Below are 1,153,433 nucleotides of genomic sequence, written 5' to 3'. Positions count from 1 at the left end.
GGATGTTGATGAAATTCCTGCAGCGGCGAGTGTGTAAAATTGCTCCATCTGTGTTGACCGTGTAAACCGGGAGCGCGACCGCTTGGAACCACCCTTACTCATTTACCACCCCCCCCCCCCCCCCCCTCTCGGACCCACCTGTCCTCCGATCTCTTGCCAGGAGGCGTAATCTGATGCGCCGGACATAATTGCAAACTCCCTTCCTACTTCCACGCTTTATTTAGTTTTATTCCTTCCGCCCACCGAGTGTGGGCGCGTGTCTGCTGCCCGCTGGTTCCTCCTGTTACCACGTGACTGAACCAACACGCCCCCTCCTAGAAGCGCAGAACATACGTACAACCACTCATAATTATAGTTCAGTTATTTGAAGAGCTTAAGTGCCTGGACAGTCAATTCGTAGAGACCTGAAAAATTAGCGGATTCATTTCTAGATACGATAGAATCCAAATAAGTTGGCCTTTCTGCTGCTTCAGTGATTGGGCAACAGTTCACCTGAAGTACTCTGGACCAATGAAAAATCTTTAACAAAAGAAGTAGCGAAATACGAGCCTTCTCAGTTAACAGATGTTACGGGTCAATGACCAATGAGCAGATGTAATTTGTACGAGTACATAGAGGATCTTAAAGTCTATCCTATAGGTATATGAAATCGCGAATTTTTCCGGTCTCTAGTGATTGGGCAACAGCTCACCTGAAGTACTCTGGACCAATGAAAAATCTTTAACAAAAGAAGTAGCGAATCACGAGCCTTCTCAGTTAACAGATGTTACGGGTCAGTGACCAATGAGCAGATGTAATTTGTACGAGTGCATAGAAGATCTTAGAGTCTAGGTATCCTTTAGCTTCGACATCCTTTTCCAAGAATGCCTCTCTCCTCAGAGTACACAGATAGTCTGCGTCACATGTAACATATCTGAAATTTGAGAGTTCTCAGTATTGGTACTGCTGGTCTACATATCCATTCTGTCATTGTTGATCTGCTATGTTCGTAAACATTTGATGTGGCAGTTGGTAAATGGGTAGCTGGTATTTCTTTCAAATTTAAGGCAAGTTACACGATACTGATTACAATAACACTGGAGGAATTTTTGGGTAATTTTTCTAAACATGAAATGGAAGTCATTAATCTAAACAGTGGCATGGGAAATTGACTACACTAAAAGTATAAATGTGTTTGATTTTATAGAATTTTGCCAGTACCATGCAAGTCGTCAAGACGTCAAGCAAGTAATTTGTTTGCCCTTGTGTATTACACAAGACGACGAAACCAATACGGATATGGAACCAACCCCTCAAAAGAAAAAGAAAAACAGAAATCATGGAGGAACATAGAAAAAAAAATATATATATATATATATTCCAGGCTGAATATGTTCTTTGGAATAAGTTATTATTTGTAAGAAAAAAATATTATTTAACTTTTTTTAGTGCTAGCCTACCTGTGTATATTTTAAAACTTTAATGCTCTAAGAATCAGGTAACACCATCGTTTTGTTAATGCCTTTTCAAGAAGTCAGAAATGAGATTAAATAATGTTTTTTTTTTTTTTTTTTTTTTTAAATTTCAGACTGTAGGTACTATTAAACTGGGAAGTTTTTCCGTAACTCCTGAAACCAGAGGCGTAATTTCAGCTTTTTACCCGGGAGGCCATGAGTCCCTGGTCTGGAGGGGGGATGCCCCCTCGCGTAAGGGGGACCAGGGGTTCATCCCCCGGAATATTTTACAAAACTACCAATAAATTGTTAGATTTATAAGCCTTTCAGACTATTTTCCCCACAATCACAAAATAATTACTAACATTCTCTATTTACCTTAAAAGATTCATTGTTAATAACTTTAATTAACAGCCAATACATTTATTTTCCTGCGCTTAATAAGGCTTGATCAATAATGAATCAAGAAAAATGTCGTGCTCGTAAAAATTTTATTTTACAATTGTTTGTAAATTATTGGCATCTTTACTTGAAAACTGGGTGGCTAAATACTCGGTTGGACAGTTCTGGTAGGCAAATGGGGTCTTTACCACAACGCCGAAATACAGTATCGCCGAAAATTAAAAACAACTGAATGAATTTGTGTGCTAACCTTACCTAACCTAACCTTTGTGGCAGTCCTGCAATGACATTTTTCGGGGTTAATGTATTTCGGCGTTGTGGTAATTCGGCGTTGTGGTACACAGCAGTTTTCTAGCTGTCGGCGTTGTGGTCAATTTGGCATAGCGGCGTTATGGTTTTCGGCGTTATTGTACGTTCGGCGTTGAGGTATTTCGGCGCTGTGGTATTTCGGAGGTGCGTCCCCAGGCATATGCCCCCGCACCCCCACCCTGGAATCACGCCTGTGCCTGTGACCCCCAGGTACAGTTCGCCCCCCAGCAACTGGAAGCCGTGTCCGCGTGACGAGCGTGGTCTCCAGGAGTGGTTTAACGGACGGCTCTTGAGCCGCGCCGACGTGGCAGGTCTTCACGCGGTAATTCCAGGCGAGAGCCAGGGGTGAGTGGGGAGAGAGAGAGTTCTGAAATGTAAATGCTGCACGCGCGGCGCCTCTTGGCCCAATTAGCGACGCCCATTGTCGCCGGTGTTTTGTTTGTTCATCTGGCGCGCGCCTCGCAGCTGGGGCGTCCCCAGGGGTGGGCAAAGCGGCGCGGCGACCGAGCCAGCAAGCGGTGATCAAAAACACAAACAGTCGCCCCTTTTTTTCTTCTGATTCCGGCCTCAGGGAGTCGCCAGGCCTAACCTCCTGGGCACGTCACATCTGCATACTTGTTAATACAATTACCCGGACACGCGCCATTGCAGGTTTGCGCTGTTTGTCGTGAAAAAAAAAAAAGAACTCAAGAACGCAAATTAAGAAATAAACATTTTTAACACAAACCCACAGAGAACAAACCTAAATCCGCTGATGCCAAACAGGTAAACCAAACGATGAACCTAAACAGGTGTTATTGACAACACAACGACGACAGCACAAGACTTAAATATCAGAAAACACAAGATATCCGTGGAAGGAATATAGTCATGAATATATATATATATATATATATATATATATATATATATATATATATATATCAGCATAGACGAACACAGAGGGCTAGCAACGACAAGACAGTTCCCACAATAATAAAACCCCTCAGTGCATGAATCATTTAAATAAAGTACATTTGCGTAGGTACATAACTAAGTATCTATAGCATCACTGCTAGAATAAGCAGCTTGACGTATGTCCTACGTTGGTTTTTGAAATTGTATTTCCCTCAGAGGATCATAACGAAATCCATTATTACAGAATAAGCTTTAACTAAGATAACCTAACAAATAAATAATCGGGTCAATACTTTACGATGTTATTTTTCTTAATAGAAATACATAACTTTTTTGACTTCTAGTTTCCCCGTCAAAGGAGTCAGAAAGAAGTGGTTATCTGAATGGATTGAATAAAATTATAACCAAATGTATTGTTGGATTTAAAAATCATAATCCGCTGTCAAAAATTATTAATTTGATATTCTCAACAGTTTTGGCGCAAATAAAAATTATTACAGACTTTGCGTCACGCGGTTATGCACTGAGGTTTGAAAATGATATTTAGTCACATCTTGGGTGACAATAATACTATGGTTATGTCTTTCAATCACTTGGAAACTATTGTAGGTAGATAAGGTGAAGAAATAACTATTCGCACAAGAAAATAAGTATTTTAAACTACTTTTACTACAGCGATGATTAATATTTTCTTTTAATTACAAATTCGTCTTACTTTGCAAATGATTTTAATAGACTAGAAAATATCTACCTGAAAACATAAAAAGATCAAGCCATAGTTTTCGTGACCAAATCAAGTAAAAAAAAAATGCATGGTCAAAGTGTTCAATTTTTTAAGGCTTAATTTTTTTTTTTTTTCGTTTTTTCGCCTTTGCGTTTTAAGGGTTGGTTCATGATTTTTAACTCGATACCTTCCTTGCATTTGTTCTATCACAAATATTTTCAACAGATTTTCGCTTACTATAATAACATGGGTGTAAAAAAGCGTGCAAGTGATGATAATTACGAAGCCAAAGCATTATCTAGTATACATTACGCTCAGGCCATAATAACCTTGCTCCCTATAGAATATGATGAAAATAACTGACCTCTATGATTATACAGTTTCCATGGCTACCAAAGAACCAGAGTAAAACTAGTTTGGTTGTTTACCGTCAGCTGTGTATGTGGGAGGAATGCGTGTCGCTTGATGAGTTGCTGTACTGTCAGGGCCGGCGCGTCCATATAGGCGAACTAGGCAACCGCCTAGGGCGCCAAGTAGCTGGGGGCGGCGCAGCACGACACATAACAGCTCATATAATATGTTTAACGATTATTGAAACTAGATGAAAATGGATTTTTTGTAACAGTTTGGAATGTTTATATTGATATCAGTAATTATTTACAGTCCACGGTGACCTGTTTATGATTTGTAATAAGTAAAAAAATAACACAAGCCTGCTTACATTTGATTGTTGACAAAATCTTAGGCTTACGTGATGTATTTTGAGGCAAGGAAATTTTTTTGGGGGCGTCAGGTGCGGGGGGGGGGGGGGGGGCACTAAGGTTTTTCGCCTAGGGCGCCAATTTACCTTGCACCGGCCCTGTGCACTGTGAACTGTAAACGCTAAAAACAAAGAAGCATCTTTATATATTTGTTGTCTTTCCCAGAGGCGCATTTTGAATTTATTATTACTTAGTTTGTCCATAAAATAATTTCCCAATTATAAATTCTAATAATATCAACTGTAAGCTTTCTAGAGTTTTGGTTCAAGGTTACAATTAAAGAGTAACTTTAAACAGTTTTAGATAAGCGCATGCACGAGTACTGCTTTGTTGTTTTCTCGCTTGCAGCGCCACCGACGCAAAATAGCGACTCCTGAGCGTAAAGCGTTTTGTGTTCTGCAATTCGCTAAGAGTGAATCTGTAATTTCAGTCCAGCGTGCGTTTCGTTTAGTCGAAGTCCCTGACCGTTGGATTGGTCGTAACGGTCGAGACGACAGAGCTCTTTTTCGCTGGCCTCCACGTTCACTTCCTGACATAACGTCGTGCGATTTTTTTTCCTTGGGGGCTTTATAAAAAATCGTTTCTACGTTCCGCCGCTACCTAATGCTTGCCAGAGTTGAGACACAAGAATTGTAGAGGCTTCCATTACTCCGGCCGTGTTAACCAAAGTGTGGGAAGAATATTGGAATTTAGGTTGGATGTGTGCCGTTTAACGTAAGGTGCACATATTGAAAATTTGCAAAATAAACTAGGTTAGTTTAACTTAAATTAAATGTATGATTTGTTGTAAATAGTCTAAATTGAACTGTTATAATATATACCATTGAAACTGAGACATTATTTTATAGACATGTATTTGTTTCTCGATTATATGACTTCATTGTTTTAAAAAAAGGGGGTCTGTAAAGTCGGTTTACGGACGATAAGTTTACGTGATAACGTCATAAGAAAACATTGATGAAAAATTGCATACAAACCACATTAACTTTTCATTTCACTTTATAAACAGTTGAGAAAACAGTTCACGTGTAGGTTGTGTGCTGCCGCTGTCTCTCTTCTACTCGGACGCATCGGCCGATGGAGTGGAAGAGAGATTCATGCGTCACAAGCCGATCGTGCCTCTCCATCGCTTGTTCCGCGCTCTCGCTTGCACGCTCGGCTCAGGCGGAACGTGACAATGAGTCATGCTTTTTCGTGCGTGCAGCCGGCGTTCATCAATTTGTAAGACGTAATCACGTCAAAAAAATAATGTTTACGTGAGTTTGTCGTAGCTTATCATGAATTATTTAGTTATTAATCGAATGTCGGCATGTTCTAAAACAATTTCGACAAGCCTGCACCACTCAGTTTCCCAAGCAGAGAGTAAACCCCAGCTCGTGGTTTGTTGTCTCTCTCATTTTAAACATGCTTATCGAAAGTGACAGTAGAGGGAGGGGGAATTTGAAGAAAAAAAATTAAGATTTTATTAATAATTTTCAAAAAAACTTACATTACTGTCGTCACTAACACACTGACATATGGTCCTACAGAGGTGGCCGTAGCAGCGACTTCACACGGAGTTATGGTTGCAGGTGTTTTAACCTAACCTCACCCAAAATAAAACACTCCCTTCACTGATATTTATCAAACATTTTCCCAACTAGGTGGAAGGGGGGTATGTATCCCCATGCTTCCGCTATTGCCTTTCTAAGATGACTAAATAATTGGCAAACACTAACCAGCCTAAATTAGAGTGTACAAGAACTATGTACCTGAACTGTACCCACAGCTTCTGTAGGCTAAAGAAACACAGGAGCCCGGAAACAATACTCTGAAAAGTTATTCTTTTGTCACCATTTAAAAATGAGGTTAACACCTGGAATAAGCAGCTGAAGGTGCGCCATGCAAACACATTACGGTGGTTACCACTGTGAGGTAGGATGCAGTTACAGTTGCATTCGCCATAAAAACGCATAACAGTGTCTCCACTGTGAGGTAGGATGAAGTTACAGTAGCATATCGCCATAAAAACTCATAACAGTCTCCACTGTGAGGTAGGATGCAGTTAAAGTTGCATATCGCCATAAAAACACATAACAGTCTCCACTGTGAGGTAGGATGCAGTTAAAGTTGCATATCGCCATAAAAACTCATAACAGTCTCCACTGTGAGGTAGGATGCAGTTAAAGTTGCATATCGCCATAAAAACACATAACAGTCTCCACTGTGAGGTAGGATGCAGTTAAAGTTGCATATCGCCATAAAAACTCATAACAGTCTCCACTGTGAGGTAGGATGCAGTTAAAGTTGCATATCGCCATAAAAACACATAACAGTGTCTCCACTGTAAGGCAGGATGTAGTTACAGTTGCATATCGTCATGCGAACTCATTACAGCGTGTCCACTGTGAGGTAGGTCCCATGGTATTTGAGTGGTCAATATCACTCGCTTCCTTTTATGGTTCTATTCTCGGCAGTGTTTCGATATAATTTTTTTTACGTGGCGTGACACGTAAACGGAGACGGACCCGTAAGGATTAGCTCGGCAATGCTGAGCTCTTCCGTTTACGTTGCTCAGTGCGACCAATAGAAGCCGAGTATTTGGCTGCGGTGGTAGCCATGATATTTATGTTCTAAATATGTACGTAAACAATTGTTTCAAGTAGAAAAATATCTAGTATTCTGTTTTTTTATATATAAATGTAAAGTCTGTTCGTGCTATGATCTCGAAGCATAATATATATTTTAATTTAAATTAATTTTTCGTAACCTGGAAATGCAATCTCAGTGGTTGTCAGTTGGTGCGTGTCCGTGCATTGCGGAAGCAGCAGACGCGATGGAGTCCGTCTCCGTGTCCGTGCCACTGCAGGACGGGCATCACGGACATCAGCCAGCAAGCGTCCTGTCGCGACCAACGGCCAGGGGCCAGGGGCCTCGGGGCAACAGAGGAGCGGAGGCCCCCTGGCCCCAAATTATCTTCCAAATAAAATGAACAATTTTTTTCAGTCCAGTTTTCCAATAAATAATTTATTGTGAAATCAAGTAGATTCTCTCAAGTATTAAAAAAAACATACATAAATATAATCGGAGACAAGAATTATATGAAATTAAATTTTAGTGTTAATGAATATTTCTGTTAATATTTAACAATAATATAATCATGTATGTACAAAGTACTGTAGGTAAAGGTAAAACAGCGAAAAAATAATATCAAAGGAAAAGATGTTTACTAGTGTTTACTTGTCGGAATTTTCCCCGGTTGCCCTCCCCTAAATACGGCCCTGCCAACGGCTGCCGCTTCTCTGAACTGATGATTCTACCTCCACCAATCCTGGGACGGACACTCAGTTTTATCCAACAGCGGCAAGATATCACGTAAGATCTGATCACGTGCGTGACTTTTCTAGTAACGGAACGCCCGTTTAACACGGTTTTTTTTTTACTGAGTGTGTCTGCTACTAAGAGTGGGGTCGGTTTTGAATGGCTATTAAAACAATACACCCCCTTCCCTTCTGTAAATAATATCCTGGCTGCCAGAGCAGAAGATGTCCTATCCAGAAACTGTCTTGGACCATAACTACGTCAATTGTAACAGTTTTTGTATAGAACTCATTTTTCAACCAGTGTATTAGATACGTACGCAAACTTCTTGAATTAAAACTAATGTTAAGAGTGGTATATACCCCTTTTTAAAACCAGTTATACATGCGTCCACTACTAGCCTATTTTCTCGAGAATTATGATAGCTACAGCTTTCAGATTATTAATCTGACGAGAAAAGTAATGCAGTTTTTCCAATATAGTTTTATATTTTGGAAATCGTGACGCAAAATATATTTAAAAAAATGGTAAAAACAAGAAATTCGTTGACGAATTTCTAGTTATTCGATGAGAAAAATGAAAATTTGAATCTATATTGGAAAAGATTATATTTTTCTGAATAAAATGGTATATTAAAAGTATAAGGTCACAGCATTAAATATCTGTGTATTTGGTTAGGAAAACTGGCTAATTTGGCATTTTTAGTGTCTGCCTTGTGCTGCTCGACGGGAAAGTTGACGCCAAGCTCCGGGAAGACGAGCAGGGTGGGGATGACACTGACACGCCTCAACGTCGCCCGCGGTAGGGGAAGTGCTGATCTGTAACGGTGATAAACCTCCTCCTCCCTTCTTCCTCCTCCCGCTACACAGCAACACCATTTCTCTAAAGGATTCATAGTCCAGGCATTTTATGAGAAAAAGGGGTCGATTTATGGACAAATTGCGAGAAAAGGTTTTACTATATCAAAATTTGCAGACAAATTTGTAGAATAACATATCCAAAATCCACCGAAATCCACTTTATTTTGGTAACGTTTTTCCCGGGATTTGTCCCGGAAAAATGCGGAATAAATTAATAACTGTAAAACGGTGCGTTCTACGAAGAAAGGCATAGACACTAAAATTAAAGAGAGCCAAATTTACCATAACATATCAAAATTTTACAAACATTCATTAATAACTACTGTTTTGTTTTCTGGAATTCGTCACGGAAAAACCTAAAATATTGAAATAAATTGAAAATGGCGCATTTTACAGCATGTTTCAGGACAAAGTTAAAGTAAACAACGATTTTCATAGTATATTGCAAATTCACAAAAATCAACACAAAATAGGTTTTTGGTTTTCCAGAAAATTTCCTGAAAAAAAAAAGGACAAAACGAAAACGTATCGTACGTCAAAGAAATTCGTGACTAAAATTAAAGACTTTTTTGTATTAAATATAATTTCATTTCAACAAAATCTGCTCATATATATAAATATATATTTACATATGTATATAGTTTTTTTTGTGACTCGTCCTGGAAAATCTTTAAAAATTCAATAAAACGAAAACGGAACATCGTATTGAAAAAGTTTCGGTGGGACAAACAGAAGCACACAAGATTTCCTATACCAGATCCTAAATTCACTGAAATCTGGTATATAGATTTTATTTTGTGATCGGCCACGGAAAAAGTATTGAATATGTAGGCAAAATAACAGAAAGCATTGTATCCCATGTAAAATTGTCGGATCCGAACTATATTTAATTTCCATAATATACAAGTATTTTAAAGTCACTTAAATTATATTCCTTTTTCAGTTAGTGATGTGTTAAAACGTTTTTGAAATCTACCAAAAAAAAATCAGACTCATTTCAACTGCTTATTGTTTGAAAGAAAAATTTGACACGTCCATTCTCACAAAACATATCATACAATTAAATTTACACAAGATTTCCAGTGACCTGTATCGAGAAGAAATAGAAAAATATACACACATTGGGATGCACTCTGTAACACACAATACTGAATAAATATGCATTAGGTAACATACATAAGTACTTTAATTTAAAATATAGGTTACCTAAACAAACATCAGCGTGATTTTATATTTCTATTAATGTTAAACTGATCCAAAAATTCGGAAAATAACCTGCATATCAGCTCGAAATGTTATTTAATAGAATCATCCTGTTTAAGAGCGTTATATACCCATTTTTAAAACCAGTTATACATGCGTCCACTACTAGCCTATTTTCTCGAGAATTATGATAGCTACAGCTTCCAGATTATTAATCTGACGAGAAAAGTAATGCAGTTTTTCCAATATAGTTTTATATTTTGGAAATCGTGACGCAAAATATATTTAAAAAAATGGTAAAAACAAGCAATTTGTTGATAATTTTCTAGTTATTCGATGAGAAAAATGAAAATTTGAATCTATATTGGAAAAGATTATATTTTTCTGAACAAAATGGTATATTACAAGTATAAGGTCACAGCATTAAATATCATTGTATTTGGTTAGGAAAACAGGCTAATTTGCATGGATATGTAGGAACACCCTACCTAAAAAGCCGTCACAGTAATTGCAGTCCTCGGGAGGTAATTCGCGCCGGTTTTTACAGGTTGATCCATGACAGTTTCCACAAGCCGAAGAACATGGGATGCCGTGTTTCCTACAACTGCAGTTGGATGCACCGCAACCATCTTCGTTGCAAGTGCACCTGATTACCTTCAAAAGGCATTCCATAACTGTTGGCTTGTCTGTCGAAATTGGCAAATTGTCTCCATCCCCATTCTTCTGGATTCATCTTAATTCCCTTCCATTCTTGTATCTGATAGAAAACCCTTAAGAAATGGAAACGAGCTGAAGCACTAGTTGGAGGTAACTGTTCTGGTTGTACACATTTAGAACTAGTAGCTGCATTCTCACTTAACACTTTACAACGCAAAGTGTCGAAAGTGTCACTTCTTGACCCATTGTACAGGCGTACTACAGCTGTTCTGCCGATTTTACAGTGTCTTCTTTTGACACACTGGGAATGCTATCTGAAAATACTTTCGCAAGTTGCCTGAAGGCACTGTCATTCTGGAGAAGATCCAATATTTTCCCCTTTATACCATAGATGTGTGATGTCGTGTCACATCCCATGAATGCATGACAGAAAAGAATATTACTACAAATTTCATCACCGAGCTTCAGCTTTAGCTCCTTAATGTGATATGTTTTCTTCTGCCTTTGTTCACTTTTTAAACACAAACAGTTATGTGATTGTGAGCCAAAATATTAGAGTAAAAGGACAAGTAAATCTGTGTCTGTTCCTATAACTATTGTCAATTGTTCTTTTGCACATTTAAAGCTTCTTGGACAATGTAAATATCTGCATCACCTGGTGCTTCGACAACAGGACATTTTCTTCGCGTACATGTATTGCTAATAACCTTAAAAATTGTCCTTTATTTCGCTCGTTCAAAAAAAAACATATCTTTACGGAGTGATAGCTGCATTTCTCCTGTGAATTCAACTACAGGTGATGCATTACCTCTTGCTCTTCTAATATGTGCTGTGTCTTTAGTACTGTGAGTTTTCCCATATCCATCAAATACAGTAGTTGCTAATCCATAATTTTTCAAGATGAAACTCACGTACAGCTGAGCGATCTCGTTGTATGTTGCAGTATGGGACCAAGGTAACTGATGAAGTAAATATCCTCCGTCAATGACATATTTAATTTAATTTTATATATTTTATCGTTTGCAGAGTTATAACACATGGATACATAAAATCACTCAGTACAAGGGAATGGGAATTCAATCGTATAAATAGTAACTACATATACCAGGACAATAGTACATAAATTTTAAGCACATTTTGATAAAGGTCAATTATATAATGCAATTTTGTTGCCCTTAATTTAATTCACGATTTATTTTGAAGTACGGTGCACGGTTTCCGTTTTTTTTTCTTTCGATAAATTTTTTCCGGGACATTTCCTGGAAAACAAAAAAAAAACAATTAAATGTTGATCTGTGTTAAATTCTCATATATTATGAAAAACATTGTTTACTTTATCTTTTTCCTAACCCATTATACTGTAAAGTGCACAATTTTCGATTTATTTCATTTTTAATATTTTTTCCGGGACTAATCCCGGAAAACGAAGCAGAATTTATAAGATGATTTTCTTGAACTTTGGATATGTTATGGAAAAGATAATGTTCTTTAATTTTTGTCTCTACAGGTTTTGTCGTCAGATGCACCGTTTTTGAGTTATTATTTTATTTCGCGTTTTTCCGGAACAAAACCCGGAAAAAAGTTACCAAAAGAAAGTGGATTTCGGTGGATTTTGGATATGTTATTCTACGAATTTTTCTGTGAATTTTGATGTAAAAAAAACTTTTCTTGCAATTTGTCCATGTTTTTTTCATATCTTTCCTGGACTATCATGGCGAGTAGCTTGAAAAGAATCTTCACTCGGTAGCAACCTACTTTGTACAAGATTTTTAAGTCTGTTGATTCGTTCAATGGTTCGTTAATGCTGTTTGTGAGCTTTCGCATAATATAAAAAAGACGCAATTATCTGTTAGTCGGTACGCATGAAAAAAAAGCAAGACAAACGAATCGGTAAGTTAGGGCGACTTTATTTAAGTGCGAAACGGAAGAAAAGAAGAGCAACAGCTCTGATGGAGTACCAGAAACAAAGGTAAGATATAGCGATACCGATATTAATTTTTCTTTTATTAATGTAAAAGAACACCGGAGAATTCCAAACCCGGCTAAAAACTATTTTAAGAAACATATGTTACAAATTAGTTTGTACAATGCATTAAATTTTTTAGAAAAATCCGAAGAGTTGAAGAATATGGTGCAGCACAGTAACTGATCCCCAAACGGCTAACTTGACGGCTCATTTTTCTTTACCAAGATAAAGCAACGCAGAGAATGAAAATATGGTTCTGAATCCTGATGAGGAGTAAGTAGCCAGTGCTTTATACTACACAAACTGCGAACTGTATTTAACGATAACATTTAGAATTAGCATTTTATTACGTTCGGAGTCTAATGAAAGGCTTAAATTTTTCATATAAATAATTTTCAGTCCAGTAATTAACTTCTATGGATTTGTTTTAGGAAAATAATATATATACGCCTAGTGTTACGGACAGATTAAAGAAAAGTTAGATACTCGTTATTACTTTTGTATGTAAGTCATTGGAAGTTATTATGGCTTGACGACCATACATACGTCATCGATTATCAATTTCAATTAGTAATTTTAAAAAGTGAACTAATAGGGCATTAATCCAGTCCTAGAAAAGTCCATGTGATGTGAAAAATACTAGTGCTATTATAAAACAAGCCGAAAGATAATTAAATAAATCAGTATGGGCGAAGTTATGAGGGTGGGGGAATAATTGCGAGAATGGAAGGCAAGCTATTGATGACTCACTGTGTTCGGTTCCAAAAGACAGTTTCTTCATCCCCCACCTCATTTCCCTTGTTTGAGCGTGTCTCAGTTTACAAATGCGTTCGACTATCAACAAATTATTGTTACTTGTGGTAGCCGCTTGGCTGGAAAAATGCCAGGAATCCTTACTGCTGTATGTTGTAATATTCAACTGCGTCATTGGGTGATTTTCCATGTTTCCTTATAAAAAATATTGAGTGCGAAAAATTTTCCCCTTGTAGGCTTTCTAGTAAAGGACGATATACAATATGGCTCTCCTGCAAACAAAACATTCAGTAAATATATGATGACATAAATTATTATTGTTCCACGTAGGCATTTCTTGTTTTTGAATGTTACTTGTTTCTATGCAAGTTTGTACGTGCATGCATGTGTATGCCCGTATCTCGTTCTGTACTTACATTCTGGAATTAGACTTGTCATATTAGTGTACAATAAAACTCTCTTACATCATATCCCACACTTACTGATTAGTTTGCGAACAGTGGTAGTGTTTATAGGCAGGATTATAGAATTAACTGAATATGTCACTACCTTTAAAGAGAAATTCATCAACATTTTGAGCGGAACACACAACTATAAAATTGTACTCAAATATTAGAGCCAAAATAGGAAATTTCGTTACTTTTGGAATTTTGATACTCGACATGTCACAAATATATTTTGTTTTAATCTTTGCAGGACAGTCACCAAATCGTACGCCAAACTTCAGCCACCAATCCAACTGCTGGAAACGGAAGCCGGTGTTTTTCATTGGTCCACGGAAGTGTCTGACACCATCATCATAGAAAACAACATCGTTGAAAACTTAATAAAATGACGTATGAAATGAGCAGTATTCAACAGGAAAGAGAGGTATTTAGAACAAACATTTATCGCTGATTTAGAATTTTTGTAATAAAACGTTTGAACCTATTTGAAGCCAACAACAACCTGCTAGAACCTAGTAAGAGCCATAATATACTCTCATGACATACTTAATGTTCCATCAGTACAACATGGCAGGCAGTCCGAAGAAATAGTTATCAAACAGCTAGAAGACCAGGAAAAAATTAATATAAGTAAAGCTGGTCTTTTTATTGACCAAGAACACCCATTTCTTGCCGCAACATCCGATGTCCTTGTTGGCGAAGGCCGTCTCGTAGAAATTAAGTGTCCTGCTTCGGCATATGGAATGGACATAAATGAAGCCATGCGAGAAGGCAAAATAAAGTATTTGAAATATTCTGAAGAAAGTCCTACTGTCATTTCATTTAAAAAAGATCATGAATATTTCTATCAAGTCCAGAATCAGCTTCACATAACCAGAAGGGATATTTGCTAGTTAGGCATCTGTACTTCGAGCCAAAAGAAATTAAAAGTACCTATTGGAAATTTTCAGAGACGACACATTCTGGAAAGAAAAAATGGAGCCAAAACTCGTTTTATTTTACACACTATGCGTTCTTCCGGAATTAGTTGATCCTAGACACACAAGAAATATGGAAATTCGGGATCCACCGCACATAACAGAGGCTATCAGAAGCCATAAGATAAAATGCATGGGAAAACGAAGATAGTCCGAAACAAAACCGAATATTACACCCTGATTACATTAAACGTGAACATTTTTCAAGCTTTTGCAGAACTTTCAAGAAAATGTTGGTCTTGGATAATCATTCAAACTAATTTTTATAGTGACCTGTTTGATTTATCAATCTAAGTCGCCTGCTCACTTAGCTTCATAAACTGTCACCTTTCATACTGGAAATTATTCTTGCTCATTGTTTCCATGAACCTTCATTTTTAGTATGCCAGCACCTACATGTGCATAAGAAAGTATAGGCCGTGTGGTCACGTTCAGTGCCTACCTATAGAATCATTACCGTAATTATTTTGGACATGTAAAAAAATAAAATGTCTTACCTATAATGTAAGTTTTAAAGCTGAGTTAATCTTTCCAGAATGGTTAAATGCTCAAGTGAGCAATGGTGCTTCAAAATTATAGAAGACATTGCTTGTTTAGCTGAATAAATACTGAGGTGGTCGTAACTGTTACTTAGTTTGAAGGAAATAATTCATTTGGCAGCCAATTGAGAAATTTGTAAAATTTGTAAATGAGAAACAAGAGAATTTCCTAAAAAGAGTGTTCGGTATGCATAAACTTCTTGTCTTGTAAGTCCTAACAAAAAGGAGAAACGAAATAAATTTCGTTAAATAATGTATAATAGCGACCATAAAAATATTTTGCTTCAGTGGTAAGCAAAATTAAATTCTGTGTTTTGTTGTTTTAAAAGTGTGTGTGCATTAAATCAAATAGTATAAATGCCTGTCTAGTTAAAAATATAAAGCTTATGTACATTTTTTGTGCGTCACAGGTAAAACCAATTTGTGTGTATTTCTACTAAACTTGTTTAAATAATCTGTTGTCGTTTACTGTATCGGATTTGTAAAATTATTTCTATTTAAGCATTTGTTTCTCTTAAGTACCTCTCTAAAGGCCATCTACATACTTTTAAGATTGTTGGACTTTTCTGCAAACAGTTTTGAAAAAAAATTTGTGATGTAAAAATATTTGTGTTTGAAATGTCTATTATACCGTACAGTTTTTTTTTAATTTGTCTTTCTTGGAAGTAAATCGTGCGCACGTTGGTTTAATTTATAGTGCTCTTTTTAAATTTCTTTGTCTTTTATAACATAATGAACATTGTCTATTGGTGTGAAACAAAATGTATGAATTACATGTGAAATAAATACATGTTTTTTAATGTGTAATTATGTAACGATTTCTTGTATAGTGCCTTTTTCTACCACGTCCAAATAAAATATATGCTACCTGCATGATAACTCATTGCCATGACACAAGTGAAACAATTATAAAGGAGATTTTTCCATCTTATAAAGTCACGAACACTTTTTTTTTTAAATAATACATAAGATGTATGTATTTCGAAACGCTTTTACAACTATCATTGACAGATGCGAGTTATAAAAAATACATAACATCGATTCGGGAAATATATTTAACTTCGGCAAGATTTGTTTGCAGAATAAGGTAAGTTAATGTTTCTTGGAGGATATGTAACGTTTAATATCCACGTGACTTCGAAAATTACGATGTAATGTCACTTTTCCCATTTCATGTAAAAGTTTGTGTTTTTAGCAAAAACAAAGTAATGCATTTTATCTTTTTTTTTACTTATGAACTACTAAACACGCGTAAAAAATATGCTACCATTACGATAAACATACTTTTCGCGTTATTTGACATTTGAGTTGAATGAAACGTGTGTAGCCACTGTTAGCTCGCGCGGCGCTCCGCTCCTACGGGGAAGGCAGGCAGGCAGGTAGCAATGCTGTCGAGACATCCCGACCCGTACCGCGCCGTCATGAGGAGGGAATGACCACGGAGTGAGGGAGGGTAAACCGAGTCTATCCCCTCCACCGACATCATTTCGCCAGGACGCGCTCCTAGTAGGCCACTCCTCCAAGGCTAAACTCCGCCCAGGCTAGAGGTATTTTGTGCTGCTCGCGCCGGATTCTGAGTAGCCGCTTCCCTATATACCACTCTTAAGCTACTACTCCTTGAAATATCTTCTCACAGGTTGGACTGTAACACTGCTGTAAATGCACTTTTGTCCCTATAAGTAGGGACACCAAAAACCTGCCAATAAATCTGACAAAAACCAGTGTTATAATATAATGAAACCAGTGAATTTTTTTTATAAAAGGACATAAAAACAGTGGTACAACTATGTTTGAAATAGTAAAGGTTATTTTTAAAACAGTATCAAATATAATTTTGCTTTAACCTAAACTTGAAAACTTTATATTTTGTAATAACAGCTGTAAATAACATATATACCGAAAAAAAAACTCTTGAAAAAAATTAGGTATACATCTAATTGTGATTCAAACAACATACTAGGATAATCCTGACATAACCAAGTTAGAACATAGAAAGTTTGAAAATTTCTTGAAATTATATTAACAACTCCATCTAACACTATTCTTTCAAACCAGCTACTTTATTTTCTCCAATGTGAAATGTATGATTCATCACTGTTAGTAGTGTTAGAGCATATGTGTCCTGTATCGCTAGATTGTTGTGTAACAATCTCTTTTTTTTGCAATTTTTTTTTTTTTTGAGATTTTCATTCAACTTTGTTCTTACTCAGCTTTAATGAATAGGAAAATCAAGAAATAAAATGATGATAGAAACCCAGTGAGAATCATCCATGTAGAGCTAACTAGTGATACTGTCTGCAAGGATCAACTAAACAAGCAATAAAGTTAAAAGAGGAGTTTTTTTGTGTGCTGCTCCACCAAACAACTATTACACTACAGGTGAAATATTACACAAATCTACATAACTGAAGCATACAAAGGTAACATAAAAAAAAATAATATTCTGGCACATTAATTTTGTGAGTCAACAAAATATTTATTCATCACTTACATACATAAACATTTGACATACAAAATCTTTTAACATGGCAGTAATAAATTACATTATGTAGGCACTAAAAATAGCAATCTCAAACATGAAGTCAATGTTCCTGGTTGTTTATTTATCGAACTGCTATGACAAAAGGCACAAAAATGGAGCCTTCCTTTTATTGTTGTGCTATAGACAGCCTGGACGGTCACATCATTGTGATAAGAAAATTGCACACATTATGAACCATTTAATTAACAGAAATCGAATTATTTCATAAATAGGTAATAATATAAGGTATGTAATTTGGTTTTAAAAAATACAGTATTGTAATTATATGCAGAAACATATTCCAGTCATTAACTCAGAAAATGAACATGAGATGATTAATAATTCAACGTGCTGCTTTAATCACATTATTATCAGACAAAAATATGACAGAGCTTGCAATAAAGGCGAAAAAAAAACACAGACATAACTATTAAGTACAAAAAAAGGGGAAAATAGTAATTGGTGATTTTTCTTCACTAACAATGTATATAATTTTAAGAACCAATCAACAAATGACTGAGCCAGTATAACTGCATATCAGAGAGCACTTAGTCAATTTAATTATTAACCTGATACTATGATCCAACATATATTATGCAATATATAATCTACATTTTCTACATTGCAAAACCATTATGAACGCTTCGCTTGTTATATAGTTTCCAGCTTATGAATTCTGAATATCATGATTTTACTGTTTTATACTGTAAGTATGCTCAGTAAGTTTGAATGATAAATAATATCTACAACGAAAGATACTGAACTAATGCAAATCCAACTACATCTTCCTGGAAAACAATCATTAAAAACAAAATATTTTGAACTTCAGAAAATTTGGCAAGACATCTGAAAAGTACAGGTGCTAGCAGCAAGAATGAAGAATTAAATGTGTTATCACTTAGCTACAAACAGAAATGGAGTGTGATTGCTGGTAGTGTAAACCCAGAAAGTTACCAACTTATTTCATACTACTGGTGAAAATATAACTGCCATAGTATGACTGACTGAACTGTAGCCATACCATTTTTACTCTTGATTTTTAAAACATTAACTAATTTAATGAAAAGCATCTTAATCATGAGAAAAATTGACTCTTTTTTGTGGACTTTGCTTCAATATATAAAAATATATAATACTTTGGTATTTCTTCAAGATTCATTAACTATGAGGCAAAGAATGCCTACAACAGTTGGATGGTGCAAGTATATATAAGAAACTAGTTTAGTTTCAAGCATGTAATTGCCTTGAAACACACTCAGAGTGATTAAAATTAGACAAAATGGTTGAAATTACATGATATTTAATTCCAAACACTTTCGTTCTTTTAAACAACAAATAATTTTTCAAGACATTCCGTAAAGCAATTAATTTTAAGTGAAGCTGTAGAAAATTACACATCCACACATGCCTGCCAAACTGCCTCAGGACAACCCTAAACCTACACTTATGACTAGATATCAGTTTAGCCAACTTTACTTATAAATTGAATAACATTTTTTGAGATTCTATTTATAACACAAATTGTACTTAAACTTCAGTTTAAAAATGAAAGTGAAACTTGAATACTGAAAGTTTAATAAAAATCTTATTCCTATTAATTTTATGGTTTCAGAAGTTTATGTGCAATTTGGACCTAACTCAATTTTAAGCTTGAGCTCTGCTAGAATATTTCCACACCAAAGCATTAGGCAGTTTAATAATGTTAATCATGTATGTCAAATGAATATCTGACATGGATTCAGGACGTTATGAGTTCAGAGGTGTGCCTGCATAAGGGATGGTTTTTCCTTAAATGGTTTTCCACTTTGATTACAGGAAAATGCTCTCGCAGTTAATAGACGAAACCTCTGTTTCTTTCAGATTAACTTGGTAGCCTGCCATTATAAAAATTAATAACAAAAAGTAATTAAAATTCAGTTGAACTGCCTTAACCAGATACATACAGCAAATTAATATTAAATTTTAAAAAAAAAATCCTTTCATTAAAGAAAATAACTACATTACAATGAATGAGTTATTTTCTGTAAAAATTACCTGTTAGTACAAGAAGAAACACCAATTTATTAATTTTTTTTGTTTGTCATGGCAACCTTTACATATATATATTTATATATATATATATTGGTATGTGTTTAAAAATCATAATACATACAAATAAACATACCACAAATTTCACTTATCACACATACCACCACAAACCTAAAACCATTAATAATTATTAAAAATCCACTCTAAAACAAAATAATATATGCACATAAAAATTGACTTATTCACCTGAGCATCAATGTTGTTTGGACAAATTGCCAAATTTAAAAAAAATTTAATGAATGTATTTATTTTTAGATACACTTTCAATCAATCCCAGTTTTCATATTTCAGTTCATGATCTACTAAAACTACAACTCTTTCTTTATTCTTTTTTGAGAACAGATATATTAAAATAATTACATTAGCATTTATAAGCTCTTGGGAACATTGATATGTATGTATGTATGTATGTATGTATGTATACACACACACTTAAGTACAGTACTTTTATTTAAAGAGTTCATGTTTATTTCCCCACAGGAATTCTTTCAACATTATATCTTAAAAGAAACCGGTAAATATATCTTATTTATTACTATTACATTTCTAGACATAAATATTCATACTGTTAAAAAAATGTCAGAAATAAAAAAAATGTGGCATCACAATGTCTTTACTAACAAAAAATCAAAATGAAGTAAATGTTTGATTTTTCTAAACATGTGGCTTTTAAACCCAGGATCGCTGCCCAAAGTAAGGTACAGCCTAGTTATTAGGATATATTTATACGCACACATACACATACACACACTACTGGCGATATTACAAAACAATTGGGAAAATATCTAAGAAATGTAACTTTAATTATAAATCATTATCCTACCCAGAGACTGCAAAAGATTTTATTTAGTGTTGTAATGAAAAAAGTTTGCAATGACACTGTGTCAAATGCTTATAAATAGGGATGACAAAGTATTTTCCCCAAGTTCCTTAATATTTTTGATTATTGAAGATTTTGGAGACTTAGATTCAAAAGATGAATTTTTGTACAAATCCTTGTCCATTATCATTTACATTAAGGCCAATATACTACATTTCTGTAATTATTACCTGGAATTACAGCACCCACATTTGTATGTAAACAGCACCAACCAGCAAAAAAAAAGCATTAATTTAAACTGGCAGGGGTTTTTGCATTGCAATAATCAGTGTACCTTGCACATACGTTATTTGGGGTTTTAATTCAGATTGTTACAAAATTTTATTAGTGGATGAATGTGTTAATACTTTCTCTTAATTTAAATATTTTACAATAATGTGTAACCAAAGTTATGTATTTTTGTTTGCAAAGACAAGTTTCTGAGTTTGTGATAAAAATATGTTTTCATGTTGCCATGTTGATAATAATAGATTATTGTATTCTGCACAATGAACATGATGAAATTTTTATTGAAATCTTGCTATGATTGCTAGAGGAAAATTATGCCATATTATGTTTTTAAAAAAACTTCTTTTAGATTCTGTATACAAAACCCTAATTTTCCGATTCAATAATGAATAAATATTCATAGGATAATAATTAACGAAACAGAGGAAAATTTAAATTTAAAAGAAATATTATTCTTTATAAGGAGCATTCTATAAAGCTATAAAACTTAAATGGAATGAAAATATAAAATTTATTTACAAATCAAAGGAACTTTATACGTATCTAGGAAAATTTGTTTGAAAGTCTCAACTGATAAAAAGACTCATTCCATGTAAACACAAAATTTAAAAAAAATGTTTTTGTTTCCATGCACTTACTAATAACTTACATAAAAAAAACGATTTAAATACATACTTTATGAATAAGTAGGCAAATGGAGAGTAACATACCTTTTCAAAGTATATTGCTTTCCTATGAGCAATGAAATATGCATTGTCATTTTCTGTTATTTTAATGTTCCTAAGAGAACCACGGAAAATGAGTGCCATAACTAGCATTTTGAATGTAAATGGTGATGTTTCACTTATACGTGACTTTAAATGGATGTTACCTGTTGCCCCACCAGTCAACATGTGTATGTATGTGATTTTTGTGGTTTTTTTTTAGTCATGTGGTTTTTTTTTAAATCCAATTTTTCTATCGTGTCTATCAATACCTAACTCATGTCAAACAACAGAATCTGCCCATGGACCTACAGACATTTTCAAGAAATGACCATCTGTAAATAAAAGTTTTCAGTGCTTTGCCGGTAGCAGATGGGCAGAGTTCAGAGCAGGGTGGATGAAAGGGAGGAGGAGGGGATCGGGGGAAATATCCCCCCCCCCCCCCCCTTTTGCATTTATGGAAAAAATTTGTGATATTTTAGTCAAGGTGTATGTTATTTATGGTGATGCAGAGTAAGCTATCACAACAAGCTACACAGGAAGTAACTCATGTTGAGACCAATAATGTTTCAGTCTAAACCTCTTGTTGTTGATGTAAGTTTTTTGAACACACAGATTATAATTTTATCTATTTTTATATATTTTCAAATCCCCCCTCAAAAAAATTCCTCTATCCACCACTGGTCCTGAGGATGGCATTTTCCAATGCGTCTAATGCAGAATCGTGTCTATGTGTGTTTCAGTCAAACAGTGTGTGAAGTGGTGACCCTAAAATTACAAAGGTGAAACATGTGGCTAAAGTCAATGCATTCTCGACACTATTTTTATCCTTTCACAACATAGCCTTGTGTCATTTCATGACTAATACAACATATTTTCACTATAAACTTATGGCCAGCATAAACGTACTGCTACAATGATATGTTTTCTCATAGATATATGAAATATAATTACAATTTTACATATGCCAAACCCACTAACTGGCCTTGAAAATGCAATATAAAGTAAGAACTTATAATTAACAAGAATTTTTTTTCTGCAAATAAAATATTTGTATTAGTACTTTATTTATTATTTTTGTAGGTCTCTCTGATTTTTACACTCAAAAGGTCTATTCCTACCTTCACATATATTTTGAGAACATTATTTTAATATTTGCAAAGTTTATATTATAGTAAAATGAATGTAAGCAAACAGCTATGTAGTTAAAAATTATATCAAACATGTAGTTTGTCCATACCATAACAGAAACTTATATATAAAAAACAGTCCATAAAACTAGCAACATATGTGCTGTTATATATAATGAAATATGGATATAAGCCCTGTGAGTGCTGCTACCGAAGCTCCCTCATTGCTTGTCAACTGGCTAATAAAGCTTGTTTCTGCATGTTGTAGAGAACACTTTAAGCACTGTTTCTTAAAGACCACTGAAACTAATTTGGGTTTACATTTACGTTCCATTAGTTTATTAAACTCACATATACTAACATGCAAAAATGCATAAAGCCAAGGGCTAGCATGTGTGTAATAATTAGGCCTACATGTTTCCTACAGCACACACAGTTTTAAAATAATTTCAGCTTGAATAGGTTTTTTTTTTACTTTTAGTTCAGTATTTACACCAATCTAAGAATAATAATGTAAACTAATAATGTAGCATGTTTTAAATAATCTTCTACAGTTAATCCTCAAAAAACACAGTGATTTGTTCTTCATTATATTTATTAAAATTTAACAGTTTTATTATGACAGAACTACAAACAAATCACTTGCATTCATTATTTAGGCTCAAATACATCCAAAATTACAGGACTTAACAGATTCTAACTGCAAACAACTAGCTAAACCTGTTAGACTTAATGTAAAAACGTGTTATTTAAAAGTTATGGCCAGAAACTATGCGGGAGTCTGTTTTACCCTCGCAAAAATGTATACTTGGAAAAACATACTAATTCAAAGTACAAACAGCATAGCAGTCAATCCTAAAGTTTTATGGCTTTTAATACTAACTTCAACAAAGTATCTACTTTGAGCAATTATTTGATTAGCAAGAAACAGGATTCCAGCAATATTATAACTTGAAGTTGGATTGGTTATCTCAGAACAACCAAATATCAGCTGTTTGTTTGTTTATGTGCGTGACAATTACATCAATATGAAAACCAAAACCACTTTACAAAAATGCATTTACTACTAACTAGAAAAAAAAAGTTTCTAATAATATACTAACAAGATTGTATCTATGCCTCCATTAAGTCCTGAGTTAAGATGATAAATGGAACAAAAAATTCTAAAATCTACTATAAAAACTGTGATGCTACAGATTTCCATCAATACTATGATAACTTATGGCCTTATGGGTTATGGGTGATAGTACTTTATACCAGACCCTTTAAAATGTGAACTCTCTGTCTGCTTTTAGTCAAAACATTACAACACGACATTTCAGATTTATGAACTGTGAAACTTGTATGTAAAATTCTGTTACTTCATTTGCAAAGGTAAAATATTTATTTCAGCAAAAATTAACAGCAGGTATTATATTTATTAAAATCAACACTGAAATAAAGAGCAATTATGAGCACATAAATTATGATTCAATGGCTTAAAACAACAAGCAATGTTTATAAAAAAAAAGTATACTGTGAAGGGCCACCAAGGAAAGTAACATACAAGGATACCCTTCTCGGATGTTTCACTTAATTATGAAAACATCTAGGATATATTATATTCACTATTAATTTCAAATAGTCACCACACATTTTATAATTGTGGACTGCAGAAATAATAATAAACAGTTCTTTGGCTGTTTTTCAATAAAATTTTCATCAGCCAACACTTACATTTGCATGAGCACTCAATTAGGCTGGACCTTAATATTAGCATTTTTTTGTTTAAGTGCAGAAATAATTTTCGAAATGCCAAGGCTGATATACAAAAATGAGCAGATAGAAACTTGTTTCAAAGAAATAAAATAATAAAACTTCACTAATGGTCTTTAAGCATGCTTCTAACTAGACAAAATTTGGTTGCCTAAACAAAGTATACCCTACACCACTTATTTTGAACACTGTACCATTTTTATAATATATATTTGATACACTTGAAGCAAAATTTTGGATTATAGGTATAAAATAATTCTTAGCATAATGTCCAATACATATAAACTTGAAAAATCTCAAACATGCATGCATTTATGGGTCACATTTTTTTTTATATAAAAAACTTCAAAATAAACTTTATCTGTGTGATTACTTCCTAAAAAACCTATCTCAAAAGTAAGATAATATAAATATAATATTCTCACTATGATTAGCTATATGATATGTTTTAATCAAAGTTATTAGAAAATATAGTATTGTCTGCACTTCCTTAAAGTTAAAACTACAATAAAACATAAAAATTCTTATACAATCATTTGCATATAAAACATAACTAAAAACCATTTTAGAAGGGGGGAAGGAGGGTCCTTGACCAAAAAATAAATTTATAAAAATGTATTACAATAAGAATGTGTAAGAATAGAATACATTTTGAATGCTCAGAAAGAAATCTATTTACCTAAATTACATGTAACTTCAGTTAAATAAAAAAAAGTCTATGAACACACAGTTCAATAAAAATTTGAAATAAGAAGTAATTCTTCTATATGTTTCTGTGTATTATTTTCCCAGGCACACTTGCAAATAATTAAAACAACAGAACCCAAATACTGTAACCACGATCCAGCCAGCTAAGACATTACCTTTGGTCACAAGAGTGCAGGTTTGTAGCTTGTGTAAGCCATGGGTGTGAGTGAATGCTAAAGGTCGCTCACATAAATACGAAGCTTCCGTAAGTAAAACTAACATTACATAAAAAAAACACTAAACTGATTACAATAATTAACTAGTGTCTAGGCTTCTGGGTTGAGACTACATCTTTGTTAAGTATTTAAAATATTAATTTTGGTACTTCTTTTCGTAGACCATTGACAAGTGCAAAATTATCAACAAAAGGTGTGACTAACTCTGCTGGTGAGCTGTGATTGGTCCATGTGGATAGCAGTGATTGGTGAAGGTTTCAGCTAAATCAGTGGACAGTTTTGAAATGTGTCAACAAACACATGCAAAGTTTGTGAAATATCTGCAAAACCACCAAACCATGTTTAACAACTTTTTCTTTTTCTTTTACAGAAATCTTTTTGCCTAGCCACATCAGTCAAAATAAAAATTCACCAAAACTGAAATGTTGTTTTGGCTAACCGAATGTAGTTTCTCAGCAGCCTGCCTTACCTTATTTTGTTAAACTTAGTAATAGTACGTTGTTACTGTATATTTTACATTTTGTATGCAAAGTATTACTTCAATTTAAAGCATTACTAAAGTTTAAGAAATCTTATTTCAAAAAAGATTTCATAAAAAAGTATTTATTTGGAACATTTTTTATGTTTTACAGCAAATATTGCACACTTCCATAAAACAGCACTTCTTAATTTAAGAAAAAGTATAACATTAAGAGAGACAAATCCCAATTGATAGGAAAAACTTACCTTAAAATATATTAAACTAACACCACAAACTTATCATTATACATAAATATTTTCTGGTATTAACAAACAATCCAAAAATACAACAATTTCTACATGAAAAGTGGGTTGTCTATTATTAATACAAAATAAAATAAAATTCTATAAATTAAATAATTACTAACTTATAAGAGCAAAAATGTGATGAACTTAAATGTGATAACAAACAGTTTTTATTCTAAACATGTAATCGTAATATATTTTGTAAAATTATCAGCTTATGTAGTATGCTTCTAAAATATGGAAGTATATTTTCTTCATAATTATGCTAACAATAATAACCACAGGAACAATTCCATAGCCACTTCATAAAAACATGTTTTTATGCATAAAAGAATCATGACTTGCAATCAAAAAAAAGTTTTTGAATATAATATTTTTCGAAAAAAAATAAAATAATTTTAGCTTGAAAAAAATCATTTTAGATTTTGAGCTAAGAGAACTTAAAGCAGAAATTTAAAATGTGATGAAAATGTAAAAATTCCAAAATTAAAATTTGAAAAATCTATAAAAACAAAGCAAAATGTTTTTAATTAGGTATCTGGCAGTAGGATGTTACAGGGAAAAACAATATATTGCTGAAAACATCATTCCTAACATTACTTAGCACTGGTCAATAAAAGGATATTCATGCTAATTATCGCTAACTTCCAACTTGTAGGTATACCAACACAGTAAGTACATACTTTCAGTTACAACTGGGAGCAAAATTATTTTCAGGAAAGTCCATTAGAAAACTGTGAATTGATTGATATGTTACTCTCGCAATAAATTGGGCTTTCACCTGGTGGCAAGGTAGTACACACAACTCTTTTAACTCTTTCAAAAACAACTTTACAAGAAATAAACTCCTTCTAAATTTCTTTCTAACATACAAAACTCATTATTAACTAGTCTATCATTTGTACATTTATGTATTGCAGTCACAGTCAGTTGACTACATATCACATCTCGCCATACATAGTCGAGGGACTTACTACGCTAGACCAAAAATAACACATTATTGCAAGTCTCGTGTGCATGTTCAAAAAAAGGCCACTATATAGGCAGATTCTTTTCATCCTGAAGGGCAGAATAATTGCAAAACTATGTTCTACACCAAGATACTAAAATTCTGGTACTTATTTTGTGGGCTGTTGAGCAAAGAGTGCAAATATAGATGTTATATAATGCCATGCATAGTAAATTGGAGTGAAGAATTCCTTTATACAGTTTATTGTAACTGAAAATTATTTTGATATGATTTAAAATACCCATCACTCACTTGAGAGTGTCTACAACAGAAACAAGGTTAATGTTTGCACCTAATAACAGTGCATCTCTTTTCCAAATTAAGCTTTCATTATAAGATTTTATCTCCATGCATTTGATTGCACAGCAACATTAAGGAATAGCTCTGCCTGAATTTTGATGCACTTGTTAACAAAACAGATTTGAACCTACAATCTATTCTGCTCTTGTTAACATTATTAGAATAACTGACACACCACAACATGCATTATATTTCACTTTTTTTTAAATAACTCAAGCATTTTCTGTGATCCTAAAGCAAAATTTACCTTTGTTTTTACATTTTATTCATTATGATGTATTTTCTTAATCTCAAAGGGATTATTAGTAAAACTAATGTAGTGGAGCAGATTTCTGAAAATGCCGGTATTCTCAAGGTAGGACAACTTCAAAATCAACATAAGTTGAAACACCTGAGATTTTTCATAAACTTATTTCATCTCGAAGTCTACCGAATCATTGTGCTTTCATACAGATAAGTTGAAACACCTGAGATTTTTCATAAACTTATTTAATTTCGAAGTCACCCAAATCATTGTGCTTTCATACAATCTATAAACAAAACTGTGCTTTCATACTATCTATAAACAAAAAAAAAGTAATGTTAAATATTACAGTGCATCTGAACTGTTCAAATACACCTGGTTTCTCTTGGGTCTTGTTGACTTATGGTACAGATCAACCGTCCAATACCTGAATGAAGTACTGCTGAGGATGTCAGTTCGCTCTCGGTGCTCAGAGCTCAGTCACGGGACCAGAGATGGTAACATGGGGCGAGCACGAAGATGAGCCACTCACTGTGCTCACCAGACTCTCGCTCGTGTTCTCCAGAGAGCTGGAGCACTGCTCCAGGGACGCTGGCCCCGTCTTCTCCTCCACACTCATGGCGTTTATCTTCTTGCGCAGAACTCCAACCAACCGCTCCGACCTGCCGTACAAGGAGTTGTGCTTGGTTCAGAAACAAACACAAACTCTAAACAAAAGCTGTGTGTTGAGAAAATAACTATGTTATGCTATGCATCCCAAACACCATTATCACAGCTAAAAACAAAGAGTTACAGAGATATGATAATAATTTCCTGATTTCATACATCATGCAGAGATAGTCAGCTGCAGCCATAATCAACAGACACAATCAAATATTATAGATGATAACTACAGGGATCACTGACTAACACTATCACCTACTAACTCATGCAATTAATAAACTCATTCACAAACTAAACAAACACATACACAAACTTAACATTTCACATCCCCCCTTCACAGTCTCACACAAATCCTTCACCTTTCACACCACTATCACTCATTCAGTTGCTCATACTTACATTCAACTACTTGTTCATCCCTTCACTTATTCATACACATACTCAATCACTCATACATTCTGATAAGTGTACTGTTTGGTCATATAAAATTTTAACACATTGCTGAATGTAGGACAATAAACCTGTGGTCCAGGAACTCTGCAAGACATGACCGTTATAATAAAAAATAGGATACAAACATTTATTCATATAGTGGTACATTACATAAAAGAATGAGTTACACATTGAACAGTATTATTCAAAGCTTAGGTATGTACAATAATGTATACATATGTTTGTGAAAGAAACATGAAACAAATATTCTCAAAGACTGATTGCATTGAATGTTACATAACAACTTAAACAACTTTAACACACATGGAAAAGTTGCAAGAAAAGCAATCTCTCTGGATTCAAGGATTCCATCAATGCCCATGGAACTCATCCTATATACCGGATTACTATGGTTTATTTATTTCTGCTTGGTTGCCAGGCTGGGTAAAGCACTGAGGCTGTGACTATAGGTGGCATAGGCTCATCTTCCTACTCAGACAGTTGCTATTAGCATCTGCTACGAGACTAGTGATCTTGGACTGGTTCATAGTTATAAAAGTAAAAACAAGTGAATCAAGAAATAAACCAATTTCATTACTAAAAAAAAAAAACTGAATGATACATTTATTAGCTACATGTACTGTTTATTAAAATATAAATTACTCCCTTAATCACAAAGTCCGTCCAATGTGTCGATATCAGCCTGCCATTATCTGTGCGACTCACAGAGAATTTAGATTAAGAGCCATCATGAAACACATCACTACTCCTAGTTGTGTGAGCTTACTTGTTGGCACGTGCTATAACTTCCTGAAGCTCTCTTCGCAGTTCCAACTTCTCCTTCTCCAGTTCCAAAAACTGCTGTGACATGCTGGAGTCATCACCTAAAGACATAAACAGTTTCAACAAGATATTCTGACTAGTCAATTTGTTACTATTTTAAGTTACAATATACTTATTGTACAAGAGGTACATATATAATCACTTTGGAAAAATATTAGCTATGAACATATAAGATATAATGAAAAAATTCACATGAGTCTACTACACACTTATATTAAGAATATTTTCTTGTAAAGATAACCAAATAAATTAAGTTCACATGTCACTAACGAAAATGGGAAAAGAAACAAATATGTTTTTTCAAACAAAAATATTACCATGCAGAAACTTCTGGAAAAATTAGTCCATACTTATAAACTGAAGAGAAAGTCTTACCTGAATTGTTATTTACTATATCTCTATTTTCCTTTTCTTGCTCACTGCAAAGCAAAGAGAGAGTGAAGAGTACTAAAGACAGGCAATTAAAGACTAACAATGACAAGTTTTGAAACTAAAACAAATGTTAGATGGACAAAACCAAATTAATTTACTAGGTAAGCCTTGACAAGCATAAAATTCTGAGTATATACCTACTAACTAAAATACATATGTTTATTAAGAAAGAAGGCATTAGACAGCACAAAAAGAAAATATTCATACTGCACTGTGTCTCACCATTGTTGATGTAAAAACTATGTAACAGTATGAAATGTAATTTATGGATGCTGGATTAGATGAAGACCGGTGCTTATTTGTGAAAACATTTCTAAAACATTAAGAACATTAGATATATTTTATCATGACAGAAAGCCTGCACTTAGTAAAAAAAATAGATTGAAAGGAATTCATACTGTAAAACACAAACAAGCAACATTAATAAGCCAAAAAACAAAACACAGCCAAACTGCTAACAGGTACACAGTGTTACTATTAATGCATGGAACATATTGGAAGACTCACCCATGAGAGTTATGCAGTTTTGGAGCCTCAGACTGCACTTGTTTGGATACTTTAAAATTGCAATCTGTTGCATCTGTAGCAGACACCTGGAGGCAATTCTGAAAAATCAAAGAGAGTTCATGCAATTTAAATTAAATCTACTACAGAAGGAGAATGCCACAGAATTCGCTTATCTTTTGTTATCAATGAATAAAGAACACTCATAAAACAATACACAAAATCTCACAAAAAACTCCTGAAGTATCATCAAAGTAAAAATTTCCACAGTATTTTATTTGTAGCTAAAAAACTCGAATGAATGCATAGCAGAACGTTATTCAAAAAAAAAATTTCCAGTTTAATAATTAGTTTATATATAGATAAAATATAAAAAAGAGAATATTAACAACTTCTGCTCAAAATGCTTGACACAAAAAAGAAATCATTTGTGCGACATTGATCTAATAGACATCAAGCCCAAAATAACAAACAGCGAGTCCTGCTGTATGGTTGCCTTCGAGAAAGTTGTTTTGCTGTATATTGTATGCACTAAATGACCAAGTTTTGCTCAAAGATGCAGTGTTCAATGATTCTCATTACAAACAACAACTCTTCTAACACATCCAGTATACAAGAAGACCTTTACACTTCATCAACAGAAAAAGTTATTCTGAATAAGAAACCCTGCAAGCAAAGTAGCAGGATAATTATTTCAGAAATTGAACCTATTGCAAAAAAAGAAAACTGTAATACAAATGTGATTATACATAGCTTAGTTAAATATTTTGGTTCTTGAACCTAATCTGGCTGTCAGAGTGGTGAATCAGAATACATCTTCTGATTGGCAGTCCCTTGGCTTTCAGTTAAATCTTGGAACTATGAAGAGACTTGCTGAACTGTTTGCTATGACCACTTACTAATAATCTTACAATCTGAGATGATGGTGCAGTGGTTGGATGCTGAGCTAATCCATCAAAGATTTCAAGTTTCAATATTGATTTGGTAATTCTGAATCTTACTTTCCATAGTTCCCTTCAATGTAATGAGGCAAATGTTGGGGGCAATTCCTCCCCAATGGTTATGGTTCCCATATATGTTTGTCAAAATTATGTTTTTAAAATTCCTTACTAATAGAATTTTAAAAAATCTAAAATAATTGTGATCTTCTTCAGTGACAGATCACTTAGCTGTCCCATGTGTGTTAATTACTAATAGCCCTGCTTCATTACAGACATCTACAGGCAGAACACTATTCCACTGCTCATACATGAAGGGAATGACATATCCTCCCTTAGTGCTGTTATATAACCTATGATGAACGCTATTTAAACCTTTTGTATTTAGAAGTACAGTGAGTTTTGTATTTCATACTTAGCATAATTATTCGACCTGATCTTAATTTATTGTTTTCATGATTTCAAACCGTATTTCTATACCAGATTCCATTTATCAGTTTACCAAAAAAAATTTCAAATAAGATATTACTGTTTTTAGGATTTCATCCAATTTAAAAAAAATTAAAAGCTGAATTTTAAAAAAATAGTACTGTATTATTGTAACTCTAGTACCTAAGATAAATCTATTCACAAACTTTAAGCTCTATTAAGTCTTTTGGATACAGAAATAAGTGTTTTAGCATGTGTTCAGTGAAATAAGAAAAACAAAATATTATCAAAAGAAAACTGCATTTACTTAGAATGCTTTGGCATGGCTCAGTTTTTCATTCAAACGATTACAGAAAAATGTCTAATGGATATTTTCTGACCATTCTTACGAATTCCAGGTGTCACTTTCATGTGTATTCTGTGAACGTTTCAAGGCGTTCTGATTGAAAGATTTTCGGATGCGCTTTTATATAAAATAAAAAACTTCGAGGAGAAAAGGTTAAAAAAAAAAGTTCGGAAATTCACCAAAAATCAGCAATTGAGTTAGTAATACGAAATACACTTTATTTTATTCACACCATCGTGTTTCACACAATGGCGTAGCGACCGTCATTTGAAGTCGATTAGAAGCGGATATAAAAGGGAAACTGTAGTCGAAAATAGCTAAACCATTAAAAAAAATTAATTTAATTTATAAAATGTTTCGAGGCACCTCTATGTACCAAAATTTGATGACTCTAGACCTTCATATTTCCACGCTACACAAACGACTGACAAGACAGACAGACAGACAGACAGACAGACAGACAGACAGCCAGCCACATGTACACACACACACACACACACACACACACACACACATAAACGCTCTCTTTTATTACCAAAAATTACTAATTTCATACGATGCAACGTAGTGAAGTTAAAATGTGTAATACCAATACAGCTACAACATTAAGTACTGAACATCAAACAATATTTGAGCCTAGCCAGCAATATTACGAGTATATCACACTTCCAACCACTCAAAAGTCGATCCGGTACTCGCAGGTGACTTAACACAGGTGGATGTGAGCAAACCACCATCGATGAATATGATACACTTTGCGATTGGGCTTCCACCCGACGCCAAAACGTCCCCCCCCCCCCCCCTTTTCTATATTATTCTCCCAATTCCTGAAGCCACCTCCTTAAGTTCTTCCCTCCTCTCACGGCTGGTATCTTCACTCCAAGCCCATTCCACTCCCGCCCCGTCCTCATCAGGAATACTTGTTTCCCTCTTGCCGTTACTCACCACTCCTTCTGGATCTTCCACTCATGATGCCTCCTCCCTCTATACCCCCCTTTACTCAACCTGACTCTCAGCATTTCCCAGCCCCCCCTCAAAGTTTCCCCAGTATTTCCACTTTCCTCCTCCTTTGCAGTGCGTCCCACCCTAGCTCCTTTATCATCACTTCATCTACGTCAGAGCGGTTCCAAAAAAGTTGTTCCGAGAGTCGGGACGAATGTCACATAAAGCAGGCACAATTATTGACAAATAGCCTTCTTTGAAGGAGTTGGGGTTCCGCCAAAAGATAAGTCAATCATAGCGTTCCCTGGCCGAAAACAAAATTGAGAACCACTGGTCTACGCACCTTCCCTCCCCCATCAAACGTCTCGCTGTGCTTGTAGGCGCACACATGGTGCGTGGGGAAGTACACGCCGGCCGTCCAACATGCGCAGTGGACCACTGGTGAAAACACTGTCCTTCGGCGATTAGCCGGGCAGGAAAATGTAACCATGTAAAAAAGGCTGATGGATTCTCTACTAAGATATTCTCACAGGTGTTGTCTGCCTAAAGCTATCTTTCAGTCCGAGCATCTCTGAATTTCAAGCTTAAATGGCGAGATATTTTCCACGATTTAAATTAAATATTACATGCGCCCCTCGCATACGACAACCATCAAATTTGTAAGTTCTTTTAATATAAATGTTTGAGAGAAACAATCTTAGCGTTCATCCTGAAAAACAAAATCACTGTGTGTGAACACATTTCAGAGATTCTATAAGTAAATTTAGAAAACAAAACCTTTAAAAATATACTAATAATATCAACAATGCACCAGTAAAAGTACAATTTGAAAATAAATTGTGACACATTTTAGAAACGCGATGCGATGGAAATTTTTAATGTTTCTAATCGGGAGACTAGGTCACACCCGCAAATGTTGTCGCGCTGACGTGAAAGATGCGTAGATAGTGATTGGATTTGCTGGACTCAAAATGATACGCACGTCCGTCATAATATTTTTCTACTTGGATGCTGCCAACTTACTATCAAGGCTTAAATTTTTTTATAGAAAGTTTATCTGGCAAAGGATTAACTGTCTGACGATCATGTACGCTAAGCTCATATAAACGATTAAACAAACTCTAAATATTTTATTTAAATATATTTTCGCGTTACCGTGCATTGTCTCAGACAATTTTTGTTTTAAATATCAAACTAAAAAAAACGTGTTCATAGGTTAGTTAAAAACACAATACGGAAGCACTTAAACAAATAAACAAACTAAAAAAAAAACTTTTAAAATGAAGGCAATGCCTTTCATTTTTGAGATTATAATTTCATCCATACGTCTGTGGAAAGTTAAAGCTTGCAAGATTTGGACGGACGGACGGACGGACGGACGGACGGACGGACGGACGGACGGACGGACGGATGGAATGTATCGGGACATCCCATTGGCTGCATGTCACGTGATAGACGTTCGGACACGTGTCTGATACACACGTTGTATTTAACGTAACACCGGTGCGATAAATACCGTCCGAAATGTGTGTTCATGCTCAAAGTTAACGGTATATGCCGTCAGAACGTCATTAATGGTCGGAGTTTAAAGAAAAATGTTGTGTTCGTAATCAGGCAGCTTCTTCCTGGGGAAATCTCCGCAACCTTGGTTGCTTGCTGTGTCTTGTGTCGCACAATGTGTGTTCACAATCAGCCTCTCCTTGAAGTGACCCCCGCTCACAACCCGTGTTCCGCCAGTAGTGTTCTCATGTGTTTAAAAACACGGGTAGGAAACCATCCACTTGTAGGGGAGACCTAAGATGCACATAAAGTTCTGCCATTCCCGATTACACCCGAACAATTCACCTTCGGCCAGCTTCGGGTTTTTTTTATTTTTGCGCAGGAAAAATTAATTCAAATATTAAAAGTGGTCGTTATCTTTAAAAGATTTGTGCAATGGGAGTGCATGACTTGATGTAGGCTTTTGGACATACACCATTGCTAAGCACATGTATGTCTGTAGAAGAAAACTACAAAAAACACAAATGACAAAAAACACTAATTAAGCAAAAAATTGCTGTTGTCAGGATTTAACGCCACACAATACTCCACAACAGGAATATGGTCAACAAACAAAGAAAAACCAAGAAAAATGGACTAACAGAACGAAAAAAAAAAACACAAATGATGACAGCACAAAAATACCGAACCCAAAAAATTCAGCACAACAGTTGAAACGAGACAAAAACACAGCAAAACGAAAAGACGAAACAAACACAATAGTTTTCCAAAAACAAAAAAAAGAGAAACGAAAAAAAAACAAATTATGACAGCACAAAAATATTGAACCCAAAAAAATTCAGCGCAACAGTAAAAACGAGACATAAACACGACCAAACGAAAAGACGAAACAAACACAACAGTTTTCTAAAACAGAAACAAGCGACGTTTCGGAAACTGCTATCTGCTCCCGTCCTCAGGCAGAGACGCACATGGTACGGAAACAGGCAGAGTCGCACCTGTGTTTCCGTACCATGTGCGGAAGCTTGCACCCGTCCATATTGCCTACATTTGGGGGACATCGATAAACGTACCATAAATATCGGTATGTTAAATGAAACTTTGTCAAAGTAAAACTAACCTGCAATATATTTTGTAAACTTAAATAATTTTAATACGAAATGCACAACTTCATACTTATGAGGTAACGTCTCAATGTTTAAAGTCTGAAGCACAATGGTTTAGTGCATGGTGTCAATGAACGAAACGTGTAGGCCTAAGACGTGGTTAATTCTTGAAATGGAATTTCATTCATTAATTTTTATATACTTCATTATTGCATTATATATACTCTATCTTACGCAAAAATGTTATTATTAACTGTATTTATTTTTATAATTGCTGTAAAAACTTTTAATACATATTTCCGCCCGTTTGTTTTGATATTGCATACTAGTTAAGCCCAAGCAACATTAGTTTAGAATCAGTGGCTTTCATTTGTTTTTTATTTATTTTTAATATTTGGTGAAATTGACAGCAACGTGTTTATTTTTTGCCAGATATACAACTGTTATACATCAAATTCACTTAGGAAAAAAATAAATTTATATAACCATTACACAATATGTTTTCTTGCTCCTTGTGAAGCTATATACGTGGTACAAGATCAATGAATGAAAAGTTGCAGTGCAAACTTTAGCAGCGATGTATTCATGTATTAAGAACATTGAACCTTAAAGAAAACATTACGAAATAAAATATTTTGAAATTTTAACTAATTTGATTTCTTAATCCACAATTTCATTATTTCGTACTATACCATCTATGCACAAATTTATTACACAAAAAAAAAGTCTAATAAAATTAAATACGACCATATTTTAAAAACACAATTTAAAGAAGATAATCTGTGTTTAAATAAATTTTGTGACATATCAACCAGCAGAGACACTTTTGGTTGCGATTATGCGCGCCTTACACAATGTTTCTGCCATGTATCTTCTGTTATCCCTGCGGGTATAATAGTGGGCACAACAGTTTGTGTAGCAGTAAAGAAGAATAAATTATTTTCTTCACACACACGATACCTAATGTGCCCACAAGACAACAGCCACTACAGGTGTGACCAAAGCAACAGCATATATGAGTAGAAATAAACATACTGTTGTAATTTCACCAAATACTGAAAAGACACGAATATTTCAGCAGTGAAATCTAAAATTACATAACCTGGGGAATGATGTTTTGTTATTTTATTTTTTGACGTGACAAAGTCTAATAAATCGATGAACGCCGGCTGCACGCACGAAAATGTGTCCCGTTACGCACATTGTTCCGTTACGCTCATTGTACGCTTGCGCCGCATCTATCTCTCTTCCACTCGACTGTGTGAAGTGAAGTGAAAAGTTAATGTTGTTTTCATTGCTTATTACAACAACAATTTCGGCAATAAAGGTTAATAATTCTTGCATTTTAAAAATATGATTACTAGTATAATTTCAAGTATTTATTCTTTTATTATTAAAATAAAAATGATTCAATTTTATTCATAAAGTATGCAATCATTTCATCAATGTTTTGTTATGACGTTGTCACGTTAAACAATCGTCCGTAAACCGACTTTACAGACAACAAATTTTTTTTATACTTTACTTGCAAAATTGCAACAAAGTTGTCTTTATATAAAATATATTAAGTGAAAATTAATTATTTAATGTCAAAAATGAATTTTCCTGTTAGGCTAGTAGATATCTAGTAATTATAAATACAAAGGATATAAGGGAATTGAGGTCTCATTTAATGTAGGTTTTACGTGATGTAGCCAACAAATTAACAAGCAACTTGTCACTTAATCGATGTAACTGACAGCCATAATTAAACTCATTTAAAGTAAAAAGAGTTCAAAACAATGAGGGTTTTTTTAATTTTAATTTTGATTAATTACTTACATACTAAACTAGTTTCATAAATTTTATTTTTTTACCAACTGAGACAAAGGAACAAACATATTTCAACATAATAGTAACGCCATCATCATTAAATTCATAGTGAAATAAAACCAGCTCACTTTTCCATTAAACAGGTGTGCAGTTCTTACACATAATTATTTTATACATGAAACGTATTTACTAACAAACTTAGGTGTGTTCGTTTATAGAGTTGAGTTTTTTTTTTTCAAAGTTATTGTGTTCGTATTATATACTTTTACTATAAGTAACATATAAAAGCTGCGTAGTATGAACTAACTAAACCAGAAGACTAAGCTATGTATTTAAGCAATTACAGCAATTAAATACACAAAAAAAATTAATAAAACATTTCTGCTTTAGGTGCAATTTGTATACTGCAATATTCATTTATATATAAAAAAAAATTCTGGTTAGTCTGTATTTTGGACTACAACCGCTAGGGGTTTTTTTCATTAATTTTCATTGCGCTGATCGGGAATGTTGTGTATGAAATAAATAAAATAATTTAATAAAATTTATGTTGCTTTATTTTTCGACGTGAATTCGATGAATGTCTTACTCGACGGTCCGGGCGAACACTCCAGAAAAATTGCGACATCAAACCGCGACAGACTCGGCCCATCGTTTACAAACACTGGCTCAACTGCAATGTCCACGTGAGATTTCGAAAGAAAAAAAATAATATCCCTTTCCCGCCCCTTAAAGCAAAATTCTGATACTTGTTTGATGAAATTTTTCACACATAGCATTCTAAAAAAGACCAAAATTACTGTCTACAACTAAATTTAAAAAAAAAAACTCCCATACTTCATCCACATGAGTTAAATTTCTGAAATAAAACATATAATTTTTGTATTCTAATTACTCACTCTCTCTCTCTCTCTCTCTCTCTCTCTCTCTCTCTCTCTCTCTCTCTCTCTCTCTCTCTCTCTCTCTCTCTCTCTCTCTCTCTCTCTCTCTCTCTCTCTCTCTCTCTCTCTCTAAAAAAAAGTGTATTTAAACTGCGTAAAGCCCGGGCACTGCCATTGCGCGCCTACTGTGAGGCATGTGCTCAGTTCTGCTTTACATGTTTGATTTCACTTATGTTATGGCGAACTGGAAGCCATATAGCCTTTTGCATTGTAGGTGATTTTCTGGGTGATTTCTTTATATTTTATATAATGTAAGTTACATAATTTGTTTCCATATTAAATGTTTATGCAATGTTTACTACTTCTATTATTTATTTTTTTATCCAAACAGTTCAACAAATTTGGACAATATTGTGACGTGCCTCAAGATTTTCAAAGAACTGTAAATACTTTAAAGAATTAAAATAATAATATTTTAGTGAACGTATATATTATTGTTTCGGAACAGAACCTGTGTTTCGTTATTTTATTGCACCAAGATGCAAGAAATGTTATATCAGTGTGTACATCTTGATACTGTCATCTATAATCATGTTCGTTTTCCGAAAGGTCACTTTAACCTTTCTTCTTCCTTTGTAAGGCATCACGTGAATACATACATTCGGTAGTGCGATCCAATACATCTGATTTTATATAGTAAGAAGAACTTTCTTAGCGCCTATTGGGTAAGTTTTGTGCTTGATTTCCCTGAGAATCATGCAATATAGTTTATTTGGGAAGCCTAAGATGTACATCAAGTTCTGTCCCTGCCCGAACACGCCCAAATATTCACCTTCGGCCAACCTCGGGTTTATTTATATATATTTATATTTCTCTGTTTATTTTCATGTAGCTATACTAACCTAACTAACCGTCCATAGTGTTTTAAAGTGTTTTAATGTAGCTAATCTAACCGACCACTTTTAATATTTGAATTCATTTTTCCTGCGCAAAAATAAAACAAATCCCGAGGTTGGCCGAAGATGAATATTCGGGCGTGTTCGGGCAGGGACAGAACTTGATGTGCATCTTAGGCTTCTCAGTTAATTTTTGGTCGATCTCTTTTTTTTTTCAATTGTTTATGTCAATCAGCGGTTCCACAAGCTGATGTTGCGAGATCACAGAGATGCCGTTCTTGCGACGAACGAACCCCGCAAAGTTCTGGAGTGGGGTGAGGAATCTTCCTCCCTTACAGGCGACAATGGTATTCTTCAAGCACCTTATTCAGGAAACCAACTATCAATGTTATTGTGTGAAGCATGATCACGCACGTGTGCATCTCTTGGAAAACTACTTGGCCAACCACATCAAAAATTACAACGTTAAAATGTATAGTAACAGTAACTTTATACTTAATTTACATTATATAAGTATATTGACTGAGGCCCCATGTTATGAAAGTCATACTTAAATGTTAAATTTTGTTGATACCTATACCTAATACTCATTTATGTTAACACACTAGTTTATTAGATAAAAAAAAATTAACAGATGGCCTGACACCGATTCCAAGTAGTGTTTACTGTTTTCTTTTGAAATTTAAATTTATGTACCTGTTAGTATTTCTTAATTTAAATCATGTGCATCTTAAATTCAACCTACTAGTATTTTATTAATCTTGATTCCTTTTTATAGGCGGTTTGGTGGTGTACAGTCGGCGCATGTTTTTATTCCCTTACATTTTTATTCTACTCTGCAAGATGAGAGACCATTTAGCCTCTTGTCCATCTTCGCTGACACATCTCTTTGTAAGGTTATGCTAACCTAACCACAGGGACGTGGCTGGTAAGTATATATACATATAATTAAATGCATATTCACTGTGCAGTAAAATATGTAGTTCTGTTACAAAAGTTATTTTATTTATTTATTTAATTTTAAAATTATTTAGTGTAAAATATGAAAAGAAATAAGTGTAATTTCTAACGCGCGTCGTTAAGTAGGCCTACACACATTTTTTTAAAATTAATTGTTGTGTTATTTTTAATTAAAGTTTAAACAAATATCTATAGGACTACATCGTTGGCGTTAATATTCATTAAAAGTTTTTACCGAAATTAAAGAAACAAATACAATTATTCCAACATTTTCGCATTAGTTACTGTTTGTGTAATGCAAAAATGAAGTTTACATAAAAAAGTAAAATATTGAATGTCAAGATTTGAAACACGTCTTAGATGCATTATTCGTTTAATTAAAAAAAATCACTTTACCGTTGTATTACAGAGATAAGATGATTGTTCGTTGGAGACATCACATGATAATGTAGGCTAATAAAGTTGCTAGATCACGAATTTTTAAACTTGCGATTATTTCAGCTAACAAAATATACTCCAGGGTAATTATTACACTATAACAAAGTTTCATTTGTCCCGCCAATATTTTTGGTACGTCCCCCGATGTTCACAAACGCGAACATATACGGGTGCATGCTGCCAAACGCGCAAATTAGCCATCTTGACTGCTTCGGCTCTTGTATGAACGCTGTTTCCCAGCATTCAACAGTAGTCGCACTGCGCTCAGAGGCTACGACAAGTATGCGAGAGTCTAGATGCCGCCTATAGTCTTTTTCACGCTTAGATTGCAGTACAGAGCAAAAGGTGACCACTGTTACCAGATCGACACTTCCCAGTTTGTAAAACATTAAAGATTTTATTTTGTATACCACCTTCAATTATGATACTTTATATATATATATATATTACTTTTTACTGTTCGTTGACTTTTAAGACTATAAATTAGTGTATATTGACAATATCACAGTTATTGTCATTTTTAATATATATATATATATTTGCTAAACACTAATTACTTTTTCACAGGAGACAAATAGTAGTAAAAGTTTGTGCTATAATTTTAAATAATTGAATTTTTTTTTTTTTTTAAAGGTTGAACACAAATGACGTCTTTCATTTATTACTCATTAGAAATAAATAAAGAATATTATCAGATGATGCTCTTGAATAAAACAGAAAATTTGTAAATTTTTTTTTTACAAAATACATTTTAAAATATTTACATTACATGACATTTGTATCCAAAACATTTTTGCCTAAAATGGTGTGCATCTGGCAATAGAGCATACCGAAACAAGGACAATGCTAATGGCCTTGGAAAGAGACACTAAATCCCCGTTTGAATGCACACTGCAATCTAAGGATGAGGTGCGCTGTGCTTGTGTTTTTCATATGAGAATACCGATACTGGCGGAAGGTGAATTGTGAGCGAGGCTAAGGCATTTTAGAATCGCGCCCCAGACTGGGTCTCACTCGCCTTGTAATCAATTTTATGTAATTTATTGGATCCAAGGAATACTTCTGCAAATCTAACACGATAACTGTCATGCATTTGTTGTTATGTCACGAAATTTTAGACACATATTCACTAACTTCAATATAATGGATGTAAAAATTCGCACAAGTGTTAGTAATTACTATCACTTGCGCGAATTTTTACATAAACTATATTACATTTAGTGAATATATGTTGAAAGTATTTGTGACCCAAAAAATTCAAGGGAAGTATAGTGTTAGGTTTACAAAAAAAAAAGGGGCGGGGGGGGCTCTTAACTAGTTAACAGTCAATACGAGAAAATTAAAGAAAAAAAAGAAGAAATCAAAATGTCATACGAGATTAACCATTAAGGTACAGGGCAAACACGTTAAAATAATACATAAACAGGATGCTTCATAACATGATGGCAATACTAACACGTTTCTTTTCGAACACATAATGTGTTAAACACGTTTCTAGCTGAAATGTTAAAGAACATTGTGCCCAGCGCGTGCTCGCAGATGCAGATGTGGACTGTCGGCCGGCAGCAAGCAGACACTGCAGGTCGAACATGACAGCTCACGCCAAGCGCCGGGGCAGACTCGCCGGAGAACACGTCTAGCTGCGCCCGAGATGGCGCCCCGGCTAGATAATCTCTCCCGGCAGGGAAGGCCAACCAGAGACCTGGAGAGGAGGAGACAGAGAGAGAGAGCAGGAAGGCAGAAAAAGGCCAAAGTCACGTACAACGAGGCGGCCAAGATAGGAACCTGGAAGACAAACACACCTCGTCAGGGAGGACTGGTTGGGGTTTTGGGGGTCGGCTTTTAAAGCCGAGGGCATCCACTCGCCCGCCCTGCCGTGAAAATAAAAATAAAAACTTCAAGTCCGACGGCGGGCGTGAGTAAAAAAAAAAAAAGAAGAAGGTACGGGTTTGGATGAAGGAGGGCAGGTATTTGTTTATCTTCACCTGGAGGCCACGCCCCCTCCACTCCGCGGCCATGAGCGTGCGTGTGGTCCCGCGGCTCTCGGGACAAATACCGGCGACATCGGCGATGGCGGTGACTGAATTGTGCCGTCCCCTCTCTCTCCCCCACCCCCTGAGACCGGCGCGTCCGGCGCGGGTATCGGGTTGCGAGCGGGCCTCGCGCTGCCCTCCCCGCGAGTCAATATTGGCCCATGTAAGTGGATGGATTCATCAGTAATATGGCGGAGGAGGGGGGGGGGGGGGTCGGTCCCCCGATCGGGTTTCAGCCGATCCATCTCCTGTCCGCTGCTTCGCCCCCTTCCATCCTCGCCCATTAGCCCCATTCTCCAGCCGCGGCGACTCTTCCAGGCGCTGAGAGGCTGCTTCGCGGCGACCTGGGCGAGTGTCCCCCGCCGCTATACAGCTGTCCGCGCTTCAACGGCACATCGCAACACTTCCATTCACGCCTTTTACAACAAACTGAAGGTCCAACATGCGCACACGTAAACTACTTTGGTCAACACGTCCGGAGAAATGGAAGCAAATAGCCTCTTCAAATCTGTGTCTCAACTCATTAGTAGAGACCTGTAAAATTCGAGCTTTCAAATCCCTAAAGGATAGACTCCATGATCCTCTATGCACTCGTGCAAATTTAGCCTACATCTGCTGATTGGTTACCGACTCGCAACACCTGGTGACTGGAATGATCGTGATTCGCTAATTCTTCTGTTAAAGATTTTTCATTGGCCCAGAGTCCTTCAGATAAACTGTGGCCCAATCACTGAAGCAAAATAATGTCAAAAGTATTTGGACTCTATCCTATCGCGAAATGAATCCGCGAATTTCACAGGTCTCTACTCATTAGGTAGCGGTGGAACGTAGACACGATCTTTTATAAAGCCCCAAAGGAAAAAAATCGCATGGTGTTACGTCAACAGAAAAAGAGCTCTGTCGTCTCGACCGTTACGACCAATCTAACGGTCAGGAACTTCCGACAGTTAAAACTTTAAACGAAACGCACGTTCAACTGAAATTACAGATTCAATCTTAGAAAATGGCACAACACAAAACGCTCTACACTTAGATGTCACTGGCGCTGCAAGCTATAAAACAACAAAGCAGTACCCGCTCATGCGCTTATCTTAAACTGCTTGAGTTGCTCTTTAATTATGACCTTGAACCAAAACTCTACAAAGCTTACAGTTTATACTATTAAAATTTATAACTGGAACATTTGGACGTACTGTACTCCGCAGGAACTGTGCAGACTCAGCACAATAGCATACGTACTTCAATTTTATCCTATCGCGAATTTAATCCACGAATTTTTTCCGTCACTAGATATTAATAAAGAGACGAACCCCAGGACTTAACTTTGAAAGCTTGTTGACTTTAAGAAAAAAAACACAAAATTGTATAAACACTTTCAAAGCATTTTGAAAAGTCTGCTCGTACACGCGCCTTACCAAAAACAAAAATTCGTGCCACGTTAAAAATATTTTAACCGTGTATTTACAATAACTATAGGTTACAAATTGTTCGGTGATGTTTTTTTAATTTACCTGAGTTTACCTACCACGAAAATGAACTATACTCACAAGAACAATCCTAGAGTAATAACGAAACATCCACAAATGCGTAACGACAACAGAAAACACACTCTTCTTTTTCACTGTGTTTTCCCCCGGAACACAGAACTCGCGGACGACGGAATCCAGCTTAGTTTCTACGTAAACGACTAAATGGCCTTTCTTTTATTTTGAAAAGGCAGTAGATTTACTGTGATTTCACTGTACCTCAAATGCTGCCTGCAAGACCATCGTAAAGGCTATTTGCAATTGTACGACATATTTGTAATTCTAGCAAGTGGAAATACTGACGTACGATAATTTTCCCCTCCCCCTCAATTTTCTTAAGTGTTACTATTAGCTCAGACACCTCCTTCTCGGATAATACGGGCAAACTTTTATCCCCAATTAATCGAAGGAAAAAAGGCTAAATTGAAAACATATATACGACTTATGGTCTGAAGTGCTTCCCAAGGTCGGTTTTAACTTTGAGTTGGAAAAAATTTAATTCCAAATAATAGAAAATGTATTTAACATTGAACACTAAACGTATGAATAATGTTTAGTTAAACAAGTTCTACAGTCACCTCAAAACTTATCACTGCCTTACAATGATTGATTTTAAATAATTGGTGGTAGCAACACGTTGGAAAAATTTCCAATTTGGGGCGCACTTTAGGCCATAAGTAGTAATAATTTTTTTTTAACTATTTTTTTTTCGTTATGAACTTTCAGTCGAAGTTCGTCCATCGAAATTGACTCGCTCCTGATATTATCCCTAACTACGTGATAAATGACCACAGAAATAGCCCCATTTTTTAACAAGCTTTTATTTAACTTCACATGTTTGTTTGTTTAGTTCAGATCTTGCAATTTAAATTCAAACACTTCCGCTCGAACTAGAGCGCTGAAATTTTACATACTTGGTCATTTCTGATGACAATAAATTTATTTGATACACACATATTCCGCCATTTTGAACATTGGTCGCCATTTAGAATACTGGCCGCCATCTTGAAAATCCGTTACCATCCAAAAAAATCAGTAAAATTTTAAAATTTATAAAAAATTTACTTTATTTAATTTTAATAAAACTTTGATAAAAAAACTGATTCCACATATGTAATTATGTCCGCCATCTTTGAATTCAGTAATTATTACCAAAAAAATGTAAAAAATATTATAATTTATTTAGAATATACTTAATTACAACTTAATAAAATTTTCATTAAAACAACATGGAGTCTTGTGTTCTAACGCAATTTATTACGGACTTAATATGGCTGAAATTTATAAATTTATAAAATAGGTAAAATGTGAACACGGCAGTTGGGGAAGCCTTCATTCCACAGGGATCGGAACCATACCCGAACAGTTCCGAAGTTCTCCGAAGTTTGCCAATCGCTCGTGAAAAAAAAAAATCATTTTGCAAGAATTTATATATTTTACTGTCTTAATGTATTTAAATGACGTTATTTTAATTTTTTTTAGTAAATTTGAATAAAAGCTTTATTTTCAAAAACATTTTTAAAATTACATTTATTTATGAAAAATAATGTATTTTATTTTAATAACTGTAGACAACGCTCCCTCTATCTGTTCAAACGGCTTGTTGCTCGCCAGTGCGTGTGGGTTGAAATCAGTAAGGTTGCGATCCCGCTGCTGTGCCTTTCCTGCGAAAATGTTTTCCGTCAGTCTCAGTACAGAGAGGACCGCGATGGTGGAGCAGACAGCTGCAGACAGCTGCAGACAGCTGCAGACAGCTGCAGACAGCTGCGCACAGTTCGCGAAGACAGCTGCAGACAGCTGCGCACAGTTCGCGGAGACAGCAGCGACACGAGTGGTGGTGACATCGCAATGCCTGGTCGCACACAGAACCGCACTTGTAATTCAAAACTTCCGAGATATGGAAAATATTAATTTTGTTAGGTACTGCAGAAAAACCCAATTTGCACTAAAAATATATTTCATAAGACTTCTGGGGTTCTGGAAAACCGCACTAACAGCTCTAGCCATAAATATTACAGCAATTCTAGAATTTAAAAAGTAAACAAATCTAATATTTACAACTAAGTTAAATTTAATTTTAATAAACTCACAAAAGCCAGTAAATCAATCTTATGCGATTCATTAAATTTTATTGGCGTTGTAAATCGGGAAATAAGACACTACAGCTACTGGTTACAACCAAAACATCATATAGGTATAAATAAAAAAATGTACCATTTTTGTTTGTTAAAAATCTGAAATATCTTAAAGTTGCTTTGAAATTTGACAGAACGAAGCATTCGAATATGCGCGTGTTTTTATATAGCCTACCTATTTCACACCTATGAACGGTAAAAATATAAATAAAAATATAGATAGGTAACATAGATTCTTAATATTTTCATTGCTATAAAGTGACATTATAGAGATATAGAGATAGACAGATATAGGTATAATGAGGAAGAGAAAGCTATATATATATATATATATATATATATATATATATATATATAGAGAGAGAGAGAGAGAGAGAGTGAGAGAGAGAGAGAGATATGTAGATATATATATATATATGTAGAAGAGGCATATATATATATATACATAGACAGATAGATTTGGGATGAGATAGAGATGGAGAGATGCTCGGTATATGTGTGCCTACTTCAAACCAATTCAAAATTAAATTGAAAGAGACATTGCAAATTACGCCGGGCATCAGCAAGTAGTTAATAAAATAAAATATACTTAACCGTATACCAGGCACCGTGCGCGCCACTCTGGCGGCGAACGTGGTAACTAACTGCAGAACAGGCGTCGAGACAGCGCGTCGCCAACCTTCAGGGGAAATTGTCAAAACGACCAGTAGTTTGAATGGTTATACAGAGAGAAAAGGTAACGCAAATTTAAGTGTGACTGGATACAGTAATTCTTACAGAAATAAATAATCAGACATTGTATTTTATTCATTCCTAAAGCGGAAAACTGAAGAGGAACGAAAGGAAATTTTTGGATTAAAGCTGTATGCCTACACAACTTATAAAGTATGATAAAGGTTAAAAAGTGTGTGTGTGTGTGTGTGTGTGTATGTATATATACTATAAGGAAGGACGTTAATTTACGCACAAACTATGTTGAGATCATGTTACTGGCACGGAAATCACATATTTGCCTTAAATTCATAAATAGTTTCTTTAGCTGAGATAGTAAAAGAATGAAATGTGAAAACAAACTTTCAATATTCTGAATAATTAGTAATATGATTCATACATTTCCGTGCTGTAACAAAAATGTCTGTTTAAAAATAAACAAAAAAATATATGAAACAATACAACAATTATTTACTTTTACGGATGTCACATCCCGTTATTTATTTTTTAAATGTGTCATTGAACTTACGAGTAAAGTTTTGCCATCACGATACATTCATTTCAAGAAAACAATTTCTAACAGTGTAATGTGTTTTAATTTTAGTATTAAGTTTGAAAAATACTATTTATAAATGGATTGTTTATGTATTATATTAGATCCTTAAAGGTAATTTTTTTTTTAGTCTAGGCGGTTCACTTAGGTAACCATCACCCGCGTCACAAATATACTAAGAGTGTTCAGTTCATTGGAAACAAGAAGGTCGGAGAATCCAAAAATCCTGAATACGCCCCCAGTATGTTTCCAAATAAATATAAAAAAGAAGGCTGCCTCATCGAACGCTTCCGTGGTTGGTGAAAGAGCCACTAAAAGGTTAAAAAAAAATAAGTTAGATATATTATAGATTATAAAAGCTCATTGAGTGATTTTGTTACGAAAATGTACGTTTCAATACAAACAGGTGTTAATGAAACAATTGGTTGTGAATTTTTTTTTTCTAAATGCTTCGTAGGCAAATCAAGTTACACATCCATTACAAATGATAGTGGATTATTGTTTATTAGAATGTGGCGATGAGATCATGGCTGTCAAAAGGTTTTCCAGAAAATAAAACAAGCCTCTAAAACAAATGTGTCATTATTGTAACAACAAAATGTCTTTGTGGTGGAAAATTAAAAGCTAAAGAAGTTAAAACTACTAATAGTATTGCCAGTGTTCGAATTCATGTGGAAAAGTACATTCAACGAATTAAAATCTTTAACTTTTACACAAACTATCAATGGAACTACTCCCATATGTTGACAATCTTGTTTATGTGTTGTTTGTAGTAAATTTGCATTATATTATTCAAAATGTTGCATAGAAACAGTTTTCAGCGATTCAATCATTCTAATGTAATATATGTATTCAATAAGGATTATATTTGATTAGTGAAGATCAGTTAGATAAAAAGGAAAAAAAAACAAAGCTTGACGAAAACAGAAAAGTTAAGTGACATACAATCTGCGATAAATGGCATTTTTTATAATTACGTTTATTTGATTATTTTCCGTTAACTGGAACAAGTGTAGGTGAATAGTTAGTAAAATAAGATATTTCTATTTTATCAATGCAATTCTCAACATACGTTAAGTCCTTTTCTAATGTTGTGCATACGTGTAGTTTTCTACTCTAAAAAATACAAATGACATGTACCAATTCCTGTTTCATACATTAGTATCTGACACTGGGTACAATACATAGTATTAATCTTTAATTTAACATTTTCCATTTTATCTAGAAATAAATATTACAATTAATACTTACTACCGCTTCTATTATGTACTCATTCCTGCATGAAATGAGAAACTTAACTTTTAATAATATTTCAGCCCATCCTCCACTTACTACAATATCATCTGGGCTTCTATGAAACAATGATCTATCAGATCACAACATACATCTATATTGTATAATATTTTCTTTGATAAATGACTGTGGCTTCAGATTTAAAATATTTTCCATATTTCACATTTCGTACGGCGACACCAACTAGAATTTAATGAGAATCTGCCAAGAAGGGGATTTGCAAACGAGATAAAATTTTCTCTGTTCGCCGAGATGCTAAGTTTTCTTTCATAGAACTTTCCGGACATCTGCCTGGTCGTATGTTACAGAAATCTTAAATGTATTCGCATTGCTAACGCATATATTTTCTGTTTGTATGTTTGAAGGAAAGTAGGTACATGTAATACCAGCAATGGTACATATATATATATATATATATATATATATATATATATATATATATATATATAGTAGAAACGGGTACAGTAATTATAGATGTCTTAGGGAATATGTTACTTATTCACTTTATCTTAAAATAATTATCTTTTACAGTCCTAGTAGAATGTGGTTTTCCCCCATGTAATGGGACGTCAGTTTTCGAAATAATATGATCATTGTTAATTCATTAAAGACTGCAAAGCAACGCGTTTACAGAAATTTCCAAGTCCTGCCGTGATTTATAAACGCAGGGAGATAAATTACTTATTTCAAAAGTCACTTGGTCCAGTGGAAGAGCAAAATACGTTTGCCGAATCACTTCTGCTTTTGATGCAGAAAAATCGCCTCTCTTTACTTCCTTGACATTATTCAAATTACCACTAATACACATATTTTTCCCTTTCAATAAACTATTCTCAGTAATGATAATATATTTTATCAGTAGGAACCCACGTGTAATTTCAAAATCACACATAATTACAGAAATAATTTGTCAGCGTACTCCGTGTCCCGGAGAGCGGTGGGCTGCGACAGTCCTGCAAGTTGTTCGTCAATGCAACACTACGCAGCGCCACCAGTACTGTGTCCAGACCCGTTCACGGTGCCTACACTGTGTTGCCTAGTATCTTTGCAAACTACAATAACTTCCAAAAGATCAAATTCAAAAGTCTGGATGTGACGACAAAAACTTATAAAATTTCTAACTAACAAGGGGAGAACCTGGGAAATTCACTTCGGTATGAGACTTGGGTGGTCAACTCTCAAAAAAAGGAATCGCAATGGCCAACCAATTTTGAGAGGTAAAAAAGCCTTCAAACATTTAAGCTAAGCTTATGTGCTAGTAAGTATCAGTTATTCGGCAGCCGCTGAGCAGGTGTCGACCTCCGTGGCGTAGTCGGCTGCACATTGGTTTACGGTGCGAGGGGTTCTGGGTTCGAGTTCCGGGTAAGGCATGGGTGTAAATTTGTTTAAATTTGTCGTTCATTTGTCAAAGTCAATAAAACTGTCACACTAAACTGTCGAAATATAAGAAATAATAAGTAAATAAAGGGGTGAGATGTTAAAAAATAAAAGAAAAAGCAAATTGGTTGGTAGCGTTCTTGCGTACCGCTAAGTCGTTCAAAGTGCTCGAATCTTGTCCCGATCACTTTGTGTGTTTATTTTATTGTTATGTCTTTTGTCTTTAAAATATTTATAAAAAAGTATGTTTAATAAATATTAAAATTACAATATAATTTCATTAATACAAATTAAAGTTGTTGAATACATATTACATGCCATTTTAATTATAATAATAAATAATTAATAAGTATACTAATAATAATAGTTATAAGATATTGTAATTATATTTATTATTTAAAAAGTTAAAACTGGCATTAAAAGTAGACACAAACTGGTCTATTTAAAACTCCAAAACTGGTTTTGACCTGACAATATTTTATATGGGTACTAGAGAACAGCTGTTATTTTACTGAATACAAATAACGTTCCTTACTCGGAACGGTCTAATGGGACAATTTTTCGTTTATTGTTCTATTGTATCAAATGTTCACGTTGGGATTTCGCAGAGGTCGCACTTTTTCGTGATATATAACTCCATAATATAGTTTCTATATTTTACCGTAAAATGTCTGTGAGTAAAAATACTATCAGTCTACGAGCAGTTGACGATGAAACTGCTGAAGAATCTATAAATAGTGATAGTTAAAAAGTGAAGTTAACAGATGCATTTGAATATTGTAAAAGTTTGCTTGCTGAAGATAATTTAATTGTATCGGAATGTTCTGCTTCAATTTCTCATGAAGCAGTGTTGGTGGGTGAGGAAATAAACATACTGTTCATTGTTGACTAATAAAATGTTAAAATGTTTGTAAGCGATGAAGAGCTTACTCATACAAATAAAGTGTGTGAAGAAGTAATTTTTGAGCAAGTGTAAGCTGATGTATAATCTGACGAGTATGAGCCCAAAAAAAAAGTGAAACAAAAGTATAACATAAATTCCTTTGGATTACAAAATCAAAGTCGGTAACTTTGCGAAAACACATCCTACATGGAATTTGAAAACATTGCAAAAAAAAATATAGGTCGATTAAAAAATAGTATTTATTCAAATGGGAAGACATTAAAAAAGGAGGAAAGAAATTTGATAAATCTGCAATTATTGATTATTGGACGTATGATCGTTTTGTTGAAGCCAGACAGAAGTGGGCTCTATCTTCCTTTGGACAGTTTGGAGATTTTGAATTTAAAGCTTCTGAATGATGGTTGAAGACATTCAAAAGCACTAATAACAAACGTCAACCTAACATAAACATTGTGTGACCGTGTCTGGTCACAAGACGTTAAATTAAATTTTCACCACCAAACATTAATTTAAAGACATGAAGAAGCTTACCTTCTATGTTGACATGTGGGAATAAACTGACCTCTTGTGACGTCACGACTCATAGATAAGCTACGGCTGTGTGCGGCAGAAGACAGTGCACTTTCAACAAAATACCATAGACAAAGTGGAGACTTCATTCCTACACAACATCGAATTCAGTGTTACCAACTCCAAATTTAGCAAGAAGAAGAATAAATCCCGGAAATTGGTTGTTTATCGATTATGTGAACTGGTATGAAGATCTTTCTAGAACATTCGAAAATTATCTCTATTAATCCCGAGAGATAAGAGGGGCAATAGGAGGGAAGGGGGGGTGAGAAATGGGTATTTAAGCCCGGGATTTTGATCAGTTAGGCATGGAGCAGCAGGACCATCACCAACATCATCATGAGGCATTAGAGAGAGAGAGATTGACAGAAGGCAAGGTGTTTTGGAGAGCTAAGTATGGGTGTTGTAATTATTTGTTATGATATGGCCAGTAGAGTTTAAAGTTTTGATAATGATGAAAATAACTTTGAGTAGTAACCATTGGACTTGTGTTTTGTGCGAATATGATGCACCTGTTTAAGCTTAGTGTTGCTTTAGGTGTTCATAATGTGGATTGGCATTTGGTAAATTTTGTTGCACCTCCTGTGCATTTTGCTGTTGTTGGCGGCCATATTGCTTTCAATAATTAATTGATTTTTAGCTCTCCAAAGACCAAAAGGAACAAGCAACTTTCAAACAAGTTATGGATTCTGCAGCAACCTCTAGGAAGCAGGCATTACAATTAATACCTCAATTTCAACTTCGTCATTAATACGGACCAGACGGTATGTTGATACAACATAATTTTAATGTATGCTTATGTTAATGGTAATTGTACACATATCCGTTTCATATAATGCATGCTATTATCTATTTTATGGTGCCAGTACCAATCTAAATTTAATATGACTCTTACAGAAAAAATGTAGTAAAACTGTATTTGTTAGACGTCACGATAAGAATAAAGTGACACATCCATATACGACACAATATAAACTCACCTTATCCGGAAAACTATTACCGTGGGTATTTGTATGTCTTCAAAAACCAGTCGGTAAATTTGGTTCAACAGTACAGAAAACGGTGGAAGAATAAGCACATAAATATACAACTGTTATAATAACATAATACATATAAAAATGTTATAAAATATAATCAAAGTCTGGAAAGCTTACGACAGAATTATTTATACTTCCTTCAAAACTGTTTAAACCCTTACGTGGGAAAGGAACAGTTTCTTCTACTTATCGACTCTTGGTGAGGGCAAAGAAACCTGAATTATATGATGAAATCTTCCAGGATGACAATGAATTACCTACTTGTGCGATTAAAATAATTCCTCCAAAGTGTAAGCTTTTCGTTCAACCTTGTGACGTTTATTTTTATACACAAGGGAAATTTTAAATTTAAAAAAAATTAATTAAATGCTGCTTATTTAATCGAGAAAAAAACCGAGGAATAAATTCTCGAGAAAATTGTATTAAAATACTCTTCGCCATCTAAAGTAATTACTAATTTTTGATAAAATTATTAGATATTATTATTACGCTGCTAAACTTATTTAAGACAGAGAAATATTCATGACTGTGAATGAAGTTTGTTTTCCAATTGATCTTCTGAAAGAACATTGCTCTTGCAGTTCTGCAACATTGCTCTTGCAATTCTGTCTCGTTTTGCTGGAAATTGTGCGTTGTGTTGCTGAAACAGTTTTTCCAGTATCAAAAGTAAATATTTAATGCGTCGTTCTTCAATTTTTTATACCAAAAACAAGGCTGTGTTTGACAACATCATCACCTAGAGTCTATTGCTGAACTTGTGGTTAGTTCAAACGTTATAACTAAAGTTTTATTATAACCACTACCTTAGGACGCCATGTTTGTAAACTTTTGATACGTCTTGTACCTAGGCAGACTCTTCATCATGTACCATTGAACCAGTTGCAAGATACAATGCTATCCTTTATTTGTTAGATATCGCTATACCAAGAAGTAAGTGTGGCATTAAGAGGCCCTGGATTGATCCACATGCTATGAGAAAAGCTCTAGAAGCGGGTTTGGCACTTCCTGAAACGAAACTATCAGTTAGAGAAGCCTGCAAAGTATACTAGTGTATATTGGCTAATTTGTCAAGACAATTTTCGCATTTCAATAATTCTGAGAGTGAAACCGTTCTAACAAACCGAACCTTGACGCAAGAAAAATATTTTTTGATGCTGAAAAAATGCTTCTCCATATTACATTTTAAAAGTATAAAAAATTAAATATGGTTTTTCTTAAAAAGGCGTGCGAGAGTTAGCATACAAGTTTTCCTGTGCTAAATAACTGCAAGCCAATCCAATGATGGGCCTGCTAACCCTAAATTAGATATTTCACTAGGCCTACAGGAAAGCACACAAACTGACGAAAGTAAATTGGATGCTCCAGGTTCATCTGTGCTTGATAATGAACCTACGGAGTCTATACCCAGCACTAGTGAAGTGGTAAACCAAAGCATGACCCTATCGCCAGAGAACGTTGTATCACATTCCAAGGTCGCAAGGAAAGCTTCAAACAAAGGAAGAAAATAAGGAAAGACAATGATAGCGACTGATTCCCCGGTAAGGCTAGATATAGGAATGACTAAAGAAAAAAAGATAATGTGCAAAGAAAACCAGTGGCGTAGCGTGCCATCTCAACGCCTGGGGCGGGAGACCCATTTTGCCGCCCCCATTCTATAGGTGCTTACTTAAAATTAAATTTCACATGCAATGAGGTACCTTTTATCGAAGTTAAAATAGGATGAGCGGTTTTACAAGCGGATTCTACGGGCCTTATGAGCAGCGAAGTCAGAAATAACTTTGTCAAAATCAATATTAGCAGCCAATTCTTGTTCAATCGACAATATAGCCAAGTTTGATAGTCTAGCGGAGCTCATAGTAGATCTGAGGTAATTTTTTATTAGCTTCAACTTCGAAAAACTTCTCTCACAACTTGCAACACTAATCGCCAAAGTCAAATACATACGAATCAAGATGACTATATTTGGAACCGAAATTCCGAGATTCAGTTTATGAATGAACTGGAGGAGCTCCAGTGGTCCATTACCACTTATATGTTCCTCTGATTCAGAACAAGCAACAACAACAAACTGATAAAGACGCTTCCGCTCCATCTGAAACTCGTCCTTGTCGATGTCTTCTAATACATGGGAAAGATCACACTCGAACTTGCTGTCCAAAAGTTTCGCTGGCATCAAAAATCCGAACTTGTCCGATATTTCTTGAATTTGCTGGAATCGAGTCGTCATTTCTTGAATGATCTTGTCGAATGATGCGGTAATCTCTCGACGGATTTCCTGTTCGTGAGACAAAGCTGCATCTTCAGAAGATTCATCGCCATGCATGCGTTTTTTCCTGCGAATTCTTCTCGTTTTCAGTTCGATTCCGAGTTTTTCGCAGAGAGTCTTAGCAAAGTCGATTGCTTCTTACACGAAACGGTCTCTACTTTCCACTAAGAGGGTTTTCAAAGCGCAGAGTTTCTGAGCACACTTATCCACACTTAGTCCTCGTTGCTGCAGGTAAATCTGTGCGTCATCTACTTCAGGTAGCACTGCAGCCCAAAAGCCAAGAAAAGTTAGGAAGTTAAATGACTGCATGGCTGTCAGGAGAAGACTGGCTCCCGATCTTGTTTCGGAAGTTTGAGATGAATCTGTTAATTGTTCCAGTACCTCAAGAACTACCTCAAACTTATTTTTAAGCATCTTGACAGCTACATGTCTAGCGCTCCAGCGCGTTTCAGTGACTCGTTTTAATGCTTGACCTGTGACGGCAACCAAAGCGTTCCATCGAACAGTTGATGCGGAAAAGAAGGCAAACAGCTTCTCCAGAGTTCCAAAAAATGTCACGGAATCCACTGATTCAGAAGCAGCGTGTACCCCAGCCAAGTTTAGTGAGTGGTTTGTGCATGCAACGAATATAGCTTTCGGATTCGGTGCTTTAATCCGGGCTTGAACTCCATTGTGGATCCCTGACATTTTGGCAGCATTGTCATAAGCCTGTCCTCTCAGATTCTGTATGTCCAGTCCGTCTAATGTTATCTTCGCGATTATATCGTTGCTGAGATCTTCTGCATTTTTTTCCTTTTGGTTTGAAGAAGTCAATGAAAGATTCTACCACGGCGACTTTTTCTCCTTCGATATGTGCGTATCGCAGAACTTGGCTCATTTGGTCATTGTGGGAGATGACTGGTGTGCTGTCGAAGATTACGCAATAATATTTAGCTTCTTGAATACGACGGATGATGGTGGATCGAACTTGCTGTCCCAGTAAGTTTATAAATTCATTCTGGGTTTCTGGAGATAGATAAGAAACTGAGACTCTTGCTCCCAGCTTTATCTTTGTCAGGTGTTCCATTAGAAGAGGGTCGTATTTAGCTAGGAGGTGCACTAACTCCAGACAGTTCCCGCGATTGCCACTATCATCTCCTCGAATGTCTTCTTGATGTCCTCTGAAGGCCAGATTCTGTTTGGCTAAGAACTGGATAATATTCAGCAACCTGTACAGTACATCCCTCCACTTCTTCTCCTCACTTTCGAAAACTTCTTGTTGTTTCTGATCGATGGTTGCTTTACAGTTCAGGCGAACTTCCAACTCCTTCCATTTCAAGAAGCTCTGTTCATGGCCCAGGCTATTTTCATGGTCTCCTATTCTTGGATTTAGCTTCCACCATTTGTTGAATCCTTCTTCAGATGCGAAGTTAGAGCCGGAATTGCCAAACAGCTTGCAAGAAAAACAATACAAGGATTGCTTCAAAGGCGAGTACACCATCCATGTTCGGAGAACCTTTTCGCCGTTAGATAATGGTTTGTAGAACCACTCTTTGGTTAGTTTTCGGGTACCGCCTTTCGTTGAAGTCCCTGAGCGAACAACATCGGCAAATTTGGAATCGATGTGCTGTACTGAGTCAGATCCGCGACATACTAGAAGCGTTCTTACTTCGTCGGTCATAGGAGAAGGCCAGCAACCTACATCGTCGAGATTCACATCTTTGATTTCGGCAGGAGCAGAAGGCACGATTTCAATTATGTCTTCTTTGGCAACATTCACTTTTTCTGCAGGCTTATGACTAGATGCTTGAGGTACTTTTAATGAGTCGACTTCGTCTTGACCCTGCTCTGTGGTGGGACCAGAACTACTTCCAACTGCGACGGCAGGTACGTCTTCTTCTTGTACCTGTAAAATAAGTTATGTATTCCCATGAATATTGGCCGGAGGACATGTTCGAATTTCAAATAAGTATTTTATCTATCACAAAACAAAAGTGGTTTTGGTGACGGCGCGGTTTGCCGGGCTTATAGGAAAATTTACAAACAAAATTGATTTTGTATGGCAGCTACCTTTTTTAGAGTTTCCCGGTAAAAACTGACTGAGTAAGCCATGTTATAGATGTTATTAAAAGATAAAATGACGAGAAATTTGAGAAAAATCGTTGGCGCCAATTTTGAGCTAAATGAAAAATTATGTTTTCTTTGTATGACAGGTACCATAAATAATCAAGATATCCAAAAACAAAAAAAAAAATATTCCTAGACTACTACTAGATTTACAAAACATCCCCTATTGAAGTTTTAAATTCAAGTAGCAGGACAAAATTCAGTCGTAAACTTAAAAAGATGTACCTTAACTCAATGTAATTTATGTTAATATACTCCATACTTTTTAAACAATAATCAATGTTCAAATATCTATTAGAGCAATTTTAAGTGTATTATAAAATAAGATTTAATGTACGAGTGTGACTCCGTACTCGCAGACAAACCTAGGTGAATAGGTTTTGCGAGACTAATGTAAGAAATATTGTAACTTTTGTAAACAATAAATAAATAATAATAATAATAATAATAATAATAATAATATAGGAGTTTTACTGTGTCCCGGTTTGCGGAAGTTGTTTGGTTTGCTCTGGGTTAAGGTCAAACTTTACAGTACAATGCGTAGTACTAAATTCAATGAGTGCGAAAGAGAGCCATCGACACGGGCCGACGCGTGAAACAAAAGATTTTGTATGAGTAATTAACATAATAAGGAGTGCCGCTCAACTCGGCTCGCGCGCGCCGGGCGGCGCGGCGTGATGCGATGTTGCCGTTCGTATGTAAACAAACAAACGTTATAAAGAGCTCTGTCAGTGATTTCGCAGTTTTTCTTTTAAATAAATATTAAAAAATAGTTGGTGCGCAAAATTTTAGATAAAAATGGAACATTATAGTGTGTCTGACACATGTAATGGATGAATCATAGATCAGATCTCAACCCGCTTCACCGGCGACCCGCCCCCGCGGGTTGCCGCCCGGGGCGGGCCGCCCCCTCCGCCCCACCCACGCTACGCCACTGAAGAAAACACGATCTTAAGGCTTATTAGGCCCTCGGCTACGAGAATAAATTTCCGATGCTAACACATCTGTTGGTCGTTTTCAGAAACACAGGGCAAGAATGAGAAAAAAGTTCAACTGTTGTCCGTAGGATAGCGCGTCAGTCGAACCTTTCCTCCTCCCCACCTCCCACCCCTCCCGGGTCTAATCTTTATCTTTGACACCAAACACTCGTGTTGATACCCGATTCTCAGAAATGCTGAGCTCGTCCCATCCCTGGTTGTCGTCCTCTACGTTGTTGCCAAACTGCAGACGGAGCGATAGAGTTGGAGTGAAGTCTACGGCATTTTCGGTTCTGTCAAAATGCCAAAGTGGCGCAAATTTATTTATTTAGTTATTTATTTATCGTCTTTATTGGTGGCGAAGTTAAGGCGTGGTACGCCTTTTCTTACACTTAACCACTTTTCTGCAATTACATCAAATAGTGGAATATTAAAAATGAAGCATTATATAAGCAGATGTTGACTAAATATTAAGAGAAAAAATTAAAATTTTAACTTAATGTTCAAATATTAACTATTACCAATGATTCAACCATAACTAATTTAAAGTAATTAAAAATTAAGCATAGACATACATAAAAAGGGAAGTGATTAAACATACAGCAAATAGTATTTAAAAAAAAAAAAAGGTGCTACTACATTAAAACCAGTCACTCGCACATTCACACACAGATTCAAGCAATAGGGTAGCGCCGAAGTGGTCATGGTAACCAGGTGTTACAAAGATGTTTTTCCAGCCTGTACTTAAAGGAAGCTAGAATTTTTGTTTACCTTGTCGCTTGGTCTAGACAACCAACCTTTTTTTTTTTTATCAAGAAACTGAATAACGGTGTTAAAAGTAAGAAATCGTTGGCAAATTTGGTACAGACATCAAGAGTGGAGAAACACGGGTGAGTTAAAGCAACACCTATTATTAAAAGCAGTTAGACAAATGGGTAAAGGTCTCAGGAACATTGTATTTAAATGTTTCTTAATGTGTAACAAAAAAGACACATTTCCGGAGAACAATCGCATATCCAAAAAAAATTGGTTGTCTGTAAAGTCGGTTTACGGACGATAGTTTAACGTGACGTCATAACAAAATATTGATGAAATGATTGCATACTTTTATGAATAAAATTGAATCATTTTTATTGAATTATCACTATTTTGTATGGATACAAAGAAGGGGTGAAATGAAATCTACAATTTAATTGATAAATTTACTTTTATTTGCACTCATTAATTCAAATATGTTTATTACTTTAACGAAGAGATTATTTTAACTATAACTTTTATACATGTTTGCTATTTAACTTCTTCCAATCTGTGTTATTCTGTTAAGGATAGGACGATGATAGGAAAAGTAAAAGTAGGAAACGAATGTGAGTGTTTCAAGTTTAATGTGCCTCGAAAAAGTTAAATAGATGATTGTTCCGATCGAGTGGAATAGAGATAGATGCGGCGCAAGCGTACAATGAGCGTAACGGGACACAGCGAAACGGGACAATGTGCGTTACGGGCCTTTTTTTCGTGCGTGCAGCCGGCGTTCATCGATTTATTAGACGTTGCCACGTCAAAATAATTTATTCACGACTAATAAGTAGGGCCATGAAGTTCGCGAAAAAATTCTAATGCCCATTAGACCGCAAGAAGGTATGCCCACGCCAACGGTTTCCTCCTTGTGACTGGTGGCCGCCTGCAAGAGAAGACAGCCCTATTTCACCGTGCCGTTCAGAACTCTATGTTACTCCGCACCTTCAACTTTGATATCGATTCATATCAAAGTTGAAAAGTCAAAGCCCATAGAAACAAACACCTACTTCTAACATATACTTGGTCGGTTTAATGCAATATTTAAATGTACTCTGAATATTAAAATTTGAGTATAGGGTAATAAATTACTTCCGGATTATAGGGCGCCAATTTACCTTCATAAACTGTATATCATTGTCCTGTCCAGCCAAATCTACCATGAAATATAAATATTAACTTTGTCAGATCTATATTTTTAACAACTATCTGGTCAGGTTTCATTACAACCATATGAATACAAATTCCTGCATCATAGTCGATCAGTATATCTTAATACATAAATACTTATTTACATAACTTTTTAAGATAATACTTATATAAGATTTGATATTCCGATTTCCATCGGTGGATATTAGCCAGTTTCAGTTTGTGATAAATTGAGTAGGTTAATAGATATATATCATATAATTAAGTCAAACAATATTATCCTGACTAAGCTCAGTGTGAGTAAAGCAATTGCAAGAATCTCTTTCTCTCTAGGGTACTCTAATAGGCTTTTAGTTAGTACAGAAATGAACTGAAGATTTACATTAAAATTGTTCAAACAAAGCATTCAACAAGGCAATTTAAGTTAGTTCAAGACAAGTAAATATTAAGTAATATGGGAAGGAATAATATCAATGTGTGGAGATGGAATTGGGAATATCACAAAATTACATAAACACTTTCAAAGTAAACATTTACATACACAATACACTAACTTGAGTACACGCCGTTTTATGATACATAAAATTGGACAATAAATTAATCAAAGGATATATCGACGATTTTGTACGATGCTGTTCAAACGTCACGTACAAAAAGATGCGTCGCTGTACAAGCTGAGTTGAAACAGCTCACAGCACGATGGAAGAAAGTGGAATCGTCGGCAGCAGTCCTCGTTGGGCGTGTTCTTTGCATTGCAGACGTGTTCCAGACGATTGCTGCGACTTCTCTTCAAAGAAAATAGTAGTACCATCCCTTGTAGAACGCAGTTAAATTGGTGTAGTTCAAAGTTTATCAGCTCCTTTTCGAAGTTCTCCGTCGAATTTGAATTAAAAGTCTTTGTAGTTCAACTCCTTAAAACATAGTTAGTTGACTAACTTCAACAAATCTTCAGTTCCAACTAGTTTCATATATCACATCGTAGCAAACTATAATGGTATTTCACAATGTCTTGATGTGCATTCATATTTAATTACGTAGTCAGTACTTTTGAATAATATTTCATTTCATTACCTCAATGTCTTATTAACAGTAATTCATTTTCATTACACTTCTGATATAAAAACGTTCTACCATTAATAAAATTTTCTTACAATAAATAATTCCAATCAACAGATTTTCTTTTTCGTTTACGTCATAAATTCAAAGCACTATTGCATAGAGCAATTAATATAAATGTTATTTTACAAAGAATTATCATTTATGGTTGGGAGAAACAAAATAAAATAGTCAATCATGTGAGATGTAATATCACAACGCGTTTTCTCCCGCACTGGATGGCTGTGTTTCATGTACTAATAGTAAGCATGTGCTTGTACGAAACTGAACCAGTCACGAAACATAGACAATACTAGTGTTTTAACTCTCAGCTAGTCTCGAAATCTTTTCGCAGAAAATGCATGCTCTTATTAATAAGGAAGTGATGAAGATAAACTTAGTATTTCTGCACTATTAAAATATAATTAATGATTGCTATTTTTAGATTAAAAAAAGATACCTGATATCATCATAAGGCTGGTGATATAATAAGTTGCGAACCAGCATTCGAAATTTTACGTTATTAACGTAAGAATAAATCGTCCGTCCAGGTATGGCCATTTTGTTAATGCTTTGTCACTAACGCTAGCCTATACCGACGCCACGTAACATATTAACATTTGCGAGCGATATTTTGAATGCATTGACATTACATTAATAAACGTTAACCCGCTGCTCTTAAATATTATATTGAATAATTTCATTAGCCTCTTTGAAGTGTTAAATGGCACAATCATACGAACATTCAAATACACAACTGACTTACAGGTATTAAGACTATATAGATCTCAAGTTCTACCGGGCAATTGATTTAATTTATGAGCTAGCAAACATTCGAAACGTAAATTTATTTGTACATTTGTAACAGTGTGCGCATCGTATCTCGCCAAGATCGATAGGAAAAACCTGAATGTTATTTCGGTTAAACGTAAATACTGAATTTAGGAATACATGGTATTTATTTATTTGTGTTTAATTAATATATTAGTTTTAAAATAATTTTATTATTTTGTATTCCTATTTATGATTCTACCAAAAGTAAATGTCAGCTATTCATGGGTTGTGTATATTATTACAAATATTTATTTTTTTCACTAATTGATATTTTATCTTTTTGCAACTAATGTGCATAGTGCAGTGCACTAGACACCACAACCAGTGAGTGGTATTGTGTTACAGTGTAACAAAATAAGTAATAAGATAATAAAAAATTTGTAAAGTGTGTGTGGATGTATTATCATATTAAGATAAATGTAGGGCTAATGCATTTTGTGTTTAATGTTCTACAAGTTATGTTTGTATAATACTGTAGTTTTTGTTACTGTATTAAGAAATTATAAAAAAAAAGTTTCGTTCTACGAGTTTAGTATTTTGAAATTTCGTTTGTGCCACTTCAATACATCTATTATTTCTGGTAGTATAGTAATTATGATAAATCGTTTATATGCATTGAAGTGTTAAAATTACAATCATGCTGCTAAATTATTAATGTTTTATCCAAACTAGCGCGTACTAATTTCAAATTAAATTTTGTGAAATTCACTTGTAATAATTAGACTGTGTGTTGCTTGGGTCATACCTCAAATAAATAACTTTTCCGTGGAGAATACGAAATTTTATGTTAGGTTATTTCATTGTTTCGCTATTGCTTTGCTGGATCATTTTTAACCAACATTCAAAACTTGTTTTCATGGCAATACCTACAAATGTGAAAACATACAGTATTTCTCATGCTATTCGTTTATTGCTATGATGGTTTATGTCAACAACTTTGCGTGAAATTGCAAATATTTTCTTAATTCCTAAATGTTACTATCCGATTTCTGCTTTCCTGACAATAGGTAAGGAAGTAATTTCTAAATAGTGTAGCTGTGTGCCCACATGAGGGTTGTTTAATATAATTATGTTAATATAAAATATGTAAATATATGTAACTATAAAGAATATTAGTTCAGTTATAACCAGTTATTTTTGTGTTTTGCACGAGTGTTCCTAGAGAATTCCTTTCGTTGTGGTACTTTTAAATGGTTTCAACCAAAAGTTTGCAGTAAATGTTATTGAGTACAATTTAAAACATGTTTTCAATTTAATGATAGGCCGATTCAGGTATTTATTTATATATATATTAATATCTCTTTCATATTTTTTAAACAAAGGCATTTTTAAAATTTTACATTAATGTTGCCTAAGCTCAACTCGTTAACGGAAACAATTTTTGACTTGTTTTCATTATTGTCATTATTTTCATTATTACTACATACAACTTGTCAAACGTTTTAACACAACTTGCACCAAACCCTATGCCTAAGCGTTTTTGAGTTATATTTTTTGCCGCTCACCCATTTGGTAATATTCCTCAAAAAATTAGCGACGATGTTTCGGTGGCGTGTGACGTAATACGTTAATGGCATAATCAACGAACTTTCTTAATCTTTGTCCTATTAATTCAGTACTACATATTTTAATATTCGTTCAAATGAAAGTCATTAATAATTTTCTGTTTACACAAATACGTTACATTGACTTCCTTTATGTCCCCAATTCCCCCTATCCCATCGCCGGTTAAACGTTTTTCATAAACAAACCTTAAACGCAATGTATTCAATAAAGAACAAAATTATTTCATGCATTGCCAAAGATAAAATTTATTGCAAATATTTTTTGAATTGAGATATTTAAGATTGTATCTCACTTTGAAAGATGGTGCATAGAAAAACTCGAGTCAGTTGAAAATCTACAAAAGAAAAAGGTCATTCCACAGTGCGTCACTATAATTAAACTGCTTAGTACACCTTGTATTGAATGCCTTACACTTGTATAACTAATTCATGTCATTTTGGATGTTATTATATTACCCGAAGTAACTAATAAATCCATTTATTTATCTCCATATCTTGCCTGGACCGCTCATATAACTGGACGCCGCACAGTGGGGCCAAATCCGAATTCCCTGGCCAAAAGTCAAATAGGTTTGACAGTTGGCGCGAATGATCGTACTCGGGGGTTTTCGGGGTCGCTGAGTTCAAATCCATTGTTGTTACATCGAAATTCGAAATATTTACTTCGAAATTACTTCGAAAACGGCGAATATATGCCTTTGACGCAGAAAACTGTGTATTTGCTAGGTTTCTGAGGTCCCTAATTGTACATCTTTAAATGTTACGTCAAAATTTAATAACATTACTTCGAATTTTAATCAAAATTACTTCGAAAATACCACAACATTGATAGTAGCGTTAAAAAATTGTCCCCTGAATGATTTCGAGGTCGCTGAATTCAATTTGTTTTTTTTTTTTTTTACATAAAATTCGAACTAGTTACTTCGAAACTACTTTGAAACAGCCAAAAAGAAGCGTTTGACGCAGAAAACGGGATTTGGTTGGGTTCCCAACAAAACTGATAGCAAATATGTTAATGTTGCTTTCAAAATTCGAGATGACTTCTCCGCAATTTGTTCGGAATAACTTCGGAAGTGTCAAAACATTATTTGCACGTAAAAAGTAGAGCCTCGGGGTTTTTGAGGCTGCTTAGTTCAAATACCATAAAACTTATTTTTAGCTCGCAGTTTTTACCTTTAAATGTGAAGTGGTCATTTGGAAATTGATTTGAAATATTGAAAAGCATAAGACTGACGAACAAAAACCGGATGTGATTAGGCTGAAGGCAGTGATTGCAAATTTCGACAGGAACTTTTCTTCTCCTCTCTGAACGCTGTCCAGCTTATATTTAAATTTAGAGACCTCGCGGGCTACATCCTTTTTAATTTGTGCTCGTACCTTCTCCGATTTATCTTCTATGCCCGTGGCTCGCTCGACGAAGGTAAACGCGTGATAATGCATTAAATTCCTCTTTGTTTGCACTTTAATGACTTTGTACAACTCAATCCTAGTTATAGAAAACATTTTGACTCGTAAAAACGCAGCCTACTAACGTCATGCGTGACCTGCTCATTGCTACTGTCAAAAGACAACTGAATCCAGGCCCTTGCAAAAGGACAAACAAACAACGTTTCTCTGTTCACTCTTAGCTGAGCTTCGAAGTAAACAAACACCGCTGTATCACTGCGCCCGCCGCGTCAGCAAGTGATAGGCTGAATTTATCTTGCGCGCCGAGCACAGGTACAGTCGGTAATAAAAAAATAAGGAAAAAGTAATATCACAGAACGCCCGCGCAATTCACGCCAGTACGCAAAAGCAAACATAGATGTTTTGTTTATTACATTATCTATAATATAGTAACATTACGTAAGATAATATTATGAAAGAGTTGCAATTTGGTGTTAAGAAATAACAAAGGAATTGTTCTAATAGTTCAGTGTTTTGAAATTTCAATGGTTCCACGTTTATACATTTTGTGTTTGTTAATTTAATGATTATGACGGAACAATTACATGCATTTAAGTGAATAGAAATTACAATAATGCTGCCAGTTATCAATATCTTATGCAACAAGCATGTAGGTACTTATTCCGCATTTAATTCTGTAAAATTATATTTGCAATAATAAGTGTGTGTGTGTGTGTGTATGCTCGGTTATACCTTACTGTTTGTAAATAACTTTTACCGTTGAGAATACGAAATATCATGCTATATTGCTGTTTCATAGTTTCGCTAGTGTTTTGCTTATCATATTTTAACCAACATTTGTGACTTTTTTTCATTGAAATACAATTTTGAGAACATTCACTTGTGGCTAGAGTCGTTAACCTATTCCGTTTTGTTAGTTCGAAACTTTTAAATTTCTTCACTAGTCGTCAGCAACTTTGCGTAAGTTTGGAAATATTGTCCTGATTCCAAACGATAGATAAGGAAGTATCAAATAATAGCGTAGCTGTGTGTACAAATGAAATAATGTACATAGGCCCTATCTTAAAATATTTAAATAATGTAAGTTTTGTCTGAACCAATTATATTCGTATTGTGTACGAGTCGTATAAAATTTACTTTCATTGGGTACTATTAAATTATTTCAACAAAAATGTTGTACCAATTGTTCTTGAGTACAAGTTACAACCTGTTACGTACAAATTAATAATAGGCAAATCATGAAATAATTTATATAGGCTATATTTTTTGTATTCCTAAATAATTTATTTTTAAGAAATAAATGCATTTTTAAAAGTTTACAGTAATGTTACCTAATATAAAATAGTTATCGAATTATTTTTTCCACATAATTCCACTATTTCACATTAGCTTATTACTTTATATATCTTGTCAAACTTTTTCAAACAACTCGCACAACATTCTAAATCTGTGCGTTCTAGAGCTATATTTTTCCCACTTTGCCAATTGGTAATATTCCCCTATAAATTAGCAACAATGTTTCGGTGGCGTGTAACATCATGCGCGCATAGTGTAAGCCCGTATCAGGCGATGGAAAGTTTCGTTTGGATTCCGCTAGAAGCTTCCAACAAAACTGATAGCTGGCAGCTAGAAAGGTATGTTTCTCTGAAAGAAACTATCACACACACGGCCGAACACGGCCGATTACAAAAACATCCATGAAAATCATCGAAGCAAGAAAAAAACCGTTGCTTTTCCTTCATAAACTTATTTTTTGTTTGTTTTTGAACTTCAATCGATAACCTAAGTAATGAACGCAATGACTGATACACAAATTTAATTGGTGTTTATTTAGTTAATTGTTTGGTGTAAGCTGTAAGTTTTCGCGATATCACACATATTTGACTTGTTAATTAGTTCATTATGAACTCTTCTCATTACCCGTTGCAAATTACGACCTCACACAAGATTAGTAAAAACTATTTTATATGCACAACGCCCCATGCCCAGTATCGCTCGGAACTGCCCCTTGCCTTTCAGCAGTCTAGCCCTCGGCCGAACAGGCTCGTGACTGAGCTGTCCCGCTACAAGGACATCAGGCAACGCTGTTCTGTGCATTCCCCACCTTCCACCCCTCCCTCCAACCCGTCCACACATTATCGCAAGCGAACAGACCAAGTGATTCACCACCACCGACAGCGCGTCATGTTACAGTCTGGCTCCATTCAAACAACCATGATGAGGGGGCAGAGGGTGAAGGCGTGGCGAGTCCAAGTAGTTCTTCTCTTTGGCGCGAGAGGGCTGCACTGCACGGTATTTGAATGTTAGATCTGTTTGAAGAATGCAAGCCTTTATCTTAGCATCTCCAGCAAGTAATTGAAGGAATTAAACATCAGAATCCATGAGTATATGTATTCGTTAAATGCTGAAGAATACTCTGAGCTAAAGTTTTTCTACTTTTTTGATACATAACTCGTTTTAATTTAGTGTTGAAAGTTGTTGATTCTCAACTTAAAAAAGGAGATTTACAACGGCATTTAAAACTAGATATTTCTACATTTTAAAGCACAATTTAAAGAAAATCATTATCTCATGGCATTTCATATACTTTATTCTTAATAAAAATCAAGTTTCTACAAGAAATTTTTTCACCTGCTTAAAGCTGGAGTTTCCAGCAAAATATGAGTCAAATAACAATTAAAATGCTTAAAAAATATATTAAAAAAATGCTAATAATTTTTTTTGTTAAAAGAACATACACTTTTAATGTAAGAAACACTTGAACGCAAGGCAAGCATTATCTGAGCACATTTAACTTAGGGATCAATACCCCTTAATGCAAATTCAACTAGTGTGAATACTAAAAAAATTCAAACCTGATAAATTAGGCCAACAAAAAAATGCCAGCCAGAAAAATCATCTTCAGACATCATCATCTGAAGAAGATTGTTTGGCCCCTTAGTTGAAGCTGATAGAAGCTGATAGCGGTGAAGAAGATGCTTGCATTTTTGTTTTGGAACTTTTAAACAGGATGCAGCAGGTAAACAATTGATTCGATGCATATCTTGCGAACGATGGGCACATGAACTATGCGATGATATTAGAACATATGGGTGACTTTGTGACTTTTTATAAGAAAAAAAAAATTTTACACTAAAGAAAATGTGATGCAGGCATAATAAAAAACTGAACTATGTAGCTAGTGTATGCTACGTATGTAGCTTAAATAATATTTTTAATGATGTTTCATTGATTAATAATTTAAATTTGTATTTTAAACTGGTATCTAAAACAACTATAAACGGATTTTGATGAAGTTTTTTTTTTATCGAAAGCTCTTTGGCTAAATTAGAAACCAGGCTATGTCTAAATACATAATTCCTCCCTAAGGGGGTGAAAAAGCGGTAGATATAGTTTAAAGATTGTAAACTATATCTCTGAAACTAATCAAGCTTAAGAAAAGATAATGGGTAGATACTAAAAATAGACATTCAAAAAATACCCACCACCATTTTTTATATTTTGCGAAATTCAGCCCGTAAGGGTTGAAAAAGGGGTAAGTATGTTTTACAGATTAACAAATATAGCCCCGTATTTAATTAAGCGTAATACATGGTTTTGGGTACCACTAATGACCATATAAAAACTTCCAACCCAATTTGTTTTTTGTATTTTCGAAAATCAACCCCTAAATGGTGATAAATGGGGTCAGTATAATTTAAAAATTAATAATTATATCTCTGAATTTAATTAAGCGTAAATAATGAATGAATTTGAGTACCAAAAATAAACATACAAACCTTACAACAAAAAATTTTATATTTTGCGAAATTCAAACACTAATGGGTGATGAAAGGGCAAGTGTGTTTTAAAAATTAATAATTATATATTCGAAAATAATTAAGCGTAATGAATGATTTTGGGTACTAAAAATGACCCTACAAAAACTTCCAGCCAAATTTTTTGTATTTTAGAAATTCAACCCCTAAGAGATGACTATGGGTTAAGTATGCTTTAAGTATTAATAATTTTATCTCCGAATTTAATTAAATTTAATAAAGGATATTGGGTACCAATACTAAATACACAAAAATTATCAACCACAATTTGTATATTTTGTGAAATTCAACCCTTTCGGGGTGAAAAAAGGGTATGTTTTTAAGATTAATAATTATATCTCCGAATTTAATAAAGCGTAGTACGTGAATTTGGGTACTAATAATAGAAATACAAATACTAGCCACAATTTTTATATTTTGCAAAATTCAAACCATAGTAAATGAAACATGCTAATTATAAATTGATTAATAATATTATCTCCGAATTAAATACCAACTACAGTTTTGCCATTTTGCGGAATTCCAGCAACAAGGTGTGAGAAAGGGGTGAATATGGTTTTAAGATAAATGATTTAAACTTTAAATTTACTAAGGCACAATAAAAAAATCGGTACTAATAACACACATACGAATACTATCAACCACTGTTGTACCATTTTGCTTTACTCAAAACTCTGAGGTAGGTAAAAGGGGTAGGTGTGTTTTTAAAACAAAAACAAGACTGAACACTTACAATTTAATTAGAACTAGAAATAAGATACTAAAAACAACCCTTCATCTTAAGTTATATATTGCTTATGTTTTGCGTTTATAAAAATTTGTCTTTTATTGGGATGATAACGGGATAGGTTTTCATTTATTTTAAAGTAAGTTTTATGTCAATTACGTGGTAAAAATAATAAACTAAAAATTATTTTACTTAACTACAAGATTCGTCCTCTAAGGGGTGTAAAGGGGTAGTAACGTTAGGAGAAAATAAAAAAATGACTTTTTCCAAATTTTGTATATCTAAGGGTTAGTAATTAAGAATGAACAAGCATATAGAGTTATGAATTGTATTATTTATTTTTAAGTTTTTCCTTTTTTTTTTCTTTTAAGGGTGAGAAAAGAGAGTACGTTATGCTGTATCATAAAAATTTCATAACTCCAGAACAAAAAAAAACTGGATTTAAGAAACTAGCATAAATAACGTAGATAATTGTGTAGAGTTCTTTCACCTTTTTTTTCTCTAAAAATTGTGATTTAATATTAGTTTTAATCTTTACCATTTTTATATAATCGACGTAAAAGGGGTTAAAAGGTAGTTGATTTTTTTTTATTGAAAAAGTCGTACTGCTGAAGCTAATCAAGCGGGATGTAAGTTATGTGGTTTTATTTGCAGACATGCAATATCTACCAACTCTTTCTTACAACATGCTGAAATTCTACTTTTTTTAGAGGTGAAATGTTGAAAAAAAAAAGTGTTATAACATTAAAAGATATGTTATGATAAAATCATACTTAATTTAAGAATAGGAAGGATTAATAATAAATCCTTAACCTACCTTCTCTTATTCAACATTTTCTGAAATATCCCCTCTTAAGTTATTAAAAAAAAAATCTTAAATCATTACAGGCAAAATTAATTTTAACTCAATATAAATATAAGTATTTTATTATTGTTTTGGAATTCACATCTGCTGTTAAAAGAAAGAAAAGGGTTGAGTTTGGTTTTTGGTTGGTTAGTAGAATTTGCCATATTTACTTAGTTCTTAATTTTTACATTGGCATCCCTGTGGGAAAAGAAGTGACGGGTAAAATATTTGGGAAATTTGTTTAAGTAATACCCAGTAAACTAAGAGTCAACTAATACCTATGTTTTAAAATAAATTTGATATCTGTATTTTATATTTTAAATAAATATGTGATCATATCAAATATCTTTAAATAATGCGGGAGGTATTTGTAATAAGGTGGAATTCTTTGATAATTCTAAGAATATCTCTAACCACAGTCAATGAAAGTTTCAGTGTAAACGATGGAATAAACTTTGTTAAAATAATTTACGTGTTGGTTTAAGAATTTTTTTTAAATTGTCTACCTCACGAAACGAAATAAAAAGGAGGTAAGTGTGATTTCATTAAGGTAAAATATAACTTCGAACACTCGAAACAGAAGTTTTAAAATCAGATAGTTAATCTACACGGAAAAAAAAGGACCTACGCATAGCTACCTCAAAAATATCATTCTTAAACAGTTTCGTTATTAAATAAATATTTTATGCATCTGACAATTTATTTTGTCTATTTATTCAGTAAAAATATTTGGAATTAATCACGTAACTTTTTTTGAAAGGTAAGATTTTAGCAATGCTCAGAAATTGTGCGAGTGAAGCCGAGGTAGTATGAAATAAAACTAGATGTGTACCTTCCTTTCATAGATAATCTAATCTTATAAAAAAATGTAAAATCACTACTAAAGTACACAGGAAACCGACATAAGCAGCCCGATATTTACACTTCAGTTCCAATCATCCAACAAGTACCAAAACTGTCATAATTCACACTTTAATTAACCGAGATGAAATAATTTGCCGTGACGAGAAATCAGTTAAATCAGCTAAAGAACAAAATCACTTTAAAGATAAAGTACTAGCAAATGGTTACCCACTTGACATCATAAAACCACACATGACAACCAAGAAATTCTAGATGAATCAATAAAAACGGCTTAAAAACCAAGGGATGCATTGGTTATGCCCCATATTTATGGCCTCCCTGAAAGGACGATTGTGAAACAAGGACCGATTAAAACATTTCAAATCAAATTCCACAATTAAAAGCACGATCAGCGCAGTAAAACCAGCCACAGACAAGTTTCATGTCGAACTGTGTTCATCAGATCCCCTTGAATGTAGATGCATGTACACTGGAGAAACTGGTAGACACGTTTTAACACACGTTTAAATACACAAAACCAACATAAAGAAGGGTAAAACTCAAAAATCTAGACTTGCCAAACATGCCTGGAAAATTGCTACCCTACTCATACAGGAAGAACACCTAGGTAATTAAAAGGAAGCTAAAAGAACCAGCATTTATAGTCAGCAACAACAATGATCTCAGTCAAAAAAAATTTAAATTAAAAGATAAAGTTACGACAACTACCAAAAAACATCAGCTCCTAGGTGCGCGACCAATCAGAGGAGTGCTCGCCTGTCATTGGCCGCGCCACGAGAGGGGGTCGAACACATACAAAACTCTCTTTTCCAGTGCCCGGCCGAGAAGAGAACAAGTTCAGAGACTCAATGCAAAAAAAAAAAAATCCAGTCTTGAGCATATGGATACGACAGTGCCCGCTAAGTCTGTTGGTGCCTGATGATGGGAGCGGATGTCAGTTCTCGAAACGTCGAAACTGTTTTGCTGTAGGAAGCCTACTGTGTTCGTCTGTGCGTCGCTGTGTTGTCCGAATTATCTGTTTAGTATCATCGTTGGTCTTGTCTGTTTGTCGCTCGTTATCCAAGTTTGTTGTCAGTATTGACTTTTTTTTCGGAACAGTCTCGTCGTTGTTAGTGCACGTGTTTGTCCCTACTGGAAATTATTTTCTTTTTTTCTTTTCTGTTTTTCTGACTAAATTACTTCCATGGAAATTCTCTGTACTGCCTAGGCATTTCACATTTCATATAAGCTGATTTTGGTTTGTTCTCCTTGTGTTTATGTATTCACCTCTGTGTCCATTATTGAGGTTTTCCTATGACATGCAGTGTAATCCAGCAATGGCATATTCCATGAAATAGTTTTCAATCAGGATTATTATACCAAATAAACTTCTAATAGTAAACATGACGAGGAACAGAACAAAGAACAGGTAAACAAAGACGGAAGTGCTATTTTCCAGACTGGCACTGATTCAACAGCAAGCCAATCACTCTACGATGCAGATACCGTAAATGTTTGCAGTTACCAGATAGCCAATATGTTTGTCTGCGTGTACACCCTACTCACAATCAGCCGTGTCTGCCATACTGCGAGAGCACTGCAGGGGAAGGATAATAACTGGACAATTTACGAACACTGGGCGCAGACTGTGAACCGGAGTCCACGCATTGCAAATACGCTGTTAAAATGTTCACCTTAGATTTACAGAGATTGCTGGGTACAAACGATCCAGGTATCTTAGAAAATTCACAGTTATCTCCGTAAACTTGCGGTTACTGAGTTTGCTTACTTTAAACAAGAACTTGCAAGAATAATCTTGCAATGTTCAGAAAACCTTGAAGAACTTATTAGTCTACAGAAAACTACCTTCTTCCTTTTACGTGAACGTTTAACTTAACAGCCTCTTTGCTTCTAGGTTGTGGCCACGACAATGAATAATATGTGCGCTATGTTTCGGCATGCCTTGTTGCGACATCCTCAAGAGCGAGTAACAGTCACAAGCCCAGATATAACAAGTTACTGACCACGAAAGCCTACGTTCTGGAGTTAATGTTCAACCCGTTTACTTCGGAACACAGAATTCTGAATACTGCGTATTTCAAACCAATATTCAATAATCTGGGGCTACAAAGAACACTTCATTCATTTGAAGCATAAAGGCCATTCAACACCCTAGCGTGATTTCTGTCAACAGCATTCTTGATTCTGCGCTAATATATTAAATACGCACGACTACTCCAAACAGACGAAGCCCCAACAATCACTAGGTATCTCAATTCAAGTAATTTTAATAGGTCCAATGCATGCACTCAATGGCTTAATAACTAAACGACAGTTAGGGGAAAAAGGTCGGTTGGCACACATTTCGTTTCAATTGCCATTGCAACTTGTATGTTAATAAAAAGTTGCAACATTATTCTTGACTTGTTACTTTCATTCTCAATCTTGATGAAAAATGCCCAACAAGTAAAATATAAAGAGTCAAATTAAGAATAAATTTATGCATGTTTTCAAAAGTAGTGTTTTGCATCATCATTCACTGAACATTGGGGTTAGATGGTACAGGGTGTGGGACAGACAGCACAAACATTAATATTTATCAAAACAGCGGTAAATATTTATATCTAAACACAGCACATACAAAAACTTTTTCTTTGACAGCATCATGAAAAAAAAAGGTGTAAAAATTAATTCACTTCAAAATATATTTATTAGTAGTAATTAAACATTAACTTGTCAGAGAACTAGAGAAAAGTAAATATGTTCCTACTTAAATACTATTATACATTTTTTGTTGCATGATCTAAGCCAATTTTCAGTGTGGCATAGAGCACAGTAACATGTAAATAAACCAACAAAAAATTAGTTTGCAGACTTTTGACCATATTATAATATAAAAGTAGGTACCTACTTTTGGATCTTTATATGTCTCGTGCAACCACTTGTCCTTGCTTTCTTTTAATGTAATAAAATAGTTTTCCCGGCATTCTGCACAATTATTTGTGTCATCCAAAAGCGAATCACCATCTTCACTTGGTTCGTCACTCTATTAAAGTGTATGTTGATGAGCTCGATCTTCTTTCATTGACTAATCTCTCAAAATTGTTCTTCATTGCTACATTTTCAATAAATTAAGAACCAATGTCGATAACTCTAATTGATTTCCTTTTGCTGTTTACAACTTGAGCAATGGACTGCTTTAGTAGGGGTATAATGGTTACTTGGATGTTTTGAAGAGTAGGAGGAGTAAGAGTCGGGAATATTGAAGGATCTGGCTGAACTGGAGAAGGGACTGACTGGTACATCCGGCACTGATAAGGAATCATTTTGGGTTTGTTTGTTTTAGTAGCATCTGAAATGGTAAACACTCAGCCTACACATGGCAATGAAATTGAAAGGATGTAGGCTATCTCTCGAGCTCTGGAACCACTAACAGCTTCGTTCCATGCTGTTTCCAATAACTGACCAACTCTGGATTTTGTGAGTCCGTGTCTACATTTTTTTCTCACTACAACCCATGTTACTTATTTGCAATTTTTTTTAAGGCCAAATATGACATAGCTATACAATATTTCAGTGTGAAGTATGATCATATACAATAAATAGCTCGACACCAGGAGGTTTGTTTGAAGGAAAGAAACTGTTTGAACCATTTAATGAATAGCTCAGCTTTCAGGTACGCTTTTTTTTTTGCAAATCATATGCCTAAATTTAGAAACATTAGTACACACTCTTTTCTTATACACTCATTTGACGATGATTACTAGGATTAAAATCTACCATCAGAATCATTACAGGCTACAAGAGTGATAGTCTCAACTTTCTTTTTTACAGATCTAACAACAATTTCGTACACTGAAAAATCAAAATATGCCTAGTTTGTTAATATTTTGGATTTCAGACATCCATATTGAAGAGATTTACATGGTTATCTTTTAAATTGTACTTGCTCTTGGTTTCCTCCAACAATTCCAAATAACCATCAACTTACTCCAGACAAGAGTTCCAGCATCCTTGCAACATATAAAACTAGTAACTGCCTAAAATGTGGTCGCAACAATACTGATTAAAAAAAATTAGTATTGTTAAAACCTTTCAGCAAAAAACCTGAGTTTATGAATAACATTTAAGACAGAAATTTTTGCATCGTATCTCCCTGAAAAGGGTGCGCTATCTGTACCAAAATTCAGAGTGAAATAGTGCATTAAGTTGTTTGTAGTGCACAAAAACAAAAATTTATAATAATTCATGCAGCGATCCCTTTTAAATAGAAATGAGCCGAGTAAGTTGTATTTATCATCATAAATAGCAGTATGTTCGAGAATTATACGTTTGGACTAATTAAATGAAAGATCAAGGTTTACAACAGGGTACTTACAAGGAATATTCAGTATTTCTCGCAGATAAGAGCGATTTACGACAAAGTAAACACGGCTATGTTCAAGCTGTAACTTAACGAACACTCTCAACACATTTAGACATAACGCAAATAGCAAAAGAACTATAGCAACTGCGCCATCTTACCTGGTAAGTTATCTTACCCACTGAGCCAAATCATCCTGTATTACACAGTATAATAAGGAAGCCGCCCGGCTAGGCGCACGATTACTAAAGGCGCGGAGGCGCTAGGGGCGACAATGGCTCACACATCACACGGCTCTTTGCATCAGGCAATTTACTGGTGTACAGTATTAGCGCCTCTAAGGGACTTCAAGCGGTGACCATAGCAGCTTATGTTTAGTAATGTTTAAGAATGTTTTTTGTCTTAGTTGTGACTTGTCTCGTAATGTCTGACTTGTCCCTTATAAGGTGGTGCCTGCCTAGTGGGTGGTATCTGCATGTAGGTAGTGAAAAACCTGGTGGCTGGTGCCTGAATTGTGGGTGGTGCCTGTCTGGTGGATGGTGCCTGAATGGTGGGTGGTGCCTAAATGGTGGGTGGTGTCTGCGTGTATGTGCTGCCTGTCCGATGAGTGGTGCTTTCATGTAGGTGGCGCTGCCTAGTTGCTGGTGCCTGCATGGAGGTAGTGCCTGCCTAGTGGGTGTTGCCAGCATGTAGATGGTGCATGTATTGTTGGTGGTGCCTCCATGTATGTAGTGCCTGCATGTATGTAATGCCTACCTTCATTGTATATTTTTGTTTTGTGTGTTTGTGTTATTTTTGTGTTAAGTTTACCTCATATATTATGTAACTGTTGGTAGACATGTTACAAATAAAAAAAATGAAATATTAAAGACAAAGGCATTACGCAAGTAAATAAGCTCGCTGGACCAAAAATTAGTCACCCTAGTGCGCACGCACAGATGGTTCGTTAAGCCTGCACAGATGGCGCCGCGAACGAGCCCCGTGCTCTACCGCACGCGAACTACTTCTATGTGAGCATAAGGCAGTAGCCATCAGTGAAACATAGATGTTTCAAGCGGAAACTGTAAATCAACATGGGCAGATGTAAGGATGTGAGAGAGTGGCAAAAAGGGGCAATCGTGTTTGGCCGTGCCCATGGCATTCGGTGCGTGAAGTGTCTGGACTTGCTGGTGTTGCGCAACGAACTGTTCAACGTGTCTACAAGCAGTGGTGTACTACATGTGGCCAAGGAAACATGACGTCAGAATTGTGGTCGGAAAAAGATCCTAACTGAGAGGGACCAGGGACGCACGCGTTTAACGACTTGTTAAATAAAATCGCATCCAAACCTGACAGGAATTGCTACAGTCAGTGAATAAAGAGGTCCATTCCAACATGTCAGCGAGAGCAAATTGCGACGGAAACTGCATGCAATGAACATTTGGAGTCGGTCACCTCACAACAGGCCATTACTCACAAAGGCACATAAATCTGCGCGTCTTCAATGGGCTAGAAATAATCGAATGTGGACGGTAGCTGACTGGCGGTACGTAATGTGGTCTGATGAAACATGTTTTTGCCTGTATTACAATGAGGCACGTCGTCGAGTGCACCGAAGGCCAAATGAAGCAATTCATCCTGGATGTGTACAAGGTCAGCTTCATGCCGGAGGTGGGTCTGTGATGTTTTGGGGGTGTTTTTCGTGTATGGTTTGGGCCCGCTCACTGCGGTGACCAATAACATGAACCAGCATGTTTATACAAACATTATGGATGATCGGGTGTTTCCTTTCAGTCAACATCTGCATGATGAGTTAACCCCAAATTTTCAAGATGACAACAGCAAAGCTCATTTGGCTGGACGCATTTGAGACTGGTTTTAGAAACATTCCCCCACCTTATTACATCTCGATTGGCCTGGAAAATCTTTCGACTTGAACCCCATTGAAAATATGTTGAATATGTTGGAACCGCGGGCATAACACTGACATCAGCATCCCCGCAATTTGGTGGAGTTGCGCGATCAAATCCTCAGCGACTGGCTTAACCTGGATGCGACGTACCTGCACAATCTCGTGGACTCACTTCCTAACTGTGTCCAGGCAGTTATCAAGTCAACAGGCGGAGTTACATGGTTTTAAATTATGCTTGTAATGATTTCTCCAGGGGTGACTAATTTTTTGTCCGGTGAGCTTATTTACTTACAATACTGTGAACGAAAATTTTCCATACCTTAAAACTCCCAGGAAAACACCAATTTTTGCCTTTTTGGCCAATAACACGTGTTAAAAACATCACGATTCTAAACTACCGTAGGAGAGTGCAATGGCTATTGAATGCTTATCGCAGTCAGACACCATTCGAAATATTGGGCGATTTTTAGTGGCGCAGAAACACACTGAGCTATGTACGCCGTGTAGCGGCCCAGCCAGACTGCACAATAAATTTTTTTTTTTTTACTGTAAATACGAGTACAAGACACTGTGCAATTAATGAAGCAGTATTTATGGAAAATGTGCCAACATAATAAATGAATGATAAATTATATAATATGATATTGACTTCTCTTGGCTCAAATGTGACTATTGCAATACAATTAATCGTTAGTTAAGGGAAATCCATGCCAAAGTAACCACAGCAATAAACATGCCTAATCTCTTTAACAATCCTATAAGAGCATAAAATGCAAATTAAAAATTCTAGTCAGGTGTATTAGCAAGTTATTTGAAACCTAGTTTTTTTATAATACTTTTTTTGTAACACTGAAAGTAAAATACTAGTATAATTTATAACATGTAGCTGTGAGACAAAAGTGGATGTGGCCCCATACTTGTTTTTTTCAGCTAAACCAATGGTTCTATGTATTCTACAGAAATGTATTGTACCATACACACATTACACTGTTATACATAATGTCCATAAAATAATGTCCTGGTTTAAATTATCTATTACAACAGTTTAATTTACACTATTTACATCAAACTGAAGGTAGAATAATCTTGCTTTTTTTTTCCTGCAACTGTTCAAAATATGTACCTTTAGTTATGCGGTACACATTCAAAGTTAAATCCAATTATTCCCACACTTTGGTTAACACATCAGGAGTAATGGATCAATAGCCTCTTCAATTCTGTTCAAATCTGGTAGCGGTCGTAGACACGATCTTTCAAAACGTCCCAAAGGCTTTATGTCATGTGAACGTGGAGGCCAGCGAAAATAAAGCTCTGTCGTGTCGATCATTACGACCAGTCCAACGGTCAGGGACTTCGACGTTCAACCACTCTCGTACAAAGAGATTCAAATGGGGAAGGGCTCCGTCCTGTTGCCAAATAAAGGTTCATCCTCTACTAATTGGGGAAAGATCCATTCTCCCAGGCTGAAAGCTAGAAACCAACAAAGCAATACTTGCACATGCGCATATCTGAAACTTTGATTTACTCTTTAATTTTGACCTTGAACCAACACACTACAAGGCTGACCGTTGAATCTATGGAATTTTGTAACTGGGACATTATTTTATGGACATAATCTATTAGTATATTTACAAGAAAATGTTTGAGCAAACTGGTTTCTAAAGCATGTCTTTGTCAAATGACGAAATACAGTGACAGCCCGACAGTGCAGTTGTGCCGCTGGCCTGCGCGCGGCGAGATGTTCCGACATGTTCCGACATGTTCCCGGCGAGGGTTGGCACCCCTGTCACGCCGAATGACAGATGCCCGCGGGGTCCGTGGACGTCCAGGAAATACAATCCCGTCAGCCTCGATCAATCTTCCGGGCAAACAGGGTCCTTCAACATACTGCCTCTCCCCGCGCACAAAAATAAAACACATCAAAATCCTGAATATTAAACGTGTTTGCATTTTAATTAATTATTAGGCGTTCGTAATTTAATTAGAAGCTCCATCCGGTGTATTGGGTTGCTAGGAAAATACGGCTGCTAATTACGGGCGAGATTTGTTAAAAAGTCGGCTTCATTAATTGACGGCTAATTAGTTGAGCAGCAGCCCCGAGACAGAGTAAATTTAAAGTGGGCAGAAGTTCGGAGTTTGTAAATTGTTCGGAGCTGCAGCTCAGTAATTCGAGGGCAGCGAGGAGCGAGCAAAGGTTTGTGAAGCAGTTCGGCTTGCCAGACTGTAAAAAAAATACCACCTTTTGCAGTAGTGAAATGGCAGTAATTTGAACAATTTCAAAATCAACCTTTGTAAAACCATCCTTGCCCATAAATTGGAAAAAAAGCAAATTTCTACCGCCTTTCATTTAATTTAAGTAATAGCTGAGGTAATTACTCTAAAATGCCAAGTGCCAAAAAGCAAAAAGACAAAGTAACTCGAGAAAAATACAATGCTGATTTTAACATTAAAAGTTAATCCAAGGCCATACAAACGGCTGTATGATTTTCAAAAAAAAATAGGGCAAGTGAAATTCTATGTCACGCAATGAGGGATCCGGCGATACATTGACAGTTGTTTAAATATAGAGCCAAATCCGTGTTTGATATAAATTTCGTATTTCTAAATATTAAAGTTTCGTGGTTAAGAGCAACAACAAAAATAAAATCTTAAATTGCAAGCCTAGATGACACTTTCCGCTTTTATAATACGGAAGAAATATCAAATAAATATGCATACCAAAAGAACTCGCAATAATAATAATACCCCACATGAATAATTAAAAACTCTTTGAAAGTCCGTCGTATATGAAGTACTCTTAAAACACAATTCTACAAAATTTAAACACATTATTTATTTTGGGTCAAAGCAAACCATGTCTCTACAAATTTTATTATTCTACTTCCTTTTACTTTTTACTTTCCTTCCATTCCTTTACTAGCGGACAGAAAGTACTGGAAAGAACACCTTGGACTATTCTATAATGATCTTTATAATTATAACAAATAAATAAACGCTTGACATACAACATTGTATACAGTAGCAAGCATCCTACTATAATGCTATGTAGTTTCGCTGTGCAGTTTTTGTCGACAAAGCGCCAATCATGGGCACAGAGGATTAGTACTCCATTTAAAAAAAAAAACACGGGAGCCTGGCCACCCCTATTAGATTGTTTCTTCTTTTTTTTCATTCGAGGCGCGGCAGTTGCGCACCTATGATGAGGGCCATGTGTAATGAGCTAATTTACAATAAAATTGTTTTAGCGAAGCACTTCAGACCGTAATTCGTATAAATGTTTTCAACTTATTTGTCGGGATGAACCTGCGGCCGAGGTTTTTAGTCTAATTCAGTCTCATTCTGTATATACTCTTAAACTATTTTATATAAACTATTATAAACATTTCAAAACAAGAGTGAAACCTGTTTGTTTTGGTAAATATGTGTGACATTTAATTAAATATCATTTTTGCATCAGTAAAGGATTTAACCGAGGGCAGATAGCGATCGAAATAATCATTATTTTAATAAGCGATTGATTTGATGAATTTGGTTATTTTTTTTTTTTTTTTTTCGAATTTCCAGCTTAATAATTACAGAATTTCAAGATTGCAGTCTGTATCATCATTGGCTTACTGAAGGCTGGTAGATGAGGAATTTAAGCCACTTTTAAGATTTTGACCATGTTTTATTAAATAAGTTTATTTTACCTAGAATAAACATTTTTGCATTGTCCAGGGATCTAACTGAGGATAGAAATCAATCATATCAATCATTAATTAATAAATGATTTTTTGACGATATTTTTAAATTATATATTCAATATGGCGGCCAAGATGGCAGACAACATGGCGGATGCCATTGTATACTAGTACACTCTTGTGGGTACAAATTAAATATGGCAACAGCTCCCTCTATCAGACGGCGTGTGTACTCGTAACACTAGCGCTCCCTATGAAAACAAGATGGCGGCAGCGCCCCTTAGCAGGTGATGTGTGTTAAATATCGATCCTGGTACGTAGTATTGAAAATAAATATGGCGGCAACACCCTCTAGAGGATGATAATATTATTTCTTCAAAATTAAAAAAAAAAACTACAATTCCGAATGTGTTATTTTTTATATACTTTAATTATTTCTCGGACTGGTAAATGTCTCGATAGCCGTGCGGTCAAAAGGCGTATGTTTTCCAACGCAGCTGTTATAGTTGGAATTATCGCGGTTCCAATGTATTTTGTACAAAAAATCAATTTAGTATTTCGATACGGACCACAATAACACTGGCCTGAGACAGAGCAATGCTGGCGCTCTCTAGACCCAAACAGTAAGAACAAATATGTCGGTATCCAAGATAAGAGCCTACAACAGAACATAAAAATAAATAATATGGCGATTGAGACGTCATCCAAGGTAGCGGAAATGACTTTAGATTCTATAAAAGTTTATGTGACACTAGATCCAAGACGAAGGATGAGGCATCAGAATTCAATATGGCGACCGTAAGGAATATTGCTATGTTCTAGAATTAAATATGGCGACCATAACGAAAAGCGAAACGGAAGACGTCCAATATGGCGGGCGTAACGTCATACTGAATGATGTAATTTATTCCTTGGTATTTGTGGTGAAAGGTCAGTCTGCCGGTGGCTTCCGTGGAGGAAAGATTCATCGCCTCTCGCCTGTGGCAACAAGTTGCTTAGTTCGTGATGTAAGTGTGTTTAAGCTCACTCAGGCGGAGACTCTGTCTCTCGCCTGTAGCAAAGAATCGTTTAGAGTCTTAGGGCGCGGTTACACGGGAGTCTGAACTACTTCAGGTGAACATGTTCAGCTGTTGAGTGCGGTTACACACAGTCTGAACATGTTTCGTTCGAGGCCATTTCCCATTTAACTTAAACAGGTTGGCAAAGTAGTTCAGATCGACATATCTTCTACATTAGCCTCTGATTGGCTGTTTAGAATATAAACAGTCCTTTGCAGAAATTCAAGATGGAAAGTGTTCCTGGCACAAGTTCGAGTAATATTTTACCTAATGCAACAACAAAAATCAATAGGTAATTATATATATATATATATATATATATATAATTGATCCTGACCTTAATTTTCTTAAAACTGAGATAGGTAGGGTAGGTGACCCAAATATGAGACCCGGCCTTAATATGAGACCCTTGGTTATCTTGAAAAGTAAGAGCTGCTACCTATCAGCCGCTCTTGGAACTACTAGCAGCCTCCATTTCCCGACCACGGATAGAGTGAGACATTTATCTGATGCGCGCGAGATCCAGAATAACAGTTTATACGATTTTCATTTTGAGTTTTCGTGAGTGGCATCTTGCAGCTTTATTATCAACATAGAGGTACGTTTATATTAATCATCCATTCATACTTTATTATGAGCAGTGAAGTAAGCTTCCATGTGTATAAATAAGGAACTATGGCAGTTTAAAATTTCAGCCTTGTTGATGTGTTTTGTAGCGGCCATGACAAGGTGCCTAATATGAGACCACTTACGTGTCCTAATTTGAGATAGGGTCTCATATTAGGAGTAAGGGTCTCCTATTAGGTGATTTAGATTTAAAATAATACTGTCGCTGTAAGAACAGTAACTAATAAGTTTAATTATATATAAAATATCTTAAAATTTTGTGATAGAACATAGTTAGATATGTAGGCCCTGCTGAGAAGGCCAGGGAAAGCCACGTTTCGATCATCTGCTTACCTCCACACTCATCTCATAAGATTCAGCCGTTGGACGTAGGTTTTATGTTCCCTCTCAAGACATCTTATGCTCAAGAAGTAGAAGACTGGCTGTGCCGAAACCCAAATCATGTGGTTACAAACTTTACAGTGGCTAAACTTTTCAGTGCTGCATACCAAAGAGCAGCAACAATGGAAATATCTGTTAATTCTTTTAATAAAACAGGCCTGTTTCCATTTAACCGAAACATATTTCGTGATTATGAATTTGGTGCTTTCTCTAAATCATTAAATGGCCAAGAAACTAGAGAAGAAAATGGAGCTCAAGAGAATTCAGATACAGCCATTTGTAGAGAAGACCAGAGCCACCCAAAATAAACTTCCATGCAGACAGATCAGCCATGTTGCAGCAGTGCAGTTAGGCCCTTTATCATACCTGTGGATATTTCACCACTACCAAATTTTCCTTCAAAAGAAACATCCAGTAGATGTGGCAGTGCTAATGTTATCACATCATCGCCATACAAAACAAGCTTGGATGAAAATGTCGCAAGAAAGAAAAAGGCTGAAGCTCGTAAGAAATTGGTTCTTGGGAAACAGAAAGGAAACGAAGCTAGACCTACACAAACCAGATCTCGCAACACGGACAAATTAAGGATTACTACCAAATCATTCATCGCTGTAGATTCTGAGGACTCCAGTGACGAAAATATTTCGCTGCATGACAGTTCAAATGAAAGTGATGGATCTGAAAGTGATGGATGCAGAGTGTTTGTTATGCGGCTGCCTTTTCTCAGAAGACAAACATGGCGAGAAATGGCGGCAGTGCCTCAAGTGCTATGGGTGCGCTCATGAAGATTGCGGAGCTGATCCATGTTTTGTGTGTCCTATGTGTAACAAACAAAAGTGCAAAAAGTGACTAAATTATATCAAATATGGAATTTGTAACATAATGTAGGGGGTGTCTCATATTAGGAACACAATTTTGTTTTCACAAAATTTCGCATTTTTTTTATTTCTTAGTTTAATTATTTTCTGTATTAATACAAGTGCTCAATCCTGTTTTGAAGTAAAAGTGCATTACATAATATATCATATCTTTATATATATATTTCTTGTGTGCGTGTGTATGTCACTGAACTCCTCCTAGACGGCTGGACCGATTTTGATGAAATTTTGTGTGTGAGTTCAAGGGGATTCGAGGATGGTTTAGATTCACAATTGGATATTTTATCTCGATTCTGAGTTAAGAAAAACTAAAAATACACGCTTTAAAAGCAAAACAACTAAGCATTGTTGATAATTAGCCTCCATGGCAACGGGCTTTTGCATTGTTGTTGCCTTCTGCGTAACCATGGGAAAGGTTTTTGGTAACGGCAGTGGCGTGCCCAAGAGGAGGGGTATGTATAATGAGAAGATACAAAATGTCCAGCGTAGAAATACTTACCGCCATATCCATATCTCACAAAAAATTCATTTGGGCAGGACAATGTCTGTCGGGTCCGCTAGAAAGATATATAGAGAGATAGAGATATAAATAGAAAGATAGAGAGAGTTATAGAGTTATACATAGAGAGATAGAGAATTAGAGAGATAAAGAGAGATGCTTAGTATACGTTTAAAAAATTACAAAAAAAAATTGATTGAGGCATTGCAACGCATGCCGGGCATTATCTAGTAAGATAAATAAATCTACCAATAGTGGTTTTAAGTAGTATAGGAATGACGGTCCGGGGACATGGCGCTGGCGCGTGGTGCCGGTGCCGGTGTCCGCCATCTTGGATTGTGACGTCACGGCGGCCATCTTGGATGGATGTGACCTTGACCTTTGACCTTGACCTTGAATTTGATCCTCAAAACGGGTCAAAATTTGCCAAAATTGGGCAAAATTTGCCCAAAATTCCTCAAAATTTCCATTTCTGTGAAAAAAATTCCGCCAAAAATTTTTAAAAAATTCCACAAATTAAAAATTTCTCTTTTCGAGGGAAAAATTCCCGTTTCGAGGGAAAATTTCTCGTTTTTAGTCCTTAAAAATCCCGGCGGCTAGAAATGTCCATATGTAGGCTTAAGCATCCATGTCGACAGCCTCCGATAAGCCTCACGTCATCATGGAATATGTCATCTTGGATAATGACGTCACCGTTGCAATTTCCGTTACGGTCGCCATCTTTAACTTTTTTATTTATTATCCGATTTTAATGAAATTTTTTTTAAAAATTATAAAAATATTCATTTAATAAAATTTCAATAAAAATTATTTAAAAAACAAACATTTACGACACGGAGTTCGGAGTCCTCGGTTCAAACCCGACGAGTGCAAAAAAAAAATTAAAAATGACGACCGATCCTTCCCTCGTGGTGGGTGCTGGCAGACTGACTCCCACCACTTTTTTTCAAAGCATATATAACATCATCTAGTATGACGTCATGACCGCCATCTTGTCTGCGATGCTGGAGACCACCATCTTGTTTTCGGCCGCTAGAGTATGCCGACGCCATGTTAGTTTAATTATTACCCGCTAGAGTGCAGTAATCATTTATTATTGCTGTGACACCCGCCATCTTGTCATTTGGCCGCCATCTTGAAAATCCGTAATTATTTAGCTAGAAATTCGGGAAAAGTTCCAAAATTCATTAAATAAATTTGTAATCTATATACTGATTGATTAGATCGAATAAGGTCCTTGGTTCGATCCCTGGCCGATACAAAACAACTTTAATTTTAAAAAATACTAAAAAAGTGTTAGGTTTGAGAAAATAAAAACACTGCAAGTTCTTTAAAAAAAACTTTTATTACATACAAACTACACTACTACAAGTACAAAAAAAATACACAGACAAATTACTAAAGCCTTGTGGAATTCTCGACGTCTGCATCTGCCACCCACGAATTGAAGCGAGGTGGAAAGCCCCACCACTTGATGTAGGACAGTCCATTTCTTCGTTTTATAATCTTCTCCACCAAGTACGTATCGGGATACAACGTAGGCTGAATCTCTTCGGCATAGAAGCCGCCATGGATAGGTTTGTGGTCCAAATCTTCGAGGTAGTAGGTCCTAGGCTCTGATTCACGAACATGTGTCACACGGAAAAGTTCGGGACTCCAGTTCGCAGTGAAACCTTTCTCGAAGATACCTTTCTGCTTGGAGATTCGCACAATGTCGCCGACGTTAGCTTTACGCTTTCGTGGATCTTTCTTCTTCGTGTTGGGAAAAACTGTTTGAAGCAGGCGATTATCCTTTACGTCCTTTGGCTTCATTTTCGTGGTAGAATGCACAGTGGAATTATACTCGCTTATTAGTTTCGGCAAGATGTCAAGCCACTTGTAATTTCCGTTAGCCGTGAACTGCCGCCACATCTTGGAACGCAAAGTTCTGTTAAACCTTTCGACAACGGAGGCTTTGACGTTACTAAATGTAGAGTAGTGTTTGATGCCATACTTCTTCATCAAAGCCTTGAAGGTCGCATTGTAGAATTCTTTCCCGAGGTCCGTTTGCAGGTGCGACGGTACACGTCCATCACGCAAAATATTGTTCATGGCCTTGGCTACGTCAGTTGCAGTCTTTGATTTGACAGGTCTAGCCCAAGCGAACTTGCTATAAACATCGATGACTGTCAACATGTACTTGAAACCTTTATTCAATCGGGAATACGGTATCATCTCAACAAGGTCCGCCTGGAATAAATCATCAATTCCACGAACTATGACTTTGCGACGAAGGTATTTCCGTCTAGCAGGAGCATGAAGTTCGCGAGCGATTCCGGTTCGACTCATTGTATGTAGCCGGCTTCCTTCAGTTCTTCAAGTATGGAGACTATTTCGTTGATGTGCGAATAGTTTCCTACACTAAGCGATGCATGTAGAATTCTAAGGCGATCAACTAATTCATTAGGGTCGTCCCAATATACATAGTCAAATATCTGACCACTTTCTAGCTTTTTTAAACCTTCGCCATGTATTGTTAGTTCACTGAAGAGATTAGCGAGAATGTCGATTTTTTCATGATCTACGTCTTTATATACACCACTATCTGGATCGTTATCGCGAAAATGTGCATTGGTTAGCTCTAGCAGTTTTTTGTACTCTTGTAAGTCGTTGTGAGAATATCCTTTAGGCTCCCTGCGAAACAGCAATTCGTACAGACCCGGAGTCCCGCGCGTTTTGAACTCTGCTACGCGCACGATATTTCCTGGTAGAAAGTCTATTTCTTTAGCACCGAGGAACCATTTATTATGTTTTCTGTACACTCCGTAGGTCGTGTCATTATTCCGGCTCGTAAACGATATCAGGTATGGTCGGACCATTGCATTAACTTGATGTCCCTTTTTCGGTATTTTTTTCTTGTGCATGGACTCTGTACTTGTTAAGTCCTCTTCTTCTCGATCTGGTTCATACTTTCTCTTCTTTACAGTCGGCATTTCATCTTCAACTTCTGTCTTCACAATGATGACTGGTTCTTCCTTGTTTTTAAGTTCGTCGAGGCGACTAGTGATTGGTTTAAATATCTCCTCATTTTCCATCTCACGTGCAAGTCTGGTTCGTCTAGCAAGTAAATATTTTTCACGAACAGACTGTATAGCTCGATGAAGGTCACTGGCCATGTCCGACATTGTACTGGCTGAAAACTTATTGCAAGACCTCCTTATATACTTTTTTATTCGATCGCAGAAACTTCTTTCTTGTGTTTGGCCAAATCTGAATTTGTTGACAAGTGAGATAGTGATGCTTTCAGACTACTTTGAAAAGTTCTCAGATCGTCACGTCTTTGTGCATTCGATACTTCGATCATGTCGCGAATGCGAGAATCCGAGGCTTCCACACGCTGGTCGATGGCAACGAGATACTCTAGTAATTCGTTTTTCACACTTTCCACCTTTTGAGCCAGTAGCGAAATGTATTTGCGGATAACGTCGTCATGAGACTTGAGAGCAGTACGTAAGTCTCGACTGCTACGACCGAATTTCGAAATGCTATGACTCATGTTTGGCGATAAACTGATCGAAACCTCGTCTGTACCTGCCCTTATATAGAGGCCAGTCCTTTACGATGACTAGAAATCCGTGTTCTTCTTTCCAACACAAGGAGCACATGTCTTTGAGTTCCTGAAACGACATGTCGGTGTTTACGTGATCGTCATAAGCGTGGCGTAAATTAAGTTCGTCCATGCGAAACAAAACTATGACGTTTGCGTTGTCTCGTAGGAGATGTTTTGGAATACGACTGTACGTCTGACACAGGTAAACGCAGTCTACCTTGGCGTGTCTGCCCATGGAAAAGTACTCTTGTATTATTCCTTGTTTCTCGCACATTACATCGTCGAAAACAAACACGGAATTAGGCTTTGCTTCGGTTGGAGGTACAACATCGGTATTATCGCTAAACGGAAAATACTCCAGACCATCCACCGAGCGTAGAACAGTAGCTAGGCGCCGGTACTTTGGCTGTTGCAACGACTTGGAATACAAGTAGACGTTATCGAACCGAAGACCATTTGGATCCTCCAGTAAACTCAGTAAAACACACGTTTTACCGCAGTTGGACGGACCCGCCATTATGCATCGTACGGCAGAAGGCAACAGTAAGCCATGTCGTGATTCACGCGCACTAAATACATCGTCTTGCGTAATGCGCACGGGCAAACACACGTCTTGCTTGACGACCTGCATTGTACTAAAGTAATTGTATAAAATCAAACACATTTATACTTTCTGGTCAGTTGTGCGTAATGACTCGAAGAGTTAAGAACAAAAAACACATTGGCGCGGGACTCGTGAACTCGCTGATAAACAAACTACCATTCGAGCTACACATTCCCGGCTACAGATTTTGCGGCCCCGGGACTAAACTAGCGAAAAGGTTAGCTCGCGGTGACGTGGGCATTAATTCACTCGACGAAAAGTGCAAGCAGCACGATATCGCATATTCATTAAGCAAGGATCTGGAATCCAGGCACCGGGCCGACGAGATATTGGCACAGGAAGCCGAGGATATAAGTAAATCGTCGAACGCGGGACTCGGAGAGAAAATCGCAGCGTGGGGCGTATCTAAAATCATGAAGGCAAAGACGAAATTAGGACTGGGTGCTCGTCAAGCCAGCTCCATCAAGTCAAAGACTAACTCACGCAAGACCAAGAAGCGCAAGACTGGTGCAGGCGTGCAAAAAGCCAAGCAAAAATTACAGACCTTCGACAAGAAGATTATAGGAGGATTTCTTCCTTTGCTTTTGCCTGCATTGGGTGCTCTCGGCGGCCTCATCGGTGCAACGAGCGGTATAGTGCGGGCAGTCAACACTTCGAAGAATGAGCGCAAGCAGTTAAAAGAAGCACAGCGACACAATGCCAGCATGGAAGCCATTGCCATCGGTAAAAAAAACGGCGCAGGACTCTACTTGCAACCTCACAAGACAGGTCAAGGCATGAGAAAAAAACGAGTAAAGAGAAAATCCTAAGTTCTTTGCCGAAACGTCCGCTCACCAATATAGATTTAATAAAGTACGCACGCAAACTTAAAATACCAAATTTCCGCGGCGTGTTTATGCGAGACACTTTGCCCAGCAAGCCAAACACACGTGAGTGTGCCATAATTAATTTAGACACGTCGGCGGGTCGCGGCACGCACTGGGTGGCCTATGTAAAGACGGGAAAAAAAGCAACGTACTACGATAGTTTTGGAAATTTACGCCCTCCGCCCGAACTGCGACAGTACCTGGGCCGGTCCACTACGTTGTTTTACAATTACGAAACGGAACAGAGGCCTAATCAAACAAACTGCGGACACTTGTGTCTTCGCTTTTTAACAAACAAAAATTAGCTGACAAATAAAAATTGCTACTTAAAGGTTGTGCAGTGACGATAATTTATTAGTCATGTCGATAACACTTACATTGACAGGTCACGCATCTGAGCTGCGGGCGGTTCATTTCCCGCCTCTGGATTTAGACGGAGAATGGTGTATCGGACTCGTAGATTTTCAAACGTATAATGCCATACCGAACATTGACGAGGAAAATTGCAAGATCTGCTTCCTGAAAAGCGATGGGACCGCTCATGAAATACGGTTACCTGTTGGCTCTTACGAAATTGACGACATTGCAAATTACATCAGGGATATGTTACCACAGGATGTAGACTTTCAACTGCATGGAAATCCAAACACTCAAAAAAGCATTCTAACATGCAGTGAAAATGTTGACTTTACGAAACCTGGCACCATAGGTACCATGCTCGGATTCGAATCAAAGGTTTATGATACGGGAAGAACGTACGAATCTACGCGCGCAGTAAACATTTTGCCTGTGAATGTCATAAGAATAAACTGTAATTTGGCAAGTGGAACGTATCTCAACGGAAGACTAAGCAACATGCTGCACGAGTTTTCGCCGATGGTCCCGCCAGGATATAAACTGGTAGAAGTACCGCAAAGTATCATTTACGTTCCAGTCGTCGTGAAGTGCGCACACGAAGTCGTCGTCAGAATCGTTGACCAGCGAGGACGATTGGTGAATTTTCAAGACGAAGAAATTACATTACGTCTGCACTTGAAGCGATGGGCATAAAGTTCGTAACACCGAACAGTTATAAAAGAAATCGTATTGTCGTGAATAAGAACAGTTCTCTACCAGACATCGGTGCATTAACACCTGACAACATAAAGTATCTTCTCAGTATTGGACAAGTGCCGAATAAATATGGAAGACGAAATCCTCAACGTGGAAGATCCGGTCATTTTTGATGACAGCATTACGAAAATGGAATTGCACGAGTACCAGCCTTTCCTGCTCGGACCGTACGCACTACCATCGGAAGTACGCATTGCTGTACAGCACCAAGATATTTGTACTTTACCTTCGCAGTCATTTCTACGTATAAGAGGCACGCTTACAAAAGCGGATGGTACGCACCCGACAACGACGTCAATATCCTGCAATGGTATTCTTCACCTAATCGAGCGCATTACTTATGTACTCAATGGTGTCGAGGTAGACCAGACGAGAGATGTAGGCATAACATCTGCTATGAAAAATTACCTTTCGCTCACGCCAAATGAACTGTCTGCTGCAAAGATGGCCGGTTGGGCTCTCGAGGATGAATATAAGCTTCCGGTTTATGCCGAAGGGAAGTTCGAAGTTTGTGTTCCTCTTTCCATGCTCCTTGGATTCGCTGAGGACTACAAGCATATAATCATTAATTCGAAACAAGAGCTCGTACTGCTTCTAGCCAACACGCACATTAATGCAATTGTCGCCGCTGCAGAAAACCCTCAAGATGTCTCGCTAACACTACAGTCTATCGAGTGGATGCTGCCCCACATCCAAGTGAGCACCGTTGAACGAGTCAAGATGTTGAAGAACATAGAAAATGGCAAGAATTTCGATGTGCCATTCCGATCCTGGAGTCTGGAAACTTATCCTGGCTTGCCTCATAGTCAGCGTATCAATTGGATAGTAAAGTCCAGCTTCGCTACGGAAAAACCAAGATACATCATCGTCGGGCTTCAGACCGGAAGACAGCTCAATGCAGGAGTAAGTCGCTCCGTATTCGATAACTGTCAAATACGTAATGTAAAAATATTTTTAAACAGCGAAAGTTATCCGTACATTGACATGAACATGGACTTTGAAAGTGGAAGATTCCTTCTAGCATATCAAATGTATGCCAAGTTTCAGCAAGCTTACTATGGGCAGAGACAGTCACCGATACTGAGTCCTGACAGTTTCAAGAACAAGGCACCGTTAATGGTGTTTGACGTTTCCAAACAGGATGATCGAATAAATTCAAACATCATCGACTGTAGGATCGAGATAACGACTAGCGGAAATATTCCGCCAAACACCTATGCTTTTTGTCTGATACTTCACGATCGGCTTGCATCGTACAATTGCCGAGACAAACTTGTGAAAATCCTGACATAAATACTGTTTCGTTTTCGATAATAATTTAGTTACGACCGAGCATTGCTAGCGACAACATGTACTGCAACCTGCAAGGTTTCCGGAGTCAAAATGGATTCGTGCTCAAGGAAATTAGCGTCACCTCCGGAGACAAGACCCGAACACGCACTTTCCGACCTCCGTATCCGTGGAAACTACTAGACGAAAAAAGTAAACAATCGAACGAATGGCTATGTAAATACTACCATGGCCTGGAGTGGGACGAAGGAAAAATTCCGTACCACCAAGTGAAAAACACTATTGAAGATTTACTAGTTCAAAACGAAATAATCTACGTTGCCGGACCGGAACAGAAGAAATGGCTGAGCAAGTTGTGTGATTCGTCAGTTGTAATTGTAGACCTACAGACCGACTACGGCTGTCCTTCCCTGCGCAAGCTTAGTGCAATATACGACGTGCAGCCACGTGACAAGTTTGAACGTGTCTGTGCCTGCACAAACTCGCAGTTAATGCAGAAATGGCACACACAATGTTAGTAGCAGCCTGCATATATAAATGGCGTAGATACGTACATGCCTTCAGTTGACGTTCTACCCGCAAGAAGATGTTTACGTTTCATCCTGCTAACGTGTACGTGAGCGCAAGACCTAGCTTCAGCAGTGTCGAGTACAGCTACTGGGATTCCGGATATCTACGTACATATACAGAAACCTGTGATGGAGGTGCTCAGCATTGGCGGTTTGCGCACTTTCCTGTGTCCTACGAACCGACTCAGCAGCTGGTAGCTTGTTGCGAACCTGGAAACTGTGCCGTCTATCACATGAGACCACACACAATCCTTCCTGCTAGCATCGCTGAGGTAGTCGCCTCGTCTGCATGTCCAACACCAAACATGAGCGTGTTGCAACCTGTTGCGACCTGTGATGCTTCTACGCAGACGCCCAAACGGTGTGTGTCTCGTCGTCGCAGTTCAGGCAGTGAATCTGTCCCAACTAGCACTGAGCCAAAGCCCAGGCGTAGACGTGGTCACAGACGTCATCGACCATGTCTTGTCGGAGTTGTCAACGTCACAGAAGATGACCAGCTGGAAACCTGTGTTCCTGATCCTGTGGCCTGCGAACCAGTTGGAACCGGAGTCAACGAACCAGTTGGAACCGGAGTCAATGAACCAGTTGGGACCGGAGTCGACGTGTCAGTTCGTGCGGCATTAAAGACTTTGCTTGTGAAAATGCTTGATTCCTTAACCTAATATGTATTTGTGTGTAATTTTTATAAATAAATGTGTAAAACTTGAACTCGTATGCTTTTTATTTCTACAATTTTTAGGTACCTAATAGGAAAAAAAATAATTTTAAATACAGACATTATTTTGACTCATGAGGTATACCAGTAGACCACGGGTATATAAGCGAGCTTCAGACGACTGGACCCGCAGTTCACCTCTGGTCGCGGTGCAGTACGGACGTGCTCTCTCCATTAAGTATCGTGAGATTTAGTTATGTCGACCGGAATAGAATGTTTACCGACAGCAGCGGGGACCTCGATGACAGCAACGATGATGGAGTCGGAGATCCCGATACCGTTTGCAGAGGAGACCACGGCGGCGGTGGAGATCCCGATACCTGCTGCAGAGGAGACAACGATACGTGCAGTTCCACCATCAGCTGACGTTTCATCATCTGCATTCCAGACATCAAGTAATGAAGAGCATACATCGCATCAATGCAAATATTGTGACGCATCATTTACTTTCACTTCAAATGCGCGCAGACATGAAAGAAGCAGCTGTCAGAATAATGCTCAAAGAATACTGTTTCAGTGCAAAAAGTGCAATAAACTAATTTCACGTCTCGATAGCTTGCATCGTCATTATAAAAAATGCTCCGAGACGTATAATGAACATGGTTATTGATTTGACTCATGTGTTGTACCGGCTAATGAGACTATATAAGTGAGACCCCAGGTGATATGGACTTCAGTCCGTCTCTGGCTGCGGTGATGAACGGCTCGGATAGTTAGACTTGTATAACATAATGGACCAGTATCTATCTATTCTTGAGAACTCGATGGCATCATTACCAGTATCAACACCAACCTGGATCGAAGGTCTACCATCATCAGTGCAGAGCCCGATGACAACGATGTCTACAGATACACCTGCTCTCTCAGCACAGCAGGAGATTTCGACGCGTGCAACATCTTCTGCAGAGCAGACCTCAACGGCTTCAGAAGTTAACATGTCAGCAGTGTTACAATGGTTGTCAACAGTTCCAGTGGCATTGATGAAGGAAGGTGCATCCAACGGTGTTCCATCATCTGGCTGCACGTACTGCGAGAAGATCAAAAACTTGAAATTACGTGATTATGTAATACACAATTGTAGTAATAACTCTGAACGCATTAAATATCAGTGCAACAGATGTTTAAGCAAGTTTGTACAATATGGAAGATTAAAACGGCACCTCAGGAATTGTGATAGGCTGGCTGTACATTCATCGGAATCAAGCTGTATATTTTGTAACAAAACATTGGTAAATATTCAGAGTGCACAACGACACGAAATATATCACTGTCCTTTTAATGAAGTCGATAATTCGGCTTTGTGTGAAAATTGTGGTGTACCAATATGTCGACCTGATAAACTGAATAGACATTTAAAGTCATGTAAAGGACTTAGTCCGTATAGTAAGAAGACTGTTTCAATCGAGAAATCCACAAGGCTTTAGTAATTTGTCTGTGTATTTTTTTTTGTACTTGTAGTAGTGTAGTATGTATGTAATAAAAGTTTTTTTTAAAAGAACTTGCAGTGTTTTTATTTTCTCAAACCTAACACTTTTTTAGTATTTTTTAAAATTAAAGTTGTTTTGTATCGGCCAGGGATCGAACCAAGGACCTTATTCGATCTAATCAATCAATATATAGATTACAAATTTATTTAATGAATTTTTGAACTTTTCCCGAATTTCTAGCTAAATAATTACGGATTTTCAAGATGGCGGCCAAATGACAAGATGGCGGGTGTCACAGCAATAATAAATGATTACTGCACTCTAGCGGGTAAGAATTAAACTAACATGGCGTCGGCGTACTCTAGCGGCCGAAAACAAGATGGTGGTCTCCAGCATCGCAGACAAGATGGCGGTCATGACGTCATACTAGATGATGTTATATATGCTTTGAAAAAAAGTGGTGGGAGTCAGTCTGCCAGCACCCACCACGAGGGAAGGATCGGTCGTCATTTTTAATTTTTTTTTTGCACTCGTCGGGTTCGAACCGAGGACTCCGAACTCCGTGTCGTAAATGTTTGTTTTTTAAATAATTTTTATTGAAATTTTATTAAATGAATATTTTTATAATTTTTAAAAAAAATATCATTAAAATCGGATAATAAATAAAAAAGTTAAAGATGGCGACCGTAACGGAAATTGCAACGGTGACGTCATTATCCAAGATGACATATTCCATGATGACGTGAGGCTTATCGGAGGCTGTCGACATGGATGCTTAAGCCTACATATGGACATTTCTAGCCGCCGGGATTTTTAAGGACTAAAAACGAGAAATTTTCCCTCGAAACGGGAATTTTTCCCTCGAAAAGAGAAATTTTTAATTTGTGGAATTTTTTAAAAATTTTTGGCGGAATTTTTTTCACAGAAATGGAAATTTTGAGGAATTTTGGGCAAATTTTGCCCAATTTTGGCAAATTTTGACCTGTTTTGAGGATCAAATTCAAGGTCAAGGTCAAAGGTCAAGGTCACATCCATCCAAGATGGCCGCCGTGACGTCACAATCCAAGATGGCGGACACCGGCACCGGCACCACGCGCCAGCGCCATGTCCCCGGACCGTCATTCCTATACTACTGTTTTAATAACAAAATATAAATATTTTTAAAAAGGGGTCTCATATTCGGTACACTTGCCCCTCTCGCTCAAAAAATAATAAAAAATAAGTTTATAAAATTTTACTGTGCATGTTGTATAAATTCCCGATTTGTAAAAAAAATATTGAGCAATATGAAAACATTCCATTTCTGCTGATAATACTTTATAAACAAGTGAGAAAATCCCGCGTTTTCTGGATACAAAATAGAGACGATCAACAACACAGTCATTCGTTGACAGTAGACAATCGGTTTTAGAGCTGAACACACTTTTCACCAACTACCGTGTAACCGTACACTTTCGCGTTTGTAAACGTGTTTACTTAAACATGTTCACCTGAAGTAGTTCAGGGTCCCGTGTAACCGCGCCCTTAGTTTGTAAATGTAAAGTTCATTCGTTTCAAGTGAGTAATCAAGAAATGTTCTTCGAAATTGACGTGAGTATTTAAGTATTTCTTTCTTAAGTTTAATAATAAATTATTGTTTTAAATTTTCTTAAGTCAACGTATTAGGAAGGATTAGGGAAGATTTTAGTGAAGTTCTCTCTCTCTCTCTCTTTTTTTTTGTATGGTCGTTGAGTCGTTATTACTTTAATCATAATTGACAGATCGTTATTGTTAATTTTATTTGTTCATAATCTGTAAAGCCTGTTACTTAAGACTGATTTTGGTTAATTGAAGTTTAAAAATAAAATGTAAAGTCATTTTCATTTAGTACCTATTAAGTTATTTTTAAAAATTACCTTTAATTCATCTCTCACCAGACATCCCGTACGGGATGACGAACCTATTCGTTTCGATCCTAGGTACATTAAAGTATTTTGTTAAGTTAAGAGAAATTGTGACTAATGCATTTCGCAAATTATAACTACAAAGCCAGTATGTGAGTTACGGTTCCCAATGAAGATAAAGAAAACGCATTATAGTTTTTGATAGAATTAAATTTGATTGAATATTTATTGAACTATTTCAGTTTTTAAGATTTAAAACCCGCGTGCAATTCACTTCAGACTGAGCCACAACGAATCGTGGCCGGGTTTAGCTAGTATGTACACTATCCCTCACTTAGCACGTCTTCAGATTGCGCGGATTCATTTAGCGCGATGTAAATTTTACTGCCCCAGACTTGAATAGCAAGTCTGTGAATTTCAGTTAGCACGAAATCTCGGCAGGCAAAAAAAAAGGTCATCTCAAAAACGACGCAACGAAATCTGTTTCAACTTCTGTAAACAGATGTGCCGTGGGATATAGTTAGCCAAACAAGGGGGGATATGATGCGCGCACAGGTCTGTCTACGCTATCGGCTGTTGTACAAACATCAGCTATGGCAAGTTAAAATTGCGGCTATGAAGTGTAAAGGACCAAATGTTTTTACTTCCGCGCGTATGCCGCCGTGCCGTACCGTTGTCGCCGTGAACTCAGTCTAGCCAGTGGCAGGGAATTCACTCAAACAAAAGCAACGTCTGCTCATTCAGCTGCCGGTAACTGTATGTGCTTTATCACTAATAATGCATAGTGTTCAAGTATTTGAGACAAAACTAGAAGTATTACGGCACGCAGATTGTCATGAAGACCATGCTTATGTTGGTCGCACTTTAGTTTTAAGCAAGTCAACTGTGCGCACAATCGTACGAAATAAGTGTGATGCTTTTGGTTGTACTAGCGGGAATATATTTGACATTAGATACCGGAACAGAAATGAACAGATGATTCACGTGGAAAAAGGTTATTAAATGAATGTTGCAATGACAAAAATAATCATTGGCCTGACAGGATTCGTGTGAACCAGGTGGTGATACGCGCATAAGCACTTTAATTTAAAAAAAAATTAAAATGTAATTATTCGTACAGTAATATCGGTTTCTCTGTCAGTAAAGGGTGGTTTGGAAAGGTACGCGACGTGAGTTGAAGGTCACGCCCGGGCAGGCAAGTCAGCCAGCCGACTTACGATAAAGTACATAACTACGTATCTCCCGTAGCGCGAAGTCATATTTGTCATACGAAGTTCGATTGGAGGCATATAAAAATTAATGGTGTGACATATTTATAGTTGAGTGTTATTCAACGCATTTATATTACGTAGAGTATAATTTCCCACACAATTTTGGGACACATTAATTAAATTAGCCTTGATATTTATGGAAACTTAATGCTTCAGAATACGCGATTTTGAATAACACGAGCGTTTTTAGGAACTAATTAGTCGTGCTAAGTGAGGGATAGGTGTATTGTAATCATTGCACAGCCAGTTTTCTTAGGTATTTTAAAACTTGGGATAACTTATAACTAGGGGCATGCAGATTTCGCGAAAAGATTTCGAGACTAGCTGAAAGTTAAAACACTGTATCATCGTCTGTGTTTCGTGATTGGGTGAGTTTCTTTCAGGTACACGTATTTCGTAACAACACCAATCACGATAATCCAGTGCGGAAGTAAACGCGTCCTGAGTGGCTCGGTCAAATAAGGCAAAGACTTCTCTCGCAGACGGCCGCCAATCACAAGGAAGACCACAGGTGCGGGTATACCTTGTTGCAGTCTAATAAGTGTTCAGATCTTTTCGCGAAAATGCATGCCCCTACTTATAACTATGACTATTTTAGTTTGACTTGATGTAAGTTTTTGGACATACGCCATTGCTAAGAACTTTTTCTGTTGAAGAAAAACTAATAAATAAAATAAATAAATAAAAATAAAAATAAAAATACTCAAAAAAATATACAAAAAACACACAAAATTAAGCAAACAATTGCTGTTGTCAACAAGGATATGAACACCACAAAATATTCCGAAACAGGAATATGGTCAACAAACAAAGAAAAAACAAAGAAAAATGTACTTAGAGAACGAAAAAATCCCCACAAATGATGACAACACAAAAATATTGAAACCCAAAATAATTCAGCACAACAGTTGAAGCGAGACAAAAAAACATGACAAAACGAAAAAACAAACAAATACAATAGTTTTACCTAAACAGAAACAAGCGACGTTTCGGGAACTGCTATCTGCTCCCGTCCTCAGGCAGAGACGCACATGGCACGGAAACACAGGTGCGACTACCGAATATATTCCAGGGTAACTTCACTATCATAGTGTTTTCATAATGCACACCAATACGTTTGGTATGTACCTTAATGTTCGCAAAAGTGTCTACGTACAGGTTTATGTTGCTACACTACGTGGGACAGCCATCTTTGCGTCACATTTCCGTTCACCGACTTCCGTTCTATTTCCACGAAATTACTCTTACCAAATGCTGTATACCGAGAGATAAGGTGTTTACACATAAAAAACCAGTTCATGCATCTAGAAATATTTGATATTTAGATTGAAATATAAAAACTAGCCGCACAAGTGCTGCTACCGAGCTACAAAAACTGTGTTGTGGTTAGATACTTCGGGCTATTATTTATTTTTTTAATAGTTGTAACTCCTATGGTTTTGCATTTATTGAATTCGTTTTTTGACGTGACAACGTCTATCGATGAACGCCGGCTGCACGCACGAAAAAGTGTCCCGTAACGCACATTGTCCCGTTACGATGTGTTCCGTTATGCTCATTGTACGCATGCGCCGCATCTATCTCTCTTCCACTCGATTGGAACAACCATCGATTTGACTTTTTCGAGGCACATTAAACTTGAAACACTCCCATTCGTTTCCTACTTTCCCTATCATCGTCCTATCCTTAACAGAACAACACAGATTGGAAGAAGTTAAATAGCAAACATGTATAAAAGTTATAATTAAAATAATCTCTTCGTTAAAGTAATAAACATATTTGAATTAATGAGTGCAAATAAAAGTAAATTTATCAATTAAATTGTATATTTCATTTCACTCCTTCTTTGTATCCATACAAAATAGTGATAATTCAATAAAAATGATTCAATTTTATTCATAAAAGTATGCAATAATTTCATCAATGTTTTGTTATGACGTTGTCACGTTAAACTATCGTCCGTAAACCGACTTTACAGACAACCAATTTTTTAATCGCGCAGTTTATCACGTATGAAAGGTGAGCATGTGCATATCATATAAAGGTCTATTCCACCGCACACGCACACGTCAAGAACCTACATGATTATAGTGCCTGGCTTGTTAATGTTGTTTACGACTTGAATTAAAAATATTTTTCAGTCTCCATCGGTATTCGCGTCAATCTAAGAGATTTCCATCGTAAATTGTCATGAATTGCAATATTTTGTATCCTCGCTAAACGCCGCGTTTTATTACTTATCTTGTTAGAAGAACTTATAGTTTTAACAATTTTTTATTATAATGGTACAAAATTCGTACCATTAATGTGTATAAATCGTCTAAGTCAGTGCGCCTACAAAATTATCGAAATATGCTTCTCCCTCACGTTATAGTTGCATGTTAACGAAAAAGACTGCGCACTGATTTTTAAAATGTATCAGACATTTTAATGGAGTAAAGATAAAAATTACAGATATTATCCCTATTATGTACTATGAGTATTTAAAAAAATGTAGGAAAGGTTGGCATTTCTTAGCTTGGTTTTATTCTAGTAGGTCATAAAAATGGCTTTAGAAAAATTAATTAGTCGTGTATTTGAATATGTGTCTGTGTTATATGCAAGAAAAAAATTACTACAAATTTCTCGGCAAAAGTGGGATATATTTGAACGTTGTATTGTCATTCTGAAATACTCATAAAACTTTAATGGTTGACTTGAAAGATCTTGAAAGAGTATTTGGTACTCTCCTTTATCGTCTCTTGCAGCCAACAATACGTTAACATATTCAGTTTTTTTCACTACTCATTAATAAATACTTTGATATCGGACTTTCAAGGAAATACATAGTCTATGGGTTCCATCCTCACTGGAGGACAGAAGCTAAACAGAACACGCCTGCACTGAAACTACTATGTTCTGATGAACAAATCTGAACTATTCTGACGAATTTATTTTCGTCAGAACACGCATACACTGTAACCGTAGCCTTAAATCGTAATTTCTGAGGTACCATACTTAAAAGGGTAATTGTAAAGGAAATTTCGTAACTATTCAGACTGATTTGTAACTGTTGGCATACCTGATATTGTTCAATATTCAGCGTTCAGTGTAAAATATAGGTATGTTTTTTTTTTTCCTTCATACTAGCAAAGGCACCCGACCGAGCTAACTCAATTTCAACCGGATAATATATTCTGAGAAACGCAACCGATTAATACATTCTGAGAAACGCAACCGGATAATATATGCTGAGAAACGTGTGGTTACTTGACTGTTGCTTAAAACAAACTTACATGTTTGGAAGTGATCAGAAAACTTTGCAAGGACGAAGTTTTAATGAGTTTCATAAAAAATTAAAGTTATTTCATCAGAAGTAAATATAGACCATACGGCAAAAATCTGTTTCAGATCAACATAGCATTGCATTATGCGAAGAATAATTTAACTCCGTGTAGAACAAAAATGGTCTACAAAGAATCTTAAAGTATATTTAACTTTATGTCAATCTACATGTCTGTGCTTCGGTGAATGTTTTGAGGTAAATTTCAGAGAAAGACTACCAACTGCAGTCGCTACCATGGAAAATTTCTACATAGTTTTTCGTTTTATGTTCCCTAGACCCCAAAACCATCGTCGTCCACTGAGTATATATGCGTGTGTGTATGTGTGTGTGTATATATATATATATGTATATATATATATACATACATATATATATGTATATATATATACATACATATATATATGTATATATACATACATATATATATATGTATATATATACATACATATATATATATGTATATATACATACATATATATACTAGCTGCCCGACCAAGCTTCGCACGGCTATACTAATGGAAAAAAATTAAGCCACATCTCCCATTTACAGTAATGGTAAATTAAAAAAAAATTCATTGCAAATTTATTACAATGCTGTATAATTTACCGGAGAGAAAATGAATAGCACCGATGGTTTCCCGACTCGTGCACGCAACGTACAACTGATGTACCCGTACTTCGCTACGGTAGTCTACAGGCAGATCACTCTTGCGCCGCTCATTATACATGCCCCTCCTTGTGGGTACGCCACTGCCACGCGATGCACGTTGCCATGGAGTCGCAGAAGGCGTGAACAATGCAAAATCCTGTTCTCATGCAGACAAAGTACCCACTGTTGCCTGGTTTTAACCACCCGTGGGATCTAATTTTCGGAAAATGTCATCCTGCGTAACATAAGGAACATTACTGTGAAGTTTCAAGTCTGTAAAATATATATAATTGAAAAAAAGGGCAATAAAAAAACAAATTAAAAACAGAGAGAGGAAAAAAACAATAGTTTAGGTTTGCGATTTAAAGTAATAAAAAGTATTTAAATACTAATTGAACTCTTATGAGGGTACTGATTGCTTCGTTGTTAATATCACACGGGTGTTTTTTACTTGTATGGGAAAATCAAGATTGATAAGGCATCGAGTGCGTGGCAACAATGTTAATAGGCATTATGAAATAAACTTCTAGCGCCTTCGGCATTGTCAACACACACTTCGTACGTGTACTGCATGTTGTATCTAACCCCCTCCAACGCATTTGATTCTAAATTGGACTTTTAGTAAGGATCCCTAATGTTATTGATAATATAATATAGCCTATAGCCTTCCTCGATAAATGTACTATCCAACACTGAAAGAATTTTTCAAATCGGACCAGTGTTTCCTGAGATTAGCGCGTTCAAACAAACAAACAAACAAACAAACTCTTCAGCTTTATAATATTATAGTATAGATATATATACACACAAGTCATATTTCATACACTGATGTAATTGGTCCCAAATCACTTTGATACTGATACATAAAAGACAGAGATGAGAAATCTCGTTAAAGAAAATATCGGGGCAAGGGACTGTGTTACGTTTCTTGCGTGCTATTCGGAGCAATACACGGTGGCAGAGGTTAAGGCAGTGCAATTACGGAGGGGGGGGGGGGGGAGGAAGGAATCAAGAGAAGTCATATTGCTTCACCAGTTTTTATGCCATTACAATTTCGTAACTTTCAACATTATAAATTTCCCTTGTTTGAGATACAGATGACGCATTAAGAGATTCAAAAGCCCGTAACATAGTGGATATATGTTGGCAGTATCATTACAGTTGGCGTGATTGCCAAAAATTAATTCAGTGCTTGAAAGTCAATGTCTCCGCAGGGGAAACTATTTGCAGAAGGCAGTCACAAGCAACTTCAGGCAATTCCAATTAATTTAATAGCAGGCTTAAGCGGAGCCAAATCTCGGAAAATTGTCGAGGCCTAGGAACTGTTGACACCGCGTGTAGGCGGGTCGCGGTTCGGGGTCGCCGTGCGCGCCGGCGGGAAGCCTACTTTTCACAGACGAGAGAGCCAAAACCCGAAGTTCCCCGAAGTTCATGCTTTTTTCCCCCGTATCTTTTTTGTAGCTATCCTAACCAAATCAACCGTCCACAATGTTTTAAAGTATTTATAATGTAGCTAACCTAACCTAAGTGACCATTAGTATCCTTTTATCAACACCGCCATATTTATTTACAATGAACAAAAAATTGGTTATCAGTAAAGTCGGTTTACGGACGATAGTTTAACGTGACAACGTCATAACAAAACATTGATCAAATGATTGCATACTTTTAGGAATAAAATTGAATCATTTTTATTGAATTATCACTATTTTGTATGGATACAAAGAAGGAGTGAAATGAAATCTACAATTTAATTGATAAATTTACATTTATTGCACTAATTAATTCAAATATGTTTATTACTTTAACGAAGAGATTATTTTAACTATAACTTTTATACATGTTTGCTATTTAACTTCTTCCAATCTGTGTTATTCTGTTAAGGATAGGACGATGATAGGAAAAAAATGAAACGAATGGGAGTGTTTCAAGTTTAATGTACCTCGAAAAAGTCAAATCGAAGGTTGTTCCAATCGAGAGGAAGAGAGATAGATGCGGCGCAAGCGTGCAATGAGCGTAACGGGACACGGCGTAACGGGACAATGTGCGCAACGGGACACTTTTTTCGTGCGTGCAGCCGGCGTTCATCGATTTATTAGACGTTGTCACGTCAAAAAAAAACCCGAAGATGCACGATCGGGCGTTTGGCTCTCTCGTCTGTGGAAAGAAGGATTCCCCGCGCCGAGTACCCGGGTGGCAGTTTGCACAAGCGACCACCGCCGCGTGCGCGCGCCGGCGCCGGCGGGTGACGCGGGATTGAGAGATTAAACCAAGTCGTGATGGCTGGGTAAAGCTGCCCCTTCAGCTTCTTTCCCTCCCCCAACCGTCCCATCGGCCCAGAAGCACCGACTCCGCACCGGAATGTATTTGTGTTTGCCCGTCGAGTTGCGGAAGGCTCTCTCCTCTGTGTGCAGGAGGCAAGTGTATCGTGGACCGACACGGCTTTTGAATCAACAATTCTTTTTTTTTTTTTATGTACCCGGGTTAAGGGTGACGCGGAGAAAGGGAGGGGGGGGGGGGAGTGCGCTTGTGGCTACAGTTTACCCTGTTGACGCGGGGCACATATTGAATCTGTCGCGTGTGGCATGAACACACACTTGTCGCCTTTTTTTTTTTTTTTGTTCTCTCTCCTCGCTACGGCGAATCGCGCCACTAAACTAGTGTATCGGCGCCATCGCACGATGTTTGTACACCTTCCACGTGAAGCGGACAACATTCATGGGAAGCCTTCTTTTCACAGACGAGAGAGCCAAACGCCCGATCGTGCATCTTCGGTTGTTTTTTTTCTGTTCATTGTATATAAATATGGCGGTGTTGATAAAAGGATACTAATGGTCAATTAGGTTAGGTTAGCTACATTATAAATACTTTAAAACATTGTGGACGGTTGATTTGGTTAGGATAGCTACATTAAAGATACGGGAAAAAAAACTATGAACTTCGGGGAACTTCGGGTTTTGGCTCTCTCGTCTGTGAAAAGGCTTCCCAAAATTCATCTCCAAACGGCGCACCCAGGCAGAACAATACTCGGGAGTACCTCTGAATTGAACTGCGTCTATTTAACAAGAATTGCTTTAAGAAACAATGCGACAATTCATCCTGCATGCTACGTTTGGCACAGTGGTACATTTATTTGACCAAACCGATGGAACATTTCAATCCCTGTGCTACAGGCAGCGCGTCGACATTTTTGTTTTGGTCATCGGGACTACGCTTCAAGTGGGCAAAACAGCTGTAAGTCACGGACACATACTCACGGAAGCGCCAGACATTTATGCTGTCCGTATACTGATTCCACACTGCCAGAACCGTAACCAATGAGATTGGTTTGAAACTGCGACCAACACTACCACAACCAAGTTATCTGCGTGTGTGTAAATTAAAGATTATTTGTTTACAACCTAATAGAAATGTGGTTCAAAATGTGCAGACATTCAAAGTTTGAAAGCCAATATTAGTAACGGAAATATGTGTGTGTATATAACTTCCGTAATATATATATATATATATATATATATATATATATATATATATATAGCATGTCACAATTACGTATGTAAAAATATAAACGAAATATTTTGAGACACAAGAACATAACCCCGTCCGAATTAACATATTTTTTATGTGTTTAAAAATTTATACTTGATCCAACTTTTAACGTATCTAAACTGTAAGGAATTTACATGTTATTTCATATTAGTGTCCAATGTTTTCCAGTAAGAAAATATACCAGCATTATGGCTTAATATTTAAAAACTGGTAGCCTATTTTTATTATTAATACAATAAAATATATTTTAAGTTTGATTTGTTTTTAGCGTGAGCTATTGTCTTGTGTCTTTTTTTTAACAGTTCACTAATATCATCCCTAGATAAAATGTTTTTTTTTGTTAATAAAATTGATTATTTTCGTACGGTTAAACTTAAGACATGGCGGTCAGGGGTTTAACTTCACCACGTGTTTGAAATAAGACGTGTACATAAATAACTACATAGAGGAACAGGGAGCTACCACCACGGCCAAACACTCGGCTCCTATTGGTCACACGGATTGTTCTCGCAGTCGCGCCGGGAGCTGCCGAGCTTCGGCTCACGTAATCCGTACGCGTCCGTGTCCGCATGAGTACCCACGCAGACACTCTGTTCCGTTATTTACGTGTCTGCGCGCGTGATCCGCATCCGCTTACGATTCACTGCAGAACGGGGCTTAAGGACGATCGCACTTTCCTGTTCAGTTTTTACAAACACTGATAAATTTGTGGATGTTGTAGGCAATGATAATTTCTTGGAGAAAAAAAATTGTTTCATATTTTCATGATTACTGATCATACTTTTAACTTGATTGAAATAAATTCTAATAAGAAAAAGAATCGTAGTCGTTAAAATGAAACAACAATGTTATAAAGTTCCAACTATTAGATACTATTAACCGATTTAATAATATCACATGGGTATGTGGATTTCAATGTTACGCTATTTTTTGTTAGCTTCCATCAACAAATATTTAAAAAAAAAATAGTCTCGTAACAGCCAATAAAGTATTTTACACTAGAAAGCTGAATTTTTATTAGTAGTTCAGTTTATATAACTTGTTCTTACTACAAAAAAAAGCATTATTGTACCTTTTTAATATTTTGAAGGGGGGAGGGGGAACCTACTCAAGATAGTGTTATGACTTATACTTTCTATAAAAGACCACAATTAAACAAAGATAGCAAGTAATTTCCTGACAGTCTAGTAACACACCATAGCTATTCATAAACACTTTTCACAACACTCTATAACAAGGTAAGTAGCACACTGATGAAATATAACAAAAATCAACCACATGCACATCAGCAAATACCTACTATGAATTAAAGTACTTGGATTTAGTATCATGTATTCTTAGAGGTGACATAGATGGATGTGGGATGAAACAGTAGGATAGAACAAGACAATAACTTTAGTATGAAACATTACAATAATTAAAATTAGTATTTAAAAACAAATATCTGCAAAATAACCAAACTAAACAACATGTGAACATTCTGAATGGTTACAACATGCAGCCAGTAAATATAGGAACACTCCTTCAACCTCTTGCACCTATCTCCTCACACGTGACAGTCTGTCCATCATTCTCCCTAAATTCCAAATCTCGATAATGGTGAATCCAGGCTCATGTTGGCCGAGTCTGCTGGACAAATGATCTCATCAACTATTCCAGACTATGATCATCTCATGAGACGAGGTGGCACAGTCAGGGCCGCAGCCAGGAGTTTGTGAAGGAAGGGGTTTAGTCTTAATTCACGGGTAAGTATTCTTTATAATTAAATATTTTGAAAGAAAATTGTTTGTCACACTAAAATCTTAGTACTCTAACGTTTCCATACAATATTTTTAGGTAGTAATTTTGCTTGAGAAAATAAAACTAGACATATAAAACTTTATTTTTGTTTGATTGTTTTAAAAAATTTGTTCTCAAGTCCATTGTTTGATGATTTTGTTAAGATAAAGCACATAAATACATGTATATTAATGTTAATAAAAACATGAGAAACACACATTTCAGTTTGTATGAAAGACATACTTATACGTAGTAACACATGTGCAAACTGGCATGAAATACAGATGTAACGTACGCTGGGCTGCAGGTAAACACTCAAAAATTAATAATTAAAAATAAGGCCTTGGAAGCGTCAGCCCAGCAAACAAAACAACAACAACAATCACAGAGGTGCCCAGACGTCGTACAAAAGAATTTATTTATAACCTACTAACAACTCTAGTAGGCTATGTGGATCGGGGATGAATAATAATGAAATAACAAGACTGGTGGTTTGATTTATATAACTGCCCTTTTACTAAAATAATTTACTTAGGTTTTTTTTTTGTATCTTTTAAGTACATTGGTATTAAAATAGGGGAGAGTTGGACAAAACAGGGGGGTCTGGTAAAACGGGGTACCGCTGTTATTTCCACTACACCGTGCTGCCATCTATCTATGCTCGTGTCAGTTAATTACTCGTACGAGTACCGCTAGCCAGCAACAGATAGCGCAGCAGACGGCAGCGTCAAGCGTTGTCTATTGAGAAAAGTGTGTTTTCTGACTGATGTGATGTAATTTTTTGCTTTTGTTTGTATGATAACTGCAGATGAATGAAACCGTCAAACTATACAGGTGAGTGGGCATAGAAATGAGTGTAGTATGCACTACAAATACGTGTGTGTACTAACTTGTACGTTTCTCATCTTTCCTTAGAAATGAATTTATTTTGTAGCAAGGCGTAGTCTGACAAAACAGGGTACTGCGTGGTCGGTTAAAACAGGGTAGTACCCTGTTTTATCAGACTCTACCCTGTTTTATCAAACCGTTTCTTAACTATAGCTTTAAGTACAATGATCATTTGATATTGTCACCCATAAGTTCCAAACCATTATTTATTTGGTTTCGGGCACAAATTAATGTACAGTATTTTATTTAGACAGTGAATCATCATGCCTTATGTTCGCCAAACCAACAGACAGTCTTGGTCTCAAGATGCTATGAAAAATGCAGTTGCTGAGGTTTTGGCTGCCAGAATGGGATACCTTAAGGCTTCTAAAATGTTTGGCGTCCCACAATCAACTCTCGAAGCGAGAGTGAAAAAAGCCAGAACTGGTTTATCGCTTGAGGATGCTACTAAGAAAGGCAAGCACTTTAAAATTATTGCATTCTAATAAGTGTAAAAAATAAATATGTATCAGTTTTTAATATATTTATTGGAAAAAAACTAAATAAAATCTCTATTATTTTGCTGAATGTTGACTTTTTAAAATAAGAAGATTCATAATGTGTGAATTATTATGTTTTAGGCTTGGGCCGTCACAAGCGAGTTATCAACCCAGATCAGGAAAAAAGATTTGGTGGAATATGTTCTTCTGATGGAAAGCTGTCTGTTTGGAGTGACATTAGCTGAGCTTAGAAGTCTTGCATATGAATTGGCAAAACGAAATAACCTCCAGCATAATTTCAATACCACAAAGAAAATGGCAGGTAAGTGCTGGCTTTATTCATTTTTGAAAAGAAACCCAGAGTTAAGACTACGTTCGCCGGAGCCAACCTCCCTGGCCAGAGCAATAGGTTTTAATAGAACTGCTGTGAAAACATGTTTTGACCTTCTCACTGGCCTCTATGAAAAATACTCTTTCACTCCTGACAGAGTGTATAACGTCGAAGAGAGTGGAATAAAAACGGTGCCAAATAAGCAACCCAAAGTTTTGGCTTTACGAGGAAAACGGCAGGTAGGAGGTTTGATTTCTGGAGAGAGGGGCGTTCTAGTGACTGCTGAAATATGCATGAGTGCTTCGGGTAATATATGCCTACAATGTTTGTTTTCCCCGCCAAAGAACGAAACCAGAACTTCTTGAATATACACCACCAGGCACAACAGCAGAATATCACCCTAGTGGATGGATGCAAAAAGAATTGTTCTTTAAGTGGCTCAAATGATTCATAGAGTTTTCTAACCCTACCGAGGAAAAGCCTGTGTTACTTTTATTGGATGGGCATGCCACGCATACAAAAAATATTGAGGTGATCGATATGGCACGCAACAACCACATCATTCTTCTATGTTTCCCCCCACATTGCACGCATTGTATGCAACCTCTGGATGTGTCCTTCATGGCTCCACTTAGCAATTACTACTTCGAAGAGGCCAGGAAGTGGTTGCAGTCCCACCCGGGAAGACCAATAACAATCAATCAAGTTGGGAAACTTTTTGGTGCTGCTTTCATGAATTCTGCATCAATTGAGACAGCTGTGAATGCATTCAAGAAGACTGGGATATTTCCACTTGATCCTAATGTATTTCCTGACTGGATGTTCCAACCTGCTGAAACCACTGAAAGGCCTCTAGAGGAAATGTCTCGTCAGCAAAGTTTGGCCATTTCAAGCATCCACCAACCATTGGTACAACCTACCATGGCTGAATCTGAACCTATGGCCAGCACACCTGAACCTGCATCTAGCCAACGTGAATCTCATGGGCCATTTTCACAGAGTCTTTTGGATTCCGAAGCATCCACATCAACAGCCACATCGGCATCTGCTGTGTCACCGAAAGACATTAAACCCATACCTATAGCTCAGAGGAAGGTTGAAACCAAAAATAACAGGAGACGTGGCAAAACTGTGATCCTCACAAGCTCCCCTTATAAAAATGAACTAGGCCTAATTGCTGCACAAAGTAAGACATATGCGCATAGTTCTACTGCTAATCCCAAAACAGTAAAAAGAAAACTGAATTCATCTAGAGACAGGTCACATGTTAATGAGTCTACAACTCGCAAAGACCACAGTAATAAAATATGCAGTAAAATATCCGTAATGACTCAGGTCAACTCTGAAACATCTGATGAAGAGGAAACAAATGCAGCATGTCTCTTCTGCTATGACTTGTATTCAAACTCCAAATCAGAAGAAGGGTGGATTAAATGTGTTATGTGCGATGAATGGGCACACAAACAGTGTGCAGGTATGGACAGTGATGATGTTGGTCCTTACACTTGTGATTATTGCCAACGATAGAATATTGTTTTTGGTATAAATGTGTTGTAAAACTTGCACCGATACTCAGAGAGTCTGTGATTTCAGGCATTTTGAAAAATGAGATCCTCAGAAACTGATAATGATGACATTTGACTTCCTTATTGTGCTATTTGTTAATGTATCATAGTAAACTGTAATATACATGAGTCATAAAAAAATATGTAATAACATTGTCAACACTTTTTACTAAATATGTCTCATTTTGTATCTAAATACCTGCACTAATATGTTCAACATTGATGTTCCCCGTTTTATCCGACCGGTATGATAAAACAGGGTACTTAGCAACATGAAAGAAAAATATTAATGTTTTATTTCACATTGCTTGGATCCGACTCTTCATATGCACAATATCAGTAGGGATATATATAGTGTTTCCTTGCAAATAATGGATACTCAGGTATAATTACTAGCCACTTAATGAGCATATAAACACTAAGTACCCCGTTTTAGCCAACTCTCCCCTATATTAATTACAAAATGGAGGGAGCCCGGGGGCAACAAAATACATATAAAGGTAAAAAAATTATACATCTTGAACTTAACTCTGGTTTTAAGTGAGCTTGCAGGCTCAAAAGAAAGAAACCATTACATTTTGTTTTTAATTTTCTTTTCAAATGAAATTTAATTATATCCTGTGTCCTGGCACCGGAGGTTTCGGCAGATTAAAGTCCAGAAGGAATCATTTTGTGTAAACTTGGATATAAACTTGAAGATAAACTTGCAGTTAAACTTGTAGTTAAACTTGGAGATAAACTTGAAGCTAATTTTGGAGATAAACTGCAGCTAATTTTGGACCCCGCCTGCAACCAAAGTCCCAAATTACTTAGACTGGTTAACAGACGGCTAAGCCTGGGCAAGACTATGCCCAGGGAAAGGCAAAAAAAAAAAGGGGGAAGGGGAGGTATGACGACCACTTACCCAAAACAGCGGGGTGAAGTCATGTAGGCTGGCTGCAGGAGCAGAGAAGGCAGCTCGCGGCACGGAAGTTCGCGGTAGTCATGTTGAGAGATAATGAAATAATTTAGATTAGCAAAAAAACTATTACGGGCAGCAAAATTTAAAAATAAGAAAATTGAGGCCTCTATGCCTTGACGTTGGCGACTACATGACGTAGTGTCGAGTCTTGGACGGACACAGAGATTGACTCTCGCTAATCGCGACGCGTGGTCCGCACAGACCAGATGCTGCACGCAGAATCTCTGAAAAATGGCGTCGGGGCGCCTAATTAAAGGAAGCAACTGCCCCCAGCCAAAGAAGGGGGGGGGGGGGGGGGGTGGTGATTGCCCGAAGGTGTCCGGGAACGCCCGAAGGGGCGAAGCAGACTGCAAAACGCTCGCCGCGCTCTCACGCGAGTCGCAGGCGAACTAAGATCGCAATCGCACTGCGACTGCTGTTAAGGTCGATTATGACAATCTGTCTCTTATGGGAGGGATGAGTAGTGCGCTCCGGCGGCCAAGATGAGAACCTGCCTGGAGGGTCACCGAAAAGTCCACTAGAGAGCTCTGAGCACGCTCGCGACCAGCGCACAGAGCAAGGTTAGGGATTTTTCCCGCCGCTAGGCTTCGCTGAGGGCTCTGTTTGACAAGGGCGAAAGTCCTTGAAGAGACAATGTCCCCGTCTGAGTTCACTGGGGGGTCGATGCTCCGGGTTGAAGTTCCCGTGAAGCCACAGGTGGGTGATGAGGGGAGGGGGGTTTAAATTTGCTAAATCGCCTGGGAAAGGCGTCATGTGGACCGTCCCGAGGTGTCGCCAAGGGGCTGTAACCAAGTCCAGTACGTGCTGGCAAAACCCTTACCTATGCTTGCCTCCGAGAAATGAAAGTTGCTAGCAGTGGGCTTGGGGTAGCGTTCGCTAGCACGAAAAGTCATTCTGTTACAGGGAGAAAACGTGATGCGAACCGCGGCCGAGATGCAGCGATAGCCAATCGTCAGCAAACAGTATCTAATTGAAGCCTGCGAACAAGCACAGGTGCACTGGGTTGCACAAGATTACGTCAGAGTGTACAGTAATGGAAACAAAATTAAATGAAACTTAAAAATGCAAATTTATTACTTGGTTTCCTTCTTTAAAAATTAAAAATTAAATTTAAAATTGTACATTTGTGCCTGAATATAGCAGTGAAACGGCACACAGACTACTTGGAAACCCAATTCCTGCTACTTCTGTGTATGAGGGCTGTAATATGGAATAAATACACTATTGTTGCCCGCAATGGATTACAATAATATTTCCAAAATATCTTTGTAACCTGATGTAGCTAAACTGCTGTTTTGTTTTAATTCTGTTTTCACTTGTATTTTTTTCTTCTTTTTAATTCCGGAAGAGGCTACGTCCTTGGCACAAAGATAAGATACTGGACTTGCATTCAAGAGCACCCGCGTTTCAAACACAGTCCATCCATCCTGATACCCAATCTCCATGGTTATCGAAATCACCCAAAGAAATTGCTGGAAACAGATGACATTGTCCCGAGTGTAAATAGGACTGCGGAGTCTATCATATCGGTCATTATAAATGTGAGTTTTTCTGGTCCCTTTTTAATAGCGACAATGAAATCCTGCTGATACTAATAGTGCTCAAAAAAACCTAACAAGGTTAACTTGATTAAAGTAAAAGTTTAATCTGCCCATTAGAAAACAACAGAATGTGACCCCAAGGGAATTACTTGATGTCAAAAAAATTGTATCTAGTTTACTTGATTCTTTAATCGATAACCTCAGACTTAACCCTGCATGAACTTCGTGTCTTTTGGAGGAGAGGGGAAGTCGCAGGGCAGTGGTGGTCCATTCCACTCTCCCCAAGGGCCAGATATCATTTCTAAAACTTATTTTAGAGCTAGGCATATATGAATTAATATTACATTTCTTACAACTTCTTGACATGAATTTCCAACAGGAATATGAATGTATTGATCTCGGGTTGGGCCTACCTTAGTTTTTATGTCTCCATGTTGTTTTGCGTGGCATGGGTGCCATTTTCACAAGCTAACGTCCAGCATACATTGCAATCATTTTTGTAATTTGTTTGACGTAGGTACACATATAAAACATATCTATCTCTCTAATTCTCTATCTATATATCTCTCTATTTCTGCATATATATATATATATATATATATATATATATACATTTATATATCTCTGTATATAGCTATATCTCCCACTATATCTCTCCCCTATATACCTATGTATCTCTATATTAGTCACACTATAGCAGGATTGAAAAAAAAAAACTTTTTTTTGTTTAAACCAAACAACCTGGTTTTTTTTATTTAAACCAGGTTTTGCAATTAGAGTTAGACTAATTTTTTTTTTCCATTCCAGGCATGCTTGTTGCATTTTACAAAGACTTTTTAGTGATATGTGAGATCATTGGAGAAACTTTGGTTTATTCGGTTGCTGGCTAGCTTGTATGTGAGTAATGACAATAACTTGAGCACGGCTTTAGGGATGTTGTAGTGTACTCACAAGATGATCATTGTTGTTAGATAAAAGATGTATATTACACACTCCTTAAATTGAATCCTTAGATTGGTTTTTTCATCTAAACATGAAGGCAGCTTAGACATAAAAAAAATATGTTTGACTAATGTAAATGTGAAACAAATTTCCTACTGGTTTTCTGTGTTTCTGCGTGGCTATACTGAAATATGTGTTGAAAAATATGAACAATGTAAATAATTCTTAAATTTAAAAATTTAAAATATTTTTTTTTTTTAAATTTAGTTTTGCTAATTTGCTTAAACAGCTGTGTGAATAAAGACATTTATAGCATACCAAATTAAGAGTATCAGTAACTTTTTTATTCCTTTTAAGGATATCTTAATTCTATTTAAGGCTCTGTCTCACAAGCTATGCTGATTTCTTTCAGTTTACTGTCAATATTTAAGGGCTCTTTTTGAAATTATAACACAATATCTTTCTTACATTTGGTGTTCTGTCACAGATATTTTCAATTTAACTAAGTGTAATTAATATAATGAGTATAAAAAGTTGCATAAGTGTTTGTACTTATTATAACTGCACTTACTGCAAGTGTATAATGTATATGTAACAAACATTTCTTGACCCAGGGCTTTAACAAAAATAGTTTTTAATTGAAAAATATCTACAGCACATGACTTTGTATACTTTACAAAACTTAAGTAAATTTTTACATACTTTCTCAAACTTTTGCATGTTTTTGCAATCATTTTTGCAAACTGTTAGCATATTTTGCATACTTGCAGTTATAATTTCCGATAAAACTTCCATGCCAAATTTTTTGGGTAGACATGGCATGGAACTTAGCTTCGACTACTTGTTGAAGTCAACACTTGTGAACTGGTGTGATTATCATGACAGTTGTAGTCGCCTGCGAGAAATAAGAAGTTGTATCCTTGCAGCGCTTGCAGACTACAGTCTGTTAGTAAATAAGTGGTTGCAACAAGGCATAGAGGGTCTGGGAGATATTATTTATGCCTTGACATGCCAAAAAAATTGAGATAAATAGTTTAAAATTAGAAATATAGCAAAAATATGTAAAAAAAAAAAAAAATTCCCCTTTAAGTAATATAATATAATTTTTCCATACTTTTCATCAGAAAACCATAATATCTGTAGTTCAAACTACAAAATATGTCCAAATATAGTCTAAATTTTACAATGATATCCCGGATGGAACGCCTCCATGACAGTTAGTAATACTTTCATGCTGAATGAAACTTTTAAAAATGTAAACATTTCCCTTGCCGTGTTAGCATTAAAATCAGCATTTTGAGTTAAAATAAGATACTTGTCTATAATTATTGAAGTGAGTATTGAAGAACTTTATGTGTCACTAAAATGCAAACAAAAACAACATGTTTCATAATTGAGGCGCTGGGTGCAATAACAGCTTAAACCAACTTAAGTCGTTTTTCCGGCCAATGCATATTTGCAATCCTAGATATGTCCTCTATATGGCACATAAATATTAGTTCGCTCCAGAATATACAGATGGCAGGAGAATGAAGAATGTAGCGCTGCGCGCTAAGTCGTTCTTCCGGCGAACGGCTAACACACCCGAGAAAACAACATGTGTCTCGACCCATTTTGTCGAACGCAGGCTCGTTATTGGTATAGGCCTAATACCTTTATTGTAATACTGCTACGTATGTGTTAAGGGTATATTTGTTTTGAAAATTGGACGTTATTAACATGGAGACAAGTGAGAGAGAGAGTGAAAATATGGAAGTAAGTGTAAAAATAAGAAACAAAGGAAAGAAGAGATTGCTTCAAAGAGACTCTTGGCGACGTGTGCAAAATAAAGTCAAACGAAACAGTGGGGATAGCTACAAGGGTTGTTCTGGTAAGACAGTTCCTAAAAAATTTTTCAAATTTATCAATGAATGCTGTAGGAAAAAGTGTTTTTCGTTATTCCCAGATGAACAGCAAGAATGGTTGTTTAGTTCATTTTGGAAACTAGGAGACAAAATAGTTCAAGATACTTATCTTTATGGTTGCATTGAGAAAAAAGAAATAATGTTAAAGAAGAGTAATCCCATTGGAAAGAACAGAGGGTATTCATGGCGGTATCACCTACAAAATGGCATTGATAGGAAAGATGTCTGCAAAGCTTTTGTTCTTAAAGTGCTACAGGTGTCCGAATCACGAATGAAAACTGTTCTACGTGCTTGTTCTTCAGGTAGGTGGTTGTGTTTTTAATCCTTGTGCATTTTAAATTATTTTTTATATGTTTAGTTATTGTGCGATATGGAAGATTGCCGCAAAGAGTAAATAATTTGCTTAGTGACATAGCTAATATTGTTATTTTTTTGGAAATATTATTCAAAAATTATTAGTATTGTAGGTGAGTGTTTACATCATTTCACATTAAAATTTTTGGACAGTATTGTTCTAGTTTCTTAAAATATAATGAAAACAAAATATTTATATAGCAGTTTCCTTTTGAATGAAGTGTGCATTGGCTGATGTGCAATGTCAACAAAATCTGTGCTTTATTTTCAACAGGGAATCCGGTATTTAAGGAAAATAGAGGAAAGCATACTGAACGTCCAAACAAATTATCTCGTGATGTGTGGACTAAAGTAGAAGAACATTGGGCCAAATTTCCAAGCAAGCAATCACATTATAGCAGGGGCCACACAGAACGCAAGTATTTTGAGAATCCTGATTTAAATGTGAAGAAAATGTTCATTGCCTTCCAGCAATACTATTTTGATAGTACAGGTAAGACACTTACTATGAAATACTCCACATATCACAGATACTTCAGAGAAAATAGTCCATATTGTTTTAGACAGCCAAGGACCGACGTGTGTGACTTTTGTACTGAATCTAAAACTCTGTTGGATATTAATCCGAATGATCCGCGTAAAACCACATATAGGTTACATTTAGCCAAGGTTGAAAAATACAAAACCTTAAAACAAGAGTACTTAGCAAAAGTAAAAGGCAATACAATGCAAGATGACACATTAGTAATAGAGTTTGACTATGGACAAAATCTACCAATCCCTAAACTTAATGTTACATCCCAATTCTACAAAAGGTTATTGTGGTTGAATGTGTTCAACGTTCACTGCCATAATGATTCAGCCAGTACCTTTTATTGTTTTCCAGAGTGTGACGCAAAGAAAAATGCCAACTCAGTTTGTAGCTTTGTCTACCACTTCACCTGTGAAAAAATGAAATCTTACAAAAAATATTAAGAATATAATATTTTATATTTTTATCGGATGCTGCAGGAGGCCAGAATAAAAATATTACTGTTTTGAGATTTAGTTCTTGGTTGTCCCAAATAACCAAAGTGAAAGTAACTCACATGTTTCCTGTACGCGGACACTCGTATTGCCAGTGCGATCGGAATTTTGGACTTTATGGCACACTTTTAAAGAGACTGGAAAGTATTGAAACAGTAGAGGATTATCTAACGATCATAAAGTCTGCTCGAAATAGCCCGTCACCTTTTCAGGTTCTCATGGCTGCTCATCTTGTTGAAGACTGGTCGACAGCGTTAGAGCCTTTGTTTCACAAAGTTCCGAAATCAAAACGTAGCAAATTTTCAATACAGAAGTATGTGATCCTTACCTTTCCTACTACAGGGGCACTGGCAGTATCGGCTTCCTACAATGCTATTTTTGAGCCGTTCATTTTCTCAGTCGGTTTTGGTATGAAGTCAAAAGAAGAGCTTTACCTCAAAAAACCGGCACGCCCTGGTTTGAAGGAGTCCAAGAAAAATGATGTTCTTTCTCTCTTGAAATTCTTGAAACCAGAAAATGCTGAAAGCCTCAAAGGTCTACTAGAGTACACGACTGTGCCGGAAGAAGACAGTGAAAAAAGTGGTGAAAGTGAGAATGATGTTTGACATTCATCACTAATATATAAGAACAGCTAGTTTATATGTTATTTAGCTACGATATATTTAATCAGTGCAAAAACCCAATCTCAAAAAAAATTTTTTGTTTTTCATTCTAAAACCCATATATTATATCATTTGTATGTTATGGATTTATTACATAAAATATTTATGTAGATGTTACAACTATGTTTATGACCATTTAAATATTAAATGTTCTTATTTTAATTAATTATTAGCAAAATGACACACACATAATGCAAGTATTTAGTGTTATATGCAATAAAGACTTAACTTACCTGTCTTTTATTTAATTATATTAAATTATTACTTAAATTAAAAACTGCAATTATGCTGGAGGGAGATAAGATATAATACCTGGAATGCCCACAAGAATTTGGATGGTTGTAATGTTTGTTTGTTTCATTCTACAATGTTTCAAATCTTTGAGCCTATTTTACTCAAAACTATTATTTCTGACTTAAGCTGTTACTGCACCCAGCGCCTCAATTATCTGTTAAAGACATGACATTTGCATACTATGTACTTCCTGAACAATCGTAACAAAATGTTGCCATAGACCTCAAGAATTTCTTTATGCAGTTTCACACTACCAAATAAGTAAACAATGTTGCAGAAATTACCAATTTGAGAATAATACATTTTATATGTTCAGTTAAATCTGTTTAAAAACATGTGAGTTTCTGTTGTTTTTGTAATACACAGGTAAAAAATTTAAAACAAATGGCAAATTGATTTTAAATACGTAAATCATCTGGGTGGTATTTTCACTGCCAAGCATTCTTGTGCATAAACACAATAAAATATTTTTTCATAAACACATTTGCCAGCACTCAGTGAGATTATACGAGTGAGGGACACAAATCTGTTGGTTCACAAAGGAGGGAAGGGGGAATGGGGCCCTAGAGTTTAGCACGTGGGTGTCAACCGACACAAATCATATTGGAATACGGTGCTTTTTTTTGTATACCACAAATATTTTGGCCAATATGCATACAATAAGCAGAAACGTTTATTTAAAATATAAATAAAGTTTTCAAAAAAAAATAGTTTTGATGTTTTTGTTAACCAACCCTGTTTCACAGTCACGATTTTCAATTTTGAAAGTGTAGCCGGGCCCCCTTAGTGAGGGGCTTCTTAATTACAAGGAGGGCCCTGCCCCCCCCCCCCCCCCCCCTTGCCCAGGATCTAAACCCATGCTGCAATCTAAAGAAAAAGAAGCTTTACAATAAACTGAATATCAATAAAATTAATTATTGTGTAATACGTCAGTCGCTCACCAATTTGCTGATGTCGGCCGCCTTTATCATGCTGCAAACTCGAGAAAGAAGAGCTTCCTCTCTCACTTTGGCAGCGTCTCGCACTTCACGCACCAGGTCTTCAGAACAAACACATTAAGGGTACAACTCACAACTGTTCTTTATGATCAATCATGGCAAAATACACTTTTCTGACCACAAACTACTTGATAATTAGGTTTGCTATAACACTATTATTGAACTAACAAATACAGGGACATATGCAGATGAGGTAGATGGTAGAGGATATATCCCCCCTCCTCTTGAAAACATAAAAAATCTTTTATTTTCGCCATAAAAGGGAAGAATTTGAAAGCAAAAGCAGACAAACCAGTTCGATTCCCCTCCTCCCCCTGCTCATCTACTGCCAAAAGTAAGAAAAAAATTTTGAACTGTTGTGCTAAATTTCTTTTAAAATTTTACATATTTAAAAAACTAGTACAACCATGAACTACATAATATATTGATTTTAGTAAGTTTTTTTAGGTGCTTCCTGGATAAATTTAACAATACTTTTGTAAATAATAATAATAATACTCACATAATAGTTATATAAATTAATTTAAAAAAAATTAAACTACATAAGTCTTAAACTACTAAACTAGATTTTTTTTTTGTTAGCCAAAATCTTAACCATGTTGATTTAGCATACCAGAAACTACACCATTCAAAGGTACTAAAGTTTTTTTTTTAAGTTATTACAACCTTTTTTTAATGGGTAGTTTTACACAAAGTAGCATGACTTCCCATATGTTTACATTTTATAATTAAACCCATAAATCATTACCTACCATTTACAGCTATATACAATAATAAATTCTCAGTGGAATCACAAAGTGCCCTCTTTTATCGCATAATCATCGCACTCTCATAATCATCGCATTCGCATAATCATCGCACTCGCATAATTGTCGCACCTATATTTTTGGCCGTCAAAATTGGGATAAAAAACTTCTTGCGTAAACGTTGAATGATGTTTTTGGTCCCGCTATTAGATGCCGAGCGCTGTGTGTAGGTATCTTTTCCGTATAAAACAATGTATTTTAAAGAAGAAATCAAATATTTATTCGGACATTAAAGCTTACTTATTTAATTAACGGAAATACGAAGTTGTCTGACATGTAAATATTCTTTTAAAGACTTTTTAAACGTTATTATCTTTATCTGATCATCTGCGTCCCCGCAGTGTACCGGTGTAGATATCTTTTCCATATAAAATTATGTATTTTAAAGTATAAATCTAATATTTATTCGGAAATTACCCCTTACTTATTTAATTAACGGAAATACGAAGTTGTCTTACGTGTAAATTTTCTTTTAAAGACGTTTTTAAACGTTATTTCCTTTATCTGATTGTCTGCGTCGCTGCGGTAAACCGCTTATGAACATGTAGCCAGCGCTAGTTGGCATCATTCGTGTTTGGTTATGTTGCTTCCCGTATAGTGTGATATTACATCATATCACAGAACACTGAAACTTTATTTAAATTATTTATTTATGTTTTTCAGTATTTTTCTACGTTTTTATTTGTGCCAAATTTATATATCTTTCATGTTAATCAACTTCTAAAATTGTTTTGGATATTGCTATGAGCTTAGAAACCTTTCTCTATGTTAATAATGTTAAATGTTATATCTTTTTAAATGCTTAATTCAAGGCCGATGATTGACCGATAGATCGGCGGATCTTTTAAAGACATTGTTGTTAGAGACGCTAAAATTTTGTAATAGAGAAGAAAAAAAACTTCGGTGTGCCATCTTGGCTTGTGTGTGTGCTGTCGCGTCGGGCCTTGCCGACGCGGCATTTTAAATAGTATATAGCATCGCTACGTCTCCCGAATTGGCGATAAAATATGCCCCGAGCTTCGGCGAAGCTCTGATAATATTGGTTTTATTGGGGCTTCATCTGAAAACCATATATCGGCAAATCATCAGGTATGACTGTATGCTATGTTAAATCCTGAACTGTTGTCAGACCGAGTCATAGCACGAATTGTGTTTGTGACCATCTGCCTGATAACTCTAATTGTTTTAAATTGATCATCCTTGAATAATCCTAAAGCCTCTAGTCTCTTGAAATTATGGCACATTTAATGTTTTATACGACTTCACTCAGAGGTCTTGAAGCATTTTGAATCTCATGCGAACCGAAATTCTGAACTAGCAAAATTTATTTTTATCTCCAAAAAAATGAACTTTTGTATCTGTTGTGCCCAACGTAATTCTTATAGCTAATTAATATGTTGTTTTACTTTTATTCGTAAGTGTGAGCAACCTTGTTTGTCATTTAATTTTTTTTAATGTTAAATAATAAACGTATTATAATTAGTATTAAATTTATTTTTGTATTTAATAAATATTTAGTTTTGGTACCTTCGTATACTGGCGCCGATTCAGAAGCGCATTACAAGGAGAATTTTAACTCTGTAACTGTGAAGGGCCTTACAGAAGTAAAGTGGGTCAAAACAACACAGGGGGCATTACAACAGAGCACGCGCACATGGTTGAATATCGATATCTCGCCGATTGCATGCAATGCGTGCTCTCTGTCAGGTGCCGAGTTAACTACATTTGATAGCCCGCATTCTTTCGTGGCAAGTGTGTACTACGATACATTAGTTCACGTCAGATTCAAGCGGCTTGCGTTCGCATTAGAGTTTGGTTTTTCTATTTAAATTTGAAGAAAAGTTTTTGTTTAATGAATTATTAATATAAATAGTTTGGCTTGCTCTTGTAAATTCCACTTTTTTTTTTTTTAAATAAACGTAGTTTCCATAAAAGGGTTTTGTTTTAATGAATAACTTTACCAAAAGAAAAATTTTTTTCCACATAATATTCGCACCCCTACTTTTCAAACTTTATTTTAGAATAGAATGTGCAACGATTATGCGAGAAAACACGGTACATGACTGAAGGTGTAACTTTTTATAGAGATATTGAGAATCATTTTGAAAGTGATAAATTAGTTCACTAGTGAAAGATATTATGGGTATCTAATGATTAATATACAAGATACGTTATGTCTGATGAGATATCACTAAAAAAAAAACCTTAAATCCTGTTGAAAATTATAATATAAAAATGCACATCTGCAGTATTTGGAGTTGTTTTGATTGTTTTAAGAATTGACTTATATTTACAGCAAATTATCAATTTAAATACAATTACTGACAAATTAATAATTACTATCTATTAATATTTGGATATGTTGAATATTTCATTAGTTAAAACTTTTTCTTAAATGTTTCATTCAAACCCCTATTTATTCATAACTTATGGTGTTAAATGTGTAGTCTTAAACTACCCAGAAAATTTTTATATAAAAGTGCCCATTTATGGATTAAAAAAAGTTGTAATATCATAAAAAATGTAGTGCATAATTATTTCTCTAATTTTGTACATTACTATATAATGGGTTCCTTTAAATAATGTAGTTTATAATATGCTATAACAAGGTTAAGGTTTTTTGCTAACAAAAAGTCTAGTAAAGTAGTTATGACTTACATAATTTAACATTTTTTACTATGGTTTAAATAAATATTCTTTGGGTACTATTATTTATAAATAGTTTTCATAAAATTATCCCGGAAGCACCTAACATTTTCAAATAAATGGTCCACTTAATTTCTTTTAAGAAATGAGCTCATTATTTATTTCAAAAAAAAAAATTAAATTAATAGGTTTCTGTCGATTATTTTAGATCATTTTTATGATTCAAAATTATAAAATTATGTGTTTAATAAATGTTTCAATGTGATTAGGTATTATTATTATTATTTTAGGTAATTCTGGTAATGTAATTCATGTACGAAGTAAAGTCCCCGGGATGTTATTATTGATATAAAATTTAAAAATTGATTAAATAATAAATTTCCCTACAACTGGTTAAGATAATATATTATAAAAAATTGGCAAATAATTCAAATATTTGGTTGATATTTAAAGTTATTTTCATAGAGAGTCAAATATATAAACTTTTTGGTGGATGTAGTAATACGCAATAGTATAAAATTTTGGTACATTGAATGTTTGCAGATATTGTACATCACATACTAAAACTAGTTTTTTAATAAAAACATGATTAAAAATAATTTGATATTAAATTAATTTTAAATTTAATTAATATTAAATTTTATACTCCTGTAGTTAACATATTTTTGTGAAAGTTAACCAAGTATTTAAGAAAATTTATTTTATTTCAAATGAGAATTTAAATCTTTGATAGTTATTTAATGTAATTCTAATGTAAAATAAAATTTAAAAACTTTTTGTAGTGAAAATTAATTTGATGCAAAGAATATTTTGCAAAATACTGAAGAATTTATGATTTTGTCTCTATGTTAAATTTTTTTCCTATTGTGAATACATTTAAAATGACCAATTATAAACTTTCACAAAATAATGTTAACTAGAGGAGTAAAAAATTATGCACATAGTTCAAATTCTTGATAAGCAATAAATTTTATAGTAATTACAAATTAAGTTCAAAAACTTATTTTGTAGAATTTTTTTCTATGCACTGCATATTTTGCAAGTTAAATCAAATTTGTTATTTTGTGCGAGAATTACTGGCAGTGCTTTACAGATTTCATATACACAATCGTAACTGTACTGTATAAGTTTTGTTAGGAATGCATACAATTATGCAATGAGTCATTCTGCAAAGTAAGACAGCATCAACCAGTAAAATACACAAATTAAAAATATGAAGGAAATTTTCTCTGATGACATTGCCCTACATTGAGTTACACAAATTCTCCACACATCCAGGATTTCAAACATTTCTGATTAGTTCTTGCTTCAACTGATCCAACTCAACAAGGGTTCTACAGAACAGTTGACTACGGAGTATATGTAGGAAATGAAGAAAAAAAAAAAAAAAAAATTAAACATCATGGCAGGGTATTCTGCAAGAGCTATCAACAAGAAGTCCTCCATAGCTGTGACTGCTCATGCATTGCACTCATGTGTCAAACTCATGGGTTTGATCCCAACTTACTCAAGTTTTCTAGCATCAAGTGGTTTGGGGCCCACAATCATCTTGAAGGTCCCATCACCAATAACCAGTGCAATGTCGTATGACAAAACCCTACCAAACCAACAATCTATCCATAGAAATGTATCCAATGTAAATGTTTGTTCATTCAAAATCTTAATTCTCTGAAACTTCATTGGTTCATTGGTTGCTTTGAAATTTTTATACAACATTGCATTCAAATACGCACATGGTTTAATATTCCTATGTCACACCTGTGACGGGACTAAAGAAAGATAAAAATATAGATAGGAAAAAAACATTAAGTTTTAATATTTTCATTCTTATAGTTACATATATAGAAAGTTATATAGATATAGGTATATAAAGGGAGAAACATAAACGAGGGAGATATATGGATGCTTAGTATATGTGTACCTACTTCAAACAAACTACAAAAATATTGACTGAGGCATTGAAACAAATGCCGAGCATTAGCTAGTAATGAACAAATTAATGACTGAATTTAAGACCTAACATCTTGATATCATGGTCATCACAACAAATAGGAGTGACGAGATGAAAATGAAGGTGGAATGAAAAGGTGTAGGAATAAAGTATACTGCGTGCTACGCAAAATCGTTAATCAGTCACACAAAAATTCCCGGAGGACCAAGTGCGGTACAATTACTTACTACCTGTCGGCCACGTCACAGAGACTGGTCACACCGAAGTTTGCCACTTCTGGACCGTGTAACTGAATTTCACAACATAACAAAAACGGGTGCGTGTACTTAGGTATGCGCGTGAGAAGTTATACTTCTTTGGCATCATTAAAAAATATTTTTTTAATTGCATGCAAATAGTTCTCCACGGTAGCGTCAAACGTTTGACGCAACCTTGTTGGAGGTCGCATGGGAAGAAGTATAACAGTCCCACCGGGAGACGGGCAAGCAACGCACCGGCGAGCAGGCCCGGCTGGTAGCCCTCGGGCGGGCGGCCCCACGCGGCGGCGCGCGTCTTCAGGGCCTCGAGCTCGGCGCGCGTGCTGCGCAGCTCGCGCTGCAGCTGCCGGCTGCTCTCCTGCAGCGCGCCCACCTGCTCCACCAGGCCGGGCAGCAGGCCGGCCGTCCACGACGAGCCGCTCCCCGACCCCGAGCTGCCCCGCGAGGGCGGGCCCAGCCCCGGGTCGCTGAAGCGCCTCCGCCCGCTCTCCGCGCCCCCCTGCCGCACCACGCAAGCCACACTGCAGTCACAGTGGCCAGCTCTCCGGCCGTGCACGCACAAACTCTAACTACCTATAAGAGTGAACATCCCGGCAACACCTCACATCAAAATACCTAACCCATTTATAACTAAATAATGATTAAATGCTTGAATTGTAACAAAATAAATTCGAAGGAAAATACTGAAATGTGTGGAAATGTTACCTAACTGTACATATTTATGTGAAATAACCGAAATAATCTGGAACGATACAAATGGAAATGAAATACATCCACGTATACCGAATTATGAACTAGGTAAGTTTTGATGTTTCGTCAACATCAACATTATTAGAGACGGATGATGGGTTCAATATTGAGATGAAGCAGAAAAAGACTGCACTTGTAAGAAAATTGGGAGCACCTAGAGGAAACCCAATGGCTGATTGCAATAACCGACACGTTTCCGACATGCCGAAAACCATACCAAAACCCCACTTTATGTTGAGTAACTTTGGAGTCAAACGTTTAGAAATCCTTGTCCTTATACATTTTTGTGCAGCCACATTAGTGATGGCCCGATATTCGATATCGGAGATCGGTAATATCGGCACATTTTTCAATATCGGACATCGGTATATACTTGCGATATTTTGACAACCGATGTTTGCTCTCGCCAATAATACTTCTCACATAACGTTAACTGTAATTCCAAGCTTATTTTCCACGGGCGTAATTTATCTTTCTTCACGTCACCATATTACCTAGTAATTCCAAACATATTTTCCACTGAAACAATTTCAAGCCTATTTCTTCTTTCTGATACTGCAATGCATCCCGACGGTACAATTCTTCCATGTGTACACAAATCCCAGTCATTAGTGCATATTTATTCGTTTCAGATATTCGCAAAATGTTTTCGCTTGATGAATTTTCGAAGTTCACTAAGTAAACATATATTGAAAATATAAATGAAAATAATTATGATATTTAATTTAATAATTGGTGTGACCGTAAGTAAACATGAAGAATTTTTTTTTTTTTAATTGTTTGAATGGTTAACGGCTTTCGCCCACAACCAGAACTAAATCATTCCAATCTTTATCATTTCGTAGCAATCATATCTCTTACTGTAAATTAACACCCATGCCTTACCCGGGACTCGAACCCAGAACCCCTCGCACCGTAAGCCAGTGTGCATCCGACTACGCTACGGAGGTTCCTGCTTGATATAACAGGCATTTTCTTTCTGTGTCGTTTCATGGTCGCCAACTGCTGTTCTATACAAAGACGTTACGTAAGTTTTACAAAAGCTAAAATATGAAACGTGTTTAAGTAGGGCAAGTTGCAGCAAAAGTATTATGTTGGCTATATTGAGTGCATTGCCAACAACATAAATAAAGATGTGTGGTTTTATAAACTCTGCAGTACGCTTCAAAGTTGTATTGAAATTACTTTTCACGTATTTTTAACGTGTTTTCGCACCAATAAATGGAGTGATACACTTGAACAATGGTCACAAAATTTGCTAATTGAAGACCTTCCTTTCTAGCGTGTCGTGTACTGTGATGAAATATTACAAAGGGTACAAAAGTTTGATGTTTTTTGGACGGTATTTTTCGTAGATTACAGTTGAGACACTGGACTAAGTACATGCAGTGACTCGTGAATTTTAATTTAGAGAGCTTATTTGTACGCCATTATGATAATTTCATTATTAGCTTTCATTTAATGTGAATTTACAATATTTTACAATTAATAAAAATAATATACATTCACATAAGTATGTTTTATTAATATTTAACATTTTTTATTATTGTCTCTAACAATACTCCAGAACCACAATTTTATAGAATCAGTGTTAGAAATGAGATAGGTCCATTATCGGAATATCGGGTATCGGATCGGTAAATTTGGAAATATCGGAATCGGTATCGGTATCGGGTTTTTGGATATCGGGCCATCACTAAGCCACATCATGAGAACTGTTATCATGCTTACCAGGAGACACAAGGGACACGTGCTGTTTAAGGAACACAATGGCATTTTCCAAAAACAATAAAATGTAAATGTTTGAAACTTACTTAAAGATCGCATTTGACTTTTGCTGTGAAATTAAGTATGGTGTGTCAAATTTAACTGGGAAAAAAAAATAGAAAAACTGCACACTATAAAAAATTACGAAATAAATATACCACGGATGGCCAACCAATGACACACATGCCAGTGGTAGCACGCGACAAAATAATTCGGGCACGCCAATTGATCTTGCTGATGTATAATAATGTTCTGTAGTTGAGTCGCAGTAACGTGTTTCAAAAATTAGTTGATTGTTTGGAAGAAATCAGGCTGTTTTATACAAACTGAGGTAAAAATTGAACAATACCCTCAATTAATGGAAGTTATGTAGCTTTCAGAATTAATGTTTTGATAGGCTTGTGCCAGTATTTAAATGAATTGAACATAAAGCTTCAAAATCCAAATGAAATGATCATCGTCATGATAGAGCTCATTTAGGGTTTTGAAGCTAAATTGCACGTTTAAAGTAATGATATTGCTACCAAAAATTACAAGTATTTCCCGAAATAGAAAGAAAGAAAAACACCAAATATTTAGATTCAAACGAAATGCCAGAAAAAAGAAAAAGTCACTAAAGAGTTTTCATTCAGTAATTCATTCATAAATCAAAGAATTTTCAGCAAGATTTTGTCAGTTCAAAGAATTATCGGAAACATTCGAATATAGCCTATTATGTATCCTAATGTGTGCGACTTCAGTTGATAAATTAAAGTTGTATAAATTTGATTGCTTGGAGATAGAAGAAATTGAATTGTAGCTGATTTTACTCCCAATCTAGTTCAATATGGAGTCAAAAATGTATTGAATTAAGAAAGAATTGGAATTAAATCAAAAAGAAAGATTATGGGCAATGTGAGTAAAAAGCACAATACCAAAATTATGAAAATGTGGAATTCAATTCCAGACATATTTAGTTGTCTAAAGAACCTGGCTTATGCCATTTTAATATTTTCATCTACCTATGCTTGTGAGTCATTATTTTCAGATATGAATAACATTAAATACTTGCAAGAAACTACTTGTCAGATGACAAGTTGAGCTTGCATTCTGCTAAAAGTAACAAAGTACGAGCCTTATATAAAATATTTAGCATCTAACTTGCAACAGCAGAAATAACAACTAACCTTTTCTTTTATTTAAATAAACATTTTGATTACTGTACAAATTTCAATTTGCAAATTAAGAGTTTTTAAGTTAATAGCATCTAATTTTATTTTTATCCATTATTATTATCACTAAAGATTCTTTGATGGCACATTATAGCCACGTTATTACTTTTTTCATAAAAAATGGCCCCTTCAATAAATGGTCACCATCCCTGACCTATACCTCCTTTTACTAAAAGTTAGGCACTAGGCCACTGCTGCATACTTTGCAAAATACCCACCTGCTAGGCATGAGCTCTTGTTACTCAGGATGATTATGAGGTGCAACTGGGAATAGGTTTCTGATATAACATTATCAGTCATGAAAGTTAAATAAAAACACTTCAGATGCTTACATCAAAATTTAATTTTTGAATGAACTTCTTTGTCGCAAGCACAAGAACTTTTACGTATTAACATTTCATGGCCTACACATATTCCAAATAACCACCTAATAAGACGTCTGAAACAATGACTCGTAGTGAGCAGTGCTAGCTACCTTACCTGGGGCTGAGTGACAGGCGGCAAGCTGGCGAACTCCTGCCCGTTCACCTGGTCCGAGTCTTCCTTGAGCCTGGGCATGGCACCGGGTCTGGACGGGTGGACGCTTCGCGGCGCCCCCACGCACCCCGTCCTGTGCCAGCCGTCGTGGGCCGCCCGGCACGGCTGCCCCCTCCGCACCAGGCGGGGCGACGCCTTCTGCAGGGGCTGGCTCCAGGATGCCACCGGCACCGGCGAGTACAGCGGGTACACGGGGAGGGACACCGGCTCCAAGGAGTAGCCCAGGGGCACGGAGTAGCGGCACACCGCGGGGTCCGACACCGCCGGGGTCAGGGGACCGTGCTGTGGCCAGTACCCCATCACGTCCTCCGACTCCACGTCGGGGGAGAACGCACTGTCCACCTGGCTCTGGAACGCGTCCGACTTATCCAGCCACTCTTGCAAGAACTCGCTTCTGTTTTTCCTGCGGCCCTTCTTTCGCTTCCCCGGGTGCGAGGAGGAGCCCCCGTTGGCCTCTGAGACGTGCTCCCCATCAACTGCTCTGCTCCTGAGACATGCGAGCAAACCACCCAAAATAAACAAGCACATGTGTCAAAGATATTTTTGTTAAACTCTACTTGTACAGAGTTTTACATTTTAAAAATTCCTATAAGAAATATTAATTAAATTTAAAATAATTACTGACAAATACTTGCATTATTGTATTTTTGTTTAACATGACAAGTCAAAATTTCTTTGTGCAAATCCGTTCACACAAAATTATCTAATGGCTGCAATGAATTAAACTAAAAAAGTCTATAATGAATCATTATCGTTTCTTTATTTTACTTCATTTGAAGTAAGGAAAATGTCTCAAATTTTTTTCTTACGGATGATTGACATTAAGCGTGAATGTTGATAGAAGACACTATCAGTGAGGCCAGCATTTTTATTTTTGAAAGGTGTCCCCGACATTTATTTCTCTGGTTTCCAGAACACAGATACCTGCACTCTGTCGCTGCACCATACAAAATGTAACTTAGAGCATTATCCTTCATCACCCTCCGGAGACGATAGATTCCTGCAGACCGCCAGTTCAGAATTAAATCCCTCTGTGGTCAAGGTCTCGCTTCATATTCACATCCATGCACATCGAAGAAATGCTGAATATTCTGTATCAACATGTTAACAGCAGAAGCTCTTGCAAATGTGTGATTACTTCCCCGATGAAGATGTCTGAATTCTTATTATATTAAAGTGATAAATAAAATGTGGGCATCACTATGAATATCAGAGAAGCTGGTGTAAATGTTCAAAATAAGCACTAAAAATACTTAAAACCCTACTTTCACACTGTAAATGAGCCATCCCTTTTAGCATCACATCCAAAAATCAACATTTGACAACTGTACTATTACAATCATATCATCAACCAATTAATCAACAATCCTATTAACTGTACTGTATACCTAATTTTAATGCAAATGACACAAACTAGTAAACGATTATGGTCTTCCACTTGCGACCATACTCCCTGCACGTACAACAGAGGTTTTCCGCACTTTCAAAAGGCTGTTTCATATATGCCGGTCAACTGCTTGATACAGTTGTCCGCGAGTCAAGCGATTTTGTGAAGGATTCTGATAAAACAGCGTATTCCAGTGCAGACAACATTGCAATACTAAGAATTATCAAGTATTGCTAACAACCATAGCCATCTTAACGAGGAGGCAGAGTCAGAGACGGATAGAACTTAGATAGACGTGGCAGTCGAAGGCGTGGCCCAGAAAGGGGCCCTCTCGTGAGCTGGTCACGGGTGTGAAAGGGGCTAACAAAAAGTGTATTGCCACCAGTTACACAGTGCTGTAAAATGGACACACATAGCTTAGTCCAGCACACTTAAACTTTAGATCACAACCTGAGGGAAGAGGAAGAAATATACAGTGGGGTATTATTTTTAATTTTTTACGAAAGAAAACAACACATGAACAAACATCAAAAAGCAACAGATAAATAAGTGACTTTTGGGCGTTTTCATGCTAAATTCAATAATAGAGCTGTGGGCCTCGAAGGCTTGTAATCCTGACCTGGCTGAAGTGTCAAAGTGCTGCAACGCTGTGCCAAAAGCCAGTTTCCCCACGTCTCAAACACAGTGATTAGCCAGGCCTCTTCTGACATGTAATGTCACTAATTCATTATGTTTTATTCACGATTATTCCGAGGACAATATGTATTATTCTATATTATGCCTGTAGTTGCAAAGAAAACTGAGCCTACATTGAAAATGTCTAAAGATAAAAATAAAATTGTTCAGAGATACGAATTAACGTTGCATGTTATGAGCATCAAGTGATTTCATGTGGAATGAGACTTTACAGAAAATTACGACAATCAATGAGGTTAGTTAGACATGCATGTACCGGTAATTTAACATCTTGCTGAAATCTGATTGTGTAGTCCATATTACTAAAATGTTGTGATTTAACTTCATAAAGTCATGCAGTGTCTTATTTTACCAGGAGTAACTTGCAGGATGTTCAGTTCTTGTCAATAGTTTTCTCACATCCTTTGGGAAGATCTTTCGCTTGAGCTAGTGTACCTCATGGCTCTTGGAGTTGCTTTCCGTAACTTGCAACGGTGCTGGAGCACTGGCGAGATTGGAAGACGCCCGGTGGCATCCGTTGTGTTCCTCCCCTCCCCCTGCTGTTGTGCTGTGTTCTCAGTAGTGCCCCTTGAACCCTGAGTGGCTCGAGGCATGTGCGGGGTTGAGCTCCTGAAAGTTGACTTAGATGACTTAAGGCTTTGCAGGCTTTTCTGCCCCATTATAGACGTTCGCTATTATGTGATTACATAGTTGTGTGGATGACAGTCTGCGTAACGCGAACATCAATCAAGCGTATGCTTAAGTTCTTACTCAGAAGTCAACTTAATTTTTGCAGGATCCATTGAATTCCTGTCTGTTAGTGACAACCGAAGCTGCTCCCTTCGCCCGAGTTCCAAGAAGGCTTCACGTCGTGCCAAGTTGTGTAAAGCAGTATCCAGGGCATCCATGAATACAAACAATTCTAGCTCCTTGCATAATGATACAGTAAAGAAGAAAAACTAAATGCTTAACATTTTGATTCGTTGCTTTGTCTTTCAAATTAATATCGCCACTCGGCTGAATTCTCGACTTTTCCTGCTGCACTAACACTTGCTGTTTCATTATATTTAACTGAAGTTTACATAAATCGCTGAGGACAGGAACATATTGGTGTGATTCCTCAACCACAAATGCTCAATGCGCACAACTTTATAAAGGTTGGCCTGTTCCTTCACACTTATCTTTGATCTTTGATACTGTTATTATTATAAGTTATTGTTGACCCTTTCCAGACATTAAGTTGATTTTTTTTTAAGTATGGTGCTTGTAACTACTTTTTTTAAAAGTTATTAATATTATTGTACTTTACTGTAGTGTCTATTCCCAGAATCCTGCAATAATAGTGCACCTTATAACCTCTTGTCATTCACCAACATCTTCACCTTTGCCATCAGGTGCCAGCTTGTTTATCTCATCTCAAAACTGTGAAGTATGCTTCCGTCACTTCCTTGAATCCACTCCTTCCACCAAATCCTCCAACAATGTTGTCATCTTCACTCCAACTAAAGACAACCTCCAAAAACCATGCTGCCACAGGTCCATCCAGTTGATTTCCCCTTTCACATATTCACATACTAACCTCTCCATCAATTTAACACTGGATAGAGGGTTGCCCTCCCCACTATGGACTTTTTCAGAATCGAAATGGAATATGAAAATGCTTTTTTTTTTCTCAGGATATTCAACCACCATTAGTAGTGCTCAAAATCACTTTTATCTGTAATTTTTTTAATGAGTTGCAACTTTCAACGTTTAAGGGCACTGCTATAATAGAACAGTGCCAATGGATGCCCCTCAGATGCTATTGGACCAAAATATTTGCATAGCACAGTAAAAGCCAGTGCTTGGACGATAAGCCAAGTTCCAAGTACTTGTACTAGAGTCAGGGTTATCATATTTATATTAGATGCTTTGTTGCATGCAATAACTATAGAAATTGTTAAAGATTAAGAAAAAAGTGCAGACAAGTGCCACTCAAGAACACTATGCCAAAATTCCTATCATCCAGCGCTAAGTATTCAGTATCATGTGAATGTAACTGAAGTAAACATTCTAGCATGTTCATCAAACACCTGCACATTTTCATTCAACAAAAGGTCCTTTTGTAAAATTGTACTTACGTTAACTAACTGTAGAAATATTTCTTTATTAATTGAATTGTTTCAATAAATTAAGGTGTAATTTCTTGAGTAAAAACTCATTCCAAACAAAAAGAAAATATTTTTAAATATGAAAATTATGTTTTTGTGTACCTAGTACTCCTTGTTCCAAAAAAACAATGTTAGTAATTTTAATATTGCTAACTGAACCAATCATTCAAACCATTTAAAACACTGCTAGTATTATAAATGTTACTAATTAAACCAATCATTCACACCATTTAACAGTATTTAAAATGTTGTCATCACCTAATCAACTGTTCAAAATGGTAAACTATTGGCAAACTACTTGAATATCATAATGCAGTTTTAAAGAATCATCCAATCTAACGTAACTTAAAATACTATTTGAGAATTTTATTTTGATATTTGCAGAAGGCCAGGTAGGTACTCTATCAAATTAACAACAACAACTTAATATTACAAATAGATAGTTAAAAAACAAATAATAAACATTTACAACAGGGTATGTTGATTTTAATCAGCATGATTTAAATCATGTGATTTTTTTTAAAAATCAGTGATTAAAATCAATTTATAATATGATAGTATGAACATTAATATTTCCTGTACTGTATTGTTTAAACCAAGTAATCATGGCTACTTACATAAAAATTGACTGCTGCAAAGATAGAATGAAAATTGAATAGTACTTAATTTCTTCTACAATGTATTTATAGCTATTTTGACACACTTGTTAAATATAGGTGGGTGGAATGTACCTTTAAATGCCACCTCATTTTCTCTCTTCTCTCCTCCACCTCATGTGTTTGTGTTGTGTGTGTGTGTGTCATATCTCCTTGGCAAACAGGTTTGTCTTCCAACAATGTCAAATGCTATTTTTAAAACTGTAGGAAGGAAATTTTCAGTTCTTTGGTATGTCTGGTTTGGTTCAGTCAACATTAAGAAAGCGACTGGTTACAGAAAAAGCTGCAAAACTTATATTTTTGTTTAAAATAATAAGTAATAAGTAATATTTTATGTAGAAGTTTTACTTTGAATACTCTCGTATGTGTGCAATTCTGAGAAGAAGAAAAAAAGGAATTTGTGGTTTTGGTTTAAATTACATACTTTATTTAGAACAATTGGACTATAAGACTATAAGGGATGACAGAAGTGACAAAGTTTCATTTAAATATGATATATTTTCAATGATGTAGTTATTTTCTATGAGACATCTTTTTTTTTTACTAATGTTAACTATGTTACTGTACTAAAAATTTTCATAAAGTGACATCATTAATGTTTCCTTAAAACATTATGCAATGAAAAATGTGGTTATTTCAAAGAAAGAAAATTAGGTTAGTTGTCTTTACAAAATGAATTAATCTGTTATTAATTGTACTGTAGAGCAGGGTATGAAAAAATCAGATTTTTTGGTTTAAAATCAGATTTTTTGGATTAAAATTGGGTGTTTTTGATTAAAATACAATTTTTTTGATTAAAATATACAAAATTGTAATCTGTGTAATATACAGTACATTTTCATGACTGTTTTCATGACTTAACTTTGCTCTGCAGTACAATTAATAACAGATTAATTCATTTTGTAAAGACAACTAGCCTAATTTTCTTTCTTTGAAATAACCACATTTTACATTGCATAATGTTTTAAGGAAACATTAAGGCCTCTTTCACACGGAGAGCCGTGCGGCTCGCACTCGCGAGCGGGAGCGAGGCGGGCGAGACTGAAATGCAGAGAGTGCAACTGGAGCTTTCACACGGGGAGCACGGGCCTTCAGGGCGCGCGAGTGAGGGCCGGCAAGGCTCGTGCATCTCGAGTGGATTCGCCCATCGCGAGCCGTGCGCTGCGGACAGGGGTCGCGCTTCATCCTCGAAATGCAAAGGGAGGAGTGGGGGCATTCACACGAAGGGCGACAATAGCTCTCGCTCCTCAGTCTCTCGCTTTCAAGATGGATGTTGATGTCGAGTTCTTAATTAATTCAGTGCGTATCCGGCCCACCCTTTGGGACAAAAGTACCGAGTTATACAAGGACCGGAATGAAGTGGCTAGAAATTGGAGGGAAGTGTGTGAAGAAATTAACGGTGAATTTGAAACATTGTCCGGGCCTGAGAAAAAGAAATACGGTAAGGTGAAAGGAAAACACGTATTAATTGAAATTGTATTTACGTATTTATGTAAATATATTTTAGTATACACATATTTATAAAATAATTTTGAATCTGAATGCACGGCAGTGCACCAGCCAAGTAAAATAAGTAGTCAAATATGAAGCTACATCAATTTTTGTGTTTCTTTTTATTTAATTTACTGTTTTATTCTGTTCATTTTACATATCTTGTTACTGGGCAGGTACCTACAAATAAAATAAAATAAAAATAAAAAATAATAAAAACACGGCGCTGCTAAGTACCACTGAAATTATTTCTGACATTGTTGCATTACAGTGTTAAATTAAATTAATATGCAGTGTTACAGCAACAACAAGTAACTTAAAACGATTACAGACAACATTTTTGACATTGTTGCATTACATAATTAAATTGCATTCATCTGCAATGGTACAGCACCAACAGGTGACATGAAATAATTGCAGAACGCATTTCTGACATTGTTGACGGACAAAGTTCCTCGCACTCCTTGTTGCTGTTGTACATCCTCCAGTCCTGTAATTGTCATAGTGTCTTCGAATGAAAAACCATCTCTGTCACGAACAAAATTATGGAGTACAATACAACATTTAACAATGTCTACAGCGAAATCTGGCTGCACATTGATTGCCCGATGAAGGATTCGCCATTTGTTTGATAAGATTCCAAATCCGCATTCTGCAAAACGTCTTGCCCTACTTAAACGGTAGTTGAATACTCTCTTTTCAACTGAAAGATGTCGTCCTCCAAAGGGTCTCAACAAGTTTCTGTGCAACCCGAAAGCTTCATCAGCGATGAAAACATGAGGTAGTTGAAGTCCCATTGCACCAGGAAGACATTTCTCGGTCGGAAGTTCAAGAGTTCCATTTTCAATTGAACTCCAAAGTCTCGAACGTTGAAAAACAGAAGAGTCGCAATCCTTCCCGTAGCTGCCAATATCCACGTACACAAAGCGGTACTCAGAATCCACTATGGCCATGAGGACCACAGAAAAATATTCCTTGTAATTGTAGTACATGGATCCACTTTTCAAAGGGCATACCAAACGTATATGTTTCCCATCAACAGCACCAAGACAATGTGGGAAGTTAGCTTTTTTTTTTCAAAACCTGCTGCAATGCTTTCCCACTGTTCTTTTGTCGGGACTGGGAGCACTTGTTGACCAAATGGCTTCGCAAACGCTTCTCACAATCATGGATGCAGTTGATATTCCGATTCTGAACATGTAATGTAGCTCGGTGAATGTGCAACCACTTGCAAGGTACCTGAAAAGATAGTAATAGTGCAAGATCATTTATCAGTTGATTGGTAAAAAAAACTATAGCCTATTAACACAATAAGGACGAAAATTGGCCATACGGTTATGCAAAATACGAATTCCCTTTTTATCAATTGCAGTTACTATCGAGTTAGTTGTTTGACATCATTTTTATTATTTCATTCTGTAAATATAATAAACTAAAACAAGTTAACATGAAAATAAACAACAAAATTGTGAAAATACTAGTGGTAATTCACTATGTTGTCACACGAATCATTTCTTTTTTGTTGCAGAAAAGGACTTAACGACTAAATGGAAAACTATCAGAGATGGATACAGAAAAGCACTCGACAGAGCAAAAAATGTGAGGAAATCAGAAGACCCCGCTTCAAAAATCAAGAAGTATGTTTACCACGACCAAATCGATTTCTTAAGGAAAGTTTTTGAACGGAGGGTGACAAGATTCTCTTGCCAGTGACAACAGTGACCCAGGAAGTTGCCTCGGAAGTGTCAAAGGTGAAGCTGAGGATCAACAACAGTTTACCGTAGGTGCGGTACCCTCGAATCCGGAAAGCCGTACCCAACAAAGGGAGGTTCTTTCAACAAACACGAAGGGACGAAAAGAAACACCCAGGAGCCACCCTGACGAATTTGAGCAGAAAATGCTGCATTTATTCGAAACCCCAAGCAGACACATTTGTTTCATGCAAGGACTAGTGCCAACACTGGAAACCTTCACTGATGATGAGGTACTCGAATTCCAAGCTGGTGCACTGAATTTGATTCAGAAAATAAAATCTGCAAGGAATAATCCACCTCACTCCGCTGTTACATTTGTTATCGATCCAAACCAGACAAATCAGCCTTTTGCATGGGGACAACCAAGCACTCCTCAGCAATCCAATCATAGTTGCTATAACTACTCGCATATAATGCCCACCTCATGTATGCCCTCTCCCAGCCCAAGCAATACCACAACCATGTCTCCAACACAAACTCCATTTCCACAGGATATGGGACGATAGTGTAATTGTCTTGTTTCAATGAGTATATGTGTTTGCCTACTTAATTATTCTTTCATTGTCTATATTCTTTTTTCAATACCTTAAATTTTTCTATTTTTTAATTATTATTTTTAGAAATAACTTTTGCATTACTTCTATACAAACTTTAAGGTTCCAGTGTGCATTATTTAAACTTAATATATATATATTGCTAAATGTATTCACAATAAAGAATGCTGCAAATTAAAGAACATATGAGTATATTATAATTATTCTCTCTCAAGATTTTTTAGTTCAATTAAATTGAATTTTAGTTTGTGTAGGAGTTGGTGGCCATGGTTTACATAAATTTTCTGTTTAGACAGTGCGATTTACTTACCTTAATGTTGCAGCCAGCCTCAGTTCAGGCTAAATGCAGTTCCTCATGTTAGTATTTTTGAGCTGGATACTATTCTTGATCTTCCCAAGGAGCTCATCAAATGAGGCCAATGACATTCGAAAGTAGTTGTAAAACTTGTTGCCATCTCGTCGAAGTTCTTGATAAAGCGTGGCAAAAACACCTGTTTCATCGCGCCTTTGATTAATAGGATGTACCCAACACGTTTTGATACATCGGCGTTTTTGTCGTCGAAGACGTCGCCTACGGTAAAGAAGATACATGGCCACGGCACGTGTACGATCCATGCCAATGCTTACTTGCGACTACGCAATGGCTAGCGCCCTAGCCAAAAAGGCTCCCCGTGTGAAAGAGTGGAAGGTAGGAGCGGAAAAAGCTCCCGCTCGCGAGTGCGAGCCGCACGGCTCTCCGTGTGAAAGAGCCCTAATGATGTCACTTTATGAAAATTTTAGTACAGTAACATAGTTAACATTAGTAAAAAAAGATGTCTTATAGAAAATAACTACATCATTGAAAATATATCATATTTAAATGTAACTTTTGTCACTTCTGTCATCCCTTATAGTCTCATAGTCCAATATTGTTCTAAATAAAGTAATTTAAACCAAAACCACAAATTCCTTTTTTTCTTCTTCTCAGAATTGCACACATACGAGAGTATTCAAAGTAAAACTTCTACATAAAATATTACTTATTATTTTAAACAAAAATACAAGTTTTGCAGATTTTTCTGTAACCAGTCGATTTCTTAATGTTGACTGAACCAAACCAGACATACCAAAGAACTGAAAATTTCCTTCCTACAGTTCTAAAAATAGCATTTGACATTGTTGGAAGACAAACCTGTTTCCAAGGAGATATGACACACACACACACAACACAAACACATGAGGTGGAGGAGAGAAGAGAGAAAATGAGGTGGCATTTAAAGGTACATTCCACCCACCTATATTTAACAAGTGTGTCAAAATAACTAAAAATACATTGTAGAAGAAATTAAGTACTATTCAATTTTCATTCTATCTTTGCAGCAGTCAATTTTTATGTAAGTAGGCATGATTACTTGGTTTAAACAATACAGTATAGGAAATATTAACGTTCATATTATCATATTATAAATTGATTTTAATCACTGATTTAAAAAAAAATCACATGATTTAAATCATGATTAAAATCAAGATTTAAATCATGATTAAAATCACGATTTAAATCATGCTGATTAAAATCAACATACCCTGCTGTAGAGCATAGTCAAGTCATGAAAACAGTCATGACAATGTACTTTATATTACAGATTACATTTTTTTATATTTTAATCAAAAAAATCATATTTTAATTCAAAAAATCTGATTTTTTTTGATTTTTTTAAAAAAATCAGAATTTTTTCATACCCTGATTTACAAGACAGCAACTGCTTGTTTATGTTTACAAATACATTTCTAGCAAAACTAAAGGTGAGCTTGTATTAACAAAATAAGAAACACTGTCTCATTTTTTTTTTCCAATATATGTTCAGTGTACCCAAAATGTAATTTGGCATGTGTCCTTTTTAACGTCACAGAATGAACAATTACGCGTGCCCTGCCGACCTGCCTAACGGCCATCTGAGGGGCCCAAAAGATAAAAGATTTCCATCACTAATGTAGCATCTCAGCACGTAGCATTACAGCAGACAAGAGTTAGGTACATCACATCCCATCAAAGTTCAGAATTGGGAGCAGCACATAGGGTCACGCCTGAGGATCGCCCCATCATGGCTGGGCATTTACCCCTCACAGCTGCAACACTGGTCAATAGCTTACCATTATTTCCTAATGGTGTTTCTAGTCTTACCTGGGCTCAACAATAACACATTGCATCTGTCCAGGTATCAATCACATGACCTGCAAATGATCAGATGTCCCAAAAACTTCCATCCGTCCATATATTACCAAATTTTAACTTGCCTACAACGGACGGATGAAATTATAAGCTTAACAATTTCTGAATGGCATTTATTTACCTTTATTTGAAAAGTTTTAAAGCTTGTTTATGTTTAGCTTCATCCATATTATGTTTTTAAATCGGTTCAAAAAGTTGTAAAGTTTTAAATTTGAAAAAAAATTGACTGAGACACAAAATTTTAATTAATAATGTACAGTAATTACAAAACAACATTTAAGTATATTAACAAAAGAAAGAAAAAAAGATAAGTTCCAGAATTTTTAAATGCTTAACATCATCCATGATCATCAAATTAATTCTTTACAAGATTAATTTTCTAGTCAAGTGGCAGAATTCAAGGTGAAAAATATTATGACGGACATGCGGATCATTTTGAATTGCTCTGCTTCAGATGGACAGCCAAATGGCGGGTGGGCAGATGCTGACTATAGGCAGGGGATGGCGGGCAGATGGGTGACGGGTGGATGTGACAGATCATTGAGAGTCCAGTAACACGAAGGTGGAGTCTCGATGATCTGTCGCTTCCATCCAACAACTAGACTCTTCATGTATGTTATAAAATTTGTCCACTTAAATGTTGCCAACTGTCTAGAAGGCTCATATTTTTGAGAACATTTCACTAATAAAATTATATTGGTTTGATGATCAAGTAAACAATCCAATTATAGGTAAATATTTACTTGGGCGGTATTTCCGAAAAAAAATGTTAAAAATCCGAAAATACCTTTATTTTATGCTCTTCAACTTCCTCTTTTCATTAAAAGTGGCGGAGGTAAGAAGTTCCAAATACTTTAGGAGATATCGAATTTTTAAATTTCATCATATGTAGTTGAGCGGTATTTGCGAAAATAAATGTTAAAAATCCGAAAATACCTTTATCATATGCTCTTCAACTTCCTCTTTTCATTAAAAGCGGCGGAGATAAGAAATTCCAAATACTTTAGGAGATATCGAATTTTTTAATTTTGCAATACAAGACCTGTGGAACCATTCGAGCGGCGCCATTTTTGTTATTTTGCTGTGTGTTCGTGAATACGTGAATCGTGAATGCGTAATTAATAAAATGGTTGATTAGGTCAGGTCAGTTACATTATTAATACTTTCAAACTAAGCCGACATTAAAAATTATTTTGTGAATTAATTTTAATGGCTGTTTAGTTTTAAAATATTTATAATGTAACTGACCTGACCAAACAAACCCGGACAGAGGGTGAACAGTAAACTAAAATGGTCGATTAGGTCAGGTCAGTTACATTATAAATACTTTCAAACTAAGGTGATATTAAAAATAATGTGAATTAATTTTAATTATTCATTAGTTTTAAATTATTTATAATGTAACTGACCTTACATAACAAACCCGTAACAAAGGATGTACAGTAACAACTCACGTAAATTTTTTTGTTACTTATTACATGCGCAACAATATCAAAATAACAAATAAGACTTTAAAATTAAAAACGTTAAAAACTCACCTAAGTTGGAGGCGGTAATTAAACACCGTTTTAAACAATAATTGAACTAAATAATCACGTATTAGTTCATTTGAATTCTGGCCTATCACGAACAATCACGTGACATCATTATTCAATAAAAAATAGATACTCGTACGTAAACAAGAAACAATGGTGCACGCACGCCACAGGAATGTGCTGGTTTTGTGCTGAAATTTAAAAATTCGATATCTCATAAAGTATTTGGAATTTCTAATCTCCGCCGCTTTTAATGAAAAGAGGAATTTGAAGAGCATATAATAAAGGTATTTTCGGATTTTTAACATTTTTTTTCGCAAATACCGCTCAACTACATATGAAGAAATTTAAAAATTCGATATCTCCTAAAGTATTTGGAATTTCTAATCTCCGCCGATTTTAATGAAAAGAGGAAGTTGAAGAGCATAACATAAAGGTATTTTTGGATTTTTAACATTTTTTTTCGGAAATACCGCTCAAGTAAATATTTACCCAATTATAAATTTAAAAAAAAAAAATTACTGTGACATTTTTTAAATGTATTTTAGTTACCATACATTAATTTTTATTCTGTGCCTGTCAATCAATTTTTGTTTTATACATCAAACTTGAAAATATTTAACCGCAAGTTAAAAACATAATATGAAAGCATCTAAACGAATAAACCAACTTTAAAACCTTTTCAAATAAAGGATATGGCTTTCAGACATTTTTGAGGTTAACATTTCATCCGTCCGTTCATCCGTCCAAAGTTAATTCAAGACATGCTTTTTCAGGGACGGACGTACGGGTGGAATTTTCTGGGCCATCTGATTAATTACAGGTCTCGTGATTGACGGAGACAGACAGATACGTCGGATCATTGTGGGTCCAGCTTAGCAGTGAATGGCGATGCCAACTATGTAAGACATGTCAGTAAATAAAATACAACACTACGGTAATTTTATTTTAAAATGGAATAAAAGAGAGTTAATAATTTAAAAGTAATCTTGTCCAAAATAACACCAGTCTGGTAAACATATAGGTTATGGTAATAAAAATTACCTTATACAATTAAATGTAATACTTACATGTCATAGAAAATAAGGATATCACTCTTTTAAATGTAACACACACTGCCGTCTATTCCTAGACTTAATTATACAACAAGAAGGTCCGTCGACTATCAAATACAAAATTCATAAATATTGTTACAGTGATAAACCATAGAATACATACAAAGAGGAAAGCTCATTTAACTCAGTATGTTTATCGGAAAGATAGTTTTATCTCCATGGAGATAGAGTAGAGTATATTTAATAGTAAAAGGTGTAAAACAAAAAAGGAATTATTGAATGTTGACCTGAAGAGGAGAGAGGTATTTTTCGTTCATAGGAATTCAAAACGTGGATCTTACGATGTACATCTTGGAAAGAGAAAATTAACGTTCTTTGGCATCATTTAAACTTTTCAAATATCTCTAGTGTAGGCGAAGAAAAACTCATGAATGTAGAAGTCATAAGGTGTTGAAAAGAAGATTTAGAAATGTATAATCATCAATTTTTTTGGCAAAAAAGAAATATTTTGTGAAGTATAATTTGTTATATATTATTTAATATATTATAAATAAAAACATAATGATGAAAAAAGTGTTTTTTTATTATTATTAATAATGTTGATGAAGTACAACTCTGGCAACATAATACACAGGCCAACATTATGGCACATGTCTGTTTAAAACCCTATTTCTTTAAGCTCAATGAGAGCCCAATTTATTTTTTTTTAGCGAATTTCCCCCCTCCCCCATTTGTAAGTACATTCGTTATAAAACTTCTTGCTTTGTGGCACATTACCAGGTAATTTACATGCTGTACTGGCCAACTAAATAATTTCTTCTTGACATTGAACCTCCTGCGGCAGAAAATCCCTGTCTCACCCCCCAGTACCAGTCCCCAATAGCGGAACACATCACTAGGCCTCACCCCGAATCAAGATGTGCCGACGCCTCAACGTAGCGACATCTGACGTCCCACCATGGCCGTACCGTACCGCACCTGTGACAGGGTCTGAACAATGCTTGTCCTGAGTAGGGGGGGGGGGGGGGTGACAGATATCGTAATTCCTTGACTCTTGGTTGGAGCTCAGAAACCAGCCATGTCTACGGTGCACCACGGTGGTATTTGTAACATCACTTCTGCTCCGTCCGTGTGGGAGTGGCATCCCGGAAAACTGGTCTGAAGTCCCATCTGGGCCACTGCCAAAGCAAGATGTGTTCGCGAGATACCTTGTCATTATCTTTTTACTTATGTTTGACTGTTACCCTTCATTAGTTGTGACATCTTCCCGACCATGGCCTCTAAGCCCGTGCTTCGCACTGCTAGTACTGTAAATATATAAGCAGAATTTGTGGTGTTGTTTTGTTATTGGAGAAAACAGTTGTAGTTTTTACTATTACTATTTTCAATAATAATATTTACTATATTTCATACACTCTCCTACACTCTGTTAAAAGGCTCTTAGTGTAATGAGGTTTAAATAATAAATAGTTCTCTTTGGCTATTTATTGCTCTGTTCAATATATATTATTTGATATTTTTAAACTTGATATCAGGGCGCCACACTTATGTACAACTTGATTTCCTTACTATGTCAAGGCTAATGTAGTGTAGTACATAAGAGAAAGATTAAATATTCTCACACTTTAAATCTTCAAAGGGCATGAGACTAAACAACAGACAAATTGCAATCATAGCAAAAAAACATACATATGCACTGTAAAATAACAACAGGGTAACATATGGTTAACACAAATATTCTTTAATCAAATAAAATATAATTAATTTATGGTTGGTCCAGTGGTATACCATATATATTTTTATAAAATTACTGGAGTTATGTTGCACACATGATGAAATAAAACAAAAGTTCATATAGTTCAAATTAATTATGCCTGTTGAAATCTCAATTTATAATCGGAAATTAGCGTGAGAAAAATAATGTTTATTTGTTGTGTTCGTGATTAAAGTTGATTTTGATATACCGCGGCTAAACTCAATAGATAATTGCGGTAAAGCATCGTGAGAGATCTGTCTCAGTTCACCTCTGGGTGTAAGAACTAAATCAAGTGTAGAACAAAATACGTAATTGTTTTTAATAAAATGTTTGTCTCAATAGGTTCTTTAACGTGCTCAGCAATAAAAAATGCAATGTTTATAAGTCCGTTGGCAATATTACGACGCTTGTACGTAGAAAGACAGTTCAATTAGGATAGCATCATGAGTCGGTATTTTACTCACGGTAAATCACTCCTAAATACACGTCATTTATGACGTGCCCTAATTAAACAACATGTAATATAGGTTCATACGACGTATTTAACATCCTAGTAGTAGGATGATTTACCCAGCTAGTAAATTCTGTTGATTTTTGAGGGGATTTAAACCCGGGCTATGTAGCCATCATCGTCGTTGTTCCAAGACTCTTACGTTAATTCAGTAGTGACGCTTATCTTAAGTAACATGGCCTCTGATTGGCCGAACCACTAAGATTGTTGACTTAATTACCACGTCCTAATCAAACACAGACAAATAACAATACAAATCAATACATTAAAATGCCTTAAATTTAAAATATGATTTTTCAACAATGAAAGTTTTGTTATGCAAATTATGTATAAAAAGTTCAATTTGCCGTTCAAAGTCAATTGCTCCCTAGAGGGGTCTTGCTAATTGAGCTTGGACGTCACTCAGATTACACCATAGAGTATGGTAGTTGCAGATACGTCCAAACACACAACAATAGAACAAAACATAAAAATGTCAACAAATAATAATAATAATAATAATTTAAAAATATTATTTAAAATAAAACAAAACACTTTCTGTGCGTAGGACAGTCATGTTTCAGCACAGTACCAGATCCCATTTTCGGAGTGCACCCCCAGCCCAGCGAGAATAAGCCAGGCGAGCGCCTCGGGCGTGACCCCAATAGACTCAAATAAACTTCAGGGCACGAAACCGGGGGGCACGACCCCATAAAACAATTAAGGAACAAGACATTATGTCACAATTATTAATTCACAGGCATTAAACAAGTGTGTCGTAGCTACTCAGTGCGAGCACCGTACACACAGAGTAGACAACGTATCTCATTACCAGTCACTGCGGCCACTGGCCTTAATTAAAGTGCCCGTGACAATGATCGAGTCAGATTAGGAGAAATCCCACTAATACAGTTCACTGGGAGACAATATGTTAATAAATTTACAGTCACCAAACTTAATGCCACAATTCAAATAATTAAATACTCTAAAACAGTTGTTAAGCCTTAAGCACCCAATTACCGGGTGCTACCTCTTAATTCAGCACCTGGAACGTGTCTTTAGCTTATAATAGAGCAAATTAAGTTGATATAAGTTTTTGGCGCCGACTCACAAAGGAGGTGAAAGTTTCCTTCCCTTGCGAGGCGGCCATGTTCAGCAGTCTCCAACCACTCCGCGCCAGGTCAAGACGTGTGTCCGTGAGCAGCCTTCAATTTTGCTCCACCGATCGTTCATGCTTTACTTGATTTAATATCCAAACCTTTTTAATTCATTGCTGCTCACGTAGACTCGGCGTGTATTTCGCGGACCCAGGCTTATCTCGACCGTTTCCTTGGTGATATAATTTAGGATCACGCTCATTGAGCCCCCCTAAGGCAGTTAACTTTCGGTGCTGGCCGTCTTCAGCGAACTAGTAATTATGTCCCTGCGAGACTGCCATGGCAAATTCATAGTGCTATGTTAGTGTCGTGTTTTGTTTTGTAATCATTGGTGTTAGTGTAATTGTAAATAGGCTCAGATGCCGCATAGCGCATTTGCATAGCTTTTGTAGCGGTTCTGCCACCGCATAGTGTATGTGTAGGGAGTACAGCATACCCATGCGTACCACCGGAGAAGTCCATGGATTAAAAGCCAATTGAATATAAACTGTGTCGTATATGATTATTCCGCACCATTCCGTCCTCCACATGGCCGAGTGGCCTCACAGCCAAGTAGGGAATTTCTAGATAGATTTACAGCCGCGTACCTGGCGGGACACGCGGGGGCAGAGTACCCTCGACCCATCATCAACGGCCAAGTGTCCCGCTAGCCTGCCCCCCAACCACCACGGGACAACAGCAGCACCGCGACACCCATAGCACCCGTCAGGTACTTCCTGGGCCTTCTAAGAAGCCGGGTGATGGCAGTTGTTTGTGTTTTGTATCTGCATTTCTGCCATAGACTGCAAGTAAGTGACTCACAAATAACATATTCGCCAGAGTATTACATGCATATTTTGTAGCGATACTTTATAGTGCCTTGTGTGGATTAAAGGAATAACAGGAGTGCCTCTGAACTGTGTGTAGTCCTTTTGATTCAACCTGCCATAACACATAGACTACCTCAGGGTAGCCTGCACCATATTGGTTTCCAGCACAGGCGATGTTCTTAGGTAAGTTACATGGGCCCGGCAGTCCACGACCTGCCTCCATGCAGGAGGCTGCTCTTCGTGACAGAGGTGGCGTCGGGCAACATCATCAAACAGTAACACTGCCAATAGACATCCACTACGTCTCCACACTCCCTGCGGAGATAGGCTCGCTATATTTTGCTCCCCTGCATATGGCGAAAATCACCAAATTCAAAATTTTTCAGTGATTTCAATCAATATAAAATACAGTGCACACAAAACCGCAATTTTATGACATAGCAAACTGCTTTGCTTTTCCCCTTCTACAATGTGTGAGATTCGAGGAAGATGACACCAGACCTCGAGGCTGATAACGAGCAACATCGCAGTCAAGTCCCAGGCAGATAAATTTGAGCATGTAATGGACTCTCTACTCCTGCTACTACATTTCCCCCTCCAGCATCCTGCAAGCGACAGTGCAATTCGTCGAACTTTGGCAAAGCTCGGGAAATAACACCTCACCCTTGCATGCATCGTACGACAGCAGAGCGGCCACATCTGGCTCCGCCTCTCCTACGCCATTCCGGTGGAAGAGGCTGCTGCAAAAACAACCGCGCACATGTTGTGATGTCAGCACAGCGATCATACCTGACCCCGCCTCCTAATGTGCCAAGCCGGTTCAGGATGCTGCGGCACGAAGCATCCATGACATGACCACATTGTTATTTGCTACATAATACAGGCTAATTAACTGGCACACTTCCATGGCGAGATATGTATAAATGTCCACCAAAATCAAGCAACAACCCCTGCAGAAGTGAACCAAGTGTCCAAAACTGGCAGATTGATTGGGAAAAAATCTGGCAAGGGAAAACAGCTACCGAAATGACGACACTATTAGAGCCGACAAAGATTTTCCCAATGGCAACTGGAACAGTCAACGACAGGACACCGTAAACATGCCTAAACTGTGCATGCTATGCAACTGCAACAACACCACACACATGGGAGGACATGCTAGCTGGTCTGGGCCTAGCTGTCATGTCATGTCATGTGATGCTACCAGAGTTCAGCGAAGCACCACATGAGGACCCATGCGGATACTTGCAGTTGTGTGAGACACATCTGGACCTTTACAGAGTACCACCTGATGAGTGGGCAGAGAGGATCAGCGAATAGCTGCACAGCCCAGCCCGCAACTGGTTGTACCTGTGGGGACAGTTATGAATGAGCTGGCCATAATTTACTGCGACATTCACACACCGTTTCAACACAGGATACTCCATCGTGCAGTGTACATCTCAATTTTACAGGAACATCCAGCGAGACAGAGAGCCTGTTGAACATTTCATGGCCTACAAAATACAATTGTTTCGGCAGATTTCTCCGAGCAGCGAATGCACAAATGCACTACCTATAATCACTTAATTACTTAGAGATGAGTTGCTACCTTTAATGAGGGCCTGTCATGTGCTGTCAGTTGAAGACTATGTCCAACAGGCCATGGTGACAGAATGCAATTTTTAGAGATTGTGGTTGTGTAACCTGCCAGAAGCAGATAGGAGCAACTACCCCCCTCACAACAGCAGAACAAAACAAGCACACCAACAGCTGCACCAAGGCGACTACAGTGGAACTGCAAATGTCCACACTCTCGCAGCCGGGAAACAGACCACAGGAACTGAGTAATTTATTGACGACCCTTCATGGGCTGCAGATTTGCCACGACCTACCATGGGTTAGTTGATGTGGATATCAGAATGCATTTGTGGTACGCACACATTACCAGGGTGGACATCAGTGTGGCATAACGGCCTGTGCTACAGAGGAGCACCAACGATTGAAGTAAATATATTTTTGCATTTGTTAGTCAATCTTGAAGAAGTGAGAGAGAATATCTCTTCTTTTATTACACCTGGTTTTAATGAAGGTCACTGCTTATACACTCAATTTTTTTGTACCCATCTAATAAACTGGATAAAAGTAAAAATTTGCAAGCTGCCTTAGCACAAAAATTAAGAGTTGTAATCAAATCTAGATTTGCCGTCGTCCGGGTTCTCGTGTTCGAGTTCCAGCGTGTTTCCTAGCGGGAAGGCTGGTTTTTTTAATGAAAGTGTATCTGGGAGGGCACCAGGCTACCTCTACATCTAACCAAGAATTGGGTCGTTGGGTGCGAATGCCCCTGCGTGGCCCGCTAGGACCATCGGCGGTGGTCGTGGTTGGAGGAATCCCTGGCTATTGACACGTTACGGGCTCTGCACAGCATATCACGCTGATTTCTGACTGGGTTTGGGAAGTTTACACAATAACGTACACGGGTTCGGTTCTGCACTATCGTATACACATCGCGCATGGAGTGTGCGGAGTGGACGTTTAATTGAATCGAACAGTTACACTTGCAGTTTACAGTTACACGATGCACATTGAATTTCCCTACAAAAATTACACTAGATTGACACTGGGCGCTCTGATGCAACGTTACTAATCTTAAATCCTCATGCCAGTCGAGGTTGAGTGGGAGGTCGATTGGAGGTGGCCAATCCCGAAAATTGCAAAACGGCTATACCCGGGTCCACCTGTGTGGACCGCGGCTCGCTATTAAATTTATTACAAGTCTTTACGACGCTGTTGCCGGTGCCTGTGCACTCGGCGATTATCCAAAAGTCCTTGGTGGCGGGAGTCAGCCCGTGCCGTTTGCTGAATTGCCCCGCGTAATGCTTTGGGCTGGGAGTTTATATTTAAGCGGCTGGGTTAGGCCCTACACAATAAAAAGCACCGGGTGCGCATGGGGAGTTTAAGTACGAAAAGTATTTGAAGAATGACTATAATTACCAGTAGTGAATTTCAGTGGAGACAAAAGATGAGGACTCCCCATAGGCAGCATGTCCGCCCCGGTCTACGAGTCGCTCGGTACTGGCGTCTGGCCTTGGCGGGAGGGGAGGCCTCCGCATTCTCTCGCGCCAAGGTTTCTAAAGTTCCGTTATTCGGTAATTATTAAGTTAACAAGAGATTGAAAGTGGCTCTTAATTCATACTTTAAATAATAAAGATTAACCTAATTTGCAGATACTCTCTAAGAATTACATTTAACAAGTTTACATTAATTAAGTTTGAATAATACGAGTCACACTGGAGACTGTCCGTCACTTGTTGACTCCTCCAGTGGCAAGTGATACCCAAAAATTGGGGAGGTCTTATTTACGTTGCACAATACTCTAATTAATTTAGGCAGAAGGCCGCAAGGGAAACACTCACAAATGTATTGACGTAAATTCACACTTGAGTGACCCGGGCACTCCTACGTCGCACTTTCCTTGAACGGTGTTGTTGATAAAAAGTGACATTACCATTAATTTGTGTTTGATTTATCATGAACTGGGGTTGAGGTGACTAATTAATTAGGGCATGGTCCTTGAGTCTACTTGTTGCACCGGTGCTCGCCTGACTAGGGTGGGTCCTAGCTAGGGGTGCATTCTGTTAGCGGGATCGAATACTGGCGTTTGCAGGTCGGGCTTTTAGGTGGCCTTCGGTCGGACGACGTCAGATTAAAAAGTATTACTGGATTGAAAATCAGATTTGAAATAATAATAATTTTTTTGAAGATTAGAAAGTATAGCAAACGAATATTCTTGTTTTAAATACGCATTTAAAATTTCAAATATGCTTTCTTATTGGAGATTCCTGTTCCTCAACACACTATATTTTAACTGACAATTGCTTAAAAGTTTGAAGTTATTGCTATACTCTTATCCCATACAAAGCTCCCAAAGAAATTAAAAAATTTAAACTGTAACCAAAGCTTAAAACATTGGTTTAAAACTTATTATTGCTTATTTGTATACGAAACTTTCATTTAACATAATTTTAATAAATAAATTAATCCACTTCTTTTAGAGCTATTAGTTCGCAGACCACAGCGAGTTTTTCAAGAAGTGATTGAAGAATGAAGGTTGTCAGACAAAGCTATACTACCTTGATTTGAAGGAAGAAATTTTTAGTTTTTAATAATTTTATATATTTTTTGTCATTTAAATGTTGTTGTTTTACATCTTTAGCTTTTATAGTATTTGTTTTATTATATTTTATTCAGAATATTGGATTTGTTTTTAAATGTTTCATTTGTGACGTTGGTTTGACTGTATATAACAGCCTTCTAATTATTATTTGTATGTTTTTTTGTATAGTTAAATTGTAGATGTTGATGTTTATGAAAGTGCTTTTTATTGTTAAAATTATAGCCTATTTCTCATTGTAGGCTTAGAAGGTGGTTAGGTTTGATTCTTCAATGATTCAATGATATTACCTTTTAACCTTAGCAAATGTCTGATTCATGTGATATGGAGGAGGTAAGATTTTGACGTCATTTTGTAACCTAAATATGAGTATCGTATTAATTACTATCGACTTTCAATTAGAAGGCAAGTAGTTAATTTTTTTGCTTTAAATTCAGTTAATTGTGCTTGAATATTAACTAGGTATAAGATTTTGTCCAGATCTTCTGATTGGACTGTTTATTTTCTTGAAGTACCTACAACAGTTTATCTTTGTGTGCTGTTAGTAGTAAATGTCATGGATTAACGAGTGTGTGGCCTTGTTTCCTGTACACTTATCTTATCTAGCCGAACAGTAAACAAGGTAAAAGTTGTTACAAAGTATTTTGCCAGGTTATCTGTGCCATGTAAAAATCTAACGTCTCGGCTTTTCCGTAAAAAAAAATAATAAAATTACTAATGTTTGTTTTCTGAACACAATATACGTTTGCTCCATTTGTAATACTCGGACAGAGTGGCTTTTTAGAATGGAAAGAAAAACATCGGAAATATGGTTTTCACACACTACACACGTCCCTAAATTTACCCTGAAGGGATAGTTTATTAATTGCTGATAGTTTGTGAAAAATTGTAGTTTATAACTTACCTTACTATACCAGCATCGGACGTCATGGCTTTGTGGAACGAAAGTAAATAAAAACGGAAAATATGTTTTTCAAGTACTAGAGAAGTCCCTAAATTTACCCTGAAAACATGGTTTCTTAATTCCTATATTTGTTTAGCACAATTGTGGCTGACTATGGAGAATAAACAATACACTAATTCTTTCGTTTATATATTAAAGTACATCCCTGGATCCCGAAGGCTTGATCTTGATGGCATGATCCTGTTGGCTTGATCCTGTGGTACATGATGCTGGCAGTTTTAGTATATAGTACATTGAAAGATCCTGATGGCAAGATCTTGTTGGCTTGATCCTGTGGTACATAATGCTTGCAGTTTTAATTCAGTATGTCAGAAGATTGTATATATAAAAAAAATATATTGTGATATAATGAATTATAATCATAAATAAAATAAAAATGAATTTCTTCAACCTACAATCATAATTATTAATTATTTTGCAATTCTAGTAGGAATTATGAAACCGATATTGGTCACTCTGTATTCCTAAGGATCTCTGCAGTACCACAGGATCATGTTGCAACTAGTAACCAGTAGGGCGGTAACAACTGGATTAGTTACATCTCAATGAAAACTCTTTCTGCTATGCTGTTAAAGTACAAAATAAATTTATTTCAGTATAGAAAGCACAGGTGATCAGGCCAATCGTGGAAAACAGTCTTGGCTATGCTAGTAACAAATAAAGCACAACATGGCGTCAGCCACATCAATGCACAGGCTACCACCTAATGGATCTTATGAACTGTAATTTCTCAGAAATGAGTAGAAATTTTAAAATGATATTTTTAGGGTAAATAGAGGAACGTCTAGTGTTCAAAAAACCAACGTTGCTTTATTTATGGAAAAGCTACTAGGTTAGAAATTTACCTTTGGAAAAATTTTCAATTTGGACTGGATTCTTAAAATACTCAATTGTGCAGACTATAGAATTTAGGAAAATTGCTGTGTAAAAGTTGAAAAAAAAAAAATTAAATCTGCTTAAAATTTGTTAGTGATAACATTTCACTTTTCACACAGTAAATAACTTACGTAGTAAAACAAGTGTAATTTTTTAGAGTTATTTAGTATATCGAAATATCCTGTACATAAAAACTTTTGATATAACTATGAATAATGATCTTCAGTTGAATAAAAGGAAATTTTATTTTGTGTGGTCACTGAAGATCATAATTATGATCTTATGAAATACTGAATTAAAACAGCAAGCATCATGTACCACAGGATCAAAATAAATATACAGGATCATGCCATCAGGATCAAGGGATAAAATTGTATACGTGATACGAAACTTCTAACAATTGTCATTTTAATGAGTGGATAGGTTACATATCACAAATACTGTTATGTTGTTAGAACGGTTGGTTAGGTTATTTGTACATTTAAAAAAGTATGATTGTTTAGGTTAGTCTATCTACATAAAGTATTTTTAATGTAGCTAACCTAACAACCTAACCTAACCAACCATTCTCACGAATTTTACTATTTTTAATGTAGGCCTAAAATAAAATTACCACTCTTTGAAAGTGCCAATTACTTATCAGAATGTTCTCGTAGATATTTATTGGAAAACATGTCATGAATGTAACAAATTTTTTGTTTAATTTTGTAAATAATTTTTATGAAAAAGTGGCATTTCTTCAAAATTACTTTCCTTTAATTCTATTTTATGATACTGTCAAGTTGCATTGCATGTGTAATGTAGTTTATAGTTTTAAACAGTTGGCTAGGTTTAGTCAGCTACATTAAAAATATAGTAAAGTTATTCAGGGGTTGGTTACATTAGTTTATCTAAATTTAAAGTACTTAAAATCCTGTAAATAGTTAGCAAGGTTAGGGTTATTGCCAAATAGTGGTATTGTGCTTGAACAAAATTCTAAAAATCTGTTCTATGATTATTCTGTGTAAGGGTGTTGTGATACTTCAAGTAGTTATGAAATATTGCAATGCTTTTTCACAGAATAGTTACCGGTGACTATAGAAAGTAATTCTTTTCCAGATTTTTAGAAATATTTCTAACCATAAACGCCATATCAATCTTAGTATTGCATTTAAAATGCATACTGTCAATTAGTGTAAACAGTTGGTTAGGTTAGGTAAGCGACATTAAAAATATTCAACAGCATTTTTCGAGACGAGTACGTAGTGCTTAAAAATATCATTGTTGGAATATTAATTTTTTTAGATTAGCATTTTCTCTAGGAAATTACCAAACAATCTGCACGTAAGATAAACTAATCACAGTTTTTAATATTCTGTAAGTAGCGGGAATGGTCACTGCTCATGTTTCAAGAAAGAATAAGAAAAATTAAATTTTATTATAACTTCACTACTAATTAATTTTATATTTCAAGAAATATGTACTTGGTTTAAAATAAAATGACACAATTTTCCTTAATTTCATTTCCCCTTATAACTAGTTTTCCACAGTATATTCAGAATTAATAACATTATTTGAGATTTTTAATAATTTTTATGAATAAGGTAGATAGCATAATCTCACAAAGTGTTAAGCTAAATAAAACAAATTCAAATACGTCAAATTTATCAAGTTGCAGTGTCGAATTGGGCATTTCGTGAAATCACTATCAACTTTTGCTATTATGATTTACCAAATTTATTTTACTAAATTTTTTTTTCTTCAGAAAAAGTGTTAACATACGTATATAAACTCCAAAGAATATAATATGGCTACAAACATCAAATTACAATTGATGACCGATAATTACAAAATAATATTATTATAAAAAAAAAATTATAACACATTAAAGCTCCCTATACAAATTTAAACCTTAACTGCCGGCAGTTAAAAAATTACTAAACTTCGAGCTCACATTGATAAAACTTTACAATATAAAATTTACTCTTAAAAATATAATACATTTCAGTTTGTAATTTCAATAAATTTTTTGATAAAAAGTCCTACATAAATTCGGGGAGTGCAGGAACCACCTAGAAAAAATATTTTAAATCTTCAATTTAAACCTTTACTTGCAAAAAGTTCATTTCACAACTGAGTAATTTCATGTCGTGTGCCCAAAAGGAATATACATCCTCTTATAATTTAGGTGTCAAAATTTGGTAACCTTATTTTCCAACATATTAAAGTACTTGTAGTTTGTCAAGTTAATCCAGTGAAGTCCTCATTTACGAACAGTCTATTATGGCAAACCAAAAGAAAGTAACTCTTAAAATTGGCCCATTTTAAATTCTTTCAAAATGTGTGAACAACAAGGTAGGTAGCCTTTGTACTTGCAAAAGGCGTAATTAAAGCAAGACTGCTTTTACGACATAGCAAATGTTAATACCAGAACCACCAAAAATCAGATATAATGTACTTACAGTTCTCCTCTATGTTGTACGAATCACTCGTTAGCTATAGCAAAAAAAGCATTAAATTACTTGCTAATAAAAAGTAGTAATGTCAAGTCTTAAGTTCCCTAAGCCCATAACCGAGCAATCGTGCTCCAGGCGTTCGTAGGAACACCAAGTCCACAGTAAGCCACGACTTGGAAGCAACATCACGCGGCTGCTATAAGTTTTACGGCCTTGCGGCCGGCCACACACACCCAGCTAGCGCGAGGGTCGTCGCTACATTCCCAGCTGCCCGTGACACTGTCGCGCAGCGCGCAGATGTGTGTCTCTTGCACAGAAGCGCTGACCAACTCGGTGATGCCAACTGTCGCAAAACTGTCCAGTGCTTATACACTTGTTTGCCACTACCCATGCGTCTCCCCAGCGTTATAAGTTTATTGAAAGAAAAAATGGAAATTAATAAAAGTAAAAAATGGAAATTAATGAAAGTTAACCTCTTTAAAATTAAATTAAAAACTAAAATATGACATTACAATTTTAAAATACCTTTAAAAGCCATGAAAAAGATTAAAAATAAAAAGAATAAACAGAAATCAAGCAAATACCAAAAAATAAACAATGATTATCAAAATAAATTATTAACAACCAAGTTTTTTAACAACAAAATGTTTAACAGAAAAAGCTTTAAAAGAAAATGGTCTTAAACAACTAACGGAAACATTTGGGCCAGGGGCCTGGCCACAGTACTTTTAACATGTTTAAAATGTAGCTATCCAAACCCATTAAACCTAATCTTTACACAGACAACTGAATGAAAACTCTTGGTCTGTGTTTACCTTGCAAACCTTCGTAACTATGCCACCTCTTCTGGTACTAAGTAATAGCTCTACGTGTGCTTACAGTTTTCAGAATTTTTTTAGTTCTTATTTTGGTGAAGTGCACAATTTTTTTTAAAATTAAAAACACTACTATATTCCTACTGAGAAAGAATTGAAAGCATTCCTAAAATGTTCATTTTTTCCAAACTTCACATCACTGGGAGCTATTAAAGTTAGGGTTTCTTAGTGAATAAAACTGAGAAAATATACTTTAATATGTTTTATTTAAAGTAACAAACTATTGCACAGCAAGAACACACAAAAGTCATAGACATCTATACAAAAATATGTAACACAATGGGCAACGACCCCGTGGCTATTCAACCAAGATCAAAATTTTCTTTTTCTTTTTTAACACTCCGACTAAAATTTTACATCATGAGAGCAAAACATATTTTACACTTAAACATTACACTATTAAAGCTTATCCATTATTTGTTCTCTTAGAAAGACAAAAGGTTGAGTGGGCAATGGCTTTGTTAATATATCAGCAAGCTGATTCTTACTTGGGACATGGATATATTTATTAAACCATTCTCCACTTTCTCTCAGATAAAATTGTATTTGACATCTATATGTTTGGTTCGTTTGTGAAAAACTGGGTTATTAATTAACGTAATGGCACTCTGATTGCCAACATATAGCTTAATACAATCATATTTTTCATCCAAGTCCAACAACAATTGCTGTAACCATAGTATTTCCTTAGCAGACTCGCAGGCTGCAACAAATTCTGCTTCGGTGGTAGAGAGAGCAATGGTCTCTTTTGGCTTAACCATGTTACTGGCCCACCATTCATTAAGAATATATATCCAGTAGTGGACTTTTGAGTATCAACATCGCCTGCAAAATCAGCATCGGAGTACCCGATAAGATCATACAAACTTTTTTTGTATTAACCCAATATCTAATCACACGCTTCACAGCATTAACATGTTGTACACTAGGATTATTAATATACCGACTCAACATGTTCACCGCATATGAAATATCAGGTCTGGACACTGAGCATAGAAACAACAGTGAACCAATAGCTTCCCTATAAGGGAATTTCACAGCAGTTTCCTCAAGATTTTTACATATAACATTCGGATCAGCAGGAGTTGATGCATGATTGCATTCACTCATATCAACAGTTTTAACAATTTGATCTATGAACTCTTGCTGATGTAAACATTTATAGTTATCAGACTTTAACACTTTTATGCCTACAAAATATGACAAATTCAATTCCTTAATTTTAAATGCCTGTTTCAAGAAACTACTCATATCTTTAATTACCTTTTTACTTGATGATATTATGAGAGCATCGTCAACATATATTATCATTATAACCTTGATACTTTCAACATTTCTAACATATACACAGTAATCAGCTTGTGACTGAACAAAACCATATGATTTTAAAAATTCAGTAAACTTTTTGTTCCAACACCTTGCTGCCTGTTTTAAACAATTTTAATACATTACTTTTGTAAACAAGCACACCGTCAGGAATTTCTAAATAAATTTCTTCTTCAATGTCCCCGTTCAAAAAAGCAGTTTTGACATCAAATTGTTGTATTTATAAGTTATACTTAGCTGCAATACTTAAGATAATTCTAATTGAATCATACCTTGTGGTAGGGGAAAATATTTGCTGGTAATCAATACCAGGGACTTGATTGAACTCTCGTGCACATAATCGAGCCTTGTAATGGTTTACTTTTCCATTGTCACCCCTCTTAATGGAAAATACCCACTTGGCTGTGAGCGTTCGGTGTCCAGCTCGCTTCACTGGGGTCCAAGTCTGATTTTCATCATGAGCACTTAGTTCTTCTTTAATGGCTTGCAACCATTCATTCTTCTGCGAACTCTTCATTGCCTCATCAAATGATGATGGTAATACAAATTCCACTAAATTGGCTTCTAAATTCAAATTTCTTCTGGGTCTCAGATTCATTGGTTCACAGGGTCTGTGATGGTTCATAATTAGGATCATAATTGTTACAACTTAGCATACTTTCCTCATTCTCATTCAGTGAGTTTTCATTTAAAGAATTATCACTGAATGCAGGGTCATTTTTGAGTACCTATGACTCCAGAGTTATCCTGTTGGACATTTTCATCACTTTCTTCTATGAATATTTTTGCTATATTCTGTCGTTGTTCAGGATATTTATTCTCATCAAAAACAACATTTCTTGATACTTTAATTCATTTTGTTTTCATGTTGAACATTTTGTAATTGGTATTATCATATCCAACCAATATCATCTTTTCACTTTTTTTTTTCTAATTTGGTCCACAACTGATCAGGAATATGTACATATCCTTCACTACCAAATACTCTTACATGCTCCAAAATTGGTTTGACTCCATTCCACAACTCTGATGGCATTTTGTCTGATGTTTGGCTAGATGAGGTTCCATTAAGCAAATAAACTGCACAATTTATGGCTTCTGCCCATAAATCCAAAGATACGTCACGTGCATACATCATGGATCGAGCGCTTTCTACTATTGTTCTGATTTCTCTTTCTGCACGCACATTTTGTTCTGGGGTATATGGAGCAGTACATTCATGAACTATTCCTTCTTTATCTAAGTAGTCTTTAAATGCAATATTAATGTATTTATGTACATCCATTATCTGTATGCAACGCTTTTAAACTGTGCATGTATTTGTTTTTCACAATAGCATTATACTTCTTGAAATATTCAAGAGTATCGCTCTTATTTCTCATGAAGTACACATGTCTGTAGCTGGTTGCCGCATCCTTGAATAATAAAAAATACCTCATACCTTGAACCAATGTATGACTCATTGGACCACAGATGTCACTATAAACTAGGTCACCAGGTTGTAGTTCTGCCCTACTTGATTTCTGGAATGGAAACCGAGATTGTTTCCCATAAGCACATGCTTCACACACTATGTCAGATTCATTACTTTTTTCAATATTTAAACCTTCAACTATATTGTTCACGCTCATTTTTTTTGTTTCTTTAAAGTTTAAATGTCCTAATCTCTCGTGCCACTTTTTAATATCACTTTTATTTTTCTGCACTAAGTTGCATGTGTCAGGAACAAATGTTTCAATGTCAAGTTCATTTAAATTGTTCAACTTCATTTTTGCACACACAACTTCATCACCATGGTAAATTAGAGCATTACTGTCCTTCTTTACTATGGAATAACCTTTTCTTGTTATCATGTTTTCAGAAAATAAATTTCTTCTTAAGTTAGGCACATGTAGTACTTCATGTAACATGCTTAGCTCCCACTGTCCATTGACACATCTTTTTATTAAAACTTTTCCGATTCCACATACTTCTATGGACTCTTTGTTCCCCAATGTCAATGATTTCTGAGTATATTCTTCAAAAATTTCTTTTCTATATGTCATATGGGCCGAAGCGCCACTATCCAAGATCCAGGTGTCTTCTTCTGGACCACAGCCTATATTTGACTCATCAACTACATTAAAAGCTAGCATGGTATTCTTATCTTGAGCTGGTTTCTTATGCACTTTCTTTGGTACACGACATTCTCTAGCAAAGTGCAGTTGTAACATTCAAAACGATGCTTCGCAGGTTTCTCTTTGCTAATTCTACTTGTACTAGGTTCATTTTTGGTTGATTCTTTCTTCAGTTTAGTATTAGCAACCAAAAAAGCCATTTCTTGTTCTTCTTCACAAGTAATATTAGCTTCCTCATCAAGTAGTCTTGCCGTTAAGTTATTCAAGTTTTGTTTTTTAGAATCCAGCGACATCCATGCTTGCCTAAGTGATATATATTTAGGAGGCAAAGTTCCCAATATTTTCGTGATTATAGCATTGTCGCTGATGCTTTCACCACTTTTCTTGAGCTGTTTTGCAAGATTTTCAACCTTTGCAATATATTGTGCAACACTGTCACTTGGTGATATTTTATACTGGTAAAACCGTTCATGAATTAACATTTTGTTCAATTCACTTTTTTGTTCATATATGGATTCTAATTTCGACATAATTTCCAAGGCTGTTTCACAGTTTTCTGTTAGGGTTATTTGATTTAAATCCATCGACGACGTGATAACGTACATAGCCATGCCGTCCTTTTTTAGCAATGCATCCGCATTTGCTTCTGTTGTTTGTATCGAAATATCAATTCCTTTTGCTTTCAGGGCACATTTTATCTGGAATTTCCATTGCCTGAAGTTTCTTCCGTCAAATTTATCCACACTCAAAGTTCGTTCCATTTTGAGGTTATATGGCGTGATTTATTCGAAAAAGCAAAATATGACTTCTTCTTTACTGTTTTCTTAATTCTTAAGTTTTCAGAGTTTCCTGGGCCCATAACCTATTAAAGTTAGGGTTTCTTAGTGAATAAAACTAAGAAAATATACTTTAATATGTTTTATTTAAAGTAACAAACGATTGCACAGCAAGAACACACAAAAGTCATAGACATCTATACAAAAATATGTTTCACAATGTGCAATGACCCCGTGGCTATTCAACCAAGATCAAAATTTTCTTTTTCTTTTTTAACAGGAGCATTAATCAAAGCTTTTCATTTCTACTGTTTAACTTGCAATAAATTAGTGTGATTTGTTTGTTTTGCAGATGGCTCTATCACATAGTTGACCGGCATTAGCTATGTCCTTGTAAGCATATCAGGAATTGTGCTTAAAATATGCTTTTGATTTTTTGAGGATTGATTTATTACACTTGCAATTGGGCTTTCACCCAGTTGGCAAGTAGTCCTCCCTGTTCTCTCTCTCTTGCTCTCTCTCTCTCTCTCCCTCCCTCTCTCCCTCCCTCCCTCCCTCCCTCCCTCCCTCTCTCCCTCCCTCTCCCCCCCCCCCCAGTGTTCCTTCCTCCAGCCCATTCCACTCCTGACCTCACAGTCCTCACAAGGAGTAACGATGAAAACACTTGGTTAGGGACTTTAAAAGAAAATGCTAAACTTTTGTTACCTAATTTTTCTCACTGAAACTTTCCGGGAATAGTACTTTAATGTTGGTCACACATCTGTTGTATATAAAACATAGCATTTATTACCCTGTTATTACTATCACTGTCGCAGTGGTTTGATTTTTTAAAAAAAGAAAGTTATAGTTCTGACTAGCCATGTTATTCATTTGCACATGAAACATTGTTTCTTTGAAACAGTGTTGGTTAAGATATAAATTTTAAGATGACATGTCTCTGATTCTACATTAACTGTTTAAACATCTCCTTTGTCATAAAGGATTAAATTTCTTATTTAAGATATTTAATAAAAAAAAAGGGCCATGATTTGTTTTGAGTAACTTACTGTGTCTTGTTAATCTGGTATGATTATGTACTTTCCTGGTATTTTTAGATGCATCTATAAATAACACACTCATTGAGAAAAATTATTTTTGTTATAATGATGAAGACCTAAGTAAATATCAGCAGTGTCCTACTAAGTAAATGCTTTTTTTTTTTCAGAGTAAGAAGAAAACAGATGATCAAAATGTGAAACCATCTCCCTTTAGTGACGCAGTGTATCGTGAGCTATCACGCATAAACGGCCGCATCAACCAAATGAGCAATGCAGCTGTGTGCTCAAAAGTACGGGAATTGAAATTGAACTCTGAAGGATCAGCTGAAATTTTGAGGAAACGCCTCAAGAATTACTATAAAAAACAAAAACTTACCAGCGTGAACCTACTCTCTGTAAGCAAGCTCTTTCCGTTCTATGTAATTGTGGACTTTGAAGCGACCTGCGAGGAGGTTAACCCGCCGAATTATCCGTAAGCATTAAGTTACAGTATTATTTTTAATTATTTAAATTAAGTAATAACAGGCTTTTGTGCCTATAATTAATGGTTTCAGGGATTGACTGAGAAATGAAACAGCAAATGCACTCAGTCATATCTCAAATTTAAAACGTTGAGCACATATTTAAAAAATGATGGAGAACTATCAGTAGGTGGTTTTACAGGAGATGCAATTTACGTGTGGTTCGAAACGTAGTAAATTAACCCATTTTAGTATAGCTCAATTAAATAAAAGTGAAATACATTAAAACTATTAGAAATAGAAACTAACTAATCCCTCAAACTAAAAATAAACCTATTACAAATCACACTCACATGACCAGGCAGATATATTGTTTAGACTAATGGCCAAATTCACTGTGCATGTGTTAAACTCTGCCATAGCTATAGGACACTTAGTTCAAGAGGCCCTTAAAATTATTTTAAAGAAAATACTTGTATCCAATCAACATTTGTCAGTTCCATGCATATTCCTCTCGAAAACTGACTTTAACTTTCTCTTAGCACATGAATAAAATGTGGACAAACTGCATGTAACTCAAAAGGGTTTTGTTACAACGATGGCAGTGTTTAAACTTCTAAAGACTCGAGAGTACCGGAGACCAAATTCACGGTAAGGCAGATACAAATAAACACAAAGAGAATGGCACAAGCCATAGTAGGTACGTTACCGTCCCACAAATTAACATTAATATAGATTGGTTTCTTCTACAGCTGTGCAGTGTAGTACTGAAAAACATTTTGCTATGGCTATGCAGGAGATATTGCATTCTGAAATTGTTGAACCAGTGATAATGTGCTTTGTATATCTTTTGATTAGTTATTATTTTTAGTAAACTGGTGTACATAAATAGGCCAGATTTTTCTCTGTGTATATTAAGAATAATATTCTTGAATAGTTAGGAATTCAGATAGGCAAATTTGAGTGGAAATCCTATAATATTTTGTATTGCACAGTTTTAAAAACTTTAAATATTTTTAGACTATAGTAGTCAAATGACTAATTATAGATAGCGACATGATTATATTGTCACGTCTCACTTTCAGAGGGGGGAGAGAATCGTAGCTCTTTACATAGAAACAACTCGCTTGGCATCAACTAGTCTTAACTTCATAAAATACTTTACTGTACCTAGGATCATAGGTTCGTCATCCCGTACAGGATGTCTGGTGAGAGCTGAACTAAGGAGATTTTGCAAAATAACATAATACTAAATTAAAATTATTTTATTCTTAAAGTCAAATAATCAACATCATTCTTGACGAACATTTACACATCGGGATTAAAATTTAAAACAATACTCTTCTTTACTTCCTTAACGATTGAACGACCTTACAAGAGAAAGAATGAGAGAACTTCACTAAACACTTCCCTAGTCCTTCCGAATACCTCAAATCATAACTAATACTTAAAATTAAAACAAAGATAAGTCCATACTCACATTTTCCGAAAAGCCTTTCTTGATCGATTACTTAAAACTAACGTAGGGGCCTCTCCTGCCCTTAAAATCCGAACAAACATTACATTTTAAAAATTATAACTAAACGACTAGTGACGAGGGCCATTGCCTCCGCCCGAAAGCTTGAAGATGACTACATTATGACCTAACTTAAACTACATTACGAATTAAACGACTCGTGGCCTCTGGCGTCGGCCATAGCTTCCGCCAGAGTGAGTCTGAATTCCTACATCACGAACGAACTAACAACTCGTGGCCACAGGTGAGAAGCATAGCCTCCGCCTGAGTGAGCCCCGAGTCACCAATCACTTGCGCTTAAATTCGCGCGCCCTGCCGCGCCTAGCATAACAACCGCTCGTTATTGAAGCCAAATTTACTAAACAACTAACTAGAACATCTGGGAAGACTACCCCCCTCTACCCCGATGTGCAGGCCACACCGCGCGGCTTGTTACGACAGCGCGCCCCAGTAACTGCGGCCCGTGGCTGCGCCAGCGCGCGGCCAAACAAACAAACAAAATTCTGCAAGCCCGCAGCGCGCCGCGCCGGCCCCGTGCCCCAATTACATGGTCACGCCACTTGCGCTGACGAGTGAACAGAGCAGCCAGCCCAGAGTCCCGTCAGTAAAGTCCCTAAATTTGATTTCAACAACCCTGCAAAATTTCAACCCGCGACATAACCCTCCCCTCACAGAGCTCGAGCCCCATCGAGCTACCTCAAAATTACAAATTGTATTTCTCCATCAAACCATAACTATAAATTCCTTATTTCACAAAAATAATAATTTACTTAGTTTCTTACTGTCTGAACATACATCTAGATTCTGCACAAGATTTATTTAAGACATCATGGATTCATAAAAATAAAAATGTAAAACTTTTATCTGGTTTGTTTTCACAGGGACCTTCAGAGGCTCGAGTTCTCAATACTAAAAAAAATTGTTTGTTAGTGAAGCTCTCTTTACAAATTAAAGTAATGTTCTTAGTTTCTCAGTATTCGTTAAACAATGTGCAAATTCTTGACAATTATTATTATTATTTTTTTCAGTTTCCGTTTATCACCCTACTTCTTTCGTTCTTCAAAAAAAATTAAGTGTCCTTACAGTGTTTCAATTAATTAAACTCTTATCTCGTGAAGGTTGGTGCAACTCCTCGAAGTCAGTGTTGTCGAGAAGAGTAGCTCCCTGGGCTGGCCATCAGCAAACACCACTCAACTCCAACAGCTACTGGACTGGCTTCCAGGGCAGCTCCCAACTTCTCCCCACATCTGCTTCGGAGTTGTGCCATCCTCATCACGAACAGATTACAATTCTGAAACATCATCAACAGGCATTACCATCACGCCTGACAAATACAAAACTAACTACTAAACTGCAATCGATGGGCAAGGATGCAAACACACAAAAAAATAAAATAAATTAATTCAACTGCTAACATAAAGTATCCCACCCTTAGCATAATCTAATCAGGCAAATAATTTGATAGGAAAAACTTAAGGAAGGGAAACATGACCTTCAATGATTTTCCCTAACTCTTGAGTCTTGATCTTCTCTATACAGCAAATAGTCCCCACGAAGTAACTGGGTTGAAGGTCACTTCACATGACCCACCCATAACCTCTTCTACTCTTCTTTTCTTCTGGGGGCAACCACAATGCCCACCAATCTCTCTCCATGCTGCCGAACCAGCTATCCCATGAGAGTAAACAACGTAGTCAATAGAAGCGCAGAGGGGAAACACCAATCTCTGGCTTGTCGAGTCATAAAACTGCTTTATCTTCTTCTTCTTCTTCTTCTTCTTCTGAGTAAAACATCTGATTAATCTTGCTACTATTCTTCCCAACAATAAAAAAAAAGTTCATCAGGTATCTTCATGAAAAAACATTCTAACTAATAATAAGTCTTCTTTTTCTTCTTTTTTTTCTGTTAGATGTAATAGAAGGCCATGTTAGGGAGGTTATAGGGAAAAAGAGTGGCCAATTCCCACCCCATCACCCACCTAGATCATGACTAATTAACTTTTAAACTTTCTATTTCAACCAAATTAAAAAAAAAACCATTTTTTTATTCAAACTTTTAAATTATAATTACTTTTACTTCATAACCTCAAAAGCTAATCAATAATTCTAAATGAAATTGTGATTTACTGCATCCTTGTTCCATCCGATCTGTTTGTTTATAACCTTTCTTGTAAAGTATAAAATTTTCAAACATTACTAATTCAAAAAAAAGTAAATTCTGGTGTCCTTCGAGTTACAATTAAATTTACTATTTCTTAGCTTGAAATAATTTAAGTTTTCAGAACTATTTCATTGTCTAATTCACAACACTTAAAAATCAACTCAAAACAACAAATCATCAAAATCAATAAGATCATCTGACCTACCTATCAGTACTGTGAACTTGATCTGTTCGTACACATTTACAATAAGCTATGGTATTTAAATTCCAACCTAAATAAGGTTTTAAAAAAAACTACTAATCCCTCTGTAAATTAAGAAAATTAACTTTAAAAATTAAACTTAAGGTATTAGTTCTTTTTGACAGCTACCACAACTCACTAGTTCCATTACATTACTATAACCTAAAAAGTTCTGTAAACAATGTTTATAACAAAAAAACTCCAGTTACTGTCTTCCATAAAAAAATAAAACTTTACATGACCTTATTAATCTCCACTTGTAAGTCCATGGCTGCCAGCTTTCTCTTCTCTTGAATCTTCAGTCTTGGCTCTTGTTTCAGTGATCTTGTATCTTGTCTCTCGAACTCTTGTCATCTTGTAAACTGGACTGCTGCTCAGCTCATCTTAAGGAATCTGTAACAGTTTCAAAAATACATGTTAATTTAAATTACATAATTCCTGTTCTTTGGTCCTAAAAAAAATTGTATTATTAGTACACATTACCCTGAAACAACATTATTATTCATTGTTTATTACTTAAAAAAAATGCTTTACCATAAAATCCTTTTTTGTTCTTTTCATTAGGCCTATTTATTTTCCTTCTTCTTAATTAAATTCTGCTTCAAATGTTAATCCTAACTTAAGACCTACCATCTATTTATTATTCATTACCTACATTATTTATGTTACCCTAAAATTCCCATAAGTTTCTAATACTTCCTATCAAAGACAATCTCTCTCAAAAAAAATTTACTTATGACTCTTAACTTAACAAAATTAAAAAAAAACTTTTACACTAGACTTAACTTATTATTCATTCTTAGTTACTAAATTTCTATATGTAAACTTTAGTACTTACAAACAAAAACTGCCTATTTCTCTCTACCTCTTAATCTCTTTCAATTATTACAATAATAATGTTACCTTGCATCTTTAAACTTACTTCTTCTTCTTTTCCATTAAATTAGACATCTCATAACAATAAAAATTCTGCCTATACTCTTCTTATGGGTGTACAACCCAACAACAAAATTTCAAATTCTCAAGTTTCCTTATATTTAAATTATGCAATACAAATAACCTCTGTGGTGCCTGTACCCTTTTAGGCCTACCACCTTCTCCTCTCACATCATGACAACTCTTATTCCTCGGGGTCTGTATTCACTGTTACAAATCAAATATCTCAAAAAAAATTAAAAACAAATTTATTATTTTAAGAAAACAAAAATTTACATTGAATTTACTATGGAGCCTGGAAATTTTAATGTCTCACAGCAGCTAACATGACTAAATCCCATGGAACCCCAGGTTTACATAACCTGTGCCCAAAAATTTAAGCATACCAGGCTTTCTCTGCACTGGTTTTACAGCATCACACACAATTTAGGGCCCCTGATCTGCCATCAGTCCCAAGGAGTTTTCCCACAACCCCTCTCTACACAAGTGCCTACCGCATTCCTCTCAATTGGCTATCGGTTTTACGGCATTCTTTTGGGATCCGACCATCAAGTTAGGGCTAATCGAACATTAAACCTCCATACTTTCAAACTAATGTAAATCAATTAAATTTTCTCTGTAAATTCTTAAAATCAAAAAAAAATTATTCCAACATGCCAAAGAAACTTCCAAAAAAAATTCATAATCTTATCTTCAAACCATTAAAATAAAAATAAATAGATTACTCTGTTTTCTCCTTAATAACTGTAAACTGTCAATAAATATCATGTCGTAAATTTTAACTATGCTTACTGACTCTTAATCATAAAATCTCATTTGTCCTAATTAATAAACAACCGATTTCCTTAAAATCTCACTGTATCTCTCACACTCAAACTTCACTGGCTGAATATCTCAATAAATTCAAAAACAATTATCTAAACTCTTAAAGAAACTCCTCCCCAATTATTCAAACTTACTTCACATTATTTTATTTCATTACTTAAAATGCCTTACTCAAAAAAAAATAATTAAATCCCTTCCATTATTATTTGACCAAGAAAACTTTCTCATTAATTAATTTATTAAAATTCAATTTCACATTAGGCAAGTACACTAACTCTCTACAGCAATGTTTCTCATTTCCCTCCTTCCTAACTGAATCCAATCTTACTTAACCTCCAGGGAATTTACCTCACAAAATAACCAAAAATTTCACTGTAGTGCCTATCTGCTATAGGCCCACTACACACCAACAAAATTCATTGAAATGGTACCCTATCCCATACAGGATAGCCACTTCGGTACTACCTTGGGGAACTCCTGCCCCAAACTACTCACAACTCTCAGGGGTTCTCCTGACCCTTAATTCACGTAGCCAGCCCATCTGCTATGGGTCTGCTCTACAATCCCTACTTCCCAGGGACACAACACCTCACCTTAGGGTCCCTTGCTCTAATGAAAACATTAATTTTGTCTCTCTGTTCTTTTGGAGTAAATTCCCTCTACACACAAAATCTATCCTTCCCAGTTTTCTCAATGCTTATCGATTTTATAGTGTACCTCCTTATTACTGTTTACAAATCCCAAAAAAATTTATTTTTAAAACCGAGGTAGAATTTAACTAACAAAAACATAAACAACTTACAACGAAACACTTCTAGCCTATACATCATACCCTTCTTAAAATAAATTACTTACATACTGAAAGTTCCTCTTCTCCTAAAACACACTTAAATTTAAATTTATTTAACCAATAGTCTATTTTCTTATCGCTAAGTTACCGTACAGCTGATCAAAACAAGGTCACGGCCTGTCCACGTCTCCGTACGAGCCCGTGACGTCACCGAATTCCATCAGGTGCGCCAACCCTCGCTTGTCAGTTGTTCCGTTTACCGCTAGGTCTCAGCACCTCCCCGTCACGTGTTCATTCTGCCACGTCCACTGACGTGTCGTTCTGAAACAACTCTCAACATTTTTCTAATTAAAACAAAACATCACTATAAATTCTATAACTCTCTTTTACATAAACTCTCGTTTTCTCTTTAATTCCTTTCTAACGTTTATCCTTCCCTCGACTGATTTAATTCGTACGTCTCGTCTCCTACGCGCACAACAACTAAACAAACTTCTCTTGAAAATAATTCCTAATTACGAAAAAAAACTTTATTTTAAATTATAATTCTCTTAACCTACAATCTTAAAATTAACTTCAATTAAATTAAACCACTTGCATTATCTCTAATAAGCATTTAAATTATAACGTATTCTCCTCACGTAAAAATCCCTGATAAACTCAACGACTTAAAACAACTTATCACTATAAACTTTATCCTTACAAGTATACTCAAATAAACATCTGTTACGTCAAAAAAAAAATCTCAAAGACTTCCTCCACTTAGATTAAATTCCGTAATCCTCTCCTCAAGTAAACTCTTAATAACCTGCTATCAGAAGCTGAAACTAACTTAATAATAAACATAAAAATCTACCTCTCTCTCTCCAGAAATAGAACCTACCCGGCGCCTCCACCATTTCTGTCACGTCTCACTTTCAGAGGGGGGAGAGAATCGTAGCTCTTTACATAGAAACAACTCGCTTGGCATCAACTAGTCTTAACTTCATAAAATACTTTACTGTACCTAGGATCATAGGTTCGTCATCCCGTACAGGATGTCTGGTGAGAGCTGAACTAAGGAGATTTTGCAAAATAACATAATACTAAATTAAAATTATTTTATTCTTAAAGTCAAATAATCAACATCATTCTTGACGAACATTTACACATCGGGATTAAAATTTAAAACAATACTCTTCTTTACTTCCTTAACGATTGAACGACCTTACAAGAGAAAGAATGAGAGAACTTCACTAAACACTTCCCTAGTCCTTCCGAATACCTCAAATCATAACTAATACTTAAAATTAAAACAAAGATAAGTCCATACTCACATTTTCCGAAAAGCCTTTCTTGATCGATTACTTAAAACTAACGTAGGGGCCTCTCCTGCTCTTAAAATCCGAACAAACATTACATTTTAAAAATTATAACTAAACGACTAGTGACGAGGGCCATTGCCTCCGCCCGAAAGCTTGAAGATGACTACATTATGACCTAACTTAAACTACATTACGAATTAAACGACTCGTGGCCTCTGGCGTCGGCCATAGCTTCCGCCAGAGTGAGTCTGAATTCCTACATCACGAACGAACTAACAACTCGTGGCCACAGGTGAGAAGCATAGCCTCCGCCTGAGTGAGCCCCGAGTCACCAATCACTTGCGCTTAAATTCGCGCGCCCTGCCGCGCCTAGCATAACAACCGCTCGTTATTGAAGCCAAATTTACTAAACAACTAACTAGAACATCTGGGAAGACTACCCCCCTCTACCCCGATGTGCAGGCCACACCGCGCGGCTTGTTACGACAGCGCGCCCCAGTAACTGCGGCCCGTGGCTGCGCCAGCGCGCGGCCAAACAAACAAACAAAATTCTGCAAGCCCGCAGCGCGCCGCGCCGGCCCCGTGCCCCAATTACATGGTCACGCCACTTGCGCTGACGAGTGAACAGAGCAGCCAGCCCAGAGTCCCGTCAATAAAGTCCCTAAATTTGATTTCAACAACCCTGCAAAATTTCAACCCGCGACAATATGGTTAATTGCGATAAAACCAAAATAACACAATAAACCATGTCAATACAACATGTAACAGCGAAAGGAAAGTTAATACACCTTTTAGCACCTAAATGTAACTAAAAAACATGAAATCAGTAGGCAGTTTGACAGCATTTAACTCAAATTACAAAAAAAAAATATTTCTGTTATGGTAAATTCATTGAATGTAACTCATTTAGCATGCATTTTTACCAAACAATATGAACTAAATGGATTATAAAAATTAATATTTCATTGTTTGATCTTGCATCACTTTTTAGAAACACATTTTTACATTAATGAAGACTTTTTTTTTAAACATACAAAAATTTATAGATTTAATTTTATTTTTCTGAGTAGTTTTTTTTCCATACCTGCTTATTATTAATAATTTTATTGCATAAGTGCAGCATGTGTTGGTTTAAATGTGACTATTTTGGTGAAATAAGTAATAAGAAATATATTATTGGTTTCATATTTGCTGAATAATACACTTTATTTTGTGGATAACGACAATGTATAAAAATAAAAAAGTAACACCTAAAATAAAAGCATAAAATCTTGTCCCTAATTATAGAGGATATGGTAGTTTGTAAACTGGGATATGTCAGATTGTCTCTTTTTCGAACAGCCACGAAATCATAGAATTCCCCGCGGTGTTGGTGGACACGGAGAAACAGTGTGTCGTCGACAACTTCCAGTCGTTCTGCAAGCCAACTTTGAACCCAGTGCTGACAGATTTTTGCATTGCGCTGACTGGGATAACCCAGGATCAGGTGGATTCAGCGAAGCCCTTTCCTGAAGTTTTGGCTGATTTCGAGAAGTGGTTGTCGAAACACAAGCTCGGGATGAAGCACAAATATGCCATCGTGACGGACGGGCCCTGGGACATGGGCCGCTTTCTCTACGGCCAGTGTGAGGTAAGCAAGCTGAATCGCTGAGGACCAGTGTTCGATGTGTACTTTTTTGAAATGTTTGAGCCACTTTAATTGTAAAAAAATAATGTTACGTTATTAACTTGGTTGGACCTCAAACAATATTACTTACTGTTTTTTTAAATTTAATTAAATTTAATTAATTTAATAAGAGATTCGTTGGAATGTGGCAGTTTTACCAGACTGTTTGCCACAGCTCGTGTGTACATATCTGAACAAGTAAAAGAAACAACACAGTTTAGAAAATAAATGAATTATTTTGGTACCAGGGTTGCTAGCATGAGCGAAAATCTGTAGGATTCCCAGGAATATACAGATATTGTTTATCATCACCATTTCACAGTTACTATTTGCAAGCGCAAGTGAGCCACCTCAGAGAGGGGCTTTTTGATTCCAGGGGGGTGCACCCCCCTTCCCCTCCTCTCCATGATCTACACCCATGGTTGCTAGTGTTAATGCATTTATTTTATCTGTTTAAATTGAACCTGTAGTTTTTTTTTGGGTCAAAAATCTTACGAAGTGTCAGACAGGTACAGTCAGTCATCATGTCATGTGATTTCTACTTCACATTGGCACAGATTGGCTCCAACAGTATTTCAATGTCAACTTAAAGGTAGTGTGCACAGCCAAAAGTTTGGACAAGTCAGTATAAAAGACAATGTCTGGGTTGTTATTAAATATTTTTAATTTAATCAGGTGGTTTGTACAGCTTGAATTTATTTTGTAGATGTTTCTCTAACATGTGAGAGAGATTAAAATGCAGCCTATACCACTGCTTTTCTCAATTCTATTTATTGTAAGTACGTAAAACTTGCTGGAAATGGATTTTGTTTATTTTCTCTTACAGATTTCAAACATACCATACCCGTCGTTGGCAAAGAAGTGGATCAACATCCGCAAAGTTTTCAGCAATTTCTATCGTTGCAAAAAGGTATGTTAACATTGCATTCAATTGTGGCAAAAAATATTTTTCATTATTATTTGTAAAATCTTTTTTCAGGTAATAGGCAACTAACGTTATAACAGCTACCTCACAGAACTGTGTGGCTGTAATGTAATCAGTTTTTATTGCTCTCGTAAATTAATATTCCAACAAAATGGGGATGAACTAGATATTTTGAAGTTTCAAATGAGCTTATGTCTGTTGTGGGAGCTGAATTGCAATATTTATTGTCGTGTTACAGCTCTTGAAAATAATGTCAATAGCAGGTTCGGTTTTAACAAAAACATCATTTTGGTTTTTAGAACTACAAATATTTAGCTCTCAGTTCAGTAATGTATTTCAAAAACTTCTTTAGTTAACTTATTTGTGTAGTTCAATAGTAGACTCTTTTAGGGCGGAATTCATAGTGGTGGTATAAGCAATAAATTCATAGCATACAAAAAGAGCCCTGCTTATTAGGAATACTTCAATTAATACTTCACGAAGCACTGCGTCAAATAAGTACTGCTCAATATGAATTCACAGTCATGAAATAAGTTTGCCTTGTTACGCAAGTATTCATAATCAAATAAGCCATGCTTATTCATTGATATAAGTAATACTTCATGAAGTCGGCTATCTAACTGACTCACGTAGCGGTACGTATTTGTTTGTTGTAAGGAATACGTTATGTAAGGTATTAATTGCCGTTAATTTTTCCATATATTAAATTAAAATTGAGAGAGTAAACCAATTCAATTTGGGGAAAAGAAACGAAACAAATCGTTGCCGCTTAGTTTTGTAAACAATACAGTCTACGTACATAACCTCTTCTGCAGCTAGCGTGATGGATTTTGGTGAATGGGATGATTTTGAACAACTTGTGGATAAAGTTTACGAGGACCATGTCAATGTACGGACACCAAAGTGCTACATACGAGATGCATTAAACCCTTTCGAATGGTATAGTGATTCTGAGTTCAAGCGACGTTTCAGATTCAGCAAGAACACAGTCATCCAAATTATCATGCTGTTAATTGAACCTGCACTGAGGAAAGAAACTACTGCTTTGTATTTTAAGACCAACTGCTTAAAAAAAATTCTTTCCGAATCAGTATAATGTTTTCCTCTCTTTTCTTTTTCATTAGCCATCACGAATCACGAAAATTGTTTCGCTACCATGCGGTTAACTTCACCCGCTTATAGATCGGGATGCCTAAGATGCACATAAAGTTCTGCCATTTCCGATTACACCCGAACAATTCACCTTCGGCCAACCTCGGGTTTATTTATATAATTATATTTCTCTGTTTATTTTAATGTAGCTATACTAACCTAACTAACCGTCCATAGTGTTTTAAAGTGTTTTAATGTAGCTAACCTAACCGACCACTTTTAATATTTGAATTCATTTTTCCTGCACAAAAATAAAACAAATCCCGAAGTTGGCCAAAGGTGAATTGTTCGGGTGTAATCGGGAATGGCAGAACTTTATGTGGATCTTAGGTCTCCCTTATAGATCACAGACACAAGATGGCCAACATAATTTAACAACACAAACATTCAAAACATATTTAAGTACAGTAGTTGTAAATTCGTTTTTAATACATGTTCATATTTATGTTATTCAAGTTCACTATCAAACAAAGTATAAATATCATCTTACGTATTAATTTCATTATTTTAATCACATATATGGTTTGAAACGTGGGCATTTTTATTTTCAAACATGTAAACTATGTATTTACAGCGGTATATTTGCTTGCGTTACGTTGACATAAAATTCGTCCTTTACTTTTTGATATACTTCATCAAGTACAGCGTGGCCAATATAAGTAGTGCTTGTTCAAGTATTACTTTGTCAAGTATAGGTTTGTGAATTCATTGCTGGAATAAGTACTACTTGAAGAATAAGCACTACCTTATAAAGTATTACTTATTCGCCAAACAAGCCTTCGACTATGAATCCTGCCCTTAGACTACAATTTGTTGAAACTAGTGTCGTATGAGATCAAAACCTAAAGTAGTCTATTTTTATGCAGTTCGAGTCATTATTGTTACGAGTGGGTAAAACAGGTTTGTAGGGATACCCCAATTAATTTTATACAGTTTTTTTTTTGTTACTAATATTTACATTACTAATTAAATCACAACACTTAATGTAGTTCACATATCACTAAGTATCTGTCAAGTCCGCAGTTCACACACAGTCTCGCGCCACTCGGTCACACGCACGGCCCTGTCGTTCCATGTCCGCGCTGCTCAGAAAGAGTGATGAGGGGTTTCTCGTTCACTCGATTTAACTCGCCTCTTTGGAACTCTGCTGTGTGAACTCCTACAGAGGCCAGCATCGACGCTTTTATACCCGTCGGCCATCTTTCTGGAACTGACCGGAGTGGTTGTAAGTGTCGCGTCGTCCCGGGCCGACCCGACACTCGAAGCGTCCAGAATACTGGCGCATAATCCACGCCACTCCACGCAGTGGCCTGCAGAATTCCCAGGCCGCTAAACGATAGATGATAGCACCGAGGAAGGAGTGCGCAGGGGCAGGGGGGTGGTGAGGTCCGGCATGCGTGTCTGCCCACGTTCGTAGCATTATGTTACCTCGTAACTCAAGACAATGATCTGAAATGTTTTTTATACAGAAATAAATATATAGTTGCATATTTAATCTTATATAATAGAGAATTAAAAGGCATAGTCTCACATGTGGCTTTGGTTTGTTTATTTTCTTGTCATTAAATGAAAAATAATTTCATTCTAATAGCCATTGTGCATTTGTTTTTCTGGTCACAAATTTTTTCACCAGATGTTTACTAAAGATTAATTTCAAGTTGTTTTTATGTAACACAAGTGATCATAGTATGAACAATAGCATTAATTTTTAACTGCTGTAAAATATTATGTAATGAAATTTGTTGAGAAGATTTGAGACAAAAACTAAAATACAATAAAGCTGCTGTGTTAAATTTCCAGGAAAACTCTCCAATAACAGTAATTACAAAAGTAATTAAATAACAAACTTGACGTGTGAAATATTTGCTAATTAATTTATAGAATCTATTATTGGTATATATTTTGTAACAATAATTTAATGTATTTTGTGTTACTATCCACCTAACTTAACAAAATAAGTAACCAAAGAGTTTATTTATGAGGCTCATTGACAATGGTAATTCTTCTCTTCTTAATATTTTTCATCAGTAATACTTTCCTTTTTTTCTAATCAAAATGTTTCATTCTAAATTAAGCTTTAAAATGTATAATATTCCGACATACATTATATGTGGTTATTTTTATAGTCTGTGAAAATGTTAAATATTCTTGCTACACGACTGACTTAGAAGATTGCTCACGCATCTTCGTTGGCTTTGGTCAACACACAGCATTATTAGCAGTATCTTGGCAGGCATTTTTCCACATCGTGTCTTATTGGAATGAAGCCAATCTTCTGGAACTATTTGACACATTAAATCTGTTTTTCTTAAAAGTTATGGTTTGTTTATTGGCAAAAGTTATGTTTTGTTTATTGACATTAAAAATTTAATGGTGTAGTGTAGAAAGCATTATAAAAAAATTATAATTTTTATGGAGATGAGGACAACTGTGTTAAAAATAATGTTTTTTTAGTAATGTTTATATTAGAAATTATTATATGAAATGTATTTCATTTTAGTTTATATACATAGCATCTGAGAAGTAATGTAGAATATCAAAACTATCAACACTATCAAATCATAGTCAGCTGTTTTTTTTTTCCAGAAATATTTCCATACCACATGGCCCCTTAGAAAATTTTTTGTAGGACCTATTGCTTAGTAGCTCTAACCATTAATATGCCTATGATAGAATTGTACATGGGTAGGATGGTGGTTGTCTAGGCAAATAAATAATGTGTGTTTTGTGTCTGCAGTCATGCCTTAAGCTGATGCTGGAGCATCTGCAGATGGATTTCGAAGGGCGGCAGCACTGTGGACTCGACGACGCTCGCAACATCGCCCGTATTCTGCTGCGGTTGGTAACGGACGGTGCGAGCATCCAGTACAACGAACGCATACATCTTCCATCGAGCAGTAAGCCGAGCGGAAACAAACGCAACGAACCGGTAGGTGCAACTGAAAGATCCACTGAATTGGCATTAACTGTGATAATTCAGTTAGAGAGTTAGCTGGTGTTGTCTAGTGTCACAACACGACGTTAATACTTCAGTCCTAATTTCATACATTGCTCACAATCTTTACCAATAAATTTAATTGGAAAGAAAGGCCTAAATTTTTTACGGATGTGAGAATAGTGGATTTTGGTGGTAGAATGTTTTCGAATTGAATAGTAACATTTTCGAATCAAGTGCGAATAGTTTCGAAGTCAAATGTATGTCATATTTTACTTTGGTGTATTATACAGAATACAAAAGAATAAACAACATTCACATATACCAATCCCTCACTTAGCATGTCTTCAGATTGCACAAACTCATTTAGCGCGATTTTAAATTTACATGGCTTCCAAGTAAGAGCATAATGCTTCATGTTCAAATATCTTAGACAAAACTGTAAGTATTACAGATTGCAGATTGTCATGAAGGCCACACTTATGTTGGTCGCACTTTAGTTTTAAGTAAGTCAACTGTGCGCAAAATAGTACTCTTATCAAACATCTGATGCTGTTGGTTATACTAGCTGGAACATATTTGACATTAGATACCAAACAGAAATTAACATATCATTTGCATGGAAAAGGTTGTTAAATGAATGGTGCAATAAAAAAAAATTACTGGCCTGACAGGATTGATGTGAACCAAGCGGTGATAGACAAATAAGCACTTTAATTTTTGAAAAATTAAAATGTATATATCCAGACAGTAATATCGATTTCACTGCCAGTAAAGGATGGTTTGGAAATTTCGCGGAAAGGTACGTGTCGTGAGCTGAATGTCATGCCCGGGCGGGCAAGTCAATCAGCTGACTGACGATAACTATCTCCAGTTACGCAGTGTCGTATTTGTCATTCAAAGTATTCAATGGTAGGCTTATAAAGATAAATGGTGTGACATATTTATCATTTAGTATTATTCTACGCATTTATATTACGTGAAGAATATTTTCCTAAACTTTTTGGAACATTTTTAATAAATTAGCCTTGCTATTTATGAAGACCAATGCTTCAGAATACACAATTTCGGATAACACAAACATTCTTAGGAACGCATTAGTTGTGCTAAGTGAGAGATTCGAGTACTGACTACCTTTATTATAAAACCCCACTTAGCCACGTTTCTTATACGATTTAATGCAGAGCAATGATTTTTTTTTATAAAAACATAATCAACCACTTTGCATTAGAATTTTGAAAAAATTATAAAAATACACTGCATAATGATTATGCAAATTTTTCATACTCACCCATTTTTGTAGATAAAATTTTTTTTAATAAAATCAAACTTACTCCCATTTCACCTCATTGTGTGAAGAGTTGTGTAGAAATTAAAAAAAATTTAATCATTTATAGCTGCAATAAGAAACTTTCATACCATATTTTACTACCATTATTGATAAAATTCATTCACTTAGCACTTGCACAAAACTCACAAACACTGACCTAAAGAATGTGATTTTAACTATTTAATTTACTACCTGACTATAACATACATATACTCATTTTTGCACTAATAGTTGCAAATAGCAATTAAAATACTATTTGCTTTCAGAGGTCAAACATCAAAAATAAAAATTGTGAATACTTACAAGCACATCGGTTTTGTTTCTAGTGATTTTTTTTCAACAAATTTTAATGTTGTCATTTCTAATCCACCAATATCATATAAACATACGCTGCAATGGATGTTTAAAAAGTTAATTTTTGAGAAATTAAAATTACTCATCTTATTTAAATCAACACAGCGGTAGCTTAACGGTAGTAAATAAACACACACCATTTCCAAATGAAACAGAACATTATAAGGAAAGCCAACACATACCGTATTTTTTTTATGACTGTTTGCTATCATTTGTAATATGTTAAAAATAAATTTTCAAAACATTTTTAAATATAACATTTTCTGTATTTCTTTAGATTATCACAGTTAATCACGGAGTGTTGTCTCTATTAACGCTGTTTAAGGTTACAATGAAATTATTAATTTCCTGTTTTTGCTCTACATTTTTTCGAGTAACTATTTCGTATTTTGGTAACTAAACACAATAACAACAATCTTCCATGTCATCTTTATGATGAAATTTTTTACGTACATAGTTTGCTACGGCCTCAAAAATGCTAACGGAGTCAAGGTTTTTTTTAGTTGTTTTGTTGATTAGAAAAAAAATCTATGAAAACCAACCACAGGTTTTCGACATAATCTACATTTATACATGTAGTCAGCCATTGATTGTCCTTGGGTGTCTAACATCTGTTGTTTTCATTTAAAAAAAAAAAAAAAAAAGATGAGAATTTTTAAAAGATCATTTCTATAAATGGATTCCAGGCAAAGTGGAGGAGGGTCAAGTTATTAGAGCTTTAAACTGGACAAACCAAAAAATCTAAAAAAAAAAAAAATAGAGTAATTTTTTACTTCTTTACCGGCAACAGGCAAAGGACAGAATGTGAAATGTGCCACTTATGTTCTGAAAACTCCAATAGGTAGCATATTTTAAATTACACTTTACAAGTTTACTAATTCATTTTTTTCATTTATTTCAATCCACAATTCACTTGAAGTACAACCAAACACAATTTTATTACTATCAAGTTTGCAGTGATGTATAACTTGATATCAAAAACTGAGAAAAATTGTTTGCAATTATTTTTAAACTTCGTCTATTTGTTTAGCTGATTATTATAGTTCAAATACCATTCAATAATTTATTAAACCACATTCAGACACTGTGGTGTCTAGTTTCTTTCAAATTAATTTTTAGGAGCAGCTTTTCTACCCAAAACTTTATATACCAATCCCTCATTTAGCAATACTAATGCATTCCTAAAAATGTTTGTGTTATCAAATATCACATATTCTGAAGCATCTGCGCGTACTTTATTTGGACATCAGCAGTGGTGATGAATACGAACAGATAAAGATAGATTATAATTTTCGAAAACATTTTTAAAAGAAACTTTACACATCGGACAACTTTGTATTTCTGTTAATTAAATAAGTGGTAATATCTAAACAAATAATTGATTTCAACTTTAAAATACATAATTTTATACGGGAAAAGAAGTTCATGGGCTACATCATACATGGAAAAAAAAATTTTTTTATATTACTAAGAAAATAGCGATGAATTTAATTAAATGTAACAAATTATTTTGGATGCCAATAATGAACATCCAAAAAAAATTATAACTACAATTTTTATACTTTGCCAAATTTAACCCCAAGTTGGTGAAAAAGAGGTAAATAATGTTTTAAAGATTAATACTTATTACCGTAATGAATAATTTTTGGTTCCAATAATAAACATACAAAAACAAATACAATTTAAATTTTTTGTTAAATTATACCCCTAAGGCATAAAAAGGGTGTAAGTATTATGTAAAAATGAATAATTTGATTACAAAATTTAATTAAATGTAATAAACAATATTGGGTACCAATACTAAACACACAAAAACTACCAAACACAATTTTTACATTTTGCAAAATTCAACCCTAAAGATGTGAAAAATATGTAAGTTTGTTGTTAGGATTATTATTTATATCTCGTAACTTAATTGAGAATAATAAATGATTTTGGGTACATGAATAAACATACAAAAACTACTAACCACCATTTTTATATTTTGCGATATTCAACCCTTAACACATTTGCTACTGACTGTTTGTATATGTGACCCACAGTTTCTGCTTAGAAACCACTGTCACATATATGTGATACTATTAATTTTTGTGGAATATAATATAAGAAAACTGCTTGATCTGAGTGAGATGTTATTTGATTAATATAGTGGTAGTGAACGTGTTTAGGTGTGAAAAAGGAGTATGTGTTTAAAATTAATAATATCATCTCCAAATTTAACAAAGAGTAGTATGTTATTTGGTGTACCAATAATAAACATACAACTACTAACCACAATTATTACATTTTGCGACATTAAACCTGTAATAAATGAATAAATGGTGAGTATATTTTGATTAATAATCAAATCTCAAAATTATTAATAAAGTAAAATATATTGTCTACCAATAATAAACGTTTGAAAACTACTAACTACAATCTTACCATTTTGCGAAATTCTAGCAAATAAGTGTGAAAAAGGGGTAAATATGGTTTTTTAAGATAAATAATTTAAACTTCACAAATTTACTCAAGCACAATAAAAAAAATGGGTACTAATAACACACATACGAAAACTATCAACCACTTTTGTACCATTTTGCTTTATTCAAACTCTTAAGGTTAGTAAAAGGGGTAGGTGTGTTAAAAAAAAACTGAATACTTCCAATTCAATTAAAACTAGAAATAAGATAGGATACAAAAAAAACTGTATTCCAAAGTTATCTATTTCTTATTTTTTGCATTTATAAAAATTGTCTTTCAATGGGTGTAATAATGGGGCAAGTTTTCATTTATTTTAAAAAATTGTATCTCCGAAACTAATTAAGTTTTATGTAATTTAATTGGTAAAAATGATAAACTTAAAAATTATTATTTTACTTATGGGTGTAAAGGGGTAACGCGAGGAGTAAAGAAAAAATGCATATTTCTGAATTTACTACATCTAAGGTTTATAAATTAAGAATTAACAACAAGCACATAGAGTTACAAATTGTATTTTTTCAGTTTCTCCGGTTTTAGAAAAGGGCGTAAGTTATGATTTATGATAAAAATTTCATAGCTCTATAACAAATAAAACTGGATGTAACTAACTGAGCATAATTAATGTAAATAATTATTTATGTTGAGTTCTTTCACTTCTTTTCTATATTTGACCCTAAAGGCACGTTAGTTTTTCCAAGGTAAATAACTGAGCAAGAATACGATAAAAATTATGATTTGATATTAGTTTTAACCTTTACAATATTTCTATATTCGATGTAAAAGGGGTGAAAAGGTAATTGATTTACTTTATTGAAATGTTGAATCTCTGAAGCTAATCAAGCGGGATGTAAGTTATGTGGTATTATTTATTTACAGACATGCAACATCTACCATTTCTTTCTTACAACATTCTGAAATACTAATTTTTAAAATGTCAAATTTTGAAAACAGTGTTTTAACATTAAAAAATAATATATTCTAATGAAATCAAATTTAATTTAAGAATAGGAAATGTTTAATAAACAATCCTTAACCTACCTTCTATTATTCAAAATTTTCCTAAATACCCCCTCATAGGTTATAACAGGTTGACATCGTCCGGGCCTGCGGCCCCTTTTAAGTCCGATATGCCACCGCCCAAACACCACCCACCCTCTATTCAAACCTCCCGCCTACCCGTGCGTACGTGTGCGTGCGTGTGTGTTCGCCCGGCAAGAGGGCACTGTCGAGTCAGTGCGCCGCACCCCTAAAACATAAGTAAATATAATTGTGTTATTTGTTTTTATATTCCCTAAGTGCAACGTGACGGCAGATCGGCCGGGAGGGTTTTATGTACTTTTATTTTAAAATAATGTATTAAAATATCATAGCGTTTCCGGACATTCCCGAGGAAACCCGAAGCCAGACAATAATTAAATGTTCATTTAATTAATTATAATATGTATTATTCTTTTCAAGTATTCATAAATTGTCACATAATTTTTAATTCATTCTTGTCATGTTAATTTAGTTTCCCGTGGCACGAATTCGCAAATATCTTTTAACGGCAATTGTTTCGGCGGGAGGACGCCATGTTAGTCGAGCGAGCCATGATCTCAGCCCAGTCCGCCGCCATCAACGACCGAGAGTAGACGCGCCAGCACTCCGGGGACCTCACCGTTTGTTTCACCGCCAAGTAATTCTGTTTCAATTTAATTCCGTATAAATCGTTTTCTTTTTTGTCCTCGGAGCTCCTCTCGGTCGGGGGACTGTATAACTAATTGTCTTACGACCAGCAACGGTCTTTTCTCTTTCGTAATATGTAATGTAAGATGTGACCACGTGGGGGTCTTCATACCTAAACCGATTCGTGCCGCGGGCATTTTAGTTTCAATCGTGTAAGTTGCATTCGCCGAATAAATCAGGTGTGTAAATCAAATGTATTATTTTCTTATTTAAATGTGTTTAACCACGTGGAGTGTGACGGCGTGTGGGACGCCTGAGAGCCCACTGCGTAAATAATAGCGTGCTCGACACTGAGAGCGGGCAGGGATTCGTGCTAGGTGTATTCAGGGGGAAATTAAAATCACGCCTCACATGGGCGACGTCACGACCCTGGGAAAGAGTCTCACATTGGTCCGTGCACGTGGCACGGTGGCGCCCATAAAACCCGAGCACGCAGTAAAATTCAGTCAGTAATTATCAGAGACTACGGCCCCCGTAACAAGTGATGCCGCAACGAGTGGCTCCATAACAAGGTGTTAATATTATTTAAAAAAATAAAAAACTATGGAATATATAAAATCATTATTCACAAAATTAATTTTAAATCAATATAGATATAAGTTTATTATTGTTTTGGGATTCACTTCTGTGGTTAAAAGAAAGAAAAGGGTTGAGTTTGGTTTTTAATTGGTGAATAGATATTGCCATATTTACTGAGTTCTTAATTTTTACATTGGCATCCCTGTGGGAAAAGAGTTTAGGGTTAAAAATTTGGGGGTTTTTGTTTAAGTAATACTAAGTATGTTGTATAATAAATTTGATATCTGTATTTTATATTTCAAATAATTATGTGATTGTATCAAATATCCTTAATAATGGGAGTTATTTACAGTAAGATCAAATTATTTCATAATTTCAAGAATATCTCTAACCATGGTAAATGAATTTTTCAGTGTAAAGGATGGTATAAACTTTGTTTAAATAATTTAGGTGCGAGTTTAAGAATTTTTTTCATTGTTTACCTCTTTAAATGAATATTAAGTAATTTTTGATTTCATCAAGGTAAAATATATCTTCGAACATTCTGAAACAGAGGTTTTAAAATCAAATAGTTAATCTATAAAAAAAAAGGGGGGGGGGGGGGGCTATGTATAACTGCTCCAAAAATATCATTCTTAAGCAGTTATGTTATGAAATAAATATTTTATACATCTGGCAGTTTATTTTGTGTATTCAGTAAAAATGTTTGGAATTAATCACATAACGTTTTTTCAATGGTAAGATTTTAGCAATACTCAGAAATTGCGCTAGGAAGCCGCGAGTTATTAGCTAGTCATTCTATAAGAGGGCAGTCCAGTGTGATACTTCATGTAATTTATCATTTCATCAAATGGTTAAGTTTTATTAAAAATTTAATACAGTAATATTGTGAAATGGGTTGGTAGGTATCGTAATTACCGATTTAAATTGTAGCTAATCTCCTTACCAACCTACAAGTTCTATGAAGAAGCATTTCATGAAAACATCTTTTATTTCTTTTGCATTATTACATTTTTGACCCTTGAGACCTTGATTCAGATTTGAGGGGTGGATTCGAGGCACTCTTCGAGATTCGGATTCGAGAAAATTGGGATTGGACCCATCACTACATACCACCACTTTGAAGATGATGTGTGCTATCTGCTGCTAGGTTCTTGTGACGACAAGCAGTTGAGATGCGTGTGTGGCATGTGTTGGCAGCCCGCGCGCCTCGTGGTGCCGATCATGCCCTCGGAGCCGCTGAAGAACATCACGCACGTGCGTCGCCAGCGCGGCAAGTGGGAGAGCCGGCAGGTGCAAGTGAGCGAGGAGGACACGGACGAGGAGAACTGTGGGAAGTGATGCTCTGATACTTCCATGTATGTTAACCTTATGGTGACAAGTGATACTGGTACAATACAGAGAATAGAGGGCTGTAGTTTAGTTCATGGGGGTTATCAGCAAAGTTACGTAGAAAACCTTTTATTACTTGGCAGTAAAATTTTGTGGTATATGCCTATGTCCAGACACATTTTATTTCACTTTTTCACACTGGTTCTTAAAATCATTTCACTGCCATCTTTGTAATAACATGTTACCAGAAAAACATTTTTGGCATACATACACACGTAATTCAAATCATATAGTTTTTCCTTAAAGATTTTAGGTTTTTGTGTGTATTTTCATTTAAGTCTTGTGCAAACATCAGTGACTTATCTACTACTGAATATGACTATTACATACGTTAAGTAAAGGTGAATTATTGTATTCAAATACATAAATTTAACATTAGTGAAATTAAATTTTGGTAGTTGTATTTTGTTCTTCATTTGTTGAGTTTTAACATCCTTTTTCATTACTTTCATTTAATCTCATAATGTCAAATTCTAGATTCTTTTCCACCTAACCAATTTTGCCAAATGCTGAATTTGTCATAAACATGTTGCAGACAGACATTTAGAACCTTGATAAAGAAAAATAAATGATTGTGAGTAGCCTATATCTAAAATTAATAACCTTTTGTAAGTTTTGTTCATGATTTTTCAGTTCTGTGGCATTTAAAATGTACCGGTAGTAGTTTATTGCTATGAGTTATTGAACATATTTTTATATTTCCTATTAAATGTAATATTTTTGGTTTGAACTCAATTGTTACAATCATTTTTGTGAAGCTATATGCCTTTTATATGTACATTTCAGTTAATATTTTACTATTTATTACTTTTTATTGTTCCTATAAAAAAAAATAAAACAAGGGTCTACATGTTATTGTACTAAAATCATCTATTTTAATGTGTTAGTTTTTCGTTTATATTTTGGAAACACAAACTTAATTGACGGTAAATATAACAGTAATTTTGGAAATAAAATTTGGTAATTTAAATATACCAATTGAGAACAAAAAAAATTAAAATATGAAGAATACATAAATTATTTTGTAACCACATGACTAACATTTGTGCTTCCTCCTCTAGCAGACCATACTGTTATTGGTAAAATTTGTGTTATTTACAGTGTTGATGAGAATTATTGTGTTTCATCCAAGGTAATACAGTTTTTGTCAGTATTCATTTAGTAGTTAATGGGAAAAGAACTGGTGAATATAATAGATTCATTAGTTTATGTCAATATAAATACGCACAAAGAAATATTTTTGTATATTCCTGTATCAGCGTATTTTGAGAAAAGTATGAGCATGAAACAAATAATTTTCAGATTCAATATGGAAAAAAAATTTTTTATTAAACTTTATTTCCCCAAATGTGTACATAAATAACAAATATGATAATTATATGCTTGTGTAATAAATAAATGTCATCTTTGTACAGTGTTGCAGTGTATGATACATTGTTTGAATGGTGTCATTAAATATGCAGTAAAACCTCATTAATTCATTACTTTTGTATATTTATTTAATCATCATGCCATCATAATTTTAAAAGACACAGTTTGGTCTTTTGTAGTCCTGTATTAAAGTATATATAATTTTGTTCTCATCAAATTTTAAATTGAAAATGGTTTATTAAAAATATTCTTGGTTGGATTAAATAATAAATTTTATTTTATCCTTCTAGTTTGGTTAGCTGTTTATCTTTAATAATTTCTGTGTATGAAAATTGTAAGCTTTATTAGGGGTTCCTGCTCTTAATTTTTAAGCATTAGTCATTATGTAGTAATTGGTTTTGTCATCAGAGTTATACAATTGTTTGAATTTAATGTTAAATAGCTTATGTGTAAGGGTAATAAAATTTCATTTATGACGAAATTGGAAAATAGGAAAAGTCACTTGCACATTATGTGTAATACAAATAACATATTGTGCAGTCTTTAGGATGGAACAGAAAGTAAAAAAACAGTTATGGACCAACAAGTAATTGAACATGTGATAAGACTACTAATTGAAAAGGAGATTGTGACTTTGTTGTTTTGTTTTAAGATCTCTTGGCTAGTGATGCCTCGAATTGCTGGAGAAAGTGCTCAATAATGCTAATTCGACAGAATATTTGCGAGCAGTAGTGGAGACATTAATGAAATATTACGTGAAGGACAAAAATGTTTGAGTGTTTATATCAGATTCTGCAAAATATAATATGAAAAAGTTGGCAGAATTGTTGAAAGTATTAGTAGTGTGTACATTAAGTGCTGGACACACACATAAATTTAGTTTGAGAATGTCTGGTCTACAGAACTAACAATGCTTAATGAATGTGTAGTGAAGGCAAAGATGGCATTCTTCATCACCAGGAAGAGGAAGCATCACTATTAGGATTTCCTCAAAAAATCTTCTGTTAAACTAAAGCTGTTCCTATCACCTGTTCTGTTGTGGTTCACTTCAGTATCCTACTTTGATGAGTACTTAGTTCATCTTGTTGAATTTATTGAGACAGTAAGAGTTTGATGGTGTTGATGCTACATAGTACTTCAGAAAATTGAGCAACAATGAGTTTTGCAATGCCAGGTGCGAGGTGAAATTTGTGGCAGAGTATTGCAAAGAAACTTGATTTCAAGCTTGTCAGTGACAGGAAATTTTCTGGACAAACAGCAAAACTGTTGAATTATGCTGCATATCTAAAAGCTTCCACAGGAGTGAAACTTGCTGTGAATGGCCAAAAATATTTTCTAAAACTGTCATCTTTTATGAGAGGGGATCATGGAAAATAATATTTGGAGATACTTGGCTTCTTGTTCAATCCACGAAAATTCACTTCAACAGGTATAAAAATTTATGCTGTTAACTTATAATATGGAGTCCAAGCTGTGTCTTTACTTTGAGATCTGATATTTCAACAGTTTTTGGAGGGCTACGGAGCAACAAAACAAGCAGTTCTAAGTCTGTCTTTGCGGAGTTTGACATGCTACTAGTGCCGTCAAATGTGTCTGGCTTCCAGTGTTTAATGTTGACAGAGAACATGCTTTCTATCATTGATGAGTACCTGCACCTGCCAACAGCTTCAATGGCTCTTGCGCCTACTCAATTGGCTCCGCTGCTTCGTCCCGAACTTTGAAACTGTCACCGCTCCCATGTCATAAAAACACAAGTTCCGGTGGAAGAAGGCCACCAAATGAGCTTTCGTAAGTGCAAGTGGTTCTGCGAATGTAACAAACACCCTTTTCCGCCTCAATCTTGACAAGCACATGTTCCTACAAATGGACTGCAGCCAGGACGGTATGAGCGCCGTCTTGTGCTAGCTGGAGATGGGAAGGGAGCAGTGTGTGATCGAGTATGCCAGCGTAAAGTTAGGGTCAACCAAGGGCAAATACGTGAATGAACAGGAGTGTCTAATGTCTGAAGTGGTTGAACTCAGTGCAGGGGTGCAAGTCCAGACTGACCCGATTGGTCCCTCATGATGCGAAACTTCACGTTCACTGTAGAATATGTACTCGGACATGAAAACAAACTGGAAGTCAAGCTTTCACGGTACCCGGACACCACGACCACCTTCTACGATGATCAGGGTTGGGAAGAACTAATTCCCCCCTGCCCCGACATTGATGCAATAGCTTTTACTGATCTGCCCGCCACCCTGTTTGCTAATCGAGTGGTAGCACCCGACCAACCCCTCGCTGCCCTGACTACACTGGACACCATCCTAGCTGGGGTCCACCAGGCCCAGCGCGACTCCGCTGCGACTTGGGTGGATGTCACTGCCTGCAGCGAGGAAGTACGTCCCAACCAACACTGTCTCAATGGCATAGTGCAGACCCGAGTCCCTGGGGACTTGGATGTTTGAAGCATGCACATGACCTCTACAATGAGGCTGCAGTCTTGGGTTTCAACCATAACGACTTCGCCGGTCACTCCAGGGCTGACCAAATACAGCAGGAGCTACGTAAAACATTTAATTGGCCAGACGTTCACAACTATGTATAGGGCTCTCAAACTTGCCAGAATAATTTGCGTAAGCTGGATGGGGTAGAGTAGCAGTGACAAAGGTATTCTTGTGAACCTTTTCAAACAGTCGTGCTTGACATTGTAGGGCATGCAGCCCATGTGTTGTGTAGTAACGGACTTGTTCACCCGCTTGAGCGAGGCATTCAATATGTTGTTCATAATGAATATTGGTCTACATTGCCTTTGCAGCCATTAGAAAGTCTTGGAAATCCGTATTCGATTGTAACAGCTAACGAAGCTCTTTTCTCAAGTGGTACAGATGCAATGATATATACGTAGACAAGGCATGCGTTAAGTGTGTTAAAAAGATGCTGTAGTGTTGATTATGACCTAACAAGCTAGATGTGTAATTGCTCATAAATGAGCCTATGTGGCAGCTTTGTAATGAGCATATTGAACATGAAGTAGACAACATATAGACATGGAAAAAGAAAAGTATTAATGCGATGAATGGACACAAATTTTGTGTTGGCCTAGCCTCTAAATGGGCTGCTCTGCACGAAGTAACTAACGGAATAGAATCCATAGGCTATGTCATGCGGCTGCCACGTTGGCGAGCAGCCAAAGAACACTGGGATGACCTCTGTCTAGTTCCTACCAGCGAAACACACCTTTAGTCTAAGGGGCCCCAACCCCAACTCTCAGGCTAACAAAATCACCACTGGCACCATACCACTTCAGGGGAACCACTGAAATCAAAGTTCAGAGGCCGACATCGTCCACTTGTGGGCAACACCCCCACAGACCACAGCTGAAACACCTCCCACAAAGCCAGCAACCCCCCCCCCCCCCCCCCTCCAGTGTTGTCTACCAGTAGCATCCACACAGAAGCTACAACAGCTGATGGTTGCAATGCAATGATGAGACTCCGACAAGGGCAGTTCGCCCAACGACCCCATCATACAACACCCAGTCTTGAAGACTCTTGGTCGAGTTCGCCCGATAACTTGGGCCCAAGGTGGTCTATGGAGGCCAGCCTTACTGATGCCATGTTCACAATGAGGGTCGAGGAGCCCAAGGAACCAGATGTGGCAATCACCCTGAATGTTTGGCCCTGCCGACCACAGTATCCCCGGAATTGGCTGTGTTGCTCCGAGAACAACTACACTGTGATTGAAGTTGGGAGAGGATACAGATTGCATCCCACATCATCACTTAATGGCACACCAATGGTCATCAAGGTGGGGGACAAGGCCGTTACCATCCCAAACCCACCACCAAGGATGTGCAGGGGTGTTCGCACCCACATCTCCCTGAGCCAAATACAAGATTGTGTGTGGTGCAGACCCCATCCTGTAGCTGGTGGCCTCGGATGTGACCAGGGTGGGGACAGACACCCATCCACCATGCATCCATATTGTATGTACCCCGAGACAATATGCAAAAACTGCCTCTGCTATGCAAGAGACCCCACACCAACCTATGCCCCACCCCAAAACCACCCATTCTATTCAGTGAATGTGAAGAGAGGCATAATGGCCTCTGAGAGTGAGGTCATTAATCGTTGGTACTCCGTTTGCTCGCACAAGCCGATATGGCCGATCGGCAATGAATCCCTTTTTCATTTAAGTTTTAAATATTTGCCATAATTTTCCTAATTTTTTACATCGGGGCATGTGCGCGGTCGTGCATGTGCAAGGAATACACTCAGTGTCGTGGAAGTGTAATGTAGTGCTGCGAGGTGAAAGATACCATCAGTGGATCGATTGCCACCCGCGCGACAATCGATCATGTTCCATTTGTTAAAATGTATTTAGATAATTCGGTGTTTTATGTAATAGGCAATGTTTTTATACTGACATTTAATACATAATCATTAAGAATTTTTGATGTTTTGCAATTTAGCTCAAAAGATGTGGATTCGCCTACTCCACATTTATGCATGTCTTTGCGCGGGAAGGGACCGCTAGTGGCTAGAGGCCATTTATGGTCACCTCACTTCACCATCAATCGTCAACAGAGTTGATGCGTTTCGCACTGCGGAGCCACTTATCCTCTTTGTTTCAACGATCTTCACATCAAAAGTAAATCTTCTTTAATCTTTAGTAGTCGCTTAACGTAATTTATTTGTGTGCCATACAGGAGTTTTATTTGTCATACTTAATTCATTTGCCCGAATGAGGGATGTGGCCCGTGCCTCACTAATGATCAAAGTGTACCAACTTTTCTCAGCTTCTCTAGCACAGGGTCACTAGTTCTGTGACCAATGTAATGACATATTTAAGTTAAGGCCCATGGTTTTGTAGGGCCCTGTTCTTTGTTCGACCCATGTGGTCGTTTGTACCTAATAGCCTTCCTTATTCAGAGGTTTTATAGTGATATTTGTATGCCAGGGTTTGTGGAGTGCATGGTCATGTTAGTGGTTAGGACATGGATCATAGCATCTTCAGTTGTGTAATGTTTGTTACAGCCATGGTACTGTGTATGATATAACGAACATCTGCTCTAGGAGCAGAATATGTCATGTCCAAGAACAGCATATGTACGAGCACCCTTGACGTCGTCCGACCGTAGGCCACCCTAAAGCCCGACCTGCAACCGCCAGTATTAAACCCCGCTAACGGAACGCGCCCCTAGCCATGGCCCACCCGAGTCAGGCGAGCCACCAGAAACCAAGGTAGAACCCGGCCCCCCTAAAAAACAGACCGACATTACAGCCGACCACAGTGTAAAAACAAACACAGAATATTAAACAATATTATGCATACATTCAAAGTTGATTAACGAACATGCGACGTAGGAGTGCCCGGGCACTCGCGTGTGTAACTACGTCGATACGTGTGTGAGTGTCACCCTGGCGGCCTTCTGCCTGAATTAGTCAATTAACCCATGTGACATAATTATTAAACCCTTGTGTTGCGTTATTACCCCCACCAGAGCAGTCCGGCAAGAGACAAACAGTCGCTGGTGTGACGTAAAATTTAAATGAAATAATTCTTAAACATACGAACTTCAATTTGTAGAAGGGACGAGTGACCTTAATCCAGCCTTAATAATTAATGCAAGAATTTAACACCCTTAAATTCTCTTATTAACACGTCACATCAGAAACTAACGTAATGAGGTCAACCCTGGCGCGAGGGCCACCGAGCCTCGGCCGGGCGCCATGACATGACGCCAGTACAGCGCGACTCATGGACCGGGGCGGACGCACGTCCCACGGAGAGACATCATCCTTTGTCTGCATCGAACTCACTTCTGGTAATTATAGTCACTTCTTAAAACCTCTTTTTTACTAATCTCTCCGTGCGTACCCGGTCCAATTTTCGGTCCAGGACTTAATCCGGCTTCATAACTTTTAAAACCCCCTGCACCACACTTGGTCTGCGGGGTAGTTTCAGCATACGGCACGGGCCGCCTCCAGAAGAACAGAACTTTAGTTAAAATCAGTCGCTCCGGCACAGACACCACCCCGTAAGGGAACTTTGAGCGAATTTAGCTGCGGGCCGCGCTCCACGACCGTGGACGCGAGCACCGACTCGATACGTAGATATAAGGAATTGGCCGCCTCCAATCACCCTCAACCCTCGTTGAGTAACCAGGCTCAGAAACGCCTAGTGCCACGCTAATACGTAATAATTAGTAACTTTGTGCGACGCCTTGAATCTAAAACGTTTTCTTTTGTGAACTTGTGCGACGCGTCTCCGCGTAACATTTTTTATGAACTTGTGCCACGTCTTATTACGTAACTTTCAAACTATCCTTGTGTAATTGTGTATTTTTGTATTGTGTGACGTCACCTGTAGTACGACGTGGCGTGTAACCAACGGTGTTACACCTAAACCACAGTCGCCTGAATAAATGACGCACGTAATTTGTTGCATCACTTCAGCGTATGATTACTTAACCCTACGACTCCCAACCACTGCCGAGTAGGGAATTCCTTAAACCCACGCAACATCGCCGACAGTCCTAGTGGGCCACGCAGGGCAATCGACCCTACGACCCACCTATCGACTAGGATCAGAGCTAGTCTGGCGCCCACCCGGACACATTACATTCACAACAGCCACTCCCGCTAGGAACCGCACCGGGACTCGAGCCCGAGACCCCGGACGACGGCACCCTTTTTCAATAAAACTGCATTCCACGAGGAACACTTCTTTGATTCCATCATCATTAGCATAGCATACTGGAGTGCTTACACCCTGGGGTATTTTTGTCTGTGCCTCTACCTACTGTCTTGTAGCCAGGGGCGCAACAACTAAATTTCTTTTATAAAGAATCATCGATCCCCCCTATTTGTATTTCAAGGTGGAAAATGGTGCTATTTAAGCAGTTTTATTATCTAAAAATTGATTACACAGCAATTTATTTCCCCCGTTTGCCCCCACATCAAGGATTCATTGGGGGGGGGGGGGGCAAAATACCCTTGCCCCCCCTGTTGTTGCGCCCCTGCTTGTAGCTATGTGGTGACCTCACGCCCAAGTATGTTTGGAGATTTTAAGTCATTCACTTGAGCAAGAAGGTAAGCAGTCCTGTTTCAAACACTTTATATATTATATCACTGACGTCGCCTCATGTGCTCCTCCCATTCGCTTAGACCGTTATTGCACATTGCCACCTCTTTGCCCCGATGGCAACACCAGTGCGCGGGTGGGGAAAAGTGGGGAGTGTGGGGAGGGCAGAGATAATCTTGTGGGCTAGACAATCGTGTCGCGGCAGTATCGTGCGAGTCGCAAAAGCCTTCACGTCTGAAGGAGCTCGCAGCCGCCGGAGGAGTGGAGTGGCAGTGTTGCTGTTGGTAGGGAGACGTCAGACGCGCAGAAGGCGCGTGCTAGCAGACGGACGCCTTGGCCGACGCGGGACGCAACCATGGTGAGGAAACTTCTCAGGTTCGTCATCTCGTTTCACGACAAGAACCTGCGGTACTCTCCGGGACAGTTCCTGAGCGGGAGAGTGACACACCTGCGCTATGCTTGATCCTCCCAGGCCACGAGGCTTAAACCCCCTCTATCACCTACCTGAGCAGCCGGTACTTTAACCACGCCAAACGGGATCTGCACATTAAATGATAAAGATTATACCAGGAATAAACATTATAACAATTATATTTTATAGAAACTATTATATTTGAATTTAAATAACAAATCTTAAAAAAAGAATGCAGTAGGCTACATATATTAATGTGGGTCATGTTTTTTCATATATTTTATCCTCCTACACAAGCATACAAAGCGTTGAGAGAATGACCTATTATCATTTTGAAAAGTAATATATATATATTTTTTAACTTAATGTACAGCTTCTCTATGAAGTCGGTGGTCGTCTCTCGGGGCGTGCGCATCTCTCTCGTGGGCTGTTGGCTGGGAGTTCCCTGCGCCCTATTGGGTAACCGAAGGCTGGCAGTGCGCCGGGGATTTGTGTGCGTGCTGGGGGCGGCCTAACAGCGCCAACTGCTACCGACCGCGTCCCGCGGGTGGCGGATACGGGAGCCCAGCTCGAGAGTGGCAATCTCGCTGGGGTGGCTGTGAATAACCAATAGCAGTCCGCGGACCAATGGCCGGCCTGTGGAGTCGTTATTACGGCTATCGGGGTGAAAGGTAGCCTGAATGCAGCTCGGCGCGTGGCAGGAAGCAGCTTCGTCGGCGAAGGCACCGCAGGGGAGCTCGATGTGCCATAGTAGCGAAGTGTAGACGAACTGCGGGCTGGAACTTGCGGAGCTGTGAACTGCTGCGCGTGCAACGGAATTGAAATGCATCGGAACTCTGAAGGAAGACATCAGGAACCTTCAGCTGGGGCTGCTGTAGCTGTGGCAGCAGTAGCCTCGAGCGGCGCGACCTTCAACCGTCTCGGGGATTTTGGGTGGCGAGGTTGGTTCCCTCCCCCCACTCTGGCTTGAAAAGTACTGCTGTTGACCTGAAGAAGGAAGATGAAGATGGCGCAACGTCAGGCTGCCTTTCGCTCCGTGCGCCAGCAGTTCGAGCCGGTTTACTGGCTCGTCTGCCCACTTCTGTTTTAACTGTGGCTGTCTGGGCAGCTGTGGCTGGGCTGACGAGTGAAGTCACCCGCCCCTGGGGGCGCTTGCGCCCCTGGTTAATAATAACCCAGGAGTTCCCAAACTTTAAATGCGGCCCGCAAGGCCCAAGCACCCAACTCCAGCATGGTTGATTTTTCAGCCATTCCAACTCTTATTACCTGGACCCTTCTTCCCTCTTGTCCAGTAGTTACCTGCTTGCTTAATGCATGATAATTGATCCCCGCATGACCCGGCCCAGGGTTTTCCCTGTGTCTATGCAGGTTTTACCTGGGTCACACTTAGCTAGCTTTTAAGCTAGGCGACCAATGGGGCGTCAGTCATGGCGCCAATTGCAGCCATAGCTGGCCAGTAAACCCCAACACGCACACGATTGCACGCGCCCTTGTCCTGCATGGTTCAAAACCCGCGTGGTAGAGTGTATAGGCTTCGGCCTGAGACACACCTAGGTCCTCCCCTAACCTGGACCCTCCCCTACACACTTAGAATTAACTAAGGCTAGGAAAATAAAAAAAAAATAAAAAAAAATTCTCTATGAACTAAGTAATTATGTTAAATAACATGCCAATTTACCCCCCCCCCCTTCACATAATCTAAAACTGCTATATTGTTCCCCACTTTTCACATTGCATGATACAAGTTATTAATTTGCGACATTTATTTCAAAGGGAAGAATACATTTGACATGGATGAGAGCCACACCCGAACAGTTACGAAGTTCTCTGAAGTTTGCCGATCGTCTGTGAAAAAAAAGACAGGATTGATATATTTTACAGTCAAAAAGTATTTTAAATGATGCTAACCCAACCAACCTTTTATTTTATTTACGATAACTTAACGTAACCTATCCTCCCCTCTGGGAAATAAATAACTATTATTTATTACACTGACCGAACCGAACCTAATCTAACTAAAACTTTTACCTCGGTAAACGTCGGAACTGTTCGGGTCGTGGTTGTGGATTTAATCCCTGTGAACTGTAGGGCAATATATGACTCTATGACTATATATATATGACAGTGCTGCAGATTTTATATGTTGATTATGGTCAAAATCATATACCTACGTCTATGAAATATAAATTTAATTTCTAAGTTATATATTAATACATGTCTGGATATCATAATATAATGCTAAATAATAATAATTGACAAATATGGTAAGTATACATTTTATTGTTTGGTTTTATGGTAGCCATGATGTTGGAAATACAGCAAGGTGTTACAATCATCACAAAATTTAAAAATTACTGTTTCGTTACTACAAATATAATTTCATTTGTTTATTGTTAAAAACATTTCTGCGTACTTGGAGACTGTGTGATATTCAGCCATTTCCACAATACCCCTTTAACCAAAAACTACACTGAAAATTTATGGAAGTGACTTAAAGTTATAAAGGCAGGTTTGTATTTATGAGGGTTTTTACAGAGTTTAAATGTTTAAAATCTAAAATCTCAAAACTGAAACAAAAAAAAAAAAAAAAAAATCAGAAACATATACGTACCTTCAAACATTAGGTGTATGTTGTACTTTTTATAGCCAAGATATTCTCTTTTGTATGCACAGTAGGATTTTTATTTCAAGGTGATATTGCGAGAAAAAAAATGTCTTAATTGCACCTAAGCTTCTGGCAATTACTAGAGACCTGCAAAATTCGCGGATTCATTCGGGGATAGGCTAGAATTCAAACACATATACCTCTTAGATAATTTTGCTATTGGCTTACTGTTCATCTGGACGAATCTCAACCAGTTATAAACCCTCAACCAAAGAAGGATCGAATCACAGACAAACCAGCTGAGACGACTTACAAGTCGGCAGCCAATGAACTTGCGTTATTTGCCCAAATGTACAGGGGTATGTGCAGTCTATCCTGAAGGCCATCGAAACCGCGAATTTTGCTGGTCTCTAGCAATCACTCACTGTTAAAAGAAGGCTTGAATAAAGCTTGATGTGTCAAGCTTGCACGACAAACCTATTTTAAGTCATATGACAATTTTGCCGCATGTTTACATGCTATGTTGGCTTTCATCCAAAAGAACCATAAAATGTGAACTCATTTCCTTACAAAGTACATAGACAACATCTTTAGCTAACTATGTTTTCTTTTATGCTTATACAATAAGCGATGGCAATATGTTAAAAATTTGAAAACGAACTAGTAAAAAAGAACATGCATAATTCAATTAGACTGATTTTAACTCATGTGGTTCATATCCCTTCTGCAAAAAAAAACAAACAACATATTTCTTATTTAATTTTGATTTAGTTTTAATGACTGGACAAATATTTCATAAGAGATGTGATCATACATAACTGACACGATGCAGTAAAGAAAATGACCATGGCCTATGGCAAGGAACGACTTCGGAATTTTTCTTGAGCTATGTCAATCATACATTTACTTTTTTTTTGACGTGATAAAGTCTTATAAATCGATGTACGCCGGCTGTACGCACGAAAAAGCATGACTCATTGTCACGTTCCGCCTGAGCCGAGCGTGTAAGAACCGGCCAACCACCGTGCGAGAAAATCTTCTATAATATCTAACAGGTTAAGGCGGGCTTTTTAAAAGCAGCAATTTAAAAAATCTGATTTATTTGTTCAATTTCATTTCAAATTAACAATTTATTGACATTGATTTGATTTCAGTTTATTTCTATAACTAATTGCTCATGATTATATTCAAACTAATTATTTAAATTAAATTTGCAAAAACTGTAAATAATATTTGAAAATTAAACACTATGAAATTTTTCATCAATGTTTTCTTATGACGTTATCACTTAAAATTATCGTCCGTAAACCGACTTTACAGACAACCCCCATTTTTTTGCACACTGCTTGCGTGCGCTGTATTCCTGTATTGTATTGGAAACCACAACTTGTCTCCCACCAATGTAATCTAGGCCCTGCTCCCGATGAGTGACACCCTACCAAATTCACAAAGAAGAATAGGAATTCCTTTCCAAGAGGGAATTTTGAGAGCCGGGAGTGTATTTCATCGAGTTAGGGAAGACTAAGTCCGTGGAGCAATAATTTATTTTCAAACTCTAAAAATGGTAACGTGGCGACACCAAAGCCAGTAAAAATGTTGCCAGTACCAAACACATGAATAACTGCTCGTTACAAATCATTACGTTGCAAACACGTTGAGCAGGTATGTAAGGGTTACAACACCTTAATAATCATAGCCCACGTGTAACAAATAACATACGCCCAATGGGGTTAATACAAATACCGTAAATGTTTATATATGCGGGAACTATGTAAACTGACTATATCAAACACGCAATACAACATATTACAATTATAAACACGAGTCGACGCGTCGACAACAAAGGCGGCCATTCGGAGCAGCAAGAGAGACAGTTAACTTGGCCCTAACAAGCAAGAAAGGAGCAGACAGGAAACGAATGGCAATGCAAACCACAGGCAAACGGCAGGTCGATCGGCGAGGCACCAGAAGTTATGGCCCATTTACAAGCAGAACATATGGCTCATTATTTTTAACAACTCAGGGGCTTTGCAATCAATGTCAAGAATGGCACGGCCACATCGTGCAAGTAATTAAGCTTACTGTGTCCTAACTATCGCCTTCGCCGATACTGACCTGTGCAGACGCCTCCCCGACCGCTACCGAACGGGGAAGCCTACAATTCACATAGTTTCGGTTCCCTGCAAGAATTTCCGAAGATTTCCGAAGTTTTGCGTTTTGGTATTAACGCCACTTCAGCTGCTAAATCAGAAGTTTCCAATGAAAACAAGCATGTTGTGACTGACCTAACCTAACCTAACCCTTCGATTTTTTTAATTTCAATTTCTGAGAGAAATCCGAAGTTGCACGAACGTGGCAGGCTTCCCCTACCGAACGACCCGAGACCAGGCCCGACATGGCCTTAATTATCATCCAAAACACAGATGGCGCAAGTGCAGCGGAGGGAACCACAAAAGGGGAGGAAGGTGAAAGTGGAGGGGGAAGCCAAACAAGAGCGACAGCGGAGGGGAGGAAATCGCTAGGACACGCGGGAGCGTACAAAAGAAGCGCATGCTTCAAACCAAAACAATCAATTACAACATAAAATAATGAATTACTCACAACTGAAACCACCTAAAACAAACAAAACAATATAAAACACTAAAAAAAAAAAAAAAAAAACAACAGACCCTGATATAGTGTCTCACAACAGAAACCAACAGAATACAATTGAAAACACTAGAAAAAACAGACACCATCATAATGATTTACTCCAGAAATTAAAAAAAACAACAACAGATAACTATAAATCCACTGAAAATCAACAGAAAACAATAGAAATCCTTACAACACAAACCAACAAACACCACTGAAATACACTGAGAATTACAACAGAAACAGACACCATTAAAAGACGCTACGTATTACAACAGAAACCAACAGAAAGGGGCCAATTCCCGCATGGAATAAAACAGAAAATCTTGTTGTTTATTATTGTATTTTTGTTGGTTTATATTGTTATATTCTGTTTTATTTTCTGTTGCAAATTTTTGGTAGGGTACGTCTGCAAGTTTACATAGTAACCGGGCGAAGCCATTCCACCCCCCCCCCCCCCCTCCTGCACGCCATCATAGATAAGGGAGACCGGGGTAGGTTGTAACAGATTTTGTATTTAATTTTTTTTTGTGTTCATGTATAAAACCTAAGAAAAATATTTACTGGGCAAATTATGAAAGAGCCCTTCTTCTTCCATCTCAGGTATTTTGGAAACAATCCTTTTGCTATTTTTTGCTGCACAAGGGGAAAACCGCTTAAGAGAAAAGTGTTACAACCAGCCCCGCTCTGGGGCTCAACCAGCCCCGCTCTGGGGCTGGTTGTAACAGACCCTGGGGTTGGTTGTAACAGTATTTAAAAGTGTTTAAAAATTCAAATCCAGGAATTATTTACAATATATTGCGAACCATACAGGAAATATTAAACATGTACTTGTTTTCACATATTTGGCAGAACGAAAAAGTCTTACGAATGCATAGTAGGTACCTAATGCTTACTCGGATAATCCATCTGATTGACAGTTGTGACAAACATACATTTTCGATTTTTTCGCACAAGAAAAGTGTGACCACAATTGGCAGTCCAAACAACGAACCCACTCCTCACCAGGCTTGCTTGAAGAAAATGGTTCTAAACACACTAAACAAAAACATTCACTGTCGTCCTCTGATGAGCTGCTGTCACTTTGTAATGAATTTCGTTGTTTTGGAGGAAGTTATGGCTTAGCTTTAACACGTCTGCACATTTGTGGTAATTTCTTCTTTCCCTTCAGGAAGACCCGATTTCTTCGTTTCTCATATTCTTATTCCAGCGCATTCTTTTCCGGAGTGTCTGTCAAAATGGCACTTTTCCTTGTTTTTCTGCCGCCATTTGTTTTCCTCGGTGCGGATTTTGGAAGTGGCTGGACTGCTTCTGGGGACAACAATTCTGGCTCGAGTTAATTATTAGGACATGCTTGAGTTTGATAATCTGGAGATTCCCTTGCCATATCATGTGAACAACTTGGTGCTACATCTGGATTTGGTCTGTCCGTCACAAACGAAGGAGCAAAATCTGTATCATTAAATATGTCTCTGTTGTAAGGAAAAATTACACATTTCTCAAATCCTTGGTGGATGTTTATCGGAGTAGTAGCTAGCGGGAAAGCTAATTTTAAGATCGATATAATATCATAGATTGTCATCGGTTTAACTGTTGCCTCTGGGGTTTTGTTGTTCCTTAACCATGTCCATTGCTGTGTTTATCTGTCTCTTGAGTGGTGAAAAGACACTTTGATCAAGTGGCTGAAGCCGATGAGTGCAATGAGGTGGGAACGATAACATAACTATGCCATTTAGTTTTGCAAAATCTAGACAGACGGGAGATATTTATGACTGATGATTGTATAAAAGTAGGAGGACTGGTTTCTCTAAGCTAGGACGAACACAAGAGATAAAATGCTTAATTAAAATAAAAAACTCGGCTTCGGTTGTCCATCCAGACTTATTTGCAGCAGTTATACACCCTGTTGGACCATCTCTGATGAAGTGATCGTAATACCTGACTCTAGGAAAGATGAACATGGGAGGAAAGGAATTGCCTGGAGCATTCACTGCCACAGTTAAGGTAACCAACTGTCCTCGTTCGGCTGATGTCATCGCTCCAACTTGTTTAACCCTTTTCCTTGCTATAATTTGGAAGGATTTTGGACAGTAGTGATCCCAGTTTCATCTCCATTCCAAATGTCATTTGCTGTGAAAGAGTGATGATCGTTGTAACAGTCGACGGGGTTGGTTGTAACAGCTTATTTGAGTTGTTACAACCTGCCCCAAATTACACTATTAGAGAATTCATACATTTTGACAAAGTAATGTATATATAATTTAAATGCCAATAACATAGATGCAAAGCCATTGTTTAGAATATGTATGTACTCCAAAGAGAGTTTTTAAACAATGTATACACAAATTACAATAATTATGAATATTAAACGGGAAATATTTACTCATCTTGTCGAAAAACAGTCTTTCTCTTCTTGTTTCTAACGAGCGTGTCTGACCGGCGATATGTTGCCATTCACACTGAGAGCAACTACAGGCTCTCCCGTGACTAAATGGAGAAGACTCTCTGGTGACTGGTTGTGGAACTAACTGTCGTGTTACAACCTGCCCCTGTTACAACCAGCCCCGGTCTCCCCTAATTGGCTGAAGCGTGGTGTTTGATTTGTGAAAAGGTTTTTGAAAGACTGTGTTTCGTGTAAGTGACCATGATTTAATAGCGGAGATTATAATTGTAGTTCATACTTACTGACCATCATCAGACGTGGACAAGCACCACTTCTGCAATGTTTTTAGGGGAACAATATGGCGATGGTGAGGTTAAAAAAAAAAGCATTTTCACCTACATCATAGCAATTCATCTCTGACAATACCTATCATCCACGGGTCATGCCCATGACTTTCGAGAGTGGGATGGTAATGTGGCTGTGAGCCGGTGGGATTCCTTGGTGTGCTCCCTCGTCTACCACATCGACGCAGTAGAACCAAGAAAACTCAGAGATAACAACAAATAATATACTTCACGTTTTTATTACGATGTAAGAAATATGTTAAAATTGCCTTTTAATGAGGCCATTATTTTTTAAAATCTCAGACTTGCCATTAAACCAGAGGGTATATTTATTACATGTCACAAACAACCCCCGCTGCACCAGTAATTCGCCTCTATCGACGTCTCTCAAGCCAGGTCTGCCGTGACTTGGCTCGCCGGTAACACAGCTTTGTTCCGAACCTTTTTGGACGGCATCCTCCGCCAGTGCGCTCTGTAAGGGTAGAACGAATGGGAGTCGGCTTGCAGATCGTTACTATTCATTCCAGAGCAAGTGAAAAAAACAACAAAGATGCAGACGGCGGATCCGCGCCGGATGCCGCCCGTGGACAACATGGCGGGCCGCATGGTGGTGGTGGTGCTGAACTCGGCGCGCCAGCTGAGGGCCGCCAGCGTCTGCCACGAGGTGACTGTCGAGGCCTCGCCCGCCGGGACTGAGGCCCGGCTGCATTCACGACCAGTCAGCTCCGAGCTACTCACGCGCACAACCTCTCTTCCTCTATGCTTCATGAAGAAATTTCATTTTTAAATGTTTACTTTTTGTGTTATGAAATGCCCCTCGTGCCTCAAAATTAAATTATTTTAATTTAATTTAAATAAAAAACCTTGGAAACTGCTGGGCAAAATATTAAGAAAAATAAAGTTATTGACCAGAGGTGGCACGAGGTGGAGAACAAGACAATTTGGAACTCCCTGTACACAAGCAACTTGGGAGCTAGTGGATTGTATTAAAATATATAGGTGAATATGAAACAAATAAATCACAATATAGTTAGATTGGTCTATAGGTTTCCTGGGTTTATTTAGAATGGTAAATTAAATCTGTTTTACCTTTGTTTAGGTTTTACAATAAAATATATTAACACGTAACAAGTAGGAGGGCCGGCCCGATATTATTAATAACACATTATGTTATATTAATTATACATCATCACAGAAATAAAAAAAATAAATATTCCACCCTATTAGATTCTTTCAATGATTACATAAATAACAGTCTCATTGATTTACATATTCTCGTCGATAAAGTTCTTAAGGCATTGTTCGCTGGTATGCATTTAATTAATTTAGTTCATTATATGTAAGGGGAAAATATATTTCTCAAATCACCCAGGTCTTCAAAGTATGACGTCGGGCTGGAAAAAAATTCTCTTCTTAAGGGGACTCGGAGCTCGAGGTCCCGAATGACATGCTGGGAGCAAAACATCCCCCAACACTTGGACCCTGTCTGAAACACAAGTCAAATTCCAAACGAATTAGACCTGCTTCGAGACAGACAAACACAGTCGGCGCGAAAAGGCCAACAAACGGGAATTTGGGGAGGAGACAAAAAGGCGGATTACTCACCAAACAGGGTGTAGCTCCAGGGCTCAGGAGATGTCTCGTGCCGACATCCAAATGGCGCGGACCGAGAATACCATGGATGACGCGAAAGAAACCATGATTTAGGAAGATACAGAAATTAATAAAATGTAAACTAAAACATTATTCGTTGCCTAAATACAACGAATAACCGGCTACTGCTACATTAGATTCTGGGATCACATCCCTAAACACAGCTGACTACATCTTGAACTGAAGGCGATTCCGTCGTAGCCGCGACAAGAGACGGCGAGAAGGTCTGGCCGACCTGCAGCGCGGTTAGTAGCCAATGTCCAAGTACTAAGTGCCACCGTGGCGGACTAAGCTCCTAATTAAAACGGGCGGTCGGCCCTAGGGAAAAGGGGGGGGGAGAGTTCGGCTCTGGACCGAAGATATCCGGAGGTGCCCGAAGTGGTCGTAGCCACGACTTCAGTTGTTTGCGCCAAAGGGCGACTGCTGCGGTCTCTACCGGCAGGTACAGAAAGCAACATACAATCGACTATTACAGGCTGCGAGGAGGAAGCATAGGGCCTTATGGCGTAGCTGGTGGTGCACTCTGGTGGCCTAAAGGGGTCATAAAGGGGGGAGTTAACAAGATCGCCCACAGGTGTCGCGGGCGTCAGCTCCATGAGCTGGCGCCAAGAAAAGACATTACAGTTTCTGCCGCTAGATGTCATAGGTGGTTCTTTAGGGCAAGGGAGAATGTCCTTGGAGTAGGCCATCGTCTTGGCGAGTTCACGCCAGGTCAATGGTCCTGGGTTAATTTCTCAGAACTGTGGGGGGGGGGGGGGGGGGGATAAAAATGCAACGACGCTGAGAACGAGCGCTCACGGGATACTCGTTCGTGCCGAGACTCGCTACTCTCAGCGGGTCTCTGAGAAGTAGCAGCTTGCAGGCCAAAAGCTGCTATATGCGATTTTAGTCATGAAGGGAAGTAATGTTACAAACCCGGGACGTGACTGCAGGCGGGAGAAATTTCAACTGGGCTGCTAACGACTACATTAGACTAGCAAAAGTTCAGATTGATCCTTGAGAAAAGGTGCCTCGGTCCACTGCCGCAAAGTTTAACTACGTGGCGTACACTAGAGGTGGGTCAAAAAGTATCAACCTGATACTTTGGCACTGATACGCGCCTGTATCAGGAACGGCAAACGAGTACACTTGAAAAGTATCAAGTACTTTGGAAACAGTTCAGAATTCGCTTGGAACAACACCACGGCCAATGTGCGCAGAACCCGATCGCAGATGATGGTCACTTGGGCGGAGCTTGTGAAAGGGGAGGGAGCAGGAACGACGAATAAGGGATAAAGAAGGGAAATAATGTAGGAGAGGAAGCGCAGGGAAAGGCGTTGAAGGAGAGGCGCAAAGCGAAATTGTTACGAGTCGTTTGGTTATTGTCCCACATCAAAATACGCTCAGTGCGCAGTGCGTGCACAGTCTCGTTCAATAATAAAACTAATGAAATTTTAATATTAGAAAGTACATTAATACAAGATATAATATTTATATTTGTGCACCTAACAGCTATAAAAATGCAAATAAATTCTCAGTTGACACTAATAACAGATGTAATCAACATATGGACTTTTTTTCCCGAAAACAATTAGTAACTAGTGTTTTCATGCATTAAGGATTACGAGTAGTATAGGTTAGCCGGAACTGGGACTGGGTCCTGGGTGTGGTGCCTGTGGTGCCGACCACCATATTGGATTGTGACGTCACGGCGGCCATCTTGGAGGAGTGTAACGGGACAAGTTTGACCTTGACCTTTGACCCTCAAAATTCGCCAAAATTGGGCAAAAATTACCCAAAATTCCTCAAAAACCGTCAAAATTTACATTTATGTGAAAAAAATTCCGCCAAAAATTCTCAAAAAATTCCACAATCCAAAAATTAGAATTTCGAAAAATCCTCAAAAGTCGTTTTGCCCTAGAAAGAACCCAAATTCCTAAAAGCGGCTTAAAACTCCTAAGAGCTAGCCGCTCTAAGCCGCCGAGGTCATGACCTTGAAAACTAGGATGTCATGACAGCCATATTGGATTATGACGTCACCGTTGCAATTTCCGTTACGGTTGCCATCTTTAACTTTTTTATTTATTATCCGATTTTAATGAAATTTTTTTTTAAAATTAATAAAAAAAATCACTTAATAAAATTTGAACAAAAGATTTATAAAAAACATACATTTACGACACGGAGTTCGGAGTCCTCGGTTCGAACCTAGTGAGGGCAAAAAAAAATGGCGACCGATCCTTCCCCCCATGGCGGATGCAGGCAGACTGACTCCCACCACTTTTTTTCAAAGCATATATAACGTCACCTAGTATGACGACACGTCCAACATCTTGAAACTTGGACGCCATCTTGAAAATCTTTATTTATTATCCGAATTTAATGAAAAAAATTCCAAAATTCATCAAAAAATTAACATATTTGAATTCTGTTTCATTATATCGATGTACGTCCTTGGTTCGATTCCCGGCGAGAGTAAACGGTCGATCCTTCCTCCATGAAAGCTACCTAGACTGATCTAACACCAACAATACCAAGGTATATATCGTCAACTGGTATGACATCATGTCCGCCATCTTGTCTTCATCCGCTGGAGACCACCATCTTGTTTTCGTCTGCTAGAGTGTGCCGATACCATGTAGTATGATTATCTGGTCACCATACTTTTGTCCTCAACTGTTGACATTGAACATTGACCTTGACCTTGAACCTTAACCTTGAACTTTGACCTTGACCTTGAAATTTGACCTTGACCTTGACCTTGAAATTAGACATTGTCCTTGAAATTTGACTTTGTCCTTGTCGACCATCATGGATCCGACATTTTATGTTCAGTACATGCTACCAGGAGCTACCACTTGCTGGAGTACGCCATATTGTGTGTACTTGTATTATAGAGTACATTTCCATCTGGATAATTTTATTCTAACCCGCTACACTGCAGTAATCATTTATTATGGAGGTGCCCTCCGCCATCTTGAAATTCGGCCGCCATCTTGAAATCATGCAATAATGTAGCTAGAAAAGCGGGAAAAAATCCAAAATTCATTAAATAAATCACTCATTAATTTACATATTGATTCGATCGATTCCCGTCCTCGGTTCGATCCCTGGCCGATACAAAACAACTTTAATTTAAAAAAAATACTAAAAAAGTGTTAGGTTTGAGAAAATAAAAACACCACAAGTTCTTTTAAAAAAATTTATTACATAAATTCAATACACTACTACAAGTACAAAAAAAACACTGACAAATTACCAAAGCCTTTTGGATTCCTCGATTCAAAGTCTTCTTATTGTACGGACTAAGCCTTTTACATGACTTTAAATGTCTATCCGATCCGTTCATCACCACAGCCAGAGACGGACTGAAGTTCATAGCACTTATATATAGTCTCATTAGCCGATACAACACATGAGTCAAATCAATAACCATGTTCATTATACGTCTCGGAGCATTTTTTATAATGACGATGTAAGCTATCGAGACGTGAAATTAGTTTATTGCACTTATTGCACTGAAATTGTATTCTTTGAACATTATTAGAACAACCGCTTCTTTCATGTCTGCGAGCATTTGAGGTGATAGTAAATGATGCACCACAGTATTTGCACTGATGCGAAGTACGCTCTTCATTAATTGAAGTATTCAATGCTGATGAAACTTCAGCTGATGGTGGAACAGCACATATAGTAGTATCCTTCTGTGTTGTCAGAGGCGTTGCCAACGGGATCTGTTCCAACATCGTCGGCGCCGACGTCATGGTTCCCGTAGTCGATGGTACATCCTCCATCGAGTACGACGTTAAAGTCGGTAAAGATGCCATCGAAGTCTCAAGAACAGGCAATTACGCGACTTATGCACCAGAAGAAACAAACTAGGTGATCCGTACACCGTCGACGGCAGTAACAAACTGAGCGTCCTGCTGTCTAGGACTCGTTTATATACATTAACCGGTTTGAATAATACGCTAGTCAAATCAAGAACAATTTACTAAAATACTAGAGTCAAAACAACATTAAAAAAATAGAAGCACAATCAACAAAAAAGAAAGCACATTTGGAAGCACCTTCAAAAAAGGAAAAACAATAGGAAGCACCGACAACGAAAAGGCAGCATAATAGGAAGCACCGACTACGAAAAAACAGCACATTTGGAAGCACCGACTACGATAAAACAGCACATTTGGAAGCACCGACAACGAAAAGGCAGCACATTTGGAAGCACCGACTACGAAAAGGCAGCACATTTGACAGCACCGACAACGAAAAGGCAGCACATTTGGAAGCACCGACAACGAAAAGGCAGCACATTTGGAAGCACCGACTACGAAAAGGCAGCACACTGGGAAGCACCGACTACGAAAAGGCAGCACATTTGGAAGCACCGACTAAGAAAAGGCAGCACATTTGGAAGCACCGACTACGAAAAGGCAGCACATTTGACAGCACCGACTACGAAAAGGCAGCACATTTGACAGCACCGACAACGAAAAGGCAGCACATTTGGAAGCACCGACTACGAAAAGGCAGCACATTTGACAGCACCGACAACGAAAAGGCAGCACATTTGGAAGCACCGACTAAGAAAAGGCAGCACATTGGGAAGCACCGACTAAGAAAAGGCAGCACATTTGGCAGCACCGACAACGAAAAGGCAGCACATTTGACAGCACCGACTAAGAAAAGGCAGCACATTTGGCAGCACCGACAACGAAATGCAGCACATTTGAAAGTGCCATCATCGAAAAGGCAGCACATTTGGAAGCTCCATCAACAAAAAAAGGCAAAGAGGAAGCACAAGTTACGAGATCTAAGTCTTAGTTAGAAATCAGAATACAAGAAATAAAAACATTAAATTCTTATAATCTAAATTATTTATTTTATTGCTTTACATTATACAAATGCAAGTAAAACAAGCTATTATTGTATGTAGCCAGCATTCCTCAGTTGCTTGAGTATGAAAGATATTTCTTTGATCCACGAATAGTTTCCTGCACAAAGCGAACCATGTAGAAGTCTTAGCCGGTCAACCAACATGTTTGGATCTTTCCATGATGTGTAATCAATCTCTTCTACCACCATCTTCCTTGCACCTTTATAAATATTATGATCTCTGGTGTCTTCCGTTTTACCGCCAACCTCAGGGTAACTTTCATGTTTGAGACGGTGATCATCACAAGCTTGATCAGATTTATTTAATATATCACGTCGTTTCCACCGTTTCGGTCTCAGGACACCGCCACATTCTTCGATCTTGGCAGCTTTAGGTGCTTCATCATAGTCTATGTCTTTGTCAACAGCCTCAGAGTCACTGTAACAATCACCGTAGAAGGAATCGTCTTCACCCAATTTACCGTAATAATTCGATGTTGATGATGTTGAAGTGTCTTCATCGTCTTCATGCTTCCTTTTTAGGAGTCCATCATTTTTACAAAGTAGGAAAGATCTACTATGATTCGGCTGGAATATATTCTCACTTTTCACGTTAAGGATTCTTCCATTGTCTTCATTCTTCCGTAAATCATCAACCTCCTTCAATTTAAGTTCTTTGTCGAGATCGGAAGAGCCAAGAAAATTATCGTCGTAATGCAGATCACTCTTCCTTAGGATAGTAGATTCATCGTTGTCCTCTAGCTTGTACGCAGGCTTGGCGCTACAAGTTCTGCCATGTCTTTTTAGGCTCTCTCTCCGTGTAAACAACTTGCTACATCGAACACAACTTATCATATTGCGCAGTGGATTTTTAACACAGTCATTCTTCTCGTGTTGTCTTTTATTCTTTCTCAAGATAAACTCTTTACTGCAAAACTTACACCTATGTTCTTTCGATACAGCGTCAGATCCCAAATCAGAATTCATATTAGTTACTGAGACTAATGCCAGATACCAATTGAGTGTTTTAAATTAGATCCAATACTTAAATAGAAATTTTTTCATATTTCATCAGCGAGAATTAATATATCTCATGCAAAAGTACTTTATGTATGTAGTTCTGCTTTTCAACAACAGATGTCGCCACATGTTGCTTGCAGGTAAATAATATTTAGTTCTTTTATGCGGGATGCGGGATGCTCACTAACGATCGCAAAAGAAGGATGGCTTCGCTAGACTCCAAGGAAAAGGAAGTTCATAATATTAATTTGACTGAGTAATGATATGTGTTAATTCCACCTGATAAAAATATTGCAAGTTTTGATTTAGTAGCAGGAATTATCGAATTAAATGTAACTCCAAATAAAATGACATGTCTCATTAGACAAAAAAAAATCCATGCAGAGAGCGGTTTCTCAGAATAGTCAGAAACACTTGAAGAAACCACAGGAATGATTGCAAGAACACGGGAAAAACCATCAAAATATTGACAAGAATAATCAGGAGCACACGGAGAAAACCATCAAAATATTGACAAGAATATTCAGGAGCACACGGAGAAAACCACCATAATATTGACAAGAATAATCGGAAGCACACGGAGAAAACCGCCACAAGTTTTCTTTGTTATCATAAAATTACAGAAAAAAAATTAATAAATAAAAAAACACAACAAATTCAAAAACTGATTGTGCTAGCTTGTGAACTTCTCATTGTTGAGCAAACATAGAGTTCTTGTCCAAGCCAGAATCAGTTTTTGAATTTGTTGTGTTTTTTTATTTATAAATTTTTTTTCTGTAATTTTATGATAACAAAGAAAACTTGTGGCGGTTTTCTCCGTGTGCTTCCGATTATTCTTGTCAATATTATGGTGGTTTTCTCCGTGTGCTCCTGAATATTCTTGTCAATATTTTGATGGTTTTCTCCGTGTGCTCCTGAATATTCTTGTCAATATTTTGATGGTTTTCTCCGTGTGCTCCTGATTATTCTTGTCAATATTTTGATGGTTTTTCCCGTGTTCTTGCAATCATTCCTGTGGTTTCTTCAAGTGTTTCTGAATATTCTGAGAAACCGCTCTCTGCATGGATTTTTTTTTGTCTAATGAGACATGTCATTTTATTTGGAGTTACATTTAATTCGATAATTCCTGCTACTAAATCAAAACTTGCAATATTTTTATCAGGTGGAATTAACACATATCATTACTCAGTCAAATTAATATTATGCCATGAGACATCTGTGGAGCACCAACATGCAAGACGAACTTCCTTTTCCTTGGAGTCTAGCGAAGCCATCCTTCTTTTGCGATCGTTAGTGAGCATCCCGCATCCCGCATAAAAGAACTAAATATTATTTACCTGCAAGCAACATGTGGCGACATCTGTTGTTGAAAAGCAGAACTACATACATAAAGTACTTTTGCATGAGATATATTAATTCTCGCTGATGAAATATGAAAAAATTTCTATTTAAGTATTGGATCTAATTTAAAACACTCAATTGGTATCTGGCATTAGTCTCAGTAACTAATATGAATTCTGATTTGGGATCTGACGCTGTATCGAAAGAACATAGGTGTAAGTTTTGCAGTAAAGAGTTTATCTTGAGAAAGAATAAAAGACAACACGAGAAGAATGACTGTGTTAAAAATCCACTGCGCAATATGATAAGTTGTGTTCGATGTAGCAAGTTGTTTACACGGAGAGAGAGCCTAAAAAGACATGGCAGAACTTGTAGCGCCAAGCCTGCGTACAAGCTAGAGGACAACGATGAATCTACTATCCTAAGGAAGAGTGATCTGCATTACGACGATAATTTTCTTGGCTCTTCCGATCTCGACAAAGAACTTAAATTGAAGGAGGTTGATGATTTACGGAAGAATGAAGACAATGGAAGAATCCTTAACGTGAAAAGTGAGAATATATTCCAGCCGAATCATAATAGATCTTTCCTACTTTGTAAAAATGATGGACTCCTAAAAAGGAAGCATGAAGACGATGAAGACACTTCAACATCATCAACATCGAATTATTACGGTAAATTGGGTGAAGACGATTCCTTCTACGGTGATTGTTACAGTGACTCTGAGGCTGTTGACAAAGACATAGACTATGATGAAGCACCTAAAGCTGCCAAGATCGAAGAATGTGGCGGTGTCCTGAGACCGAAACGGTGGAAACGACGTGATATATTAAATAAATCTGATCAAGCTTGTGATGATCACCGTCTCAAACATGAAAGTTACCCTGAGGTTGGCGGTAAAACGGAAGACACCAGAGATCATAATATTTATAAAGGTGCAAGGAAGATGGTGGTAGAAGAGATTGATTACACATCATGGAAAGATCCAAACATGTTGGTTGACCGGCTAAGACTTCTACATGGTTCGCTTTGTGCAGGAAACTATTCGTGGATCAAAGAAATATCTTTCATACTCAAGCAACTGAGGAATGCTGGCTACATACAATAATAGCTTGTTTTACTTGCATTTGTATAATGTAAAGCAATAAAATAAATAATTTAGATTATAAGAATTTAATGTTTTTATTTCTTGTATTCTGATTTCTAACTAAGACTTAGATCTCGTAACTTGTGCTTCCTCTTTGCCTTTTTTTTGTTGATGGAGCTTCCAAATGTGCTGCCTTTTCGATGATGGCACTTTCAAATGTGCTGCATTTCGTTGTCGGTGCTGCCAAATGTGCTGCCTTTACTTAGTCGGTGCTGTCAAATGTGCTGCCTTTTCGTAGTCGGTGCTTCCAAATGTGCTGCCTTTTCGTTGTCGGTGCTGCCAAATGTGCTGCCTTTTCTTAGTCGGTGCTTCCCAATGTGCTGCCTTTTCGTAGTCGGTGCTTCCAAATGTGCTGCCTTTTCGTTGTCGGTGCTGTCAAATGTGCTGCCTTTTCGTAGTCGGTGCTGTCAAATGTGCTGCCTTTTCGTAGTCGGTGCTTCCAAATGTGCTGCCTTTTCGTAGTCGTGCTTCCAAATGTGCTGCCTTTTCTTAGTCGGTGCTTCCAAATGTGCTGCCTTTTCGTAGTCGGTGCTTCCAAATGTGTTGCCTTTTCGTAGTCGGTGCTTCCCAGTGTGCTGCCTTTTCGTAGTCGGTGCTTCCAAATGTGCTGCCTTTTCGTTGTCGGTGCTTCCAAATGTGCTGCCTTTTTGTTGTCGGTGCTGTCAAATGTGCTGCCTTTTCGTTGTCGGTGCTTCCAAATGTGCTGCCTTTTCGTTGTCGGTGCTTCCAAATGTGCTGTTTTATCGTAGTCGGTGCTTCCAAATGTGCTGTTTTTTCGTAGTCGGTGCTTCCTATTATGCTGCCTTTTCGTTGTCGGTGCTTCCAAATGTGCTGCCTTTTCTTAGTCGGTGCTTCCAAATGTGCTGCCTTTTCGTAGTCGGTGCTTCCAAATGTGCTGCCTTTTCGTAGTCGGTGCTTCCCAGTGTGCTGCCTTTTCGTAGTCGGTGCTTCCAAATGTGCTGCCTTTTCGTTGTCGGTGCTTCCAAATGTGCTGCCTTTTCGTTGTCGGTGCTGTCAAATGTGCTGCCTTTTCGTTGTCGGTGCTTCCAAATGTGCTGCCTTTTCGTTGTCGGTGCTTCCAAATGTGCTGTTTTATCGTAGTCGGTGCTTCCAAATGTGCTGTTTTTTCGTAGTCGGTGCTTCCTATTATGCTGCCTTTTCGTTGTCGGTGCTTCCTATTGTTTTTCCTTTTTTGAAGGTGCTTCCAAATGTGCTTTCTTTTTTGTTGATTGTGCTTCTATTTTTTTAATGTTGTTTTGACTCTAGTATTTTAGTAAATTGTTCTTGATTTGACTAGCGTATTATTCAAACCGGTTAATGTATATAAACGAGTCCTAGACAGCAGGACGCTCAGTTTGTTACTGCCGTCGACGGTGTACGGATCACCTAGTTTGTTTCTTCTGGTGCATAAGTCGCGTAATTGCCTGTTCTTGAGACTTCGATGGCATATTTACCGACTTTAACGTCGTACTCGATGGAGGATGTACCATCGACTACGGGAACCATGACGTCGGCGCCGACGATGTTGGAGAAGATCCCGTTGGCAACGCCTCTGACAACACAGAAGGAGACTACTATATGTGCTGTTCCACCATCAGCTGAAGTTTCATCAGCATTGAATACTTCAATTAATGAAGAGCGTACTTCGCATCAGTGCAAATACTGTGGTGCATCATTTACTATCACCTCAAATGCTCGCAGACATGAAAGAAGCGGTTGTTCTAATAATGTTCAAAGAATACAATTTCAGTGCAATAAGTGCAATAAACTAATTTCACGTCTCGATAGCTTACATCGTCATTATAAAAAATGCTCCGAGACGTATAATGAACATGGTTATTGATTTGACTCATGTTGTTATGACTCGCTCTGAGCACTCTGGCAAGCGGCTTCGAGGCTCGCCCTGAGTCAAACACGAGGTGTCAGCAGTTTCAACACCGCCAGCGAAACAGCGACGCGAGTCGCTGAAGGCCGACCGCCGCTGCGAGAGAAAAGAGGACAACACGGAACATCAACACGGACGCGGACGGAAGAATAAAAACGACAGCCACCGTCGAGAAGGTGCTTCTTCTGGTCACCGGCGACTGGACGGCTGAAGTCGTGACGCCGGAACCACGGAGCGCCGTGTCCTCGGCCGCCGCAGTCCGTCGTCGAATTTTGCCGCGAGCGCGACCCAGCACAGCGTGGGTAAGGAACCTGCCGAGGTGTGGTAGCGAGGCTCCCCGATAATTGTTTAAATTGGTGACCGCTAACTCTATAATAGTACGTGACATTAAATCAAGTCTCTATATTGAACTGTCTTTCATTGTTAGTCTTGAGCCCCCTATCACCCTGTCTTAGAATAGTAAATAATTGAGATCAACTTAAGGTTGAATCATAACAATGGTGGAGGCGCCTTAAGTTTCCCACCTCTTGCTGCGAGCTACGAGTTTATCACCCCACCACCCACCCTTTTCTGTCATATTTTGTTTTTCGGGTGTAGCCAGACCTATCACACCTATTAAATAGACATAGTGCTTATATAAAATTTGCATGCAAACTAACCTCTTTTATGCTGCTTTGCTTATACTAACTCTAGTATTAAGAGTGTAATTTGTTAGTAATGTTAATATATGGCGAATGACGAGGGACCACGACCTATTAAAAGTGCAGCCAAGCGATTGTTTGAAACACTGTCAGCAAGCCCCGGCTCCAAGGCTAGCGCCTCGCAAGTACGGCTGAGTCAGGATACAAACACAAATGCCACACAGGATTTTAACTCGTTAGTCGCACGAGCACAGCAGCTTGTTACCACTAATCCAGAGGTGGTACAACAGTTGGATCACACAGGGAGACGTATTATTCGAGCATTCCTCAGTAAACTTGTTTCACAAGGAGTAGAACCAACACAAAACACTGACATAGAGTATGACGACGTTCTTAACCAGATAGATTCAGGAAAGTCAACTGGGGAAGACAACGGTAGGATCACTGTAGACATAAAGGACAAACACATGGAAACACACACATACGATAATAACATGGCACAGCAACCAATTAAAGTTTTCCTAGAGTCACAAATACCTATAGGTACATTCGAAGGCAAAGCGTTCGAAGATATAGAAGAGTTCCTACACAATTACAATACAATTGGAGAAATCAACGGATGGACAGACCAGGACCGACTACAGCGGTTAGGACTATATCTACGAGGTACAGCCAAGAGGGCGTATGAGAACTTACAGACAGTACAGGACTCAAACAGGACGTGGCAACAGACGGTCGAAAGATTAAAAGACTTGTTTACGCCGCCAGACAAAATTAATAGACGCAGACAAGAATTGCTCTCTCGAAGACAACAGACAGACGAAAGCAGTCTCTTGCATGTAGAAAATATAGTGTACCTAGCAAAACGCTATAAGGCAGATATGAAGGATGAAGAGATTTTGGACATTTTGTGGAAGTCACTTTTACCATCTGTTGTGGACAAGTTGCTTTTGCAAAACATTCATACGTTAGATGACATGAAATCATGCTTGAGAAAAATAGAAATAGGAAATAGTAGGTACAAAGCCAACATTGAAAACACAACACTTAATACAGAATCATTAGAAAAGGAAATAAGTTATTTAAAAGAAGAAATACGTAGTCTAACAGTCAACAACGCTAGCACGAAACACAACATACAGCAACAAGACACCCACGAAAAAACAAGAAAACCACAGTACGGGCCAAGGGAAGTAAGATACAGGGACAGAACATTTATAAACAATAGATCGGGATATAGAAGCAAACCTCCACAGTATGCTCTTAGTAATAGTTGCGCACAGTGTCAGCATGCTCAAAACTTTATGCGACAGACACATTACAGGCAGTCGCCGAGCCAAAATAACAGTCATAGAAGAGAGCAGCGTGCGAATTATGACAAAGCTGAGAATATACGAAGAACTGAAAAGAGACATGAAGGTTTGAATGGGAGAACGTTCAATGAACGAAGACAGTACGAAGACAGACAATGGAGGAATAACAATGAAGATGATAGGAGCAAGAGCAGAGACATAAACAGGGATAACTGGCAATACAGAAATAAGAACAGGTCGTATGAGCAACATTCAAAAAACGAATATTGCAGGGAGTGAAAACAGTGATTCCCGCGCTCCCAAAGCAGAAAAAAATAAACGGAAATCAATCAAGAATAAAAAGTAGTTACGCCGAAGTTAGCAAGCGAAATGCTATGCCTGATAATAAATGCATTTCGCTGTATAGAAACCAATATAGAGCAATTATTAAAAAGATGCCTAAAAGAAAAGAACACGAAGAGCCAAGGTGTGAAATAAAAATTTCAAGAACGTCAATAGCACAAGAGAAACAACACTGTGAACGTGCAACAAGGAGAAAGTCAAAGGATAAGGAAGGTCAAGAAATTAATGGTCAAGCGCAAATAGGATCTTATAACCGAGACACAGAACAAAAAGTCGGAATAAATGTAACAGAGAACGACAGATTTAAGAAAGTAGCACAGGTAAGAGGACCAAACAAATTCCAGGATGCATGCGCAATGTGTTTTTACACAGGACATCATTTAGATAAATGCCCATTATTTACCAATCAAGATTTTGAGTGGCACACAAATGTGTCAGAAAGGTTCAAGGAATTTCAACGTAAGTTTGGTTTGCAAAATAAACAACCCAACTTGCCGTGGAGAGAGAACAATACACACAGGAAGTATCGCAGTAAACTTGATGACGCGGCGACAGCAGGCGCGCGTGCACCGCTACAAATGCAGAGTAAGCAGGGTGGTGGCGTCGCTGACAAACAAGGTCATGACGAGGAAGGAAGAGAATCAGCTGACCACATGCGGGAAAAAAATAACAAGACACGAAGAACGCCCAAGGTCGCTGTCAAGATAGGAGAGGCCACTAGAATTGCATTAATAGACACAGGAAGTACGCGCAGTTGCATTGCGTCTACTATCGTCACCAACCAACCACTAGAACCATTGAAGGAAAAAATCACACTTGTGGGAGCCACAGAATCACTCCCGACTCCGACACACCAGGTGAAATTAAAATTTAGTATACAAGGATATTCATACACACATACATTCCTGGTAATCGAACATTTAAGTTTAGATATAATACTTGGGTGTGACTTTCTACAAAATTACAACGTGGTCCCATTTATGAAAGAGGGTATAATTGTCATGGAAACAGCAAAATCCCAGAAAATGATTCAAATAGAAATGATAAATGAAAACTTCCAAACATATGCAGGTTCGATTCAAGAATGTACTCGTAAAGTAGAGGAAATGCAGGACGAACAAGCGAAGTCACCATATGAAGGAATAAATAAAAAGTTATCTCAGCAGGAACAAGCAAAGTTACGACGACTTATTAAAGAAAACGAAGATCGCTTTGCATTTAAAATACAAGATATCACAGAAACTAAAAATTATCACATAAAAATCGAACTGACAACAGACAAACCGATCCACACAAGACCATACAGAATCGCGCCAAAAGTTAGAGAAGCTTTGATGGCACAGGTGCAGCAAATGGAGGCAGCCGGAATTATCGAGAGGTCGGACAGTGCGTACGCAGCACCATCACTGGTGATACAGAAGAAGAACGGAGGAATACGCTTCTTAACAGACTTTCGTCTCTTAAATAACTACGTCAAGAGAATGTCATATCCTTCACCACGAACGGACGATATATTACAAACGTTACAGAACTCGCGATACATAACATCACTGGACCTATTTTCAGGATTTTACGCTATACCCGTAAGGAAGGAAGACAGACATAAGTTAGCTTTCACTATTGACAAAATAGGGTTATACCACTACAATAGAATGCCAATGGGACTTTCAAACTCACCAGGTTATTTTCAAGAGTTTATTGATATTTTATTAGGACCACTGAGGTGGCACTCTGTGATAGCATACGCGGACGACATTTTTGTTATGGGAGACTCATTCGAGGAACATCTACAAAATTTACAGGATGTATTTAACAGGTTACGGCAGTTTCACGTAAAAGTCAACCCTGCAAAGTGCAAATTTGCACAGGATGAAATAAAAATATTGGGACATTGTATAACACCGAATGGAATAAAACCAGATACAGACAAGGTGGAAGCCATAAACCGTATGACACAACCAAAAAACATTAAGCAGTTACGGTCATTTCTGGGCATGACTTCATACTTAAGGAGATACATAAAAAACTACGCAACAGTGGCAGAACCATTAATAGAGCTTACAAAAAAACAAACGAACCTCCATTGGGGGGTAAAACAGCAAACTGCTTTCCAACAGTTAAAACAGGCAGTCTCGGAAGTACCACTACTAGAAAAATTTGTTGAAAACCGAGAAACAATTTTAGCATGTGACGCATCACAAACGGCAATAGGTGCAACCTTAATGCAAAAGGATGAACGCGGAAACCGTCACATTATAGCTTACGCATCAAGGAAACTGACATCCAATGAAACTCGTTGGTCAACAACAGAATGAGAATTAGGCGCCATAAAATATTTCTGCCATCTGTTTAAGCAATATTTATATGGCAGACATTTTATTATTGAGACAGACCATGCTAGCTTGAGATACTTAAGAAGCATGGCGGAACACAATACGCGAATACAAAAATTTGCCACATCAGTTGCTGAGTTCGACTTCGAAGCAAAAATAGTGAAAGGTGCGAACAATAAAATTCCAGACGCTCTATCACGTGTGCCGACGACAGATGAGCAATACATAAATAAGCGCGTAGGAAACAAGGAATATATAGTAAGAGCATGTCACGCTCGAGGTAATTCAATTTTTCACTCTCTTGCTGACGCAATATTTCCGGAAGAGAATAAGGAAAGTGAGATACAAACAACCATTGCTAAACACATCCACAAAAACTGGGGTGATTACAAAACATTTTACGAAAACCTGGGTAGCCCTATATTGAACAAAGAAAAAATTATACTAATAAACATGAGTAAGGACGAGGTATTAAGTGAGCCTATATTACACGCAGCCGTGGAAATTTATCAGATAAATATTAAGATAATTGATATAGAAACAGGTCAAGAAAAAACATTCGAAACTAAAATGCCTACTCACACAATAGTGCTGCTCAAACATAACAAACATAATAAACAAGTATTCGAAACAGTAGTGTTGAACTCCAGGTACGATATAGGTATTGAACGAGATGAAGATTTACTATTTTCAGTGAACGACATTGTAAACACATCACCCTTCCAAGGAGAATATAGTGAAGACCCTCATATTCAAAAATTAAAAGTAGCCCTTACAGACCCGGAACATGCGGATGGAAAATACATCAAATTAGCTCGGCGTTATGGAATGAAAAATAATGGGGAAATATATTATAAATTAAATACACCGGGAGGAGAAATTCAACTGACATTAGTCCCTAAAAATTTTCAACGGGAAATTATACAAGCCCACCATGATGCACTTTTAGGAGGCAGCCATTTCGGCATATTTAAGACAATTGCAAAAATACGCCATGCATATTATTGGGATACAATGAGTAAGGACGTACAAAATTATGTCAAATCATGTGAAATTTGTCAAAGAGCTAAACAAGGGCGTGAAAAACCATCGGGTCAATTGCAACCAATTGAACCGCTACCAATATTTAAACAGTGGGCACTGGATGCCAAAGGTCCACTTACTTGTACCAGGAATGGGAACAAGTATATTCTTGTTATGACAGAATATGCGTCAAGATTTGTAGTTGCTAAGGCAGTACCAAGAATCGACGCCGAGACTTGTGCAGAATTTATCAAGGACGTTATTCTACGTTTTGGATGTCCAGACAGGCTGCTGACGGACAGAGGAACGTCATTTAATAACGAGTTAGTAACAAAACTTTTACAAAAACTGCAGATCAAGAAGCTCCAGACAACAAGTTTCAATCCCTGTTGTAATGGATTGGTGGAATCTATTAACCGTGTAATTGGAGAACAGCTGACAATATGGGCAGCTGAAGACCCCCGCGGATGGGATGAATATCTCCAATACATAATTTTTAATTATAACACGACAGTAAATTCCAGCAGTAAATACACACCCTTTTTCCTTGTACACGGGGTTGAGGCCATGCAACCATCACACGCTGTGCTTGGGAAATTTCCACGTCGGCCGGTAGATTGGGAAAAACACTTGCGTAGTGATAGAGAGCAGGCAAAAATAAATATCATGCACAGTCAAAAAACACAGGAAACCAATTTTAATAAGAAATTTAAAGTCAATACATACAAGGAAGGTGATTCCGTTTGGCTTCGACGTAAAGCTCAGCATAAGTCGCTATCATTTAAATACATAGGTCCTTTCCAGGTTGTCAAGGTGTTGGGGCCAGCGACAGTAGTGTTGAGAATGAAGAAAGGTAATAAAATGATCAACGACACAGTGTCAACACGTCATTTAAAGCGAGCATACATAAACCGACAATTCGTACTGTTATCAGAGTGATAATGCTCGGCCTAGTAATAAGAATAACGATAACAATGAGACAGTAAGGCAAGACAAATATATAGGATACTGATATAGCATAGTAGAGTATGTATGAACCTTATGGCATGTGTTTTATTACAGGGGGAGGAGCCAATCATGGAGTTCTTTCAGGGAATTTGGCACCTATTCATACTCAGCATGTTTGCAGTCAGTGTCGTCAGTAACAATATGCCTAGCTTTTGTACTTAAGCGTGTGTGTATTCGGAAAAAAATATATATATAAGAGTAGGTAAGTATAATAATACAACAAGACGGCCGCAAACCCGTTCCAACCAGCAGCCAAGGTACAAGTATATATGAAGAAAAAAGCACCTATATAGGTGCAGGTAAAATAGTAAAATAGTTAATAAATCCTTATCCTATAAAATTCCCTCGCCATGGTACCAATTTTCACTCCCGGGAGTTCACGTTATGTAGCGCTACAGTGGACAAGAGTTAAGGGTCGACCCGTTTTTGTAAAATAAAATAATGGTATAAATATTGTAGATAAGTGTCCATGTCAATAACTTACTGAGATTTCGGATATGAGGAGTAGTTTAATAAAATAAATTATGATATTAGTAATAGTTAATACAATAAATTATAACTTACAGCTTATAATATAGGAGGATGACATATGCTATAGATAGTAGGGTAATGTTATTAATTAGATATACGAAAGAAAAGGATATGTATGTATATATATAAAATAAGAACATACTTATATGGAAATTGTTTTTATGTCTCCATACAAAACTTAATTTTATATTCCATTTGTGTCAAAGATATGTTCCTTTTAGATGATATAATTATTATCATTCCTTTATCAATGTGTCTGTATATTTTGTTGTCCAAAGCGGTTTGTATTGTAATTTGTATATTTTGTTATAAGTTTGTCTTAATTTTGTTTTTGTATTTATAATTTATTTCACCTTATTTTATATATTTTGTATGTAGTAGTTGTCTTGTATGTCGTGCACAACGTTTAGACTCACTTTGAGTGTTGCTGTGAATGTAACATTGGATAAATAAATAAATCAATGATAGAGTAAAATTACGAAAAAAAAAAAAAAAAAAAATCTGGTTACCACACATATAGTCAGAGTATGTTAATATGAATTGTATTGATATATTTATAATACAACTCACATGTATCAAGTTGTTAACACGTTGATTATATTAATTTGTGTCTTGTTATGTTATATCGGTTGTATAAAAAAAAAAAAATTCAATGTAATCACAAATCGGTACCCTCAGAATAGGCCTACTAAATAGAAATGTTATAACAACTATAGAAAGTCTCGCTGTCACACCACGTCAGGAAAGCGAATCGATCCGCGTAACCGACCGCGAGAGAAGAAAGGACACGCGGCGCTCCGAGCATGAAGGCACCTACAGGAAGATCGGGTCCGCGGCCGATGCATCAAGACACCTACGTTCCCGCTCCAAGATGCAGTTCCAGTGTCCTCTTTAACTAGGCTGAGGACAGCCTCTTAATCCAACCAGGGGGAGAGTGTTATGACTCGCTCTGAGCACTCTGGCAAGCGGCTTCGAGGCTCGCCCTGAGTCAAACACGAGGTGTCAGCAGTTTCAACACCGCCAGCGAAACAGCGACGCGAGTCGCCGAAGGCCGACCGCCGCTGCGAGAGAAAAGAGGACAACACGGAACATCAACACGGACGCGGACGGAAGAATAAAAACGACAGCCACTGTCGAGAAGGGGCTTCTTCTGGTCACCGGCGACTGGACGGCTGAAGTCGTGACGCCGGAACCACGGAGCGCCGTGTCCTCGGCCGCCGCAGTCCGTCGTCGAATTCCTGCCGCGAGCGCGACCCAGCACAGCGTGGGTAAGGAACCTGCCGAGGTGTGGTAGCGAGGCTCCCCGATAATTGTCTAAATTGGTGACCGCTAACTCTATAATAGTACGTGACATTAAATCAAGTCTCTATATTGAACTGTCTTTCATTGTTAGTCTTGAGCCCCCTATCACCCTGTCTTAGAATAGTAAATAATTGAGATCATCTTAAGGTTGAATCATAACAATGTGTTGTATCGGCTAATGAGACTATATATAAGTGCTATGAACTTCAGTCCGTCTCTGGCTGTGGTGATGAACGGATCGGATAGACATTTAAAGTCATGTAAAAGGCTTAGTCCGTACAATAAGAAGACTTTGAATCGAGGAATCCAAAAGGCTTTGGTAATTTGTCAGTGTTTTTTTTGTACTTGTAGTAGTGTATTGAATTTATGTAATAAATTTTTTTTAAAAGAACTTGTGGTGTTTTTATTTTCTCAAACCTAACACTTTTTTAGTATTTTTTTTAAATTAAAGTTGTTTTGTATCGGCCAGGGATCGAACCGAGGACGGGAATCGATCGAATCAATATGTAAATTAATGAGTGATTTATTTAATGAATTTTGGATTTTTTCCCGCTTTTCTAGCTACATTATTACATGATTTCAAGATGGCGGCCGAATTTCAAGATGGCGGAGGGCACCTCCATAATAAATGATTACTGCAGTGTAGCGGGTTAGAATAAAATTATCCAGATGGAAATGTACTCTATAATACAAGTACACACAATATGGCGTACTCCAGCAAGTGGTGGCTCCTGGTAGCATGTACTGAACATAAAATGTCGGATCCATGATGGTCGACAAGGACAAAGTCAAATTTCAAGGACAATGTCTAATTTCAAGTTCAAGGTCAAATTTCAAGGTCAAGGTCAAATTTCAAGGTCAAGATCAAAGTTCAAGGTCAATGTTCAATGTCAACAGTTGAGGACAAAAGTATGGTGACCAGATAATCATACTACATGGTATCGGCACACTCTAGCAGACGAAAACAAGATGGTGGTCTCCAGCGGATGAAGACAAGATGGCGGACATGATGTCATACCAGTTGACGATATATACCTTGGTATTGTTGGTGTTAGATCAGTCTAGGTAGCTTTCATGGAGGAAGGATCGACCGTTTACTCTCGCCGGGAATCGAACCAAGGACGTACATCGATATAATGGAACAGAATTCAAATATGTTAATTTTTTGATGAATTTTGGAATTTTTTTCATTAAATTCGGATAATAAATAAAGATTTTCAAGATGGCGTCCAAGTTTCAAGATGTTGGACGTGTCGTCATACTAGGTGACGTTATATATGCTTTGAAAAAAAGTGGTGGGAGTCAGTCTGCCTGCATCCGCCATGGGGGGAAGGATCGGTCGCCATTTTTTTTTGCCCTCACTAGGTTCGAACCGAGGACTCCGAACTCCGTGTCGTAAATGTATGTTTTTTATAAATCTTTTGTTCAAATTTTATTAAGTGATTTTTTTTATTAATTTTAAAAAAAATTTCATTAAAATCGGATAATAAATAAAAAAGTTAAAGATGGCAACCGTAACGGAAATTGCAACGGTGACGTCATAATCCAATATGGCTGTCATGACATCCTAGTTTTCAAGGTCATGACCTCGGCGGCTTAGAGCGGCTAGCTCTTAGGAGTTTTAAGCCGCTTTTAGGAATTTGGGTTCTTTCTAGGGCAAAACGACTTTTGAGGATTTTTCGAAATTCTAATTTTTGGATTGTGGAATTTTTTGAGAATTTTTGGCGGAATTTTTTTCACATAAATGTAAATTTTGACGGTTTTTGAGGAATTTTGGGTAATTTTTGCCCAATTTTGGCGAATTTTGAGGGTCAAAGGTCAAGGTCAAACTTGTCCCGTTACGCTATGTCCCGTTACACTCCTCCAAGATGGCCGCCGTGACGTCACAATCCAATATGGTGGTCGGCACCACAGGCACCACACCCAGGACCCAGTCCCAGTTCCGGCTAACCTATACTACTATTACGATTTTATCAAAAATTAAAAATAAAAAAAAAACAGATACGTACATTAGTGAGCATACTATATCAATGTTTACGTTTCAAATGTTTCTTCAGATTAGTCGATGATGATTTATAACTCAGTTTTTGTTTACACAAATTACAATTAGCAAACTCATTATTTTCCGTAAAAAAAATTCCACACAAATGAAGTCTTTTTCCTGCACTTATCCATTCCTTATTTCACTATAAAGATACTAACTACAAAGCACGACAGCCCGCAACAATTTACATGGTCACGGCCAGGACGAACTGCAGTGAATGTTGAACTGATTGATACTGGCTGTATCAGGCGGGCATGAGAGTAACAGAGGTAGAGAATTACCGGGCGAGATAAATAATGTATCAGAGACACCGATACCTTTTCACGCTGGTGATGATGGCACGGAGGATGTGTACCTTGTCGCTTCCTGGGACCGCTACTGCTCTGATACAAAAGTATCAGATACTTGTAACTAGGTACATTACTGTATCAGTATCAGGTTGGAACAGATACCGAAAATTGCTGTAACAACCCACCTCTAGCGTACACCCACCTAACAAAGTGCAAATCACTCCTTTAGTAACCAGATTATAAGAAAAATTAAATATCCAAAAATAATTTAAAATTATAATAACAAATTTAAAAAAAAAGTGTCGAAATTCCTAATTTCCGGCACAGTTATCAAGCCAGTATCGAAGTAAGCCTTCATTTCACAGACGAGAGAGCCTCACCCGAAGTTCCCTGAAGTTCATGCTCGCTTTTTCCCCCCGTTCTATCTCATTGTATAAACCGGCGTGGCATTAAATTTTGCAGTCGATTAGGATAGGTTAGCTACATTATAAATATTTTAAAACATTGTGGATGGTTGGTTATATTAGGTAAGTATAGCTACTTTAAAAATACTGTAAAATCATTTAATGGTTGCTTAGAAAATAACTTTTTAATATGTAGCTATCCAGGGCTAGGAAACAGTTTACATGATTTCACAGTATCTTTAATGTAGCTATCCTAACCAAATCAACTTCCACAATGTTTTAAAGCATTTATAATGTAGCTAACCTAACCTAATTGACCATTAGTTATCATGAGTTACAATGAACAAACAAGCCGGCATCGGGATGGTATCGGACCTGTATCAAGCTGGTATCGGGCCTCTATCAAGATAATAATGGGCTGTTATTGGAACTATACCATTTGATTTCGCCATTTCGACATTGTTTAAACTAGTCTCAATTATTATATTTTAAATGCACATATCAAAACTATCTCTATCTACTCCATGCCGATGATGTAGTGTTTATCTTCGACTTTTTTTATGCTGATTGGTCGCGTACATAAATTCGGTGTACAGCACGGATAAAAGTTAGCAGTTCGACAACTTTCTGTGTGTCGTTTGCACGCTGTTTTTTTTCTTCTGTGCATGTGTTATTTTCCAACGAAGCAGCTGCTATCTGTTCGTGTACGTTCAACTTCCGTGCGTGTGCTGTTGCGAATGTAGCCCGACCTTAATGATGGAATCACAATGGCGCGCCAGTGACGTCGCGTCAGGGGCGTAGCCAGGAGGGGTTTTAGGGGTTCAAACCCCCTCCTTAGCACCAAATCTTTAATTAATTTCTTATTCATCACTCAAACAAATTTCATATTAAAATTAATAAAATTTTTACCATTACAATGTTTAAATTTAAGTACCGAAAACTGCTAAAATAGCACTATTTTACACCTTAAAATACAAATTTTCCTGGGGGAGGACCCCTGGACCGCTTTAATTCGGGGGGGGGGGGGGGGGGGGGGGCGCTTCGCTTCTTAACACCCCCATACACAAATCCTGGCTACGCCACTGCGTCGCGTCGCCAAGATTTCTATCCAATCACGGTCGACACATCTATGTATGACGTCACAGAATTCCCGCTTAGACATATTTTCTATTTCCATCGTTTCGCGGGCACAGAGTTACTAAAGTGTGCGTCCGAATTTTGTTTTCGAATGATGGTTAAACTGGTGCAATGGTAATTATATTATTATTGCATTTTTAAAAATATGTTTATGAAATTTGTCTGTGTAACCTCTGAAATGTATTTTCGTAAAGGGATTTTTATTAGTGAATGTTAAACTTGAACTAAAAAAATTAATCCCAAACGTATCTATTAAAAAAAAAATGTAAGCATTCACGGCTATCGTTATGATTGGTGCGTTTAGTAACATAAGAAAAATTTAGTAATCATCCGTTTATTTTTTGTTGTCTTGTGGGTGAAAACCGCGTGCTCACAATAACACTATACATATTATGGCTGCCACATCGCGCCGCCGCGCCACTGTGGTTCCAGCTTAAAACGAGCCAGGCGATGCAGTGAATAAGCACTACACCCTGGCGCGGCATGAGCCGGGTCATAAGCCCTTTCATATCGTCCTGACGTCGCTTTCACATCGTCTCACACTGCCACTCCGAGCAGAAACAGTGATAGACCGTAGGCATTGCCAATCCCACCCCCCAAATCCACTAAAATTAAGTGTATTGGTTTAGGAGGGGTGGAGGAGTCTGGGTTAGGGAAGACTCTGAGTGTGTATCAGGCCTAAGCCTATACGTCCAATCATACTGGGTTTCAGCCACGCTGAAAGTGTAGCATGCATCATGTGCTATGTTCGGGTATTGGCCAGACATGACAGCAACTGATGCTACGACTAACTCCCCTATCTTAGATCTAGATAATACCTAGTTAAGTTAAGTTAAACCTGCTCAGACACAAGGAAAATCCTGGGCTCACTCATGCGGGGTTAAGTATTGCAAGCATCAAGCAGACAGGTTCTGTACAGGACGAGAAGGATGGTCCAGGAAGAAAAGTTGGTCAGGGGCAGAAGCCTTCCTCGATTACCCTGCCATGTATTTGTAATTTTTGCGTGTGCAATGACGTCACTGTCGAGAAACTCTTTACAGCCCTTTCACACGGGAAACTCGATCGCCCGGCAACTCAGTGGCGGGCGAGTCGCTATCAACTGTTGAATGAGCGTCTTGATAGGGATTTCCAGCGACGCGTTCACACGGGCAAATAACTGTCTCGTCAAGGTCGGGAAACTCCCGAGCGATAGTTTCTCGCAGTTGCTCTCCCCGTGAGTTGCCCACTAACGCCGTCAACCTATATTCCGTTCAGTTAAGGGAGAGCGTGATTTCACGCGGGCAACTGTCTCTCGTCAAATTTACTTCTTTTTTTACTGCAAAATTTGTGTTCTACGTTTGATACCGAGACATTCATTGAGTTGGTCATGAGTGGCCAGCCCTGTGGGACATCTTTAATTATGTTGATTACGCTAACAAACTTGTGGAAAAATATGTCGTAAGAAATTTACGAACCTAGTATAATATCATTAACTTAGTGTTAATTGGTTATTAGTTTATTGAACGTTTATAGAGACATAAAGTAGTTATAAAAATTAATTAAAAAATTCAGCAAAACTTAGAGGAAATATGAAAGAGAAGGCCCCTTCCTTCACTCTGGCAGCATTGATAGGATACGTACGTAAATTCTTTTTTCTTGATTACTTTTTGACGTGACAACGTCTAATAAATCGATGAACGCCGGCTGCACGCACGAAAAAGGATGACTCATTGTCCCGTTACGAATATTTTCCCGTTACACTGTGTCCCATTACGCTCATTGTACGCTTGCGCCGCATCTATCTCTCTTACACTCGATTGGAACAACCATCGATTTGACTTTTTCGAGGCACATTAAACTTGAAACACTCCCATTCGTTTCCTACTTTTCCTATCATCGTCCTATCCTTAACAAAATAACACAGATTGGAAGAAGTTAAATAGGAAAACACGTATAAAAGTTATAGTTAAAATAATCTCTTCGTTAAAGTAATAAACTGTGACGTTAAATTCGCTCGTCACATTTTTGTTTTCTTGTGACCGCGCTGGTTATGTGAATGGTTACGCATTCTGGTGAGGTGGTTTTGAATTAGCCTTGCCTGGTAGTTCTCTGATTTGCCGTTGGAGGTCTCTGTATGCTGCGCGCTGGTAGCGCCACTATGGACATATATTTTTTTTTGCCGTAGCCAGCTGTTGGTAGGGGTAGGGAAGTAAATTTTTGTTAGGTTTGTGTCTGTATGGCGAGTTGTAATTGAAAATGTTGCGTTTTTTGGAGCGTTCTGTCGACGATGTACTTCAACGAGTGGAGTTGAGCCACTGTATACTATGGCAGTATTAAGCAATACGATTTACGAGTGGTGTTTTGCGACGAGTGCATGCTAATAGCTATTGCAGAGAATACTATGGCAATATTAAGCATGACGGTTTACGAGAAGTGTTTGCAACGAGTTCGTGCTGCTAGCTATTGCAGTAAAACGGGTTTGTGCCTGGTTGTACTTCAATTCCGATTACAGCAAATGTGACGAGTTTAATGTAATTCATCGTGGTGGGACGGTTACCGCATTTAACCAGGAATTTCCGCTTGGTCTGGCACTGCTGCGTTTTCGGCCAGGTTGCTTTTTTTTGAAGCATGTTTTGGAGACCTGCCTTATGTAAGCGTTTTCGTTTACTGTCGACGAGGATTTGAGCTGTTTTCCCTTGCTCATGATGAGCGATGTTGGGCAGCAAAGTAAGTTTTTGGCACTTAGTTTTAGCACCTCCCCGAATTTGGAGTACAAGATGTGAGTGAACTTACTAAGACTACCCACAAGTTAAAATGAAAAGTGTCACAGTCAGCCATTTATATTTTCAGTAATTTATTATCATTTTCAAGTTTGCTGTTAGTGAGCTTTGACTATATGGTGTAAGATACAGATACCTATATATTTTAATTTGAGAGCGCTACTAGAGAGAAAGTTAATTTTTTTTATTGAGGAAAAGTAAATAACACAGGCCTGCATTTTTCGAATTTTTGAAAATTGTCTCACATTTGGTGGCTGAACTTTATATTTTTAAGTGTGCTGAATCCAAATATGACCATGGTTTTTTTTCCATCACGTAAGGTTTTCCTACAAAATGCAAATAAAAATTAGGAGAAATAATACAATTTTATAAATGATCAAGAAACTTCACTTTATTTTTATTTATCATAAAATTTATTGTTCATAAATCACTTAGAGCGCTTTTAACACCATTTACTGTATGATATGACCAATTTGTATGTTTATTCGTCTTCATTATGCCTCATTCTCTTCTTTTTGAAGCTCCTTTTATGGCTTTCTCGTTTGTAGACTTTGTCCGGTAAGTCCCTCTTCAGCATCCAACAGTAGTCAGCAATCATAGTAATGTTCCATCGACCTTGATACCTCCTTTCCATTTCTTTCACGTCTTGGTGAAATCTTTCACCCTGTTCCTCACTCACAGCTCCTAGGTTTTGTGGGAAGTAGTCAAGATGGGAATTCAGGAAGTGAAGTTTTAAACTCATCGAACAACCCAGATTTTTCAGTTTAGTCAGCATATTCTCTACAATGAACATGTAGTTAGGGTCCTTATAATTTCCTAGAAACTTGGTTATTACCTCTTTCAAAGAAAGCCAAGCCTCTTTTTCTGTTATATTCATTTTCGTCTCAAACACATCATCTTTCATCAACTTACGAATATCAGGGCCGACAAAAATGCCCTCTTTCAATTTCGCCTCAGACAATCCTGGAAACTTTTCTCCCAAGTATTTGAAACACGGGCCATCTTTTGGCAATGCTTTGACGAATTGCTTCATAATACCCAATTTAATGTGGAGTGGGGGCAGAAGAACTTTCTCTGGTTCGACAAGATTTTCTCTTAACACGTTTTTAACTCCTGGTACTAATGCTTCTCTTCTTGGCCACTCCTTTCTAATCCAATGTGAACTTTTGTCTCTACTGTCCCATTCACATATAAAGCATGGGAATTTTGTGTACCCTCCCTGCTGTCCCAGTAACATCGAGATCACTTTTAAATCTCCACAAATCGTCCACATATGTTCATTATAATTAATCTTTGACAATATCATTTCTAAATTTTCATAACGCTCTTTCAAGTAAACAGAGTGGGCTACTGGTACTGATGCATACTTATTACCATTGTGCAGAAGTACGCCTTTAAAACTTCTCTTTGACGAGTCAAGGAAAAGACGCCATTCATTGCTATTATACTCAATATTAAACATACCCATTAACGCTGTTATATTATGGCAGTAAACCAGTTCCTCATGCTGAGTGAAGAATGGAGTGAAATGTTTTTCACGGTTTCTGTACCAGTAGAAAGAAGTACCTGGAGCTAATAAATTTTTTTCTTTCAGTCGAGAAGATAGCAACTCAGCAGATTCTTTAGATAAACTTAAATCCCTGATCAAATCGTTCAATTCACATTGGGAAAACAGTTGAGGTTCACTTTGAGGTATATAGAATTCTTCATCACCTGAAACAGTGATTTCTTCTTCAGATGTTTCTGGTAGTGATATATCATCTAATGACTTTGGAGCAACGGGTACTGGAATATCTGGACCATGGGGAACAGGACGCATAGCACTCTGAATATTTGGATAAAAAATCTGTTTCTTATTAATCAAATTGTAACCTTGAATATCGCAAGAACAAAAATAGCAATCATCTGAATGATTACGAGGCTCTCTCCAGATCATGGGGATTCCAAATCGAAAAGATTTTTTCTTACCTTGGGTCCACTGACGAAGTTCTTCTACACAAATAGAACACACTTTATGTGGTGCCCACGATTTGTCTTGGTCCCCTAGCTTCATACCAAAATAGGCAAAATACGCTGTTTTCACAAAATCAGTAATATTTCTCTGTTGTTTTTTCACAATAAAACTTCCACAAATATAACAAAACTTATCAGGAGAAACACGACATCCTCTGGAGGTCATTTTATAAATAAATAAATAAGTCAGTGGTCAAAAAAACAAAAAACACACACAAACAAAACCAAGAGCAAATTAGATTTTATACGACTGTAAGACCACGTTAACTGTGTCAACACCAAGGGAACCTTCTTCTTCTACCTTGATAGTTATGGCCTTGGGGGGTACCCGTTCAGCCAGAAATGAGCGTGTCCTTATACGAAGCTTTTTTTTCTTTTATCATATCTTATCAATAAAATCTCTGTACAATTCGTCCATATTCGAATCATTATCATGCCCTAATCAATCAATTTGTAGCTTGTAAATAACACCCATGCCTTACCCGGGACTCGAACCCAGAACCCCTCGCACCGTAAGCCGGTGTGCATCCGACTACGCTACGGAGGTCGGCACACCAAGGGAAGAATGATAGAAGGAAAGTAAGAAGTGCTATGAACGAGAAGGACAGAACATGAAAAATCCTGTTAGAACCTGATTGAACATGTTCTTGGCTGTCTGGCGGCCAAGAACCTCTTCACCCTGGCTGCTCTCATTCCTCTACCGAAAGTCATCTTTATCACCTGCTCTTGAACTTTAATGCTTTTATACCAGAAATCTTTAAAACAATTAAAACTAATTAGACCCCGCAATTATAATTATAAATATACAAAATCAGAAAACATTAGTGTATGCATTTACTCCTGAGGGGAAAATTGTAATATAATTGTACGGTAAGTATATTTTGTAAAAAAACTGTACGTGATGGACTTTTTAAAATATTTTTCCTGAATTGAGCACACTAAAATACTTAAGAATCACCCTTTAAATTCCAAACAATTTTTTCATCGCAGGCCTGTGTAATCAGAGTGACATATTGTTGATGGGTTTTTCGATGGTGCATATGGTAGGCATTTAGATGTGTTCCTACATTTTTCTTGTAGTGAAAAAGAAGTTATATCTTGAGGCAGGTATGCGTGTATTTTAAAGTGTCTTACCCTGTATTATTAACAGTTAACTGTTTTTTATAATATGTACCTGAAGCAATTTTTTTTAAAGTTAATTAATATTGTATTATGTATACACGCTAAAGATTTGCTTATCTGAAGGAAGTAATGTTAAAATTAGTTCTGTTAAGATACATGCTGGTACATGATCTTATTTGTGGTAATAGTGATTTTTATTTGATGTTTTACTAATATTGTGAAGTATTAATCATTGCAAGTATTTTACACAGCCTGTACTGTTTATGTATGCACCTTATTATATTTGTATTCTTGGGGGAAGTACAAAGTTATGCTGGCATTACCTGTGCTGTATTTGGAGTCTGGTTATTAATAACTGTGAGTTGGTATTGACTCAGTCTGAGGCATGTGGTGTGGCCTGCGACTACCATCTCCAGCCCCTCCATACTTTCATTTAATATTTGTGCGTTATTATTTTTGGTAAAAGTAATGGATTTATTAAAGTTAATAATTGATTACTATTATGAATGTTCCTACTAATATTTAGTGATCAGTGTAAATTTGCTGTGGAAGCGGTCAATGTAATTGTTGATGAGTACAGTATTAATTTTGTGGACAAGTACAGGTAATAAATTCACTTTACTTCGACCTAGGATTTTTTCTTTCCATCAGACTGCCCTACTACCTCCCTTTCCGCTTAACGCTGTGGTTAGTGGAGATAACGGTGGTCACAAAACATATTTGAATTAATGAGTGCAAATAAAAGTATATTTATCAATTAAATTGTAGATTTCATTTCACTCCTTCTTTGTATCCATACAAAATAGTGATAATTCAATAAAAATGATTCAATTTTATTCATAAAAGTATGCAATAATTTCGTCAATGTTTTGTTATGACGTTGTCACGTTAAACTATCGTCCGTAAACCGACTTCACAGACAACCAATTTTTTTTAAAGTGTAACATCTTAGCTCTCGGTAGACGACATTTGGTAGGAGCAATTAGTGAATGTAACGGAAGTCGCATGGAACGGGAATGCGTACCCACAGTGCTGCCATCTATGGCGGGCAGATGGCGCAAACCTTAGTTCATTGTGATAAAGGGAAACATTATAGTATTAACTTTTAAGTGATTTTAACAAGATAGGCATAATTTAAAAAAATCTTGTTGAAAATCAGGTCCAAAAACGGGTTTAGTATTTTTCCAGGTCTTTTCGCTTTTATCGGAGCCGTTTAAATATATAGTTTAACATTGCACTCTGCAAATCGATTTATTCGATAATCGATGTAGCTGATTGGGCAACTACGTGTGATTCGCATCCATAAATGTATTTTAAACAATATTTTCGTTTATTTTTCACGCTCAACATTATTTTAAAGAATTCTACATTAATTAATTTTTGTGTACGAGTTCCGTTTTATAAGAGTATTTACAACATGAGAACACATGAAATTGCTTTTTACAGAGGTTATATGTTACACATCCCTGGAAGTAGGTACCGAATGACTCGTTCACAATTTTTTTCTTCCTATTATCAATGCAATTAAAATGTGTTTAACGGCTGTATAGCACAGAGCATGGCGCTCACTTCAGCGAACAGATGAACTCTGGGTAATACTGACTGGGATCTCCTCAGCAGTCGGGCAACTAGCGCTGGAGAGTTCCCGGCGCGGCAACTGCAGTTGCCAGGTCTCGGCAACTCGAGAGCGACTGATCGCTGGCAACTCAGTTGCCCGCGTGGAAGTGCTCTTCGTTGTGACCTTATACCCAACACACTATTTACAGTTGATATTATTAAATTTAATAACTGGGACATACTTTTATGGACACACTGTACTGTTTCTCTTGTATGATATGAGTGCTCGTTACTACGCGGTTACTTACGTCTCTGAAAAAGTCTGTAACTAAATTGTTGCCACGTAGCGCGACCCGGCTGTGGGCGCGGCTGGCTATCTCCCGCCTGCAGTGGCTCAGGGAGCTATGAGCTATGAGCTATGAACTATCAGCTATGAGATCTACCGTCGTATTCGCATCCTCTGTGCTCGTGTTGCAGACACACTGCGCCGTGCTTACATCCAACCGTGATGTACCTGAATTAGGTATTTTGGCACATTTTTAAAATTATAGTTCAAATTATTTTTGGAAATTTTATTTTCTATATAATTTAGTTACAAAAGGGTGATTTGCACTTTGTTAGGTTGGCGTACTCTACTTAGTTAAACTTTGCTACAGTGGACTCGGGCACCTTTTCTCAGGGGCTAATCTGAGCTTTTGAAAGCCTAAATACATCATTAGCAGCCTGGATGACATTTCTCCCGCTTGCAGTCACGCCCCTTGCCAATAACTTTAATTCCCTGAATGATTAAATTTGCACACAACAGCTCTGGACGAGTTGTTACCACTTCTCAGAGACCAGCTTACAACAGATCTTCCCATCACGCATACATCTTAGGTTCACTCATAGAAAGTCACGTTAGGACGCTCTTTCCCAGCCTCTTTGCATTTTTTGTCCACACTCACCCCCAGTCACCCCTTTGGTTCTCAGAATTTAGCCCAGGATCATTACCCTGATGTGAACTCGCCAGGCAGTGGCCTACTTTAAGGATGATCTGCCACAGAAAAAATATGTGAAGATATGGACCACCCACAACATATAGTGGTAAGAAACAGATACTTCTGCACTTGTCGCCAGCGAGTGGAGCTACTGCCCGCGACACATAGTGGTGACTTTGCTAACCTCCTTCTTTCCTTCCCCTTTAGGCCTCCAGAGAGCAGCACCTGCTGCACCATAAGGCCCTATGCTTTCCACTCGCATCCAGTAAAAGTCGATTGTATGTTGCTGTCTGTGCCCGCCGGTAGAGAGCACGGCGGTCGTCTTTCGGTGCATCAACTGATGTACGCCCACATCGATCACCTCCTGAAGTTTTCGGTCCAGAGCCGAACCTTCCCCCTCTTTTCCCTACGACCGAGCCTCCGTTTTAATTAGAAGCTCCATCCGCCATTGCGGCACTTAGACTTCGGCTACTTACCGCGAAGCAGGATGGCCTTTGACATCTCCATCTCCTCTGTTAAGAGACTTTTTCGCGGCAACGACGAACTCTTTCGAATAAGGAATGTAGTCAGCAGTGTTAAGGGATGTGATCCCAGTTTCAAAATGTAGCAGTAGCCTGTCAGTCGTTGTCATTAGGTAACAAGTTATGTCTTGATATAATTGTATTATTTTTTTATTTTGCTAAATCATGGTTTCTTCTGTGTCCTCCTCGCTATTCTCGGTCCGCGCCTTTTGGAGCCCTGCGCGAGACATTTTCGGAGTCCAGGAGCTACACCCTGTTTGGTGAGTACTTCAGTCCATTTTCATCCCCGAATTCCTGTTTGTTGGCCTTTTCGCGCCGACTGTGTTTGACTGTCTGGAAGCAGATCTAATTCGTCTGAATTTGACTTGTGTTTCAGACAGGGTCCAACATTTGGGCGCCGAAATTGCACCCATCATGTTGTTCAGGACTTCAAACTTCGAGTCTCTTTGAGAAGAGGTTTATCCTGGCCAGACCTCCAACTTTGAAGCCCCGGGTGATATTTAAACATATAAATTCTCCCTTACAACCAACGAATGAACTTACCTTAATGAATACCAGCGAGCAGTGGAAAAAGGAACTTAAACAACAAGAATATGTGAAAATGTTTGGATGAAATGATAATCACTGTAATAAGTGGACGAATCTAGCTTGCTATAATATGTCTGTAAGGAAACTTCAAATTTTTTGTTTCTGTGATTGATATGTTGTTAAAAAGATAGTATGACTTGTTTTAATAATATTGGGCTGGCCCACTTTTAATAACTTTAATATATTGTTAATAACCTTCATTGTAAAACTTAAAGAATCCAAAGCAAATGACGGAAAGATTTAATTTAATTCTTTTTAAAAAAACCAGGAACCTATAGACCAATATAATTATGTAGTGATTTATTTATTTCCTATTAACCTATATCTATCTAAACGATCCTCTAGATCCTTAGTTGCTTGTGTGCAGGGAGTATCAACTTATCTTGTTCTCCACCTCGTGCCACCTCTGGTAATACTTGTCTTTTTCTTTTTTTGCTCAGCAGTTTTCTAGGATTTTTTTATTAAATTAAAATAATATAATTTTTGGCATGAGGGGGCGTTACAAATGGTAGCAGAGCGTGGTTTGGCCTATAGGCATACCTAATTGAGTAGGCATACCTAAATAAAAAAATAATTTTTTTTTAGGTTTTAAAATTTGTATTATTAACATTGTGAACTGTTCGTTGGTACATCATGTAGTAATTTGTGCTTTATATATTTAGATTATTTTTGATTTTAAAAGTTGCACTGTTCCTTCACTTTACACACTGTGTTAGACACCGCCCGCCCTTGCCGTGCGACGTCCTTGAGGCAGCGTGTGTTATCGCACGCGCGTGATTTTCTCCCTGTCAACCACTTCACCCCTCTCCTTCTCGCCTCACCGGCTCTTTGAGGCAAGGTCATTCCGTTGCCCACCATGTCCGGCAGCATAAACAATGAGTTGCAATCTAGTTTGTTCCTTACGACCGACAGTGCCCTGTGTTTGTCTGAATTCCTCCTTTTATCTGTGTTTTTTATAACACATCTGCCTGCAAACCAGGCCATCTTTGTGAAAAACCGCACATAGAATTGTCCAACCTATTGTTATTATTCTGTTAGAGGGTTTACTAAATCCCCTTAAAATATAATATACATAGAAGTCCTTTCGGACATTGTAGTATTTTTTGTCTCTCTGCACTTACGTGCGGTGCTATGTTACTCTCATGTTCAGGAACGCCAACCTGACTACTACCTTTTCCTCCCTGTTGTCCACATGCCTGGTGTTTTTAATAAGGCAAACATGTTTTCGTACCTACCACTGATTTCAGTTAGCACATTACATATTGTATTTTGCTTACCATTTTATATTTAAGGAGCTGATAATTAACTTTTTGGGAAATATAAAATATGGTATATATATATATAAATAAATAAATAAATAAATATATATATATATATATATATAAAATTTAAGTGTATCTTCATTTTGTTTTGAGCACATAATATTTAAATGCTGTGTTATATATATCTAAACATAATTATATTTGACATGTTAAGAATAATCTCAAGTTAAGATTAATAACATTTAAAAGGGGTATAGACATTACTTTATAAACCTTCTAATTTTTATACTACATTACTCAGATCATTTAATATGAGAACTAATGTAAGTATAGTTATGCTAATTACTAGTAAGCTTTAGACATTATTCATAACATATAAATATTTAAATTTTGCGAGAAGTTTATTTTGCAAATTTATTTAACGTCAGAGGTAATTAAAATGACGAATAAGAAATAGGAATTTATCGTATTCTATACATACATGTTTACAGTCAATTCAATTCTAAAAGTAATGTATGCCTTCATGTGATAGATTATTGTTTATTACTTTTTCAAGATTTGCATCCATCCATATGCCTAGCTTTTATTTAGATTTATTTCGTGATCACCCAACGAGAGGTGCCAACACTCGTGCCTTTAAGGAAAGGTTCCTGAATTAAATTGTTTATATACACGGGTTGAATCCCCAATACTTCTTACGCTAGCCATGAGGTGAGGAATTTATTGTAAGATAGAGTACTATACCTTTTTTAACGTCGAGTTTTCTATAAGCAATTTTCCAATTAATCTAAGAATGCAAAGTAAAGGATTAATAATGTTTTTGTGATTATAATTTTTTGAGTAAACAATTTATTAACTTTTATATATTTTTTGGATCGGTATTATTTTCTTTTATAAGGTGGTGTACAGCTACGCATCTAAATCTCAGCACAGTAGCTTGTACATCTCGGTACACAAAATTTGGTTGTTTTCTTGCTCTCTACCTAAAATTATTAGTTTGATGTTCATTATTTTGATAAGTTGATTTTACAGTGTTTTACCACTGTGTCTTCCAAGGTGGCATTAAGGTTTAATTTTGTTTATTTCTTAAGACGAACTAGGGCAAGTTCGCCACAGTGCAGCACTATATTCAGGCGTTAAATCGCGAGAGGTCCTCTGAGCCAATGAGCCAACACCTGGTCCTCTAGGTGAAACATCCTATGACCAGCGAGTGTTCCCTGGGTTAGATCCCCAGCACTCTTCTTTGGACGACCTATGTTCAAACCCCCTCTCAGGCAGTGTGAACTTTTGTGCCCGCCATGGAAGATCCGATAGCGAAATTATAATTAATTTAAAATTAGTTTTTTTAGGAATATAATATTAGATGTTACGATTTTACTTATAGTTTTTTTATTAAATATGAGTGCAAGGATAATGATTCACTAAAATTATATAATAACTAAAATATTATATCAGTCAATTTTCTATAATCTAATTTTTTTACATTTTTCATTATTCATCTAAATTCGTTGATCTTTCTGGTTTCGAACCCGATCTAACTCTGGGTGAAATTCCCTCGTAGGTATCATTGCTTCAGCCTGCTAGTCTGATCAACCGTCAGAGCTTGAATATATTGAGCTTATGTAAGTTAATAAATGTAGTTTTCGGGACTGAGGTGTACTCAGCTTTTTGAGCAAGTATAAAATTATATAATGTAGTTTTATCCATCGTCACAGTATGCAGGGCTTGGACCCATGCCTTCGACTTCTTGTGGACAAACAAATATGTACAGGAGTTTTCATTCCCATTTACTTTGTAAGTAATAGGGGTATCCAATCCCCATACATATATCACTGAGTGCTCAAGGACGCATTTCCCTTGTTTTGGCCTCAGCAATTTCGGCTTTCCCTAACAGTGCTCACTTTGTGAAGCTACACGATGTCCAACATCTGAGATCAACGTGATTTAAATTTCTACTTTATTAATATCGTACTAAATAATTATGTGTGATCATTATATACTTATAATTTTAGATTTATCATATGCTAAAGATTAAAATTTATTTTAAGTCTGTTGACCTAAAAGTATTTGATTCTTACTTCATTAATGTTTCACCCACTATAATTATCTATAATTATAAACTATTTAAAACTACAAATGATTCTAATCAAAGAGTTTGAATAGCCCCATTTAGTAATTGAGATTACCTGTAATGTATAACCACCTAGGTTAACCAATAAGTTTGTTCTTTTATCTTTCGCTTGACCCGACTCTCTCCCTAAACTCAACACGTCTTGAGGTGCCGACGCGCCTCAGCCATGCGTAATATGTTAGTAGTAGTATACAGGTGAACCTGATTACTCGCTTAACTAAAGAGTATAAGTGTTGTATTTTTTTCTCTATGCTCTGCATTCAAGCGGGGGCGTATGTGCCGGAAATGAGGTATTTCTGAACGTTTCTTTTATTATAGTTTTAAATTATTTTTGGAAAATTTATTTTCTATATAATTTGGTTACAAACGGGTGATTTACACTTTGTTAGGCTGGTGTACTCTACTTAGTTAAACTTTGCTACAGTGGACTCGGGCACCTTTTCTCAGGGGCTAATCTGAGCTTTTGGAAGCCTAAAGACATCATTAGCAGCCTGGATGACATTTCTCCCGCTTGCAGTCACGCCCGTGGCCTGTAACTTTAATTCCCTGCATGACTAAATTTGCACACAACAGCTCTGGACGAGATGTTACCACTTCTCAGAGACCAGCTTACAACAGCTCTTCCCGTCACGCATACGTCTTAGGTTCACTCATAGAAAGTCACATTAGGACGCTCTTTCCCAGCCTCTTTGCATTTTTTGTCCACACTCACCCCCCCCAGTCCCCCCTTTGGTTCTCAGAATTTAGCCCAGGATCATTGCCCTGATGTGAACTCGCCAGGTAGTGGCCTACTTTAAGAATGATTTGCCACAGAAAAAATATGTGAAGATATGGACCACCCACGACATCTAGTGGCAGAAACAGATATTTCTGCACTTGTCACCAGCGAGTGGAGCTACCGCCCTACACTTAGTGGCGACTTTGCTAACCTCCTTCTTTCCTTCCCCTTTAGGTCTTCAGAGAGCAGCACCTGCTGCACCATAAGGCCCTATGCTTTCCACTCGCATCCAGTAAAAGTCGATTGTATGTTGCTGTCTGTGCCCGCCGGTAGAGAGTGCGGCGGTCGTCTTTCGGCGCATTAACTGATGTACGCCCACCTCGGTCACCTCCGGAAGTTTTCGGGCCAGAGGCGAACCTTCCCCCTCTTTTCCCTAGGGCCGAGCGCCCGTTTTAATTAGGAGCTTCGTCCGCCATTGCGGCACTTAGACTTCGGTTACTTACCGCGAAGCAGGACGGCCTTTGCCATCTCTGCATCTCCTCTGTTAAGAGGCTTTTTCGTGGCAACGACGAACTCTTTTGAATAAGGAATGTAGTCAGCAGTGTTAAGGGATGTGATCCCAGTTTCAAAATGTAGCAGTAGCCTGGCAGTCGTTGTCATTAGGTAACAAGTTATGTCTTGATATAATTGTATTATTTTTTTTATTTTGCTAAATCATGGTTTCTTCTGTGTCCTCCTCGCTATTCTCGGCCCGCGCCTTTTGGAGCCCTGCGCGAGACATTTCCGGAGTCCAGGAGCTACACCCTGTTTGGTGAGTACTTAGGTCCATTTTCCTCCCCGAATGCCTGTTTGTTGGCCTTTTCGCGCCGACTGTGTTTGACTGTCTGGAAGCAGGTCTAATTCGTCTGAATTTGACTTGTGTTTCAGACAGGGTCCAACATTTGGGCACCGAAATTGCACCCATCATGTTGTCCAGGACTTCAAACTTCGAGTCTCTTTGAGAAGAGGTTTATCCCGGCCAGACCTCCAACTTTGAAGCCCCGGGTGATATTTAAACATATAAATTATTCCTTACAACCAACGAATGAACTTACCTTAATGAATACTGGCGAACAGTGGCATAAGGAACTTAAACAACAAGAATATATGAAAATGTTTGGATGAAATGATAATCACCGTAATAAGTGGACGAATATAGCATGCTATAACATGTCAGGAAGGATACATCAAATTTTTTGTTTCTGTGATTGATATGTTGTTAAAAAGATAGTATGACTTGTTTTAATAATATCAGGCTGGCCTACTTTTAATTACTTTAATATATTGTTAATAACCTTCATTGTGAAACTTAAAGAATCCAAAGCAAATGACAGAAAGATTTAATTTAATTCTTTTTAAATAAACCATGAAACCTTTAGACCAATCTACTTATGTAGTGATTTATTTATTTCCTATTAACCTATATCTACCTAAACGATCCTCTAGCTCCCAAGTTGCTTGTATGCAGGGAGTATCAACTTGTCTGGTTATCCACCTCGTGCCACCTCTGGTAATACTTGTCCTTTTATTTTTTTGCTCAGCTGTTTTCTAGGATTTTTTATTAAATTAAAATATTATAAATTTTGGCATGAGGGGACATAACAAATGGTAGCAGAGCATGGTTTCGATCCACGGACCTCTGGGTTATGGGTCCAGCACGCTTCCCGTGATCCGCACCCCCTCTGTCACCCAGCGTGCCACGGCATTCATTACTGCCTTTACAAATGGTTTTCAAACGTGCGATGCGGTTTACTTTCGGTATCATTTAAACAATGAAAAACTAACTGACCAGTTTGCTGGTGGGATAAAATGGTGTTAGGAAGTTAAAAAAAAACATTTTCATACCTATTATATTGTAGCAAGTTGGTAAAATTTTCATAGAATCTGATTTTGGTGGCGTATTTATGCTTGATGATTGGTGAAAACATGCTATATCACAGCTGTACTTACACTGGCTGATATTGTGTGTTGAACTTAAAGCTCATATTAATTTTCCTGTTCTACGCATTCTATATTATACATGAGTTGGATTAGCTAAAGCTGGATTTTAGTAGCAAATAATATTTTTTCAATATTTTCCAGATGCTAAGTTTTTTAGAAGCAGAGTTGACGAAACCCTCAGCGCTTGATGCATGCGTAGACAGTAAATGTATTATTCGATTACATGACAAAAAAATTACTACGTTAAAAGTTGCCTGCAGTATGTTTGATAAAATAATAATGCATAAAATATTTCACACTTAATTCTGGAAATTAATTAGAAAACAAACAATGTTTTTATTCTAAAATACTAAAGACAACATTGCCTTGTGTTATTCTAAGAAATCAGCTTAGTTCTTAGTCATCCATTAAACAAGCATACTTTAGTTTTATATCTGTATGAAGCCAGTATATATCTGATATCGGGCTGGTGTCGGACCTGTATCAAGCCATTATCGGGCTGGTATCGGACCTGTATCAAGCCAGTATCGGGCTGGTATCGGACCTGCATCAAGCTGGTTTCAGGCTGGTATCGGACCTGTTTCAAGCTGGTTTCGGGCTGGTATAGGATCTGTACCAAGCAGGTGTCGGGGTGGTACCGGGCATGTATCAAGCAGGTATCAGGCTGGTACCGGGTGTGTATCAAGCAGGTATCGGGTAGGTATCGGGCATGTAACAAGCAGGTATCCAGCTGGTACTAGGCATATATCAAGCAGGTACCGGGCTAGTACCGGGCGTATATCGAGCAGGTACCGGGCTGGTATAGAATCTGTATCAAGCCGGTATCAGGCTGGTACCAGGCATGTATCAAAAAGGTATCGGGCTGGTACCGGGCGTGTATAAGGCAGGTACCGGGCTGGTACCAAGTAGGTATCAAGCAGGTATCGGGCTGGCACCGGGCGTGTATAAGGCAGGTATCGGGGCGGGCGTGCACCGAGCAGTGCACACGAGGCGGCGGCGGGCGCAGGTGCTGGAGGGCCTGCTGGAGATGCGCGCGCAGCTGCAGGAGTCGACACCCGGCCTGGACCAGCTGCAGGACTGGGAGGAGGACGGCGAGCCCATGGCACTGTTGGTGGCCGCCGACGCCAGGGAGATGGAGCGGGTGGCGGCGCGCTGCAGCGCGAGTGGCGCGTGGTGCTCGCGGCGATCGCGGCGCTCGCTGCTGCTGTTCGGCTCCGAGGAGCAGCTCGGGCGGCTCGTGGGCTCCTTGCCGCACTACCGGCGCCCCTTGACCCCGCCGCCGCCCGCGCGCTGAGCTGCCGGCCCGGCACGTGTGTCAGTTCACTCCCAGCAACATCACTGCACTCACCTACAATAACGTTAACATATTTCCATAACACGTTTCCTGTTTTTGTAAAAATGATTTTTTTTAAAGATTAAAAAAATATTTTTTACACATTTTTCAGTATCAAAATTTTTAAATGAAATTATAAACCAAAATATTTTTTTTTTAAATTTTATTTTTAATATTATTCTTAAAAAGCTTTATATTTATTTTTTAAAAATTTCTAATGTGTTTGATTTAAAAAAGTCCGCAAATTAAGATTATTTATTTATTCATCCGTCACTGGAGGCTCAGTTCCGCGCCGAGCATCGAGCGATGACGTCACCGAGCAGCTCGATTAGAAAGCAAACGTAAAGAAACTCGAATAGTAGTGGTGGTTTCGTGATTGGTCAGTCTCAATACTCGAATCGTGGTGATTGGTCTATGGGCTAATAAGTACAACTCCACTTTGATTATGTTTTATTTTTTGCTTAATAGAACTGGGAATCGGGAAGCAGTAGTGATTGCAACGCTGCGACTATATTTCGTACAAAACTGCAATAAACTGTCAAAACACGAAAAGAAAACGTTTTTTGGTCGTTATATGAAGTCAGATGTATTCATTTAATTATTGTACTTGTAACATGAAGAAGAGCGTTCGATTATCGCTAGATGCGTAGTTTTAAACAACGGTTATAAACATTGAAAAACTGAGAATTAAATTTCCCACCTTTCATTGATGAAACGGATCACATTTACTGCGACGCGGTGTGAAGTTGTGTTTGAGTCAGTAGCTCAGTGGCCTCAGCTCAACGCGTATGTGTTTATGTTCTGTAGATCAGTCATTGTAAGATCGTTAAGTGGAGCGTAGGCCTACACATTTTAGGTAGATTTCGAAGAAATACTGCTTACCTATTGTAGCCGTTACCATGAAGCGATTACCGGAAAATTTTAATATTTTTTTCGTTTCATGGTTCATAGTACTATAGTTTGGTTCTGACTGGCACAGGATTCAGGGTGTGGTTTGTGGCGGTTTCTGCTGTCTTGGAACCTACATCTCCGATGATGTTACGACGTCCATCTTGGATGACCTTGACCTTAATATATATATGGATGTATATAGTTTAGTTGTAAGGCGCATAAGGCGCCCGTTGAAAAATGATGAATACAACAAACAATTTAATAAACGCGAATTATTTATTAAAATTTCAATTAATTTTAATATAGTGCAAATGAAAATTATTTATGATATATATAATTAATGATAAAGTATTTACAAAAATTTTTTTAATGAAGAACATCTTGAAAAACTACATAGCGTGTGAATCGTCTCATACAATAATCTTTAACTACACTTGGCAATCTCTATGTGAATTAATACAAATGTACACTTTAACAATGTAAATTTACACATTCACCCTAATATACTCAAACTTTAGCTTCGTTTCTTTCAATCAATACACTCGTAGCTGGTGTACTGGCTAGTTGCTCTGGCTTCACCTACCGATGTCAGTACACCTGTATAAAACTAATGTTGTGCAGTGGTATATTTAAAAAATAAAAATTGAATGCAGATTTATCTGGTTTTTATAAAAAAAAGTCATTCACAAGTAAGATTTTCTATTACTGAGTATGTTAAATTAAAAATTATTTCTAAGCACATTTGTCAATCCTTTATCTACTTCAATTAATTAGATATCCTTTTAGAATATAGAAATTTTGGAATATATCGAAGTTACACGTCACACCAAAAGTGTTTACAGCTGCACAGAAGGGGTTTTGTAAATGTGCGGAATCCTTGAGGGGCACAGAGAGGCGCCACATTAAGCGGATTGACGGACGCTACATATCTAGGAGGTGGGGCCTCTCTTGGATTTACTCCTGGCCGGCCTGTCCTCGTCTCTAGTATCCTCGTAACATTATTTTCATTTCTTAAAATAACTAAGTCTTAAATAACGATTAAACTTATATATTTGTCATTCATACTACATGTTTTTCTATTACATTGTCCTTTTGGTTACAAACGATAAGCATAAGGCCCACGCATGTAAATTGCGTGCACTATTTTATCATACAATTCTTGCTGGCATGTAGTAAGGGAGTATTTTGGCAGAGGGCAACACAACAGGGGTTTGAGCTTATTGTTGCGCACCGCTCCACGGGCCATATTCGCAAGTACGTACATATTTTAAAATTATTTTTGTAAATCAGTATTGTTGAACAGTGTTGTATAAGTAATGTTTTTAGCTGTGTAACTAAATATCTTTATGAAACGCTTATGAAGCTATAGAGTTATAAAGTGAGCACTTAAAAGCTATTTTTTTTCTTTCATAAAATGCTCTGCCTAGAAGTAGGGGAAAAAAAGGGGGGGGGGGGGGCGTTCCTAGTAATCTCACACAGGCTGAGTTGTGTTGCGAAAGGGAGACAGGGGCTGGTCGACCCGGTGCTGGGGAGGGGGGGGGGGGCTACAAGGGAAACGAACGAGCGAACACAGACGTGCGACCTGAATAGATATTGATGGAAGGTGTTCACGAGAAGCTGCCCGAGAAACAGGGCAGGGGATGGGAGGGGCGTGTTTTGTAGCTGCCGGGAGAGTAACAGCGGCGAAGGGTCGTGCCACCCTCGGTGAATGACATCTGGCTGAGGTCCAAGAATGTCCCGCTGCCAGCCCCTCCGGCCATCTGGAGACTGCGGACCGGCTCGGCCGCATCTCTGCAATGCTGGCGTCACGACTCACGACCAACGACCACGCATCTGAAACACTGGACTCTCCACGTTGTTACAATCACCGACTACACAGCCATCTACGGATCTGCTAATAATGTAACGAAAATGCGTGACGATGGAATGTACTTATTTTAAAAAAAATCTTTTGTAAACAGTTTTTATTCAAAGCTCGAATAGAGACACTTGGTAACTAAACGAGTCTAGCATGGTAGAGTATTAGTAATAATACACGCCCCAAGACTTGTTTATTGCCAGGATGCTCGACGAAATTTCAGAAAAACCTTTCAGGTCTGATCCAGCTGTTGTACCAATTCCCGATGTACACTTTATTTTCTGCCTCCCAGCATGGCCCCCGTATTTCAGTTTGTTTTCGTATGATATTTTCTAGCAAAATGCTTATGGTATTTCTTCACAGCAAAACCTTTTTGCGAGGCGGGTTATTAGCTCATTCTCTCTTCTCTGTTGTTCTAGAACATCTTTCTATAGTGGCCAAACGCTGATTGAAAGAAGCTGGCAAGCCTCCGGTGGTCATTAATGATGATAGTGGCCATAGAAGTCTCTTTCGCTGATAAAACGGCATTCATCGAGGATTCCTCTGTCTGTTTTGCTGGTGGAACCACACCTGTTGAAGTCTATTTTAGTGTTGTTGGTGACGATGGTACAACATTGGGAATTTTCTCGGTCGTCATCGGCGTCGCTGCCATTTGGGTATCCATTGACGATCTTACACCTTCCGTTGAAGTCGACAACGGAAAAATACAAACACCAACTTAATACCTAGCAGAGAGAGAGCTGATCTGCACTCTACCAAAGCAACAGGCGAACCAAGGGTCCAGTCCGGTCCCCACTTATATACACGTGGTCACAGGTATAATGTATTAGTCAAAATCAATATTTTTAATTTATTAGCATGCACTATTTTTACTGTTTCCAATCTATACTAATATTATAAAGCTGAAGAGTTTGTTTGTTTGAACGCGCTAATCTCAGGAACCACTGGTCCGATTTGAAAGTTTATTTCAGTGTTGGATAGTACATTTATCGAGGAAGGCTATAGGCTATATTATATTATCAATAACATTAGGGATCCTTACTAAAAGTCCAATTTAGAATCAAATGCGTTGGAGGGGGTTAGATACAACATGCAGTACACGTACGAAGTGTGTGTTGACAATGCCGCAGGCGCTAGAAGATTATTTCCTATTCCCTATTAACATTGTTGCCACGCACTAGATGCCTTATCATTCTTAATTTTCCCATACAAGTAAAAAAAACCCGTGTGATATTAACAACGAAGCAATCAGTACCCTCATAAGAGTTCAATTAGTATTTAAATACATTTTATCACTTTAAATCGCAAACCTAAACTATTGTTTTTTTCCCTCTCTCTGTGTTTAATTTGTTTTCTTCTTTTACTAGAATTATTATTATTTTTAATTAATTTTCAATTTTCGGACCATCAATAATTTTCCTCTCCCGTTACAATTCTGACAAGGACTTGTGTGTGTGTGTGTGTGTGTATATATATATATATATATATATACATATAAGCGAAATACCACTCACTGACTCACTCATCACGAGATCTCTAAAACTATACACCCGATTGACTTGAAATTTAGCATAGTTACTCATTTTGTGAAGTACACGCTCACTAAGAACGGATTCTGCGGAAATCCGATCCCAAGGGGAGTTTCGGGGGCGTAATATATCAAAATATCCAGTTTTTGATAGGAAATCACCATGACAACGGCTGTTGCTTTGTTTATGCTTCATTAGTCTCTATGGTAACGACTATTTCATTGTTAGTACAGTCCTCATCACCGTTGAAATTTTGCGGGTACTTTAAATATCAAAAATTGCCCTTTTTTTCAAGTATATATATTTTACAGACTTGAAACTTCACAGTAATGTTCCTTATGTTACGTAGGATGACATTTTCCGAAAATTATATCCCATGGGTGGTTAAAACCAGGCAACAGTGGGTACTTTGTCTGCATGAGAACAGGATTTTTCATTGTTCATGCCTTCTGCGTCTCCATGGCAACGGGCAACGCGCGGCAGTGGCGTACCCACAAGGAGGGGCATGTATAATGAGCGGTGCAAGAGTGATCTGCCTGTAGACTGCCGTAGCGAAGTACGGATACATCAGTTGTACGTTGCGTGCACGAGTCGGGAAACCACAGGTGCTATTCATTTTCTCTCCGGTACATTATACAGAATTGTAATAAATTTTCACTGAATTTTTATTTTATTTACTATTACTGTAAATGGGAGATGTGGCTTAATTTTTTTCCATTAGTATAGCCGTGCGAAGCCGGGTCGAGCAGCTAGTATATGTATATTGTCACGTTGCAGAATTTTCCCTGGCAATACATGAATACTGCACTATAGCAGATAAAAATTACTGAAAACAAGATGGCCTAAATGATGTCATATTGGCTGGAATAATATCTGCCTTAGCATTAGTGGTGGGGGACGGTATGTCAGTTGCTTCCATGGAGGGAGGATCCATTGTTATTTTTAATCGAATAACCTAGCTGGTTTCGAACCGTGGACTCCATGGCACACAATTGTTTTTATTAAAAATTAATTAATTTTTATATTTTTAAAATTGTTCCCATCATAATGTAATAAAAAATACGAATTTCCAAGATGTTGGCCAAAACAAATGTTGTAATTTTTCTACAATACAAGATGGCGGAACATTTTAATAAAATTTTTATAATTAATTTTTTATAAATTTTAAAATTTGTCCCATGAAAATAGGATAAAAAAATACAGAGTTTCGAAATTGTGGCCATAACGAAAATAGCAACTTGAGGGAGTGGGGAGTTTGATGGTGGTAAACAAAAATAACGGAAAACAAAACGGTGGAATAACACAAGGCGGATCCAAAATGGCGGCCTGGGTCAAGGTCAATGTCATCCAAGATAGCCGCCGTGACGTCAGGCGGTCAGTCATTGACCGCCTCCATGCTCCACACTCCTACTCCTGTGCCAGAACATACAAAGTTATACTACTAACGAACGATGTGACGACACCTAGGCCTATATTTTCGAAACGATAAACATTTAGTAAGCTTACTGGAGAGACACAACATCGCCCATCGCAGGGTCGGCTGCCAAACAGCGCCACACGTGTGGCGCCCAGCGGGCCACAGGGCGTGCTGGTCGGGGTAGAGTGTGGAGAAGGGGGGAGCGAGAGGTTGTCTGCTGATGACTGCGGCGCACGCGAGGGTGAGAAGCCGCGATACGAGCTCCAAATGGGAGCGCCCATCAAGCCAGCGCGAGGGAGATAACAGCCCCTGATGCCATCTGCGCCGTGCTTCATTCCAAGGTGGAGGCTCGGATAAGCCTCTCTTCGCAGCACTGCTGCAGCGGCTAGGAATAGTGGTTTCAGCGTGGTTCTGCGGCGTTCAAGGCCGAAAACAAGCCGTTGCGCTGTCACAAACTGCAGTACCTTTGTGTATTTGTCATTAAATAACTCGCCTCAAATCAGCTAAGGGTTCTTCGTAGTTACTGATAAATAAATTATGTGAATTAAAATATAAAATGTTCATTCGTTCAAAATATAAAATCACCGATAGTTCTTCACCGATGGCTTTGAAATTTTGAAACAACGTTGCAGTCGAATTCGCGCGTGATTTTATATACCTATGTCAAACTTGTGTAATGTAAAAAAGTTGTGTATAAATATAAATAGGTAAAAACATAGATATTCAATATTTTTATTGCTAAAGAGTGACATGCAAAGACATGTATAGATATAGGTATATATAGCAGAGAGATAGAAATTTATAGAGGGAGATATAGAGAGAAAGATTGAGAGAGGAATATATATATATATATATATATATATATATATATATATATATATATATATGGTTTGTGGATGTGTTCCTACTTCAAACAAATAACAACAACAACAACAAAAAACTTGCTACTAGCGCCAATACTAAGCGACGTGGTTTTATTGAATTATCACTATTTTGTATGGATACAAAGAAGGAGTGAAATGAAATCTACAATTTAATTAATAAATTTTCTTTATTTGCACTCATTAATTCAAATATGTTTATTACTTTAACGAAGAGATTATTTTAACTATAATTTTTATACATGTTTGCTATTTAACTTCTTCCAATCTGTGTTATTCTGTTAAGGATAGGACGATGATAGGAAAAGTAGGAAACGAATGGGAGTGTTTCAAGTTGAATGTGCCTCGAAAAAGTCAAATCGATGGTTGTTCCAATCGAGTGGAAGAGAGATAGATGCGGCGCAAGCGCACGATGAGCGTAATGGGACACAGCGTAACGGGACAATGTGCGTAACGGGACACTTTTTCGTGCGTGCAGCCGGCGTTCATCGATTTAAAATACGTTGTCACGTCAAAAAAAAATTATCGCGGCATAGCTAGAATAGAATAGAAAAAAGATGGAATACTTTTTAGAGTTCTCTGCTCTGTCTTAAACAGTTCAATTATGCACGTGGACCGAACACATATCTAAATGTTTTGTCAATACCCCTGATCTATTCTTGTGATTTTGTGTTAAAATTGATTAAATATAACATCTGAATGTTTTGTAATCAGTTTTCTTCGTACACATAAAGTGAAAGCTTTTAGCAGTGTGCAAGTATCGAGCCTAAAGGTGAACGCAGGGATGCGGGGAAATCCTAAGAAATCTCAATTTCCCACCAACAAAAGGAAATAAATTGAAAGCAAACAGCGGGCAAAGTTATTATTAACCCCTTTCCTTTTTCCCGAAATGATATTCTGCTTACGCTCCTGATAATTGACTGTATTTATTTTTTTGAGTTTAAGGCAACGAAGCTAAAGGGCTCTTAGCAAAAAAAAAAAAAAATCATTTACCAGTCGGATAATTTTAGGACTTCACTAACGAGCCGTGTTGGCATCGGCAACACGTGTCCATGAGGACATCGGTGACCATGACCTTGTAGGGCACAAGATTGGACCTTAAGGTGAAGAGCACATCCCAACAGTACTTTGAAGACTTTTAGAATATGCAAGTAATAGTTGTGTGTGTCAAAATGCCTGGATTAGAAGTTCTAGTAGATTTAGAAAAACCTTCGTCGTTAATATAGCACAATGTCCTAAGAATTTTAATGTAGTATTAAGTTTCTAAGTTCCTTAAGCACACAAGGACCGTTATCCATAAACAAAATTATATAAATAACATTTTATGGACTAAAATGGGGATATTTTGGACAAATTAATTCCGGACTGCCACATTATATTAAAGAGTGGAATAATCTCAGTCGAGCCCATTAATGAGAAAAATGAGAGAGGACTGAAACAGGGAAGTTTTTTTTTCGTAAATTGAAAAACAAATAAATCATCCTTTAATATTAAAATTATGCCATGCGTTGGAAAACATTATACATTATAAGAGAAGTACAGATATATTTTGTTTTAAAGGGGCTTTTTGATAACACCAATTATTAGCTGAAGGGTAGGAAATAAAAGGGTTGGATGACAAAAATATTTATAACTCCTTTAGTACGCACGTTATCAAATCCGTGGAAAGCAATTGTTAATTTAAAAATATCATCTTATACTATTGTTCGAAACAGTTGATGATATAACTAAAATAAGGCCCTAGAAAAAAAGGGCACGTGTATAATGTACGCGCTTTAGAAGTTTAACTTACTGGGCGTAATAACAAACTAACTCTAATTTGGCATACATATGTTGCCTATCACAAAAACAGGGTAAATTTGGAGAAAATTTATAAATATAGAGTAGGTGCGTTTAACTACATACACAAATTTATTCAATAAGAACCATGAAACCCTGAATAAGGAACATAAATCAAAGTAATGCTTTTGCTTGACAATAATTAAATGATGTCCAAGATTAGTTACGATCGAATCATATGATGGGTACTGTAACACATATAATGTTTTTATTATTGTTATCTTAAAAAGATTTGTGCAATGGAAGTGCATGACTTGATGTAAGTTTTTGGACATACGCCATTGCTAATAACTTTTTCTGTTGAAGAAAAACTAATAAATAAAATAAATAAATAAATAAATAAACCAAAAAAGACAAAAAACACACAAAATTAAGCAAACAATTGCTGTTGTCAACAAGGATATGAACACCACAAAATATTCCGAAACAGGAATATGGTCAACAAACAAAGAAAAACAAAGAAAAATGTACTAAGAGAACGAAAAAAAAACCCCACAAATGATGACAACACAAAAATATTGAACCCAAAATAATTCAGCACAACAGTTGAAACGAGACAAAAAAACACGACAAAACGAAAAGACAAACAAATACAATAGTTTTACCAAAACAGAAACAAGCGACGTTTCGGGAACTGCTATCTGCTCCCGTCCTCCGTTTTTATTATTACCTATGCAATAAAAAAATATTTTTACACACAATTAATAAGGCATATAAGAAATTCAAAGTATAGGTTCTCAAAATATTTTTAAACATAGAATTCCAAATAACTGGTGCTTTTTGAAGACTAACAGCTTTTATTAAAATTATTAAAGAAATTAATTACATTTGTTTTGATAATTAAGAGCTTGGATTTTAATTAACAAAAATTTTAATTTATTTCCATTGATCAAATCAGAATTAAATATAAAAATGATTATATAAAACTTTGAATTGTTTGAGTCATTGAGTACACACTCAGAACTATTAGCCGACAATGAAAAAAATCTCTAAAAGTTTATAAACAAAATGTGTTACTCGTAAGATTTTTACTTCAAGGATGTATCTGAGAGTCTCGTTGAAACCACCATTCGGGCTCATGTGGTACATAAAACACGCCGGCATTTGCCTTCTTCACAGTGCCTCGGGCAGCGAGTCCCCACTCGCTGTGTCTCGCAGAAGCAAGTCAAAAGTCAAGTCAAAAGTCAAGTGTGGTGTGCTGTAACTCGTGGCACGCCTGTATTTCCGCGGGCGAGTTCAGTAACGAGTAGATCCGCAGTCTCCACGCCTCCGGACAATTCTTCCCCGTGCTTAACTAGCCCAGCTTCTCCCGTTGTTACGTTGCGAAAGGAAGAGCTCCTACGCAGACGTAAACGTAAGTACATGCATTTAAAACACCAGTGACTTCCGTAACACCTTTGTCACACACACCCACGGTCATGTACAGCGAAGCGTACAAGAAATACATAGAGGATAGCTTCTGTGCATTCGTAGATACTATTACTGGGACGAGTGCCTCGTAAGACCGTCACCAATTGTAAACACAGTATGTGCAACTTGGAAATCCACATAAATGACCTTATTTCCATTAATACCCTCGTGTGCTGAGTAGACTGCAACATAGCGACTTTCATAATACGTAAACGTAACACCTGTCACGTAACATTAGTATCTTTACGTATGGCTACAGTTTCTCCTGAAAATGTCAAAGTCCAACATCCAGGGTGATGGCCGCCCAATGCCTACAACCACCGACAAACTCTACGACATCAGCCACTATCAGAAGTACGCACTTCGTCAAGTCCATACGTAATATCGTACACGTAAAGTCCCAGGTCGTGCATGCTTGACCACCAAAGTTAAATCCGAACTGGACTTTAATAATTTCCAACTCTACGTGCAGCGATTTCTTGTGAATATTTTCGATCACCTGCAGAATTCGGCGAAATATTCTATCACCAAACTTAACTTAGTTCATGGCGGTCATACCAATTCTTAAGTTCCAGCGATGTCGGGCAGCATGAAGTCATATGGCGAGTCGGAGCGTCGGGGCAGCATTGGTACGATCTTCTTACTTTGGGCGACTGCGACTGATCTTCCAACTCAGGCCCTTGTATACTCGTCTTGAGAGACTATCGAGGTGGCCTAGAAATTCCCCTATAAACTTCTGGTTGCTCGCGACAATGGCGGACTTCCGATGACGTCATATCCGCTGTTGATATTGGAGGCTTTTTTTTTCTTTCACCGTGACACTTTTTCCTTGGGTGCTAGCCGGGTTGCCTATACCTCAGGATTCAGGCTTCCGAAGCGCCGAGCGTTACCTACACCACAGGTTTCGGCATCGCTGAAGTTGGCACTAGCGACACAGTAGGCGTCACAACCAAGAATGTGTGGGGAGGGGGAGGGGTTCAGTGAAACCATAACACAAACAATTAATAGAAATAAAATAATAACAGGACTGGAGTGATATTATAGATACGGTTGGAAAAGTATGAATTTAATAAAATAAAAATAAATATCAGTAGTCAACACTAATTTAAAAAGTGTATAAAATTAGTTATTTAATGTAGTAAAATAAACGAGAAATCTTTAATTAATAATGAAAAATTAAAATATTCTGAATGTTTATTCTATTTCAATAATTTTAATTATTATATAATAATGTAGTAATTTATAATTTATAATGAAAGTTAATTATACCTTGGGGAACATAACCTCACTTATATAAAAACATTTGAACAAGTTTATAAACACAATTTATATCACTAATATTCAAATTAATTTAATGTTTTTAATTAAATGGACCAGTATTTTATATAAATAACTAAAGTATAAGAATAAAACCACATATATAATTTTATTGTACGTAGACTTTTTTTATCATGTCAATTTTTGTTGCATGTTGCACGCGCATCGTAAAAATTCATCTCATCACTTTTAAAAACGCGCCTAAATAAGTGTAATATAACCTCACTTATGTAATACTTAATATACTTGGAAATACACTTGAAGATTTTTATAAAAAACTATTTCTATAACTAAAATTTACAGTAATTGAATATAAATCACTAATGTTTAAGTTTTAAAATAAACATATAATTTTTATTTGTATGTAGTCTTTTGTATGTAGTCTTTTTTCATCCTGTGAAAATTTCGTTGCGTGCATCGTAGAAGTTCACCCTCATAATTTTTTCATAACCCGCCTAAAGAAGTATAACTTCAAAACTTTTATTCTTTGTAGACATAATGTCGAGCCCGTTTGAAATTTTCATGAATCTTCGAAACAGGCTACCTTAATAATTTATCTGAAATTTTTTAATAGCATCAGGTTTTAGGGCAAAAGTTGAATTATGTTTTTAAAATTTTAAATTTATTTACTAAATAATTAAGTTTTTAAGTTATTTTCATGACATAAGTCCTACCAGCACAACACAGAATCTACCTGCCAGCGTCAGGTGAATTTTAGATATTTCATAAAATGCTGGTTGCAATAATTATAAAACATCCTAAAAGTTTTGGCATAACTGAATAGGTGAACATATTTAATAGAGCCTTTTTGACTATTTAAAATCTTAAAATCTTAGACAGTATTGTATATAAAGTTTTTAAATTTTTAACATAATTAGTTTCAAGAATGTTCCAGAATTTACAGTATATTCCAATAATAAAAAAAAAATAAACTTCGAAATCTACCTGCACATATAAGCTGATCTTAAAGGGACTTTTATATTCAAAGCTGCATTTGTATTTCTTACGAATAACTCTGATAACGATTCAAAAGTCGAAGTTCTTCAAATCGCAAGATTAACTAAATTTCTCAATAACACACATCACCAACAGTCAGAATTGTCCGACATGAATACATAGTTATAAAAGTAAGAATCAAGTTTCACGCCACATTGTTCAGTTCAATGGTCTAAGACGACAGAGTCTCCAAGATTACGGACTGGATTACCGACTTGATACTCATATATTCAAGTCATGTCGGGTTGTTCGTATCGAACCCAAGAATCACCACATGAGCGCGACCCTTTTTGGATCATAGATTTAAAGATCACACATTTGAGCTCCTGGAAACTACTTAAGTTTACGGCTTCCCCGAAATACGATTCTACCAGAGAAGTGTCTGAAGCATTTTTACACGTTATGAAGGCATGTATAACAATAAAATATATCAGTTCAAACTATGAGAAAATTGGACGGGAAATAACTGTTGTGGTTGCAATTAATGAATAGGATTGATTTTTTTATCAGGGTTTAGAAGTTTAGCTTGGCGCGAGAAAATAATGCAAACATAGGGTGAAATTTGTTCCGTTTCCTTGAGCAGTCACATTTGAGTTATTAGCTATTATCGGGACGGAGTGACTGAAATGCTGCCCCTTGGAAGGGCAGCCCTTCAGGATTTTTCTGGCAATGGTTTGTTTGTATAGCGACTGGAAGGGCAGCCCATCCAATTTCAGAAAACATGTTTCTTTAAGTGTTTAAATAATCCTGAAAACTTGCCCCTTGAAAGGGCAGCCCATCAGAATTTTTCTGACAGTAGTGTTTTAGAAAGGTTGTCGGAATTGTTGCCCCTTGGATGGGCAGCCCTTCAGGATTTTTCTGACAGTGGTTAGTTTGTAAAGCGACTGGAAGGGCAGCCCTTCCAGTATCTTAAAATGTGTCTATTTTCGTAATTTTATAATCCTGAATTGTTGCCCCTTGGAAGGGCAGCCCATCAGGATATGAATCACTTGTTTAGCTTTTTTTACACACACGACTGGTTGCATGGTAGTTTGACATTATGGGTTTCTATACTGCCACGCAGAACAGTCCTACTAAAGTAGATCATAAGTCCTGCGGTGTTTTACTCGAGGATGGTTCAAGAATGAGCTGCACAGACTTGAACACGCGGAGTGGCGGAACGGTCTGAAATGGGCCGTATAACTTTCCCGCTGTTAAAAACGTTCACCCCAAGTTTCCACAGAATACTGGTTACCAATTATCTGGGAATATGCCTAAGTTCCCAGATATATTCGTAAATTTTTGTCTTTAATTTTTCAACAAGTTTTCGCAAGAATCATTTTGTACTTATAAACAATTTTTTTAAAGCACAGAACGTGGATATTTACCCTGGTTACAACACAACACATTAATTTGAATTCGGGATCCGTTGTTGTTTATATGCAAAGATGTGGTTCTCTGGAGCAAAGAAGAGCCCATTGTTAAATTTATGTGCATTATCCTTTGAAAAATCTAAAAAATAATAAAATTACTGTAAGTTATAAAAGCGTGCAGTATGTATTTCCGGTAGGGAGTAAAGAACACAAGATTTCGTTTGGTAAAATGTGTCAACCTTGCTTAGGTACATACGAAGCATCAAATTAGGTCAAACAACTCCCCCCCTTTCTCAAAAAGAGTGAGTAATAAAACTTGTTGTGACAGATTAATTAGGTTGACAGTTATTTCGCGCAGTGGCAGTACATTTGATATACATTCCGGTCAGTTTGATCACAGTGCTCCGGAGCTTACAGAAACCAACCCAGGCGCGTGTGTCCCTCTTGCACGACACCGTTTTAGACGAGACATGAAGGTAAATAAATAAAAGAGCGAATGTCACAGACGAGCGGACTCTGAGAAACGGAGCGATTCAATATTGATGACGTACACATTTCACAACGGCACGTAACAAGAATGCGCTGCAGCTCTGGCGAGTGTTACATGTAAAATAGAGGACTTATCTTTTTTATTTTTTTGCGAAGCTCTAAAGGAAAAGGTGAGCTGGTATTTGACGAGCGCCCCCAGGGACATCTCCCGACACCGGACTGAACAAAAGAAGACTGCGAGACCGGGCGGATGAGAGGAACAATTGTCGACAAACAAAGAGTCACTTGGCTGACGCAACCAGAGGCGGAACTAGGTCGGCTCGGGCAAAGAAGCACTGCTTTTTGTTTCGAGACTGTCTGTTTTCCAAGCTCTGGTGGAGACAGTCAGCGTTTTTATTCTCACACATTATCCCATCCCGTACGTTATGCAAGTACGAAGTGGGGTTCTCCTATTCAAGGAAAAAAAAAATAGCTCTACTTCTCCCACTTCTTGAAACTGTGGGCGCTGCTAGTTTACGTAGCAAAAAGACCCGTTCACACTCCGTCCGTGTTAGGCTGGGTCCATGCACGCAGGCACCCCCCCCCCCCAGGCAGTGAACTGAAAATTGAATTAAATGCTTATGACCAAAAACTATCGCCGATTCAATGATCACTGATTATCAAAATGTATGAAGGCTACTTTATGTTTGATACATGCTGGCGACTAGCATTGCCATTCTCTTGTTTCTTTTCTCGTTATTTTCAGAAAGTCATTTCAATATATATTATTCTTACAATTATTTAATACAAAACACATTTAAACAAGTTCAAAATTGCTTTTCGATAGTTTTTTTTTCCTTGTTGTTCGCGTATTTTAAAAAATTATTTCACTCTACTTAGCAAGAAATGAGAAATGTTTCACTCCCATGCCGCTAGATAGTGCGCACATCTCGATAGCAAGGAAAAATCAAGAAGCATTGTGCAGGCTCACACATGAAACATTATGATATCTTCTTTGTTTTGTGTACGTCAATCCAGTCAATATTACAACATTCAACATTGCAGTGTGAAGTGTGATGTGTTTTACAAGTAAACAAGTGCAAAACATATAATGGTAAGTTAGTTAGACTTTAATTGTGTAGCTAGCTTAATTAGTACCAATTATAGAAATAGAATACTAACTGCTCAAAAATGTTTTGGTATGACAATCAACATTTTTTTAGTACTTCATTTATTCCTTAAGCAAGTAAGAGAAAGGCGGATTCACAACCACATTTAACGAACGTATGAACACACGCACGTATGTTAAGTTTTTGAGATTGGATTCGCAACCTTTTGCCTTTACAAGATGTCGGCAATATATAATTTTACATTACTCTTTTTAGTAGAAGTGATAAAAAAAGATTACAACATAGAGCGAAATGATTTCGCAAAAATAATTAATATTATCTTAAGTGTTAAATCTTACGTTTGTAGTACTTGCTGGATTCACAACCACCATTTAGCGCACGTACGTACGAAGTAGAAAGTTGAGTTGATCAACTCTGTTATGTACATACGCATGCTACGCGACATTGTGAATGCTTGCATGGATTTTAAAATAAGTACTTAATTTTAGCAAACAAATAAATAAGTTAATGATTTATTGCTATTATTATTCTTATATATTATTATTGCCAACCATAAAAGATACAACTATTGTTAAAAAATAATCCATACAGACATAACAACTTCAATTAATACTTTATCTCTCCTTGGTTTATTTTAGGGTGATTCCTTGAAGAATTTGACTGGAGCAAAACGTCGTGCATCTGGTAGAACTATTGACAAGTTTTTCAGTAAGAAGTCAAAATATGAGCCTGAGACAAGAGGTGAATCGTCGTCATTACTACCATCTACATCTGTGGATCAAATTTGCCATTTTGTTCCAGCTCCTGAACCTGTTGCCTTAGTTGTTAATGAGCACATATTGCCAAATAGAAACAAGCCACAGGCACAACCTCAGTTTTGGTCTGATATTGGATATTACACAGGCCAGACCAATTTAAATGATTTCACCAAGGCTATGCTATTAGAGCGACACTGGACACCACCATCAGATTATGTTTTCCCTCACTGTATTGTTACCAAGAAGGGGAAAGAGGCAAAGAAGTATGCCCAGAGATCGCATTTGGAAAAATTTCACTGGCTCGTGCTTTCGCACAAAGATCAGGGACTTTATTTCAAGTACTGTGTCCTTTTTGCTGCAGGCTCAGGGGGTGGCCTTCAAACCAACACCCCTCTTAGAAGGATGGTCAAGGAACCTCTGAAGTCCTTCGATGATCTGCTTGGAGGAAAAGGATCTCTTATGACGCACCAACGGAACCAATATCACCAGTGGGTTGTTGAAGCTGGAAAAAACTTTCTTTTAACATATCACCAACCATCACTCGAAGTTGCAAATCAGGTTTGCTCACAAAGAGAAGCACAAGTTAAAGAAAATCGAGAACGTTTACGACCAATTGTCAGCACCATCATCTTTTGTGGTCGTCAAAATATTTCCTTGCGTGGCCACAGGGATGATGGAGTCTTACATGAATACGGTGATGGTCCCAGTACTAATGTAAAGCTAAATGCGAATAATGAAGAGGCCAGTTCTGTAGTGAAAGATGATGGGAACTTTAGAGCTCTCTTGCGCTTCAGAGTTGACTCTGGTGACTCAAACCTACGCCGCCATTTGGAAACTACTTCAGCTAATGCCACATACATAAGCAAAACGACACAGAATCAACTTATTGATATATGCAAAGAAGAAATACAGGAGTCGATTTTGGCCAGAGTGAAAGAAGCAAAATTCTTTTCTGTTTTATTTGACGAAACAACTGATGAGTCACACATTGAACAGCTAAGTATCTCCTTTCGTTACCTTCACAATGGATCGGTTAGAGAGGACTTCATCACATTCTGTAATGCATATGATATGATTCGCTCCGAAGATGATGATGGGGAGACTCGTCTAACTGGCATCGCCCTAGCACACATAGTTCTTGATCTCTGCAAAAAGTTTAATGTAGATATGACAAACTATGTTGGAATAGGCACCGATAGTTGCTCAGTTATGGTTTCTGGAATGAAGGGTGCAGTTCATGAACTTGCCAAAACAGCCATTCATGCCAAACATTGTCCTTGTAATAACCATTTGTTGAACAATTCACTTGCACGATCGTCTAATGTCGTACATGCCGCAACACATCAGCGACAATGAAGAAAATTGTGTTATTTGCTAATGCCTCGGCAAAGAGACATGAACTCTTTAAGAAAGTTCTAGGTGGGACCTCACTGCAGGGTATTTGCGAGACACGTTGGGTGGAGAGGCACGACGGCCACTTGCAGTTCCAGGGTGACACACTGGTAAAAATTTGTGATGCTCTATACGAGATTTCACAGTGGAAGGACAGCAAAACTGCATCTGATGCAAGTGCCTTCGACATGCTCTAATCAGTCAAGAGTTCATTGTTTCTTCCATATGCCTGAGTGATGTATTAGGTAAGTTTAGAAACACTTAATTCCCCTCTTTCTGTTGCCATATTTTATTCGGGTGTGATTTCAATTTTGCAAGTTTTTTTATTTGTCTTTGTACAGGAACAACTGTGTCACTAAGCCGTTTACTTCAAACACACACCTTGGATTTGAAGAGGGCTATGAATGCTGTAACAGACACCATTAGTGTCCTGGAGAAGAAGAGACAGGAAGCCGATTTAGTTTTTCAGCAAATATTTTCTGAAGCAGCAGATCTTGCACGAGAGTTGGATGTGGAACTGAAAACACCACGTATTGTTTCATGGCAGATATATCGTGAGAATTATTTTTCTCAACAAAATGTAGCTCAATCCCCTGAGGAATACTATCGAAGAGTAGTTTATATTCCCTTGTTGGACAATATCATAAGTGATTTGAAGAAAAGGCTCAGTCCTGATGTCATGGATATCTTCAGTCTGGGAATACTCTTGCCTCGCACAACCTACACTGAGGAAGATCTGGAAGTTGTGCGAAAGGTAACAGAGATGTATAAGCAGCTCATAAATGTGCCCGTCTCCACAGTCCTGGAGGAGTTCAAACTTTGGGTCGCCAAATGGAAGCGCGAATCTGGGGGTGTTATTGAAATTCCAAGTGCTCTGCCTCATATCATTGATTTGTGCGACACAGTAATGTACCCTTCTATCAACAAACTTCTTAAAATCCTAGCTACGCTACCTGTTTCTGTAGCAACCGCAGAGCGTTCATTCTCAACCCTTCGTCGCCTCAAAACATGGCTCAGATCAACAATGGGAGAAGAAAGACTTACTGGTCTCGCATTGCTGCACATCCACAAAGACATTCAGCTAGACATTGAAGCAATAATTACAAAATTTGCAAAGAACAGCAAAAGGCGTCTTGAGTTTATCCTGTAAATATATACATATAAAACCAACATGGCAATCATGGCATAATTATTTATTTACAACCAAATGTTCCAAACTAATTCAGATTGACATCACAACACAACTGTAGTGCTGTGTCCTGTGTAGTTGGTTGCATTATGCATGCTGGACAATTCGTTCTTTGAACATAAGAAACCTTGATAGATATCATTGGTAGTGAATATCAACTTAAAGAATGTTAATATTTCTACCAGCAGTTTATTCAATGTTAAGATACGAAAGCTTCTTAAATTGCACCATTTTGCTCCTTCAAATCCACATTTTTTCGGGGAAAGACCCCCGAACGAGCGCTTCAGTTTTGGGGTTTGGTGATAAATTAGACGGTGGTGACCCCCCCCAAAAAAAAAGTCTAGATCCGCCCCTGCATGCACGGGTGTCTTCTGCTGACGACAAGGAGCATTAAAAGCGCTGAAGTAATGATGACCGTCACAATGGTGCCAAGAAACACTGATTTGTTCTTTCCTGGCCAAATAGCCTACTCTGATGACCGTTGTAGCTTGTCTATCAAAGACAATTTATCACATACCTGCCATTACTACTTTTTGAGATCAACATCGATCATCTAACAGTTGTTTTTCTCATGATCACTTCATAAGAATTTAAAGAAAGCCTAAATAAATTTGAATATGTTTATTATTGTGTTACGTGAGTAGTATAGGTTTACACAGTAAAATACATAATATTTTTTCATGTGACATTAAAGGTGGTTTACCATGCTTTACAGATAAATTTTATATTACCGAAAAGTGTAAACAAATAATTATTAGACTTTCAAAAAAATGGATTCACTTTCTTGCGTATTGGTGTAAATAAATAATGCAAAGGAACCATAATTGATATTCACCAAATAGATTAATATATACATATATATATTCTTTTGTGGATATTCATGAAAATTATTATTTTTCTCAAACGAGTTATCATCAGGCACGTGGTACCATGCTGGGCAACGAGACACGCACAAGGATTATTCTTACTTAATTTGGTATAAAATTTCATATAAATGTGGGTCCTTTACCCAATATTAACGAAGTATATATAAACATTATACAATTGACGAATACAATATAAAACATCCAGAGGTAAATACAGTGATGTATTAGCAGCCATATTGTTTACATTTAAGCATCGTATTTACGTGTAACATTTTTTTCCCCATCTAATTCCACCCTTGGTCGCATGCTTATTTCCGCACATGTTTTCTACGTAGCTGCACAGAGCTGTCTTTCGCTACCGTAACGGCGTGTTTGTGCAGTCACACGCAGTAAGCGGTTTATTTACAGTTTTTTAAAATCACTTTGACAATATTATGAATAGAACCCACATTTACTTTACATATTTTTTCTCAAAATGATGTAAGGAATAAGCCCTGTGAGTGGCGGTAAATCCATGTGAATAATCCTTTATGGTGTGGTGGTTGTTAACCTCAACAACTGGTTGCAATGTTGCAATAAATCGTCGCCTTAAATGTACTTCGATCCTGTTAGGAAACATTTTTATTTTGCTACAATCTGCTTAGGCGAATGCAGCCAGCTATAGCCGTTCGTTGTCACAGCGTTTGTGACATGTCTTCCTTTACGATACTGAGCAGTCTTTTTGCAAGACTTGCATATCGACAGTTGTGGTGTCTCTTAGTGGTTCAGTCTCAACCAGCAGCAAGACTCAATTGATAATAGTAGTATACGATTTCCGCTCCGGCACCAGGATTCAAACTGAGTAGCCTAGGAGCCCACCGCCATATTGAATTTGTGATGTCACGGTGACTAAAATTCCTCAAAGGTCCTCAAAAACATTAAAAATTCCTCAGAATGACACAAAATTTCCCTATATATATACATATATATATCTTATATATAAAATTCTCGTGTCACAGTTTTCGTTGCCATACTCCTCCGAAACGGCTTGACCGATTTTGATGAAATTTTTTGTGCTTATCCGGTATCTATGAGAATCGGCCAACATCTATTTTTCATCCCCCTAAATGTTAGGGGTAGTCCACCCCTAAATTTTTTTTTATTTCCAGTTTTTGGTAGGAAATCACCATGGCAACGGCTGTTGCTTTGTTGATGCTTCATTCGTCTCTATGGCAACGGCTATTTCATTGTTAGTGCAGTCCTCATCACCGTTGAAATTTTGCAAGTACTTTAAATATCAAAAATTGCCCTTTTTTTTTCAAGTATATATATTTTACAGACTTGAAACTTCACAGTAATGTTCCTTATGTTACGCAGGATGACAGTGGGTACTTTGTCTGCATGAGAACAGGATTTTCAATTGTTCATGCCTTCTGCGTCTCCATGGCAACGGGCATCGCGCGGCAGTAGCGTACCCACAAGGAGGGGCATGTATAATAAGCGGCGCAAGAGTGATCTGCCTGTAGACTGCCATAGCGAAGTACGGGTACATCAGTTTTATGTTGCGTGCACGAGTCGGGAAACCATCGGTACATTATACACAACGAGCATTACTCCTACGGAAAGAGTGGTAACTTCCATGTTAAATGCGTGTCACAATAAGCAGACTGCTATGGAGCGACCGCAGCGATACCATGTGTGTCGTGGCAAAACCTGAACTAACGAGCGTGCGGCGCATGCTCATTAGGAGCCCTTTTTTTTAGCTGCCACGTGCCTGCTTTTCCCGCCATACAGAAAATTAACGATTTGTTTGTAAACAAAGATGCAGAGAAGCAAAACATTCTTCACAAAGGATGTTACTTTTTATTATTTTCGAAACTAAATTGGTCAATTACTTTGATATTATCTTATAAAACACTTGTAATTAATTTTCTCGGCAAATAATTATGTACTATATCTAAACAGGCGTAACTCGGACCTATTGCATCTCTGCATGTTTAGTTCTAAAAGTTACACTCGTTAAATACTTAACCTTCTTTAAGCTTTCAGTTGCAAAGAAAGGCTAATATTCTTGTTAAGGTGCCTGATATTATCTGGCTTGTACCATATGAAACCCCGACATGTCATGTTAACCATAATAAATATATTGCCAGAATGGAATCACTTTCGTGAGCATTTTGTTTGGTTTAAGTTACCATGCGCATGCATAAAACGTACCTATATTTTAAAAACATACAGGCCTCTAACCCAGGCGTGAATACATTTAATTACACTTTTGACACATAGGTCAGGAAGGTTCTGTTATGAAATGAATCTAGTTATCATGTTCGTTACTAAAGTTTTTTTTCTCCTGTAGGCCTGACTAAATCCTACTTTGTTACCATTAAAACCAATTTTATCACAACTGGGTTTACAGTTTCAACCCCCCCCCCCCCTTCAGTAGTTTTATACACAGTTAAACATTAATAACATATCACATCAAAATGATGAATTACATGGTACACAAATAGGCCAAAATTGCATTTTGTAATAGATTCTCACTTATAGAATGGGCCTTAAATGTTGGCCAGCGCATACAGCTGGCTTCGCAAGGTGGGAGGGAGAGTTTCACCACAAACTATGTGGCGTTCCTACAGACCATGACGTCCTTCTGCACACTGCAAGCCCGACCAAACCCCTGCTTGGCAGGTCCTCACAAGGCAGCAGTAGCTAGGTAGGTAAACTATCTTTCAGGCGGAGAAGCAGTGTAGCCATACAGACTATACATTAACATATTGAGAAGCGAGAACATGTTTATACTTTACAAACTACTCAGTGAAATTGTGCTGTTGCACTGCATTGCCAGTCGCCACTTCTCAGAATATTTATTTGCAGAATAAGAAGCATGTTGAAGGTTGGGATATAATGTAGGCTAACAGTGACACATAATCAACACTGTTAATATTTGTTGAACTATTCAGGTTTTTAATCAGAATATAGAAAACTAAAGCTGAATAATTAATATAGCAGTTTTTGCCTAAGTCATGAGCATACATTTAGCCAGACGGATCAATAATTCTGTGTACTCTGTTTTGCAAAAATCTGGCTTCTGGGAGCCATAGTAGATCAAGCTGTCAAAACGACTGTCCAAAAGTTGGCAAAAACAGTTAACCATGATCACTCTGATGTTTGATATGAAACCTATTTCAATGAATGAATTAATGAATGTCTCATTTATGTGCCATACTTTCTGAAAAAAGGAAAGGGGAAATTGAATTTGCTGTAAATAAAAAATGTATCTTCAGACATGTTATACCAATATATTTAAATATCATTCAAGATCAAAAATTAAAAGGTTCACTGTTCACAAGACACAAAACCTAAACCCATGTTTACTGGTGCCAATAAAATGTGCAATTATAGTTGTCGTGTTTTCCTATATTTACAAAATTAATGTTAAAATTATATTTCAACAATCAAAAACAAAACTGTTACAACAAACTCATGCTGTATAATAGTGTAAATATGTACCAAGGTAATTTTTCCAGTTGTTAGGGTTCCACTCATTCATTTTTGTGGTGCTGTAGTGCCATAACTGTCACAGGGTATACTGAAAGCTCCAAAGTCAGGGTATGACCTACTTGGGCCAAATTATTTTCAAATGCAGAATATATTTCATGCAAAGGTTACCTGAATAGGCTATTTATATGTATTACTAGTTTACCTGAGTCAAACAACATAATTTACTCTACTAATTAGTTTATTACATCCGCCAGATCATTTCAGAGTACAATTCTTTACAAATATATTAGACAAGTGAATTTCATAAATTAAATATCATGATGAGCAAAATATCAACCAATATATGAAGAAATATTTACACTCTTCAGCGGCAAGAAGAAGTTTTTATTTTATTTATTTATTGTTTTAAAATGTCCAAGTCGACTTCAAACATATACAATTATATTGTACATGTAGTATGTATAGGACTCGTCAAGAATATTAAACATTATGAATACACATTTAAGTACAATCATATAAACATAAACAAAAATAATAGTAAAAAAACATAATGTACATCATAAAATAATAACAATAATAATTCATTTATAGCATAGTTTTGCTTCCATAAAATCATTAATAGAATAAAAACTGAATTCCAAAAGAAATCTTTCAGTTTATTTTAAATACACAAAGTTGGTTTTCTGATTTAAAATGTGGTGGAAGTTTATCATAAAAAAACATATAGCAGAGTATCTCGAACTATTAGCAAAACATTTTGTACCTAAGATGTTGTAATATATGAAAATTATTCTTTGCTCTAGTCAAATAATTATGTAAATTGAAATTCTGCAGTTCATTCAATTGTAAATGAGCAAATATAAGTAATTCATAAATGTATAACGATGGTAATGTTAAGACACCTAAGCTTTTGAAAAGTTGTCTGTATGAGGTACGATAATTTATATGCATTATTATACGCACAAATATTTTCTGTATTTGAACAATTTTAGATGAGTCCGTGGAATTACCCAAAAATATTATTCCATATCGTGAGGTTCAACATAACCAAAGTAAATAATCTTTAAAGCATTTAGATTAGTCCGTTTTGAAAATGTTCTCATAGCAAATAATATTGAGCTCATTTTTTTAGTTAAATGAGCAATATGAGATTTCCAATTAGGGTTCTTCTCAATATATTTACCTAGTATTTTGGTTGAATTTGATTGAGATATATTATAACAACCATTAATCGATACAGTTGGGTCTTGCAAATTGTATAAGTTATTAAGTTTAAAATGCAGCCACGTTGTTTTTGTGTTATTAAGAATTAATTCATTAGCCTTAAACCAATCTATGATGTCCCTAGTTAAAATTTTAATATTTGCAATTAAACTTAAAGGGTTATCTCCATGTATATATATATATTAGTGTCATCAGCATATAATACAATTTTCCCACTCTTAACATTTTTAGGCAAATCGTTAACGTATATAAGAAAAAGCAAAGGTCCTAGTACAGAACCCTGAGGAACACCAACAGATATGTTTTGCCTATCTGAATGAACATTATATTTTATGTTGGTTAAGGGATCTATATGTTGTACTACGACTACTTGTAAATGCTGAGACAAGTGAGATGTTAACCAATTAAGCACTGTATCTCTTACACCATATGTGCTTAACTTCTTAATTAATATTTTATGGTTAACACTATCACAAGCCTTACTTAGGTCACAAAATAGCCCAACAGGATGATTCGTTCTGTGTAGGTACATAGTTATAATGCTGATAAATTCATAAAGTGCAGTTATCGTCGATTTACAACGCCTGAATCCATGTTGACTGCCCACTAAAATTTTATTTTTCTCAAAAAATGACATTAATCTATTAAAAATTAATAATTCTAATATTTTTGAGAATGAGGACAGAAGAGATATTGGCCTATAATTCTGACAGGCGTCACGAGGACCTTTTTTATGCAAGGGAATAACATTTGAACACTTCCATAAGGTAGGAAAATAACCTTGCATAAAAGATTCATTATAAACATATAACAATGGGTCAACTATATAATCAATACAAGTCTTTAATAATAAAATCAGGTACAGCATCTAAACCTGATGAACGTTTACCTTTTGATTTATGAACTACTGACAATAACTCCATTTTAGTTACAGGAGATATGAAAATAGAAGACGATGTATAGGTTGTGCTAGAAATGGAGGCTGTATTGTACACATTTTAATAATCTGATGAACACGGAGTTGGTTATGCACTATTTTATAAAAATATTCACTAAACTCATTAGAAAAAAATCTTTGCTCTTCTGGTTTTGAACGACAGCATCATACTGCACATTTTCGCTCATTGGCATATCGTCCAGACATTTTTATCTTTTCACGTTTTCTTGCTAACCAAATATTTTAAAATAATTTCTAATTTACCAGCTGCAAGTTGTTGTTTACCACTAAACACAACATGGCGCCAGCAAGTCAACCCTTGCGAGTCAAATAAATATCCTACGTTTTTTAGCGGAGTATTTTCAAAGCAAATTATTTTTATTATAATATTGAATAATTTTAAAAATTGATGTAGAAACTTCGTTACAAGTACAAGTAGCTATGCTATACTTGTTGAAGTCTTTAGTGTGATTGTGTGATATAGCATTTAGCGCGGCCACCTGTATCATGGCGAATGACGAACTAACAAAAAAAAGGGTCCATCATAAAAAAAAAGCCTGTGCAACAATTTCCTATTCCAGTTTCCTCCCCATGATTATACAGCATTGTAATAAATTTTCACGGAATTTTTTATTATTTACCATTACTGTAAATGGGAGATGTGGCATAATTCTTTTTCCATTAGTATAGCCGTGCGAAGCCGGGTCGGGCAGCTAGTAGATATATAAAAATTCAGTCTCATTTGGTTGCCATTTGTTTACGTTCCACGTGCATCGTGGAAGCAGCAGACTTGACAGTGGAATGTTCCGGGTAGATCCATCTCCGTTTCTGTGCCATTGTAGAGCGGGCCTTGAATGCGTGATCGCAATGCTCGCTAATGCTTGTCTTATATATAAAATTCTCGTGTCACAGTTTTCGTTGCCATACTCCTCCGAAACGGCTTGACCGATTTTGATGAAATTTTTTGTGCTTATCCGGTATCTATGAGAATCGGCCAACATCTATTTTTCATCCCCCTAAATGTTAGGGGTAGTCCACCCCTAAATTGTTTTTTTATTTTTTAGACAAAATTTTTAATTTCTATTTTTTTTTATGATACAACATACAAAAATGCATACAATCCTCAATTTTCACCCTTCTACGATCAACCCTTATTTTTTAATAGAATTTTATATTTTTCAACCCCGGTCGATAGCTGATCAATTAACACTTGATCAATCTTCCCCGCCTACAGCGAGCTCATTACCTGGATTAACACATAGACCACATATTAATATGAAATTCCATCCCTAAGGGAGTGAAAAGGTGATAATTTAATTTTATAACAGAAAAAATCATGGGTCATAGACATACAAATAGTGAGTGAGTGTCATTTCTTTATGTCTGCCACACGATCATACACATAGTAAGGTCTGGCAAATTCATATTTTTCTCCTTGGTGAGACCAGCCCGCTTAGCGGAGCTCGCAGAGGCAAGCAAAATAAAGGCGCTCATAACAATTTTGTTCTTAACTTCGTTAATAGATAGAGTTAGTTGCCTTAAATTTTAAACGCACCATCGTTTTATGTGTTTGTCGTGTCTTTAATTTTCGTTTGTTTTTGCCGTATGCGTTCCTATACCATTCATCCGATTGCGATGAAATTTTGGTGAGTTGTTATGCGCATGCCCGTGAAGGTTTCTGAGTCGGTATAACTATTTTGAAATAGTTGGAGCACGAATCGTTTAAAAAAATGTGTTTATTTCATATTATATAGTGGCACTTCGTCTGTTTTTGTTGTATAAGTGCGCACGCATGACACAATTTATTTAAATATAAAAGAGAGTCAGAGATAGAGTGATATATATAGAGTGAGATAGAGAGAGAGACAGAGAGATAAAATGAGATAGAGCGAGGTATAGAGAATGAAATGGGTTAGATAAAGAGATATCTATGTATAGAACTATATAGAGATTTATATATAGAAGAGATAGAGATAGTGTGAGATGTATATGCAAATATGTAGATAGAGTTAAATATATGTCTAGAGAGATGGATAGATGATTTGTATATGTGTAACTACTTCAAACATATTACAAAACAAAACTGAATGAGGCATTGCAATGAATGCTGAGCATTAGCTAGATAATGGAATCTTTTCAATATTAGTAATCTCTTATTTTTAAGCTTTTTTCTATAGTGCTTTATAGAGTCTAGACTACATACAGACCACCAATTTTTAGATATATACAGGTAAATAACTATACACTGGCAGAACGTCTGTCGGGATCTGAAAGTGATATAAATTATTTTGCACACTTGACATTCAAATTAAGAAGACAATTACTAACTACATCTGATTTCAAAAAATGTCCCCTTCACCCTGTGTTCAGCCCGGGAAACGCCGGGTACTGCAGCTAGAAATTCCCTAGAAATAACTTATATGGCAAAACAACGTTTGCCGGGTCAGCTAGTATGTATATATATATATATATATATATATATTTTTTAAGAGAAAAATCCCCCTTTCGAAGGTAAATTTTCCAATTTTTTCCTAAAAAAAAAAAAATCCGGATACTTAATTTTTCTCAGAGAGACCTAATTTTCCTCATGTGGCCCGCAGACGGCCGATCATTAACCCCACATTCAATCCTCATCTTGAACTCTGCCGCCGGAGAAAATATTGCATACTACTAGCTTTAAACGTTTAAGTGGTTACATTGTCTTTCATTCCGAAAAAAATATGTTTAATGTCATAAGGCATAGTAACCTATTAAAAAACTGAAGTTACGAAACTGTAGGGAAATTTTGCACCATTTTGAGGACTTTTGAGTCGTTTTTGAGGACGTTTCAGGAAATTTTGACCACCGTGAATTCACGAATCCAAGACGGCAGTTGGGTATTCTGTAGACTTGCGCATAATAGTTCGCTACCGGGAGCGCTCCTTTTAGTTCGCAGCTCCTTGGCGAACTAGGTCGCTCTTTTAGTTCGTCCGCTCCCATCTCGAATTCAAAGATAACAGGTCACAGATAGTTCGTTCGCTTTGCTACCGCTACTGCAGGCGATCTTCTTTGTATGTTATAGTAGTTATTTTTTATAATGATCAGTGTTGTGAACGCCTAGATTATTATCCTTTTTTGGGTTATTATACATCAAATGAGTAAATAAAACAATAATTTACATAATTGGGTAAAATGGCGTATATAACAGTTCTGTTTTTATTCTTCACTTAACATACACTATAATCGAAAGTTTTAATTTATAAAAGGATTTATTTTATAGCTAGTTTAAGAAATATTATTTATGAAATGCGTTCATTTTATTGAATAAAATAGCGTTTTTTGAATATACAAATTATATATTTTTTTAAAGAAATAATCAACAAAAAATGCGTTATTATGTAGAGGCTACAAAATTATGTAAATTATTAAGAAAAAAGACCCATTACTCTTCTAATTTGTTACCTTACAATTAGACATAGAAAAACTAATAAAAACTCTTAGGTAAGATTGTATGCTACTATTGCTTAGTAATGTGTATGTTCATTAGGACCTATATATAATTCACTAAATTTAGCAAGTTCAACAACACTTAACATACACTATAATCGAAAATTTTTAATTTCTAAAAGAATTTATTTATTAGCTAGTTTAAGAAATATTATTTATGAAATGTGTTTATTTCAGTGAATAAAGTACCGTTTTATGTCTATAAAAATACAAACTTAATTTTTTTTAAGTTTTAGAAATAATCAACAAAAAATTGTTTGTCTGTAAAGTCGGTTTACGGACGAAAGTTTAACGTGACGTCATAACAAAACATTGATGAAATGATAGCATACTTCTATTAATAAAATTTAATAATTGTTATTGAATTATCACTATTTTGTATTTATACAAAGAAGGAGTGAAATGAAATCTACAATTTAATTGATAAATTTACTTTTATTTGAACTCATTAATTAAAATATGTTTATTACTTTAACGAAGATATTATTTTAACTATAACTTTTATACATGTTTGCTATTTAACTTATTCCAATCTGTGTCATTCTGTTAAGGATAGGACGATGATAGGAAAAGTAGGAAACGAATGGGAGTGTTTCAAGTTTAATGTGCCTCGAAATAGTCAAATCGATGGTTGTTCTAATCGAGTGGAAGAGAGATAGATGCGGCGCAAGCGTACAATGAGCGTAACGGGACACAGCGTAACGTGACAATGTGCGTAACGGAACACAGCGTAACGTGACAATGTGCGTAACGGGACACTTTTTCGTGCGTGCATCCGGCGTTCATCGATTTATTAGACGTTGTCACGTCAAAAATAAGTTTATTTAACAATGGTTTTATATTAGTCAAAATTTTAATATTAAAGTTGTCATCAGCTGTCAAAATTATTTTATGAATATTGAAATCATTTTGTAAACACTGATATAACTACCTAATGCAATTATGTCTGACTTGTTCTCAGTATACACCACAGTTTCCCCACCGCAAAGTTACCGTGCTCGGACACGAGCATAAAGCTATCATCTGAAAATGTTTCATTGCAGTAAACATTTGCAGCGATCAAGAGTCAACATTTTTGTAAAGTCAGTATCCATAAGACGTCTGAAATTTCAGCTATCCCACCCGAGCAGATAACGATAGCCAGCCAAAAAGACCAGCGACAAAGCCGTAATTAATACCCGAAAGGGAGAACGAGTGACGACTTTTGATAAGAGCCAGATCTTGTGCACAGAACTAAAAGAAGGAGATCGGAAAAAGAACGAACTAATGAACTGAGGAGCGAGGGATCTGGGAACTAGTTCGCGTAGTTCGTCTGTGGGAGCGCTCTTCCGAACTAGTTCGTTCGCGAACTACACAAGTCTAGTATTCTGCCTCAATCCTGGCGCCCGAGTGGTAGTTTTATACTACCCTTAATATTAGTCTATAATTGTTACGCTTTTTCACCTTTGGCAAACCATATACTAGTGAAGATGCTAAATGGTAGGAACACGTGCAAATAAAAAGATGGCAAGATTTAACTATAAAAATGGATGAAAATAATTTGTTCTGGCAAAGTTACATAAGATCAACATTAAATTTCACCAGAGGGATAATGTACAATGCGTATGGCGAGCTAAAGCTACAACATCTGCTTCGGCACCCGAGTCTAACATGCGAAGTCAAACATTTGCGGAACGCCATGTTTGAAACAAAAATGCAGCGAACAGCAGAGGGGCACCAAGTGGTTTCTCCAGCCACCACAATGCCGTCCTTAAGACTTAGTGCTTAACCACCGTGCTTCGAACACTTCCCTAAACTAGCAGTGATTTCCTCTTTCCGATGAGTCTAACCGGGACTTTGTAGGCATCAACTAACACGTTAGATTTAGTATTTTTTTTATTTAAACTACTTACATGACGTTTACGTGTTCATTCTATCCACTTTCATGAATGTATGCCGCCATAATAAACTTTTTAAAGGATTCAGCTCCAACCAGTTGCTTGGTTGTTGGAAGGCAGTGGCCAGGTTGACGGACTGGTGGAACAGAGGTCCTGGGTGGGATCCCTGACTATTTATTGGTTCCCCAAGACTCGAGGTTCGGGTACTGGGTCACACGTTCACCACCACCGCCACATATAAGTTCTTTAAATGGTTCATTCCATGCGGAATTTTGTTTTAATATAGTTTATTGGACATACGTAATTGCAGTTGTGCGCTGTTTGTCATGGGAAAAATGCAAATTAGGAAATAAAAAATGAAAAAAAAAAAAAAATGGTTGTCTGTAAAGTCGGTTTACGGACGATGGTTTAACGTGACGTCATAACAAAACATTGATTAAATGATTGCATACTTTTATGAATAAAATTGAATTATTTTAATTTTAATTATAAAATAATAAATACTTGAAATTATACTAGTAATCAGATTTTTAAAAGGCAAGAATAATTAACCTTTATTGCCAAAATTATTGTTGTAATAAGCAATGAAAACCACATTAACGTTTTGTTTAAATATAATTATGAACAAGTTTTCATATAAATAAATTGTAATCAAATATCTAACATAACCTACTGTTACTGCAGTCACCGACAGATGCTACTTTATTTAATAATAAAAGAATAAATACTTGAAATTATACCAGTAATCAGATTCATTTTCTTACGTATATTTGACGTAGAAATTATTTCATATTACGCATTTATAAACAAAGTTTTAAGTTTTCACTTCTATCGGTGCGGCGCAAGTGTACAATGAGCGTAACGGGACACAACGCAACGGAACAATGAGCGGCACGGAACACAGCATAACGGGACACTTTTTCGTGCGTGCAGCCGGCGTTCATTGATTTATTAGACGTTGTCACGTCAAAAAGTCCCACACATAACAAGCTTAAATCAACTGATGTCAAAAAGATGGACCCAACGTTGAACCAAAGCAGGTATTCGCCTGCGCTGTTATTTTTTTTGCATGACTAAATTCTTTCCACGGAATTATTGAGCTGTTTGATGTTCAAGTTCGATTGTGTTGGTCTGTGCTGTCGCTGTGTTGTCCAAAATGCCTGTTGGGAAACAACCGCAAGAGTGAGGAGTGCGAACTGCGGAACTTGACAGACATTTAGTGACTTGAGAATAAACATTTTTAAGTGCCTTTGATTTGTGATCGGACATTTTTAAGTACAATAATTTATTAGTAATGTAAATTTTAGTAATGAATAAAACTGCAATAAAACTTAATTGGGATGTCCCTACGAACCCTGTTCTCCTAACATTAGATCGAAACAATATCTAGAATAGTAAGTTGAAAATAAAATATTTAATAAGTAATATGTCTTTAAGTCTTTTTAAAAATATATTTTTTTATTTAAATATTTGCAATTCTAGAAAAATATAGATTTATACATTACTAATTTTAATTCACTTAGAACACATTGATAAAATACGTATGTTTATTACGTTATTATATTTTATACTATATTTGCAGACATATTCTTCACATTAAAAAAAATACATTTTTTAATGTGTGAAATGAAAATAATACATTTTGTTACACTTAATTAATAACAGAGTAAACTCAAGTTCTGTAATTATTTTGTCACACTTCACTCTCTCTTGATGACTTGTGTAACTAGTGGATCTTTTAGTTTCAGAAAGAAAAAAAAAAAAAAGATTTCGTCTAGCTATAAGTACCTCTATTTTATTTATTTTTTGATTACTTTCACAATAAGATAATATTAGATAAATTGATTGACAAATATATATTATTAAATTACGTTAACATTGATTAAAAATTATATTATTAAAAGAATGGGCCAGCCCTAATTATAAAATTACCCTTCATAATTAAACATAATTAAAATATAATCAGCAACAATAAACAGGTTAAGTTCCCTTTCACAATCCCAGCGCACCTAGAGCGATTAATGTCCCGAAAGAAATTTTTATGGTGTTCCGATCTTTCCAACGTCGTGATTTAATGTTATTCTGAAGGTAGGTATAAAAAGAACTGAAGGACTGGAGGTTTGACGATTGCTGGACGAAGTTGGGCTGCTAACGAGGCGTCAGGGCGCCTTAGTCGTCCTGATTACTGGATAAAGGACTCGAGGGTGGTGTTATTAGGTCCGCATCCGGCCCTTGGACCCTGTCTGTGAACTGGTCCGAAAGCAGGCGTTCAAACACCCAGGGGGAAATATTCGCAACTTTGCTGCTAGAGGGCATAGGCGGTACTTTCGAAGACTAGTTGTGACCTTGAGACAGGTCGACCCTGGCCGGGGTTAGTGGCCGGTCAGTGTTCTGGGCAGTGTTCCCAGGAATGCTTGAATAAAGGAAGGGAGGGGTGGAAACTGCGGTGACAGTGGGAACAAGGCTCCACTGAGCCCGGAGGCGTGACTGGACGTTGGTGAAAATGACTCGAGATCATGCCATGGAGTGCTGACGTCAGGCGAGGTCTTAGAAACAGCCTGCCCTGAGAGCTTGCAGGACATAGCAGTTCTTGTCATGGTTCGGAGGCGAATTACAGGCGACGTTAGGTGCGCCAAGGCGGGGATAAGGCGATATAACTTGCTGGGTCATTAGATGGTTGGCAAATTAGATTTATGCTGGGAAAGATTAGGGAGGCAGGTCTGATAAAGATTAAACGGGAGTGTACAGGTTGCGAAAAAAAGTTTAAGTTCTTGCAGCAAAAGAATGACTGGACACATAATTTTTCAAAAATTCAAATTTAGAATTGTGCCAAAAATACTAGTTGGCGGCACAATATATATTCAATTTTTTAACACTCTCTTATATGTTCTATTTTTGATGTAAGCAAATGAACAATCTATTTAATTTTATTTATCATAATAGATACCGTACTAAAATTTTAAACTGTTTTATATCCAAAGAACAAAACTAAATTTGATCTAAGTATTTTTTAGTAACAAGAAAAGCCTTAACATTTTAATTTCTAACAATCATAACAGTATTCAAGTAAATTTAATAACAAGGGATTCAGACGTTATTTCGTCAATCCAAGTAATGTCAAGAAATTTAAGGATTTTAAAATATTTAAATTAACAAAAACAGGAAGTTTTATTTATCTGAGATCACTACCATCGACAGCTTTGTAGTAAATACAAAATTTTAAATTAATATAGTTTAATTATTTCCATTTTGATGCACAATTTATTTAAAAGTTCAGCCGGACGAGACCGTAATCTTTATTCCAAGGAAAACAGTCAGGAAATTGTAACTATTCATGCTGGATATTTTTTATGACGATAAAAGTTTGATTGTTTAATATTCAGGCAGTGGATACATTTAAGGTTTTTGCGGTATTATATCTCTAATTTATCCTGGCTTTCTCTGCACAATTGATACATGCCCAGAAACCTGAACACATACCATTGGAATTGACTTAGAGACATGCAAAATTCGCGGATTCATTTCGCGATAAGCTAGCATCAAAACAACTATACCTTCGTACCGCTTCTGCGATTGGCCCACATTTTATCCGGGGAACTGTGAGCCAATGGGAAACACTAAACCAAGAAAGTGCCGAATTACGGACAGCCTAGTTGAGACGTCTCACGCGTCAGTAGCCAATGTACAGGTGTCATTTCCGCGAGTATTTAAAGGACTGTGGAGTCTATCCTAAAGGTCAATGAATACGAGAATTTTGCAGGTCTCTAGGAATTGTATACCGTTAAGCCCCTTGACATCAAAAGGGTTACTAAGTGCAATATAGGCGTACTCTTTATATGTGAAAGATAGCCCTACATTAACCAATGATCAATAACCATGATTACACTGTCAAACGTTCGCTCGCTTCAAATAACTTCCAATAAGGTCAGTCAAAACATTTTGGAGGATTATGATGGCACCGAACTCATTATAATAGCCACGTATGTTTGATAAGTTGGATAACTGGAGTTTCTATTAAAAATTTTCTATGAAGGACGGGTTTGAAAATATGTTGGATGTTTGACGAAATTAGTCAAACGGAATTGTGCCAATCAAAATGTAAATAGTTGAAGTTTCCATCGCAAAAAGGCGAAGGACACGTGAGGGATTAAAAAGGCTATAAAGGTTAAATAAACCTAATATGTATAAATGTCGAATGTAAAGTAATCCAGTTGGAAAAAGTGAATGCTGTGTCTATAAACGTTTTAAGAAATGCAGAAAATTCACTTTATTGTGAGGTGTACTCGTGCATCCGCACCTGTTTAAGTTGTGAACGCCTGAAGAATCTGTGATACCAGCCGCAACGGGGTTTCTTCTTTCTCGCGGCGATAGCTTCGGCTGACGTCGGAGCTCGTCGGCCAGCTTCGGGCCTGCGAGGACGTGGGCCCGAAGTCAGCCATGTTTCCCCACCAGCAGCTGGTGACGTCTGGAGAGTTCTCGGCCTCCTCGGCCGTTGGTCAGAAGGGGTTTATGAACACCCTCATCGAGCGGGACCAAGAGACAGAAGGCAACGTCACATCTGTCCACGCGCCAAGCGGCCGCTAGTTGTCACCGCCACCCTGAAGTCACATCGCGAGGAATGGACTTCAGATTAATGGCGAGCCCAGCAACTCTTAACGCATTAAAACTTTGAAACTAACTCTTCGCCAGGCAGCCATTCGGGACGACTTGTATAAATTGAAGGAAGAAGAGTACGGGTAACGAAGCGAGCGGTAATTTCGACACTCTGTACAGTATTTTGACGTGACAACGTCTAATAAATAGATGAACGCCGGCCGCACGTACGAAAAAGTGTCCCGTTACGCACATTGTCCCGTTACGCGGTGTCCCATTACGTTCATTGTACGCTTGCGCCGCATCTATCTCTCTTCCACTCGATTGGAACAACCATCGAATTGACATTTTCGAGGCACATTAAACTTGAAACACTCCCATTCGTTTCCTACTTTTCCTATCACCGTCATATAGGGGAGGACGGGGCAAGTTGGCGATGTTAAGAGTTCGCCATTTTTTATAATTTTAATTTTGGAAATACGATTTCCTTCTTTCCACACACGATTAGTATAGTCTTTTGTCGTGGTGTAACTACATGGAAAAATCTATATTTCTATATTATCTCCAAAATTCTGCCCTTTTAAAAATATAATGCAAATGTTACCGGGGCAAGATGACTTTCACTACGAGGAAAGATGACATTTCTGCACAAGTTTAAACATATTTATTTTTAGAATGCAAACTAATGTAAATTAACTAATTTAACATTGTTACATGCTTTTTTTTACATATATGGCATATTATTAGAGGCTTAGTTTTTGAAAATTACAATTAATAGTTAACTTACATAACTAATTCAGAGTTGGTGTTTTTATAAACAATAATCGCAAAAAATTTTTCCTCCTTCAAAGTTCGAGCAGTCCTCATGCCACCATATGTGGCATTTGCAACACTCGATCCAATCTTCTGATGGAGGGTCGACATAAATCTCATCACACACAAGACACTGCACTTCGGATATTTGAGCTGAAGTCATGCCTGGCGAAAGTTGGAGCTTCTTGGATTTTTCTCGAGAATCGAACTTCAGTTTCTTAGTAACAGTTCCTTTTTTGGCATCTCGAGACTCATGTATTTATTGCTTGAAATGTTCTTGTTCTATCCTCTGAGCTTTTCTCTGAACCAGCATCGCTTTCATGGGTGAGCTTGTGATGACACTTGCACATTGCTTATGACTTATCCTTTTTCTCACATATGATCTTTCTTTAGGCAATGGTTTGAAATCGAAAACACTTCGGCACAGTTTTGGCTCAACAGGAGTAAGTAGTATATAATAGTTCCTCCGGAAACTGGGTTCTGGGTGTGGTGCCGGTGCCGGTGTCCGCCATCTTGGATTTGTGACGTCACGGCGGCAAAAATTCCTCAAAATTCCTCAAAAATGACTCAAAATGACTCAAAATTTCCCGTTTTAAGAAAAAATTTCCCGTTTTCGAGGGAAAAATTCCCGTTTCGAGGGAAAATTTCCCGATTTAGTCCTTAAAAATCCCAACGGCTAGAAATGTCCTGATAGAGGCTTAAGCATCCTTAACTCAAGCCTCAGTTAAGCCTCTATCAGGATGTGACCTTGACCTTTGACCTTGACCCCGACGGCCATCTTGGATCCACCATCTTGGATGACGTCATTTCGTTTTCTCGAACATTCCGGCATTGTGTTATCCGCCATTTTGAATTATGATGTCACCATTGCAATTTCCGTTACAGCCGCCATCTTTAAATTTATTATCCGATTTTAATGAAAAAAATTTTAAAATTATAAAAAAATTAAATAATAATATTTTTAATAAAAAATATTTAAAAAAACATTTACGACACGGAGCTCGGAGTCCTCGGTTCGAACCCGACGAGTGCAAAAAAATTAAAAATGATGACCGATCCTTCCCTCACAGTGGACGCAGGCATACTGACTCCCACCACTTTTTTTTTCAAAGCATATATATCGTCAGGTAGTATGATGTCATGTCCGCCATCTTGTCTTCGATGCTGGAAGCCATCATCATTGTATCGTCGGCTAGAGTGCGCCGATGACATGTTAGTTTAATTCGTATCCGCTAGAGTGCAGTTATAATTTATTACTGTGACACCCGCCATCTTGTCATTTGGCCGCCATCTTGAAAATCCGTAATTATTTAGCTAGAAATTCGGGAAAACTTTCAAAATTCATTAAATAAATCACTCCTTAATTTACATATTGATTCGATCGATTCCCGTCCTCGGTTAGATCTTGGATGATGCAAAAAAAATTAAATATAACATCAATTTAACATAATAGTAACAGGTTCGAGGAATTAAACACTGCAAGTTCTTTTACAAACATAATATTTATTACATAATTTCTATTCTACTACAGGATCATTTGCGAAAGCCAGCAATCTTATAATCATTTAGTTCCGCAGCGGTGTGAAATGACTAATTCTTAGCTCCAATCGGTTTATACTAGACAGAGTCCAGCCAGAACCTTTACAGACATAGTCCACCTCTTCTTGACAGAGTTTCTGGATACCGTTTTTAACAGTTTGCTTCACATCGTTAGAACTGTAAATTACTGCAGCCGATGTCTTGAATGCACACTTCTTCACTTTGTCATCTAACGGATATGGCTTTCCATATATACAGTCCAACCACAAGTTATATTTCAAAGGTCCGTTTGTTGCTACATCATCAGTAAGCTGATTGATTATGTCCTCTCTGATATCATCAAGAAAATTACAAATGTCTTTCGACTCACCTAACGTATTTAAATAATAATAGTCCTTCAATGTTCCACGAAATGCAGACTGCGCCAAGTTGAAGCCATTATCGTTCACTTGTAATGCTCCGAACACAGTCTTAGGTTTATTTTCCTGTTCAGACGTCATACCAATCGGTTGCTGCACATCGGTTTTCTTGCTTGTACGCTCACGAGCCTTCAACCTAAACCGAGGAGTCGAAATTTCTGCAGGTAGTTCAGCAGTAGGCACACGGACTTCACCTTTACAGTTTTTCGCATGTCGTCGCAAATTATCAATTCGAGTAAACCATTCATGACACTCATCACATCGAAACTTCATGCGAGATGGATTCTTCGTGCATTTGCTCCGCTCATGTCTTCGTGCATCATGGGAAAATGCGAACGACGTATCACAGTAGCTGCAAGGATACCGTGGTGATGAAGACGATCCTTTCAGACCCGATCCAGATACAGGCGTTACAACAGTAGTACCATTTCCAGGCATTCTCTTATGCACATCGATGCATCGTTGTTGCGACGAAACCTTTACTTTCTGCCGAACAGCAGGACCTTTGCATGCCTTCATGTGCGTTTTCATATTATCTTTTCTGGCAAACTGCTTATGACATTTCTCACAAACAAACATTTTACGATATAGGTTCTTGGCACATTCGCTCCTCTCGTGTCGCCGAGCATTGCTGCTGTTTGAGAAAATCTTGTCGCAATAACAGCACCGATGTTCGCTAGTTGTCAAATCAGCATCCATTGAAGTCTCCATCGAGGTCGTATCGTCGATCGTCGTGGTTTCCTGCACATCCAGCTCAGTAGTCATTAAGCTATCTTCTGCTGGTGGTATCACATCTGTTGAAATCTCCTCCAGTGTTGACATCGACGTTGTCAACGGAATCTGCTCCTTCTCCGTCGTAGCTGTCGTCAAGGTTCCCGTAGACGATGGTACAACCTCCATCGAGTTCGTCGTTAAAGTCGGTAAAGATGCCATCGAGTTCGCAAGAACAGGTAATTACGTGATTAATGCACCAGAAGAAACAAACTAGGTGATCCTTACACCGACGACGTCAGTAACAAACTGAGCGTCCTGTTGTCTAGGACTCGCTTATATACATGCACCGTATGGAATAAAACGCTAGTCAAATCAAGAACCATTTACAATAATACTAGAGTCAAAACAACATTAAAATAGAAGGACCATCAACGAAAAGGCAGCACATTTGGAAGCACCGACAACGAAAAGGCAGCACATTTGGAAGCACCGACAACGAAACGGCAGCACATTTGGAAGCACCGACAACGAAAAGGCAGCACATTTGGAAGCACCGACAACGAAAAGGCAGCACATTTGGAAGCACCGACAACGAAAAGGCAGCACATTTGGAAGCACCGACAACGAAACGGCAGCACATTTGGAAGCACCGGCAACGAAAAGGCAGCACATTTGGAAGCACCGACAACGAAAAGGCAGCGCATTTGGAAGCACCGACAACGAAAAGGCTGCACCATCATCAAAAAGGCCGCACATTTGTCATTGGCTCCAATATTCATTGGCTCCAATATTCATTGGCTCCATTATTCATTGATTCCATCAGTCTATTGATTCCATCAGTCTAGTGACTCCATCTGTCATTGGCTCCTACAGTCATTGGCTCCTACAGTCATTGGCTCCAACAACTGTCTTTTGTCTCACCAACTCCAAATATATATATTTGGCTAGAATTCTACGAGTCTAAGAGACTATGAGACCACATGGCTACGAGTCTAAAATGATCTAGCTGGTTACGAGTTATACATGGCTTGCGAGGCTACAGAGCTACGAAGTTTCTAGTACACAGGTTTACATGACTGCGAGGAAACAGGACTACAAGTCTGCAAGAGTACTTGACTACGAAGGTACTCGTCTACATGACTCCAGTTACCGCATCTGTCTTCGACGGAATTTTCTCTTTTGCTCCAACTGCTCCATCAGCATTATGTTATAAGATTACAAGGCCTCTTGCTTACGTAGCTTCAAGTCTACAAGCCTCCAATGCATCATGACTGCGAGACTACGATCAATGAGGTTACGAGTCTACGCGATTGCGAGTCTTCTAGGTTACGTGATCGCGAGGCTATAGGACTACGAAGCTTCTAGAACGCATGGTTACGAGACTGCGAGGCTACAATTCTACGAGGTCCCAAGACATCCAGGCTACGCGACTACGAGCCATGAGGTTACGAGACTACGTGACTACGAATCTTCAAGTTTACGAGACTGCGAGGCTACAGAGCTACGAAGCCTCTAGTACACAGGTTTACGTGACTGCGAGGATACAGGACTACGCGACTTCGAGCCATAAGGTTACGAGATTACGTGACTACGAATCTTCATGTTTACGAGACTGCGAGGCTACAGAGCTACGAAGCCTCTAGAAAACGAGTTTACGTGACTGCGTGGATACAGGAATACAAGTCTGCATGAGTTCTTGACTACGAAGCTACTCGTCTACAAGGCTCCAATTGACACATCTGTCTTCGATGGAATTTTCTCTTTTGCTACATCTACACCATCAGCATTATGTTATAAGATTACAAAGCTACTTGCTTACGTAGCTTCAAGTCTACGAGGCTCCAATACATCATGACTACGAGACTACGAGCCATGAGGTTACGAGGCTATGCGATTGCAAGTCTTCAAGGTTACGTCATCGCGAGGCTATAGGACTACGAAGCTTCCAGAACGCATGGTTACGAGAATGCATGACTAATTGGCCGCATGGCTACGAAACTTTATGTCTCTGACTACAATAGCACTATTCAGTGGTGAGAGTTAATTTATTTCATGCAAAGGTACTTGCTGCAAGCAGTTCCACTTTTCAACATCAGATGACGTCACGTTTTGCTTGCAGGTAAAATAATATTTATTTATTTTATGCGGGATGCGGGTTGTTCACTATCGATCGCATAAGAAGAATGGCATCGATAGTCTTCAAGGAGAAGGAAGTTCGTCCTTCCTGCTAGTGCTTCTCAGATTTCTCACGGTCCGCCATCTTGGATTGCGACGTCACGGCTGCCATCTTAGATGGGTGTGACTTTGACCTTTGACCGAAACCGCAGGAATGATCGCAAGCACACGGATTAACCATCAAAATATATATAAGAATTATCAGGAGCACACGGAGAAAACCATCATAATATTGGCAAGAATAATCAGGAGCACACGGAGAAAAACGACACATGTTTTCTTTGATATCATAAAATTACAGAAAAAAAATATTTAGAAATAAAAAAAATTAATAAAAAAATTTAAAATAAAAACAAAAAATACATAAATAGATTCTGCTAGCTTGTAAACTTATCATTGCTGAGCAAAGATAGAGTTCTAGTACAATGCGCTGCCTTTTCGTTGTCGGTGCTTCCAAATGTGCTGCCTTTACGTTGCCGGTGCTTCCAAATGTGCTGCCGTTTCGTTGTCGGTGCTTCCAAATGTGCTGCCTTTTCGTTGTCGGTGCTTCCAAATGTGCTGCCTTTTCGTTGTCGGTGCTTCCAAATGTGCTGCCTTTTCGTTGTCGGTGCTTCCAAATGTGCTGCCTTTTCGTTGTCGGTGCTTCCAAATGTGCTGCCTTTTCGTTGTCGGTGCTTCCAAATGTGCTGCCGTTTCGTTGTCGGTGCTTCCAAATGTGCTGCCTTTTCGTTGTCGGTGCTTCCAAATGTGCTGCCGTTTCGTTGTCGGTGCTTCCAAATGTGCTGCCGTTTCGTTGTCGGTGCTTCCAAATGTGCTGCCGTTTCGTTGTCGGTGCTTCCAAATGTGCTGCCGTTTCGTTGTCGGTGCTTCCAAATGTGCTGCCTTTTCGTTGTCGGTGCTTCCAAATGTGCTGCCGTTTCGTTGTCGGTGCTTCCAAATGTGCTGCCTTTTCGTTGTCGGTGCTTCCAAATGTGCTGCCATTTCGTTGTCGGTGCTTCCAAATATGCTGCCTTTTCGTTGTCGGTGCTTCCAAATGTGCTGCCTTTTCGTTGTCGGTGCTTCCAAATGTGCTGCCTTTTCGTTGTCGGTGCTTCCAAATGTGCTGCCGTTTCGTTTTCGGTGCTTCCAAATGTGCTGCCTTTTCGTTGTCGGTGCTTCCAAATGTGCTGTCTTTTCGTTGTCGGTGCTTCCAAATGTGCTGCCGTTTCGTTGTTGGTGCTTCCAAATGTGCTGCCTTTTCGTTGATGGTCCTTCTATTTTAATGTTGTTTTGACTCTAGTATTATTGTAAATGGTTCTTGATTTGACTAGCGTTTTATTCCATACGGTGCATGTATATAAGCGAGTCCTAGACAACAGGACGCTCAGTTTGTTACTGACGTCGTCGGTGTAAGGATCACCTAGTTTGTTTCTTCTGGTGCATTAATCACGTAATTACCTGTTCTTGCGAACTCGATGGCATCTTTACCGACTTTAACGACGAACTCGATGGAGGTTGTACCATCGTCTACGGGAACCTTGACGACAGCTACGACGGAGAAGGAGCAGATTCCGTTGACAACGTCGATGTCAACACTGGAGGAGATTTCAACAGATGTGATACCACCAGCAGAAGATAGCTTAATGACTACTGAGCTGGATGTGCAGGAAACCACGACGATCGACGATACGACCTCGATGGAGACTTCAATGGATGCTGATTTGACAACTAGCGAACATCGGTGCTGTTATTGCGACAAGATTTTCTCAAACAGCAGCAATGCTCGGCGACACGAGAGGAGCGAATGTGCCAAGAACCTATATCGTAAAATGTTTGTTTGTGAGAAATGTCATAAGCAGTTTGCCAGAAAAGATAATATGAAAACGCACATGAAGGCATGCAAAGGTCCTGCTGTTCGGCAGAAAGTAAAGGTTTCGTCGCAACAACGATGCATCGATGTGCATAAGAGAATGCCTGGAAATGGTACTACTGTTGTAACGCCTGTATCTGGATCGGGTCTGAAAGGATCGTCTTCATCACCACGGTATCCTTGCAGCTACTGTGATACGTCGTTCGCATTTTCCCATGATGCACGAAGACATGAGCGGAGCAAATGCACGAAGAATCCATCTCGCATGAAGTTTCGATGTGATGAGTGTCATGAATGGTTTACTCGAATTGATAATTTGCGACGACATGCGAAAAACTGTAAAGGTGAAGTCCGTGTGCCTACTGCTGAACTACCTGCAGAAATTTCGACTCCTCGGTTTAGGTTGAAGGCTCGTGAGCGTACAAGCAAGAAAACCGATGTGCAGCAACCGATTGGTATGACGTCTGAACAGGAAAATAAACCTAAGACTGTGTTCGGAGCATTACAAGTGAACGATAATGGCTTCAACTTGGCGCAGTCTGCATTTCGTGGAACATTGAAGGACTATTATTATTTAAATACGTTAGGTGAGTCGAAAGACATTTGTAATTTTCTTGATGATATCAGAGAGGACATAATCAATCAGCTTACTGATGATGTAGCAACAAACGGACCTTTGAAATATAACTTGTGGTTGGACTGTATATATGGAAAGCCATATCCGTTAGATGACAAAGTGAAGAAGTGTGCATTCAAGACATCGGCTGCAGTAATTTACAGTTCTAACGATGTGAAGCAAACTGTTAAAAACGGTATCCAGAAACTCTGTCAAGAAGAGGTGGACTATGTCTGTAAAGGTTCTGGCTGGACTCTGTCTAGTATAAACCGATTGGAGCTAAGAATTAGTCATTTCACACCGCTGCGGAACTAAATGATTATAAGATTGCTGGCTTTCGCAAATGATCCTGTAGTAGAATAGAAATTATGTAATAAATATTATGTTTGTAAAAGAACTTGCAGTGTTTAATTCCTCGAACCTGTTACTATTATGTTAAATTGATGTTATATTTAATTTTTTTTGCATCATCCAAGATCTAACCGAGGACGGGAATCGATCGAATCAATATGTAAATTAAGGAGTGATTTATTTAATGAATTTTGAAAGTTTTCCCGAATTTCTAGCTAAATAATTACGGATTTTCAAGATGGCGGCCAAATGACAAGATGGCGGGTGTCACAGTAATAAATTATAACTGCACTCTAGCGGATACGAATTAAACTAACATGTCATCGGCGCACTCTAGCCGACGATACAATGATGATGGCTTCCAGCATCGAAGACAAGATGGCGGACATGACATCATACTACCTGACGATATATATGCTTTGAAAAAAAAAGTGGTGGGAGTCAGTATGCCTGCGTCCACTGTGAGGGAAGGATCGGTCATCATTTATAATTTTTTTGCACTCGTCGGGTTCGAACCGAGGACTCCGAGCTCCGTGTCGTAAATGTTTTTTTAAATATTTTTTATTAAAAATATTATTATTTAATTTTTTTATAATTTTAAAATTTTTTTCATTAAAATCGGATAATAAATTTAAAGATGGCGGCTGTAACGGAAATTGCAATGGTGACATCATAATTCAAAATGGCGGATAACACAATGCCGGAATGTTCGAGAAAACGAAATGACGTCATCCAAGATGGTGGATCCAAGATGGCCGTCGGGGTCAAGGTCAAAGGTCAAGGTCACATCCTGATAGAGGCTTAACTGAGGCTTGAGTTAAGGATGCTTAAGCCTCTATCAGGACATTTCTAGCCGTTGGGATTTTTAAGGACTAAATCGGGAAATTTTCCCTCGAAACGGGAATTTTTCCCTCGAAAACGGGAAATTTTTTCTTAAAACGGGAAATTTTGAGTCATTTTGAGTCATTTTTGAGGAATTTTGAGGAATTTTTGCCGCCGTGACGTCACAAATCCAAGATGGCGGACACCGGCACCGGCACCACACCCAGAACCCAGTTTCCGGAGGAACTATTATATACTACTGGAGTAGCATTTCTTATAGGCCCTATCTTAATGAGAGTAGCATTTCTTGAAAGTCCTGGCTCAACGGGAGTAGAATTTCTTGAAGGTCCTGGCTCAATGGAAGCTGCGGGAGAAGTATTTATTGAAGGTCCTGGCTCAATCGGAGAAATATTTCTTGAAGATCCTGGTTAAATGGAAATGTCATTTGTTGAAGGTCCTGGCTCAATCGGAGAAATATTTCTTGAAGATCCTGGTTAAATGGAAATTCATTTCTTGAAGGTCCTGGCTCAATGGGAGTAGCATTTCTTAATGGTCCTGGCTCAATGGAAGTAGCATTTCTTGAAGGTCCTGGTTCTTCAGTTTTCTCTGCCTGATGTTCATTAACTGCTTTTTCCATAGCAAGATCATGATCGGTGGGGTTCGCTGCAGCTAAATCATGCTCAGTAAACACAAGGGGATCATAAGGCTCAGTTCCACATTCTCGGAACCCATTGACTGCATTACCGACTGTAGCTGCTTTTAAATAAGCAGTGCTTAGTAGCTCACCAATTTTTTTTGTTTGTTATGGCTTTCCCTGGATTAGTGACCATAAAGTTGTCACAAGCTTGACTGTAATAGGTTTTTAATGGCCCAAAAAAGGAAACATCCAGCATTTGAAGACGATCGGTAGTGTGGGGTGGAAATCCGACCATAACGATGTGATTTTCCCGGCAACAGTTTATAGCCTCCAGTGTTACGTGTGTTTTATGGTTGTCAACAAGCAACAGCACATGAAATTCACTGGTTGGTTTCACATGTAGTTCGAAATGTTTCAAAAACAACACAAATATTTCTCCATTGCTCCAACCATTATCACTGCAATGTCCAACGGTTCCCGGAGGGGCTCTTTCCACAAGTTCAGGTCGCATCCGTTTTCTTGCGAAAACCAAAAAAAGGGGGCAGGTAATATCCGCAAGCATTAATGCAACAAATAATAGTAACATTTCTTCCTCTCTCTGCCGAAACGATCTTGGAAACACTCTTACTTCCTGTGGGTGAAATAACCTTTGGTAGCCTATTAGGTACAGTGGAAAGTGCAGATTCATCTGCATTGTAAATGGCAGAAGCTGAAAATCTATGTTTTTCCCGCACTTCTTTCAAAATTAAGAAAAACTTGTCAACATTTCGCTTGTTAAAGCCCATTGCTCTGGCAATGGATGTTTCCTCTAGTCTCCGAAAACTGAACTTACATTTTTTCATAAAACTAGCCAACCAATTCTCACCTGCCATCCTGGTCTCCACATTGAACGGATGCGAAATTCCACTATATTCTGCAAAGTAAAACACAAGTCTTCTACATTGCTGCTTTGTCATCCCAAAAAACATGTTATCCATTGCTGTCAAGTAGTTCCTTAAATATTCTAGCTGCTCTTCAGTGAAAACTTCTTGAAATCTTCCACCATGAATAGGCATTTCCTAGGAAGAAAATACAATTAGGTAGGCTAAATACTTTTTAATTAGAATTGTTGTTTAATGAAAGCCTGTAGGGCATGAACAATTAAGAAACAACTGTAAAAAAGCACTTGGGGCAAGATGACGAGTCGTCATCTTGCCCCAGTCAACTTGCCCCAATCAGCAATGTTATAAGTATTGGATTTTTTTCTCTAGGAAAAAATATAAAAGGTTAACAATATATATTGTGGTTAAGAAAAGGTTATTGTCTAAGGTAATAATGTGTGGCATTGAATAACCAAATATCTTACCTGTTTGTCCATGAGATATTACTTCGAAGTTCTTGAAAATTACAATACGTCAGACCAAATGTACGAACATCATCTAACAAACAACTAAATGGTGGCAGCGGTTTCACTGTGCGATTCTTTAGTGCTCACCAGTGTGGATCGCTAGTAGTGTCTGTTAGGTGGTGCTATCTAGTAACATGACGTGGAACTAAGTCATTCGTCGTCTTGCCCCGCTCGTCAACTTGCCCCGTCCTCCCCTACTTAAAAGAATAACACAGATTGGAAGAAGTTAAATAGCAAACATGTATAAAAGTTATAGTTAAAATAATCTCTTCGTTAAAGTAATAAACATATTTGAATTAATGAGTGCAAAAAAAAGTAAATTTATTATTTAAATTGTAGATTTCATTTCACTTCTTCTTTGTATCCATAAAAATAGTGATAATTCAATAAAAATGATTTAATTTTATTTATAAAAGTATGCAATAATTTTATCAATGTTTTGTTATGACATTGTCACGTTAAACTATCATCCGTAAACCGATTTTACAGACAACTAATTTTTTTTTGTGAAGCGTTTAAGTTAGAGGGAATAGAAGGGGCGGATCAGTGGTGAAAGCGAGGCTCAGGAGGTGACAGTTGGAGATATTTTTGTCACGTTCCAGAATTTTCTGGAACGAGCGTGTTTCTTGGTGCGGGCTGGGCGTGGGTAGCCAAAGCCGCTCGCTACTCGGCGACGGGGGCATGTGTCAGGCACCCTCGGGGCGCGGGTGAAACACAGCCAGCTTGCGCCCGGAGCGCGGACAGTTCTGGGAACGACAGTCACGGGCAAGGTCTTAAGGCCGGTCCTCGCGCAACGTTTTGTACACAGTTTTGACTGCGCTGGCAAAACTGTGCAAACAAAAGGTTGCAGTTTAGCCGTGTCCACACAACACAGTTTGCAGCCAAGTTTTATCCTATCAGTTACGAGAATTCCTTACTTTGGCCAATTCTTTCCGGTAAACCGACCTCAAAGAATTAATGTTTTTTTGGTTTTTTTTTTTTGGTGATTTTATCTCTGTTAGCCGCGATGTCAACCTCTTTGTATTTTTGCACAAGTGCTTCATACGCTTGACTTTTTTTGTCCCTGTCGCTATATTCTTTTGTTTTGACCCGCCACAAACACGGAAAGGACTTGTACAGACCAATGAACTCTGTTAGAAATTCACGTGAACACTGTCGCAAATCGGTCATCGTTGAACATATTACACTGTTCCGGCACCAATACCGAGGGAGAACTGAGCCCCGTGTACGGAGAAGACGGAGTAAGTGTCCACACACTACGACAAGTCTGTGCAGGTCGACTAAACTGCGCGGACATAAATGCTCTTGGCCTCAGTTTTCCTTCTCCGTGTTCCGTCTCCGCGCAGTTCACAAAACTGTGCAGTTTTGCTGTCTACACGCTACGTCTTGTCAGCAACGATGTGAATTGCGCAGGTAAATCGTTGCTGAAAACGTTGCGTGTGGACCGGCCTTTACAAACGGCTCTGTCTTCGACCAGGGTCCACCCGGCGCGCGCGGCCCGTCCTGGTCACGAGTCGCAAAGAACAGGCGAGATGTCACGGGTCCTACGAATCCAATGAAAAGAGTAAGATGCGTAAAGTCCTTGCAGTGAAGCCATCAAGTGGTTGATGAAACGTGTTGTTATTGATGGAAATATTACCTCTTATTTATGTTAAAAACTTGTGTGCCTTAGCACTTTCGTATTTACTTGTGCAAGTAGCTATATTAAATCCCCTTGAGTCCTAATAATATATACAAAATATTGGTAGCACGGTAACAATGCAACAAATATTAATAAGATTTTGATTTGCATTAGTTTTGAAAGTAATTGAATGCGTAAAAATGATAAGTTAAAAATATTTTATCAGGCACTTTAGTGCAATGATTTAAATTTAAAATGTGGTTATAATTAAATTTTTTGAGCTTATTCCGTCCGATAATAAACATTGATAATGAGGCAGGACTTAAAATATGTTTATGGCTACATTTGGTGGAATAAACTGGAAGCCATATTTAAAGTTATTCCAATATTACCGCTAAAATTTTGTTGTCATATTTGGTTGGAGACGGGAAGTTGACAATTTTAATTTTTATGGTCTTACTTTGCTTTAAGAGTGCTTCTGCAAACCAAGCAAGATACCGCTCTTGCATTTGATGTTCTGTCTAAAATATTTCCAACTTTGTGTAATATCGGTTGGAAAACACTACTTTATAAAACCATAACACTGACAGACAACGCACAGCCTGAAACCGGTGGACCCGGAGAATTAAAATTGAGAAAAAAATATTCCTTGAACACGCTAGGGGTGCACATAGGAGGGATTTTTTTTTAATGCCATCCCTGAAGGGGTGAAAAGTTTGTTTGAAGCGAAAATACTGTTCAATGACACGCTCATCACGGATTCCCAGGAACTATAAGACCTACAGACTTGAAATTGGGCAAGTGTATTTATTTTGTTACTTAGACATACGCCAATAAGGATTTTACCAAAATAAGCTACCAAGGTGGGTTGCGAGGGAGTTAACGATTAAGAAGTTCCGGTATTTCATGTATATGTTTTTCAGACTTTAAACTTGGCAGTGATGTTCCTTACATTACATAGCCATCAATTGAGAAAGAGGTTGTCCGAAAATCATCTATCAAGGGTGATTTGGCCTGGGAAACAAAGGGTAATTCAGCTAGTCTGTGATATAACTACAAACACAAGAGTTTTACTTTGATGTATTTACAGAGAGGGACCTTTATTAATAGTAATTTTCAAAAAATGAAAAAAAAGGAATCAACATTACAATAGTGAAGCGTAGCAAGTAGAAGGCTATAATGCGCCTGTAATCTGGCTTTAGATTGATTATTTATAGTTTATAGTTCATCAAAAGAAAAATTCTAAACAATCGTAATGATATGTCACAAAATTAAAGAAAATTACAGGAAATAAATAATCATATAATTTGTTAGCCAATACATGGTATTTCATTACCAACTAAATTATTAACTACATAAAACAATTAAATATTAAAAATGAAATATAAAAGATACATACAAAATATTTATCATTCTGTATATTTCTACTCGAACATTGGGCTTCATAATTAATTATCAAAACTTTTATATAATTAGAGAATATTTATAAAAACAAAAACATATAAAAACCATAGGAAATTATATAATCCAAATAAATTTTTATAGTGATAAATTATAATAATTTGCCTTTCTTGTTGAGAGATATAATGTTAAGACTTTAAAAATTCAGTGAAATTTTTGCAAATATTAAATATAATACTGAATATGTTAAAATTATTATTTAAAACTATCTCATAAAGAGGTTACTTTTGAAAGTATATATGTGGGCCAACATTAAACAACGCGCCGCACATCAGTATGCAAACATTAACTTCGGCTTCTATTACTATTATAATTATTGAAACAATTACAAACGCTTTCTAGTACGTCATTCGCTTCTATTTAGGGCCTATTTGTTTTCAAACCCTAACATTAATGCAAATACGTGATAAAATATGAAGAACGTAATTAGATTTATCCAAAATCCGTACTTTGTATACGTATAAATAACATAATTTGTAAATGAGAAAGAAAATTACCAAATCGTTCGTTTAAGTTATGAAGTCACCATGAAACACATTAATAAGCAATTTTTCAATACCGTATATTAGAAAATTGTTTTTCAATATTTACTAAAACTTTCACCTCCGTGTTCTGTCAGTTTGTGTGCTTAGTTTTTTATATTTAATCTAGCCAAAAAATTAAAATGGTGAAAATATTTTTTTAATAGATGAAATACTTGGTGCAGATTCTTTTAGGAATTCGCAGGGGTAATTTAACGGAGTGTCTTTCCTTTATTTAATTAATTATAACAAAATTTTTCTTCTTAATGTTCAAACCTTTCTGATAAAAATTGAAATATGTGTTCATGTCCAGATGTTATATTTTCGTGTCGTTATTTAACCTAAAAAGAAATTTTATGAATGTTTTATATGAATATTTTGTTGTGGTAAGAATAAAATAAATTTCAAACTACGTATAAAATTTTTTAAATAGTTTCAAAATGTTTAGATGTTATTAAAAACCATTTTAGTTTAAGTAACGTGTATGATTACAAAATTAATTTGCTGTTGCTATGTAACATTTTTTACCCTAAAAAAATTATTGCAACTAATAGTCCACTGCTTCCACATCATTAATATTTATTACTCTGGCTGCACCACACCTTACCTCCCTTCACAAATTTTTAGCTTATGAACAGAGGCAGGCGGATGCTGAAAGCTCGTGGACCAAGGCTCATGAAGTGTTTTGATGTGCGGAGAGGTTAGTTTGAGTATCAACAGGGCTGACTGGTCATGCACACTTACAATACACTATGAGAGTATTACTCAATGATTAAAAAAAAGGATATTTCAGATAAATAATTTATTTGAATAAATTATTTTAAGTTACACCTTGACTCTATAATCTCAACTGCATTTTAATACTTTTGTTAACATAATACTGGTTTAAATAGTTATATTTTATATTTTATTATATTTAAATTTTATCTTAGCTGGGGTCCCTTTACAAAAAAAAATATTAAAAATTTCACACAATATTTTAAAACAAAATATTAATTACATGATCAATTTCATAAATAACATTTTTTTTTGTTTAAGTTTATCAAAATATCTTTAGTCCATGTTACATTGTTTCGTTGTTTCAAAGTTATATATTAAATAAAACGCTGCGTTGGTTCAAATAAATTTCTTTAAAATAGAAGAGAAGACATGTTTGACGAGAAGTCCGATGAGGTTAAGTCCACGAAATTTTTCACATAGGTAGTGTTGAAGAAAAAAAAAAAGGTTAGTAATTCATGCCAAAAATAATAAAATAGCCGTCGGCTTTCCTGATTTAGGTGCGGTCACTTCATTTTGCTTCCGGGCTGCCGAGGACAGGCCCCAGCACCACAGCACAAGTTGGCTCAAGTTAACCGCATGGCCGGTATCGTGGAACCGCTAATTAACATAAAAATAACAAAGAATATTAACACGCCCGGTGCTACAAACATTTCCCTACGTTCTTAAGAAATAATACAACAAAACTTACCACTTAGTGCGGTTGAAGATGCTTAATGCATCTTAAAATCTCACAAGAAGGAATTTTGGCGTTACGAAAACATGGCGTCAAGGTGCTGGAAAAGACCGTTTGTGGTCGGCAAGTGCAAGACGAAGAAGGACATTGAACATGGCACTCGTAGAGAGTACTTTTTAAAAAAAACAAAAGATCGATAATTACTGGAGCATTAATTCTGTTACAAAAAAAGATTGACTTATAATTCCTTAAAAATATACCGTCACATATCTTTATATATATATTTCTTGTGTGCGTGTGTATGTCACTGAACTCCTCCTAGACGGCTGGACCGATTTTGATGAAATTTTGTGTGTGAGTTCACGGGGATTCGAGGATGGTTTAGATTCACAATTGGATATTTTATCTCGATTATGAGTTAAGAAAAACTAAAAAAACACGCTTTGAAAGCAAAAATTGCAACGCATTATTAGAAGCCATTAAGTTTTGCTATTGTAAGGAACTAAGTAGAGAGTAAGAAAAAAATAAAGATCCTGACAGTTTATAGTGTCGCCATATTTGTTTCAATTTTCAATACCCTTTTTGTATATTACAATTTAAATTGCAGAGAAAAATCATTTTTCATAGCCACACAAATAGTGAGGATGGTTTAGATTCACAATTGGATATTTTATCTCGATTCTGAGTTAAGAAAAACTAAAAAATAACACGCTTTAAAAGCAAAAAAACTAAGCATTGTTGATAATTAGCCTCCATGGCAATGGGCTTTTGCATTGTTTTTGCCTTCTGCGTAACCATGGGAAAGGTTTTTGGTAACGGCAGTGGCGTGCCCAAGAGAAGGGCATAATGAGAAGATACAAAATGTCCAGCGTAGAAATACTTACCGCCATATCCATATCTCACAAAAAGTACATTTGGGCAGGACAATGTCTGTCGGGTCCGCTAGAAAGATATATATAGAGATAGAGATATAAATAGAAAGATAGAGAGAGTTATAGAGATATACATAGAGAGATAGAGAATTAGAGAGATGAAGAGAGATGCTTAGTATACGTTTAAAAAATTACAAAAAAAATTGATTGAGGCATTGCAACGCATGCCGGGCATTATCTAGTTTACTATAATAATTAAATTGTGAACACATTATTCATAATAGATTCTAAAAAAAATACATTGACACAAAAACTTGATGTGTTCAAACATTTAAATTACACATAATTATAATTATTACAACTTCGTTCAGAATTAACTTTTAAATATTTAAATAACACATTACCATTAACAAATACCAATATAGAATACTGAAAACGTGTGGAAACCAGTTCGCCCAAAAAAAAAAGAAAGAAAAATAATTATAAATAAATAAGTTGAGCAAGTGCCACCAACATTACAATGGCACATGGCTAATAATAGAAGCTTTTCTGAAGAAAAAGACTAATTCCCTTGTACAATAACACGAATACAAAGCACTGAAACCGAAAGCGTTCTTCTGAAATGCTCTTAAAGAAAAGAAATTTAAAGACTTCACTTACAATAACATTATTTTTTGACACAGAATAAGGTTAAATTGAAGGAACAAGAACCTGCTCTTTAAAATTTTATTGTCATTTTAAGATGAAATGGCCCCTTGTTTAAATATAGTGATGGTTTGTATTTATGTGTAAATAAATACAAACATAAATGCATAAACACGCCACGTGGCGACACTGTTTACTAAAGAACATGTAACAGAACCACATTTAAGATATGAAGTTTCATCTTCCTTTTATTACTTACTAGAACTTTTAATTTTTAGAGGGACTGGAGTGAAGCGGTTTAAGACGAAAAAAAGAAAAGAATGGGAGTGGAGTGAAGTGGATTAAATAGAAACGCCGGTACTTAATAATACAAGGCAGCAGTTTCTTTTACTAATTTCAGCGTTGTCACGTTCTTAAAACATCCCTCTCTTTCTCTTACTTTCTTCTTTGCGGAAGAGAAGTCCCTGTTCTACCATGTCGTTATGTAGAAGGAAACTTTCTTTCCTCACTGTAAACGGGCAAGGTTTATTTTTTATTTTTTATTTTTATTTTTACGAAATTCACAACTGTGAGCTAATTGCCTGTCGTCAGTAAGACGAGAAGAAGACATACAAGTTAAAGGGAAGGATAAAGTAAGACATACGGAATAAAACAAGGGCCTAAATTACACGTTGCTGTGAGAAAAGTAAAAATACATTACACACACTTTTGTACAGTATTTTTTTATGGCATAAATACGCACAGTAGAATAAATATGGTGGATTGTTGATGGGGTCAATGACTGACCATCATGATGTCACGGTGGCCATATTGGATGACTTTGACCTAGATATTTCACCTCAGTCGCCAACTTGGATTCTATAACGTTGCACTTTTCGTTACGCCTGCCATCTATGATTTTATAACGTCACACATTTAGTTACTCCAAAGACTGTTGGTGGCAATCACTGTTGAAGCCAATTAATGTTGGAGTTAATTACTGCTAGAGCTAATGACTGTTGAAGACAATAACATTTGGAGCCAATGACTATTGAACTCAATTAATTTTGGAGACCAAAGACTGCTGGAGCCAATGACTGTTTGAGCCAAAGACTGTTGGTGCCAATGACTGTTGGACCCATACTGTTTTTGAAGTTATAGACTGTTGGAACCAAAAGACTGTTGGAGCCATGGACATTCGGGCCAAAAAAATCTTGTTTAAATGGATAGTATGAGGCATTATTTCTTATCGTATTTCGACGATCGCTTCCTACTGATTTGAATGTTTGAGCACATGTGCGTCCTTTTTTAAAATGTGCTTCATTTTATGCGAATTTGCGTTAAAATATGTGTTGAATATGCTTCCTATTTGTTGAATTTGCATTAAAAATTTTCTTCCTTTTTGACGACTATTCGTTTAAATGTGTACATTGTGTGTTCGGTGTGTAAATTACGTGTTCATTACGTGTTCGGTATGTACATTGCATGTTAATTACGTGTTCGGTGTGTGGTGTGTTCACTCTGTGTCCATTGACTGTACATTGAGTGTCCATTGCGTGTATTGCGTGTACATTGTGTGTGCATTACGTGTTAATTTTGTGTCCATTGCGTGTCCAGTGTAAGGAATTATGTGCATTGCATGTTTATTGTGTTCATTGTGTGTATTGTGTGTACATTGTGTGTCCAGTGTGTGTGATTGTGTACACTTCGTTTTCTCTGTGTGTATTTGATTTCATTTCCGGTCCAGTGCGTGTATTGGTCTCCTATTCCTTTTGTCGAATTTTGCTCCAAATTTGCTACCTTTATTTAGTGTGTTTCTTTTTTGAAAGTTATTTTGATTCAGTTTTATAGTAATTGTTTCTTGTTTTAACTAGCATATTATTCGACAGATTGTGTGTATATAGGCGAGTTCCCAGACTGTGGGACTTTTAGTTTGTTACTGGCTGCGGTTGTGTATGGATCACCTAGTTTGTCTCATCTGGTGCCTAAGTCGCGTGATTAACTCGATGACATCTTTACCGTCTCTAACGTCGAACTCGATGGAAGTTGTTTACCATCATCTACGGGAACCCTGACGTCAGCGACGACGATAGTGACGCAGATCCCGTTGGCAACGTCGACAACAACACTAGAGGAGACTTCAACTGGTGTGGTTCCACCAGTAGAAGAGACTTAAATGCTTGCAGTGCTGGCTGCAGAGGAATCCACTATGAATGACTTTTCTTCCTCGATGGAAACTTCAATGTCTGGAGATTCGTCAACAACTGTCAAGCATCGATGTCGTTACTGTGACAAGATTTTCTCAAACAGTAATGCTCGACGACACGAGAAGAGAGAATGTGCTAAGAATCCTCCTTGCAAAATGTTTAGCTGTGAGAAATGTCATAAGCAGTTGGCCAGAAAAGATAATGTGAAACGCACACGAATACATGCAAAGGTCGTGCTGTACGAAGAAAAATAAATGTTTCTGTGCAACAGCGATTAATTGATTCGCTTAAGAGTACAGCGGGAGTTGGTACAACTGCAGCAACATCATCATCTGGTTTGGGTCTGAAAGGTTCGTCTTCATCAATTAGGCATCCTTGCAGCTACTGCGATATGTCGTTCGCATTTTCCCATGATGCACGATGGCATGAGTGGAGTAAATGCGTGAAAAATCTATCTCGTATGAAGTTTCGCTGCGATGAGTGCCATATTTGCTTTACACGAATTGACAGTTAGCGACGGCATGCAAAAAACTGTAAAGTTGAAGTTGTGTGCCTACTGATGAACTACCTGCAGATATTTCGACTCCTCGTTTTATATTGGAGACTCGTATGCGTCAAGCATTAAAAAGATTTTCAGCAACCGAATGCGATGAGGCCTGGACATAAATCTAAGTCTCAGGCTGTGATCGGTGCATTACGGATAAATGATAAAGAGATTCCACTTGGCGAAATCTGAATTTCGTTGAACGTTGAAAGACTATCATTATCTCATTATCTGAAAACTTCAAGTGAGTCTTTACTTCACATACCAAGCAGAAAATTATCAATCAGCTTACTATTGAGTAGCTACACACGGGCCTTTAAAATATAACTTTTGAATGAACTGCTTGTATGGTAAACCGTATTCGTTCAAGGACAAAGTGAAGAAGTGCGCATTCAAGACTGTGAATACTCCCTTTTACAATTACGACGATGTGAGGCAATCTGTTAAACACAATATCGAGAAACTCTGTCGGGAAGAAAAGACTATGTAGGAAAAGGATCTGGCTGGTCTCTGTCTCCGGTAAACCGTTTGGAGCTGAGAATTAGTCAGTTCAAGCCGATGCAGAGCTAAATGTTTATTAGATTGCTAACTTAAGCATGTGTTCCTGCAGAAGTTTGGGATTTATGTAATAAATCATTTATATAAAAAAGTGATGCTTTATTTCTTGAACCTGTCACTTTTATTGAATTTTAAATTAAAATTGTATTTTTTTACATTGTCTAGGTATCTAAGCAAGGATAGGAATCTATCGATTCTACCAGTTTATTAATAAGTAATTTTTTTGATGAACTTTGGAATTTTTTCCGAATTTCTATGTCAATAATTACAAATTTTCAAGATGGCAGTCATATCGGCTTATAGGAGGATAATACATGATGAAATTAAGTTGCTTTTAGGATTCAAACATGATTTATCAAATAAGTGTCTTTGTCTAAAAATATTTTTTTTTCATTGATCAAGTATCGAACCGAGGACAGGAACTAATCAAATCAATCAGTATATTATTGCCGAATTTTAAAAATGAATTATGTAATTTTTACAGAATTTATAGCTAAATAACTACGAATTTCCACGATGGCATCTAAATTTCAAGATAGTGGGTGCCACAGTAATAATAAATGATAACTGCACTCTAGTGGGTGAAAATTAAACTAACATGGTGGCAGTGCACTCTAGCAGATGAAAAGAAGATTTTGGCCTCAAGGAGACGAACCAAAATATGGCGAATGTGACATAATACTAGCTGATGATATATATACCTTGTCAGTCTACCGGCAGTCTGAGCTGATTAGAGGGGATGATGTGTGAGGCAATGCGACGGAGCATGACGGACTGCATTCAGTGGCGGATACGGGATCACTTTGAATAAACAAACCCGCTAGCCCACAGCAACGTCAGCCACGCTTCGTCGGGTACAGAACACGTTTCCTTGACGAAAGTAGAGTGATTTAGCTACTGCAGCACCGTGACTCCACGAAAGTATAAAGAGCGGAACGGCTTTTCAAAATTTGTGCTAAACTTGAAGTATTGTTTACACATCTAACAAGACGCATTCGCTACAAACGTTTAGTGATTGGGTGCCAATTGAAATTGGCCCTTGATAATATCACGGCTTGTTCTGTACGAAATACAAAATGTGACACGTGTGCTCTTTCGAACAGACTTGATGCAGTTTGGCATATTTTTGATCAATTGGCGACTAAGAATTTATTTGGTTTTCGCTCACTTTGTCTGACGCGTCAATATCCACCTCGCTCAGTTTCATCTTCATGAACTTGCCGGAAAGCGTGAGAGGAATTACACGATCAGACGGTTGCTGTAGCTGCAGTAACGCCTTTCGTCCTTTTTTTCCTCTCTTAATTCGCAACCACTCTTTTCCTTCCGTCACAACCCTTACCATAGGCCCGAAAAAATTAAACTGTGATATTTTTTATTACAAGTAAAGGACAATGCCAATTAGCTAATTGCGAAACGAGATGTCTTTTGTGCCAAAAGAGTCCATTAAAATTTTCCTCTTTTATGAGGAAAGCACCGTATTCTGTTACATCATCTGGCACTGTTCCAAAAAATAAAGTCTCTTATTTTCTTCGTTTATTTGTACACGAAATCATTATTATTGTTTGATAATTGGAAATGTTTTGTCTTTATTATCTCAATTTGCCCACGCAACCAAAACTGAAGAAGTATAAATAAAATTAAATAATATATTTTATCGATTGATTCGATGGAAGTCGCTTTTCCTACTGTTGATGATAGAATTATAAGTTTAAAAACAATTTGAGAGACAAGTAGGAAACGGTTTGCAGGAACTGCGAAGAAAATGATTAAAACAGCTTATAATAATCTGAATTTGGTATTATTTCATATATAAAATGAAATAAATCATAGTTGTATAACTTCCGATGAGTCCTCCGCATATTTTAAGGAAGTTGTAATAAGATCACGACATACATTTATGTAATAACTAATTCTTTGTAATCATTTACAAAAAAAGAATAAGTTAACAATACAATATTTGTGGAAGTTTATTATGTTTCTCACTGAGTCCTGTACTAAGAATATGAGAATTATAATAAAATTGTATGGAACTTTTTGACACATCAAGAAACAGTAATTGTAAATAACTTTAATACATATATAAATTCTAAAAAAGAAATTAAGTCGTAAAAACAAATAAAAATAAAACTAAAAACAGTTAAACGAACAATAAATGAGACTTCTGTGTGTCTGATGACAAAATCAGATAAGATTTATCGGAAAGTAGTAACTTTTCGTCGTATTTACACTATTTTGTTCAATTGTTTTGTTTTCGTTTGTGAACGTATAAAGTTTTCATTACTGAGTAGTATGTTTTGGGGGCTCCTGGAACATGGCGCTGGCGCTTGGTGCCGAGTGCCGGTCCGTCATCTCGGGTTTTGACGTCACGGCGGCCATCTTGGTTGACCTTGACCGTGAACTATGACCTTGACCGTTGACCTACAAATTTGCCAAAATTTGCCCAAAATTCTTCAAAATTTCTCAAAATTTTCAAAACTTGCCAAAATTTCCATTTTTTTTTTAAAAAAATCCCGCTAAAAAATCTCAAAAAATTCCTCAATTCAAAAATTAGGATTTAGAAAACCTCAAAATACTTTTTGCCTTAAGAAGAACACAAATTCCTAAAAGAGGCTTAAGCATCCATGTCTTAAGCCTCCGATAAGCCTCTGACGTAATCTAGGATTATGACCACCATCTTGGATTATGACGTCATCGTTGCAATTTCAGTTACGGCCGCCATCATAAAAATCCGTAATTTTAATGTTAGAAAATCGGAGAAAATTTTAAAATTTATATAAACAATAAATCAATCGAATTTAATAATAAAAATTTAATAAATATTATTTAAAAACAATTATAAAAAATTATAATAAAATGAACACTTACGTCATTGAGCTCGGAGTCCTCGGTTCGAACCCGGTGAGGGGAAAAACAAATGACGATTCTTCCTCCACGGAAGCCGCTGGCAGACTGACCTCCCACCACTTATTTCAAGGTATATATCGTCAGCAAGTATGATGTTATGTCCGCCATCTTTAAAATCTATATTTATTATCCGATTATAATGAAAAAAGTTTTAAAATTTATAAAAAAATAAATTATTAATAAAAATATTTAAAAAATCCGTTGCATGTTACGTTACGACCACCATCTTGAAAATCCGTGATTTCAACGCTAGACATTCCTAAATAAATCCAAAAATTATTTTAAAAATTGCCTACTTTAGCGCTCAGTCAAGGTTTACTGAGACAGATAAATTTTCTGTAATAGCGAAAAATCATAAATTCTCACCGAGTTGCGAGTTTAAGTTTCAATGTTGTTTTTAACCTTAGTTAAAATAATTATTTTCCAAGCAGCGAACTCCACTCAAGACGGGTTCACAAGCCAGCCGTCTCTGGGAACGAGGCAGCCAGAGATGAGCGCTGCGCCTGATGTCGCCGGGGTAGCTTGCGCGGAGAGCGGCCCGGCGTTGCGGGTTGCCTACCATTCCCTGCAAGTGCGGGCCATCACGAGGTGACGTCATCTTCAGGGAAGTGGACTGGGCTGCCGAACCCGGGGTCGTTAATACAGGCCAGAGTTCGAGTAGGCTGTAGGAGGGTTTTTTCTTGTTGTTTGTACGTGGCTATTAATTGCGGGCAACACGAGACTGGAAAATGCTTCGAGAGTGATCTGAAGAAATATAGTTCTTTTCTTGATGACTTCTTGGGACTCCAGTGCGCGATTTGGCCACTATTAATGTCTCTAGGTTGTTTATTCCAAGTTTTGAGATAGTAAATCACAGTTACAATTGCGACCATCCTTTAGTAGCCACAATGCACTCTTTCTTGCAAGAATATTCCTGCTCGAATAGACGTAAAGTTTCTTCCATGTCACACATTTATGTCACTTCCCACCCAATTCTAGATTTAAGGTATGTTAGGAAAATACCAGGCACAGACACTCGTTCCGGATTAATGAACTCATTATCAGTCATCGGCGAGAGTTTTTATACTATAGAGGTTTTGGAATTTGACAGAACAATCATAAATAAGTACGGGGGAAACATTTCCTCCAAGTAAAATACTAATATTTGAGCATCTACACTTCAACGAAAAAAACACTTAAAGCAATCACAGTTATAGTGCATTCCAGATAATGTAAACACAATATTTAAATTAAACGTAGTATGACTTGTACATGTTCCAAAAGTCAACCTTTCAATGCAAATTGTTTTATATTTTAACACATAATTAATTGAAAGAAAAATGTAGTGAGAACTCATAATTATCTCGTATCGCTAGTTCTTGACTATTTTAAACGTTGAGTGAGGTAGAGAGGGAGTGAAGGAAATGCTATTATAATTAAGAAAGGTGATGTGTGTTCCATTTAATTTCGAAATGGCAAAAAAAAAAAAAAAAACCATGAATAAATAATTTTACGTGCAAAACTTTAATATGATAAACGTTTTTGCAAGGAATCACAAACACTTAGAAAACAACGCCATTCGTTTGTGTTAGTTAATACATAACATGATACTCCACAAATATGTTGTAGAATAATTTTGGTTAAATTAATTATAATAACATACAAATTGTTAGGTAATCTTTATTTTCTAACCGTCAAAAATATATTAATTATCTTAATTGGTTAGGCAAACCAGCGAGCAAATGGGTACAATTCAATTGGCTTCTGTCAAATACTAATGTCTATGGAATATAAATTTTTATTCGCTCCACTTTTGTAAAGGAATAAATTTATCACCAACTTTTACAAATTTTAGATGAATTGGTCTTGAATAAGATATTTAAATTAATGACTTATGATTATTAAATAAGCCAATAACCAGTATCACACATATTTACATATTTTTTAGCTCCTGAGATACAAAATCATATCCATTAGTTTATATTGATCAAACTTGTAATAGGAACATGTATCATGAGAATTACCGCTATGATATACAGAAAAATTATAATTACGCTTATTTGAATCTGATGATGATTTTTTTTTTATCATAAGAGGCAGGAAATGAAAATAAGTACATTGAAATGTTTGTTATGCAATATTTTGCGGTCTTGCTTTTGCTTTTTAAATTTTAACTTTTCAATTAATAAACTATGTTCATTTAATTAAAGAGTTGGAGGGGTAATGTTACAACCCATACTACTACTGCCTTCTCCACTTTCTACAAAGTTTAATTAATGAGTTATTATGAAGTCTCATCGTGTTCAGTTCATTGGTTAGGTTTTCTGATATTATATAAATAACAAATTTTTAATTCCTTTTAAGAATTATTGATAAATTTTTCGTCCATGTTATGGCCAGAGTTTATATCGTTTAATGCTGTTAAAGTTATTCTGACGATTTGTTTGTTTTATAGTGAATAAGACCCTAGATGCTATTTTAACCTGTTTGTTTATTTGTATCGTTAGGTTTTAATGTGCGTGTAGGTCCTAAAGTTTGTCATCACATACTTGTTCCTACTCGGGTTTTGAATCAAGACCTTCATCCTGTATTTCAAGCTGGTAACAAAAGGCAGCACGTCAGAGAGCGTGTAAGGAAGAGGTGGAGGGCGGGACGCGCAGGGGTTATAGACGGCGGAGAAGTGTGTCGGGGAGTCCCTGGAAGGGGAGGGAAGGGCGGGCTGCGCATGCGCGGACTCGCCGGGGTTCCCGCCAAGACGCGCGGCCGGCAGTCGGCGCGCGCGCTCGCGGCCAGGCGCAGGGCAGGTGCGTGCGTCGCGGCTATACGTCACGTGCCCTGCGTGCCCGCGGCCTTCCGGAGACTTCGCCCCCTGGCTGTCCGCGGCGGTGGAACCTGTGACGCGCCACACGCTGTCTTTCCTATCATCGTGGCGGCGGGACGACAAGACACCCTGTCCCGGAGCCTGTACCAGGTATTAACTGCCAGAACTCTTACCACTAAGCCGACCTTAAGGGGCCCGCCTAGTCAGGGACGTATCTGTGCTAGTGAGGCGGGATGATAAGCGCGACGCTCGCTGGTGCTTCTAGCGCGGTGTCTCCTCTGACTGGCGCGCAGTTTTCTCGTCGTGTGTAGGAAAAAAACACTGTGAAATTCGAGCGGTGGCCGTAACATTATATGGCATATGAATGAAGGTAAAGGTGTACTGCAAGTACGTTAAGTGCTTTCAAGTAAGTACCGGTTGTTCTATGCCTAAAATTATCCTGAAAAAAATCCCTTCTAGCTATTTTAACTCTTTTAAAAATACACTATAAAATCTTAATTTAAAATCAAAACTACTTTTCGGCCCTCAACCACTCTTAAATGCTTTTCGTAAACAGACCCCACTCGGATATCTTGAGTAGTTTTGAAATCGCGTTGTTTCTCCTGAAGCTCTGCGCACCGTGTGTGTGCCCGGGTGGGCGGGGCCCTTAACTGTGTAAAACTGACGTGCAGATAAAATATTATTTTTTTAATATAAGGAACCTGCACAAATATAAATACGTTCTATGGCTCGTTTTTTTCTACGTGTCACAGTTTTTAGCACTGAATGGCGTAATAGCAGACGATAAAGGAACTAGTTTGACGAGGCAGGAATGAATAAAATATTTCTTGACGTCTCATCGACACGGAGCTAATTAGAGACGGATAAAAGGGCGGAGCGGAGAGATGGAACAGCGTGGGAGACGGGAGCACCCAGAGATGACCCCGGATCACGGCAACGTCCGCCCTGTTTCCCACCCGGACCCAGATCGCCGTGAGCGCGGCTCCTGGACTTGGCAGGACCTCGGTGCATTAAGGAGGGTCCACGAGCGGCTAAGAGTCTCTAAGTCAGGCAGGCTGATAAGTGCGATCCTTGCTGGTGCTTCTTGCAGGGGACGCACCACAACGCCAAAATACCACAACGCCAAAATGCCAAGTTGACTACAACGCCGACAGCTAGAAAACTGCTGTGTACCACAACGCCGAATTACCACAACGCCGAAATGCACTAACGCCGAAAAATGTCATTGCAGGACTGCCACAAAGGTTAGGTTAGACTAGGTTAGGTTAGACTAGATTAGGTTAGGCTAGGTTAGGTTAGGTAAGGTTAGGTTTGATTGTGGTATTTAGGCATTAAGGTACATTTAAGAAACACACACAAATTCATTCAGTTGTTATATCGGCGTTGTGGTACACAGCAGTTTTCTAGCTGTCGGCGTTGTGGTCAATTTTGACATTCGGCGTTATGGTATTTCGGCGTTGTGGTAACGACCCCTTCTTGCACAGAATCACCTCCAAGCTCAATGCTGTGGACTCGTCGTACTTAGGACAACTATGGGATTCGAGTGGTAACCACAACATTGTAAGAAGCAGAAATTAAAATGAACGTGTAATGCAAGTCAGTAGTATAGGAAAGCCGGTCCTGGGTCCGGCTTCTGGCTGTGGATTGATGATTGTCGGTCCGCCATCTTGGATTGTGACGTCACGGCGGCCATTTTTGACTCAAAATTCCTCAAAATTCCTCAAAATTGACTCAAAATGACTCAAAATTTCCCGTTTTCGAGGGAAAATTTCCCGTTTCGAGGGAAAATTAGGATTTCGAAAAACCACAAAAGTCGTTTTGCATTAAAAACCACGAAATTCCTAAAACTGGCTTAAGCATCCTTAACTCAAACCAGCGTTAAGCCATTTATAGGATTATGACGTCACCGTTGCTATTTTCGTTACGCCCGCCATCTTGAAAATCCGAAATTTTTATGTTAGAAAATCGGGAAAAATTTTAAAAATCCTTAAAAAAATTATTTGATCGAATTAAAAAAAATATTAAAAACCACTGTTGCAGTTATCGTTACGGTCGCCATCTTGGATTATATAAATGTTACATATTTCGTTACACCCGCCATCTTGGTTGAGTAACATGTCATTCTTACACTTTACGTTACGACCACCATATTGGATCCTATTAATGTTGCAATCATCGATATGGTCGCCATCTTGAAATTTAGTCACCATCTTGAAATTTAGACGCCATCTTGGAAATCCCTAATTTTTATGTTAGAAAATCGGGAAAAATTCCAAAATTCATCAAAAAAAATTAACTTTTTGGAATTCTGATTGATTATATCGATTCCCGTCCTTGTTTCGAAACCGATGAGGGCAAAAAAAATATCACATCAGATCCTTCCTCCACAGAAGCCACCTACAGACTGACCTACCACCACCAATAACAGGGTATTTACCATCAGCTGGTATGACGTCATGTCCGCCATCTTGTCTTTGTCCGCTGGAGGCCGCCATCTTGTTTTCGTCTGCTAGAGTGTGCTGACGACATGTAAGTATAATGTTCTGTTCACCATAACTTTGACTTTGACCTTGAACTTTGACCTTGACCTTGAAATTTGGCCTTGACCTTGAACTTTGACCTTGACATTAAACTTTGAACTTGACCTTGAACTTTGACCTTGACCTTGAAATTTGACCTTGACCTTGAACTTTGACCTTGACCTTGAACTTTGACGTTGACCTTGAACTTTGACCTTAACCTTGAAATTTGACCTTGACCTTGAAATTTGACCTTGACCTTGAAATTTGTGTTTGTCCTTGTCGACCATCATGGATCCGTCATTTTATGTTTAGTACATGCTAGCGGTCATTGCCATCATCATGTTTTCGTCTGCTGCTGGACACCATCTTGTGTGTACTTGTATTATAGAGTACATTTCCATCATGATAGTTTTATTCTAACCTGTTACAGTGCAGTAATCATTTATTATTACCGAGGTGCCCGCCATCTTGAAATTTGGCCGCCATCTTGAAATCATGTAATTATTTAGCTAGAAATGCGGGGAAAATACCAAAAGTCTCCGAGGAAATCAATTATTAATTTTCATACTGAATCGATGGATCCCTGTCCACGGTTCGATTCTTGACCAGTGACAGTTGTAACTAATTATGAAATAAATTTTAGATTCTGTTTTCCATTACCTTTCACGGAGTTTATTAATCATTCACTCTACGAAAAACAACTCAAGTCAATATACCTGACCAACGAATTAATACAGTGACGATTAGCCTATTATGAAAGTCTAATTTTTCAATAATCTGAATAACATATAAGCTGTTCATGTACAAAACCATACATATAGATCAATTGTCTTCAGTCCATGAGACCGAGTCACGTCATTATCAGACGTATAGGCTAGTCATTTCAGGTCCGCATGAACTTCGTCGTTAGCTAATTATATTCAATTAATCCCTCGTGACATTTTTTATACTTACTAAAGGACCAAGTGACCTTGAAAAATATTTTAGTAACACCAAGAGGTTTTTAAACTAGTAAATATTCAATCACTACATTTTGTACTACGCACAATCAAAAAAAAAAAGGAAGCACCATCATCGAAAAGGCAGCACCATCAATGAAAAGCCAGCACATTTGGAAGCACCGACAACGAAAAGGAAGCACCATCAACTAAAAGGCAGCACCGCCAACGAAAAGGAAGCACATTTGGAAGAACCGACAACGAAAAGGCAGCACCGGCATCGAAAATGAAGCACATTTGGAAGCACCGACAACGAAAAGGCAGCACCGGCATCGAAAAGGAAGCACATTTGGAAGCACCGACAACGAAAAGGCAGCACCGGCATCGAAAAGGAAGCACATTTGGAAGCACCGACAACGAAAAGGCAGCACCGGCATCGAAAAGGAAGCACATTTGGAAGCACCGACAACGAAAAGGCAGCACCGGCATCGAAAAGGAAGCACATTTGGAAGCACCGACAACGAAAAGGCAGCACCGGCATCGAAAAGGAAGCACATTTGGAAGCACCGACAACGAAAAGGCAGCACCGGAATCGAAAAGGAAGCACATGTGGAAGCACCGACAACGACAAGGCAGCACCGGCATCGAAAAGGAAGCACATTTGGAAGCACCGACAACGAAAAGGTAGCACCGCCTACGAAAAGGCAGCACATTTGGAAGCACCGACAACGAAAAGGCAGCACCGGCATCGAAAAAGGTACCACATTTGGAAGCACCGACAACGAACAGGCAGCACATTTGGAAGCACCGACAACGAAAAGGCAGCACCGTCATCGAAAAGGCAGCGCATTTGAAAGCAGCGTCAACGAAAAGGCAGCACATTTGAAAGCACCGTCAACGAAAAGGCAGCTCATTTGGAAGCACCGTCAACGAAAAGGTAGCACATTTTGGAAGCACCGTCATCGAAAAGGCAGCACCATCAATGAAAAGCCAGCACATTTGGTAGCACCGACAACGAAAAGTCAGCACCGCCAACGAACATGCAGCACATTTGGAAGCACCGTCAACGAAAAGGAAGCACCATCATCGAAAAGGCCGCACCATCAACGAAAAGGAAGCACATTTGGAAGCAAAAGTTACGAGAACTTAATCTTAGTTAGAAATCTGAATACAAGAAAAAAAAAATTAAATTTTTATAATTGCAATTATTTATTTCTTTACATTATACAAATACAAGTAAAACAAGCCATTATTGTATGTAGCCAGCTTTCCTCAGTTCTTTGAGTATGAATGATATTTCTTTGATGCACGAATAATTTCCTGCACAAAGCGAGTCATGTAGAAGTCTTAGCCGGTCAACCAATATGTTTGGATCGTTCCATGAAGTGTAATCAGTCTCTTCTACCACCATCTTACTTGTTTGATTATTATAAATATTATTTTCTCTGCTGTCTTCCGTTTTAACACCATCCTCTGGGTAACTTTCATTATCGAGACAATGATCATTACAAGCTTGATCCGATTTATTTAATATATCACGATGTTTCCATCGTTTCAGTCTCAGGTCACCACCACAGTCTTCGATCTTGCCTGCTTTAGTTGCTTCATCACAGTCTATACCTTTGTCAACAGCCTCAGAGTCGCTGTAGCAATCACCGTAGAAGGCATCATCTTCACCCAGATTACCGTAAGAATTCGATGCCGATGATGTCGAAAGTGTCTTCATCGTCTTCATGCTTCCTTTTTAGGAGTCCATCATTTTTACAGAGTAGGAAAGATCTACTTGAATTCGGCTGGAATGTATTCTCACTTTTCACGTTAAGGATTCTTCCATTGTCTTCATTCTTCCATAAATCATCTTCATCCTTCAATTTAAGTTTTTTGTCGAGATCGGAAGAGCCGCGAACATAATCTCTCCCAAGACAAGGAAAATTATTGTCGTAATGCAAATCACTCTTCCTTAGCCTAGTAGAGCCATCGTTGTCCTCGAGCTTGTACGCAGGCTTGACGTTACAAGTTCTGTCATGTCTTTTTAAGCTCTCTCTCCGCGTAAACGACTTGCTACATCTAACACAACTTATCTTATTGCGTAGTGGATTTTTAACACAGTCATTCTTCTCGTGTTGTCTTCCATTCTTTCTCAAGATAAATTATTTGCTGCAAAACTTACACCTGTGTCCTTTCAATACAGCAACAGTCACCGAATCAGGATTCATATTAGTTACTGAGACTATTGTCAGATGCAAACTGAGTGAATTAAATTAGATACATTACTTAAATAGAATTTTCTAAATATTTCAACAGCAAGAATTAAGTTACCTCATACAAAATAAATTGTTTCATGTGGTTTCGATTATTAGCATGAGATGTTGCCACGTGTTGTGTTGAGTCATAATTTATCTAGTTCTTTTATGTGGTATGCGGGATGCTCACTAACGTTTGCAAAACAAGGATGGCTTCGCTAGACATCAAGGAGAAGGAAGTTTATCTTTCATGTTAATGCTTCTCAGCTGTCTCAAAGCTTATTATTTGTCTGAGTAAAGTTATTTTTTTTAAATCCACCTGATAAAAATATTTTATGTTCTGATTTATTGACAGAATTTCACTGATTAAATGTAACTCTGAATAAAAATGACATGACTCAGTAAGTAAAAAATTCTTCATGCAGAGATAGATCTCTCACAAATAATCAGGAGCACTCGGTGAAAACCATCAGATGTCTAGCCAGGAATAATCAGAAACACTTGGAGAAAGCCATCAATATAATATCAAGATTAATCAGAAGCACTCGGAGAAATCCATCAGATGTCTAGTTAGGTATAATCAGAAGCACACGGAGTAAACCACCATAATATTGTCAAGAATAATCGAAAGCTCACGGAGAATACCATTATAATATTGTCAAGAATAATCAGGAGCACACGGAGAAAACCACAATAATATTAACAATAATAATCAGAAGCACACGGAGAAAACCACCATAATATTGACAAGAATAATCGGAAGCACACGGAGAAAACCACCACAAGTTTTCTTTGATATCATAAAAATACAGAAAAAAATATTTAATAAATAACAAAAAAAATTAATAAAAAAATTTAAATGACAAAATAAAATACAAAAATACATAAAATTCTGGCTTGTACTAGAACTATATCTTTGCTCAACAATGAGAAGTTCACAAGCTAGCAGAATCTGTTTATGTATTTTTGTATTTTATTTTGTCATTTAAATTTTTTTATTAATTTTTTTATGTTATTTATTAAATATTTTTTTCTGTATTTTTATGATATCAAAGAAAACTTGTGGTGGTTTTCTCCGTGTGCTTCCGATTATTCTTGTCAATATTATGGTGGTTTTCTCCGTGTGCTTCTGATTATTATTGTTAATATTATTGTGGTTTTCTCCGTGTGCTCCTGATTATTCTTGACAATATTATAATGGTATTCTCCGTGAGCTTTCGATTATTCTTGACAATATTATGGTGGTTTACTCCGTGTGCTTCTGATTATACCTAACTAGACATCTGATGGATTTCTCCGAGTGCTTCTGATTAATCTTGATATTATATTGATGGCTTTCTCCAAGTGTTTCTGATTATTCCTGGCTAGACATCTGATGGTTTTCACCGAGTGCTCCTGATTATTTGTGAGAGATCTATCTCTGCATGAAGAATTTTTTACTTACTGAGTCATGTCATTTTTATTCAGAGTTACATTTAATCAGTGAAATTCTGTCAATAAATCAGAACATAAAATATTTTTATCAGGTGGATTTAAAAAAAATAACTTTACTCAGACAAATAATAAGCTTTGAGACAGCTGAGAAGCATTAACATGAAAGATAAACTTCCTTCTCCTTGATGTCTAGCGAAGCCATCCTTGTTTTGCAAACGTTAGTGAGCATCCCGCATACCACATAAAAGAACTAGATAAATTATGACTCAACACAACACGTGGCAACATCTCATGCTAATAATCGAAACCACATGAAACAATTTATTTTGTATGAGGTAACTTAATTCTTGCTGTTGAAATATTTAGAAAATTCTATTTAAGTAATGTATCTAATTTAATTCACTCAGTTTGCATCTGACAATAGTCTCAGTAACTAATATGAATCCTGATTCGGTGACTGTTGCTGTATTGAAAGGACACAGGTGTAAGTTTTGCAGCAAATAATTTATCTTGAGAAAGAATGGAAGACAACACGAGAAGAATGACTGTGTTAAAAATCCACTACGCAATAAGATAAGTTGTGTTCGATGTAGCAAGTCGTTTACGCGGAGAGAGAGCTTAAAAAGACTTGACAGAACTTGTAACGTCAAGCCTGCGTACAAGCTCGAGGACAACGATGGCTCTACTAGGCTAAGGAAGAGTGATTTGCATTACGACAATAATTTTCCTTGTCTTGGGAGAGATTATGTTCGCGGCTCTTCCGATCTCGACAAAAAACTTAAATTGAAGGATGAAGATGATTTATGGAAGAATGAAGACAATGGAAGAATCCTTAACGTGAAAAGTGAGAATACATTCCAGCCGAATTCAAGTAGATCTTTCCTACTCTGTAAAAATGATGGACTCCTAAAAAGGAAGCATGAAGACGATGAAGACACTTTCGACATCATCGGCATCGAATTCTAACGGTAATCTGGGTGAAGATGATGCCTTCTACGGTGATTGCTACAGCGACTCTGAGGCTGTTGACAAAGGTATAGACTGTGATGAAGCAACTAAAGCAGGCAAGATCGAAGACTGTGGTGGTGACCTGAGACTGAAACGATGGAAACATCGTGATATATTAAATAAATCGGATCAAGCTTGTAATGATCATTGTCTCGATAATGAAAGTTACCCAGAGGATGGTGTTAAAACGGAAGACAGCAGAGAAAATAATATTTATAATAATCAAACAAGTAAGATGGTGGTAGAAGAGACTGATTACACTTCATGGAACGATCCAAACATATTGGTTGACCGGCTAAGACTTCTACATGACTCGCTTTGTGCAGGAAACTATTCGTGCATCAAAGAAATATCATTCATACTCAAAGAACTGAGGAAAGCTGGCTACATACAATAATGGCTTGTTTTACTTGTATTTGTATAATGTAAAGAAATAAATAATTGCAATTATAAAAATTTAATGTTTTTTTTTTCTTGTATTCAGATTTCTAACTAAGATTAAGTTCTCGTAACTTGTGCTTCCAAATGTGCTTCCTTTTCAATGATGGTGCGGCCTTTTCGATGATGGTGCTTCCTTTTCGTTGACGGTGCTTCCAAATGTGCTGCATGTTCGTTGGCGGTGCTGACTTTTCGTTGTCGGTGCTACCAAATGTGCTGGCTTTTCATTGATGGTGCTGCCTTTTCGATGACGGTGCTTCCAAAATGTGCTACCTTTTCGTTGACGGTGCTTCCAAATGAGCTGCCTTTTCGTTGACGGTGCTTTCAAATGTGCTGCCTTTTCGTTGACGCTGCTTTCAAATGCGCTGCCTTTTCGATGACGGTGCTGCCTTTTCGTTGTCGGTGCTTCCAAATGTGCTGCCTGTTCGTTGTAGGTGCTTCCAAATGTGGTATCTTTTTCGATGCCGGTGCTGCCTTTTCGTTGTCGGTGCTTCCAAATGTGCTGCCTTTTCGTAGGCGGTGCTACCTTTTCGTTGTCGGTGCTTCCAAATGTGCTTCCTTTTCGATGCCGGTGCTGCCTTGTCGTTGTCGGTGCTTCCAAATGTGCTTTCTTTTCGATGCCGGTGCTGCCTTTTCGTTGTCGGTGCTTCCAAATGTGCTTCCTTTTCGATGCCGGTGCTGCCTTTTCGTTGTCGGTTCTTCCAAATGTGCTTCCTTTTCGATGCCGGTGCTGCCTTTTCGTTGTCGGTGCTTCCAAATGTGCTTCCTTTTCGATGCCGGTGCTGCCTTTTCGTTGTCGGTGCTTCCAAATGTGCTTCCTTTTCGATGCCGGTGCTGCCTTTTCGTTGTCGGTGCTTCCAAATGTGCTTCCGTTTCGATGCCGGTGCTGCCTTTTCGTTGTCGGTGCTTCCAAATGTGCTTCATTTTCGATGCCGGTGCTGCCTTTTCGTTGTCGGTGCTTCCAAATGTGCTTCCTTTTCGTTGGCGGTGCTGCCTTTTAGTTGATGGTGCTTCCTTTTCGTTGTCGGTGCTTCCAAATGTGCTGGCTTTTCATTGATGGTGCTGACTTTTCGATGATGGTGCTTCCTTTTTTTTGATTGTGCGTAGTACAAAATGTAGTGATTGAATATTTACTAGTTTAAAAACCTCTTGGTGTTACTAAAATATTTTTCAAGGTCACTTGGTCCTTTAGTAAGTATAAAAAATGTCACGAGGGATTAATTGAATATAATTAGCTAACGACGAAGTTCATGCGGACCTGAAATGACTAGCCTATACGTCTGATAATGACGTGACTCGGTCTCATGGACTGAAGACAATTGATCTATATGTATGGTTTTGTACATGAACAGCTTATATGTTATTCAGATTATTGAAAAATTAGACTTTCATAATAGGCTAATCGTCACTGTATTAATTCGTTGGTCAGGTATATTGACTTGAGTTGTTTTTCGTAGAGTGAATGATTAATAAACTCCGTGAAAGGTAATGGAAAACAGAATCTAAAATTTATTTCATAATTAGTTACAACTGTCACTGGTCAAGAATCGAACCGTGGACAGGGATCCATCGATTCAGTATGAAAATTAATAATTGATTTCCTCGGAGACTTTTGGTATTTTCCCCGCATTTCTAGCTAAATAATTACATGATTTCAAGATGGCAGCCAAATTTCAAGATGGCGGGCACCTCGGTAATAATAAATGATTACTGCACTGTAACAGGTTAGAATAAAACTATCATGATGGAAATGTACTCTATAATACAAGTACACACAAGATGGTGTCCAGCAGCAGACGAAAACATGATGATGGCAATGACCGCTAGCATGTACTAAACATAAAATGACGGATCCATGATGGTCGACATGGACAAACACAAATTTCAAGGTCAAGGTCAAATTTCAAGGTCAAGGTCAAATTTCAAGGTTAAGGTCAAATTTCAATGTCAAGGTCAAAGTTCAAGGTCAAGGTCAAAGTTCAAGGTCAAGGTCAAATTTCAAGGTCAAGGTCAAAGTTCAAGGTCAAGTTCAAAGTTTAATGTCAAGGTCAAAGTTCAAGGTCAAGGCCAAATTTCAAGGTCAAGGTCAAAGTTCAAGGTCAAAGTCAAAGTTATGGTGAACAGAACATTATACTAACATGTCGTCAGCACACTCTAGCAGACGAAAACAAGATGGCGGCCTCCAGCGGACAAAGACAAGATGGCGGACATGACGTCATACCAGCTGATGGTGAATACCCTGTTATTGGTGGTGGTAGGTCAGTCTGTAGGTGGCTTCTATGGAGGAAGGATCTGATGTGATATTTTTTTTGCCCTCATCGGTTTCGAAACAAGGACGGGAATCGATATAATCAATCAGAATTCTAACAAGTTAATTTTTTTTGATGAATTTTGGAATTTTTCCCGATTTTCTAACATAAAAATTAGGGATTACCAAGATGGCGTCTAAATTTCAAGATGGTGACTAAATTTCAAGATGGTGACTAAATTTCAAGATGGCGACCATATCGATAATTGCAACATTAATAGGATCCAATATGGTGGTCGTAACATAAAGTGTAAGAATGACATGTTACTCAACCAAGATGGTGGGTGTAACGAAATATGTAACATTTATATAATCCAAGATGGCGACCGTAACGATAACTGCAACAGTGGTTTTTAATATTTTTTTTAATTCGATCAAATAATTTTTTTAAGGATTTTTAAAATTTTTCCCGATTTTCTAACATAAAAATTTCGGATTTTCAAGATGGCGGGCGTAACGAAAATAGCAACGGTGACGTCATAATCCTATAAATGGCTTAACGCTGGCTTGAGTTAAGGATGCTTAAGCCAGTTTTAGGAATTTCGTGGTTTTTAATGCAAAACGACTTTTGTGGTTTTTCGAAATCCTAATTTTCCCTCGAAACGGGAAATTTTCCCTCGAAAACGGGAAATTTTGAGTCATTTTGAGTCAATTTTGAGGAATTTTGAGGAATTTTGAGTCAAAAATGGCCGCCGTGACGTCACAATCCAAGATGGCGGACCGACAATCATCAATCCACAGCCAGAAGCCGGACGCAGGACCGGCTATCCTATACTACTCAAGTCTCTTGAGTGCTTTTAAGAATCTGTACCGTGTGTTATCTTGCTTAAACATTATTCTGAAAAGACGCGTTTCAACCATTTTCACTCTTCAAACAAAATACGGAAACAGAAATACTCATTCGCGGTATAGTTTTAAATGCTTTTCGTAAACAGACTCCAATCCGATAACTTGAGCATATATATATATATATATATATATATATATATATAAGGTAAAAGCACCTATTATGAGACCTTTCCTAATATGAGACCCTACACTTTCTCAGCCGGGAGCTCCTCAACTCTAGCGGACAATACACTAACTCGGTGTAGGGAACGTTTTATTGCGTGTGTATTGTTTTCATTAGCGAGCGAATGTGCAGACAAGCGTGGTTACCGATTTTGTGTTTTACGAGCTATCGAGTTTTCCACCGAGATAACAGAAACGGCTTACATATAAATCAAGGTAAGGTTACTTGTTATAACATTCATACATGCTGATTGCTATATAGATGAGTGGTTATGTGCATGCTAGTGAGATTGTGTTTCGTGCACTTTTTGTATCTGCAACACAAAGACTTTTGTTGCGTATTGATGGCTCCTATTATGAGACCTACAGAGTACCCTTTTATGGGATACTATCTCATATTAGGAACCGGGTCTCATATTAAGAGCTTCCTGCTAAATAAAGTGTTATGCATTTAAACATGAGAGTATCATTTAACTATCGCCTTGTTACAACAGAATGATGATTTATTATGTTATAATGTAATTAAATTGCTTCATATCTAATGTATAGCAATATAATTCTCTTTATTAACAAACTGTAATGACATATTTCATAAGTAATGCTGGACTTAGGATATTAATTCATAGGCATAGATTAACAGTTTTCTTTGCTTAAAATGACATTGAATTTAACTTTATTATTACCTTTCATATTAATGTTTTGCTTTTAGAGGGATCCTAGCCGAAATCCGAAAAGGAAGAAATGGACAAGGAGCAGATGATCCTAGCTGTCAAAGCTGTACAAACAGGTACTATGGGTTACAAGTCAGCAGCGAAACATTTTGGGGTACCAAAAAGCACAGCGGAAAGGTATATGAAAAATACTGAATTGCGTACTGATGATTTGGTAAATGTGCCATTAGGAAGAAGGCCTACATTAAGTTGTAAACTAGAAAATGAACTCGTACCGTACTGCATTGAGATGGATAAAAGGTTTTATGGGTTGAGGAAATGTGATATTAAAAGGATGGCCTTCCAACTAGCCATTGCTAATGGTATCAAACACCCATTCTCAGAAAAAATAAATCAGCTGGTAAGAAGTGAATGGGGTCTTTCTTAAAGCGTCATCCACAGTTGTCATTAAGAGTTCCCCAAGGCATTTTTCACGCCAGAGTAAAAGGTTTCAGTCCTGAAAATGTGAAAACATTTTTTGAGCTCTATGTAACTGAATTTGACAAAATTAAAGGCCGTCCTCACAGGTTGTACAATGTTGACGAGACTGGGGTAACTGTGGTACAGCACAGAGCTGAGAAGGTAATATCCCTGAAAGGAAAACGAGAAGTAGCTGCACTGACATCAGCTGAGAGAGGGTCACTCATAACAGTCGTTACTTGCATGAATGCAGTTGGTTCTTTTGTCCCTCCATTGATAGTGTGGCCAAGGAATAATATGAAAATAGAACTCATGGATGGGGCACCAGCTGGTTATATTTGGGGATGCCACCCTTCTGGATGGATTCAGGGGGATTTGTTCACAAAGTGGTTTGATCATTTTTTGAATATACAAAGCCACCACTTGAAGACCCTGTTCTTATTCTCGATGGCCACTACTCACACACCAGAAATGTTGATGTGATACGATTGGCTAGAGAGAACCACGTATCAATCTTTTGTATCCCTCCTCACAGTTCACACAAAATTCAGCCACTGGATGTAGGCTTCATGAAACCACTGAAAACCTATTATGCCTCAGAAATACAGGCTTCTTTAAGAAACAACCCTTACCGTATTGTAACACCACTCTTGGTTGCAAAGTTGTTCAGTGCAGCATATCAACGAGCTGCAACAATGGAAATAGCAGTCAATGCATTCCGCTAAACAGGATTTTACCCATTCAACAGTGATGGGTTTCGTGATTGTGACTTTGTAATTCACAGTTGTCACGAAATTCCTGATAGATATGTTCATACCAGTGCAACTATCATCGCCACTTCGAATGACACATAAACTGGTGCAGGACCATCTAATTCTCACCCTGTTCTGCCTATGGATCACCCACATTTTTTTGGCACAGGGCCTTCTGATGCTAGTCCTGCTCAAACAATGGACATCACACCTATCTCTCCTAAAGACATTAAGCCAATTCCTAGTCTTTCAGCAAATTTATAAAGCCGAAGATGTGGCAAAGCATCTGTAATAACCTCATCGCCTTACAAATCCGATCTCCTGAAGAGTTTGGAAAGAGCTACAACAGCAAAAAATAAAAAAAAGAAGCTGCAGGGAAATGTCATAAAACCCTGACAAAAACCTTCTGCCAACACACAAAAGTCAAGATCACGATGTTGTACAAGAAGATTAATGGAACAATCCAGCAGCGACGAGTCGGATGATGATTTCGACATCTTATCAGATAGCTCTGGTGAAGAAGACAACTATGCTGAATGCCTCTTCTGTGGATGCATATTTTCAGATGACAAACATGGCGAACAGTGGATACAGTGTACTGTCTGCTGTCGTTGGGCTCATGAACATTGTGGTGCCACTGACAGTCACTTTGTGTGTCCTCATTGCCAAAAGAGGATAAAGAAATAATGTGTCCCATATTAGGAACCCTTTTTTTTCCTTTGGAAAAGTGCAGTGTCATCCGTTTTTTGCAGAGGACATAAATTTATTATTTTTAAACAATATGTATGTATTGCATTTTATAGTTAAACATATCAAGTAATTTATCATACGTTAAATGTTAATTTATGTTCACTTAATAAAAATATATGAATTTTATTTAAAAGGGGTCCCATAATAGGTGCCTTTACCTTATATATATTTTTTTCTGAAACACTGCAAACCGTATGTGTGCCTAGGTAGGCAATTTATTTAATTTAAATGTGAAAGTTTGAATGTAACTCATTCATGATTTGAATACTTAACGTATTTGGTTACAATTTAAACTGAAGTAGCCATTATACTAAATTAACACATTAACTAAGTAACATATTAAAATGTAATTCCCCTCCCAAGAGAAACAAATTAAAAAATAGGTTTTATAATAAAAGTATAGACGTTAAGTAATTAGGCTTGAGTGCTTGAGTTATAATAAAACAGAAGCGGGCGCTCTTTGAATGTTTACCAAGCTCAAGATTCATTGACCTCCCATTAATCTCGGACATATTTAAAGTTCGCCGCTTGAATAAAACAAACTTCTTTTGCAAGAACTAATTAATTATGTTGATTTTCGAGTAGTTAAAATGTTGTTGCCTTAACCAAAACCACTTTATAACTAAAACAATCCTTCCATGACAATATAAAGAAAGAATATTTTCTAGAATATTATTTATTTAAATGACCTTTTACATTTAAAGCAGCAGAAAGAAAGGGGGTTGTCTGCAAAGTCGGTTTACGGACGATAATTTTACGTGATAACGTCATAAGATAACATTGATGAAAAATTGCATACTTTTTAATTTTCAAATATTATTTACAGTTTTTGCAAATTTCATTTAAATAATTAGTTTAAATATAATCACGAACAATTAGTTAAAAAGCCCGCCTTAACCTGTTTGATATTATAGAAGATTTTCTCGCACGGTGGTTGGCCGGTTCTTGCACGCTTGGCTCAGGCGGAACGTGACAATAAGTCATGCTTTTTCGTGCGTGCAAGCCGGCGTTCATTGATTTATAAGACGTTATCACGTCAAAATCCGCAACGATTAATGACCAATAAAGGCCAGTAAATCTTAGGTTTCCCAAACCCGCGAATCCTTGGAGTTATGCTTGTGTTGCTGCAAAGACAAGCCTTGTGGTGGTTGTAACCACAAGAAATTGAGCTCTATTTATGACTTCAATCTAACATATCGTGACGTTTCACGCTACTGCGTTTGAAATTTCATATCCACGTGATTTCAGCTGCATACTAGAACATTAATAAATGAACCAAGTATACAGCTACCATGTATCAAAAACATGCAAGGAGTACTAAACGGACAACATCTTTACTTAAAATGTGTGTTTGATTCACGTACAGTCCTACCGCAATTATACAATAGGCGATGCCGATATTTTCTTCTAATTGTATTTTTAGTTATGATTGAGTTTCATTACAATTTACATGATTGCCTAAATAAATATCCATCCCTATGAAAATAACTAATGCCTGCAGTATAATCACTTTACAGTATTAATCAAAAGAGAACAGTTTAGATTTTTCGGTTATATTGCGATATTTAAACAATATCATACATATTGAAAACGAAAAAGTTTTTGAAACTGAAACATAGGCAGTGAGCTACATATATTATATTTATTAATTAATAATACTACCACCACACTTGCTTTGTAGCCCATTTCACCCTAAACGATCTTCGTAAAATTTTTAAATGTTAACTGTGCTTGATTAAAGGATTGATAAATCATTATATATTTTAATAAAAAAAATATGGGCTATATCTGTTTTATACACACATTGAAATCATTTCAAAAGTCAAGCTATTATAAGTATCAAACATCAAGATATCTAAACTTCAATATTATAGTAGCATGTGTCAATCCATGTTTACCAATATCTTACATACTACTCGATTTTGCTTCAGAGATAAGATTTTTCGCTACCAAACCAAACCTACCCTCATTTCACAATCTTAGTGGTCGAATTTCTAGGAAAAATGACACTTCGTAACTATTGGAGTATTTAATTCTGATCAGTTTCTTACAGTCCATTTACTAGATTTAGTGAAATTAATTTTAATTATGAAAGAACTTACCTCATTTTCATTACCTGAGAGAAGATTATTCAGTAAATGTTAAAGGCAAATTTGTATTTAAGTGTGTTTATTATTAAACCAAATATTTAAACATCAGCGTGATAAAATTTGTATCCTTTTTATTATTTATATTATATATACTACAGAATGTCTTTATATATTATATTATCTGTCTGTATATGATATATACTACATAATGTCTTTATATACAACGTTCACAGCTTTTTTTGTCATTAGACAATACAAACATAATATAGATCAATTAAATATATATATATATATATATATATATATATATATATACACACACCGCTTGTTAGTAAGACGATCCATACACTACACGTCACACCCGAGTTTAACTAGGTCACTTGACATTTCAGCACACTTACATGCCTCTAAAGCTCACAATAACAACACCACATCACGCCAGTTAGCCGATCTAACTGGTGGGGAGCTCCTCTACCCCGCCGACGACAGGTACACGTGACTTTTCTAGCATTGCACTACAAGTCAGCGCACACACAGACCCGTGTGCCAAACCAATACAACAAGACACGCGCCCCGCTGTTGATCCAAGTGATGCTAACAAAAGTGTAGGGTGCACCTGCTTTACAATGCACCAAGCGAGTTATTGAAACTTCGGTTTCTGGTCTCGCACACACTTAATGCTCCGTACGGCAGTATGATGGATCGGCGGCGGCTATCCAGGAAGCAAGGCTACAACACGACTCGCCAAAGGAGAAGCGCATGAAGCTCCAGTATCAACCCAGAATGTCATCACACCTGTGGGTGGTGGCATGGAGCAGCTAGAACAGCTGCTGCACAACTGCTCGGTGCTCGAAGATGCAGTTGTGGAGCTCCAGCCCGGGGACCCGCGTGCCTTCCAGGTCTGGCGGAGTTGAGGGACAAGAGCGCCTCCACATCTCCAACCAGTCAGTCATAGCCGGCCAGGTTCATCTCATGGAGTCTTTACGAGGCGGCCACTGCACCAGCGACCCAGACACTCCACAACTGCAGCACCCAGACTAAACCAGCGACCAGGTATAAGAAAACTCAGGCTGCCAATCCGCCGGCGGGCAACCAAAAAGCAGATTTTACTGCTCAGAAAGGTACCATGGCTGCTCTGCACGCCGAAACCAAGATCATGCAGCCGCCGACAACTGGGACCTGCGCACAGAAGCACGACGCAGACAGTGAGGCCACAGAAGAGACTTTGAGTCCTCCTTGGTGGCGGGGGGCCGGGGGTATGTGCCAGCCTCTACAGGGAGGCCTTCAAGACCCAGGAAGAGGCCACTCTGCTGCCGGAGGCTGGCCTGGACATAGAGGGGGGCAGTGATGGCAGCCGACTGCACACAGCTGGCAACAACGCAGGTCGGATGGGGCGGTGATGGAGCTGGCAGCATTGCCCCCGCCTGCAGATTCATATAGCCTGTCCAAATAGATTGTTAGCTTGGCAGTTTCTCCGACTGTCTTACAGCGGCTAATGAACGAAAATCTTAGCAATCTCACCGGCAGAGGTATCTCACACATCAAATGTGCAAGTTCATTTGCCCCATTAATTTTTCTAAGGGCCGAAAAAGGTAAAAAACCATATCCGAACTAGAAATAAGTTTAGGTTGAGCTATAGCTTGCGTAAGTGGAAGTTCAGTACCTGGTCAAAGAAAAAGGTGACTGTCTAGCGATCCACTTGTTTTTTTTAAAACGCCTCACACAGATAATGCTCATAACCAGAAAAGCATTTTAAGCAGCAAAGTTCAAATGTTGCCCGCAGTCCAAACAAATGTGCGGTATGCATGACGGTAATTGGGTCGTCAAAATACCTGGTAAATTTTAGATTTAATGGCTTAGCCAAAATATCGAAGTCCTTTCCAAAGAATGGTGTGTTAAGCGAAGTCAAACTGCCTTTTGGCGCACCACACACACATTTAACACCCTGACAGCCGGCTGAAGGGAAACCAGTTCCAGGCGTACGTGAATAGTTGAAGCTCGGGAGAATGCTGATGATCTCTCAGTCCTCCGGGGGTTGAAGTCGGGAAGTCCACGGCCGACGAAGGTCCCAAGGACCAGCACTAGCCACTCCGCGAGCGCCGCCGTAAGGGTGACATTCCTTCGACGCGACTGCGACCGGTGACCGGCGACCAGAGCGCGCGACCAGCGGCAGTGACTGCTCCTGGAGCAGTGTGATCGCGATCCAGCCGACAAGTGGGCGTGTACTTGTGTGTCATTAGATGTGTATTGTCGAAATGGTACCATAAATTTTTGGATGCATCGACAGGGTAATTGTTGAAACACAATTATGTAAATTCTACACTTTACTCGATTAATTTTGATGTATTTTCTATCCTTGCTTTTGAACAATAACGTTACTATAATTTATTGACTGTAATTCTACTCTTGATGCATGAATTACATACCTGAACTTCAAAGCCAGCTTTTTAGTCTAATATTATCGGGTACGGTATACAATTGATTGGTTTTTTTACAAGTTATCTTTCACTTAACCGACGATAGAGTTTAACAGTGACACACCGAAACGGAAGAATTCCCTAAACTTCTTGTCATCTCTCAGAAAATGCCTGTTTATGAGAGCAGAGAAGAAAACTTCGTCAGCGCGTAGCCTGTACGTGACACTAGCATCGGCGTTCATTCTTTCATGGACGGCCAACATTGTCGTGAACATAATATAGTCGTCTTCTTCCACAAAGAGGTATATTAAAAGTAATATTTGTTTTCTTTAACTGTCATTGTTCATGCTATCACAAAACGGGAACGCACTAGGAACGCAGGCGAATTGCGGTCACCAGTCGTTTCAGAGGAAACACTCTGTCTCGGCGACAAGCGAACCGCGACTACAGTCGCTGTCACAGGTCGCCGGTCGCCGGTCACGTCAAAGGAATCCCACTGGCGATGGTGGTGCGGCGCAGTGATTCGGAAAAGAACCAGAACGAACGTCAGATTGTTTCGGTACATACAGACCATAGTTACACCGCCAATATTCGCGCATGAACGCGGGAGAGAATAGGCCCAAATATGTATATATATAAAAAACTGAAATTTAAAAAAAATTGAATTATAATAAAATAATAAAGCAATTTTTAAAGCAAATTACAATTAATACAGTAAAAGGCTCGACTGAGAATACTGAGGCGTACAGCACGCCTCTCATCATTGAGGTTTCTCGTGACATACAGTGTAACCAGCAATGGCTCATGTCCAAAATAACATCTCGATTCAAACTTACCCATCACAAGAACCATTCAAAGAACGAATAACAATCATGATACGATTAAATAAGTTAAGCTCACTCCGTGGTAATCAAAGTCGAACGAGTGCATTCGAAATATTCAGATTGTATTTTATTGCAGGCTATGTCTCAACACATTATTATTATTATTGAAAAAAATATTCTTTCGCTCATAAAGTTCCCCAGTTTTTGACATATGGTCGTTTGGAACTGAGCTAAAGTCTGTTTTTTCTTTCAGGTTGAGTTATAGAGAGTTCTGATTAGAGTGAAAGACATAAAAGAAACGTTCAGACTCTAGTGTGCTGTATTCCCGTTCTTTTAATGCGGCGTTGTCGACGTGACTTGCTTTATTGGAGGCGCGCAGGAAGCATTAGGGGCTTTCAGCCTGCGCTTCCTCTAGTTAACGACCTCTTACCTCGCGAGATAAGCAGGTTACCCCGGGCCTGCCAGCAGCTCGCCGCATCAGGTGGAGATGACTCCGACACAAGAGGGTTGCTGGGGGATGATCAAGGAGCTGTAGGCCTGTGTGTTGGGCCGGAGGTCACCAGGTGGTCGCGGTCTCTTAACTATTAACGCGGGAGACACGTGAGTGCAAGGTGAGGGGGGGGGGGGGGTTGTCCATACACCATCATGAGTACCGGCATGAGTAACACGTGTGAGCTTAAATTGGTGCTAAGTTTCTTGGAGACCACCAAAGTCTTGTAGGTCATTTCTCCTCAGCCTTTGTGCTTGAGCGTTTAACACCCATACTCTTAACATTGAAATTTACACTCTCAACACGAAAATATTTTAAAAAATTAAAAATTATGGGAATTTTACTGGAAACCTGATCGAAATGGAGCAAATTAACAGTTTTGGTCGAATTTCACCGATTCTAAATTGTTTTTTACATTCATATTTTAAGTGATCGATGGGGGCCACATCGCAAGGCGTTGTAAAAGCGTATTGATATTTTTTAAATTGGCGACACATTAAATAAAATCTAAAAGTATCATTAATGTGAAAAAAAATCCTATTTTATTGTTTAGCGTAGGTTAGCTTGTTACCAAAATATAATTTACGTCTCTCTAGAAGTAATTCCCCTAACGGCCTTTTGATGAATGACGATGTTCCTATAATAAAGGGTTCAGAGCTAGAATAAAAAAAACTGCGCTGTACCTTGTTCCGTTTTATCTAACGTTGTGATAACTAACGGCGTTTTACAAAACAGTGATTTCTTAAAATAAAAAAGGTACTTCGTATTTGGCTTACACTGTAAAGAAATGTATGTAATATAAAACAAAATGTGTGTGGCAGCGGAGTCTCCTACGACGTCAGTATAAATATACAGCTAAATGTGTTAATTTTTTTTACTCTTATGTTGAAGAAAAAATACTAACAAAGTGTAGCAGTATACTTGCCATTGTCTGGTAAATATGTCTCTGTGATATATAAATTTACATACCTATATTTTTACTGCAACTGTCAGTTGACTTTACTGTATCATTGAAAATTTTTACATGTAATAATTAATTGATCGACATTTTTTTTTAGTTTATAAATTTAAACAAACAATGTGTAAGTAGTATGTCTATGTCAGTCCGCAAACTGGGTTATGGGTGTGGATCCTGAGCCGATGTCCGCTATCTTGGATTGTGAAGTCATGGCAGCCATCTTCGATGACCTTGACCTTTGATCTTACCCTTGACCCCGGTGACCATATTGGATCCGCCACCGGTTTTTCTAGAATATTCCGCCAATTTGAATTCTAGGATTTTCTGCCATTTAACACCCCACTCCCTAGTGTTGCAATTTTCGTTACGGCCGCCATTTAGAAAATCCGTAACTTTAATGCTAGAAATTAAAAATAACATTAAAAAAATAATAAAAATTTAATATAAAAAACTTCCGCCATCTTGAAATTCCGTGATTATTATACGATTTTAATGGCAAATATTGTTAAAATTATAAAAATTTATTTAATAAATTTTAATAAAAAATAATTTTGGAGTCCTCGATTCGAACCTAGTGAAGATATTCGATTAAAATGTCGACAGATACTTATTTCACGGAAGCCACCGACAGACTAACATCCCACCACTTATTCCAAGGCAGATATTAAGTCAGTCGGTATTATGGTATGGTCACAATTTTTTTTCGTCTGCTGGAGGCTGACAAATTATTTTCGTCTGATAGAGGTGCCACCACCAAATTAGTTTAATTTTTGCTCGCTAGAGTGCAGTGTTCATTTATTGTCAGGGCGCCCACCATCTTGGCCACAATCTTGAAATTCTTTTATTTTATAGCTATAAAATCGGAAAACAATTCCAAAAGTCATCAAATAATCACTTATTAATCTATAGATTGATTCGTTAGTCTTGGTTTGATACTTCACTCGTGAAAAACAGATAAGTTAATTAAAAAATTCCAGAAATGATACGTTCGAGGAATAAAAGACAATTATTAAAAAAATATTATGTAGAATTTATAAAATAATTACTGGCGTTTTTCGATTTCTGCATCTGCTTCCCACGAATTAAAGCGATTTTAAATGCCCCACCACTTGATGTAGGACCGTCATTTTTCTTAGTTTGAGAATGTTCTTCACCAACTACATGTCGGAATACATCGTAGGCAGAATCTCTATGGAATATAAGCCATCACGAATAGGCATGTATTCCAAATCTTCGAGGTAGTAGGTCCTAGGCTCAGATTCATGAACGTGTGTTGAACGGAAAAGTTCGAGATTCCAATTCGCAGTGAAACGTTTTCGAAAACGTCTTTCTGCTGGGAGATCCGTACAATGTCACCGACGTTAGCTTTAGGCTTTCATGGGTCATTCTTCTTTGTGCTGGAAAACACTGTTGGAAGCAGGTGATACTTGTACTTTCCGTTATCTGTGAGCTGACGCCACATATTGGTGCGCAAAGTTCTGTTAAACCTTTCGACAACGGAGGCTTTGACATTACTAAATGTAAAGTAGTATTTGATGCCAAACTTCTTTCTCATAGCCTTGAAGTTCGCGTTATAGAATTATTTGCTGAGATCCGTTTGCAGTTTCGACGGTATACGTCAATCACGCAAAAGTCTGTGAATTCACGTCAATTGTGTTCTTCGATTTTACAGGTCGGGCCTAAGTGAACTTGCTATACAAATCAATGATCATCAACATGTCTTTGAAACCTTTATCACTCGGGAATATGGTACCCTCTTAACCATGTCCGCCTGAAATAAATCTTCAAGTCCACACACTACGACTTTGCTCCAAAGGTATTTTAGTATGACAGGAGCATGAAGTTCGCGAGCGATTATGGTTCAATTAGTTGTATGTAGCTGGCTTCCCTCAGTTCCTTGAGTATGGAGACTATTTCGTTGATGTGAGAACAGTTTTCTGCACTAAACGAAGTCAGCAGCAGTCTCAGATGATCGACCAATTCGTTTGGGTGACCCAATACACATAGTCAAAATTTTGGCCACTTTCTAGCTTTTTTAAACCTTCACTATGTACTGCTAGTTCACTGAAGAGATTGGTGAGAATGTCGATTTTTTCACGATCTTCGTTATTGTATATGACAATTTCCGGATCGTTATCGCAAAAATGTGCATGAGTTAGTTCTAGAAGTTTTCCGTGCTCTTGGAAATCTTTGTGAGAAAAACCTTTAGGTTCCCAGCGAAACAACAATTCGTACAGACCTGATTCACTTATTATGTTTTCTGTACACTCCATAGGTCGTGTCATTATTCCGACACGTGAAAGATCTCAAGTATGGTCGGACTATTGCATTTACTTGGTGTTCATGTTTCCGTAATTTTTTCTTGTGCATAGACTCTGTACTCGTAAATACATTTTATTCTGGATACTCTTCTTTACTGTTGGCATCTCGTCATTAACTTCTGTCTTCACGTGCTTCCTTATTTTTAAATTCGTTGAGATGACTAGTGATTTGAATAAATATCTCTTCACTTTCCATATCACGTGCAAGTCTGACTCTTCTAGCAAGCAGATATTTTCCACGAAAAGACTGTATAGCTCGATGACGGTCACTGGCCAAGTCCTACATTGTACTGGCTGAAAACATATTGTAAGACTACCTCTATACTTTTTTTTTCTTTCACAGAAATCGCTTGCCTGCGGTTAGCAAGATCTGTTTTCGCTGCCAAATGAGTTAGTGATGCATTCAGGCTACTATGAAAAACCCTCAAATCATCACTGTTTTGCACTTTGGATATTTAGATTATGTCGCGAATCGAGAATCCGAGGCTTTCACGCGCTGGTCGATGGTTAGTAATTTTTTTTTACACTTTCTATCTTTTGAGCCAGTAGCGATAAGTATTTCCGGATATTGGTGTAAATAGACTCGAGAAAGTATGTAAGTCACGACTTCTACGACCGAATTTCAAAATGCTTTCACTCATGTTTGACGATAAACTGATCGAAAAATTATATGTACCTTCCTTTATAAAAAGGCCAGACATTAACATTAACTAGGAATTCGTGCTCGTATTTCCAAAACAAGAAGCAAATGTTTTTGAATTCCTGGACAGTCATGTCGGTGTTTACGTGGTCTTCATAAGCATGACGTAAATTAAGTTTATCCACGTGGAAAAGTACTATGATGTTCGCGTTGTCACGTACCAGATGCTTAGTAATACGATTTTACGTCTGACACAGGTAAATGCAGTCTACCTTGGCGTGTCTGTCCATAGAAAAGTACTCTTGTATTGTAACTTGCTTCTCGCATACGAAATCGTCGAAAACCAATAATGAATTGGCTCTTGCTTCACTAGAAGCAGCACATCCGCATTATCGGTAAAAGGAAACTACTTAAGATCATCCATTGATCGTAGAATCGTGGCCAGGTGCTGGTACTTTGGCTGTTTCAACATATTGGAATAGAGGTACACATTTTCGACCCTAAGGCCATTTGGTTCCTTCAGCAAACTCAGTAGAACGCACGTTTTGCCACAGTTGGACGGGCCTGCCATAATACAACATACAGTGGAAGGCACTTGTCGCGACTTGCGCCCACTGACTACGTCGTCTTGCGAGATGCGCACTGGCAAACATACTTTTTGCTTGACGACTTGAATTGTACTGACAAAATTGTATAAAAGCAAACATATTTATATTTTCGGCTCAATATTGCATAATAATTCGAAGAGGTAAGAACAAGAAAAACTTCGGCGCATGACTCGTAAACTCGCTGATAAATAATCTGCTCTTCTAGCTACACATTCCAGGCTACAGTTTTTGTGTTCCAGCAACGAAACTAGCCAAAAGGATAGCTCGAGGCGACGTGGGCATTAATTCTCTCGACGAGAAGTGCAAGCAGAACGATATTGCCTATCCCCTAAGCAAAGATCAGGAAACAAGACACCTAGCTTACGAGATATTGACACATGAACCAGAAGATATAAGTAAATCGCCAGACACAGAACTTGGAGAAAAAATTGCGATGTTGAGCGTATCCAAGGTGATGAAGACCAAGACCAAATTAGGATTGGATAATGGTCAAGCCAAGCCCTTCAAGACCAAGCGTAAGACCGGTGCAGGTGTGCAAAAAGCTAAGCAAAAGGCAGCAGACTCTCGACAAGAAGATTATCGGAGGATTTCTACCGCTACTTTTACCTGCATTGGGCGTCCTCGGTAGCCTCAGCTGTGCTATGAGTGGTATAGTGTGGGCATTTAACACCTCCAAGAACGAGCAAAAGCAGTTGGAGGAAGCACGAAGACAAAATGCTAGCATGGAAACAATTGCCATGGGTATAAAAAAAAACGGCGTGGGACTTTAATTACGGCCACAGAAAGTAGGTCGAAGCACGAGAAAGAAAAGTGTGAAAATTCCTAAGTTCTCTGCCGCTCACCAATATAGATTTTTTTTTTAAATACGCTCACAAACTGAAAATACTTAAATACCGAGGCGTGTTTATGCGAGACAATTTACCTAGCAAGCCAAAGACTCGTGAGCGCGCCGTTATTAACTTAGATGCGTTGGCAGGTCGTAGCACGCACTGGATAGCATACGTAAAGTCTTGAAAAAAGCTGAGTACTACGACAGTTTAGGTAGTTTGAGACCTCCGCCAGAACTACCACAGTATCTGCATGGGACAACACTATACTTCAATTCCGAAATATAACAGTTGTCTGACAAAAAAAACTGCGGGCACTTGTGCCTTCGGTTTTTAATAAAAAGGATTTTTGCATATAAAAGAAAGTTCAATGATGAAAAAAAGTCAGTCATGTCGATAACACAAACGTTGACGGGTTATAGTTCGGAGCTGTGGGCGGTCCATCTCACACCTCTGGAGTTGGAAGGAGAATATGTATCAGAGTTGTGGATTTTCAAATGTATAATGCCATACTGAATAACGACATAGATAACTACAATATCTGCTTGCTGAAAAATAATGGAACCGTTCAAGAAATACAGTTACCTATTGACTCCTATGAAATTGACGACATTGCAAATAACATTAAGAACAGTTACCAAAGGATGTAGTTTTTCAACTGCATGGAAACCCAAACACCCATAAAAGCAATGAATATGCAGTGAAAATGTCAACTTTACCAAACCTGGGACCATAGGCACGATGCTCGGATTCGAACCAAAGATTTATGTTGCAGAAATCACGTGCAGTAAACATATTGTCCGTGAAAGTCATACGAATAAACTGCAATTTGGCAAGTGTAACACATCTCAACGGAAAACTAAAAAAAAAAAAAAAAATACTATACGAGTTTTCACAAATAGTTTTCCGCCAGGATATAAACTTGTTGAAGCGCCGCAAAGTATCATTTACCTTCCAATCGTCGTGAAGAGCTCACGCGAAGTCATAGTCAGAATCTTTGACTAGCGAGGACGCTTGGTGGATTTTAGAAACGTATAAATAAAGTTATATGCGCACTTGAAACGATGGGCATAAAAACTGTGAGACACGACAGTTGTAAAGAAATCGAATTGGCGTACAGAAGACCAGTTATATACTAGACGTCGGTGCATTAAGTTTCTTCTCAGTATTGGACAAGTGACGAATAAATTGGAAGACGAAATTTTCAATGTGAAAGCCCCGGTCATTTACGATGACAGCATTACGAAAATGGAACTGCACGAGTACCAGCCTTTCCTGCTCGGACCATATGCGCTACCTTCCAAAGTACACATTTATGTACAGCACCAAGATATCTGTATATTATTTACCATCGCAGTTATTTCTACGTATAAGAGGTACTCTGATAAAGGCAGATGGCACGCATCCGACAACGACGACAATATCAAGTAATCGCATTCTTCACCTAATCGAGTGCATTACATATGTACTCAATGACATCGACGTAGACTATACAGTTTTCTAGAAATATCGGTGTAAGATTACAACAATTCTACTAGTATTTTTCCAACAAACGTCTAAATATGCAAAATAACTAAAACTTTGTATATGTCAGTATACATTTTTTTACAAAGTGTTTGTTTTTCTCACACCTCTCTCTTGCCTTATTTAACTCTTCCGAACAACAATTTGCCTAACTAAGCTGCGCTCACTAATTTTAATATAATTTTATCCCCAAAAAAATACAATCTAAATAAAAAATTCAAACACATTACTAGCTCATAAGAACTTATTCGAGTAAGATATCTCTACAACAAGTTAATGCCATGGTATTTTCCTTTATTATGATTCTATGTAGAATAACTAAGTCCTAGCAAGACGGTGAAGAGAACAGAAAATGGACTCACATAATGAACGATAATTATTCAAATATCGGTCCGATCATACTGATTTCAAATATTTAATGCAAATTAATTCTATAATTCAATAATGACAAAAAGAAACCAATGATAATTTTCAGACCGTAAGGGAATAATAACCAAAAAAATATTTAACCGATATTAAATATTATTTTTCTTCTAATATAGAATTAAATCTAAGGTGCTAAAGCTAAAAAAAAAAAAAAACTCTCAGATCAAATTAATTTATTAAAAATGTACGTCACATTGATTTATACTTGCAAACATTATAGTTGCAAATGTAGACATACAAGTAAGCAGTGGCACTGGCTCGGTGCTTTTGAGCATCAGGGAGACGTGGCACTGACTCGGTGTTGTTGAGCATCTGGGAGACATGGCACTGGCTCGGTGCCGTTGAGCATCAGGGAGACGTGGCACTGGCTCGGTGCTTTTGAGCATCAAGGAGATGTGGCACTGGCTCGGTGCTTTTGAGCATCAGGGTGACGTGGCACTGGTTCGGTGCTTTTGAGCATCAGGAAGACGTGGCACTAGTTCGGTGCTTTTGAGCATCAGGGAGATGTGGCACTGGTTCGGTGCTTTTGAGCATCAGGGAGACATGGCACTTGCTCGGTGTTGTTGAGCATCTGGGAGACGTGGAAATAGCTCGGTGCTTTTGAGCATCAGGGAGACGTGGCACTGGTTCGGTGCTTTTGAGCATCAGGGAGACGTGGCACTGGCTCGGTGCCTATGAGCATCAGGGAGACGTGGCACTGGCTCGGTGCCGTTGAGCATCAGGGAGATGTGGCACTGGCACGGTGCTGTTGGGCATCAGGGAGACGTGGCACTGGCTCGGTGCTTTTGAGCATCAGGGAGACGTGGCACTGACTCGGTGTTATTGAGCATCTGGGAGACATGGCACTGGCTCGGTGCCGTTGAGCATCAGGGAGACGTGGCACTGGCTCGGTGCTTTTGAGCATCAAGGAGATGTGGCACTGGCTCGGTGCTTTTGAGCATCAGGGTGACGTGGCACTGGTTCGGTGCTTTTGAGCATCAGGAAGACGTGGCACTAGTTCGGTGCTTTTGAGCATCAGGGAGATGTGGCACTGGTTCGGTGCTTTTGAGCATCAGGGAGACATGGCACTTGCTCGGTGTTGTTGAGCATCTGGGAGACGTGGAAATAGCTCGGTGCTTTTGAGCATCAGGGAGACGTGGCACTGGTTCGGTGCTTTTGAGCATCAGGGAGACGTGGCACTGGCTCGGTGCCTATGAGCATCAGGGAGACGTGGCACTGGCTCGGTGCCGTTGAGCATCAGGGAGATGTGGCACTGGCACGGTGCTGTTGGGCATCAGGGAGACGTGGCACTGGCTCGGTGCCGTTGAGCATCAGGGAGATGTGGCACTGGCACGGTGCTGTTGAGCATCAGGGAGACGTGGCACTGGCTCGGTGCTTTTGAGCATCAGGGAGACATGGCACTGGCGCGGTGCTGTTGAGCATTAGGGAGACGTGGCACTGGCTCGGTGCTTTTGAGCATCAAGGAGATGTGGCACTGGCTCGGTGCTTTTGAGCATCAGGGAGACGTGGCACTGGTTCGGTGCTTTTGAGCATCAGGGAGACGTGGCACTTGCTCGGTGTTGTTGAGCATCTGGGAGACGTGGCACTAGCTCGGTGCTTTTGAGCATCAGGGAGACGTGGCACTGGCTCGGTGCCGATGAGCATCAGGGAGATGTGGCACTGGCATGGTGCTGTTGAGCATCAGGGAGACGTGGCACTGGCTCGGTGGTTTTGAGCATCAGGGAGACGTGGCTCTGGCGCGGTGCTGTTGAGTATTAGGGAGACGTGGCACTGGCTCGGTGCTTTTGAGCATCAGGGAGACGTGGCACTGGCTTGGTGCCGTTGAGCATCAGAGAGACGTGGCACTGGCTCGGTGCTTTTGAGCATCAGGGAGACGTGGCACTGGTTGGGTGCTTTTGAGCATCAGGGAGACGTGGCACTGGCTTGGTGTTGTTGAGCATCAGGGAGACGTGGCACTGGCTCAGTGCTTTTGAGCATTAGGGAGACGTGGCACTGGCTTGGTGCTTTTGAGCATCAGGGAGACGTGGCACTGGCTCGGTGCTTTTGAGCATCAGGAAGACGTGGCACTGGCTCGGTGCCGTTGAGCATCAGGGAGACGTGGCACTGGCTCGGTGCTTTTGAGCATCAGGGAGACGTGGCACTGGCTCGGTGCTTTTGAGCATCAGGGAGACGTGGCACTGGCTTGGTGTTGTTGAGCATCAGGGAGACGTGGCACTGGCTCAGTGCTTTTGAGCATTAGGGAGACGTGGCACAGGCTCGGTGCCATTGAGCTTCAGGGAGACGTGGCACTGGCTCGGTGCTGTTGAGCATCAGGGAGATGTGGCACTGGCACGGTGCTGTTGAGCATCAGGGAGACGTGGCACTGGCGCGGTGCTTTTGAGCATCAGGGAGACGTGGCACTGGCTCGGTGCTTTTGAGCATCAGGGAGACGTGGCACTGGCTCGGTGCCGTTGAGCATCTGGGAGACGTGGCACTAGCTTGGTGCTTTTGAGCATCAGGGAGACGTGGCACTGGTTCGGTGCTTTTGAGCATCAGGGAGACGTGGCACTGGCACGGTGCCGTTGAGCGTCAGGGAAACGTGGCACTGGCTCGGTGCTTTAGAGCATCAGGGAGACGTGGCATTGGCTCGGTGCTTTTGAGCATCAGGGAGACGTGGCACTGGCTCGGTGCTTTTGAGCATCAGGGAGACGTGGTACTGGCTCGGTGCTTTTGAGCATCAGGGAGACGTGGCACTGGCTCGGTGCTTTTGAGCATCAGGGAGACGTGGCACTGTCTCGGTGCCGTTGAGCATCAGGACGACGTGGCACTAGCTCGGTGCTTTTGAGCATCAGGGAGACGTGGCACTGGTTCGGTGCTTTTGAGCATCAGGGAGACGTGGCACTGGCACGGTGCCGTTGAGCATCACCGGAGACGTGGCACTGGCTTGGTGCTTTTGAGCATCAGGGAGACGTGGCACTGGCTCGGTGCTTTTGAGCATCAGGGAGACGTGGCACTGGCTCGGTGCTTTTGAGCATCAGGGAGACGTGGCACTGGCTCGGTGCTTTTGAGTATCAGGGAGACGTGGCACTGGCTCGGTGCTTTTGAGCATCAGGGAGACGTGGTACTGGCTCGGTGCTTTTGAGCATCAGGGAGACGTGGCACTGGCTCGGTGCTTTTGAGCATCAGAGAGACGTGACTCTGGCTTGGTGTTGTTGAGCATCAGGGAGACGTGGCACTGGCTCGGTGCTCTTGAGCATCAGGGAGACGTGGCACTGGCTCGATGCTTTTGAGCATCAGGGAGATGTGGCACTGATTCGGTGTTGTTGAGCATTAAGGAGACGTGGCACTGGCTCGGTGTTCTTGAGCATCAGGGAGACGTGGCACTGGCTCGGTGTGGGCCGGGAGAGGGCCGTTACGACCGCTCGAGGCACATGTAGTCGCTGAGCATTCGGAACGAATTTTAAATTTAGTATACTTAAATGTTTTTAGTTGGGGAGATGAGATAAAATATTATATCTGGGAGATTAGTTAATATACAAAATAAGCCATTTCAACATTTACTGACTAGTTCAGAACAAGTTGTAAGTTAATATATGAATTTCTTATTAAATTTTAAAGGATAATATGTTTTTAATAACAGCAGTGTGCAAAACAATAGAAGAGAACATTTAAGTATTGGTACATGAAAATTGCATTAGTTAATAAATAAAACAAAATTAATTAAATTTCACCAATTTTGTGTTATTGCTTTTCGAATCTTTAATTTGTAGAATCAAATTTTGAACTGAAATACTTTTTAATCAAGAGACCTGATTCGGAAAAATATAACTTATGTTAAACGTGTTCAAATATAATGGGTACTACAAACTGCTTGTGCTGAAATTCTTTATGCGTGAACTTCTTTGTACCTGTTTGTGATTTCTTAAATTTTTCTTCTCAACAAAAAATTTACTTGGAGTAAGATAACTAAATTTTGCCTAAATGCGTTATGCATATCATCGTTTTGTCTAATGACTAGGCAAGTCTCCGTTCGAGAAAATGCAACCACACGAATAGGAGTATTATTCAGGAAAATGTTTTCCACGACCGTGCCACGTGAACAGAAAAACCTGAATGCGGAGAAGTGTCGTTATAAAAAGCCGCAATACCGCAGGAATATAATTTTCTTGAGAAAAAAATCTGCCGGAGGCATACAAAAAGAAATATCTTTTGATAAGAGAGTTCAGGTGGAAGTTCTTCGCTTGTGTTGAAAACTGCGATACGATCCAACAGCGCTGTCTTCAATGGAGCGCACGTAAGAGCTGCCGTAAATTTCCAGGGGCTATTCTAGGAAAACTGCGTTCAGCAGTTTACAGGGAATCCACGAGGAAGACAGATACGGGTAAGCTACGCGTTTTCTTACGTTCGTTGTCGATGAAGCATAGGTTATTACCATATTCTTATTCATACTTGTTTGTTTGAAATCGGTAATCACGATTTCTATACCTAGTCCTTTACTTCGTCCATCCTCGGTTGGGGAAGAGACAGTGATTGAACAGTTAAGGGCCGTAAATAGGGGTGAGTTTGGGGGTTTCAATAAAAAATTACTACTTACGAAGATAAGCGAAATGAAAGAAATCCGGTAAGAATATTACAAAACTAAAAACTCCTTTTATCATTTTATGAAATTACACTCGTAAATAATGTGTTAAACAGCGTCGACATGGATTTGTACTAAACAACATATCCGAAGCTAACCAAGAGGAAGTTAGACAATGAATATAAATAATATACGAAAATCAAATACCCATTGACATAGCAAATTTCTAAAATGTTTCCAGACATACATATTATATTTATTGCTTTTCAAGAAATAGTTATAATATTGAGTATGAATAAGAAATATAAAAAAGTTACCATTCTTTGACATTTTATCTCTAATGGATGAAAATGGGATGAATTTAATTTGATACAGAATAATCATGTTTTCAAATTTATTTAGAAGGGAGAAAGAATCTGTTGATACGTAACACAAAACATTAAGGTTGCCTATTTTAAGTTTTTGAATGCTTTGAAATTTCTTATCTTAATGAGGTAAAATTCTGACTGATTTTTTTTATAAAAGCCTAACATTAGTGTATAAATGTTGGCTCGAGCCCACAATTTTGAGTGTGAATTGTAATCATGGTGTACACTATTTTGGATTGTGACGTCACGGCGGCCATCTTGGATTACTTTGTCTTTTGATCCTAGACCTTTAATCCAACCGCCAACTTGAATTTCACCATCTTGGATCCTAGAACTATCCCCAATCTTGGGTTCCCGCCATATTAGATTCAGCCATCTTAGATTCTAGAACTATCTGTCATCTTTGATTATGTCACTACAGCCACCATTTTGAAAGATGATTTTACCTTCACCATTTTGTTTTCAAGAACTTTCCGCCCTATCAAAACCCGTAATTAATATCTTAAAAAATAAAAAAATAAAAAGTATTAAAGTATTATTTTAATAAAATATAAATAAAACAGCACTTACACCATGGACCTTGGAGTACTCAATTTGAAACATTTGAGGGCAAAAAAAAAATGGTGACAGGTCCTTCCTCTACAGAGGCTACAAGCAGACTGCCCCCCTTTTATTAGCAAGGAGTTTATATAACGTCAACTAGTATGATGCCATGATGGCCATATTGGATACACGATGTAGTTTTCGTTTGGTAGAGCTGGCTGCCACCATATTTATTTAATTTTTTCCCACTATAGTACAATAATGTCAATCACCAGATCGTCAGCTATCTAAACATCCACCATTTTGTCAGCCATTTTGGCCACCATATTGAAAATCTGTAATTATTTAACTAAAAATTTGGAAAAATTCTAAAAAAAACCTGATAAATGTAACTAATAATAAAATGAATGAATCGATCTCTTTCTGTCCTTTTAAGATCCTGGGTTGATGCTAGAAGGGTAATTTTAGCCTAAAAATACTTGTTTAATTAAATATGGTAAAAAGTCCTAAAAGCTGCGTAAATTCTTCATCTACCAGCCGCTAATTGTGAGTGCTAAGAGTAATTAAACGTTAAAAACATTAATACAATTTTTCTTATCATCTTATTTCAAAGTTCATTAATTATCCTTACTAAGATAAATATCTGCATAAATTACCACTAGTTGACTAAATAAATATGTTAGGCAATATCACTATGCCTACCATGGAGACCATATTGAGGTACCTCATGATTTCTAGAATGTCAACTACATGCATATAGGACAAGTGTCTACGAACCACGAGGCCTTCTCTATCGATACTTGACATACCTTTCAACCAGGTCATGTACAATGACAGGCATATAGAACTTACGTCTTCGAATCACGAATCCTTTTTCGCTACTTGGCATTCCTTTCAAACAAGTCATGCCCAATGTCAGGCAAATAGGCCAAACGTATCGAAACAACGAGATCTTCTTCTTGTTGAATAGTTTACCTTTGAAAATAGTAATAACGTATTTCTAGTAGAAAATACAAGAATCTCCAGACCTACAATATGAATATACCTATAACAATCATATCGAACAACTTACTAAGTATTATTCATGTTAACAACAATACCAAGAGATACTGAACCATTAAATCTTCAGTCATGACAACAGACTTGTCTTCACACATTTAACAAAAAGGACGCACATTCGGACATACATACCCTTCAGTAGGATACGATTGACGGGATACAAAAGGATACGATTAATAGGATAAGGTAGGATACAGTTGGATACGATTATAATGATTGAAAGGATACTATAAATACGATAGGATACGGTCGAATACGATTAATGAATTAAGATAGGATAAGATTGGTAGGATATTCTGTTTCCTCTGCTTTAGACGACGATCACACAGTCCGATCACCCTGCAAGAACTATCTAAAATATTTTTAATTAATTTGAGAAATATTTGGAAGAAATCTTTAAACCAAAATACACCATTGGGGGTTAGTTCAACAAGCAGAGCAAAAAGCATTAGCCAAAAAATATGCTGTCGAATGTATGTCAGTACAATTGTAAGACATAGCAAAATGAATCTCATTGACATTTTTTTCTGCAACCATAAAAGTACAAAATCTCATGCCCAAAACTTATCGAATGTGATCTGAATATTTTCTTCACTATATTGTCCTTACTGTAGTATTTTCTTGATACAATAATAAAAATATAAAACATTATAAATAAAGTTATTTACAATTTGAGTACATTTTTATAAATAAAAACTACTTTCAAAAATACGTAATTTGTCTGGTGCCAAGATATTAAAAAGACTAAGAAAATCTAACTTTGGATCAAATAATAATATTACCTAAATAAATTATTCTTAAAAAAATATAATGAATACATATCATACTATTTACATAAAATAAGTTATAAAAGGAGAAAAAAATCGAAAGTACATTACTCCAGGCCCCTTAAATCGTATCCTGTCCATAGGAAAGTGTATCCGCTAGCATTTAAATTTGTATCTTTCCGCTGATAATTACGGATTTTCAAGATGGCGGCCGAAATGGCTGTCAAGATGGCGGACGCTACGATAGTTAACTGCCTGGTGATTGATACTTCTCTACTCTAGGGGGTAATTATAAACCAATATGGTGGCAGAGCACTCTAGCAGACGAATACCAGATGCCATCATCAAAGATGGCAGCCATGATTTCATCATGGCAAAAAATAATGTATTCCATGACATTAGTTTTGGGAGTCAGTTTTCTCGTAAATATTGTAAAAGAAGGATATGTTGACAATTGTTTTAAAAGTGCATCCATCCGTTATCGAACTGAGGACCGCATTCAATTAAGTAATTATATATTAGAAATAAGACAATTTTTAAAATTTTTTAGAAATTTTTCAAACTTTTTTTGGTCAAAATTCAAAGATTTACATGTTGATGGTCAAGGTCAAGGACATGACATCAAACGAGAACTCTGAGAAAAATGACCCCACTTTGAGGAGAACTGACATTCTCTAAGAAAAACTTCTCTTCTTTGAGGAAACAAGCCCTTCGGTTTTTTTTGAGAAAAAAAGGTAATTTTTTTCCTCGAAACGGGAATTTTTCCCTCGAAACAGGGACATTTAACATTTTAGGATTTTTGAGTCTTTTTGAGGAATTTTATGGAAATTCTTCCTAAAAATCTCAAATGGTGGCTGGTAATTGACCCGCATCCTAGACCCCAGCCTGAAGACTGTGCCAGACGCTCCATGTATATATTACTCATTTGTGCGTCACGTTTTGGCATATAACACCCAAGTTAGTACAGTGTAATGTCTCTTTGGAGTAAATAAAACACAAATATATATTTAATTATCTCATGCTATTATCACATCATCGATAAACTGAAGCTAACACTTACTCTTTTCTTGAAGAACACGAGTCGTTCAACATACATGTCACACTTCCAAAGTTAATAAACTGGTTTTAGTCAAGGCAGCTCCTCCAGCACTGAAATACATCCGTTTTTTTTTTAATTATATTTAATATTCTACCGTAGGTAACTGCCAGGTAGAACAATAATCAAATATTTATTTTTCGTTTCCACCGAATGTTTGATCAAATTTATTCTACCATCACTTTAGATATTACACGACTGAATAAAACTCGAAGAGTTTACGGGAAGTTCACACGTACTTCAGCAAGGCGTTGCCCTCCTCTCATGTCAGAGAAGTGTCGGTCCGTCGGCTCAAGGTCGAGCGACGCAGTGATGCAACGCGCTGAACTCGACCTTAGAGCGCGCTGTCGGCAGGCCGGCAGGCGGCGTGGCTGCTGCGGCGCCGACGGACGCGCGTCCGTGCTTCGAGTCCTCCGGATGTCACGGAAGGACCCAGACAGGAGGCGAGCTCTAGCTGCGAAGAGGCGAGTGCGGCAGACCCCACGGGCTGCTCATCTCCGAGACATCCACCAGGACTTTCCCGACGGCTGTCGACCACCGACCGGACTCTTGCAGGTTTCAAGGGCGGTGGGTTGAGCACGAACCCTGGTGGGGTAGACCTGCAGGCTGGGATGTCAACCAACGTGCTGCGTTGAGGCTGGACCAGGGAAACTCTATCTTTGGACGGCTGTAAACTACAACCAAATGAAGTCTTGGATGAAGACCCACGCCTCGTAGATGTCACATGCAGCTGACTAGTTCCACGTTCCATCACGTTCGTCTCAAAAATTTCGACGGGTGTCTTGCCATGTCTCTCCGCAGCTACAGTGGACTTTTTTTGAAAGTGCAATATGGAACCCAAAATTGAATCTTCTGTTGCAACCAGTTCACCACCGTCGCCAATTCCTCCGGCGAAATTGAGATCTTCTGAACGGTCGACAATGTCGTGTCTAGAGCCATCTGTGTTTTCGTCGATGGTCGTTTTCTCGATCTCTTCCCACCACGTGATAGTCTGTGTGACACTATCTTTGACGACTGAATCTTCTATTTGGTCAGTTGACCCTACCGTGGCTTTGGTTTCCCTGTCAAATTTCTTGTGAAGTATCTCCCGAGTACTTTCGCAGGTAGACGCGGATGTCCCTTCACTTTCTGGCTCAACACGACCACCGTAACGGAAATCTCTCTCCATGGACGTCTCTGAAATGCTCACCTTTTTGTCTTCAAAGATCTGGACACATTTAAAATGGAAGATAATATACAAAAATAACAAAATAAACTCTCTTCGAAAATTGACTCTTAAGATTTTAATTTGTAGCACATACTGGAGTTGTTTCTGTGGTTGCAAAAACCCATTGTTTGAAAATAAATGTTGACATAGCTAACATAGTTTATTATTTGTCTGATATTCTCCCTGTTTGGGACGTAAAATTGGTTATTTTTTATACAGTATCTTTGGAAACAATTTGCAATTTGTATTCTTTGATACCGATATATTCAAAACCTAGTCGAGGAAAACTTGAAATGAAACTAACATTAATTAATTTTAATCATCTTCAAGCATTGTAAAAACAGAACCGCTATAATTGGGTGGAGAAAATAAACACAAAAATAGCAATTTTAGGTGTCACATACTTTTGATATAAATATATGAAAACCATTTTTAAGATTAGTTTATAAAATTTTCCGAAACTAGGGTTTACGAAGAACTCTGCAAATAAAGTTTCATATATGTCAAGATAAACTATAATTAAAAAATACATATTTAATATATTAGTTAAACTTTTTATTATTTTATAAAATAATGTTTACGTATATTCTTTATTTACCTGCTAAAAGTAATTTAAAATACCCAACAGTTTAATTCTTATTGCTATTTAATTAGATGCAAGTTTTAAAATTAATACTGCACACTATATTTTGACTTAGATAAACATAATTTTATCTGTGGGTATTTGTTCAAAAGTAAAAAGATAAACAGTTGAAACTTTTATAGTATTTTTATGCTAACAGATTTTGAAAGTTTTTATTTTATTTTGATTTTACATAGCTACAAAATGTGATGTTATTGAGGAAATGTGGGAATGTACTGCCTTGACCGAATGTGCGTCGATTCCTTGCCGGATGCCACATGGTCACGTGGTCGGATCACTCGTCTCCCACCAAGGCAATTCGAGTTTGGGCCCTGTTTTTTTTTTCGCACGCGGGAGACATGGTGGACGTTGACTGCGAATCGGTGTTTTTTTTTTTTTGGAGGGACTCAGTATTTCCGTACACATTTATTAGGTCAATACTTCAATCTAATCTCATTAGCCTTCTCCCAAATGTATCTAATTATCTCGATGTCAACGTTATGTAAAGCCCTAAGTCTTTCATACATCCATTCCTATTTATCAATCGATCCATTCATTAATCCATTAATCCCTCTATTTATTCATTTATCTATCTACTCGCTTATTTAGTTGATCTATTCACTTATTCATTCATCTATTCATCCATCTATTCATCCATTTATACAGCCATCCATATATATATTCATCTATTCATTTATCCATCTGTTAATTCATTCATCCATTTATCTATTGGTTCATTCGTTCAGTGATTCAAACAAAACCCTTTCACCGGTTGTGGCATGTTCTACACAGCCGAGCCTGATAACGACTGCGCGATAAGGCGGTGCCACTGCTGCGCCCAGGCAGAGCTGGTCTACTGAGTAGATGCCTGGCTCGGGGCCATGTAGCCCTGGGAGCCGCGGGCGTTCGGCTATTTTACGAGAAATGAACGACTTCCCTTCCCCAGGAAAGTAACTCCAACCTCCAACATTTCTTGCTGAGTATCCCGAGCCGTTTGTTAAAGTAGGCCAAGCGCTCTGGAACAAAGTTGTTTGCGGCTCCTGCAGTCATTTTTACTTCTCAATCCAAAACTGCTGATGATAAAAAATGGTCTATATAATACCATGAATAAAATTCGTCCAAGTGAATGGTGTGGCTGAACACATTTTTAAATTACCAAAATGATGGCTTTCTACGGATTAGATTTTTTTTTAAATTAAATTTTCTAGTTAAGTTTATTTTGTGACCTTTGAAATTTAAAGGTGTATTTTTTTGTCATGAAAAAACAAATTTGATAATTTAATATATATATATGTAAGCGTATAAAAATGTAGTTGCTGATGCGGGGTACGGTAATAAGTGATATAATGAACACAAAAAGAACATTTATTAAATATTACGGAAAGTAATGGAAATAAATATTTCTAGCTAGAATTTTACTGATCAAACAGTATGTAATGAACAGTAGAATGTTTCGTGAAATCATGACATATTATGTGCCAAATTTAATTGATAATAATTAATATTGAGATTTGAAGCACGTTGGTAAGTTTAACACGTTCATATAACTAAGAAAGTTTTATTTGCTTCTTAAAATTACATTTTTTATGCAATCAAAATTATAACTTCGGTAATGTTTAGGGGGATTTAAATAATGTTGGTTATGTGCAGGATATACTGCAGCTATATTATAAGTATAACCATTAATAGTTAGTTTTGCTTCCCAGATTGGCCATTTGTAAATCCTGAAAAAAATAGTTTGCAGTCAATATTCACCTTTGAAACTGTTGTTCATTAAACTGAGCAGAAGTTAAAACACTCTATCTAATAAAAATACAGTTAAGGACGTAACAATATGAAAAAAGAAAATTTTATTAGTATTAAAATAAAATTAATTTTGTTTCATTATAACTCTTGATCACATAATTGACGACATTATTTAAACAAAACCATTTAAATTTTTCTCGTTTACATTTATAATATATATTTGACAAAACTGAGACATCATTGATTTAGGTGCTTTTCTTTCATTTTCGCAATGTGAAGAAGTTCTTGATCCATCTGAATGTCTTCAAAGCTACGGTTTTTACGAAATAGTATATGAATTCCAAAGATTGTACAGACATCTGCTTCCAAATGTCAGCAAAGATATTTTCAAAAATCTTTAAATTGTTTATGTATGTACAAAATACGTAGTGTGTTTAGTGCTAAGAGTATATTATATATATAAGCGTTTGTTATTAATTTTTAATGTTACAGTTTGTGATCTAAACACACGCCCGTCCATTCATGTTTCTCAAAGAATATGTGACAGAATTATAACTTTTGCACAGTGTTAAAATCACTTTTGAAAAGTAATTTACGTAGAGTATCTTGAAAAAGTTATTCATATTTTTAATTCGCAGTTGCGAGTTCCTTTCAAGAATAACAAAACAGTTTCAAAGGAAACCGACATTGTTTGTCATAGAGACCACTATCGGGCTCTTCGTGAGTGTACTCTACTTTAACAGCCTACAAATAAGATGTCCATGTGAGAGTGATTTGCTTGGGAGAGTTTCTCAACTAGCGACAGCAACTAGTGTCGTGTGTTCTCCAACTGGAGTGGAACTTCCAGAAAAGTTACTTTCAGATAGTTGTTGCTACATACACGCGAATAACTCGTTTAAATACTCCAAGAGGATCTGTAGAACTCATGTTCTACATGAGCATGTATTGCTCAGCTTAGAATCTTCTTTCGAACTGTCGGAATAGTGTGTGTTGTCTTGGAATCTAAAATCATGTTCTGGCGGTGGCCGCTTTTGTTGTGAACCTCACAGGGTGAAAAAAATCTTAGCTAACATTTGCTTGTTGGGTGAAAGAGTGGTTTATTACAAAAATAATTATAGCACATGGCAAGATATCTGTGTCCCAGACGCACAGTTGCAAAGCAAATATAATCATAACGACAAAATACTTAAATTTATTAACTTTGACGTTAAGATAGAAAATTCACAACCTATAATCTGACACGAAGATTCATGAAAATAAATAATTTATAACAGTGAAGAATTATTTTGACGTTCCTGGTATTAGGTAAGTTTATTTTTCAATACAAGTCATTGCATAATGTTTATTTTATATTTCAAATAATTATATCACATGCCATGTGATATAATGGTTTATAATATATTTAGTAAATTATACAGGATGATTTTGAATTATACCGACAAACTTCATCTGTAGGTGTATCACACAAAAAAAAATTGAAAAAAAAAATTGCATGACATATGGTTTAAAATGATTCCCAAGACTGACTAGTATACGCTTTTGAAGTTGCAGTTAACTGGTAGATTTTTAAAATAATAAGCTATTTATGATGAAACGCCTAGCGGATGCGTAATTTCTAACTAAAATAAGTTCTATAAACGCTGCAAATTTTGTCGCTGTAGTAAAATTATTTAATGGAAATAATTTAGGGAAGCAACCTTTTTTTCCCCATAAATTTCGTGACGCCGAGGAATAATGTGCATTTTAAAGACTGCGTATTAATTAACATGCAACGTAACAAAAAAGGAAGCCCTTTTGTACTACCCTATATCCCGCAATTTTGGCGAGAATCTAAAATAAATTTTAGAACGAAATACTTTGACGCTTGGCAGGTGTGCAACACTCACAAAAATCGGTTTGAAACAGTTACCTGAAATCAGGGGCACTGATTGTTAATTGAAATATACGGAAATGAAGGTATTTAGAAGAAAACAGTGAACTTATAATTGAACTAAATGAAATACAGTTGTAACTTGAAGCACATAAACGTGAATGCTGAAAAAATCATGCACGTCTTCAAAAACCCCACACTTTTATTGTAAGGAAATATAAATTTCATTGCTTGTATAGTATATTTTGCTTATGTACCACAGTTAAATAAATTAAGCATATAAAGTGTGACGAATGCATTACAATTCTGGAATTCACCACGCTTCAAGACGCAGCCGCTGGAAACACAATGTCCCATTTATCACGAAATACATAACATATCATAGCACTGACGGACACTAAGACATTGTGTTTATGGTGACGTAAGAGCGGGCAGAGGTTATATACTTCCATATTTAAAATTAAATCTTCAGATAAAGAGTGCTAAATTTTGAGAACTGTGGAATCTAATGTAAAACATCCTTTAAATATCAAGTTATTTTTTTAAGACAAAATACTTTCTAACAAATAAATGTGCGCCTACATTTTTCTTTAGTGGTGTTTGATGACACGTAAAGTTTGTTCAGCATTCACGTTTATGTGCTTTAAGTTTCATTTGCAGTTGTTTTAGTTTGGTTGTGAGTTCAATTTTTTCTTCAAAATACGTGGGATATTCGCAAAGTAAGATCCATTTGGTCATTAAAAAAAATAAACTCGCGAGAAAAAGTTTTTAATTGATTATTACGTATTTTCTTCCCATTTTCACAAATTCAACATTCAGTTCCAAGCATTTTTCGTAACGCTGCACCAGTTTCTTTAACCCCTTCCTCTCCATAGACGTTCGCTACATAGGAATAGAACGGACGCCTCAGCCATAGGCAGATTAGCCTTGGAATACGCAATGCGTGTAACCTAAGTACAGGCGCTTAGAAAAATTCTTCAGAAAACGTTTAAGTAATCTCCGTACTCGAGTCGAATAATGATGGTTACCGTTTTTTCGAGACAAAAAGGCGTCATTTTGGTTAATTTAACAAAACGTGGGTCAACAATTACAGAAAAACCTACAAAAATTACAATTGTCAACTGTGAACGTCTATGCAGAGTGATGAAAGAAACTGACGCAGCGTTGAAAAAAGTGTTTGCAACTTAATGGCGATTATGTGAAAATGTAAAGTAGTTCTGAAGTAAACTAAAATGCAAATAAACGATTTTCATCACAACTTTATTATTTTTAATGACCGATTCGAGATAAATCAGTGCCCCTGATTTTAGGCAACTGTTTCACACGGAACGTTGTGAGTTCGCACACCTGCCAGACGTCAAAGTGTTTCGTCCTAGATTTTAGTTTCTAGTGAAAACGGCGGGATAAAGGGTAGTAAAACAATGCGACCTTTATCGTTTCTTATGACATGAAGATTAACAATCAGCCGTTAAAAACCACATGATTCGTCTGTGTCACCAAATTTATGAGAAAAAGTTTGTTAACCTAAATTATTTCCATTAAATAATTTAACTTAGCAACCATATTTTCAGCGTTCGTAGAACTTTGTTCAATTAGACATTACACAGAAGCTAGACGTTTAATTATAAATAGCTTGTTGTTTAAACAAAACTACCGGTTAAGCTGCTACTTCAAAGACGTATACTAGTCATTCTTGGGAATCAGTTCAGACCACATGTCGTGCCTATGTTTTCAACTTATTTTTACGTAATAAACCTGCAGCCGAAGTTTGTCGATGGAATTAATACTCATCCTATATATTGCGGGTATGGTAATAACTTAACTGACTACGTCTTGCTAATATTTGTCAAATGAGAAAAGTTAGTGGTAAAGTATAGTGGTTAAGAACCTACTATAATTTCGTCTGTTCCGTGTTCTTAGGCTGCTGTATAAGAGTATATCCTATGTCATTAAACCTCATCTTTATTATTTATATACATTTTTTATTTAGTGTTCACCAACATACAGTTTAGAATGTATGGTAGTAACAAATATAATTTAAAAAAAACACAAACATAGCAAGAAAACATAATATGTGAAGCGCTGACGTGGATATCCAAGCAGACATCCATAGTCATGCTACAAAACAAATACAGTTAACTTTAAAAAGAAAATAACTTCTATAAGAAATAAATATACAATAATTGAAAATAAAATCACTAGGGACCACAGTATTTATCTGTCGATAAAATTTGTGATATTTTACTAACATATACAATTGCATGAAACAAACACAACAAACTGCAGTACCTATGCCACGACTATAAAGGTATCGAGGGAGAGTCAGTGAAGGAAACTTACACCCCGTGACCTTATAGCTGTATTTGAGTGAACCTGACTTAAGGGTGTATGACCCTTTCCAGGTCATGATTTTAGATTTATATTAATCACTGATCAACGTTTAGACATTTTCAATCGTTTAACTTTCACGAAATGAAAAATATATATAGTTGCATACTTTTTGCATAATTAGCTGCCAAAGTTACATTTTTAACCTTTTTGGGTTGTACAAATAACGAGAATTTAATTTATTTCAGAACTGAAACTTTTTAGGATTAACTGAAATGGCACTGGCTACTTCAAGAAATGGTTTGCATTTCTACCACAAAAACTCATTTCATGTTACTTGGCTGTCAAGATCATACAAATTTTGAGAATTTTGAAATGTCAGGTAAAAATTAATTAATATTTTCTGAAAGAAATGCAAACCATTTCTTGAAGTAGCCAGTGGCATAGCAGTTAATCCTAAAAAGTTTCAGTCAAGGTAACCGGTACACCTCGATATAAAACTCTTAACTTTACCTAAACTACAATTCAGGGCATATTAAAATCTTTTGGTGATTTCAAGAAAACGCTAAGAAGGGATGTAAAGTGCTCGTGTAAGTCGCGGTTATGCATTTTCACTTTTCCTGTTTTATCGGACGTCGAAGACTTCAAGGACGTGTCCTCGGGGTCACCATATAGTTCTCCTTGTATTTCCCCTTCCACCTCTTCCACCATAGTCACTCGTTCCTTCTCTGTTTCTCACCGCCCCTATCGGGGGGTTGTCTTCGTGTCTGCGCAGGCGCGGCCATTGCGCCCGATTTACATATAAGGGGTTGAAGCCCCTAATTTGGTCTTGTTCCTGCCTGTCTCCTGCCCGAGTACAGGTCTCTGCTGCCTGCTGCCGTAGCGAGCGCCACAGGGCGAGTCATGGCAAAGACTTCATTGGCGGGTTCCTCGTTGTTTTCTTTAGTGGTGATAAAACCACGTCACTGTTCACTATCAGTCATAAACACAGTCCCTTCCAGCAATCACTGTCCCAATTGTGGTTCACTTTTAGTTTTCTTTGGTTGCTGTTCTTCAGATTTGGTGCGATATTATGCCTTTTCATGATAAGCCTAGCCATCGTATCTCCCTGCAGCCACAGTTCACTAGGATTGTTTTTGCGAGGAAAGCGAGCAATCTATGCTAGTCATTCCGGCACAATCACGCTAGGGATTCATTGGTCAATTTTGTGGCTATCTCACCAATATTTGTTTGGTGGTGGGTTGAGCTCATAGTAGCTACGTTTGTGTAAACCTTTCCTGTGGATGGCACGCGTGCGCGGTCGTATATACGCCAAATTGCATTATCATATTGTTGTTTGAATTGAATTGCTTTACGTAAATTACAACAATTACAACTCTTGTAGCTATTGATGTAAATAAGCAGTAGCCTAATAATGAATTATCTGTGGTATTGAATTTTATCGCAGTAATGTTTATTAAAGATAAAGAAGTTTGTTAAGCTTACCTTTGTCCATAATTTTCTGAATATTAGTAAAAGTTAACATTAAGGTTCTCCATGAATAAAATTGTCAATGAATGTTATTTTTATTTGCAGTTCATATTTTCGCTATGTTCCTGTTTTTTAACACAGGGTACATCTCTCCTGCTCACTGTATCAGAATAGGGTTTTAATTTCTTGTTGCCACGCTTACCTGTCGCGTTCATGTTAGGATCGCAACTTGTTGGGATCTGAGTGATCCCAATACGTTGCACTGTTTCACCTAACAAGCAAATGCTAGAATTAAGGGTAGTTAACCTTGCGTGAGGATTGCGAGAGTTCTTCACAGGTCTCGCCTCAAAGAAAGCTGTCTTAGAGGCAGGCGTGACTCACTCAGAGCACACAAACACTAACCCGTCAGTGCTTCGTCCAAGCCTCGAGATAAATCCTGAGATTACTTCCGATATTGGAGTACCCATATTTGCGCTTCTAATTTTAGTCCACGTATGTAGACAATTACTTCTAGAGTGAGGTTACTCTGGCTTGTGGGATTAAACAGCGTCTAAGGTTAAGAGCTCACCAAAGTTTCGGCCTACATTTCAGTTGCCATCGTCAGGGTAACAGTCGCGTATTGAGAGTCTTTGCAGTTCCCTTGCCTTAAAATACTTTCGTCTGAGAGGCGAGTGATTCCTGATTGGCTGTATCTGTAGGCCAATCAGAGGCTTCTTCCCTTCTGGTTGGCCGGTTGATTTATCCAATCGCAGATGGGCTTATGTGATTGGTTGGAGTTTCTATTACAGTTATTTTCAAGGGCAGAATAGATCGGAAAAGAGTGAGAAACTTATGAAAAATGATGCAACAACCTTGGGAATGATGATCTAAAAACAGGAGCAAATGATATATTTAATGATTCTGGCCACGAAACCTTGCGGTTGAAGTTGGAATACTCTTATCTTCACAAACAACTTTCAGTTCGAAGAGAAAAAAAAACCATGTATTTTATATTTCAGGCAATATAGGCAGAGCAATCATGGCTCAACAACAAGCAACAGAATGCAAAATTAATCACGGGTGCTATTGCAAAGGTGTGTTGTATTTGCTTAGCTTTAATTTGTGTACGTACAAGATATTTCCTTCAATATCTGAACCTCACCATCAGAAATGTTCGAAAGATACTTAAGAGCTCGGGAAAGATATAATGCTGATGTGTCTTGCATATTTCAGATTTAATTTATTTTTTAATATTTATATATATATATATATATCCATGTCTGTATGGATTTTATAATTAAAGAAAGTTTGACCGGAATACACGCCGCACCAGGAATCTACCTCCAACATTTTACTCTGGCAACCCGTGCGTGCAATATTTAGCTTGGTAGTAACGCCTCCAGGGTTTGAGTGGCTGGATTTAGTCTGACGTCGCGGTGCGTTTACCTCGAGAGTCGCGTAGCTGTGTCGCCAACTGAGCGCATAAACTTGCGTACTCTAGGTTAGAATCAAGAATCACGTTAAACGTCTTTTAAATATTTAATAAAGTGTTAAATAAAAATACTGTCTCTAATAAAATGTTAAAATACAACTGTTGAATCACAACAAATTCCTGGAAAAAACACAATTTTTTTAAAATTGTTTTTTACTTATGAATGTCCGCCATTTGTATCTTCGAAATGTTCCATTCTCATGTTATTATTTGGGTTACATGTATGTTTATTTAAATGTACACAAGTGTTTTTAGATTTGTTTTACTTAATTTAATTGTAGGTTCAAATATGTCTATGAATAAATATTGATTTGCAATGCATTACATGGGAACCAATATTTTATCCCATCACAATAAAAAAATAATACTTCAAAGCATTTTACAGCAAATTTTTTTTTTATAAATGTTGCTTGATTTGTGCGATCATTTACATTTGGGAGTTTTTTGTTTTTGTTACAGGAAGGAACGATATTTGTGTTAACGTTTAATATTTAAAAGCTTTACTAGTAACATAATCATATAAAATACTGCACTCTAAATTTATTTTATGTGACCTCCCTAAACATATTCTATAGGACACTTTTCGTGAATCAGTGATGGAGGTTCTACATTTGGTTAATAAAAAGCCAAATAAAAGGAAATGCATCATACTTATTTTCATACAATACTTTTAAGTTTACAAATTAAAAAAAAATATTGTTTTAAAGTATTCACTAAGTTTTCATAAAGTTTCGTTCAGACTCGAAAGCTCTATTATTGGTACTCGAAGCTCTAAAAACTACAGAAAGTCACAGTATTTAGTATAGGCCTACGTGCGCATTGCAGTTTGTTACTTTCTAAGCAGCAGTGTTTTCTTTTTATTCACCGTGCCTTTACGTTGGTTGGTTTGTTTGGTTTGATGTTATTTTACGTGACACGGGTACGCACAAAAACGGAAATTACTCTAGTTCGTCACCCTTTCGTCGGCGAACGCTACGCATCCAGCCAAGCGATTTACAACTTTACATCGTCCGCCCGTCGGAATTGTTTCTCAAATAACTGCTGCCAACAATACAGTTTCTTTTTCTCTCGGAGAGTTGTGTGGATGTTGTTTGCTATTTATGTTCGTGTTTATGTACGTATTGTAGGTATTAGCATTTACTCGGAAAAATTCAGAGTTGTGATTTAAATTTTTTTAGACATCGAGTTTTAAAAACCTCAATGTTATTATACAAAACCTCAGAACGACCAATACAAACACCACAGGCCTGTATTCCAGTAACAATTGACTGTCGTGGCCAAAACCATAGATATAATCCATTCATGTGTTGATCAAAAGTTAGAGCTTTCCAATATTCTGAGGAATCGATGGATATAATATTTCGGGCCATCCGATTGGATGCAGATAACGGACAGTTGACGGACGGAGGCGAGGGGATATTGTAATTCCGCCTACAGGCTTGAGTTGACGGGACCTCCAGCACTGTAGCTGGCTCCGATACATATGTTCAATGATCTGAGTCCCGACGCCTATCCAGCGTCACGCGTTAGCGATCACTGAGGACTATGAAAGCGCCTAAGTATTGACTAGAGACAGGAAAAATACGCAGATTCATTTCGCGGTAGTCTAAAATTCATACACATATACCTTTAAGCTGCTTTTGCAATTGGCTCACTGTTCGTCTGGGCGACTCTGGGCCAATGAGAAACCCTCAACCAAACAAGTAACGAATCCCGGCCAAACCAGTTGAGACTGCTCACAAGTCAGACCAACGAACTGGCGTTATTTGCCCGAATATACAGAGGACTGTGCAGACTATCCTGGAGGTCATCGAAACCGCGAATTTTTCAGGTCTCTAGTAATGACTTTCAATTTTTTTCCAAATATTTTCTCTAAGTGTTACTGCTTAACAGAATATCTTTCACAGAAATTATGTCTCGCGCTCTTCCCAGTAGCTGCGGAAACATTTGACAGAACACATGGAGGAACACTCATATACATAAATGCGCAGGTGTCAGTGGCTTCTGTCATGTTCTAACCGCGACAAAAGGAAGTGGAAGCATCTTGATGGGAATAACTCGGATAAGCTTTATCCGGAAGTTTAACTTATTTGTTCACATTGTTCTTAAATCTTTTGTGGTTGCCATCAAGGTTACTGACAGTAAATCAAGATTGTTGTAGGCTCAACCACTCACGAATAATAGAAGAGATGAACAAAAACCAAACATTTGCAATATTTAGAAAACTTTTAAGTAGTCATTGTTGTACAGCTAGTACGAAAATTATTTATACGATATTTTTCGTTAGTAGTAGTATAGTTTGGGGGCTCCTGAAACAGGCGGCAGGCTGTGGTGCCTGTGGTGCCGACCGCCATCTTGGATTGTGACGTCACGGCGGCCATCTTGGACTCAAAATTCCTCAAAATTTCCTGTTTTCGAGGGAAAATTTCCCGTTTTCGAGGGAAAAATTCCCGATCCGAGGGAAAAATTCCCATTTTATTCCTCAAAAATCCCAGCGGCTGAAAATTCCTAAAACTGGCTTAAGCATCCTTAACTCAAGCCAGCGTTAAGCCAGTTTTAGGATTATGACGTCACCGTTGCAGTTATCGTTACGACCGCCATCTTGAAAATCCGCAATTTTTATGTTAGAAAATCGGGAAAAATTTTAAAAATCATTTAAAAAATTAAATAAAACGTATTAAATAAAAATCTTAAAAACCACTGTTGCAGTTATCGTTACGGTCTTCATTTTGGATCATATAAATGTTGAATATTTCGTTACACCAGCCATCTTGGTTGAGTACCATGTCATTCTTACACTTTATGTTACGACCACCATATTGGATCCTATTAATGTTGCAATTATCGTTATGGTCGCCATCTTGAAATTTAGACGCCATCTTGCAAATCCGTAATTTTTATGTTAGAAAATCGGGAAAAATTCCAAAATTCATCAAAAAATTAACTTAATAGAATTCTGATTATATCGATTCCCGTCCTTGGTTCAAAACCGGTGAGGGTAAAAAATAAAAAAAAACATCAGATCCTTCCTCCACAGAAGCCACCTACAGACTGACCTACCACCACCAATAACAAGGTATTTACCATCAGCTGGTATGACGTCATGTCAGCCATCTTGTCTTTGTCCGCTGGAGGCCACCATCTTGTTTTCGTCTGCTAGAGTGTGCTGGCGACATGTTAGTATAATGTTCTGTTCTCCATACCTTTATCCTCTACTGTTGGCATTAAACTTTGAACTTGACCTTGAACTTTGACCTTGAACATTGACCTTGACCTTGAACTTTGACCTTGACCTTGAACTTTGACCTTGAACTTTGACCTTGAACTTGAACTTTGACCATGACCTTGATCTTTGACTTTGACCTTGACGTCATCATGGATCCGTCATTGTGTTCAGTACATGCTACCAGGAGCTACCACATGCTAGCGGTCATTGCCACCATCATGTTTTCGTCTGCTGGAGGTCAACATCTTGTGTGTACTTGTCTTTCCATCATGCTAGTTTTATTATAACCTGCTACAGTGCAGTAATCGTTTATTACCAAAGAGCCCCCCGCCATCTTGAAATTCGGCAGCCATCTTGAAATCATGTAATTATTAAGCTAGAAATGCGGGAAAAATTCCAAAAGTCTCCGATGAAATCAATTATTAATTTACAAATTAAATCGATGGATTCCTGTCCACGGTTCGATTCTTGACCAGTGTCAGTTGTAACAAATTATTAAATAAATTTTATATTCTGTTTTCCATTACCTTTCGTGGTGTTTATTGCCCATTCACTCTACGAAAAACAACTCAAGTCAATATACCTGACCAACGAATTAATACAGTGCCGCTTATCCTATTATGAAAGTCTAATTTTTCAATAATCTGAATAACCTAGAAGCCGTTCATGTACAAAGCCATACATATAGATCAATTGTCTTCAGTCCATGAGACCGAGTCACGTCATTATCAGACGTATAGGCTAGTCATTTCAGGTCCGCATGAACTTCGTCGTTAGCTAATTATATTCAATTAATCCATCGTGACATTTTTTATACTTACTAAAGGACCAAGTGACCTTGAAAAATATTTTAGTAACACCAAGAGGTTTAAAACCTGTAAATATTCAATCACTACATTTTGTACTACACGCAATCAACAAAAAGGAAGCACCGTCATCGAAAAGGCAGCACCATCAATGAAAAGCCAGCACATTTGGAAGCACCGACAACGAAAAGACAGCACCGGCATCGAAAAGGAAGCACATTTGGAAGCACCGACAACGAAAAGGCAGCACCGGCATCGAAAAGGAAGCACATTTAGAAGCACCGACAACGAAAAGGCAGCACCGGCATCGAAAAGGAAGCACATTTGGAAGCACCGACAACGAAAAGGAAGCACCGCCAACGAAAAGTCAGCACATTTGGAAGCACCGACAACGAAAAGGCAGCACCGGCATCGAAAAGGAAGCACATTTGGAAGCACCGACAACGAAAAGGCAGCACCTGCATCGAAAAGGAAGCACATTTGGAAGCACCGACAACGAAATGGAAGCACCGCCAACGAAAAGTCAGCACATTTGGAAGCACCGACAGCGAAATGGAAGCACCGCCAACGAAAAGGTAGCACCGCCAACGAAAAAGCAGCTCATTTGGAAGCACCGACAACTATAAGGCAGCACAGTCATCGAAAAGGCAGCGCATTTGAAAGCACCGTCAACTATAAGGCAGCACCGCCAACGAAAAGGCAGCTCATTTGGAAGCACCGACAACGAAAAGGCAGCACCGCCAACGAAAAGGAAGCACATTTGGAAGCACCGTCAACGAAAATGCAGCACCGCCAACGAAAAAGCAGCACATTTGAAAGCACCGACAACTAAAAGGCAGCACCGCCAACGAAAAGGCAGCACCGCCAACGAAAAGGCAGCACATTTGGAAGCACCGCCAACGAAAAGACAGCACATTTGGAAGCACCGACAACGAAAAGTCAGCACCATCGACGAAAAGGAAGCACATTTGGAAGCTCAAGTTACGAGAACTAAGTTTTAGTTATAATTCAGAATACAAGAAATAAAAACATTTAATTTTTATAATTCAAGTTAGGGTAAAGGTGGGGCAGACGGACATGGGGGCAAACGGACAGATCGTAAGAAACTGGAGTAAATTTCAGTGGCTTGAGTTGGTAACACTGATCTGGCTACTCTGAAAGTACCGCGGAAGTGTGTGGTATCGTGTGTTTATACTGAAACTGTCGTATTTTTAAGTGTAATTGAACAACAGCTAATAACATAACTACAGGTAAGGAAACTATACGTCATTATTTACATAGTATAACTAAGAGCAATTATAAAATAACGATATACGCTTTTAATACGAAGGGGAAAAGGTTTAGCGCAGCAAGGTATGTTCCCGCAGTATTTGGCGCGCCTCTTGTCTACCCGAGTGATTGCTCCTGCTATCTTTTGGGATTCGAAGGTACTACGTGTGTTGTTACACACGTTGGGGGCAAACGGACATAATTTTTTGGGGGCAAACGGACACTTTGTTTGATATAGTGTAAAATACGTGATAATGAATTTTACTGAAGGGGTGGAGTATAAAAGTGATTAAGGGAATACTTTATGGTTATATGCCTATATATGTAGGTATATACTCAAACATATTCCCGTGCATTTAAGTAAATAAATGGATAATGTCACGTACAGCATTCGCTTAAAATTCCATAATAGTCAAGATTATGTGAAATTATATTTCCTTAAATTTAAAATGTTGCATTATATGTCAAAGACGTTTTGTTGGCAGCAATACATAGATTAAAAAAGTATAAAAAATATGTTAAAAACTAATTAAAAATTATATTTTCGAGGAGCATCACGAGTTACCCAAAGCGTGTGTCGGATGCATTACTAAACGACACACTCTGAATTAGAATCAGTAAAATCACATGATAAATTATAAAGTCATTTAACTTGTATTATTCACTCTTTTCGGAGAAAGCTTCCCTTTAAATCAGTTATAATCAGCCGCCATAATAACCCGTTAGCATCAATTGATTTACAGAAGATAAATTTATATTAGTTCTAGGATTCTGTTTAACTTTACTTGTTTTTATTAAGATAACACCAGTGCAAATAAAATGTGATTGGAACCAGACAACTATTTACACTAAAGTCTTTCCAATTATTTAATAAGTGAACTTCCAAAATAAATCGGAGGATTACATAAGCTAACCAGAACCTAATTACTTTGTTTCAGATAAGAGTTTATTGCCATGGTACGAAACAGAGACCACACCACTGACCGGTGTAGTTGGACCGAAGAAAATATGGCGAGGGCTGTGATGGCTTTTAAAGAGGACAAACTTCCCCTTTCTAAAGCTGCAAAAACTTTTAATGTGCCTCGAAATACATTACGGCGGCGTGTGATGTCAAATGTGCCGATGCCTAAATTTGGACAACACACAACTTTTAGTGGAGCAGTTGAAAAAGAACTTGTAGTGCACCTTCTTAAACTGGACAGTTTAGGATATGGGCTGACATTTAAAGAGCTCAGATCTTTGGTTTACCGATTTGCTTTTGCAAATGGACTGAAGCACCCTTTCAACAACGAAATACAAATGGCTGGAAAGGAATGGATTAGGGGCTTTTTAGGACGTCACAAAACTCTCAGTGTCCGTGTATCCGAATCGTTATCATTCGCTAGAGCTAGAGAGCTGTCCAAAGAGAAAATTTCTCAATTTTATGTCAACTTTTCAAAGTTACTGGACTCTCTGGATCTGTGGAACAAACCATCTCACATTTTCAATTGTGATGAGAGTGGCCTTCAGCTAATTTACAAACCAAAAAAAGTGATCTCACAGCGTGGAAAAAGGGATGTTGTCAGTCAAACTAATTGTGAAAAAGGTGAGACTGTGAGTGTCATGGCTTGTGTTTCTGCAGCTGGCCATTATGTGCCTCCTTTTGTTGTGATGAAAGGACAACGACACAATGACAACTATGAAATCGGAATGCCACCAGGTACAAAGATTGTTATGTCAGAGAGTGGTTACATGAAATGGGAGCAGTTCTCTCAGTTCATAGATCATTTTATTGTTGCCAAACCAGCAGGACCAGTAATTTTGATCCTTGATGGTCACGGATCTCACTGCTCGGATCCCCCAACGATCGAGAAAGCGATAGCGAACGATATATCTTTATTATGTTTACCCCCACACACTACACACAAGCTTCAGCCACTTGATGTGTCTCTCTTCGGCCCCTTAAAGAAATACTACAATGAAGCATGCCGAATTCATTTAAGAAGAAATCCTAGTAAAGGATTAAACAAAGTGATGTTTGGTGGAATATTTGCTGAAGCGTGGAACAAAGCTGCTACAGTCGGAAATGCTGTTAATGGATTCAAGGCCTGTGGAATTTTTCCTTTCAATCCAAGTAGTCTGCCTGAACATGTTTTCTTGCCAGGAACTGCCCACAGGTCAGACATCGACAATGATGATCTTCAACATTCTGAAGAAGTTGTAGTGGAGGCACAATATGAGGCAGAGGGAATTACACTAAATCAGCTACCAGCATGTATTTCACCTGCATCATCAGCACCCACACCTGAAGTAGGAGTGGCGTCAACATCCACCTCGCGAAGAAACAGCTTCGAAGAGCTGAGCCCAGTTCCTATTAGGCTTACACCTAATGTACAGAGAAGGAAAAGAAAAACTGGCGAATCTCAAATACTTACTGACCCATACTTCATTCAGAAGCTTAAGGACCAAAAGGCTGCAGCTTCTAAGCGCCCCAAGAGAAGTGACTGCAAGAAGACCATGAAGTCCAAACAGCAGAACCATCAAGATAAATGTCAGTCATGCAAAAAAGTGTACCAACAGGATGAGGATTGGGTGCAGTGCCTGCAGTGCAAGTCCTGGTTCCATGTCAAGTGTGTAGATGATGGAAGTGACCCATATTTTGAATGTAATGATTGTAATTCAAACTAAATTTCAAAGGAATCAGATCTGTCCGTATGCCCCACACAGTGTGTCCTTCTGCCCCATAGCTAGGGGCATACGGACACTAATGTAGTGTTAATTATTGTTAATATTTTCTATTATATAGATTCCAGTTACAGACATTAATTTTCGTATACAAGTATACCAATGTCTAATACATATACTGTGCATATATGTTAAAGTTTCAATTACTTTTATGGCAGATTTGCAATATTTTATCCTTATGCTGTCCGTCTGCCCCACCTTTACCCTATATATTTTATTTCTGTACATTATACAAATGCAAGTAAAACAAGCCATTATTGTATGTAGCCAGCTTTCCTCAGTTCTTTGAGTATGAAGGATATTTCTTTGATGCACAAATAGTTTCCTGCACAAAGCGAGCCATGTAGAAGTCTTAGCCGGTCAACCAGTCAACCGGTCAACCAGATTCTGCTAGCTTGTGAACTTCTCATTGTTGAGCAAAGATATAGTTCTAGTACAAGCCAGAATTTTATGTATTTTAGTATTTTATTTTGTCATTTAAAATTTTTTATTAATTTTTTTTTGTTATTTATTAAATATTTTTTTCTGTATTTTTATGATATTAAAGAAAACTTGTGGTGGTTTTCTCCGTGTGCTTCCGGTTATTCTTGTTAATATTATGGCGGTTTTCTCCGTGTGCTCCTGATTATTCTTGACAATATTATGGTGGTTTTCTCCGTGAGCTTGCGATTATTCTTGACAATAATATGGCGGTTTACTCCGTGTGCTTCTGATTATACCTAACTAGACATCTGATGGATTTCTCCGAGTGCTTCTGATTAATCTTGATATTATATTGATGGCTTTCTCCAAGTGTTTCTGATTATTCCTGGCTAGACATCTGATGGTTTTCACCGAGTGCTCCTGATTATTTGTTAGAGATCTATCTCTGCATGAAGAATTTTTTACTTACTGAGTCATGTCATTTTTATTCAGAGTTACATTTAATCAGTGAAATTCTGTCAATAAATCAGAACATACAATATTTTTATCAGGCGGATTTAAAAAATAATAACTATACTCAGACAAATAATATGCTTTGAGACAGCTGAGAAGCATTAACATGAAAGACAAACTTCCTTCTCCTTGATGTCTAGCGAAGCCATCCTTGTTTTGCGAACGTTAGTGAGCATCCCGCATACCACATAAAAGAACTAAATAAATTATGACTAAACACAACACGTGGTGACATTTCATGCTAATAATCGAAACCGCATGGAACAATTTCTTTTGTTTGAGGTAACTTAATTCTTGCTGTTGAAATATTTAGAAAATTCTATTTAAGTAATGTATCTAATTTAATTCACTCAGTTTGCATCTGACAATAGTCTCAGTAACTAATATGAATCCTGATTCGGTGACTGTTGCTGTATTGAAAGGATACAGGTGTAAGTTTTGCAGCAGAGAATTTATCTTGAGAAAGAATGTCAGACAACACGAGAAGAATGACTGTGTTAAAAATCCACTACGTAATATGATAAGTTGTGTTAGATGTAGCAAGTCGTTTACGCGGAGAGAGAGCTTAAAAAGACATGGCAGAACTTGTAACGCCAAGCCTGCGTACAAGCTAGAGGACAACGATGGCTCTACTAGGCTAAGGAAGAGCGATTTGCATTACAACAATAATTTTCCTTGTCTTGGGAGAGATTATGTTCGCGGCTCTTCCGATCTCGACAAAAAACTTAAATTGAAGGATGATGTTGATTTATGTAAGAATGAAGACAATGGAAGAATCCTTAACGTGAAAAGTGAGAATTCATTCCAGCCGAATTCAAGTAGATCTTTCCTACTCTGTAAAAATGATGGACTCCTAAAAAGGAAGCATGAAGACGATGAAGACACTTCGACATCATCGGTAACGAATTCTTACGGTAATCTGTGTGAAGATGATGACTTCTACGGTGATTGCTACAGCGACTCTGAGGCTGTTGACAAAGATATAGACTGTGATGAAGCAGCTAAAGCATGCAAGATCGAAGACTGTGTCGGTGTCCTGAGACCGAAACGATGGAAACGTCGAGATATATTAAATAAATCTGATCAAGCTTGTGATGATCACTATCTCGATAATGAAAGTTACCCTGAGGTTGGTGTTAAAACGGAATACACCAGAGATCATAATATTTATAATAAACAAGTAAGTAAAATGGTGGTAGAAGAGATTGATTTCACATCATGGAAAGATCCAAACGTATTGGTTGACCGGCTAAGACTTCTACATGGCTCGCTTTGTGCAGGAAACTATTCGTGCATCAAAGAAATATCCTTCATACTCAAAGAACTGAGGAAAGCTGGCTACATACAATAATGGCTTGTTTTACTTGCATTTTTATAATGTACAGAAATAAAATATATAACTTGAATTATAAAAATTAAATGTTTTTATTTCTTGTATTCTGATTTATAACTAAAACTTAGTTCTCGTAACTTGAGCTTCCAAATGTGCTTCCTTTTCGTCGATGGTGCTGACTTTTCGTTGTCGGTGCTTCCAAATGTGCTGTCTTTTCGTTGGCGGTGCTTCCAAATGTGCTGCCTTTTCGTTGGCGGTGCTGCCTTTTCGTTGGCGGTGCTGCCTTTTAGTTGTCGGTGCTTTCAAATGTGCTGCTTTTTCGTTGGCGGTGCTGCATTTTCGTTGACGGTGCTTCCAAATGTGCTTCCTTTTCGTTGGCGGTGCTGCCTTTTCGTTGTCGGTGCTTCCAAATGAGCTGCCTTTTCGTTGGCGGTGCTGCCTTATAGTTGACGGTGCTTTCAAATGCGCTGCCTTTTCGATGACTGTGCTGCCTTATAGTTGTCGGTGCTTCCAAATGAGCTGCTTTTTCATTGGCGGTGCTACCTTTTCGTTGGCGGTGCTTCCATTTCGTTGTCGGTGCTTCCAAATGTGCTGACTTTTCGTTGGCGGTGCTTCCATTTCGTTGTCGGTGCTTCCAAATGTGCTTCCTTTTCGATGCCGGTGCTGCCTTTTCGTTGTCGGTGCTTCCAAATGTGCTTCCTTTTCGATGCCGGTGCTGCCTTTTCGTTGTCGGTGCTTCCAAATGTGCTGACTTTTCGTTGGCGGTGCTTCCTTTTCGTTGTCGGTGCTTCCAAATGTGCTTCCTTTTCGATGCCGGTGCTGCCTTTTCGTTGTCGGTGCTTCCAAATGTGCTTCCTTTTCGATGCCGGTGCTGCCTTTTCGTTGTCGGTGCTTCCAAATGTGCTTCCTTTTCGATGCCGGTGCTGTCTTTTCGTTGTCGGTGCTTCCAAATGTGCTGGCTTTTCATTGATGGTGCTGCCTTTTCGATGACGGTGCTTCCTTTTTGTTGATTGCGTGTAGTACAAAATGTAGTGATTGAATATTTACAGGTTTAAAACCTCTTGGTGTTACTAAAATATTTTTCAAGGTCACTTGGTCCTTTAGTAAGTATAAAAAATGTCACGATGGATTAATTGAATATAATTAGCTAACGACGAAGTTCATGCGGACCTGAAATGACTAGCCTATACGTCTGATAATGACGTGACTCGGTCTCATGGACTGAAGACAATTGATCTATATGTATGGCTTTGTACATGAACGGATTCTAGGTTATTCAGATTATTGAAAAATTAGACTTTCATAATAGGATAATCGGCACTGTATTAATTCGTTGGTCAGGTATATTGACTTGAGTTGTTTTTCGTAGAGTGAATGGGCAATAAACACCACGAAAGGTAATGGAAAACAGAATATAAAATTTATTTAATAATTTGTTACAACTGACACTGGTCAAGAATCGAACCGTGGACAGGAATCCATCGATTTAATTTGTAAATTAATAATTGATTTCATCGGAGACTTTTGGAATTTTTCCCGCATTTCTAGCTTAATAATTACATGATTTCAAGATGGCTGCCGAATTTCAAGATGGCGGGGGGCTCTTTGGTAATAAACGATTACTGCACTGTAGCAGGTTATAATAAAACTAGCATGATGGAAAGACAAGTACACACAAGATGTTGACCTCCAGCAGACGAAAACATGATGGTGGCAATGACCGCTAGCATGTGGTAGCTCCTGGTAGCATGTACTGAACACAATGACGTATCCATGATGACGTCAAGGTCAAAGTCAAAGATCAAGGTCATGGTCAAAGTTCAAGTTCAAGGTCAAAGTTCAAGGTCAAAGTTCAAGGTCAAGGTCAAAGTTCAAGGTCAAGGTCAATGTTCAAGGTCAAAGTTCAAGGTCAAGTTCAAAGTTTAATGCCAACAGTAGAGGATAAAGGTATGGAGAACAGAACATTATACTAACATGTCGCCAGCACACTCTAGCAGACGAAAACAAGATGGTGGCCTCCAGCGGACAAAGACAAGATGGCTGACATGACGTCATACCAGCTGATGGTAAATACCTTGTTATTGGTGGTGGTAGGTCAGTCTGTAGGTGGCTTCTGTGGAGGAAGGATCTGATGTTTTTTTTTATTTTTTACCCTCACCGGTTTTGAACCAAGGACGGGAATCGATATAATCAGAATTCTATTAAGTTAATTTTTTGATGAATTTTGGAATTTTTCCCGATTTTCTAACATAAAAATTACGGATTTGCAAGATGGCGTCTAAATTTCAAGATGGCGACCATAACGATAATTGCAACATTAATAGGATCCAATATGGTGGTCGTAACATAAAGTGTAAGAATGACATGGTACTCAACCAAGATGGCTGGTGTAACGAAATATTCAACATTTATATGATCCAAGATGAAGACCGTAACGATAACTGCAACAGTGGTTTTTAAGATTTTTATTTAATACGATTATTTAATTTTTTAAATGATTTTTAAAATTTTTCCCGATTTTCTAACATAAAAATTGCGGATTTTCAAGATGGCGGTCGTAACGATAACTGCAATGGTGACGTCATAATCCTAAAACTGGCTTAACGCTGGCTTGAGTTAAGGATGCTTAAGCCAGTTTTAGGAATTTTCAGCCGCTGGGATTTTTGAGGAATAAAATGGGAATTTTTCCCTCGGATCGGGAAATTTTCCCTCGAAAACGGGAAATTTTGAGGAATTTTGAGTCCAAGATGGCCGCCGTGACGTCACAATCCAAGATGGCGGTCGGCACCACAGGCACCACAGCCTGCCGCCTGTTTCAGGAGCCCCCAAACTATACTACTGTTAGTGCATATTTAGTCTTTTACTTATACTTGTTCAGAATTTTCGGTAAACTACTTTTGCAGTATTTACTAAATTTTGTTTAAAAACGTTTATCCTAATGACTTCACTAGAGTAGGTATCAACACACCTAGATGCGCAAAAGTACAAGCATCATGTGAAAATATTTAAATTCAAAGTATGGCGAGACCTTAAAAGACTTATAGGATTACATTTTCTTCGAAATACAAAAGTAACTAAAAACAAACAAAAAAAAAACAAAAACTTAAAAAAAATTCCCTTTCGGAACAGCCTACCGTAGGTAGATTTCAAAGTACCTATTTATTCTGGAAATATTTTGGAAATTTTTATAAACTTCTGGAACATTTTAAGAATTTAATGTACATAATATATTTATGTTCTCCAATATTACAAAAAAAGATCGATCAAATATTTGCTAATTTTCCATGCAGCAAAAATATTATGAATATTTTTAATTCAATGTATTTAAGCAATTTGAATAGCTTAGAACGCAGCATTGGATAACTTAGAACGAATGTCGTATTATATGCCAAATAAGGTAATTAATTCATTTTTGGCCTTCAAACGATATTTTTCCACCCTTGCAATAATAACGTAGTCGTATAAAAAGTTGCTTTTCACCGAGGTTTAAGATAATATTAAGATGGTTTAAAATTAATTCAAACGAATTTAGTTCTAATAATAAACATAGTTTTTAAATTCGTATCCTAGTTTTTACGGTGATAAAACATTTCATCAAAATTATTTCAGCTAAAGTTTTCTATGAAGTTTAGGATTCATTCAATAAATTATAACGGATATAATATTTTAAAAAAAGTAATTTTTATTTTTTTCTTTCAAAAATGGTTTTTTCCACCCTTGCAGTAATGGTTGGGTAAACAAAACATTATTTTAATAATATTTTTATTCAATATTTAGACAGTTTACCAATAATAAGAATGGTTTCAATAGTTTACCGGGTAGGGACGTTATAATTATTTTCTCATTTCAACCCCAGGTTTTTTTTTAACCCCTTAAAATTATGTTTTGTATTATCAAAAACTGTTCCTTCTAAGAAAGTTGTGAGTTTTTTTTTTTGTAATTCAACCCTTGTGTATTACACCCCTTGCAGTCATGGTAGGTCGTATAAAAATTATTTCAGACAAAAGTTGCATATAATAATTCAAGGATTTACAATAAATTGGAACGAATTTGATAGTGTACATGGTACGGAAATTAGGAGTATTTATAATTGTACCCTTGATTTTATCAACCCTCTGCATCAATGGCTCAACTTATCACAAATTGTTTCAGATAAAAGTTTTAGATCAAAATTATAAGATTTAGAAACAATTTGATTAGATTCGATTGTGTCCTTACTAAAGGAGTTATATTTTTTTTTGATTACATACCGTTGTTTTTTCCACCCCTTGCAGTTATGGTTGGTCGTATTAACAATTATTTTAGAAGACAGTTTTAGATAATATATATATATATGGTTCACTAACAATTAGAAGGAATTTAATAGTGTGCATATTTAGGGACTTATATAATCTCCGATGAAAGTAGTAGATAATATTTTTCGGGTTTACAATAAAAATAAATGGATTTAATAGAGTAAAAAGTACGGACTTTAAGAATTTTTTTCTATTATTTTCTACCCCTATCTTTTCAACTCCTTGCAGCAATGGTTCATTTGATCAAAAATGGTTTCAGGCAAAGTTTGAGATAAAAATTATAAGATTTACTAACACTTTGAACGAATTCGATGATGTGCCTATGAACAGAATTATGATTTTTTTGTCCTCAAACCCATTTTTATTCTGCCCTTGCAGTTATGGTAGGTCGTATAAAAAAACTTATTCAGACAAAAGATTTTGGTATTGCTCCTATGAGTTAGAATATTGTTACAAAAGCGAGAGACCAGACCGCTATGCCAGGTTCGGAGCTGGCTGGCAGCCTTGCACGACCACTGGCGTCACACGCCGTGTCACGTGCAGGCCACTGACGTAAGGCATGCACGTGTGCCTGACCGGATTACAAGGGTCGTCGCTACCCCCCTCCTCCCTCACCCAATACCCGCCACACCTAACCCCCCCCCCCCCCCCCGCTTCATCCTTCCACGGCGTTGTTATCTATCGCTCCAAGTGATAGACTACCTATATCTCCCTTGAAAATTTTGCGACCTTGCGAATTCCGCAGGCTATCCCTTACGAACCCAGTCCCCCTCCCCCATTAAATCGTAAGAATACGTTCAAACGAATGTGATTTTCTCTCCATATAATGAGAGTTACAGCGATTTTCCCCATTTTTACCCATTTTGTCGTATATTGCCCAATAATGAACTCGACCGAGATTTTCTACTACTAGATTTTATGTTTGAGTTTGGAAGTGATTTGTGAAAAATTGCGATATATATATATATATATATATATATATATATATATATATATATATATATATACTAGATAATGCCCGGCATGCGTTGCAATGCCTCAATCAATTGTTTTTTGTAATTTTTTAAATGTATACTAAGCATTTCTCTTTATCTCTCTAATTCTCTATCTCTCTATGTATATCTCTATAACTCTCTCTATCTTTCTATTTATATCTCTATCTCTCTATATATCTTTCTAGCGGACCCGACAGACATTGTCCTGCCCAAATGTACTTTTTGTGAGATATGGATATGGCGGTAAGTATTTCTACGCTGGACATTTTGTATCTTCTCATTATACATACCCCTCCTCTTGGGCACGCCACTGGCGTTACCAAAAACCTTTCCCATGGTTACACAGAATACAACAACAATGCAAAAGCCCGTTGCCATGGAGGCTAATTATCAACAATGCTTAGTTTTTTTGCTTTTAAAGCGTGTATTTTTAGTTTTTCTTAACTCAGAATCGAGATAAAATATCCAATTGTGAATCTAAACCATCCTCGAATCCCCGTGAACTCACACACAAAATTTCATCAAAATCGCGTACAGACAGACAGAAAAAGTACTGTTTTATTATAGTAAGATAGATAGATTATTCTTACATGTTCGCATCCATGCAGTATATGAAAAATCAGCATGCATAGCCCCACACCTATAACTATACGTATCTGTTGCCCACGACTTTATCCGCATGGAATTTTGTATTATCTTGCACCATTTAGAAATTTAAACATTATAACATAACAGTTGATACAGTTGTAGTAGTTTTCTTATGTTCACAAATGATAATTTTTCTCACCTCTATTTCAGTCTTTGCAATAAAAATATGTTACTACCTAAATTTTGAGTAAATATGTTTCTACTTTCAAATGTAATGACGGGAAGACACTTCATAAAATGTCTTTGTAAACCACATTTACTGTTTTTTCCGTCTTGAGCTAGAATGTAAAGATTGTCTGCATTACTGGCCCGCGAGCAAGCTACATACATTTCAGAGAGAGAGAGTGAGAGAAAGACACCTATTGAATGTCTATCTAACTAATTTTTTTATGAGAGCATATTTTCATTAAATAAATCATGAAATCATTCAACGATAAAAGCTGTTTATTTAATTAAGTGGACGGGTTCGCTCCAAGGAGAAAATTGACGCGGCGAGACCTCGTGGACATAGAGAAATGACACACACTCACTATTTGTGTGGCTTGAAACATGATTTTTTTCTGCAATTTAAATTGTAATATACAAAATGGGTATTGAAAATTGAAACAAATATGGCGACACTATAAACTGTCAGGATCTTTATTTTTTTCTTACTCTCTACTTAGTTCCTTACAATAGCAAAACGTAATGGCTTCTAATAATGCGTTGCAATTTTTGCTTTTAAAGCGTATTTTTTTTAGTTTTTCTTAACTCAGAATCGAGATAAAATATTCAATTGTGAATCTAAACCATCCTCACTATTTGTGTGGCTATGAAACATGATTTTCTTTCTGCAATTTAAATTGTAATATACAAAAAGGGTATTGAAAATTGAAACAAATATGGCGACGCTATAAACTGTCAGGATCTTTATTTTTTTGTTACTCTACTTAGTTCCTTACAATAGCAAAACTTAATGGCTTCTAATAATGCGTTGCAATTTTTGCTTTTAAAGCGTGTTTTTTTTTTAGTTTTTCTTAACTCAGAATCGAGATAAAATATCCAATTGTGAATCTAAACCATCCTCTAATCCCCGTGAACTCACACACAAAATTTCATCAAAATCGGTCCAGCCGTCTAGGAGGAGTTCAGTGACATACACACGCACACAAGAAATATATATATAAAGATATATATATATATATAGATATTTGTAAATTTTTTTAAATTGACAATGGTTTTGGTGTCTATGGACAATGAAACGAAAAACTATATAAAATTTTTCCGTAAGTCACACCATTGTAACGCCTACAATAGGTAGTATTTCTTTTAAAATATTCATAAAAAGAAAATGGGTTTGATTACTGTAAAACTGAAAAGTTACTTAAAAGTGCACTTAATATAGGTATCATGCAAATTACAATAAATGTATTTCATAACTAAAGATATTTGAAGATAATAAACCATGGAAGATGCCCATTAATTTTGGTAAGTTTAATGGTTGAATTAAGTAAAAGTTAGTAACATATTTTTAAAAGAATTATTTTTATATACTTTTGGATTAAAATAAACATGATTATCATGATCTTTTGACTGAAAGTAACAACTTTTAAGTACTTCTTCAGGTGTTAAAATTGGGTAATAGATTACAAAAAAATAAATATAGGTACACTTGTTATCGTGTGTATATATAAATATAATTTGATGTTGGTATATATTGACGTTTATAAACTCGGACACCGTTTAACCAATCGCCATGACAGTTGGCACATCGAATTTTTTTAATGGAGAATATACTATAACTCGCCGCTAAACAGCGCTGCTGGGATCGACTTCTCTACAATTCAAACCGATCGCCATGAAAATCGGTGTATGTACATCGATAATTGAACACGGAGAATATTTTCGCGGTATACAATTTACTAAAACTCGCCACAAGGTAAGCACTGCAGTGCCTCTACTTCTATTCCGTTCAACCGATTGCCATGCAATTTTTTTGTATATTGTGATTATTTCAGTCCTTGATACTCAATAACAACAAATAGTGATTGTAATTGTAATTAGTATTTGGTGGGCGAGCTTAAAATGGAATACCGTTTAAAGATTCTACATTACTATAGACCTGCAAAATTCGCGGATTCATTCGGTGATAGGCTAGAATTCAAACACATATACCTCTTAGATAATTTTTCTATTGGCTTACTGTTCATCTGGACGAATCTTAACCAGTTATGAACCCTCAACCAAAGAAGGATCGAATAACAGACAAACCAGTTGAGACGACTTACAAGTTGGCAGCCAATGAACTTGCGTTTTTTGCCCGAGTGTACAGGGGTATGTGCAGTCCATCCTGAAGGCCATCGAAACCGTGAATTTTGTAGGTCTCTATAGATTACATACAGTCCATCAATTATATATATATATATATATATATATATATATATATATATAGAGAGAGAGAGAGCGAGAGAGAGAGAGAGAGAGAGAGAGAGAGAGCACTGGCATGACATGGTTTGCCGGGTTGTGCTAGTGACTTATAAAAATGCCCCGTGGCCACGGGGGTGTTTCAACGCGGATGAAAAGTGCACGCGGCAACGCGACGCGGGTGAAGGAGGGGCGCGCGGCTGTTCACGGACTAGCACTTGGCGACTGCGCCAGGAATAGCCCGCCAGAGTTCCCCGAACCCGCGCCGGACGGACAGGTGCGCCAGGTGAGGAGGACCGACGACTTGTTTGCGCTCCGTCCGCGGGCGAAAGTCTGTTTACCTCCCCTCCCCCCGGTGGTACATCACAGCCGGCGAGCTTCTTCACCCGACTTTTCAAAACACTATCTATATTTCAGCAAAGCCCGACGAAAAATACTGAAAATACCAGTTATAATTGTGGAGCTTTCGTAATAAAAAACAATTTATATCTTAAATATTTACCTAGTTACAGTCTATTATTTGCTAAAAGTTGTACAGTTTGGGACCACCTGGAGAAAACAACATATGTTAACGGAGACACAAAACCATTTAAGAATACTTTGAAGGCGTATGAATAGTTCTTTGTCCGTATTTCGGTTTTAGTCTGTATTTTTATAATGGCTAAAACACGTGTTTTCAGAATAATATTTAGGTATGCAAAACACGGTACAGATTCTTGAGAAGCACTATAGGGACTTGCAGTACACGTGGTACGGTTTCCAAATCTCATAGTTGCCCTCGACATGTCCATCACCAGTAAAAATGTATGTTTCACATGTTTTGATACCCTTTTTTGCACAAAAACCCATACTTCATACTTGCAAATGACTTGGGCATGTTGGGTTTTGTATCGTCGTGAGATGGTAGTGTTCTTCGCCTCAGAAAAAAGGGTCTCAAAACACGTGAAACATACATTTTTACTGGTGATGGAAATGTCGAGTTTTGCACAAAAGCTCCTCGATTCTCTTTGGCATAAAAAAGCACTTTTATTGTATTTTATTTTTCTACTTGCATGTTGTTCAGACAGAGAAAGAGCGATAATTTAAGACAATTCCCTGCTCACCGCATTGCTTTTTTCACGTCATCAACCTCACAGCAGTTGAAATGCTAACTTACAAACCACGTCAGATGGGTGGGGACTGGAAAAATTCACGGACTCAAATGACTTCCACAATCCCCTGCATACTCGATGAAATGCCACCTGCTCATAGGCTACTGACTCGGGACCTGTCCCGTGGGACGCTTGCGACTCGATACTTCTTTGGTTGAAGGTTTCCCCATTGCCTGGAAGTCATTCAGATAAACTGTGAGCCAATCAAAGAAGCAAACATGAAGGTACATGTGCTTGGATTACAGCATATCGCTGAAATTAATCCGCGAATTTTTTCCGGTCTTTACTGATAGTGAAATATTTCGGAGACTCGAGTTTCTAACAGTATTTCTGTTCACGCCCCAGTTGTAAACATTGTGTGACGCTAGATTTCTGTCAATCAGAACCGTGTCAGCTGCAAGCACCACCTAGGTTGTGACCGGATTGGTGAATGGCTCGTGTGACAGAACATAATGGCTTTTCAGACAATTTAGCAAAAAAAAAGTTTTTATACGATACTTTTGCCGAGAAGTAGCTGTGATGCATTGCCATGAAGTATATCGCAACTTTATTATCTCCTTACACGAAGCATTGTTTGTGAGATTTATAGGTGGACTGACAAATCATATTCAACAGTACACAATAAACTTTGATGGATTATGTCCATTTGCTTTTATGTTACGGCTAAACATTTATTTTTCAGCTTATTCTATACTCATAAAAGGATAATTGATTTCACAGCTAAATGAAACATTGATATTGATTACGCAACTTCTTCTGCAGTGCTATTATAACTCTGGTGAAAGGCTCTCGATGACTTTAAAACTAACATTAAAGATGACAGTTGTTAAAATTGTTAATCACTTTTAAAAATATTTCTGTGTAGTTAATTTAAATATGATTTTTCTAGTCTACGTTAAATTTGAACCTATCCTAATTATCATAAATGCATCAATCTAAAAAAAACTTGTAAATATTAATGTGTGTGAATAGTTAGTTGGTTGCATAAGAAAGGGCCAAATCTTTTTTTAATTTAAAATAAAATTGTTCATGTTTGTTTGTCGCGCGTGTCATTCAGCATCGCGCCCGTCGCGTATTTGTGATCCTGGCGTGAGATCTTTAGTGCAGTCAAGTTCACAAACCTGTGATGAACAAGCTGGAAAGCACACGCACGTAAGCCCCTAGAAGCCGAGGCCCACATGGATGCACAGTGTGACCTTGTGACTCCCGTGGGTTTGAAGTCGCGGGGTGAGAGAACAAACTGCACCAGGGGCAAGTACCGCGTAGTGGCGGTCGTCTCTCGGGGCGCGCGCATCTCTCCTGCGGGCTGTTGGCCGGGAGTTCCCTGCGACCTGTTGGGTAACCGAGGGCTGGCAGTGTAACTGCCTGGGGGCGGCCTAGCAGTGCCATCTGCTACCGACCGCGTCCCGCGGGTGGCGGATACACATCCCAGCCCGAGAATTGCAATCTCGCTGGGGTCACTGTGAATAACCAATAGCAGTCCGCGGACAACTGGCCGACCCGGTGGAGTCGTTATCACGGCTATCGGGGTGAAAGGTAGCCTGGATGCAGCTCGGCGCGTGGCAGGAAGCAGTTCCGTCGCTCGATGTGCCCTGGATGCGAAGTGTAGACGAATTGCGGGCTGGAACTTGCGGAGCTGTGGACAGCTGCGCGCGCAACGGAACTCCGAAGGAAGACTTCAGGGACCTTCAGCTGGGGCTACTGTAGCCTAGCAGTAGTAGCCTCGAGCGGCGCGACCTTCAACAGTCTCGGGGATTTTGGGCAGCGAGGTTTGGGACCCTCCCCCACCCTGGCTTGAAAGGTACACTGCTGTCGACTTGAAGAAGGAAGATGAAGATGGCGCAACGCCAGGCTGCCTGGCACCCCGTGCGCCCGCAGTTCGAGCCGGTTTACTGGCTCGTCTGGCCACTGTCGGGAGCACTTGTGCTCTCGGCCATCGCGCCAGGCCTAGCTGCCGGCGAATCAGTGGGTTTACCCGCTTGCGGAGCTTGCTCTGCCGCCTTCTGCTGCTGTGAATATTGCTAGAACCGAGGCTGTCCCGCTGGCCTAGCCGCGGCTCCGGCGCTAGGGGAAGGGAATATTTACAGCAGCCCCATTCATTTTTTACATGTGGGTGCCTGGGCAGCTGGGCTGGGCTGACGAGTGAAGTCACCCGCCCCTGGGGGCGCATGCGCCCCTGGTTAATAATAACCCAGGAGTTCCTAAACTTTAAATGCGGGCCGCAAGGCCCAAGTACCCAACCCCTGCATGGTTGATTTTTCACCCCCTCCAACTCTTCTTACCTGGACCTTTTCCCTTCTTGTTCAATAGTTACCTGCTTGCTTAATTCATGTTATTTGATCCCCGCATGACCCGGCCCAGGGTTTTCCCTGTGTCTATGCAGGTTTTTCCTGGGTTACATTAGTTAGCTTTTAAGCTAGAATTACAGTGGGTCGTCAGCCATGGCGCCAATCGCAGCCATGGCTAGCCAGTAAACCCCAATTAGCACATGATGCACGCGCCCTTGTCCAACATGGTTAAAGACCCGCATGGTAGAGTGTATAGGCTTTCGACCTGAGACACACTTAGGTCCTCCCCTAACCTGGACCCTCCCCTTACACAGTTAGAATAACTTAGGCTAGAAAAAAAAAAGAAAATACCGCGTAGTCACCATTTCGAGAGAACTGCACAAGAGGAAAGTACCGCGCAGTCAGCACCTCGCCGTGACACCGCACCGAGGTTGCAACGTGCCCCACTAGTTTATTTTGCTTTTCTGACGGTGTGGCGTACGAAGTTTCCATCTTTAAACATTTTCGCATTTAATTTTATTTGAAATATCATATTATAATAATACTCATATATTATTATAATAACAAATATTATTAATATTTAATGGATGCACATATTTCATCTAAGAGATATGAAAGTCTACAGTGCATCTTATTCTTCTAAAGAAATTCACCATTTTTTAAACATTTGTGTCCACGAGACAGCTCTGTAAGCTTATAAAGGATCACTTGACTGCAGTCGTGACACAGAACAAGGAAGGAAATAAAGAAGTGCGACTCTTACAGTGGAAACTGAAACCATGTTTCACGCGACATGTGTCGCTATCTGTTGGGCGGGCCCATAACTACCAGCAAATAAAAAGTCGGAATAGAGGTTCTCATACAGAGTTTTTTTAGTTAATACGTTTTTTTGCTTATATTAAGTTAGGTTAATCGATGCGAAAATACTTAATGCTGTTTTGTAATAAACCGTCATGTAATAAATAAAGGAGTTGGAGGTGCAAAAACTCATTGCATTACACACCAGAAACTTAGTGGCTACCTAAATAGAGTGCATTTTCACTGTTTTGTTTTCCTGATAATAGCTTATACATTACTTCTCCTAATAAATTAATGTAGTTATGTCAGAAATAAATTATGAAAACTACTATCTAGCGGACGGGCCCATAACTACTTCAAAAAACTAGGTCTCAGTCTCGGTAATTAGAGTTTCTCCCCATGAGTCGTGAGACAGACCGCACCGGCACCGACCCCGGCACGGACAGTCTGCCGACTGGTGGGGCGGACATGCGTGACTCGGTCCACATCACAGGCTGCTCCTCACTATCCTCCACGACGATCACTCTCAAGTGCGACTACTCGCCAATCTAAAGCAAACCCGTTGTGTCATACTTCATTATTATTATTTTTTTTACAAAAATACCGTAACACATATGCACCTTTATTTTCCAGGATTGAAAATGCTATTAGGTATTCCCCCCCCCCCCCCCCCCTTGAACAATTAGACCGGGAAGGTTTCATCATTCACACATCTGTATACTAATTACTAATCTCGTAGCATATCGATATAAATGAATACATTTATTTTATTTTGCTAAGTGACCTAACGTGTGTAATACGTATCCAGTCCTTATCTCCTTAAACAGCACTGCATTAAATTGTTCTCTGTTTAAAAGGTAATTTGAATTACGTTACCACATTTTTGCCTCTCATTTACACATGGGAATGTTCGGGAATACACTCCCGCAATCCCTATGATGATATTCAGTAAATTATTATAATGATTATATTAAAGTCACGTTAAGTGGTGCCATTATACGTTTACGACCCGGTTTTTGGTATGCTAACTAAAATAATTTTAATTGTTACAACAATGTTACATAAATTATTATTAACTTAATTATATATTACAAAATTAATTTTAATTATGATTGAATAGCCACACTCAGAATTTAATTAACTATAAACATTTAAATATATTTTTTAGTTTATGACATAGATATACGTATTTAACAATGATGTGCATTCCAGTTAATAGAACTTACATTTTAAAACGTTAGATAGGTGGTTGTTTCATTTCATTACATAGGACGCAAAAAAAAAACTGACAAACTCTCTTGATATATCGTTTATTATAACGGCTAAGAGGATATAGGCTAAGTTATATTTTGTGGAACCACGTACAAAGATTATTGCCAGGTGTTGATTCAAACGAACTATTAAACGAAATTATTCTCGCAACAACACCAAAATGTTAGTTTTAGCATGAAATAAGTATAGTTATAGTGAAATATTTGTTGCTGGCATAAAATTTACACAATGTATTATTTTATCCAAATATTTCAATTGTATAAAATTGCCTTTAATTTTTTTGTATGTTGTGTATTTTGACGTGACAACGTCTAATAAATCGATGAACGCCGACTGCACGCACGAAAAAGTGTCCCGTAACACACATTGTCCCGTTACGCTGTGTCCCGTTAAGCTCATTGTACGCTTGCGCCGCATCTATCTCTCTTTCACTCGGTTGGAACAACCATCGATTTCACTTTTTCGAGGCACATTAAACTTGAAACACTCCCGTTCGTTTCCTACTTTTCCTGTCATCGTCCTATCCTTAACAGAATAACACAGATTGGAAGAAGTTAAATAGCAAACATGTATAAAAGTAATAGTTAAAATAATCTCTTCGTTAAAGTAATAAACATATTTGAATTAATGAGTGCAAATAAAAGTAAATTTATTAATTAAATTGTGGATTTCATTTCACTCCTTCTTTGTATCCATACAAAATAGTGATAATTCAATAAAAATGATTCAATTTTATTCATAAAAGTATGCAATCATTTCATCAATGTTTTGTTATGACGTTGTCACGTTAAACTATTGTCCGTAAACCGACTTTACAGACAACCAATTTTTTTAGTTCATTTGTTTGTTTACTTGTTAGGATTAACTAATTTACATATTTGTGCCATGCAGGCTAATTCACAGAAATAAAATAGCTTAAAATATATATTTTTTTGCATTCACGGGCGGAAATAATTTCCAAAGTATATCTGAAAAGTGCTTGGCTTTCATGGGACCCAACGAGCCAGCTGTTGTTCCCGGCAAACTTAATAGTGTTGTTGGTATTCACCGCCACCCTGGTAATGATGTTTGTCTCCCATCCGCTCAGAGCGGTTTCACGGTTTATTAACCTCATTAGCGGGGAAGGGGGAGTCGTGCAGTATATCACCGCAGCACAGTTATGCCTGGGTGTTGGAAGGGCCCCCCCCCCCCCCCACACCCTTACCGCTGGATATGAGCGCATCAGCTACTTTTTAAATGCGAGCCAGCCAGCCAGCATATCACATGGAGATTTATAGCGCAGCAGTGATAGTGCAGGTAACAATGGTGACGAAAAACAGTGTTTACTTGAGCTGGAACCTAAACCTATTTCTTTCCATAATATACTACTACAGTCATGGCAAGCTTACTCAGAATTTGATTAGATCAAGTTTAGACAAGTATGACTGACACTGGTATTTTTTTCTTTAATTTTTTCAAGCAGCTGTTTGTATTATATATTGATACGACCTATTTCGGGTGAACTAGGTTCGTAAAAGATAGCCAAATTAAGCTTTAGTATAGTTTTATTAATGACTAATATTTACATTAATAATAAATAATTGTACTTAAAAAGGTCCGATCAGAAATCACTGGCACTTAAAAGTTATTATTCTCAAGTCACTAAGTATGTGTCCAATCCACAGTTCGCACTCCTCACTGGAGCTGGGCTCAACAGTGGTTCTTCCCTTGCCTCGCGCCTGTCCACACACACAGTCTCGCGTCACTCAGTCGCACTCTCACGGTCCCGTCGCTCCGCGTCGCGCCACTCTCGATGAGGTCTCTCACCCTCTTCGCCGATATCGCGCTTCCCTTCAATCGCGAAACTCTCCGAATTCTCGGAACTCGCTCGGAACTCTCGCGGAGGCCGGCGTCGCTGCTTAAGTACCTGGGTCACCCTTCTCGAACTGACGAGAGAGGGTGTGACGAAACGCGTCATCCTGGGCCGACCCGACGACAGAAAAGTCCAGAAAGGTGGTGTTTATTCACGCCACTCCGCGCGGCGGCCCACGGAATTCCCAAGGCCGCTCAGCGATAGATAACGGCGCCGAGGAAGGACGATGCGGCGGGAGAGGAGGGGGAGGGGGTAGCGAGTACCAATGTAATCCGGCCAGGCGCGCGTGGCATGCCTTACGTCAGTGGTCGGCACGTGACACGGCGCGTGATGCCAGTGGCCGTGCAAAGCCGCGAGTCAGTTCCAAACCGGGAACGCGTTGCGGTCCTGTCTGCGTTCGTAACAATATAAATTTTTATTCACCACCGTTTCCTTACACAGTTATTGTTATATAACTACTTAAACTTATGAAAATATAATTTATATTTAATAAGAATAGCTTACTTAATCATATAAAACAATAGCATAAGTTTTTTGAAGTTATAATTATTCTGGCGCAAAAAAAAGGGAGTTTTATTGATACACAGCACCATGCAACGAAATATTTACAAAATTAAAAAAAAAAGCTACTTTCAAATTAAAATCAGACATGTGCTTTAAAATATTATATTTTAGTGACTGATATTTAATAATTGTTCATATCAATAAAAACATTTATTAATTGTGAATATTAGTGATAGAAATTGTGTTTATAACCTTTTTCAATGTAAGAAGCTTTATGAAAATGATGAGAAAGAAATTTACGAAGCGCGCGAAGTATACAACACAAATTGACAGAATGATAACCAGCTAAAAACAAATAAATATTATATACGTACTTTTAAATCATATACTTTAGTGATTGATAATGAATACTGGCCCATGTATCTAAAAACTGTATTTATTGTGAATGGAAGTGACATAAATTGTGTTCATAAACGTTTTCAAGTGTATATAAGTGAGGTTATGGTTCCATATGTGTAATTTATATGCATAATAAATCATTACATAATTTAAAAAATAGTAATAAATAAAAACAATTATTCGGCGTATTTATTGATATTCATTATTATTTTTTGTCTTTTTTTTACTAAATTAAATAACTTATTTTATACACTTATTTATATTAATATTGACCACTAATATTTAAATTTTTTAATTTGTTTGAATATATACATTACCAAACGTATTAAAAATACCACTCCATTCATTTTATTATTTTATTTATATTATTTATTTGCATGTAAAATTAAAAGTAGTTTTTACTACGCCAAGTAAGTAGGTATAACTTCGAACGTACGGACATAAGTACAAACACCCATTTTTAAAAATTAAATAAAGCCATTTTACTGCTGTACTAAAAAACTTATTATAAATATTATCGTTTGTAAAACATTTTTTGCATTTAGTAATTCAGTTATTGTAGAACTATGTAAATTATTGTATTTCTAGTACTTTAAAAAACTAATTTAAAAATAAGATAAAACACAAAATAAAAGTTGCCCACACGATTGCTTTGTTTGCTTTATGATTAAAGAAATTCTTTTCCAACGACGGATTATATTTCACAATTTACCGTCTATGAAGTCCCGTCTAAGCAATTATGATATATTATTATTTGAGGCGTATTATATGTTATCAGTATGAATATTGTAACACCCCTCGTGCCTCAAAATAGAATTATTTGGAATTAATTAAAAGAGCCTTGGAAACAAGCTGGAAAAAAAAAAATACGTTAAAAGAAATGATTTACCAGAGGCGACACGAGGTGGGAACAAACACAATTTAGGAACTTCCTGTAACAAGCAAAGGGGAAGTTGGGGGATCGTTATAATCAATAAAATAAAAACTACACGATTAACTTGATCTATAGTAGTAGTATAGGAATGTATTTTCTGGCACAGGGTCCAGGGTGAGGATTGAGGAGTGGGATTGTCGGTCCGCCATCTTGGATTGTGACGTCACGGCGGCCATCTAGTATGAGTGTAAAGGGACACAGCGTAACGGGACAAGTTTGACCTTGACCCTGGCGGCCATTTTGGATCCGCCATCTTGGATCCGCCATTTTGGATGACGTAATTGTGTGTTCTCGAAAATTCCGGCGTTGTGTGTTCCGCCATCTTGGATGATGACGTCACTGTTGCAATTTCCGTTACGGCCGCCATCTTTAACTTTTTTATATTTTATCCGATTTTAAAGAAATTTTTTTTAAAAATTATAAAAAAAATTAAATAATAAAATTTTAATAAAATAATTACAAAAAACCAAAAAAACATGTACGACACGGAGTTCGGAGTCCTCGGTTCGAACCCGGTGAGGGCAAAAAAATAAAAATGGCGACCGATCCTTCCTCAATGGTGACTGCAGACAGACTGACTCCCACCACTTTTTTTAAAGCATATATATCGTCACCTAGTATGACGTCATGTACGCCATCTTGAAATTTGGACGCCATCTTGAAAATCTTTATTTATTATCCGATTTTAATGAAAAAATTCCAAAATTCATCAAAAAATTAACGTATTTGAATTCTGTTTGATTATATCGATGTACGTCCTTGGTTCGATTCCCGGCGAGAGTAAACGGTCGATCCTTCCTCCATGAAAGCTACCTAGACTGATCTACCACCAACAATACCAAGGTATATATCGTCAACTGGTATGACATCATGTCCGCCATCTTGTCTTCATCCGCTGGAGACAACCATCTTGTTTTCGTCAGCTAGAGTGTGCCGATACCATGTAGTATAATTATCTGGTCACTAAACTTGTGTCCTCAACTGTTGACATTGAACATTGACCTTGAAATTTGACCTTGAACTTTGACCTTGACCTTGAAATTTGACATTGACCTTGAAATTTGACCTTGACCTTGAAATTTGACCTTGACCTTGAAATTTGACCTTGACCTTGAAATTTGACCTTGACCTTGAAATTTGACCTTGACCTTGAAATTTGACTTTGTCCCTGAAATTTGACTTTGTCCTTGTCGACCATCATGGATCCGACATTTTATGTTCAGTACATGCTACCAGAGGATACCACCTGCTGGAGTACGCCATCTTGTGTGTGTACTTGTATTATAGAGTACATTTCCATCTGGATAATTTTATTCTAACCCGCTACAGTGCAGTAATCATTTATTACCGAGGTGCCCCCCGCCATCATGAAATTCGACCGCCATCTTGAAATCATGTAATAATGTAGCTAGAAAAGCGGGAAAAAATCCAAAATTCATTAAATAAATCACTCATTAATTTACACATCGATTCGATCCGCTCCAGTCCTTGGTTCGATCCTCGATCGTTGCAATAATGTTTAATTTTATGAAAAAAATAACTTCAACAAGCCACGTTCAACATTCTTAAAGAGACTTTAAAACCTCTACTACCATCATCCTATAAGCCATCAAGACCACCATATTGAAAATTCGTAATTGTAATGCTAGAGATTCGGGAAAAAGTTCAAAACTCATTAAATAAATTTGTAATCTATATACTGATTGATTAGATCGACTAAGGTCCTTGACACGATCCTGACGAAGCTAAAATAAATTTAATTAAAATACCAGAAAAGTGTAAGGTTCGAGGAATAAAACACCTAAAAGTCTTTTACAAACATAATATTTATTACACAATTTCTATCCTACTACAGAATCACTTGCAAAAGACAGCAACCTTATAAAAATTTAGCCCTGCATAGACGTACAACGACTACTTCTTAGCTCCAAATGGCTCCAAATGCTCCAAACGGCCTCCAAATGGCTCCAAAAGCTCCAACAGCCTCCAAATGCTTAACACAGTTCGAAATGGCTCCAAATGCTCCAAACGGCCTCCAAATGCTTGACAGCTCCAAATGTTTCCAGCAGCTCCAAATGCTCCAAATGCTTGACAGCTCCAAATGCTTCAAAAGGCTCCAAATGCCCCAAACGGCCTCCAAATGGCTCCAACAGCTTCAACAGCCTCCAAATGCTTGACAGCTCCAAATGTTTCGAGCAGCTCCAAAAGCTCCAAATGGTTCCAACAGCCTCCAAATGCTTAACACAGCTCTAAATGGCTCCAAATGCTCCAAACGGCCTCCAAATGCTTGACAGCTCCAAATGTCTCCAGCAGCTCCAAATGCTCCAACAGCTCCAAAAAAAAGGCTCCAAATGCTCCAACAGCCTCCAAATGCTTAACACAGCTCCAAATGGCTCCAAATGCTTGACAGCTCCAAATGCATAACACAGCTCCAAATGGCTCCAAATGCTCCAAACGGCCTCCAAATGCTTGACAGCTCCAAATGTCTCCAGCAGCTCCAAATGCTCCAACAGCTCCAAAAAAAGGCTCCAAAAGCTCCAACAGCCTCCAAATGCTTAACACAGTTCCAAATGGCTCCAAATGCTCCAAACGGCCTCCAAATGCTTGACAGCTCCAAATGTTTCCAGCAGCTCCAAATGCTCCAAATGCTTGACAGCTCCAAATGCTTCAAAAGGCTCCAAATGCTCCAAATGCTCCAAACGGCCTCCAAATAGCTCCAACAGCTCCAACAGCCTCCAAATGCTTGACAGCTCCAAATGTTTCCAGCAGCTCCAAATGCTCCAAATGGCTCCAACAGCCTCCAAATGCTTAACACAGCTCTAAATGGCTCCAACAGCTCCAAAAGACTCCAAATGCTTCAAAAGGCTCCAATTGCTCCAAGAGCTCCATCTTCAATTGGTTCCAACTGATTCCTATTACTTTTATCGAACTTGGCATGATTACTAACATGTCTTTATCAGTATACATTTTGACTGGCAGTGGTAACGTTTTTTACACCTTTAAGTTATAAGTTTTATTTAGAAATCAGATTTCGATAAATGATAGCTTCCATCTGGAAAGAAAATATATTAATTTATCTTCAAGTTTATACACATACATTTAATTTAATCCATTATTGTATGTAGCCAGCTTCCCTCAGTTCTTTGAGTATGAAGGATATTTCTTTAATGTTCGAATAGTTTCCTGCACAAAGCGATCCATGTAGTAGTCGTAGCCTGTTAACCAATATGTTAGGATCTTCCCATGAGGTATAATCAATCTCTTCTGCTGCCTTCATCATCCTTGCATGTTTATAATAAATATTATCTCTGGTGTCTATCGTTTTAACACCAACCACACGGTCACTTTCGTCATCTTGCCAGTGATTATCACAAGCTTGATCAGGATAATTTATTTTATAACGTCGTTTCCATCGTTTTGGTCTCAAACCACCATCACAGTCTTCGCTCTTGCATGCTTTTGGTGCTTTAGTACAGTACTCAATCATGTCAGCCTCAGATGTGTCACCACAATCTTCAATCATGCCAGCTTCTGATGTGTCACCACAGTCTTCAATCATGTCAGCACCACAAACTTGATCAGGATAATTTATTTTATTACGTCGTTTCCATCGTTTTGGTCTCAGACTGCCATCACAGTCTTCGATCTTGCCTGCTTTAGGTGTTTCAGTACAGTACTCAATCATGTCAGCCTCAGATGTGTCACCACAATCTTCAATCATGCCAGCCTCAGATGATTCATCAAAGTCTTCGACCTTGTAAGCTTCAGGTGGTTCTCCATCTTTCACATTTTCATGGAGACGAATAGATATTGGAGTAAATATATTTTCATTTCTAATGTGGTTACAACTTCCTTCGTTTGTTTTAAATTTTAAATTATTATCTTGATCTAGATCAGTAATTTTAGCATTAGCTTTTTCGCCTTTGTTCCTCTTCCGCGATGTTGTAACCCAGTCTTCGTTATCTTTATTCATCTTAATTGTACAGGTCTTGTAATGTCTATCCAAGTAATATCTTCTACCAAAGGATTTCTGACACTGACTGCAATGAAATGGTTTTTGACAAGGACCCTAATTACACTCGCTTCTCTCATGTCGTTTAGCATTCTTTCTCAAGGTAAACACCTTGCTACAGTATCTACAGTGATGACGTTTCGATACAGCAACAAATCCCGTTTCAGGATTCATATTATTTATTGAGACTAATGCCAGATGCAAACTAAGAGTTTTAAATTAGATATATTACTTAAATAGAATTTTTTAATTATTTCATCAGCGAGAATTAATTTATCTCATTCAAAGGTACTTGTTGCAAGTAGTTCTGCTTTTCAACAACAGATGTCGCCACATGTTACTTGCAGGTAAATAATATTTAGCTCTTTTATGCGGGATGCGGGATGCTCACTAACGATCGCAAAAGAAGGATGGCTTCGCTAGACTCCAAGGAGAAGGAAGTTCGTCCATCCTGTTAGTGCTTCTTAGATTTCTCAGAGATTATTTGACTGAGTAATGATATTTTTTTTTTTAAATTTACACCTGATAAAAATATTACAAGTGCTGATTTATTGGCAGAATTTCAATAATTAAATGCAACCTTGAATAAAAAATGACATGACTCATTAAGTAAAAAATTCTTCATGCAGAGATCAATTCCTCATCAGTTACCAGAAGCACTCGGAGAAATCCATCATATGTCTAGTCAGGAATAATCAGAAGCACCCAGAGAAAACCATCAAAATATTGTCAAGAATAATCAGGAACACACGGAGAAAACTACCATAATATTGGTAAGAATAAACGGGAGCACACGGAGATATCCACCATAATATTGACAAGAATAATCAGGAGCACACGGAGAAAACCACCGCAAGTTTTCTTTGATATCATAAAATTTCAGAAAAAAAATATTTAAAAATAAAAATAAATTAATAAAAAATTTTAAATGACAAAAATAAATAAATAAATAAATAAAATTCTGGCTTGTACTAGAACTATATCTTTGCTCAATAATGAGAAGTTCACAAGCTAGCAGAATCTGTTTATTTATTTATTTATTTATTTTTATCATTTAAAATTTTTTATTAATTTATTTTTATTTTTAAATTTTTTTTTTTCTGAAATTTTATGATATCAAAGAAAACTTGCGGTGGTTTTCTCCGTGTGCTCCTGATTATTCTTGTCAATATTATGGTGAATTTCTCCGTGTGCTCCCGTTTATTCTTGACAATATTATGGTAGTTTTCTCCGTGTGTTCCTGATTATTCTTGACAATATTTTGATGGTTTTCTCTGGGTGCTTCTGATTATTCCTGACTAGACATATGATGGATTTCTCCGAGTGCTTCTGGTTACTGATGAGGAATTGATCTCTGCATGAAGAATTTTTTACTTAATGAGTCATGTCATTTTATTCAAGGTTGCATTTAATTATTGAAATTCTGCCAATAAATCAGCACTTGTAATATTTTTATCAGGTGGAAATTTAAAAAAAAAATATCATTACTCAGTCAAATAATCTCTGAGAAATCTAAGAAGAACTAACAGGATGGACGAACTTCCTTCTCCTTGGAGTCTAGCGAAGCCATCCTTCTTTTGCGATCGTTAGTGAGCATCCCGCATCCCGCATAAAAGAACTAAATATTATTTACCTGCAAGTAACATGTGGCGACATCTGTTGTTGAAAAGCAGAACTACTTGCAACAAGTACCTTTGAATGAGATAAATTAATTCTCGCTGATGAAATAATTAAAAAATTCTATTTAAGTAATATATCTAATTTAAAACTCTTAGTTTGCATCTGGCATTAGTCTCAATAAATAATATGAATCCTGAAACGGGATTTGTTGCTGTATCGAAACGTCATCACTGTAGATACTGTAGCAAGGTGTTTACCTTGAGAAAGAATGCTAAACGACATGAGAGAAGCGAGTGTAATTAGGGTCCTTGTCAAAAACCATTTCATTGCAGTCAGTGTCAGAAATCCTTTGGTAGAAGATATTACTTGGATAGACATTACAAGACCTGTACAATTAAGATGAATAAAGATAACGAAGACTGGGTTACAACATCGCGGAAGAGGAACAAAGGCGAAAAAGCTAATGCTAAAATTACTGATCTAGATCAAGATAATAATTTAAAATTTAAAACAAACGAAGGAAGTTGTAACCACATTAGAAATGAAAATATATTTACTCCAATATCTAGTCGTCTCCATGAAAATGTGAAAGATGGAGAACCACCTGAAGCTTACAAGGTCGAAGACTTTGATGAATCATCTGAGGCTGGCATGATTGAAGATTGTGGTGACACATCTGAGGCTGACATGATTGAGTACTGTACTGAAACACCTAAAGCAGGCAAGATCGAAGACTGTGATGGCAGTCTGAGACCAAAACTATGGAAACGACGTAATAAAATAAATTATCCTGATCAAGTTTGTGGTGCTGACATGATTGAAGACTGTGGTGACACATCAGAAGCTGGCATGATTGAAGATTGTGGTGACACATCTGAGGCTGACATGATTGAGTACTGTACTGAAGCACCAAAAGCATGCAAGAGCGAAGACTGTGATGGTGGTTTGAGACCAAAACGATGGAAACGACGTTATAAAATAAATTATCCTGATCAAGCTTGTGATAATCACTGGCAAGATGACGAAAGTGACCTTGTGGTTGGTGTTAAAACGATAGACACCAGAGATAATATTTATTATAAACATGCAAGGATGATGAAGGCAGCAGAAGAGATTGATTATACCTCATGGGAAGATCCTAACATATTAGTTAACAGGCTACGACTACTACATGGATCGCTTTGTGCAGGAAACTATTCGAACATTAAAGAAATATCCTTCATACTCAAAGAACTGAGGGAAGCTGGCTACATACAATAATGGATTAAATTAAATGTATGTGTATAAACTTGAAGATAAATTAATATATTTTCTTTCCAGATGGAAGCTATCATTTATCGAAATCTGATTTCTAAATAAAACTTATAACTTAAAGGTGTAAAAAACGTTACCACTGCCAGTCAAAATGTATACTGATAAAGACATGTTAGTAATCATGCCAAGTTCGATAAAAGTAATAGGAATCAGTTGGAACCAATTGAAGATGGAGCTCTTGGAGCAATTGGAGCGTTTTGAAGCATTTGGAGTCTTTTGGAGCTGTTGGAGCCATTTAGAGCTGTGTTAAGCATTTGGAGGCTGTTGGAGCCATTTGGAGCATTTGGAGCTGCTGGAAACATTTGGAGCTGTCAAGCATTTGGAGGCTGTTGGAGCTGTTGGAGCCATTTGGAGGCCGTTTGGAGCATTTGAAGCATTTGGAGCCTTTTGAAGCATTTGGAGCTGTCAAGCATTTGGAGCATTTGGAGCTGCTGGAAACATTTGGAGCTGTCAAGCATTTGAAGGCCGTTTGGAGCATTTAGAGCCATTTGGAACTGTGTTAAGCATTTGGAGCTGTCAAGCATTTGGAGCCATTTGGAGCTGTGTTAAGCATTTGGAGGCTGTTGGAGCATTTGGAGCCTTTTTTTTGGAGCTGTTGGAGCATTTGGAGCTGCTGGAGACATTTGGAGCTGTCAAGCATTTGGAGCCATTTGGAGCTGTGTTAAGCATTTGGAGGCTGTTGGAGCATTTGGAGCCTTTTTTTGGAGCTGTTGGAGCATTTGGAGCTGCTGGAGACATTTGGAGCTGTCAAGCATTTGGAGGCCGTTTGGAGCATTTGGAGCCATTTAGAGCTGTGTTAAGCATTTGGAGGCTGTTGGAGCCATTTGGAGCATTTGGAGCTGCTCGAAACATTTGGAGCTGTCAAGCATTTGGAGGCTGTTGGAGCTGTTGGAGCCATTTGGAGGCCGTTTGGAGCATTTGGAGCCTTTTTAAGCATTTGGAGCTGTCAAGCATTTGGAGCATTTGGAGCTGCTGGAAACATTTGGAGCTGTCAAGCATTTGGAGGCCGTTTGGAGCATTTGGAGCCATTTCGAACTGTGTTAAGCATTTGGAGGCTGTTGGAGCTTTTGGAGCCATTTGGAGGCCGTTTGGAGCATTTGGAGCCATTTGGAGCTAAGAAGTAGTCGTTGTACGTCTATGCAGGGCTAAATTTTTATAAGATTGCTGTCTTTCGCAAGTGATTCTGTAGTAGGATAGAAATTGTGTAATAAATATTATGTTTGTAAAAGACTTTTAGGTGTTTTATTCCTCGAACCTTACACTTTTCTGGTATTTTAATTAAATTAATTTTAGCTTCGTCCAGGATCGTGTCAAGGACCTTAGTCGATCTAATCAATCAGTATATAGATTACAAATTTATTTAATGAGTTTTGAACTTTTTCCCGAATCTCTAGCATTACAATTACGAATTTTCAATATGGTGGTCTTGATGGCTTATAGGATGATGGTAGTAGAGGTTTTAAAGTCTCTTTAAGAATGTTGAACGTGGCTTGTTGAAGTTATTTTTTTCATAAAATTAAACATTATTGCAACGATCGAGGATCGAACCAAGGACTGGAGCGGATCGAATCGATGTGTAAATTAATGAGTGATTTATTTAATGAATTTTGGATTTTTTCCCGCTTTTCTAGCTACATTATTACATGATTTCAAGATGGCGGTCGAATTTCATGATGGCGGGGGGCACCTCGGTAATAAATGATTACTGCACTGTAGCGGGTTAGAATAAAATTATCCAGATGGAAATGTACTCTATAATACAAGTACACACACAAGATGGCGTACTCCAGCAGGTGGTATCCTCTGGTAGCATGTACTGAACATAAAATGTCGGATCCATGATGGTCGACAAGGACAAAGTCAAATTTCAGGGACAAAGTCAAATTTCAAGGTCAAGGTCAAATTTCAAGGTCAAGGTCAAATTTCAAGGTCAAGGTCAAATTTCAAGGTCAAGGTCAAATTTCAAGGTCAAGGTCAAAGTTCAAGGTCAAGGTCAAATTTCAAGGTCAATGTTCAATGTCAACAGTTGAGGACACAAGTTTAGTGACCAGATAATTATACTACATGGTATCGGCACACTCTAGCTGACGAAAACAAGATGGTTGTCTCCAGCGGATGAAGACAAGATGGCGGACATGATGTCATACCAGTTGACGATATATACCTTGGTATTGTTGGTGGTAGATCAGTCTAGGTAGCTTTCATGGAGGAAGGATCGACCGTTTACTCTCGCCGGGAATCGAACCAAGGACGTACATCGATATAATCAAACAGAATTCAAATACGTTAATTTTTTGATGAATTTTGGAATTTTTTTCATTAAAATCGGATAATAAATAAAGATTTTCAAGATGGCGTCCAAATTTCAAGATGGCGTACATGACGTCATACTAGGTGACGATATATATGCTTTAAAAAAAGTGGTGGGAGTCAGTCTGTCTGCAGTCACCATTGAGGAAGGATCGGTCGCCATTTTTATTTTTTTGCCCTCACCGGGTTCGAACCGAGGACTCCGAACTCCGTGTCGTACATGTTTGTTTTTTGTTATTATTTTATTAAAATTTTATTATTTAATTTTTTTTATAATTTAAAAAAAAAATTCATTTAAAACGGATAATAAATAAAAAAGTTAAAGATGGCGGCCGTAACGGAAATTGCAACAGTGACGTCATCATCCAAGATGGCGGAACACACAACGCCGGAATTTTCGAGAACACACAATTACGTCATCCAAAATGGCGGATCCAAGATGGCGGATCCAAAATGGCTGCCGGGGTCCAGGTCAAACTTGTCCCGTTACGCTGTGTCCCGTTACACTCATACTAGATGGCCGCCGTGACGTCACAATCCAAGATGGCGGACCGACAATCCCACTCCTCAATCCTCACCCTGGACCCTGTGCCAGAAAATACATTCCTATACTACTTATAGTTTCCCTGTTTTATTTGCCCTGATGAATATCATGTTTCAATTATTTTAACATACATACAAAAGATTTAACAATTTTCCAAGATTAACAAAAGGAACACGAAATTGGGGCCGGCCCGGCTTACTGAGCATAATTAACATTTTTAGTTTGAACTATAAACATTTGCATTATGAGTTTTACACCCAAAGTTGGATGGATCCGAGGATTACATTGATAATTAGTTCGATTAGTTTTACATTTTCTTGAGAAAAACACTGGTCGCTGGTGGGTTGGTCATCCGGTGAAGATAGTTCGTAGCTAGGTAAGGGGGAAATGTTGAATTTACATTACCACCTGGGGTCTTCAAACGATCACTTCGGGTGGTAGAAAAGTTTCTTCTAATGTTTCTTCCCACGGAACAGGGAAGGGGGGGAGGCCACGAGATGAGAGCATCAATCTCTCCTGGTCATCGAACCCTGTCTGCAACAGTCCAAATCAAAACTGATTAGAACTGGTATACAGGCAGTCTATGGGGCAGAAAATGCCCGGAAAAAAAATTTAAAGGGGAAAAGGAGGGTTCGCGAATTATCACTCACCAAAACAGGGGAGTTGCCCAGCACGCTGCAGTCGTGGAGTCAGCCAGGCTCGGGAGCTCGCGAATTGCGCGGCAGGACGCGGATGATTTCTTCATAATAATAAATTTCAAAGAGAAAAATTTCTAAGGCAAATAACTAAACTATGCAGACAGACTAATCTACTAAAATGGATTTGAGGGATAGCATCCCTTATACAAGGCGACTACATATTCGTTAACGGTCGGATGAAATCTACCCGATTCGCCGATACTCGATGGAGGACTGTCTGCAGCCGCGACGCGAGTTGATCTGTCTCGCGGTAAACGGCGTCTCGTAATTAAAAAGTGCCCCCCGGATCTAACAGGTGGAAGGGGGGGGTGTCTGGCCCGCCGAAAAATACCGAACTTGCCCGAACGCGGGCGGAGAAAAAACTCTAGCAGGAGTCTTGAAGTTGGCCACACTGGGCGACCGTAGAGAACTCTGTCGGAGGCGGCTGAGTTGAAAAGAATCGACTCGCGCCGGGCGTCCATATAACTCAAGGCAAGGCAGATGCTGCTCTCTGGCGCCCTAGCGGGTAGGCAAGCGGAGAAGTTCGCGAATTGGCCGCTAGGAAGCGCTTGTGATCAGTTTTGGCGCACTCGTTTTGCGAAGAGACCTTGGAAACGGTCACCGGTGTCCAGGGGGTTACGACCGGTCATTGGTCTTACTTGGAACTGAGAAGGGGGGGAGGTGGGGTAAAATGCAACGCTGATGGGAAACTACGCCCTGTCGTGGCTACAGAGGGACGAATATAACACTACGACGTGATGAAAAAGGCGAATCTCAGCTCGTCTCTGCGAACTGGTCGCCTGCAAGCTACAGGCTTGCTTTGCAGTTAGGGTCACGAAGGGAAATGATATTACAGGCTTGAGGCGTGACTGAAGGCGGGGGAAATATTAGCCAGAATGCTAGCCTAGCATGAGGCTGGGAAAGAAAATCAGCTTGCCTCTGAGAACAGAGGCTGAGGGCCTGGCCGTAAAGAAAATAAGATGAGAGGAAAAAAAATAATAATATTTCCAAAATATTTCAGATTACAAAATTTTTAAATAAAACGTGCCTAAATACTTAATACACGGCACAATATTTGTACTCGCTCTTCTACCATGCGCAACACGGGAGTTCAGCATTTTATAAACTAAATTATATAAAGGTGAAACTAGCTTTTAAATAGTATTTAGTAATGCCATTTAGCACAATTTATTTACGAACGTTAACAACACGTTATAGAATAATTCGCTTACCATATAAAAAAATTGGTTGTCTGTAAAGTCGGTTTACGGAAGATAGTTTAACGTGACAACGCCATAACAAAACATTGATGAAATGATTGCATACTTTTATGAATAAAATTAAATAACTTTTATTGAATTATCACTATTTTGTATGGATGCAAAGGAGTGAAATGAAATCTACAATTAAATTGATAAATTTACTTTTATTTGCACTCATTGAGGCGTTTGCCACGCCTCCATTAACTCCACTTTTATTATTTGTTTGTTTTAACGTCCTTTTGATTTGGTATTAATTATATCATATGTTATGATAGATGGTTTGGCACTTGGTTCATTCTCGCCCTGAAGCTTGATTAAAACAAAAGCATTACGGACATTCGCGGCGCTGCGCGTGTGTGTGTTTCCGCGAGCCAACACCGCGCTGCGCGCTGAGCCTTATGACGTCATGGTGAGGCGTTAACCTGCGACGGTCTGCGGCTGGCGAGCAGATAGACGGTGCTGGCGGCTGGTGGAGTCGACTTCGGCTCACGGGTGCAGGCGTGTTGCGCCGCTGCTAAAATGGAAAGGCTGTTCCATTCACCTACACATCGACCAGTGCCCAGCCCGGGTTATCGTCCACCATGCTGCGAGACTACAAGTAAGCGTCGACGCAACCGTTATTAACAACCAGAGACCGGGTTGTTTTTTCAAGGAAACAATAAGCAGAGAGACTTGAGTGATCTTAAACTCTAATTCATATCTTGCTAGCATCTTGAATCGTAATGTGGCGAATTTTAAGCTCTACTCCTTTTTTCTTTTACGCTACGTGAGAAATTACGTAAACTGCAAGCCAGACTTAACACGTTGCTGTGGTGCGGGATGTTAGACTCGCATAATTACGTCAAAACTAGAGCCCGGTTTGACCAAAATATTGGGAATGTGCCTAAACAACATTTATAGACAATTACGTCATCCAGGATTGTAATCAACGGACCTGTTAGGGAAAACTAATGCTTTCTTAATTATCCGTAATATGGTGGTTGTAATGAGTGATTACATTAGATGTCTTTTTCTTTAATGCGAGATCTAGATCTGCAGATTTGTGTAAATGGTTCTGTATTCAATGTACCAAGCCAATGCCAAGCGGGAAAATTAAATAGTAAACAGGCAGTGATGCTTTAAATTATTATCCAGGTCATTTTTTTTTGCCTAGTGATAGTACTTCTCACTGCATTTAGTTGGTACTCCCTTCTGCGATCTCCGACTTCAAACTCGAGCGCCTTAAGTAAGGCCTCATCATTAATTCAAATATGTTTATTACTTTAACGAAGAGGTTATTTTAACTATAACTTTTATACATGTTTGCTATTTAACTTCTTCCAATCTGTGTTATTCTGTTAAGGATAGGACGATAGGAAAAGTAGGAAACGAATGGGAGTGTTTCAAGTTTAATTTGCCTCGAAAAAGTCAAATCGATGGTTGTTCCAATCGAGTGGAAGAGAGATAAATGCGGCTCAAGCGTACAATGAGCGTAACGGGACACGGCGTAACGGGACACTTTTTCGTGCGTGCAGACGGCGTTCATCGATTTATTAGACGTTGTCACGTCAAAAAAGTATCAATGTTGAACAGTCGTGTCGCAGCACTATTTAAGGTTCGTATCTATACGCGTGAGAACTCGGTATGTGTCCGGATAACCTTGAACGGAGCGCCCTGGAGGCGGAGTTTGTAGCTGGGGGCGTCACCGTTCTGGGCTCGCCGCGTATCTACAGTAGGTAGAGGAGGGGATGACGGCGCGTTACCTCCCCTCTCTCGCAGACAGTCGGCTGCAGGCGCCGTGGTGGAAGGAGGGCTGGTCTCCACCGCCAGTTCTGAGAATGTACCTGTGTTTGGCTTTCGTCCCATCAGTTGTATGCTACTACGTAGGCTATGCACATTAGACCTAGCCCAGGAATATAGGCAAATTATTCTAACCTATGGCAAATTTGTCGACAGCTTAACTTTTGCACAGCTGTACAATTTAATTTGTCTAACAACATATCAAAACTTTACCGTTTAAAACTGAGTGTGTAATGTCAAAAACGTGTTGAAATTTGTACGCAGTGTACTGAAAAATTCTTTCCTGCTCACACAATTTCTGTCGCAGAAAATGAACAATATTAATACAAACTGAAAACTTCATGCTAAGGACGTATACATAAACTGACCGTAATTTTTATCTAACGCTACTCTGTAAAGCGATAAATTCCTGAAATTAAGGTTTTTTTTTTGTTATGGGTACTGGAAATTAAATATTATTTGAAAATATTCGTACGTCCTTGAAAAATACATGCAAAAGACACACTTCTAAATCTTTATTTGCGATTTCCCTCTGCTTTACCTTTGTGTGACATGTAGCTGACCTTGTATTATATTTAAAATATTCATGTTTCTTATTTATAACGACAGAATTCATTTTATCAACGGAAAACGTCAAATACTTCAGTTTTCCTCCTTTCGTGGTTTCTCTTAGATAGATCGTTTTCGTTTGCTGATGCTGGGCACTTTATTTCCACTATTGTATTACTTCCAATGAGGCCATCAGGTGTAGAACCGATGAAGGGGTGATTTTACTCTGCTTCAATTAATTAAAACTATTGTGTGGAAACAACAGAAACAATCGGTGAATGTTCACTAATTCATTTGTGAAATATTGACACTTTTAAACGAAATCTGTTAATATTCACTGTTTTAACATATATTATTTTCACAGATTCAAATTGTTGAAACTGCTTCATCCATCTTTGTGAATTAGTGAACATTCACTAATTCAGATTTAGAGTGTATGCTGTCAAAAACATACTGGCGCAAAATTAGAACTGTCAGAAATTAATTTTTTTTTGTAAAACTGATACAGAGGTAATACATATCTTTTTGGATGTCTGTGTTCTGGCCGTCACATCTATATCCATGCTGATAAATTGAAACTGAGATATACGCAATTGGATATTTAGGTATGTTAACTTATACGAATAGATTACAATACGAAGAATAAAAACGGATATAGAACAAATGTTACACTACTGTTACAGAATGATAGTAGTGAAATGTAGGCCTATATTTACTTAGCTACCTACTAAAAGTGAGGGAGGGTAAAAATGTCACAGTGAAAGTATGGAACGTGCTCAGGAGGAAAGGCAAATAAAAAAGAAAGCAAGTTAATGATATGATTATCTGTGCCCCTGCGAACTGACTTATTACGAGAGGTTAGTTTTGCCTGTGCATACTTAGTCAAGTAAGATATATAAAATTTAATTTGTATATGTAATTTGGTAAATTAGGAAGTTATTTTTTAATTTTATTAAATAGTTTCAGTTATCCTAAATCTGTTACAAATAACCAAGGTAAAAAAGGATTGAGTTTATGATGAATTAATATGTTCGGATTTTTGTAAATTTCTGATTTTTCTGCAATTACATATTTTGCAGAAACTTGATATTTTATGCCTTACCTCACTTTTATGTGTATATATTAATATATATATTTATACAGTAGAATTAAGCTAATCCGGACGCCGCTAGTCCTCCGGACATCCGGTTAATCCAGACGAATCTTTAAAAAAAAAGTGTTGTGACACAGAAAAATGAGAAAATACAATTCTAAGAGAGGGTCGCTTGCCCTCAGTCGCCTGAAGTCTTATATACATATGTACTTTATGATGAATAAACGTTAGTTTCATCAATAATTTATATATTCTTTTTGGCTATAAAGCTTGTTTTTAAAACATTTTAAAGTGGTTTTCGTTTCATCCGGACATTAGGTGATCCAGACAGGGTCCGGTCCCGACAAGTCCGTATTAGCGAGACTCAACTGTAAATACTAATAATTTTTTGTTATGTAAGTTGTATTACCTGCGATTAATCTGAGACTACATAGTTTGAAAACGTGGACACACTTTTTTTTTTAATTTCAGAAGAGAGCAGATTTGTTATCAGAACTATAATTCTATCATAGGTTATGAGCATGTTATAGATAACATCAATATTATGAAATACTTCATTTTGAATTATGTCCTGAAGTTTTTGACGAGTTACAAAAACACGTTTCAATGGATTGCTGGCATACTGCAAACTTTAAGGTTTTGATTACATCAGATTTCGGTAAACGTTTTAGGTGTACTAACGGCCCTGAGTAACAGAGAAGGTATATTACTAGTATTTACCAGTGATTATTCCAGTTGTTTACAAAATAAAATAGCCGAACAAAAACATTGCATTTTTTTTTTAGTGACTGAAATTAATTGCTGTAGGTTATTGCAAAACCACATTCTAACTCAAATTATGTAGGAAGATGGTATGCACAGAAGCTTATATTTTTGCAACTTCAGTTTTTATTTGTTTTGAGAAATACTTTATAATGTGTTTGAAAACAAATAAGAAAAAAAGGTTGGCAATTATATGTAATGTGCCAAGTCCAGCAGACTGTGGTGGAATTCTACCACGCCATCACACGGGGAATAATCATCGAGAGAAATGTTTACAAAAATTAATGGCAATCCTAAACATAACAAACATGAGACGTAATATTTTCATCCTAAAATATCACGAGGAACATTTTAATAAGGCCTTGTTTTAAAAAAATTCATAGGCCTACGTATCTAGTTCTCTTATTGTTGCTGATAATAACTACCCCATCGCCACGAGCACTGTTCCATTTACTGCTCCTGTGCTGACCAAATAATTAGCCAAAACATTGAAATTGTTATTGCAACTACGGTAAAAGGATTATTTTATATGGTAGTTAATTTTTTAGATTCCCCATTTTTGCTTTTGAATATCTATGTTAGGCCGAGAAGATGTTTAACAGACAATTATGTCCCATAACCTCTTTAAATACTCATCCACATGTAAATAGTAGGCCTTACATACTCTACACTGTTGATGGTCGAGGAGTTACACACCAGTTTCCATATTTTTTCCCCCTTATAAATTATCGTCATTTAAAACGCAACAAGTCAGTACAAAGATGTAGGTACGCAAGGTAAAACAACAAAAGGGTAATTTGGTGATAATAAGTCAGCAAGAATTAGGCCTGCAACTGCATAAAACTTCCACTTTATGTTTATACAGTAATTAAATCGTCACTATTTCTGGAACTGTGTGATACAATAATTCCAATAAACAACAATACCTCATCTTGCAATATGAGTTGCAGACAAAGTTTTAGAATACACATTGTACTACTTATCACACAATATTACAATATTTTCACAATAACAACACTAAATGTGTGCATAGTTACAGCAATATCACACATACATTGGCATACTATTGATATATTACAATATTAACTTAGCCTCCTCATGCTAATGCTTTGTAACAGATTATTTTGGGTTCGGCTTCTCTCTTACCACAACACTAATGGTTATTTATTCATTTCGTAGGCCTATTCATATAGCAAATGTAGCTAAATTGAAGAAACATTTCTTTCTGGCCTGAATATTCAAGGAACGTCTTTTCACTCTCGTACACTTCTGGGTTCATGTCTGGTTGCTGGCAGTATGGACCATAATCTTTGCATTCAGCTAACGACCTTCTAAGAAGTGATCGCCGACACGTCTTCTGGTTCCTCCTTTTTTCGGCTTGTAAATATGTTCTTAACTTTCTTCTGAATTCCGATCGTTTGGCCACTTTGTTTGGACTTATTCCTTTATGAAGTTTTTTGTGTAGGAAATTGTGTGGTGTCTTTGTATTATGAACCACAACTGCTGCAGCACATCTTCCTTGGTAGGACCTCTTTGTTGCGTAGTTGATTCTTTTTCCACCAGAGAACTTAGCAACTACGGAGTTATATTGCTCCACAACGTTGCTATCCACATTATACAATAAGCTACGTGAATGCATTGCTAAGAAATGTGCTGCATCCTTTATTTTAGTGTAAAGGCCACATTCTTGAAGTTGTGGTACAAGGTTTTCTTCGTCTTGTTTTTGGCCCTCACAAAAATAACCCAATACAGTGTACTGCTTGTGTTCGCCAAATGCATGGCTAGGCCCATTTTCTACGTCACCTCTTTAATCCTAACATCTTTTCCTCTGTTGTATCTAGTGAATTTCTGAACTTTTTTTTTTTTTTTTTTTTTTTTTTTTTTTTTTTTTTTTTACACCAGACACTAACTTTTCTACTTTTCCAGCAACAGTCTTTCTCAGATTGGGTGTTCCAAGTTTAGTGTTTTCAGAAGCAGAAACAATTTTCTTTCTGAAATTTCTGAAAAGATGGTTCCTACATTCTATTTTCTCTACAGTTATGTTTTGATATGGTCTTGAGTCCAGGATTTTTTTTTGTAGACACTGCTGTCGCCATCTGCAATCATTCTAGCATATTTTACATTGTGTTCTCGCTCGCTTTGTTTGAACCCTTCACATATAATTGTAGATTCCATACTACTAGAGCTGCCATGGTGGTTTTTATAGCATTTGTCGGGTTTTGGATCTTCGTCAACAGGTGTGCGGGCACAAACGTAACAATATTTATTTGCTAATGCCATGTACAGTACTTTTCTGGTATGAAAACCTACGATTGCAGCAACTCCAGACAGTGCATTATACTTTGTTTTGTATGACCTTTTCGACCAACATCCATCTACGACTACAGTCAAATGTGGCACATCGTATTCATCAACATCTCCTTTCTCTCTTGCTAAGACAGCTTCTTCTGCATTTGCTTTTCTCATTTGTTGAGTTGCTGCCAACTCCCAGCCTTCACAAACTTTGTTATGATATTTCGAGTATGTGCTTGCAGACATGCATGGCACACCCATAGATGCACAAAACTCTTCTAGATTATAGAAACCGCCACCTATGCTCATGATACCAGCAACTACCCAAGAGTTGACATTCAAATGCATTGGGTTTGTATTATTTGTTGGAACATTTGAGACTTAATTGCACATGTTACAATGGAAAATAATGGTAGAATTTAAACCTCGCCTCTTCTCTCCAATAACACTCATGTTTGATAATGTACAGCCAAAGTTTGGGTTGTGTGCAGCTTCTTTAGTTAGTTGCTGTATAAAAAATATTTAAAAAAACATGATATCCACTAATCTGCCACCTTCAAGCTTGAAATCGGACCATACGGATTTTCTCTTTCTATTTACACTACGTGGTTTCTCTTTATCATTGGAGGAGAATAAGTTATAATGTACACCATTACAATCGATTTCTGTGGAGATATGTTCGGATTCGTCTTTTGTGATATCTGTGTCAGGAGTAATACAACTTACGTTAGCAGCATTTGATCCCTCTCCCTGAAGACGTAGAAACTGTCACGGGAGTAACTTCTGATCTTAGGTTTTCAGTGTTTGTGAAGGAGCTATCCTGCCCGGACTGGAGCACTTCAATCTGAATAACAAAATTATGCATTCAATCCAAAAGAATGTAATTTACTTTCCACAAAATATCCAGGTAATCTAAGTTATAAAAAAATGTATAATATAAATATTAAACATTAAATTGCAAACTTGTGTGCACTTATTTGTATTGTAAGATATAAACACAATCGGCAATCTGAAAACCGTACTATATTATATTATAAATTCGCATGAAACTACAAATTGTAAGTTAAATACCTTGTGCTATATTTTAGGACTGAAAAAAAAATATTTCTTATGCTATCGAATTTAAACAATGCCTACCATGTGTAATATAAGTTTATATAGCCCTCATTTCTAACTTGGAATTCTTAAAGCAATGTACACTTAAAATTTGAATCATTCTAATTGCAGCCGCTTCAGTAACTTCGCACGGATTTTCTTTGAAATGTCTGTCGTTCTGTAAAATAGTGACTGATGAAACCTTGAAAAAAAAATTCTATTGGAGATTGAATTTGTGAGTACAAATCAATGTTTCAGTACTATTTCCATTATTTCTTCTGTAATTTATAACAAGACGACCTATTGAATCTGTCGAATCTCCATGTTTACACAGATCGAATCTGTAGAAAGAAAAGTAATTAAAAAACTAGATTTTTACATACTGTCTGTTTTTTGTGTGGATTTCTTAGGCATTTAAATAAGTTTAATACTTTCATCAATTTAGCAATATTGTTAAGAAAATTCTTTTAACGCGTAAAAATCATGTACATGCGTTGCAGCGGTGTATTGATCAGGACATAGGCTACCGGCATGAAGGAGCAATAAATCGAAAATGTGTTCTTGCAGAATCATCTGTATTCAACAAGCAAAGAAAAAAAAATTGGTTGACTGTAAAGTCGGTTTACGGATGATAATTTTACGTGATAACGTCATAACAAAACATTGATGAAAAATTGCATACTTTTATGAATAGAATTTAATTATTATCACTGAATTATCATTATTTTGTATAGTACAAAGAAGGAGTTAATTGAAAATTATAATTTTTTTTTAGTCAAAATTGTAACATAACTTGTTATTACTGCACTCGCAGACCGATGCTACTTTTTTTAGTAATCAAAGAACGAACATATGATATTATATCGCTAATCAAATTCTTAAAATGCAATAATTAATTACTTTTTTTGCCGCCATTGTTGCTGTAATAAACAATGGAAACCACATTAACTTTTCACTTCACTTTATAAACAGTTGACAAATCAGTTCACGTGTAGGTTGTGTGCTGCCGCTGTCTCTCTTCCACTCGGACGCATCGGTCGATGGAGTGGAAGAGAGGTAGATGCGTCTCAAGCCGAACGTTCCGCGCCCTCGCTTGCACGCTCGGCTCAGGCGGAACGTGACAATGAGTCATGCTTTTTCGTGCGTGCAGCTGGCGTTCATCGATTTATAAGACGTTATCACGTCAAAAACATGTAAGCCAATTTTTATTTTTTATTTTTAGATTCAAAAAATAAGTTATATCAATATTTATCACAGTTTAGCTAGTTATTCGGAGATAAAACAATATTTTATTTATAAAAATTGGTTTGCGTTATAAAAAAAAGGAACCTATGTCTTGACAATGCCCGTCTGTAGCATCAAGTGTATTCCTAAAGTTACTCTTTTTAGGGGTGGATACACTTATTTTCTTCACAAATACAATACGTGAATTCATACCTTTCAGTGTTTCAATTTGTGCTTATGTTTTACCTTTTTTAAAAAACTAGTTTTCCACAGATTCGCGATAAAGAAGTTTTGACAAATTAAATGGGTGAAAAATCAGTCAATCTCTGAATGTTCAATGGTTCCGATTTGGAGTGTAGCATAAAATAATTTTTAAATAATACTCACATACATGTAACAGTTTAGAAGTAAATGCCATACCTTGCTTTCCTTTAGAAAAAATATTGCTGCTGTTTTATTTACTGTATTTGAGCTGATATCAGTGAAATTTTCTTCTATCAGTAATACGTGCGGACCAGTACAAAGCGCCTTCCTCTGTCTCCAGTAGCTGCAGGGATGACTGAAGTAACGCGAATGATTTATGAGACGTCCTGTACACACATGAATAGTGATCTGAACATGGGAATTTATTTCAGATTAAAAGGTTTGAATAAAAACCAGTTTTAAGTTGATTGAACCAGTTAGAATGCCTAACATATGATATGAAAAGTATTTGAAGAAGATACATGATGAATTGTTTGTTTAAAACAGACAAAATTATTTTTAAAAAATTTAAACAATATCAAACCTTACTTTCCATGGGACAGATTTTGTAAAATTTCGATTACAGCCAAAGTTTCTATTTGTTTCGAAAATAAAAATGCTGTAACTTCATTCAGTTCATAGGTGTCAAAGTTGCACGGTTTTTTTATTGGGAAAATTACTAATGATAAAAAGAAAGCCAAAAATAACAAAGGCGACAAACAGCACCTCTAAACAGTGTTAACTTATAGTTTATCAACTATTTTGAATTTCACTGCATATTTAAGATTTAAAGAAAGTTAAATTAAAAATTAACCTCCGTTTTTGTTTGCTCAACTCACCATTCAAGGCATAGTATATATCATTTAATGTCTGCATGCTATTGCTCCACAATTATAATAGTATTCATAAGTGAAATTAAATGTACTGTACAATTATTATGTACAGTTCAATTTGGTTGTTCATAATACGGGAAAATCTAATTACCTACTTCCAGATTTTGAATCGATTTTTTGTTTCTCGAATGTCTAAATAAACCCGAAGTTAAAACTTTTATTAAAAATTTTATAGTTGAACAAGTATTGGAGAATACATTTTTTAACAGGAAACTTACTTGTTATCCGTTTTTTGTGCCTGTATTTCGTTCTCCGTATGACTTGTTCTTGGTCGTGAACCTAACTGAATTTCTTCGTGCTCCACAGTCAAACATTTTTCTGAATTCTGCCAAGTATCCTCTGTTACTGTCTTATTTTCTGGGTTTTTTTGTGCAGAGAAATATAATTTTTCATGTAACAAACCTATAATTACCATATATTACAAATTATAGTTTTATCCAGACGTAGACGTACACACTAACCTTTGCTTTTGATATGCAATCAAAGCAGTTGCTTTTCGTTTTCTTCGGTGCGCACTCAAATTCAATTGGCCCCATTTCCCCTTCCTTTTATCACATTTCTGTTCCATAGTAGTTCTTCTACTTACATTCAAGAAACACCAATGCGAACTACTTGTATAACAGCAATCATTTCAAAATTACTAATTTTTTCGAGCTAAACCATAAGCATTAGTCGGACACATCACGTCAATGAAATTCATTCGCTCTAGCATAGGCAGACAGAAGCCTTGAGCACTGAAGATAAGCCGGAAAGCCACGCGCTTCCCCCCTTCCCCCCTTCCCCTTGCCAGGCTCGCCAAGCATCACTTCCCCTACAGCGGCGTCAGGCTTCCCCCACCAACCTCGGTATCTCGGGAGCTTCATGCCTTCTCCCGCACAGGCAGCACGAAGCAGGCCCTAGCAGCACGAAAAATGACCATCTGCGATTAAGAATTTCTAAACTATTGTCGTGGTAACCATGTACTTTTAATATATCATTTTATTCGAAATAATGCGAACTTTAGTCGTATAGTTTTACTTTTGTAAAAATACTAATAAGTTACTCGTAAATTGAAGTTATTGTTTCTTACTTTTATGATTTTTTTTATATTTTAAAAAGAACATATACACAATTTTGAAACTGTAGGTGTAATTCTATACGTATCTTCTTGTGGCATAAAATCATTGAACTCTGTATCTTGCATGGTTTACGAAAAAAGCTTTAGAAAAAAAATATATGTTCTTCGAGTTATTATGGGGCGTAGATACAGCCCTTAAGCTTATTCCTTATACGAGCCCGGTGTCGGGTCCTCAGCGTTGCGTCTCTTCCGGGGCAGGCTGTAGCTCGCCATCCCTCCGGCCGTTGTCGCAGAATGCGCTGTTTCTTCAGCCGAGAATAAAAAGCGCGCCTCCGTCCCCCTCGCTGGGGTTCTGTGATCCTCCTTGGAACCGCGGGCCCGAGGCAGCAGCGCGTCTTCCTTTGTGACGCGCGGGTCGCTACCGGCGGCGCGCGTTGGCCTTGTCCCCGCACGCGCCGCCTCTGGCGCTCTGACGAGGCCACGCCCGAGAAGAGTGCTTTTTATAGGAATTCATGTAGACTGACGTCATCAAACCCCAAACTGTCGTAAATAAAACTATTTAGGTTATAAACCTGAAACAATTTTGAAGTTTTTTGACGTGACAACGTCTAATAAATCGATGAACGCCGGCTGCACGCACGAAAAGGTGTCCCGTTACGCACATTCTTCGGTTACGCTGTGTCCCGTTACGCTCATTGTTCCGTTACGCTGTCGGCGAGTGCATGACTAAAATATTATGGTGATTCATATCATTGATGATATATATTTGATTACAGTTTATTTATATGAAAACTTGTTCATAATAATATTTAAACTTTATAGCTAAAAGCCAGTTTTCTAAAATTAATTACAAGTCATCTACACGTGTACTGTTTCGTCGACTGTTTAAAAAGTGAAGTGAAAAGTTAATGTGGTTTTCATTGCTTATTACAACAACAATTTCGGCAGTTAAGGTTCATTATTCTTGAATTTTAAAAATCTGATTACTAGTATTATTTCAAGTATTTATTATTTCTTAATTAAAATAAAAATGATTTATTTTTATTCATAAAGTCTGCAATCATTTCATAAATGTTTTGTTATGACGTTGTCACGTTAAACTATCGTCCGTAAACCGACTTTACAGACAACCAATTTTTTTTAGTGTATCGTATTTATCTTTAAAAAATATTTTAAAACTTCTACCGTGAATTTATACAAGAGGATTCGAGACGAACGGAAATAAACGAGGGAGCTGATGACCGACTCAAGTTGTAGTAAAATACGTTTCATGAACATGGCGTGTATTTGCAATACATGTGAACTAAGACGAGGCACAAAAAACGCACCGATGTGAAGCGCGCGCGCGCGTGGCTTTGACCGGTGGGAGTCGCCGCACAGAACAATAGGACGAACAACGCATCGCGCGCAGTTCACATGCATGCGGCAACACGCATTGCTGACGAAGGTGTTTTTTTTTTTAATCTCTGCTGTAAAGGCTGCTAACAAATGCTAACAACGAATCACATTGTCTGTTATAAATCTCCTGCGTGTTTATTTACAACTGGAGGAGTGAATAAAAATATAAAATGATTATGTATTTTTTTAACACTCTCAATTTCTACAAGACACAGCACACACAAACTAGTTTTTATGGAGTACCTCAATATTTTAGCTATAAGATTGTTAGTCCATTTGTCAGGAATTCTTGATGTGTAAATAAAATAAAATATAGCTTACATGCTTTTCACTGAGGACCACTATAAAATATGTTTATGCAAGTTGTTAAGTGATCAATAAGGGTATCAACTTGTATAATTATAATCAGCTCAATCCATTCCCACAGCGTAATGTAAATGGACTACGTGACAACTCTCCCAGTCTTCATGGTCATCTAGCCAGCACACTGTTGGAAAAGTTCGTAAACATCGCGAAGGCCAAGTCGTGGCTCACAGATGGAGAATGGCACGCCTTTCTTAGCGCAAAAACCACAACTTCTGGAGGAAACCTGTCTTTCATCTTCAAGACAAATAAACAAGTAACTTGAAAGAAACAAATGCAGTCAGATAAAAATTCGTTTTTAAAGAGTTCCAACAGTCACAAAAGAGAAGATTCTAAACATTCAGAAACCAAGTTTTTAGCTATAGCTTTAAAAGCTTCGACTTATTTAAAATGGTCTATAAAAATACCTTCACCTCGCTCGAATCTTCTGCTATGTATTTCATAAAGTTTACTATCTATTATAATTTATTAAACAATTATGATTTAACAGCTGCTGCTAGAAGATAACGTATTATTGTCTGTCATCATGTGTTCTTTTATAAATGATATAAATAATTAAAGTATAATTGAAACGTACCCTAAGGTATATAGGGTTGGAAAAATACAGAAGTGTCAAGGTGGTGTAGGGTGTAGCTCATACTGGCCTACTTCACATGGATGCGACGTATAATTAAAATCTATCGGATGTAACAGAGATGGAATGAAAGAATAAGGAAACAGGAAATCTCCAAGAAAACTATCTGTTAGTGGCAACATCCACTACCTATCCCTCTTACACTTTATAATAGTCCGTGTGTATTAATATATTTAAGTTACTTCATTAATGGAGGCTGGATTGAGATTAAGTTTTAAAAAAATGATAACATTCATAAATAAATATTGAGTTTTTAAAGGTTATGTTTTAAAATAAATCAACCGTATACCAGTGCTTGTTTACAGTGTTTTATAAATTACCACGTGTTACCATGTCGCGTCCATGAGGTGACCCAATTATATCCAGGCAGTGACGAGAACGTTAAAACAGCACGCCAGTGGTGATGCAAATAGTACCAACTGCTCCCTAGAGAGATCAGGACGCGCTTTTAACAGAGTGCCAATCGGTATCTCGTTGGGCAGAACAGCCAAACACGAACCATTTGCGTGCCACATATTTTTTTGGTTCATGCTATGTTCTGACGTTATTGTCGCACAGGTCGTGCAGTCAGTATTTAATAGGGTTTATTCCTTTTATTTGTGGTTTGCTGTCTGTTCGACAACGATGTTTGGAAACGGATGCATACGATATAATTCAGGGAAATTCAGAAATTAATTTTGCAACGTGTGATGAAGAACTGTTCTAGCATTTGCCTGGAGAGGAAGCCTATAGTTCACAGGGAAGAGAGACACGTCAGAAAAATTCTGAAGTTTCTCGAAGTTTGCTAATTGCTCGTGGAATTAAAACACCATATTGCAAGGATTTATATATTTCGCGGTTATAAAGTATTTAATATAAGCCTTATCTAAACAAACTTTCGTTTTATTTACGATTACCTAAACTAACGTAACCTAACTGACCCTCCCGAAAATATAAATAACTGTTACAACGTTTTGTTTCTCCAACTCTTCGGTTATGGTTGTGGCTGTCATCTCTTTGAACTGTACGCTATCCTGCCTGGAGCTATTTTGGGAAACCTTGGAAAACTAAAGACTCAAACCGAAGCTCTCCGGAATACTAATGCGTTCAAGTTTCGCTATTGATCCTCCATTCTTGGAATTATTATTGAATTGAACACAATAAATTACAGAACATAAGTTGCATGGTTATTTGCTAAGTTATTTTTAAGCACTTATACTATAAAACGAGTGTATGAGTGGCTTTTTTAAAGTAAACAGACCTAGGAACGTTTGATAAATTATTATAAATATTTTTATTTTTATTTTGAATGGTAAATATTAAATTACATTTTCTCTACGACAATCGCCATGTTTAAATTTTATTGAAAGCTAATGAAAACTTTATATTGAAGGTTCTGTTTTAGTACTTGTGGATTTTAATTAATTAGTTTTGATTTGGCACTATGAAGTTCGGAGTGTTTGAAAAAAAAATATTTAACCACGTTTTCAATTGTTTTAGTTTATGTTTAAACCTGACTGACGCTGGAATGTTTGCACTCGAGTCGCTGCAACGAACCACAGACCCAGTGCTGAGCACCATCAGCACGCGGGAAGCCTTCTTTTCACAGACGAGAGAGCCAAAACCCGAAGTTCCCCGATGTTCATGTTTTTTTCCGTATGTTTAATGTAGCTATCCTAACCTTATCAACCGTCCACAACGTTTTAAAGTATTTATAATGTAGGTAACCTAATCTAATTGACCATTAGTATCCTTTTATCAACACCGCCATATTTATTTACAATGGACAAAAAAAACAACCGAAGATGCACGATCGGGCGTTTGGCTCTCTCGTCTGTGAAAAAAAGGCTTCCCAACACGCGACGTCGCAGCCAGTGGATCTTCGCGACGGTCCACAAGGTCTCTGGGAGCGGCCACCGTCTAACTAGCACTACTGTAGTTCTAAGCCTTACAGCTCAAGGGACTCTTGAAACATCGTGTTATTTCAGACGGGATACGTCCTTAGCGCCCGTTCTACAATGGCACGGAAACGGAAACGGATCACGTAAACTATCGCCGACTTCTGCTTCCGCAATGCACGGAAACGTACTAATTTGGCAACCAATAGAGTTGCATTTAAAGGTAACAAATTATTAATTTGATTATAAAAAAATATTTACGCTTAGAAACCGTAGCCCGGGGAGAATTTACATAAATAAAAATTAACGATAAAATTAATATAAGAAAAATAGATATTGTTAAAATTGAAACATTTTTTAACATATTTAAAACATATAGTAAACATGGCTACCCCCGCAGCCAAGCACTCGGGTTATATTGGTCGCTCGGAGCAACGTAAACGGAAGAGTTCAGCACTGCCGAGCTAATCCCTACGGGTCAGTCTCCGTCTGCGTGCCATTGCAGAACGGGCCGTACAGACGTTCAGGAATAATCCCACGGCTAGTAGATTGTTCACTCGGTCAAGTGACCGAAAGCATGAACCAGTGACTCGCGTCTGGGGAAGCCCACGATTCACTCGTACTTCTGGACATACCCGAATACTCATGTTGGCAAGCCTTCTTTTCACAGACGAGAGAGCCAAACCCGAAGTTCCCCGAAGTTCATGCTCGCTTTTTTTTCCGTACCACAACAGGTGTATTTATTCGGGGAAACCGTTTACATGATTTCACAGTATCTTTAATGTAGCTATCCTAACCAAATCAACCGTCCACAATGCTTTAAAGTATTTATAATGTATCTTACCTAACCCAATTGACCATTAACTATCATGAGTTGTATATTTATTTACAATGAACAATATAAAAAACCGAAGATGCAAGATCGGGCATTTGGCTCTCTCGTCTGTTGAAAGAAGGCTTGCCAACGTGAGTATTCGGGTATGTCCAGAAGGACGAGTGAATCGTAGGTTTCCCTCGCACCTGCGGTTCCTCTCGTACTGAGCAGCGGCAATGTATGATGTGTGTGTCGAATGTATTCAATATCAATGTTATTATTACCCCTTATTATGCAGTGCTTATGAAGCTTAGCTTGGAGGAGCAAGTCGTTTTTTACGGAGCTCTTTATGTCCTGCATGGCGTCGGTAGCCAATTTTTAAATTTTAAACGTTAATACAATTGAAAAAATATTAGTTAAATCGGACAACATTTGGTCCAAATATATACTGTATTTGTAGAGACCGGAAAAATTCGCGGATTTAGTTCGCGATAGGCTACACTCCAAACTCGTTCACCTTCATTCTGAGTCAGTGATTGGATCACCGTTTACTTGAAGGACTCTAAGCTAGTGAAAAATTTTCAACAAAGGAAGTATCATCAAATCACAAGCATCTCACGTAACACGTGTCACGAGTATCCAATAGGCAGGCGCAATTTGTCCTAGTACATAGAAGTTCGTGGAGTTTATCCTAGAGGTCACTGAACCCGCGAATTTTTCCGGTCTCTATGTATTTGTAATTAAAGTACAATTCACGGTAATAATTAAATCCAGTTAATCACCTTTAAATTGTGCGGGTAGCTATTCAAGCTTTTGTGGGACCTATGACCTATACTTGTTTTTTTATTTAGTAGTTTTACTCCTGCAACCAAATATTCGAATAAAAACCATACAATATCACCAAAATGCAATGGCATATAGGTTAGTTGCAAAACTTTGTACCATTGGAAGTGTAGGATTAAATGACTGACTGCAAGATCTCATCAACTTTCACGGCTTACAGTGTTTTGGATGTCGCCGACTGGCCTAACACAACATTTCATTTTAGTTACGATCACCTAGATGCGCGAAAAACTTCTCTCCCAGACTTAAAATAATAGAGAACGATTTTTTTTTTGTGTGAGAATTTTATTAATGTAAAGTAGCTAGCCCACCTTATAAAAAAGAGCCAAAAAATGCTCGAACGGGTGTCTAATTTGGGGCCAATGAAAACTAAGTATCTGCAACACTTTAAACGACATGTATTGTTTTGGAGGGCAAACAGTTTTTTTTGACGTTGGGAAAATAGCTCCAAGTTTGGCGATGAATCTAAAGTACAGTAAATAAATTTCGTGAAGGCTGCCGTATTTTGAATGTGAGAAGTGGGACTGGTTGGACAGTGACGGATAGTGCGGTGCCGTTGGGCATGAAGGACTCGGGCACCTTGGGCACTGCGCAAGAAGCGCAAGAGTGCAAGAAGCGCAAGAGCGCAAGAAGCGCCAAGACGCAATATGTTCAATAAACACTATCAGTTTATAAACTACGCGAAGTTCAATAGAGCAATGTTAATTGTTGATGAAATTATCAACTTTCTTCTTTTTTCGGCTCGATTTTCAACGGCCATATTTGAGAAATGTTCCGGAAAAAAAAACTTTTAAGGACACAGATGTCATGCGCATAGAATCCCACGATCCCACGATCCCACGATCCCACGATCTTATTTTACTATATACATCACGTTTAAATTTGTTTAACGTTCACAACACGGCGATGGAAAATGCACGTTAAAATCCAATTATTGAATAATTATTTTGTTTTAGTGATCGATATGATTGATCAAAAGAAGCCCGGGGTTTTTACGTATTGAAGTTGCGAGGTGGATGACGTGTTGCGACTGGTAGGCTGTAGGAACGGCTGTGACTCCTTTGCGCTGTTGCCACGTCGTGGCGCGGTGGCGCGCCTCGCCATTGGCCGAGACCGGGGGAGTTGCGGGAAGCCTACGATTCACGCCGAGTATTCGACATGCCCGAAGATTACCGAATACCTGTCTTCGGATGACTTCGGAATTATTTTGTTTAGGTGAAAAAAAGCATTTTTTTATTTTGCCGTGTGTTCGTGAATGCCTAATTAATTAAAATGGTCGATTAGGTCAGGTCAGTTACATTATAAATACTTTCAAACTAAGCAGACATTAAAAATATTATAAATTATTTCTAATGGTTGTTTAGTTTTAAAGTATTTATATTAATGTAACTGACCTGACATAACAAACCGGGACAAAGGATGAACAGTAGGAACTCACGTAATTTTTTTTTTACTTATTACTTGCGCAACAATATCCAAAACAAATAAATCTTAAGTTAATTACATAGCATTTTAATTTGATGACATTGCGAGACGAATGTAAAAGATAAGAATGTTCGTATATTTACTCAAATATTAGTCTTGGATTTAATGGCTTAATTTGTATTATTGTTATGAAACTTCCTACCTGTATTTGTTTGATGTCCGGCATTTAAAACAGACGTTTTTTTTCACCTAAACAAAATAATTCCGAAGACACCGGAAGGCAGGTATTCGGTAATGTTCGGGCATGTCGAATACTCGGCGTGAACCGTCGGCGGACCGCGTGATCGACGGCGGCGAGGCGAGAGACAGTTCCTCCGCGGCGCGAGCGGATCGATCGCACAGCGCGTGGTTGGTCGGCGCGGTAACGTGGTCAGCGGCTGTGGCATGGCCTCGGCTAGAGTAGGGGGGGAGGGGAGACTCTCTCTGGGCTGGCGTGCCGCACGCCACCCGCCAGGTCTGCCAACCGCGCTCGCTTTTATCGAATTCATAACCCCACCTCCCCGCATGCGCCGCTTGAAGGGTGTGGCCGGCTTCTTGGACTTGCTGGTGCTGCGCTGCCGAAGAGATTCTCAGGGCCGCTTGCAGAGGCAGGCGAGTCAAGTCCGAGCAAAAACTTGGCAGGTTAATCAAGTGGAAGAATATTCCACTTCGCCTCAAGTCACGACTGTGCAAGCCGGCCTCAAGTTTGCTGGAGACTTCATTATTGTCCACGCGCGACAGAAGTGAAACTTCTTGCTTATAGGCATAGATATAAAATATTAGTATTTTTAATTGAACAAGAGATAATACTATTATTGAGAATAGGAAGGATGGTGTTATATCTCAAATAATTTTTTTTTATTTTTTATTTTTTATTTTTTATTTTTCACGTCCTTTACACTCGCATCTGTTGACTCGAACGTTTTGTTGCCTCTTTTGGCGGTTTATTACCACGTTGCCTTTGATAATACCTCTTATCTGCTTTTGCGTTTTTTATTATTTTTTATACATCATGTTAAATCAGCTGAATAAAATGAAAGAACAAAAAAGAACATTCCAGTAGAACATAAATTACACTTATAAAGATTATCTCAGAAAACGTTTTGACATTTCAAAACACATTGTTCATATACCAAAAATCAATTACTCTTCTAAAGCTAACCTCTTAAGTCTATATGTATTTTTTACATTTTTTATCAAACTATTCACATAAAAATGATTGATACTTATAAAGTTAATTTCACAGATCAATAACTCTTTCCCACAAAAATAAATAAATTGCAGACACTTCAAATAAAATAAATATGGTAGCGTCAAACTATAGCCGTTATGAAAATTGAGGAGTAGACAAACACAAGCCACTTTTGTATTAAAAGATCAAGGAGCCAGGAACGACATATCCGGGGCCTGAACTTGAGATTCTTTTAATTAAAAAAAAATATGTTAATTCACTCGGGGTTCGTCAGTCAAAGAGGCGTAACGACCGGTGCGAGGCGTAAAGTGACTTTTTTTATTACAATTTATTTGTACGACTTGTGTTAGCACAAGATTCACCGTTCCCCTGTGTCGAGAAGATGGGTAGTATTTTAATAAAATTCCTTTTGGAAATTCAGGTCCAAAGCTGGGGCTTAGTATTTTTTTTCAGATATATTCGCTTTTATCGGAGCCATTTCAATCCCTACTAATATTATAAATGTGAATGTAAGTTTGTTTGTTACGCTTTCACGCCAAAACTACTTAACCGATCATCATGAAACTTTGTACACATTTTCTTGAAGGTATTAGAAGTAAGAGCAAGAGCAATATTGGCGCCAAAAAATTTATTTCGTTAATAAAATCTACACTTATATTTTAAAAGAGGTGCAAGGGGCAATGGAGTATTTGTCAATAGATACAATCATGGATACAGAACATAACACTTCATATCCTTCGGAGTTTTTAAATTCACTTGAACTTTCGGGTGTACCCTCACATAAACTTCAAATGAAACTAAATGTAGGCCTACAAGTTACGCTAATACGAAATCTAGGTGCTCCTCGACTATGTAATGGAACGAGGCTTCGGATCACACAATTGGGGCAGAATATTAGTTAATTATTATTTTTATTCTACGTTAATAATTTGAACTTTTTTAAATGTTAGGATTAAAAATTATTATTTTTTGTAATAGTGAAACATGTTTTCAGTTTTTTAAGCTAAATCGGATGTTAGAATTTTTAAATACTAATGATTCCAGTCACGCAATAAAAAAAAAACAATTACCATATTATTTTATTTCCTTTGCAATGATCTTTGATACTTAAGGACATAATGCGAGCGAAACTGCGAGTAAAAGCTAGTGTATATATATATTTATGTATTTAAATTTCAGTCTTATGGTCGAAAGATTCAGTATTTGACGTCACTGCTCCGGCAGAGAATACTAGCGGCGGGTGTGAAACCTATGGGTGGGAAAAAATTTCCGTATATTTATGACGCTCGGCATTACTTTTAAAAAATGTTATGTTAAATTTCATGTCACAGTTTCGTATTAATGTGTATTTGCAACTTGATAACACAGGAATTTTCTCCGTTACCGAGATGAGATGTTACACATCATTGGCGAGTAATGAAAGACTCGCCCACATTTTTTTCTTGATGGCAACACGAACATTTTAAGGTATATCCTTTTTCAAAATGATGGTGTTTATTTTATTGAGGAGAATGACGTTGCATTATAAAAAGTAAAAAAAAAAAAATGGTTTAAATTTTTGTAAGCTTTTAATCACCCAGAATCCTAAACGTCTTCCATTTAATTAAGTATAAACATGTTTTTACTATAGCAATATTAACTGTCCTGTAGCCTATTACTTTGAAATCACACCTGTAATGAAACAAAAAGAACATTTTCCCTTAATGTTTTGTTTGTAGTAACCGATATCTTTGCTTCAGGGTTGAAAACTCACCCGTGGGGAAATGCAGAGTTTCGGAGTTTTTTTGTTGCAGCCAACGGGATAGGTTAATATAGGGTATTTATGTGTCAGAACACAAAGGTACAAACTAGACATTTATTAACATAGTTTCTTAAAGTACAGAGGTACTTAATACAAATTATGAGATTTCATTTAACATAGGTTAATACTCGTGCGCTGTTGACCTGGCGCACTTACTAACGACTTCACAATGTCGTCCATATGATCTTCATGGTTCATTAGCTGTGAATACAAAGAATAATGGAATTAACAATATTCATATAACTACTGTCCCCACACAAAAGATAGGCTACAGTGTATAAAAAACGTAATTGTAACCAACTTGGGATTTACTCCAAAATATGCATGACTAAAAATTATATCTTTTGATTCTGTTGCCATACACTTGAAAAAATTAAAGGTAAGAACACTCCATTCAAATTTATGATACCGACTATTTACAAGTAAGCTCTAAAACGCAGCTCAGAAACTTTCTCAAAATAATTATTTACCATCGTCTTTACTGTTTAACTTGGATGCTGTTGTAAACACCGCTGAGCGTTGCTTCTCGCCTCGTCCCGTGATCACTCGCCAGCTCTTGTCGCGACGGGTTGCTTCACCAGGTGTCGGAGCACTCGCTATTGCCACTCGCCGCAGATGTCCGTGTCCTGTCAGCACCAGGACTTCCTCGTAGCTGAAGTACCGCAGGTAGTCGCACTGTAACTGTAGCTGTATTAAGGCTACAGCCAGGGCCGGATTTAGAGGTCTGGAGGCCTCGGGGCAACAGAGGAACGGAGGTCCCCTGGCCCCAAATTATTTTCCAAATAAAATGAACAATTTTTTTTTTTCAGTCGAGTTTTCCAATAAATAATTTATTGTGAAATCAAGTAGATTCTCTTAGTATTTAAAAAAAACATACATAAATATAATCAGAGACAAGAATTATATTAAATTAAATTTTAGTGTTAATGAATATTTCTGTTAATATTTAACAATAATATAATCATGTATGTACAAAGTGCTGTAGGTAAAGGTAAAACAGCGAAAAAAGTATATCATAAGATTTGTGGGGGCCCTCCGTTTGTGGAGGCCCCGGGGCTTTCGCCCCGGTTGCCCTCCCCTAAATCCGGCCCTGGCTACAGCAAATATTTTCCTCCACTAATCGATGACATCAGCAGTCTCAGACGATCGATTCGATCAATATGTTAGGATCTTTCCATGATGCATAATGAATCTTTTCTTATGTAATCTTCCTTGCATGTTTATTATAAATTGTTGTAAGATCTCTGATGTTTTAATATTTTAATACCAGCCTCAGGGTCTCTTTCGTCATCAACCATTGATCATCACAAGCTTGATCAGATTTTTTTTTTAACTCATCATTTCCAACATTTTGGTCTCAACGCTTCATCACAGTATTCGATCTTGTGAGCTTCAGGTGCTTCATCGTAGTCTTCGATCTTGTCAGCATTAGTTCTCTATTGTTCACAATTTCATAGATGCGAATAGAATTTTTTTCATTTCCCATGAACATGCTACTTTCATTGTTAGTTTTAAATTTTAAATCATTTTAGAGATCTTGAATGGTATTTTATCATTAGCATTTGTACATTCTTCGTGATCATTATATACGTCAAATATTTTGCCTTCATTCCACTTCTTTGGTGTTGAAGACCCGTCCTCGTTAGTTTTATTCAGCTTAAGTTGTACACATCTTGCAGCGTGTATTCAAAAAATATCTTCGACCAAAGGTTTCTGACACAGACTACAACTAAATGGTTTTTGGCAAGGACCCAAAATACACTCTGTCCTCTCATCATGTTTAATATTTCTTCTCAAGGCAAATTCCTTGCTGCAGTATCTACAGCGGTCTCTTTCGACATTACTGCAGGCATCGTACCGTGATCCACATTAGCTTTCGTGAATACTAATACCAGGTGCTTACTGACAATTTTGAAATGGAACAATTACTTACATACAATTTTTAATATTTTGCTAACGAGAATTAATGTGCCACTTTTAAAGACGCATGGTTAAATAATCCTGCTTTTGAACAACAGATTTCGCCACATGTTGCGTGAAGATAAAATCTATTATTTTTCATGTGGTATGCGGGATACTTACTGATGACCACAAGAGAAGGAGGGCTTCACTAGACTTCAAAGGCAAGATAAATCGTTTTGCATGATAGTGTTTCTCAGCTGTCTCAAGACATAGTAATCGACTAGTAATGAATCTTTTATATGTGTTTGAATTTCCCTGATTAAATATTATAAATGTTATTTAGTTACAGGCATTTACTAATAAAAGAAAACTCTAAATAAAATTACTTGTCTAATTAAATAAAAACATACATGCAGGAATTATTTTTTCGGGAATAATCAGGAGCACACGGAGAAAAACAAATTACATCTTGCTAAATGAAGCTCAGTGAACATTTATATTTAAAATTAAAAAAAAATAATTATGACTTGTGCTAGAACTCTATCCTTTCTGAACAAAGAAGAAGTTCACAAGCTGAGAGAAGTAAAGAAAATAAATAATTAAAATTAACATTTTTATAAGATTATAATCTCCCGATATCCTAAATATATATCATTTAATTAAGTAAGCATATTTTTATGTGGCAGTATGAACTGTCCTGAATTATTATGAAATGTTTTTTCTAAGAAATTAATTTTTTGTTTACGACGTTATTGTTTATGCGTTGAGGACACTTAGATGGAATTTATGGTGTGCCAAACGTTTCAGGGTAATCTGTTGCAGCCATCTACAAGGGTGATAAACAATGACTATTTGATGGTTTAGGGAATCTGCTAGTTTTGTTAATCCGTGTTATTTTTGGGTTTTCCAGTGTATTTTTTACTTAAATTTGTCGTCCTGTTGTAGGGAATTCATAGGGTCAGCATAAATTCTACCAGCAGTGTTGTTGAGTTTATGCTTGTTGAAGTAAGGGAAACTGACAAGCTTCAAGATCGTGGATTTAGTCCCAGTGCGCGAGGCTATGTGTGGCCTGGTCGCTAGGTTGTAGTTCCGATTCACACCTACGAAGGAGAAGGTCTCTTCGCGGAACGGAAATTATTTTCACACGCCAGTTTTTACTCTGGAGATGAATACCCGAATAATTTTTTCCCCTGGCTTTATCTGGCGTGGCTGTGACGGGCCGGTTGCCTCGCGCCGTTTGTCACGGCCCTCATTACGTAATGCAGGTCCCTGGAGCGGGCTGGAGCGCTGGGTCGTCCCAGGTCGCTGGAGGAGAGGTCAGGCGACAGTCACAGCGATCCACCTCAGTGAAGCACGAGCCACCACTGCGGGTGCTAAGAGTGAGTGAAACTTCACACATAGAGACCTAATGTTGATGGGTAACTGCCAAAATAATTTCAAACACACGTGACTATGCTTGTAAATAGAACTTTATTCACAGGTGTTTATGTCTTCAGTGTGTTAATTATGAAATAATGGATTAGTTATAGAAACATGTTTGCAAATTTTCACATTTATAATGAATATAAATTGATTTTTTACGGATAAAACTCTTTGTTGTCGTTCCCGGCGTTTCGAAAATTGCGTGACGTCACAGTTTCAGGGTGCTGCGGTGGCGTGACGGTGTTGCTCTGAGTCGGTCTCTAAGTACTTCTGTCGTGCTGCTCTGGCGGGAGTGGACCATACACTGCGGGGAAGGTGATTGTCCCTTGAGGTGTTGGAGCTGTTGCCGGCTCTAGTATCCGAGACATGATCCAACAGGTTCACACATAGCCTCTCCGCACCAACTGGCAATCCTCTTCCTCCACATGGGCACCGCTGCTGGGGGCGAATCGTGGTGACTATGCTGGGACGGGTAGCCTCAATCTCTGGTCATAGCATCGTCTTAACTGAAGAGGACAATGCAGGGCGTTACCCTGCCGCAGTGCATCCTCAATTGCATGCATGGGACCAGAAATGGTGAATTGTTTGAATCTGCGGGCAACAGCAGATGCGTTTGAAACCTTTCTGGGGGGTTCGACTGCCGAGCCTCGTTGTCTGGGCACAAAAGGGCCCCATAGTGAATGTATCAGGTCCATGGTAATGGACGGACCGAGAAAGGCGCCGCTGTGTTCGGGGTCACCCGGGCTTAAAAAAGAGGTGTAAACTGCTCGACTAGGTGTGATACGTTCCCCATGTCCAGTGGTCGGGGGAGGTACCGAGGTAACCCCGAGGCCCTCCAGCACACGCACCGTGGTTGTCATTTCTAGCCAGGGTTTTCTGCGGTCGCCGCCGGATGAGTTCAGGCACGTCCGGGCCTTAACCGGCTGTAAACCTGTCGGGCCGAGGTACGGCAGGTCGGAGGGTAGTCCGAGGAGACGAGGACATCTAGTGGAGTAACTCTGAAGAGTTGCAGTCGGTTAGCAGCTGGCGAACGGTCTGCCGAATTGACGCCAAGTTGGTAGTAGTACCGGAAGAATCCATGAAAGATTGAATGGTGTCCTGAGGTTTCCTCCAAGGCCCTGGATTCTGATTGGGTAGGACTCGTACTTGGTGGTGGTGGCTTCGATCGCTTGCAGCAGGCTCCAAGGGTTCCCTAGCCCGATGCGGAGTCGACGTGGTGAGCGAATACACAGCTCCGGTACTAGCCTGGATAGCTAACAAAGGTTGGATAGGCCTCCACCGGACCACGGGTTCACTGGGTGTTTTGAGGGGTCCCAGCGTGATGTGGGAGATCGGGGAAGACGCCAGCAGTGCTGATAAAGTCTTAGGGCTCAGGACACAGCCACCTGTCTGGTTAGCTGAGTGTGGTAAAGGGGCCGAGGCGGCGACTATGCTGGGTTGGTGGCCCCAGCCGCTGGTCATTGCCGAAGCTCTAATACCCTCCCAATCAACAAAAGGGAGCGATCCCTAACAGTTCTGTTTTCCTTAAAGCTGTGGATGCTATTAAAAGCGAACTGGAACGCTACTTCCGCCCTACCCTATTAGGGTGCATATGTAGGAGGGGAACGTGAGAATGCCAGCCGTAAGGTTGGAATAATCTGCCGTGCTGCTCTGAGCTGCTGAGGGGTTCATATATCCCCTCTCGTTACAATTCTTCGTGTCTAGATTATTCCAATCTAGCCTGTTCGCAACCGTCTGAGATCCGTATCACAGGTCACGGTTCCCTGGTCACGGGTCTTAGTTCAGCAAGGAGAACCTTCTGAGCTAGTGGAGTTAATATTCTTGCGGGTTGCCTGTCTCACAGGAATGATCAGTGCCACTAGGAGTGTTGATGGTGGTAAACATGTCAGGGGTACAAAATTGTGTTTTAAGGCCGAAGCGTCCCTTGAAACAGGGTAACAGTATTATGTAAAAACCTATGATTGATCTTACCTTCGATAAATAGGTATCATATTTGCCGGTATTTAAAAAAATTGTACCATTAAAAAAATGCATACACCAATTAATATATATAGTTTATTAGCATTCAAAAATTTATTTAGAAATGATCGTTCGACATAATATCAAAAAATTACAAAACAGCCACCGTTCTGCTAAATATCAAAGACCATTACTATTGCTGATGCGAGTTAACTTTTAAACTATCAAATAACTTCTCACCATGTAGCGAGGGCCTTACAAGGCCGATGTTAATAGTTCGGTAAACCTTTGTGAACAATTGGCGAACGTATAACTTCAGTTTTAAATAAGTTGTTTTTGGAACCGATCCAAAACTAATTAGATTCAAGCGCACAATTTCATTTAAGTTTATGTCGTATTTTCCATGTTGACCTTTGAAAACAAAAATTTATTTCAAAGGACAATTATTATCTGCGATAGCCAGCGTTGTTTGCATCCTTTCCTAGAAAAAGAAGAAAATATTATACAATTTTACTTTCATTTTTACTCGTCATATTGATTTCCCAAGTAGAGTTAAATCTTAGACTCAACATAATTCTAAAAAAAAAAAAAAAAAAAAAAAAAAAAGAGCGCTTACAGACACACGTTTTCTTGAATGAGTTGCTGGAATTGAATGCACGCGAATGTCATGACAGTGGATTAGCGGCGCTGTGTGGCTAAGAGGACGTGCGCTGGTAGCTCAGGCCCGCGGCATTGAAAAGCACGGGGCAAGATGGCGGCCGGCAGAGAAGGGGGAGGGACACACAGAGGCACGGCGACTCCCGAGACAGCAGTAACAGAGAGGCGCGGAGAGCGAAGACAGGAGGAGGGTGATCAAGATGTCGCGGGAGTTTCTGTGGAAGGCAGGGGGAAGTGGGGAGTGTAGGGGTGGCCTGCCCCGAGGTCAGTGACCCGCTGTCCCCGCCAGCCACTACACACTGCATGCGTGACCTTCCGTCCCTCGCTGACACCAGTCTTAGTGGACACACCATACCGAGTGCTGTCTGCCTTTATACATTAGAACGGTTCCTCAGTACAGTTTTCATTCTTAATTTGAATGATATTTTTATATTATTGCCTACATGTGAAAAAGTAAAAAAACCCAACAATTAGATGTAATATATTTCATATAATTACTTTCTGTATTATTTTCATTAATAAACTTATAGTTTAAAAAAAACGAAAAAAAAAAACTACGCACTTATCGTTGAATGAACAAAAAATTAATATATAAAATTTAAATTTCAGTTTTTTTGTTCAACAGACAAATAATCCACCACAACCCTGTATGACTAAGAAATAATTTGTCCAAAATTTTCTATTAGTAATAACAATATGATTTGTAATACTTAGATTTTCTATCATAAATTTTACGGTATAGTCAATACAAAAAATTTAGTATATAGTTATTTCGAAAATTTTAGGATGTAGTTATTACGAAAATGAATATATGAACTTACAAAAATAATGAACTTTAAATTAGTAGTGGTGTTTTTCAGGGGTGCAAATCTGTAGGATTCGCAAGTGGAGCACGCGGAAATTTACATGGTAGGGGGGAAGGGGCGACCCAAGAATTTTGCACGTGGGGTTAACCGTCACGTCATATCTGTATGCGGTGCCCGTAAGCGTCCTTGCATGCAGTAAGAAGACAACTAAAATACACAGAAAGTTTTCCATAAGACATAGTTTAACATCAAATGCGTTTCACAGTCACGCTTTTGCAAGCGCAGGTAGGCCCCCCTTTGTGAGGGGCTTCTTAATTAAAGGGGGGCTTGGGCCCCCCTGCTTCCCCGGGATCTACGCCTAGAGGGTGTTTAATATCATGTGTCTTAAATTACCTATCACTTATTTTAATATACTGTCATTACGAAAATGAAAGAATTCTGTTATACAGAGTTGTGTTGCATTATTTGGCTGTTAGACAAAACAATTTAATTTTTTTTAAAATTTTTAGTTCTTTCAAAGATAACCGTTTTTTAAGCTTTGAACTATAAGTTTATTTTATTCTTTTTAGTCTAAAAATAAAATAAAGATTTTGAATATGACTAATTAAAACAAATTAAAAATACTAAATATGAGTGATTCAAGTATTTATTTGTAACAATGAACTTAACATTAGTAATTAATGTTCACCTAATTAAGTCATTCTATCTAATGCGTCAACATTAGAGGGAACTTTACTTGTTATCTTAGAACAATCAAGTTGTTCTACTTGGAGACCATCCAGTGACTTCACGCGACTAAGAGATACATAAGCCTTTCCGGCAGCAAAGAGACGCGATCCCAATTAAACAACTGCATAATCTACAGTGCAGCCTTGTATTTTATGCACGACAGATGCCCAACTCAGTATTAATGGCAACATTTTCCTCTTAGCAGTACCATAGCTGTATTTCGCTGGAAACTGAATGGCTATTGGTTTAATTTTATGTAAACCATCTGTGCCGAAATCAACACGGAATGATGGAATCTCCGTAAGTAGTATATAATAGCCGGAACTAGATCTGGCGCTGGCGCGTGGTGCCGGTGCCGGTGTCCGCCATCTTGGATTTGTGACGTCACGGCGGCAAAAATTCCTCAAAATTCCTCAAAAATGACTCAAAATGACTCAAAAATTCCCGTTTTAAGAAAAAAATTTCCCGTTTTCGAGGGAAAAATTCCCATTTCGAGGGAAAATTTCCCGTTTTATTCCTCAAAAATCCCAACGGCTAGAAATGTCCTGATAGAGGCTTAAGCATCCTTAACTCAAGCCTCAGTTAAGCCTCTATCAGGATGTGACCTTGAAAATTGACCTTGACCCCGACGGCCATCTTGGATCCACCATCTTGGATGACATCATTTCGTTTTCTCGAACATTCCGGCATTGTGTTATCCACCATTTTGAATTATGACGTCACCGTTGCAATTTCCGTTACGGCCGCCATCTTTAACTTTTTTATTCATTATCCGATTTTAACGAAATTTTTTTTTAAAATTATAAAAAAATTTAAATAAAATTTTAATAATTTTTTTTTAAAAATCATACATTAACGACACGGAGTTTGGAGTCCTCGGTTCGAACCCGGTGAGGGCAAAGAAAAATTAAAAATGGCGACCGATCCTTCCCCTACGGTGGACGCAGGCATACTGACTCCCTCCACTTTTTTTTTCAAAGCATAAATTTATCGTCAGGTAGTATGACGTCATGTCCGCCATCTTGTCCTCGTCTGCTGGAAGCCATCATCAGTGTATCGTCGGCGAGAGTGCGCTGACGCCATGTTAGTTTAATTCTTATCCACTAGAGTGCAGTAATCATTTATTATTGCTGTGACACCCGACATCTTGTCATTTGGCTGCCATCTTGAAAATCCATAATTATTTAGCTAGAAATTCGGGAAAAATTCCAAAATGCATTAAATAAATTTGTAATCTATATACTGATCGATTAGGTCGACTAAGGTCCTTGGTACGATCTAGGACGATGCAAAAAAATTAAATATAACATCAATTTAACATAATAGTAACAGGTTCGAGGAATTAAACACCACAAGTTCTTTTACAAACATAATATTTATTACATAATGTCTATTCTACTACAGGATCATTTGCGAAAGCCAGCAATCTTATAATCATTTAGTTCCGCAGCGGTGTGAAATGACTAATTCTTAGCTCCAATCGGTTTGTACTAGACAGAGTCCAGCCAGAACCTTTACAGACATAGTCCACCTCTTCTTGACAGAGTTTCTGGATACCGTTTTTAACAGTTTGCTTCACATCGTTAGAACTGTAAATTACTGCAGCCGATGTCTTGAATGCACACTTCTTCACTTTGTCATCGAACGGATATGGCTTTCCATATATACAGTCCAACCACAAGTTATATTTCAAAGGTCCGTTTGTTGCTACATCATCAGTAAGCTGATTGATTATCTTCTGTCTGATATCGTCAAGAAAATTACAAATGTCTTTCGACTCACCTAACGTATTTAAATAATAGTAGTCCTTCAATGTTCCACTAAATGCAGACTGCGCCAAGTAGAAACCATTATCGTTCACTTGTAATGCGCCGAACACAGTCTTAGGTTTATTTTCCTGTTCAGACGTCATACCAATCGGTTGCTGCACATCGGTTTTCTTGCTTGTACGCTCACGAGCCTTCAACCTAAACCGAGGAGTCGAAATTTCTGCAGGTAGTTCAGCAGTAGGCACACGGACTTCACCTTTACAGTTTTTCGCATGTCGACGCAAATTATCAATTCTAGTAAACCATTCATGACACTCATCACATCGAAACTTCATGCGAGATGGATTCTTCGTGCATTTGCTCCGCTCATGTCTTCGTGCATCATGGGATCACAGTAGCTGCAAGGATACCGTGGTGATGAAGACGATCCTTTCAGACCCGATCCAGATACAGACGTTGCAACAGTAGTACCATTTCCAGGCATCCTCTTATGCACATCGATGCATCGTTGTTGCGACGAAACCTTTACTTTCTGCCGCACAGCAGGACCTTTGCATGCCTTCATGTGCGTTTTCATATTATCTTTTCTGGCAAACTGCTTATGACATTTCTCACAAACAAACATTTTACGATATAGGTTCTTGGCACATTCGCTCCTCTCGTGTCGTCGAGCATTGCTGCTGTTTGAGAAAATCTTGTCACAGTAACAACACCGATGTTCGTTAGTTGTTGTCGATTCGGCATCCATTGAAGCCTCCGTCGAGGGCGAAACGAAGTTCGTCGAGTTTTCCTGCACAGCCAGCACTACCGGCATTAAAGTCTCTTCTGCTGGTGGTATCGCGTCTGATGAAGTCTCCTCCAGTGTTGTCGCCGTGGTTGTCAACGGAATCTGCTCCTTCTCCGTCGTAGATGTCGTCAAGGTTCCCGTAGTCGACGGTACAACCTCCATCGAGTTCGACGTTAAAGACGGTAAAGACGCCATCGAGGTCTCAAGAACAGATAATTGACACGACTTATGCACCAGAAGAAACAAACTAGACGATCCTTACACCGCCGACGTCAGTAACAAACTGAGCGATCTACTGTCTAGGACTCGCTTATATACATGCACCGGATGGAATAATACGCTAGTCAAATCAAGAATCATTTACAATAATACTAGAGTCAAAACAACATTAAAAATAGAAGGACCATCAACGAAAAGGCAGCACATTTGGAAGCACCGACAACGAAAAGGCAGCACCGACAACGAAAAGGCAGCACCGACAACGAAAAGGCAGCACATTTGGAAGCACCGACAAAGAAAAGGCAGCACCGCCAACGAAAAGGCAGCACATTTTGGAAGCACCAACAACGAAAAGGCAGCACCGTCATCGTAAAGGCACGGACCGCAAGACCGGGTCATGTCAATATCAGACATATAGACCATGAACTCAGTACACACAGGAAAAAGGAATGTACACGCAGGAAAACGGAACGTACACGCAGGAAAACGGAATTTACACTCAGGAAAACGGAATGTACATGCAGGAAAACGGAATATATACACAGGAAAACGGAAGGTACACGCAGGAAAACGGAACGTACACGCAGGAAAAACGGAATGTACGCGCAGGAAAAACGGAAGGTACACGCAGTAAAACGGAACGTACACGCAGGAAAAACGGAACGTACACGCAGGAAAAACGAAACGTACACGCAGGAAAACGGAATGTACACGCAGGAAAACGGAACGTACACGCAGGAAAACGGAATTTACACGCAGGAAAACAGATCGTACACGCAGGAAAACGGAACGTATACGCAGGAAAACGGAACGTATACGCAGGAAAACGGAATTTACACGCAGGAAAGCGGAACGTACACGCAGGAAAAACGGAACGTACACACAGTCTCGTAACCTCATGGCACGTAGTCTCGTAGTCATGATGCATTGGAGCCTCGTAGACTTGAAGCTACGTAAGCAAGTAGCCTTGTAATCTTATAACATAATGGTGATGGAGCAGATGTAGTAAAAGAGAAAATTCCGTCGAAGACAAATGTAGTAATTGTAGCCTTGTAGACGAGTAGCTTCGTAGTCAAGAACTCATGCAGACTTGTATTCCTGTATCCATGCAGACACGTAAACTCGTTTTCTAGAGGCTTCGTAGATCTGTAGCCTCGCAGTCTCGTCAACTTGAAGATTCGTAGTCACGTAGTCTCGTAACCTCATGGCTCGTAGTCGCGTAGACATGATGTAATGGAGCCTCGTAGACTTGAAGCTATGTAGGCAAGTATCCATGTAATCTTATAACATAATGGTGGTGGTGCAGTTGGAGCAAGAGAGAAAATTCTGACGAAGACAGATGCTGCAATTGGAGCCTTGTAGACGAGTAGCTTCGTAGTCAAGTACTCATGTAGACTAGTAGTCCTGTATCCTCGCAGTCACGTAAACTTGTGAACTAGAAGCTTCGTAGCTCTAGCCTCGCAAGCCGTGTATAACTCGTAAATATCTAGATCATTTTAGACTCGTAGCCATGTGGCCTCATAGTCTCTTAGACTCGAAGAATTCTGGCCAAATATATTTAGAGCCAAAAGACTTTTGGAACCAAAAGACTGTTGGTGACAATGACTGATGGAGCCAATGAATATTGAAGCCAATGAATATTGGAGTCAATGTATATTGGAGTAAATGAATATTGGAGCCAATGAATATTGGAGTCAATGAATATTGGAGCCAATGAATTTTGGAGCCTGTGATCATTCCGTTTCCTGCGTGTACGTTCCGTTTCCTGCGTGTACGTTCCGTTTCCTGTGTGTACGTTCCGTTTTTCTGCGTGTACGTTCCGTTTTACTGCGTGTACGTTCCGTTTTCCTGCGTGTACTTTCTGTTTTCCTGTGTGTAAATTCCGTTTTCCTGCGTGTACGTTCCGTTTTCCTGCGTGTACGTTTCCGTTTTCCTGTGTGTACGTTCCGTTTTTTCCTGCGTGTACGTTCCGTTTTTTCCTGCGTGTACGTTCCGTTTTTTCCTGCGTGTAAATTCCGTTTTCCTGCGTGTACATTCCGTTTTCCTGCGTGTACATTCCGTTTCCTGCGTGTACGTTCCGTTTTCCTGCGTGTACGTTCCGTTTTCCTGCGTGTACCTTACGTTTTCCTGCGTGTACGTTCCGTTTTTCCTGCGTGTACGTTCCGTTTTTTCCTGCGTGTACGTTCCGTTTTTCCTGCGTGTACGTTCCGCTTTCCTGCGTGTAAATTCCGTTTTCCTGCGTATACGTTCCGTTTTCCTGCGTATACGTTCCGTTTTCCTGCGTGTACGATCTGTTTTCCTGCGTGTAAATTCCGTTTTCCTGCGTGTACGTTCCGTTTTCCTGCGTGTACATTCCGTTTTCCTGCGTGTACGTTCCGTTTTTCCTGCGTGTACGTTCCGTTTTTCCTGCGTGTACGTTCCGTTTTTCCTGCGTGTACGTTCCGTTTTACTGCGTGTACCTTCCGTTTTCCTGCGCGTACATTCCGTTTTTCCTGCGTGTACGTTCCGTTTTCCTGCGTGTACCTTCCGTTTTCCTGTGTATATATTCCGTTTTCCTGCATGTACATTCCGTTTTCCTGAGTGTAAATTCCGTTTTCCTGTGTGTACGTTCCGTTTTCCTACGTGTACATTCCTTTTTCTTGTGTGTACTGAGTTCATGGTCTATATGTCTGATATTGACATGACCCGGTCTTGCGGTCCGTGCCTTTACGATGACGGTGCTGCCTTTTCGTTGTTGGTGCTTCCAAAATGTGCTGCCTTTTCGTTGGCGGTGCTGCCTTTTCTTTGTCGGTGCTTCCAAATGTGCTGCCTTTTCGTTGTCGGTGCTGCCTTTTCGTTGTCGGTGCTTCCAAATGTGCTGCCTTTTCGTTGATGGTCATTCTATTTTTAATGTTGTTTTGACTCTAGTATTATTGTAAATGATTCTTGATTTGACTAGCGTATTATTCCATCCGGTGCATGTATATAAGCGAGTCCTAGACAGCAGGTCGCTCAGTTTGTTACTGTCAACGACGGTGTAAGGATCACCTAGATTATTTCATCTGGTACATAAGTCGCGTAATTACCTGTTCTTGAGAACTCGATGGCATCTTTACCGACTTTAACGCCGAACTCGATGGACGTTGTATCATCGTCTACGGGAACCTTGACGTCAGCGACGACAATGGTGGAGCAGATCTCGTTGGCAACGACGACGACGTCAACATTGGAGGAGATTTCAACAGATGTGATACCACCAGCAGAAGATAGCTTAATGACTACTGAGCTGGATGTGCAGGAAACCACGACGATCGACGATACGACCTCGATGGAGACTTCAATGGATGCTGATATGTCAACTAGCGAACATCGGTGCTGTTACTGCGACAAGATTTTCTCAAACAACAGCAATGCTCGGCGACACGAGAGGAGCGAATGTGTCAAGAACCTATATCGTAAAATGTCTGTTTGTGAGAAATGTCATAAGCAGTTTGCCAGAAAAGATAATATGAAAACGCACATGAAGGCATGCAAAGGTCCTGCTGTGCGGCAGAAAGTAAAGGTTTCGTCGCAACAACGATGCATCGATGTGCATAAGAGAATGCCTGGAAATGGTACTACTGTTGCAACGCCTGTATCTGGATCGGGTCTGAAAGGATCGTCTTCATCACCACGGTATCCTTGCAGCTACTGTGATACGTCGTTCGCATTTTCCCATGATGCACGAAGACATGAGCGGAGCAAATGCACGAAGAATCCTTCTCGCATGAAGTTTCGATGTGATGAGTGCCTTAAATGGTTTACTCGAATTGACAGTTTGCGACATCATGCGAAAAAATGGTAAAGGTGGAGTCTGTGCTCCTACTGCTGAACTACCTGCCGACATTTCGACTCCTCGCTTTAGATTGGAGACACGAAAGCGTATAACCAAAAAAAAAAGATGTCCAGCAACCGATTGTTATGACTTCTGAACATGGAACTAAACCTAAGACTGTGTTCGGAGCATTACAAGTGAACGATAATGTCTTCTACTTGGCGCAGTCTGCATTTCGTGGAACGTTGAAAGACTACTATTATCAAAATACGTTCGGTGAGTCGAAGGACATTTGTAATTTTCTTGACGATATCAGACAGAAGATAATCAATCAGCTTACTGATGATGTAGCAACAAACGGACCTTTGAAATATAACTTGTGGTTGGACTGTATATATGGAAAGCCATATCCGTTCGATGACAAAGTGAAGAAGTGTGCATTCAAGACATCGGCTGCAGTAATTTACAGTTCTAACGATGTGAAGCAAACTGTTAAATACGGTATCCAGAAACTCTGTCAAGAAGAGGTGGACTATGTCTGTAAAGGTTCTGGCTGGACTCTGTCTAGTATAAACCGATTGGAGCTAAGAATTAGTCATTTCACACCGCTGCGGAACTAAATGATTATAATATTGCTGGCTTTCGTAAGTGAACCTGTAGTAGAATATATATTATGTAATAAATATTATGTTTGTGAAAGAACTTGTGTTGTTTTTGTTTTTTTCTCGAACCTGTCACTATTGTGTTAAATTGTTATTTTTTTTTTTCATTGTCCAGAATCGTACCAAGGACCTAAGTCGATCTAATTAATCAGTACATTGATTGGAAATTTATTTTATGATTTCTGAACTTTTTCCCGAATCTCTAGCATTACAATTACGAATTTCCAATATGGTGCTGTTGATGGCTTATAGGATGATGATGACAGTAGAGGTTTTAATGTCTCTTTAAGAATGTTGAACATGGAATAATGAAATTATTATTTTTTTACATCAAATTAAACATTATTGCATCGATCAGGTATCGAACCAAGGACTGAAACTGATCTAATCAATCTGTAAATTAATAAGTGATTTATTTAATGAATTTTGGAATTTTTCCCAAATTTCTAGCTAAATAATTACACGATTCCAAGATGGCGGCCAAATGACAAGATGGCGGGTGACACATCAATAATAAATGATTACTGCACTCTAGCGGATAAGAATTAAACTAACATGGCGTCAGCGCACTCTCGCCGACGATAACAAGATTTTGATGGCTACCAGCAGACGAAGACAAGATGGCGGACATTACATCATACTAGTTGACCTTGTTATTGGTGGTGGTAGGTTAGTCTGTAGGTGACTTCCGTGGTGGAAGGATCGGTCGCCATTTTTATTTTTTTCGCCCTCACCGGGTTAGAACCGAGGACTCCGAGCTCCGTGTCGTTAACGTATGTTTTTTAAATATTTTTTATTAAAATTTTATTAATTGAATTTTTTTATAAATTTTAAAAAAAATTCTATTTCATTAAAATTGGATAGTAAATTTAAAGATGGCGGGCGTAACGGAAACTGCAGCGGTGACGTCATAATCCTATAAATGGCTTAACGTTGGCTTGAGTTAAGGATGCTTAAGCCAGTTTTAGGAATTTTCAGCCGCTGGGATTTTTAAGGAATAAAACGGGAAATTTTCCCTCGAAACGGGAATTTTTCCCTCGAAAACGGGAATTTTTTTTCTTAAAACGGGAAATTTTGAGTCATTTTGAGTCATTTTTGAGGAATTTTGAGGAATTTTTGCCGCCGTGACGTCACAAATCCAAGATGGCGGACCGACAATCTTCAATCCACCGCCTGAGGCCTGATCTAGTAGCCCCTATTATATACTACTAACTTTATTTTCTTTAACGGAAATTCACAACAGCTTGCGGCTATTACCTTCTAGAACATACTTAATTTATTTCCTCTCTCTTCAATTGAAACATCGGCTTGTGGGAACTCTATATTTCTTTGCGGAGCTGCTGTTGCAAGGCTGGTCGGAGACAAACAACCAGCATGAATGGACCGCGACAGTTACACAAACTCACTCGACTTCTAACCTTTCTGTGCGCGTTGTTAGCCATCGAGCTATTAAACTTTCATCAAGTCTTGAAAAGCGCGCCACTTAAAAGCGGCATATTTTATTCACGCAGCATGTCGAACGCACGCTCGCTTTTCTTCGTAAACAGAAAAATCTGGCACACAATCTGAAGTATTTATTTGTCAGTTTTGTAAAATTTTCCAATATCAAGAAATATTTTTTTTTCCATTAATAAAAGGGAAAAATAATTGATTCTAGAAAGTTTTTGACATTTCAATAAAAATATAATTAGTGTAATATTCTTGCCACGTCAACTTCATGACTATCGTTTATTTCAAAAGAGATAAGAAGAAAATTCTTGATAACAGGTATATATTTGAAGTATGTGTGTTACAAAACTAAACAGAAGTGTTCGACGAACTTATCTGTTGAGCTACCCAAACGTGAGAGTTTTAAGTTTTATAGAACATTCGAAATAACTTCACGTACAAACAATATTTTTCTTATTTTATAAGAGAATAGCATTACCGAAACAGTTCACGTAGGACGGATTTTAACCCTTCTAGACCCTATTTCAGTCGCTTGAATCCTTTGACCTACTTACTGAGTGGATATTTTTTTGTAGATAGATCGTTTGGATCGCACTTAAAACAACTATATATTATTTCTCGCTGCAGAGCTAAACATGATCTTCATTTTTTTAAGTGATTGTGTTTTATTATAAGATAGGCTTCATGACCCAGTGTACAAACCTGTTTGGTTCATACAGCGGCTTTCCAGCAGGAGGTTAGTATAGATATAACTTATGTAGTAACTGTTCTGGTGATAATTTACTCGAAAGCAATTTCAGCAGCCATTTCAGCTTTACTTTTTACTTTGTGAAAACACTGATATACTTTAAAACGTAACATTTTCTTTCCAGAGCACTGAATTCCGTATGCTTTCATAACACATGTTTTTGAAGATTTTACATAGCTACTTTATGCACCATTCTTATTTACTGGACGTTTTCAAATCTTACGTAGCAGTAAGCTTAGACTGACATTAACTTAAGACAATTTTGATGGTTCTGTTAACCTTTTGTTAATGTTTAAGCCATGAATGTGATTCCATATTTTCATATGAGCTAATTCATACACATTTAATCTTATTTTTGTATTTTATCTGTACAAAGTCACTCTTGAAAAGTAACAACCACTTCTGAAACATATTTATAAAATAAATTTAGCACAACGCATTAAAAGGGTTTTGGCATATTAAACTACGGTTTACTTAAAATAACCTACGTACTCAGCCAACGAAGTGTGGAATGGCTTAGCAAAAAAGTCGAAACAAAATAGTTTGAGAGTATCACTGCGAAGAGAAATTTAATTCAAATGTATGGTAATACTGGTTATGTTATAACAGTTTGTACAAACATATGTATCTTTTATGATTATTAATATTTTAAAGCTGGTTTATTAAGATTAGTAATATTAATTGTTGGTTTTTGAAATACACGTAATTGTTACAAAATGGTGATTTGCTGTATTTGATTAATTAAAACAACAAACAAAACCCTATCTATTTTTTAATTTATACACAGTAAGGCTGTCTTGATTTTTGTTTCAAAAGTAACGTTTCTTTTAAAATAAGTAATTTTATTGTAGATATCTGCGGATGGAATTAGAAAACCACTTCTGAATCACCCTACTATGTGAACGTCAGATAAGATGTCTGCTACACCATTACCACACTAAGAACTTAGCAACCAGGACATGTCATCATTGCAGATTCGTGCCTAGGGTGTGACTCCAAAATTGTTGATATCTTACCATTTGTTTTTGGAAGCGGTTTATTGTATGCAGCGGATGATAATGAATTGGACGTTCCTTGTCATTTAACCATAATCGTTATTTAAAAAAAAATTAATTAAATTTTGCTAAAAGAGAATGTCTATGGGCTCAGGCATTTCTTTCTGTAATGAATATATGACACATAATGCAAAATATTTTAACAAAAGATTTAATATATAAAATACGTAAGAAAATTATCACTTTAAATTTAGTTCTAAAATAAATGATCTCAGGCTGGATTTCAAACTATATATATATGGTAAACAACTTCGGAGCCAAATGTGCGTGCACTTTCCAAAACCAAAATGGCTTGAATGATGAAAATGTGCAATATTTAAAAGTCATGTAAATTCGTATAAAATCGTTCACTTTGAGACGGAGTGGTGCCAGACATTTTACAAAAACGAAATATGTATAATGTGAAAAACAGAATTTAATTATTATAAACAAAAATAGCAAATTTTTATTCTATAAACAAAGTAAAACGGTCTTTTTAAATGGTTTTAAGTTCTTTTAATGACAAAAATTGTTTTTATTTTTTACATTTGGAGTAAATTAAAGAAAAAACTTGGTCATCACACATTTCAGGTTGTTTCGTGGCTGTTTCGTATCAATTCAAAGCTCTATGACATAAGTTATATTCATTAGCAAGTGATGAAAATTTACAGGCTGTCTGTATGTAGATTTTTACAGTCCCTTAGGCAGTTAACAGTGGAGTGACTTGGTGTGATTGAATTACGTTGATGTTGAAAATTTATCTTCTTTCAAAACTTCCATAGCGGTAGTTCGCTGTGACTTCATACAATTCCTGTAGATAATGATTTCATGTTTTGATGGGTAATGATTTTACAGGAAAACGTCAATGTCTGAAGTATTTAAAGGAAATGCAGTCACTGAAACCCCTGGGGCTACATGTGCTGGTCGGCCGTGCATTTAGTGATCCCTGACACACCAGATTGTTGCACAACTGCAGACAACCCAATGCACACCGAGAGAAAGGTTTGTTTGTCTCAACAAAATATTTGTTTGTATATGGGGAAATAAATATATTCTGTTAACTCAAACAAATATTTTGTAGTAAGAAAGATTCTGTTGACTCAACAAAATGATTTTGTCAACTCAACTGTATATTTGGTTAGGTATAAAAAAATCAATTTTGTTACTTACCAAATTTAGTTAAGCTAACAAAATATTTTGTTACAGCAAGTAAATATTTGTTTCGCCATATATAAACAAATATTTGTTTGATTCAAACAAACCTTTACTTACCAAATTTGGCTAAGCTAACAAAATATTTTGTTACAGCAAGTAAATATTTGTTTCGCCATATATAAACAAATATTTGTTTGATTCAAACAAACCTTTTTCTGTGTGCACTGTGCCAAATAATTTTACTGCTAACATGGGCTACGATGAACACATCCTTGTATCGTTATTGGACGAACTGGGGTTGTCATTACGACCATGTCAGCATCTACTCCGAACCAGAAAATATAGTTACTCATACTGGTAAAATATCACTTGATGAGTTTATCGTGTGCCTACGGTATACTAGTATATAATTCCTCTATTTGCATTACTTGCAGGTAAATACTGTTTTAAAAAAACACAAGTGACCGGTTGTTTACATTAAATTAAAACATAGTTAACACAGTCCAAGTGCATTCTTTAGTCATCTGTCTTCTAAGCTATAGTGAAAAATTAAACTAAGCTGACATGATAGATATGAAAAGGCTAGAGCACGTCAGTGCGGCTGCCATAAAGTATTGGCTCGCCACGTGCACTTAATTCATCAATTAACTTGATAATGTCATTCAATAGTTTCGGATCGAACTGGCACAGTGTCTTTTTTAATGTATAGTCCAAATTTGTCTTTGAAGGGGGTGTGTCCCGTTACACGTAAATATTTTATATTTGTGTTAACACGGTTAAACTTGTAGACTTTTTATGTGGTTGAACGTTCACACTCTAAATATTTAAGTAAATCAATATATAAAGCACATTTTTGAACAATTATATTAAAAATTGGTGTAAGGAGAACCAAACAGAATAAATAACTCAAACACACATTTTTCTGAACGGAATTTAAACTTTATGACGAAGAAGCCACTGTTATTTCCTTTAAACTAAGATGGTTTTTTAATTATTTATTCAATTTGATTTTTTTATTCACACTTTACTCAAAAGTTAAAAATTTATCCTTGAGAGCTAATGAAGTAAAAAATATGAAAAATGATTTTTAAGATATACTATAGAAGCATGAAGAATAATATACTTTATAAAACGTGAATGGAATGAGGAGGTGAACGTCTCAGAGTATTACCGTCACAATTTCTGTCTCATTAATAAAGTTATAGTTGAATGCATAATTTTATACAACTTTAATGTAGATCTAATCAGAGGTTACAATATAACTTTTTTCAACATAACGTTGGCACTGCTGGCAGCCGAATGAAATGCAGTGAGTTCCCAGATCCAGGTTTATGAAAGGGATTACGTTACATGGGCTCCCGTTACAATGAACGTCTCCAGTTTTTCCTGTCATCTAGTGACCCGCAAAATTCACCTTAATTTCTGGCACAAGTGTGGGATTATAAGTGTACCCTCAGGCACAAGCCATTGGTCCAATAACTACTTTAACATTTTATTATCTGTCCTGATTGCATTCGAGTAGTTCATGATGTTTCCTAGTTTTATTGGTGGCTTCCAGTTCTTCAAAGCTCGTCATATAACTCATGATAGAATGACAAAACAATCCAACTGGGCAATGGTATACATTACAGCTTATTGCCCAAGAATGACACATAAAACAACTGCAAGCCTGAGACTCACCTGCACATGCATTTTATGGTTTATTTTTATAACTAACAACAAGTTTTATGCAATTTTTGTTTGTGATAGATCGCAAGGGGATGTTTTCACGGCAGCTGCCTACTTATGTTGGTAATTGAACGGCTCATGAAATCTGCTCATGAATAGTTCTCCCTTGTGTGCTAGCTGTCACCTTTGCGCGTATGCGTTGAAGTAATGCAACATTCAATAAGGCACAGCAACTATTTTAAAGTTTTATTAAGAACGAATAAGTACTCTCTTAAAGTTTACTCCAGTTTATTTGATGCTGCTGGCACGCCCCATGTCTTGGCGCACCAATCAGGGTTGAGCCGCCACTGTTACCCATAGGAACAAACCCGTTCGGCAGTAGTCAAAAATACTTCGGCGATACAATGGCAAATTGGTTTGTTTTTACAGCAAATTGATCTTTCACTCCATAGTGAATGTGTGACAGCCACATTCTTCTGTGACCAGCTATTCCTGAACGACAATAGCGCGACAGGCGGGGCGTGACACACGCGACGCGACAGAAAAATATTGCTTTAATGCGAACATGTGGTTTTAAACGAAGCAAAATCAAAACAAAGATTTTATATAATAATTTGTTTGGCCACCCAATTAGAAATTTTTTAATTAACTTGTTTAATTAAAATTTACAAAAAATAACAAATAAAACATTAAAAAAATATTGGGATGGTAACCAGTTATACGATAAATCGAATATAAAAATTTGACACTAATTTAACGAACGTTAGTCTAATATACGATGGAAAAAAGAAAAAAAAATCTGATCAGAAGTCTTCGCCTCCGCGAATTTCGTCGCGCAGTTGTGTTGAACGTGATTGGCAGGGGAATTGTTTTATTCGCGAAGCGTTATTCGCATCCACCACCGTCGCGCAGTTCTGATTCTTTGTGACTACGCGATTATTTGGCGGGGTCAGTATTGAATAAACAAAATTACATTGCGGTTGCCATAATTCTGTTTGCCCGGTGAACAACCCTTTGTAGTGTTGTGCCGGTGGCTCGGTGCGTGCGCGCGCGGCCAAGGAACATTCTTTTTGATTTGAATTTTTTTTTTTTCGTCCGGGTCACGGGCTGTGCCGGCACAGAACCGGGTCGCGGCGCGGCTGGCTTTGATGTGGCGCCGACCAGACGCCGGCGCCTGTATCGTGGCGTCGCGCGCCGCCGTAATGGAATTATTTCCGAAAGCGCCCGCGCCGCTGCATCGGAAATTTGGATCGCCTGGCCCCTCGGTCCACGGCTCAAAAAGGTCGATGTTTTCCCAGCGTTGTGGATGCTCCCACCCCCTTCTCTTGAACCTCCTTCCCAATACCCCCACCACCCGCGCAGTGAAACAGGGCGAATAAAAAAAAAACATCAGTCGCCACGGCTGGCGGTCGGCTCGTTCGGAACTCAATTACACGGCGTGTTTATTAAATTCTTTTGGGATAACAATTTTTTTCTACATCGGTTCAGATTCCATTACGCGTATACAGAGCGAGTCTGGATTCAACCAACTTCTGCCGCAGGATCATCACGACAAAATAACTGAAAACATGTATACGAATGATGGTCTAAAAGTGTTTCCCAAGGCTGGTAAACGTCTTTCTTATTATTTTGAATTTACATAGGCTTGTGGAATGTGGTTGCAATCTGAGCGCATTGCATTGAAATTCGCCATAAGTGAGCGGGGAAACAATGAAATAATTACAAACTTTATACCAACAATCATACAAAATGGTGTTCTATAAATCTATGGAAGTAATCATTCATTATCTATTTAACAGTAACCATTTGAAACTGCACTGCCAGTGACGTCAATAAACCGTGGAGAAATGAATCAGAATGTTTGAACCAGAATTCTAACCTGGGTTGAATGCACCACCTTGCGTGGTTTCACAAACTTTCATTTAAGTTCATTGCTAAGAAGCAATACTTCATGGTTCACCTTTAAAATATGTGTTTGGGAAGTTGAAATCGAGTTAAACCAGCCTACCAATATAGAAGATGTGGTATGCCAGATAAATTTACATGTTATTGTTACAGATCCTGTCATAGAAAATACGATGGGGTGAGTTCAGAATAATATAGGTTTTACTGGGACATCAAACTCGAATGTTATTGATTTTTCAAGTGAAAATATCTACGAGAGTGGAAGCACGGCGATAGCCCACGAATCAATTGACTCACCGGATATCTATATTTCACGTTATAGGTAATATAAACTGACCTTGATAATTATTTGTAATTTACGTTTTCCAACAAAATATTAAATCTTTATTTGACAAAGGTTACGGCCATAAGCAAAATAAAAGAATTCTCGACCGTTGGAGAGCATGCGATTATTTATTTATTTATTGCCATATTTTAAGCGGCGAAGTTAAGGCGTACCACCTTGTCTTACACTTAACCACATAATTCTTTACTAACTAGGTACACATACCAAAAATTGTCAAAAATACATTTAAATAAAAACTGAGTTAACATATAAATACGAATATGAAATTAATAAAAAATTAGCATATACTATACACATGAGCTACCTGAAGTATAACGTATTATAGGCATACTATAAAAAGGCCTTTTTTCATCTATCTAATGCTTAAGTTATAAAGTTTTAAATATATTTAATAACCTAAATATTTATTTAAGAAACTAACTAAAACAAACAATTTGGATGTATGTTGCTAACATTACAAGACGCACTTAAAATTATAGTTGTTGAACTGTTCGAATAGTCAGTATGAAGATGCAAGTCCGCTAAGCGACGTAAAATAGAGGCGCGTGAAAATAAATATTTAGGTTACGTTTTGTATACTTTATGAAAATAAAGAAAACATTTCGTGAAATTAACTAAAACTTGGAAAATATTATACGTGAAAAACCTAAGATGTTACACGCTAACGTAAGTTTTCCTTCATTATATCGTCCGGTTAAAGTATGCGCATCAAATAAACTTCATGTCATGTACTGTCGAGGATAGAATATTTTGACACTTCACGAAGCATTCACAGAATGATAATTTTTTTTAAACTCTGCCATCTTGTAAAAATAAACTTTACTTGAATAGAGTGAAAGAAACACTAAGGGCGACAGTGACACAGGCATCAGCGGCCCAGTCGCCTTTACGTGCAAGACGTGAGAATCTCATACCTTTGAGTCAATGTGGCGGCCCTTCCATTGGATTATTGAAAAGTATCGAATAAAATTAACTGCATACGCCTTTAGCGCTTTTATAAATTATTTTAAAATTTTTAAGACATATGGCCTTTTTTTTTTACCTTGCCGAATGTTTTAGAATAGGTTTATGGTTCCAAGCGCCAAATGCCTAATCTGAAGATTTTTCTTATATTCGTACGAAAACGTGTTATAATGATATGACATGCGGGGGAAAGCATGCACCGTTTATAATGAAATAAAACCCTTATAGTTTTGTTTTTATCACATGAATTTGACAGTTCTTTCCTCAAAACATAAGCAAAAGATGACTTCGTGCCTGAAAGACAAGTATCTGTCAGTGTATTGTAGCCCGCTGTGCGAGCTGCTCCTGTTTTGGACTATATTTTGAATCAAAACAATTTTATTTAGTTAAATTAATTTTAAATGGCAAACCGAAATAAATTTATTTAAATATTTTTATTGGTACACTATTACTATGGAAAACATATTTAGGAAATATGTGCTGGTAGGTGAGAAACAGGTTTTCATTTGAATGATTTTTGTAAATTTAATTTTTTCTATTTGTGTACGCATTTTTATTTAGTTTTAAGAATGAATTATTTTTAGTTCTGGTTCATATATTTTAATTTTAAATGTAATTACAACTGAAGTGACGAAAGACTTAAAAAAACTTTCACGGAACGGTTTACAAACAACGTTAACTACTGTATGTACTGGGACTGCACACAGCATAAATGCCCTGGTTAGAATCCAAACTCAGTATTACTGCGAAACTACGAACTTTATTCTGTAGTGATACAGTTTTTTGATGCATATATACCAGTTTACAAACATCTGTAATAATACATGATTATTTCGGTTCCATTTATAAAAAAAAATAATGTGTAGTAAGAGTCATGTAATTTGTCTGAAGTTTTACGTTTTAAAATGTAGAACCAATTGGTAACAAAACTTCTGCAAATGTTTTGTTTTGGCAACTTACTTCTGTAACTGCTTTGTTCTGACAACTTCCTTCTATAACTGTTTTCTTCTGACAACTTCCTTCTGTAACTGTTTTCTTCTGACAACTTCCTTCGGTAACTGTTTTCTTCTGACAACTTCCTTCTGTAATTGTTTTATTCTGACAACTTCATTCTGTAACCGTTTTCTTCTGACAACTTCCTTCTGTAACTGTTTTGTTCTGACAACTTCCTTCTGTAAATGTTTTCTTCTGACCACTTACTTCTGTAACTGTTTTCTTCTGACAAATTCCTTCTGTAAAAGTTTTCTTCTGACTACTTACTTCTGCAACTGTTTTCTTCTGAAAACTTCCTTCTGTAACTGTTTTCTTCTGACAACTTTCTTCTGTAACTGTTTTCTTCTGACAACTTACTTCTGTAACTGTTTTCTTCTGACAACTTCCTTTTGTAACTGTTTTCTTCTGACCACTTCCTTCGGTAACTGTTTTCTTCTGACAACTTCCTTCGGTAACTGTTTTCTTCTGACAACTTCCTTCTGTAACTGTTTTGTTCTGACAACTTCCTTCTGTAATTGTTTTCTTCTGACCACTTACTTCTGTAACTGTTTTCTTCTGACAACTTCGTTCTGTAACTGTTTCCTTCTGACAACTTCCTTCAGTAACTGTTTTATTCTAACAACTTCCTTCAGTAACTGTTTTATTCTGACAACTTCCTTCTGTAATTGTTTTGTTCTGACAACTTTTTCCGTAAATGTTTTCTTTTGACCACTTACTTCTGTAACTGTTTTCTTCTGACAACTTCCTTCTGTAACTGTTTTCTTCTGACAACTTCCTTAAGTAACTGTTTTGTTCTGACAACTTTCTTCTGTAAATGTTTTCTTCTGACCACTTACTTCTGTAACCGTTTTCTTCTGACAACTTCCTTCTGTAAAAGTTTTCTTCTGACCACTTACTTCTGTAACTGTTTTCTTCTGACAACTTCCTTCTGTAACTGTTTTCTTCTGACAACTTCCTTCTGTAACTGTTTTCTTCTGACAACTTCCTTCTGTAATTGTTTTCTTCTGACCACTTACTTCTGTAACTGTTTTCTTTTGACAACTTCCTTCTGTAACTGTTTCCTTCTGACAACTTCCTTCAGTAACTGTTTTATTCTGACAACTTCCTTGAGTAACTGTTTTATTCTGACAACTTCCTTCTGTAATTGTTTTGTTCTGACAACTTTTTCCGTAAATGTTTTCTTTTGACCACTTACTTCTGTAACTGTTTTCTTCTGACAACTTCCTTCTGTAACTGTTTTCTTCTGACAACTTCCTTCAGTAACTGTTTTCTTCTGACAACTTCCTTCAGTAACTGTTTTATTCTGACAAATTCCTTCTGCAAATGTTTTCTTCTGACCATTTACTTCTGTAACAGTTTTTTTCTGATAACTTCCTTCTGTAACTGTTTTCTTCTGACAACTTCCTTCAGTAACTGTTTTATTCTGACAGCTTCCTTCAGTAACAGTTTCATTCTGACAACTTCCTTCAGTAACTGTTTTATTCTGACAACTTCATTTTGTAACTGTTTTGTTCTGACAACTTCCTTCTGTAAATGTTTTGTTCTGACAACTTCCTTCTGTAATTGTTTTGTTCTGACAACTTCCTTCTGTAACATTTAGTTCTGACAACTTCCTTCTGTAAATGTTTTGTTCTGACAACTTCCTTCTGTAACAGTTTTCTTCTGACAACTTCCTTCTGTAACTGTTTTCTTCTGACAACTTCCTTCTGTAACTGTTTTATTCTGACAACTTCCTTCTGTAAATGTTTTATTCTGACAAATTCCTTCTGTAAATGTTTTCTTCTGACCACTTACTTCTGTAACTTTTCTTTTGATTACTTCCTTCTGTAACTGTTTTCTTCTGACAACTTCCTTCGGTAACTGTTTTCTTCTGACAACTTCCTTCTGTAACTGTTTTGTTCTGACAACTTCCTTCTGTAACTGTTTTGTTCTGACTACTTCCTTCTGTAAATGTTTTGTTCTGACAACTTCCTACCGTAATTGTTTTGTTCTGACAACTTCCTTCTGTAACATTTTGTTCTGACAACTTCCTTCTGTAAATGTTTTGTTCTGACAACTTCCTTCTGTAAATGTTTTCTTCTGACCACTTACTTCTGTAACTGTTTTCTTCTGAAACTTCCTTCTGTAACTGTTTTATTCTGACAACTTCCTTCTGTAATTGTTTTATTCTGACAAATTCCTTCTGTAAATGTTTTCTTCTGACCACTTACTTCTGTAACTGTTTTCTTTTGATTACTTCCTTCTGTAACTGTTTTCTTCTGACAACTTCCTTCAGTAACTGTTTTATTCTGACAACTTCCTTCTGTAACTGTTTTGTTCTGACAACTTCCTTCTGTAAATGTTTTGTTCTGACAACTTCCTTCTGTAAATGTTTTCTTCTGACCACTTACTTCTGTAACTGTTTTCTTCTGACAATTTCCTTCTGTAACTGTTTTATTTTGACAACTTTCTTCTGTAAATGTTTTGTTCTGACAACTTCCTTCTGTAAATGTTTTGTTCTGACAACTTCCTTCTGTAAATGTTTTCTTCTGACAACTTCCTTCTGTAACTGTTTTGTTCTGACGACTTCATTCTGTAACTGCTTTATTCTGACAACTTCCTTCTGTAAATGTTTTCTTCTGACAACTTCCTTCTGTAACTGTTTTCTTCTGACAACTTCCTTCTGTAATAGTTTTGTTCTGACAACTTCCTTCTGTAAATGTTTTCTTCTGACAACTTCTTTCTGTAACTGTTTTGTTCTGACGACTTCCTTCTGTAACTGTTTTGTTTTGAACACTTCCTTCTGTAAGTGTTTTGCTCCGGACACTTCACGTGTCCGCCAGTGTTCGTCAAGAAGCAGCGCGGACTGCAGTTCCCTCCCAGGAACCGGCATGAAGCAAGCCCCGGTGGCACGAGCGACCCGGCATTGAGCGAGCGGAACCGTGTCGGGCGGCACACGTCCTTTGTGCGACCGCCCAGGCCTTGATTAAAAACCAGGCGGAGAGTGTTTGACCGTGTCTCGCCCCGGCCAGGGCCTGCAGCAGGGCTCAGGGGTGCACAGTCCGCCCGCACATGCGGCCCGAAGGCCCTGTCACACGATGGTAGTTTCCTTAGAAGGTCTCCCATGGCAGCATGGCACTGGCCGTTTTCATAGGCCGTGTTAGAATATCTGTGGCAGGTTTTGTACATGATTACAATTTAATCAAAATGAATGAAGTATGTGGTAGTGTGCTCCTAGTGTTATAAGAATAATTTATTTCGGAGTAAATTACATGTTTCGATTATATCTTTCAAGATCGGTGTGAATGTTTCTATTCACATTGAAGCAGTTATAGCATCATGAGAAAATCTCAGCCAATCAACCGTGATCAGATGATGGTTTTCGTCAAGCCGTTGAAACTATCAAATAATCGCCCATTTTCGATCTTTTTTGATTGAAAATGAGGGCGTTCGAATATTTAACTGGCTGAACTGTTTGCATGTGCATATAGTGAAATAATGAGACTAGACCTACATTTAGATTAAAGTTACGCGTTGTGTTGTAGGCAAGCTTATAGTAGCCTACACAGAAAAAAAAATTGTTTATATTGTTTTATATGCGATGGCTTAAAATCAAATGTAGTTACTGCATTTAAATTAAATTGTATTACGAGTGTCATTCCAACCCACAAAACCGCGTGTTCGTCAGAATTCTAAATTTTTCGTTTGTGTCGTAACTTTACATTGTACTTAAAATGTGCAGAAATTTTCGATATTTAAAATTTTGAAACGTATTCGTAAATTTTATTTTATAATTCTACAGGTACTACTATGTATTGTGTCGTTTATACATTATCCAAATAGTTTTTAATACAAACTATTTCAAAATTTGTTTTAGGTTTTTCATTGCATCAGGACCATGATAGGTTGTATATGCACATTTATTTTTAATAAAATATACCTATTTCAGGACGGAATTCACTTCAAAAGACTCCAGATATACATGAATTTCGGTCCATTGACAATTTTTGAATGTGGAAATAAAGCTTATCATTTTTACATTTTCGTTCGATCCTGTGTTCCTACCATGGGGGTAGACAGTTTTTAAACCTGAAAATAACACACACACACACACAAAAAAACACAGCGGTATTATTTAATAAACAGTAATACAGAAATTATAGTTTCTGTAGTCCCAGAAGCCGCTACTCTAGAAATTTACTCGTTTATTCTATTCCCCAATATTTGATAAGTATTGGTTTCATTAAAATGTATTATTTTTATTTACTATAGTGATATTAAAAATATAATGTCAAATTCATAACAGAATTTTTGAAAGAACAAACAACTACATACAATTTATTTATAACTACGTATATAACACAAAAACTTAAATAGAGATTGAGTTTAAAAAGCAAAAACTGTAAGCTAAATAAAATGTCTTTAAATGATCCGAATATTTTTAAATACCTAAATATGTGAATCTTATATTTCTTCGTAAATATTTATGTTTTCGTATAAACAAAAGCTCCTACTTATTTCTACAATAATTAAGTTCACTTGTTTATTGCAGATGCATATGGGTTGAAAGGGAATAATTGTGTATTAAATTATTCCTCAGAAACGTCCATGGAGGCCTAGCTAGCAGTTTTGTTAGAAGCTTCTAGAGGAGCCAGTACGAAACCTTCCGTCATGTAATACAGGCTTACGGCCTGCTCACTTGCGGTCCCAACTATGATATTATTTATAACTCGTATACATTAACGTAATTATTTTAATGCTTGTAATTTGTTTCATGAATGAAAATATATTTATTCTTAAATGTTTTAACGTTTATTTTACATAGAATACGCTGCAGGAACTTATATTACATCACCTAGTGTTAAAATAACTTTCTTACGGAGTGCTCAAACGGTGTGTGTCACCGATTTTAAATAATGTGCTAAGATAGAAAAGTAATTTTATGAACACTATGACTATTCAAATTTACCTTATTTACAATTTTAGCAGCATACGTGTTTCAAATATATTTCTTAAACGTATAGCCCGTTTGTTTTTATTTTTTACTGATATCAATAGAAGGAAGGCGTGTTTATAAATTCCTTTACAAAACCTTTTAGGAACAGTGTCTAAAAATTTCGTGCAGCGTGGATTAAAAAAAATACTTTTAACTTAAACCACGACACTAGAAAACTTTTGAAATTTTATTTCTTTATTTCATAATCATAATTTACTGGCCTAACAACAGTTCTCGGCTTGACGTTAGTTATAGAACAGCCCGTATAAGGAGGGCTTGGCCGAAAAGAAAGTTGTTGTGTTAGCAAGGTTCGTGCGGCGCGAGAAGCATGGGAGGCGCGTATTGCTGAGGAAGCTAGAGGGGCGTGTTGCTGAGGAAGATAGAGGCGTGTGTTGCTGAGGAAGCTAAAAGCGCGTGTTGCTGGGGAATCTAGAGGGGCGTGTTACTGAGGAAGCTAGAGGGGCGTGTTGCTGAGGAATCTAGAGGGGCGTGTTGCTGAGGAAGCTAGAAGGGCGTGTTGCTAAGGAAGCTAGAGGAGCATACTGCCGAGGAATCTAGAGGGGCGTGTTGCTGAGGAAGCTAGAAGCTCGTGTTGCTGAGGAAGCTAGAAGCGCGTGTTGCTGAGGAAGCTAGAAGCGCGTGTTGCTGAGGAAGCTAGAGGGGCGTGTTGCTGAGGAAGCTAGTGGAGCATACTGCTGAGGAATCTAGAGGGGCGTGTTGCTGAGGAAGCTAGAAGCGCGTGTTTCTGAGGAAGCTAGAAGCGCGTGTTGCTGAGAAAGCTAGAGGGGCGTGTTGCTGAGGAAGCTAGAGGAGCATACTGCTGAGGAATCTAGAGGGGCGTGTTGCTGAGGAAGCTAGAAGCGCGTGTTGCTGAGGAAGCTAGAAGCGCGTGTTGCTGAGGAAGCTAGAAGCGCGTGTTGCTGAGGAAGCTAGAGGGGCGTGTTGCTGAGGAAGCTAGTGGAGCATACTGCTGAGGAATCTAGAGGGGCGTGTTGCTGAGGAAGCTAGAAGCGCGTGTTTCTGAGGAAGCTAGAAGCGCGTGTTGCTGAGGAAGCTAGAAGCGCGTGTTGCTGAGGAAGCTAGAAGCGCGTGTTGCTGAGGAATCTAGAGGGGCGTGTTGCTGAGGAAGCTAGAAGCGCGTGTTGCTGAGGAAGCTAGAAGCGCGTGTTGCTGAGAAAGCTAGAGGGGCGTGTTGCTGAGGAAGCTAGTGGAGCATACTGCTGAGGAATCTAGAGGGGCGTGTTGCTGAGGAAGCTAGTGGAGCATACTGCTGAGGAATCTAGAGGGGCGTGTTGCTGAGGAAGCTAGAAGCGCGTGTTGCTGAGGAAGCTAGAAGCGCGTGTTGCTGAGAAAGCTAGAGGGGCGTGTTCCTGAGGAAGCTAGTGGAGCATACTGCTGAGGAATCTAGAGGGGCGTGTTGCTGAGGAAGCTAGAAGCGCGTGTTTCTGAGGAAGCTAGAAGCGCGTGTTGCTGAGGAAGCTAGAGGGGCGTGTTGCTGAGGAAGCTAGAAGCGCGTGTTGCTGAGGAAGCTAGAGGGGCGTGTTGCTGAGGAAGCTAGTGGAGCATACTGCTGAGGAATCTAGAGGGGCGTGTTGCTGAGGAAGCTAGAAGCGCGTGTTTCTGAGGAAGCTAGAAGCGCGTGTTGCTAAGGAAGCTAGAAGCGCGTGTTGCTGAGGAAGCTAGAGGGGCGTGTTGCTGAGGAAGCTAGAGGAGCATACTGCTGAGGAATCTAGAGGGGCGCGTTGCTGAGGAAGCTAGAGGGGCGTGTTGCTGAGGAAGCTAGAAGCGCGTGTTGCTGAGAAAGCTAGAGGGGCGTGTTGCTGAGGAAGCTAGTGGAGCATACTGCTGAGGAATCTAGTGGGGCGTGTTGCTGAGGAAGCTAGTGGAGCATACTGCTGAGGAATCTAGAGGGGCGTGTTGCTGAGGAAGCTAGAAGCGCGTGTTGCTGAGGAAGCTAGAAGCGCGTGTTGCTGAGGAAGCTAGAGGGGCGTGTTGCTGAGGAAGCTAGTGGAGCATACTGCTGAGGAATCTAGAGGGGCGTGTTGCTGAGGAAGCTAGAAGCGCGTGTTGCTGAGGAAGCTAGAAGCGCGTGTTGCTGAGAAAGCTAGAGGGGCGTGTTGCTGAGGAAGCTAGTGGAGCATACTGCTGAGGAATCTAGAGGGGCGTGTTGCTGAGGAAGCTAGTGGAGCATACTGCTGAGGAATCTAGAGGGGCGTGTTGCTGAGGAAGTTAGAAGCGCGTGTTGCTGAGGAAGCTAGAAGCGCGTGTTGCTGAGGAAGCTAGAGGGGCGTGTTGCTGAGGAAGCTAGTGGAGCATACTGCTGAGGAATCTAGAGGGGCGTGTTGCTGAGGAAGCTAGAAGCGCGTGTTTCTGAGGAAGCTAGAAGCGCGTGTTGCTGAGGAAGCTAGAGGGGCGTGTTGCTGAGGAAGCTAGAAGCGCGTGTTGCTGAGGAAGCTAGAGGGGCGTGTTGCTGAGGAAGCTAGTGGAGCATACTGCTGAGGAATCTAGAGGGGCGTGTTGCTGAGGAAGCTAGAAGCGCGTGTTGCTGAGGAAGCTAGAAGCGCGTGTTGCTGAGGAAGCTAGAGGGGCGTGTTGCTGAGGAAGCTAGAGGAGCATACTGCTGAGGAATCTAGAGGGGCGTGTTGCTGAGGAAGCTAGAAGCGCGTGTTGCTGAGGAAGCTAGAAGCGCGTGTTGCTGAGAAAGCTAGAGGGGCGTGTTGCTGAGGAAGCTAGTGGAGCATACTGCTGAGGAATCTAGAGGGGCGTGTTGCTGAGGAAGCTAGTGGAGCATACTGCTGAGGAATCTAGAGGGGCGTGTTGCTGAGGAAGCTAGAAGCGCGTGTTGCTGAGGAAGCTAGAAGCGCGTGTTGCTGAGGAAGCTAGAGGGGCGTGTTGCTGAGGAAGCTAGTGGAGCATACTGCTGAGGAATCTAGAGGGGCGTGTTGCTGAGGAAGCTAGAAGCGCGTGTTTCTGAGGAAGCTAGAAGCGCGTGTTGCTGAGGAAGCTAGAGGGGCGTGTTGCTGAGGAAGCTAGAAGCGCGTGTTGCTGAGGAAGCTAGAGGGGCGTGTTGCTGAGGAAGCTAGTGGAGCATACTGCTGAGGAATCTAGAGGGGCGTGTTGCTGAGGAAGCTAGAAGCGCGTGTTTCTGAGGAAGCTAGAAGCGCGTGTTGCTGAGGAAGCTAGAAGCGCGTGTTGCTGAGGAAGCTAGAGGGGCGTGTTGCTGAGGAAGCTAGAGGAGCATACTGCTGAGGAATCTAGAGGGGCGCGTTGCTGAGGAAGCTAGAGGGGCGTGTTGCTGAGGAAGCTAGCAGCGCGTGTTGCTGAGGAAGTTGGAGGGGCGTGTTGTTGAGGAAGCTAGAGGAGCATACTGCCGAGGAATCTAGAGGGGCGTGTTGCTGAGGAAGCTAGAGGGGCGTGTTGCTGAGGAAGCTAGAGGGGCGTGTTGCTGAGGATGCTAAAAGCGCGTGTTGCTGAGGAAGCTAGAAGCACGTGTTGCTGAGGAAGCTAGAAGAGTGTGTTGCTGAGGAAGCTAGAGGGGCGTGTTGCTGAGGAAGCTAAAAGCGCGTGTTGCTGAGGAAACTAGAAGCACGTGTTGCTGAGGAAGCTAGAAGAGTGTGTTGCTGAGGAAGCTAGAGGGGCGTGTTGCTGAGGAAGCTAGAGGAGCATACTGCCGAGGAATCTAGAGGGTGTGTTGCTGAGGAAGCTAGAAGCGCGTGTTGCTGAGGAAGCTAGAAGCGCGTGTTGCTGAGGAAGCTAGAGGGGCGTGTTGCTGAGGAAGCTAGTGGAGCATACTGCTGAGGAATCTAGAGGGGCGTGTTGCTGAGGAAGCTAGAAGCGCGTGTTGCTGAGGAAGCTAGAGGAGCATACTGCTGAGGAATCTAGAGAGGCGTGTTGCTGAGGAAGCTAGAGGGGCGTGTTGCTGAGGAAGCTAGAGGAGCATACTGCCGAGGAATCTAGAGGGCCGTGTTGCTGAGGAAGCTAGAAGCGCTTTTTGCTGAGGAAGCTAGAAGCGCGTGTTGCTGAGGAAGTTAGAAGCGCGTGTTGCTGAGGAAGTTAGAAGCGCGTGTTGCTGAGGAAGTTAGAAGCGCGTGTTGCTGAGGAAGCTAGAGGGGCGTGTTGCTGAGGAAGATAGAAGCGTGTGTTGTTAAATGATGATGATGGCATGAGTCTCAAATGAGTAGTGTAACATCCGATTCTTGAAATTTCAATGCATGAAGAAATCGGGAAATTCTAGCCCGACGTTGAAGTCATAATATTTAATGATATTTTTTAAGGCGGGGATTTAAAAACGTCTCGTAAAATATCTGTAATTTGAAAACTAGGACACTTTTTGGATTAAGTGATGGTCTGCTGCGTATATGACGATCTATATACCTGGCAAGCGTAAACTATTACCTAATAACATTGCGTTTATTTTAAGAAGGAAGTGGTTTCTTATCAGTAGACCGATACAGTTTATAAAATGACGAATTTATCAAAAATAAATGATGATAAAACACTATTGGCATTGAAAAAAATTATTTAACTGTGATAGAATTTTCTTGCCAATTTCCTATTCTTGTTCGGTACATAAAATTTAGCACGGAGCACCTATTGGCTGCTATCGGCGTGTCTCTAATATAAATTAATATTTTTAAATAATAATTATTCAAATTTTACTACAGCTTTAATTTAAAATGGATTTTGTAAGTAATCTAGTGCAGAGTATTACCTACGCTAAAGATTTATGAAAATGCTTATAACGTATAATGATAATCGGGACTACTAGAGATGACGGAAGGTTATGCGATGAGAACGGGGCGAGGACGCATTGAGCGGACGGGAAAGGGAGGGAGCACCCAGCAACATCCACCATGTTTCCACACTTGCGAAATATTCGGGTTCCATCCCATGAGAATCGAGCCCGGATCACCTGGTGGGAGACGAGTGATTGACCATTTAACCACCGGCCTTAAAATACTTTTCTGCTTTTCCACTCCGTAGATACCCTGAACTGAGGGAACTTAGAATTTTTCGTCCTTTAGCATATCTTCTTAATACCCCTAACAAAAATTGTTGATCGTACCAAAAAAAAAAACAAAAAAAAACACAATATCTGTCAAGTTTTTAGATAATACTAGATAATGCCCGGATGCGTTGCAATGCCTTAATAATTTTTTTTTGTAATTTTTTAAACGTATACTAAGCATCTCTCTTTATCTCTCTAATTCTCTATCTCTCTATGTATATCTATATAACTCTCTCTATCTTTCTATTTATATCTCTATCTCTCTATATCTTTCTAGCGGACCCGACAGACATTGTCCTGCCCAAATGTACTTTTTGTGAGATATGGATATGGCGGTAAGTATTTCTACGCTGGACATTTTGTATCTTCTCATTATACATACCCCTCCTCTTGGGCACGCCACTGCCGTTACCAAAAACCTTTCCCATGGTTACGCAGAAGGCAACAACAATGCAAAAGCCCGTTGCCATGGAGGCTAATTATCAACAATGCTTAGTTTTTTTGCTTTTAAAGCGTGTATGTTTTTCTTAACTCAGAATCGAGATAAAATATCCAATTGTGAATTTATGTTCACAAATGATAATTTTTCTCACCTCTATTTCAGTCTTTGCAATAAAAATATGTTACTACCTAAATTTTGAGTAAATATGTTTCTACTTTCAAATGTAATGACAGGAAGACTCTTCATAAAATGTCTTTGTAAACCACATTTACTGTTTTTTCCGTCTCGAGCTAGAATGTAAAGATTGTCTGCATTACTGACCCGCGAGCAAGCTACATACATTTCAGAGAGAGAGAGAGAGTGAGAGAATGGCACCTATTGAATGTCTATCTAACTAATTTATTTATGAGAGCATATTTTCATTAAATAAATCATGAAATCATTCAACGATAAAAGCTGTTTATTTAATTAAGCGGACGGGTTCGCTCCAAGGAGAAAATTGACGCGGCGAGACCTTGTGGACATAGAGAAATGACACACACTCACTATTTGTGTGGCTATGAAACATGATTTTTTTCTGCAATTTAAATTGTAATATACAAAAAGGGTATTGAAAATTGAAACAAATATGGCGACACTATAAACTGTCAGGATCTTTATTTTTTTCTTATTCTCTACTTAGTTCCTTACAATAGCAAAACCTAATGGCTTCTAATAATGCGTTGCAATTTTTGCTTTTAAAGCGTGTTTTTTTAGTTTTTCTTATCTCAGAATCGAGATAAAATATCCAATTGTGAATCTAAACCATCCTCACTATTTGTGTGGCTATGAAACATGATTTTTTTCTGCAATTTAAATTGTAATATATACAAAAAGGGTATTGAAAATTGAAACAAATATGGCGACGCTATAAACTGTCAGGATCTTTATTTTTTTCTTACTCTCTACTTAGTTCCTTACAATAGCAAAACTTAAAGGCTTCTAATAATGCGTTGCAATTTTTGCTTTTAAAGCGTGTTTTTTTTTTTATAGTTTTTCTTAACTCAGAATCGAGATAAAATATTCAATTGTGAATCTAAACCATCCTCGAATCCCCGTGAACTCACACACAAAATTTCATCAAAATCGGTCCAGCCGTCTAGGAGGAGTTCAGTGACATACACACGCACACAAGAAATATATATATATATAAAGATTTAGAAGAATTACAATGATCTCGACAGTTTTGGTACTAAGGAATTATGTATTATTCTGTTCTTTTGCCTTTTTTTCCTACCTTTAAAATAATGGATATTTTTATCAGAAATCCTTTAGATAATTTTTAGTAACACCCTTATGAGACACAATTAAATGAAACAGATGCAATATTGTTCTCATATTATGGTTTTTGTAGGTACTTCTCAGTTTTCCAAAATATTTCCTAATTTATTTCCACTTAGTTGGATTTTGCCAATTAACAAACTCGACCGAGATTTTCCATCTCTATAATTTGTTCGTCAATCTGTATGGAAATTGTGTAAATTAACGGCAGTTAGAATTTTCATAATAAAGTTACACATAAGAATAAATACAGAAACTAACTTTAAATTTACAAAGTTTTTGGGGAGGATGGACAATGGAACCTTAAACTAGATAGAAATTTTCTGTAAGTCAAGACATGGTTATGACTGCAATAGGTAGTATTTATTCAAATCTACAAAAAAAAATTACAGTTTAGACCAAACACTGTTTTAGTGCTAAGTGTTTCTTTGTGTTACACTGTCAGATTAAGGTGAAAGTGAACACTAGAGAGCGATGCAACTTAAGGACGAGGGCGTGAAGGGAGGCGCAGCGGTACATTGTACTCGCTCTGAGAAGGTCTAGGGTTCGATTACCGGCCCGAATTTCACGAGATCCGTGGTTTATCCATGTCACAAATTTGACGATGGTTACTTTCAAGAGACAAAGTCCTTATATGTCATAGATATACTTGATTAATGTTGTTTTGTCAATCCGTCTCGCTGACTACGAAACGTAAAACTCAGTTTCAAAACTAAAAGAAAAATGCTTGAAAATATTTGTGAGCGAGTCTTTCTGTACTCGCTAGAGATGTGCAACATTTAACCAGGTAAAGAGTAAATTTAAGTGTATTCATGTTGCAAATACATTTGTGATACGAAAGTAGGACACTAAATTTAACGCAGAATTCTTTAAAATAGTGCCGACCGTCATAAATATACGGAAATTATGTTTTCAACTAAATTTATGGACGCGAATCACACGTAGTTTTCGCACCCGCTGCTTGAACGCACTGCGGAGCAACTACGTCGAATATCGAATCATTAGATTTCAAAACGAAAGGTTATACTTTATAACGAAACGGCTCCGATTAAAACAATAACATCTTGAAAATTCGCGCCACACATGATGATGTATTTTTAACAAAATTTGCAGTATTTTAATAAAATACATTTTTAACAAATCAGGTTGAGTTTCCCCTGGACTTTGTGAACTTTGTCTCGCAACATCTGCCACAGATGGCAGCACCGTGGTTACACATTTCCGTTCCATGTGACTGCCGTTCTATTCACAAAATTACGCCTACCAAATGCTGTGCTGTATAACGAGAGCTGAGACGTTACACATCAAAAGCTTTAAAATTTATGAATCACAAAAATTTATACCTTTCAAAGCAAGCGTATTGTAATTATTGTTACCCAGCTGTCTAAATGCAGAATATTAACTAACATTGCGGATACATGCGTGCCATGAACTGCAACCACCACTCGTTAATCGCGCGAATCGGCAAGAACTCTGTTTATCCGCCGCTGTTGACACGCTGAAGCAGACGAACGAAATTGTTTGCTCTCGACTCTTTGTCATCCGTTTGCATTTGGTTGTTCACGCAAACGAGAGATCGACAGTCGAGATTCGCAGTCGATAGTCGATAGTCAACATTATCACGCAGCCTGATCTTTGGTTGTGAATTTTAGCGATGTATGCACGTAATTTATCAGTATTTACGACAGAAAATTATTTTATTTAAATCATTTAATTTATTTTAAATTATTTAATGATTAATAATTTTGATTTTTCTGGAGTAAACTTCTGATTTCTGCCTTCTTGTTATGATCGCAACATGTTGTGTTCGACACGTATAGGACCCAAGGTCCTTTTAAGGCTATTATTAGCTGACTATTTAGAATGTAAAGCATGTATAGTTTCAAGCGCATTTAGAGTTAATGTGTTTTTTTTCTGTAAGGTTTTTATAAGTGATTAAAAATATAACATTTTTGAGAGTATGTATTTCGTTCAGCACGGGCAGTTCCGTTCTTTAAATGATTCACGCAATAGGAAATTTTGATTTAATACAATTTATTATAATTCATTGCAGTTTTGCACATTTTATCATGGGAAAATTTCAAGAACGTAAATCAGAGATAAAAATGAATAGGTACATAAATCCGCAGAGAACAAGCCTAAATCAGCTGATTATCAACAGATAGACCTAATGATGAACCTAAACAGTTATTACGGACAACACAATGACGACAGCACAAACGAACACATTCAAACATAAATATCAGACAGCAGAAGAATTCCGTGGGAGGAATTTAGCCAAATAATAACAGCACAGACTAACACGAAGGGCTAACAACGGTTATTATTGAAACTGTCTCGTCCTTCAATTTTCCCCATGAAAAACAGTGCAAAACTGCAATAGCGTATGTCCAAGAAATTGCATTGAATAAAGGGTGGCTATTTTGTATTTAGTTCTTGTCGTACATTTAGAAGTAACTCACCACCAACGCCGCAGCTACCTACACTGAAATATTTTAAATGGAACAGAAAAATTCATGTGAAAGTACAGATATTTTTTAATTTTTACTTTCACGTGGAAACAACTGTGTCACTACAAAGTAGCGTTCGCAGTAATACTGGGTTCAGATTATTTCCGGGGCATTTATGCTTTGTGTTGTCCCAGTACCTCCAATAGTTAAAGTTGTTTGTAAACCGTTCCCTGAATATCTTTCCAGTATTAACTGCACACATTAATAAGCACAATAAAACAAAATTAAGTCCAATAATTGAAAATTCGATTATATTTCCACGGTTTAAAAAAAAAATGCTTGGATGAAAATTCAATGAAAATTCAATATTTTGCGCTAATTTTTGTAAGTAATACTGAGTATTATCTCCATAAACCTATTTAATATATACGACAATAACCATAGAAGTGTGTTCTTTCTTGCAGTATCATAAACTATTTTTTTCATCTGGTTTCCATAGGAATCTTTTGTAAAAGTAGAGGGGAATGGAGAGAGCCTGTATGTGCAGTATCTGCGCCAACTGCACAACTACACAGCTTCTACACTAGTCACGCCGATGACAGGGACATTGACCGCGCACATTACTCGAGGTCCAGACCAATCCCACATCCTTGCTGCTTGCCACGTGACTCGACTGTGAATCTGCGCACTGCCTCCTGACAACGTAGATGGGTGGCCTTCCTGATTCGTTTGACACCACCAGCAAGCCATTCTGCCACATATTTGAGGAAATAAGTATCTTGTGAAAAACTTGAAAACCAATTTATTTGCAAGCTTTGTAAACTATTAGATTACCCGCTGCGAACTCAGAGCCTTTACAGATCTCTAAATAATGCACACTTAACGGGTTCAATTCATGCATATTTTGAAACATTTCACTAACTAATAAGTTAATTGTCCGAGAAAGCAAAAACAAAAAAAAAAAAGAATCTTTAATTTATTTGATTTATTTTGGCTGAATGTCTCGTTACATAATGGCACCACAAAGCTAGCAAGAAGCTCTTAATATATATATTATAATACATAGATAAAAGTTTTTATGAAATACAACACGTAAGCCTACCATTATTGAAACTAAAAAAAATAATTTTGTTAAGCTTAAATAAATATATTGTAATAGTTTTGGATTATATTTAAATATAATTTAACGTAAATATATTACTAACATAAGGTTACATAGTTGAACAGGTTGAAAAGTGTAATATTTTGTTTAACTATTTGGCGCTTCCATTTAATTTATTAGTGCAAAAATATCGGATTACCTAAGTTAACTATGAAAATACGCAAGGAAATCGCACATATCATGACTTTAAACAACCTTTCATTTGTGTTATCAAACAACTTTAAAATTAATCATTACCCACAAAAATCTTTAGAGCCACGATAATTTATTAGCATCTATATGATCCCTGCAATTCAGTTTCATAGTATTTAATTAAAATATTTTTGCTTGCTCTTTCTCAAAGTAACAACATTGCAGGAAGAAAAGGAGTCCATGTAGGGGAACCTGGCCTATAATGACATACTAGGATAAAATGACTCAGTGGCTGTTTCATGAAAACAAAATGGCCGAAAGTTTTTCTAAGGGCGTCTAATTTCTACAAAGTTGGTTTCAGTTGTGCTACAAAAATGGTGGTTAGCTGTGCTGCATAGTTTTTCAGTGAGATGCGAATCATTTAAAAGTAAGTCCAGAAATATTTTTGTGTCCTTTTTTTTATTCCAAATGAATGTTAAATAATATTTAGTCAAAAGAAATAACAATGTTCCATGATGCTCTGTGAAATGTGCACTTTCTTTGTGTGGTTTCATACTTAGGTTAAAATGGCTGCTTTGTTCCCGAAAAATTAACTTTGTGGCAGTGTAGCAATGTGGGTAAAATGACATATCGGCACGCAGGGCAAAATTACACAGTATGTCATTTTACGCTAGGTTAAACTTTTAAAAATAATTCACTTGCTTAAAAAAACATTTCCATTAATGGAATAATTAATTTTTCACCAATTAATTATTAAGCCTCTAAAACAAGAAACAAATTTTATTTGTTTATGTCACAGCACAAAAAAATATTATTACAGAAATACATGCCAAAGCGGCAAAGCACACTGACAAGAACATTTATAACTCCAAGCATAATTATAGCAACTAGATACACTAGTTTTTTAATGTAGGGCAGACCAACTTGTGCACCATTATTTTAAATGCTAGCGATGCTGTCACACCTGCTTGCCCGATAAAGTAATTTTTAATGAGGGTGTCCATATATATGTATATATATAAGCTTTTTCTACATTGACCTTATTTATAGGATCATTCTGCAGTGATTGAAACGTTAATATAAAAATGCACTATTTTACTGTAAGTTAGTAGGTTAAGGTAGATGAATATGGTTGTAGAGTAACATTTCTAGGAAATGTTCGGAGATATTGGTGTACACATATTTAATTAGCTCAGGTATTTTAATCTTTATGCAGCCTAAAAACAAAAATTGGATTGGACCAACTAAAGTCCATGTGCTGTGTCGCTCGTGACCTCTCTTCTACCTAGCCACATATTTTGGGGTGTGAGCACTACCGTATTTTTGTTTCAGGGCAGTATGGTTGGCAAATACACACGCAAAACAGATCGACAGTCATGGGATGAAATTCAAATGCAGCATGTCATTGATGCTGTCAACAGAAATGAAATGGGATGGCTTAAAGCAGCCAAAAACTTCGGTGTTCCACAAGCTACCCTGCGACGAAGAGCAGCAGACAAGAATAAACAAGTTTCGGGTACTCATAAGGGATTGGGCCGTTACAATTCAACATTTACATTTGAAATGGAACTATAACTTTTGAAGCATATTAAGTTGCTAGAGACCAGACTTTTTGGGTTAAACTGCAGAGAGAAATGGCATCACACATAGGTTCAGTTCAAAGCATGAAATGGCCGGATGAGACTGGCTAAGAGGCTTCAGGAAGAGGCTTCCAGACATAGCATTAAGACGTCCTGAAGCTACGTCAGCAGCTCGACCTCAGGCCTTCAATAAACCACAGATTGCCAATTTCTTCAAAACTATTGATCATGTTATTACTGAACACAACATTCATCCTACCAGAATATGGAATGTTGATGAGTCTGGACTGCCAACAGTGCAGAAACCTCAAAAATACTTTGCTACTAAAGGAAGAAAACAAGTTGGAGCAGTCACGAGTGCTGAACGAGGACAGCATGTAACATGTGTAGTTTGTATGTGTTCCACTGGCAATTACATTCCTCCAGCTTTGATATTTGCTCGGAAGAATTGTAAAGAAGAATTGCTTGATGGTGAACCCACTGGCACTCTGGGAATAGCTCAGGAATCAGGTTGGATGACTGGTGAAGTATTTCTTAAGTGGATGAAACACTTTAAAGCTTTTACAAATCCCAGCCTTGAAAACAAAGTTCTACTTTTGGTAGACGGACATTCAAGCCATAAGAACATTGAAGTTTTACAATTTGCAAAGTATCATGGAATAGTTATGCTTTGCTTTCCTCCTCATTGCACCCACCGTCATCAACCTCTAGATGTTTCTTTCCATGGTCCTCTGAAAACATATTATGATCAAGCAGTTGCAAAGTGGTTGAAGTGCCATCCAGAAAGGGTGGTTTCCCAATATCAGGTAGCTCGTTTGTTTGCTGAAGCTTATGGAAAAGCTGCAACGAACCACTATGCGCTCTCAGGATTTGCAAACACAGGAATCTGGCCAATTGATTCTGATATATTTCCCGATGTTCTTTTTGGTCCTGCCGCAACTACAGATGAGCCAGAAAGAATAAATGAAACAAAAGTTGTCAGTGAAAAGTATTTTGAAAATCCACTTGATCCTGTTTCACAAAGGCCTATAGAAGAACCAGCAATGGACAATGCTTCAAAAACTCATGGAGAAGAACCCTTGGCTATTCCATCAAATTCGTTCGAATCATGCCAAGGAAAACTGCAGACAGGCCTATCTATAATGCCAAGTGATATTTCCCCAGTGCCCTCTGGACCACGATTCAAGTCGGAGAGAAGACACCATGAAGGGACTCAAGTGTCAACAAGCACCCCTAACATTGACGAAATGAAGAATAAGTTGGCAGAAAATAAAGCAGTTGAAATGCGACACTCTGCAATACGTGCCAAGAAGAATATTTATTTTCAAGTCACTCAAGAAGATTCTGACATTGAAATAGATAACGACGATGAAGATACTCCATGCTTATATTTTAACGATTTGTATAGCCGCTCGAAGCCAGGAGAAACATGGTTAAAGTGTTCAACGTGTAATATGTGGGCTCATAACGAATGTGCTGATCTTTCCAAAACTGCAAAGCAATTCATTTGTGATGTGTGTAAGCCTTAAACTAGTGTGTCATTTTAGTCACACATACTAGGGTAAAATGACATATGGTACTTTTCCTTCATGTGACTTTAATTTTATGATGCGAGTTAAATTAAAATAGTTTAATGAGTACAAGTGATGTGTGATATGTTTGTCTGTCTTAGAACACAGCCAGCATTCATATAAGAAATATATTATTTTAATTATAGGGCATTTAAAAAATAGTATGTCATTTTAGGCCAGGTTCCCCTATTAAGTCCCGGCTCAAATGGTATGCAAATGGACACCCGGAGATTAAACCACCTCTACAAACATACATCATGTCCTTCCACATCACTTATGCTTTCAGGTAGGAGTAAGAACGAAAAAAATAAGAAATAGGTAAGTTGATAATATACTTGGTAATGTGTTTTAGTACGCACTATGGCTATATGATCTAAATAAATACAATTTTTTTGTTTAAAACATACGTTTTAAAGTTAAAGAATTTCCCTTTACTATTCGACAGTTCAACTCTCCGGATCTTACAGTTTTTTGAAGCGAACTGTGTGTGCAGTGGTAATGCACTTGACTCATCATTCGAAAGGACAAGATTTTAAATCCCGCGTGCACCCATCATTAATTCAGTCTTACATTTTTTTCCTGAAATCATGTCAGGCAAGTGTGGGCTGGTTCCTTATTTCAATCCGCTTCTAACATCCTACGTCTGTGAAGTCGTAATTAACCACCGATAATGATCATGCTGTGGACGAGGCGTTAAGAAGAAATTATATAAATGCTTTAGGCCTGTATTGCAAAATAAAAAATAAGGTTTTAAATGTTGAATATACTACCCCTGTATTCTAACCGTATTCCTAGTACACAATACAATACGGCCATTCCCTTATTTTCAGGTAACGTATTTTTGTGTCCTATCCTTTGCTGGGCTGTATTCCAAATTCCGCGCATGCGCAGAGCTCACTTATACGTTGATTTAGTCCAAATGGCGGACCCGCGTCTGGCGCCATGAACTCGTATAAAGTCAATTTGTTGAACATCGGGGGACCTAACAAGCGTATTGGTGTGCCAAATGATGCACTATTGTGTGGCCCACGATGTGAATTAAACATCAGTTTACACTCACAGCGGCTCACGCCTTCATCTTTCTCTCGCGAGTTGCCTTTAAAACACACACGATAACTTTGTGAGCGCGAAATAAGCTTCAAATATCAAATCTACAATTCCCCAGAGCGACGGTAGCAAAATATCAATTACTTAAGGCTCTGAACCACAACTGACTTACAGCATTAAAAAAGGAGAACTGCGTGAATTTAGATTAAAAGAATAAGAAAAAATGTATAATCATTAATAACTCCCAGATTATTATTGTTAATAGAGCCTGTTTATTTCTAATTAATAAAATAATCATTCAACTGCAAACGTGCAAAAGGCTGTTCGACGATTCAATTTATAATCCATATAAATGTTCACCCAAACACGAAATATAAAATATATTTACCATAAACTGGTATAAAATCTAAAATCACAATACTCAGAAATGTAATAAATTGTAGCAAAAATATGGCAGCTCAACAAATAATACCTCCTGAGGTAATCTATAACTGTTATAACATTAGGATTCTTAAATAAACAAATTATTAATTTCTCAACAAAGTTAAGTTACATTAAATAAATAAAATAAAAGATTTTAAATTATGTAAATTGTCTTTGCTCGTGAGCTTAGCCAGAAAACCAGGTGAAAATGTTTGTTGTAAAATGCAGTTATTTTCAGTAGTTACCAGAGACGCTTTCTACGCAAAAGATCTTCGGTGAGCGGAAGAATTAAATAACTAAGTTTCTTCCTAATTGTGCTGTAAAATTGTGACCAAATTAAAATTGTATAAACCCATTGCGAGCGCTATCCATATCAAGTCCAGATTGAGTTGAAAGAGTAGCTGGGACGCGACTAAATTAATTTAAAAAAAAATTGGTTGTCTGTAAAGTCGGTTTACGGACGATAGTTTAACTTGACAATGTCATAACAAAACATTCATGAAATGATTGATCCAGAAGAAAATGAAATATCATATTCGGCCTGTGACTGAGCCGTAATAGGTTTTTGCAACCAAACCATTTAGGCATTAAAAATATTATATTCTTTGAGGAAGAATTTTTTTTTAATTTTTCTATCTTTTGTATGATAAAATCTACCTCTGCATACTTTTATGAATAAAATTGAATCATTTTTATTGAATTATCACTATTTTGTATGGATACATAGTAGTGAAATGAAATCTACAATTTAATTGATAAATATACTTTTATTTGCATTCATTAATTCAAATATATTTATTCATTTTGAAGTGTCGCGTGCAACGTATTTATTTTTACAAGTACAAAAATGAAGGTATCGCCCTGGCCGGGATTCGATCCGTCAACCTTTCAATTTGTAGTCAGGGTTGCTAACCGCACGGGCACGAGGCCATATTAGAATCAATTGTTTCAGATGTTATATATATATATTTTTAAAAATTTTGTTTTGTGTTGTGGAAGTTTTAAAAACGTATGTAGTCCGCAATGTTTATTTCTTATAGTGGTAGGAGGGAAATTAATAACCGTACCGATTGTGCTGAAAATCGGTGGACGATCGATAAATTACATAATATTAATAATTCAAACGACGAAAATATGATTGAAAAGTCAAATCGATGGTTGTTCCAATCGAGTGTAAGAGAGATGCCACGCATGCGTACAATGAGCATAACAGGACACATCCGTAGTGGGACATCCGTATTGGGACAATGTGCGTTACGGGACACTTTTTCTTGCGTGCAGCCGGCGTTCATCGATTTATTAGACCATGTCACGTAAAAAATGTCGTCGAAAAAAAAACTTACTTATTTTAAGCGAAACACGCTGCATAGTTCTGTAACGATATAACCCTGCAGTTCAATCTCACCTTTTTTGTAGAGCTGTCCTCAGGTTACCGTTAGTGCCTGACTCGAGCCAGTAAAATTTGAAAACAATCAAACTTACAGTTCGTCTTCGGTAAACAGCAGAACCGAAAGCTAGTTGCATGCGGAAGACGTCTCGAAGGGACAAAAGCAAGCCGCGCTCTTAAGTAAACTGTCTCGCAAACACACGCAGTTGCGGGAAGCCTTCATTTCACAGACGAGAGAGCCACACCCGAAGTTCCCCGAAGTTCATGCTCGCTTTTTTTGATTTTTGATTTCACAGTATCTTTAATGTAGCTATCCTAACCAAATCAACCGTCCACAGTGTTTTAAAGTATTTATAATGTAACTAACCTAACCTAATTGACCATTAGTTATCATGAGTTACAATGAACAAAAAATAAAAAAACCTGAAGATGCACGATCGGGAGTTTGGCTCTCTCGTCTGTGAAAAGAAGGCTTCCCCGTAGTTGTTCATCGCCGCGACCGTTAAGAAAATTCGCGTGAGATTTTCGCTTGGGCCTCGGGACCCTGACCGACACAGCTGTCTGTTCACCTTCTCGCTCGCCAGGAGCGCCACACATGCATCTCGCACTCGCCATTGTTTCATTGTGATATCTCCTGTAATGCCACCTGTCGGCACACGAGGAGCCTGAGATGTCCATCAAGTTCTGTCCCTGCCCGAACACGCCCGAATATTCACCTTCGGCCAACCTCGGGATTTGTTTTATTTTCGCGCAGGAAAAATGAATTCAAATATTAAAAGTGGTCCGTTGGAATAGCTACATTAAAACACTTTAAAACACTATGGACGATTAGTTAGGTTAGTATAACTACATTAAAATAAACAGATAAATATAAATATATATAAATAAACCCGAGATTGGCCGAAGGTGAATATTCGGGCGTGTTCGGGCAGGGACAGAACTTGATGTACTTCTTAGGCTTCCCGTCGGCACACACACACACACACACACACACTTCAAAAGCGGTGCAGTTACACTAGCGCCACCATGCGATTTCAACACGGAATCTCACCACTAATAATTCCTGTGGCGCTCACCCTACTATCGCACAAGTACACACTTACTGACACCTGCCTAGCCTACAGTATAGTTAAATATACTTTGAGATTGCCATTTTACAATTGTTATTTAACTCTACCTGCCTACTGCGGAGCTGCTATGAAAACTAACAAACTGCATTCATACTGCAAACATAACAAACTGCATTCAAAATAAATTAAGACTAAGGCAAATAGATAAAAAAAATCATCGTTAATTCCTGAAACTTTATTAAACATGCTGTTTGTGGCCTAGACTGGCGCCACAATGGTAGCGAAACTATCCTTTAATATATTTTGTACTCTTTAATATTCATGACAAGGGATATTTGCAACTTAAAATGATCTTGAAACATTAGAAAAGCCTTTCGTTTATAGTGCGAAGGTGCTGCTATTTTTAGTATTTTTGACGTGACAACGTCTAATAAATCGATGAACGCCGGCTGCACGCACAAAAAAGTGCCCCGTTACGCACATTGTCCCGTTACGCTTTGTCCCGTTACCCTCATTGTACGCTTGCGCCACATATATCTCTCTTCCACTCGATTGGAACAACCATCGATTTGACTTTTTCGAGGCACATTAAACTTGAAACACTCCCATTCGTTTCCTAATTTTCCTATCATCGTCCTATCCTTAACAGAATAACACGTATTGGAAGAAGTTAAATAGCAAACATGTATAAAAGTTATAGTTAAAATAATATGTTCGTTAAAGTAATAAACATATTTGAATTAATGAGTACAAATAAAAGTAAATTTATCAATTAAATTGTAGATTTAATTTCACTCCTTCTTTGTTTCCATACAGAATAGTGATAATTCAATAAAAATGATTAAATTTTATTCATTAAAATATGAAATCATTTCATCAATGTTTTATTATGACGTCGTAATAGAATTCGTTGAAACCAGTTTCTATCCTCGCGCAGGGCACTGTTTATTAAAACGATTACCAATTTATTTCCTAGCTGTGATTTGGTTTAGAAACGTTTTGGAATACGGCCCGCGGATTAGTTTACGGTTGTATCCCAACAAGGTAGTGGTTAATTGCTACCTAACTCGAACGTCTTTGTATACCGCCCTTGGGGGGAAAAAACCTATATTTAATGACAAAATTTTTCAGCCTACATTTTTAAAGTCTATCAAGTGATTAATCCAAAATATCATTTAATGAAAAATCTAGACCATGTGCCAGTTCAAATACGGATGTTTGATAATCTAGCTTATTAGTTTATATTAAAGAAAAGTTTAATAATTGATTAGCTGTATGTTTTAGTTTGAACTTAACACGCATCCATTATTTGGAAGCAAGTTTGACTCTCCACCTCCCTAATTACAAATACACGTAAAGCCCCTCTGTAGTAATAGCCCATTGAAAACACCGAGAAAGTTACGTTTTACGTGCAAGAGGAATGTATTCCGGGGCTACTACGATGCTTGGTAAAATAGAGATTTAATGTAAGGTTATTTAATACACCGTATTTAAAATATCACTACAGGAATTTCATTATTTTGTTTCTATTAATAATTTGCCTGCAAAATTAAAGATTTTTACTACGCCAAATTAGTTTAACTTCTAGCACGCGTTAATAAGTAGAGATACACACATCCAGTGTTTTTACAATTATATATTTTTATTGCTTCTTGGATATCTATAATAAAAAATTACAAATATGTGAAAGTATTACTAAACAATTTTAAATATTTTGTTTTTGTTATATTTGTTTTGTTTTAACTATTTTGTAAGCTTCGTTGTTCACACGCGAAATAATATACCGTAAATATAGTTTTAGAGAAAAACAACGGGTTCTGGCCAGAATTGAAAACCTATACACTACATTTAGAAACAGCCTTGTTTTGAGAGGATATTCATTTATATATCTGATAACGCTAGCATGCTTTGTAGCAGTACAAAAAAAAAGATTCAATTCCAACTACAAGGGCTGACTCATATTAAACTATTTTATTCCATAGACTCAAATGCAACATTGATTTCGTAGTTTTGATGGCCCACAACGTTTCAATATGAAACCGTGTGACATAATAACATTTCAGAAACAGTTGTTTATTTTGTTTAACAGTATGCTAACGAATTGCTAAATGTCTTCTAAAACGATAAAAAATCAGATAAAGTATAAAAGAATGTACAGTGGTTTATATTAAAGAACCATCCCACAAAGAAAAAAAATTCCCTTTTTTACAAAATATTTATTTGGAAACCAGTTGCCAATAAACAGTTTGTAATAATACAAAGAATTATATTGTAACTTTGTACACGCTAGGAAATGTTTATTATTGCAAGTATGAAATAAGTTTTTCGAGATAATACTAAAGATTTCTGACAAAATTTGGCACATAATTTTATATTTTAAGTGGTGATTTTACAGCATAATTTTTTAAATATATATAAAAGATAATCGATGATTCAATAATGGGACTTTATTGTGATTTATTATTCTATTAATGTTCACAGTTAATACTGGAAAGCTATTCAGGGAACGGTTGACAAACAACTTTAACTATTGATGGTACTGGGACAACTCAATGCATAAATGCCCGTTTAAGAATGCTAACCAAGTATAACAGTAGTATATAATAGCCGGAGCTGGCACAGGCGTCAGGGTGTGGTGCCTGTGGTGCCGACCGCCATATTGGATTGTGACGTCACGGCGGCCATCTTGGATGGGTGTGACCTTGACCTTTGACCTTGACCTTGAATTTGATCCTCAAAATGTGTCAAAATCCGCCAAAATTGGGCAAAATTTGCCCAAAATTCCTCAAAAATCGCCAAAATTTCAATTTCTGTGAAAAAAAATTCCGCCAAAAAATCTCAAAAAAATCCACAATTCAAAAATTCCCGTTTTCGAGAGAAAAATTCCCGTTTCGAGGGAAAATTTCCCGTTTTTAGTCCTTAAAAATCCCAGCGGCTAGAAATGTCCATATGTAGGCTTAAGCATCCATGACTACAGCCTACGATAAGCCTCTGACGACATCATGGATTATGACGTCACCGTTGCAATTTCCGTTACGGCCGCCATCTTTAACTTTTTTATTTATTATCCGATTTTAATGAAATTTTTTTTAAAAATTAATAAAAAATTTACTTAATAAAATTTTAATAAAATACTTATAAAAAACAAACATTTACGACACGGAGTTCGAAGTCCTCGGTTCGAACCCGACGAGTGCAAAAAAAATTAAAAAAATGGCGACCGATCCTTCCCCCGTGGTGGGTGCTAGCACACTGACTCCCACCACTTTTTTTCAAAGCATATATATCGTCACCTAGTAAGACGTCATGTCCGCCATCTTGTAAATCCGTAAAATTTATGTTAGAAAATCGGGAAAAACTTTAAAAATCATCAAAAAAATAAATCAATCTAATTAAATAATAAAAATCTTAAAAAAACACCGTTGCACTTTTCGTTATACAGCCATCTTGAAAATCCGTAATTTCAATGCTAGAAATTCGGAAAAAATCCCAGAATCCATCAAAAAAATCACTCATTAATTTACATATTGATTCGATCTATTCCTGTCCTCGGTTCGATACCCGATCGATGCAAATAATCTTAATTTTTAAGTAAAAATACCTAAAAAATGACAGGTTCGAAAATAAAAACACTGCAAGTTCTTTTACAAACATAATATTTATTACATAATTTCTATTTTACTACAGGATCACCTGCGAAGGTTAGCAATCTTACAAACATTTAAGTCCGCATAGGCGTGAAATGACTAATTCTTAGCTCCAATCGGTTTATACAAGACAGAGTCCAGCCAGATCCTTTACAGACATAGTCCTCCTCTTCTTGACAGAGTTTCTGGATACCTTGTTTAACAGTTTGCTCGATATCGTTAGAACTGTAAATTACTACAGCCGATGTCTTGAATGCACACTTCTTCACTTTGTCATCGAACGGATAAGGCTTTCCATATATACAGTCCAACCACAAGTTATATTTCAAAGGTCCGTTTGTTGCTACGTCATCAGTAAGCTGATTGATTATGTCCTGTCTGATATCATCAAGAAAATTACAAATGTCCTTTGACTCACTTAACGTACTTGGATAATAGTAGTCTTTCAATGTTCCACGAAATGCAGACTGCGCCAAGTAGAAGCCATTATCGTTCACTTGTAATGCTCCGATCACAGTCTTATGTTCAGATGCCACAGTAATCGGTTGCTGCACATCGGTTTTTTTACTTGTACGCTCACGAGTCACCAATCTAAACTCAGGAGTCGTAATTGCTGCAGGTAGTTCAGCAGTAGGCGCACGGACTTCACCTTTACAGTTTATCGAATGTCGGCGCAAATTATCAATTCGAGTAAACCATTTATGACACTCGTCACAGCGAAACTTCATGCGAGAAGGACTCTTCGTACATTTACTCCTCTCATGTCTCCGTACATCATGTGCAAATGCAAACGTCATGTCGCAGTAGCCACAAGGATGCCTAGTTGAAGACAAACCCGAACCAGATGTCGCTGTTACTGCAACTGAATCATTTCAAGGCATACTCTTATGCACATCAATGCATCGTTGTTGTATAGAAACATTTACTTTCTGCCGCACTGCAGGTCCATTACATGTCTCCAAGTGATGCTTCAAATTAGCATTTCTTGTAAATTGCTTGCGACACTTAATACAACCAAACATTTTACGATAAGGGTTCTTGGCACATTCTCTCTTCTCGTGTCGACGAGCATTGCTGATGTTTGAGAAAATCTTGTCACAGTAACGACATCGATGTTCGTTAGTTGACGATTCGCCATCCATTGAAGTCTCCATCGAGGGCGAAACAGCGTTCGTCGAGGTTTCCTGTACAGTCAGCACTACCGGCATTAAAGTCTCTTCTGCTGGTGGTATCACATCTGTTGAAATCCCCTCCAATGTTGACGTCATCGTTACCAACGGGATCTGCTCCTTCTCCGTCGTAGCTGTCGATAAGGTTCCCGTAGTCGATGGTACAACCTCCGAGTTCAACGTTAAAGACGGTAAAGATACCATCGAGTTCGCAAGAACAGGTAATTACGCGATTTATGCACCAGATTAAACAATCTAGGTGATCCGTACACCGTCGACGGCAGTAAAAAACTGAGCGTCCTGCTGTCTAGGACTCGCTTATATACATGCACCGTATGGAATAATACGCTAGTCAAACCAAGAACATTTTACTAAAATACTAGAGTCAAAACAACATTAAAAAAATAGAAGCACTATAAAAAAAAAAGGAAGCACACTTGGAAGCACCGACAACGAAAAGGCAGCACATTTGGAAGCACCGACAACGAAAAAGGCAGCACCATCATCGAAAAGACCGCACATTTGTCATTGGCTCCAATATTCATTGGCTCCAATATTCATTGGTTCCATCAGTCTATTGATTCTATCAGTCTAGTGACTCCAACAGTCATTGACACCAACGGCCTTTTTCTTCATCAGCTCCAATGATATTTGGCTAGAATGCTACGAGTCTAAGAGACCATGAGGCTACAATTCTACGAGTGTACAAGACTCCTCCAACTACCTTCAAGTGTATAAAGATCCAAATGCTCCAACAGCTCCAACACGCAATGTACGCGCAATACATGCAATTTACACACAATAAATGTAATGATTACACAGTACACACACACAGGAAACGGAACGTACACACAGTACACACAGGAAACGGAACGTACACACAGTACACACAGGCAACGGAACGTACACACAGTACACACAGGAAACGGAACGTACACACAGTACACACAGGAAACGGAACGTACACACAGTACACACAGGAAACGGAACGTACACACAGTACACACACAGGGAACGGAACGTACACACAGTACACACAGGAAACGGAACGTACACACAGTACACACAGGAAACGGAACGTACACACAGTACACACAGGAAACGGAACGTACACACAGTACACACAGGAAACGGAACGAACACGTAATATTCACGCAATTGACACACAGTACACGCAGTGTACACGCAATTTACGCAAAGTACACCCAATGTACGCAATGTACGCAATATATATGTAATGTACACACAATGACTACGCTTCGTTCGCGCAGGACAAGCATTTAATGAAAACGAAGCACGTTTGGACGGAAATTCTATAAAACGAAAGCTCATTTAACGAAAAGGAGGCGCATTCTCTCGTTCATTCAACTTGGTAGGATACGATCTTCAATGATAAGTTAGGATATAATCTCTCCATCAGTCTATGAATCCAACAGTTTATATTTCCATTAGCCATCGACTCCAACAGTCATTGACTCCAACAGTCATTGGCTCCAACAGTCATTGCCTCCAACAGTCATTGTCTCCAACGTCCTTTTGGTTCATCAGCTCCAATGATATTTGGTTAGAATGCTACGACTCTAAGAGACTATGAGACTACAATTCTACGAGTGTACAAGACTCCTCCAACTACCTTCAAGCGTACAAAGCTCCAACTACTTCAGCAGCATTATGTTATAATAGTACAAGGCTACTTGACTACAAAGCTACAAGTCTACATGGCTCCAATTGCGGCATCTGTCTTCGTCTGAATTTTCTCTTTGACTCCAACTCCGCCCGCCAGCATCTCTTCGATCTGCACCTCGATTATGTTATAATAGTACAAGGCTACTTGACTACGAAGCTACAAGTCTACATGGCTCCAATTACGGCATCTGTCTTCGGCTGAATTTTCTCTTTGGCTCCAACTGCTACAGCAGCATTATGTTATAATAGTACAAGGCTACTTGACTACGAAGCTACACATCTACAAGGCTCCAATTATCACATCTGTCTTCGTCAGCATTTTCTCTTTTGCTCCCACTGCTCCAACAGCATTATGTTATATGATTCCATGGATACTTTGTTACGTAGCTACAGGTCTACGAGGTTCCAATGCATCATGTTTACGAAGCTTCCAGAACACAGGGTTACGAGACTGCGAGGCTACAGGACTACGAAGCTTCCAGGACACGAGGCTACATGGCTACGAGACTTCATGACTCTAACTGATTACAATAGCACCACTCAGTGGTGAGAGTTAGGTTATCTCATGCAAAAGTACTTTATGCATGTAGTTCTGCTTTTCAACAACAGATGTCGCCACATGTTGCTTGCAGGTAAATAATATTTAGTTCTTTTATGCGGGATGCGGGATGCTCACTAACGATCGCATCCCGCATCCCGCATAAAAGAACTAAATATTATTTACCTGCAAGCAACATGTGGCGACATCTGTTGTTGAAAAGCAGAACTACATGCATAAAGTACTTTTGCATGAGATAACCTAACTCTCACCACTGAGTGGTGCTATTGTAATCAGTTAGAGTCATGTAGTCTCGTAGCCATGTAGCCTCGTGTCCTGGAAGCTTCGTAGTCCTGTAGCCTCGCAGTCTCGTAACCCTGTGTTCTGGAAGCTTCGTAAACATGATGCATTGGAACCTCGTAGACCTGTAGCTACGTAACAAAGTATCCATGGAATCATATAACATAATGCTGTTGGAGCAGTGGGAGCAAAAGAGAAAATGCTGACGAAGACAGATGTGATAATTGGAGCCTTGTAGATGTGTAGCTTCGTAGTCAAGTAGCCTTGTACTATTATAACATAATGCTGCTGTAGCAGTTTGAGCCAAAGAGAAAATTCAGCCGAAGACAGATGCCGTAATTGGAGCCATGTAGACTTGTAGCTTCGTAGTCAAGTAGCCTTGTACTATTATAACATAATCGAGGTGCAGATCGAAGAGATGCTGGCGGGCGGAGTTGGAGTCAAAGAGAAAATTCAGACGAAGACAGATGCCGCAATTGGAGCCATGTAGACTTGTAGCTTCGTAGTCAAGTAGCCTTGTACTATTATAACATAATGCTGCTGAAGTAGTTGGAGCTTTGTACGCTTGAAGGTAGTTGGAGGAGTCTTGTACACTCGTAGAATTGTAGTCTCATAGTCTCTTAGAGTCGTAGCATTCTAACCAAATATCATTGGAGCTGATGAACCAAAAGGACGTTGGAGACAATGACTGTTGGAGGCAATGACTGTTGGAGCCAATGACTGTTGGAGTCAATGACTGTTGGAGTCGATGGCTAATGGAAATATAAACTGTTGGATTCATAGACTGATGGAGAGATTATATCCTAACTTATCATTGAAGATCGTATCCTACCAAGTTGAATGAACGAGAGAATGCGCCTCCTTTTCGTTAAATGAGCTTTCGTTTTATAGAATTTCCGTCCAAACGTGCTTCGTTTTCATTAAATGCTTGTCCTGCGCGAACGAAGCGTAGTCATTGTGTGTACATTACATATATATTGCGTACATTGCGTACATTGGGTGTACTTTGCGTAAATTGCGTGTACACTGCGTGTACTGTGTGTCAATTGCGTGAATATTACGTGTTCGTTCCGTTTCCTGTGTGTACTGTGTGTACGTTCCGTTTCCTGTGTGTACTGTGTGTACGTTCCGTTTCCTGTGTGTACTGTGTGTACGTTCCGTTTCCTGTGTGTACTGTGTGTACGTTCCGTTCCCTGTGTGTGTACTGTGTGTACGTTCCGTTTCCTGTGTGTACTGTGTGTACGTTCCGTTTCCTGTGTGTACTGTGTGTACGTTCCGTTTCCTGTGTGTACTGTGTGTACGTTCCGTTTCCTGTGTGTACTGTGTGTACGTTCCGTTGCCTGTGTGTACTGTGTGTACGTTCCGTTTCCTGTGTGTACTGTGTGTACGTTCCGTTTCCTGTGTGTACTGTGTGTACGTTCCGTTTCCTGTGTGTGTGTACTGTGTAATCATTACATTTATTGTGTGTAAATTGCATGTATTGCGCGTACATTGCGTGTTGGAGCTGTTGGAGCATTTGGAGCTTTATACACTTGAAGGTAGTTGGAGGAGTCTTGTACACTCGTAGAATTGTAGCCTCATGGTCTCTTAGACTCGTAGCATTCTAGCCAAATATCATTGGAGCTGATGAAGAAAAAGGCCGTTGGTGTCAATGACTGTTGGAGTCACTAGACTGATAGAATCAATAGACTGATGGAACCAATGAATATTGGAGCCAATGAATATTGGAGCCAATGACAAATGTGCGGTCTTTTCGATGATGGTGCTGCCTTTTTCGTTGTCGGTGCTTCCAAATGTGCTGCCTTTTCGTTGTCGGTGCTTCCAAGTGTGCTTCCTTTTTTTTTTTGATGGTGCTTCTATTTTTTTAATGTTGTTTTGACTCTAGTATTTTAGTAAAATGTTCTTGGTTTGACTAGCGTATTATTCCATACGGTGCATGTATATAAGCGAGTCCTAGACAGCAGGACGCTCAGTTTTTTACTGCCGTCGACGGTGTACGGATCACCTAGATTGTTTAATCTGGTGCATAAATCGCGTAATTACCTGTTCTTGCGAACTCGATGGTATCTTTACCGTCTTTAACGTTGAACTCGGAGGTTGTACCATCGACTACGGGAACCTTATCGACAGCTACGACGGAGAAGGAGCATATCCCGTTGGTAACGATGACGTCAACATTGGAGGGGATTTCAACAGATGTGATACCACCAGCAGAAGAGTCTTTAATGCCGGTAGTGCTGACTGTACAGGAAACCTCGACGAACGCTGTTTCGCCCTCGATGGAGACTTCAATGGATGGCGAATCGTCAACTAACGAACATCGATGTCGTTACTGTGACAAGATTTTCTCAAACATCAGCAATGCTCGTCGACACGAGAAGAGAGAATGTGCCAAGAACCCTTATCGTAAAATGTTTGGTTGTATTAAGTGTCGCAAGCAATTTACAAGAAATGCTAATTTGAAGCATCACTTGGAGACATGTAATGGACCTGCAGTGCGGCAGAAAGTAAAGGTTTCTATACAACAACGATGCATTGATGTGCATAAGAGTATGCCTTGAAATGATTCAGTTGCAGTAACAGCGACATCTGGTTCGGGTTTGTCTTCAACTAGGCATCCTTGTGGCTACTGCGACATGACGTTTGCATTTGCACATGATGTACGGAGACATGAGAGGAGTAAATGTACGAAGAGTCCTTCTCGCATGAAGTTTCGCTGTGACGAGTGTCATAAATGGTTTACTCGAATTGATAATTTGCGCCGACATTCGATAAACTGTAAAGGTGAAGTCCGTGCGCCTACTGCTGAACTACCTGCAGCAATTACGACTCCTGAGTTTAGATTGGTGACTCGTGAGCGTACAAGTAAAAAAACTGATGTGCAGCAACCGATTTCTGTGGCATCTGAACATAAGACTGTGATCGGAGCATTACAAGTGAACGATAATGGCTTCTACTTGGCGCAGTCTGCATTTCGTGGAACATTGAAAGACTACTATTATCCAAGTACGTTAAGTGAGTCAAAGGACATTTGTAATTTTCTTGATGATATCAGACAGGACATAATCAATCAGCTTACTGATGACGTAGCAACAAACGGACCTTTGAAATATAACTTGTGGTTGGACTGTATATATGGAAAGCCTTATCCGTTCGATGACAAAGTGAAGAAGTGTGCATTCAAGACATCGGCTGTAGTAATTTACAGTTCTAACGATATCGAGCAAACTGTTAAACAAGGTATCCAGAAACTCTGTCAAGAAGAGGAGGACTATGTCTGTAAAGGATCTGGCTGGACTCTGTCTTGTACAAACCGATTGGAGCTAAGAATTAGTCATTTCACGCCTATGCGGACTTAAATGTTTGTAAGATTGCTAACCTTCGCAGGTGATCCTGTAGTAAAATAGAAATTATGTAATAAATATTATGTTTGTAAAAGAACTTGCAGTGTTTTTATTTTCGAACCTGTCATTTTTTAGGTATTTTTACTTAAAAATTAAGATTATTTGCATCGATCGGGTATCGAACCGAGGACAGGAATCGATCGAATCAATATGTAAATTAATGAGTGATTTATTTAATGAATTTTGGAACTTTTCCCGAATTTCTAGCTAAATAATTACGGATTTTCAAGATGGCGGCCAAATGACAAGATGGCGGGTGTCACAGTAATAAATGATTACTGCACTCTAGCGGATACGAATTAAACTAACATGTCATCGGCGCACTCTAGCCGACGATACATTGATGATGGCTTCCAGCATCGAAGACAAGATGGCGGACATGACGTCATACTAGGTGACGATATATATGCTTTGAAAAAAAGTGGTGGGAGTCAGTGTGCTAGCACCCACCACGGGGGAAGGATCGGTCGCCATTTTTTAATTTTTTTTGCACTCGTCGGGTTCGAACCGAGGACTTCGAACTCCGTGTCGTAAATGTTTGTTTTTTATAAGTATTTTATTAAAATTTTATTAAGTAAATTTTTTATTAATTTTTAAAAAAAATTTCATTAAAATCGGATAATAAATAAAAAAGTTAAAGATGGCGGCCGTAACGGAAATTGCAACGGTGACGTCATAATCCATGATGTCGTCAGAGGCTTATCGTAGGCTGTAGTCATGGATGCTTAAGCCTACATATGGACATTTCTAGCCGCTGGGATTTTTAAGGACTAAAAACGGGAAATTTTCCCTCGAAACGGGAATTTTTCTCTCGAAAACGGGAATTGTTGAATTGTGGAATTTTTTGAGATTTTTTGGCGGAATTTTTTTTCACAGAAATTGAAATTTTGGCGATTTTTGAGGAATTTTGGGCAAATTTTGCCCAATTTTGGCGGATTTTGACACATTTTGAGGATCAAATTCAAGGTCAAGGTCAAAGGTCAAGGTCACACCCATCCAAGATGGCCGCCGTGACGTCACAATCCAATATGGCGGTCGGCACCACAGGCACCACACCCTGACGCCTGTGCCAGCTCCGGCTATTATATACTACTTATAACTATGGACACAATTTTGTATCGATACATTTGTTTTCATGAAAATGTAAAAATTTTCAAACATCTGTAATTTGACATCAATATTTCTGTTCTATTTACAAATAATACAGTATAGGATTTACCCAGAGTTATTAAACGCAAAAAAAAAAAAATACTCTGGACGGACTGAACAGGATTGGAATACAGGTGCTATGCAAAACAAGTACTGTCTCTCACTTATCAAATATATATATTTTTACATTATTTTTGTCTTTAATACAAACGAGTTGACATAGTTATTAAAGAATTAACTGGCAATTTTTTTGTGGCTTGAGATGCATTTTGTGACGTAATTTATATAGGATGTTCGTGAAAGACCGCATGGTTTTTCTTTGGATCAGATAGAGAATAAATTTCTAAGACAGGAAGTCTTTGCCGATTTATGATCTGACCCAAAGGTAATTAGTAATTGATTGAAATAGTTAACCAATGATGAGCGCGCTCTAAGAGAACGAAGAAGAGTGGGGAGGACTGTGCTTACCGGGAGAGAGAGAGAGAGAGAGAGAGAGAGAGAGAGAGAGAGAGAGAGAGAAGCGTGAGGTACTACTGCCTACTGTCTCTCACGGCGCGCCAAGAGTATAAAGGGGCAAGCAGCAGTAAGCGAGCATGTGTGTGTGCGCGTATACAGAAGACTGACAGCAATCAACAAATTGCTTGAACCAATGTTAAAAACAATTGACATTTACTCAGGCACACACACACACACACACACACACACACATGCTCGCTTACTGCTGCTTACCCCCTTATACTCTTGGCGCGCCGTGAGAGACAGTAAGCAGTAGTACCTCACGCTTCTCTCTCTCTCTCTCTCTCTCTCTCTCTCTCTCTCTCTCTCTCTCTCCGGTAAGCACAGTCCTCCCCACTCTTCTTCTTTATCTTAGAGCGCGCTCATCATTGGTTAACTATTTCAATTAACTACTAATTGCCTACGGGCCAAATCAAAAATCGGCAAAGACTTCCTGTCTCAGAAATTTATTCTCTATCTGATCAAAAAAAAACGTGCAGTCTTTCACGGACACCCTGTATATTGAAACTTGATACCCATTCCTTACTCGGGTCTCTAACCCAGGACCTCTCTCACTGGCAGTCTGCGAGCGTCCGACCGCGCGGGCGAGGTCTGCTCTGCGCCGCGCCACCTTGTTCTTGGCGGGGCGGGCAGTTACACTACATTTTTAACCTTTTCAACGAAGAATCTCAAACGAAGACTTATTCGTAATTTCAAATAAATGAATCATCCTAGAAACTATGCCGTATTTCGACATTTAACTTGTATGTTTCGTTCGTAACAACGGTTGACAAAGGAAGAGTGTTCCTGCTGTGGAGATAACCAGTTGTGACATGTTTTGTTAATATACCTGGAATATTATTTTGGATTCATTTTGACGTAACAACGTCTAATAAATCGATGAACGCCGTCTGCACGCACGAAAAAGTGTCCAGTTACGCACATTGTCCCGTTACGCTGTGTTCCGTTACGCTCATTGTACGCTTGCGCTCCATCTATCTCTCTTCCACTCGATTGGAACAACCATCGATTTGACTTTTTCGAGGCACATTAAACTTGAAACATTCACATTCGTTTCCTACTTTTCCTATCATCGTCCTATCCTTAACAGAATAACACAGATTGGAAGAAGTTAAATAGCAAACATGTATAAAAGTTATAGTTAAAATAATCTCTTCGCTAAAGTAATAAACATATTTGAATTGATGAGTGCACATAAAAGTATTTTTTTCAATGAAATTGTAGATTTCATTTCACTCCTTCTTTGTATCCATACAAAATAGTGATTAATCAATAAAACTGATTCAATTTTATGCATAAAAGTATGCAATCCTTTCATCAATGTTTTGTTATGACGTTGTCACGTTAAACTATCGTCCGTAAACCGATTTTACAGACAACCAATTTTTTTTAAGGTAAGTTAACTCAGTGTCTGTATATTTACGAAGATAGCAGTGAGTTTACAAAATTATCCTTGCACAAATTGTAATGAACTTTCTTCGTATATTGGAATTGAAAATTTTTAACAATATACCTATTTAAAATGTTCTTGACACCCAAAATGCACAATTATGTTAATATTTTGATAAGTTATAGTAGTAATTATACTCGCTTAACCGCTTTGTCATGAACGCATTTTGGAGGTTACTCTAGGTGAGCCAAATTTTTTTTGAATTTTACTTTAACATAAGCTCCTTCTCATCTCATCTGCCAAAATTCAAACCGATTTTAAATGGCCGGCAATAAAAAAAATTGAAAAAAAAATTCGTTGATAAATGTTTATTTCCTGTTATCTACCTAAGTCATTTTTCACACTTTGCGTTGGAAAAGGTTTTCACGCACACTTCCTGCGGTGTGAATCAGCGGGCTAACGTTTACCAAACATGCATATCCCGGTGCTCGTGATGCAGATAGATACTCTGACGTGTTTGTCCGGGCCTTCAGCACACCGCCAGAGCACTGACAAATTAATCACTTCAGATGGTGCATGTCTGTTATCCAGTTATTGATCACGAGAGATGGTAGGAGTACACAACTGTATGCCTGAGCAGTTTACTGCAGCCTCTCTGGCAAGCGCGTGAAGTAGACGATTGCCGTATCTATTTTTAAATACCGTAGTTTAACATAAATCACATTTTCCAATCTTTTCCCAGTTTCTATATGGTAAAATAAGACGTTCTTTGCTTCAAAAATATATTTCGAATGCAATTATTGCCCTAATATGGCACTATATTTATAGATTTTATGTCGAATGGGAATGTTTTTGGGAGGGTTTTTTAAAATACTCGTCCTATATTTTCAAAGCTTTATAAGAAATAGAGAAAAATCAGCAAATGTGTAAGTTCTCATGAAAATTATCAGTTCACACACTTTAAATTGTGCTACTTATTTTTACGTATAAATTTAATCAGTGATTTTAAAAACTTTTTATATTATGTAATAAATTTACACATTAAAAAAACACGAGTTTTCAATCGTATCTGGATAATTTTATTGAAAATCTATAACCACGTTCAAAACAACATTCATTCAGTTTTATGTTTAAAATAGTGTTAACTTTGAAAAATGATCAATTGCATTATTTAAAGAATAATTTGAAGCCAAGATCGCTTTCTTAGTTAAGTGTACAGTATTATATATTTTTACAGAAATTTTATTGCAATAGTCATAATTATGCCAGGATGAACATTTTCATATTTCCACGTAATAAAACATCATGTTACATTCTAAGATATATGTTGTTTATGGGTTATTTATGACCCTGCATACGATATATTTACTGTGTGCTGATGCTGTGACGGTGGGTAGCGTGGGGTGATCACTTGAACATCTCAAAGAAATTCTGAAGTTAGATTAAAAGCATGACCCAAATTAAACTTTTGATTTTAATATTCAGATATAAAGTTTTATTAATAAGTAAAATTTTTAAGAAATTAAAATTAATTCATAAGCCAAGCAACTTTTGCCCTGAAAATGAAATTGATATACTTTATTCGTAAAACAATTTACAGTGCAGAATTTTTTTTTTAATAAGGTGTTCCAACCACAACAAACTTAGTGCATGGACCCTGTAATGGTTATTTATTCAAAGATTAAAATAAATATATTCATAAAAATATTTTTTTATAAATATGTACAAAAATAGGTTTTCCTCTGTTATTTGCGCATCTTCTTTAGAAAGAGACTATTTAATTTATAGAAAATTTATTTTCAAAGAACATATCTTTCAATTTGATTTAAGGAATTTAATTTTGCTCATGAAGACTATGATCCTGTTTGTTAACAAAATAAAAAAAAGATTATTATAATTATTGCACTTGTTGCACCATTACGTTTTTACAATTGGGGCTTACATTTTTGGATTCAAGCATCTTAAAAGATCTGTCTGCCATACGAGTGAAGTAGTTTGAGCTGAATTGCCAGTGTGAGCACAACATGACTCTTTACGGGACCCGTGAACTCGAGGTCTCTGGTCTGAACTCCTGTGCACGTCACCTGCAAACCACAACGTACCATAGCCGTAGCATAAGCTGCAAAACATGGCTAAGTCCTTCTAATTAGGCCGGTATGACGCATCAACTGCCTCAGTTGCGTATCTCAACGCTGATGTCACGCGTTGATGCCGCGTGGTTTTAACTATTGTTGACGGGAACATATTGATTTTGATATCTAAGTGAGTTGTTAGCATTTGTACATAGATTGATTTAGGAACTCATCATAACAGGTATAATATGATGGTAAAACATAAAATAAAATCTTTCGAATTTAATTACTGGTACTCAAATATTTAGTAGAATGTCCAGGCTGCATCATATCTATGAAACATGTTGTTCATCATGAATGACTCAATTTAAGTTACGGGACTATTTCCACTGGTTAGCATGGTGGTGCATTGGTGCAAGTTGACGCCCCCGTAAGCCCCAAGGGAGCGTCGCAAACCGCGAACAACTGCCGGGAATTACCTGGTATAGTGTATCGCCATCCGACATATCAGAAAAATAGGTTACGGCACACAGTTCACCAAACCTCTCGGCATTCAACACGGGTATAAAAAAATCAGGGCTTAAATTAAACAGCGAAAGAAAGGAATTTGCATGAGAAAGCACAACTTTTGCGGCAAGTACGACAACACATTATTTATTAATCTGAACCTCTGAAATCAAACTATTACAAGCATTAAAAGAATATAAGCATTCGCCGGTACATATTAACTAAATCGGGCCCGATGCTATAAACTATATATATATATATATATATATTCATACCCAGCACATGATAAGGAAATATAAAAATACCCTACTTAACATCAGTTACAATAGACACCTTATAGTGATTTAAAATCTCTGATAAACCAAGTTCAAGCTAGTTAACACTTTCCTTGTTACGCGACGTGCTTAAGTGTTCGGGGGACGGGTACCCTTAAAACGTTCAACGCGAGTCTCTACCATTTGAATTTCATCATAAGTTTCAATTATTTACTTCACGTGTCCATATCATACAGTTGTTAAATGTAGCTGGGGAAAAACAGACCTCCGACGTAAAATAACACTCTCAGGCTTGACGTAATTATTTCTGCCACCAATCTCTTGCAGCATAACCCCGTTGCACTAGGGGAATCACAAGGGAAGTCACTAACGTATCGGCTCGTCGTCTCCGTTGGATTAGCGAATCCTCGCTAAACCCCACTGGTCCTCAGGCCAGTCGGTGCTGACGGCTATACTAGCCGGAAGGAGCCTCGTTCCGCCGCGATAGTACCGCGACTATCTTCTTGAAGAGCTTTACAGCTACTCTTGCACACAGATACCAACGAGTTATTTTCCTGCCCAAGCCGGCCCCACACTCGCAAAAGTCATTTTTTTGCGAGGCCGCTTGCGCGGACCACCTCACACTGCGGCCCGTCGTCCAGAACAGCTGATCGCCTCCCTCCCCTCCCCTCCTTCAAAGAAGGGAGGGGAAAAAGTCTGTCTCCCTCGCGCGCATGCGCGCTGTGCTCGTGATTTGTTTCATTTTACCCCGATCACCACTTGTCCAACTTTGCTATGTCGCATTAATAATTAAAATAGTTTTATACAAATGCAAATATATAACTACATTATAAATATAACTAATAAACACAATTATTTAATGATATTCTCACTAACTGTTACCAGATGCTTCCGGGCGACACTAGCGCTGAAAAACGTTACCAATAATTCAAAAAAATACCGCCGTACGGATAACACCAATACTCAAATAAACTCTACTAAAGGAAAACTATAATATAAACTTCCTTTTAATTTCCTTGTAAAACGGTACCCCGAGAAAGGGGTACAAAGTGATAAAATACTATATTTTGTGTATTCAAACACACTAAAACCAACACAGAACGATTTCATGATTTTCGTGTGACAAACCTGCCGTTTTCACATTAGTACAATAAAGTGCAGAAATGTTGTGCATTGTTAAAATGTAGATGTTTAATTTTAACAAAACCAGTATTATGTTAGTACACAAATTCATTATACAAATAAAACTATAGTACTTCAAATTTACAATTAGACCTAATTTTTTTATCATGTGGAAAATTAAATTATTTAACTGTTAGAAATAAAATTTAATTGTTAATTAAGACCATGCCGCTAGGTTAATGATTGCACCTTCGCTTGTGTTGATAGCATAGAGCTGTTTGGAATTGGTTTCTAGTGTATTTCTTATTAATTTGTAAGGAATGAATATGTGATTAGCTGGGTGAAGCACAACCTCTCGTCGGCCACTGAAACAACGCGAGGTGAAGTGATGTGGAAGAAGCTGTGGTGGGATTCGTGGGTGGAGTGAGAGAACAGCCATCGGCTCACAGCAACGCCCACCACGTTTCCTGGTATTGGAGAGATGCTGGGTCGACCACGGCGGGAGGCAGTGTCTGACCTCTCAACTCCGTGTGGCCTGCGTACGGGCAGTTGCGCATCACTGCCGCTAGGGTTGCTGTGAGCTGGTCACGCATACTGCCTGCACTATGACACGGAAATTTGCAATCAAATACTATTTTTTTAGAGAGAGGCCAATCAAATCATCAGATCCTAAAATATCATCAAATCTTAAGTATTCGAAGGCTTCGATATCCAAGGAAAATTATTCGAAGAGAATCATTATTTGGCAATAAAGTAAATTTAAAAATTTCGGTACATTGATTACCTCTGAAGTTTACTCGGTTGAATTTTTTTTGTGCATTTCCTGTTACTAAACCCCAAAATATTTTACCTTTAAATGTAGTTATATAAATAAAATAACAATTTGTATTGATTCTGGAAACTTAGTGAAACAACCATTTATGGCATAAGAATTTTTTTAAACCATAGTTAATGTTTTTTTAATTTACTTGAATTATTTTATTTTTGACCCTTGACACCTAGGGTGGTATTTATATTCACGTCTTGAGCAATTCCTTGGTCAAGAAATTCTTATATGCATTCTTATTTAACATTTGTGTGCCATAGAGGTTGCTTGAGATGATCTCAAGTGATCGCAAACAAGACAATCTTGATGAAGACCATCTTATGATAGTCACATATTTCTTATTTCTGAGAGGGCATTCTCCTGTCTCATAGTCGTTGTTTGCGAACACCATCGTAGAAGCATGTTTCATAGTCGCTGAGAGCGTGCTTAAGAACACGAATAAGATCGTCTTTGCCAAGACCACTGCAGGCATGTCTCAAGCAATTGCTTGTTCTGATCGCAATGTAGAAAATGGCGGATTCTCGTGAACCTCGTATTTTTAAAATTAAATAAATCCTGTATGAAGTGCTGAAGCAATTTTATATGTAATTTAAATGAGTTTTGTGTTTTTTTGTGACCAGTGGTTACATTATCAAGTGCTATAAACAGACACGTTTATTTACGTATCGATCACAGAACGAGTACAATGGATGTGGAAAACGATGCGTTTAATGATGGTTGATGGTACATATCACAATCAGAAAATTTAATTCTACATTCGTGACACCCAAAATACATTAAAAATAATTTAAGAGAAAGTGGAATTACACTGTTGATATATCATAATTTTCCACTCTAACTCGTTAGAGGTTTAGTAGTGTAATGGTTAGGGAGATGGGTTTCAAGTACGCAGTCTGAGAAAACAATGCGAAAGTGGTTCAAATCCTGGCACTGACATTATTTTTTTTATAGTTACAGTAAATGAAAAATACAAATATAGCTTTAAGAGAAATTTTATTATATTAATTTTTTAAAATCTAATTGTTATAATATATTTAAATACATAGCTCAATTTAATGATTTGGTTATTTTATACACAGTAGGCTTTGAGACATACTGTAGTCTATATATTTTACTTATAATACGATTAAATTATAGAATCACAAGTAACTTGAACAAGAAAAAATAACCTATTATATGATGAAATTAATGTCTTACATTATTGATGAACAAACACTTTATAAAGGGGTTTACAACATTTTAAGTTCCTTACTATGTACCCTTATCAGATTCGTTCAAACTTATTGTTATAATTCTAAACATACATTTTTCTTACTTAAATTAAAAATTTTCTTTTACTGTGTAGTTAAATCTGATATTTTTATTAAACTAACATTTACTGTACCTTATCCTGAAGCTGAAGCAGAGTGACATTTTCTAAAAAAAATGTTTTTCGCTACCTGAAATATTTTTTGATAATTCTGTAAAGACAGGTAGCTTTTAAACAAGTAGTAATTCAGTATTAACAGTTCTGAAGATGCTAACTTAATTTTATTATTTTTTAAAAGGGTATTATTAAATCGTTAGATACATAATTTCTTAATGTTAAACTTGCACAGGAAAGACAAAAGTCTATAAAGTTCTTAATTTCATTCTTCTCAAGTGACACAAGCTGAGATGTACTAGAAGGTATGCATATTTGTGGTCGCAAAACATCAATTTTTCCATGTGTGATTCAAGAGTATTAAAACAATAAACGAATTCACATCAACTTACAAACACACTTAGAATGTAGTGATATATACTCACTAAATCTTGTTACTATAAATAGCCTCAAATTCTGGGGTTTCAGTGCTTGGTGTGAATAGTACCAGAATATTTAACGAAAACAGTTCAATCACCAAAGTTCGTGTATGCTCGTGTCTTTTCGGCTGTCTCAAGTAAGTGCTTCGTCAAGCCATAAGTACGGCAAACAAGCTCTTGCTTGAGCATGCAGTCTTCATGAAGCTCGTCTTGTTCGCGGACTATGAAACATGGAGATTGAAATCGCTGCCTTGAGAAACAAGACCGTCTTCGTCAAGACGGTCTCAAGACATTGCTCAAGATGCGACTTTAAATACCAGCCCTAGACTCGGTTTATAGAAGTACATTCGAGGTACTCTCTCGGATTCTAATCCGAGATTTGAATTCGATAAAATTGGGATGTCACACATCTCAAATTTTTAAAAATCTTATCTGTCTACGTTTACACCAATTTTTACTTCAACATAGCCTGGTGTACACAACTTTCAAATAATATAAATATAACAATAGGTAGTTTTATATTTTAACATATTTTTGATTGGATTAAAACTAAACATAACTTTTTAGTGTTATCGTGTAGACACAAAATGGCCATAATAATTTACAAAATTTTTGAACACCTTGATACTTGCTCTGTGTAATTCACAGATATTCAAAATAAATATAACCTTCATGTACATTTTATCTTGAAGAATTTACTACTGCGATCGAATATGTACCTTACTGTACGTTACACAATATCATTAAAGATCATCTAATTCGATGTGCTTACAATAATATTCAATTTATACAGCGTACGTATTATCATTAAATTTAGCTAAAGCAGACTGCTTATCAGGTAAAATTCAGGATGGTTTACAAAGCCTTGAAATGCATTCAGTCCTACGTTTGTAATGTTTTCCTTATTTGTGTTGCTAGGAAAAAATCTCATACATGGCATCAAAAGTCTAGTATAGATGTTTGTGAACTAACAAAAAGAACTGTATACCAAATTTCAATGAAAATTCAATCATATTTAATTACATACTCATAACTTCATAAGTGAATACAAATGACCAATTTCAGTGCCTTTAAGATATGCTTTTTAATTACATAATTGAAATTATTTCCTATATTTATATAGAAAACCTAGTAAATATATTATAACTAATGGTTTTCGTAGTTTTGGGATGAATTTAATATGACTTACAGTAAATTTGTAGTTTTATTTGTTGTCTTAATCCTGTATGTTTATATCTATATTTTATACCAATTATATTACTTTGTTTTAGTAGTATTTATTCATACTAGCATCCTATTATCATTTCGTGTTGTTTTATGTAAAATAATTTTTTAATAACATTATTATATATAATTTTAATACAGAACCTTGTAAACAATGTGAAGAGATGATAACATCCAAAAAGTAAAGCTTCGCCAGTCTCGTTATCAACGTATAAAAAGGTGTTTTACGATAACGGTTACAATCATTTAAACTCTATGGTCGAATGCAAATCATACAATGCACATTCCAAACCTTTCTTACATTTCGCGGTGACTTATTTTACTAAACGGCTATGCTATAAAAGTATCCGCTTGGCATCCCCACAAACGCGCTGGGTGAGACGGCTGTGCGACCATGGTGAGGTAGTGCACACCTTCCTCTTCCTTCCACCGTGTGTGGGGCTTCTTTGAGCCTGAAAAGATGGGAATGTACTGTGGTTTATCATTTCGTTAATCCGTCAGAGACTATGTGCGCTGATGAGATGAGAACCGAGTATTGACAGAATGCATGCGTGAAAGGAACATACCTATCCCGAGAACCCCCCAACTTCTCCTGGCAATATCCGTCACTTTTCCCTCGTGTGACACTCTCTGGTTTCACTCCGCCAATGGAACCGGAATGCCGAGTGATCTGACCACTTAACAACCATGGCACTGAGCAAAATCAGGTAGAGTTTAGATAGAACAGATGTGAGTGATGTGGAAGGACTTGCCCTTCATAATAAGTTACCTTAGTCTTCGCGTTAACGAACACCAGGCATGGCGGTAAGTCCTTCTATGTGCTCACCTCTATCTTGGTCACACTTGCCATTCGTCACATCGTCTTTAATCCTTCCTCTGGATCGCCTAAAGGAAGACATATGTTAGAACTTAAAGAGTGATGTAGAATGAGACTAATGCCGCTATCGGTTTTCGCATTTCCATGCAGATTTATTGAAGAAACTTTGCGGAATCGTCAAGTCCAATATTTTTGTTGGATTTGCTCTTAGCTAGGTTGAAGTCATTCCTCTCTGGTCACTTGTTTCAAGTTTCAAGTTATTTCTTCGAGATAGTGTTTATTTAACAAGCCGTATAACGGTTGATATAAAAACACGAGGGTCTTTATAAAAGTATAGAATGATTTGATGTAACAAGCCACGTTGACCCCCCATCCCCCCTCACTTTCAAACAAATCATAGACCTTATCATTCCTTCACGCCAGTCTGACGCTAACAGCGAGCCACAACGGTCGTCTGTTTATAGCGTGACTTTGAAATGTGTGACAAAGTTAATAAAGATAAGATTCCGCCAACTGTGAGGTTCGTAGTGTAATGCGCTTTTTGAATGTGAAAAAATGTCTGCTCTATCGAAACCAATAGACAGATAACCAAGGTTTGTAGTTATGTCATGAATGATGCTTCAGTTCTAAAATAGTGAATCATGTTAAATGGCGGGAGAACGAATATTCATAATGAAGGACGCTCGGGCCGACCTCCAGTTGTGACTGACGAACTCAAATCAAGGATTAAGAAAACATTCGAAAGGTGGCCGGAAACCACTATGGAAGTGACAACGAACTGATAGACGACGTTAATGACTGATTGAACAACTTGGCGGAAATGCCAGAAGGCATAGAATAGCTGATGATACGCTATAAATTTGTGTGGCGACTTCGTACAAAAATAGCTCAGGCATCATATGTGTTATAAAATTAATTCAGTTTCACTATATCAAAGAAAACATCTAGGGAAACTAACGGTCATTACTTTTAGAATGACCGTCGTAATTTTTAAACCACCAATATGTTGATGCCATAGAAAGAGTTAAATACTTTAATTTTATTTTGAAATTTCTGCAGATCTTAATTATTACCACTAAAAATTTTCCAGGTGATTAAATTTTCAAAGTAGAATTCCCGGAAGGCCGGGAAAACAACAGAAAATTTTTAATGGCATAAAAATTGCGGAGTAAATAAGGGGGTAAAACGCGAAAAAAAATGGTAAGAGTTATAAAATCCTGGGAGGTATAGAAAATAAAAAGTGCAAAACGTAAAATCCGCTGGTTTCGGTAGCGTGCTCCACGCGCGGGGAAAATAGCGTCTGGGAAGTAATCTGTTTTCGGGCTTTCCCCCCCCCCTCCCAAAGTTTCCTGTCCACCCCCCCCCCCCCAACTACTGGCGCAGCTGGGTCACGGCTCAGAACTGCTTGCTGTGCAGTATGTGTAGCCTCCCGCCACGGCGAAGCCTTGCCAACTACGTATCTGAAAATAAAACGCGTGTATTTAACTAACATTTATCAATTATAACTTATAATGCAGCATGTTCATACAGGAATGTCCCAGATACAAATTTTAGTAGTTATCAACTGTATGCTTTGTAGAGTATTGATTGAAGATTAAAATTAAGAGTAACTCAAACAGTTTTAGATAAGCACATGCTCGAATAAGGCTATGTTTTTTTTTCTCGCTTGCAGCTCCTGAACGTAAAGCGTTTTGTGTTCTGCAATTTCGCAAGAGTGAATCTGTTGTAACCTCTCGTGTCTAACGCGAGTGCCACAAGGGATGAAGTGGAAAACAGAGGTGTGGAATGTGTTATACATTTATTCATCCAGAAACACATACCCTTAATGACATTAGATTAAATACAGAATATTATAACGAAGTACATTTGAGCCTTGGCTCGTAACAGAAGTCGAAAGTAACTGCGAACAAACAAACAGAACAAATGATTAGCAGAGCCCTTATTTTAGTGAAAGCGCCTCAACAAAACACTGGGCTCGCGGCTCGTCAACCACCACGCGACCCCGGCGGGCAAGCGTCGGCTTACACTGTCAAAACAAATTACGTGACAGCAAAAATAAACCATTCTTTACTGCTCCAGCCAGAACATATACACACACTAATGACATATTCTACAAGGCAGTCTGCTGTTTCTCTATGTAACAAAATAATAGTTAACAATTTTTCTGACTTGGAGACTCGGTTAAGACACATGTACGTAGTGCGAGAGCATACGTAACACTGTAATTTCAGTTCAACGTGCGTTTCGTTTAAAGTTTAATTCTTATTCCTTATGTAGCAAACCACCCGCCGATGGTCGTGATGTCAGAGCTCTTTTTCGCGGGCCTCCAGGTTCACCTGACCTAACGCCATGCGAATTATAAATATATTTTTTTCCTTTTGGGCCTTTTTAAAGGATTGGGTCTACGTTCCGCCGCTACCTAATGATTTGTCAGAGTCGAGACACATAAGTCCATTACTTCGGACTTGTCAACCAAAGTGTGGGAAGAATCGGACTTTAGGTTGGATGTGTGCCGTTATAACTAAAGGTGCACATATTGAACCTTTGTGAGAAAATCTAGGTTGGTTTGCGTTCAATTGGATGCATGAATTGTTGTTAACAGTCTAAATTAAACTGTTATAATATACCATTGAAACTGAGATATTCTTTTACGGACATCCTGTATTATAATAAAAAAATAATAACTCATATTATAGTACTGAAGATAATGTTTAACAAGCATTTTGATTTTTCATTAAATTGCATGTTTTCCAAAGCAGCTAGATTCCAGTGGCTACAATTTATTGCAAGTATTTCAACACGAACACTTCTAAAACGGTTGATTTCAAGATGTTAATGCGAATGGAGCTATATAATTTATGTAGATCAATTGAAGAACGATTTATCAATGCACACTGGTTCGTGCATCGATCCTAATACTCGCAACGACCCCTAAATGAAGGAAAGAAGCGTAGATTTCGAAAGACCCATTCTTGAATGTCGGTACTGAATTTGTGGTTTCAGTTCACCACTTCTTCCCGATATCTCTAGCTTCTCTTATCTTATGACCTGCAGGGAAACCAATGTGTACCACAAATATACCCTTCTTTATTCACTCCAAAGAATATAATTATCTGAAAAGTCCACCAACTGAATTGTTACACAAAGTGCAGACGTTTTAGTGTGAGCCAAGTACTTTTAACAAGCGCTGAGTAAACAGTTATAGAAATATGTGAAGGAACTCGTATAAACTGAAGCAGTTAGGACTGTGACAACGAAACTAGGTAGTTTGTGTGTGTGTGTGTGTAGTTCGATATATAAAATAAAGTATCACACTTTTATTTACACAAATATAGCTTAGAATCAGTTTACTTGGGTTGCGGTTGTTTCATGAAATTCCTCACTATTAACAAATATAAATTAAAATTAATAGTGATATCCTAACGCTCAATAGCATGCTAACTGATGGCTAGTAATTTTAATATGTCAGGACTTAATAATTTGTATAATTTATGAAAACATACATTTAATTAGAATTATTTATTAATTGTGTTATATACTAATTCTCACATTATATTAATATATTTTTTAATTTATTTTTCACGTATTTGTATATTTTTATTACTATGTATATGTTCAACTTATTTTTCAATTGATTTTATAGATTCAACGAATTTTTTAACCCGCAAGGAACGTTTATTTGTTTATTGTGATAAATATTAATACTCTCGGTGGTTTATTTAACAAATTTTTTACATTATTTATGACAATTGAAGTTGAAATAGTCATTTTCATGTAATTTTACTTTTAATCAGACATTTAGCCTACATCATACCAGAATCACATTGTTTATAATAAAATTATAAAAATTTTTTAAACTGAATCCACTAAATATTGAACTGTTGGGCTTGATTATTTCAATTATAGGTTTTGGTTTTCATTAAATTAATATTTATTTGCGCAATCATGTAAAATATCTCACCAAACTACTTTTTGCATGGTTCAGAATTGAGCATAAAGGTTAAATCTCTAGTACAATTTATTGATCGAAATGTCCCATTGACGGGCAACGCAAAATTGATTTTCTATGGCTTATTTTGCCTTCCCAGACTTCAATGTAATCGTATACCCTTGATAACAATGTTATTGTCAACCTCGTTTGGAAAAAAGAGAATTAAAGTTGGTTGTTTCTGACCGAAATTAACGTGGTTTTGTTCTTGTGGCGTCGAAGCGAATTTTGCACAGACGGTTTGCGATACGGTTATTTTTCATGGTAACTCTAGAATGCAAGTTTATTTGTTTAACATACTAGATTAAAATTTGTATTCTAATTATGTAACGTGGTCTCAGTTAACAAATATTTCAACGTTCGAATATAGCATAATCGAAAATACGACAAAATGTGGTAAGAAAAACAAATATTTGAGTTATTGTTATTCAACATTATCATTAATATGATACAAAATTGAATAACAAGGAATTTGTTTTGCAATGGAAAATATTTTATTTAATTGGCATAAAAATTTAAGAAACTTCTTTTTTTTTGGAATGATTTGAGCGAATGCTCTAACCCTAGGGTTCTTAACATTTTAGCAACTGCATACCACTGAGACTACTTAATCTTTTAGTTTTAGTATTAAAATATAATCTATAGTTATTTTTTAAATGTAGGAAAAATAAAATGTATATTGATAAATGGCAGCTTAATTCATAACACATAACTCTGAAAAGAAACCATTATAGACATTAATCAAAATTGATTAACATATTAAACAGAAAATTTAGACAGTTATTTCAAATTGAATCCAAAAATCAAGATTCATGAAAAACAGCTATTTTTAGTGGGAAACTTGTTGCTGTTTGTCCATTACCAAACTTTCAATATCAGGGTCAATTGAACTTAACTTGTCTCTTAAGTTCTTTTCAACACTGATTCTGTTACCAAGTTTATTTTTAATGTACATTAGTTCAGAAAACCCACTCTCAAACAATTAACTGATAACAAATGGCATCAAAAATCATATAGCTTGCCGGATGAACAAGGGGTATTTAGTTTCAGTTACTATTCCAAAGTTAATTAAAGGTTTCTCTCGGAAAGCGTCTTAGTCATTAGTCATATCAATGAAACTTTCTTTTAATGTTGAGTAATTTGGTAAAATTAAAAAAAAAACGGATTTCTTATCCAGTCAAATATAGAAAATTATTCAATATTTATCAAAACATACCTGAAGGGCTTCCAAGTGGACAATCAAAACAGCAACCACATCCGGCTCGGGAGGGATTTCATTTTCTTCAACAAATGATGATATAGTAGGAAAAGCCGACAAAATGTTTTCCCTTGCTTGTGAATAAAACAGAGCCAACTTTCTCTTAAAGAAGGATACTTTGTCATTAGCTATGAACACTGTGGTGTTTGGTCCTTGAAGTGTCCCGTTCAAAGTGTTGAGCCTATAAAAATGTCAGCAAGATATGCCAATATTGATAACAATATTTCATCGCTAAACAAGTTCTTCATGTAATTATTTTTTTTACTTAGAATCATAAAATAACCTTTGACCTCAGTTCAAACAACTGGGTTAAAGTTTGACCCTGAGATAACCATCTGATTTAATTATGTAGGAGCAGAGTGTTTAACTTATCACCTATATTTTCACCATCAAAGAGAATAAACTTCGCAGCATCTGACAAAACGGAGTTTAGATTTTATGGCATGCCTTTAGAAGCTAGTTCCTGTCGATGGATGACACAATGTGAACTGTGACATTCAGTAGCAACTTCCTTTTTTTTAGCTGCTAGCCCTGTCAATTTTCCTGACATAGCATTTGCCCCATATGTACACAAACCAACCCCCTTGGACAAGGGAATGCCCACTTTCAGCACATACAGATTAATGACGTTAAAGATGTGTTCAGCTCTAGTATTTGATTCAAGTGGTTTGCAGAATAAAATTTTTTTTCTTACTTTTTCACGATTATCCAAACCGTATGAACACAAGTAGCTTCACCGTGTTTGTGATATCGGTGCTCTCATATGCTTGGAGTTCAAAATGATTGGAATGTCTCAGTTGTAAAGACAATTTTTCTTCAATACTCGAAGACATCGTTGATTCGCCTTTTTACCGCGTTGTTGGATAATGGTAATTTTTGCCTTTCATTGCTTGTCTTTTCTCCTAATACTGCTTGAACGATATCCCTAGCGGCAGGCAGTAAAACAGTGTCACACCAATTGTGAGATCCTTTCCATCTTTTTCAATTATATAACTGGCCAGTTAATGTCAGTATTAACAAAATTTTGCTATACATTGATTGCTCATGTCGAAAACCTAGACTTGTCATGTACATGCTCACGACGATACGGCAGTATGTCAGCATTTGATCGCGTTCCGCCTGCAGCGTTGCCACGTATCACTAGTGATAAGCATAAAACTGGTTCGGAAACCCTGTTCTAAACTATTGCATGTATCTGAGTCTCCTCATCTTGTATCGATACTCTAACAAAATGCAAGTGGAAAGCCACCACACGATGCTTGTTCACGAACACTGTCACCCACGTGAAGGTTGTTGGCTTGGCAACAGAGGCAGATGGGAGGGAAGCCTTCATTTCACAGACGAGAGAGCCACACCCGAAGTTCCCCGAAGTTCATGCTCGCTTTTTTTCCTTTCTATCTCATTGTATAAACCGGTGTGGCATTTAATTTTGCGGTCGATTAGGATAGGTAAGCTACATTACAAATACTTTAAAACATTGTGGATGGTCGGTTATATTAGGTAAGTATAGCTACATTAAAAAATACTGTAAAATTATTTTATGGTTGCTTAGCAAATAACTTTTTAATATGTAGCTATCCAGGGGTAGGAAACCATTTACATGATTTTACAATATCTTTAATGTAGCTATCCTAACCAAATGAACCGTTCACAATGTTTTACAGTATTTATAATGTAGCTAACCTAACCTTTTACAATGAACCAAAAAAAAAATTGGTTGTCTGTAAAGTCGGTTTACGGACGATAGTTGAACGTGACAACGTCATAACAAAACATTGATGAAATGATTGCATATTTTTATGAATAAAATTGAATCATTTTTATTTTATTAATTAAAGAATAAATACTTGAAATTATACTAGTAATCAGATTTTTAAAATGCAAGATTAATTAACCTTTATTTCCGAAACTGTTGTTGTAATAAGCAATGTAAACCACATTATCTTTTCACTTCACTTTATAAACAGTCGACGATGACTTGTTATTAATTTAAAAAAAAAACTAGCGTTTAGCTATAAAGTTTAAATATAATAATGAACAAGTTTTCATATAAATAAACTATAGTCAAATATCTATAATCAATTATATGAATCACCATAATTTTTTAGTCAATTGTAACATTACCTATTATTAATGCACTCGCCGACAGGGTAACCGAACACAGCGTAACGGAACAATGAGCGCAACGGGACACAGCGTATCGCAACAATATGTGTAACGGGACACTTTTCCGTGCGTGCGGCCGGCGTTCATCGATTTATTAGACGTTTTGCGTAAAAAAAACTCGAAGATGCACGATCGGGCGGTTGGCTCTCTCGTCTGTTGAAAAGAAGGCTTCCCCGGATGGGACGAGGGAGGTGTCCGGTCTGGAAGACGCGCCCCACGTGTGGTCAGGAGGCGGCGGGGGCGCAGGCCACCCACTGCCGGCGGCTATCGATCCCTGGGCGGGCCCCCCGCGGAACACGAGTCTCCCGTCGAGGCCACGTGTCTGGGGACACTGCCCCTCCACGTGGCCGTCGCGTCACCGCCACGTGCCGGGCCGACCACTGCTCAGGGGTCGCGTCTCCGAAACTAACAAAGCCCAAATAAACAAAAAAAAATTTCAATGCAGTCACGAGGGCTGCCGACAGAAGTGAAAATCTTTTCGCAATTTTTACGAAAAAAAAAAATAAAAAATTATTACACAACAAAATTTGTTTTATCACGTTATTAAAATAACTCCTAAATTACTATAAAATACGCATTGAATAGCAATTGTAGGTATTAAAAAAAATAAATAACGATCTTCTTAATGTTTAGGTTATGTTGCTTCAAAGACACGGTTTTCTTCGTTATTCAAACTTTATATCTATGTGAGAATATTAATAAATTTTATACTCACTTTTTACTGCACAGTAATCGTATACTTAAGATTTAAAATAAAAATTGAACAAAAACACAATTTGAACACTGTATACACACATTCGATTCACATATACACAGCACTGATGTACAGGGACTGAAGATGCGTACTGGCTGCGCGCGCACCACTGAGTATATATATTATATATATACATTTACGTCACGTGACCCCGTCGATGACGACTTACATGAATTTACTACCTATCCAAACTTCCTATAGAAGTTTTCACTTAAAAACCATTGGAATGAAATAGCATTGAAATCAAGTTACTGGAACAACAACACACTTTAACCAGTAATCCTAGCATTGGTATTTAATAATTTTCTGTAATTTAATTTCGATAGTATACTATAATAGATTTAGTTTTTAAAATAAGCCATTTTCGTCTTATTGCACAAATTTTTAATTACCAAAACTGTTTCGCTTTTAAAGTAAATTTTTCTTTGCAAGAATTTTAAACTTATGTTTTAAATGTTGGTTTTAATTCGTTTATTTTTAGGTTTATTTTATATTTACTTTAAGAGAAGCTGGGGAAATGAAAAAAATAAAGACATGCCATTTTGACGCGACAACGTCTAATAAATCGATGAACGCCGGCTGCACCCACGAAAAAGTATCCCGTTACGCACAATGTTCCGTTACGCTGTGTCCCGTTTCGCTCATTGTTCTTTTACGCTGTGTCCCGTTACGCTCATTGTTCCGTTACGCTGTGTTCCGTTACGCTGTGTTCCGTTACGCTGTCGGTGAGCGCAGTAATAATAGGTTATGTTACAATTGACTAAAACATTATGGTGATTCATATAATTGATGATAGATATTTGATTACATTTTATTTATATGAAAACTTGTTCATAATTTTATTTAAACTTTATAGCTAAACGCCAGTTTTTGAAATTAATTACAAGTCATCTACACGTGAACTGTTTCGTCGACTGTTTATAAAGTGCAATGAAAAGTTAATGTGGTTTCCATTGCTTATTACAACAACAATTAAGGTTAATAAAGGTTAATTATTCTTGCATTTTAAAAATCTGATAACTAGTATAATTTCAAGTATTTATTCTTTTATTATTAAAATAAGAATGATTCAATTTTATTCATAAAAGTATGCAATCATTTCATCAATGTTTTGTTATGACGTTGTCACGTTAAACTATCGTCCGTAAAACGACTTTACAGACAACCAATTTTTTTGAGTTGGTTTGCACCTCCGCGCCGGCTTGTTGCGAGAGCCCGATACGACGTCGTGCGGCCAGCAGCTGGCGACAGGCGCAAGGCTTCCCGCCGGCCTGGGGAGGAGGGAGAGCGAACCAGCGCGCGGGAAGTGACGTGTGTGCGGTGTGCGGACTGCGGGCTGCTGCCCACCACGGCCCACCACGGCACACCACGGCACACTTCGTCACACCGAGTGTGTCAGAGCGAACTGAGATATTTGCTCGGGCGATGACGTCTGGTGTCCCGCGGGTGCAAGAGAGAAATTAATCGTGGCTCCAGTGCGGAAGTAGTTTGCACGAAATCGGGCACGTAGTTGTTTTGAATGGTGCACGAATCTACGAATAATTTCGCCAAGTTAATGAATTACTGTACACGTGAATTTGCATCGCCATATTTGTGGTTTTGCACGCAGGCGGCATGTGTTTGGAATGAAATGGGCAAGCTCGTTACATCAACTCGTTCTTTACGTCAGTACCAAGGGGAAAAAACAGAGAAAATCTTTTTCTAGTATATGTTCTGAACATGTAATTTTGTCAGATATCATTTAGTTTGGTAACGGAATTTTTGCGGGAAGCACAAATAAATATAAAGTGCACTTTAGGGATAGAACTTTCGAGACTGTAATCTTAAACTTTATGAACACACGTTATAAAGACTTCAAGGCTTAGAGTTTTAAATATTGTCATATATTTTCTATTTAATAAGTTTTGTATATTTTACATGCATTTAAACTTGAATAGTATGTTTTTGATTGCTAATATAATATATTTTTAAGGTTAGTAACGCCTTTGTTGAAGTGTAGAATTTATTTTATACGTAGTATTATCATGGTTATTTTTTATAACAACTTGTTAGCTTTTTAATAATATTATTTTTGCTAAGTCACATTTCAGCTGTGATGGAACTCGAAATTTATAACGAGTTATATATTTTCTTGTTTCTTGTGCTGCCATTATACCAGGTTGGTTAATGAATAAATATTGCAATAGGAATACTTATTTATGTTTCTGAGAGTCCATAATTTTTGCTACTTTTTCCCTTATTTAACTAAGTTGTCTCCTCGATTTGTTATGCTTTTGAGTATTACGCTAAATCTTTGCTCAGCTACTTGTTTTTCATTGTTAAAATCACTATTGGAAGGGTTGTTAATAAGTCAAAGTAATTTATCGGGGTAAACGATTTTTTTTGTAAAATGTTTGTTCTGGAGAATTACCCAAGTGTGTCATCATGTTGGGAGTGTGCCTCAGGGTTGCGATACTAACATCTGGTTGCGGAGCGAGGAAGGGAGAGATAAAGGAAGTTATTTCCAGAAATATTTTACCTAAGGAATATTTATAAAAATACGAAACTTTAAATGAATTGGTAGTAGAGACTTGGATAATTTTACATAAATTCTAGGATCAAAACTCTCTCATTTAGATAGCGCCTTTAGTATTCTATAAACATCTTGATCATGTTACAAGTATGTGGCCAGAAATATTTGCTTTCGTTTATTGTAAACAAACATGTACCAAACACCTAAAAATAAAATAACTGAAAATATCATGACATTGGTTCTGCATACCTAAAATATTATGAGCTAATCTGTGCTTCTAGTATGGGTAAGTGTTTCCAAATGCACAACTATACAGCAGTTGACAAAATGGAAATATATCTCTTCAATAATGATATAACTTTCTCTGGAAAAAATGTGATTAAATCCAAAACTGATACATTATATTCCGTAACGGGGTAATGACATGTCGCCGGAGAAAGATAATATAAGCAACCCGCACAGCAGTCTGGTGTTGCGGGTTGCCGCCTCCACTTTGTTGTCTGCAAGGGGAGCGATCCCCCGCCAAGTGACGTGTCTGGGCCGCTCCTGATTGGTCGGGCGGTGCCAGTGGCGCGGCGGTGCTCGGACACGCGGACTTGCTGTCGCCGCTTGTGGACGGCAGCGCTACGAGGCGGGAGAAATAAAACAGCAAGTGCCTGAGCAAACAATACTATTTTTAAGAAGTGTTTCCGGTGTTACGGTTAGCTTCGTTTATTAATTTTTTTATTTATTTTTGGGAACCACTTAAATATTCCTAAATTTTGAGACCTCTTTAAAATGCAGATGAAATTATTTTTGGATTAAAATTGTATTAGTTATATTAAAATTTTAATTATATTTATACTAATTATAATTATATTAATTTTCCTGACAAATATTACAAACGATATTGTAATATATTTTATTTATATTAATACTATAATGCTACCAAAATATAACATATGTTTTGTAACAAAATTAAAATAATAATAAAATAAATAATTTTTGTATTAAAAATGCAGATAAAATTATGTTTATTGTTTTAAAAAAAGAAGGTGAAAAGTGGATTCCTATAGACTCCATCTTGTTTTCAGGAGTTTTTAGTTCGTAACAAATTTCTATCTTTTGATTTCAATAGTTTGGCTTCGTTCAAGCATTATGTATAATTAAAAGAAAGTCTGCAATTAGTAGTAACTGTCTGCTGAGATATTTTGCGTTATGAAGTAATTGGTGTTTATAACTGAATAAATTTTATGGCTTCACTACAACTGTAATGATAATGCCAAAATATTCTATGTTATGGTCTTTCAAAAATTCCTATTGTGTATTATTTGCCTAGAGAAATACCAAACATTTCAGTACTATTAGTTAAATCTTGGTTAAAACTTTAAAAATTGTCAAGAATACTAAGGCATCTGTCATTTTCTATTTCTCCAACATGAATTTGGCGTTATTAACCAAAAATGTTACCTAACAGGATCACATATAATTCGCACACAAAACGATGAGGATCACTCATACCAGAGTTAGAATGACTAGCTTGCACGTCAAACATTTGCAGTAAACTAAACCTCAGGAAACCCCTTAAACTATCAACTGTCCCGTTTGTATATTATTTTATCTTCCACCTGGGCATAAAAATGGCACGCAGATCTTTGATTTGAAAACATGCTCAAGATATCAGAGCGGTGTCTGTCTACGATATTCATTTAAGAACACGCTGAAGGAAGACGAGTAGATCTGTAGTACGTATTACGTTTTTTAAATGATATTTTTAGACGAGTGTAATTGGCAAAAATGCGTGTTTCCAAAGTAATATTATTAGGCACGAAACAACCGGTACATATTCGTGTAAGCATTCAAGCGTTCTCCGTCACACAATAATGTTCGCAGGCTTTCATGGCCATTGTCTGAAGTAGCTTGGCTTCTGGGTTGTAGCCGTGTCCTTGGGTGAATAATTCACCAACGTTTCTGTCGACATTGCACTCGCCATCATCAGGGATCAGTTACCTACAGTTCAGAAGGTAACTGCTCCCTCATGATGGCGACTGCAATTTAGACCGAAATATCGGTGAATTATTATATGGTCGACATTGCACTCGCCATCATCAGGGAGCAGTTACCTACAGTTCAGTAGGTAACTGCTCCCTGATGATGGCGACTGCAATTTAGACCGAAACGTCGGTGAATTATTATTCGGTCGACATTGCACTCGCCATCATCAGGGAGCAGTTACCTACAGTTCAGAAGGTAACTGCTCCCTGATGATGGCGACTGCAATTTAGACCGAAATATCGGTGAATAATTATTCGGTCGACATTGCACTCGCCATCATCAGGGAGCAGTTACCTACAGTTCAGAAGGTCACTGCTCCCTGATGATGGCGACTGCAATTTAGACCGAAATATCGGTGAATAATTATTCGGTCGACATTGCACTCGCCATCATCAGGGAGCAGTTACCTACAGTTCAGTAGGTAATTGCTCCCTGATGATGGCGACTGCAATTTAAACCGAAACGTCAGTGAATTTTTCGCCCAAGGACGCGGCTTCAACCCAGAAGCCAAGCTGCTCCGTCACGTCTGAGATCTCGTAGTCCCGCTGTGCAAGGCGAGAAGACTGCGCGCCAGTTGAGAGCCGCGCTCTCGGAGGCTATACCGCGCGCACAGACCGTCCGGCCTCGCCGACACAACTGCACCCCTGACCAGGCGTGGTGTGCTCGGAGCTAGCCCGTGTGTGGTCATAGTCTGTGCGGGCAGGTCTGTGCGCGAAGCACATCGCCTTCACCATCACAGCACTCTCCAGCCGAGCTCTTGAGGCACGCGTCCAGGAGTTGGGTGACCGCTGAAACAATAACACCTTCGCCTTGATCCCCTTAACACTTACGAAAACCGTGAAATAGCGACTACGTATTTCAGGTGGACAGATGTGACCAAATAAAAGTCCTCGCCATGAATGTGAGATTGTGATGTATAGAGATTACACGTTAATTTTGGACCCGTTTCAGTTCTCTTTGCAACATAACTTTATAACTTAGTTTAACAAACCATTATACGAGTTATAATGCTAAATTGTTGTTTGTCTGTATTTTCCGTGTTTTTTTTATCAGCTGTCTCGTCGTTGACAGCATACTGTGTCTGTCTGTGCCGTGATGTATTTCTGACTAATTCCTTCCACGGAATTGTCTGTGCTGTCTTTAACATTTGATATCGCGCGATTTTGGCTTATTTTCTCTGCATTTGTGTATTCATCTTTCATTGTCCGTAGTTATTTTTTTTTCATATGGCATACAGTACAAACTAGAAATGGCGTTCGTCAGAAATTAATGATTTAAATCAAACCTGTGTGAGAATTTCAATACGAAACATAATAGTGTACCTGACTCTGTTAAAATTTTACTCTGCAGTTTAATAGTACGAAAATTTATGCATTTATCTGTAAATAAGTATGAATACTACATATTCTAACACAAAAGTAACTTAAGTTACGCGAGATTTTTTTGAGTAAGGAAAATTTCATGCTTTACCCTGTGGTCCAACTTGGGATAGAGCCAGATGCATGAAATACTTTTTTTTTCAGTTAGAAATGACAGAATAAGAACATAAGAAAAAAGTAATTTACTTCCAACACCACTATTTTCTTTCGTTTATTTTTCAAATAAGTTTATTCAAATTTATACAATTACCTTAAAACTTTTATATTGAGTTGTTTTCAACTGTAGTTCAATATTATTTGTTTATCAGGGTTTATTATTTAAAAAACTTAATCTGAACGCGATATTTAAATTTAAAAGCTTTTTTCCTTCATAATACTATTTACTACATAAGCGAATCCTATAATACTTAATTCTCACAGATGCTCCTATATGCAGCTTTGGGATTTGATATAACTTTAGCCTAAAGATAGTGTCAAATTTTAACTAAATAATTAAATAGGCTATTCAATTTTGCAGCAATACACATGAAGGTGAGATTTAATAGCATTGTCTCATTGATTCAAACACTAGTTTAATTCCTAAACATGATTTAATATTTCCATATTTTGAGGTTTGGAGACAAACAGGTTCTGTTTTAGTTGTGTTTTTTCAACCGTGATATTCCACACAGATAATTTTTAACGACTGTCTGTCACAGTCAGGCCTTTGTGGCTCAGCGGAGCGTTATTTAATGCGCGGATCCTCCACTCACTTCGATTAAATGCTTTGAAGTGCCCACCTCTCCTCAGTTATCTGCTAATTGCTGGAATTTTAGTCAACCTTTGAAATGTACACCGTCGGCTCTGGAAGCCGCTTGTGAATGAAAATACAACACTGCAATTGAGTTAGCAAATTTTACAGTCTATAATTAAATAAGTTATTGGCTTTAATAAATAAAATATTTTCTTTGATATTTATGTATACTTGTTTCCGGCTGAATCAATATCCCAATTAAAATCCAGTTTAAAAAAACCTTCTATAGAATTTTCAATCAAATTCAAAATTTATAGCACAGCCAGTCATGCTAAAGCTGTAGGCCACACACTTAAACGTTTACTAACTCTTGTACCTGCACAGTGGTCGTAAGGTACACCATACATTGGCCTCTGGTGGGCGTAATGGTGACATGAATAATAAGCCAAGCAGTTTACCTTGCATGGATCCCTTGTTCACATGAGGAAGATCAGTACGTCGGCGATGTGGTAATATATTGAAATAATAACAATTTTTATATATGTGACTTGTCTTAGCTCTTAACTCAGGGCCTTAAATTTTAAGACATAAGATAAAAATTAGCAAGATAATTTTCAAATAAAATTTTTTTAATAAATCTTTCTACACACAGAAAAGTGAAATTCCCTCCACAAATCTCGCATAGTGGTCTTCCATCGATTCTAAGAGGGCTTGGAGGAAGTGGCTGTGCGAATGAGTTTCCTGTTTTTAGTCTTTAACTTGATTTTCAACCACGTTTTCCCGATTATTCCCATTGCAACAACCATTGCATTGTTGATGCTTCCATCATAAAAATCGAAGTTTAAGACAGAAATGAGCAACATCATTAAAAATATAACAATGGCACATGAAGATTCCTCAAATTATAAGGTTTGAAAGATGTACTTATTTAGAAGACAAGAGTGTCTCGAAGGATGAATATTATATGATGCTGTCTACAGGAAAGAATGAAGTAAGTTTATGACCAGAATCTTAACTAGTTTAAATAAGTGTATAAATAATAAGATGGATCACTTGGGAGAAGAACAATATAGAAGATGAAGACTGCTACAAGACAGGAGCTAACTAAAAACGAGCTTTGAATATTACATTTAAAATGATAATGATTTCCAAAAGATTAAAAGAGAAGACTTGATAAATAATATAAGCTGTAAAAAACCGCTATAAAACGGAATAATATGCGCATGACATAGCTCTAGAGAGCTTTTTGTTGGTTATTCTTTCACAGGTGTAAGCGAACAGTCTAAAATGATAGCCCTCTTCAGTAAACCTACACGAATATGGACCCATACTGAATAAATGGTTTTAGAATAACCAACTTAGGTATTAAAACTATAAGAAAACAAACATGTCTATATAATAGCCAACAATTGTTGTTAGTAGTATAGGATAGCCGGTTCTGAAACAGGCTTCAGGCTGTGGTGCTGTGTGTCCTTTCCGCCATATTGGATTGTGACGTCACAGCGGCCATTTTTGACTCAAAATTCCTCAAAATTCCTCAAAATTGACTCAAAATGACTCAAAATTTCCCGTTTTCGGGGGAAAATTTCCCGTTTTCGAGGGAAAAATTCCCGATCCGAGGGAAAATTAGGATTTCGAAAAACCACAAAAGTCGTTTTGCATTAAAAACCACGAAATTCCTAAAACTGGCTTAAGCATCCTTAACTCAAGCCAGCGTTAAGCCAGTTTTAGGATTATGACGTCACCATTGCAATTTTCGTTACGCCCGCCATCTTGAAAATCCGCAATTTTTATGTTAGAAAATCGGGAAAAATTTTAAAAATCATAAAAAATTATTTGATCGAATTAAATAAAAATCTTAAAAACCACTGTTGCAGTTATCGTTACGGTCGCCATCATGGATTATATAAATGTTGCATATTTCGTTACACCCGCCATCTTGGTTGAGTAACATGTCATTCTTACACTTTACGTTACGACCACCATATTGGATCCTATTAATGTTGCAATTATCGTTATGGTCGCCATCTTGAAATTTAGTCACCATCTTGAAATTTAGATGCCATCTTGGAAATCCGTAATTTTTATGTTAGAAAATCGGGAAAAATTCCAAAATTCATCACAAAATTAACTTAATAGAATTCTGATTGATTATATCGATGTACGTCCTTGGTTCGAAACCGGTGAGGGTAAAAAATAAAAAAAATCAGATCCTTCCTCCACAGAAGCCACCTACAGACTGACCTACCACCACCAATAACTAGGTATTTACCATCAGCTGGTATGACGTCATGTCAGCCATCTTGTCTTTGTCCGCTGGAGGCAACCATCTTGTTTTCGTCTGATAGAGTGTGCTGGAGACATGTTAGTATAATGTTATGTTCACCATAACTTTGACCTTGACCTTGAACTTTGACCTTGACCTTGAACTTTGACCTTGACCTTGAACTTTGACCTTGACCTTGAAATTTGACCTTGACCTTGAAATTTGACCTTGACCTTGAACTTTGACCTTGACCTTGAAAATTTACCTTGGCCTTTGAACTTGACCTTGAACTTTGACCTTGACCTTGAACTTTGACCTTGACCTTGAACTTTTACCTTGACCTTGAAATTTGACCTTGACCTTGAAATTTGACCTTGACCTTGAAATTTGACTTTGTCCTTGTCGACCATCATGGATCCGACATTTTATGTTCAGTACATGCTACCAGGAGCGACCACCTGCCGGAGTACACCATCTTGTGTGTGTACTTGTATTATTGAGTACATTTCCATCTGGTTAATTTTATTCTAACCCGCTACAGTGCAGTAATCATTTATTACTGTGACACACGCCATCTTGAAATTTGGACGTCATCTTGAAAATCCGTAATTTTAATGCTAGAGATTCGGGAAAAAGTTCAAAAGTCTCCGATGAAATCAATTATTAATTTACAAATTAAATCGATGGATTCCTGTCCACGGTTCGATTCTTGACCAGTGACAGTTGTAACAAATTATTAAATAAATTTTATATTCTGTTTTCCATTACCTTTCGTGGTGTTTATTAATCATTCACTCTACGAAAAACAACTCAAGTCAATATACCTGACCAACGAATTAATACAGTGCCGATTATCATATTATGAAAGTCTAATTTTTCAATGATCTGAATAACCTATAAGCCGTTCATGTAAAAAGCCACACATATAGATCAATTGCCTTCAGTCCATGAGACCGATTCATGTCATTATCAGACGTATAGGCTAGTCATTTCAGGACCGCATGACCTTCGACGTTAGCTAATTATATTCAATTAATCCATCGTGACATTTTTATACATTCTAAAGGATCAAGTAAACTTGAAAAATATTTTAGTAACACCAAGAGGTTTTAAACCTGTAAATATTCAATCACTTCATTTTGTACTACGCGCAATCAACAAAAATGAAGCACCATCAACGAAAAGGCAGCACCTTTGGAAGCACCGCCAACGAAAAGGCAGCACCGCCAACGAAAAGGAAGCACATTTGGAAGCACCGACAACGAAAAGGCAGCACCGCCAACGAAAAGGCAGCACATTTGGAAGCACCGACAACGAAAAGGCAGCACCGCCAACGAAAAGGAAGCACATTTGGAAGCACCGACAACGAAAAGGCAGCACCGCCAACGAAAAGGCAGCACATTTGGAAGCACCGACAACGAAAAGGCAGCACCGCCAACGAAAAGGAAGCACATTTGGAAGCACCGACATCGAAAAGGCAGCACCGGCATCTAAAAGGAAGCACATTTGGAAGCACCGACAACGAAAAGGCAGCACCGGCATCGAAAAGGCAGCACATTTAGAAGCACCGACAACGAAAAGGCAGCACCGGCATCGAAAAGGAAGCACATTTGGAACCACCGACAACGAAAAGGCAGCACCGTCAACGAAAATGAAGCACATTTGGAAGCACCGACAACGAAAAGGCAGCACCAGAATCGAAAAAGGTACCACATTTGGAAGCACCGACATCGAAAAGGCAGCACATTTGGAAGCACCGACAAAGAAAAGGCAGCACCGTCAACGAAAAGGCAGCGCATTTGAAAGCAGGGTCAACGAAAAGGCGCACCGTCATCGTAAAGGTACGGACCGCTAGACCGGGTCATGACAATATCAGACATATAGACCATGAACTCAGTACACACAGGAAAAAGGAATGTACACGCAGGAAAACGGAACGTACACGCAGGAAAACGGAATTTACACTCAGGAAAACGGAATTTACACTCAGGAAAACGGAATGTACACGCAGGAAAACGGAATACACACAGGAAACGGAACGTACACACAGTACACACAGGAAACGGAACGTACACACAGTACATACAGGAAACGGAACGTACACACAGTACACACAGGAAACGGAACCTACACACAGTACACACAGGAAACTGAACGTACACACAGTACACACAGGAAACGGAACGTACACACAGTACACACAGGAAACGGAACGTACACACAGTACACACAGGAAACGAAACGTACATACAGTACACACAGAAAACGGAATGTACATACAGTACACACAGGAAACTGAACGTACACACAGTACACACAGGAAACGGAACGTACACACAGTACACACAGAAAACGGAACGTACACACAGTACACACAGGAAACGGAACGTACACACAGTACACACAGGAAACGGAACGTACACACAGTACACACAGAAAACGGAACGTACACACAGTACACACAGGAAACGGAACGTACACACAGTACACACAGGAAACGGAACGTACACACAGTACACACAGGAAACGTAATGATCACACATACAGTAGCGGAAACACACACAGGCTTAGTTGGAAATCAGAATACAAGAAATAAAAACATTAAATTTTTACTTTCAATATTTTATTACTTCTCAACATTACACAAATACAAGTAAAAGAAGCCATTATTTTATGTAGGCAGCTTTCCTCAGTTCTTTGAGTATGAAGGATATTTCTTTGATGCACGGATAGTTTCCTGCACAAAGCGAGCCACGTAGAAGTCTTAGCCGGTCAACCAATAAGTTTGGATCTTTCCATGATGTGTAATCAATCTCTTCTACCACCATCTTACTTGCTTGTTTATTATAAATACTTTTAATATCACAATCGTCCCAGTGATCATAATAAGCATTATCAGATTTATTTATTATAACACGACGTTTCCATCGTTTCGGTCTCAGGACATCGCCACATTCTTCGATCTTGTCAGCTCTAGGTGCTTCATCACAGTCTATGCCTTTGTCAACAGCCTCAGAGTCACGGTAACAATCACTGTAGAAGACATCCTCTTCACCCAGATTACCGTATGAATTCGCTAGCGATGATGTCGAAGTGTCTTCATCGTCTTCGTGCTTCCTTTTTAGGAGTTCATCATTTTTACAAAGAATGGAGGATCTACTGAATATAGGCTTGAATGTATTCTCACTTTTCACGGTGTTGATACTTCCATTAGTTTCAGTCTTCCCGAAGCCATTAGCATCCTTCAATTTATGTTCTTCCTCACGACCGGGTGAGCTAATATCATCACGCTCAGGACAAGGAAAATTATTGTCATAATGCAGATCACTCTTCTTTAGCCTAGTGGATCTATCGGTGTCCTCTATGCTGTAAGTAGTCTTGACTTTACATGTTTTACCATGTATTTTTAAGCTGTCAATTCGTGTTAACAACCTGCTACAACGATTACAGATTAACATGTTGCGTAGTGGGTTTCTAGCACAATCATTCTTCTCATGACGTCTAGCATCCCTTCTCATGACAAAATCCTTACCACAGTATCTACAGCGGCTTCCTTCCGATTCAGCTATAGATATCAAACCACGAGCCATGGTAGCTTCTGTGACTAATGTTAGATACAAACTGTCAGTTTTCTCCAATTGGAACCATTTCTTAAATAGAGTTTTTGAAATATTTCATCAGCGAGAGTTAAGTTATCTAATGCAAAGCAAATTGATGCAAGTAGTTCCGGCTGTCGTCAACAGATGGCGCCACGTGTTGCTTGCAGGTAAATAATATATATTTCATTAATGTGGGATGCGGAACGCTCACTATCGATCGCAAAGGGAGGTTGGCTTCGATAGTATCCAAGGAGAAAAAAGTTCGTCCTTCCTGCTAGTGCTTCTCAGATTTCTCACGGTCCGCCATCTTGGATTACGACGTCACGATGGCCATCTTGGATGGGTGTGACCTTGACCTTTGAACGAAACCTCAGGAATGATCGCAAGCACACGGATTAACTGTCAAAATATTGATAAGAATAATCAGGAGCACACGGAGAAAACCATCATAATATTGGCAAGAATAATCAGGAGCACACGGAGAAAACCGCCACAAGTTTTTTTTGATATCATGAAAATACAAAAAATAAAAAATAAAAAATTAAAAATAAAAACAAAAAAAATATTCAAACATTCTGGCTTGTACTAGAACTCTATCTTCGCTCAACAATGAGAAGTTCACAAGCTAGCAGAATGTTTGAATTTTTTTTTTGTTTTTATTTTTAATTATTTATTTATTTTTTTTGTATATTTATGATATCAAAGAAAACTTGTGGCGGTTTTCTTCGTGTGCTTCTGATTATTCTTGCCAATATTATGATGGTTTTCTCCGTGTGCTCCTGATTATTCTTATCAATATTTTGATGGTTAATCCGTGTGCTTGCGATCATTCCTGAGGTTTCGTTCAAAGGTAAAGATCACACCCATCCAAGATGGCCGTCGTGACGTCGTAATCCAAGATGGCGGACCGTGAGAAATCTGAGAAGCACTAGCAGGAAGGACGAACTTTTTTCTCCTTGGATACTATCGAAGCCAACCTCCCTTTGCGATCGATAGTGAGCGTTCCGCATCCCACATTAATGAAATATATATTATTTACCTGCAAGCAACACGTGGCGCCATCTGTTGACGACAGCCGGAACTACTTGCATCAATTTGCTTTGCATTAGATAACTTAACTCTGGCTGATGAAATATTTCAAAAACTCTATTTAAGAAATGGTTCCAATTGGAGAAAACTGACAGTTTGTATCTAACATTAGTCACAGAAGCTACCATGGATCGTGGTTTGATATCTATAGCTGAATCGGAAGGAAGCCGCTGTAAGTAGTATAGGATAGGGCATCCTGCGCCAGGCTTCAGGCTGTGGATTGAGGATTGTCAGTCCGCCATCTTGGATTGTGACGTCACGGCGGCCATTTCTGACTCAAAATTCCTCAAAATGCCTCAAAATTGACTCAAAATGACTTAAAAATTCCCGTTTTAAGAAAAAATTTCCCGTTTTCGAGGGAAAAATTCCCGTTTCGAGGGAAAATTTCCCGTTTTATTCCGTAAAAATCCCAGCAGCTAGAAATTCCTGATAGAGGTTTAAGCATCCTTAACTCAAGCCTCAGTTAAGCCTCTTTTAGGATTATGACGTCACCGTTGCAATTTTCGTTACGCCCGCCATCTTGAAAATCCGCAATTTTTATGTTAGAAAATCGGGAAAAAATTTAAAAATCATTAAAAAAATCATTTGATCGAACTAAAAAAAAAATATTAAAAACCACTGTTGCAGTTATCGTTACGGTAGCCATCTTGGATTATATAAATGTTTCATATTTCTTTACACCCGCCATCTTGGTTGAGTACCATGCCATTCTTACACTTTACGTTACGACCACCATATTGGATCCTATTAATGTTGCAATTATCGTTATGGTCGCCATCTTGAAATTTAGTCGCCATCTTGTAATTTAGACGTCATCTTGTAATTTAGACGCCATCTTGGAAATCCGTAATTTTTATGTTAGAAAATCGGGAAAAATTCCAAAATTCATCAAAAAAAATTAACGTTATAGAATTCTGATTGATTATATCGATGTTCGTCCTTGGTTCGAAACCGGTGAGGGCAAAAAATAAAAAAAATCAGATCCTTCCTCCACAGAAGCCACCTACAGACTGACCTACCACCACCAATAACTAGGTATTTACCATCAGCTGGTATGACGTCATGTCCGCCATCTTGTCTTTGTCTGCTGGAGGCCGCCATCTTGTTTTCGTCTGCTAGAGTGTGCTGGAGTCATGTTAGTATAATGTTCTGTTCACCATAACTTTGACCTCTTATATTGACATTGTACTTTGTCATTGACCTTGAACTTTGACCTTGACCTTAAACTTTGACCTTGAACTTTGACCTTGACCTTGAAATTTGACCTTGACCTTGAAATTTGACCTTGACCTTTAAATTTGACCTTGACCTTGAAATTCGACTTTGTCCTTGTAATTTGTCTTTGTCCTTGATGTCCATCATGGATCCGTCATTTTATGTTCAGTACATGTTACCAGGAGCTACCACATGCTAGTGGTCATTGCCACCATCATGTTTTCGTCTGCTGGAGGACTCCATATTGTGTGTACTCGTCTTACCATCATGATAATTTTTTAATAACATGCTACAGTGCAGTAATCATTTATTATTACTCAGGTGCCCGACATCTTGAAATTCGGCCGACATCTTGAAATCATGTAATTATTTAGTTAGAAATGCGGGAAAAATTCCAATAGTCTCCGTAAAAATCAATTATTAATTTACAAATTGAATCGATGGATCCCTGTCCACGGTTCGATTCTTGACCAGAGACAGTTGTAACTAATTATTAAATAAATGTTAGGTTCTGTTTTCCATAACCTTTCGCGGAGTTAATTAATCATTCACTCTACCAAAAAAAACTCAAGTCAATATACCGGACCAACGAATTAAATCAGTGCCGATTAGCCTATTATGAAAGTCTAATTTTTCAATAATCTGAATAACATATAAACCGTTCATGTACAAAGCCACACATATAGATCAATTGTCTTCAGTCCATGAGACCGAGTCATGTCATTATCAGACGTATAGGCTAGTCATTTCAGGACCACATGACCTTCGTAATCCATCGTGACATTTTTATACATTCTAAAGGACCAAGTGACCTTGAAATATATTTTAGTAACACCAAGAGGTGATAAACTAGTATATATTCAATCACTACATTTTGTACTACGTGCAATCAACAAAAAAGGAAGCACCAACAACGAAAAGACAGCACCACCAACGAAAAGGAAGCACATTTGGAAGCACCAACAAAGAAAAGGCAGCACCGCCAACGAAAAGGAAGCACATTTGGAAGCACCGTCAACGAAAAGGCAGCACCGACAACGAAAAGGAAGCACATTTGGAAGCACTGACAACGAAAAGGCGGCACCGACAACGAAAAGGAAGCACATTTGGAAGCACTGACAACGAAAAGGCAGCACCGACAACGAAAAGGAAGCACATTTGGAAGCACCGACAAAAAAAAGGCAGCACCGCCAACGAAAAGGAAGCACATTTGGAAGCACCGACAAAGAAAAGACAGCACTGACAACGAAAAGGAAGCACATTTGGAAGCACCGACAACGAAAAGGCATCACCGACAACGAAAAGGAAGCACATTTGGAAGCACTGACAACGAAAAGGCAGCACCGACAACGAAAAGGAAGCACATTTGGAAGCACTGACAACGAAAAGGCAGCACCGACAACGAAAAGGAAGCACATTTGGAAGCACCGACAAAGAAAAGGCAGCACCGCCAACGAAAAGGAAGCACATTTGGAAGCACCGACAAAGAAAAGACAGCACTGACAACGAAAAGGAAGCACATTTGGAAGCACCGTCAACGAAAAGGCAGCACCGACAACGAAAAGGAAGCACATTTGGAAGCACTGACAACGAAAAGACAGCACCGACAACGAAAAGGCAGCACATTTGGAAGCACTGACAACGAAAAGGCAGCACAGGCATCGAAAAGGAAGCACATTTGGAAGCACCGACAACGAAAAGGCAGCACCGTCAACGAAAATGCAGCTCTTTTGGAAGCACCGACATCGAAAAGGAAGCACCATCAACGAAAAGGCAGCACCATCAACGAAAAGGAAGCACATTTGGAAGCACAAGTTACGAGAACTTAGTCTTAGTTAGAAATCTGAATACAAGAAAAAAAAACATTAAATTTTTATAATTGCAATTATTTATTTCTTTACATTATACAAATACAAGTAAAACAAGCCATTATTATATGTAGCCAGCTTTCCTCAGTTCTTTGAGTATGAATGATATTTCTTTGATGCACGAATAATTTCCTGCACAAAGCGAGTCATGTAGAAGTCTTAGCCGGTCAACCAATATGTTTGGATCGTTCCATGAAGTGTAATCAGTCTCTTCTACCACCATCTTACTTGTTTGATTATTATAAATATTATTTTCTCTGGTGTCTTCCGTTTTAACTCCATCCTCAGGGTTACTTTCATTACCGAGACAATGATCATCACAAGCTTGATCCGATTTATTTAATATATCACGTTGTTTCCATCGTTTCGGTCTCAGGACACCACCACAGTCTTCGATCTTGCCTGCTTTAGTTGCTTCATCACAGTCTATACCTTTGTCAACAGCCGCAGAGTCACTGTAGCAATCACCGTAGAAGGCATCATCTTCACCCAGATTACCGTAAGAATTCGATGTCGATGATGTCGAAGCGTCTTCATCGTCTTCATGCTTCCTTTTTAGGAGTCCATCATTTTTACAAAGTAGGAAAGATCTTTTTGAATTCGGCTGGAATGTATTCTCACTTTTTACGTTAAAGATTCTTCCATTGTCTTCATTCTTCCATAAATCATAATCGTCCTTCAATTTAAGTTCTTTGTCGAGATCGGAAGAACCGCGATCATAATCTCTCCCAAGACAAGGAATATTATTGTCGTAATGCAGATCACTCTTTCTTAGTCTAGTAGAGCCATCGTTGTCCTCTAGCTTGTACACAGGCTTGACGTTACAAGTTCTGTCATGTCTTTTTAAGCTCTCTCTCCGCGTAAACGACTTGCTACATCGAACACAACTTATCATATTACGTAGTGGATTTTTATCACAGTCATTCTTCTCGTGTTGTCTTCCATTCTTTCTCAAGATAAATTCTTTGCTGCAAAACTTACACCTGTGTCCTTTCGTTACAGCATCAGTCACCGAATCAGGATTCATATTAGTTACTGAGACTATGGTCAGATGCAAACTGAATTAATTAAATTAGATACATTACTTAAATATAATTGTTAATATTTCATCTGCAAGAATTAAGTTACATCATACAAAAGAAATTGTTACATGTGGTCTCGATTATTAGCATGTGATGTCGCCACGTGTTGTGTTGAGTCATAATTTATTTAGTTGTTTTATGTGGTATGCGGGAAGCTCACTAACGATCGCAAAACAAGGATGGCTTCGCTAGACATCTAGGAGAAGGAAGTTCATCTTACATGTTAGTGCTCCACGGATGTCTCATGACATATTATTTGACTGAGTAATGGTTGCTTAATTTTTATTTCCACCTGGTAAAAAAATTACAAGTGCTGATTTAGTAACAGATATTCTCGAATTAAATGTAACTCTAAATAACACGTCATGTCTCATTAGGTAAAAAATCCGTCATGCAGAGAGCGGTTTCTCATAATAGACAGAAACACTTGAAGAATCCACAGGAATAATCAGGAGTTCATGGAGAAATCCATCATAATATTGAAAAAATAATAGGGAGCACATGGAGAAAACCATCACACGTTTCTTTGTTATCATATAAATACAGAAAAAATATTTAATAATAAAATAAATTAATAAAAAAATTTTAATTGAAAAAAAAATTAAATTGAAAGCAGGAATAATCAGGAGCACACGGAGAAAACCATCATAATATTGACATGGATAATCAGATGCACTCGGAGAAAACCACCACACGTTTTCTTTGATATCATAAAATTACAGGGAAAAAATTTTTTAAAAATAAATAAAAAAAAAATTCAAAAAAGGAAAAAATTACCAAAATACATAAATAGATTCTGCCAGCTTGTGAACTTCTCATTGTGTAACAAAGATAGAGTTCTAGTACAAGCCAGAATTTTATGTATTTTGGTAATTTTTTCCTTTTTTGAATTTTTTTTATTTATTTTTAAAAAATTTTTTCCCTGTAATTTTATGATATCAAAGAAAACGTGTGGTGATTTTCTCCGAGTGCATCTGATTATCCATGTCAATATTATGATGGTTTTCTCCGTGTGCTCCTGATTATTCCTGCTTTCAATTTAATTTTTTTTTCAATTAAAATTTTTTTATTAATTTATTTTATTATTAAATATTTTTTCTGTATTTATATGATAACAAAGAAACGTGTGATGGTTTTCTCCGTGTGCTCCCTATTATTTTTTCAATATTATGATGGATTTCTCCATGAACTCCTGATTATTCCTGTGGATTCTTCAAGTGTTTCTGTCTATTATGAGAAACCGCTCTCTGCATGACGGATTTTTTACCTAATGAGACATGACGTGTTATTTAGAGTTACATTTAATTCGAGAATATCTGTTACTAAATCAGCACTTGTAATTTTTTTACCAGGTGGAAATAAAAATTAAGCAACCATTACTCAGTCAAATAATATGTCATGAGACATCCGTGGAGCACTAACATGTAAGATGAACTTCCTTCTCCTAGATGTCTAGCGAAGCCATCCTTGTTTTGCGATCGTTAGTGAGCTTCCCGCATACCACATAAAACAACTAAATAAATTATGACTCAACACAACACGTGGCGACATCACATGCTAATAATCGAGACCACATGTAACAATTTCTTTTGTATGATGTAACTTAATTCTTGCAGATGAAATATTAAAAATTATATTTAAGTAATGTATCTAATTTAATTAATTCAGTTTGCATCTGACCATAGTCTCAGTAACTAATATGAATCCTGATTCGGTGACTGATGCTGTAACGAAAGGACACAGGTGTAAGTTTTGCAGCAAAGAATTTATCTTGAGAAAGAATGGAAGACAACACGAGAAGAATGACTGTGATAAAAATCCACTACGTAATATGATAAGTTGTGTTCGATGTAGCAAGTCGTTTACGCGGAGAGAGAGCTTAAAAAGACATGACAGAACTTGTAACGTCAAGCCTGTGTACAAGCTAGAGGACAACGATGGCTCTACTAGACTAAGAAAGAGTGATCTGCATTACGACAATAATATTCCTTGTCTTGGGAGAGATTATGATCGCGGTTCTTCCGATCTCGACAAAGAACTTAAATTGAAGGACGATTATGATTTATGGAAGAATGAAGACAATGGAAGAATCTTTAACGTAAAAAGTGAGAATACATTCCAGCCGAATTCAAAAAGATCTTTCCTACTTTGTAAAAATGATGGACTCCTAAAAAAGAAGCATGAAGACGATGAAGACGCTTCGACATCATCGACATCGAATTCTTACGGTAATCTGGGTGAAGATGATGCCTTCTACGGTGATTGCTACAGTGACTCTGCGGCTGTTGACAAAGGTATAGACTGTGATGAAGCAACTAAAGCAGGCAAGATCGAAGACTGTGGTGGTGTCCTGAGACCGAAACGATGGAAACAACGTGATATATTAAATAAATCGGATCAAGCTTGTGATGATCATTGTCTCGATAATGAAAGTAACCCTGAGGATGGAGTTAAAACGGAAGACACCAGAGAAAATAATATTTATAATAATCAAACAAGTAAGATGGTGGTAGAAGAGACTGATTACACTTCATGGAACGATCCAAACATATTGGTTGACCGGCTAAGACTTCTACATGACTCGCTTTGTGCAGGAAATTATTCGTGCATCAAAGAAATATCATTCATACTCAAAGAACTGAGGAAAGCTGGCTACATATAATAATGGCTTGTTTTACTTGTATTTGTATAATGTAAAGAAATAAATAATTGCAATTATAAAAATTTAATGTTTTTTTTTCTTGTATTCAGATTTCTAACTAAGACTAAGTTCTCGTAACTTGTGCTTCCAAATGTGCTTCCTTTTCGTTGATGGTGCTGCCTTTTCGTTGATGGTGCTTCCTTTTCGATGTCGGTGCTTCCAAATGAGCTGCATTTTCGTTGGCGGTGCTGCCTTTTCGTTGTCGGTGCTTCCAAATGTGCTTCCTTTTCGATGCCTGTGCTGCCTTTTCGTTGTCAGTGCTTCCAAATGTGCTGCCTTTTCGTGGTCGGTGCTGTCTTTTCGTTGTCAGTGCTTCCAAATGTGCTTCCTTTTCGTTGTCGGTGCTGCCTTTTCGTTGACGGTGCTTCCAAATGTGCTTCCTTTTCGTTGTCAGTGCTGTCTTTTCTTTGTCGGTGCTTCCAAATGTGCTTCCTTTTCGTTGGCGGTGCTGCCTTTTCTTTGTCGGTGCTTCCAAATGTGCTTCCTTTTCGTTGTCGGTGCTGCCTTTTCGTTGTCAGTGCTTCCAAATGTGCTTCCTTTTCGTTGTCGGTGCTGCCTTTTCGTTGTCAGTGCTTCCAAATGTGCTTCCTTTTCGTTGTCGGTGCTGCCTTTTCGTTGTCGGTGCTTCCAAATGTGCTTCCTCTTCGTTGTCGGTGCTGCCTTTTCGTTGACGGTGCTTCCAAATGTGCTTCCTTTTCGTTGTCAGTGCTGTCTTTTCTTTGTCGGTGCTTCCAAATGTGCTTCCTTTTCGTTGGCGGTGCTGCCTTTTCTTTGTCGGTGCTTCCAAATGTGCTTCCTTTTCGTTGTCGGTGCTGCCTTTTCGTTGTCAGTGCTTCCAAATGTGCTTCCTTTTCGTTGTCGGTGCCGCCTTTTCGTTGTCAGTGCTTCCAAATGTGCTTCCTTTTCGTTGTCGGTGCTGCCTTTTCGTTGACGGTGCTTCCAAATGTGCTTCCTTTTCGTTGGCGGTGCTGCCTTTTCTTTGTTGGTGCTTCCAAATGTGCTTCCTTTTCGTTGGTGGTGCTGTCTTTTCGTTGTTGGTGCTTCCTTTTTTGTTGATTGCACGTAGTACAAAATGTAGTGATTGAATATATACTAGTTTATCACCTCTTGGTGTTACTAAAATATATTTCAAGGTCACTTGGTCCTTTAGAATGTATAAAAATGTCACGATGGATTACGAAGGTCATGTGGTCCTGAAATGACTAGCCTATACGTCTGATAATGACATGACTCGGTCTCATGGACTGAAGACAATTGATCTATATGTGTGGCTTTGTACATGAACGGTTTATATGTTATTCAGATTATTGAAAAATTAGACTTTCATAATAGGCTAATCGGCACTGATTTAATTCGTTGGTCCGGTATATTGACTTGAGTTTTTTTTGGTAGAGTGAATGATTAATTAACTCCGCGAAAGGTTATGGAAAACAGAACCTAACATTTATTTAATAATTAGTTACAACTGTCTCTGGTCAAGAATCGAACCGTGGACAGGGATCCATCGATTCAATTTGTAAATTAATAATTGATTTTTACGGAGACTATTGGAATTTTTCCCGCATTTCTAACTAAATAATTACATGATTTCAAGATGTCGGCCGAATTTCAAGATGTCGGGCACCTGAGTAATAATAAATGATTACTGCACTGTAGCATGTTATTAAAAAATTATCATGATGGTAAGACGAGTACACACAATATGGAGTCCTCCAGCAGACGAAAACATGATGGTGGCAATGACCACTAGCATGTGGTAGCTCCTGGTAACATGTACTGAACATAAAATGACGGATCCATGATGGACATCAAGGACAAAGACAAATTACAAGGACAAAGTCGAATTTCAAGGTCAAGGTCAAATTTAAAGGTCAAGGTCAAATTTCAAGGTCAAGGTCAAATTTCAAGGTCAAGGTCAAATTTCAAGGTCAAGGTCAAAGTTCAAGGTCAAAGTTTAAGGTCAAGGTCAAAGTTCAAGGTCAATGACAAAGTACAATGTCAATATAAGAGGTCAAAGTTATGGTGAACAGAACATTATACTAACATGACTCCAGCACACTCTAGCAGACGAAAACAAGATGGCGGCCTCCAGCAGACAAAGACAAGATGGCGGACATGACGTCATACCAGCTGATGGTAAATACCTAGTTATTGGTGGTGGTAGGTCAGTCTGTAGGTGGCTTCTGTGGAGGAAGGATCTGATTTTTTTTATTTTTTGCCCTCACCGGTTTCGAACCAAGGACGAACATCGATATAATCAATCAGAATTCTATAACGTTAATTTTTTTTGATGAATTTTGGAATTTTTCCCGATTTTCTAACATAAAAATTACGGATTTCCAAGATGGCGTCTAAATTACAAGATGACGTCTAAATTACAAGATGGCGACTAAATTTCAAGATGGCGACCATAACGATAATTGCAACATTAATAGGATCCAATATGGTGGTCGTAACGTAAAGTGTAAGAATGGCATGGTACTCAACCAAGATGGCGGGTGTAAAGAAATATGAAACATTTATATAATCCAAGATGGCTACCGTAACGATAACTGCAACAGTGGTTTTTAATATTTTTTTTTTAGTTCGATCAAATGATTTTTTTAATGATTTTTAAATTTTTTCCCGATTTTCTAACATAAAAATTGCGGATTTTCAAGATGGCGGGCGTAACGAAAATTGCAACGGTGACGTCATAATCCTAAAAGAGGCTTAACTGAGGCTTGAGTTAAGGATGCTTAAGCCTCTATCAGGAATTTCTAGCTGCTGGGATTTTTACGGAATAAAACGGGAAATTTTCCCTCGAAACGGGAATTTTTCCCTCGAAAACGGGAAATTTTTGAGTCATTTTGAGTCAATTTTGAGGAATTTTGAGGAATTTTGAGTCAAAAATGGCCGCCGTGACGTCACAATCCAAGATGGCGGACTGACAATCCTCAATCCACAGCCTGAAGCCTGGCGCAGGATGCCCTATCCTATACTACTGCTGTAGATACTGTGGCAAGGATTTTGTCATGAGAAGGGATGCTAGACGTCATGAGAAGAATGATTGTGCTAGAAACCCACTACGCAACATGTTAATCTGTAATCGTTGTAGCAGGTTGTTAACATGAATTGACAGCTTAAAAAGACATGGTAAAACATGTAAAGTCAAGACTACTTACGGCATAGAGGACACCGATAGATCCACTAGGCTAAAGAAGAGTGATCTGCATTATGACAATAAATTTCCTTGTCCTGAGCGTGATGGTACTAGCTCACCCGGTCGTGAGGAAGAACATAAATTGAAGGATGCTAATGGCTTCGGGAAGACTGAAACTAATGGAAGTATCAACACCGTGAAAAGTGAGAATACATTCAAGCCTATATTCAGTAAATCCTCCATTCTTTGTAAAAATGATGGACTCCTAAAAAGAAGCACGAAGACGATGAAGACACTTCGACATCATCGATAGCGAATTCATACGGTAATCTGGGTGAAGAGGATGTCTTCTACAGTGATTGTTACCGTGACTCTGAGGCTGTTGACAAAGGCATAGACTGTGATGAAGCACCTAGAGCTGACAAGATCGAAGAATGTGGCGATGTCCTGAGACCGAAACGATGGAAACGTCGTGTTATAATAAATAAATCTGATAATGCTTATTATGATCACTGGGACGATTGTGATATTAAAAGTATTTATAATAAACAAGCAAGTAAGATGGTGGTAGAAGAGATTGATTACACATCATGGAAAGATCCAAACTTATTGGTTGACCGGCTAAGACTTCTACGTGGCTCGCTTTGTGCAGGAAACTATCCGTGCATCAAAGAAATATCCTTCATACTCAAAGAACTGAGGAAAGCTGCCTACATAAAATAATGGCTTCTTTTACTTTATTTGTGTAATGTTGAGAAGTAATAAAATATTGAAAGTAAAAATTTAATATTTTTATTTCTTGTATTCTGATTTCCAACTAAGCCTGTGTGTGTTTCCGCTACTGTATGTGTGATCATTACGTTTCCTGTGTGTACTGTGTGTACGTTCCGTTTCCTGTGTGTACTGTGTGTACGTTCCGTTTCCTGTGTGTACTGTGTGTACGTTCCGTTTTCTGTGTGTACTGTGTGTACGTTCCGTTTCCTGTGTGTACTGTGTGTACGTTCCGTTTCCTGTGTGTACTGTGTGTACGTTCCGTTTTCTGTGTGTACTGTGTGTACGTTCCGTTTCCTGTGTGTACTGTGTGTACGTTCAGTTTCCTGTGTGTACTGTATGTACGTTCCGTTTTCTGTGTGTACTGTGTGTACGTTTCGTTTCCTGTGTGTACTGTGTGTACGTTCCGTTTCCTGTGTGTACTGTGTGTACGTTCCGTTTCCTGTGTGTACTGTGTGTACGTTCAGTTTCCTGTGTGTACTGTGTGTACGTTCCGTTTCCTGTGTGTACTGTGTGTACGTTCCGTTTCCTGTATGTACTGTGTGTACGTTCCGTTTCCTGTGTGTACTGTGTGTACGTTGCGTTTCCTGTGTGTATTCCGTTTTCCTGCGTGTACATTCCGTTTTCCTGCGTGTACGTTCCGTTTTCCTGCGTGTACATTCCTTTTTCCTGTGTGAGTAGTTGGAAATAGGGGGTTCAAGCACAGGCGGAGGAGCCAGGAGCCCGCCATCTTGGATGACGTCATCGGCGGCCATCTTGGATGACGTCATCGGCGGCCATCTTGGATGACGTCATCATGACCTTTGACCTTGACCTTTGACCTTTGACCTTGCTAATCTATGCTAATCTATGCTAATCTATGCCAATCTATGCCAATCTATGCCAATCTACGTTAATCTATGCCAATCTATGCCAAACTATTCCAATCTATGCCAATCTACGCTAATCTATGCCAATCTATGCCAATCTATGCTAATCTATGCCAATCTATGCTAATCCGTATGCTAATCTATGCTAATCTGTATGCTAATCCATGCTAATCTGAATGCCAATCCATGCTAATCCATCCGCCATTTTGTATTTCTAGAAATTTCCACCAACTTCGAATCGTGACGTCACCGTTGCACTTTGTGTCACGGACGCCATCTTGGATTCGAATTTTTTTTTCGAACTTTTGAAATTCGATGTAAACATCAACCACCATCTTGTTTCGTCTGCTGGTGGCCGCCATCTTGTTTTCGTCTGCTGGTGGCTGCCATCTTGTTTTCGTCTGCTGGAGGCAGCCATCTTGTGACGTCATATAGTTCTGTTGGTCGCCACCAGATAGCAGCAGGGATTATTTTATTTTTTTTCTTTAACTAAAATAATTTCAGTGCCGAGGCTGGGATTCGATCCATGGGACGTGAAAAACGTCCAGGATGTCGTGGTTACAAGGCGGACACCTTGACCACTAGACCACGAGACCAATTGGGATATGGTGGAATAAATAATCTATATATGCCACGTACTGACGTCAAGTTTTATGATAAAAGGGGGGAGGGTGTCTTTGCCTTCCCAAATGCATGAAATTCAAATTATTATTATACCATCGCCATCTTTAATTCCAGCACAAACTACCAGATGGCGCCAAATTCAAAATATTAGTTAGGGAGTCGGCAGGCAGGTGTCGCATGCCGCCATCTTGGTTCTCAAGTTGGCTGGTAGATGTCGCTAGTATCGCGCGCCAAATTCAAAAATTAGTTGCCAGAGGCGCCGCCATCTTGGTTCTCAAGTTGGCTGGTAGATGTCGCCACCGTCGCCATATTTTAGTTCATACAATCGATACCAGATGACGCCACCATCGCCATCTTTAGTTCCTAGTGTTGCTACCAGAGTGTGCCACCGTCGCCATCGTGTGCCACCGTCGCCATCTTTAATTCTTAAAGTTACCGCCGGAGCGCGCCACCGTCGCCATCTTTAATTCTTAAAGTTACCGCCGGAGCGCACCACCGTCGCCATCTTTAATTCTTAAATTTACTGCCGGATGGCGCCAAGTGTTATGTAGTCAGTCTAGACAAGTCGGGATAAGTTTGGAACCTGTAGCCATATTATTATTAATTAATAATGTATGTTTATTAAATATGATAGAGTATTTATAAAATATTGGTGTTGTGTAGAGACTCTCTCTTCTTCTCGTAGTGGTGGAAGACATCTCGAAGGTAGTGTTAGAATTTATGTATTAAAGCAATCACTCTAGCTGAGGAGACTAATAACTTATAGTTACAATTCAATAATAGCGGCAATTAAATGTTTTTGAAGTTAAAGCAAACAACGTAAATGTTAAACACATATTTATTTAAATCTTATTACAAACAGCAAGGGGTAAGAACAATCGATGATTTAAAAGAAGTAAATAACGAGTAATAAAATCACATAATATTCACACACTACACATCATAGTGACAAAGGCAACATTAACTCGAGACCCAATTATACATAGTAGTATGGGTGGTCGAATAGCCAGAATTTAAGTAGCTGAACATTACAATGGGCGCAATGGAATTTGCCATACAGTTTTATACATTTATCCGGCGGTTTCCATAAGTCTTTAAAAGTTTGTTGAAGCTAGGACAGTTTCTTTCATTATGTAAATCAACAATGTTGGCACTGCACAGTTCACTAAAGATACTTTTCTGTTTGTCTCCTAGGACGTATACTACATCTCCTTCTTCAGGGTTGACGATGTCACATAACACTGATGAGATTTGGTCAAAGCTCACTTCACCTTCGTTCCACGAGAGTCCATGCACTTCATAAGTCAGTTTACGATTCTCGCTTTGCGACAGCCTGTCTAGTTCGGACCAGTCACATGGTGGTTTGAATATGTATTCATAGGTCCTCAATACATCACCATCCTCGATGAACATTGCTGCAAGTTGCTTAACCACATACCCCTTTTGTGATGTGAGGCACTGAATGTTGCAGAGAAATAATGACATTTTTTTGCCAGTACTCACGATAACTGATGTGTGAAGCTGTGCTAGCTCTGCAAGGCTGATGCTAGTTCTACAGGTATGACTGCAAGGCTGCAGTGCTGATGTTGTCTCTAGGATACTGAATGTCAGACTGGTTGTAACAACCTTTGGTGTCGTAGTACACACAAATTTACAATTCGTCTTCATCACTATCCCCCAAGCCACTATCCGTTCCTTCATCCACATCTTCGTTCGCCTCTTGCCCTTTCTTTTTTGGCCTCGATGCAGGTCATAACAGCCTGATATAAATAGGTAATAAATTCCTCTTCCTCAGGGAACTCAGCGAGAATGTTGAGGGTGGAGGATGTAAGGTGGTAATGTATATCATTAAAGTCCATACCTATGTAGTGACGTACTACCTCCATTACAAATTCCCGAACATCGTCCATCGTAACACTGTTTAAATTACAATCGCAAGCACTCTCCACGTAAACACTGGTGGAAGCCATGATGATAGGAGCGTGGTTAGAAGCAGACTACCACGTTAGCATGGAGATGTCGTCAGAGCCCCCCACACCACTGGGTGGCAGTTACGGTGACTCCAGAACTCGCTCGAAATATCCTGCACAACACATTCCAAAAACATGACGTAGCCTATGGTTGACGGCACAAACACCCTGAGTGGCTCTGTGTGTTTCCTCCTGCCCGAACACGCGCTGCTGTGAAAGCCTCTTCCCAAGCACAGACGTCACTCCCGCAGCAGACAAAACAGGCGTATGCTACAGGAGCTAGAACAATTGAATAACCAAATATATTTAGACTACCCAACTACATAAATGACATGAGATAATTCCTGTGCGATAATCGTACTTTAAATGTTGTAATGTATGTATAAACATTAATCGTTCCGAAGTACTTGAAAAAAAAAAAATGTAAGTGAGGTGTTATTCACCTTTAGCGCTTCTCGATTTCTGTATCCGCTACCCACGAATTAAATTGAGACGGGAAACCCCACCATTTCACAAAAGACCAGCCATTTCTTCGTTTGAGAACTTTCTCCACCAAATATGTGTCCGGATACATCGTAGGCTGGATATCTTCAGCATAGAAGCCACCACGAATAGGCTTGTGGTCCAAGTCTTCGAGGTAGTAGGTCCTTGGTTCCGATTCACGAACATGTGTCACACGGAAAAGTTCAGAACTCCAATTCGTCGTGAAACCTTTCTCAAAGACACCTTTCTGCTTGGAGATTCTCACAAAGTCACCAACATTAGCTTTATGCTTGCGTGTATCTTTCTTCTTCGTGTTGGTGAATACAGTCCCAAGCAGACGATCATCCTTTACATCTTTAGGCTTCATTTTCGTGGTAGAATGCACTGTGGAATTATATTCACTTATAAGTTTCGACAAAAGATCCAACCAAAAACACCTCAAAGTCTTTTACAAACATAATATTTATTACTCAATTTCTATCCTACTACAGAATCACTTGCGAAAGCCAGCAATCGTATAAACAATTAGCCCTGCATAGACGTGCAACGACTACTTCTTAGCTCCAAATGGCTCCAAATGCTCCAAAACGGCCTTCAAATGCTCCAACAGCTCCTTAACACAGCTCCAAATGGCTCCAAATGCTCCAAATGGCTCCAAATGCTCCAAAACGGCCTTCAAATGCTCCAACAGCTCCTTAACACAGCTCCAAATGGCTCCAAATGCTCCAAATGGCTCCAACAGCTCCAAAAGGCTCCAAATGCCTGACAGCTCCAAATGCTCCAAATGGCTCCAAATGCTCCAAATGGCTCCAACAGCTCCAAAAGGCTCCAAATGCTTCAAAAGGCTCCAATTGTTCCAAGAGCTCCATCTTCAGTTGGTTCCAACTGATTCCAATTACTTTTCTTATCGAACTTGGCATGATTACTAACATGTCTTTATTAGTATACATTTTGACTGGCAGTGGTAACGTATTTTGCACCTTTAAGTTATAAGTTTTATTTAGAAATCAGATTTCGATAAATGGTAGATACCATTTGGAAAGAAAATATATTAATATATCTTCAAGTTTATACACATACATTTAATTTAAGCCATTATTGTATGTAGCCAGCTTCCCTCAGTTCTTTGAGTATGAAGGATATTTCTTTAAAGTTCGAATAGTTTCCTGCACAAAGCGATCCATGTAGTAGTCGTAGCCTGTCAACCAATATGTTAGGATCTTCCCATGAGGTATAATCAAACTCTTCTGCTGCGTTCATCATCCTTGCATGTTTATAATAAATATTATCTCTGGTGTCTATCGTTTTAACACCAACCTCAAGGTCACTTTCGTCATCGCGCCAGTGATTATCACAAGCTTGATCAGGATAATTTATTTTATTACGACGTTTCCATCGTTTTGGTCTCAAACCACCATCACAGTCTTCACTCTTGCATGCTTTTGGTGCTTCAGCACAATACTCAATCATGTCAGCCTTAGATGTGTCAGCACAGTCTTCGTTCACGTCAGCTTCTGATGTGTCACCACAGTCTTCAATCATGTCAGCACCACAAACTTGATCAGGATAATTTATTTTATTACGTCGTTTCCATCGTTTTGGTCTCAGACCGCCATCACAGTCTTCGATCTTACCTGCTTGAGGTGCTTCAGTACAGTACTCAATCATGTCAGCCTCAGATGTGTCACCACATTCTTCAATCATGCACGCTTCAGATGATTCACCAAAGTCTTCGACCTTGTAAGCTTCAGATGGTTCTCCATCTTTCTCATTTTCATGGAGACGACTAGATATTGGAGTAAATATATTTTCATTTCTAATGTGGTTACAACTACCTTCGTTTGTTTTAAATTTTAAATTATTATCTTCATCTAGATCAGTAATTTTAGCATTAGCTTTTTCACCTTCGTTCCTCTTCCGCGATGTTGTAGCCCAGTCTTCGTTATCTTTATTCATCTTAATTGTACAGGTCTTGTAATGTCTATCCAAGTAATATCTTCTACCAAAGGATTTCTGACACTGACTGCAATGAAACGGTTTTTGACAAGGGCCCAAATTACACTCGCTTCTCTCATGTCGTTTAGCATTCTTTCTCAAGGTAAACACCTTGCTACAGTATCTACAGTGATGACGTTTCGATACAGCGTCAGATCCTAAATCGGAATTCATATTAGTTACCGAGACTAATGCCAGATGCAAACTAAGAGTTTTAAATTAGATATATTACTTAAATAGAATTTTTTAATTATTTCATCAGCGAGATTAATCAGAAGCACTCGGAGAAATCCATCAGATGTCTAGTTAGGTATAATCAGAAGCACACGGAGTAAACCGCCATAATATTATCAAGAATAATCGCAAGCTCACGGAGTAAACCGCCATAATATTGTCACGTGCACCTAGCCGGTGCCACCGCCATTTCTGTCACGATCCACTTTCAGAGGGGGGAGAGAATCGTAGCTCTTTACATAGAAACAACTCGCTTGGCATCAACTAGTCTTAACTTCATAAAATACTTTACTGTACCTAGGATCATAGGTTCGTCATCCCGTACAGGATGTCTGGTGAGAGCTGAACTAAGGAGATTTTGCAAAATAACATAATACTTAATTAAAATTATTTTATTCTTAAAGTCAAATACTCAACATCATTTTAAAGAACATTTAAATAGCGGGATTACAATTTAAAACAATAATCTCTTTACTTCCTTAACGATTGAACGACCTTACAAGAGAGAGAATGAGAGAACTTCACTAAACACTTCCCTAGTCCTTCCGAATACCTCAAATCATAATTAATACTTAAAATTAAAACAAAGATAAGTCCATACTCACATTTTCCGAAAAGCCTTTCTTGATCGATTACTTTAAAAAAATAACGTAGGGGCCTCTCCTGCCCTTGAAATCCCGAACGAACATTACATTTTAAAAACTATGACGCGTGACCCCTGACGAGGGCCATAGCCTCCGCCCGAAAGCTTGACGACTACATTATGACCTAACTTAAATTAAACGACTCGTGGCCTCTGGCGTCGACCATAGCTTCCGCCCGAAAGCTTGAATTCCTACATCACGAACGAACTAACAACTCGTGACCACAGGTGAGACGCATAGCCTCCGCCTGAGTGAGCCTGAATTCCTACATCACGAACGAACTAACAACTCGTGACCACAGGTGAGACGCATAGCCTCCGCCTGAGTGAGCCTGAATTCCTACATCACGAACGAACTAACAACTCGTGACCACAGGTGAGACGCATAGCCTCCGCCTGAGTGAGCCTGAATTCCTACATCACGAACGAACTAACAACTCGTGACCACAGGTGAGACGCATAGCCTCCGCCTGAGTGAGCCTGACGAGTCACCACTCACTTGCGCTTAAATTCGCGCGCCCTGCCGCGCCTACCATAACAAAAGCTCGTTATTGAAGTCAAATTTACTAAACAACTAACTAGAACATCTGGGAAGACTACCCCCCCTCTACCCCAATGTGCAGGCCACACCGCGCGGCTTGTTACGACAGCGCGCCCCAGTAACTGCGGCCCGTGGCTGCGCCAGCGCGCGGCCAAACAAACAAACAAAATTCTGCAAGCCCGCAGCGCGCCGCGCCGGCCCCGTGCCCCAATTACATGGTCACGCCACTTGCGCTGACTAGTGAACAGAGCAGCCAGCCCAGAGTCCCGTCAGTAAAGTCCCTAAATTTGATTTCAACAACCCTGCAAAATTTCAACCCGCGACATAACCCTCCCCTCACAGAGCTCGAGCCCCATCGAGCTACCTCAAAATTACAAATTGTCTTTTTCCATTAAACCATAACTATAAATTCCTCATTTCACAAAAATAATAATTTTCTTAGTTCCTTGCTGTCTGAACATACATCTAGATTCTGCATAAGATTTATTTTAAAACAACAAGTATTCATAAAATTAAATGTAAAACTTTTATCTGGTTTGTTCTCACAGGAACCTTCAGAGGCTCGAGTTCTCAATTCTAAAAAAATTGTTCTGTTAGTGAAGCTCTCTTTACAAATTAAATTACTGTTCTTAGTTTCTCAGTATTCGTTAAACAATGTGCAAATTCTTGATAATTATTATTATTATTTTTTTTTTCGGTTTCCGTTTATTACCATACTTCTTTCGTTCTTCAAAAAAAATTAAGTGTCCTTACAGTGTTTCAATTAATTAAACTCTTATCTCGTGAAGGTTGGTGCAACTCCTCGAAGTCAGTGTTGTCGAGAAGAGTAGCTCCCTGGGCTGGCCATCAGCAAACACCACTCAACTCCAACAGCTACTGGACTGGCTTCCAGGGCAGCTCACAACTTCTCCCCACATCTGCTTCGGAGTTGTGCCATCCTCATCACGAACAGATTACAATTCTGAAACATCATCAACAGGCATTACCATCACGCCTGACAAATACAAAACTAACTACTAAACTGCAATCGATGGGCAAGGATGCAAACACACAAAAAAAATAAAATTAATTAATTCAACTGCTAACATAAAGTATCCCACCCTTAGCATAATCTAATCAGGCAAATAATTTGATAGGAAAAACTTAAGGAAGGGAAACATGACCTCCAATGATTTTCCCTAACTCTTGAGTCTTGATCTTCTCTATACAGCAAATAGTCCCCACGAAGTAACTGGGTTGAAGGTCACTTCACATGACCCACCCATAACCTTTCTACTCTTCTTTTCTTCTGGGGGCAACCACAATGCCCACCAATCTCTCTCCATGGTGCCGAACCAGCTATCCCATGAGAGTAAACAACGTAGTCAATAGAAGCGCAGAGGGGAAACACCAATCTCTGGCTTGTCGAGTCATAAAACTGCTTTATCTTCTTCTTCTTCTTCTTCTGAGTAAAACATCTGATTAATCTTGCTACTATTCTTCCCAACAATAAAAAAAAAGTTCATCAGGTATCTTCATGAAAAAACATTCTAACTAATACTAAGTCTTCTTTTTCTTCTTTTTTTTTCTTCTGTTAGATGTAATAGAAGGCCATGTTAGGGAGGTTATAGGGAAAAAGAGTGGCCAATTCCCACCCCATCACCCACCTAGATCATGACTAATTAACTTTTAAACTTTCTATTTCAAACAAATAAAAAAAAACCATTTTTATTCAAATTTTTAAATTATAGCTACTTTTCCTTCATAACCTCAAAAGCAAATCAATAATTCTAAATGAAATTGTGATTTACTGCATCCTTGTTCCATCCGATCTGTTTGTTTATAACCTTTCTGGTAAAGTATAAAATTTTCAAACATTACTAATTCAAAAAAAAAATTAAATTCTGGTGTCCTTTGAGTTACAATTAAATTTACTATTTCTTAGCTTGAAATAATTTAAGTTTTCAAAACTATTTCATTGTCTAATTCACAACACCTAAAAATCAACTCAAAACAACAAATCATCAAAATCAATAAGATCATCTGACCTACCTATCAGTACGGTGAACTTGAACTGTTCGTACACATTTATAATAAGCTATTGTATTGAAATTCCAACCTAAATAAGGTTTTAAAAAAAACTACTAATCCCTCTGTAAATTAAGAAAATTAACTTTAAAAATTAAACTTAAGGTATTAGTTCTTTTTGACAGCTACCACAACTCACTAGTTCCATTACATTACTATAACCTAAAAAGTTCTGTAAATAATGTTTATAACAAAAAAACTCCAGTTACTGTCTTCCATAAAAAAAAATAAAACTTTACATGACCTTATTAATCTCCACTTGTAAGTCCATGGCTGCCAGCTTTCTCTTCTCTTGAATCTTCAGTCTTGGCTCTTGTTTCAGTGATCTTGTATCTTGTCTCTCGAACTCTTGTCATCTTGTAAACTGGACTGCTGCTCAGCTCATCTTAAGGAATCTGTAACAGTTTCAAAAATACATGTTAATTTAAATTACATAATTCCTGTTCTTTGGTCCTAAAAAAAAAATTGTATTATTAGTACACATTACCCTGAAACAACATTATTATTCATTGTTTATTACTTAAAAAAAATGCTTTACCATAAAATCCTTTTTTTGTTCTTTTCATTAGGCCTATTTATTTTTGTTCTTCTTAATTAAATTCTGCTTCAAATGTTAATCTTAACTTAAGACCTACCATATATTTATTATTCATTACCTACATTATTTATGTTACCCTAAAATTCCCATAAGTTTCTAATACTTCCTATCAAAGACATTCTCTCTAAAAAAAAAATTTTACTTGTGACTCTTAACTTAACAAACTTAAAAAAAACTTTTACACTAGACTTAACTTATTATTCATTCTTAGTTACTAAATTTCTATTTGTAAACTTTAGTACTTACAAACAAAAACTGCCTATTTCTCTCTACCTCTTAATCTCTTTCAATTATTACAATAATAATGTTACCTTGCATCTTTAAACTTTCTTCTTTTCAATTAAATTAGACATCTCATAACAATAAAAATTCTGCCTATACTCTTCTTATGGGTGTCCAACCCAACAACAAAATTTCAAATTCTCAAGTTTCCTTATATTTAAATTATGCAATGCACATAACCTCTGTGGTGCCTGTACCCTTTTAGGCCTACCACCTTCTCCTCTCACAGCATGACAACTCTTATTCCTCGGGGTCTGTATTCACTGTTACAAATCAAATATCTCAAAAAAATTAAAAACAAATTTATTATTTTAAGAAAACAAAAATTTACATTGAATTTACTATGGAGCCTGGAAATCTTAATGTCTCACAGCAGCTAACATGACTAAATCCCATGGAACCCCAGGTTTACATAACCTGTGCCCAAAAATTTAAGCATACCAGGCTTTCTCTGCACTGGTTTTACAGCATCACACACTATTTAGGGCCCCTGATCTGCCATCAGTCCCAAGGAGTTTTCCCACAACCCCTCTCTACACAAGCGCCTACCGCATTCCTCTCAAATGGCTATCGGTTTTACGGCATTCTTTTGGGATCCGACCATCAAGTTAGGGCTAATCGAACATTAAACCTCCATACTTTCAAACAATAAAAATCAATTAAATTTTCTCTGTAAATTCTAAAAATCAAAAAAAATTATTCCAACATGCCAAAGAAACTTCCAAAAAAAATTCATAATCTTATCTTCAAACCATTAAAATAAAAATAAATAGATTACTCTGTTTTCTCCTTAATAACTGTAAACTGTCACCAAATATCATGTCATAAATTTTAACTATGCTTACTGACTCTTAATCAAAAAATCTCATTTGTCCTAATTAATAAACAACCGATTTCCTTAAAATCTCACTGTATCTCTCACACTCAAACTTCACTGGCTGAATATCTCAATAAATTCAAAAACAATTATCTAAACTCTTAAAGAAACTCCTCCCCAATTATTCAAATTACTTCACCTTATTTTATTTCATTACTTAAAACACCTTACTCAAAAAAAATTAATTAATTATCTAGCTATCTTCCATTATTATTTATTTACCGAACAAAACTTTCTCCTAAATTAATTTAGTAAAATTCAATTTCACATTAGGCAAGTACACTAACTCTCTACAGCAATGTTTCTCATTTCCCTCCTTCCTAACTGAATCCAATCTTACTTAACCTCCAGGGAATTTACCTCACAAAATAACCAAAAATTTCACTGTAGTGCCTATCTGCTATAGGCCCACTACACAGGGGGCTCTAACCCCACCAACAAACTTCATTGAAATGGTACCCTATCCCATACAGGATAGCCACTTCGGTACTACCATGGGGAACTCCTGCCCCAAACTACTCACAACTCTCAGGATTCTCCTGACCCTTAATTCCGTAGTCAGCCCATCTCCTATGGTCTGCGCTACAATTCCCTTTCTTCCCAGGGACACAACGCCTCACCTTATGGTCCCTCGCCCTAATGAAAACATTAATTTTGTCTCTCTGTTCCCTTGGAGTAAATTCCCTCTACACACAAAATCTAGCCTTCCCAGTTTTCTCAATGCTTATCGATTTTATAGTGTACCTCCTTAATAATGTTTACAAATCCCAAAAAAATATTTTTAAAACCGAGGTAGAATTTAACTAACAAAAACATAAACAACTTACAACGAAACACTTCTAGCCTATACATCATACACTTCTTAAATTAAATTACTTACATACTGAAAGTTCCTCTTCTTCTAAAACACACTTAAATTTAAATTTATTTAACCAATAGTCTATTTTCTTATCGCTAAGTTACCGTACAGCTGATCAAAACAAGGTCACGGCCTGTCCACGTCTCCGTATGAGCCCGTGACGTCACCGAATTCCATCAGGTGCGCCAACCCTCGCTTGCGGTTCCTCCGTTCTCCGCTAGGTCTCAGCACCTCCCCGTCACGTGTTCATTCTGCCACGTCCACTGACGTGTCGTTCTGAAACAACTCTCAACATTTTTCTTATTAAAACAAAACATCACTATAAATTCTATAACTCTCTTTTACATAAACTCTCGTTTTCTCTTTAATTCCTTTCTAACGTTTATCCTTCCCTCGACTGATTTAATTCGTACGTCTCGTCTCCTACGCGCACGAAAACAAAACAAACTTCACTTGAAAATAATTCCTATTTACGACAAAAATTTTTATTTTAAATTATAATTCTCTTAACCTACAATCTTAAAATGAACTTCAATTAAATTAAACCACTTGCATTATCTCTAATAAGCATTTAACTTATAACGTATTCTCCTCACGTAATAATCCCCGATATAAATCTACAATAAATTCAACGACTTAAAACAACTTATCACTATAAACTTTATCCTTACAAGTATCCTCAAATAAACATCTGTTACGTCAAAAAAAAAATCTCAAAGACTTCCTCCACTATAGACTAAAATTCCGTAATCCTCTCCTCAAGTAAACTCTTAATAACCTGCTATCAGAAGCTGAAACTAACTTAATAATAAACATAAAAATCTACCTCTCTCTCTCTCCAGAAATAGAACCTATCCGGCGAACTCTACCATTTCTGTCACGTGCACCTAGCCGGTGCCACCGCCATTTCTGTCACGATCCACTTTCAGAGGGGGGAGAGAATCGTAGCTCTTTACATAGAAACAACTCGCTTGGCATCAACTAGTCTTAACTTCATAAAATACTTTACTGTACCTAGGATCATAGGTTCGTCATCCCGTACAGGATGTCTGGTGAGAGCTGAACTAAGGAGATTTTGCAAAATAACATAATACTTAATTAAAATTATTTTATTCTTAAAGTCAAATACTCAACATCATTTTAAAGAACATTTAAATAGCGGGATTACAATTTAAAACAATAATCTCTTTACTTCCTTAACGATTGAACGACCTTACAAGAGAGAGAATGAGAGAACTTCACTAAACACTTCCCTAGTCCTTCCGAATACCTCAAATCATAATTAATACTTAAAATTAAAACAAAGATAAGTCCATACTCACATTTTCCGAAAAGCCTTTCTTGATCGATTACTTTAAAAAAATAACGTAGGGGCCTCTCCTGCCCTTGAAATCCCGAACGAACATTACATTTTAAAAACTATGACGCGTGACCCCTGACGAGGGCCATAGCCTCCGCCCGAAAGCTTGACGACTACATTATGACCTAACTTAAATTAAACGACTCGTGGCCTCTGGCGTCGACCATAGCTTCCGCCCGAAAGCTTGAATTCCTACATCACGAACGAACTAACAACTCGTGACCACAGGTGAGACGCATAGCCTCCGCCTGAGTGAGCCTGAATTCCTACATCACGAACGAACTAACAACTCGTGACCACAGGTGAGACGCATAGCCTCCGCCTGAGTGAGCCTGAATTCCTACATCACGAACGAACTAACAACTCGTGACCACAGGTGAGACGCATAGCCTCCGCCTGAGTGAGCCTGAATTCCTACATCACGAACGAACTAACAACTCGTGACCACAGGTGAGACGCATAGCCTCCGCCTGAGTGAGCCTGACGAGTCACCACTCACTTGCGCTTAAATTCGCGCGCCCTGCCGCGCCTACCATAACAAAAGCTCGTTATTGAAGTCAAATTTACTAAACAACTAACTAGAACATCTGGGAAGACTACCCCCCCTCTACCCCAATGTGCAGGCCACACCGCGCGGCTTGTTACGACAGCGCGCCCCAGTAACTGCGGCCCGTGGCTGCGCCAGCGCGCGGCCAAACAAACAAACAAAATTCTGCAAGCCCGCAGCGCGCCGCGCCGGCCCCGTGCCCCAATTACATGGTCACGCCACTTGCGCTGACTAGTGAACAGAGCAGCCAGCCCAGAGTCCCGTCAGTAAAGTCCCTAAATTTGATTTCAACAACCCTGCAAAATTTCAACCCGCGACAATATTGTCAAGAATAATCAGGAGCACACGGAGAAAACCACCATAATATTAACAATAATAATCGGAAGCACACGGAGAAAATCATCATAATATTGACAAGAATAATCAGAAGCACACGGAGAAAACCATCACAAGTTTTCTTTGATATCATAAAAATACAGAAAAAATATTTAATAAATAACAAAAAAAATTAATAAAAAATTTTAAATGACAAAATAAAATACAAAAATACATAAAATTCTGGCTTGTACTAGAACTATATCTTTGCTCAACAATGAGAAGTTCACAAGCTAGCAGAATCTGTTTATGTATTTTTGTATTTTATTTTGTCATTTAAAATTTTTTATTAATTTTTTTTGTTATTTATTAAATATTTTTTCTGTATTTTTATGATATCAAAGAAAACTTGTGATGGTTTTCTCCGTGTGCTTCTGATTATTCTTGTCAATATTATGATGATTTTCTCCGTGTGCTTCCGATTATTATTGTTAATATTATGGTGGTTTTCTCCGTGTGCTCCTGATTATTCTTGACAATATTATGGCGGTTTACTCCGTGAGCTTGCGATTATTCTTGATAATATTATGGCGGTTTACTCCGTGTGCTTCTGATTATACCTAACTAGACATCTGATGGATTTCTCCGAGTGCTTCTGATTAATCTCGCTGATGAAATAATTAAAAAATTCTATTTAAGTAATATATCTAATTTAAAACTCTTAGTTTGCATCTGGCATTAGTCTCGGTAACTAATATGAATTCCGATTTAGGATCTGACGCTGTATCGAAACGTCATCACTGTAGATACTGTAGCAAGGTGTTTACCTTGAGAAAGAATGCTAAACGACATGAGAGAAGCGAGTGTAATTTGGGCCCTTGTCAAAAACCGTTTCATTGCAGTCAGTGTCAGAAATCCTTTGGTAGAAGATATTACTTGGATAGACATTACAAGACCTGTACAATTAAGATGAATAAAGATAACGAAGACTGGGCTACAACATCGCGGAAGAGGAACGAAGGCGAAAAAGCTAATGCTAAAATTACTGATCTAGATGAAGATAATAATTTAAAATTTAAAACAAACGAAGGTAGTTGTAACCACATTAGAAATGAAAATATATTTACTCCAATATCTAGTCGTCTCCATGAAAATGAGAAAGATGGAGAACCATCTGAAGCTTACAAGGTCGAAGACTTTGGTGAATCATCTGAAGCGTGCATGATTGAAGAATGTGGTGACACATCTGAGGCTGACATGATTGAGTACTGTACTGAAGCACCTCAAGCAGGTAAGATCGAAGACTGTGATGGCGGTCTGAGACCAAAACGATGGAAACGACGTAATAAAATAAATTATCCTGATCAAGTTTGTGGTGCTGACATGATTGAAGACTGTGGTGACACATCAGAAGCTGACGTGAACGAAGACTGTGCTGACACATCTAAGGCTGACATGATTGAGTATTGTGCTGAAGCACCAAAAGCATGCAAGAGTGAAGACTGTGATGGTGGTTTGAGACCAAAACGATGGAAATGTCGTAATAAAATAAATTATCCTGATCAAGCTTGTGATAATCACTGGCGCGATGACGAAAGTGACCTTGAGGTTGGTGTTAAAACGATAGACACCAGAGATAATATTTATTATAAACATGCAAGGATGATGAACGCAGCAGAAGAGTTTGATTATACCTCATGGGAAGATCCTAACATATTGGTTGACAGGCTACGACTACTACATGGATCGCTTTGTGCAGGAAACTATTCGAACTTTAAAGAAATATCCTTCATACTCAAAGAACTGAGGGAAGCTGGCTACATACAATAATGGCTTAAATTAAAATATGTGTATAAACTTGAAGATATATTAATATATTTTCTTTCCAAATGGTATCTACCATTTATCGAAATCTGATTTCTAAATAAAACTTATAACTTAAAGGTGCAAAATACGTTACCACTGCCAGTCAAAATGTATACTAATAAAGACATGTTAGTAATCATGCCAAGTTCGATAAGAAAAGTAATTGGAATCAGTTGGAACCAACTGAAGATGGAGCTCTTGGAACAATTGGAGCCTTTTGGAGCATTTGGAGCCTTTTGGAGCTGTTGGAGCCATTTGGAGCATTTGGAGCCATTTGGAGCATTTGGAGCTGTCAGGCATTTGGAGCCTTTTGGAGCTGTTGGAGCCATTTGGAGCATTTGGAGCCATTTGGAGCTGTGTTAAGGAGCTGTTGGAGCATTTGAAGGCCGTTTTGGAGCATTTGGAGCCATTTGGAGCATTTGGAGCCATTTGGAGCTAAGAAGTAGTCGTTGCACGTCTATGCAGGGCTAATTGTTTATACGATTGCTGGCTTTCGCAAGTGATTCTGTAGTAGGATAGAAATTGAGTAATAAATATTATGTTTGTAAAAGACTTTGAGGTGTTTTTGGTTGGATCTTTTGTCGAAACTTATAAGTGAATATAATTCCACAGTGCATTCTACCACGAAAATGAAGCCTAAAGATGTAAAGGATGATCGTCTGCTTGGGACTGTATTCACCAACACGAAGAAGAAAGATACACGCAAGCATAAAGCTAATGTTGGTGACATTGTGAGAATCTCCAAGCAGAAAGGTGTCTTTGAGAAAGGTTTCACGACGAATTGGAGTTCTGAACTTTTCCGTGTGACACATGTTCGTGAATCGGAACCAAGGACCTACTACCTCGAAGACTTGGACCACAAGCCTATTCGTGGTGGCTTCTATGCTGAAGATATCCAGCCTACGATGTATCCGGACACATATTTGGTGGAGAAAGTTCTCAAACGAAGAAATGGCTGGTCTTTTGTGAAATGGTGGGGTTTCCCGTCTCAATTTAATTCGTGGGTAGCGGATACAGAAATCGAGAAGCGCTAAAGGTGAATAACACCTCACTTACATTTTTTTTTTTTCAAGTACTTCGGAATGATTAATGTTTATACATACATTACAACATTTAAAGTACGATTATCGCACAGGAATTATCTCATGTCATTTATGTAGTTGGGTAGTCTAAATATATTTGGTTATTCAATTGTTCTAGCTCCTGTAGCATACGCCTGTTTTGTCTGCTGCGGGAGTGACGTCTGTGCTTGGGAAGAGGCTTTCACAGCAGCGCGTGTTCGGGCAGGAGGAAACACACAGAGCCACTCAGGGTGTTTGTGCCGTCAACCATAGGCTACGTCATGTTTTTGGAATGTGTTGTGCAGGATATTTCGAGCGAGTTCTGGAGTCACCGTAACTGCCACCCAGTGGTGTGGGGGGCTCTGACGACATCTCCATGCTAACGTGGTAGTCTGCTTCTAACCACGCTCCTATCATCATGGCTTCCACCAGTGTTTACGTGGAGAGTGCTTGCGATTGTAATTTAAACAGTGTTACGATGGACGATGTTCGGGAATTTGTAATGGAGGTAGTACGTCACTACATAGGTATGGACTTTAATGATATACATTACCACCTTACATCCTCCACCCTCAACATTCTCGCTGAGTTCCCTGAGGAAGAGGAATTTATTACCTATTTATATCAGGCTGTTATGACCTGCATCGAGGCCACAAAGGAAGCGCAAGAGGCGAACGAAGATGTGGATGAAGGAACGGATAGTGGCTTGGGGGATAGTGATGAAGACGAATTGTAAATTTGTGTGTACTACGACACCAAAGGTTGTTACAACCAGTCTGACATTCAGCATCCTAGAGACAACATCAGCACTGCAGCCTTGCAGTCATACCTGTAGAACTAGCATCAGCCTTGCAGAGCTAGCACAGCTTCACACATCAGTTATCGTGAGTACTGGCAAAAAAATGTCATTATTTCTCTGCAACATTCAGTGCCTCACATCACAAAAGGGGTATGTGGTTAAGCAACTTGCAGCAATGTTCATCGAGGATGGTGATGTATTGAGGACCTATGAATACATATTCAAACCACCATGTGACTGGTCCGAACTAGACAGGCTGTCGCAAAGCGAGAATCGTAAACTGACTTATGAAGTGCATGGACTCTCGTGGAACGAAGGTGAAGTGAGCTTTGACCAAATCTCATCAGTGTTATGTGACATCGTCAACCCTGAAGAAGGAGATGTAGTATACGTCCTAGGAGACAAACAGAAAAGTATCTTTAGTGAACTGTGCAGTGCCAACATTGTTGATTTACATAATGAAAGAAACTGTCCTAGCTTCAACAAACTTTTAAAGACTTATGGAAACCGCCGGATAAATGTATAAAACTGTATGGCAAATTCCATTGCGCCCATTGTAATGTTCAGCTACTTAAATTCTGGCTATTCGACCTTTAATTCGTGGGTAGCGGATACAGAAATCGAGAAGCGCTAAAGGTGAATAACACCTCACTTACATTTTTTTTTTTTCAAGTACTTCGGAATGATTAATGTTTATACATACATTACAACATTTAAAGTACGATTATCGCACAGGAATTATCTCATGTCATTTATGTAGTTGGGTAGTCTAAATATATTTGGTTATTCAATTGTTCTAGCTCCTGTAGCATACGCCTGTTTTGTCTGCTGCGGGAGTGACGTCTGTGCTTGGGAAGAGGCTTTCACAGCAGCGCGTGTTCGGGCAGGAGGAAACACACAGAGCCACTCAGGGTGTTTGTGCCGTCAACCATAGGCTACGTCATGTTTTTGGAATGTGTTGTGCAGGATATTTCGAGCGAGTTCTGGAGTCACCGTAACTGCCACCCAGTGGTGTGGGGGGCTCTGACGACATCTCCATGCTAACGTGGTAGTCTGCTTCTAACCACGCTCCTATCATCATGGCTTCCACCAGTGTTTACGTGGAGAGTGCTTGCGATTGTAATTTAAACAGTGTTACGATGGACGATGTTCGGGAATTTGTAATGGAGGTAGTACGTCACTACATAGGTATGGACTTTAATGATATACATTACCACCTTACATCCTCCACCCTCAACATTCTCGCTGAGTTCCCTGAGGAAGAGGAATTTATTACCTATTTATATCAGGCTGTTATGACCTGCATCGAGGCCACAAAGGAAGCGCAAGAGGCGAACGAAGATGTGGATGAAGGAACGGATAGTGGCTTGGGGGATAGTGATGAAGACGAATTGTAAATTTGTGTGTACTACGACACCAAAGGTTGTTACAACCAGTCTGACATTCAGCATCCTAGAGACAACATCAGCACTGCAGCCTTGCAGTCATACCTGTAGAACTAGCATCAGCCTTGCAGAGCTAGCACAGCTTCACACGTCAGTTATCGTGAGTACTGGCAAAAAAATGTCATTATTTCTCTGCAACATTCAGTGCCTCACATCACAAAAGGGGTATGTGGTTAAGCAACTTGCAGCAATGTTCATCGAGGATGGTGATGTATTGAGGACCTATGAATACATATTCAAACCACCATGTGACTGGTCCGAACTAGACAGGCTGTCGCAAAGCGAGAATCGTAAACTGACTTATGAAGTGCATGGACTCTCGTGGAACGAAGGTGAAGTAAGCTTTGACCAAATCTCATCAGTGTTATGTGACATCGTCAACCCTGAAGAAGGAGATGTAGTATACGTCCTAGGAGACAAACAGAAAAGTATCTTTAGTGAACTGTGCAGTGCCAACATTCTTGATTTACATAATGAAAGAAACTGTCCTAGCTTCAACAAACTTTTAAAGACTTATGGAAACCGCCGGATAAATGTATAAAACTGTATGGCAAATTCCATTGCGCCCATTGTAATGTTCAGCTCCTTAACTTCTGGCTATTCGACCACCCATACTACTATGTATAATTGGGTCTCGAGTTAATGTTGCCTTTGTCACTATGATGTGTAGTGTGTGAATATTATGTGATTTTATTACTCGTTATTTACTTCTTTTAAATCATCGATTGTTCTTACCCCTTGCTGTTTGTAATAAGATTTAAATAAATATGTGTTTAACATTTATGTTGTTTGCTTTAATTTCAAAAACATTTAATTGCCGCTATTATTGAATTGTAACTATAAGTTATTAGTCTCCTCAGCTAGAGTGATTGCTTTAATACATAAATTCTAACACTACCTTCGAGATGTCTTCCACCACTACGAGAAGAAGAGAGAGTCTCTACACAACACCAATATTTTATAAATACTCTATCATATTTAATAAACATACATTATTAATTAATAATAATATGGCTACAGGTTCCAAACTTATCCCGACTTGTCTAGACTGACTACATAACACTTGGCGCCATCCGGCAGTAAATTTAAGAATTAAAGATGGCGACGGTGGCGCGCTCCGGCGGTAACTTTAAGAATTAAAGATGGCGACGGTGGCGTGCTCCGGCGGTAACTTTAAGAATTAAAGATGGCGACGGTGGCACACGATGGCGACGGTGGCACACTCTGGTAGCAACACTAGGAACTAAAGATGGCGATGGTGGCGTCATCTGGTATCGATTGTATGAACTAAAATATGGCGACGGTGGCGACATCTACCAGCCAACTTGAGAACCAAGATGGCGGCGCCTCTGGCAACTAATTTTTGAATTTGGCGCGCGATACTAGCGACATCTACCAGCCAACTTGAGAACCAAGATGGCGGCATGCGACACCTGCCTGCCGACTCCCTAACTAATATTTTGAATTTGGCGCCATCTGGTAGTTTGTGCTGGAATTAAAGATGGCGATGGTATAATAATAATTTGAATTTCATGCATTTGGGAAGGCAAAGACACCCTCCCCCCTTTTATCATAAAACTTGACGTCAGTACGTGGCATATATAGATTATTTATTCCACCATATCCCAATTGGTCTCGTGGTCTAGTGGTCAAGGTGTCCGCCTCGTAACCACGACATCCTGGACGTTTTTCACGTCCCATGGATCGAATCCCAGCCTCGGCACTGAAATTATTTTAGTTAAAGAAAAAAAATAAAATAATCCCTGCTGCTATCTGGTGGCGACCAACAGAACTATATGACGTCACAAGATGGCTGCCTCCAGCAGACGAAAACAAGATGGCGGTCACCAGCAGACGAAACAAGATGGTGGTTGATGTTTACATCGAATTTCAAAAGTTCGAAAAAAAAATTCGAATCCAAGATGGCGTCCGTGACACAAAGTGCAACGGTGACGTCACGATTCGAAGTTGGTGGAAATTTCTAGAAATACAAAATGGCGGATGGATTAGCATGGATTGGCATACAGATTAGCATGGATTAGCATACAGATTAGCATAGATTAGCATACGGATTAGCATAGATTGGCATAGATTAGCATAGATTGGCATAGATTGGCATAGATTAGCGTAGATTGGCATAGATTGGCATAGATTGGCATAGATTAACGTATATTGGCATATATTGGCATAGATTAGCATAGATTAGCATAGATTAGCAAGGTCAAAGGTCAAAGGTCAAGGTCAAAGGTCATGATGACGTCATCCAAGATGGCCGCCGATGACGTCATCCAAGATGGCGGGCTCCTGGCTCCTCCGCCTGTGCTTGAACCCCCTATTTCCAACTACTTGTGTGTACTGAGTTCATGGTCTATATGTCTGATATTGTTTTGACCCGGTCTAGCGGTCCGTACCTTTATAATGACGGTGCTGCCTTTTCGTTGACGCTGCTTTCAAATGCGCTGCCTTTTCGTTGACGGTGCTGCCTTTTCTTTTTCGGTGCTTCCAAAGGTGCTGCCTTTCGTTGTCGGTGCTTCCAAATGTGGTACCTTTTTCGATGCCGGTGCTGCCTTTTTGTTGTCGGTGCTTCCAAATGTGCTTCCTTTTCGTTGACGGTGCTGCCTTTTCGTTGTCGGTGGTTCCAAATGTGCTTCCTTTTCGATGCCGGTGCTGCCTTTTCGTTGTCGGTGCTTCTAAATGTGCTGCCTTTTCGATTACGGTGCTGCCTTTTCGTTGTCGGTGCTTCCAAATGTGCTTCCTTTTCGATGCCGGTGCTGCCTTTTCGATGTCGGTGCTTCCAAATGTGCTTCCTTTTCGTTGGCGGTGCTGCCTTTTCGTTGTCGGTGCTTCCAAATGTGCTGCCTTTTCGTTGGCGGTGCTGCCTTTTCGTTGTCGGTGCTTCCAAATGTGCTTCCTTTTCGTTGGCGGTGCTGCCTTTTCGTTGTCGGTGCTTCCAAATGTGCTGCCTTTTCGTTGGCGGTGCTGCCTTTTCGTTGTCGGTGCTTCCGAATGTGCTTCCTTTTCGTTGGCGGTGCTGCCTTTTCGTTGGCGGTGCTTCCAAAGGTGCTGCCTTTTCGTTGATGGTGCTTCATTTTTGTTGATTGCGCGTAGTACAAAATGAAGTGGTTGAATATTTACAGGTTTAAAACCTCTTGGTGTTACTAAAATATTTTTCAAGTTTACTTGATCCTTTAGAATGTATAAAAATGTCACGATGGATTAATTGAATATAATTAGCTAACGTCGAAGGTCATGCGGTCCTGAAATGACTAGCCTATACGTCTGATAATGACATGAATCGGTCTCATGGACTGAAGGCAATTGATCTATATGTGTGGCTTTTTACATGAACGGCTTATAGGTTATTCAGATCATTGAAAAATTAGACTTTCATAATATGATAATCGGCACTGTATTAATTCGTTGGTCAGGTATATTGACTTGAGTTGTTTTTCGTAGAGTGAATGATTAATAAACACCACGAAAGGTAATGGAAAACAGAATATAAAATTTATTTAATAATTTGTTACAACTGTCACTGGTCAAGAATCGAACCGTGGACAGGAATCCATCGATTTAATTTGTAAATTAATAATTGATTTCATCGGAGACTTTTGAACTTTTTCCCGAATCTCTAGCATTAAAATTACGGATTTTCAAGATGACGTCCAAATTTCAAGATGGCGTGTGTCACAGTAATAAATGATTACTGCACTGTAGCGGGTTAGAATAAAATTAACCAGATGGAAATGTACTCCATAATACAATTACACACACAAGATGGTGTACTCCGGCAGGTGGTCGCTCCTGGTAGCATGTACTGAACATAAAATGTCGGATCCATGATGGTCGACAAGGACAAAGTCAAATTTCAAGGTCAAGGTCAAATTTCAAGGTCAAGGTCAAATTTCAAGGTCAAGGTCAAATTTCAAGGTCAAGGTCAAATTTCAAGGTCAAGGTCAAAGTTCAAGGTCAAGGTCAAAGTTTAAGGTCAAGGTCAAAGTTCAAGGTCAAGTTCAAATTTCAAGGTCAAGGTCAAAGTTCAAGGTCAAGGTCAAAGTTATGGTGAACAGAACATTATACTAACATGTCTCCAGCACACTCTAGCAGACGAAAACAAGATGGTTGCCTCCAGCGGACAAAGACAAGATGGCTGACATGACGTCATACCAGCTGATGGTAAATACCTAGTTATTGGTGGTGGTAGGTCAGTCTGTAGGTGGCTTCTGTGGAGGAAGGATGTGATTTTTTTTTATTTTTTACTCTCACCGGTTTCGAACCAAGGACGTACATCGATATAATCAATCAGAATTCTATTAAGTTAATTTTTTGATGAATTTTGGAATTTTTCCCGATTTTCTAACATAAAAATTACGGATTTCCAAGATGGCGTCTAAATTTCAAGATGGTGACTAAATTTCAAGATGGCGACCATAACGATAATTGCAACATTAATAGGATCCAATATGGTGGTCGTAACGTAAATTGTAAGAATGACATGTTACTCAACCAAGATGGCAGGTGTAACGAAATATGCAACATTCATATAATCCAAGATGGCGACCGTAACGATAACTGCAACAGTGGTTTTTAAGATTTTTATTTAATTCGATCAAATAATTTTTTATGATTTTTAAAATTTTTCCCGATTTTCTAACATAAAAATTGCGGATTTTCAAGATGGCGGGCGTAACGAAAATTGCAACGGTGACGTCATTGGAAACTGGCTTAACGGTGGCTTGAGTTAAGGATGCTTAAGCCAGTTTTAGGAATTTCGTGGTTTTTAATGCAAAACGACTTTTGTGGTTTTTCGAAATCCTAATTTTCCCTCGGATCGGGAATTTTTCCCTCGAAAACGGGAAATTTTACCTCGAAAACGGGAAATTTTGAGTCATTTTGAGTCAATTTTGAGGAATTTTGAGGAATTTTGAGTCAAAAATGGCCGCTGTGACGTCACAATCCAATATGGCGGAAAGGACACACAGCACCACAGCCTGAAGCCTGTTTCAGAACCGGCTATCCTATACTACTGTTGTTGGATGTGTTGTTGATGCTTCTATCGTCTCCATGGAAAAGGCTGTTTCATTGTTGATGCTTTCTTCGTCTTCATGGCAAAGACTGTTGCATTGTTGATGCTTCCTTCGTTTCCATGACAACGGATAATGTATTGTTGACGCATCATAACGAATTTTTGAATTCGTCAAATGAAAACGCGTGCCAGGAGTCGATGCACTGCTTCAAACTGAAGGTTGGCTCACCGATCGTTTGGCTACGTAATCTGAATCCACCGAAGTTTGCAAAGACTCTGTATTAAACATCTGATGCTGCAAATGAAGATATTACTTCTTTACATAACTCAGAGATGAAATGTGGAACATCAGACAGAAGTGCACTGTCTGATTCAGACTTTGTTAGAGCTGTAACAATTGGTTTTAGGAGAGACAAACTTGTTGTAATTTATTTCCAAAATATATCATTATCAATTACTTACTTACTTATTTTAATTTCCAAACAGAAAGTAAACAATCCTGCTGCTGTAGGCCCAACACTTACAACAATGTCTCAACTCTCACAAGTGATTGTCTTATAAAAAAGTATGGCCAACTGCCAACAAACAAAACTCAAAACTACTAAATTTCCTTTAATAAAAACATAATAGCCTACTTAAATATTTATAACAATAAAAGAAGATTCAATAATTAATCGTATTTAATAAGTTAAATTTGAATTTATAACTTTTTTTCCAATGTTTTCAAATTTTTCGGAAAAATTGTTTTTTTTCTTTGTTTTTTATCTGGTTTTTTTCCTGGATTCAATTTTTCCGGAAATTTTAGGACCCTAATCAAGACTACCACGCTGCATGAACGCCCACTGGGAATTCACGAAGAAGATCGCCACTCTGGGTGAGTGCGAATCGGACCTAAGAGATACAATAGGACCAACACAGCTAATTCTGAAAGCATCGCTGCCAACACGGCAGAACTACCGAGAGTCTGATATGGCCAGACTCTTCGCAGTGAAGATCGCGGTAATTGATAGTAGAAGGAAAGTAGTAGTTCTGGACTTCTCCCCTTTTTGAATCAGCTGCCTTGCGCAAGCTTGCGTGTGGAGCTGGCAGGTTGAGGGGCGGCAAAACGCAGCGGGAATGTTAACAATTTGGCCGTAACCCTGGACGTAACTGTGTGGTCCCGACAGAGACTTGTTTTCAATATTCCCTCTTGTGTTCACCGAACTTGGATTCCTGTTACAAAGCCGGGAGCAGATCTTTAGTGCACAGTGACGCCGACTATTCGACAGGCTCGCTCAGCTTCTCCCAGGCAAAATAGCGCCCGGAATTGGAGGACTTACAGTCGCCTGCGACTTCGTTGGCGGATCGTGCCCTGTGGGGGGCACTGTCGGCTGATGTCGGAAGGCGAGAAGAACAGTGACGGGGGTCGTCAAAGCAAGAAGCCGGTGATGAATTTCCTTTAATTTATATTTGACAAAGAGAGTTGGGTCAATTTCCTGTAGGACCATAGTACCTTTGGTAAACATCGAGGCTTTTGTAAAAACATTGGGTAGTCTTTACCTTGAGTCATGAAGGTTCTATGATAATGTGTAAAATTAGCTTTTGTCAATGAAGTTGATTGTTGATTTACGAGATTCCTTAGTTTATATGACAGTTGCATTTGTGAATTCATGCAATTTAGATGTTTGGAAAGGATAAGTAATGTGAAATTTCTGCCAATAGGGATTCGCATGAATGTTTGGTCGGCAAACCTTAGTTACTGGACTTGTTGACATAATAAACTGTATTGTGATTTAGGTTTATATGATAAATGCAAGTCTGGTAAAATTTCCCTTTAGTTATTTGTTAAATATTAACGTTGTATTGTATCTTCATTTATGCCTTTGGTGTTGTTTATATATATATGTTTACAGATGAATGGAGTATAACTCTTCCCAGTGATACCTATGAAGATGTTGTTGGAACACATGAATGATTACTGTGTCTATTTTTGTACACTGTGTGTCTTGAATAAAATAGGTCTCTTGCACAACACGATACATGTGTCGCTCTAGTTCTAACCCTCTTTCCTATTACCCCTCTCCTGGGAGTGAATAAGAGAATCAATTCGAGACTTTTGAAATCATATCAGTGTTTTGTTTTTATATAATTTTAATTTTTAAATATTTAAATATTTATGGGTTCAAACGAAGTAACCCGGTATTGAATATGTAAATGATTTTTACATTAAATATTTTATGAGTTTTAAAAACTTATAAAGTTAAATTGAAAAAAAAAATTGGTGGTGACTTTAAGAAAGCGTTTATAAAGTGCGTTAAACAACGAGGGGAAACAATTATATCCGTAGAAAAGATTTATATTCTTTAAGATATTTGGAGGGAAAATTTACCTCAAAATGGCAAAGTTTTTCTCATAAGCGGAAGTTTGGTTTTATGTTTGGGAATATAAGCTGCGAGCAAAATACAGATTCTAAGTTGAAAGGGTATTTTAATAACATGAATCCAAGACGACGACCGGTCGTTGACCCTGTCCTCAGTCCCTTACCTCGACCCTGCGCTAGGACTCCCTGTCTAACTCTACTCACGGGGAAGTCACAGACACGCTTCACGCGGACACCGTCACCCGCCGCCTGCTGTGTTCCTGAGGCACACAGCATCTCCTGTGGCGAGCTCTGCGAGAAGCATACACGTACACGTGTATTAGGTATACACATTGTGTGTATGTGCACACATACGTGTACATGTGTATACATGTGCATACATATGGTATATGGTATAAATGCATATATGTATATGCATTATAAAGGTGTATACATATATATATATGTGTCTATACATATATGTGTATTTATTTGTAAATGCATTTGTATGAAATATATTTGCATACGGTATATATGTGTATATGTATATAAATGTGTATGTGTATATGGTATATTGACATATAAGTATTAATATACATGTACATATGATATATATGTGTATATGTATGTATATTGTATATATGTGTAAATGCATAATATATGCATATACATAGTATATGTATAACTGATTATCCATATATATGCATGTGTATATGCATATATAAGTGGGATATATGTTGATGTGCATATGTACATGTATACATGCGGATACGTGTCCTGGCTGGGACACCGGGCGAGGAAGCTCGCCCTAACAAGCTGGCTAATTATTGACGTCGCCCTTGCGGGGTGCTGGGTTATTAACGAGTCCAAGTTTCCTGAGCGGGGCGGGGTGGAGGGGGGTGGAGGGGGCCGCATCGCCGCGAGGTCTCCTCGGGCAAACAAGCATCGCCCCTGCGCTCTATCGCGCCTTCCCCAAACGACGCTTCCATGCCGGAAAGAAATCGAATTACCGAACGCACAGCGCAAAGGAGGAAGGATGATGAGGGGAGGGGATGTGGGGAGGGGATGGGGGGGGGGGGAGGAAATTTGACGGGAGAAATTTTGCATGGCCCAAGAGGGAAGAACTTTAGCAGGCTCCTTCTTGTCCGGAGGGCTTAGCGGGGTGGGCCGGCGTCGTCATCTCCCGAACAGCTTAACGGGGAAATGTGATCCAGCCCTGCACTAGAGTTCCGTAGCTTCCTGCAACATTACCCTAGTATCGCCTTCCAATTTTTTTAGCGCCGTATTATTTTGCAAAATAAGCGGCACTTATTTTCTGATTAAACCATGGGAAACGGAAAGCGGATCCAGAAGAAACATTTGCAAAAACTGTTGTATGTTTGTAAATTAAATTAAAGTTTGAACGCAGTTTTCGTGTTCCAGCTTTCTTTGAAATAATTTAATACAAAAAAAAAAGTTGTTGCCTAAACCAGACAACTGGGTGAGTTAGTTGAAAAACTCGCAAATGATGGAGGATGTGTGAGTTTTACTAAAACAAAAATTTATTCACAAAAAATAATCCCAACAAACAAACCAGAAACATGACACTTAATGTTATAATATAACGGTCATGCTCGGATATGCTACAGTTCTAGATGGAAATCGTTAGCAAACTTGGTGGTGGTTCCTGCAACATACAAGAGGCAGAGTATGACAACTGGCGGTATTTCCATAACAACATGCCCATTACATCCCTTTTTTTGAATCGAATTTATCTATTACCAAATGTACATAAATTACGGAAGGTCAAAATATTAAACATATAATTAATTACAGAGTACAGTTTAACAACAATAACCACTCAATTAAAGCTCATTATTTTAAAATACAACTCTAGGCCTAAATGTTAATTATCACGACACGTACACACTCCTTAATAGTGGCAAACTCTTAAAGAACAGGCTTGTTAATTAATCCACGAATACTTAATATTGATAGCTAAAAATTCTAATAAAAAATGTGTTGTCTGTAAAGTCGGTTTACGAACGATAGTTTAACGTGACAACGTCATAACATAACATTAATGAAATGGTTGCATACTTTTATGAATAAAATTGAATCAATTTTATTGAATTATCACTATTTTGTATAGTCTAGATAAAAAAGGAGTGAAATGAAATCTACAATTTAATTGATAAATTTACTTTTATTTGCACTCATGAATTCAAATATGTTTATTACTCTAACGAAGAGATTATTTTAACTATAACTTTTATACATGTTTGCTATTTAACTTCTTCCGGAAAAGTAGGAAACGAATGGGAGTGTTTCAAGTTTAATGTGCCTCGAAAAAGTCAAATCGATGGTTGTTCCAATCGAGTGGAAGAGAGATAGATGCGGCGCAAGCGTACAATGAGCGTAACGGATCACAGCGTAACAGGAAAATGTACGTAACGGGACACTTTTTCGTGCGTGCAGCCGGCGTTCATCGATTTATTAGACGTTGTCACGTCAAAAATTACAATGTTTATAAATTCCAGTAAACGGCATTTAAAGTCAACAGGGTCAAACTGTGCATGGTAAACACCGCCCGGAACACGGGAATACGGTAAATACGTGTTCACTCGCATGAAACCACGTAACGTTTGTCACGGGTTCCAACTCGCTACCGCTGCTACTCGCTCCAGGACTCGCCCGCCAGGAGGCGAGTCATGCAGTCGTCGGGTGCCTTGTTGAACAGGAGCTAACACCTCACCGTGTCCACCGTAACCACCCGCTTCCCACGCAGACCTACACGTGAAGACAAGTGTCCTCGCTGGTTTCTCTGACTCTGCACACATACTTTGAGCAACGTCGACAACACATCCACGGACCTTGCAGTCATTATTCGTTCCGTTGCCACTGAGGCCTGGCAAAAAAAACCATACGTAAGCCACGTATCTCTACGTAACACACGTGAGTAAAATGTGGCCAGTGGGACTTTAAAGACCACTCAAGTGTATGGCCACAACGTCCAGAACCTAATTCAAGGTAGCGTGTGTCCAGTTGACGTAAACTTAAAACTAGTTACGTTTGTTACGTTGCCTTCACGTAAGAACACCCTGGTTGCTATTGGTAAATTAAGCTCAAATACATGCTAACACCTGACGTCACTGCCCTACACCTACAAGCTTGACGATCATAACCATTGCATACGTCACTTAATACCTCAATGTCCACTCGTCAATACGTTACGCTATGCGCTTACATTACGAGCAGACGAGCAAGAAAACGACTTAAGTCCCAGCTCGACTATCTCTAAATATTTCTATCATAAATTTAAACTCTCGCTCGAAAATGTATTTCACCAAAGTTATGTGATAATATCGGTGTCATATCACTCTTTCGGTGTCCTGGCGGCGGTCTAGCGTAACGTTGCGGTGCGCGTCGGAGCGTAGGCGGGGGCAGATCTCAGACGAGCGGCTGCTCGCAGGCACTTTGTCCTGAAGACCGAGCCGGGGCTTAAATACGCTCTGTTGAGGTCGTTACGAGAGCCTAGAACATTCTAACATAGCCTCCTAGCTGCTCGCGACAATGGCCGCCTTCCGACTACGCTCCTCTTTTTTTTTAGACGTGACAACGTCTAATAAATCGATGAACGCCGGCTGCAAGCACGAAAAAGGATGACTCATTGTCCTGTAACGCACATTGTCCCGTTAAGCTGTGTCCCGTTACGCTCATTGTACGCTTGCGCCTCAATTATCTCTCTTCCACTCGATTGGAACAACCATCGATTTGACTTTTTCGAGGCACATTAAACTTGAAACACTCCCATTCGTTTCCTACTTTTCCTATCATCATTCTATCCTTAACAGAATAACACAGATTGGAAGAAGTTAAATAGAAAACATGTTTAAAAGTTATAGTTAAAATAATCTCTTCGTTAAAGTAATAAAAAATATTTGAAATAATTAGTGCAAATAAAAGTAAATTTATCAATTAAATTGTAGATTTCATTTCACTCCTTCTTTGTATCGATACAAAATATTGATAATTTAATAAAAATGATTCAATTTTATTCATAAAAGTATGCAATCATTTCATCAATGTTTTGTTATGACGTTGTCACGTTAAACTATCGTCCGTAAACCGACTTTACAGACAGCCACTTTTTTTTCCGTTCTAGTGTATTTTTTTTTCTACGCTGGGTCACGTTTTTTTCTGTGAAAGTCTTCCCGGTAGGCTAACTTGCAGGTGCACAAAGTGCTAAGCGGGAGGGTGCGCTGGTTCGAACATGTACAAGACACAGAATAACTCATCCATGTTTGGATAGAGGAGGGGGGGGGGGGGGTTGCGCTCAGGACACAACAACGTAGATAAATTTGCGTATGTACATAATATGAATAGTCTATTTCACGTATTTACACCCAGAACTTTATGAGAATCGAATGATAATTTCCCAACTCAGAATTTAAAGTCATTCAACAGAAAATGATCACCAAAAAAATTGCCTCTCACGTTTTGCCTCCCACTTACGTTTTATCACGCATATTGTATTCTAAAATAAAAATAAAATGAAAATCCGCACCCAAGTAACAGTCATAAGTGAATTAGTTACTGTTTCTGACGGCAAACAAAAATACCAAACATGCATAACGTATGCAATGAAGGAAAATATATAAATAAACATGCGGGCGATATTGTTTTTTATTAACTAATCTTTTGCTAATAAAATAAGTAGTTACATGTTTTATCACACGATAGTATTCACCGTTGTTTTTGATGTGGAGGAGTATCATAGGCAAAAATGTAATTTTTTATACAAAAACATTAAAAAAAAACATCAGTACGTATATTTTTTTAAAAATTAGCATAGCAAATAGCTCTATTGTCAAACGCTACATAAAGTGTAGTTTTGATTGAAACGCACTTTGGAATATACAGGAAGAAAATACAAATAGATTTGATAAAAAATACACTTTTTATAATAAACTAGTTAATTATAATTGACTAGTTGTTATAGAAAAATAAATATCAATAGTTTAATTAAACATACACAATATTTAAATTATAATATTATCGTTAAATAAATATCATTTAAAATGCTCTGAAAATGTTTCATTCTTACTTACGAATGTAAAATTAACTTAACTATTATTATTTTAGCTTTGCAAATTAAAAATACAGTTTTTTGCCTTTATTTAGCCTGGTGTATAGTGATGAATACGAAAACTGTAGTTTTGGAAAGATTCATTTTTTTTAACCAGGTTGAGAAATTTCAGATTGAATTTTCTACGATTAAAACATCTCTACGTCGTTTAAAATGTAATACTTCATAAAGATGGAATTCCCATAACATTAAATATTTATAATAAATTATTAGAGCAATTTTAAAAAAAAATATCTGTAAGGTACCTGTGTCATATTTATGCAAAAATTAAACAGATATTTTCCAAAGTTATGTATTCTAAATTTTCGACTATTTTTACTAAATACATACATTCAGCAGATTTTAATTTATTTATACCATCAATAGTTTATCCAACGAACTGTGCTAAATTTATCTTTCTCTCTCTCTGCTGTGATAATTTGGGTGTAAATTACCGAAGTTAACATCGACACACAGAGAATAAATAACACACCTTTGTGATGTCCGTACTGAGGCTTTTCGCAGCGCTATTCGCAGATGGTTATTTGCAACATTCCACCACCCTTCGCCTACAGATTACAGCCCAGAACCCAATTGTTCAGCTATTGTCCCGTCCACAAGTCATTTGACCAGCAACAGCTGTGACGAAAATATACTGCAGGCGAAATTTGCCTTACCTTCCCATCAGTTATTTGCCATCATAAAATAAACTGTTACTTCTTACTTTACATTCTTAGTACAGGGAGTAATAAAACAGCTAAAATAAAATACGAATACAAAGAAGAAATACAAATATCCGGTCTAATGAATCAATAATAACTAGAATTACACTCAAAAACTAACATACGTAATAGTAAAAATTATATTCACCGAGTTTAAGTTTTCAATCTTCTGGTGGTTTTTCTTAGTATTCTTTTAGTTATTACTGAGTCATCAAACGTCATTTATATATTTTATATAAATGGCACTTGAGCTATTTTGAGAGGTTTATGTCGTAAATTCCTGTTACCAAATCAGTACTTTTTAATATTTTAATCAGGTGGCATTCGAGCAAAAATATCCATTGTTCAGTCGATAACTATGCTAAGTAAAGCTAAGAAACACTATCATTCAAGAAATTTTCCCCTCACCTTGAGGTCTAGCGAAGCCCTCCTTCTCTTGCGACCGTGAGAGATTATCCCGCATTCCACATGAAACAGCGACTCATTTTACAACACAACAAATTATTAATGTTTGATACTTGTATTATTATACAAGGTAACTTGTACTAGGTGGCTTCAGATAATTATTTTTAAAGCACGAACACTCTCTAAGTCATTAAATTATGCAACATTTGTTTATGAAAAACAGAACTACTTGGCCATAAATCTTTTAAAATAAAAAATTAACTCTCACTGATTGATTATTGAAATGCCTGTTTCAGTAATTTCTTTAAGTTTAAACTTTCAGTAGATATGCATCTGGTTAACATCACGGTGGCCATCTTGAATGACCTAGGCATTTAAATTTGACTTTAACCTTATATCTTAAAATTTGTCCAAAATTGCAAAAAGAACCTCAAAATTTGATAAAAATTCGAAAAAATCCGCCCAAAGTTTCAGTTTTTTGAAAAACAAATTCCTACAAAAATTTAAAAAAAAAATCAGAAAAATATAATGTTTTAAATTTCTAGGGAAAAATTCTCGTTTTGAGGGAAAAATTTTCCGTTAAAGTCCTCAAAAATGCTAGTGGCTTGAAAAGTCCGAAAATCAACGTGAAGTACGCATGTACAAGTCGCAATTATTAGGTGCTGAGGTCATGCATGACCTCCACGATTAGAAAACCATGGCCGCCATTTAGAATTATAAAGAAAAAGTTGCAATTTATATTACGGTCACCATCTTGAAAATCCGTAAATATTGAACTAGTAATATGCGAAAAACTTAAAATTAATAAAAATTTTTGCTGTTAATGTCACGTCTGCGATCTTGAAATTTCGTAATAATTAAACTAGAAATTCGGAAAATATTTTAAAATTTATAACAAAATTTAATTAAACAAAAAAAAAAAGAATTTCAATAAAAACGAACTTATGTCATAGAGCTTGGAGACCTTGGTTCGAACCTGGTGAAAGTTGACGTATTCTTTCTCCACGGAAGCCAGAGACAGACTGACCTTCTACCACTAATGCCAATGTATATAGTGCGTCAGCCAGTATGACGCCACGTCCACCATCTTGTTTTCGTCTTCTGGAGGCCGCCATTTTGGATCAGACATATTGTTTTCGTATTCTAGAGTGTGCTACCACCATGTTAATTTTATTTTTACCAGACAGAGAGCAGTAATTATTTATTTCCAGGGCGTCCTATATCTTGTGTGTGTCTAGGCCACCATCTTGGAAATCTGTATTTATTATGCTAGAAATTCGGAAAAAATTTCAAAATTGATCACAAAATAACGTGTTAAAATAATAATTGATTCAAACGAATATAGTCTTTGGTTCAATCCATGATCAATACAAAAATAATTAAAATTACCAAAATAAATGACACGTTCGGAAATATAAATTAAGATTGTAAGAAATAAAAATTTATTACATAATTTCTACTCTTCCACAGGAACGCTTGTGAAAGTCAGCAAACTAAAAAAACATTTAATTATGAATTGGCTTGAACTGATTGATTCTCAGCTCTAAATAGTTTACTGAATCAGCCAAATCCTTTACGTACATAGTATTTTTCTTCTCGACAGAGTTTATACATACTGTGTTTAACCGACTGCTTTACATCGTCGGAACTGTAAATTGGAGTATTCACTGACTTGAATGCGCACTTATTTACTTTGTTCTCGAATGGATATGGTTTACCATATACGCAGTCCAAACGAAAGTTATATTTTAAATATCTATATGTAGCTACTTCAGCTGTAAGTTGATTGATTATGTTGTGCTTGATATCATCAAGAAAAGTACAAATGTTTTTGACTCACTAATATATTTACATAACATTAATATTTCAACATTCCACGAAATGGAAATTAGCCAAGTGGAATCCATTACAATTTACATTTAATGCACCAAGCACAGTCTTAGGTTTATATTCATGTCCAGGTGTCAACGTAATCTGTTTCTGAACATCTGTTTTTGTGCTTGCATGCATACGAGTCTCCAACCTAAACCGAGGAGTCTAAATATCTGCAGGTAGTTCCACAGCAGGTGAACAGACTTCACATTTTTTTCGCATGTCGTCTCAAACTTTCAATACGTGTACATCAAACATGGCACTTATAGCAGCGAAACTTCATACGACAAGGATTCTTCATGTATTTGATTCACTCATATCTTCTTGCATCATGGAAAAATTCAAACGACATATCGCAGTAGCTGCAAGGATGCCTAGTTGATGAAGGCGAACCTGTAAGTCTCTAACCATATGCTGAAGTAACTGCCGTAGTACCAATTCCCGAAGTACTCTTAAGCGAATCAATCAAACGCTGTTGTAGCGATACCTTTTATTTTCTGCCGCGCAGCAGGACCTTTACATATCTTCAAATGTCTTTTCAACGTATCATTTCTTGTAAATTTCTTGAGACACTTTTAACAGCTTAACATTTTGCGCGGAAGATTCTTAGCACATTCTCTCTTCTCGTGTCATCGAGCATTACTGTTGTTCTAGAATATCTTGTCACAGTAGCGATATCGATACTCGATAGTTGTTGACGAATCACCAGCCATTGAAGTCTCCATCGAGAATGAAACATCGTTCATCGTGGTTTCCTCTGCAGTCAGTACCGATGGCGTAAAAGTCTCTTCTGCTTGTGGAACAACGCCAATTATTGAAGTCTCCTATATTGTTGTTGGTGACGATGCTACAAATTGTATTGGGATCTGCGTCGTCGCTGAAGATATATCTGCAGTCGATGGTACAGCTTCCATCAAGGTCTTCGTGGTTGTCGTCGACGATGCCAATGGGATCTGCGTCGCCGTCGTCGTCGCCACCATCGGGGTTCCAGTAGACGATGGTACAAATTCCATCGAGTTCAACGTTAAAGTTGGTATAGATGCCATCGAGTTCACAAGAACAGGTAATTGGGTGACTTCTGCACCAAATGAGACAAACTAGGTGATCCTAACACCGCCCGCCGTAGCCAGTAGCAAACTCAGAGTTGCGTCGTCCAGGCTTCGCTTATATATAGCCATGGCCGTTGGAATAATATGCGAGTCAAAATACGAGCCATTTAAATTAATATGCAATTCAAAACAACATGAATTAGTGGCATATTTAACGAAAAGGATAAGCATTTGTACGATATTTGAAATCGGTAGGATACGATCTCATCGCAGGGATACAATCTCATCGAAGGGTTACGAATTCATCGCAGTGCTGACTCGGTCTGCTCCGAACCTGTACCCCGTCTGCTTCACGTCACCAGTTGCTTGTCAATGATCTAGGAAAATGATCTGTGTCCCAAATCAAAAATTATAATGAAAGTAAGATTGTCTAGATTATAAATCTGCAATACCTATGGTTAGCAGTTTGCTATGTAAAATTTTCAAAGTAAAACTATTCTTCGTTAAAAGACATAGAACAAAGAACACTTGCACCTACAAGTTTGTATGGTATATAAATTGTAACATAGTGTTTAAAAATGTAATAAAATAAATAAATAAATAAAATTTATCACTCGAAAACTACAATAAGTTTTCTTTAACTTCATTGGGGTGAAGACTGTAACTCAGAGGACATACTCGCTTAGGCTAACAAGAGGTCTATTATTATAATACCACTTAACTTGATAACATAGTTTTCATTCTAGAATCGAAACGAATAGGTCCGTCATCCTGTACGGGATGTCTAGAGAGAGATGAATAAATGGCGATACTTAAAAATAAATTAACACTAAATTCAAAACCACTTACATGTATAATCAAATTTATTATGTTGAAAACAAGTATCTAGCCAAAGGTAGTCGTTACAGGTTATGATTAAAATTACAATTTAAATTCACTACTATCTCTCAGGTATGACTCACGTAATAACTGCAAAATGACCATACAAGAGAGAGTTTCACCAAACTCTTACCTAATCCTTTCTAATGCATTAACATAAAAACATCAAAAACCAGAATTTATTATTACAGCTATGAAAAGATAGTTCTGCAATCATCTTTTCAAATAAGCTGAACATTTCTTGATCTCTCACTTTAAAACTAACATAGAGGCCTCTACTGCTCTTGAAAACACAAACGAACTTTACATTTTCCATCTATGACTCTGCCGACCAAGTCGGGCAGCATCCCGACCAGTAAGCCTACCCTGATTGCATTACGATCTACACTACTCGTTACCACTGACGAGAGGCTTAGCCTCTGCCGCAGTGAGCCTCGACCTCTCTCTAACTCCCACTTAAATCTCCTCGCACCGCCGCGCCTACCAGCACAATCCCTGGTTATTGAAACCAAATTTACAAACAACCAACCAGGACAGCTGATATTATCTTTGAATGATTTGTGCAATGGGAGTGCATGACTTGATGTAAGCTTTCGGACATACGCCATTGCTAAGCACATGTATGTACTATTGTGTTTGTTTCGTCTTTTCGTTTTGCGGTGTTTTTGTCTCGTTTCAACTGTTGTGCTCTGAATTTTTTTTTGGTTCAATATTTTTGTTCTGTCATCATTTGAGTTTTTTTTTTTTCGTTCTGTAAGTCCATTTTTCTTTGTTTTTCTTTGTTTGTTGACCATATTCCTGTTATGGAATATTATGTGGTGTTTATATCCTGACAACAGAAATTATTTTCTTAATTTGTGTTTTTTGTAGTTTTCTTCTACATACATACATGTGCTTAGCAATGGCGTATGTCCAAAAGCTTACATCAAGTCAGGACAGCTGAGCAGGCTACCCCCTCCACCCAGGCTAAAACCGAGCGGCCTGTGACGTCAGCGCGCCCCAGTGACCGCGGCCAGCGCGCGGCCGAACAAACAAACTACAAATAAAAGTGCAATCTGCAAGCCAGCAGCGCGCCGCGCCGGCCCCGTGCCCCAATTACTGGTCACACCACTTGCGCCGACGAGTGGACAGAGCAGCCGGCCCAGAGTCCCATCAGTAAAGTCCCCAAATCTGATTCCAAAAACCCTGCAAAATTTGGAACCACGACAATATTGTTGCAAATCCAAAAATTTATTATTTTTGTATGCCTTTCCACACCTGCTTTCATTGGTCAAGCTGGTCATTCTGGTATGGGACTCGGCTCGGTTTAAAGTCCTATAATATTACTCACGTTTAAACAGTCTACATCGAGTAAGAGTGAATATCAGTCTTATTGAAACCGTTTGAAATGGCTTGTTCTTTATAGAAAAAGGCGATAAAAATAATGAGGGTAACTATAAAAAACCAAACGTTCTGTAATACGTAGAAAATTAAATAAATTCGTGCCAGTGTTTGCTGGATTGGATAGGTATACAAGAATAAGAACAAATAAAATAGTATAGACATATAAAGTTCTTTCCCTTACTATATATATATATATATATATATATATATATATATACATCATACATATAATATATAAATATAATATATATACATACACATATATATGTGTGTTTGTGTGACAGTAAGGGAAATAACTTTACAATTCTGTATTATTTTATTTTTTTCCAGTTTTTTTTTAAAAATTAATATGTCCTTTTTTACCCATTACAGCAAAATTTAATTTGTTCCAGCCACCCTCATAATTTATTTTGCTTTTTTCTTTTGAGTAACAGCCCGTTTCAAAATATTTAATTAACAGTTTTTAAAAGACCGATGTTCACTAGATCTTGCCGGAGAAGCTTTAAACATTAAAGAGATATAATTACGTTAAACGGAGCAGGGTTTTAAAATGCTTCGTTGCATTTAATCACTGTTACATATTTTAACCAAATATATTTTGCTTATCTACTCTTGATCTTTAACAATTATGATGGCCTCGTGACTTGAAACTATCGTTAAGCATAAATGTTAAACAAAACAAACTATTTTTTTTTTAATAATTTGAAATTCAGCGCAGTATCTGATGGTTTGACATGCTCTTCCACATTCGAGCGCTCGGAGTCGAATCTAAACCATCTTCAACAGCCGGCCGCCGACTGAGAATTTTTACTGAGCATTTTTACTGAAGATTTTAAAATAAATTTCTTAGTTAATGTGCTCAAAGAAAATAACATCGATCTACATTAACTAAAATATGTATAAATATTTTTTAAAATTAATGTAAGGAACTAAATTAGTTTTCCTACTTAAAGTATTTAATCTTTAATTATGCTCACGATATTTTTATATTTACTATTTAATTGGTGTAAATTTATAGAAAACAATTTATTTTATGGAGAAACTTGTGCTTCGATATTGAAATTGAAACAACAACATGAAGGACAAGATCATACAACAGAAGTTCACTCGCCAGCCACTTGTTGATAACAAGCCGCGGGCTGAGCCCCTAACTGCCGTCGCCCTCGGAGGCCAAGTAGCGCTGGAGCGGCACTCACCTCGTGGGAGGAAGTACACCGGGCGCCAGTTGCTCACACGCCACTTGGTTATTCAGCGGGGGGACGGACAGATGGAGAGAGATGTGGTCCGGAGAGCAGCCTCGGCGATCGAACATAATTAATGCGGGCGCTATGCCTCGGCGCAGCCTCCCTGGTCCTTCACACCCACCCCCTCCCTCTGCCGGCCGCTCTTCCGGCCCGACCAGAGCTGCGGTTTCTGCGTCGCCCGCCTCAAGTGTCGGTCTCGCACTTCGTTATGATGGGACTACTCTTGTTTGAGCGTGAAGTGTCCCGTCAGTTGTTTTGCATTCCATGGTCTCTAAAAACATTAGCCACCAGATATTAACAACGTGAAACATATTACCGTAAAAAACCACTAGCACGAAATTTTACAGCTAGAAAATTAAGAGTAGCAAATATCTGCTATAAAAGTTTGAGACCAAACGACGAAAGGAAAAAAAAATAATTGTCGTGATTAGGGAAGGGCCAATCAAAGACTCAAATGTTCAAATGCCGTATAATCCTTAGTATTTGAAGGATGAGAAATTCTAGGAAAAAGATTGGAAGAAAAATTTTAGTAGAAATAAAGTACATAATTTAAAAAAATTCCACACTTTAAACAATGAGTTACATAAATAAAATTAAAATTTTTTTTTTGATTCTGGGAATTTAGTTAATTAAAAAAAACATTGAAATTCTAACCTAATACAATATTTATATGTTTCCTCGGTTGACTGTTTCGCTAATACATGTTTTAAAAACATTTTTGATTTGGGATTTACTGTTGCCTCAAAACCTTGATGCTCAAACTTTTAAATAAAATATTGCCTTTTCTTTTACTTTAAACCTACAAAACCCACGCATCTGTTGGTAAAATTTCGACCGGTTGAATCAAGATCACATTATCGCTATGGTCTTACTTTTTAGCAATGTGATGTGATTTCCACGGGTAACCATCCTTACACATGCTTTGAAACTTCAGGAAAAACAAAAAAAAAAATCTCTTTTTTTTTTACTTGAATACCAATATTTTAAATATTAAACCTTAGGATGCCAGACTTTACTTACAAACAAGTATATGTTCCTCAGATTTCCATAATAAGTCACAACCAAGGATGTCAAAATATGAGTAAAATCAATAACATTTCGTGATTCTATAAACTATCAATCATGAAATCAAATGAATAACAAAATGAAACATATTTGTTTGAAATTAACTATGATATAATATTTTGTTAAGTTTTGAATCGGTACAAGAAATCAAAATAAAATTATAATCTAAATATCTTGGTTAAAACAAAGTAATTATCAACTAGCTCTTAGCATTTAACACTGAGTTAACCAAACGAAAAACTCCTCAAGCTATTCGTTAAAATGGAAATATTGATGAACTCAGGCAGTTGAAATTAAATGTTAGAAGCGATTAACAATAGACACGAACAAACAAACTTAAACATATGAGAATATACAAAGACATAAATACTAAAATCCTACAAATGTACCAAGCATGTCACAGTGAGTACTGAAGTTCACAGAGGCGCGTAATGAGAGTTAACAGTACACTCCTCTCCAGGGAAAAAAATTCACTGATTCATTTCGTGATATACTAAGAACATTAAAATAATTATACCTTTATGCTGCTTCTGCTATGGAAGAATCGAAGCACAGGCTACCCAGTCGAGACGACTCACACTTCAGCAGCCAATGAACACGTGACATTTTCTAACGGAGTATCGTAGATAATCCTCTGTTTCTACTTGATGCTATTACCAGTGAACAGTGATCACTCTTAGTTTCACACTTTATGGGTAGAGACCGGAAAAATTCGCAGATTCAATCGGCGATAGGCTAGAGTTCAAATACATATACCTCTTAGATGATTTTTCTATTGGATGACTGTTCATCTGGACGAATCTCAACCAATTATAAACCCTCAACCAAAGAAGGATCGAATTCCAGACAAACCAGCCGAGACGACTTACAATTTAGCAGCAAATGAACTTGCGTTATTTGCCCGAGTGTACAGGGGAATGTGTAGTCTATCCCGAAGGACATCGAAACCGCGAATTTTTCCCGTCCCTATTTATGGGTAGGAGAGATACCCCGAAGCGTACCTCTGATTCTGGGTGTCTATGTCCTCGTTCAACCGTAGTTACCGAATGGTGTGGTTTCTGCTAGTATCGGATGTAGTTAGTTGATGACCATCTTGAAGTCTGACGATAGTAGCAACAACTAGGCTATTATATCACCATTGTGCTCGATTACAATATTAATTTATATATTTTCATAGTATTATTGTACGTCTTAGTAAGTCCTATTTTTTTTAATCATTTCGTACGAACATTTATTACGTAGTTTGTTTTGCAGCATTATAATATCTGTACTTGAATGTTATTTCAGAAGTATATTAAAATATAGTCAAGTTATTCTTGTTTCAGTGTAATTCTTATGAATCATGATCCAAGTTTTCCACACTTAATGATAATCTTCCGAAAAACGACGTAACAGCTATCATATTGTACGTCCAAAGCTTGAGGCTGCTCGAAACTTCTGGAAGCTTTTTAATCAGTAGTTAGCTTGCCAGTACGCAGTGTCTTGTTTATTTAACAAAAATTGAAATCGTCCGCTGTGAATTTACCATCTAACACTATGTTTTGGCTCTGATGGATCTATTTTCAAATTTTATAACTGAAATGTTTTTATAATTTTTTTTACGCCTTATTACATAAATAAAAACTTTAAGTGGCCTATCACTACGATTTCCAAATTAATTTTAAAGTTCTATTAAATATTAACTTAAAATTAAATGATTTTGTAAATACACATTTATTATTGCTGACATATTATCTCCAACATGCATAATGTAGTTTGTGTCCAACTTTTTCTGAAATCTGGATGTGTTAATTATTTTTTAACATAATGGTTATTTTTTGTTTGTGAGGCTGAAATCTGGCTGTGATGTAGCCTCGGTGATTTAAGATACATCATTTTTTATATAGACTACAAGATTTCTTTACAGTGTGTTAACAGTTTTTCCCGGTATTGAAAAATATCCGTTAGTGCGCTTTGACTAAGGAAGTGGGAGGTAGTAGCTGTCAATTTATACTAATTGTTTTGAGTGTCACTGGCTTTCGATAAGTGAAAAATTATGAAAACCCTAAAAGGCCGAGGAAAAAGTACCTAATTTGATACTGTATGTGGAGTGTTGTTGACTCAGAAAGTAAGAGTACACATAGCTGGTGACACCGGCACGGAGCGGGGCTATGTGAACTCCAGCTAGCCGCTGGAGAGGTCCGGCTGTGATGGATGGCTCAGCGGCGCACCGCGCGCTGCGAGCTGGAGTCTGGCCTCGCGCGACGCCGAAGATGTGATGGAGTGGTTCGGGAAGCGTTCCCTGCCACGGTGAAAAAATATATACTACAACACTCCGGCACTTTCAATCGCGCTGGTGTCCGCCCGCGGCAGGGTGGCCGGCGGCTAGGATGCAGGGGTGCTGTCGCAGCCTAGAAACATATAACTATCAAACACACAAGATTGAATATTCTAAGTAATGCATGTACTTAGTTGCGGGTTTCTAAGTGATGACGATTCTAAGTTAATGTGGTTCGGCGTTGTGTGTTTCTATGTTACGTGATTAAAAGTTATGACAGTTATGAGTTTGGGGTTTCTCAGATATTATATTTGTAAGTTGTGTGTTTCTAAGTTATCACGATTCTACGTTATGTGTTTCTAAGTTATGACGATTCTACGTTATGTGGTTCGGCATTGTGTGTTTCTAAGTTACGTGATTATACGATATGTATTATAAGTTTTGTGTTTCTCAGATATTTTATTTGTAAGTTGTGTGTTTCTTAGATATGTCGATTCTACGTTAAGAGGTTCGGCATTGTGTGTTTCTAAGATACATGATTATTAGTTATGTGTTAAAGGTTTTATGTTTCTCATATATTATCTTTTTAAGTTGTGTGTTTCTAAGTTATGGTAGCTATAATTTGTGTGATTCTAAGTAATAATGATAGTTATAATTGTGTTTCTTAAGTTATAGTGTATAGTCTTACTTAGTTATGTGGTTTCACTTTGAATTTTTCTAAGTTACGTGTTTATATGTTGTAAAAGTTATCAGCTATGTTAGTTCTAAGTTATGAATTTATAAGTTACGAAGATTCTAAGTGGTGTGTTTTGGCATCATGTGTTTCTAAGTTACGTAATTCTCAGTTATGATCGTTCTAATGAATGATGGTTCTAATTTGTGTGTTTCTAAGTTAAGTTTGGATGTCTGTGGTGCAGCAGGTCCTAACCTTCTGATGCTATCCACAAGCTAAGTTCGAAAATTTAAACAATAAATATCACTTCAAATCAACGAAAACTGTTTGATATTCTAATCACCATTCTATAATTAAATCGTTTAATCCTTGCAATTTTTTCCGTGACCTAAGCTCACTAAATTTTAATTCATATAATAGATCAGCAACAGATTATGATAACAAAATTATCAGCTACTTTAATTCTACGTGCTGAAAAATCACTCATTCGTGGAGAGTATTTCAATAAAAATTGAAACACAGTTAGAACTTTGTCATAATTTGGGATACCAAGATATATAAAACTTGTTAACCTCGGAGTAAAACTGATTTTTGCAAATACATTAGGTAAATGTTTGTGTCAGTATTTTCTCTTCCAAAGTAAATGTTAACATAGATACAAAGCAGAAAAAAAAATGCATGTAACAAATCCAGTGATAATACAAATCCCTTTTGAAAATGTTTGTGGAAAGTGTAGCTTTTGATAGATTTAAAAAAGTACCTCCAGCGAACTAAGGCAGGATGAAAAAATAAAGAGCTCGTGTATCTCAGTACAAGTGATAGAAGTGAAGCGTCTTTGGCAATTCAAACCTTGACTCGTAAGTATATCGTTAGGGGTAAATCGGCAGAGAGAGAGAGAGAGAGAGAGAGAGAGAGAGAGAGAGAGAAGGTAAACAATTTTCTAACAATTACTAAGAAAAATTAATATTACTTACTGTTGAAATTCTCACACAATAAAGAAAAACTGCAAGTTTTACTGTTTCTACAAACAATTCTACAATTTGGAACACGCCAAATTTCTCAATGAAATACGCAATTCATAACAGGTAGCGCTATCTTTGCGGGGAATGCAGGGACTGTCAACAGCGCTCTCTACGCTGCTGGTTGAACGAGGAGGAACGCGAGCGAGCTGATAGCAAATATAAAATTTAAGCCATTCACAGCTGACTGTATATGATACCTATATACTGAAACAAGTGCATGCGTACACTTTCTGTCTTATTCTTTCGTTCATTTATCTCTCTCGGTTAAATGCAGGGGGGGGGGGAGGGTGAGGGGGACACAAATCATCGCACAAAGAGGGGAACGAAAACAAGCCCAGCAACGTATATAGCAAAATACTCTCTACCTTTTCTCTGTCCTTTTCGCGTCAGAAACGTTTCAAAACAATGTTTCACTAAAACGTTCGTTAATATTCGGCCTTCGAAATTTTTTTACTCTCATCGCTCCCAAAGAAGTTTCACATCAAAATTAGGAATGTAATTATTTTTTTTTTACTTCTTCAAATGTGGGTACCTGAATGTTTCGTACCTCGACCCTTGAAAGGTTATCAAATAATCTACATCGTAGGCTGTCGCGACCAGAAGCCCTGGCTACTTCTTGGCTTCTCTATTAGGCCACGTCCTTGAAACTGATAGTGTACCGAAACGTCAGTCCTGTCTTCATTTACACGAGCCCATAAGCCAAGAAGCAATAAGTTAACACTGGTGAAATTTAATGTCATGGTTATAATAAATTTTATTTATTGTGATTTTGAAGAAATTTTGTGATATAAAATAAGACTGTTCCATTGTAAGCCTATCACTATTAAAGTTCGTGTTTACACAGATTGAGACCAGAGAAACCTAATCGAAGTGGCTGCAAATTATGTGTTTTTTTAATATTTGGCAATGAAGTATCTCTATCGTCACTTAATATTTCTTATGTTTACAACACTGGGTACAATATACATGGATTAAACTTATTACTAATAATAAAATATTGGGTAGTAAATAAATTAACGCAGTAAAACCCCAACTTACACACGTTTACTAAATTTACGAAAGTGACAGGCTTTTTGTATGTTAGTTTTCATATACATCTCAGTATTGACCTTCAGACGCATGTCCCACAATTAAAATAACAAGCATCCGTATCTAACAGCAGTCGCGGGGCATTATTAGTTAACAAGTGGTCATTATTTCAGTTTTTCTGGTTGGTAGTTCCCTAAAATGTTAACAATTACGCAATAAAATATTTAATTTTTTTGAAATTTACGCCATTTTAAATGTCTAGAAAATGAACAACTCATAACTTAAATTTTAATTAATGACGTAAAAAACTACATATCATGCAGTAATAAATAAACTTCACACACACATCAAATGTTCTTTGTTAATAAAATGTGTGTATCAGAAAACTTGATCGTATGCTCAGCTGCTATCTATTGCCTCACGCTTCTGATGTCATCAAAGAGAATGTTCCTGTCACTGAGCAATATATTGCAGTGACATATGTTTTAAAGGGACCAATTTAGTGTCCTAGTACAGTCAAACTAAATTCGTTTTATAATTTTTTTTGTTTCGAAAATATCATAGATCTCGGTATATGACATTTGTTAGGAGTAATTGCGTGAAAATAGAAAGTAATTCGATGAACGTAAATGTGATACAAAGACGGTGGACCCACGTGTAGCAACATAGCCGCGTATATAGTCACTTTCGTAAACAACATGGTACATACCAACCGTGTTGGTGTGCAAATGAAATTTTATGATAGTGAAGATACCCCGGAATAAATTTGGTTAACTAAAATAGTCATAGTGAAAATTAATCTCAAGGTTTAAAATACCTAAGAAAACTGGCATGACATTGCTTATAATTAGAGACAGGAAATATTCGCGCTTTCGATGACCTCTAGGATAGACTCCACAAGCCCCTACATACTCAGGCAAATGCCACCTGCTCATTGGCTATTAATTCGTGACACCTGTCTACTGGGACGCTTGCGATTCGATACTTTTTTGGTTGAAGGTTTTCCATTGGCTCAAAGTCCTTCAGATAAACTGTAAGCCAATCACAGAAGCAATATAAAGGTACAGTTGTTTGGATTCTAGCATATCGTGAAATTAATCCACGAATTTTTCCGGTCTCTACTTATAATACATATTCTCCTTGCAAAATGTAAACGGTCGCGATAGCAGGGAGTCTGCCTCCGTAGCGCAGTCTGTAATACACTGGGCTACTGTGCGGGGGCTCTGTTTTAGAATTCCGGGTAGGACATATGGGTGTAATTAGTGTTGTCCTAATACACAGACAAATGCAACTACAATTTCACAATGACTCGGGGTGAAATAAAAATACAACATTACGGGTGAGGGGGAGATGATTGGGACACAGGTGACCGTCAAAACTCACCAGTGTGCTACCCATCTTTAAAAAAAAAAAAAAATTAGCACAGCAGTAAAGCGCGCGCTTTTTACCTACAAGGGACATAGAAACTCTTCAATGGAAATATAATAATACAATATTAATATCAAATTAGTTCAATAAGTTTAAGGGTTGTGTCTAGTAATTAATTACAGATTTGTTTCAGCTGTTTAAGCAAAAACAAATATACAAAACTTTATTTGTTTTATAATATATATTTAAAATGATTCAGGTTAATATTTTAGTAAGCCATAGATGTATAACTTCTAACGTGTGTGAAAAATGTAAAGTATTTACTGTTGAGTGAACAGTATTTTAGCATAATTACTTGTCAAAAAGTTTTTTCCCAACATTAAAAACCAGAAAAGAAACGATTTTGCTCATTACCGAAGTTAGGTGTTTACACATAAATAACGAGTACTGAAAAACTCCCATTTTTCATTTTGAATATAACTTTTGTCAAATCCGAAATAGCTTCTAACAATATTCAATGGCTGGTACATTCTTAAATATAATTGGATTAACCTATGATCGTTTCTTTTTCTAATGATAAAAAAAGGACATTTTCATGGGCGTTTCCGTTTTCGACATATAATTGGTTTTATGCTACTACATCTTAGCATGGTAAGTTTATTATATTATATAATTTTTGTTTGTGTAGTCGTAAAAATCTCAAATGTATTGTATTTTTGTCGTAATTTATAATTGTTTCATATATATGTGTTGTCCGTCGATATACCTCTCTCGTAACACTAATAAATAAAGCCTACTATTAATGAAAATATTAATTTTAATAATCGAAAATAGTAGTGACCAGCCGTGACGAAAGGCTAAACTTTGCTTTGTACGCCACGAACAGATACCAAACAAATATATATACTTTTTCTTATAAAACATGCTTTTTAATACGTTTATGTTCTCGAGTGAGACACAGTGCTGTTAAAAGTGAGGTTTGCTGGTACATATAATGTTATAACATCTCTACACGCAATGCCGGAGCGATTTATACAAATTTCAGCATTGGTACTGTTATTGTTCTTGTAGAAAATCCACTATTTCGAGGTATTCACCAAATATTTTTCACTTTATAGTTGCCTGACAATGTTTTCTGGCTACATAAACGTTCTAAAAATTTGTTTAAAATATGATATGTTTTAATGAGGTCCGAATATATTAAAATGTATCTGATAATAATCTCTTTATTTTAAACAGGCCAGGCATATGGTTACAAAGGATTTTGACTGCGGCAGATGTGAGGTCCGAAATAGTTAGGGTCGGAAACGTATTCCAAGTAAGATTATTTTACAAGACTCTTGTCATGAGATCAAGATATAACTCAACATCAAAGATGAGGGCAAATAACAATTTGTCTAAAAGAAGTACTGACAGAGGTGAAATTTCGCGGTATAAACCACGAGCGTGAATGTGTTTTTTCTGTTTTCACAAGCAAAATGTTTGTTTGAATACGTTAGTTTAGTAAAACAGTTTGCCACCAAACATTGCCTATAGTTGACTCTACAAATAAAAAAGTATTATTATTTTACTTGCCTCAACTAATTGATGAAGCATATATATAACTATCAAAAAATCAGTCCACAAAACAAATGGCTTATGTTTCCATATTAAAACCCATTCTTTATTGCGGCTGACGAACTTTACAGTTTATCTATAGTAAGGTATAAATGATTTTTCTGGACATCCAAGGTAACAAAATACCAATCAACCTGAATTTGAATTTTCACTATCTCGTTTGACATTTCATCTGCATTGTCTATGTGATAAAGTACTTCTTGACCCGAGCATACGTATTTAAGTATTCAAACACTAGGCTTTCTTCTTTAGACGCATTCGAGTCGTTAGGAACAACAGCGTTGCAATCAAAAAAAAAAAAAAACAATTCCAGAAAATCTTTAGTGTGATCATAAACCGGCGGGACTACAATGATAAAAGAAACTATTTCACGGTGATTGGGCGCAAAACTGGGGCGAGAAGAGAAGAAACCACAGAGAACCTCATCAGTTTGATTATCTTTTTTTTCTTTCTTCGGGGCGAGGGTAGCCGGTGCTGGAGGGCAGTAAATGGCTCGGAAATGAGACGAGGAAAGAGAACAGAGCTCTGTCTCTCTCGCCCGGCGCCGCTACAGCCCCTGCAGCGCAGCGCTGGTCCCTTCACATCTTCTCCACGATGGAGCGAGGATGTGGAGACATATACTACATAGTAGTATACTACATAGTAGTATATGTATATATATTTTGTGAAGTTATACTTCCTTAGGCGCCTTATGGGAAAATGATGAGAGTGTAGTTTTACGATGCGCGCGCACGATGCAACGAAATTTTCACAGGAAGATGGCGGACCCACGTGTATGAACTTAAACCCATATATATTCACTTTCATAAAATTTAAGGGACATACCAAATGTATCGGTGTGCCAAATGAAAATGCATTATAGTGAAACTACCTTGGAATATATTTGGTTAACTAAAAAAGTGACAGTAAAGAGTAATTTCAAGTTTAAAAAACCTAAATTATACTGGTATTACAAAAATTATAACACGTATTCTCCACAAATCTATCTGCAGGCTTTGAAGAGCTGTGGTTATAGTGCGTGAATAGTAAGCCAAAGGAACCAAAGGAACGTGATTGAAAACTCGGCGGTAAAAAACATTTTACTATTTTAAAATTACAGATTATTGGATGAAACAAATTGTGATTTAAGCATATATATATGAATATATTTTAATCGTTTATAGTATTGCTATAATAATATTAAATAAATAGCTCTGTCCATTGGACTGATTATTTCATACTTACTAGGCCTATAACATGTGTATTTACTTAAATTATTATTAAATTAATTACGTTTGTTGGAAAATGAATGTCCATAAATTCGCATAGGTTAAATATATAAAACTCTTTAATAGTACAACTATTAATACATAATAATTTTCATAAAATGTGTGTGGAAACTATATAGGCTAGTATTAACTTTTTACTGGTTTTTAACAAGGTGGGCAGTATATTAATAAAATTCCTTGTCAAAATCAGGTCCAAGCCGATGTTCAGTATTTTTTCAAGTCTTTTCGTTTTTATCAAAGATGTTTCATTAAATAGTTTAACCTTCTGCAAATCGAATGGTTCAATAGTCGTTGTAGCTGCTCCGGTAACGAATCCTAGCGGCGGGTGTGGAACTACGTGAGAGTCGCGTTGAATTTTATTGGTTGATATTGAATACTGCTCTATATAATTAAAAACACTTATTTATTGTGAATAGTAGTGATACTTTTATGTAATTAGGTTAAGATAGTTTGCATGGCTAGGTTGGCACTATGCATGTTATGAGTTGGACTGCCACCATGTTTTGTGAGTAAGAACTACAATGTCTGAGAGTTGTGTCTTCAATAATTAGAGATATGGAGAACATAATAATGGCGACGAGGCAAACCTGCGCGGACGCGATGCTCGCAGTGTGTATAAACGACAGATATGCGGTTAAGTTGTGACTGAACCTTGGCGCTTTTTCAATCAGTTGGTGAATTCATTCCGAGACGAGACACACGGCGAACATATTCAGAGCTCCTACAGTTTTATTTTGTGGCTAACCACATTACGAACGATGAAGAGAAACGAGCGATTTATTTTACGGTATGTAGCACCGAAGTGTACGATTTAGTGACTTCGTTAATACCGCCGAAATCAACTCTGTAAGTAGCAATCACAGACGTGCTAGTCCTACTAACGAATCATTTTGAGCCGAAACCGAGTGAAATTGTCGAGACATTCAAGTGCCATAGAAGGGATCAAGAGGATGGCGAGTCGATCTCTCAGTATGTGTCAGAGCTGCGACGATTATCTGTACATTGTAATTTCCCAGATCTCGAGAGGATGTTAGGGATCACCTCCTCGTGTGTGGTGTGCGGAATAAGATTCTTGAGAATGCCCTCCTTGCCAAACCTAAGTTAACTTTTAAGGATGCGATGGATATGGCCATTGCAGCTGAAATGAATGAGTGTAATTGGTCGGTCATAAGGAGTAGTGTGGAAGAAGTCTCGGAAGCAACACATAAAGTGACATTGAGTGGAAATAAGATGGTGCACCAGTTAGATTAAGGGCAAGGGGCGAGAAAAAAGACACCAGAATGAAGAAGTTGCTGGAGATGTAACGGTTAACACTCCCCAGAGCAGTGTTGGCACGTCCGCATCATTTGTAGTTTTGGTTCTAAGCAAGGTCATTTGGAATGGGTTGTGTTGCAAAAAGGAAGGGACTGATGAAAACATAGAAAGATATACAAGGATGGCATGATCGTAGTGGCACAAGCAAACCTGGTTGAGATGGCACAAGTAAAACTCATAAAATGTCCGATCGTGTGGAGTCAGAAGATTTGGAAGAGTCACCTATTTATATTCTGTATAGGACCACAGCAAATGCGTAGCCAAAATCTTCAATGCTAATGGAGTACATGTTAAATGGTGAAGTACATATAATGGAAATTGACTCTGGAGCAGGCCACACTATCATCAGTTGGGATGCATTCAAGCAGTTATGGCCTGAAAACCCACAATTGAATGAAATAAAACTGGTGCCACACACATGGTTGAAGAGAAGCAGAGAGTATTCGAGTCGTTAGAAGCAGAGGTCATAACAAGTAATATTGAAGCCAAACTACCGCTGCTGGTTGCTGAGGGACGAGGACCGAGTTTGTAAGGGAGAAACTGGTTTGAGCCACTAGGTGCATATGTCCAACGTATTCATGCAGTTACACAAGATGAGATATGAAAATGTTAAACCAACATCCATGAGTGTTTTGGTAATGCAGAGTTAGGCCACTATATAGGTCCTCCAGTGACTATAGAGTTACACCCAGATGTGAAGCCAGTATTTTAAAGAAAAGTCGTGTGGTGGTCTTCGCGTTGCGAGACAGAGTGGGTGAAAAAATTGACAGGTTTGTGTAAAGAGGGGGCTATGAACCTGTAACACATTTTGCGTGGGTCACTTCCATTGTACCAAACCATAAAGCAGATCGATCAGTACGCATCTGTGCCTGACTACAAATGCACTCTGAATAATGTTTGCGAAACTAGTGTTTATTCGCTTCATACAATAAATGAAGCATTTGATAACCTAACAGGTGGAACAGTATTTACAAAATTCGACCTTGAGGATGCATATTTAAAGCTTTCAGTTTATGAGGCAACCTCTGAGGTGCTGACAGTGAATAAAATGTAGGGGCTGTTTAAGGTGAAACAGCTACTATTCGAGGTTAGTAGTGGCCCAGCAATTTTTCAGTGACAAATGGAGATGATGTTGGCTGGAATAGCTGGAGTGATGGTATTGTTTTATGATATTTTATTTATTGGAAGAAATGCAGAGGAAAACTGACCGCTTTAGAAGGATATATGTGGCAGTCTGAAAAAGTCAAAATGTAGGTTTTCTCTACACAGTGTGGTTTTTTTGGGGCACAGAATTAACGAAGAAGGTGTGCATCCAACAGAGGATACAATAGAAGCGATTCAGAAGGCACCAGAACCGACATCCCATAAAGAGCTTTAGTCATTTCTGGGTCATGTAAATGTTTATGAGAGGTTCCTGAATGATAAAGCTACTGTATAGAACCTTTCACTGCTTATTGGATCATGGGACCCCTTGGAAATGGTCTCATGTACATAGTGAGGCATTCGGCAAAGAAATATAACTGTTAAAGTCGGATGTGGTTCTGACACTCTATGATCCACAAAAACAACTCATCCTCACCTGTGGTGCTTCTAAAAATGGCGTGGGTGCAGTTTTGGCCTATGTAATGGAATATGGGTGTGAAGCACCTATTGCGTTCGGATCACGAACTTAGCATAAGAAAGAAAGAAACTACTCACAACTGGATACAGAAGCGCCAGCTATTATGTTTGGAGTCACGAAATTCTGCCAATATGTGACATCAAGACCATTTACTATTGTGAGGGTCTATAAAACTTTACAGTGCCTATTGAATCTCACTAAGTCAACTCCAGATATACTGTCTCCCCGGCTGTGGCATTGGAGTTTGTGGCTAGGTATGTATGACTACTAGCTAGATGACAAGGCTGGGTCCAAAATTGGCCATGTTGATGCATTGAGGCCTATACAGTCAGAGACGTTTAAAATTCCAGTATTGGGTGATGTGTTGATGTTGGAAGAAATGTCAGACTTGCCAGTGGGAGCAGAAAAAATAGTACAAGATACAGAAAAGGATCCAAAACTGGCTCGAGTTAAACGAAACAGTGGTATGGGTTGGCCAGCGGGAGATATGTCAGAAGATCTTCGTCCGTACGTTCTTCGTAAATATCTATTGTCTGTCTACAAGGGTTGAATATTGTGGGGGAACCGTGTGCTTATTTCATCATATTTAAGGATACAAACGTTAAAGGTATTGCATGCAGCACATGATGGGAGTTTTTGAGGTCCAAGGCATAATCTCGCAGCTTCATGTGGTGGCCTAAGATGGACACTGATATCGTAGCAATGGTTGGACAATGTGTAGAATTTCAGCAGTATCGAGCAAACCCCCAAACGTGAAAGAAGTTATTATCTTTGAAAGATTTGTGCAATGGGAGTGCATGACTTGATGTAAGTTTTTGGACATACGCCATTGCTAGAACTTTTTCTGTTGAAGAAAAACTAAAAGATAAAAAATAAAGAAATAAATAAATAAAACCCAAATAAGACAAAAAAAAACACCACACGCACCATGTGCGTCTCTGCCTGAGGACGGGAGCAGATAGCAGTTCCCGAAACGTCGCTTGTTTCTGTTTTGGTAAAACTATTGTGTACGTTTCGTCTTTTCGTTTTGTCGTGTTTTTGTCTCGTTTCAACTGTTGTGCTGAATTATTTTGGGTTCAATATTTTTGTGCTGTCATCATTTGTGTTTTTTTTTTATCGTTCTATTCTGTTTTGGAAAACTATTGTGTTTGTTTCGTCTTTTCGTTTTGTCGTGTTTTTGTTTCGTTTCAACTGTTGTGCTGAATTTTTTTGGGTTCAATATTTCTGTGTCGTCATCATTTGTGGGTTATTTTTCGTTCTCTTAGTACATTTTTCTTTGTTTTTCTTTGCTTTGTTGACCATATTCCTGTTACGGAATATTTTGTGATGTTTATATCCTTGTTGACAACAGCAATTTTATTTCTTTTTTTTGTTTTATTTATTTATTTCTTTATATTTTTATCTTTTAGTTTTTCTTCAACAGAAAAAGTTCTTAGCAATGGCGTATGACCAAAAACTTACATCAAGTCGTGAAAGAAGTTACTTCGATTTCAGAAACAAAAACTTGGCAAAGAAAAAAAAACATAAATTTATTTGGCCCATTTCAAGGGGAAAGGGTTCGTGATAGTTAGTAATGCATGTTGCAGGTGGCCAGTAGTCAGGAATTTGCAGTCTGTGACCTCTGCATCAGTCAAAAGAGAACTTAGAGAAATATTCAGCCTGCCATATAGTATAGTGAGTGACAATGGAACAAAATTAATGTCTGGGGAAATGAAAACTTTTCTAGCAAAGAATGGGATCCAACTAATACGAACAATACCTTTTCACCTATATACAAACGGACAGGCTGAAAGAATGGTAAAAACCATTAAAGGAAATAAAAAATTAAAACACTGTCGAGTGGGTGTTGGCAAACAAGATTGAGGAACAATATGTCAGTAAAGGATCTAGCTGGTCTCTGTCTTTAATAAATCGACTGGTGGTGAGAATTAGTCAGTTAAAGCCAATGCAGAAGTTAATGTTTATTAGATTGCTAACTTTTACAAGTCTTCCTGTAGTAGCGTAAATATTATGTTATATTGTCTTTTAATTGTAATTTTTTTGGTGTTTTTACTTCTAGAACCTGTAATTTTTTGGTAATTTTAAATTATATTTTATAGGATTGAACTGAAGATGGATATCGATCAAATCGGTTAGTAAATAAGTGAATTTTTTGTGATTTTTACATTTTTCCTGAATTTTTAGCTTAATAGTTAAATATTTTTAATATGTGGCTACGACGGCCCACAATATGGTGGATTCCATGGTATACTACTGCACTCTAGTGGTTAAAAGTTAAACTAATGTGGCGACAGTGCCATCTAGCACAAAAAATATGTCCTATCCTATATCTCGGTATTTAGCAGACGAAAACAAGATTGCCACCATGTTGTTATACTGGCAGATGTAATATCTGCATTGGAATTGGTGGTGGGAGGTCAGTCTTGTGGTGGCTTCTGTGGAGGAAGGGTCCGTCCCCATTTTTAATCGAATGCCTTGCCGGGTTAGAACTGAGGACTCTATGACATCAGTACGATTCATTTTATGAAATTTTTACGAATTTTAGAATTTTTCTCGTTAAAATCGGGTAATAATTATGAATTTTTAAGATGGCGGCCATAACGAAAATTGTAGCATTCCTGAATCTAAATTGACGGTCATAACCTAAATTGCAATGATGACGTCATACACATCCAATATATCGACCGTAACGAAAATGGCAGCGTTATAGAATCTAATATTGCGGGAATAATTAAATGTTTAATGTTCGAGATTCAAAGATTGCGGGCGTAACGAAAAGTAAAATGTTTGAAGTAAACGATTAATTTTATTTTTTGGAACTTTTCGGGCTTTTTTGGTGAATAATGACAGATTTTCAAGTTTACAGTCAAGGTCTAAGTCATGATCTCGGTGGCTTAAGGCGGCTAGACGACTGGGAATTTAAGCCGCTATGGGTATTATTCTTTTTTTCTAAACAAATGTATTTTAAGTCAATCCGGATTTCGAATTTTCGAATTTTTGAGGGAAACTGGGGAAATTTCTCTAAAAACGGTAATTTTTCCCTTGAAATACTGAAATATTACGATTTTTGAGGAATTTTTGAAGAATTCTGAAGGTCAGTGTCATGCATGATGGCCGCCGTGACATCAGACGTTTGTCAGTTATTGACCCCATAACACATCACATTCCTACTCCTGTGCCAGAAGCTCCTTTTATGTGCTACTCGTATTCAAAGGTATGTTGTGATGATTGAAAAATTTCAAATATGAAAATGAAAATCTAGGAGGGAAGTAGTATATAATAGGGGCGCCGGGGACAGGCCTCAGGCGGTGGTGCCGGTGCCGGTGTCCGCCATATTGGATTGTGACGTCACGACGGCCATCTTGGATGGTTGTGACCTTGACCTTTGACCTTGACCTTGAATTTGATCCTCAAAAATCGCCAAAATCCGCCAAAATTGGGCAAAATTTGCCCAAAATTCCTCAAAAATCGCCAAAATTTCCATTTCTGTGGAAAAAAGTTCCGCCAAAAAATCTCAAAAAATTCCACAAATTAAAAATTCCTCATTTCGAGGGAAAAATTTCCCGTTTCGAGGGAAAAATTCCCGTTTTTTAGTCCTTAAAAATCCCAGCGGCTGAAAATTCCTAAAACTGGCTTAAGCATCCTTAACTCAAGCCTCAGTTAAGCCATTTCTAGGAATGATACCATGACCGCCATCTTGGATTATGTCGTCACCGTTGCAATTTTCGTTACGGTCGCCATCTTTAACTTTTTTATTATCCGATTTTAATAAAAAAAATTAAAATTAATTAAAAAGATTCAAATAATAAAAATTTAATAAAAATATTTATAAAGCATACTTTTTCGACACGGAGCTCGGAGTCCTCGGTTCGAACCCGACGAATGCAAAAAAATAAAAATGACGACCGATCCTTCCCTCGTGGTGGGTGCTGGCAGACTGACTCCCACCACTTTTTATCATCATCTAGTATGACGTCATGGCCGCCATCTTGTCTTCGATGCTGGAAGCCATCATCATTGTATCGTCGGCTAGAGTGCGCCGATGACATGTTAGTTTAATTCGTATCCGCTAGAGTGCAGTAATAATTTATTACTGTGACACCCGCCATCTTGTCATTTGGCCGCCATCTTGAAAATCCGTAATTATTTAGCTAGAAATTCGGGAAAAGTTCCAAAATTCATTAAATAAATCACTCATTTATTTACATATTGATTCGATCGATTCCCGTCCTCGGTTCGATACCCGATCGTTGCAATAATGTTTAATCTTATGTAAAAAAATTTAAATAAACCATGTTCAACATTCGTAAAGAGACTCTAAATCCTCTACGACCACCATCCTATCAGACATCAAGACCACCATATTGGAAATGTGTAATTTTAATGCTAGAGATCCGGGAAATAGTTCAGAAATCATTAAATAAATTTGTAATCCATATAATGATTGATAGGATCGACTAAGGTCCTTGGTTCGATCCCTGGCCGATACAAAACAACTTTAATTTAAAAAATACTAAAAAAGTGTCAGGTTTGAGAAAATAAAAACACCACAAGTTCCTTTAAAAAACAATTTTATTACACAAATACTACACTACTACAAGTACAAAAAAATTCACAGACAAATTACTAAAGTTTTTGGTTAAGATTTATTTCCGCATTTAATCCTGTGCTGTTCAAGACACTGTATAGCTGTGAGTCCTGATTTTCGAGGTCGATTAGCGAAATACTTAAAGAACATCTTACACATATAAATCTTCTTTTGATGTTTTGTAACCTGGGGTCTCACAAGTCGGGAGAAGTTTTTGATGTAGCAGTAGTGTGCAGAACCGCTTTCATTTGTCACAAGCAACAAATCGAAATGATTTTTTCTTTCTTGTTTGGTTACCCGAATCGGACACACCTTATTATCCTCATTTAGCGCATACACATTAACTGAGACTTCAGAGTTATTTTTCTCAAAAACTTTTATCTGATTTAATGGTGTCGGATAGCACAGTCCATCGAAGTTGTACTTATTCTCCAAAGCATAATACCTCTTATCAACACGGTTTTGATGACTTCCCTCGACAAATCTTGCCAAAATACTCCATTTAAAACAAAACTGGTCCTTCAAGTTTTGGCAATTCACTACTGCTCTTTTGTTGACTATCGCCTCAGGTAAGACAATAAATGATGATGTCTGATGGTATGGAAGCATACTATCACTTGATTCGTTTCCTATGCACATAATCTTGTGACTATCCAGACTGTTACAATGCGAAAAAACCTTATCGCATTTGTCGCACTTATATGTCTCTCGAGAGATTGTCAGAGACCTACTGCAGGTTATTGATGCACCACAATATTTGCATTGACGCGATGTACGCTCTTCATGAAATAAAGTCTGGAATGCAGATGGTGAAACTTCAGCTGATGGTGGAACAGCACGTATCGTTGTCTTCTCTGCAGCAGGTATCGGGATCTTCACAGCTGTCGTCACCTCAGCCATTGAGCCCTCCGCTGCCATGGTCTCCTCTACTAATGGTATCGGGATCTCCGTCTCCATCATCGTTGCTGCCATCGAGGTCCCCGCTGCTGACGGTAAACTTTCTATTCCGGTCGACATAACTAAATCTCACGAAACTTACTGGAGAGAGCACGTCCGTACTGCACCGTGGTCAGAGGTGAACTGCGGGTCCAGTCGTCCGAACCTCGCTTATATACCCACGGTCTACTGGTATACTACATGAGTCAAAATAATGTCTGTATTTAAAATTATTTTTTTATTAGGTACCTAAAAATTATAGAAATAAAAACACACACAAGTTCAAGTTTTACACATTTATTTATAAAACATACACAAATACACATTAGGTTAAGGAATCAAGCATTTTCACAAGCAAAGTCTTTAATGCCGCACGAACTGACTCGTCGACTCCGGTTCCAACTGGTTTGTCGACTCCGGTTCCAACTGGTTCGTTGACTCCGGTTCCAACTGGTTCGTTGACTCCGGTTCCAACTGGTTCGTCGGTCACGCGATCAGGAACACAGGTTTCCAGCTGGTCATCTTCTGCAACGTCAACAACTCCGACAAGACATGGTCGGTGACGTCTGTGACTACGTCTACGCCTGGGCTTAGGCTCAGTGCTAGTTGGGACAGATTCACTGCCTGAACTTCGACGACGAGACACACACCGTTTGGACGTCTGCGTAGAAGCATCACAGGTCGCAACAGGTTGCAACACGGCCATGTTTGGTGTTGCACGTGAAGACAAGGCGACTACCTCAGCGATGCTAGCAGGAAGGATTGTGTGTGGTCTCATGTGATAGACGGCACAGTTTCCAAGTTCGCAACAATCTACCAGCTGCTGGGTCGGTTCGTAGGACACAGGAAAGTGTGCAAACCGCCAATGCTGAGCGCCTCCATCACAGGTTTCTGTATATGTACGTAGATACCCGGAATTCCAGTAGCTGTACTCGACACTGCTGAAGCTAGGTCTTGCGCACACGTACACGTTAGCAGGATGAAACGTAAACATCTTATTGCAGGTCGAACGTCAACTGAAGACACGTACGTAGGTACGACGTTTATATATGCAGACTCCTACTAACACTGTGTGTGCCATTTCTGCATTAGCTGCGAGTTTGTACAGGCACAGACACGTTCAAACTTGTCACGTAGCTGCACGGCGTATATTGCACTAAGCTTGCGCAGGGAAGGACAGCTGTAGTCGGTCTGTATATCTACGATTTCAGCTGCTCCGACGTCACACAGTTCTCGTAGCCATTTCTTCTGTTCAGGTCCGGCGACGTAGATTATTTCGTTTTGCAGTAGTAAATTTGAAGTGTGTTTTTCACTTGGTGGTACGGAATTTTTCCTTCGTCCCACTCTAGTCCATGATAATATTTACATAGCCATTCATTCGACCGTTTACTTTTTTCGTCTAGTAGTTTCCACGGATACGGAGGTCGGAAAGTGCGTGTTCGAGTCCGGCCGTCGTGAGTGACGCCAATTTCCTTGAGCACGAATCCGTTTTGGCTCTGGAAACCTTGCAGGTTGCAGTACATCTTGTGGCTAGCAATGCTCGGTCGTAACTAAATTATCATAGAAAACGAAACGGTATTTATGTCAGAATTTTCACAAGTTTGTCTCGACAATTGTACGATGCAAGTCGATCGTGAAGTATCAGACAAAAAGCATAGGTGTTTGGCGGAATATTTCCGCTAGTCGTTATCTCGATCCTACAGTCGATGATGTTTGAATTTATACGATCATCCTGTTTGGAAACGTCAAACACCATTAACGGTGCCTTGTTCTTGAAACTGTCGGGGCTCAGTATCGGTGACTGTATCCGCCCGTAGTAAGCTTGCTGAAACTTGGCATACATTTGATATGCTAGAAGAAATCTTCCACTTTCAAAATCCATGTTCATGTCAACGTACGGATAACTTTCGCTGTTTAAAAATATTTTTACATTACGTATTTGACAGTTATCGAATACGGAGCGACTTACTCCTGCATTAAGCTGTCTTCCGGTCTGAAGTCCGACGATGATGTATCTTGGTTTTTCCGTAGCGAAGCTGGACTTTACTATCCAATTGATACGCTGACTATGAGGCAAGCCAGGATAAGTTTCCAGGCTCCAGGATCGGAATGGCACATCAAAGTTCTTGCCATTTTCTATGTTCTTCAACATCTTGACTCGTTCAACGGTGCTCACTTGGATGTGGGGCAGCATCCACTCGATAGACTGTAGTGTTAGCGAGACATCTTGAGGGTTTTCTGCAGCGGCGACAATTGCATTAATGTGCGTGTTGGCTAGAAGCAGTACGAGCTCTTGTTTCGAATTAATGATTATATGCTTGTAGTCCTCAGCGAATCCGAGAAGCATGGACAGAGGAACACAAACTTCGAACTTCCCTTCGGCATAAACCGGAAGCTTATATTCATCCTCGAGAGCCCAACCGGCCATCTTTGCAGCAGACAGTTCATTTGGCGTGAGCGAAAGGTAATTTTTCATAGCAGATGTTATGCCTACATCTCTCGTCTGGTCTACCTCGACGCCATTGAGTACATATGTAATGCGCTCAATTAGGTGAAGAATACCATTGCAGGATATTGATGTCGTTGTCGGGTGCGTACCATCCGCTTTTGTCAGCGTGCCTCTTATACGTAGAAATGACTGCGAAGGTAAAGTACAAATATCTTGGTGCTGTACAGCAATGCGTACTTCTGATGGTAGTGCGTACGGTCCGAGCAGGAAAGGCTGGTACTCGTGCAATTCCATTTTCGTAATGCTGTCATCAAAAATGACCGGATCTTCCACGTTGAGGATTTCGTCTTCCATATTTATTCGGCACTTGTCCAATACTAAGGAGATACTTTATGTTGTCAGGTGTTAACGCACCGATGTCTGGTAGAGAACTGTTCTTATTCACGGCAATACGATTTCTTTTATAATTGTTCGGTGTTACGAACCTTATGCCCATCGCTTCAAGTGCAGACGTAATGTAATTTCCTCGTCTTGAAAATTCACCAATCGTCCCCGCTGGTCAACGATTCGGACGACGACTTCGTGTGCGCACTTCACGACGACTGGAACGTAAATGATACTTTGCGGTACTTCTACCAGTTTATATCCTGGCGGGACCATCGGCGAAAACTCGTGCAGCATGTTGCTTAGTCTTCCGTTGAGATACGTTCCACTTGCCAAATTACAGTTTATTCTTATGACATTCACAGGCAAAATGTTTACTGCGCGCGTAGATTCGTACGTTCTTCCTGTACCATACACCTTTGATTCGAATCCGAGCATCGTACCTATGGTCCCAGGTTTCGTAAAGTCGACATTTTCACTGCATGTTAGAATGCTTTTTTGAGTGTTTGGATTTCCACGCAGTTGAAAGTCTACATCCTGTGGTAACATATCCCTGATGTAATTTGCAATGTCATCTATTTCGTAAGAGCCAACAGGTAACCGTATTTCATGAGCGGTCCCATCGCTTTTCAGGAAGCAGATCTTGCAGTTTTCCTCGTCGATGTTCGGTATGGCATTATACGTTTGAAAATCTACGAGTCCGATACACCATTCTCCGTCTAAATCCAGAGGCGGGAAATGAACCGCCCGCAGCTCAGATGCGTGACCTGTCAAGGTAAGTGTTATCGACATGACTAATAAATTATCGTCACTGCACAACCTTTAAGTAGCAATTTTTATTTGTCAGCTAATTTTTGTTTGTTAAAAAGCGAAGACACAAGTGTCCGCAGTTTGTTTGATTAGGCTTCTGTTCCGTTTCGTAATTGTAAAACAACGTAGTGGACCGGCCCAGGTACAACCTAATTTCTGGCGGAGGGCGTAAATTACCGAAACTGTCGTAGTAAGTAGCTTTTTTTCCCGTCTTTACATAGGCTACCCAGTGCGTGCCGCGACCCGCCGACGTGTCTAAATTAATTATGGCGCACTCACGTGTCTTTGGCTTGCTGGGCAAAGTGTCTCGCATAAACACGCCGCGGAAATTTGCTATTTTAAGTTTGCGTGCGTACTTTATTAAATCTACGTTGGTGAGCGGACGTTTCGGCAAAGAACTTAGGATTTTTTCATTTGTTTCTTTTTCATGCCTCGGCCTGTCTTGTGAGGTCGTAAGTACAGTCCTGCGCCGTTTTTTTTACCGATGGCAATGGCTTCCATGCTGGCATTGTGTCGCTGTGCTTCTTTTAACTGCTTGCGCTCATTCTTCGAAGTGTTGACTGCCCGCACTATACCGCTCGTTGCACCGATGAGGCCACCGAGAACACCCAATGCAGGCAAAAGCAAAGGAAGAAATCCTCCTATAATCTTCTTGTCGAGAGTCTGTAATTTTTGCTTGGCTTTTTGCACGCCTGCACCAGTCTTGCGTTTGGTCTTGCGCGAGTTAGTCTTTGACTTGATGGAGCCGGCTCGACGAGCGCCCAGTCCTAATTTCGTCTTTGCCTTCATGATTTTGGAAACGCCCCACGCTGCGATTTTCTCTCCAAGTCCCGCGTTCGACGATTTACTTATATCTTCGGCTTCCTGTGCCAATATCTCGTCGGCACGGTGCCTAGATTCCAGACCCTTGCTTAATGAATATGCGATATCGTGCTGCTTGCACTTTTCGTCCAGAGAATTAATTCCCACGTCACCGCGAGCTAACCTTTTCGCTAGTTTAGTTCCGGGGCCGCAAAATCTGTAGCCGGGAATGTGTAGCTCGAATGGTAGGTTGTTTATCAGCGAGTTTACGAGTCCCGCGCCGATGTGTTTTTTGTTCTTACCTCTTCGAGACATTACATGCAACTGACCTAAAATCAATAAATACGATTGCTCTTATACAATTACTTTAGTACAATGCAGGTCGTCAAGCAAGACGTGTGTTTGCCCGTGCGCATTACGCAAGACGATGTATTTAGTGCGCGTGAATCACGACATGGCTTACTGTTGCCTTCTGCTGTACGATGCATAATGGCGGGTCCGTCAAACTGTGGCAAGACGTGTGTTTTACTGAGTTTACTGGAGGAACCAAACGGTCTTCGGTTCGAGAACGTTTACTTGTATTCCAAGTCGTTGCAACAGCCAAAGTACCAGCGCTTGGCCGCTGTTCTTCGCTCGGTGGATGGTCTGGAGTATTTTCCGTTTAGCGATAATACCGATGTTGTACCTCCAAACGAAGCAAAGCCTAATTCCGTGTTTGTGTTCGACGATGTAATGTGCGAGAAACAAGGCATAATACAAGAGTACTTTTCCATGGGCAGACACGCCAAGGTAGACTGCGTTTACCTGTGTCAGACGTACGGTCGTATTCCAAAACATCTCCTACGAGACAATGCGAATGTCATAGTTTTGTTTCGCATGGACGAACTTAATTTACGCCACGCTTATGATGATCACGTAAACACCGACATGACATTCCAGGAATTCAAAGACATGTGCTCCTTGTGTTGGAAAGAAGAACACGGATTCCTAGTTATAGTCAAAGACTGGCCTCTATATAAGGGCAGGTACAGACGAGGTTTCGATCAGTTTATCGTCAAACATGAGTCATAGCATTTCTAAATTTGGACGTAGCAGTCGAGACTTAGGTACTGCTCTCAAGTCTCATGACGACGTTATCCGCAAATACATTTCGCTACTGGCTCAAAAAGTAGACGGGGTGAAAAAGGAATTTCTTGAGTACCTCGTAGCCATAGACCAGCGCGTGGAAGCTTCGGATTCTCGCATTCGCGACATGATCGAAGTATCGAATGCACAAAGACGTGACGATCTGAGGACTTTTCAAAGTAGTCTGAAAGCATCACTATCTCAATCGTCAACAAATTCAGATTTGGCCAAACACAAGAAAGAAGTTTCTGCGAACGAATAAAAAAAGTATATAAGGAGGTCTTGCAATAAGTTTTCAGCCAGTACAATGTCGGACCTGGCCAGTGACCTTCATCGAGCTATACAGTCTGTTCGCGAAAAATATTTACTTGCTAGACGAACCAGACTTGCACGTGAGATGGAAAATGAGGAGATATTTAAACCAATCACTAGTCGCCTCGACGAACTTAAAAACAAGGAAGAACCAGCCTTCATTGTGAAGACAGAAGTTGAAGATGAAATGCCGACTGTAAAGAAGAGAAAGTATGAACCAGATCGAGAAGAAGAGGACTTAACAAGTACAGAGTCCATGCACAAGAAAAAAATACCGAAAAAGGGACATCAAGTTAATGCAATGGTCCGACCATACCTGACATCGTTTACGAGCCGGAATAATGACACGACCTACAGAGTGTACAGAAAACATAATAAGTGGTTCCTCGGTGCTAAAGAAATAGACTTTCTACCAGGAAACATCGTGCGCGTAGCAGAGTTCAAAACGCGCGGGACTCCGGGTCTGTACGAATTGCTGTTTCGCAGGGAACCTAAAGGATATTCTCACAACGACTTACAAGAGTACAAAAAACTGCTAGAGCTAACCAATGCACATTTTCGCGATAACGATCCAGATAGTGGTGTATATAAAGATGTAGATCATGAAAAAATGGACATTCTCGCTAATCTCTTCAGTGAACTAACAATACAGGAGAAGGTTTAAAAAGGCTAGAAAGTGGTCAGACATTTGACTATGTATATTGGGACGACCCTAATGAATTAGTTGATCGCCTAAGAATTCTACATGCTTCGCTTAGTGTAGGAAACTATTCGCACATCAACGAAATAGTCTCCATACTTGAAGAACTGAAGGAAGCCGGCTACATACAATGAGTCGAACCGGAATCGCTCGCGAACTTCATGCTCCTGCTAGACGAAAATACCTTCGTCGCAAAGTCATAGTTCGTGGAATTGATGATTTATTCCAGGCGGACCTTGTTGAGATGATACCGTATTCCCGATTGAATAAAGGTTTCAAGTACATGTTGACAGTCATCGATGTTTATAGCAAGTTCGCTTGGGCTAGACCTGTAAAATCAAAGACTGCAACTGACGTAACCAAGGCCATGAAGAATATTTTGCGTGATGGACGTGTACCGTCGCACCTGCAAACGGACCTCGGGAAAGAATTCTAAAATGCAACCTTCAAGGCTTTGATGAAGAAGTATGGCATCAAACACTACTCTACATTTAGTAACGTCAAGGCCTCCGTTATCGAAAGGTTTAACAGAACTTTGCGATCCAAGATGTGGCGACAGTTCACGGCTAACGGAAATTACAAGTGGCTTGACATCTTGTCGAAACTAATAAGCGAGTATAATTCCACGGTGCATTCTACCACGAAAATGAAGCCAAAGGACGTAACGGACAATCGCCTGCTTCAAACAGTGTTTTCCAACACGAAGAAGAAAGATCCACGAAAGCGTAAAGCTAACGTCGGTGACATTGTGCGAATCTCCAAGCAGAAAGGTATCTTCGAGAAAGGTTTCACTGCAAACTGGAGTCCCGAACTTTTCCGTGTGACACATGTTCGTGAATCAGAGCCTAGGACCTACTACCTCGAAGATTTGGACCACAAACCTATCCATGGAGGCTTCTATGCCGAAGAGATTCAGCCTACATTGTATCCCGATACGTACTTGGTGGAGAAGATTATAAAACGAAGAAATGGACGGTCCTACGTCAAGTGGTGGGGCTTTCCACCTCGCTTTAATTCGTGGGTGGCAGATGCAGATGTCGAGAAATCCACAAAACTTTAGTAATTTGTCTGTGTATTTTTTTGTACTTGTAGTAGTGTAGTATGTAATAAATTTTTTTTAAAAGAACTTGTGGTGTTTTTGTTTTCTCAAACCTAACACTTTTTTAATATTTTTTAAATTAAAGTTGTTTTGTATCGGCCAGGGATTGAACCAAGGACCTTAGTCGATCCTATCAATCATTATATGGATTACAAATTTATTTAATGATTTCTGAACTATTTCCCGGATCTCTAGCATTAAAATTACACATTTCCAATATGGTGGTCTTGATGTCTGATAGGATGGTGGTAGTAGAGGATTTAGAGTCTCTTTACGAATGTTGAACATGGTTTATTTAAATTATTTTTTTTACATAAGATTAAACATTATTGCAACGATCGGGTATCGAACCGAGGACGGGAATCGATCGAATCAATATGTAAATTAATGAGTGATTTATTTAATGAATTTTGGCACTTTTCCCGAATTTCTAGCTAAATAATTACGGATTTTCAAGATGGCGGCTAAATGACAAGATGGCGGGTGTCACAGTAATAAATTATTACTGCACTCTAGCGGATACGAATTAAACTAACATGTCATCGGCGCACTCTAGCCGACGATACAATGATGATGGCTTCCAGCATCGAAGACAAGATGGCGGCCATGACGTCATACTAGATGATGATAAAAAGTGGTGGGAGTCAGTCTGCCAGCACCCACCACGAGGGAAGGATCGGTCGTCATTTTTATTTTTTTGCATTCGTCGGGTTCGAACCGAGGACTCCGAGCTCCGTGTCGAAAAAGTATGCTTTTTAAATATTTTTATTAAAATTTTATTATTTGAATTTTTTAATAAATTTTAATTTTTTTTATTAAAATCGGATAATAAAAAAGTTAAAGATGGCGACCGTAACGAAAATTGCAACGGTGACGACATAATCCAAGATGGCGGTCATGGTATCATTCCTAGAAATGGCTTAACTGAGGCTTGAGTTAAGGATGCTTAAGCCAGTTTCAGGAATTTTCAGCCGCTGGGATTTTTAAGGACTAAAAACGGGAATTTTTTCCCTCGAAACGGGAAATTTTTCCCTCGAAATGAGAAATTTTTAATTTGTGGAATTTTTTGAGATTTTTTGGCGGAACTTTTTTCCACAGAAATGGAAATTTTGGCGATTTTTGAGGAATTTTGGGCAATTTTGCCCAATTTTGGCGGATTTTGGCGATTTTTGAGGATCAAATTCAAGGTCAAGGTCACAACCATCCAAGATGGCCGCCGTGACGTCACAATCCAATATGGCGGACACCGGCACCGGCACCACCGCCTGAGGCCTGTCCTCGGCGCCCCTATTATATACTACTGAGGGACCTAAATGTATGTTGGAGATTTCTATCAATTTATTTTTAATGTTTTAAAATGTATGTGTGTAGCTGAACCACACAGCTTCAATACTTATTTTAACCACCCAAAACATATAGTATGAGCGAAGAATAACACTATCCGAGAAATTGCCTGTAAATTGCATGGGACCGCAGCTGTGTGTGATCAAAGCACCCACACATTCTATGTGCTTCTCCATTTCATAATGTTCAGCTTCATTCCGGCGGAATTCTATCCAAGCCAGCAGATTAACTTCCGAAAGTAAAAAATCCCTTGTCCAGCCGGGAAGTACACCCCGTATCTGCGGCTTCCCAACCAGGAGACATGACCCGCAGGTCAATCTACAGGACATCCCACACGAACCAGTCTGTTTCTGTGGGACGTACTGTTGAACACACGTTGAAGGTAGCCGCCTGACTGTAACTACAGAATAAGCTCTAGGAGACCGTGATCGCTAGGGTTTACACGAACTTGCACATTAGATGCATTTCCGCCTCTATTGGAAAGAGTTCTAAACTTGTGCAAAGTGCCTTAAAACGAGATCACCGGGACCCGATAATAGTATCACGGGGTCCCAAAAATTTCGAAGTCCCGAACCTCCCTGCGAGGCCTCCACTCCCCGCCAGATTCACTCAGGGTTGCCTCTTTTTCGTATTTAAGGCTCGAAATTTTTTCAAAGTCCATAGATCCCTAGGCTAGGACTCTATATTTTCGGGACCTGATGCTGGGCTCTCGGGGTCCAAAAATTTTCAAAGCCCGGAACCCCCTAGCGAGGCCTCCACTCCCGCCAGATTCAGAATCCCTTGGTTACCTTCCCACCTTCTCGACGCTTGTAAGGCTTAGTCAGTTCGGTGTGTTAGAACAGGCCACGCGATAACGACGTGTTTGTGATGCAGGCCACTGGGACATGAGCAGATGACGTCACGGTTGCCTCTTCCACGGCGGTTCCTCTTGTGCCCCACGACACACGAGCGAGTGCGCCGCGGTGATTGCGACGTAATTGGCGGGCTCAGCGGCTCACACACTTCAGCCACTCTTCGTGATTGAAAGTGGTCCACGTGAGGTTCCCGAAACGAGAATGCTCTTCCGCTAATCACTAAAGTGGAGCAGTGGGACTGCAGAGAGCCGCTTCAAACCCTCAAATCTGCTGTCTTGCAAACGGACCACTTCAGAGAGTCTGACGTACACTTCATTAGACTTTATATTACTTATATTCCTTTGCAGCAGCGTCAAACAAAAATATTGAAACATAAAAAAGCTTTACGTTTTTTTTTTGGTTTTTATTAAGTTTCCTCCACGGAACAGCAATTTTAACCACAAAAATTTATTTGCGACCTACATATAACTTTTAATTAGTTTCCTTGTAGACAGTAATAATAATTATTCTATTATCGGCCACCATAAAGTTCAAGCTATTTACACTCCGTGTTTGAAAAGTGTGCTGTTAAAAAAAAAACTCTCTACCTTGAAGCTGTTCGTAGTGTTGGGCGTGGTTCAGCGAGGCTTCTAATTGAGTTCCTTTTAAAGAGGATGGAGGGCGTTTCCTTTTGGCTGCCATGGCGTCGTAATGACCAAAGTGTTCAGACGGTCGCATGGCGCTCAAAGTCAAACGGAATGAAATGTGTGTAACGACGCAGGCTGTTCTGATGCGTCTTAAGACAGGTGCGAAATTTCTAGTATGATCTGTAAAATATATTTTAAATAACTGATGATTAAATCATTTTCAAACGAACATTTAATTTTTAAAAAAATCTGAGCGTGTCTTTTAGAACGCCACAATGTTGTGTAAACATCTAACCTCGATAACGAGCAAACTTAAATGTTCTCACGTGGTTCATGCTTCAAAAAAACTTATAATACGAAACTCAGTCACGAAATAGAACGTAAAATTTTTTAAATTATGCCATGCGTGATAAATAAAATAGTCGCCTTGCAAATACCAAAATTTCTGGATGCAAATTACTCATTATTTTTGCGCCTTCCATTATAATTCGCTGCCTGATTCGTAAAGGTTTCTTGCCACCATCAACCGGAGATGACAATTAGCAGCACGAAACAACAGGAAATTTTTAACTAATAGAAACGACGCTGACGAAACCTCGGCTTAGGAAACGATTTTTGACAAGGAATTTAATTAAAATACTGCCCCTGTAAGAAAATTCACTAAACATGTAATACCATAAAGTTTCACCACACGTTATAAGTGAATCATCTAAGGCATTAATAAAATAATAACGTGAAACATTTAAAACACATAACAAAACACTAAGTATATGTTTGAATAGGCTATTTGTTTTTGCTTAAAAATCTGTAATCAGTCTGCAAGTACTTCCTACAAACAACCCGTAAAATTATGGCGCTAATTGAACACTATTATACTAGAATGTTATGACAAAGTAAAATGTTTTCTATTGACGATATTCTAAGCAAGTCCCTTAAAGTTACCAAGCGAACGCTCTACCGGTGTGCTACAAAGTCACTTGGGGATTTATAGAAACTATGTATTCGGGACATTGTTTTCCTAGGCTTTTAAAACCTTGGGAATATTTTTCACTGTCACTATGCACTATGTACTATGCACGGCTGACCGCTGCTTCAGCCCGACAGTACACGGCAGGCGGGAAGGACACAAGGCCGGCAGTAGAGGTTCTGGAGGCGGAGTGACCAGTCCTCCCGCAGTGCGGCCACTCTGGTGAGTGAATCCTGCGAGGCCCGGCGGGAAGGACACAAGGCCGGCAGTAGAGGTTCTGGAGGCGGAGTGACCAGTCCTCCCGCAGTGCGGCCACTCTGGTGAGTGACTCCTGCGAGGCCCGGCGGGAAGGACACAAGGCCGGCAGTAGAGGTTCTGGAGGCGGAGTGACCAGTCCTCCCGCAGTGCGGCCACTCTGGTGAGTGAATCCTGCGAGGCCAGGCGGGAAGGACACAAGGCCGGCAGTAGAGGTTCTGGAGGCGGAGTGACCAGTCCTCCCGCAGTGCGGCCACTCTGGTGAGTGAATCCTGCGAGGCCCGGCGGGAAGGACACAAGGCCGGCAGTAGAGGTTCTGGAGGCGGAGTGACCAGTCCTCCCGCAGTGCGGCCACTCTGGTGAGTGAATCCTGCGAGGCCAGGCGGGAAGGACACAAGGCCGGCAGTAGAGGTTCTGGAGGCGGAGTGACCAGTCCTCCCGCAGTGCGGCCACTCTGGTGAGTGAATCCTGCGAGGCCCGGCGGGAAGGACACAAGGCCGGCAGTAGAGGTTCTGGAGGCGGAGTGACCAGTCCTCCCGCAGTGCGGCCACTCTGGTGAGTGAATCCTGCGAAGCCCGGCGGGAAGGACACAAGGCCGGCAGTAGAGGTTCTGGAGGCGGAGTGACCAGTCCTCCCGCAGTGCGGCCACTCTGGTGAGTGAATCCTGCGAGGCCCGGCGGGAAGGACACAAGGCCGGCAGTAGAGGTTCTGGAGGCGGAGTGACCAGTCCTCCCGCAGTGCGGCCACTCTGGTGAGTGAATCCTGCGAGGCCCGGCGGGAAGGACACAAGGCCGGCAGTAGAGGTTCTGGAGGCGGAGTGACCAGTCCTCCCGCAGTGCGGCCACTCTGGTGAGTGAATCCTGCGAGGCCCGGCGGGAAGGACACAAGGCCGGCAGTAGAGGTTCTGGAGGCGGAGTGACCAGTCCTCCCGCAGTGCGGCCACTCTGGTGAGTGAATCCTGCGAGGCCCGGCGGGAAGGACACAAGGCCGGCAGTAGAGGTTCTGGAGGCGGAGTGACCAGTCCTCCCGCAGTGCGGCCACTCTGGTGAGTGAATCCTGCGAGGCCCGGCGGGAAGGACACAAGGCCGGCAGTAGAGGTTCTGGAGGCGGAGTGACCAGTCCTCCCGCAGTGCGGCCACTCTGGTGAGTGAATCCTGCGAGGCCCGGCGGGAAGGACACAAGGCCGGCAGTAGAGGTTCTGGAGGCGGAGTGACCAGTCCTCCCGCAGTGCGGCCACTCTGGTGAGTGAATCCTGCGAGGCCCGGCGGGAAGGACACAAGGCCGGCAGTAGAGGTTCTGGAGGCGGAGTGACCAGTCCTCCCGCAGTGCGGCCACTCTGGTGAGTGAATCCTGCGAGGCCCGGCGGGAAGGACACAAGGCCGGCAGTAGAGGTTCTGGAGGCGGAGTGACCAGTCCTCCCGCAGTGCGGCCACTCTGGTGAGTGAATCCTGCGAGGCCCGGCGGGAAGGACACAAGGCCGGCAGTAGAGGTTCTGGAGGCGGAGTGACCAGTCCTCCCGCAGTGCGGCCACTCTGGTGAGTGAATCCTGCGAGGCCCGGCGGGAAGGACACAAGGCCGGCAGTAGAGGTTCTGGAGGCGGAGTGACCAGTCCTCCCGCAGTGCGGCCACTCTGGTGAGTGAATCCTGCGAGGCCCGGCGGGAAGGACACAAGGCCGGCAGTAGAGGTTCTGGAGGCGGAGTGACCAGTCCTCCCGCAGTGCGGCCACTCTGGTGAGTGAATCCTGCGAGGCCCGGCGGGAAGGACACAAGGCCGGCAGTAGAGGTTCTGGAGGCGGAGTGACCAGTCCTCCCGCAGTGCGGCCACTCTGGTGAGTGAATCCTGCGAGGCCCGGCGGGAAGGACACAAGGCCGGCAGTAGAGGTTCTGGAGGCGGAGTGACCAGTCCTCCCGCAGTGCGGCCACTCTGGTGAGTGAATCCTGCGAGGCCCGGCGGGAAGGACACAAGGCCGGCAGTAGAGGTTCTGGAGGCGGAGTGACCAGTCCTCCCGCAGTGCGGCCACTCTGGTGAGTGAATCCTGCGAGGCCAGGCGGGAAGGACACAAGGCCGGCAGTAGAGGTTCTGGAGGCGGAGTGACCAGTCCTCCCGCAGTGTGGCCACTCTGGTGAGTGAATCCTGCGAGGCCCGGCGGGAAGGACACAAGGCCGGCAGTAGAGGTTCTGGAGGCGGAGTGACCAGTCCTCCCGCAGTGCGGCCACTCTGGTGAGTGAATCCTGCGAGGCAGTCTGAGAATGATAATATCGATTGCGCCTACATATGTCCGTGCGGCAGGAAAAGTGTAAAAGAATCAAGTTTTAACTTGCAGGACACCAATGAACATTTTATAATTCAGTAGTTTTTTATTTAATTAGATCTTCCCAAACACTTTTCTTGGTGTCTTATTGTAACAGCCCCAAAGTTGAAATGTAAACTTTCATCACGAAAGTTAAATGTATTATTATTTAAACTTTTAACTTTAAATATCTTAAAGTATTTCAATGTATATTTTTTGATGAATAAAATTTTATTACACTTTGAATCTTCACGATTTCTATTATAATTTCTGATTAATTTAACCAAAAAATTGTTGTTGAAGTGGTTTAAATCATGCACTTTTCAATATCAGAGCGATGTTGGACACGAACTGCTATGAGTTCTGTAAAATAAAAACTTACACCCAAATTGTGCATTGTTTTTATTTTCCAAACCTAGAAAAATTATAATTTATATGTTTTGACTTCTTAAATGCAACTTCTAGTTATTTAAAAATTTAAAAATTGCAGCACGTGCAATCTTTGCATCTTCGTATAATACTACTGAATCAACGAATCTGTCACTGTGTGTAAGTTAACTTTAAAACTGTAACACGATTGATTTATTACTTTACGAATATTTTAATTAAAAAAATTATATTCCGCGTTTTTAAAATTAAGTAAAAATTATAATATAATTTCTCTTGGCCCCATACAGATTGTCCTATTTTTTTTTTTTTTTGTGAATTTTAAATACCTTGATAATACTTGTAAGATTAAAAACGAAAAACGTGGGCCGCATGCAATAGATAATTAATGCAATTTCACTTAAGTCACTAACAATGTTATTCCACTGCAAATAATTTGATCTTTGTGTGAGTTTGCTCAACGACAGTTACTCTATACACTGCCAAGTTTTTCGTTTTAAATATTACAAGTATTTTCATGGGTAAAAAAAACCTTATCTAAATTTTTCAGGAAAATCTGTATGGAGTTAGGTATATGTGTGGAGTTAAAAATCTGTATGGGGCTAGGTGAAATTATTTTATACATTTTTATCCATTTATAAAACATCAAATATAATTTTTTTATTTAAGTAATTATTGTCTTCTTTTTATTCTTGTGTTTGTGAAATTTCGGAATATTTAACATCCTGAAGAGATTATGACAGAAATATTTTACAAATTTGGAAAAGCTCCAGGTAATAAACCAAGTTGGAGGACCAAGACAACGAATAAATGCAATAAATTATTTGTGAACTATAATCTATATATTTTTATAAAGTATTAGCTGCAATTTATATATTGTCTGTATGTTTGTCATCCAATTATGAACTAAGTTCTAATTTTAATGTCTCTAGCTCATCGAGAAGTTAGTTTACAATCTATTGCAAAATTTGTACTGAATAGACAGAGAAGAAAGCGAGATACTAAAAACGTGATAAAATAATTCTTAACAACATTAAAAACCGGTTGAAAATCATGCTTGTCGTATTTCTGAAATTTAATTTTTTTTCTAAAAGAAAAGAATTTGATCTCTTGATTATAATTTTGGCTGACGTGATGACAGTGAGCTCAAAGAAACATGTTGCACCTCATAATACATAGAAAATAAGTCCCTGAAGACCGATAAGTAAATAGTTTGTTTTTCGGATTACGTCTTTAAACTGCAAAGTGGCTGATAGGGGTGTTTTCAGAGTAATTTGTAGCCATAAAACCACCGGTACAGATTCTTGAAAGCACTTAAGGGACTTGTATTAAACCTTTATCTTCATTTCGCCGCAATGTAATGTTACGATCACCGCTCATACTTCATAGTTGGTCTATGCACGACGAGAAGACTGCACGCCAGTTCAGAGCCTTGCGCTTAGAGGCGACATTGCGCTTGAAGCAGCGGTGAGAGTCGCCTCACTGACACAGATACACCCTGACTGGGCGGGCTCCTTAAGGGGGTGGCACCCATTTTAGGTCATGATTTTATATTTATATTAATCACTGATCAACTTTTGATTTTTTCAATTGTTTAACTTCCATGAAATGAAAAAAAATATACAGCGCATACGTTTTGCCTAATTAGCTGCTGAAGTTACATTTTAACTTTTTTGGGTTGTACAAGAAGGAGAATTTAATTTATTGCAGAACTGAAACTTATTGTTTAACTGCAATTCCACTGGCTACTTCATGATATGGTTTGCATTTATATCACAAAAACTCACTTCATGATTATTGGCTATCAAAATCGTAACAAATTTGAGAATTTTGAAATGCCAGGTAAAATTAATTAATATTTTCTGAAAGAAATTAAAACCATTTTTTGAAGTAGCCAGTGGCATTGCATTTTAATCTAAAAAGCTTCATATTTTCAATAAATTAAATTATCCTTATTTGTACAACCCAAAAACGTTAAAAATGTAACTTTGGCAGATAATTATGCAAAAAGCATGCCCTGTATATATTATTCATTTTGTGAAAGTTAAACAATTGAAAAGGTCTACGAGTTTATATGTAATTACTGTAAATATAAAATCCTGACCTGAAATGGGAGGCACCCTATTAATTCCTATAGCAGGCACTGCCGCGCCGGGGAGACTCCTGCTATCGGCGCCGGGAAGCCACTACAGCCGCCAGAAGGCAGACCGCGAGCATCCGAGTCTGATAGCTGCTTCCCGCATCGTTATGGCTCTTCGATTCCCGAGCATCACTTACTGATGTGACACACTGTGATATCTGCCTTATTACTCGAATGTGCCGCTGGTTTCATACTGGAATTACTGTCCGTCAGTTACGAAATAATTATGCCATGTAGTAACTACTTTTCTGCCAGTTGTAATTTAAAAATTGAAATCTTTCGCCGTCAATTCGTAACAGTGAAACAAATTTCGATGTTATTTTACAAACGTACACCACTCAGGTGCGAAAGTAGTTAATTTAACTTTCAGACGTTTTGACCAAATACTTCATCAGTAAGTAATTACTGTTCATTAGAAATTATATGACATTAAGCCATTTTATCAGCAGCTGTCGTGTGGCTTATCTTTAAGTACGCTGAATATATATTGAGTGAAAATCTTAAAATCTATAAGAAATTTTTTATCGAACCTTTAAAATTATCTGTACAGGTGAAATAAGTATAGTTAGGTGCGACGTTTCATTACGTAAAACAAGAAATTATTACTTTTCAAAAATTATATTTTAAAATATAGCGGAAATCTAGGAACAACGCATGTTGAAACAGGGACATCGATAACGACAGAAAACAAGTATTAAAAAAAAATTAACGGAATACAGAGAGATACAGTAAACATTGTCTATCCTGCACGCTTCAATCTAGGAATAGGACGCGTCATGCACTTAAATCAGAAAACACTCTGCTATTTTTAATTTTAATCGAAGCCTTTAAAAATATCTTCAATGATATATAAAGATGCATAGTAAGTTTTTATAATCTTTTACTGATACACACTGAGTAATGCTGAATTATGATAAAAAAAGTTTAAGTTAAAATTAAGCGGATAACTTCTCAATTATGCGCAATTATAAGCCTATGTATATAATGAGGTTTTGAGCCAACATTTTACATTTATTGCGATTGCACTGTGTATGTTCTGTAGCCAGCGACGTGCAACCAGGTTAACGAGGGCGGCTGATAATGGCAATGGCTCCGGAACAGGAAAAAAAAGTTTGATAGGGATTGCAGTCACAAAGGGGGAGGGTTTACAGGAGGGGAGGGCGTAACAGGCTTTGTGGGGGGGTATCATACCCGGGGGGGGGGGGGGGTTATCAGGCGTGTAGGGGATAAACAGGCGGGCAGAGGGAAACACGAATCAAGACGGATGGGAGTTTTTGTTACAGAGATTCCTAGAAGCCAGGAACCAAAGAGAGCTATTTATTAGTGTAAAAGTCCAACTGGGCAGAAAATAATTAAAATAATTGCTAATACGTTTGAAGCTTATTTATTAAATAACACTTTTATTTTTCTGATCTGAAGTTTTGCTGTTCCTGACAGAAAGCGAAAATTTGTACAGTTTTCAAACGAGACCTGAATTTTGTTTCCTAAAAATTTTTCCTCTGCCACCGTAAACGAAAATGCTCGGTTCTATCATGTGCAAGAGCGCGATAATCGATAAAAACAGTCATAATCTAATGTTGCCAATAGCTGTTCCTCGCCCGACCTGCCAGCTCAGTGGCCACAGCTCCTCGCAGGTCAGCCAGGGGTCCCGGGTCGTGTTCACCCTTCACCTCCAGACCGCGGAACGCAACGGCGAGCCACTGCAGTCTCGCCTCTCCTGGTTCGCGCCCGCCTCGCCGTAGTGATCCACTTGTGCCGATAGCCGGGACACTACTTAGCCTCTGGGCTGATCACCCCATCAGTAGTTGCTTCTCCTAAGTATAAAACTTTTCCCCCCTTACTTTATTAAGAATAAAAAAATATATAAGTTATATAATGCCCGGTATGCGTTGCAATGCCTCAATTTTTTTTTGTTTGAAATAGGTACACACATAAAAAGCATCTCTATATTTATATCTCTATATCTCTATCTATTTATAGGTATATACCTCTTTCTATCTCTTTTTATCACTCTACCTATATTTGTGTGTGTGTATATATATATATATATCCTCCATAGCGATGCAGATATTAAAAATATATGTTTTTACCAATATATATTTATTAACTTTTTTTCTTTCACAGGTGTGACATAGGTATATAAAAACACGTGCGTATTCGATTGCAACTTTGTGTCAACATTTCAAAGCAATCAGTGAAGAACTTTCGGAAATTCAATATTTTTAACGAACGAAACATTTTTATTTATATGAATATTCGGGGCCTTAGTTGTGAATTCTGATTATCCACAAATGTGTATACCTGGAAATTGTTTTGAACACCTAAGTAAAACTACTTAATTCATGTGAGTGCGCTTATGTGCGGGAACTTACTGTACACCAGAAATAAAATACAGCAGAAGATAATTTTTGTCTTAATATCATATAAATATTTGGAATTTTTTCAAAAACCATAAATGAATATTTTTTTTTAGTAAAGAAAGTTTTTCCGATGCAGAAATAGCTTAGGAGTGTGTTTGTACAACTTCATTTCGTGTCACGTGGTTACAGGTGACATTGAACTGAGTAAAAATGAGATTTCGCATGAGCTGATAACAACATAAATTTTGAACAACGAGGTTTCTTTAAGTCAACCTAAACGCATGCAAGCACTTAATCAAAGTAATATTCGTGCAAGCTGAGAGTTAAGTTTGGCAGCAAACTGCACATGACTATTCTTTAAAAACTTCTGTTGCTTCAATCCATCTTAAGGTTGAATGACACAAGTCTACCAGACATAAGAGTGCTCTAGAAACCATCACCGAAATTATTTGTGTTGTATGAATGTTAATATAGATATTCAAAAATATATAGGAAGAAACCATTAAAACTACTTATTTTTGTAAAAAATTAATTCTTTCTTGTTATATATATATACATACATATATATATATATATATATATAAAATTGAGTGCGTTTAAACAAATTCCTATATCGAAAGCATGAACAGTGTATGTTAGAGTACTGTGTTTTGTGAATTCTTACAAATATTTTCTGAGGAAAGGTATATCAAATTTGAAGGATTTTTTGGACATAAAATTTAATTTATGTATGATTAATTTTCATACGAGATTTTTTTTTTAATTTGGGAACGTGCATGTAAATTGTGATTACTTCTTTACAGATAAACCAGTCCTGAACATCACACCTATTAGAAGCTGTTGACACGCCCAACTGCAAATGAAACGGATCGGAAGTTAGAGTGCCTAACTATCTACAGGAAGATCGCAGGTACGATTTAATAACTTCAACATGACCGAATGTCGAAACGTTTGTCAACTGCACTTGTGTTATGATCTTGCTGATTCGTGAATAAGAATACACCACAAGGCTTACTGTACATATCCCGTACCGTAAGTAGAGCGATAAATGTTATGTATATTAGTTTTTTGCTTGCTACATCTGGGCAAGAATTTCTTTAGTAGGCCAATAAAAAAAATTAAAACACTTGTACAGCTTCGAAATATCAGTTAATTACAGCAATGATAATTACCTATACTGATACAAACCTTTCGCTAATTAGTACGTTTAAAATTAATCCATTAAAAATCTAATAACGTCTTGGCTTCTGGATTGAAACCACGTAAGATAAAATGGTGGTCACAACCCAAAATCCAAGAAAGTCCTTTATCTAACTTACAGCCTCTCACAATAGTGTAACTATTAACTATGAAAACAATTTAAAATTACACGGAACATGTGTTCAAACTACCACATTTATTCTACGTGACCTGAAGCATAAGCTTGCAAGCAGTGGTGCAGCTTGTTGAACAATTATGTAGCTGATTGGTGCTAAAATTGAAGATTGAAGATTTTATTCCCAAGGAATAATTTTGTAATTACAGTGTAAACTCTATTTAACGACACTTACATGACTGAGCATTTTTCGGCGTTATAGAGAGTGGTCGTTAAATGGAGAGAAATAAAAGATATAATTTTACTATTCTATAATAATATATATTTACTAATATAGTACATATTTTACACACAAACATGAATATTCATACAAATAACAACACTTATTGCGTATAGTATGTTATCTTCGTCTGATGTTTTTTGCTGCTCCAACATTTTAATTGTATTTTCTTATGTATTTTACTGATATCTTGAGATAATGCCGGATCATCTTGATTATGTAAAAATTATTTTTCTAATAGTTTCGCTGCATCAAGTGCTTAATAAAACTTTTTTTTTAATAACACAAAGATTTTCGTTTACTCGCCATGTTTAGCCTACAGTTCGAAAGTCTGTAAGCAACTGCGAAAATGATAAAGTGTAACAACTGGACAAAAGTCTAGTGACCGAAGTAATAATGCGCAAGTTCATCATACAAAAACAAAAGACCAAATTTCTTAGAATCTCCGGTACGTCAGTCGAAGTAAACACGCGCTATAGATAATACAACAAAACAGCAAACAAAAGAACGTACACAGCTGCAGTTGTGATCAACTTCGGCAACTTATAAAGTACTGATTAATGATTTATAATGACGTATTGTTGTCGTTAAACAGAGTGAGCGTGCGCTATATAGAGTGTATTATTGTATAGAAAACAAGGTAAGCCAACTAAAGTCAAGCATTTTCGACATTTTAAGGAGTTTGTCGTTAAATCGAGTGACGTTATAAAGAGTATACACTGTATCTCCAGATGTTTAGATAAAAGTTATCCTGATATCATTGAAAGCTTCAGCAACCCTGTTCCTACATGTCTAGAAGTTAAAATCAATCTCACCAGTGTCCACACGACAAGCTTGCTAGGTGAAACATAGTGGAAATTTGCACATGCTTGCCTCTAGCCTACACTATAGCTTTTATTGTAGTTGCCTTGACAAGTTAACAAATACAGACTTAGACAGGCTCATGGCGAGCTTACGAATGCAAGTATGTGTCATTATTTATCGAAATTAAACTTTAAACAAGCTAGTTACATCAAGCTTGCCAGGCAAATACAATTAAATCACCTCGCAAACTTACCGTAAGCCAAAATTCTATCCAAGCAAGACTCTCATGCACTTGCCTTGTGGTAGTTAAATTTACTTACCTGAAATACCAATAAACATAAGAACACACACACTTTAAAGTGATATTCTGAATATAATTACTATGTTAAGGATAGTCGCATGATAATTGTCGAGGGTAGCGTTTGTTTATACTGTAGTTTGTAAATTAGACTGTGCTAATCATAATTATTTGAGTTTTTGACGTGATAAAGTCTTGTAAATCGATGAACGCCGACTGCACGCACGAAAAAAGCATGACTCATTGTCACGTTCCGCCTGAGCCGATCGTGCAAGAACCGGCCAACCACCGTGCGAGAAAATCTTCTATAACATCAAACAGGTTAAGGCGGGCTTTTTAAAAGCAGCAATTAAAAAAAAATTGATTTATTTGTCCATTTTCGTCATTTCAAATTAACTATTTATTGACATTGATTTGATTTCGGTTCATTTCTATGACTAATTGTTCGTGATTATATTTAAACAATTTATTTAAATTTAATCTGCAAAAACTGTAAACAATATTTGAAAATTAAAAAGTATGCAATTTTTCATCAATGTTTTCTTATGACGTTATCACATCAAATTATCGTCCGTAAACCGACTTTACAGACAACCCTCTTTTTTTTTTTGGGGGGGGGGGGAGGGGATGACTATATTTAAAGACTAGGTGTCGCTAGGGACCGGAAAAATTCGCGGCTTCAATGATCTCCACGATGAACTCCATAGTTCTACGTACACTCGGTCAAATTCCACCCACTGATTGGCTGCTGTCTTGTGAGACGTTCCAGCGTAGCAGCCTTCTTATTCGATAAAGCTTTGGTGGGGTGTTTCTCATTGGCCCAGAGTCATCCAGGTGAGTAGTGAGCCAATAGCAGAGGCAGCACTGAGGTACAACGATTTGTATTTTAGCCTATCACGAAATGAATCCGCGAATTTTTGCGGTCTCTAGGTATCGCGAATCGTCGTGACGAGATAACGCTGTTCTCGACTCGGCCTGGAGCTCTGCCGCACTGCCGGGTCTCGCTGCTCGGCCAGAGACGGACCCGCCCAAGTGGCGGCGTGTTTTCCCGCGAGGAAGAACCCCCGAGGGAACATCCCGGTGATGGAAACTTGCCGCCGGCTTTTTTTGCTCTCTCTCCGCCGCTGAACTGGATCCCGGAGTCCTCCCCCGCCTCCCGCCTTGACGACTCATCCCCCGGCGACGGTTGATAAGTTGATAAGACCAGCCGTCCATTAGGACTCCCGGCGACGATGTTAGAGGGATTATTTATCCCCCCTCGCCCCTCACTCTTCCACCAATACCACGTCTGGATGCCGGCAAGATCGATGGCACGTGAGTCCACTTCCCCCGCTGCCTCCGATACCTGCAGCGCGTAGCACGTGCAGCTCACACACCCTTCAGACCCTTCACGCTCTTCAGCTGTTTCCTTTCCCGTTGACCAAGACATTGGAATTGTTGAGTTACTGCAGAGCGTGGAGTATAGCGATTGGTGTGTAGGTTGATATTTAAGCATCGTTAAAAGTTTATACTAAATGATAGGCCAGTCAACAAGAGGCAAAGTAAGCACTTTTTACCAGCAGACCTGAAAACTTGATATAAGGGTAATTCGAGGACGCTGAAACGAATGGTGTTAATTTTTTTTTTAAATCAGACGTGACGTTTTTGGAGAAAAGGGTTAAAAATTGGTATGACTCATTTTTTCTCATAATGTGGATCTAATTTTAACCCTTTTCTCCAGAAAATCACGTTAGATTTCAAAAAAATTAACACCATTCGATTCAGCGTCCTCGAACTACCCTTATATCAAGTTTTCAGGTCTGCTGTTAAAAAGTGCTTACTTTGCCTCTTATTGACTGGCCTATGATGATTGCGAGAGGTAATGCAAAAAACACATCAGTCATGAATTAGATGAGTATGCAACACAAAAGAGGCGGCGCCTTTGACTGCAGTCATCTGTGTATTTAAGTAAACATTTATTAAAAATAAATTAAATGAAATTAAGCAAAGTAAAAACGCGTCTATTTTTGTAGTTTGGGAATTTAAACTGAATTCCTCCATGGTTAAATTTTACAGTATGAACAGAGCATGAACATCGTATTTTAAAAACTTCACTCAATTAGTTCGGCTTCAATGCTTTTATAATTGAAACTACACTTATTTTCATTCTATTAATGTTTAAATCGCAGTACAAATTAAATTCACTCAAATTTCTCCTACAAGTGAAGTTTTCTTAGATGATAATTATCGTTCACGTTTTATTTACAAGTGATCATCATTGTTTTAATGTTACATTTTCACTTGCTAGAACTTTTCTCATTAAAGCAGTGAATGATGGGATGCGCAGAGTGTTGCGTCAAGTTAATTAAAATTCATTGAAATATAAGTATTAGATTTTATCAATTAACATTAAACAAATTTAAATTTAAGTAACTATATAAACTCAATATACGTATATAGATATATTTACTGAATTTGTAGTAAATTTTTATTACTATAGTCGTCAAATATATTTTTTATCCTAAAACATTTTTTATATTTGGTAACTTCACAACATTTTAAGACTGTAATTATAATTAAAAAGTTACTAACGGAATACAAATACATTGTAATATTTTCCAAGATTATTTGAAAAACACAAGGTATATATGATGAAAACAATAAGAACCATTTTATCACGTGATTTTACAGCTGGTTGCAATACATTGTTTACAGTGGCGAATACTATTAATGACGTCAAATACAGATAGCACATTCAGATCTGCTGTTCTCAAAAGTTTAAACTTTTCATTTCACACTGTCTCAAATGAGTTTTCTGTTTCGTCGTAAACAGGGAGGAAATGGCAGTGAAAAAAAGGTGAATGGTTTTGCTGTTAACTTAAAGAGATAATAAGTCTCATTTACCATGGCATAATTATTATGCTTTCACATCTATGTATTAAATAATATATACGTTAACTTAGAAATCTCTGGATATTGCATTGCTTCTAAGAATACTATTTTTTTTTATTCGAATCGAGTTTCAAATCGAATATGAAAATATTCCCACCTATATAATATTTTTAGAATCGAAATTTAACATACATAGAACCATAACAAATAGGTGTAAAATTTATGGGGAAAAAAATCATAAAGTAAAATTTTACGTTTAAAAACAGTTTTGTTTAAATAACTCATTATAAACATAATATAGAGAACCAAATATAATTTCAAATCATAATCAAAGATTTGTTGGATATAAAAACATTGCGCGAACAATGTTAGAGAAAACAAAAACAAATATCTCAATAAATCATCATTTTTCAATATTTTCTTTTACGAATGAGTCTCACATGGTGTAATGATATCAACTGGTAAAAAAAAATTATAAATATATATCTTCTAGTGATGGACCGGATAGCTGTTTGGCCGGATGCCGGATACCAGATATCCGACCAACCTTGAAGCCGGATAGCCGGATATCCGGCCGAACATTGCCGACTGGCGCATCGCAACGAGCGAGCTCGTAGCTGGCGCACGAACGATCGGGTGGACTCGGGTGAGTTCGGGTCTTTTCGGCCATGAGCGACATGGTAGACTCTTTTCTACTCTGTCCAATACTTCATCCAGACCATCCTCTGTCTCCTGTAAATTCCTACACGTAATGCATGCCAATTTGCATCCCGCATGAATGTGTCCAGGGTTTTCCCTGTGTCTATGCAGGTTTTACCTGGGCCCAACCTATATCTAGTTATAGTCTAGATTTAAGAGTGAGGGGAGTTAGTCATGGCGCCAATCGCTGCCATGGCTGGCCAATCCCCTCCTAGCACATGATGCATGCGACCCTCTCCTTGCATGGCTAATCCCAGTATGACTAGGCGTATAGGCTTCGGCCTGAGACGCACCTAGGTCCCTCCCTAACCCGGACCCCTCCAAAATACACTTAGTTTTAGTTAGGTTAGAAAAAAATCGAAGTGTTTCATTGTCTTTTTGAATTTATTGCAAACGCGATCGTTTGAGGTTATAAAAAAAAGTGCTATTGTATTTTTAGATTATTATGAAAGTATTTTTTCATATAATTAATTATAAACAGATTTAGAGACGATAACTGACATCGGTAAAGAAAATATCGCCTTTGCGGGAATATTTTGATGTAAACACTGACGATCAAAAATTTGCTGTTTGTTTGATATGGAATGTTAAAATTCCTCGTGGCGGTGAAGGAAAAATAAACAGGAATGTACGAAAAAAATGAGCTTATCTTTTTTTAAATTACTTCATGGCAGGTACGTAGATAATATGGAAAAAAAAATGATTCTGACTCACCCAGATAATACGATAAGAAAAAAAAATTAAACTGAGTTTTCGATTTTTAATTATTTTTCCTAAGGCACGTTTGTAGCAGAGTTTTATTGACGGTATCCTTTTTTTTCTAGGTACTTATGCCATGAAAAATCATATTAAAACAAAACATCCAGATGAATTCCGTGCACTGAATATAGATACAGCCGCTGTCGTGGCTACTACAATGCCATTACCCATCCCGGGGACAAGTTCGTCTTCAGTATCGGCGAAAAAGTAATTGACTATGGCAGAATCGCTCAAAAGGAAATTGCTTTGGGACGTAAATTAAGCAAAAGCCAAGCAGTAACATTATTTAATAGCAGAAATGATTGCAGTAGACAACGAGCCATTATCCATAGTAGAAAGAACGGGATTCCCCAGATTCCTAGAACAAGCTTACCCCACTATAAATTGCCAAGCACATCAAAATAATTTTTTTTGAAGCTGGCCGTGTCTATAAAGACAAGCGAAACCGTTTGTTGCCTCTTAATGCAAAAAAAATTGGTATTTATTCACCGTAATTTGCTCTTAGTGTAGTACGAGTACTATTTTTGTTGTAGTACAATTACTATATGGTGATCATATATATACTTATATATATTATATGGATATTATATTATATGGATTAAATAAAATATCCAAATTTTATAAGTCGAGTAATTTTTAATCCGGTATCCGGCGGGAAACGCGCTTATTATCCGGTATTCGGCCGGATAGTAAATTTAGGCCGGATACCGGATAGTAACCGGATATGTTGAGGCTCCTGTTTCACGTTCAATAATTTTAGCAGGGGTTTTGCTTAAATTAGGAGGATATGGTTTAATACGTGTTTATTTATCTTTATTAATTATTTTTGGGATTTTGTTTTTACAGTTTTATATGAATTGGAATTAGTTTATTAGGTGGTTTATTTATTAGTCTTGTTTGTCTTCGTCAAAGTGATTTAAAATCATTAATTGCATATTCTTCAGTAATTCATATAGGTTTGGTATTAGGATGCGTTTTATCTTTTAATTATTGAGGGTTTTTTGGTGATTTAATCTTAATGATTGCTCATGGTTTATGTTCTTCTGGTCTAATACATAAACATACATAGAAATACAATATGAATAGTCAAATGGAATATCTAGTTATTAAGGAATATGGAATGTTTTCGGAGTACCCCCAGAGGCGCGGTCGTGACCGTCTAGTGCGCCGGCGGGCCACGCGCACTGCGACGGCGAAGGAGGCCGGCGCGAGGCGACCGGGTCTGCCCTCCTCCGGGTCGACCTATCGATTGCTCCGTGCCACGAACGACCCTCCGCCAATCGATGTGGGTGGCGCGCGGCCATGCAAAACACTCGGACAATGCGGCACCCGAGGAGACCGCTCTTCTTCTTCGACCCCCCGCGCGAGGTCGCAGCAAGGGGTTTGGCAATTTTTGATTAACTTTTCCAAACCTAACTAAATTTAAGTGGGTTTGTTTGGGAGGGATATGGGTTAGGGAAGACTCTAAATAGGCCTACGTCTCAGGCCGAAACCTATACGCCTAATCATGCCTTGTTTCAGCCAAGAATAAATGGTAGAATGCATCATGTTCTTGTGTTTGGGGATTCACCAGCCATGGCAGCGATTGTTACCATGACTCACATAGGTTTAATATAGACTACAACTGGTTAAGTTGGATCCGGGTAGAACCTGCTCAGACACAGGGAAAACCGAGTGGTCGTTCATGAAGGGTTAAATTATTGCAAGCAGGCTCAGTGCAGGACAAGAAGGATGGTCCAGGAAGAAGAGTTGGTCGGGGCAGGAAGTGTCAGCCATGCTGGGGTCGGGAGCTCGGACTTTGAGGCCCGCAGTGGTGTTTACGCGTGTGAGTTGGTACCAGTGGCGCATGCGCCCCTGGTGGCGGGCGACTTCATACGTCATCCAACCGCTGCCATGTAGCACGTGTGCTCAGAACTATGGGAAGGAGGACGGCGTTGAGCGCGTATTAGTAATAATTGTTGTAAGTTGAATTACGTCAGTTAATCGCGAACTGGCACATCGGGTCTCACTCCAGAAGGACTAGAGCGGCAGGTCGTTTTTTGCCAGCAAGATGATCAAACCCGTCATGGCAGGCTGGCTCGGCGACGCTGCCCTGGCAGCTACCACAGGCGTCAGAGTCAAAGTGACCGCTGAGCGCCAGAGTGATCTTCAGTGGCGTAGCGTGCCATCTCGGCGCCTGGGGCGGGAGACCCATTTTGCCGCCCCCATTCTATAGGTGCTTGATTAAAATTAAATTTCACATGCAATGAGGTACCTTTTATTGAAGTTAAAATAGGATGAGCGGTTTTACAAGCGGATTCTACGGGTCTTATGAGCAGCGAAGTCAGAAATAACTTTGTCAAAATAAATATTAGCAGCCAATTCTTGTTCAATCGACAATATAGCCAAGTTTGATAGTCTAGCGGAGCTCATAGTAGATCTGAGGTAATTTTTTATTAGCTTCAACTTCGAAAAACTTCTCTCACAACTTGCAACACTAATCGCCAAAGTCAAATATATACGAATCAAGATGACTATTTTTGGAACCGAAATTCCGAGATTCAGTTTTTGAATGAACTGGAGGAGCTCCAGTGGTCCTTTACCACTTATATCTTCCTCTGATTCAGAACAGGCAACAACAACAAACTGCTGAAGATGCTTCCGCTCCATCTGAAACTCGTCCTTGTCGATGTCTTCTAATACATGGGAAAGATCACACTCGAACTTGCTGTCCAAAAGTTTCGCTGGCATCAAAAATCTGAATTTGTCCGATATTTCTTGAATTTGCTGGAATCGAGCCGTCATTTCTTGAATGATCTTGTCGAATGATGCGATAATCTCTCGACGGATTTCCTGTTCGTGAGACAAAGCTGCATCTTCAGAAGATTCATCGCCATGTACGGTTTTTCCCTGCGAATTCTTCTCGTTTCGAGTTCGATTCCGAGTTTTTCGCAGAGTGTCTTAGCAAAGTCAATTGCTTCTTGCACGAAACGGTCTCTACTTTCCACTAAGAGGGTTTTCAAAGCGCAGAGTTTCTGAGCACCCTTATCCACACTTAGTCCTCGTTGCTGCAGGTAAATCTGTGCGTCATCTACTTCAGGTAGCACTGCAGCCCAAAAGCCAAGAAAAGTTAGGAAGTTAAATGACTGCATGGTTGTCAGGAGAAGACTGGCTCCCGATCTTGTTTCGGAAGTTTGAGATGAATCTGTTAATTGTTCCAGTACCTCAAGAACTACCTCAAACTTATTTTTAAGCATCTTGACAGCTACATGTCTAGCGCTCCAGCGCGTTTCAGTGACTCGTTTTACTGCTTGACCTGTGACGGCAACCAAAGCGTTCCATCGAACAGTTTATGCGGAAAAGAAGGCAAACAGCTTCTCCAGAGTTCCAAAAAACGTCACGGAATCCACTGATTCAGAAGCAGCGTGTACCCCAGCCAAGTTTAGTGAGTGGTTTGTGCATGCAACGAATATAGCTTTCGGATTCAGTGCTTTAATCCGGGCTTGAACTCCATTGTGGATCCCTGACATTGTGGCAGCATTGTCATAAGCCTGTCCTCTCAGACTCTGTATGTCCAGTCCGTCTGATGTTATCTTCGCGATTATATCGTTGCTGAGATCTTCTGCATTTTTTCCTTTTGGTTCGAAGAAGTCAATGAAAGGTTCTACCACGGCGACTTTTTCTCCTTCGATATGTACGTATCGCAGAACTTGGCTCATTTGGTCATTGTGGGAGATGTCTGGTGTACTGTCGAAGATTACGCAATAATATTTAGCTTCTTGAATACGACGGATGATGGTGGATCGAACTTGCTGTCCCAGTAAGTTTATAAATTCATTCTGGGTTTCTGGAGGTAGATACGAAACTGAGACTCTTGCTCCCAGCTATATCTTTGTCAGGTGTTCCATTAGAAGAGGGTCGTATTTAGCTAGGAGGTGCACTAACTCCAGAAAGTTCCCGCGATTGCCACTATCATCTCCTCGAATGTCTTCTCGATGTCCTCTGAAGGCCAGATTCTGTTTGGCTAAGAACTGGATAATATTCAGCAACCTGTACAGTACATCCCTCCACTTCTTTTCCTCAATATAGAAAACTTCTTGTTGTTTCTGATCGATGGTTGCTTTACAGTTCAGGCGAACTTCCAACTCCTTCCATTTCAAGAAGCTCTGTTCATGTTCCAGGCTATTTTCATGGTCTCCTATTCTTGGATTTAGCTTCCACCATTTGTTGAATCCTTCTTCAGATGCGAAGTTAGAGCCGTAATTGCCAAACAGCTTGCACGAAAAACAATACAAGGATTGCTTCAAAGGCGAGTACGCCATCCATGTTCGGAGAACCTTTTCGCCTTTAGATAATGGTTTGTAGAACCACTCTTTGGTTAGTTTTCGGGTACCGCCTTTCGTTGAAGTCCCTGAGCGAACAACATCGGCAAATTTGGAATCTATGTGCTGTACTGAGTCAGATCCGCGACGTACTAGAAGCGTTCTTACTTCGTCGGTCATAGGAGAAGGCCAGCAACCTACATCGTCGAGATTCACATTTTTTATTTCGGCAGGAGCAGAAGACACGATTTCAATTATGTCTTCTTTGGCAACATTCACTTTTTCTGCAGGCTTATGACTAGATGCTTGAGGTACTTTTGATGAGTCGACTTCGTCTTGACCCTGCTCTGTGGTGGGACCAGAACTACTTCCAACTGCGACGGCAGGTACGTCTTCTTCTTGTACCTGTAAAATAAGTTATGTATTCCCATGAATATTGGCCGGAGGACACGTTCGAATTTCAAATAAGTATTTTATCTATCACAAAACAAAAGTGGTTTTGGTGACGGCGCGGTTTGCCGGGCTTATAGGAAAATTTACAAACAAAATTGATTTTGTATGGAAGCTACCTTTTTTAGAGTTTCCCGGTAAAAACTGACTGAGTAAGCCATGTTATAGATGTTATTAAAAGATAAAATGACGAGAAATTTGGAAAAATTGTTGGTGCCATTTTTGAGCTTAATGAAAAATTATGTTTTCTTTGTATGACAGGTACCATAAATAATCAAGTTATCCAAAAACAAAACAAAAATATTCCTAGACTACTACTAGATTTACAAAACATCACCTATTGAAGTTTTAAATTAAAGTAGCAGGACAAAATTCAGTCGTAAACTTAAAAAGATGTACCTTAACTCAATGTAATTTATGTTAATATACTCCATACTTTTTAAACAATAATCAATGTTCAAACAGCTATTAGAGCAATTTTAAGTGTATTATAAAATAAGATTTAATGAACGAGTGTGACTCCGTACTCGCAGACAAACCTAGGTGAATAGGTTTTTCGAGACTAATGTAAGAAATATTGTAACTTTTGTAAACAATAAATATATAAATAATAATAATAAATAACTGGAGTAATTCTAGGCCATGCATGATTCTAGATGGAGGAATCATATACCTACTTACACTGGAATCACTTCCGCTGCTGCAGGATGCCACCGAAGACGTTAACGTGGCTTTCGAACCAGAACTGGAACTAAAATATTTCAGTAATGCACCTTGAGACTTCTTCGCATCTGCTTCTTTCTTAGCCTTTTTTTTTTTGCGGAATTCCGCACCGCTTTCTTTGACTCTTTACATTTTCAAAAACTAGTTAAAAGATTGGGTAAAGTTCTAAATATTTAGTTTTAGAAGATTCAACAGTATTTAAAAGATCGAAACACAATCAAAATGACTTTCGTTCCGTATCCGAAACTCTCGCGAAACAAACATACGAGTAAAGCGTGATTGCGTAACGGTACTTCACGATGCACTAAAACAAACAAAGATCAGTACTGTAGCATGTGTGCTACAGCTGCTACCTTTGATAATGTTTATGTTGGCAGAAATGGTTAACGTATTTTATTAATCTTTCGGATGCCCTGGTAATACGAGTTATTTTGGATTTAAGTTTGTTATATGTTGTTTTAAAAAAGAAATTTGTAATTCTTGTTTAGTCTTAATATGTTTAAGTTATAAGATTTTAAGTTATTAAATTGGTCTGGAAAGTTCGAGGACACTACCGAATATGTTGGTAATCGCTGCGCTAGACGGCGCGCGAGTAGAACAGCTGATTGTGTGACGTCAGGTGAGACGGGCGAGCGGAGTCGCCTGGTAGGCCCAGGCGGGCGCGCACGTGAAGTAAAACGCGGGTTGGCCATGGTGATGGTTCCACATCGAAGTAACTGTATACGAGTGTTCCTTTTTGAATATGAACGGGGTTCATTTATATAATTTAGAACGCTTTGGTACGATGAACGTGAGTGGTTGGTGAGGCGTGTGTGAATATCGCGAGGATTTTCCAAGGATGAATTATGTGCGCCGAAATAAACTCCAAGACGGTATGGCGAAGGATTCGTCATATCCGTACAAATACCTGCAGCTACGGTAACGTATAATGGCAAGGGTTTGCCATTAAAAACACTCGTGAGCAAACGAGTGTATTTGGTGATCGGACATCTCGACGTCAAAAAGCAAGTAAGTGCCAGCCGTGCCACTGCCCCGTTGACCCCTTTGACCCCTGGTGCGAAACTATAATTTGTGGATTTTTGGGATTTAAATTAACGGATTAATAAAACTGAAACTGGGATTTTACGTTCAGCGTGTTTCACCCAATCCCTGCCAGACCTAGAAGAAAAAAGGCGTCGACCGTTAGAAAATGACTTAACTGAGAACGGCTTGTAAACCCATAATTTGTAATTTGCTAAATTTTTGGTATATTTATTTGCATGTTAAGGTGTGTCAACTTTTTGCTAGATTTCGCCTATGTTAATTGGTATTTACAGCGGTGATACGCCCGGTGCGTATCTATATTTGTATTTGTATTAATATGTTCTTATATATTTTTAATGCCTTTTTGGTAATTATATTTAATTTTCGGAGCTCCGAAGTATATGATCAAATTATAATTTTTGGGGGAATTGTTAAAGTATTTTTTTAGTATTATTATATAGCTATTTTTTTATAAGTAGTAATAGGGTATGTATTTTATGATGGATGCGCCGATTTGTGATGAAACGATTTTATGATATATATATTTATTAAATGTTGTCATATAAATTTTGCGTCTTTTTAACTTGCTGCCTCCTCTCACTGTTCGCAACCTTATTAGTATTTTTAAGACTGCTATTAGTTTCGGTTTTAATTTTGTTTGGGTTTACCTGCGCTCGCGGTACGGGGCAATATAGGAGTTTTACTGTGTCCCGGTTTGCGGAAGTTGTTTGGTTTGCCCTGGGTTAAGGTCAAACTTTACAGTACAATGCGTAGTACTAAATTCAATGAGTGCGAAAGAGAGGCATCGACACGGGCCGACGCGTGAAACAAAAGATTTTGTATGAGTAATTAACATAATAAGGAGTGCCGCTCAACTCGGCTCGCGCGCGGCGTGATGCGATGTTGCCGTTCGTATGTAAACAAACAAACGTTATAAAGAGCTCTGTCAGTGATTTCGCAGTTTTTCTTTTAAATAAATATTAAAAAATAGTTGGTGCGCAAAATGTTAGATAGAAATGGAACATTATAGTGTGTCTGACACATGTAATGAATGAATCATAGATCAGATCTCAACCCGCTTCACCGGCGACCCGCCCCCGCAGGCTGCCGCCCGGGGCGGGCCGCCCCCTCCGCCCCACCCACGCTACGCCACTGGTGATCTTCCTTCTACTTTCAGCAGGAAACAGCATGTCTGCAGCGTGATCCCTTCCTTTCAACCTAATGTATTTCTTTTTACGTATACCTTTCTTAACTTTGGTTTGAGTAACCTTCAATTTATAATTCGACCACAACCCTTAAGGCTGAATTTCTCGTGTAATAGAGTATGCTAGGTTGCCTGCACGTGACCTGTTATCACCTAAAATAGATATCAGTATACGTGAAGATGGAACGGGAAAGCGGAACAACGATGCTGCGTCCACGCAGAAGTCTCATATACTTCTAAAAGATGGCGGACGCACTTGTAGCAACATGAACCCGTATATCGTCACTCCGGTAAATATCAGGGTACATACCAAACGTATTGGTGTGCCAAATGAAACTTTAGTATACTGAAACTGCCCTGGAATATATTTGGTCAACTAAAATAGTAATAGTAAAAAGTAATTCCAAGCTTTAAATGACTTAAATATATCTGGCTTTAAATTAAATATAATACACATTCTCCTAAATATTTCACAACGGTCTTAGTAGCCCGGTGGTAAGGTTGTTACCTAGTCGTTGGAAATTAGAATGGCAACAAGAGCTTAAGGAAACACAGAGCAATGTATAACACATATTTAGTACGGCATGTACAGAGATTTATTCACACATTATACAAACACCTATAATCCTCATACATTAATATAAATGTTCTTATTATGTTGGCTGTTACACATTACTGCTACAATTCATGTTCCAGCGATTACCAACAAAACACCTGAAATAAACTTATACAAAATTACGTATCATTCACTACTTTTTAAACATTTTCTCATAACCACACGAATTATTCCTCAATAAATAATTCTAACTGGACCCTTTTCTTTTAGTTATAATTACAAATTCCTTTTTATACAAAATACTTAAACCTGCAATTACAGATCAAAATTAGACATTGTTTTAACAGTACCAGAGACTTAGGAACGAGATATTTCTAACACAATTTAAATTTCAACACTTCTCCCCAAATAAAATTGGCTAAAATCTTCAGTGTCGTTTAAGTGATAGCGGCGAGTGTTTTTTATTTCCGTTGATCCTTGACCTGATCACCCCAGTCGGACCGGAAACATCGACGGAGCGAATGTCTTTATTCTACCTCTGCCGCCGTGCTGATTCCCTGATACTTGCACATTTTCGCCGGCTCTTAATTCACACTATTTGGTAATAAAACGAACACTATACTAGTGCAGAAAATTGGAGACAAATCACCTAACATGCTGTTGCTTGAAATTATTTTAAAACAGTTTTTCATTAAAAATTTACCTCCTTGTTTATGTTCATTGGTAGTCTTAAACGCCACGACTGGTAGTCCCGCTAATGCCACTGCACTACGCCCTTAATGTTTTAATCAAGTAGTAACACCTTTTATTTTCACCGTATTAATAGAACGAGAAAATATATATTTTTTTAAAGTATTGCTGAGCAGAACTCTGTTATGCTCCTAGTCGCAAACCACTTCATGACCCTCGGCGGAATTTTCTATGTTCCCCTTGGTCATTTTACTGCAAAGTCCGACACCTACTTTTTACTTCCGAAGTCCCGTGCCAACTTGCAAATTGTTTCTGGGCTACCACTGAATTATTACCAAGTCCGTAACTGACTTGTATAATTTGCGGCCTCTCTTACCGCCTTTTTCGGCATCCATGCGCAGCTTGAAGACCTCAGCGGGCAGCCTTTCGGCGTCGATGATCGAAGGTGCGGGTCGTGGTCACCGCATTATTCACGCAGCCGGTTGAGAGAAGACTCTGTGGAACTCGTGCTAGCAGCCTGCTTATATACTCGCTGCGCTCCATACTAAAACAGCGAGGAATATTCTGGACATCCTGAATCGGAAACGCGGCTCGGAAACTTCCGACCACGTCCACGTGCTCCGATCAAAGGCGATTCGGCACGAGTGGACCCGAGGATCTGCTATCCAACGCGCATCAATTGAAATTCGCGCGCCGAGTCCGTGCAGTGTATGGCGGGTGGTATCCCACTAGCCCGCAGGGGCGAGTTTCCTCGTTACGCAGTACCAACCTGCGTAACAAGGTGTTTGCTTCGTAAGCATGTGGCCCGTGGTTCAGTTCTCATCGAAAGAAAAACTTTTTTATACCTTTAAATAACATAATATTATACTATATAATAATGTGGAAACAGATAAGTAATAAAAAAAATTGTTTGTATTTTAGGAAGTGTTTACAGCCTAGTTTCAGTCGTTTTTAGCAATGACGAATGCACAAAAATATACTTAGTGTCGTGTGTTTTGAAATGATTCATATTTTTTATTTTAAGGGTGGAAAATTTACAGCATTAACTGTTTGGTAAATTTTAACAAGATGGATAGTATTTAAAAATAATTCCTTGGCGCAAATCAAGCTCGCATACGATATCTTTTAAACTGCAATTTTTGGTTTAAAAAATACTGTAAAGATAGTGCCGCGTTCGTAATGCTTTAGAGAAACGTCAATATGTTAAATATTTTTGATGCCATATTTGTCCGAACACAACTTTCCTGGCTAATACATTATGTGTACATTTAAATTTGCAACTATATTTTGTTAAGAATATTTGAGTTTATACAAAATTTATTCCAGGATAGATTCAATACTCAGCTTACTTTGGTACACCAATAGCACACATCCCCCGTGGGTCCACCAACATGACGACTTCGGCTCGTGGCTACAGCAGTTTCTGCATGCATGGGCATTGGACTTTATGTGGGCTTATTTCATTGCATTTCTGGCGCATACTAAAATTTCACCCTCAACGCTCCTAAAGAAGTATAACCTCAAAAACGATAGGATAGTACCATCTTGTTAGACATAATTATAGTTAGGTTTAAAAAAGGGGTAAATATTTACCGGTTTTCCCTAAAAATAATATACTCATCCTCATTATGGAACGACGCTTGTACATTGCAGTCAAATTACATAATCAAAAACATAAGTGAATTTATACTTTTTTTAATCTGAAAATAAGAAAATATTCAATAAAATTTTATTTAAAACATTTACCTTAATTTTACAAATAATTCTGGTTACACTTACAGTTTAACCTGGAACCTTGGTAAGTTCACAGCTTACCTCATACATTTACCTACCTTCAAGAACCATTTCTGAGCAGTAATAAAAAAATTTCCAACTCTAAAAAAAAACCTTTTTTTTTCTCTTTTACAACAGAAAATAAATCACGGCATTCAGGATCATGCCTAGTTTCTACCAACATTCAGTTACCTGGAACTATGGAACTACAGGAAGACATTTGTTTGTTTAAGTGAATCCTCTATTTAATAGACTACCTATTTAGTGTTTATTTACAATTGCTTTCACACATACATATAGAAGTAATTTAACTACGCTGTAAGGGGTAGAGGTTTAAATAGTTTGGTAAATATGGAAATAAATGCGTATGATAACACTCTCTGCTTTCTAACACACACAAGAGGACAGTATAGGTGTCCTGCAAGCATTTTGTTTTCCTCAGAAAACATTATAAAAGCCATTTACCGATAATGACACATGGCTTTTGGCCTGTTTTACTTACCACTTCCTAATTTTGACCTTAAAAATGCATTCAATCAAAAGCAAATAAATTCACCTTATTGCTCTTGATCCGGCATTCCTAATTGACATCATAACACGAGATAATTAATAACTGTAGGCTGTAATGATGAATTGGTGATATGTGTATAGGAAGGCATTCAAAACGAAGTCTAATTAGCTGGATCACTATCCTAACACAGTGAGTTTAATGAAAATCACATAACCAAGTAATTTTAACCATTTTATAATACGGTACAAACAAACCAGTAGTTTATAGTAATTAATAATGTTTTTTAATTTTAAAATTTGTATATATTTATTTGTGAAGTATAGTCACAACTTGTGTTTTGGGAAACCTTCTTCTTTTTCTTTTCATTATACTTCATAGTAACTTTTAACAACGATATCTTTGGATTTAAAACATATTTATTTGCCTACTTCCTCTATTATTGCTTTTGAATTACAAGTTAGATGGAGAATTTTTATTAGGAAGGATGAATTCGGACGGCGAGCCTGAAAGAAGAAATTGATAAGCAGCAAAATTGACTGAAACTTCGAGAAATGTATGCATCTAAAATTTATATAAAACTTAAAGTTCATCGCTGCTAATATTCGACCAGAACTACATAATCGTCGTCGAAGGTATTAAAGAACTACATAGTCGTCATCGAAGATAGACCAGAATTACATAATCGTCGTCAAAGATAGTCAAGAACTACATAGTCGTCATCGAGGATAGTAAATCACTGCATCAGTATCAAGAATGTGAACAACTGCCCTTCGTCGTCATCGAGAAGTCGCTGTTCCTTTGGAGACCCATCATCAGGACGATCGAGAGCCGCTGTTCCTGTGGACCCATCATCAGGACGATCGAGAAGTCGCTGTTCCTTTGGAGACCCATCATCAGGACGATCGAGAAGTCGCTGTTCCTTTGGAGATCCATCATCAGGACGATCGAGAGCCGCTGTTCCTGTGGAGATATCATCAGGAAGATTGAGAGCTAGGACATCACTACGTCCGTACGAATGTAGTTACTGAGATCCGCCGTTCACGGTATAGCTGAAATACCATATCTTAAGGTGGTATTGTCCTTAACTTGCGGCATATGCTGAGGTAACTATGAATTATGAGAAAATTTTACATCTTTACAACTTCACAAGCTTATAATTAATAGCAGTACATAACTCGACAGCCGTGTACCAATCTTATGTATGATTCATCTACTTACACCCATATAACCCGAGAGACTAATCGAAGAGTCCCGATTGAGCTAAAATAATTTTAAAACTTTACTACATTTGAATATTGCAATATAAATATTAAATTTTATTTGAAGAGGTGTCCTATTACACAAGTTGTGCAATATTAATCTTAAACGATTTCTACTGAATATAGTTATTCTTGTAAAAATTCCAATTAGCATGTTGTAATGTGAAAACAATATCATTTCCAATAATATAACTCTTCATATAACGACAGAGAATCGTTTGCGTTATCATTGAAATTGAATTAAAACCTAAGATTAATAATAAGTACAATTTTGTGTTTAAAATAACCAAGTGGATCACCTTAATTTAACATGTTAATGATTGCTATTGATTCAACCCCAATAATCATAAATCTATACTCAGAGATCAAATATGTTCTTTAGAGTTTCGCAAATTTGGTATTAACCAAATTACTTTCTTTGTTGGTCTGCCAATGACCGGGCTAGTCAGATTGAAATAGGCGATCACAAAGAAATTTAGCGCCCAACGTGGGGCTCGAACAAAGAAATTTGTCTACCCAACGAGGGACTCGAACAAGGAAATTTATCTACCCAACACGGAGCCGATCATATCCGACTACTTAACATAGGATTGAATAAATCACAGTACACAAAGTAGAGTCGAGGAATTACTGTTTAACAACCTAGAATCAGAATAAGACAAAATAAACATGTCAGAAAACGACGAGACTGCTACCTACTACCTAAGACGGAGAAACATTGGAGGGGAAGGTGGGGAACAGAACTCGGAAACTGCTAATACAGCTGGTCCGCAGGAGGAAACCGCAGCAGTTCATATTCAGGTTAGTAGCGACATACAAACCGAACGTTCTATTTCCATAGAGAATACGAATACTGCCAACGCCACAGATAACACGGAGTATTCTGATAATAACACTTTTTTAACCAATGGTTTGGAACAAATGTTACAACGAATGTTCCGAGATCAAAGTGAACAATTTTCTCGCAAAAGCGAACAACTTTCCCGCAAAACCGAACAGCTTTCCCGCAAAACCGAACAGCTTGCACGTGAAAACAGGGAACACGCTGAACAGTTAGCAGAAAGATTATCAGAACGTATTAATCAGTTAAACGACAGGCTTAAAGATGTAATACACCAGTTCAATACTAAGATTCATGAGACAGACACAGAAATACGAAATGTCAGTGAATTGGTTAGAGTAAAATTCACGAGTGTAGATGAACAAATAGCAGATATTCAACAAAAACTTATAGGTACTGAAACTAGTTGTCATGATATTGCTAATAACACTACACAAGAAACAATCACACAACATACACGAGAGATTGAAACGAGAATCACGAAAATGGCTACTGAATCACAACTACACAAAGTAATTACGTCTGACGAATTTAAGACGGTGAACCAGAGGATAGACGGTTTAGAAAATCGAGTGCAGAATATTACGACACAAACAACAGATGTACCGATTACTAATTCTAATACATCAATTCCGGTAGAGTCGTGTATTAATAACACAACGATCCCAATACATACGGAGAATTCGAACAACGATGCACGATGTAGAACACTATATACTACAGAGGGACAACAGATGATTATGATTGATTCTACTACAGCATTTAATCATCCCGCACGACACTGGGCTGAGAAAAAACCTGTATTCGCAGCCAAGATAAGTGAAAATCCACGAAAGTTCTTAAAATCATTCGAAGAGTACGTTTCGCGATTCAATTTAACCGATAACGAAAAATTGAAATGCGTGAGCAGTAGTTTAAAAAACACCGCATACTATTGGTGGGAGATACATCAACACACCATAAATTCATACGAACAGTTTAAACAACTATTCTTGCAGCAGTACTGGAATTCTAAAATTCAAGGAAATTTGCGTGCCACACTGCATGGAGAGAAATTTGACCCTAGAAAGAATAGATCACTGGAGTCGCATTTGAGTGAAATGTTTGAACGATCTAGATATTTGGATGTCGAAATGTGTGACAGTGAATTTATTGCTATGATACTTGGGCAATTACCGATGCGATACCAATTGCATATGTCAGGATATAATTTTGAAAATATCTCTGATTTCCGCGAGCAATTAATCAGATATGATCGATTGGATCGGCAAAGTAGATTGAATACGAATGTTCGTGAGGACCACGATAGGTCGAACAACCCTAAGACTACACCATTATACCAGCCGTGGAATCAACGTAAAAATGACGATAACCACGAAAATTACACGCGGAATACACCCCGTGTCAATGCTTTTATATGGCGAGGTAATAAATCAAAGAAGTACAAAAATCACTGGTATGATAATAACAGCCGAAATTCACAACAAAGAGAATGGCGTTCAAATTACTTAGAAGGAGGAAATGCAGGTTATTCATGGAAACATCGTAACACCGATAACAGATACTATGACGAACATAAGAGGAATCAATTCATGCATTCGAGAAATCATAATGAATATTACCAACACTACCCGTTAGCGGAATCGCAGCAGAACGAAAATATTTCGTCTCCACACAGGGAAATTCAGCAATCATTCGCAAACGAAAAACCATCACAAAGATACTACGAGTTGCGAAATGAAAATCGATCACCAAAACATTCTGACAACAGTCCAGATATGAATGCAATGCATATAAATCAATGTAGTCAAGTACCTAAAATTAATACTCAAGTGTATACATCTGGGGGTAACATGATACCAATAACATGTGCCAGCGCGGGTGATAAACAAATGTTAACAACACCGCAATCCACTACATATTTTCCACGACGAGAACCGATTTCTGCGGACACATATTACTCAAATTCACGGGAAACAGTAGCATCACCCGGGAATAATACTCAACATGGTCTACACCTTGAAGATGTAGTACGCACGAATACTTTAAACTAGCTGAGATCGGTAGTGACCGTTCCTGCTTACCGATCACTAGTAATGAAAAAGGGACGAACATAAATTTCACACTGAAACATGTGTATAACATACAAATATCAGACAATGAACGCGAATTTTTGACCGAAGATAAAGAGACAATTAATGAAAGCCAAGAAGCATATTGTCCCGAGTTTCATTTACGCATATGCGGAATACTAACACCTTTATTATTAGATAGCGGGGCGGAGATTAGCTGTATCAGCGAGAACCTATACAACGACTTGCTGCAGTCCGGATATGAGTTACCTATGATGCCTGTACCAACGATAAAACTACTTGGAGCTACGTCACGATTGAGTTCAGTCGTAAACAAACAAGTATTAATAACTATTGACGGCCTAGGTAAAATTAAATATGCATATGTACTTGTAGTTAAAGGACTTGCAAAACCTATTATACTAGGAACAGAGTTTCTCACTACTTATAGCATAATTTTAGACTTTGGAGGTTGGCTAGTTACGGCTAACGATAGTATTACACCTAATACCGCAGTGAAATGGCAAATATCCGACAAAACTATTAATTTGCTACAACAGAGCTTGCAAAAGAGTCATGTTTTAGTTTTTCAAGTCAAGATTCGCTGATTGCAACTGTAGAAGATCTTGAGTCTACTGTTACAGGAATTAATACTATTTCAGACAAACAACGACATGATTTGCTTCAATTATTGATGAATCATCGAGTAGTATTTTCCGACAAACCAGGCCGTAACACACTATATGAAGCTAAAATTATTATTACACCTGGCGAGCCGTTCCATAGAAAGTCATATCCTATTCCAGCCAAGTATTTAGCTGAAGCGGAAGAATACTTGAAATAAATGTTGGAGTGGCATATAGTTAAACGAGAGTCGAGTCCTTACGCTAATCCAATGGTGTGTGTCAGAAAAAAAGATGGTAGTGTACGTTTGTGTCTGGATGCACGTGAAATCAATAAAATTACTGTTAGAGATCGCGAAAGCCCTATAAATACTAGTGACATTCTAAGGTTATACCAAGGAGTAAAGTATTTAACTACCATGGACTTATCAGCTGGATATTGGCAGATACCTTTAAGAAAAGATTCACAACAGTATACAGCATTTTTATTTAAGAACCAGCAATATGTTTTCCAGATGATGCCTTTTGGACTTTGCAACGCGGTCGCTGAATTTACGCGCTGCCTAGATGCAACATTAGGACCCGAATGTAGCCATTTTGCTCGAGCATATGTCGATGACATCCTTGTTATCTCCAACACTTTTGAGGAACATATACGACATCTAGACATAGTCATTTCAAAATTAGGCCGAGCAGGAATGACAGTGAAACTGAAGAAGTCAAAGTTTTGTAGAGATGAACTACCATTTCTAAGTCACATTCTTACCCCGTCAGGCAAAAGAACAGCTCCAGACAAGTTGAATGCTATAACACATTTTCCTACTCCACGAAATGTTAAACAACTTCGATCTTTTCTGGGAGTAATTGGGTTTTACAGAAATTATTCTGATCAGATAGCTCGCGTGGCATTACCCTTGTTCCAGTTACTAAAAAAAGGAAATTTTTGGTATTGGTCAGAAATTGAACAAAGAGCGTTTGAAGCATTGAAATCAATATTTTTAGAGGAACACGTAATACATCATCCAGTACAAGGACGAACATTTATGTTGTACACTGACGCATCGGCTTACGCATTAGGCGTCAAGTTAGCGCAATGTGATGACGGAGGTACCGAGAAAACAGTAGCCATGGCCAGCAGAACAATGAATGCCGCGGAAAGGAACTACACCGTTACTGAAAAAGAGGCTTTGGCTATTGTCTGGTCTCTACAGAAATTCCGGGATTTATTGTTAGGAGAAAATATAAAACTTATGACCGATCACCAGGCATTAACATGTTTAAAGGCTGGTAAAACTTTTGAAAGTCGCCTCACTAGATGGTGTCTACTGATTCAGGAGTATGACCTCACTATACATCATGTGAAGGGACAGGATAATCTCGCTGCGGATTACTTAAGCCGAGCACCCGATGTGTCTAACGAACCGTTCACAAACAACAAAAATTCCAGAGAGTTCTTAATAGCGAAAACTATCACCATCGCCATAGAGAATAATGTCAGGTTAAGAGAGTTATTCGCAAACCTACAAACGACTCAACTAAACGACGAATTTTGTATCAAAGTTCGCAGGAAATTAACAGAACTGCCACCGGAACACAAAGTACATCAAATGTATTGCATTTCAGATGAAGATATATTATTTATATATCATGTATCAAAATCCCCATTAGATAACCACTGGAAGCCGATTATACCGTTAGAAATACAAGAAAATGTTATTAAGGAAATTCATGAAACTCTTGGCCATATAGGTTCAGTAAAAATTTACGAGGCTTTGCGTCGCCAAGTTTATTGGAACAACATGTCACGATCAATTCAAAAATTTGTCACGAGTTGTGACTTGTGTCAAAAGGCAAAACCTACTCAATAATATAACTCTTCATATAACGACAGATAATCGTTTGCGTTATCATTGAAATTGAATTAAAACCTAAGATTAATAATAAGTACAATTTTGTGTTTATAAATAACCCAGTGGATCACCTTAATTTAACATGTTAATGATTGCTATTGATTCAACCCCAATAATCATAAATCTATACTCAGAGATCAAATATGTTCTTTAGAGTTTCGCAAATTTGGTATTAACCAAATTACTTTCTTTGTTGGTCTGCCAATGACCGGGCTAGTCAGATTGAAATAGGCGATCACAACGGTTTCCTAATGTTCTAGGTGCAGTGATACAGAGTGTTTTTCTAAGTCAGCATTCAAAAGAAAAACAAAACTCTTTTATTGCTTACTTTCTTGACATACATCAGTCGATCTCAATTAGAAGCACCGAATAATTCACGTCAAAATTTGAGTTCCTTTCATTTTTATGCCGGATTATTCGAGATATCATTTCTTGTACAGTTCTACAAGTCATCAGGTATATTATCTGGTGTTTTGGAACCATTGCTGGTGCGATAACCCCACAGGGAAAATACTTTGGTGCTAATTCACGTGAAGGGGAAGGTCAAGATGTCGTACCACGTCGGTATAACTTTCTCTCTGAAAATATGCAGACCACAGAAGGTGAGGTCTAATCTTATTTCAAAGTTATATTCGACTTACAGTTCTTAATCCGTGATGCTGCGTAAATTTGACACATTTCATTGTTTGTTCATGCTGATTGCGTGCTCTTAAAAATAATGCCACCAATTGCACTACAGCGCTTTTCCTTTCGGATATTGTGTGCATGCTCTTTTGCGACTTTAGGTTTTCAGTGCCCTATGTGCGTAAATTAGACAATGTCATTTCTTGATAAATTACAGTTTACGTCATCTATAAAAATGATTTTTTTCCCAAGATAAAGTTCGTAGCGAACCAACATGTTTTCTCCAAGTTGTTGGTGTGGGGTGTAATCACCAGGCTTCAGTTGCTCATCTAACTATATTTTGTCCGAAAAATATCCTCAACATATCATGCAGCACTCTCGAAACACACTCGAGTGTCAAGTCTCACGAAGCTGTGCCCTTTATGCATCGCCTCGTACATTCTTTCAATTCATTTCGCGTTCATGGGTGCTATAAGTTTCAGGAAGTTTCAATGTTTTAATGCGTGTGGTAATATACTTGAGTACTATTAATAATTTTACATATTACTTTGGATGCGAAACATTTGATTATGTGAACTGATCAGTTCAAAAGAACAAATTTTGACACAGTGAATCTTCTTAAATTTTGAGATACCAAGAAATTAAAAAAAAAAATAAAGCTCAAATGACTATCCCTACTTACGAACTCTCAGAATCCTATAATTAGCTAATAATTTCATGAGACTGTCCTATAGCATCGTGAAAAGAATATATGATCATTATTAATTTGCTTCCACGAACTCCATTTGTGTCTAAGCTATGTTAACCAAATGAAAAATAAAACTAATTTAGTGTGGCTGTATAAAAAAAACAGGTAATCATGTTAGATTTTCTACTGTTAGTATAAAAAATAATAATATACAATTTCTTACGTATTATATTACTATATTTATAAAAATACTGTAGTTGAAAAAATATAATGATTTTAATCAAGGTTAAAATTTTTAGAGAATTATTAAGAAAATCTGATAACCAGCTATTCTCTGCTTAGACTTTATTGCAGCAATGTTCGAATTAGTTTTTTAAACGTAAGAGCTACTCTTACAAAATTTCACGAGTATGAGAGTACTACTAATATTTATAAAAAATACACTTGTATTTTGAATAATTAGAATGAATGAAAGAAAATGGATGGAAATTTCTTAATACAAAATCTGATATTTTCCCTGCTAGCTTAGAATGAACTGTATCTTAAAGAAACTTGTAGGAATCTGACCTGGTTAAAAAATTCTAAATAAATGCATAAATGATCTACTTTTTATATTATTACAAAAAATTTGATTTGTTGTTATATGTAGGATATATGACATGAATATTGACATTTTATTTACCGATATGACTCTAAAGAAGCAAATATTGCTTAGATTATAAATTTGTATCTGGGCGACTGAGCTTCACTGGAAAATTGACATAATACTAAGTTAATTTTTTTATTTGAAATAAAACCGTGTTAACCAGAATCAGTTAAAGTGAAAATAATCTTTTAATGTATCTAAATAGGATGTTGTTATTCACTGGTAAGTACAGTTGGTTTGTAGCTGCATTGCTAATATTCATATCTAAGGAGCATACGAACAGCACTTACGATTAAAATAAAGTAATATTGTGAAGATGATTTTACTTAAAAAATTGCTAAAATAATTTCACGCTTCTGTATCAATATTTACAATGCATAAACGATTGCATTACTAACTTTATGATACAGATAAATGATTAAATTGTTATCGGAAATAAATTGGGTTAGTTTTGGGGAAGGGAAATGGAAGGGTAAAATTTCAAACCCTAAAAACATTACAATAATCGCCAATACTTCTTAGTTACCTTTTTTTCAGTTGTTGAGGAAGGAATCCATCACTTGCCTATGATTGTAAAAAAATTTGTTGTCTGTAATATCGGTTTACGGACGATAGTTTAACGTGACAACGTCATAACAAAACATTGATGAAATGATTGCATACTTTATAAATAAAATTGAATATTTTTTATTGAATTATCACTATTTTGTATGGATACAAAGAAGGAGTGAAATGAAATCTACAATTTAATTGATAAATTTACTTTTATTTGCATTCATTAATTCAAATATGTTTATTACTTTAACGAACAGATTATTTTAAATATAATTTTTATACATGTTTGCTATTTAACTTCTTCCAATCTGTGTTATTCTGTTAAGGATAGGACGATGATAGTAAAAGTAGAAAACGAATGGGAGTGAATCAAGTTTAATGTGCCTCGAAAAAGTCAAATCGATGGTTGTTCCAATCGAGTGGAAGAGAGATATATGCGGCGCAAGCGTACAATGAGCGTAACGGGAGAAAGCGTAACGGGACAATGTGCGTAACGGGAAAATGAGTCATCCTTTTTCGTGCGTGCAGCCGGCGTTCATCGATTTATTAGACGTTGTACTTCAAAAAAAAGTTTATCATTACCCAAAACGGACAAATATAAATTTTAATAAAAATTAATGTCCTTGATCTACTTTACAAATTTACGGATATGTTTTCTTTGAGAATAATTTTCTGAGGCTAGAGAGATTGGCAATAAAGAGACGCTTCATTACCTCAGCCATGTTGTTCATACAGTAATTATACACAAACTCAACTAAGGTATACCACATATTACCATATGTGGTGTAAGGAGTTGTCAGGAAAGAGTTAGGAAGGAGAAGAAACGTAAAGTCGAGAACTGCGACTATGCGGATAATTCACGGTCTAAGTCAGTTACAAGGCTCGCCCGGAACTGGGGGAGCGAGGAATCGAGGAAACGCAGAGCTGTGACAAATAAACCGCAGGATTATTCCCTGAGCAAGAGAGAGATGTATAGCGAAAGGGGAGAATGAGTCACCAAAGGAACTTCCCCCTCGCCGCATCGCCTTTTCACCATCTCCTTTGTGCGAGGCTAGCAACACTTATCTCGCTGTCCGAAGACGGAGAGCGATCGTGCTCTTGTACAGCCACGCGCAAGAGAAACGTCGAACATAAGCGACGAAAATTTCCTTAGACTTAGCGAGAGATACGATAGAACACGGAAAACATCGTTCATCGTTACTCGGTATTTTGGCGCAGTCGTCAACCGAATGGTTTTCGAATGCCAATTCAAACTTCAGGCGATTGCCTAACAAACTGTCATATTTATGTTACAAGATAACTGCTACTGTCATTATTTGTAAGATGAATATTTATTATTTTAAGATTGTAAATTCGGTTTTAAAAAATAGCTCAAACGGTACCTATTTTATTGCCTAACTAAAATTATACTTTCTGAATAAGGTTTCTTTTTAGGAATTTTTTTTTTCCTGAGCTACAGCCACGTCATAGAAAAATGAATTCTATAGCGCTTTATCGATATCACAGTTGGCAATACAGTTCTTGTACAGGGTGTGAATGCTACTAAAAAAAATCTTTTTTTTTGGATATTATAAAAATAATATTTTTTAAGTAAAAAATTTTAAAGCAAAAAACTTAATTATGTAAGTGTGTAAATTATACTGAAACGCTATACAGCAAAAACGAAACTGATGTTATTAAACCTATTAACTACGTCGTGGAATAGGTGATATTTAGTTTAAGGTATTGTGTATCTTAATGTGGCTCACATGACTTTCTAAGTCACCCTTGAATCCAAATAGCTTTAAGACATGGCATAAATAAGCACAGAAGTAGTACAGCTTAGCCGGTACTGCGGCAGAGTAAAAGGTGTGGATGGAGATTTACGTCCATCTTGGACTGTGGTGTCACCACCAAAGAATTTCCACAAAATTGTTTAAAAGTGATCCAAAATTTGCCAAATGAATTAAATTTTCCTGTTTTTAGGAAAAATAAATAAAAATCTAAAAAGTGTAAAAATGTAAGAATTTCCATTTTAGAGGGAATATTTTCCATTTAAATTTTTAAAAAATAATGTTACCATGTTGGTAACTGCCTCAACCGTGTGTGATTACTTGCTGGTCACAATATTTAACCGTTTTATATTTATTCAATTTATTGTTATATTTAATTACTTTTATTTACGTTTTGGTATTTAATTGGTAAAATTAATTACTTGAACTTTTATGAATTTGCACTGTCGAGCTAGCGAGTGTTAAGTTGGTACACTACACTGCACGCTTTCGGTAATGTTCGGGCCGAGCCGAAGATGTCCGAGTGGAATACTCCGTGTGAAGACCGCGAGGAAGAGGGACTGCTCGATGTGACGCCGGTGTGGACGGACCGCAAGAGGCGAGTGCCTACGCTGAACGAGTGTGGAGGTTTCGACGGCCGGGCCGCGTTGGAGAGACGCGAGGCGATGGACATCGCTGGTGCCCCGGGGTGGTCAAGTGCCACGGCAGCGGCGGACTCGCTGCGACCTTGAAAGTAAGACTAGAGACCCTTATTTATTTTCTGGTGATGGTTCACCTGGACGGAAGGTGGGAAAAGAAAATTGCAATTTGACTTAATGCTACGTAAAACGATCGTGACTGTGTTTAACGCCTGGTGCTAACGCGATTAATATCATCAATAACTTATAACTACTTCTGAAGCGTGCTCGATATAGCTCGATATTTTGGTGCAAAAACAATGTGGAAAATACCGTTCGGTAAAAATGGCCATACAGACTTTTTTAACTTTCATAATAATAATAATATTTCATAATAATATTCCCTTTTTTTAGCAAATCCATGCGCATGGTGTTGTTGCGATTATATTCCATGTATCACTTATTAATTTTTCATGTCAGTGCTAAATTTATATTATTATTATTATTGTACGGCGTCATCACTCGCAGTAACAGTATTGCATTAAATTCTTACACCGTACGTCTGTTTGCTTTACATGTGAAGCCCCATCGACCCCACTTCAATTTGTTGCTAATAGAATCTTTTTTTGAATCCCATACACACAAGACGGGGGAAGGATACATACAAGATTTTTTTTTATTTTTCTTTGCTTCCCTGTGGCGGTGTGTGTGGAAGGTTTTTTGTAGACCCCGGTAGCGATCAAGGTTTTTGAGATTGCTGGAGGCCGGGGTTACAATAATTTAATTCGAAATTTCTCAATGTTGTTTTCCTTAAAATAAACAAATATCCTCGAAGCGTCTTACGTTCCCCATCTATCAGCCTCCAGAAAGCCGCTGTGGAACTTTGGCCTTGAAACCGGTCGCCATATTGTATGAAGTATGATCCGGCCGTTATCTTTTATTCCGCCATCTTGGATTTAGCCATATTGTATTATGATGTGTCCGACGATATTTTGCTTTCCGCCATCTTGGATTATGACATTACAGCTGCCATTTTATTTTCGAAAACTTTTCGCCATTTTGGACTATGATGTCATGTCTGCTATATTTAAAAGATGTAAGTAGAGAACAAAATAAATTTGAAAATGATAAAAATACAATTTCAATAAATAAAGCACTTGTTCCATGGACCTTGAGAACCTCGGTTCGAACTTGGCGAGGGCCAAAAATTGGCAGTAGGTCATTCCTCCACGGAGACTATCAGCAGCAGATTGACCTTCCACAACTTATGCCAAGGAATATGTACATATTAACGCTAACCAATTATATATCATGGTTACCATCTTAGATCTGCCATTTGGTTTTCACCTGCATGAGTTTACTACTGCCATCTTGGTTTAATTTTACCCGCTAGAGTGCAGTAGAGCCAAACACCAGATCGTAAGCTGTCTAAGCATCCGTCATCTTGTCAGTAATTTTGACTGCCATATTGAAAATCGGTAACTATTCACCTAAATTTTGGAAAAAAATTTAAATTCATTAAAAAAATAACTATGGATATAATCAATGAGTCTATCGATTTCTGTCATACAAAATTCATCAAACTTCCTCGCTGGTCAACGATTCTGACGACAACTTCGTTTGCGCTTTTCACGTAGACTGGAATATAAATGATACTTTTCTGCTCGTTAAACATAAACCATTGGCGATAGCTCGTGTAGTACGTTGTTAAGTCATAAATTTATATACGTTCCACTTGCCAAATTGCAGTTTATGTGTACAACAAATACGGGAAAAAAATTTTACTGCTTGCCTAGATTAGTATTTTTTCATGCAGCGTAATTGTTTGGTTCAAATCCTAGCATCTCACTTATGGTCCCTGGTTTCGTAAAATTGATATCTTTATTGCTTGTTAGAATGCTCTTTTGGATATTTGGATTTCCACGCAGTTGAAGATCTATTCTGTGGTTAACTTTCCTTGATGTATTTTGCAATGTCGTCAATTTCGTAAGCAAACTTGATCGGTTAAATCACGTATCAGGAAGCAGATCCTGCAGTTATCTTCATCAATATTCAGTATAGCATTGTATGTTTGAAAATATTAGAGCCCGATACACCATTTTCCTTCCATTTCTAGAGGCAGGATATGAACAGCTGGCAGCTCCGATCTATGACCTGTACAAGAAAGTAGTATAAACAGGAGTAAACATTTCTTAATATCGCGTACATATTTTATTTATACCTTTGAGTCAAAAAGCAAAGGCAGGTGTGACCCCATTAGTATGTGAATGTATTTCCGGGAAGATGCTGCATGCTGTGGGGCCTGTGGTGCCGACCGCCATATTGGATTGTGATGTCACGGAGGCAATATTGGATGACCTTGACCTCGACCATCACCTGGAATTCTATAACTTTACAACATTTTTTTATATTGACGTCACCGTTGCAATTTTCGTTACGGCCACCATTTTGGTATCGAAAGCTCCAATCTCTAATACACATTTTCTTAATGGCCACCATCTTGAAAATCAGCAAATTTTATACGATTTTAATGGGAAAAAATAAATATACATAAAAAATTAATTATACAATTTTAAATAAAAACTAAGGCCATTTTGAAATTCGTTCACCATCTTTAAAATCCATAATTTTTATCAAATTTTATTTGGAAATATTTCAAGACTTATAAACATTTTAATAATAACATTTTAATATAAAAAACCTCCGCCATTTTTAAATCCATCCACCATCTTGAAATTTCCGCAATTGTTATACAATAATAATGGGAAAGTTTTTAAAATTTATTAAAAAATATTAAATTATGATTTCATAAATTTTACAGTTGACATTTGACCTTGAACTTGTCCTTTTATCTTTAACCTATGAAATTAGCCATTACATTTGACCTTGAATTTGGTATTTCACATTGACATTTGACCTCTGACCTCGACCTTTGACTTAGAACTTAACATTTGACCTTCAACTTGCAATTTGACCTTACTTTGAATTTTTGCCTTGACCATGACCTTGAACTCTGACCTCTTGAATTTAAACATCTTGAAACCAAGCATTCCAACCCCATATGTTGCGATGTTCGTTACGGCTGCTTTCTTGAAAATCCATAGTTATTAACATATTTTAATATATTTTTTTAAATAATTAAAAATTGAAATAATAAAAAATAATAAAAAATATATGAAAAGGTTATCGGTTCGAAACCAGAGAGGTCAATCAATTAAAAATGGTGATGGACCCTTCCTCCACGGAAGCCACCGGCAGACTGACCTTCCACCACTAATTCCAAAGCTGATATTACATCAGCCATCATGACAGCCATCTTTTTTCCGTTTATTGGAGGTCATAACCGACATATTGTTTTCGACTGTTAGAGTGCGCTACCGTAAAATTAGTTTAATTATTATCCACTAGAGTGCATGACTTATTTATTTCCAAGATGTCTCACCATCTTGAAATTTTTAGCCATCTTTAATATCTCTAAATATTAAGCTAGGAATTCGGGAAAAATTCTAATCATCTTCAAAAACCCATAACCTCAATTTGATCCTTGAACAATGCAAAAAAAATAATTTACCAAAAAATGACAGGTAAAAGAAATAAAACAACAAAATTATAAATAAAGTACAATGAACCATCAAATTACTAGTGTTGATCAAATTCTACAATCTTCTTAAAAGGCAAAGCGAGTCCTTTGCATGAGTTTTCAGGACAGTTCTACATGGCAGTCGATTAACCAGGCACATCCAGTTGTTGACTAGACACCTCCAGTCAATGGCCAGACACAACTAGTCTCTGACCGGCCACATCTTGATGTAAGCTAGACACGTCCATTCAGTGGTCAGGAACGCATGTCCAGTAGGAAGCCAGCCACATCCAGTAGGTGGTAAAACACATCCAGTCAGTAGCTTAGAGGTATTATTCATCGATACTCGGCGAGAATTTTAAACAGTTCAAATTCAGTGTCAGGCTTATAGACCAGGCATCTCTGAATCACGAGGAAAATCGTGCTCTGACTAATCTGTTCGATGCACATTAAAAAAAGGAAGCACGCTAAAAAAAGAAAGCATAGTTGGTAGCACATTCAGAAAGTGTGAAGGATTTACTTGATATGGTTTTGAATGTATTCTCACCTTTCATGATGATGATACTTCCATTGGTTTCAGTCTTCCTTAAACCGTCAGTATACAAAAATTTAAGTTCTTTTTCGAGATGAACATTATCACGTTAAAGATAAGAAAAAATATTGTCGTCATGCAGCACATTCTTCTTTTGAATACTAAGTCCATGGTTATCCTGTATCTTGTAAGTGGGCTAGACTTTAAAAGTTCTACCGTGTCTTCTTAAGCTATCTCTTCGCTTAAATGACTTGCTACACCGAACACACTTTTATTTTGCGCAGTATATTTTGACATAGTCATTCTTCTCGTGTTGTCTAACATTATCTCTCAGGACAAACTCCTTGCTGCAATATCTACAGCGGTGTTCCTTTGATATAGCTGCAGGCAACGAACCAGGATCCATGTTAGTTTCTGCGAGAAATGCCAAATGCAAAATGAATTTTTTTAAATTGGAACATTTACTTAATTAGAATTTTTAATATTTTATCAGAGAGAGAGAGTTAATGTACTATTTAGAAAGACTCGTGCTCAAGTAGTTCTGCTTTTCAACAAAAGATGTTACCAGGTGTTGTGTGGAGGTAAATATTATTATTTTTTTCATGTGGGATGCAGGATGCTCACTCACGTTCGCAAGAGAAGGAGGGATTCGCTAGACCTCAAGGAAGAGGAATTTCGTCTTGCATGATAGTGTTTTTCAGCTGTCTCAAAGCATATTATTTGACTGAATATTAATTTTTGTTTGAATTCCATCTGAAAAATATATTTTCAGTATTGATTTATTAACAGAAATTCACTAATTGGATGTCATTCTGAATAAAATTTGTGTCTCATCAAGAAAAAAATTATTTTTCACAGAGATTGATTTCTCAGTAATAACCAAAACCACTCAGAGAACATCAGAAGTCTCGCCAGAAATAACCACAAGTACACGGAGAAAACCAACAACAATATTCTCAGAAATAACCACAAGCACACGGAGAAAACCAACAACAATATTCTCAGAAATAACCACAAGCACACGGAGAAAACCAACAACAATATTCTCAGAAATAACCACAAGCACACGGAGAAAACCAACAACAATATTCTCAGAAATAACCACAAGCACACGGAGAAAACCAACAACAATATTCTCAGAAATAACCACAAGTACACGGAGAAAACCAACAACAATATTCTCAGAAATAACCACAAGCACACGGAGAAAACCAACAACAATATTCTCAGAAATAACCACAAGCACACGGAGAAAACCAACAACAATATTCTCAGAAATAACCACAAGTACACGGAGAAAACCAACAACAATATTCTCAGAAATAACCACAAGCACACGGAGAAAACCAACAACAATATTCTCAGAAATAACCACAAGCACACGGAGAAAACCAACAACAATATTCTCAGAAATAACCTAAAGCACACGGAGAGAAACCAACAACAATATTCTCAGAAATAACCACAAGCACACGGAGAAAACCAACAACAATATTCTCAGAAATAACCACAAGCACACGGAGAGAAACCAACAACAATATTCTCAGAAATAACCACAAGCACACGGAGAAAACCAACAACAATATTCTCAGAAATAACCACAAGCACACGGAGAAAACCAACAACAATATTCTCAGAAATAACCTAAAGCACACGGAGAGAAACCAACAACAATATTCTCAGAAATAACCACAAGCACACGGAGAAAACCAACAACAATATTCTCAGAAATAACCACAAGCACACGGAGAAAACCAACAACAATATTCTCAGAAATAACCACAAGTACACGGAGAAAACCAACAACAATATTCTCAGAAATAACCACAAGCACACGGAGAAAACCAACAACAATATTCTCAGAAATAACCTAAAGCACACGGAGAGAAACCAACACGATATTGACAGGAATGACCAGGAGCACACGGATAAATCAAACAAAATATTTAAATGAATAATTAGGAGCACTCGGAGAAAACTAACAGAAGTATGGAAAATCCAGCTCAGTGAATGCATTTAGATATATGCTTTCATATTTGATATTTTAATATGCCAAACAGAGCTATATATATTTTATGCGTATAAATATTTGTAACATATATATACAATGCATATAAATTATACTACATAAATATTGTTACATGCGTGCTAGGAGGCATGACCACAAGGTGTGCCAGGTAGATGATACTACATTCTTGAATTAACAAGGGCTTAATGTACATGTTGACGTTCATTGAATTGTATAGCAAGATCGGTTGTGCCAGACCTGTCAAATATAAGATGGTGACTGCAGGGCTCCCACATGGCCGGTGCTACCGTTGCTATGGCAACGGGGCTCATGTCTAGGGGGCCTGCGAAGGAAAGAAAAAAAACTAAAAACAAAAAAAGTAGACAATTTTAAATAAATCATAGAAAAAAATTAAAGAATAAGGCCTAAATTTAGTTACCGATGAAATATTACACCAGAGTAACATTATTCGGAATATGCTGTGCGTACAGAACGTGTCTGAATCTACAACTGTGAGTAACAAAACCACCACCAATATACGTGACACCATGTTGACAGTGCAGAACACTTACACTCATTTATTTACCATTATTCAAAATCAATTTACGTTGACAATCGAAACACTGACTTAAAACTAGTTTTAATGTGTTTAAAAAATAATTGTGAAAAGGTTAAAAAAAATATTAAAACAATATACATAAAGGAAAAAAGATATTTTTATCTCTGTTAGAAAAAAAAGTGGGGGGGGGGGGGAATTCATGAATTCTAGCAATGGGGCCCACAGAATGATGTGGGGGGGTCTGGGTGACTGATGTAACCAAGGCCATGGCAGACATTTTGCGCGATGGACACGTACCATCGCACCTGCAAACAGATCTTTGAAAAAATAACTTTATAATACGACTTTCAAGGCTTTGATGTAAACGTCTGGTATCAAAAACTACTCTAAATTTAGTAATGTCAAAGCCTCCATATTAAAGAAGTTTTACAGAACTTTGCACACCAAGATGTGGTGCCAGTTCATGACTAATGGAACCTAACAAGTGGCTGGGTATCTTGCCGAACCTTATAATCGAATACAATTAAACAATGCATTCTACGAAGAAAATGAAGCCCAAATGCATATAGGATGATCACATGCTTCGAACAGGAAGAAGATAGATCTACCAAAGCATGAAGCTAACATGGGGGCGTTATTGGGTTCTCCAAGGAGAAAGGTGTCTTCGAGATAGATATCACTGAGATTTGGAGTACCGAACTTTTCCGTGTGATACACGTTACCAAATCGGTGCTTTGGACCTACAACCTCAAAGATTTGGACCACTTTCATATTCGCGGTGGCTTATATTTCGAAGAGATTCAGCCTACCATGTATCCCGACATGTATTTATTGGAGAAAGTTCTGAACCGAAGAAATGGAACATCCTACAAGTATTGGGACTTCCTACCTCGTGGGTAGCAGATGCGAAAATCGAAAAACGATAAAGTCTTTAATTATTTACTTTTTTTTGTACTTGTAGAATTTGTTTGGTAAATGAAGTTTGTAAAAATATATTATTTTTTCTTTAACCTGGTACTTTGATTTTAATTGAAAAAAATTTATTTAAATGTGTGTTTGATTAAATAAATATTTTAATCCTAACTTTTCTTTGCATCGACTAATTTTCTAACCTATAACCGGAATTAACTCAATCAATCATTAAATTAGTAAGTAATTTTTTTGATGGTTTTTGGAAAATGTTTTGAAATTTTTAAGTAAATAATGACAAATTTTCAATATGGCGTACAAAGTGGCCAGTAGGATGGCGTTTGCTAAAAAAGGTTGAATGATAAATTGCATTACTGCACTATAGCGGGTAATAATTTAAACAAAATGGTAGCAGTGATCTCATGCAGACAAAAATAAAATGGCGGATACAATATGGCAGCCCTGACATCATACTGGTTGGCGTAATATATTCCTTGGCATTAAAAAAAGGGTCCTGGGGGGGGGGGGGGGGCGTTGGTTATCAGTCTGCTTGTAGCCTCTGTGGAGGGTCCGTTGCCAATTTTGCCATCGCCAGGTTCGAACCAAGGGTTCCAATGTCCATAACGTAAATACGATTTTATTAAAGTTTTATTAAAATCGTAATAAAGTACTTTTTATAAATTTTAAGTTTTTACAATTTTTTTTCTGACAATAAACACGGAATTTAAGTATGACGGATTTGACGTCATGAAAAAAGACGGCGGAAAGCATAATAGCGACTGTCACGTCATAATCCAAGATAATGTAATCCAAGATAGCGGCCGGGGTTGAGGTCATCTACGATGGTGGCTGGGGTCAAATTCAATGGTTTTCCAATGTGGTGGCCGGGGTCAAGTTTATCTAATTTGGCGATCGGGGTCAAGTATAAGCGTGAATACTTAAATATGAGCTGACATTTTAATCATTATATTTATTGTGTATCTGTTCGCTTGGTCTAGTGACTAGCGTGTCTGGCTGGTGATCAAGGGCCCTGGTTCGATGCGCGGCTGGGGAGGAGATTTCCCCAACCTTCTCCGTGGATTCAGGACTGGGTGTTTGTAATGTCATTGTCACCTTCGTCCCACCTCGGCAATCACAGGAACGTCAGGGCTGTTATCACCGCACGTTGCATGAGATCACGACACCCAGTAATGTGTAAAACTACTAATCATCAATTGTATTTAATCATTTCTGATCGACATATTAGGCAGGAAAATGGAGAAGTAATCCTTCATAGAGACCACTAAACCTATCTTCAGTTTGGGTTCTCTGTTGTAATATTCGCCTTTAAAGCCACGAGCAGGGTCGATGAATGGTTCATTCGAAATGCTTGTCATGTTCTGTCACGAACTACAAGCCGATGAGCAATAGGAACGCCGAGTTACAAACTCTGATGTCGAGTTTTTTCAAGAGCCTGCCTGTCTTGGTTACCAAACGGTGTGTAGACCTTGAGAAGTAGATTAAGTGATCATAAAACTGATCGTGATACTTCAGTTTACAAAATGATCCTAATAAAATTTTAGTTCAGAATTTTTTTTAGTAAAGAAAAAAAAATTTTTAGTTAGTGAACTTGGCTAAACAAATATTTATCTGAAATTTTAAACTTATTATTCCGTATTTCTATACATAAAATATCATGGTAAACTTTCAAAGTTCCTTATTTTGTGACACCAAGACGGTAACACAGGGCGCCTGGTCAGAGCCTTGCACGTAGAGGCGATACCGCACTAGGTGCACCAGCGAGCGTCGTACTTATCATTACTCCTCGTTGCATAAAAAATTTCTAATGTTAAACTATAACATTCTATTTCTGTACGACGTTCCCAGCAACGAGGTCTTATGTCACAATTTATCTTTTGCGTATTTTTGAATGAAACTTGCAACGGAGAAGATTGTTTTGAAGTAATATTTTGTAGACACGCGCCAATGTTGGTTTACCGTGGTTGTGATGGAGGGAAACCTCAGGGATTGAGGACAGTGATGAAAACATGTATACGCAGGTGATGTTCTTGGCTGAACACAGAGGGAGAAGGAGAGCACAGGCTGGCGATGAGGCAGTGGCGGCAGCTGACGGAGACAAAGAGGCTGGCAGACAGCTTCCCGCCGAGTGCAGACGAGTAGAGCCCTTGCAGCTGTGCGCGCCTCCCACCCCTCCTCACACCTCACCCCTCCTTGGACCAGAGGCGCGCGCCGAGTGCAGTTACGAGTGCCGGGGACGTCTTACTCGCTCAGGAGCTGTTTCCCCAATTACTTGGCTTCCATAACTCCGCACGCTGCACTCCGCACCCAATTAAACCATGGATGACAGTTAATAAGTCAATCAGTTAAATAGGTGTTTTTTATTATTTATTCATGCCAGTGGAATCCTAAAATGTTTGAATGCCATTAAATAATTGGTTCAAGAAAGATTTGATACTTGAAAAAAAAAAAAGACTCGAAGAAAATTATTTTAAGGAAAGGAAATGCAGAAGTTAAAACACAAGCACATGTGGTGACAATGATAACATTATTTGTGTCTACAGAAGCTATAAAATAAATGTTTGTACTTGCCATTATCTACAATGCTATAGGAATGATTGTTTAACACTTCAGATAACATTTTTGACTTAAAATCATATTATTTACCTGTAAAATTTACTTATTTTAATAATAAATTAAATTTATTGATAATTTTACCCCAAATTTAAATTTCTCTGTTTTGCTCATACATTATTTTATTCCTGAATCTTCAGATCTAAATTTGGAGTCAAAGCACTCTATTAAGAATCGAACTCTCATATTTTTATTTGAGAAAAGGAAATCACAAAAAAAAACCTAGAAATAACTGAGAGCAAAAGCAATAAATTAAAATACTGAAGAGCTTTTTTTTTGTGAGACAATTAGACACTGCTGCTCTCATGCGCTACGTTGTGATGAATGTTTGTTTACAGTGATAAGTGAATGTAAAACAATGGAATTTGAGTAGTATACGAATGGCGGAGCTGAAACAGGCGTCAGGCGGTGGTGTGTGTATTGGTGTCCGCCATCTTGGATTGTGACGTCACGGCGACCATTTTTGACTCAAAATTCCTCAAAATTCCTCAAAAATTACCAAAATTTCCCGTTTGGAAGAAAAAATTTCCCGTTTTCGAGGGAAAAATTCCCGTTTCGAGGGAAAATTAGGATTTCGAAAAACCACAAAAGTCGTTTTGCCTTAAAAACCACAAAACTCCTAAAAATGGCTTAAAACTCCTAAGAGCTAGTCGCTTTAAGCCAGTTTTAGGATTATGACGTCACCGTTGCAATTTCCGTTACGCCCGCCATCTTGAAAATCCGCAACTTTTATGTTAGAAAATCGGAAATTTTTTTAAAAATCATTAAAAAAAATAATTAATCGAATTAAATAAAAATCTTAAAAACCACTGTTGCAGTTATCGTTACGGTCGCCATCTTGGATTATATAAATGTTGCATATTTCGTTACACACACAATCTTGGTTGAGTACCATGTCATTCTTACACTTTATGTTACGACTACCATATTGGATCCTATTAATTTTGCAATTATCGTTATGGTCGCCATCTTGAAATTTAGACGCCATCTTGGAAATCAGTATTTTTTATGTTAGAAAATCGGGAAAAATTCCTGAATTCATCAAAAAATTAACTTAATAGAATTCTGATTGATTATATCGATTCCCGTCGTTGGTTCGAAACCGGTGAGGGCAAAAAATAAAAATAAAAACATCAGATCCTTCCTCCACAGAAGCCACCTACAGACTGACCTACCATCACCAATAACAAGGTATTTACCATCAGCTGGTATGACGTCAAGTCAGCCATCTTGTCTTTGTCCGCTGGAGGCCACCATCTTGTTTTCGTCTGCTAGAGTGTGCTGGCGACATGTTAGTATAATGTTCTTTTCTCCATAACTATATCCTCTACTGTTGGCATTAAACTTTGACCTTGAACTTTGACCTTGAACATTGACCTTGACCTTGAAATTTGACCTTGAACTTTGAACTTGACCTTGAAATTTGACATTGACCTTGAAATTTGACCTTGAACTTTGACCATGGCCTTGAAATTTGACCATGACCTTGATATTTGACTTTGACCTTGACGTCATCATGATCCGTCATTGTGTGTTCAGTACATGCTACCAGGAGCTACCACATGCTAGCGGTCATTGCCACAATCATGTTTTCGTCTGCTGGAGGTCAACATCTTGTGTGTGTACTTGTCTTTTCATCATGCTAGTTTTATTATAACCTGCCACAGTGCAATAATCACTTATTATTACTGAGGTGCCCGCCATCTTGAAATTTGGTCGCAATCTTGAAATATTGTAATTATTTAGCTAGAAATGCGAGGAAAATTCCAAAAGTCTCCGAAAAAATCAATTATTAATTTACAAATTGAATCGATGGATTCCTGTCCACGGATCGATTCCTGACCAGTGAAAGATTTAACTAATTATGAAATAAATTTTATATTCTGTTTTCCATTACCTTTCGTGGTGTTTATTAATCATTCACTCTACGAAAAACAACTCAAGTCAATATACCTGACCAACGAATTAATACAGTGCCGAATAGCCTATTATGAAAGTCTAATTTTTCAAAAAATCTGAATAACCTATAAGCCGTTCATGTACAAAGCCACACATATAGATCAATTGCCTTCAGTCCATGAGACCGAGTCATGTCATTATCAGACGTATAGGCTAGTCATTTCAGGACTGCATGTCCTTCGTCGTTAGCTAATTATATTCAATTAAACCATCGTGACATTTTTATACATTCTAAAGGACCAAGTAACCTTGAAAAATATTTTAGTAACACCAAGAGGTTTTAAACTAGTAAATATTTAATCACTACATTTTGTACTACGCGCAATCAACAAAAAGGAAGCACCGACAAAGAAAAGGCAGCACCATCAACGAAAAGGAAGCACCATCAACGAAAAGGCAGCACATTTGGAAGCACCGACAACGAAAAGGCAGCACCGCCAACGAAAAGGAAGCACATTTGGAAGCACCGTCAACGAAAAGGCAGCACATTAGGAAGCACCGACAAAGAAAAGGCAGCACCACCAACGAAAAGGAAGCACATTTGGAAGCACCGACAAAGAAAAGGCAGCACCGCCAACGAAAGGGAAGCACATTTGGAAGCACCGACAACGAAAAGGCAGCACCGGCATCGAAAAGGAAGCACATATGGAAGCACCGTCAACGAAAAGGCAGCACCGACAACGAAAAGGCAGCACGTTTGGAAGCACCGACAACGAAAAGGCAGCACAGGCATCGAAAAGGAAGCACATTTGGAAGCACCGACAACGAAAAGGCAGCACCGCCAACGAAAAGGCAGCACATTTGGAAGCACCGACAACGAAAAGGCAGCACCGTCAACGTAAAGGCAGCGCATTTAAAAGCAGCGTCAACGAAAAGGCAGCACATTTGGTAGCACCGACAACGAAAAGGTAGCACATTTTGGAAGCACAGTCATCGAAAAGGTGGCACCATCAATGAAAAGCCAGCACATTTGGTAGCACCGACAACGAAAAGTCAGCACCGCCAAAGAAAAGGCAGCTCATTTGGAAGCACCGACAACGAAAAGGCAGCACCGCCAACGAAAAGGCAGCACATTTGGAAGCACCGACAACGAAAAGGAAGCACCATCAAAGAAAAGGCCGCACCATCAACGAAAAGGAAGCACATTTGGAAGCACAAGTTACGAGAACTTAGTCTTAGTTAGAAATCTGAATACAAGAAAAATAAAACATTAAATGTTTATAATTGCAATTATTTATTTCTTTACATTATACAAATACAAGTAAAACAAGCCATTATTATATGTAGCCAGCTTTCCTCAGTTCTTTGAGTATGAATGATATTTCTTTGATGCACGAATAGTTTCCTGCACAAAGCGAGTCATGTAGAAGTCTTAGCCGGTCAACCAATATGTTTGGATCGTTCCATGAAGTGTAATCAGTCTCTTCTACCACCATCTTACTTGTTTGATTATTATAAATATTATTTTCTCTGGTGTCTTCCGTTTTAACACCATCCTCAGGGTAACTTTCATTATCGAGACAATGATCATCACAAGCTTGATCCGATTTATTTAATATATCACGATGTTTCCATCGTTTCGGTCTCAGGACACCACCACAGTCTTCGATCTTGCCTGCTTTAGTTGCTTCATCACAGTCTATACCTTTGTCAAAAGCCGCAGAGTCGCTGTAGCAATCACCGTAGAAGGCATCATCTTCACCCAGATTACCGTAAGAATTCGATGTCGATGATGTCGAAGCGTCTTCATCGTCTTCATGCTTCCTTTTTAGGAGTCCATCATTTTTACAAAGTAGGAAAGGTAAATATTTACTTGGGCGGTATTTCCGAAAAAAAAATGATAAAAATCCGAAAATACCTTTATTTTATGCTCTTCAACTTCCTCCTTTCATTAAAAGTGGCGGAGGTAAGAAATTCCAAATACTTTAGGAGATATCGAATTTTTTAATTTCATCATATGTAGTTGAGCGGTATTTGCGAAAATAAATGCTAAAAATCCGAAAATACCTTTATCATATGCTCTTCAACTTCCTCTTTTCATTAAAAGCGGCGGAGATAAGAAATTCAAAATACTTTAGGAGATATCGAATTTTTTAATTTTGCAATACAAGACCTGTGGAACCATTCGAGCGGCGCCATTTTTGTTATTTTGCCGTGTGTTCGTGAATACGTGAATCTTGAATGCGTAATTAATAAAATGGTTGATTAGGTCAGGTCAGTTACATTATTAATACTTTCAAACTAAGCCGACATTAAAAATTATTTTGTGAATTAATTTTAATGGCTGTTTAGTTTTAAAATATTTATAATGTAACTGACCTGACCAAACAAACCCGGACAGAGGGTGAACAGTAAACTAAAATGGTCGATTAGGTCAGGTCAGTTACATTATAAATACTTTCAAACTAAGGTGATATTAAAAATAATGTGAATTAATTTTAATTATTCTTTAGTTTTAAATTATTTATAATGTAACTGACCTTACCTAACAAACCCGTAACAAAGGATGTACAGTAACAACTAACGTAAATTTTTTTGTTACTTATTACTTGCGCAACAATATCAAAATAACAAATAAGACTTTAAAATTAGAAACGTTAAAAACTCACCTAAGTTGGAGGCGGTAATTAAACACCGTTTTAAACCATAATTGAACTAAATAATCACGTATTAGTTCATTTGAATTCTGGCCTATCACGAACAATCACGTGACATCATTATCCAATAAAAAAATAGATACTCGTACGTAAACAAGAAACAATGGTGCACGCACGCCACAGGTTTTGTGCTGAAATTTAAAAATTCGACATCTCCTAAAGTATTTGGAATTTCTAATCTCCGCCGCTTTTAATGAAAAGAGGAATTTGAAGAGCATATAATAAAGGTATTTTCGGATTTTTAACATTTTTTTTTTCGCAAATACCGCTCAACTACATATGAAGAAATTTAAAAATTCGATATCTCCTAAAGTATTTGGAATTTCTAATCTCCGCAGATTTTAATGAAAAGAGGAAGTTGAAGAGCATAAAATAAAGGTATTTTCGTATTTTTAACATTTTTTTTCGGAAATACCGCCCAAGTAAATATTTACCGTAGGAAAGATCTACTTGAATTCGGCTGGAATGTATTCTCACTTTTCACGTTAAAGATTCTTCCATTGTCTTCATTCTTCCATAAATCATAATCGTCCTTCAATTTAAGTTCTTTGTCGAGATCGGAAGAGCCGCGATCATAATCTCTCCCAAGACAAGGAAAATTATTGTCGTAATGCAGATCACTCTTCCTTAGTCTAGTAGAGCCATCGTTGTCCTCTATCTTGTACACAGGCTTGGCGTTACAAGTTCTGTCATCTCTTTTTAAGCTCTCTCTCCGCGAAAACGACTTGCTACATTGAACACAACTTATCATATTACGTAGTGGATTTTTATCACAGTCATTCTTCTCGTGTTGTCTTCCATTCTTTCTCAAGATAAATTCTTTGCTGCAAAACTTACACCTGTGTCCTTTCGATACAGCAATAGTCACCGAATCAGGATTCATATTAGTTACTGAGACTATGGTCAGATGCAAACTGAATTAATTAAATTAGATACATTACTTAAATATAATTTTTAATATTTCATCTGCAAGAATTAAGTTACCTCATACAAAAGAAATTGTTACATATGGTCTCGATTATTAGCATGAGATGTCGCCACGTGTTGTGTTGAGTCATAATTTATTTAGTTGTTTTATGTGGAATGCGGGAAGCTCACTATCGATCGCAAAACAAGGATGGCTTCGCTAGACATCAAGGAGAAGGAAGTTCGTCTTACATGTTAGTGCTCCACGGATGTCTCATGACATATTATTTGACTGAGTAATGGTTGCTTAATTTTTATTTCCACCTGGTAAAAAAAAAATTGCAAGTGCTGATTTAGTAACAGATATTCTCGAATTGAATGTAACTCTAAATAACACGTCATGACTCATTAGGTAAAAAATCCGTCATGCAGAGAGCGGTTTCTCATAATAGACAGAAGCACTTGAAGAAACCACAGGAATAATCAGGAGTACATGGAGAAATCCATCATAATATTGACAAAAATAATAGGGAGCACACAGAGAAAACCATCTCACGTTTCTTTGTTATCATATAAATACAGAAACAATATTTAATAATAAAATAAATTAATAAAAAAATTTAAATTGAAAAAATTTAAATTGAAAGCAGGAATAATCAGGAGCACACGGAGAAAACCATCATAATATTGACATGGATAATCATATGCACTCGGAGAAAACCACTACACGTTTTCTTTGATATCATAAAATTACAGGGAAAAAAATATTTAATAAAAATAAAAAAATAAAAATTTAAAATGAAAAAAATTACAAAAATACATAAATAGATTCTGCTAGCTTGTGAACTTCTCATTGTGTAACAAAGATAGAGTTCTAGTACAAACCAGAATTTTATGTATTTTTGTTATTTTTTTCATTTTAAATTTTTATTTTTTTATTTTTATTAAATATTTTTTTCCCTGTAATTTTATGTTATCAAAGAAAACGTGTGGTGGTTTTCTCCGAGTGCATCTGATTATCCATGTCAATATTATGATGGTTTTCTCCGTGTGCTCCTGATTATTCCTGCTTTCAATTTAAATTTTTTTTTAAATTTATTTTATTATTAAATATTGTTTCTGTATTTATATGATAACAAAGAAACGTGAGATGGTTTTCTCTGTGTGTTCCCTATTATTTTTGTCAATATTATGATGGATTTCTCCATGTACTCCTGATTATTCCTGTGGTTTCTTCAAGTGCTTCTGTCTATTATGAGAAACCGCTCTCTGCATGACGGATTTTTTACCTAATGAGTCATGACGTGTTATTTAGAGTTACATTCAATTCGAGAATATCTGTTACTAAATCAGCACTTGCAATTTTTTTTTTACCAGGTGGAAATAAAAATTAAGCAACCATTACTCAGTCAAATAATATGTCATGAGACATCCGTGGAGCACTAACATGTAAGACGAACTTCCTTCTCCTTGATGTCTAGCGAAGCCATCCTTGTTTTGCGATCGATAGTGAGCTTCCCGCATTCCACATAAAACAACTAAATAAATTATGACTCAACACAACACGTGGCGACATCTCATGCTAATAATCGAGACCATATGTAACAATTTCTTTTGTATGAGGTAACTTAATTCTTGCAGATGAAATATTAAAAATTATATTTAAGTAATGTATCTAATTTAATTAATTCAGTTTGCATCTGACCATAGTCTCAGTAACTAATATGAATCCTGATTCGGTGACTATTGCTGTATCGAAAGGACACAGGTGTAAGTTTTGCAGCAAAGAATTTATCTTGAGAAAGAATGGAAGACAACACGAGAAGAATGACTGTGATAAAAATCCACTACGTAATATGATAAGTTGTGTTCAATGTAGCAAGTCGTTTTCGCGGAGAGAGAGCTTAAAAAGAGATGACAGAACTTGTAACGCCAAGCCTGTGTACAAGATAGAGGACAACGATGGCTCTACTAGACTAAGGAAGAGTGATCTGCATTACGACAATAATTTTCCTTGTCTTGGGAGAGATTATGATCGCGGCTCTTCCGATCTCGACAAAGAACTTAAATTGAAGGACGATTATGATTTATGGAAGAATGAAGACAATGGAAGAATCTTTAACGTGAAAAGTGAGAATACATTCCAGCCGAATTCAAGTAGATCTTTCCTACTTTGTAAAAATGATGGACTCCTAAAAAGGAAGCATGAAGACGATGAAAACGCTTCGACATCATCCACATCGAATTCTTACAGTAATCTGGGTGAAGATGATGCCTTCTACGGTGATTGCTACAGCGACTCTGCGGCTTTTGACGAAGGTATAGACTGTGATGAAGCAACTAAAGCAGACAAGATCGAAGACTGTGGTGGTGTCCTGAGACCGAAACGATGGAAACATCGTGATATATTAAATAAATCGGATCAAGCTTGAGTAGTATGTAAATGTTCCTCCTGCGGCTGGCGCCGGCGCGTGGATTGTGATGTCGGTCCGCCATCTTGGATTGTGACGTCACGGCGGCCATTTTTGACTCAAAATTCCTCAAAATTCCACAAAATTGACTCAAAATGACTCAACATTTCCCGTTTTCGAGGGAAAAATTCCCGATCCGAGGGAAAATTAGGATTTCGAAAAACCACAAAAATCGTTTTGCATTAAAAACCACGAAATTCCTGATAGAGGCTTAAGCATCCTTAACTCAAGCCTCAGTTAAGCCTCTATCAGGATGTGACCTCGACCTTTGACCTTGACCTTGACCCCGACGGCCATTTTGGATCCGCCATATTGAAAATCCGTAATTTTAATGCTAGAGAATCGGGAAAAAAAAATTAAAAGTCAAAAAAATTAACTAATCGAATTAAATAGTAAAAAATCCTTAAAACCACCGTTGCACTTTTTCGTGACGGCCGCCATCTTGTCTTCGTTGCTGGAGACCACCATCTTGTTTTCACCCGCTAGAGTGCGCTGACGACATGTTAGTTTAGTTCTTATCTGCTAGAGTGCAGTAATAGTTTATTACTGTGACACCCGCCATCTTGAAATTTGGACGCCATCTTGAAAATCCGTAATTATTAAGCTAGAAATTCGGGAAAAGTTCCAAAATTAATTAAATAAATCACTCATTAATTTACATATTGATTTGATCCGCTCCTGTCCTCGGTTCGAAACCAGTGAGGGCAAAAAATAAAAAATCATCAGATCCTTCCTCCACAGAAGCCACCTTCAGACTGACCTACCTCCACCAATAACCAGGTATATCATCAGCCGGTATGACGTCATGTCCGCCAGCTTGTCTTCATCCGCTAAAGACCACCAACCGGTTTTCGTCCGCTAGAGTGTGCTGATACCATGTTGGTATAATTATCTGGTCACCATACCTTTGTCCTCAACTGTTGACCTTGAACTTTGACCTTGACCTTGAAATTTGACCTTTACCTTGAAATTTGACCTTGACCTTGAAATTTGACCTTGACCTTGAAATTTGACCTTGACCTTGAAATTTGACTTTGTCCTTGAAATTTGACTTTGTCCTTGTCCATCACGGACCAGACATTTTATGTTCAGTAGATGCTACCAGGAGCTACCACCTGCTAGTGGTCATTGCCACCATCTTGTTTTCGTCTGATGGAGGACGCCATCTTGTGTGTACTCATCTTACCATCATGCTAGTTTTATTCTAACCCGATACAGTGCAGTAATCATTTATTACTGAGGTGCCCACCATCTTGGATATTCGTAATAACTAACACATAAATTCGGAAAAAAATTCCAATAGTCTCCGAAAAAATCAATTATTAATTTACAAATTGAATCGATGGATTCGTGTCCACGGTTCGATTCTTGACCAGTGACAGTTGTAACTAATTATTAAATAAATTTTAGATTCTGTTTTCCATTACCTTTCGCGGAGTTTATTGTCCATTCACTCCTAAATTCACCTAAAAAATCACCCATTCAAGTAATGATTGATTCGATACTTGGTTCGATCTATGGTCGAAGATAAAAATAAATTTAAATACCAGATAAGTGTAAGGTTCGAGAAATAAAACACTGCAAGTTCTTTTACAAACATAATATTTATTACATCATTTCTATTCTACTACAGGATCACTTGCGAAAGCCAGCAATCTTATAAACATTTAACCCTGCATAGGCGTGAAATGACTAATTCTTAACTCCAATCGGTTTATACTAGACAAAGACCAACCAGATCCTTTACTAACATAGTTCTCCTCTTCGTGACAGAGTTTCTGGATACCGTTTTTAACAGTTTGCTTCACATCGGCAGAACTGTAAATTACTGCAGCCGATGTCTTGAATGCACATTTCTTCAATTTGTCATCTAACGGATATGGCTTTCCATATATACAGTCCAGCCACAAGTTATAATTTAATGGTCCGTTTGTTGCTACATCATCAGTAAGCTGATTGATTATGTCCTGTCTGATATCATCGAGAAAAGTACAAATGTCCTTCGACTCACCGAACGTATTTAAATAATAGTAGTCTTTCAACGTTCCACGAAATGCTGACTGCGCCAAGTAGAAGCCATTATCATTCACCTGTAGAGCACCGACCACATTCTTAGGTTTAGTTCCATGTCCAGATACCATAGCAATCGGTTGCTGCGCATCTGTTTTTTTGCCTGTACGCTCACGAGCCTTCAACCTAAACCGAGGAGTTGAAATTTCTGCAGGTAGTTCTGCAGTAGACGCACGGACTTTACCTTTACATTTTTTCACATGTCGTCGCAAATTATCAATTCGAGTAAACCATTCATGACACTCATCACAGCGAAACTTCATGCGAGAAGGATTCTTCATGCATTTGCTCCGCTCATGTCTTCGTGCATCATGGGAAAATGCGAACGACGTATCACAGTAGCTGCAAGGATACCGTGGTGATGAAGACGAACCTTTCAGACCTGATCCAGATGTCGATGTTACTACGATTTTACTATCTCCAGGCATACTCTTATGAACATCAATGCATCGTTGTTGCACCGAAACCTTTACTTTCTGCCGCACAGCAGGACCTTTGCATGACTTCATGTGCGTTTTCATATTATCTTTTCTAGCAAACTGCTTATGACATTTCTTACAACCAATCATTTTACGATAAAGGTTCATAGCACATTCGCTCTTCTCGTGTCGTCGAGCATTGCTGTTTTTTGAGAAAATCTTGTCGCAGTAACAGCACCGATGTTCGTTAGTTGTCAAATCAGCATCCATTGAAGTCACCATCGAGGTCGAATCGCCGTTCGTCGTGGTTTCCTGCACAGCCAGCTCTGTAGTCATTAAGCTCTCTTCTGCTGGTGGTACCACGACTGATGAGGTCTCCTCCAATGTTGTCGTTCTCGTTGCCAACGGGATCTGCACCTTCTTCGTCGTCGTTGACGTCAAGGTTCCCGTAGACGATGGTACAACGTCCATCATGTTCGTCGTTAAAGTCGGTAAAGATGCCATCAAGTTCGCAAGATCAAGTAATTACGCGACTTATGCACCAGATGAATCAAATTAGGTGATCCTTGCAACGTCGTCGTCAGTAACAAACTGAGCGACCAGATGTCTAGGACTCGCTTATATACATGCACCAGATGGAATAATACACTAGTCAAATCAAGATAAATTTACTATAATAGTAGAGTCAAATCATCATTAAAAATAGAAGCACCATCAAAAAGGCAGCACATTTTGGACGCGCCGTCAATAAAAAGGAAGCACATTCTACAAAACGAAAGCTCATTTAACGAAAAGGAGGTACATTCACACTTACATTAAACTCGATAGGATGCGATCGTCAGTGTTAAGCTAGGATATAATGTCTCCATCAGTCTATGAATCCACAAGTTAGTAGTTCGATAAGTAATTGGCATCAACAGTCTTTCGGCTCCAATATTCGTAGGGTCCAATATTCGTTGGCTCCAATATTCGTTGACTACAATTTTCGTAGGCTCCAATATTCATTGTCTCCAATATTCGTTGGCTACAATTTTCGTAGGCTCCAATATTCGTTGGCTCCAATATTCGTTGTCTCCAATATTCGTTGTCTCCAATATTCGTTGTCTCCAATATTCGTTGGCTCCAATATTCGTTGGCTCCAATATTCATTGGCTCCAATTTTCATTGGCTCCAATATTCATTAACTCCAATATTCATTGACTACAATATTCATTGGCTCCAATATTCATTGGCTCCAATAGTCATTGGCTCCAATAGACATTGGCTACAATAGACATTGACTCCAATAGTCATTGGCTTCAATATTCATTGGCTCCGACAGTATTTTGACTCCAAAAGTCATTGGCTTCTAAAGTCATAGGCTCCAACTGCTTTTTGTCTCATCAGCGCCAAATATATTTGGCTAGAATGCTACGAGTCTAAGAGACTATGAGCCGCAAGACTACAAGTCTAAAAGGATCTAGCTGGTTACGAGTTATACATGCCTGCGAGGCTACAGAGCTACGAAGCTTCTAGAACTCAAGTTTAAGTGACCGCGAGGATACAGGACTACAAGTCTACATGAGTACTTGACTACGAAGCTATTCATCTACAAGGCTCCAATTGTCGCATCTGTCTTCGTCGGAATTTTCTCTTTTGATCCATCTGCTCCAACAGCATTATGTTATAAGAATTACAAGGCTACTTGATTACGTAGCATCAAGTCTACAAGGCTCCATTGCATCATTACTACGAGACTACAAGCCATGAGGTTACGAGACTATGCGATTGCAAGTCTTAAAGGTTACGTGATCGCGAGGCTATAGGACTACGAAGCTTCCAGAACGCATAGTCACGAGACTGCATGACTAATTGGCCGCGTGGCTACGAAACGTCACGTCTCTAACTGACTACAATAGCAATATTCAGTGGTGAGAGTTAATTTATCTCATGCAAAGGTACTTGGTGCAAGTAGTTCCGCTTTTCAACATCAGATGACGTCACGTGTTGCTTGCAGGTAAATAATATTTCCTTTATGAGGGATGCGGGATGCTCACTATCGATCGCATAAGAAGGATGGCTTCAATAGTCTCCAAGGAGAAGGAAGTTCATCCTTTCTGCTAGTACTTCTCAGATTTCTCACGGTCCGCCATATTGGAATGCAACGTCACGGCGGACATATTGGATGGGTGTGACCTTGACCTTTGACCGAAACCGCAAGATTGATCGCAAGCACACGGATTAACCATCAAAATATTGATAAGAATAATCAGGAGCACACGGAGAAAACCATCATAAAATTGGCAAGAATAATCAGGAGCACAAGGATAAAACCACCAAAATATTGTCAAGAATAATCAGAAGCACACGGAGAAAAACGACACACGTTTTCTTTGATATCATAAAATTACAGGAAAAAAAATATTTAATAAATAACAAATAAATTAATAAAAAATTTAAAATGACAAAAAAATACCAAAAAGACATAAAATTCTGGCTTGTATTAGAACTATATCTTTGCTCAACAATGAAAAGTTCACAAGCAGATTCTGCTAGCTTATGCAATCGATAGTGAGCATCCCGCATCCCGCATAAAGGAAATATTATTTACCTGCAAGCAACACGTGACGTCATCTGATGTTGAAAAATGGAACTACTTGCACCAAGTACCTTTGTATGAGATAAATTAACTCTCACCACTGAATATTGCTATTTTAGTCAGTTAGAGACGTGACGTTTCGTAGCCACGCGGCCAATTAGTCATGCAGTCTCGTGACTATGCGTTCTGGAAGCTTCGTAGTCCTATAGCCTCGCGATCACGTAACCTTTAAGACTTGCAATCGCATAGTCTCGTAACCTCATGGCTTGTAGTCTCGTAGTAATGATGCAATGGAGCCTTGTAGACTTGATGCTACGTAATCAAGTAGCCTTGTAATTCTTATAACATAATGCTGTTGGAGCAGATGGATCAAAAGAGAAAATTCCGACGAAGACAGATGCGACAGTTGGAGCCTTGTAGATGAGTAGCTTCGTAGTCAAGTACTCATGTAGACTTGTAGTCCTGTATCCTCGCGGTCACTTAAACTTGAGTTCTAGAAGCTTCGTAGCTCTGTAGCCTCGCAGGCATGTATAACTCGTAACCAGCTAGATCCTTTTAGACTTGTAGTCTTGCAGCTCATAGTCTCTTAGACTCGTAGCATTCTAGCCAAATATATTTGGCGCTGATGAGACAAAAAGCAGTTGGAGCCTATGACTTTAGAAGCCAATGACTTTTGGAGTCAAAATACTGTCGGAGCCAATGAATATTGAAGCCAATGACTATTGGAGTCAATGTCTATTGTAGCCAATGTCTATTGGAGCCAATGACTATTGGAGCCAATGAATATTGGAGCCTACGAAAATTGTAGTCAACGAATATTGGAGCCAACGAATATTGGACCCTACGAATATTGGAGCCGAAAGACTGTTGATGCCAATTACTTATCGAACTACTAACTTGTGGATTCATAGACTGATGGAGACATTATATCCTAGCTTAACACTGACGATCGCATCCTATCGAGTTTAATGTAAGTGTGAATGTACCTCCTTTTCGTTAAATGAGCTTTCGTTTTGTAGAATGTGCTTCCTTTTTATTGACGGCGCGTCCAAAATGTGCTGCCTTTTTGATGGTGCTTCTATTTTTAATGATGATTTGACTCTACTATTATAGTAAATTTATCTTGATTTGACTAGTGTATTATTCCATCTGGTGCATGTATATAAGCGAGTCCTAGACATCTGGTCGCTCAGTTTGTTACTGACGACGACGTTGCAAGGATCACCTAATTTGATTCATCTGGTGCATAAGTCGCGTAATTACTTGATCTTGCGAACTTCATGGCATCTTTACCGACTTTAACGACGAACATGATGGACGTTGTACCATCGTCTACGGGAACCTTGACGTCAACGACGACGAAGAAGGTGCAGATCCCGTTGGCAACGAGAACGACAACATTGGAGGAGACCTCATCAGTCGTGGTACCACCAGCAGAAGAGAGCTTAATGACTACAGAGAAGGCTGTGCAGGAAACCACGACGAACGGCGATTCGACCTCGATGGTGACTTCAATGGATGCTGATTTGACAACTAACGAACATCGGTGCTGTTACTGCGACAAGATTTTCTCAAACAACAGCAATGCTCGACGACACGAGAAGAGCGAATGTGCTAAGAACCTTTATCGTAAAATGATTGGTTGTGAGAAATGTCATAAGCAGTTTGCTAGAAAAGATAATATGAAAACGCACATAAAGTCATGCAAAGGTCCTGCTGTGCGGCAGAAAGTAAAGGTTTCGGTGCAACAACGATGCATTGATGTTCATAAGAGTATGCCTGGAGATAGTAAAATCGTAGTAACATCGACATCTGGATCAGGTCTGAAAGGTTCGTCTTCATCACCACGGTATCCTTGCAGCTACTGTGATACGTCGTTCGCATTTTCCCATGATGCACGAAGACATGAGCGGAGCAAATGCATGAAGAATCCTTCTCGCATGAAGTTTCGCTGTGATGAGTGTCATGAATGGTTTACTCGAATTGATAATTTGCGACGACATGTGAAAAAATGTAAAGGTAAAGTCCGTGCGTCTACTGCAGAACTACCTGCAGAAATTTCAACTCCTCGGTTTAGGTTGAAGGCTCGTGAGCGTACAGGCAAAAAAACAGATGCGCAGCAACCGATTGCTATGGTATCTGGACATGGAACTAAACCTAAGACTGTGGTCGGTGCTCTACAGGTGAATGATAATGGCTTCTACTTGGCGCAGTCAGCATTTCGTGGAACGTTGAAAGACTACTATTATTTAAATACGTTCGGTGAGTCGAAGGACATTTGTACTTTTCTCGATGATATCAGACAGGACATAATCAATCAGCTTACTGATGATGTAGCAACAAACGGACCATTAAAATATAACTTGTGGCTGGACTGTATATATGGAAAGCCATATCCGTTAGATGACAAATTGAAGAAATTTGCATTCAAGACATCGGCTGCAGTAATTTACAGTTCTGCCGATGTGAAGCAAACTGTTAAAAACGGTATCCAGAAACTCTGTCACGAAGAGGAGAACTATGTTAGTAAAGGATCTGGTTGGTCTCTGTCTAGTATAAACCGATTGGAGTTAAGAATTAGTCATTTCGCGCCTATGCAGGGTTAAATGTTTATAAGATTGCTGGCTTTCGCAAGTGATCCTGTAGTAGAATAGAAATGATGTAATAAATATTATGTTTGTAAAAGAACTTGCAGTGTTTTATTTCTCGAACCTTACACTTATCTGGTATTTAAATTTATTTTTATCTTCGACCATAGATCGAACCAAGTATCGAATCAATCATTACTTGAATGGGTGATTTTTTAGGTGAATTTAGGAGTGAATGGACAATAAACTCCGCGAAAGGTAATGGAAAACAGAATCTAAAATTTATTTAATAATTAGTTACAACTGTCACTGGTCAAGAATCGAACCGTGGACACGAATCCATCGATTCAATTTGTAAATTAATAATTGATTTTTTCGGAGACTATTGGAATTTTTTTCCGAATTTATGTGTTAGTTATTACGAATATCCAAGATGGTGGGCACCTCAGTAATAAATGATTACTGCACTGTATCGGGTTAGAATAAAACTAGCATGATGGTAAGATGAGTACACACAAGATGGCGTCCTCCATCAGACGAAAACAAGATGGTGGCAATGACCACTAGCAGGTGGTAGCTCCTGGTAGCATCTACTGAACATAAAATGTCTGGTCCGTGATGGACAAGGACAAAGTCAAATTTCAAGGACAAAGTCAAATTTCAAGGTCAAGGTCAAATTTCAAGGTCAAGGTCAAAGGTCAAGGTCAAGGTCAAAGTTCAAGGTCAAATTTCAAGGTCAAGGACAAAGTTCAAGGTCAAAGTTCAAGGTCAAAGTTCAAGGTCAAATTTCAAGGTCAAGGTCAAAGTTCAAGGTCAAATTTCAAGGTCAAGGTCAAAGTTCAAGGTCAACAGTTGAGGACAAAGGTATGGTGACCAGATAATTATACCAACATGGTATCAGCACACTCTAGCGGACGAAAACCGGTTAGTGGTCTCCAGCGGATGAAGACAAGATGGCGGACATGACGTCATACCGGCTGATGATATACCTGGTTATTGGTGGAGGTAGGTCAGTCTGAAGGTGGCTTCTGTGGAGGAAGGATCTGATGATTTTTTATTTTTTGCCCTCACCGGTTTCGAACCGAGGACAGGAGCGGATCAAATCAATATGTAAATTAATGAGTGATTTATTTAATTAATTTTGGAACTTTTCCCGAATTTCTAGCTAAATAATTACGGATTTTCAAGATGGCGTCCAAATTTCAAGATGGCGGGTGTCACAGAAGAAAATTATTACTGCACTCTAGCAGATAAGAACTAAACTAACATGTCGTCAGCGCACTCTAGCGGGTGAAAACAAGATGGTGGTCTCCAGCAACGAAGACAAGATGGCGGCCGTCACGAAAAAGTGCAACGGTGGTTTTAAGGATTTTTTACTATTTAATTCGATTAGTTAATTTTTTTTATTTTTAATTTTTTTTTCCGAATCTCTAGCAATAAAAATTACGGATTTTCAATATGGCTGATCCAAAATGGCCGTCGGGGTCAAGGTCAAGGTCAAAGGTCAAGGTCACATCCTGATAGAGGCTTAACTGAGGCTTGAGTTAAGGATGCTTAAGCCTCTATCAGGAATTTTGTGGTTTTTAATGCAAAATGACTTTTGTGGTTTTTTGAAATCCTAATTTTCCCTCGGATCGGGAATTTTTCCCTCGAAAACGGGAAATTTTGAGTAATTTTGAGTCAATTTTGAGGAATTTTGAGGATTTTTGAGGAATTTTGAGTCAAAAATGGCCGCCGTGACGTCACAATCCAAGATGGCGGACCGACAATCACAATCCACGCGCCGGCGCCAGCCGCAGGAGGAACATTTACATACTACTAGCTTGTGATGATCATTGTCTCGATAATGAAAGTTACCCTGAGGATGGTGTTAAAACGGAAGACACCAGAGAAAATAATATTTATAATAATCAAACAAGTAAGATGGTGGTAGAAGAGATTGATTACACTTCATGGAACGATCCAAACATATTGGTTGACCGGCTAAGACTTCTACATGACTCGCTTTGTGCAGGAAACTATTCGTGCATCAAAGAAATATCATTCATACTCAAAGAACTGAGGAAAGCTGGCTACACACAATAATGGCTTGCTTTACTTGTATTTGTATAATGTAAAGGAATAAATAATTGCAATTATAAAAGTTTAATGTTTTATTTTTCTTGTATTCAGATTTCTAACTAAGACTAAGTTCTCGTAACTTGTGCTTCCAAATGTGCTTCCTTTTCGTTGATGGTGCGGCCTTTTCGTTGATGGTGCTTCCTTTTCGTTGTCGGTGCTTCCAAATGTGCTGCCTTTTCGTTGGCGGTGCTGCCTTTTCGTTGTCGGTGCTTCCAAATGAGCTGCCTTTTCTTTGGCGGTGCTGACTTTTCGTTGTCGGTGCTACCAAATGTGCTGGCTTTTCATTGATGGTGTTACCTTTTCGATGACTGTGCTTCCAAAATGTGCTACCTTTTCGTTGTCGGTGCTTCCAAATGTGCTGCCTTTTTGTTGACGCTGCTTTTAAATGCGCTGCCTTTTCGTTGACGCTGCTGCCTTTTCGTTGACGGTGCTGCCTTTTCGTTGTCGGTGCTTCCAAATGTGCTGCCTTTTCGTTGGCGGTGCTGCCTTTTCGTTGTCGGTGCTTCCAAATGTGCTTCCTTTTCGATGCCTGTGCTGCATTTTCGTTGTCGGTGCTTCCAAATGTGCTGCCTTTTCGTTGTCGGTGCTGCCTTTTCGTTGACGGTGCTTCCAAATGTGCTTCCTTTTCGATGCCGGTGCTGCCTTTTCGTTGTCGGTGCTTCCAAATGTGCTTCCTTTTCGTTGGCGGTGCTGCCTTTTCTTTGTCGGTGCTTCCTAATGTGCTGCCTTTTCGTTGACGGTGCTTCCAAATGTGCTTCCTTTTCGTTGGCGGTGCTTCCTTTTCGTTGATGGTGTTGCCTTTTCTTTGTCGGTGCTTCCTTTTTGTTGATTGCGCGTAGTACAAAATGTAGTGATTGAATATTTACTAGTTTAAAACCTCTTGGTGTTACTAAAATATTTTTCAAGGTTACTTGGTCCTTTAGAATGTACAAAAATGTCACGATGGTTTAATTGAATATAATTAGCTAACGACGAAGGACATGCAGTCCTGAAATGACTAGCCTATACGTCTGATAATGACATGACTCGGTCTCATGGACTGAAGGCAATTGATCTATATGTGTGGCTTTGTACATGAACGGCTTATAGGTTATTCAGATTATTGAAAAATTAGACTTTCATAATAGGCTAATCGGCACTGTATTAATTCGTTGGTCAGGTATATTGACTTGAGTTGTTTTTCGTAGAGTGAATGATTAATAAACACCACGAAAGGTAATGGAAAACAGAATATAAAATTTATTTCATAATTAGTTAAAACTTTCACTGGTCAGGAATCGATCCGTGGACAGGTATCCATCGATTCAATTTGTAAATTAATAATTGATTTTTTCGGAGACTTTTGGAATTTTCCTCGCATTTCTAGCTAAATAATTACAATATTTCAAGATTGCGACCAAATTTCAAGATGGCGGGTACCTCAGTAATAATAAGTGACTATTGCACTGTGGCAGGTTATAATAAAACTAGCATGATGAAAAGACAAGTACACACACAAGATGTTGACCTCCAGCAGACGAAAACATGATTGTGGCAATGACCGCTAGCATGTGGTAGCTCCTGGTAGCATGTACTGAACACACAATGACGGATCATGATGACGTCAAGGTCAAAGTCAATGATCAAGGTCATGGTCAAATTTAAAGGCCATGGTCAAAGTTCAAGTTCAAGGTCAAAGTTCAAGATCAAGGTCTAATTTCAAGGTCAAGGTCAAAGTTTAATGCCAACAGTAGAGGATAAAGTTATGGAGAACAGAACATTATACAAACATGTCGCCAGCACACTCTAGCAGACGAAAACAAGATGGTGGCCTCCAGCGGACAAAGACAAGATGGCTGACTTGACGTAATACCAGCTGATGGTAAATACCTTGTTATTGGTGATTGTAGGTAAGTCTGTAGGTGGCTTCTGTGGAGGAAGGATCTGATATTTTTATTTTTATTTTTTGCCCTCACCGGTTTCGAACCAAGGACGGGAATCGATATAATCAATCAGAATTCTATTAAGTTAATTTTTTGATGAATTTAGGAATTGTTCCCGATTTTCTAACATAAAAAATACTGATTTCCAAGATGGCGTCTAAATTTCAAGATGGCGACCATAACGATAATTGCAAAATTAATAGGATCCAATATGGTAGTCCTAACATAAAGTGTAAGAATGACATGGTACTCAACCAAGATTGTGTGTGTAACGAAATATGCAACATTTATATAATCCAAGATGGCGACCGTAACGATAACGGCAACAGTGGTTTTTAAGATTTTTATTTAATTCGATTAATTATTTTTTTTAATGATTTTTAAAAAATTTCCCGATTTTCTAACATAAAAATTGCGGATTTTTAAGATGGCGGGCGTAACGGAAATTGCAACGGTGACGTCATAATCCTTAAACTGGCTTAAAGCGACTAGCTCTTAGGAGTTTTAAGCCATTTTTAGTAGTTTTGTGGTTTTTAAGGCAAAACGACTTTTGTGGTTTTTCGAAATCCTAATTTTCCCTCGAAACGGGAATTTTTCCCTCGAAAACGGGAAATTTTTTCTTCAAAACGGGAAATTTTGAGTCATTTTGAGTCATTTTTGAGGAATTTTGAGGAATTTTGAGTCAAAAATGGTCGCCGTGACGTCACAATCCAAGATGGCGGACACCGACACACACACCACCGTCTGACGCCTGTTTCAGCTCCGCCATTCGTATACTACTAATTTGGTTTTGAAATGACAAAATATAACCTATTAAGTAATTTCGTTAGGAAATACATGGCATGAGGACTTGGCGCAGTGTATAAATTATTTGGTTCATTCACATTCAAACACTTAAGAATCAATTATTTATTATCGAGAGATGTTTAAGTTACAATCCCATAATATAACTTTTAATGAAACATTCAGACTTTAATCCTTAATAGCATATTTCTTTGTTAACATGTTAACATTGGGTGCGAAACCTTCCATTAATAATTCAAGAAACATGATCCAGAATAAATGAACAACACTAACCGATTACACTATTTAGGCCTATATTTTTGCCTACTTTTCAGTGAAATAAGAGTACGAATTCAAGTGTAAACAATGTATAGTAGTAATTTTTTACTGTTTAGTTAAGAAAAAAAAGCTTATAAGTAAGTTTTTATTATGTTTTAACATTATATTACAGGTAAAAAAAGGGAAGTGTGCCAACCATAAATTTGATATCGAAGCTTACATACGTTATCTGTTTGTCCTAGCCAAAAATAAAAGATTGGAGGAATACAGCAATGATTTTGTCAGTAAAAGACCTGAAAAGGTATAAATGTCGCACTACCTCGATTTCACGTTCAAAACTTTACTTTTCTACAACATATAGTTCATCACATCTCTCTCAGAAATGAATTTTTACACAGCAGAAATATATTAATATTCCTGATTAGATGGTTTAGGTGTGATTATTTTTTTTCCTATTTTCAGTTAACGCTACAATATAAAGTTTACAGTTTAATAGCGTGCATTTCGAAAACCTTTATCTAAAGCCTGGAAAAGAGAATTAGAGTTCTTACTGAAAGATACATTAGCTGCTGGAAGTAAAAATCATAAAAAGCTGGTTCAGATAAATTCCAGGTTTGGAAAGTAATGATGTTTCGCTATTTATTATGTCCCAAATTATATTGAAGAGCAAGACGGTATTAAAAAAAAGATAACATTTTTGGTTTAAAATTGTACTGCTGTTCTACAAAATAGTTAAACTGCCATAAACAATGTGTGTGACATTTATTATGCTCGCCAGTGATGTGTAAGCATATAACCTCGGTAACGAAAATATTTATGTATCATGTTGTTCATATTGCAAATAAATTTATAGTACAAGACGTGGACACGAAATTTAACGTAGAATACATGGAAATAAAATCTGAGTGTGAAAAATAAACTGATGAATAAAATAGTCACTTTTAAAATACCGAAATTTCTGGATGCGAATAACACACACATTTTATACACCCGCCGCTGGAATTCACTGCCTGAATTGTTTCTTTGACAGGTAGAATTTAGCAGCACAAAACACAATAAATTTTTAAATATTAGAAACGTCTGTGATAAAACCCCGGCTTTGGAACTTAGTTTCCGACAAGGAATTTTGTTAAAATCCTACCCATTTTGTTAAAACTCACTAAACAGTTAACTACGAGTATAAAGTTTCCAATACACATTAAAAGATACTCCTATGGCATTACTAAAATATTAAACTGAAACCTTTTAAAACACATATCATAGAACAAATTATATGCTTGTATACGTGGTTTGGCTTAAAAGATTAAAATCAGTCTTTAAATACTTCCTTCAATCAAACCTTAACCTTAGTGTGCTGATTCAAAATTACTATACCATAATGTTATTAAAAAGGTAAATGATATTAATTACTAATTTTAAGTTCATTGTAACAAATAAATACTTTAATCACTCATATTTAGTATTATTATTTTGTTTCAATTACTCATATTCAAGTTTTTATTTATTTTTAGACTGAAAAGAATAAAATAAACTTATGGTTAAAAGAACTAAAAAAATACCGCTTATATTATTGAATGAAATAAAAATTAAAGCAATTAAATCTTAATAAAAAAAATTGTCCAAAAGCCAAATAATGCACCACAATTCTGTAAAACAAATTGACTATATCCTTAAATTAGTGTTAGAAAATCTATTACAGATGATATTATTTTTGATCGAAATTTTAAGACAAATTATATCAAGCACCCTCCGTTTTTATTTATATAGAGTTGTGGTGCATTATTTGGCTGTTGGACAAAAAATTATTTTAAATTTTAATTTTTAATTCATTCAACGATAAAGGCGGGTTTTTTAAGCTATCAATTTTTTTGGCTCAACTACTAATGTACGAATGGTAGCTTATACCAACTTTATACCAACATCTGAGGAAATATAAAAGTAGTGTATAATAGTTCCTCTGAGGACATGCTGCAGGCTATGGAGCTTAAGCCGGAGTTAAAGTTGTGAGTTGTGACGTCACGGCGGCCATCTCGGTTAACCTTGAACTTGACCTTGACATTTTACCTTGACCTTCGTCCTTGATCTTTGGCCTTGAACTTGACAATGGCGGCCATCTTATATCAACCATCTTTGATCCGCCATTTTGTTTTCTAGAACTTTCCGCCATTTTGAAATATGAAATCATCGTTGAAATTTACGTTACGGCCGCCATATTGTTTTTTCGGTTCCGCTGGAGGCCGCCATCTTGGATAACTACATATTTCTTACTGATGTTTGTTCCTAGTGAGTGCCAGCATCGCTCTGTCTCAGGCACGTAAGGTCAATGTTAGATTACCTGCTAACGAAACTGTTGTACTTATTGACATATAACATTTAATTTAAAAAAAAAATACACAGGAACAGCGGTGATTTGAACTATGACAGCTCGGACCTCTATGTTGTGAAACACACGCCTTTGACCGCACGGCCATCGAAAAATTTTGGGTGGAAAAAGTTATTTAATAAATTGTTTAATGAATCGTTAAAAAAAAAAAATACGAAAAAGGCAAACTATAAAAGTAAGTTTAGAACTGTATATTTCGTGATGTCACGCTCCGATTCATTATAACATTGAAATAAAAATAGTTTTATAACGTTTTCGAAACCTTTAAACACCTGTTAAATTGATAAATCTATTTCTAAATAAAAATTTATAATGTATTTTTATCTAATCTTGTGCAAAACACCAAACTGTTAAAGCTTAATAACTAAGAAAACTGGCCGTGTAAGTACCTGTGTTGCGTCTGCCTTGCCCTCGGCAGGGAAGGAGCGGGTGCTCGGGCGAGACAGTATCTGGGCTAGGCCTGCCACGTGCCGTGACGCAGTCTCCTGTGAGGGTCCTCATTGGCCGTGATCAGTGAAGCGTGGCGCTCAAGTGCGTTGGTTCGATCCCAGCTCCTGGTCAGGCAACAGAGGCTCGGTCACCGCTAACGTCCTGTAGCCTCTCTGTCGTAACTAGGCGATGCAACACACCAATTCTAAGGGATCCGTCAGTTTAAACACTGTCAGAAATCGCACTATAAATAAGCACTGTTCAACGAATGATCAACCTAAATTAAACGAATATTTCTTCGTAATTTCAAATAACTGAATGTAAGTAGAAACAACGGAGTTTTTTTACTTCCGAGTTATATGATTCGTTCTAAACAAAAGTTAACAAACATATGGACAAACAAGGAGTGCTAGTGCTGTAGACATAACTTATTTAATGTTTTGTTAACCAAGAATATCCTTTTGGATTAAAAGTAAGTGAACTCATCTCGTAAATTTGCGAAGATCCCTGAATAATTTGTAACCAACGTTCAGTGCATAGTTAGCGAGTCTCGTGTGAACATGTTTGCCAGTGCACGCTTTCAGCATAACGTTCTGATAAGTAATTTTTTCTGAGCTAAATAATCACCCATTTTTGTCGTCTAGCGTTTACGCGTTGAGTAGCATGGAGGTAGATCCGTTAATTTAACCGGTGACAAAATTGTACTGATTGTGTCAGATTTATTTGGGGCCAGTTTTTCACGCGCAAACAGCTTAATTATAATAGAATATGTCTGAATAAGGATAGTGTTTTTTCACCTTAGCATAGAAGGAACCCTGCTGCTTGCCGAGTTAAGCGAATCTCCTCACTGTCAGTTTACTATCATCAATGCCACGTGAAATTTTTTTTCTTAAGGTATATAAATTCAAGGTTGCTCACTATTTATATGTTATCCTTAACAAAACGGGGGGAAAAATAATGCAGCCAGATGAAAGAGTTTATTGTTGTACTTTCCAATTTTTTTATCTAATAATTTTAAGTTCTTACCGTTAGTGTATGCAAGAGATGTCTTAAATTAAGTTGATGCATTGTGATACATATTAACATTTTTTCAAATTAGGTTTGTGTGTTTTTTTACGTTGAGGCGCCCGTTTGTTTCTCCTTCCTCATAAAATAAATTTCTGTTATTCCCTAGCGATATCATGGTACTTTCCCTGGGAGACACTGAGCACTTTCTTTAGTTTATTTTTTTATTTTGAAAATACCTTCGATACATACCATACTATACATTTAATGCTATACTCACACGTTCATGTACTGACATAGAAAATTACAAAAATTGTTTTGTTCTAATTTTTCAAAAAAACGAGTATAATAGTTATACTAAAATTTGAAAATTGCTACACTGTAAACAGCAACAAAAATATTTTGGTGCTACAAAAAGTTTATATTTACTCAAAGAAAGTAAGAAACTTAAAATATCCTATCTTTTGAATACCAAAACTGCGTCTCGCCAAATTAGTATTTTTGAATACCAAAAATGCGTCTCGCCAAAATAGTATTTTTGAATACATTTTAATGCTTTAAAAAGTATTTCACAGCACAAAATTATTTTATATAATATGAACCTATATATATATCAACGGATTTCGTTTCAAACCCATGTTTTTTTTTAATAAAATTGAGATTTTGTCATCAGAGGGATAAGTAACCGAGTCCAATTTCTATGTCTAAGTTATTGATAACTGTATCTCACATAAAAGTTCTTAAAACCTGTTTCAAGAAATGATCATGCGACTTCCTCCAACAATTTCACTCGTTAATAAAACACTTTTTTTTGTTGGACGTGTGACAGAGAATAGACATTGCTAATGTACGTTATAATCACTACACGTGGGAATGTATGGTTAAGTGTGACACTTCTAGACAAGTATTCCGTAGGATGCCCACCCCCTCCGTAAAGGTGAACTTCAGTTAAGGCCCTGCAGCTGAGCAGGGACCACAAGTGGAGGTGGCGGGAGAGCACAACAATCCTCCGGCCCGTGGTAACGTCCGCCATGTCTCCCGCCACGTGAAAAAACTCGGCTTCGTGTCCGCCGGAAATAGAACACAGATCGTCCTACCACCTTGGGCCTTATTACATAAAAAAAAACTATGAAAATGCTTTAAAATTTCAACCTAGTCCTATACTGCTGTTCCAGTGTGAGGTTATGAGCTCTTTTACCAATAGGCATCTGGCACTACAACACTGTTCATGGTCATGGGTACATTGAAAAGGGTTTACAAAAGTGTCGTATGGTCCCCGCCTACCTTGATGAACATAATTGCTCAAACTATCCGAGTGTGGTTTGTTTAAAAAATGCACTTAAGAATACCCGAGGTCCCGCGACGATAAAGCCAAAGGCATCTCCGAGAGTCACGCGCCTGGTCGGCATGGCTGCTCACCGGTAAGCCCAGTTGACAGGAGAGGTAGGTCAAACGTGTGAGTGCTCGCGTTGTGATTCTATATTTGTGTGCAAAAGGATCTTCACCTGCCCATGTGTACTGCCCCTGAGTGCAGGCTTCCCACTTTACTCGCCTGCACTGCGAGTAGCCGCGCTTCCTGGCGGGTTTAATTCCCAGACGGCGGAACTCATATGCAGACGGATTAAATAAACTTACACATTATTACGAAAAGTGCTTAGAACTAAATGGCGATTATGTAGAAAATGATGTATATATGAGTTAACTAAAACTATAAAAAAAAATCACTTTTTTCGCGAGTTTATTTTTTTTGATAACCAAACGGACATTATTTAAAAAACAGCCCCCTAATATGTGGCAGCAGAGTCTCTACTGATGACAGTATAGTTTTAACCTGATATTGCTGCTGTCCTTCTACTCTTCTGTATAACTAAAAATACCATTAAATTTTAAAACTTAATTTAAAATTATTTGCTTTGAATGTCATAGCTGCTGGTGTGAATTTTTTTTGTTCCCCACTAAAAAATTAACATTATCATGCATGTATAAATCTACTATACTGCCAGTACTTCTTACTACCTAGTTTGTAAATTTACACAATAAATGATAATGTAAATATGAAATACTTTTCGAAAGTATTTAAATATACTTTCTGATAGCTATCTTATGACAGTGTGTACAGTAGAGCGATTAATTTTATTACTTTTAATAGACAAGTTAACACTAACATATAAAAAGCCACTGGAGAACTGAACCCATTATATTATATTATATTTATTGATATCTGGCATCTTAAACTGTCAACCTCAGTGCTAATTGATATGTGCAAAAGTAATAGAAATATAATTTTAACAAAGTGATGAACTACTACTAAATAATCAAAAACCTAACATAATTTTTTAAAATACGGATACATACGTATTGCAGTCACTTGGTCGTTAAAAATTTAATCTTAAATAATTATTCTTCTTTTACAATGACACAATATTGTGTATGAAATTATGTTGTGCATATGAAAGTAGGAAATTGATTAATTCAAAATTTTTCGTGAGTCTAAATTTACATAGGCATACAAATCTGTTAAATAACTTGTTAGGTATTGAGTTAATAAAAAATTTATATATTTGTGTATTTACTGAAGCCTGCAGCATAAACTAGTTTCCGCACATAATCGACAAAAGTGCAACACTCTTGAAGCTTTGCATGTGTAAAGTTACTAATGTTTTTGCAGCGTGTCACATCGGGCGCTACAAGGCCCGGGGATCTAGACACGGCTTGGCGCTATAACTCACCGCAAGCCGCAGTCCCCGTCGTGATCCTGCAGCCAGCGAGATCCTGGGAGACTTCAGCCTGCCAGCTCTCAGAGAGTGTGGCTACACCGGGGAGAGAGAGAGAGGGAGAGAGAGAGGGAGAGAGGGAGAGAGAGAGGGAGAGAGAGAGGGAGAGAGAGAGGGAGAGAGAGAGAGGGAGAGAGAGAGAGGGAGAGAGAGAGAGGGAGAGGGAGAGAGGGAGAGAGAGAGGGAGAGAGAGAGGGAGAGAGAGAGAGGGAGAGAGAGAGGGAGAGAGGGAGAGAGAGAGAGGGAGAGAGAGAGAGGGAGAGAGAGAGGGAGAGAGGGAGAGAGAGAGAGGGAGAGAGGGAGAGAGAGAGAGGGAGAGAGGGAGAGGGAGAGAGGGAGAGAGAGAGAGGGAGAGAGAGAGAGGGAGAGAGAGAGAGGGAGAGAGGGAGAGAGAGAGAGGGAGAGGGAGAGAGGGAGAGAGAGAGAGGGAGAGAGAGAGAAGCGACAAAGTTCTCCGGAGTCGTGATTGAGACGAACAAGGATGCCACGAAACATACACCCGAGAACATCTGCCGACCCGCACACAATCGATAAAATAAACACTGCCCTACGCTTTCGTTTCCTAAATTAACTAAATAAGATAAATATCCTCGTATACCTACAGTCAAAATGAAATCACTTGTAAGTGACTTTGTAAATGGGTCACACTTTTTTCTCGACAAGCCCTGATTGACAATAAGCTAAAACCGAAACGAACATTTCACAATAGTCAACGAAGCTTTAGTATTTCATTCACTTTTTTTGCGTCATGAATATTTTTTTGTGTAACAGATTTGTAACATTTTAACAATGAAACATGTTTCAAATTTTAAACTTGTGAGGATTTTTGGTTTTCATATGAACTAACCGTGCAAGTTTTCGGGACGGGTAGTAATTCACGAAATAACACAAAATAATTTAAAAGGTACCGCATTATGCATGCAACGCGTTGAATGAGTTTACATAATTTTAAAGGGAAGTAGAAGTTGTTAATGAAATAAACTTTGAACACACATCTCCGATTCAGGAATTAAGTTGGTGTTGGCGGTTTCCAGTTCTGTTATTTAAAAAGTCGTGCTTAACGTCATCCAAAGGGAATGAGTAATCATGGCAGCCAACTGTTTAAAAGAAATCTGGCTTATAAAAGTGCTCAACTGTACAACATTTTCATATAATGTAGTCCATCTGAAGTAAATACAATTTAATTTTAAATGTTTTATTTTCTATAGCATACCTAATTACGAACCAAAATAACTAAATTAGACGCAATTGTTGTTAGTTATTTCTAAACTTACATATTTTTTTTTAAAATTTATCGCTTACTTTAAATATTTAACACTGCAAAATTATAAACTTATAAACTTATAAAGAACTAAATTCGTTCTTTTAACTAAGAAGTTAAATCTATTAGGTTTCAACTTTTTCCTGAGATAAATCTTAAATTGGGGGCATTATCTTCAGGCTAACTATTTTTTAAACGTGCAAAATAAAAATAATAATATATATTTTGTCCAATTAAGAGACTTCTAAAAAAAATAATAATATTTTCTGTATATATTTTTGTTCCCCAAAAATATATTTCTGTTATAAAAGTGAACAGCTTTGAAGTAATTAACTTACACGAGTTCACAACTATATTATATTTCCGCACTGATATCATGTTTGTAATTTATTTTCCATTGGTAAATGTTAATACTGATGTAAGCCTTGTTTTATTAAGTGAACATCAATGATTATCTTAGTCAGATTCAAATTTGTAAATGAGAGGAAATTACTTAAAAATAAAAAATAAATATAACATGTTTTCATACAGTGATATATGTCTACCGTATTTTTTTTTTGTTCTGCACTCATTTACCACAAGAGTTTCTTACCATATTGCCATGTTTTCCGGAAAAAAAGTAGTTTTTTAATATCTTGTTTATAGGAAAGAGACAATGTCATCACGGTTTAATGTAAAGTTATACTGTGACAAAATTTATGAGTCATTAAATATTATGAACTATATTTATGACAGTTCGTTTTTCAATTGTGTATTAATGCTTTTTTTCTTAAATCATAAAATTGAAAATGGCTTATATTTTCGATGATATCTGGAAACTAAATCACTACTCTTTGACTTTAAAACACGGTATCGCACGAAGTATTGGATGTTTCATTTTCCTGTCACTACTATCACTTGAGGGCTCTTCATGTCAATGTATAGTGACATCTGTCTTGCATTTACTGTTTATTTGCAAATTGTGTTAGCTTATATTTGAGTGCTTAGAAATTTAGACGCACGTGATCATAGTTTATTGTGAACTCTTCGGTGACGTTTTACTACTATAACGAGGGGGGCACCATAAAATAACAGTTAATCGTATTGTCACGCATCATGTACTTGAAGCAACACTTCCACCGCTAGGAGCTGTTGTAGGACCTCTCCTGGTGGTGCCACCGGGAAACGAGTGTGGTTTTTCTGGCAGTTCTGCGTGGAAGTCTGTAGTGAACTCGTGACACGAAAAACATTTTTTTTTTTGTTTTTTAACTCGGCAAGAATGCAACCGGAATCTTAACAGGCCGCAAGTTGTTCTTGTTCTGAAGACACACACACACAAACACACAGAACTGCCAGAGAAAAACCACAATCGTCGTTTTCGGGTGACGACACTTGGCAGACTGAGTCAGGAGAGTTCCTACGGCCAAAACTGTTGCTACAAGTACATGAAGAGTAACATTACGATTCCGGTTATTTTTGGGCAGTTCCTCCCCCCCCCCAACCCTGAGACACTTTCTAGATACGTAGTGACAAAACTTGTGACGAAAAAAAAAACCGTGAGAGAGCTATCGAGGTGAATTGATAAAAATCGCCTTCGCATGCTAGTATTGACGAGACTGCTGCCTCGAATGTAGCCTGTGGCGGAACAGGAAAGGTCGGAAGCCGGGGAGGAAGTGAATAAAACAAACACGCTCGGGTCTCGGAGGGCGGGCGAGCCGGTAAAACGGAAAACTTGTTTCGGCCCCGAACGGGGATCCATCAAGCCCTCCGCGCTGTTCCGCAGGGCAGAGAGGATCTCTACTCGCGCTGATGGCGCCTGGCCCTTCGTCCTCACGGGAGTGGTTGTGATTCCTTCCGCCCACCTCCTGTCCCTCCTTTCCCGCCTTTCCCTCCTTTCCCCACTTTCATGTTCGTGTGTTTCATTGTGGACTCCTCGTCTACCATCTAGTCACACAATGTTTAACAAGTATAGAAAGACAGTCAAACAAAACGTGCATAACTAAAATGAGTAAAACTATCAAGATTAAAAAAAAAAAAAAACATTTCACAGACTACAGTGCGTTCAAATCCTAAAAAAATTGGTTGTCTGTAAAGTAGGTTTACGGACGATAGTTTAACGTGACAACGTCATAACAAAACATTTATGCATACTTTATGAATAAAATTGAATAATTTTTATTTTAATAATAAAAGAATAAATACTTGAAATTATACTAGTAATCATATTTTTAAAATGCAAGAATAATTAACCTTTATTGCCGAAATTGTTGTTGTATTTAGCAATGAAAACCACATTAACTTTTCACTTCACTTTATAAACAGTCGAGTGGAAGAGAGATAGATGCGGCGCAAGCATTCAATGAGCGTAACGGGACACGGTGTAACGGAACAATGTGCGTAACGGGACACAGCGTAACGGAACAATGTGCGTAACGGGACACTTTTTCGTGCGTGTAGCCGGCGTTCATCAATTTATTAGACGTCACGTCAAAAATTATTGATAGAAAAAAGAATAGAAAGTAACTTAAGTAGTTTAGGATAGCCGGCCCGGCGCCCGGGTTCACGGAGAGGAGCCGAGAAGCCGACCGCCATCTTGGATTGTGACATCACGGTGACGATATTGAATGACTTTACCTTTACCTATGACCATGACATTGACCTTCAAAATTGGACAAAACTGCCAAAAATGTTTTAATATTCGTCAAATTTTGCCCACAATTCCCCAAAATTCGCAAAAATGTCCTGTTATTAAAAAAAATTCAATCAAATATTTTTAAAAGAAATCATTAAAATAAAAATATCTCTATATTGAGGTAAAATTTCCCATTTTGAGGTTAAAATTTTAAGTTTTAATCCTCAAAAATGCCAGAGGCTAGAAAAGTCCTCGAAGTGGCTTAAAGTCCTCATCTACAAGTCGCCCTATGCCTCCGAAGTCATGACCTCGAACAAAAGGATTACGGCTATTTTAAATTGTGAAGTAACCGTAAATATATTCGTCACGGCCGCCATCTTGAAAATAAGAATTTTTTTTACTAGGAAAACGGAAAAAAAATTACAATTAATGTAATAGAATTTTTAAAAAGTTAAGAAATTTTGACATAATAACGTTACGTCAGCCATATTAAAAATCCGTGATTATTATCCGGAAAAATCAGAAAATATCTAAAAGTATAAAAAAATATTTAGATAAATTTTAAATATAAAACACACATCATCGACGCATACTCATTATTATCACCACCCTATCTTTCATTGTATAAAAAGGAGTACTTTGAAACTAATTAAATGAAACGTAGGACCGCATAAATTCGGGCCGCGAGCTGTGAGCTGGCAGGCATTCAACCCAACTGCGACGCACAGGACAGCCAACTGACATGTTGAGCTCTTGGACTCATGGTCTCTGGCGCTGTTCCAGACGCGGCTCCACAATCGGAAAACACGACTGAGTAACAAACAATGTACCCGAGGCAAATATGTTTCCAAACCCTTATGGATTTTGTTAGTTTGGGTATTACGTTATGAGACTCAGTGCACAGGCTCAAGGAAATAGGGCCTTCAATATTTCTGGTGATGCTTAATTATTTTCATCTGATAATCGCAGAGAAATTATTTTAACAGCATTTATAATAAAACAAATGATTATTTTTTTTCAAATGAAACCAATTTTTTTTTGTATTTGACACTGAATTTGTATTTAAGGCTAATATAATTTTTGTATCCGAAAGTTCCATTTAATTACCGACAGCATTAAAAATCTTAACTTTAGAAACAGAAATAAATGTTTAGTTATTTAAATTAAAAACCTGACATTTTAGGTAGATTTCAAAGACGTTAAATCTATTGTCGCTGTTACCATGGTGCAACTTCCGGAAAATTTATATATATTTTTATGTTTCATGGTCTATAGACTCCAAAACCATCGTCAATTTAAAAGTTTATGTGTGTGTGTGTGTGTATATATATATATATATATATATATATATATATATATATATAAATTTTATGATTTTGTGGACACGATAAATGTCGCAAATTTTCACAATTAACTTCCAAACTAATACATAAAATCTAGTAGTGGAAAATCTCGTTCGGGCAATATCCGAATTAGGGGTAGAAATGTAAAAGGTTATTTTAAAACCGAAAAATCGCTGTAACTCCAGAAATATGGAAAATATCAAATCCGTTTGAAAGTGTTATGACTCGTAGAAATAATATCAAAATCTTTTTTCCGAATATACCCTTTTTAATACGAACAACAATAACCGCCACCACTTGCACTGAACGTCGCACCATGGTAACGGCTAAAATAGGTAGTATTTATTTTGAAATCTACATAATACTCCGAAGATTGTTGATCAAAATATTACTACTGCTACATAAATTTCATGTAAAATTACACAATATATCTTCACAGTTAGTGGCTTAGCATTCACATGTCCAAGGAGGATTACGAGCGGTCCAGACACAGCTCGCGGTTGCACCAGCAGTTCCCGGTGTTGCCACGGAACAGTCTCGCCCGGGGAAACTCCATCAGACAAACTACTGCGAGGCGGGAGAAACCCTCCCTCTTCTCAGAGCGCTGCAATAAATCTTATTTCCCCCCCCCCCTCACCCATGGGGGCTCGATGCCGTTGATTTACCACAAGTGTTTCTGACCCCTGATCGAGTGTGGTGATTCGACCGAGTGACTGCCAATAGCTGCCTCTTTCATCCCGTATATCCGCAGAACAGTCAGATCGAGTACAGGGTGTTTGAACCGGGGACGCACCACAACGCCGAAATACCACAACGCCGAACGTACAATAACGCCGAATACCATAATGCCAAAATGCCAAATTGACCACAACGCCGAAATACATTAACCGCGAAAAATGTTATTGCAGGACAGCCAAAAAGGTTAGGTTAGGTAAGGTTAGCACACAAATTCATTCAGTTGTTTTTCATTTTGCTCCTGTGACCCCCCCCCCCCCCTCCACGGAGCAACATTATTCGGCGTTACTGTATTTCGACGTTGTGGCACACAGCAGTTTTCTAGCTGTTGGCATTGCGGTCAATTTGGCATTCGGCGTTATGGTATTCGGCGTTGTGGTATTTCGGCGTTGTGGTAACGACCCGTTTGAACCTTGATCATTCTCACGGCAAGGTTTCATGACACGCAGTGATTTCCAAACAGGCGTTTTATCACTTCTTAAAATAGTTTTGCCCCTTTAAGAAAACATTTTCTTGGAAACATCAAGTGTCCAATAAGGAACTTCGCTCCTTTCCGAAAAACCTTTATGTCCTGCACAACATATTTGTGCAATTTTTAATATTTTCTAAGATTATTTATAATAAAAGATCAAAAATATTGAACCCAAGATTTTAGTAAATCTATACACAACAGGTGTGAAAACAGTTAGCATCAATTACCTTGGGCTTGTAAGTATGGAATGTCCCATATATAACTAATTCACTAAAAAATCAGGTTTAAATAAACTATAATCCATGAACGACAACGATTAAACCAGTGAGCGCGTGAATGAAATTAAACTTTAGTTTTGAAATGAGACGTTTTGATATCATACAAGAAAACAGAAAACATTTATTTCAATTATCTAGGTAAGTGATGAATATAATTAAAATAACTTTAATGATGCAGTCTCCAAGTAAGCAGATACTTCAAAAATTTACATACTGACTAAACAACATTTTAGAGCTAACTTAATATTAATTTGTACACACGAGTTGGTTGAAACAACATTACTTGCATATGTTTGAATTCGTATTATCAATCTAGCTAGCGGTTTATTTACTGAGCTAAATTATACATCTGTAACTGCAGAATACCGATCATTACTTCTCAGTAACATGGCGTGGTGCTCGGGTATACGCATAGTCTGAGTCTAGTCACTTGACTCAATTTTGTGAGCTCTCACAAGTAGTAACAGTGATATATATATGCTAGTGTTGTTCTGTCAACATGCTTGTAAACAACTTCGCGTGGTTGTCAGTGTTCGCAAACAAACATAATGTGATGATTTGCAAACTGTTCTTTAAATGGTTCATTCAATCAGAATTTTGATCTAATAAAATTTTTTTGGACATACGCTATTGAAGTATTGCACTATTGTCATAGAAAAAAATCAAAAATTCAAAATAATAAATTAAAGCAGGAAAAAAACCCACACAGAACAAGCCCAAATCAGTTGAAGCCGAACAGATGTTCGTCGGTGCTATCATCGCTGTGTTGTCCATAATGCATGTTTATTTTCATCGTTGGCTTTTGTCTGTTTGACTTCAGCTGTTCGTGTTTTAATTTTTATTTCTTGTGGTACCTACCATCTGCACCTGGTTGATAACACAAACTCAACACCCCGACTGGTTTTATTGAAATAGAATTTAAAACAAACTCCAACATAATACCAAATGTACGAGCATGAACCCAGCCCGAGTGTTAAGAAAAATAATGTAATAAGTACAACCTAAAAATGCAGAGAAAGTACATTACAGTGTCTAAATGGGCATTTTATGGAGTCTAAAACAATTTTATTAATCAAAATAACTCTGTTATATTTCACTTAATATTTTACGAAATGCTTGGTTTTCATACAAACATGAATTAAAATATAAAGTCCAAAATATTTCATTGTAACCCGCAAACATTGGTTACTGAAACAAGTGCAAAAAGTTATAACAATAATATAAAATATTTGAAAAGATGTTCATATAATAATTAATTTTTATCAAAAATAAATTAATTACGTAACAATATTTGTATAAACAGCTTGTAAAATGATTACGTATTCCTAAACTGCCGGCAGTTACTAAAGGATATCAAAATATATGACTATGCCAACATTTATTTTGAAAGATATAATTAACAAAAACTACTATTAAAAATAAAAAAATTAAATTAATTTAAAAAATTGATCTGAAAAGTCCTATACAAAGCGCTGGGGGAGTGCGCGAATATTTTTTGTTTAAATTAATAATTTACTTCTTGAAATATAGTCTTGAAAAAATTATATCTTCCAAACCAAGTTTATTTTCACCCACTGAGGTACACGCAATACTGTAACGGAGATTCTGGCCTACTGCAAAGTCACGTAGCAACAACTTCTAGTACATCCAAACCAACACCATCTACAATCAGATCAGCTGTACTCACAATTTCTCTCGTCGCTGCAGAAGAAACACTCGTATCTAATCTCAAACAAGGCATTTAAATATTTTAGTGCCTTTTTAATAAATATGTCTGGCCTGTCCCCGAAAGCCGAACAAACGTGCTCGAGGCTCATCGTGTGAAATTCAAAGTCTCGTGAAAAGTTCTGCACCGCGCCCGGGCGTGGCCTGTACACTCCAACAGTCGCGGGCCCATTTGACTCCCCGCGCGCACAGACGCTACTATGAGGTCTCGCCTCGATTCGCGGTGGACTCCGTATGTCTCGTCACTTCGCAACACACGCCGGCCAACGTCTTTTTTACAGGGCAGCCAACTGACACTTCCTATTGCCAACTGTCACGTAAACTCTCTACACGAGGAAACTGATTCCGCACTCTCCCGCAACTCCCGAGCGATGGAATAGAATTAAAAAACAATATATTTTTTAATAGGCTACAATAAATAACTTTCAATTAAAAAGGCTAAAGTAACAATTAAATATAACAACATTTAGATATTTAAAAATATATTTAAAAATAATTGAACAAAGATAAACTTTTTTATATATAGGCCTACAAAAAACAGTTATCAAAGGCAAAACCGTATTTTGGCCAGAGGCCTAGCCACATTCTTATATCGAATTCTTGAAATTTTCCCATGACAAACAATGAAAAACTGCAGTGGCGAATGTTAAAAAATAAATTGTGTTAAAGCAGTTAATGAATGACTGCCAATGTTATTAACTTGGAGCAAGTTGCTCGCCACGAACCATGCGCACCCGGCCAGGGCGGCTTTCCTGCGGCGCTGGTGATGCCACCAGGAGTCTGCTGTGATTGGAAGGGGCGTGTTTACTCACGGCACCCGGTCCCTTGGCGAGGGTGGAAGTGGGTATTCGTGATCCAGGACGAGATGCAAGTCAAGTGGAGTGGAAGCGCTGAACTTTAATTTGATTCGTGTCGGCCTCGAAGTGAGTGTTATTGGAAGTCGGCTTAACGAATGTCACAGAAACTCATCTTGAAATTAAAAATACGTTTCTCAAAAGTATTAGGCCTACATATTTATTTTAGCGAAGAAATATTTTAATCAACTGAAGTTATTTTTTTCGGGCTTAACGGATTAGTACCTTATAGTCTGCTCGCTCGTGCTTTGTTACGCCATGGAAATCACAATTTTTCAGCAACTGCACTCATGCAAACTTAATTAATGTGTACCGGAATAGAACAAAGAGTTTGGAAACTGTGGGGGTTTTATGTTTTTCCCCTGTCTTTTGGTTTTGAAAATCCCACTAAAGATAGTTTAGATTTTGAATATTACGTAAAATTCCCATACCTAATTATTATTGAAACGTTTTAATTATTTACATACAAAGACTAAAATTGTAAGTTTCAACATTAAGTTAGAGAAAACAAACGTTGCTTGGACAAATAATAACTATAGTTGACAGACGCATGAATATTAGAGGCATGTAAGATAATTTGATAAACCGTGTATTGAAATAATTTTCTTTTACGAAATCCTTAGCTTAAGCTCGAGCGATTTTATGTTTGAGTACTGAACTCTAGTTAAAGTACAAATTCCAACAACAGTAAAAGTTAAAGTGTGTCATCAAGATGACTTTAATTTCTGTTATAAGTGACTGTACCCATTATTCGTGATTACTCGTCACAGTGAAACAGTCATAGATTAATTTAATGTAGCACATGCAGTTTTTTCCCCCCGCTTACTTTCGTAGGACGTGCAGTACAATTAACCTCGTAACATCTCTCGTAAACGCGCCTAGTTAATGCGATACTCATTTTATCTCTGAGAATTATGGGAGTTGTCAATGCGGGTTCTTTTTTTAAAACCTTGCTTGCTTCTCGCCGCGCTAGCGAGCGAGGCTTACAACTGAGACATTAAGTTCTCTTTTACGAACAGCTTCCTTTTCTCGCCCCGTGCCCTGCCTTCCCCCCCGACATACTTTTCCACGCTTCAATCTCCCCTTCCACTGGCGTTTACGCCCCCTCTGCACCTAATTGCATCTCAAACCCCGCGCTCCCTTTTTATAATCACTTTTCACAGCGTTTTCCCCTGCGATACAGCCTGGTGCTTTCCTCTCATCTCGCCCTTTTACCCTCGACTTGCAAAGTAGCTTGCTTGCAAGCCTTTGGTTAAATTACGGTCCTTCATAACTTATGGATGCCGGTACATTTTTTCACTGACCCAGCCTTGCGAGCACGCTGAATAATATCATCTCCGTGCAAAAGAACATAACAGAAAGGAGCTACTGATAAATTTGTTTTCAAACCTTTATTTCGAATGATATTTTAAATTTTCACATAATTTAACACATCATTTCTAGCACTTGTATTATTATTTTTTGTTTTATAACAAATAAGCAGGAATGTTTTTGTGAATCTGCTTATCTCGTTTGTAGATCCTAAAAAATGTTTGCTTGTCGTTACAGGAACCCTATCTAGAGCAGCATTTACCCGCGATCTTAAAATAATGTATGCAATTTCAAGCGAAACGTCAGAACATTTTACTTCTTCAGCGCGATTAAATCCCTTAAACCAAGGAACCCGTCAGATTATCTTGAGTCCATGATTTTCCGTAATCAATTTCCTTTATAAATTAAAATTAATAAACAAGCAAATTATTACACAATAAGATATTGGCACTGAATTTTTACATAAAAAATCGAAAATTCTCAAACTCTTATAAGCCACACTTGAAACATTAATGTACCTTGTAAACACAAAAAAAAAAACATTATTGATTTAAAGATATATTGAGCTTAACTACCTCGCTAAATCCGAATATAATTTATATTTACTCTCCACAGCTTTATGGAATAATATTATTTAAAGAATTGAACCAATTTTAAACAAGATTCCCAAAGTGACCACTTGTAGAACCTATGACACGAGAACGTTTTCAACTGTATTTTGGTATCTTGGAGAAAACACCCTTTTAAAGATATTAGATAGTTCATAACATGAATAAAGTCTTACGAATAACTAGATTAATTTATGTTCCAACTCGCCTTGAAAATACTCGTAACAAGCATGGCCTGCCTAAACAACGCAACTCTAATGATGGCCGAGATACATGGTTCCTCGTTTCTCTACATAGATCGCCACAACATTCAACAAGTGATTATCATGCGACGACCTCGGGAGTCCGGGACACCTTCAGGTCACATGCCGTGGAGAAAATTGTATGAATACTTTCAATTGCAAATATAATCAGTGATCCATGGACTAATGGTATTTTTTATTTTTAACATGGTTTAATCTTTGAATAAGTGCGTCCTCCTTGCACAAATACCATTTCTTATGTTTGTGACGATAAATTCTTTAGTCTTTATAAGTTTGGCAGATTAAATTCCGAATGACATAAGACTGTTTCTGTAAGGGCAATTTGAAGTTTGTTGTGATAAGAACATTATAGTAAGTTGTTGACTCCCAATGGGAATAGTATGTGTAGAAATCATAGTCTAGAGTGAAGATATTTTATCGCCAGCTATACTTAATTGTAATATCAGAAACTCCACGAAATATATTTTTTTATTTACCAGACCAGATTCTTATTTAAGATTTTGAAAATCGATAAAGGTCTTATGTGTGTAACTTACTATATACATTTTTGTGTATGCGACAGGTGTGCGCCGAGTATTGCCCCTTGGAGGCAGGCTAGCCACTTTGCTCTTCGCCTGGTTGCAGGCTATCCGCCTGCCATTGCCGCCTGGTGGCGGGCCACCCGAAAACTCTTATAAACGCCGCGAGGGCTTGTTGCAACTTTCAAAAGTTGGCTGCCTGCGTCGGTCCTGGCGTCATCGCCACGTGACCAAGTGGCGGCTACTGTATAGGACACTCTATAAATGAAACCATTTTGTCCTCAGGATTTCGGAGTGTAATAGTGACATAGTAAAAGTTCTTTCTTTTATTGAAGTTGTTAAAGATTCAATTAATGGTCAGATAGTGTGTGACTACTGATGCAGCCAAATAACCTGTAAAATTCACTTAATATATGGTAATTACATTCATACTTGCCGAGTTCAAGGCCAGAGGTAGAGAAAAGGAACTAATGAGATTCTACTGTTTTAGTTCGGACACAAAAGTTAATGAAATTCAAATATTAAGTTTTATGTGGACATTTATTATTTTAGTGTCCAGCCAAAGTTTAGATATCTCATTTAAGTTGTTTACTTTAAATAAATTTAAACTATTGGAAAAGGCTCTAATTAAGTCAATTTTCAGTGTTCTATGTGTATGTTTAGGATAGGATTGTAAATTTAAGGGAATATGATAATGTGTAAGAGTAAGGTCTGAGTCAAGGGTTAATTTTGTGTTTTATTGTATGTGTTATAGTGTACGTGGTTTGTTTCTTGTGATAGTAAATAAACACCAATTACATATACTTGTATCCTAGAATTTAACGACTAATTATAATACATCAAACTTTAATTATCAACATAACATTTCTCATTTATAATGATCCCGGTTTAGTAGCTCAAAAGAAAGTGACCATTATAATCTGTTTATATATATTTGATTACTGTAAAAATTACCAAGGAGCATATATGTGATGTCAAAGTTATTATTAACTCAGAAAAGTGACTACCACGTAATAACTTATACATTTATCCACAACACGTCAACAATAGATAATTGTAACACGTCCAGTACCAGCAGTAGTAAATAATAGTTAAACTATAAAATGTTGTATCACATAAAATTCTTAATGTAGATACAATGCTGTTTTCAGTAATCGCTGAACCTGTTTAATACAGAAGTTCTTAGAATGTATTAATTTTTGTTCTGATTTTTTTCTAACTGTTGTAACCAATCAGATTGTTTGCCGTTTTTTTATTATTAGTTATTGTTCTTAACTAATTTTCATCAGATTTTGATCTCTACGTTAGGAGGACAACCAATTTTGACCGTTATACAAGACAACAATACATCAATACCTATTTAATTTCAGGGTATTCTGAATTATTATTCCTTGGAATTTTGTTAATTTGGCCATTGTTTTCACTTTCAACTACTTCGCCACTGAGGAAGGACTGGGAAGTCTTTACAGCTCTTTTGTTGCTGTTAGCAACCAAATTCAACAGCGTTGTTAATTAGAGGGAGGAAGAAGAGAGACGCCGTCGGCCATTGCGGAAGTAAGACGTTACTCGAACTGGGGCTGGCCAATCCCTTGGTTGCTCGCTCGAGGAACAGAAGATGCGCGTCGTCCACGATCTAATTGAATAGATTCATCTTCTGCAACTTTGTGAGTAGTATTTTCTGACTCTGCACATCAGAAAATAATAAGTTTTGACGTCTTAGTGAGACGCTTCATTGTATTTCGTTTTTCGAACATTTTGTGCTTCAAGACGGAGTTTGTAGCATCCTGCAACGATCTTTCACGACGTTTGGCGAGACCAAAATTTAATTACAGACTTTACAGGACCAGAGGGTGCTGTAGTTTGCAGTATCGCCTCCCGTTTCCAGTGTTGCTGCATACCACCTAGAGGTCCAGAGAGAAGAAAATAAGATTTTGCTCCCGACTACAGCAGCTAGTTCCGGCATTATTTTATTGTGTGTCCTCCCTCATTGCTCATATTAACAAAGTTATGAACTACGGTTGTCCTCTAGCATATCAAGGTCTAGAACGAATATACGCATGGTAATGATATTTGCATTAGCCACATTAAGAACCTTCAGTCAATACTAATATTTATATAAAATTAATATATCATACAAAATGTTTGTTCTTGAAGTATAGATGGAACCGTATTGAAATAGAACGTTACTTTTATGCAGAGATACCAGGAACACACAATATACACAATATTATATTCAATAGTAACAATCACACTTTTCCTCTCACACATTCCATGGCGTGCCAGCTGGGATAACAGGTTGGTTGGTGCATCAGCAGCATCCAGTCCCGACGCTAACGAGGTAAAAGAGATAAATAATTAATAATCCACAGTTTGGCCCGATACGCATAAACTAAACTGAGATTCTTCACAGAATTGGCGTCCAACGCCACAGTATAAACTGATCTCTTTACACTGTATATATACTGATATTATATTTATTGTGATATTTACTTACAATGCACTGTTGCCGTAGTAATAACTTTTTAAAGAATTTCTTGAGTTGATTAATAAAGCAGAAACCATAACAGAAAATTTGATAACACACTGTGCCATGTGATCTTAAATTCTACTAATTGATTAGCTTCGGTAGTACGAATGTTTATAACAACCCCAATTTTACTCGCGTTTCATCCCTTTCAGAGGCGGAATTTTGTAAATATATAATCTTGTGTTTCAGTTAGCCAAATACCTTACAAAGAAATAAAGTTTGACTGAGTTTCTTTCCGTAGTTTTTGAGTAACGCCGGAAGAGACTGACAAATAAAACTATTCTTAAAACTGTTCCTCTTAGTTTTAAAAAATAAATTAAACGATCTTTCTATATTTTCCTTTCGTTAAATGGATTATACAGACTTTTAAACCAAATTGTTTTAAAACGTTTGTACTTCCGGGGCATATGATTTACTATGTCACATAAATTGTATTTTTTATTAGAGCTGTTTAAAGAATTTTAAACAGTACCTCTCTTACTTACACAACTATATTCTACCCAAAATGTGTGAATTTTGACATATCGTTGATTTTTATCCTGTGTTCCACTAGAAAGAAGGACAGCCTTCTTTTCACAGACGAGAGCCAGAACCCGAAGTTCCCCGAAGTTCATGATTTTTTTTCCGTATCTTTAATGTAGCTATCCTAACCAAATCAACCGTCCACAATGTTTTAAAGTATTTTTAATGTAGCTAACCTAACCAAATTGACCATTAGTATCCTTTTATCAACACCGTCATATTTATTTACAATGAACAAATAAAAACCCGAAGATGCACGATCGAGAGTTTGGCTCTCTCGGCTGTGAAAAGAAGGCTGCCCTAGAAAGAACGCGTGAACGGTGGTCAAGTGTGTGGATAGAAGTGCATTTCGCACAAAGGTGGACATGGTGTGTTGTGCCTCCGTGGTACAGACGTGTGTTCCAGGCTTGTTGGGCGGAGGGGCGGTGAATGATGCTCCCCTCTCCAGCTACACCCCTCCCGCCACACACGACCATGTCCAACCGGCCACTCCGGTCTCGAGGCGCGACACACGCCGACACGAGTGCATGGTTGGGGGGGGGGGGGTTACTGTTCCAGCTGTGTTGCAACCTGTGCTGCTTCTGCAGTCTTCAGAGCGCTGGTGGACCCAGAGGGGGCCCATAGTGTTTTGTGCATAGGTTCACACGCATGCCAAATGGTGAAACGATTTTGTCCCACAATCGGTCAACGAAATTATTAAAACGTTTACATTAAAATATTTTTTAATTTGCGTGATTCTTGTTATTTGGTAAAATTATATAAATTTTTGACGTGACAATGTCTAATAAATCGATGAACGCCGGCTGCACGCACGAAAAAGTGTCCCGTTACACACATTGTCCCGTTACACTGTGTCCCGTTACGATCATTGTACGCTTGCGCCGCATCTATCTCTCTTCCACTCGATTGGAACAACCATCGATTTGACTTTTTCGAGGCACATTAAACTTGAAACACTCCCATTCGTTTCCTACTTTTCCTATCATCGTCCTATCCTTAACAGAATAACACAGATTGGAAGAAGTTAAATAGCAAACATGTATAAAAATTATATTTAAAATAATCTGTTCGTTAAAGTAATAAACATATTTGAATTAATGAGTGCAAATAAATATTAATTTATCAATTAAATTGTAGATTTCATTTCACTCCTTCTTTGTATCCATACAAAATAGTGATCATTCAATAAAAATGATCAATTTTATTCATAAAATTTATGCAATCATTTCATCAATGTTTTGTTATGACGTTATCACGTTAAACTATCGTCTGTAAAACGACTTTACAGACAGCCAATTATTTTTAAAACTAAATAGGATGATAACATTCCATTAACATTGCATTTATATTTTAGTTAAATCCCCCCTCCCTCCGGAACCCTAAATAATGTTTAGATTTTCTCCTTATTCCTTATCATAGTTCACCAAACTTACTTAAGAATCTTTTACTGCAGTACATCAGATATCTGGTATTTTTGAACCACAAATATAATGTACTTAATATTTCCATTCCAAATGAACTAAAATTGCATTTTGAATTTGAATTTGAATTTTGCCCTCCCCTGGACACATGGCCTCGGTTTCTTCTCACGAATAAAATGTCTAACGTCAAATTGACTGATTTTCCACCGACCAACTTGCCGGTACAAGTCCTGGCCAGACATCAAGCGGAATGAAACCGCGACAGGAGCGGTGGATTCGGCAACCCTGCATGCGCACGGCGGATCGCAGCGCTGTGAATAAGGGTTACCATGCAACACGGTGGTAACTATAAAACGCCCAAACGCTGCGTCAAGTAAATGAGTTCCGGTTTACACAAAGCAGCAGTTGCGAGTACGCTCCATCGCAACCCAAAGTAGTTTGAAAAGGTGGCTTTCGAAGAAACTTCGAACGCGTGAATAAAATACGTCTTAACAAACCCTGGAGCGTAGATCTGATCTGCACCTGAATTAGTGCCACGAGTGGAGCTGTCTACTGCTTGCTCGTCAACAGTCTTCACCGGTCCAGTATCCCAGACTCTGCGGCCGTGACTTGTTCCCGGTGATAACTTCAAAAAAAATATGAGCAGAATTATATTACGTATTGACGCCTTACACGTGTCAGTAAGGAAGAAGCGAGTTTCTGCAGTGATAAGGTGGATAATTGGGGGGGGGGGGGGGGAGTTTCTGGAAATAAGTATTTATTCGCCAGAAAAAAGTTACGTCTCACTTAAGCAGCTATATTTGTGCCACTGAATTCAGCCGGTGGCCACCCGGAAGACAACACTTAACCCTCTAACGACAGCATAAGTCTTGAGAGATACATACTTAATAGTTTCATTACGAGGAAGAGTGGTGCAACTGTCCATTCGCTTAACACTTACCGCTGCGCTTTTTACACTGGGCAAAGACCACAGTTAATGGAGAGAGTGTAAGATAATACAAAAATGTATGAACGTTTAGTTTTCATATTGAAAAAATATCTATTTATATGATAATTTCTCTTTCGTGTTGCTGGTTATCCATTAAGTATTTAGAAGCACCCGAGTAAGTAAAATAAATAAGACTGTTGCTACAAACACCATTTGCTGGGAGCGTATCGGTGTAGATTGAGGGAGGGGTTTAGTTGTTACGGATGTGAAATGAGGTTTTGAACTACCATAGGGCGTCACTCCGGACACTGGTCTTGCAGCAAGAGTCGCCTAAGAACCATCCGTCCGTATAGTGCTGTGCGCGCGTATTCCTGAAGCCTGCAATGCAAACGGTTAAGTCCAGTCTAAGCTGGAATCCTGCGCACAAATACTTTGCCACGAGGGGGGACGAAACCTAAAAACAGACTCTTTTCTAGTTGGAAGAAAAACCATATCTGGCGGGTATGACGAATAACAGAGGTACTGATTTTCGTGAGACCATATTATTTTTTTACTTCGTTCAGACAATAAATAATGCCATAAAACTCAATAAACACGCTAAACGGAGTGATACAATGACGAGCTTGCTAAAGTGGAAACATCATTCAAAATTAGCCCCTAATAGCACCCAAATAAATGTCCGTTACAAATTACATAACTTAAACCATTTACAAAAAAGCCCAAGAAGATCCTAATAACCCTTCGCAACATGAACTAAGTGCAACAAAATACAGAAATGTGCGCAGAAACTGATTTGCTATATCAATTAAGCGTTTCAGGCTGTCTGAACTTAGCACACTAACAAGGTTTCACATTAAGCATCACGAGTTATGCGTAACAAAGACCACAATTACAGGTATGAATAGGGTAATGTGAAACCAAAAACAATACTACAAACTAAGCATAACGCAATCAACCCGGGAATATACAATCGTGCTTTAACCGATCGAAGTAGCAGTAAGCAATGCACCCATTCTAAGAGACGATGGCAATAACCAAGTTAATTCTTCCAAAAAAGTCAAAATACAATAACTTCCTCAAGTGCGACCGAATATTATCATTATGATTCACGAGGGTCAAAGGGGAAAGTACTCCAAAGGCGAGAACTGTGCCTTTAGGCGCCTATCGTAATTTCTTGGCGCACGACAGTATCACGAGTGGAATTTTAACACGCAAGAGAAATTGAATAAACTTTACGACCATTTATAAACCAACGAAATGGAAGGAAATACCAAATTTTTATTAAAAACAAGTCACGAGTCACAAGGTCACAAGGTATTTCCACGTGGTATAACAAACACAATTATGTCACCACGTCACTGCACCCGCACGGCGGAGTGATGGAGTGGTGGAGTGGTGGAGTGGTGTAGGCCCAGAGCGCACTGTCAGTCTGACTGCTAACACAGAGAACAGAACAATAGGGATACCGTGCATGCTCAGAGCTGCCACTGTCTCCATGAGTGGGGTAGGGGGACATCAACAACATCGCCCCAATAGGGGGAGGGAGCAACTAGGAAGGGGGAACACCATGCACCACCGTCAGGCGAACTTGGAACTTGGAACTTCGTAGTCGCGGTGTCCGTAGCCCAATTAATTTTTTTTAAAATTACAGATTAACAAGCACTAAATTTTGGAGAGAATCTTTTAGAAAAACTACCTCTGGGGCATGGATATGTGTGGTCGTTTCAAGTCCGGTTTGATAGTCGTGATGCAATTCAGTTATTTTAAAACCGTGTACCGAAATTATAACAGATCGCATCCCTTCCAATTTAGATATTCTAAGTTCCGGCCCGGCGAAGAAATATGTAAGTTAGTCTCTCCGAGTACAGAGTTCTTGGAGAGAAGTTAAAGAGTCGGCTGTCACCATCTTGGATGATCTTGTCAATTGACTTTGACCGGGGCACGATGTCAGTCTGCCGGTGGATAAGTTATAATTTGGGGTATTTTGTACCCATCGGAAATCTAACCTGAGAACTTTCGAAGACCATTACGTAAGTGATGTTTAGTAAATTAATTTAAAATACTTTTTAAAATGACCACATTGAATATTTTATTTTTAGTTACATTGGCAACAACAAACGATAATTAATGAAATAAATTAAGAATTACATAATTATTGTGGCCTGAGATAATTTTTAGTAATAAATATTACTAAATTTAAAATGACACATTTTGATCTGATCAAAGTTGCCACCTCATGTAATAATTAAAGTCTTTGAATATGGCTGCTATGAAATACTCAAATATGGCAGCCGTGACTTATTTTACTGGCTTCCTGTATGTATTAAATTATTAAAACTTCTAAACACGAACGATGACTATTATATTACTGATTCCCAATAGTTTTTGATTTGTGCATGCATTTATCTAAACATTTGTATTTTTTTAAATATTTTTTATTCGACTAAGAAGTTAAAATCAAAATTACAGTTTCATATGTTTTAGATTATATTTTAACTGGCCAATTTAGATTGATTGATTCTCTTACGTAAACTTTAATTTTGACTTAAGTATGAATTAACTTCGATAATTTTTTGTATGACTTTATGAAATTGTTGTTATTATGGTAAAAGTTCTGTTATTATGGTAAAATGAAAAAAAAATAATAATTCACATTGTGAGTCTATTAAGACAAAACCGATGAATTCACTCATTGCGCTTAGATTCAGGTACCCACTTTCTATGTATTATGTTAGGTAGGTTATCCTCATATGCGCAATAGAGGACTACTATTAGGATTATATTGTAAAAAAAACTTGATTTAATTTAAAATATGTCTGATGACTAAACGTTTTGAAAAGTTGTATTACTATTGCAGAGCTAGCTTAGTTTAGTTATTATTTAATTCTCGGTCTGGTAAATGTCTCGATGGCCGGGAGGTTAAAGGCGTATGATTTCCAACCCAGATGTCCGAGATTTCGTATTTTAAATCACCTCGCTTCCAATGTAATTTTGATAATAAAAAAAATATGTCGACAAGGACTATAACAATATTAGCAAGTAATGGAACATTGTTCTTACGTGCTATAAACAGAGCGATGCTGGCTCTCTCTAGGAACAAACAGTAGAAACAAAGATGGTGGTATCCAAAATGTCAAACTCCAGCATAACCAAAAAAAAAAACAAAGATGGTGGCTGTTTGCTTTCCTCCATTTGTTCCTGATAATTCGTGTCAACGTTTTGTTGATGTTCTCCAAGAGCTTCTGGTCAAGGAGGCCACTCCACAGCTTGAAGTGGAAGCAGCGAGAGAGTGGCCGCGCCGGTCTGAGGCAGCCACGAGCCCCTCCCGGCGAGGCCGCCCCCCGCCATGCATCGCTGATGCCCGCGAGCTGGCGAGTTGCGCCATCAAGGGAGTCAGTCACCCCGCCGCCGGTCGTAACGACTCCTCGCTCCGACTGCATCGTCACGTCTGCCGACACGCCTCGACCTCTGAACTGGCGCGCAGTCTTCTCGTCGCTCATAGGACAACTAAGTAATTTGAGTGTTGACCGTCACATTATATGGCGGAGGAACGAAGATAAAGGTGTAGTGCAAGTCCCTGTACCTAAAAATTACTCTTCTAAAAATTATATATTAAAAAATTCATCCGGAAACCAAACTACTTATCGTAGAGACCGGAAACATTCTCAGATTCATTTCGCTTAAGTCTGAAATTCATACACATATACCTTTAAGCTGCTTTTGCAATTGGCTCACTGTTCGTCTGGGCGACTCTGGGCCAATGAGAAACCCTCAACCAAAGAAGTAACGAATCACGGCCAAACCATTTGAGAATGCTCACAAGTCACACCAACGAACTGGCGTTATTTTCCCGAGTATACAGAGGACTGTGAAGACTATCCTGGAGGTTATCGAAACAGCGAATTTTTCAGGTCTCTACTTATCTGACTTCACCGAACTCTTTCATGCTTTCTGTAAATAGACCCCACTCGGATAACTTGCGCAATTAGAAAATCACGTTGTTTCTCCTGAAGCTCTCTACACACCGTGTGTGTGCCCGGGTAGGCGGGGCCCTTAAGAGCTACGCTACTGTCTCTTGGCTAACTTTGGATTGTTAAATGTTCTCTCCTCTCTTTTGACTGGAGAGCGATCTTAGTTTCGCATTGGAACGTTTAAATACAAAAATTCTAATTTATATATCCAACTGATAAAATAGAAAAAAAAATGTTTGATTTATTTCGGTTTATTCGTTCCATCTCGTATAATAAACAATAGCTTCAATCATTTCGTACATTGGAATATGATAATATGAAACTTTCGAGAATAAACAATATTTTACAAGTAAAGACTCATTTTTATTAAAACTATAAACTAATAATACGCTTCCCTGGTACGACCTGCTAGCGTGACTCGACATTCAGACAACTACTGTGTTTCGTAGTTTATATTACAATGGCGTCATCAGTAAAGATGTGATTGGATTAAAATCACGGTGTTTGTTGTTGGTCAAGTAGTCGTTCTACACAGTTTCGAAGCAAAACTTTATAACCTCAGGTACAGTTCGTAACATTCAACCATACCCCCTTCCCCGAAACAATTGAAAACTGACATTCGCTATGATTTAAACATGTTTTAGCATATACCTACCTCTTCTTCTATAACCTTCTTACCTTATCTTCATGTTTAAGTTTGCCAAATTCTGAATGCTTTAAAATAAGAAAAAAAAACTGTTATTTTCTTTAAAATTAATAAAGATATTTCGATATATTCATTTTATTTTGTTGAAATAGTTATATACTACATTTTGAGAAAAGCCAATATAAAAAGTTTTCAGCTATTAATTAGTGTTATTTTCTCATTGTAAATCCTCCCCTAGTCTGAGATGACAGGAGTGAGGTAAAAGGGGGTAAAATCTGACAGCGATTTTATACAGAGTGTTAAGTGATAATAAAGACTTGTTTATTAAAAATTCCAAACAACCCTTTTACAAACTGGCAAATTCTCTAAATAAGTACACTATGATCTTAATGGTTATGTTACTATAAGAAGTTCTTCCAACATCATAATTCCTTTCAGTTTTTTTCTGCGAACATAACAACCTAGCAATTAATTACCAATCTTAAAATATATGCGGAAATTACCCTTAATGTCTCGACTGTGTAATTTGGAAAGCAATGTGCTGATTTAGCATGCAACTGCAAGACTCAACGTCATTCTGCAGTTCAAATATTTACACTGTCAAAAATTACCAAGTATTAAGAGACACTCTGAAACTCATTATGAAATCTTTTACAATTTTAATGAAAAACCTTACAGCCTCTAATAAACGGAGAACTATACAACAAATGAATCAATGCACACATCTATATATTTAATTGCACCATAGAATCTAGGGGCTAGCAAGCGTATTATGACATATAAAAATATTCCAATATAAACACTAAAAATGCCTGAAACCATCATTATAACATAGTCATCTACAAAATAGGATTTTACAACCAAGACCATCGCGTAAATGAACGTTCATTATTCTTAAATGCAAAATTAAAATACTAAATTTAAATAAACTTATGATACTATTTTCTACAATTTATTATCAGTTGTAAGTACACATTTGAAGCTTACAATAAATCCAAGCAAACTTATACAATTCTCTTATTCCAGGAAGAGCTGTAATTGACCATCGACCTCTACTAATCTGCGGTGTGTGAGATGTATGGAACTCGCCTTAGTTTATATATTGGTGTTCGTCGCCTCCTCTACAAGGAGTGATGTCCAAAGGTCAGTCCTCAAACGCCCCTCGGAAACAGGAGGCATGCGGTGCGTGCACTCGTCAGACTGGGAACGCAACTCCGATTTGGGACCACTGCGGCAATCTTGTCAAAGTCCCAAAACAGGCAGTTGTTCCCGAGTTCAATCACATCTGTACATGTCGCCATGATGTTGCCTCGCCAACTTATTGCTTGCAGCAAGTTTTCAACCCTCCCCAGTGTGGCCTAACGCCGGCACGACGACAGACTTAAGTTCTTTTACTCAACTCCAACACTTCGTGCAAGATAAAGTATACAGTCAGATGCTCATTCGCCCAACACGCTCGCTGGCTCCCAAACTCGCTGTCGCCACATGCCAACCTCTATCAACCCTTAATCGTCACGACCACAAACTACTAAGTCCAAAACGAGTATCAATTACTACTCGTTTCTTCGGATCGCCAATTATTCCAAGACCTCACATCAGCACGAAGAAAAAGTCGCACAGTTTATGGCGGCTGCCAATGACGAACGGGGCTTACCACAGTCCAAAACCTAAGAGGCTGCACTCGGGGTGATGACAGCGGGCGAGATTCTTGACGGTGCAGGAGGACTGGAGTTGGTGTCAGTAGTATATGAATGTATGTTCTGGGACTGGCTTCTGGCTGTGGATTGATGATTGTCAACCGCCATCTTGGATTGTGACGTCACAGCGGCCATCTTGGATGACCTTGACCTTGACCTTTGACCTTGACCTGGAATTTGATCCTCAAAAATCGCCAAAAATGACCAAAATTGGGCAAAAATTGCCCAAAATTCCTCAAAAATCGCCAAAATATCAATTTTTTTGAAAAAAATTTCCGCCAAAAAATCTCAAATAATTCCACAGTTCAAAAATTAGGATTTCTAAAATCCTCAAAAGTCGCTTTGCCCTAGAAAAAACGAAAACTCCTAAAAGCGGCTTAAAACTCCTAAGAGCTAGCCGCTTATAAGCCGCCGACCTTGAAAATAAGGATGTCATGGCAGCCATATTGGATGATGATGTCACCGTTGCAAATTTTGTTATGGCCGCCATCTTTAACTTTTTTATTTATTATCCGATTTTAATGAAAAAAAATTTAAAAATTATAAAAAATCCATTTAATAAAAATTTAATAAATTATTTATAAAAAATGTACTTTACGACACGGAGCTCAGAGTCCTCGGTTCGAACCCGGTGAGGGCAAAAAAAAAAAAACTAAAAATGACATCCGATCCTTCCCTCGTGGAGGGCGCTTGCATACTGACTCCCACCACTTTTTTCAAAGCATATATATTCACCTAGTATGACGTCATGTCCGCCATCTTGTCTTCGATGCTGGAAGCCATCATCATTGTATCGTCGGCTAGAGTGCGCTGACGCCATGTTAGTTTAACTCTTACCCGCTAGAGTGCAGTAATCATTTATTACTAAGGTGCCCGCCATCTTGAAATTTGGCCGCCATCTTGAAAATCCGTAATTATTTAGCTAGAAATTCGGGAAAAGTACCAAAATTTATTAAATAAATATGCAATCAAAATACTGATTGACCCGGTCAGTTCCTATCCTTAGTTCGACCCCTGGCCGATACAAAAAAATTAAATATAACATTAATTTAACATAATAGTAACAGGTTCGAGGAATTAAACACCGCAAGTTCTTTTACAAACAGAATATTTATTACATAATTTCTATTCTACTACAGGATCACTTACGAAAGCTAGCAAATTTATAATCAATCATTTAGTTCCGCATCGGTGTGAAATGACTTATTCTTAGCTCCAATCGGTTTATACTAGACAGAGTCCAACCAGATCCTTTACTGACATAGTTCTCCTCTTCTTGACAGAGTTTCTGGATACCGTGTTTAACAATTTGCTTCACATCGTTAGAACTGTAAATTACTGTAGCCGATGTCTTGAATGCACACTTTTTCACTTTGTCATCTAACGGATATGGCTTTCCATATAGACAGTCCAACCACAAGTTATATTTTAATGGTCCGTTTGTTGCTACGTCATCAGTAAGCTGATTGATTATGTCCTGTCTGATATCATCAAGAAAAGTACAAATATCCTTCGACTCACCGAACGTATTTAGATAATAGTAGTCTTTCAACGTTCCACGAAATGCAGTCTGCGCCAAGTAGAAGCCATTATCGTTCACTTGTAATGCTCCGAACACAGTCTTAGGTTTAGGTCCATGTTCAGTCGTCATAGCAATCGGTTGCTGCGCATCTGTTTTTTTGATTGTACGCTCACGAGCCTTCAATCTAAAGCGAGGAGTCGAAATGTCTGCAGGTAGTTCAGCAGTAGGCACACGGACATCACCTTTACAGTTTTTCGCATGTCGTCGCAAACTATCAATTCGAGTAAACCATTCATGACAATCATCACATCGAAACTTTATACGAGAAGGATTCTTTTTGCATTTGCTCCGCTCATGTCTTCGTGCATCATGGGAAAATGTGAACGACATATCACAGTAGCTGCAAGGATACCGTGCCGATGTAGACGAACCTTTCAGACCCGATCCAGATATGGACGTTGCAACAGTAGTACCATTTCCAGGCATACTCTTATGAACATCGACGCATCGCTGTTGCACCGAAACCTTTACTTTCTGCCGCACAGCAGGACCTTTACATGTCTTCATGTGCGTTTTCATATTATCTTTTCTGGCAAACTGCTTATGACATTTCTCACAAACAAACATTTTACGATATAGGTTCTTGGCACATTCTCTCTTCTCATGCCGTCGAGCATTGCTGCTGTTTGAGAAAATCTTGTCACAGTAACAGCACCGATGTTCGTTAGTTGTTGTCGATTCGGCATCCATTGAAGTCTCCATCGAGGGCGAAACGAAGTTCGTCGAGTTTTCCTGCACAGCCAGCACTGCCGGGATTAAAGTCTCTCCTGCTGGTGGTATCGCGTCTGTTGAAATCTCCTCCAGTGTTGTCGACGTGGTTGTCAACGGAATCTGCTCCTTCTCCGTCGTAGCTGTCGTAAAGGTTCCCGTAGACGATGGTACAACCTCCATCGAGTTCGACGTTAAATTCGGTAAAGATGCCATCGAGTTCGCAAGAACAGGTAATTACGTGATTAATGCACCAGAAGAAATAAACTAGGTGATCCTTACACCGCCGACGTCAGTAACAAACTGAGCGCCCTGCTGTCTAGGACTCGCTTATATACATGCACCGTATGGAATAATACGCTAGTCAAATCAAGAAACATCTACAATAATACTAGAGTCAAAACAACATTAAAAATAGAAGGACCATCAACAAAAAGGAAGCACATTCTGGAAGCACAATAAAAAAAAGGCAGCACATTTGGAAGCACCGACAACGAAAAGGCAGCACATTTGGAAGCACCGACATCTAAAAGACAGCACCGCCATCGAAAAGGCAGCACATTTTGGAAGCACCGACAACGAAAAGGCAGCACCGTCATCGTAAAGGCACGGACCGCAAGTCCGGGTCATGTCAATATCAGACATATAGACCATGAACACAGTACACACAGGAAACGGATCGTACACACAGTACACACAGGAAACGAAACGTACACACAGTACACACAGGAAACGGAACGTACACACAGTACACACAGGTAACGGAACGTACACACAGTACACACAGGAAACGGAACGTACACACAGTACACACAGAAAACGGAACGTACACACAGTACACACAGAAAACGGAACGTACACACAGTACACACAGAAAACGGAACGTACACACAGTACACACAGGAAACGGAACGTACACACAGTACACACAGGAAACGGATCGTACACACAGTACACACAGGAAACGGAACGTACACACAGTACACACAGGAAACATAATGATCACACATACAGTAGCGGAAACACACACAGGCTTAGTTGGAAATCAGAATACAAGAAATAAAAACATTAAATTTTTACTTTTAATATTTTATTACTTCTCAACATTACACAAATACAAGTAAAAGAAGCCATTATTGTATGTAGCCAGCTTTCCTCAGTTCTTTGAGTATGAAGGATATTTCTTTGATGCACGGATAGTTTCCTGCACAAAGCGAGCCATGTAGAAGTCTTAGCCGGTCAACCAATATGTTTGGATCTTTCCATGATGTATAATCAATCTCTTCTACCACCATCTTACTTGTTTGTTTATTATAAATACTTTTAATATCACAATCGTCCCAGTGATCATAATAAGCATTATCAGATTTATTTATTATAACACGACGTTTCCATCGTTTCGGTCTCAGGACATCGCCACATTCTTCGATCTTGTCAGCTCTAGGTGCTTCATCACAGTCTATGCCTTTGTCAACAGCCTCAGAGTCACTGTAACAATCACTGTAGAAGACATCCTCTTCACCCAGATTACCGTATGAATTCGCTATCGATGATGTCGAAGTGTCTTCATCGTCTTCATGCTTCCTTTTTAGGAGTCCATCATTTTTACAAAGAATGGAGGATCTACTGAATATAGGCTTGAATGTATTCTCACTTTTCACGGTGTTGATACTTCCATTAGTTTCAGTCTTCCTGAAGCCATTAGCATCCTTCAATTTATGTTCTTCCTCACGATCGGGTGAGCTAATACCATCACGCTCAGGACAAGGAAAATTATTGTCATAATGCAGATCACTCTTCTTTAGTCTAGTGGATCCATCGGTGTCCTCTATTCCGTAAGTAGTCTTGACTTTACATGTTCTACCATGTCTTTTTAAGCTGTCAATTCGTGTTAACAACCTGCTACAACGATTACAGCTTAACATGTTGCGTAGTGGGTTTCTAGCACAATCATTCTTCTCATGACGTCTAGCATTCCTTCTCATGACAAAATCCTTGCCACAGTATCTACAGCGGCTTCCTTCCGATTCAGCTATAGATAACAAACCATGATCCATGGTAGCTTCTGTGACTAATGTTAGATACAAACTGTCAGTTTTCTCCAATTGGAACCATTTCTTAAATAGAGTTTTTGAAATATTACATCAGCGAGAGTTAAGTTATCTAATGCAAAGCAAATTGATGCAAGTAGTTCTGGCTGTCGTCAACAGATGGCGCCACGTGTTGCTTGCAGGTAAATAACATATATTTCATTAATGTGGGATGCGGAACGCTCACTATCGATCGCAAAGGGAGGTTGGCTTCGATAGTATCCAAGGAGAAAAATGTTCGTCCTTCCTGCTAGTGCTTCTCAGATTTCTCACGGTCCGCCATCTTGGATTACGACGTCACGGCGACCATCTTGGATGGGTGTGACCTTGACCTTTGACCGAAACTGCAGGAATGATCGCAAGCACACGGATTAACCATAAAAATATTGATAGTTATAATCAGGAGCACACGGAGAAAACCATCATAAAATTGGCAAGAATAATCAGGAGCACACGGAGAAAACCGCCACAAGTTTTCTTTGATATCATTTAAATACAAAAAAAACGAAAAAAAAAATTAAAACATTCTGGCTTGTGAACTTCTCATTGTTGAGCAAAGATAGAGTTCTAGTACAAGCCAGAATGTTTTAATTTTTTTTTTCGTTTTTTTTGTATTTAAATGATATCAAAGAAAACTTGTGGCGGTTTTCTCCGTGTGCTCCTGATTATTCTTGCCAATTTTATGATGGTTTTCTCCGTGTGCTCCTGATTATAACTATCAATATTTTTATGGTTAATCCGTGTGCTTGCGATCATTCCTGCAGTTTCGGTCAAAGGTCAAGGTCACACCCATCCAAGATGGTCGCCGTGACGTCGTAATCCAAGATGGCGGACCGTGAGAAATCTGAGAAGCACTAGCAGGAAGGACGAACATTTTTCTCCTTGGATACTATCGAAGCCAACCTCCCTTTGCGATCGATAGTGAGCGTTCCGCATCCCACATTAATGAAATATATGTTATTTACCTGCAAGCAACACGTGGCGCCATCTGTTGACGACAGCCAGAACTACTTGCATCAATTTGCTTTGCATTAGATAACTTAACTCTCGCTGATGTAATATTTCAAAAACTCTATTTAAGAAATGGTTCCAATTGGAGAAAACTGACAGTTTGTATCTAACATTAGTCACAGAAGCTACCATGGATCATGGTTTGTTATCTATAGCTGAATCGGAAGGAAGCCGCTGTAGATACTGTGGCAAGGATTTTGTCATGAGAAGGAATGCTAGACGTCATGAGAAGAATGATTGTGCTAGAAACCCACTACGCAACATGTTAAGCTGTAATCGTTGTAGCAGGTTGTTAACACGAATTGACAGCTTAAAAAGACATGGTAGAACATGTAAAGTCAAGACTACTTACGGAATAGAGGACACCGATGGATCCACTAGACTAAAGAAGAGTGATCTGCATTATGACAATAATTTTCCTTGTCCTGAGCGTGATGGTATTAGCTCACCCGATCGTGAGGAAGAACATAAATTGAAGGATGCTAATGGCTTCAGGAAGACTGAAACTAATGGAAGTATCAACACCGTGAAAAGTGAGAATACATTCAAGCCTATATTCAGTAGATCCTCCATTCTTTGTAAAAATGATGGACTCCTAAAAAGGAAGCATGAAGACGATGAAGACACTTCGACATCATCGATAGCGAATTCATACGGTAATCTGGGTGAAGAGGATGTCTTCTACAGTGATTGTTACAGTGACTCTGAGGCTGTTGACAAAGGCATAGACTGTGATGAAGCACCTAGAGCTGACAAGATCGAAGAATGTGGCGATGTCCTGAGACCGAAACGATGGAAACGTCGTGTTATAATAAATAAATCTGATAATGCTTATTATGATCACTGGGACGATTGTGATATTAAAAGTATTTATAATAAACAAGCAAGTAAGATGGTGGTAGAAGAGATTGATTATACATCATGGAAAGATCCAAACATATTGGTTGACCGGCTAAGACTTCTACATGGCTCGCTTTGTGCAGGAAACTATCCGTGCATCAAAGAAATATCCTTCATACTCAAAGAACTGAGGAAAGCTGGCTACATACAATAATGGCTTCTTTTACTTGTATTTGTGTAATGTTGAGAAGTAATAAAATATTAAAAGTAAAAATTTAATGTTTTTATTTCTTGTATTCTGATTTCCAACTAAGCCTGTGTGTGTTTCCGCTACTGTATGTGTGATCATTACGTTTCCTGTGTGTACTGTGTGTACGTTCCGTTTCCTGTGTGTACTGTGTGTACGTTCCGTTTCCTGTGTGTACTGTGTGTACGTTCCGTTTCCTGTGTGTACTGTGTGTACGTTCCGTTTTCTGTGTGTACTGTGTGTACGTTCCGTTTTCTGTGTGTACTGTGTGTACGTTCAGTTTCCTGTGTGTACTGTGTGTACATTCCGTTTTCTGTGTGTACTGTGTGTACGTTCCGTTTTCTGTGTGTACTGTGTGTACGTTCCGTTTTCTGTGTGTACTGTGTGTACGTTCCGTTTTCTGTGTGTACTGTGTGTACGATCCGTTTCCTGTGTGTACTGTGTTCATGGTCTATATGTCTGATATTGACATGACCAGGACTTGCGGTCCGTGCCTTTACGATGACGGTGCTGCCTTTTCGTTGTCGGTGCTTCCAAAATGTGCTGCCTTTTCGATGGCGGTGCTGTCTTTTAGATGTCGGTGCTTCCAAATGTGCTGCCTTTTCGTTGTCGGTGCTTCCAAATGTGCTGCCTTTTTTTTATTGTGCTTCCAGAATGTGCTTCCTTTTTGTTGATGGTCCTTCTATTTTTAATGTTGTTTTGACTCTAGTATTATTGTAGATGTTTCTTGATTTGACTAGCGTATTATTCCATACGGTGCATGTATATAAGCGAGTCCTAGACAGCAGGGCGCTCAGTTTGTTACTGACGTCGGCGGTGTAAGGATCACCTAGTTTATTTCTTCTGGTGCATTAATCACGTAATTACCTGTTCTTGCGAACTCGATGGCATCTTTACCGACTTTAACGTCGAACTCGATGGAGGTTGTACCATCGTCTACGGGAACCTTTACGACAGCTACGACGGAGAAGGAGCAGATGCCGTTGACAACCACGTCGACAACACTGGAGGAGATTTCAACAGACGCGATACCACCAGCAGGAGAGACTTTAATCCCGGCAGTGCTGGCTGTGCAGGAAAACTCGACGAACTTCGTTTCGCCCTCGATGGAGACTTCAATGGATGCCGAATCGACAACAACTAACGAACATCGGTGCTGTTACTGTGACAAGATTTTCTCAAACAGCAGCAATGCTCGACGGCATGAGAAGAGAGAATGTGCCAAGAACCTATATCGTAAAATGTTTGTTTGTGAGAAATGTCATAAGCAGTTTGCCAGAAAAGATAATATGAAAACGCACATGAAGACATGTAAAGGTCCTGCTGTGCGGCAGAAAGTAAAGGTTTCGGTGCAACAGCGATGCGTCGATGTTCATAAGAGTATGCCTGGAAATGGTACTACTGTTGCAACGTCCATATCTGGATCGGGTCTGAAAGGTTCGTCTACATCGGCACGGTATCCTTGCAGCTACTGTGATATGTCGTTCACATTTTCCCATGATGCACGAAGACATGAGCGGAGCAAATGCAAAAAGAATCCTTCTCGTATAAAGTTTCGATGTGATGATTGTCATGAATGGTTTACTCGAATTGATAGTTTGCGACGACATGCGAAAATATGTAAAGGTGATGTCCGTGTGCCTACTGCTGAACTACCTGCAGACATTTCGACTCCTCGCTTTAGATTGAAGGCTCGTGAGCGTACAATCAAAAAAACAGATGCGCAGCAACCGATTGCTATGACGACTGAACATGGACCTAAACCTAAGACTGTGTTCGGAGCATTACAAGTGAACGATAATGGCTTCTACTTGGCGCAGACTGCATTTCGTGGAACGTTGAAAGACTACTATTATCTAAATACGTTCGGTGAGTCGAAGGATATTTGTACTTTTCTTGATGATATCAGACAGGACATAATCAATCAGCTTACTGATGACGTAGCAACAAACGGACCATTAAAATATAACTTGTGGTTGGACTGTCTATATGGAAAGCCATATCCGTTAGATGACAAAGTGAAAAAGTGTGCATTCAAGACATCGGCTACAGTAATTTACAGTTCTAACGATGTGAAGCAAACTGTTAAACACGGTATCCAGAAACTCTGTCAAGAAGAAACTATGTCTGTAAAGGATCTGGTTGGACTCTGTCTAGTATAAACCGATTGGAGCTAAGAATAAGTCATTTCACACCGATGCGGAACTAAATGATTGATTATAAATTTGCTAGCTTTCGTAAGTGATCCTGTAGTAGAATAGAAATTATGTAATAAATATTCTGTTTGTAAAAGAACTTGCGGTGTTTAATTCCTCGAACCTGTTACTATTATGTTAAATTGATGTTATATTTAATTTTTTTGTATCGGCCAGGGGTCGAACCAAGGATAGGAACTGACCGGGTCAATCAGTATATTGATTGCATATTTATTTAATAAATTTTGGAACTTTTCCCGAATTTCTAGCTAAATAATTACGGATTTTCAAGATGGCGGCCAAATTTCAAGATGGCGGGCACCTTAGTAATAAATGATTTCTGCACTCTAGCGGGTAAGAGTTAAACTAACATGGCGTCAGCGCACTCTAGCCGACGATACAATGATGATGGCTTCCAGCATCGAAGACAAGATGGCGGACATGACGTCATACTAGGTGAATATATATGCTTTGAAAAAAGTGGTGGGAGTCAGTATGCCAGCGCCCTCCACGAGGGAAGGATCGGATGTCATTTTTAGTTTGTTTTTTTTGCCCTCACCGGGTTCGAACCGAGGACTCTGAGCTCCGTGTCGTAAAGTACATTTTTTATAAATAATTTATTAAATTTTTATTAAATGAATTTTTTATAATTTTTAAATTTTTTTTCATTAAAATCGGATAATAAATAAAAAAGTTAAAGATGGCGGCCGTAACAAAATTTGCAACGGTGACATCATCATCCAATATGGCTGCCATGACATCCTTATTTTCAAGGTCGGCGGTTTATAAGCGGCTAGCTCTTAGGAGTTTTAAGCCGCTTTTAGGAGTTTTCGTTTTTTCTAGGGCAAAGCGACTTTTGAGGATTTTCGAAATCCTAATTTTTGAACTGTGGAATTATTTGAGATTTTTTGGCGGAAATTTTTTTCAAAAAAATTGAAATTTTGGCGATTTTTGAGGAATTTTGGGCAATTTTTGCCCAATTTTGGTCATTTTTGGCGATTTTTGAGGATCAAATTCCAGGTCAAGGTCAAAGGTCAAGGTCAAGGTCATCCAAGATGGCCGCTGTGACGTCACAATCCAAGATGGCGGTCGACAATCATCAATCCACAGCCAGAAGCCAGTCCCAGAACATACATTCATATACTACTGGTGTCTCGTGCGTCGTGTTCCGGTATCTCTCTCTTGTCTCGCTGTGTGCTTTCTCTCTCTGCCTTGCCGAATGACGGTGTTTGTACCTTGAATTCTTCCACTGACTAGGAACTAGAAGCAACCAGACTGTTCCCGGAGGAAGGAACAATCGACAGCAATTCCGGCTGAAAGCGCGCCATACAGACGACAGGCGAAGGTGTCCGAGCAGCTCCGAGCTGGTTTGCTCACGCACCGTGACGTCATGCGTGCTGCGTGCACTGCGGGTGGCTCAGGCGCAGTCGTCCAAACAAGAACCCTGATGTACGGAAACTTTTGCTAACGTAAACACCATTTTTGACTTGGTTATCCACGTGAATTCAAGTAGACTTTCGAGCTTCAGGTAACAAGTGTTCATTTTTTTTTACTTGGAAATATCTATACATACACTCTATTGGTCTTTGTGCACTGTCGGTCCCCACTATCAGTTAAATTCACATTTGCTTGCTGCAGAAGAAAGTTTTCTTTAGAATACTTGTCCACTGCATTCTGTGGTCCACAGTTTGTGCCGTATTGCTCACGGGAAGTGCCGAATCATTTAAAATGTATTTCAAGGAAGTCGTGCTGGATGCTTAAATAAAATTCCAGTGGTTTGCTAGAGATTCTTTTCCCTCAATGTTGTAATTGAATTGGTTTAAGATTATCTGTTTAACAAGAATGATAAGAGGTTTCTTGACCTAAACGTTTAACATTTTCATCAATCTTTTTAGTCATTGCATCAACACATTTGTTATCTTTGATTATACACTGTATTCGTATCCATCGAATGATTGTTGTTGATTAAATTTTTTATCTTCTTATATTCTATTGGATTTTCTTTTGTGTGTGTGTGTTGACACAGAGTTTTGTATTAAACAAGGACATCACAATTTGGCCTTTGAGGAAAATTGCTACTCTCTGAAGGATTTGCAATCGTATTTTGAGCAGAAAGATGTAAGTCAGACTCACTGGAAACTTGTTCCTTAACATTTCTGTCACTGCACCTTCTGAAAGCAATAAAATTAGATATCATATATTAAATCGCATTTTAAATATAATCTGGTATTAAGTATATTTTTACTTCAATAACAGTATTAAACTAGTACATTACAATTCGGCACTCGTATTTTCAGCAGAGAGATATGTCAGACTTAAGTTGAAGGTTTTCAAACATAAGTTTTGTGTTTTTCTGTTAGCACAGAATTTATCTCAACATTTTTCTATATTCACTGATTTGCCACGAGGAACAAGTCAAAGAGTATCTACTGTAGTCGTTACCAATACACACAAATCCATATAACTGTTTATGGACATTGCACCAAACAAATGTTACTATTATTTTCTAGACTAGTAATTAAATTTAAAAAAAAGAATATATTGTACGAGTTCGTTAACTGGTAGCATCGGAAAAAAGTGGTGGAAGTGAGTAATGTTATTTGAAATGAAAAATCACTAGAACTCTCTTAGTATGAAAAATATTGCATCCTTTTCCAGGTATAATACCTCCAGATAATTAAAACGAAAACGTTTGTGTGGAAGCTTTTTTTAACACCAACCAAGGGTTGCAAGAAATAAAGGGTAAATACAAAAAAATGATTACTGTTTTAGAAGGCATAGTATGAAATACGTTCAAAGTCAATGCATACATTCTAAACATTACATTGAACGGTCGCCTAAAAAAATATTACGTAAAATAAACTATGGCTCTATTGGTTACAACGAACATAAATATGATTTTAGAAATCTACCGCACCTGTATGCCGAGACAAATAGGATTTTTTTACTTGGCTAGGTGGATGAGAATATTTTATATAAAATCTGTTTGGCTAGGTGGATGTGTGATAACTCACCAACTCTATCTTAAGATCATTTAATTGAAATATTACTCCTACCTTTAACACGGTTGTAATTATATATTTGTTTAGAAATTTTGTCCGTTGTATAAACTTTATTAAAAATAAAATGAAATCTGAAACCGCATAAATTCCTGGTTTACTTAAAAGTGCATTTCCATCAAGGAACAAAAGTTAGAGTTTATAAATACATTACCTGAAATCCATTTAAGCAACGTCTCTGAAATATATCTGACTCTAGAAAAGTTCGCAGTAACATCTATAGTTACAGCGAGTTGAACACGCCTGACAGCCTTTCTTTTCATCCTTCGTTACGTGAATAGCAGCGCTCCACCTACAGCGGTTTTCGTACTTTGCCTGAGGAAAGTTCACAGCTCTTGAAGAGTTTCGGTAATTCACTCTGACGCGGGAAAGTTTTCACGCAAACATTTGTTCATTCCCTGAGAAACAATAGATGGAAACATAACTTGTAGCATGAAATAAGAGAGCATCTAACTTGCTTGGAAAATAAAAAAAAAAGTTTTATCCCACAGTTTATAAGTAAATCATGTAGGCATTTCTGACAAGCACGCTAACTAAAGAAGATTATACGTAACTAAAGGAGATTATCATTTAGGACGTTGAAATTTTTTGGATTCAATAAAAAAAACGCTTTAAGGCAATGCACCTACTGAACTTGTGTGTTTTAAAGTTAAATTGTTTACCTATTCAAGTTAAACTTTATATTTAACTTTATTTATTGTCCGCGAGTTCCAAAATCTAAATCAAATGATCTTATTGGCATGAATCGACATAATATCCTGTGGTTATTAAAAAAAATTAATAGAGCTCCATAATATTTAATTTGAGATATTTTTATTTATTTTATTTGTACACAAACAAAATTAAGCACTAGGGCGATTTTCAATTTTTTTGTGTTTTTTTTACACATTATAAAAAGAAAAATATCAGAACAACACTAAATATTAAACCACGCTATAGAAAACAATATACGAAACTTAATAAGTAACAAAATAAAAATAGTATTGCTAGCCATTCAATAAATTAAATAAATAGTGCACATTAGTAAAAAACATAGTTAAAAAGTTTATTTCTATACATTACGCTGCAACTTATGACTCGTCTTTGGTAATACTGACTGGGTAGGGTCACACTTCCAATACGCTGCATCTGATAATGCGGCAGGGTTCCAACTGACGGTTTCTTGTGAAACAGTGCGTGATAACGTGTTTTGAAAAGAGCGATGGACGTGCTCTGCCGAAGGGAGTCTGGTATGCCATTCCACAAATGGCTTGCCAAGTAATAAATTAATGATCTTTTGAAGAAGGTGCTATGGTGCTTAGGTATCTGAACATTTATCCTATGTCTGGCGTTGTAGCAATGTTTTACCAACTGTTCAGAAAGTTTAGAATACAAGATATTCGTTGACGCTCTAAAAGGTGTATTTTTGAGTTGGATTACAAAGTGAAATTTTCGTCTGTGATCCATATTGAGCTAGTTTTTTTTAGATAGTTTCTAACTTACATGATCGTATTTCTTATAATTATAAACGTCTGTCCAAATAACTGCATTAAATCAAAATTCCTTATTGCATTAATCATTTAAAAAACGTGCGCATTAGGAAGATTCTGAATTCTATAAATCAATGTTTTGTCAATGCAGACAAATAATTCTGCCCAGTAATTAAAAATAGATAACACAAGTGAGTTACAAAGTTTAATTTTAATTTCAGGGGGGGGGAGGTATGTGTGTTTTAATTTGTACAGGTGCCGAAGTCGGTAATATTGTAGGGAAATAAGTATAGGTATGTTTGTTAGATTTTCATCAAATGTTATAACAAGATTTCTGTAATTTGGGCAGGCAGAGATGGGACAGTTATTTATTAATAATTTTATTAAAATATCATTAATTTTATTAATATATTTCTACGTGCCTGTTATCACGTATACACATTCCGAAGCGTTTTGAACGCACCAATTGTGTGACAAACTTAAGTCTTCGTTTATTTTAACCACTGCATGCGATAGTTCATCAGCAGGCACGGATACATATTAACATCTGGGTATAGTTAGCATACTGATGACACTTCATGAGTTTGAAGCATTGTGGCATCCCTAATACGAAAAGAGGAAATATAAGAGGTCCTAATATAGAGCCTTGTGGTACTCCCAGCTTCATGTGCTTTTTACTTGACGCTAGTCATCCTGCATTGGTGCATACATGAATTTGCTTTTGCCGGTCTGATAAATAGTTATTGAACCACAGCCAACTGGCCCTAGAAAACCCAATTTAAGTTAATATCGATAAGATTAATTAATGATTTAGAGTGTCAAAAGTTTAGGAAAGTAAAGGAACAATAAAATGACTGCGTTTGAGTCTTCTAGTGTTCGATATACATCGTCGGTTATATCCAGAAGTTTCATATATGTACTATGACCAGGGAAAAATCCTGACTGTCTATCGTATGCAATATTACAAAAACCGCTTCTGCAAGCTTATAAATTTCTCTTTGTTCAGCATGGATAGAGTTTCTAACGCAAACCAGAGCTGTTTGTATTTTTTTTTTGTAATTATTATTTTATTTTTACTTTTACTTTTTTTGTGGTTCACTGATCTTGATTAAGGAAAACTTCCGTTAGTTTTCTCCGTGAGCTCCTTATTATTCCAGCCAATATTTTAATGGTTTTCTTCGTGTGATCCTGATTATTCATCTCAATATTTGGTTGGTTTTCTCCATGTTCTCCTGATTATTTCTGACAAAATTTTGTTGGTTTCTCCAAGTTCTTCTGGTCACTCAAGGCGACGCTTCTGTTGGGTTTCTCCGTTTGCTCCTGGTTATTCCTGGCGAGACATATGCTGTTGTTTTCCGAGTGATTCTAGTTATTTCTGTGAAATCAATCTCTCCATTAAAAATTTTTACTTAATGAAACAAATAAAATTATATTCAGAGTTACGTTTAATATTTGAATTTCTGTTAGTAAATCAGCACTTACGATACTATATTAGGTGGAATTCAAACAATAAATCATTACTCAGTAAAATAATATGCCTTAGGACGGCTGAGAACCTTTATCATGCAAGACGAACTTCCTTCTCCTTGGTGTATAGCGAAACCCTCCTTCTCTTGATATCGAGAGTGAGCATTTCGCATCCCCATGAAAGAGCAAGTGTTGGTACAACATGTCAAACAAAGAGATTCATTACTTGGACGATTACTATGACTTCAGACAGGCCTTTAGCCCTGTAGTCTCGTAGCCTGTAGCTTCGTATTCTCGTAGCCGGTTACTATGTAGCCTCGTAGTTTCGTAGGGTTAGTAGCCTCGTAGTCTCGTAGCTTCGTAGCCTCATATAATCGTAGCTAGTTGAAGTCTTGTAGACTTGTAGTCTCATAGTCCTGTTTCCTCGCATTCTTGTAGTTCATAGCCTCGTAGTCTCGTGGGCTCGTAGTCTTGAAGTATTGTAGCTTCATAGCCAAGTCACCTTGTAGGCAAATGTTGTTGGAGCAGTTAGACCTAAGACAGCTGAAGCCAATGACTTTTGGAGCCGAGGACTATTGGAGACAATGACTTTTGGAGACAAAAACTGTTGGAGCCAAATACTTTTGGAGCCAATGACGTTTGGAAGTAAAGACTGTTGGAAACAAAGACAGTTGGAGACAACGACAGTTGGGGTCAAAGACAGTTAAAACGATTACATCTACTTAGTTGAATGTTCCTGAAAATGTACATCCTTTTCGTAAAATGAACGTAGTCAAGCCTATATCATCGTATCCTACTGATAAGAACGGATCCTTGTGGCGATGAGATCGTATCCCTGTGCTGTATTCCTGCGACGAGGTCGTATCATACAAAGTAAAAATTTTCGTAAAAATGTGTGTCCTTTTCTTTAAATGTGCTTCCTTTTTCAATGTGCTTCCTGTGTTTGAATGTGCTTCCAAATGTGCATCCTTTCCATTGATTGTGGATCTTCAAGTCTGTACTCCGGACATGATTGGTCGCGTGGTTCAGATATACCTGGTATAAACGTCTGACATTGGACATGGTCTGTTTAAAATGTTCGTCGAGTGTCATTGAAAAATACCTCTTGGTTCAGAGATGCTTGGTCTTAACGCCTAACATTGAACATGACCTGGTTGAACGTAGTCCAAGTGTCGAAAAATTAGACGAAAAATTAGACTTTCGTGGTAGCCAGCGACAACGTTTTTTACCCCGTAGAATAGGTTACCTGTACAGATTCGTTTTTCGTATAGAGAATTATTAATAAACTCCTCTAAAAGTAATGGTAAACAGAATTTATAATTTATTTTAAGCTTTAGTTACTCTTATCACTGGCCAAGTATCAAACCAAGATCGGAAACCTGTCGAGTCAATCTTACATTAACAGATGATTTTTGAGGCTTTTAGAATTTTTTCTGAATTTCAAGGTTAATTATTACAAATTTACAAGATGGCTGCCAATATGTCACCATTAGCTTATTGGAGGCTGGTTGATTATGAACCTAAGCTGCTTTTAGGATTATTCACCATTTTCTATGTAAAATATATATTTTTTTTACCTAAAATTACCTTTTTTTCATCGACTAGATATCAAACCGAGAACAAGAATCTATTCAATCTACTATTATTTTAATAAGTATTTTTTTTAAGAATTATGGAATTCTTTCTGAATTTTTAGCTACATAATTACGGTTCATAATATATGGCAGTCAAGACGGCGGGCGCCCTGGAAATAAATGATCCCGGCACTATAGTGGGCAAAAATGAACTAATATGCTGGCAACGCACTCTGGCAGATGTTGTGTACGCTGGTTCTCCTGGTAGAGATTACTGGAAACAAGATGGTGGCGAAGCCTTCTAGCCGGCGCTATATGTTAACTAGCGCTCCTGATAGCTGGTTTTGAAAAAAAAAATATGGCTGCTTGGTCTGGAAAAGGTTAATATTTTATTATTCCTTCAAATAAAAATAAAATGTCAGAATATGCGTAATTATTTATATACCTTATCTAATTTGCAGCCTGGTAATTGTTTCGATGGCTGTTCAGTTAAAAGCATATGTTTTCTGAGCTGTCATCGTTTGAATCACAGCCCTTCTAATGTATTTTGTATAAAACATTAATTTTGTGTCAACAAGGGGAAAAACAACATTAGCAGGTATTGGAATAACGACCGTATGTGCATGAGGTAGAGCGATGCTGATGCTCTCTGGGAACGCACATCAAAAAATCAAAAACAAAAATGATGGAATCTAAGATGGTGGCCTCCAGTGGAACAGTTAAAACCAAGATGGCGGTCGTGTTGTCATCCATGATGGGTGCCTCCAGCAGACGAAAACAAGATGGCGGCTGTGTCGTCAGAATCTAAAAAAGTTGTTGTAACATCAGATCCAAGATGACGGACATGTTATTAGAAGTGAAAAATCCTTACATCCGGAAGAGTAAATAGAGGTGATGACTCGTCAGGTCATAACGAAAATTGGAAAGTTCGTTTATTGGGGTGCTCAATGACAAGATGGCGACTGAGGTAAAATGTCAAGGTCTATGGTCAAGGTAAAAATTCAAGGTCAAATGTCAATGTAAAAGTTCAAGGCCAAGTTTAAAGATCAAGGTCAAAAGTAAAGATTACGGTCAAAGTTCAAATTAAAGGTCATCCAAAATGGCCACCGTGACGTCATAATTCAATATGGCCGCCATAACGAAAATTTTAACGGTGACATCATAATTATATATGTGTATCGTGACGTCAGGGTGGTCGTTCATGATCCCCTCCTCTGGTTCCTGACCCTGGACCCTGTCCCAGTATGCCCATTTATAAACTACTCTTGAACAATAAAGCCGAACATTCAAAAATTCGTTTGAAACTTTAAAACTAAACCATAAATTGCACTAATGATTTTCACACTACAGGTTCACAGTCGTAACAATAATTATGGTGACCAATAGCCTGCCAGAGTCCCACATTTGGCTCATCTCTTGTTTATTCTTTATTTCTATCCCTCTTCATGTCACCAGTGCCCTAATCGTGATCGTTGCACTTTTCGTTACGCCTCTGTTTACCCTTCCGAAAGTAAGGATTTTAAACTGAAAAAAATTGTTTGTATTTTCAAAATAAGATGTTTTGATAGTGCTGCCGTTAAAAATCGTCGTATAATCATTTACAGCCACTAAGTGGCCCGTAGTTCTGCTCTTAAACTCAGCCCTTGTGTAAAAAGACCAACTTCCATACAAATGCATTTTTTTTTTAATTTCTCACCAATGACGAGTTGATGATTTCAGTTTAATTTCACAAATCACAATGAGAATTACGATACAATTTTAAGGTATAATTTTGTGTCTTAAAATTCTTCATAACTTCAATGTGCACAAACTTTTCTATTGTTTAGTTAAATAGTTTAGGTTTATCATTATCTCTTTATGTGTTTTTGTTCCAGTTGGCAGACATGTACGCGGTCGCAGCGCTATTCCTGGCAACATTTGACTTTGGTAAGTTTCTTCACGTTTTTCGCAGCTGCGCTTATACTTTCACTTCACTAACTTGAAACTGCCATGCAATTAATTGAAATGTGCTAAAAACGTTAGTTTCAGAAAATATAATGTTTGCACACAAGTAGCCAAAGAAACGTGTATTGGTTATTCAAATAAATACTCAGCATTTGAAGAATGTTTCTCGACAGTACAAACAGATTGTTTCTCTCATATATATATATATATATATATATATATATATATATATATATATATATACATACACACAGTATATATATAGATAGATATATAGAGAATCATTCATTGTGTGTGTATTGGGGTGGAGGGGGTGGTGGTGTATTATTTGTTGTTTAAAATAAATGTTTGTGTGTAAATCTTCTTGCTAGCCAACACACAGGCAATTCGATTTTCTGAAAAATATTTACATCAGTATAATATGACGGAATTTCTTATGTGCTAACTATTTATTTGATGTTTGATGATTAAAAGTACGTTTTTATTTATTCAGTAAATAACGTTAACGGTAAATATCGAATTTCAGATTCCAGTATATTTATTATATTCTTTTTTAAGAAGTTAATAAATTTTATTGGGTTCCAATATGCCTTTTAAACTGTCCTTTTATAGAGAAAACTATACTGGCCCTTATTTTATTAACCGACTTCAAAAAAAAGAGGAGGTTATAAATTCGACTGTATGTTTTTTTTTTATGTTTGTTACCTCAGTACGTTCGACTGGGTGAACCGATTTTGATGATTCTTTTTTCATTTGAAAGCTGGTGCTTCCCTTGTGGTCCCATTTAAATTTGGTCCAGTTCTGGCAATGGCATCCATGAGAAAACCATATAAGTCTTAAATTTTCATTAAATGTGTGCGCGACAAAAGGACGAATAACTCAATATCACGCCAACCGATTTCGATAATTTTTTTTTATTGGAAAAGACTTACTTCAAGGGTATTTTAATGAGAGTTTGGTTAGGTTCTGATCATGGGATCCATGACAAAGTAACGGAACTCTTCAATTCTTAGGAGCCTGCCATGGCGCTAATTAGCAATAGCAACATTTTTTTTAAGTTTGTTATTTTAATTTCATTTAATTTGGTTAAACGTGACTTCAAGAGGTAGTTCTTCAAGACACAGATAAGACACGACTAACACGGGCCGATACTGGTACATGAATCTATAATGATCTGTATAATGAAGAAGCACATTAACATATATTATTATTAAAAAAAACACTTCATACCTGTATTTATATTTACGAACTTAAATTAAAAAGTATAAATAAATAATATTTTAACAAAATCTAAAAACTGACTTCAAAATAATATACTTAAATGAAAATGCAATAAAAAGTAAAAAAAAGTACTTTATTAATTTTAGGTTTGGTACCTCAGACCTTTAAACGGCGCTTTCTCATTTGATCAGCACGTTTAGTAGGTCTACCCATATTCAGACAAATTAGTTCGTGTACTTCAGAGTCCCTAAAAATGAAAAAAATAAACAAACATTTTAACAAAAAAAAAAAACGACTTCAAAATAAACAATTCCAACACAAAATAATATGCACTAAAAAGTAAAAAAAAATATTGTGTATTCTTCTACAACTTAATAATCAAATTACTTTTTCTACTCATCAATATGTATGTACGATCTATATGTTTACCACGCAAGAAGGTAGGTAGGTACCAACCCACTTCAAATATAACTCAACACATACCTATGAATAACAAACAATGATCAAAATGTTTTATAGAGTTCTCCTAAGTAAAATGAAATGAAAAATATTAGACTAATTAAAAGTCAATCAAATTATTACGATAATATAATGTAGTTACAATTATTGTTATTTTTGGAGTCGGTGTCAGCCAAGGAAACACTACAATATACCTAACAATAACAATAAGATAATATTTTAAGAAATATTTTTTGATGTGATAACGTCTTATAAATCGATGAACGCCGGCTGCACGCACGAAAATGTGCCACGTTCCGAAATGTCCGAGCGTGCAAGGGAGAGGGCTAAACAAACTATATACAGAGAGGGCTTGTGACGCATCTATCTCTCGTTCATTCCTTGGCTGACACCGACTCCAAAAATAACAATAATTGTAACTACATTATATTATCGTAATAATTTGATTGACTTTTAAGTAGTCTAATATTTTTCATTTCATTTTACTTAGGAGAACTCTATAAAACATTTTGATCATTGTTTGTTATTCATAGGTATGTGTTGAGTTATATTTGAAGTGGGTTGGTACCTACCTACCTTCTTGCGTGGTAAACACATAGATCGTACATACATATTGATGAGTAGAAAAAGTAATTTGATTATTAAGTTGTAGAAGAATACACAATTATTTTTTTACTTTTTAGTGCATATTATTTTGTGTTGGAATTGTTTATTTTGAAGTCGGTTTTTTTTTGTTAAAATGTTTGTTTATGTCATTTGGTAAATGAACTGACCTATTCATTTAGTTGCATATATTATTTTATACAGTGAAGAATTATTTTACCATTATGAGTTGTGTATCCGTTTTTATATTGCTACTTGAACAAACTAAATGCTATGATATTCAACAACCTAAGTTGTACGAAACTACGTTCAATACGACACACATTTTCTAAAGTTATTTTGGTTAGTAAACGTTCAATGATATACAAGAATTAACGATTGGTACACTGCTTGCAAGCACCTTACTCCCGGTACTCTCTATACATTTATTCACACTACCCTGGAGTCGCCAACCAGGAACAGTAAATAGCGAAACGCTTGCAGAGTTTAGTGATTGGACTTAAGGCTCCAGCTGGCTATTTGTGTACACTAGTGGAGATATGCTGTGTTGTCTAAGCGCTGGGGCATTCGATGATTACAACCTACGTGGGGAATGTTTTAGTTATAATCCGTCAGACTGTTAGTCGTGGTGTATACCAGTGGTGTCACTGAATATTAAATATTTTTAGTATTTACTTTCTTGTCCCAAATATTTAAGTTTTGGCTAACTTCTTTTAAAATTATCTCAATTAAAGATACAGTATACAATTTTTGTGTTTCCTTTGTTTATTAACGTGTGCATTACGAAAAAGAAAATTTAAAAAAATATATTAAATACCAAAATAAAATACGACGGTTTGATTTAATTTTTAATCGGTTTGGCTTTTAATACTGAAGTTGAAAATAGCAAGAAAATTTCAGGATTTTTAACCTCCACATTCCTACACTGCTTCGAGTCACTTTGATTGAATGATGACTGGGTATGGAAGAAGTTTCAACTTTTCAGTTCCTTCCAAATTCAAAAAATATATTTTTTTGACCAAATTTGGATTACAATTTTTTATCCGCATTATAAATTTGTTTTCTAGCATTTTAGCAGTTTAACCATATCCATATTTGCTTCCATTTACTTGACATAAGCTTTTTTTGGTAATCTTAGTTTGCTTCAAGTTTCCTCTTATGAATATAACAAAACCACCAATCTAATCGCTGTAAGACCTTAAAATATTCTATTAAAAACCAAAATTCATTACGAATTCCGATATTGCATGTTTTAAGGAAAGAGAAAATGCACGGAACTATAGTTATGTGTATTTTTTTTATGTTACATTCAATAATTTTTTTCAATACCGTAAAACTGTGTTTAAAAACGTATTTCCAATGCTGGGCGGAATAAGAGGCATCAACTATGAAACGCAATCAACACAAGCCGCTGTGTACTGTTGACATGACACATCACGCTTAAAACGCCGCTATCGCGGAAGGTTTTGAGTTGTTTTTTGACGTGACAACGTCTAATAAATCGATGAACGCCGGCTGCACGCACGAACAAGTGTCCCGTTACGCACATTTTTCCGTTACGCTGTGTCCCGTTACGCTCATTGTACGCTTGCGCCGCATCTATCTCTCTTCCACTCGATTGGAACAACCATCGATTTGACTTTTTCGAGGCACATTAAACTTGAAACACTCCCATTCGTTTCCTACTTTTCCTATCATCGTCCTATCCTTAACAGAATAACACAGATTGGAAGAAGTTAAATGGCAAACATGTATAAAAGTTATAGTTAAAATAATCTGTTCGTTAAAGAAATAAACATATTTGAATTAATGAGTGCAAATAAATATAAATTTATCAATGGAATTGTAGATTTCATTTCACTCCTTCTTTGTATCCATACAAAATAGTGACAATTCTATAAAAATGATTCAATTTTTTTCATAAAAGTATGCAATCATTTCATCAATGTTTTGTTATGACGTTAAAATATCGTCCGTAAACCGACTTTACAGACAACCAATTTTTTTTTATTGCGCTCGTCAGTCACGCAGATGAAAATGCACCTATCGGAAGCGTGCAGATGAAACTTATAGTTTCCTCATTGGTTTAAGGTTACGCTGGACTATCATGTTCACGTACACTGTAATTTTATTTTGTAAATGGAACAGAAATAGTAATATAAAATTTCTGATATTTGTAAATTTGTACTTTTACTTCAAATCAACTGTACCACTTCAAAATAGTGTCCGTAGTATTACCCGGGAATTTTTGTTTGTGTTGTTTCAGTACCTCTAAGAGTTAAAGTAAAGTACATCGTTCATTAATAGCTTTCTAGAATTAACTTCGCACATTAAAAAGCACAATAAATCAAATTAAAGTCAAACTATTGAATATTCAACTAATGTTTTCCTGGTTTAAAAATATTTGCTTGAATGAAAGATCAATTAAATTATAAAACGATGATTAATTTTCGTAAGAAATACTCAGTATTATGCCTATCTCGAGAAACGTATTACATATATGGAAAATTAACCATTGCCATGTGATGTACAAAGATTATATATATTTCTTGTAGAATTAAAAATTATTTCTTGGCAACTGGTTTTCAAAGTAATGTTTTGTAAAAGTATAGAAAATATTTTTTCTGTGTAACGTCTTAAAGCGTGTATTTTTGTCTCACATCACTTAGTGAATCATAAATCCCTGATTCTCCCTGTCTAAAAGTTGGCATGTATCGGAATGACTTACTGAATGTTTGCGAGTTCTTCGAAATCTTATGAATTACTTTTATGTGAAACATTATTTTTGCAATGTTTTTTTTAATCTTCCCAATACCAGTTAAACATTTGTCTATGATTTACTCATACAATCGAAACATTATTTGACACGCGCCAGAAATTTATGAGACAATTATGGACACGTAATATTAGAATGGCGAATGAATTGTGGAACAACTAAACACAACCACACACGTCCCATTCCCGACAACAATAAACGCCGATGAGTAATTGGCTGCCGTTCACGTATCAATAAAAACTTTTTTTAACAACTAGTTTGTTTCAGTTTTTTTCCACGAAGAAAATGTTTACCATGAGTCAATGTTTAAGTTAAAAGTTTTTTTTAATGTTAGGGATACTCTTGAAATAATTTTTTTAATACCTGATTAATTTATTATTTCTTGTTGTAAGACAAAGAAAAAAACTTCTGCTTTGTTATAAAACAATATTTGTGTCCATTTTATTTTTGAACTTTTATCACAACAAGCAGCATAGTCATGTAATAAAACAATACCATTCCATGAAAAAGTATTTAATGTAAGTGGCAACCAGATACTACTGTTTACAGAGAAAAAAAATATTTTGCTGCTATTCGTAGTGCACGACTGGAATGTAAAATCGCTGCTCTTTGTTTCGACTGCAGTTAATTTTAGCTAATGCAAGTTCACAAGCATCTCGTTCCCATCTCGTTTCGGGAATGGAAAATTCATCGAAATCGCATTGCCTATAAAGGCAGAATAGCCTGAAGAATACTAGCTAGCAAAGTGAGGCAGAGCTTTGGTTGAAAATTCTTCAATTAAAAACTTCTCAGGAACTCTGAATGTTTAAAAGAATTATATATTTCGTTCTCTTCTCTATAGCAGCAGTTATTTTGTGGCTAAACTACGAATTAATTTGGTTGAAACGACTTGAGAGTCGTTTGACTGTTATCGTTGCATTTACGTATTCAAATTTCAGTTCAGAAGGTTTCGCGTCTTTATGGGCATGCAAAACTTCTATCATTTGCACTCAGTCAAACATGTTATATATTTATTAAGATATATATATATATTTACTAAATATATTAATGTATTTATCGCAATGCATAATGATTTCATTGTTTGCCCAATATTTTCATAATTTATATTATTATTGGATTTGAAATGTTTTCACGTTGTCTGGTAATGACAGTACCTTCAAGGCTAGAGAGGACACAAAAACACTTGGGTACCGTCTCAGTACTCATGACTAAGAGTCATGTCCAGTTGTTGGGATCGAATTCACTGCCCTCGGTAAATTCCGTGATGCCTTTGTGATCACGTCTCGAGTTTGTATTACCATTGGCTACTGACTGTGCTTGTTGACGGAAGCAGATATCAGTTTCCGAAACGTTGCCACTGTTTTCCTTAGGAAGCTTATTGTGTTCGTCTGTGCCTTTGTCGTAGTCTTGTCCAGAATATCTGCTTAGCATAGACGTGGGTTTGTCTGTGCGTCGCTGTTGTATCCAAGGTTCTTGTCTCTCTCTACTTACTATCCGGTTGCAACTGTGTCCCCGCTGTTAGCATGTCATGTTTGTCTGTGCTGTAACATATTCATGACTTATACCTTCTATGGAATTCTTTGTGCTGTCTATGCAGTTAACATTTAACATCGGCTGATTTTGGTTGTTTTCAGTGGGTTTCTTGGGGTTTTTTCCATGACATACAGTGTAACGAGCATTTATCGTACAACCAAAAAAGTTTTTAAACAATGTTCATTGTAATAATATTTTAAATAGAGTTTTAAGATTTATAAAAAAATAATTATTAATACTTTTTGATCACAATGAAATAAATTAAATAACAGTATATTAAACTGAAGGTTGTAATTTGAATATGAATAAGGAAATATTTGTAAAATATTTTTTTAATTATTTAATATCAAACGAATCCAAAATTTAATTATAAAAAAATGTTATATTGAACACATGTAAAAATCATTTTGAACGATATTATTTAAATGGCACAAACACAACTGAAAATGTTGTAAATTATAATTATAAAATATCCAAAAAAAAAGTTATATATTTGATAATAAGTAAACATTTGGTAGGTGTTGTTGAAAACAGTTATCACAATATAATGGTTTTATCGGACGAACTATTCTATTTTAGAATAAGTTAAGTTATGTGCTAAAGCCTAACTGCTATATTAAATCTGGTAGCATTAAGAAGTTTCTCATAAAGGAGTTGGGTGTTTTGGCTCCTCAAATACTAATTGCTCTGCTCATGCACCTGAAATAAGAAAAAGGTGTCATTATTGGGCGCAAAACATGGCTAAGAAAACAAAAGTTATTTTATGTAAGTGTAATAGTACGTGCCAGTCTTGCCAACCAGATAATAAACACAATTATTGAGTCATTAATAACTGGAATGAATTCCCCAGCTGAGGTGACTGATGCGCCCCGCTCTGACCATGAAGTTACTGAATGCTTCCAATCGCAGATCAGCCGTGGATAATTCTTTGTTTGTCACATTAACACGTCAAAATTCTTACCATAGGAATATCTACACAAACATTTCACTATACAAACATTTAAAATTCTTTTCTACTGTTTTGCAAATTTGGTTCCCTGACACGTGTCATGTGTTATTTACTGAAGAATAATTTGTCATGCATGTTTTTTAAATAAAGTAAAAAAAAATCCTAACTAATTATATTGTGTTTTGTATTAATTTAATACATTTGCTTTGCTTCAACCACTAGACGTTTAATTACCTCTAGAGTCTCATTCTTGAAACATTCCTTAGTGAAGACCTGGAACTTAATGCTTAAAAATTATACGATATTTGTACATTACGAGCGCGAGAGACCAGACTGCGATGCCATGTTCGGAGATGGCTGGCGGCCCTGCACAGACACTGACGTCACGCACCGTGTCACATGCCATCCAATGACGTAAGACATGCCATTCGTGCCTGCCGTATTACAAGGTTCGTCTCTTCCCCTCCTCCCCTCCGCATTAAGCGCATCGTCCTTCCTCGGTGCTGTTATTTATCGCTGAGCGGCCTTGGATATTATGTTGGTCGCCGCGCGGAGTGGCGAGAATAAACACCGCCTTTATCGATGTTTCGGGCGTCGGGTCGGCTCGGGATGACACAACTCGTCAGGGCCGCTCTCGCCGGTTCGAGAAGGACTCCCCAGGTACTTAAGCAGCGACGCCAGCCTCCGCGGGAGTTCCGCGGGAGTTTCGAGTGAGTTCCGAGAGTGAAGGGAGGTGAGACGTCGGCGAAGAGGGTGAAAGACCCTTTCGAGAGTGGTGCGACGTGGAGCGATGGGATCGAGAGAGTGCGTCTAACTGGCGCGAGACTGTGTGTGTGGACAGGCGTGAGGTAAGCTCCAGTGAGGAGTGCTAACTGTAAAACATGACAACCATTAAGTGACTTACGAATAAACATTTTTAAGTGCCAGCGATTGGTGATAGGACATTTTTTAGTAAAGTTATTTATTAGTTAAATAAATATTAGTAATTAATAAAACTGGAATAAAATTTAATTGGTAAATTTAATTGGGCTATCCCTCAAAACCCAGTTCTCCCCACATATGTCGTAACAGTACGCTAATGTTGACATGAAATTATTTTAGTGTATTTGAACCACTCGTTTCCCACCCTCACACTTCCTCTCTCCTAGTCTTCATGGCAAGACCAGCAACATAAAAGCATGCTGTTCCTCAGCGTGATACAGTCTTAAAAAAATTTAATATGATGTCCTTGTCAAGGAAGCCACAGTTTATGATTCCCATGACGCCATGCATCATTGAGGTCTGAAAGCGAAAAAAAAAAAAAAATCAGCAAAAATCTTCATTCGATTCAGCATGGAAATCTACCCTGGATTTTTAAGAGACTTTCTGAACGACATATTCGCAGTAAAATAGGTAAAAATAACTGCAACCGAGTAGTGAAAATCGTGCTCAGAGTAGGTAAGACGCGTTATAACGTCTGCCTCGTGAACCGTCCAACTCGCATGTGGTCCTTATTGATCTCAGAGCTCTATAGAACTTATTCGCTGCGTTCTCAAAAGACTGGATGTCTATATATAGACCGAGGGACGTTCTGCAGATCGATACTTCAATAATAGTCTAAGATGGTCGGTCGTGAAGGCGACCAGCGCAGTGGCTTCGTGTTGACTGGCTGGCCACAGCACTTGTGAAGGAAAAGTTCTTTAATAATGCCTAAATATTGTAATCTCTTAATTTATAAATAACAAAAAAAAATCGGGAAAAGACAAGCATTTTTATGCATCATTTTATCCTTCTCGGAAATCTCATATTTGGTAACTATATTTGGTCTCAGCCGAAGTGTATCAACATTTATTTTCAGTATATTACAGTAATATTACTGTTCTAGTGTTGGATCTTAACAAGGGATGCCCGATGCTGTGTGGCCGAAGATCTATGTTTTTTGGTGAGTTATAAAATATATTCCCAAGTTTTTAAAATACTCAAAGTTTCTGCTCTAATATATATATATATATATATATATATATATATATATATATACACACATATATAGGTGTGTGTGATAGCTAACACTTTGTTGCTTCACTCGCTCTTATTTTTGGTTGGAGATGATATTGAGCATAATCAATTTACTTTTTCATATATTTTGCTGCCACTTTTACTAACGGTTTTTGTATCATTAGTTTTCGAAAATGTATCCTTCTATTAATAAATGGTTTTTAAATAGTTTGAGTGGTAAATTATATTTGATATTTTTTATGTATTTCCAAAAGCTTTTTGGCCATAAGTCTTATTGTATTTTACGATAAATTAATATTTCAAATGATTTACCTGAAGTGTCATTAAAGTTAACTTTGGCTTTTTGTTTTTGTTTTGAAGTACAAGAACATGACCTCAGAACTCTGACTGCGCCTGTAGGCCGAGACAAAATGGATGTTTTGTTCTGTGACAAATCTTTGATCATCCACTGCAATAAGGATTGGTTGTTTTATAAATAGTTTAAACCAAAGCAGAGAGAGATAGATGAACAAAAGAATACGACAGAGAGTGTGTGCATGTGCTTGTTTCAGAAAATAGACATAGATATCTTATACAGTAAGCTTTGGATGCCTTAATGTTTGTATTTACTTCCAGCACGTTCGCGTTTCTCCTTGTTCAACCAGCAGCGTAGAGAGCGCTGTTGAGACAGTCCCTGCATTTCCCATATAGATAACGCTACCTGTTAGGAATTTTATATTTCGTTCAGAGATTTGACGTGTTCCAAATAGCACATTTGTTTCAATAAATAGTAATACGTTTTTTTCTTTATGGTATGAATATTTCAAAAGGAGTAATATTTGTTAATAAATCATTATTGATTGATCAATAATTATTGATATTATAAATATTTGTTTAAAGTAAGCAATGATTTTGGTAATTTATGTTTATTGATTTATTTTTATTTTAATCAAATTTTTGATTTATACAAAAAGTTTAGGATTCTCAAAAACTTAAAAACATGAAAGTCAAAAAAAAAAACCGTGGTGTGTCATCTTGTTTAGCCTATAATCATTGTGTAAAATGGTATTTCAATATTTTAGGTAGTTTACTAATAATTAATATTCTAAAGACTTATAAAGATTAGGTTAATGACATTAAAAAACTATAGATTAGTGTAAACACTTGGTTAGGTTAGATAAGTTACGTTTAAATTATTGTAAAGAACGCACGAATGCTTGCTTATGTACGTTTCATATTTAAGTTAGTTACCATAAAGCTATAATATGATAGTTAGTGTAAATATCAAGGAAAAAATTAATATATGTAACTGATATTTTGGCTTAACTGTTTTAGTTTTGATTCTTTAAATATTTTCCTTAAATTCTATGAATTATATTAGTCTTTCTCTCTTTCTCTCTCTCTTTCTATCACTCTGCCGTTTTACCCCTTACGATATACTTACGAGTCGAGGTTTGAATTGCCAAAGAAGTTTCACTTCTATCACGTGTACTGAGTTACACACGCTTTTTCTCAATTAAAATGCGTGAAGTTTTACAACTTACAAAAATAATGGTTCAGCGACTAATTTTGGAATGAAACACAAAATGGAAGGCAGCCATCTTGATAAATTTTCCACGAATAGCCTTCAAATAATGATAGTGACGAGAAAATAAAGTCACCACCGTGACGAGTAGGCCCGAGCCTTGATGCATGTTCGTCTTCAGTTCGAGGGCGAAGGTGTTGCTTGAGAGTTGATTGTGAAGGAAATGCGTGTCGTGGCGCCGGCAGCATGGCAAGAGTGCCAGCAGCGAAGACCTCGCCCATCCAGACCGGCGGAGTTTTTACAGCCCCGCTCGCGAGAGGGTATTCGCGAGGGACCGCCTCCAGGGGCTGGGTGGGGGAAGGCTTTTACTGCACACAGCGCCAAGTCGCTCGCTCGCATACCTCCCCCTCACCCCCTGCCCCCACAGAGGAACACACTCCAGGGAGCCCACACAGCGTCTTCGGGCCCCGGCCAACTGTGACCGCCAGCGCCAAGTGCGTTGTCACGACGCCTAAAGCCTGATTGGTAGAGACCTGCAGTATTCGCGGATTCATTCGGTGATATCATAGAATTCAAACACATATACCTCTTAGATAATTTTTCTATTGGCTACTGTTCATCTGGATGACGCTCAACCAGTTATAAACCCTCAACCAAAGAAGGATCGAATCATAGACAAACCAGCTGAGATGACTTACAAGTCGGCAGCCAATGAACTTGCGTTATTTGCCCGAGTGTACAGGGGTATGTGCAGTCTATCCTGAAGGCCATCGAAATCGCGAATTTTGCAGGTCTCTACTGATTGGTAGGAACTGGAGAAATTTCTCTACTTGGTTGACCTTCAGGATAGACTACACGGTCCTCTGTTCACTCGGGCAATCAACGCCAGTTCATTGGCTGCTGATTTGCGAGTCGTCTCAAATGGTTTGCCTGTGATTTGCGAGTCGTCTCAACTGGTTTGCCTGTGATTAGATATTTTTTTTTGGTCGAGGGTTTATCATATTGGCCCCTGATTTGCCCATAAGAAAAGTGAGCCAATGGCAAAATCAGCTTAGAGGAATGTGCATTTTTATTTTAGCCCATCGCGAAATGAATCTGTGATTTTTTCCGGTCTCTACTGATTGGCCTATGATGATAATGATAGCAGTGGTCAGGCCAGAGGCTGGGTTGAATACCAGCCGTTGTCACGGGGTGGAAATCATTGCGTGGCTGGTGCGAACTAGGCGAGTTGAGACTGCGATGGCTTGAAATTGCCTTCTGCAATATGGAGGTGATGAGGCAACACAACACTCAGTCATGGACCCGGGAAGTATATTGTTATGAAGCTAAAAAAATCTATATTTGGCCATGAATCAATCACGGAACATTTGGTTAGCCAGCCAGAAGCTTTGACCATTTTGGTTTTTTGTAATTGCTTATTGACGAAACAGTTTTTGGCCAACAGCTATAGATTATATATACATATTCACATACAGACAGAGGAAAAATAAAACATTAACAATAACGTTTTTAAAATTTAAATTTTATGTTTTTAAGAATGCATGAACAAGTACATAAGCTTGGTTACAAACCAAAAGAAAAACATCCACTGACCACAAATTTGTTGTAGCTGTAATGTTTCTGCCCTTAGTCTAACGCGCACTGCGAAGTTAGTCTATACAAACTCCCGCACAAATAATGATGTTTGTGCAATTTAAGAAAAGTTAATGAAGTTCACGATCAGCCTGACCATAGCTCTCCGTTTGAGGTGGTGTTACACTGACGGGTTGAGAAATAAGGGAGGAGTAGTATAGAAATGGGCATCCGGGCACTGGGTTCTGGGTGTGGAGCTGTGTGTACAGGGTTTTTAAAGTGGTGCCGACCGCCATATTGGATTGTGACGTCACGGTGGCCATCTTGGATTACCTTGACTTTGAACTTTGACCTTCAAAATTTCAAACATTTTCCACAATTTGCCCAAAATTCCTCAAAATTGGCCAAAATTTCCTTTTTTTTTTTTTGGAAAAAATCCCGCCAAAAATTCTCAAATAATTCCACAATTCAGAAATTAGGATTTCGAAAAACCTCAAAAAAAGTAATATAGCCTTAGAAAGAACACAATGTCCTAAAAACGGCTTTAAGCATCCATGTCTAAAACCTCCGATAAGCTATTTCTAGGAATAAGGATACCATGACTGCCATCTTGGATTATGACGTCACCGTTTCAATTTCCGTTACGGTCGCCATCTTGAAAATTCGTAATTTTTATGTTAGAAATCGGGGAAAAATTTTAAATTTATATAAAAAAATTAATAATAGAATTTAATAATAAAAAATTAATAAAAATATATTTTTAAAAATTAAATGTACACTTACGACATTGAGCTCGGAGTCCTCGGTTCAATCCCAGTGAGGGCAAAAAAATTAAAATGGCGACCGATTCTTCCTCCACGGAAGCCGCTAGAAGACTGACCTCCCACCACTTATTTCAAGGTATATGTATCGTAAACTAGTATGAAGTCATGTCCGCCATCTCAAAAATCTATATATATTATCCTATATTAATGAAGAAAGTTTAAAAATTTATAAAAAAATAAATAATCAAAATTTGATTTAAAATATTTAAAAAATACGGTTGCATGTTTCGTTACGGACGTCATCTTGACAATCCGTAATTTCAATGCTAGAAATTCCGGAAAAAAATCCAAAAAATTTTTTTTAAAAATTGAATACTTCGAATGTTTAGTTACGTAATCGATTTCGGTCGTCGGTTCGATTTCCCACGAGAGTAAACCAGTTATTTATTAATATATTTAAAACATTCTCAATAAAAAGTAATAAAAACATCTTACACTACACCCAAAATTTTGAATTATTTCACCTCTGTATGAATCATCTTTATTTATTATGCGATTTTAATGAAAAAAGGTTCAAAATGCATCAAAACATTAACTTATTAGAATACTGATTGATTGGTTCTATTCCCGTCCTTGGTTCGAAACCAGTAAGAGTAAAAAAAGACAGATCCTTCCTCCACAGAAGCCACCTAGACTGACCTCTCACCACCAACACTAAGGTATATATCGTCAAATGGCATGACGTCATGTCCGCCACCTTGTCTTCGTCCGCTGGAGGCCGCCATCTTGTTTTAGTCTACAAGAGTGTGCTGACGGCATGTTAGTATATTTTTCTGTTCACCATAACTTTGAACTTTGACCTTGACCTTGAACTTTGACCTTGACCTTGAACTTTGGCCTTAACCTTGAACTTTGACCTTGACCTTGAAATTTGACTTTGACCTTGACGACCATCATAAATCCTACATTTTGTGTTCAGTACATGCTACCAGGAGCTATCACCTGCTAGAGGACATTGCCACCATCTTGTTTTCGGCTCCTGGAGGACACCATCTTGTGTGTATTGAGTACACAATTTATTGACCCTTGTACAATTTTCTAAGTTAACATCTTTTCATCGAGTTTTTTAGGTGCGTACACAAATACTATGATACGTTCAGAAAACACGACACAGGCTTACTATTAAAACGATTTCAATGAATTAAAATAGTTAATCCTGGCATTGTAATTTAAAAAACAAATTTTTTCTCCAGATAAAAAATGTGCTCACCATCTATCTGCGTTTGGCATTAACTAGAGATAAAATATGTTTACACATTCAAAATATAATTTAAAAGGTCACCACTATAAGGGAAAACGATATTAAATTATAAAATCAATATTGATTTTATTTCAGCAACAGGAACTAATCGTATGTAATGTACATGCGTATTTCATAAATGACCATGATAACAATGATCGTGTAAATGTCACTAGACCAACGCCTTTATTTTTTAATTATTGGTGTTAAACTCTACTGCAAGCTTTTTAATCAACCACCGCCAACAATGCGGTAGCAGATGACAGAAAAACTGGCCTCTTTTGAATCAGGGTGATCCTCGATGTCAGACTCCTACGAGTTCACCGGCGAGCATCCAATTTGTTGACGTCGCTCGCTCCGCGAGTGGGCTCGATTCCCTAAACAGTCCGCAGTCCAGCCCTCACCGCCATCCGCCGGATTAGCTAAGCCACCGGGCTTCGGATCTCCACTACTCGCTCGTCGTAACCCGCCCGAGCGCTTGCTGGCACAGGAGTACCACCGCAGTTCAACTCCGTCAAGTTACCTGGTTCTCCTAGTGCTGTAAAGACGGCTTCAGCAGTCGTTGTCTGTTAATTGACCCTATGAGTGTGACCATGTCTTAGACGAGTCGCCTCTCGCTTCAACCTTTGCCACGCCATTGTCTTCAGATAACTCCTCAGCTTAAGTAGTAGTCTGACTAAATTGTGCCCTTCCTACTCGCTTAGCGAGTACCTACCCGCTGGCACTCGTGTAGCGCTCGAGACGCCCGTCAGAGGTGACGTCACATCCAAAGACTTTATCGTGCATGTCTGCTGGGCGTAAACCCTCCGACGGAAAAATCCGTAGGGCGTAGCAGCTGACGGACAGAGCTTCTATGTGACAGCGGCGACGGCGGTGTCGGCCTCTCTCTCTCTCTCTCGGTTGATGGTGCTCTGGTTCTCTCTCGCTACATTACAAAAATGGGGTAGGGGTCTATATACCCTTCAAGGGCAACAGTCTTCACAGCCCAGAAAGTTCTAGATAGTGCTCGGCTAAGGTGTGCGGGCAGCCTGTACGCCAGGCGCCACTTACGGTTCCACGCGGTGGTCAAATTAGGGTGTATACCATTTGTCCGAGTGTCCACTTCTCCGAATGACTTCTTGTCCGAGCTCCTTTTGTAAATTAACGAGACTGTTCCGAGGCCATCGCGTGCAAGCTTCGCGGGTCCTCTACACTGCAGGCGAGTAGACGAGCCTCGCGGTGAGCATTGCGGGTGGCGTCTTATCAGGAATATGTGAATATTGGCGTCGATGACGTCTTAACACAGAAACGTGACGGGTCGGGTCTTACCTCCCGTAATAGTGGGAAACACTGAAAAGTCAAGAAAGCAAATATTTGTATTACACATGCCACTGATCGGTAGGGTGTGTGGTCCTGCAAAGCGTCACTCAAACACCAACTCCAAAATAGACCATAACATGCAAGTTGTTTCAGAATTCGTTATGTGGACAATTAGAAGGTGATATAACGCAAGTAGACAAGCACAAATCACCTTTCAAAATATGCTGGGAACGTAAACGACAGTAGTCGCTTTTCAGCAATACAACTATACAAACGCGCAATTCACAGTAAGCATCGTAATATATGCTGTGGATCTACAACGAGATGAATGCGGACGAGAATAAAGAGAAGAAAAATATGCATAACATGTTACGTGCTTGCAGACGTCAATGCATGGGAAGCATGAAGATTGTCCTAAGAATGTTAACCAACAGAACATATGTGAAACATGCATCAATGTTGGCTCCCACCATTTTGAAAATTTGATGAGATGTGGAATTTGTGTTGCTTGAAGTGGTTTGTTGAATAAAACATTTAATTCTACTTCATAATTTGTTTTATTTCGTACCTATTTGTATTGTTTCTCATCATTTTGCAACATGGCACACGCAGTACCTTTTAGTGCCTCATCGATTGATTTACGATCATATATTGCATGTCTGGTTATATGTTACTACCCCTTAACATATTTACCACAAGTTTTGGAACGTCTTTACTTTTTATGTCACGATACAATGCATTCCAATGTCTGAAAACTCTTATGGTAAGAATTATAATTATAGGTCCTGAAAGGTTAGCCCAAATATTAAAATACAATAATTTATTTATTTATATTGGTACGAGTAAGGCAAACGGGTTCGTAAGAACAGCCCAAATAATTTTATACAGCTTTATTTGCTACTATTATTAACATTAATAATTAAATCACTGCACTTAATGTATGTTAATAATTCACTGATTATCTGTGCAGTCCACAGTTCACACTCCTCACTGGAGCTAGGCTCAACAGTGATTCACCCCTTACCATGCACCAGTCAACACACAACGCCTCGCGCCACTCGGTCTCACTCGCATGGCCTCGTAGCTCCTCGTCGTGCCACTCGCATGGTAGAGGGGGAAGGGTTGTTTCTCATCTTCCTCGCCAAACACGCACTTCACTCAACTCGCATTTCCGAAACTCCCTTGGAGGCCGGCGTCATCGCTTTTATACCCGCTGGCCGTCTTTCTCGAACGGACGGGAGTGTCTGTGACATGTCGCATCATCTAGGTCCGACCCGATGCTCGAAGCATCCAGAAAAACGGCGCTTATCAACTCCACTATTCGCAGCGGCCTCTGTAAGTCCATGCCACTCAGGGATATATAACAACGCCGAGGAAGTAGTAAGTAGTGGCAAGGGGAGGGTGGATGATGAGGCTGGGCCGCTATAATCCCCGAGGGTATGCGTGTGACGTGAGTGACCCTGTGGGGCCGCCAGGAACCTGAGGTAACTATTACGCGTCACGGCTTGGTTTCCCATGTTCGTAACAACATTTACACTTTTAATTAAATTACAACTATCTGAATGGCTGTACACAAAAATTATCTCGGTTTAACAGATACTCTATTCATTCTACCAAATGGAGCTTGGCTTGACAGAGGCTTTCTCTGCTGCTCGTCTCTTACCACGCACATCAGTCCCAACACAACTGCTTTGCAATATTTACTCGCCAGACCCCACCGCAACACAGCCCCAAATGCTCCGATCTTCGCACACGAAGTCCGTCGCTCGTCGCCCGCCATCGCTCGCCAATGTGCGCTCGCCAAGGGGAGGGGGAGGACCTTCGCCCTCTCTACTTAACTCTTGTATCGCTCAGACGATTCGCTGGTATCGCTACCGGCCTTTCTCTCATTGCAGGTCGACTCCGCCTTATGTACCTGTCGAAGTTAAATCGTTTATAATTGCGAACACCAACGCTAGGAAATTTTTGACGTGACAACGTCTAATAAATCGATGAACGCCGGCTGCACGCACGAAAAAGTGTCCCACTACGGATGTCCCACTACGGATGTGTTCTGTTTGCTCATTGTACGCATGCGTGGCATCTCTCTTCCACTCGAATGGAACAACCATCGATTTGACTTTTCAATCATATTTTCGTCGTTTGAATTATTAATATTATGTTATTTAACGATCGTCCACCGATTTTCAGCACAATCTGTACGGTTATTCAAAAGTAATGTTGAAAATTCAAATACGTTTTGAACCAACAATGGTGTTTTGTAGTTACACATAATTCAAATTACACCCGGGATCTTTTGCACAATGTTTTAAAAAATATTGTAACACATTATAAATAAGTTTGGTGTATTTGGGATGCGTATTTGTCATAAAATCGTGTTCATATTATACCCCTACCGTGAACAAAGTTTTTATAAATATATATATATATAACATTTTAAAGTACATAACCTTAGTATGGCCTCGTGGGCGTGTGGTTAGCGTACCTACCTGTTAAATTTTAGGTTGGCGGTTCGATTCCCGGCAACTGCGGAATTGTTTTTTGTATTTGAAAAAATAAATATGGCGCACGCAACATTTCAAAAGTAATAAATATATTTTAATTAATGAATGCAAATAAAAGTAAATTTATTAATTCAATTGCACATTTTATTTCACTCCTTTTTATCCATACAGAATAGTGATAATTCAATAAAAATTATTCAATTTTATTCATAAAAGTATGCAGAGGTAGATTTTACCATGCAAAAGATTTAAAAAATAAAAAAAAATTCTTCCTCAAAGAATATAATATTTTTAATGCCTAAATGGTTTGGTTGCAAAAACCTATTACGGCTCAGTCTCAGGCCGAATATGATATTTCCTTTTCTTCTGGATTAATCATTTCATAAATGTTTTGTTATGACGTTGTCACTTTAAACGATTGTCCGTAAACCGACTTTACAGACAACCAATTTTTTTTTTTCGGTAGTTCTACGTTCCACTGAGCCAACAGCTTGGATTATCTGCCAACATAATAGTCCAAGTCGTGTGTCTTGGTGGAAATATATTTCACGTTGTTACTGGTTAAAAAAATCTCGCAAGTATATATTTGTACGTGTTATAATTTCGGTGCACATAATGCTAGATATTTCGGAATAAAGGTAGTAAATTATTTCTGCGTTAAAATTGAGCTTTGAGTAAAACTATTTTAACAAACGCGTGTAACTGATGGATAGTTATTTGAAAACCAATACATATACAATCGTTTACATGTTTTAATATTTTTTTACAGTTATATTAGAAAATGTTATTTTAGTTTAAGAAGTTCATGGCCCCCATGCCGTAATGGCGTAAGGTAAAGATCAGTACATAAACCTCTCCAGTCTGGCCACTTCGCTCTGTCTACTTGTGCTGTTTTGCGGTTGCTAAGAATTTCTCAGTGCAATTGGCGTTGCTTCTGCTTCGGTAGTACATCATCCCCTGTAAGCCATAGAATACATTCAAGTTCCTTCCGATGCTGAATGAAGAAATTAATTAGTTAGGTCTTAACAGTTCATTAACATCAAAGTAAACGATCACAATACCGACGTTAGAAATGGCTTCTTCTCAAAGTACTGTCTAAATGTTAAAGTATATTCAACATATTTGTTGTGATATCTGAACTTTATTTCAAGAAATTTTCTTTGTTTTTACATGAAAGTTAAGAAAAATTACGTCAGTAGTTTCGTTTCCTTGTAAGATTTTTTTGGTGTTTTGTGTTTCGACACTAGAGATATAATTAAAGTTTGTTTGGAAAAAGTTAATACGTGCCGAGAAAATGTTTCTCAACGAATTCAAGTACGTGAGTGTATTTTACGTAACATACTTTTTTGTAATTAAAGTACCGAAAATTTTAATTATATTTCTTCTCGTGCGCTTAGGTTTGTATATTAGTATACAATTATACATTACTTTTCATTTTATAAAATAAATTTATTCTTAGGTTAAATTAAAATATAATGGTGTAGTAAGTTTTATTTTAGAGGCCTTAGACATTTACTTTCACTTCTGGTGTGATTAATTTCAGCTTAGCTGTGCCTAATAAAGCTCTTGTCTTCATGTAGTTCAATAAGTATAAAAAAAAGTAGCATAGTTCTGTAATGTTTTGATATGAAAACACGTTGATAAGTGTTAGTAAATCACAAAAACTGTTTTTAAACACGTATCAAAAATCTATGGTACATTATAGCCAAAGGGTGTATTTGTGTTAATGAGACGGAATGATGAATGCGACGCTCGCTGATGCTTCTAGAGCTGTAACGTCTCTAAGCGCAAGGCTATTAACTAGCGCGCAGTATTTACGTCGTGCATAAGGTAACTATAAGATTCGAGTAGTAACCGTAACATTATAATATGGCGGATATATGAAGATAAATAGTTAATGTACACGCCTTAAGTGCTTACAAGAATTTTTACCGAGTCTTCAATGTCTAGAAATATTTTTAAAACACACGTTTTAGTCGCTTCCGTTTTCTCTCTCCAAAAAATACAGTTAAAAAAACGAAATACGGAAACATAACTACTCAACTGCCCTCAGAGTATTCTCAAATTATTTTCGTAAACAGATCACACTCGGATATCTTCAGCAGTTTTTAATGTCGTGGTTTCTTCTGAAGCTCTGCACAACGTTTGTGTACCCGGAAAAGAGGGGCTTTAACGTCTCTTTAGTTATGCTCATATAACTTTCCTTCATGAGTTGTAAAAACCCTCAAACACGCTCAGAGCATGACTTTCAAGTATTCGCTGCAGAAACAAAGGTTACTTATGCAGTATGTTCCTGCATTCTCAAAAAGAGAAGAAAAGGAAACAATTTGGATCCTATAAAATATATATATATTTATATAAATTGGCTTCAAATCAATTTTAAACAATTTTCAAAAATATATGTTTTTATAAACAATCAAAACATGACACGTGGCAAAATATAAGCGTTAATATTGATATCTAAAACGTTACGAAACATTTTTCAATTTTCCCAATAAACAGGGGGCGCTTAAAACTTCATTGCCACAAATATTTGCCAAAGGTGAGCGGAAGGTTACAGAGGCAAACATTCGCTCAGTGAAAGCATGTTTGTCGACCTTGTAGCCCGCTACCGCGGTATGTCACGCATGACTTTCACAAACACTTGCGAGTTTTATATTGTTCAAGGTCGCATGTTTGAGTGCGAGGCGCGTGGGGAGCGAAACTCACCAGTGGTTCTCTGTTCACTGAGCAACATTTGTTGCTGTAACCATACCAGTTTTTAAAACGGGTTTGTTTAGAAAACTATGACCTAACTTGGTATGATTTTATACAAAAATAGCTATTTCCTTACTAACGACAAATCGTGCCAAACGTTGAATGTTTTCGTGTTTTAAATAAATTTGCGTTATTATCTAAAAATTAAAATTTATGTGTTTTTTACAAATAATCGTATGAAAACCACATTTGTGTGCGTTTTTTTATTGAAACTGATCCGAGAGCCAAACATGCTAATAAAATAATACTATTTATATTACAAAAATATTAATATTTTTTTTAATCTGAAGAAAAAATTACAGTATTTGGTATGTGATAAAGCAAAAGTAATTATTTCCTTTAAAAATAATTTTTTTCACAATTTTTGCAAAAATAAAAACATTTTCCCATACTTCTGAGAATGTTGTGGCTTCTAATAGTGTTTGCCGGGGAATGGAAAACTGTCGAGTTCATTGACCTCCACGACTCCACATACTCAGGCAAACATCTGTTCATTGGTTGCTATGATACTTCTTTGATTGAGGGTCTCGAACAGGCCTATAGTCCTCCAGATTAAAAGTTAATCGACTACAGAAGCAGCTCAAATGTATAGTTATTTGAGTTTTTGTATATGACAAAATGAATTCGCAAATTTTTCTTGCCCATAGTGTTTGCTAACAGCTCATTTTCCTTTATTGAAAAACTGATTATATACGAAAATACACCTGATATGTTATTGTTGAAAGATTCTCTAAGCGGGCCGTGCGAAATGTAAGAGTGGTCGCCAGTGGATCTGCAAGCCGCCCTCTCGCTCAAAAGCTCCTGCATTAGGGTGCCACCTGTGTAGAATACAATTTTCAGCAACATATGTAACATTTATATAAATTTATTTTAATATAAGAATAAAACATATCCTGCAAATCAATACGGTTTAGGTAAATTTACAAGTAACAATGATAATTTGTGCAAGCAGAATAAAACAAAACGTTTTTGTAGGATTTTGCCATGGATTTCGTATAATTTCATATTCTAATATCCTGGATAAAATTGAGTGTGTGTATATACATATATATATAGAAATTTTCTGAAACTACTCATAGGAGATTCTTAAAGCAATATTTTAGAGCTAATATATTTTTTTATAAATGTTTTGCGTAGGTTTGACATATAGGGACAGATCATTTATTCGCATATTAAACATTTTCTGACTATTAGGCTACAGATTTTTACGGCTAGTAATTAAAAAATTGAGCCTTATTATACTATAACACTCTTAAATTGAATGTGAAGATAATAAAGTATTTTTAATGCATGGCAAACATTTATGCTCAGTAGAAAACTTACATAAGTGGAAAGTGCGGAAAACGTAATACCATAGAAATACTTGGGAGGTAAAATAATTACTATTAGTGATCAATTGCTCTCTTAAATGAGACAGACATGTTTCTTATCTTTTGAAGATAACTTGGGAAAAGGCGTATAAATTCTATGAATTAACATCAGAACTATCTGTGAAAAGTATTAAAATTTATTTATTCTATGTGCAATTAAAACACCGTACGTGTCTCTCTACATAAATACCTGTAAAATGATCTGATATAAAGAGATACGTGTACACAATAAACATACTTTAAAACCCTTAACAGTGCACATGCAAGGGAATTAATTAGTTGAAGATACACCTTAACAACGTATGCAGATGAAGAGAACGGACAGATTTCAATCTAAAAAAAAAAAAAAAAAAGTTTGTCTGTGAAGGTGTTTTACGGACGATAATTTTACGTGGTGACGTTATAAGAATAAATATATGAGATCATATCGTTAATCAAATTCTTAAAATGCAAGAATGAATTACCTTTTTTGCCGCAATTGTTGTAATATTCAATGGAAACCACATTAACTTTTCACTTCACTTTATAAACAGTTGACAAAACAGTTTATGTGTAGGTTGTGTGCTGCCGCTGTATCTCTTCTACTCGGACGCATCGGCCGATGGAGTGGAAGAGAGATAGATGCATCACAAGCCGATCGTGATTCTCTATAGCTTGTTCCGCGCTCTCGCTTGCACGCTAGGCTCAGGCGGAACGTGACAATAAGTCATGCTTTTTCGTGCGTGCAGCCGGCGTTCATCGATTTATAAGACGTTATCACGTCAAAAAAAAAAAAACAACACAAACGATCACTTACCAAAGATAGTCTTAATTGTTGCCAATTGGGCCGTTACTGTGGGTAAGCAACAAACGAGGACATAAATACGTTCTGACAACCATCTATATTAATTGAAGATAGAGTTTGTCTGTCTGCAGGTCGCGTAGCGTGGAGGCAATTATGACTAAAGCTGTGAAATTTGGAAACGTGTATCATCGAAGGCGGGTCCGTTTGCACATCAGACATTTTTTTTTTTTTCGAAATTCATATTAGGTTCTTTGATGTGTAACATTTAGCTCTCGGTATACCTACGGCGCTTGTTGGGAGTAATTTCGCGAATGCGACGGAAGTCGAGAAACGGAAATGTGTAACAACCACGGTGCTGCCATCTGCGGAATATGGCGCTAAACTAAGTGTACGAAGACAAAGGGAAACTTTATAGTATCAAATATTTTATGAATTTTAATAATATGGGTACTATTTTAATGAAATTTACTGTTCGAAATCAGGTCCAAACCCGAGGTTTAGTTTTTTTTTAAGTCTTTATCGCTTTTATCGGTATACAGTTGAAAATTTCTGTCTGCTGATAAAATGATCGGCATATTTACTCAGACAGCAAATTATAGTGGGTGGTGCGAAGAGTACGTGTGGTTCACGTGCAGAAATGTAGTTGAAGTAGTATAGGAATGGCGGAGCTGGCACTGGGTTCTGGGTGTGGAGCCGGAGCCGGTGTCCGCCATATTGGATTGTGACGTCACGGCGGCCATCTTGGATGGTTGTGACCTTGACCTTTGACCTTGACCTTGACCCCGGCGGCCATTTTGGATCCGCCATCTTGGATCCGCCATTTTGGATGACGTCATTGTGTTCTAGAAAATTCCGGCGATGTGTTTTCCGCCATTTTGGATTATGACGTCACCGTTACAATTTACGTTACGGCCGCCATCTTTAACTTTTTTATTTATTATCAGATTTTAATGAAATTTTTTTTAAAAAATATAAAAAAATTAATTTAATAAAATTTTTATAAAATATTTATAAAAAACCTACATTAACGACACGGAGTTCGGAGTCCTCGGTTCGAACCCGACTAGTGCAAAAAAAATTAAAAATGGCGACAGGCTCCTTCCTCAATTGTGGGTGCTAGCAGACTGACCCCCACCACTGGTACCAATGCATATACGAACATACACACTCCCCCCTCCACCCCCCCCCTCCACCCCCCACCCCTCCCTTCCTAAAAAAATTTTTTTTTTCGCACATGACGACCAACCCCTCCCCTTTTTTAATTTATTATTATTTTTTATCGTAATAACCACCCACCACTACTACTCTAGTGTTTTCCCCTCCCTCCATCTCTCTCCCTCCCCTACCCTCCTCCTCCCCTATTTTGTGTAGAGTATAAATACACCTGTTGTCGGACCCGGGAAGCCTTCAGTTACCTGCAGTTCCTCCTCCGTCGACGTCGAGTACTTACTTCTTGTCGCGGAGACGTCCGTCAACGCCGAGTACTTACATCGTGTCGAGGAGACGGATTTTTGTTTTTTTCACGTAATAAGTGGGGTCCTATCGGTATAAATTGAGGTCAACACCCTAGACACAGCAGTCAACAAATAGTCGAGTGGGTATAGAGCTACTGCTACAGATTCAAGCAAATGCCGTTCGATCCGTCTGCAAAGTACGCGGAAGTAACGCCAGGATTCCGCCGTGTGAACTACATCACCAAGGATGGATACTTCCAACTAGAGGTCTGCAACTTCGGTCATCACTGGACCAGTGATTGTGACGAGGAGGCTCCGGACATCATCGAGACATCCTGCAACAAGGTAGATTGTGTCGTCCATTATCTAAGACCTGACAGTACATTCCCTACAACATTCGAAGCACTTAAGGCTGCATCAGCGACTGAAACTATAAGCTCGGAACCAGACTACTCCTCAGTAAGGTGCGAGTTGCGGCGCAACACCGATCCGGAGGCAGTAATTAGTTGGAAGGAACAGTGTGACGGGTTTATTCACGACACCACCTACGTTAACCATCATTGGTACACATCCTGCAGCTCTCTACTGTGTAGGCTCTACCGCTTCACTCCACTCAGTTAAATTTGTAAGCTAAGAAGAAATTTGAAGGGCTCGTGCGGTTATTATGTCTTCGCGCCATGTCATTGATTTCAACAGCTTGTGGTGTATTAGGACCATACCCTTAGAGGACATACCAAGTGAAGCAGAGGATGAGGAAACATACCTTCACAACTGGTATGACATCGAGTGCTGCAGACGACAGGGACGTCGCTGGTCGCGAGACGAGCCACGGGGTCGATCCCCCGATCGTGACCTCTCACCAGTGGAGTCTATCCGTCAAGTGTTTGGAGAGGCGGGCTCTCGTCAGTTCGTGAACCATGGACCATCACGTGAGGCGTCATTGTCCCACACAACCATTGCTGGTGCTGCCCGAGAGCCTGATACATCTCGTGACGGATCTCCATCTTTGTCATCTCCCACACCGTCGAGACCATTAACGCCACTATCGTCAATTGCATCACGCCGAATGTCAAGTTCTACAATGTCTACACCGTCGTCATCGCTACCTCATCATCATCCCGTGTCGAAGTGTACGGATAGTCATCGCTCCATACCAGAGTCCACAGAAGAACAGTGATCTGCGTGACGACAAGTATAGCGTGAAATATTTACAGTGTTCAAGTTTTGTCACTCCTGTTGCGTCAGTTATTGTTCCGTAGCTATATCAAAACTTTTTATTTGAATCAAGTGTGAACTAAATAATCATAATCAGCAGTGACTCAAAACTACGTGTTATATTTTTTATCACCCATAAAAATTTATATGTGGTGTGTAAGACTATAAAGAAAATATACAATCAGAACTATATGTAATGAACTACACTTCATCATTGTAATGCGTCCTCTGTAATCGTCTGGTACCGGACGGGGAATTGTTGGAAATAAAATTAATCCAATTTATGTGTGTATGTTATATTAATCCGCAATCACTATACTAAATTAAAGTTTAAAAAAAATATTAAATATTCTTGTTTCACTTTAAATACTATTAGTTATAAAAAAAGTAGCAGGGAAAAAATTTACAATTTAAAAGTTATTTACATTTATAAAAAAAGCTGATACTTGAAATAACACTAATGTGTTACATTTATAAAAAAGTTGATAATTAAAATAATAATGCGTTACATGTATAAAAAGTGATATTTAAAATAAAAATTTTCTACATTTATAAAAAAATTCAATATTTCAAGTTTAATGAAAAATCTTTCATATTAGATACTGAATAATTTTTCAAAAAGCCAGCACAGAGGCGGCGAGAGATCGCTCGACCGTGACGAGGTACCAGCACGAGGTGGGAGTGGAGCAGGGGAGGAGGGAAAAATTTGCAAGCGTGCATGTCCACTCACCGGCGGAAGCGCTAGCCCCGCCTCCACCAGGGCCGCATGGAGGGGGAAATCTACCATCATTCCTCCGTTGGACGCGCCAAGAAACACTGCGCGGAGGACACCGCTCTGACCATGCACACAATTTACAGCAATTAAAAAATTTTACTACGCACATGAAACGAACGACACACATTCAACCATAACAAAAACCACAGGGAAAAAAAACGGAATGTACACACAGCACAAACAGGAAACGGAATGAACACACCGACACACAGGAAAACGAAAAGTACACACAGGAAAACGAAATGTACACACAGGAAATCGGAACGTACACACAGTACACACAGGAAACGGGACGTACACACAGGAAACGGAACGTACACACAGTACACACAGGAAACGGGACGTACACACAGGAAACGGAACGTACAAACAGGAAAACGAAATGTACAAACAGGAAAACGAAATGTACAAACAGGAAAACGAAATGTACAAACAGGAAAACGAAATGTACAAACAGGAAAACGAAATGTACAAACAGGAAAACGAAATGTACAAACAGGAAAACGAAATGTACACACAGGAAAACGAAATGTACACACAGGAAAACGAAATGTACAAACAGGAAAACGAAATGTACAAACAGGAAAACGAAATGTACAAACAGGAAAACGAAATGTACAAACAGGAAAACGAAATGTACAAACAGGAAAACGAAATGTACAAACAGGAAAACGAAATGTACAAACAGGAAAACGAAACGTACAAACAGGAAAACGGAATGTACACACAGGAAATCGGAATGTACACACAGGAAATCGGAACATACACGCAGTACACACAGGAAACGGAATGATCACACATACAGTAGCGGAAACACAGGCTTATTTGGAAATCAGGATACAAGAAATAAATCATACTTTTTTAAAATATAAATAATTCATTTTATTTTTCATTAGTACACACATGACAGTTAATCAAATGATTATTGTATGTAGCCAGCGTTCCGAAGTTCTTTAAGTATGGTCGATACTTCCACGATATGCGAGTAGTTCCCTCTATGAACAGTTGCCACCATCAGTCTTAGCCGGTCAACCAATATGTTTGGATCTTTCCATGATGTGGAATCAATCTCTTCTGCAACCATCTTCATTGCTTGTTTATTATAAATATTATGATCTCTGGTGTCTTCCGTTTTAACACCAACCTCAGGGTTACTTTCATCATCTAGCCAGCGATCATCACAAGCTTGTTCAGATTTATTTATTATAACACGACGTTTCCATCGCTTCGGTCTCAGGACACCACCACAGTCTTCTGTCTTGTCCGCTTTAGGTTCTGCATCTCAGTCTTCGATCACGACGACAGTTTCAGAGTCACTGTAGCAATCACCGTAGAAGACATCGTCTTCACCCAGATTACCATATGAACTCGTTATAGTTGATGGTGAAGTGTCTTCATCGCCTGTATGCTTCCTTTTCAGGAGTCCATCATTTTTACAAAGTATGGTCGATCTGCTAAATATAGGCTTGAATGTATTCCCACTTTTCACGGTGTTGATACCTTCATTAGTTTCAGTCTTCCCGAAACCATCAACATCCTTCAATATTTGTTTCTCGTCACGATCGACGTGCTACGGCTTCCATCTTTTCTATATTATTAATATTATTTGTCTTAAAATCTCCGCGTCCGTGTCACTATCACAGATGTAAATCATCATCATAGCTGTCATCAATATTATCATGAGCTGCATCAATATCACTCATTTTATGATATCGTTTCCACATTTCAGTTGTCAGTGATTAACCACAATCTATGATCTTGTGAGCTCCATTCTCATTTTCTGTAAAAACCTAAGTGTTCAGTTTTATTATTTAATCCTTCAACCCATCATCCCAAACACAATTATATCATCTTAGTATATAGAGGAAAAAATCATCAAAGTTCCTTTCATTTAATCATAGGAACCGCATCATCCTTTCCACATATAGTATATTTTCTTGAGCCCAAGAGTCTTTCATTATATATACCATGCAGTGTTCTTCAAGAGATGTGGTATACTACCAGTTCTACATACAAATCCATCCTATCAATAATTTGTTTACTCAATAGAGAAAAAAATCATCTCGTTATTTTTACGTGTTTTACTAAATTATCACTTCGACTAAAATAACTACCACACCTAGTAATTTCTACAAAGGACACTTTGTCCAAGACATTTTAACCATCATCTGTCTGAAAACAACCATGTCCCATCTATATCACAAAGTCAACGAGGGTTAGTGGAGATAGGTCAAACAAGTGCTAGTCACTCATAGGGTAAGAACCATGTGTTCGATACCTATCTCAGTCAATGTAGCATCTATGTATTTTTCTTACCTCATGTAGAAAAATATGTTCCACTACATACGAATTTAAACTTATTCACGTACGACCAGGCAAATAATTTAAATTCAAACACGTTAACCTCAAAGAAAATTTAAAAAAATTCTCAAGGATAGAGGCAGAGACTTCTCGATCGAGACACGCATACCGCCACCTGCAAATGAACATTGACCCCTCGCGCAGGAGTTGCAAGCTTGCAGAATGCTGCGGCAGTCATATGTTTGCTCGAGTCATACACACATCACGACGCTAGTCTTCCCACTCATTTCACGTAAAACTCCAGTGAAATCGTAATCGAGCATACGTAAAGTACTTGCTGGTACCACTTCAAAGTATGCATCACTGAACCAGAGCAGAAAATCAGCCTACGAATGTATAACTCGATACTATAAAAAAATTTTTTGTAGTGTATATACGAGAGGAGTCGATTCCTACATACCATACTCAATACTCTGATAATTATAAGCAGCAAAATATTTTAAATCATGACCCCGGCTAGTATACATTTTTTTCGTGAACCCTAAATTCATGTTAGTAATCAGTACGAATGTGTGAGTAACTCGGACAAATAATCGCTTACCAAGTATCCAGAGTATTACTGTTACAGCCCGGCCAGTGCACCAGCATACCCCGAAGTGTGGTCAATTGATAAACATTCTTTAATTTTTTAATATCACCTCCGTAGTGTACACCAATATATGACAGGTTACGATTTAAGACCATACATTTCCCACAAGTCTGTTAGTTTTATTTCGGGAAGTAATAAATTATTTCTCAAAAATAATAAATCAAGTTCTTAGTCAGATTTGCTCTAATGCTATGGTATTACCTGTACCCGCACTTTACCAAAACATCTCCCATAAAAATCTTAAGAATGCAGATGGCATACTCAGACTAAAATAATTTTAGCAAAAAAAAAAAACTGTCTTCAGCATTATTGGTAAACAAAATAATACACATAAACAAGACAAAACGAACATTACAAATCCGACCTAAATTACGTGTCACATGAAGTTTATTACATTAAGATAAACGATGGAGGTAAAGAAAAATAAATAAAAAAAAATTCTTTAATTCAATAATTTATTTTAAATTGTACATTCATACACAATAAAATCTGACACTGTATGTATATATATCGTATACATTTTCTCAGTCCTTGCAACATTCATTTTTATTAAAATTATTATATTTCGTTTTAAGAGTGCCAAAATACAGCTAATTCATACAGATCACGATACATCAGATCAGGAGTATAACACCTTAGAGGGCCAGAGATGATGCTCTTTACAAAATTTATAATGTTTTTTCAAGTAAAATTTTCGTGTAACCTGTACACCGCACTTCTCACACAGAAATTTTACACGGTCAAGATTTCTTCTGCAGCCATTATTTTCATGGATGCGTGTACTTCGTAGTCGTTCAAAACGTTTACCACAGTAGCGGCACTGATACAGATATTCATCGCAATTATCATCGCTTCCTCGATGTTCAACTTGCAAATGAACATTACTTTTACAATGCCTAATCAATCACTTTTGTTTGTGAAATGTACACCACATGGGTCACACGGAAATGTCACACGATTAGCGTTTCTTCTACAGACATGATTTTCATGTCTTCTTGCATGTTGACGGTATTTAAAACTCTTATCACAGTACGTACACAGATGTTCGTTAGTCGTTCTTGAATCACCAACCATTGAAGTTTCCTTCGAGGACGAAACGAAGTTCGTAGAGTTTTCCTGTGTAGCCAGCACCACCGCCATTAAAGTCTCTCCTGCTGACGGTATCACGACTGTTGAAGTCTCCTCTTGTGATGTCGTCGTTGTCGACGGGATCTGCACCTTCTCCGTCATAGCTGACGTCAGGGTTCCCGTAGTCGATGGTACAACATCCATCAAGTTCATCGTTTTAGATGGTAAAGATGCCATTGAGTTCACAAGAACAGGTAATTACGCGTCTTATGCACCAGAAGAATCAAACTAGGTGCTCCTTACACCGTCGTCGTCACCAGTAACAAACTGAGCGACCTGCTGTCTAGGACTCGCTTATATACATGCACCGGTTGGAATAATACGATAGTCAAATCAAGAACCAATTACTATAATACTCGAGTCAATACATCATCCATTGCTATTACTAAAAAAAAATTAGGAATTTCAAGGAATAAAAGTTTAAATTATATATTGAAACAACTAATCTCTCATCCTACATACACGGTTCATTTAGACTTACTAGAAGGATTAAGAGTCTCTGAACAATGTAACTTTCAGAAACCAAACATAGTTTTAACTACTCAAATTTAAATTTTATTATGTACAGCTACACATAACCTCCAACTACCAACTAACCTACAACACATTTCTAAAATAATTTATACGATACCGGGCTAGGTCCAAAGTCAATTATTTTTTTACCTCTCATCTGCAGTTCAGAGGTCCTTCAGTGTTGATATAGCTACAGACAAGACATGCTCAGTACCATACATCTTCAAAGCCTTCAGAGTCGATCCTTGTTAAGCCTTATGACAAAAGTCTCCGAAACAAGAGTCCTACTCTATAAGTTTACTATACACTTTTATGGTTTTCATAGCACACATCGATAAATATCTTCGTAAATAACCCAAAATATTATCAGACCACTAGCATTCGATTTATGCACATACAGTAGGACACCAACATATCCATCAACACAAGTCCATTCTGCATTAAGTTCCTCACTTATTTTCATCAGTCTACTCGGCTACACTCATCACACAAAAACTAAAATGAAGTCAATTAACAACCTAGTATTTATATACATCCAGTCATTTAGCAGCGTACCGATGGCTAGTTAAATAAGATTGACAGTGATCATGTTAGCAAAGTTTAAATTTATATAGGACCAGGGACCCATTGAACCTTCAGAACCGAGCTACACATACTCAGTGCTGGATGCAAGTTAATTATACACTCATTTGCCATCACTCATATTACATCATAGACACTTGACTCAACACTCATTTTCCATCAATAACATGCAATCAAATGCAAATTAACGATCATCGTCACTCAATTGGACACTCATTTTACATCATTAACATGCAATCAAATGCAAACTAACGATCACCTACACTCATTTTCCATAATCGACACTCAATTCGACACTCATGTTCCATCATCGACACTCAATTTGACACTCATTTTCCATAATCGACTCTCTATTCGACACTCATTTTCCATAATCGAAACACATTTTCCATCATCGACACACAATTCAACACTCATTTCCCATCATAAAAACTCAATTCGTCACTCATTTTCCGTCATCGACACTCAATTCAACACTCATTTTCCGTCATCGATACCTAATTCTAGATACTCTTTCCTTCTTCGACACTCATTTTCCATCATCTACATACAGTAAAATGGAAACTTTCTATCATCCACACACACACACACACAGATATATATATAAATATATTCATACTCATCTCAATTCTTTAAAGTAGCAAACACATGAACTTTATTAGGACATGAATAACAACACATTTTAATAACAATTTTTAAAATTATATTTATATCCAAAATACAAAAGTATAAAATTTCATCAGTCAATAAACATTACTAACTTATTATATATACCCTGAAATTCTAAGTTCATCAAGAATAGTCCACGTTTCTTTGATAACTGATAAAATTTCGTCATCTTGCGAAACAAGTAAAAGTCGCAACCTGTTCGTTAACGCGTTCGAGTCTTTCCACGATATATAATCAATTTCACTTGATGCCACCATCTTCTTCGAATGTTTGCTAAACATATTCTGAAAATCATTGTAATAATATTTATGATAATCTGTATCATCATCATCGGTGCTGTCCACATCTTTATCAAACACACTGACATCTTCATCTTGCATATCACAGTATTTCTAAATTTTTGACATTGGAGTACCATCATTGGCATCAAGCTTACTTGCTAATTTTCCAAAAAATTATTCCAAAGTCCGTAGAAGTCTACTATAAGACGACTTGTCACTTTTTCTGGAGATGTTACTTTCATTATCTTCTACCCTACTTATATCTTCGACACCAATTAAGCTATTTCCTTCCTCAAGACCTGGAGATATTTTTAACACAATCGCTTTTAAGGCTAGGTGGATCAATTTCATTGTAAGACATACTGTCCCCGAGCATAGAGTCTCCATCTACGTACGTTATCTCCTGCGCGAGCTTGGCTTTACAAGTTTTATCGTGTCTTTTTTAATTATCTCTTCGTGTCAACCGCCTACCACACTTGCAACAAATTAGTATTTGACGGAATGGGCTTTTAACACAACCATTCTTTTCATGTCTACGAGCAATATAGCTTTTATCAAAGAATTTGCTACAGTATGTACAATGGCCTTCAGATCGAGATCGATATCTGAGTATCGTACCTTCACTACACTGTACGTACTCCATAATGGATGAATAGCCACTAAAAGTATCTTTTAGGTACTTCGTATTTTTATGTATGAACATTCATCAATTATTTACGAAAAAAGATTTTTTTCCCCCCTCAATTTGAAAAAAAAAATAATGTTCCACGTAGTTTTACTACCCACCTTCATATTTCCTCATATGTTATGTTGTAAAAGCAACCAAAGTTGGTTGTAGGTAACGGAATGCTCACTCACGATCTGTTGAAAAAGGTGTGCTTCCCTAGATCTCAAGAGGAAGAACATTGACATTATTTAAAAATTAGTGAATAATATCATGGCCTAGCAAGAATCACAAGATAATCTATTCACATATTAGGAACCATCATGTATCAGTTGTCTGTATAAGTAGTCTCTGTTGTCTGTATAAGCAGACAATGTTTTGTGTGGGATGCGGGATGCTCCCTAACGATCGCAACAGAAGGAGGGCTTCGCTAGAACTCAAGGGGAAGGAAAATCTTCGTGTGTGATAGCGTTTCTCATTTGTTTCAAGACGTAGTAATCGTCTGATTAATGAACTTTTGTTTTTGTGTGTTTTCCACCTGTTAAAATTCCTTTTTAAGTGCTGATTTGATAATATGACTTCGGAAATTTATACGAAACTCTGAATAAAATTACCTGTCTTAGACACCAAGGACAATGCAGTTTGTCTTTCATGTTAATGCTTCTCAGCTGTCTCAAAGCATATTATTTGTCTGAGTAAGGTTATTATTTTTTAAATCCACCTGATAAAAATATTGTAAGTGCTGATTTATTGGTAGAATTTCAATAGTTAAATGCAACCTTGAATAAAAAAAAATGACATGACTCATTAAGTAAAAAATTCTTCATGCAGAGATCAATTCCTCATCAGTAACCAGAAGCACACGGAGAAAACCACCATAATATTGACAAGAATAATCAGGAGCACACGGAGAAAACCGCCGCAAGTTTTCTTTGATATCATAAAATTTCAGGAAAAAATAATAATAAAAAATAAAAATAAATTAATAAAAAATTTAAAAAAAAATAATAAAAAAAATAAAATATAAAATAAAATACAAAAAATACATAAACAGATTCTGCTAGCTTGTGAACTTCTCATTGTTGAGCAAAGATATAGTTCTAGTACAAGCCAGAATCTGTTTATGTATTTTTTGTATTTTATTTTATATTTTATTTTTTTTATTATTTTTTTTTTAAATTTTTTATTAATTTATTTTTATTTTTTATTATTATTTTTTCCTGAAATTTTATGATATCAAAGAAAACTTGCGGCGGTTTTCTCCGTGTGCTCCTGATTATTCTTGTCAATATTATGGTGGTTTTCTCCGTGTGCTTCTGGTTACTGATGAGGAATTGATCTCTGCATGAAGAATTTTTTACTTAATGAGTCATGTCATTTTTTTTTATTCAAGGTTGCATTTAACTATTGAAATTCTACCAATAAATCAGCACTTACAATATTTTTATCAGGTGGATTTAAAAAATAATAACCTTACTCAGACAAATAATATGCTTTGAGACAGCTGAGAAGCATTAACATGAAAGACAAACTGCATTGTCCTTGGTGTCTAAGACAGGTAATTTTATTCAGAGTTTCGTATAAATTTCCGAAGTCATATTATCAAATCAGCACTTAAAAAGGAATTTTAACAGGTGGAAAACACACAAAAACAAAAGTTCATTAATCAGACGATTACTACGTCTTGAAACAAATGAGAAACGCTATCACACACGAAGATTTCCCTTCCCCTTGAGTTCTAGCGAAGCCCTCCTTCTGTTGCGATCGTTAGGGAGCATCCCGCATCCCACACAAAACATTGTCTGCTTATACAGACAACAGAGACTACTTATACAGACAACTGAAACATGATGGTTCCTAATATGTGAATAGATTATCTTGTGATTCTTGCTAGGCCATGATATTATTCACTAATTTTTAAATAATGTCAATGTTCTTCCTCTTGAGATCTAGGGAAGCACACCTTTTTCAACAGATCGTGAGTGAGCATTCCGTTACCTACAACCAACTTTGGTTGCTTTTACAACATAACATATGAGGAAATATGAAGGTGGGTAGTAAAACTACGTGGAACATTATTTTTTTTTTCAAATTGAGGGGGGAAAAAAATCTTTTTTCGTAAATAATTGATGAATGTTCATACATAAAAATACGAAGTACCTAAAAGATACTTTTAGTGGCTATTCATCCATTATGGAGTACGTACAGTGTAGTGAAGGTACGATACTCAGATATCGATCTCGATCTGAAGGCCATTGTACATACTGTAGCAAATTCTTTGATAAAAGCTATATTGCTCGTAGACATGAAAAGAATGGTTGTGTTAAAAGCCCATTCCGTCAAATACTAATTTGTTGCAAGTGTGGTAGGCGGTTGACACGAAGAGATAATTAAAAAAGACACGATAAAACTTGTAAAGCCAAGCTCGCGCAGGAGATAACGTACGTAGATGGAGACTCTATGCTCGGGGACAGTATGTCTTACAATGAAATTGATCCACCTAGCCTTAAAAGCGATTGTGTTAAAAATATCTCCAGGTCTTGAGGAAGGAAATAGCTTAATTGGTGTCGAAGATATAAGTAGGGTAGAAGATAATGAAAGTAACATCTCCAGAAAAAGTGACAAGTCGTCTTATAGTAGACTTCTACGGACTTTGGAATAATTTTTTGGAAAATTAGCAAGTAAGCTTGATGCCAATGATGGTACTCCAATGTCAAAAATTTAGAAATACTGTGATATGCAAGATGAAGATGTCAGTGTGTTTGATAAAGATGTGGACAGCACCGATGATGATGATACAGATTATCATAAATATTATTACAATGATTTTCAGAATATGTTTAGCAAACATTCGAAGAAGATGGTGGCATCAAGTGAAATTGATTATATATCGTGGAAAGACTCGAACGCGTTAACGAACAGGTTGCGACTTTTACTTGTTTCGCAAGATGACGAAATTTTATCAGTTATCAAAGAAACGTGGACTATTCTTGATGAACTTAGAATTTCAGGGTATATATAATAAGTTAGTAATGTTTATTGACTGATGAAATTTTATACTTTTGTATTTTGGATATAAATATAATTTTAAAAATTGTTATTAAAATGTGTTGTTATTCATGTCCTAATAAAGTTCATGTGTTTGCTACTTTAAAGAATTGAGATGAGTATGAATATATTTATATATATATCTGTGTGTGTGTGTGTGTGGATGATAGAAAGTTTCCATTTTACTGTATGTAGATGATGGAAAATGAGTGTCGAAGAAGGAAAGAGTATCTAGAATTAGGTATAGATGACGGAAAATGAGTGTTTAATTGAGTGTCGATGACGGAAAATGAGTGACGAATTGAGTTTTTATGATGGGAAATGAGTGTTGAATTGTGCGTCGATGATGGAAAATGTGTTTCGATTATGGAAAATGAGTGTCGAATAGAGAGTCGATTATGGAAAATGAGTGTCAAATTGAGTGTCGATGATGGAACATGAGTGTCGAATTGAGTGTCGATTATGGAAAATGAGTGTAGGTGATCGTTAGTTTGCATTTGATTGCATGTTAATGATGTAAAATGAGTGTCCAATTGAGTGACGATGATCGTTAATTTGCATTTGATTGCATGTTATTGATGGAAAATGAGTGTTGAGTCAAGTGTCTATGATGTAATATGAGTGATGGCAAATGAGTGTATAATTAACTTGCATCCAGCACTGAGTATGTGTAGCTCGGTTCTGAAGGTTCAATGGGTCCCTGGTCCTATATAAATTTAAACTTTGCTAACATGATCACTGTCAATCTTATTTAACTAGCCATCGGTACGCTGCTAAATGACTGGATGTATATAAATACTAGGTTGTTAATTGACTTCATTTTAGTTTTTGTGTGATGAGTGTAGCCGAGTAGACTGATGAAAATAAGTGAGGAACTTAATGCAGAATGGACTTGTGTTGATGGATATGTTGGTGTCCTACTGTATGTGCATAAATCGAATGCTAGTGGTCTGATAATATTTTGGGTTATTTACGAAGATATTTATCGATGTGTGCTATGAAAACCATAAAAGTGTATAGTAAACTTATAGAGTAGGACTCTTGTTTCGGAGACTTTTGTCATAAGGCTTAACAAGGATCGACTCTGAAGGCTTTGAAGATGTATGGTACTGAGCATGTCTTGTCTGTAGCTATATCAACACTGAAGGACCTCTGAACTGCAGATGAGAGGTAAAAAAATAATTGACTTTGGACCTAGCCCGGTATCGTATAAATTATTTTAGAAATGTGTTGTAGGTTAGTTGGTAGTTGGAGGTTATGTGTAGCTGTACATAATGAAATTTAAATTTGAGTAGTTAAAACTATGTTTGGTTTCTGAAAGTTACATTGTTCAGAGACTCTTAATCCTTCTAGTAAGTCTAAATGAACCGTGTATGTAGGATGAGAGATTAGTTGTTTCAATATATAATTTAAACTTTTATTCCTTGAAATTCCTAATTTTTTTTTAGTAATAGCAATGGATGATGTATTGACTCGAGTATTATAGTAATTGGTTCTTGATTTGACTATCGTATTATTCCAACCGGTGCATGTATATAAGCGAGTCCTAGACAGCAGGTCGCTCAGTTTGTTACTGGTGACGACGACGGTGTAAGGAGCACCTAGTTTGATTCTTCTGGTGCATAAGACGCGTAATTACCTGTTCTTGTGAACTCGATGGCATCTTTACCATCTAAAACGATGAACTTGATGGATGTTGTACCATCGACTACGGGAACCCTGACGTCAGCTATGACGGAGAAGGTGCAGATCCCGTCGACAACGACGACGTCATCACAAGAGGAGACTTCAACAGTCGTGATACCGTCAGCAGGAGAGACTTTAATGGCGGTGGTGCTGGCTACACAGGAAAACTCTACGAACTTCGTTTCGTCCTCGAAGGAAACTTCAATGGTTGGTGATTCAAGAACGACTAACGAACATCTGTGTACGTACTGTGATAAGAGTTTTAAATACCGTCAACATGCAAGAAGACATGAAAATCATGTCTGTAGAAGAAACGCTAATCGTGTGACATTTCCGTGTGACCCATGTGGTGTACATTTCACAAACAAAAGTGATTGATTAGGCATTGTAAAAGTAATGTTCATTTGCAAGTTGAACATCGAGGAAGCGATGATAATTGCGATGAATATCTGTATCAGTGCCGCTACTGTGGTAAACGTTTTGAACGACTACGAAGTACACGCATCCATGAAAATAATGGCTGCAGAAGAAATCTTGACCGTGTAAAATTTCTGTGTGAGAAGTGCGGTGTACAGGTTACACGAAAATTTTACTTGAAAAAACATTATAAATTTTGTAAAGAGCATCATCTCTGGCCCTCTAAGGTGTTACACTCCTGATCTGATGTATCGTGATCTGTATGAATTAGCTGTATTTTGGCACTCTTAAAACGAAATATAATAATTTTAATAAAAATGAATGTTGCAAGGACTGAGAAAATGTATACGATATATATACATACAGTGTCAGATTTTATTGTGTATGAATGTACAATTTAAAATAAATTATTGAATTAAAGAATTTTTTTTTATTTATTTTTCTTTACCTCCATCGTTTATCTTAATGTAATAAACTTCATGTGACACGTAATTTAGGTCGGATTTGTAATGTTCGTTTTGTCTTGTTTATGTGTATTATTTTGTTTACCAATAATGCTGAAGACAGTTTTTTTTTTTTTGCTAAAATTATTTTAGTCTGAGTATGCCATCTGCATTCTTAAGATTTTTATGGGAGATGTTTTGGTAAAGTGCGGGTACAGGTAATACCATAGCATTAGAGCAAATCTGACTAAGAACTTGATTTATTATTTTTGAGAAATAATTTATTACTTCCCGAAATAAAACTAACAGACTTGTGGGAAATTTATGGTCTTAAATCGTAACCTGTCATATATTGGTGTACACTACGGAGGTGATATTAAAAAATTAAAGAATGTTTATCAATTGACCACACTTCGGGGTATGCTGGTGCACTGGCCGGGCTGTAACAGTAATACTCTGGATACTTGGTAAGCGATTATTTGTCCGAGTTACTCACACATTCGTACTGATTACTAACATGAATTTAGGGTTCACGAAAAAAATGTATACTAGCCGGGGTCATGATTTAAAATATTTTGCTGCTTATAATTATCAGAGTATTGAGTATGGTATGTAGGAATCGACTCCTCTCGTATATACACTACAAAAAAATTTTTTATAGTATCGAGTTATACATTCGTAGGCTGATTTTCTGCTCTGGTTCAGTGATGCATACTTTGAAGTGGTACCAGCAAGTACTTTACGTATGCTCGATTACGATTTCACTGGAGTTTTACGTGAAATGAGTGGGAAGACTAGCGTCGTGATGTGTGTATGACTCGAGCAAACATATGACTGCCGCAGCATTCTGCAAGCTTGCAACTCCTGCGCGAGGGGTCAATGTTCATTTGCAGGTGGCGGTATGCGTGTCTCGATCGAGAAGTCTCTGCCTCTATCCTTGAGAATTTTTTTAAATTTTCTTTGAGGTTAACGTGTTTGAATTTAAATTATTTGCCTGGTCGTACGTGAATAAGTTTAAATTCGTATGTAGTGGAACATATTTTTCTACATGAGGTAAGAAAAATACATAGATGCTACATTGACTGAGATAGGTATCGAACACATGGTTCTTACCCTATGAGTGACTAGCACTTGTTTGACCTATCTCCACTAACCCTCGTTGACTTTGTGATATAGATGGGACATGGTTGTTTTCAGACAGATGATGGTTAAAATGTCTTGGACAAAGTGTCCTTTGTAGAAATTACTAGGTGTGGTAGTTATTTTAGTCGAAGTGATAATTTAGTAAAACACGTAAAAATAACGAGATGATTTTTTTCTCTATTGAGTAAACAAATTATTGATAGGATGGATTTGTATGTAGAACTGGTAGTATACCACATCTCTTGAAGAACACTGCATGGTATATATAATGAAAGACTCTTGGGCTCAAGAAAATATACTATATGTGGAAAGGATGATGCGGTTCCTATGATTAAATGAAAGGAACTTTGATGATTTTTTCCTCTATATACTAAGATGATATAATTGTGTTTGGGATGATGGGTTGAAGGATTAAATAATAAAACTGAACACTTAGGTTTTTACAGAAAATGAGAATGGAGCTCACAAGATCATAGATTGTGGTTAATCACTGACAACTGAAATGTGGAAACGATATCATAAAATGAGTGATATTGATGCAGCTCATGATAATATTGATGACAGCTATGATGATGATTTACATCTGTGATAGTGACACGGACGCGGAGATTTTAAGACAAATAATATTAATAATATAGAAAAGATGGAAGCCGTAGCACGTCGATCGTGACGAGAAACAAATATTGAAGGATGTTGATGGTTTCGGGAAGACTGAAACTAATGAAGGTATCAACACCGTGAAAAGTGGGAATACATTCAAGCCTATATTTAGCAGATCGACCATACTTTGTAAAAATGATGGACTCCTGAAAAGGAAGCATACAGGCGATGAAGACACTTCACCATCAACTATAACGAGTTCATATGGTAATCTGGGTGAAGACGATGTCTTCTACGGTGATTGCTACAGTGACTCTGAAACTGTCGTCGTGATCGAAGACTGAGATGCAGAACCTAAAGCGGACAAGACAGAAGACTGTGGTGGTGTCCTGAGACCGAAGCGATGGAAACGTCGTGTTATAATAAATAAATCTGAACAAGCTTGTGATGATCGCTGGCTAGATGATGAAAGTAACCCTGAGGTTGGTGTTAAAACGGAAGACACCAGAGATCATAATATTTATAATAAACAAGCAATGAAGATGGTTGCAGAAGAGATTGATTCCACATCATGGAAAGATCCAAACATATTGGTTGACCGGCTAAGACTGATGGTGGCAACTGTTCATAGAGGGAACTACTCGCATATCGTGGAAGTATCGACCATACTTAAAGAACTTCGGAACGCTGGCTACATACAATAATCATTTGATTAACTGTCATGTGTGTACTAATGAAAAATAAAATGAATTATTTATATTTTAAAAAAGTATGATTTATTTCTTGTATCCTGATTTCCAAATAAGCCTGTGTTTCCGCTACTGTATGTGTGATCATTCCGTTTCCTGTGTGTACTGCGTGTATGTTCCGATTTCCTGTGTGTACATTCCGATTTCCTGTGTGTACATTCCGTTTTCCTGTTTGTACGTTTCGTTTTCCTGTTTGTACATTTCGTTTTCCTGTTTGTACATTTCGTTTTCCTGTTTGTACATTTCGTTTTCCTGTTTGTACATTTCGTTTTCCTGTTTGTACATTTCGTTTTCCTGTTTGTACATTTCGTTTTCCTGTTTGTACATTTCGTTTTCCTGTTTGTACATTTCGTTTTCCTGTGTGTACATTTCGTTTTCCTGTTTGTACATTTCGTTTTCCTGTTTGTACATTTCGTTTTCCTGTTTGTACATTTCGTTTTCCTGTTTGTACATTTCGTTTTCCTGTTTGTACATTTCGTTTTCCTGTTTGTACATTTCGTTTTCCTGTTTGTACATTTCGTTTTCCTGTTTGTACGTTCCGTTTCCTGTGTGTACGTCCCGTTTCCTGTGTGTACTGTGTGTACGTTCCGTTTCCTGTGTGTACGTCCCGTTTCCTGTGTGTACTGTGTGTACGTTCCGATTTCCTGTGTGTACATTTCGTTTTCCTGTGTGTACTTTTCGTTTTCCTGTGTGTCGGTGTGTTCATTCCGTTTCTTGTTTGTGCTGTGTGTACATTCCGTTTTTTTTCCCTGTGGTTTTTGTTATGGTTGAATGTGTGTCGTTCGTTTCATGTGCGTAGTAAAATTTTTTAATTGCTGTAAATTGTGTGCATGGTCAGAGCGGTGTCCTCCGCGCAGTGTTTCTTGGCGCGTCCAACGGAGGAATGATGGTAGATTTCCCCCTCCATGCGGCCCTGGTGGAGGCGGGGCTAGCGCTTCCGCCGGTGAGCGGACATGCACGCTTGCAAATTTTTCCCTCCTCCCCTTCTCCACTCCCACCTCGTGCTGGTACCTCGTCACGGTCGAGCGATCTCTCGCCGCCTCTGTGCTGGCTTTTTGAAAAATTATTCAGTATCTAATATGAAAGATTTTTCATTAAACTTGAAATATTGAATTTTTTTATAAATGTAGAAAATTTTTATTTTAAATATCACTTTTTATACATGTAACGCATTATTATTTTAATTATCAACTTTTTTATAAATGTAACACATTAGTGTTATTTCAAGTATCAGCTTTTTTTATAAATGTAAATAACTTTTAAATTGTAAATTTTTTCCCTGCTACTTTTTTTATAACTAATAGTATTTAAAGTGAAACAAGAATATTTAATATTTTTTTTAAACTTTAATTTAGTATAGTGATTGCGGATTAATATAACATACACACATAAATTGGATTAATTTTATTTCCAACAATTCCCTGTCCGGTACCAGACGATTACAGAGGACGCATTACAATGATGAAGTGTAGTTCATTACATATAGTTCTGATTGTATATTTTCTTTATAGTCTTACACACCACATATAAATTTTTATGGGTGATAAAAATATAACACGTAGTTTTGAGTCACTGCTGATTATGATTATTTAGTTCACACTTGATTCAAATAAAAAGTTTTGATATAGCTACGGAACAATAACTGACGCAACAGGAGTGACAAAACTTGAACACTGTAAATATTTCACGCTATACTTGTCGTCACGCAGATCACTGTTCTTCTGTGGACTCTGGTATGGAGCGATGACTATCCGTACACTTCGACACGGGATGATGATGAGGTAGCGATGACGACGGTGTAGACATTGTAGAACTTGACATTCGGCGTGATGCAATTGACGATAGTGGCGTTAATGGTCTCGACGGTGTGGGAGATGACAAAGATGGAGATCCGTCACGAGATGTATCAGGCTCTCGGGCAGCACCAGCAATGGTTGTGTGGGACAATGACGCCTCACGTGATGGTCCATGGTTCACGAACTGACGAGAGCCCGCCTCTCCAAACACTTGACGGATAGACTCCACTGGTGAGAGGTCACGATCGGGGGATCGACCCCGTGGCTCGTCTCGCGACCAGCGACGTCCCTGTCGTCTGCAGCACTCGATGTCATACCAGTTGTGAAGGTATGTTTCCTCATCCTCTGCTTCACTTGGTATGTCCTCTAAGGGTATGGTCCTAATACACCACAAGCTGTTGAAATCAATGACATGGCGCGAAGACATAATAACCGCACGAGCCCTTCAAATTTCTTCTTAGCTTACAAATTTAACTGAGTGGAGTGAAGCGGTAGAGCCTACACAGTAGAGAGCTGCAGGATGTGTACCAATGATGGTTAACGTAGGTGGTGTCGTGAATAAACCCGTCACACTGTTCCTTCCAACTAATTACTGCCTCCGGATCGGTGTTGCGCCGCAACTCGCACCTTACTGAGGAGTAGTCTGGTTCCGAGCTTATAGTTTCAGTCGCTGATGCAGCCTTAAGTGCTTCGAATGTTGTAGAGAATGTACTGTCAGGTCTTAGATAATAGACGACACAATCTACCTTGTTGCAGGATGTCTCGATGATGTCCGGAGCCTCCTCGTCACAATCACTGGTCCAGTGATGACCGAAGTTGCAGACCTCTAGTTGGAGGTATCCATCCTTGGTGATGTAGTTCACACGGCGGAATCCTGGCGTTACTTCCGCGTACTTTGCAGACGGATCGAACGGTATTTGCTTGAATCTGTAGCAGTAGCTCTATACCCACTCGACTATTTGTTGACTGCTGTGTCTAGGGTGTTGACCTCAATTTATACCGATAGGACCCCACTTATTACGTGAAAAAAACAAAAATCCGTCTCCTCGACACGATGTAAGTACTCGGCGTTGACGGACGTCTCCGCGACAAGAAGTAAGTACTCGACGTCGACGGAGGAGGAACTGCAGGTAACTGAAGGCTTCCCGGGTCCGACAACAGGTGTATTTATACTCTACACAAAATAGGGGAGGAGGAGGGTAGGGGAGGGAGAGAGATGGAGGGAGGGGAAAACACTAGAGTAGTAGTGGTGGGTGGTTATTACGATAAAAAATAATAATAAATTAAAAAAGGGGAGGGGTTGGTCGTCATGTGCGAAAAAAATAAAGTTTTTTTTTTAGGAAGGGAGGGGTGGGGGGTGGAGGGGGGGGGGTGGAGGGGGGAGTGTGTAAGTTCGTATATGCATTGGTACCAGTGGTGGGGGTCAGTCTGCTAGCACCCACCATTGAGGAAGGAGCCTGTCGCCATTTTTAATTTTTTTTGCACTAGTCGGGTTCGAACCGAGGACTCCGAACTCCGTGTCGTTAATGTAGGTTTTTTATAAATATTTTATTAAAATTTTAGTAAATTAATTTTTTTATAATTTTTAAAAAAAATTTCATTAAAATCTGATAATAAATAAAAAAGTTAAAGATGGCGGCCGTAACGTAAATTGTAACGGTGACGTCATAATCCAAAATGGCGGAAAACACATCGCCGGAATTTTCTAGAACACAATGACGTCATCCAAAATGGCGGATCCAAGATGGCGGATCCAAAATGGCCGCCGGGGTCAAGGTCAAGGTCAAAGGTCAAGGTCACAACCATCCAAGATGGCCGCCGTGACGTCACAATCCAATATGGCGGACACCGGCTCCGGCTCCACACCCAGAACCCAGTGCCAGCTCCGCCATTCCTATACTACTAGTTGAGAACACTTTTTTTGCGCATATTTAACACACTTGGCATTATTTTAAAGAAATTTAACGTTATTAGTTAAACCTAAGCGTATTTGCAACATGAGAACGCATGAATTTGCTCGTTACCGAAGTTAGACGTAACACATCACTGGCGAGTAGGTACTGAAAGATGTGCTCACATGTTTTTTTTTTTACGTAATAACGTCTTATAAATTCGTTGAACGCCGGATGCACGCACGAAAAAGCATGACTCATTGTCACGTTCCGCCTGAGCCGAGTGTGCAAGCGAAAGCGCGGAACAAGCGATAGAGAGGCACGATCGGCTTGTGACGCATCTATCTCTCTTCCACTCCATCGGCCGATGCGTCCGAGTAGAAGAGAGACAGCGGCAGCACACAACCTACACGTGAACTGTTTTGTCAACTGTTTATAAAGTGAAGTGAAAAGTTAATGTGGTTTCCATTGTTTATTACAACAACAATTGCGGCATAAAAGGTAATTAATTCTTGCATTTTAAGAATTTGATTAACGATATAATCTCATATATTTGTTCTTTGATTATTAAAAAAAGTAGCATCGGTCGGCGAGTGCAGTAAACATATGTTATGTTGCAATTTTGACTAAAAATTATTATCTCATAAAAACGATCGTAAGAAAAGTCAACTGCTTTTATTTAGTATTCATTGAAAAAAAAATTGTAGTTTTCAATTAACTCCTTCTTTGTATTATGCAAAATAATGTTAATTCAGTGATAATAATTCAATTCAATTCATATAAGTATGCAACTTTTCATCAAAGTTTTGTTATGACGTTACCACGTAAAATTATCGTCCGAACCGACTTTACAGAACACCGCCTGTTTTTTTTTTCAAGGCGTCGGCGTCGTGTCAGTGGCGTACCTTCGAGGAGGGGCATGGCATTGATCATCAGTATTTGCTGGAAAGTGGAGCACATCAGACTGGTGGAACGAGCGGCCTCCAGCAGGGCCCACGGCTCAGCGGAGAGGAACAGCGCAGTAGCTGGTTGTTGGTCCCGGGCGCCCGCATGTCGCCCGCCTGGAGAAGAAGTTGGCCGACCCAGATGCGGGCGACGCCACGGCAGATCGCGAGGTGGCTGCCGGGATTAGCCCCGTGTTTCCTCGTGGAGGGGGGGGGGGGTATTTCCATCGGGCCTGGAATTGAATTGTCGAGGGGCGTCAGGGAGGAGGTGCAAAGAGGCCTGGAGGTTGGCGGGGAAGGGGGGAGGGAGAGACAAGCAGTTCCAGCCCCCCTCGCACAGGCAAACAGTTTCCAGACTGGAGGAGCCGCTGATGAATAAGGCAACAAACAGTCTCGTCGACTTGCGCGCGAGCAATCAGCTCCCGATACGGTCCAGCCGCGCGCAGCTCAGATTAAAAATAAAAGAACTGCGAAGATAGGTTTTTACGTTTCTCGGGATTGCGCTGAACCGATTTCTTTTACCTAGGCTAGGATTAACAAGAGAGACGACGCTGACAGGAAGTGCTGCCACACAGAGAAAAAAAGTTTGTTTGAATGAAACAAATATTTATTTATATATGGCGAAACAGATATTTACTTAGTGGAACAAATATTTTTTTTTTTTTTTTTTTTTTTTTTTTTTTTTTTTTTTTTAGTTCAACCAAACTCGGTAAGTTACAAAAATAATTTGTTACACCTAACCAAATATACATTTGAGTTGACAAAATCATTTTTTTTTGGGTCAACAGAATCTTTCCTACTAAAAAATATTTGTTTGAATTAACAAAATATATTTATTTCGCCATATACAAACAAATATTTTGTTGAGGCAAACAAACCTTTCTCTGGGTGCATGAACCAAATATCTTAGTAAAATTATTTTTATTAAAGTATGAGTGTTTTAAATCTGTTTGATCACGCATAAAACTAATTATGGTATTTGTAAGGGTTACAGCACGCAATAAAATATGGTTACTTTAAAATAGGTTTCTTTTATGTATAGGCTACATGTCCAAATACAGAAGTTAAAACTATCAGTTTAAATATCATCTTAACATTAAAACTTGCATGGGTATTTACATTACATTTTTAAATTATCTTAAACAAAATGCGCAAAAACATTACTTATTACTAAGGCATCCTTTTACAAAATTGCATATTTACTTCATATTAAAAGATTATAAACTACCAAAAATCCGTTATAAAAACTGAAAGGAATTCGTAAAAATGCAAAAGACTCTACATATATTTTTGACGTGACAACGTCTAATAAATCAATGAACGCCAGCTGCATGCACGAAAAGATGTCCCGCTACGCACATTGTCCCGTTACGCTGTGTCCCTTTACGCTCATTGTACGCTTGCGCCGCATCTATCTCTCTTCCAATCGATTGGAACAACCAACGATTTGACTTTTTCGAGGCACATTAAACTTGAAACACTCCCATTCGTTTCCTACTTTTCCTATCATCGTCCTTTCCTTAACAGAATAACACAGATTGAAAGATGTTAAATAGCAAACATGTATAAAAATTATAGTTAAAATAATCTCTTCGTTAAAGTAATAAACATATTTGAATTAATGAGTGCAAATAAAAGTAAATTTATCAATTAAATTGCAGATTTAATTTCACTCCTTCTTTGTATCCATAAAAAATAGTGATAATTCAATAAAAATGATTCAATTTTATTCAATTTTATTCATTTAATCAATTTTTTGTTATGACGTTGTCACGTTAAACTATCGTCCGTAACCCGACTTATAACAGACAACCAATTTTTTGTTATAAAATTTTGTAATAATTTTGTTTGGTCTTGTGGCTTTCCATTTTTATGCGAAAAATTTAGCAGGTGCCTATGAGTAAAGAGGATGGGCTCTGGATGTTAATCACGCTCCCCTGCAAGTGAGTATCCCAGTTGCCACGCCCATCCCCACCAGCTCGCTGGTGCACCCAGGCCAGGCAAGGAGTCACGTGATGGTGACGCAGCTGTTGAGGCCCCGGGGACGACCATGCGGCCTGAGTATCGAAACACAATATTATCAAAAATTTTTGCAGAGGTTATATAATATTAGTATCAAACTGGAAGAGGTCATTTGCAGCTTGTAGGAGAATGAAAAATAAACATAGATAATAATTACCGTTATGGAAAATATTCATTCTTAAACTTTAGTGTAGATGATATTTCCCAACAAACTGAAATCTAAATATTTTATAAAAGGAAAAAAAAACATATATTCGAAAATGTTTCCACATGTTTTTACCAGTCCAAAAGTAGTTTTTTAAAATATTTGTTTTCCGGTAAAGGAGAAAGATTTCTATGCTTATTTACTCTTAGGTTATATATATATATATAAACACTGTTGATAATTATGCAATAAATATGCAATAAGTATATATGTGTTAGAATAAATATTTGTGTTATTAAATAATAATTAATCTTTTATATAAAAAATAATGTGTATATGTTCGTCTTCTATGCGTTCGCACATCGTTTATCCGACTGAGTTGAAAATTTGCAGGCTTGACCTCCGAAACACGGGGAAGGTCACTGATAGAACCAAACCTTAGAGCATAATTTAATTTTTCTTGATGAAATTTTGCCAATGCATCCAATATCTACGATATTTTTAACGCTTGTCCTTCGAAACCACGGAGGTATTAATTAGTCCAATGAGTTTTTATCAGTTCTGAAGTTGAACTCAACTGGTTAGCAATTGAGTAGCAAAACAAATCGCAGCTGTATTAAAGTTAATATGCAATAAATTTGTTTAATAGTTTGAAAGTAACTCGCTAGTAGGAATTGTAAATATGCCATAAAGTAATTAATATCGCCGAACAACCATAATACCAAACTTTTGCAAGAAATTAGGGTTAGCATCATAAACAAAAATTGTTTTGCTATACAGAAGGAAATTGTGAGAGGGAAGGGGTAGTTTGGTCGTTCTCATTTTGACTTCAAGTATTATCATGGAAAAGATTGTATACACCAACTACCTCTACGTTTAAAACATGGGGAAGGTCACATTTTAGGTGAGATTTTGATAAAACCAAACCATAAATCCAAAATAAAGGTGGCGCATGAGTGTTATCGAATACTTACCAGTAAGAATTGTATGTCTGTTCCTCTTTTCTTTGGTCCGAATAATAAAAGTGACGTGTGAGTCAAGAAATATATAGAAAGATAAAGAGAAATATAGAGATTGAGAGAGATGGAAAGGTAGAGAAAAAGGATGTCAAGGATTGAGATAGAGAGGGATAGAGATAGATAGAGTGATAAATAAATAGTAATGGAGAGATATATCTTTATATCTTTATATATATATTTCTTGTGTGCGTGTGTATGTCACTGAACTCCTCCTAGACGGCTGGACCGATTTTGATGAAATTTTTTGTGTGAGTTCACGGGGATTCGACGATGGTTTAGATTCACAATTGGATATTTTATCTCGATTCTGAGTTAAGAAAAAAACTAAAAAATGTAATGTGTGTCATAGATATACAAACTGTTAGTGTCATTCCTCTATGTTTGCCGAGCAATAGCTTTTAAGCCATTACGTTACGTTTTGCTATTGTAAAGAACTAAGTAGAGAGTAAGAAAAAAAAAGCTCTTGACAGTTTGTAGTGTCGCCATATTTGTTTCAATTTTCAATACCGTTTTTGTATATTACAATTTAAATTGCAGAATAAAAATCATGTTTCATAGACACATAAATAGTGAGTGTGTGATTTCTCAATGTCCACGAGGTCTCGCCGCGTTATTTTCTCCTTGGGGCGAACCCGTCCGCTTGATTAAATAAACAGGTTTTATCGTTGAATGATTTCATGATTTATTTCATGAAAATCTGCTGTCATAAAAAAGTTAGTTTTATAGACATTCAAGGTCTCTCTCTCTCTCTCTCTCTCTCTCTCTCTCTCTCTCTCTCTCTCTCTCTGAAGATCAATCTATGAATCGTTACAAATTTATTTCCTTTATTTTTTTAGTTTGATTTGATACAATATGATTTCACTAAAAATCAAATTCTACCCCTTCCTATTTTCATTTCCACATTACGAAGTTTCACTTCTTCCACGCGGAGGGACTCCACGCAATATTTTTGCATGCAATTAAAAACTATTTTTTAATGATGCCAAAGAAGTATAACTTCACATGCGCGTACCTAAGTACACGCACACAATTTTTAAATTTAATTTCTTCTATATATATTTTTCCTCCCTACCTAGGGCACTCATAATTCTTTTAAATTTCACGTGTATGTTTTCAATGCCATTCGAGTTGTACAATTTTTTTTTGTCAAATTGGTCATTATTTATACTTTGTTTCATTTTGGAAACACACGTATTTTAGGTATTATGACAAATAAAAAAAATAGTTTAATATTATGTAGGTACATATTCTTAAACTTATAAATTTCTTCGAAATTTATTCATAGGTAGGTAGGGCCTACTAATATTTTCTATTTGTCAATATTGTTATTTTTTTTACATTACCTACTTATTTGCAAGGAGTTTGGTTTAGTGTTTATAATTTATCTGCTGAGCGTCAAGAGTCTTAGGGCTGCTGAGACCGAAGACCAGAAATATTTATCAATTATGTAATATATTGTTGAAAAATTTGAATTTTACTATTTCAGGAAAGTTGATTTTTTTTATTAATTAGAATAGTTACGTGTAATTGCCATCTTCCTTTATTTCATATTAAACATGATGTTTGGTTTAGTGTGAGATAATTTTATTTATGTATGTTTTAATTTCATTAATAATTTATATATATGTATTCTTACCTACCTACTTCTATTAAATTTCAGGCGGATGTTAGCATTGTCATTCCAGTTGTATAATTTTTTTGTCAAATTAGTTGTTATTTATACTTTTTGTTTCATTTTGGACTATGTTTTTTTTATACTTTATTCAAAGATTTGTGGTGTGTACAGGGAGTGATGTCTCTATTAATTTCTATACTCCTTTGGATAAGCGGAATATTGCCACCACAGTTTTACATATAAAAAAATCCTACAAATGTTTTAAACATTATGACAAATAAATATTGTTTCACAAACATCCTTAGTTTTTTTTTTTTGGTTTGTATAGTTTGAAGTTTAATATTATGTATGTACGTAAATTCTTAAACATAGAGTTATTTATTAATTTATTTATATATTATTAATAGGTAGATAATAAGCTTTCTATTTGTCAATATTGTTATTATGGTAGATAGGAGTACAGTAAATGCCTACATTCTTATATTCCTTTATATCTCTTTCGATTTGGAGTGTTTCCGAGCCATTCGGGGTCCTCAACGTCAAAACCCCCCCCCCCCCTCCCCCCCCCCCAGGTGCTTAAAGCGCCAATATTTCGAAAGTTTAAAAAATTTGAAAAATCTATCTCTTTCGATTTTAAGTGTTTTCGAGCCATTCAGGGTCCTCGAACCCCCCGCCCCCCTCTGGGAACAAAGCCCCAAAATTTAGACAATTTCAGGAATTTCAAATATCTATTCTTTCGAGATGGAGTGTTCCAAACCATTCGAGGTCCTGAACATCCACTTTCCGCAAAAGTGAAAGCCCCGAAATTTCGAAATATAAGAATATATATAAATTGGATGTTGGCATGTATGTCGTCGATAAACTCTTACACCGTTTGACCGATCGCCATGAAAGTTGGCACATCGAAGTGTTTTTATCATGGAGAAGGTTATTATGCTAACAATTTTTTTTGTAACTCGCCGCTAGATGGCGCTGTAGCGCATCAACTTCTAAACCTTTCAACCGATCGCCATGGGTAAACAGAAAACCATAGGTCACAGATACACAAACAGTAATTATGTGTAATTTATTAATGTCCACCACACTGGATATATCGCTATCCATTTTGCTGTAACTCGCGGACAATATATCACCCGGTGTTCAGCCCGGACAAAGCCGGGTACTGCAGCTAGTAGATGCATATATATGTACAGAAGAGGTAAAGGGATAGAGAGTTATAAAGAGAGTGGTTTATATATATATAGATTTATATATTAAAATAAATATAAATATATATGTATAGAGGAGACAGATATATAGAGAGATAAAAATAAAGGCTTAGAGATATTGAGAATAATGCAACTATATTTGTATAACATAGGCCGATATATAGAGATATAGAGAAATATGTATATGAAGTGAGATATAGAGGTACATACAGATATAGACATATCTTGAGATATAGAAAGATATTGATATATATTGAGATACAGAGATAGATTGAGAGGGATGGGGTGATGAAAAGAAAGAGATATAGAAATATTTAGAGATATATAGCTATATAGGGTTACAGAAAGTTAAAGAGAAATAGAGATGAACAGAGATGCTTTGTTTCGTGTACAAACTGCAAAAATACTACAAAATAATTAAAGAGAAATTACAACGCATGTCGGGCATTAGCTAGTTTATACATATTTTTCATGATTCTTCATTTTTAAAAGGTAAGTTTGGCGGTAACTTCTTACAATTCTTAAATAAGTTATCATATGCCTCAAATTGCCAGTTTTATAAATGTGAATATACCTATCTTATTTATAAGTAAAATAATTAATCATGAACATAAGAACAATGTTCTTTATGTCGCAGACCTTTGACGTTTGAATATTAACATCGAAGAAAAAGGCCTCCAATTCCACACTTTTTCCACCTAATTGAAATTTCTACTTCCAACGACAATTGCTACCGTCGTTAATTAATTTTAGATTCAAAAAGCACCTCGTTTTTGATTTATTTGGATATATGTCAATAATTGTTTATAACAGCAACACTAGAGTCCAATGTTCCCATAATTCTTCAGGTTAAACATACTGAGTGTTTGGTGTTGAAATATATATTATTATGTAGAGTTAACACCGTAAACTAAGCTGAAATATCACGTCTGTGGACATCACGAAATATAAATCGAAAACTATTCCTTTGCAGATTTTGCCTGGTTTGTAAGTGAAATTTTTTTTACTTACCAACAAAATTACATAAGTATAAAGTTCTCAGATTTGCGGCTTAGCTAATAAATATAATTAAATTCATTTAACTACATTAAATAATACTATATAAATTAAAACCTATTGTAATGAAGTTTAGTTTTTTATTTTTGTTCAGTGATATTAAAGTGGAGACTAAGCACACAATTTTTGACTAGGGATCAAAAAAATTCGCACTTTTATAGCCCGAAAGGCTAAAATTAAAAATAATAAAAATTTCCTTTAGCCTGCCTTTAACGCAGTTCGTGTGCAAGGCTCTAAGCCAATGGGAAACTTCCATACAAAGATATCAGGAGCACGAAAAGACCGTTTCAGCGAGCATCCACTCGACAGGAGACATTTTCGCTGCTATGAAGAGAAGCTTGCAGTCTATAGTAGACGTCAGTGCAGCCGTGAATTATTCCAGTCACGGCAAAGATGCTGAAGATAGGTGCCATTACCGTTACCATGTGGCCAGCACCCAAACACGGATCCGTAAATCCGTAAATTTCGCGGATTCATTTAGTCGCAAGCTAGAATGCAAACCTTCACACTCTTGCACTGTGTTAATGATTGGCACGCAGTTGTTTGGACACACCCGTCTACGACCGTGAGCTAATGATGCCCAGCTAGGAGAGAAGTAAGCGAATCAGGTAGTGCCAAATAACAAGGATAAAAATGTTCTCGCTAAGAAATCAATCAATGGGAAAGTAAACATGGGTCGAGCACACCTATAACTTTGAATTCTATCCTGAGGCCAGAATAATCCGCGAATTTTCCGGGTCTCTACCTATGAAGATGTGCTATTTCTAACATAAAATATAATATAGAAACACATTTTAATATGTATTTTAAGGGGCTATTCATTTCTTTCTAGGATTTAATTATCAAAATATATAATTCAGATAGTGATTGTTTTATTATTAATTGCAAATTAATATGTCTGTCTTTTGAATTAATTTATGTTTTCTTAGCTTTCGTGGCAGAATAAAAATAAACTTACTTTGAGTGAACAACCTAACTGACTTTATCATTTTGGTAGAAATTTCTTAAAATTATTTTTTTCTTCAAATAAATATATTGAATTAGAAAAAAAATTGCGACTCACTGGATTGAAGGTAACTATCAATGAACTGCAGCAAAGTCTCCTGCTCCAGTATTAAGGTTTTATTTACAAATGCGCGAGTTAGTATAAGCTTCCTAACTGAAACTTAAACTAATATTCTTTCATTTATTTAGACAAGAGGTTTTAGAAAAATTATTCCAACTTTCATTTGTAACATTTAAAAATATGTTTGTGGGATAACTTTCTTTAACAAATAATTAGTAATTTATTTTCGCGTACAAGCAATTACGAATTCAAAAATATGTTTCTTAATACATAAAATATTTATCTTCAATGTTCTAAAGTTAAATAATGTAAATCAGATGTTAACAGTGTTTTAACAATAAGTATATGTCAAGTTTTTGTATATTTAATCTTATTTTCAAAGCAATAAACAAAAAAAATTTGAAAAGTAGTAAAAAATTAAGAGGAAAAGTGTTGAATTTTAACATACAATATTGTATGTTAATTTTTAAACATTTTCATTCTTCCCACAACTGCGAAATATATATCAATAAATTCTTTTTCCGCTGTAATTTTTAAAGAGTTTTCACAAATATAGTAAATTACATCATCTAAACAAAAAATATTACTTATACACAATGTTTATAAATTGAAGACAAGATATTATTATTATTATTATTATTATTATTGGTTGTAAAAATTGCTATGTTGGTTATTGAGAATTAAAAAATAAATAAAAATTATTCATTGTAATGTTAAGATGTAAAACAATCATAGCCAAACATATATGAAGACTAATATAATAATACTTAAAACTCGATTATCTGTTACTAATTTGTAAATTTATTTATGCTCCGTAATAAATTGTGCGCCAAAATCTCCCAGAAAAAAATGTTTTATCGTATTAAAAAAATAAAATTGGCTATTAAACTCAAAGTTTCATTTTTGTGGATAGTTAATTTTTTTTTGGGGGGTTTATATAATTTTTTTTAAATTTCTCTTGGCAGGTAAGCTGTAAAAAGCACGGAGTGTATGCATAAAATATTTTTGAAGTGATATAGTATAGTGATAGTGTATAAAATGAAGCGTGTTTGACGTGAACACGTGGGGACGCCCTTGAGCCGGTGTCCACTGCGCTCAGCAGAGGGTCGGCCATGATTACTGTCAGTGATCTCCTGCGAGTCCACTTCCCCGCAAGCTTAGCTTCCGCTCCGAGGCGCCTGATGTAATTACCTGCGGGAGTTAAGTCGGGAATCCACTGAAAGCCCTCCTGTGCACCGGCGCGTGACTGCTTGGACTGTTCTGCACACACAAGCTCGTTGTTTTACAACGAGATACGTATCTTTTAATGATACTTTAACGAAGACACAAAGAATTCTTATTTTATTTTCAGGCGAGTATTTCGTTTTAAATTCCGCGAATGTGTTGTATTTTTTCTCATGATGTTCGGGTAAGGTAGTGAATAAAAACCACTTTTTTTGGGATTAAACCGTAACCTAAAACACGGGCCATATACCAGAACGAGTCCAAAACCGAAACCCAGTAAGGAAACCAATCGGAAAAAAAACTTTTTAATTATCTATGCCCTGCGCGAGGCTAGAAACTGGTTTCAAAGCATTCTAGCGGACGTTTCGCAACCATCGATACGATTTTAACGGAAAAAAATACTATAGATAGCAGCATCATCGCAAAACAATAGAACCACCTTTCCAATTTCATCAAGTTCTTTTTTAAGTGGCGATTATTTCTTGTTATGATCTTTAAACTGTTCAAAATGTTTTCCAGGATAGTTTCCCTATCCTGAAGTTTTATTTGGCACACCAACCCGCTTGGTACGTCTCCCGATGATCACAAAAGTGACTATATACGAGTTCATGGCGCCAGACGCGGATCCGCCAACTGCATGAAATAAACGAAAACGTGAGTTCTGCGCATGCGCGGAATTCGAGCAACAGATCGGCAACGGATAGACCCAAAAATCCGTTCCCTAAAAAATGGGACTAGCTGTGTCTTTTTGTGCACCAGGAAGAAATTTGGGGCACAGGTGTACCATATCAAACACCTAAACTCTTATTTGTGTGTCTTTGAATATCGGCTATCGTGTAGAGTCTCAAGCATCGATAAATGCAGTATGTCCATAAAAGAATGTCCAAGTTATAAATTTTAATAGTATCAATTGTAAGCTTTGTAAAGTTTTCGTTCAATTAAAGAGTAACACAACAGTTTTAGATAATCGCATGCGTGAGTACTGATTAGTTGTCTTCTCGCTTGCAGTGCCACCTACGCAACATGACGACTCCAGAGCGTAAAGCCTTTTTGTGTTCTGCAATTTGCTAGGAGTGAATCTGTAATTTCATCCCTCCCCATTGGAGTATCTTTTTCGAATCTCTTCGTCGTAATGGTAGTGACGTCAAAGCTCTTTTACGCTTGTCTCCATGGAGACCTGACATAACGCCAAGCGATTTTATTTTTCCTTTGTGCCTTTATAAAAGATCGGGTTTACGTTCCGCCGATTCCTAATGAGCATAGAATTGGTAGAGGCTATTGCTTCCATTACCTCGATCGTAAAGTGTGAGAATAATTGGACTTAAAGTTGGTTGGATGTGTGCCGTTTAACTTGGAAATTTGTAAGATAAATATACTTTAATTTATCTTCAATTTAATGTATGATTGTTTTAAGTACAGTAGAACCCCTCATATTCGACCTTCCCACAACCGACTCCTCCGGATATCCGACCTAGTCTCCGTGGTTGGCGAGCCTGTTCAGACTTGAAAAAGTGACGCATCTACATGTTTTCGTGTCGCAAACTGTCAGTTCAGCCGTGATTGTTGGTGTAGAATGTGCTCGTACTATAATCTTGTACTGTTCTATGTTTTTTTTAACTTAACGTAATGTATTGTGGGCAGAAAAAGTGGAGGGACAATTCCGCAAAATCAAGATTGACAAAACTGAAACAAAAATACACAACTGAATACTTAAAATATGGTATGCTTACATTGTATTCATTTTCTCATTTATAATTTAAAAATAGTAAATGATTGAAATGTAAACATCAACATTTTTACAAATAAAGTTGTATTACTGTACATACTTTATAGCTGGGAAATGCGTCTTTTTTTCCTCCTACGGATATCCGACCCTTTAGTCGTTCCGACCATCGCCCTATCCCGTCATGGTTGCATATGAGAGGTTCAACTGTAGTTTTAATAAACATGTTATAATTAGGGGCAGGCATTTTTCGCGAAACAATTTGCATGCCTATTAGACTGCAAAAAGATATATCCGCACCAGCTGTTTCATCTTTGTGATTGGCGGCCGTCTGCGAGAGAATTCGTTGCATTATTTGACCGAGCCACTCAGGAAGCGTTTGCATACGCACTGAATTAATGTGATTGGTGCTTTAATAATCGACATGTTACTGGCCCAGTCACGAAACACAGACGATGCTACAGAGTTTTAACTTCCAGCTAGTCTCGGAATATTTTTGCGAAATGTGCATGCCCCTAATTATAATATACCAATGAAACTTGGACATTGTTTTACGGATACCCTGTACAACACGCAGCGAAAACATACACGCAGAATGTTGCAGCGTAGCACGGAGAGTCATAAAACTAGAACGGGAGTTGTCGGCGGTAGTTTAATCTCGTGAAGGGGTTAGTTAGTTGGCCGTGAGTCGACCGCGCCAGAAGTGAGACGCACAGCCTCCCTCTTGTGGCTGTGGCTGTGCTCGTGTGGTATCTGCGGCATGTGGCGCGGGCTCAAGTTGCGGAATGTTTCTCGTCGGCGTCAGGACCGCTGCGGGTCTGGGGAGGGAAGTATTTCGGTTGAAGGAGGGGGAAGTTCGGCAGAAGCCTGGATGGAGCGAGGAGAACTGAACCTAGTTCACACTTTAACCCTGTACACGTTAAACTTTTGTAAGTGCTGCCAAAATTTCTGTGAAGCGACAGTGGTTGCTCTATACGGACCAAATTAGCAGGTGCCATATTATTTTTTTACGTGTTAACGTCTTATAAATCGATGATCGCCGGCTGTACGCACGAAAAATTGTCACGTTCCGCCTGAGCCGAGCGTGCAAGTACCGGCCAACCACCGTGCGAGAAAATCTTCTGTAATATCAAACAGGTTAAGGAGGGCTTTTTAACTAAATGTTTGTGATTATATTTACACAAATTATTTAAATTAAATTTTGCTAAAACTGTAAATAATATTTGAATATTAAAAAAGTATTCAAATTATCATTAATGTTTTCTTATTACGTTATCACGTAAAATTATCGCCCGCAAACCGACTTTACAGACAAACCCCCTTTTTTTTCTAAATAATATATCTTAAAATAGTATTCTCGGCAGCCGTTTGCGTTATGGCATCTCGTTCATCCTCTGTCATGACTCATAATTTATGAGCCTGAGTCATAACGATACACGTTCTGAGCCCTCTGTACCGTTAAAAGCACATAGAACGAACTTTTTCTCTCCAAAACTATGTAACGTACCTTCAATTTGAATATTGCTTGCGTATGAATGTTTAAAGTCAGTATTCATTTTAAAATTAGCCTTTCCGAAAAATGAAAATTGTTTGTTACTCATACGTGCCATAATTTTCAACCAATACTTCGGAATATTATCCCACGTCCATACGTATATCGAAGCAATTTATACATCCAGTTACGGTGAATTGATAATTTAACATTTTTTGTATAAATTAACTCCATTATTAACGTTTCTACAATTTTAGGTAACGTTCGTAGCGAAACTACAATTGATCACAAGCACTAAGTTTACATATTCAATGATTTCAAACATGAAAAATCATCTTAAATATTTAGCAAACTATTGATACGCGGTTTATAGAAATACCTGTAATGTATTTAGGTAAAATATAGGAAAATAACATTTCCAAAGTAACACCACTGTTATCAGGGTACAAAAATTATTGGAATTTTTTTACATAAAATAAACACGACTAGTCTTAAGTTTTAAAAATAATATAAGTCTATCAACATGCAAGAAAATAATTGTAAAATATTTATCAAGTCAGTTAAAAATTACAATATAAAATTTAATTGTTTATATGTTAAAATAAAAACTGGCGCATGCCACACATAGATTTTGAAAGCAACTAAAGGTTTTCACATATCACTTACTTTATTTAATGTCAAATAAATAAATCGATCAAGAATATTATTGTGTGAATGAAACAAAGCAAACAATCAAAATACACTTTACATCAATTGATAAGATTTATCATGACACTCTCTTTTAGGTATATTTTGAAGAAATACTACATATTTTAGCCATTAACATGGTGCAACTTCCGAAAAATTTTACATGGTTTTTCGTTTCATTTTCCATAGACCCCAAAGCCATCGTCAAAGCAAAATATATATATATATATATATATATATATGTACACACACAAAATATTTATTGACACGATAACTGCCGTAATTTTTCACAGATCACTTCCAAACTGATAGCCTACAGAATATTTATTAAAGGATATTCTCGGTCGTATTTGTTAATGGGCAATATCCGACCAAAGGGGTATAAATTGGGAAAAGGTATTTTGAAAAACAGAAAAATAGCTATAACTCCTATAATATTAAAAATATTACTTTCCATTCGAACGACATTTAACTCATTTGATACGAAGAACCATAATTGCAAGGGGTGGGAAAAACAAAGGTTGAAGGACAAAACACATCACAACTCCCTCCGTTGACACACCATCGAATCAGTTCAAATTGTTTGTAAATCTTATAATTTTTACCAAAACATTGGCTGAAACAATTTTGATAAAATTAACAATTGCTGCAAGGGGTTGAAAAAACACAGGGGTTGAATTTAAAAAAATATAATTTCCGTAACATTTGCACTATTAAATACGTTTTATTTGATTGTAAAACCATAAACAATTATCTACAAATTTGTCTTAAATAATTTTCATACGTCCAACCATTACTGCAAAGGTTTTCCGGAAAAAAAACCAAGAATTGGAGAAGAAAACAAAATTCACAACTCCTTTAGTAGGCACATCATCAAAATCTTTTGGATTGCTTGTGTATCTAATAATTTTAACTATAACATTTGTCTCAAACCATTTTTGATAGTGAAAACCATTATTGCAAGGGGTGTAAAAATCCTGGGGTTTGAATTAGAAAATTAATAAAAATTCTTTAATATGTTCCCTATCGAATTCATTATTATTTTTTTTTTTAAGTTTCTTATTATTGTCTAAAACGTTTTATAAAAGACATATTTATGTAACCAACCATTACTGCAAGGGGTGGAAATATCAATGTTTGAAAGTAAAAAAAATATATGTTTACTTTTTTAATAGATTAAATATTATAACCGTTGTAATTTGTTATATAAATACTCTTACTTATCTAAAATTTGGCTGAAGCCATTTTTAATGAAAATAATTATTACCATATAAAAAGGGGTTGATAATAAAATCAATTAAAAACTTCCTTAGTATCAAATTCTAACAAATTTATTCTAAACTATCTTAATATTATCTTATACCACGGTGCAAAACCAATTTTATACAATTTTAATAGTGCAAGGAATAAGAAATAGTGTCAGAAGGTAAAAAAAAACTTCGCATAATATTAAATTCGTTCTAATTTAATTGGTGAAAGAATTGATAAAAACATTCGCATTATTTTCGCTGCGTGGATAGTAAGAATATATTCAATCGATCATTTTGTAATATTAGAGAACATAGAGATTTTATGTACATTAAGTTCTAAAAAGGTTCTAGAAGTTTATAGGAGTTTCCAAAATATTTCCAGAATAAATAGGTACTTCGAAATCTACCTACTTATGTAGGCTGTGCCTAAAGGGATTTTTTTGATTACTACACCAGCTTGTTTTATATTATTTTTATCCATTTTACACGTATGTACGCCAACACCAAATATAATACGCTATAAAACATAGAGAGCGCATGACGCATTAACTGTAGCTAATCACTGGCAAGTTAAGTAGGCTTTAACGTATATTTGTATAATTATTTTGAAGATAAATTTATTACATTGGTTCCAAATTTTTATTTGGTTAGCTAAATAAAGAAAATATTACTTTTTGCCTTATTTTTGATAACAATTTTTGCATTGTAATTGGTTATATCACTTATTAATTTATTCGGTACGACTAAAACAAAGGTTTGTCTTACTTAATGCAATTTTTTCCTAAATATAAGACATAAAACAAAAGCCTTTAAGAATGTAGAACAAACCTTTCTGTTTGTCACCTGCAAAATGTTGTAGAATAACTATGAATGCCATTGTAGTTTTACGCAGTACCAAGAACAACTGCATAACAGTTCAACATTTTGCATGTATAGGTGGTGGGAGACCTTTTTCACGTAAGAGTCGTCTTTAATCGGTGTTAAATGAGAAATAAATGTCTAAGTTGGCGGAACTCTTAAACCCATTCTCTCATTAAACTCTCAAAGGATACAGTCATTTTTTATAAAATGTTTCCGGGCAACTTGAGATCTAACACAAAGTTGGTTTTGTGCGATACTAATAAATTGTAAAGATTTCAAAGATTTTCATTTACAATTGCATAATAGAATTTTTAAATAAGTTATAATTAGTTAAAAAAGAAATACATCACTTTCTAAGATTTGGTTGTCGTACAGGCTTTTCTTATGTAAATTAACTAATTTTACAGCAATTGTATTCATATATTTGTATTTTTTTGGTTTAAAGCACTTATTTCATGAGAGAAAAAAAGTTTGTCATTTATTTTAATTAAGCCTTCTATTTACTATTTCCGTACATTCAGGTCTTCGTAATGAAAAATATCTAGCCGACAAAACTAAACTATCTTATTCGGTCAAATCTTTAATATTGTACTATCGTTTTTATATTCTATTCATTCATGCACCGTGCGACCTTTCCCATCCTCTGACCTTTGCCTTAGTTTATGAAAAGACACTATTTTTTGATCTTAGAAAAATCAATAACTGTGTGAAATTAAAACCACACAAACACTTATAATGACTATCCATAGAATGAAAAAAATAAGAATTGTAATGTTGACAAGCTGGGTAGTTTCAATCTGACAACAGTGGTCGCCATTGGCTTACGGACTGCAGTCTGGGCGTGAGACAGACTACAGCGGACAGTTTGTATGCGTGAGGATGTCGTGTTCCTGTGATTGGCTGTAATTAACACACGTCGAGTCCTAGAATACAAAACAAATAGACCATAAATTACAGAATAGGCCCAGGGCATCGTTTCAACTAGGTTTCGCCGGTACTAACTGCTAAGTATACAGTGACCCTCAGATGATGAATGACCTCGGTAACTCCATTCCGCTCAACAGCAGGTTTCAGTAATGACATTAAATCAGCCGTGCGGAACGAGCGAGCGTGGATTTCACGGCCAATAGGGCCGGATACGGGAATTACCCTTGCACGCAAATTCGCGCCGAGTACCATGATGTACAGCGAGAGTCTACATTGGACCGGCAAATTTTGAACGCGAGTTCATCACATTAAAAAAATAAGTTGAAAATATTAATATTAAATAATGACTTGAGGTCTCAAGATCTTCCCTAATCGCTTGGGTGGAGTTTTAATTAAAGGAATTCCTACGACCACCGCAAAAAAAAAAAATTGCTGTCGTGAAATAAATACATTGAAATATTTACACGTAACACTTTTATCTTGCAAATATGTTTGGGCCAGTTTTAATGTAAATATTTTACAACAACGAATGTTTATGCAATAGTTAACTTAGTAAAAAAATGTCAAATTGTATATTCTGATATTAATAAATAAATGTTTGGTTGTGAATATTCTAGAACGATTGGTAAATGAACTTGGAATAAAAAACCATGTAGGTTTAATAAGTTACGTATTGATTTCTATAATTTTTTGTACACATATTAATACGTTCTTAATTATTTGCAAAATATCATTAGTTCAGCTCCAAATTCTTAGGCTTATTACCAACGTTGAGAAACACTTAAGAGTATACGTTTTGTCCGTCAAATTCAGACATATGCAGGAATATTTACTGTGTTCTTTAGTTACCAAAATATCGTATAATGACTGCCAAAATCCGAACGACTGAAATGAGAGAATAGTTCGTTATGGTGTTGTATAGTATCTTAAAATATTTAATGCATTATAACATATTACCTAACATACAAAGAGTAATGTATTACTTGTATCTATCAGTGAAAATACTATATATAACTAAGCTAAGAGTTTCGTGTTTTTATTTTCTACTGTAATATTTTATTCCACACACGAAATATTAATAATAATAACTGTATTTTTATTGCAAAATTATTTAAAGTATTAATTTTGGTCCAAAATTATGTTGCTTGTAATTTTACAATAATTAACTCAATCATAGTGTATACATATGCATGAGTTTAAAACCACACACAACACTTCATTCTCGCAGCTGTAAGGCGTAACGCTTCTCAGCTGTCAGTTTCTTTTACATTAATGGTTTATATGAAAAAATTCAATTTTACGTAGTTTTTAACAAAGATTTTTTTCTGAGTTTAATAAGACGTAACAAAATTCAAATGTACGGATCATTTAAATTTGGCATTATTTGTAATCACTTAATTTTTTTGTTGAAAAATAAACACTACGATTTGTATTATTATTCACAAGGAAATTTCAGATGATTTGTAAATGTTATATCTTTAATTTGCTTACATTCTTTTTAATATTATTGTGCGCTAATGATCCGTGGCTTCGCAATTAAGTATGTGATAAATTCCAAACGGCTTTACTACAGAAATAGACACATTAAAATACCATGTTTATAAAAGAGTTCATTGATTAAAAAAGCCTGAATTAAAAATTGGAAATTTAAAATACGTAAGCCTGATTACTTCTTAATATAAATAAATATGCCGAATTTTAAATTCCCCTACAAATTCATTTACAGTTACATATTACTTTGGATGAAATGTCACTTGCTTTTTTTTAATGAGGGAGCATAATGAAAAAAAGTTGTGAACAACGCTCCTTTCTAGTTTAATTCAGATTATAAAAATATTTTACTTTTATACTTCATTAAAATCACACTCCTCACTGTTTGCAGATGCGTTCATTATTTTAACATTTTTCTAACAGTCGCAACTGTATTTCTAATGAATATGAAAAATCTCATATTATGTAGCCTCTTAGTAACTACGCTTAGTTATAATGAGAAAAAAACTTTTATAATGTTCATCTTTTTCCTCTCTTCCCACAGGGATGCTCAAGTAGAAATGGCTTTTTTTTTTAATTAAATACAGCATTATTCGTTTTCACTTTTAATACCTTAGATGTGAAAATAAAATATTTAGTCCAACCTACTTTTATATTCAATTTAAATTTATATTGCCAAATATAAAACCTCGTGATAAGTAGATTCCATATTTAACTTATTTCTAATACAACTAGAGGTGAAATTTCTCAAAACTATGAATAAGAGAATGAAAGCTTGAGTTTGCAAATTTATCATTCCCCATATCCAAAATTCAGTTATATTGAAATAGTATAATTTTTTATCACTTTCCAATGCCTCAGGCCAGGTACACACGGATCGAACTCTTGCCCGTCCATGAAGCGGTATCATCCGTCAGTTGTGGTCCAGACATGGAACTAGACGGATGTAAGAAACTTGCGATGTTCTGTTTGCTTCAATATAAGAGAAAAAAATACTTTAGCAGTGTGTGGGTTCATCACATTTAAGAAAAAAATGCATCTACGTTGAAAATTTTACTCTCGTTTTCTTGAGTTAAAAGAATATGAAGTAAAATTTTTTAATAACTTTGGTATGTCATTTTACATGCCAATGTAACACGAATTCATGGATGAACTATTACCTAAGATGAAAATGCAGCTTCAACGACAGGAAACCAACTTGAGAAACTGCCTTGAACTAGACATATCAGTAGATCAACATCTAGCCTACGTCTTTAGAAGACGTATCCAGTAAGCACCACTCAGAGCTCCTGGCGGTGAACTATGCGTAGCTGAAGACGAGACTGCAGGGGCTGCCTGACTGTTCCCGTCCACACGCCGCAGTGCCCCGCCCCTCCCCCGCAGGGCTCAGAGGGGCTCGGAGAACATCTTTATTACAGTCTATGGCCAGCTACTTTCCCCTCCAATGTGTGCGCCCTTTTAGGGTGGAATGGGAACCAGGGATCACTCCCCCTTTTTAATCAAGAAGGTGTTAGAGCTTCGGCTGTGACCAGAGGCCCAGGAGACCCATCCGAGCATAGTCACCACCTTCACCCCCCCCCCCCCCACCGGGTCAGACATCTGGCTGTGTACTTAGCCCTTATACCTTATCAGCACTGCTGGCACCTATCTCGATCTCCCACATCACACTGGGGCCCCTCAAAACACCCAGTGAACCCGTAGTCCGGTGGAGGCCTATCCAACCTCTGCTAACTGTCCAGGCTAGTACCGGAGCTGTGTCGTCGCTCACCAAGTCGACTCCGCATCAGGCTAGGGAACCCTTGAAGCCTGCTCCAAGCGATCGGAGCCACCACCACCAAGTGCGAGTCCTACCCAATCAGAATCCATGGCCTTGGAAGAAACCTCAGCGGGACACCATTCAATCTTTCATGGATTCTTCCCGTACTACTACAAGCATGGCGTCTATAAGGCGTAAGACCGTTCGCCAACAAGCTAGCCTATTGCCACTCTTCAGAGTTACTCCACTGGATGTCCTCGTCTCCTCGGACTACCCTCCGACCTGCCGTACCTCGGTCCGACAGGTTTACAGCCGGTTAACACACGAATGTGACTAGACTCATCCAGCGGCGACCGCAGAAAGCCCTGGCTAGACATGACAGTCCAGTCGTGCGTGAGCTGGAGGGCCTCGGGTTACCTCGGTACCTCCCCCAACCACTGGACATGGGGAACGTATCACACCTAGTCGAGCAGTTTACAGCTCTTTTTAAAGTCCGGGTGCCCCGAACACAGCGGCGCCTTTCTCGGTCCGTCCATTACCATAGGCCGGATCCATTCACTATGGGGCCCTTTGGGACCAAGACACCAAGGCTCGGCAGTCGTATCACACAGAAATGTTTCAAAGACATCTGTTGTTACCCACAGATTCAGCCAATTCACCATTTCTGGTCCCATACCTGCAATTGAGGATGCACTGCGGCAGGGTTACGCCCTGCATTGTCCTCTTTAGTTAAGGCGATGCTATGACCAGAGGTTAAAACTACCCATCCCAACATAGTCACCACGATTCGCCCCCAGCAACCACGTGGAAGCAAAGTATTGCCACTTGGTGCGGAGAGGCTATGTATTCGCATCCTTACACCCATTCCGTGAACCTGTTGGATCATGTCTCGGATACTAGAGCCGGCAACAGCTCCGACACCTCAGGGGGCAATCACCTTCTCCGCGGAGTCAGACTCACTCCTGACGGTCTCGGAGGACACTAATACTATTCTTTATAGGCGTTTATTTGAACTTTTATCCTCTTGATAAAAACCCCGAAGGGTATGGAAGGAGGAATTTTCTTTTCCAAATTGTTCGTTCTGTTTAACATTATTAACCACTACTTTATCTTTAATTCTTTATTTTGGTTTAAGGGCATAATTCCATTATATATTATTTTATATTATTTACATAAATTACATGAATACGGTATGTATGATTAAATGCGATTATATATATATATATATATATATATATTTCAGCAACATATATTTGATCATATAGATTTCCGTTAATAAAATCCGTTTTAAGGCCAGTCCACATATAATCCATTTTAAACAACACACCTATACTTACTCCGGTGGTTTGATTGCCATGCATAGGAAGAACCACAAAGAAAACAATGCAGAATGTTATGATTATCTTTATATAGGATCTCTTCTTTTTTCTTTCTGCTGTATTAGGTACTTCCTTATATCATAAAAGGATTCGTATTCTTTAATAACAGGAACTTGTGACCAATTCGACTCTTCCTCTCAATAATACATCTACTTCACAAATACAATTACAATTTTTTGTCCCTTCTGCCATCAGATCTGCTTAGTAATCTTCCGATCTTGAGTACTTTGTACTCTTCAGATCTTCTGCAAATATCTCTGGATTATCTTCCGGTCTTGGGCACTGGTCCTCTCCCATTCTTCTTTAGATGTCTTGAAACTTGACTCCGCCGCCTTCTGGTTTTGGGGCAGTAGCTCTTCCGGACTTAGGAAGTTGTCTACATATTGGTTCTTGGTTCTTGGTTCCAGTATCTTGCTGTTATAAGTTCAAATTAAAAATTATCCTTAGAGGGTATCATGAAATATTATGTATTCAATAACATTTTATTATGAAAAACAGATATAGACTAATTTTTCTTCTCGTTTTAACGTCAAGTGTGCAAGATGTTATCAAGTTGTACCACTTACTATACTTTAAGTGGTAGGAAACGTAGACGAAGTTGTATATTTTTGTAAAATTCATAAAGATAATTTAATTGGGGTAAAATTGTAATTTAATGAAGACAGTTAATTTTCTTTTATCTTGAACGCCGAGTTTGCAAAATTTCATCAATAATTTTGAAAAATTTCATCAGTAGGCCTATTGTTTTATGGGTAGTAAGGGGAATAAGTAGTGGTTTTTCGCAATTTCTTATAAAAAGTGGGATGGGAAAATAATTTTTAAATCAGACATTGGCATTTATCTTACCCTTAATTATAACGCCAAGCATGTGAAATATCATAAATACATAGCAATATCCTGTTTTAAGGGATGGGAGAGGAGTACGGGGTGGTTTCTGGAAACTCATTTGTGCAGGAAGAGGGAGTGGCAATTTTGAAATCAAATAAAGCAATAAATTAAGTCTTGTTTTAACATTGTGTCTTATTTCATTTATATGCACCAACATTATGCTTTAAGGGATGAAAAAAGGGTATGGGGTGATTATTAAAAATCTCACGTACACAGTGTCCTTACATTATTTGTTCTAAATTTAATGTTGAACAATGAGTTTCTTTATATTTTGAAGGTCATGTGTGCAAATTTTCTTCAAGAAGTAACAAATTTCTGCCTTAAAGGTTGGGAAAGGGGTAAAGAGGTGAATTTTTTTATATTCCCTTTTCTCCAAAATCAGTTGAAAACAGTAATTTAACCTTTAATTTAAAAGCAAAGTGAGCTGCATTTCATTAAAAAATTTCCAAAATTCGGTGTTAGGTATTTGATAAGGTGGGAAGTGGGGGGGGGGGGGGGGTGTTATAGGTAGATTTCGAAGAAATACTACCTTTTATAGCCGTGAAAGTGGTGTATCTTCCGGAAAATGTTTAATTGGTTTTTCGTTTCATGGTCCCTAGACTCCAAAACCATCGTTAACTCAAAAGTGTGTATGTGTGTGTATCACATTTTTGTGGACACGATATGTGCCTTTATTTTTCTCAAATGACTTCTAAACCTATACATAAAATAAAGAAGAAAATCTCAGTCTACTTCGTTAATGGGAATTATCCGATCAGATGGGTAGAAATGGGAAAGGTTTTTTTTGTAAAACATAAAAATCACTATAACTTCCATTGTTAGAAAATTATCACATCTGTTTGAACGTATTATAACTCGTAAGTTTAATACCAAAATTTTTGTCTAAATACATTTTTATACAACAACCATAACTGTAAGTGGCAGAAAAATGCAAGTGTTAGAGGGCAAAAAACTCAAAAATCCGTTCTTACACACACCGTCGAATCCATACAAATGTTTGTAAATCGTTTAACTTTTATCTCAAACTTTTGACTGAAGAATTTTTGATAAGTCTAACCATTGCTGCAAGGGGTTGAAAAACACAGGAGTATAAAAAGAAATCATAATTGCTATACCATGTACAGTAACAAATCCGTTATTATTTATTAAAAAAGTTAAATTCTAAGTCAAAACAATTCATAAATTACTATGTTAGTGGTCTGATGACGAATGCAAGTCATTTGAAATAACCAGATATTTGGCTAAACAAATCATAACTCCCTTAGTAAGAAAAAGACACACTGGAATCCGTTCAAATTGTTGGTAAATCTTATAATTTTAATCAAAACTTTGGTCTAAAACCGTTTTGATAAACTGAGGCATTGCAGCAAGGGGCTGAATAAAAGAAGGGTAGAATTTAAAAAAAATATTATTTGTACCATAACACTATCAAATTCGTTCTAATTTATTGTAGAACCTTAATTATTATCTACAAGTTTTGTCTTAAATAATTTTTTATACGACCAACCATAATGGCAAGGGATGGAAACGCAGGGGTTCAATGACAAAAAAAAAAATTAATAGTTCCCTTGGTAGGCAAACTATCAAATCCGTTCAGATTGTTTGTGAATTTTAAATTTTATCTTAAATTTTTGTCAGAAATACTTTTTGATACAACCAGACATTGCTGCAAAGGGTGGATTAATTTATAAAAATAAATTCTTAACTCTCTTAGTAAGCACATCATCAAATATTTGCAAATATTATAACTTGTATCCAGAAATTTGTCTGGAATGATAAATGTTTATTAACCCCTTACTGAACGGGTTGAAAAAACCTGGGTTTGGAATAAGAAAAAAAATCATCCCTACCTTGTACGCTGTTGAATCCATTCTTATATTCTTTTAACTTTGTTAATACTATTTAAAACTTTTGTCTAAAGTCAAATTTTATGTAATCTACCATTACTGCAAGGGGTAGAAAAAACAAGGATATCCGTTAAAAACAATCTAAAATCTTTGGCTGAATTTTTTTAATGAAACTATCTATTATCATAAAAACAGGGGTTGAAAAAAAAATATTCGTATTATCAAATTTGTTTGAATTTATTTTAAAACATCTTATAATCATCTTAAACCCTGGTTCAAAGAAAAAAAATTATACTACCTTGTATTAGTGCAAGACATGAAAAATAGTGTTTGAAGGTCAATAAAAATTGCTAACTACCTTCGTATGTGTAATATGAAATTTGTTCTAAGCTATTGAATGCTGGATGCATTGAGTTAAAAAATTCAAAATATTTTCACTGCATGAAATATGTGAAAATGTTTCGTCGGTAATTTTGGAATATTGAACAACTTTAAGAATGTTATGTAAATTTAGTTCTTAAAATGTTCCAGAAGTTTATAGAGGTTTCCAAAGCATTGCCAGAATAAATAGGTACTTCGAAATCTTCCTACGCCTGTAGGCTGTGCCAAAAGGGATTTGTTTTTTATTTCAGTCGACAGTGACTTGCCTGTTTATTAGAAATCAATTATAGACAGTAATATTCCCCTCATTTTAAATGAAAAGTGAAAAACGTTTTAACAAGTAGTGTCAAAGTTCTATTTTAATGGGTGGGAACAGGGGAAAGGCATGGATTTTCGTTTGTACATAGACAGTTACCTTTCTCGTGTTTCGAAGATCAAGTGTGCAAAGTTTGAATTCAATCGGATAAACGATGCCCGAACGCTTAGAAGATGAACACAATATAAAACGAACAAAAAATATTAATTTTTGTGTATTAGCTTTAAAAGTCTAACAAATTGGTAAAAAGCTACAATCTGCTGTCTCTTGTTCTCGTTACCTTCCAAGCCACTCTGCTGTCTCTTGTTCGCGTTACCTTCCAAGCCACTCTGCTGTCTCTTGTTCTCGTTACCTTCCAAGCCACTCTGCTGTCTCTTGTTCTCGTTACCTTCTAAGCCACTCTGCTGTCTCTTGTTCTCGTTACCTTCCAAGCCACTCTGCTGTCTCTTGTTCTCGTTACCTTCCAAGCCACTCTGCTGTCTCTTGTTCTCGTTACCTTCCAAGCCACTCTGCTGTCTCTTGTTCTCGTTACCTTCCAAGCCACTCTGCTGTCTCTTGTTCTCGTTACCTTCCAAGCCACTCTGCTGTCTCTTGTTCTCGTTACCTTCCAAGCCACTCTGCTGTCTCTTGTTCTCGTTACCTTCCAAGCCACTCTGCTGTCTCTTGTTCTCGTTACCTTCTAAGCCACTCTGCTGTCTCTTGTTCTCGTTACCTTCCAAGCCACTCTGCTGTCTCTTGTTCTCGTTACCTTCCAAGCCACTCTGCTGTCTCTTGTTCTCGTTACCTTCCAAGCCACTCTGCTGTCTCTTGTTCTCGTTACATTCTAAGCCACTCTGCTGTCTCTTGTTCTCGTTACCTTCCAAGCCACTCTGCTCTCTCTTGTTCTCGTTACCTTCCAAGCCACTCTGCTGTCTCTTGTTCTCGTTACCTTCTAAGCCACTCTGCTGTCTCTTGTTCTCGTTACCTTCCAAGCCACTCTGCTGTCTCTTGTTCTTGTTACCTTCCAAGCCACTCTGCTGTCTCTTGTTCTCGTTACCTTCTAAGCCACTCAGCGTATGCTGCATCATCGTGGACTCAGTGGGTAGCTGCAACATTAAAAATTCTCTGTAAATATTAGTATTAATGCTGCTACTGAACATAACGCATTTGTTAATTTATTTTCTGAGATTTTATCTTTTCCAAACACATCCTCCACAATTCCTTAGCCTGGATACCACATGCTCCGCGCAACCTAATTTTAAAAGTCTGCCGCACGTTAGCGTTGGTGAGATGCCGACACCGAAACTGCTTGGTTTCCCACGATTTTAAACAACCACTAAATGTTTGCAGGTTATAATTAAATATTTTATAAATTTTTATTTTTGATATTTATAAACGCCATTAAAATTGTATATTATTAAATTTATAAAATTAATTTTATAATTATCTAAAAATTATTGTTGTAATTATTTAACAATTTTTTGAAATTAAAATAATGCTTTAATTCGGAAAAAAATTGTGTTTATTTGTACTTTTTTAGCCATGATTTTTACTTTGTTTTATCAAAAATATCTTTTCTTGAAATATATTTTATATTTGACCTTCACAATGATTATTAAAGGTCACGATATCGTGACCGTGAAAAAATTGCATACTTTTAATTATTGATTTGTATGTTTCAATGTTGAATTGTTGTTGGATTGTTTGCAGTTTTGTGGTCACTATTATAAAACAAAATACTTATTCCGACAACTATCTCTCTCCATCAGTGACGGAGCCACGAGACGCGATAATAAGACTCTGGGATCTTACTCCCGTGGAACCGGGTCTGAACCACACGCAAACGGATTTAGGACCTTTCCGATTTAGGTTTTTTGATAGTTTTCCGTGACCATTTCAGGAAAATTCTGGGATGTTAACTCGCGATAAGATTTGGCCGATTCCTTCTCCGTTATTCCTGTTCTATGTATTCTTTGGCAAAACGATAAACTGATATGTTGCCGCATAAACAACCACACCTATATAAATATTGGGTTAACCAAATGTAAGTAGTTCTATGACAGCGTTTAGAATACAGAGTGTCCATAAAATAATCTCCCTGTTTTTATGGCGTATGGTAAAAGTTTAATTAAGATTACTAAACAAATCATCGTTCATCAAAAGGGAGATAACTAACCTAGGTTTTCTTATAAATGTTCAATATATCTGCACATTTAGTTAAACGGCACACATCCAACCTAAAGTCGAATTTTTCTCTCCCTTTGGTTATCACGTCCGGAGTAATGGACGCAATAACCTCTTCAGTTTTGTTTCTCAAATCTGGCAAATCATTAGGTAGCGGCGGTACGTAGACACGGTATTTTATCAAGTCCCAAAGAAAAAAAAATCGCATTGCGTTATGTCAGGTGAACTTGGAGGCCAGCGAAAAAGAGCTCTGTCGTCTCGACCATTACGACCAATCCAACGGTCAGGGACTTGGACGTTCAACCACTCTCGTGCAAAGAGATTCCAATAGAGGGGCTTCATCCTGTTGCCAAATAAAATTTACGGGTCCACCATCTATTCATTGCGGTATGATCCATTCTTTCAACATACGTGGCGCTGCAAGCCAGAAAACCACAAAGCAGTATTCGCGCATGCGCTTATTTAAAACCGTTTGAGTTAAACTTTAATTGTGACCTTGAACCGACATTCTACAACGCTTAAAGTTGATGCTATTAAATTTTATACCTGGGACAATTTTATGGACATAATGCAGATTGCATAATGACAATATTCAAAGTTTATAGTTTTGTTGAAATAATATGTTTGTAGTTTTAAACAATTATACCGTGGCTTGTGCGCGATGAGGTAATTAATACAACACAATCATGACAACGCGGTGTGTGTGTTGATCATGTGAGAGTGAAGTATTAGCTCGTAGCTGCGTCCATATTGTCAATGCCCTGCAGTTAGCAGGTGCGTGGTCCCGAGGAAGAACGTGCAATTAGTGGTGGTAATTACACAGGGGCAGTGACCAGCACTGCACGCATGGGCCTATCTTCGAGGCATATTGAGCCAGGCCTCGGCGGGCAGCGGGGGTGGAGTGGAGTAGTTTAATGGGGAGAGCTAAACTAATCGTCTGGAAGTTAAAAGAGCTAACACAGGGCGAAGTGTTTTCCTTGTAACGGTCACATTATAATAATTAATGACGTTCCTCATATGTAATTTAGACCTGTCGTCGTTGGAATTGGCTTCTTCGCAAGGGATTTAATGAACTATGTGTTTGTTTGTGAATTATTAACCGACACGAGCAGATTGTATTCAAGTATATATTTTTTTAAATATTTATTTTCCTACTTATTTTACAAATAAAAATAAAATAATTTTCGGTACTTTTTTGGTAATAAATTTTTATCAATTATTTTTATATGATGAAACATTTACTTTTAAATATAATTTATTCATTTTTAAAGTATAATAAATCCTATTCAGATAGATATAAATTTTTATTTATAAAAATTGATAAAATCAACAGAAATATATTTGAAAGAATTAAAAGACGAAATCCTTCATGCTTAAAGTAAAGGTCTACTGCACAGGAAAAGGAGAAAGTTTCCACATACAACCTATTCGTTCAAATCTAGATAGATTAAAATTATAGGTATTTTGTTTGAAGTTGACCCTGCGATCGTCAAATATATTAACATTTATTATTGTAATTAATATTGGACTTAAAGAGGTGCATAAAAAAAATACAAAATTACTATACACTTTTAGTTATATTTGTTGTTACCGGAGGTTTCAAAGTACTTTAAAATCCACACTGAAGTGGAAACGATTTAGAAAAATGTAGTATTGGCACACTTGTAGACGCAAGACGCAAAATGTTAAATGACCAAATTTTAGAATACCCGCTTATAAATTAGGCATGATGCAAAAATGCAATGCAAAAATTACCTTCCTTCAACTCTTTGTGTTTTGACTGGATTTTTGCCTTCTATAAATAAAATTAAGTATTTTGAAACCTTAAAAATATTTTATGTAAACAGAGCTACTATACAATTTTTATTACATGAATAAAATTTGCATTTGTTAAACTTTCGCACATTGAAAATAATAAATACTAAAATATTTTTTATATATATTTTAGACGTTCGTGTGATAAATAATATTTCTTAAAGAACACGCAAATTTGATCTACTGTTTTATTTTTCAAATTTGTATAGTTGATAACTAATTGTTACTTTCGCTTTTTTAAAATGACCGTGATTTCTTCGTTTAATATTTGTTTTTCATCCTTGCGTTCTTGCTTTTATAGCGTAGCTGAGAACCCCGTCTTTGGAGCTGTGATATTTAATGTGACATTTGAAGGAATACTGTGACATTTCTCTTAAAAATGTCAAACTCATTTTATGCAGTAGGCAGCAAATGAGATACACCTAGATGGTTTGTGATGGATATACGATTATGTTAATAATTTTTAATAGAAACCCCCTTCTATTAATGTTATAGTTGGCTATCTTAATAAGCCCATGGAAATAAATAAACCACTAAAGCATTTGACTTAAAGGGTGGGCAGTTGGAAGTAGTCATATATTTCAATACCATCATGTATTGTGTCCCGTGATTATCTGATACAAGGGTGCAAATGATATTTTACTCACTAAAACACATCATTAAATTCATTAACTATTTTAATACAGGATGTCCATAAAAGAAGGTCCCAGTTTCAATGGTATATTATAAGAGTTATATTAGACTATTTAGAATAATTTGCAAACTGAAGGTAAACTAACCTAGATTTGCTCAATGTGTGCGCTTTCAGTTATACGGCACACATCCAACCTAATGTCCAGTTCTTCTTACACTTTGGTTAACACTTCCGGAGAAATGGAAGTAATCGCCTTTTCGATTTTGTGTCTCAAACTCTTACAAATCTTTAGGTAGTAGCGGAACGTAGACACGATCTTTTATAAAGCTCCATAGGAAAAAAAAATCGCAAAGCGTTACGTCATGTGAACGTGGAGGCCAGCGAAAAAGATCTCTGTCGTCTCGACCAACGGTCAGGGACTTGGACGGTCAACGACTCTCGTAAAAAAAGAGATTCAAATGGGGAAGGGGATCCATCCTGATGTCAAACAAAGTTTACAGGTTCACACTCTACTAATTGGGGAGAGGGTGATTATTTCAAGCTGCAAGTGAGAAAACAAAGCCGTATTCGCGCATGCTTTCATATAAATCTGTTTGAGTTAATCTTTAACTGTGACCTTCGAACCAACACTCTATAACAGTTAGAGTTGTCTAACTAATATTCAATTTTATAACTGGGACTACTTTTATGGACATACTGTATTTTATGAAGATCAAGTGAATCAACATGTCTAATGAACATGTGTAGTGTAGTGTAGTGTGAGAACCCTAAGATGTCCATCAAGTTCTGTCCCTGCACGAACACGCCCGAATATTCACCTTCGGCCAACCTCGGGATTTGTTTTATTTTTGAGCAGGAAAAATGAATTCAAATATTAAAAGTGGTCGGTTAGGTTAGCTACATCAAAACACTTTAAAACACTATGGACGGTTAGTTAGGTTAGTAAAGCTACATTAAAATAAACAGAGAAATATAAATATATATAAATAAACCCGAGGTTGGTCGGGCGTGTTCGGGCAGGGACAGGACTTGATGTACATCTTAAGGCTTCCCGTGTAGTGCAGTCTGAGAGCTGGAGCGCATGGCGGTTGCAGCGGCGGCCATCGACTGCTTCAAGTGCGTGTCGCTGAACGGCAACTACCCGGCCTGCGACGACCCCTTCCACAACAACTACACGGCCGGCATCTACGAGGCGCCCTGCATGGGCGGCCGCAAGGGGCGCAACGGACTGTTCCCCGCCACCGCCTGCATCAAGCTCACCGGCGTCTACGGTGAGTGGCGCGCTGATGGAGGGTCGTCACCACCACGCCGAACGTACAATAACGCCGAGTGCCAAATTTACCGCATCGCCGACAGCTAGAAAACTGATGTGTACCACTATACGCCGAAATACAGTAACGCCGAAAAATGTTGCTGCGGGGAGGGGGAGGGGGGAAGCACAGGAGCAAAATGAAAAACAAAACTGAATGAATTTGTGTGAGTTTCTTAAATGTATTTAACGCCGAAATACCGCAACCTAACCTAACCTAGGCTAGCCTAACCTAGCCTAACCTAACCTAACCTTACTTAACCTAACCTTTGTGGCAGTCCTGCAATGACATTTTTCGGCGTTAATGTATTTCGGCGTTGTGGTACACAGCAGTTTTCTAGCTGTCGGCGTTGTAGTCGATATGGCATTCAGCGTTATGATTTTCGGCGTTATTGTACGTTCGGCGTTGTGTTGCGTCCCCGCTGATGGACCGCGGGCTCGAGAGAACTCGTGTGTGGGAGCAGCGTCTCCCTGAACCAATGAGGACGCGCTCCTTGAAAGGACAGAGGTACCACTCACTGTCAGTCCAGCAGATTTCATCCTGGGCCGACTCGGTGAAACTTCGGTTCTCATCGGGAAAGTCCAGATGCATGATGCTAAAGGGCAAGTTTAGCGGAGCCTGGGCTCACTACCCACATGTGAGCCTGGGGGGTGAGCGCCTGAAATTTACCACCACTCATAAGTATCTGGGAGTCTTACTGGATGATCGGCTCTTATTTGCTAAGCATTTGGAGTAAGTTTCCCAAAAGGCTGTGGTGATGTTTCATCGCCTCCGAGGATTGTCCCCGACCAACCGGGGTCTATCGTCGCCTACGCTGGCATGTCTGTACAGGGGGGTGTTCATCCCAATCATGACTTATGGCGCAGTTGCATGGTGGCATCGTTCAGGATTCGTACACATGAGGAGGAAACTGCAGTCGGCGCAGCGTGCTGCCCTTCTTGCGGTTACCAGGGCCTACCGTACTGTATCCAATGACGCTCTGCAGGTTCTCGCTGGGGTGATCCCACTGGATCTGCTCGCGGCTGAAAAAGGGCAGCTTGCTGCCCTGAAAGCTGCGGGCACCCTCAGGCCAGAGGACCACATAAGGCTCAGGGAAGTGACCATGGGGCAGTGGCAGCGCAAATGGGAAGCTAGTGAAAAAGGTAGGCATATCTATGAGATCTTCCCGAATGTACAAGATCGACTTCAGTGCAAGCATATAGAACTGACGCGAGCCACGGTTCAACTTCTAACTGGGCATGGTAACTTCAAGGCCAAACTACACCAATTTGGTCTAGCAGAGAATCCGCTGTGTGGGCACTGCCACACGGTGGATGATGTCAGACATGTACTGCATAGTTGTGAAAAAGTTGAGGATCTTCGTGAACAGCTGAAGTTCCACCTGGGTCTGATTGGGTGTGACTACGACCTTGCAAATGTGGTGGCGCGGAGAGAGAGTTGGGTTCTCTTCCGTGAATTTGCTCGGAGAGTCATAGCGAGACTTCAAGTGGCAGACGAAACCGAGCCACTGGCTCCGTGAGCATTTCTCCCTTGCAGCTGTTAGCGGAGTAGTATTCAACTACTACTGAGATACTTGGCATATGTATTCCTGGATAAGGCACGCACCAGGATCAATTGACTACCTACTGGTTAGTCAGGGCCCTAATGGGGGACCTGGCCCCAGTGGATGGTCCTTAATTATGGCAATACCTGGATGACTGATGGGTAGCAGTGTGCTGAAGCATGTCCGGCAATTTGTATAAGGGTATATAATGGATATATAATCAATATAAAGGAATATAATCAATATATAAAATACATGTAATGGACACATAATCAATATATAATGGCACATAAAGGACATATAGTGGACGTATATATATATATCATGGTGTTGGTTTTGCTGGACTGTGAAAGCACCTGACTTGAACCCTTACCTGCATACAGCCCCATGTGGGGATTTCAGTCTACAGGTTCCTAAGAAGCCACTATGGGTACCGTAGTGGTGGAGGGGACATGTTTTCTGGATCTGGTAGCTTCAGTAGGAAGGGGCTCTGGACTATACAGATCTGTAAGCAGACTCCCAATCTACCCTTAAAGGGCGCACATTTTGGAGGGGTGGAAGGCGGGTGCGTTGGCCTTCGGGCCTCCGAAAACATGTCAGTCCAGCTCCCAGTTTGTACTGCCCAGTCCGAACTGACAGTTTGTACCGAACTGAAGCCTTCCCCACACACCATCATGGTTGTGGTAGCTGTTGGATGTATCGTCTCATAGAATACGGAAGATAATCTTTGTATGTTGCAACTGCAGTTGCAGTTTTAGTTAGAAAAAGCAAAAAAAAAAAAAAAGCAAAGTAACCGAAGAGTATAAACAAAGATGTCTGCCACGACACAAAGCGGATGGACTGTTTGTATTTACTGAACTCGTTTCATTGATGTTTAAAAAACATACCTGTATTTGTGATTTAAAAGTAAACTAGAAAATTGTTCCTTATAAAAATAATGCCCCAACATTTCACTAATCCAAATTATGGTAGGATTAGCATATAAATTGTTCGACAGCTAATTTCACGGATGAACCGACAATCTTAGCCTGCAGGTTCATCAGGTAAATAGGTTTAATTACGAAATATGTTTTAAAGTGCTTCCTAAAGCTTATTTACACGTTTAAATTAAAAGCTGAACAACTCGTTTATTGCAATAGATAGAGAAAATATTTATGATAAAATAATAAGCTTTTTAATAGTGCTTTATTGATTAAAGATATATTAATATCGCAAAATTTTTTGCTGTATTTTAATAATTTTTGTGACCCATAAGTTTAAAGGATTTAAGGCTGATTATTATTTCTTATTTTAAAGATAACTTTTAAGCGTTGTTTTTTTTTCCTTAGTCCCTGGCACTGAGTATTGCCGCTCTCTCACACTCAATGTTGTCCGTGTTCGGCACCTGAGCGAAGATGTTCTTCGTTCTCGTTTCAAATGCGTTTCTCTAAAACAGTAAACAATATCATTTTAATATCCCGTTTCTTAATACCCCTTCTTTTATCACAGTAATATTATAAAAGCGAAAGTTTGTGAGTGAGTGTGTATTACTCAATAACGCCCGAATCGCTGGACGTATTTGGATGAGTTTTTGGCGTACAGTTAGCTCATAACTGGGATTAACAAGTAGTCAACATATTAATATGAAATTCCATTTCCATAACAGAAAATCATCGGTCATAGACATACAAACAGTGAGTGTGTGTCGTTTCTGTATGTCCGCCACACGGTCATATAGTAAGGTTTGGCAACTTCCTATCCTTCTCCTTGGTGAGACCCGTCCGCTTAGTGGAGCTCGTGGCGGCTAGCGAACTAACGGCGTTAATAACAGTTATCTAATTCTCTAACAATTGACTTTGCATGTGTCTTGAACTAACCTGAAAATTTTTATTCACCGATTTTATTGTTGGTAGTAGGCAAATATTATTGGTGACGTGAGTTTATTTTTTTTTATCATGACTCCAATCTTTCGCAGAGCTCACAAGATGCTTGCGCTATGAAGATAGCCAGACAGCAAAGAACGTCGATTCATGCAGAACAGCGGAGAATTCAGCGGGTGGTGAAAAATAAAATTCGTCAATAAGATAGAAATTCATATATATATATATATATATATATATATATATATATATATATATATATATATAGCGATCTTGTGGCTGCTATGAAACCTCGGGGGTATAGTGCGGTATACAGTCTTGTGAAAATCTGTTTGGTAGATTTCGAAGAAAAACTATCTGTTGTAGCAGTCACCACGGTACGACTGCAACTTGGAAGGACGTCGGGGGCAGAGCGCCTCTCCCGGGAAGCGCTCGCAGAGAGGCTGAAGGTGTTTGCTTGCGCGGGGCTCCAAGGGCGAGAGGGGGAGAGGTGTTAACCGCCGCGTAAATCGCGCGCGCTGACGCGGCCCCGGCCAGGGTAAATATTTGGCGAGGAGGGAAGGATAGTTTTACTGCTGCGCGGCCCGCGCTGGCGGCCGCAGACACAGCCCGGGCGCGCAGGACTCGCTAGCAGCCCTCCCTGCCGGCGGCTGGCAACACGTCAGCCAAGTGTTCCATGCACACAGATGATTAGCAAATAGCAACAGCTATACAATTCCGACATGTCTCATTGGCGGCAGTAACACATGGTCATCTTATCTTTGAAAGATTTGTGCAATGTGAGTGCATGACTTGATGTAAGCATTTGTGTTGTTTTTTTTTTTCGTTTTTTTTGTCCATTTTTCTTTGTTTTTTTTTATTGTTGACCATATTATTGTTATGGAAAATTATGTGGTGTTTATATCCTGTTGATAACAGAAATTTTTTGCTTAATTTTTGTTTTTTGTCTTTTGTGTTTTTTGTAGTTTTCTTCTACAGACATACATGTGCTTAGCAATGGAGTATGTCCAAAAGGTTACATCAAGACGTGGTCATCTGTTGGTGGACATTGTTTATGGAAGTGAAACTTCATTGCTGAGGGCCTTACAAATTTTCAAGAGTTCAGATTATTCCGATCTCACGAGGGGCATAGTAAGTAAGTGGTGGGGGAACAAGTAGATCAGGAGAGTGCGTCAGCGGCGACGCCACTCCAGCGCATGCGCTAGAGGTCGAATGGGAAAACGGCAAGGTGCATAGCGGAGCATGCTATATGCTAGTTGTAACGGCCGGAAGAGGAGACGGCAGGGGAGAGGTAGAAATTACGCAGCAGTGATGCTACGGAATATTTGAAACGTCAAAAGGACTTACATATGTACTTATGAGATAGACCATAGTGTAATTTATGTTCCAGTGGAAAGTTTTTTTGGTTCTTCCATTTTATTCAACTGGAGATTGTGGTTTAACATCATGCTTAAAAATAACAAAGAGGCAGAAGCTTATATGAGAGGTATTATCAAAGGCATCTTGGGGATAAACAGCTAAAAGAGGCGCTAAAAAAAAGGCAGTGAACGGATGCAGGAGTACAGTGCACGGAAAAAGGCATTTTTTTGGTGATTATAACCGCAAGCACACTATTCTCAATTATGATATATTTTTCAATAAATAATAATTGTGCTATACCTAATAAGAAAGAAGTTTCACTCTGTCGCGCGTAAACACCACGCACAATATATTTTTTTTTAAATATTTAACGTCTTAGCTCTTAGTACCTATACGTAGAGACCGGAAAAATTCGCGGATTCATTTCACGACAGCCTAAAATTCATATAGTTATACCTCAGTTCTGCCTCTGCTATTGGCTCACAACTCACCTGGATGACTCTGGGCCAGTGATAAACTCTTAACCGAAGCTGTGTCGAATTACAGCCGCTACATCACAAGACAGCAGCCAATGAGAGGGTGACATTTTACCGAGTGTACGTAGAACTGTAAAGTTCATCCTAGAGGTCATTGAACCCGCTAATTTATCCGGTCCCTACCTAATTATACGGCATTTGGTGGGAGTAATTTCGTGAATGCGACGGAAATGTGCAACAGGAAGTAGGGAGAAGATCGCGCCACGGTTGACGCTGTGCTGCAGCGTGTCAGCCAGCGCAAACATTCCCGTGGCGTTTAAAATAGAGAGAGAGAAAAGGAGAATGAGAAAGAAGACACAGCTGTTTACATTTCGTTCAACTAACAGCGCAACGTATTGTTATATAACTTCTTTAAAACTTTATAAAAACGTTGTGAAGTAGTCATGTATAAAGAATAATATCGATTCAAACATTTTATAAGTGTTTTAGTAAAATACGTGTTTCGTTAGTACATAGTTTGTAACAATAATTCACTCCTTGAAGTTTATTTGTTAAAGTGAATATTAAATAAGTTCAGTAATTGATATTAAAATGATTTTTTAATATAATTTTAGGTTAATTCGTCTTATTCCCTGTTACCTAATAATAAATAATAATAAATTATAAAACCAATTATTTCTAATAATAATTCTCTGATTTATAAGTTTTTTTATTTTTTTTTATTTTACAGTGTTGGCAGAGTGCATGCAAGAATGCAGGTAGCGTAAGCATGATGAAATATTGCAAACTGAAGGAGTAGGACAAAAAAAAGGTTGCTCGTAACTCTACTTCACGTAACCGGAATTTTGCTCGTTGCCAAGGTTAGAAATAACATATCACTGGCCAATACTGAAATATTCGCTAACTTTTTTTTTAATACTGTGGCCTTTGAATCGAACATAAAACCTCTGATATCCATTATTTAGTGCGGTCGTATATCATATCAAAAATATTTTTTTCTTATTTATTTACCTCAGATGTTTTCTATAAATTTTGAGTGAAATAATTGTTTGCACACTTCCGAATTGAACAAGTATTTCAATTCGATGGTGTAGGTTAACTGTTTTTTTACCTTAGTATTAATGTTTTAATTGTCATAACTTAAATATTTATCATATGTATTTAAGTGTTTACAATATTTTATGGAGTCCAAAATAAAGGCATGTATACGCTTTTGAAATATAAAATGGTCAATAAAAGATTGTGGCTTCTAGAAGTTTTAGTATATGTTTATTTTTTCAGTTTTTGAACACATAAGCGGGCACTCTCAAAGAATAAAGTCTTTTTTTTTAAGTAGAATGGGCTTTCCCAATTTTTTACATTATTTAGGACTTTTGATAAAAAAAAACTCTCTGAATAAGGAAACTTTGGAAAGAAAAAGGAAACAAATTTGAGGTAAAAACGAAAAAGTTTCAAGTTAATATGTTGAAGTCTTTATTTAAATACAAGAAAATTCAAGAGGTGGTTGACAATCAAATTTACACAATAAAACCTGGCGTTTAACCAGCTTTTGTATTCTACTAACCACAACCAGACTTATAAATGTTCTGAATACATAAAAAAACTTAAAATGGTAATTTTTTGTCAGAATTTCCTCAAAAAACGAGATTATATAGTTATAAGGTTTTTTTTTATATAGAAACTAGCTGCAGTACCCGGCTTTGCCCGGGCTGAACACCGGGTGATATATTGTCCGCGAGTTACAGCAAAATGGATAGCGATATGTCCAGTGTGTTGGACATTAAGAAATGACAGATAATTACTGTTTGTGTATCTGTGACCTATGATTTTCTGTTTACCCAGGGCGATCGGTTGAAAGGTTTAGAAGTTGATGCGCTACAGCGCCATCTAGCGGCGAGTTACAAAAAAAATGGATGATACAAACACTTCGATGTGCCAACTTTCATGGCGATCGGTCAAACGGTGTAAGAGTTTATCGACGTCATACATACCAAAATCCAATTATATATATTCTTATATTTCGAAATTTTGGGGCTTTCACTTTTGCGAAAAGTGGATGTTCAGGACCTCGAATGGTTAGGAACACTCCATCTCGAAACAAATGATATTTGAAAATCCTGAAATTTTCGAGATTTTGGGGCTTTGTCCCCAGAGGGGGAGGGGTTATTTTGAGAAACCTGAATGGCAGGGAAACAATAAAAATCGAAAGAATGATATTTTAAATTTTTTAAATTTTGGGGTTTTGACCCCTGAGGGGGGGGGGGGGTGATGTTGAGGACCCCGAATGGCTCGTAAACACTCCAAATCGAAAAAGAATAGGTTTTTGGAAATTTTGGGAATTTTTTTTATTATTGGGTCTTTGACTCCTTGTGGGGGGAGAGTAGTTTGAGGACCCCGAATGGCTCGGAAACACTCCAAATAGTAAAAAAAGTATACTTAAATTTAAGAATTTTTTGAAATTTGTCGTAATTTTGGAGTTTTGCACTCCCCCCCTCCCACAAAATTGGGTGCGAAGTCGACTTTGGGTAAAAGTTCCACCATGCCCCGGACACTTTAGTTCGTAATGACTTAATTTTAATACAATTCCAATTTTTCGAAATTTTGTGGCTTTCACTTTTGAGAAAAGGTGGAGGTTCAGGACCTCGAATGTTTCGGAACACTCCATCTCGAAAGAATAGATATTTAAAATTCCTAAAATTATTGAAATTTTGGGGCTTTTTCCCAGAGGGGGCGGGGGGGGGGGGTGGGGGGGTTTCTAGGACCCTGAATGGCTCGAAAACGCTTAAAATCGAAAGAAAAAGATTTTTTAAAAATTTTAAACTTTCAAAATTTTGGGGCTTTAACCACCTGGTGATGTTGAGGACCCCGAATGGCTCGGAAACACTCCAAATCGAAAGAGATATAAAGGAAAACTTATTACCTACCTATGAATAATTTTCTAAATAAATTAATAAATAACTCTATGTTTAAGAATTTACGTATCTACATACATAATATTAAACTTCAAACTATACACACCAAAAAAAACTAAGGATGTTTGTGAAACTATTTTTTATTTGTCATAATGATTAAAACATTTGTAGGATTTGTTGATATGTAAAACTGTGGTGGCCATATTCCGCTTATCCAAAGGAGTATAGAAATTAATAGAGATATCACTCCCTGTACACACCACAAATCTTTGAATTAAGTAAAAAAAAAACATAGCCCAAAATGAAACAAAAAGTATAAATAACAACTAAGTTGTCAAAAAAATTTATTCAACTGGAATGACAACGTTAACATCCACCTGAAATTTAATAGAAGTAGGTAGGTAAGAATATATATATATGTATATATATATATGTATATATATATATATATATATATATATATATATATATATATATACTAGATAATGCCCGGCATGCGTTGCAATGCCTCAATCAATTTTGTTTTGTAATTTTTTAAATGTATACTAAGCATCTCTCTTTATCGCTCTAATTCTCTATCTCTCTATGTATATCTCTATAACTCTCTCTATCTTTCTATTTATATCTCTATCTCTCTATATATCTTTCTAGCGGACCCGACAGCCATTGTCCTGCCCAAATGTACTTTTTGTGAGATATGGATATGGCGGTAAGTATTTCTACGCTGGACATTTTGTATCTTCTCATTATACATACCCCTCCTCTTGGGCACGCCACTGCCGTTACCAAAAACCTTTCCCATGGTTACGCAGAAGGCAACAACAAAGCAAAAGCCCGTTGCCATGGAGGCTAATTATCAACAATGCTTAGTTTTTTTTTGCTTTTAAAGCGTGTATTTTTAGTTTTTCTTAACTCAGAATCGAGATAAAATATCCAATTGTGAATCTAAACCATCCTCGAATCCCCGTGAACTCACACACAAAATTTCATCAAAATCGCGTACAAACAGACAGATAGAAAAAGTAGTTTTATTATTGTAAGATAGATAGATTATTCTTACATGTTCGCATCCATGTAGTATATGAAAAATCAGCATGCATAGCCCCACACCTATAACTATACGTATCTGCTGCCCACGACTTTTTCCGCATGGAATTTTGTATTATCTTGCACCATTTAGAAATTTAAACATTATAACATAACAGTTGATACAGTTGTAGTAGTTTTCTTATGTTCACAAATGATAATTTTTCTCACCTCTATTTCAGTCTTTGCAATAAAAATATGTTACTACCTAAATTTTGAGTAAAAGTGTTTCTACTTTCAAATGTAATGACGGGAAGACACTTCATAAAATGTCTTTGTAGACCACATTTACTGTTTTTTCCGTCTCGAGCTAGAATTTAAAGATTGTCTGCATTACTGACCCGCGAGCAAGCTACATACATTTCAGAGTGAGAGAGAGAGTGAGAGAAAGACACCTATTGAATGTCTATCTAACTAATTTTTTTATGAGAGCATATTTTCATTAAATAAATCATGAAATCGTTCAACGATAAAAGCTGTTTATTTAATTAAGCGGACGGGTTCGCTCCAAGGAGAAAATTGACGCGGCGAGACCTCGTGGACATAGAGACACACTCACTATTTGTGTGGCTATGAAACATGATTTTTTTCTGCAATTTATATTGTAATATACAAAAAGGGTATTGAAAATTGAAACAAATATGGCGACACTATAAACTGTCAGGATCTTTATTTTTTTCTTACTCTCTACTTAGTTCCTTACAATAGCAAAACTTAATGGCTTCTAATAATGCGTTGCAATTTTTGCTTTTAAAGCGTGTTTTTTTAGTTTTTATTAACTCAGAATCGAGATAAAATATCCAATTGTGAATCTAAACCATCCTCACTATTTGTGTGGCTATGAAACATGATTTTTTTTCTGCAATTTAAATTGTAATATGCAAAAAGGGTATTGAAAATTGAAACAAATATGGCGACGCTATAAACTGTCAGGATCTTTATTTTTTTCTCACTCTCTACTTAGTTCCTTACAATAGCAAAACTTAATGGCTTCTAATAATGCGTTGCAATTTTTGCTTTTAAAGCGTGTTTTTTTTTAGTTTTTCTTAACTCAGAATAGAGATAAAATATCCAATTGTGAATCTAAACCATCCTCGAATCCCCGTGAACTTACACACAAAGTTTCATCAAAATCGGTCCAGCCGTCTAGGAGGAGTTCAGTGACATACACACGCACACAAGAAATATATATATATAAAGATAAGAAAATAAATTAAATTAAAACATACATAAATAAAATTATCTCACACTCAACCAAACATAATGTTTAATATGAAATAAAGGAAGATGGCAATTACACGTAACTATTATAATTAATAAAAAAAATCGACCTACCTGAAATAGTAAAATTCAAATTTTTCAACAATATATTACATAATTGATAAATATTTCTGGTCTTCGGTCTCAGTAGCCCTAAGACTCTTGACGCTCAGCAGATAAATTATAAACACTAAACCAAACTCCTTGCAAATAAGTTATAAGTAGGTACTGTAAAAAAAATTATTTAAATTGTAATATACAAAAACTGTATTGAAAACTGAAACAAATATGGCGACACTACAAACTGTCAAGATATTTATTTTTTCCTTACTCTCTACTTAGTTCCCTACAATAGCAAAACGTAACGTAATGGCTTGAAAGCTATTGCTCGGCAGACATAGAGGAATGACACTAACAGTTTGTATATCTATGACACACATTACATAAAATTATGATATATTTTTTTAACCCTTTTAAAATTTATTTTTTTAGACAAAAGATAGCCTATGTCTATCCCCAGGATATAATCTATCTCCTTGCCAAATTTCATTACGATATGTTCAGCCGTTCAGCCGGGAAAAGGTAACAAACAGACAGACAGACAGACAGAGTTACTTTCGCATTTATAATATTAAGTAAGGATTTGGTACGTACGAGATGCTGAAATTAAAACTGTATTCAGATCGATCAAAACTTCCATGCGTGGTATTCTAAAATGGCAGGTAGGCACTGAATATTTATATCGAGGTGGAGCGAGTTTTAATAAATAAGAGTTTTCACTCGCGGAGCGCAAGTATCACACCACAGCTGGCTACCAGCCAGGACGTGTAAAGTAATTGGTCATTCACTAACGACCTTATCACTAATCACTGTCTCTGTGACCTGCTTGACGTTAACGAGACCATTCTTCTTCCCGAAATGTGATTTATTTCTCATTTGGAATAGGTCTGGCTCTAATTTATTTGGATATCAATGATCATAGGTGATTAGCGTTCAAAAACAATTCTAATGCAATGCTTTATTTATAAAGTGTTCGAAACTGGTTCTGCTGGTTAGATTAATTCTTACCTATATTTACATTATGATTTCAACAAATCTAGATTACAGTAATTATTACTTAATTTTTTCTATTGTATGTAGGTTCGTTAGTTTTTTTTTCAAGTGGAATGGAGAACATTTTAAATTTATCTTATTCAGTTTAATATGTATGACATTTCAAACTTTCAGTCCAAAGTAAAATAAAAAGTAGACTACAATATGAAATGAGAGATTTTACTTAGTCCCACACGTCAAGTTGTTTGTCTTTTCTTCTTGGCGTTCCGCTGCATTAGGCTACGGTCACACGAGCGTGTTTTCACGCAGAGATTCTGCGTGAAAACACGCCAGAAATATGAACCGCAGCAAGGAGAATGAGACCGGCCAGACGCAGCGTGAATTCCTGCCGGGGAGAGGACAGAAAGGCGCGTCTTCAAGGTCGCCCGCAAGAAAATGCACCGCGGCCAATTCGTTGGCGTGATTTCACGCAGCGTTTCAGTCGATGCCCGGCCACACGTGCGGGATTTCTTGCCGCGTTCTGTTCTGAAATACTACCGACTGTAGTCGATATGTTACGACTTCCGGAAAATGTTCATGTAGTTTTTCTTTTCATACCCCAAGACCTTAAAACCATTTTCAACTCAAAAGCGCGCGTGTGTGTGTGTGTGTGTGTATATATATATATACATATATAAACATATATATATATATACAGTTTAGTTATTTTATGAACATTTTTCGGCACATTCTTCAGCACTAACACATTCTCTCATTTCTGTGTTACTTTTTGATATATTTTCTTTCACCATAGACAAAAGTATTTCAAATGAGTTAACGGACATTCTGAAGTACTCGAAAAACTTGTCTGGATTTTCTTTTAGTTTATTATGAAAGAGCACAAATTTTCCTTTCGTTGATGTGTTTCACTCAATATGGGATGGACCCAGTATTTTCTTGAATGCTTCCGCCGACGACGACGACTACGAAACAACAGCACAGCACTTAAAACCACAGCAGCGTTCTTGCTTAATCTATACTTATATTATAAAACTGAAGAGTTTGTTTTTTTTGTTTGTTTTAACGCGCTAATCTCAGGAATCATTGGTCCGATTTGAAAAATTATTTCAGTGTTGGATAGTACATTTATCGAGGAAGGCTATAGACTATATTATATTATCAATAACATTAGGGATCCTTACTAAAAGTACAATTTAGAATCAAATGCGATGGAGGGGGTTAGATACAACATGCAGTACACGTACGAAGTGTGTGTTGACAATGCCGCAGGCACTAGAAGTTTATTTCCTATTGCCTATTAACATTGTTGCCACACACTAGATGCCTTATCATTCTTAATTTTCCCATACAAGTAAAAAACTCCCGTGTGATATTAACAACGAATCAATCAGTACCCTCATAAGAGTTCAATTAGTATTTAAATACTTTTTATCACTTTTTATCACAATGCCGCAGGCGCTAGAAGTTTATTTCCTATTGCCTATTAACATTGTTGCCACGCACTAGATGCCTTATCATTCTTAATTTTCCCATACAAGTAAAAAACTCCCGTGTGATATTAACAACGAATCAATCAGTACCCTCATAAGAGTTCAATTAGTATTTAAATACTTTTTATCACTTTTTATCACAATGCCGCAGGCGCTAGAAGTTTATTTCCTATTGCCTATTAACATTGTTGCCACGCACTAGATGCCTTATCATTCTTAATTTTCCCATACAAGTAAAAAACACCCGTGTGATATTAACAACGAAGCTATCAGTACCCTCACAAGAGTTCAATTAGTATTTAAATACTTTATATCACTTTAAATCGCAAACCTAAACTATTTTTTTTTACAATTTCATTACGTTACAATTATGACAAGGACTTATATATATATATATATATATATATATATATAAAGCAAAATACCACTCACTGACTCACTCATCACGAGATCTCTAAAACTATACACCCGATTGACTTGAAATTTAGCATAGTTACTCATTTTGTGAAGTACACGCTCACTAAAAACGGATTCTGCGGAAATCCGATCCCAAGGGGAGTTTCGGGGGCGTAATATATCAAAATTTCCAGTTTTTGGTGGGAAATCACCATGGCAAAGGCTGTTGCTTTGTTGATGCTTCATTCGTCTCTATGGCAACGACTATTTCATTGTTAGTGCAGTCCTCATCACCGTTGACATTTTGCGGATACTTTAAATATCAAAAATTGCCCTTTTTTTCAAGTATATATATTTTACAGACTTGAAACTTCACAGTAATGTTCCTTATGTTACGCAGGATGACATTTTCCGAATATTAGATCCCATAGGTGGTTAAAACCAGGCAACAGTGGGTACTTTGTCTGCATGAGAACAGGATTTTGCATTGTTCATGCCTTCTGCGTCTCCATGGCAACGGGCATCGCGCGGCAGTGGCGTACCCACAAGGAGGGGCATGTATAATGAGCGGCGCAAGAGTGATCTGCCTGTAGACTGCCGTAGCGAAGTACGTGTACATCAGTTTTATGTTGCGTGCACGAGTCGGGAAACCATCGGATTTATACAGCATTGTAATACATTTTTACTGAATTTTTTATTATTTACCATTACTGTGAATGGGAGATGTGGCTTAATTTTTTTCCATTAGTATAGCCGTGCGAAGACGGGTCGGGCAGCTAGTGAATTCATAATCAAGCCTGCACAGCATAGATGGGTGCCAGTTCACAATACAACTCTCACATGTGGCCGGGTAGCGGATTCATTCTGCGTGAAATCACGCGCTAGGCTTCAGCGTGAAAACACGCACGTGTGGCCATCGGTCGCTCAGGATCTCACGCTGCGTGAAAACACGCTGTAACAGCAGCGTGAAAACACGCAAGTGTGGCCGTAGCCTTAAGGAATTTCACTGCAAATCTATTCTAACATTCCTTGCATTCGTTGTTGTATCACATAGGTTTTTACTAGATATTTACTACAAAATTTTTGGAAGCTGTAAAAATTAACCCCATTTATAATTTAAAATACCTACATGCTTTATAACCGCTAATAGACAATAATTAGTGATCTGATGAAAATATTTCAGACATAGCACAAAATTAAAGAGCGCTAACGTATTTTTTTGGATAATGTACTCAAGTATTTATAATAACAAGACATAAATATAAATAACTTGGGGCGTGAGACTTGGTCTTAAGAGTGTTTATGCTAGAGCAAAAAAGAAATACATTTATGAGAAACGTATATGAAAAGCCTAGTACGAAAAGTGTTAATATTTGAGCAGGAAATAAAATTATGAAGAAATATGTGGCCACGATGTCAAACAAAGAATAATAGAAAATTATGATCTTAAAGGAAAATCTATTTGTTTGTTTAAAATGAAATATATTCACTACGGGCTAAGTAGAACAACATTACTTCGAAACAAGTTAGAACAATAAAACATGGCAGGAATTTTCTAAAACGTACAAAATATTTTAACTTGATAATTTCATGTAACAAGCTCGGACTTCTATCAAAATATACTAAATGTATATACGAGTGCGAAACCTAATATAAAACAAAATGTAAATAGGAACCAATGATTGCTCACATGAGCTGGGAAATCGTAACGTTTGCACTAAATTCGCAGTATACAAACAGAAATGAGTAACTAGTTGTGCAATAAGAAATAAATGTAATGCGCAAAATGAATTTAAAAGTTAGCAGAAACTTAAATACAAACAAAAAATATTATTTTTAAGAAAGTATATGTTCGCTCAAAAAAAAAAACTTTAAATGTGAACGGAACACGAAAGAATTAAACGCGAAACTCTCTTCAATAAATTAAAACCTAATAGTTGTTTAAATCATTACGAAACGCCGTGACTCGATTAAGTACATTAATTAAAAATACTGAACAGAGAATGATTATTATGAAATTAAGAAATTGTGTAGAAAAATTATGAAAAATAACTAGTATTCCCCAAATAAATATATTATGACAAGAGGTAGGTCACCAAAAGGTTTTTATAATCTACTACAAAAACAACAGAAACCATGTGATAATTGATTAATTAGCTACAAATACAGATGTTTGTTGGAGATACAGAGCATCTTTAAACATTTTCTAATTAATGTTCTTTTTACCCGTTTGATATATTTTATATATATTTTATAACCAGGAGAATAAATAACTAATATAATAATCGGGATTAAAATTTATTTATCGAGAAGAATTTATCACATATTTATGGAAAATTTTAGACATGATAATTATGTATAAATTATTATGTATAAATTTCATTTGGAAAATTACAATTACCAAAATTAATTAAATAAAAATTTTTAAGCTGAAACAGTTAACGAATATCTTGTATAAAGAAATAATTTTGTGCCTGCCTGAGATGTCAATTACTTAATAATTCGAGAATTTTTGCAACTAATCGGACTACATTTTTAATTACTATTTTAAAGTAAACTGTAATGTCTAAGTTCTGGTAGGTCTACATGTTATTACTTTAAGTCAACCGAAAAGTAAGTATTTAAAGTTTCTATTTTTCAGTTGTGTTATTTAAAAAACCTACCTAATCTTATTAAACAATAAAATATGATTTATTAATTATTTTAGATGTCCGCCAACTTGGTATAGTGGCTAGCTTGTCTGGCTGGTTGGCTCCCTGAGTCCAGCACAGGGTGTTTGTTTCACCTTCATCCCGGAAGGCAATGGAAAACCATTGTGGAGTCAACCTTCCTTGGCAAGCATAGGGACGTCACGACTCTCATCAACTGATCTACGGCACCCAATAGTCAGTAAAACTGCCCATAGTCAATAACGTTTTGTAAAAATAAATTACCTGTCATATTTTCCAAAATTATAAATTAGGAAATTAGAAAGCATTTATTTGAGAGAAGATTTTAAGTTGTATTCCCTGTTAGTACTCACGAAATACCTACTAGAAACCGCAGTAGTTGGTTCACCTTTTACTCAACAAATTTAGAAGTTATGATTAAAACGTATCTCATGCATTATACTGAAAAATAATACTTGAAGTATCCCTCAACAATTGGCCAAACTTAGTCTAGCCGTGCAACCAGTGTCTCTTTTATGCAATCGTCCTAAACAAATACTGCCAAACTGTAAGAAACATAAATATGTCACATGAATGATAAATCTTACTTGAACGCTCACAAACTAAATTTAATATACTTCAGGGTGGCCCTCCATTTTAAACGTAGCCTGTTCAGTGATACGTAGAGTCGTGAAGCTAATTTATTTTACCTTTTTCCAACTTGACAGATTGTAACCAGGGCTATGTTTTCGTTGTGATTCACGCAGTTAAGGGCAGTTATATTTCCAATAGGTTGCCTAGCGGTCTGTAAGTGGTTTAGGGTCACCAGGGCCTGTCGAGAGAGCTAGAGGTTCCGACGTCTCTTTGCGCAAGCAGATGCAGGAATTTTTTTCGGTGGGAGGGCGAAGTATGTGGAAATTGAAACAAAAAATATATAGTTGAAAAATACCCAACTGAATTAAAAAGTCAATATTTGAAGCTGTAATGATAAACGTTTATCTTGTACAAAGAAACAATTTTTGCCTACCTGAGACGTCAATTACCTAATAATTCGAGAATTTTGCAACTTATTAGATTATATTTTTTTAAATTACTGATTTAATGAATACTGTAACTGTAAAATTTAAAAACACGTTTATTTTTTAAAAAAAATTACACTACTATTGACACTAACACTGACATATGGGTCTACAGTAGTGGTCGTAGAAGACGTGGTTTCTCAAACACGAGTTTCCAGGCTATCTTCGCCTTGAAAGTAGAACGAGACTGGCTGGCGGCATGTACAGGTGGGGTCCTGGAAACAGTAGTCACAAAACAGTCCAGATCTTATATATATGTATATGGGAAGAGATCGGGTATTCCCGTTCGGGCACGTCCGGACTGTCCCCGACGAAACTATGATGATTGGGAAGCACTGAGCTGCAGCTGACCAGACCTACAACCAGCAACAACCAGAGATCAGAGAAAGTTACAGATGGAGCATAAACACAGTTTGTTGGTATCTCTGCTGAAGCCAGGGGACGTAAGGGGGAAGCAGGTCGCCGCCATATTGTGCAATGAAGAAAATCACATTTTCTCATAATTGATGAATGTATGGTGGTGGAAAAGTGCATGAATATTAAACAAATACCGTTGACTCGAGAAAATTGATTGTGTACAATAGTATGCAGTAAACTACATTTCAATATACTATATAAACAAATGGCCGCCATCTTCTAACATTAACAAACTGGCCATAGTGCTCAGAGCTTATGCTCCATATGTAACTTTCTCTAATCTCCGGCAACAACACACTGTAACGCCCCTCAAGCCTCAAAATTGAATTATTTTGAATTAATTAAAAAGAGCCTTGGAAACTTGCTAGGTAAGAAATCTAAGAAAAATAAGTTTATTGACTAGAGGTGGCACGAGGTGGAGAACAAGACAATTTGGAACTCCCTGACACAAGCAACTGGGGAGCTGGTGGATCGTTTACGGGAAGAAGGTATATCATAAATAAATTAACACTACACAAGTAGCTTGGTCTATAGGTTCCTAGTTTATTATTATGGAATTTTGTGTTCGTATTATTCAAACCTGACAATAAAAATCTTAGTAATTAACAAAGTTAAAGGGGGCGCCCCAGAATAATTTAAAACAATACACATAACACCTTAACAAAATATTATTACATAATCAAAAATTTAAAAATCGCACCAAATTTGATTTGGCCAATTATTACATCGATGATTAGTTTTATTGACTCTACATATTCTTGAGGAAAGCACTGTTCGCTGGTAGGCTATTCATTCGATTAATGTAGTTCGTAGCTAGAAGGTGGGGGGGGGGGGGGGATGTTGAATTCACATTACCACCCGGGTCTTCAAAAAATAACGTCGGGTCGCGGAAACCTCTCTTCTAACGTGACCCGCAGTGGAGGTGCAGGACCACGAGCTGGGAGCAATTTGTCTCTCCAGCACTTCGACCCTGTCTGAAACCCAAATCAAATTCAAAACGAATTAGACTTGCTTCCAGACAGTCCTACACCGTCGGCGCAAAAGGCCAACAAACGGGAATGGGGGGGAAAAGGCCGGATTACTCACCAACCAGGGTGCAGAGTTCGGAGCTCACTAGGTGTCCCGCGCCGACATCAGGATGCCGCAGACCGAGAAGTCAGGATGCGCGGACGAAACCGGAATTTTTTGAGAATAAATATAAATAAAAAATTTAACTAACATGACTTTTCTAAAAACTACCTCTGCCTGGCTACTGTACAAACGGGATCACATCCCTTAAGCAAGCTGACTACATTCTCGTGCACACGAAAATCACCGTTCCCGCAAAAAGCCTCTTAGCGCAGAGGACGTAGAGGAGACGTGGTCAGTAGCCGAGGTCAGAGGGCTGAGTCCTCGCAATCGGACAAAGTACCTAATTAAATCGGGCGGTAAGGCCCCGGGTCAAAGGAGGGGGTAGGTTCGGTTCTAAGCCGAAAATTTCCGAAGGAGTCCGAGGCAGGCGTGACAACAACACGACATGCGCGCTCTCTACCGGACCGAAACGAAAGCAACGAACAATCGACTTCTCCGGGCCGCGAGAGGAAAGCATAGTGCCTTATGGCACCGCGACGCTGCTTTCTAGCGGCGTAAGGGGGAAATACTTGAGGTGGTGAGCAGACTTGCCACCAGGTGTCATGAGGGTAAGCTCTGCACGCTGGCGACCAGGCCCGTGGTTACTTTTTCCTCCGCTAGATGTCAGGGATGTGTCTGTCGGACCCGGGAGAAGGTTTTTGCATCAGGTCATCGTCCCGTCCGGTCACTGCTCTTAGCTTAATTTCTCAGAACTAAAGTGAGGAGGAGAGAGAGGAAGGGGGGGCAGAAATAGCCACTAAGGTGGGAACGCAGCTCCACTGGAGACTGCTTCGTGACGAGACATGCTTTTCTCAGCAGGCCTCTACAAGGTAGCAGCTTGCAGCCCATGAGCTGCTCAAAGCAGTTTTGGTCATGCAGGGAATTAAAATTACAAACTCGGGACGTGACTGCAGGCGAGAGAAATTTCAACCGGGCTGACCATGTCCACATTAGACAGCAAAATATCAGATTGGCCCCCTGGGAAGGGGCTTCGGTCCACTGGTACAAAGTTTAAATCCGTGGCGTACAACGGCCTAACAAAAAGTAAATCACCCCCATTAACAACCAGATAAATTTAAAAAAAAAGGAAACCCCAAAAAAATTTTAAAATTATAGAATAAATTTAAAAAAGTGACGAAATGCCTAATTTCCGGCACATACTCCCCCGCTTGAATGCGGAGCATATAGGAAAAAAAAACAACACTTACACTGCTCAGTTAAACTAGTACCAGGTTCGCCTGTATCCTACTACTTACAAATAAATATGTTGTTCAAATCGAAGGTGTATATAATTAATAAAATTACCCTTAACGGTGAATTATGTAATTAGGAAAGTTGATCTCAGATGTTGGGAATGATGTCACGTGACAAAACTCTAAACATGGGCGCTGTGAGGCGGGCCGAAAACACTGGGCCGGAACCGGAACTTGGTCCGTCGGGTGCCAGTTATGAAAGGTGGGGATTTGTGTACCCCTGAAAATAGTCTTTCCATAAGAAGCCAAAGGCATTGGGACTCAGCCCTGCACAGTCAGGCGATGAAGAAGACAGTCAAATTTGCTGCTTGCCCGAAGGCGAAACAGAGCCTCAGTCCCAGAGTGACACAGGGCCTATGGGTGGTATTCCCTTGGCGGAATTTTAAATGATTGGGGATGAAAACCCCAAAAGATCAACCATCCATAGGAACGAATGAATTTAAAAATATTAAATATTCGATAAATTAAGAAATTTCAGCGAATACCACTCTGATGTTTAATATAATTAACTAATATTTATTATTTAAATGTTCTCTGCAAACAAAATGATAAATTAACGACTATTCGCACTCAAATTAAAATTATTTAAAGAAATGTAAAATGCAATAAACCAACAATTATAACTCAAAAAGGGATAAATTATAATGGAGCGGTTAGATCTTCCATGACTGCTTATAGGCTTCGCACTGCCTGAGAGGGGGTTTGAACATAGGCCGTCCAAAGGTGAGTGGTGGGAATGTAACCCAAAGAACACTCGAAAATGGTCATGAGATATTTCACTCAGAGGACCTTGGTCATGGCTCGTTGGCTCAGAGGACCTTTACTTTTGCGCCGCTCGGTGGCTAGCTTGACCTAGCTCCTATTTTAGAAAAACACATAAAAGAAACCAGTTTGCCATCTGGAAGTCACGTAGCTCTTATTTAAATAAACAATCTCATCGATAACGATGTAAAAGAAATACAACTTTGGGGTAGAATGCAAAAGAAAAAAGAAAAATGGCTAGATGTGACAGCTTCAGTGCTCAGACTTTATGTACATCACTGTACATCACATTTACGTGCAAGGGAAAATAAAGAAATAAAGATGTACAAGTATTAACGCAAAATCAGAACAAAAAACACTACAAACATTATTCTTGCTTACTTTACGAATTATGGTTATTAAAAAAAAGGAACGTAATCAGAAATTAAATATATGAAATCGTGGAACAAGATTCATGAAGATTCAAAAAATATCAGAGAGGCATTTCTGAGTAAAAAACATTAAACTATTTACGTCAAGTAGCTTGTTAAAGACTGAACTTACGTATGTAAAAATTAAAATTTAAATATCTTAAATTACCTCGAAAGTGCTAGCCTAGAAACGGGATGCTCAAACATACCCAAATTAATTAAGTGGACCTCTCGGGGGTTGAAAGTATTTCACCCTTCTCGGTGATTACCTTAAATATTAAAATGAGACTAGTCACCTCGTAGCTGCTTAATTTATGGGGAATACGTCTTTTAATATGATTGATTTTATTATTATTATTGAGCAAAAAGAAAAAGTAAAAAATGCCTGTTGCCCTACTACTTGTAATAAAGCAGAATTAATTCCATGACCTTTGACTATAACACCTTATAAGTCCAAGACAAGATTAATAATTAAATAGAGTCCATTTAAACTTGGTTTGAATTATTTAAAATAAATCCTTAAAATCATTTAATAAATAAAAAATTTAATTTAAAGCTTAACCTTAAGGTACCTGTAAGCTTACAACTATTTATGCCGTTGTTATATTAATGAAATGAAATTCATCCCGTTGATCTCAGATTTTGGATATCGTGTAGGAACACAAAATGGGCGCTGTGAGGGAGGCCGAAAAGCACTGAGGCCGAAACAAGGGAAATTCGTCCTTGAGCACTCAGTGACTAATGGGGATTGTAACCCCTGTAAATGGGTATGGTAACCCGTAACTTACAAACTAAATTTGGGAATATAACCCCTGTACATAATTGTTTCTCTGTCCATAAGAAGTCGAAGGCATTGAGTCATAGCTCTGCACAATCTGACGATGGATCAGACGAATGATATGAATTTAATACTTGCTTAAAAAGCGAAGTACACCTCGGTCCCGGATACCTACATTTATTAACTCACATAGGCTCAATATGTTCGAGCTCTGACGGTTGATCAGACCATCAGGCTGAAGCAGAGATACCTACGAGGAAATTTCACCCCTGAGTTAGTTCGGGTTCGAAACCCGAAAGATCAACGAACTTGGATGAAAAATGGATAATGAAAAAAATTTAGATGTTTTAAATACATAGCTGTACACCACCTTATAAAGGAAATTAACACCGATTCATAAAATATAAAAGTTAATAAATTGTTTACTCAAAATTCATAATTACAAAAATATTATTTATCCTTTACCTTGCATTCTTATATTAATTGGTAAATTGCTCATAGAAAACTCGACGTTAAAAAAGTATAGTACTCTATCTTACAATAAATTCCTCACCTCATGGCTAGCGTAAAAAATATTGGGGATTCAACCCGTGTATATAAACAATTTAATTCAGTACCCTTTCCTTAAAAGCATGAGTGATGCACCTCTCGTTGGGTGATCACGGAATAAATCTAAACAAAAGCTAGGCACATGGGTGTGTATGGTGACGCAATGAAATGTTACGTCGAAGTATATTCACGTTGCTTGTGAACGATGCAATTGGATTAGAGTACTTGTTAAAATTACTTATGAACATATTCTTATTTTATGTTACCTAATGAATGGACCCTTTTTTAGATTTATTTTATGTATTATTTAAATACTTAATCGTTTATTTTAAGATACTTAGAAATAGTAAACAATGCAAGTTTCTTAACATTAACTAAAACAAAAGGTTTATATTATCATATTATTTGTATTGTTAATATTATTTTAAGTTACATAAACCTATTATGTTATAATTTACGTTTCCCTAGATTGAGAAAATACCTTGCTGCTAGAATTAATGCAGTATAGATTATTTATAGTGCTTGTTTTGTGACATAAAAATTATATTATTAGGACATACAAAGCATGGGTAGTTTGTTTACAAAACACGTGGTACGTGGGTGGAGTAGAGAAAAGTTCCGCGCGGTTGGCGGCGCTGTCATGTGGAGAGATAACATGTCAGCGCGCGCAAGACGCCGAGAGACAAAAAATACCACAATGTCCGAAAGGACTTCGATGATCTGCTCTTCACAAAGATGGCCTGGTTTGCAGGCGGGTGTGTTATAAAAAAAACACAGATAAAAGGAGGAATTTAGGCAAACTCAGGGCACTGTCGGCCGTGAGGAACAAACTAGATTGCAACGCATTGTTACGCTGCCGGACACGGGGGCAACGACATGACCTTGCCTCCTCCAGCCGGTGAGGTGTGAGGGGGAGGGGTGAAGAGGATGACAGGGAGAATGACACGCGCGCTGATAAAGCACGCGGCCTGAGGGCCGTCGCACCGATGGGGCCGCGCGTGTCTCACCGCGCGCAAACAGTCACAGCGGGACGTAAAACACAAAATAAATGTTAAAATAGAAAAGCAATATAACTACCGGGTGTACCAGCGATCAGTTTACAATGTTAAAAATACAAAATTGGTTTCACAAAAATTTAATTAATTAATTTTTTATTTTTTTATTTTTTTATTTTTATTTTAGGTATGCCTACTTTATTAAGGTATGCCTATAGACCAAACCATGCTCTGCTACCAATTTAACGGCCCCTCGTGCCTCAAAATTGAATTATTTTGAATTAATTAAAAAGAGCCTTGGAAACTTGCTAGGTAAGAAATCTAAGAAAAATAAGTTTATTGACCAGAGGTGGCACGAGGTGGAGAACAAGACAATTTGGAACTCCCTGACACAAGCAACTGGGGAGCTGGTGGATCGTTTACGGGAAGAAGGTATATCATAAATAAATTAACACTACACAAGTAGCTTGGTCTATAGGTTCCTAGTTTATTATTATTGAATTTTGTTTTCGTATTATTCAAACCTGACAATAAAAATCTTAGTAATTAACAAAGTTAAAGGGGGCGCCCCAGAATAATTTAAAACAATACACATAACACCTTAACAAAATATTATTACATAATCAAAAATTTAAAAATCGCACCAAGTTTGATTTGGCCAATTATTACATCGATGATTAGTTTTATTGACTCTACATATTCTTGAGGAAAGCACTGTTCGCTGGTAGGCTATTCATTCGATTAATGTAGTTCGTAGCTAGAAGGTGGGGGGGGGGGGGGGGATGTTGATTTCACATTACCACCCAGGTCTTCAAAAAATAACGTCGGGTCGCGGAAACCTCTCTTCTAACGTGACCCGCAGTGGAGGTGCAGGACCACGAGCTGGGAGCAATTTGTCTCTCCAGCACTTCGACCCTGTCTGAAACCCAAATCAAATTCAAAACGAATTAGACTTGCTTCCAGACAGTCCTACACCGTCGGCGCAAAAGGCCAACAAACGGGAATGGGGGGGAAAAGGCCGGATTACTCACCAACCAGGGTGCAGAGTTCGGAGCTCACTAGGTGTCCCGCGCCGACATCAGGATGCCGCAGACCGAGAAGTCAGGATGCGCGGACGAAACCGGAATTTTTTGAGAATAAATATAAATAAAAAATTTAACTAACATGACTTTTCTAAAAACTACCTCTGCCTGGCTACTGTACAAACGGGATCACATCCCTTAAGCAAGCTGACTACATTCTCGTGCACACGAAAATCACCGTTCCCGCAAAAAGCCTCTTAGCGCAGAGGACGTAGAGGAGACGTGGTCAGTAGCCGAGGTCAGAGGGCTGAGTCCTCGCAATCGGACAAAGTACCTAATTAAATCGGGCGGTAAGGCCCCGGGTCAAAGGAGGGGGTAGGTTCGGTTCTAAGCCGAAAATTTCCGAAGGAGTCCGAGGCAGGCGTGACAACAACACGACATGCGCGCTCTCTACCGGACCGAAACGAAAGCAACGAACAATCGACTTCTCCGGGCCGCGAGAGGAAAGCATAGTGCCTTATGGCACCACGACGCTGCTTTCTAGCGGCGTAAGGGGGAAATACTTGAGGTGGTGAGCAGACTTGCCACCAGGTGTCATGAGGGTAAGCTCTGCACGCTGGCGACCAGGCCTGCGGTTACTTTTTCCTCCGCTAGATGTCAGGGATGTGTCTGTCGGACCCGGGAGAAGGTTTTTGCATCAGGTCATCGTCCCGTCCGGTCACTGCTCTTAGCTTAATTTCTCAGAACTAAAGTGAGGAGGAGAGAGAGGAAGGGGGGGGGCAGAAATAGCCACTAAGGTGGGAACGCAGCTCCACTGGAGACTGCTTCGTGACGAGACATGCTTTTCTCAGCAGGCCTCTACAAGGTAGCAGCTTGCAGCCCATGAGCTGCTCAAAGCAGTTTTGGTCATGCAGGGAATTAAAATTACATACTCGGGACGTGACTGCAGGCGAGAGAAATTTCAACCGGGCTGACCATGTCCACATTAGACAGCAAAATATCAGATAGGCCCCCTGGGAAGGGGCTTCGGTCCACTGGTACAAAGTTTAAATCCGTGGCGTACACCGGCCTAACAAAAAGTAAATCACCCCCATTAACAACCAGATAAATTTAAAAAAAAAAGGAAACTCCAAAAAAATTTTAAAATTATAGAATAAATTAAAAAAAGTGACGAAATGCCTAATTTCCGGCACAACACCGTACCGGCCCTTGCACTGCGCCGTACTGGGTTCTACCGGTTCTCAAACTGTAAACGTACTGTCATCACTGTCATTTTGCAAAACTTTTTCTTGTACAACCTTCGGTGTGAGATCGGGGAGGGGTCCACCACTGATCGCAGAGAGGTTCCCTGACCTGTGACCGGGACCCGCCGCTACGTGACCAGGGTGTCCACAAGGAAAAAATATTTCCTACCAACTTAGGCGAGAAAAAGTACTAGATTTAAAAAAAAGTAATAAATTATAATTTGTAATGGTTTTAACAATATAGGAAGTTATTATGACATTGCAATGCTCTAACTTAAATATCACACACCACACACACACACACACACACATATACATTCCATAGTTCTTAAAAATAATTACGCTTAATAATATAACATATTGGAGTTACTGTAATAATATTAGATTAAAGAAAAAAGTACTAGATCTGAGCGTAAATGTACTTGACCACTATAAAACTTATAAAATTACTAGATCTAGTACGAAAGGTCTAACTGTGGACACCCTGTACATGACCCATGGGCGTCGCAAGGATATATTTTTTTGGGGGGACTTCAATTGATTTAGTTGTTGAGGAATATCCATCCCCTGGGAAAAAAAAGCGGGGGGGGGGGGGGGGGGGGGTCCGGGGGTCCTCCCCGGGAAAATTTGGGGTTTGAAGGTGCAAAAAGGTGATTTTTAAGCATTTTGCTTTCTTAATATTCTAACTATAGTTGGTTTCAATATATAATTTATTTTTTATAAAAATATTTTCAGAGATCGAATTTGTAAAAACACAGTTAACATATCTGCTGGTGCTATATCCACACAAAATCATTAATTTAAACATCAGGAGAAACCTGAATGTTACACTTAAATGCCGCAGCAGTATTAAGAATATTTCGCAAATGTACACAAACATAAGTAATAAAGTGATTATATTCACTATTATTATAGTATCTCTCCTGATCATTATTTTAACTTAAAAATGTATATATATTTTCGAAGTCTGACAAAGATCTGAGTGAAATATTCACCGAACTGGAACAGATAAAAAATAATCAAACATTGGTTTCATTTTATTAAACACTATCGTTTAAGCCATGCATCTGCAAACCTTTACTAAACCTTTCCCTTGTGATCCTGCACGCTTCATATGTTGTGCCAGTGCCACGATGACAACAGACAAAGCATGCGCACACAGCTCCGCCTCACCACTCAACAACTCACAATGAAATACGGCGACACACTGGCGACTACCCTTTACCCCCTACACAGTTTTTAAGCTAGCCAGCTGTCCGAGACAAAGAAGTGCGAAGCGCTAAAGCAGGACGCGCACTTGCTCGGCTCGTAGCAGACGGCAGTAATATGAACCCATGCTATCAAATGGAACGCCGCGCACTTGATCGGATCGGCTCGACTCGTCTCGGCTTTCTGCTATCGGCGCGCTTCGGAATCGGACCTGATTTTGATTTTACACGAACATCGAATTAAAAAGTGCTCCCATTGCCATGATTGGACTAAATCCACCATGCGCAACATATGGGTTGTATCACAGAAATCATATTTTTAATATAACTACGAAACTAAATATATTATTGGAGGGGACAAAATTGAAGACTTTTATTATTGGGGGGAGGGGGGGGGGACGTGTCCCCCTCGTCCCCCCGGTTGCGACGCCCATGCGTGACCCGACTGTCCATGCCCGGGCGCTCAGAGTGACGACAAGATCGACTGCATGGACGAGCTACCCTCTCGCGTCTCCTGCACGTCGGGTTCAAGGAAGCAATGGGAAGTGATGGCTCGAGAATGGAGCATTCGCGGAACTGATGGGTGGCGGAAACTGGAGTTTCCTGACAATACGCAAAAAAAAAAAAAATACTATTTCAACGTTTGCCATGTTTAGAACTTACACACAATCTGTGTTTAGTCTAGCTGGGAATCATTACCGAATCGCTTTGGTGGTGTAGTTATGATATATAATTTAATAGGTTTTTTTTTTTTTCACTTTGTTACATTGTTGTTACAATACACTTGCAGTTTGGGCCTCGTAGCACTTTGTACTCTTTTGCCAAGTTTTCCTTTATTTTACATATTTATATATTTATTTTTAAAATGTGACGATTGAAGAAATTTTTTTAAAAACTTTAGAAATTTTTCTATACACGTAAAACTGTTACCCTTAAAAAACTATGAATTATGACACTTAGACAGAAACCCAACTATGCTATTGATATAACCTAGGACGCCATTGTTTAACGAAAACCTGTTCTGCGTTTTCAGATTTTTAAATAACGAAAATAAGCTTTCGTGAGTGGATGTGTTTTCTCGGATTGCTCCTGTTTACATCATGAATACATTGCGTCGCTGATTCATTTCATCTCATTACTTTTCATCCAACAACCATAATCTAAAGTCATGCTGCACTAATAGCATAATCAACGAAGGCAAATTTTGATATTTAATCGATAGAGTCAACTACCGCAAAAAAAAAAAAAAACCTAGCAGATTGTCTCTGGTTTAAAAAGCTAAGAAAACACTTTTTTTTGTTTGTAAAGTTTTGCGATATTTCAAACTACTTCTCAAAATCACCGTGTCCTATGTGAATAATTTTGAAACAAATTTACACGCTCATTTTCAAAAAGGCGCTGGTGATATCCGTTACATTTCAAGCTCAGTACTAAGTCTTCAGAGTAACTTTCAATCCGGATTCTTAAAACTTTTGTAACGACATATTGGCTTTCTCTTAAATGAGAACATTTTCGTTAGAGGTCAAGTTATAACAGATGAAGGTGACTGTTGTCACTGTTTCTCAATATTTCGCAGTAGACCTTTTTTAATATGTTTGAATATTGCATAGCGTGTTAACAGGCTTTGAGCATAATTTTTACACTGCCGAGTAATGTAAACATTAAACCGCTGTTTAAGCATTGGTTTTGTGTGGTCTTGCGGTTCATTTTAACATGTTGCATACAGAAATATTCAAATCACAGAGAGATGATTCGCCTGTTTTACTGCACTGCAGGCAATTAAGTAGTTTTATTTTCGAATACACTTTTTTTAACCTCATTATTATGTGCCATGCCGTGTTAACTGTAAACTATACAAACGTTAAATAAAATATGTGCCGCAGTTGAATTTAAGTCAGCTTTCGGCTGGTAAATATTTGTTTGTCTAAATAAGAAACAACTCTTTTTACACAAAGTAATTTTGTCAAAAACTAAATAACTCTTGTAAAACATAAGTAATTAAATGGGAGATGGTCGGTTAAATTATAACAAAGAGACAATAATCAAAAAATTAAAAATTAAAGTACCAAAAAGGTTGGAGTGAGACAAAATGTGCTGGGTTTGATCCCCAGCCAGCCACCTGTGGATAGCTTTCTTCCACACTGTTAAAAAAATTCACCTTCAAATTACGAAAAACACTGGTTAGAAATTATCAAGGGAGCTTCTTAAATTTACAGACACTAACTTCACTTACTTTGAACATTATTCCGGAAGAATATTCTTGGTATATCAGCCAAACATACAAAAAACTACAGCAAAAACACTCTTATTTTGTGCAAACGTGATTCGCCTTTGTTTAGAAGGAAACATACAGTGTGGAAATAAAAATAGTGCGTAGTTTATAAGAAGATTCAGTTATTTGAAAATACGAAGAACTTTCTTTTATTTGAGGTTAAGGCCCCCGCCTACCCGGGCGCACATACGATGCGAAGAGCTTCAGGTAAAAAACGCCATTTCAAAACTTCTCAAGATATCCGGGTGGAGTCTGCTTACGAAAAGTATTTAAGAGTTCGCTGAGGGCTGAAAAGTACTTTTGATTTCGGATTAAGTTTTTAAACTGTATTTTTAGAATAGTTAAAATGGCTAAAACACATGTTTTCAGAGTAAATTTTATGCGTAAAACAACCGGTACAGATTCTTGAAAGCACTTGAAGGGACTTGCATTACAACTTTATCTTCATATCTCGGCCATATAATGTTACGGTCACTGCTCATGTGCACGACGAGAAGACTGCGCGCCAGTCCAGAGGAGACACCGCTCTAGAAGCACCAGCGAGCGTCGCGCTTATCACCCCGCCTCACTAGCACAGATACACCCCTGACGAGGCGGGCCCCTTAAGGCGATTGGTGCACGGTAAAAAACGGTCACAGGCCCGAAAACAATGAATTTTGTATCATATGACCACTAAAGAGTCTAGATGCATATGTGGGTGACCGTTACTATGTAGGGAGGTCAGGAGCTCAGTTCCAGCTCGTCAGTGGCGAGATGGCCTTCATACGGGAAGGGTGTCGCTGGTGGTCGCTCTGCGGCCTGCCATCTAGCGGGAACTAACAAAACCTCGAAGGTTGTATCTCGCTCTCCCTCTAAGCCGATAAGGTTCTATCGTGCCCGGAGGTAGGGAAGGTTTATCAGGTTTCTCTTTCACTCATCCTTCGCCATGGGGAGGCGGAATGGATTATTTTTTGTCCGCAACTGCGCAGACGTCATGTGGCCACTCCCGCACTCTTCTCACTCAACTCGCTCATTCTCTCACACTATTTCAATAAATATTTTCAAATCTTCAACATCAATACTTTAAACCATTGCGCTTCCTACGGATTAATTATATTTCATGCAAGTGCCCGAATTCAGCTGCAAAAAAATAAAACGCGTAGTCAATTTTTTTCTTCAAAAACCTTCCAAACACTGTGTGTTAAAAAACATTCTGAAAGCCCATTTTTCTAGATAAATGGAAATTCTAAATCACCTACGCCACAAGGAAACATTGTGCTTTAATATTATGTAAAGAAAACACCTCTTAGTTTTATAGTTATGTAAAGGTGGTGTGATATGTTTTAGATGTCGCACCATCTTATCATCCATGTAGAAGAGTTACCCGAAAAGCTAACAAGACTATTGCCATGGAAATGGAAATATGGTTAAGGAAATATTTTTCAAATGTTTGTAAACAGTAAACAACATATAAAAAATCTTATAACTGTAAAATTAAAATACAAACAACCCTATAGCAAATTTAATTCAATATGAAAAAGTCTACAAAAATGTTTACAAGAAACTAAATTGCAATAGCAATACAAAAATATCGCAATTTTGTTACATTGTTAATATATATATTATTTTTAATAAAGGCAATAAAAATGACATACTCAAGATTTGGAATACAATAAATACCTTAAGCCCTACATAATTGCTGCGATATTCACAATAAATGCTTTTCTTAAATATAGTAATTAAAAAACATCGTAAATAAATTATGAACATACATATTATGGTGAAGGAAAGTGGACACTATCACACTGAAAAATCTTAGAGGGTAGTTTTCCACATCTTATTTCTTTCTTTGCGTTTTTGGTCTTGTTCGTTAAAATATTTCATGTTCAAATACTTGATACGCATATACGTTCTTGTCCTGACAAAACAGTATATAACTTCTTCTGGATATTTATTTTCAGTAGTTCCGCAAATAATTTTAGTCAGTGATTCAAAAATCCGCTCTTTTTTGCACAAATTGTTGCCATGAATATTATCAAAACACATTTCAGCGATCTTTATTAATTCAAAAAATTCATTAGTGAGACATTTTAAGTTACCCTTTGATTGTAAATGTATCCAGCTATCGTCCTCCGAATTGAAATCCGTAGTGCCAAGGTCAGGATATTTATTTCTGAAACGGTGAGCTATATAGCCAGAAACATATTTCAGCCCTTCAAGAGAAATTTCGTTACTTGAAAGGGGCCTGTACCTCTAAATCTAAGTCTATTTCTTCCATGTCAGCAAGATCTATTTCATTTAAAGGTGATTTCTCTTGAAATGTCTTTGTAAAATACATTTCCTTGCACAAAAGTAGTTCTGTAATTTCATTCTGATAAGCACTGTCCTGTTCCATTTCATTTGACGAAAAATCACTTACCAAACACATTTCGTCTGTCTTCTCATCCGTGTTTTTCCGTTCAGCAAAAACTGCTTTCACAATATGTAGTTTATAATTCTGTATTTAAAGTAAATGGGCGACAGATGCGTATTTTATTACATGCTTTATATTAGCTTCACCCGTATGTTTGTTTGTCTGTCCGTCTGTAACTCTTTCGACTAACAATGAGTGGCTCATCACAATGTCCAACCAATTTCTTCACGTTCGTTAGCCGAGCGGTCTAAGGCGCGCGACTTCTGAGACGTCAGCTTTCGGATTCAGCGATCGTGGGTTCTACTCCCGGCCACGCCGGAAAAAAAAAATGTTTTTTTTTTTTTCTGGCAAATTCTAAGATTATATACATACATCTAACTGTAAATGATTCGGAGTTACTTTACCATTTCTTTGTGACGTTGCAACTCCAAATAGTTATCTCAGATGGTAATAGCATTCAATATATATAATGTATAGAAGTCGCGAGCCTAGGTTAAATTTTCTGTCCGGTTTCTCAGAAGAATTGTTGTAGTTCCAAGCTCCGCCGCTGCGATCGCTTTCATCGCTGGGTATCGGCCGTATACGCCCCTGGCGGTATTTGGCAGAACTAGGTTAACCAGCCCAGTCGTGACATCATCCTTCATCCCCCCCCCCCCCCTCCTTTACGAAAATCCCAGACCAACGATTCAAATTACCCGGCAGGTCTTATCAGCATAGTTAGGCGACCTTGAAGAGGAGCTTCCCTTGCCGTCGCTTTGAGAATGATGAAATCCCAAAAGAAGCTAGCCACGGGAATCACTGAATGATGGGATTCTGTAACCGAGTGAAGTGAAAATTAGCTATTAAAACTTTGACTTCATGTACGTTTTTGGACATACGCCATTGCTAAGAACTTTTTCTGTTGAAGAAAAACTAAAAAAAATAAAATAAATAAATAAAAATATCCTAAAGAGACGAAAAAAACACATAATTAAGCAAAAAATTGCTGTTGTCAACAAGGATATAAACACCACAAAATATTCGGTGACAGGAATATGGTCAAAAAACAAAGAAAAATGTACTAAGAGAACGAAAAAAAAAAAAACCACAAATGATGACGACACAGAAATATTAAACCCAAAAAATTCAGCACAACGGTTGAAACGAAACAAAAACACGACAAAACGAAAAGACGAAACAAACACAATAGTTTTCCAAAACAGAATAGAACGATAAAAAAAACCCACAAATGATGACAGCACAAAAATATTGAACCCAAAATAATTGAGCACAACAGTTGAAACGAGACAAAAACACGACAAAACGAAAAGACGAAACGAACACAATAGTTTTACCAAAACAGAAACAAGCGACGTCTCGGAAACTGCTATCTGCTCCCGTATTATTTATTTCTTTATTTTTTTATTTTTTTTATTTATTTTTTATTTAATATTTTAGTTTTTCTTCAACAGAAAAAGTTCTTAGCAATGGCGTATGTCCAAAAACTTACATCAAGTCATCCACTCCCATTGCACAAATCTTTCAAAGATAATATTAAAACTTTGTATTGGGCCAATAGTCAGTGTTCCGTTCAAAATATGGTTTTATTTTAAAAGTAAAATACTTATTTAAACTATATTTCGCGTTTGTACTTTAAGAATGTTGTGCTGTTACATTTATGACTATTTCACGCACAGAAAGTAAACAAACTATTTATTTACTAACATTTTATTATATTTATCGTTGTTTGTTTATATTTTTCCGTTTGAACGATTTATTTTGTGTAATATAACGTGTGTCGGAATCTTTGATATAATTCAAGCTGACATTTAAGCAGCATTTGACTAGACCCCTCTAGGGCCTTATTGGTTTTAACGGTGATTTAAGCTTTTGACACTGATTTTATTTAAAAGAGTGTTTATTGTTGAAAAATAACATTTTAAATTTGTGACGTTTTGACACTTTAAGACGTTTTGGGTGAAGTCGGATTTTATTATGAAGTGTTAATTTACGTTAACGGTGTTTTTGTTCCGACCAATGGGAGGCCGAGTTGCAATAATGAAGAGTTTGGAACTAAAATTACGAATAAGAGAGTTATAAAATTGTGGCGTCACAGTCAAAATCGCCGGGGCTTGGATCCCTTAATAATCTGATAAGCGACGAAGCTATTTAGGTCATCCAAGAAAAATGATGTTTCTAAACGACGTTTACATTAATTATATGTAATTATCATAGGGCGCACCAGAACTGATGCGATCTTAGGAGTGAAAATACGTAATATCTGACTCGATTTCCTCCATCGCAAATGACCGTGCCTACGAACCAAAAATAGTCATATCTGTTTCCCTACAAATGTAAAACATTTAATTAATACGTGAAATTACGTCAACATACTAAAGACAGACGTGTTTTAATTAATTTTACTCTGAATACACAATCCAATTCCTATACCCAGAGGTTAAACGGGATAGGATCTCACGGTGTTTTGCCGACACATATAATGAACTACACCGCGGTACATTTTAATTGAAATGAACTTTGAAAGTATTTATTCATTTTTCGCCGCACCTAAACTGAAAACGACGAACTTCACAAACGGGATATAACGGACTTTTGTATATGTATTCATGTGTGCAACCTAATTCCTGAGCATGGTAAAACACATATTTAGTTGCCATATGTCAAGTTATTAATTTGGATATTTATTGTTTTATTAAATACGACCTAGAAATCACGTTTTTACTTTGTTGTCTGTTTTATGTATGGTAAAATATCCCAATTCTCCTTGTTTCGACAGTCTAACTATTTGTCCTGAAACTTTTACAAATTTTCTCTTATGTGTATTGTACTATTTATTCTTTAGAAACACCTGATATTATACACATAAGAGTGGCGCCCATAATTATAATAATACAGACGTTTCAGTGGAGCGACCGATCAGCTGATCGATATAGAGCTAGGTGCAGAACTATACTGTGGCATAGAGCTAGATGCAGAGATACCAAAAAAACAACATAACACAATATGTAATATTATTATGTTTATATATATATTTATTCATCTGTTGTTTTTGCACACCTTACACAACTGTGTTAGGTTGAGACACTATATACACTTGCTGTATTACAGAAAGTGACAACCCAAGTGGAGCCTAAGTAAAGTTCCTCCACAATGTCCAACATTCCAAAGGGTAAGAAATGTGCCAACACAGGTTGTCGGAATGCGAGGAACCATTCACGGGGCATATCAATGTTGCGTTTTCCAGTGAAAGACAAAGACCGGTAAGTTTTGAATTATACTTTCGTTTCACTATATCAGTTATATGCCGAGTGAAAAAAGGTGAGTATGCGATATATGTCCTAAATTTTTTAATAAGTTTTAATTTCCCTGAAAAATAATTTAGGGCTTAGTTTTGACTACAACCGACCACACTAAATAATTTTCAGTGTAAATTATAATAAAAAGTAAAGTTTTACCTTATTATTCCCCACATCGTCGGTTTTACAACAGATGCATTTGTTTAGGCAAGTGTCTAAACATTAATTTAGGAATAGACTACTTAAATTGGTTAGTAAATCAAATAAATATTGAATTATTTGTTATTATGTATGATATTTACATGAAATTTTTTTTATTACTTTACAATATTTTAATGTCAGTAGATTAATGGCACTCTCAAAGAAGACTGTGAGGTAAAGTGCTTTTATTTTCCAGAGTACATACTTTGTAAGAGAATTTATCAGCATAAAAATAAAAACAAAAACACTGGGAAAATCTAGTCCACACAAACATACGAGTATATAGAATTTGGTTTTTAAAACGTAGTTAAATCTTTTTAAAATCCATTGAATACTGCCTTTACTACCTAAGTCATAAGCAACTTTTCTTTAAATTAAAACATTTATTATATAACACATTTATTTCAATATTCTATGATGTAGGGTAGCCTACTCATTTAAACTCGAGGTGTTACAACACTATTCTTTGTGTTCAAAAAATTGAATTGATTTTTGTATGGGGCACAAATAGAATGAATTTTAAGAAAAATGTTTTTTTCATTTTAGATGTTTCGAGTAGATTTTGAGGAGTGGAAACAACAAGCTTTTGGAACTCCCAGATAGTTTATTAACACATTATATGTTCTGATCATTTCGATACCAATCAATTCAAAAATGAACTGAAGAACTCTTTAAACTATTTTGCAATTCCGAATATGCACAATCCCAGTACAGAAAAAAACTATAGAGATCAAGAAACAATGAAGATTACTGAACATGACGACGCAACACAAAAACGTAGCCCTTCCAAATGTCATAAATAAGAATTTGTTTTGAATAAATCCCAAATATGTGATATTTTTTCCAACGAAATAGAAATAGCAGCATCACTCAGTACTAGTGATCCTACCACACTGCCAAGCAATAATGATACACCGAGGAACATACGACTTAAGGCCAAGCTTCGTAAGAAAGTATTGATGCTTAAAAGTAAACGGAGCCAACTCCAGTTTGTAAAAAATAAATCGAAAAAATTATCTGTATGTGACTTACTTTTACAGCTCAACGAACATGTTTCCGGCCCCCATTTACTTTATTAAAAATGCAAATAGACCACAAAAAAAGAGTTCCTTGGGAAAAAGACGAAAAAGAATTTGCGATGTCAATTTTTTACAGGTCACCTTCACTCTATCGGTCATGGATAAAACAAGGGTTCAAACTTCCTAGCGAAAAAACTGTAAGAAAGTGGATCAATGTAATGAATCTTGCACCTGGCATCACTCATGAGGTGACAGCAAAGTTGAGAGCTAAAGTAAATTCCATGTCACGGCACGAAAAAGAATGTGTACTGATGTTCGACGAAATGGCTATCAAAAAGCGGCTCACGTATAACACAAAAAACGACGAGGAAGAGGGAAGACAAGATCTTGGTGAATTAGGACGAAGCAAAATACTTGCTTCGCAGTCTCTGGTGTTCATGTTAAGAGGCTTTCTATGTTCATGGAAAATGCCATTTTCTTATTATTTGTCTTCTGGAACCGTCAAATATTTTGATTTCATGATTTTAATGGATTTAGTCTTAGAATCATTAATAAATGTAGGTTTGAAAGTACGTGCCATAGTTTGCGACCAGGGTACTTCAAACCAAAAAGTTATTAAAAATCTTGATGTTTGTGAAGAAAACCCCTTCTTTATGTTCAGAGAACATAAGATATTTGTTGTTTACGATGCTCCTCACCTGTTAAAATGTATGCGAAATAATCTAATGGCGAATGACTTTTTAATCGACGCACAGATAATAACATGGAGAGCCATTACAAATTTGGCTTGCAGTGACTCCCGAAATAAACTTGCCAGGGCAATAGCAAAACTAAATGTGAGCGTCATGTCAGACCCAACTCTTTCGAAAAAATGAGTGTCAAGTTAGCTGCACAAATATTCAGCCATTCAGTTTATGCAGCACTTATGGCATATGCCACTGCAGACAGTAACTGCAAGAACCGTGAAGAAACTGTAGCGACTGCAAAATTTGTAGAAAATATGAACAACCTTTTCGACAATTTAAATAGCAAATCAAGCACCGATCCAAACCCACACCGTCAACCAATATCGTGCACAAATACCCTTGTTATAAATAACATGGAGCAAGACATAGCTTAGTTACGTCGATGGACAATGAGAAGTAAAAAAAAAAATATCTCCCTCTGACATTTAAAAATTTACGCCTTACATTAAGGAGAATTTTGATGCTCTGGGAGGATCTCAGAAAGGAAGGAGTTCATTTTCTTCTTACTTCAAGGCTTCAACAAGATCCCTTGGAAAATTTATTTTCTGTACTGCGACAACGGTGTGGTTATGGACGCAATCCTTCTGCACAGCAGTTCCGATAGAGTTTACAACATAACATGTCGGTAAGGTTATCCATTCCACCCCAGTAGCGTCCAACATTCACACTGAAGTTACGACCTTTCAACTAGAAATTTTTTGTAAATATTACGAAGCCCATTGTTTTAAGAAACATCTCACCTCCCTGATCGAGAATTTTATAAAAGAGTGTACCAGTACTGCCTTCCCAACGTGGTTTGACACGTGCCGTGACCACAAAGATTTTCTATTGCGGACTTTAGTGCGCTGTCAAATATTTAATGAGGTAAAGTTGATCTCCAGACAAGAACGTGACACTAAACGAAAAAGAAGCTACATGAAGAAAAATTCAAAACTTAAAATGATTAAACACCAATGATGCAACAATGTCAACCATTTCACGGAGTGTTCAACTTAAAACTGCAATTCAATGCGATTTGCGTCATCTCTAAGAGTCTAGCACAAACACCATACATCGTTTTTCAAATCATGATCACACCAGTGATGGTAAAGTTTTCATTATACTTCCGTAAAGAACACTTAACAGGTTTAACGTACCACAAAATTAATTTAGAAATATTTTCTCGTAGTGTTATTATTTCTTGTGAAGTATATTTTATTTGTATTCAGTGAATTGTTTTCATTATTCGTTTAAAATTTTAAATACCTAGTTATATGTTTTGTCTACTTGGTCAATTTTTGTTTTTAATTATACGAAGTTTGACTGTATTATAAATTTTACAGTACTGTATATATTTATCAGCTTTGTGTAATTAGAAAAAAATGTGAACATATTCCATTGAAGATGTGGGGCCTAGTTAACTCTCTTAAAGATTTCCATTCATTCACTTAATCAAAGATATTAAATATAATATTTTCTCAAACACCACTACATGGCACGGTGAATGTTTTTATCGTTAAGAATGAATGGAAGTAATAAGTTACCTACTTCTAAAGAAGAATTTTACATTCTAATTTTATGATGTAAATAACCTTTGAAATTTATATTGTACTTAGTTTTCTCTGATAATGTGTATATGCGAGTTACAATTTACTTTTTAGTTGTTTAGTTATATTGAAATTTCTTGTGCATATACATAAAATATAATTTAAAGACAGCTGTGGTATATTGAAAATCTCACAGGAAAATTATGCAACAATGCACTATGATTTATAAACATGAAAAATCCACTATTTTTTTTTTACTACATCCTGAAATTCTTTTTCTTAAGGGACGAAAGATTGATAATGTGGTTTTAATAAATTTAATAAATCTTCGGATTAAAACAAATTTACTTTAAGATATTGGCAAGGAAAATCAACATACCTTAAACAACCTTCTCTTATTCAACGTTATCTATTAAGTAGTAAAAGGGGTAGATATTATTTTTAAAATAAAAAAAATGGAACCCACTAAATCAGTATTGGCAAGATATATATGTATAAATTCAATATTAAAATACGCATATTAAATTTTTTTTGTATTTAACTTTTTTCGGTAATACAAATTTCGGATGATATTGGTTTAATTGGTTTACGTATATTGCTATATTTTCTAAATCATATAGAAAAGGGAAAAGAGTACATCAGTGAAAATTCAAAAATTTAGTTTAAGTAATACTAGCCATAACAAAAAATCAATATGCGAGATAAGAAATTTGGTAACTGCTCTACATTTCAAATAAAAATGCATTGGTTTCATGAATACTGAAATGTATGCGTATGTTATTATCCTAAGCATGACTATAACTAAAAAAAAAATTACAGTAATTTAAAACGATGGCAAAGTCTTAACATACAATAAGTGCGCGAGTCTTAGTTTATTTTTTAATTGGCTTCTTCGTCAGATGGAAAAGAGTTAAGATTTCATCAAGGTAAAATATATTCTCAAAGTCACTAAACCGGGAGATAGAAAATAAGGTAGGTACTTAATTTTAAATGAAAGTTAAAATAGGCTTACGATAAACCAATTAAAAATAAGTCATAAAAATATTTTTATTTATTAAATATTTTCTATACTTGACAGTTGTTTGTGTATATTTCTTCAAAAATATTTGGAATTTAATACATACTTTTCTTAAAATGGTAGAATATCAGCAATACCCGGAAATTACGTGAGCAAAGCCGCGGGTTATTATTAGGGCCATGATAATTTCGCGAAAAGATCCCGAGAGTAGCTGGAAGTTAAAACACTGTAGCATCGTCTGTGTTTCGTGATTGGGTGAGTTACTTTGAGGTGCATGTCGATTGTTACAACAACCAATCACACTAATTCAGTGTGGAAGCAAACTCGTCCTTAGTGGCTCGTGCAAACAAGGCAACGACTTCTCTCACAGACGGCCGCCAATCACAAGGAAGAAACCGCTGGTGTGGGTATACCTTGTTGCAGTCTAGTAGGCGTTCAGATTTTTTCGCGAAAATTTCCTGCCCCTAGTTATTAGATACACTTTTATTATAAAATAAAAACAATAATACATTTGTAGTTCACGAATGTGATATTTTGTTTATTGCTTCACAACATTCATTTGCCAGTCACAAATTCCATCGTACCACTTGTCAGAAATGTCACCAAAAATGAGAGATTGATTTTTTTTGACGAATTTCAATTACGAGGAAACCTTTCGCAAGAATTTTTTCTTCGCAGTAGTCACTGGGACACCATTAATTTAAATTCACTAAGATAATAAAATTGTATGTATAATGATTTGTTTTTGTATATTTATATAAATTCTCAACCACTTTTTAATGATTTTCATGTGAATAAAAACTTGTAAAGCAAGTTAATTAACTGTGAACTGTGTCATATAATACTTATGATTAGATGGAAATACAAACTTTTCATCCGTAATATACGATGATAAAAAATTATTTATTATTGCAAAATAATATTCATTGTTCAAATGAAAATTTAAATAGATTATACATACATGTTTCCTGCCTAATTAATGGTTTTTTACATAATAATTTTTAGTATAAAATCCTTTTTCTCTTGTGTTAAAATGGGTTGCTAAAATGAGGAATTATAAATATATCTCTTACTAAGTCCGTGCACAGATTTACACAAAACAGCAATGTAGATAATATTTTTTTTTGTAGTTTCTAATTTTCTGCCCTGAATAACATGAATTTGTTTGAATTAATACCAAAGAGAATTTTTGGAACAACTTAAATTGATTTCATAAATAAATCTTTATTTTATATTAAAAATCCACAAACTGTTTTTAAAATATAATATTTATCACGCCAGATGGAATAATAAGCAAAAAAATAGCTCTAAATGTTGTCTGTGTTTAAAGAATTGTATTATATTTCATGGAAATAATAATTACCTTTCGGTTATTAAAAGAAAATATATTTGTATTCAAAATACTTGCGCATCGTTTTTACGAGCATAACTTGTGTATCTAACCTCAAAGCAAAGAATATAAAGAGTGGAAACTTAATGCTATAACAAACACTCTTATTTTCTTTGGATATCCGGGAAATGTGCGTTATTTATAAGCAAATTAACATAGTAAATCGTTAACTTTTCAGATCTATGTTGGCAAAATTGATTTTTTATGGTCATTCGTTACTGGGAGTATTCACCATATAACGTTTAAGATTATTTATTTTGAATTACGAAACAACCTAAACATTATGTAAAAATGCTTCATATTATGTTTAAAAAATTATAAACTGCATAGCCACAAAGTATAACATCATAACATTAGTTTCAGTTACTAATAACAACACGTGCACGCGTTTGAACAGTCATCGCAGCCATAGTTGTTTCATAGCTACCAAAATCATTCAACGTTGTCAAAATTTATTTCAAATTATGTTTTGCCATTTTACTTAATTTGCCACTCCGTTAACACAACATTTTATAAATTCTGAACTACGAATGTCAGAATTTTTTTTTACGTTATTACGTTTAAGAAATTTCTGTAGTTTCCTTTTAATTAAAACTTAATTTTTGATGTTGGCATCTTTTAGCCGCACATTTTTTTTCGGTGGCCGTACTCCTCCAATTCAGTTGCGCCCGCCCGTAACTAAGCGCTCGGATTTCAACAAAAGGCACCGCCTCTCTTAATATACAAAAAATATGGCACAAAGCGCCTCAAGCTTTTTTTCTCATTTATACTAGTATTGCTTATATACTATTGTCATAAATTAAATTTTAAAATTATTTTTAACTTTTTAGTTTGATAATCTTTAAAAGCATGTTTCTTTAGTTTTTTAAACTATATTTATTGATGTTCCATACCTCTAATATACGGACAGAGAAAAAACCACTCTAACACATCTTAGTTCAGTTTAACTGTTAACAAATATTTAGGTTAACAGGTCCTATACATATTTCCGAATGTTTTACTGACTGAGTTATACTGGACATTAATTAAATTGATCGCTGATATTTATACTTTTAAACGAAATTTTGAATTTATCATTTTATGTAAACTCTAATGCGTTAAAAAGAGTAACGCAACACTACACACAGGTAGTGATGTCTAGTGCACTGCCCTATGCACATTAGTTAACAAAAAAATAAAATGAAATATTAATTACTGATAAATAATACCTTGATGTCGTGATACAAGTAACACATGCTTATCTGATATTTATCTCAATTAAAATACGAAATAGGAAGATAAAATAATTAACTGATTTTAAGACTGATTTATTACTTACACAGTACAGTGCATTTTGAAGACAAATGGGTCTTAAGAAGCGAAAATCATACTCGATTAAAGGATGGTATGGTGTTCGGTATATTAAGGTTTCCCTCAAAGTAACGGTTTCAGAATGCTTTTAAGATATTAGTTACATCCCAACATAAGTTTAAAAAATTTCTCTTAAGAGTGTGCTTCGTAGCATTAAAAAATTTGCCTTAATTATTTTGCAAATTTATCATTGTTATGGTGACGATGTCAGGGGTTTTCATAATTTTTTTTAGAAATATAGTACAGTATTAGCAACTACGTTATGAACTGTTATTTTATTCACACAGAGAAAAGAAATACAAAATGCTAAAATTTGGCGTTTGTCTTTTTATATACTATATAGGTTTGTTATTATATGTGTGTTGTAACATGTATAAAAATGTTAAATATATTCAACAATATTTGGTAATTATATATAAAAAAAAACTTTTATGTACGCGACTTGAAACTATGTGAAAGGTTTTCAGTCTATAAAGGCCTATTCTATGATTTTTTTTAAATTATTAATTCTTATGCAAACAATTAATAAAATTGGAAGTTTCTTACATTGTCAGTATATGCATAGCATTACAGTTATTCCAAACAATTCTCTACCAGTGTTTACCTAAGGTTTGCATGTTACCTTGGTTCTTCTACTAATACACGTATATTACAAGAGGTTTGTAATAGATTAAATGAGGTAAGTAAAAATTCGTTTTTATAAACGTTGTGTATAAAATTATAAATTTTGAGATGTATAATAACAAAAAGAAGTGCGTTCCGAAGACATATGTCGGTAGTGTTACCCACTGAAACATTATTCCCACTTCAACTCTCTGTAAAAATAAAAGTATGGGGTTGAATGCGTCAAAATGGGTATATAAATAAAATTTGAGGCTTCTTCCTTATTTCATATGCTAGTGTCCCCCACTTACAATTGCAAACAAAAAATTGTCCTCGATGTTGTAATTTACTCTGCGTAATTACAAAAACTTTTGGCAGTAAATAAGTATATCATTTTTAAAAATGAAAGCATTCATGTTTCGAAAAAAATATTAAAGCGATGTGGGGAAAAATGTTTATAGATACTCCAGTAAAATTTTCAGTTTGATTGTTTTGATAGTTTCGGAGCTGTTGCGAGTTTAGTTTGGAGGATTCTTCGGCCGCGCGAGGCGAGTTTGGCTCTTTTTCATTTTCTTCCAGCGTAGGAAGCCGATACCTGGCTTCACCTCGCATCCTCTGCTGGTCTTCCCTTGTCCTCTCCAGATGTATTACTGTATATTAGCTCCATGAGCGCGACCTTGACAGACCCTTCGTTTCTTCGGTCTCCTCTCGTCATCCCTCTACACCCCATTCTTCCCCCTCCCCACCCGCAGGCTGTGGCCCGCCGGCCGGAGCTCCGCCGGACTACCTGGTTGCGACAAGCGCCGCCCTCAGCGCCACGTCGCGGGGACATTCTTCCCGGCGGCTAGAGTTTTACACGCAGCACTAGAACTGTCACTCCAGAGGGCATGTTTTGAGTCGGATCGTATCAAAAACAAAAGGATATGAAAATATATACATAACTCAATAGTGTTCTGCCAATTATGTTTTCATTTTCATTTAAATTTATTCTTTAAATCGCTCCTGAAGTAGTCCAGCAGTGATCAATGGAAATGGCCAATATTAAACTGTAATTTTGACGATGAAAATTTTTTCTTCTTACTTTTATATGTGCAGAAACCTATTCGTACACTCGTTTCTTGAACTATACTTAAGTTTAACATAATTATGTGTTTTCTAAATAATTCTGGTTTGGAATAAAAATAAATGCATTTAAAATGACATAACTCAGTAAAAAAAAGTTTATTAAAAATATCCTAGGTATATTATGTCTTAAAAAGAAGCATCAAAAATAAATATGTACAGTTAAATTAGTTTTGTCGTAATATTTTCCATGCACCAATCGCCTTAAGAGGCCGTGTCAGTAAATGTTTATTTCCAATTTTCTGATCTAGAAGTTCTCTCTTTTAACAGTGAGATTTAGTGGCTTATTCAACCGAAAAAACTGTAGCCGCAGCGCGTGATAAAGCTACTATACCCTTATCACAGGATTAGTGGGAAGGTTGACAGCTCCAGCGACTCGACGATAAAATGTATCTGGTTCCTCGACAATCTGAGAGGATGACAATTTGACCGGCGGCTCACTAGGAAATTGCGGATGCAGGGATTCAGAATCAAGAAACCGCACATTTACAACTGTAGAATGAGTCGTATCTAAAAATTTTAATACTTTAAACGTATCGGAATACAATTAATCTTCAAACGTGGCAATTATTCTTTATCTGGATGTAAAATTCCTCGAAAAATAATGTTAGTTGACATTAAAAAGTATACGAAATTCATCATTTAACGTTTTAAAAGGATAATAACATAAATTCATATGCTTAGATATTGCATATGCATTACACACAATCTAAATACAATCTCACTTAAGTCAGACTACCTAATTTTTTACAATGCACCATCATACAGTTTAACAGAGGTAGGAGAACCTCTTATCGAGTTTGTTTCAAAGAATTTAAATTTACAAATATTTATATTTATCTTATTACGATATGTATTTTTATGAATACGAATTTACAAAAAAATATTGAATTGATTACATTACACTTTAACATTACACAAGACTAAAACACTAACAAAACTTAATTTTATATATTGCTGTAGCATATTAGAAGACGAAATAACTCACAAGACTAACATTAAGAGGGCTGCATTACAAATTTACTTTACAGAGGATAAAATATCCTTTAAATATATTTCATTACCTCATTGATTACATAATACTGCCGTTGATGTGATCGTAGATATAAAGTATTGAAAAATATATATTCCATTATGTTTATGTAAATATTTAGAAAACGTTATTGCCTATAGATGCTCATTATTTAAATAATAAAGAATCTTTTACTTTTATGTACTGAACAAACAAAATACTTATAAGTTAATAAGAATAAGCTTAGTTGAGTAACATCTTCAATTTGTATTGAATTCAATGTACATATCGAAAATCATGTACAATGAATGCAACTGATTGAATTCAATAAATATTTGATCTTGTGAAACGACCATAATGGTGATGTATATAATTATAGATGCTCACATGCATTTTGAGAGTCCGTATAAAGCCTATTACAATTCTATAAGTATACATTAAAATGCTTTTAAAATATACAAGTGTAATATAATTAAAACTTGTTTAAGTAAGATCATCACCAAAAAAAAATGAAAATCCTTTAACAGTAAGTTATGTTTTATAAGATTTTAACAAAACACACATACCATAAGAGAATATTAATCATGCCACATAATTCAACACAAAATACTCATTCCAGTAGGCGCTACGTAAAAATAACTTCTATTTTTATGCTGATAACTTTGCATTGTTTTATATATATCATTATTTCTAACTTTTAATATTCTCTACACTTTAACTGAAATTCATTATTTACAGAGTCTTAGCAAATGTTGGTCTGTACCACATACAGTTCGTACGATATTTCTACGTGAAACACATACAGTTCATTATTAGTAATTTCAATTATATTTCCATGAACATAATGAAATTAGTTTAAGGCCTAGGTTGTTCACTGTTGAGTACTTCTGAAGTGTTTTCATTGTGAGTTAACATACATACCAAATGCTTTTCTTCCAGTAAAGTTACAAAGAAGACAACAAGATAATATATGTATGTAGTACCATATTTTAAACCCGTATTAAATGAATAATAACTCAATCTCTTTTCTGGACTATTAAGTAATAATTTTTTATTACTGTTATTTGTAACTTAAATAAAATGACAACTAACAAATTAGTAAAATATATAATTACGTGCGATATAGTGTGACATTTTTACTTGGATGGCAAACGAATATAATAAAATGTCTATGACAAATGTTAACTTTACTCATTATTATGGAAAGAAACAAAATGGGCAGATAAGCATATTCTACGCTGACATTTACAAATGCTCAATTTAAAATGAACATTTATTCCCGATGACAAACAAAAAAGTTGTATGGTCGTGAATAATACATTCGTATGGCGTCACATCAGCGAAATATTCCCTTGGAATAAATGTGTGAAGTCTGTGGCACTTATGGAGAAGTAAACCTTCGCTCGAACACGAAAACAAATGAACGAACAGCTTTTTTTTTTTGATGGGATATGCAATCGGAGACCCCTGGGGTGGTTGAAGAGTGTCAGGTCGGTCGCTAGACCGGATTGTAAAAGCTCAGGGGCTGAGGATAGAAAAGGCCTATCTCCAAATTATTAAGTATAAATGTTGTCATGTAATAGTTAAAGACTTGATTACACCCAGGTTTTTAAACCCATCATGATCATGAAGACACTGATCGGAAGGTAATGTGCAATACATTTCAATGGCCTTTTTAGTTTTTGCTAAATAATTATAAATATAAGCAAAATTTCACTGTATCTGGACAAATCAAAATATTGATAATATTATTTTCATCACAGAAATAATATATGATATGATAACTAAATTTGAAAAAAGCGGTTATGTTAAATGTATTGTATACTTTCAGTAGGCAAAATTTCCGGCCCCTACCTCTCATAGACTTTGAGAAAAACTGCCTTTTAAAATAATATTGATATAGATAGGAGCGCAAATTTGTGACACGGCCTCTTAATTGTTCGTTGAGAAGTCCAGCCGTGCAGGAGGTCGTGGTGCCGTGGAAACTGCAGCTGCGCCGTGGCTGCCACGTGTGCACCAGGGTGACTGGCGGTGTCGTGTTGCAGACGACACCGGGGACCACATCATGGTACGCGGCTGCGCGCTGGACAGCGGCACCCTCACCACCGACACAGAGATCATCCGCATGTCGCACTGCGGCGGCTTCTACTTCGATGACAGGTCAGCGACAACACCGCGCCGCCTGCAGTCGTGGCGCCAGTGTCCCAGCGTTCCTCGTGCTATCTCTGGGATGCCGCGCTCTCGTGATTCAGTTTAGATTAATTTTTGCCATTTTTAGAGACCTGTAATAATTCGCGGATTCATTTCGCGATAGGATAGAGTCCAAATACTTTTGACATTATTTTGCTTCAGTGATTTATTGGGTCACAGTTTATCTGAAGGACTCTGGGCCAATGAAAAATCTTTAACAGAAGAATTAGCGAATCACGATCATTCCAGTCAACAGGTGTTACGAGTCGGTAACCAATCAGCAGATGTAATTTGCACGAGTGCATAGAGGATCATGGAGTCTATCCTTTAGGGATTTGAAATCGCGAATTTTACAGGTCTCTAGTCATTTGTAATTATGTTATTAAAAGTAACTTTAATAAGTATAACTGTTAAAAAAAATCGCTTTTGGCAAAGCATACAGACATATGTATAATTCAATGCACATATTTATTTTCGAACTTTCTGGAAACTTCTAGAACATAATTTCTTCAAAATTCAAAATTATTGATGAAAACCCTTTTTGCACGGAAAATATTTCGTATGCTTTAAATTAAATGTATCCGGCATTGAATAACACTGGTAAACAAGGTGAATGTAACACAGATCCGAATAGCATTTTTATGTGTTTACCTTCCTGATAACGAAATAGTTAATAAAATATAGCTATCACGTCCCACTTTTATGTTAACAACATTTATGGTACCATAATATCACATTTTTTTCTCTATTTGAAGCTCGACAGTTGGTAACACTGCAGAAGAGAAAGGGGGCAGTTTGATGTTCTTTGTTTTCTTCTGTCACTGTCAGTGAAGTGCTGCATCTGTGAAGGGAGGTTATGTGTGATTTCATTTAAAGTTTTGTGCGAAAATGGCATCAAAGCAGCGAAGACTTTGTATAAATTCACCAGATAAGTTTTGTTATATTCGTGGACGATATGTATTAAAATCTCAAGGTAGGCATATGAATGAAGATGTAAAACAAGCATTTTTTTTTGTATTTTGGATGCAAAATAGGAGACCAAGATAAACAATGGGTGCCACATAGTAGTTGGGTGAGCTGTCACGTAACACTTATTAAGTGGATGAAGGGTAACCGAAGCAGTATGCCATTTGCTTTCCTATAGTTTGGCGTGAACCAACTAACCACTTTAATGACTGCTACTTTTGCCTTACTAATACTGAAGGTTATTCAAAGAAGAAGAACATTGACCATCCGACTGTACCTTCAGCCATTAAACCTGTTCCTCACGGTGAAGGCCTCCCTTTCCAACTCCACCTTTGAACTGGGAAGATTTGGTAATTCCAGAACTAAATGACAATGAACACTTACATTCGGAAACTGAAGAGTTGTTGGAAAATACCATTGATCCTACATATGTTCCTCCGTCTAGTGAGCCTCACCTTATCAAGCAAAATGAACTAAATGATTTGGCCCGTGACTTAGGTTTATCAAAGCAGCAGTCTGAACTACTAGGTTCAAGATTACAAGATTGGAATCTTTTAGCAAAAGGCACAACTATAACGTCCTTTAGAAAGAGAAATGCTAACTTCTCTGTATTTTTAAAAATTGAGGGGCCTATGTGTATATGTTTCGACATTGTGGGGTTAATGAATGAATTTGGACTAACTCATGTTTCTACAGAGTGGCGACTTTTTATTGACTCCTCTAAGTCTTGCCTCAAGGCTGTTTTACTCCACAATGGAAATAAAAAGCCGTCAATTCCAGTTGCTTACTCTGTTTCAATGAAGGAGACTTATGACAACTTGGGTACAGTTCTAAGGACAATCAAGTATGAAGGTTTTTAAGTGGCAAATTTGTGGTGACTTGAAAGTTATAGCTATATTAATGGGACTTCAGGGTGGCTTTACAAAGTATTGTTGTTTTTTGTGCTTATGGGACAGCAGGGACCAAAAACAGCACTTTGTTAAACAATCATGGCCGCCAAGAACATCTTATACTCCAGGGGAACAAAATGTGTTAAACGATCCTTTGGTTGACCCTAAAAACGTGCTACTTCCTCCTCTGCACATTCAGTTGGGTCTTATGAAGAACTTTGTAAAAGGCATGGACAGAGAGGGACCCGGTTTTAAGTACTTATCGGAACTTTTCCCAAAACTTAGTGAAGCGAAAATAAAAGAAGGTGTTTTCACTGGACCGGACATCAGGAAGGTCATACGTGATGCTGAATTTGAAAAAAAGCTAAAGAAAAAAGAATTGGCAGCTTGGAAAGCATTTGTGAAGGTGGTAAAATGATTTCTTGGCAACAACAGAGAAGATAACTACAAGAGTTTAGTTCTTAACCTTTTGAATACATACAGAGCTATGGGTTGCCGAATGTCCCTTAAAATTCACTTCCTTCACTCGCATATCAACTTTTTCCCGGAGAATCTTGGAGCTATAAGCGATGAACAAGGCGAGAGATTCCACCAGGATATAGCAACTATTGAAACGAGATACCAAGGCCGCTGGGATCCTGCAATGCTCGGAGATTACTGTTGGTTTTTGAAGAAGGAAGATGCCACTCCACATAAAAGAAAAAATGAAAAAAAAAACCATGAACAAACTGTATATATATGTATATATTTCAAGATGCTCATAGGTAAAATAATGTGTTTAAGTTGTTTGAAAGAGAAAAAAATTAATGTGTACAATTACATTACTAATTTTTGTTTTTATAATAAGACTGTGGCGTTATTTTTCCTATATTTACCACTCTATTGCCAGTGTCTCTATAACAAAAAAAACCCAGACGTGGTAGATGTTTTTTAGTGTTTTTTTCGGATTCAGCAGGTAAAAGTACATAGGAATAAGTAAAAAGTATTCATGTTACATAAAAAATTTTGTTTTGTAGACTACTGTAATTAGAGCGAACTATAAACTACTATGCCCACTAGAAGAGTTTTGAATTTTTTTTGCCCTTCAAACGCTATATATTTTTTTTCATTTGCACTTATAAGTGGTTGTTTCAACATTTTTTTTGGCCCAAGGTTTTTAAATAATATTATGACGGTTTAACTATAGGTTTGTTCAAATTGTATGATCTACGAAGTAAAACGTATTTTTCTATATCAACTTTTTCTGGTTTTTAAACCATTTGCCGTAATATTTCGTATCATCAAAAAATTAATTTAGCCAAAATTTTTATTAATGCTTAGGATATTTACAACTAATTTAAATTGAATTGAGAGTACACATTCTAAGGGAATAAAATGTTTTGTTTCTCCTTCAAATCTTGTTATTTCGACCCCTTGCAGTAACACTTGGGGGTATTATAATTATTTTTGATAAAAGTTTTTAATAATATTTATAATGTTTAAAATATATACGAACGGATTATATATTTTACATGGTACGGATTTTTAGACTTTTTTCTAATACTTGAATTTATTTTTTTACAATCCCTTGTAGTAATGGTTGGTCCTATTAAAATTTTTCTCTCGTGAGAAAATTATTTTAGATAGTATAAATGAAATTTAAAATAAATTATAATAGATTTTAAATATTAGCTAATAAGAGTTTTGATTTTTTTCCCATTAAACCTTTGTTTTTAACTTTTGCAGCAATGGTGGATGTATCAAAAATTATTTCACCTAGAAATTTTAGATAATGTTAATAAGGTTTATAAACGATTTGAACAGATTTTATGGTGTGTCCTTTAAGGATTATGTTTCACAGTCCCTGTGTTTCCGACCAATTGCAGTAATGGTTGGTCTCATAAAATAATAATTATATAAAAATCAATCAATGTATAATATCTTTATAATGATACGATATTTGCCATATAAAGAGAGTTATTACGATTGTTCAGATAAAAAAATATATTTTCTACTTCTTTTGTTGAGTTTTACTCTTTAAAAAACTTGACCGAGGATTCTAGAGGCGAGGCAACGTGGCAGGCCTGTCCAAGAGAGCCTCCACCTCCCGGAAAGGTAGCGCCCGTCAACAAGCTACATGGTTATACGCTCAGAACAGCGCCTCTCCGTGCCCCTTAAGGGTTCGGAACGTTTCCAAAACCCTGTCTGCGTGTAGAAGCGTAACTGTATAACCACTGTTCTCTGACCTTCGCGTGTAAAGTCGACCCGAATGACGCGACAGTTCGAAGGGCTGTGAGATCTTTCCAGAACAGAGTTGAGGGGTAGTTTGTAAATGGCGAGTTTGACCGGCGGGGAGAGGGCAGTGAACGGAAGAGGGTGAGGGACCACTTGGTGAGCGATAACGGGCGACGAGGAAACGGACTTCGTGTGCGAAGACTGGTGCAGCGGGGACCGAAGCATCCTGGTGTGTGGCGGACGAGTGAGCAGTGCGAGACAGTGCGTGGAGACAGAGGTTCGTGGTAAGAGGCGAGCTGTAGAGAGAGTCACTGTCGAGCCGAGTTTCAATGGTGAGAGTGAATTGCGGACTTAATGTAAGAGTGGTTAATTTGTGGACAGATATTTCAGGTGTTATTTAATTAATAGTGAATTATTCGTAATTAAATAAATTATTATCTGATTAATAGGAATACCTTTTCGGACTTTTTTTCCTATTCGTAAAATTAGTTTGGTATTTTTTTTCTAAAGTACTTCATTTACATCGCGTAGTGCTAATAATATTGCAAAACTAAATATACATTTTTTTCTTAGAAAAAATATTACACAGTTAATATAAGGAAAGATTATTGAAAATTAGTAAAATAATGTGTTTGATCCATTATGATGTAAGTAGTTTGTTTTGGTTACTTCTGCGCATTAACCCAGGATGAGTCCCGGTGTAAGGGGTTCGCCATCTTGGATCGTGAAGTTACTTTCGCTAAATTGGATAACTTCGGTCCCGATACTTGACCCTGAACTTCAAAATAGATATAACTTGATAATGATAATACATTGTGTCAAAATTTACCATTTTCTAAAGAATAGTTTCCATTCTGAGAAAAAATTTCCCACCAAAAAATTTAAAAAATTCATAATAACCCAAAATGTTATTTTTATATTCCACTAAGCATTTTAATGTTCTCCAACGAGTTTTAAGACTTCCCAAAGAGACTTAATATGTATTAAAGTTACTTATTATTCCAAAAAATAAAAAATTCAAACATGACTATCACATATTAATAAAAATTAAAATGTATCCACAATTTAAATAAACTGCGTACGACAGCGAGATTTTCCTAGGTTCAAGCCTAGGCAACACAACGTATTATATTTCAAATACATATTTTAAATATGTAGGTTGCAAAAATTATATATATAATCAAAACTAGTATCTAAAGAAATACGTACCAAACTATTTAGTTCTTGGTTCGTTTTTCGATGTATGCACCTATTGGACCAATTTCAACTCGTCTTTCATCCATGATGTACTCAGGTGTAGGTACTGACCTCCATTACTACTTCCAAGCACATATTACTCCAATCAATGTAATATCAGGTTTTTTATGAAGCTCCTACGACACCTTGTTCCCAGCCACTATTTCTAATTTTGTTGCAAATATTTTATTAAGAGTAATAAATAACTCTGTTCATTTGGCTTCCTATAAAACCTCTGTAAATTTGTTTTAATAACCTATTTTTTATACGACGTTATTTTACTGAGTGTCTTGCTAAAATGAGTTACACCGCAACCTCGAAGATTATGCCTTTATTATTTTCTCTTCTTTTTATCGAACTTATGTAAATAATTCTTAATTTACTTAACTTTTACTGCTCTTTTCAGATGCTTCAGATTCACTGTGCGCAATTTTAGTTTCGATCCCCGTGTAAGACATATTGTGGTCCTATCAAAAGTACCTATATGGTTAAAATAAGTTTTGTTACGAAGCCGTCCTCTGATTTACTCTGTGTTTTAAAAGGGAGGTGTTAAATAGCACATAAATAACTTGTGAATGAGCTCGAAGAGGTGAAGCACAAAAGTGTTGTTTAGTTTTCATGTTTATTTATTCATTCTATTTATTACAAATATACAATTATTTTTCGGGCCCAAGAAGTGTTAGTTCAAGGAAAGATAGAAGTTTACTATCTAAATCTTATCCATGACTTTCGTACTTTTTACTCATTTAAACAGAAAAAAAGGCTTTGATAGCCTACATTCAACCTCTAATTAATCGATGAATTAATGGACGTTAAGTAGTAGTAATGTGGTGGTTCGGACCCTTCCCGAATCTTGTAAGTTTCGTCTTCTCAATTTTTTTAATTTTTTTTTTAAAGTGTAAAAACTTAGTTAGTATTAGAAACTTTTATTCGACCAGAACTAAATTTTTTCTGGGTCTCAAACTCAACACGGCCCCTGTACCCGTGTATGTTGCAGGTACGTGCGGGGCTGCCTGCAGAGCTGTGACGACGCCGACGCGTGCAACGGGACGCCGCGGCGAGTGACGGGCGTGTATTCCGCCGTCCTCGCGGGCACGCTGTACCTGCACGGTGCGCGCCTCACGGCCAGATAATGACAGCGCCGCGGCGCCGGCTGGCTGAGGCCCCGCCCCCACGACCGTCCGCCCGCAGCGCGCGCTGCCATCTGCCGGCGGGAAGTCCACTTACCAGCCGCCCGCGCGTGACGCGTGCTGCCATCTGCCGGCAAGAAGTCCACTTACCAGCCGCCCGCGTGCAACGCGTGCTGCCACCCGACGGCAAAAAGTTCAACCATCAGCCGCCCGAGCGCGACGCGTGCTGCCACCCGACGGCGAAAAGTTCAACCATCAGCCGCCTGCACACGAAGCGTGCTGCCACCCGACGGCGAGAAGTCCAACCACCAGTCACGAGCTCGGGCCGCGTGCTGCTACCTATTTTTATAAAAGTTACTTCACCAGTCATTGTGCGCGGCGAATGCAGGTACTATGCGAGTTAAATATATTACTACGCCGCAACGCCGCGTATGCGTAGTGTAGAGAGTCGAGTCTACACTGTAACCACTCAAAAGCTGCCATATTGAATACACCGACTGCATCAGTTTCTACGCGTGCTGCCATCTCTCGGCGAAAGGTTTCCTGCCTTCTGTAAACAAAAAAAAAAAAGTCGTGTGCTGCTATCTACTGATGAAACTATTAAACACTGCAAAAAAAAAAATTGCGTATAGGCTGCTTATGTAGGTACGAGCGTTAGAATTTATATTTATTTGGCGTAGTAATTAGTGCAAATAATTAATAGAACAATAATAAAAGGAAGAGTGTTATTATAGATACGGTTGGTACAGTTTAAATTCCAAACACATTAAAAAAAAACCTCAGTTTTCAATATTAATGTATAAAATAAATTATTATTATTTTTTTAAATAATAGAGACAAATTTCAATTACTAATGAAAATACTTACAAATGCTGGAAGTTTATTCTAATTTGTTGATTTTGATAATTTATTTGAAACATGACCTCACTTACATAATTACACTTGAAAATAAAACACTTTAAAAAGTTGATAAACCAATTTCTATTATTAATATTTACAATAAACATATGTTTTAAATTAGGAATAAGGAGCAGTTCTCAAAATCAATCACTAAATTAAAAGATTTAAAAACACATAAAATTTTTATTTGTAAGTAATTTTTCATCGTGTAAATTTTTGTTTAATGCTCCGCGCGAATCGTTAAAATTCATGCTCATCTTTTTTGCACGTATAAAAGTATAACCTAACCTCACTTATATTAGTATCCACACTTTAAAAAGTTTATAAACAGAATTTCTATCATTAACATTCAAAATAAATAAATGTTTTAATGATATGAACCAGGAATCAATATCAATCACTAAAATGCAAGATTTGATAGCATATAAAGAATTTTTATTTGTATGTAGCCTTTTTTTCATCCGTGAAAATTTCGTTGCGCAGTGCGCACGCATCGTAAAAATTCAGCTCATTATTTTTTCCATAACGCGTTTAATAATAGGTTATGTTAGAATTGACTAAAAATTTATGGTGATTCATATAATTGATTATATATATTTGATTACAGTTTATTTATATGAAAACTTGTTCATAATTATATTTAAACTTTATAGATAAACGCCAATTTTTAAAATTTATTACAAGTCATCTACACGTGAACTGTTTCGTCGACTGTTTATAAAGTGAAGTGAAAAGTTAATTTGGTTTTCATTGCTTATTACAACAACAATTTCGGCAATAAAGATTAATTATTCTTGCATTTAAAAAATTTGATTACTAGTATAATTTCAAGTATTTATTCTTTTATTATTAAAATAAATATGATTCAATTTTATTCATAAAAGTATGCAATATTTTCATCAATGTTCTGTTATGACGTTGTCACGTTAAACTATCGTCCGTAAACCGACTTTACAGACAACCAATTTTTTTCTTAGACGTATTAATTTACAAAATGAATCAAAAAATAATTTCTTAGTTCTACAATAAAGATAATATTTTAATTGATATTCGTTTTATTCGTCATGTTAACATTTTAATATATATTTGTTCAAGTAATGGTTAACATATTAGAACATAGCATCATTTCAAAAAAATATTTTCAAATTAAATGAAGTATATATTTTCGTTGGAAAATTATACAGAGATAACATTAACTTAATGTTGCTGTTGCAAGCAACATTTTGCCCAATATTTCCTAGCAAACAATAGTCGTTAAAAAGTTATCGTATAAAAATACCAATACGTACTTTAAATATTTTCACATAAACCCCAGTATAATAATTACCGAGTTAATACGTTGTGACATTATAATACAAACCTATAAAATGCAACTTATAATAAAGACCCTAAGTTCTCTACTGAAGGAAACAACAAATATTAAACACCAAATATGTTGAATAAATAATTTGGGAACATTTTTTGTAGATTTTACACAAACAAAAACTAAATTATTATCTTGTGATGCCTATTTATAAATTTAATTAAATATTCTTATATATATATATATATATATATATATATATATAAGCATGGGTGAAAGTAGTGTTTTTTAAAATTAGTCAATATCAATTGTAAAGCTACCAACCATTATTTTTACCATAGGAAGTAATTACTTGGAAAAATGGATATTAGCTGCGTCAACCAATAATTAAAAAAAAATTTGTATGTTTTACATTTCATTAATTTTGGTCAAACACATTATTATAGAATAATTCCTTTATTTTTACTTTCTAACATCTTAATAACATAAATCTACATAGTTAAAGAACTGTTTTTCATGTATCAGTGTTAATAATTTTTTAATATCTTTAATTATCAATAGTTAAAATATTTTTCTAATTATAAGTGTTCGAATTTTAACTGTTGATAAAAAAAACTAACTCGACATTTTCGTGCCCCTATAATTCCAACACAACTTATTTTCAACCTTACCAATAATGTCACATAACACGTGAATAGAAAAGTGAAGCGAAAAAAAAAAATTGCAACTTGGTTCGTGTAGCCGACTGCTGGAGATAGTTGACCTGTGTTTCTGCCCGACGTGTCTTTAAGGGCACAACAGCACGTGTAACAAATACCTCGTCATCTCTACGCGCAAAACTTTGAACGTGCGTGCATTCGGTTCATTGCTTGTCGCGTATAGTTAGGTATTTAAGACCAGGGGCAGTTACCAAGGGAATGAATGGGTGATGGCAAGTGTTCAAAATTTTCGAACTATTCATAAATTTAAGAATTATATAAGAACTTGTACTTTTTTTTAATGGTAGAATGCTCCACCTAGTCTATATTAAAACCATTTTTAGCTCTAAATTGCAGTTTTGATAACGTTTTTCAAGCGTCGAGTAAGAAACTATTATTTCGCGGATTAATTTCAATCTAGGCTTGAATCAATATTGCCTGTATCTAGATCAAGCACGTTTACAGCGCTCATTGGTCGAAAGCAAGGTCACGTTCTTGGGTAGGTTACACGTGATTGGGCAACAACTTCTCTTTGTTTGTAACTGGCTCAGGGTCGTCAGGACGTATATAGAGCTCTGTAGTCCAATCACCGACGTGTTTCAAGTCTGCATAATCGTGGGTCAAACATTAACTATGCGATCCGAATTAATTAATCACTTCTATATTGTTTTAATGAAAATATTTTTTTTAAACTACACTGTCAAAGTGGGATTTCATATATGTTATTAAATTTTAGAACTTCATTTTCTCTAAGAATGTTGAGAATTCATAAATTTTTCAAATATTGATTTTTGTTAATGGTGAGATGATGTAAGAAAAAACTTCATTTTAGAGCAAGCTATTAAATCAGACATCAGTGATTTTACTTGTAACCACGAGAGAGTGAACAAGTTTTAATCCGATTTGAATTTTTCTCCTCAATAAATTTTCGTAAATCAGTTCTATAAAAATGCAAGACATTCAATGATGGATGTTCGCATCCGATGATAACAACCGAAATATATTTATAGAGTGAAGTTTTGAAGGTAAAATGTTGGCAACCATAAGCGATTATGTATCAGAATGTACGTTTTACGCACTGAATAATGGCCCCAGTAGTACTTTTTTCATAAATATAATTTTTTTTCACAATTCAATACACGAATGTTCTTTTAACTTTATTCGTTGAGTTGTTTTCGTAGATTGTCAGGGATATTTATAAAAAAAAAAAGAGAATATGTCGAAGGAACTCGAATGGAGGTTACAGCACACACTGAAAATTACATCTACATGTTGCCATTTAATAGAAATTAAATACCTTTTCCGGTAAATGAAAGAGATGATATCAGCCTACATTTGTGTTTAACAATACATAATTGTTTTAACACTTTAATGACATCATAAGAACATTTACTGAAGTAGTTGGTGTATTTTTTGTAGAACACAGAAACGTTGTTTATGTTTTAAAGCCGTCTACTTTCATACCTACATATCGAAAACTCGCAAAAAAAACAAAACATGAAAAGCCACAAAAGCAAGTGCTCCTTAATTTTATACAAATCGGTGTACAAAACGTGAAAACAATCTTTACTTCTCGAAATTTAATACAATAATTGACTGTCAGCTAGAAATACTTGTGCAACAGCTGTACAAGAGACTTGGCAGTTATTAATTTTCGTAGAGTTAACTCATTATTTTATACGCTTTTATTTATTCCTTGGTGTTAAAATTACACGAATCTTAAAGTGAGAGTTAAAATATGTTAAATATACTAATTTTGAAGAAATTATTTGCATTCATTTTATTGTACTAAGTATTTTTTTTTGTGTATTGATATTATTTTTAAAATGTTAAATATAAACTCAAAAATTATAGATCTCAGATATTAATTATAAGAAATATAAAACTAATTGATAAATTTATTCTGTGTGAGTTTTGTAGTTTAGATAGTTGAGTGCAGCACAAATGTGTCAAAAGACGGACTTTTATGAACAAAAGTGTGTGACTTAGTGACAAATGTTATATAAGGGTTTTATGGCCTTCAAGTGTGGTGTCAACTGTGTCGAGTACAAGCTTGTGCAAATATTATTTGTTCACGGATTGGCTTCACAAAATATTTTCACAGCAATACCAAACATATTTTCGCACTAACGTTCTAGAACACACACTATTTGCGGACCAAACTTTCCGTAGGCTTAGAAAATATTTTCTAATGTGTACTGTTTTGGTACAAATGCTAAAAATATATTTATATGGTAAAAATAATATATTTACCTACACACAAACTGTATATTTAAACGTGTAAATGAACTGCAATCACTAATAAGAATTGATGCTGTAGTTTAGTAAAACAGTTATAAACATGTACATTTTTAGAATTAAAATGGAATATTTCACCCTATTTAAATTAAATATATTAAACCATATTCGGTCTGTGCTAATTTACTTTTTAGCTACTGCATACGAATTGAAGAATTATAAATAACCATTTTTTACTTTATTTGACACTTTATATAATACACATAATTCATAAATATAGATAATAATGTCATAAGCTTGAAAATATAAACATACATATACCAATTTTTATACTTGAATGGATTTTAAAACATTGATTTGTGAAGTCGAAAAATTTCATGGATAAAATCATTTCCATAAGAATATTTCATAGAAAGTATTTTTTTGTTTGAATTTTTTGAAATAAAATATATTGGAATACTAACATAAACGATTATTTTAAAATCTTGACTTCACGAATCACAATGAAACTACAATTAAAACAAATAATTTGTATGTTAGTAGTTGTACTAGCTATAATGTGAACTGTTACAATAAAGGCAAGGCTGTTGTAAATGAATATGCATTGTAACCACGTATATTTTAACTAACACTGCAGTAATATGTGACACATTATTTTGTAAATATACAACAGAATCAATGTAAAATGTTATTGGCTATGCCACAATATATAAACTTATATCTGCTAAATTTATGTATTTCTTTCTTTTTTTCTCGTACAATAAAATATGGCAACATACATAAGATGCGAGTCAAAACATAACACGAATGCAGAAAATAGTGTTTGAGCCAACAGTAACAAAAAGTTATTTAGAAAATTTCAACGAAGCCAATTCTTTTTACAACAAAGTACATACATTTTATTTCTTTATTATTTTACTATGTGATTTTTTTAAACTCTATAATTTTGCATTTTAAGTATGTTTTTGTATTTATACTTTAACATAATTATATTTTGCTGTCCACAAGTACATTTTTTGCACCTATACAAAAACATTATATTTTATTTCATCAACAAATACATGTAAAGAAATTAACAATTTTCAAAATAATTTGGTTATTATCGTTGTAAAAATAAGCATATAATAATTATAATGTGAAACTAAAGAATTATTAAAATTATTCCAAAAATGTTAGAATACTAAAAATTATTGAATAAATTAAAGAAAGATATGCTAAAGGATATATTTTAAAATTACATAAAGGTGGACTTTTTTGTAAAACAATTGTTTATCAACAATATATTAGTTGAGAGAAAGAACCAAAACTAACATACCATATTATATTTTAGCTATACGCTTAAACTCAAGTAATATTAAATACTTTATAGGTAACAATTTGTAATATTGTATATGATATTCCTAAAATTATCAAACACATTTAATATAAATTTGCTACATAATATTTATAAAATAATCAAAAAAATTGTAAAGTATTTTCTTTTTAGCTGGAAAAAACTCGCGAACACAAACATCGTTCTCGCCTCTGCCCAGCCATACCCCCCCCCTCCCCCCCTCTTCATCAAAGCAAAGCTTCTTCTTCACATCACCCTCTCTTATGCACTGCACCCCATCTTCACCACTGCACACGCCCATTACCACTTTACCCTCTCTTCTTCACAGTGGATGATCTGCTCTACTTTAGAGGTTGATTACACAATCCGAACATCTCGCTAGACCTATACAAAATGTTTTCAATAATATCATAAATATTTGCAAAAATCAATCAAACACCACCATCGGCGATTGGTTCAACAAGCCGATAAAAAAGCATTATCCAAAAATTATGCTGTTGAATTGGGCTAGCTGTAAAAACTAAAACATCACAAAATAATTTCCACTCGAATTTTTTTGTTCTACCATGAACTGAAAATTTAACGTTGTTTAAATATTTTACCAATACGATAATAAACATATTAAATATTATAAAACAAATGTTTACAATTTCGTGATACATCTTCAAAATTTAAAACTAATTCAAAAACAACGGAATTTGTCTGGTGCCAGGATATTTAGAAGTTTACCAATGATTACTATACAATTATCCTTAAATAATTTATAAAAAGAACCTGGAATCTAAAAGTTTGTTTGTTGGGGCCCCTTAAAATGCATCATGTTTATCGGCAAATAATCGCTGTAACATTTTAATTTGTATCATATCGCAACCGAAGCATAACATTTCTAGTTCAAAGACTATTTGCACCACCATAGCAAAACTTTCTAAAATGAATCTTGTTAAACATTCGTAGTTTCTCTTGGAGAATAAGACCGCTGACTTCACCACCCTGCATAGATAATTTCTTGCAGACTATCAGCAGCTTTAAATAATTGGAGCAGACAGTACTCACAAAATGCTGCGTCGTATTTGCGAAATCAACTCGCAAACTTGTAGTTTACCACAAAAAAAAACATTCCTTTGCATATTTTTCACAATCCCCTCTCATTCCTTCCCAATAAAACTTCTCAGAAATTATTACCAGCATCTTATCTACTCCTCCATGACAACCAACTAAAGAATCATGAAAAATTATTCAACAACATCTGACGCAAGATTTTCTTCCCAACCTTATACATGTACATACAAAATCCCTTACTTCATACTAATCGTTTCCTGACTTTCCTAAATCATCCTAAATGTTTTGAGCCTCACTTTACTTCTCTTACCATTCTTGCATACTTGAAAAAAAATTTTTCATGATAAGGACTTAAAAGATAACACATCTTTTTCCTTGTTTTCTTTCCTCCGAAATTACAAACCCATCATACATTCTAGATAAACATCGGCCATGACGTTTTCCTTACACTTTACATGATTTATATAAAAATTAAACCTCGTCAACGCATTATCCAGCGCCCCATTTTACCCAACTGGGGAGGATAGGAAAAAAGCCATGTAAGGGCCTGGTTATCTGACCATAATTAAAAAATTACATGCTTTAAAACATCTTGAAAACATTTTGCCGCAAAATACAGTTCAATGCCTCCTTTTCTTAGACACTATATTTTTTGTGCAAAATCAAAGCATTTCCTATATCTTTCTAAAAAAAAAAAATCTTTATTTCCATTTGAGCCCAACAAACATAATCTGGGTACACGGTAAACTCCGCCTGCGCAACTTTTGCAATACCATCACAACTGTTCCATATGTACCTCGAAAGATTTAGAGCATGCACATATATCACCGTGGAAACTCTTGAAAAAGGGGACTCAATATTCTCGACAGACACTAGGCTTTAAAATTAACTCCAAAAGGGACTCATTTCCATTCAAACTGGCCATAAGGTGTTACAAAACCTGTATATTTCCGGCTTTCCGATTCTTACACGCACATTGGTGAAATTCTGCATTTAAGTGAAAACATGTGAATCATTTTGCTTGGTTTAGTACTGAAACACTATCTCGACTTTTGGCATCAGGGCAGACTACCACCGGGTGTAAATAATTGGAGCAGGCAGTACTCACAAAATGCTGCGTCGTATTTGCGAAATAAACTCGCAAACTTGTAGTTTACCATCGTCGCCAGGAATGAGTTTTATGAAATACAAGCTAAATGTTTCAAGTTCGAGCTTACGATCTCCCAAGCCATCGCCAGCTTTCACACACTTACTCGGAACAGTGGTTCCTGCTTGCGTCGCGGTCGAGTGGAGAATCCCAGCTCACGACATGATTCATTTCGAAGCAGGCACACGTCACTACACATGTGCTGACGTTATAATCCAGCCAGTGGAGTCGTTTTAGCACGCAGCCCGATCACCGCCACACACCTGCTTCTGTGTCGCTAAGCTGAGGCCATCGTAGTGCCATGTGGGCGGATTGACATGTGTAGCACAGTCCATAAGAGCTACCTCGACCGTTTGCAAACACACTTTTACAGGAATCGAACCAAGACGAGTTACACTCAATGACAGGTCCACTTCATTACACTTGCCGATAAAAGTTCTATTTCTTAAACGTCTTTAACTTAACTGACAAACATAAAAATATACACTTACAATAAAATACTAAAATATCCAATACAAAGATGATTTCAAAGTTAAATTTATCAGGAAAACTTACATTTCTAACCAAGGCCACACCACTGGCCACAACTGCACCGCCTGTTTATCACTGAACCCCCTCCCTCATACCCACTACATCCCTTCTTCTCCACTGCACACACTCTACTTCATGGAATCCATCTTATCCACTGCACTCCCTATTCACCACTGGTATCTTTAGAATAAAGGCGCACACAATAAATTACACAGCATCATCACGCCCAGGAACCTCATCCGATGAGGTTTCTTCCTCACTGGCAGGAATTTGTTCCATGTAGTTTTTAAAAATCCACCGAGTAGAGTGTTTCTCGTGGAGTCTTCCTTCATTTGTCGACCTGATCCACGGCCAGGATCATAGCCTGATCTACGGCCTGACACATATTTGATATATTGGTCTACCTGACCTCTTTGTGATCGGTTTTTTGGTTTATTTAAAATATTGGCACATAATTCTCCTTTATGTAAAGTCGATGTAATTACTTTCGATTAAAAGACTTTATGGCCTTTGCTAGAAAGTTTTCTTACCTACACAGAAACCCCTGAAACATCAAAATTTTTTTGTCCAACTATGTATAAGGCCATGGTTCAATAGCATGTGTTTCTGTAATTGGAGTTCTCTCGCCATGCAAAGCTGCTTACCAAAGTGTGAAATCTGGTCTTAGAGGAAAATGTTGAATTTTTTCGGATCCATGAGTTTCTTATTCTTCCTGGGATGCAGCGAGAAAGTCTGTATTTGAAAAAAATGCGCGATTCAGTAGACACAGTCCTGTTGCTCTTAAGTTGGGCACTTTAAATATGCTCAGCAGAATAGTTCCATTATATCGTACTGAGTTACTGGCTTTCTTCTTGAATGTACCCACAGCCTTATTTCCTCTGAGTAATGTGCCTTCAATGGACCATTGAAGGTTTTATCTTGTGCGTCATATGTAGTGGCAACGAAATGATTGTTATGTGGTTAGCCTTAGCCAGATCAAGTACACCAAGGTTTTGTGTGTGGCTGTTTTGACCATCGAATAACAGAAAGATTGGATCATTTACTGTCCGTTTAGTTTTCGCGATGAACTGTCCAAATCATTGTGTTAAAACTTTTGTTAGCACCCTGTTGATATTTTTTCTACACCAATGCAATTCCTCTCATAAATAAATTGGTCATGCTTTTGCGATTGAATATAACTGTAGGGGCATAAATTTTCCAATAGCACTCATTCCGTAGGTGACGGTTATTAGAGATTCTCTTTCAGTGGATGTGACCAAGCTGATCTGCTACTTTCCTTTCGTACGACAACTTGAGGTATCTTGCTCTGAACAATGTTCAAACCAGTTTCATTTATGTTAAAAATGCTATCAAAAATAAGGTTTATGCTTTCCATAGGCAGCACCGAACAAATTAAAGAATCCTCGAATTTTGATCTAATTTAACCAATCTTTTCTAGCAAATAGTTCTTGTTAGCGCGGGATGCTTTCTTAAAAACAATTTGTAAAGTAAGTCTTACCAGCCATAATTATGTTGAATTGATGCTTCATTTAGTTTCTCAGTGCCAATTGCAATGCCATTCTCCTCAAATGTGTTCATATTTAAACATGAAATATGGCTTCCATTTTGAGGAAATAATAAACGAGGCCCTGTTCCATTTCATGGCTAAGTATGGTAGGTCTTCCATGTTGAACATTAGCAACCTCTTCAGGTGTACTGTTTTCTCGTTATATACCTGGGCATTAGTGGTGGGAGGTCAGTCTGCTGTCTGGTCCGTGGAGGAAGAATCTTTCGCAATATTTTTTTTTACCTCACCAGGTTTGAACCGAGGACTCAACTACTTGATTTTTTTATTAAAATTGTATTAAATTATTTCTTTAATAATGGTTTTGTATTAAATTTGATTAATTAATTTTTTTATAATTTTGATAATTTTTTTTATTAAAATCGGATAATAAATACGATTTTCAAGATGGCGGCCATGGCGTAAATAATTCAAAATGGCGGAAAGTTCTATTAAACCAAATTACGGCGATGACGTCATCCAAAATGGCGGACACACAATGGCCATTGGGGATAAAGATCAAGGACAAAGGTTCCCTGTCTAGGTAATCCAAGATGGCTGCCGTGACATCACAATCCTAGATACAGGTTGGAGGATAAACATATGTAAACAATCCCAATGTCCAGCCATCAGCAGGTGTCCCAGGACCTACCAAATACACCTACTTGAGCGCCCTCCACCCGCGCCGCTCCGCGAAAATCTTCGTTACCGCCCGGCGAACAGCGGCGGTAATTATTCGCCCGGGGGGCCAATTTGCGTGCGGCGCAGTAATGAGGATGCGCGGGACCTGCGGGCGAGGGGGCAATGTTCGTCCCCAGAGAGGGGCAGAAGGGGGCGCTGATCCATCCACAAAGCCACGCGCAGGGTTGCGCTTGTACCAGTTCCTTCATTAATCACGTCACTTGTATTCTATTAGCAATGAATGCTCTAAGTTGAGTGGTTGACCCAGGACTACACACACACGTATGTGCGCGGGGGGAACGAGGGTATATAAGGCCCGGAGTGACGCAGCGGGTGACCGTACTCACAGTCCACATGGAGTCTTCAGCGGCAGAGGATTGGTACCGCAGCCTGCCTACGGAGGAGAAGCATGGAAGGTACCTTCAACGTTCCCTCGACTTTTACCTTATTCTGCCCATGAGTGCCATTTAAACCTCTACATTTATTGGTCTACGTGGAAAATTGTTCTCTCTGTAAACAGTTTTAATACAGTAACGGTATTTTCATGAAACTTAAATAATACCAATTACACGATAAGCTCTATTAGTTTACGTAAGTCTATTATATTGTTAAGAGCTAATTAATTGAGGCTTCGCTCGCGCAATTACAGGGTATTGCTGATATTTTAATATTGTAAAAAATGTTTGTATTAAATTCAATTTTTTTTACATAAATAGACACAATATATTGCAAGGTGTATGAACAATTTGATTCGTAACAATACATTTAAAAAGTGATATTTTCTTAGGTGGCAAGCCTTTTGAACTTTTAGTATAGATTAGGTATGTGATTAAACTTCCGTTTTACTGTGTTCGAGGATAAATTTCACTTTAATGAAATCAAATCTCATTTTCATTTCATAAGATACACTTTTCTTTTTTTTTTTTTTTTTAAAAAAAGTGAAACACGCACCTATATAATTTTAATAAAGATTATGCGAAGATTTACACTGACACATAAATTTATTTATGTTTTAACTTAGCTTAAAACAATCAATAATTACACCTTATTACAGACACCTACAGTTATGCTTAGTTTTAATTAAATATAAATCCCAAATTTTTTACCCTTCTTCACTTTTCTCACAGGGATAGCCTACTTATGTGAAAATTTAGAACACAGAACTATTTGGGAATATGCATTAAACAAATGAAACAAAACTCTTACTGTTAAATTTTTACCGTATATGTGAAATCCCAAATATTTTTAATAACTTTTATAGATATTTCTTAATGTATCTTGTCAATACAAATTTAGTGTATTCGTAACATTTTTAAATTTTAACTAATTATTTACATATGTATGTGAATACATATATGGGTATAAATATGTACATGCATATGTATGTATACATGTGAAAATATTTGAATATTCATATATATTTATATGTTTACATGTCAAAATTTAGAGGTGATATTTCGGAGAACATTGAATAAGAGAATGTTTTAAGTATGCTTATTAATCATCCAATATAAAAAATTAAGTTTACTATCATTAAAAGGTTTTTTTATGTTGACATATTTATAATCCTTCGTTGCTAAAGAAATAGTATTTGGTATATTATGCATTTCTATAAATCATAACACATAAGTTACATACCACTTGCTTATTTTCGGAGATATGGCTTTTGTAATGCAACAAAACTAACCGCCTTTTCACCCCTTTTGCGGTCGAATAAAGAAAAAAAAAAGGTAAATAATAAAAAAAATATATGGGTACGTTATTATTGCTCAGTCTTAACTCCATCTTAATTTTCTTGTATATATTATTTATTACTTATAAAAACTTACATTCCCTACTCACTGTCTTTAGGGTCGAAAAACTACAAGAAATTTTATTATTATTTAATGTTCAGTTTCTTACATCCTAATGTACGTGCTATGGAGATGTAATTTATTTATGTTAAGACAAACTTGCTCTCTATTAACATCTTTTATGTTATTATTTTAGCAAAAATTAAAAAAAAGTACTATTCCTAAATCTATATGCTTGTTGTTCATTCTTAATTTTTCTAACCCTTATATCTAGTAGATTTTGAAGTATACATTTTTTGACGTGATAACGTCTTATAAATCGATGAACGCCGGCTGCACGCACGAAAAAGCATGACTCATTGTCACGTTCCGCCTGAGCCGAGCGTGCAAGCGAAAGCGCGGAACAAGCGATAGAGAGGCACGATCGGCTTGTGACGCATCTATCTCTCTTGCACTCCATCGGTCGATGCGTCCGAGTAGAAGAGAGACAGTGTGAACTGTTTTGTCAACTGTATAAAGTGAAGTAAAGTTAATGTGGTTTCCATTGTTTATTATAATAACAATTGTGGCAAAAAGGTAGAATTTGATTAGCGATATAATCTCATATATTTGTTCTTTTATTATTAAAAAAAAGTAGCATCGGTTGACGAGTGCATTAATAATAGGTTATGTTATAATTTTGACTAAAAAATTATTATCTCATATCAACTATCGTATAAAACGTCAACTGCTTTTATTTAGTATTCAATGAAAAAAATTGTAATTTTCAATTAAAACCTTTTTATTATACAAAATAATGATAATTCAGTGATAACAATTCAATTCAATCAATAAAAGTATGCAATTTTTCATCAATGTTTTCTTATGACGTTATAACGTAAAATTATCGTCCGTAAACCAACTTAACAGTCACCCTTTTTTTTTTTAAAAAAAAAAAGCAAACCTACCCTCTTACACCTCTTAGGTTAGAATATTGCAAAATTATAAAATAATGTGTGGTTTCTATTTTTATTATTCTTACCAAATAATTAATGTCATAGTTAATAAGCTTCGGAGACACAAATTATAAAACATATATTAATGCCTTTTATCACTTAAAAATTGCATTCCGAAAAATAAATAACAATACAATAATATACTCTACATGCAAGTAGTTCTTTCTTAGTTTCTTATCTCTAGTTCTAACTGAATAGGTGAGTTGATAAAGGTACACGTTCCAGAAACCTTAAATTCAGGCAATTCAGGCAATAAACTTTTTTTCTAAGAATAACAATTTTTTTTTTCAAATTTTTTTTTTATTATTGATTCATACCTTGAAGTTAGTGGAATACACTGTGACTCAAAAATATATACATACAATATTTAATGGTAAATATTTATGTAAATGTGTTGAGAAATATTTTCCTTTTTAACTAAATATTTACAAGTAGACAAAAGTATATAAAAATAGTTTTATAGTATTTTCGTTACATAACATAACATCCCATTACGCCATATCACTTCCAGCCACGCTACGTCACATCATACTGTGTGAAAAAAAAATTGTTCTTACATTATCATCAAAAAGTTATTCAACATCGTCATCTTCGTTGGCGCCATCTGTAGATTTTGTTGACCGAATTAGTATTTTTAAAAGAAAAGACGCTGCTCATCAGGAATGTAGTGGATCACCATCTGAAGAGCTTGCATTTTGTTCTGTTTTATGGGAACTTTTCCCATTGGGTACGCCTTAGTCTCAGAGTGTACATCAGTGTTGGCTTCTTTTTTTTAAAGTTTGAAAGTAGATTTCACAATGCTGTCAATGTAAGGTAATGTTTCAATGTACACAACAGCTGTACTTCTGTAGATGAAGATTTTGCATGTGCTTATTTTGAAATATGATGCATTGTTTTCTAAGCTTCTTGGTATTTTCACAAAAGTTCAGAAGTGAGTCAGACTGTATAATGTTCACTCGTAAAGTAGATTGCGTTTTTTTGATACTTGATATTATTGAATTGTATTGTTCAGGTGAATAAACACGGCCATGTCACCAGACTTCACGCTTTACTGTACAAAATATTCGGTCACATGCCATAAAACTATGCCCTCCAAAGGGTACGTACTGGTGAATAACACAAAATCTGTTGTTCAGAGTAAAGAAGCTGAAAACCTGCAGAAAGCTTGATTGCTGTTTTGGCTCCGCAAGCATCACTAAAGATATGCAATTATTTTACTTCGTTAGGAACATGATTAGTGATAAAGTCCAAAACCATAGAACAAACATCATTGGGCCTTTGTTATACCCACCCTCTGAGTACGTATAGAAGTATGCCTGGTCTTTTTCAAGTCATAAACACTGAAAACGTAAAACCACAATTTTCTTAGAAAAACCATTTATTGAACTGGTAGAAATGGCAATGGAAAGTTTTGCATGAAGTCAAATGCAATTCCCATTACTTCAGTTATAGAATGTGAAAATTCATTAATTTCTTAGATTTTTTGTAAATTTATTTTTCGCTTCTGGTGGATCATGAGCTCCACGGTAGCTACACGTTCTGCGGTGTCATTCAGCGGATTCGACGTAATTTTAGTTTTCAAGTCTTCACAAGTACTACATACATCGACTTGTGGTCTGCCGAAACTATAACCAAAGTTTCTCTTGAAGAAATCCAAGTAAAATTCGAACTTTACTATATTATCCAAATATGGAAATTTCTAAATGAAAAGCGCGTGCATTTTCGCTACGATAAGCTGAGAACAGGTGTACAATAGTGGGATGTATATTTTGAAATCGAATCTATATGCTCAATTATTTTCTGGAGTACAGAAATTGGAATAGGATTAACAAGGTTTTCATGTTTACCTCTCATACAAAGTGAGTCTTACCGGTGGCCAAAAGATTTGCCAGTCTAATGACAACTTTGTGTGTTATTGCTTGAACGCTTAACGTAAGTCTGCCGGCTTACTTCAACTCTACTTGTACCCTTAAATACACAATATTTGAAAGAGGACTCGCGTTGCTTTGGGTGTTCATTCGATGTCCTATGTCTCGCAACATCAACCACTCAATCAGGCTCATAACGAAAGTGTCCTGCTCGTTTTCAGGCCTGCCACTGTATAAGTTTTTAATAATACTTTCCTTTTCCTCATTACAAAAACCATTCATACGATTTTTTCTTGCACTTACAGTTTGTACCTGTAGCTTTATTGGGACAAGCACTCCTGCAGAAGTATCAAACTCCTCACCTCAACGCCTTGCTAATTTTTTCTTCTCCCTGACACTTTGCCCCTTTTTCACGACTTGGTTCACCATCACTGTCACTGTTTTCAAGATCTGATTGTGACATAACTAATTATTAGCTGGATAAAACTTAATTAACTTAATGAATAAAAGTCAGTGATCACAATCAAATATTATTTTAGACACGATCACTGTTAACATCAAACATAAACCAAAAAACCTTCTCTGATAAATAATACATCATGTGAAAGAGTACCAGCGCTGCAGCGGGAGAAACCAGTACTAACCCTGCACCGGTCATCTCCAGCGCTACCGCTGCTTTGAGTTGAAAAAGGAAGATATCACTGGAATATGTCCTTTCTTCAACTCATTTGATTTTTCCTAACATTGGTGCGTCGACAATGTCCCTTTTTCTGCTCAATTAATGTAGAAACCTTTTAAGAATAAAATGGCTATCTCAGTTTAGTCAGTCTTTTTTTGGAATATATACCTTTTTAAAATCAACCATTCAATTGAACTGAAAATGTTATTTTTTTTATTTAAAACCATACTTAACCTTTTCACATCCCTTAGGGTTTTAATTCACAAAATGGTTAATAATTTTTGGTAGTTTTTGTATGTTTATTATTTTTACCCAATATCTTTTATAATGCTTGATTAGATTTGGAGATATAATTATATATCTTAAACCATATTTACCCTTTCTTTACTCCTTATGGATTAAATATCGCATAATGGTAAATTATGTTTCGTAGTTTCCATATGTTTCCAAATTATTGGTGCCCAATGTGTATTATTATGCTTAATACATGTATCGATATATATATTATAAAACAATAAATATTTTTATTTTAAAATCTTGTGGTAGAATTTCGCAAAATTTTCAAATTGTGGTTAGTCGCTTTTACATGTAACTTTAGTTAACCAATATATTTTCTTATGATTGCTTGTAGTTCGAGAAATAAATTAATAATTTAAAAACCACATTTATCATTCCTAGACTAATACCTCCATGGTTTCATAGGTCAAGCGTGCAATTTTTTAATAGAGATCGGATGAACGATGAGTTATCAATGCAATGACAAAATTTTATCAAGACTAATGATATTCTGCTTTAAGGATTAGTTTTATCAGAATCTCACCTAGACAATACGGTAATTACCATTACATCGATTTATCGTCCAATTCGGTCAAATATTTCGTTCCCACCAATAATAATATATATTATTCTTATTTTTAATTATCTTTTTCCCTGTTTAAGATGTTGCCGATAAATATTTTTACAAGTATAAAACGATGTATTTTAAAGTTTGAAAACCATTATTTGTTAGGCTATTACCGGGTACTTTTTTGGGGCGACTGAATTGCGCCCCATTGGAAAGGGTGCCTTTCAGATTTTTTCAAGCACACACACAATTATTAAAATCCTGATGGGCTGCCTTTCCAGAGTTGGCTGTTCGCCTTGTTTTAAGCGAAAGAAAACCCTGAATTGTGCCCCATCGGAAAAGCCGCCTTTCAGGTTTTTTCCTTGTACGCATACAGTTCGTAAAATCCTGATGGGCTGCCTTTTCAGAGTTGGCTGTTAGCCTTGTTTTAAGCAAATGAAAACCCTGAATTGTGCCCCATTGGAAAGGCCGCCTTTCAGGTTTTTTCCTTGTACGCATACAGTCCGTAAAATCCTGATGGGCTGCCTTTCCAGAGTTGGCTGTTCGCCTTGTTTTAAGCGAAAGAAAACCCTGAATTGTGCCCCATGGAAAGGCCACCTTTCAGGTTTTTTCCTTGTACGCATACTGTCCGTAAAATCCTGATGGGCTGCCTTTCCAGAGTTGGCTGTTCGCCTTGTTTTAAGCGAAAGAAAACCCTGAATTGTGCCCCATCGGAAAGGCCGCCTTTCAGGTTTTTTCCTTGTACGCATACAGTCCGTAAAATCCTGATGGGCTGCCTTTCCAGAGTTGGCTGTTCGCCTTGTTTTAAGCGAAAGAAAACCCTGAATTGTGCCCCATTGGAAAGGCCGCCTTTCAGGTTTTTTCCTTGTACGCATACAGTCTGTAAAATCCTGATGGGCTGCCTTTCCAGAGTTGGCTGTTCGCCTTGTTTTAAGCGAAAGAAAACCCTGAATTGTGCCCCATCGGAAAGGCCGCCTTTCAGTTTTTTCTTTTACGCAATGAGTTCGTAAAATCCTAATGGGCAGTTTATACTCTTTATTTTATTCCAAGACAATTTTGAATTGTTCCCTATTGTTGAATGATCGGCGCAGATAAAACCCTTTTACACACAAAATGCAATCAATGTATGTCTGTACAAATTAATATTCATCTTATGGTGTACGACAAAACGAACCATTTTAGTTTCCTTGTAATATTTTATTTAAGCATTATAGTTATCTGCTGACTGATTTCTACCATCAGAAACAAAATCGACGCTTATACAATTGCCCAAGAGATCATAAAGCTATATGTGAAGGCAGGGCCGCTGAGAGAATTTGTGGGCCCCTGGGCAGCTGGGGTAGTAGGCCCCCTTCCTTTTTTTTTTTTTTTGCATACCACTACTACGTACTATGTATACCATAAATATATATGGTATCGTAAAATTGCATCCTTCATTTGAACATACATAACGATTTCCTAGTTACGCAAAAAAAAAAGCATTTGCATGTATTATCTCAGTGCACTTTTACATTGTTAATCCCATCAAAATACAAATAATAATTAATTTTGATGAATATATAGCTAAAAAAAATCTTAAATGGTAATCAGAAATTGCATTATTATATGAGTGTTTAAAATACATAAGTATAATCATTTATTCTGAATATAAATCTTATTAAAATAATTTAAAGTAATAATAAATTTTATTACTTCGAAAACATCAAACACATTGAACCACGTTCATTACATTGAAAAATGTGTAATACATATCAATAATTTATACAAATTAATTTAATACCCTTAGTTCGATGCAAAATCATAAATTACATGCATTTTAAATAAAAATGATACATATTTTACATCCTACTAAAACACAACAATTCAAATGTCATATACTATATATAAATGTCTAAATTCAATAACACTTCAAGATGTTTTACAACAGAACAGTCATTACTTCATATCGAATCACTACATTCAAAATAATCATACACTATAGTATATTATTTAAAATTTTAAATATATAATGCATTTAAAAGGATTATGCTACTCAATAATATTGATTTACAAACAATTAAATAGTTCAGAATTAATCACAACAATTCTGTTTTCCGTGCCTTTTTCAAAGCAAAATCGTTAATTGCATCGTCGTATTTCAATGACCGAGCGAGATCAGGCTCTAAGGCAAGCTAGGTGAGCCCACTAATCCTTTCCGGAGACATGGTTGAGCGATGTACATTTTTTATTTCCTTCATTTAGCTGAAGGACCTTTAGGCTTCGACAACTGTCACGGGAATTGTGCAGAACACTCGAACAGCGATACACACGTTTGGAAATAAACTATCCAATTTTAATCTCCGTAGTGTGTTTAAAAGCTGGATTGGTTTCAACTGGTTTGGACCAATATTTGAAACATGAATTGATTTGAGATGTTTATTTCATCAGATATCTCCATGACACCCCTTCCAGCCAGGGCCGATCTAAGCATTCTTTACTTCAGAAGGGCGATTCTAAATGGCATTGACCCCAAGAAGAGGGGTGTGGACTACGGGACCAAGCAAACCTAATGTGCTCGTACCTGTCGTTCCCATTTCTGCTACTACGCAGTATTTTGGTGTGAACTGAATGTCACAAGTACTGCTCGGTTAGGTTATTGGTTATCGACTGTAGTTTTAGGAACACACAAAACAAACAAACATATATATATATATATAGAGAGAGAGATAGAGAGAGAGAGAGAGATAGAGAGAATACAAGATGTTTTAATAGCAGGGGAAAAATGTTTTTCCAGCCATTTATTTTCCACTTCCCAGCCAGGCGCCCGGGCCCCTAAGGCTACCGGGCCCCTGGGCATTTGCCACTTTTGCCCCCCCCCCCCCCCTCTCGGCGGCCCTGTGTGAAGGAAATGCAAAGTAAATAAAATTATAATGCAACTGTTTGCTAGGTACTATTACAGAATAAGACCACGGGGCGTGAGGACATCCAGTGGGCATTACAGCGACTTGTACAGCCGTAGATGTGCACACAGGCACACGACAGCTTTGTTGTCGACATTCGGTGAGGGATAGTAGAGAGCTTTTATATAGATTGCCGTGACAACTTGTCTATGTTCTTGCGGGTTTGTGGAAGTAGTTTTGCATTTTTCTTGGCTATAGTGGGGTTTAAACTGTGTAACGCAGAAGGCCTACTCACCATAATTGTAACTTACGTTCTTGCACCCAAAAATGTGAAAATGGGCGATGCCATGTAAAGTTAATGAAATAGAACAAAGTTTAAAGAAATCAAGTCTATGTGAAAGCATCTTAATGCAGGATTATGGCCAGTAATTATAACATACAAAATGAATTGTACTCGCCGATAAACTAAGCTCTAAGCTCTCTATTTATGTGTATAAAATATATATACACACACACATACTCCACGGTACCAGGTTTTCGTAAAAGCTGCTGCGTGGATTACTGTAGCTGCTCCCATAACAGCTTATTTCATAGAAATCGTCAGACCAAGAGCAGATTTCGCAGCGGGTATGATGATATAGCATGCTTTATTTTCTCCAGGAGGTAAACAGGGTTGAAAAAATGTTTACACCATTTTATTTTTAACTCCCTAACCTGTGCAGATATGGTACTGCTGTATGGTTAAAAAAATTGCTTTTTGGTTTCAAACATTGTTGATTTAAATACCTAAAAAAAAAGTATTTTCAGGATTTTTCGAAATTAAAAATTTAAGGGGTAGGAAAGTGGTGAAAACTGTTTTCGCCATATACTTAATTTCTCCCTAATCTGAGCAAATATACTAATATATTTATACTATTTGGTTTAAAACCACTGCTCACTTAAATACCTAAAAACTATTTATTTATTTTTTAGAAATTTGGTAATGTAGGGACTGAAATTGGGTTAAACCTGTTTTCGCAATAAACTGGACATATATTTTTATCCTCTTTGGTATATCTCAACTGGACATTATCGTTTTTCCCTTAGTATATTAAACTCAGAGTAAAACATAGACTAAACTATTTTAATGCGGGTAAAGTCGCGTCAGGACAGCGTCAGGACCTTTATAATAATGGCGAAAGTTTTAATTTTTATTATTCAATCACGCCTGAACAGGTTTGTATAATATTTGGCATAGAGAAAGATTATGTTCAGGAATAGAACATAGGCTATTTTTATCCCGAATTATGCTTTAAAAGGGAACGAATCAGACATGATCTTTGTTAAGACTCTACTATGATTTTTGTTAGGTGATATGCAGTGTTGTTAAGTAGGTAACGAATTACAAGTAATCGGATTACTTGTAACGATTACTTTTCAAGTAATTTTTACTTGTAACTAATTACATTTAAAAAATGTAATTCGTACTTGTAATCGAAATACATAACATTAATTGTAATCGATACAGGTAATCGATACTTTATATTTACTTGCCGTTACTTTTATTCTCGGAACGTATAATGAATACAATTGTGAACAAGAAGATCATACACTTTTGTATTAGTAAAGTTTATAATTTTACGCTTGTAGTGCTACGATCGTATGCACAACATCTATGATCAAAAATGAATCACAAAAAACAATCCCTAGCCGGTATAATGTAATTTGCGAAATCTGTAATTTAATCTTGGTATTAGAGAGAAAGGAAATTGGTTAAAATGTTTCTTGAAGTACCTTAACTGAAGTCTGCGCAGGCGAGTGTGAAATGCGAAACCGGTATTGCAATACATTAAATTAAAATAAATAGAAATAATAGTTTAGAGGTATCGTCAAGTACACTAGGCCGACAGGCACTAGGCCGAAAGGCACTAGGCCGAAAAATTGAAAATTTATCTCGCTGGAAATATGTCTTAACTCTGGCAACAGGCACTAGGCCGAAAGGCACTAGGCCGAAATTTCGGCCAAATGACTTTCGGCCTAGTGACTGCTACCCGATTCATAGACTGATGGAGACATAATATCTTAACTTAACGTTGTCGATCGCATCGTAGCGAGTTGCAAGTACTTGAGAATGTACCTCCTTTTCGTTAAATTAGCTTTCGTTTTGTAGAATGTGCTTCCTTTTGATTGACGGTGCGTCCAAAATATGTTTCCTTTTTGTTGATTATGCTTCCGAAATGTGCTGCCGTTTTGATTGTGCTTCCAAAATGTGCTGCCTTTTTGTTGATGTGCTGCCTTTTTGTTGATGGTGCTTCCAAAATGTGCTGCCTTTTTGATGATGGTGCGCCCAAAATGTGCTTCCTTTTTTGATGGTGCGCCCAAAATGTGCTTCCTTTTTTTGATGGTGCGCCCAAAATGTGCTTCCTTCTTTGATGGTGCTTCCGAAATGTGCTACCTTTTTGTTGATGGTGCTTCCAAAATGTTTTTCCTTTTTGTTGATGGTGCTTCCAAATGTTCTTCCTTTTTGTTGATGGTGCTTCCAAATGTGCTGCCCTTTTTGATTGTGCTTCCAACATGTGCTTCCTTTTTCTATGGTGCTTCCAAATGTGCTGCCTTTTTGTTTATGGTGCTTCCAAATGTGCTGACTTTTTGTTGATTGAGCTTCCAAATGTGCTGCCTTTTTGTTGATGGTGCTTCCAAATGTGCTTCCTTTTTGATTGTGCTTCCAAAATGTGCTGTCTTTTCGGTGATGGTGCTTCCAAATGTGCTGCAATTTCGTTGATGATGATTCCAAATGTGCTGCCTTTTTGTAGATGGTGTTCCAAATGAGCTGTTTTTTCGTTGATAGTGCTTCCAAATGTGCTGTCTTTTCGTTGATGGTGCTTCCAAATGTGCTGCCTTTTCGTTGATGGTGCTTCCTTTTTGTTGATAGCGCGTAGTAAAATATGTAGTGACAATATTTATTAGTTCAAAACCTCTTGGTGTTACTAAAATTTTTTTCAATATCACTTAGTCCTTTAGTATGTACAAAACATTTCATGATGGTCTAATTGGCTGTAATTAGCTAACGAAAAAGAAGGTCATGATGTCCGGGAATGACTAGCCTATATGTCTGATATTGTCATGACTCGGTCTCATGGTCCGGAGACACTTGACCTGTATGTGTGGCTTTGTACAGGACCTGTTTATAGGTTATTCAGATTATCGAAAAATTAGACTTTCATTTAAGGCATATCGGCATTGTATTTAATTCGTTGGTCAGGTATATTGTCTTGAGTTGTTTTTCGTAGAGTGAATGATTAATAAATTCCACGAAAGGTAATGGAATCAAAATATTAAATATATTTAATATTTAGTTACACCTGTCACTGGTCAAGAATTGAATCGAGGACAGGAATCCATCGATTCAATATGTAAATTAATATGTGATTTATTTAATGAATTTGGTATTTTTTCCCGAATTTCTAGCTAAATAATTACACGATTCCAAGATGGTGCCCAAATTTCAAGATGACGGGCACCTCAGTAATAAAAGATTACTGCACTCTAGCGGGTTAGAATTAAACTAACATGATGGTAATGATAGTAAGACGAGTACACACACAAGATGGTGTCCTCCAGCAGACGAAAACAAGATGGTGGCAATGACCACTAGCAGGCGGTAGCTCCTGATAGCATGTACTGAACATAAAATGTCAGATCCACGATGGACGTCAAGGTCAAAGTCAAAGATCAAGGTCAAGGTCAAATTTCAAGATCAAGATCAATGTCAAATTTAAAGGTCAAGGTCAATGTTCAAGGTCAAAGTTCAATGCCAACAGTCGAGGTTAAAGGTATGGTGAACAGAAAATTATACAAACATGTCGCCAGCACACTCTGGCAGACTAAATCAAGATGGCAGTCTCCAGCAGATGAAGAGAAGATGGCGGACATGACATACCAGCTGACGATATATACCTTGGTATTGGTGGTGGTTGGTCAGTCTGTAAGTGGCTATGGTCATAGCACCTTCTTAACTAAAGAGAGCAAAGCCGGGCGTAACCCTGCCTCAGTTGCCTCCTCAATGGCATGTATGGGACCAGGAATGGTGAAAGGGCTGAATCTGCGGGCAACAGCAGATGCGATAGAAACCTTCCTGGGGGGTTCGATTGCCGAGCCTCGGTGCATCGGTCCGCAAAGGGCCTCATAGTGAATGGATCCGGCCTTATGGTAATGGAGGACTGGGTATGGTGCTGCAGTGTTTGGGCAACCCGGGCCTAAAAAAAGGGGTGTAAACTGCTCGAAAGGGAGCCCCCTGGCCCAACAGTCGGGGTAGGAACTGAGGTGACCCCCAGGATTCTCCGGCCTTGGCGCTGCAGCTCCCATTTCTAGCTGGGGCTGACGGCGATCGTCGCCCGATGACTCGAGTCACAGCCGGGCCTTAATCGATTGTAAATCCGTCGGGCCGAGGTACGACGGGTCGTGGGGTTGATCCGAGGAGACGAGGACATCCGGTGGCTCGTGTCTGACTGGTGATGGTTTGATCTAGCTACTGGCGAACAGTCTACCGAGTTATGCACATAAGTTGGTAGTAGTACGGGAAGAATCCATCATGTTTGAATGATGTCCCCGCTGAGGTTCCCTCTAAGGCCCAGGATTCTTGCTGGGTAGGACTCGTACTTGGTAGTGGTGGTTCCTATCTCTTGGAGCAGGCTCCAAGGGCCCCTCAAGCCCGATGCGGAGTCGACGTGGTGAGCTACGACACAGCTCTGGTACCAGCCTGGAAAGTTGGGAGAGGTTTGGGTAGACCTCCACCGGACCACGGGTTCACTGGGTGATTGAGGAGTCCCAGTGTGATGTGGGAGAATTGGGTAGGCGCCAGCAATGCTGCACCTTTTGAGCTTAGGGGTGTAGCCACTTGTCTGGTTAGCTGAGGTAGGGGGATTGTGGTGGTGCCTATGCTGCGATGGGTAGCCTCAGTCTCTGGGCATAGCCGCACCTCTGACGCCTTTCCATTTTGCGTATACGGCGTATCCGTATCCGTGCCCATGGGGGCCCCAGCCTGGAAATCCTTATAGGATATGAAGGCTGGGTTATCAATAAGGAGGAGAGATCCTCATAACTTGTAGGTGGCTTCGGTGGAGGAAGGAACTGATGTTTTTTTTTTTTTTTTTGCTCTTAGCAGTTTCGAACCAAGGACGGAAATCAATCAGAATTTTAATAAGTTAATTTATTGATGAATTTTGGAATTTTTCCCGAATTCCTATCATTGAAATTACCGATTTTCAAGATGGTGGCTGTAACGAAACATGCAACATTTATAAAATCCAAGATGGTGATACTAACGATAAGTGCAATGGTGTTTTTTAAATTTTTATAATTTAATTGGATTGATTTTTTTTATGATTTTTAAAATATTTCCCGAATTTCTAACATAAAAATTACGAATTTTCAAGATGGCGGATATGACATCATACTACCTGATGATATATATGCTATGAAACAAGTGGTGGGGGTCAGTCTGCCAGAAGCCACTGTGAGGGAAGGATCGGTCACCATTTTTTATTTTTTTGCCCTCACCGGGTTCGAACCAAGGACTCCGAGCTCCATGACGTAAGTGAACATTTTTAAAATATTTATTATTAAATTTTTATAAATTGAATGTTTCTATAAATTAAAAAAAATCATGAAAATAGGATAATAAATAAAGATTTTCAAAATGGCGTCCGTAACGGAAATTGCAACGGTGACGTCATAACCCTAGATGACGTCAGGAGCTTATCGGAGGCTGTAGACAAGGATGCTTAAGGGGCCCGCCTACCCGGGCACACATACGGTGTGCAGAGCTTCAGGAAAAACAACGCGATTTCAAAACTACTCAAGATATCCGAGTGGGCTCTGCTTACGAAAAGCATTTAAGAGTTCGCTGAGGACCGAAAAGTACTTTTGATTTCGGATTATGTTTTTAAAATGTATTTTTAGAAGAGTCAAAATGGCTTAAACGCATGTTTTCAGAGTAACTTTTAGGCGTAAAACAACCAGTACAGATTCTTGAAAGCACTTAAGGGACTTGCATTACACCTTTATCTTCATTTTTCCGCCATATAATGTTATGGTCACCGCTCAAATTTCACAGTTATCCTGTGACGACGAGAAGACTGCACGCCAGTTCAGAGCCTTGAGCTTAGAGGCGATACCGCGCTAGAAGCACCAGCGAGCGTCGCGCTTATCATCCCGCCTCACTAACACACATACACCCCTGACAAGGCGGGCCCCTTAAGCCTCTTTTAGGATTTTGAGTTCTTTCTAAGGCAAAATGACTTTTGACGTTTTTCGAAATCCTAATTTTTGAATTGTGGAATTTTTTGAGATTTTTTTGCGCAAATTTTTTTCTCAAAAAAATGGAAAGTTTGGCGAATTTTGAGGAATTTTGGGCAAATTTTGGAAAATTTTGAAGGTCGAGTTTCAAGGTCAAAGGTCAGGGTCACACCCATCTAAGATGGCCGCCGTGACGTCACAATCCAAGATGGCGGACCGGCTCCCGGCTCCACAGCAAGAAGCCAGGCGCCGGAAATACTATTACACACTAATTAAATTAGAATCAAGCACCAAAGCGATAGCCACTTTACTACTTGCCTGGACCGTGAGCCACTTTTAACTTTAGAATCACACACACGCGCCCCGCCGTCAGTTATTCGAACAAAGTGACAGGGTCGCAATCTTATATTGATATCCCACATAGCGAGTTATGGTAACATAATAGTTCCTGGTATCGCTGTCACACGCGCCTGGCCGAGCATATGAGGAAACGGCGGCGTGCTATTAGCACACCACAAGCACAGTTTAAGCGGTAAGCATATGAACAACACAAGCACAGAGGGGTGGCTATAATTGGCAATAACACAGCTACCTTCTTATATTTTATTTACGGATTTTCTACCTGATAAATTTGTGTTGCTTTGGCTGGCAGTGGAAAATGTTCGAAAGATTTGTTTATAAACAATACAAAAAAAACGTGAGTAGTTTTCATTTGCTACACTTGCTTCTATTCTATAATCGGCTGTGATTTTGCATATGAAGTCAGCTTCGACTCGTCCACTGCAATTAAAGATACTTCAAATCCTCCATACGTCTACTTTGCGAAATATTGCAATTGCAACAATTCCTAGTCCCACGTGCTAGGTCGTATACAAAACAATCGTTTATCGCAAACTGAAGTCAGTCGAGGCTTTGCATTCTTCATTTGTTCAGTATTTCACTTAATACCATAGCACAACCACCGAAGCTTGTAATTGGGCGATTTTAATGCGGTTTTTACTATCAGTTAATTAATTTTTTTTACAAAAGGCTATACACAACAGTACCCGAAGCAGGGTGAGGGAGGGTCGCTAGTTTAATAATAATAGTGGTGTTGTGTAATGTTAAAAATATATGATTTTGAATCAATTTAACTTTTTTTCTTCTTTTTAGAGCATTTAAATAAAAGTTTTTTTTATTTTTTTATGTACTGTTACATCGTTCAATTTTCCAGCACAGAATTATTATATTCGGTATTTTCAATATTTACACTGTTTTGACCGTGTATTTACTAATACTATTATGTTCTATGCTTAGGGAATGCCGTATCTATCTCACTTAATCTCTAGGCTAAGGCAGGCCTTGCTAGGTCAACAATGCTGCTGGCATGTCCATTGTAAAACCATACTATTAGCGTGAATTTTCAGCTTCTGTAATATATCACATTTATGTTAACTTTTATATTTATAAATAGTTATTATTAATCTAATGAATATTTGCACAAAAATTGTTTTTGTTAACAGTCCTGTTTGTCTATTGTGAAATTAACCGTTGTTGTAAGTTTGAAGTATCAGCCAATCAGAGGCCACTTTCTTTAGGACCCAGACGCTTACGGGCGTAAATGAGAGTAAAAATAGGAACGTTTTTGACGGCGTCACTAGGGAGACGCAAGCTAGACTATCTCTACGAAATTAATTTATTTTAGCTACATTAGACCATCCAAGTCTAAGAGATGGTGTTTTAACGACGTAGCATAAATATATGTACCTAAATAAGGAAGGGCTTATTCTGACGGATAAAGCAATTAGGAGTGCAAAAAGGTATGTGTTACAGTCCTATACGCGTACTAACAAAATTTTAAGCCCTGACTCCAAAATAAATTGAGCTGTGTAATTAGGCCATCACCCCGTAGCAACATAAATAGACTGAAAACGTTATCTATTGGTTGAAATCAAATGACTATTGGGCTTGAATATTAATTCTCCAAGGTAACTATATTACACCCAGAAGTTTACTGGGAAGGGACTTTCGTGCTAAAGACTATCTTTTTTTGACTGAGCGAAGCTGAGGCATAATTAAAAATCAGAAAATAAACTGTAATTTTATATCTAGAATTTTTTTTTTATACATAAAATAATTTTTCTACATTAGGTCATGCGTGTGAATTTACGTGAGAGAACGAACATGAACTGAATGGACCGTTGAGTAAACTTGTGCGCAACCTAATTCCTGTTGTTTCTTAATTTTATTGTCCCTAAAGAGGAGTTCATTACTAAACTATATTGTCTTATGGATGCATAAATATGGGATGCTCACTATTGAAATTGTAATCATTTGTTCCCGCACAACTTATAATTCTTATTTTCTATTATTGAATAAATTTGATACTTTATTAGTTTTATATTATTTGTTTTTTTTTATTTGAAATAAGTAGTGTTGCAAAGTTCTATGTATATATTTAAACTATATCAGTGTCGAAACTCATGGTACACGGATACTTATAAGGGAATTGACAGAAATTGCAACCAACAAGCAGAGACTAACAAAACTGCAAGTACACGAACAGGTATACACACCGGTCAAAAAAACTTAACTTACATTTAGAATTAATTTATTTCATAACTAGCTGCAGTACCCGGCGTTGCCCGGGCTGAAAACAGTGTGAAGGGGACCTTTTACGAAATCAGATGTAGTTAGTAATTGTATTCTTAATTTGAATGTCAAGTGTGCGAAATAATTTATATCACTTTCAGATCCCGACAGAATTTGTTCTGCCAGTGTATAGTTACTTACCTGTATATATCGAAAAATTGGTGGTCTGTATGTTATCTAGACTTTATAAAGCACTATAGAAAAAAACTGAAAAATAAGAGATTACTAATATTGAAATGATTCCATTATCTAGCTAATGCTCAGCATTCATTGCAATGCCTCATTCAGTTATGTTCAGTAATATGTTTAAAGTAGTTACACATATACAAATCATCCATATCTCTAAATATATATTTATCTCTATTTTCATCTATATATATGTGTGTATCTCTCTATCTCTATTTATCTCTTTTCTACATATATACTTCCCACTATCTCTATATCTTCTTTATATAGGTCTCTATATAGCTCTATACTTGTATGGGTATATCTCTTTATCTAACCCATTTCATTCTCTATACCTCGCTCTATCTCAACTTATCTCTCCATCTCTATCTCACTCTATATATATCACTATATATGTATCACTCTATCTCTGTCTCTATTTTATATTTAAATAAATTGTCTCATGCGTGCGCACTTAGACAACAAATACAGACGAAGTGCCGCTATATAATATGAAATAAACACATTTTTTTGAAACGATTCGTGCTCCAACTATTGCAAAAAAAGTTATACTGTCTCAGAAACCTTCACGGGTATCCGCATAACAACTCACCAATCGCAGTCGGATAAATGGTATAGGAACGCATGCGGCACAAACAAACGAAAATTAAAGACATGACAAACGCATCGAACGAAGGTGCGTTTAAAATTCAAGGCAACTCTATCTATTGACGAAGTTAAGAACCAAACTGTTATTAGCATCTTTATTTTGCTAGCCGCTGCGAGCTCCACTAAGCGGGCTGGTCTCACTAAAGATAAAAATATTAATTTGCAAGACCTTACTATGTGTATGATCGTGTGTCAGACATAGAGAAATGACACTCACTCACTAGGCTGTTTGTATGTCTATGATCTATGATTTTTTCTGTTATAAAATGAAATTTTCCCTTTTTCACTCCCTTAAGGATGGAATTTCTATTAATATGTAGCCTATGTGTTATTCTGATGTATAAGCTATATTATTGTAAAGTTTCATTAAAATCCATTCAGTAGTTTTTACGTGAAAAAGTAACAAACATCCATAGTAGTATGTTTTGGGGGCTACTGGATCAGGATGCAGGATGTGGAGCCGGGAGCCGGTGTCCGCCATCTTGGATTCTGACGTCACGGCGGCCATCTTGGATTGTGACGTCACGGCGGCCATTTTGGATCCGCCATCTTGGATCCGCCATCTTGGATCCGCCATTTTGGATGACGTCATTGTGTTCTCGAAAATTCCGGCGATGTGTTTTCCGCCATTTTGAATGATGACGTCACCGTTGCAATTTTCGTTACGGTCGCCATCTTTAACTTTTTTATTTATTATCCGATTTTAATGAAATTTTTTTAAAAAATTATAAAAAAAATTAAATAATAAAATTTTAATAAAATACTTATAAAAATCATACATTAACGACACGGAGTTTGGAGTCATCGGTTCGAACCCGACGGGTGCAAAAAAAAATTAAAAATGGCGACAGGCTCCTTCCTCAATGACGGCTGCTGGCAGACTGACTTACCCCCACCACTTTTTTTTCAAAGCATATATATCTTCACCTAGTATGACGTCATGTCCGCCATCTTTAAATTTGGTCGCCATCTTGAAAATCTTTATTTATTATCCGATTTTAATGAAAAAAATTCCAAAATTCATCAAAAAATTAATGTATTTGAATTCTGTTTGATTATATCGATGTACGTCCTTGGTTCGATTCCCGACGAGAGTAAACGGTCGATCCTTCCTCCATGAAAGCTACCTAGACTGATCTACCACCACCAGTACCAAGGTATATATCATCAACTGGTATGACATCATGTCCGCCATCTTGTCTTCATCCACTGGAGACCACCATATTGTTTTCGTCTGCTAGAGTGTGCCGATACCATGTAGTATAATTATCTGGTCACCATACTTTTGTCCTCAACTGTTGACATTGATCATTGACCTTGGCCTTTGACCTTGACCTTGGCCTTTGACCTTCACCTTGGCCTTTGACCTTTACCTTGGCCTTTGACCTTGACCTTGAAATTTGACCTTGACCTTGAACTTTGACCTTGGCCTTGATTTTTGACCTTGACCTTTGACCTTGACCTTGACCTTTGACCTTGACCTTGAAATTTGACCTTGACCTTGGAATTTGACATTGATCTTGATATTTGACTTTGACCTTGAAATTTGACCTTGACCTTGACCTTTGACCTTTACCTTGAACTTTGACCTTGACCTTGAAATTTGACCTTGACCTTGGAATTTGACCTTGACCTTGAAATTTGACCTTGACCTTGAAATTTGACCTTGACCTTTGACCGAGACCTTGGAATTTGACCTTGACCTTGAAATTTGACCTTGACCTTGAAATTTGACCCTCACCTTGAAATTTGGCCTTGACCTTAAAATTTGACCTTGACCTTCAAATTTGACTTTGTCCTTGAAATTTGACTTTGTCCTTGTCGACCATCATGGATCCGACATTTTATGTTCAGTACATGCTACCAGGAGCTACCACCTGCTGGAGTACGCCATCTTGTGTGTGTACTTGTATTATAGAGTACATTTCCATCTGGATAATTTTATTCTAACCCACTTCAGTGCAGTAATCATTTATTACGGAGGTGCCCCCCGCCATCTTGAAATTCGGACGCCATCTTTAAATCATGTAATAATGTAGCTAGAAAAGCGGGAAAAAATCCAAAATTCATCAAAAAAATCACTCATTAATTTACACATCGATTCGATCCGCTCCAGTCCTTGGTTCGATCCTCGATCGTTGCAATAATGTTTAATTTTATGAAAAAAATAACTTCAACAAGCCACGTTCAACATTCTTAAAGAGACTTTAAAACCTCTACTACCATCATCCTATAAGCCATCAAGACCACCATATTGAAAATTCGTAATTGTAATGCTAGAGATTCGGGAAAAAGTTATAAATTCATTAAATAAATTTGTAATCTATATACTGATTAATTAGATCGACTATTGTCCTTTGTTCGATACCTGGCCGATACAAAACAACTTTAATTTTAAAAAAGTACCAGGAAAGTGTAAGGTTCGAGAAATATAACACCACAAAGTCTTTTACAAACATAATATTTATTACACAATTTCTATCCTACTACAGGATCACTTGCGAAAGCCAGCAATCTTATAAACATTTAGCTTTGCATAGACGTGCAACGACTACTTCTTAGCTCCAACAGCTACAAATGCTCCAACAGCTCCAAATGCTCCAACAGCCTCCAAATGCTCCAACAGCCTCCAAATGGCTCCAACAGCTCCAAATGCTCCAACTATCTTTTCTTTCAACAGCTCCAATGATATTGGGCTACAATGCTACGTGTCTAAGAGACTACGAGGCTACAAGGCTACGAGTCTAAAAGGATCTAGCTGGTTCCGAGTTATACATGGCTGAGAGACTGCATGACTAAAAGACCACATGTCTATGAAGCTACATGGATACAAGTCTACTCGGCTCCAAAACGCAATGTACACACAGTACACACATGAAAACGGAAATTACACACAGGAAAACGAAAAGTACACACAGGAAAACGAAATGTACACACAGTACACACAGGAAACGGAACGTACACACAGGAAACCGGAACGTACACACAGTACACACAGGAAACGGGACGTACACACAGGAAAACGAAATTTACAAACAGGAAAATGAAATGTACAAACAGGAAAACGAAATGTACAAACAGGAAAACGAAATGTACAAACAGGAAAACGAAATGTACACACAGGAAAACGAAATGTACACACAGGAAAACGAAATGTACAAACAGGAAAACGAAATGTGCAAACAGGAAAACGAAATGTACAAACAGGAAAACGAAATGTACACACAGGAAAACGGAATGTACACACAGGAAATCGGAACGTACACACAGTACACACAGGAAACGGAACGATCACACATACAGTAGCGGAAACACAGACTTATTTGGAAATCAGGATACAAGAAATAAATCATACTTTTTTAAAATATAAATAATTCATTTTATTTTTCATTAGTACACGCATGACAGTTAATCAAATGATTATTGTATGTAGCCAGCGTTCCGAAGTTCCTTAAGTATGGTCGATACTTCCACGATATGCGAGTAGTTTCCTCTACGAACAGATGCCACCATCAGTCTTAGCAGGTCAACCAATATGTTTGGATCTTTCCATGATGTGGAATCAATCTCTTCTGCCACCATCTTCATTGCTTGTTTATTATAAATATTATGATCTCTGGTGTCTTCCGTTTTAACACCAACCTCAGGGTTACTTTCATCATCTAGCCAGCGATCATCACAAGCTTGATCAGATTTATTATAACGCGACGTTTCCATCGCTTCGGTCTCAGGACACCACCACATTCTTCGATCTTGTCAGCTTTAGGTTCTGCATCAAAGTCTATGCCTTTGTAAACAGCCTCAGAGTCACTGTAGCAATCACCGTAGAAGACAACGTCTTCACCCAGATTACTGCAAGAACTCAATATCGTTGATGTCAAAGTGTCTTCACCGCCTGTATGCTTCCTTTTCAGAAGTCCATTATTTTTACAAAGTATGGAGGATCTGCTAAATATAGGCTTGAGTGTATTTTCACTTTTCAAGGTGTTGATACTTCCATTAGTTTCAGTCTTCCGGATACCATCAACATCCTTCAATATTTGTTTCTCGTCACGATCGGTGTGCTAAGGCTTCCATCATTTCTATATTAATAATATTATTTGTCTTAAAATCTCCGCGTCCGTGTCACTATCACAGTTGTAAATCATCATCATTATCATGAGTTGCATCAATATCACTCATTTTATGATATCGTTTCCTCATTTCAGTTGTCAGAGATGTACCACAATCTATGATCTTGTGAGCTCCATTCTCATTTTCTGTAAAAGCCTATGAGTCCAGTTTTATTATTTAATCCTTCAACCCATCATCACAAACTCAATTAAATAATTGTAGTATATAGAAAAAAAAATCATCAAACTTCCTTTCATTTAATCTTGGGAACCGCATCATCCTTTCCACCTATAGTGTAGTTTCTTGAGTCCAAGAGTCTTTCATTATATATACCATGCAGTGTTCTTCAAGAGATGTGATATACTTCTAGTTCCACATACAAACCCATCCTATCAATGATTTGTTTATACATTAGAAAAACCTTCATGTTAATTTTTACATGTTTTATTAAATTATCACTTCGACTAAAATAATTACCACACATAGTAATTTCTAAAAAGGACACTTTGTCCAAGACATTTTAACCATCATCTCTCTGAAAACAACCATGTTCCATCTATATCACAAAGTAAACGAGGGTTAGTGGAGATAGGTCAAACAAGTGCTAGTCACTCATAGGGTAAGAACCATGTGTTCGATACCTATCTCAGGCATTTTAGCATCTATGTATTTTTCTTACCTCATGTAGAAAAATATGTTCCAATGCATACGAATTTAAACTTATTCACGTGCGACTAGTCAAAAGTACATAAATTCAAGCACGTCAACATCAAAAAAAATTCTCAAGGATAGAGGCAGAGACTTCTCGATCGAGACACGCCTACCATCACCTGCAAATGAACATGACCCCTCGCGCGGGAATTGCAAGCTTGCAGAATGCTGCGACACTCATATGTTTTGCTCATGACATGCATACATCACATCGCTAGCCTTCCAACTCAGTACACGTAAAACTCCAGTGAAATCGTTATCCAGCATACGTAAAGTACTTGCTGGAACCACTTCAAAGTATGCATCACTGAACCAGAGCAGAAAATCGGCTTACGAATGTATATCTTGCTACCTACAAAAATAAATGTATAGCACATATACGAGAGGAGTCGATTCCTACATACCATACTCAATACTCTGATAATTATAAGCGTCAAAATATTTTCAATCAAGACCTTAGCCAGTATACTTTTTTTTCATGTTGTAAAAATTCATGTTAGTAATCAGCAACGAAGGAGTGAGTAACTTGTACGAAGAACCGCTTACCAAGTATCCAGAATCTTACAGATACAGCCCATCCAGTGCACCAGCTTACTCCGAAGTGTGGCCAATTGATTAACATTCTTTAATTTTTTAATATCACCACCATAGTGTACACCAATATATGACAGGTTACGATTTAAGACCATACATTTCCCACAAGTCTTTTAGTTTTATTTCGGGAAGTAATAAATTATTTCTCAGAAATAATAAATCAAGTTCCTAGTCAGATTTGCTCTAATGTTACGGTATTACCTGTACCAGCACTTTACCAAAACATCTCCCATAAAAAATCTTAAGAATGCAGATGACATACACAGTCAAAAATAATTTTAGCAAAAAAAACTGTCTTCGTCATTATTGGTAAAACAAAATAATGCACACAAACAAGACAAAACGGACATTACAAACCCGACCTAAATTACGTGTCACATGTAGTTTATTACATTAAGATAAACGATGTAGGTTAGGGAAAAATAAATAAAAAATTCTTTAATTCTATAATTTATTTAAAATTGTACATTTATACACAATAAAATCTGACACTGTATATATTTTTTACATTTCTCAGTCCATGCGACATTCAATATTATTAAAATAAATTATTATAGTTCGTTATAAGAGTGACAAAATACAAATAATTCATACAGATCACGATACATCAGTCCAGGAGTGTAACACCTTAGAGGGCCAGAAATTATGCTAGAGACCTTCCTTTACAAAATTTATAATGTTTTTTCAAGTAAAATTTTCGTGTAACCTGTATACCGCACTTCTCACACAGAAATTCTACACGGTCAAGATTTCTTCTGCATCCATGTTTTTCATGGATGCGTGTACTTCGTAGTCGTTCAAATCGTTTACCACAGTAGCAGCACTGATACAGATACTCATCGCAATTACCATCGCTTCCCCGATGTACAACCTGCAAATGAACTTTGCTTTTACAATGCCTAATCAAATTACTTTTGTTTGTGAAATGTACACCACACGGGTCACACGGAAATGTCACACGATTAGCGTTTCTTCTACAGACATGATTTTCATGCCTTCTTGCATGTTGACGGTATTTAAAACTTTTGTCACAGTACGTACACAGATGTCTCGTCGTTAGACCTTGAGTCACCGACGGCTCGGAAAGTATCTTACTTTCAATGTGCACTGCTTTTGTAGGCGACGAAGTCCCGTATGTTGCATGAGCTGGAGATTTCCCAGTCGACATTGACAGATCATCTGTACTGGATGCCAAAGAATCTGATGTATACACGACTGATGCAGAAGCTGGGAATTGCTCACAAAATGTTGTATTTACCAAATGCGATGTAGTTGCAGGTATCGGAGTCTCCTCTGCGTTCGATAATGCACACATTGAAGTCTCTTGGAGTGAAGAGACAGTAGATACAGCCATCATCGGGATCTCTGGAGATGGTAGCCTCGTTACCATCGGAATCTCTGGAGCTGCCCTCATCGTTGTCATCGAGATCTGCTTCGTCATCATCACCTCCGTCGTCAGGGACCCCGGTGAAGACGCGAGACCCTCCGTCAAGATCTATGCAGTCGTTTACCCCGCCACCATTGGGATTTGTACCGATGTCGACGTTGCTACCATTGAGTTCGGATACACATCAATATTCATATACAAGACTTATATGCAGACGAGCCAATCCATCAGATCTGCACTGCACCACTACAAGAGGTGGACTGAGGGACCTGCTGTCTAAGTCTCGCTTAAATAACCATGTTCGCTTGTATAATACGCAAGTCAATACATCATCCATTGTTATTACTTAAAAAAATTAGGAATTTCAAGGAATGAGAATTTAAATTATATATACAATAAACTAATCACACATCCTACATACACGGTTAATTTAGACTTAATAGAGGAGCAAGAGTCTGTAATCAATGGAACTTTCACAACCCAAACAAAATTTAAAGTAGGTACCCAAATTTAAATATTATTATGTAGAGCTACACATAACATCCAACTGACTCCAAATGACTGCAACACATGACTAAAATAATTTATACGATACCAGGCTAGGTCCAAAGTCAATTTTTTTTGTACCTCTCATCTACAGTTCAGAGGACCTTCAGTGTTGATATAGCTACAGCCAAGACATGTCCAGTACCATACATCTTCAAAGCCTTCAAAGTCGATCCTTGTTAAGCCTTACGACAAAAGTCTCCGAAACAAGAGACCTACTCTACAAGTTTACTAGACATTTTAAGCTTGTCATAGCACACATCGATAAAAATCTTCGTAAATAACCCAAAATATTATCAGACCACTAGCATTCGATTTATGCACATACAGTAGGTCACCAACATATTCGTCAACACATGACCATTCTACATTAAGCTCCTCATTTACTTATATCAACCTACTCGACTACACTCAGCACACATAAACTAAAAGAAGTCAAATAACTTCCTATTATTTATTTACATTCGAATATTTAACAGCATGCCGACTGCTAATTAAATAAGCCTGACAGTGAACATGTTAGCAAAGTTTACGTTTATATAAGACCAGGAATCCATTGAACCTTCAGAACCTAGCTACACATACACAGTGCTGGATGCAAGGAATTCTACACTCATTTGTCATCACTGACACTCATATAACATCATAGGCACTTGAGTCAAAACTCATTTTCCATCATTAACATTCACACAAATGCAAATTAACCACCATCGACACTCAATTCAACACTCACTTTCCATAATCTAAACTCAATTCGGCACTCATTTTCCAACATCGACACTCAATTCAACACTCACTTTCCATCATCGACACTCAATTCAACACTCACTTTCCATCATCAGCACTCAGTTTCCATATTCGACACTCAATTCAACACTCATTTTCCATCATCGACACTCAATTCGACACTCATTTTCCATCATCGACACTCAATTCGACACTCATTTTCCATCAACTACACTCAATTCGACACTCATTTTCCATCAACTACACTCAATTCGACACTCATTTTCCATAATCGACACTCAATTTCCATAATCGACACTCAATGCGACACTCAATTTCCATCATCGGCACTCAATTCGACACTCATTTTCCATCGATTACACTCAATTCAACACTCATTTTCCGTCATCGATACTTAATTCTACATACTCCTTCCTTCTTCGACACTCATTTTCCATCATCTACATACAGTAAAATGGAAACTTTCCACACACACAGATATATATTAATATATTCATACTCAACTCAATTCTTTAAAGTAGATAAACACATGAACTTTATTAGGGCATGAATAACGACACATTTTAATAACAATTTTTTTAAAATTATATTTATATCATAAATACAAAAGTATAAAAATTCGTTAGTCAATAAACATTACTAACTTATTATATATACCCTGAAATTCTAAGTTCATCAAGAATAGCCCACATTTCTTTGATAACTGATAAAATTTCGTCATCTTGCGAAACAAGTAAAAGTCGCAACCTGTTCACCAACACGTTCGGGTCTTTCCACGATATATAATCAATTTCACTTGATGACACCATCTTCTTCGATTGTTTGCTGAACATATTCTGAAAATCGTTGTAATAATGATTATGATAATTTGTATCATCATCGCTGCTGTCCACATCTTTATCAAACACACTGACATCTTCATCTTGCATATCCCAGTATTTCGAATTGTTTGACATTGGAGTACCGTCATTAGCATCAAGCTTACTTGCTAATTTTCCAAAAAAATATTCCAAAGTCCGTAGAAGTCTACTATAAGACGTCTTGTCACTTTTTCTGGAGATGTTACTTTCATTATCTTCTACCTTACTTATATCTCCAACACCATTTAAGCTATATACTTTCTCAAGACCTAGAGAGATTTTAACACAATCGCTTTTAAGACTAGATCGATCAATTTCATTGTAAGACATACTGTCCCCGAGCATATCGTCTCCATCTATGTACTTTATCTCCTGAACGAACTTGACTTTACAAGTTTTATAGTGTCTTTTTAAATTCTCTCTTCGTGTCATCCGCCTACCACACTTGCCACAACTTAGTATTTGACGGAATGGACTTTTAACACAATCGTTCTTTTCGTGTCTACGAGCATTATAGCTTTTATCAAAGTATTTGCTACAGTATGTACAATGTCCTTCAGATCGAGATCGATATTTGAGTATCGTACCTTCACTTAACTGTACGTACTCCATAATGGTTGAATAGCCACTAAAAGTATTATTTAGGTACTTCGTATTTTTATGTATGAACATTCATCAATTATTTACGAAAAAAGATTATTTTTTTCTCATTTTGACTAAAGAACTCATGTTCCACGTAGTTTTACTACCCACCTTCATATTTCCTCATATGATATGTTGTAAAAGCAACCAAAGTTGGTTGTAGGTTACGGAATGCTCACTCACGATCTGTTGAAAAAGGTGTGCTTCCAAAGTTGGTCACTCTTATAACGAACTATAATAATTTATTTTAATAATATTGAATGTCGCATGGACTGAGAAATGTAAAAAATATATACAGTGTCAGATTTTATTGTGTATAAATGTACAATTTTAAATAAATTATAGAATTAAAGAATTTTTTATTTATTTTTCCCTAACCTACATCGTTTATCTTAATGTAATAAACTACATGTGACACGTAATTTAGGTCGGGTTTGTAATGTCCGTTTTGTCTTGTTTGTGTGCATTATTTTGTTTTACCAATAATGACGAAGACAGTTTTTTTTGCTAAAATTATTTTTGACTGTGTATGTCATCTGCATTCTTAAGATTTTTTATGGGAGATGTTTTGGTAAAGTGCTGGTACAGGTAATACCGTAACATTAGAGCAAATCTGACTAGGAACTTGATTTATTATTTCTGAGAAATAATTTGTTACTTCCCGAAATAAAACTAAAAGACTTGTGGGAAATGTATGGTCTTAAATCGTAACCTGTCATATATTGGTGTACACTATGGTGGTGATATTAAAAAATTAAAGAATGTTAATCAATTGGCCACACTTCGGAGTAAGCTGGTGCACTGGATGGGCTGTATCTGTAAGATTCTGGATACTTGGTAAGCGGTTCTTCGTACAAGTTACTCACTCCTTCGTTGCTGATTACTAACATGAATTTTTACAACATGAAAAAAAAGTATACTGGCTAAGGTCTTGATTGAAAATATTTTGACGCTTATAATTATCAGAGTATTGAGTATGGTATGTAGGAATCGACTCCTCTCGTATATGTGCTATACATTTATTTTTGTAGGTAGCAAGATATACATTCGTAAGCCGATTTTCTGCTCTGGTTCAGTGATGCATACTTTGAAGTGGTTCCAGCAAGTACTTTACGTATGCTGGATAACGATTTCACTGGAGTTTTACGTGTACTGAGTTGGAAGGCTAGCGATGTGATGTATGCATGTCATGAGCAAAACATATGAGTGTCGCAGCATTCTGCAAGCTTGCAATTCCCGCGCGAGGGGTCATGTTCATTTGCAGGTGATGGTAGGCGTGTCTCGATCGAGAAGTCTCTGCCTCTATCCTTGAGAATTTTTTTTGATGTTGACGTGCTTGAATTTATGTACTTTTGACTAGTCGCACGTGAATAAGTTTAAATTCGTATGCATTGGAACATATTTTTCTACATGAGGTAAGAAAAATACATAGATGCTAAAATGCCTGAGATAGGTATCGAACACATGGTTCTTACCCTATGAGTGACTAGCACTTGTTTGACCTATCTCCACTAACCCTCGTTTACTTTGTGATATAGATGGAACATGGTTGTTTTCAGAGAGATGATGGTTAAAATGTCTTGGACAAAGTGTCCTTTTTAGAAATTACTATGTGTGGTAATTATTTTAGTCGAAGTGATAATTTAATAAAACATGTAAAAATTAACATGAAGGTTTTTCTAATGTATAAACAAATCATTGATAGGATGGGTTTGTATGTGGAACTAGAAGTATATCACATCTCTTGAAGAACACTGCATGGTATATATAATGAAAGACTCTTGGACTCAAGAAACTACACTATAGGTGGAAAGGATGATGCGGTTCCCAAGATTAAATGAAAGGAAGTTTGATGATTTTTTTTTCTATATACTACAATTATTTAATTGAGTTTGTGATGATGGGTTGAAGGATTAAATAATAAAACTGGACTCATAGGCTTTTACAGAAAATGAGAATGGAGCTCACAAGATCATAGATTGTGGTACATCTCTGACAACTGAAATGAGGAAACGATATCATAAAATGAGTGATATTGATGCAACTCATGATAATGATGATGATTTACAACTGTGATAGTGACACGGACGCGGAGATTTTAAGACAAATAATATTATTAATATAGAAATGATGGAAGCCTTAGCACACCGATCGTGACGAGAAACAAATATTGAAGGATGTTGATGGTATCCGGAAGACTGAAACTAATGGAAGTATCAACACCTTGAAAAGTGAAAATACACTCAAGCCTATATTTAGCAGATCCTCCATACTTTGTAAAAATAATGGACTTCTGAAAAGGAAGCATACAGGCGGTGAAGACACTTTGACATCAACGATATTGAGTTCTTGCAGTAATCTGGGTGAAGACGTTGTCTTCTACGGTGATTGCTACAGTGACTCTGAGGCTGTTTACAAAGGCATAGACTTTGATGCAGAACCTAAAGCTGACAAGATCGAAGAATGTGGTGGTGTCCTGAGACCGAAGCGATGGAAACGTCGCGTTATAATAAATCTGATCAAGCTTGTGATGATCGCTGGCTAGATGATGAAAGTAACCCTGAGGTTGGTGTTAAAACGGAAGACACCAGAGATCATAATATTTATAATAAACAAGCAATGAAGATGGTGGCAGAAGAGATTGATTCCACATCATGGAAAGATCCAAACATATTGGTTGACCTGCTAAGACTGATGGTGGCATCTGTTCGTAGAGGAAACTACTCGCATATCGTGGAAGTATCGACCATACTTAAGGAACTTCGGAACGCTGGCTACATACAATAATCATTTGATTAACTGTCATGCGTGTACTAATGAAAAATAAAATGAATTATTTATATTTTAAAAAAGTATGATTTATTTCTTGTATCCTGATTTCCAAATAAGTCTGTGTTTCCGCTACTGTATGTGTGATCGTTCCGTTTCCTGTGTGTACTGTGTGTACGTTCCGATTTCCTGTGTGTACATTCCGTTTTCCTGTGTGTACATTTCGTTTTCCTGTTTGTACATTTCGTTTTCCTGTTTGCACATTTCGTTTTCCTGTTTGTACATTTCGTTTTCCTGTGTGTACATTTCGTTTTCCTGTGTGTACATTTCGTTTTCCTGTTTGTACATTTCGTTTTCCTGTTTGTACATTTCGTTTTCCTGTTTGTACATTTCATTTTCCTGTTTGTAAATTTCGTTTTCCTGTGTGTACGTCCCGTTTCCTGTGTGTACTGTGTGTACGTTCCGGTTTCCTGTGTGTACGTTCCGTTTCCTGTGTGTACTGTGTGTACATTTCGTTTTCCTGTGTGTACTTTTCGTTTTCCTGTGTGTAATTTCCGTTTTCATGTGTGTACTGTGTGTACATTGCGTTTTGGAGCCGAGTAGACTTGTATCCATGTAGCTTCATAGACATGTGGTCTTTTAGTCATGCAGTCTCTCAGCCATGTATAACTCGGAACCAGCTAGATCCTTTTAGACTCGTAGCCTTGTAGCCTCGTAGTCTCTTAGACACGTAGCATTGTAGCCCAATATCATTGGAGCTGTTGAAAGAAAAGATAGTTGGAGCATTTGGAGCTGTTGGAGCCATTTGGAGGCTGTTGGAGCATTTGGAGGCTGTTGGAGCATTTGGAGCTGTTGGAGCATTTGTAGCTGTTGGAGCTAAGAAGTAGTCGTTGCACGTCTATGCAAAGCTAAATGTTTATAAGATTGCTGGCTTTCGCAAGTGATCCTGTAGTAGGATAGAAATTGTGTAATAAATATTATGTTTGTAAAAGACTTTGTGGTGTTTTATTTCTCGAACCTTACACTTTCCTGGTACTTTTTTAAAATTAAAGTTGTTTTGTATCGGCCAGGGATCGAACAAAGGACAATAGTCAATCTAATTAATCAGTATATAGATTACAAATTTATTTAATGAATTTATAACTTTTTCCCGAATCTCTAGCATTACAATTACGAATTTTCAATATGGTGGTCTTGATGGCTTATAGGATGATGGTAGTAGAGGTTTTAAAGTCTCTTTAAGAATGTTGAACGTGGCTTGTTGAAGTTATTTTTTTCATAAAATTAAACATTATTGCAACGATCGAGGATCGAACCAAGGACTGGAGCGGATCGAATCGATGTGTAAATTAATGAGTGATTTTTTTGATGAATTTTGGATTTTTTCCCGCTTTTCTAGCTACATTATTACATGATTTAAAGATGGCGTCCGAATTTCAAGATGGCGGGGGGCACCTCCGTAATAAATGATTACTGCACTGAAGTGGGTTAGAATAAAATTATCCAGATGGAAATGTACTCTATAATACAAGTACACACACAAGATGGCGTACTCCAGCAGGTGGTAGCTCCTGGTAGCATGTACTGAACATAAAATGTCGGATCCATGATGGTCGACAAGGACAAAGTCAAATTTCAAGGACAAAGTCAAATTTGAAGGTCAAGGTCAAATTTGAAGGTCAAGGTCAAATTTTAAGGTCAAGGTCAAATTTCAAGGTGAGGGTCAAATTTCAAGGTCAAGGTCAAATTCCAAGGTCTCGGTCAAAGGTCAAGGTCAAATTTCAAGGTCAAGGTCAAATTTCAAGGTCAAGGTCAAATTCCAAGGTCAAGGTCAAATTTCAAGGTCAAGGTCAAATTTCAAGGTCAAGGTCAAATTCCAAGGTCAAGGTCAAATTTCAAGCTCAAGGTCAAAGTTCAAGGTAAAGGTCAAAGGTCAAGGTCAATGTCAATTTTCAAGGTCAAGGTCAAATTTCAAGGTCAAGGTCAAAAATCAAGGCCAAGGTAAAGTTCAAGGTCAAGGTCAAATTACAAGGTCAAGGTCAAATTTCAAGGTCAAGGTCAAAGGCCAAGGTATAGGTCAAAGGCCAAGGTGAAGGTCAAAGGCCAAGGTCAAGGTCAAAGGTCAAGGTCAATGATCAATGTCAACAGTTGAGGACAAAAGTATGGTGACCAGATAATTATACTACATGGTATCGGCACACTCTAGCAGATGAAAAACAAGATGGTGGTCTCCAGCGGATATAGACAAGATGGCGGACATGATGTCATACCTGTTGATGATATATACCTTGGTACTGCTTGTGGTAGATCAGTCTAGGTAGCTTTCATGGAGGAAGGATCGACCGTTTACTCTCGTCGGGAATCGAACCAAGGACGTACATCGATATAATCAAACAGAATTCAAATACATTAATTTTTTGATGAATTTTGGAATTTTTTTCATTAAAATCGGATAATAAATAAATATTTTCAAGATGTCGACCAAATTTAAAGATGGCAGACATGACGTCATACTAGGTGAAGATATATATGCTTTGAAAAAAAAAGTGGTGGGGGTAAGTCAGTCTGCCAGCAGCCGTCATTGAGGAAGGAGCCTGTCGCCATTTTTAATTTTTTTTGCACCCGTCGGGTTCGAATTGAGGACTCCAAACTCCGTGTCGTTAATGTATGATTTTTATAAGTATTTTATTAAAATTTTATTATTAAGTTTTTTTTTATAATTTTTTAAAAATTTTCATTAAAATCGGATAATAAATAAAAAAGTTAAAGATGGCGACCGTAACGAAAATTGCAACGGTGACGTCATCATTCAAAATGGCGGAAAACACATCGCCGGAATTTTCGAGAACACAATGAAGTCATCCAAAATGGCGGATCCAAGATGGCGGATCCAAGATGGCGGATCCAAAATGGCCGCCGTGACGTCACAATCCAAGATGGCCGCCGTGACGTCAGAATCCAAGATGGCGGACACCGGCTCCCGGCTCCACATCCTGCATCCTGATCCAGTAGCCCCCAAAACACACTACTATCCATACTTACAAACTTTCGCGTTTATTATATTAGTAGGATTTTTTAGTTATCCTTGTAAATATCGAAATGTTTCTTAATCTGTTCATTTCATTTAGAGCGTCGATATTGACTGGTCGTTTGTAAATCACTTTTGTGCAGTATAATTCATCAATAAGTAGACCTTCTTACGAATTTACTCTACTTAGGGCCACATATGGCTTGACCAGCAAGAGCTTTGAACCTTAGTACATGACGACGTGTTCGACAGTGCTACCTTGCATTTTGTGTACGGCGCAAGCCTAGCATAATATAATTCATAATTTAGTTCTGCAGTGCCGTGACTAAAATTTATCGGGAATTGCACAGATTTAGGTTGAATAATGTGAACACCCAAACTACCTTGTGAATATGAGGGCTTCCACGGTTATGAAATTCGATTCTCCACCAGAAATCTTTAATACGACCATTTAAAATTCATTATAAATCCTGAAAATAATTTTTTTTAGGTATTTAAATCAACAATGTTTGAAACCAAAAAGCATAGCGAGTTCTGCCCAGGTTATGGAGATTTAGAGGAAGATTTTAAGGAAATTGCAAAGACAGTTTTCGCCCCTTTTCACTCCCTTAATTTTAGAATTTCCAAAATACTATAACATTTTTTTAGGTATTTTAATTTAGCAATTTTTTTAACCAAACAGCAGTACCATAACTGCATAGCTTAGGGAGTTAAAAATAAAATGATTTAAACATTTTTCAACCCTGTTCACCTCCAGGAGAAAATAAAGCATGCTATATCGTCATACCTGCTGCGAAATCTGCTCTTGGTCTGACGATCTCTATGATATAAGCTGTTATGGGAGCAGATACAGTAATCCACGCAGCAGCTTTTGCGAAAACCTGGTACCGTGGAGTATGTGTGTGTATATATATTTTATACACACAAATAGAGAGCTTAGAGCTTAGTTTATCGGCGAGTACACTTCATTTTGTATGTTATAATTACTGGCCATAATCCTGCATTAAGACGCTTTCACATAGACTTGATTTCTTTAAACTTTGTTCTATTTCATTAACTTTACATGGCATCGCCCATTTTCACATTTTTGGGTGCAAGAATGTAAGTTACAATTATGGTGAGTAGGCCTTCTGCGTTACACAGTTTAAACCCCACTATAGCCAAGAAAAATGCAAAACTACTTCCACAAACCCGCAAGAACATAGACAAGTTGTCACGGCAATCTATATAAAAGCTCTCTACTATCCCTCACCGAATGTCGACAACAAAGCTGTCGTGTGCCTGTGTGCACATCTACGGCTGTACAAGTCGCTGTAATGCCCACTGGATGTCCTCACGCCCCGTGGTCTTATTCTGTAATAGTACCTAGCAAAAAGTTGCATTATAATTTTATTTGCTTTGCATTTCCTTCACATATAGCTTTATGATCTCTTGGGCGATTGTATAAGCGTCGATATTGTTTCTGATGGTAGACATCAGTCAGCAGATAACTATAATGCATAAATAAAATATTACAAGGAAACTAAAATGGTTCGTTTTGTCGTACACCATAAGATAAATATTAATTTGTACAGACATACATTGATTGCATTTTGTGTGTAAAAGGGTTTCATCTGCGCCGATAATTCAACAATAGCGAACAATTCAAAATTGTCTTGGAATAAAATAAAAAGTATAAACTGCCCATTAGGATTTTACGAACTCATTGCGTAAAAGAAAAAACTTAAAGGCGGCCTTTCCGATGGGGCACAATTGAGGGTTTTCTTTCGCTTAAAACAAGGCGAACAGCCAACTCTGGAAAGGCAGCCCATCAGGATTTTACAGACTGTATGCGTACAAGGAAAAAACCTGAAAGGCGGCCTTTCCATGGGGCAAAATTCAGGGTTTTCTTTCGCTTAAAACAAGGCGAACAGCCAACTCTGGAAAGGCAGCCCATCAGGATTTTACGGACTGTATGCGTACAAGGAAAAAACCTGAAAGGCGGCCTTTCCGATGGGGCACAATTCAGGTTTTTTTTTTCGCTTTAAACAAGGCGAACAGCCAACTCTTGAAAGGCAGCCCATCAGGATTTTACGGACTGTATGCGTACAAGGAAAAAACCTGAAAGGCGGCCTTTCCGATGGGGCACAATTCAGGGTTTTTTTTTCGCTTTAAACAAGGCAAACAGCCAACTCTGGAAAGGCAGCCCATCAGGATTTTACGGACTGTATGCGTACAAGGAAAAAACCTGAAAGGCGGCCTTTCCGATGGGGCACAATTCAGGGTTTTCTTTCGCTTAAAACAAGGCGAACAGCCAACTCTGGAAAGGCAGCCCATCAGGATTTTACGGACTGTATGCGTACAAGGAAAAAACCTGAAAGGCGGCCTTTCCGATGGGGCACAATTCAGAGTTTTCTTTCGCTTAAAGCAAAGCGAACAGCCAACTCTGGAAAGGCAGCTTATCAGGATTTAAATAATTGTGTGTGTGCTTGAAAAAATCTGAAAGGCGCCCTTTCCAATGGGGCGCAATTCAGCGTCCCCACTTATTTTATTAACATTAACACGAAATTGTTGATGTGTAATGATTCTTTCAAAGACGTTTTTAATCTTATAGTCTTTATCTACAGCTCATTCATATTTGGCTAAGTTGATTACTGAACAGAGTGCGTTGCAAAGTCCAATTTCGATATCGTTATCTCTCCGATTGCATGCAACGCGCACACTTTGTCTTGTGCCGAGTGAACTACATTTAACAGCCCGCATTTATTCATGGTTATTCTATATACTAATACGATGGAATGGCGAGATTCCAACATGAATTATTCAATTATTCTTTAGGTATTGTTTTATCGAAATCTCACCTAGACAGTGGCCTTTTACCATTGTTTCTAAGATCAAGTGTGCAAAGTTTCAACAAAATCGGATGAACGATGCGTGAGCATATAAAAGAAGGTGTCTAAGGTATCAACACTATCGGATGAACGATGCGTGAGCATATAAAAGAAGGTGTGCAAAGTTTCAACAAATCGTATGAACAATGCGTGTGCATATAAAAGATGGAGTGCAAAGTTTCAACACAATCGGATGAACGATGCATGAGCATATAGGCTAAAGAAGTTGTGCAAAGTTTCAATACAATCGGATGAACGATGCGTGAGCATATAAAAGAAAAAGTGCAAAGTTTCAACACAATCGGATGAACGATGCGTGAGCAAATAAAAGAAGGTGTGCAAAGTTTCAACACAATCGGATGAACGATGCGTGAGCATATAGAAGAAGGTGTGCAAAGTTTCAACACAATCGGATGAACGATGCGTGAGCATATAGAAGAAGAACACACAAACATTCATTTTTATATGCAAGAATACAGCCCCGCCCGATTGGCATCCGGTGCAATGGCCACTCAAAACTGTCCCCATTTAATATGAATGAACTTGGAATAGGAGCTCACGTAATATTTGTTGCACTTGGTTGTAGAAAAATGCCGTTTTATTGTTATATATCCGGCTCTCATCATCGAAGCAAGATATGCGTCTAATTATAAGCTTTTTAAGAAGCATGGTTTCATTAATATTTGTTTCGTATTTTTTGCGTTAACCTCGAAGAAAGAGTCCAACTACAGTTTTATAATAATGAAGATATATTTTATGTAATTATATATTATATTATTTAAATAGAATAATAGGCCTATAAAGCTGTGCAAAATGAAGATATAAATTTTTAGAGAAGTTTTCACTTTAGAATATAACAAATAGAACAAATCATCGCATCATCCCATTTTATATATTTTTTAGCTTTTTTTTTTTATGTGTCAACAATAGGGTAAACAGGCATTATTTTGTGCTTGAATTAAAGCCAAATAGATTTTCTACAACTTAGTCACTTAAACTTTTCCTCGTAGGATCAATATTTTCCCCAATATTTGGCTCATAATTTGACCCAAAATTAAAATTTTCGCTTTTTGGAAAAAAATTACAATTATTTATAGTATCGTATCTCGGGAACTTTTAACTCTAGATAGCTGTGGTTGAGCTCAAATTGTGGAAATTTTAGTGTACCTTATATAAGGTACGAGTTTTTTTTTTTTTTCGCTATAACACATGTTTTTACATTATAAACGAAAAACCATAAAAAAAAACTGCAAAAAATTATTAATTTTTTGTTTTAAATATCTTGAAACGCACCACGAAATATATTAGGTTTCAGCATATCAAAAAAAAAAAACGTAGGAGCGATAATAAAACCAACTACTGGATTTTCTTTGCAACGAGTTTCCCTTTTTTTTTTTTTTTTACAGTTTGCCTGGGCTATAAAATTAAATTACTTTTTCCCCTATAATATTTGAAAACAAAATATCATCACGTCAAAATAGTTTATGATACAAAAAATACGTAAAACTAAACAAAACCTATGTATTAAAACAGTAGTTTAAGGTATAACAACCATTTAAATTTTCAATGCGTCTGCGACAAATAACAAAATATTAATTCTAGATTTCCATATGGTTAATTTCGTTTAACTATCCAGTTTATGTCTGACAAATAAGGCAAGACTTGGTACTAAGTTTACCACATGACCAGTCCGCAGCACATCACGTGCAGGGGAATCTTGCTCTTGCTCTTGCTAGGCCATAGAAGACACACACACCACAACTAAGCACAATCCACAGATCATACCGGCTGCAGAAATTATTCTAAGACCAATTTTGACCTTTGGAGGGTTACCTCTCACCACAAAAATCTTAAATACAACCTAGCCCGTGGACGCAGTCGAATGAGCCCCCTTCCGTTACCCTGGGACGAGTTCGAATTACTAGCGAAACACTCGTTCTTGAATATCGAGTATGAACCATCTTAGTTTGTGACAGACGTGGTACGGGTGGTGTCAGAAACACGAACTGAGCTTCGGAAGAATGGCGCGATCTAGAAGCAGCAGGAGAAAGCTCAGAGTCACGTCTTGTTAGCGCCGGCCAACAGCAGCGAGCGACAAAGCCACTAGCGCGACCAGTTCACGGCTCGCTGATCACCAGGTGCAGATAAAACCGAGCAGAAGCAATCTACTTCCAACGAATCTGTAGCCGTGATCGTATAGTGGTTAGTACATTGCGTTGTGGCCGCAATAACCCAGGTTCGAATCCTGGTCACGGCAAGAGAGTAATTTTTTTTAAAACGTTTTATTTTATTAACTTCTTATTTCAGTAAGCAAACATATCTTTTAATGTAGTTTTTAATAACAAAATTGCCTAAAGCATAAGAAAGAATTTTCCATGATTTTATAGAACAGTCGGAAATTATGTGTGAGTAGTGGAAATGGTTTCTGAGACTATATAAGACGAAATATGACGCACGGGCTTCATTTGTTTTTTCATTGAAAACGTGTACGAATAAAATGTCTTTGTGTATGCACCAGACGAAAAAACATATAATTTAGTGTAAAAGAATTAAATTTAATAAAACTTTTAGTATATTTGAGGTATGTGTGTATACCCAGTATGAAAGATATTTAAGTAAAAAAAAATAAATAAAAAAAACAAAACAAAAGTCTTTTAACGTATGTATTTTATACAAAAAACTGTATTAGGTATAAATAATTAAATTTACGACCAACAAACCCAGCGTAGCGGATAATTGCAGCTAGTATTTCTTTGATGTCCAATTAAGCAAAAATTAAATCACATACGTAGAAGGTACATTGCTGCCTGCAGTTTAACTGCATACATTAACGTATTAACTCGGTAAACCAACCGATATTCACAGAGTCAATTCCTCTCTTTCACAAAAAGTCCCGCTTCCCAAACCTCCTCCAGCCCGAATGCTTGGGTCGCCACTGGATGAGGCTGATGCTCAGTGGAGCCAGCTGCCTCGCGTAAGGGACAGCCAGTCAATCAACAAGCCCGATGAATGACAGATGGAGTGGTCACTACTCATACCGGGATAGTGATCACAATTCAGACGTTCAGTCGGGAGCAGCGTCTACGTAGATACAAATTCTCATAAAAAAAAAATTAATTCCTTTGAAAACTCTACGTATAATTAAAAATTCTGTTTTAACTAAGGGATGTCTTGGAAACCAAAGAAAATCGGTATACTAAATAAAGTTGATAAAGAGCTGAATAAAGAATAGCGACGTATGAACTTTTTTAAATTAAATTAAATTATAAAACAAGCACTAAATCCATAGGTGCCTAACCATCTAAAAAAAGTGGTTTATTTACAGAAAAGGTAATACCAAATACATTTTAAATTGTGTATTAGTAGTATACAAATGGGCATCCTGCGCCTGGCATTAGGCTGGAGGAGCGAGGAGTCAACCGCCATCTTGGATTGTGACGTCACGGCAGCAAACTTGGACTGATAATTCCTCAAAAAAGACTCAAGAATGAATAAAAAGGCCACAAAATTCCTAGAAATTCTCCTATTTCGAGGGGGAAAAAATCCTTTTTTGAGGGAAAATTTAGTGTTTCATTCCTCAAAAATTCAAAAATTGGCAATTCGAAAAAACTCAGAAATCTTTTGCCTTCGAAAAAACCAGAATTCCCCAAAGTGGCTTAAATGCCCCAACGACTAGCCGCCCTTAAGCTTTTGGTGGCCATCTTGAATGACCTTGACCATAAAAATCCAATATTTTTATTTTGACCAAAAAAATTAAAAAAAAATTCTAAACAAATATAAAATTTTGCCTACGCCAAATGTTTAGTAACTTAATCAATTTCGATCCTTGGTTCGATCCCGGCGAGAGTAAACATGTAATTTATTTTAGAAATTAAAATTCTTAATAACATTTTATAAAATGAAAGAAATTGTTACACTACACCCGCCATAACAAATTATGACGTAACCTCTGCAATTACACTTACTATGGCCATACCTATCCGTAATAATTATGCTAGAAGATTGGAAAAATTATAAATATCATAAAAAAATTAAATAAATTTTTGTAATATATTTCGTAATCTTGAATTAAGACATCACCGTTTCACATATCGTTACGGTCACCATCTTGGATTCTAAGAAACATTTCACGTTTCATTACTACCGCCATCTTGGATGTGTATGAAATCATCGTTGCTGTTTAGTTACGGCCGCCATCTTGAAAATCTGTGTTTTGTATGCTATAAATCGGGAAAATATTTACAATTTATAAAAAAAATTAATTAAAATTGTAAATAAAATTACTCCGCCATCTTGGATGATGACGTCACGGGCTACCATATTGAAAATATTTTTCTCTGAGAAAAAATTGAAAAAAAAAATCATTACAAAAAATTCAATAAAATATAATTTTAAAAATACACTTACATCAAAGGGTCTTTGGTTATAACCCAGTTAGGGGGGGGGGGGAAATGGAAGCCACCGACAGTCTGACCTTCCACCACTAATGAAAAGATATATATATATATATATATATATATATATATATCGTCAGCCAGAATGACGTCACTTCCACCATCTTGTTTTCGTCTGCTAGAGTGGTCTGCTGCCATGTTAGTTTAATTTTTACCCACTGGAACGCACTAATTATTTATTATTATTGTGGCGACAGCCATCTTGATTTTCGGATGCAATTTTTGAAATTCACAATAATTTATCTATATTTTCTGAAAAAAATTAAAACTTCATTTAAAAATCTACAATTAATATACTGATTGGTTCGATCAATTTATATCCTTTGTTCGATACTTGATGAATGCGAAAATATATTATTTTATGTCAAAAATATTAATTTTAATATATATTGGGGAAAGTCCAAAAACACTATTTTAGTTTCCTAGCGAACCAGCCATTAGTAGATAATTAAGGACTAAATGACTGCAATATTGAATTTTCGTAATAATTAACATAGAAATTCGGTTAAAAATTCCACAATTCGTCGAAAAATAATCACTTATTAATATACTAATTAAAAATTATAATACTTTATACAAAAGTGTAATACAATATATTTTAAAAATTTTCGCATACACATAATCATAATATTCTTAAGAAAAAAACATTTGCAAATACAATGAATTTGTGTGTGGGGGGGGGGGGGGAGGGGAAGAATCATTATAAACAATTACTAGAAACGGACATTTATGGTTTTAAAAAAATTGTCTGTCAGTTTTTATTCAGGAAGCATGCGAAACCTACCAAACACTTTTCAATAAAACAAATGTTTGTTCGTCAGACCTTCGGGTGACTGAACACTAGTCTATTTAATTTTACGAAAATACAACTTTCAGGTGTTTAAAAGAGGAAAATATGATTTTGGCAAAAATTTCTCCCAGCTAATAAAGCTAGATAATTAAGTTAATCAACTAATATGTATAAGAATAGTAAATTTACAAAAACTTTCAGCTATTTTACTCCACTTTCCGAAATTCTACTGTTAAAGTTTTAAAAAGGATAAGTTTTATTTTGTAAAAAAAAATTAAAACTGCTTAAAAGGACGAAAAGAAACTTAGCATAAATAACGCTATAAAATAAAAAAAAATGTGTTGAAATAAGTTGTTATTTATGTAAATGTTTGGTTAATATTATTTAAAAACCTAAAAAATAAAACTATTAAGCAGGACATAAATTGGAAAACATATTAGAAATATAGAATCAATAAATCCCGTTTTTAATTTTTTTTTCCTGAAAGACTGCACATAAATGGATAAAATTGGTGATAAATCGTTTAACGATCAAATTATGTTTTATCTGAAGCTTACTAATTGGAAGAAAATATACTGTATATTACTGTATAACATACATACTATCAATTCATTTATTAAATATGTTAAATATTTACGTTTAAGAAGATAAAATGGTAGTTAAAGTAGTCATAACTAAAATCATTCCTCCAAAACTAAAAAGAAATTTTTTTTATCTAGCTTATGAGGAGTAAACTAAAAAAAATACCAAGTTGTTTTACAATGCACACTAATTCCTCTAGAGGTGTAAAATGGTTTTGATTTTGAGAAGAAAAAAAAAACATATGCAAATGTGCAGGGTTTCTCTTTTTCTCTCTGAATTTATCGCTTAAGATATAAAAAAAGGTAAATACATTCATAAGTAAAATTAACTTTCTGATTATATTTAAGCGGAAAATAAGAAATTGTGTATGAAAATACATATAAAATATTATATTTTTTGATACACTGCTGATTTTTTTAAATAAAAAGGCAGAAAACAATGTTATTAATATAATTACAAATTAATAATACTTTCGAGTATAGCTTATAAACCTGTAGGTAAAAAAACTGTTAATGGAAAACACACATATTGGCCTGAATTATATTTTATTATATTTGTTACTTTTTATTCTAAATGGATTTTAAAAAGATTATTAATTTATTTTATGGAAAAACATTATTTTTGCAAAATAGGAAAATACTAAAGCAGGCGATATTTAAAAAAATATAATTAAAATGTAGTTTTAAATTTTTGATGTTTGTACCTTAATGTGGTAAACAAGAAATGTTCTTGGTTTTATTAGGGAAAGGGATATTACTGGATCAACTAACGTAACAGCTTAATTTTTATATGCATTTTTCACACTAAATTTAAATACCATTTTGTGTGGATCTAATCCCACTCCTGCAGAAATGAAGAGGAAAAAATATTCTAAAATTTGGGAATATTAAATGTAAGAGATTCTACGATTCCCCTTACAAAAAAAATTAATAATAATTGTTATCTATATTTAAAATGAAACAAAAAAAATGAATCTTATTTTTCAAGTCAAATGACTTCACAGGGGAATATGGGCATGCGTCGTTTTGCCTAAAGGAATTTTGCCTAATTTTAGGGATAACGCCGTTAGAAAAATCGCCGTTAGGCAAATCGCCGTTAGGCAAAACGCCGTTAGGCAAAACGCTTTTAGGCGAAATGACTTTAGGCAAATCGCCGTAACGAATTCATGTTTAGGCAAACCGCCTTTAGGCAAATCGCCTGTTACTCGGGAATATATTTGTGATATCTATTCACTATTTAATTCAGGCATGTAAGTCGAGTTTCGAAATGAAGAGATGGGAACTGTAAGGGTACGTGTTGTGGTTGCTACCCTGGTACCGGAGCAGCGCTCATGGGCGTGTCGGCGGCAGGTTCCTGCGGGACGCCGCGGAGCTGGTGCTGCGCGAGGCTGTGTTCTCCGGGTGCTCCCGCCAGGAGCCGGTGGTGCGCTGGCGCGACCCTGATCACCTGCGCGAGCTGCTGGCGCCGCTGAAGCCGGGGGAACAGCCCGCCTCGCACGACGAGCTGTTGGCCGCCATCAGGGAGGTCATCACCTACAGCGTCAAGTTCGGCCACCCGCACTTCGTCAACCAGCTGGTGTCCAGGTACCGACCCTCGCGCGCTCAACGCCGTCCTTCTTCCCGTAGTTCTGAGCGCACGTGCTACATGGCAGCGGTTGGATGACGTATGAAGTCGCCCGCCACCAGGGGCGCATGCGCCACTGGTACCAACTCACACGCGCAAACACCACTGCGGGCCTCAAAGTCCGAGCTCCCGACCCCAGCATGGCTGACACTTCCTGCCCCTGAACAAGTTTTCCTGCGGACCAACCTTCTCGTCCTGCACTGAGGCTGCCCACAATAATTTAACCCCTCATGAACGAACCCAGGGTTTTCCCTGTGTCCATGCAGGTTTTACCTGGGCACAACTTAGCTATCTATTGTCTATATTAAACATATGTGAGTCTTTACATCAATTTCGGCTATATTATCTTTGAAAGATTTGTGCAATGGGACTGCATGACTTGATGTAAGATTTTGGACATACGCTTACATATGCTTAGCAATGGCGTATGTCATAAGGCTTACATCAAGGAACTGCTGCTTTAGTTGGCCAATCTACAAACAAAAAGCACACGATGCATGCTAGCCTTTCTGCGTGGTTGAAACTCAGCATGATTAGCCGTATAGGCATGAGACGCATATAGAGTCTTCCCTAACACAGACCCCTCTAAAACATATAAAACTATTAATTTTTTTGTGAAATAAGAAAAAAATTAAATTGGTCACTGTAGCCTGAGGCTACAACTCCACATGGCTTCATTTATTACTCAGATCATTTAAGTATTATGCAATCAGTGTTTACTAACAATACATGCTTATTTTGATCGTTGGAACTTAATTAAAAAGTCTCGATGTTTTTTTTTTTTTTTATATTTTAATATTGTAACGAACATCTTAAGATATGTCTGTGTGTAAATAGCGCCTGCTTACACCTGATGAAAGCCACCACGTGGTTGAATATTTTAGTGGTTGTTGTGGTATTTATTTTCATTTGGTCGGCAAAATTTTCGTGTTCTGTAATTTTTAATGTCAGAAGAAATGTCATTATAGATAATTCTTGTCGCACATTCATATTTTTGACAGTATTAAGTGATTATTGAATGACTTTAAACGAAGACACCTAGTATTCAAGAAGCAAGTGTAAAGTAACGTGCGCTCCAACTCTTCATCTAGATCTTGGAGTATCAGTGCTCCCTAGATCAACACACACTTGTGGTGAGGGTGCGAGTCTGATGCCAACACCCTGGCATGTCTCCAACTGATGAGCACCGATTGGTTACCCAAGTGGTTCGAAAGCGATTAAAAAAACGGAGTGTCCCCTCACATTGGATAATTTTCCGTACATAGCCGTGCTATATGCAAAACACTACCTTGCGTACGTGGTCGTGATATCTGTTGCACCGTGAACCTGTTGGTGTTCCAACTTCATGATTTCACTCATGACCTCGTTGTTACGAAGATTTTGAACCATAACGTATCCATACAACATGTCTTATGTTTCTTTTGGCACTCCGACGGTTACAGAATTTGCCAATTGCCAATTTTGTTGTTGCAACGTTGACGTGTTGAAGCTCCACCTAATTTCTTAATTCTAAACTATTCCCTAATGATCTCGTTATAAACGACACATTAAGGCCCCCGCCTACCCGGGCACACACAAGGTGCGCAGAGCTTCAGGAGAAACAACGCGATTTGAAAACTACTCAAGATATCCGAGTGGGGTCTGCTTACGAAAAGCATTCGAGACTTCACTGAGGGCCGATAAGTAGTTTGGTTTCCGGATTAAGTTTATAAGCTGTATTTTTAGAAGAGTTAAGATTACTAAACCATAAAACAACGTGTGTTCAGAGTAATTTTTAGGCATACAAAACCGGGAGAGTTTCTTAAAAGGACTTGATTTACACCTTTATCTTAATTTCTCCGATAGTTGCCCCATGCACAACGAGGAGAGTGCGCGCTATTTCGGAGACTAGCTGTAGAGGCGATACCGCGCTTATCACCCCGCCTCACTGACGAGGCGGGTCCCCATAGTTTATCCGACCAAGAGGCTGTTCCTCCCGGTGCTGCCACGGTCGTGGATACGGCCACATAGCCGCGGTCTGGTCGCAGCGTGGACCCGTACGGCCTGGCGGGCCAGTGGACCTCGGACGCGCTCAACGCCAGCGTGTACACGTACGAGGTGGCGCCCGTGTTCACGCTGCTGGAGATGGAGCTGCTGGAGCGCATGCGGCGGCTGGTGGGCTTCCGGAGCGGCGACGGCCTGCTGTGTCCGGGCGGCAGCCTCGCCAACGGCTTCGCCATCAACCTGGCGCGCTTCCGCAGACTGCCGGGCGTCAAGGTGGGCGCTCCCCTCCTCCTCAGCTCAGCACGTCCCAGTTTCAACAGCTCACTTAGACTTTTTACAACTAATTGGTTGTTTGTAAAGTCGGTTTACGGACGATAGTTTAACGTGACAACGTCATAACAAAACATTGATGAATTGATTGCATACTTTTATGAATAAAATTAAATCATTTTTATTTTAATAATGAAAGAATAAAAAACTGGAAATTATACTTGTAATCAGATTTTTAAAATGCAAGAATAATTAACCTTTATTGCCGAAATTGTTGTTGTAATAAGCAATGAAAACCACATTAACTTTTCACATCACTTTATAAATAGTCGACAAAACAGTTCACGTGTAGATGTAAGTTGTGTGCTACCGCTGTCTTTCTTCTCCTCGGACGCATAGGCCAATCGAGTTGAAGAGAGATAGATGCGGCGCAAGCGTACAATGAACGTAACGGGACACAGCGTAACGGAACAATGTGCGTAGCGGGACACTTTATCGTGCGTGCAGCCGGCGTTCATCGATTTATTAGACGTTGTCACGTCAAAATCATACATAAAATTGAAAGTAAACTAACTTGGTTTTTCTTACTTATGTTCAATATTTTCACTTTTAGTCATACTGCACACATCCAACCTAAAGTCCAATTCTTCCCGCACTTTGGTTCACACGCCCGGAGAAACGGAAGCAATAGCGTCTTCGATTCTGTGTCTCAAACTCTGACATATCTTTAGGTAGCAGCGGGACGTAGACGCGATCTTTTTTTAAAGCTAGTAGTATGTTTTGGCCGGTCCTGGGACAGGGTCCTGGGTCCGGAGCCGGGAGCCGAACCACCATCTTGGAATGTGACGTCACGGTGGCCATCTTGGATGAGTGTGACCTTGAACTTTGACCTTGACCTTGAATGTGACCTTCTAAATTTGCCAAAATTTGATAAAAATCCTCAAAATTGGCCATAAACGTCAAAAATTCCATTTTTTTTGGAAAAAAAATCCCACCAAAAAATCTCAAAAAATTTTCAATTCAAAAATTAGGATTTAGAAAATCCTCAAAAGTCTTTTTGCCGTATAAACCACAAAAATTCCTAAAGGAGGCTTAAGCATCCTTGTCTACAGCCTCCGATAAACCTCTGACGTCATCTAGTATTATGACCGCCATCTTGGATTATGATGTAACCGTTGCAATTTCCGTTACGTCCGCCATATTGAAAACCTTTATTTATTATCCGATTTTAATAAAAAAAATTTAAAATTTATAAAAAAATGTAATTAATAAAATTTTGATAAAAATATTTAAAAAACATAAATTTACGACACGGAGCTAGGAGTCCTCGGTTCAAACCTGGTGAGGCTTAAAAAAATAAAAATGGCAACCGATCCTTCCCGCACGGTGGTTACTGGCAGACTGGCCCCCACCACTTTTTTAATAGCATATATTAAATCATCAGGTAGTATGACGTCATGTCCGCCATCTTATCTTTGTTTGCTGGAAGCCATAATCATGTTATCGTTGGCTAGAGTACGCTGATGACATGTTAGTTTAATTCTTACCCGCTAGAGTGCAGTAATCATTTATCATTACTGTGACACCCGAAATCTTTAAATTTGGGAGCCATCTTGGAAATCCGTAATTTTTATGCTAGAAATGCGAAGAAAATTAATCAAAAAATTTACTTATTAGAATACTGATTGATTCGATCGATTCCTGTCCTGGGTTCGATCCCTGGATGATGCAAAACATTTAATTTTATATAAAAAATAATAATTTCAATAAACCATGTTCAAAATTCTTAAAGTGACTTAAAATGATCTACTACCATCATTCTATAAACCATTACGACCCTCATCTTGGATATTTGTATTTATTATCCGATTTTAATGAAAAAAAATTAAAATTCATTAAATAATTCACTCATTAATTTACATATTGATTCGATCGATTCCTGTCCTTGGTTCGATCTCTAAATGAAGTTAAAAATTAATTTAATTTAAATATCAGACAAGTGTCAGGTTCGAGAAATATAACACCGCAGTTCTTTTACAAACATAATATTTATTACATAATTTCTATTCTACTACAGGATCACTTGCGAAAGCCAGCAATCTTATATTCATTTAGCCCTGCATAGGCGCGAAATGACTAATTCTTAGATCCCATCGGTTTAAACTAGACAGAGACCCACCAGAACCTTTACTAACATAGTCCTCCTCTTCTTGGCAGAGTTTCTGGATACCGTGTTTAACAGATTGCTTTACATCGTCATAACTTTAAATTGTAACAGTCGATGTCTTGAGAGGACTTCTTCTCTAGGTCCTCGAACGGATACGATTCACCATATAAACAGTACAGCCACAAGTTATAATTTAAAGGTCCATACGTTGTTACTTTATCAGTAAGCTGATTGATTATGTTCTGCCTGATATCCTCAAAAAAAAATGTCTTTAACAGATGCTCCAAAAGGCTCCAAAGGCTCCAAAGGCTCCAAATGCTCCAAAAGGCTCCAAAATGCTCCAAAGGCTCTAAATGCTCCAAATGCTCCAAAAGGCTTCAAATTATTAATCGGCTCCAACAGCTCTAATTGCTCCAAATGCTCCAAAAAGCTCCAAATGCATCAACAGCCGCCAATACTCCAAAAGGCTCCAAAAGGCTCCAAAAGGCTCCAAAGGCTCCAACAGCTCCATCTTCATTTGGCTCCAACTGATTTCAATTACTTTTTATCGAACTTGGCATGATAACTTGCATGTTTTTATTTGTATACATTTTGACTGGCAGTGGTGACTTTTTTTACACCTTTAAGTTATAAGTTTTATTTAGAAATCAGATTTAGAGAAATGGTAGATACCATATTGAAAAAATATAAAATTATCTTCAAGTTTATACACATACATTTAATTTAAGCCATTATTGTATGTAGCCAGCTTCCCGCAGTTCTTTGAGTATTAAGTATATTTCTTTAATGTTCTAATAGTTTCCTGCACAAAGCGAACCATGTAGTAGTCTTAGCCTGTCATCCAATATGTTAGGATCTTCCCATGAGGTATAATCAATCTCTTCTGCTACGTTCATCTTCCTTGCAGGGTTATAATAAATATTATTATCTCCGGTGTCTTGAGTTTTAACGCCAACCACAAGGTCACTTTCGTCATCGAGCCAGTGATAATCACAAGCTTGATCAGGATAATTAATTTTATTATGTCGTTTCCATCGTTTCGGTCTCAAGCCACCATCACAGTCTTCGCTCTGGCATGCTTGTGGTGCTTCAGCACAGTACTCAGTCATGTCAGCCTTAGATGTGCCAGCACAGTCATCGATCATGTCAGCTTCAGATGTGTCACCACAGTATTCAATCATGTCAGCATCACAATCTTGATCAGGATAATTTATTTTATTACGACGTTTCCATCGTTTTGGTCTCAGACCAACATCACAGTCTTCGATCTTGCCTGCTTTAGGTGCTTCTGTACAGTACTGAATCATGTCGGCCTTAGATGTGTCAGCACAGTCATCGATCATGTCAGCCTCAGATGTGTCACCACAATCTTCAGTCATGCCAGCTTCAGATGATTCATCAAAGCCTTCGGCCTTGTAAGCTTCAGGTGGTTCTCCATCTTTCACATTTTCATGGAGACGACTAGTTATTGGTGTAAATATCTTTTCATTTCCGATGTGGTTGCAACTTTCTTCGTTTGTTTTAAATTTTAAATTATGATCATGATGTAGATCAGTATTTTTAGCATTATCTTTTTCGCCTTCGCTCCTCTTCCGCGATTTTGTAGCCCAGTCTTCGTTATATTTATTCATCTTAGTTGTACAGGTCTTGCAATGTCTTTCCAAGTAATATCTTCTACCAAAGAATTTCTGACACTGACTGCAATGAAGTGTTTTTTGACAAGGACCCAAATTACACTCGCTTCTCTCATGTCGTTTAGCATTCTTTCTCAAGGTAAACACCTTGCTACAGTATCTACAGTGATGACGTTTTGATACAGCTTCAGACATCGGACCAGGGTACATGTTAGCTTCTACGACTAATGACAGATGCAAAATAAGAGTTTTAAATTAAAAACCATTACTTAAATATAATTTTTTCAATATTTCGTTAGCTAGAGATAAATTATTTCAAGCAAAGGTACTTTTTGTAAGTAGTTCTGCTTTTCGTCAACATATATCGCCACGTGTCGTTTGCAGGTACCTAAATAATATTTCTTTCTTTTATGCGGAATGCGGGATGTTCACTAACGATCACAAAAGAAGAATGGCTTCGCTAGACTCCAAGTAGAAGGAAGTTTGTTCTTCCAGTTAGTGTTTCTCAGATTTCTCAGAGCTTATTATTATTTGACTGAGTAATGGTAGTTTTTTTTTTAATTCCACTTGATAAAAATATTGCAAGTGCTGATTTGGTAGCAGAAATTCACATATTAAATGTAACTTTGAATAAAATGTCATGACTCATTAAGAGTAAAATTCCTTCATGGAGATATCGGTTTCTCAGAAATAACCAGAAGCACTTGGAGAAACCACAGGAATGATCGCAAGCACACGGAGAAAGACCATCAAAATTTTGTCAAGAATATTTAAGAGCAAACATATTGGCTACAATAATCGGGAGCACACGGAGAAAACCATCATAATATTGACAAGATCAATCGGGAGCACACGGATAAAACCACCACACGTTTTCTTTAATATAAAATTACCAACCAAAAAAATACAAAAAATTCTGGCTTGGACTAGAACTCTATCATTGCTTAGCAATGAGTGAGTTCACAAGCTAGCAGAATATGTTTTTGTATTTTTTGAGGGAAAACTTTGCAATGTAATTAACAAAAAAAGTATTTCTTAAAAAGTTTCCAACCTGATTTAGCATTCTCCAAATTCAATTCATCAAACCGCTGAATCTGGAGCTTGACGTTTTAGCCCTCATCAAGACTAAAATATTATACCTAGAGTGTACTTTGATATTTCGATAAAGTTATGACATACAAAATTTTAATTAGTATATATTTAAAATTATAAAAAAATAAAACCTATTTAGTAAATGAAAGTACGGTACCGTTTAAGTAGTAATTGGTTCAATCACGGCAAGAGAAATTTAATAAAATATTAATAGAAATTGATTTAAAAATCGTACGCAATATTTAAATAAAAGCAGCTATTATGTCATATATTTCGGATCCATGGTTAGATTCCCAACAAGATAAAATTTAAAAAAATTCTTATACTTTATCCATAATATTTATCATGTGGCTGACTCCTCACTACTAATAACAAGGCATATATTATTACCGCTTGTTTAACGTCATGCCAGTTATCTTGGATTATCTTGTTGTCTGCTAGAGTGCGTTGTCTATATATATATAAAGTAATTTTTCATCCGCTATAAAAAAAATCGGCGTAGGTGGTATGTGCGTAACCACTCAATGATATGACACCACTAATTCTGTTGAAGTGAAAATAATGTTCCTAACTTGGCGTTCGAATCTGACGCAGCTCAGATCCAGGTTGTCAAGACAAAATGTTGGCGGTAACGTTGAGTAAGATGATTCCTCGATTTTTCTTACGGCACAAAATTAAAAACAACACAAGGCAAGCAACACCAAACCACAGTTTAATTTGTGTGAAAAGAAGTGCCACAAAGTTTTTGAAGTGAAACTTATTTGCCACCATTAGTGTAAGTCGAGATGATGAGTCATCAGAGCGTAACGAATAGTGCAACGGAGTGCTTGAGTGTGAACAGAAGAAATTGCATGAAAAATTCCGAATAAAGTAGAGAGGCAGACAACTTGAATTGGCCTTACAGTTTTTTCGTCTTTATGTTTGTTACAACTGTGAACATTCAAAATTTAATAAATTATAGTAAATTTATGGAAATTTTGATGAAGAATTCGCCTCAAATAAACGAAAAAATGTCCAACATTTAAGATAACTATAACTTCGTAGAAACTATGCCGTGTCTTAACTACCAGAGTTTTGATTGTCGATATAAACAGAATAGACACACTAAATGACAAAATAATTTTGTTTCTGCAATAGTCTTAACCAGTTAGAATGTTTTGCAAATATACCAAGCTTATTTTTTTAAGTAACTAAGCTAAGTTCCTCTAAATTTACTAAGATAACGACAAATTTATGAACATTCATGAATAATTTTTAACCAGCGTTCTTCGTAAATTTAAAGTGGAATTTTTAACTGTGCAGTGTAAACATCCGAGTTGAACTTAATAATTTAGATTTTTTCGATCAAGTCGAAACTGTTATATTTAAAATGGATTTTATGTTGGTGGTTGAGTTCCACTTGAAACACGCGTGGTGGACAAGCGACAGCGAGGGTTCGAACCGAAGACTCCATGACGTAATTACTTTATATTTAATTTTATAAAAATAATTATTTTGTAAATTTTAAAATTTCATCCCGATTTTGTCGCTTAATAGTTAAATATATTTTGAAGATGGCGGCCGTAACGAATATTTCAACAGTTACATCATCATTAAAAATTGTGGAATCCAAGATGACGGAAATTTCTATAAAAAAAATGGTTTATGTGAAGTGTTATTTAAAAATTAAAAAGACTTCAATATGGCAGCTGATGTAAAGGTCAAGTTCGTGACCTCTGGTGGGGCTTTTGAAGGAAAATTCCCCTCTTTGAGAGTTTTTCTTTCTAAAGAGGAAATTTTCTAGATATTTTGATGATATTTAGTCATTTTTTAGGAATTCTACTCCAAGGTGAATCCAAGATGAGTCCCATTCCAAGATGGCGGCCGTAACGAATATTTAAATAGTTACTTAATAATTAAAAATTGTTGAAATCCAAGATGGCGGAAATTTCTAGAAAAACAAAATAGTTGATGTGAAGTTTTATTCCAAAATTACAGAATTCAAAATGGCAGCTGAGGTCAAGGTCAAGCTCGTGTCCTCTGGTGGGGCTTTTGAGGAAAATTTCCCCTCTGTGCTGAGAGTTTTTCTCTCTAAAGGAGAAATTTTCTAGATATTTTGATGATTTTTAGTCATAATCGAGTAATTGTGAGGTTATGTGACTGCAAGATGGCGGTGTTGCAGACGGACGGCCTGCACGGCGCGCCGCGGCTCGCGCTGTTCGCCTCGGAGGACGCGCACTACTCGGTGCACAAGATGGCGGCGCTGCTGGGGCTGGGCGAGGCGGGCGTGGTGGCGGTGCCCGTGGACGCCGCGGGGCGCATGGACGCCGGGCGCCTGGACGCGCTGGTGCGGCGGGCGGCGGCGGGCGGCGCGCTGCCCTTCATGGTCGTCGCCACGGCCGGTCAGCTTGTTCTCCTCGCCCGACCGCAACCAGGCCTGCACGCCCAGTCGTACTGGGTCACGTGCTGTGCTCGGTCATTGGCCAGCCATGCCATGAGTAGCTTCCCCCGTCTTGGGTCTAGGTTCTAACTGGTTAGGTGAAACCTGCACAGACGCAGGGAAAACCCTGGTCTCGTTCATGCGGGGTTTAATTATTGCTGGCAGGTTCAGTACAGGACAAGCAGGATGGTTCAGGAAGAAGAGTTAGTCGGGGGCAGAAAATTTGAAAGCACGCTGCGCCCGCCTTGGTGTCTGTCTGTGTGCGTCTGGATGAGGAGCCACACACTAAGTCTCAAACTGTTCCGTCAACTCCCGCTGCAGGCTCGCCACGAGAAACTCACCAGAAAACATTGTGCGACTTATTGCCTCAAGTGCATCTCAAAGCTTCGAGCTGAACATATGCTTTTATGAAATAAAAGGGAAAGTATTTGAGCGTGAATATAAGTTTTATTAGAACCATATCTCCAACTACGGAAAACATTTTTCTGTCGTAAAATAATTATACTAACAAATATTTAAGATAACAATCTTACTGTCCATACACTTTCGTGGCATGTTTTTCTCCCCAATTATTTAAATAAAAACCTTGTGGGGAAAACCTTTCTCCAGATGCTTATCATTCCTTCTTAAAAACTGTATTATTTATAATAAATCTTTTTTCGGCTATATTTTCAAAGACTTATAGAAAGGATGGGAAGCGATTTAGACCTTATATTTGTGGTAAACCTGCTTCCGATTGTCAGTTGTCAGGGAACAACACTGCATCACCAAACTCATCAAACCTTTAATTATAAATCCAGGGAATTACACTGCATCACTGCAAGAGCATTGAATTTATAGCTCTAATAGCAAAAAAGTGCTTAACAGCCAGCTATTGCACCTTGAAATTAAGAATCATCACTCAAGTTTTACTTTCAGCAACCACAAACAAATTACGCGACAGTTCAGGAAAACTGCACTTCTGCTCTGCCCTACTTGACTCAGCATCACAAAGCAACTTCATAATCTACGAAGTTAATACAGCAGAATGCCTGTACAAGGAATCAGCAATGTATTTGCTTAATAAACTCATAATAAAACATTTAACGGAATTTTAATATAGCAATCAATTTAAAACAAATATCAACTGCAGAAAATAACATGCAACGTTCTAGCAGTATCATCTATGTACATCCAAGGCTGGAACATTTCTCATGATGTACTAACAGATAATAAGTTTGATCAGCCAGAAAGAATCTATCTACCGATAGAAGATGAACTTTTCTTTAATCTGTTAAAAGTGTATGATAGGAACAGAGCATGTTATTATCCAAGTCTTCAAAAAACACAGCGATAATATTTTATTTCTGAAAGTATTAAATCACATAAGAGAGACATTCCATTTTCACCACTTTGTATGATTAAAGGTATCAACTACACTTATAGGATATCAATATTTGTGTGTTCTCCCTGGTTTATTAAATTTAAGTGCGATGCTGACAATTCTGAAGCCAATTAAATTGATTCTCTTATATACCAATCCTACAAGCCAAATTCGTAGACTACTAATATAATTCTAAAGTCACAATATCAAACATTCATATATAACAGAAAAATTATTTAAACATTAGGTAAATTAAATTATCAGCATAAAATTTTAATACAATATTTGATAAAATTAATTCACTATTATTTACAAATAGTTTATGTTAAATTTGATGAAACTGTATTATCTTCGTCTTTATTTGAGTGGTTAGTGCATTAAAAATATATTCAATGGTTAAACTAGCTTCAACTGATTTACGTGTTACCAGCTTGCTCAATGACTTAAGACTATTTAGCTTTTGCTACAATATCTACCTCTGAGTTGTCAATAAATGTTATACCATTCGTCAAACAATAACACTGAAGTACACCGATGCAATAGTATCTGGCGAATAGTTCGTGTTCCTTTTTACAACACGGCCACACTCGTTAGAGTCCTTTACTGGTGCTAGTATTTAAAAACTACATTTCATATTTTCGTTTCTTTATAGTGTTTTTCAGCATTCATTTCAATGTTCGTTAAAGTTCTTTTCCTATAATACGCACTCATAGTCAGAACGGCTGATTTTACATCTAGTCAAACTCATGACCATTTTAGTTATCTGAGTTTCCTTTACATCTATTTTTTTCCTAGTTACAATAAATACTAATTTCGAAAAAAATTGTGTATTACGACATGTACAGCTTTCTTATAAAAGTTTTCTATGCTCTCATAGTCATGGGACTATTGGTACATCCAAATAATCATAAATTAAATTATGATTAAAAAAATAATATATAAATCTACAGTTCTTTTCCAGACGCGACTTATTACTTGACAGGAAGGTTGAACAGTATTGGAAAACTGAATAAATAAATCAAGCACCACGCTCAAAAGAAGAAACGCAGTGTAAGGAGCACTAAACAAAACCACACTTCAAGGGATTCCACTGACAATTACATAGTTAGGTTGCCACTTTGGCAAGATGAACTTCAGCTAGGTGACTTAAATGGATATGCTCATAAAAGATTACACAGTTGGAACACCAACTCATAACCCACCAGAACTTCGTTTTGAGCAAATATAATTATTTGGACAAATAAGTATGATATGTTGGGGCATGAGACAGAGTGGAGATGAGCACATCACATATTGTATTCCTAATCATGCAGTTGTCAAGACATCAAGTTCAACAGCAAAAGGATAAGTCGCTTTTGATGCATCTGCGAAAACAACAGGTGTATCCCTTAATGATTCACTACTGGTTGGTGCAACCATGCAGCAGAACTTGTACTCAATACTCAACAATCGCGAGATTCAAAACACATGCAATAACTTTTATTTAGAAAAAAAAATTGTATAGTTCGATCACTGTTCATATTTGACGAAACCAGACTTCAGAAGTTATTAATGGAGAAAATTATTTAGATGACCCAGACAATAAATATAAACATCAAACTTTTACATGTGGTACAGTTTTTGCACCATTTTTGGTGACCAAATGGTGACTTGCAACAACTCCTAAAGCAGCAGAAATAATAAAGAGCTATATTTATGTAGATGTTGCAATATTGGTACATAGCTGTGAAAGAGGCACTCAGTATGCAAAACAAACTATTCAAACTTCTTAGCTGAAAGGAATTTTCCTTAAGGAAATATTTTTATAATCACCCAGCAGTTTTGGAAGGAATTTTACCAATCAAAAGAAAACAAACACTGAAATGTTTTGAAATTTTGGATGAAGAAAAAACTTTTGGTCTATTGAGGCAGCCATTGACTGACACATTTCATATAGCGACTAGTTATAAAGGACCAATTATGAAGACACATTATGAGTGCACTGTTATTACAAAGTGCAAAATATCCTCAGCAATTTTATCCATCTCAGATCCTTTGGGACTGATTAGTCCTGTGGTCGAATGTTACATACAATACATATTTTTACAACAACTGTGGTCCCACCAGTAAAGTTGCAATGAAATCATTTCATTATATTTTGCAAAGGCTTTACATAAGACTACTAACTTTCGGATATATTGAATTCGCTAGACAAGTACTCATCATTGACTTAGTTGTTATGTACAGGTTCAGCAGTTTTAGAATGCTAGAGAACAAATATATAAAGCCTAGCTGTTTACAGTCATGGTGATGTGACTGGAATTGTTTATTTTTTTTTTCAATCTAGGTTTACTCCAGTTAAACACACAACTGTTTTCCGATTGGAAGTATGAGGGACAATATTTCTGGTTTACCTATAAAGCAAGATATTGCCAGCTCTGGAACTAAATTTTTCAAACATTTCCAATATGAGTGATCAGATTCCACGATTTTTATTTCCTGGCTGACAATGCCAGTTATAAAATAGAAATAATTAGTTGTAAACAGAGTACAAAATATTAAGTATTTAGCACATGAAAGCCAGTAAAGAAAAATACGATTGCAAGACTAAATTTCCAGAGGAGTTAACACGAGCCAGTGATTTACACAAAGAAAACAAAACAAACCATGCATGGTTTCAACATACTCTGAGAAACGTTTCCTCGCTATCTAGACTGAAAAGAGTCAATGTCATGAAAGTTGGTAGTATTACAGGCTGATTGTTGAATTGAAAAGGATCCACGCTGATGTTTTCTTTGTCGGCCCAGGATCAGATAGGAATTGGACTCGCACTTGGCGGAGATTCTCCAATAGCTTTGAGCAATTTCGGAGGGTTTTCTGGCCCAGAGAAGAGTTTACTCAGTGAGTGGTGACATGGCTCCGGTCTTAAGCCTGGTCGTCTAGGAGAGGTTAGATGTTCCTCCACCGGAGTCCCAGAGTGAGGTAGCGCATAGGGGTAGGCGCCAGTAGTGCTGATAAGTAGAGACCGGAAAAATTCGCGGATTCATTTCGCGGTAGGCTACACTCCAAATTCGTTCACCTTTATTCTGAGTCAGTGATTGGACCACCGTTTACTTGAAGGACTCTAAGCCAGTGAAAAACCTTCAACAAAAGAAGTATCAAATCACAAGCATCTCACGTAACACGTGTCACGAGTCATTATTCAATGAGCAGGCACAATTTGTCCTAGTACATAGAGGATCGTGGAGTTTATCTTAGCGGTCACTGAACCCGCGAATTTTTCTGTTCTCTACTGATACGTAAGGACCGGAAAAAATCGCGGGTTCAATGACCTGCAGGATGAACTCCACAGTTCTACGTACATTCGGTCAAATGTACCCACTAATTGGCTGCTGTCTTGCGAGACGTCCCAACGTAGCAGCATGTGATTCGATAAACTTTGGTCGGACGTTTCTCTTTGGCCCAGAGTCATCCAGGTGAGTTGTGAACCAATGGCAGAGGCAGCACTGAGGTATAACTATTTGTGTTCTAGCCTATCGCGAAGTGAATTCGCGAATTTTTCCGGTCTCTACTGATAAGGTATTTGGACGAAGAACACTGTCAACTGTCTGGGCAGCTGAGAGAGTTATGGGGGGGGGGATTTTGGAGGTGACTATGAAGTGATGGGTAGCCTCAGCCTCTTGTGAGGGCCGAATCTCTAGTAGCGTGTCCGAGGGCCCTCCAGGGTAGTAGGGCTTCCCCTGCTGGTCTGTGCTCGCGACGGGAGCTCTCTGTGCAGGCACCACGGTCCTGGGGGCCTTCGACCCGCTGCCCGCCGTGGCAGACGTGTGCGAGCAGCACAGCCTGTGGCTGCATGTGGACGCAGCGTGGGGCGGCGGTCTGCTGCTGTCCTCGCAGCACCGACACCAGCTGCTCGGCATCGACAGGTCACCTCTCACCTCCCGTCACCGTGCACTCCACGTGTGGCGCACTTGGACACACTTAGATATACTAATAATAAAAGTGGCACAAAGTCCTTACATTGGATTAAATCAGGAATAAACTATTAGAAATGTATATTTTAATTATTAAGAACTCAATTATTTTTAAATTTTTTTATATATTTGTTCGAGCAAGCAAAAAAAGTTCTGTAAATTATTTAAAAGGCAAAAATTCATCAAACTGTATCATTAACAATAGTAAACTAATAACACGTCTAACACATTTTTTTTCTTATGAGGCTTAAGATTTGGCGACAAAAATGTAAATGTCCGCTTATATATAGCTACAGTAAAATGATAAAAATTGTACTTTAGAGAAAGTAATGAAATTTAAAGTAGTTCATTTAACGCAGACTGTATTTATATGTAGGGGAGAGTAGGGTATAACGGGGTACTTAGTATAAATCGCTTTAATTTATTGTTTTAATATTGCTGTATCTGTCTGAAAACATCAGCATGCGTAGATTAGAATGTGAGTTTAATTCTGCAACTAGTACCGTGTCTTCTGAAATATTATTCTTGCAGAGATATTTATTTATTTGAATGTATGCACACTACCCTGTTTTACCCAACTGGTTGGGTAAAACGGGGTACAGAAAGCAGATTTTTAAAATGATTTTACATGTGCACTATAAAAAATTCTGAACAACATGTAGTATGACAAATAAATACAAATGTCAGTAAAAATATGAGAATTTAAAAAAAAATCAATTATAAGCCTTCACCTTACATTTTCCTCTGTATTTGCAGTAAAACTTCACAAAAACATTGGTTTGCGGAAAATCACAAACATTGTTTGAACAACAATAACACAACACTGTTAATTTTGAGGAAGTGGTTAGTCTAAAAGCATAATCTTACTATGTATAATACAAACTTGCATATGCGGTGAACCCAAATATCTGACAAAACATATGATTGTTTAATTAGCCTAATATGGCATAGTAGGCCCATCAGAACACAAAATAAGGCCAGAGTCTTTATTCCAAACTGGCAGAAATCACATTCAAATGGCATACAGTCATCTGTGTCTACACCAGCACATCCTTCATGGCTCCAAGAATGACACTTTAATCATTGCACCCAACTTTCGGCTGATTTTGAAGTGGAGAACTGTTCAGCGCAATAAATGCAAGGAACGTCATCATCATCAGACACACGCAAAGTTACTGTTGGTATGGATTTGTTGCTGTCTTCTTTATTCTTATGTGTTTTAGAACTGTTTTGAGATTTAGACACACCAGCATTTTTCCTTTTTAAAGATTTTGGTGAAGCTGACTGAATAATAATTAGTTCGTTCTTATATGGCGAGTCGGTCAGCACAGCTGCCTTGCCACGTCGTCGTCCTCTTCCTTCTGCAGGATTCCTTTTGACATGGGAAATCGGCATCACTGTAGTCGGTGGAATTGTGAAGCTACTGTTTGATGAAGCATTTCGATTGTTTTTATCAGATAGGCCTAAACGAGATTCAGTTGGTGAAGATACCAAACCAGATGTCCCAGGAATATTACCAACACTGACATTTCCATGGGACTCTGAAGGCATTGTGTAAGCTCGATCAGTTGTTGCAGCAGTCACTGGAATATCACCTACACTGTCATTTTCACTCGGTTTTGAAGGCCTGGAGTTAGCTCGGTCAGTTGTTGCAGCAGTCAGTGGAATATCACCGACAGTGTCATTTCCACTCGGTTCTGAAGGCCTGGAGTTAGCTCGGTCAGTTGTTGCCGCTGGCTAAAACATCCAATCTGGGAAGATACTTGCATCAAGGGGAAATATTCCAGTTCTTCTGAAACCATTTACCGCAGTTTCCATAGAAGCGGCCTTCATAAATGCAGCGCCATAGAGTTTCCCGATCTGGTTAATTGTAATGGGACGTCCAGGATGTAAACGAACCCATTTCCTTGCTTCATCACTATAATACTGCATCAATGGGGACATGAAGGAAACATCTAAGGGCTGCAACCTATGGGTGCAGTGTGGGGGAAAACACAATAGGACGACATGGTTTTTTCGAGCATGGTTTTTATTTTTAAAAATAGAAAAAAAGATAAAGTCAAATTACAATTTAATTACATGGGCCTACAACATTTTTACGTTTCCAATTTTTTTCCTCACCGATACAAGACTTTTGGTTGACTGTATAAATGTACTGTAGGTAACTCTGTATAACATTTAGTATGCATAACAAAACTGTTTTTAATTTTAAAAGTCATTTGCACAATTGATCGAAAAGATGATTAAAACAGGAAACTGGTTGGACAGAACGAGGTACTACCCCGTTTTACCCATTACCTGTGTACCCTGTTTTACCCTACATGCAGGTTCTCAAGCAAAAAGACAACAGAAAATCTTAACACCCGTCAATTACATCGGTTACTATGGCACAACATAGCAAATATAATACTTTACTTGAATATAACTTACCATAAAATATATCTGCAACCACTGATTAAATATTGTATAGCCAATACACGCTAAACATTTTAGTGAAACATCATAAATTTGTAATTTCCATTATTACGCACGAAAGAATACTGTGCGACACTTCATACTACCTCACTCTAGTGACGACGTATAGAGGAGTAACTTACCAAACGTACACACAGATAGCACCACGTGTACGGAAAATAACAGTGGTACCCCGTTCTACCCAACTACCCTGTTTTACCCAACTCCCCCTACTATTTATCAAACATTATACACATATTGTTCTTAAACTCAGACCAACATGGAGTAAAGAAATTTTAAATATTTTCAGCTTTGACATATATAATTTTTTGGAATTTATTTTGAAAAATCTATTTATTATTTACATGTTACTGCACTGCTTCCATGCACGATGCATAAAAACATTTCCATAGTCTATTACCGAGAAATAATGGTCCGATTACAAAATATTCTGAATCATGCTGTTTTATAAAGCACAGTGTATTTTTTTTACATCAAAACACAAATTCAAGTTGTCCCTTCGATTTAAAAAGCTGCTGTCTAGTATAATTTCTAAAATCCACTGTAACTACAGACTGCATGTTGTTTTCTTCTCTCAAACATAAGTCAGTAAACGTAGTCCATCGTCAGCTGTTATGAATACATTCTGATAATTTCTCAGATAAAGCGCCTGCCCATTGTAAGGTCTTCTAACACAGAGCGTGTTTGAGGCTAAATGAGTTCTTCGTGTCTCCGAGTTTAATTTTTTCCCCACTCGCAGTGTTTGCTTAATGTTTTCTAGGAGTTTCCGCGAATCGCAGGGCTTATTCCTTACTTCATTTGGTGCCAAATACGTCATATAGTTGTGTATATTGCCAATATTGAAGTATTAATTTGGCACACTGTCATATTTTTTAACAATGGGGATGGACAAAGTACGTTGCTTTCCAAAGACTGCACAAACACGAAAGGAACTAACCGTTGTAACACGCATGCCACTACAGTGCCCAGATACAGCCGCGTGAAGCCATACGGGCATTAGGCCAAATGTGCAGAAGTTGACGGAAGCTTTTCTGAACATCTTTGTTAAGCTTGGCTTACGCAAATGTTATGTTCACATGTAAACATTATGGGCTAGTAATAATCACAGCATTAAATTTTGAATGGGTTATAATTTCATTCGTGATTATCTAATATTTCAAATTAGTTCTTTAAAATTGACAGTATGATCCATAATTATTTGGAATATTTTTGCTTCAAATGATGTAAGGAATAACACCTGTGGAAACGTCTCGTGAATCATCATGTATAAGGGAGCTGGACATGGATACATTCGGGTGCAATACAATACTTGTATGTGTGGCATTAGTTTGTCATGAGTCACCTCCCTGCTTCCAATGGCCTAACGCGCGATGAAAAATAAATACCAATAAATAAATAAAATATTTAATTGTATCTTAAATATATAACCTTTTAATTCACCAAAAAAAAATATACACATACACATGGGTTTCCAGCAAAATTGTCAAAAATATCTGATTTTAGAAATGACAATTCAATTTCTTTTTTCATCTTATATTTTACAAGACAGCCATGCCGTTGTAATCACCTAATCGAAACTAAGATACTAATTACCCGTACTAAGAAAGACCAAACTAAATTTTCAAATTAAATTTAACTCAGGTGACAAACGCATTTCTCAATGGCTTATGTATAAACCTGAGTCTATTTTGTAGTTATATCAAATAAATGTGTTTCTGACAAAATTGTATCTCGTATACTTATAACCATACCATGTTATGCAGCGTTGCGTTACTAGTCACAAAATATCTGCCACTTACCGCAATCAAATTCGAACAATTATTAACAATGTTTTGTGTACACAAAGGCACCTATTTAAAATCATCTGTTCGCATATAAGGTGTTAATTGTTGCAGACGGAATCTGTTAATGAGCACTCTCTGAAGCAGTTTGTGGTCAGAATACAAATAAATACATTTTAATGATTATGTAGTATTAAAAATATCACCTAACTAATATAATCATTTTTATTTTAACTTGCAACCATCTAGGGTGTGGAATAACTACCCTCCTAGTAAAAAAATAATATAGAATTTTCGCGAGAATTTTATTGCATTGTAGAAGTTAAAAAGAATTTGTGAAATTATCTAGTCACTATTTAATTTTAGATACTATAAACTAAACTGTAAAAAAATTCGATAATTTTACTTATGAATCAGACCATACCCAAGCTAACTATTATTTTAAAATAGCAAGGATAAAATTCCGCGCTTCTGACTGGGGATCAATGAATCCAAGTTCTCTCCAGACAGTCGGGCGGTGCTCTAAGAGGGAAGCCTACGATTCACTATGCCTTCTGGACATACCCGAATACTCACGTTGGCAAGCCTTCTTTTGAACAGACGAGAGAGCCAAAAGCCGGATCTTGCATCTTCAGTTTTTTTTGTTCATTGTAAATAAATACACAACTCATGATAACTAATGGTAAATTAGGTTAGGTTAGCTACGTTATAAATACATTAAAACATCGTGGACGGTGGATTTGGTTAGGATAGCTACGTCAAAGATACTGTGAAATCATGTAAACGGTTACCCCAAATAAATACACCTGTTGTGGTACGGAATAAAAAGCGAGCATGAACTTCGGGGAACTTGGGGTTTGGCTCTCTCGCCTGTGAAAAGAAGGCTTGCCGACGTGAGTATTCGGGTATGTCCAGAAGGACGAGTGAATCGTAGGCTTCCCGCGCTAAGAGGCTTCTGAGAGGTCAGGTGCGTGTTTGCGCATGCGCAGAGCGGACTCGGTGACGTGGAACCCGCACAAGCTGCTGGGCGCGCCGCTGCAGTGCTCGGCGCTGCTGGTGCGCGACCCGGACATCCTGGGCGACTGCCACTCGCGGCGCGCGCCCTACCTCTTCCAACGGGACAAGTTCTACGACTCCCGCTACGACCTGGGCGACCGCCACCTGCAGTGCGGCCGCCGCAACGACGTATTCAAGTTCTGGCTCATGTGGAAGGCCAAGGTACGACCGCGCTCTCACACTCTACAAGTTATAGCTCTCATGTGTTAGGCCAAAGAACTACTGTGTTCTCACACTCTACAAATTCCATAACCAAGTCTTCATGTTCTGGCTCATGTGGAAGGCCAAGGTACGACTGTGCTCTCACGCTCTACAAATTCCATTACTAAGTCTTTATGTTCTGGCTCACGTGGTAGGCAATAGGATGACCTATCTCTTACACTTTACACGCTGCCAATCAGGATCAAGCATGTGAGCACTCCAGAGCTGCCACATACATTAACTAGGTTCATCACAACTTTTGAAATTTTAAAATATCCTGTAAAGTAATATTTGCTTACAAACAATTCTTTGTGAATACCTGATAGAAAAATATATTTTATTTCCAAATGGGTAGGCTGCAGAACTAACTAGGCTGAATAATCCTGATCGGCCAGTCGCTCCTCTAATAATGGATCTTAAGTTTAATAGCCAAATACAAACATAATTGCCAGATCACTTGGCTTCCAAATGTTAATCACCTATGATGATGTCTGTAAATAGGCATGCAGAAACACATAGAACCAAACATCTTTTTCATTGAAGTAGATCCATCCAAGAACCGAAGAGTAAATAATGAAGTCATTTTGAAAGGAAGTCTTTGTTTGTATTTTTTATGTGAAAACTAATATACGATTTTAAATATTTTTGAAATATCATTGTAGATATATCAACTTAATACATCATCAGTCCAGTATAATTTCGTGTCTTTGAAAAAATAATGTAGGTATGAGTGTGGGAACACAGGTTCAGGAAAGTAACACCTTATTAATTAATTTCAGTTCATTTATAAGCAAATATTTACATTATTAGTTAAATTACAATAATTAAAATGTCTGTCCACAAATTTATCACACTTTCATAAGTCTACTTTTAATATCACAACTATAGCTTGGTTTTGACACTAGCTCTCTCCACTATTCGCCTTTTTCCACAAGACACTGATTTGCATTAATATCTCATCCACTGCACCGTGCCGTGACTCCGATCTTCGCACACGAAGTCCTTCACTCGTTGCCCGCTTTGGAACGCTAAGAGGTAATTCACCTTCCTTACTTAACAGCCCGAGCAGACCGGCCTCCCCGTTAAAATATATCTTAGTCCCACCCTGGAATGGTCTGGTAGCCCTTCGAAGTGTAGCGTCATCAAAGTAGTTTTAAAACCCAAGGATTCAAGAACAACGGCACACTAGTCATCCTACTTCATGCAAAGTTGTTCTGGAGACATTACGAATTCTCGAAAGATCCAGAGTAGTGAAAATACAATTTTTAAAGGTGACGGTAGCGGGGAAGATGGACGCGGTTGGTTGTCAGCAAGCGGCCGCATTAATGGATGGTCGTTTTACCTGTTATGGAGCTAGCTGCAGTAGAGGGGGGTTGATAGGGATACCGCAAAATGGAGCAGCTAGCCATCCAAGTGGCTTGTTCACAGCAGTCTCGCAACCTCCCCCACTTGAAACCTGTTCGTCCATAACAGATAACATCGTTTCGAGCGTATTCCCTCAATCGGTCAAAATGTGCAACTTTCATTTGCTACCTCTTTCCTCTTTGAATGCGATACACCTCATCATTTAATTGTTTCAATACTTCATATGAGCCTTCCCACGCTGCTTGAAGTTTATGGCACATTTCGTTCTTTCATTTTGGGTTGAATAGCAACACCAAATCACCTTCATAAAATATCTTAGAATTAGCTTTAAGGTCTTCCCTTGTCTTCATCCTGTTCGTAGCTAATCGGTTTCCAGATGATTGACATATTTGGTGGTGCTTGTTGGTTCTTGGCGAGGACAGCCGAACTTGTTATCACAGGGTAGCCTCTGCTTAATACTCGAGGTAGTTTGTTCAGTAGAGTCATGAATGGCAGCCTTTTATGCCACCAGGTATAATTGGACATGTTGGTCACATTCTTGTTGATGGTCAACCACATCACAACCTTAAACCTTTCCACCATGCCATCATATTGAGGATGGAAGGCTGTAACTCTGGGTTTCTTTATACACAGTAACCTACATATCTCCTGAAAAAAATAATAAACTAAAAAATGTGGCTTTGATCTAAATACAGCTCCATTTGGTACATCGAATCTGCAGATTAGGTTGTTTAATAGTGCATCCACCATTGTGGTGTTTTTATGTATAGGAAGGGCATAAAACTTTGTCCTCATAATGAAATAATCAATTGCCACAACGATAAGACAGTTACTATTTTTAGTCTTGGAAAATGGCCCAGCAATGGCCACTCTCAAATGGTGTTCGAATATTGTAGTACCTGAAATTATACTATTACATGGAGCATGTGTCACTCTTTACACAAGCCTCTTCATGTGAATAGCGTGTTAATCATTATTAGTACTGATGAATCTTGTCTAGATTTTTATTTCCTCCACTTAAAGTCCCATCATGGATTTATTTCAGCACTCCTGGCACTAGGCATTTTGGGATGAGTAGCTGCATGGTAAGCACTTTAATATTTTTACTCTGCCATGCCCTCTTCAAAATTCCATCCACCATTTTTAAGGACTCCCATTGTGCTCAAAAAGCTTTCACAGCCCTTCGTTCACTGGATGTCACATGACTTGACTTATGTCTTGCCTATAATGGGCCCTTTGTTAGTCTCTTGATTGCTTTGAGACAATTAATCTGGCATGGTCTCATTTATCTTCACTGTAAGCAATAGTCGTACGTCGGATCTCTTTGACTTCTTTGTTTTTTCTGCCCTTTGGCATAGGTTGGAGTGTACATTGTATGATATGTGAGAGAGGGCATCAGCATTACTGTGAGTTTAGCACTTCCTGTGTTCGAATGGGCAAGCATATTGCTGTATCTGTTCAATGTACCGAGCGAGTGTTTCCTCTGAAATATTTAGATGCAACAGCCTCTTAATTGCATTATGGGTAATACGTACAAAAAATTTATTCTATATTAATAATCGTCAAAATGCTGCTGGATTTCAACTACAGCTTATGAATTCTTTCCTTGTGGTGGAATAGATTTTTTCGTACTTAGATAAACCTTTTATTCAGTATCATCTGATACGTTCATGACCATTTTGAACCTGGAAAAGTACAGCATCCAGCACATCACCTCTTGCATCTGTGGGAAGGATATACTGCTCTCCATGTTGATGTTGGTAGAGAAGTTTGGGGCAAGAACACGGCAGCTTCTTAAGGTTCTTAGGCAGCCTCGCAAGCATAAGTCCACAAAACTCTTTACCTCTGTCAGCTGATGCAGTGGTCTGCGGAGCCATGCACGAAGCAGCTATATGCACTTGCTCAGAGACGAGTGACCCGAGGCGGGTGGTGGCGGTGCGTGCACAGGGCACGCTGGGGCTGGAGAAGCACGTGGACGCGCTGGTGGACGCCGGGCGCCAGTTCGCGGCCAAGGTGCGCGCCCGGCCGGCCTTCAGCCTCGTCACCGAGCCGCACTTCGTCAACGTGTGCTTCTGGTTCGTGCCGCCGAGGCTGCGCGCGGCGCCGCGGCCCGCCGACTACGACCAGCAGCTGCACCAGGTGCCTCCCACAACCCAGAGTATGGGGCTCTTAGCAGTTCTGTGCCATTTAACCTCGTTCAGGCAGACATCACATATGCGTCTCAGCAGTTCAGTGCCATTTAACCTCGATCAGGAAAACATCATGTATGGGTCTTAACAGTTCAATGCCATTTATGCTTGCTCAGGCAGACATTAGACATGGTTCACAACAATTCATGCCATTTAACCTTGTTCAAGCAGACATCACACATGGATCACAACTATTTAATGTCATTTAACCTCGTTCAGGCAGACATCACAAATGGGTCACAACTATTCAATGTCATTTAACCTCGTTCAGGGAGACATATGGATCTCAACAGTTCAATGCCATTTAAACTCGTTCAAGTAAGACATCTCATATTGGTATCATCAGTTCAACGCCATTTATCCTCGTTTAGGAAGACTTCACATATGTGTCACAACATTTCCATCCCTTTTAATCCCGTTGAGGCAGACATCACATATTGGTCTCAACAGTTCAATGCCGTTTAACCTGGTTCAGGCAGAGATAACACATTATGAGATTTTTTAAAAGGCCGCGGCATAACCTCTGTTGACGAAATAGTTACAGTTGTAGTCGTTCCCAAATTTAATAATTAAATAACAAAGTTAATGACTCCACTGGTGCAGCTAGTTATTGGAGTTAGTCACTGTTCACTTCAGGCATCCATTAAATAATTATTACTAAACAAAGACAAGTTATGAAAATAATAACTACAAAATATTTGTGGCCTAAAAGTGTTTAAACTCAAATGGCGTCACAAGATCAACCTATGCGGTTTTTTTCAGGGCATATTCACCCTTGTGACTGGCTACAGCACACCAGCAGCCTTTTTGCGACTTTTGACACTGCGTCCCAACCGCTCATTTTAATTGCTAAAAGAAGTACTGAAATATTGTAATTTTAAATTTTAATGAGATATGACTAATTTTCCCAATAAGACTCATTGAAAATGAAGATTTTTTATACTGAAATTTTAAATAAATAAACCCATACGAACTTTCTCATTTCTGAAAACAATTAAATAACATAATGTAGTCATAAAAATTTTAACTGTCTGAATCTAAGGAGTAAGGCCTTTTTAGCATTAAAATTACGGTTTATTAAGATGTTGGCCGTAACTTAAGATCAAACATTCTAGAATTCAAGATTGCGGCCATCGACTAGGTCATGACCTCGATGGCTTAGAGCAGCTTTCCCATGGGGAAGTTAAGCTGTTTTGGGGAATTTTCAAGATATTGTCGTTTTTGAAGACTAAAATGAGAAATTTTCCCTCAAAATGGGAATTTTCCCTTCGCTTTAGAGAAAAAAAAATATTTATTAATTTTTTTTAGATTTTTTGGCGGAATTTTTTTCCAGAAAAACTGGGGATTTTGGCGTATGTTGGCATATTTTGTGCAAATGTAGGCAAATATTGGGTCATTTTTTGCAAATTTGAAAGGTCAAATTAAAGGACAAAGGTCAAGGTCATCCAATATGGCCACCGTGATGTTACATTCCAATATGGCGGTCGGCTCCTCGGCTACTCAGCCGGAAGCTGGGCGTAGGACATTCTATTATTCACTACTTATGCCATGTGCAAACATAGGCCTACCAGATTTCTCAGGATAAAAATATTGTAGGGAAACCAAACTTTGGTATTTGGCTAGAAATTATATGTAAAATTAAAAAAAAAATACAAAATAAGATAAATACCTCATTTTCAAACCAGTTTCTCGCTACCGCTGGCCCTGGAAGAAGACGAGGTCGTCTGCACACAAAAAATGTCAAGATCGGCAAGGAAATAAACGCGAACTGACAAATTCGTGTCTTCATGGGTTTCAAATCATACAATTAGCATGATAAATTCAAATAAAACCTCTGAACGCAAATAATAAACACGTAGTTTCTACTCCCGCCACTAGAATGCGCTGGCGAACGATTTGTTTGCCACTACAGCTCACAGAGCGCACCATTTTCATCCTGTAAAAATTTCGTTGCGTGAAAATTCTCTCTTATAAATGTTTTATGATTGGCCTAAAGTAGTACAACTTTAACTTTAACACAAAGTTGTACTATTATAAACAAATATTTTTCAATACATGTGTAAATTAAGGGGTATTCATTTCCTAATAAACGTAATTAATTTTATGTAAAGATAGGGGATATAGTGCTGATTGTTATATAATAAAAAATCCAATTGACTTAGCTATCTATTTAATAATATTGTAGGAATAATATAGAGTAATAAAGTGCATATATACTTAAAGTAAAATTTTTATAAGCAATTAATATGTTATTAAATAACTAAAAAAAATGGTTGTCTGTAAAGTCGGTTTACGGACGATAGTTTAACGTGACGTCATAACAAAACATTGATGAAATGATTGCATACATTTATTAATAAAATTGAATCATTTTTATTCTAATAATTAAACAATAAATACTTGAAATTACACTAGTAATCAGATTTTTAAAATGCAAGAATAATTAACCTTTATTGCCGAAATTGTTGTTGTAATAAGTAATGAAAACCACATTAACTTTTCACTTCACATTATAGCCAGTCGACGAAACAGTTCACGTGTAGATGTGAGTTGTGTGCTGCCGCTGTCTTTCTTCTCCTCGGACGCATAAACCAATCGAGTGGAAGAGAGATAGATGCGGCGCAAGCGTACAATGAGCGTAACGGGACACAGCGTAATGGAACAATGTGCGTAATGGGACACTTTTTCGTGCGTGCAGCCGGCGTTCATCTATTTATTAGACGTTGTCACGTCAAAATATTTTCCCCCGACGAAATGTTGAAGCACATGCTTTGAAATATTACACCATCCACTTTACCATTTCGCTACCAAGAATTCTAGTTTAGGGAGAATGATAATTATATCAGGTAATGCCAGTGTCCTTATATTTTTAAAAAACTTGAGATTACTTTATACTATGAATATTGTTGTTTACCATATATATTCCAGGATAGTTTCAGTATCAAAAAGTTTCATTTGGCACACCAATATATTTGTTATGTCCCCTAATGTTTATAAAAGTGTCTATGCGCGGGTTTATGTTTATACACATGGTCAATCTTCTTGTGAAATTTAGTTGCATGTTATGCACGCATCTTAAAAATTCACTCTCATTATTTTTCCATAACATACCCAAAGAAGTATATCTATAAAACCTTTCAAGCCTTGGCATTAAGTAGCTCTTTCAGAAATAAGAAAACCATTTATACAATACAATTTAAAGTTAAATTATTGATTCAAATTCCACCACCTAAATAACATATAATTTTTGATGCATAATAGTTCAGGATGCTAACCCACTCAACACTGCGGTGTGCAGGTGGCGCCCGCCCTCAAGGAACGCATGATGCGCAAGGGCAGCATGATGATGAACTACCAGCCGCTCCGCGCATGGCCCAACTTCTTCCGATTCGTGGTGCAGAACTCCGGGGTGACCCACGATGACCTGGACTACTTCCTGGACGAGTTGGAGCTGCTGGGTTCCGACCTCTAGCGCCTGGCTATAGTGCAGATCCCGCAAGTGATCCACAATGACCTGGACTACTTCCTGGACGAGTTGGAGCTGCTGGGTTCCGACCTCTAGCGCCTGGCTATAGTGCAGATCCCGCAAGTGATCCACAATGACCTGGACTACTTCCTGGACGAGTTGGAGCTGCTGGGTTCCGACCTCTAGCGCCTGGCTATAGTGCAGATCCCGCAAGTGATCCACAATGACCTGGACTACTTCCTGGACGAGTTGGAGCTGCTGGGTTCCGACCTCTAGCGCCTGGCTATAGTGCAGATCCCGCAAGTGATCCACAATGACCTGGACTACTTCCTGGACGAGTTGGAGCTGCTGGGTTCCGACCTCTAGCGCCTGGCTATAGTGAAGATCCCCCAAGTGATCCACAATGACCTGGACTACTTCCTGGACGAGTTGGAGCTGCTGGGTTCCGACCTCTAGCGCCTGGCTATAGTGAAGATCCCCCAAGTGATCCACAATGACCTGGACTACTTCCTGGACGAGTTGGAGCTGCTGGGTTCCGACCTCTAGCGCCTGGCAATAGTGCAGATCTCCAATGTGATCCTCGAGAATCTGGACTACTTCCTGAATGAATTAGAACTGTTGGGTTCCGACCTCTAGTGCCTGGTTATAGTTTTGAGCTTCCTAAGGAGATCAAAGAGGATTTGGACTTCCTCCTGGATGAGTTGGAGCTGTTGGGCTTATTACATCTGGCACCTGGTTGTATTACAGAATTCTTGGGTGACCCATGATGATGTCGACTACTCCCTTGAATAGCTGGATCTGTGGGCTTCTATATCTAGCTCTTCGTTATGAGGCCAGGAGGGTGTGTACGAGTTTAAGCAGATGTAGATCAAATATAGTGTCTACAGTGTGTCTATCAAATTATATTAAAAAATAAAGGTAAAATGTTTTATATTTTAAATTTATTCATCACTTTCCTTTTGTAGATCTATAAATTGCTGCTATAATACTAATTAATCAAATATTTTTACTTTTACAAGTGGCTAAACAGGTTCGAAATGATAGACCGTTAATTGACTACAGTTACAATTTATTAACTACTATTTGCACTATTAATTAAATTATAACACCTTAAATGTCTGTCCACATACAAATCACTAATTTGTTTAGTCCACAATATACTCTCCGACAGGGAGCTCGGCTTGACAGTGGCTATCCCTTCTGTTTGTAACTCACCACACACATATGTCCTAACACACTGACATACACTTCTTACTGGTATGTCACACACAACATAGTGCTGGTGCTGGATGTTCAGTTCCCCGATGCACCAGTATTCGTACACGGAAACTATTGCTCATCGTCTGCTTTCATTCAGGAAAGGTTAATCGTCCTCTTTACTTCACTATCTTGGAGGCCAGCGTCGCCATTTTTATACATCTCCGCCCCCTTCTGGTATGGTCTTGCACCCTTTCAAAGTGTCGCATCAACAGGGTCGACATTGACACCCGAAGCTCCCAGAAAAATGCTAACCTACTTACCTCACATCATGTAGGCGGGGCTCTGGGAGCATACAGAACCCTCCTGAGCTGCCTAGAGTAGTCCGAGGGAGGAGGTAGTGAGGCGCCATTGCTAAGCAGGTAAGGTATGTAGTGGTAATGAACTGCGTCTCACCTGCAAGAGTGGGACATGGTAACACTGCCCTTAATACCGCCATGTCCATAAACCTATTCGGCTCGAACAGGTAAACATTCCCTTTCGTCGTATTCCCTCAATCGGACCAACTGTACCACTTTCATTCGTCCCTTCTTTCCTCTTCTGATACGCAGACCATATCATTTTGCCATTACAACACTTTACACGGTCATTCCCAAAATGCTTGAAGCTTAGGGCACCTGCCATTCTTTCATCGAGAGCTGTGCAGCTTCAAAAGATCGCCTCCCTGAAATCCAGTTAAGTTAGACTTCAATTCGTACCTTGTCTTCATACAGTTCCTCACTAATAGAAGGTTTTTTTAATCCTGATCTCATCCAGATGTTTGACATAGCCGGTGGTGCTGGTTGGATCTTGGTGAGGATGGTCAAATTTTACGACATATAGTAGCTTCAATTCCTGTTAAAACACAATAATCGCAGGAGATGGTCAAGTTGTGTCATAATTAGCAGCCCTATAATCTATCTGAAATAATTTGATAAGTTATTCCTAAACTTGTTATTCTGCCACATTAGCAAGGTGCTCTTCTTGAGTCCTGTTGAATATTTCCGCCAGATGTCAGGTTTAGGATGAAAATTTGTCGTGCTGATTTATTATAGCCCCAGTAACCAACTTACATCCTGGGATATAGTTGATTCTTAATTGAGGTAATGGTCTGAATGCAGCTTCATCAGTACCCCGAATCTGCAGATGAGTTTTTGACTAGTGTGTCCATCACGGTCGTGGCTCCATGGTTAGGAAAATCAATGGCCACTAGGATATACCATTTAATCTTTAGTTAATGGTAAATTTACCCAGCAATTTTAATGGCTACCACCTAAAATGGGAGTTCAACATTGTATGGACTCATTTTTCTGTGACTAGGATACTGTGGTACTTTTAGGGCTTAACATGTCTCACACTGTTTACACCAAGTTTATTCATCCTAATGGTACCTCAACCAATAGTAGTGCTGACGATTCTTGACTATATTCTGATTTCCTCCAAGGTGGCCACCTAAGGTTCCTTTTAGGATGACATGGTCCCATTTATAGTCACGGTTAACGATAGTTGTTCATCAGATGTTTTCCATTCCTTAGATCTTCTCTGCCAATTTGCAGTGTTTGCAGTCTACATTGCTTGGTTGGCGAGATAAGGCATCAATCTGCATTGGTGTGTGTAATGCCATTCCTTGTATTAAATTGGCAATTGTGCAGCCCTATCTGATCAATCAGATTAGCAATTTTTTCCTCTGGCTTCTTGAACTTCAACAGCCCTATTAGTACAGTATGGTTAAATTTCACAAGGAATTTATTCCCATATAATTTTTTATGAAAATGTTATAAGGTATCTTCCGGTAATACAATAGGTAAGTACTGGCATAGATAAGATAAAACTTTGCTGTAGTGTACAATAGTTAGTTTGCTTCCATCCAGAACCTGGTAAATTACAGTGCAAAGTGTATCTCCACTTGCATATGTGTCAAGGTACTCGCCATGCTGATTGGGTAGGCAAGTATGAGACTAGAAAATAGTGCGTACTTAAAGTTCTGAATGGCAGTCTCACACCCATAAGTCCACAGAAACTGCCTTTTCTTCTCTTTAAGTTGATTCAGTGGTCTGGGAACAGCTGCAAACCCAGGCACAAAGAACCTATAATAGGTACCAAGTACTAGAAATATCTTCATTTTATGTTTTTTTCTTTAGATTGAGACCACTTTTGATCGACTGAATTTTCTCAGTACTTGTTCATACTACATATTGAGATACCTTTATTACCTAGAAATGTTATCTCATGTTTGACCACAAAGCACTTCTTAAAGCTTAATTTGAGTTTATCATGGCAAGGCCTGCTAAATAAAAACTTCCTGAAGGTTTTGTTGATGCTCCTTCACAATATTTCTCACCACAATTATGTCATACAGATATATCAGGCATGTTTCCCATGTCAAACCACGCAACTCAAATTCATTATATCTTTTATAAGTTGCAGGATTATGGCATAATCCAAATTGCATTACAAAGACCTGTAACAATCCATTTTCTGTTGATAACCACATACTAAGAGCAAGTTTGTCCAGAGTGTCATCAATATGCAGAAGGAGACAACTATGATTTTTGGTGATGTCATTCAGTTTCTAGTAGTCCACGCAGAACACCAGTTTTCTTTCTGTCTATGTTTCCAGAACGACTGGGGATACTCAGGTTCTTGCTGAAGTAATATATCGTCATTGTCTCTATGGAGTAAATATATAAGAACACTCTAGGGGCTGTTGTTTCCTGAAAAGCGGGAATGCGCCCCTTCCACAACAGCTACTGCTCGTTTTAATGTTGCTCTTCTTGCTGTGTGGTTTTCTTAACTGTCATGCAGTCCAGCTGAATAGGCCCTATTTCTTAGCAGGCAAAGCACCGTGGGAGACCTGCTGTCCTCCTGAATTGGGAGCCTTCATTGTCATTCAGCAGCTTCTTATGAGCGCTGATGATTACCCCCTCGTCGGTAGTGACATTATTATTTTTCTCGTGATCTGATTCATATTCAGTTTTCCTTGACCTCATTATTTCACTGCCTCGGATGTCAACGTCGCCGTGCTTATAAGCCTTCTGGAATGGCATCGCACAGTTTTGAAGTGTAGCGTCATCAGGGTTGAATCGACACCCGAAACTCCCAGAATAATGGCGTCTTAGTTACGCCCCTTTCACGTAGGCAAGGCTCTGGGAATATTCTGAACCCTTCAGAGCCGCAGAGATTTCTCCTAAGCAGGGGTATATCGAGATCGCGTTGCTAATTGGATTAGGCGTGTTGCGGAATTCAACCATGCCCCTCCCACATGCAAGCGCGTGGGCTCGCAACTACTATTCTTAATTATTGCATTTGAAACTAAAACATACAAATTTGCTGTATTTACAAGTTAAGGTATATTATTATAGTAAAGAGGGGAAAACATAGTGTATAACATGCAATTTATGTCTTCACATAACATATATATACCCAAATCTTTGCAAGATCTCAAGTTGATTTGCTGGATATGATCCACTAAAGCACATGACTTGTGGTTTGTTCTTGGATTAATTATCATGCATGACATGGATGCTGTTTATAGGTTTCATTAAAACGATGTAAACTTTTTTTTTACTTGTACAGTACATTCTTAAGTTTTTTTTATAACTGGGTAATCGATTTGCTGGACTGTTACCCACTTAATCCTATTTTGTAGTAAAAAAACAGGTAAATATGCGTCTAAACGCTTGGAGTAGTTGAAAATAATTGAGAAAAAAAACGCCTTTAATGTTAAAACAGGAAAATTTTAAGTTTCTTAAGTTAAAAGAAAGTCATATTTTTGTGATGACATGTGGCAATTCTGAAGAAAAATGAGGTGGTAATAAAGAATGCGTTAAGAGGGAACTCTGAACATAAGACCATGTTGCTCTTAAATTGTCAAATATTTTTTATTTAAATTTTTTTAAATTAATAATGAATCCAATACTAGGGCACATGGAAAATTGTCTAGTATTTGAAAAAAAAACCTAAATTTTCAGGACTCTGATAATATACTTAAAGATTCTTGTTGTGGTTTTCACCGATAGACATTACAAAGAGAACATATAAATAATTTTGCCAGCCTTTTATTTTATTAAAATTCTTATAGAAATTAAAAAAATGGTATTACTATATTTGAAAGCAAAGTTATGACGAATACCAGAGAGTTTTAAAAATCACCATAATTAAACAAAAAACAACAACCTTGGATAACGCATCACAGTCCATCTAGGCATGTCAGAGTATGAAATTGCCTTTTTATCCGTGTGTTAATTTATAACTCTGCTGTCCATTCTTGAGGTTTAAGTCCATGGTAATCAATGTGAACCAGTATTTGTGTACACCAATGAATTTATATTTAATAACTAAGAATAGTTGAAACTTTTTTGTTAACTGATCATATACCTTACTAACAAACAATGTTTAGTAGTAGCTTTTAAGTGATGCTGGAATAAACAGAAAAACTTTAAGACTACATATATTTAATTTCCAAACCAAATTCAAAAACTGCGTTTATTAAGGTTTTTCATGCAATGTACATACGACATTTTCTCTCGATAATTAAATTCTTTGTATAGATATCGTAAAAGGATAAGTTTTAGTTTTTATTAACCATATAAGATAAAATAAAAAAAATTTTTTTCTTGATTTAAATAAATCCTTTTTCAGGATTGCGAATAAAAATGTTATTATTTTTTAAAGTTTACTAAATATTCACATATAATTACTTCAGATGAGAAAGTGGAACACAAAATTACCATTAAAACTGATAGGCTTGTATTTTACCTTTTTTTCATTTCTGCACTGAATCATTTTTATCAATAAATAATTATAAAACATTTTTTGCGTCTGACTTTTCTATTTAAATTTTTTTGGAATAGATTAAAACATTTCTTAAAATGTTGAAATACTAGCTAGCACCATTCTCAAAAATGCGCGAGCAAAACCGCTTGTGAGTAAGCTAATTCTGATATAAATATGCATTTATAATTTTTATATGCCACACATATGTATTTTGGAATTGTGGGCCTAAGTAAACTGTTAATATTTGAAAACAATGTTTGACCGAATGCGAATAATTTTAATTAAAAATCTGTACACTCACATGTATAATTCAAGAGGGATTAATAGGATAATTATTAATTATTATTATTTTGCGTATTTTGAAAAAGAAAAGGAAAAAGTGTTAGTAACATTATTTACATCTAACGCAAAATGCTGATTGCACTCATTTGGTATCACACAAAAAAATATTAAACAAAATTGGGAGAGTGAATTAAATTGTATTTTGAAGAGAATACACAGTAAGTTATTTAACCATTCATTAATTATATAAGTTTATTTTATACTAATGCTCTTTTGGACTGTTATTGAGTAAAGTTAGCAGAAATATTTTCGTGTCACATACGTTTATTACCGATATTCCCATTCGCGAAGGGGGAGTGGTGGTAAATGTTTAAATGCCAATACGTGTGCGTTATTTGTGCTCACTGTGATTGATTTCCCCGTAGGAAACTATGGAGCAGTAATTTTCCAGTTGAGTTCGAGCTCATGGCCGCTGTATGCCCTTCGTGGGCAGTTGGGTTCATTAGTTAACAACCCGTAAAACCATTTTCCGTTTTTTTTTGTTTTTTAAATTTTGATTAATGGCAGACTGAGCATGTAGCGTCGTAGGCGCGGTAACATTTCTGAAAAGTGTTCAGGATTTAGTGGGCAGAGCCAGCCGCCCTAGCGAGGTTTATTCCTGAATGGCTTTCCGTTCTCAATGCAGGAGAATACTAATATAACAGTGTCCTCTAGCTCTTTTAGCAATGTAAGGAAAACTAGATAATAGTCCGGCATAAACATCTATATTTCATGCACACCGTATTGGAATGCATATCATTTTTAATACGATTACATGTATGAAAATGTTTCTTCGAAGCTATCACCAACCTAATTGTGTGACTTAATTTTTTTTTTGCCGTTAGCGAAGTTGCAAAGTAGTAAAAATCTAAAATTGCATTTGCGAACTCGTGAGTTGGAATCTGGTTAAGTCATTATGATTTCGGTTTTACGCGATTTCTTGAAATAACTTGGCAAATAATATATAGTAGTTATTTTGCATAAGCAAAGTACCATTCCTTTGCCGAGTTCTCTGAAATGCATTATATATAGTTTGAACCTTATTTCAAAGTCAAGTCTAGAACAATTGATAAGCCCATTACCTAAGATTCTCAATCAAATAACAGAAATTCTAAACGTGTTGGAGTTGACGTGTTATGGGCATTTTTTTCAAGAGTTTTTAAACCCACACCCTGTACCTAAAAGTTTGATACTGTGACTAAAAATTTTTGTTACGCGTTCATAAATAACCCTAGAGTACCTACTATATAATATAATTTTCCTCTGGCACCTGAGTTCTGAGTGTGGTGGTGGCGGAGACAGTGGCGTAGCCAGGATTTGTGTATGTGGGGGGTTAAGAAGCATGGTCTCTCCCCCCCCTCCTATTAAAACGGGGGAGTCCGGGGAAAAAATGTGGATTTTAAGTGTAAAATAGTGCTATTTTAGAAGTTTTCGGTACTTTACTTTAAATATTGTAATGGGAAAAATATTATTATTTTTTTAATAAAAAAATTGTTTGAGTGATGAAGTAAGAAATAAATTAAAGATATTTTTATCAATCAAAGTGCCTTGTTTACGTCCACTCAAAATCATAAATCATGCTCGAAGCTCGACAATACAAAAAAAAAAAAAGGAAAAAAAAAGGGTTGGGTTGGCAGAACTGATCTATTCCTGGAAACAATTAGCTTTAGCTTGAAGAGTTACATGACACCATGTCGTCGTCTCAATTATATACACACACAGTGATCCTTACACTTTTGGAAACCCAGTCAACACCTGCTTATAATTACCGCGCTGGTTAAATACAGTAGGTGTAAGATATTTGAAAGCTTGTGACCTGTCACGGCGTCACAACCTTATAGCTTCTGCTCGCGACAGGGGTAGGGGAAGGGAAGGAGAATCGGTAGGACTCTCTTACTCTTCCCCTCCAGTGCAGTGGCCGGTGATAGCAGTAAGACACCCAGGCTTTTAGTTAACCTGCTTTCAGATAAGATAAAATAATTTTGGGTAAGGGGAGGTGGTTAGAACCCCTGACCCCCTCCCCCCCTGGATAGGCCCCTGGGCGGAGATGTCCACCATATTGGATTGTGACGTCACGGTAGCCATCTTGGATAACCTTGACCTTTGACGTTGACCTTTATTCCGGTGGTATCTTAGATTCCACCATCTTGGATTCGCTATGTTGGCATTTTAACGACACATCCACCATATTAGATTCCGCCACTTGGTTTTACACAATTTTAAGTTGTGACGTCACCGTTGCAGAATTTTGCTACTGCCGTCGTCTTGAAAATCTGTAATTACTATCGAGAAAACTGGGAAAAATTTTAAAATCAATAAAATAAAATTAATTTTCTGATAATTGTCTTACAGACTGAGTGGTCAATGACATATGTTTCCAACCGAGAGGTCCAAGCTTTCTTGGCTCGAATCACCTAGCTTTCAATGTATTTCGAATAAAAATTAAATTTAATATTTCGATAAGAGTCTTAATAACACTAGTAAGTAATGGAACATCACATAATGTGCACGAGACAGAGCAATTTTTGCTCACTCTAGGAACAAATAGCTGAAATAAAGATCTTGGTACCCAAAATGGCAACCTCTAGCATAACAAAAAAATTAATGGCAGCTGTGAACGCCTGCAACATGGCTGCTTCCAGCAGACGAAAAAAAGATGGCCGCCGTAATGTCAGAATCTAAAAAATGGCCATGATGTCAGATCCAAGATGGCGGCCTCCAGCAGAGGAAAACAAGATTGCTGTTGTGATATCATCTAAGGTGGCGGATATTATGTCAGAATACAAAATAGTGGATTGTTCTCAAGTAGAAAAAAAGTGTAACGTTTGGGGAGTGGGGCACTCGATGTCAAGTTGGTGTAAACACATATTGAGACTGAGGTAAAGTTATAGGTCAAAGTTTAAGGCCAAGGTCAATGCCAAAGGGCAATTTCAAGGTAATTAAAAATGCCCGCCGTAACGTCACAATCCAAGATGGCGGGCATCGGCTCCTGTTTCCGTAGCCTGAAGCATTTTCTCTACTACTCGTGGCTGCTTTAGTTAATGAACCGAGCTATAATTCAATACGAGAAATAACACTCGTCAAGATATTAGCAAATTGTTAATGTCAAGGAGACGTGTTTCATAAAAAGTATTGTGAGACATAAGATTTTTCATTGAAATATTAATTATTTATTTTCTCTGTCCATGAACAACAAGCCAAACTTGTTAATGAGTAGTCAATCATCTTGTTAACAGTACTGTATGCAGTGTGTGTTCAGTGATACTTTTGAAATAAATATTTTGAAGGAGATTGTTCCATTTTATTTTTTAAAAAACTAAAATTGGCATATATCACATTGCTTTTGACTTGTACTTACATATTGGTAAATACAATCTTAAATATATTACTTTGTACACCTATGTTAAGAGAGCTATTAATTGGAAATAAAACAATATTTAACCTCTCCTTTATTTCTGTAAATATAATAATTATCAGTGTCTGTAATGTTTTATTGACGTTTTTGTTAAGGACGTCAGATCTAACATTCTAGCACAAGTAAATAATCAACCAGCCAAATGGAACACACTGAATATTTCAGATAAAGGATATTTAAACCTTTGTTTTTACTCTGAATATAACATATTTTTGCGAATGTATTCATCAAATGGTAAGGTATTCAAAAATATAACAAACACATTACACAACTATAAATTTTTTTACTTTAAACTTTTTATAATACTAGACATATAAAAGTTTATATTTCACTACACTTTTACGAATAAAAAACACTATGGAGAGAGTATTATTTTACATGCTAGCCATCTGTTAATAATACTCTTTTAGGTATTTTGGTACTTGGTTATAAAAAAATTATAGAACTCAATGTTTAGCTTACAAAATTGCTGCTCGAATTATAAAACACACAAGCTAATGAGTGGTTCACCAAAAAAAAATCTTAAATGTTAATTTTCATTTCGAGACACGCTACACTCAATGTTGTAGGTGTAATAGCCAGTATCCAGTGGTGAGTGGTGAGTGGTGAGTGCCAGCCTCCTCTACCGCATTAGGAAGCCCTTGTTGGAGGTGAACCGGCTGATGAGTAGGGACCGGAAAAATTCGCGGATTCATTTCGCGTTATGCTAGAATCCAAACAACAATACCTTCATGTTGCTTCTGTGATTGTCTTACAGTTTGTCTGAAGGACTTTGAGCCAATGGAAAACCTTCAACCAAAAAAAGTATATCGAATCGCAAGCGTACCAGTTGACAGATGTCATGAGTCGATAGCCAATGAGCAGGTGGCATTTGCCTGAGTGTGTAGGGGGTTGTGGAGTCTATCCCAGAGGTCACTGAAAGCGCGAATTTTTTTAGTCTCTACTGATGAGGTCCAGGCCCCACCTGGGCTGGTCGGCTGGCCTCACCATCACCTCGGCGAACAGGCCCGCGGTCTTGCAGACCCTGAGGCAGCACTCCGTCAGGGGGTGGGCGCCCATCACGTCGCAGTAGAGCACGCGGTGCGACTCCATAAGACCCTCCACCCACGTGTCCTCCAGCAAGTGCCGCTTCGCCGCGCCGTCGTGCGTGAAGCAGTCCTTGCAAGTCCGGCTGCCGACGTGGAACACCTCACTCTTGCCTCCGCGGCGGTGCGACTGGAAAGGTATCCCCTCGGAAAGGGAACTTGTCGCGGTTTTTACTAAGGACATATGAAAACCCTAACAAGGAAGAAAAGGGACGTTTGCGGGTGGTTATGAAATTAGTTGCTAAGTTAAATTCGATCCAATAACAATTTATTGACAAACGCAATAACACCGAAAGGAATAGCATAGATTCTCAAACTGACATAACACTTAAACAAGTCGGGTTCTCTTGGAGACGAACTGCTGTGTTAAGTTCCCACTAGAACACAAAACGTACGAATTAATGCTACGTGCTCGATTCCTGAACAATTAAAACAAACAAAACAATACCCTTAATTGTGGCGAGCCGTGCGCTCGTCACAGCTAACTATCAAAACGCCGTCAATTTCAACTACTACCATTCACAAAGTTACAAGGACCATACCTAATCTTAATATTACTGAATGTTACACGTAACACAAATACATATAGTTACTGCCAGAGGTTATAATTATATACACGCTGTCAAAGTTTATAGGTTGGTTTTAGTTACTCTTCCCCCGGTACCATGTGAAGCTCTCGCCGCATTCTCGTAGTAACGCGTAAGGCTACGGCCACACTTGCGTGTTTTCACGCTGCTGTTACAGCGTGTTTTCACGCAGCGTGAGATCCTGAGCGACCGATGGCCACACGTGCGTGTTTTCACGCTGAAGCCTAGCGCGTGATTTCACGCAGAATGAATCCGCTACCCGGCCACATGTGAGCGTTGTATTGTGAACTGGCACCCATCTATGCTGTGCAGGCTTGATTATGAATTCACTAGCTGCCCGACCCGTCTTCGCACGGCTATACTAATGGAAAAAAATTAAGCCACATCTCCCATTCACAGTAATGGTAAATAATAAAAAATTCAGTAAAAATTTATTACAATGCTGTATAAATCCGATGGTTTCCCGACTCGTGCACGCAACATAAAACTGATGTACACGTACTTCGCTACGGCAGTCTACAGGCAGATCACTCTTGCGCCGCTCATTATACATGCCCTTCCTTGTGGGTACGCCACTGCCACGCGATGCCCGTTGCCATGGAGACGCAGAAGGCATGAACAATGCAAAATCCTGTTCTCATGCAGACAAAGTACCCACTGTTGCCTGGTTTTAACCACCTATGGGATCTAATATTCGGAAAATGTCATCCTGCGTAACATAAGGAACATTACTGTGAAGTTTCAAGTCTGTAAAATATATATACTTGAAAAAAAGGGCAATTTTTGATATTTAAAGTATCCGCAAAATTTCCACGGTGATGAGGACTGCACTAACAATGAAATAGTCGTTGCCATAGAGACGAATGAAGCATCAACAAAGCAACAGCCTTTGCCATGGTGATTTCCCACCAAAAACTGGAAATTTTGGTATATTACGCCCCCGAAACTCCCCTTGGGATCGGATTTCCGCAGAATACGTTTTTAGTGAGCGTGTACTTCACAAAATGAGTAACTATGCTAAATTTCAAGTCAATCGGGTGTATAGTTTTAGAGATCTCGTGATGAGTGAGTCAGTGAGTGGTATTTCGCTTATATATATATATATATATATATATATATATATATATATATAAGTCCTTGTCATAATTGTAACGTAATGAAATTGTAAAAAAAAATAGTTTAGGTTTGCGATTTAAAGTGATATAAAGTATTTAAATACTAATTGAACTCTTGTGAGGGTACTGATAGCTTCGTTGTTAATATCACACGGGTGTTTTTTACTTGTATGGGAAAATTAAGAATGATAAGGCATCTAGTGCGTGGCAACAATGTTAATAGGCAATAGGAAATAAACTTCTAGCGCCTGCGGCATTGTGATAAAAAGTGATAAAAAGTATTTAAATACTAATTGAACTCTTATGAGGGTACTGATTGCTTCGTTGTTAATATCACACGGGAGTTTTTTACTTGTATGGGAAAATTAAGAATGATAAGGCATCTAGTGCGTGGCAACAATGTTAATAGGCAATAGGAAATAAACTTCTAGTGCCTGCGGCATTGTCAACACACACTTCGTACGTGTACTGCATGTTGTATCTAACCCCCTCCAACGCATTTGATTCTAAATTGTACTTTTAGTAAGGGTCCCTAATGTTATTGATAATATAATATAGTCTATAGCCTTCCTCGATAAATGTACTATCCAACACTGAAATAATTTTTCAAATCGGACCAATGATTCCTGAGATTAGCGCGTTAAAACAAACAAAAAAACAAACTCTTCAGTTTTATAATATTAGTATAGATTAAGCAAGAACGCTGCTGTGGTTTTAAGTGCTGTGCTGTTGTTTCGTAGTCGTCGTCGTCGGCGGAAGCATTCAAGAAAATACTGGGTCCATCCCATATTGAGTGAAACACATCAACGAAAGGAAAATTTGTGCTCTTTCATAATAAACTAAAAGAAAATCCAGACAAGTTTTTCGAGTACTTCAGAATGTCCGTTAACTCATTTGAAATACTTTTGTCTATGGTGAAAGAAAATATATCAAAAAGTAACACAGAAATGAGAGAATGTGTTAGTGCTGAAGAATGTGCCGAAAAATGTTCATAAAATAACTAAACTGTATATATATATATATATATATGTTTATATATGTATATATATACACACACACACACGCGCGCGCTTTTGAGTTGAAAATGGTTTTAAGGTCTTGGGGTATGAAAAGAAAAACTACATGAACATTTTCCGGAAGTCGTAACATATCGACTACAGTCGGTAGTATTTCAGAACAGAACGCGGCGAGAAATCCCGCACGTGTGGCCGGGCATCGACTGAAACGCTGCGTGAAATCACGCCAACGAATTGGCCGCGGTGCATTTTCTTGCGGGCGACCTTGAAGACGCGCCTTTCTGTCCTCTCCCCGGCAGGAATTCACGCTGCGTCTGGCCGGTCTCATTCTCCTTGCTGCGGTTCATATTTCTGGCGTGTTTTCACGTAGAATCTCTGCGTGAAAACACGCTCGTGTGACCGTAGTCTAAGTCCGTTATCTTGTTCACTGTCACTTGTGGCTACGATTCTTCGTTACCGGTGGTAGAGTTAGTGTCCAAACTGTGTAGCGATCTGGTCGCGATAGTGTCCTGATAGTGTCGTGATTGTGTCAATACTTCCGCTCGCTCGGCCCTCACGGAGTTTGCTAATGCCCGCCCTCTTGCCCTTGTGGCTGAACCGTCGTTTTTAGTTAATGTTCGTTCTGAAATATGTTATGCTTACTCCAGCGACGCTTCCACTCGAACTGTCTATATCCTGGGTTACAACTCGGAGAGGTCTCACCCAGTCGATGTCTTGTCGGTCCTCGGGCGGCAGCAACTCCGCGGCGATTGACGGTGTAGGCCGGCGAGCGGTGTCGGAGCAGCGAGGCAGCCTGCTGGCTGGATGTCCCAGTAGTTCTGCTTCTCGATAGTCTGGGCGCATGCCCTTTTATACTCGCAGGCCTCCCTGACGAGCTGGAAGAAGAATAGTCTCGTCTATTCGGGGGAAGCCTGCCCAGCTCACTGTGTTGCCGGTGGTATGCCGTGAAAAGTCAGGGGTTCAATACTTTGCAAGTGTTTGCAGGTACACACGTTACAAACTTTTCAGGATTCTCTGTACAACGAAACAGCAGAAAATAAACTGAAAAGGTACTCTTTCCGATTTCTTAAAATGCATATTATTTTCTGCTTTAAAACCGAAACATTTTAAGAAATCGGAAAGGGTACCTTTCCAGTTTCTACCCAGCTACACTACCGCCACCAAAAGTATGAAAGGTACCCTTTCCAAGGGGATAAAATTCAGCCCCACCCCATCAGTTACACCGCTCTTATAACTACTCGTAATAACCTGAAGTCATTAAAGTACTCTCACAACTGCTCGTAGTACTGCGTTAGTCCAATCGTTCTCACAACTGCTCGAAGTAGCCTGATACAGTCACAACACTGTCACAACTGCTCGCTGTGCGCTTAACATGTTTACACATGTTCATCAAGCGAATTCAACGCGGGAACGTCTGCAAATATTTAAATTTAAAGTATTCTTATATTTAAAGTGGCTGTTATAACTTTAATGCATATAAATTATATACTAGGAAAGAACGTATTAGTGTTTGAAACTTCTCGGCGAAATATGAATTCAACAACACAAATTTCAAAATCTAATATTTATAAACACGGAGAGTTGGTTGACTATTCTATTTTCCTTGTATTATATTAAAATAAACAGCAATCACACAATTATTGCTCAAACATTTTTCTTACTTTTTAAATTAGCCTTGATTCAATGTAACAATAAATGTGCTGAAATAAAAAATACTACACGTTTGAATAAATATTCTAAATTTTGTAGAATTAAATGTTATATATTTGTATGTAGTGAGCTGTAAGTGGGTAACTGCATAGTCTTGTGATAGTCTGGGGTTTATAACAAAAGTACACGTTTAAGATATTATGTAAATATTTACCTTGTAAGTTTATCTTGAGTGTTGAATACATTTCACGTCGAAAGAAGAGGTTTTAAATGACCGTTTCTGTTTCCTTTGTCAGTAGGTACTTCAATCTGTAAATTGATCTAAAATTTTATTTTGAATGAGGCATTCCTGAATAAATAAAAGTACTTTATTTTGTTATTAGTTTGAGTGCTCGTCGAGTTGTTTTGAAATAATCTTTTTAATTATTTTTATATTAATAATGGCCAATGTTACATTGAATTAATGGAGCATATTCAACTTTTGTTTTGGAGTAGGCCTAATTATCCTTTGCAAAGGCTTTACCGTGATTCTGGGCGTTTTGAAAATGGTTGGTGTGGTCGGAAAATGTATTCCTGATATTTTCTGCAGCCCTGTTTATTTGGCCTTTTATTTCATCTTGGCGCGCATTGGAAGTATACTATGGGAAGTGAGAAAAAATGTGGTTCATACGATGCTGGTGTTTGAGTAATATCATGCACATTTGCCAGGAATAATTGCATTAGTAGCTACTTATTGCGTGTTGGAACATCGTGAATATGAATATTTTACAGTTAACAGTATAATTTCAAGTGTGTGAAGACCTTGGTAAATATTTCAGCTAACATTAAACAACAATTATTTTGGTGTAATGAAGTGTGTTAGTACGTATAATTTTTTCGTTATTGAGAGGATAATAAATAATAGTTGTTTGATAGTTTCACAAAGCAGAAGGACGAATGAGAGTGAACATACCTATGTATATTTTTGGGAATTATAATACCTTGAATAAATTACTAGAGCGGCAATGATAAAGTGGTTAGGCTAATTGTGTGATTTTCTAGGATACCGATGTTAAATAACTACATAAATGTTACGTGTGTTACTGAGTAAGTTTATTGAATTTATAGCTAGTGGTAAAGTACCTGATAAAACTTTTCTTGTAACACTGTTAGGCTGATAAAGTTTATATTTTAATACATTTAAGTAACATGTCATTTTGTTAGGTGAGTTGAAGTGCAAGCTGATAGTATTGGTATTTATAATTTGCAGTTAAGTACCTGATTAATAAGGTTTTTAAGCAACACATATTTTTTTGCCTGAAACCCAAACACGCCAAGTTGGTTTCAAATATTTCAAGTAAATTTTTTTTAAGATTTTACAGTTGGCCTCATATATGTATGATGAAAAATAAATTATGCATAATTAGAGTGGATTCAAAAGTGGACATGACAATTTTTACGGTAAATTTTATGAAATAAAATCATAGTAACTCTGTAATAACTGTTTCGTAATAACCTACCCGAAGCACACAAAATGCACCGACTTTGAGGTAAATTGTATAAATTAAATAAAAATTAGCCTAAACTTACCTGGGTTGAGTTCAGTTCACATAAAAGCATCTAAGATGTTCCGGAACTACCTTTAGCGCATCAAGTGCACTAACTTTACTTTTGTTCTATTAAGCCACCCTGTCTACACCGGTGCACGAAATTCATCATAACTGTTCCGAAACTAACCGAAGTGTATAAAATGCACCTACATTGAGTAAAATTGTAAGAAATAAATAGACATTTCCCTTAACTATCCTGAGTATTATGTAAATGTATGTCCTAGATCTGAGTTCTGGGTGTGGTGCCTGGTGCCGGCTCCGCCATCTTGGATTTGTGACGTCACGACGGCAAAAATTCCTCAAAATTCCTCAAAATTGACTCAAAATGACTCAAAATTTCCCGTTTTAAGAAAAAAATTCCCGTTTTCGAGGGAAAAATTCCCGTTTCGAGGGAAAATTTCCCGTTTTATTCCTAAAAAATCCCACCGGCTAGAAATGTCCTGATAGAGGCTTAAGCATCCTTAACTCAAGCCTCAGTTAAGCCTCTATCAGGATGTGACCTTGACCTTGGACCTTGACCCCGACGGCCATCTTGGATCCACCATCTTGGATGACGTCATTTCGTTTTCTCGAACATTCCGGCATTGTGTTATCCGCCATTTTGAATTATGACGTCATCGTTGCAATTTCCGTTACGGCCGCCATCTTTAAATTTATTATCCAATTTTAATGAAAAAAATTTAAAAATTATAAAAAAATTAAATAAAAAATTTTTTAATAAAAAATTAAAAAAACAAACATTTACGACACGGAGCTCGGAGTCCTCGGTTCAAACCCGACGAGTGCAAAAAAAATAAAAATGGCGACCGATCCTTCCCCCCCGCGGTGGCTGCAGGCATACTGACTCCCACCACTTTTTTTCAAAGCATATATATCATCCGGCAGTATGACGTCATATACGCCATCTTGAAATTTGGAAGCCATCTTGAAAATCTTTATTTATTATCCGATTTTAATGAAAAAAATTCCAAAATTCATCAAAAAATTAACGTATTTGAATTCTGTTTGATTATATCGATGTACGTCCTTGGTTCGATTCCCGGCGAGAGTAAACGGTCGATCCTTCCTCCATGAAAGCTACCTAGACTGATCTACCACCACCAGTACCAAGGTATATATCATCAACTGGTATGACATCATGTCCGCCATCTTGTCTTCATCCGCTGGAGACCACCATCTTGTTTTCGTCAGCTAGAGTGTGCCGATACCATGTAGTATAATTATCTGGTTACTAAACTTGTGTCCACAACTGTTGTCATTGAACATTGACCTTGAACTTTGACCTTGACCTTGAAATTTGACCTTGACCTTGAAATTTTACCTTGACCTTGAAATTTGACCTTGACCTTAAAATTTGACCTTGACCTTGATATTTGACCTTGACCTTGAAATTTGACCTTGACCTTGAAATTTGACTTTGTCGCTGAAATTTGACTTTGTCCTTGTCGACCATCATGGATCCGACATTTTATGTTCAGTACATGCTACCAGAGGATACCACCTGCTGGAGTACGTCATCTTGTGTGTGTACTTGTATTATAGAGTACATTTCCATCTGGATTATTTTATTCTAACCCGCTACAGTGCAGTAATCATTTATTACGGAGGTGCCCCCCGCCATCTAAAAATCATGTAATAATGTAGCTAGAAAAGCGGGAAAAAATCCAAAATTCATTAAATAAATCACTCATTAACTTACATATCGATTCGATCCGCTCCAGTCCTTGGTTCGATCCTCGATCGATGCAAAACATTAAATTTTATGAAAAAAAATAATAATTCCAATAAACCATGTTCAACATTCTTAAAGAGACTTTAAATCATCTACTACCATCATCCTATCAGACATCAAGACCACCATATTGGAAATTCGTAATTGTAATGCTAGAGATTCGGGAAAAAGTTCAAAACTCATTAAATAAATTTCTAATCTATATACTGATTGATTAGATCGACTAAGGTCCTTGACACGATCCTGGACGAAGCTAAAATAAATTTAATTAAAATACCAGAAAAGTGTAAGGTTCGAGGAATAAAACACCTAAAAGTCTTTTACAAACATAATATTTATTACACAATTTCTATCCTACTACAGAATCACTTGCGAAAGACAGCAATCTTATAAAAATTTAGCCCTGTATAGACGTACAACGACTACTTCTTAGCTCCAAATGGCTCCAAATGCTCCAAACGGCCTCCAAATGGCTCCAAAAGCTCCAATAGCCTCCAAATGCTTAACACAGTTCCAAATGGCTCCAAATGCTCCAAACGGCCTCCAAATGCTTGACAGCTCCAAATGTTTCCAGCAGCTCCAAATGCTCCAAATGCTTGACAGCTCCAAATGCTTCAAAAGGCTCCAAATGCTCCAAATGCTCCAAACGGCCTCCAAATGGCTCCAACAGCTCCAACAGCCTCCAAATGCTTAACACAGCTCTAAATGGCTCCAAATGCTCCAAACGGCCTCCAAATGCTTGACAGCTCCAAATGTCTCCAGCAGCTCCAAATGCTCCAACAGCTCCAAAAAAAGGCTCCAAATGCCCCAACAGCCTCAAAATGCTTAACACAGCTCCAAATGGCTCCAAATGCTTGACAGCTCCAAATGCATAACACAGCTCCAAATGGCTCCAAATGTTCCAAACGGCCTCCAAATGCTTGACAGCTCCAAATGTCTCCAGCAGCTCCAAATGCTCCAGCAGCTCCAAAAAAAGGCTCCAAATGCTCCAACAGCCTCCAAATGCTTAACACAGCTCCAAATGGCTCCAAATGCTTGGCAGCTCCAAATGCTTCAAAAGGCTCCAAATGCTCCAAATGGCTCCAACAGCTCCAAAAGACTCCAAATGCTTCAAAAGGCTCCAATTGCTCCAAGAGCTCCATCTTCAATTGGTTCCAACTGATTCCTATTACTTTTATCGAACTTGGCATGATTACTAACATGTCTTTATCAGTATACATTTTGACTGGCAGTGGTAACGTTTTTTACACCTTTAAGTTATAAGTTTTATTTAGAAATCAGATTTCGATAAATGATAGCTTCCATCTGGAAAGAAAATATATTAATTTATCTTCAAGTTTATACACATACATTTAATTTAATCCATTATCGTATGTAGCCAGCTTCCCTCAGTTCTTTGAGTATGAAGGATATTTCTTTAATGTTCGAATAGTTTCCTGTACAAAGCGACCCATGTAGTAGTCGTAGCCTGTTAACCAATATGTTAGGATCTTCCCATGAGGTATAATCAATCTCTTCTGATGCCTTCATCATCCTTGCATGTTTATAATAAATATTATCTCTGGTGTCTATCGTTTTAACACCAACCACAAGGTCACTTTCGTCATCTTGCCAGTGATTATCACAAGATTGATCAGGATAATTTATTTTATTACGTCGTTTCCATCGTTTTGGTCTCAAACCACCATCACAGTCTTCGCTCTTGCATGCTTTTGGTGCTTCAGTACAGTACTCAATCATGTCAGCCTCAGATGTGTCACCACAATCTTCAATCATGCCAGCTTCTGATGTGTCACCACAGTCTTCAATCATGTTAGCACCACAAACTTGATCAGGATAATTTATTTTATTACGTCGTTTCCATCGTTTTGGTCTCAGACTGCCATCACAGTCTTCGATCTTGCCTGCTTTAGGTGTTTCAGTACAGTACTCAATCATGTCAGCCTCAGATGTGTCACCACAATCTTCAATCATGCCAGCCTCAGATGATTCATCAAAGTCTTCGACCTTGTAAGCTTCAGGTGGTTCTCCATCTTTCACATTTTCATGGAGAAGACTAGATATAGGAGTAAATATATTTTCATTTCTAATGTGGTTACAACTTCCTTCGTTTGTTTTAAATTTTAAATTATTATCTTGATCTAGATCAGTAATTTTAGCATTAGCTTTTTCGCCTTCGTTCCTCTTCCGCGATGTTGTAGCCCAGTATTCGTTACCTTTATTCATCTTAATTGTACAGGTCTTGTAATGTCTATCCAAGTAATAACTTCTACCAAAGGATTTCTGACACTGACTGCAATGAAATGGTTTTTGACAAGGACCCAAATTACACTCGCTTCTCTCATGTCGTTTAGCATTCTTTCTCAAGGTAAACACCTTGCTACAGTATCTACAGTGATGACGTTTTGATACAGCAACAAATCTCGTTTCAGGATTCATATTAGTTATTGAGACTAATGCCAGATGCAAACTAAGAATTTTAAATTAGATATATTACTTAAATAGAATTTTTTAATTATTTCATCAGCGAGAATTAATTTATCTCATTCAAAGGTACTTGTTGCAAGTAGTTCTGCTTTTCAACAACAGATGTCGCCACATGTTACTTGCAGGTAAATAATATTTAGTTCTTTTATGCGGGATGCGGGATGCTCACTAACGATCGCAAAAGAAGGATGGCTTCGCTAGACTCCAAGGAGAAGGAAGTTCGTCCATCCTGTTAGTGCTTCTTAGATTTCTCAGAGATTATTTGACTGAGTAATGATATTTTTTTTTTTAATTTCCACCTGATAAAAATATTACAAGTGCTGATTTATTGGCAGAATTTCAATAATTAAATGCAACCTTGAATAAAAAATGACATGACTCATTAAGTAAAAAATTCTTCATGCAGAGATCAATTCCTCATCAGTAACCAGAAGCACTCGGAGAAAAACATCAGATGTCTAGTCAGGAATAATCAGAAGCACCCAGAGAAAACCATCAAAATATTGTCAAGAATAATCAGGAGCACACGGAGAAAACTACCATAATATTGTCAAGAATAAACGGGAGCACACGGAGAAATCCACCATAATATTGACAAGAATAATCAGGAGCACACGGAGAAAACCACCGCAAGTTTTCTTTGATATCATAAAATTTCAGGAAAAAAATAATAAAAAATAAAAATAATTTAATAAAAAAATTTAAAAAAATAAATAAAAAAATACATAAAATTCTGGCTTGTACTAGAACTCTATCTTTGTTCAACAATGAGAAGTTCACAAGCTAGCAGAATATATTTATGTATTTTTTTATTTATTTTTTTTAAATTTTTTATTAATTTATTTTTATTTTTTATTATTTTTTTCCTGAAATTTTATGATATCAAAGAAAACTTGCGGTGGTTTTCTCCGTGTGCTCCTGATTATTCTTGTCAATATTATGGTGGATTTCTCCGTGTGTTCCCGTTTATTCTTGACAATATTATGGTAGTTTTATCCGTGTGCTCCTGATTATTCTTGACAATATTTTGATGGTTTTCTCTGGGTGCTTCTGATTATTCCTGACTAGACATCTGATGGTTTTCTCCGAGTGCTTCTGGTTACTGATGAGGAATTGATCTCTGCATGAAGAATTTTTTACTTAATGAGTCTTGTCATTTTTTATTCAAGGTTGCATTTAATTATTGAAATTCTGCCAATAAATCAGCACTTGTAATATTTTTATCAGGTGGAAATTAAAAAAAAAATATCATTACTCAGTCAAATAATCTCTGAGAAATCTAAGAAGCACTAACAGGATGGACGAACTTCCTTCTCCTTGGAGTCTAGCGAAGCCATCCTTCTTTTGCGATCGTTAGTGAGCATCCCGCATCCCGCATAAAAGAACTAAATATTATTTACCTGCAAGTAACATGTGGCGACATCTGTTGTTGAAAAGCAGAACTACTTGCAACAAGTACCTTTGAATGAGATAAATTAATTCTCGCTGATGAAATAATTAAAAAATTCTATTTAAGTAATATATCTAATTTAAAACTCTTAGTTTGCATCTGGCATTAGTCTTAATAACTAATATGAATCCTGAAACGAGATTTGTTGCTGTATCAAAACGTCATCACTGTAGATACTGTAGCAAGGTGTTTACCTTGAGAAAGAATGCTAAACGACATGAGAAAAGCGAGTGTAATTTGGGTCCTTGTCAAAAACCATTTCATTGCAGTCAGTGTCAGAAATCCTTTGGTAGAAGATATTACTTGGATAGACATTACAAGACCTGTACAATTAAGATGAATAAAGGTAACGAATACTGGGCTACAACATCGCGGAAGAGGAACGAAGGCGAAAAAGCTAATGCTAAAATTACTGATCTAGATCAAGATAATAATTTAAAATTTAAAACAAACGAAGGAAGTTGTAACCACATTAGAAATGAAAATATATTTACTCCTATATCTAGTCGTCTCCATGAAAATGTGAAAGATGGAGAACCACCTGAAGCTTACAAGGTCGAAGACTTTGATGAATCATCTGAGGCTGGCATGATTGAAGATTGTGGTGACACATCTGAGGCTGACATGATTGAGTACTGTACTGAAACACCTAAAGCAGGCAAGATCGAAGACTGTGATGGCAGTCTGAGACCAAAACGATGGAAACGACGTAATAAAATAAATTATCCTGATCAAGTTTGTGGTGCTAACATGATTGAAGACTGTGGTGACACATCAGAAGCTGGCATGATTGACGATTGTGGTGACACATCTGAGGCTGACATGATTGATTACTGTACTGAAGCACCAAAAGCATGCAAGAGCGAAGACTGTGATGGTGGTTTGAGACCAAAACGATGGAAACGACGTAATAAAATAAATTATCCTGATCAATCTTGTGATAATCACTGGCAAGATGACGAAAGTGACCTTGTGGTTGGTGTTAAAACGATAGACACCAGAGATAATATTTATTATAAACATGCAAGGATGATGAAGGCAGCAGAAGAGATTGATTATACCTCATGGGAAGATCCTAACATATTGGTTAACAGGCTACGACTACTACATGGATCGCTTTGTGCAGGAAACTATTCGAACATTAAAGAAATATCCTTCATACTCAAAGAACTGAGGGAAGCTGGCTACATACAATAATGGATTAAATTAAATGTATGTGTATAAACTTGAAGATAAATTAATATATTTTCTTTCCAGATGGAAGCTATCATTTATCGAAATCTGATTTCTAAATAAAACTTATAACTTAAAGGTGTAAAAAACGTTACCACTGCCAGTCAAAATGTATACTGATAAAGACATGTTAGTAATCATGCCAAGTTCGATAAAAGTAATAGGAATCAGTTGGAACCAATTGAAGATGGAGCTCTTGGAGCAATTGGAGCCTTTTGAAGCATTTGGAGTCTTTTGGAGCTGTTGGAGCCATTTGGAGCATTTGGAGCCTTTTGAAGCATTTGGAGCTGCCAAGCATTTGGAGCCATTTGGAGCTGTGTTAAGCATTTGGAGGCTGTTGGAGCATTTGGAGCCTTTTTTTGGAGCTGCTGGAGCATTTGGAGCTGCTGGAGACATTTGGAGCTGTCAAGCATTTGGAGGCCGTTTGGAACATTTGGAGCTATTTGGAGCTGTGTTATGCATTTGGAGCTGTCAAGCATTTGGAGCCATTTGGAGCTGTGTTAAGCATTTGGAGGCTGTTGGAGCATTTGGAGCCTTTTTTTGGAGCTGTTGGAGCATTTGGAGCTGCTGGAGACATTTGGAGCTGTCAAGCATTTGGAGGCCGTTTGGAGCATTTGGAGCCATTTAGAGCTGTGTTAAGCATTTGGAGGCTGTTGGAGCCATTTGGAGCATTTGGAGCTGCTGGAAACATTTGGAGCTGTCAAACATTTGGAGGCTGTTGGAGCTGTTGGAGCCATTTGGAGGCCGTTTGGAGCATTTGGAGCATTTGGAGCCTTTTGAAGCATTTGGAGCTGTCAAGTATTTGGAGCATTTGGAGCTGCTGGAAACATTTGGAGCTGTGAAGCATTTGGAGGCCGTTTGGAGCATTTGGAGCCATTTGGAACTGTGTTAAGCATTTGGAGGCTGTTGGAGCTTTTGGAGCCATTTGGAGGCCGTTTGGAGCATTTGGAGCCATTTGGAGCTAAGAAGTAGTCGTTGTACGTCTATGCAGGGCTAAATTTTTATAAGATTGCTGTCTTTCGCAAGTGATTCTGTAGTAGGATAGAAATTGTGTAATAAATATTATGTTTGTAAAAGACTTTTAGATGTTTTATTCCTCGAACCTTACACTTTTCTGGTATTTTAATTAAATTTATTTTAGCTTCGTCCAGGATCGTGTCAAGGACCTTAGTCGATCTAATCAATCAGTATATAGATTACAAATTTATTTAATGAGTTTTGAACTTTTTCCCGAATCTCTAGCATTACAATTACGAATTTCCAATATGGTGGTCTTGATGTCTGATAGGATGATGGTAGTAGATGATTTAAAGTCTCTTTAAGAATGTTGAACATGGTTTATTGGAATTATTATTTTTTTCATGAAATTAAATGTTTTGCATCGATCGAGGATCGAACCAAGGACTGGAGTGGATCGAATCGATATGTAAGTTAATGAGTGATTTATTTAATGAATTTTGGATTTTTTCCCGCTTTTCTAGCTACATTATTACATGATTTTTAGATGGCGGGGGGCACCTCCGTAATAAATGATTACTGCACTGTAGCGGGTTAGAATAAAATAATCCAGATGGAAATGTACTCTATAATACAAGTACACACACAAGATGACGTACTCCAGCAGGTGGTATCCTCTGGTAGCATGTACTGAACATAAAATGTCGGATCCATGATGGTCGACAAGGACAAAGTCAAATTTCAGGGACAAAGTAAAATTTCAAGGTCAAGGTCAAATTTCAAGGTCAAGGTAAAATTTCAAGGTCAAGGTCAAATTTCAAGGTCAAGGTCAAAGTTCAAGGTCAATGTTCAATGTCAACAGTTGAGGACACAAGTTTAGTGACCAGATAATTATACTACATGGTATCGGCACACTCTAGCTGACGAAAACAAGATGGTGGTCTCCAGCGGATGAAGACAAGATGGCGGACATGATGTCATACCAGTTGATGATATATACCTTGGTACTGGTGGTGGTAGATCAGTCTAGGTAGCTTTCATGGAGGAAGGATCGACCGTTTACTCTCGCCGGAAATCGAACCAAGGACGTACATCGATATAATCAAACAGAATTCAAATACGTTAATTTTTTGATGAATTTTGGAATTTTTTTCATTAAAATCGGATAATAAATAAAGATTTTCAAGATGGCTTCCAAATTTCAAGATGGCGTATATGACGTCATACTGCCGGATGATATATATGCTTTGAAAAAAAGTGGTGGGAGTCAGTATGCCTGCAGCCACCGCGGGGGGGAAGGATCGGTCGCCATTTTTATTTTTTTTGCACTCGTCGGGTTTGAACCGAGGACTCCGAGCTCCGTGTCGTAAATGTTTGTTTTTTTAATTTTTTATTAAAAAATTTTTTATTTAATTTTTTTATAATTTTTAAATTTTTTTCATTAAAATCGGATAATAAATTTAAAGATGGCGGCCGTAACGGAAATTGCAACGATGACGTCATAATTCAAAATGGCGGATAACACAATGCCGGAATGTTCGAGAAAACGAAATGACGTCATCCAAGATGGTGTATCCAAGATGGCCGTCGGGGTCAAGGTCCAAGGTCAAGGTCACATCCTGATAGAGGCTTAACTGAGGCTTGAGTTAAGGATGCTTAAGCCTCTATCAGGACATTTCTAGCCGGTGGGATTTTTTAGGAATAAAACGGGAAATTTTCCCTCGAAACGGGAATTTTTCCCTCGAAAACGGGAATTTTTTTCTTAAAACGGGAAATTTTGAGTCATTTTGAGTCAATTTTGAGGAATTTTGAGGAATTTTTGCCGTCGTGACGTCACAAATCCAATATGGCGGAGCCGGCACCAGGCACCACACCCAGAACCCAGATCTAGGACATACATTTACATACTACTATCCTGGGTTGTGCACGGAAAACGATCATCTCAAGGTACTGTGTAACTCAGAGGGTGTATGAAGTGTGGTGTTTAGTTTATGTGTTCAGAAATTACACTGTCAGCAATTTAAGAGAATATGTGTAACTAGAAGAAAAGTAAACAACTAGTTTTTTAAATTAATGGGGCTATCCTTCGCAAAACTTCCATCTAACATTTCGTAACAATTTTACCCAATGTTTAAGTCAGCCAAACTCCTGAATATGAAAAGTGTTCGTGTAATGCCTGAATGAAACGACAGAAGAAAAATATACAAACAGAAAAATTTAAAATATGTATATTTAAGTTTTAAACAATGTAACTAGCAATTTTTATTTGTCATGCAATTACCCAATATTTTTATTCTTAGCTTTTTTAATATAAGTAAATTTATCTTATACTTTTTAAATCATAACATCTATGTACTACCTCTGTAGAAAAATGAGGTAGCCATATTTTATTTTATAGCACTTAGATCAAATTTATGTTCAGAGGAAGGCTTTTTATGAGTTAATTTAAAGGAGAAAAAGAGATGTAAACTTTTACACTGTAAATAATGTCATTTTCACCCAATTAAAAAGGGTCAATAAGTTTCAGAGACTGATTTTAATTTACCTAGCAAGTAGTCACACACACCACACATAAAAAAAATTGTGATGGCGCACTAAAGGGGCAGATTCGTAATTCTATGGCAAAAAAATTATATTAAATTATTCACATGTGTTAAATTAATGGTATTGGGGAGAATTCACAGATATGTAAAGCAACGTATCACCCTCGCAACACAGAAAATATTTTTGTACTATTATAAAATATTCCTGTGGAAACCAGTTGCCCAAAATAGTTTGTTAAACTACGAGAAAAACTTTATTATTATTTTAACAATTCAGTTCTATGGTTATTACTGCAATTATGAAATACGTACTTTGAAAAAAATACCGAGTATTTCTTGTCGCTCTTACGAAAATTTGGCACAATTAAAAATATTATTTCAAAAATATATTTTATACACGTTTACTTTTTTTAAAACCATAAGAATTATAATTGAATACTTAACATTTGGACATTAATTTGATTATGCTGATAAACGTGTGCAGTTATTACTGGAACGATATCCAGAGAACGGTTTACAAGTACCCAGCTTAAACTAATTTAGGCACTGGGACAAAAAAAAGCATTAATGCACGAGCAAAAATTTGAAGCCAGTATTAATGCGAACATTTTTTTTTTAGCTATGCAGTTAACTTCATTTAAATCTTCAATTATACAAATATGTGTAATTTTACATATTTATTTCAATTCCACTTACAAGATATGATAACAGTGTATGGACAACAAGAACGGTTTGTTATTTCGGCCACGTGCGTAAATTTAGGCATGACTAGAAACAGGAAAAATTCGCAGAATCATTTCGCGATAGTCTGAAATTCATACACAAGTGCCTTTAAGCTGCTTTTGCAATTGGCTCACTGTTCGTCTGGGTGACTCTGGGCCCATGAGAAACCCTCAACCAAAGAAGAAACGAATCACGGCAAACCAGTTGAGACTGCTCACAAGTCAGACCAACGAACTGGCGTTATTCGCCCGACTATACAGAGGACTGTGCAGACTATCCTGGAGGTCATCGAAACCGCGAATTTTTCAGGTCTCTAGGCATGACTGACACATGCCAGGCAACGCTCGTGCGATGTGTGCAGTGACAGTGACAGTGACAGTGACAGTGACAGTCACTGTCCGGCCGGACGAGATGACGACAGTCGACCAGCGACGCGCGCACCTCGGATATCACGTGGCCCTGAAGGGGGAAAAAGGAAGAAAAAAAAGTGCGTGTACGTATGAATGTACGCGCGTTAGAAGTTATGCTTTCTTGGCGTAATGAAAGAACTAACTTCAGTTTGGCATGAAAATAATTAATAAAAATTAAATTATTAAAAGGACTGGAGTGATATTACAAATACAGCTACCCAAATTCAAACAAATAAAAAAAACTAAATAAATACTAAATAATTAATATAAATATAATAAATTGTATAAAATTAACTATTTAATTTGGAGAAATAAACGATATAAATTTTAATTAATATTCAAAATCAATATTTGCTTAATTTTTTTCAAATTTACTAGTTTTAATTATTTACTCAATAAAAATGTAGTAATTTATAATGTATTATGAAAATAAATTATACGTATCGGAACACAACCTCACTAATAAAAAACATTTTAAATAACTTGAATAAGTTTATAAACACAATTTAAATCATTTATATTCAGAATAATTAAATGGTTTAGTTATAGAGACTAGTATTTAAAATCAATAACTAATGTATGATATTTAAAACCACATATAATTTTTATTTATATGTACCCTTTTTTTGCATCCTGTAAAAATGTTGTTGCATAGTGCGTACGCATCGTAATAATTCTCTCTCATCATTTGTTTCATAACGCGTGTAAAGAAATATTATTGGCCGAGTCTGGTACATTGTTATTTCTTATAGGAATACGGCTTTGTGGTGGATTGCTGTGGTGGCTTGTCAATCGTAAGGAATAGGATATATTCGAGCATGTTCGCCTCTAGATGCCTATGATCGGGTCCTCGGCGGCCATCTTGTATGTCGCCTTTTCCGCAGCTTCAACGAAGAGCACACACACATTATTCAACATTACAAACAATTGGTCACACTATCATCAAAAAGGACACACACTGGACACACACTCATAAAAAAGGACACACAATTTGACACACACACCCCAAAAAGGAATTAATTTGGAAGTACACTCAAAGAAGGAAGCACGTTTGTACGAACATTCAATTCAGAAGGATACATTCTCATCAGAGGGATATGATCTCATCATAAGGATACGATCTCATCAGAGGGATATCATTCCATCAGAGAGATACGATCCCAGAGTCGGATACGATACTACAGTCTTGTTTACGCGTATTTAAGGAAAATTGCATATATTTACATGAACATCCGACTCAGTAGGATACCTTTTTATCAGTAGGATACGATCGCCAATTTATGGTAGACCTCAACTGCACCGACTTTGGCTCGAACCATCTTGGACTCCCAAACTGTTTCAAAGACTTTTGGCTGCAAGATTACAAGGCTATTTGGTTACGAAGCTACAAGTCTACAAGGCTCCGAGGCATCATGTCTACGAGACTACGAAGCTACAAAACTACAAGGCTACAAGACTATGAGGCTACTTGACTACATGGATGCAAGACTAAGAGGCTAAAAGGCCACAAGACTACAAAGCTACGAGATGACAAGACTCAAACTGGCTATGAAGCTACATTGCTACAAGACTACAAGGCTACAAGGCTACATGACTACATGGCTACAAGACTACGAGGCGATGTGACCATGAGGCTATGAGGCAACATGACTACAAGACTACGAAGCTACGGTGCTAAATGACTACAGGTCTACGAGAATACGAGGCTACAAGGCAACACGAGGCTATATGTCTATATGGTTACGAAGCTCTTCGCTATAAAGCTACAAGTCTACGAGGTTACGAGGCTACCAGACTGCGAGGCTACAGGACTAAGGAACTACATGACTACATGGCTACGAGACTACGAGGCTACGATGCTACGAGGCTACGAGGTTACGAGATTACGAGGCTTCATGGTACCAACTGGCTAGAATAGCTCCATTCAACAGTTATAGTTAATTCATCTCTTGCAAAAAACATGTCATTAGTAGTACTTTTACAACATTCCCAAATTTCCAAAGGAAATATTCTCGGATATTTACATCTAGTTGTTGCCTCGCGAGAAAACACACTCCCTTGGCTGTGAACACCTTTATTTGAACCCTTTATCAGTAGGTGAACACATATAAATATTTGGGTCTCATCTGAAACATTAGCTACATACTCCTAATGACTGTCCTCGCTACAAACTGTAAAACATGGGCAACAAAAATTATTAAAGTCATGAATATCGCTACCAAGGAGCCAGTACTTACTAGAACTTTACAATAAATGGCACTATTAACCTATCTATTCAGTATGTACATGAAAAAACTGCATATTTCAAAACATATATATAATTTTAAATAAAGTCACTAAGACGGTAAAAAATACGTTAATTCCGCCTCGTTGTTTGAGACTGTCCCACGCTTCGTGCACTCAGGGTAAAGCTGCAACTCGCCTTCTGAAACTGCTGTCTTCCCGACGAGTTTTCCTTTGGTTGACAGGCGTCTTCCTCACCAACTCTCGAAAACTGTGCCTCAGACTCCCGCATCACCATCCAGGATGACGTAACCACCGTGTGACGCCCGCATCACCATCCAGGATGACGTAACCACCGTGTGACGCCCGCATCACCAGCCCGGACGACGTCACCATCATGTGACGCCCGCATCACCAGCCCGGACGACGTCACCACGGTGTGACTCCCGCATCACCAGCCCGGATGACTTCACCACCGTGTGACGCCCGCATCACCAGCCCGGATGACTTCACCACCGTGTGACGCCCGCATCACCAGCCCGGATGACTTCACCACCGTGTGACGCCCGCATCACCAGCCCGGACGACGTCACCACCGTGTGACTCCCGCATCACCAGCCCGGATGACTTCACCACCGTGTGACGCCCGCATCACCAGCCCGGATGACTTCACCACCGTGTGACGCCCGCATCACCAGCCCGGATGACTTCACCACCGTGTGACGCCCGCATCACCAGCCCGGACGACGTCACCACGGTGTGACTCCCGCATCACCAGCCCAGACGACGTCACCATCATGTGACGCCCGCATCACCAGCCCGGACGACGTCACCACGGTGTGACTCCCGCATCACCAGCCCGGATGACTTCACCACGGTGTGACTCCCGCATCACCAGCCCGGATGACTTCACCACCGTGTGACGCCCGCATCACCAGCCCGGACGACGTCACCACCGTGTGACTCCCGCATCACCAGCCCGGACGACGTCACAACCGTGTGACGCCCGCATCACCAGCCCGGACGACGTCACCACCGTGTGACGCCCGCATCACCAGCCCGGACGACGTCACCACCGTGTGACTCCCGCATCACCAGCCCGGATGACTTCACCACCGTGTGACGCCCGCATCACCAGCCCGGACGACGTCACCACCGTGTGACTCCCGCATCACCAGCCCGGACGACGTCACCACGGTGTGACTCCCGCATCACCAGCCCGGATGACTTCACCACCGTGTGACGCCCGCATCACCAGCCCGAACGACGTCACCACCGTGTGACGCCCGCATCACCAGCCCGGACGACGTCACCACCGTGTGACGCCCGCAACACCAGCCCGGACGACGTCACCACCGTGTGACGCCCGCTTCACCAGCCCGGATGACTTCACCACCGTGTGACGCCCGCATCACCAGTCCGGACGACGTCACCACCGTGTGACGCCCGCATCACCAGCCCGGACGACGTCACCACCGTGTGACGCCCGCATCACCAGCCCGGACGACGTCACCACCGTGTGACGCCCGAATCACCAGCCCGGACGACGTCACCACCGTGTGACTCCCGCATCACCAGCCCGGACGACGGCACCACCGTGTGACACCCACATCACCAGCCCGGACGACGGCACCACCGTGTGACTCCCGCTTCACCAGCCTGGACGACGGCACCACCGTGTGACTCCCGCATCACCAGCCCGGATGACTTCACCACAGTGTGACGCCCGCATCACCAGCCCGAACGACGTCACCACCGTGTGACGCCCGCATCACCAGCCCGGACGACGTCACCACCGTGTGACTCCCGCTTCACCAGCTCGGACGACGGCACCACCGTGTGACTCCCGCATCACCAGCCCGGACGACGGCACCACCGTGTGACACCCACATCACCAGCCCGGACGACGGCACCACCGTGTGACACCCACATCACCAGCCCGGACGACGGCACCACCGTGTGACTCCCGCTTCACCAGCCTGGACGACGGCACCACCGTGTGACGCCCGCATCACCAGCCCGGACGACGGCACCACCGTGTGACGCCCGCATTACTAGCCCGGACGACGGCACCACCTGGTGACACCCACATCACCAGCCCGGACGACGGCACCACCGTGTGACACCCACATCACCATCCCGGACGACGTCACCACCGTGTGACGCCCGCATCACCAGCCCGGACGACGGCACCACCGTGTGACACCCACATCACCAGCCCGGACGACGGCACCACCGTGTGACTCCCGCTTCACCAGCCTGGACGACGGCACCACCGTGTGACTCCCGCATCACCAGCCCGGATGACTTCACCACAGTGTGACGCCCGCATCACCAGCCCGAACGACGTCACCACCGTGTGACGCCCGCTTCACCAGCCTGGACGACGACACCACCGTGTGACGCCCGCATCACCAGCCCGGACGACGTCACCATCGTGTGACTCCCGCATCACCAGCCCGGATGACTTCACCACCGTGTGACGCCCGCATCACCAGCCCGGACGACGTCACCACCGTGTGACGCCCGCATCACCAGCCCGGACGACGTCACCACCGTGTGACTCCCGCATCACCAGCCCGGACGACGGCACCACCGTGTGACTCCCGCTTCACCAGCCCGGACGACGTCACAACCGTGTAACTCCCGCATCACCAGCCCGGATGACTTCACCACCGTGTGACGCCCGCATCACCAGCCCGGACGACGTCACCACCGTGTGACTCCCGCATCACCAGCCCGGACGACGGCACCACCGTGTGACTCCCGCTTCACCAGCCTGGACGACGGCACCACCGTGTGACGCCCGCATCACCAGCCCGGACGACGTCACCACCGTGTAACGCCCGCTTCACCAGCCTGGACGACGGCACCACCGTGTGACTCCCGCTTCACCAGCCTGGACGACGGCACCACCGTGTGACGCCCGCATCACCAGCCCGGACGACGTCACCACCGTGTGAGTCCCGCATCACCAGCCCGGACGACGGCACCACCGTGTGACTCCCGCTTCACCAGCCTGGACGACGGCACCACCGTGTGACGCCCGCATCACCAGCCCGGACGACGTCACCACCGTGTGACGCCCGCTTCACCAGCCCGGACGACGTCACAACCGTGTGACTCCCGCTTCACCAGCCGGGACGACGGCACCACCGTGTGACGCCCGCAGCTCCGGTTGATGCAGAAACTTCCACCAGGGCGCACGAGCGTATGTCTCCAAACGCTAACATACTCCAGTCTGCCCCGCAATCCTAGATCCGCACGGTTGATTGGTCGCCACCTCTAGCCACATATTACAAGAAATAGTGCAGTCTGTGTTTTCTCCAGGTCAACAAGCACCTCATAATCTATCGCCACTAGTATGGAATATAAATCACAAATAATTATACTGTCTCTACACGGGTATGTCGCTATCCGTCCGTCAGTCCAGTACACAGTGGCATTCCCTTCACAAAAATCCTTATACAACTATTCATCCGTCAGTTACGAGGGCAACGCCGCGCTATGCCCAGCTCGTCAACTATAACAACAATCACTACCAGTCGACCCACTCCCGAGTTCTGCTGCGTAACTCGTGGGCTGTGCCGTCTCTACTCGCCCCGCGAGTCCAACCTTCTGGCCTGCCCCACCTCGGGAGCGCCGCTTCTTACCACTGCAGGAACACGTCGACGGTCTAGCGCGGTGGCGGGCGCTTGGGCAGCGTGACGTCACAGTTGCAGGGTGCTGCGGTGGCGTGACGGTGTTGCACTGAGTCGGTCTCGAACAGAGATTAGAGAAAGTTACACATGGAGCATAAGCTCTGAGCACTGTGGCCAGTTTGTTCACGTAAGAAGATGGCGGCCATTTGTTTATATAGTATATTGAAATGTAGTTTACTACATACTCTTGTACACAATCATTTTTCTCGAGTAAACAGTCTTTATTTGTTTAATATCCATGATGATGTACCAGATAAAGAATGGAAAAGAGCAAGTAATATATGCAGACAACAATAAGAGATATGGATACCAAAATGTCAATTGGGAAAAATTTGACAAAGCACTGGTAAATGAAATGATCCATTATAGAAGATACAAAAATGGAAATCCTCAAATAGACGCACCCCTTCTAACAGAAGCTATTCAAAGAGTTTGTGACAAAAATTTACATGTCATAGAAAACAAAATTCGAGATAGACATGGATGGTGGACGGAGGAGTTGGAGAGACAAAGAAGGATCACCAGACAAAGGCGCAAGGAATTCAAAAGAGAACATAATCAATGTCGAAGAGAGGCTTTGATTGACCAGTACAGATTAACAAAAAAAGAATACAAAAATATGGTTAAAAAAGCTAAGCGTGAATCATGGATTAATCTGGTGACTGTAGAAGGGAACAACAATCCATGGGGTTTGGTATATAAGTTATGTGCCAACAAAATAAAGAACCCTATTGAAATGCCAGGGCTCATAATAAATGGTATTCAGACTACCTCTGTAGCTGAAAACCTAAGGTATATTATACATGGATTGTTACCTGACGACAATATGGATACAGAAAATAATGAACAACAATATAAACGTCAGGAAATGAAGATTCTCCCTAATACAGAGAATACACCAGAATTTACCAAAGAAAATCTGAACTGGATCATCAAAAACCTGAAAGCAAAGAAAGCGCCAGGTCATGACAATCTGACCACCGAAATAATATGGAGAGTGTACAGTAGAATAAAGGATGAATTACTAATACTGTATAATCAATGCTTACATCAAGGCATATTTCCGGATATCTGGAAAAAGGGTATACTTAAAATACTGTACAAGGGCAATGGAAAAGATCCTGGAGCTCTCAACTCCTACCGGCCATTAACTATGCTACCGATACTGGGCAAAATCTATGAGAGACTACTCTCACAAAGGCTAACGGACTATCTTGAAACCCTCCAAGGACTAAACTGTAGACAATATGGATTCCGGAGAGGAAAGAGTACGGAAACTGCAATACTGGACATCATGAAAGAAGTTAATAATAATGGACAACAATACACAATGGCAATCACGTTGGATATTGCTGGAGCGTTTGATAATGCGTGGTGGCCACAAATTATGTGGAGGCTTAAACAACTAAAATGTCCATCCAACCTGTACATGGCTATCAATGCATTCTTTGATAATAGAGAATGCCAGAGCACAATGGGGTACTATACGTACGTCAAGAAATTGACAAAAGGATGTCCCCAAGGGTCTGTCTTAGGCCCTTTACTTTGGAATGTGCTATTTGACGATATATTAAGACTCCCACTTCCTGAAGGATGTATTATATACGGATATGCGGATGATGGGCTGCTCATAATACCAGGAGCATCTCGAAGAATGCTAGAGGAAAAAGCTGACATAGCACTTCAGGAAATAGGTCAATGGACAAGCAAATGTAAACTTCAAATAGCCCCACATAAGATGGAAGCCATCATGCTCAAAGGAACACTCAGTGCAAACAGACCACCTGCAATACGATTTATGGGAAGACCAATAAGAACTGTCAAAGAATTGAAATACCTGGGTGTACATATTGATGTCCGCGGACGGTTTCAAGGTCACATAAAGAAAATTAGCACAAAAGCTATCACTTTGTTTCAGAAACTAAGAACGGTCGCACCTTCTAACTGGGGGTTGCAGTTTGACACGCTAAAGACCATATATGAGGGAGTATTTCTGGGAGTAACGTGCTACGCAGCGGCTGTCTGGTACCAGGAATTGGAAAACTGTCATAAGATAAGGCCATTGATCTCGGCACAAAGAAGTACCTTGATCACAATCACCAAAGCATACAGAACTGTGTCGACAGAGGCACTACAGGTGATTGCTGGAATACCGCCAATAGACTTGGTAGTCAAGCAAAGAGGAGAACTGGCACTACTAGCATCCAGAAAGGCGATAACACCTGCCGATAAGAAGACATCTAAGGAACTACTGCTGGATCAATGGCAACAAAGATGGGACGACAGTGACAAAGGCAGACATACATATACGATATTCCCGAATATCAGGGAAAGACTTCAGAAAAAATGGATCAAGCCAGAACACTATGTAACGCAATATCTATCTGGCCATGGTAATTTCAAGGATAAGTTACACAGTATGGCCCTGGCTGCCAATCCAATGTGCGTAACCTGCCTGGTTCCTGACACCGCCATGCACGTACTACTGGAATGCGAAAAAGCTAACGACCTCAGAAACATCGCAGCAGGAGAAGCGGAGGCTGTCAACTGTGACCTCCAGAATACAAGGAACATGCTAAGCAACAAGGAAAGCTATGGAATCTGGAAAAGATATGTGCTGGCGCTTGGCAAAAGACTAGAACAGTTCGACACATGGTTTGAACAAGAAGGCCAATTTGAAGAACAAGATGGCTGATAAAAGATGCGCACCTGCTCCATGGCCCTTTCAGTGGAAACCTCTCTGCTTTGTCAGAGAAGGTCACACTGAAAAAGTAACCGGTAAAGAAAGAAGATCTCAAGAGAGAAGAGCTGTGCATAATTACATCAAAAAAGTCAATGCGCCAGTAACAGTCCAACCAGGTCCCACAAATAAAATAGAGGTGAAGGACGAGCTTAAAGAGGAGAAAGAAGGAGAAAACGAAGTTGAACAACCAGAAACTTCAAAGCAAGAACCAATAAAAGTTCAAGAACAGAAAATCGGAGGTATTGACCCAACCATGATCTACAGCAAATGGGAATACGACATGAGACTTGCAAGACTTGACGAACGAGACATCCAGAATGCAGCAATAGCAGAAGTGGTAAGAAGTATGGAGGGTGGGGGGAAGATAAATTTCCCAAACCTTCCACTTCAAGACAAACATCTCTTGGCAAGAAACAACCTACCCCTGGATGTCGAGGAACTCAAGGAACTCTTGCAAGTAAACTTTGGTCGACTGGGCATACCTCTGGATTTCCAAGATCTCAAAAAGCAAGCGGAACGGACCTTCGGACGTTTTGTATTCGATCATACAAAACCCTTTACAGGCTACCGGCTGGTAAAGAGAGAATGAAGGGACACTGCAGACCAGCTTACCACAAGATAACCAAACAAGACAGAAACCACCCAAAGAGAGAGAAGAAGAAGAGGAAGAGGAGAAAAAGGAACAAATATTTTACTACTGGACGAAAAATAAGAAATCTTAATCTGTGGACTATTTGTTTTTATGCTCGAAACTTGGAAGGAAAATTTTATGTGTGGACAACAAAGATCTTAAAAGAAGACATTCCATGTATCCAGTATTTTAACAAAATGACCAAGATTTTAACTATGTATTCAAAGAAGACGGAACCAGAAAGCTATGGTTGGAAACAAGAAAGCAGGAGGAGGAGTGAGGCTGCGGAGACAGCAAGAAGGACAAGGAAAGGCAAAGGAACAGTCACAGAAAGAGTGGAAGAGAAACACCAGAAGGAAGTGAGGTCTGTGCCCTTACATGGTACTGTGTCAGGGTCAGGTCAACCGACCTGTCACAGTGGCATGTGAGTGACCTCACTAAGGAAAGAAAGGATGTTTTATTAATTGCCGCCGTGTTTTTATGAGTGGACTCAAAAAGGACAAGGAACATATTATCATCTTGACAAAGCTTTATTCTGGCTGCTGGCACGGCGGTGAAAACAGAATGGGCAAGTTATTTTCAGGTAAAGGCGAATGGTATGATATACCATTCAGAGGAGTGAAGTACATCTGAGGCCAAGCCACCCAGGGGTCCTCACCGAGGTAACCTGGGTGTAGCAAAGAAGAAAAGTTAGTGCTCTTGGTACGCCCTAACGGGTTCAGTTCCAGGAGGTGGAGGAGGAGAGGCCAGGCCGGGCTTTGCCCGTAAATAACTTGTTTCATATCCATGCACTTTTCCACCACCATACATTCATCACTTATGAGAAAATACGATTTTCTTCATTGCACAATATGGCGGGGACCTGCTTCCCCCTTACGTCCCCTGGCTTCAGCAGAGATACCTACAAACTGTGTTTATGCTCCATCTGTAACTTTCTCTATAATCTCTGGTCTCGAAGTACTTCTAACGTGCTGCTCTGAGTTGCTGAGGGGTTCACATATCCCATCTCGTAACAACTCCTCGTTTCTCGATTATTTCTAGCTAACCTCGTTCGGAACCGTCTGAGATCCGGATCACGTGTCACGGATCACGGGTCTTAGACGACTCTTAGTTTCATCTCAGAGAACCTTCCGAGCTAGTGGGAGTTTTGATTCTTGCGGGTTGCCTGTCTCCCATGAATGACCAGTGCCACCAGGAGTGTTGCTGTTGGTAAACACATCAGGGATCCACAACATCAACGTCTTAAGGGCGAAGTGTCCTGGTGTCACGGGACACCGGTAACAAAATGTCCCAGTACAGATAGTTTCACAAGTGGTTAGTTCCATTTTGCCGGTATGTTAGTCTTCAATGTCCAAACTCTTGGACATAAATAGGACTTTGATATTTGCACAAAAATAATGAGGTAAAAGGAATCAATCACTTTATTTTATCAAGCGTAATTTACTCGTTATTTGTTTTACTTTCAATCAAAAATTAAAATTGTTTTCCAGTAAAAAAAAACATATTTTTAACGGTCCTAATTGATATTAGTTAGTAATCAGTTCCTTTTCCGTATGTGTTTCTTTGTAACAATTTTAGCTCATTTCAAGTTTAAAATTGGTTGAATAATTAACTACAGGTTATGTCAAAACTTAAAAATAGGCGATAAAAATTTAGTTGTAAATTAAGGCAATTTATTTAATATTTATCATAAAATTTTGTATTTGAGATAACACGCTCATAGTTGAAAACGAATGACAATAAACTTGAACCCATAAATATCTTCATTCATTTTCTAGGTATTTAGATTATACATTTCATAGCTGAAATCCTAAAACGTTTTATGATATGCATAAATAAATAAAACAGGTAAAAATTCAAATGCTTAAGCTCTGCCATTTCACTTCTGTTTTATTGCTTTGGAATACATATCTGAGTCTACTAAATAAAACATTTCCTTCCAACTTTTCCCTTCATGTAAAAATATTTGACAGGAAAATCCCCACGTAGGTGGGGGGGGGGGGGGGGGGGGGAGAAAAAAAAATCACCCACAACAGTAATCCTCGGCGTAAAAGCCTCGTTTGGAAATAAAACGCAGGAAAATAAAGATGAAATATTTGAATGAAACGATAAAATTGTTATGCAACAAATAATTAATTTCATTCAGGGCCGAAGGTCAGTAAAACAAATATATAAAAAAAAAGTCAGTCATGAAGACTGTCGACAGAAGTGAAAACTTAAAATTTTGTTTTTAAATGTGTAATATTAAATCATTTCTACGTCAAATGTACGCAAGAAAATGATTTTGGTAGGTATTATATCACTAGCATGTCGGTGACGCGAACCCATACGTTTGGCCCCTACCAATAATAACTTTAAAACTAGAATAAATGAAGTTTTTTCATTGAAGGAATGAAAATTATTAACTTAAATCCACAAATAATAAACATCATCTCCAATAAATCAATAACCTGACATTTGAAGAAATTCTCATCCTAAATAAATAAACATAAGAAAAAAAACATAACCTAAACTTAACTACCTACTAAAAAAAACACAATACTCTGAATGTGTACCACACAATAACGTTAAAATATCCCTTGGAAAATAAAGATAAAATTAAAAACTTGTATCTTTAAAATAGAACAATTAAGTTTCATCCTTGAAATCTAAAAAAAAATTGGTTGTCTGTAAAGTCGGTTTACGGACGATAGTTTAACGTGGCAACGTCATAACAAAACATTGATGAAATGATTGCATACGTTTATGAATAAAATAGAATCATTTTTTATGAATTATCACTATTTTGTATGGATAAAAAGAAGAAGTGAAATGAAATCTACAATTTAATTGATAAATTTACTTGTATTTGCACTCATTAATTCAAATACATATGTTTATTTCTTTAACGAACAGATTATTTTAACTATAACTTTTATACATGTTTGCTATTTAACTTCTTCCAATCTGTGCTATTCTGTTAAGGATAGGACGATGATAGGAAAGGTAGGAAACGAATGGGAGTGTTTCAAGTTTAATGTGCCTCGAAAAAGTCAAATCGATGGTTGTTCCAATCGAGTGGAAGGGAGATAGATGCGGCGCAAGCGTACAATGAGCGTAATGGGACACATCGTAACGGGACACAGCGTAATGGGACAATGTGCGTTACGGGACACAACGTAACGGAACAATGTGCGTTACGGGACACAGCGTAACGGGACAATGTGCGTTACGGGACTCTTTTCGTGAGTGCAGCCGGCGTTCATCGATTTATTTGACGTTGTCACGTCAAAAATTAACACTTCACGTGACCATGTCGATGACCACTTACATGAATTTACTCCCTATCCAAACCTTCCCATAGAAGTTTTCACTTCAAAAATGGCCGGAGTAGGTTTCTCACAACACGAGAGCAGAGGCAGGCAGCGGGAATGAAGAGCGGATCGCTAGCGCAGTCAGCATAGCGGGATTTCAGGCGGCGGTTAGGGCGGGGCTGGTCGCGGCAGTAACTCAGGAGCGCGCCGCAATTGCCGCCAGCCGAGTGCGTGATCAATAATGACCCGGCGATTACTACACAATGCACGCCGCTCGGAGCGCGTGCTAACTGCAGTTTACTGCCCGGCCAATCCGCGCTAAGCTTCCTGTCCTCCGCGATATACGGCCGGCGGGGCGCGCGATACCGCCCATGAAGCCATCCGTGACTGGCTATTTGTTTAGTGCTGCATGATTGAACGTTTTTGTTTGATTCGGGTAACGTTTGTATGGTAAAATTTTCGTGTTTACTGTTTTTACTACATACTTTTTTCGTTAATTATAATTAGGGGCAGGCATTTTTTTAGCAAAAAACAATTTAACCGCCCACTAAACGGCAATATGGCAGACCTAAGCCAGCGTTATCTTCCTTGTAATCGCGGCCGTCTGCGAGAGAAGCTATTGCCTTGTTTGACCGAGCCACTCAGGACGCGCTTGTCCATAAAAGAATGTTCCAGTTATAATTTTTTATATTATCATCTTATGCCTGCGTTGTAGATTTTTTGTTCAAGGTCTTAATTAAAGACTAACACAACAGTTTTAGATAAGCACATGCGCGAGTACTGCTTTGATTTCTCGCTTGCAGCAACTGTAATTTCAGTTCAGAGTGCATTTAGTTTGTTGTTTAATTTATCGAAGTCCCTGACCGTTGAATTGGTCGTAGGCTAATTGTCGAGACGACAAAATTCTTTTCTGCTGATCTCCACGTTACCCTGACATAACGTCATGCTTTTTTTTTATCCTTTTGGGGTTTATAAAATATCGTGTCTACGTTCCGCCGATACCTAATGATTGTCTAGAGTTCAGCCACAGAGTTTTAATGCCCATGGCTTCCATTTCTCCGGAATTGTTAACAAAAGTGTGGGAGGAATTGGACATTGGTAAGAAATACTATGTTAGTTTACCTTCAATTTTATATATGATTTGTTGCAAATAGTCCAAAATAAACTGTTATAATATACTATTTAACTGGAACATACTTTTAAGAACATCCTGTATTGCGATTGGTGTTTTTAACAGTAGACGTACCTGAAATAAATCTTACCAACCACGAAATACAGATGATGCAGCAGTCTAATCTAGTCTCGAAACATTTTCCCGAAAAAGCAAGCGCTTATATATATGTTAATATATATATATATATACAAATAATAAAACTGTTAGGCAAAAAGTCTGTACATTGGATGAAATTATGAAAACAAAATTGCAAAATAACTATTTATATTATTCAGAACTCAAAAATATAGTTTTTAAAATGTTTGTCTGTTTGTTCAAGCATCAAATGAAATCTTTTGGACGTAGGCTATTTGATGAAGTTTATTTAAATCGAGAGCTCTTTAGCTAACTTATAAACTAGGCAATGTCTAAATACATAATTCCACCACTAAGGGAAAAATATATGGTTTAACGACAATTAATTATATCCTTGTATTTAAAACGCTAAAGGGTGAAGAAGGGGTAAATATTATTTTTAAATTAATAATTGAATCTACTAATTAAATTAGGCGTAGGCTAATGAATGATTATGGGTAGCTACCAATAAAAAACATACGAAAACTTCCATCAAAAAAAGTTGTGAGGAAACTACATTTAATTTTCTTAAACTATACGTTAGGCTTCAAACCCAACTTAATATGATTTCAATTTTATCTCTTTTGTTTCGTTTTAAGGGCAATTCCTACGGACGTTTCGCTAAACGAGTACTATGCCACATATTGCATGGTTATGGGTATGCCTTTTGTCCTATAGTATTTGTAAGGCTCTGGTAATCATTAATCCTTAACAGTTTTTTATTGACTTATTACGTTACGGCCACACTCTACAAGGTAAATGTCTGTGTCTCCGCAGCTGGGAAATTATTGGAGGTGGAGTGGAAATCGAGATAATTTACTCATTTTAGAAATTCGTTTTGTGGCTCCATAAAATACATTGAAATTTTTTGAATCCAACAATTGGAATGAATAAATATTTATGTTTAGTATGCGACACTTATTAAGTGACTTTTTTTCCTAAAATATCCGTTACATTTGAAGTATGGAGTCATTCCTGTCAATAAATATAGGATGTTAGATTATTTACCGGAAATATTTTATGTTTTTCCTTCATAACCTATTGTTTCGTTCCCTCAGTGAGAGTTATGTGCTAATGTGTTACGTTTATTTAGTGAAAGTATTATGATTTCTCTACCGTTATTGTCAGCACTGAGAGTGTGTTCAAGAACCTTGGAACCCATTAATATAAATCAGGCAGTGTCACGTTAAGCATCTGTGCATATCCGTGTAGCCAATAAAAACGCTACTTTAAAATTTAACTTCTTGTAATAACCTAATATTAATGAATTTACCTTCATCACCTTCCAAGGGCACATAAACCATTCTAGAAGAAATTAAACTCCAGAAGGTCTTTAACATTTTTTTTTTCATTAAGAATTAAAATTAAAAATTAAAATACGCCTCGAAAACCGGAATAGCATTGATCGAGTCGGAACTCAAGCAATTTAACTTGTCTACAATTCCAAAAATAGTGACCTGGCTGTCACAGCGAGTGTTTTTTAAAAATAAACCTCCAGTGTTCTGTCCGGCAGGTGTTGATTGCTGTACCGCTCTCTGCTCGCACTTGGACAGTCGTGTCCGTTAAGGTTCGCGCGTATTTGCGGAAGGCCACGAGTGGATCTGACCCATATTATCCGCCGGGAAATTCAAAGTAGGTTTAATTTTCAATGTCAGTATAAATTAAACCTGTGCACACAAATATTTTATCTTGATTTTTTTTGTCGTGATCAAGTAATTTTTGTGTTGGTTTTTTAAAATTATTTATGCGTTTAAGTTGTACTGAAAACTAGAAATATTAGTAATTTGCTGGTGGTCGTTAAGTCATTATGTGTATGTAAGCGTGTGTGTGCATATGCCTTATTTACTTAGCTCTATATATGTTAACTAAACTAGGACTACATTCAAATAAACATTTAAGAGTTTGATAGTTTATAATATCTTTGCTACATTTGTACACTAAAAAATGGTTAATTTAAATATACTTAATATAGTAATATAGTAATTTTAGATTTTTTTTAAACAATTATATTTTGTATAATTTTGGAAAGTCATTATACATCATTACACTTTACAAATCACAAGTGTTTAAAGGCCATATCACACTATGGAAGTTTAATTGGAAGTTCATTCATGGCAATTATAATGGATTGTTCTGTGTAAGAATTAGCAGAATGCTGGCCGTTTTCATGGAAGTTTTTGTAATCGGTCGTGTTATAATCTCTGTGGAAGGTTTCGTAGAAGTTAAAAATTTTATCTCTTTAAATTTAAGCGGTAGTGAGCCTGTATTGTTAAAAACGGTAATATATTTTGGAGGGATTTAGATGTTTTGATTTTTGTTTTGAAAAGCAGCGAACACATGTTTATTCGTTGAAAGCGTTTACAACAAGTATGCGAAAATTTTTGCCAATCAGATGCGACAAGTAAATTATACTCGTTATGTTGTTGAAACTTGTAATATAAAGGCTCGTACATTTTCGATCGTTTTTTGGATGTAAATTAGGGTATTTTAAGTTGAAATCTAAATACTATTTTGGCTGGACATTTTGTATGTGAATGTAGTAATATGAGATAGGCCTATATTAAGATTATAATTATACATTGTATTGTTGGTAGGCTTATAGTTCACAGATAATAAAATGTAGATTATATAGTTTAAATGTAGTTTACTGCTTCGAATTAAATTGCACGAGTGTCATTCCAACCTATAAAATTTGTGTGTTCGTGGTGATCGGTAATTATTTTTTGTCTCGTAACTTTACATTTTACATGAAAATCAGTGTTAAAATTTTCGTGGTTTAAATTTGTAAATCGTGTTTTGTACTAGGTATTGAGTCGTTTCTGGATAATCCAAATCATTTTTCATACAAAGTATTGCAAACATTTATTAAATTATTACTGCATCAGAACTAGTGGAATGAAATGTATGCCCATTTGTTTTCAATAAATTATACTTATCCTGGGATAAAATTGCACTTTAAACGATTCAAGATAGACATCAATTTTGGTCAATTTTACATATATTTTTGAATGTGAAAATAAAGCCTATTCTTATTCCCTAATATTTTTTTTACTGCCATGGAAATCAAAAATAAAATTAAATAAAAATTAGGACAAAATTCAAGTTGCTGCAGGGATATGGGGTAGGGACCCACCTGACGCAGTATTTGGGCAGAGGGCAACACAACGGGGTTTGAGATTAATGTAGTGCATCGCGCTACCGTCCATGTTGCTTCAGTTAAAGGCGTTTGGAATTGATCATGTACTGTTCTTACTATGTTAGGTAAAATGTAAATTTTATTTTGTGTGCGAGTGAAGCCGTGGCTGGTTATATATATATATATATATTTTTTTTTTTGACGAAATTTTTAACTCTCTATAACAAGAATTAAGAGTAACAATAAACCTGTCTACAAACCTATAAAATGTTCTACGTCAACGAGAATATAGTATTTTTCTGCAAACATTTTAGTCCAATTATATTTACATGTTTATGTTACTTCAAGTGTATGTTCTGTTTTTAAAGTTTTAACTACCCTTTACTTCAAATTTTTAAGTAACTGATTTGTTTTTTATGCGTAACTTATAAAAAATTATAATATAATTTTTATTCTTAGCACCAAGCAGATAAACCTGCTCTTTCTAAAATAATATTTTATGATAAACGCACAGTAAAATATAATTTTATAATTGTTAAAAAATAATTTTATAAAATGTTATACATCGCTAGAAGTATATTTTTGCTAATAGTATACATTATTATTAGTGGTAAGACAAACACTGTCTGGTAGTTAAGTATATATTCAAATATACATGTAAGGCGCTGAACAGTCTTTGAATGCATGATATGTTCCTATAACATTTAAAAGTTCGTGGACTAGCATTTTGAAGCGAAAATTAATTCTAAAAATACCCTCCTTAGGCAATAATTTATTTTGAAAATAAAAAAAGTACACATTAAAATTAGAGGATGAACGAAATACTTCTGGAAGGCTACATACTACTAAAAATCAAATTATAGGCTTTTATAATTATAGATTGGCTTTTATATTAAACTTTTCTTTTAAAGGCTTTTAAAGGTTGTGGTTAACTTAGTATGGTGAACACATAGTCTAAATAGTGTCATACTTAATCGTAAAACAAAATTAAATACTTTTAGAAATATAATATAGTGCATCGGTAACCGAAGTTGTTATGATAATATGCGGTGACGTAATGCTCCGCTGTGACAAAAGTGTGTCACGGACGTGGTCGTCATGCCCACGTGACGAGAGCTCGCCAGTTCAGATCGATACTTACACGATGTTGTCCTTGTTCGTGTTGCGACGGCCGCCATGTTGCCCCCGGGAGAGGTTGCTGGGGTGGGAGGGTGCTTGCGCGCCCCCTTCCGGGCCCTTCAGGTGTACTCCAGAGCACATTAACCCCCTCCACGTCGCTAGGGCGTAATGGAGGCCTCGTGTCCGCAAACAGCTGCGGCGACCCCCGCGGGCGGGGAGTGTCGTCAGCGCGTGTTTTCCAGCGACCCGCGCGTCGCACCCGGTGCGGGGTCGTTGCCATAACGCCGAAATACCTCAACGCCGAACGTACAATAACGCCGAATGCCAAATTGACCGCAAGGCCGACAGCTAGAAAACTGCTGTGTACCACAACGCCGAAATACAGTAACGCCGAAAAATGTTGCTGCGGGGGGGGGGGGGGGGGGGGGCCACAGGAGTAAAATGAAAAACAACTGAATGAATTTGTGTGTGCTTCTTAAATGTATCTTAACGCCGAAATACCATAACCTAACCTAAACTAGGCTAGCCTAACCTAACCTTACCTAACCGTACCTAACCTAACCTTTGTGGCAGTCCTGCAATGACATTTTTCGGCGTTAATGTATTTCGGCGTTGTGGTAATTCGGCGTTGTGGTACACAGCAGTTTCCTAGCCGTTGGCGTTGTAGTCAATATGGCATTCGGCGTTATGGTTTTCGGCGTTATTGTACGTTCGGCGTTGTGGTGCGTCCCCCCCGGTGCGCACTGCACGGAGAGGGAGCTGTTCCGTTTCCTCCTCCTCACGCATTAGTGCACTTCTTGCGTAATATAAAACTCTGGCTTGTACTAGAACTATTTTATACAATAACGACAATGCAAAAAAAAAAATTGCTGGCCAGCAAATATTTTTTTTTGCATTGTCGTTATTGTATAAAAAAACATTGTCTCCACGTTCTCTTTTCCACTGATTTCGTGCCATATTTGGTTTGTTATAAAACACTTGTAAGCACACGCCACTGAGCATTATCTCAGTGGATGTGATAGCTTTCATCTCTAACAACTGAAATTTGGTCAGAATGTGTAATTTCCATTTATTTTAATTTTGGCCTTTGTATTTATGTCATGTTATTATTCTCTTTTAGTTAGAGCAGCTTTAACGAACTAAAAAAAGGTTAAGTATTCAGAAATATTTTTCACCAATTCCCTCAGGGACAGAGCCGCAGAGCCTGACTTATGTTTGAAAGTTCTTCGCGGCCGTAACGACGCAAGGCGCTTGTGTGCGCAATTCTGAACGCCACCCGCCCAGTGGGTCGGAGAGTTGGTGTAGTCGAGCCCGTGGCTGCCAGTGGTGGCGTGCTGGTGTCTGGTGGTGTGCAGTCTAGTGCACCAGCACGAGCTGTCGTGCAGTGCAGGTGCGCCAATTGCTGCCAGTGCGGACACTCTGTTGCCAACTGTCGAGAAACCCGTCACCAGCCTGGACAGGCGCAGTTGCTTCCGTTGTAATCAGACTGGACACGATGGTTTCCGATGTCCGAATGCACCCGCGTGGTCATAGGGATAAAAAAAAATCTACCTCTCCCGTTTACTTGAATGTTGTGCATTTGCATTTACTTGAAATGACATATCCCGGCCTGATGGACACTGGAGCCACACGCTCCTTGGTTAACGAGACATTTTTATAACAACCGAGCAGTCGTTATTCCCACGTTTTACACCGCGTGTCGGTGGATAAACGCGTCAACATCTGCGGCGGCCCTCGGGAGCGGGGAGTGTTGCCAATCAGGAAATCAGATCCACAATCATGTGCTACACGTGAAGATACACAGATTTTCCTGGAACTGGAATTTCCTTGTTGTGACTCGTCTTTCGCACAGCATAATATTAAGTTTAGACCTTCTTGGTAATGCTCGTGCAATGTTGGATCTGTCCGCCCACGAGCTCAGCTTTGCCTTCGCCCCTTCTGTTAAAATTAGGAAGACCTCGGAGCGGGAATATCCCTTGTTCGCAATTGCGGAGGCTGATCATGGTACTTGTGAAGACAGTATCATTAAGGATTTGGTTCAGTCATACACCGACGTCCTTACGAGGCGCATCGGTAGGTTCTTCCGCATAAGTTTTATTTGAGAGACCAGACACCTATTTACTCCAAATATCACAAGGTTTAACCTACCAAATTATAAGCTACGAAAAAGATGATTGATAACCTCCTGAAAGCGGAAGTCATTTCTTCATCAGTCTCTGAAGCCCAATTTTTTTTTTTACCTAAGGATAACAGTCAGAAATTTCGTTTGGTTCACAATTATATTCCGCTTAACCGTAAGGTCCTTGAGACCAGATTTTGTATACCTACTGCACAGAGTGCCCTTCAACATCTGGAAAAAGAGAAAAAAATTTCCTTTAGTGACTTGAATGCGAGCTTCCACTGATGTTTTTAAGATCCTTCTCGCCTTATCCACCCCTCGGGGGCAGTTCGAGTACAACAGAATCCTCATGGGAGTGAACTTAGGTAGCCAGGCCTGGAGCCGGGTTCTATATTTTGTTCTACGTGAACTCAATTTTAACTTCGTGTTCAATTACATCGATGACATTTTCGTTTACAGTTCCAACCTGGGTGGACACTATAAGGTAATACCTTATAGCAAAGAAAAACTCGCATCAATTTATTAGATGTATTGATATTTATTCATTATTCTGTGATTAATTTTACTTATTCAAAACCAATATGTAAAGCTAGTTGATATCACTAGCTAAATTATGCTATGGACAAAAATATGAGGTTTTGTTTTATTGAAAGAAAAGAAAAACATTCGAGAGAACGAAGTTTGAATTAAAAAGAGGATTAACATAGCTATTGTACGAGGGATAAGTTATTGAGTACAAACAGTCTTAATTACCATTAAAATTGTGAAATTTATATCACTACTGCTGTTGAACGGTTTACTATGTGAAGTACTGAGAAAATATTGATAATATTTTCATAATATTAACGTTGGAAGATGGCCAGACGACTACAAAAACTTCGCCCTAGTGAGAATTTGGAAGAAGCTGCTTTTGAGTTTGTAGAACTTTTCTATTTATATTAATTTCAAGTTTGTATCTCTCCCTCGGTGTCTACTGTTAAAATTGGATCATTTTCTATTGTGACCGTTTACAAAATTAGTGCATACCTAAATGAAGAGGCACTATCATACCGGTCAATTCTGAATGCATCGTTACATAATTATAGACATTATTGTGAACAAGAACGTTAAATTGTATGACGGCAAACTATCTTCAAGAGTAGCAGATCGTCGGGATCAACATGGTTCCAGTACTTCAGACGTTGTTCTGGGCTGTACGTGATTTGCAGTAAAGGTTGAACGATTTAGTCGACATTACCACCAAAAGTATAATACATGTAAATCAATGGACCTCAAGGTATGGTGTTGGGTTATGTTTGTTTGATTATAGAATATTCAGATTAGTTATATTTTGGTGTTTTGGGTTACTGTAATTGTGCGTTTAGCATTTAAATTATATTTATAGCACAGCTGAGCGTACGAGTACAATTTCTACACATGTAAATTTGCTAGCACCATCTGCAGTTAATTTATATAATAAGTTTTCTTTTCTTTGTTGATTTTGCCCTAACAAAAAGCTCAGTGGTTCCCGTAATGTTAATAAGATTCTCAATTTTACTTTTATTTTTCTACCAGAGTTTTAGTCAGAGTGCACAAAGTTGCCTATTAATCCTTGAATTAACTTTTGTTTGCTTCAAGTCAACTTATAAATTATTTAATGTAAATTCATACACAAATGAGACTGTTTTCCAGGTCTCTTAATATTCTTTAAATGCTAATGTTCTACTGATTGTGTTATTTAAAATATCGTCATATAAATTCAATTTTGTATTAAATGTGCTCAAACATTGAATACCTTAATGGTAGAGATTAGTGTCACTTTGGATAATTTTCGATAAAATCAGTGTTAATACATTAAATTTCTTTCATCGTATATTGTTATCGTTTTAAGACTCAAAGGTAATCAGAGTCAGTAGATTTTGCATTTTAAGTTTTTCACACGGTGCCCAAAATATTTAACCAGTTTATATGTTTTAACCCAGTAATACAGACCTTTAAAATACTTGGTTAATTTTCTGAGTGAGTGTTAGTCCTCGAGTGTTTAGTCCGAGAGGCTACATAAGCATATATGCCCGTAGGTTACCAACCCTTACAACACGTTCAACACTCACATGAGGTGTTTACCCGCCTTAGACAGGCTGGTCTGGCCGTAAACCCGGAGAAAGTAACATTCGCCACGAAGTTTGTAAAGTTTCTTGGCTACGTCATCTGTGAGGGAAAACTCCTAATGGACCCAGACGAGACTGTGCCGTTTGTCTATTTTCCACATTCTAGGAATACTAAGGGTATGCAGAGTTTTCTAGGATTACTAGGTTATTAGCCCGATTAATTCCTGACAATGCTCTTGTATCGTCGCCACTTAATTGGCTACGTAAAAAGGACATAGATTTAAACTGGACCGATGAACAAGAAATATCTTTCAATGGACTTCAAGAGCTGTTATGTTCGTCTTCAGTTTTGATAATTCCTGACTTCGACAAAAGGTTTGCCTTGCACATTGATGCGTCGTCTTTTGTTCTGGGAGCTGTCCTAGGTAAGGTTAACAATGGCGTTTTTAAGCCCTTTGCCTTTGTCAGCCGTACGATCTCCGAAACTGAAAGGAAGCTCAGGACGTACGAGAAGGAGGCCCTTGCCTGCCTGTTTGGGATTGAAAAGTGCCAGTCATACTTGGATTGTCAGGAATTCTACCCTTTCACTGATAATAAGGCCCTAAGTTTGCAATTAAATCATCCCAATCAGATAGGTAAATTGGGCCGCTGCTGGGTACTTAGACTGTCTAGGTTTCGCTTCCAGAGTCATCATGTTAAGGGTGTTGAAAACATCGTCGCAGATTCGCACTCGCGAATGTATCATCCGGAAGAGTCAATGGTGGACCAATTTCAGCCTGTAACAGTTCAGGTGACTGTCAGTAGAATATTCCCGGAGTCGTAGGTAAATTTTCGTGATTGTCAGATCAACGACCCCTCTTGTGACGATGTTTGGCGCTATCTTCGCGCACAGAAAACTATACCTAATGTCTAACAAGATGGTTTGTTGTATTCCACAGGTAAACATTGTCGTGCCCGTAATGCCGTTGTCCCGGTGCTTTTTGCGCTTGGACGTTCTGAAATATTTTCATGCTCCATATTTATGTGGTTATCAGGAGGATAGCTGCCCATCTAGCTTGGCCTGAGTTACGTCAAGGTGTCCGACAGTACGTTAGATCGTGTCAGGACTGTCGGGTATCTGCGAAAGTAGAACTGTAGGCCTCCGACCCTTTTGTCGCCCCATGGTATGCCTTTAATATTGATATTTTCGGTCTTTTAACTTGCTCTCGTACGGGAAATAATTGCCTGCTTGTGGTTGTTGACATTTTTCAACGTTTGTCATCTTGTTTCCCTTCAAACACCAAGGCTCTGTGATCCATATTTGGAAGATTTTCTGTACCCCTGTCATTTTGTTCTCCGACAATGCTAAGTATTTCCAACCCCATGAGTATCGATATATGTGTTTCGAGAGGGCTATCAAGACGGTATTTAGCAGCGCGTATTTCCCTCAAGGAAATCGGCCAGAGTGTGTATACAAAGTCCTGAAAAGCGTGCTTCTACATAGGTGACCAAATGCTGTGAGAGAGCGACCTTGAATTCATAAATGTAGGTTTAAATTCCGCTGTGCATTCATTAACCGGCTAATCCCCCCCCCTTTCCGACAGTTCCCTTCATGGGGTGCGAGTTGACGCACCCCGTGTTGAATCTGTGGGGTATCCCATCAGTTGCTGATTTGTACGCCCCCTCTCCTGACGTTCTCTTAGAGAACGTGGCGCATAACTTGGAACGTGCGCGATAGTCAGTTATTGAGAAGTATTACTCCTCCAGGAGAGATCATAAATTTTGTTGCCAATGATTTAGTGCTTTGCAGGAACTTTAATTTGCCTTCTTTGGCTAATCAAATTAACTCTAAACCTATTTCTCCGTACATGGGATCTTATAAAAATTCGTAAATTTTTAGGTCCTACCACAGCTCTACATATTAGAGAAGTTTGGTTGTAAGCGTAAGTTTAAAAAAAGCGCATGTTAGCCATTATAAGCCTTTTCGCTCCTGAGCATTCTTTTTGCATCTTGATATCTGTTAGTTTCTTTGATGGGTTGTGTTTTTTAGCTTTTTAAGTATTTCCCTTCTCCCTCCCCCCTTTCCCACTACGTGACCGACGCCAACTCAACAGAAGAGTCAAGCTGAGGCCGTCTTCGCAGTCCGTCCGTCGTGTCCGCTCCGCCCCCGAGCCGGGCGCTTGGGGAATGAGAATGGCTGCCCGCATCGCTCTCACTGATGAGACGCCACGGACAGCGCTGTGAGCAGGGCCCGACCGCAGAATTGCAGTGTCCAGCTCCGCTGCTTCGTCTGACTGCTGACCGTCGCTGCCTTCCGGAGATGTTCCGCAGTCTCGTCCTGGCCGTGGGAACAGCCTTATACGTCTGTAACCGCATCCACTCCCGCCCTCGCCGGCAACGCGAGGATAATGCCGATCCTTGCCCCTGGTGGCCGGCCTCCCGCTCGGCGCGGACGTGACCCGGGTCACCGTGCCCCCCTGGGGACAAGATGTTCCTGTCTGCGGCCGTCCTTCAAGAGCCAGCTTGGCTGCCTCCTGACTGGAGCCCAGCCTTTCAAGCCAGGCCCTGAAGAGCGGGTCTGTGTCTCTCCTCGTCAGCAGTCCAGCTGCCGCGGCAAGCACTTCGCTCCCAGGGTGCAGTCTTTACCTCCGCGCTCCGGTGCTCCAGCTGAAGAACATGCTCCCGTCTGTCCACGTTCTGCGTGCACATTTGTCATTCATCTGGATACCTTTTGCCGTATACCACGAACCTTTTAGGCTGAGGAGTTGCGTCGAACTCATGTTCGTCACCGTCGGCCTTCGTCAGTCTCCGGACATCGTCGGCGTCAGAGTCGTGTTCCTACCCCCTCCCCTCCATTTTCCCGCCACCCCTTCTACCCACGCCTGTATGTATTCCCGTGACCGCCCCTCTCTTCTTTCCACAACGATTATGTTCTTGTGGCTGAGGCGTACTCCTAGTTTATATAAGGCCATGTTAGCATACATCTGCCGATTCTTCCACGACAGATCTTGGACGAGCAACTTGTTACGACCGTGCTCACATGTGTGAGTTTCATGTTTCGAATTGGTGACTGGGTTGTTTTAGCGGCATTAGACCCGTTTTAGCTATAGCATGTTTCTTATATTCTGTTCCGCTGCTACGTTCCAAATTATGTTTCGCTGCTACGTTCTAAATGAATTATCTATTATCACGGGGATATATCAGTTTGGGATTGATTGGTTATTTGCACCCAAGATCAGCATCCAGCTATTACGCATAAGTTTATTTTTCTTACGTCAAGTTAGCACTTCCTAACGCTTGTTGTATACAATATTTCAGTATTTTATCATTCTTGCTCGTTATCGAAGATTAAATGAGACATATTTCTATGATCATAAATATATATATTTTAACACTGTTGCGTAATTAATTATTTAAGGTTAATTTTGTATTTGTAATTGTTTGTGCGTACATTACGCAATGTATTTCGAGGCTATTTGTTGTTCACGCCCTCGTCTACATATGTAAATTCGTAAAACACAATGTAAATGCATGATTCATTACACGTTTTATACGTATTTACATCATGTACGTCTTGAATTTGATTGTATACTATATGGAGTACATCTCTTATTTTATGTCTTTCCAATTTAAATATTTATTAAATATAATGATCTGATAATGAATATTTTATTGCTCTATTAGGAACTTTAAAGACACATAGTTTACGATGACTCTTTACATTTTCTCCTACCTCAAGGGGACTCTTTGGTTCAGTGGTACCTGTTCGTACTTATCTCCGTTGCAGACTCTGAGCTTCCTTTTACAGGGAGACGCCATTGTACGCTTCGAAATTATTTAATTATTTTAAGCACAGCTTTACTCTTAGAAATTGAAAATGTTAGTGAATACTATGGCATAACCATAGTTAAAATATAATAGATGCGCTTATAATTTTTTTTAATTGTCTTCCTTATTAAATGAAAAGGAGGTATGTGTGATTTCATCAAGATTAAATATTTACTAGAACATTCTAAAACTGAAGTTAAAAAATCAGATACTTGAACTATACTAAAAATTAAAAAGGCCTTTCCTTACCCACTTTAAATATCATCATTCATAAATGTTTTTTTTATGAAATAAATATTTTAAGCACCTGAAAAATTGATTGTGTCTGTTTATTTAGTAAAAACTGCTTGGAATTAATTATAACTTTTCTTTCAGTGACAATATTTTAGCAAAACTCTGAATTAAGATATTACATAACTAAAACATCACTTAAAAAAACAAACCACATTTTCCATAATGAAAATCTTTGCTCGGGAAATTTTTGATAAAAAAAATCTAGCTTTAAATTGGGATTATCTGGAACTTTTTGTTACTTAGATGTGTTGGTTTACATAACACAACTTTAAAACTTTCCAAAACTTCAGAAATTCGACAACCAACTCAAATTCAAACCCGTGACTAAACGATTTAAACAAAGAATTCAGTTTATGTTTAGGTACACCTGCCTTATGTACGTTACGATTGTGGAGGTAGAAACGAAGCAACCAGCACGAAGAAAAGCAAAAGAAAGCAAGAATATTTTAAGTAAGTTTATCTGGAACTGGAGTAATAAAGATAAAGGTGGGGTTTTGCGCCAAACGATTTTGCTGAGAGAGGCATGAGACAACACGACTTTAGAGTAAGGAATTAGCAGGAACTAGGGGAGTGGGAGAAGAAGAGAAAAAACAGAGAAATTTTCAACGCAATGGCGTGTTATCCAGTTCATGTGTTAAAGAAAGAAGCGTAAAGATTGTTTTTTTTCCTTGAGGTTGGTATCACGGCACGCTGGCTGAATGCGCCGCGCCAAACAACCTTCAGCACCCACTTGTTTCTGATAGCCGCTGCAGGAAACTGCTGCCCTCGGTGCGTCGCGCGGTCGTTTCCCCGCCTCACAAAGGTAGCGCGAAGGAAAAAGGGGGGGGGGGGATTTTCGAAACGGCCGCGATTAGAGTAATAAGCCACTTACTCGAAAGTGCTCCGTTGAATGGTTTCCCCCTCGCCATTGATTACAGCCCGGCCACTGCCGCGCGGCGTAGCGGCCGCTCGCGGAACTACGTGGGACCCAAGGGCGCGGTGGTTTGCTTGTCGGCCGCAGAGCAGCGCTGCAGTCGCCAAACGCCGCCCTCAGGAGGGAAGCCTTCTTTTCACAGACGAGACAGCCACACCCGAAGTTCCCTGAAGTTCATGCTCGTTTTTTTTTCCCCCGTTCTATCTTATTGTATAAACCGGTGTGGCATTACATTTTGCTGTCGATTAGGATAGGTTAGCTACAATATAAATACTTTAAAACATTGTGGATGGTTGGTTATATACTGTAAAATCATTTTATGGTTGCTTAACAAATAACTTTTTATCCAGGGCTAGGAAACCGTTTACATGATTTCACAGTATCTTTAATCAGGGCCGGAACTAGGAGATTCGTTAGGGAGGGCAAAGCTTAATTTGCCGCCCCCTCCTTACCAACATTATAAAATACTCTTTTTCGTTAGAAGCGGTGGTTGAAATGATACCACTCACTTATACATAATTGAGAACTTTTATTTATCAAGTACACTAATTGTAAAACTTATACAATTACATTTTTTATTATAATGAAATAGACTGTTATCAAACTATTGTTTATTGTTTGCACAACAGTGAAAATTAATGTCTTACCAATAAGTTTATTAAGTACTAAAATTACATAAGGAACATGTTATTCTGAATTAAGTATAATATTGTATTGATAACCATACAAATAAATTCTATTCAAAATTTAATTTTTCGAGCATGATTAGTTGCAAAAGTGTTAATAATATAATCGAAATTTATCAAACCTGCTCGTTTGTGTTCAATAGATATAATACTTAGATTTGTTAATCTCTGCTGGCCCATCGTGCTTCTCAAATAGCTTTTAATAAGTTTAAGTTTACTAAAACTTCTTTCACCTGACGCAATTGTAACTGGAAGGGTGAGAAACATTTTCAGAGCAGTACTAATGTTAGAATGTGCCTCTTCCAGTTTATTTTTGTAGATAAGGCTCAACATTGTTGATACTGTAGCATCTTTTAATTCATAGTCTACTGTTAATGCATGGTGCTTAAAACTTTCAATTTAAAATACGAATTCTTCTTTGTTAAGATCGGCACTGTGTTTCCTAATTCTGCTGCTTTGACTTTTAAATCTGCTACTTCCATTTTATGAATTTGAACACCATTAAAAAATCCAAACTTATTGTTAATGTTCTCCAAAGCATTAAACCAGTTACTCAGTTCCATAATTAATCCGTCAATGACTTCCAACATTACTTGATGTCAGTTTTTTGGACATACGCCATTGCTAAGCACTTTTTCTGTAGAAGAAAACTAAAAAAATAATATAAATAAATAAGTAAAAATAACCAAAAGACAAAAGGCACAAATTAAGCAAAAAAAAAAAATTGCTGTTGTCAATAGGATATAAACACCACAAAATATTCCGTAACAGGAATATGGTCAACAAACAAAGAAAAACAAAGAAAAATGTACTAAGAGAACGAAAAAAACCCCACAAATCATGACGACACAAAAATATTGAAACCAAAAAAATTCAGCACAATGGTTGAAACAAGACAAAAACACGACAAAACGAAAAGACTAAACAAACACAATAGTTTTCCAAAACAGAATAGAACGATAAAAACCCCACAAATGATGACAGCACATAAATATTGAACCCAAAAAATTTCAGCACAACAGTTGAAACGAGACAATAACACGACAAAACGAAAAGACGAAACAAACACAATATTTTTTCTAAAACAGAAACAAGTGACGTTTCGGGAACTGCTATCTGCTCCCGTCCTCAGGCAGAGACGCACATGGTACGAAAACACAGTAGCGACTGAGTAGGGGCTGGTAAAATGAGGGTATTTATCAGGGAAAGGGCTACATCTTGCTCAGCCAAGTGATTACCCGCGCAACGGGTCCTTGAGATGCCAGCTCTCATCGCAGTGGTTTTACTCACTCCAGACCACGAATTATGGTAATACTTGTTTCTTAGAGTGAAGTAACGCATTTGAAGTACGAATATATTTACAAATTATGCATAATCAAGTTAAATAGGATTTCTTAATTTCTTGGCTAACTTATTGGTTGAGATATGTACACTTTGAAAACTTTTTTTAATGACTAGTTTCATTTTGTTTTAGTGAACCACTTTTCATATTTTGCCGCCCCCTAATATTTGCCGCCCGGGGCACATGCCCCCCATGCCCCCCCCCCCTTAGTTCCGGCCCTGTCTTTAATGTAGCTATCCTAACCAAATCAACCGTACACAATGTTTTAAAGTATTTATAATGTAGTTAACCTAACCTAATTGACCATTAGTTATCACGAGTTACAATGAACCAAAAAAAAAAACCCGAAGATGCACGATCGGACGTTTGGCTCTCTCGTCTGTGAAAAGAAGGCTTCCCCAGGAAGGATGGAATAAAGTTATATATATTTTTGCCGTTTGTTGCAGAGAAGACGTTCGAGCTATGTACTTCACTTTTAAATCACTTACTGATAACCAGACAACTCAATTGTTTAGATAAAGTTAGTAAGTTTTGAAAATTAATATCTGACACTTCATGCATTTTTGTAGGTCATCAGGTAGGTAGGAATAATTTAACCAAAACTCTCGTACCTACTCACTTAATCTAATATTGATTGGCAGATATTGTTTTCGCGTCTCTCATAATTAAATAATCGCTATCTAAAAGGTTTTGAGTTTCATGAATGCAATGTCGTGTCGCTGATAAGTGCAACTGGTGTGCAACGTGCAACAGTGTCACAGGGACATTATTTATAATATGTCGACATATACAAATCCCACATTTTCTCCTCAGTAGAAATCGTACATTTAAAATGAAAATAGATAAGAAGTTTTGCTTAAATAATAGCTAGACATAATAGCTAATCTAGTTATTTATTATTAAATAGCTAATAATTTTATATCAGACGTGCATTTATGTATGCAGATCATAAATACATAAATAAATACGTACAATAACACATACCAATGTACACATAAATAAAATAAATCATATATATTTACAAACGTGCATACATAGGACAAATTACTATATTCCAAGTGTGTGCATTGTTCTGCTTGAGAAGTTTTACAGAGAAATAATAAATGTCAAATTTAAGAATGAACATTTACGTAAACACTTAACATCAAAGCATGGAAGATAAGTGTGTTTGTGTGTATTTTAGAGGTTGGGGAGGGAGGGGAAAGTGAAGAGGACCGCTGCCCCTTTGGGTTTTGATGCTGCGAACGAAATTTGTTGTTTCGGCCGAAATGGCCCAGGTTGCGCCAGTCTGCTACGACCAAACATTCCTACTTTGTCATGATGAGGTGAAATAACAGTTGCATCTCTGACACTACTTGCTAAAATTCACATGCCATAAAATCCACCAGCAGCAAATGCGTCTAATTAATCATGAGCGCTTCAAATGGAACGATTTAATTTTTGACAGCCCATTAAGTTTGAAAATGGGCCTCGTCGCTAATGATAATTGCTTTTGAAAAATAGCCTTCCTTTTTTTTCTTTGTTTTCCTACGTCAGATTATTCATCACCGCTTTATATCATCTTGCGTCATTTGACATTTGAAGCCTTGAAGGTGCACAACTGGGGTGAAATATGTTTCCTTACGTTCATATAACCAAACCTTTCTTCAACTTGTATGGCTCAAAGTACCACTGAATTAACAATAACGTAATAGAAATGCAGTTATTTTTTAAGAATTTGGGTCTCGTTGATGGTAACGTCTCTATAATCGGTTACACGCAACAACAGAAATCACAAACACAAAAACACAAATAATTATGAATGAAATATATTTTTACAATTTTAAATTCCTACAGAACATAAAGAATCAATGAACAGTATGAACAATTTATCCGATTTTTAATTAATATTTTAATTCATTTATCATACTTATAAAGTTTAGTTACATGTAAAATGTTCCTCAACAAAGCATTGCGAAGGAATATTTACTTATATTTGTGTAATAACACATTTTTTAGATTCTGAGCATCGGATAATTTTTATATCAATGCGAGCCTTTGCTAGATAAATAACCATAATTTATCATTTTAAACAGCTCTCTTTAAACACTATTCAAATATTTAAAATTCCCACCACCCCCTCCCAAACCCCCTTTTATATATTTTTTTGCAACTCAGTTATTTGATTGTCCATGTCTTGTAATGTTAAACATAAAAATTATTAAAATAACATTCATGACCTCATAATCAACAAACAAAACATTATTCCTCTCAGAAACTAGGAATTGTTTTTAAATATAGTGAATAATGTGCTTGAATGAAAAATTATTTTATATTTAAGTAATTTTAATTCTGTTCGGAGAAAACCTACTTTGTCTAATGCCGTTCAACCAATACTAGGGCTATTCATATGTCATAAATTATCAAATATGAAAACCTATTAAATAAAAATTTGTAAGCAAGTAAATCATTTTGTTTCTTGTTAGCATATACCTAACCATTAATATAAGTTAATAACAATACTTTATTTTAATTAAAAATAATTCCTACAGTGTCATATAATAAAAATGAACAAAAATTATATTGCGTTATTTTTCAGTATTTTATAAATACAAAATATTTTCTTTAAATGATGCTAGACAGACATAATGGCTTTAATTAGGCTGTATAAGTATAAGTATAATTAATCAACAATTTTTTTTCGTAAATATAAAAAAACATCATGCAACACTGAAACACACAATACACAAACTAGACAAAAAATAGACATGCAATGCACGCACAATACAATGTACATAGTAGTATATAATAGGGCATACTGGCACAGGCTTCCAGGCTGTGGTGCCTGTGGTGACACCCGCCATCTTGGATTGTGACGTCACGGCGGCCATCTTGGATGACCTTGACCTTGACCTTTGACCTTGACCTTTAATTTGATCCTCAAAAATTGCCAAAATCCGCCAAAATTGGGCAAAATTTGCCCAAAATTCCTCAAAATTCGCCAAAATTTCCATTTATGTGGAAAAAAATTCCGCCAAAAAATCTCAAATAATTCCACAGTTCAAAAATTAGGATTTCGAAAATCCTCAAAAGTCGCTTTGCCCTAGAAAAAACGAAAACTCCTAAAAGCGGCTTAAAACTCCTAAGAGCTAGCCACTTATAAGACGCCGACCTTGAAAATAAGGATGTCATGGCAGCCATATTGGATGATGACGTCACCGTTGCAAATTTTGTTACGGCCGCCATCTTTAACTTTTTTATTTATTATCCGATTTTAATGAAAAAAAAATTTAAAAATTATAAAAAAAATCCATTTAATAAAATTTTAATAAAAGATTTATAAAAATTATATTTTTACGACACGGAGTTCGGAGTCCTCGGTTCTAACCCGGTGACGGCAAAAAAAATTAAAAATAACGACCGATCCTTCCCCCCGTGGTGTGTGCTAGCAGACTGACTCCCACCACTTTTTTTCAAAGCATATATATATTCACCTAGTATGACGTCATGTCCGCCATCTTGTCTTTGATGCTGGAAGCCATCATCAATGTATCGTCGGCTAGAGTGCGCTGACGCCATGTTAGTTTAGTTCTTATCCGATAGAGTGCAGTAATCATTTATTACTAAGGTGCCCGCCATCTTGAAATTTGGCCGCCATCTTGAAAATCCGTAATTATTTAGCTAGAAATTCGGGAAAAGTTCCAAAATTCATTAAATAAATCACTCATTAATTTACATATTGATTCGATCGATTCACGTCCTCGGTTCGATACCCGATCGATGCAATAATGTTTAATTTTATGAAAAAATAATAATTTCAATAAACCATGTTAAACTTTCGTAAAGAGACTTTAAATCCTCTACTACCATCATCCTATCAGACGTCAAGACTACCATATTGGAAATTCGTAATTTTAATGCTAGAGATTCGGGAAAAAGTTCAAAATTCATTAAATTTTTTAATTTATATACTGATTGATTAGATCGAATAAGGTCCATGGTTCGATCCCTGGCCGATACAAAACAACTTTAATTTTAAAAAATACCACAAAAGCGACAGGTTTGAGAAAATAAAAAACACCACAAGTTCTTTTAAAAAAATTTATTACATAAATTCAATACACTACTACAAGTACAAAAAAAAACACTGACAAATTACCAAAGCCTTTTGGATTCCACGTTTCAAACAGTCTTCTTATTGTACGGACTAAGCCTTTTACATGACTTTAAATGTCTATCCGATCCGTTCATTACCTCAGCCAGAGACGGACTGAAGTCCATATCACCAGGGTCTCACTTATATAGACTCATCAGTCGGTACAACACATGAGTCAAAACAAGAACCATGTTCATTATACTCACACTTAACTTTCTCGGAGCATTTTACATAATGAAGATGTAAGCTATCAAGACGTGAAATTAGTTTTTTGCACTTATTGCACTGAAATTGTATTCTTTTAACATTATTAGAACAACTGCTTCTTTCATGTCTGCGAGCATTTGAGGTGATAGTAAATGATGCGTCACAGTATTTGCACTGACGCAATGTACGCTCTTCATTAGTTGAAGAATCCATTGCTGACGATGAAACTTCGGATGATGGTGGTATCACGTCTGTTGAAATCTCCTCCACTGTTGACATCGTCGGTGCACACGGGATCTGCTCCTTCTCCGTCGTAGCTGTCGTCAATGTCCCCGTAGTCGATGGTACAACCTCCGAGTTCAACGTTAAAGACGGTAAAGATGCCATCGAGGTCTCAAGAACAGCTAATTGACACGACTTATCCACCAGAAGAAACAAACTAGGTGATCCTTACACCGCTGTCGTCAGAAACAAACTGAGCGTCCTGCCGTCTAGGACTCGCTTATATACATGCACCGTATGGAATAATACGATAGTCAAATCAATAACCAATTACTAAAATACTAGAGTCAAATCTACAAATTAAAAAAGAGGCTCATTTGATCGAAAAAAAACTCTATCTCTCCAATATACGCCAGGCTCCAAGAGCTACAATTCACGTCATCAGATCCATCTACATTTTGCTCCTATGCTTCAATTGACCATTAGCTGCAAGTGCTCCAACAGCTCCATCAGCTCCAACACGTAATGTACGCAATGTACGCGCAATACATGCAATTTACACGCAATAAATGTAATGATTACACAGTACACACAGGAAACTGAACGTACACACAGTACACACACACAGGAAACTGAACGTACACACAGTACACACAGGAAACTAAACGGACACACAGTACACACAGGAAACTGAACGTACACACAGTACACACAGGAAACTGAATGTACACACAGTACACACAGGAAACGGAACGTACACACAGTACACACAGGAAACGGAACGTACACACAGTACACACAGGAAACGGAACGTATACACAGTACACACAGGAAACGGAACGTACACACAGTACACACAGGAAACGGAACGTACACACAGTACACACAGGAAACGGAACGTACACACAGTACACACAGGAAACGGAACGTACACACAGTACACACAGGAAACGGAACGTACACACAGTACACACAGAAAACGGAACGTACACACAGGAAACTGAACGTACACACAGTACACACAGGAAACGGAACGTACATACAGTACACACAGGAAACGGAACGTACACACAGTACACACAGGAAACGGAACGCACACACAGTACACACAGAAAACGGAACGTACACACAGTACACGCAGGAAACGTAATGATCACACATACAGTAGCGGAAACACACACAGGCTTTGTTGGAAATCAGAATACAAGAAATAAAAACATTAAATTTTTACTTTCAATATTTTATTACTTCTCAACATTACACAAATACAAGTAAAAGAAGCCATTATTGTATGTAGCCAGCTTTCCTCAGTTCTTTGAGTATGAAGGATATTTCTTTGATGCACGGATAGTTTCCTGCACAAAGCGAGCCATGTAGAAGTCTTAGCCGGTCAACCAATATGTTTGGATCTTTCCATGATGTGTAATCAATCTCTTCTACCACCATCTTACTTGCTTGTTTATTATAAATACTTTTAATATCACAATCGTCCCAGTGATCATAATAAGCATTATCAGATTTATTTAATATATCACGTCGTTTCCATCGTTTCGGTCTCAGGACACCGTCACATTCTTCGATCTTGTCAGCTTTAGGTGCTTCATCATAGTCTATGTCTTTGTCAACAGCCTCAGAGTCACTGTAACAATCACCGTAGAAGGAATCGTCTTCACCCAATTTACCGTAATAATTCGTTGTTGATGATTTCGAAGTGTCTTCATCGTCTTCATGCTTCCTTTTTAGGAGTCCATCATTTTTACAAAGAATGGAGGATCTACTGAATATAGGCTTGAATGTATTCTCACTTTTCACGGTGTTGATACTTCCATTAGTTTCAGTCTTCCCGAAGCCATTAGCATCCTTCAATTTATGTTCTTCCTCACGATCGGGTGAGCTAATACCATCTCGCTCAGGACAAGGAAAATGTTTGTCATAATGCAGATCACTCTTCTCTAGTCTAGTGGATCCATCGGTGTCCTCTATGCCGTAAGTAGTCTTGTCTTTACATGTTCTACCATGTCTTTTTAAGCTGTCAATTCGTGTTAACAACCTGCTACAACGATTACAGCTTAACATGATGCGTAGTGGGTTTCTAGCACAATCATTCTTCTCATGACGTCTAGCATTCCTTCTCATGACAAAATCCTTGCCACAGTATCTACAGCGGCTTCCTTCCGATTCAGCTATAGATAACAAACCACGATCCATGGTAGCTTCTGTGACTAATGTTAGATACAAACTGTCAGTTTTCTCCAATTGGAACCATTTCTTAAATATAGTTTTTGAAATATTACATCAGCGAGAGTTAAGTTATCTAATGCAAAGCAAATTGATGCAAGTAGTTCCGGCTATCGTCAACAGATGGCGCCACGTGTTGCTTGCAGGTAAATAATATTTAGTTCTTTTATGCGCGATGCGGGATGCTCACTAACGATCGCAAAAGAAGGATGGCTTCGCTAGACTCCAAGGAGAAGGAAGTCCGTCCTTCCTGTTAGTGCTTCTTAGATATCTCAGAGATTATTTGACTAAAAAATGATTTTTTTTTTATTTTCCACCTGATAAAAATATTACAAGTGCTGATTAAGTAGCAGAAATTCACTAATATAGTATAACCTTAAATAAATTAACATGACTCATTTCATAGAAAAAATCCTTCATGAAGAGATCAATTGCTCATCTGTAACCAGAAGCACTTGCAGAAAACCATCAAAATATTGCCAAGTATAATCAGGAGCACACGGAGAAAACTATCATAATATTGTCAAGAATAAACGGGAGCACACGGAGAAATCCACCATAATATTGACAAGAATAATCAGGAGCACACGGAGAAATCTACCATAATATTGTCAAGAATAAACGGGAGCACACGGAGAAAACCATCAAAATATTGACAAGAATATTCAGGAGCACACGGAGAAAACCGCCGCAAGTTTTCTTTGATATCATAAAATTTCAGGAAAAAAATAATACTAAAAAATAAAAATAAATTAATAAAAAATTAAAAAATAAATAAAATAAAAAAATACATAAATATATTCTGCTAGCTTGTGAACTTCTCATTGTTGAACAAAGATAGAGTTCTAGTACAAGCCAGAATTTTATGTATTTTTTTATTTCCTGTGTGTACTGTGTGTACGTTCCGTTTCCTGTGTGTACTGTGTGTACGTTCCGTTTCCTGTGTGTACTGTGTGTACGTTCCGTTTCCTGTGTGTACTGTGTGTACGTTCCGTTTCCTGTGTGTACTGTGTGTACGTTCCGTTTCCTGTGTGTACTGTGTGTACGTTCAGTTTCCTGTGTGTACTGTGTGTACGTTCAGTTTCCTGTGTGTACTGTGTGTCCGTTTAGTTTCCTGTGTGTACTGTGTGTACGTTCAGTTTCCTGTGTGTGTGTACTGTGTGTACGTTCAGTTTCCTGTGTGTACTGTGTAATCATTACATTTATTGCGTGTAAATTGCATGTATTGCGCGTACATTGCGTACATTACGTGTTGGAGCTGATGGAGCTGTTGGAGCACTTGCAGCTAATGGTCAATTGAAGCATAGGAGCAAAATGTAGATGGATCTGATGACGTGAATTGTAGCTCTTGGAGCCTGGCGTATATTGGAGAGATAGAGATTTTTTTTTCGATCAAATGATCCTCTTTTTTAATTTGTAGATTTGACTCTAGTATTTTAGTAATTGGTTATTGATTTGACTATCGTATTATTCCATACGGTGCATGTATATAAGCGAGTCCTAGACAGCAGGACGCTCAGTTTGTTTCTGACGACAGCGGTGTAAGGATCACCTAGTTTGTTTCTTCTGGTGCATAAGTCGTGTCAATTAGCTGTTCTTGAGACCTCGATGGCATCTTTACCGTCTTTAACGTTGAACTCGGAGGTTGTACCATCGACTACGGGGACCTTGACGACAGCTACGACGGAGAAGGAGCAGATCCCGTGTGCACCGACGATGTCAACAGTGGAGGAGATTTCAACAGACGTGATACCACCATCATCCGAAGTTTCATCGTCAGCAATGGATTCTTCAACTAATGAAGAGCGTACATTGCGTCAGTGCAAATACTGTGACGCATCATTTACTATCACCTCAAATGCTCGCAGACATGAAAGAAGCAGTTGTTCTAATAATGTTAAAAGAATACAATTTCAGTGCAATAAGTGCAAAAAACTAATTTCACGTCTTGATAGCTTACATCTTCATTATGTAAAATGCTCCGAGAAAGTTAAGTGTGAGTATAATGAACATGGTTCTTGTTTTGACTCATGTGTTGTACCGACTGATGAGTCTATATAAGTGAGACCCTGGTGATATGGACTTCAGTCCGTCTCTGGCTGAGGTAATGAACGGATCGGATAGACATTTAAAGTCATGTAAAAGGCTTAGTCCGTACAATAAGAAGACTGTTTGAAACGTGGAATCCAAAAGGCTTTGGTAATTTGTCAGTGTTTTTTTTGTACTTGTAGTAGTGTATTGAATTTATGTAATAATTTTTTTTAAAAGAACTTGTGGTGTTTTTTATTTTCTCAAACCTGTCGCTTTTGTGGTATTTTTTAAAATTTAAGTTGTTTTGTATCGGCCAGGGATCGAACCATGGACCTTATTCGATCTAATCAATCAGTATATAAATTAAAAAATTTAATGAATTTTGAACTTTTTCCCGAATCTCTAGCATTAAAATTACGAATTTCCAATATGGTAGTCTTGACGTCTGATAGGATGATGGTAGTAGAGGATTTAAAGTCTCTTTACGAAAGTTTAACATGGTTTATTGAAATTATTATTTTTTCATAAAATTAAACATTATTGCATCGATCGGGTATCGAACCGAGGACGTGAATCGATCGAATCAATATGTAAATTAATGAGTGATTTATTTAATGAATTTTGGAACTTTTCCCGAATTTCTAGCTAAATAATTACGGCTTTTCAAGATGGCGGCCAAATTTCAAGATGGCGGGCACCTTAGTAATAAATGATTACTGCACTCTATCGGATAAGAACTAAACTAACATGGCGTCAGCGCACTCTAGCCGACGATACATTGATGATGGCTTCCAGCATCAAAGACAAGATGGCGGACATGACGTCATACTAGGTGAATATATATATGCTTTGAAAAAAAGTGGTGGGAGTCAGTCTGCTAGCACACACCACGGGGGGAAGGATCGGTCGCCATTTTTAATTTTTTTGCCCTCACCGGGTTCGAACCGAGGACTCCGAACTCCGTGTCGTAAAAATATAATTTTTATAAATCTTTTATTAAAATTTTATTAAATGGATTTTTTTTATAATTTTTAATTTTTTTTTCATTAAAATCGGATAATAAATAAAAAAGTTAAAGATGGCGGCCGTAACAAAATTTGCAACGGTGACGTCATCATCCAATATGGCTGCCATGACATCCTTATTTTCAAGGTCGGCGGCTTATAAGCGGCTAGCTCTTAGGAGTTTTAAGCCGCTTTTAGGAGTTTTCGTTTTTTCTAGGGCAAAGCGACTTTTGAGGATTTTCGAAATCCTAATTTTTGAACTGTGGAATTATTTGAGATTTTTTGGCGGAATTTTTTTCCTCATAAATGGAAATTTTGGCGAATTTTGAGGAATTTTGGGCAAATTTTGCCCAATTTTGGCGGATTTTGGCAATTTTCGAGGATCAAATTAAAGGTCAAGGTCAAAGGTCAAGGTCAAGGTCATCCAAGATGGCCGCCGTGACGTCACAATCCAAGATTGCGGGTGTCACCACAGGCACCACAGCCTGGAAGCCTGTGCCAGTATGCCCTATTATATACTACTGTACATACAATGGACACAGTTTGCACACACTGAACACACTAGACACACAATATACTCGCAATTCTCAAACTGGATATGCTACGCACACAATGGACATGCTACGCACTCACTGGATACACAATTATCACACAATCGAGAGAACTCAGTCATAGAAATATTTATTTTCGAGAAATATAACTTTTTTAAAATCTATAATAAAATATAATTTATTTTTCAGTTGTATACACATGCAAGTAAAACAAGTGATTGTTTGTGTAGCCAGCTTCCCTCAGTACTAAAAGTATGGAGGCAACTTCGTCGATGTATGTACAGTTTCCTCCACTAATCTATGCCATCAGTAGTCAGACGAACGACTAATATGACTGTTAGGATTTTCCCATGACACATAATCAATCTCTTCTACTGCGTTCATCTTCCTGGATTCCACATTATTAATATTTTTAACATCTCTGCATTTTTCTGTTTTATTGTCAGTCTCAAAGTCACTATTCTCCCAGTGACCATCGTAAGCTTAATAAGAATACTTTATTTTATCCCGTCGTTTTCATCGGTTTTATCTCACGACTTCATCACAGTCTTATATCTTGCCAGCTTTAGGTGCTTTATCATAAAATTTGGTCTTGTCACCAGCTTAAGAGTCACCACCGCCATCATCGTAGAATTCAGCGTCTTCACATGGATTACTGGAAGAGTTAGAAATCGTTGTCGTCGAAGCTTATTCTTCGTCTGAAAGCTTCCTTTTTAAGTGTCCATATTTTCTCTCAATTATGGAGGATCTACTTGAGATGGGCTTGAATGTATTTTCACTATCATAGTAATGATACTTCCAATGTCTTCAGTTTCCCTTAAATCATCAACGTCCTTCAATTTAGATTCTTTGTCGAGATAAGGAGAGCTATGAACATAATCAAAATCAAGACAAGAAAAATTATCGTCGTAATGCAGCACTCTCTTCTTTATTGTAGTGGCTTTATCGATGGACTCTATCTTGTCTATCTTGTAAAAGGCACTGCTATACAAGTTCTGCCATGTATTTTTGAGATGTGAATTTGTGTAACTAAACTGCTACACCAATCACAGGTAACATTATGCGTAGTGGGGTTTTAACACAATCGTTTACTCGTCACGTCTAGCATTCTTTCTCAGGAGAAATTCCTTGCTGCACAAGTTACACCTGTCCTTTCGATACAGCTGCAGGCAACGAACCAGAGTAGTATAAATTGGGGGCTCCTGAAACAGGTTCCAGGCTGAGGATTGAGGATCGGTTCAATGACCAATCCTCATGACGTCACAGCAGCCATATTGGATGCACTTGACCTTGACTCCGGAAGTAATTTTGTATCTGCCATTTAGTTGTACTTCGATTTTGGATTCCGCCATTTTGTTTTCTATTGACATCGAATTTCCCAATACTTAACATCCATGATTGACCGACCTTAATGTCATGGCAGCCATCTTTGATGAATGTGATTTTGAACAACTTCTGTACTTTTATTGTTTTATTTCTATTAATAATGTGTATGCAAAATTAAAGTTTATTATTTTATTATGTAGAAATGAGTCTACCATGCGAGGGGTTGGGCACTTGGACTCGTGGTCCGCTTTGCTTTTTTTTTTATTTTATCCAGGACTGGATTAAGTGAGAGGCCGCGCGTCTACCTGCTCCCAGCCTACAAACAGTTAGCTGTCCGTCCGCTTGGAGCGACAGGAGCGATCTTCTTACGTGCTTAACCCTCCCGCTGTTCCGTGGCCGAGCGACACACCCTCCCCCTACGGAGGCCTTCTCGCAACTGAGCGCCCGGCGGCGCGACCCAGGGTCTTATACAGAGCTGTAGGGAGTTCATTGATCAGTTTTTATGCTACCGTGAGGGATGTATCAGTTTGAAGTCATCCTGTTGTAGGGACTTTTGTACCACTGGAACACCACATAGTTTGTTTTTGCATATCTACAATTCTGCACATAGTATGTTTATTTTCATATCCATAATATATTTTATACATTTTTACTTGCATACATCCCCTAATTTCCTGCTTTTAATTAATAATAATTGTATAAGTTCAAACTTCATACAAACACATAAGATACTATTTATTTGTTTTAAGTTACTAAAATTTAGTCGCTCCAGGAGTGAATCCACAGTTTGTGTTTGAATTCGAAATGTTTCGAGGAGCTAAGTTTGAACGCGAGAGAATTCTGTACAGTACCCTCTAGAAGCAAATGAATCCCAACCCACAGAACATAAGAGGCTTACACTCTAAGCGTATCACAACAATGCAACACAAACATTATTTGCCTGGAATGGCTTTTACATCAACAATTTAATTCCCCGAAAGCTTAAAAAAATTGTTCTAAATACTCTTGGCTACAAACACGCACTAACCTAACGGATTTGTGTGGTTAAACGCCGCAAGCCACAAAGGTTCGCGTGTTCCATTTCCTCTGCATGGCTCATTTGTTTCAACCAAATAAAAGCAAACAGCCACGTGGTCTATTACAAGGTTCTAATGCAAAACAGCTGTGGCGATGTAGCATGTCCTATTTAAATACTGTATCGTTTGATACGAAGGGAATGTAGTTTTCGTGAAAATAATTCGAGTCTAGCTGAGTCTTCTAAAAACTATAGCACTGTCTGAGTTTCCGTGATTGGTTGAGTTTCTTTCCGGTACTTGTCAACTATCAGCACACGATTTACCGAAAACATGTGCGGAAGTACACGCGTCGTAAATTGTTCGGCTAAAAAAACAAAAACAATTGCTACTCTTACAATGAAGAAACCAGGAGTTTATTTTAAGCAAGTTTACTTACCAGAAAATTTATGTGCAAGAACCATAGGTAAATCTAAATATAAAATAGTTACATTTCACCTTTCACCGCAGCTGATTTACATAAGAACTAAACTTGTTACAAAAAGAACTGAAATGTTCTGACGTAATACCCTGCAACGATAATTTGAACCTACCTCGAATATTTGGGGCAAGAGCATATTCGAGGTGGTTCTAGGTTGAAGAGTTCGTCACACTGACTTAAACGAAGAAATGGGCAATCCATTGTAAAACAAATCCCTTTTGGCACAGCTTAAAGACGTAGGTATATTTAAAGTGACATATTTGCTATGGAAATGTTGTGGAAACTTCTATACATGTCTGTAACATTTCAAAAACCATAATTTGCATATATCTTATACGTTATCCAATATTCCAAAATTATTGGTTAAATATTTTCTCATATTACGTGCATCGAAAATGTTTTGAATGTTTTAAACTCAATGCATCCAACATTGAATATCTTATAGCACATTTCAAAAAATGCCCACTAAGGTGACCTTCAAACACTATTTTTCATTTATTGCATTAATACGTGGTCGTATAAAAATTTGGTTTGGACAAAATTTTAAGATAATATTAAGATGGTTTTAAATAAATTCAAAAAATCTGTTATAAAGTATGATATATTTTTAATTTTAACCGCTGTTTTTATGGTAATAGTTTGTCTCATCAAAAATTGTTTCAGTTAAAGGTTTTAGATAATGTTTAGAATTATTTTTGCTATAAATTATATCGGATATGATAGTATACAACTAAAAATGTTATGATCTTTTATATTTTAGCCTTTTTTTACCCCTTGTGTAATGGTATAAATTTACTTGTGACAAGCGTTTTAGAAATTATTTAGAAAGTAAAAAAAAAGAACTGATTCGATAGTTTACAAGGTATGGAAGTTTAATTTATTTTGATTTTATTGCAACCATGGTTTTTAGTTCTTTCAACCCCTTGTAGTAATTGTTTCGTAACAAAGTGTTAGATAATATTAGGTTTACAAACAATTTGGAATGATTTGATAGTGTTCTTACAAAGAAATTTATTATTTTTTTTTTCATTCAACGCTTGTTATTTCATACGAAATTTGTACGTAATTTTTTAAGGTTACAAAATAAATTAGCACGAATTTAATACCGTTAATGGTTCGAAAATTATGGTTTTGTTTCCATGCTACCTCTCTAAGTTTTTTCAACTCCTTGCAGGAATGGTTTGTCGTATCAAAAAAAAATGTAGTCTAAAGTTTTAAGTGAAAATTATAAGTTTTACAAAAAATTTGAATGGATTTGGTAGTGTGGCTACTGAGAGAGTTATGGTTTTATTTCTTCCTTTAACTCCTGTTCTATCCTTTGCAGCGATGGTTGGTTGTATAAAAAATTGTTTGTTACAAAAGCTTTAGATACTATTTATAAGGTTTATAAACAATTCAAACGGATTTAATATTGTACTTACTAAGGGAGTTATTAACTTTTTTTGTCCTTCAACACCTGTTATTTCTCACCATTTGCAGTAATGGTTGATCGTATAAAAAATTATTTCGGATGAAAGTTGAAGACAATATATTAAGATTTTTCAATAAATAATAATCTAATAACATTGTACATAGTACGAAAATTATGATTTTTCTAATATCTCAATCCCTTGCTTAATCGTTCGTCTTATCAAAAATTGTTTCCGAAAATTTTTTTGGATAAAAATCACAGACTTTACAAATAATTTTAACGGGTGCCTGGTTGTTTCTACCCTTAGTTAGTGTTGGTCCTATCAAAAATATATTCCGTAATGTTTTTGTTTTCTTTCTTAGAAATCTACCTCAATTGTGCGACTTCCCACCTTGTTACAATTCTTGGGCAGCTGATACAGAAATAAAGGTAAACGCTAGTAAGGACTTAGATCTCAATTCGAATGTGTACTTGTAGTTGGTTACGTTTTGAATTATGTACTTTGCAAATTTTTTTGTTTTATTTTGTTATGTTTTTGTAATGCATAGCATGATGCGGTACACATGCAATCTCTCCAATAAATTAATATAGTACATCAACTTTAATGGTTTCAGACGACATTCATTAGTGAGATGATTTGTAGTTAAATAAATTAAAGCACATCATTTTCAATTGTCATTTTATTACACTGTAGGGGAATAACAAAACCGAATAAACTAAAAAATATTCTTTTGATTATAAAGTTTTAAGCTTTTAGGATTTTTCCCCGATGTTTTTGGTAAATATTAACGGATTTGAAAATTTGTGAACAAGATAGCAGATACAATGGCAGGCACTATAAAACAAATCTGGTTACCATGGGCGCAAATCTGTAGGATTTCCAGGGGGGGCCCGTGAATTCTGTGGTTTAAGAATTTTGTGCTAGAGGTCAACTGAAACATGTCTTCTCTGGATGATAAGCTCGTATGTTATACACTTTATTTTTACGTAAGTGATATTAACAATAAAGCAGAGCAACATATGTTTTAGTAATCATTAATTAATGACTATAAGAAGTGATCTCTCAAACATGTTTGAATAATTTGCTAACCTAAATACATAAAATATCCATGAAAAAATCTATAAAAATAATATACGTGATTATAATGCAAATAGATAACACCCCACCCATTTTCCAAAAGTGTTTATTCTAATTTCAGATCTTGAAGCAAAATCTTTAGCTAATTGATGTAAACTAAGTTCATCCAAACGACTTTTGTGAACATGACACACAGTCACTGAGTTGAGACGGGTTTGAGTCGTGGTACTTCTTAACCGTGTCTTCAGACGCCTCAGAGCGCTGAAGCTGCGCTCAACTTCGCATGAAGAAGCTGGAATAACTAAGAGCAATTTCACCAGTGAAAACAGAATAAAATTTCACAAATTATGTATTTATGCTGCCGCTATAACAAGAAATACTAAAACAGAATAAAATAAATTTTAAGTGGGGCTCCCATACAACAGACATGATTTTTTTTGCAGTTTTTATAGATAATGGTACGGAACCCTTCGTGCGCGAGTTCGATTCGCACTTTGTCGGGTTTTTTATGCCACATCACATAATTACTGCGATTCAAATGCTGTTCGTAAAATTATTTGTTCACAGTGTTTGATGCGCCCTAAAAACCCAAAGCGCCAAAGCTAATAAACGGATCAACATAAAATTAACGATCGAATCATATTAAAACCCTTAAAGACTATTTTATTTAGTAAAGCCATCAACCAGGTAAAAAATAAAAAATCTTAAAGACACAAATGTTAAATATCGGAGATAGAACTATGAAATTTATACTACAGCTAATTGAACCACATACATTTCTCGGCTTATATTTAGTATAATCAGTATTTTGGCAGTGAATTATTTAGTTAAAATATGCCGCTTGATTAGTTATTAAAGAGACGCGTTTGCTTCCTTATTAACTTAAATACGGATATGTAACGTTTAAATACTTCTTTCTCACTCTTACTTCTGTTTACTCGTGCAGTGTTGCAGTTATCAAATAACAAATGTTATAAAGTGATTATCGGCCATGAATTGTGAAAATTATCGTTTGATAATAAAAGGAGAGTGATTTTAAATTCCATATTGACGAGGAAAAAAATTATTCCCTGTATATTCACATGTAATGTACAGAGCAGCTAGCCTTACAGAATGGAGATGAGCTAAAAAATTCCAGAAAATGGTATATAAGTTTCAGTTCGTAAATAAACTAAATTCTGCTATAATAACTGTTAAAGTATTAAGTTGTTTATTTCCTGGGAAAAATAACGTTACATAATCACTTAAATAAAATATATTACTTAAATAATAATCACTACTTATAAAACAATCAAGCTTACCAGGTGAGAATCAGATTCTGTTTTCCGTTTCTTCCGCGTCACGAACTTATCCATGTTGATGTTTGCCAAGAAAGCAGAAGACTGGCGCACACGAGAGCAAAACCACTTTAAAAACAGACTACCTGAAACCTATAATACTGTCGTTTCAGAGGACAAGGTAGTGTGCGTAACAATGGGGAGGAAATGCTAACGGAACCCTACCCTAGCTTCGTCCTTTGGAATGAACGGTTTCTAGGAATTAAGGGTTTCAATGTTCTCACTAGAAAACTCCATACCATGGCTTTCGCAGAAGGGGTAGGGGAAAATAACTACGGAACTCGAAGGTAGGAATGTAAAGCATGTCAAAGTGTCTGTCGTCGTTGTAAATAATAATCTGATGTATATATATGTTGTGTACACCATTAACTTTAAAATCACGAAGTGGGCCCCCCCAAGGAGGGGCCCATTAATTCCAGGGGGGGGGCCCGGGCCCCCCTGGCCCCCCCGGGATCTACGCCCATGCTGGTTACTAATATTTGTGCACTTATGTGTTTAGCAAATGAAATATATATATATATATATATATATATATATAGCATGCTTTACAACAGCAATAAATATGGTGGCATTTTGGCTGCTCTGACTGTCCAATAGGCATGAAAATTTACTCCACAGTAGTAGCGGTGTGGATAGGTCTGTTAAATTTTAAGTGGTAAAATAAATGGCTAACTTATTTTGTTCATTTTGTATGTACACAAATAAATCAATGTCGAACCGGGGACATGAGATATAAAATATAAATAATTTAATTAAATGTGTTCACACCATTGATTGCACAGGGTAAAAATTCCAAGGCTATCATGAAATGGCTTAGTTGCCAAAACAACTGTGAACGCAGTCGTGTGTGCAGGCCGAGGCAGCCGACACATTATTCAAGTCCCGACATAAATCTTCAATACAGCAAGTGTTTCATATTGCCTCACTTGTGAATTTTAATATGATTTGCACTAAAGTACATTTTGATGTGCATCAGGTTCAACAATAAATTGTCTTTTTAGTGGCAGTTGTAAACAAATGGACTTAACATCGTTGATATCACATGGTTTTGACAGTTCTGAAGGCAAATCGTATGCCAACGTTAGCCTCACCTGCAGATATTCATAATCACGTAGAGACCGGAAAAATTCGCGGATTCGTTTCGCGGTAGGCTACACTCCAAACTCGTTCACCTTCATTCTGAGTCAGTGATTGGACCATCACAAGCATCTCACGTAACACGTGTCACGAGTCATCATCCAATGAGCAGGCGCAATTTGTCCTAATACATAGAGGATCGTGGAGTTTATCCTAGAGGTCACTGAACCCGCGAATTTTTCCGGTCTGTAATAATCAGGTCTGTATTCATAGAAGTGACTGGTGAACGATGATATGAACCTTCACCGGGCGTGGCCACAGACAATTTCCTCAACGTGTCGCAACATGGCGACGGCCAGGTGGAGCATCACAACATGCCATGTCCTCCATGTGAGTAGCTCCATGCGACTAGGTCCACGAGATATGCTCGGTGCACGGCCATGCTGGCGACGGTAATCACGGCTGTATTTAAGCAGCGCGGGAGGGCGACAGCGCCGCTCTGTCGCGAACAATGCCCGCTAATTAGCGCCGGTGTGGGTGGCTGGGCGGAGGGGAGGGGGGCCCAGTCAAACGGGCCCATTGTGCGCCCGTCCGCCGCGAGCTGCGTCGCTGCAGACCCGCCCTCGTGGCTGGCGCACGAGCTCAAGCGAGCTAGCACGACCTCGGCTCGCACCTCTACGCCTCTTTGCATCTGAAGAGAAGCCTAAGATGTACATCAAGTTCTGTCCCTGCCCGAACACGCCCGAATATTCACCTTCGGCAAACCTCGGGATTTCTTTAATTTTTTACGCAGGAAGCATGAATTCAAATATTAAAAGTGGTCGGTTAGGTTAGCTACATTAAAACACTTTAAAACACTATGGATGGTTAGTTAGGTTAGTATAGCTACATTAAAATAAATAAAGAAATATAAATATATATATAAATAAACCCGAGGTTGGCCGAAGGTGAATATTCGGGCGAGTTCGGGCAGGGACAGAACTTCATGTACATCTTAAGGCGGGTTTACACGCTACGTCTTAGCGGACGTTTTGTCTGACTAGACAAATCCTATCATATAAAACGTGGCGTGTAGACAGCAAAACGTACGTATTGTCGAATCGAAATGAAATCCAAGGTCAGATCGTAGAACTGAAGGGAAAAGCATCATTTTCCGAGAACTGATAGGATAAAAGGGAACGTGTAGACGCAGGTCTCGGATAAGACGTTCGTCTTGGCTCAGTTCACTACTAGCTGTGCTTCAGCTCGCATCTTTTTTCCCCGTTGTCATTATGTCGCACCTGCGTCAGTGTACCCACGATTTTCTCGCGGAATTTATTGAACTATACAAAAGTTTTCCGTGTTTGTGGCAGGTAAAAAATAAAGACTATAGTGATCGAAATAAAAAAAACCTCGCGTACGAAGAGCTTGTAAATAAATACAAAGAAGTGGACGCAATGGCTAATAAATAGACAGTTACAAAAAAAACTCATTGAGATCGGTTTATAAGAAAGAATTGAATAAAGTTAAACAATCAGAAACCTCTGGAACTGGAGAAGAGGAAGTTTACAAACCATCTTTGTGGTACTTCGAGTTATTGGATTTTTTAAATGATCAAGAAGTACCAAGGACGCTACGAGAAACTATACACAATGATGAGGAGTCTGGTTTTGATGTATTGGAACACGAGGTAAGTGAACAAACTTTTCTTTCAATACAATACATTTATGCAGTATATCACAATCTTATTCTTATATTAAATACACAACATTATGTATATTATATAGTTTATGATACTTTTGTCATAAAAATTGTTATGCAAACAGGTTATGTAACCTTATTTAACAGCATCCACCTATTAATTACGTAGGTGGTGGTAAATAAATCATGTTATTCTGCCACGGTACAACACCTTCTTGATTAAAATACTAATTGAACTTGTCTTTTACTGTCTTGGCGCTGGCTAATATTTGCCCCTTCTTCCGCGCTGTAGGTTGTGAACCATTTCAGGATCACATCTTTCACTTAACTGTACTTCATTGTTGACAATGTCCTCACTGTCAAGGGTTCCTGGAGGGGTGTAGTAACATGGGGCATTCCTACGCAAAAAGTTATGCAGTTCACAAGAAGCCAATACCACTGTCTCAATATGTTCCACCTTTAAGTTTATGGGTGTGCGAAAGATGCTAAATCTGGAAGCTAAAATTCCAAATGCGTTCTCAACTACAATCGTGCCCTTGATAAGCGGTAATTGAAAATCCTCCTGTTCCTATTTAAAAACTCTCGGTTGTACGGCTTGATGAGAGCGGGACGCATTGAAAAAGCCTCGTCACCCACAAACACATACTCAAGAACCAGATCCGAATTGGAAGTTTAGCTGGTTCAGGTATTTTTAGTTCATTGCAGATCATCTTCTCGTAAAATTTGGTGTGATTAATGACGCCACCATCAGAGACACGGCCGTTTGTACCTACACTGCAGTAAATAAATTCACAGTTTGCATTTACTATGGCCATCAGAACAATACTATGAGTTTTTTGTAATTAAAATAGTAAGATCCACTTTCCTTTGGAGGCACAATCTGAATATGTTTTCCATCAATTGCGCCTAAGCAATGGGGGAATTGCCATTTCTTTTCAAAGCCATATGCGATGCCCACCCAGGCCGTTGAGTTTTCGGGAAACTGAAAAAAATAAACAAACAAATAAGCTAATGAACAGATAATCGTAACACGATATAAACAACGATCACAAATTAACATTAATATTAATGGTTTTAATTGTTAGTTTTCTTTGTTCTGTAACCAATACTAAATATAATTTCTTATTTATTTTCCCTTGTTTTATTTCTGTTCTAGAGTGGGCACCATGAACACGTAAGTGACGAAGAGCTTGGTAATATCGCATCCACTTCAGAAGATAACTCAAGTAGCCTGACTTCATCAGCCTCAGGGAAACGTAGGAGAGTCGCATCTGGGAAGAAACAGTCACGTTAAACGGATGATGGCGTTCTAGAAATTTTGTCAAAGGCCGAAAAAAGATTGGAATCCCTCACCGCCTGTGATTCATTTGACAGATACGGAAAACACATTGCAGATCGTCTAGGGTAAATCCAACTGGGTCAAATAAAATTCGTCCAAAAATTTATTAGTGACGTTTTATTTGAAGGAGAAATGGAATCTCTTAATGAGAACTGGAAGCTAACAGTTACAGACCAGAGAAGAGCACAACCCTGGGCATCTCTGCGGGAAGCCTACCCACCTGATTATGGACAAAGCAATTTTAATTACATAGCACCTCGGGAATATCAGTTTTTACAACCACAATCTCAGCTTGCGCAAAAAACTGGCATGCATAGCATAACACAGCCCGAATCAGTACTTTCTGAAATAGGACAATCAGCTGCCAGGTCTTCCTTGGCCTATTACGTTCAAACATTTTCTGATTCAAATCCCTGATATTCATTTTTCTATACGCCTAAGTAATTTTTTAAAGTAGATGCGAAAATATTGCAATAAATGTAAAGTAAACAATAATGTTTTCATTTCAATTTTTTATTTGTCACAAAATATTGTTAATAGTATTTCGAAGAAGCTTGTAATATTTAACAACTAATTAGTAAATTTATAATGTTTAAGTCTTTAAATTTATTTCATGTTTTTGTTTAAAACTATTTAGTGACTCAATCAATAAAAGGAAATAAACCTTTAAAGTCCATTTTACTATAAACCTACAGCCTTTCCCAATTTAACAATAAGTGTGCACTTACATTTAAGTACTTCTTCAAAACCAAGTAGATTGCATTGCAGGTTTCAGGAATTATTTTGCTCAACGTTTATTTTGATATAATAGTTGTGAACTCCAAATCCTTGAAGCTGCGTCCTGTTGCCAGATATCTGAGAGTTGCTGTGAGTCTTTCGTGGGGTGAAATGGCTTTTCTCATACAGGCATCTTCTTTCTTAATGTACGGCGTTATAAACTCCAGCAATTGACAGTAGGATGAGGTGTCCATTCGCAAATAATTGCGCCAGTCATCAGGTTCGCCTCTCAATTCTTTCAGTAACATAACGTGGGAATATTGATTTCTTTTCATAAGCCACTCCCTTGACCATCTTGCCTTTTTCCTCTTTGTTACCTTTCCTCTCAGTTGTTGCACTCTTATGAGGGAAAAAATCACAGAAAGCAACTGTGCTTCCTCCATGTTCAAAATAATATAACAATATCTCTCAATCACTGAGAAAACACTTAGGTACTGAGAACTCACTAGGTAGAACTCTGGATTGGAACTGAGGTATAAGACGGAAGGGAAAACGTTACTGTGTAAACGGTGGACAAAACGTACGTTTTGTCTTCCGTTTTGCATGATCGACTAAACGTCCGTTAAGACGTAGCGTGTAAACCGGCCTTTAGGCTTCCCGCATCTGAAGGCTGTTCGCTCTGGACTCTCTCACTTCGCCGGAGAACGTGCTGTTGGAACTGTGACAGATGCGGCTTCTTTAGCTCGCTGCCGTCTCAGCGTCAAGCGGTTTCTGCGGTACAGTGGTGAGCAAATTTGTATTCGTAAATACGAAAACAATGAATAAAAAAATCATATTCGCGTATTAATATTTGCAAATATGTACAAATATTATAATTCACGCCTAACAGCGAATACTAAAATTTAATACCTTAATTAATATTTTTCACTTTTTTTTATCTCCTGACTATAATTTTCGGTGCTTTTCAACATCCTGCAGAAAAACCTATGGTTCACAATCCACCTGTCCATCATCTCCCTTAATAATTCATTTTAATAAATTTAAAAAAATCCTAGATATTTAAATACACTGAAAACATAATATAACTTTATTTCTTATAAAAAAGTAAATAATGATGAAATAATATGTAGAATATCAAGCATAATCGCGTATCAAAATTTAATTGAATAAGTGTCTTTAAAAATATGGTAATACATTATATTTCTTTATAATACCGTACTTTTTTGTAAAGAAAACATTTTTATAAGTTAATCTTCTGTACCTAGTATTACATTAATACATGAGTCAAAATATATCATTGTGCTTATTTACCTGGAAAAAATGTTTTCAAGTGCTTCAAACATACGAGGAAATATAAATAACACGAAATTAACATTTTAAGAAAAAAATATAATTTATTAAAATTTGTAGCGATTTGTTTAAAATACTAGCAGAAGTTTTTGTTACGAAATCAATTTTTTTGTTCAAATAAACTAATATGTTGAAGTAATACTGTAACATTATTATGAATAAAAGCTAACCTTGAATTTTAAAACAGACAAACAGTTCACCGAACTAAATATGTATTAAAATACTTCATAAACAATTATTTCATACCAAATTCATACAACATAATTTATTACCTTTCCCCAATTCAATTTAGAACAATTCTCTTACAGGTTCATTGATGAATAAGCTTTCGATATAAAGCGTTTCTCAGATTTTTTTAACACGCTTTTATTAACTTCATTTGTAATAAATTCTTGTAATCACTTGTAATCAATTCTTGGAAGTCGTTTTTTACCTACCTATGTCTAATTATATCGTTTTTAATATTTGCTGTTATATGTAATCCGGCTGACAATACAATAATTTCATGACTAGGCCCTGAAGAAAGAGGAGGAGAGAGTAATAGGGGCAAAAACCACTACATTCGAGCTATGGGCAATAACCATGCTTTTTGTCTATCCATGAGGCGGGGGCATGGGGGAAATTCGCCTGAGGATTGATTTCCCTTTTCTGAACGTCAATCCCCAAAAATTTCTGAAATTTCAAAAATCTATTCCCTTTCGATCCCAGACGTCGCACAGTGGGGCCAAATCCGAATTCCCTGGCCAAAAGTCAAAAATGTTTGACAGTTGGCGCGAATTATCGTACTCGGGGATTTTCGGGGTCGCTCAGTTCAAATACATTGTTGTTACATCGAAATTCGAAATATTTACTTCGAAATTCCTTCGAAAATGGCGAAAATGTGCCTTTGACGCAGGAAACTGTGTATTTGCTGGGTTTCTGAGGTCCCTAATTGTACATCTTTAATTGTTACGTCAAAATTTAATAACATTACTTCGAATTTTAATCAAAATTACTTCAAAAATACCACACCATTGATAGTAGCGTAAAATAATTGTCCCCTGAATGATTTCGAGGTCGCTGAATTCAATTTGTTTATTTTTACATAAAATTCGAACTAGTTACTTCGAAACTACTTTGAAACAGCCAAAAAGAAGCGTTTGACTCATATAACGGGATTTGGTTGGGTTCCCAACAAAACTGATAGCAAATCTGTTAATGTTGCTTTCAAAATTCGAGATGTCTTCTCCGCAATTTGTTCGGAATAACTTCGAAAGTGTCAAAACATTATTTGCACGTAAAAAGTAGAGCCTCGGGGTTTTTGAGGCTGCTTAATTCAAATACTATAAAACTTATTTTAAGCTCGCAGTTTTTACCTTTAAATGTGAGGTAGTCATTTGGAAATTGATTTGAAATATTGAAAAGTATAAGACTGACGAACAAAAACCGGATGTGATTAGGCTGAAGGCAGTGATTGCAAATCGTTTGCTTAGGTTTGTATTTGACATGCACATAAAAAATAATTTTGTAAACTTTTTTAATACTATAAAAATTAAAAATTAAATCGAAGCTAACAAGTAGACGAATAAACAAAACCGTACGCGCGAAAATCCGAAGTACAACTAGCGCCTGGCAGCGCAGGGCGTGCTTGGTAAATCGTGCATCAAGTGTACACATGCCGTCTTCTAATACAATTGTAAGAAAATACATGCTTAACAGATTTAAATATATTGCAGATTAATGGTGATATGTTATAATGATTTATAACAATTATTGTTTTCAAATAGTCACGGTAAAAATATTTACAAACGGCACATAACAAGTGACTATTTCTTACGCACGACTACTGTGCGTGGAGATCGGCAGCCACTCACAATGTTTGTTTACAGTCGGCTTTGTTTATTTTAGAACTCAGATAAGAGTAAACAAAGAATAATAAAAAACGATGATTCATCTTTGTTTACCACCTCCGAAACTTTCCAGTCAAAACACGAGAACCAACAAAAACACGCGTGGCGGTCACTGTCGCTCGCAGCCCAGTTGAAATTCTGCAGCTGAATATACTGCACGGGCAAATTAAAAATTGTGTATCTTTCAAACGAGCATGTTTGAGCAAATACAGTTTTCAGGGCTATATATGGTACATATTAGGGTACCTAAAAAAACAAAAATCTGGTTGGGGGAAATCGGGGGAAATTTTTTAGCTCAAAGAACAGTTAGGTTTACTTAAATTTTACCGTTATTTTATTAAAATACGTTAATTTGCAAGGTAGTTGTAGCTTTCCTGATAATAAATATGTACCCTAAGAATCAGAAAAGAACGTGGATTATGCTTGTACCTATGATAATTCTAAAATGTTGAACCAAAAGTAAGTGCATCAATCAATAAACGACGTTTTTTTACCTAATTTTTTTCTGAAAGTTGAGTTTTTTGTCTTCTCTCAATTACTGTGCAAAAACTATTCGTCATAACGAAATGATTTGTGCTATTCTTGATGCCCTGGACACTTATATTTCAAAATATAACTACAGGATTCGCGAAAAAAAAAATAATTTTAAGACTTTTGGCCAGGGAATTCGGATTTGGCCCCACTGTGCGTTGGGGGCTTTGTTTAAAATGTGCCCTGGGTTTGACTGCCTCCCACCCCGCTATCGAGGGGTGGTCATTTACCCCAGATTTTTTTAGAAATTCATTAAAATTGAAGTATGTGGTTTTGACGAGCTCCCGACGTATTCGGGCACCATCGGACCCCCTGGGGGTGGGATGTGGTCAATAAAACCCGAAATTGTCGGAATTTTGAAAATTGATTTTGTGGTGCATTTCGAGGAGTATTATTTATATTAAAAAATTATTAATAACCTATTAATTTATAGTAATTTTATGACTACGACACGTATAAAGGGGGGGGGGGGGCAGAGGGGCAAAAAACACTACTTTTTCTAGCTATGGGCAACACCCATGCTTTTTGTGTATCCATGAGGCCGGGAAATGGTGGGAAATTTTTCGAAACCAACTGTTACCTTCTTGGGGGAGGGGTCATAGCCACCAAATTTTATAAATTTAAATATTAGATTCTCTTTCGATTTGGATTGTTTCCGAGCTATTCGAGGACTTAAACCTCCACCCCCCCCCCCCCTACTGACTCTGTTCTAAAGAATAGCCATTAGCGGTGGAAAATTTAAGACAACTGATATCAACCACACCACGCTACTTTAATTAAAATTTATGGTTTATTTATTACGTGAGTCTAATTTTTGGCGTACTAAAAATATTAATTTATACAGAGTTGTTGTTAGTTATATTGCTGTTTAAAAAAATTACTTAAATTCGAAGATTATTTTTTATCTTTTAGTTCATACAACAAAAAAAAAGCGCGTTTTTTAGTTTTTGAATTAAATTTTATTGATCACTAGGTCGCATGAATTTTGGCATGTTGGTTATTGTTGCATTTGAGAAAAGCCTTTCTACCTTAGCACTTTATTTTATTGGTCTGTCGAACCTCCTGAATATTTGTCGTATTATCAGGTAACGTTGGAGCATTCTGCAGCCTGTGTGAGCGCCGGCGCCGTTGAAAAACTGGCCCACATCCGACGCAGCTTGTTGTTTGAGAAGATGGGCCACGACGGAGTCGGTAAAATTCACATCCGAGGGGTTCTGTCTCCATCGTAACGCCGTCACTTTCTTAAGGTGGGTCTACACTGTATAACAAAACAAGTTATAAAATGTTATATTACAAAGTTATACAACATGTTACAAAATGAAAAGAATGAAAATTATATTACAAGTTATACAACAAAGTTATATATCTTGTTATGAAAAAATGAAGAAAAATGTTATATAACACCATGTTTTATAACAAAATAAGTGTTATAAAACAAGTAATATGTTTCCCATGCAGTGTCGGTAAAGATCAAAGGAAGTTAAATAACTTGTAGTATAAAATGTTGGCCGTTTGTCCACACTTGTATACATGTTTTAAAACATCACCTCTGGCTACTTACGAGTCTCATTTCAACAAGGCAACCATTTTATTGTGTGCGCAATTATAAAGGTGGATTTTGGAAACTTTATAGAACAAGATGGAGGAACAAAATTAATGTGTTATATTTTATATTGTCACCTCAGTGTACGTGTCTTTCTTTCGATATGAACCATAACTTAATAATTTTGCAGGTATATATTTTAGTATTAAACTTCTTTGCTCAAGTAATTAGATATTTTGTTAAGCCAATAAGAAATGTATTTTCAAGTTTCATGCGTAATATTATAAATCTAAATTTGGTAAAACACTCTGGTATTGGACGAAGACAATCTAACAAAAACTATTTCTCGCAAATAAAAGTTTTGTTTGGAATTTTGACGGAGAAAAGAAAACGGGAATTAATATTCGAACCATCTTAGAAGCACGACGTATAGAAAATCTACGGAATAATCATCAGTTAGAGTCCATCCAGAACCACCGAGAGGCGTTCCCAGGACGAAGTCACAGAACTACTGCGCTGGTGTTCCCAGGATGAAGATGCAGATCATTCGATGCTGAGTTCCAGTATTAAGAAGTCAGAAACCGTACTAGATAGTTCTATTACCTTGAACTATTACTACAGGTCGTTCGTATCTTTCTTAAGGAATCTCATATAACTTACAAACTTTTCAGAATAAAAACCCCGGAATATTTAAAAATTATTAAAGTCATTTTACACACCAGTTTTCTTCTAATACCAGAATGTTGACGTCTCTTAAATAACTTAAACTCGTATAAGAATCTCCACTTGCTAAAAACCTTAATGTTACTGCTAGTCTCTCTCTTACAGGTATTGCATCCCGAAATGATGTGTCTTTCCTTCATATTGTATGACCAATTTGGTTGATGAGGTATTCAAAATCTGCACTGGTCATTCTTGCGAAATTTTTGAAACTACCATCACATCGAATTTCCCCCCTCATTTCTGCATTATCCCTTTAAAGATCTACTAGCAGGTTAGTACCACTATATCGATTCCTAGCTTGTAATGATGGTCGCACCCAGAACTTCCTTTTCTTATTTCGATGTTTAGCCAAAATCACACAAGCAGCTGCTGCAATCAGCGCTTCACATGATGCCATTGTTGTTATTGTTGGCCGTTTGTCCACACTGGTATACATATTTAAATACATGTAACATGTTATGAAACAAGTTGTATTACTTGTATATAACTTATTATTTAACTTGTTATGTAACATGTTATGAAACAAGTTGTGTAACTTGTTGTATAACATGTTACAAATATAACATGTTTTTGTTATATAGTGGAGACCCACCTTTAGATCGTTACAGCTACTGATTTTCATGTATTATGTTGTTAAAGTGAAGTATTAATTTCTCTTGAGCCAAAAGTAGAGCACGTGGGAACTTAGGGAATACATAAAATCAAAAGGGGCCACGATTGCAGCATGTTCTGCGACCTCAGGTGTCCGCGTGCGCGCACTCACGCACGTTGTGGAAATGGTAACAGGTAACAGGAACTGGTAACAGGGAACATGAACTGGTAACAGGGAACAGTAACTGGTAACAGGGAACAGGAACTGGTAACAGGGAACAGTAACTGGTAACAGGGAACATGAACTGGTAACAGGGAACAGGAACTGGTAACAGATAACAGGAACTGGTAACAGGAAACAGGAACTGGTAACCGGAACAGGAACTGGTAACAGGGAACAGGAACTGGTAACAGGGAACAGGAACTGGTAACAGGTAAACCAGGATCTGTGTGGCCAGCAGGAGCTTCTCACCTTGTGCAACCGCCTCGACTGCGGTACAGGATTCTTTATGATCGCTCCTGTGTTTGTGTGTGCATGTGCATTCGCTACCTGAATGATTTTTTATCGCGCAGAAGAGAATACATAGGAAGGAAGCATGCTTCTAACTAACACGACATGTAAGCTTCTTTTTATTTTATACCTTACGTATTCACTTACACGTAGTTAAGATGGAGTAATTATTTAAAAATATTTTAATATGCCACGGTTTTGCTTGCAGAAGCTAGCTACATAACAAAGATTCTCCGTGTTTCACCTCACCTTTCCAAAAAAACATCGAACCGTAATAAAATTAAAAAAAATTTGTGGACTGTACTCTACACTCGTAAGATTTATTTCAGAACAAAACTGCCAACTAAAGTTGAACAAAAAAATATAACCAGTGGTACAAGTCCATTAAAAAAACTTTCGACTCAGTAGTAAATTGTGTGGATTCAATATTTACATTTTAAAAAATTGTATGAGAAACGTTTTTTTACATTATCCTTTCTATTTTACAAGCAAATCTTTTTCTTGACATGTTATTTGAATAATAATACCTTCAATTAATTGATTATAGTTTTTTTCTCTCAAAGAAACCAGCATAACATGTAACAAAAAAAAAATTGGTATTCTATTTGTGCAACGCTATATACAGACTACAGAAAAGTTAAACAGAAAATTATTTATATTTTGCTTTTGAATTCATGAGGTTTTGAAATTTTTCATCGTGTATTTATATTTTATGAAGAAATTGATTTAATTAAACTTTGGTAGAAAACACTTTTTTTTATGCTATACATTGTTGTCATGTGTGTATAAATTTACTTTTCATAAGAGATAACAGTATATATATATTTTTTAGTTTTTTAAATTATGTAATTTGGTTTTAAATCCTAAATTATTCTTCTAGAATTTTGGAAGGTACCCAAAATTGTGGTCTATAGCTTGAGAAAAAGTTTAATATTAATAAATGTGGTTAAATCATTTATTAAATGATAGGACTCGAATACGATAGTGCGAATTTAAATATGTGAACATATTTGTGAATACGAATACGCGAACATAATTCATATATGCGTATTCTCTAAAAATCAAATACGAATATTCACACGAAAATGGGAACACAACTGTATTTGTATTCACACCTGCAAATACGAACATAATCGAATTCACGTCTGTAATTCGTATTCATAAAAATACATTTCTTTGCGATTACATTCGTATTCGTATTTACAAATACAAATATGCCCATCACTGCTGCGGTATAGCTGAAAATGTATAATTTAACTGCGCGTGTCAAGCGATGAGTTGGCTGATATTATTAGCAGCTACACAAATATGCTGTGTCTAAACGATATCTGATAAAACAGAGAGGGTGATGTTGAGCAGCAAGGTACTGCGTGCGTCAAACACTGTTTTGTTTTCATGTTCCTCGTTTTTTAATTTGGAGTACAACCAAACAGAGAGAGCAATGAAACAGATAGAGGGTTGTGTTGAGCAGCAAGGTGTGCGTCAACCACTGTTTATTTTTCTTGTTCCTCGTTTTTGAAATCGGAATGGAACCAAAACTTTCTCATCCGAAACCAAGCATTTTTGCTCACGGAATCTCGAGTTGGAGTTCGAAGAACTCGAGCGCAAGACCCTGCGATGATGACGTCACACTCAGGAGTGCCGTATCCTGACAACTTCTTACCGAGCGCTGACGTTTTACATTTTTAATAGCGCCGCGCCGGCGGCTCTATTCGCCGGTAGTTTTCTCTGGGTGAGCGATAAAATAAGCCAACGAGTGGCATCAAAACCAGCACCGTGTACTTGAATCACCCTATTTGTACCGAATTGGCACCGTCTTCGCGTCGGTAACGCATCTCTATAGACCTTTGAGCGGTGATCTTAGCATTTCAAAGGTAAAATATTAAATATAAAAGGCGCACTGAACGCACATTTAAGAGTAATTCTTTTTTTTTTTTTTTACTATTTATACTTAAAAACCGTCTGTTAAAACACCCGCATTGGTCTCTTTAACTGATCAAAATAATAAGCCATTACTTGGTGAAAAACCATGAAAGAAAACCACCAATAGAAAGTGTAGTGGCTCCTGAATTATAATCGTATTCAGATACACTTAAAAACTATATATTGAATGTTTTGTAAGTGCTGCGTTAAAAATCTTAAAATACCAACGCCGTGTGTTGGGCCAACCAGGCGACAACCTTGGAGCAGAAGTACAAAATGACTTCCTTATAGACGTAGGTAAATTTCAACCCACTGGCTTATGGCTAGAAATTCTGGTGGGCGAACCGCAAGTCTCGTTTGATTCCCGACAAGCAACTTTCCTCCTAAGGTTTTAAACCTGGGCGTGAGCTGTCCCTTCACCCCCCCCCCCCCCCCCCCCGACAGAAGGCAACTGCGAGCCACAGCAGTCACGATTCCTAGTCTCGCCGTCTCGAATCCAAAACGCTCACCGTGAGTAGGCGGGAGGCGAGATTGTTGTCTGGTTCTCCCGCCTGCGGGGCGTGTAGTAGCTGGTCGTTAGTGTTTGAGAACACCACATTGAGACCTCCAGGCGGGAGAACCCGTCATAGCTACCACCGAACCGACTTCACGTGTTGCAGCATAAACCAGTATACATTCCAATTCGTGAACATCGGTGAACGCACTAATCGCATTGGTGTGCCAAATGAAATTATTTAGTAGTAAAAAATTTCTCGAATACAAATTTTAAAGTTAAATAGTCATAGCAAGAAGTAATTACAACTTTAAAAATACGTTATAAATCTGGGATTACCTATTGTATTAATTACTGACAATCTCATCAGGACGTGCGTTGCTTTTATAGCATTGTGAAAAAACGTGCGCAACCAAATCTTTAGGAGTATTTTTAATATAATTAAAATCCTGTCAACGGAAATGTTTTTCAAAATTGTATATATAAATTAATATTGCAGTAAGCCAGTATACAAATTGAATTAAAACAAATATGATTTCATTATTTTTAAATGCATTGCTGTAAAAAAATTTAATAAATTGCTATGTCTTTTCTTTCAGTTCTTTCTGTCGTGCCCAATTTTATACGCATGGGCATGATAAAAGATAAGGGTAGAAATTAAACATGGTGTCAGACACGCTTAATCGCAATCTAAAATGTATCTGCTTGTTATATTCAGTCGCCAAATTTATTTAAATACAAATAATATTCTATAAACTATGCTTATGATATATGGTCTGCAATTTATTTTATTAGACTAACATTGCTTTGTGTAATTTATTTTTGCATGGGCGGTATAACACGGAAGAAATTATTTCTGGAAAAAGAAATATTAGTAGTTTAGATTTCATAATCTTTTATTTCTGAAGATTTTCTTAAAATTCCAATATTCTTAAAACCACAAAGCCAAGTCAGGTGGAGTGTGCACAGCAACATAATACTGCACTCTATAGGGGAAAAATTAAAATAATATGGTGGAAGCACACTCTAGCAGACGGAAATAACATTGTGTATCCAAGATGGTGGCCTCCAGCAGGCAAAACAAGATAGCCACAATGGCAACATACTGGCTGATGCAAAACATGCATTGGTATAAGTGGTGGGAGGTCAGTCTGCAGGTAGCTTCCGTGGAGGAAAGATCCGTCGCCATTTTTTGCTCTCGCCATGTTCGAACCAAAGACTCCCAACTCGATGATGTTAGTGTGTTTTTAATTAAAGTTTTATAAAAATTGTATTTAAATATTTTATATATATATTAATCTTTCCAGATTTTTTTATTTTAATAATTACAGATTTTTAAGATGTTAGGCAAAATGAAAATTGCAATGATGAAGTTATAATTTAAAATGGTGGGAAAAAATGTCGAAACACTTTTTTATTAAAACTTTCTTATTTATTTTTTTTAATTTATAAATTTTCCCAATATTTTGTCATATTAATTAGGGTTTTTATATGGCGGCCATAGCGAAAATTGTAACGAATACATCAAATGGCATAACGTACTAAAATTAAAAATGTTTGAATACAAAATGGCGGATGTGACATTATTTTTCAAAATGGTGGAATACAAGATGACCTCCGTGTCGTCACAATCCAAGATGGCGGACCGGCGCCTGGCACTTCTGCCTAGCTTCAGTAACTGGACATAGGCCTACTATTATATACTAATTGTATCTAATTGTAAAACAACATGCATATAATTCATTCGATAGTTCATGTCCACAGTAATAAGTTAACCTTAATAGTTATACATTTTTATTGGGTTATTTTTTTGTTAGTTTATTACTGTATTGTATAACTTACTAATCTTTTTAAGTAGCTAATAGTAATAAAAACCATATTTTTTGGAAGTCAAACCCTAGAAACATGCAGAGTTTTAAATAAGTACAGTTCACGTTATAAAAAAATACCTTTCGGCACATCCTAGAGGCGTAGGTAGATTTTGAAGTATCTATTTATTCTAAACGTATTTTGGAAACTGCTCATTTTCAATGCAGTGAAAATATGATGAAATCTTTTAACTCAATGAATCCAGATTAAATAGCCTAGAATGAATGTCATATTACGACAACTAAGGTAGCTATTCAATTTTTTTTTTACCTTCGAACGCTATTTTTCATCCCTTGCACTTATAACGTGGTCGTACAAAAATTTACTTTGCGCGAATTTTTAAGATAATATTAAGATATTTTGAAATAAATTCAAACTAATTTTATACTAAATAAGTTCAAGTGTTTTTGTTTATTTTTATACCTATTTTTAATGGTAATAATTAGAATAATCAAAAAATTTAATTTTTTACATAAAAATTTTATTTTAACAAACCTTTGGATAATATTAAGGAAGTTAACCAAAATAACAATGGACTCGATGGTGTACATGGTAGGGAAGTTTTGTTTTCTTATTCCAGACCCAGGTATTTTCAACCCGTGTGTGCCTACGAAGGGAGATAATATTTTTTGTCCTCCAACCCTTATTTTTGTAAGTAATGATTGGTCGTATAAAATTTATTTCAGACAAAAGTTTTAGATGATTATTTATGGTTTCCCAATAAATTGCAGCGAATTTAATAGTACATATGGTACGGAAAACATTAACTTTTTATTTCTACCCGTGTGTTTCTCAACCCCTTGCAGCAAAGGTTCATCATATCAAAAATTTTGGGACAGATGTTTTAGATAAAAATTAAAAAATTTACAAAAAAATCGAATGGATTCGATGGTGTTCCTACGAAGAAAGTAATGGATTTTTTTTGTCTTTCAACCCTGGATTTTCTACCACTTGTAGCTACGGTTGGTCGTATCAAAAATTTAATCGTACGTACCAAAGTTTTGATATTACTCATACCAGTTATAAAACGTTAAAATGGATGTGATATTCGTCATATTATAGGATTTATAGAGATTTTTCTGTTTTCCAATAAACTTTTCCCATATCTACCCCTTTCGTCGGATATAGCCTATTAAAGGACTTAACCGAGATTTCCCATTAATTTATTTTATGCATCAGTTTGGAAGTTATTTCTAAAAAAAATACGGGAGTTACCGTGTCCATAAAAATGTGAGATATATAAAAATACTTTTGATTTGACGATAGTTTTGAGGTCTATGGACCATGAAACGAAAACTATATACAAATTTTCCGTTGTAGCAACATGGTAACGGCTACAAATGGCAGTATTACTTCGAAATATACCTAAATATAAGTGAAAGGAACCCACCTCATATTCCTATAAACATCAATAAGAAACAAAGGGAGATTCTCTTCCTAGTATATAATTTTTCATTTACAAAGTTAATTTAAAATTATATATCAATTACTTGTATTTATATTGTTTATTTTAAATTATACCTTAAACAATTTTGTAGGCCTATCTATAATAAATAACAGAACCAACGTGCATAAATTGTATTAAATTTACTACAGCAATTTAGAAATAAATGTTAATTAAAGTAAAATTTTCTATAAACTACATTATAAATAATGCTTTAACGAAGTATACAAAAATCAAAACATGAACTGCAATGACAATTTTTGAGCCATGTCTTAGGTAGGCGTACTAGTTTCGTTCATGTTCACTATGTTCTTTACTGTTTTGCTACAGACACACATAACCAAATTTTTTGAGAAGATACATCATAAATGCAATAATGCTAGTTTAATCACGAATTATTAAATTAGTGATTATTTAATTTTAAAAGTATTAAAGTTTACAAAATATTCTTGGGTAGTTTCACTATGGAAAATTTTCATTTAGCAAACCAATTTTTTTTGGTGCGTATCCCAATGTCCACAAACGCGAATATATACGGGTGCAAGCTGTCACACGCGCGAGTCCGCCATCTTAACAGCGTTGGCTGTATCGCTGTTCGCCAGCATCCAACAGCAGTCGTTCCTCCTAAGTTGACAGCGCTCAGAGGCTATGGAAATTAGGCAGGCGTCTTTATGTCTCCTACTCTGTTAAAAATTTCCATTTTAAATTTACGAATAACGCCGTTTACAAATTATCCATGAATATTCGTAACTTTACGGCTTTATTCGCAAATATACGCACATTGATTTAACTAACTTTGAACATGAATCCAAAAGAATATCTATGGAAAGTTAACAAAACTTTCAAAAACATGTTACGTTTACATTAATAACATTCTTATTTTGTCCACATTTGTTTGGAAAGAAACATACAATTCGGAAGTCCAAGTAATTTATACGATGATAAAGTTTTCTGAAATTACGAAGAACGTTTCGTTTATTTGATTTAATTTCGTCGTTGAGAAGTCTGTGAATTTACTGTAATTTCCAACAGTGTGCCCGTGTTTTTGGATATGAGAATACACGATACACGTATTGTCGGAAAGCGGATAATCGTGAGCGAAAGTCACAAGGCTAGGTTACTGCATGTGAAACAACGAGTAAGTGGGAGTCTTGATGTTGACCACCCTTGTTTTTTACACGTGAGAATCCTGATACGAGGCCAGTGAATTTGAGAATCGAGCCCCAGGTCACGTGATGGCCATCTCCCGTGGCAACAGCTGGGTGCCAAGATACAGAAGGGACAGGTGGTTTTTGCGAAACAATCTGAATGCTCACTGGACTGCAATGCGGGAAGCCCGCACCAGCATATTCTTCATTGTCATTGGCACCTATGTTTACAAGATAAGTCATTGCCTCATCAAGCTAATGGTTCAGATTTATTTATCAAAACTAGACATGTACGTAATAGAATCTCAACCAGTCACGAAATACAAATGATGCTTTGATGTTAAGCATAGCTACAACCAGTACAGACACTCATACGCATGCCATCAATGCCCTGGGTAAAGGGAAGACAATAACTGTTCCTTCGCACATAGACTTCCAGTGCACGGGAACTCCAAGACTATAGTGGGCTGCAAGTCATTGGAGAACGAACTCCATTCTCGGTACTGCCGAATGTGTTGGGGTCGATAAAGTTACATTTACCACACGATCATGACGCGTTTGCCTTCATTTTTGAAGAGAAACTGCTTTACAGCAGGTAGGGTAAAGCAAGGAGATGACGTAATCACAGAATAACGAGTGTTGCGTTGTAAAGCTCTGAGGTAAACTAAAATTTTAATGATCAGGAGTGGGGCACTCAATGACACATATTCATTAAAGCATACATGCATTTTGTGCAACTGCATACTGGCGCACTTACATGCTTGCACAACTCCATACTTGCTCACTCGAATACCTTCTTACATCCTCATGCCTCTACCTGTGAAGTTTCAATTGAATGTGTGTGTCAACCAAGCACGTCCTCATGTCCACGACATCTTCTCCTCCACTTCTTTATTTCGAACTCACTTCAGGTACACAAATGACTAGTCGTAGAATGTGTTTGAAAAAAAAAAAAAATAATTTTGCTATTTGTGGCACAGTTATTTTCGAATTAAATTAAATATTTTTGAAGTAGGGAAATTATAATCGAAGTTGTGGAAAGTTGTGATTTAGTATATTGGTAGACTTTAGAAACAATTTAACCTGTAGCATTATAAAAACATGGAACCGTATTAAATATTTTCCTAGTTAAAAAAGCTATACTAATATTATTTTTAACATATGCATTCTAATAGCTTTTAAGAAACGTTACACGTACTACATATTCCACATTTATTACATCTTATTATTGTGTATTTTTGATAGTGGAAAAGTAGGCCTACATGGAAAGGATATTTTTTATTGATATAAATTAAATTAAAGTAAAAATTGTTGTCTTAGTAATCAGACGAAATTACACGTAGAAATATATATACTGAAAATTACAACAGAAATTTTTTTATACAGATTTTGATAGTTGTTAACATTTAGTTCAACCCACAGAATAATCTGTATACATTTCATACATTGTTTTCATATACGTTGTTTTTTATGTGCCTAGTGGTATTAACGACTTTTCAGATAACTATAAATTCAAAGTCTTGAGGTTTTCGTGTTTGTTTAGAGCACTTAAATAATTAGAACGTTTTTGTCTTTTAAAGTATTATATATTTTTTACTAAACAAATAGGTATGATATTGAAATAAATATTGTTAAACGTTTCAATTGATTCGAGAACCACAGCCAAGTTAATTTGGTCGCAGAAATTATATAGTTATGTGTAATGTGTATAAATTTCTAGCTGTGCCAGTAGTTTATAATGTTTAAGGTACATTTTAATATTTTTATTACATAAATATGTTTATGACCTCAAGTAGTTTTGAATGTATACCTAAAATATTTATGTTATTGGGTTAGTTATAACAGCATTTTTGTTTAGTAGGCTAAATCGTTAAAATACTAAAAGGGTAAACTTCATCATAAATGAAGTTACATATCAATAAAAATAAATAAAAAATAAATACGTAGGATTTGGTTTAACAAATAAATGTTTCATTACATAAATTATATATAAGTTACGTCGCCGAATTATTCTCATCGCCTTAAAACTTTTGGTGCGCTAACATTAATGTACAATTTTCTGCAGGAAAATTCCGTCATTCATTTGGTGATAGTAACAAAACAAAATATAGTAATAGATTTCATTCGAGCCCATTTACAAAGTTACCTAGAAAGGCTTACCGTTTAAATATTTCAGCACGAAATAATTGCAATTAATAACCACGCGGAGAGTTTTATAAAATTGTAAATACGTTTACACCACTGTGATACAGTGTCTCGCTGTGTGATACACCCCACTGCTACACACCGCCTCGCTGTACCATACACTCCACTGTAGACCAAATAAGAGTGTTCTTAGCAATATTTTGATAGGTTTGTTAATATACCAAAGAATATTCTTTTGGATTAATGTTTAAAGAAATACACTTAGTGTTCATATATTTACGAAGATAATCGTACAAATACGAAGATCATTGGATACTGTGTAACCAGTGTTCTTCCTAAATTCCAGGTGAGATATTTTAACAGCGCTGCGGCACATCAGCTTCTGACACACGACCATGCACGTGCGGCCATCTGCAGCTGCACAGCGCATCTGACTGCAGCATAGTTTACTCGTGTCCTGAACTGCAGCTCGGCTCCGCTCGAACTACATCAATAAGTAAAGCAAATTATAAACAAATATAGTAGCCACAATTTTTGACCCTCGGTTGTACAATTTTTTGGCTTTAGTGTCTAATTTCACTGAAAATTTTTATACGACAGGGCACAAATGTTACCTTTCAACATCTCTTTTATTCTGTCACAATTTGAAGTTTGTTTCAAGGCTTCAGCTTGACGTTTTCGGGAATGAAAAATACCTGAAGTGTCACGAAAACTTTACAGTAACAAGAAATCTCGAAAGTTTAATTGCTACCAAATGTACTAACTAGCACAGTAGTACAGAGAACAGTAAACTGTCTTTATTTAAATTTATTCCTTCGAAGTTTAGCTAACAGCGGTGAAACTACTTCGTTTGTTTACCTTGTTGTAAACATGATTTATGAACAATATTTTGTTTTAGGACTGTATTAATATTTGTGTGGATTATTTAAGAGCCGTCCACGTAATTACAAAACATGGGTTTATGTAATTAGAGCCGTTTAGGTCACTGGTGGTCTTTCTGAGTGGCATCATGTGAATGGGCGTCGCGTCGTTCCAGCGTCAATTACAATTAAATTCAAAAAATCAAATGTTTTTAATAAATGTGGCGAGTAGTGTATAATAGTTCCTCAGGCGCCAGGCTTCAAAGCTTTGAGTCGGTGCCACCGGCCGCCATCTTGGATTGTGACGTCATGGTGGCCATGTTGGACTAAAAATTCCTCAAAAATAACTCAAAATAAATCAAAATTACTCAAAATTCCGAAAAAATTTCCTATTTCGAGAAAAAAAATTCCCGTTTTAAGGGTAAATTTCCCGTGTATTCCTTAAAAATTAAAAAATACGGAACTCGAAAAACCTCAAAAGACTTTTGCCTTAGAAAGAACAAAAATTCCCCAAAGAAGATAAAATTCCTCAAAGACAAACCTCTGACGGCCATCTTGGATGACCTTGACCTTGGCCATAAAATTAGAATTATTTAATTTCTGACATAAAAATTCCAAACAAATTCAAAAAAAGTTTTAAAAAATTGCTCTCATCTAATGCTTAGTTACTTAATCGATTTATGTCCTATACTACTGATTTTACTACGCACATTTAATGAAACGACACACAAAATCAACAAAATAGGAACGCACACAATGGACACACAGTACACACAGACAGGACACACTTTGGACACAGAGTACACACAGGACACGTAACAAACATACAGTACACACACGCAATGGACCCACACTACACACACTGAACACACAATGAACACAAAGGAACGCCCATTTAACGAAAAGGACGCATATTTGGAAGCACAATCAAAGAAAAAGAAGCACAATCAACGAAAAGGAAACACAATCGGAAGCACATTCCACAAAGAGGAAACACAATCATAGAAAAAGAAGCAAATTCGAAAGCACAATCAACGAAAAGGAAGCACAATTGGCAGCACAATCAACGAAAAGGAAACACAATCAACAAAAAGGAAGCACAAATAGAAGCAAAATCAATTTAAAGGAAGCACGTTTGGAAGCACAATTTAAAAAAAAAAGGAAGCTGTATTAGAAGAGCTAAGTCTTGTTAGAAATTAGATTACAAGAAATCAAACATTAAATTTCAATTATTTATTTATTCCTCAACACTATACACATGCAAGTTATACCATTAATTAATGTATGTTGCCAAACATCTCTCAGTTCTTTAAGTATGAAGGCTAATTCGTCGATGTGCGAGTAGTTTCACATTGTCATTCTTTTCGTGTTTTCTACCATTCTTTCTCAAGATAAATTCCTTGCTGTAAATATTACAATTATGTCCTTTCGATACAGCGGCAGACACCAAACAAGGAATCCATATTAGTTACTGAGAGTTTTGTATTGGAAACATTAGTTAAATATAATTTTTTTTTAATATTTCATCAGAGAGAGTTATTATATCACATGCAAAAGAACTTGTTGCAAGTAGTCCCGATTCTTGCCAACAGATGTCGCCTCATGTTGTGTTAGGGTAAAAATTATTTGTTTCTTTTATGGGGGATGCAGGATGCTCACTAACGATCGCAAAAGAAGGAATGCTTTGCTAGGCATCAAAAAAAGAAAGTTCATCTTGCATGTAAGTGCTTGTCAGTTGTCTCTAGGCATATCATTTGACTTAGAAATGTATGAATCTTGTTTGAATTCAACCTGTTAAAAAAATTTATCGTGATAATTTGGTAGCAGAATTTTACAATTAAAATGTTTTGTTATATTTATCACTGACCGAGAATTATACCAAAGATGGAAATCAATTGAATCAATCATTAATTTAATAACTGATTATTTATGACATTTGGATTTTTTTCTGGATAGCGAATATGTGACTAATTCGTTTTTTATACCAAAAAGTGCCAATTGAAACACGGCCTGATTGCAGATGTGGGAACATGTGGCTTTCAGAAGTCTGTTCCAAGTGCTCACATGAACTGGGACGCACTATATGCGAGACCTTCATCTGGTTGAAGGGGGGCAGAGCCCACTAAGTGGGAGGCATGTCGATCCTCCCCAGACCCGAGCCGCAGCGCTGTGGTCGGGGAGGTTGGCACCTCTGGGGCGCCCCTGGGCCGCCGGGCGGAACACATCTGCGCCACTGCGCCCGGCAGTGCCTCGCGGGGCGATACTAGACACGCGGGGATGATTGATGGCCGCGCAGAGGGGCTGCTGCGTGATCACCGGTGCGGTCCAGCCATCCATACCCCGTCCTTCCTTAGCACACCACCCCGTGCATCCTTAACTTGTATCGCCGCCAAGTTCAAGTCTGTGCTAACTAGTTGGTATTCAAACTACTACTCCCCATCAACTCACTTTATCACAGCTGTGCTGCTGCGTGATCACCGGTTCGTTCGAGAAATGCATACCCCGTCCTTCCTTAGCAGGCGTGCATTATCACCACCCCATGCATCCCTAACTTGCATCGCCGCTGAGTTCAAGTCTGTGCTAACTAGTTGGCATTCAAACTATTACTCCCCATCAACTCACTTTATCATAGTCGTGCTGCTGCGTGATCACCGGTGGGGGTCGAGCCATCCATACCCCGTCTTTCCTTAGCAGGCGTTCATTATCACCACCCCGTGCATCCTTAACTTGCATCGCAGCCGAGTTCAAGTCTGTGCTAACTAGTTGGCATTCAAACTACTACTCCACATCAACTCTCTTTATCACAGCCGTGCTGCTGCGTGATCACCGGTGCGGTCGAGCCATCCATACCCCATCCTTCCTTAGCAGGCGCGCATTATCACCACCCCGTGCATCCTTAACTTGCATCGCCGCCAAGTTCAAGTCTGTGCTAACTAGTTGGCATTCAAACTACTACTCCCCATCAACTCACTTTATCACAGCTGTGCTGCTGCGTGATCACCGGTGCGGTCGAGCCATCAATACCCCGTCCTTCCTTAGCAGGCGTGCATTATCACCACCCCGTGCATCCTTAACTTGCATAGCCTTCGAGTTCAAGTCTGTGCTAACTAGTTGGCATTCAAACTATTACTCCCCATCAACTCACTTTATCATAGTCGTGCTGCTGCGTGATCACCGGTGGGGGTCGAGCCATCCATACCCCGTTTTTCCTTAGCAGGCGTTCATTATCACCACCCCGTGCATCCTTAACTTGCATCGCAGCCGAGTTCAAGTCTGTGCTAACTAGTTGGCATTCAAACTACTACTCCACATCAACTCTCTTTATCACAGCCGTGCTGCTGCGTGATCACCGGTGCGGTCGAGCCATCCATACCCCATCCTTCCTTAGCAGGCGCGCATTATCACCACCCCGTGCATCCTTAACTTGCATCGCCGCCAAGTTCAAGTCTGTGCTAACAAGTTGGCATTCAAACTACTCCCCATCAAATCACTTTATCAGAGCTGTGCTGCTGCGTGATCACCGGTTCGTTCGAGAAATGCATACCCCGACCTTCCTTAGCAGGCGCACATTATCACCACCCCATGCATCCCTAACTTGCATCGCCGCTGAGTTCAAGTCTGTGATAACAATTTGGCATTAAATCTACTACTCTCCATCAGATCCCCATTAGATTGCTCACTTTATCACCACTGTGGCCTAGATATCTTTACGCCGTCCATCCTAGGAATGTAGACTACGCGTTATCTCCACAGAGATCGAAAAGTCCTTACCCTTCCGATCGCATCTTGTTCAAACTTCATAGATCCCGTCCGCTCTTAATTTCCGAGTTTAATCATTATTTCGAACATATATTACATTCCCCATAAGCTTTATTGCGGTATCACGATTGTGGTTGACTAGTATATACCAATTACCTTAGAGGCTCATGACCATACACTGTTCTTTTTTTTTATCTGACTGAGGTTATGCCATTTATAATCTTTCTATGAACCATTTGTCAATACGCAAAGGAATAATGATTTCACAGATTCATATGGTAGGTAAGTAGACTTGAAGCATGTTTAATGGTTTAACAATCCCCATTTTGTTAACTCACGCCAAATGATGAAAATTTTCTTATTTTGGAATAGTACAATGATCACACCCTAGTAACTGACATTGTAGACCTGTAGCCAAAGAAATCCTTGAAATTCTCGTGGCTCGATGCAATAAGTTATCCTTTTTAAGTTTATGGCATGATCGATAGTATGATTCAATTCTCTCAATTTTTAAATGTATTTTATTTTCGAATGTATCATTGTAAAAAATTCATCTGTAATTAGCGTGTTATTATCTTAGTACTGACAAGAACCTTTAATTTAATGTATCATGTGAATTAAACAGTATTTTTATTTAGGCAGTTACACAAAACTAGACTGAAGGTAATGAGAAGTCTATGTTTATAGCATGTTACAAAACAATTTTGCATGAAATTGGTGGAAGTGTTCAACGCTATTATATATGCTTCATTTGCACATAAACTGTAATATTAAACCTCTACAGCAAGCTGTGCTTTAACCTTTTAAAATATAAAATGAAAATGAGTGACACTCATTGAAAGGCACGTTAAGTGATATTTTTCTTCCACATGAATAGGACTCAAGTACCTCTGTTGGAGACCTGCATAATCTGAAGTGTACTTCTGTAGTTCATATGACGGAGACAAAGTTCTGTGTGGGAGAGTTGCTACGATTCCAAGTTGCTCTGACAGGGTATAAATTACTGGCGATAGTGGCACAGGCAAGATATCACAATGCAGGTTCTCGCATGTACATCAATCATGGATAAGGGGGAAACGGGAGCAAGGGGGTGGGATGGCTGGCAGCGTAATTAGTCTTAACCGAGAAGGGTGGTTGCGCGGTGGGTGGAAAGGGCAAAGAGGGGTGGGGGGAACTTCGGTGCCTGCTGAGCAACTTCCCGAGCTGTCTCAACTAATCGGGCATCGCAGCTCGTTATAAGCAAGCCAGAGTCCATCGTTAGTCCGCTCGATGCTTTGCGCTCGAGTTGAGAACTTGAGCCAAGTTCCCGTGACTTGAGACGTGGGCGATGCTATAGACAGTTCAAGCAGTTCAAAACTTTGACCTTGACTCACTTAGCTATTTGTGTACAAATATAAATGGCCATGGCCATAGACATTTGTCAGAATTTAAAAAAATAATGTAAAAATAAAATTATGCTTTAAAAATACGGTACTGTATTCAATAGTGGATTCAGAGGTATTTATACAATTCCGGGATCGTCAAAGCCTAAAAAAGCAAACAATAAAGGACAATAGTATTATATATTGGCCGGTCCTGCGCCCAGCATCAGGCTGTTAAGCAGATGAGCAGACCACCATCTTTGGTTGTGACATCACAGCGGCCATCTTGGATAACATTTAACCTAGATCTTTTGCACTGACCTTAACCTAAACCTTGACCTTTGACATTGGACCTCAACCTCGGTGGCCATATTGGATCCGTCATATTGGATTTAGTCAGTTTGAATTTCACATCTGCCGTTTCATTTTCTGCTGTTTCGTTTAATAGAACTTTCCACCATTTAGAATTATGACGAAACCATTGCAATTTTCGTTATGGCCGCCATATTGAAAAACAATAATTATTATAAGAAAAATGTGGAAAAAATTACAAATTTTAAAAATTTTAATAAAATTTTATTTAAAAATCATAAACACCAATTAGTTCTCGGTTAGAACTTGGTGAGGGTAAAAACAATGGCAACCGATCCTTTCTCCACAGACTCTGCTGGATGACTGACCACCCACCACTAATGGCAAGGTATAAATATATATATATATATATCGCCAGCTAGTATGTCATCAGGTCCTCCAGCTGGTTTTTGTCTGCTGGAGGCCGTCTTGTTTTCGTCTGCTGGAGGCCGTCTTGTTTTCGTCTGCTGGAGGCCACCATCGTGACATTTGGGCGCCATCTTGTAAATTCGTAATTATTTAGCTAGAAATTCGGGAAAATTTCCAAATTCATCAAAAAAGAAGACTCATTCATATACTGATTAAATCGATCAGTTCCAGTCCGTGGTTTTATATTTGACCAATACCAAATTTTTATTTTATGGGCAAATATTATTTTTACAAAATATGGGGGAAAGTCCTAAAAGAGGCTTAAATTTCTCTACTGCCAGTCTCCAGTAAGTCGATGATGAAATATTGACTGTCATATATAAATTATGTAATTATTCAATTAGAAATACGGGAAAAGTTCCAAAAATCATTAAAAATGATTGACTCGATCGAATCCCTCCTCAGTTCGATTGACAGTCAGCGATAATAGTAACTATAGTCGCGCCGTTGTAGGAAAGGACTTGGCCCCTCCCTGCGAGACCTGCCAACGACGACAGACTTCGCGCGAAGAAGTGTAAAGATTGGTCGGCGCGGTCAAGAGGGGTGGGAGGCAGTCCAGGTAGTCGTTGGACACAACAGGCAGCGTTGCCACGTCTTTGTGCCACCCCGACGTGACATTACACCCTGAGCCGCCACTGTTCTCAGGCACGTTCTACAATCACATTCATGGACACGCAGCTGGTAATATAACGAACGTATTGATCGACACGTAATAGTTCAACATTGCCGAGGTTAGCCTTCATTTCCGCGAACGTTGCCCACTCCCGTCTGGGGTATAGTTTAAAGAAAACAGAGTTTGTTGCGTTTCTGGGAATATGATCCGTTTCCGTATACTTGAAATTGTAGAACGCGCCTTAGTCTGCATAACGTTCATCATAAACCACTATTTACCACTAAAAACAATACAAGTAAGGCGTTTCCGTAGTTTATTGACAAATAATATTTGTATTGTGTATTAAATAATTGCATGACACGCATTATGGCCTACCAAGTTAAATGTTTGTTCACAAAAAAAATTGTATTAATTTATGAACCAATATCCTGGCCATTTATACGCGTTGGTAGCGACTTATACCAACAAATTTGCAGATTACGTGTAAAAGAAAAAATAACAACGAAAATTTTTGTCGAGCATTGTTATGATAATACTTATGCGTAACCGCATCAATTCATGCTCATAGTGAACATTCAGTCACACAGTGGCGACACACCAAGATCGTCGTACTGCGAACTGGTACCAGCTGTAGGAGATTCGTCAACAGAACTGACGTCACTGTCGCTTTCGCTACTGCTGTCTTGCTGCCCGAGTTCACAATAATCGCCTCAACAGCAATGTCCCTCGCTCCTTCTTGCTTCCAGTCGTGAAGAATAGTCTGTTGGGTGTGTTCGACAGCTTTACGCCACTTGTCCGGAGTGATACCATGAACAGCTTCTTGTAGCAGTTTTAATACTTTTGCCTTGGAAAATGGCGGCAAAGTATTACGTCTTACAACGAGCCCTTTGACGTGAGCCCAGATAAGTTCTATGGTAGTTCAGGGTGGTACGGTGGCAACCTGATGACTCGGTGCCCCGCAATGCTAGCCACTTCATCTACTTTGTAAACAGTGTGTTGCGGTTTGTGATGTTTAACTAATTGTAGTAGCTCAGCTTTCATCAAATCACTGGCACAGGGAACATTGTGGCGATGTAGCCACTGAATAATGTCATATTTTCTGTTGCATGTTGTTGGAGCGTTATCAACCTGGACCGAATGATATGAGGCGTTGTCCATGACAATTATAGACGCGGCGGGTATATTTGGCAACAGTTTGCCTTCAAACCACGACATGAAACCGGCGGAATCCAGCTCTTCGTGATAGTCCCCCGTTTTCTTTGACGGGAACGCCCACAGTGCACCATTAACGAATCCATGAACGGAACCTGCATGGCACACTTTAACACGACTACCCTTGCCTGTCGGTTGTCGCAGCAGTGCGGATGACGAGTCATCGGTCCATATCTTCAAGACGCCATGATTGTTGTTTACCCACGTTTCGTCGATGAATATCAGTTTTTCAAAGTCAAAGTTTGACATTGCCCGCAGAAACCTGCACCGCAATTCAATTACGTCTGTTTTTTCCATTAATATCTTAGTTCTGTGGTATTTATTGTACTTGAACCCCAACGAATGTATTATTATCTTTAATGATGTCTTGCCTCCAGAAAATAAACCGGCCTCTGCCAACGATGCAAGTAGTTTCGTTACGGTTGGTATCTCTCCACGTGTGTAGTACTGATCAATGTGCCTCCTAATAGCATCTTGATCGAAGTTGTCAATGCTGGTCACAGGCTTGCGTCTATTACGATGTTTCCCTGGCGTCGACAGTCTTTGGTTTTGAGTATCGGCATAATCTTTCTCTTTGCAGATCCGTATAACAGTTGTCTTTTCAATTCCAACTGCTTCTGATGTTCTGTTTACTGCTTGCGAAACAGGTAACAACGGCCCATTTTTTGCTTTCTCACGCTCGAAATACTCGCGCACTCGAGTTATCACCTCTCTGCTTTGCGATCGCAAAACGCACCATTTTCTACCACCTTCCATTCTTATGGGTCAGCACACAGCAACTGGTCGTACGCCCACGACACTGCATGGAGCGTTACTGCTAAACATGGCAACGCCGCGCCGCGGCCAGCCAGCGGTTCGTCGCTGGTTGGCTCTTGCACGCGTCACTCTGTCTCTCTCGTTCACTGTTGCAGGCGGAGCCAAGTCTGCTCCTACAACGGCGCAACTATAAGATGTAAATAAATTTTTAATTCGGTTTAATATTACCTTTTGTGGAGTTTACTAATAATTCTTTGTACTAAAAACGATTCTAAACAAGATACCTGGCCGACGAAATAAATACGTTGTTGTTATGCCTACCATGGAAGTCTAAGTTTTCTATGCTTGGAATACCTTCCAGCCAGGTATTGTACAAGGTTAGGCGTATATACCAAGTGTCTTCCGTCCCCGAGGCCAGGTAATGTACGATATCAGGCTATGGACGAGATGTCTCCGAACCACGAGGCCAATCCACATGAAGACAGTAGGATATGATCGGTCGCAAGAAGCAGTAGGATACAATGAATACAAATGTATTTGGCTACAACAGTATTTAGCTCCAACTGTCTTTGGCTCCAACTATCTTTGGCTCCAACTGTCTTTGGTTCAACAGTTTTAGCTCTAACTGTCTTTGACTCCAAAAGTCATTGGCTACAAAAGTCATTGGCTCCAAAAAAAGTATTTAGCTCCAACCATCCTAAAATCCAAAAGTCATTGACCACAAAATCATTGTCTCCAACAGTCTTTGGATACATCTTTGTCTCCAACAGCTCCAAATGCTTCAATTGTATTTGGCTTCAAAAGTCACTGCCTCCGAAAGTCAATTATTTAATGCTTAAATGGCTCCAACAGCTCCAAGTGCTTCAAAGTTCCAACTGATCCAATACTCAAATTGCTCTAAGAGATCCAAACTTTAATAGCTCCAAGTGCTCCAAAGCTCCAAAAATTCAAATTTCTCCAAGAGATCCAATGCCCAATTGCTCCAATTGGCCAACAGCAGGTAAAACAAGTCATTATTGTATGTAGCCAGCTTCCCTCAGTTCTTTGAGTATGAAGGATACTTCTTCGATGTGCGAATAGTTTCCTGCTCAAAGCGATCAATATGTTAGGATCTTCCCATGATGCGTAATAAATATCTTCTGTTTCTATAATCATCCTTGCATGTTAATAATAAATACTATTTTGATCTCTCAATTCTTCCATTTTAACACCAGCCTCAAGGTCACTTTTGTATTCAACCCAGTGATTATCGCAAGCTTGCTCAGAATAATTTATTTCAACACATAGTTTCCAACATTTTGGTCTTTACGCTTATCACAGCCTTCGATCTTGTGAGCTTCAGGTATATCATCACAGTCTTCGATCGTGTCAGCCTCAGATGTGTCAACATAGTCTTCAATCATGTCAGCTTCAGATGTTTCATCACAGTATTAGATCTTGTCAGCTTCAGGTCGTTCTCCGATCGCATTTTCATGGAGGCTAATAGAATTTGGTGTAGCCTAAATATATATTCATTTATTACCATGAAGTTGATACTTTCTTCATTAGTTTTAAATTTTAAATATTATCAAGATCTAGGATAGTAATTATAGCAATAGCATTTATACATTCTTCGTAATCATTATAGTCGTCTAATATTTTGCCATCGTTCCTCTTCCTTGGTGTTATAGCCCAGTCTTCGTTATCCTTAATCACCTTAGTTGTACAGGTCTTGCAATGTCTATTCAAGAAATATCTTCTACCAAAGGATTTCTCACTGACTGCAACTAAATAGTTTTTGGCAAGGACCCAAAATACACTAGCTTTTCTCATGTCGTTTAGCATTTTTTTCTCAAGGTAAACTCCTTGCTACAGTATTTACAGCGATGTCGTTTTGATACAGCTACAGATAACGAACCAAGATACATCTTAGCTTCTGCGGCTAATGCTAGATACAAACGGAGAGTTTTAAATTCTGAACAATTACTTAAACATAATTTTTGCTAATTCTTCATCAGCGAGAGTTATTTATCTCATACAAGAAACGTTTCGCAGGTAGTTCTGCTATTCAACAAGAGATTACGCCACGTGATGCGTAGTGGTAAATATTTTTTTTTTTTTTATGTGGGATGTGAGATGCTCTCTCTCTCTCAATCGAAAGAGAAGGAAGGCTTTGCTAGACATCAAGGAGAAGGAAGTCGTCTTGCAAAATAGTTTTTCAGTTGTTTTAAGAGACAGCAATCGTCTGGTAGTGAATCTCTTCTGTTTGAATTCCACAAAATATAAAAATATATAGTTTATATGCAGGTGCTGATTTAGTTACAGGAATGACTAAGTAAATGAAACTCTGAATAAAATTGCTTATCTAAAAACGAAAAAAAATTACATGCAGGGATTGTTTTATCAGGAATAATCAGAATCACTCAGATAATACAGGAGAAGTTTCACCATAAATAATCACGAGTACATGCACGGACACCATCAACAATCCTGTCAGAAATATCCTGGAACACACGGAGAAAACAAACAATACATTGACAGGAATATTCAGGAGCACACAGAGGAAACCAACACACATTTTCCTAAATAAAGATCAATTTACTCTAAAATTAATTTTAAAAAATTTCTATGTTTATATTTTATGTATCAGTTTGGAAGTGATTTGCGGAAAATTACGGCTGTTATCGTGTTGCTGAAGTGTGATATATACATATAAGTTTATTTATGTATAAACTTTTGAGTTGACGATGGTTTTGGGGTCTATAGACCATGAAACGAAAAAATAAATCAAAAATGTTCCGGCTGCTGCACCATTTTTAACGGATACAATCGGTAGTATTTCTTTGAAATCTTCTTAAAGTGATTAATAAAACAAGCAATTTAATATAATAACTAAGGAGTATTCCACTTATGTAGTTCTATTTCTAATGTTACTCAGTTATTACACTCCCTATATTCTATTTTATACACATATCTCTATGGAGTAGGCTGATAGCTGTGCTTCATGGTACTCTTGTCTCTAAGGTTCTTTGGCGTCACAGAGTCAGTGAGTCCGTGATATGTGGGAAGCCTTCTTTTCACAGACGATAGAGCCACACCCGAAGTTCCCCGAAGTTCATGCTCGCTTTTTTTCCCCTGTCTATGCCGGTGTGGCATTAAATTTTGCGGTCGATTAGGATAGGTTAGCTACATTATAAATACTTTTAAACATTGTGGATGGTTGGTTATATTAGGTAAGTATAGCTACATTAAAAATACTGTAAAATCATTTTATGGTTGCTTAGCAAATAACTTGGCTAGGAAACCGTTTACATGATTTCACAGTATCTTTAATGTAGCTATCCTAACCAAATCAACCGTCCACACTGTTTTGAAGTATTTATAATGTAGCTAACCTAACCTAATTGACCATTAGTTATCATGAGTTACAATGAACAAAAAAAAAACCGAAGATGCACGATCGAGCGTTTGTCTCTCTCGTCTGTGAACATAAGGCTTCCCGAGTCAGTGAGTCAGAGATGTGTCGGACAGACAGAGGGACATGCCGGCGGAGCGGAGCCCCGCCTCGCACGCGACACGACTCTCGCTGGACGAGCTCCACGAACACGCCTATGCTAGCCTGCACGGGCGGCCGAGGGCGGGATGATTAATGCAGCGCACGGGTGAATATTCGGGCCCCGCCCCAATCCACCCGACCCGAACCCGACCCCTCGATATCCGCGGGGGGAGAGGAAGTTCGCCGATAACTTGGCCGTTTCCGCCGGGCGTGATGGCGCGCGCTCGGGGGCGGCCTCCCGATATTCCAGCCGCGCCATCATCGGGCGCATTTCTGCAGCCACCCCTCCTCCCCTTCACTCTCTCTATCTCGGCGCCATCGACGATCCACTGCCGACACCCCTGCAGCACCTCGCTCTCACTCGCCACCCGCTGGGGTTTTTGGGCGCGATGGGAGTACAATTTCAAGGCCCAATTTTAATACAACATTTTCGTGAAACATTGCATTTTTTTTTTCCTAACCTGACTAAAACTAAGTGTATTTGGGAGGGGTCTGGGTTATAGGATGGACCTAGGTGCGTCTCAGGCCGAAGTCTATACGCCCAGTCATGCTGGGATTAACCACGCAGGGAGAGGGTCGCATGTATCGTGTGGTAGGAGGGGATTGGCCTGCCATGGCAGTAATAGACTATAACTAGATATAGGTTGGGCCCAGGTAAAACCTGCATAGACACAGGGAAATTCCTGGGTACTGTCATGCGGGGTGCAAATTTGCATGCATTAAGTGGAGGAGAATACAGGTGACAGAGGATGGTCTGGATTGTTTTTTTTTTCCTAGCCTAAGTTAATTCTAAATGTGTAGGGGAGGGTCCAGGTTAGGGGAGGACCTAAGTGTGTCTCAGGCCGAAGCCTATACACTCTACCATGCGGGTTTTTAACTATGCAGGACAAGGGCGCGTGCATCGTGTGCTTATTGGGGTTTACTGGCCAGCCATGGCTGCGATTGGCGCCATGACTGACGCCCCATTGGTCGCCTAGCTTAAGAGCTAGCTAATGTGACCCAGGTAAAACCTGCATAGACACAGGGAAAACCCTGGGCCGGTTCATGCGGGGATCAAATAACATGCATTACGCAAGCAGGTAACTACTGGACAAGAGGAAGAAGGGTCCAGGTAAGAAGAGTTGGAGGGGCTGAAAAATCAACCTTGGTGGAGTTGGGTGCTTGGGCCTTGCGGCCCGCATTTAAAGTTGGGAGCTCCTGGGTTATTATTAGCCAGGGGCGGGCGACTTCACGTCAGCCCAGCCACAGCTGCCCAGGCAGCCACAGTTAAGACAGAAGTGGGCAGACGAGCCAGTAAACCGGCTCGAACTGCTGGCTCTCGGAGCGAAAGGCAGGCTGACATTGCCCCATCTTCATCTTCCTTCTTCCAGTCAACAGCCAACGACCTTTCAAGCCAGGGTGGGGGTAAGTCGTTCAGGCGAATGAAGTATCTTGCGAGTCGGACCCTCTTGCCCCCCAAATTCCCGGGTCGGTTGAAGGTCGCGCCGCCCAGGCTACCACTGGCTCCAACAGGGCCCCAACTTGAAGGCGCCGCCATCTCTTCCTTCAGAATTCCGATGCTGTTCAGTTCCGTTGCGCGCGCGGCAGTCCACAGCTCCGCAAGTTCCAGCCCGCAGTTCGTCTACACTTCGCTACTATGGCACATCGAGCTCCCCTGCGGTGCCTTCGCCGACGAAGCTGCTTCCTGCCACGCGCCGAGCTGCATCCAGGCTACCTTTCACACCGACAGCCGTAATAACGACTCCACAGGCCGGCCATTGGTCCGCGGACTGCTATTGGTTATTCACAGTCACCCCAGCGAGATTGCAACTCTCGAGCTGGGCTCCCGTATCCGCCACCCGCGGGACGCGGTCGGTAGCAGTTGGCGCTGTTAGGCCGCCCCCAGCACGCACACAAATCCCCGGCGCACTGCCAGCCTTCGGTTACCCAATAGGGCGCAGGGAACTCCCAGCCAACAGCCCGCGAGAGAGATGCGCACGCCCCGAGAGACGACCACCGACGTCTGGATTGTCGTGTAACGATTTCTGACGCTAAACGGTTTTGGACGGTGCAGAGAACTGGCGGGCAGCGGGCTCCACGTGGCGGCGTGCGGCTCAGGTTGAACCCCGCCATGCTGCAGGGATAGGCGGGTCGCCTGCGCCTGACGCCACTCCGACCTTGGGAAGACGGCAACACAGCGGGGTTTGAGCTTATTGTGCACCGTGCCACTCGTATCTTCACGAGAAAATAGTGTTATATTAAGAAGTACTTATTATTTTAATTACTTGTGTAAATCAGTATCGTTAAACAGTGTTATACGAGTATTGATTAATTTGTGTATCTAAATATGTTTTGCTTCTATAATGCTTTTCACGCTTTAGTTTGACTGGGTAATTATTTGATACGTATTATTATTTGATTAATTAAATCACACACCGTATTATAAATATGAGCCCACGAGCGTGTAAATATGTTGAGTCTAACAAAGAATAAGCTACTTTTAAAAAAGGTTCAAACAAATACCGTGCATAAAATACCTATTGTTTTTATTTTCACTTTGTAGCAATGTGGTTATAATTTAAATAATTACTGTGAGGAAGGTTCGTGCCGTTTAGTTTTCGCGTCGCGGAGCGGCGGACATGTTGTCATTGTTAATTCACTCGACGGCAGAACACTATTATTGCCTATGAATACATTGCAGTGTGGCTTTGTAACCTATTGGCAAAATATGTTACACTATAACTCAATGATAAGGTGATATTTGCAAATCAACAAAATCAGAATAGAAAAATGCTGGATCACATCAAATCTAAATTAAATTAAATAGTAATTTATTATAATCAATCCTAGCTTTGATATTTACTAAAAATATCTTTATGGTTTGAATATTTCAACAGTGAGTAAATTAAATTTTAATTAAACATTATTCATTGTTAAATTATTATTGATATCCTGACCTGTTATTTTGAAGTAAGTAATTATTTCGTAAATTCATGTTTATTTATTTATATTTGAAACATATTAACATCAATTACAAAATAGTTAAGATTCTTAAATAATTGAAAAAGAAATAAAAACCAAAATTCCCGCGCAGTGTTATCTTGTTATTAAATTGTTTAAATGGTTTTGCTGAGTAACACTAAGTAATATTATGAATGTGGTTGAAAATAAAATTTATTGAAGATGAGTTACTCTTTAAGATGTGTATAAATTATAGTTAGAATTGTTTTGGTTCTATAGTTTGGGTCCTGAAAAACTTAAAATAACATTTTGTGGTGTGATTATTTCAATAGCGAGTAATATTTATTGTTAATCATTATTGATTTATTAATAATTATTAATATTCTGAGCAATTATTTTGAAATGAGTAAATATTAGGTTAATTTATGTTTATTTAGAAAACTGGTCTTCTTTCTCTCTTTTTCTCTCGCTGCCATCATAGCCCTTATAGGCCAGTCAACAAGAGGCAAAGTAAGCACGTTTTACCAGCAGACCTGAAAACTTGATATAAGGGTAATTCGAGGACGCTGAATCAAATTGTGCTAATTTTTTTGTAATCGGACGTGAAGTTTTTGGAGAAAAGGGTTAAAAACAAATTTAACTCAGTTTTTTCTCAGAATATAGGCGTTTAAGCGAAAAAGGTTTCAAACAAAAGTTGTGGAGGATAAAAAAATACATAAAAAAAGTTCCCAGGTCCATCTGCGTATTTGCAAACATGAGCGAGAAATATTGTAAAGAAAGCAGTAAAGCTGTTAATTGTAAAAGTGGGGCTAGTGTACGTGCGAGCGTTCGTGTGAACTCAACACATGAAGGGTCTTCGGCTATTCTCGGGCCTTTCCGTCATGACTAGCCAGTGCGAGTGAGACGGAACCATTTGACCTCTCTTTTTATTATTTCACGCGTTAGCAAGTATTTTTCGTCTTTGGCCGTCAAGTGCCGAGAGTTCTATAGTTATCCTTACTAATATTATAAATGCGAATGTGAGTTAGTTTTTTTTTTGTTTCACTTTCACGCGGAAACTACACAACCGATCATCATGAAATTTTGTGTGCATATTTTCAAGGGTATAGCAAAGGACAGAGAACACTTTATATATAAAAAAAAACAGTATTTTTTTCCGAAGGGCAAAAAAATTGATATTGTAGGCTATGTATGAACGTCCGATTGTGATTTTGAGTAATGAAATTTATCGTCATCTGGCGTTTCAATAAATAAATTAAATAATTTGCCAATTTTATAATATAATACCGGCGGTCAATTCACTATTCAATTTTATTTTTCTGTCACCACCAAGCAATACTTAAACTTTTTTTTTGAGGTTAAGTTTTTGTTTATATTCATCGGTGATTGTTGTTATAACATTTTTGCTGAAGGTTATGTTTTACTTTCAATAGAATTTTGTAATTTAGTGAAAATGATGTGGATCTAATTACTCAAGTTTTCCCGGACTTGCATAAAAATTTGAATAGTGATCGGTGGTTGTACGCAAGAGCAATATTGGCACCAAAAAATTTATATCGTTTATAAAACTACACTTATATTTTAAAAGAGGTTCAAAGTGAATTGAAGAAGTATTTGTCAATAGATACAATCATGGATACAAAACAAAGCACTTCATATCCTGCGGAGTTTTTAATTTCACTTGAACTTGTACCCTCACGTAAACTTCAAATGAAACTAAATGTACAAGTTACGCTTATACAAAATCTAGATGCTCCTCGACTATGTACCTAATGGAACGAGTTTTCAGATCACACAATGGGGGCAGAATATTAATTTATTTATTCTACGTTTATACTTTGAACTTTTTAAAATGTTAGAATTTAAAATAATTTTTTTCTTGTAATAGTTAAACATATTTCAATAAAGCTTGTGGACAGTTTTTTAAGCTAAATTGTATGTTAGAATTTGTAAATACTGATGATTCCAGTCACGCAATAAAAAAAACAATTACCATATGGTTTTATTTTATTTTTTGCAATGATCTTTGATAATTATTTTAACGCGAGCGAAGCCGCGGGTAAAAGCTAGTATATATATATATATATATATATATATATATATATATATATATATATATATATATCGGCGTATAAGCGCGCTTTATTAAATCGAATCGTGATACTTATGGCACGTCGTTTTATTATTTATTGTCAAAAATAGTGAACCATAAATAAATAAAAATAAAACAATATTTCTTTTTAACAGAAACCAATAGTTTCCGAAACCATTTTAATAATTGTTTAATAATTTATTATTATTAATTATTAACTTTAAATATCCCATCTTTTATTATTTTAAAATTTGTAGTCAGTCATCACCTGTTACTATAATTTTGTTAATTATAACTCATTATAGTTCGTTTATAGTTATCTTAGCGTTGAAATAATTAATGTTATACTTTTATTTTCGTTGAAAGCGTTTACTAATTTTGGGCAAGTCTTTCCTTAATATATTTTAATTATCATTTTTTATGTGTTTTCTATTACTATATACATAGTGTAGAATGAAGACGTAATGTTTTAAGAGTTTTAAACTATACTCGCTTAGATAAGCGCAACTGTGTCTAAATGTCTGTTTAATAAGTTTGATTATACATAAAAAAAGATTTACCCAAACATTTCAACATATCTTTAGAATTTTTTTTTTTTTGAAATTTTAATATTTCTAAAATAAAAGAAGTAGGAATAAAAAATGTCTACGCTAGAATATTGTAGACATAAAAGAATATACAAAGGTCCCGCCTACAATATAAAAACATGAGCGTACAGCAATTGTTTTGAGAACCATGTGACAATTCGTGTAAAATAGAAGCAGAGCAAAATGTATTCATGTTCCCAAAATATTAACAAAAAAATAGCTCATAGAACGTTAAACTTCGTGCAAATTTTGTAATGAAAAATTCATTCCTTACAACAGAAAATTTTAATATAATTTATTATAATTATAATTATATTAAAATTTTAAATAATTAAAAATCATATATTAATCAATAATAAATTATTAATTATAAAATTATAAATATTAATTTATATTTCTTAATTTTAATAAACTAACAACACATTATCAATCAATAATTATTAATCAATAGTTAATTGATAAACAATTATTAAATGATAAAAAAATAATTTAATAAATTTATTAACCAATAATAAATAAATGCTAAATGAAACAGAATTATTAATAAAGAATTATAATAAATAATTACAAAATTAATAATCAATAACCGAGAATTTATAAATATTCTAAGTGAATATAATATGTCCGAGTTCTTTCGATTACAATTATAATTGTATATGAAAATAACATGCGAATATTGAACTTACCTAGATACGTATAGTTTAAAAAAAAAGTTCGAAGTGCTTAGATGCAGCATACCAAACTCACACAGCACAACACGTTTGCAAACCGAGATATATAACGTTTAAACAAATTATATATATAATTTTATTAGAGTTATAAATATGTATATAATTTTGAATTCTGAATAAAATTACGTGGAACTAAAATAATACACTTAATTTGATTTTAAATACTTGCTGCATTCACATCGTGAAAATTGGCAATGACTATTTTGTGTGGGCCAAATTCAAATTCCGTGCGATATAAAATTTATTTCAATTAATTGTTTTTTTATAAATGTGGTATTTAAATTTTTATTTTGAATTAGCACGCAGTCGCAGTATAATTTTAATTCATCGAATTTAAATTCCAATTATTTTTTGGCCCATTAAAATTTTTTTCTGCAATTTTAACGACATTTAAGCTGAAAAAATGCATTAATGTTTTCTTATACCATAAAAAATGATCTAAAATTATATCTAGACAAAAAATATATTCAAGGTTTTTAGTATCCTTTCCTGTATATTTCAAATTAATTTTTTGTATAGATTTTGTATAGACATAAAATTATACTTTTGAAAATATGTATTCAATTTTATATACAAATTAATATTTTATGCGGCAAAAAATCTATAAATAAAATTTTATAAAATGCAGTATTTACAAGGAATATTTTTTAAATTTTTTATTTCATCTTAAAATAATACGTGATCAATTTGAAGAACAAATAAAATTTTGTGAGGCAAAAAATTTCTATTATTTAATTATATCAATTAATTTTATGTCCAGACACATAACAATTTCATTATTTTTACTCTTGACTTAAGAAAAATGGTTTCGGAAACTAATATTTTCTGTTAAAATGAGATATTATTTTATTTTTTATTTATTCGTGGTCACTATTTTTGACTATAAATAAGAAAACACGTGCTATAAGCATCACGATTCGATTTAAAAACGGCGCTCTTATTCAAAGTTATATATATAGATATATAGAACGCTCGACACTCGACGACCAAAGACGAAAAATACTCGCTAACGCGTGAAATAATAAAAAGAGAGGTAAAATGGTTCCGTCTCACTCGATTTTTTTTTCTAACCTAACTAAAACTAAGTGTATTTTGGAGGGGTCCGGGTTAGGGAGGGACCTCTAGGTGCGTCTCAGGCCGAAGCCTATACGCCTAGTCATGCTGGGATTAGCCATGCAAGGAGAGGGTCGCATGCATCATGTGCTAGGAGGGGATTGGCCAGCCATGGCAGCGATTGGCGCCATGACTAACTCCCCTCACTCTTAAATCTAGACTATAACTAGAGATAGGTTGGGCCCAGGTAAAACCTGCATAGACACAGGGAAAACCCTGGGCACATTCATGCGGGATGCAAATTGGCATGCATTACGTGTAGGAATTTACAGGAGACAGAGGATGGTCTGGATGAAGTGTTGGACAGAGTAGAAAAGAGTCTACCATGCGGGGGTTGGGCACTTGGACTCGTGGTTCGCTTTTCCAGTTGTCCAGTACTGGATTTAGTGACCAGGGACGCAAGCGCTCCTGGTGGTGAGTGGTTGCACTGACCACTCACTCCGCCGCCAGTCAGCACCTAAAAAACTAAGAAACTAAAACAGAAAAAAGATAAATGACTTACAAACTAGGCATTTCGTTACGAAATATGCAAACAACCAACTCAGGGATGGACGTGCAGTGCTTAAGATAAAATTAAAATAAGAACTAAAAATATTTTTGTTAATTTTTTTTTTTTTTAGATTTTTTATAATTATTTTAGAAATATATATTTTTGATGACTATTACTAAGTATCTAGGACTTATTACTAATTTACAAATCTCTAATATCTACTACTATACTACTAGTTAAATATAGAGGAACTGTCGGTGTATAAAGTTACAGGTGAATTAAGTCAAGACCTATTCGCATTCTGGCATTGTTGCAAGCTTGGAATTCAAAATCCCATGTATTTCAGAAACACAACCGGCACTGGAGGTGAAGCCTGCCAGGCGGGCCATGCCCATCGTGCATAGGGAGTCAGCCCTAACACAACAGGCAGTGAACCCAGAGGTCGGTTAGTACATACACCTGCGTGCTTCGGACCATTTTGAATTAGCTAATTATTCATTAATGTCTATAATTTAAGTTTCAACTCGCGGGAGACTGATTGGCCGATCGCTCAGCCAGCCACAGCTCACTACGGAGGTCTGTGAGCCAAGATTGAATTTGGCATTTTATATTTTCCATGCAACTCTGGATCTTGTTCGCCCAGTAATGAAATATATGGGTTTCTGCTTATGGCACATTTATCATAGAATTTTTGCGCAGTTCGGAAATAATAATGTTTAAAAAGTTCGAGTTTGAGCTCTCTGTGCATAGCCCTTACGGGGCAATACACAGGCGCATCTGTCGTAATACGAATACTCTTATTCTGAATTCTCTGAAGCTTGATTAAGTGAGATTTTGCTGCTGTTGCCCACACCGGCGCTGTATACGCGATTATTGGTTTTATTAGTGCATTATATATTATTATTCCGTTTTTAACAGAGCTACCTAAACGTCTGCTCATGACGGGGTAGAGGGCCATGAGCCTAGTGAAAGCTGTTTTTCTTTTCGCCTCTATGTGATCGCACCATAGTAGTTTCCTATCCATGTGCACGCCTAAATATTTAACAACATTTTTGTGAGGAATTTGCTCATTGAAAAGTGTTAGTCGTGGTCTATCTTCGAGTGGCGGGAGATGTTTACGCGTAAAAACTATAGCTTCTGATTTAGTAGGGTTTACCTTAATTCGCCATTTTGTGCACCACTGTTCTATTGAATTTAACGCGGTTTGCAATCTGTCTGTTGCGAGTTCTAGAATACTAGATCTGCTAAACAATACCGTATCGTCCGCGTAGCAGCCAAACTGAACTGATCGGTGTGCGGGCTTAGGCATATCATGGATATAAATATTGAATAAAACCGGCCTCAAAATGCTGCCTTGTGGGACTCCTGCTTTAATTATTTTTAAATCGGACTGTGCTCCTTCTGTCGTGACTCTAAACGATCGATTTTCTAAATACGAGGCCAGTAATTTAATATAAAAATCGGGGAAGCCAGTTTTATATAATTTATAAATTAAGCCTTCATGAAGTACTCTATCAAAGGCTTTTTCTATGTCCAAAAACGCTGCGAGATTATAGCTATTCTGATTGAACGCAGTTATTATTTGTTCTGTCAAACGGACCAGTTGATGCGTTGTTGAATGCGCGCTGCGAAAACCAAATTGTTCGTCCGGCAGTACGTTATTTTCTTTAATGTGAGCATTTAGTCGCTGCAGAATTATGCATTCGGCTACTTTTGACAATGTACTCAGCAGACTAATGGGCCTATAATTTTGGGGCAGTGTCTTATCTTTTCCGGATTTATGAAAAACTATCAAATTCGCTTATTTCCACTGCAATGGAAAATACTGTAGTTTAAGTATTCCATTTATTAATTGAGCTAGGTATTCCAAAATTTCGTCGGGTAGTTTCTTAAGGACTAATGCCTGAATGCCATCGTTTCCCGGTGCCTTACGTGGTTTCATACGCCTGATAGCCTGTTTAACTTCCTGAGATTGAGTTAAGTAAGGTTTTTGAAGTTAAAGGCTGATTCAGTTTAATTGTAAGGTCTCTGTATATTCCGGCATTAAATTGCGGGTCACAGGGTTCGATATTAGGTTGAAAGGCTAATTCAAGGGTATTCGCGAAGGCTTGTGCCTTGTCTGTCGGTGTAAAAGCGAACCCAGTGCGAGTTTGTAGCGGAGGTATTTTATCTATCTTATGAAGGAATCGCTTTGTCATACTCCAGGTGCTACCATCTTGCACCTGTAGCTGAGAGACTTTCGTCTCCCATTGGCTGCTCCTCCATAGAGTTATTTCATCGGAAATTATTTTCTGAAATTCATTAATTCTCGCTTTAATGTCGCGCTGCCTACGTCGAGTATATTCGCGCCTTAATCTATTTTTCTGAGAAATTAAATCCCTAATATACACCGGGAGTACATCTTGCTTAAATCTAACCACCTTTTCTGGGATGCACGAGTTAATTGCAGTTTGAATTTTAACTGTAAGTTCAGTGACTGCTGATTCGATGTTAACTTTCGTTTCGAAGTTGGCAGCATCGGCTGCAGGCAAATTATCGACTAAATACGTCTGAAAGCCTCTCCAGTCAGCTTTCTTGTAGTCTTTAATTTTTCTCGGAGGACTGATGTCAGTGTCCACGTCATCGAATAGTAGATGTACTGGAAAGTGGTCAGACGACATTTCGTGAAAAACTCTGAGTTCGAATCCCGTTTGAACTCTCTTATTTAATGCAATATCTAAAATATCGGGGTTGTGCCTTAGTACTCCGCTATCATGAGTGGGCTCTGAGGGAGCATGTACTTGATAATTTTTGTTAGACTCGTGTCTTTGCAGCAGTAGGCCATTGGCTGTATTGCTCCGACAGTTCCAGTCTTTATGCTTGGCATTAATATCGCCGACTGCTAGAAATATGGGAGCTGAGCCATATAAGATGTCCAGCTCGTTTTCAGTTAGTGACCTCCCCGGTGGTGCATACATCGAAATAAGCACTATTTGTTGTTTATTGCCGTCTCACTCGCACTGGCTAGTCATGACGGAGAGGCCCGAGAATAGCCGAAGACCCTTCGTTTGTGTTTAGTTCACACGTACGCTCGCACGTACACTAGCCCCAATTTTACAATTAACAGCTTTACTACTTCCTTTCCAATATTTCTCGCTCATGTTTGCAAATACGCAGATGGACCTGGGAACTTTTTTTATGTATTTTTTTATCCTCCACAACTTTTGTTTGAAACCTTTTTCGCTTAAACGCCTATATTCTGAGAAAAAACTGAGTCAAATTTGTTTTTAACTCTTTTCTCCAAAAACTTCACGTCCGATTACAAAAAAATTAGCACAATTTGATTCAGCGTCCTCGAATTACCCTTATATCAAGTTTTCAGGTCTGCTGGTAAAACGTGCTTACTTTGCCTCTTGTTGATTGGCCTATTACGATATACTTACAAGTCCAGGTTTGAATTGCCAAAGAAGTTTCACTTCAATAACATGTACTGAGTTACAAGCGCTCTTTTTTTTAAGCAAAGTGGTTCATTTACTTCTTTGTATTTAATAACGCTTTCAAATATTAATTTTTTCGGGAAGTAATTTGGCAGAAGTATTAAGGTAAGTTAATATTATATTGTTTTCACACAAAATTATGTTTTAGCTTGTTATCATAAAATTAAAATTAGGGCAAAGACAACATCGTGGGTCAAACAGGTTGTGACGTTGGAAATGTACTTGTAAAATATTATATTTATTTAAATAACTGCAAATTCCCAGACTGTTTATCATCCCTCTGCAAACATTAATAAAATAATATAACTAAGAAAATGTTAAAATAGTAATTTGCAACGCCGCGCCCTCAGAAGATGACGAACAGAATTGAAATAATATTGAGCAATATTGGTCGTGGTTTTGAGAGCCAATCGTCACTAGGAAAAATTATTAACTTAAATTATTAATAGGCGAATAAGTGGAACTCACTAAAAACCAAAAATGAATATAACTGCAAAACAAGAGGAATTTAAGTACATATTTGCGTAATTATTTTTTCAGCCAATGTAAAATTAAAGACTTCAGTCAGGTATCAGATTCATTCAAAGATAATATGTTAGAATTGATTGTGAAATTTTTTTTTAGTATGGTAGTCTATCATTCATATATGCTGTACAATCATTTGTTTGTATTTAAATGTCTCTCGTGACAGTTCAACATTTCTGCAAGGGAAACACAGCTTTTTATTTATTTTAGTAGCACACATGTATCAATACATTCACGAAGAAATAAATTGTGAAACAAATATTTGACAGCCACGTTTTATTTATTCTTTTTTTTTTTTTGGTTACAATGGCTCTGTTATAAACGTTCGTTTTGTTTTAATGAGCGTGTGCATTTTTGTTGACGTTTCTGTTCCTGCTTTTAATTGTTCATTACATTTTTTATTTCATTTTTGCGACGGACGAGCTACGGCAGTTTGCACTGCAGCGGCCTCGTGCGTGTGCGTGTGTCCTGATGGAAGCAGCGCCGGGTTGAAAGGCCATGAATACACAACGCCGCCGGGAAAAACAAATTAGCGGTCGGGATAAATAAATACTCGTTCTGCCAGATATCACCTAATTACGGGTTGTTCGCCCGTCGGCGGGACGGAAGGACGCAGCATCAAGAGAGAGAGAGAGAGAGAGAGAGAGAGGGGAGGAGGAGGAACGTGGCGCAGCGAAGCGCTGGAGACGTAATTTACATTCGCGCGCGATCGAATTAAAACTGCACGAGAATGAACACAAACGTGATACCTTATAGCCACGAAACCACTGACTTCTTTCAATTATATAATATATATTTATATATATAACGCCACTGGCTACTATGTTGCCTAAACATTATTTATTTTCCATATGGTTATGGTTTTCAAAATAATAGGTATACCTAAGTATGTAGGTAGGTACTAATAAAATCATACGTGGTAAAAGCTTTATACACTGCATGGATTTTAGAAAACAAAGTTCATAGTAAACGATACTTTATACCTTTTAGAACTCAAAAATTTATTTTAAAATAGTTTATACTAGTATTTAGCGAAAAATACTAAACCAAATTCAATGAAATTTTTTTTTAATATTTGGCTTTAAATAATACCTACATAAATTCCACCTTTAAAGTGTTGAATGTTGTATTTTTTTTTTTTTAAATAAATAATCTTACCTAGGAATTTTTCTTGCAATGCGGAATAATTTAAAAACTAATATCATGGCCATGGATTTGCGCATGTCGAAATAAATATTTTATATCTTGTTGGGGCAAGATATTTTTGGATATAAAATAAGTAAATCAAAAACTTAACTTATTTTAGCATGTTATAATATAACGTTCATAAATAAATTATAAAATGTACGGTTTAAAATAAAACAATATCCTATTTCTGAAGGTAACTAAACAAATTTAAGATATTGGGCTTTAATACATAATACCCATAAAAAATAAACAGCATTTATTTTAATGTTTGTCTCAGACTTCCGTTGTAAATATATTGTATAGAATAACATAATTGTAGTATTAATAAATCACTTTAATTAAACTAATTATGAATGTGGGGATTTTTTAGTCTCGCAACATTTATTTGAGAATTTTATAACTGGGGAAAATAGCCTTTGAAAAGCAAAAAAAATATTAAATTCCATTAAAAATTAAATAAAAAGAACCTAGAGAAAAAAAGTAACCTTACTTAAGTTACTCTACGGGGTCATCGGTTCGCAAGTGCGACTCAAAATCGCACAGTTCAATTTTATTGCATTCGGCGTGGTCCGCACTTCACGTCACCGTGTACTGAAGTCGCGGTCAGGAACTGGCCAAGTCTCCGCGTGATCCGGGAAAAGTCTTGTGTGTCCTCTCTCCGCCGCGGGCAGTCGCCCTCCGAGTTCCCTCAGTTCCCCGCCAGTTCCCCGACAGTTCCCCACCAGTTCCCCGCCAGTTCCCCGAGCTGCAGGGAGCTCGCGGGAAGAAAGCAGGCAGGCGACCGTCCTGGCGGTCAGATGGAACTCCACCCCCTCCTGCCCCGAGGTCGCGTGAGGTATTGGTATCTGTTGAGGAGGAGAGAGGGTGGTGGGGGGTGGGGGAGGGGCAGAGGCTGCAGGCAGTTATTGATTGGTCCGCGGCTGCGCGCGATGGAATGATAGATTGCGCCGCTCAATGCACGAGCTCGTCCCCCGCGGAACAAACGACCCTGCCCCCCCTCCCCCCACCATAGTTCCCCCATGGAACACGGGCGGTATCCGCCCCTCGCGAAGCGGGATCAAAGTCAGGGCAGGCAACTTGAGCCCCGGGATAGAAATTTCATTCCGCAAATATACTTAGCAGCCTGGGCCCCCGCCGGCGACGGGCCGAGGGAGAATGAGATCTGTGAGGTTGGCACGCCCGGCTGGAATCACGGCCGGGAGGACCGCGCGGGAGAGAGAGAGAGAAAAAAAATTCGTTAACTTTGATCGGAGGGGCGAAGCGTGGATTCAGCTGTCGCCCCCAATCTCACGTAGCGCGGGGCTGCACTGGGCAATGTCCAGAGTCCAGACACTTGTTCCCTGGCTTCGGACTGCAGTGCGCCACAACTGTCTCACCCGAGGCCAATAACCTTTCACCGTTTAGCATATTTCTAAATGCATTGTATAGAAGAGTATTCGTCTTTGAAAAACTTCGTTTGTATCCCACTTTACCAATCAAAGACTCAACTGGAAATGCCAAATATAGGCCTACTATTTATATTTCTCCCCCAAAATTCCATTGAATTAATGTGTATCACTGTTCTTGGTTACAAAATAAGTTTAATGTAATATACTATTAAAATATTAGATTTTTGGTATAAACATTTTAGTAAAATATATTTTTTATTTTTTACAAAACTACCAGAGTATTAACCAAAACAAAACTATTAAATCATGTCAGACTATAATCACGGTTAGGCTGTAAAGATTGATGTGACGGTTAAACGAAAATTCATATTTTTATTTTAAATAAAGCTAACCTGTGTTTTATCCCTTCGTTTTTGACCTGCAATGACTCCCAACGGTAGAAAAAATGATAACAATTAAGGTTTCAGATGTTAATCTTTTATTTCGATACTTAACCGCAAGGGTGATTTAAATTAAAACCGGTATGTATGTATGTATGTATGTATATATATATATATATATATATATATATATATATATATATATATGTGTGTGTATATATGTGTGTGTGTGTGTTTTATGTGTGTGTATTAATAGTGTTTTTAAGCACTCCGAACTTTTGTTTTCTTTGTTGTAGAATTTTTAATTTTTTTTTCGCGCGTTATGGAAAAATGATGAGAGTTAATTTTTGCAATGCGCGCACTCCATGCAACGAAATTTTCACAGGAAGAAGGCGGACTCACGTGTATGAACATTAACCCATATATAATCAAATAATCTTTATAAATTTTATGGTACATACCAAACGTATTGTTGTACCTAATGACATTTAATGATAATAAAATTACTTTGCAATATATTTGGTAAACAATAGTAGTCATAGCAAAATGTCATTACAAGTATTAAAAAATTTAAGGATTGTGATATTATAACAATTATAATATACTCTACATTTATAGGCTTTCATATCGCAGAGGTTTTAGTGCACCACTACTAAGTTGAAGGAACATGGTTCAACAACCGGCTGCAAAAAAATATTTTACTTTTTTTTTAAATTAAAAATTATTGGACTAGGTATACAAATTTTGGCATTAAGCAAATATATATTTATGAAAACAGTTTATTTTTTAATCGTATTCATATAATATTATTAAGTACATAACTAATTCCATTGGATTGATTATTTCGTACTACGGAGATCTAAATCCTCTTTTCTTCTTAAAGTAATATTAAATTAAATCCGTTTGTTAGGAAATGAATTTTCAAGAATTCGCATAGGTAATAAAAAATAAAAACTGTAGTAATTATATGCACATATTTATATTAAAATTGAATACTGTTTTTTTTTATTTAATTAATTATTTTTACAATATATTTCAAAATGGTGCAGTGTCCTTAATCAAAATAATTATAACTTCTAACGCTTGTACGTAAGTAGGTACACACACAATATTTTTAATTTAAATAATTTTAGAGCTTTAAATTTTTACCGTAACACGGATTGTGAATATCGCAAAGTATATGAATTTCTGTCATTCTTCTGGCTATATAAGTGGCCTGGAAATTAAATCATAATAATGTGCTATTGCGCACTCAAATCAGTATATGTACTTAGTTAGGTAAATATAAACAGTCTAATGTTGTGATTTTACCAATATGTATAAAACAAATGCTTGCAGTGTGGTACGAACTCACTATATACGCAACTTAGATTGCTTAGTACTATATGTAGCTATGTTATTACCGCTCTTAAATGATATTGCCGCAGAGGACAAATAATTAACATTTAATTGTTAGGCATAGACAAATACTACTATCGTGTTTGTCAACAGGGAATTAATCTGAATAAATAGTACAAAGTTGTGATGCAAAAATTATGTTAGGTTTTAACTCACTATAAATAAATAAGCTCTTGGTATAAATTGTTTATAATATTTTATAACTATCATATATGTCAAAACAGAAGCAAATTTTACAATTTGTACTCAAAATATTTCAAACCAGAGGAATGATAGACAAATATCTGTAAGCAAACCTATGGCTATCTCTTCATAAGAACAATATTTTAATCGTCAAAACAAATAGATACATAAACCTTTCTGTGTAGGCCTAAGATTAAAAAATTTCAGGAAATTAGGATGGCCAAAATATTAAACAAATGTCTTATTCTTACAATATCTTTTCACGTAGAATTGGATACACAACAATACTAAAGTTTATTTGATTTAGTAAATTTTTTTTACAGACTCCAACTAGTTAGACTCAGTTGCAGCCATATAAATTGTACAAACTGACCACTGGGCAGACAATTGTTAGTTTTATGATAAATAACACCTTAATATTGTTATTGTTTACGTAGTTCAAGTACTTATATTTTATTTACGTTACAATTCAGTGCACTCAATTCACTTTAATCTATATAAGCGACTTAGCATATATTGACCATTGCCAAAAATGGTTATATTTCAAGAGAAGAACTTACTGGCATTACTTAAATGTAGTAGTTTCCTATTACTCTTCTCCTTTGCACCTAAGCTTAAATATAACACACTCAGCACTCTCTAAAATACCTTATTTTAAGGTGTATGCTATTTATTTCACCGATTTATGCGGCAATGCTTGTGAGCTGCATTAAATGTTAATTTTTCAGAAACTAATGTTTTCCATCATTTTTGAAACATCAATTATTTTACTAAAACGTCCTTAATTTGCTGCAATAATTTTTTTAACAGTTTTCATGATCATGAAGAATTAAGTATTTAATTTTTACCAAATGATTAGAGGAACTTCGGGTATTGTGGACCCCCCTTTTATTTTTTTGCTGTATTTCTGTATCTGTATAAGATAATTACATCTGTCTATTCAATATGACAGCGTGGTATGTAAGGGTAACGAAAATATGGAACCTACTAATTTCACTCAGGATGTTGTCTTTATATAGTCATATATAAAAAGTATGCAAAGGTCCACTTTACCCGAACAGTGTGGGTAAAGTGGAACCATGGGTCCACTTTACCCGTCCGAAATTATTAAAACTTTTAAACAAAGATTACTTTTTAATATTTATAAGTATACAGTGGGTACCCATTTCAGAGACAAAGAAGTTATTAATAGTGAAGTTTAGCAGAATAATAGTGCACATATTTACTAAAATATTCTAAATGTCTTATTTGGACACTGAAAACAGTCTAGACTACCTGATTGTAATAAGGATGCACTAACCACATACGTGTAGCCCTATGTCAGTCGATATATATGTCCTAAAGTGGTGGATTAGGTTTTGCAAATATCACATACGAAATGCACAGTTTCATTGTCAGCACATTTTTCGTGACTCCAGTCCAAACACTACAAACACTGAACCCACTTTTCCCCAGCTCTGTCATCAGAAAACTTTCCAGAGAAATAGATACAAGTAGCATCAGTTTCGTCAAATGTATTACGCTCAACTGATTGCTTTGTATCTATAGTCTTCCCAGATAGCTGTTTATTTAGGCTATTCTTCTTTTTTCCAGTAGGCTGAAATGGCCGGATTTTTTTGGCAGCTCGTTTACGACTTTCTTGAAGGCTGTTTTTGAAAGGAGATGATGTAACAACACATGCCGCTCCTCTTGGCCTACCTCTTGTTGTTGCTGCTTGGGTGGGTTTTCTCGGGGTACTCTTAGTTTCCACCCGACGGATTGTGCCGCACCTCGAGCAACCCCCCACTCACTGAGTGTCATTGAGTGTCGCGGAAGGTAGAGAGCCGCAATAAGCTAGGTCGGACAATACCCCCCCTCAACGTGGGCCGAAGGGTGGCAACGATCAGTGGCAATTAGTCAGTTAGGCTCTGTCTAAAACTGAGCTGAAGAAGTCTTTGGACTTTCCTGCCATAAGTCCCCTGACGGCTAAGAGGGTAAAGGGGGCCTTAAACCCCCCCCCCCCCGCCGGGAGGCGGAGGCTGTATCAAAGATAAATAGCTAAGAGAATAAGGCACAATTGTACGGGCAGTGTATATACTGAACTCTGAAATGACTAAAACATGGTATGAAGACCTGATGGTCCCTCCTTCAGACCCCCTAATGGGTGACTGGAGAGTGAGGCGACCGGCTTTACAGAAAGTAATTCTGGAAAAGCCGATTGATGTAAATAAGATATCATACTGGATAGACAAAATCTTGGATGGTCGAACAGCTTGGAGTAGTGTGCCTGTACCTACTCCAGCAGAAAGGGCATGGATCCTAACTGTGTATCCCATCATATATGGTCAAGAACCTTCAGTGGTAAAGCTTGTCTTACAAGACTTGGTAAAGAAAACCTGTTATGAGAAAGAGGATGATGGGAATTCGGATCAGCAGGAGTCTCCTGAAAATATCCTGCTAAAAAAAGGCGAAACATTATTGAAGGATCTGACGGACTATGCAACGCGTGATGGATCAAAGGTTAACAAGGAGGCTGGCAATTACATGCTGCCACGAATTGTACAGCTTAAGGGCCTGTTGGACCGGGCACTCCTGAACAATGCAGAATTGCGTGGCGAGTTAAACACTAAAAGAGTCTATAAAACCCAAGACCAAGAGACACAACCGTTGCGTCCTACTTTCTCAAGTGTATTGAAAAGAGGTGACAAGACAACAGTACAGAATAAGGAAGAATGGAGTACTGTGAGACCTAAGAAGCGGGTCATTGTGGCATATCCAGAGGATGTCAACCAGAGCAGTGAGGAGACTAAAAGTAAAATTATGCAGAATGTGGACCCTGTTAAGGATGAACTTCAGGTCCGAGGTGTACGAAAAATTGGTAAAGGCGGGATTCTAATTGAGTCCGATGACAGTGGAACAATTGAGAAGCTCAAAAATGCAGAACGACTCAAGGCTCTCGGGCTAAGGTTTGAGACACCTAAAGGGAGAGGACCCAAGGTTATCCTATATGATGTTCCCAGGGAACTCGACGAGCCTGAATTATTAGAAACTGTCTATGAGCAGAATTTTAAAGGTACTGAATTGACGCAAGAGCAGTTCCTTTCTGAGTGCACAGTTCGGTTACGCAGGGGGCCGAAAGAGAATAAGGATAAGGTCCACCTGGTAGTGGAGTGTTCCCCAAGGACCCGGAACATGCTGATAGTTAAGGGCCATATCTACATAGGGTTTTCCTCTTGTAGGATCCGTGACTATGTGGTTGCAACCAGATGTTATAAGTGTCAGGGATATGGTCACACATCCCTTAAGTGTAGAGGCCAATTGACATGTTCGTGCTGTGGGGAGACGGGACATAAGTACTTGGAGTGTAAGGCTAAAGAACAGGGTGAGAAGTGTGCTAATTGTAAGAGATTAAAAAAGGACTTTAACCACAGAGTGGATTCTACAGACTGCACAGAGTACCAGAAGGCCTTGTCGAGGGAACTAAATCGAATTGATTATGGATAACTTGAGCAAGAGCATCCTAATCGGGCAGATAAATCTTCAAAGGTCTGCTGTAGCAACAACTGAAATCCAATTGGTTGCTAAGGAAATGCATCTGGACGTTGTGTTAATCCAGGAGCCTTATGTTGTACGTGGAAAGCTGGTTGGCATGCCTGACAGGACTTATACCTCTGGGAAGAATCCCAAGGCTGCTGTATGGATTCGTAACCCTCGGATTACGGCACTTTTCTTACCAAAGATCAGTGGGGAGCATCATGTGTGCGTGCGCTTAGAGATTGGATCCACTATTATCAATGTGGTTTCCTCCTATTTTCAGTTCGCTGAAGAAACAGAGGTTCACCTGCAAGAATGGGTTAAAATATTACAACATGTACGAACAAGCAGAATACTGTTTGGCGGTGATATAAATGCGAAGTCACCAGTTATGGATGATAAAGGTGAACTTGTAAGCAACTTTATAGTTGCTAATGACCTAAGAGTCATTAATGAACCTGGATCCATGGCCACATATGTGTCTCCGGCCCATGATAGTGAATCCTTCTTGGATGTCACCCTGACATGCAGGAAATTAAAGCATGCAGTTACAAATTGGAGAGTAACTGACGAGATTACAAGTGATCATCGGTTGATCTTGTTTGAAATTGCCACTCAAGACCAGCTACCTACTCACGAACCCTCTGCAACCAGATATGGATGCAAGAGGGTATACTGGAAGGCATTCAATAACATGCTGAAATCGCAAATGGACGAATATCGGTCCAATATGTTGCAAGAGGTTGAAGAAGATGCAGTCCGTCTTAGAGAAGCAGTTATGGCAGTTTGCGATAAGCACATGGAAAAGCTTTCAGGCAAGAACAGAAGACATAGCTGGTGGACGCAAGATCTGCAAGATCAGAGAACAAGACTCAAGTCTCTTCGGAAACGAATGAAGCGGCAGACTGATCAAGAGTTGAAGAGTGCTTCACTCGTGGAATACCGAAGAAACAAGAAAAGTTATACTAAAGCAGTCAGGGGTGCCAAGAGAGCTTCATGGTGGAAAACCGTAACGGAGACCGGAAATACTGATACATGGGGTCTGATATATAAGATGTGTGCGAACAAACTTAAGCGACCCTTGGAGATACCTTCTCTGTTGGATGAAAATGAGGAACCATCTATAATGGCAAACTTGCATATGGTGCTACATGAATTGCTCCCGGATGATAGTCCAGAAAATGACACAGAAGACCAGAAGGTCAAGAGAGAAGCAATGATTGCCATTCCCTCTACGGAGGATACGGCCCCATTTAGTGCAGCCGAATTATTGCAGGTCGTTAAGACCCTGAGATTAAAAAAGGCTCCTGGGCACGACAATGTGACATCTCAGATACTTCTTAGAGTCTATGGAGAAGTCCATAAGGATTTGCTAGCACTATATAACAGTGCATTGTTGACGGGGACATTCCCAAGTGACTGGAAAAGGGGAATATTGAAGATTTTATATAAGGGCAATGGTAAGGATCCTGGCCATGTCAAATCATATAGACCCTTGACCATGCTTCCTCTCTTCGGAAAAATCTTGGAAAAGCTTATAACCTTACGCATCACACAATTCCTGGATGTCCATAATGGACTGAGTGATTTGCAGTATGGATTTCGGAAGGGTAGGAGCACGGAAAAGGCAATTCTGCGAATGATGCAAAAAGTTAACACCATCAACGCACAGTATGTCATGGCTATTACACTGGATATTGCTGGGGCCTTTGATAATGCCTGGTGGCCCCAGATCATGTGGAGGTTGAAGGAGCTCAACTGTCCAAGGAACCTATACAAACTGGTACTTTCCTTTTTTCATGACAGAACATGTGTGTGCACTATGGGATATGTCTCCTGCAATAAGGTACTTACGAAGGGATGCCCCCAAGGATCCGTCTTGGGTTCTCTCTTGTGGAATGTCTTGTTTGATGAACTGCTCAGATTGGAGCTCCCGTACGGGTGTGACATCTTCGGATATGCCGATGATGGCCTGCTTATCATCCCAGGCAATTCAAGACGGCTCCTCGAAGAAAAGGCGGAGGAGGCTCTTACCATTGTCCGAGACTGGACCATGCGGTGCAAGCTTAAGATAGCCCCGGATAAAATGGAGTCTGTTATGCTAAAGGGAAGACTTAGCTCAAATAGACCCCCGGTGATTAGGTACGACGGAAGACCAGTGAAAGCTGTGTCATCTCTGAAGTACCTAGGGGTTTGGTTGGATCAATGTGGTCAATTTAACACACATGCCAAAGAAACGAGCTGCAAGTCAACTATCCTCTTTCATGAAATGCGTTCAGTGGCTCCGGCTGGATGGGGTCTAGTGTATAATACCATGATGAGGATTTATGAAGCCACCTTTATTGCAGTAGTTTGTTATGCTGCAGTGGTCTGGTACCATGCAGCACTACAAGTTCACATCAAGAGAAAATTGCTTACTGCACAAAGAACTGCATTGTTAACTGTGGCTAAGGCGTATCGGACAACATCTACTGAGGCCTTGCAAGTAGTCACGGGAGCAATCCCTATTGACTTACTCCTGAAGGAACGAGGAGAATTGTCATTGCTTGCTACCGGTGGCCCAGTCTCAAAAGGAGACAAGCGGATCGCCAGAGAACTCACTCTTGATGCATGGCAACAACGTTGGGATTCTTCCAACAATGGCAGATATACGTATCGGATACTTCCGAGTATTAGAGAACGCCTCGAGAGACGGACTATTCCAGTGGACCATTACTGCACTCAGTATCTTACGGGTCACGGAAATTTCAAGGCTAAATTGTACACCATGAACTTGGTGGACGACCCAATGTGTGCAGTCTGCGGGCTTCCAGATACTGCCATCCATGTTATGTTGGAATGTTCTAAGGTGCATGACATTCGGCAACGTTATGAAGACCTCGCATCAAATTTACAATTGTCCCTCTGGAACATTTCTGGTTTGTTGGCTGATCCAGAGGGTCAAAGGATATGGAAAAATTATTGCAATGAGATTGGCAAGAGATTAGAAGAGTTCGATAGCTGGATGGCAGCAATGGACCTTCAAGAACATCAAGAAGGAGAATAACATCTGCAATTGTGGAGAATAGTTAGACAAGAGACAATAGTTGAAGAAGAAGAAGAAGAAGAGAAGAAGAAGAAGAATATCAAAACATAGCCCATGCTCGGATTTGGTATTTTATTAACTCACTAAAGTGACAACTGTTGATGGAACTAGAATGATTAAGTAAGGGAATTGGAAGCAGGTGTTGGAGAGGGTTGCGGATGCAACAGATGGACTGGATTGGCATTTTATGATAGAACTATGAAAGGAAAAGAAGAGAAACACTTGCTGGCTGTGGAATCGGCGCCCCTGCATGGTTTCGGTGCCGGGTACAAGTAATCGTCCTGTCACCGGGGACATGCGGGGTGATTCCACGTGGATTGATGAGGTAAAAGTTTTATATATCCACCGCCGGTTTATATAATTGTGGACACAAGAAATGCATATATATTTGAAAATTTGACAAAGCTATAACCTGGCTGCAGCGCCGGCGGTGAAAACAGGTTGGATAAGTTATTCTGGTTAATGGCCCTCGAGTGACGAAAATCAAGTCACTCAATGGAAACATGGGAATATAGGCCAAAAAATTGGAAAATTAAAGTAGTGCACTTGGTACACCCCTATTGGGGTTTAGTTCCAGGTGGACGAGGAGGTGAGGCTTGGCCGGGCTTTTGCCCAGAATAACTTGTTGCTGCTTTAGTGATTACTGGAGATGGCGAAATGTCACTAGGGCCTACTGAAAATGCAGTTCCTCCTGGTGGTGATTTGGGACGCGGACTCTGAAGAAGTGTTGAAGGCTCTTCAATGACTGAAGAATTGTTAGGGCTGACATTTCGAAGTAGTGGAAAAGCTTCATTGACAGCAGAATATGTGTTTGGTTGTATATCCTGAGCTTCAGATGAAGATGTGTCTGCTACATCTCGTAAAGGTGAATAATTACCCCCTGATATTTCTGGGCTTGCTGTAACTGTACCTTCCTGAACCGCCCTGTAACCCCAATATTCCGAATAAGCGAAATCAGCATCTGAAAATATGTTCCTGTTAATTGGGTATATTCCTGTCTTGCGGAAACCACTGACAGCATTTTCACCGGTTTGTGCTTTCAGATAAGCTTTCCCAAAGAGTTCAGTTACATCGAAATGTGTCACAGCTCTGCCTGTTATCCTCAAGAACATACGCACTATAATAATGTTTCAGAACACCCATGAAAGTTTTATCAAGGGGTTGAAGTTTATGTGTGCTGTGTGGTGGCAAGCAAATTATGGTGACATGATTCGTTCTGGCTTTGTCTATAACTTCTATATTCCTGGTATGGTTGAAATGTCCGTCCAAAATGAGGAGAACAGGATCAGAGCATGTAGGTTTGGTACTATACACAAAGTGATCAAACCATTCACTGAAAATGTCACTGTTGATCCATCCAGAAGGGTGGCAGGTAAATACACAACCTGGAGGAGCACCTTTTGTAAGATGTTTACTGAAGTTTTTTCTTGGGAACACTAGCATAGGTGGTACATAACTCCCACCAGCACTCATGCATACTATCACAGTGATAAGTGAACCTCGTTCGGCTGATGAAATTGATCCAATCTGGCGTTTACCTTTTAAAGAAATCACTTTAGGTATTTTGCTGGTTAGAACAGACAATCCACTTTCATCTACATCGTAGATTCTAGTTGGAGGGAAGTTCGTTTTGTCACATTCTCTTTCCAAAATATCAAAAAAGTTTCCAACACTAGTTTTATTGAACCCCTTGGCTCTGGCTATTGATGTTCCTGAAGGAGTTCGCAATGTGATAATATTTTTATGTCGCCTTAGAAAGCCATATAACCAGTCCTTTCCAGCAGCCCCCCTGAGTTCAGAAAACCTGTGTTCAATATTATTTTTTCCGCTAACTGGTAGGCAAGCCTCCTTACGTCTTGCATAGTTAAACCAAATAATTTAGCTTCCATAAACAACAAATACTCAACTAGCTGTTGTTCCATTCTGGGACTAAATATTGGTTTCCTACCTGATGTTGTAAGAATGGATTCTTCAGGAGATTTGTCAATCATATTGACATATCTTCTTAGAGATGTTTTAGTCACATTGAACATTTTTTGCGCTTTATTCAAGCCCATATCTTTTTTTACGAACAGCATGAACAGCAGCAATCATGGACTGTTGACTCCATGTTTTCAATCTCTTTCTTGACACACCCACTTTTTCTGCCTGTGTTGACATCTGCAACAAACCAAAAAAACTTTTCTATATGCGTTATAAAAAAATGAGTAATGTGGTATTCACGATACAGCGAATTTTCACATAGCGTTGCGTTGAAATTTAAATTAACCAATCAGCGAGTAGCATTTAAATAACATCTTCTCATTGATTGGCTTTAACTAACTTCCGCCGCTACTCTAAGCGAAATTTGATGTATCGTGAATCCTACCTAAAGTAAAAATTAACTTTAAAAAACCTGTATGTTACGTAAAATATGGCGGGTAAAGTGGACCGGTACCACTTTACCCGCACCTCGTAGGTCCACTTTAGCCGACCTACGCCATTGTTATTCGAATGGAATTGTGATCGAAACTACTTACGTGCTGACCATTTCCAACACCTACCATTAACACAGACTCCTTTATCGTTACTTTTAAATATTATACATAATTTATTTACCTTAATTATTTCAACACGTTACACAGACATACATAGGCCTACCTGCAAAATCTTTTATATCTTGGTTTTTCGTCACCGTAACGTAACCTGCGGAGATCGATATGCACGCACGCTTTCAACAGTCTAAGTAACTGAGCTTCTGTGGCAGATTAGTTCTTGTGATTCTTCCTAGGTTGCAGCACATACACTAAGTTTGACAGCGTGGGTCCACTTTAACCGATGGGTCCACAATACCCGAAGTTCCTCTTTAAAAGTTTGTTGTGGGAGTAATAATTGATCTTAGAGGCAAACTCCATGATGTCAAACTGTATGATTGATATAGAGAGATAGTTTGTTTCATTGGGCCAAAAACTATTTATGTTCCCATTTTAAAAGTATTTTTTTTAATAGTTTATAAATAGACGTAGGCCATCCTAGCTGTGCTGTTTTAGTACACTAACAAAAAGGTTTTTTTTACTAAAAATGTTATTATTGTAAGTATAAAGAGGTTAGAACATCCAACATAGTTATTGACTCTTCGCTTATTAAAACACCTTCTTTTATGTAGCAGCGAATCTCTGCAGAGATAAGCCTCGTGACTGTAACAGTTAACAGCGAAAATAACATTGTTTTGTAGAGTATGTAAACAAAGACTGGTGGCAGTTGTATGAGCTGACTTCAGTACATGCCACTGAAGTTAGTCGACGGATATGAAACACAGTTATGAGGAGCCTTAGTAGTTTATAACAAAAATAACGACTGTTTTTAATCTATTTTTAAGAGCGTTCATATACTCAATTTTCTCACCGAAAATGTTTAGAGCATGAAAACCTGAGTTTTTTCTGTCTTGAAGGCGTTTAGATAGTTTTATTTGAAATAAAAACTTTAGTGACATAAAAGGTCAGATATTATTTGACTATTTAATAACTGAACATTATAAAACAATATAATTTGATCATAAAAAGAATCTGAAATGTTTTTTTTTCTAGTGTTGTTAATTCTTTATTTTAATGTTTCTTTTATATGGGATTCGCTGCAATTTTCATATCACAGTTGCATTTTCGAGTAGTATCTGAAAGTCAGAAACCTCCTTCTCTACTGCCCATAATAACAAAAAAAAGATATAAAATGTATATTTATTATGGCCCAGATGGTTCTGCAGAGATGCTACAATGTTGGCCGACTATTGGAGCAAGACTTTAAAGCATCATAAATTATTACACCTGAAACCATAGAAATATAGAACCACTTGCAGGCAGGTGTTTATAGCAATTTCATCTAAGTGTTAGCAAATGTAAAATGAAATTTTCAGACCAGGCTATAATTTCTGTTGAAAACTGTTTTTTTTTTTTTTTTTTTTTTCGTTTTATCGGCCAAAACTTTAAGGTCACATGTTTCCCAGCGATAGGCTATATATATATTAGGATGAATGATGAAATGATGAAAAAGAGTGATATTGAGAAGTAAAAAAAAATAAATAACACACACACAATCATATCTCAAACAAAATTTTTAACTAATTTTTAAAGTATGCTGGTTTGAAACACCGGGAAAAATCATGAGATACAAACAATTCTCTCTTCTTCTTCCTCATACATATAACGGCAAAATCATGAGATAACCACCAGCAGAATTCACGCAGTTTTTTACTGAATGTAAACGTGATGGTTATAGCGTAATGCAAACCAATTAGTGCCAAAAATTGTCTCACAAAAAAACTAAGTCAAATTAAAACACAGCCAAGACTAAACCATTCAATTAAGTCATATTTAAACATAAATCTTGATTTAATATAGCAACAAATAAAAATGAGGAACATGATTATCCTACATTGATTCCCTTAATTTTAAAGAGCAAGAATTTAAATGACTTATTTCGTTTAAACTTATTCAAATTTAAAAATTGGCATATCATTTAACATTTACGCATTTTACCTTTACAATACAGGATATTGAAAAAAGTTTTGCATTATTATGGTTGAAGTATTTGCATAGGGAGCTTTAAATTAATTTTTTATGTCTTAAAATTTATTGAAATTCAAATATCTATTAAAGTTAATACCTACTCCCAATGCAATCAAAAGTAGCACAGTTGCAATGGAGATTTATTAAATGATTACTTATTTACAACGGCCTTGCAAGGAGGTGATGAAAATCAAATATTCATTTCTTCATATTCCTGTAACAAACAAAAATAAATCATAAAATATTGACCATGTGGTAAGTTGTATATGCCACTAGAGAGAGGAAGAAAAATAAAGTTTAGACAAATGTATAAACGAAATATGGTAATACATACAAAATGTTTCACATACCAGAATGTTTGTTATTTAATAAATAACATTAAAGTTTAACTTTTTTATACCTTTAATATATTTTTTTAATTCCTCAGTTATCTACTGTATAGAGGAAGAGCTATTATATCCCACAATTGTGGTGATTTCTATTATATATAATATTTATATCTGTGTGTGTGAGACTGCATAAATGTTATATGATTTAATGTGATCCATCGTATGAGCATCGTTTATATTTAGTAAATTAACATAGTAATGAACATGATATTTTGGGTGTCATTACAATTTCAATTAATGTATTAAACAATCTATGTTTCAATTAGTATAGAGTTAAGTGTGATTAGAACGAGCATTTGTAAATTTCGACCCTGAACTACATAAATGAAACCAGAATCATTATTGGTCATTCAAAACATATAATGATGAAAATATATTTATATAGATGCAGAATTGTTACAATTAATCATAAAAATAAATATTACATAAAAAATACTATAGTTTCGTACATAATAAACACATAAAGCAAAAGTCCATCTTAAACTATCACTAGTATAATTCATCGTTGAGTATGCAAACTTCTTATTTAAATAGTTTCATAAATTAATTTTTATTCAGAACAGTGAAATCTTGCTAGCTTAGCTGTTATAACCACATCTGGGTAGTAATTTTTTAATGGTGGTGCTTAAAGTGTTAATATGGTATACATTTTTAAATTACATAAGAAAAAAATATTTTCACACAAAATAATGTTCCAATAACTGTATGTACATGCAAACAATGACCTAAATTTTTAAGTAAATAATTCATTCCTACACGCAACATGCCCTTGAGAAATCCAACATGGCCTATGTAAATTAAACTTCATAAATAGTTGAAAACTAGGAGATTTATTATCAAGTTAAATAAATGAAGAAGATTATTAATTGGTGTGTTTTAAACACAACTGACTTCAGGGTGTTTTAAATACTATTTAGTCCAAAACATGACGCTTCGTACCACAGAACGATATCAGTTTAATATACTAATTAAAAAACGATCTCCTTTTCCAGAAAACGAAAGTTGACATCAAGTAAATGGCCATTTCAAATTATATTAAATAGTGTGCCTACTAAGGGGCTTATGAATTATTTTTAATTCTACCCATCTTTTTTTTCTTAGGCAAAGGTTTTAGATAGAAATGATAAGATTAACAAACCATTCAAATGTATTCGATGGTGTGCCTACGAAGGGAACCATGATTTTTTTTGTCCTCTAACCCTTGATATTTTCACCCGCAGTTATGATTTACCGTATCAAAGATTTATATGGACAACTGATTTTTTGGAATTACTCTTACGAGTTATAATACGTTCAAACAGATGCGATATTTGTAATATCATGGGATTATAGCGATTATTCTTTTTTTTCAAAATCTTTCCCAATTCTACCCATTTGGTCGGATATTGTCCATTTGTCAAACTTTACACAGATTTTCCACTTCTATATATTTTATTTATCAGTTTGGAAGTGATTTGGGAACAATAACGGCACTTATCGTGTCCATTAAATTATATATATACATATAAACATTTGAGTTGACGATGGTTTTGAGTTCTATGGACCATGAAACCAAAAAAATAAAAAAAAATTTCCGGAAGTTGCATCATGGTAACGGCTACAATAGGTAGTATTTCTTTGATATCTACATTAAACCAATATTTACAAACTTTTGTGAACGAAATTATTAATTGTTAGGCATAACAAACACATAAATTGTTTTATAAACATGTGCACATTCATAGTGCTGTAACAAGAGACGAAAAGCCCATTCTCATAAATATTAAGAGTAAATTTAAGACATTTTTTACAGTGTATTATCAAACTAACCTGGTATTCCAGCCAATTAACATAATATTAACTTCAAAAATTATCTCTATATACCTGGAAATATTTTCTAAAATATATAAACATTGTAGGACAGTTAGATGAGCGTCGAAGACAAAATCTTTCCATGTTTCATGAGTATATATGGAACTGTGTACATTAAAACTACTTCAGCGATAACTGCTGTTTGTAAAAATAAATTAATCATAGTTCTAAGTAAGTAATAAACTTGATAATATTTTTTTAAGTGGTAAATTTATAGACAGTAATTGTGTAGCTTTAATTCTTGGAATTGTTAATTCATGAATATTGCGCCCTAAGCTATGATAAGACAAACCGTAAAAAAATCCGTACATTAAGAGGCCACTCCAGTGTTTCAGGGGCACTACGCAACCCGCGTTAACATAATAAGATTCAATGCTATTTTCATTTTGCTTATAACTAATTAACTAATATAGATATCGAAATGATGCTTTCTTGATATGTGAGACAACGATGCTCTTATCAAAGCCCCTTTCTTCAAAAACGTGCATAAATTATGATTTTATACTAATCTTTACTAATATGAATAAGTGTATTGTCTAAGTTTGAACCATAATTTATGCACGTTTTTGAAGAAAGGGGCTTTGATAAGAGCATCGTTGTCTTACATATGAAGCAAGCATCATTTCGAAATCTATATTAGTTAATTAGTTATAAGCAAAATGAAAATAGCATTGAATCTTATGAGGTTAACGTGGGTTGCGTAGTGCCCCTGAAACACTGGAGTGGCCTCTTAATGTATGTAAGCCTTTTTCTCAACTTGGCGTAAAATGAAACTAACTCTTTTTTTGCATGCAAATAATTAATAGATATAAAAATAAATAATAAAACTGGAGTTATATTATAAATAATGTTGGATAAGTATAAATTCAATCACATTTTAAAAAATCTTGAGTAAACAATGTTAACATAAACATAAGTATGAAATTAATTATTTAATTTAGTGAAATAAACTGGAAGAATTTAAATTAATAATCTAAACCAATAAATATATTGAATGTTTTTTTAATTAATTTTAATCATTTATTAAATAAAAATGTAATTATATTTATAATGCAAATTATCTATAGATATGAGAACGTAACCTCACTTATATAAATACACTTGAAAAAGTTTGTCAACACCATTTCTATAATTAAAATTCATATGGGCCAATACTCAATATCAATCACAAAAGTATAAGATTTAAAAGCATAGAGGTATTTTTAAATTGTATGTAGCCTTTTTTTCAATCCTGTGAAAATTTCGTTCCATTGTACGCGCACATGGTAAAAATTCACTCTCGTCAATTTTTAATAACGCGCCTAAAGAAGCATAACTAAAAAAAACACAGATTTGTGATCGTCAAGATACTGTTTCAATGTAATTTAAATAATCTATCATATGATTAAATATGTTTTATTCCGATGTCGGCGAAACAATATCATTAAGGCAATGGTTTTGAAAGAAAGTATAAGGAAACAACTGTCTCACGGAGGTATGTCGGCTGAAGGCTCCGAGCACCAGCAGCGCTGCCTGTTTAGCAGCGAGTGTCTGAGTAACGCAGTTGCATGCTCGCTGGCTCTCGTGGGAGGGGTCTGGGTTCGAGTTCCGGGTAAGGCATCAACGTGGAGTGTGTCGTATAAATTGGCACACACTTTTGTTGAAGTCAATTTAAAAAAAAAAATCTTTCAAATGAAATGAATGTCAATTAATATTCAATCAAATGGGCTTGTGAGCTCGATGGTTGTAAACATTACCAAACAGGTAAATATTTTTGACGTGACAACGTCTAATAAATCGATGAACGTCGGTTGCACGCACGAAAAAGGATGACTCATTGTCCCGTTACGCTCATTGTACGCTAGCGCCGCATTTATCTCTCTTCCATTCGATTGGAACAACCATCGATTTGACTTTTTCGAGGCACATTAAACATGAAACACTCCCATTCGTTTCCTACTTTTCCTATCATCGTCCTATCCTTAACAGAATAACACAGATGGGAAGACGTTAAATAGCAAACATGTATAAAAGTTATAGTTAAAATAATCTCTTCGTTAAAGTAATAAACATATTTGAATTAATGAGTGCAAATAAAAGTAAATTTATCAATCAAATTGTAGATTTCATTTCACTCCTTCTTTGTATCCATACAAAATAGTAATATTTCAATAAAAATTATTCAATTTTATGCATATGAGTATGCAATCATTTCATCAATGTTTTGTTATGACGTTGTCACATTAAACTATCATCCGTAAACCGACTTTACAGACAACCAATTTTTATTTTCAGTTATAAGTTTTAAAATAAAACCCTGCTGTTAGGCGCTAGTGTCAGTGAGCGGGGGACGTGAGTTCCAATCCCATTCTGGTCTTTCTGAATCCTGTGTTCCAAATATTCAAGGCATGATTGCTCTACTTTAGACCTCTGTAGGTTCCTTCTCAAACACCCCTGACATTTCGTCTCCGACAACTTCGCCGACTGCGATACTTTGAGCGTAGCGAGAAGCTTTCCTCCCCCCTTCCCCCTCTCCACATAGTGTTCTCGAGCAGCCACTTTGACACTCGCGGCGCGGTCGTGACGCCGATGAGATCTTGATGGACGTCATCAGCCTGCGCCGTCTCTGGCCGTCTCCGAGGTGCGGGCTTCAGCGCAGCTTCCAGCAGCTTTCCCGAGGCATAACTTCCGTGGGCGCACACACTTCTCTGTATTCTTACTTCTCACTGGCTCAAGCACCCGGCACTTCCCGGGATAAACACGTCATGATACAAGGAACATCACCACCGAGTTTCAACTCTGTAAGATATACACTTGAAAAACGGGTAATCCATCGATTGAACTGTCCCGATGCATCCAGGCTACGTATCAGCAAAACAGGGACACCGGAACTCAGCTCGTCGTTATTTTTAACAATTTTACGTTCAATTTCATGAAATAATTTCATATTATAAGTTTATTTGCAATGTGAGGGAACATTTATCTCCAGGGTTACCGAGGTTATATGTTTACACATCACTGGAAAGTGCTGAAAGACTCGCACATATTTTTTTTAACCTGCCTAAAACTAGGTTTATTGGGCTTAGAGAGGTTGAGGCGAGGGAAGATTTTAAGTGTCCATCATGGCAAGACGTGACGGACGCACCAAATGATAGCACATTACAAATTCAAGGCAACGCCTTCTATATTGACAAAGTTCTAAACTAAACTGGTAATTAGCGCATTTATTTCGCTAGCAGCCACGAGCTTCACTAAGCGGTCGGGTTTCACCAAGCAGAAGGATAGGAAGTTGCCAGACCTTACTATTTGACCGTGTGGCGGACATAGAGAAATGACACAAACTCACTGCGTGTCTATGACCTACCTCCTATGATTTTCAATTTTAAAACTGAATTCACCCCTTTTTCACTACCTTAGGGATGGAATTTCATAATTATATGTATTCAATGTCACTCTCCAGCCCATAAAATATACCTATATGCAAAAACTAATGTGTTGATATGTTGCTCCGTTGCTGTGTTAAAGACAGACAAACAGACATTCACACTTTAGCATTTATAATATTAGTAGGTATGGCAACAAATTATATTCCAAATTATAATTTTACTTCATCCATTTATAACATCATGTAAGGTATTTTTAATTCAATATTAAATATAATTTTTTGGTATAGTGTAACTTTAAATAAATGTAATTAGGTACTTATAGTTTATTAGTTCTGTTAAGATTTATTTATTTTTTTTAAACAGGTACATATATTTTTTTAAATTTTTTATAAGTATTTAAGTTTTTATCATGCAACAAGAAAATTTTTCTGTCTGAAGCATCGACCCACGCTCTTCCTGCCATCGCTTCGTCGGAACTCCTTGTCGCCCGCGTAACAAAGAATTCAATACTTTAGCGTCGCTTCACTAATCATCGACCGATAGTGAGGAGAGGGAATATCACTGTTTACCCCACCCCTTCTCCACCATCGAGCGCCCTACTCTCCAGCGATGAATTTAAGGGCGTATGCCCCATTCCAGTTCATTATTTTATATTTACGTTACACACAGTAAAACTTGCAGACTTTATGAGTAGTTGAGATAACACATGATAAATAATATATATATATACTTTTTGCATTTCTAATGTTTTTGTGCAATGGGGACAAGGAGAATATGATGGAAACTATAACTGGAACTTTTTAGGGTTTAAAATAAATTTTACTGGCGGCTATGTGATATGGTTTAATTTCTGTCAAAAAAAATTGTTTAACTTTAGTTAGCCATTTAAAACCCTCAGAATATTTATTATTTTAAATGGCTAAAGTAATTTAATCAAAATTTTGTACAAAGAAATTAAAACCCAAAAATCTTCAGTTATTTATTCCCCCTGGTTCTCCTTGTACACACTGCACAGAAATGTGAAAAATTCAAATTTTCCAGCTAATAATGTGTAATTTTGCTGAGTTCGGCAACTCAGAAAGTCTGCAAGTTTAACCGTGTTAAACGTAAATATAAAATAATAACCTTCAAAGTGACATACACCTTTAAGATACGCTAATGAGAGACATTGCGTCGAATTAACCTACCCTCAGAAAATATGTTTCACTTTAAAAAAATGTTATGCATCTGCTTTTTAATGTTTTGCGTTTGCGATATTTGAGGTTTCTGAAGCGTGCAATTTTCTTCAAATAACCCTGCTAATTTTTCATCTGCCAGAGTGCACGTGAGAGAATTGGAAGTATACTTATTTTCTACGCACTCTCGCGGATCGCGTCGGAGATCGGAGAGCGCTCTCGAGAGTGCGAGACAGCCCGATCAAGAGCCGGAGCGCCCGGCCCGTGGCTGAAGCGAGAGTGGACGATGGTCCGGCTGAACGGTCCCTTTCAAGTAGCGTCCCGCGCACCCACACGAGCCTGCCAGGCGCCCGTGGGAACAGTTCCAACCTCCGGACACAGAGCGACCCATGTCCATGAGAGAACGTCACAGTTTCAATGCTATAATATAACAGTTTAATTTGGACTACCTACAACAAATCATACATCAAATTGAAGGTTAACTACCCCAGTGTTTCTTTAAAATATTATACGGCACACACACTTACCCTAAAGTCCAATTCTTCACCCACTTTGGTTAACACGTCCGGAGTAATAGAAGCAATAGCTTTGTCAATTCTGTGTCTCAGCACTGGAAAATCATTAGGTAGCGGCGGAACGTACACTCGACCTTTTATTAACCCTAAAGGAAAAAAAAAATCGCTTGGCGTTATGTCAGGTGAACGTTGAGGCCAGCGAAATAGAGCTCTGTCATCTTGACCATTTTGACCAATTAAACGGTCAGGGAATACGACTGTTAAAATTTAAACGAAACGCACGTTGAACTGAAATTACAGATTCGCTCTTAGCAAATTGCAGAACACAAAACGTTTTACGTTCAGGAGTTGCCATTTTGCGTAGTTGGTGCTGCAAGCGAGAAAACATCAAAGCAATACTCTCGCATGCACTTATCTATATAACTGTTGTCTTTAGTTGTGACGTTGAACCAAAACTCTACAACGCTGACAGTTAATTCTATTAAAATGTATAAATGGGACATTATTTTATGGATGCACTGAAAAGCAGAAGCAGTAGTACCAACATACGGCCTGATTGCAGATACCTGGTTGCTCGGCGGCTCCAAGACCGGGCAAGACTGACAACAGCCAAGACACCCGCGCCAGCTACTTCACTACACCGACGCAGCTGTAAAGTAAAATAATTTTCATTAAATTTTAGAACCGTATTCATTATATTACGTAATAATTACTTGTTTGGATTTAAAAAAAACGTTAAAAGTAGTATAGGAAAGTATTTCCGGGGACACGGGTTCTGGGTGTGGATTGTGATTGTCGGTCCGCCATCTTGGATTGTGACGTCACGGCGGCCATCTTGGAGGAGTGTAACGGGACACATCGTAACGGGACAAGTTTTACCTTGAATTTTATCCTCAAAATGTGCCAAAATCCGCCAAAATTGGGCAAAATTTGCCCAAAATTCCTCAAAAATCGCCAAAATTTCCATTTCTGTGGAAAAAAGTTCCGCCAAAAATTCGCAAAAAATTCCTCAATTCGAAAATCAGGATTTCGAAAATCCTCAAAAGTCGTTTTGCCCTAGAAAGAACCCTAATTCCTAAAACTGGCTTAAAACTCCTAAGAGATAGCCGCTTATAAGCCATTTCTAGGAATAAGGATACCATGACCGCCATCTTGGATTATGTCGTCACCGATGCATTTTTCGTTACGGCCGCCATCTTTAACTTTTTTATTTATTATCCGATTTTAATAAAATATTTTTTAAAAATTATAAAAAAAATTAAATAATAAAATTTTCGCATCTACTTTAAAAAATTACTTAGGCGTATAGAAAAATGAATATCAGGGATTTGAATCAGAAAATGTTTGAACGTAATAGGCCAAGGAAGACCTGGCAGCTGATTGTCCTATTTCAGAAAGTACTGATTCGGGCTGTGTTATGCTATGCATGCCAGTTTTTTGCGCAAGCTGAGATTGTGGTTGTAAAAACTGATATTCCCGAGGTGCTATGTAATTAAAATTGCTTTGTCCATAATCAGGTGGGTAGGCTTCCCGCAGAGATGCCCAGGGTTGTGCTCTTCTCTGGTCTGTAACTGTTAGCTTCCAGTTCTCATTAAGAGATTCCATTTCTCCTTCAAATAAAACGTCACTAATAAATTTTTGGACGAATTTTATTTGACCCAGTTGGATTTACCCTAGACGATCTGCAATGTGTTTTCCGTATCTGTCAAATGAATCACAGGCGGTGAGGGATTCCAATCTTTTTTCGGCCTTTGACAAAATTTCTAGAACGCCATCATCCGTTTAACGTGACTGTTTCTTCCCAGATGCGACTCTCCTACGTTTCCCTGAGGCTGATGAAGTCAGGCTACTTGAGTTATCTTCTGAAGTGGATGCGATATTACCAAGCTCTTCGTCACTTACGTGTTCATGGTGCCCACTCTAGAACAGAAATAAAACAAGGGAAAATAAATAAGAAATTATATTTAGTATTGGTTACAGAACAAAGAAAACTAACAATTAAAACCATTAATATTAATGTTAATTTGTGATCGTTGTTTATATCGTGTTACGATTATCTGTTCATTAGCTTATTTGTTTGTTTATTTTTTTCAGTTTCCCGAAAACTCAACGGCCTGGGTGGGCATCGCATATGGCTTTGAAAAGAAATGGCAATTCCCCCATTGCTTAGGCGCAATTGATGGAAAACATATTCAGATTGTGCCTCCAAAGGAAAGTGGATCTTACTATTTTAATTACAAAAAACTCATAGTATTGTTCTGATGGCCATAGTAAATGCAAACTGTGAATTTATTTACTGCAGTGTAGGTACAAACGGCCGTGTCTCTGATGGTGGCGTCATTAATCACACCAAATTTTACGAGAAGATGATCTGCAATGAACTAAAAATACCTGAACCAGCTAAACTTCCAATTCGGATCTGGTTCTTGAGTATGTGTTTGTGGGTGACGAGGCTTTTTCAATGCGTCCCGCTCTCATCAAGCCGTACAACCGAGAGTTTTTAAATAGGAACAGGAGGATTTTCAATTACCGCTTATCAAGGGCACGATTGTAGTTGAGAACGCATTTGGAATTTTAGCTTCCAGATTTAGCATCTTTCGCACACCCATAAACTTAAAGGTGGAACATATTGAGACAGTGGTATTGGCTTCTTGTGAACTGCATAACTTTTTGCGTAGGAATGCCCCATGTTACTACACCCCTCCAGGAACCCTTGACAGTGAGGACATTGTCAACAATGAAGTACAGTTAAGTGAAAGATGTGATCCTGAAATGGTTCACAACCTACAGCGCGGAAGAAGGGGCAAATATTAGCCAGCGCCAAGACAGTAAAAGACAAGTTCAATTAGTATTTTAATCAAGAAGGTGTTGTACCGTGGCAGAATAACATGATTTATTTACCACCACCTACGTAATTAATAGGTGGATGCTGTTAAATAAGGTTACATAACCTGTTTGCATAACAATTTTTATGACAAAAGTATCATAAACTATATAATATACATAATGTTGTGTATTTAATATAAGAATAAGATTGTGATATACTGCATAAATGTATTGTATTGAAAGAAAAGTTTGTTCACTTACCTCGTGTTCCAATACATCAAAACCAGACTCCTCATCATTGTGTATAGTTTCTCGTAGCGTCCTTGGTACTTCTTGATCATTTAAAAAATCCAATAACTCGAAGTACCACAAAGATGGTTTGTAAACTTCCTCTTCTCCAGTTCCAGAGGTTTCTGATTGTTTAACTTTATTCAATTCTTTCTTATAAACCGATCTCAATGAGTTTTTTTTGTAACTGTCTATTTATTAGCCATTGCGTCCACTTCTTTGTATTTATTTACAAGCTCTTCGTACGCGAGGTTTTTTTTATTTCGATCACTATAGTCTTTATTTTTTACCTGCCACAAACACGGAAAACTTTTGTATAGTTCAATAAATTCCGCGAGAAAATCGTGGGTACACTGACGCAGGTGCGACATAATGACAACGGGGAAAAAAGATGCGAGCTGAAGCACAGCTAGTAGTGAACTGAGCCAAGACGAACGTCTTATCCGAGACCTGCGTCTACACGTTCCCTTTTATCCTATCAGTTCTCGGAAAATGATGCTTTTCCCTTCAGTTCTACGATCTGACCTTGGATTTCATTTCGATTCGACAATACGTACGTTTTGCTGTCTACACGCCACGTTTTATATGATAGGATTTGTCTAGTCAGACAAAACGTCCGCTAAGACGTAGCGTGTAAACCCGCCTTAAGATGTACATGAAGTTCTGTCCCTGCCCGAACTCGCCCGAATATTCACCTTCGGCCAACCTCGGGTTTATTTATATATATATTTATATTTCTTTATTTATTTTAATGTAGCTATACTAACCTAACTAACCATCCATAGTGTTTTAAAGTGTTTTAATGTAGCTAACCTAACCGACCACTTTTAATATTTGAATTCATGCTTCCTGCGTAAAAAATTAAAGAAATCCCGAGGTTTGCCGAAGGTGAATATTCGGGCGTGTTCGGGCAGGGACAGAACTTGATGTACATCTTAGGCTTCTCTTCAGATGCAAAGAGGCGTAGAGGTGCGAGCCGAGGTCGTGCTAGCTCGCTTGAGCTCGTGCGCCAGCCACGAGGGCGGGTCTGCAGCGACGCAGCTCGCGGCGGACGGGCGCACAATGGGCCCGTTTGACTGGGCCCCCCTCCCCTCCGCCCAGCCACCCACACCGGCGCTAATTAGCGGGCATTGTTCGCGACAGAGCGGCGCTGTCGCCCTCCCGCGCTGCTTAAATACAGCCGTGATTACCGTCGCCAGCATGGCCGTGCACCGAGCATATCTCGTGGACCTAGTCGCATGGAGCTACTCACATGGAGGACATGGCATGTTGTGATGCTCCACCTGGCCGTCGCCATGTTGCGACACGTTGAGGAAATTGTCTGTGGCCACGCCCGGTGAAGGTTCATATCATCGTTCACCAGTCACTTCTATGAATACAGACCTGATTATTACAGACCGGAAAAATTCGCGGGTTCAGTGACCTCTAGGATAAACTCCACGATCCTCTATGTATTAGGACAAATTGCGCCTGCTCATTGGATGATGACTCGTGACACGTGTTACGTGAGATGCTTGTGATGGTCCAATCACTGACTCAGAATGAAGGTGAACGAGTTTGGAGTGTAGCCTACCGCGAAACGAATCCGCGAATTTTTCCGGTCTCTACGTGATTATGAATATCTGCAGGTGAGGCTAACGTTGGCATACGATTTGCCTTCAGAACTGTCAAAACCATGTGATATCAACGATGTTAAGTCCATTTGTTTACAACTGCCACTAAAAAGACAATTTATTGTTGAACCTGATGCACATCAAAATGTACTTTAGTGCAAATCATATTAAAATTCACAAGTGAGGCAATATGAAACACTTGCTGTATTGAAGATTTATGTCGGGACTTGAATAATGTGTCGGCTGCCTCGGCCTGCACACACGACTGCGTTCACAGTTGTTTTGGCAACTAAGCCATTTCATGATAGCCTTGGAATTTTTACCCTGTGCAATCAATGGTGTGAACACATTTAATTAAATTATTTATATTTTATATCTCATGTCCCCGGTTCGACATTGATTTATTTGTGTACATACAAAATGAACAAAATAAGTTAGCCATTTATTTTACCACTTAAAATTTAACAGACCTATCCACACCGCTACTACTGTGGAGTAAATTTTCATGCCTATTGGACAGTCAGAGCAGCCAAAATGCCACCATATTTATTGCTGTTGTAAAGCATGCTATATATATATATATATATATATATATATATTTCATTTGCTAAACACATAAGTGCACAAATATTAGTAACCAGCATGGGCGTAGATCCCGGGGGGGCCAGGGGGGCCCGGGCCCCCCCCCTGGAATTAATGGGCCCCTCCTTGGGGGGGCCCACTTCGTGATTTTAAAGTTAATGGTGTACACAACATATATATACATCAGATTATTATTTACAACGACGACAGACACTTTGACATGCTTTACATTCCTACCTTCGAGTTCCGTAGTTATTTTCCCCTACCCCTTCTGCGAAAGCCATGGTATGGAGTTTTCTAGTGAGAACATTGAAACCCTTAATTCCTAGAAACCGTTCATTCCAAAGGACGAAGCTAGGGTAGGGTTCCGTTAGCATTTCCTCCCCATTGTTACGCACACTACCTTGTCCTCTGAAACGACAGTATTATAGGTTTCAGGTAGTCTGTTTTTAAAGTGGTTTTGCTCTCGTGTGCGCCAGTCTTCTGCTTTCTTGGCAAACATCAACATGGATAAGTTCGTGACGCGGAAGAAACGGAAAACAGAATCTGATTCTCACCTGGTAAGCTTGATTGTTTTATAAGTAGTGATTATTATTTAAGTAATATATTTTATTTAAGTGATTATGTAACGTTATTTTTCCCAGGAAATAAACAACTTAATACTTTAACAGTTATTATAGCAGAATTTAGTTTATTTACGAACTGAAACTTATATACCATTTTCTGGAATTTTTTAGCTCATCTCCATTCTGTAAGGCTAGCTGCTCTGTACATTACATGTGAATATACAGGGAATAATTTTTTTCCTCGTCAATATGGAATTTAAAATCACTCTCCTTTTATTATCAAACGATAATTTTCACAATTCATGGCCGATAATCACTTTATAACATTTGTTATTTGATAACTGCAACACTGCACGAGTAAACAGAAGTAAGAGTGAGAAAGAAGTATTTAAACGTTACATATCCGTATTTAAGTTAATAAGGAAGCAAACGCGTCTCTTTAATAACTAATCAAGCGGCATATTTTAACTAAATAATTCACTGCCAAAATACTGATTATACTAAATATAAGCCGAGAAATGTATGTGGTTCAATTAGCTGTAGTATAAATTTCATAGTTCTATCTCCGATATTTAACATTTGTGTCTTTAAGATTTTTTATTTTTTACCTGGTTGATGGCTTTACTAAATAAAATAGTCTTTAAGGGTTTTAATATGATTCGATCGTTAATTTTATGTTGATCCGTTTATTAGCTTTGGCGCTTTGGGTTTTTAGGGCGCATCAAACACTGTGAACAAATAATTTTACGAACAGCATTTGAATCGCAGTAATTATGTGATGTGGCATAAAAAACCCGACAAAGTGCGAATCGAACTCGCGCACGAAGGGTTCCGTACCATTATCTATAAAAACTGCAAAAAAAATCATGTCTGTTGTATGGGAGCCCCACTTAAAATTTATTTTATTCTGTTTTAGTATTTCTTGTTATAGCGGCAGCATAAATACATAATTTGTGAAATTTTATTCTGTTTTCACTGGTGAAATTGCTCTTAGTTATTCCAGCTTCTTCATGCGAAGTTGAGCGCAGCTTCAGCGCTCTGAGGCGTCTGAAGACACGGTTAAGAAGTACCACGACTCAAACCCGTCTCAACTCAGTGACTGTGTGTCATGTTCACAAAAGTCGTTTGGATGAACTTAGTTTACATCAATTAGCTAAAGATTTTGCTTCAAGATCTGAAATTAGAATAAACACTTTTGGAAAATGGGTGGGGTGTTATCTATTTGCATTATAATCACGTATATTATTTTTATAGATTTTTTCATGGATATTTTATGTATTTAGGTTAGCAAATTATTCAAACATGTTTGAGAGATCACTTCTTATAGTCATTAATTAATGATTACTAAAACATATGTTGCTCTGCTTTATTGTTAATATCACTTACGTAAAAATAAAGTGTATAACATACGAGCTTATCATCCAGAGAAGACATGTTTCAGTTGACCTCTAGCACAAAATTCTTAAACCACAGAATTCACGGGCCCCCCCTGGAAATCCTACAGATTTGCGCCCATGGTAACCAGATTTGTTTTATAGTGCCTGCCATTGTATCTGCTATCTTGTTCACAAATTTTCAAATCCGTTAATATTTACCAAAAACATCGGGGAAAAATCCTAAAAGCTTAAAACTTTATAATCAAAAGAATATTTTTTAGTTTATTCGGTTTTGTTATTCCCCTACAGTGTAATAAAATGACAATTGAAAATGATGTGCTTTAATTTATTTAACTACAAATCATCTCACTAATGAATGTCGTCTGAAACCATTAAAGTTGATGTACTATATTAATTTATTGGAGAGATTGCATGTGTACCGCATCATGCTATGCATTACAAAAACATAACAAAATAAAACAAAAAAATTTGCAAAGTACATAATTCAAAACGTAACCAACTACAAGTACACATTCGAATTGAGATCTAAGTCCTTACTAGCGTTTACCTTTATTTCTGTATCAGCTGCCCAAGAATTGTAACAAGGTGGGAAGTCGCACAATTGAGGTAGATTTCTAAGAAAGAAAACAAAAACATTACGGAATATATTTTTGATAGGACCAACACTAACTAAGGGTAGAAACAACCAGGCACCCGTTAAAATTATTTGTAAAGTCTGTGATTTTTATCCAAAAAAATTTTCGGAAACAATTTTTGATAAGACGAACGATTAAGCAAGGGATTGAGATATTAGAAAAATCATAATTTTCGTACTATGTACAATGTTATTAGATTATTATTTATTGAAAAATCTTAATATATTGTCTTCAACTTTCATCCGAAATAATTTTTTATACGATCAACCATTACTGCAAATGGTGAGAAATAACAGGTGTTGAAGGACAAAAAAAGTTAATAACTCCCTTAGTAAGTACAATATTAAATCCGTTTGAATTGTTTATAAACCTTATAAATAGTATCTAAAGCTTTTGTAACAAACAATTTTTTATACAACCAACCATCGCTGCAAAGGATAGAACAGGAGTTAAAGGAAGAAATAAAACCATAACTCTCTCAGTAGCCACACTACCAAATCCATTCAAATTTTTTGTAAAACTTATAATTTTCACTTAAAACTTTAGACTACATTTTTTTTTGATACGACAAACCATTCCTGCAAGGAGTTGAAAAAACTTAGAGAGGTAGCATGGAAACAAAACCATAATTTTCGAACCATTAACGGTATTAAATTCGTGCTAATTTATTTTGTAACCTTAAAAAATTACGTACAAATTTCGTATGAAATAACAAGCGTTGAATGAAAAAAAAAATAATAAATTTCTTTGTAAGAACACTATCAAATCATTCCAAATTGTTTGTAAACCTAATATTATCTAACACTTTGTTACGAAACAATTACTACAAGGGGTTGAAAGAACTAAAAACCATGGTTGCAATAAAATCAAAATAAATTAAACTTCCATACCTTGTAAACTATCGAATCAGTTCTTTTTTTTTACTTTCTAAATAATTTCTAAAACGCTTGTCACAAGTAAATTTATACCATTACACAAGGGGTAAAAAAAGGCTAAAATATAAAAGATCATAACATTTTTAGTTGTATACTATCATATCCGATATAATTTATAGCAAAAATAATTCTAAACATTATCTAAAACCTTTAACTGAAACAATTTTTGATGAGACAAACTATTACCATAAAAACAGCGGTTAAAATTAAAAATATATCATACTTTATAACAGATTTTTTGAATTTATTTAAAACCATCTTAATATTATCTTAAAATTTTGTCCAAACCAAATTTTTATACGACCACGTATTAATGCAATAAATGAAAAATAGTGTTTGAAGGTCACCTTAGTGGGCATTTTTTGAAATGTGCTATAAGATATTCAATGTTGGATGCATTGAGTTTAAAACATTCAAAACATTTTCGATGCACGTAATATGAGAAAATATTTAACCAATAATTTTGGAATATTGGATAACGTATAAGATATATGCAAATTATGGTTTTTGAAATGTTACAGACATGTATAGAAGTTTCCACAACATTTCCATAGCAAATATGTCACTTTAAATATACCTACGTCTTTAAGCTGTGCCAAAAGGGATTTGTTTTACAATGGATTGCCCATTTCTTCGTTTAAGTCAGTGTGACGAACTCTTCAACCTAGAACCACCTCGAATATGCTCTTGCCCCAAATATTCGAGGTAGGTTCAAATTATCGTTGCAGGGTATTACGTCAGAACATTTCAGTTCTTTTTGTAACAAGTTTAGTTCTTATGTAAATCAGCTGCGGTGAAAGGTGAAATGTAACTATTTTATATTTAGATTTACCTATGGTTCTTGCACATAAATTTTCTGGTAAGTAAACTTGCTTAAAATAAACTCCTGGTTTCTTCATTGTAAGAGTAGCAATTGTTTTTGTTTTTTTAGCCGAACAATTTACGACGCGTGTACTTCCGCACATGTTTTCGGTAAATCGTGTGCTGATAGTTGACAAGTACCGGAAAGAAACTCAACCAATCACGGAAACTCAGACAGTGCTATAGTTTTTAGAAGACTCAGCTAGACTCGAATTATTTTCACGAAAACTACATTCCCTTCGTATCAAACGATACAGTATTTAAATAGGACATGCTACATCGCCACAGCTGTTTTGCATTAGAACCTTGTAATAGACCACGTGGCTGTTTGCTTTTATTTGGTTGAAACAAATGAGCCATGCAGAGGAAATGGAACACGCGAACCTTTGTGGCTTGCGGCGTTTAACCACACAAATCCGTTAGGTTAGTGCGTGTTTGTAGCCAAGAGTATTTAGAACAATTTTTTTAAGCTTTCGGGGAATTAAATTGTTGATGTAAAAGCCATTCCAGGCAAATAATGTTTGTGTTGCATTGTTGTGATACGCTTAGAGTGTAAGCCTCTTATGTTCTGTGGGTTGGGATTCATTTGCTTCTAGAGGGTACTGTACAGAATTCTCTCGCGTTCAAACTTAGCTCCTCGAAACATTTCGAATTCAAACACAAACTGTGGATTCACTCCTGGAGCGACTAAATTTTAGTAACTTAAAACAAATAAATAGTATCTTATGTGTTTGTATGAAGTTTGAACTTATACAATTATTATTAATTAAAAGCAGGAAATTAGGGGATGTATGCAAGTAAAAATGTATAAAATATATTATGGATATGAAAATAAACATACTATGTGCAGAATTGTAGATATGCAAAAACAAACTATGTGGTGTTCCAGTGGTACAAAAGTCCCTACAACAGGATGACTTCAAACTGATACATCCCTCACGGTAGCATAAAAACTGATCAATGAACTCCCTACAGCTCTGTATAAGACCCTGGGTCGCGCCGCCGGGCGCTCAGTTGCGAGAAGGCCTCCGTAGGGGGAGGGTGTGTCGCTCGGCCACGGAACAGCGGGAGGGTTAAGCACGTAAGAAGATCGCTCCTGTCGCTCCAAGCGGACGGACAGCTAACTGTTTGTAGGCTGGGAGCAGGTAGACGCGCGGCCTCTCACTTAATCCAGTCCTGGATAAAATAAAAAAAAAAGCAAAGCGGACCACGAGTCCAAGTGCCCAACCCCTCGCATGGTAGACTCATTTCTACATAATAAAATAATAAACTTTAATTTTGCATACACATTATTAATAGAAATAAAACAATAAAAGTACAGAAGTTGTTCAAAATCACATTCATCAAAGATGGCTGCCATGACATTAAGGTCGGTCAATCATGGATGTTAAGTATTGGGAAATTCGATGTCAATAGAAAACAAAATGGCGGAATCCAAAATCGAAGTACAACTAAATGGCAGATACAAAATTACTTCCGGAGTCAAGGTCAAGTGCATCCAATATGGCTGCTGTGACGTCATGAGGATTGGTCATTGAACCGATCCTCAATCCTCAGCCTGGAACCTGTTTCAGGAGCCCCCAATTTATACTACTCTGGTTCGTTGCCTGCAGCTGTATCGAAAGGACAGGTGTAACTTGTGCAGCAAGGAATTTCTCCTGAGAAAGAATGCTAGACGTGACGAGTAAACGATTGTGTTAAAACCCCACTACGCATAATGTTATCTGTGATTGGTGTAGCAGTTTAGTTACACAAATTCACATCTCAAAAATACATGGCAGAACTTGTATAGCAGTGCCTTTTACAAGATAGACAAGATAGAGTCCATCGATAAAGCCACTACAATAAAGAAGAGAGTGCTGCATTACGACGATAATTTTTCTTGTCTTGATTTTGATTATGTTCATAGCTCTCCTTATCTCGACAAAGAATCTAAATTGAAGGACGTTGATGATTTAAGGGAAACTGAAGACATTGGAAGTATCATTACTATGATAGTGAAAATACATTCAAGCCCATCTCAAGTAGATCCTCCATAATTGAGAGAAAATATGGACACTTAAAAAGGAAGCTTTCAGACGAAGAATAAGCTTCGACGACAACGATTTCTAACTCTTCCAGTAATCCATGTGAAGACGCTGAATTCTACGATGATGGCGGTGGTGACTCTTAAGCTGGTGACAAGACCAAATTTTATGATAAAGCACCTAAAGCTGGCAAGATATAAGACTGTGATGAAGTCGTGAGATAAAACCGATGAAAACGACGGGATAAAATAAAGTATTCTTATTAAGCTTACGATGGTCACTGGGAGAATAGTGACTTTGAGACTGACAATAAAACAGAAAAATGCAGAGATGTTAAAAATATTAATAATGTGGAATCCAGGAAGATGAACGCAGTAGAAGAGATTGATTATGTGTCATGGGAAAATCCTAACAGTCATATTAGTCGTTCGTCTGACTACTGATGGCATAGATTAGTGGAGGAAACTGTACATACATCGACGAAGTTGCCTCCATACTTTTAGTACTGAGGGAAGCTGGCTACACAAACAATCACTTGTTTTACTTGCATGTGTATACAACTGAAAAATAAATTATATTTTATTATAGATTTTAAAAAAGTTATATTTCTCGAAAATAAATATTTCTATGACTGAGTTCTCTCGATTGTGTGATAATTGTGTATCCAGTGAGTGCGTAGCATGTCCATTGTGTGCGTAGCATATCCAGTTTGAGAATTGCGAGTATATTGTGTGTCTAGTGTGTTCAGTGTGTGCAAACTGTGTCCATTGTATGTACAGTAGTATATAATAGGGCATACTGGCACAGGCTTCCAGGCTGTGGTGCCTGTGGTGACACCCGCAATCTTGGATTGTGACGTCACGGCGGCCATCTTGGATGACCTTGACCTTGACCTTTGACCTTGACCTTTAATTTGATCCTCGAAAATTGCCAAAATCCGCCAAAATTGGGCAAAATTTGCCCAAAATTCCTCAAAATTCGCCAAAATTTCCATTTATGAGGAAAAAAATTCCGCCAAAAAATCTCAAATAATTCCACAGTTCAAAAATTAGGATTTCGAAAATCCTCAAAAGTCGCTTTGCCCTAGAAAAAACGAAAACTCCTAAAAGCGGCTTAAAACTCCTAAGAGCTAGCCGCTTATAAGCCGCCGACCTTGAAAATAAGGATGTCATGGCAGCCATATTGGATGATGACGTCACCGTTGCAAATTTTGTTACGGCCGCCATCTTTAACTTTTTTATTTATTATCCGATTTTAATGAAAAAAAAATTAAAAATTATAAAAAAAATCCATTTAATAAAATTTTAATAAAAGATTTATAAAAATTATATTTTTACGACACGGAGTTCGGAGTCCTCGGTTCGAACCCGGTGAGGGCAAAAAAATTAAAAATGGCGACCGATCCTTCCCCCCGTGGTGTGTGCTAGCAGACTGACTCCCACCACTTTTTTTCAAAGCATATATATATTCACCTAGTATGACGTCATGTCCGCCATCTTGTCTTTGATGCTGGAAGCCATCATCAATGTATCGTCGGCTAGAGTGCGCTGACGCCATGTTAGTTTAGTTCTTATCCGATAGAGTGCAGTAATCATTTATTACTAAGGTGCCCGCCATCTTGAAATTTGGCCGCCATCTTGAAAAGCCGTAATTATTTAGCTAGAAATTCGGGAAAAGTTCCAAAATTCATTAAATAAATCACTCATTAATTTACATATTGATTCGATCGATTCACGTCCTCGGTTCGATACCCGATCGATGCAATAATGTTTAATTTTATGAAAAAATAATAATTTCAATAAACCATGTTAAACTTTCGTAAAGAGACTTTAAATCCTCTACTACCATCATCCTATCAGACGTCAAGACCACCATATTGGAAATTCGTAATTTTAATGCTAGAGAGGCGGGAAAAAGTTCCAAATTCATTAAATAAATTTGTAATATATATACTGATTGATTGGATCGACTAAGGTCCTTGGTTCGATCCCTGACCGATACAAAACAACTTTAATTTAAAAAAATACTAAAAAAGTGTTAGGTTTGAGAAAATAAAAACAACACAAGTCCTTTTAAAAAAAAATTTATTACATACATACTACACTACTACAGGTACAAAAAAACACTGACAAATTACTAAAGCCTTTTGGATTCCTCAATTCAAACAGTCTTCTTCTTATTGTACGGACTAAGACTTTTACATGACTTTAAATGTCTATCCGATCCGTTCATCACCACAGCCAGAGACGGACTGAAGTTCATATCACTCGTTTATATACATTAACCGGTTTGAATAATACGCTAGTCAAATCAAGAACAATTTACTAAAATACTAGAGTCAAAACAACATTTAAAAAAATAGAAGCACCGACAACGAAAAGGCAGCACATTTGGAAGCACCGACAACGAAAAGGCAGCACATTTGGAAGCACCATCATCGAAAAGGTGGCACATTTGTCATTGGCTCCAATATTCATTGGCTCCAATATTCATTGGTTCCATCAGTCTATTGATTCTATCAGTCTAGTGACTCCAACAGTCATTGACACCAACAGCCTTTTTCTTCATCAGCTCCAATGATATTTGGCTAGAATGCTACGAGTCTAAGAGACTATGAGGCTACAATTCCACGAGTGTACAAGACTCCTCCAACTACCTTCAAGTGTATAAAGCTCCAAATGCTCCATCAGCTCCAACACGTAATGTACGCAATGTACGCGCAATACATGCAATTTACACACAATAAATGTAAATGATTACACAGTACACACAGGAAACGGAATGTACACACAGTACACACACAGGAAACGGAACGTACACACAGTACACACAGGAAACGGAACGTACACACAGTACACACAGGAAACTAAACGTACACACAGTACACACAGGAAACTGAACGTACACACAGTACACACAGGAAACTGAACGTACACACAGTACACACAGGAAACGGAACGTACACACAGTACACACAGGAAACGGAACGTACATACAGTACACACAGGAAACTGAACGTACACACAGTACACACAGGAAACCGAACGTACACACAGTACACACAGGAAACGGAACGTACACACAGTACACACAGGAAACGGAACGTACACACAGTACACACAGGAAACGGAACGTACACACAGTAAACACAGAAAACGGAACGTACACACAGTACACACAGGAAACGGAACGTACACACAGTACACACAGGAAACGGAACGTACACACAGTACACACAGGAAACGGAACGTACACACAGTACACACAGGAAACGGAACGTACACACAGTACACACAGGAAACGTAATGATCACACATACAGTAGCGGAAACACACACAGGCTTAGTTGGAAATCAGAATACAAGAAATAAAAACATTAAATTTTTACTTTCAATATTTTATTACTTCTCAACATTACACAAATACAAGTAAAACAAGCCATTATTGTATGTAGCCAGCATTCCTCAGTTCCTTGAGTATGAAGGATATTTCTTTGATGCACGAATAGTTTCCTGCACAAAGCGAACCATGTAGAAGTCTTAGCCGGTCAACCAATATGTTTGGATCTTTCCATGATGTGTAATCATTCTCTTCTACCACCATCTTCCTTGCACCTTTATAATAAATATTATGATCTCTGGTGTCTTCCGTTTTACCACCAACCTCAAGGTAACTTTCATGTTTGAGACGGTGATCATCACAAGCTTGATCAGATTTATTTAATATATCACGTCGTTTCCACCGTTTCGGTCTCAGGACATCGCCACATTCTTCGATCTTGACAGCTCTAGGTGCTTCATCACAGTCTATGCCTTTGTCAACAGCCTCAGAGTCACTGTAACAATCACTGTAGAAGACATCCTCTTCACCCAGATTACCGTATGAATTCGCTATCGATGATGTCGAAGTGTCTTCATCGTCTTCATGCTTCCTTTTTAGGAGTCCATCATTTTTACAAAGAATGGAGGATCTACTGAATATAGGCTTGAATGTATTCTCACTTTTCACGGTGTTGATACTTCCATTAGTTTCAGTCTTCCCGAAGCCATTAGCATCCTTCAATTTATGTTCTTCCTCACGATCGGGTGAGCTAATACCATCACGCTCAGGACAAGGAAAATTATTTTCATAATGCAGATCACTCTTCTTTAGCCTAGTGGATCCATCGGTGTCCTCTATGCCGTAAGTAGTCTTGACTTTACATGTTTTACCATGTCTTTTTAAGCTGTCAATTCGTGTTAACAACCTGCTACAACGATTACAGCTTAACATGTTGCGTAGTGGGTTTCTAGCACAATCATTCTTCTCATGACGTCTAGCATTCCTTCTCATGACAAAATCCTTGTCACAGTATCTACAGCGGCTTCCTTCCGATTCAGCTATAGATATCAAACCACGATCCATGATAGCTTCTGTGACTAATGTTAGATACAAACTGTCAGTTTTCTCCAATTGGAACCATTCCTTAAATAGAGTTTTTGAAATATTTCATCAGCGAGAGTTAAGTTATCTAATGCAAAGCAAATTGATGCAAGTAGTTCCGGCTGTCGTCAACAGATGGCGCCACGTGTTGCTTGCAGGTAAATAATATATATTTCATTAATGTAGGATGCGGAACGCTCAATATCGATCGCAAAGGGAGGTTGGCTTCGATAGTATCCAAGGAGAAAAAAGTTCGTCCTTCCTGCTAGTGCTTCTCAGATTTCTCACGGTCCGCCATCTTGGATTACGTCGTCACGACGGCCATCTTGGATGGGTGTGACCTTGACCTTTGAACGAAACCGCAGGAATGATCGCAAGCACACGGATTTACCATCAAAATATTGATAAGAATAATCAGGAGCACACGGAGAAAACCATCATAATATTGGCAAGAATAATCAGGAGCACACGGAGAAAACTGCCACAAGTTTTCTTTGATATCATTAAAAAAAATTTAAAAAAAATAAAAAAACGAAAAAAAAAAAATTCAAACAATCTGGCTTGTACTAGAACTCTATCTTTGCTCAACAATGAGAAGTTCACAAGCTAGCAGAATAGTAATAAATGATTACTGCACTCTAGCGGATAAGAACTAAACTAACATGGCGTCAGCGCACTCTCGCCGACGAAAACAAGATGGTGGTCTCCAGCAACGAAGACAAGATGGCGGACATGACGTCATACTAGGTGACGATATATCTGCTTTAAGAAAAGTGGTGGGAGTCAGTCTGCCTGCAGCCACCATTAAGAAAGGAGCCTGTCGCCATTTTTATTTTTTTTTGCCCTCACCGGGTTCGAACCGAGGACTCCGAACTCCGTGTCGTTAATGTTTGTTTTTTATAAATGTTTTATTAAAATTTTATTATTTAATTTTTTTTATAATTTTTAAAAAATATTTTATTAAAATCGGATAATAAATAAAAAAGTTAAAGATGGCGGCCGTAACGAAAAATGCATCGGTGACGACATAATCCAAGATGGCGGTCATGGTATCCTTATTCCTAGAAATGGCTTATAAGCGGCTATCTCTTAGGAGTTTTAAGCCAGTTTTAGGAATTAGGGTTCTTTCTAGGGCAAAACGACTTTTGAGGATTTTCGAAATCCTGATTTTCGAATTGAGGAATTTTTTGCGAATTTTTGGCGGAACTTTTTTCCACAGAAATGGAAATTTTGGCGATTTTTGAGGAATTTTGGGCAAATTTTGCCCAATTTTGGCGGATTTTGGCACATTTTGAGGATAAAATTCAAGGTAAAACTTGTCCCGTTACGATGTGTCCCGTTACACTCCTCCAAGATGGCCGCCGTGACGTCACAATCCAAGATGGCGGACCGACAATCACAATCCACACCCAGAACCCGTGTCCCCGGAAATACTGTTAAATTCTTATTATTGTAATTCATTTTTGTACTTTTAAAGATACAAATAAATTACCAAAACCATCGTTGGATTGGTGGGTTTGGATATGTTGAATTAAAGAGTTTTTTTTGTGGGGAATTCCCTTTTTTATACGGGGATAATCTAAACCCTATGAACACCCCCCTTCCCACGGTAAATACACTCCGTAAAACATTAGGGCTTCGCAAAAGTAAATGGCCTCGGGCCCCGCAAAACCTGACGCCTCTGTTGTGTGGCATTGTGTATATCAGGGGAAATTATGTAACCGCTTCTTCCAATAGGCCTATGGCGACCAAATAATTCGCGTTCGAGCAGTTTTTTCTTTTTTCTACCCGAAACCAACATGCCAGTGTTTGTTAACGGAGTAAGTAGACGATGTGTAATTTTATGGTTTTATTGGAAAATAATTTGAGGAAATTACGTAATAAAACACCAGCACAATTTGATTGGCCAATATCTGTTTAAATACTATGTAAATAAAAGTACATCTACATTTAAAATGTCACTCTGAAGCGGTGTATAATTAAAGTGAAAAATTAATTTTCACACTGATCTTCCGTAATTATTAAAATTGTGTTACGTAAAATTTACCAAACTATAATTTGGAGGATGAAATCTGGTTCCGTAGTCGAGGCAGTATAGGCAGGTAAATAAATCTCACACCGTGTGTGTGTGCGACCTATGATTAAGAGCGTGCGGTTATTTCATTAAAAATAATCATTTTTTAAACGTAATTATTTATGGCAGAGGAAATGAAGCTAGTTCATTACTTTAAAAAATATTCGCGTCTCGATTACAATCACATGTAAGAAATTTTTCTCTTAATAATGACTTACATCAATATGTGTTGTTAAATTCCCTGAAATTTAAATTGTACTTTTATAGAGAACATTCTTGCAATCACGCACTTTTAAAATATTTTACATTAAATATGTTTCAAAGTAATACCAGTAGTATTTATTTTTAGTTTATAACCAAAAGACGTTTTTATTCTGATGTAAATAGTAGATTTTTATTTTAAATTTAACGAGCAAAGTAATAAAGGGAAACGGAAATTCCATTAAGTAAAGGGGTTTTTAAACCAGTTGAATCTTTTACCACAAACATTATTCTCGTGCTTTCAAGACACTTATGCCATCTGAAAATTAAAAGCAATCTCACAAGTATTTTAAAAAGAAGTTAATTAATTTCTTTTTTAACAGTTTTATATTAAAAGAGTTGACTTCGTGACTGCAAATTGTTTACAGTTCTGTTCTTAATCAAGTGTCTTTCCAAAAAATTTCACGCTAAATTTCCACTGACAGTCGATTTTACAAAATAAAAAAAAATTAAAGATCAAAGAACATTAAATTAGTGACAACTATTTTACATAATAAATACAAGCTACCCCATTTATTTCAATTAACAAAAACAACATAATTTAAGGATATTGCGACAGCTTGAATTGTTTCTAAATAAGATTTTCATATAGATTTTTTACATGAAATAATTATGTTAAAAAGAGTATAATTATAACTTTTTTCTCTAGATGTATCATTTACAAGAAATAATTGTAAGTTACTGAGATGAACATTTTAAGGAAAATATATTTAAGTTGAAATCAAAATACAGTGTTTATATCACGCTTTGCAGATAAGCATTAAAGAAATAATAAATAATAAATTTAAATGGCTACAGAGAAGTACGTGACAAATTTACACAAATGGGTTTTAGTTTATAGCCAAGTTTTCAATCGCTGTATCATGTCAATTTACCAAAACGTACTCTGTTTTAAGCATTTTGACTTCCATTCACACACAATCACTCAAACTTCACCTTCATATTTGTTTCAGTTAACAGTTTCTTATCTATATGAAATTTAGGAACGCAGTCTTAGTCCTGGTACACACCGCGCGTTTAGCTCGGCGCTCGAAGACCGTTAGTAGCATGGTATTAGGAAGAAAGGAGGTAAGGGCATGCGCATCTTCCCTCCCTCCACTCCCAGGCATCTGACGTCACCTGGCGGCCAGGCCATGCGCCTGGAGGGGCGGGCGCGGGCCGGACGAGCAGCGCTGCACGTGTTTACCAGGAAGTTATACGCCATTGTCTGTGATTGACCTCGTCAAATGTTTAGGAGACGGCAGCGGTTTTAAATATACTTAATTATAATATTATTTGTATTAGTTTATTATAAGTTATAATTCAACTCACATATATGCAAGACTTTATTTAGAAACCATGTCATACTGCTTTGTCTTTGGGTGCAACAATAGCAGTAGGCGAAATAAAAGTGTGAAATACTTTCGTTTTCCTACTTGCTCTGAAATTCAGAAGTTATGGATAAACTGCTGTCGAAGGGCAGATGTAATTAATGTCAAAACCGGTAGGTCATATTACAATACACCACTTTTAATATTGTTTACACGAGAATTAAATCGTTTCTATGTTGTCAATAATCTATGTACGTGTTTTGTTCATTTTCAGCACGAGTATGTTCTGCTCATTTTAGCGAAGAGTGCTTCTACAAAAGCTTACGAGAGAAACTGCTAAATTACTCACCGGTGAAAACTCGAAAATTAAAGAAGGACGCAGTGCCTAACTTGAAGCTTCCAAACGTTACCTGCACTGTACAGTTAAATAGAACTGAAAGACAGAATATCAGAACAAGGAAGAACTTAGTAAGGGAAATTCTACTACATGCAAACAGAACAACAGAGTGAGTAGTAATTAAAATCTGTATACTAGCATTAATCTGTCGTAGTAGTTACATTAACTTAACATGCAGAGTGATTTTTAATGATGAAGAACACATTTTATATATCTGTCTAAAACATGTTTATGGGTATTTTTTGCTGGCTTGCGTTCTGTTTTTATTTAACAAATAATATTTCCGAGAAAATTAATTTTTTATTTTATTTTTTACATGCTTTTATATCATCGTGATAATTTAATTATTTAATTTTCACTCGTATTAATTCTGTGAAACCCACAAATGAATTACTCTGCTAAATTTAACCGCCTATAATTACGTATTTCTTTATCGTTGCTGTACATTTTATTCTCGTGCAAATTCCCTTACAAAGTGAATTAACTTTTGAATTAGGCTTATATATAACCTTAAAATTCTGAAGTATAAATGTTTAGAATTGTCCCATATTGTATTGTAGGTCTATATACTGTTGAGATAATGTTAGTCCTATTTCAATTACTGCCAAGTGATTATTAAAGTATAATATAAGTTTTGAAAACTAATACATATAATATAGCATTAATGAATTTCAATAGCTCTAATATGTTTGTAAATAAAATTCAATACAATTAAATTTCATTTGTCAACGCTTGGTTTTTACAGGCTGAGTCCGAACGCCGAAGAGCATGAATCACTGCCGCCTGTCTCTACTGCCTGCCAAGACTCGCCTCCTGTTCGTTCCAAGGATGATGTTCGAAAACTTCACGATAGGATTCGAGAACTGGAATCACAGGTAAAAGAAACTTTGATTAAAAATGAAGAATTAGAAAAAGAGAAGACATCTCTTAAGGAAGAAATGGAAGCAATTAAAACACTGCACACTGATTCTAATATTAAAGTTCAGGAAGTGTTAGGGAGATTTTTCACTCCGGGACAGATTCGTTTGATTTTACAGAAAAAGAAACGAAGGATTTGTTGGTCTGCAGACGATATTGCTGCTGCCATTTCTTTGAAGAGTGTAAGTGCGAAAGCATATCGATACCTTAAAAACAAGCTTAATTTTCCATTACCTGATTTAAGTACTCTACGGAAGTGGGCTTCGCAGTTAGATTGTAACACGGGCATTTTATACGATGTTGTGGCTTTGATGAAATGCAAGAGCAGGGAACTTGGAGATTTTGATAAAGTCACTGTCATTTCTTTCGATGAGATGATAATTAGTAATCAGATATGTATGGACAGGAAAGAGCAACAGATTCTAGGTCCTTACAATTACGTACAAGTTGTAATGGCTCGTGGCCTCTTGAGTAACTGGAAACAACCTATTTACTATAATTTTGACGAACCCATTAATGAAACAACACTGAAGAAAGTGATCGTGTATTTAGAAGAAAGCGGTTACAAAGTTTGCGTGGCAGTAAGCGATATGAGAGGAGGTAATCTAGCTGTTTGGAAGCAACTCGGCATATCTCCTAGCAACACATCATTTAAAAACCCTCATGATAGCACCAGGCTAGTTTATGTTTTTCATGATGCACCACATTTATTAAAACTAGCACGAAATCATTTCATTGATAAAGGCTACGTCCTTCAGTCAGAAGTTATTGATAAAACATCTATTGAAAAGCTACTGTGCAAATCAACACATGATCTAAAATTAGCATCGAAACTGACCCAAAATCATCTTGATGTCCAAGGGAGTGGAAGTCAGAAAGTCAAAATTGCTGCACAATTATTTTCAAACACGGTTTCGTATTCACTGAAGTATGCACATGCTAATAACCTTATTGAACCTGACGCTAGTGTGATCCCAACATCAAATTTTCTCAAATTATTTAATGACTGGTTTGACATTTTTAATTCTTCTGTTCCACAAACTGCATACGGGAAAGGTTTGGTTCATCAGGATAAGATTTTATGTGAAATGACAAACACAATCGAACTGCTGAGAGTTAAAGGCGGGAAACATAAATTGCCTTTTCAGAAAGGAATTCAGATAAACAATCAATCTTTGAAAGATTTATTCGCCTACTTAAATAAGTCACTGAACGTTCGGAGAGTCATAGTGAGACTTCAAGTGGCAGATGAAATTGGGCCACTGGCTCCGTGAGCATTCTCCCTTGCAACTGTTAGCGGAGTAGTATTCAACTACTACTGAGATACTTGGATTATGTACTCCTGGATAAGGCACGCACAGGATCATTGACTACCCACTGGTTAGTCAGGGCCCTAATGGGGACCTGGCCTCAGTGGATGGTCCTCAATCTATGGCAATACCTGGATGACTGATGGGTAGCAGGTGCTGAAGCATGTCCGGTAATATGTATATGGGTATATATAATGGATATATAATCAATATAAGGAATATAATCAATATATAAATAACATGTAATGGACATATCAATATATAATGGCATATAAAGGACATATAATGGACTTATATATATATATATATTATGGTGTTGGATTTGCTGGACTGTGAATGCGCCTGACTTGAACCCTTACCTGCATATAGCCCCATGTGGGGATTTCAGTCTACAGGTTCCTATGAAGCCACTATGGGTTCCATAGTGGTGGAGGGGACATGTTTTCTGGATCTGGTAGTTTCAGTAGGAAGGGGCCCTGGACTATACAGATATGAAAGCAGACTCCCAATCTACCCTTAAAGGGCGCACATTTGGGAGGGGCGGAAGGAGGGTGCGTTGGCCTTCGGGCCTCCGAAAACATGAACGTTCGGTACATCACGACTGTTAAACTTAATCAAAATGTATTAGAATGCTTTTTTTCATATATCAGAGGAATGGGCCATCAAAATACACATCCATCACCAGTAGAGTTTAAATACAGGCTAAGAAACTATGTATTTGGTAAGCATTCTGCTGCAGTTTTTTCTGAGAAACAAAATACCAATGAGAGACCTGAAGAATCGTGCTTGCTTGAGGTCGCATCTAATGTTTGCGAAGGAGAAAAATATGTGGGTGAACGTAACAACTTATTACTTCAAAGAGAATTTGACGTAGCATCAAAGCTGCAAATGGAAACTTTAGCTGCAAGTGACTGTGTAGAGGAATTTCCTTTCGAACACAATGAACATTCGATAAGGAACGAAGGGTTAAAATACATTGCAGGCTATGTTGCTCACCGCTTCAGAAATGCACATCCTGAGCTCGGCTCTGTGAAATTGACAACGGAAAATTCTTTTATTGCTACACAATCTGCGGAAGGCTTAGTGAATCCCGAAAATTAATTTCTTGAAAAAATTTCTGTCGCAGAAAAATGTTTCAACGATTTTCATGGTCCACTATTTTCCACTGATAAAAATATATTTGAACTTTTGACAGGTGTAATTATGAAAGAAATAGGGAATACCTTACCTTTTAAAGTTGTTCACTGCTTCGTAAGGACAAGGACGTATATACGCATCAAGCATTTGAATATAAAGAACAAAAATGAAAAAGACAAGAAGAGGAAAGAAATAATCAAAATGAAAAAAATTATTAACTAATTTTGTTGAAAACGGTACACTACTTTCACATAGGCTGTCAATGTTTCTACGGAGTTGAACATAAACTTTATGTTTTGTGTGGTAAAAATTTTTGAATGCATTATCTTGTTCCGTGAGAATGCATATGTCGAAAATAATAAATATTTTTGTTAATTTTTTATGTTTCCCAGGTATTGTTGTGTTCAAATAAAAAAAAAAATTGTGTTTCGTAAATGTATACTTCTTTCATATTTTTTTTTGTTTAATATAAAGTTCTACTTTGGTAAGTAATTTTTGTAACACGTTTGACTGGCCTACATGTTAATGCAAGTTCTAACTACTTCAGAAACACTCATATATATATAATTGCATTAATTAAGTAAAAAATGTATTTGTGATCGTTCGCAACGTTGTCGGCCGGTTCAACATTGTACATACCGCTGTCACCAATGAGGTAAAATAAACCACAGTAGCTGGCTGAATAGGGGCCGAGCGTGTTGGCCGAGCGGAGAGACAAGCCAGGTGGCCGCCAGATGACGTCATGCGCAGTAGCCGTCGAAACTCGTCGGCCGCTTGCCTGCCCCCTGCGTTAGTAGGGCGTGCGCACTGGCTCAGTTGGGAACTGACGTGGAAGTGACTGCTTGTGTGTGGCTCCTCTACCGTCGCTATGAAAGACGACGGCGAAGGCAAAGATAATTATGGGTGCACCCAATATTACGAGATGGACTGACGCACGGAATGTTTGTAATGTTGTATCAAAACTAAGACAATACTATTAGGTTCTTTAATTATTATAGAACATCTATAAAATATTTTGACGTCCTCCTCCGTATGATATAAGTGGATATCAGTGTAAAATTTAAGAGACTCGCATTTCTCCAGTAGAAAAACTCGCTGTAACGCTATGGCAAGTGCATTTATTAATCTTTAATAGAACAAATCCAAGAAGTCTGAATGTTGACTGGCAGTTGACGGCGTCCACTGATGTGACTATGATGACGGTGGTGTCGTAGACTACTGATGTGAAGATGCTGATGTTGTTTGGAGTCTATCAGTGGGATATCCTGAGTTAGTGGGAGTAGAATATGCCTATTGTCGCTGAAGTTTTGTAGTAACAATGACTGATGATAGTTATGTGCTCTCTGAATGACACTGAGCAATTCAATTTTAGTCGCAAGTCGTCGATTCTCGGATATGTTTTTTTTAATTTAATGAACAATAATAAGCAGAATAAATTAACACATCTTATTTTGTTAGATGGCCTGTTAAATTTTGTTCTTTTGCGTTTAAACTTTTTGTAAAATGTCCACGATTTGTTCCATATTTTTGTTCTTAGTTTCTTCACTGGTGTTTAGGATTTGTCATCAATTCTGTATTGTCTGCACCGGAATTTGTTGTATCAGAGAATTGGTTTCCATAATAATTGCTCTCTGTATCATTATTTTCTGTAGAACTCGTAAGATTGTAGTTTTCTGTAATAAACTTATGGCGTATGTTTGGAAAATCCAGATACAGAGGGAAGCTTTATGCTTTTTAGACTCCCTAATATAATTGTCCCAAATGCTTTTCCGATTGTTTATTAGTGTAGTAGCTGAAAAGAAACAATAATCATTTTATTTTTAAAGGTACCTAGCAACTCGCTGCTCGTTCGCAGATTTGCATTTTGGATACCGTCATGGAAAGTCGACTTTTATCACATAAGTAGAACACGTTTGTAAAGTCATATGGCGCAAATTAAATGATTTTATCCATGCCTGAAATGACAACTGAGTAATGGAAAGAAATTAATTTTCAAGAAGTAAATCAACTTCCCAAATTTTATTTGAATATTAAATGGTAAACATATTGAGTTAATATAACTAACCCATACAGGCTCGCTATATTTCAATTACAAAGACTAATTTTCCTCTGTCCTATTAGCAGTTTTAAATGCAAATTACTATTTTTTATACGTTGATATCGGATCCTATGGCAAAAACAGTGATTTTGCTTTATTTCAACGTTTAGATTTTAATGAAAAAGTGATGGATATTAAGTTCAATATTCATAAACCGAAACCCATTTCAAAGGTCCATAAAACACCATTACCTCACGTGGTCGTAGGCGATGAAGCGTTTGGAATCATGTCAAATGTAATGCGCCCGTACGGTTGGAAAAACACCCAAAAACAAATATTCAATTAGGGATAATCGAGAGTGAGGCGCTACATCGAATGCACTTTCGGAATACTGAGAAACATATGGCGAATGTTTCACAGACCTATTTATGTGGAAATCGAGTTCGCGGAAAATATTATCAAAGCTTCCACACAAGCACTGCACAATTACGTTCGAGTACGTGATGGTAATAGACGCATTATATGCTTCACCGTTACAATCAAGTTATAACTTTAGAAGATATATCACGAGGCAGCTTATGCGCTGGTACTACAAGAGAAAAATCTGCCAATTATTTTGCAAACGAAAAAAAAACTCTTTCATAAGACATCATTATTTAAGTATCGCGGCATAATTATTGCAAACCTTAATAAATAATACAGTACTTCACCTAACACATTATTTTCGTACAAACTATTTTCAGAATCACAAAACACTGTCCACCGTTTCACCCATTTTCGTTTCTTCAATATCCCATTTCTGTAATGGTGACTCTACGTGTCCCGAATGGCTGGTCTCTTTAGTGTTTCACCAATAAACAGATCAGTGTCGAAATTGGGAAGCCTAAGATGTACATCAAGTTCTGTCCCTGCCCGAACACGCCCGAATATTCACCTTCGGCCAACCTCGGGTTTATTTATATATATTTATATTTCTCTGTTTATTTTAATGTAGCTATACTAGCCTGACTAACCGTACATAGTGTTTTAAAGTGTTTTAATGTAGCTAACCTAAACGACCAGTTTTAATATTTAAATTCATTTTTCCTGCGCAAAAATAAAACAAAACCCGAGGTTGGCCGGAGGTGAATATTCGGGCGTGTTCGGGCAGGGACAGAAATTGATGGACATCTTAAACTTCTCGTAGAAATTATCGTTCTTCGTTTCGGCCGACGTGCGTCCTCTCCGCCCGAAGGCGCGCGATCGCATGCACGCACCAGCCGCGCGCACGTGGGTCGAAGCGCGCAGCTGGAGTCCGCACAGCGCGCGTCCTGACAACAGCCCGACAGCGCTTGGCCAGGAGCGCGCGTTGCGCGTGCACACCCACATCGGACCTCTCGGTTCTTCAAACGCACGTTACCAAAGCGTGCGCTTCAAAACGCTTTATGTAAACCAAGCCATATTTTATTGACAGCCTGGTGCTCAGTCAGTGGTGAATGTAATGAAATGTTAAAAAAAAAAAAAAGATACATTTTTAATGTAATATACCTAACTAGCATAAGGCAACTAAAAATGGCACGTCCAACTTCTCTCTAAAATCAAAATAGATCATGATTTCGAGAGAATGACAAATGTGAAGAGTTAACATGTCAGAGTTATTTTTCATTTGTTCATAAATGGATTTTAGCAAAACTGTTGTTAGCCACTGTCATAAAGGTCATATTTCTCGCCTTCCAACAGCGTGACTCGGGTTTGATTATAATGGGAGTAATCTCGATTAAAAGCTAATTGGAAAGTGATGAATGTGGTGTTGATGCAGTAGGTTTCTTGGGGGTTCTCCTTTCACTCCCCACTGCATACTGTCACTGCTTAACTGACATAGCTTCATTCCTCACGTCTCCAGCCATAACAACGTGGACATAACTTTTCATTTATTTCATTCCTACACTTATGCATGTCAGCTGATGGCAGCAATGTAATGAGGGGGGGGGGGAATATTAACTAAATAAAAATCAAATTAAAATATTTTATACACTTGTAACACGAAACTTACACAACAAGGAAAGGTGTACAATGATTCTGCCAAGTAAATCCATTTAACGTTTAAACTTAGTGAGATAAATTTATAAATTCTCAAGCCCTTAACCATGAGGTAGTCACTTCCTTACTTTTTATTATAACTTTTATTCGTTCACTAACACATTCTAATTATAATAATTTTATACGAAATTTGGTAAGTTGACTTCCGAAAAGTAGTTTAATTTTCGGGGAAGTACCACCAAAATCTTTAAGATGATCTTTTGGGCATACGCCATTGCTGATTAAACTGTATATTACCTATAAGATACCTTAATAACACATACAAATTATAAATATGCAAACACAGAAATCAAGCCAAAATCAGGCGATGTCAAAACATTAGAAACATGAACAGAACAGAAATTTCCGTAGAAGGAATTAGTCAAAACATTTTTACGTCGCAAATGACAAAGTTGGCTAACAAAGACGAGACAGTAAAACCAATTGCAAAAACTATACACAAAAATAACAAATAATAAAATAATAATTTTTGTCGTTGCATTATCAAAATTCGTTTTTTTATCGTTGTTGGACTACTGCGTCCGTCTCTGTTTTTAATATTTTTTTGACTTTTTCCTTCCACGGAATTTTCTGTGCTATCTATACCTATGTGTTTTTAATTTTTGACATCGCCGGTTCCCGGCTTGTTTTCCGCGTGTTAGGATATATATTATTTTTATCGGTTACTAATTTTTCTTATGTAATACAGTGTAATCAGCAAAGACGTATGAAAAAAAATCTTAAATCAAATTTTCTAACGGCAAGAAAAATTAAAATAACACACAAATAGCTTGTATTTACGAAAACCGCCCTTTAATTTAATTTACTGGGAAATATGTTTTTTTTTTTACCTTACGATGTGTAATGAAAGTACAAAAATTAAAACAAATAAAATGTTCAGTTTTCGTGTAAAGTAAGAGAGTAGGCCTGCTTGTAATGGACACCAGCACAGAAAGCCAAGCAGCCGGCAGCCGCGCGGGCTGGGACCGACTCCTGTCCAGCTGTCCACTGTGGTCCGCTCGTCGAGGACTGCGACCAGCAGGACACCGTGAGATGCCCGGTACACCCTCCTGCTGTCCGCCCTGCCCTCCCCGCATCAAGCAACCTACACTCGCTGTCTGCGCTCCACCCTGGCCTAGCCCTTTCTCCCGTTAAAGGGAGAGGGTCAGCGGCCCACGGTCTTAGTAACCTCGCCACACAGACAACACGTAGAAAATACAGTAAATTAGTCCAGCCATTGCCTACAAGCAAAAACTAAATCAACACTACAACAATAAATAATAATAAAATCAAGACAACCTGAGCAGCTAAGGCCAACTGCTCAGCTTAACCTAATAGTCAGCCCCCCTTCCCCCTTTAAACTTAAACTTAAAGGGAGGGCTGGAAAACACCACGAGATCAAAGTAAAGTCACCACACGAAATTAAATTTAAATATTCAAGGCCAATTGCATTCATCACAGCTTCGCAGCATATTTTAGAAAACAATATGAAAAAAAGCCAAAACAAAACTATTATAGGTGAAACCAGGAGGTTATGGGTCGCATCATGCGACCTGGGACTCCTACACGGGCCTCGGGGTTCGATGCCCAGTCGCGGCACTCGGGCCCCTGGGCCCACACTGGCGATGATGACATCCCTGTCGGTCGGGCGTGAGTCTGCTTGGGGTCGCTTCATTAAGCAATTATTCTGAGCCTGCGCTCCTCCCGCTGTCTGCCCTCCTCGGTGAGAAGTCAGTGATCACGCCACTGTTTATATGTTTTGACGTGTAACACCTCAGCTCTCGGTGGGCGACATATTGTGGGAGTAATTTCGTGAATAAAACGGAAGTCGCGTGGAACAGAAATGTGTAACCACGGTGCTGCCATCTGTGGCTGATGGCTCGAACCAAATTCCAGAAAGCCAAATAAAACTTCATGCAACAGTTGATTTAATTTTAACAAGATGGACGATATTTTAATAAAAATAAACCCGGGTTTAGTAATTTTATAAGCGTTTATCGGTGCAGTTTCGTTATATTTTTTTTTTTTTTAAATTTCGGTCTGCAAATTGAATGATTCGATAATGAACGTAGCTGCTCCGGCAACGAATTCTAGCGGCAGAAACTAAGCGTGATTCGCGTGCACAAATTTAGTTGAAAACACAATTTGCATACATTTATTACATTTGGCATTATTGGAAATAAATCTACGTTAAATTTTTTGTCGAAGTTTCGTATTTTAAGTATATTTGCAATGTGAGACCACAAGAATCGTCTCGTGCCGAGATTAAACGTTACAATTCTCTGGCGATTACTGAAATACTCGTTCACAGTTTTTTTCTTCGTAAATGTTTTTCTAGTAGATAGTTTTAATTAGTAACGAACCAACCCATAAAACATTAATGACTTTTTTTTTTTACCGAAACTCGCTTGTGTTGATAGATTTTACTGACTTTGACAAACTTGATGACGAATGACACCCATGTCTTGCTCGGGACTCGAACCCAGGACCCTTGGCACCACGAACACAGAATGCGTCCAACTGCGCTTAGACAGTTGGTCCAGCCAATGAACGTGGTCCCTGTTAGGAATGAAGATGATTCAGTCATCTCTAAAAGAAGTACAGAGCAATACTGTGAAACACCAATGCCCTGAATATGTTTCGCACGGTGCTGCAAATGAAATAATTTCTGCCCATTTTTTTATCCCCCTTTACGAAATTAAAAATAATTTTTCTTGTCGGCGCAGTTTTAATCCCGCGACGGGCCGACGGGGAAAATCCCGTCAGCCAGGCTCACCCATCAGCCGGCAATTCCGCGATTCCGACAGAATTACGAGCTAATAAATTGCATTTTCTCCGCTGGCGTGTTGCTGCAGCTCGCGTAGCAACCCCCCTCCCCTCCTTTTACGCCCAGCCAAACACCCGCCAACCTCCCATGGCGAGAGTCCACGAATTGAGTTATATTGCCCCGCCGCCATAAAATATGCAGAGGATTTGTAGTTTTTTTTCCCCCGAGGCGTATAGGAGAGCGGGGCGCGTTACCTCTTTCCCCTCCTCTAAACTTCCTCCCCTACTTCCCCTATAACCCCTCCTCCAAACTCCTAACCCCATTGTTTATTGAAGCACGGAGCGCAAATGTTGGAATTCCTCGCGCCCCTCAGGTGTGCCAACGTGAAACTAGAAACTAGCCGAGGGGATCGGGGGACGTGAAAATTGTGTGTTTGATCGTGACGTTGGCTGCATCTGACGCAATGACACGGACGCGAGGACGAGATACGAGATTCAGCCGGCTCATCACGTGCATTTGGCAGCCTGGTGCGTCGCAAGCGCACTTGTTTTCAACCAGCACACTACAAGTCTGGAACATGGCATATGATTACTTTTTCGGTGACCTCGGTGACAGAAGCTGTACTTAGTTGCTAGGAAAGCACGCAGGATTTCATTTCGTTTGGAAAATGTAGGGGGGATAGTACCACATTTGCCCGCTTCTTTGATCTCAATTTCTTTCTTTTAGTTGGATGAAATAATAGATTTTTTTTATTAGAATTTTGGGGAAGGGGAGTGTGGTATAACCCAATTCTTGGTACATTTTTGGTATTATACTTTGGAAAATTAAATTTTTTTCCTCATTTTCTACCTTAAAAAAAAGAAATTTTCAAGATGGCGATCGTAACGAAACGTTTGAAGTTTCTTTAATACAAGATGGCGGGTGTTTCGTAATAGTTTAATTATTTATGTATATAAAGTTTAAACACATAAATTACATTCTTACTCTCGTCGGAAATAGAACAGAGGACTGTGAGGATTGCGTTACTAAAAATTTAAAGTAAGCAATTTTTTTTTTTTTTTTGGAATTTTTTTAAAATTTTTTGGTCAAAAATTAAAGAATTCCAATTTTATGTTCAAGGACAAGGTCATGACCACGGTGGTTTATGGTGGCTTGTAAATGCGGACTTTAAGCCACTTTGCAGACTTTGGATTCTCTCATAGGCAAAAGTCTTTTGAGGCAGTCCGAATGTCAAATTATTGAATTTTAGTAGTATAACGGAAATATTTTTCTTCAAAACTGGAATATTTGAGTCATTTCGAGTAATTATTTAGGAAATATTGAATCCAAGAGGGCCGAATCCTTGCGATTGGAAAGCCACCACCACCAAAATCGTAACTTCATAAGAATGACATTGTACCCGAAGTAACTATTTTACACTACTGATACTATATACTAAACTAAGTGCATTTAACGAAAAGGACATACATTAACACGAACATTAAACTCAGTAGGATACGACCTTATAAGTAGGATAAGATCGCTCGCAGGTTACGATGTGATACGGCTCCAAATCTCTTTGGCTCCAACTGATCCAACCTTTTATTGGCTCCAACTGCTCCAACAACATTTGGATACAAGACTACAAGGCTACATGACTACAATGCTACCTGGCTACGAAGTTACAAATCTAGTAGCCTACAAGGCTATAAGTATACGAATCTACAAGGCTCCAAATGGCTACGAGGCTTTTTCGCCAAGGCTACTTTGCTACAAAGCTACAAGTCTACGAGGCTAAAAGACTACAAGGCTACGAGACCACGAGGCTACAGGACTACAAAGCTACAAGAATAAAAGCTATGAGGCTACAAGTGTCCAAGGTTCCAACTGGCTACGAGGCAACATAGCTACAAGGCTACTTGGTTACGAAGCTACAAGTGTATGAGGCTACAAGCCTAAAAGGATTCGGACTACAAGTCTACAGTATTACGAAGCTACATGGCTACAGGGTTACACTGCTATTAGGCTATATGGCTCCATTCATCTGCAATGTTTAGTTTATCTCTTGAGAAAAAGTAGTTCCAATTGTTGTCAAAAATTGTTGACACATGCTGTGTTGTACAGACTGGCATTGTTTTATGTGGGGTGCGGGAAGCTGACTCACAATCTCAGTGTGTTACTTTTATATAAACCTATTTAAATTCTCAGTCTGGTATATGCCTCCATGTCCGTGTGGTCAAAGGCGTATGTTTTCCATACAAGAGGTTCGAGCTGTCATGGTACGAATCACCTCGTTTTCAATGTATTTTGTACAAAAAATTTATTTCAATATGTCTATAAGGGTCATAACACTGGTAGGTAATGAAACATCCACCGTACGTCCATGAGACAGAGTAAGGCTAGCGTACTTTTGGAACAAACATCAGAAACAAAGGTGGCAAAAAAACGTCGTCCAAGGTGGCAACTTACAGCAGACGAAAACAATATGGTGGATTTGACATCAGAAATAAAGATTGTGGACATGATTTCAGGTTTCATGATGATGGATGTAATGTTTTAATTCATAATGGTGAATGTAACATCATATTCAAAATGTTTAATGTAACAGCATAATAATTCCAAATGCCTAACGTGATGTGAAAACTCAAGCTAGCAGAATCCAATATGGCGGTTGACTTCAAGAACATTCAAGTTGGCGGTTGGGGTCAATGTCAAATACGAAGGTTAAGTGTCGTACAAGATAGCCACCGTAACATCACAATCCAAGATGGCGACCGACAATCCCAATCTACACTATGAATCTAGCCACCGGATCCTTATTCATATAGTAATACTACTACTACTACTACTACTACTACTACTACTACTACTACTACTACTACTGCTGCTTCTCACGATGTACAATGCCTGCCTTACCAGTGGAACCTTCAGTAAACGATGGAAACGGCAACGCCTTGTACTGCTCGACAAAGGCAAAGGCCCACCGATAATATCGTCATCGTACAGATCCCTGTGCATGCTTGATGTGGCCGGCAAGCTCCTGGAAAAACTTGTCAAAGCACGACTCACAGCTGCAGTAGTAACCAACATGGGTTCATAAAGCAGCACTCAACAATCTCGGCGATAGAACAGGCTCTGGCCATCGTCAAGCACGCCTGGACGGGAAATCACAGGTCCCGCAAAGTGTGCATCTTCATCACCTTCGACATCCGGAACGCTTTTAACTCTGTAGGCTGGGAGGACATACTCGACGCCCTGGTGGTCGACATTAAAGTTGACAAGTATATTCTAGACATGGCTGACGATTACTTCCGAGAACGAGAACTCGAATTCGCCACAACGGAAGGCCCGCGTACTACTGCAGTCACGGCCGGCGTGCCTCAAGGCTCCGTCCTTGGCCCGGACTTCTGGAATATACAGTATGATGGCCTTTTGAGGATGGACATGGCACGGGACACCCACCTAACGGGCTACGCCGACGACGTTGCGGGAATCATTCTAACAAGCAGCCCTGAGGACGCGCAGCAAAAAATTGACCACCTAATGGTGAGATTGAACGACTGGCTGAAACGCCATAAGCTCAAACTAGCCCCTAATAAAACTGAGATGGCTGTCCTCACTAGGCGACGCTGGTACGAGAAACCGTTTGCGGTGAACATCAATGGAGTAAACATCGAAGTGAAGCACTCGATAAGATACCTGGGCCTCCAGATAGACGAGAGGCTCACTTTCTGCGAGCACTTCAGCAACACAGTCTCAAAGGCCAACAAGGTAGTAACGAGCCTGTCGAAGATCATGCTGAACACGTCTGGGCCTCGATACACCAAGCGGCGACTGCTGCTCAGTGCGGTACACTCAATCCTACTGTACGGTGCTGAAATATGGGCAAGCCAGCTTGTCCAAGAAAAATACAGACGGAAGCTCGCCGCAATCCAAAGACGAGCCGCCCTTCGAGTAGCCTGCGCATACCGCACAGTATCCGAAGCAGCGACACTCGTCATAACCAAAACCATACCGATAGACCTCATGACAAACGAACGACAAAGACTCCACGAGCGACGCAGAAAGGGCACCCTTGACGACTACTCCCGTGAACTCGAAAGGAAGCAGACCCTACGAGAATCGCAAACTAGATGGGAAAATGCGGACACAGGGAGATGGACAGCTGAACTTATCCCAGCACTCGAAACATGGTCTGACTGCAAACACACGGAAACTAACTTCTACCTAACGCAACTACTCACAGGGCACGGACTGTTCGAGGCGTACTTGCACCGCATGGGGCTAGCAGACATCCCTGCGTGTAAATACTGCCCAGCAAACACCGATGATGTCTGCCACACCTTCTTCCACTGCGGCAGATGGGAGACAGAAAGAACAGCGGCAGAAGAAACAATCGGAGCCAAATTGAGCCCAGGAAACATAATCCCCCTTATGAGCAGCTCTCCGCGGAACTGGGAGACCATAATGAGCTACGCCGAAGCAGTACTGAGAGCAAAGAAGCTTGAGAACTGATCAAGAAGAGCGCCTAGACGCGTAACCTGGGCCAGGCTGAAGTAATGCGAAAGCGGTTTCCGGTCTGGCCCCCTTCCTAAAAGAAGGGCATAAAGAGAGGACTGTTTTTAGTCAGTAAAAATCTGACACTACCAACAATTCCACCTGTTGGTGTCTTTTGAAGAATTTTAAACCTCTCTCCCCCCCCCCCCCAAAAAAAACTACTACTACTACTACTCTTTGTGGCAATTTCTTAAAGATTAATAAAGATAAGGATGAGGTGCTGCTTCATTTTGCGGGTCTGCCTTAGAGAAATATTTCCACCTCATAATATAAAGGTAAGTTTAATGATTTATTGACGTGATAACGTCTTATATATCAATGAACGCCGGCTGCACGCACGAAAAATTGTCACGTTCCGCCTGAGCCGAGCGTGCAAGAACCAGCCAACCACCGTGCGAGAAGATCTTCTATAATATGAAAAAAGGTTAAGGCGGGCTTTTTAACTAATTGTTCGTGATTATATTTAAACAAATTATTTAAATTAAATTTGCGAAAACTGTAAACAATATTTGAAAATTAAAAAATATGCAATTTTTCATCAATGTTTTCTTATGACGTTATTACGTATAATTATCGTCCGTAAACCGACTTTACAGACAACCCCCCTTTTTTAACTTAATTTATACACTTGTTTATACCTACGATGTCTGCGTACATCGTTGGCTTTCATTGAGCTGAATCACTTTAACATATTTTCAGTGGAACTAGAGGGTTTTAGAAGACTATTTTAGATATAGGAGGCACCAATAAGCGAAAGCGTTTCAGTAAATCGATTGAACCGTTCTTTCATAAAATCCATCGATGTGATAAAAAGCACTCGCTCTTTTCCTCTGTCTCTTTTCTCAATTCGGTCTTTTTCTCTTCCCTGCTCCCTTCGCCAGCCTAAATATACCTTATAGATTCGTTTCACAATGGCGCAAAATCTTCCAATAATATTTCGTGATCCGAAAATGAACATGGTCCTCTTTATAACATGCAAGTGTAGAGTGTTAACGTTTTGAAGCGGATGTTATAATAAGCCACCCTATTCTCGGAGTCTGGACTTGAAACACTTTTGTAATCGTGCAATGCTGTGATGTTTGAAAAAGGTAGGATTTTTCTACTCTTATCGTGTGATAAAAATTTCAATGGTTGTTTAAAATGTTTTAATATTTTACTCTGCACATTTATTATACAATAGCGTAACTTAAATTGATTAAATATTAATTCTTTAAAAGAAAGCAAACTATTGATAATTTCCGGATGGATGTCCTAACTATTAGATCACCAAAAGTATCACCAACAAAAATGTTTAATATATCATTTAAATTTATGCACATGTTTTAATAACGAATTAATATATAACATGCAATTCCAGTGACAACTTAGTCATAGACCTTTGCAATCGCGAAAAATAAAATATACATGTTTAATGCGCATCATCCTTAGTAACTTACTTTGAAATATTCTGACGAAATAGGACAACGCAACTGAAATTATCGTAGATTTTTATTTGGGATAAATTTAGTTCCTTGAAATATATATAGGATATGCATATAAAAAACTGTATATGTAAATAGCGTATTCACGAAATAAATTAACATTTTAAAGCAAAAATTTACAAACAGCATTACTATGTACATAAATTTGGTAAGTTTAAATTATCTTTTCCTTCCCTTCTAACATTATTGCAGGTTTATCGCTATTCACAATATTTGAAAGGTTTTCTTTTATTTTCTTTCTAATTAACATTTTTTAATTTTGTTTTTGAAGCATTAAAGCCTTCATTAGTTCACCTTACAGTATTTTGTATCAAGTTAAGGCGTTTAAAATTTTTAACGAATGAAAATATTCATACCTAGTATAGGCTATTATAAGAAAACTGTTAGTGTTTATTATTTCTATGATTCAACAAGTTCTTAGTCAAAGGAATCTGTACGTACCTGCGGGATAGATTTTTATTGTACTGTATTTGTATTTGATTTACATGACTTATTCCAAAGACTGCATTAAAATAAATTCATTTATCAATGTAGAATTAAAAATTAATATCTTAAGCTTTATTTGAATAAGAGGAAAGTAACTAATGCGTTTTCAGAAAAAAAATATATATGTAGCCGAAAGTAGGGGAAATAATGTAAATATGAAAATGATGGAAAATAATATGTTAAACGTGACACAATAGAAAGACAAGTTATGCTTAGTTAATTATTGCCAAGTTTTAAGTGTATTGTGGTTCCTTGAAATAACAATAATTTTATAGATCTTTACCAATGCCATTTTCGTACCATGAAACGGAAACTTGGATAAATTAAACGGAATATTTTTTTCTTCATCATGTAAGTAGTCATTAGATGTTAAAAAAAAGTATTTCAACTTCCTTTTAACCATCCCGAATTCGTAAAATGTAGATATAGTTTTGTAACATTTACGTCACTTTTCGGTTAACGAACCGTGAGTTATTTCTTCAGCACGACGTGTTATCACGTTCTTGCCCATAGCTGCTGGATGTTTCACATGTGAATGCCGCTGTCACGCAAGTAGCCTGCTGCCTCATGCCGAGCGTTGCGGGATTGAAATATCGATCATTCTGCGCGCGTGCGATGATCTGCGCGCCGCGCGTATCGGGGAATACCGACGCCGAGCGCATTGTGTCGGCAAGCAGTGGAATCCAACCTCCGCCGGCAACTGAGCGTGTTGCTGCGCGCTAGACGTCGCCCGTGACGTAGTGTGTTCTCTCTTCTCGAGCGAACTAATGCAAAATCCGAGTCCTTCATAACTGAGAATAATTAGTCCCAAACTCTTTCTGAAATATCATTTAAGTTCATTTAATGTTATGTAAAATCTTTTAAAATAAAAAAAAACTGTAACATAATAATTGCACGTGACTACATTAAAACTAAATTTAACTCCGTCGAAGAAAAATCTTTAACATGGGATTTTTTTTAATTTTCGTTATATATATTAGTTTCATTATTTAAAGAAATGGGCTACTAAAATTAACTTTTTTTTATTTTTGGGTATGCATAGGTCATATTTTTATTAATAATATCTTTTACTCTGCCACTGTTATTACAGTTACATATTTAACATTTTTCCAGTGTCTCTATGCCACTTTCTTTTTGTTTTAACCATATATGTTTAGGAACATTAAATATCTCTTTAATAATAACGAAGTAAAAGGTTTATTGTTTAAGTTATTTTATTGGCTAAAATTTGCGGTAGATACACACAGACGGTAGCCGAGGTACCAGCCACTGCAGGGAGTCTGTCCCAGTGGTAAGTGCAGCGCAGCGCAAAGCACTGTCGCGAGAGCCAGCCGGCGACAGTCCTCAGTCCTGGACAGCGAGCAGCGAAACTGCCAGACACTGTCTGCAGTGTCACTGTCAACGATTGTTTTGGGGTCTACGGACCATGAAACGGAATACTATTTTCCGAAAGTCGCACCACATTAAAGGCTACGATAGGAGTATTTCTTCGAAATCTACCTAAAAACATGAAACACATAGGCTACGCAAAGATTGGGTCCAATTTCATTTTTTTGTCGTGTTATTTTGAAAAAACTAGTAGCCTACAGTTGGTGTAATTTTACACAAATTTTCCTAGAAAACTAAATTGTGCTTATGCTCCGGTAAAAATACACTAAAGTACATGTATTATTCCAATTGCTAACGTGTCTAACTTCACACGTGGATGTAAAGATGAACTTACACATGCAACAAGTGTTAAATTTATAAGTATTTTTTTGTCAGTGCACTGTTTTTGTAGATACACACATACGTCACAGTAAAAATGCAAAATTTAAGTCAGAGTTAATTTACAACTACCAAGTAACTGCAAAGAAAATACACTGTAGTTTGAAACTAATACTGACATGACCCCTTGAATTACGAAAGTAGTATCATCCTTACTTAATGATTTATTAGTACCTATGCACGTGATTTGTTCTATACTCCGGTAATTCACACAAGTTGTTCGTAGTATTTACTTGAATACTTATTAAATGTATTAAAATAAAAGGGAATGTAAAAAACAGGGATAGAATTTTAAAAAAATATTCATAACTCTCTTATTAGGCACACCATCGAATCCATTCAAATCTCTTGTAAATCGTATAATTTTAAGTAAAACGTTTGTCTGATACAATTTTTGATAAAACGAACTATTGTAGGAAGCAGTTGAAATATTAAAAACAGGATGGAACAAATAATCTATATGTTTCGTACCATTTACAATATTAAATCCGTTCTTTTTTACTGTATAAAATCAAAATATCATCTACAACTTTCGTTCAATATAATTTCTATACGACCAACAATTATAGCAAGTGAGGGGGAAGAAAAAAGGAATGAAGGACAAATAAAACACTATGCCCTTAGTAGTAGCTAATGCTATTAAATCTGTTCATATTATTTGTATAACTTAAAACATTTTTAGATACAACTAACAATTGCTGCAAATGGTTGATTAAACAGGGATTAAATATCAATAAGATTCATAACTCCATTATTATAAAATCCATAACAATTGATTAAAAATTTTCTGAAAATCATCAAAATATTTGGTCTGAAACAATTGTTGATAAAACAAACTATTATCGCAACGGGATGAAAAAACCAGGGGTTCGAATAAAAAAATGAATTATAATTCCGTACCGTGTACACTATTGAATCTGTTTGGGGCCTCCACCTGCTTGTCAAGCCAGTATTTTACCCGCAGCGAGCAAAACTTAGTCGCTCTCTGTCAGGGGTCGCACATCTCAAGCGATTCGCGCAGTACGCACAACCAAAACATTTCCGACTAAACGACGGTCTGAAATGAATCTACAATTTTATAAATCCTAAAAAAAATGATAACTGCGTGGAAACGACTGAAAAGGTAAACATTACTAACCCAATAAAAGTCATTAACCTCAGTGACAAAATGCGCAGCTTTATTAACCTGCAAACTTGGAACAAAGTTACACAAATTACTGCGTGATAAATGGCTGTTAACAAATATCATAAAATGCTATTAAAATAATAATAGGCTCCCCTTAACAACATTATATAAAACCTACATTTAAAATATAGTAAATTAAAAGTGAAATAACTTATTACAATATTTACTTTTACATTTACTGGCTTCATAAAAATGGCAAACAGCTTTAGACTAACAGCCAAAAATATTACTAAGTACATATTTCTAAAATATATCGCATTTAAAATATAATCTCCCTGCCAAAACAATTACGTATAATAAGTAAGTATATCAAATAAAATGACAGTTTAAATGTTATTTAAACGTCCACAAAATGTCATTAGCTAAACATTTAATAAAGGTTTTTAAATCGATAGTTTGTGTACCCAACTATAGTAATAAATGCTGAAATATTCACTCCTAATTCTTCAGTGAGCCAACCAGTTTTTCTACATGCATGATAAAGATATATTAATTTTTCATGAAATAGTTTTTCCAGCCTAATGGGGGAAATGTCTGCCAGCTGGTCTCAACTAAATATTTTATTACGCGAAACTTCACAATTGCGTTGGAATTTTAACTACAATCGGCGACGTAATATTCCGTTTATTTCGTTAAAAACAGCATGAATTTTGAAACTGTTCTTTTTTTTTTTTTTTTTTTTTTGTAGTCCCACCCGTGTCTCTGAGGTCCTACAGGATCCTGTCTAAAGTTGGCAAGAGCAATGTAACATTGTAAACTTACAACTGAACAGTTTCTCTTCACATACCGTAGGCGTCACACGCCCAGTGTGCATGCTCCGGTCACAGCATTAATCGCAGAAGTCACACAGCCACGCTCCGCCAACGGCCGTGCGCCCAACAGTTTTCGACTGTTATTTTATTCCCCACGAGCTCGATCCACCGCTCGGCTTCGAACACACGCGCGCCAGGGTTTTGTTTTTTCTTCTCGCACACCACTGCCATCTGCCGGCACAAGACCTCACTGTTCAGTTCCCGAGTCCAGTCAGCGCCGCACTGTCGACAAGTTTTCAAACCCCCACTCAATAGCTCCATTTCCGCTCACTGGCCATTCTTTATATTATCGTCGCTGACAAACCACCCCCAATAAAATTCACAATAAAAATAAATATCTACATATTTAAAGAGCTGCTGCATACATTTAATAAATTACCATTACCTGTTTATTAGAGTTGCCATTTAGATGTATTAAGAATTACAATCAAATAACTACAAAAATAAAATATATAGAGCACTAGGGCACATGGTTTTATTTATTTTAACTTCCTAAATTTGGTCTAACACTTTTGTCTAAAGCAAATTTTTATGTAACCAACCATTACTGTAAGAGATGAAAAAAAAAGTTTGGAAGACAAAAAAAAAACATAACTTTTTTTAGTAGTACCCATCTTGGGTGACCTTGACCTTCGATCTTTACCTTGGTAATGTCTTGTCTTGCAAGACCTTGACCCCAGCTGCCATATTGGATTAAAACGTCACGGCCGCCACCTTTAATGACTTTTCTTTGACCGTGGCCACCATATATGATTCCGCCATCTTGAATTGTGAGATCATAGCACAATTTAGTTATCTAGACCTTTCCACCACCTTTAATCTTATAACTTGCCGCCATTTTGGATTCTAGAACCTTTCGTACTTTTGTATCCCACCATCTTGGATGACGTCAATTCCACCATCTTGTTTTCGTCTGCTAGGTAACTTTTATGTCTTCGTCTTCTAAATATAGTTATCTTGTTTTTGTTTACTGGCGCCACTATCTTGTATCAGTCTTCTGAAACCCACAATATTTACTTCTGTTGTTTGTTCCTAGAGTGCATTGGCATCTTTATGTCTCATGTACGTAAGGTTGATGTTCTATTACATACCAATGTTCTTATACCAATTATAGACCAATTTAATTTTTTTTATGCCAAATACATTGAAAGCGAAGTGATTTAAACCATGATAGGTCGGACCTCTGGAATAGAAAAATACGCCTTTGACTACGTATTAGAAACCTACGTTTATGACCCCATGGCCATCGAGACATATACAAGACTTAAAATAAAATAAAATAAAATAAAATTATATACAAAAATAACACATATTCGTACTTGTAATATTTTTAATATGGATAATTAATATCAGCGCCTGTTAGAGGCCAAATCGACACTTTTTTTTAAATACTTGCTACTAGAAGCACTAGTGTCGCATATTGTACACATAGGCCGGCTTGCAAATTCGTGACTTGAAGCAAAGTAGGGTATTTCTCAATTCGGTTCACCTGCAAAGTTTTTGCTTAGATTTTACTTACCGGACTCTGCAAGCGGCCCACATAGTCTGCTAGAGTGTGCTATTTGTGAGACCAATTTGGAGATGACAACTTACATCTATGCCATACTCGGGAACTCGATTTCAAAACCCCGCACCGAAAGTCTGTACTTCTCGGACTACGCTACGAACGACGTTGGCACAGGTCAGAACGTGATAAAGTGTAGACACGTTGATAAAGCTAGATCGATAAGTAGTTTTCACTTCAACAGTTTTTACTATTTTGACTCGGAGTATTTCTCAAAAACGAAACATGATATAGTACAGCATTTTGAGCACAAATTTACTAACGCGCGCGCTCACACACACAAGCACACTGTTTATTATGAATAAACATATATTATATAAACATACCCAAATTTCCTTGAAATAAATACACCTCAATTTATTTTCCAAATTGTATTTTTTTTTAATTGTAAAGATTAAATTTTTATAAAACTTTTCAAAGCAGACTATGCCCAAATGTCGCAAGCAATAATAGCCTCTTTACTCGGTCACACATGGCATGTATGTTATTTTATTTTAGTGTAATTGCCATTATTTGAGGGCTTGACATGTTTATTTATGTTTTTCTCACTTTTTTCTCAAGAATTAAGTATATAATATTATCTAATAGCGGTAAAACATCACGCAAGTTTTTGTAACAATAGCTTGCGTTACCTTTAACATCTCGCAAATATTATTTTATAATGTTCATTAAGACAATTTTTACTGTACATAAATACAACCAAGTTCTCGAAAAAAAATTTAATTTTTTTAAAAATAATATAAATCAAAAGAAAATGAAACAAACTATTACGTTTGTTTGACTAAGTCCTGGGTCTTTTCTCTGACTTTTATTTATTTTTTTCATTTGTCAGGCTGAATAGAAAAATAAACCTCTCCAGATATTTGCGAGCTTGCAAGAGCCCGAAAGTTAACCGTGCCGTGTGTCGTTCTTGCTCTGATCACTAAGTATCTATTCTATTCTCCCCCCCCCCCTTTTTTTCCCGTCAACACACGGTTAAAACCCTCCGATGCCGCGCGGCCCCATCCGTGACACAAATGTCAATACCAACCTTATTTGTGCAACGCAAACGTTATATCCCCGACTGGAACCGTATTGAATTCGTATATCTGCGAGCTATTGGAACCGTGGGTGGGGGGGGGGGGAATAAAATAGTAAGCTAATTCGCTTGCTCGCGAATAAATTTGCATTAAAGCTGCCAGGAGCGGTCGCTGTGTGTGGTTGAGCGGCGGCCTTTGAAGTCACGGGCGAGACCGCAAAACAAGCGCAGCGCGGCGGCTCGACGACTGTTGTGCGCGGCGATCTGTACGACTACCAGCAGAGAAACAGCCCCATCTACCAGCAGAAACACAACCCCGACTACTAGCAGAGACACAGCCTCGTCTACTAGCAGAGACACAGTCTCGTCTACTAGCAGAGACACAGTCTCGTCTACTAGCAGAGACACAGTCTCGTCTACTAGCAGAGACACAGTCTCGTCTACTAGCAGAGACACAGTCTCGTCTACTAGCAGAGACACAGTCTTGTCTTCTAGCAGAGACACAGCCCCGTCTACCAACAGAGAGACAGCCCCGTCTACCAGCAGAGACACAGTCTCGTCCAACAGCTGAGACACAGCCGCGTCTACTAGTAGAGACGTAGCCTATTCTACCAGCTGAGACACAGCCCCATCTACTGGCAGAGAAACAGCCTCGTCTACCAGCAGAGACACAGCTCCGACTACCAGATGAGACAGTCTCGTCTAACAGCTGAGACACAGCCTCGTCTACTAGCAGAGGCATAGCCTTGTCTACCAGCTGAGACACAGCCTCGTCTACTGGCAGAGACACAGCCTCGTCTACCAGCAGAGACACAGCTCCGACTACCAGATGAGACAGTCTCGTCTAACAGCTGAGACACAGCCTCGTCTACTAGCAGAGACACAGCTCCGACTACCAGATGAGACAGTCACGTCTAACAGCTGAGACACAGCCTCGTCTACTAGCAGAGACACAGCTCCGCCTACCAACAGAGACACAGCCCCGTCTACCAGCAGAGACACAGTCTCGTCCAACAACTGAGACACAGACTCGTCTACCAGCAGAGACACAGCTCCGACTACCAGATGAGTCACAGTCCCGGGTGGGTCCACGAGCTACCCACCACTACAGCCTCGCTAATTGGATTATGTTTTAGTGGGAACATAAATATAATTTACCTCCTATTAGTTTTTCGAGTACGTTTCTTTGTATCCACTCACACACGAGACAAAAATCCACATTTATTATTTATTTATAAATACTAATTAATGACTTGTCAACATTTTTGAAGGTCATATTTGGTTGCATTAATTTTAATTTAGTCAAAACAATACTTTCAAATGCACTTTTAAAAAGGGGCACTTAAAATTCTACAGTATTGTAATAATGAATTGCTGTGGTTCTCTTAGGAAATTTAATGAAGGAAAAGTAGATTTTATACATTTTAAAAGCAGCCATTTCTCAGAAATTTTAGATAAACGTATTGTATTCCAATGTTAATATGTGTACTACCAATAGGGTGGGTTTATAGGATAGTGGAAGTAACCTAAAGCCAAATTTTAAACGTGCCTAAGATGTTAGGATAGGTCACTAATGCAGAAAATGAACAACTTGGATTTAAAAGGCAGTAGTACATAAAGAAACACAAATTTGAGATGAGTGCTCCCCACTCAAAAATAGCAAAGGGATCATTCTCAACAATCATTTAATATATCCTTTTGATAAATTTTTATATATAGCATTTAGCCAGAAAAATACTATAACAGGTATAAAGTTCGAGTAGTACAAGCCGCAATTTACCAGAGAACAAATCAATACACAAAAGTATCCTTAAATATTATAGCTATAAACACAGAACAGCTTAACAATAAATCGTACCTGTATACATCAACAAGCCAATAAAATTAAATAAATAACAAATCTTTATTATCATGATTACACACCAGATAATTGGTATCTCAGCGTGTCATCACCATACAAATGCTGTAGAAAAAATTACTATTTCCTGCTACCTTGTAGATATTCAAAATAATATCAAAAGTCTCTAGACTAGAATAAAACACCTTTGGTCATTTGAAGTTTATGCGGCATAACAAAAGTTGAGCCAAATGCTTCAAGAAAGGAAACACAAAAATTAGTTAAAGAAAAAAATAGGTAATTCTGATGAACACAATCGAGTGGATATTTAATCTTCCCACTCGGCCCAAATTCTCAGTTTGCTAACTGTAAAAAATGTTAAAAACTAATCAAAAATAACTTGTGATACAAAATATAATAAAAGTATTTATTTTTCTTTGAGAATACCACACTGGATTATAAATTCTTTAAAAGGGCTAAGTAATGTTTAGGCCCGATAAAATCTCAAAAATTCATTTCTAAATCTGCTCAAGCAATTTTATGTAACATGCTGCAAACCATCTAAAATTCGTTAAAATAGGTGTAATTGGCCTATTATCAAATCACACTTGCGCTCACTCTAAAATATTATCTTTCTTACAACATTTCATTTCGAGATTCAGAACTTTATCACAATGCACATCATCTTCAATAAATTTGCACCATTTAAAGCAAGAAAAAGGTACATACATGACCAGAGATAATTAAACTATTATAAAACCAGCCACCTTTACTTAGTGAGTGCAGAAGACACCAAGAGGTACTGTTTATATAATAATTCACCAAATACACCAGGTGTAGCGACCAAGAGGCTTATTCATAACAAAGAGCAAGTTCCTGACCTATAACACTTTTTACTCCATTTTGACCTGTCTGATTTTTTTCTATTTTGACCTCGCCTTGAGTGCTAAGAACCCTTTATAAAAAAACATTATTGACTAGCTGGTGTTTAGTGCATAACTGTACAAACAAAATTTAAACATGAATGAGATGTTTTTAATAACCAGCCTATTTAATATAATTTCAATTAAAACTATTTATTTCCGATGAAGATAACGTGCTGAGAATTGACACTGCTTAATCATAATAAATGTATCAGTTACAGAAATTTTAACATTAAACAATTGCCAAAGAAATTAATTAAAAAGTATTATATTTATTTTACGCACACGTGACTCCAAAACACGTTGGCAACACTGCTAACCAACAAAGTAAATTCTGTGACCATAAACCTAATGTTTATAACAAGGAGTGCTGAGTTCAGTAGTTTATGATTCATAACTAACACTTCATGCGTCGTCTTGCACTCTATTGAAACAGATTCGTAGAAATAGTTAGTAAACAATTTTAACGGCGTATCACTGGAGTGGTGGTTGGCAGTACGTGTCTGCTTCCACCGTTGCTTTGGAACTATTGGGAAACAAAACAAGCCATAAATTGCTTCAGAACTGCCTTCATAACATGCACTTAATGTGGTTGACATATGGTATACGTGAATGCCTCTTATCAAGATAGGAATAAATTTCACGTGAAAATGTCATGTGGACTTTATACTCGTGGTGCAGAATGCCAGTGCAACCACTACTCATACATATTTATCTCACGTGATAAAACATTCTCTAGTTAAAACAGTCCTATATCGACCATAATTTAAAGAAATACATGATACATTGAATACATTTATTTCAGTGAGAAGCTATCAGACGCAGAGTTAAAACATTGTTATATTAGTTGGCATGACATACATTTACCAAGTAGTTACACGCATTCTTAACAATGTGTTTACGTATTAGATATTCATAAAATATTTCTATGTTTTAAACTTAACTTCAGGTCTTAATTTTCTCTTTTAGGAATATAATTTTGGAATTTTGTTCGTTTAGATAATCCAAGTGCATTATAATTTTTTTAACGCAATTATATAAATAATAATATAGTTTAAACGACGTGTCACAGAATTCAACGTTAAACTAAAATTAATTAATGGACTAATTAATAATAATAAATAATTATATAACAATAATAATATAATGACTGAATCAAAAACGAAAACAAAATATGTCACAGTTTTCTAATAAAATAATTTTATTTTTCAAGTGTTCTAAAGTAAACCCCACTCTCCACCAAATTTTAAGATACTGTGAAACAAAATTTCGGTACTATACTATACTAATATGCAATGCTGAATAACTTTTCTTATGATAACAAGTAAAACAAAAACCAAACATATTATAATTTTTTTTTTTTGGGGGGGGGGGGGGGGGGAATTTTGACTTATGACTTGCGGCAAAATATGTTTAATCGTGTATCGTGTAGATTTGATATTTATACTATCATATGTATTATGCTATCTTGACAATTTATTCTTAAAGATGCCTCATTCAAGCAAGATTTCAATATACTTAAACACTGTCCAATTCTTTAAAAAGATGCCTTGTATTTGTATATTATATTTGTAATATTTTTTATAAACATTAAATTTTAAAATAATTTCCGCACATAGAAAGATTATACAATAAATAAATAGTATTCAAAGCTTGAACTCAGTTATTCTGTGTGAGAGAAACATCAGAGACATTTTAATGTAGAGTGAGTCCAATAGTGAAATTCAAAATGAAATTAAGCAATTATTGACTACCCCATTGGCCGGATATTGCCCATTAACAAACTAGACAGAGATTTTTAATTACTATACTTTATGTATCAGTTTGGAAGTGATTTGTGAAAAACTATGGCAGTTATCATGTCCAAATTGACGATGGTTTTGGAGTATGAAACAAAAAACTATATAAAAATTTTCCGGAAGTCACACCATCGAAACAGCTACAATAGGTGGTATATTTCTTTGAAATATACGTACCTAACATACAAAATAAAAATTATGTGTTTTTAAATCTAATACTTTAGTGATTAATAATTAACTGGTTCATATTACTAACAAAATTTATTTATGTGATTATTAGTGGTATAAATAGTGTATTTAGGTTTTTTAGGTTATTTATATAAGTGAGTTTATATTCCCTTATGAATAGTATATATTTGTTATATATTATTACGTTATTAATTAATTAATAAAAATAATATTAATAAATTACAATAGACATTAAGCATATTTACTGATTTTTATTATTATTAAAATATATCTCAATTATTTTACTAATAAAATAATTAAATTTATACAATTGTTTATATTAATATTGAAAAACATGTATTCATTTAATTAATATTTGTTTCAGTAGATTTCAAAATATGTCAGTGTCTTTAATAAAAAAAAAAAGCATAACTTCTAACTAGCGTAGGGCAGGTTTTCACACGTCCAGGAGAAACTAACTTACATAATACGTAATAAAATGAAATGTTAGTTATGATTGGTCAGTACCATAAATAATGAATCAAAATTATTGTTTAATAAATGTTATTCTCGCAGAATATGCGAGAGGAGGGGAGGTGTTGGAAAGTAGGGTTTTGCTCGTCTAGGTTATCGCAACTCAAACAAAAGTTCGTTACGGTAGGTAAGCGACATTAAAAACACTCCGAAATCGTGAAAAAAATGCATGAACACTCATTGAAAGGTTTTTATTATTATTATTATTACTTGTAGGTACCGCGAGGTTGCTAGAGCTGAAATGCTCGAGGACTGATGGGGGTGAGTGACAAGTGGGCTCCCCCTTGATGGAGTGGGGGGGGGGGGGGGAGCGGCCTTCTGGTAACCTAATCTGCCGGCGGGCGAGGCGTCGCTCGTTAGCGCGGCTCGGGAAGGGGTTGAAAAGGGGGAGGGGTGGTCAGCCCAGGCCGACCCCCCCCCCCGCAAAATAGAGTCGACGGGTACACTGGCTCACGGTGCGGTGCCCGGAACACGTGAAACGCCCCTGTGTGGAGGGCAATCACACACTCCGTCACTGCGGGACCTTAGAAAGTCAACAATGGATCACAAACAAACGAGATATGAACAAAAAAAGAAAATCTACGTAAATTAGTTACTAACACATTTCGGCTTGTACATCTGTATACTAGGTTGGATTCGCAGTAAGACCACTTTATGTAGTCGTTACCATGGTTCTACTTCCTAAAATATTTTTAATAGTTTTTCGTTTAATGGTCCATAGATCTCGAACCCATAATCTCAAATGTTTATACAGGTTGTTTGGTATAAGGACAGACAAAATGTTTTGAGAAAATGAGAAGGTCATTTGATATATCATATATCATATCCTAAATACCACACTAACGGAGATTTGAATTTTTTTAGATTTTGTCAAAGATCACCCAAAATCTTGCCTTTAAGGCATCATAACTTTTATTTTTGTGGCAGTAATAGAATAAAATAAAAGTGGTATTCTGTGATTATTTTTTATTCTAAATAATTTATTATTTTATTCAATGGGTTTCAGGAAAATTACTTATGCATTTAAAGTCCAAAAAATTTATAAATGTAGGACAAAGTTTTTTCAATGCATTATTATAAACTAAATGCCCATTTTAATTTTAATTTTTTTAAGACATCTCTAGTTTATACCCTTTTCAGCGGTATTCATTATGTCCTGGAAATTATCCATTATGTGGTCAAAATAAGATTTGCTTGTTTGCCAAGGCCGAACACTGGAACTTACAATTGAACCAGTTTTAACGATGCAGTGGTCTCAACGTAAGCAGGTAAAACGTTTGTCACTTTCTTGAGCATCCAAAATGATCTTTGTCTTCGTCGATCATTGGGTTGGAAGTTCTTGACGTGATCAGGGGCGCGGTTCTGAAATGCATGCTGCGAGTAGGTGGTAGACGTGATTTTACAAGCTCCCCAGATACAGACTATGGCCATTACTGATAGTTAGAGACCGGAAAAATTTGCGGGTACAGGGATTTCTAGAATAAACTCCACGATCCTCTATGTACTAGGACAAATTGCGCCTGCTCATTGGATAATGACTGGTGACACGTGTTACGTAAGATGTTTGTGATTTGATACTTCTTTTGTTGAAGGTTTTTACTGGCTTAGAGTCCTTCAAGTAAACGGTGGTCCAATCACTGACTCAGAATGAAGGTGAACGAGTTTGGAGTGTAGCATACCGTGATATGAATCCGCGAATTTTTCCGGTATCTACTGATAGTGCATGCGAATAGTTTCATTTGACCAGTCCATTCATGTGGTCAGCGATTGTAGCCTCGTGCACAGGAGCGTGTAAATTGACGATATGTTGTCGTGAGCGACCATTTACGGTTGTGCATAAGAAAATCGAGCCCAGGTTCAGACGCAAATGACTTTCTCTCCTATTGAAGTGCCGTGCATTTTACACTGTTCTCGTCGTAGGTGAGTCTCGTTTGTTTCCCGACTTCAAAAAAGAAGGAGGTTCTATGTTCGACTGTATGTATTTTTTCTATGTACGTTCACCGATTTCTCCGTCAATTGTGGATCGATTTCAAAATTCTTTTTTTGTTTGAAAGGGTATACTCTCGAGGTGGTCCCATTGTCACCAAGTCACCAGTAAAATTCGCGAGTTCATTTCGCGATAGGCTAAAATACAAAATGTTATACCTCAATGCAGCCTCTATTATTGGCTCACAACTCACCTAGATGACTCTGGGCCAATGAGAAACACCCAACCAAAGCGGTATCGAATCACATGCTACTACGTTGGGACGTCTCACAAGACAGCAGCCAATGAGTGGGTCACATTTTACCGAGTGTAAGTAGAACTATGGAGTTCATCCTACAGGTCATTGAACCCGCGAATTTTTCCGGTCCTTAGTCATAATCTGATGTGGGTATCGCATGTAAATCGAGGGCAATCCTGATATTCTATAGGAATTTACACTGTGTTTTTGTTGAACTCTCTCAAATCAAATGAAATATATTAATGATTCAGGTGTTTAAGCCTAAGAGTCATCACTTTATGGTGCTGAGATGACGATGGCAGCCACAGCACTCCTTAACTGTTAAAAGTTAGGACAAAATACTGCAATATATCGACTAAAACTACTTAGCATTTCTTGGATAAACGTGGACGTGCAACACGATAAAAAAAATCGAGTCACTGCACTAAAAAGTTAAAAATAATAAAATACAGATTTAATCCAAAAGACAACAATGCGCGTAATACTTTTTATGTATTTTGGTTTTATTTCGTGTGGTACACAGTACTACAATTACTTATTAAAACTTGTTATTGTTAAACCTTTTGTTAAACATTTCACATTTTTAAAAGTGTTATTTTTTGGTGTTTGTTTTCGCAGTTGTTACACTGCCTTACTTCAGTAAAGAAGAGTGTGCTGACATGCTACTTGCATATGGCAATGCAAATTGGAATGAGCGTGAAGCGCGAATAATTTATCAGAAGCGATATCCTGATCGACGTTAGCCACACCACGGGAACTTTTCAACTACTTGTCCGCGTTTGAGGGAGACCGGATTCCTGCATATTTAATAGCCTCTAATGATGCTAACCAAGGGAATGTGCTAACATGCGTAGATGTTGCTGAAAGACTTGGCTCATCAGTTTGTAAAGTCTGGTCGGTTCTTCGGGAAGATGGGAGGAGTGCATTTCATTACAGCCCTGTTGAAGGTTATCAACCAACAACATATTTACTTTTGAATGTGATGTAAAACAATTTTAAACCGATTTAAAATGTCACTGGAGGGGTTTACACTGGTATTTTTATTCAAGTAAAACGTCAAAGTTACTTTCATAGTTTCAATTATGTTTAGTTGTGTTTGTTTTTGCTGTTCAAAAGTTTTTTATTTTGTATTTTGTTTCTAGCTCAGTGTGCAGGAAAAGTGTCTTACATTTGAGCAATTGGCACAATCTCAACGATATTTCGGGTCTCGAACAGGGGGATCATGCTAGACGGCTAGAGTTCTGCAGATTTATACTCCACACAGATGTTAAAGATCGCAATATTTTGCAACGAATTTTGTGATCCGATGAGTCAAATGTTAGTCTTGAGGGAATAGTAAATATGCACAATCTGCACCATTAGGATAAAAAGGAACAAAACCCTCATTTTATACGGCAGTGTTTTTTCCAAAGAAGATTTAACGTGAACGTTTGGAGTCATGTTATTGGACGAAATTTCATCGGCCCATACTTCCTGCCAGACCGCTTAAACGGAGATTGTTATCAAGATTGTTTTTATTAAAATTTTTTACCCGAACTAGTATCACCAGCTTTAGAAGAAGGTGTGCCGATTGTGTTGCAAAATAACGGCTGTCCGGCACATTTTCAACTAAATGTCCGAGTGTATTTAAATAATTCCTTTCCAAACTCGTGGATAGGAAGAGGCGGCCCTATCCCTTGGCCTGCACGATGCCCAGACCTGACACCCCTGGATTTATACGTCTGGGGACGTGCGAAGGAATTAGTCTACGCAACAGAGGTGTCCTCGAGAGAGGTTCCACTGGAACGAATTAACGGCGCGTGACACTATGAGTGCAGAAAAACGACTTCATATAACAACAGCTGAAGTATGAAACAGATACCATGCATGCATACGGAATAGGGGACGTCAATTTGAGCAAGGTTTGTATTTGAGGTTTAATAAATCATCATAAACATAATAAATCTCATCTTAACCTTGACTCTGGTAACTACATCGTATCTCATATTTTGACCTCATAATGGATGACTTCTAGGACATGTAGAATACCGTTTGGAAAGGTATAACTAGAAGATTTTTTAAAATAAAGCTAAATTAAAATTAGCATTAAGTTTTTTATATTGAATTTCAATTTTCCAAGTTTGTCCTATATTTACGTATATTTTGGAATTTGAAAGAGCAAAAGTAATTTTCCTGAGATCTTATGTATCAAATACTGATTTATTTAGAATAAATATACATCTCAGAATACAACAGTTATTTTGTGCTTGTTACTACCACAAGTATAAATGATGTGAAGACTTAAAGGCAAGATTTTGGGTAATCTTCAAAAAAATCTAAAACATTGTCATATATAAATCACGTTGAGATTTAAGACATGAGTTATAAGGGTAATAACTATATACCTCCACAGTCCCTCAAAAAGGTTTGTTGGTCCTTCTACCAAAAATCTTGTGTAAGTATATATACATTTATTATGGTATTGTGGACACGAAACTCGTGCAATTTTGCACAAATAACTTCTAAACTGTTACACAAGCTAGAGCAAAGGAAAATCTCGGTCGAGTTCGTTAATGAGCAAAATCCGACCAAAGGGTTGTAAAGGGGATTTTTTTAAAAAAAAACACACAAAAATCGCATAGTATGACAAGTATCGCTTCTACATTACTTTATTAAATTCCATCAGAGTAGTACGACCAACCATAATTCCAAGGGGTGGAAAAAAACAGGGGTTTTAGGACATAAAATCTGCCTAATCCTCTTCGTAGGCATATCAAATTTGTTAAAATTGTTTAAAAACTTTATTAATAAAACCTAAAGCTTTTAATCAAACGTTTTTACGACAAACCATTGCTGCAAGTAGTGAAAAAATGCAAGTGAAAATACAAAAAAAAATCATAATTTACGTACTATGTATTCTATGATATCTATTCAAAACTATTGTAAACTTTTATATATTACCTAAAACTTTATATGACCAACCCATATTGCAAGGGGTGGAAAAAACGACAAGGTTAAAGGACATAACAAATTTATATCCTCATAAGTTAAACTATCAAATATGCTATAACTAATTATAAATCATCTTCTTAAACTTTTGCTTCAAACAATTGTTTATTACTTGAGCCAATATAAACTGGGATTGAAATGAAAATAAATATTCATAACTTCAGTATTATTTACTAGTGTACTAGTTATTATTTATTATAAAACTTCTAGATATTGTCTCAAACATTTGTCATAAAAAAAAACATTTTTACTACTAACCATAACTGAAAGGAATATAAGAAACAGTGTTTGAAATAAAAAAGATTGAAAACTTCCTTACAACGAAAACTGTCAAATCCGTTTAAATGTATTTTATACCTTATGAATATTATCCTAAACTTTGATCGAAAACTAATTTTATACAACCACTTAAAAGTACAAGGAATGAAACATTGTGTTTGAAGGTCAGAATAAATTCTTAACTATCTTAATAAACATAGTATGAAATGTTTTTTTTTTTTTTTTTAATAATTTAGTGCTGAATGCATTGAATTACTCTTTTGAAACATTTTCGCTAACAGGATTATGAGAAAACATTTAATCGAACATTTTTGGAATATTGATGAACTTAAAGGATGTTCTATACTTTAACTTATTTTAATAAAGGAATAAGTATTTCGAAATATACTTGTGCATGTAGGCTGTCCATATAATTTATGAAATTGCTGTAACTTTTAACAGTTGGTGCATTGCAAGTTTATTTCTATTGCGTTCGTAAATTATTTTGGAACTTTTTATGGTGAATATTTTTCTAAAAATTTCCTTTCGAATTTAGAGGCATGAAATGCGACATTATGACGTAATAACGTCCTCCGTTGTCCCACTAACGTGGATTCTTCATGGCCTGTTTCAGAAAAGTTATATTATTTTCAAAATAAAAATTTTATAGTGATGTTTTAACTGGAACAAAAACATCAGTCACTTATATTACAAAAATTCCTGTTTACAAGAAATTTTTTAAGGGATTTTCTTAGAACACTAAGTGTCTTGGGAGTTTTTTTATTATTGTTTTTTTTTCTTATTGACTGATATATTTATGGCAGAGTAAAATTATGTAGTAAAAAAAAATAATTCATTGAAGAGTGCTACAAATATGATTAAAACGTAAAAATTAAAATTGAGATTATCTAATCCTGCTTATAATTATTTTTTTTATCTTTAAGTGAACCTGCTATATTTTAATTTTAGTTTCTTTTTTATTAACTCTCACGTTTCAGGTTTCCAGTCAGGGCTATGCGAGAGTTCCTCGGGGGAAAATTTCTGGCATTTCCCTCGTCGCATCGAATAACTCGCAGCCTGGAAGCCTGGAAGCCTGGAAGCCTGGAAGCCTGGAAGCGAGCGAGGGAGCTCTGGCAGGAGCCGGACGCGGTATTCGCCGGCAGCGTCGCGACGCTCTGCCGCGGAGGCCCGAGTCCTGCCGCCGCACGCCGCAGGCCGCACAAAGAACACCCCAGACAAAGGCTTCCACCTCCCCCCCCCCCCCGCCCCTCTCCCGGCCCGAGAGCGGCTTCATAAACTATTCACCACTCCGAGTCGCCTTATCCCTCGACTGCGCGCAACTTCAACCCCTCTTTTCCAGCCCCTCGGAGCTTCTTTCCTCCCAGTTCTCTGGCAAGGGGAGGAGGGGAAGTCGGGAAACGTCTTTAAACACCGGAGCTTCTGCTTTATTCTCCCGACACTCTTTCACTCACTCTCTCTCTCTTTGTGTGACATCCGTGACCTGGTTTCTTTCTCCACGGGAAAGTAAATTCCGTTACGGCGCAGTTTCCCATATGCAATGATTTTTTTTTGCATTGTTGGCTACTTGAAAATACGTGGCCACGCCTTAAAATTGTTTATTTTTGATTTCACAAAAGAGTATCTGAAAAGTTAAATGCACCAAAAATATGAAAAAAGAATTGAAATAAAGAACGAATTTCTGTTTGCTACGGAAAGGGTTGAATCCAAATGTTGAAGGTTTTTTAGGCTCTTCGGCATAATAAATAAAGAATTTCCACTCAAGTTTGTTTTTTACTAAAAGCAATCATCGTGCACAAAACAATAATTACGCGCATTCAATTCCTCTTTAACATGAAACGAATAAGAATGAATAAAGAAATCTTGAAGTTATGATAAATTCAATAATTTGAAGTTTTCAAATTACCAAATGTTAAATTAATTTTTGCCAGTAATTATTGTTTACACAACATTTATCATAATTTTAACAAAATGTTTAAAACTTTTTTTAAAATTTATACTTATTAAGGCGCGTTATGAAAAAAGAATGATGAAAGAGAATTTTTACGATTCGTGTGCATCATGCAACGAAATTTTCACAGGATGAAAAGGTAAGGCATAAAAAAATGTGTTTATACTGGTAAAGCTTTTTTAATATATTTGACATATAAGTAGTTGTTTCATACACATGGCACGCTTTTGTAAAGCTCGCAATCTGAAGAAACCTAAATTAGCATCTATATGTGAATCTCATAAACCAGAATTCCGTAGATAATTCTTTAAGGTTTTCAGAAAATCGGTTCCTTAAACGAATGCACTCAACTTTCATTTGCCATTGTAGTTTATTAACACTAATTACAGAATTCGTAATCAAGCGAAGCTCAGGTTGCATGGAAATTTCCATGTCGTTAATAACTATTCGGTGTATTTTTGGAAACAATGATTTTTTTTTTTTTTTTTGCGTTTCCGTTGTTTTTTTTTTATAATTGCTGCTGGTGTCTGTTACAGATAAATAAAAATTGCGTACGGAAATGAAGCCCCGAAAGAGGATATTCTCATTTTAATGAAATGAAACGCTACAAAGCTTTCGCTCGGATGACGAAGCGTCGGAAAAGATCTAACATTAGTAATAAACCCCCAGCTCGTTATATGTTTTCCGGGGCTATTATTTTACATATTGATGGTACAATAACTTTTGTTTGACACTACGTAGGCTTAACATGTTTGTAATTCAGCCAATAGTATTTATATTTGTACTAATCACTTGATTCGGTATTTTGATTTCTCAGAAACATTTACATTAAAGCTATAATACGTATTACAGTTAAAAATATTTAATTATTTTGAAAAAGTGATAAGTGCCACGATATAAAAAAATTCCACAATTCAAATCAAACTTCACCTTTGCAACTAAAATTGTTACATAAATCATCGAGAATATGTCCTTTATATATTTCTCGTAAAAAACCCCTTATATTTTAGTTTGGTGTTTTACACTCATAAAAAAGTTCAATAGATTGCTAGTAACGGTAGCTTCTCCTTAGAGAATACGTGGTGGGCTGAGGTTTGGTCCACTGGGAAGATCGGAGTTGGGAGTTAACCTCGCCTATTTTACTGACTATGTTATTGCAATAATGTGATGTATCATAAACGTAGAAAGTTATTGTACTGTAATTTAAAATTTATCAATTTTTAGCTATGTTTTTGGGACATTTTCTTTCAAACTGTTATTTACTCTCCTAAAAGGAAAATTTTGGGATACATTTATAGATTTATTTCATTATTTCGTTTCGTAAAGATAAATTTTGAAAGAGGAATGTTACCACAATTCAAGATGGCGCCCAGTCAATGGCGTGCTCCGTGCTCTACAGACTGAAGCCTACGTCACGTACCCTTAATTTACACTACTTATTTTACTGTATTAATTATATTTTTATATGAATAACATTGTGTATGTTTCCAATAAAAATACCTATGCATAAAATGTAATGTTTATTGTATATCTCTTTAGCTATAAAATACATTTATTTAAGTAATCCATTTTAAAATAGTTGAATTAGAATAAATTTAATCCGGAAACCTGTACGGTTTTGCGTGCTAACATATAAAGTGTTCTGTTTAATAATTTTGAACGAATAACCGTGTTAGGTTTGGATTGCTAGCGGGGAAAATTGCATGACATTCATACTACGACAATAAAATATACATAAAAAAGTAAAAAACTAAAGTTAAATTTACATGAAAGTAAAATTATGATTACTATAAAATCATTATAAAAGTAAACAAGAATTTATTAAGAAATTATTAACATTTTCAACTACTCATGCCTGAGTCACGAAAGACAAAACATTATAAAAAACTTACCAACAAATATATAAGTAAATTGTATATATTTAAATAAAAATAAAAATAATATGAAACTTTAAAAAATGCAAACATTTATTAAAAAATACTAACACGCATTACGTAGTCTTTTCACATAATATTCTTGGCTTCACATAGTTATAAATATTGCAATAATATATGGAATATAGAAACGCGAAATTATGATATTTCGCAAGTATGCAAGTGCGCAAGTACGCAAGTGTTCAAGTAAGCAAGTGTCCCAAGTATGAAAGTGTGCATTAAGCTGCGTCATTTCTACCTCTCCCCTGCCGTCTTAACCTCTACTGATTTCCCCACCACGTACCTAACTATCCCCCTCGTGCGATCGGAATTCTCGTGGTGCGCGAAAATTGTAGGCCACTCTGGAAATAAGTTTCACTTCAAAAGATTTTAGTTCTTTTTTGACGTGACAACGTCTAATAGATCGATGAACGCCGGCTGCACGCACGGAAAAGTGTCCCGTTACGCACATTGTTCCGTTACGCTCATTGTTTCGTTACGCTGTGTCCCGTTACACTCATTGTTCCGTTACGCTGTCGGCGAGTGCAGTTATGTTACAATTGACTAAAAAATTATGGTGATTCATATAATTGATGATAAATATTTGATTACAGTTTATTTATATGAAAACTTGTTCATAATTATATTTAAACTTTATAGCTAAACGCCAGTTTTTAAAATTAATTACAAGTCATCTACACGTGAACTGTTTCGTCGACTGTTTATAAAGTGAAGTGAAAAGTTAAATGTGGTTTTCATTGCTTATTACAACAACAATTTCGGCAATAAAGGTTCATTATTCTTGCATTTTAAAAATCTGATTACTAGTATAATTTTAATTATTTATTCTTTTATTATAAAAATAAAAATGATTCAATTTTATTAATAAACGTATGCAATAATTTCATCAATGTTTTGTTATGACGTTGTCACGTCAAACTATCGTCCGTAAACCGACTTTACAGACAACCAATTTTTAGTTCTTTTTTTGTGAAGATCGCTTTACAGTCGAGATTTAACCATTTTTCTGAAGCTTGGATGTTGGGGCTGCGGCCAGTGGGACTGGACAGGTGTTGGTCCACAACAAGATGTCACGTGACCTGTCACCCGGGACTGGCCTCGCGATGTGCGTGGACCTGGAGCTGAGGCGGGACATCGCGGTGAGAGTACAAGTAATCTGTTTCCATCAGCAGGTACCGTCACTCATAATTCACCTAGTAAGTTGGGGTTCAATTCATCACTTGTGGGTTTTTCTTTCCGTTCTCTTAGTCCCTTTTCTTTAATTTTCTTTGTTTGTTGACCATATTCCTGTTATGGATTATTATTTGGTGTATATATCCTTTTGACAACGGAAACTTTTGCTTAATTTGTGTTTTTTGTCTTTTGGTTTTCTGTAGTTTTCTTCTACAGACATACATGTGCTTAGCAATGGCGTATGTCCAAAAGCTTACATCAAGTCATGCACTCCCATTGTACAAATCTTTCAAAGATAATAAATTGGCATGACTTGTAACTTAGAGAGAGGGAATAGAAACTCATTCTATGACAGTTTACTCAATGTTAAATTTCAAGAAATTATGCAGGAAACGATAAAAAAATACTATTAGAAATTACGGACTTTTCATTGAATAATTCAACACAAATAAACAAAGAGTTCTTCGTAATTTCAAATTAATGAATCTTCGTAGAAACTATGCCGTATTTTGACTTCCTAGTTGTGTTTTTTTTTATTCTACACGAAGGTAATGATACAGTGGACAGAATAAGAGAGTTGTTGCTGCAGACTTATCCAGCTTTAAATGTTTATTTATATAACAAATATATTCTTTTGGATACATGTTCAAATTAAGTAGACCCAGTTTCTGTAAACTTAATAAAGTAGTAGAAAAATATTTGAAGATCACTGAGTATGTTAATTTTTTCCAGCGTTCTTCTTAAAATAAAATTTTTAATAATTCATTACTAAAGAAATCACGGTCTAAGAGAAAAATCTATTAAGTGCCAGATTTTGGTTGTAGATATCGAAACAAATATCTGAACAAACTAAATCGATCTAATTCGTTGAATATATTATTTAAGCTCAAAACTTTGTTACCATCGAGGTAATGAGGGACGGTGTCAGTCCCACAGGACAAATACACGGGGAATGGCGTGGGCCCTGGCTCGTGAAGAGGACCTTCAGGAAACTAGTGTGAAACCAAACTCAGCATGGCCGGACCTGTATTCGAACCCGACTAAGCCAGATATAAATATTCTTTTGTCGTCTCAATAATACTTACATGTCGTACAACCAAATATTTGCTCAAACTCTATGTTTATATGTCTTTATGGATACAAATATATTTTTGGTAAAACAAAATCAGCGGCAGATCCTACCGTTAAAACTTCCGTCAACGAAGTCGTCTCAAAGTTAGATCATTAGTTTCCAGGAATCAAATCTGTTTTAAACATTTTAAGTGTGAATTTTTTTATGATTAGAACTATTGGTAATTATTATATTGTTTTAGTAGGTTTCGTGTGTTTAGTATAACCCGGTAATTAATATGGTCCACTAGCAATCATGGTTTAAAAAAACTCCCACCTGTAGTAGGTATCCACATACTACACAGTCTTGGGTGTGCATGTTAAACATCCACAGAAGTGTTATTCGCTTGAGTGAATATCACCCACGGGTAACACACAAGCACATGTATTGTATTACGCCAGTATTATTCTTCCCAATCAGGCCACACTGAAAGGCCTTTAATACGGCATTATATGGCTCGACACATCTTGTAATCCGGCACCAATCAAGACCCTCGTGCGCTGCCGGCTAGCGAGTTGCGTTTCACATTTAACGGGTACAGTTACGTAAATACTTTTTTTTGGAGTAAACCAACGATTATAAGTTGTTTTTTTTTGCATTGGGGTCGTCCATTAATCACGTGATGTTTTTTTAGCAAATTTTTAACCCCCCCCCCCCCTTCCCCCCTATTGATTTGTGGTGAGGTTTCAGACTAACAACCCCCCCCCCTCCCTCAATAAATCACGTGCATTTTTTGGTACAATATATTTTTTTTAAAATTTAAGAATATTATCTTTAAATATAGGTATCTATAATCTAATTTAATTCTGGAAAATTAAGCACAGTGATAAAAATGCCCAGACACACATTAAGGTTGCAGGTTTATTCTCACTGGCATAAAATAATAAAGGAAATGCTTATATGTGATTTACGCATGTATTCGGCGCCAAAATCACAGTCTTACCGCCGACTGGCAAGCCGAGCCGGGTGATTCATATTGCGGCGGGCGAGGATATTGTTGCCTGGCTACGGCGAGTCAATGTCACTCGTCGCTTTTCGGTTTAGTAGAAATCGCGCGAAAAAATAAATACACGTGATATATCTCTACACCCCCCCTCCCCCCTTGTGATATTTCGTGATTTTTCCCGACTCCCCCCCCCCCCCCCCCCTCCTTTAGAGCATTACGTGATTAATGGACGAACCCTTTCTTATAGACCATCTTATTACCGCTTGTGTTAAATACCATTTCACCGTATATTCGTGTTCCTTTGTTAAACAGTTCAAGCTATAATGACGTTCCATAGTCTCACATGTGAGTGGCCTGAAATAAGTGCATTATGTAACTTTAATTGAACCAACAATCAAGAAGGTGGTATTTACAAGAGAAGTTAAAATTAAAAAAATAAAATAAAAAATGTGATCGAATCTTTCAGTACTCGCCACAGATGTGTAACATCTATCCTCGTTAACGAGCAAAGTAATGTGTTCTCATTTTTGAAAATACACTTGTAACGAGAAATTCGGACACGAAATTTAACGCAGAATTCTTTAAAAGAATGCCAAGCATGATAAATATACACATATTGTGTTTTCACCTACATTTCATGACGCAAACCACACGTAGTTTCCGCATCCACCGCTCGAATTAGTTGCTGGAGCAGCTACATCGACTATCGAATCATTCGATTTGCATAGCGAAATGTTATCCTATATGATGAAATGGCTACGATAGAAGCGAAAAAGACTTGAAAAAATATTAAACCCGGTTTTGGCCCTAATTTTCTACAAAGTAATTTTATTAAAATACTAGCCATCTTGTTAAAATTCATAAGGTTTTCCTTTAGCTTTGTTAACTTTGGTTCGCGCCATCCCCCACAGATGGCAGCAGCGTCGTTACACATTTCCGTTCCATTTGACTTCCGTTCCATTCACGAACTAAGATGTTGCACATCAAAAATAACTACTAGGACATAAAATGCCTACGGTTTGGGCCTTAGCGAATACCTGGAGCGAATGTTGCTGCCTGAGTTGAAGAATTCAGTTTTTGCGCGGGAAACGAGACTCGCTGGAGCGTGCGGTCTGATTATGAACACACGCAAGACACGGAGCTTAACGCAGAAAGAAGCTCAGTGATTACCAACACAACATTTTTCCTTAAACTCCGACCCTTAATGACGTTCTGACAGTGTGTACCGTAAGCTGAGTATGAACACACTTTTCGGACGGTATTGATCGCCCCGGTGCTACGTTATGTACTACTTCGTGTGTATCAATCAGTTAGTGGTGCGAAGCTATGTATATAATGTAAATATAATACATATTAAATAATGTGAAATTTTAGTGGCACATTTTTCTTTTACCATAGCTGGTTGGGTTTGTTAGGAGCCAAACCTATTTACAATGAAGTTTAACGTAAACAATATTTGAGGTTAGGAACCATTACCGCAGTACTTATATCGATGGTTTTATGTTTGCTATGGTTATGCACTGGTATCGCAACATTAACGACACAAATTTATTTCACTCCATGTTTTAAATGAAATAATTGAACAAATCACATACACTTTTAAATGCTTGAAAACAAACATAATCTATATTTATGTATATCTGAAACAAAAAGAAAACTATAAATTTATTCAAAGCACACATTAGGTATTCAGTGGTTGCTGGCCCTTTGACGTCACGCGTGGCTCACAAGTCTCGCGGATCATGATGAGACGCACGCCGCCTATAGCGGTCTGTGTTGCGTGCAGGGTGCAGCAGGTGGCGCTGCTGGCGGTGCAGGACGCGGCGACCAGGGACCCGGGTGTCGCCGTCACTACGTCCACCTCGCCCGGCACTACGCCCTCCTCGCCCAGCGCTACGCTATATTCGCCCGGCGTTACGCCCTCCTCGCCCTGCGCTAAGCCATATTCGCCCGGCGCTAAGCCATACTCGCCCAGCGCTACGCCCTCCATTCCTCGCGCTATGCCCACCTCGCCTCTCGCTACACCCTCTTCGCCTCGCGCTATGCCCTCCTCTCCCGGCACTACGCCCTCCTCGCCCGGCGCTACGCCCTCCATTCCTCGCGCTATGCCCACCTCGCCTCTCGCTACACCCTCCTCGCCTCGCGCTATGCCCTCCTCTCCCGGCGCTACGCCCTACTCGCCTCGCGCTACGCACTCCTCGCCTCGCTCTACGCCCTCCTCGTCCGGCGCTACGACCTCCTCGCCCGGCCAGGCCACTCCGCACCGCGTCGCTCTTGACCGCGGAGTCCGAGTAAACTCGTCGGCTCATTTCGAGATATGCTGAAATTTAAACACATTTGCTATTAAGCTGATATTTATGTTGGCTCACTGTTTACCTGGACGAATTATGGGCCAGTGGGGAAACACTCCGTCAAAGAAGTGTCGTATCACGGGAAAACCAGTTGAGATGACTGTCAAATTAGCAGCCAATGAACTGGCTCTCCCCCCCCCCCCTCCACCCGAGTAAAGACTAGACTGTGTAGTCTATTTTGAAGAACACCGTAAAAGCGAATTTTTGCATTCTGTTCTCATCCACCTTCGACTTTTAATAAAGACGCTCTATGTATAGTACGGGAAGACACTTGTGAACCTGCGCAGACCCCAATTCGTGGCGTGACGCACACTACCGTCACGTGATAGCCGCCAGGGGAAGTGGAGGGGGTCAGTTCCGCGCTTCACTCGGCTGCGTAAGGATTGAGTCAGCGCGTCATGCCGGGACCTGGGTTACACGGTACAACAAGCGAGCCTATCCCATCAACCTCGGGAATTAAGTCGAACCATATTCCAGGACGATCCTTGCGAGGACAGGCGCGTGAAATTGTATACAACGTTGCGACGCATCTGAAAGAAAAGAAGTTGCTGTACGGTTTAAAATAGAATGTTACTGAAGCGACAAGTGCTGCAACGGGTGTTTCTGAATCAACGGTAAAAAGGATTTTGGCTGAGGGGAAAGTTAAAAAAGTAAAATTGGTCTGAACTATTCAACACCTACTGGCCAAAAAAAAGAACGCAAAAAAAACGGTTAGAAGTCGACGATTTTACGTGTGGTGCTGTGAGGAGAAAAGTGCATGAATTTTACACTGTCAGGAAAACTGTCCCAATTCTAAATAAATTAAAGACGGCTTTGCGAGATGATGGTGTTTTGGACTGCAGTAAAGAATTTTTGAGAAAACTGTTAAAGAGACTGGGATTCCGTTGGATGAAGTGTCAGTCAAGGAGAAGGATTTTGATTGAGAAGCCTGATATAGCAGCATGAAATGCACAAGTTTCGAAACGATGGTCGTTCAATCGTTTATGTAGATGAAACGTACATCCATGCTACCTACAGCGTTAGTTCTTGTTGGCAATCGGACAATGAGCTGGTAAAGCCAGCCAATCGGGAAAGGACAGCGTTTAATAATTGTGAATACAGGAGTAGAGGAGGGATTTGTACAGAATGCATTGTTGATATTCCGGTCAAAACAAACAACGGGAGATTATTATGATTACATTAATTTCGAAAACTAGGTTACACATAAACTGCTTCCAAATATGCCTGAAAACTCCGTCATTTTTCTCGAAAATGCAAGTTATCACAATGTACAGACAAATAAGAAGCCGACTTCCACTAACACCAAACAAGTGATTCAAGAGTGTTTAAAAATAAACAACGTAGCTTTCTCCTCTGACCTAACAAAAGCCAACCCACTATTACTTGCAAAACAAGTGCCCACTTCCAAAACTTTAAAAATTGACGAAATCATTAAAATGAACTCCCACGAAGTAATCAGGCTTCCACCCTATCATCCTGACCTCAATCCGAGTGAGTTAGTGTGGGGATATATTTAAGGACAAGTGTGCGAAGAAATATCATCCTCACTCGAAGACAAGAAGACTTTATGTGAACAGATATTTTGTAACTACTCTAAAGAGCAATGGAAAGAATGCTGCCGGCATGTGGAAAAAATCCAGAATGAATACTAGAACAGTGATAGGTTATTAGATACTGAAATATATAAGGTTATTAATCTTGAAGAATCTACAGACGAAGATTCCTCTAATGAAACGGAAAATGCCAGCTTCACATCAGACTCAGATTAGGTAAATAACATAACTATCTAACTATTAAAATATTACGTTGGCATCTTATAATTATGTATCTATAATAAACACGCGTATTTGCGTCGAAAATTAGTGACGGAAAAAGTAGTGACAAAACGCAAAAGTTCTGTATTTTACTTTTAAGAAATTGCTACTTTTACAGAACCCTTAACCAAATGATAATTTGATAAACAAGCCTTCAAAGAAAGAGTAGTTTTAACACATGCAGGATTTTTGTTTATGATAATATAATTTTTTCACAGAGAGGTTTTTTTATGACTGCAAACAAATAGCGTGACTGTTAACATGCTGATGTTCTGTTAACATGATTTATTTTTGTAAATATGTATGTGTTTGAATGATTTGGACATGGGTTAACGATGAGTGTATTTTCCAGTTGTGGTTACATGATGCAGTTCATGCGTTATAACCCTTGTGTCGCGTTCGTGTAAGACGGGCTGACACTCCATCGCCTTGATTTGGAGGGGTCGCCACGCCTTCCCCTCCAGACACTGTCGTTGCGCTAAGGGCCGGTAAAGGGGGAGGCAGACCATGCGCACAGCAATAACAGAGACGGTTCAGATTCAACTTTTCCCCCTATAGTTATGCATTAATGGTGTATTGGATTCATGTAAGTACATTTAAAGGCTCACGTTTATAGCGCCATTTAACAGGGAGACATAGCCCTCTAAATACGCCATATTGTTTTCAGCAGAGATTAGTTACAAAAACGTTTTTAATATTGACGATTTGGCAAAACACAGTGTCTGTTTACAGATTTATCTCAGTTATAGTGATCCCCCCTAAAAAATGAATTGAATACTTACCACTAATGACATCATAGATAAAATTATTTGTAGCACCACTCACACTATTGTTCAGGCACTCGTTGAAATTATTAATTATAGTTTAAATAAATAAAGATTTTGAAAACAAGACAATATTAAGAAGGTAAGGCCTAAAAATTATAGATAATTAGATGAATACATTTTGGGTCATTATATCTTTCCCTTAACATGAAACTACTTTACTACATTCTGTGCAGATCTATTTAGTTATTTCCTTTGAATGTTTTGTAAAGATACTTTTAATATTTGTGTAAGAATTTTTAATGGAAATATATATATATATATATATATATATATATATATATGTCAAATCGATACAAATATTATAAAGCTGAAGAGTTTGTTTGTTTTGTACGCGCTAATCTCAGGAACCACTGGTCCAATTTGAAAAATTCTTTCATTGTTGGATAGTACATTTATCGAGGAAGGCTATAGGCAATATTATATTATTATATCCTTACTAAAAGTCCAATTTAGAATCAAATGCGTTGGAGGGGGTTAGATACAACATGCAGTACACGTACGAAGTGTGTGTTAATGCCGCAGGCGCTATTGCCTATTAACATTGTTGCCACGCACTAGATGCCTTATCATTCTTAATTTTCCCATACAAGTAAAAAACACCCGTGTGATATTAACAACGAAGCAATCAGCACACTCATAAGAGTTCAATTAGTATTTAAATACTTTTTATCACTTTAAATCGCAAACCTAAACTATTGTTTTTTTTCCTCTCTCTGTGTTTAATTTGTTTTTTATTGCCCTTTTTTTCAAGTATATATATTTTACAGACTTGAAACTTCACAGTAATGTTCCTTATGTTACGCAGGATGACATTTTCCGAAAATTAGATCCGATGGGTGGTTAAAACCAGGCAACAGTGGGTACTTTGTATGCATGAGAACAGGATTTTGCATTGTTCATGCCTTCTGCGTCTCCATGGCAACGGGCATCGCGCGGCAGTGGCGTACCCACAAGGAGGAGTATGTATAATGAGCGGCGCAAGAGTGATCTGCCTGTAGACTGCCGTAGCGAAGTAGGTACGGGTACATCAGTTGTACGATGCGTGCACGAGTCGGGAAACCATGTGTGCTATTCATTTTCTCTCCGGTACATTATACAGCATTGTAATAAATTTTCACTGAATTATTTTTATTTACCATTACTGTAAATGGGAGATGTGGCTTAATTTTATTCCATTAGTATAGCCGTGCGAAGCCGGGTCGGGCAGCTAGTGTAGGATATGGTTAGACTTATAGTGCCAGTTGTGCTAATAAAGGTATATATATATACATATATATATATATATATATATATATCAAATTTCAACATGTGAACTTAAAAAAGGAACCTCTGTAACCTATTATAAAAACTACAATTCTTAATTTATAAATATTTTAACCATTTAATTAATAATTTTAAAACACCTAAAGAATATATATATAGTATGAAGAGGTTTTTCTAAATTATATTATTTGAATTTACCAAACCACTAATTTTGCTAAATCTCCTTCACTTGTTTGCTCAAACAATACATTATTTCTTGTAGAATTATGTTTCCTCCGGTACGAAATTATTTAATATTTAAGTTATTATATGGTATATAACACACGTGTTTTTTCAATTATAATAAATTAAATAAAAAATATACTGTTGAATTTTTAAGACAAATCATGTTAATTGGTCCTTAATTAAAGAACGAATTTTAACTCTAAGACCTGTTTACAGACACTTAAACCTATTCAATAATGTGATTAAATACTGAGCAACCAAAATTACGAACATACTTAACGCACTAAACGGAATAATAAAAGAAAACTTACGTTATTTAGCTATATAAAAAATTATTACTAAACTATATCTGTACTGAAAGGAGTGTTTAAAAATTAATGTACATGTAGTACCACTAAGCGTACATAAAGATATCGTTTAGCTCCTGAATAAGTGTGAACACATGTAAGAGTATCATTGTGCGAGAAGAAATTTCATGTTTGCTCGTTACGGTTAGTAAATGTTAACGCCCGTATTAAGAATTTACTTAGCGTCGTTCTGACAGTAAGTTTGGTTCTAACTGGGCCTACTTACAGGCGATGAACACGAAGGATCTCGCCCGCAATGTCCAGAAGGAGGGCGCAGGGCTGTACACGCTGCACGAGGGCGCAGGGCAGTACACGCTACACGAGGGCGCTGTGCTGTACACACGAGGGCGCAGGGCTGTACACGCTACACGAGGGCGCAGGGCTGTACACGCTACACGAGGGCGCAGGACTGTACACGCTACACGAGACCCATGAAAGAAGAAACAGGACTCGGGAGCCTGGGCGTGACACAAGATCGATCGGTCGATAAGTCAACGTCGACTGAAATGGCACGTACACCAGAGTCGCGCTGTCACGCCTCATCAGTCAGCAGAAATAGATACGGGGAGCTGGTTTATTAAAGAGAGCGAGTGAGTGATCGATAACAGGAAACAGACAGTTGACGCCACAAACGCGCAGCGGCGACCTCTGCGACGTAGCAGGTCGAGGCCACCAACTGACGGTTTTAAGTCCTACGAATTCTTGACAACCCATGGAAGTTAAAGTTTAGATGTATTCGCCCTTTCCTTACAAAGAAAAAAAATGTTAGGATACCTTGGGTGGCTTCTCTGTTTGTTAACCATTAATTAAAATCTTTTAAATTGCAAATCAGTATATGTAAATATATTCAAAATTCACTAGGAACATGATTTGAATATCGTAATATTTTTTTTTCGAAGACCGCTTAAAAACCCTTAATTGCACGCAGAACGACAGAAAGACTGCGTGCTCACTCACTATCAGGCTCGCATATATTCAATACTATGTAATAAAAATAAATAGGCGTGTAGCCGCCGTGCACGTAAGCAGAGAAACTTCATACTGCAACAATCTACTTGAACGATAACACAAAGTGTTCAATAATTCGCTTGAACGATAAAAAGAAACGAGGTTCACAACTGTTAATTACATGACTTCAAGAAACCTACCTACAGAGTCTTGTATTTGTCTAATGCTCTACGTTTTCCTTTATTCACTCTTCACCTTCACTTTTTAGTCATTGAGCGCCCCACTCCCGGGCGTTTAACTTTTCACCTATCAGATGAGTCATCACACACTGGCCGTGATGAAGTTCCACTTCAAAATCCTTCAGACGGAATGACCCATTCAGCTAGACTCTTTTCTCGCACGGCTACGCGCGGTGGAGTTCCCAGGCGACTGAGAGCTCAGGGAAGTCTTCATTTCACAGACGAGAGAGCCACACCCGAAGTTCCCCGAAGTTCATGCTCGCTTTATTTTTTCCGTACCACAACAGGTGTATTTATTTGGGATCTAGCTTACTCATACGTCATACGCCGTTCTATATAATTGTATAAACCGGTGTGGCATTAACATTTGTAGTCGATTAGGATAGGTTAGCTACATTATAAAGACTTTAAAACATTGTGGATGGTTGGTTATATTAGGTAAGTATAGCTACATTAAAAATACTGTAAAATAATTTTATGGTTGCTTAGAAAATAACTTTTTAATATGTAGCTGTCCAGCGCTAAGAAACTGTTTACATGATTTCACAGTATCTTTAATGTAGCTAAATCCTAACCAAATCAACCGTCCACAATGTTTTAAAGTATTTATAATGTAGCTAATCTAACCTAATTGACCCTTAGTTATCATGAGTTGTCCAAAATAAACATTCACGGACACACGGCAAACGAAAAATATGGCGGCGTACAAATAAATACCGTTGCCTTGTTTATGGTCTTTCCTTTTATCAACACCGCCATATTTATTTACAATGAACAAAAAAAAACCGAAGATGCACGATCGGGAGTTTGGCTCTCTCGTCTGTGAAAAGAAGGCTTCCCGTGAGCTCATGCCGCCTGTGACACAAGCTCGCTGCACGTGATTGTTAGTGGAGGCGGTGCCTGCCTCCTGACCACTGAGCGCTGTGCGTAGCTGCACTGTTGCCAACATATGTACTCTAGTATTACCAGTGTTTACAAAGTATTTAAGACTATTTAAATAATAGTCATGATGGACGCTTGCGTCACTCGATCATCTTTATTTTGACTAGTGAGGACCTTGAGGCTTGATAATATTTCTGAGCTGCAAAGAGGCATAGTGAACGTAATTTCCATTTGAATAATATTTTATTATTGCTGCTATTGCAACAAGAAAATATAGTGCTCTTAATACACTAAATATTATAGTTATATAATAAACGTGGATTTTAAATCAACTATCATCACTAACAATATTGGAATCTCTCAGCAGATAGCAAGTCAAACGTTCAATAAAATTAAAATAGGTTCGCTTAGCAAAACATTACCGGACAGTTTTTTTTGTGAGTTGGCAACCTGCTACCGGGCGGACAAACACGCCGCGTCGCGCAATGAGAGCATGCTGGGTTCTGATTGGCTGCCCGAAGTGCGTTTCTAGGGCATGCTGCGGAGTCAGTCACATAACAGCGTCCAGCGCTGGTGGTTCTCCTGACAACCATTTGGTATTAGCATTCTCCGGGAGTTCTATGTACAGTTTCACATCGACAAAGTCTGTGAATTTCATTAGCAACTACTTAGAGACAAATTGCCAAACTATTTGTTTCTAGCTCTATCATTAAATTTATTTTAATTTGACTATATGTTGCTGTAAAACTTTCAAAATACTTTTATTTTGTATCACAATTAGTGCCAAATATAAGTAAAAAAAAACATATTTTATTTTTGATTTAAGGTATAATTGTACTGTACTGTACTGTGCTGTGAATTCGTTCTTTAACGTCAGTTCCTTTGTAACATTGCAGATAATTGAATACAAAAACAGGAAACAGGAAAATATATACTGTGTATTTACATGCATGCGCATGAGAACCTACCCTATTGGGAGTTGGCGCTACCGACCGTGCATGGCCGCAATCCCGTTCCGTTTGTTTTGTTGTTTTACATCCTTTTCATTGCCAAACTGGTGACGTATTTGAACAAAATCTGGACTGCCAAAAACCATGCATATATCAAGATTTTATAAACATTTTAATATTTATTTAAGGGCTCTGATTACGAATAGCATAAAATAGTCATTGTGCCGATTATGAATATAAAGTTGTATAGTTTCGTTTTAACTTGTAACTTGTAGGCAGCAAAAAAGGCCGACACGGTTGTTTTACAGATTTGTATGCATAAAACAATTTCGTTCGTATTAAAAGTGGTTTAGGGATGTAGAGGATATAACCCAATAGAATAATATGGCCACCACTGATACTCCCATAGAGGCGCATTACCGACAGGGTTACTGCCACGTCAAATAAGTGCCTAGCACGCACAGGCGATAAGACGTGAGATGCGCGAGTCAGTGTGGCCCTTAGCGCCTCCACGCTTTTGGCGCTCGTGTACTGGCCAGCGACTTATCGCCACTTCTATTCCTATAAAGGCCTGCTCTTGCGCTAGGTCGTGGAAGATTGTCACTTGCAACGAATGTGAATTCCTAGATTCCTAATAATTAGAGACATGAAAAATTCGCGGATTCATTTCACGATAGGCCAGCATCAAAACAACTATACCTTCGTACCGCTTCTGCGATTGGCCCACATTTTATCCGGGGAACTGTGAGCCAATGGGAAACACTAAACAAAGAAAGTGCCGAATTACGGACAACCTAGTTGAGACGTCTCACGCGTCAGTAGCCAATGAACAGGTGTCATTTCCGCGAGTATTTAAAGGACTGTGGAGTCTATCATAGAGGTCAATGAATCCGCGAATTTTGCAGGTCTCTACTAATAATATATAGAGACCGGAAAAATTCGCGGATTCATTTCGCGGTAGCCTATACTCCAAACTCGTTCACCTTCATTCTGAGTCAGTGATTGGACCACACTTTACTTGAAGGACTCTAAGCCAGTGAAAAACCTTCAACAAAATAAGTATCAAATCACAAGCATCTCACGTAACACGTGTCACGAGTCATTATCCAATGAGCAGGCGCAATTTGTCCTAGTACATAGAGGATCGTGGAGTTTATCCTAGAGGTCACTGAACCCGCGAATTTTTCCAGTCTCTATAATACTATATAATATATAATACTTTCATCCAGACGGCGGCTTGGGCCTGATAGCTGTCCGTAACACACCGCTCTCGACAGTGTAGGTATCGCCCCTGAACATCCGCACAGTTATTCGCGGTGGTGTCTCGGTAGAAGCCTAGCGGGCAGGCGCTCTCAGCACACCCATAATATCGCTCGGTTTCCAACTAAGAAATATCTTTTTAAAAATAAAATACATTTTTTAATTTATCTATTGATAATATAACAATATATTTTAATTCAATAATTGGTTCTAATAGTTAAATTTTAATTAGTAAATTCTCAGTTTTGACTATCTGGAAACTTCTCACTACAAAATAATACGAGTTGGAAAAAAATTGCGCTTCTGTTATGTAACGCCCCTCGTGCCTCAAAGTTGAATTATTTTAAATTAATTAAAAAAAGAGCCGTGGAAACTGCTGGGTAAGAAAAATGAGACAATTAAGTTATTGACCAGAGGTGGCACGAGGTGGAGAACAAGATAATTTGGAACTCCCTGACACAAGCAACTGGGGAGCTGGTGGATCTTTTAAGGGAACAAGGTATATCATAAATAAATTAACACTACACAAGTAGCTTGGTCTATAGGTTCCCTGTTTTATTATTAAGGAATTTTGTGTTCGTATTATTCAAACCTGACAATAAAATTCTTAGTAAATAACAAAGTTAAAAGGGGGCGCCCCAGGAGTAATTAAAACAGTACATGTTACACCTTAGCAAAAATTATTACATAATTAAAATTTAAAAATTGCACCAAATTTGAATGTCCCAACAATTACATCGCTGATTAGTTTTGTTGATTCTACATATTCTTGAGGAAAGCACTGTTCGCTGGTAGGCTATTCATTTGATTTATCTAGTTCGTAGCTAGAAAGTGGGGGGGGGGGGGGGATGTTGATTTCACATTACCACCCGGGTCTTCAAAAAATAACGTCGGGTCGCGGAAACCTCTCTTCTAACGTGACCCGCAGTGGAGGTGCAGGACCACGAGCTGGGAGCGATTTCTCTCTCCAGCACTTCGACCCTGTCTGAAACCCAAATCAAATCCAAAACGAATTAGACTTGCTTCCAGACAGTCCTATACCGTCGGCGCAAAAGGCCAACAAACGGGAATGGGGGGGGGAAAGGAAAAAAAATTACTCACCAACCAGGGTGTAGAGTTCGGAGCTCACTAGGTGTCTCGCGCCGACATCAGGATGCCGCGGACCGAGAAATCAGGATGCGCGGACGAAACCGGAATTTTTAGAATTAAATAAGAATAAATAAAAATTTAACTACGCATGACTTTTCTAAAAACTACCTCTGCCTGGCTACTGTACAAACGGGATCACATCCCTTAAGCAAACTGACTACATTCTCGTGCACGCGAAAATCACCGTTCCCGCAAAAAGCCTCTTAGCGCAGAGGACGTAGGTGAGACGAGGTCAGTAGCCGAGGTCAGAGGGCTGAGTGCCCCGCAATCGGCCAAAACCCCTAATTAAATCGGGCGGTAAGGCCCCGGGTCAAAGGAGGGGGTAGGTTCGGTTCTAAGCCGAAAATTTCCGAAGGAGTCCGAGGCGGTCGTGGCAACAACACGACATGCGCGCTCTCTACCGGACCGAAACGAAAACAAAGAACAATCGACTTCTCCGGGCCGCGAGAGGAAAGCATAGTGCCTTATGGCACCGCGACGCTGCCTTCTAGCGGCGTAAGGGGGAACTACTTGAGGTGGTGAGCAGACTTGCCACCAGGTGTCATGAGGGTAAGCTCTGCACGCTGGCGACCAGGCCCGCGGTTACTTTTTTTGCCGCTAGATGTCAGGGATGTGTCTGTCGGACCCGGGAGAAGGTTTTTGCATCAGGTCATCGTCCCGTCCGGTCACTGCTCTTAGCTTAATTTCTCAGAACTAAAGTGAGGAGGAGAGAGAGGAAGGGGGGGGCAGAAATAGCCACTAAGGTGGGAACGCAGCTCCACTGGAGACTGCTTCGTGACGAGACATGCTTTTCTCAGCAGGCCTCTACAAGGTAGCAGCTTGCAGCCCAGGAGCTGCTCAAAGCAGTTTTGGTCATGCAGGGAATTAAAATTACAAACTCGGGGCGTGACTGCAGGCGAGAGAAATTTCAACCGGGCTGACCATGTCCACATTAGACAGCAAAATATCAGATTGGCCCCCTGGGAAGGGGCTTCGGTCCACTGGCACCAAGTTTAAATCGGTGGCGTACACCGGCCTAACAAAAAGTAAATCACCCCCATTAACCACCAGACAAATTAAAAAAATGGGAACCCCAAAAAAAATTTAAAATTATAGAATAAATTAAAAAAGTGACGAAATGCCTAATTTCCGGCACATACTCCCCCGCTTGAATGCGGAGCATATAGGGAAGAAAAAAAACAACACTTACACTGCTCAGTAAAACTAGTACCAGGTTCGCCTGTATCCTACTACTTATATTCTAACACCTTTGAGACGCGTCCGCCTCTCAGGCACAACATATCGATAACCCTTAAACAAACTTATTAACTAAGAGCTTATTAACTAAGTGGCCACTTAAAACTAATACAACGTAAAGCTAGCATTCTTATTTCTAGTACCATGGATTTTTAAGACCTCGAGGATTTCTGGCATGCCTAATATTAGAGAGTTCCCTATGTTAGGGTAAAGAAATTAAACACATCTACTTTAAGTCAGCCTGTGTTTTCTTTAGATGGGAGATGTGCGCTCTGGTCACGAATTCTCCTGAACTGGGGTCAGCTAGGCTAACCGTAACTGGCGTTAAAAATCGCTGTATTTGAAAAGGACCTCTCCAGCGGTACGCCAGCTTGGCGGAAAACTTATCCACTGCCTTGCTGAGTGGGTGTGCCTTACAAAGCACAAAATCGCCTACCCTATAAGGGTTAGGAGATCTGTTTTCGTTGTATTTCTTTTTTCTGCTCTCATGAGCCAGGTTGAGATTTTTACGAGCTCGTCTCCAAATCTCCCTGATGTCTCTCGGATCATCGGGCAATAGGTCATTCAAAGACCAAAGATTTGAAAGAGGGGTATTAGGTCGGTAAGTGAACATGAGTTCGAAAGGAGTACTTTTGTGTCCTTCATGATGTGCATAATTAAAGGCCATTTGCAGCCACACCAAATTCGAATCCCATTTATCCTGCTCCTGCGCATGGTAAGCTATTAGAGCAGACCGGAGATTGCGGTTGAATCTCTCAGCATGCGAGGGCTGTGGATAATAAGGCGAGGTTGTGACGTGCAGAATGCCATGTGAGAAGCACATGTTCTTAAAAATCCTAGCCGTGAACTGGGTTGCATTATCTGACACTACTATAGACGGGACTCCCGACGTCTTGAAGATCTGATTACGTAGCGCAGATACAGTGTTTTCTGCGGTGGCTTTTCGCATGGGGATGAGCCAGACAAATTTTGTGAAGGCGTCAATACACACCAGCAGCATAGTGTTTCCTGTCTTTGAGCGCGGGAAAGGTCCGACAAAGTCTATAAACATCTTTTGCATGGGGCGCTCGGCCACATCTGAAGTTAAATAACCGAAACGAGTATTCTGCGCTGGCTTACTCAGCGCACAGATTTTGCATAGTTTAACCTGCTCGGTGATGTCCTTGTGCATGCCGTCCCACACGAAATGACGTCGGATAGCCTGAATGGTCTTATATATACCGAGGTGTGCGCCCACCGGCGAGGTGTGATAATAATGGAAAATCATATTACGCAGATTTTGTGGGAGCAAAATTTTGTATGTTTTTGATTGGGGGGTGCGTTTTTGCAACAGCCCCTTAGACATCCTAAAGTATTTTGGCGCCGTTCCTAAATTAAAAAGTTTAATAATACTGGAAATGTGGGGATCAGCTTCCTGCTGGCTCTGTAAATCCTGAAATGCCAACGGAAACTCTGTCAATAGGGCTTGACATAAGATTGGTGTTCCTTCGGGCGGAGCCTGAGTTGGACTTTCGAACATGCGCGACAGTGTGTCCGCTACTATGTTCTGTGTGCCACGAATGTGTTGGATTTTGAACTTTAAAGAGGAAATTTTTGCAATCCATCGCCCGAGTTTCCCTAATTGTTTCGGGTGTGCCAAAAGCCAGGCTAATGCCTGATTATCTGTCTCTAACAGGAATTCCCTGTGTTCTATAAATTGGCGGAATTTGTCGATGCCAAATACCACGGCGAGGCATTCTAATTCGTAGATCGAGGAGGCTTTCCTCTCGGCGTGGGTAAGTGTTCGCGACGCAAACGCAATGGGCTGTCTGCAGCCTTCGACTTCCTGTGACAGTACTGCGCCTATAGCCACACTGGACGCATCAGTCTGTAAAATGAAAGGTTTGGTGAAGTCTGCCATGCGGAGTACAGGCGGGGAAGAAATCGCCTGTTTCAGGAAATTAAAAGCTTTTTCTTGTTCCGGACCCCATGTGAAAGGTGTGTTTTTCTTACGCAACGTATTTAGTGGTGCTGCGTGCTCAGCGAAATTAGGAATATATTTTGAGTAAAAATTTGCCATACCAATAAAACGTGAAATACCCTTAGGGTTTGTGGGAGGCGGAAAATCACGAATAGCTTGAGTACGTGAAGGATCAATGGTGACTCCCTTGCTAGAAACCAGGTGTCCTAGAAAAGACAGTTCTTGGACTGCAAACTTAACCTTTTTTGTGTTGACAGTTAACCCTGCTTTACGAAATCTACTTAGGACTTCCTCTAAATGTTTGATGTGTTCTTCAAATGTTTCTGAATATACGACGACATCGTCTAGGTAGTTGTACACTGTTTTGAATTTTAGATCTCCTAGTATCTGATCCAGGAGTCGAGTTAGTACTTGGGCTCCCGTGGCAAGTCCGAAAGGTACTACTGTGTATTGGTACAAGTTCCAAGGGACACAGAAGGCTGTGATGGGTTTTGAATCCGCAGTAAGGGGAATTTGGTGGTAGGCAGATTTAGATCAAACACACTAAAATATTTGGCTTTACTGAACCAATGAAAAGCAGTGTTTAGGTCTGGCAAAGGTATGTTTTGTATCACTATTTTCTCATTAACTTTTCTATAATCAATTACACATCGTTGTTGATCCTTGCCCTTAGGCACCAGAAAAGCTGGGGAACTGTAGGCGGAGGTCGAGGGTTCGATTACCCCTTTTTCCAAAAGCTCCTGAACATGATTGCGCATCGTCTGCATCTTAGGGCCTAAAAATTGATAAGGGTGAGATTTCACTGGTATTTTATCCGCTAACTCAATTTGGTACTCGACTAATTTTGTGCGACCTAATTTACTAGTCAAGACATCTGGAAAAGTTCTGCATAATTTATCAATGGCGGCCCGCTGCTGTGTATTAAGGTGCTCGTGTGAAGTGGTGTTACCCTGATCCAAGATGGCTGCCGTTGGCTCGGCCGGAGCTGAAACTATTTGTTCAGGGGTCCCACAAGTAATAGGATTACCCATGTTGAATTTGAAAACGAAATTCTTCGCCTGAAGATTAATGATTAGACCTGTCTTGGCAATGAAATCAGACCCGTAGATTAGGTCTGTGGCAAGTTGATCAGACACCAAAAATGGGAAATTCCATGAATATAAATCAATCTTCACCTTGATCACAACTGCTAACATAATATTTAATGGCTGCTCTGAAGCTGTGAAACATTGTAACTTAGTGGTCTCAGTCTTTAGAATTAATTTGCTCTGTTTTAACTTGTTAAATAACTGCCCAGAAATCAGGCTGCGCGCTGATCCTGTATCAATTAGTCCCGGTACAGTGTGTTCGCCAATCGTTGTTACTGCATACGGAATTACTGTAGGAATATTACCAAAAATTTGGTGGCACTTTCTCTTGCCCTTATTTGTAGGATCAACACACGTTTTACATGAGTACGTGTGCGTTGAATTACCATATCCCTTATTTTTGTTATTTCTCCTGCTATTGTGCTTTCTTTCTTTATGTTTGTGACCTCGCTTGTTACTTTTATTCCTGGACTCCTTGTTGTTAGGATTATTGTTTTTGTGTAATGGTGTTTCTTGTGTACTGCCATTACTTGGCGCAAGTTGAACTTCCCACTTATAAGAAAAATTTTTAACACTTGAATTTTTCGGTGGCCCTGAATAAGGTTGTTCAGGCCACCGCGTTATGCGTTTTTTGGAGTGTCGCCATTTTGTTTGTTGTTTTTGTGGTAACACTGGGCCAGGGAATGCCCGTCTCTTTTACAGAAAGTACAATGTGCATTTTGTTGATATCTCCCTTGTGGCCTTGAAGAGAAAAATGTATTGCCCTGATGTTTCTGTGCTGCATTCTTATGTTGCGAATTACTGCGCTCCGTTCCCGCGCTGCTACCTTGTTGACTAGCGAATGTGGCTTGTTTATTTCGCTGAAAATCAGCGTATTCTATGTTTGTGGCGTGTACGCAAAGTTTGTCAAGCTCAGCATAATTTTGGGGGCGTGCCTGGAACACTGAGCGCGAGCGCTCCGCTGGGTTCAAACCGTCTAGAATCGTACTCACGACCTCTCTCTCGGAAACCTTTAGCCTGAGTACCTGGTTGGCTTCGCGTATGTCAGCCACGTAATTTGGCAAGGCTTCATTACGCTGCTGCAGTCGGTTAAACCACTCCAACCGGATGTTTGTGAGTAGCCTACTCGGTATACAAAAATTTAACACGTCTTCATGAAACTCGTCGAAAGTGAGGTCATTCTCAATGGCTGCCATGATCCTCTCACTTAGGGGAGCTTGGGTGTACGGGTAAACAATTTCAAAAATTTGTTTGTCGGGAATCCCTCCCTTTTGTCGTAGCTTTAACAAGACTCGAAGGAAATCAATCAGTTTGTGTGCGTCCAGACCCGACGCCTCTGGCAATTCCTTGAGTAGCCTTTCTACAGGATGGGTGATTTTTCCATAGAAACTGTAGCCAGTTTCTGGGGCTGTCGTGCTCCGCAATACTGAGTCGTGGGGCTGAGCCGCGGCTCCTGCCGGCTGAGGTGAAGGCTGGTGTGACACCGGGTGCGACTGAGTCTGTTCCCGAGTCGCACCCAAGGGGCTGATTTGTGGTGGAGTGAGCTGGGGCGTTGTGAGTGGCGGCTGCAGAATACCAGCACTCGGAAGTGGGGTGGTTTGCCATGAAGGAAACTGTGGCTGAAATTGAGCATAAGGGTTAAAATAGCCCTGAGCGATCGGATACGGGAAAAACATGTTTGGTGGGTATGGTTGCGTCATTTGGTGTGCCAAGGTTGGTAATCCCTGTGAAAATGTCACGCTAGTGACGGGGTGGGTTGTCACATGACTCGTTGTAATGTTTGTCGCCGCTGTCGTCGACTGCACAAGCGGCTCTGAATGAGTGGTAGATACGTGTATCGGTTGGTTTGGAAGCGACGTTAGTGGCTGTGAGTCAGGGGCTGCGTCTGGTAATCTGCTCGTTTCCGTCTCCTGTCTGTTTACCGTCGCCCGTACTTCTGATTGTCGCGTGTCGGGTTGCTCTACTCCCAGGGGCAAGCTAGGAGCGTCCCCTTCCGGGAAGGCGGGACAATCGATGCCTAAAGCCTGTGCCCCAGCCACATAATGCTGACTGCGTCGTGTGTCTTCCAAAACGGCTGCTCTCGCCGCCAATTTTGAATGGAAACCTGCCGTCTGTTGCAAACATCGTTCTACCTCTTTTATATAAATTCCATGGAGAAGGTCTGCCGAAAGCTGTTTCAGGTTTTGCAAACGTCGGGTAACATGTTTTAGCCTGACTATATGTCGCTCGACATTGGGTAAATTTTCCTCCACATCTAGATAGCTTACGAAAGCCGATATATCATAAAACTTGGCGCAAGCAAGGTTGAATTCTTCAGTTACATCTAAATCCAAATTCGCTACACTAGTGGGCACACCATCATGAAGGGCGGCCCTGAGCCTCTTCCTGAGGACTTGGACATTGCCACTGGAGGGCAAATTGCGTAGCTGTAACTCATAGGTCAGCTCATCTGACAGCAATAACTCCGGCTTAAACATACTGCTCGGACGTAAATTACTGCTGATTAAAACAAAAATTTAACACACATGTACGATTCAAACGTACACCATAAATACTCCTCTCTTAACAACTATCTTAATTTTAAATACCTCCTAAGGCTTCCTATATTAATATAAACTACCAACTAACCCCAATGCGCGGGGAGTAAGTCACACTTTCAAGGTGGGGGGGTATGTGCCCAAACTTATTTGCGTAAAGAGTCGCCGTACTACTCAGACAACTGCGCGAACGTCCCCTGTCAGGTTGACCTGCACCACCTGTATATGTCCACAAGGGGATTGACCTGCCGCTCGCAAGGTCGTCTCCCACGATGGACAAGGGAGAGGGGTGTGCGGGAGGAACAGGGCCGTGTCGTCGCCCTCAGATAACGGGCGTGTCGCTGGCTCAAGCTGGGTGATGGGGAGGGGGGGGGGGGGGGACGCCAGCTGAGGCGAGAGATAAGACACGTCTCGCTGCCGGCCTGCTAGCGGACCGCACGCCGCGACTTCTTGCGCCGCGCGCAGACTAAGTCCACACGGGCCTTTAAAACTCAATCATAACTTTAAAATAGAAAAGCAATATAACTACCGGGTGTACCAGCGATCAGTTCACAATGTTATTATTACAAACTTGCTATCACAAAATTTAATTAATTTTTTTTTATATATATATATATTTTATTTTATTATTTTTTTTTTTTAGGTATGCCTACTCGATTTGGGTATGCCTATAGACCAAACCATGCTCTGCTACCAATTGTAACGCCCCTCGTGCCTCAAAGTTGAATTATTTTAAATTAATTAAAAAAAGAGCCGTGGAAACTGCTGGGTAAGAAAAATGAGACAATTAAGTTATTGACCAGAGGTGGCACGAGGTGGAGAACAAGATAATTTGGAACTCCCTGACACAAGCAACTGGGGAGCTGGTGGATCTTTTAAGGGAACAAGGTATATCATAAATAAATTAACACTACACAAGTAGCTTGGTCTATAGGTTCCCTGTTTTATTATTAAGGAATTTTGTGTTCGTATTATTCAAACCTGACAATAAAATTCTTAGTAAATAACAAAGTTAAAAGGGGGCGCCCCAGGAGTAATTAAAACAGTACATGTTACACCTTAGCAAAAATTATTACATAATTAAAATTTAAAAATTGCACCAAATTTGAATGTCCCAACAATTACATCGCTGATTAGTTTTGTTGATTCTACATATTCTTGAGGAAAGCACTGTTCGCTGGTAGGCTATTCATTTGATTTATCTAGTTCGTAGCTAGAAAGTGGGGGGGGGGGATGTTGATTTCACATTACCACCCGGGTCTTCAAAAAATAACGTCGGGTCGCGGAAACCTCTCTTCTAACGTGACCCGCAGTGGAGGTGCAGGACCACGAGCTGGGAGCGATTTCTCTCTCCAGCACTTCGACCCTGTCTGAAACCCAAATCAAATCCAAAACGAATTAGACTTGCTTCCAGACAGTCCTATACCGTCGGCGCAAAAGGCCAACAAACGGGAATGGGGGGGGGGGAAAGGAAAAAAAATTACTCACCAACCAGGGTGTAGAGTTCGGAGCTCACTAGGTGTCTCGCGCCGACATCAGGATGCCGCGGACCGAGAAATCAGGATGCGCGGACGAAACCGGAATTTTTAGAATTAAATAAGAATAAATAAAAATTTAACTACGCATGACTTTTCTAAAAACTACCTCTGCCTGGCTACTGTACAAACGGGATCACATCCCTTAAGCAAACTGACTACATTCTCGTGCACGCGAAAATCACCGTTCCCGCAAAAAGCCTCTTAGCGCAGAGGACGTAGGTGAGACGAGGTCAGTAGCCGAGGTCAGAGGGCTGAGTCCCCGCAATCGGCCAAAACCCCTAATTAAATCGGGCGGTAAGGCCCCGGGTCAAAGGAGGGGGTAGGTTCGGTTCTAAGCCGAAAATTTCCGAAGGAGTCCGAGGCGGTCGTGGCAACAACACGACATGCGCGCTCTCTACCGGACCGAAACGAAAACAAAGAACAATCGACTTCTCCGGGCCGCGAGAGGAAAGCATAGTGCCTTATGGCACCGCGACGCTGCCTTCTAGCGGCGTAAGGGGGAACTACTTGAGGTGGTGAGCAGACTTGCCACCAGGTGTCATGAGGGTAAGCTCTGCACGCTGGCGACCAGGCCCGCGGTTACTTTTTTTGCCGCTAGATGTCAGGGATGTGTCTGTCGGACCCGGGAGAATGTTTTTGCATCAGGTCATCGTCCCGTCCGGTCACTGCTCTTAGCTTAATTTCTCAGAACTAAAGTGAGGAGGAGATTGAGGAAGGGGGGGCAGAAATAGCCACTAAGGTGGGAACGCAGCTCCACTGGAGACTGCTTCGTGACGAGACATGCTTTTCTCAGCAGGCCTCTACAAGGTAGCAGCTTGCAGCCCAGGAGCTGCTCAAAGCAGTTTTGGTCATGCAGGGAATTAAAATTACAAACTCGGGGCGTGACTGCAGGCGAGAGAAATTTCAACCGGGCTGACCATGTCCACATTAGACAGCAAAATATCAGATTGGCCCCCTGGGAAGGGGCTTCGGTCCACTGGCACCAAGTTTAAATCGGTGGCGTACACCGGCCTAACAAAAAGTAAATCACCCCCATTAACCACCAGACAAATTAAAAAAATGGGAACCCCAAAAAAAATTTAAAATTATAGAATAAATTAAAAAAGTGACGAAATGCCTAATTTCCGGCACAGTTACATTTATTAGTTTATGTATGGTTGAAATATGGCATCATACATCCACCGCTACAGTCTATTCAGGTGCACATACAGACAGACAATGACTGAGGCTTTGCACGCAGAACCTATCTGTTAGTGTCGCCCTGGTTTCGAGATAGGGAAGCTTGAGGTTTTGAATGCTACGCAGACAGCGCAGCCAAGTGGAACTAAACTGCAGCTCGTTGGGAGATGAGGAGTTTAAACTGTAACGATCGTATCAAGGTCAATAACCACTTGAGCGGTGACCTACATGATCTGTGACTGTATGTGTGTGTATTAGTTTTAGAGGTCTGTGTTACATAGGTTACCGGGCTACCATTAAGAGAGACGTACAAAGAACATCAGCAGTAGTGAGAAATTTTGGGGATTTTCCCCCCTCCTTAATATTAGCGTGGAGTGATTTCGGGAAACCGGTATTTTGTCCCGTGTATACCAGCCCGCGAGTCCAGTGCGTCAGCACCGCACCGGCTCAGATGTCAGAGTGAGCAGTTCCACGCTCCGCCGCAGAGAGGCGCTGCTAGCGTCGCCTGTTCGTCGCTGGCGCTCCGGCAGCCATTGCGGCCTGGTGGTGTCGGTCATAAAGTCTGGCTTGCGATTCTTTAGCTGAGTAAATGCTAACCCTATAAGTTGTTTCAATAGTTTGAAGGGAAATCGCTACAAAGGATCATAACAAATACTATCAAGAAGTAAGTATTGCTAAAAAAAAGTGTTAACAAAACTTTGGAAAGAAATATAACTTCATGATAGCCAAAAATTTGTTTACTAAGTATCCAAATAGAAAATAGGTTGGGGGTCATTCTCATTTTCACTTCGATTATTAACATTGCAAAGTTTGCACACACCTGTTAGTTAATTTTTACCTCTATGGATTTCGCCATCTTGGTATCTATAACATTTTGACGTCTTGGATGGCGTCATGGCTGTTATCTTTAATATCAATAATTATCAACCAAGAATATTGGGAAGAATAATGATAAACATTATTTTTTGTATAAATGTAAATAAAAATTTAATATAAATCACATCATCGAGAGCAAAAACAAAACATTTTAAACCGAGGTCGCGGTCTTTGGTTGGAACCCGGGAGGGAAAATTTGAGTAGGTAGTCCTTTCGCCATGGTGTACACACGCAGACTGGCCGCCACCAGCTTCATCAAGGGATATATGGACATACCCCCATACTATCACACCGTTATAATTATTTACGTAATTAACATTCCCCTTCCTACCCCTATCCCTAACTACCCCTACCCACAGACTAATATTTTACCACACAAACAAGGATTCGCGGGCCCAGAACACTCAGTTACTTCTGTCTACTGCACCGAGCGAGTTCAGCATCTATTTCTTACGTTTCCATCAGCTAATTCTGTCGGAACATCGCAGCTGGTTTTATATAGTACTACTGCCAAGAAATAGTGATGTGGCGGATGCAGTTGACGATTTCTCGAGGCGTCCTTCAGTGTAGTAATTGTTTGATATTCCGCAAATAGTGCTTCTGTATTTATTCTGTGTCACACCGCTAACTTAAAACAATTTTTATTTTTTTTTTAACACAAACAAGTGTCTGTCAGAACGCAATTTGGTAGCGTTGGATTCATTCACGCCGGATTCATTGTGACGGTTGTCTCGACGAGACAAGAGCAGGTCTACTCCCGCCGTGACTCTATGCGCGCCGTGTTTTCTCTTTGACGACTGCTAATTACCGCGCGTCGCCCGGCCCGCTCAGGCTGACAACCCCCGGCGAACCAATCGCGCGCTCCCCTGTTCCCGCCAATGTTGGCAGTCATGGCCCAGGGGGCTGGAGGGAGGGAGGGGGCAACGCGCGAACACGTGTGGGCGAAGTGCGGGCGACACGTGGAGTCTGTATCTCCCTCCCTATGCCGTACGTGCGGGCCAGTATCGATACCCACACATTTCCGATGTCATGCCTACTTCTGTAGGCGCGTCATTGAAAATTATGAGAGTGGATTCTTACGATGCGCGCGCGGCATGCAACAATAATTGACAAGATTTAAAATGTCTTCACACAAAAATTTCATATGTGCTTTAAAATCTTATACTTTAGTGATTAATATTATTAATGTTCCATATAGTTGAATGTATTTATTTATTGTGAGTATAAGTTATAGAAATTCTGTTTATAAATATTTAAGTGCCTCTATATGTATTGACGAGGTTATGTTACCGTATGTGTAATTTTATTTTCAGTATAAATTATATTTACATTATTATTTAATAAATAATAAAAAATTAAAACAAATTATAAACTTTCACCATATTTTTTTTCATTATTAATCAAAAATAATCTCGATTATTTTGCGGAATCAAATTATTAAATTTATACACGTGTTTACATTAATATTGAACACTGAGTATTTATTATTTTTTTTATTTTAATTAATTTGTACTTTACCAAACTTATTTAAAATATCACTCCAGTCCTTTAGTTATTATTTTATTTATGTTATTTATTAGCATGCGAAACTAAAGTTAGTTTTTTATCACGCCAAGTAGGTATAATTCTAGCGCGCGTACATAAGTACACGCATCCACTTTTAATTTGAATATCTCAGAGTCTCATGTTTTTACGTTTTCGCACTAGCAATGACGCAGCCAAGAATTTGCTTTTGAGATAAGAGGAAGTTGGAATGTGTGGGTCAATGTTTTTGCTAGTAAGGATGTTGTTAAGATTAATAATTACATCTCCAATATTTTCATAAACAGTTTTAAGTGATATTGTGTACAAATAATAAACATACAACTATTAACCATATATTTTTATATTTTACAAAATTCAATCCGTTATATATGAAACAATTTGTAAGTATATTTTGATTAATCTTAATTAAATATTTTGTAAACCAATAATAAATATATAATAGCTATTAACTACAATTTTACCATTTTGCGAAATGCCAACCACAAGGTGTGAAAAAAGGGTGAATATGGGTTTAAAATAAATTATTTAAACTTAGAATTTAATCAAGAACAATAATTTTTTTGGGTACTAATAACACACATACAAAAATTACCTACCACCATTCTACCATTTTGCATTATTCAAACTCTAAGGTTGGTAACAAGGGTAGGTGTGTTTTAAAAGATAAAATTGAACACTTTCTATTAAGTTAGAACTAGAATTAAGGTACTGAAAAACCTGCATTTTAAGTTATGTGTAGCTTATTTTTTGTGTTTATAAAAATTAGTCTTATAATGGGGTGATAACTGGGTAAGTTTCCATTAATTTCAAAAAATCGTATCTCCAAAAATTATTAATTTTTATGTAATAAATTGTAAAATGATTAAGTAAAATTTATTATTTTAATTAATTGCAAGATTGTTTTAACGTTTATCATTTTTCTATATTCAACGTAAAAGGAATGACAAGGTAGTTAATTTATTTGATTGAAATGTCGTACCACTGAAGCTAATCAAGCGGGATGTAAGTTATGTGGTTTTATTTGCAGAGATGCCACATATAACAACTCTTTCTTGCAACATGCTGAAGTTCTACTTTTTAAAAGATAAAATTTGGAATATAGTGTTTTAAAATAAAAAAATATATATATATTCTGAACAAATTAAACTTAATTTAAGAAAAATAAATGTTTGACAAACATTTCTTAACCTACCTTCTCTTATTCAATATTTTCCGAAAATCCCTTCTTAAGTGTAACAGGGGTTAGTATTATTTATAAATACATAAAAAATGGAATCTGCTAAATCATTATTTGCAAAATAATTTTTAACTCAGTATAAATATAGGTTTATTATAATTTTTTTGAAGTTCACATCTGCAGTTAAAAGAAAAAAAAAAGTTGAGATTCGTTTGTTTCTTTGGTTAATAGAATTTGCCATATTGACTTAGTTATTAATTTTTTTACATTGGTATCTCTGTGGGAAAAAAGGTAAGGGATGAAATTTTTGCGGATTTTGTTTAAGTATTAGTAGCTACACTAAGAGACAACTAATACGTTCTATAATAAATTTAAAATAAATATGTAATTTTATCAAATATCCTTATATAATGAAGGTATTTATAATAAGGTGAACATATTAAATAATTGTAAGAATATCTCTAACCACAGTAAATAAAAGTTTTAGTGTAAATGATGACAAACTTTGTTAAAATAATTTAGGTACAAGTATAAGATTTTTTTTTTAATTGTCTACCTCATGAAATGAAATGGAGGTATGTGTGATTTCATAAAGGTAAAATATATCTTCGAACACACTGAAACAGAAGTTTCAAAATCGGACTGTTAATCTATACTAAAAAGAAGGGCCTACGCATAACTACTTATAATACATAATGCTTAAACAGCTATGTTACGATTTAAATATTTTATGCCTCTGACAATTTATTTTGTCTATTAATTCAGTAAACATGTTTGGAAATAATCACATAACTAATTTTTAATTGTAAGATTTTAGCAAAACTCAGAAATTGTGCGAGTGAAGCCACGGGTTATTAGCTAGTAATATGATAATGTTGAATCGGTTCAGTACAGTTAAGGTTTGTGGGTAGCAAGTATTAACAGACTGATTTCAGTCGTTTGGACAAAACCAAATATACAAGCATACTCTTATTGTTATAATATGTGTTTTAAAATGTTCCAGGTAAATTTTTCAGTAATGGCACAGAATTAACACTTTAAACGTGTGCGTAAACATTATAATATTAACTTTTTAGTAAATTTTAACAACATGAACACTATTTTAATTAAATTGCAGCTCAGTTGGTCCAAAACAACGGTTTTATCCAAGCCTTTTCGAGCCGTTTAATATTTCCGGTTGGTTCATGCTGCTCTTCTAGATATGTTTAATGGTGGCAAGCATCGTTTACGATTCAGGCAATTCTTCCTTAAATTTCGTGTCCAATTTTCGTATTTGAAGTTTAAATGTAACATGAACAACATAAGAACACGTAAATATTTAACTGTAACCTACTCTTGTTTCCTAAAAACGTAGCATCTTCAACTAATGGTTTCTCATTTCGCATATACATGGGGATATCCCTTAAGAGTTTGCTGGTCGGCAAAAACTTCGGCGTTGTACGTACTGACGTAAGAACTTGTCACGTTATCATGGTTAGTACTTCAAAACTTTAAAATGTATTTTTTTGCACAATTTCTGTTTTTTAACGGTGATACCCTTAGATAAAATTGTTTTACAAATATTGTTTATTTTGTGAATTTATACACAAACAAAACTAAATTTTGCACATAAATAGGTACTGTATAACTATTTCGTAAAAAAATTAAAGAAACTCAGTCACTCCTTTTCCATTCAGGATTGTAACTTTTAAGAGAAAAGTGTATGGTCTTAATTTTCAATTTCAAATATGTGTGGTATAGTTTACATATTCCAAATTTTTTGATTCTGTGATACCCATTGTCATAATAATGCCAAACTGACCAGGTTTTTATCACCCCAAGGTTAAAATATTACATATTTTGCAAATGTATATAACATTATTTTTAATTTACGTTTTTTTTTATACTGCCAAATTTATCAGCTTGTACTTTAGTAATAATAACACGTTTGTTTTCGATTTATATTTACAACGACAAATATATCACCTCTTTCTTTTGTACATACCATTATACGTTTACCTATAGTAAAACCAAACACGACCCCCTTTCACCTAATAAGGAATAAATTCAAAGTTTGAAATAAACTTACAATTAAACTGGGCAAATTTAACGATGTTAGTTTTAAAGATTTCTGAATTATGCTCCTTTTGATAGATCATCTAACACGAATCATGGGCCATGTATGATTTAATAAAATAATTTTGTCATACAGAAACATACGTTTGTAAACATACCAAAAAAGTGGACTGATAATAAACTTCATCGTCAGAGGTGACATTTTTTAAAGGTTGATACCCCTTTAGGAAATATAAGAATATGGTGTTCGAATTTTGTTATAATTAAAAAAATATATATTCTTATGAACACCGTGTAATGTTGGTAGGACAGTATTTTTTAATATATTGTGAGCGATCACACGTCGTTAACACCTCGGCTCTATATATCGTACCATTCCACTAGGCAGAAAGTTGAGTTAATCTGCCGGGTGGATCACAATAAAAAATGGTCGCCGTTGTGACGCCACGCCATGGTCGCGACCCCCGACCGAGTGGCACGGAACACGGGAGCTCGCAGTCCGACACGAGGCCCCGGAAAGAGTGTGGCCACACAATCCCTCCCTCTTTTCCCCGCCTCCAGGCAACAACACGCTGCAGAGCGCCGCGCCAGCGGAATTTCAAGCGGGGGCCCGCCCCGCAGCGGCTTCGCTCCAGATTAGCTGCGCTGCGTGCCTGCGCCCACGTGGGTGCGGGGGGGGGGGGGGGGGGTTCACAGCGTCACCCCTTGGGAGAGAGGGGCGAGGGAGGGGTGTTTCGTGCGTGATCCCCCCCTTCCCTTACCACTCACCCCTCCCGCTCGCGACCCCTGCAGAGTCCGAGCACGCAACCAGCCGGACGCAGCGGCTGCTGTAATGGCAGCTGCGAGCACGCATACAGATACAGCCACCCCAACCCGCCCCCGGGCCAAGCTGCGGGGTCAAATGAGTGCTTTTGTATTCCCTCGCTGGATCCTCCTTCTAGCGCACGCCGCGTCGTCCCTCCCAGTCTGAGAGACAACACTCAGCCGAGCTCACATGTTGTATCTGTGTGCTGAGCCCGTTGCATACACAACTAAGTAAAAGGGCAAAGTATTGTCCAATGTGGTGAATTGAAACAGTACCAATTTAAGGTGCAAAACGAAACAAAATATTTATAAATATTTTTGAAAAATTAAAAACTAAACATAGGTTTTACATAAAATTTGATCTTCCACATTTTTGTTTAAGTGCATTGCAAATTTTACCAAATCTAATATAATAAAAAGGATTTTCACATAACAATAATAAATTCACAGCTTTTGTTTCATACATACCATAAAACTATTATATTCTGTAGTATTTCTTATTTTTTTCAGTTCACATTCTTGATATTTCTGTACAGTGTAAACTATTCCCGAGAATGTTACATCTTGACTCTAGATGTCAAATCAAATAAATTTTGCTCGAAATATTTAGATATCCATATTTAATATTGATTCGTGCATGAACTGAAAAAGAACATAACAATTTTGAAATAAAATCTACGCATAAATAAAATATAATCAACACTTTTTTCACAATAAAATAAACAAAATAAATGAAAAGAAAATGTAACATCTGTTACAAAGGGTTTTACAACAGTCTGTCACGCTCGTCTGTCCGACATATGTCCGTCAGTTACGTGACAGGCAGTCTATTACACGTCCTTGCGTTTGTTAAAAGCGTGACAAGCTTTCACTTCTAACGGACGGATGGTTAAAATTATAGCCTTTAAATGTTAAGCTTTTAATGTCAATCAACTCTCCTTTTCTGAAAAGGCTTTGAAGTATATTTTAAAATATATTTTATGTAATTTTTTAAATTGCGTTTCAGCACATTTGAATTTTGCGATTAAAAAATGTTTATCGAAACTGTGTACTATAAAAAATTCTGATAATTTGCATATGGATGCACGGAAACAATTGTAAAAATAAAGTGGCCAAAATTATTACGAGTTTGTAAATACTTATTCAAAGAAAATTCTGTTATTTAATAAATGGAAGATTTTTTTTACTGACAACAGCAGCAATACTTTTTACTGGCTCTACTATACAGTAACTGGAAATGAGTTCATAATACCAAGCTACTGAACGTGGAGAGAAAAAAAAATGAGCTTAGTAAAAGTAGACAGCACGATATTTCAGTGAAATAAGTATTTAAAAATATAATTAGTCGATATGATTATTTTTATAACAAATTTGATCGTCAATTGAACTTAGTGAAATTATTTGCGATATATTTGAATGTGGAAAGTTACATTCGTTATAAAATACGTTTTTAGAATTTACAGAAAATTCATGATTATTAAATATTTCCATACAACACAAATGTTCGAAGTAAACATTAAAGAAATGGAAATTAGGTTTTTTATTTGAACGAAATTCTGATGTATTTTAGACCTAATTGATACATTAACAAATGCTTATTTTAAGTGGTTTTCTTAAAAAATATAGCCTGTTTTACAATAATGCAATTACATATTTTTTCATTTCAAAATAAAATATACTTTAATTTGTGGAGAAAATGATGAAAAACACTTCAGCAATAAATTTCACAAGAAATATATTTTCCTTCCCCTCCAGTAATTCTTCCTTCCAATTCAGTAATTCGTTAACAAAGGACAGTTGCTATTATTTAAATATAATTCATATTTAGTTTGTTCTTGCTAGTAAAAGATTCTCCGACAAACCTCAATATTAATTGTGCCGCTTATTCCCGAATACGTATATATGGTTAATAAATGTATCTAACTTTACAATAATTATTTTCCTCTGAATTCAAATCTTATCGTCTATTAGTACCTAGTATTAATTTGGAAAATTATATTGATGGAATTACGATATGTAAGTCGCCGGGCGAGCTAACTCACGGACAAACGCGAAGGTAAAAGCGCTTTAAGTCTTACGTTTGAAAAAAAAAATGAGAGTACCAAAATAAAGCTGAGTGAACTTTAGTTTTCTTAATCGAAACAGTTTATAATAACAAACCAAATAATTTGTTTGTTTTTTTAATATAATTTGAACAAAGTTCACACAAAGGAAACATTTTTTTTTTAAATTTTGTTATATTAATAGTTCTACCGTTATTACTTCACAACAACAACCAACAAATACTGTTAATTGTTCGCACACACGCAGGATAACAACAGACAATGCTCGCGTCTCATTTGGTTGTTTTCACTCTTCTGTGCCTCTATTTTTATATAGTCATTTATTTTGGTGATACTGAATAATAAATGAACAATTATTAAAAGAACTAAATGTTGTTGATTTTAAATTTAGCTTAGACAGATATTATTAAAGTTACATGTTTCTAATCTTTAGCACTTTAGAATTTTTGTCACCGAGCCAGGTAATTAGAAAATGGAAAAGGGAAGTGAGAATATTCGTCGCCTCAATAACTTCCCACCCATCCCTGAAGTAACATTAAAATAATACATTTTTATAGTTTTAAAACCGTTATCATTAAATAAACAATCTGTCACATTTTTTTTTTCAAAATTATTCCAAATTTTGAAGCTCTGTGTATGGGTTTTTAACTAAAGTAAAAATACGAATATCCTTAAAAAATAATCTCTGTTATGGCAGTTAAAATTCTGCAAAAAAGCAGGTCCCGCTCTCATTGCCCGTTTTGTGAGAAAAGCGGATGGCGAACAGAAATGCCCACTTCGTGTTGTATACATGATTAATAATGTAAGCGCATAAGCAAACGGGAAATCCCTGACAATGTTTAATTTACAGAGATTTTGGATGTTTTCTGGCTTCGTGTTTCCATACCAGGGGATTTGCATGCATTTAGCCGTTATTGTTAATACTTAATGTATCCGCAGTTAGATTTTTTTATTGTCTTGAAGCCATGCATTAAACTTTAACGCGTCGAAATCAATTGTGTATGGTTTTATATTTCCGTTTGAAACATTTGTAATAGGCCGTGCGTGTTGGACCCCCACTATAAGTTAATTATTCTACATTGTACACCAGAGAAGGAGAGAAATGGCGAATCGCCCACGCGAGTCACGGTGTGTGTCTCCGGCCAGAACACACAGCGGCGGTCTGCGGGAGGCTCTGCGGCAACGCGAGAGGCTGGTCGTCGAGACCTGCCCACGCCACTCGCAGCTGGTGGCGAGCGGTCCGCGAGACCAGCAGCAGCAGCGACGACCGAGCAGGAGGGTGAGTCGGGGGTTACTCGCCGAGCCGAGCCGGAGCGAGTAGGAACTCGTCATCGGGAGCCAGCGATATTCGCCCGGACAACTGAGGCAGCCAGCAAGAGGCGCCCGGACAACTGAGACAGTCAGAGAGAGGCACCCGGACAACTGAGGCAGCCAGCGAGAGGCGCCCGGACAACTGAGGCAGCCAGCGAGAGGCGCCCGGACAACTGAGGCAGCTAGCGCGAGGCGCCCTGACATCTAAGGCAGCCAGCAAGAGGCGCCCGGACAACTGAGGCAGCCAGCGAGAGGCGCCCGGACAACTGAGGCAGCCAGCAAGAGGCGCCCGGACAACTGAGACAGTCAGAGAGAGGCACCCGGAAAACTGAGGCAGCCAGCGAGAGGCGCCCGGACAACTGAGGCAGCCAGCAAGAGGCGCCCGGACAACTGAGGCAGCCAGCAAGAGGCTCCCGGACAACTGAGGCAGCCAGCAAGAGGCGCCCGGACAACTGAGGCAGCTAGCGAGAGGCGCCCGGACATCTAAGGCAGCCAGCAAGAGGCGCCCGGACAACTGAGACAGCCAGCGAGAGGCGCCCGGACAACTCAGGCAGCCAGCGAGAGGCGCCCGGACATCTAAGGCAGCCAGCAAGAGGCGCCCGGACAACTGAGGCAGCCAGCGAGAGGCGCCCGGACAACTGAGGCAGCCAGCGAGAGGCGCCCGGACAACTGAGGCAGCCAGCAAGAGGCGCCCGGACAACTGAGGCAGCCAGCGAGAGGCGCCCGGACAACTGAGGCAGCCAGCGAGAGGCGCCCGGACAACTGAGGCAGCTAGCGAGAGGCGCCCGGACAACTGAGGCAGCCAGCGAGAGGCGCCCGGACAACTGAGGCAGCTAGCGAGAGGCGCCCGGACATCTAAGGCAGCCAGCAAGAGGCGCCCGGACAACTGAGGCAGCCAGCGAGAGGCGCCCGGACAACTGAGGCAGCCAGCGAGAGGCGCCCGGACAACTGAGGCAGCCAGCAAGAGGCGCCCGGACAACTGAGGCAGCCAGCGAGAGGCGCCCGGACAACTGAGGCAGCCAGCGAGAGGCGCCCGGACAACTGAGGCAGCCAGCGAGAGGCGCCCGGACATCTAAGGCAGCCAGCGAGAGGCGCCCGGACAACTGAGGCAGCCAGCGAGAGGCGCCCGGACAACTGAGGCAGCCAGCGAGAGGCGCCCGGACAACTGAGGCAGCCAGCGAGAGGCGCCCGGACAACTGAGGCAGCCAGCGAGAGGCGCCCGGACAACTGAGGCAGCCAGCGAGAGGCGCCCGGACAACTGAGGCAGCTAGCGAGAGGCGCCCGGACAACTGAGGCAGCCAGCGAGAGGCGCCCGGACAACTGAGGCAGCTAGCGAGAGGCGCCCGGACATCTAAGGCAGCCAGCAAGAGGCGCCCGGACAACTGAGGCAGCCAGCGAGAGGCTCCCGGACAACTGAGGCAGCCAGCGAGAGGCGCCCGGACAACTGAGGCAGCCAGCAAGAGGCGCCCGGACAACTGAGGCAGCCAGCGAGAGGCGCCCGGATAACTGAGGCAGCCAGCGAGAGGCGCCCGGACAACTGAGGCAGCCAGCAAGAGGCGCCTGGACAACTGAGGCAGCTAGCGAGAGGCGCCCGGACATCTAAGGCAGCCAGCAAGAGGCGCCCGGACAACTGAGTTAGCCAGCGAGAGGCGCCCGGACAACTGAGGCAGCCAGCGAGAGGCGCCCGGACAACTGAGGCAGCCAGCGAGAGGCGCCCGGACAACTGAGGCAGCCAGCGAGAGGCGCCCGGACATCTAAGGCAGCCAGCGAGAGGCGCCCGGACAACTGAGGCAGCCAGCGAGAGGCGCCCGGACAACTGAGGCAGCCAGCGAGAGGCGCCCGGACAACTGAGGCAGCCAGCGAGAGGCGCCCGGACAACTGAGGCAGCCAGCGAGAGGCGCCCGGACAACTGAGGCAGCCAGCAAGAGGCGCCCGGACAACTGAGGCAGCCAGCAAGAAGCGCCCGGACATCTAAGGCAGCCAGCAAGAGGCGCCCGGACAACTGAGGCAGCCAGCAAGAGGCGCCCGGACAACTGAGGCAGCCAGCGAGAGGCGCCCGGACAACTGAGGCAGCCAGCGAGAGGCGCCCGGACAACTGAGGCAGCCAGCAAGAGGCGCCCGGACAACTGAGGCAGCCAGCGAGAGGCGCCCGGACAACTGAGGCAGCTAGCGAGAGGCGCCCGGACATCTGAGGCAGCCAGCGAGAGGCGCCCGGACAACTGAGGCAGCCAGCGAGAGGCGCCCGGACAACTGAGGCAGCCAGCGAGAGGCGCCCGGACAACTGAGGCAGCCAGCGAGAGGCGCCCGGACAACTGAGGCAGCCAGCGAGAGGCGCCCGGACAACTGAGGCAGTCAGAGAGAGGCACCCGGAAAACTGAGGCAGCCAGCGAGAGGCGCCCGGACAACTGAGGCAGCCAGCAAGAGGCGCCCGGACAACTGAGGCAGCCAGCGAGAGGCGCCCGGACAACTGAGGCAGCCAGCGAGAGGCGCCCGGACAACTGAGGCAGTTAGCGAGAGGCGCCCGGACAACTGTGGCAGCCAGGGAGATGCGTTCGGCCAACTGAGGCCCATCGGGCTGAGCAAGAACACTCACGCCGACAGGCTCCACCGAAACACTTGCCGTGTTTGGTGATTACGAACCAACATGTGGCTTGTGTTTCGTAATGATCCGCAGGACTTGTAAGTCACGGTCAAATTCATTGACGCCATAGGCAAGCATCCACTGAATATATAATGTGTGAGTTGAATAAACATTTTTTTTTTCGGTTATATAAAATTTTTTATTTAAAGTTTCAATTTTTGTTTTGGGAATTGAAATATATTTGTGATTTTTTCACCAACTATTTCATTTAACACGGAGTAAATTAAATTTGTGTCATAAATGTTGCAACACCTGTGTTACGCCATAGCAAACATAAAACCATCGATATTTGTTCTGCGGTAACAGTACCTAACCTCAA

At 37.5% G+C, this 1,153,433-nt stretch overlaps 4 protein-coding genes and 1 non-coding gene across 5 annotated transcripts; 4 read left to right on the top strand and 1 right to left on the bottom strand.

Annotated features, from left to right (window-relative positions):
• Positions 1-17,671: 17,671 nt before the first annotated feature.
• LOC134535798 (uncharacterized) lies at positions 17,672-142,978 on the bottom strand. The gene is made up of 8 exons (XM_063375079.1): positions 142,819-142,978; positions 129,281-129,824; positions 125,310-125,571; positions 119,356-119,453; positions 30,652-30,749; positions 30,088-30,131; positions 29,657-29,753; positions 17,672-28,436 (listed from the first exon to the last, which is right to left on the bottom strand). Coding segments are annotated over exons 1-8 (1,338 nt in total). The 5' UTR covers positions 142,821-142,978; the 3' UTR covers positions 17,672-28,243.
• An 8,109-nt stretch (positions 142,979-151,087) lies between these two features.
• LOC134535797 (3'-5' exoribonuclease 1-like) lies at positions 151,088-186,117 on the top strand. The gene is made up of 6 exons (XM_063375078.1): positions 151,088-151,501; positions 161,742-162,046; positions 171,149-171,437; positions 172,300-172,383; positions 176,288-176,479; positions 184,077-186,117. Exons 1-6 carry the CDS (start codon positions 151,475-151,477, stop codon positions 184,215-184,217), a joined length of 1,038 nt encoding a protein of 345 aa, XP_063231148.1. The 5' UTR covers positions 151,088-151,474; the 3' UTR covers positions 184,218-186,117.
• A 117,969-nt stretch (positions 186,118-304,086) lies between these two features.
• LOC134535633 (uncharacterized) lies at positions 304,087-831,620 on the top strand. The gene is made up of 6 exons (XM_063374810.1): positions 304,087-304,241; positions 592,240-592,346; positions 700,671-700,722; positions 777,139-777,315; positions 824,256-824,370; positions 830,704-831,620. Exons 3-6 carry the CDS (start codon positions 700,680-700,682, stop codon positions 830,837-830,839), a joined length of 471 nt encoding a protein of 156 aa, XP_063230880.1. The 5' UTR covers positions 304,087-304,241; positions 592,240-592,346; positions 700,671-700,679; the 3' UTR covers positions 830,840-831,620.
• LOC134536301 (cysteine sulfinic acid decarboxylase-like) lies at positions 830,839-914,204 on the top strand. The gene is made up of 8 exons (XM_063376053.1): positions 830,839-831,224; positions 886,511-886,744; positions 888,812-889,040; positions 896,092-896,311; positions 901,470-901,617; positions 906,911-907,139; positions 910,491-910,682; positions 914,031-914,204. Exons 1-8 carry the CDS (start codon positions 830,839-830,841, stop codon positions 914,202-914,204), a joined length of 1,812 nt encoding a protein of 603 aa, XP_063232123.1.
• On the top strand, positions 881,521-881,592 carry Trnah-gug (transfer RNA histidin (anticodon GUG)). Its single transcript has one exon. It is a non-coding gene; the product is annotated as a tRNA-His (tRNA).
• Positions 914,205-1,153,433: the final 239,229 nt, after the last annotated feature.

Source organism: Bacillus rossius, chromosome 10, assembly GCF_032445375.1.
Source record: "Bacillus rossius redtenbacheri isolate Brsri chromosome 10, Brsri_v3, whole genome shotgun sequence".
Lineage (NCBI taxonomy): Eukaryota > Metazoa > Arthropoda > Insecta > Phasmatodea > Bacillidae > Bacillus > Bacillus rossius.
The sequence above is the reverse complement of the archived record's forward strand: the minus strand, read 5'-3'. Positions and strand labels throughout refer to the sequence as shown.

Bases quoted from the DNA above. Each gene is read 5' to 3' on its own strand.
- LOC134535798 (XM_063375079.1), bottom strand. The intron at 119,454-125,309 runs GTGCGTTGCTTG...TTTGTTCTGAAG, and splicing joins CCAGCCGGGCCTGCTCGCCG to ACCTGGTGCGTGAAGTGCGA. The intron at 30,750-119,355 runs GTGAGCGACTGA...TTGATTTTTCAG, and splicing joins CGGCCGACATCAGCAAATTG to AATTGCCTCCAGGTGTCTGC.
- LOC134535633 (XM_063374810.1), top strand. From the start codon at position 700,680: ATGTACGCGGTCGCAGCGCTATTCCTGGCAACATTTGACTTTG. The intron at 700,723-777,138 runs GTAAGTTTCTTC...TGGCGGTTGCAG, and splicing joins CCTGGCAACATTTGACTTTG to CGGCGGCCATCGACTGCTTC. The intron at 777,316-824,255 runs GTGAGTGGCGCG...GTCGTGTTGCAG, and splicing joins CAAGCTCACCGGCGTCTACG to ACGACACCGGGGACCACATC.
- LOC134536301 (XM_063376053.1), top strand. From the start codon at position 830,839: ATGACAGCGCCGCGGCGCCGGCTGGCTGAGGCCCCGCCCCCACGACCG. The intron at 889,041-896,091 runs GTGGGCGCTCCC...GCGGTGTTGCAG, and splicing joins GCAGACTGCCGGGCGTCAAG to ACGGACGGCCTGCACGGCGC. The intron at 896,312-901,469 runs GTCAGCTTGTTC...CTCTCTGTGCAG, and splicing joins CATGGTCGTCGCCACGGCCG to GCACCACGGTCCTGGGGGCC.
- LOC134535797 (XM_063375078.1), top strand. From the start codon at position 151,475: ATGTCTGATTCATGTGATATGGAGGAG. The intron at 151,502-161,741 runs GTAAGATTTTGA...TTTTTTTTTCAG, and splicing joins ATTCATGTGATATGGAGGAG to AGTAAGAAGAAAACAGATGA. The intron at 171,438-172,299 runs GTAAGCAAGCTG...TTTCTCTTACAG, and splicing joins TTCTCTACGGCCAGTGTGAG to ATTTCAAACATACCATACCC.